General features: G+C 38.6%; 5 protein-coding genes, 1 long non-coding RNA gene and 4 pseudogenes across 28 annotated transcripts; 6 read left to right on the top strand and 4 right to left on the bottom strand.

The window, feature by feature from the left end:
* The first annotated feature begins 6,682 nt into the window (after positions 1 to 6,682).
* On the top strand, positions 6,683 to 7,995 carry LOC129077770 (zinc finger protein 22-like). The gene has a single exon (XM_054582321.1). The coding sequence runs from the start codon at positions 6,816 to 6,818 to the stop codon at positions 7,491 to 7,493; it is 678 nt and encodes a 225-aa protein (XP_054438296.1). The 5' UTR covers positions 6,683 to 6,815; the 3' UTR covers positions 7,494 to 7,995.
* Positions 7,996 to 24,925: 16,930 nt separating this feature from the next.
* On the bottom strand, positions 24,926 to 61,313 carry LOC129077789 (uncharacterized). The gene is made up of 3 exons (XM_054582351.1): positions 61,247 to 61,313; positions 49,770 to 50,183; positions 24,926 to 25,303 (listed from the first exon to the last, which is right to left on the bottom strand). The coding sequence occupies exons 1-3, from the start codon at positions 61,311 to 61,313 to the stop codon at positions 25,167 to 25,169; spliced, it is 618 nt and encodes a 205-aa protein (XP_054438326.1). The 3' UTR covers positions 24,926 to 25,166.
* Positions 26,092 to 40,337, bottom strand: LOC129077772 (uncharacterized). The gene is made up of 2 exons (XR_008529906.1): positions 40,016 to 40,337; positions 26,092 to 26,161 (listed from the first exon to the last, which is right to left on the bottom strand). It is a non-coding gene; the product is annotated as an uncharacterized LOC129077772 (long non-coding RNA).
* Positions 61,314 to 68,665: 7,352 nt separating the features above from the next.
* On the top strand, positions 68,666 to 180,225 carry CUL2 (cullin 2). 7 transcript variants are annotated; one of them, XM_054582317.1, is made up of 23 exons: positions 68,891 to 69,047; positions 80,411 to 80,499; positions 85,648 to 85,745; positions 90,153 to 90,293; positions 100,337 to 100,439; positions 104,008 to 104,102; positions 110,893 to 110,998; positions 114,501 to 114,583; positions 133,678 to 133,774; positions 133,872 to 133,982; positions 135,861 to 136,023; positions 138,537 to 138,661; positions 140,359 to 140,466; positions 143,173 to 143,232; positions 143,932 to 144,060; positions 144,170 to 144,256; positions 144,727 to 144,879; positions 145,176 to 145,253; positions 151,923 to 151,989; positions 165,929 to 166,131; positions 167,772 to 167,873; positions 178,504 to 178,620; positions 179,648 to 180,225. In XM_054582317.1, exons 4-23 carry the CDS (start codon positions 90,175 to 90,177, stop codon positions 179,777 to 179,779), a joined length of 2,238 nt encoding a protein of 745 aa, XP_054438292.1. In that variant the 5' UTR covers positions 68,891 to 69,047; positions 80,411 to 80,499; positions 85,648 to 85,745; positions 90,153 to 90,174; the 3' UTR covers positions 179,780 to 180,225. The 7 variants fall into 7 exon arrangements, with proteins under 7 accessions (XP_054438295.1, XP_054438292.1, XP_054438293.1 ...); XM_054582318.1 differs by lacking the exon at positions 80,411 to 80,499 and adding an exon at positions 73,178 to 73,242; XM_054582316.1 differs by lacking the exon at positions 80,411 to 80,499 and adding an exon at positions 69,225 to 69,332.
* LOC129077783 (ubiquitin-like protein FUBI) lies at positions 108,556 to 109,937 on the bottom strand (annotated as a pseudogene).
* A 35,849-nt stretch (positions 180,226 to 216,074) lies between the features above and the next one.
* Positions 216,075 to 227,135, top strand: LOC129077788 (probable ATP-dependent RNA helicase DDX5; annotated as a pseudogene).
* An 88,317-nt stretch (positions 227,136 to 315,452) lies between these two features.
* LOC129077794 (guanine nucleotide-binding protein G(I)/G(S)/G(O) subunit gamma-7-like) lies at positions 315,453 to 315,659 on the top strand. Its single transcript, XM_054582353.1, is given in 1 exon segment — positions 315,453 to 315,659. A coding segment is annotated over 1 exon segment (207 nt).
* A 97,507-nt stretch (positions 315,660 to 413,166) lies between these two features.
* On the top strand, positions 413,167 to 1,099,392 carry PARD3 (par-3 family cell polarity regulator). 17 transcript variants are annotated; one of them, XM_054582307.1, is made up of 25 exons: positions 413,167 to 413,596; positions 520,278 to 520,379; positions 664,114 to 664,294; positions 709,445 to 709,623; positions 733,259 to 733,390; positions 782,177 to 782,265; positions 784,545 to 784,628; positions 797,898 to 798,023; positions 799,347 to 799,729; positions 802,938 to 803,077; positions 806,078 to 806,206; positions 808,425 to 808,463; positions 823,393 to 823,581; positions 824,925 to 825,095; positions 836,003 to 836,153; positions 847,839 to 848,028; positions 853,901 to 853,962; positions 855,090 to 855,134; positions 860,052 to 860,279; positions 873,612 to 873,843; positions 906,529 to 906,639; positions 920,909 to 921,151; positions 1,081,790 to 1,081,910; positions 1,091,283 to 1,091,410; positions 1,097,391 to 1,099,392. In XM_054582307.1, the coding sequence occupies exons 1-25, from the start codon at positions 413,477 to 413,479 to the stop codon at positions 1,097,782 to 1,097,784; spliced, it is 3,969 nt and encodes a 1,322-aa protein (XP_054438282.1). In that variant the 5' UTR covers positions 413,167 to 413,476; the 3' UTR covers positions 1,097,785 to 1,099,392. The 17 variants fall into 17 exon arrangements, with proteins under 17 accessions (XP_054438282.1, XP_054438275.1, XP_054438274.1 ...); XM_054582300.1 differs by having other exon boundaries at positions 853,901 to 854,052; XM_054582299.1 differs by having other exon boundaries at positions 836,003 to 836,162; positions 853,901 to 854,052.
* LOC129077767 (protein kish-A-like) lies at positions 575,888 to 576,227 on the top strand (annotated as a pseudogene).
* On the bottom strand, positions 712,920 to 713,043 carry LOC129077802 (uncharacterized; annotated as a pseudogene).
* Positions 1,099,393 to 1,153,433: the final 54,041 nt, after the last annotated feature.

Genomic DNA, 1,153,433 nt, shown 5'->3' with positions numbered 1-1,153,433 from the left:
TCTGGGTGGAGCACACAGAGGCAGGATTATTGATTTCCTTATGCCTGAGCAAGGATGGTAGCTGCAGAGTGGGAGGTGAGTTATCACTGAGGCTCCGCGGGCCACTGTCTCAGATCTCTTCACAAAGCTTTCCCCACCAATCTTTCCTCAGCAATCAGCCTACTCTGCTCCCGCCTCTACCCAGAGATAAGGAAGGCGGCTGCCACTGCAAATTTTTTGCATTGGCCCTTTAAATGTCTCTGCGTCTCCAGCCACCTGTCTCTGGCAGAGGGCGCTGCTAAGCTTTCCACGGTTGCATTTTTTGTCTGTGTGCTTTTCTGGTTTCAGATGCTATAGTCTAGGGGTCCCTGCTTGTGATCCAGACCCTGTTCTTCTCAGGGGGATCCACAGGCCTTTTCAATGTCCCTCTGGTGCTGGTGCCCTTGGGCACCCAGCCCACCCTCTCAAGCCTCCACCACACTTCTCAGCCGTTAGGATGTGCAAAAATCGATTCCACTGTCTGTCCGAAGCTCCAAGGCTCCTCTCACTCTATCGTCCTGTTGTTTTCCAGGTGATTTCTCCACTATTTAGTCACAGTTCCAGTTTGATCTTGGGAGGAGGTCAGCATGACTTCCACTCACTCCTCTGCCATCTTCCACCTCCTCATATTCTTTTTTTCTGCTTAATAATATTCTCATTCTCTTTCCACCCTTGTTGATCTTTGCTCACTTGTCCTTGATATTGCTGTAACTGTTGTTTGCTCTCAATTTTGCCCCTATTTTGTTCACAATTTTTTCTATTTTTTTGTTTTTTTATTATTTAAACCTCATATTTTACTCTTACCCTTTTCTTGCTCCATTTTGCCTTCCCCCTTCCCTGTCTTATGTTTTGGATTTTATTTTTTGCCTTTCTTTTGCCTTGTTTCTATTCCATACTCTTATTATGTTTCCTCACTCTACCTTCTCAAAATAATTTTTATTTCCTTTAGTTATCTCATATTCTTTTTTACCTTTCTTATAATATTTTCCTTTCTTTTCCACCTTTATTAATCTCTGCTCATTTGTCAATATTGCAGTTATTGTGGGGCTGTATTTTCACTGGGGTGTGCTTTGTTTTCTGTGCTGTTTTGTTTTATTCTGTCAGCACTTGTACAACAGCATAGCAGATCAACATGACTGCCCAAATGAGTCCCACAGGACTCCCAACACAGAATGCCACCCCACAAAGACAGGGAGTCAAAGCAGACCAATCTAATACATGGAAACAAATAAATAAATTCACCTAAAACGGGAAGACAAAGAAACAATCCCCAATCAAAGGAAAGGCGAATACCCAGAAAAAGAGGTAAATGAAATTGAGGCAAGCAATTTATCAGACAAGATTTCAAAGTAATGGTTATAAGGATGTTTAAAGAACTAAGTGAGAACTATAAGAAACTTAGCGGGAACTTCATTGAAAGGCCAGGTGGAAATGAAGAATACAATATCTGAAATGAAGAATACACTAGAAGGAATTAAAAGCAGGCTAGATGAAACAGGGGACTGAATCAACAAGTTGGAAGATGAGGTAGGAAAAAATATCCATTCAGAGCAACAAAATGAAGAAAGACTAAAAAAGAATGAGAATAGTTTAAGGGAGCTTTGGGACAACATGAAATGTAATAATATTTGCATCATAAGGATGCAAGAAGAATATGAAAATGAGCAAGGGATATAAACCTGTTTGAAAAAATGATAAAAAACTTCCTTAACTTGGTGAATGAAACAGTCACACAAGTTCAGGAAGCACAGAGGGTACCAATAAAGAACCCAAAGAGGCCCACTCCAAGACACATCATAATTAAAATGGCAAAAATTATAGACAGAGAAATCTTAAAGGCAGCAAGGGAGAGACAGCGGGTAACATACAAGGGAGATCCAAAAAGGCTATCAGCTTATTTCTCAACAGAAACACTACAAGCCAGAAGGGATTGGCACAAAATATTCCAAGTAATGAAAAGCAAGGTCCTGCAACCAAGACTACTCTATCCAGCAAGGCTCTCATTCAAACTTAAAGGAGAAATAAAGAGCTTTCCAGTTAAAAAAAAAAAAAGTGGCTAAAAGAGTACAGCCCTACCAAACCAACATGCAAGAGATGCTTAAGTGACTGCTTTAAGAAGAAGAAATAGAGAGAGACAAAGACCAAGAGAGAGATGGGGAGAGACACACAGGTACATACAGAAAAATGGCAATGAATATACATCAATAACAACTTTAAACCTAAATCGATTAAATGCCCCAATCAAAAGACATGTAGTTGAATAAATAAGAAAATATGACCCATACATAAGCTACCTACAAGAGATCCACCTCAGAACAAAAGATTCACACAGGCTAAAAATGAAGGAATGGAAAAAATATTTCATGCAAATGGATATGGAAAAAAGGCTGGGGAAGCAATTCTTGTACCAGACAAAATATACTTCAAAACAAAGCCCATAACAAGAGACAAAGGTCATTATATAATACTTAAGAGATTAGTCCAATAAGAGGATATAACATTTATAAACATATATGCACCCAAAATAAGAGCACCTAAATATATGAAGAAAATCCTGGAGGACTTTAAGAAAGAGATTGACAGCAATGTAGTCATTTTAGGAGATTTTAACACTTCATGTCAACAATGGGCAGGTCTTCCAAACAAAATAAATCAACAAGGATATTACAGCATTGAATGACACTCTATCAAGTGGACCTAATTGATATTTAAGGACATTTCACCCCAAAGAAGTAAAATATACATTCTTTTCAAATGCACATGGATCATTCTTGAAGATAGATCACATGGTAGGGCACAAAACAAACCTTAACAAATTCAAGAAAATTGAAATCATACCATCTTCTTATACCCCAAATGCTTGAAACTAGAAACTAACCTCAAGAAAAAAACTAAAAAATATTCAAGTACATGGAAGCTGAATACCATGATATTAAATAATGAGTGGGTTAACAAGATGATCAAGGAAGAAATCTAAAAGTACCTGGAGACAAATGAAAATGAACACACCCAAAACCTATGGGACACAGCAAATGTAGTCTTGAGAGGAAAGTTAATAGCATTATAGGCTTAAGATAGAAAAATCTCAAATAAACAACTTAACCCTACAGCTACAAGAAGTAGAGGAATAGCAACAAACAAAGCCCAGAGTGAGCAGGAGGAAAGAAATAATCAAGATCAGGGCAGAATTAAATACAGAGAGACTAAAAAAAACCAGTTCAAAGGATTAATGAGTCCAGGAGCTGGTTCTTTGAAAAGATAAACAAAATTGCAAACCTGTAACCAGATTTATCAAGGAAAAAAGAGAGAAGACCCACATAAATAAAATCAGAAATGAAAGGGAGAAGTAACAACTGATACCACAGAAATACAAAGGATTGTAAGAAATTACTATGAACAATTATAAGACAAGAAATTGGACAACCTGGGCAAAATAAATGACTTTCTAGAAACATACAATCTTCCAAAACTGAATCAGGAAGACAAAGAAAACCTGAAGAGACCAATAAAAACTAGCAAAATTTAAGCAGTAGTCAAAAAACTCCCAGCACACGAAAGCCCTAGAGCAGATAGTTTCACAGGTGAATTTTACCAAACGTTCAAAGAACAACTAACATTTATCATTCTGAAACTATTCCAAAAAATTCAAGAAGAGGGAAGATTCTCAAATTCTTATTATGAGGCCAGTATTATCCTAATTCAAAAGCCAGGTAAAGACACAACAAAGAGAAAAATACTATAGGCCAATATCATTGATGAACATAGATGCTAAAATCCTTAACAAAATATTGGCAAAACAGATCCAAAAATACATTAAAAATATCATACACCATGATCACATGGGATTCATCCCAGGGATGGAACGATGGTACAATATTCACAAATCAATAAACATAATACATCATATAAAGAGAATGAAGGACAAAACTCACATGATCATATCAATAGATGCTAAAAAGTATTTCATAATTTCTAGCAACAACTTATGATAAAAACGCTCAGAAAAGTAAAAATAGAGAGAGCATACTTCATAATCAAGGACATATACAAAAAACCTTCTGCCAGCATCATACTCAATGGGCAAAAACTAAAAGGGTTTCCCCTAAGATTGGGAAAAAAACAAGGGTACTCTCTTTCACCACTTTTATTCAACATAGTATTGGAAGTTCTAGCCCAGAGATCAGATAAGTAGAAATAAAAGGCATCGGAATTGAAAAGGAGGAAGTAAAACTGTCATTATTTGCAGACAACATGATAGTGTACATGGAAAACCCTATAGACTTCACAAAAAAAACTACTTGACCTAATAAGTGAATTTGGCAAAGTAGCAGAATACACAGTCAATATTCAGAAATCAATGGCACTTTTGTACACCAAAAATGAACTATCAGAAAAAGAAACTAAGAAAAAAAATCTCATTTACCATAGCAACAAGAAAGAAAAGTTCCTAAGAATAAATTTAACCAAGGAGGTAAAGGACTTGTCCTCAGAAAACTATAAAACACTGAAGAAAGGAAATGAGGAAGATGCAAATAAATAGAAGTACATACCCTGTTCATGGACTACAATAATTAACATCATTAAAATGTGCATACTACCCAAAGCAATCTACAGATTCAATGCAATTCCTATTAAAATATCAATGGCATATTTCAGAGATCTGGAACAAATACTCCAAAAATGTATATGGAACCAAACCAAAACAAAACAAAACAAAACAAAACCCCAAAAACCCAAACAGCCTCAGCAATCTTGAAAAAAAGAACAAAGTTGGAGGAATCACAACACAAGATATCAAACAATACTACAAGGCCATTTTAATCAAAACAATCTGGTACTGGCATAAGATCAGACATATAGATCAATGCAACAGAATAGAGAGCCCAGCATTAAACTGATTTTTCTATGGTCAATAATTATTTGACAACGAGGACATGACCATACAATAGAATAAAAATAGTCCCTTCAATAAATGGTTTTGGGATAGATAAAGACAGAACAAAGAAAAAAAACTACAGGGCAATATTGCTGATGAACGTATACACTAAAATCCTCAAAAGAATATTGCCAAACCGCATCTAGCAATACATTAAAAAGATCATCCACCATGATCAAATGGGATTCCTCCCAGCGATGCAAGGATGGTTCAATATTGGCAAATCGAGAAACGTAATATATCACATAAAAAGAAAGACAAAAACCACATGATCATCTCAATAGATGTGGAAAAAGCATTTGATAAGATATAGCACCCATTTATGATAAAAACACGCAGCAAAGTTGGAATAAAGGGAACAGACCTCAGCATAATAAAGGCCATATAAGAAAAACCTACAGTGAATCTCATACTCACTGGGCAAAAAATTAAACTTTCCCACTAAGATCAGGAACAAGACAAGGACATCCACTTTCAGCTAGCAGCTGACTTCTCAACAGAAACACTACAAGCCAAAAGGGAATGACAAGAAATATTCCAAGTAATGAAAAGCAAAGTCCTGCAGCCAAGACTACTCTACCCAGTAAGGCTCTCATTTAAAGTAGAAGGTGAAATAAGGAGTTCCCCAGACAAAAGAAGACTAAAAGAATACATCTCCACCAAACCAGCACTAAAAGATATGCTAAAGGGACTGGTTTAAGAAGAGGAAGCAAAAGAGTGAGAAAGAGAGGTTCACAGGTACAAAGGGAAAAAATGAATAACTACCTATCAATGATAACTTTAAATGTAAATGGATTAAATGTCCCAATCAAAAGACACAGGGTAGCTGAATGGATAAGAAAACATGACCCACACATATCATGTATACAAGAGGCCCACCTCAGAACAAAGGACCTACACAGATGGAAAGAAAAGGAATGGAAATAAAATATTCCAAGTAAATGGACAGGGGGGGGGAAAACAGGGGCAGCAATTCTTATACTAGACAAAATAGATTTCAAAACAAAGGCCATAAAAAGAGACCCAGAAGGACACTTTATAATACTCAAGGGAAGAATCCATCAAGAAGACAAACATTGTAAACCTGTATGCACCCAACACAGGAGCACCCAAATATATAAGGAAAATCTTGGAGGACTTCAAGGAAGATAGAGACAGCAACACACTGATAGTAGGGGATTTTAACACCCCACTGCCAGAAAAGGATATCCCACAAACAAAATATCAACAAGGATATTGTGGAACTGAATAACCCATAAGAGCAAATGGATTTAAATGACATATACAGAACCTTTCATCCCAAAGAAGCAAAACACATATTCTTTCAAATGCACACAGAACATTTTGAAATATAGACCACATGATAGGACACTAAACAAGACTCAACAAATTCAGGAAAATCTAAATGATAACAAGCATTTTCTCGGACCACAAGGGCTTGAATCTAGAAACCTACCTCAAGGAAAAAACTCAAAAACATTCAAACTCATGGCAACTGAATAGTACACTATTAACAATGAATGGGTCAATAATGAGATCAAAAAAGAAATCAAAAAGTTTCTGGAAACAAATGAAAATGAATATACAACAGTCAAAAACCTGTGGGACACAGCAAAGGGAGTCCTGAGAGGAAAGTTCATAGCAATACAAGCCTACCTAAAAAAGATAGAAATATTTCTAATAAATGACCTAACCCTTCAGCTTCAAGAACTGGAAAAACAGGGAGCTGGGATGTCTAGGTAGGCCGTGATGGCGGTGGCTGGTTGGGCACGAAAATTCTGAGCTATGTATCTCTAGGAAGAGGAACACTAATTCAGAAGAAGAGAGTAGACTTTGTTAAGAATACATTCGGTTCTTCACCATGAGGTTAGGAAAACTTAAGGGAGATATGTCTCGGAGCTCAAACCAAGGAAAGACCTCTGAGAACCAGCGCAAAATAGGCCGGCAGCGGCAGAAATGGGGAATGACTGTTCGGTTTGACTCAAGCTTGAGTAGACTAAGGAGAAGCTTGGATGAGAAGCCCTATAAATGTACTGAATGTGAAAAAAGTTTCAGTCAGAGCTCAACCCTCTTTCAACATCAGAAGATCCACACTGGAAAGAAATCCCATAAATGTGCTGATTGTGGGAAAAGTTTCTTTCAGAGTTCTAATCTCATTCAGCATCGATGGATCCATACTGGGGAAAAGCCCTATAAATGTGATGAGTGTGGAGAAAGGTTTAAACAGAGCTCAAACCTCATTCAGCACCAGAGAATTCATACTGGAGAAAAACCCTATCAGTGTGATGAATGTGGCCGATGTGTCAGCCAGAGTTCCCACCTTATTCAGCATCAGAGAACCCACACAGGGGAGAAGCCCTACCAGTGCAGTGAATGTGGCAAGTGCTTCAGCCAGAGCTCTCATCTTAGGCAGCACATGAAGGTGCACAAAGAAAAGAAGCCTCGCAAAACTCCAGGCAAAAATATTAGGTCAAAAACTCATTTAGTATCATCTTGGAAAGCTGGTGCAAGAAGGAAGTCAGTGGCTCGTATTCGCTAAGTAAGAGGTGCTGTTTCAGCCCTGTTAAAGAGGGAAAAAACAAAACAAAACAAAAATAACCTCTCTTTTAGAACTAGAGATACTTTGTAATAGAGCGCTTAAATACTGTATCCTTTCCTAGCATGGAAACTCTGGGAGTTTAGTGACATTGGGTGGAAAGAAATTACATGAGTCCAATGGTCCTCTCATTTCTTTTATGTAACCAGGTGTGCGAAGAACTGAAAATACGTTTTGAGAGACTATAAGATCCTTGACCTCACTTGAAAGTGCTTTCTGCATAATTTTGACAAAAACAATAATGTTTTAATGATATGTAAAAATGTAGGAATTTCAGTGACTACCCAGTTTTAAGACTTTGTGTTGTAGGGGTAATTAAAAGGGAAAAGAAGTTAATCACATTGGTTTCGGAATTCTGTAATAGATGAGGAAATTTTATGATTGTAAAGTTTTGTAGTGTATTAATCATCAGTTTGTAATTGTGACTTAATATTCACTATATTAAAATTATTCATGTTCACAGTTGTTAAAGGAATAGAAAAAAAAAAAAAGAACTGGAAAAACAACTACAAACAAAACCCAGAGTGAGGAGAAGAAAGGAAATAATCAAGGTCAGAGCAGAATTGAATGACAGAGACTAAGGATCAACAAGGCCAGGAGTTGGTTCTTTGAAAAGATAAATAAAATCGACAAGCCTTTAAGCAGACTCATCAAGAAAAAAAGGGAGAGGACCCAGATAAATAGTATCAGAAATGAAAGAGAAGAAATAACAACTGATACCACAGAAATACAAAGGATTGTAAGTGTTTACTATTAACAATTATAGGCCAAGAAATTTGAAAACCTCGACAAAATGGACAAATTTCTAGAAAAATATAACCTTCCAACACTGAATGAAGAAACAGCAGAAAGCCTGAACAGACCAATAACAGCTGGGGAAATTGAAGATGTAATCAAAAAACTCCTGGCACACAAAAGCCCTGGACCAGATGGTTTCACAGGAGAATTTTACAAAACATTTAAGGAAGAGCTAACCCCTGTCCTTCTCAGACTATTCCAAAAAATCCAAGATGAGGAAAGACTCCCAAACTCTTTTGATGAGGCCAGCATCACCCTAATCCCAGATAAAGACCCTTCAGAGAAAGAAAACTACAGGCCAATATCGCTGATGAACACAGAGACTAAAATCCTCAACAAAATATTGGCAAATCACATCCAGCAATACATTAAAAAGACCATCCACCATGAGCAAGCAGGATTCATCCCAGGGATGCAAGGATGGTTCAATAGTCACAGATTGATAAATGTAATACATCATATAAAAGGAAAGACAAAAACCATATGATCATATCAATTGATGCAGAAAAAACATTTGATGAGGTACAGCATACATTTATGATAAAAACACTCAGCAAAGTGGGAATAAAGGGGACAGACTTCAACATAATAAAGGCCATATATGAAAAACCTACAGCCAACATCATACTCAACAGGCAAAAACTAGCAGCTTTCCCACTAAGATCAGGCACAAGACAAGGATGTCCACTTTCACCACTTCTATTCAAGATAGTATTGGAAGTCCTAGTCACAGTGATCAGACAAGAAAAAGAAATAAAAGGCATCCAAATTGGAAAGGAGGAAGAAAAACTATCATTGTTTGCAGATGACATGATAGCGTACATGGAAAACTCCACAGACTCCTCCAAAATACTACTCAACCTAATAAGCGAATTTAGCAAAACAGCAGGATACGAAGTCAATATTCAGAAATTGAAGGCATTTTTGTATACCAACAATGAAATATGAAAATCAGATATCAGGGAAAAAATCCCATTTGCTATAGCAACAAGAAAAATTAAGTACCTAGGAATAAATTTAACCAAGGAGGTAAAAGACCTGTATGCAGGAAAGCATACAACACTGAAGAAAGAAATGAAGGAAGGCACAAATAAATGGAAGCATATACCATGTTCATGGATTGGAGGAATTAACATCATCAAAATGTCCATAGTTCCCAAAGCAATGTATAGATTCAATGCAATCCCTTTAAAATACCAATCACATATTTCACAGACATAGAACAAACATTTCAAAAATAATATAGAACCATAAATGACCTCAAGTAGCCACAGAAATTTTGAGAAAGAAAAACAAAGTAGGAGGGATCACATTATGTGACCTCAAACTATATTACAAGTCCACTGTAATCAAAACAGTTTGGTACCAGCATAAAAACAGACACATAGATCAGTGGAACAGAATAGAGAGCCCAGAAATAAATCCATGTCTCTCTGGTCAATTAATATTTGACAAAGGGGGCAGAAGCATAAAATGGAGTAAAAATAGTGCCTTCAACAAATGGTGTTGGGAGAGCTGGACAGTTACATGCAAAAAATTGAAATTTGACCACCAACTTACACCATACATAAAGATAAACTCAAGATGGATAAAAGACTTAAATTTAAGTTGTGACATCATAAAAGTCCTAGAGGAGAATATAGGCAGGAAACTCTCAGATATCCCATGCAGCAATATTTTCACCGATGTGTCCCCTAGAGCAAGGGACATAAAGGAAAGAATAAACAAATGGGATGTCATCAAAATAAGAAGCTTCTGCATAGCTAAAGAAAACATCAGCAAAATGAAAAGGCAGCCAACTATATGGGAAAATGTATTTGCCAATGATATCTCTGACAGGGGTTTGATTGCCAAAATATATAGAGAACTCACGTGTCTCCACTCCAGGAATACAAACAATCCAATTAAAAAATGGGCTAGGGACCTGTATAGAACACTTCTCCAAGGAGGACATACACAAGGCCCGGAGACATATAAAAGGATGCTCAGCATCACTAACCGTCAGAGAAATGCAAATTAAAACCACAATGAGATACCTCTTCACACCAGTCAGAATGGCCATCATAAACAAATCGACAAACAACAGGTGCTGGCAAGGTTGTGGTGAAAACAAAACCCTAGTACACTGTTGGTGGGAATGCAGACTGGTGCAGCCACTGTGGAAAACAGGTTGGAATTTCCTCAAAAAGCAAAAATGGAACTGCCTTTTGACCCAGTGATTCCACTGCTGGGATTATACTCTATGAATCCCAAAACACCAATTCAAAAGAACCTATGCACCCCAATGTTCATAGCAGCACAATTTATAGTAGCCAAGTGCTGGAAGCAACCTAAATGCCCACCAGTAAATGAATGGATCAAAAATCTATGGTACATTTACACAATGGAATACTATGCAGCAGAAACAAAGAGCGAGCTGCTACCCTTCACGACCGCATGGATGGAACTGGAGAGCATTATGCTAAGTGAAATAAGGCAGGGGGCAGAAGACAAATACCATATGATCTCACGTATAAGTAGAACCTAATCAGCAAAACAAGCAGGCAAGGAAAATATGACCAGCAACATTGAAAGAAAGAAGAAACTGATGGGGATGGGAGGGAGTAAGGAAGGGGGATAGCAGGGAGGAGAAGGGGAGTTGTCAGATCAAGGAACAGGTGTGAAGGACACAAGGACAGAGAGAAGGTAGGGAAGGATTGAGCAGGGGAGGTGGTGGGTGGTGCAGGGGAAAGCGGAGGTGGGTAAATGCAAACAAATTTGAAAAAATTTTTTAAAAAGAAAAATTTTAAAAAGAAAAAAACATAAAAATAAATAAATAAATAAATAATCAGTAAACCTGCCATGGGTACAGCTATCATGCGACAATATGAAAGACAACTCAGCATAGCATCAGGAGAAAAACGTAGCATCCAGAATGGCAGCCACTGGCCCTAGCCCCTGGTGCATAGCAGCCATGCTGTAAGCACTCTATCCCTATCTGTGGTTAGTGGCCACAACATTGGACAGGGCAAACACAGAACATTTCCTTCAGAGCAAAAGGTTGTATTAGATATAACTGCTCTGGAATAATCTCTAGTTCTATCTCTTTAGCCATGTTTCTCATTTTTAAAAGAATAAAATTAGTTTCTGTTTGGTTAGCTCATCCCATTTTTTTTTCCCTTTTTCACACCTGCTTTGATATCACTGACATCACCATTGTCTCATGTGCATGACTGAAGTATACAAAGCCCCAAGTCGCAGGAATTACTTTCTCCAAGAATTACTCTGTCCCTACTGTAGGGAAAAGTGCATGGATTGTGGAGTTTGGAGGTTTATGCACATATTCTGATGATCTCTATGGCCTAGGGCAATGTATTGTACATCAATTTTCTCATTTACAACTGTGGAAAATTTCACCTCCAGACTTATGAGAATTAAATGAAATAACAGAATATAAAGGCCTAATATGGTACCTGCTACAGAGCATGTACTCAATAAATTTTACCCTCTTTTTCCATCCATCCATCCTTTTTTTATTTTTGTCTCCAGTTTGGCCAAACTGGCAAGAGCATAGACTTTCAGGGAGAGCATGGACTTCCAGGGAAAGCATTCACTGGTCTTCCCAGAGTTCAGAAGCTCAGAGGCAGAGGAGGACAGCTAATCAGTTGGGGGAAACTAACTGTATGGTTAAGAGACTTGTTTCTTTGTTGGGAAACCAAAGGTCAAAATTCAAGATTTTGAGCAAGATAATACAGGTCCTTTGGTAGTAAATTGCATAGGAAAATCAGTTGAGCCCTACATGAAGGTAGCAGACAAAAATCCTTAAGGAAAATACTGTAAATGCCTCCTGCATCAAGAGGTTAGAGAAGCAAAGTAAGCCAGGTCTGACAATCATCCAGGAATTATCCTCATGGATAAACAGGAATCCTATTTTTTCTAGACCCAAAAGAATATTACAGGCTGAGGAATTTTTCAGTGTTTGCCTTACCACAATTTTACTTTAACCTGTACATGAAATTGATGGAAGTCATTAACTGTCACTCATTATTCCTGTAACCCACACTACAAGATTCTGTTCCACGGTGAGATAATTTATGCATATATAATTTATACATACAGGTACATACAATAGTGGGAAGAAACTGGAGCACATGTTTTGCAAAATTATCCTGTGCACCTGCATAAACATGTGCTTGTAGACACGTGTCCAGCACGTTGTGCATGCCTCCCCAGCCCTGTAAGTGAGAACTAATTTGCAGCTCAAGTGCTTTCTATCTTCTAGCTCTGCCAGACTTGGCATGTCTCTCTTGCAGACCAGTTCTTTCCATTGTCATAAGCTGGTTCTGCACTTTTGAGGCCACATTCAGACACAACAGCACGGAAGAGAGGGGGATGGACTGTTTATCCCATGTGCCTCTTTTCTCAAAAGGCCCCAGAACACTTCTCAAATTTCACTGGGTGGAATTACAATAACTACCCATATGTGATTCAATACTAGACAAGAAAAATTGGATCACAATTATTGGATCATGGGTAGTGTGACCTTTATCAAGTCTCATGGGTCAGGGCTGGACACAGGATGTATAAAATGCTCTGTATCAGGAGAAAATGCAGGAGTGGCTCTTAGGCAAACACACTTTTTTTTTGCAACAGTTCTTGAAATTTTGGTATGCTTCCCAATGTGCAGAAAGCATCACCCACTGCTTTTATCTACAGCCGATCTAAGATGACCTTGACTATCCTATAGTGCCATCTCTGTTCCAAAAATAGTATGGACACTACCTGATACTGTCCCAAATTAATGTATTCCATTTGATCTGTTTTTTATTTCACTGTAGAGAAAATAAAGTGAAAGCAACAATCTATTTCTTCTGGGAATTTCTTCTGTATATATATACAATACCGTCCTTCCAGAGGATGTACACAATAGCCTGTTACACTCTGATGTACGCCACGGAAGTTTCTGTTGGACCTGCCATGGTGACTCTCAAGACACCCCAAATGTAGCAGTTCTCATATGCAGCTTTCCTTTAGATGTAAAAATGTTATAAAGCAATATAAACTATCTTTCTTCTTACAAATATTTATTGAGCTGTCATTGTGTTCTCCTGCTTGCAAGTACAGTTATATTAGCAAAAACAGACATAATTTATGACCTTATGGAGCTTGAGCCTAGCAGGGCAGCCAGATCTTCATTACTAGTAACAACAGTAAATGAAAAATCATAACAGTGATAAGTGCCAAGAAAGGGAGAAACAAGTTAGGTATGGCAAAGGCACCTTGAAAAGGTGAAGCTTAAGCTTTGAGTGTGACAAGATAGAAGCCACCTTGGTAGGCAGTAGAAGGTTAGTACAATAATCCAGACTTAAGAAATAGATTGTGAGAAGGTTCTGTGACGAGAGAGAGAATGGCAAACTGTAAGAAGTCCAAAGTGCTGGGAGCATAGACAGGTAAGGGAGGTGGTGCAGAAGAAAGCTAGTGTCTTAGGTAGGAGCCAGACTGTGCAGGCATGGGTGACTCACATTTAGTTTTAGTCTTTATCCCAAGTATATAAAAAAATTTCTGAAGTGTTCTTTATCTAGTAATGGCACGACTAGGTTTGCATGCAAAAAGGTTATTCTGCCAGGGTAGAGATCAGTATGGAAGCAGCAAGTCCACTTTCAAGGCTAATAAGAAATGGTGCTGAGATGAGGCCGGAAACAGAGAAGATACAAAATATATTCAGAAGATAAAAAATGCCAGAACTCAGTGATGGATTGGGTGAGAGGTAAGCTAGCATAGCCTATTGAATGGTGGTGTCAGTCAATAAAAAGAGCACATAGAAATAGGACTGTGTTTAGAGGTTGAGGGAGAAGTTTTAGAATTGCTGAGCCTTAGGTACCTTTGAAACTGCCAAATGGAAATGTCAAGAAAGCAACTGAATCTATAGAGTCAGACTCAGAGGACTAAACATGGAGACATACTTTTGAGTCACCTTCATGTAGGTGATGAATTAAATTTTGGGCATAGGTAAAATGAACCAGAGCAAAGAGTAAATTCAGTGGCTGGAACATGTAAATTCAGAGGATGAGTAGGAGGTTAAATCTGCAAATGAGATTGAGAAGAAGCCAGAGAGGGGGCAAGGAAACAAGGTGAGGGTTAGGTCATAGGAGACAAGAGAGAGAGCAGTTCAAAGGGGAGCCAGTGGCCTACTGCCCTGAATGGTGCTAAATGTTCAAGAAGAAAGAGGCCTGGACAGTGTGCATTAGATTTAACCCCCAGGTAACAGATGATGTCAGTGAGAGGTATTGAGACTAAACAGAGGCTAAATGGGAATGCATTGGCCAGTAAGTGGGAGATGAGGAAATAGATGCTGTGAGTCCAAGTAGTTTTTAAAGGAGCTTGGATGTGGTGAAAAGAGATGCAGTAGGGTAGCTGGAGCAGTACAGAGACCTAAATACAGTTATTTATAATGGGAGACTCTCTTATCATATTTAAAAGCTAACGGGGGGATTCAGTGAGAAGTATAGCCTGAAGTTACAAAACAGAGAACGGGTTATGAATATTGGAAAGAACTGGAGAAAGAACAGAAAGATGAAATCTCAAATACAAGTGTAGGGACTGGCCATTGAGGAGAAAAAATATCTAAGCTGGGAATGATAAAAGTAGAGACCTGATGATCTGGGAGAAGTTGAGCATGAAAGGCCAGAATCCAATGGCCCCAGAAGCCAGGCTACCTGTTGACTCCTCAGTTAAATGAGAAAAGTTCCACCTTTGCCTTAAGTCCTTTGGAACAGATGTTCTAACACGTGTCTGATGTGAAAAACAAAATTATAATAGACATGCTTAATCATTGCCAGGCCCTGTCTCACACTCACCAGGGGTCAGTCTCAGGGCTATAAAATCAACACAGAAGGAGGTCACAATGCCGAGTTCCTTAAAAAAACTACATGACAGAAGATGTGATCATAGTATGTCTAACCCAATTCTATTTTTGAGGAATCAAATTCCATTTATAGGCTAAGTGGAATGCGGTTAGCTTTGTTTATAGATCTTCCAAGCTTGTAAATGAATTAGGTAATGGGTAACATGGACATATACCTGGATTTGAAACATGCAAATTGACTTCTAGTATTTATTACTTTGTACCAAATGGCTTGTGGATAATGGTAGTTGTGTTGTCCTTTCCTTTTCTCACACACACACAATCTGATGTGTTTGCATAAGCTAAGGCTAATAAAATTGCCAATATGTGGCTTTTGTTTGAAACTTACTCTGTAACTTAAGATTTGTGAGCAAAATTACTGCAGTATTCCATCTTATTCAAGTCACTCCCTCCACCTTGAAGCTGTGGTATAAGCAGTGTAAATCTGGGATTTTTTTTAGATAATTTTTTTAAAGATTTTATTTATTTTTAGAGAGGAGAAGGGAAGGAGGGAGAGAAACATCAATGTGTGTTTGCCCCTCACGCATGCCCTACTAGGGACCTGGCCCACAACCCAGGCATGTGCTGGGAATAGAACCAGCGACCCTTTGGCTCACGGGCTGGCACTCAATGCAGCGAGCCAAACCAGCAAGGGCAAATCACAAATCTTATCCCACCTGTGGTTTCTTATTTAAGGTAGTGACCCCAATTTTATAGTCTGTGATTTCATATTTGAGACCAAATTTCACCAACACCTCGTACTCTTGAAAAACAAATGTAGAAGCTCAAAAATAGCCTTGTGCCAAACTTAAAAAATGGAAAATTGATGCCATCTTGTGGTTATAGAGAAGACTAAAAATTTTGTCTTTTTTAAAAGTATATTTTATTAAGCTTTTACAGTTGTCCCATTCTTCTTTTCTCCCCTTTATCCCCCTCCACCCTGCACACTCTCCTCCTCTGGCATTCCTCCCCGCATTGGTTCATGTCCATGGGTTGTACATATAAGTTCTTTGTCTTCATTTCCTATACTATTCTTAACCTCCCTACTAATAGTTTTGTACATACTATTTATACTTCTTATTCCCTGTACCTTTTCCCCCTTTCTCCCCCCAACCCCCTCCCCTCTGATCTCCATTTCTGGGATTCTGTTCCTGTTCTACTTATTTGCTTAGTTTGTTTCTGTTTTTTCATTGCTGTTGTTTTTGTTAGGTTCAGTTGTTGATAGTTTTGTTTGTTGTCATTTTACTGTCCATAATTTTGATCTTTTTTTCTTAGATAAGTCCTTTTAACATTTCACATAAGGGCTTAGTGATGATGAACTTTGAACTTCACCTTATCTGGGAAGCACTTTATCTGCCCTTCCATTCTAAATGATAGCTTTGCCGAATAGGGTAATCTTGGATATAGGTCCTTGCTTTTCATGACTTTGAATACTACTTTCCAGTCCCTTCTTGCCTGTAAGTGTTCTTTTGAGAAAACAGCTGATAGTCTTATGGGAACTCCTTTATAGATAACTGTCTTCTTTTCTCTTGCTGCTTTTAAGATTCTCTCCTTGTCTTTAATCTTGGGTAACGTAATTATGAAGTGTCTTGGTGTGATCCTCCTAGAGTCCAATTTCTTTGGGACTTTCTGAGCTTCCCAGACTTGTATGTGTATTTCCTTTGCCAAATTGGGGAAGTTTTCTTTTATTATTTGTTCAAATAAGTTTTCGATTTCTTGCTCTTCCTCTTCTCCTTCTGGCACCCCTATGATTTGGATGTCAGAACATTTAAAGTTGTCCCAACTTAAATGTCTTAAAACATTAGGAGAGATTCCTAAACCTCTCCTGATGTTTTTGGATTCTTGTTTCTTCTGTTCTGGCTCAATGTTTCTTTCTTTTCTTCCAAATCATTGATTTGAGTCCTGGTTCCGTTCTCCTCACTCTTGGTTCCCTATATATTTTTCTTTATTTCACTTGGCATAACCTACACTTTTTCCTCCATTTTGTGACCCTACTCAACCATTTCTGTGAGCATCCTGATTACCAGTGTTTTGAACTCTGCATCTGATAGGTTGGCTATCTTCTCATTACTTGGTTCTTTTTCTGGAGTTTTTGGAGTTTTCTGTTCTTTCTTTTGGGCCATATTTCTTTGTCTTGGCACATCTGTTACATTGGAAGGGGCAGAGTCTTAAGTATTCGCCAGGGTGGGGCAGCCCACTTCACTACCTTGTATTGTGGTGTTGTATGTGGCAGAGGGGTCAGAGAGGGAATAGTGCTGCATGATTGGCCTTTGCCCTGTTTTCAGTCACTTCCCCTGCTTCCCACAAGCAGACTGTGCACTTTCAGGGGCTTTCCTGGTGCTGATTCCCAGGTGGGTGGGCTTGTGTATGTTTTAGGACCCTGTGGGCCCCTCAAGTGGACTCTCCTGTGAGACTGGGAGTTTCTCCCACCACCACATCCCACAGGTTTTTACAGTCAAAGGTTTTGAGGCTTTATTTCTCTGCACTGGAACCCTGGGTCGCAGGGTTTCGCTCCCCAGTTGTTTCTCCCAGCCTATCCACACTCGAATGTGGGATCTTCTGGTCCACCAGCTGCCACCTTGCTGCCATCCTCTTCACCCTAGCTGTCCATCTCTGCCCCTCCTACCAGCCTGGATGAACTTTTCTTCTTTAACTCCATGGTTTTTGGACTTCCATACAGTTCAATTTTCTGTCAGTTCTAGTTGTTTTTTGTTTTCAAATTGGTTGTTATCTTTCTTTTGGTTGTTCAAGGAAGCAAAGTGTACCTACTTATTCCTCAATATTGGCCAGAAGCCTCCAGTTCTTTCTATCTCACTTTTTTAATGTATTAAGGACTCATTGCCAAATTCAGGCCCACCTTAAATAACTCCTTCCCTCAAAGTTCTCAAACACCCAAATAAAACCTCTTTACTCCTTTAGAATATTGTTCATGTGCAGACACTTCCTTGAAAATCAGATTCATTGTTTCAGCCAAGAAATTCCAATTCCCTGAAAAAATATTAAGGTCTTAATTCTGAATGCTAAGGTAATGTATTCATGGGGAAAAGCTCTAAAACATTTTTTAGGCATTGACATGGTAATCAGCAAGTGTCTTTGGGAGATGGTCCACATACCAGAAACAGCATGTGACTTGATTTTTAAGAGTCCATATAAGTGCAGCTTTACTTCCAAGAAACACAGTGTTGTAGAAAGGGGTAGCAAACATACTTTCCAAAAACTTCTAACTGAGCAAATAAGAGGAGCATAAGCCAAGGTGTCATCATCAATGCCCCACATTTTGTAAACTAGACCAAGAGAAAACACCAAGTGATTCCTTAAATTTAATAATACACCTCAATATTTAACAAGAAATACTTCCTGTTTTTTTATTCCTTATTCTACAGAATAAAAAATTAATTTACAAATTTGCAATACTTGCCTGGTGGAATTATTGATAGGAAGGATGACAATAAAAGTAGTAAAGAAAGAAAAAAAGAGCCAGGGAAAGGAGAGAAAGAGAGCAAGAAGATGTTACATAAGCACAGGGTAAAATCATGTGCAATGATTATATGTGGCTGAGGAGAATAAAATAATAAATTTTAAAGCCAACACTTGTTGGACAGTCACCAGATAGAATGTTATGCTCTGATCATGCAACATTTCATTTAATCCACTTTGAAAAAAAGTTAGGTGAGCTTCCCTACCCTGCTAGATTGGATGTTTAGATGAATTTTTTTTTTTTCACAGAATTTTTTCTCCAGCTTTAAGAAATCTAGAGATCACATTTAATATTTATGGCATTCTTCATCAGTACCTAGCAGGTCGAATATGCCAGACATTTTTAAAAAGGAGAGGCTAAAACACTTTTAAAACTAGATACTACAAGATAAAATTGCCATGTAAATACAGATTGTTAAAATCTCTTTCATGGGGGGAAAGTAGAGACAACTGTACATGAACAATTTTTTTTTAAAAAAGTGGTTTAGGTGAATTTACAAAATAAAAACAGGTGTCTAGAGCAGCTCTGCCCAGAGATGAGGAAGGAGGGGAGGCCTGTGCTCCCTGGATCCCTGGGAAAAACACTCCCCTCAGCTGGTCTGGGACTCTGGCATGCAGGTGACAAGACCTTCTTTTGTCACAGGCCCATCCTGCAATGTCAGGCCTGGCCTGGGGCATTGTCAGTTGGCACTTGTCTTGAGGAGGCAGAGGGAACTTCATCCAAACACAGGCACTAGAATTGGAGATTTCTTCAGAAAAAGAGAACTGTCCAGCCCCCGCTGATTGGATGAAGGCATGCAATGATTATTTCCTCCTGCTCCTACTCGAAGTGACCACAATTGGGGGATCCAGGTGAGTTTCTGGAAGATCTGTGCATGTGCTGGCTGAAATGCTGCTGACTTCACTTCTGCCTGGTTATTTGTACCTGAAATATCATTGTTTGGTTTTAGGACCTGCCATGCTTGTTTGGTTGAATTCTTAATCACATATGTGAATACTGACCTGCTTAAGAACCTGTTTTCTATGGGTATAAATAACAAGACCCCCTCAAAAAAGTTAAACAGTGAGGAGGCTGTCTTCCATGCAAAAGCTAGAAACAGGTCCAATCTTATACCACAAACCTTGCACCAAGTTAAGATACAACCCCAGGAATTAGAAAGTAATTGTCACTGTACAGGAGGATATACTCAGTAGCAGCAAATGGGGGGAATTCTGAAAAACCCCACATAGTGTGTACAGTTCAGGTGTCAGAAGGGGCATACTGGGTCCCGAAAGTCTTTCTGGTGCAGGAAGTAAAAACCTCAAGACCCACACTGTTAACTTTATCTTCCACTTTGGCCCAAGGAGAAAACACTTAGTGCCCAATTCTTACACACCTGGCAATGGAAATAGCAAAGATTCAGCTATAATATCCAGTCATTTGGGTTTGGTTTTTTTTTCACATTTTAATGGTTTTGTAATCTACCAGTTTAGAAAATCTACAGCAAAAGAAACTTTTCATCTCCCATATGAGTAAGAGGTAAAAATTTCCTGTATTTTCCCCTTACCTTTGAATAGAAGTTATCTTGCACTGCTTTTTAAAAAATGTATTCTAAATGTGGGTCACTGTTTGATTACATATCCTCAAAAAGTTACATGAGGCACCATTAGTATACAGCTATAGTGTATATCTTCACCATAGTGAAGAAAATATGTCATGAAAAAACAACCGCCCTTCCATTCTAATTAGTTGATCTTTCTGGGACTTTCTTGGACCTTCCTTTTTGCTGGAAGAATTAGATTCTGAATTCAAAGACATTTCCTATTCCAATTGTGTCCAGCAGTATTTCCCAAGGTAGCCTCTCAAGAGTTTCTGTAATAAGACTAAATAACATTAAGCTATTAAAGTTAAATATTCCAACTTTAATGAAAATATTCCTAAAACTATGTAAACATCTAGCCATGCTCCAAAATTAAGTATAACCCCTCTCATTAATTTCCTAGTGCTATAGTTAAAAGATTAAAATCTTGAAAAGTTAAAATCCAAAATCTGTTAAAGTCCAAAAAGGTTAAAGTGTTAAAAAAGTCCTGATGTCCTTAACTTAGACTAAAATCACCCTTTACCACTTCTCATTCTGCTCAGCTTCAGTGAAATGATTGTCTGTGTCTCGGTTCTTTCCGCAGCTGTGGTCTTTCTGGAGCAGGTGAGCACAGGATATTGAAACTGTTTGTTCGCTGCTGAGCAGCTTAAGGGGCCTTATGTGTAAGGATTCAAAGCATCAAAAATTATACAGCAATTGTTTTCTATACCTATACATTTTTAGAAAATTAAGCAATCCCCAGCTTCTGTTATAGTTATCACAAATATAACTATGTTCCAAAAGCCAATACTTAATGTTGTCAAGGACCATAATAGAAAACTCAGCAGTATCTAAAAAATAAATAATGGTTTCAACTTTACCAGTATACTGGTCACCCTGTGATGTTTGTCTGGAGTCATTGATCATTATCCTGAAAACCAATTAGAATTTTACAGGAATGTTCATAGAAGTATTGGGCATAATAGCCAAAAATGGAAACAATTTATGCCCATGAATTGATAAATGGATACACAAATGTTGAAGAGCCATCCAATGGAACATTATTACTTAGCTCTACTAAAAAATGAGGAATGCTACATGAAACAATATGGATGAACCTTGACAAAATCCTGCTAAGCGAAAGAAGCCAGTAAAAAAAGGCCATACAATGTACAATATGATTCCGTTTATGTGAAATGCCCAGAACAGGCAAATCCATACAAGAAAAAAATGGATACGTGCTGGCCAGGGATGGGGAGGGGAGAATTGGGACTGACTGCTTATAAGAACAGGGTTTCTTTTTGGTGATGGAAATATTCTGGAATTAGATAGTGGTGAAGGTATTACAACATAGTTAATGGACTAGAAATCACTGATTTATATACTTTCAAACAGTGACTTTTATATGTTTTTATAAAGCAATTGGGAGAAAACTCTCATGAGAGGTTAAATGTGGCACTGTGGGATTTAGTATATATGTGGAACCAAGATGTATTAGGGGCTGGAATTCACTCATCTTTTTTTCCCCCAGAGATTGTCATGTAAGATATTCCTGCACTTTAGTCTTTAAAGTTTGCAATGGAAGCAGCCCCAGGTATCAGGTTTTAACTGAGAAGTTCGTCCCACTCAGCATCTTCAGGGTCTCAGTTTTTTGTTTTTTTTAATTTTATTTATTTTTAGAGAGAAGGGAAGAGAGGAAGAAAGAGAGGAAGAGAAACATTAGTGTGTGGCTGCCTCTCGTGCACCCCCTACTGGGGGAGCTGACCTGCAACCCAGGCATGTGCCCTGACGGGGAATTAAACCAGCAACACTTTGGTTCGCAGGCCCACACTCAATCCACTGAGCCACACCAGCCAGGGCTCAGTGTCTCAGTTTTGACTACTCCACTGAGTGCACTCTTTCAGGCACAGTAATGCTGCATTGCATGTGTGCTACACCTGGTGACATAGTCTCCACTCTCTCCCATGAACCAGTATTCTTGGCCCTGAGCCACAATGGTTGCTGCGACTCACTGTAGAATTTCCTAAGCCTGGGAAACCTGCCTGCCAGGGAATGTTCCCCTGCCCTCTTTATCCTTAGAACTTTTTTAGGGAGAAACACAGCAAGTTCTGAAATGAAGTTGCTTTTGATGAACTGTGCCCCTAGTGGCCTTCGGTTTCATTACTACTCAAGGCTGTTTTCCCCCCAGGTTTAGGGTGTTAATTGGCTCTGTATATCACTTCTGTCCGCTGCATCCTTGTGCTAGATGCCTGTATTGCTGTTTTCTCTATGAGTAGTTTCAGGAGGACTTAGATGATTAACCTACTTCAGAGGCTTCTTTCCTTCACTACCAAGTAGGACTTTGCTCTTTGATAAAACTGAGTAATTTCTTTTTCTTTCCCACTGATCTTTGCTTTAGATATTTTCTCTAATATATTCCTTTGGATTTTATTTTATACAGTTTTTCACAGTGAGATATGTAAAAACATAAAAGTTCTGGGTCTGCCAAAAGCACCTGCTATTTAAACAAATTTTGTCCACATTCAACTTTCCTGGGTTAGATATTATAGCCTTTGCTTCTACCCTCCCTCCCATATAGCTCATCTTTTCTGTGTCTTTCCTAAATATTAACCATAATTTCTTGAGCATTTTTTCCCAGGGTATAGCACACAATAAGTGGCCATCTTAAAAATCACTGGTTAATTTTTTGAGTTTTTACATTGATCTTACCTGCCTTCTCCTTTCAAACTGGTCCTGATATTCTGTAGCTAATTCATATTGTTGTCCCAGTATTTGATTGGAGGGTCCTTGCTCTCTTTAGGGAGTCTTTCTGCAGCTTTCAGACACATCCTGTAGGGATCACTCCAGTTAGCTGATATCCTGCTTCCCCTCCTCTCTAAATTTTATGGGGCTGTTACTCTTTCTGATCTGGTAACAATGACAACATACCTGTTCTCTGAAACTCTCTTTAAGAGCAGGTGCTTTATCCACATCTGTCTATCCTGACCTTACTTACATCTGGTGAGTCTCAACCTCAAAATAATCTTTCTCATGAGGAAATCTGTTGAGTCCTCCAGCTAAATCAACCTGAATTTCTTTATTGCTTTCTTCTTATTAATCTATTGCACTTATTCTTAGAGCAAAGTTGAAGCACATTTTTCAAACCACTCTGGTTTCTCATTGCAAAGCTGATTCCCTAACACTTTCTGAATTGCTTTTTGGGGCTTTGGGTTTGAAATATCTTCATTGAGGTGTTTTTCCATCTCAACCCAAGAATGTGTCATGTTGTTCTTTATAGTAATGTCCATTTTTTTTAGTGAAGTTCTACCATCCTTCTATGTTAAAGCCAGTTTAGGTCTCAGGCGCCTAAACACAAACTTAGAGTTTACCTAAATTAACAAATCTTTAGCCAACTTGCAAACACAAAGTAGGCAATGACTCTTAAAAGTCTCTTTATAAACCATGTGAATCCATGGGTTGACCCCTCCATTGAGTCCTCCCTTGGCTCTGAATTCAGTTCAAAACAGCCTAAAAAGGGAGCAGCCCACCCGCATCTATACACACATTTTAAAGTTCACTTACACACTAGCCCTGAAGCTCATACATGGAATTTGGCTGCACTAAATTCCTGGCCTGCAGGCCTGGCTGAAATTTCAAATTGTACAAGCAGCAAAGAATTATCCCCAACCAAGATGCTCCTCTCCTTATAAATGAATCCTTACCTCAACTGTACTTGTTACTTAGGCCCTGATGGCCCACTGTCTGCAGAGACCCTGCGAGTCTTGTTAAAATCCAGTGTAGCTTAATATAAAATTGTAGTAATCTAAATTCTGAAGCCAGCCCCTGCTAGGCACCATGACCACCCACCATTGGCATGAGAACAGTATCTGTCACACTGACTCCATAACAACAGACACTTCTTCCCTGTGGTGAAAGTGGCCATAATTACAGTGATTCACCAATGTCAAAATTTCACATTGCCTAAGATATAAAGTGTTTGCCATGAATCATTAGAGTATAGAAAGAAAAAAAAAGTTGTCAAAATCACATGGCATAGAATAAGACACTGCAAACTTCTGAGAACATGAACTCTCAAGGCCCAGCCCTGCAGAAGCCCTAGTCTCTAAATATTATTTTGTTTCTGATATATGAACCAAAAACAAAGAGTAAAATCTTAAAATAATCAAAGATTGTGGGGTACAGGTGTGGGGGGCAGGAAGATTATGTTCAAAGAAGGAACACTTGGAAATCCATGTTCTCAATGGCAATTATGGAAGTCAACAGGCAGAAGAATGACATTTTCCATATGCTCGAAGACAATAGTTGCCAACCTAGAATTCTCTATGCAGTGAAAATACGTGCCAAGAGTAGAACAAACTAAAACATTTTTAAAAAGATATTTATTACCCAGCAGTTCTCACTGATGAAAATTCTACAGGTTGTATACTACCAACAGAAGAAAAATTAGCCCAGATAAAAGTTCTGAGATGTACGAAGAAAATAGAGGGAGAAATGAGTTAAATATGTAGGTAAAATTATATGAACATTTACAATACCATGCAAAAGTTATAAACATGTCTACTGTTTTTAAAAGAAACAAGACAAAATTCAAATACAAACAAAACATGTATGTTTAGCAAAGTATAAATAAAGTTAAGAGTATTAAAAAGTCCTTGTATTATTAATCCATGAACAGAGATTTTAAAAAGTTAACAAATATTAGCATACCAAGAGTAGCAATGTATAAAGAAATACACATACACACACACACCCCCCCCAAGTTCAGTTTACCTGAGAAATGCAAGGTTGGTTTAACAAGAGCAAGTAATTTTATTCACATTAATACATTTTTTAAAAATTATCATCTCACTCTGGCTGGTGTGGCTCAGTGGACTGAGAGCCAGCCTGCAAACCAAGAGGTCACTGGTTCAATTCCCTGTCAGGGCACATGCCTGGGTTGCAGGCCAGGTTCCCTTTTGGGGGCGCACGAGAGGCAACCAACTGATGTTTCTCTCTCACACTGATGTTCCTCTCTTTCTCTCTCCCTTCTCTTCTCCCTGAAAATAAATAATAAAAATAACCATCTCAATGGATGCAAAGTAAGCATCGTGTAAAATTCAGCATTTATTCATGATAAAACTCAGATACATCCGTATTATAAGAGAACTTTCTTAACATAATTGAAGCATAAAAGGCCCTGGTATGATCTCATATCTGCCTTTTAGTGGTCTCACCCTTTTCACTCTTTTCCCTAGAGTGTGGGCGGGATCTGTGACTATCCATTAGAATATGGCAAATGTAAAGGAATTTTGTAGATGCAATTAACTCAGTTACTGTTGAGTTAATCAAAAAGGGTATTCTGGGTGAGCTGATTTAATCAGGTAAGAACCCTTAAAAGAAGACTGAGCCCTCCCTGAAGTGAGAGATTCTCCTTGTTGGCCTTACAAAGTAAGCAGTCATCTGGAGTAAGCCCACATGGCCGAGAACTTTGAATGGCCTTGCTATACACTGAATGCTTGTGTCCTCCCCAACTCGAATTCTTGTTAAATTCTAATGCTCAATGTGATTATATTTGGAAGTGGGGCCTTTGGGAGATGATTAAATCATGAGGATGAACCTGCCATGACTAAGACTGGTGCCCTTGTAAAACAGGCCTAAGAGAGATCCCTTGACCCTCTCCCATGTGCTACAGCAAGATCAGTCTCCATGAATAAGGAAGCAGGCCTTCACCAGACATTGAATCTGCCCATGCCTTTGTCTTAGACTTTCCAGCCTCCAGAACTGTGATAAATAAATTTCTGTAGTTTCTAAGTCTATATTACTTTGTTATAGCCGTCCAAACATACCAAGCAAGCCTCCTAGGACTGCAGACCACCACTATGTCCCAAGGGCAGCCTTCAACTGAGAGCCAACAACTAGATGGGAAAACACATACACAGTTGTAAGAAAATAAATTCTGCCAACAAATTCAATGAGCTTCAAAGCAAATTCTTTCAGTTAATACTCCAAATGACAATGCAGCCCAGCTGACACCTTGAGCGCAGCCTGTAAGACGTGAACAAAGACCCAGCTAAGCTATGTCCAGATTCCCAACCAATGAAAATATGAAATAATAATTGTGTGTGGTTTTAAAATGCTAAGTTGGTGGCAATCTATTATACAGAAAGAGAAAAGAACCTAACACACTCCTTTAAAAAATTCACTATCAACATAATTATAGAAAGATATTACTTCTCCTTTGCAATTTCAACAAGATATAAATACCCACAACTCCCACTTTTATCCAATACCATTCTTGCAGTAGAAAAGAAAAAAATTAGCCCTGGCTGGTGTAGCTCAGTGGATTGAGTGTCTGTCTGTGAACTGAACAGTCAGCGGTTTGATTCCCAGTCAGAGCACCTGCCTGGGTTGCGGGCTAGGTCCCCAGTGGGGGGGTGCATAAGAGGCAACCACACACTGATGTTTCTCTCTCTCTCTTCTCTCTCCTTTACCCTCTCTCTAAAAATAAATGAAATATTTTTTAAAAATTAAAACTCTGGAAGTTTGAGAAATAAAACTGTCACAATTTAAAAATTATGTCATATTGATTTTTAACTCACCTGAATATTTCTTGTATAATGTGTGAAATAGGGTTCTACATTTGTTTTATTCCTAGTAATAGTGATCCATGCACCTTATTTGTTGAATAAGCTTTATTTTACCGATTGATTTGAAATATCAACTTAATCATATAGTACATTGTTAGATATATACACTTGTCTCTAGAATGCTCATTATATTTTACTGAGCTACTTGATTATTTCTGTGCTGGTGTAATGTTAGTTTAATTGCTGAGACTTTATAATGGTATTAAATTTTTTAATATTTTATAATTAACTGACATTTACAAAATAAAATAAAATCAATCTGCATTTAAGAAAGACGAGAATCAAGATGGCGTAGGGGTGAGTGGAAGTCACACTGACCTCTTCCCAGGACCAACCTGGAATTACAACTAAATTGGGCAGAAATCACCCGGAATAAACAACTGAACAATAGCCAGAGAGGGGCCTTGTAACGTCAGAGACAGAAGAATCGCCTTTACTGCAATCTAACTGCCACTTACCCTGGTCTCTGGCAAAGGTGGGGGCAGTTTGGGCTAGAGATGCCTGAGGCAAGACTGGGGAAAGAGGCTTTGGGGACAGAACTGAGAGAGTAGCCGGTGGGATCTCAGTGCTGACTCATCCCCCACATGGCAGCAGCCATCTTGCTCAGGGCAGAGACCACTCTCCTTGAGTGGCATGAGCATCAAAGGACCCAATAGCCCCACCCCCAGGTGGGATTCCACCCCACCCTGTGTTGTCAAAGCCACCTGCTGAGTGCAGAGTGGCAGCCATATACAGTAGATCCCTGGCTAAAGGGAGCGCAGAGACATCGGGTGACACTTGAGGAGAGACTGGGGACAGAGGCTTTGGGGAGAGAACCGAGAGTAGCCAGCAGGATCCCAGTGCGGACTCCTTCCCGATAAGGCAGCAGCAGGAGAGGACCCAATAACCTCGCCCCCAGGAGGGACTCCACCCCGCCCTGAGCTGTCTAAATTAGTCTGCTGAGTGCAGAGAGACTAGATTAACAGCTGAAGGAGACAGCCACAGACAGGAGATTACTGGAAGTCTCCAACAGACTGTCTAAGGTCAGACAGGGTCAACATCTGACATTATCAGAGGCAGATCCAGAAAGTAAAATCAGCGGTCTCCAACCACAGAAGATCACACCACAAAGTCAGGAGAACAAGACAGATCAATTTAAGAATCAGAAGCAAAAGAGAAGAGTCTCACAAATAATGGGAAGACAAAGAAATATGCCCCACTCAAAGGGAAAGGAGCAATCCCCAGAAAGAGAACTAAATGAAATAGAGGCAAGTAAATTATTGGATATTGAGTTCAAAACAACAGTTCTAAGGAAGCTCAATGAACTCAGTGAACTCAGAGAGAATTACCAAAAACTACAGGGAAACTACGAGGAACTCACTGGAAACTGTATCAGCATGGAAAAGGACATAGAAACTATCAATAAGAGACAAGAGGAAATGAAGAATACAATTTCTGAATTGAGGAACACAGTAGAAGAAATCCAAAGCAGGCTAGATGAAGCTGAGGACCGAATCAGCGAGCTGGAGGACAAGGTAGAAAAAAGCTCCCAGAAAGAGCAAGAAAATGAAAAAAAAGGCCCCCCAAAGCATGAAGAGACACAGAGGGAAATGCAAGACAACCTGAAATGTAATAATATCCATATAATAGGGATACCAGAAGGAGAAGAGGAGGAGGAAGGGATAGAGAACCTGTTTGAAAAAGTCATGATGGAAAACTTCCCTAATTGGAGGAGAGAAAAAGTCAAACAAGGTCAGGAAGCACAGAGGGTCCCATTCAAGAGGAACCCAATGAGGCCCACTCCAAGACACATCACCATTAAAATGGCAAATATCAAAGACATACAGAGAATCCTAAAGCAAGCAAGGGAGAAGGAGGTTGTAACATATAAGGGAGCCCCACAACAGGCTAGCATCTGACTTCTCAATAGAAACCCTTCAAGCCAGAAGGGAGTGGCAAGAAATATTCCAAGTCATGAAAAGCAAAGACCTGCAACCAAGACTGCTCTACCCAGCAAGGCTCTCAATTAAAATGGAAGGCGAAATAAGGAATTTCCCAGACAAAAGAAGGATAAAAGAACACACCTCCACCAAACCAGCACTGCAAAATATGCTAAAGGGACTGCTTTAACATGAAGAAAAAGTTTTTATGAATACCCAGTTCCTTTCAGAATTGCCAATACTTGATATTACCAATATTTTTAATACTCATTAATCTGATTGTGACAATGATGTTATTTTAATTGTTCCTTTACTATTTGTTGAAACGAAACCTGTTTTAGTATATTTCTTGCCTATTTCTATTATTTTTTTAAAAAAGCTTTAAATGACTTTTTGGTATTCTTTATCCATTTATTGATTAAAGGTTTGTAGAACTTTTTTCCCTAAAAAGAAAAAAAAAACCTATTAACCATGTTTTAGATGTGTTGTAAATACTTTCCTATTCTATTCTTTGTCCTTTAACTTTTTATATATATATATATATATTACCATATAGTTAAATGTTTAATATAGTCATATTGTCAATATTTACTTTGTAACTTATGGGTTTGAATATTTTACTTCAGGTCAGGAAAAATATTAGTTCTATTTTCTTCTAAAACTCCTTGGATTCTACATATTGATTTTTAACTCACCTGAATATTGCTTGTATCATGTGAGAAATAGGGCTCTTTGTTTTATTTCAAGTAATAGTGGTCCATGCACCTTATTTATTGAGTAAGCCTTATTTTATCCATTGATTTGAAATATCAACCTAATCATATATTATATTGTTAAATATATATGTTTGTCTCTAGAATGCTCATTATATTTCATTGATCTAGTTGATTATTTCTGTGCTGATGTCATGTTGGTTTAATTGCTTAGACTTTATAATGGTTTTAATTTTTTAAAGCATTTTATAATTAACTTTGACATCTAAAAAAATAAATAAAATCAATCTGCATTCAAGAAAGAGAGAGAGAGATGGAACTCCTACCTTTTGCAACAACATGGATGGAACTGGAGAATATTCAGCTAAGTGAAATAAGCCAGTTGATGAAAGACAATTACCATATGATCTCACCTATAAGTGGACTCCATTCAACAGAATAAACTATCGAGCAAAATAAACCACAGGCACAGAAACATGGAGCAGACTGAAAGTGGCCAGAGGGGTTGGGGAATGAGGAAAATGGTGGAAAGAAGGGGAAGGGACTAAACAAAGAACAAGTATGAACGACCCATGGACATGGACAACAGAGTGGGAACTGACTGTGAGAGAAGGGGTGGTGGTGGAATGGGTGGAGGGAGGTAAAGGGGGAAAAACTGAGACAACTGTAATAGAATAAACATAATTTGTAAATCAAAAAGAGTAAAAAATAAAAAGCGTATGTGAAACTTCTGGTCACGATGGCAGGACAGGTAAACACGACTTGCCTCCTGTACAACCACATCAAAATTATAACTACCCTAAAGAGCAACCATCATTCTGAACCATCAGAAATTGAGCTGAGTAGAGTTCTACAACTACGGAATTATAGAAGAAACTACATCATGACTGGTAAGAGAGGCAGTGATGTGGATCGAGCTGGTCCCGCACCCACATGTGGCAGATAAAAGTTGGGAGGGATACCTCAGGAGCAAAGGATCCCAGCCCTACACCAGGCCCCCCTCCCCAGCCCAGGGTTCCTGCACCAGGAAGATAAGCCCATGCAACTTCTGGCTATAAAAATCAATGGAGATTGAGGGTGTGGAAGACAGAAACTGCTGAACTCCCTGCCTCTTAAAAAGCCTGTGAACGGGCTTACTCAGATTCACTCCCTCTGAGCTCCAGTGTGGGGTCAGCAGATTGAAAAGCATCAGAGACACATCGGGAGGAACTAAGTTGTTCAGCTTCAGGGCAAGACCTGGAGGAAAGCTTTCTCCCAGACAGAAGTGCTGGGAAAGGCCACTGTTCTTTTGATAAGCTGTTTCCCCACAGTGACACAAAGCTAGTAGACATGCATAATATCTGGGCCTCCATCAAACTGTCTCATTGTTTGCCCCACCCTGGTCATTCCCTGAGGCTTTGGTCCACCCAGCCTTCAGGCCCACAGAAGCTGTTTCCAGTGGGTTTTCCATTTAAATGGCTTCTCTTGGCCCATGCTTCAGATTTCCTTAAATTCTAACAAGCAGCATCTCACTTCAGCAAGCCCTCTTGCTAAGTTGCCCCAGGCCCAGCACTAGCAGCACCCCTCCTTGGTTCACAACCATCTGCAGACTGCTTTGTAGCTTATGCTGTGTGACTCTGGACAAAACACAGGTGATGGCTGAAACTGGATGTGCCAACAGCAATCAGGATTCAACTACAACAGAAGGTTATACACAGCCCAGACAGTGGATGCACCTCGAGTACTCAGCATAGGTAATAGGGAAGGCTGTGCCACTGGGCCCTATAGGACACCTGCTACATTAAGCCACTCTACCAAGCCTGGGAGACATAGCACCTCTATCTAATACATAGAAATAAACACAGGGGGCTACCAAAATGAGGAAACAAATAAACATGACACAAATGAAAGAACAAAACTCCAGAAAAAGAACTAAACAACATGGAGACAAGTAATCTACTAAATCAGGGTATGGACTCCCAGGCTGTGGGCCAGTACTGGTCTGTGGCCTATTAGGAACCAGGCCACACAGCCAGAGGTGAGTGGCAGGTGAGTGAGTGAAGCTTCACTCACTTTACTGCCTGAGCTCTGCCTCCTTTTCCCCCCTCCCCACCTATCTGTGGAAAAATTGTCTTCCATGAAACCGGTCCCCGGTGCCAAAAATGCTGGTGACAACTGTACTAGATGCAGAGTTCAAAACAATGGTTATAAGGATGCTCACGAACTTAGTGAGAACCTCAACAACATAAACAAGATCCAGGTAGAAATGAAGGATACACTAATTGCTGGGAACCGTCCCGCCTGGTTTTAGGGACTGTAGTCTTGCCAATAGGCGAGAGGGCCCTATGGCTGGAGCTGAGAGAGGAGGCCTTGGGAAAATAGGCCACTGAGGAGACAAAACCTGTCCTCCTGGCAGGGGCACAGCCTCTGCCTCCCTCACATCATCCTGCCTGGCCCTGGAGGATGGCTGGTTAGTCAATGACGGGTAAGACCCCTCGATGGCAGGGGTAACCTAAGACAGGCGCAGTCGCATAGGGGCCACCAAGGAAGGACTTGGGGGACACAGGGAAGAGGCAAAAGACCCTCACCCCTGGGCTTTGTCATGGCTGGAGTCCTCATTCCATCTGAAAGAAGTCTCCTTATCTCTTGGCTGCTCTGCTCCACCCATCTGGCTCAGGCTTGAAACAATACTAAAGGCAGGTACAGCCCTAAACTGGATCAGGCGGTTCCCAGGGACAATTAGGCCTGGAAAAGGAATGCATTAAATCCTATGACACTTACTTTGCTAAGAATGCCTTCAAGTGAATGAGTACTGATATTTGGGGTCCCAGGATAGAACGTGATCAGTTTCCCAGGTTTCAGGGCCGAATGGGCGCCACCCTGTCTATCAGACCCTGACCTGAGACAAATCTCTGTGTTCCTTCAATCATAGCTTTTTGACATTGATTGATGAGCTTTGCATGCATGCTGTATACCCCTGCACATATCGTTCTCAATAAAAGCCACTTCAAGAGAAAGGCTCAGGGCATTCTCCACCAGAGGGAATCGCCCCTTTCCCAGGAAGACTGAGAAGCATCTGGAACAACTTATTTTATTTCACCATTTGCGGCAACTGGTGGGACTCTGAGGGAACAGGGTACCCCCATCATCTGGCGCCTAATGTGCGGCCCCCTCATCTGTCACTCAACGTGGGGTTCCCATCAGGGAAGGGTGTATAAGGGTACTAAATGGTAATAGAAAAAAATAGAGATTAAATTAAAAAATACAGGGTGGGGTGAAAGTAAGCTTCCAGTTATAAAATGCAAAACACAGTTAATAAAACTACTGTAATAATCATAACCTGCAAGTCTTTTTTCCATATGAACTGTAAACTTACTTTTGCCCCACCCTGTATACAGGGATGCTTTATCTAATGAAGTAGTAAGGAGGGACAAGTAGACCCTTATTTAAAACACTCAACAGAAAAGAGATATTGAAAAACTATCTTAGAGCTGGTATATAAAACTATTGGCTAAGCTGATGACCCAACCATTCTGATGATTTTGAACAGAACAGTAAATCGACAACTTCATGAAATGGGTCTCCAAAGCAAAGGACACAACAAGTTAATTGGCAGTGAAAAAAAAATACTAGAACTTCTACTTACATTAAACTTTTTTATTATAAAAAATAAATTAAAATTTACTAATATTTAAGATTTGGATTGACATTAATGCCTTCAATCAGTCCACATGTCACATGACCACAATGTTGATAAGGCACTTGAGGTATCCTGAAGTAAACTGGGAGTTACAAGATAAAAACACTGACAGTGGTTACTTGGGTCCTTCATTTGCTTTAGATTTCAATTAATTACCATTTATATTTGACCAACTAAGTGGTTTAGAGTATGTTATTTTAAATCATAAAATATTTACAGTTTTTCAGAATGAGATGGAGTGTGAGCTGGAAAATCTTTCCCACATAAAGATTTTCTGATTCCCACATAAAGATTTTATCTGAAGATGAAATACTTGTTACTGAACTCAAAGATTGGTTATGCATTGCTCTTTACAAAAAGACAAATGTTCCAAATTTGCTGACCTGCTTTATGATGACAAGTGGTGGTATGCAGTTTATGCAGTAGGTATTTAAAAAATAATATATATACAGCGCCACTGAAATAGCTCAGTTGGGAGAGCGTTAGACTAAAAACAGAAAAACAAAAAAACAAACTAAGCTGTTCCTTCAAAGTAAAAGTGACAAATAATCCATGAGTAAGCCTTCTGAAGTAAACATTTTGAAAGTGTATATTTGGGAAATGTTTTCAGTGTTACGTGGTTTTTGTTGCCAAAAGCTATAAATACTCATATAACCATTAGTTTAAACTTCGAAGTAAAATATCCTAATCGGTTTGAAAATATCCCTTGTGTAAGTGTGAGTGAATTTTTAACCCATTTCTTTAAAATACTAAAATGCCCAGCTTTCCAATTATTATAGTTTGCATGGACCAATTGACATTAGGTAAGATGAGAAATTACCAGTTGTATTTCTGCAAATACCATTGCAGAGCCCTGGCCAGTGTGGCTTGATTGATTGGAGTGTCATCCAGTGCACTGAAAGGTTGCAGGTTCAATTCCCAGCTCAGGGCCCATGCCTAGGTTGTAGATTAGATCCCTGGTCCAAGCATGACAGGAGGCAACCAATTGATGCTTCTCTCTCACATCGATGTTTCCCTCTTTTCCTTCCCCTCTCTCTAAAAAAGCAATTAAAAGAATGTCCTCAGTAAGCATTAAAAAAAAAGAGAAATGGAGGTGTAGATGATAACGCTTTGCCTCCTCGCACAAACAAAAGAAGGAAACAACCAATTTAAAAAAAAAAAAAACAACCAGAACTACCAGAAAATCAAACTGTATGGGAGTCCAACAACCAAGGAGTTAAAGAAGAATTCATCCAGTCAGGTAAGAGGAGCAGACAGGAAGCCGGAATGGAGAGGAGGTGAGCAAGGTGGTGGCTGGTGGACTGAGTGGTCTCACATTCTCAAGCAGATAAACCAGGAGGAACAAATGGGGAGCAAGACAGACCACACAACTCAGAGTTCCAGTGTCAAGAAAAAAAAGCCTCAGAACCTCTGACAAAAACCCCGTGGGGATTGTGGTAACAGAGTAACTGCCAGTCTCTTGAAAGACAGTCAAGCAAGTGACACTGTTCCCTCTCTGGCCCCTGCCCCACATACAGTGCCAAAAGCAGTGTAGCAAAGTGGGTTGTCCAACCCTGACGAATACCTAAGACCCTGCCCCTTCCAACGTATCAGGTGTGCCAAGACAAAAGAAATATGGTCCAAAGGAAAGAACAGATCAAAACTCCAGAAAAAGAACTAAGAGACAAGGAGAAAGCCAACCTATAAGATGCAGAGTTCAAAACAATGGTACTCAGGATGCTCACAGAAATGACTGAGCATGGCCACAAAATAAAGGAAGAACTGAAGGCTACACAAAGTGAAATGAAGGAAAGTATACATGGAACCACAGTAAAGGGAAGGCAACTGGGACTCAAATCAACGATCTGGAACAAAAGGAAGAAACAAACATTAAACCAGAACAGAATGAAGAAACAAGAATAAAGAAAAATGAGGAGAGGCTTAGGAACCTCTGGGACAACTTTAAAAATTCCAACATCCGAATCACAAGGGTGCAAGATGGAGGAGAGGAAGAGCAAGAAAGTGAAAACTTATATGAAAAAATAATGGAGAACTTCCCCAATATGGCGAAGGAAATAGACATGGAAGTCCAGGAAGCTCAGAGAATTTGGATCCAAGGAGGAACACACCAAAACGCATAATTGCATTACCCAAGATTAAAGATAAGGAGAGAATCTTAAAAGCAGCAAGAGAAAAAGAGACAGTTACCTACAAAGGCGTTCCCAGAGGACTATCAGCTGATTTCTCAAAAGAAACTTTGCAGGCAAGAAGGGGCTGGAAAGAAGTATTCAAAGTCATGAAAGGTAAGGACCTACATCCAAGATGACTCTATCCAGCAAAGCTATCATTTAGAATGGAAGGGCAGATAAAGTGCCTCCCAGATAAGGTGAAGTTCAAGGAATTCATCATCACCAAGCCCTTATTATATGAAATGTTAAAGGGGCTTACCTAAGAAAAAGATCAAACTATGAATAGTAAAATGACAATAAACTCACAACTATCAACAACTGAACCAAAACAAACAAAGCAAACAACTAGAACAGGAACAAAATCACAGAAATGGAGATCACATAGAGGGATATCAGTAGGGATAGGGTTGGGGGAGGGGGAGAAAAGGTACAAGGAATAAGTATAATTGGGAGGTATAAAATAGACAGGGGGAGGTTAAGAATAGTATAGGAAATGGAGAAGCCAAAGAACTTATATGTATGATCCATGGATATGAACTAAGAGGGGGGAATGCTGGAGGGTGTGGAGGTGCAGGGAGGAGGGGAATAAAGGGGAGAAAAATAATGGGAAAACAGTAATATCATAATCAATAAAATATACTTTAAAAAATAATTTCTTGAAACAAACCTGAATGACTACACAGTTATATTTAGAAAACAGACATGCAAAAAAAAAAACAACCCCTAAATCCAAAGCCAACAGACTATTCTGCCTAATCTACTACAGAAAGTGAAACTATAAAATCTAATTAAGTAGTAGGGTATGGATGTAAGAGAATCTGAGAAACTATCATATAAAAAAGCAGCCAGATTAGTAAAAAAAAAAAAAAAAAAAAAAAGGCTATAGAATTTTAAATGTCATTTTATACTCAAATTACACACAGTATTTTATAGGATTATAATAAAACAACTAATACTAGTCTAATAATTAAGGCCACTTCAGGGATTGGTAATGGCGTGTTGGAATTAACATATCAATTATGTACACCTTTTTTAAAGTTTATAACTAAAAGTTTATAGTTTCCTGAAAGCCTAAAACATCTATCTGCTTCCTTTATAAATAGTACAGAAGCAACTTCAATCCAACCATTTTAGGAATTCGAGAATAGTAAAAAGTTAACTTTCAATTGAAATGAATCCTCTGAAGGAGACTACTCACCTGTTTCTGACATGTAACAGATACATCAAATGGCATATAGGACATTAACTTAACATTATGGAACAGCTACGTTTATTTTGTATTTATTTATTTATTTTTAGAGAGCAAGGAAGGGAGGAGGGGGGAGGGAGGGGGAGAGAGAGAGAGAGAGAGAGAGAGAGAGAGAGAGAGAGAGAAACATGGATGTGAGAGAGAAAACCTGTTGCCTCTCGCACACACCCTGACCAGGGACCAGAACAGCAACCTAGGCATGTGCCCTGATTGGGAATCGAACTGGTGACCTTTTGCTTTGCAGGACAAGACCCAACCGTGTCACACCAATCATGGGGGAACACTTATGTTGGGAAACACCCTATCTGGTTTCAGGAACTGTAACCCTGCAGACAGGCTGGAGGGTCCCAAGGCTGGAAATAATCAGAAGGCCTTGGAAAAACAGGCTCCAGAGGAGACTTGGCCTGTCCCCCCTAGCAGGGGCATACCTCATGCCTCTCTGCCTTGCCATGGAGGATTGGTTAATCAAGGACGAGTAAGTTACCTCCGGCTAAGGCATATTCCAATCGATTATTGGCAGCAGACAAGAAATTGGGGGACACAGAGAAAGGGCAAAAGGGCCCACACCTGTAGGCTCGGCTTGGACGTGGCTGGAGTCCTCATTCTAGCAGAAAGCAGTCTCCTTGTCTCTTGGCGGCTCCCTCCCCCTGCCTGGTTAGGCTTGAAACAACACAGGAATCAGCCCTAAACCAGATCTGGAAGTTACCTGGGATATCAGGCCTAAAAGTAAATTCTTTAAAGTGTGCTTTGTTCTTCCCTCAAAGCTCTAGCCACCTCATGCTGGGAAGGAAATTTACATCATTCACAGACCCTACCCCTATACCCTTGGGCACTCTTATGTTTACTAAGCTCTCAAGTTTAGTCATCTCTCTTGTTTACAAGTCTCCTCTTGGACCCACGTAAATTGGTGTGTTCCTGCCATTTGTTTTCTTCAAAACATCTGTGAAAATTAAGCAATGGGTTTAATGAGATAACCTGTGCATTCCTGTTAACCTAGTCCCACTGATAAGCTTTTCAATAAAAGCCTTTGGACAAAGGGACTCAGGTCCTTCCCCTCTAGAGGGAGGTGCCATGGGGCTTCTCCACTAAGAGGAAAGTGCCCACATCCACTCTCCCGGCAAACAAGAGAAGTGTTTGCGAGGATTTGTGTTCACTTCCTTCATCCATGACAACCCCCGAAGGGGCTCTGCAGAATTCAGAGCCCTGCTCCCACCTCAGCTGGCCTTGGACAATTTCCCTCAGATTCAGGGAACGCCGCGCTGCCGCAGCAAGCTCCATCCCCCCAACACAGCAGTGTGGATCAGGACTAGCAGCGACCAGAGCAGCTCTCCACACCTCCCCCCACCTCCCACAGAGCAACACATTTACACTTATAAGTCAGGCCCTGATACGATAAAAACTAAACAGTCTCCTTTTTCTAGGAGCTTAGAGTAAAGCAGGAAAACCACTTATGTAAATAATCTCATTTCACTGTAAAAGAGCTGGAACAAAAATAGATTCAAGGAAGGCCTCATGCAATAAAAAACTGGCATATTAAAAGATTAAGAGGCTTCAAGAAAAATGATAGGGTAGGAGTAGAGAGAGGACAGTTTTGGCTGTGAAAACACAAAGGGACAACATATTTGATGCATTTGATGTTTTAGGACTGGGGAAGTGGTTTTGCTGTGGGTGGAAATTAGGCTCTTCCACAGGATCACAAAGAAAGCATTCCAAGGGCCCATGCATGGGAGATTGTGATGTGGATTATTTGGTTAGAAATAGAGCCTAGCCCCTGGGTTTCCACTGTCCCAACTCCACCCATTCAACCAAGGAAAAAGTCCAATCTCGCCCTCAGCAAGGCCAAAACAAAAGCCAGTGTCAAGATTCTGCTTCATATTACAGCTTAGTCCTTTAGAGCCCATGTATGTAGTCTGCCATGGCCCCAGGAGCTGCTAGACCCACATGCTTGACAAGAGAGAATAGGAACCAACAAATTCAGGTAACCAAGCAAGAGTGAGAGTGAGAAAGAGAGCGCGCGCTCGCATGGGAGCACTAGCACGTTTCCTGGTTCTCCTGGGACTGCATTACCTTGGGTTTGGGACAGACAGGTGCTTTTTCAAAATAACCAATCAATTTTCCAAGCTTTCACCAACTTTTGAAAGGTCCACAACCCCTTGTGAGACTAACAGGCTCTATGATCAAGCACCTCCCCCAACACCCACTAACAGTTCCCTACCAGAGGGGGAGGGAAGGAGGAGTGTTAATCCCCTCAGCAGAGAAATGCTACAATCCCCTGGGGTGTGAAGCTGTAGCTTCCTGGCTAAGCAAGCAGGTTTGTGCTCCTAGTTTGTTAAGCTCAACGTCTAATTCCCTTTGTTCTCCTTTATTATTAATAATTAGTTACTACCAATGGTAACAGTTTTATATGACTAGTATAGGGAGAGGAGAAAGTGGTTGAGAAAAATGTTGGGACTCTTGGCAATGGTGACTCAGAGATTTTAAATTATTCAAATTTTCAAGTTATAGCTACAAGCAAAAATCAGTTCTGAGGTGCTCACTGTCCAGCATTAACATAAGTGTTTTCTTGTTGTTTCAGTGTCCTCTATATACAAGAGATAGGAAGATTTCCCAGATAAGTATATGAGGAAGTACAGGGAGTAAAACTCAGATATTTAGATTAGTTTGTCCAAAGAACATAATGAAGACCTAAAAAATTCAGGCTTTAAGGGTTAATGAAAGGAATAATATGTTTAAATGTATAGCCTAAAACAGCAATGCATAAAGAATGAGACAGTAGATCTAGTAAAAGGATACTGAAGTAGTTAAGAAAAGAGCAATGAGGTCTAAAATTTGCCCTAAACACAGGAGAAAAAGAAAAACAATCAAGGGTGACTTCCCAAGTATTAACGACAACTTGGAATACTCAAGCTAAGAATAGATTTTAGGAAGCTATGGATTGACCATCATATGAAACATGCCTAACAATCAAAAAGATGTAGGACTGAACATTAAAGGACAGGATCTGAAGAATGAGACACCATGAAGACAGAACAAAATTACACAAAAATATAAAATTAAGGTTGATCTACAGTTTCAGAAAGTACAACCTTGTAACTTAACCCTTAATATTCTTTGCAATTTAAAGGTCCCTTGATAAATAAGACTCATCTATCTATGCATAATACAGAAGATGAATGTTTAAAACCCTGATAAAGAATCAATGAGCCTCCTGAGCCGGTGGGGTCTCCAGAGAAGGCGCATTTCCACGTGCCAAGGCTATGGCACCATTGCAGCTGGAGACAGAGCAACAGGGAGGGCCTCCCCATTCCACCGCTTCTGCCCACTGCTTCTGCGGGCCTGGAGGCTCCCTGAAAGCACCAAGGACAGGGGCGCTCACGGAGAGAGGGTCCTTTACCTCAGGCAGCAGCAGGAGGAAGGACCTGAAGGTGGATCTGAACGGCTTGAGAACATGGTGACTCTGCCTCTTCGACTGGCCTGGTAGATCAAGGTTGCAATCCAGGGTCCGCCTCAAGCCACTGGCAGCGGGATGTATCCTGAGGCCCAGCAGGCTTAGAGCTCCCTGTGCAACCACCCAGGCTCCATCTGCCTTGCTAACCAGACAGTGGGGACACAGTGGAGCGCGCACCAGAGAGGAAAGGAGTCCTCAGGGCACAGTCCAACCAACTCTGGCACAGGGTCCATCCCCAGAAGGGACCAAGCGTCCCAACTTTTGAGAGAGTTTCTCACCGACAGAGGCCATTGGCTCTTCACCAGTGACAGTGCAGGAACGCAAGGCTTGCTCCATGCATTTGTGACCCAGATCTCAGTGAGGGCGCTGGGGGGAGTGCAGCCTGAGGAGGGCTCTCTAGAGCGGACCATGGGGCCTGGCAGCAGCAGCAGTTCTCCAGTGACCATGGCTCAAGGTATGCTTTGTCACAACTACCCTCTTTTCCTGGGATAGCTCTCTTGATTACTGCTTATTAGTCACCAAGCTGGTGCAACCATTGTTGAAGTGCCTGGGAAGGGCAGGAGTGGAGTAGGGACTCTGGTGTCCTGGTCTCAGTCAGCCACACTGGGCTCAGCGTGTGAAGGACCGGCACTGGGAGAAAAGACAAATGCAGTTACAAATTTGCAGAACTGATTCCCTGCCAGCTCAGGCCCCCTGTGACTCAATTTTGCCACCCACTGAAGGCCTGGAATGATGATGACAACCCCAAAATGAAAGAACATGCTCAGCGGCAGGACCCTTTCTCCTTCCCTGAGCAGAAAGGCCAGGCTGCGAGGAAGGCTCAGATCAGCAGTCAGGCCCCAAGCACCTCCCTCACCCCTCAGGCTCAAGTACCTCTTCCCTTCCTGGGATTCTGCTGCCTCCTGCTGTCCTGCCTATTAAATTTCAGGTTTCTTCCTCAGTCTGGTTCATTCACAGCATCCTACCCTTCAAGACTTCTCTTTGTGCCACCCAGTTTGCCAGGAGAATCATGACCCTCTTCGTCTAATCTTAGGCCCTGACTCTACTCTGTAGAGTAGGAATCCTGAATTTGAAACCTGAAGACTCAGGTTCAAGTCCTTGCTCCACCATTCACTATGCAACAATGAATACTTTTCTTGACTTCTCTGAACTTTACTTCCTTTTCTGAAAACAGATCATGAAGAAAACCTGTGTGATGTTCAAGTGAGATAATGGAAAAACAATGCACACTAAAAGGAAATAAGCTAGAAGCTCAAAAAATATAAAAAAAGAAAAGGGGCAGGGGAAGAAGAAAGAGTCCAGTTACAGACTCTTTACCTGTGGTCCCAGTTAAAGAATCCCTGTAAGGATGCCCCAGCTCATTGCTATCTTCGCTCTTTCCAGCATCCTGACAAAATAATGCACTACATACCCCAAAAGAGCTCTACACAACAGAGTTAGACAAACATGTTTAACACAATCTAGAATACATAAATTTTCTGTGAATTATGGACCCCAAATCCTAAGTATGTTACACCAAGGACTTTGAAACATCTTCATAATAAACAGTTCAATTAAGACTGCCATAAAAATCAAAGTAAACCATTCCAAAATATTTTGATTGTGAAATAAAATATTTTCTAATTGTGAAATAGAAATCCCATCACATCATAAACAATACATAATAACCATCTCTTTCAAAATAAAAAAAGTTAAAAATGTAATGAATAAGACAAAACAATGTGTTCAAATACATGCAGATATTTAGAGCATTTTTTTCTAAAATTAAGGAAAAAATAATAAAGAACAAAAATATTAAGTTTGTTAATGTGCCAATCTTATTGCTTCTCTTGAAAAGGAATACCTGTTCCATGTGGTCTTAAATCTATGGAACTCCAACACAAACATATACGCCAAGGTTACTATTTCCTATAGAGCATCAACCAATAAAAATACGTCATATTTATTTCTGATCTTCAGTAGTTGGAAAATACTTAACATTAGTCAATGATAGACAAATTCAAATTTTAATAAATTTTAGATTCTTTATAAAATTTCCAAGTTGCTTTGAAAATATGTCTCAGAATTTGAGAGCTTAATTTGAGAAAAATAGCTTCTTCCTGGTAAAAATATTGGCAAGCTTTCACACTAAAACTTATTTTTAGCCCTGGGTGGTGTGGCACAGTGGATTTAGCCAGCATACAAACCAAAGGGTCACTGGTTCCATTCTTACTCAGGGGACATGCTTGGGTTTTGGGGGCATGCAAGAGGCAACCATTCACATATCCTTGTTTCTCTCTCTCTCCTTCTCCCTCCCTTCCCATCTCTCTAAAAATAAACAAGTAAAATCTTTTTAAAAAGGGAAAACTTTGATAAAATGTCATCTTGATTTGGCAAGGTTGTGGGTTTGATCCCCTATCTGAGCACATACAAGAATCAACCAATGAATGTGTAAGTAGACAAACTGTGTCTGTTTCTTTCTTCCTTCCTTCCTCCTTCCCTCCCTCCTTCCCTCTCTCTCCTTCTCTCCCTAAAATCAACATTAAAAAAGGTAAAACTCTGAGTAAGTGGTAACTTAGTCAACAACTACAATGCCCTGGCTTTGATATTATACTATAATTAGGTAAAATGTAACCACTGGAGGAAGTTAGGTGAAAGCAATGAGGACTCAAGCAAAATTAACTTTAAACTATTATAATTTGAGCTATAGTAAATATCCACCAAATAAGCTTTCAATATGCCTAATGTTTCACCTCTGACAGCATATACAATTTACCAAAGGGGACTAATTTCTAGCCTAAGATGTCACTGTTTGTTCAATTTTATGTAAGTAACTTTTCCCCCATTCATAAAAATATAAAATGGGAGTTTATCTGTTCTATCTACCTTACAAGATCAAAATGATCAAATGAAACTTCATTTTCATAGCACTCTCTAACATTACAAACACAAAGAATATTTCATTTTATTAAAAACCTAGTTTTTAAATTAACTATCCATAAGGCCATGTTATACACATACCACAGTTTATTACCCAACACAGAAAGATTCAAACATTAAACTATATTTAAAAAGCTATAAACACATCAATTATCTTCTAATAGTCCACTCAACAATTCCTTCCAATGTTATAGTAATCTTTGTTTGAAAATTAGATGAACATGTATTTCTAAGTTGCTCTATGGCTAAATGGCAAAACAAGATAAAAACTTTCACTGTGCAGCTAAAAACTTTAAAATCTTTAGACATAATGATTACCAAACCACTAAAGGCAATTCTCCTTTGGAGTCAAAAGATCTGCAAATGCTAACTAAAGAGCTATGCAAATTCACTAAAGTCCAACAAATCAGAGAACCAATAAAGAATATATTTTAATTAACCGGTTAAGCTAAGCTATCTCGCCTAAAAAGATGTTTCTAACAAGTATTCCAAATACATCTTACAAGTTTCTTACAGTTAATTCTGAGGGAAGAGGAGAAAAATAGACGAGCATCAAGAGGCCGAAGTTTTGTGAAAAAGCTTTATAGAATCCCTGTAAACATACTCATCATTCCTAAACTCATTTGTACTATTATAATCATTCTTAAATTTAAAGTTACCTAGTAAAAGAATCATTAGAGCTACTCCTCAAAAACAAACAGGCAAACAAAAAAACTCCATTTAAACAATATGGAGTTTTATAATTCTACAGAAGTACAAATTCAACCTATATATTGTATGTTCACTCTTCTGAGGTCTGGCTGTCAGCTGCACCTTTAAAAACATGTCTCAGCTGTAAAAAACAAATTTAATAATTGTGCCTTAAGATTCTGGCTTCTGGTTATTTTTAAACAAAAGATTATAGGATTTGCAGATAGATCACAGAATACAAATAACTTACTTCCCCTTAAATTACAATAGATAACCTACCTGCCCTTTAATAAATCCTAAAGGATAAAATCTCTAGCTTTCTAGGAGTGACAATCCTTCTCATTCTCCACTAACTTTTCATTGTATACCTTAAAGTCCTTTTTTGTACATTTCTTCTAAACTGTCACTTTTCAAGGAAATCCAAGGTGCCATGAAAGAAATCTAGCAATTACTGGAAACAAACAAACAAACATATCATACAAGTTCTACCTTTGTTTAACTTGCTTTGTAAAATACAAGTTACAAATCATAGCACATAAGCTTTTAAATTAGACACCTACTAGAGTCATTAGATTTTTAAAAAATTCTAAAATAATAACAAATTTGAGATTAAGTCAATAAATAAAATAGTAACTTATTCTTACATTGTTATTTATACATGCTGACTTTGGATAATGGCTTAGATTTTATATATGTGAATATTTATATATATTTTTATTCATATTTAAAGATAAAAACCTAAGGATATACAAATGCCTGTAATAAAATTATACATATGCACTTTTAAAAGCTTAGTTTCTAACACATTTAGCAATAAAAGAAAACACCTAGAGTCAAAATCTAATTACTAAATATCTAAGTATGAAATGAGGAAAGAATACCACTTTGTATCTTTAAAAAACAGAATTAATATCAAAGATGCACTCTGAACTCCAGAATGGAGATATCCTATTTTATGGTAGTCATTTTCCTACAAAGTATAAAGGAATATGTCAGTCAAGTACATTAGAGATTGTACAAATAGGAGTGGAGTTACAATATTAGTTAACAGCCTTCACAGGAAGACAAACAGCTAAAAAGTTAGAAGGTGAGGCCTAACTCAGCAAATGACAGGATCAGAAAAATAAGTTTTTTACAAATGGAGCTAAGTAAACATAAGCAAACAGATACAAATAAAAAGGAAACTAAAGGCTAATAAGAGGTACCTGGCATTCCCAATGGAAGTAAATTAAAATCAAAATGAAAAAAAGAGGAGTAAAGAAAAAGTATCTACAGCACTAACTCTCAAGAGTCAAAGTCTTTAAGGACAGCTTCAAGGGCAGGATCACATCTTCTTTTTACTTCCAGGAATACTACCCCATTGTTGGCAAACTGTGGCTGCCCATGGTTGTTTAGTAAATAAGCAACAGAATGTTCTTGGGATTATTTCACCTATAAAATAATTTCATCAGGCATGATTCACTGTAAATGTACATCAAGTTCCCCAAAGCACCTAAACTTCTTCCTGAATTTGAGGATAGATAATACATTAAGCAGATCATAATCACTAAAAGAGAACCTAAGATACTTATCTAGAAGGAGATGAAGCGTCACATCCTACTTTGTCACATCACCAAATTTTAAATATAAAACACAGTACAGTACAAATTGTACATACCTTCCAAAAGCTAAAATTTGAAATGAAAACCTCTATAGAACAGTGATTGATAATGTATCATTCAGACTATACAAAACACTACGTTATTTCCTCACGAAACTGAAAATATTAATAGTTTAAGTAATTTTGCAATCAAAGAACTTCTAGTACTTTAAAACCAAACTCTCCTTCTGTTACTTGCAAACAAAAATATGGTTTATCTGCATAGGTAACACAATTCAACAGAGAACTATACTTTCCAGTCCCTCTCAATGAAATCTCCTCACCATTAATTTTCTCAACCCAGTAATTATGTACAGAGAAGACCAATATTTCTCAGTATTTGATCACACTGAGTAAAACTGATTTCTATCGTAGGAGGCAAAACCAGAATATTTTATAAAAGTAAGCAAAGTATTGAGAAACTATTTGACAATCAGAGGCAGACCGCCACATGGTACTCTACTGGGTTTCCTTAGAGGCTTATAAAAAGCACAGTGTTGTATATTTACCTAAAACATATTACATATTATATAATATATCATAATGGGAAAAAATAGATCTCTTAATTACCTTAGTGAAACTATTTTGTTCTTCAAAGCATGCTTTAGACATGAAATCTAATATTTTGGTAAATTTGGGGAAATTAAGTGTGAAATAGTTATTGAGTTTATTTTTTCTCAACCTCCTATCACAGAGAGCTAGAGGCAAGGTCATAACTGAAGGGTTCCAACATTTTAAAAAAGAAATGAGGATAACTTTTAAAAAGTTGAATATCTGAATGAACACAGAATAAAAGACCCATAAATAAGGTCCAGGAAAATATGGAAGTTTCCTTTATGGAAAAATATCCTGCACTTCTCTCACTGTTAATGAATAAATGCATTCTCTTATTATCACCTCCTGGAGTCCATGTTTAGATGCTTGGGTCAGAGTCAACATATTATTTCTACAGTAACTTGTTTAGGAACAAATAAATTGATAAATTTTCATAACATAACTATACGGCAATGACCACAAGCTAGAAATATCATTGCCACCTATTATTGTATATAAAACTGTTAAAAAATAAATATATATGTGAAAGCTGCAACAAAAAAGCTACTCACCACCAATCCTCTCTCCAACTGTGAATATGCACACTTTTGGCCTTACTGCGACCAGCACTGTCACTATATTTATTTTCAGAACTATCAGATCTCCACCTTTTATTTGGTGGTGAAGGCTCTACGGTGTCTCATGTTTTCTCATGTCTGATCACCGCTACTGGGGTGACACTTAGATGAATACTTAAGAGCCTGTAAAACATCAGCCCTCCCAAAAAAGAGAAAAAAAAATTCAAACTTAAAACGTAGCTTCCTAAATTCATTTTATCATAAAATTTGGTGTTTTAACTTGACTAAATTTCATGAATTTATCTCAATAAAATTAAAATTTCCATTTTCAATAATGCTTTTAAATCATTCATACAAAACCTAAATGCCTAAGAGTTACTACGAAGTGCCTCATACAAATCATAATACCTTAATGTTAAAAGTAAAAACATGGAACTGCCTTTTGATCCAGCGATTCCTCTGCTGGGACTATACCCTGAGAATCCCAAAACGCCAATACAAAAGAACCTATGCACCCCAATGTTCATAGCAGCACAATTTACAATAGCCAAGTGTTGAAAGCAACCTAAATGCCCATCAGTAGAGGACTGGATCAAAAAGTCATGGTACATTTACACAATGGAATACTACGCAGCAGAAAGAAAAAAAGAACTACTAAACTTCGCGACAGCATGGATGGAACTGGAGAGCATCATGCTAAGCGAAATAAGCCAGGGGGCGAACGACAAATACCATATGATCTCACCTATAAGCAGAACCTAACCAACAATGCAAAGATGCAAGGAAAATATGACCAGCAACACTGAAAGGAAAAGAAATAACAAAGACAAGAGGGAAGGAGGGAGGGGGGACAGAGAAAAGGAGGGAAGGGGAAAGTCAAGGAACATATTGCAAGGACTCATGGACAAAACCAAAGGGGAAGAGCTGAGGGAGGGAAGGAGGGAGGGGGCAAGGGAAAGTGGTGGGGGGGGAGGCAGAGACAAATGTATTTAAAAAATAAATAAATAAATAAGAAAAATAAAGGAGACAAAATTTGAAAAGATTAAAAAAAAAAGGTAAAAACAAACCTCCAGTCCATAATCTTCAAAATACAAGAAATTAAACACAGTGGTACTTTAATTCCTCAATAAATTTTTCTGGGAATTAAGTTTAATCTTAAAAAAATACAAACTGAGTTCTATTGTAATCTATTTCTGGTCTACAACTGATGCAAAGACACAAATATAATAAGCTTAAGTATGTTTCTAGAAACCTACCAAAAAAGAATCAGTTTCTCTAATTCTGACTCAAAAAAAGCAATTTAAACCTACCTTACCTACTCCGACAGACATGGGGAAAAAATTTCAAGGTATAAGAAAGGTTGGCTGATATTGCTTCTTTTTTTAAAGATGTTATTTCTTTATTTTTAGAGAGAGCAGAAGGGAGAGAAAATGAGAGAATGAAACATCCATGTGAGAGAAACATGGATAGGTTGCTTCTTCTACGCGCCCCACCCAGGACTTAACCCGCAACTCCTGCAGGCCAGCAACCTTTCTCTTTGAGACAATGCCCAGACAACCAAGCCACGCTTGTCAGGGCTGTTGGCTGACATTTCTAACATAACATAATGAAACTTAATGGAACAACCTCACAATAATGATTTTTATCCTAACACATATTTAAAACAGCCATGATAGACCACTCATATATATGTGTAATGCATTATGTTTTAGAGGGGCAGATTCAACAGGGTTTAATCTGATAGTCAAACGTCATGGACAATGGTTTACACATCAGGGGACCTAGGGTTAATTTGAGCTGTAACTCATGCCAGCCAGGTAACAGAACTATCAGTTTAGAAAACTTCTTTACTATCTGCGAAGTGATTAGATATAAAAATATTTACTTCTGGTGTCATCTGATAGTTAACAGCCATTTATGAGAGTTTTTTCACCTTGAAAACAGGTGCCATCTGTATAATTTTTTTGAAACTTTACATGCAGCTGAAGTGACAAAAAAGGGACCTGCACACCAACGACATTAGAATGAGTTATCCAAGTGTCCAAAGATCTCAATTCCTACAGAAACAAAAGCACTCTCTAAGGCAACTATTTGAAGAAAAAACAAACCAACCAACCAAAACAAAAACACATCCCCACCCCCCCAAAAAAATTAAATCGAGAAGGGATAATGGTTTACATCGCACCGAAGAGATGCAAATCAATTAGTTGTTACTTCCCAGGCCTTATTTTAATACCTAAACATTAACTTTTATTTCCCCAATACAATAAATACATGTGGTTCAGAAGACACCTATTATCTCTACCCATCGATTCTTTCATACTCAAATAACCGAGTCAGTCAAGTCCTTTCTGGCTGCGAATGATCCTTTCCTTTAAAAAATGAATTTCCTCCACTCATCTGTCAAAATTAATCCTTGTTGGGGAAAGCTAATGGACCCAAATACAGCATTGTAAAGGGGACCAGCGGTGTTAGTTTACAATCTGTCGCACCGAAGGCTGAGCTCGAGTACCAGGTCCTCTGTCCCCGCATCCACCCCTCCACCCGGGCCTTGACTGGTACCTGGCAAGGCTGCGAGTCCCTTCTTCGGTCATGACAGCTGAAAAGCAAGAAAGACACGACAAGAAAATCTCCAGAGGAAGGAAGAAAACGCCCCAGAGCGGCCCTCCCGCGGGAGACCCACCAAACGGAATCCGCGGTGAGCCCGCACACGCACACTCACCGCTTTTAAAGGCCGTGACGAGGACAAAACGCCGCGGCCCGGCCCTGCGCTCCTTCCACCCTCGCTGTGGCCTCGCCCGTTCGCGCTCCGCTCAGCCTAGTCCCCAGCGGGGTTAACAACAAAAATGGCGGCTCCGCCAACAGCGGATTAAGGAGCTACAGCAGCCACGCTGCCGCCCCTCGCGGCCCAGCCTGAAACGAAAACCCAGTTTACCCATCACTGAGTCTCTGCTGTTTCCTCACGTACGTTAACTTGATGTGTTAACCTATGCGCAACCTGGGAGTGTGTCGGGGAGGGGTGAGCGCAGCCCCAAGCGGAGGGCAGGAGGGCGGGAGGGAGCACAGGAACCAGGGTCCGCCGCTCTCTCAGTGACTCTCAGCACCTCCCCGTTACTGGCGCCGCGTTCCCGGGACAGCTCCCTCCGTCCAAAACACGCTGACTCAGCCGGGCGAGAGGCACCACCTACCGCCGAAGCAGCCAACCTGCGCCTGGGGGCGGACGACAAGACGCGCCCTGCTCAGCTCCTCGGAGAGCGACTGTCTCCTCGGCCTCGTCCTCCTGCTACGCCGCCTCCCGCCTTCCTCTTCCCCAGCCGCCTCGGCCCTTCTCTTCCTCCACCTGCCGACGCCGCCGCTCCAAATGTATTCAGGCAGTTCCGAGGCTGCGGCCTTGGGCAAACCTCAGCAATTTCCACCGCGCCGGTCCTCTGCCACCCTTGGCGCTCCTCTTTGCTGCGCGACCTCCGCACGCCGCCTGCAGCAAAACTCCGCTTCTTCTGCTTTTCCTCTTCTGAGGCCTGGCTCGCTGCGTCGATACCCGTCAGTTCTTTACGGTTGTCGCTGCTTTTCCTGCTGCTCACGCAGTCACTGCCGTCCCAGGTTAAGGACACTCCTGCCTGGCATGGGGTGAGCTGGATGGAAGCCGTCTTCTGGCTTGCGGTGCGGCGCCAGAGAAGCTCTCTCAGACTAAATGAAGACCAGTTGCGGCGACTGTGCCTGCACCGTGGTGGGGGGCAGAGGCTGGGAGGGTGCACTGGGGGAGAGTTTGGGCACTTTATTCAGACAGAGGGCGTCTGGGAAGACTGTAGATTGTGTGCCCTAAAAATTATCTTAACATCTCATCTCAAGCCTAGCTTTTTATAGGAAGGATAGGTAAGGAGTTTCAAAAAAGGTTAATTAGGCAAAGGGTTGCAATCCAGGGCAAGTTTCCTAGTATTTCTTTACCTTCTGGTCAACAATTCTTTATCCGTGAGTCAAACATTGCCTCCCTGGAACACAATGGCTCAGGTACCTTCTGCTTGCAGACCCGGTGGGGCACAAAGGTTGAATTGTTTGCCTTGCTTGTGGACCTCCTGGAGTCACATAGGTCATGTATTTCAGTTCCTGAAACAATAGCTTTCCGCCTGCATTAATCCCTTAAGCCTATCAAATATAATTAAATCTAAAATCTTAAACTCTTGAGTTCCCCTATCAGATCTAACTCTGTGTTGTGTTCTGTTGTAGTCTGAAGCCCCCCACCAGGTGTCTTGGTTCTAGGGCTTCCTTGGATAGACTGCTGTATAGGCCAGCATCATATGTTGCCTGTGACTGGCCTTAGTATGCCTTTTAGGAGCTACAAAGTAATCCACAGTTGAAAGCAGCCTGTGGTGGGTCTAGGTGTGTTGGTGGGAGGGACCAAGCTGTGAATCAACTATGGCTGCCAACAGTACCAGGTCTGGGGGAGGTCAGCATGAAAAACCCGAGGTGTTCTGAGACCTGCCATCACCTGACAGCTGACCACAAGGCTCAGACATTAAAAGAGCCTCAGACAGTTTCAGACAGTACATGAGTTTTGTGAAGGAGATTCTCAAGAGAGTCACCAGGGTCTAGCGAGTGGTGTTCACCAGGTTAATACAGATTCAAACTCAGTTTCAGTGCTGGGTCTGAAGCCATTCATCAAGTCTCAGGGTACACGAAGCTGCCACCCTTCTGGAACCTGCAAACCCAAGCAGTGGCACAGGGGCCTCAGGATTTCTACAGAGTGGAGCAAGTAGAGTTCATGAGGCTAATGCAGACTAAGATTTGGCTGTGTGAAAGCTGGGAGGGGAGAACTGGATGAAAGAAGGTGAAGGGATTAGCCAAAGAATATATATGTATAAACCATAGACACAGACAACAGTGTGGTGATGGTCAGAGGGAAAAGAGGGGTGGGGACTGGGTGGAGGTGCACAAAGCAGAGCAAAATGGGGACGTCTATAATAGCCTTGACAATAAAAATAAAGAAAAATAAACTATTAAGAAAAACTTGGCTGTGTGGAGTGAGGACTAAACCCAGGAATGATGGCGCCTGTGAGCTGTATGGGAGGATGGCCCTTGCCTTGAAGCCACATATCTCAGATTCACCCACTGGCCTTGACCAGAATACCTCAGGAGTTATTCTTTTTAGACAGTCTGTAATGCAGGCCCAGGCTGGTTGCCACTGAGCGAGCTTCAGGTGGTATGCAAATTGGGTAGGATGGGGCTTTAGGGAATTGTCAGGGTGGAGTTGGTGTAGTTCATCAGGCTAATGTCGCGTGGCAGAAAGGACTCCACACAGGAAAGTTGGCCTTAGTCCACCATGCTGGAAGTCAGCCCTCACCCTGAAGCCACACAGCTCAGTTTCTCCCTGTGTGTCTTTGGCACCCCCCGAACTTGACAAGTACTCTGACTCTGGTCATGTGTTAGTAGGGTAGGGTGGAGCTAGTGTACCTCAGCAGGCTAATGCCTGTCTGGGGAAAAAAACCTAACCTAAAAAAGTGACGCCACCTTGGGCAGGTGGCTCAGTTGGAGCATCATCCTGTACACCAAAAGTTTGCAGGTTTGATTCCTGGTCAGCGCAAATATCTAGGTTAATGTTCCTCTTTCACATTGGCATCTCTCTCTCTTCTCTCTCTGAAATCAATAAACATCCTCACCGATTTTTTAAAAAATGTTTAAAAGATAAAAACCTGGCATCTGTGGGGCCATGGACAAGGAGGATTCAGCACAGGGAAGTTGGCAACTGTTCCATCAGCCCTTGCCCCAAAGCCACACCACTCAGTCTCTTCCTGTATGTCTCTGACTCTCCCAAGCCATTGTTCCTTTGCTGGAGCCCAAGGTAAGTACCTGCAAGCGTTTGTTTCTTGGCCCTTTAAGAAAGCCTGGGTTTCCAATAGCCTTCCATCTCACTTGGATGGACAAAATCTCTTTTATTTTCACTACCTCATACTATATGGATTCTTATTGCAAGCATTGGTGCTTTGGGCTGGGGAGCCCAGCGTGCAGCTAAGACCCCTTGCTTTTCAGGAGGGACCTCTGCTGCTGAGATATCCCTCCAGATTTTCAACTGCCACTTGTAGATGCCAGGCAAGCCTATATTTTTGTTTTCACTCTTCTTACCAGTTTCAGTGAGGTTTCGTCTATATATCCTTAGATAGAGGACTTATGTTCAACTGGCCTTCAGATGGTTCTACAGGTTGCTTGCTCTATAATTTAGTGGGAGGAGGTGAGTGCAGCTTCCACCTACTCCACCATCTTGAGCAGAAATATTCTAGTTTTAACTTGAAATATCTAAGAGAATGTGACTGTAAAGAGTATTGAAAGTTTAAAAGAGTCTGATTTAGTAAACTGGTATGTTTAGACGTTGATTTGTAATAGTGCTTATATCCTAAAGATTTGTTGTTATTTGTTTTGTTTAGAGTGTGAAATGCTTGAAAATGTTTGACATATTGAATTTATGATTATGGTTTAAAAATTTAAGGGAAATTACTTATATATGTTTGGGAAAGATTTAGGTAAATTTAATATTTCAATATTATAAACTGAGCATTAATAGCAAGAAGAAACTAAGGCAGGTGTTTTTACTATTTTAATATAAAGTATTGTATAGTTGTGTAAACTAACATTTTTAAGTTGAGCTTAAGTGCTTATCAAAATTTTGGCTTTTTATTTTAAGTTTAGTAAATTGAATATAAATTTAAATACAATTAACAGGTTCTCTTTTAGCCTATTTAATGTTTAAACTCTTTTGGATTTCAGGTTACATACCTTTCTATAATGAAAGCTTCTGTATGGGTTGTAAATGCATTGGGCTGGGAGTAAAATAAAATCAACAGTGGCTTGCCCTAGCTGGTGTGGCTCAGTGAATTGAGTGCTGGCCTGTGAACCAAAGGGTCACCGGTTTGATTCCCAGTGTAGGGCACATGCCTGGGTTGCAGGCTAGGTCCCCAGCAGGGGGCATGCAAAAATGCAACCACACATCGTTTCTCTTTCTTCCCATCTCTAAAAATAAATAAATAAAATATTAAAAAAACAAAACAAAACAGTGGCTTAAACATGTAATGGGTTTATTTGTCTCACAAAATAACAAATGCAGAGACGATATAGTAACTTAAAGATATTTACATGGACCCAGAATTCTTTTATCTTTCTGTTTATTATCCTGAGAGTGTAGAGTGGCTTTTGTCCTTATGGTCACTAGATGGCTGTTATTCCTGAAGTTATTGTACCAAAATTCAGGCAGAAAGAAAAAGACCAGGGACAAACAGCAAAAAACAAAAGCCTTCTAGTGAGAGTTTTGTCATTTTTACTCAGAAAAAGATAGTGTTCCCCTGGGACTTTTGGCCAGAAATGTGTCACATGGCCACCTCTGGCTACAACAAAATATTTGCTCTATGTAGAGTAAGGCAAAGGAGAAGGGAGTTAGAATCAGTGCTGAATGAACCAATGTCTCTAATTTCTATGACTGGATTAGATACCCCTTTTATGTGCCTCATATTTTCCTGTAAATGAAGACACCAACTAGAATAACCTAAATACTATTGTATAATCAGTGCAGGTTTGAAATGTATTAGTGGATATAAAAATGCAAAGAGTGTATTTTGCCTATTATTTTGTCCTACCTTCTATACTGCTCATATACACTATAAAAGTGACTAGATTAAAAACTCCTTGAAAGCAATATATTGCATATATGATGGTTGCCCAGCACCTTTTCTTAAGGAGCTTGCTGCTGAAAGAAGGGTCCTCAACTAGCAGCTTCAACATCAGTGAGCACCTTGTTAGAAACACAGAATATCAGACCTTTCCCAGATCTATGAATCAGAATCTGCATTTTAACAAGATCTCTAGGTGATTTGTTGGAACATTAAAGTTTGAAAAAAGTACTGCTTTATGGGATCAAGTTATGCCAGCTCACCCTCTGGACTTTCCAGCTACATGAGCCAATACATTTCTTTTGTGCCTGAACTTGTTTCAGCCCTTTGCAGTTGAAAGAGTCCTGACGGATCCAGAGAGTAACCATGTATTATTAGCTGCTGTGTTCTCTAGAGTGATTCATACATTTTTGTTGAATTTAATTTATAATGGGATCAATCATCTGTTCATATGCATGAATCACCAAAAAAAAAAAAAAAAAAATCAAGAACAATAAATGAATTTCAACTCTCATGCTAACCCAGGTCAATTGTTAGCAGCTCCCTGGCCATTCTCATTGTGTTGAGGACTGTAGATTAGCATAAGGTCTCAACAAGAAAGAATACACTTACTGTTGACTGATAGTCACAAGCTTTGGGCATGTGGTGACACGGATGCCACCCTCTTTTCTCAGAGGCAGACTCACATTTCATAATGTAGTTAGCAGTGGTGGTTATGGTCAGGCCAGCTCCAATATTGTTCCTCACTCACTGATTGCAAAACTATTAAGATTTACTATATTTCAAGCACTGTACAGGGTGCAAGGATAAAGTGGTACAAGACACATGTGGTCCCCACTCAGCCAGAATTTATTGTCAGTTGGGGGAGACAGACATTAAATAAACATTAAATATACAAATAACTACTTGAATGACTACTAAACTGTGATAAAAGTTTGAAGGAAAAATACAAAAAGTTACATGGACATGAAATAGGTAAAGTCTAAAGAGCAGATTGGCTTCCTTGGATAAGAAGATTTTTAGCTGGATTTTGAAGGATGAGTAAGGAGTTAGCTCAGAGAAGAGGCAGTGTAAAATTGTATCAGGCAAAGGACAGCTTGTAGAAAAGTTCTGCATTTTGAAGGATTTTGGAATTTAAGGAAATGCAAGAGGACAAACATGGCTGGGGCATAGAGTATACGCAAGAGAGAGAGAGGTCAAGGCTGGAAAATTAGGCAGGGGCAGAGCTCAGAGTCTCCTTATAACTATTACCTAGAGATTATAAATCCTGAGGAAAGATTGGCCAGATTCACAAACCCATTTCCAAACATAAAGTCAATTTAACAATTAATTCTAAAGCTTACTTCCAACATTATGAACATTAGATTGCTCAGTAAGAAAATGGAACTAGAGAGACAAACATGTCTACCATGGAAATATGCAAACCCACGTGGCCCAGTAATTTCCCATCCATTCAAATCATTCATGCAATTAATATTTATTGAATGTCCAATTAGACATATTCATCCTTCTTATATTTTCTAGTGTTTTGCACACAGTAGTTGCTCAGTTGCTTTTCAGTCTTAGTGTTGGCAGATAATTCCCTGTGGGTCTCTCATATTTCTGCACATTTTGTAGACAGGCACTGACTATTTTTGTTCCAAACTATTTTTCAAGAATGTTATATAACAAACAATTCTTTTAAGATAGCTGACTATTAAAGTTGAGGTTCAGGGTTCCTCAGCTATAAAAAATTCACTGCATGCTCAGCAATCACTGGGCTGCTCCATTTCATCCCTGTGACATGTGAGGACTGTGGCAAGGGAAACCAGCATGAACTTGAAGCTGGTGCTTCCTGCTCTGCTGTAAGTAACAGTCTTTTGTCTCCAACCTGGGAGTTTCATGTCTTCTGCCTGCATTTGAGAAGTTGTGACAACTTGTCTGCTTGCAAGTAGTGTTGATTCTCAGACCCTTCACAGTTCTTTACAGCTAGTCAGAAAGATCAACATATGAATAAGTAAGCTGAACTAGTATTGAAATTCAATAAGAAGTATGAATTTCAGTACTAGTTCAGCTTTGGCAGTAGTGGTTTTGAGAACAAACCTTCTCAAACCTATAGGATGAGTAGGACTTTTACTCATTTACAAATATGTTCCAGATAGAAGGTCAATGTACAAGAAGGCAAAGAGTCATTAAAGGGACCTGATTTGTCTAGAGACAATAAAAAGTTTGGTGTAGTAACAGAATACGTTGGGTGAGTACCAGAAGATAATATTGGAAAGTATTAACCCATTAAAGGAGGATATGTACAAAACTATCAAAAATAGCAGTGACTGCAGTTTTCTGATCTTACTTCTTTTCTAACCTAGCATCAGCCAGATTAGTACACTGGGAAGTAAACATGTGTCTTTAAGCAAATGTGACTCTTTTGGACAAATTTCAAATTCATATAGTGTTATTTTTTTCTGATAAAAGAGACTTTAAATGTATAAACACTTTTTAAAAACATTGCAAGACATATTAAAGAAGTTAATGGATATTTGGATTACAAAATAATGAATTTTTGTTTGTACATTTCTTCTTAACACATAAATGTTATTCATAATGTATATATACTTCTAACATATTTCAAAATATTTGAAAAATATCTATTCTAAGATCAAGTGCTGTAACTTAAATGTTTTTTTAATATCAATTTTTATCTTTCTGTTTTATATATTCTTTTCCAGCAGAAATAGGTAAAGCCTATACATAAATTGTAAATGTGGAATCTAGAGGTTAAACTTAAGGCTCTCTAGGCCCCGGCCAGGTAACTTAGTTGATTAGTGTCCTCGCAATATGCCAAGGTTGCAGGTTCAGTCAGAACACATACAGGAAGGAGACAATAAATGCATAAATAAGTGGAACAACAAATCCATGTCTTTCTCTCCTTCTCTAAAATCAATATTTAAAAAGACTCTTCTCGACTAGAATTATTCTACAAGCTGGATGTAATTATTCTACCACTAAAGATGAAAAATAGTTGTCATAATAAAACCCATTAACCTAGACAGTAAATTAGTAAAGGTGTTACAAGGTTTACTTACAAAGGATTTTTTGACTCTCGATTTTTTTAAAACTCTTGTAATAAGGTGTCTCTCTGCCTCAAGGAGCAGTGAGGGCACCTATCACATGTAGATTTATTTGCTGAATTTAAAGAGAGGAGAGTCAGATGGCTTCTCTTACTCTTGTTGCCTCCAAAGTAATTTTATTTTTTTTACAATCTTTTCAATTTACTTTTAAATTATTTTTTATTGATTATGCTATTATAATTGTCCCAATTTTTCCCCTTTGTCCCCTCCACATAGCACCCCCCAGTCCCTCAGACCATCCCCACACCATTGTTCATGTCCACGGGTCATGCGCGTAAGTTCTTTGGCTGCTCCATTTCCTATGCAGTACTTTATATCCCCATGGCTATTCTGTAACTATCTATTTGTACCCCTTAATTCCTTTACCTCTTCACCTATTGCTTTACAACCTTCTCCCATCTGGCAACCATCAATACGCTATCTGAATCCATGATTCTGTCTCCGTTCTTGTTTGCTTAGTTTGTTTCTTAGGTTCAGTTGTTGATAGATATGTATTTATCACCATTTTATTGTTCATAGTTTTGATATTCTTCTTTTTCTTAAAGAAGTCCCTTTGATATGTCATATAATAATGGTTTGGTGATCATGAACTCCCTAGTTTTTTCTTGTCTGGGAAGTTCTTTATCTGCCCTTCAATTCTGAATGATATCTTTGCTGGGTAGGGCAATCTTGGCTGTCAGTCCCTGCTTTCATGACTTTGAATATTCCTTGCCAATTCCTTGTAGCCTACAGAGTTTCTTTTGAGAAATCGTCTGACAGTCTTATGGGGACATCTCTGTAGGTAACTGCTTTTCTATTGCTCCATTTAAGATTCTTTATCTTTAACCTTTGACATTTTAATTGTGATGTTTCTCAGATTGGGCCTCTTTGCATCCATCTTGTTTGGGATTATTTGTACTTCCAGAACTTGTATGTTTATTTCCTCCACCAAATTAGGGAAGGTTTTTTATTTCATTATTTTTTCAGATAGATTTCCAATTTCTTGTTCTTTTTCTTCTCCTTCTGGTACACCTATGATGTGAATACTGTAGCACTTGAAGTTGTCACACAGGCTGCTCACACTATCCTCATGTTTTGGATTCTTTTTTCTTCCTGTTGTTCTGATTGGTTGTTTTTTGGTTCCTTATGTTCCAAATCATTGATCTGATTCTCAGCTTCATCCATTCTGTTTCCTTGTAAATTGTTCTTTATTTCAATTAGTGTAAACTTCATTTCTACTGAATCTTTGTTATGCTGCTGAGGTCCTCAGAAAGTTCCTTGAACATCCTTACAACCAGTGTTTTGAACTCTGCATCTGATAGATTGCTTATCTCCATTTTGTTTAATTCTTTTCCTGGAGTTTTGATCTGTCCTTTCATTTGGGCCATGTTTCTTTGTCCCCTCATTTTGACAGCCTCCCTGTGTTTGTTTCTATGTATTAGGTAGAGCTGCTATGACTCCCTGCCTTGATAGCTTGGCCCAATGTAGTAGAGGCCTGTAGAGTCCAGTGGCAAAGCCTCCTCTATCACCCAAGCTGGGTTATTGAGGTGCGTCCTCCATGTGGGCTCTCTTGTAGTTGAGACTTGATTGCTCTTAGCAAGTCAATGGGAGGGATTTACACAAGCCACTTATCAGCAAGGTTGGCTGTGACCACTGACCAGCAACTTCTGCCCTCTGTGGAGGATCAGCTGTGCAGGGGCAGGGTGGTGGTTCTCTGATGTGGTCTAAAGTTGTCCACTGGGTGTGCATATTATGGCATTTCCTGGGTGCTGCAGGCCAATGTCAGCCCACATCTATGTTCTGCCCAGGGCCACCCTGCATTAGGTATAAAGTAGCCTGAGATGGCTGCTACTTTTTCTGGGCTTGGAGGTTTCCAGACGAGGCCAAACTGTGAACCTAGGCTGGCTGCTGCTAGTGCCATGCCTGGGGCCCCTTAGCAAGAGGTATGGAGGCTGGGGGATCACTGAGGCTGGCTCTTGCTTGTTTGATAGGATTTACGAAGTTGTGATGCATGAGCCAAGCCATTCATATGGAAAAATCATGCTTAACAGTTTGGGTAGGCATATAAGTTCGGGGGCACAGAGTCTCAGGGAATTTCAAAGGTGGGGCAAACAGTGTTAGCCAGGTTGATGGAGTCTCATATATGGCACCAGCCTGCCAGTCCTGTGGCTCTGTGGGGAGAAGGCTCAGAAAGGGACAATGGCCTCTGCCTGCCTTTCTATCCAGAAGAAAACTGTTCCCAGCTCTTACATTGAAGTACCAGACACTTCAGTCCCTCCTAGTATGTTACTGGTGCCTTTTAAGCTACTACCCTGGTGCTAGAGCTCACAGAGAGTGAATATGAGTAAGTCCATATGTGGATCCTTTAAGAGGAACTGCTTGGGATTCCAGAAGTTTCTTTCACTGACTCAATACCCACAGATTTTTGCAGCCAGAAGTTATGGGGACTTATCTTCCTGGCACTGGGATCCTTGGTTGGGGGCCCTGGTGTGGGGCTAGGACTCCTCTCTCCCATGATATCCCTCCCGAATTTTTATCCACCACATGTTGATATGGGACCAGCCCATTCCATGTCTTCACCCTTCCTATCAGTCTGGATGGATGTGGTTTCTTTAATTCTGAAGTTGTTGGATTTCCATTCAACTCGATTTATGACAGTTCTGAGACAGCTGTTCTATATTTAGTTGTAATTTTGATTTGGTTGTGTGAGGAGGCAAGTTGTGTTTACTTATGCTTCCATCTTGAAAGGAAGTCCCTTTTGCCTTATATTTTAAAAAATAGCATCTATATAAGATAGCATCTGAATTAGAATAAAATTATATATTAACTTAAAATTATAAAATAATCATTTTACTGTATCCCTTTAGGAATGTCTTGATCCAGTTACTGTGTCTCTTACATGAGTTTAAGTTCTCCAAATCCTACTTTCATAGATGAGGGACCTGAGACTTCCTTGAAGGTTATGAGACTTGCCCAGATGAAAGACTGGAAACCCTGTGTTATGAATGAGTTTTCCTGCTTCCCTATTGCCCTGAAGTCCTCTTCTAGGATTTTCTCTCTACCCACAGACATAGGCATTTTTCTTGCTCCCATTCTTTCGTAGGATCTATTGGTTAGAAATGGCCCAGAAGAAGGGAGAAAAACTTAAATGAGAAAGAACAAGAATGACAGTCCATGATGACATGGAAAGAAAACAAAGTGATATAAAGGAACAGAAGAGAGACTTCATTGGATTCCAGCACTCTTCTCAATCCTAAATACAGTGGTGGCTATACAGATCTATATATGTGTTAAAATTGCTAGAACTGTACAACTCTCCCAATTAATTTTACTTTATTATAATTTAAAATAAAAGTAAATATAGAAAAACAGAAAATAATGTGTAAACCAGTGCAAGGAAGTCATGCCTCCAGCCTTTCCTATCTTCCACAAGTTAAAAGGGAAATGTGGTGACGATATAGGCTATGAGTAACTTGTTATAAATTAGGTAGGTTAAAGATCCACCAAATATACACATATGCTGATTGCAAAGACTACACGTGGTGACTGTTTTACTTTCTCTTTTTCTCCTCCCTCCTTTTTTTTTTCTTTTTACTAGCAAAAGACACCTTTTGGGAAGCAAGACGCTGTTAATGATTTTTTAGGTTGGTGTAAAACATGAACATTTTATTAAATATTAAACCATTGTACAATTCTTACTGTATTATTAGTCTTATTTGCTTTCCCACAAAGGTCTAGCTGAGTAAACCATAAGGTTAACAAAGGTCAATTTTTTTGTGTGTGGGGAGGCTTACTGGAAAGTGTGTTCTGCTTATTGGAAAAGGCATTGATACCCAACAAATCTCTTAACCTTACCACATGTAAATATGCTATTTTAGAAATCTGCTTGCATAATTTTATACATTCCTACTTCCAACATTGATATTGAGCATACTTAAGCACTTAAGACCTTCTTTTACTGAGAGACTGTGTTTTTTAGCTTATTTATCCTCTCTCTAAATGAGTTTCCTTCCATGCTTGTTACATTTTATTTTCCCTGCTTTCTATGTCCCTTTCATCTCAAATGGATGGCTTACATTGCTTATTTTTATTGTTACAAGTGCTTCCATCTTCTCTGTCCTCACATTTATCTGGATGGATCATGATTAACGTTATACTCCTAGTGACACACATACTTTTAGCATGACCTAACAATTAAGAAAAATGTCATCTTTCCATCCTTCACATATCACATAGTACTTATTGCAATCCTTTGCTCAGATTCACTCTCTATTTCTAGTTCTGAGAATTCACCTTCTAAATGTACTATATCAAATGGTGCAAGTATTTGCATTTCTTTAAAATGAACTCTCTCTTTTTAAAAAGATTTTATTTATTTTTAGAAATGGGGGAATGGAGGAAGAAAGAGAAGAAGAGAAACATCAATGTGTGATGGCCTCCTGTGCACCCTATACTGGAGACCTGGCCTGCAACCCAGGCATGTGCCATGGCTGGGAATTGAACCAGTGACCCTTTGGTTTGCAAGTCAACACTAAATCCCCTGAGCTACACCAGCTAGGGCTAAAATGAGCTCTCTTTGAACACAGCTTTGATCTTGTTAAATGACCTGTCTGAGTGAGACTGCAAAGAAATATAAGAAATTCCTAGGTAATTTTTCTTTTATTTAAAAGAAAATAGACGTCTGGCCAAGATGGAGGTGTAGGGAGATATACTTTGCCTCCTTGCACAAGCAAAAGAAGGACAACAACACGTTTAAAAACAAAAAATAACCAGAACTGCCAGAAATCGAACTGTATGGAAGTCCAACAACCAATGAGTTAAAGAAGAAACATTCATTCAGACTGAATGGTAGTTGGTAGTTGGGGCTGAGACAGGCAGCCAGGGCAGAGAGGGCAAGAGGCAAGGCGGTGGATGGAGGCCCAGGTGGTCCCACATTTGTATGTGGATAAATCAGGAGGAACAGCTGAGGAGTGAGACAGACTGTGCAACCCAGGGTTCCAGTGTGGGAAAAGAAAGCCTCAAAACCTCTGGAGGTAAAAACCTGTGTGGGTTGTGGCAGTGGGAGAAACTCCCAGCCCCATAGGAGTGTTCATTAGAGAGACCCACAGAGTCCAAGAATGTACACAAACCCACCCACCTGGGAATCAGCACTAGAAGGGCCCAATTTGCTTGTGGGTAGCAGGGGAATTGACTGAAAGCCGGCTAAGAGCCTAGCAAGTGGCATTGTTCCCTCTTGGAGCTCTCCCTCACACACAGCATCACAACTTAGCGACCTTGGTTGCCCCACCCTGGCCAATACCTAAGGATCTGCCCCTTCCAACTAACAGGCGTGCTAAGACAAAGAAATATGGCCCAAATGAAAGAATAGATCAAAGCTCCAAAAATAGAAGTAAGAAGAGCTAGCCAATCTATCAGACGCAGAGTTCAAAACACTGGTAATCAGGATGCTCATGGAAATGGTTGTATGTAGTCGCAAAATGGAGGAAAAAGTGTAGGCTATACAAAGTGAAATAAAGAATATACAGGAAACCAACAGGAAAGGGAAGGAAAACAGGTCTCAAATCAACGATTGGGGGGCAGAAGGAAGAGATAAACATTCAACTAGAATAGAATGAAGAAACAAGAATTCAAAAAAATGAGGAGAGGTTTAGGAACTTCTGGAACAACTTTAAATGTTCCAATATCCGAATCGTAAAGGGTGCCAGAAGGAAAAGAGGAAGAGCAAATAATTGAAAACTTATTTGAAAAAATAATGAAGGAGAACTTCCCCAGTCTGGCAAAGGAAATAGATTTTCAGAAGATGCAAGAAGCTCACAGAGTCCCAAAGAAGTTGGACCCAAGGAAGCACACACCAAGGCACCTCGTAATTCCATTACCCAAGATTAAAGATAAGGAAAGAAACTTAAAAGCAGCAAGAGAAAAAGAGACAGTTACTCACAAAGGAGTTCCCAGAAGACTATCAGCTGATTTCTTAAAAGAAACCTTGCAGGCAAGAAGGGGCTGGCAAGAAGTATTCAAAGTTATGAAAGGCAAGGAGCTACATCCAAGATTACTCTATCCAGCGAAGCTCTCATTTAGAATGGAAGAGCAGATAAAGTGCTTGCCAGATAAGGTGAAGTTCAAGGAGTTCATGATCATCAAGCCCTTACTATATGAAATGTTAAGGGGACTTATCTAAGAAAAAGGAGATCAAAAACTGTGAACAACAAAATGATAACAAAGTCACAACTATCAACAACTGAACCTAAAAAAATAAAAACAAAAACAAATTAAGCAAACAACTAAAACAGAAACAGAATCCCAGAAATGGAGATCAAAAGGGAGGGGGTGGGGGAGAATGGGGGGAAAATGTACAGGAAATAAGAGGTATAAATAATAGGTACAAAACAGACAGGGAGAGGTTAAGAATAGTACAGGAAATGGAGAAGCCAAAGAACTTATATGTACAACCCATGGACATGAACTAAGGAGCGGGGGAATGCTGGTGGGAGCATCAGTGCAGGGTGGAGGAAAATAAAGGGGAGGAAAAAAATGGGACAACGGTATAGCATAAACAATAAAAAATATATATATATATATATATTTTAAGAATAAATAAATGAAAGAGAATATCTTTTCTTTTCTTTTTAAATAGCTTTCAACCAGAATTGTCTAGGAGAGTGAAAGACATAACTTCTTCATTTGGTTCCACTTTCCCATACAGGAAGACTTATGGGCTCCTAGCTTTTTTGATTAGAGTTTGTACTTTTTCTTCTTCTAAGTGTAAAGTTGGGTGGTTTTTAATAAAATTAATAACTATTTTTAGAATTGTTTTAGATTTACACAGAAATTAACAGTAAATAGGAAGTTCCCACATACCTTCTTTATCCCTCACCCTCCCATTTTCCCTATTAACATCTTACATTAATATGTAATCTGTTACAATTAATGAATGCATTTTGATACATTGATGTTAACTAAAATCTATATAGTCAGATTTCCTTGTGTTTTACCTATTGTCCTTCTGTTTTAGGATCTTACCCAGTACATCATATTACATTCAGTACTCATGTCTCCTCTTGGGTGTGACAATCTCTCAGACTTGTTTCTTTTTGATAACCTTGATAGTTTGAGTAGTACTGGTCAGGTATTTTGTAGAATGACCCTCTATTGGAATTTGTCTGATGCTTTTCTCATGACTAGGTTGCAATATATGCGTTTGAAGTAGGAAGGTCACATAGGTAAAGTGCCATTCTCTTCACGTCACATCAAGGGAACATATTATCAACAATGAGTTATCATTGTTAATATTGACCATAATCATCTAGCTGAGGTGGAGTTTGTCAGTTTTCTCCACTGTAAAGTTACCCTTTTAAAATTCCCTTTTCATATTGCATTCTTTGGAAGGAAGTAACTCTTCCTGGTCTACACTTAAGGAGTGAAGAGATATGTTTCCCCTTCTTTGCAGTGAAGTATCTATATAATTTAGTTGGAATTCTTCTGCATAAGACTGTTCTTCCCCATTTATTAATTTATTTAATCATTTATATTAATGCGTACCATTGATATGTATTTTATACTTTGGGTTAAAATCCACCACTACATTATTCTCTTGCTCAAATTGTTCTAGCTTTGGCCATTGGGAATTCTTTCAGTTGACTCCTATGCCCTTTGGTATAACTCCTATCAATGCTGATGTTTTTATTTTTGAGCACTTCCTTACTTTCTCACACTACAACATGCTCCAGGCTCATCTTGTGTATTCCTGCTCAGTCCTACAGTCAGATATTTTTCCAAAGGGGAGACTTTCACTTTTATAAGCATAGAACAAGTCTTTAATCAGATACTCCAAACATGGAACCTGTTCTTCAATATCTCATCTTTGTTAGTTTACTAGAAACAAAAGTTGGAAAAATGTTTAATAAATGGTATAATCAGGAAATGCAAATTCACAGTAAAGACTTAAGAAATAAGGATTCAGGTTTACTATATGAAATATAAAAATGAGATAAATTATTTAAAATCATAAATGTCTCAGAAAAATCAGAGCTCTTTTGTTTTTATGTCTATATGAAAAGCTTATAAGGACATAAAATGATTCTGGTTTGGCTTCTCAAATAGTAAGTACAGGGAGATTATAAAATGAACTTGGAAAATTTTGAAAGAGAAAATTATGTACACTCACAAGTAGAAAATGAATAGAAATGGACATATTTTGCTTAACAATTTATGTTATGGCATTTAGAGATATTCTACTTAAAATATTTTTCATTAATTTTCCTCCTTAAATATTAATTTATAAATTACTGTGCCTAAGAATTATTTTTTAAAAAAAGAATTATTTAAATGTTCTCATAAAGATCAACAGCTGGCTAAAAAAATAGTGTATCTATAACATGATCTAATTTATGTAAAATTATTTAATCATATTTATAGTAAATATCTTGAGGCATATTTATGAACCTTAACATGGTTATCTATTTCTGTAATATTGATAGTGTTTTCAAAAAAATTATTACTTTTGAAATCAGGAAAAAATAAAGGAGTTCAATAAACATTATACAAAGCCCAAACATATTCTAGTAACATATGTAGTCTTTGCTAAAAGGTAAAACAAGGAAAGAATTACAGATGAACTAGGATTTGAGGTTTGGTTCGGAGGTGAAGACAAATCCTTACTTGAAGTGGTGGCTTGAAAGGTTGGCCAAAGGATACTTTTTTTCTTTTTTTCTGGAGGAAGAAATAATCTCAATTTAACATGAGTACTAAGGGCTTGGATGCTATAACATTTTTAGAAATGCAATTTTCCTCTTATGTTGGTTGGATCATCTATGAGATAGTGAGAGGGATCTCCGGAATTTAGAACTAGAGGGTTGTTGAAGTGATTCACGGTTGGCACTCTTTATGCTAGCCCACACTTCTATCTAGAGTTTTAAAGGAGTGATAAGAGCAAAAGCGGTTTATGAGTCACAGCAGTGGTTCTAAAACTCTTTGGTGTTTGGACCACTTTATACTGTTAAAAAATTATTAAGGTTCTCAAAGAACTTGTGTTTATATGGGTTATATATGTCAGTAGTTACCATATGAGAATTAAAAAGAGAAATTAAAAAATCTATTTATTAAAAAATAATAAACCCAAAGACATGTTAACATAAATTGCATGTTTCTATGAAAAGTAACCATGTTTTCCAAAATAAAGAATTCTAATGAGAAGAATGACATCGCTTTCCTTTTGAATATATCTTTCATGTCTGGCTTAATAGAGGACCGCCTAGGTTCTCTTTGGTTGACGTATATGAAGGAAATAGGAGGCCTTAGGAGGAGAATTTAATAGTCTTTTTGAATACTGTATTTTGCTATGTATAATGTGCTCTCATGTGTAATGGGCACCCGCGTTTTTGGCCCAAACTTTCAGGAAAAAATTTTTCATTATAATTTTTTAATTCAATTTTTTAAAATTTATGTTTAGGAACAAAACTGATTGTTGTATTCCAGGGTATTATTTTGCATATGGATATCGTTATTGCTTTTTAGAGTTAAACTTTTAATGCATAAGCATAAATAAAAGAATTAAAAACATTTATATAGATATGGAATTAGTACTACCCATGTGTAATGCACATCCTTATTTTTCCCTCAAAAATTTGGGCAAAAAAGTGCACATTATACACAGCAAAATATAGTAAGTATAGATATTCCATTCTGACACTGCAGAAAATTTGTCAAGTGGCAGTTTCTTAAAGGTTGTATTGAGGAATCTGAAACCACATTAAGGACCCCTTGTATAATCTGCTTTTTATGTGTGCATACGCATGCATGCATGCAAGAGAGCACATGTATATCTATCTACTCATTGGTCTATCTTGCACTTTGAATGGATCTTTTATCCATGCATGATTTTGTAATGTCTTGTGTTAGTCATTTGGAAAATATTGGTTCATTGTGTCATGTAGATGATCCATATGTCGACATACCTCATATAATAGCAAAAAGTCTTATTTATTAATAGCACTACAGTTTTATTAGAAAAGCCTTTAAACTGTCAAAGTGATGGTGGTGAACACAAGTTTTCCAAACTTCCAAATTTCATTTAAAAGTTAAATTTTACCACTGGCAACGAATACTGTCAGCTGTTTGCTGAAGTGTTAGGCTCATTGTGTTCATTTTGGAGAAATATTTGTCAATTCCCAAGTCAGAGTAACATTGATTTGTCAATTGTTCTTTCAAGGAAAGATGGTGTTCCATGGAAAAAGCAGATAGTTCTGCTTACAACTCAGCCACATGGGTGTCTTTCTTCCACAGCCATCCTAGTATGTGTACTTACCATTTCTTCTCAGAGAATATTAGAAAGATGTGTACACAAGGGCCAGCATTTATAAAATTAATACTCTTTACTACTTCATCAAGGATATTCCTAAATCAATTAAAAAAACCCAAAACCCAGGGGGGGTGTGGCAGCAAACAGTAAGAGGATTTTGTGCCATCCTTTTGATTCCTGATAAGGCAGTGTCAGCAGTATTAATACTGTTTTGTACACCATCAGTACAAATGTGAACCCAATAAAAAAAAAAAAAAGACAAAGAACATGCATTATTATAAAGATTTTTTTAACCTCGGGACTCCAGGAAGTCTTGCAGATTTCCTGACGCCTGGGGACCACCATTTGATAATTACAGAATTAAAAGAGGGAGAATGTGAGAAAAAGGTCATAATGGAAACAAACGGTTGAATTGAACTTAGTATACAATAATTTTATTAAAACAGACTTCAAGATACAGACTTCAAGTGCCACGAGAAGCAGATTAGGAGAAAGACTGGTGGGTTTTGTTTGTTTTTATCAGATCAGGAGACAGGATATCAAATGGGCCTTGAAGGATTGGTGCAAGTCATTTGAAGAAAGGGTTGGAAGGGAAAGGCTCAAAACGTGCCAATGAAAAACTGACCAAAACTGGCAAGACTGACCACTGAGAACTCGTGGATGTGAAAGACAAATAAGGAATAACACCAGGCTTTTGTTCCATTGCAGTCCTGTTTATAGGTGACAGTTAATATGTTGTCAACATTACTGTTTAAAACTGTGAGGGAGGAAAGCCCTTTACACTGATACGATGATGCAGAGGTGGGGAGTCGGTGGTCAAGACTCAATCTGTCTTTAGATGAAAACGCTCTAGAAAAGGAGTATGTCAGAAGGAAAAATAGTTTTGCTAGTATATTTCTGATTATTTAAAAAGCCGGTGGAAGTGTATGGCAAGGAAATGGAGATGCCCGAAAATATTCACATAGTTCTTTAACAACTCAAAGGAAAATACTTTTGCTGAAAACGCGTTCCTGAAATATTGTTATTAAAATGTAGGATCCAAACTGGTCGGGTTCAGAGACGCCAGCTCAGCGAACGGCGCAGCACACCGAGCGCTTTCAGACCGGGCTTTCCGCGGCCTGTCGCAATTTCACTAAAGCGGGCGCTTTGCGCTTGCCGTACGTGGACTCTACCACTGCTCTCCGAGGGGGGTTCGTCGGCGGCGGTGCAAAGGGGAGCGCGGAGGGTCTGTGCGGGAAAAGCCGGGTGCTCAGGAAGACGGTAGTTTCACGGATCCCTAACCAGCCCGTCCTTTCCCCCTCCGCTACTGTCTAGTCCGAGCTTCTCTGTGTCTCCGCTCGGCGGCAGGTGAGCGTGGGGCAGCGGGCTCCCAGGCTTCGCCGCGCACCCCCATGTCTGCGGGGCGAGTGGCGGCGGCCGGCCGGGGAGGTGGCCGCGGGCACAGTAATGGCAGCGCTGTGAGCAGGGGAACGCGAGTGACAGCCACCGCCGCCCACCCTCTTCGCCGGGGCTTCGTCTTTCATTCCTTCAGGCTGCCTCCCCTCCCCTGTCCCCTGTCCCTTGTCCCGCTTCTGCAGAAGGTAACCCCGCTGAGGGTCCGGGAGCCGGCTGCAGACGCCGGGAAACTTCCCTTCCCGGTTGATGGGTGGCGGGGATGGGGCGGAGGAAAGGAGTTAGGGGCCAGGAGGGGGGAGGGGAGAGGGGGAAAGCGGGTGGCCGGGGAAGATGGTGTCCTGTAAGTGTCCCCGGCTCCCCAGAGCGCTGTCTCCTAAGCCCTGCCACCCTCCCTGGACTGGATTCTGGGCCTCCCCAACCTGGCTTTGGCCGCCCCTCCCTCGGCCCCATTTTCCTCCGAAGGAAGGAAGGTGAGAGAGTGCGTGTATTCATCGGCTTATTTACGTGCTCACGGAGACACATATCTCCGTGTATTTGGCAGTGGGGGCGGCATCGATCTCTTACATCCTTACCACCAGTATTTCCACTTTTGTTTCCTCAGATAACGAGGATTGAGAGCTATGGGGAGAAGTAGCATATGTACATGGTAGCCTGTCTCAACACTTAGGGTTTGGTGAAATAAGATCCTTAGACTCTCTACAGCATTTACACACTTAGGGAGACAAGACCATTCTTTACCATCCCACAAATACATGCATGTAAATAAAACATCTGTGAATTACACACTTATTGTTAAGCCTTATTATTTCCCTCATGGATTACTATTACGAGTTGAAAGACAGTACTTTGGAAGTTTAAATTTTGAAGACAATAAGATGTAAACTGTTAACGTGCGCTATAGACTCATTGACTTTACACTATAAAAATCTTTTAACTAGACCTGTCCCAAACCAACATTAATAGTAAACTATAGGAAGTAATGACTTTGTTCAGATTGACTACGGACTACATAGTAGACATTTTAAAACACCCAAAAGATTGTCTCAGTTCACACTCCTTTCCAAGGCAGACAAATGAGCAGACTAAGTATACTTTGCCTCTTTTGCCTAAACTCTCATGTTTGGAAGAGCCTTCCAAAAGAATCACAGGTGAAATAACAGACGTACACAGTGTTTTGAGTTTTCCTTTAAAATGATTTTTTTAGGTATTGTTTACAGGTTGCGGGAACATTTCTGCAGTGTGCATGCACGTGATGTGTGAAAAATACCTTTTCTATGTGTTTCAGTGTTCACATGCATCTGAAATACTCTTCCTTCACCCTCTACACTCTGCTGATTTCCAGTGTTTTAAAACTGTGAAATTAGCTTATCTATCCATGTCCTTTATTCTTACCAGCCTGTCACTAAATTAAGTATGGTGGACTTCTTTAAAGTCAGTTTTGTCTTATCTATCAGTTAAATATTTATTAAGTACCTGGTTCTTATGCCAAGCATAAGACACTGAAGCTCCTGCCCTCCTGGAGTTTAAGTTCTGTTGGTGGGGGACGAAGGGGGGGGGGGAGAGCGAGAGAGAGAGAGAGAGAGAGAGAGAGAGAGAGAGACTATAAGTAAAAATAGTTTTAGAGAATTATGCTATAAAGGAGATAAAATAGGGAGTTGTGGTAGTGACTGGGTGACTACTTTTGATGCTGTGGTCAGGAAAGACCTGTCTGAAATGAACTTTGACCTGATGTTTGAAAAGTGAGAGGCTATTTAGCCTTTGGAAACCTGAAAGAAGGGTTCCTGTCAGAGGGAACAACTAATGGAAATGCTCAGAGGTAGTATCAAGCTTGGGTTCAGCGAACTGAAAGAAGCTCAGAGAAGGCTCTTGTGAAAGATAAGAAGGTCACAGCCAGAGGCCAGATCACGTGAGGTCTTATTGTCCTAAGGCATTTGGCTTTTATTTTTAAAGTACATGGAAAAGCTATTGGAATTATTGGAAAGCTGGGAGTGGTAGGGCCTGATTTACAGTCTGACTGTGGAGGAGATGGGATAATGGGAAAAAGGAAGCAGGGAGACCAGTGAGAAGAAGGCTGTGGCAGGCTGTGTAGTGACTGGAACATTAGAGACAAGTAAAAAAGGTTTTGAGATATATTTTGGAATTAAAGATATTTATTGGACTGGTGGTTTGGATGGAGGTGCAGCTGGTTGGGACGGGTGATTCCCAGGTTTTGGGCTTCAGCTGGAGGATGGTGATGGCCATGCTTTGAAATGGGGAAGTTGAAGGAAGCAGGTGTTATATGGGGATAGGGTAGAATTGGACATGTTAAGTAGAAACTGTTAGATGTTCAAGCAGATGTGAGAAGTAGGCAATTGGATATACATGTCTGGAATTTAGTGGAAAGGTTAAGGAGTCATTTATTCAACAAATTGCAGTGGGATTATAGTAGTGAGAAAATAGATTAAAAAATCTCTACCTTAATGGGACATAAATCTGGTGAGGAGAGAAAGAGATGGGGAATCATCAGCATTTATGTGTTGGCTTATTTATGTTTTGAATAAAAACTACATTCACATGATTCAAAATTTAAAATGTTTGATGAGGAATAGAATGAAAATCTCTATTTTTTGTCTTCCATCACCCAGTTTTGGTTGGAGCCACACAATGTTAAGTGTTTTCTTACATGTAGTACTTCCAAAGATATACTTTGTGCACATGCAAGCAAATATGTGTGTGTGTATATATTTTTTCATCCCCACTTTGAAAAGTGGTAGCATACTTCACGCACTTTGCCAGCTTGTACATTTTAGAGTATTCAACAGTATTTAAAAGTTATGAAACAAGATGGGACCAATTCTAAGTAAAGAATGTAGAAAACTGGAGAAAGTCATGGATCATGGCAAAAATTTCTGATTTGGTCTTTGCCCAGTGACCTATGGATATGTGGTGGTTAAAAGAGCTTTTCATGAGACTGTTTTTTTTTTTTTTAGATTTTTATAATTTATTTTTAGAAGAGAAGGGAGGGAGAAAGAGAAGGAAAGAAACATTGATCAGTTGTCTCTCGCACACCCCCAGCCAGGGACCTGACTGGGAATTGAATCAGAGACCTTTTGGTTTGCAGGAAGACACCTAACCTACTGAGACACACCAGTGAGGGCCTGCCAGACTTTTTAAACAAAAGTTTGCATTGTTTCTATTGTTCCCCCTTTCTTATCTGTCCTTTTTATATGCTAGAAAATTATTTGGTTATTACTGAAAACTGTTTTTATGTATGTACTGTCGGTGAAATTCAGGTGAATTGACAGGACCAGGCTGAATCTTAATATTTTGAAGACTTTTTGATTGGCTAAAGTTAAATCTGGGAAAAACAAGCAGAAATTTGGAATGTTCTCATGAGATTTATAACAAGTTATTGCTACTTGAGATGTATGACTGAATTCTCAATCAGTTATCAGTTAATCACAGTATCTATTCAGAGTGATCTAGTTCCTTGCTTGGGTTTGAATCTTAACAGTAATGTTTCTACTACATAGCAGATGTTAGCACAATCCTTTTGTTACTTTCTTTAATATGTAGATTCATCCTATGTTACTACTTTGATTTGTAAAGGCCTATTATAGGTACTGGAACCATGCAGTTCCTTTGATTCTTCAAACTTAGAGGACTAGTGTGAGGATCATAATGTTAGCATCTGCAATGACTTTTGGGATGCAGTTGAACCCTGTTGATTGAGTCACCTGGAGAGAGGGTAGATAGAATGTTATCTTTAAGTTGCTTTAAGCATTATTGCTTTGAAGAATTAAAAATGCTAACTCATACTGTGTTCTTCAGTGAATTTGTAATACTTTCTGTATTGGATAGCATTGTGATTTTCAGTTAGTCTTTAGCCAGGTACTCTCTATATAATTGATCTGCCTGTATTTTTTTGCTGAGGTTGTTCTTGATTTAAGAACTTCAGTTTCATTTTTGTGATTATATTTATTATTGTTACCTCTCTTTTATTATTTTTTTGACTGAGGTTAAAGTAAGCAGCTAGTTTCTACATCGGAGAAATAAAACCTTTGATAGAAAATATTTAATAGTACTTTCTGAAGCATTAGACACTAATTATTACATGTAAGACCACTGTATGAAATATGTGGTGAGTTTGTTAAGCTTACTTAAACTCTGTAAATGTCCTATTTGAAGATTTAATTATCCAAAGGATTTTCATTTATACACTTCAACATTGTAAGTGGTGTTACTGTTGTTATTTAATCATTAGATTATAGTCTGTATGTGTCAGAATTTTTCATTAATCGGGTTGACAGTTTATCATTTTTGTTTCTTTTATCAGCTGTAAGCTTCTTGAGGGCAACATTTCTAGCACCTGGTAGAGGTCTGGAATATAGGAAATATTTAGTAAGTATGAATTCAATGACTTAAGTCTTGTTCTAATGTAGGCTGCTTTTAAAATATTGAAATGTTAGATTTATGCTGAATAAATAGTTCCTGATTTTCTCAACTTTGTTTTAATGCAGTTGAAGGATATAGAAGTACAGAATACCTAAAAACATGAAAAAAATTCTTTTTGAAATTTTATACTTACAGAGAAGTTGCAAAAATTGGTACAGAGAGCTCACGTATACTCTTCACCCAGCTTTCCTTAATGTTAACAACTTACATAACCAGAATACAATGATCAAAACCAGGAAATCAGCAGCGGTACAATACTATTAACGAAATCACAGACCTTATTTGAATCTCACCAATTTTTCCACTAGTGTCTGTTTTCTGTGTTAGGATTCAATCAATCCAAGATTAGACATGGCATTTAATTGTCCAATCCTTGACAGTCTTTTATCGCTCATGACTGTCACACCTGTGATGAGTGTGATAAGTTATTTTGTAGAATGTGTCTTAATTTGTTTTTGATGTTTTCTAATTATTAGATTGAGGTTAGGCACTTTTGGAAAAATACTACACAAATGATGTTGCATCCTACTCAGTGCATCATATCACAGGGTACAGGATGTCATCATATTGTATTAGAGATTATATTCTCATTTGGTAAAGGTCATGTCTGTTAAATTTCTCTACTTGTAAAGTTACTAAATATTTTTCTCTTTGTAAATACTAGCTATCTTGGAGATTCTTTGTAACTATGCAGATATCTCCTCAAACTCTTACCCACTCATTGTAGCATTCTTTGGTAGATCTTGCCTGTTAGAATTATAGAGAGGTTTGTCTGATGGTGATTTCATATTTTTCTCATTTCCTTCTACACTTAATGGAATTTTTCTATAAGGAAGAACTGTCCCCTTGCCATAGTTATTTATTCAGTAATTTGTTTATATCAGTACTGAGTTACAGATATTTGTTTTATTCTATTGCTTATAATCTAATACTGTCATTATTTATTTTGTTGTTCAAATTGTTCCAGCTATAGCCTTCAGGTTGGCTCTGTCTTTTTAGCATGCTCCATCTTCTTTGAGATCTTATATTTTCTCTGCTGCAGCCCTGGAATCAATCAGTTCTCCAAGGAGCTCTGATTTCTTCTATTGGAGAATGTTATTTAGAAACCAAGATCTGGATGCTATGTATGCTCATTGTCACTGGGATATCATTGCTCCTAGGCCCTCTCAGTGACAGACTAGAAATATATATATGTATACTAATCCCTAATCCATGCACACATAAACATCTATGTTTATTTCTATATCTTTTAATCTGTGTATTTGTATTAAAAACCAGGAGTTCATACTGATAACTCTCAAGCCAGTCAAACACTATAGTTTATGCTACCCATCCACCTTGATTTATAACTACTAGTTTCTGATAGTGAGAAATAGACCTTACTTTTGTAATAGTCATAATAATTACGTAAGTACTATGAAGTTATCAGAATAATGAATAAAATGTTACAACAAGGAAAAGATCGTCAAGTAGTTCTCAGCCTTAAAAAATTTTTATCAAAAAGTATTTGTTTTATTTGTTCTGTCTGAACTAAAAATAATGACATTTTGTCTTCATAGTTCTAAGTATTGTTTTGATTAGTAATCATCCATTTAAAGTTTTTTAGAGAGCACTTTGCACTGAAATATGGATATCTCTGCATCAGAACTTTGTTGTCCACTTAAGAACTTAGAAGAAGGACAGAATTTACCCCCCCCAAAAAAAAAATTAGGATGGTCTTTGTTTTGTAGTTTTTAAAATTGTGGTAAAATACGCATAACATAAAACTTATTTAACCATTTTAAGTGTACAGTTCACTGGCATTAATTGCACTCACAATGTCTCCATTACCATTATGTGTTTCCAAATTTTTTTCATTACCCTAAATAGAAACTGCAACCATTAAGCAATAACTCCTTATTTCCCGTTTTGTTAGCACCTGGCAACTTGTAATCTACTTTTTATCTTTATGGATTTGCCTAGTCTTGGCATCATAAAATATTTGTGCTTTCTATCTGGCTTATTTGATTTGACATAATATTTTCAAGGTTTATCCATGATGTAGCATGTATTAACCTTTTTTTTTTTTTGGTGACAGAATCGTGTTCCATTTAGGTATATGCCACATTTTGCTTATTCATTCTTCTGTTGATGGGCACTTGAGTTGTTTCCACCTTTTGGCTATTGTAAGTAATGCTGCAATGAACATTGGAGCACAAGTATCTTTTCCAGTCTGCTTTCAATTCCTTTGGGTAAATACCTAGGAGTGCAGTTGCTGGATGCATCTGGTAATTTTATGTTTAGCTTTTTGAGGACCTGCTAAGCTCTTTGCCATAGTGGCTGCACCATGGTACATTCCTGCCAGCAGTGGGCAAGGGTTCAAAGTTCTCCACACTTTCTTCAACATTAGTTATTTTCCATTTTTTTGTTTGTTTTGATAATAGCTATCTTAACTGGGTGTGAAGTGGTATCTTCTTGGGGTTTGGATTTACATTTCCCTAATGACTAGTGATGATCATCTTTTCTTGTGCTTGTTGTCCATTTGTATATCCTTGGAGATGTCTGTTCAAGTCTTTTGCCTACTTTTAAGTTGATTTTGTTGTTGTTGAGGTATAGCTCTTTGTGTATTCTTGTCAGATATGTGATTTGCAAAAATTTTCTCCTATTCTGAGGGTTGTCATTTTTCTCTGTTGGTAGTGACCTTTGATGCTTGAAAGTTTTAAATTTTGGTGAAGACCAATTTGTCTGTGTTTTCTTTTGCTGCCTGTGTTTTTGGAATCACATCCAAGAAATTATTTCTAAATACAATGTCACAAAGCTTCCCTGTGTTTTTTCCTAAGAATTTTATAGTTTTAGCTCTTAATTATAGGTCTTTGGTCTATTTTGAATGAATTTTTGTATATAGTGTAAGTAAGGAAAATGTACTTAACATGGATTATTCATACATAGCTTAATTTTGGCACTTAGAGATAGCTACATCTGACTAGTTTCGAATTTAATTTTTAGAGGGATAAAAAGACAAACATGAAGAAGATAATCAAAGATGAAGGAACTTGTATGGCTGGATGATGAAAGGGATTGCATTTTTCCCTAACTCAGATAAACATTGACTAAACTGCGTATGAGAAAAATGGAATGAAAGAGAGCCTTTTTAATAGGTAATATAGGAGTAAAATATGAGAAGAGTGAAGACATAAATATTTCAGCAACATTATAGTTTTAATTGTCACTTGGTTCAAAAGTATGGATTGAAAATTAAAATTACAGAGGAGTTTAGAAAGTAATACTAACTCATCTTAACATTGTTTAGCAAACCTGAAATATATTTATAAATATTGTCTTTTATACTTTTTTTATGTTGTGCAGATGGAGAAAATGAAACAGCAACAAGTCTAAGATCACATTGTCATCAATAGAGCCAATTTAGAGGATAAGTTTCTTGACTCACAGACTCTTCATTTTGAGACCAGAATTTTTTTGGAGGGAGAGGCGATATATTGACATCTAGTAGAAACTTCCATGGCCCCCCTGAGACATTCAGCTTTTTGGTTGTGACTTGCCTTCTAGAAAGCTGCACTTGCACTATTCGTCCATCCATTTCTTCTGAGCCAACTTTGGTTTCTCCAGTGGTGAATAATAAAAATGCAGTACAGAGCAGTAAGAGCTTTGTGTTGAAGCCAGATAGATCCAGTTTGAATTCCAGGTTTGGTAGTTCAGAGTTCTGTGTATTTCACCCTAATTTTCTAAATGTCAGTCTCTCATCTTTGAAACAGGGAGAAGAGTTGCCATTATAGGGTTATTCTGAGCAATTAATGAGATAATATACATAATGCAATATGGTTAACATTTTCCCATAGGAGGAACCCTGAGCAGGATGTATTTTGCCAATTCTTTACCATCATCATAATTGTTCAATTACAGAGTTTTAAATAAAATAATAACTCTTTATTAACTACATAATTTTCATTTACCACTCTTTCACCGTCTTGTTTAAATTTGTTAAGTGTTTTATTCTTTTTGATGCAGTTGTAAATGGGATTGTTTTCTTAATTTCTCTTTCTGATATTTCATTATTGATTATAGAAATATGGCTGTTTTTTATATATTGATGTTGTATTGTGCAACTTTACGTCGATTATTCTAACAGTATTTTTGTGGAGTCTTTAGGGTTTTTGTATATAATATCATGTCATCTACAAATAGTGACAGCTTTACTTCTTTTTTTCTGATTCTAGTACCTTTCATTTTTCTTGCTTAATTGCTCTAGCTAGGATTTCCAATATGATGTTGAATAATAGTGGGGAGAGTATAGGATGGTAATAAAGGGTTTGTGTTATATTACCTTATTATGTTGGGATATGTTCCCTCTATACCCACTTTGTTCAGAGTTTTTATCATAAAAGAATGTTGAATTTTGTCATTCTTGTTCTGCATACTGAGACAATCATTTGATTTTTATTCAAATGATTAATGTTTTACCCCTTTGTTAATGTGGTAGATCATGTTGAATAAATCCTTGTTTCCCTGGAATAAATACCACTTGATTATGGTGTATGATCTGTTTAATGTTGTTGAATCTGGTTTGCTAATGTATTTTAGAGAGGGGGGAAGGGGAATGAGAAAGAGAGGAAGAGAAACATCAATGTGAGAGAAACATTGATTAGTTCCCTAGCCAGCGACCAAATCTTCAGCTGAGGCATATACCCTGACTGGGAATTGAACCCGCAGCCTTTCAGTTTGCAGATGATGCCCAACCAGCTGAGCCTCACCAGCCAAGCCAGGGCATGTTTGCTAATATTTTGTTGATTTTTTGCATCTATGTTCATTGGGAATGTAGACCTAAAACTGTCTGTTCTTGAGGCATCCTTGGCTAGTTTATGTGTCAGGGTAGTGCTGGCCTTTTTTTCTTTTTTTTAAAGATTTTAATTTACTTTTGGAGGGGAGAAGGGAGGAAGAAAGAGAGGGATAGAAACATTGATGAATGAGGGATACATCAATCACTTGCTTCTTATACACCCCCAGCTGGGGACCTGGGCCGCTACCCTATTTTTTCTGATACAGCTATAGCTACCACAGCTTTCTTTTGGTTTCTGTTTGCATAGAATATCTTTTTCCATCCTTTCACTTTTAGTCTGTATATGTCCTTACGTATTGTAGGCAGCGCATAGATGAGTCCTTTTTGTGTCCTGACTGGGAATCAAATTGTCAGTCTCTCGGTTTGCAGGATGACACTCAGTCCACTGAGCCACACCAGCGAGGACAGAGCTGGCCTTATGAAAAGAGTTTGGAAATGTTTCTTCCTCTTCTATTTTTTGGAAGAGTTTGAAGAGTATTTGTATTAATTTCTTGAATGTTTGGTAAACTTCACCAGTAAAGTCATCTCATCCTACATTTTTGTTTGTTGGGAGGTTTTTGATTCCTGAGGCAACCTCTTTAGTAATCAGTTTGTTCAGATTTTCTGTTTCTTCATGAGTCAGTCTTGGTAGGTTCTATGTTTCTAGGAATTGATCCATTTTTTCTGGGGTGTCAAAATTGTTGGCATGTAATTGTATTTCTGTGCTATCATTTGTAATGTCTCCTTCATTTCTGATTTTATTTGTTCGAGTCCTCTCTTTTGTTCTTGTTGAGTTTAGCAAAAAGTTTGTGGATTTTGAGCCAGAGGTTTGTCAATTTTGTTTATCTTTTCAAAAAATCACCTCTTAGTTTCATTGATCTTTTCTGTTTTCTTCTAAGTCTCTATGTCATTTATTTCTCCTGTGATCTTTGTATTTTTCTTCTTTGTACTAACGTTGGGCTTTGTTCCTTTTCTAGTTCCTTGAGGTGTGAAGTTAGGTTTATTTGAGATTTTTTGTTTTGTTTTCTTGATGTAGGTATATAGCACTATGAACTTCTCTCTCAGCACAGCTTTTGCTGTAGCCCATAAATTTTGGTATAAAATAGTTTAAAATTTTTTTTTATTCCTTCTTTGACCAGTTGGTCACTCAGTAGCGTGTTGTTTAATTTCCACATAGCTTTATTAATTGAAAAGAGTAAAGTGTTTTGCATGCTCACAACTGTCAACCTATTTTTGCCAAACCTGTTTTTGTGATTTTGTGTTTTCTTCTTGTAATTCATGTCTAGTTTCTCACCATTGTGGTAGAGAAGATGCTTGATATGATTCTGGTTTTCTCAAGTTTATTAAGACTTTTTTTATGGCTTAATATATTATCTGTCCTGGAGAATGTTGCTGTGTACATTTGAGAGGCATATGTATTGTGTTGCTTTTGGATGGAATGTTCTGTGTATCTGTTAGGTTTATCTGATATAGTGTGTTATTTAAGGCTGATGTTTCCTTGTGATTTTCTGTTTGGATGATCTATCCATTGGTGTTAGTGGGGTATTAAAGTCCCCTCCTCTTATTGTAATGCTGTCTTTTTCATCCTTTAGGTCTGTTCATATTTCCTTTACATATTAGGCATTCCTATGTTGGGCGAATGTATATTTACAAATATGATATTCTCTGTTTGGATTGGCCTCTTTATCATCAAGACCCCTTCTTTGTCTCTTATTATAGTTTTTGTTTCAAAGCCTACTTTTTCTGATACAGCTATAGCTACCACAGCTTTCTTTTAGTTTCTATTTGCATAGAATATCTTTTTCCATCCTTTCACTTTTAGTCTGTATATGTCCTTACGTATTGTAGGCAGCGCATAGATGAGTCCTTTTTTTTTTTTTTTTTTTTTTTTTTAATCTATTCAGCCACTTTATACCTTTTGATTGGAGAATTTAGTCCACTTACATTTAAGGAATTACTGATAGGTATGTACTTACTGCTGTTTTGCTTATTGTTTTCTGGTTATTTTGTAGATCCTGTCTATTTCTTCTTTACTCTTCTTTGTGGTTTGATGACTTTCTTCAGTGATATGCTTAGAGTCCTTTCTGTTTATTTTTTGTGTATCTACTACAGGTATTTGCTTTGTGGTTGTCTTGAGGCTTACATATAACAACTTATAATAGTCTATTTTAAGTTGATAATGATTTAAGATGGAATGCTCTCAAATGCTGTGCATTTTTACTTTTTCTACCTTTGCATTACAAATTGAGAGGGGTGTGTGTGTGTGTGTGTGTAAAAGATTTTATTTATTTATTTATTTAGAGAGATGGGAAAATAGGGAGAAAGAGAGGAAGAGACATCAATCGGTTGCCTCTTCCACATGCCCCTAAACCTGCATCGCCACAACCCAGGTATGTACTTTGACTGGGAATTGAACCAGCGACCTTTTGCTGTGAGGGTTGATACCCCACCAACTGAGTCATACCAGCAAGGGCCGTTTTATGTTTTTTGATGTCACACTTTACATCTTTTATTTTGTGTATCCCTTAATAAATTATTGTAGTTACGGTTATTTTTACTACTTTGTTTTTTAATCTTCCTACTAGCTTTATAAGTGATAACTCACTATATTTACTATGTATTTATTATTTTCTTACAAATATTATTCCAAGACTAGAGTTTTAAATTTTGATGATGTCTAATTTTTTATACTTTTTAATGGGCCAGGCTTTTTGTTTTAGCTAGGAGATATGTGCTTAATTCTTTGCTTAGGTTTTAATGTAATCTACCTAAATTATCCTTACCAGAGATGCCACTGCTTTCATTGGTCAAACATGCCAAGCAGTGCTGGAGGAGGAGTGGGAAGGGTCCAGGTAAAATATGGGTCAGGGGCCCAATTCTTCTCTCTCTTTGTTTTGTTTTGTATTGGTTTTTGTAAATAAAGTTTCAATGGAACACAACCATGCCCATTCATTTGCTTATTGTCTATGGTTGCTTTTGTGCTACAGTAATAGAATTGAGTAGTTGTAACAGAGACTGCATGGTTTTCAAAGCTTAAAATTTTTACTGTCTTGGGGGAGGTAGAAGAGAGTATAGGGGTGATAAATGGTGATGGAAAGAGACTTGACTTGGGGTGGTGAAAATATAGTATACCGATGATGTGTTATAGAATAGTATACCTGAAACCTATATAATTTTATTAACCAGTGTCACCCTAATAAATTCAATTAAAAAATTAAATATTTATCTAGCGCTTTATAGGAAAAGTTTGTTGACCCCTGAAACAATCTGTTATTCTCTGCCTTCCCCCTCCCCTTTTCTTGGAGATAACTCTCCTGGAGCCCTTTGTTCTTCTATGTTTATCTGGACAACTTGTTTTTAAAATCCGCATAGCTGCTGTTCTGAAAAATTCCTGTGCCTTTCTCTTCTGTTTCTCGGATCTCAAATCCTTCTTGGTTCCATTCCTCCTGGTAATCTATTCCATTTTCCTGAGGAAAAAAAGGCTGCATTGGACAATTATTTGCTATCACTTTTGGTGGAAAATTATAGGTGATTAGTTATTTTCCCCAAAAATTTTAAAGGAGTTGCTTTATATTACCTTCTAGCTTCCAGTGTTGCTATTAAGAAATTTAAAGACTTTCCAATTTCTAATCTGTTGTAACATGTTTTTCTTTTCTGGAAACCTTTGAAATCTTTATCCCAAGTATTTTAATAGATCAGAAGTGCCTTGTTATTTATTTTATGATAAAAAATTCTGGGTATTGAGTAGGCCCTTTTAAATTGGAAAACTCATGTTCTTCAGTTCTGGGATGTGTAGATGAAAAAGGGTTTCTATGAAAAGTAACCTCACAGGGTGATCTAACCATAAATTCCTAACTGGGCAGGTCATGGTGGTTTGTGATGCCCCAGGCAAATAACTTTTTTTTTCAGTTTTTTTTTAAATTTATTTTTTTATTGTTTAAGTACAGTTGTCTCCATTTTCCCACCTCCTCTTTCCCCTGTCGCTCCGACCCTCAATCCTTCTCCACTTTGGCTTGGTCCATGGGTCCTTTATACATACTCCTTGAATTGACCCTTCCTCTTCTTTACCCTGTTACTGTGGTTACTCCCCTCTGGCTACTGTGGGTTTGTTTTTTTCTTTCAGTGTTGCTGGTTATATTTTTCTTGCTTATTTGTTTGGTCGATTAGATTCCACTTAACTTCTTTAGTAAAAGGCTTATCTTTACTTTAAAGTAAGCCCTGTCCATTGTTTTTGTTCATCTAGATTAACATACCTTTGAAATGCCATTCATCTGACCCCTGATTGTAAAGCATGCCCTCCCTTAAGAGAGCACATAATCCTTTTATTAACAATTTAAAAATTTCAATTACAGTTGATATATGTTATATTAGTTTCAGGGGTACAACATAGTGATTAGAAATTTCTATAACTTCTGAAGTGATCACCCTAATTTGAGTACCTATCTAACACCATACATACTTATTATATTATTATTATTAATTATATTATTAATTAATTATATTAATTAATTATATAATAGTATAATTATACTATGCTGTACTTCACATCCCCAAGAATGTTTTTACACTAGGCACTTTGTACATCTTAAAGGACATATAATCTTCAAGTTAATCTGATACCTGCCTTGTTTTCTCCCACATTAATGTAATATTCCTATGTTCCCTCCTTAATCTCAGCTGCATTAAAAAACCCTGCAAAATATTATTCTCTGAAACATTTTTTAAGTCTCTTGAGATATTGCTTCCGTGTGTATCCTCTGTTCAACTCACATAAATTTCTATAGAAATTCTCTATAGGTTTGGACATGCTTATGTAGATATAGATATTTTTAATAATATTGTCTCTAATTTCTAGTGATTGAATATTAGACCTATTAGGATAATACTCTTTTCTTAGCTTTCTAATTTTTTTATCTACTTAATTCCCCTAATATTTATGAAACTATTCATGATGGGTTTTTTTTACCCTTTTACTTTGGAAAATTGCAAACCTATTAGAAAAAATGAGTAGTATAATAAATCCTTATGTACTTGTCACTTATCCCCAATGATTATCTATTCATAAGCAAGCTATTTAATTTTAAATCAAATTTCAACATTTAATATCATTTATAAATAATTTAGAATGTGTCCCTAACAGAGAAGAACTCTGACTTAAAATAAGACTCATTTTATAAGTATCATTCTAAAAGTTAATTCTTTAGCCCTGACTAGTGTGACTCTGTGGGTTGGGCATCACACTGTAAATCAAAAGGTTGTCAGTTGAATTCTGGGTCAGGGCACATGTCTGGGTTGCAGGCCAGGTTCCAGTTGGGGGGGCCTGTGAGAGGTAACCAGTTGATGTTTCTCTCACACATTGATGTTTCTTTCCCTCCCTTTCTCCCTCCTTTCCCCTGTCTCTAAAAATAATAAATAAATAAAATCTTAAAAAAAAAATTCTTTAAAGTCATCAAATACCCATCAATGTTGAAAAACAATAGGGGTATCATAAATATAATTTTTTAAAAATATTAAATCTATATCCAAATAAGATCAATCACAGTGATTGATTAATACCCTTTTAAATTTATTTTAGTTTGATTCCTCCTCAATATATCTCTTCCTCCCCCTTTTTCTCCTTTCCTTGTCTCTTATGTGTGTGCATAATTTATTGAAAAAATCTGATTATTTTTTCAGTAGTTTTCAACAGACCAAATGGCTGACCTGCAGGTTGGGCATTAGTAATGCTTGTATATATGATATATATAGCATGAAGGGCATACAGAAGGCATTTAATAAATGGTAAAGATAATGATAATATTGCAGTTTCCTTCTCATCAATAAATATGTATAGCAGGTGTACTTAAATTGTTATCAAAATATTTATAAGGAAACCTTGTTAATGTCTATGTAAAAAGAGCTTACTAGTCCATTTTTAAATATTTAACTCAAAATTACTGATATTAAACTAAGCATTTTAATTTTGGGGAACTCGTATGTCATATCAAACATAGTAGAATGGATCTAGATACTGGCAAACAATAAAATACTAAGAGTAAAGAAATCCTCATGTATTAATAATGGAATACTTCCCAAATATACTAAGTGAATATACTATTGAGTAGCACAATACCATTTATATAGAACAGATGAAAAAGATCATGTATATAAGTAATTGAATAAAAGGGGGGGATAACAAATCATATATATGTGTAAAATATACCCAGGCACAATATGTATTACCTCTGCTGGGGAGAACTGGTGAGTAGAGACAGGAGTGAAATGGAGACTGAGATTTCAGAATTTACAAATATGTAAATGTACCTTTTCTTCCCTCCCCTCATTAAATTGCTCTAAAATTTTTGATAGAACTTTTATTTCAGTTTTTAAATATATAACAGCTTTATTGAGATGTACTTCAACTACTATCCAGTGTACCCATTTGAAATCTAAAATTCATTGGTTTTTAGTACACTTAAAAGAGTTGTGCAACCATCATGACTAGCAATTTTAGAACATTTTTATCATCTGTAGCAGTTTTCTTTCCATTTCCCCTCAAGTCCCCTAGCTGTTGGCAACCACTAAAACACTTTTCTGTCTCTACAGATCAACCTATTCTGTAATGGAATAATACAACATGTGTTCTTGTGTGACCAACTTCATTCTCCAAGTATAGTATTTTTTGAGGTTCACCCATGTTATAGCATCTGTCAGTGCTTTATTCCCTGTATTGCAGCAGCATAATCCTTTGGAAGGATATACTATATTCTGTTTATCCATTTATTAATTGATAGACATTTGAGTTATTTCCACTTTTTGGCCTTTATGAATAATGCTGCTGCGAACATCTGTGTACAAGTTTTTGTGCAAACCTGTTTTCTCTTGGGTTTATATCTAGGAGTTTGAATTGCTGGGTCATATGGTAACTCTTTGTTTATATAAATCACTTTTGTAATTAAAGTTTCTATTATTGACAGTATTTAGAAATGGTGCTCTAATGAGAAAATCTAATCTACAAATCATTTTCAGATATGAGGAAAAATTTCAAAATATTATAATTAATATTGACATGTTATCTGGAAATGTAATTAAACATCAATTTTTATTTTGTCTTTTAAAAATACTTAGACCTGTGATTTATTTTTAGTGTCCATAACACTCAGCCACCTCAGACATAGTACCTATGTGTCTAAGTGTTAAAAACCCCAACATCTCATGAGTGTAACTCAGAAGAAAACTAGAGGAAATTGTGGTAATGCGAGATTTTGAACTACATTTTTTAGTTATATGTGCTTTCTCATTGGGCAAGCAGAGAATTTAATAGACAATTTCAGCATACTTCCTGCTGTTGGTTTGTTAAATTTTAGTGTATTTCACTGGGTTTGTGCTTCTCTCACCTTGTTTTCCATATGTTTCATCCAAGAATGGATTATCACTACACATGTACCTATTCTACCATAAATCTGTAGGTGTCAGCAGAGAAGCCAGTGATGGTGATTAATCTGCACCTATTAAAATAATATTAACCAATGTGTATAATATTATCCCATTTCTTTAAGGAGAGAAAAGTCATGTGAAGGAGACATTGCCAACTTTTTGTTATACAATTACACAGTAGTCCCAACCCTGAAGAAATACTCAGATAATTACAGTAGAGGTAAGCACAGAGTTCTCATGTAATATGTAAGACAGGTTAACTGATCTAGCTTAAGTGGGCTCAGGAAAGTTTCTTTTTTAAAAAAAATACATATTTTATTGATTATGCTATCACAGTTGCCCCAGTTTTCCCTCTTTTACCACCCTCCTCTTGATACCCCCATTCCCTCCCGTATTCCCCCTCCTTAGTTCATGTCTGTGGGTCACGGATATAAGTATTTTGGCTTCTCCATTTCCTATACTGTTCTTAATGTTCCCTTCTCTATATTGTACCTACCAATTTGTACTACTTAATCTCTGTACCTTTCCCCCATTCTCTCCAACCCCCTTCCCGCTGATAACCCTCCAATTGATCTACATATCTCTGATTCTGTACCTGTTCTGCTTCTTTGCTTAGTTTGTTTTTTAGATTCAGTTGTTGATAGTTGTGAATTTGTTGCCATTTTAATGCTCATAGTTTTGATTTTCTTATTCTTACATAGTTTCCTTTAACAATTCATGTAATAATGGCTTGGCGATGATGATGAACTCCTTTAGTTTTACCTTGTCTGGGAAGCACTTTATCTACCCTTCAATTCTAAATGATAGTTTTGCTAGCTAGAGTAGTCCAGGTTGTAGGTCCTTGCTTTTTATCACTGTGACTACTTCTTGCCAGTCCCTTCTAGCCTGCAAAGTTTCTTTTGAGAAATCAGCTGACAGTCTTATGGGAACTCCTTTGCAGGTAACTATTGGCTTTTCTCTTGCTGTATTTAAGATTCTCTATCTTTTACCTTTGGCATTTTAATTATAATGTGTCTTGGTATGGACCTCTTTGGGTCCAACTTGTTTGGGACTCTCTGTGCTTCCTGGACTTGTATGTCCATTTCCTTTATCAATTTAGGTAAGTTTTCGTTTATTATTTTTTCAAATAAGTTTTCAATTTCTTGTTCTTCCTCTTCTTCTTCTGGCACCCCTATGATTTGGATGTTGTTACGTTTGGAGATGTCCCAGAGGCTCCTTATTCTATCTTTGTGTTTTGGAATTCTTTTTTTCTTCTTCTTGTTCTGGTTGAATGCTCTTTTCTTCCTTATGTTCCAAATCATTGATTTGATTCTCAGGTTTATTCCCTCCACTGTTTGTTCCCTGTAGATTTTTCTGTATTTCACTTGGGGCAGCCTTTATTTGTGCCTGGGTCTTTTTTATGCTGTTGTAGTATGCAGTGAGTTCCTTGAGCATCCTGATAACCAGTGTTTTGAACTCTGCATGTGCTGGGTTGCTTGTCTTCATTTTGTTTAGTTCTTTTTCTGGATTTTTTTTTATTTTCTTTAATTTGGGACATGCTTCTTTGTCTCCTCAATTTGGCAGCGTCCCTGTGTTTGTTTCTATGTATTAGGTAGAGCCACTTTGACTCCCTGTCTTAGTAGCGTGGCCTAATGTAGAAAAGGCACCTGTAAATTGTGTGGGGTGGAGCCTCAGGCAATTGCCAGAGCAGGGCAACCCATTTCACTGCTTTGTGACTCTGTGTGCAGGAGGGCTCGGAGAGGGGGCAGTGCTGTTGCCTGGCCTCTGGAGATTTGCCCGGGAGGAAGCTGTCTCCTGGCACTCCCTCTGTTGCTAGTAACTTCACTTTCTCCCCATATGAAATGCTATTTGTGGCCTTCCAGCTCTTGCCTTGGTGCTGAATCCCAGAGGGGGTGGGTCTGTGCAAGTCCAAGATATTTGCGGGCCCTTTAAGAGGAGTCTCCTGAGAATCCTGCAGTTTCTTCTGCTGCCCCAATCCCCACTGGTTTTTATAGCCAGAAGTTATGGGACTTATATTCCTGGAGCTGGAACCCTGGGTGGGGTGGCCTGGTCTGGGGCTTACGTTGCTTGCTCCCAAGGTACCCTCCCAGTTTTTTTCCACCACATGTGAATATGGGGCAGCCTGTTGGGCCCCCTCTCTGTGATACTGTATGTCTCTGCCCTTCCTGTCTGGATGAATGTGGCTTCTTTAAATCCTTGGTTGTCGGACTTCCATACATTCAGTTTTCTGGCGAATCTGGATAATGTCTGTTTTGTAGCCTAGTTGTAATTTTTACTGTAATTGTGTGAGGAGGCAAAGCATGTTTACCTACACCTCCATCTTGCCTGGAAGCCTTGAAGTATCTTCCTTGGGAAAGTTTCTTAAAAGAAGATGTACTGGACCAAAACTTTAATATCAGTAAGTGCTAGTTGAATGGGTGGAAGGTGAAGGTAAGGAAATAAAAAAATTTTAGATATAGAAAAGAAGAGTAAAGGCAGGGTGTATGAATCAGTTCATTGACCTCTGAGCAGAGAAGTTACTGGATTATGATGTCAAAGAGTTCCATAAGAATAGGCTGGAGAGGTGGTCTAGTCTAAGGTTAAATCATGGAAACTTGGTGTACCATGTAGCTATTAAACTAAATGGTGTGCATAGTGCAAAGCATCAAAACAAAAGAGTGACATGTTCAACTTTTTTGGTATAGGCAGGTTATTTTTGTCTTTGGGTGCCTGATCTGTTATTCTAGTTTTTTTGAAGGTCAGTAATTTTCTTTATTGCCTGCTGTATCCTCAGAGCCTAGAATGATGCCTGGAAAATAGTTAAGTATTTAATAAAAATGTTAGTAAGGCAGTATAGTTGCATATAAGAATTGAGAACTTGGGCTCAAAAACAGGTCTGAATCCTGATGCCACCATTAAATAGCTCTGTGACCTTAAGTTTCTTAATCACCCTTTGATTTAGCTTTCTTATCTAGAAAATGTAGAGATGGTAGGATCTACCTAATCAGATTAAGTGAGTTTATATTGCTTGGCTCATAGTAAGCACTATATAAATATTAACAGTTATCATTTCTTTTATGAGTGAAAGATTAACACAAACTAGTGCTGCCAAGGGCCTGATCCTAGAGCACATTTAGGGTTACAGAGGAAGGGATAGATTTAAGAAATACTCAAGAAACACAGTTGGATAGGATGTGGTAGATAAGGATGAGAAGGACTTAAGGTTAATTCCCTGCTGTAAAGCTAGAGCTTTGTGCTCTCTCTCTCCAGTATTCCTGTCCCCACCCCCCACCAATCCCTAGTGCACTCGTACACACACGGTTAAATTATGACCGATGCATTCTAGTTAGTACAATAAATTTGGAGGTAGAGTCTCTGGTATGTTGAGGAAAGCACTGATGAATTAACACTCCCTCTTCTGGATTTTTTCTTGGCTTCTCTTTGATTCCTTTTTTTCCTCTTCCTTTACATCTATTCCTTGGACTCCTCTTGAGTTCTTTTCTTTATGGGCCAGAAACATAAGAATGTCAACGGCCACCTCACGTTGTGCGTTAGGGTGTTCAACTGGTTTTCTTTGCCTTGTTTTCATTTCTCTCTTTATGCTTACTTCCCCACCCCATTTTTTTCTTACCCTTCTTCCCCACAGTGAGAGACCAGAGAACACATTTGCCCTCCATTTTTGGCCTGGCTTAGTGTTTCTCACTCCCAGTAATATGGGAAAACTAGGAAGAATGTTAAACACTTGCCAGAGAAGTATTCCCATGTGCACTTAAATTTAACTAAAAGATAACTTTAAAGTTTAACTGTAAATTCAATTTTTACTTTTAATTCTGTTCTTCTTGTTGGATATTGAGAAGGATTTGAATCTAGCTTTTGAAGCAAGTTTTGGTAGCCTTGGGATCTTTTTGTTCCAGAAATCAGCTAACTCCTAGAGTACAGCTTGTCTGCTGGACTAAAGTCTTTTTGCTCACTACCATGCTGGTCAAGTTCTGAGCCAAGCGTTCCCTGCTAGTTGTACTTTTCATTAGAGTAGTAGGGCTGGATACCCTGAGAATGTGAGAAAGAGCAACCCTGATATTTCTTGGAAATTTTTAACTTACTGGTTCATGTGAATTTTGCATTTTACCGTACAATTCATCTTTGTCTTAACATACATTTCCTTCCTAATTTTTTTTTAACCTAAACTAATGCACCAGGAAGATAAATCCTTCCATTTTCTTATGTGTTCCCTTATTTACTACCTCATTCCTCAGGTTAAGGTTTTGGGGCCAAAACCATTTTAGTGAGTGTCTCTTGCATATTTCTCATGATGGGAGATAACTTTTGCCTAATTGGGTCACAGCTTCTTTCCCTTAATGTTTTAAATGAGACTGCTAGTTCTTTGGAATACGCTCCTGATTATGAATAATTTGTAGTAAAAGCTATCCATTTCCCAGAGTTTGTAAAGAATGCAAATATTCTTTGGAATTCCTTGTATGGATAGTCATAAAAAGATAATAGCCAGCGTTTATTATGTATGTTCTTATTATGTGCCAGGTTCTGCTCTCACCCCTTTCATCTCTATGCTATTTAATTACACAGTATTTTAAAATCAAATATCTGATTTTATAGAACTCATGCTAACATTGCTATTGTTTATAATTAACAGATTTCAACACTAAACTTGCACAATGTCTTTGAAACCAAGAGTAGTAGATTTTGATGAAACATGGAACAAACTTTTAACGACAATCAAAGCTGTTGTCATGTTGGAATACGTCGAAAGAGCAACATGGAATGATCGCTTCTCGTATCCTTTTAGTGACATTGATTAATGTTCTTGTATTGATAGTGATATTGTATTGATAAGTGCATCAATGAACATTGATAAATGTTCTAAAATTGGTAAACTTGTTAAAAAGTGAGAACATGTTTAAGCTTATATAAAGGGAAGAACATTCCAGTATGGCTGTTTTCAAATATATTATTGCTTACATTTCTAAGTTCATCAGTTATATGTGACAGTCATTAATGTTTGATAACCTTTCACTCAACAAATATTTAGTAAGCACAGGTTCCCCATTCTTCTTGCAGTGCTGGCCCTCAAATAAACACTTTCTTTCTCACCAGCACCCACAGTTTGGCTTTTGTTGGGGCAGGCAGCTGAACCTGGATTTGGTTTCACACTTACATGTCAGGTGCTACTTTAGGCTTTGGGACTCCATTTCTGAATAAAATACAGTACTTTCTCCTTCACTCTACTATGGGAAACAGACAATAAACATTTTTTAAAAAATCTAAAGCCAGTGCTTCTAATAACAGGTAGTGGTAAATACTGTAGGGAAAGTTAGGCAGGTCAAGGGTCAATTCCAATAGAGACTGCAGCCAAGAAATGAAGAGAATGCTGAGATTCGGAAGGAAAAATTAGAAAAGACCACTGAGAGCAAGGATGTGTCATTAGAGACCAAGTTGAGATCATCTACACCCTCATATTCCCAATTGCTATATACAGATGCAAAAGCTGGACAGTGAAGAAGGCTGATAGGAAAAATACGGATTTACTTAAAATACGCTGTTAGAAGATAGCTCTATGGGTGCCCTGAATTGCCAGAAAAACAAACAAGTGGGTCTTCAAGCAAATTAAGCCTGAAATGTCACCAGAGGTAAAAGTGACAAAAGTGAAGCTATACTACTTCAGGCATATCATGAAAAGGGAGGGTTCTTTGGAAAAGCTAATAATGCTGGGAGAAATAGAAGGCAGCAGGAAAGGTGGAAGACCAAATACGAGATGGGTTGACTGCACAAAAGAAACCATAGGCTGAGTCTACAGCAACTGAGCAGGGCTTCTGAGGACTGACATGGAAAATACCACTCATTCTTAGGGTAGTCTGGAATCAGAGTCAGCTGAACAACATGTAACCCACAAGGGAGTAGAAGGAATGGTTGAAGTACCTATGTGAGTGGCTCTTTCAGCAAGGAATGTCAAGGAAGGCGTCTCTGAGGAGGATGAGATTTGAGCAGAGATGGAACAAAGTAAGGGAACAAGTTCTATAGATATCTGGGGGGAGGGAGTCAAGGGCAAGTTCAATAACTTGAGACAGGAACATGTTTTTTGATTGGATTCTTTATATTTGTGAATTAGCAGTTCCATATGAAAAAAAAGCAAATAATGTGGTTTCTCTAGGACTATCTGAAACCTGGTGTGTCCTACCTTTCTACATGACAGCAGTCTTTTAAAAAATAAATATGTATTATTGCATAAGATTACTTATATAATATTGTTATATAATAAAATGTCATTTGTATAATAATATTATATGTATGTATAAACCACATGCTAACCTAGCACCTAGGGTTTATAAACTCTGGCACTGAGAGAAACCCAAAGGAGGCTTTGAGGACTGGATAGACACTGGAGGAACTAGAAATCCTTTCCCAAAAAAGTGAGGTGAGATGTGGTGTGATCCAGAATGTGTATGGAGGTTCAAAGTTCTTTCAAAGTCTGCTGCCCTATCCAGCAACCTTCCAGGGCTAAAGGATGGCTGCCCTCATTATATGGGACTTACGTTCTTTAGAAACACTTGAATTCCAGAAGATAGTATGATTCAACTTGTTCTCAATGTCTTACTCAATTAATATTAAGCTGAATGTTGATTTAAGAACAATGGAGTTCTTTTAGACCAACAGGAAGACATTTAATTCATTGCCTTTACAATTGTAATTGTTAGTAAGAAACCTTTGTTAGGCTACCTGTGTTCTAGGCACTAATGATACATAAAATGATGGTAATGTTTCTGGAAGGCCTCATACTTTGCAAAGATCTTTTACATTTTTAAATGTTATTTGCTACCTCAAACAAACCCATTAGATTGTCTTTATGTAACAGATAAGGAAAGTGATATTCAGGGATGAAGGAACTTGCCCAGGGTCATGCAGGTAGTACCTGATGGAGCACAGACTTGAATAAAAGATTTATAACATCTAATTCCCTATACTTTCCAGTATATCTTAGGATAATTTGATAGGGATTTCTGCCATTGAAGAGCTTATTATTGAATTAGCCTCGTAACTCTTTATATGGATCTTTGTGGATTGTTTTTGGATAGGTATCTTAATAAAAATTGAAAAAATGTTAATGAGAATGGCTAGGCCAGTGCTAAGGTGCTCATTAACTAAAATGAGCAGAGGAGAGAAGGAATTGGTGATAGATTATAAGAAAAGGGAAAATAAGGTAAAGAAAAAGGAAAGGGTAAATATGTTTTTTATTATTGTACAGAATATACACTTAATTGGTTGGTTTGTAAATGGTTTTGAAATAGCTGACTTACCTGGAAAGGCCTCTTTCAGTCACTATTTCTAAGATATGCATTGCTTGATCCATCTAAGATGGCCCAGTTATTCTTGGCCTGGTCATGGCTTTTCTCCTCATAAAATAAAAAAAAAATACCTGCAAAAACAGCAAATTTTAAAGTATAATCTCGCATCTTAAAATTTTTTTTAAATCCTCACCCAAGAATATATTCATTGACTTTATTTTTATTTTAAGATTGTATTTTTATTTTTAGAGAGAGGGAGAGGGAGGGAGAAAAAGAGGGAGAGAAACATCGATGTGAGAGAGAAACGTCATCGGTTGCCTTCTTGTATGTGCCCCAAATGGAGACAGAACCTGCAACCCAGGCATGTGCCCTGACCAGGAGTTGAGCTGGTGACTTTGTGCTTTGTGCGATGATGCCCAGCCACACCAGTTGACATGCTCATTGACTTTAGGGAGAGAGGAAGGAAGAGAAAAACACTGATGTGAGAGAGAAACATTGATTGGCCACCTCCCATATGCACCCTGCGACCAGGGATTGAACCTGCAACCCAGGCATGTGCCCTGAGCAGGGATCGAACCCACAACCTTTTGGTGTACAGGACGATGCTCCAACTAACTGAGTTACCGTGGCCAGGGCATTACCTTAAATTTTAATTTGGAAAGTAAAGGACTGTGTTACTGATTGTTCCAAAGTAGAATTCCCTCCATTTTCCTGTTATTTTGTCCAACAATTTAGACTTCTGACCTAATTTAGATAGGTGGAATTTTAGGAGCCATCGAACTTTTATATTTTGAAAATGAAAAATACCACCCCCCCAGATTGTGTTAGTCATTGATTTTTATAAAGCATTTTTTGGGATGTGAATGAAACATAATTCATGCTTGGAAAAGTTGGAACATGTAGAGTTGAACAACTAATTATAAAGAAACACCTATATAATCATCACACAGGTTGGTTAAGAACTAGAACACTGCTAGCATCCTCCAACCTAGTACGACCACATGTCCCCCTCAGCTCACAAACGCACTTCTTTCCCTCTGAGGTACCACTGTCCTGACTTTTGCATCTATTTCCTGTTTTCCTAAAAACAGTATAACTTCTTATGTATACAATGCTAAACAGTATTGGTTAATTTTTTCTGTGTTTTAAACCTTATATAAATGGGATCATACTGTGTACATCTGTCATTTTCTTTCAACCTATGTGTATAATTAATTTTTTACAAATGACCTTTTTTTAAAGTAAAAGTAATATATTATTAGTTCAATTTTACAGTTGAGAATTTGTGGCCCAAAAGGGTTAAGATGGCTTACTGATATTGTAGTATAGGATGCTGGGGTAAAAATGCCAAAGTTTTCTATACTTTTGCAGTTAGCATTAAGGAAGCTTGGCTACCAATAGAAGTGTTCAACATGTATTAAAGTATGGCACTTATTGAACCCTTGTCCACAAACATTTTTACTAAATATAAGCTCCATAAGGGCAGGGATTCTTGTCTGTTTTGTTCACTGCTATATTCCCAGCACCTGGTACATACAGACACCTAGCAAATATTTGGTGATTGAATAGCTACTGTCAACTAAATGTCAGTAAAGTATATAGATGAAACAACATTAAAATTTGGCTAGTTCTCTTACTGTATTGATAAGTGGGGCTATTAACACTCATCCCTCATAAATATACTGGGTCCAGGTATATATGTAGGGCATTCTGTTTGATAATCATTGTAAATAGAAAGCATAAGTGGTTTTTTTTTTTTTTTTTTGGATGCATAACAAATTACCACAAATTTGCCAGTGTATAGAAACATTCATCTCAAAATTCTGTTGGTCACAAGTCTGGTGTGACTGAGTTCTTTGCTTGGGATCTCACAAGGCTAAAATGTTTTCTTCTAGAACTCAGGGTTCTCTTCTGAGTTTGTTGCTGTTGGTTGGCAGAATTCAATTTTTTGCAGTTATGGGACTGAAATTCTTGTTTCCTGCTTGAGTGTTGGCCTGAAATTGCTCTCAATGACTTGTGGTCACTCTCCAGTTTTTGCAGGTAATTCCCCTCCATCTTCAGAGTCAGGCGTGGCGTGACTAATCTTTCCAAGTTTTGACAGAAATCTCTATGTGTGTAACTCCTTTCTGCAGCCAGCAACAGGGTGTGGGAGATGGGAGGTGGAGGGATCTGCTTTTAAAGTTCTCTTACTATTAGATTAGGCCCACTAGGAAAGTCCAGGGTAATGTCCCTATTTTGGGGTCAACTGATTAGTAATTGTAATTGCATTTGCAAAGTCCTTTTGCCATGTAAAGTGTCTTTGGCGTGGTATCTTACATTCATAATCTCAGATATTAGGATAGCAAACCTGGGAGTCCATTTTAAGAATTGTGTCTCACACAAGTAATAATGATGCTGCATAACAAAAGCAATAATGATGCTGCATAACAAAAGCTGTATGACAGCTTTCAAATAATCTCTAGGGTAGTTTGGTACTTACCCTTCATCAAGTGCTTTCCTATGGTAAGATAGAGACTAAGTATAGATCTGCATTTATTTGTTTCTCTGAGTTGGAGTTCTTTGGTTGTTTTCATTTACTTGTATTTGTGTGGTTTTCTTTTTTGTTTGTTTTGGCCTTTTGGTAGCTGTTAAAACAATTCCCAAACCCCAGCGGTGTAATACAGAAGTTCTACTTAAGGACAATTCAGCTTGTAAGTGGTTTTATGTAATGCAGGGTGATTAAGCAGGAGGAGATACAAGATTGCTTCCTCTGAATGTATTTCTTCCCAGCCTAGGAAAACTGGGCTTTTCACAACCAGGTATACTATTGTCTTCATTTCTAATTTATATTCTGTTAGGCCCTTTTTCAAACATAGTCCAGTTTTGAGCACATTGAAGAATGTTGTCATGATCTTCACAAGTGTTAAAAGGAGGATTTAGTAACCTTGGCACCTACACTTAACACCCATCACTCAGATTGTGTAGCTGGGTAAAGGTTTTCTTTATAGGCATCTCTGGTTGGTGCATCAGCAGCAGTTTCACTCTTTGCTTCTAAATTAAATCAGACCAGTATTTAATGTTCATGCTGATTCTAATGGATGGTTTTATAGATTCGGGGTTTTTTTTTTTTTTTTTTACACATGGCATTTTCATTGTGCCTCTTCAGAAGTGTCAGTAAACATCTTCATTTTTTATTGTCAGTGAATTCGTTTTGGTCATTGTCTTACTGTTTTCAATTTTAAGGTAATTTTGACTTTCATTGCCTCTTTTAAAATGATTTTTTTATTTATTTTCAGAGAAAGGCGAGGGAGAAAGAGAGGGAGAGAAACATTGATGTGAGAGAGAAACATCAATCAGTCCCCTTCGCATGTGCCCCAACCAGGGAGCTAACCCACAGCCCAGGCATGTGCCCTGACCAAAATCAGACCGTTGACCTTTTGTTTTGTGGAAGGATGCCCAACCAAGTCACACCAGTCAGGGCTTTCATTGCCCTTTCAAAACTCATTGTTTGTGACCCACTACACAATAGAATTAATAGTGTTAAAACTCAAAATTAAATCAAAGTATAGGAAGCACTTTTTAATGGAGAAAATGAACTAGAATAGTTTTGCCGTTGGCCAGTGCTCAGTCTTGGTTGTAACAGTTCAGAGCTCTTGCTCTGGAAGTTTCTGACAGAATTTTAAGTGGAAAGTTCATAAGTAGAGGAATATTTACATTCTGGTTTCATAAACAGTGATATAAAGAAAAGATGACTTTGGGGAAGAGAGTATTTAAATCTAAATCTCACCTCTAGCTATTTCCCATTTTTTGCCTTTTAAAGTGTCTTGAAAAATACTCTTGGGTGTTCTCCCTAAAACCTGAATACTTCCAGGGTTGTTGGATATTTGAATAAATTAAAGAAAAAGAACATATTTAGGAATATATTTTACGCAATTGAATGAAGTTATATGGTGGTTAACTGAGACCCCAAACTATATAGTGAGTTAAAATGTTCATTTAGAAAAATTTATTGCCCTTGATAGGGTGGCTCACTTGGCTGGAGCATCGTCCCATAGACCAAAGGGTCATGGGTTCTATTCCCTCTCAGGGTACATGCCTGGGTTACAGGTATGGTTCCTGTTAGGGACGCATAGGAGAGGCACCTCATTCATGTTTCTATCTCACATGATGTTTCTCTCCCTCTCTAACCCCTCTCTCTAAGATCAATGAGCATGTGCCCCGGTGAGGATTTAAAAAAATTCATTAAGATACATCCATTTAAAAAAATGAATACATTCTCACTGAGGAAGATAACATATGCCTTATATATGGAAAGAAATGGGAAAGTCAGCATTGCCCCCCTGCACAGATTCTTTTTCCCTAAGCAGAAAAGAAGTAAGCCCTGAGGTGTAGTAGTAAATTTCGTGTATGTGTACATGTAGTAGCTATATTGAGAAAACATTTAGACATATAATTAACATATTATGCTGAATTTATGATATTGAATCATTTAAATTTTCCAGTATCGAATAAGTTGTATATTCTAGAAATTGTATAGCTTAAGGAAAAAATAGGTGGAGCACATATCACATTGGATGATAATTCTGGAAGTAGGTATTTAGAACTTAATGATATTAAATACATCACACCTTTGCTGAAAGGATTGTTGATCTAAATTATGGCTAAATTTAGTTTTTTAAGAAACCTAAATACGTACGCATGAAAAAAACAAAAAATTTCACAAAGTGAATATACCCACATATTCAGTAAATAGAACACTCTTAGCATCTGAGAAAATCTCTTGTTCTCTCTCAGTTCTGTTAACCACTATCCTAACATCAGTTGGGGTGTCCAACCCGCGGGCCGCCAGGATGGCTATGAATGCGGACCAACACAAAATTGTAAATTAACTTAAAACTTTTTTTCTTTTGCTCATTAGTTTTCGGTAGGGTTTGTGTATTTAATATGTGGCCCACGACAACTCTTCTTCTAGTGTGGTCCAGAAATGCCAAAAGTTTGGACACTCTGATTCCAATACACTTAATTCAGACAACTGTTTTGTATCTGACTTTACCAGGGTAGTTTGTGATGAATAACTGAGATTGAACCCTTTATGATAAAACAAAACAGGGCAAAACATTTAGAGATTTAAATTATGTAGTGAATTAAGACTTTTTTTTCATTGAGGAGTTTATAGTAGAAACCTACAGGGGTTCCAAGTAGGATCCAGAAGGTCATGTAATACATTATTTTGAAGCTCCTTTCTTTTCTGTTGATGCTTTGTTTCGTTTCCCATCCACCAAACCATTATAAATTCTCTACAGAATTTGTGTTCAGATAAATTCTTCTTTCTTAGGTGGTGTATATTCAAATCTGTACTTTCTTCATAATAAACGTTAATATTTTGATATGTTATTGCTGATTGTTCTTACGTAGTATTTTACTTGGATAATCTAGTTATTGTATCTATAAGTTGATTTCAAACAATTGTAAGTTTCTTATTGTTTATATAAATATGTGTGTGTATATATTTGTGTGTATGTATATATTGTTTTACAAAAACCCGGCACAGTGATATTACATTATATGGATGATATTTTTGCTTCACTGTGTTTTTTAAAGAAACAAAATTATTATTTATATTTAATAGACTAATATATTTAAGAAATATATATACATATACACAAGAAGATATTTTATTAGTTGCTAATATTTATTAAAAATAAATAAAAGGATTTAGAAGAAACACGGGAAAAGCTGACCTATCTACCAGACTTCCATGTGAAGAGGGCTTATGTAAGGAGGCAAGCTTGCTCTTTCCAGAGTAATGATACTAAGTTAACAGGCAGAGCTTGTGAGATTTGACCCCTATTTCCCGTGCATTACCAAGAGTTCTAATAAGTGCCTGTTATGTGCCAGGAACTGTGCCTGGTGGCTGGAAATGTAGAGATGATTAAGAACAAGCTAGTATGGATGACAAAGGTGTAAATAATTTCTATTGTATAAAACAGGTTCTACAGAAGAAAAATGTATTGGGTTGGCCAGAAAGTTGTTTTTTTCTGTAAGATGGTTTTTGTAGGGCTTAGTTGTCTTTAAGTTCATTTGAAACAATTTTGTTAGATTGTATTGTGACAACTGTCATATCAGCATGCATTTAAAGAAATCAAAATTGGTGAATTATTATGTAGCCATTTTAATATTGAAGATGGGAGAAAATAAGCAACATTTTCAGCATATTATGCTTTATTATTTCAAGAAAGGTGAAAACACAACTGAAACACAAAAAAAGATTTGTGCAGTGTATGGATCCAAGTGCTGTGACTGATCCAATGTGTCAAAAGTGGTTTGTGAGGTTTCCTGCTGGACTGAGATTTCTCACTAGACGATGCTCTCATATGGGTAGACCAGTTGAAGTTGACAGGGACCAAATTGAGACATTAATTGAGAACAGTCAACATTATACCATGTGGGAGGTAGCCAACATGCAATATCCAAATCAGTAAAGTTATTGGTGAAAATGAAAAATGTGTCTTTTATTTTATGGAAAAAACTTGATGGCTTTTTGACCAACCCAGTATGAAATGTGGTGACTGTAGAGGGGGAAGAACCTACATCCTACCTCTGATACGTTTTTAGGCACAAATTTTTATTTTATAATATTTCCTGATTCTTATGACTCCATCCCATATAGTCAATCTTATTTTCAGTTTTTATCTGCATCTGCAGTCTAATTAAACTGGTCTCAGGTTGCTTCATGTGTGTTTTATTTTCCACATTTGGTGAGTGATGCGTAAATTATAAAGTACTTTAACATATATGAATTTATTTGGGTCTTATAAGGATCCTATAAAAATGTTGAGAGGGTTTATTATCCTTAACATAGAGATAAAGGAAATGACAGTCACAGAGAGGTTAAGAGATTTCATTAAGATCACTGGCTAGTAAATGCCTAAAGCAGATCCCATTTCCTCTGACTCCTGATTAAGAACTCTCTGTACAGCATACTACCTGTGATACCTAGCAAGGTACATAGTGAGTGGTCAAAAACTTGATGACTACTATTCATACAATAATTCTTCTGATAGAATAAATTGTAAAGGGCAGTGAATAGGTTGTAGAAGATTCTGATGAGTACTATGGATATGGGAAAATGTGTAAAATAGTGATTTTTGTAACTTGTTTTTCAGAATTGCCTAGACATATCTGCCCCTTGTGATACTCCATGGCCTTTTGTTGATATTATGCTTATGTCCTTTTTTAAATAAACCTTGTTTTGTAGGTGCCTAGGTAATGACTTTCCAGAATCCCTTTCTGAATTTTAATCTAAGAGTAACAGTTTTCCTTAAAATGCTGTCAAATCTCAATAAATATTTGTTGAATGAGTACATGAATATGTCTCTAGTGCTTTTTAAAGTAAAAGTGGTAATATATTTTACTGTTTATTCTATATCTATGTCTATATAATCCTAAAGCACAAAATGAAATAATGATTTTTCATTTTTTTATGTGAAACGAGGTAAATCTCATTTGTTTTAAAGAATATTTCCAGTGACTGTGAAAACCTTAACAATTGAACTAGAGATATCTATGCTTTATGTGTGGCCTATCCTGAACCCCTTGGAGAAAGACTTTATACAGAAACTAAGATTTTTTTGGAAAATCATGTACGACATTTACACAAGGTAAGGAATGATAGAGATCCATGTTAAAAATACGTTTGTGTAGTTATTTCTGTTCACTATTCACTATTTCTCATTGCAGAACTTAGATCAAGTTAAGGTTTATTTGTTTTATTTCCTAAAACAAATTTTAGGAAAATTTATTTCCTATAACATTTTTCTAATTATATATATTTAAGATCTGTGAGTCAAGCACTGTGCTGTTAGGTTCTCACAAGGGAGACTAGTATAGTTGCTCAAGATCATGTAATCAGTAAGGGAAAAAGCAGGGTTTTTGGTTTTGTTTTTTTTTTTTTAATTAATTTATATTTTCAAATACATTTGTCTCTGCCTACCCCCCACCACTTTCCCTTGCCCACTCCCTTCCTCCTTCCCTCAGCTCTTCCCCTTTGGTTTTGTCCAGGAGTCCTTGCTATATGTTCCTTGACTTTCCCCTTCCCTTCCTTTTCCCTGCCCCCCTCCTTCCTTCCCTCTTGTCTCTGTTGGTTTCTTTTCCTTTCAGTGTTGCTGGTCTTATTTTCCTTGCATCTTTATATTGTTGGTTAGGTTCCACTTATAGGTGAGATCATATGGTATTTGTCTTTTGCTCCCTGGCTTATTTCGCTTAGCATAATGCTCTCCAGTTCCATCCATGCTGTCGCGAAGTTTAGTAGTTCTTTTTTTCTTTCTGCTAAAAGCAGGGTTTCGAATCAAGGCTGGTTCACCTTAAAATGTGCTCCTATGTCCTCTGGATAGAGAACCAAGTTTTCTCTTACTGTTGCTTCCCACCTCTTGGTAAATCTGTCTTTATTACTTTCAACTTTTTAGCTGCCTCTTCATATCCTATGTAAAGTCTTATAAAAACCTAAAATTAGATAATTAAAAAGGGAAATGGTAAATTTAAAAGCATGAGAGAAACACTTTCTGACTAGTATCTTTGGCCAGGATGCCATATATATGAGGGTAACATCACAGACTTGATCTGTGCATAAACAATGAATTTGCAATATTTGACTCTAGACAGCATTTCTGACTTAACCTACTGATCTTGTTAAGGAGCTGGATAAGATCATTTATTGTCTGGGCTAGCAACTGGGACTCTACCTTTTTTAATAGACCTCACAATCTGTTTTAAGTATCTTTATAAAATGGAGATAAAACAACACAATCTAATGTCTAACCCTTTGCAAGGCTTGGAGCAGATAGTTTTTAAAGTGGTAATAACTCATAAGTGGAGCTTATCATGTGATAGTTTCTTTCAAACGTTCAGAGGAAGTGCTACACTTTTTGTATGTGGTAGTGTTCTGGTATGTACATACACTAGTTCATGAAAGCAGTGTTCGTAACAAGTACTTTAAATTGGTCTTAAAATGTTTAATATGTTAAGTTAGTTTAAAAGTTAAAGTTCTTCTGTGATGAGCTAATGAGCTTTGGTTATACCATAATTGATAACTGTGTGACACATTTATAAATTTTGCAATTTTATATTTTAGCATAAGTTGTGTGACTTTTTAAAAACTTTGAAGTAATCTTAGATTTATAGAAGAGTTTCAAAAATAGTACAGAGAGTTCTTATATACTTTTATTCAGCTTCTTAATGTTAATGCCTTGCATAATAGTGGTATGGTATTCAAACTAAGAAATTAACATTGTTATAATTGTGTGATTTAAAAATGGTATATGATTATACACTATATGTTCTCATAGCCAGTGATAAAAAAAGTTGGCCAGTGTGTAGATGACAAAGTAAATTGTTTATGTAGCCAACAAAATCAGTTTCACCTTTGAGAAGAAAATTTGATTTGACTGGGTGAGGGAACTTTTTAAATTAATGAGGTACTTACCATTATAGCTAATTTAGGATATACAGATAAAAAGAATAAAGTAAAATAAAATAAACATCACCCATAACATACCTTCATAATTAACCGTTGTTAATATTTTTGATATGTCTATATTTAAAAATACCTCTTTTGGTACATATGTCATTTGATTTGGTAATTCCTGTATTACATATTTTTACTTTGTATAGACTTCCATTTTTTATTAGAAAATTTAGTCGTTATATATTTTATAATCTGAGTTTTATTTTTAATAATATTGTAAGTCTCTCTTTATTTGTCAGTAAATAGACTTTTGTAATCCTGGCAGTGACAATAAAAGTTTTCAGGGTGTGAAGACACTATGGCTTGTTTAAATATTTCTATATTGCTGGACTTATAGATTATTTCCAATTTATATAATTTTTTATCAATAATAGTTTTGTGAACATTGTTGTGGCTAAATTATTTTTGCATAACCGAGTTTTTGTAGGATTAATTCCTGGATCTGGAATTTACTGAGTCCTAATTCATGAACATTTTTTACTGTTTTTGACAGATAGTAACAAATTTTTCTTAGATTTATATTCTTTCAAAGCAGCAACAGCACTTTGTAAGGGTATCCTATTCCCCAGAATCATTAATAGTTGCTATTTCTAATTTATTTACCAATATGATTAGCAAGAAGAGCATGTTTTATAGGTTATTTCTATTGTCCTGAGCCTTAATTGTTAAAATTCCAAGTTTAAAGTATTGCATTAGATAATTAAATAGATGAAAATTTTCATATGTTTGAAAGGTCAAGATTTTTTAAGGTTATATGGACAGTTAATGAAAAAACAGATAGGAGAACCTAAGATCCCTTGAATATCAGTCCAATGTATTTTTATTGTTAGACTAGATTTTTTTTAAAAAATAAAGTTTTAAAAATTAGACCTCAAATTTTAGTTTGATTTTCATTTAAAAAAATAATAGGTTTTGCCCTGGCCAGGTCTCTCAGTTGGTTGAATCATCATCTGTACACCAAAAGGTTGCAGGTTTGCTGCCGGGTCAGGGCACATACCTAGGTTGTGGGTTTGATCCCCAGTCAGGGCATGTATAGTAGGCAACCAGTCATGTTTCTCTTTCACATTGATGTTTCTCTCTCTCTCCCTCTCTCTCTTTCTCACGTCCTCCCTTCCCCCCTTGTCTTCCCCCTCCCTCCTCCCTCTCTCTAAAAATCAATAAACATATTCTCAGATGAGAATTAAAACGTAATAATAATAGGCTTCTATTAAGTAAATTTAAAAAACTTACCTGGGGAATGTAGAAAAAGTGTCAATTTTCATAAAGTGTTATTTACATAGTAATTTGGAGTAATGATATAATTATATCAGGTGGATTTACTAATATGCTTAGCAGATTGATCAGATGTGATGGATTTGGGGAAACACATAGAGACATGGCAATAGAATTACGTCCTAGATGAACTGATCTTAATATATTCTAGCCCAAAGAGAGCATCAAACCATTACATTTTGTCCTTTTATCTTAGAGAATAAAACAATTTACTCTCTAGTATGGATACTTTATTTTTATATCTAAGACTCACATTGTTTTCTAGTTGTTTCATTGTTATTAAAGGTGGTTAAATTAGAATGGAATTTATAAATGCAATTTATAATGCTTAAATTATGCTAGTTATTTTAAAATATTAATTTTTGATAAATGTATAGCTTATAAATGAAAATGATTAGTCTCTTACAAGTAAAAATATTTTTCTTCCTACATAGAGGGTTCTGGAGTCTGAAGAGCAAGTACTTGTTATGTATCATAGGTATTGGGAGGAATATAGCAAGGGAGCAGACTATATGGACTGCTTGTATAGGTAAGTATGCTTTTAAACTCTGGCAATCTAAACAGTACTGCTTGCATTCATAATTGAAGGGTTTTTTTTAAAAAGTTACCTATTACCCATTGAAATGCACAGAAACTACAGCATTTCCATAGACTTTTCTCAGCTGTGGAAAGGGTTTGTAGCCTGGGTTATGTGGGTATTTGGGAGCTAGGCTGTGTGTGGAAAGTTATTCTGTGACAAGTGTATTTGATAGTATAGTTCTATTTCTTCATCTTATTTGGGACTACATAGTACATGTTAAATCTCAACAGAAATCCAGAGTGAGACCTTAGTTTGGATGAAACTTAGCAGAGTAAATCTAAGCCCACGTCCCCCTATAATAGGCCCTTATTTGATACCGGGATCCACTGTTTTATGTTTCATGGAAACACTATTAGTCAGAGTACTTAGCAGTTTTCCTTTTGAAGTTTGACCCTCTCCTCTAGGAATTTTGAATTGCCTCCAGTGTCAAAATGCCCCATGTCTCTGTCTTCCTGCCTTTCCTCATGCTATCCTCTCTGTCTCAGTGGCTTATCTTCCTTTTTTTTGGAATGATTAATTCTGATGTATTTTTCCATATGTTCCTCTCTGGACTTCTCTCCCTACCTCTGCCCAGCCTCCTGCTTAGATCTTTTATGTTAACTGCCACATCTGCAAGTACCAAGGTATCTGCTGGTAATCTCTAACCTGTTCATGTAGACAATGGAAAGAATTACTTAGGTATGGAAGGCAGAGAACTATTTATTGAATAGTGGAAAAATAAGAAATAGTGCCATTAGCAACTGAGCCTTTCACATTTGGACGTGGAGTATGTGCTCTTGAGATGCTCGTGACTGTGATGGATGCAATGATTGTTCACCCCATGCATGCCACAGACATACCCTCGCCTCATTTCCTCATTGGGGAGAAGCCGAAGAGTAGAGCTGGTCTCAGAGCATTATCTGCAGAGTCATACCATGCAGGAATACCGCACGGGGGCTGAGGTTTGGTGTTTTTGGTGTGCCTGTCCTTCTTGACTTCACTGGTTCATGCTCCCTTAACCTTTTTAACAACATGGGAGTTTACTCACTGTTAGTTGCCTGTATTAGAAACTGGAGCTTACTGCTAATGGCCAGTAGCTTTTATTTCTTCTTAGAAGAGCAAAATATAGTAAAACTAGAAACCTGCTATTGCTGACAAGCATAGCATTTACGGTGGCTTTGGCTTTTATAAAGTGTTGTTATACATTAAACATCCCGATATTTGATGTTTTTTTCCCCCCCTAATCCACCAAAGTGATAGTCATAAGTAGAACTTTAACAATTCCCCAACTAAATTGTGGGAGAGAGTTGGGGGAATTTTTAGATTAAGAGCATGTGTGCCTGTGCCTGTGCCTTTGCTGGGAATCCTGGGCCACTGGTATGAAAGTGATGAAAGAGTATTCCGACTGTGTTCCATGGAGTGGGATCTCTCTTTAGCTGAGCCATTTTAGTAAAGACTTAAGTTGTTTTTCTATTCTTAGCTTTTAGGACACAGTTCTTTCAGTTTTCCTGCATTTCTGTTTTCCAAAATCAATTTGATACTATTTAAATTAAAACTATTAACTTAGTACATTAATGAGCTTTTATTACAAGTTACTGTATGTATAATATACGTGCATGTGTATATGTGTATAAAATGATATGAAGTAGTTAGTATCTCCATTTTTACAGGTGAGGAAACAGGGTTAGAAAGGTTAAATGAATTTGCTTAGGGGCTCAGCTAAGAAAAGGCCAAGGTCAGAATTTAAACCCAAATCAGTCTAACTCCATTTAACTGCTTCATTCTACCTTAGTCTCATTCTAGATACTCTTTCAATGACTCACGTAGATTCTATTCTCAACCCTTTTCTCACACTACATGTTCTTTCTAGGATGATCTCAGTTACTCTTGGTTTTAGCTACAACCTACGTATTGATAGCCACCAAAATATTTGTATATCCCAAGCAGTTTAAGTTGCAGAGGAGTGTTTTTACGTAGCTTAGATGTTCTATGAGTACACCGTACTACTGCAGGTTTTCAAAACTGAGCTTATTATCTTTTATGTGCACACTGTCCCAGCATGACTAATTTTAGTGAACGGTAGTACTGTATGCCTAGACCTAGACATACATGCCACAAGTTTCACTTAGGGTTATCCTCTCCACCCGACCCCTACTGGTTGACTCCTCCAAATATCTCTGAAATTCATTATTTCCTTTGCACTGCTATAGTTCAAGCTTTTTATCATTCCTCACCAGGAATGATAATGTTAATGATAAAGTCCCTGTAATCAGTTCCCATTTTTTATTTCTAATTTATTCTTTTTCGTAAACTTCTGTTATCTAAAGTGCAAATTTGATCACTGTCTAACCTCTTCTTTACTCAGATTTAATTTATTAGATGGATATGTATTAGCATAGATGACTTAAAGAATCTGATTTTAAAGAGAAATAATGATATTTGTGCCCCCCCACCCCCAGTATTACATATCTATTTAGACTCTCCTGGCCCTTAAAGTGCAGTACTTAAGGTATTAGCTTGAGAACTTACAATTCTTGAAATCCAGTAGGTATTAGTTTGAGTACCATTATTATAAAGGAATTTTCTAAGATAGGTCAAAAAGCCTGATTTCTTATATGCTCTCTCAGTATTCTTGCCAAATACCATTGTGTTACTGCTCATACTTCAGAAAAGCAAGGATACTTATTAACCACTTTGTTGACAGAATAAATTGTAAGAATAGGTACTTTGCATTATCCCTAAGAAGAACAAAAAGGTATTATCTGTGTAGGAGAGTATAAACTATTTTAAGAAATTATTGGATGCAATTTTCTTTTATGATTTTTTAGAACATGTCTTTATTTAAAAAACAAGTATGTAGTTAATATTGTAAAATACTACAGTGATTTAGGGATTAAGAATGGTATCTACATAAAAATGAGCATTGCACTATTTACATTTTAAATTACTTAAAAATTTATTTAAAAATAATTTTATTTATTTTAAAAGTTTGGCTATCAAGCTTAACTTATCAAGAGTAGAAATCTGGAATAAGAAAGATATATTTAATATACATTAGTTTAGATTTTATTCCATGAAGTGGAGAGAATAGTGACTTGTCCTGTCAGATGTAAATATATAAAACTCCACTGAAACTGTGTACTGGTCAGGAATGAACACACAGTTCTTTGGAATGGATTAGTGAATTCAGGTCTGCAGATTTAGCAGCTGCTGCTTCAGAGCTAACAAAATATTGTTCTGAGAAGTTTATATTTACTGTGTAGGTATAAGGGAGGTACTCTTGGATTTTGAATGGGAAAGTGACATTGTGAAAGCAGAATTTTTAGATGCATTGGAGATGCCACAAAACAGAAGAAGAAACCAATTGTGAGTGTGTTGCACATGAACCAAGCGGAGAGTAGACAAATGGCATTGGAAATGAAAAGGAAAGTCATGAAGGAGATGATGAATAGTTTAGTAGGACATGAAGACCAACTGATTAAAAAAGGCAAACTGAAAGGATGAGATAAGTGAGATTATTGGGGTGGCCATGATACCATTGCCCAAAAAAGAAACTGAATTGGAGCAAAGGATCCATAGAGGAAGACACATAAAAATGATAAAGGTATGACACTTAAGTTCCCTCTCCTCAGGGAGCACATGTCATTACTGAAATACTACATTTGTTTGTTTGTATATTCTACCAGATGTGCAGACTCCCATGTGGGTGGGAACCATATTTTTGTTTTTCATCTTTCTGTCCCCAGTGCCTTGCATGAAGTACACACTCAGGCAATACTTGTTGAATGAGAGAGAGTGGGAGAATGCATGAGTTTCTCTGCCAATTCTGCCACTTAGCAGATTGACTTTGGCAAGTTCTTTAAGCTATGCTGCAATTTTCATATATATGAAATGAGGATTATGATAGTACTGCATATGTATCTATCTCATGGTATTCAGCTGTGTAGAATGCTTAGGGCTATGTCTGACACCTGATACAAGTTCCGTAAGTGTTAGTGATTACTTTTATTTCCTGTCATTCCTGGCTCTTACAATCTGACTCCAAGCTGCTTTCCAGATTTGTGTTCTAGTATTAGTTTTTGCCTTCCCTGCTGTCTGGAATGTTACCCATTTTTTTTAGTAATTCATTGAAGAAGTAGTTTTCAGGACTTCAGAGCTGCCTGCCAGTGTTCTAGATGCAGTGTCCAAGACATGGTCCTTGCCTGCAGACCTTCTATTCTAGAGGGGAGAGGGATGGACAAAATGAACAAACATGTAACAGAATGGGATTATTTCTCATAGTAGCAAACAAGTGCTGTGAAAAAAAATAGAACAGTTGTGTGTTAGATAGTTCTTCACTGTGGGTGGGAAGTTAGAGTTTTGTTTGTTTGTTTGCCTGGGCTAAGTGGCTTTATTAGACAAAGCCAGGATTACAAAGCACCACCTAAGAGTTGGCTTTGGGGCCCTTTTTGCCAAATACGGGCACAAGATTGACAAAGCACTGGTTACACCCCATCTCCTGCTTGGCCCAACCAACCTTCTTCTTCTCTTGTTTGGCCACTTTGGGAGTCTGACCTCTTTGCCAGCACAGGGCAGGGAACCATGGACTTTGCCTCCCAGCACACAGCTGGCTGCTTCCAGAGTGGTCAGAACCTTCACCCCACACTGGCCCAGGACAGTGTCCTCCTCTAGAAGTCCTGCCTGCCAGAAGCACAACTTGATCTGGAGCCATTCCCTTCAGAGAGGCTGGAGGGGCCTTGATCTGGGTGATCAGCTCCTGGCCAGTCACCTCCAGGGTATGTAGCTCCTGGGCAAGGACAGAGAGCTGAATGTCAGCAGCCCCTGCAGCTACCCGCAGGCGGAATCAAGACAGAGAAAGGAGTGAGGGCACACGTGTCCTCACTGCCTGCTGTGTGCCACACCTCTCTGGGTTAATTTGGATTGGGGTCAAGCCAGGCCTGAGAGAGGTGTGTTTGAACTGAGACGTAAGTGGCAGAGGCCAGAGATGAAAATATCTGGGATAGAGCATTTCCTGCATTTCAGGTCTTATCCCAGATCCTCTGTTACAGGTGAAAAAACAACTCTCTTTGGCTTTTGCTTTTTTTCATTCTCTTCTCCTTTCCCCTGGAAGGCATGGTTGGAAGGCATGGTTGGAAACCTATCATGAAATTATGAAGGTTACATAATGCAGGAAAAATAATAATGTGACTTTGTAACCTATAGGTAGAGGAGGCAATATGTGAAATGGAGCACCTGGGTTATGAGCCTTGGAGTACAGAGACTTGAAGTTTTTGCATGTGGGAGTTGAACTTGTATAAGTGGTTGTGTCTATGCCATTTGGAAGTTAATTCCAGGAATTATATTTTTCATCACCTCTTTAGAGTTGTTGGTGGAGTTAGGCAGTTGAAATTTTGTCATCTTTACTTTTAGTGTCAGTTGTCTGTAAATGTTAAGTGGACCTTCCATTTTGATGCAGTGAACATTAGAAAGTGTGTGTCTTAATATAAGATTTCATGATTGTTGCCTAAATACTTGCACTGTCAATAGCTATTTAGTACACTGGCAGAACCTTTCAGGTGACTAGCTTGTTTGTTTGTTTTTTGGTTGTGAGCATTAAAGACAGTACAGTGAAATCTAGGGTGACAGAACATTGTTTGAATATTATAGGCTCTTTCTATACATTGTATTTAATTTTAGAACTCTGTATTCATCTCAGTAACTCTTAGAATTTATCACAGTTATTAGTCTTAGAATACATTGAAACAATTTCTTTATGAAGCTCTTTTTCTCAAGTAGATGAAGTGACCTTAAATCTGTCTTACTCATACTTCCTACTGTCTATAACAACCAATTCCATTTTCTTACCAGCTAATTATGATTTTTGTTGTTTGTTTAAAACTGAAAAGTTAAATTTTTCCTGAGGAAAAGTGTAAATTAGAGAACAGACCTGGCTAAGATCTTTTAACCATTTTCTGTTTAATTCTTTCCAAGGCAAACTTATCTTGACTTATTGAGAAGAATCTTACTGAGAAGAAATGAGGTTGTTGAAAGCTTATCTGTTGGATAGGAGCTATTGGGCTCTAAGACTTGGAATTTTTAGAGCAAAACCCTGGAGTATTTAAAACATTTCTATTTATTGATTTGAGAGAGTATCATCGATTTGTTGTTCCACTTATTTATGCATTCATTGGTTGCTTCTTGTATGTACCCTGACTGGAGATCGAATCCCATAACCTTGGCATATCCAGATGATGCTCTAACCGACTGAACTACCTGGCCAGGGCCCCTTGAGTTTGTTTGTATTTTAAGTGACACTGGGGTTATAGTGTTTTTTCCACTACTCTAGAGGTCTTTTCTTTTAAAAGATTTTATTTATTTTTTAGAAACAGAGGAAGGGAGGGAAAGAAATATCCTTGTGAGAGAAAGGAACACCAACTAGTTACCTCTTGCACACCCCCAACTGGGAACCTGGCCCACAATCCAGGCATGCGTCCTGACTGGGAATCAAGCTGGTGACCTTTTGTTTTGCTTCTCAGGCTGGTGCTAAACCCACTGAGCCACACCAGCCAGGGCTAGAGGTCTTATTCTTTGTCTCTTAGGGCCTTGCACAGAAAATTGGGCTGATAATTTTTATAAATTTTTATTTAATTACTTTTGGATATATTACTAAACTGTTCTGTAGTTTATTTATAACCCTGAAATTATTGTTCCAGAATTATAAGTTACTTGTTTTCCTATTGATATTGACATACTGTCACATGATACAACATTTATTTTTCAGGTATCTAAACACCCAGTTTATTAAAAAAAATAAATTGACAGAAGCTGACCTTCAGTATGGCTATGGTGGTGTAGATATGAATGAACCACTTATGGAGATAGGAGAGGTAGGAAATTCCTTAAATTACTGGCAGATATATGAACGTTTTTATTTACTTAAGTAATTTGATTTACTGTTTTTCTTTAAACTGAGTAGACTATCTCCAAATTGTCAAAATTTAAAACATAAATGTTAAGTAAATAAAATACTGTTATGATTTCTTAAGACTCTTCAAATGGATAAGAAAAGCAGAAAAGATATGATGAGTATTATTTTAATAATTAAATTAATGGTAAGTTAATAGTTCTGCTATGTGACAAAGCCCATGAAAAGTATCTAGAAATGTTGAGACTTGTAGTTAGAAAGTGCAAAGGACATGGGCTTAAAAGAGAAACTAAATGATAGTAAATGCAAATTTACGGATATAACAAATTTATTTTAACTTTAAGAAGTAGTTAAATTCAGAGTAAAACAATGAAATATGCAGTTTAATTCACTCAGAATCTTGAGGTGCAGTGCAAATTTAAATGTGGAGAATTACTTAATGTGTATATTGATTGTGAAAGAAATACTCTCATAAAATGTTTTTTCCATGTCATTTCCATGTCATTTATCCATGTAATACACTTATTGAGCAGCCAGACATTGTGGATTCAGTGGTGAGCAGACAGAAGGTTGCTGTCCTCACAGGGAAGCAGATACCAAATGTGTAAAGAAATTAATTTTAAATTGTGATGAGTGTCAGTGAAGGAAACAGTAAGGTGCAACATTAGTAGAGATTTAAATTAGAATAATCTTTTTGGAAAGAAATTTGTCAGTATCTTTCAGTAGACTTTAAAATGTTTAATACCTATTGCTTGACCATGTAATTCCACGTCTAGTAATCTATACTATGAAAATAATAAGTATGGGGGAGAAAAGTGTTTCAAAGTATTATTTGCAATCATTGCTAATAAGGGTAAAAAATCTAAATTTCTGACAGCCAACAATAAAAATCATACAAAGAATAATATATCCAGTATTTTGTTATAAAGGTAGGCAAATGAATAAATTGGTAGTAGAAAGTAGTTCATAGGAACTTTTAACAAAGGGGAAAATGGTTTATAAAAAATGGGTCATAACATTATATATTTAATAGGAATAAAACTGTAGGGGGAAAAAGGATATTCTGAGGCACATCAGTGAGAAATACCAAAATCTTAACAGTGGTTTCTTTAGTGATTAGGTTTATAAATGAATATTTTACTTAATGTTTGCTCCTTGTTACCCACACCATCAAGCCTGCTCCTTTTCCCAGAAGAAATCACTATAAACAATTTGGTTTATATCTTTTCTGAATTTTGTGTGTGCATTTGCATATAAATACTCATGTATACATGCATAATAGTTTTATTTTTAAACAACAGTGTTACACCATATTTAAAGTCCTCCAACTTGTATTTCATACCTTTTTTGTTAACATGCTGAGAAGTTCTTTTTGCATAAGGTTACATTTTTGTAAGAGCTTAATACATCAGGGATATAACAATAATTTATTAATTACATGATTCCTCTTTTCAGTTTTTTGTTATTAAAACAATACTATAGTGAACATTATGGCTTACTTATTAAATGTTTTTTTACCCCTCTGTGCCAGACACTGTTCTGTATGTTAGGAATACAGTAGTGAACAAAGTAGACACAAATGTTACACTCATGGAATAATTTATGTATATAATTCTTTATATACTGGCAGAAACTTCCATAGAGTGGGTACCTGGAAGTTGCTCTGCCAACTTGCCTTTCAAAAGGCTTTACCAGTTTGCCCTCCAATCACAGCCATAAAATCTCATTTTCTTATGTATTTATGTTTTTCCCTGTTCATGGTATTTAAAAAGAAGAAAAAAGAAGGTAAAACTTGAAGGATGTTCCTTGTAAGAAGACATGCTTTTATTTATTTGAAATGAAATTACCCATGGATCAGAATAGAGATACTCCAGGGAGACAGAATAGAGAGGCTAAAGACAGACTTACACCACTATGGATACACTTCAGTTAGAAACAGGAGCAATCAGTTTCTGATGCTAGAATAATTTGTACTTTGTATGGAAAAAAAAATACATTGGCGTTTAAAGGCTTAAATGTGAAAGGAAAACTTCAAAATTTTTGGAAAACAATTTAGAATACCTTAAGATCTTATGACCATACCCTTATGACTTTAGAGTAGGGAGAGAGTTCTTAAAAGACACAAAAAATACAAATGATAAAGGAAAAAATTGATAAATTTGAATATTAAAGTACAATATATTTTTACTAAAAAACTACTATAAAGAAACTCAAAAGTCCACAAACTGTGACAAAGTGCAATAATAAAACTGTTGAGGGATTAATTTCTACAATATATAAAGAGCTCCTAAGCTTCATTAAGAACGAGACAAACATTAATGGGAAAATGGGCAAAAGAAATGAATTTCACAGGAAAAAACTGAGATGCACAATAAACATATAAAAAGATGCCCAGTTTCATTTGAGAAAATGCCAGTTAAAATTACAAGGAGATGCCATCTTACAACCAACAGATTGGCAAAGCATGACTAAAGCCTATCAGTCACACTTGTTGTCAAGGAGCTCTCTCTCATTCATTGCTTGTGCCAGTGTAACTGGAAAACCATTTGACTTAGTAAAGCTGTGTGTTTTCCTAACCCTGTAGGGCATCATCTCCACTCATAGGTGTATTTCTGGGAATTTCTTGCATATGTTCACCAGAAGATATATACAAGAATAGCAGCATTTTTTTCTCAGCAAAAAACTGGAATCACAGACATGTCATCAGCAAAGAGGAAAAATAAATCATGGTATATTTATACAACAGGATACTATATAACAGTGTCAATGATTGAACTGTATATATAGCTGTATTTTTCAATTTAGATGGAGTTTAATAACAGTTAAAATTTTAAAAATTATACATAGAAGAGTATACAACATGATTTTGTTATCAAGGCCAGAAATGGTCAATTTCAAAAATATTATAGGGGGATACTTACACATTTGGTAAAATTCTAAGCAAGGGAACGATTTAACATGAAGTTCAGGATAGTGAAAACCTCTTGAGGGGCAATAGTAATGGTGAAGTCATATTGTGTAAACTCGTTGGTGAATACAGGGGTGTTTTGTTTCATTATTCTTTAAACTGACATTATTTCATGTTTGTATGAGAGGCTTTATAATTTAAAAAGTTAGTTAACAGCCAAATTACATTATTTTATTGAACATAAATTCTTTGTTATAACCTTAGCATCTGTAACTTCTCCATAATACTGAGCATTTGATAATCAAATAAGGTTTTATAAAAATCAATTATTTCTGTAAAATTTTCAAGTAATCATAAAACCTTAACTCTTTTCTTAGTACAAGTCTGATATGTCATTTAAAATTAGAAATTAATTTTCCTTATGTTTATTCAATTTTGAATTTTCAAATATTAGTTATAAATACTTTTTTCGTTGGGTATTATTTTTAAGTATTAAACAAATGTTGAAAAAGAATTTAAGTAATTTAGCCTTGATGGTTTTTATTTTTCCTGGCAGCTAGCATTGGATATGTGGAGGAAATTAATGGTTGAACCGCTTCAGATCATCCTTATCCGAATGCTGCTTCGAGAAATCAAAAAGTGAGTTCTGACATTTATCTTCTTGAGTCAATTTTAATTTGCTCTTTGATATGGTTTAAAATAGTGTATAGTTGCTTGGCTGTTGACCAGACAAAGGCCTTATTTTCCTGAAATGGGCTTCATTTTCCTTGTTAATGACAATATTTTAAAATTGTTTTTTAATTTTTTGATCAGGTCTTTGGCCTTTACTTATAGCTTAAACATGCATAGTAAATAAATAAGTCCCTGAAGGAAGTGACTTATTTTTTTTCAGTCCTGAAACTTGTTGGATCTTCCAAGGCAGTGCTGAGTTCTTTTTTTAAAATGTGAGTCTTTTTTTTTTTTTAATTGATTTTAGAGAGAGAAGGGGGAGAAAGAAACATTGATTTTGTTGTTCTACTTATTTATGCATTCATTGGTTGCTGCTTCTACGGGCCCTGACTGGGAATCGAAATTGCAACCTTGACCTATCCAGCCAGGGTCATGAGTTCTTTGAACATATTTCAGTTTAAATCCTGATGAGGACAACCTGTTCAAGAAAGCAGAGTATTCTAGTTAGTTGCTTACCTCTTAGTCCCACTGTTAACCAATAACTTGCCTATTATTGTTAGGTAAATTTATGGGAAAATAGCTTTCCACTTTACCTGTGGCCCAGAGTGGTTGACTCTACCTAATTGCTGTGTGAATAGAGTTTCAAACAAAGCACATTTTCCTATGGGGTCCAGAATAGAATATCCTTGTGTCAACTCTGGCTTAAAAGATTCTTACTGATCTTTGGAAAATTAAAAGAACTCAGTCAGCTTTGGGGAGTCACTAAAAGTCAGCTATGCAGATGTATATATAATAAATTTCAGGTTACTGAAACTGATTTTGTAGGACTTACTTAGACCAATGAATTGCAGAGTGATAGTGACCACAGCATCTGAATCTGCTTTCTTTTTTACTCTTTAATTTATTTTTAAATTTTTATTTTATTATCCAATTACAGTTTATATTCAATAGTATTTTGTATTAGTGTGAGGTATACAGCATAGTGGTTAGTCAGTCATATACTTTACAAAGTGTTCCTGATGTTTTCAGTACCCACCTGGCACCATGCATAGTTATTACAGTATTGACTGTATTTCCTAGGCTGCACTTTACATCCCCATGACTGTTTTATGACTACCAATGTGTACTTCTTAATCCCTTCACCTTTTTCACCCAGTCCCTAACCCCCTTCCTCTCTAGCAACCATGGTCTGTTCTCTGTATCTTTGAGCTTTTTCTATTTTGTTTATTTTGTTCTCTAGTGAATCTGCTTTCTTTAAGAAGACAACTTTTTGGGGATGGAGGGGAGGGAGGGAATGGAGACAACTATACCTAAATAACAATAAGAAAAAAAGGTAAAAATAAAAGACCTAATTATGGAGTTTTCTATGTGAGGAGCTTCTAGAAATAAGAGGTTAAAAAAAAAAAAAAAGCCACAAAAGAGAATAAGAGACTATTTTAAAGTAAATTGATTTTAGAAAATTGTTACCCTTTTAGTGATTCCATTGTTTCCAAAGATGGCGGGATTGAGAGAAAAGGCAGTAGCAAAACAGTGGGCGGAACAACCTTTTTGCTTTCTTTTTTCAGTGTTAAACTATGACTAAAAACTCCCAACAGGATTTGTAGGTTCTAATATTTCTTTTGCTAAGAACTAATTTTTTCTGACCTGGAATTTAGCTAATTTACATTAGAAATGTAATGAAAACATTGTTACCATTTTCTAAATGTACTTTCATGAAAGGTCTCTTAATATAATTGTGTTCCAGTCACGTAAATTTTTCTTGAGTGTTATTGTTAGCTTGTTAAAAATGAATTTGATGAAAAATTAAAGAAAATCTGTAAGAAAAATAATAGCGCTATAATACATTAATTCTGGAAAAGACAGAGATAGATGATCAGAGATGTTAGGTCAACTTGTCTTAGTATTGTTATAATCAGCTTCCATTAAAGTATTGTTTGACATGCTTTACTAATATTTTATTTATTTTTCATGTCTACTCTGTTAGGTAGGCATTATCCCACATTTTACAACTAAGGAAACTTAAGGCTTAATAATACTAATAAAATTACGTATGGGAACTGTATTCCAAACATCACTTTAAGAGCTTTACGTGCATTATGTCATTTAATCCTCACAACCCTAGGAGGTTGGTATTATTTTTCAAATACAGAAGTGAGTGATGGTGCTCTAAACAAGGCTGATTTGACTCCACTTCCCATCTTCTTAATTCCAAGGATTCAAATCTGAGTTTTTCCAACTCTTAAATCCATTATGTTTATCTTTTTAATCCACAGAACATTTCTTCCACTCTAATACTTTAGCTTAAGGATGAATACATTTAGTTTTGTAATGCCTGGGTATTCTAGTGTTTTTACACATGTTTCTTTATTTGATCTTAAGGAGGCAGGGCAAATTTTATTTATTAGTAAATAAAATGAACTTCATCAAGGAGAAATGATGTATTGAACTTGACATAGCTAAGGAAAGAGACTGCATGCCTTTAAACTTTTAATTTAGGTCTTTTCACTGCATTGCTTTAACATGTATTAATTCATTTTTATTTGAGCTAATATGGCTAGATACCATAATTTACATTACGTGGGCGAGTGACTGTGATAGATACTCCCCATTTGAAATATTGTCTGATACCTGTAACAGCATATGGTGGTAAATATTATCATAGACTTATTTTGCAAGTGGGGAAAATGAGGTTTAAGAGTTTAATCAACTTACTCATGTCACATAACTAGTAATGACAGAATGAGAATTCGAAGTTAGGTCATTTTGGTCTGTAGCACTGTGGCCTTTCTCATATATTATATATTTTTAAAAATAGCTTGTTCAAGTTGTATTTCATGCCATGGCTACTAACAAGAAAATATTTTGTTGTTGTACATACAACTTCTTTGTGGAAGGAGCTCCACCACACTTACAGAAAAAAGGCTTTTCAGATCTAGCTGAGGGTATTTATTGTAAGTTTGATTTTTTTATCAACTCATTTACAATTCACTTACACACAGTCATCCTGGGTCTTAGTTACATTGTCAGTGTATTGAATCTTCCTCTTCTTTATTATCTTATTTAATATCTACTATTAAGTTTTCATAACTTTATGTGAAAAAGTTCTAAGGCTTTTTGTTAGATTTATTTCGAGATACTTGGTATTCTTTGATTTTATTACAATAAGTTCTATATAATTACTTGTCCTCTTTGTTTTCTGTTAGTTTATAGAAATACAACTGATTTTTATTAAATCTTATTTTTAGCAACCTTGTTAAATTCTATAATTTCTAATAATTTATGCATAGTTCTGTTTTCTGTGTAAGCTGTAATGCAATCTGGGTATGTGTGCATTTGCTTCTGCACGCACACTCCTTTTCTAAGACTTTCCCCAAATCAATGTTGACGAGAAGTGATGGATAATGAGTGTCTTTGTCTTATTCTTGATTTTAAAGTTTACATGTGTAACATTTATCCATTTAAAATGATTTCTCCAGCTTTTCTAGCTACTATTTATCAGAATAAGGAAGTTAACTGAATTTTTAAAAATGACTTCTGTGTACCTACTGAGTGATTACATGGTTTTTTTCTTTTAATCAGTTAATGTGAATTACATTTATATATATATTCTAATATTAAATTATCTTTGTATAAGCAGGATAAAACCCAGGTTGGGTTTTGTCTTATAATCGTTACATATTGTTGCATTTGACTTGCAGGTATTTTATTTATAATTTTGCATATTTATTCATGAGTGTGTGGGCTTGTAATTATTCTTTCTCATAATGTCTTTGGATTTGGTATCAGGCTCATCCTTGTGGGCTAAATTTGAGAGCATTTTTTTTTTTTTAAATAAAAGAGTTTGTATGAAATTTGAATAATCAATTTTGAGAGTTTAGTAAAACCCTCTGCAAAACCATCTGGATCTAGGGTTTCTTTGTAAGAAGATTTTTTAAAAATAATATGTATGTTTTTTAAAAGACATCTGCATGCCTATGTTTATTGTAGCATTGTTTATAGTAGCCAGGATACGGAAGTGTCTATTAATAGATGAATAGATTGAAAGTAATATTTTTAACACTGCTGCAATTTTTCTGTAGTCTTAAGACTAAACTTAATATTTTTTTCTTAAATCACTTATGAATTATCTTTTCAAAATTGTTGGAAGTCACTGTTAGCCATATTCTCTTCAAAAAACTTATTTGAGGTAACTTTAGATTTACAGAGGGAACGCGAAACTAGTCAAAGAGTTCCTGTTCTTCACCCTGCTCCCCCACCATCACTGTCTTGCAACTGATGGTATGTTTGTGAGCATTGGTATAATACTATTAATGAAATGACATTTTTTTTTTTCATTTTTGCAGTTTTTTCACTGATGTCCTTATTCTGTCCCTGGATTTGGTCCAAGTCACCACATGCGTTTGGCTGTGACGCCTCTCTTGTCTCCTCCTCTTGGGAATTTCTTTTTTATTTTTAAAAAGAATTTTAATTACAGTTGACATTAAATATTATTTTATATTAGTTTCAGGTATATAACATAGTGGTTAGACATTTAATATCACTTATAAAGTGATACCTCTATAAGTCTAGTACCTACGTAGCACCATACATATTAATATTTTATTAAATATATTTAATATATTAATATTGTAATATTAATATTTTCCTGTAATGGTACTTTACATCTCTTTGACTATTTTGTAGCTACCAATTTGTACTTCTTAATCCCTCCACTGTTTTTACTCAGCACCCAAAACTGCTTCCATCTGGCAACCATCAGTCTGTTCTTTGTATCCATGAGTCTGTTTCTTTTTTGTTCATTTATCTTGTAATTTAGATTTTACATATAGCTGAAGTCATATGGTATTTGCTTTTCTTTGACTTATTTCATGTAGCATAATACCATCTAGGTCCATCCATATTGTTTCAAATGGTAAAGTGTCCTTATTTTTATGGTCAAGTTAGTATATGTACTACAATTTCTTTATCTGATTGTTCATTATGGGCAGTTAGTTTGCTTCCATATCTAATCCACTTCCATGTGCCCTTGAAAAGAACATATACTGGGTCTGTCTGGAAAAAGTCCAACCATTGTTAATATAATAAGAATGGTTTGCATGATAGCCACATAAGCTGGCAGCAAAGGAGAGTGGACTAGAATGCGCATGTGTGAACAATGACAACCTCACTGTACTAGTCAATGGGGGCAGTGGATGCTATTGAGTGAGCATGTGTACTGTGTAGCCGTCATATTCAAAATGAGCAAGTAGAGTAATGAATCTATCAAATTTTGTGTTAAATTTGAATGTTCCTCCATGGAAACTATTCAGATGATTCAGAAGGCCACAGCTATGGGCAATGGGTGATTGGCAGCCTCATCACGACAATAATGCCCACTCATGCATCATGTCTTGTGTGGGGTTTTTTGCAAAATATCAAATCACTCAGGTGACTCAGCCCCCCTAGAGCCCAGATTTGGCATCCTGCCACTTCTGGCTTTTCTCAAAACTACAATCACCTTTGAAAGGGAAGAGATTTCAGACTGTTAATGAGATTCAGGAAAATATGACAGAACAGCTGATGGCATTTGGGGAAACTGTGTGTGGTCCGAAGCTGCCCTTCAAATGTCCTTTGTAGATAGGACATTGACATTTGAGGTGTCAAATGTCCTGTGTACAATGTTTCTTGTGTCTTCCCTCATAAATGTCTCTATTTTTCATGTTATATGGCTGGATATCTTCAGGACAGATCTTGTGTTCTGTTGCTTTGGGGTGAAATACTTTAAAAATATCACTTAAATCCATTTGGTCTAATGTGTCATTTAAGGTCACTCTTTCCTTGTTGATTTTCTGTTAGATCTACCCATTGATGACGATGGGATTTTAAAGTCCTTTACTATGACTGTATTACTCTCAGTCTTTCTTTATGTCTGTCAGTATTTGCTTTATATATTTAGGTGCTCCCATTTTGGGTGCATAAATATTTACGTGGGTTATATCCTTTTATGGGTTAATCCATTTATTATTATGAAATGTCCTTTTGGACTCTTGTTATTGCCTTTTTTAAAAAGGGTTTTTTTTTTTTTGTCTGATGTAAGTATTGCTACACTAACTTTTTTTCATTTCCATTTGTGTGAAATACTGTTTCCATCCATTTTCTTTTGGTCTGTGTATGTCTTTAGAACTGAAGTGAATCTCTTGTAGACAGCATGTGTAAGCATCTTGTTTTTTTATACATTTCAGACATGCTGTCTTTTGATTAGAGCATTTAATCTATTTACATTTAAAGTGGTTATTAGTAGGTACATAGTTATTGCCATTTATTATACCTATTTATGTTTCTTTCCCTTTCTCCTTAAAGAAGTCTACTTAACATTCTTGTAATAATGGTGATGAACTTCTTTCGCTTTCTCTCTTTTCTTGGTCTTGGAAATTGTGTCTCCTTTCATTTTAAATGATAGCCTTGATAGGTAGAGTAGTCCTGGTTGTAGGCCCTTACTTTTCTTCACATTAAACATTTTATGCCAGTTCCTTCTGGCCCGAAAAGCGTTTGTTGAGAAATAAGCAGACAGTCTTATGGGAGCTCCTTTGCAGGTAACTAACAACTGCTTTTCTCTTTCTGCCTTTAAGAGTCTCTCTTTGTCTTAACTTCTGCCATTTTAATTACAATGTATCTTGGTGTGGGCCTCTTTGGGTTAATCTTTGGGACTCTCTGTGCTTCCTGGACTTGTATGTTATTTCCTTTACCAGGTTAGGGAAGTTTCTGGTTATTATTTATTCCAGTATTTTTCTTTTTAAAAAAATTATATGTTATTGATTATGCCATTACAATTGTCCAAATTTTTCCCCCTTGGGCTCTCCATCACCCAGCACTACTCACTCCTTCAGGCAATCCCCCCACCATTGTTCACATCCAGGGGTCATGGGTCTAAGTTCTTTGGCTACTCCATTTCCTATACTGTACTTTACATCCCCATGGCTATTTGGTAACTACCTATTTGTATTTCTTAAATCCATTACATATTCACCCATTTCTTTACACCCACCTCCCATCTGGCAACTGTCAAACTGCTTTCTGTATCCATGATTCTGTCTCTGTTCTTGTTTGCTTAGTTTGTTTTTTAGATTCAGTTGTTGACAGATAACGTATTTGTTGCCATTTAAATGTTCATAGTTTTGATCTTCTTTTTCTTAAAGAAGCCCCTTTAACATTTCATATAATAGTGGTTTGGTGATAATGAATCCTTTAGTCTTTTCTTGTCTGGGAAGCTCCTTTGATTCTTTTTTCTTTTTTTTTTTTAAGATTTTATTTATTTATTTTTAGATAGAGGTGAAGGGAAATAGAAAGGGAAGAAGAGAAACATCAGTGTGTGGTTGCCTCTTGTGTGTCCCCCACTGAGGACCAGGCGTTCAACTCAGGCATGTGTCCTGACCGGGAATTGAACCGGTAACCCTTTGGTTTGCAGTCTGGCACTCTGTCCACTGAGCCACACCAGTCAGGGATGCCCTTTGATTCTAAATGATAGCTTTGCTATGTAGAGCAGTCTTGGCTGTAGGTCCCTGCTTTTCATGACTTTGAATATTTCTTGCCGTTCCCCTCTAGCCTGCAAAAATTCTTTTGAAAAATCAGCTGACAGTCTTATAGGGACACTCCTGTCCTGTAGGCAACTACTTTTCTTTTTCTGCTATTAAAATTCTCTCTTTTTCTTGAACCTTTGTCATTTTAATTATGATGTGTCTTAGAGTGGGCCTCTTTGCATCCATCGTGTGTGGGACTCCGTGCTTCCTGGACTTGCATGTCTGTTCATTCACTAAATTAGGAAAGTTTTCTCTCAGTTTTTCAAATATATTTCCAATTTCTTGCTCTTTCTGTTCTTCTGGCACCCCTATAATGTGAATATTGAATTGCTTAAAGTTGTCCCACATGCTGTTTACACTATCCTTGCTTTTTTGGATTCTTTTTTCTTCTTGTTGTTCTATTGTCTATTTTTTGCTTCCTTATGTTCCACATCATTGATTGATTCTCAGTTTCATCTACTCTACTGTTGTTTTCCCTTAAATTGTTCTTTATTTCCACTAATTAATCCTTCATTTCTGACTGGATCTTTTTTTATGCTGATAAGGTCCTCACTAAGTTCCTTGAGCATCCTTAAAACCAGTGTTTTGAACTTTGCATCTGATATATCATTTATCTCCATTTTGCTTAGTTCTTTTTCTGGAATTTTAACCTGTGTTTTCATTTGGGCCATGCTTTTTTGTCGCCTCATTTTGGCAGCCTCCTGTGTTTGTTTCTATTATTAGGTAGAGCTGCTATGACTCCGTGTCTTGGTAGCATGTCCCAATGTAGATGTCCTGTAGGGCCCAGTGACACAGCCTCCACTCTTACCGAAGCTGGATCCTTGAGCTGAGCCCTTTGTGTGGGTTGAGCACACCCTTCTCTTGCAATTGAGCCTTATTGCTGTTGGCAGGTCAACTGGAGGGATTTGCCCAGGCCTGTCAGCTGCAAGGACTGGCTGTGACCACTGAGCACCAATCTCTACCCCCGCCCATGGAGGATCAGCTGCAGGAACAGGTGGTGTGCTCTGACATGGTCTGTAGCTCTCCACTGGGTGCTCAGGCTCTGGGGATTCCTGGTTGGTGCAGGCCAGGGTCAGCTCCCATCTGTGTTCTCCCTGGGGCAGCCCTGCATGAGCTATAAAGCAATCTGACATAGCTGCTATTTGTGCTGGGCTTGGAGATTCCCCCGCAAAGCCAAGATGTGAATCTAGTTGGCTGCTGCTGTTGCTGGGCCTAGAGCCACTTAGTAAGAGGTATGGGAACTGGGGGCTCACTGAGGCTGACTGTTGGTTCTTTGATAGGATTTAGAAAGTTGTGAAGCATGAGCCAAGATCAGCCATTTTATGGAGAAGTCCTGGCTAAGAGTTTGGGTAGGCCCGTAAGTTGGGTGGGATGGAGTTCCAGTGGATCTCCAGGGCAGGGCAGACAGTGTTAGCTAGGTTGGTGAGTCTCAGATATGGCATCCCCCTGCTGATTCACTGACTTTGTGGAGGGAGGGGTCAGAAAAGGGACAGTGGCCCCTGGCACCTTTCTCTCTGGGAGAAGGCTGTCCCCCAGCTCTCACTCTGATGCCAGACACTTCAGTTCTTCCCTCAGTGCTACTGGTGCCTTTCAAGCTGCTACCCCGCTGCCGGAGCTCAGAGGGAGTGAGTCTGAGTAATTCTGTGTATGGGTTTTTTAAAGGGAACTGCTTGGAACTCCAGAAATTTCTTCCACCATCAATTCCTGCTGGTTTTGCATCCAGAAGTTATGGGGACTTACCTTCCTGGCACTGGAACCCTTGACTAGGAGGCCTGGTGTGGGGCTGGAACTTCTCACTCCTGAGATACCTCTCTCGAATTTTTATCCACCACATGTAGATTTTGGGACCAGCCTATTCTGTGTCCCTGCCCCTCCTACCAGTCTGATGGATGTGTTTTCTTTAATTCCGTAGTTGTCAGACTTCCATTCTACTTGACTTGTGATCATTCTGAGTGATGCCTGTTCTATATTTTAGTTGTAATTTAGGTGTGACGGTCGAGATGGCAAGCCGTGTTTACCTATGCCGCCATCTTACCAGAAGTCTCCAGTATTTTTCAATCCTTTGCCTTCTCTTTTCACCTTCTGGTATCCTTGTGATACGGATTTTGTTACACTTGATGTTGCCTCAGAAGTCCCTTAAACTGTCTTCATATTTTTGGATTCTTTTTTCTTTTTGCTCTTTTGATTAGGTGTTTTTGCTACCTTATTTTCCAAATTGCTGATTCAGTCCTCTGCGTCATTTAATCTGCTGTGGATTCCTTCTGGTGTATTCTTCGTTTTGGTAATTGTGTTCATTTTTTAACAGTTTTCTTGTTATGGTTTCTGTGTCTTTTCTTATGCTTATTATCTCTTTGTTTAATTTCTCACTGGATTCCTTGAGCATCCTTATAACCACTATTTTGAACTCTGTATCTTTATGTTGCTTGTCTCTTTTTGGTTTAATTCTGTTTCTGGAGTTTTCTCCTGTTCATTTGCGGTGCATTTCTTTGTCCCCTCATTTTGACTACTACTCTGTGTTTGTCCCTATATATTAGGTATATCTGCTACATCCCAGTTTTGGCAGGGGATCTTACGTGTTCAGTGTCCATGAGGCCCAGTGGCACCATCCTCCTGATGACCTGAGCCTGGTGCTTCTAGAAGTCCCTTGTGTGAGCTCTGTGTGCCCTCCTGCTGTAGTTTAGCCTTGATTGCTATTGGCACGTCAGTGGGTGGGGTTGACCCTCAGGCTGATCAGCTCTGAGTACTGACCATGAACACAGTCTAGTAGCTGCTGTGTAGGGGCTTACTCCACAGAGCGGAGCATGTTCCAGCAGGCTCTGGTGTCTTCTGAGATTGCCATTTGGGTGTGTCACATTTAGAACTAATTGGGTGGTGCTCTGTTGTGGTCTGAAGTCAAGCAGTAGATGTATTGGTTCTGGGTCCTCTGGTGCATGCCAAGGTCAGCCACTGCCTCTGATTACTCCTGCGCTACCTGATAAAAGCTTCTAGGCTATCCGTGGTTCATAGCTGTCTGTGCTGGGCCAGGACGCATGCTGGGGAGGCCATGCTGTGGACAAAGTCAGCAGCCATCAGTATTAGGCCTGAGGCCACTCAGCAACAGGGCTTAGCCACTGAAAGAGTCTCAGGCATGAGTTGGATGAGGCATGTCCGAGGGAGTCACCAGGGGTGAGTGGTGTTAATACAGATTTAACACAGGAATGATGGCGCCCACCTGCTGGCCATGTGGGAGGAGGACTCAACACTGGGACATGGCATCTGTCCCTCCAGCCCTCGCCCTGAAGCCACACAATGCAATCTTCCTTTATGTCTCTGGCACCTCCTGAGCCCCATCCTCCCTTTGCCACAGCCCAGGGTAAGTGCCTGTGAGCAAGTAAGCCTGTGTGCAGGTCCTTTAAGAAGATATAGCTTTCCATCTCTGTGGATGGACAGACTCTCCAGTGATTTTCACAGCTAGGTGTTCTGGGGGCTCCTCTTTCTGGCACTGATATTCTGAGCTGGAGAGCCTCATGTGAAGCTAGCTCTTCAGGAGGGACCTCTGCAGCTGAGATATCCCTCCTGATTCTCAACTGCTCTGCGTGGGTATGGGACCAGCCTGTATAGCACCTCTGCACCTCTGACCAGTCTTAAGGTAGCTTCATGACCTTGGCACTTCTTAAGAAGAGTATTGGTCAGGTATTTTGTAGAATGTCTCTCAATTTTGGTTTGTCTGATGTTTTCTCATGATTAAATTGAGATAATGGATTTTGGGGAAGAATGCCATACGTGATGTGCCCTTCTCATTATATAGTATCAAGGACTAAACACTAAGGATATCAGCATATGTTTTTACTCATGATGTTAACATTGATTTTTTGTTAATGTATTGGTGTCTCTTTAACCCCCATCTGGAATACTGTCTTTATTTTAATATCGCTTATTTGCATCTTTCCTTTCTTGATCACTTTTTTTTTTATAGGTTTATGCACTTTGTTGGATTTTTGTAAAGAACCAGCTTTGTCTTAGTTGACCTTCCCTATGGTATCTTTCTTTTCTTTTTCATTATTCTGCTGTTACTTTTCTCTTCATTCCTTATTCTGAAAGAAAAGAGTGTCTTTTTTCATTGGGCTGGAATGGGTGCAGAATCCTTAGGGAGGAAAAAACTTAAAAATTTTTAGCCAAGGTATTCTTTTTGCTGTAATCTGACATATTCATTCTTAAGAGTTAAGGTATGATTATATAATGTGGAGGTTGAGACAGTGTTTCAAAGGTGAGACTGCCTTTCTCTTACAGTGACTAGAAATCCTGATGTTTTAAAAATGTTGTTTCCTATGTGGTAATTATAGTTAAAGGAAATAAAGACAACAGTTTACTTATTTTATTGTAGGGCTTTTAGAACTTCATTATTTTTAAAATTATTTAAGAATAACGAAGAGAAATAGTTGAATAACTGCCAGTATTACCAAGAAATGAAATTTTTTTACAGAAGAGCAATTAGGAGTATGAAGCAAAAGAAAGTTAAAATTGACTGAAAACTACAAGTTTTTCCAGTACTAGAGTGGAGTAATTTATTTCTCAGGGAATATCTCTACACACTTCTGTGATATGGATGCCAGCTATTTTTCATTTGATCCCAAAAGGATTTTGTCCATCTAGTAAATCAAGTTAAAAACAGGTTTTTATGAACTCAGCCTTTTGACAGTTGCTAATGATGCAGTTAACATACCTATTGTTTTGTAGATCTGCAATATATTTGTTAGGTCTTTTAGTAGGAACAAGTGTTTTAATACCCTTTGGGCTTACGCACTTTTATTTTCCTAGGACTGATTGTAGACTCTTGACACAGTATTCACTGATGTATTCAGAAAAAAAGATTCTCAGCTGATTTGTGCTTTCTCTGACATCTTCATATGTTTTCCTTTTCTTAAATGTTAAGACATTAGAGATTTCATTGGAGAAAATATGATCTTAGGTAAAAATGAAAGCTAATTTAGGAGTCTTCATTCTTTTGTATTTCTCACTTTCTGAGAGAATGTGTTTTGAAATCTAGCTTATTTTTAGGTTTATTGACTTTCTTGCACTTCGTAGTTTTTGTTTTATACATTTGGGCTTCTGTTAGTTGAATAAATATTAGGATTATTATCTTCATGGTTAATTATTTACATTGTTATATAGTAACTTACGTTCTTTTTCCTTATCTGTCACAAATTATTATACCAATTCTCTGTCGGACTTCTTGAATTTTTGTGTGTGTGTGTGTGTGTGTGTTAATTAACCATTTTAGTGTAAAAGAAAATATATATACAGAAAACTATTCAACACTTGAACAACTTAATGAATTTGTTATAAGATGAATACTCTTGTTATTATAACCCAAATCAGGAAGTAGAAATATGCTAGCCACTCCTGAAATCCTGGCATGTGTCCTGTTCCCTCTCTCCCAATGTTGCTGCTATCCTGACTTTTAAGGAAATCATTTCCTCTGCTTCTGTATGGTTTTATTACTATTGTGTTCATTCATAGACTCGATGATTTAGTCTTGTCCATCTTAAAAAAACCTTTATATGCCTTTTAAAACTTTTAATCAGCCAGTACCCACCCCCTTTTTCCTTTTTTACCCTTTTGCTTTATTTGTTGATAACCTTCCCATGGTCTGTATTTTACTGATGGCGCACATGAGGCACAATTTAAATATGTCACGTTGTCCTCTGTATTCATCACAGAGCTTACTCAGACTCAGGTTGGCTCCCTCTGGCAAAAGTATAGATTTTTAAAAATAATATCTGATTTTTCACTCTTTTTGATGTAAGTAGCCACTGATTCTAAATCCTGACATTTTTAGCTTATTGAAGTTTGTAAAACTGTCACTTTAATTCTGTCATTTTGTTTTCATTCTTTACCTGGAATAATTTTTTGAAGAAATGCTTGCCCTCATCTACTGTTTGGTTATCCAGTGATAAAGTTCACATAGGAAAGGTAAAACAACAGTTTGTTTATTTACTTGTCTTTACACACTTGTCAAGATGAGTTGGTTTGCTATCATCCTCATAAAATGATGAATTAGCTTTTTTCCAAGATATCGCAGTGAGCTGTTAGATTTAAATATGTGCACTACGTTTCTAGTCATTGTCTCTTTTATTATAATTTAAATTACCTCATTTTGGTTAGTTAGAAGGCTGAAGTCTTTTTGCTATGGCCCTTGATAGGATTCTTATTGTCTGGTATGTCAGGAAGTTCCAGACCAATCTTTTACATTTTCTTCCCTGGACTTGGTATCAGCTACCCAATGAAAAACATAAATACACAGCTGATACATAAATGCACTCTTGAAAAATTTGGAATATTTGAGATAATTTCCTCAGTCTTCTCTTCACAGAGGTAATCCCTGTTATCATTTGGTTAACTGTCTTTTAAAATCTTTGTAATTTATTTGTTAAATTTTTATGTCTACATACAGAAATAAATACAAAACAGAATATTGTTTTCTTTCCTTTTTTTATTGAGGTGTGACTTTTAAAAAATATTTTTCCATTACCATTTATCCCCTTTATACCCTCTTCCACCTGCACGTACCTCCCTCACCTGCCCCACAGTCACCACACTGTTGTCCATGTCCATGTCCATGAGATGTTTTTCTTTTTCATTTGATTCCCACCCTTCACTCCCTGCCCAGAGCTGACAGACTGCTCTCTTATCTATGAGTCTATCCCTGTTTTGCTTGTTAGTTCATTTTGTCCATTAAATTCCACATATGAGTGAAATCATATGGTATTTGTTTTTCTCTGACTGGCTTATTTCACTTAATATAATGTTCTCTAGGTTCATCCATGCTGTTGCAAAGGGTAAAATTACTTCCTTTGTACAGCCAGGTAGTATTCCATTGTGTAAATGTAACACACTGCCTTCCCTCTATGGGAACCTAGGGTAACTGGCTGCAAACAAAATTTTTGTGTGGGCCTTTTAAGAGGCTCTGTGTCTCTTACCATCTCTCCATGGTGGACAGAAATTCTGCTGCTTTTCACAGCCAGATGTTATCTGGGTTCCTTTTCTGATTATGGTGTTTTAGTCTTGGGAGCCCAGCTTGGGTTTTAGACCCCACACTTCTCAGGGGAACCCACCACACTACTGAAATATCCCTCCAGCTCTTCAGCTGCAGCCCGTGGGAGCCCAGCCAGTCCTCTTGTGCATATATACTTCCTGTCAGTCTTGCTGTGGTAATGTGGTTTCTTCTGTAAGCCCTTGGTTATAAGGCTTTTCTCCAGCTAGTCTTCAGTTGGTTATTCAGGATGATTTTTCTATAATTAAGTTATAATTCCAGTTTGGTCCTGGGAGGAGGTTAGAGTAGCTTCCACCTACTGTGCTGCCTTCTTGGATCTCTCTGTTTTCCATTTTTATAGGTTTTTTCCCCCTAACTTTTGAAAATCATTAATGGTATTTATACTTATTAACTACTTTTTTATTCAATTATGTATCTTGGTAACTTTTCTGTGTAAGTACATAGAAATGTACCTCATTCTTTTTAAGCTGTTACATACTATTTGGCATGGTTGTACCTCATTTTATTCAGTGCTTCTCCTAGAAATGTATATTAGGTTATATCCAGCTTTTCCACTAATACAACTCTTGCTTCTATGATGCACATAGGCAGTTGTTTATCTGGAGTTATAAGAGTATGTGCATTTAGAATTTTGCCAGATTGCCCTCTGAAATACCTCTTTTTCCACTGCAGAGTCTGAGACAGAAGCAGGTCAATGCTTGTTGTTATTGTATCTTGATTTCTCTGTGCCTTTCCAAGATGGCAGTGGGGAATCTGAGTGGTGCTCTCAAGAGCTGCAGCAGTCTTCTGGGTGCAGAGGTATGCCTTATGCACTTCTTTAGGCACCACAGTTACTGCTCTTGCAGGACACACACAGCTACTCTTGTTGCTTGACTCAAGAGACTGACTTGTTCTCCTGATGACCGAGCTGGTTTTGTTTACCTTTGTGCACCCTCCAGATTTCAGTGTATGCCACTTCTTGCCTGCTTTTCTCCACGTCCTCTTTGTAGCAGTTCTTTGTCTTGTGCATTTTTGTCTGTATTTTTTATTTTTCTACGCTATCCATTCCTCTTTATATTTTTTTTTACTTTCTGCAAGTCCAAGGGCTACTGCCAATAATGGAGTACTAAAAAGTGCCCCTCCTGTCATTACTCAGATATATGTGGGAGCAGAAGCCTGAATTTAGTTTGCTGGATCTCTATTCTTATTTTAAGTATGGGGATAAATGAAGGTTTTCCTAAGAGATTAATTTGCCCATTGTCCCATATTGGTATCGGGACTTTTTAACAGTTCTAGCGTAACTTTTAATTGCACTCACAAACCTGGTCTTCTGTCTTGAGTTAATGCCCAGTTAGTTGGATTTTAAAGCCTTGATTTAAAAAATCACAATCAGTGCTTTATTGGTCTGTTAGCTTTATTTTGCTCCTGTGGGTACTTAAAGCACTAGCTAATGTTTATTGATTGCTTACTCATGTCCCATGTACTGTGCGATATACTTTTTTGGCTTATGCTTAATCTTTACTACATTCTGAGGAGGTGTAGGGACTTTTATTATGCCCACTTTACAGAACAGGACATCTCTTGAGCACTAAGAGGTTAAGTGTCTGCATAAAGTGTATATTTATTGACACAGCCAGAAATCAAACCCAGGAAATCTGACTCCAGAATTCCAGTGTTAAAGGGCAGACTTTCCTATTAGTCCCCACTATTCAGGTGAGTTCTTTTACTCTCTTGGGGATTTCATTATGATTGTTATACAGCATTTTCTACATAGTTTTGATAAGATCAAATAATAAGTTATATTTCTAAAAATTCTTCATATTCTTTTCTCAAGACTTGTTCCTTAGCACCACTGTTCTTAGATAAGACTAGAGTTTATTCAGATAACCAGTTTAGTCAGTGCTTTTGTATATTACTTAGAATGACTTCACTATTTGTCTTCATTATTTGTCACTTAATAGTAATGAAGTATATTTATAATGATTTTGTATAGTATTTTTTGTGCAGTTATAAAAATATGTGGTGATCTTAAAGATTGAATAATTATGCCTAAAGGTTTCTGAGTTCAGATGTTATTCTAATAAGGAGGGCAACTTAGTTATTAAGCACTAGGAATATCGGTTTTTTTCCTAGGCAGTACCTTATCTGAATCTAGCTTAATCTGAGCCTTTTGTGGTGAGAATCAAATGTCAAGTTTGCTGAGAATCGCAGGAGTGGAAGTTTCCAGGAAAACTTCTGATGAGCAGGGACAATAGGATTTGATCATGAAAAGTATCTCAAGTATCTCAGGTAACCTGATTTTCCAGATAATTCAGGTACTTCTTGTTCTTAGCTGATTTTCACTTGATCCTAGGCAAAGTTAAAAGGAAAAAAATGATGTGTTTCAAATAGATAAGCTAGGTTAGATCATTATTTCACCAGACTTCATCTGGGCTAAAGGGGGAACTAACTAAGGTGAGCGGAGGAAATGAGCTCACTGTGTGATCTTATTGTTCTTATTAGTGATATCAAAATGTAGGCTTTGCATCTAAGATTCTGTGACTGACAGAATTGTAGCCATATTAATTCATGTACAAAAACTTTCCCCAGGATATCCAGATAATTAAAGGAAGAATGAAAGTGAGTTAGAGGGATGCAGAGGGAGGGAGGGACACTAATGTATAAAGGTAATTGCCTCAATACTTTCCTTAAATGTTAGAAAACCTTTATATCCTACTACAAAGAACAAGAAGCATTTACCAGGGAATGATATTAGTATATTTTCTTTTGTTCTTTGTAAAATAATTATTAATTAAAAAATCATTTTAAAGTGAGGTGGAAGATTGCCAGTAAAACAGCAGACCTTTGACTGTATAATGGTGTAAACTGAGCATAATGCTAGAGTCATAAACTCCCAAGTTAGGGCCAGACTGTTTAACTGTGGCTTTAGGCAAACTTTTTTTTTCTATTTTATTTCCCTATTTCTGTACTTAGAACACTAATATTCACCTACATTTTTAATTTTTTTAATTATTTTTTTTCAAATTGGTAGAAGTTTATTGATTTTAGAGGGAGAAGAAGAGAGGGAGGAAGAGGGGGAGAGAGAGAGGGAGACAGACAGACAGACAGACAGACATTGATTTGTTGTTCCACTTACTCATGCATTCGTCAGTTGATTCTCATATAGACCCTGACCAGAGGTCAAACCTCAATCTTGGTGTATCAGGATGACACTCGGACCAGCTGAACTACTCAGCCAGGACCATCTACATTTTAAAAATCATAATTAAGATTTGCACCACAGTAGTGCTAAGAAGGAACTTATCAAATGTCAAATAAATAATTGGGATGATTTTTATTTTTTACAAGTTTATTAAAGACACGTATTATAAACAAGTATTTGTTTACAAGTTTATCATAAAAGATATGATAAAGGATACAGTTGGACAACAAGATGAAGAGGTACATAGGGTGAGATCTGGAAGGATCTGGAGCACAGGAGCTTCTGCTGCTGGGAATTTGGATGTGTTCATTAATCTAGAAGTGTTCCAAATACTGTAGTTTAGGGACATTTATGAGAACTTCATCATGTAGTCATGATTGATTATTAACGATTGAGATGATTTTAGATTCCCTTGCAGTTGTAAAGGAATATAGAAATACTAAAACATCTCACTGCGCTTCTAAATAGATACCTTTGTACTTGAATGGAAAGAAACTCAGCAGCTCTAGCAGATTTCTTAGAGAGAAAACACAGCTCTTACTCATTTCAGTAAGTGATACATTCTATAGAGTGTAGCTCTGAGGGACCCGTACCATCAAGTCAGGATAGGCAAAAAAAGAAAAAAAATTACTATAGCCTAACTAGTAATTGTTTCTCAGACCAAATCTTCTGATAATAGTGTTTAGGATGAGTAAAAATCAGTTTTTTTAAATCCTCACCAAGGACATGCTTATTGATTTTAGAGAGAGGGTTAGGGAGGGAGAGAGCAGGGAGAGAAACATTGATGTGAGAGAGAAACATCGATTAGTTGCCTTCTCATATGCACCCCTGACCAGGGGATCAAGCATGCAACCTGGGTATATGCCCTGACTGGGAATTGAACCTATGACCCTTTTCAGTCTGTGGGATGATGCTCAAATCAACTGAGCTACAGCAGCCAGGGTGAAACTCAAATATCCTTAACCATCAATATTAAAGTCTTGAATTTAATATGAGGGGCTAATATCTACCCTAAAGTTAAACTATTTTTTTATCAACAGAATATGTTTAATTTTATAATCAAGGCTTTTATTTCATTTATTGAAATGACATCTAATATGTACATTAAATATCAAATATTAATTCAGCTGTTATATGAAAAAATTATTTTTAAACACTGTGCACGCATTGACATTTAAAATGTTTTACAGTTTGATTACACCAGTAGGATAAGCAGTCATATTTGGCGTACTTTGGTATATTTTCATAGATAATTTGTGTTCTCAAGAATATTTTGTGTCACACCTTCTTTTAGTGATCGTGGTGGAGAAGACCCAAACCAGAAAGTAATCCATGGGGTTATTAACTCCTTTGTTCATGTTGAACAGTATAAGAAAAAATTCCCCTTGAAGGTAAAAAGCTTCCTTTAACAACTTGAATAATCAGACCTTTAACTTCTTAAATTACTTGTTTTAATTTCTTTAATATGATTTTAATTGATTTATTTAGTTTTATCAGGAAATCTTTGAGTCCCCCTTTCTGACTGAAACAGGAGAGTATTACAAACAAGAAGCTTCAAATTTATTACAAGAATCAAACTGCTCACAGTATATGGAAAAGGTAAGAACGAAAATGTATGTTAAATACATCATCTACTCTATATCAGATGTGGTTTTATGTAACAGTTTTCTTAGTTAATATATTTTTTGGTGGTAAAAGTTTCTGTTTGGTCATTACTCTGTGTTATAGTTAATGCACATCACCTATCAATAAATCATTTTTCTTGCTGTAGCATTTTCCATGAGAAAAACTGCTATTCCAGTTTTTATCATGGTTGATGCTTTTTGATAAATCCTGACTGCTTGATTTGCTTGTCTTTAAAATTAATATGTATTCACAATCTGGGCAAAATAAGCTATATGCTTAACAGAGATGTTTAGGAAATAGGATAAACATAGACTGTAGGTATTTCGGTTTTTATCTTTCTTCCTTTAAAATGGAAGAAAAATAAGGAAAACTATAATACTTCCATAGGTATTTAGATAGGCCACTCTTTTTGTCTCTTAATTTTTGGAATGCTGAGAAAACTTTTAATTTTACCGTAAGAAATTTTAATCAATCATTGAACCAGCACATACTGATTACTGTATTTAAAATTCCATGTATATTTTCTCAGTAAAAGAATTGTCATAGTATAAATTCAGTAACCATACAAGATATATTAGAGATTTCAATGAGGTTTTTTTCATCTGCAGTGTTAGATTTCAAGCATGTTTTTTCTTCAAGATCTTTATTGCTTTTTTTGAAAATTGTTCAGTTATAATTGTCTCCATTTTCAAGCATTTTTTAAAAAAAGATTTTATTTATTTTTAGAGGGGAAGGGAGAAAGAGAGGGAGAGAAACATTGATTAGTTGCCCCTTACACGTCCCCAACAGGAGACCTGGCCCACAATCCAGGCATATGCCCTGACTGGCGACCTTTCAATTTATACGCCTATACTCAGTCTACTGAGCCACAGCAGCCGAGGCTCAAGCATTTTATTATAGGATGATTTGTGTTAGCTAGTTTAGCCAAGAAAGATACAGGGTAAGGAAAATAGCAATACTATGTCTCCATGGATCATAGGTCAGGAAATACCATTATTTACTAATAAACTGTTAATATATTTCATAAAGCCAAGGCTTCGAAGTCTGAGCTGTTTGTCTTCCTGCTGTTGTCACTCATTAGCTCTGGGACCTTGAGTAAGTCAAGTAGGACATTTTCCTTCATCTATTAAGTGCAGGTTACACTAAGTGCAGGTTACACTAAATCAGTGATTCTCAGTTCTTATCCCTTTTTGAATAATCTGAGAGTCTTGGTAAAGGATCTGGATTCAATCATGAAAAGTGCTCAAGGTGATAAGTGAAGCGTATACTCATTATATCCGACTCTCCAAAAGAGGCCATTGACAAAAAACATTATATTGTTCCACTTATATGAAATACCTAGAATAGGCAAATTCTTTGAGACAGAAAGTAGATTAGAAGTTTTTGGGAGGGTAGGGTAGGGAGTTATTGCTTAATATTTATAAAGTTTTTTACTTGGTATGAAAAAATTTTGGAAATACAGTTGTATATTGTGAATATAATTAATACCAATGAATTATACAAATTTTGTTAAATATATTTATCACAATTTTAAAAACACTAATTAATACACCAAAACCATTGAATTGTATACTTTAAAGAGGTGAAACATGATACATAAATTATATTTAAAACTGTTAAAAGGAAGGCCATTGGAAATTTTTCATAAGACTGGGATGAGATGTAGGTGATGGTAGCTTAAATAAAAATTCGAAGTGATTTATGAAATGTGTGTTTAAATTTGTTATGTAATGTTTATTTGTTACCTGGCCATGTTTAATTAAGCCATTAAAATTAGTCTACCTAAGTTATTTACTGATATTACAGTTTTTTGTCATAGTAGTGTATGACTATAACAATATATTGCTAAAGGTTCTAGGTAGATTAAAAGATGAAGAAATTCGATGTCGAAAATACTTGCACCCAAGTTCATATACTAAAGTGATTCATGAATGTCAGCAACGAATGGTAGCAGACCACTTACAGTTCTTACATGCAGAATGTCATAATATCATTCGACAAGAGAAAAAAAATGGTAAGTAATTCAAAATGTAAATAAAAATTAAATTATAAACCACTTCTTACATAGTCTTCAAGTAACCTTAGATTTCAAGTATATTGTAGTCTGAGTCTCTAAAATATTTGAAATACTTTATTAATAATCTCTTATAAAAGACAATTTTGGAGAACTATATTCTCCAGACATATTCTAAACTCAAAAAAACCTAGGAAAATAATTGCACATTGTTATGTATCACAAGAGCTAATTTCCTTAATACATTAAGAATTCTAATAAGCAGTAGGAAAAAGGCAAAGAATATGAAAAGGAAATATAAATGAATTTTAACTCTATGAAGATGCACAGTCTCAATCAAAACAAATGCAATATAAAATAAAAATACAATGAGATGCTAGCAGTATACAGTGAAAAAATTGAATTTTTTAGAAAAAGAAAATGGCATTAAGAATTTTCAAATAGCAGGGAATAAACCTAATAAGATATTTGCCAGTCTTACAATGAAAATTAAACATTGTTGAAAGTAACATTGATGAACCGGGACAATCTACTCAAAACCGAATTTTTGTTGTTGTTGTTCTGAGTTATACTCTTAAGAACAGTCGTGACAGTGTTGACGACTATGAAGCGAAGGCTTTGCAGGATAGAATGACATCATAAAACCAAAGTAAGAAAGATAAGCAAACAGACCAGTGGAATAAAATAGTGTAGAAATAACCCATGCATACTAGATACTTGATTTAAGACAAAAGAGACACTGCAGAGGAGTGGGTGAAAGATGATAGTCTTTTCAACACATACTGCTGAGTCCTCTGGATATTCATTATTCATTTGGAAGAAAGTGAAATTTGATCTGTACCTAAGACACCATATACAGAATCAGTCAAGTCATTGTAGGCTTTTGATCTAAATGTAAAACAATAATACTTCTAGGAAATGATATTGGAGAATAATTTCATGACCTTGAAGTAGGGAAAGACATTTTAAATAAGACACAAAAGCACTAACCACAAAGGAAAGAGATCAATCAAGTGACTGAATTAAAATTAACAACTTTGGATCATGAAAAGATAAGCCATAGGGTAGAAATAGATTTGCAATGACTAAAAGAGATTCGTGTCCAAATATAAAATGGTCAAGATTTTGAACAGGCACAGCAGAAGAGAGAATATCCAAATGGCCAATAAACATAAAAAGGCCCTCAATCTCATTAAAATAGGGGAATGCAAATTAAAAGCATACTAAGATAGCAATACTTAGCATTTTTATATAAAATTTAAAAGATTAAAAATAATAAATGTTGGGAAGTGTGTGGATACTGGGAACTTGTTGGCTTTGAAAAACTGACATTAACTGCTCAAGCTGAATATATGCATGTATTATGATCTAGCCATTCCTCTCCCATATGTATTATTATCCCTGCCAAAAGAGGCTGCATGTATGTACAAAATTGTTCATAGCAACATTATTTGTAATAGCCCCAAACACTGGAAACAGCTCAGATATCCTATAACAATAGAATGGATAAAGTACATTATATTCATACAATGGAATATAATAGAAGAGTGAAAATGAACAAATTACATCTGCATACAACATCATACATATATGACCTTATAAACATGTTGAACGAAAGAAACTAAACATGAAAGAATTGTATGATTCCATTTTTATAAATAGTTCAAAACAGGCAAAACTAATCTGTGGTTTAGTACTTATGACAGTGATTACCTTTGCAGAAGAGCAAGAGGAATAGTGATTGGGAAGAGGTGTGAAGGGGACTTCTAGGTATAGGTAATGTCTGTTTTTTACCCTGGGTGGTAATTACATTGCGGGGGGAGGGTGTGTGTTCACTTGTGATAATTCATTGAGGCATACACTTTTGGCTTACGTGTTTTTTTGTATGTATACTTTAATAAAAAGTTTAAAATAAAAACCCTAACACTGAGACATCATTTTTCACCTCTCAGTGGCAAAGATAAAAACTTTTGATAACACATTGTTGGTAAGGGAGCTAGCTCCATGCTTTTGGGAGCTCTGTTTAGTAGGATCCTTCTAGAAGGTTAAGCTTTGATACAGCAGTCCTATTTGGAGGGGTTTATACTACAGATATTCTTGTCTATATGCAGGATTGTTAATTATAACATTGTATCAAGAGATTGGAAACAGCCAAATTTCTATCAACTGTTGAGTAATTGTTATGTATAACGGAGTGCTGTACAGTTGTAAAACATGAAGAAATGCTCTGTGTACTGACATAAAAAGATCTCTAAGTGAAAATGTTGTGTTTTGCAGTTGCAAATAATACACAAAATATACTATTTTATAAAAACGGGCAGAAGGGAGAATATGTATATTTGCCTGAATGTGCATGAAACAGCTTTGAAAAGATATTAACCACAATATGTCCATGGGGAGGAGGACTGGGTGGTTGGGAGGCAGGTGTGGGGGAATCTTCTGCATTTTGAACCATATATTACCTAATATATTAAAATATTTGGAAATCTAATAATCAAATTTTTCCCCCTTAGACATGGCAAATATGTATGTCTTACTCCGTGCTGTGTCCACTGGTTTACCTCATATGATACAGGAGCTACAAAATCATGTTCATGATGAGGGCCTCAGAGCAACCAGTAATCTTACTCAGGAAAATGTGAGTTACATAAGGAACTAGAACATTTTTCTCTTAATCAGATTATCATGGAGTTGGGTTTTTTGTTTTTACTTTATTAAACAGTGAAAGAAAAGTTTTACCATGCCAATAAGTGAAATATCTTTATTGAAGTGTTTCAGACCTAGAGTTTGCCGGACACATTTTGGAATTATCAAATTATTAGAAAATCATTGCATGAGTTAAGCTTCTACTTAGTTACACTGATATGTTCATATCTGTGCTATTTTTAAATATTTGTATTTCTTTGTAACTGGCACTAGTAGTTAGTTGTAGAAGTAATGGGATTGATCAGTGGTAATATAGAGAACTCACAATTTGCTTTCTTTATATATGCTCTGAATTTGGTAGCCCAGGAAGCAAATTTAGATGAAAACAATCTTCTCTAAATACATGTTTGCCTGCCAAAGTAACCAGCAGTGACCATCATGTTCCTAATACCCATCTTTCTTAAGAGTTCTCTGATAATCAAATGCCTATTTACAACAAGGCATCTTTCCTATCAGTGTATTTCTGTCATCAAAACTTGTTGGACCACCATGTTTTTATTGGTGATGTTTGATGAACAGAATAGATGTGACATGAAATGTTAGTTCTTTTTCCTAGGTAGAACTATTTACTTGTCATCTATAATGTAGTAATCTGTGCATAGACAATATTATTCAGGGGCGTTTTATATGCTCATTATTTGAGTTGTATATTTGTCTTTCGCAAACCTTAGATTTTATGTCCTACTACAATATTACATAAGTTTTCTATTTTTAAAAAACTCTGAGTTTATATCTTTATGTTTATTAGTCTGTGTTATTTATTAGGTTAGTGTACATTATTAGCTTTATAGATTCAGGGTATTAAACGACCTTAGGCATAGAAACATAGAATTTGATGTCAAGGACTGGGAGCTAGAAATACAAGAGAATGCATTTGTAATAAACTCAGATAATTTTAGCTGACTGAAATCTTAGATACTAACTTTTTTTCAATTGATTTTTTTAGAGAGAGAGAGGGAGACAGAGAGACATTGTTGTTCCACTTATTTATGCATTCATTAGTTGCTGCTTGTATGTGCCCTCACTGGAGATCAAACTCGCAACTTTGGCATATTGGGACGACGCTTTAACCAGTTGAGCTATCCAGCTGGAGCTAGATACTCACTTTATAATTATCCCCATTAAGAGTAAAAACTCACATTTGCACAGCTAAGTATTTCTTCCCTCTTAGATGTGGAGTATTGCCCAGCTCCAGGGTCCTCAATTTTCACAGATAATGGCTTTTGAACTCTGCTTTCTCTCTTAGCCTTCAGTGGCTTTGAAGGCAGTTTTTGTTTCTGTAATCCTCTATGAAACTGATAGACCTGGTGGTTCAGAGGTTGTACCTTGTTGCCCTTAAGATACGGTATTCCAACACACAGAGAGAAATGTGTTTTTTACACACACTTTGGCGGAGGAACTTTAACCCTGTATTTCTGGTGTTTAATGACAGCTGATTCAGCATCAAAGTTTTAGATTTTTAAGACCTTTTTAGCTAAAAATATTTTTTGAGGGTGTGTGTGTGTGTGTGTGTGTGTGTAACATTAATTTGCTTGGGGAAAACTTTACTTTTAATTAAATGACTATTTAATAAGCCTAATTATATCCTTGAAACTTCTTAAAGTGTGTTTTTGTACTTTATATTTTTAGATGCCAACACTATTTGTGGAGTCAGTTTTGGAAGTACATGGTAAATTTGTTCAACTTATCAACACTGTTTTGAATGGTGATCAGCACTTTATGAGTGCATTGGATAAGGTAACTTTAATAATACCTGTATCTACTGATGCTTCTCAATGTATGATGGGGTTATGCCCTGGTAAACCCATCGTAAGTTGAAAATGTCGTAAGTCAAAAATTCACTTAATACATCTAACCTACCAAACATTACAGCGTAGCTGAGCCTGCCTTAAACATACTCAGAACACTTAATTTTGCTGTAGTAGGGCAAAATCATCTTACAGTAAATACACAGTACAGTATCAGTTGTTTACATTGTGATCATACAGTTGACTGGCAGCTGTACCACACTGCCGCTGCCCAGCATCATTAGAGAATATTGTGCCACATATCAGCAGTTCTGGAAAAGATCAAAGTTCAAAATGCCCATTATAATTTTTATTGAATTCATATCCCTTTCTCACCATCGTAAAGTCAAAAAAATTGTGAAAACCATTTTAAGTCAAGGAATGTCTGTGTATTTGAACAATGCAGGGGATAGAGGCTCTGATACCCTGTAGTCTAAAGTCCTCCTATAACTTTTGACTTCCTCAGAACTTCAATATTAATAGCCTACTGATATTACCAGAAGACTTACTGGTAACATAGTTGATTAATGTGTATTCTGTATGTTCATTATAAGGTCTGTCCAGAAAAAGTCCAGCTGTTGTTAATATAATGAGAATGGTTTGTGCAACAATGATGTAACCTGGTAGCCAAGGAAAGTGGACTGAAACACACATACATGAACAATGACAACTTCACTGTACTAGTCAGTGGCGGCAGTAGATGCCATTGAGTGAGCATGTGTACTGTGTGCCTGTCACATTCAAAATAACTGAGCAAGTATAGCAATGAATCTGCATCAGATTTTGCATTAAGCCTGAACATTCCTCTGTGGAAACTATTCAAATTATTCAGAAGGCTTTCAGGAGCAATGCAATGAGTGCAGTGCAAATAAAAGTGTGGCATAAATGCTTCAAAGGTGGTCAAGAATCTGTTGAAAGTGATCCACATTCTGGAAGGCCTGCAACAAGGAGATCACCTGAGAATGTTGAACATACACAGGCTGCAGTCCACAAAGATCAGCAGCAGTGCGAGAACTAGATGCTGATCTGGGATTCCAAAAACTATTGTGTTCAAGACTTTGACGTAGGATCTTTGCATGAAATGTGTCATGCAAAATTTGTTCTGGGGCTTCTGCTACCAGAGCAGAAGAAACATTGTGCTGCAGTTACTAATGACTTTGATTCAAACCACTGTCAATGAACCAGATTTCCCCAAGAAGGTCATAACTGGAGATGAGTTGTGGGTCCTTGGCTATGATCTGGAAACAAAGACCTAGTCATCCCAGTGGAAGTTGCCTCGTTCTTTCCATCCAAAGAAGGAACAGCAAAGTCACGGCAAGATCAAGATCATTTTATCTGTGTTTTTTGATTGGGAAGGTGTTGTCTGTCATTAGTATGCTCCTCCAGGCCAAACAGTTAATAAGGAGTACCACCTCAGTGGTCTTACTTGATTGAGACATGCAATAAGACGAAGACAGTCACAGCTATGTGCAACTGGGCATTGCCAGCCTCATCACAACAATGGCGCCCGCTCATGAGTCACATTTCGTGCAGAGTTTTGGCAAAACATCAAATCACCCAGGTGACTCAGCCCCGCTACAGCCCAGATTTGGCACCTTGCAATTTCTGGCTTTTCTCAAAACTAAAATCAACTTCGAAAGGGAAGAGATTACAGATCGTTCATGAGATCAGAAAAATACGGCAGGGGCGCTGATGGCCATTTCAACAAAAGATTTTGCAGAGTCTTTGAACAGTGGAAGAAATGCTGAAGGAACTGTGTGAGGTCTCAAGTTGCCTACTTTGAAGGGGACTAAGTCGTCATTGTCCTATGTTTCTTGTATCTTCAATAAATGTCTCTTATTTTTCATAGTACATGGCAGGATACTTTCTGGACAGACCTTGAAGACTGTATTCTCACAGTAAAATAAGCTAGCGAATAGAAAATGTTATTAAGGAAATCTTAAGAGAAAATACATTTACAGTATTTATAGACAAAAATCTAGGTATATAAGTGAACCTGTGCAGTTCAAACCCATGTTGTTTAAGGATCAGCTCTAATTCTCTTTATTTACTCATTATGCTTTAAGATGGTTTCAGGATTGGGGTTTCTATATGAGATTTCTAATCTTGACAGGGAGATTAGCTTTAAATATGAAAATCAAAATAATAATAACATAGTAACTGAATGGGTAAATTGAATGTTTGAATTATATGGGAATTGAATTTTCCATTATTATGCCATACAAGGGGAATTGAATCATTAATAAACTCATGTTATGAAAAAACATGTATAATTTCAACCTTTTAGTGCTGATTTTTTGCCTTTGAATAAAATATGTAACTATATTGAATATTTGAAAGAAAAATAAATACATTTTACAAAATTTTGAATTTTGGTATGCTTTAAAGGAAAATTGCTTACATGATTATAAGATGTTTTAAAGTGTACTCTTATCTATGTTCAGATGTCAGTAATGAGTTATAAGAATAGCTTTCTGTAGGAACAGGATATGTAATTGTTCTATAATTATCATGAGGTATATAGTTAGAGGCTTTTACCCTGTGTTTGAAATTAAAATAAAATTAACAACCATCAAAATGCTGTTTTGTGTGGGGTAGTAATTTATGGATTATACACTATTACTGGTGCCTAATTACTGGTCTGTTTTCTACTTAGGCTCTTACATCAGTTGTAAATTATAGAGAACCCAAGTCTGTTTGCAGAGCTCCCGAATTGGTAAGTTTGATGATTACTTAAAAATAATCTTAAAAAATATCAGTAATAGAAAAAGAAAACTGAGAATGTCAAATTAATTTGTTTTTGTAGCATTTTTCAGAAAGAAGTACATGAAACTTAATTATTAAAAATAAAAATGATTGTCTGTATTATATATAATTTGACTTCTATTTAAGAAATGCAATGGCCCGTATATATGATTGCTTCTTAAGAAATAACTAAAGGAGAAAATATTGTTTTATAAAGTTTGAGTTTTAAAGAATGTCTGCTTTGAAATAATTTTCATTACTTTTCAGAGACATTTTATCTGAAATTGAAAAGAAATTTGATGATTAACTTTTTATAACCATTAAAGGAAACTTAATTACAAAGTTGTAAAAGTTTAAAACCATACCTGTTTAATGTCAAAAATTATAGATCTACACAAAACTCATCTAGGTGCCCTTTTGAAACTTCTATTATTTATATCAGTGTTTTATTATTCACTAAGTATTGGTTAGATTTTTTACTTGTTTAAAGTTTTTTTTAAATTTGCCTTATGACATTTTAAGTTCTTTCGTGTATGCTCATAATTTTTGAAAGTTTGGCTTTAAGATGGCAGAGACCCTATCCATTGGTACTTTGAATTGTCGTTTTACCTTTTTTGAGGCATATGTATAGAAGGTTCTTTATAAGATTTACTGTCAATTTCTATTTGAGCTTGCTAAGTACTGTGACAACTTACTAAAGAAATCAGCGAAAGGGATGACTGAGAATGAAGTGGAAGACAAACTCACCAGCTTCATTACTGTTTTCAAATATATCGATGATAAGGATGTTTTTCAAAAGGTAAGTTGTAAATAGAGAAATTTTATTTGTTTTATTCAGATATGATTTATTTTTAAGCTTTAAGTCATCAGCAAGGAAATAATCTTTAGAAATATTTTTTTTAATATAGTTCTATGCAAGAATGCTGGCAAAGCGTTTAATTCACGGATTATCTATGTCTATGGATTCTGAAGAAGCCATGATCAATAAATTAAAGGTAATGGATGCCTTTGATTTAATCATGACCTAGAAATTATTCATCTAGCACATAAAGATGTTCATTGTGGCATTATCTATAACAAGAAATGATTCATCCACAGGTAACTGGTTAAATGTTTAATGGTATATACAAATAATATATTAAAGGATTGATCTCTCTCTATATATAGATAAAGAATTATTCACAAGATAAACAGTGTTAACAAAAGATTTGTATTACTTGTAAATAAATACACCTAAAATATTTCTTTAAATACAAGTTTTGTAATGCAGTTGAATTTTACTTTATTTTTGTATCATATTAGCTTACACATTAATGAAATTAATTGTAGCTGATTGATATTTATCTTGAGTTACTCAGTAGACAGACCCTTGACCATAGACTTAGCAATAATAACGTGTTCTTATTAATCGGTATGGTTTATTATTTTTCTTTTTAAATTGTATATTTTTTAAAACTTTTTACAGCAAGCGTGTGGTTATGAGTTTACCAGCAAGCTACATCGGATGTATACAGATATGAGTGTCAGTGCTGATCTCAACAATAAGTTCAACAATTTTATCAAAAATCAAGACACAGTAATAGATTTGGGAATTAGTTTTCAAATATATGTTCTACAGGTATGCCTATGTCTTTTATTGCAGGCATTTGCTAATCATTTCAAATAGTTTAATACAAAGGATTAATGAATGAATGGCTGATTACATTTCTTTCAATCAATGGATTCTAGCTTCTAAAGTTATGTTATATTGACTTGGAATGGAATATGTCATGATAGTAATGCTGATGAGTTTTATCAACATTTTGAGGAAGGGGAAAAAAAGAGGTGTTTTAGTTGTTTAAATGATTTTATAAATATTTACTTTCAAGTTAGATGTTTATCTGTGCAACTTTTCAGTTTACTTTTTTCTTCTAGGCTGGCGCTTGGCCACTTACTCAGGCTCCTTCATCTACATTTGCGATTCCCCAGGAATTGGAAAAAAGTGTACAGATGGTAAGTTTGTGGGATATATATTAGAAGACCTAAGGAAGTTTAATAATTGTTTCCATGTTATAGCACTTTATTTTTCCAGAATCTTAACAGCTTGTGCGATATGAAAATATATTCACAAATTATTGTTAATCTACCTTGTAGGAAGAATGTAAATTATTATAGTCACTAATGTTAAAACTCAAATGCTAAGGTTGTCCTAGAGTTCTTTGTCAAAGCATGTCTCTAACACTGAGTTAAATCTATTATCTGCTCTTATTAGTTTTAAATTATAAAAATATTTGGTATTAAAGTTTAGAACCTAATACTTGACATTTTCTAATTTTTTTATTTGAATTTTGAGCCATTTTTATACCTCATTTATTCCTTGTAGTAGTTATATTTATTTCTGAGCTATAATTTAGGTAAATATATATGGACTGTGCAATACTATACAGAAATGGATTGAAATTGGAAAATTCAAATAAAAATTGCCTTAGAGTGTGACTGAATAGAAAACCTTAGAATGCTTATTGAAAGCTTTTGAAGAGATTGTAGAGACTACTATATCTTCAACAACTTTAAGAAGATATAATTCATATACCATATGTCTTAGTCTATTCAGGCTGCTATAACGAAGTACCACAGACTGAGTAGCAAAATTACAAACAATAGAAATTTTATTTCTCACAGCTCTGGAGGATGGAAGTCTAGGATCAGGGTACCATGTACCAGGGCCCTTGTCAGGTTACACACTTACTGTAATTCCACATGGAAAGAAGGAGATAGGGAGCTCTCAGAGGTCCCTTTTATGAGGATACTAATCCCATTCATGAGGGCTCCATCCTCATGACCTAATTACCTTCCAAAGGTCCCACTTTCTAATACCATCACATAATACATTAGGAGTTCAACATATGAATTTGAGGGGAGACAAACATTCAAACCAAAGTACTCTCACTTCACTCATTTAAAGTATACAGTTTCAGTGGTTTTTAGTATATTCACAGAGTTATGCAACCATCATCACCATAATTAATTGTAGAACAGTTTTATTACCCAAAATTACTCCAAAAGAAATCCCCTGTGCATTAGTCGTTATTCCCCATTTCCCCCCAACTCTTCCTCCCACTCTTACCCCAGCCCTAGCCAGTGGGTAGATTTGTCTATCCTGGACATCTCATGTGGAGTCATGTCATAATGGTCCTTTGTAACTGCCTTCATTGACTTAGTATAATGTTCATCCATGTTGTAGTGTGTGTTGGTAGTTCATTCCTTTTTATTCCCTTTTATCTGGAAATTATATTCCCTTGTATGGATATGCCACATTTTATTTATCTGTTCAGCAGTTGATGGACATTTTGGTTGTTTCTACCTTTTGGCATATTAATAATACTGCTGTGAACATTCATGTACAAGTTTTTGAGTGGACATGTTTTTATTTTCCAAGAAAATGACCCTTTTTGATTCTCTTAACTCACCAAAAGATGCTTCTTATTTCATGATTGGTTTTGTCTAGAGAAATCTTCATTATCTTTTAAAAGCCTCTAATGTGGCAGTGACTTGAGGTTGTGAACCAAAGAGCTATACATACATTTGTGAAGTTTAAAATGATAATGGTATTCAACTATACTATTTCCTAGAGATGTTCAACAATGGGTAGTTTGAATTACTTTTTAGAGTAAGTTTGTTATTTTTGTTTCTTTCAAAATAAGGATTATGCATAAAATAACAGTGTGGTCTCTGGAATCATAATTCCTAGTTTCAAATATTTATTACCACATTTGCTATGATCTGTGGCTTTGGGCAATTAACTTTTTTTTTTTTTTTTTTTTTTTTTTTTATTCTCACCCAAGGACATGCTTACTGATTTTAGAGAGTGAAAGGGAGAGAGAAAGAGAGGAGGAGAAACATCAAATTCAGAGAGAAACATCCATTGGTAGTCCTGACCAGGGACTGAACCCACAACCTAGCCATGTGCCCTGACCAGGAATTGAACCCTTGACCCTGCGGTCTATAGGATGAAGCTCCAACCAACTGAGCCACACCGGCCAGGGCTAGCCAATTAACTTTTTAATTTTTTTGTTAACTGATAATAGTACTACCTCAGAGTGTTGATAGGAAGATGAAATGAACTCATGTAAAACACTGAAGTACTTAGCCTGGTATATAGTGAGTACTCAATAAATGGTAGCTGACAGTACAAGTAATAGTTAAGTAGTTGTGGTAATAGAATACAGCACTATAAACAGTCAGATGCATTTCAGGATACCAGGCTTCAAGTGGATTTTCAGAATTGGAGTATAATTCAGGACTTTTTGCATATTCTTAGAAAAGTCATTAAAGCACAAACTATCAAAACTATATGAAGAAGAGTATTCATTTGGATGGGCAGATTATGAGCCCACATTATTATGAATTTTGCAGAAAGGATGGATGCAAGGAAGAGCAAGGTTTTGGGTATCCAGGTAAAGCATTTTGATATATTTGTATCCAGGCAAGAGAAACTGACCCCTTACTTTTGACAGTCATTTTTTGGTAATGATTTTATTTACTCATTTTTAGAGATGAGGGAGAGGAGGAAGAAAGGGACAGAAACATCAATGTGTGGTTACCACTGGGGACCTGGCCTGCAACCCAGGCATGTGCCTGGACTGGGAATCAAATCAGCAACCTTCTGGTTCGCAGGCCGGCACTCAATCCACTGAGCCACACCAGCCAGGGCTACTTTTGACAGTCTTAAAACATTTCTTCTTAAGAGCCTGCTTTTCCAATTAAAATTAAGGCAGAATAGGGACTGGCAGAAGTAAAGTTTCCTGCTAACTTTATGTTGTTCTTCTCTCTTCCCTTTCAAATAATTGAAATAATTGTTTTCCAATAATTTTTATTTAATTTTTTGAAGTTTTTGAAAAAATTTCAATTACATTTGGCATATAGTAATACGTAACTTTCAGGTGTACAACCCAGTGATTAGACATAATTTACTAAATGATATCCTAATAAATCTCATATCCATTTGACACCACACATAGTTATTACAATATTATTGATTATATTCCCTATGCTATAGTTTACATCCTTGTGACTGTTCTGTAAGTGCCAATTTGTACTTAATCCCTTCACCATTTTCACCCATTTCATCAACAACCTCCCATCTAGCAAATGTCCTCTGTGAGTTTGTTTTTGTTCTACTTGCTTATTTTGTTTTTTAAAAATTCAATTGTTGACAAATATATAAGGGAGGGACAAAAGTAGGTTTACAGTTGATATGGAAAAATAATACAAAAATTAATAAATAATACAAGAATAAACTGTTTTGCATACTCACAACTATAAGCCAACTTCCACCCCACCTTGTATTGCCATTTTATTATTGAAATTTTTCTTTTTGTTTTTTCTTTTTTATAAAAAGATTTTCTTTATTTTTAGAGAGAGGGGAAGGCAGGGAGAAAGAAAGAGGGAGAAACATCAATGTGTGGTTGCCTCTCATGTGTCCTTCACTGGGGACCTGGCTCACAACCCAGGCATGTGCCCTGCCTGGGAATTGAACCAGCAACCCTTTGCCTCACAGTCCGGCTCCCAATCCGCTGATCTACACCAGCCAGGGCTGGTTTTTTCTTTTTAAAGAAGGCCCTTTAACATATCATATAATGCTGGTTTGATGGTGATGAACTACTTTAGATTGCTGTTGCCTGGGAAACTCTTTATGTGTGTTTTCTGTTTTCTTAGCTTCTAAGAAATTTGATCCTCTGCTTCATCTACTCCACTATTAATTCCCTGTAATATATTCTTCATTTCAGTTAATGTGTTCTTCATTTCTGAGTGGTTCTTTTTTATGTTTTCTAGTTGTTTTTATGTTTCCTATTTCTTTGTTGAAATTTTCACTAAGTTCATCTATTCTTCCCCTAAGTTCATTGAGCATCCTTATTACCAGTGTTTTCAATTTTGCATCTAGTAGATTGCTTGTTTCCATTTTGTTTAGTCCTTTGTCTAGAGTTACATTCTGTCCTTTCATTTGGGACATATTTCTTTGTCTCCTCATTTTGGTAGCCTCCCTGTGCTTGTTTCTGTGCATTAGGTAGAGCTGTTACCTCTTCCAGGCTTGGTAGAGGGGCCTTATGTAGCAGGTGTCCTGAAGGGTAGAGTGGCATAGCCTCCCCATTCACCGAAGCACTGCACTCCAGGTACAACCCCACCCTGGGCTGTGTACTCCCTCTCCTTGTAGTTGAACCTGGATTTCTGTTGGCATGTCAGTGGGAGGGATTTATCTCCCTGGCCAATCAGCTGTGAGGGCTGGCCCTGACCACTGGAGTGAACAGTCAGCCCACCCCATGGAGCAGAACTTACTTCATTAGGGCTCTGGTGCCTGCTGAGTTTGCCTCTTGAATATGTCACTTGTGCAGGTGATTGGGTGGTGCTTTGATATGGTCTGAAGCTGTCTTACCCGGCTGCCCACTGCCTCTTGGACCTCCTGGGAAGTTCAGGCCAATATCAGTCTCCATCTGCGTTCTGCTCCAGGAGTTACCTGGCATGAACTACAAAGCAGTCTGCAGATGGCTGCTACTTGTGCTGGGCTGAGAGGTGCCCAGGAGAGGCCAAACTGCAAACCAAGGCCAGCTGCTGTTACTGCTGGGCCTGGGGCCACTAAGCAAGAGGTAGGGGGCACACCAAGGCCAGATGCTGCTTGTTGAAGAAATTTTAACGAAATTAATACTTTTTTAATACTATAAACTTTATTTATTAATGTGTGACCTTCATCAAGTTTTAGTTTCCTCATTTATGAATAGGAAGTGGGAGTCTTTCCTACCATAAAATTATACTTCCAACAATACTTTTCTCTCCATTTGGATTTTTTTTAATTACCAGTAGAGGGAGTTTGTCCTCATATTTTTTTCCCAGTCGAAGTTTTCAGTTACATAAGAATGAAAATCCACCTGTGTTTACTTAATAGTGTACATTTTTCGCATGTAAATTAATTCATCTTAATGGTCATTATATTTTTTATCTTAACCTTAAATATAGTTTATCAAAAGTTTATTTTATATGTATGTATCTTAAAACTGGAAATTAAGCTTTAATTAAAAGTAACTCATTTTGCACATTAGATAAATTTTCTTTTCTTTCTTTTATTTACCCGGTCCACAGACCTGAATAATAATGCTAAAGAAATATAAAATTTTCTTTATATTTCATCATCATCAATAAAACTTTTCTAATAGTACCAGTTGCTAGGAGTAAAAAGGTAAAACATGTACCTTCAAGATCTTAGAATACATATCCTAAAACTAGTTTTGTATTTAAATAATTCGTAAAGAGCCTTTTAGACTTTGGTTTTCTCAAGTTTTAGAAACGTTTTATTTTACTTTTGTCCGAAAATTCATTATGAATGTTTCATAATTAAATTATGAGTTGTATAACAGTAATTGGATTTTATTGATACCCTTGGAGATTATTAATTAGTCAAAGCATGCTACTGGGATCCTTTTGTGACGTATTTTTAAATTTTATCTTTATCTACATTAGAACTGGTTAGAACCAGGAAGAAAATCTTAAGTATTCCAGGTGTCAGTCATTTCCTTTCTGTCATGCAAAGGGTTTGGTGGACTTGCTCATACACGAGAAATCTGCACCCTTGGACAGAAAATATGCTTAACAAGTTTGAGCTTCTGGGGACTAGGCAAACTTGGAATAAAATGCTGAAAGAATTTACTAATTCCCTTGGCTGGCAGTTACCAATTTTGTTGTTAAGGAGTGGGCATAGTGCAGCTGATAGGTCAGGTGTTCCTAATTGCTTTATTTAAACTTCTTTTTGAAAGTACGGAAGGTAAAGTTTGATAGACAAATGAAAGCTTTAGCTATATTATATACAGCACATCATGCTAAAAAGTCCGTCCACAATTCTGAATTGTGATATAATGCATTTGTTTATTTTCAGTTTTGTAATAAAGTTGAGTTTTTATCTTTTTATATTGAGGTATTTTTTTAGTATTATTTTCGTACTGTATATTATGTAACAGCTCTTTAAAAGTTACAAATTCTTTGTTTTTTGGACTGGTGTCCTACAATTACACATTGAATCCAATGAATGATTTTCTTATATTTCAAAGTTACGATAATAGAATGTTAAATTTAATTTTTTTGAATAATATCAACAAAAGCAGATACAAAGACAAGTACTCTGAAGCTTTGCTTGAATGAGTGACTGGATGTGGAGGTTACATCATAGATATCACTTCATAGGGAACCACAGATATATTAATCTACTTGCCCAGCAGAGGTGTACATTGGCAAATAGATTAAAAGTATGACTTGTATTTTTATATTGAAATTTATATGACGGTGTTTTTGTTCAGTCCTTAGGATTTATGAAGTCTAAATTGATATCTTTAAAAAATGACATTGAATCACTATGTGATTTCTGAATTTATACAAAAAGTCATATTTTCAGGGCTGCATTTTAGTGGAGAAAGAGTGTGCTGGACAAGGTTGTAAAAAGAGTTGGAGTAATATTTGTATGATGTTGTTTAGAGACTTGCATGGATGTGTTTTCTGATCTGTAAAATGAGTAGGTATGCCAGAAGGGCTGTAATGTCTTTTTTATAACATGAATATTTTTAACTTTTTAGTGTAGTCAAGTAAGTTATACTGTAGTAGCTGAAAATAATTTGATTTTTTTATTTTTATTTTTTACAGTTTGAATTATTTTACAGCCAGCATTTCAGTGGAAGGAAACTTACCTGGTTACATTATCTCTGCACAGGTAAAATGAACTTAACTATATATAGTGTAATGAAACTTACCTGCTATGATTATGTTAATAATTTAGAAAGAAATTCCCTATAGCCTAATCGTAGTTTTTTTCCTAATGATTTTTTAAAACCTTTTCTCCTTTACCTTTCTTTTTTGTTACAATTAAAGCAATAATGAAATTGAAGTGCAGCACTTTTTAATAGTATTTTATAGTTATGCTGCTTATATTATTACTGCTTATTTTAAGTTTTTCTGAGTTTTATAATGGTTTGTTACATTTCTGTAACAAACCACTTGTTATAAACATTAGAATTTTATTTAGAAACTCAGAGTTGATGAATGAGATACTCTAAAAAACCTGTTCTTGCTAAATATGCCAGATATTCTTGGAAATTTTATTAACTGTTGTAGCATCATAAGACAACATAACATTTGGTTTTTATTTGTGGCACTATTAGTGAACCGCAGTAGTAAATGCTTGTCCCACAATGTCCCAGTTAATTCACAGTAGTTTCCAATTTTAGAAAAGTTTAATCAGAATCTAATCATTTCCTTTGCTTCTTTCTGGAACAGTGAGGGCTACTATTAATTTATTATTATTATTAATTAACAGTAATAGTAATTAATAATTATTATTTTAAGTAGGGGTAAAATCTGACTGACTGTAGACTGTGTGCAGTTGCTCTAAGATGCCTGAAGATGTTAGGTTAGCCACAGCAATGACTCCCAGATTGTCTACTTATGCTTTGAAAATGCAGTAAATTAACTTTCCTTTTTGTATAAGAAGGAAAGGGTATATATATGTTCATATGTATATGAAATGGTACAGAAAAGTGTCTTAGAAATGGTAGAAGAAAATCTGGTCAATTGCCATAAACTTTATTAGGAAAGTCTTTCTATACATTCACCTAAGAAAAATTTCATGTAAGTACTTAATTTTTCTTAAGTGCCATTTATTTGACTAATTAACATTTGGAATGTGATCTCTCAGTATGTTAGTAATATTAGGTCATAATAATTAGTACAAACAAGGTTTATCTTTATTGAACAACTTGGGCATTTTAATTTTTTCAGTGGTTTGTGAACTAGAGATGTTTATTGATATTTTAATAAGTCATTGCACTTTAATTTTACGTCTGTTGTGAATATTTTATAGTCTCATTTAGTAAATATAATTGATTTTAAGGAGAAAAATGGCAAGATGAGTGTTTCAGATAAGTAAAAAAGCAAATATACTTTAACATACTTGAATTTAATTTACTTTTACTTCCTCTTCATATCTGTCTTGGGAATTTGAAACTCTCTTGATTATTCTCATTACCTTAGCAATAATCTACCTGTCTCCTAAAGTAATTTTAATGAGAAATGTACTTCTTTGGTGTTTGGCAACTAGTTGTATACAGAAAAAAATGGAAAAGTATGTACATAGTTTTTGCAGTTGGAATTTGGTCTGACAACTCTTATCAATAGCATATAAGTGGGAAAGAAAACAACTTTCTTTTTCTGTTTTTGAACTATATACAAAATTCCCAAGCAGGTCCATAATAACCAGGTTTGGGGAGCTCTTTTATTTTGTTTTAGTGTTGTGTATTTGTACCTTAATTAAAGCCAAATAGTTTCTTGCTTTGGAAAGAGTTATTAACCTTGTAAATTCATTTCTCGTTTGAGTCACTGAAACCATTGGGTAAAGTTTGTTTTCATTTTGTCCCTAAACAAAAACGTTCTCAAACACCATCCATATTTAAGATACTTGTTGTGGCCGTGGCCAGTGTGACTCAGTTGGTTGGACTGTCATCCCATAGACCAAAGAGTCAGAGGTTTGATTCCCAGTCAAGGCACATGCTTGGGTTGTGGGTTCGGTCTCCCTTCAGGGGCATGTGTGAGAACGCAACTGATCATTTCTCTCTCACGTTGATGTTTCTCTCCCTCATTCTCTCTTTCCCTTCCCCCCTCTAAAATCAAAAAACATGTCCTTGGGTGATGAATTTAAAAAAAAACAGAACTTGTTCTGGAGTGCCCGAAACGTTGGCTCTGATCCTGGCCTGGTTTACTCAGCAGTTTGTTTCTTGAGAACAACAGTATTTCATACTTACATGCATAATCAGAATTACTGTTTAGTAGCCCATTTCCACATTCCCAGGTATTTTTATGTTATAAGCCAAGAGTCTTCACAAATTGTTGGAAATGGAGTATAAAATGCTATTTGAAAGAATTCAGAATCAGAAGATGTAGGGTTAAGTATTAGCCTACTGGCTTTGTAACATTGAGCAAATTACTTAACTTCTCTGTTTTGTTAACCCTTTATCTTTGTAAAATTCATCGATTGACTCAGAGAAAATCTTCTGTGTTCCAGATACTTTTAAATCAAAGTTTTTAGTTACTCAGCCCTCAGAAAATTCACATCTATTTGGTGGACAGCAAGTAAATAATTACAGTGCAATGTTTTGAATGTTATAATGGAGAGGCAAGCCCAGAGTATTAGATATCACACAGAATGGTGGTGGCAAACAGCTATTGAGTAGATAACATCTAAACTTGGTTTTCAAGGATGAATATGACTTAGCCAAAACAAGCATAGAAGAGTGTTGAGAGTGTATTACCAACAGAAGTAAAGATTTTAAGAATTAAGCAGTTTACAGCAGCTAATAGCAACCTTTATCACATCTCATGACACACACAATCTAATTACTAAAATTATATATTTTTTGCTGATTTGACACAAGCATAGGTATAATTGTGATTTATTCATACCAGATGGCTATTATTGTGTTTGTTGTCATTTTTTTTATTTGACAATCTAAAGGGGAAAAGGTCAGTACCCTTGACTAAATAGCCAGTGTTTTTTAAAAAATTCTTGCCACACACCCATTGAAAATCACTGGTCTACAGTATTGGATGTGACAGTTGCTGAATGAGAGAAAGATGAAAATTCCATTGGATTTATGACTAGGACATTGGATAGGATTATTGTGAGAGAACAACTTGATGAAGAACAGTTACAGAACCTGGAAGCTGTTGCACTCTCTGGTTATAAGTAAATTCATTTGTGGCATTGTAAGAAGTTGCAGGAGTCCTAGGTCAGCTGTGGAAAGATAAGTTGAGAAAAGATGAACTTAAGGGAGACTTCACTGCATAATACATAGATCTGTAGATAATACACAGGTAATACATGTGGTTAGCTCACGTTAGCACTGAACTGTAAGTCATTATATGTGTCAGTAGTTAATATTTGCTAAGATTAAATCTGGCATATCTGACAAAATGAAGGTCACACTGTATTGTTGTGCCTATCTTAAAAGTGATTGTATCAGTGACTGAATTCTTTTCATTATTGATTTCAAGTATTTCAGCAGCCTAAATGGTGAGTGGTTTTAATATTATCTAATGTCCAGTCAATGTTCAGATTCTCTTTGATTGCTTCCAGTTACTTTGATGCCTGATATTAATGTAATTAAAGATTGCTAGTTGCGTTTGGTTTTGGTGTCTTCGCTCTTCCTTTTCTTACCAAGCGCAAGCAGTTCACCACTTGGGGAGCTCTGTTCAAGAATAAAATGTGATTATTGCAAAGTAGCTTTATTTACTTGCAGCAAGTAGAGGAGACAGGATTCGTATCCAAAACTCACTCTGTGGGAAGGGAGGCTCAGTCATTACTTATGTATGTACACTATTTGTTCAATTACATATTGATTACCTTCATCCAGTTTAGTTCCTGTCAAGCTCATCCTGTTTACAGCTGATTTGCAAAATGCTGTGCTACATTCTAACATTTAGCAAGAATAACATTTATAACTACCCAGACCTGTGATTTTTTCACTCTTCAGTCTTGAGGGCCTAGGGGCAAGGGTCATACTTCTGTAACTGCTTCCTGCTGAACGTGGTGGACTGAGTACATCTTTGAGTTAAAGGAGTGAAATTCTCTGATCTCATGAAAATCTTAGGACCCTCTAGGTTCTGGGATTCCTGAGAACAGAAGTGCAAAATAGTTACTAATTCTTTTGAAGAGCATCTTGAGGTCAGACGGGTTCACAGCAGAACCACGGATCTTGTTCCTGTTCTCATGGAGTGGTAGAACTGGCTTCAGTCCAGAGTGATGTGTCCAGCAAGATAGATCTTGTAGCTTCAGAGAAGAATGAGTTGTATATAACACAGAATGGGGACATGTATGTTTTGGGTTTAGTTAACCTTGCAGGGGTCCTGATTTCCAGGTTTTTATATATACCCAGGTCCCTGGATTATATAGGAATAGCTTAGTATTTATTGGTGTGGGTAAAACCAGGTTAGCAGATTCATTTAAGTTTTCAGTTACCTTTCCTATTTGGATAATACTTTTAATGGCCTGTTCTATAAATGGGTCTGGGCATCCTAAAATTGGAGAGGAGCCCAAGAAGGGCCTACCCCTTAACTTTTTTACATAAGTTAAAAAGTACTTAATTTAAGCATTCCGTTAGGTGCTACCCTGATTGAGTTAAGGCAGTTGGTAATAATTCAAGCCAGGTCTCATGAGTTTCTTGGCACAGTTCGGCCAGGGTCTTTTTGAGCATTTGATTACATCATTTTGTTTCTCCTGAAGACTGTGGTCTCCACAAAGAATGTTAAGACCCAACTAATTTGGAGACCCTGTACTACTCCCTTTATTATGGCTACTGTGAAAGCTGGACCATTGTCACTTTGAAAGGTCCTAGGGAGTCCGAACATACCATTCCTTAAGCAGGCTTTTACAACTTCATTGCTCCTTTCATTTTGTCAGTTTGGGAATGCTTCAACCCATCTAGTAAATGTGTTTACTAACACTAATAAGTATATGAGTCTTCCAGGAGCAGGGGACATTACTGTAAAGTCCACCTGCTACTCTTCTCTGGGCAACATTCCCGGACCTGGACTACCTGACTTGCAGGTGGTACCAGAGGTCTAGTATATGCATGATTCTTTGTGCCTTGTACACAGCTAGCCATACGCTATTAATGATTCTTCTTATGTCCTGGGTCACTGTCACCCAAAGTAACCATTCCTTCCCATAATGTGTAGAATCATGGGCTTCTTTTACTGTTTTCCAAGCCGGCCCTTGAGGAACAAGTATCTTTTAGTGTTCATGTATCAGCCTCCGCTTAGATGTAGGAGTCTCCTTAAAGCTCCATTCCTGGGCAATTTTTAGATCATTTCTGGTACACATGAGTGTAGTGACTAGAGTCAAGTTGGGAAAGAGGGCCATCTGAACTACTGTTTTGCTTAAAGCCGTTCTTTCCCGGTGGCATCTGGAAGGCTACTCCCTTTTACGAGCTCCTCTCTGACGGCCCCTGCAATATACCACTGCCCTTTTTTAGCTTTTGTAATGGCCTGTAATAATCTTCGAATTAGGGGTCCTAATTTATCTTTTTGCTTTCAGGCATCAGCAATTTCTGTCCCAGGTAGCCCTGTCGGCATGGACTATGCATATTTATGAGGGTTTTTTCCTCCTCATTCAGGGCTCTGGGTCAGTGCAATGAGCTGGGCTTTTTGAGCAGAAGTTCCAGGGGGAAGAGCTCCTGCTTCATTGGTGTTGAACAAGGATACCACTGCATACCCTGCCCTTCTCACTCTTCTGGTTATAAAGCTACGCCCATCCACGCACTGTATTTCTTCTGAGTTGGCTAATGGCTCACTTTTAAGGTCATTTCTACTAGAATGTACTGTTCAGTAGTTTCAGCACAGTTAAGATCTGGGGCTTTGAAGGAGGTTGGCAGTAAAGTAGCATGATTGAGAGTGTGACAACTTTTTATAGTGATGATGGGATTATCCAATAACTTGGCTTCCTGTTAACCAGTTATTTCCCTTGGTTTCAAGGGCCATGGCTGCCTGCAGGGTGTGAGGTCCATGTAGTTAGAGCTGTGCCATTGTTAAGTTTTTTCCTTTTAACGTTAACACTACCTTGCAGCCACTGCCCTCGGTCAGGGCAGCCACCCTTGTGCTACAATTCCTTGAGTCTCCTGCACAGAAAATTCACAAGGTTTTTCCAAATCAGGCAGGCCCAAGACAGGAGCTTCCTGCAGTTTTATCTTTAGTTTTCAAAAGCATTTTGGTGCTCTTTGTTGTATTCCAAGGGGATATTCTCTTTTCCTTTCAACTTATCATAGAGAGTCTTGGCTGTAAGTCCAAAATTAGGTATCCAGATCCTACAAAGTCCTGTCATTCCAAGAAAACCTCTCAACTGCTACCAGTTCCATGGCAGAGCTAGACTGACTATTACTACCTTTGACTCTGCTGGTAGGTGCTTCTCTGTCCTTGAAAAATAAGAAAACCCCATACTTACCTTCTGGTTTGGATATCTAGACTTTTTTCTAGGATACTTTGTATCCCCTTTTTGCTAGATGATTTAAGGTCAGAATAGTATTTCTGTCTTAAGTTTCTTTCTCACAACTGGCAATTATAATGTCACCTACATGTTGTAGGATAGCCCCGTTTTCAAGCTGGAGGTACCTCAAGTCTTTGACAAGAGGCTCCCCAAAGAGTGTTGGGGAGTTTCTGAAACCTTGTGATAGAACAGCCCAGTAATACTGAAGAGTTCTGATGGGTGTCAGGATCTTCCCATTCAAATGGGAAAATCTCCTGGGATTCGTAGTCCAAGGAAATGCAAAAGAAAGCATCCTTTAAATCTAGAACTGTGTAGTATTTGTTAGATCCTGGGGGACTGGCCAACAGGGTATAGGGGTTAGGAACAGCAGGTAGGGTGTATATACTTCATTCACAGCCCTTAAGTCTTGTACAAATCTATATTCTCCTATCCCCAGTTTCTTGATGGGAAGGATGGGAGTGATACAGAATGACTGACAAGGCTGAATGAGTCCTTGTTTGAGAAGTGCTTTTAGGATGGGGCAGTTCCTGTTTTTGCATCAGGTTTCAAGGGGTGTTGTTTAACCCTGGGCCAGTGGTCTGCTGTTTGAATACTAGTTTAACAGGTAGGGCAGTCTTTGCCCTTCATCGTCTCCTTCTGCCCAAATAACTGGATTAACCTGGTCGAGGATCTCTGTGGGCATAGTTTGCTCGTCTTTCAGGGCCCAGTGGAGAAGGGCCATGAAATCTATTCCTTTATCCTTGGGAATTAGTAGTTCAACTTTTTCTTGGTTTAAATATATGTAGCCCCCAATTTACTTAGTAGGTCCCTTCCCTAAGGGGAACTCAGCACTCAGGTACATTAAGGACAGAGTGTGACAGCTGTTTTGACCCTATGTCACATGTCAGAGGCTCAAGAAATTTCTTTGCGTGGGGCTTTCCTGACACCCCTTTAATACTATGCTCCCTCTTAGAGAGGGAGCCTCTCCAGGTAGTAAAAACAGAGTATGTGGCTCCAGAAATTCAATATTTTCTTCTTCTTTATTCAAAGTAACCCAGGGCTCCTCATGGGAGATTGAAATGTTATCTTTGGAACCAAAAGGGGAGCCCCCAGACCCCATGAGTCTTCATCTTCTGTCTGAGGTAACTGCAAAGAATTAGGAGCTTCCCTCTCCTTTCTGTGAGGATGCGTGGAGCATTCTTTCTCCCAGTGACCCTTTTGTTTGCAATATACACATTGATTAGACTCCAGCTTTGCTGGACATCTTTGGTTGGTCTAATGGTGTGGGTTGGGGTCACTCACCCAAGGTGGTCTCCTGCCTCCTGTCCTCTAATTACCCAGTGTCTAGAGGGCAACGGCCAGAAAAGCAGTCTGCTTTTTCATTTTTCCTTCTTTCTTATTTTTTTTCTGTCACATCTCTGTTGTTAAAAACTCTAAAGGCCACCTCTGCCAATTGGGAGGTGGGAGTGGTAGTTCCCACCACCATCTCTTGTAACTTCTATGGGTATCCAAAGCACTCTGAGATGCAAAGTGAGTATTCAGGAGAGCTTCACTCTCTGGCTCTTTGGCGTCTACTGTGGTGTATTGTCTTAAGCATTTTCAAAAATTTTTTCCTAAGAAGGCTGAAGGGTTTTCATGGAGCACTTGCTGAATGTTTCTAACTTTAGCCCAATTTGCAGGGCAGCAACCAGTGTCCTTTATACCCTTCAGCAGTAAGTTCCTATAACATTCAGGGTGAGCCCAGTCTGTCTGGTCATTGCAGTCCCACTGAGGATTAGCATTGGGAACTAAATCATCTGCCTGCCACCGGATCTGATTATTAGGCTGAGTAATATGTTGTTTATCAGCCTTTTCCTTGGTTTTGAACAGTACAGTAGTTTTTTCCTTGATAGTGATGAAGATGATTAGGAGAGATTGAATATCTTCCCAAGTGAGATTATAGGTCATGCATATACCACTCATCAGGCTAATAAACCCCTCCAGGTAAGCTTGAAGTCCCTTCGTATTTCCCTTCGGGTATACAGATCTGATGTCAAGAAAGGACCATTTGCCCCCATCCTTGTCCAGAACCTGTCTGAAGGGGCGTAATTTAGCCTTTGGGCTGGATGAAAACTAGTACCTTGACAGGTAGTGGACTCAGGTAGCCAGGGATATAGGGGTGGAAGTATTAATTTCCTGTTCTGAAAAAGTTTTCAAAGTCATTTCTAACCAAAGGCGTTTAGGGGAACCAGAAGAATCGGGAGGCTGATAGCTGGGAGGGGAAGCAAAAGGGAGCCTAGAAGAAACAGGCCTCCCTGGGAAGGGGGCATGGCCCCCCGGTTTGGGGGCACCTGGGGGCAAGAAATCAAGGAGGTCATCTGGGAGGCCCTCAAGAACTGGCAATGTCTTGGCTGATGACTCAGTTTCCAGTCCTTGGGTCCTCTTTAATATATTAACCATTTTTCTTTCTTTTTTAAAAAATACATGTATTTCATTGATTATGCTATTATAGTTGTCCCAGTTTTTTTTCTCCCCTTTATCCTCCACCCTGCACCCCCTCCAACCAGCATTCACCCCCTTAGTTCATCTAAGTCCATGGGTTGTACATTTAAGTTCTTTGGCTTCTCCGTTTCCCATACTATTCTTAACCTCCTCCCTACCTATTTTGCACCTACTATTTATGCTGCTTAATCCCTGTACCTTTTTCTCCCATTCTTCCCTCTTCCCTCCCCTCTGTTTTATGGTTCATAGTTTTTGATCTCCTTTTTCTTAGATAAGTCCCTTTAACATTTCATATAATAAGGATTTGATGATGCTGAACTCCTTTAACTTTACCTTATCTGGGAAGTGTTTTATCTGCCCCTTCCATTCTAAGTGATAGCTTTGCTGGATAGAGTAACGTTGCTTTTCATGACTTTGAAAACTTGTTTTTAGCCCCTTCTTGCCTGCAAGGTTTCTTTCGAGAAATCAGCTGATAATCTTATGGGAACTCCTTTGTAGGTAACTGTCTCCTTTTCTCTTGCAGCTTTTAAGATTCTCTCCTTATCTTTAATCTCGGGTAACTTAATTATGATGTGCCTTGTTGTGTGCTTCCTTGGGTCCAACTTCTTTGGGACTCTGTGAGCTTCCTGGAAATCCTGGAAGCCTATTGCCTTTGCCAGATTGGGGAAGTTTTCTGTCATTGTTTCTTCAAATTATGTTTTCAATTTCTTGGTCTAACTTTTCTCCTCCTGGCACCCCTGTGATTCGGATGTTGGATCGTTTAAAGTTGTCCCAGAGGTTCCTAAGCCTGTCCATTTTTTTTGAATTCTTGTTTCTTCATTCTGTTCTAGTTGAATGTTTATCTCTTTCTTCTGCTCCCAATTGTTGATTTGAGTCCTGGTTTCCTTCCCTTTACTGTTGGTTCCCTGTATATTTTTCTTTATTTCACTTTGCATAGCCTTTGCTTTTTCCTCCATTTTGCAACCATACTCAATAAATTCATTGAGCATCCAGATTACCAGTGTTTTGCATCTGATAGGCTGGGTATCTGTTCATTGCTTAGTTCTACTTTTGGATCTTTGATCTGTTCTTTCATTTGGGTCATATTTCTTTGTCTCAGCACACCTGCTACGTTGGAAGGAGCAGAGCCTTAGGTATTTGGCAGGGCGGGGCAGCCCAGGTCGTTAGTTATGTTGTGATGCTGTCTGTGGGAGAGGGGTCTGAGAGGGAACAATGTCCCTTGCTTGCTCTCAGCCGGCTTTCAGTCTCTTCCCCTGGTACCCACAAGCAAATTGGGCCCTTCTAGTGCTGATTCCCGGGTGGCTGGGTTTGTGTACATTCTAGGACCCTATGGGTCTCTCTTCAGCAGACTCTTTTGTGAGGTTGGGAGTTTCTCCTGCCACTGCAACTCCCACAGGTTTTTACCTCCAGTGGTTTTGAGGCTTTCTTTTCCCACACTGTAACCCCAGATTGCTCTGTCTGTCTCTTTCCCCAGCTGTTCCTCCAGTATATCTGCACTCAAATATAGGACCACCTGTCCTGCCAGCTGCCGCCTTGCTGTGCGTCCTCTCCACCCTGGCTGCCTGTCTCTGCCCTTCCTACCAGTCTGGATGAATGTTTCTTCTCTAACTCGTTGGTTGTTGGGCTTTCATACAGTTCGATTTTCTGGCAGTTGTTGTTATTTTTTGTTTTTAAATTTGTTGCTGTCCTCCTTTTGCTTGTGCAAGGAGCAAAGTGAATCTCCCTACACCTCCATCTTGGACAGAAAGTCCCCATTTTTCTTAAGACATATTTCCAGCCTCTCAAACAACTGGGCTGACTAGCCTACCAGTAATGGTAGAACTGACCGCTAACTTGCCAGGAAAGCCAGTAACAGAATCTTAGGCTGACTAGCAGAAAAATATCATCACATTTACATATCAGACAAACAAGGCAAATGCAAATATATACACAAAGAACAAAATCCAACTCCTGCAGGAGACACAACCAGAGCAGAGACTGTTACCCGAAGATATCCTGGATTGTGCTGCAGGTGTTCCTCATCCCTCCAGAGTTAAGACCTAAATTTGGCCCTGAATAAGGCATGCTGTGGACAGTTCCTGCCCAACGAATTGGAAACCAAACATGCACCAGAAATGAAACTACCTTTCCAACAACCCTATACCCAAAACAGGATTAGAAACACTAATTACAGTGACCATAGGGGCTGACCTACCCACCTGCCTTCATAAGCACTGAACAAAACAGGTTCAGGTGGCCACTCCACTTAGCTGTCAAGACAGGCTAAGCACTAAGCAGGCATCTTCTATAAAACAGACCCCTTATTCAGTGAAGACTCAGGCAGGTAAGCCCCACATGAGCTGCCACCACTGACTGCTTCAACCGTATCCACACCAGAGTGAATCGGAGACCTTTTAAGAGAGTCTGATCTGGAGTCACCAAACTTGTGTTTGTTAGCAAACTGAAGGGATTTGCCACTTTGGGAACTCTATTCAAGAAGAAGATGTGGTTGTTGCCAGGTAGTTTTATTTACTTGAAGCACCTAAAGGAGATGGGATTCATATCCAAAGCTCTGTCTCCTGGAAGGGAGGTTCAGTCATTGCTCATATACACTATTTGGTCAATTACACTTGACTTCTTCTTTGAATTGGCTACATTTTTAGGGTTGAGACCCTGTCAAACTTATCCTGATTACAGCTGGTTTGCAAAATACTGTGCTACATTTTAACATTTGACAAGAATAACATTTACTGGCACTGGCCAGGTGACTTGATTAGAATGTTGTCCAGATACGCCAAGATTATGGGTTTGATCCCTGGTCAGGGCACAGTCAAGGATCAACTAATGAGTGCATAAATAAGTGGAACAACAAATTGATGTCTCTCTCTCTCTCCCTTCATCCCTCCCTCCTTCTCTCTAAAAATCAGTCAATAAAAAACAGCAATATTTAGTAGTAACATTTAGAACTGCCTAGACCTTGAGACCCTTGCCTTATCTAATAACGTTCTCCACCATCTATCCCCTCCCCAACTCTAACCTTCTGGACATACTTTAAAAAAAAAAAACAACCAGGCCAGTTGTCTTGTAGAATATCCAGCAAATATTCTGTATTTGTTAGATTATTTACTTGTGTTATATTTTGTTTTCTGTTCCCTATATTTTCTATGAAGTAGAAATTAACTCTAAAAGTTTGATTATACTCAGATTAAATATTGTTGGCAAGAGCATTACTTAGGAGGTTCTCTGTTCTTCATATTACATTATAACAGAGGTCATATAATGTCAGATTGTCCCACTATTAGCAACACTGAAGCTGATCACTTGATTAAGGTGACCAGCAGACAGCTTCATTGTAAAGATACATTCCCCTTTTCAATTAGCAGGTAATCTGATGGTGATACTTAGGTCCCAGTCTTTTCAGCTGTGAGCTGACCCAATAAGAGTGTAATGCTGAAAAACTGGGAACAGGTCTATGTACCTCTGATCCTGATCCATTTATTGAAAAAAAATATGAAAAGGAGTAATACAAAGCTCACTAGTTTACCCCTTCTTTAGGGTTACAGACTATACTTAATAGTAAGTGATACTTTGACCCCTTACTTGCACAATCCCCTCATGCTCTTTGGGTTCTAGTGATGGTGAAAGGCTGTTTGATGTAACAGAAGACTCATTCTGTTTCCAAACCCATAGCAGCATGTTACAGCACCAGGGACATGCTGGCTGATGGTCTCATTTAATCATGGAAGTGTTTGATGCATTGTTTTATACTTATTTCTGGCATATGATTAAGCATTCATTGCACAAATGATACAATGCAGTGTATGTGGTGTTTTACTTTTCACCACATTTTCTAAACTTCAATATTGAGTACTCTTAATTGTTAGTAGTACCTGGCTAATGATAATTTCTTTCTTAAACTCTGTGTGAATTAGCTATCCTAATTAACATATTAAACTTCCTTTCATGAAAATTCAGAAATCAGGATTGTTTTCCTCGAGCTGTTTCTATACAGATAATTTTAAAAAATACTTTTTAGGATTATTTTCCTTGAGCTGTTTCTGTCCAGATAATTTTAAAAAATACTTCTTAGTATGTTTTTTCCCCCTGAAATAAGTCAAGATATGATGAAAGTTAAAATAAGCATCTGTGTGGTGATAATTAATTGAATAGAACTATATTCTTTAAAATCTTTAATTACATAATGAATTTAAAAAGCACAAAGTCTTGATCAGAGTTACTAGTTACTACTAACAAGGAGAATGCAGCCTCTTGGCTTAAGTTCATATGAAATACAGCTTTCTTGAGTTAAAATGTAGAGTTCTAAAACCAAATTTCATGTTGGGTCAGTTTATAATTCATTGATAGTCAACGCAGAGAGAGAGAGAGAAATGTAATCACTATACTACAATTGTATGCTTTAGGAAGCAGTTCTTTGACTTACATTAACTTTTTTTTTTAACATATTACAGAGTGTTACAGAATATATACATGTTGGTTGTACAGTCTGTTATATAAGCTTTTTAGTGTTCTCTCTCCCTGGGATATTGCAGAACAGCAGTACACCTTAATCTCTTGTATATTTTATAGCTCTTAGGGGTAATGTAGAGTCTAGCACACTGTTATTCTATCAGCTGTTTCAATAAAATTAAGATGTCTGTCTCTCCTCCCATTTCAGTTTTCTCCTAGAAAATTACTGGGAAGAAGAATGTTATTTTAACAATTTTGGCAGAAATTACAGTTTAGTCAGAGCTCTAGGATAAGCGTTTCCTGTATGCTTATAGACAGCCCTCCCTTACCTAGGATAGACCAGATGGAGGCAGCAGATGAGTCAGTTGCTAATAGTCAGCTGATACTATCTTCCCTTTGTCTGCTGCTTTTCCTATCCCCACCTCCTCTTACTGTTTTCTTTCTGCTTATGTTTGTGTTAACCTTTCAATGACTATTTAAAGGCATTGGTTAAACCCTGCTGGCAAAGTTACGATAGTTTAATAGTGATTTATACTCAAAACTAATGGCTCTGCCCCTACACAAAATGATTGCATTGCTAGTGGGAATGGCTTGGCAACAATTAGTAAGTTCTTACTTCAGGAGAACATATCTGAAATAAACAGTTATTATTTAACTAATTTTGAAATGTTTCTCTGATGATCAGTTCATTGTCACAATTTTGTTTTACTTGTAGGTGAAGTTAAAATGAACTATTTGGGCAAACCATATGTAGCCATGGTTACAACATACCAAATGGCAGTTCTTCTAGCTTTTAACAACAGTGAAATTGTCAGCTATAAAGAGCTTCAAGACAGCACTCAGATGAATGAAAAGGAACTGACAAAAACAATCAAATCATTACTTGATGTGAAAATGATTAACCATGATTCAGAAAAGGTATGGGAATTTAAAGGTTAAGGAATTTAAGCATTATAAACATTAAAGCATTTTCATGGGATATTCAGTATTGAAAGTAGGTTATAATTGTTAATGCCCTTGCTACATTGGAAAGCACTTGAATCAGCTACATTACTGCCAGTTTTGTACAGCTGTGAACTTGAAGAGTCACAGAGAAGGCTATGTAAGTTGGTGCCTATGTATGTGCCCTTGATAGTTTGATTTCATTTGCCATCTACCATGACAGTTTACTGAAAAATTGGAAAAGAATTGCCACTGGGGGTACTTTGGTTAATTGAGGTTGAAAACTATAGTTTATCATAAAACTTTGTTTCTGCTTTTTTTCGCCATGTGTTTAGTTGAATTGCTTGGTTCTGTTGATGTCATTTGTACGATGTTTAAAATGTGTAACTTTATCCCCAATGCTCTCACTCTCATGTCCTTTAATTTCAGGACTCAAACAGCCAGCATATTTTTTAATATCTGTCATGAGACTAGGAAGGCAATAATGGTATATTCCTCTTCTTCTTTAAACTTTTTCTTTCCAGTAATAAGTGTTTGTTATTGTAGTATACTTCATAATTAAATGGTTTTTAAAAAGCAACAAATGTAGGTTAAATCGCCTACTTCAAATTATTGTGCCTATAAGAAAAAAATTCTTATAAATGATATTTCATTCTTATTTTGGTAAAGTTAATAGTCTACAATTTATTCCCCTCATCAATTCATTCTGCTGATATTCCCTAAGATTAATATTTTTAAATTAAAATTAAAGTTTAAATTTTTAAGCCTGTTATTATTAGAAGTTATATATATTTTTAAAACACATTAGATTTGCTGCCCAAAAATGTACAAAATAAATATAGATTGCTTGTTTCAATTTTAAACATTAAACATTAAATTTTAATTATGAATCTGGCAGTTTCTTAGAATTCCTTGGGTTATTACTGAGAACGAATCTATCTGCCAAGTGCGTCTTGATCCTGCTGATAGAGAATGTCCACTATATGATATGAGAGGTTTTTTTTAAGCCTGATAGAAGTTGTGATTCAAAAAATTGGCTTAAAAACTTTCACTTGAGAAAAGGACATTTTCTTCTGGCAAAGTGAATAAAATATGAACTGAAGAGCAAACTCTTATCAGAATCACACCAGGGTGGTGGAGAAATGATACTTGTGTGTCACTGGAAAGAACTTGCTTTAATAGTCAAGTTATTTACAATTGGTATTTTGTTATTGCAGCACTTAAAAAAAAACACTTGGTTCAGTTTTTCAAAACAAGATGATGGAAAAATTATGAGTCTGGGTGTTTCATAAAAATTAAAATGTTAAATTCTGTTTAATTCAATGAGCTTGACTCTTTTTGTCTTACCCAAAGGCGATATATGTAATAGTCAGGCCAGAAAATTGCTTATTTATTTAATCTAAACTGATTAAAATTCTATCAAGTGTAAAATTAAAAAAGAATTACTTTTTACTTCTTTGACAGAAGGCATTTATTTTCCTCTTAAATAATTTTTATAATGTATAAGATGAGAGTTTAGGGTATTTTTGCTTGGTTATTTCATAGCATACTATTTGTAGCAACTCATGTAATGATTTTTTGTATTATACATATAAGGGAATTATTTTTAATTATAGGAAGATATCGATGCAGAATCTTCATTTTCATTAAATATGAACTTCAGCAGTAAAAGAACAAAATTTAAAATTACTACATCAATGCAGAAAGATACACCACAGGTAAGTGCTTTTCTATGTTATTTATTATGGAAATATTTAAACATTGTACTATGCAAGTAGTAACATTAAGATGATACAAAACTGCACACCAAAATTAATAATATGCATCTTTTCTGGTTTATTCTTTGTATTTACTAACCTTTCAAACAAAATCTGGCAGTATTTTAGATTTTAAAAACAGTAGTATAATGTGTATCTAAGGAAAAAGGTGTTGCATTGCTCTTAAACTAAATATATTACTCTACTTTCTATGTTTTCAAAAATTCCTACCTTGAGTAGTAACTTAATCTCCGATATTTTGCATTTGTAAAATAAGGGAAGGTTTTACAATACATCACTTCAAAAGAAATGTTATTAAAAATGCTTCTCAAACTTTGATGTGCAAGTGGACCATGGGGAGATCTTGTCAAAACTCAAATTGTGATCTGTGAGATGTGGAGTGGGTTCCAGACTATCAGATGACCAGTTTGCTTGTGTGCTGTTGATTCTTTTAACCTAGCAGTGATTATTACTTAGTTCAGGGATAACCTGTTCATATCACTCACGTTTCCTTATTGCCACCTATGTGCCACCCTGTCTTTGGGTTTGGGACAGGATGTGAAGGCATATATCAGGCCCTCTTCAGAACCTTTCCCCCTGGGCAGACAAATATTAAAGAATAGCTATTACATTTGAACCCTTAAATATTCAATATTCTATTTTCCTTTGGACTAATGAATAAAAATTTGTAATATATGGGTTGTATTTTATCTTCTTTTTAAAATATAGTCGTTATTGCTGTTTTGTCCACTACCATTAGTTCCCTTATACTCCCCTCCACCCAGCAATCACTGTACTGTTGTCCACGTCCATGAGTCCTTTTTCCTTTTGCTCAGTCCCTCCACCCCCACCCTCCCCACTACTTGGAGCTGTCATCCAGTTCCCCATTTAGTAGTCTGTTTCCATTTTCCTTGTTAGTTCAGTTTGTTCACTGGATTCCACCTATGAGTGAAATCACGGTATTTCTCTTTCTTTGGCGTATTTCACTTAGCATTACATTTTCCAGCTCAGTTCATACTGTCGCAAAGGGTAAAATTTTCTTCTTTTTTACAATCAAGTAGTATTTCATTATGTAAATGTCCCAGAGTTGTTTCATTCACTCATCTACTGATGGACATTTGGGCTGCTTCCATATCTTGGCAATTGTAAATAATGCTGCAGTGAACGTAGGGGTGCTCATGTTCTTTTGAATTAGTGTTTTGGATTCGATATAGTCCCAGATGCTGGGTTGAAAGGCAGATCCATTTTTAAATTTTTGAGGTACATCCATACTGCTTTCCAGAGTGGCTGCACCGATCTGCGTTCCCACTAACATTTCAGAAAGGTTCCCCTTCCTCCATATCACCACGAGCACTTGTAGTTTGTTGACTTATTGATGATAGCCATTCTGACAGGTATGAGATGATATCTCATTGTGGTTTTAATTTGCATTTCTCCTACGATTAGTAACATTGAGCATTTTTTCATATGTCTGTTGGCCTCTTACCTGTATGCCCTCTTTAGAGATGTGTCTACTCAGGTCCTTTGCCCATTTTTTAATTGGGTGGTTTGGTTTTTTTGGTGTTGGGTTTTGTTAGTTCTTAATAAACATTGGATATTAACCCCTTATCAGATGTATTGGCAAATATGTTCTCCGATTCATCCCACAGGATGTCTTTTTATTTTGTTGATGATTTCCTTTGCTGTGCAAAAACTTCTTAGGTTGATGTAGTCCCCATTTGTTATTTTTTCTTTTATTTCCTTTGCCTGGGGAGATATATCCAAATAAAATATTGCCCTGAGCAATGACTGAGACTTGGCTAACTATGTTTTCTTCTATGATTTTATGGTTTTGGGTCTAAAAGTTAAGTCTCTAATCCATTTTGAATTTATTCTTGTGTGTGGTGTAAGAAGGTGGTCCAGTTTCATTTTTTTTTTTTTTTTTTTTTTTTTGCACATGTCCATCTGATTCTCCCAACACCGTGTATTGGATAAACTGTTTTTAGCCTATGGTATGTGCTTGCTTCCCCTGTCGAATATTGACTATAAAGGTGTGGGTTTATTTCTGGGCTCTCTATTCTGTTCCATTGATCTGTGTGTGTATTTTTATGAGAGTACCAGGCTGTTTTGATTACTATGGCCTTATAGTATAGTTTGAAATCAGGTAGTGTGATTCCTCCAACTTTGTTCTTCATTCTCAGGATCACTGTTGCTATGCAGGGCCTTTTGTGGTTCCATATAAATTTTTGAAATATTTTTTCTAGTTCTGTGAAATATGTCATTCAACTCTTCCTAAGAATTACATTGAATCTGTCAATTCCTTTGGGTAGTATGGACACTTTAATGATGTTAATTCTTCTAATCCATGAACACAATATGTGCTTCCACTTACTTGTATCTTGTTCAGTTTCTTCCTTCAGTGTCTTATAATTTTCTGAATACAAGTCTTTTACCTATGTGGTTAGATTTATTCCTAGGTATTTTATTCTTTTTGTAGCAATTGTGAATGGGATTGTTTTCTTAAGTTTTCTTTCTGTTAATCAATTATTGGCATATAAAAATTTCCTGATATTAATTTTGTATCCTGCTACCTTGCTGAATCCATTTATTAGTTCAGGTAGTTTCTTGGTGGAATCTTTGCAGTTCTCTTGGTACTGGATCATGTCACCTGCAAATAAAGACAGTTTTACTTCTTCCTTTTGAATTTGGATGTCTTTTATTTCTTCTTCTTGCCAGATTGCTGTGGCTAGGACTTCCAGTGCTATGTTGAATAAGAGAGCTGAAAGCAAACATCCTGTCTTGGACCTGATCTTAAGGGAATGCTTGTAGTTTTGTCTGTTGAAATGATGTGGCAGTGGATGTGCCATATGTGGCCTTTATTATGAGGGAGCTCCCTCTCTTCCCACTTTGCTGAGAGTTTTTATCATAAATGGGAGCTGGATTTTATCAAATGCTTTTTCTGCATTCATATTTTTATCCTTCATTTTGCTTATGTGGTGAATCACATTTATTGACTTGTGAATGTTGTGCCAACCTTGCATTCCTGGAATTAATCCCACTTGATTGTGGTATATGATCATTTTGATGCATTGCTGTATTTGGTTTGCTAATTTTTGTTGAGGATTTTAGTGTTAAGTTCATCAGGAATATTGGCTTACAGTTTTTCTTTTTTTGTAGTGTCTTTATCTGGTTTTGCAATTAGGATAATCCTGGCCTACTAAAATGAGCATGGGAGACTTCCCTCCTCTTGAATTTTTAAAAATAGTTTGAGACGGGTAGGTGTTAGTTCTTCTGGAATGTTTGGTAAAATTCACCTGTATAGCAGTCTGGCCTAGGGCTTTTGTTTGTTGGAAGTTATTTTATTATTGCTTTAGTTTCACTGGTCTAATCCATCTATTAAGAGTCTCTGATTGTTCCTGATTTAGTTTTAGAAGATTGTATGTTTCTAGTTTATCCATTTCATGCATGTTGTCCAGTTTGATAGCATATAGTTATTCATAATATTTTCTTACAGTCTTTTGTATTTCTCTGGTGTCAATTGTTATTTCTCATCTGTCATTTCTGATTTTATTTATTTGGGTCCTCTCTCTTTTTTCCTTGATAACTCTGGTAAACGGATTGTCAATCTTGTTTAACTTTTCAAAGAACCAGCTCTTGTATTCATTAATCTTTTGTATCTTTTTTTTAGATTTTGTTTCATTTATTTCTGCTCTGATCTTTATTATTTCCTTCTTTCAATTCACTTTGTGCTTTGTTGTTCTTTTTCAAGTTCCCTTAAGTGTAAAGTTAGACTGCTTACTTGAGCTTTTTCTTCTTTTTTTTGAGATAAGCCTATAATGCTATGAATTTCCCTCTTAAGGATTGCTTTCCCAGTGCCCCACAGACTTTGCATTGTTGTGTCCTTATTTTCATTTGTTTCAAGGTATCTTTTGTTTTCTTCCTTGATCTCGTTGTTGACCCATTCATTATTTAATAACATGTTATTTAGCTTCCATGTCTTTGTGTGTTTTTCAGTGTTCTTCCTGTGAATGATTTGTAGTTTCATAGCATTGTGGTCAGAGAGGATGCTGGATATGACTGCAGTCTTCTTAAATTTATTGAGACTTGTTATGTCCTAATATGTGTTCTATCCTAGAAAATGTTCAATATGCACTTGAAAAGTGTGTGTATTCCAGTGCTGTGGGGTGAAATACTCTGAAGATATCAATTAAGTCTATCTGATCTAGTGTGTCGTTTAAAGCCGCAGTCTCCTTGTAGATTTTCTGCCTGAAAGAGCTATCCATTGAAGTCCATGGGGAGTTAAAATCCCTGACTGTGACTGTACTTCTGTCATGTTCAGTCTCTCCCTTCATGTTTATCAAGATTTACTTCATATATTTTGGTGCTACTATGTTGGGAGCATAAATGTTTACTAGGGTTATATCCTCCTATTGGATCGTTCCAGTTGTGATTATGTAATGTCTGTCTTTGTCTCTTACTATAGGTTTGGTTTTAAAGTCTGTTTTGTTGCACATAAGTACTGCTACTCCAACTTGTTTTTCTTTCCATTTGCATGACGTATCTTTTTCCATCCTTTTACTTCTAGTCTATGTGTATGTTTTGATCTGAGGTGGGTCTCTTGGAGGCATCATATATATGGCTCTTGTTTTCTTATCCATTCAGCTACCCTGTGTGTTTTTTTTTGAAGTAGTTAAGCCATTTATATTTAATATAATTATTTTTCTTTTTAATTTTTTAAATTTAATTTAATTTAATTTTATTTTTAAATTCATAAATCCTGTTTATTCTATCACAGTTATCTCAGTTTTTACCCCTTTACCCCTCTCCACCCATCCCACCCCTCACTCCCACAGTCAATTCCCACCTGTTGTCCATGTCCATGGGTCATTCATACATGGTCTTTGTCTAGTCCCTTCTTCTTTCCACCATTGTCCTCTTTCTCCATCTCCTCTGGTCACTCCCAGTCTGCTCCATGTCTCCGTGCCTGTGGTTTATTTTGTTTGTTAGTTTATTTTGTTGAATAGAGTCCACTTATAGGTGAGATCATATGGTATTTGTCTTTAACCAACTGGCTTATTTCACTTAGCTTAATATTCTCCAGTTCTATCCATGTTGTCACAATAGGTAGGAGTTCCATCTCTCTCTCTCTTTCTTTCTTAAGTGCAGATTGATTTTATTTATTTTTTTAAATGTCAAAGTTAATTATAAAATATTTAAAAAATGTAAAACCATTATAAAGTGTAAGCAATTAAACCAACATGACACCAGCACAGAAATAATCAAGTAGATCATTGAAATATAATGAGCATTTTAGAGACAAACGTGTATCTCTGTCTGACAATGTAATAGATGATTAAGTTGATGTTGAAATCAATGGGTAAAATAAGGCTTACTCAACAAATAAGGTGCATGGACCACTATTGAAATAAAACAAATAAAGAGCCCTATTTCACACATTATACAAGCAATATTCAGGTGAGTTAAAAATCAAGATGTAGAATCTAAGGAGTTTTAGAAGAAAATAGAACTAATATTCTTCATGACTTGAAGTAAAATAGTCAAACCCAGAAGCCATAAAGTAAATATCAACAATATGACTATATTAAAAATTTAACTATATAGTAATATACATATGAAAAAAGTTAAAAGACAAGGACTAGAATAGAAAAGTATTTGCAACACATCTAAAACATGGTTTATAAGTTTTTTTTTCTTTTTCTTCACTTTTTTTAGGGAAAAAACTTCTACAAACCTTTAATCAATAAATGGATAAAGAATACCAAAAAGTCATTTAAAGCTTTTTTTAAAAAAACAATAGAAATAGGCAAGAAATATACTAAAACAGGTTTAGTTTCAACAAATAGTAAAGGAACAATTAAAATACCATTGTCACAATCAGATTAATGAGTATTAAAAATATTGGTAATATCAAGTATTGGCAACTCTGAAAGGAACTCGGTATTCATAGAAACTTTTTCTTCATTTTAAAGCAGTCCCTTTAGCATATTTTGCAGTGCTGGTTTGGTGGAGGTGTATTCTTTTAGCCTTTTTTTGTCTGGGAAACTCCTTATTTCTCCTTCTATTTTAATTGAGAGCCTTACTAGGTAGAGCAGTCTTGGTTGCAGCCCTTTGCTTTTCATGACTTGTAATATTTCTTGCCACTCCCTTCTGGCTTGCAGTGTTTCTGTTGAGAAGTCAGCTGCCAGCTGTATCGAGGCTCCCTTGTATGTTACTACCTCTTTCTCCCTTGCTTGCTTTAGGGTTCTGTTTGTCTTTGATATTTGCCATTTTAATGATGTTGTGTCTTGCAGTGCGCCTCATTGTGTTCCTCTTGAATGGGATCCTCTGTGCTTCCTGGACTTCTGAGACTTTTTCTCTCCTCCAATCAGGAAAGTTTTCCATCATGACTTTTTCAAACAGGTTCTCTATCCCTTCCTCATCCTCTTCTCCTTTTGGTATCCCTATTATCCGGATATTATGACATTTCAGGTTGTCCTGCATTTCCCTAAATGCCTCTTCATTCTTTTTGCGTCTCTTTTCATTTTCTTGCTCTTTCTGGGAGCTTTTTTCTACCTTGTCCTCCAGCTCGCTGATTCTGTCCTCAGCTTCATCTAGCCTGCTTTGGATTCCTTCTACTGTGTTCTTCAATTCAGAAATTGTATTCTTCATTTCCTCTTGCCTCTTACTGATAGTTTCTATATCCTTTTTCATGCTGATATCGTTTGCAGTAAGTTCCTTGTTAGTTTCCCTGTAGTTTTTTATAATTCTTTCTGAGCTCATTGAGCTTCCTTAGAACTGTTGTTTTGAACTCAATATCTGATAGTTTACTTGCCTCTATTTCATTTAGTTCTCTTCCTGGGGATTCCTCCTTTCCCTTCAAGGGGGGCATATTTCTTTGTTTTTCCATTAATTGTGAGACTCCTCTCTCTTGCTTCTTTGCTTCTGCTTCTTAAATCAGTCTGTCTTGATTTCCTGGCTTTGTGGTGTGAACTTCTATGGTTGGAGACCACTGTTTTTACTTTCTGGATCTGCCTCTGATAATGTCAGATGTCTTCCCTGTCTGACCTTAGGCAGTCTACTGGAGACTTCCAGTAATCTACTGTTTGTGGCTTTCTCCTCCAGCTGTTAATCTATTCACTCTGCACTCAGCAGGGCTCCTTAGACAGCTCAGGATAGGGCGGAGTCCCTCCTGGTGGTGGGGTTATTGGGTCCTCTCCCGCTGCTGCCATATGGGGGAGGCGTCAGCACTGGGATCCCGCCAGCTACTCTCTCTGTTCTCTCCCCAAAGCCTCTGTCTCTAGTCTCTCCTCAGGTGTCACCAGACCTCTCTGTGTCCCCTTTAGCCAGCGATTTACTATCTGTGGCTGCCACTCTGCCCTCAGCAGGCCACTTGGACAGCACAGGGCGTGGTGGAATCCCACCTGGGCATGGGGCTATTGCGTCCTTCGACGCTGGTGCTGCTCAGGGGACGTGGTTTCTGCTAGACCAAGATGGCTGCTGCCGCATGGGGGATGAATCAGCACTGAGATCCTGCCAGCTACTCTCTCTGTTCTCTCCCCAAAGCCTCCTTCCTCAGTCTCTCCTCAGGTGTCTCTAGCCCCCTCTGCTCCTGCCTTTGCCAGAGACCAGGGTAAGTGGCTGCAAATAAAAATTTATGCATTGGCCCTTTAAACAGTTTGCGTCTCCAGCTGCCTGTCTCTGTCAGAGAGCAAGCCTGCTGCTTTTCGCAGTTGGCTGTTTTCTGTTAACTTTTTGCGCTCTGGTGCTGTGGGCTAGAGATTACTGCTTTTGGTTTAGACACCACTCTTCTCAGGGGGATCCAGCTGCCGTTTCAGTATCCTTCTGGTGCTGTCGCCTGTGGGTGCCCCGCCCACCTTCTCTAGTCTCTACTGCACTCCTTACCGGTTAGATTGCGTGAAAGCCAGTTCTTCTGTCTCCAAAGTTATAAGGCTCCCGTCTTGCTTTTGTTCAGCTGTTTGTTCCAGGTGATTTCTCCACAATTTAGTTGTAATTCCAGGTTGATTCTGGAAGGAGATCAGTGTGACTTCCACTTTCTCCTCTGCCATCTTGATTCTCCTAAAATGATTATTGACAGATATGTATTTATCACCATATTATTGTTAGACTCTTCTCCTCTGTTTTCTTCTTTCCCCTCTTTTTCCCCTTCCTCATCCTCTTCCTCTTCTTTTCTTCCTTCCTCCTCCTCCTCTTTCTCCCTTCTTCCTCCTTCTCCTCCTCTTCCCCTTCTCCTCCACCTCCTCTTTCTTCTTTTCTTTCTTCTTCACCCTTTAACATTTGTTGCAGTACTGCTTTGGTCTTCACAAATTCTTCTATCTCTTTCTTGCCTGGGGAGCTCCTAATTTCTCCTTTGATTTTTAATGATAGCGTTGCTTGGTAAAGTAGCCTTGGTTGTAGGTCCTTGCTTTTCATCACCTTGAATATTTCATGGCACTCCCTCTGGCTTGAAATGTTTCTGTTGAGTAATCAGGTGACAGTGTAAATGGTGCTCCCTTGTATTTAACAACTTGCTTTTCTCTCATGGCTTTTAGGATTCTCTCTTGTCTTTATCTTTAAGCCTTGTCATTTTGATTATGATGTGTCTAATGTAGGCCTCTTTGGGTCCAACTTGTTTGGGACTCTCTGAATTTTTTGGACTGTGTTGTCTTTTTCCTTCACCAGGTTAGGGAAGTTTTCAGTCATTATTTCTTCAGATAAGTTTTCGATCCCTTGCTTACCCTCTTCTTATTCATCCCCAAGATGCGGATGTTGTTATGCTTCTTGTTGTCCCAAAGGTTTATTAAACTCTTCTCATTTTTTTTAAGTTCTTTTTCCTTTTTTCTCTACCTGGATGGCTATTTTTTTCATCTTGTCTTCCAAATCAGTGATTCTGTCCTCTCTTTCATCTAACCTACTGTTCATTCCTTCCAGTGTATTATGTATTTCAAATATTGCATTCTTTATTTCTGACTCGTCTTTTTTCTTGTTTCTGTGTCTTTTTTCATGCTGTTGAGTATCCTTATAATCATTACTCTGAACTCTATCTTATAAATTGTTTGCCTCCATTTCATCTACCTCTTCTTCCTGAGAATTCTCTTGTTCTTTCATTTGGGGTCTGTTTCTTTGTCTTCCTATTTTGGCTGCTGCTTTGTGTTTTTTTCTATGTATTAGGTAGATCTGCAAAGACTCTGCTGTAGGTCTTTGTCAGATGCTGCCTGGTCAACCAGTTTGGAGCTTTCAGTCATCCATATGTGGCTCCCTCCACTGGGCCTGGCGTGTGCAGGAAGAACCAGGCTGTACCATTGTTGGCTTTTATCAGCAAAGGGTCCGGGAAGGGTCATTTGAAGTCTCAGAGCTTCCAGAGATCCTCTTTAGTTGTTTAACTGATCAGTGATATTGCCTCCAGCTGTAATCAGCCGTTTAGGCTCCACAGGGTGGGTCAGAGTAATTCCAGGGGCAGGGGCTATTGCTTCCCCTCTGGCTGATGCCATTTGGAGAGGAGTGCTCTGCCTGAGAAAGATGGTTCCTGCAATGCAGGGAATGACTCAGCACAGGGATCCTGGTGGCTGTTCAGTTCTCTCCCCAGAGCCACTGGCCCCAAGCTCTCCTCAAGCACCTCCAGTCCATTCTGCCTTCCCTCTGCTGGAGCCCTGGGTAAGTGGCTGTAAACGAAATTTTGTGCGTTGGCCTTTCAAGAGGCTCTCTGAGTCTCCAGCTGTCTCTCCCTGACAGACAGAAACCCTGCTGCTTTTCACAGCTGGATGTTACCAGGGTTCCTTTCTGGCTCTGGTAATACAGACTGGGGAGCCCAGCTTGGGGTTTAGACCCCCACACTTATCAGGTAGAACCCCCCAGCTGCTGAAATATCCCTCTGGAATTTCAGCTGCTGCCCATGGGAGCCCAGCCAGCCCTCTTGTGTCTCCTCTGCACTCCCTAAGAGTCTTATGGTGAAATGGTTCTGTCTGTCTGTGACTGCTCTCCAGCTGGTGTTCAGTTGATTATTCAGGATGATTTCTTTGCAGTTTAGTTGTAATATGAGATTGGTCCTTGGAGTTGGTTAGTGTAGCTTCCACTTACTCCTCTGCCATCTTGTATTCATGTATTTTATGTTTTAAAAGCTCTTAGGAGAGCCTATTAATATGGTTTGCCTGCTTCTATGCCTTGCTTCTGCTGTTACCTTTAGCTGCATGGGGATATGTTTCTTGTTGTGCATCGTTCCTGGTTTCTCTTAGAACCCTCCACAGCTTTTCATCTTGAAGTCTGTTCTACCATGCACTTGGAGCCAATTACTAAAGCATCTAAAAAGTATTGTGGTATAGTGTCTGTACTCATTGATAAGACAGCAGCCTTGAAAATTATTGCTCTGTGCCATTTAAGTTCTTCTTTGTTGCCTTATATGGAATACAGTCTGCAATAGTGTTAATTTCCAACTTTAACCTAATGAATTATATATAACTTGTAAATATTCTTTTGATAAAGATTATGTGATATTGGGCACATAATAACTGTATAATTTGCTCAATATTGATTGGGAATTTATTTAAACTCACTGATAAAATGAAGAACAATTTTTATGATTTAATGTCTCTTGCTTTTTTCTCCCTCCATAAAACAGGAAATGGAACAGACAAGAAGTGCTGTGGATGAAGACCGGAAAATGTATCTCCAAGCTGCTATAGTTCGTATCATGAAAGCACGAAAAGTACTTCGGCATAATGCCCTTATTCAAGAGGTAAAAGAGGGAAAAGTCCTTAAAAGTCCTTGGGGTTGAGGGTATTACAAATGTATAGATTAGAAATGTTTCTTTGTTTCTTTGTAAAGATGATACAGGAATAATATGATTTGCAAGTACCGTAAAGATACGCTTCATTATTTAATGGGAACAGTACTCACTTATAATTTCAGTTATTAAGTTATTAAGCTCAGATTTGCTTTGGCTTGAGTTTAGAGGTATAAATTTCACCAATTTATTGAGTCTTTTCTCTAGTTATTGAAGAAACTTGACCACATCAAATATTCATTCCATAAATATATTAATGTCTATGATGTGATAGTACTGTGCTTGTCATTGAGGGTTTAATGCACAGCAAAGCAAGATGTGGTTCCTGCCCTTTTGGAGTTTACAGTCAAATAGGGAAGAAATACATTTTTGAAATAATGTACAAGTATATATAAAATTATAGTACCATGCACTGTGAAAAGATACACAGTGCTGTGAGAATGTACTTAAAAGTCTTGACTTAGGGGATATTGGGAAAAGCTTTCTTGAGAAAGGGGTACTTAAACTAAGCTGAAAGTTGAGTAGTGGTTAAATGGAAGCTTGAGAGTGTGGTTATTTAGATAGATTAATTAGTTTGTAGTTTAAGTTGTTACATCTGTGAACATTAGATCTTGCTATATATGTGTTCTGCATTGTAATTCCTTCGCAACGTAAACATTAGGCTTTTTCCTGACTTTGCATAAAAAATTATTTTTGGTCATTATATCAAAATTGATCCCTCTCTTCTTATGCACTGCTGAGTTTAAAATTTTTAGTATTGTTACAGCACTCACTCACTTGCTATATCATGTGTATTCATTTAGGATGAATTTTTTCGGCTTACTATAATTCCGTAATTTTGAGTATATTTTCCTATATGGCTTAGATATGCTTGATGAAATCTCAATAAATATGAGACACTTTTATAGCTGGTTGGTTAAAAGTAATTATTTATAACTGATTAATTGGCAGTGGTTTGACACCCATGTCTCTCTTACAGGTGATTAGCCAGTCAAGAGCTAGGTTCAACCCTAGTATCAGCATGATTAAGAAGTGTATTGAAGTGCTGATAGACAAACAGTACATTGAACGCAGCCAGGCTTCAGCAGATGAATACAGTTACGTAGCGTGATATTGCCATCCTCCTGTGAGGGTGTGAGAAGATCGTTGCCATCACCATTTGGTGTGTTCCTGTGGGAAAAAAAGCAGGCCTATGCCTCCATAATTTGGTCATTCGGCAGCCCCTGTTTTCCTGCTGTTTACAACATCACCAGTGCCACGTCATGAGCATCAGAGAAAATGCCTAGAGATATTTCAAGCTCATGTCATTATGACATTTCTTAAAACTTTATTAAAGAATGAGTGAAGTATTGCTGAAATGTGGAAATTTGGTTGGATACCATGCTTTTTCTCCCCTTCACGTTTGCAGTTGATGTGTTTTTTTTTTAATGTATCTTAAAGGACATAAAATAAAAAAACTTAAATATTGTAATATGACAGATAACCTAATAATTGTATCTACATTAAATGACAAACATGATATTGCTGCTTGTCGAATAAAAAAATAAAGAAATAGAATGCCTTTTTTATGTGGATGGAGTATCACACTAAATAATATATATATATAAATGTTCATGAGTCATCGAAGCAGTGAATGCTGCTTTAGTTGCATTTTTATCTGAATGGTTTAATTCACTTGTACTCCTACTTAAATCCTGCTGAAAAATGTCAATTATTGTTCTTGAGTGCATAAAAATGCATTCAGCGTAAAGAATCTTTTCTTTTTAAGGATTGGGACTACATTGTATATAAGCATTTTGAATATTGAGGATTTAATCCCTTTGAGTTTCTGGTGAGACGGAGTATGAGGGAATATGCAGTGACTTCCAGTCTGGCATAAGAAAGAGGTTTTCATCCCAAAATCATCCTTTGTTTTCATAATGAATTAATTCTAACATAGACTAATGCCTCAGCTCTGTCACCTTCCCCTCTACCTTTCTCTGAGTTGTAGGAGATCCTGTGACACCAATCTGTTCCTTCCATACTCCTACCTACCTAAGACCCTTATACCCCTCTGACATTTTCATGCTAGATTCACGCATAAGTCATAGCTATGCCTAGGAATGCGTAATCTAAACAACTTTAGAAAAATCCATATATTGCATTATAACAGGTGCCACTTGAATAGACATGAAATCCCATTATTTTATTATATATATCAACAGCCAGTATTGGAATATTTTGGTCTGTTTTCATATTTATTATCTGTTTATACTATCTTCCCCACCATCACAACACACACATACACAAAATTTTTTTAAGCTAGAATCTTTTAAAGCATATTCCACGTGAATCACTTACAATACTTTAGTGTATATCTCTTAACAGATAAGCCTTTAAAGAAATAATAAAAAAAAATGGCTTTTACAGTTGGTTGGTTTGAACTTTTTCTAACTCATGTCTCTTAAGTGTTTAAAAATCTCTTGAGCTTATAATGATTTATATACTGTATATTTCATTGTACCTTCCTTCCTAGAGAGGAAATAATGGCAAACCATGTAATATTGTACATTTCATTGTCAAAAAGCAAACCTTGTTTTAATAACTTGATAAAGTTTTCCAAATTGGTTCTTTTTTTTTCTTAAATATTTATAAATATTAAGTCTTATCCTGGTATCAAGAAAATAAAGGGTGGGGCAAAACTAAGATTACAGTTGTTTGTATGGTAAAGAATGCAATAATAAATAAAAAATAATAAATTGTTTTGTGCACTCACAACTGTACACCTACTTTTGCCCCACCCTATATATTATATTGGAAAATGGGCAAAGTACTTGTGCTGAAGTCGATAGAAATGACTGACAAGAATTTTCCTCACATCTTTTCCCCATTTCATCTGAAAGGAAATATATTGAAGATGTGCTTGTGCGTGTACAAGTAAAGAAGAGGCCAGACCAATTTCAGCAAGCCACCAGCCCAAAAAGGAGCAGTGATTAGAATGAATTTTAGGCCACACCTTCCCCTGAGGAGAGCAAGGGAAGGGTTCCAATCTGAAATTCTTACCTCAGGAGATCTGAGCACACAGCCCACTAGGTTGTATGCCTTGTGCTTAGGGTCAGAGCTTGAAGAGGAAGGGGAGAAGAGAGTTCTCTAGTTTATCTCAGAAAAAAATGATGTGAGTAAAACTTTCAGAAGTTTTAACAAATACACTAACACTGAGATAGTTAATGTGTGTCTGTGATGCATTTTATAGCCAGTGCAGCTCTTATCAGCAATCCAGCCTTTACCTTTGAAACCAGGAATGTTACCTGTTACTGTAGGACAGATTTATTCTAGGGTTTAGTCCAATATTTTATGAGTTTGCTTTAATACAAATAAAATAATAGTCTGGGATTTGTATTTTACTTTATGTATAATTTAGTGTATCTACAGGATTTTGTAACCTATAAAATTATAGCACTGCAGTCTGCAGTGCTATAAAATTCCTTTTAATTTTTAACCTTTACTAAGTGCAGACTGTGACAGGTGCTTTCAGGTTATTTGATCTTTAGATAATCTTGTTAACTAGGCCGTGTTCCTGAAACACATGGGGCCACTTGATAGGCGGGAGCCAAGATAAGACTCCCAAGTTGATTGTGTTAGGAACCTTAGTGCAGGCCAGCAAGCAAGGAGTGCACTAGGGATCATTCCCTTGAACAGTGCCTCCCCAGAACCAAAAATCATGTGGTATCACAGGGCTTCTTGCTACAGACAGAAAATGGTGGTGTACTCCACACCTTGGGTGGAGAGTTTAGAATTATAATGAGGGTATAATGACAAAAGTTCATGTCATTCAACAGTCCTGTGATCTGGGGGGGGGTTTTCTTACCTTTACCGTCCAGCCCTGAAGGAAAATATCTTTGGCAAACTTTGTTAGTAATCAGTAACCAATTTCAGCAAATGTTTAGGTCATTACACAGGTTTTCTCCTAGTTCTTAAAACCCTTCTGTACCAGATTGGGAGGCTATGCTCTATTTCACAGATGAGGAAACTAATGAGAATTTTCTAAGAATCTTTACCAAAAACTGCAAATTCTGAATTTAATCCCAGTCAAAGCTGTGCTAATTAATAGTCTATATATAGTGCAGCTTGTAAGATAGATGGAAATAACTTCATTTTATATGTTAAGAATAGTTTTTGCTGAAAAAGGAAAAAACTTTCTAGTTAAATAATTTGTGGTAATAAATATTCTTTGTTCTTTAAGATACCTATTTAAGATGTAAACGAACATGGTTAAGTGACTTGGCTCACAGCTGATTTATGGCAAAGGGTACTTGTGAACATAATAGTTTACATGTACAACTATAGAAGTTATTTCCAGTATATATACTTAATGCAAACCTGTTTTTAGTTAAAGTTTTTTGAGCTGTATAGTAGTAATGGATCATTTATTGACTTCTTAATTTTTGATTCCTAGGACAAATTCTTGATTGAGCAAGGTCAAAGTAAATATGTGCACTTTGGAAATACTAGTCCTGCCCTGGCCGAGTGTCTTGGTTGGAGTGTCATCCCATACACCAAAAGGTTGCGGGTTCAAGCCTCTGTCAGGGCGCATACAGGAGGCAACTAATGGATGTTTCTCTCTCACGTTGATGTTTTTCTCTTCCCCCCTTCTCTAAAATCAATGAGCATATGCTCAATATATATTACATATATAATATATATATTCTGAAATACATATTTCATAAGGGCAGTTGTAACATGAGCCTTAGCTAAGTGAGTGGAAGTTAACATGGAGAAGCTAACTGGTTGAAGATTGATGTGATCATGAAGCATTTCTAAGGCTGAACCAATTAGGCAATCCTTATATGAAACAATGCATAGTCTTGAATTCATTAAAGGTAGGATTCACTGATGGGGAGAAGTAATTTTCATATGCAGTGACTGCACTACCTAGGTAATTGTAAGGTTTTTCCTTCTCTAGCCCTCCATCTGTAAGTCACGCAATTCACCTTTCTTTTGTCCTCTAGCATACATATACTGGTGCCTGGATTTGTGGGAATAGTTACTGCAATAGTTAGCCTAAAAGGTAAAGTCTGTGCTCCTCATGGAGTTTTTAGATTTGTTGCAGTCACAAATGTGTCATTGCAAGTGTCATCACTTGTGAAGGGACATCCTGAGTACTCTGAAGATGGTTGCATAAGAGATAGGGGCAGAAAATGAAGGTAGGAGAGCATATTTTAAACAGGAGTGACAGCAAAGATCTCAGTTAAGAAATGGCAGCCAGAACCTAAGAATCAGAACTGCATGACTGAATTACATGGATTACAGGCAGGGGAGTTACATTTGCATGAAAAAAAAATAAGTTTTCTTGTGTGGGGGGGTGAATGAATATTCCTTTTATTATGCTTTATAGTGTGCATATTTATTTTTCCTTTAGTGTTTGTGAACTATTTTATAATAATATTTACAAGTTTTAGTGGAAAATAGATAAACCTGCATTAGGGTGAAGAATGGAACTCTAGAGGCTAATTATGTAAAGGGTTAGACCTCGGAGAAGTCAAGCAGTTTACATGACTGGCAGTGGAGATCTCTAGAAGGATAAAGTAGATAAAATTGGCACATCTTAATAATGTTATGGAATAAATTGGATAAGTGAGTGAGGGGAACCCTGGGACAGGATGAAGATGGAAAAGGCACATATGGTCTTGTCTGTAGACATGTTGAGCATTTGATATGCTTTTGAGATGCTGAATGGAGCAGACAGATCTAATCTTTACTGCCTGGGAGCTCTGATCTGAATCTTACAAACCAAATCATAGATGCTTTTATTTTTTATTTTATACTTATATTTTGATTGCTATTACAGTTGTCCCACTTTTTTCTCCCCTTTATCCTCCTCCACCCTGCACCCCCTCCAACCAGCATTCACCCCCTTAGTTCATGTCCATGGATTGTACGTATAAGTTCTTTGACTTCTCCATTTCCTATGCTACTCTAACCTCCCTCAGTCTATTTTGTGCCTACCAATTATGCTTCTTAGTACCTGTACCTTTTTCCCCATTCACCCCCCTCTCCCTCCCCACTGATAACCCTCAATGAGATCTCCATTTCTGTTCTAGTTGTTTGCTTAGGTGGTTTTTGTTTTTTAGGTTCAGTTCATAGCTGTGAGTTTGTTGTCATTTTACTGTTCATGGTTTTAATCTTTTTCTTAGATAAGTCCCTTTAACACTTCATATAATAAGGGCTTGGTGATGAACTCGTTTAACTTCACCTTATCTGCCCTTTCATTCTGAATGACAGCTTTCCTGGATAGAGTCATTTTGGATGTAAGTCCTTGCCTTTCATGACTTTGAATACTACCTTCCAGCCCCTTCTTGCCTGTAAGGTTTCCTTTGAGAAATCAGCTGATAGTCATATGGGAACTTCTTTGTAGGGAACTGTCTCCTTTTCTCTTGCTGCTTTTAAGACCCTCTCCTTATATTTAATTTTGGGTAATTTAAATATGAGGTGTCTTGGTGCGTTCATTCTAGGGTCCAGTTTCTTTGTGGGACTTTGAACTTCCTGGAAGTCTATTTCCTTCACCAGATTGGGGAAGTTTTCCTTCATTATTCGTTCAAATGAGTTTTCAATTTCTTGCTCTTCTCCTTCTCCTTCTGGCAGCCCTATGATTTGGATGTTGTAACATTCGAAGTTGTCCCAGAGGTTCCTAAGCCTCTCCTCATTTTTCTGAATTTTTGTTTCTTCATTTTGTTCTGGTTGAATGTTTATTTCCTCTGTCCTAAATCATTGATTTGATTCCCAGTTTCCTTCCCTTCACTGTCCATTCCCTGTATATTTTCCTTTATTTCACTTGGCATAGTCTTCACTTTTTCCTCTATTTTGCGTCTGTACTCAATCATTTCTGTGAGCATCTTGATTACCAGTGTTTTGAACTCTGCATCTGATAGGTTGACTACTTCCTGGTTGCTTAGTTCTTTTTTTTTTCTTTTTTTTGGAGTTTTGATCTATTCTTTCATTTGGCCCATATTTCTTTGTCTTGGTGCACCTGTTACATTGTAAGGGGCAGAGCCTTAGGTATTCACCAGGGTGGGGCAACCCACTTAGCTGCATTGTGGCATTGTCTGTAGGGGAGGGGTCCAAGAGGGAACAGTGCCACTTACTAGGCTCTCAGCCAGCTTTCAATCACTTCCCTGGCTACCCACAAGCAAATTGGGCTCTTATAGTGCTGATCCCAAGATTGGTTGGTTTGTGTACATTCTAGGATCCTGTGGGTCTCTCCAACACTCTCCTGCGAGGCTGGGAATTTCTCCCGCCACTGCAACCCCCACCAATTTTTACAGTCAGGGGTTTTGAGGCTTTAGTTTCCAGCACTGGAACCCTGGGTTGCACGATCTCACTCCCAAGATGTTCCTCCCAGCTTAGGCACATAAGAATGTGGGACCACCCGGTCTGCCAACCACTGCCTCACCTGCCTCATCCCTTGCCTTGCCACACGTCCTCTCCACACTCACTGCCCATCTCCACCCCTCCTACCAGTCTGGATGAATGTTTCTTCAACTCCTCAGATGCTGGACTTCCATACAGTTTTCTGGCAGTTCTGGGTTTTTGTTTTGTTTTTAAAGTGGCTATCCTTCTTTTGGCTGTGCAAGGAAGCAAGGTATCTACCCTACGCCTCCATACTGGCTGGAAGTGTCCTCATAGACACTTTTTAACCCATCTCATTTCTCTGACTCAGATTAATGTCCAGGCTAAATGTGACTAGAGAGTAACCAACATTTAGCATGTGAATATATTACACAGATTTTAAAAAGATTTTTAATTTATTTTTAGAGAGGGGAGAAACATCAATATGTGGTTGCTTCTCATGTGCCCCCTACCAGGGACCTGGCCTGCAACCCACGCATGTGCCCTGACTGGGAAATCGAACCCATGACCTTTGGTTCACAGGCCGGCGCTGAATCCACTGAGCCACACTAGCCAAGGCAGGTTTTCAAGTCATAAACACAAGAATTGAAAGATTGAGAGTATTTAGTTTATTAAGGTCCAGGTTTTGGCTTCCTAGAACTTGAGTGGGTATCTTTGTCACCTTGAGGCAAGGAAACATTTAAGAAGCTGGGTAAATGACCCAAAAGGAATCCTGCCATTTGATTATCTCTTATATTCACAAATCTTTGTCAACTGTTGGTTGAGCACTGCTCTAGAGGGAGAAATACATTAGTGTTTTGTATTCTGACAAATTTAACAGTACCATTTTTTTCCAGCAGAAAGAAGGGATCTTTGGGAATCACCTTGTGGAAAAGAATAAGAAAAGAAAGGTTTTAAAAAGACTTTTGTTTATTATTGTTTCTTTTTCCCTGTTGTTAGTAGCTTACTATTTATAGTTGCAGTAATTGAGAATTGCAGCCAGTGTTGGAAGTTAGCACTTCTCAGGAAGGGGTAAAGTCTGTGGGTTGCTAATTTTTTCCTGTATGGCCAGATCGATATTTTTCTTGGCAGAGCTTTGGTGTTGCAGGAAAAGGATGTAAATTTTCTGTGACTTTTATAACCAGCCTTGTTTAGGTATCAGCTAGCTCATGGGAGTGTTCTCAACATAGCTGCAGTCCTATGCTGAGAGTCTCAGCTCCTTAAAGTGCATGGTTTTATCTGTTTGTCTTCTAGGGAAGAAAGGACAGACACGGAAAGCAAAGATCTTTTAGTTGAAATAAGCTAGTTTAGGGCAAATTGTTTAGCAGAACATCTGCCCCAAGGAGGTCAATGATATAACAGAAGTACTCTGACATTAAAGGAAAAGTCAAATGCTGACTAGAAAAAAACAGCTATTTTATCATTTAGCTTATATACAGCTAAAGTAACTAAATTCAAATCAGTGCTGTGCTATGAAGTAAATATCTGATGTTCCTTGTTTAGATTGTACATTTTAAAATGACCATCTCTAAATGTTGACAGCCAACATTTTGATGAGGACCTCCAGCCACTGGGTAAGTGGAATATGGAATGGAACTATGAAGTTTTAAGAAATTCAGGAGCTGCCAAAATATATAAAGAACTTACATGACTCCACTCCAAGAAGACAAATGATCCAATCAAAAAATGGACAAAGGACCTGGGCAGATGGTTTTCTAAGAGATACAGAGGGCCCAGAGACATTTGAAAGGATGCTCAGCATCACTAGCCATCAGAGAAATGCAGATCAAAACCACCATGAGGTACCACCTCACACCGGTCAGAATGGCCATCATAAACAGATCAACAAACAACAGGTGCTGGCGTGGCTGTGGAGAAAAGGGAACCCTAGTACTCTGTTGGTGGGAATGCAGACTGGTACAGCCATTGTGGAAAGCAGTGTGGAATTTCCTCAAAAAGCTGAAAATGGAACTGCCTTTTGATACAGTGATTCCCCTGCTGGGACTATACCCTAAGAATCCCAAAATGCCAATTCAGAAGAACCTATGCACCCCAATGTTCATAGCAGCACAATTTACAATAGCCAAGTGTTGGAAGCAACCTAAATGCCCATCAGTAGATGATTGGATCAAAAAATGATGGTACATTTACACAATGGAATGGTACGCAGCAGAAAGGAAAAAAGAACTACTACACTTCGCGACAGCATGGATGGAACTAGAGAGCATTTGCTAGGTGAAATAAGCCAGGGAGTGAAAGACAAATACCCTATGATCTCACCTATAAGCGGAACCTAACTAACAAAACAAAGATGTAAGGAAAATAAGACCAGCAACACTGAAAGAAAAAAGAAACCAACAGAGACAAGAGGGAAGGAGGGAGGGGTGGGTGGGGGAAAGGGAAGGGAAGGGGCAAGTCAAGGAACATATAGCAAGGACTCATGGACAAAGTCAAAGTGGGGAAGGATTGAGGGAGGGAGGGGGGAGGAGGGCAGGGGAAAGTGGTGGGGGGAAGGTAGAGACAGATGTATTTGAAAAAATAAATACATTTAAAAAAAAAGAGAAATTCAGGAGGTGCATGCCCTCTCTGCTTATCAACTAGGTGCTTGATCCTGATTGGGGCCACCCTCTCCACTGGTCCATGATGCAAGGAAGGAAGGCACTCAGAGTGAGGATAAGGTGTCCACAGACTAACACCCTACTTTGCTGCTCTCTTTCCACAGACGGTGGCCTGTGTCTAAACAGGGCTTCAGTTTGTATTCTTTAGGAGTGCAACCTTGTAATGTACCCTTTATCTACAGCCTAGCATACCTAGCAGAGACGTTTATTAAGAATTCATAACTTTGCTTAGATTAACCTGTAAGCCCACTTAGATCACGCAAGTCCTTATGAGATTTGTGTAACCACATCCTGTAACTTGCTAAGAGTTTAACAGAAGGTCTGAGTCTTCATTGGTTGAACTTCCTTCCATACCTACGCTGTCCCCAACATGGATGCCTGCCAGAGGTCTTTTCAGGGACCAGCCCAGGATGATTTGCAGGAACAGGGGGCTGATCCTATTCAAGCCACCAGGGACTGACCAAAGTGGCCTGGAGGACCCTCTACTGACCTCCCCGTGAACTTTTGTCATTATACCCTCGATATAATACTAAAATCTTCCAGAGATGGAGGCTTTCCACCATTTTTGAACATGCAATATATGTAAAGCTGTGTTTTCTAACTGCCCAGGAGCAGAAGTGTCCCCACCTATACATGCGATGACAAAATTCACCTTGATGTTTATGCATGATTTCCCTGAATAAAGACAAATCTGACCCTTTGTTCAGGGACACAGTGCTTTGGGAAGTGACCCCTATGCCAACCCCATGTGCTAGCAATACCTTCTCATAAAATCATCATCTAGGAGTTGTCTTTTGGCCAGCTGGCAACGACTGAGTCATAGGACCCAGTTCAGTCTGACAACAACCTTAGTTCTAGAAAAGTCAGTCAAGCTCACTGTCAACCCAGTAACCTAAATCCAATCTGATTAGACCTGAAAGCTCTGAGACCAACTGGAAGTTTTTGAAGCAAGCAATCTGGGGTTCTCTGGAATACAGAGATAAAGGAGGGGGGAAACCAGACAGCCAGCTAATACACAGGGTCTCGCACAAGTAACACCCCTTTTTTATTAAAAAATCTTTCATTAAAAAAATCATAAGCATGTAATTCTGTAACATAACAATTTCACACTCAAGCACAGCATATGACATTTTAGGTGAAATGCTCAAATTAAAACTATAAATTGTTACACCCATATTATGACCCTACCAACCACCGCCAAGCAGGCATTACTTCTGTTGGACCCTGTATTTTTTTGTCTGTGCTACACCATCAAACCCGCCAGGGATGACAGATAAAAGAGCAAGTATGTGGCCAACTGAAGAATTTCATGGTACACAGTGGGACATAGTGTTAAAGTGCTGTAGCTTCTGAAAATACACTTGATAAATACAGTGAAGTGTGATGTGAACTCAATTAGGGTAACTCCTTTTCTGCCTAATTGATATGTATGTTTCATATACACCAATTTTTTTCATAATTGGTATGTATGGTCATTTTTATGAGAATCATCTAATACCTTGCATTTAGTTACATATTGATTGTACATGGGCTTAACCCTGTTTGGGGATCCCCTGTCCACCATTCCGTGAAGCACAGAAGTCAGTTACTGCACTGGGCTAGATAGTGTCCCACTCCCACACTCCAAATTCATGTCCACCCAGAACCTGTAAGTGTGACCTTATTTGGAACTAGGCTCTTTGCAGACAAAATCAAGGTCATAGGGTCAACCCTAATACAATGATTCATGTCTTTATAAGAAAAGGAAAATGTGGGCACAGACACACGGGAGAGAAGGCTATGCGAAGACAGGCAGAGATTGGAGTGCTGCAGTAACAAGCTGGGGAACACCAGGGCATGGCAGGAACCACTGGGAACTGAAGAGGCAAGAAAGGACCCTCTAGAGCTCTCAGGAGAGTGTGGTCCTGCCAACACCTTGGTTTTCGACTTCTAGCCTGCAGATCTGCGAGGGAATAAACTGTGTTGTTTTAACCCACCAAATTTATGGTATTTTTTGTTCTAGGAAACTAATACATTTCCCTTAATAAAATCTTTTAAACAGGATTGCTTAAAATTTTTGTGGGCTTTTATATTTTACATTTTAGTTAGGAGATTATACTTGGGTATAAAAGCCAACTAAATACAAAATCTTCTGGATTTTCTTTAAAAAGACAGAGAAAATAGTTCCCAAAGGATCACCACTTATCAGATGAATATATATATCTACATATATATCTATATATGAATAAAGCCAAAATCCCACCAAATCGCAGGTGTGATTGGTTAGCATATTTGGAGAGAGATCGCTCTTGGACTTGGCCTTCAGTCTGACATGTGCCTGAACTGCACTGCTTGCTTGCCAGTCAGTCTGCTCTGCCTTTGCGAAGGTACGCCTAGCCCACTCTTACCAGGAGCAAAGGAGGGATATTTGGAGTGAACCAAGCCTGCAATAAAAACTATGCAAAAAGACTTCTGCTCATAGTGCATGAATAGCATCCTCTCTGCATGTAAAGCAAGAACATACCATAAAGAAACTCAGAAGAAAAACCCTGGTTAGATCCCAGCACATGGATGTAGTCACTGCTGCTGATCATTTGCTGAAGAAAGCAAGCAGTTCCCCATAAGCAGTCTTTGCTGACTCTCCCTCTTGTCCCTGATTTCTTAATGTAGGACAGGCTCTTGGTTCAGTGTTGAACTTTTTCTTTATTTTCTTTTCATCAACGCTTTGGTGACCTCATTCAGTACGATGGCTTAAATGCTGTCTCCCTCCCAACAACATCCAAAATAATAACATCCTGTCTGTACTTCTCTCGCACATTTCAGAAGTGTCCAGGGACCATCATTCTCCATACTTGGATGCTTAATGGACATCTCTAACTTAGCATACAAAACTGAACTCCTAATCTCCCCCAGCAACTACATACGTGTTCCACTTAAAGGCCTCCCCATTGCAGTTGATGGCAATTCCTTCCAGTTTCTCAGGTCAAAAACTTTGGAGTTTTCCTTTACTCATCTCCTTCTCTCACACGTAATATGTTGGCTCTACTTTCAGAATGTATTCAGATCTGGCGAATGGGTCACCCCAGGAACAAGGATAGTAATCTAGTGGAATAGCAGATGTGTATCAAGGAGGAAGCTGCAGATGGCTTGCCAAGATGCGGGAGACAAGGACACGTTGTATGGACAAGTGGGAGCTCCCTCAGGAAGGAGCGAGCAGGCATCTGGGCCCAGCTACTGAGTCTGCAAGGTGCAAGCCAAGGCCCAGGGTTTCCTTAACAGAGATCCACGTATAACAAACAAGAGAAATCCCTAGTTAACTTCCATGGAGAGTCTCAGAAACAGGAGGACATTGACTCATCAGAAATGCATACCAGAGAAGCCTGAGTTGGCAGTGCTGGACTACACACCTCTTCTCCTGCTGCACAGATTTGGTCTGGAGGCCAGAAAGGGCTACACTCACAAAGGAGGTCAAAGGACCCCGGTTTGGAAAGATGCAAAATACTGGGGAGGAAGTCACAGTGACCTGACAACATTCTAACAGGATCACCAAGAAAACATGTTTCTGAAATACCCTATTGCAAACAAGAAGAAAGGCAGACAGTTGTGTGTATATAGTGAGGACCTGGAATGTAGTTCTCAGGCCGTGTGTCTTACTGGCCCCCATAGGATCAATGCATTACAGTTGGACTGAGCCTTAAATGACAGATAGTTAAAATTCTCACACTGAAAGATGCCCTTCTCAGAGCCTGACAGGCTGGCTTCTATGCTATTTAAGTCATCACCAACTCCCCATATGGCCTCTCCAGTCAGCCCTGCCTTGTTGTCTCTGCCCCAGCTTCCCTAGTCTCCCTGACCCCATATATGGGTCCATTCCCCAGGCCATTGTGCACTTCCAGACCCAGCACACCTTGGTCTGGCGCATCCTGAGCCCATGAATGGACCTTAAACCACAGTGCTCTTTGTGCTTCTTCCTCCCCTAAACTCCATTTCACTGGCCCAGTGCATTGGGCTAGGCTTTAACTAAGGGTCTCTTCCCTTAGTGTCTGTGCAGTTGCCCAGCTTCGCCTAGAATGGCTTTGTCCAGAACTCAGGTGGTTATGAGGGACTTTGTCCTGCCCTCGCGCGCCCTACCATTAGTGTTACGGTTCTTTGAGGAAGGACCTTGGCACTGTTACCCAGAATCCCTTGCTGTTGTGCCCACCCTGCTATGTGGCAGCACCTGGTTTCAGTGGCTGCCCAGCTGGTGCTGAATTTACCTCATTCTCTGACACTGGGCTTGGAGATAGCAAGAAGTCCTTGCCGGAGCCAGACTCTAGCCAGATCTTTTTCCATTCCCTAGTTCTACCACTTCTCCACAGACCTCTTCCCTACCTCTTTTTCCTTATACTTTGAGCCCAAGACCACCACTGGGTTCCAGGTTGACTCTCTGGAGCAGCAGAGAGCACATCGGTAAGCTTTCTCCACCTCTTTCCTGCAAGCTAAGCACTCTTAATTTAATGTGCACACTCTTTTGCTTCCTAACACCTTGCTGGGAAGTGCCATTTGTTAGAACCGGACCAATTGCTCAAGTGCTTACTGCTGAAGAGGCTCATGACTTGCCTCGAATGACTATGGGCACAGGAGGAATTTGTTTTGTTTTGTTTTGTTTTTTAGAGAAAAGTTTACTTTTGAATCCAGTGCCTAGTTATGTTATTGGCTTAAATGAAATAGCTTTTTCTTGAATGTGCAGCAGAAATACCCAAGGAGAGCCCTTCATTCTCCAGGTTAAAGTATAAATGTCCTAGGTATTCCCTGTGTGAGCCAAGTGAAAGGATCCCTAGAGGAACTGGGTACGTGAGAGATGATAAATGATACCTGTGAATCTAGAAGGGAGAGGACTGAGTGTGTCTTCTTCCCTGACACTAGGCTGACATTTCTTGGAAAACCAAAAATGCATTCTTCAGAGTGGAAGCAGGGCTGCAGGCTTCTAAGCCTCTGTGAATTAAGGCATCTGAAAAAAGGGCAGACCAAAAACACCTTGCAAACATTACTCTGATCTCAGTCTCTGAAATTTCTCTATTTAAGACTCCTTTGGGTTTAGCTGTGCAACCTGGTTTCCTGGGAGCACACATACATTTCGGAATACCTCTGCTTCTTCACCAAACCAGCAAGCCAGCCAACTTTCTGTCCACCTGAGGGGGTCAGGTCACAGATCTTGAGCACTGGTCGAAAGGAGACAGTCTGAAGGGCTCTGGAAGTGTGAGGATCAGCCCAGGAGATGGAGAAAAGGCAGAGACACAGAGAGGAAGCCTGGATTTGGAAAACAAGCATCCCCTCTGTGCTTGGCTAGAGCCTCTTGTCTCCCTCTGGTGGTGTGAGTTTTGGCACATAGAAATGTTCTTTGTAACATACACATTCAAGTGTTGGGATGAGTTTTTACTCTCCTTTAAACTTTTTAAATCCTCACCTGAGGACATGCTCACTGATTTTAGAGAGAAGGGAAGGGAGCGGGGAGAGAGAGGGAGAGAAACATCGATGTGAGAGAAACAGTGCCTCTCTGGTTGCCTCTGGTGCACACTCCCAATGGGGGACCAAACCCGCAAACTCTCAGTTTACTAGAAGACGCTCAACCAGCTGAGTCACACCGGCCAGGGCTTTACTCTTTTTTAGAACATGAAGTTTTGTCCTCACAGCTAGGATGGCAGCATTTTGTCACATTGTCATGACAACTGGTGTGCATATGCATGCCCGCGTCTTGCAGGCTGCAGGGACTAACGCTGTGAAACCTGGTTTGTCCAAAAGGCCGTGCTTCTGTCCTCAACCAGAGAGTGAACTGCAGACACCCTGAAGACAGTGAATAATTCTAATCCCCCTAATTGCTGCTACCTGAATTGACCCTGAGCAGATTACCTAGTATCTCTCAATGAGCAATAACTATAGCATTGTTGTAGGGTTAAAGGAGATGATTTACCCGAAGAACATAGCACTAGGCCTGACGTGCTATTTTAAGTGCTTGACAAATAATTTTGCCTGTTGCTAGATTCAGGCTCCACAGCAGTAATCATGAATACTGTTCCAAATACTTCTCTCATCTCTCTGCAGCCAAAGAACAAGGCCTTTCATGGTTGCTTATATTCGATTACACCAATGAAATGACGGCAGGCTTTCTTTCCTAACTCCTTTCAACCACCAGCTCCCTTCCTGATGTGGCAGAAGCTGAGGCCTGCATGCAGGTGAAAGGGGAGGCCTCCGGCCATATGCAGGGTGCAAAGCTCAGGACTGGAGTCCACTGGTCATGATGACAATGGGAAGAGTAATAGGGAGCCTGGCACAGTGACTAGAACACAGTATCTGAAGAGAGCTGGGCGGGAGACAACCCGTGCACCCGCCCCTCCCCCAGGCAGTGGTCTCCAAACCCTGAGTCTGCAGAGAGCGAGTTTCGCAGCTGAAGAAAGCAGGGTCAAAAGAGCTTCTTTGATCCTGTGCCCTTGCCACCTGCCAGCTGCCATAATCCCTGATACAGGGCAGCCAGAGCTGCACCTTTCACTACTTATGGGATTGCAACAGTATCCCCTTAGGGCCATGAGAGAGAGCAGAGAAAAGTAACAGCCCACCTGAAGGGATCTGGCCTGCAGAGAATCAAGAATCAATGCAGACATTCAGCTGCTTGAACCAAAAAGTAATAAAAAATAAAATTCAAGAGACTCAGTTACAGTATAAAAATACTTTAAAAAATAAAAAACATCCCTTTTGCATTTAAAATTTTGATGAGTTGAAGAAGAGGATGGTTGAGATCTGCATTAGAAGAAAAATCTCAAAATTGAGAAAAATCTCAATTTTGCAGAACAAAATTACAAGCAGATGGAGAAACTGAAGGAATAGGTAAAAAAAATACTTGAAAGTTAGATCCAGAAGACCTTAAATGTGAATGGTAAAATTTCCGGAAAGAAATGCTAAAAATTCCATTTCAGGAATGAATACAAAACACGAATGAATGTCTGCTGGTTCTTCAGCCAAATTCAGAGCCATCAGAGCCTCACTGTGGGAGCTGAAGTAAGGCTGAGTGAGGGCCCAGGCATTCCTGAGCGGCCCCTCACATCCCTCTTTCTACCTGGAAAGCAACTTGACTGCAAATCTTCAAATTAACAAGAAAGACAGGAGAGACAAAAAAGGAGAATATGATCACATCAGCAAACTCAAGGAAAAGAAAGATAGGAAATAACAATATAAAATAAATAGTAAAGTAGTACAAAATTAAAATCAGATATTCTATAATATTTGTTACATTAAATTGTGAATCAGCTGAATGTTCTCTTTATTAAGAGATAGAAATTATAACCTATATGTAATTTCTAAGAAGCAATAAGGGTAGGATGGACATAAAAGAATAGGCAAAGTGATTCTGGCAAATATGGGAGAAAAAAAAGAAGTGCCAGTATTAACCTTAGACAAAGTAGCATTTAAGGTTATTTTCCTGCAACCAGATGGTCCCATCTGAGGGTGATGGGAGCCAGTGACACCTGACGTGTGTTGCTAATGTCCAGTCTACTCCATAATCTCATTTTGGTTGCTGTCACTGCAGAAAACCCTGCTTTCCCATCAAAGATGGGATGTTAGAAATGGAAGCAGACTATTCAGTGCTTTTCTGGCGATCCCAGGATATTCCACATTGACTTTAATCCAGAATGTGTGGAGATTTGATGTAGTCTCAAATATACTTTTAAGGACACCACCATTTGAGATCTAAAGTAGTTGATCCTCTTCTAGCTCAGACAAAGTAGATTCACCTGGCTTATTCACACAGGGGTCACGGATCTATTCTTTTCCAGTTCTGGGTTTTTTTGTGTGTGTGTGTGGTTTTGAAGTAACACTCAAACTCTTCCAAAAGCTAAGATAGGTGATCATGCACCAGCTGGGAGAAGGAAGGCTCTGGCGCAGTCTCTTTCAAAATCTCTGCTAATGTTTGAAACATGTGAAAAATCCCAGTGTTCACTTGTCACCCCCACAATTCCAGTTTGGCTTTGAATGCAGCCACTTTATCTGCCTAATTGAATGCAGTTGTCGTTATGCCCTGAAGTGACAGATTGAGTTTGCTGAGCAGGTTGGATATGTCACACAAGTAAGCAAGTTTTGTGACCCATTCTGTGTCACTGACATGTGCCACCTGTGATGACTGTTTTTCTAAAAGAAATCTCTGGAGCAGCTCTCATAACTCAAAAGCCCTGGCCAGTGATCTGCCTTTAGAAAGCCATCTCACTTCTGGGTATAAGAGAAGACGTGTGTGCTCTGCGTCCATCACCTCACAGAGCTGTGTGAACAGATGTGAGTTAAGGGCATGGACTTTAATGTGGTTGATAATTTTAATCACATCGTGCAAAACATTGTTAAGTTCAGGTGACATTTTTTGGCTAGCCAGCATTTCTCTATGGATGACACAGTGCATAGACTCATTCAGGAGCAAACTCTTTGACTCAAGTAGTAAAACCAGAAAACCTTCCAGTCATGGCATCTGCTCCATTCATGCATATACCAACACAAAATGACCAATTCAGTTTCCCTGATACATAATCATTCAAAGACTTGAATAGTTCTGCACCTTTGGTGTTGGTTAGCAACAACAGTGCACATAACATGTCCTCACGCTCATCCTCCTGAAAAACATATCACACAAAAACAAGCATTGTTGTCTTGTAGTCAACATCGCTAGATTTGTCAACCTGGATTGCGTACCATGGCAACACATCAATCTTCTCTAACAATTGTGCCTCAGTATCCTCTGCTACTTCATCAGCTCTTCTAGTTATGGTGCTAGCCGAAAGAGGGACACATGCCACCTTTTGAACTGCAGCCTCTCCTAAAAGTTCATGGTAAATGTCCTTAGCAGCAGGCAGGAACAACTCTTCACCAATAGCAAAGGGCTTTTTAGCTTTAGCAATGTGGTTAGTCACTAGGAATGATGCTCTCAGATGCAGATGCATTTGATGAAGTGGTGGCCTTCAATAATTGCTTCTGTTCTTTGTGCTCATGATTTTTCTTTTTAAAAACTTCAAAGTCTTGTCTTTTAATGCAGGGTGCTTGGTCTCCATGTGGCAAAGCAGTTTGAAGGTTTCATGGCTTTGTTGAATAGCTGGTCACCACATATTATACAAAATGGGCTTGGAGAATGTGAATCACCTGTTGCAATGAATCCATAATTTAAGTAGGACTCTTGGTATTTTCTTTTAAATACAGCTTTCTTTTTGTTGGTGGTCTTAGAGTCTTCTGCTATCTCATCATTGGGTCTTTCCCTCTTTTCAAAGAAGCTCTCTAGTGACGTTTGTTTTCTATTCATTTTGGTTAGGGTTAGCTTGTGGGCTTATGAAAACTAAGACAAGTGCACAGTGTGGGAAAGAGGTGCAGATGGAAGTGGTAAATAAAACAAAGGGCAGGCCATGTGGGACTAAAATAAATCTTGGATTCTGACTTCAAGGCTGTCATCAGATGCAGCTTAATTGTGACTTGCCACCCACTGACAGGGTTTTGATATGAGTCTGCAAGCAATTGATTTATTACAGTCTCTGTGCAGGCAAACCTTTCTTCTAATGATAGTCTGTATTTGCAGCCACTCCCCAGCACTAGTATCATGGCCTCAGCTCCACCTCAGATCATCAGGCACTACATTCTCTTAAGGGGCGCACAACCTAGACCCCTCGCATGTGCAGTTCATAGTAGGGTTTGCGCTCCTATGAGAGTCTCATGCCCCCGCTGATCTGACAGGAGGCAGAGCTCAGGCAGTAATGCAAGTGACGGGGAGCAGCTGTAGATACAGATGAAGCTTCGCTTGCTCACCACCTGCTCACCTCCTGCAGTGTGAAATGGTTCCTAATAGGCCACAGACCGGACTATGGCCTGGGGGTTGGAGACCCCTGCTCTAACCAACTGAACTACCCGGCCAGGGCTCTTAATATTTTTAATATAATAATACTTACCAAAACAATATGCAGATTCAATACAACCCCCATCAAAATTTCAACTGCCTTTTTTTCAGAAATAAAAAGTTGATCGTCAAATTCATATGGAGTCAAAATAAACAATCTTGAAAAAAAACAAAGTTGGAGGACTCATACTTTCTGATTTTAAAGGTTACTAGAAAGCTAAGTAATTAAGACTGTGGTGCAGGCATAAGGATAGGCATAGAGATCAATGGAATAATAGACTTGAGAGTTCAGAAATAAACTCATACATTTTATGCTCAATTAACTTTGGACAAGGGTGCCAAGATCATTCAATGGGGGAAATAATAGTCTTCTGAACAAATGGTGTTATGAAAACTGGATATCCACATGCAAAAAAATGAATTGGGACCCCAATTTCACACCATTTATAAAACTAACTCAAAAGCAATTAAAGACTCAAATGTAAGAATTAAAAGTATCAAACTCTAAGAAGAAAATGTGGGAGTAAATCTTTGTGACCTTGAATTAAATAACAATTTTTTAGATAGGACACCAAAAGTATAAAAAAAAACAAAAAAAAGATAAATTAGATTTTATCAAAATTTAAAACTTTTGTGTTGTCAAAGGGCACTACAAGGAAACTGAAAAGTTAACCCACAGAATGGGGAAAAATATTTGCAAGTCATATATTTGAAAAGGGTCTAGTATCCAGCACATACAAAGAACACTTATAACTGAATAATGAAAAGACTATTAGCCCAATTTAAAAATGGTCAAAGTATTTGACCATTTAAAAAAAAAATTCTATTTCCATATAAATGGCCAATAGTGCATAAAATGGATGTTTAATATCATTAGTCATTAGGGAAATGCAAATCACAACTACAATCATTGACCATGTCAAGAGAACTAGGATGGCTGTAATAAGTGTTAGTGAAGATATGGAGAAATGGGAACCCTTTGTTGATAGGAATGTAAAATTTGGTGCAGCTGCTCTGAAAAACTTGTTAGTTCCTCAAAAATTTAAAAATAGGATTACCATGTAATCCATCAATTCCCTCCTGGGTATATACCCAAAAGAATTGAAAACTTATGTTCATACCAAAACTTGCACACAAATGTTCATAGCAGCATTATTCATAATACCAAAAGCAGGGGGGGGGGGGTAACTCCCCAAATATCCATAAACTGAAGAATGGATGAATGAAATGTAGTATGCCCATTTCACACGATGGGAGAGCATATGGGGTGGGCCTGAAGCAGATAAATTCTCTCTGCCCAGCTTTAGGTCTCCTTGCTGGTCAGAGTCTGTTCCTCTCACTCAACCTCTTCAGCTTTTGTTTGGAAAGGCAGCAGATTAGAGAGGGGAGATCATGCCGATCTCTCAGGGGCCAATCTTCTGTAAGTCAGCGAACAGGAGACTATAAGTACCAGACTCCTGAGAGCTGTGAGCTGCTAGAATGTGCAGAAAGAGCCATCCCTATGGACAGCTGTGTGTGGGCCCAGCTTTGAGCCACCCAGCACTCAGGCTTAGAAGACCCTCTCCCATTTGGAGGTGCATAAGCCCAAGCACAGTGACCTTAGGGGGAACTTCTCACCACTGATCATTAAGTCCCAACACTTCCAGGTTGGGTCCAGGAATTAGGAACATTTCTTCCTCCATTCTTAATCTGTGAATCACCTGGAATCTTTTGGTTTTAATCCTTGTGGGAACTACTGGAAGATGAACAGCAAAAAACAGGAGAAATAACCCACAACGGTCCCTGTAGTTAACTCTTCACAACTGCTCAGAATGTGAGGCAAAATGACATCATTGAAATTATATGTTAAGTATGATTTGTGAACCATACTTTCCCTTTTATCCCTTCTCCCACTTCACTGTGGCATAGAGAATGTAAGATCTGTCTTTCTTTAGTTCTTCTTTCTTTTCTTTTTTTGGTGTATTTTAAGCAATCTTAAATTTATAGGAAAACTAAATATATTACAAACAATTCTATTTGTCTAAATAATTTGAGAGTATGTTGCTGACCTGATGTCCCATTACTGCTAAACACTTTAGCAAGTATTTCCTATAAATGAAGACATTTCCCTATATAACCACAATACAACTCTTGAAATCAGGAAATTGACAGTATACATTACTGCAAATCCCATTTAAGAACGACCCCTTGCTCTAGTTATGTCCTTTGAACGAAAGGATCTGGGGCAGTGTCATCTAGTTGTCATATGTTTTCAGTGTCTTCAACTTGAATTAGTTTCTCAGTCTTTCCTTGACTTTTAAGACCTCAACATGTTTGAAGATGATTTGGCCAGTTATGTTGTAGGATGTTCTAAAGTTTCCTCATCATTTGATGAATCTTTGGTTATTATGTATCTTTAGCAGGAATACTGTACAAGTGTATGCTCTTCGTGGCACCTCATCTGTAGCACACGATTGTGATTTCTCCAATTGCAGGTGATGTTACCTTTGATCACTGTGATGGCATGGTGTTATGAACTGATGATTTGTGTCCCCTCAAATTCATAAGTTGAAACATACCCCACAATGTGATGGTTTTAGGAGGTGGGGCCTTTGGAGAAGCTAATTAGGAATAGCTGAGGTCATTAGGATGGAGATCTCATTAGCCGCCATGTAAGAGTTGCAAGTGAGTTTGCTCCCTCTCTCTCTGCTCTCTGCCATGTGAGGATGCAACCAGAAGTTGGCAGCCTGCTACAAAGAAGAGGGTTCTTACCAGAACCTGACCATGCTGGCCCCATAGTCTTAAACTTCCAGCCTCCAGAACTGTGAGAAATAAATTTCTGTTTTTGGATTCTGGTCAAGTGTAGGTAAATGTGGTACTGGCTTCCTCCCACAACCACATGAAAAATGCAACTAATTAACAGAACAACCATCATTCAGAGCTACCCGAAGTTTAGCTGAATGGAAGTTGTACAGCTGAAGATATAAAGAAGATATACCAGGACAGGTAGGAGGGGCAGAGACACAAAAGGCTGGTTCCACACTGGTGTGTGGCAGATAAAAGTCAGGAGAAATATTTCACAATGAGGGGTCCTGGGCCCCACCAGGCCCTCAATCTTCAGGTTCCACTGCCAGGAAGAGAAGTCCCATACCATACTTCTGGCTGTAAAATACACTGGGGAGTGTGGAGAGTGCGGCTGAGTGATACTGGAGTCCCAGGCAGTTCCTCTTAAAGGGCCCACCTGTGGACTTACTTGGACTCACTCACTCTGAGCTCCAGTCTGGGGCAATAGCTTGGAAAGCACCAGGAACATACGGGGAGGAACTGAGCTGTCTGGCATCAGGGATGAGAGTAGGGGTGGGCAGCTTTCTCCCAGACAGAAGTACTGGCAGGGGACATTGTTGCTCTGATGAGCCCTCCACCCACAGAGTCAGCAGGTGGTCACCACATGTAAAACTCAATCAACCTGCCTTACAACATGTGCCCCAGCCTACATTTTGTTTGTTCTTTTCCTGGAGTTTTGTTCTGTTCTTTCATGTGGGATATGTTTCTTTGTCTCCTCAGTTTGGCAGCCTCCCTGTGTTTGTCTCTATGTATTAAGTAGAACTGCTATGTCTCCCAAGCTAGGTAGATCAGCTTAATGTAGTAGGTGTCCTATAGGGTCCAGTGGCACAGCCTCCCAACTGACCCAAGCTGTGCACTCCAGGTGCACTCTCGTGTGAGCTGTATACACCCTTCTGTTATAGTTGAGCCTTGACAGCTGTTGGCACATCAATGGGAGAGCTATACCCCTAGGTCAATCAGCTACAAGCACTGACTGAGATCACCATGGAGGATCAGCTATGCAGGGGCCCACCCCACAGAGCAAGACTTACTTCAGTGGGGCTCTGGTGCCCACTGAATATGCCTTTTTTGTGTCACTTATGGATATGGTTGGGTGGTGCTTTGATGTGGTCTGAAGCTGTGTACCAGGTGCGCTGGCTTTGGGGCCTCCAGGAGATGCAGGCCAAGTTCAGCTGCCACCTGTGTTCAGTCCTGGTCCACCTGCATGAACAACAAAGTGATCTGATGGCTGCTACTTGTGCTGGGCTTGGAGGTGCCCGTGTGAGGCCAAGCTGTGATCCAAGGCTGGCTGCTTCTAGAGCTGAGACTGGGGCCACTTAGCAAGAGGTACAAGGCATGCTAAGGCCAAATTCTGCTTGTTTGAGAGAATTTAGGAAAATGTGAAGCATGAGCCAAGACCAGCAATTTGTATGGAAAAGCCACTGGAAACAGCGTGGGTGGATGTGTAAGTTGGGTGGGGCACAGTCTCAGAGAATCACCAGGATAGGACAGTGTGAGCTAGGCTGATGGAGACTCAGATATGGTGCCTGTCTGTTGGCCTTGTGGGTGGAGGTCTCATTAAAGGACCAATGGCTTCTGCCAGCACTTCTGTCTATGAGAAAGATGCCCACCCCCAGCTCTTTCCCTCATACCAGAGCTCAAGGGGAACGAGTCCAAGTAAGTCTGTGTGTGGGCCCTTTAAGAGGAACTACTTGGGACTCCAGAAGCCTTCCATTTCACTCAGCCATAATCTCTGCTGCTTTTTACAGCCAGAAGTTATGGGGACTTCTCTTCTTGGCACTGGAACCTTGCCAAGGGGTACCAGTTTGGGCTGGGGGCCTAGTATGGGGCTGTGATCTCTCACTCCTCAGTGGGGACCTCTGTAGCCAGGATATCCCTTTCAATTTTTCCCAGGCACATGTGGGTGTGGGATCAACCTGTACCACACCTCTGCCCCTCCTTTCAATCTTGAATTGGCTTCTTCTTTAGTACCCAAGTTGTGGGACTTCCATTCAGCCAGATTTCACATGGTTCTGAATGATGGATTTTGTGTATTTAGTTGTAGTTTTGACGTGGTTGCAAGAGCAAGTGTGTACCATGTTTACCTACACTGCCCTTACATTACATTGTTAAAACTAAGAAAGCAACATTAATTCATTGATATTAACTAAACTCTAGATTTATTTTATTTTTGCTGGTTTTGTTCCAGGATCTCATCCAGAATACCACAGTGCACTCTTTAGTCTTTTCAGGTCTAGAACCGTCTCTTGTTGTTTTGTTTTGTTGTTTTTTTTTTTAAAACTTTCTTTTCATGCCTTAACCATTCTAAGAAGCATTGGCCAAGTATTTTCTAGACTAGGTCTTATTTTTAAATTATTCCTTGTTCTAAGGTCAGAACAAGTCGTCTATGTTTTCTTCTAAAAGTCAACTTTTTGTTTTGTTTTGTTTTGACATTCAAGTTCTTAGTTTATTCAGGACTTATTTATGGTAGGGATCCAGATTCATTTTTCCCCACATAAATAACTAATTTTTGGTCATTGAACTGTTTCTCTGTCGTGAAAGATTTGCCATGATACCTTGGTTATGTATTAATGTTCCTCATATGCATAGTTCTGTTTCTGGGCTCCCTTTTCATTCTGTTGGTTACTTTTTCTCTATGCCAATAATATAATTGTCTTAATTGCTCTTGCTCTATCATAAGTCTTTATGTTTGGCAGAGCAGGTGTGCCTCCTTAGCTTTTTTGTTCAGAAGTGTATTGGATATTCTTTGCTCTTCCTCATACATTTGTCATATTTCACAAAAATAAACATAAACTCTGTTGTGAATTTTCACTAGAGTTGCAGTAAATTTATAGATTATTATGTGAATCATGACACTTTTAAGTTAAAGCTACCTGCCCATGTAAATATAATCTTTATCTGGGTCTTTTAAATGTTTTTTAATGCAGTTATACAGTTTTCTGTGTATAGGGCTGACGTATATTTTATCAGGTTTATGTCTAGGTTCATTAAAGTTTTTGTTGCTCTTCAGTGATGTCTTTTTAAAAATAAAATTTTCTAATTGCTTGTTGCTAGTAAATAGAGTGCAGCTGTAGTTTATATGTTTACACCTATCATCCTGACAAACTGCATCTCCTCTTTATACATACTAATTTATTTGTTAATTCTTTTCAGTTTTTTATGAAAATCATATCATCATAAAATATTATAATGTTATTTTTCTCTCTTAATTCTCATGACTTGAATTTCTTTTTTTTGGCTTGTGTTGGCTGGGACATGTTGATGAGACATGGTGAAAGTGGGCTTCTTTGTCTTTTTTTCTGGTGTTTAAGTTTGCTATTCCTATTAATTTTTAAATCAAAGTTATGCTTGCCTCCTGAAATCAGTTTGGGATAAATTTTTTCTCTGTTCTCTAGAAAAGTCTTTATAAAATTAGAATGACCTATTCCTCCATTAGGTGGACTTGCCTGTAAAACTAACAGGGCTTAGTGTGTTTTGTTTTCGTTTTGTTTTTCTGGGGAAAGAGCCTACTTCTGACATCCATTATACAGTTTAACAAGGCACTAATTTTGTTTCATTTTATATATTATTCTACTCTGGAAAACTTTTCATTTTTTATTGAGTTTATTGGAATGACATTGGTTGGTAACACCATACAGGTTTCAAGTGTGGAACTCTGTGACACATCACCTGCATATTGCATCGTGCATTCACCACCCAAAGTCAAATCTCTTTCTGCCACCATTTATTCCCTCTTTGCCCTCTTCCACCTCCCCTCACCCAAGATATGAATCTCATAAGTGAAAACCTATTAATGACACTCATTTTGCTAGTAAAAAGACTCTCCTGTTGAAGCCTTTGTAGAAGCTGACTACTGACTCTGCTGTGTGGCTTTTAGGCTAAACGTTAACTGACAGCTCTTGAAGAACAAGTTCTTGATGAAAGAAACTGACTTATGTTTAAGTGCATTTTAAAAGAACACACAGATACACACACTCACAAATACATTTACATCATATTGCCTTTGAAAAAACATTTTAAAGAAAGTTACAGAATTTTAAATAAATGAATTCTCTTTGTGTGGATTTAAAAAATGTATTTTGTGATCCCAGGCTGACTTCTTTCTGACACCAAGTTAATGTCTACCCATTTGCCACCTGACTTGCTGAAACATGAATCCCTGAAAAGGAAAGCTCTCAGTGAAGCAGAGATTAGCTCTATGAGAAAGAGGAAGAAAAACAGGAGATGATAACAAGCCTGAGCAAGTTTCTCAGGTATTCTTTAAGATTCCGTTCTGGAAAGACAGATGGAACCCTTATTCTCAAAGATAAAATCAACTTGTTGGAGGAAATGTCAAAAATTTAAGAAATTAGAATAAAGCCTTTGTTATTCATTCATTCATTCATTCATGTAGCAGTTATTGAATGCCTGTTATGTACAAGGAACCAAGATAGACACCAAGACTATGAAGAATAAATATGGAGCAGTTTTTTACCCTCAAGTAAGTCACAGTTTAAATTCAAAAGATAATTAAATATGCAATGGGTATTGTGGGGAGTGAGAACGAGTGTTCAAAGACAGCTTCCTGGCCGAAGTGATGCTCCAAAGTATGATCTAAGCCTATGAATTATCCATAGCATATAGTGAAGACTTCGTTTCCAGTAAAAAAATAAATGATGACTCCATTTCTATTATGAGGGCTAAGTTGAACTACCTAAAACTCCAATCCTCTTGCTGAAGCCAACAAAAAAAATTTGAACATATTATTTTAAAAAAGCCTGCCTGAGCATCAAAATCCTAGAAGACAGTGAAGAGTTACATGGATAAGATCTGGGATGAGATTGTCCTGACTGGTGTGGCTCAGTGGATTGAATGCCAGCCTGTGAACCAAAAGGTCATTGATATGATTCCCAGTCTGGGCACATGCCTGGGTTGTGGGCCAGTTCTCCAGTAGAGGGTGCTTGAGAGGCAACCACACATTAATGTTCTTCTCCCTCCCTTCCCCTCTCTCTAAAAATAAATAAAATCTTAAAAAAAAAAAAAAAAGACCTGGGATGAGAGAAGAATCCAGAGAATTAAGCCCAGCATTTGGGACTGCTTTTGCTAAGAGGATATTTGCTGGCCCAGAAGAGATGGCTGAATGGCTGAACAATGCTGTGATACTTTCCAGGGATATGAGGACAAACATTGGACTTGAGGGTTGGCTAACAGGGAAGATCTCATGTGCTTAGTACTAGGGTCTTCAAGTGCTGCACATTGAAAGTAAAGAGAAACCTGAAGTAACCATGAATCTGCTGCAGCTTGCTCTCAAGATCCAAATTGTCCAGAAAATTTCAACTGATGTTATATTGAAAGAATATTGGTTAGTATGCCTAAGACCCTGGCAGAAACTTGAGCAAAACATATGTGGATGTTTTTTAAAGGATACTTAAATCATGCCTGACCACAACTTATTTCTATAAATAATTGTAAAACTACTGTTAAGGATCAACATGAAATGAAATATAAGCCATGACATGAGGTGATGAGACAAATAAATGAAAATCAGCACAAAAAAGACACTAGAAATAGACTCACAGATACACAGGTGTAATTAATTAGACACAAACTATAAAATAACAATGCCTGTTGAATGGAGAGAAAACCCAAACTTGATTTTCTCAGCAGGGAATTACACTGATAAAAAATGACATTCTGTATTTGAAAAGGATTTGTATCTGTCTGGATCCAAACAAGAGAGAGAAAGCACAATATCATTTAAACAGGGGAAAGTTTAATATAAAAAATTATGTACTATAACAAAGGATTAGAATAATGAGGGATTGGCTAGTAGGAAGTAAAGAGATTTCTAAATAACATAGAAATAGCTTTGTCAAATATTAGATGCCCATAGAGACCTGGGCTTATTTCTGGGCTTTCTATTCTGTTCCACTGGTCTATGGGTCTGTTCTTGTGCCAGTACCAGATTGTTTTGAGTATAGTGGCTTTATAGTAGAGTTTGATGTCCGGTATTGTGATCCCTCCTACTTTGTGTTTCTTTCTCAAAATTGCTGCAGCTATTTGGGGTCGTTTATGGTTCCAATAAATTTTTGAAATGTCTGTTCTATTTCTGTGAAATACATCATTGGTATCTTAATAGGGATTGCGTTGAATCTATAAATCACTTTGGGTGCTATGGACATTTTGATGATATGAATTCTTCCAATCCATGAGCATGGTATATGCTTCCATTTACTTGAGTATTCCTTAATTTCTTTTTTCAATGTTGTATAGTTTTCTGCGTACAGGTCTTTTACATCTTTGGTTAAATTTAGGCCTAGGTACTTTATTTTTCTTCTTGCTATATCGAATGGTATTTTTTCTCTGATTTCTTCTTCTTCTATTGCATTGCTGGTGTACAAAAATGCCTTTGATTTCTGAATGTTGACTTTGTATCCTGCTGTTTTGCCAAATTCACTTATTAGGTTGAGGAGTTTTTTGGTAGAGTCTACAGGGTTCTCTATGTACACTATCATGTCATCTGCAAACAACGAGAGCTTTACTTCCTCCTTTCCTATTTGGATGCCTTTTATCTCTTTCTCTTGTCTGACCGCTGTGGCTAGGACTTCCAATACGATGTTGAAAAGAAGCGGTGAGAGCGGACATCCTTGTCGTGTTCCAATCTTAGTGGGAAAGCTTTCAGTTTATGCCCATTGAGTATGATATTGGCTGTAGGTTTTTCATATATGGCCTTTATTATGTTGAGGAATGCCCCATTTATTCCCATTTTGCTGAGTGTTTTGATCATAAATGGGTGCTGTACCTTATTGAATGCTTTCTCTGCATCTATCGAGATGATCATGTGGTTTTTGTCTTTTATTTATGTGATGTATCATGTTTACTGATTTGCGTATATTGAACCATCCCTGCATCCCTGGGATGAATCCCACTTGATCGTGGTGGGTAATCTTTTCAATGTATTCCTGGGTGCGGTTTGCCAATATTTTGTTGAGGATTATAGCATCTATGTTCATCAGCGAAATTGGCCTGTAGTTTTCTTTCTTTGTAGGGTCTTTATCTGGTTTTGGGATTGGGGCGATGCTGGCCTCATAGAAGGAGTCTGGGAGTCTTCCCTCCTCTTGGATTTTTTGGAATAGTCTGAGAAGGACAGGGGTTAGCTCTTCCTTAAATGTTTTGTAAAATTCTCCTGGGAAACCGTCTGGCCGTGGGCTTTTGTGTGCCGGGAGTTTCTTGATTACTGCTTCAATTTCCCCAGCTGTTATCAGTCTGTTCAAGCTTTCTGTTTCTTCCTCCTTCAGTGTTGGAAGATTATACTTTTCTAAAAATTTGTCCATTTCATCAAGGTTTTCAAATTTCTTGGCATATAATTGTTCATAGTAGTTTCTGATGATCCTTTGTATTTCTGTGGTATCAGTTGTTATTTCTCCTCTTTCATTTCTGATATTATTAATTTGGGTCCTCTCCCTTTTTTTCTTGATGAGTCTGCTTAAAGGCTTGTCAATTTTATTAATCTTTTCAAAGAACCAGCTTCTGGCTTGGTTGATCCTCTGAATTGTTCTTTTTGTCTCTACGTCATTCAGTTCTGCACTAATCTTGCCTATTTCCTTCCTTCTACTTGCTCTGGGGTTTATTTGTTGTTGTTTCTCCAGTTCTTGAAGTTGTAGTGTTAGGTCTTTTTTTGAAATGTTTCTATCTTTTTAAGGTAAGCCTGTATTGCTATGAACTTCCCTCTCAGGACTGCCTTTGCTGCGTCCCATAGGTTTTGGACTGTTGTCTGTTCATTTTCATTTGTTTCCAGAAATTTTTTGATTCCTTCTCTTATCTCATTATTGACCCATTCATTGTTTAATAGTGTACTGTTCAGTCTCCATGAGTTTGCAAGTTTTTGAAGTTTCTCTTTGAGGTTGATTTCGAGTTTCAAGGCCTTGTGGTCTGAGAAAAAGTTTGGTATTATTTCAATTTTCCTGAATTTGCTGAGGCTTGCTTTGTGTCCTATTAACTGGTCTATCTTTGAAAAACTGCCATGAACATTGGAAAAGAATGTGTATTTTTCTTCTTTGGGATGTAAGGTTCTATATAGGTCAGTTAAGAGTCTTTGATTCAATGTGTCATTCAGCGCCACAATATGTTTATTAATGTTTTGTTTGGAAGATCTGTCCATTTTTGACAGTGGGGTGTTGAAATCCCCTACTATCAGTGTGTTGCTGTCTATATCTTTTTTGAAGTCATCCAACAATTTCCTTATAAACTTGGGGGCTCCTATATTGGGAGCATATAAGTTGACAATGTTGTCTTCTTGATAGATTCTTCCTTTAAGTATTATAAAGTGCCCCTCTGGGTCTCTCTTTATGGCCTTTCTTTTGAAATCTACTTTGTCTGATACAAGTATGGCAACCCTGGCCTTTTTCTCATGCCCATTTGCTTGAAATATTTTTTTCCATCCCTTTACTTTCAATCTGTGTAGGTCTCTTGCTCTGAGGTGGGTCTCTTGTAGGCAGCATATGTGTGGGTCATGTTTTCTTATCCGTTCAGCTACCCTGTGTCTTTTGATTGGGGCATTGAGTCCATTCACATTGAGAGATATTACTGATAGAAACTTACTCATCTGTTCTCTTTGTACCTGTGATCCTCTCTTTCTCATTCTTTTCCTTCATCTGCTTAAACCAGTCCCCTTAGCATATCTTGGAGTGCTGGTTTGGTAGAGATGTATTCTTTTAGTCTTCTCTTGTCTGGGAAACTCTGTATTTCCCCTTCTATTTTAATGGAGAGCCTAGCTGGGTAGAGCAGCCTTGGCTGTAGGCCCTTGCTTTTCATGGCTTGGAATGTTTGTGGCCATTCCCTTCTGGCTTGTAGTGTTTCTGTTGAGAAGTCAGCTCCTAGGCGTATCGGGGTCCCCTTGTATGTTACTTTCTCCTTCTCCCTTGCTGCCTTGAGGATTCTCTCTTTGTCTTTGACATTTGCCCTTTTAATGATGATGTGTCTTGGAGTGGACCTCTTTGAGTCCCTCTTGAGTGGGATCCTCTGTGCCTCCTGGATCCATGAGAGCCTTTCTCTCCTCAAATTAGGGAAATTTTCCATCATTACTTTTTCGAGGAGGTTCTCTATCCCTTACTCCTCTTCTTCTCCTTCTGGTATCCCTATTATACGGATATTATTGCGTTTCAGGTTGTCCTGCATTTCCCTAAATGCCTCTTCAGTCTTTTTGAGCCATTTTTCCATTTCTTGTTCTTTCTCGGAGCTTCTTTCTACCTTATCCTCCATCTCACTGATTTGATCCTCGGCTTCATCCAGCCTGCTTTGGATTCCTTCTACTGTGTTCTTCAATTCAGAAATGGTATTCTTCATATCCTCTTGTGCCTTCTTGATAGTTTCTATGTCCTTTTCCAGGCTGATATAGTTTGCTGTAAGATCCTGATAGTTTCTCTGCAGTTTCTCATAGTTCTCTTTGAGCTGGCTGAGCTTATTGAGCTTCTTTAGAACCATTGTTTCGAAATCAGTTATCTGATAGTTCCCTTGCCTCTATTTCTTTTAGCTCTGTCTGTGGGGAGTCCCCTTTTCCACTCATTTGGGGGGAACTTCTTTTTCTTCCCATTTTTGTGAGAGTCTGTTAAGTATTTTTGTCCTTTACTTTTCTTTCTGGGCTTGCCTCTGATGATGTCAGTTGTTGACCCTATAGGGCCTTGGGTTGTTTGTTTGAGCCTTCCAGGAGTCTAATGCCTGTGTCTGACTCCTGCTTGGAGCAGCTCTGTGACCCCTTCGGTCAGGGCTGCGCTATTTTTTGGGATCTCTCTGCGCTCTCACGCGGGCTCCTTGAGCGTGCTCCCAGCGAGGCAGGATCCCCTGCCTGCCTGGGCTCGCGTGTGCTTGCCCCAGATCAGGGGGCTTATTTGCGACCTCGCTTACTCATCTGGCCCCCCTGGCTGGGAAGCTCCTCGGCACTGGTCAGTTTAAGGTCTTCTATTGTGTATTTTCCCTGCTTTTGACTCTTTGGGTGCGTTGCTTGCCCTTGCCAAATGGGGACTATGGAAATGGGAGGAAGTCAGCTTCAGGACTCTCCGGTTAATCCTGTCTCTGGTCTCTCCTCCAGGGACTCTGGGCAGCTCTACTTATTTTGTGGGCTGCTCCGCAATTGCGGGTGGGCGTTCAATTTACGCCTGCCCTTGCCGCTCTGTGCACTCCCTCGCAGGCCGTATGGGTGCCAATCTGTGGGAGGCCTTGTTGGCCAGTGTAAGCATTTGCCAGCCCGTGCGGGTCACACACACGCTCGCCAACCCTCGCCGGTCACTTGGCGCAAGTGTGCGCGCCTGCACTGGGTGTTTTGGGGGTGTCTATGTGTGCTTTTCGGCTTTTGGCTCTTTGGGGGTGTGGCCTCTTCCCGCGCAATGGAGACTACGGCAAGGAGAAGGAGTCCAGACTCCCCGGTTCCTCCTCCTGTTCTTTCCCCAACGCCTCCTTTTCCAGTCTCTCCTCATGTGTCTCTGGGCAGTTCTGTGACCCCTTCAGCCAAGGATCCACCACCTGTGCGGACTGCGTTTCAATCGCAGGCAGTCGGGTTCCTGCGCGCCCTGCTTTTGTCTCTTTGGGGGCGCGCCTTTCCAGCCCACAATGGAGACTATGGAAAGGGGAGGGAGTCGGGGCTCCCCGATTCCTCCTCCCGTTTTTTTCCCCAATGCCTCCGTCTCCAGTCTCTCCTCAAGGCTCTCCCAGCCAGTCTGCACTCAGCCCCGTAGCTCACAGGCATACAAGCTGTGTGTGGCGCGCACAAAAGGCAGGTTAATTGATTCCCTTATGCCTGAGCGAGATGGTAGCTGCAGAGTGGGAGGCGTGCCATCACCGGGGCTCCACCGGCTACCGTGTCAGATCTCTTCACAAAGTTTTCCTCACCAGTCTTTTCCCAGGCACCAGCCCACCCTGCTGCAGCCTCTACCCAGAGATCAAGGAGGGTGGCTGCCACTGCAACTTTTGCGTTTGCCCTTTAAATGTCTCTTTGCATCCCCAGTCACCTGTCTCTGGCAGAGAGCGCCCCTAAGCTTTTTGGGGTTGCGTTTTGTCTGTATTTTCTTGGCTTTAGCTGCTGTGGTTTAGGGGTTCCTGTTTATGATTCAGACCCTGTTCTTCTCGGGGGGAGCTAACTGGCCGTTTCAATGTGCCTCTGGTGCCAGTGCCCGTGGGCACCCAGCTCACCCTCTCGAGCCTCCATCGCAATTCTCACCCGTTGGGATGTGTGAGAGTAGAATCCACTGTCCGCGGCACCAAGGCTCCTCTCCCACTATCGCTCCACTGCTTTCCAGGTGATTACTCCATTATTTAGTTGCAATTCCAGTTTGGTTTTGGGAGGAGGTCAGTGTGACTCCCATTCACTCCTCTGCCATCTTCTCTCCTCAATAAGCTCCGTTTTTACAGAGCAGTCTGAAAGAGTGAATTTGAAGTTGAGAGGCAATAAATTGATAACCAGCACACAGACCAAAAAAAAAAAAAACAAGAAAAAAGTTATAATTAAAAATTAAGGCAGTGGAAAATACAAAGAAGCAGCCAAACTGGGAAGACAAAGCGTCTCCAAGTGAAAGAACAAGGGATGCTCCAGAAGAACTAGATGAAATGGAGGCAAACAATCAGAGAATTTAAATTAATGATTATAAGGATACTCAACAGCATGATAAAAAACATAGAAACCATAAAAAAGGACAAGTCAAAAATAAATAATACAGTATCTAAAAATAAATAATACACCAGAAGGAATAACAGTAGCTTAGATGAAGCAGAGGATCAAATCAGTGATCTGGAAGACAAGGTAGAAAAAAAAATACCCAAGCAGAATAGCAAAAAGAAAAAAAGAATTTTAAAAAAATTAGGAGAGCTTAAGAAACCTTTGGAATGACATGAAGCATAACAACATCCACATCATAGGAATACCAGAAGAAGAGAGCAGGTAAGGGATTGAGGACCTATTTGAAGAAATAATGACCCAAAACCTCCCTAATCTGGTAAATGAAAAAGGTACACAAGTCCAGGAAGCTCAGAGAGTCTCAAACAAGTTGGACCAAAGAGGACTTCATGGCAATACATCATAATTAAAATGACAAGGCTTGAAGGCAAGGAGAGAATCCTAAAAGCTACAAGAGAAAAGCAGGTAGTTACCTACAAAGGAGCACCAATTAGACTGGCATCCAATTACTCAGCAGAAACACTCCAAGCTAGAGAGAGTGATGTGAAATATTCAAGGTGATGAAAAGCAAGGACCTACAACCAAGGCTACTTTACCCAGCAAGGCTATCATTAAAAATTGAAAGAGAAATAAGGAGCTTTCCAGACAAGAAAAAGCTAAAGGAGTTTGTTAACACCAAAACAGTACTGAAACAAGTGTTAAAGGGTTTGCTTTAAGAAGAAGAGAAAAAAGATAAAGAAAAAAAGAAAACCAGAGGAAAATAGTCTAACAATAAAATTGCACCAAATACATGTCTATCAATAAGAACCTTAAATATGTAAATGGCTGAAATGTTCTGACCAAAAGACATAGGGAAGCTGAATGGATAAGAAAACAAGACCCATACATATGCTGCCTCCAAGAGACCCATCTCAGATCAAAACATACACATAGACTAGAAGTAAAAGGATGGAAAAAGATACGTCATGCAAATGGAAAGGAAAAAAAAAATCTGGGGTAACAGTACTTCTATCTTGCAGAATAGACTTTAAAACCAAAGCTATAGCAAGAGACAAGGGACACTACATAATGATAAAGAGAACAATCCAACAAGAGGATGTAACCCTAGTAAACATTTATGCTCCCAACATAGTAGCACCAAAATATGTGAAGTAAATCTTGATAAACATGAAAGGAGAGACTGAACATGACAGAAGTACAGTCACAGTCATGGATTTTAACTCCCCATGGACTTCAATGGATAGCTCTTTCAGGCAGAAAATCTACAAGGAGATTGCGGCTTTAAACAACACACTAGATCAGGTAGACTTAAGTGATATCTTCGGAGTATTTCACCCCACAGCACTGGAATATACACACTTTTCAAGTGCATATTGAACATTTTCTAGGATAGAACACATATTAGGACATAACAAGTCTCAATAAATTTAAGAAGATTGCAGTCATATCCAGCATCCTCTCTGACCACAATGCTATGAAACTACAAATCATTCACAGGAAGAACACTGAAAAACACACAAAGACATGGAAGCTAAATAACATTTTATTGAACAATGAATGGGTGTACAATGAGATCAAAGGAGATGTCCAAAAATATCTTGAAACAAGTGAAAATAAGGACACACAATCCAAAATCCATGGGACACTGGGAAAGCAATCCTAGGAGGGAAATCCATAGCATTACAGGCCTATCTCAAAACAAAAACAAAAACAAAACAAGAAAAAGCTCAAATAAACAATGTAACTTCACACATAAAGGGACTTGAAAAAGAACAGCAAAGGCCAAAGTGAGCAGGAGGAAGGAAATAATAAAGATCAGAGCAGAAATAAACAAAATAGACTCTAAAAAAAATGATACAAAAGATCAATGAATCCAAGAGCTGATTCTTTACAGAGATAAATAAGATTGACAAACCTTTAACCAGACTTACCACGAAAAAAAGAGAGAGGACACAAATAAATAAAATCAGAAATGAAAGATGAGATATAACATCTGACACCAAAGACACCAGTGTCTAGCCCATTTTTTTTTAAGGCATTGAGTTTTGTATTTTTAAGTGACCAAATCTATAAAATGAAAAACAGATTTACTAAAACAGGTCCAAAAGACGATACAGGAGATGCGGTATAAAACCAAAGCGTGAGGCCCCTCCTCCTCGACCCCCGAGCCCCCGGGCCAAGACAGGGGCCCGGCACCCGTGTCTGAACGCTCCAAATCGCAAAGAAACACAAAGGAATGTAAGAAAATAATAGGAACAACTACATACCATCAAACTGAAAAACCTGCATGAAATGGATTAATTCCTAGAAACATACAATATTCCAAAACTAAATCAGGAACAATCAGAGAATCTGAATAGCCAGATTACACCTAGTGAAATTGAAGTGGTAATCAAAAACCTTCCAACAAATAAAAACCCTGGACTCAATGGCTTCACAAGTGAGTTTTAACAAACATTCTGGGAACAACAATTCCTCTCTTCAAACTATTTTAAAAAATTCAAGAGGAAGGAAGTCTCTCAAGCTCATTTTAGGAGGCCAGCAATATCCTAAATCCAAAACCAGATAAAGACACTACAAAGAAAGAAAGTTACAGACAAATATCCTTAATGAACTTAGATGCTAAAATTCTCAACAAAATATGCATCAAAATGATTATACACCATGATCAAGCAAGATTTATTTGGGAATGCAAGGTTGGTACAACATTCACAAGTCAATAAATGTGGTTTACTACATAAACAAAATGAAGGATAAAAACCACATGATCATATCAATAGATGCAGAAAATGCATTTGATAAAATCCAGCTCCCATTTATGATAAAAACTCTCAGCAAAGTGGGAAGAGAGGGAGCTCCCTCATAATAAAGGCCACATATGGCACATCCACTGCCACATCATTTCAACAGACAAAACTACAAGCATTCCCTTAAGATCAGGTCCAAGACAGGATGTTTGCTTTCAGCTCTCTTATTCAACATAGCACTGGAAGTCCTAGCCACAGCAATCTGGCAAGAAGAAGAAATAAAAGACATCCAAATTCAAAAGGAAGAAGTAAAACTGTCTTTATTTGCAGGTGACATGATCCAGTACCAAGAGAACTGCAAAGATTCCACCAAGAAACTACCTGAACTAATAAATGGATTCAGCAAGGTAGCAGGATACAAAATTAATATCAGGAAATTTTTATATGCCAATAATTGATTAACAGAAAGAAAACTTAAGAAAACAATCCCATTCACAATTGCTACAAAAAGAATAAAATACCTAGGAATAAATCTAACCACATAGGTAAAAGACTTGTATTCAGAAAATTATAAGACACTGAAGGAAGAAACTGAACAAGATACAAGTAAGTGGAAGCACATATTGTGTTCATGGATTAGAAGAATTAACATCATTAAAGTGTCCATACTACCCAAAGGAATTGACAGATTCAATGTAATTCTTAGGAAGAGTTGAATGACATATTTCACAGAACTAGAAAAAATATTTCAAAAATTTATATGGAACCACAAAAGGCCCTGCATAGCAACAGTGATCCTGAGAATGAAGAACAAAGTTGGAGGAATCACACTACCTGATTTCAAACTATACTATAAGGCCATAGTAATCAAAACAGCCTGGTACTCTCATAAAAATACACACACAGATCAATGGAACAGAATAGAGAGCCCAGAAATAAACCCACACCTTTATAGTCAATATTCGACAGGGGAAGCAAGCACATACCATAGGCTAAAAACAGTTTATCCAATACACGGTGTTGGGAGAATCAGATGGACATGTGCAAAAAAAAAAAAAAAAAGAAACTGGACCACCTTCTTACACCACACACAAGAATAAATTCAAAATGGATTAGAGACTTAACTTTTAGACCCAAAACCATAAAATCATAGAAGAAAACATAGTTAGCCAAGTCTCAGTCATTGCTCAGGGCAATATTTTATTTGGATATATCTCCCCAGGCAAAGGAAATAAAAGAAAAAATAACAAATGGGGACTACATCAACCTAAGAAGTTTTTGCACAGCAAAGGAAATCATCAACAAAATAAAAATACAACCTACAAAATAGGAGAACATATTTGCCAATATATCTAATAAGGGGTTAATATCCATAAGTTATAAAGTACTTACAAAACTCAATGCCAAAAAAAAACCCCACCCCAATTAAAAAAAGGACAAAGGATCTGCATAGACACTTCTCCATAGAGGATATACAGATGGCCAGTAGACATATGAAAAGATGCTCAGCATCACTAGTCATCAGAGAAATGCAAATTAAAACCACAGTGAGGTATCATCTCACACCTTGTGATAATGGCTATCATCAGTAAATGAACAACAAGCACTGGAGAGGATGTAGAGAAATGAGATCTCTTTTGGACTATTGGTGGAAATGCAGGCTTGTGCAGCCACTGTAGAAAGTAGTGTGGAGATACCTCAAAAAATTAAAAATGATCTGTCTTTCAACCCAGCTATCTCACATCTTAAAATATATCCAAAGGAACACAAAACACTAATTTGAAAGAACATGAGCACCCCAATGTTCATTACAGCATTATTTACAATTGCCAAGATATGAAAGCAACCCATGTGTCCATCGATAGGTGAGTGGATAAAACAAATATAGGACATATACACATGGAATATTACATGGCCATAAAAAAGAATATAATTTTACACTTTGCAACAGTGTGGATGGACCTGGGAAACATCATGCTAAGTGACACAAGCCAGTCAGAGAAAGAAAAATACCACATGATTTCACTCATTTGTGGAATCTAAAGGACAAACTGAACTAACAAACAAAATAGAGACAGACTCATAGACAGAGAGCAGGCTGACAGCTCTGGGGTGGGGTGAGTTTAGGGGGTAGAGGGATGAAGCAAAAACATAAAAAGATTCATGGATATGGAGAACAGTGTGGTGATTTCTGGGGAGATGGCATAATAAGGGGACTTAATGGTAATGGAAAAATACAGTAAAGATTAAATTTTTAAAAATCTATGAGACAAACACTTTCAGAACAGTTTACTTAGTGGCTTCAATCTGCTTTTCATCATGTGAATTGTATAGGTCAGTGTTTGAACACACTTAAATGTAATTAGTACCAAGCAAGATTTTTGCATTCCCTTTTTAGCAGAGGATATAATTTCTAAATACAAACTTCGTATTTAATGATGAATACATGTGACTTCTGAGATAATGAAATCAGTTATTTTAAATGATATTTGCTAAAATTTTCTTAAAACATGATAAATTACTGTAACTGGTACATTTCAGTTTAAGTCTTATATTTTGGTTTATGGTGAGGGTTACAGAATTAAGATAAAGTTAAAATTCACGTTAGTTCTAGACCTGAGACACTTAATAGACAAAAGTAAACACAGTGTTTCATGTTTTAAAAAATAAAATAAAATAAAGTAATCAAAATTAAGAGGATAGATGAATTTAATAGTAGATTTCAAACAACTGAAGAGAGAATTAGGAAACTGGAAGAGAGATCAGAAGAATAGAATATAGAGAGAGTAAGAAAGGATGATAAAGTGGGTACATTCTAAATCTATACTGTCTGATAATGGTGTGCCGATTTATACTTAAATTTAAATGAATTACAAGTAAATGAAATTTAAATATTTAGTTCCTGTATCACACTAGCCACATTTCAAATACGCAACATCCACAATATCAATATTCAACACAAAGGCTCAATGGTGCCAGCAGAAATGTAAAACATTTCAATGGCAGCAGATTCCATTAACTATAGACTAAATAAATACTTGTTTGATTGGAGTCTCATAAATAAAGAAGAAAATGGGACAGAAGCAAAATTTGAGGGGCGTGTGGCTGAAATATATACAAAATTATCAAAAGACATGAAGCCACAGTTTTCAGAAGACCATCAAATTTTAAACAGGGCAACTGAAAAAGAAAGCTATATCCTGACATAGAAAATCTTCAGGAAAACCAGAGACTTAATGGTAAAGCTTTCCCTTTGATGTCAGAAACAAGACAAGAATGCCTGTTCTTACCACTTCTGTGTGACATTTCTTGGCCAGTGGGCAAATTAAAAAAAAAACAAAACAAAACAGAAACATAAGAATTGGAAAGAAAGGGCAAAATGTCATTATTTGAAGACAATATTATGTACCTAGAAAATCTAAAAGAAATTGCACATAAATTATTAAAATTAATAAGTTGCTGAAAACAAAGTCAATATACAAAACTTTAGCCACATATGGTTGAAAAGTGAATTTTAAAAGGATACCACTTATGACCACATTCATTTCCACTGGTCTCTTGGAGAGCAGCTCTGGCTCCTGTCATCACTGTCTCTACGCTGCTGCCATTCCCACAAGACTTCTCTGTCACTGAAACCACCTCCAGTGATTTGTTGCATCAATTCTCTCCACTTTGTTTCCTGCCAACTGCGAGCATTGATGCTGTGTGAGGTTATTCAAGTGACCCAGATCACAGCTGGAGTAGAAGGTCTGGGGCATCTCGACTTGGAGTAAGTAGGTCAGGGCCCCTGTCATGAAGGAAGTTTGGAAACCCTGAGGAGAAGCTAATTTAAAAGAAGTGGAATCTGGATGAGCTGCCCAAATTTGAGAAGAATTTTTATCAAGAACACCCTGATTTGACTAGGTGCACAGCACAAAAGATGGAGACATACAGAAGAAGCAAGGAAATTACAGTTAGAAGTCACAGTTTCCCAAAGTCAGTTCTAAATTTTTATGAATCAGGCTTCCCTGCAAACATCATGAATGTGATCGCAAAACAGAGCTTTAATGAACCCACTGGTATTCCAGTTCAGAGATGGCTAGTTGCTCTAATTAGATTGGATATGTTTGGAGTAGCAAAAACCAGATCAGGGAAAACATTGTCTCCTTTGCTATCTGCCATTGTCCACGTGAATCATTGTTCATTATTACTGAGAGATGATGGGCCTATTTGCATAGTGCTGGCACCAACTCCACACCAAGGTGCACCCACAGGTGCACCAAGTAGCTGCTGAATACTGTAGAGTATGTTGATTGAAATCAACTTGCATTTATGATTGTCCTCCCAAGGGACCATAAGTACATGATTTGGAGAGAGGTATGGAAATCTGTTATGCAACACCTGGAAGTTAATTTGATAAGACCTATAGGCAAACCATACAGTGGAGTGTGATTTGGCCAAAAGAAGTAAGACAACTTGCAAAAGATATCCTGAAAGACTATATTTACATAAACAGTGATACTCTGGAACTGAGTGCAAACAAACTGCAACATTCTTCAGATTGTGGATGTGTGTCATGCTGTAGAAAAAGATGAAGAACTTATTTGTCTGATCAAAGAGCTCATGAGTGAGAATGGGAATAAAACCATTGTTTTTGTGGAAAACAAAAGAGCATGTGATGAACCTACTAGAAAAATGAGGAAAAGGTACAAGATGGCAGAGGACTGAATGAAGTCACACTGACCTCCCCCCAGGACCAATCTGGAATTATTCTAAATTGAGGAGAAATTACCCAAAACAAACAACTGAACAATGGCAAGAGAGAAGTCTTATAACCTTGGACAGACAGAAGAATCAGCTTCAGCACAACCTGACTGGTAAGGAGTGTGGTAGAGACTTGAGAAGGCTGGCTGGGCACATACAGGCAGCAGCACCAGAGGGACATTTAAATAGCCAGTGGGATCCCCCTGAGAAGAGTTGGGTCTGAACCATGAGTGGGGATCCCCAGCCTACAGCACCAGAGCCCAAAAAGTACACAGATAACAGACAGCTGTGAAAAGCAGCAGGATTGCTCTCTGCCAGAGAAGACTGGCTGGAGACACAAGAGCCATTTAAAGGGTCAAAGCATAAATTGTCATTTGAAGCCACCTACCATGCTCTCTGGAAAAGGCAGGGGCAGTGTGGGCTAGAGACGACTGAGGGGAGACTGGGGAAGGGGTCTTTGGGGAGAGAACAGAAGAAGTGCATGGCGGGACCCGGGTGCTGAATAATCCCCAATGCGGCAGCAGGCATCTTGCTCAGGCAGACCGCTTCCCTGAGCAGCAGCAGTGTGAGAGGAAACAATAGTGCCACCCCCATGAGTGACTGTGCCCTGGCCGTGTGGTACCTAAGACTGACTGCTGAGTGCAGAGTGACTAGATGAACAACTGAAGGAGACTGCCACAGACAGTAGATTCTTGGAAGTCTTGAACAAACTGCATAAGGTCAGATGGAGTCAACAGCTGACATCAGAGGCTGATACAGAAAGGAAAAACAGCAGTCTCCTACCATAGAAATTCACAACACAAAGTCAGGAAATCAAGACAGATCAATTTAAGAAGCAGAAGCAAAAAAGAAGAGTCTCACAAATAATAGGAAGACAAAGAAACACCTCCTAGTCAAAGGGAAAAGAGGAATCCCCATAACAGAACTAAATGAAATAGAGGCGAGTAAACTATCAGATATTGAGTTCCAAACAATAGTTCTAAGGAAGCTCAATGAGCTAAGAGAGCTCAGAGAGAATTACCAAAAACTACAGGGAAACTATGAGGAACTTACTGCAAACTATATCAGCATGAAAAAGGACATAGAAACTATCAGAGACAAGAGGAAGTGAAGAATACCATTTATGAATTGAAGAAGGAATCAAAAGAAGGCTCGATGAAGCAGAGGATTGAATGAGCAAGCTGGAAGGTAAGGTAGGAAAAAGTTCCCAGAAAGAGCAAGAAATGAAAAAAGACTCAAAAAGAATGAAGAGGCCTTGAGGAAAATTCAGGACAACCTGAAACATAATACTATCTGTAAATAAGGATACTAGAAGGAAAAGAAGAGAAGCAAGGGATAGAGAACCTGTTTGAAAAAGCCATGATGGATAACTTCCCTAATTTGAGGAGAGAAAAATTCACACAAGTCCAGGAAGCACAGAGGGTCCCATTCAAGTGGAACCCAATAAGGCCCACTCCAAGAGACATCATCATTACAATGGCAAATATCAAAGACAAAGAGAGATTCTTAAAGGCAGCAGGGGAGAAACAAGTAGTAACATACAAGGGAGCCCCAATACAGCTAGCAGCTGACTTCTAAACAGAAACACTACAAGCCAGAAGGGAATGGCAAGAAATAGTCCAAGTCATGAAAACCAAAGGCCTGCAACCAAGACTACTCTACCCAGCAAACCTCCCAATTAAAATGGAAGGCGAAATAAGGGGTTTCCCAGACAAAAGAAACCTAAAAGAATACACCTCCACCAAATCAGCAATGCAAGATATGCTAAAGGGACTGCTTTAAGAAGATGAAGAAAAAGAGTGAGAAAGAGAGAAACACAGGTACAAAGGGAAAAAATGAATAAGTACCAGCAATAACAACTTCCAATGTAAATGGATTAAATGCCCCAATCAAAAGACACAGGAGATCTGAATGGACAAGAAAACATGACTCACATATATGCTGCCTATAAGAGACCCACCTCAGAACAAAGGACCTACACAGAAGGAAAGTAAAGGGATGGGAAAAAGTATTCCAAGCAAATGGACAGGAAAAAAAAAGTGGGGCAGCAATACTTATATCAGACAAAAAAGATTTCAAAGCAAAAGTCATAAAAAGAGAACCAGAAGAATACTTCATAATACTCAAAGGAAGAATCCATTGAGAAGAAATAAACTTTGTAAACATATATGCACCCAACATAGGTGCACCCAAATATATAAGAAGAATCTTGGTGGACTTCAAGAAAGATAGAGACACCAACACACTGATTGTAGGGGATTTTAATGCCCCTCTGTCAACAATAGATATTCCAAACAACACATCAACAAGGATATTGTGGAACTGAATGACTCATTAGATCAAATGGACTGAACTGACGTATATAGAACCTTTCATCCTAAAGAAGCAAATACACGTTCTTTTCAAATTCACATGGAGCATTTTCAAAGATAGACCACAGGACACAAAACAAGCCTCAACCGACTCAAGAACATTGAAATCATAACAAGCATTTTCTTGGACCACAAGGGCTTGAAACTAGAAATAAACCTCAAGGAAAAAACTCAAAAACATTCAAACTCATGGAGACTGAATAACATGTTATTAAACAATGAATGGGTCAATAATGAGATGAAGGAAGAAATCAAAAAGTTTCTGGAAAGAAATAAAAATGAACACACAACACTCCAAAACCTATGGGACACAGCAAAGGCAGTCGTGAGAGGGAACTTCATAGCAATGAAGGCCTGCCTAAAAAAGATAGAAACATTTCAAATAAATGACCTAACCTTACATCTTTAAGAATTGTGGAAGCAACAATAAATAAATCCCAGAGCAAGTAGAAGGAACAGAATAATCAAGATCAGAGCAGAACTGAATGACAAAGAGACTAAAAGGACAATTCAAAAGATCAACAAGTCCAGGAGCTGGTTCTTTGAAAAGATAAACCAAATTGACCAGCCTTTAAGCAGATTCATCAAGAAAAAAAGGCAGAGAACACAAATAAATAATATTAGAAATGAAAGAGGAGGAATTACAACTTATACCACTTAAATACAAAGGATTGTAAGAAAATACTACGAAAAATTATATGCCAAGAAATTTGAAAACCTGGGTGAAATGGACAAATTTCTAGAAAAATATAACCTTCCAACACTGAATGAAGAAGAAGCAGAAAGTCTGGACAGGCTGATAACAGCTAGTGAAATTGAAGCAGTAATCAAAAAACTCCCAGCACACAAAAGCCCTGGACTGGATGGTTTCACAGGACAATTTTACAAAACATTTAAGGAAGAGCTAACCCCTGTTCTTCTCAGACTATTCCAAAAAATCCAAGAAGAGGGAAGAGTCCTAAACACTTTTTATAATGCTGGCATCATCCTAATCCCAAAACCAGATAAAGACACAACAAAGGAAAACAACTACAGGCCAATATCACTGATGAACATAGATGCTAAAATCCTTAACAAAATATTGGCAATCCACATCCAGCTATACATTAAAAAGATCACCCACCATGATCAAGTGGGATTCATCCCAGGGATGCAATGATAGGTCATATTCACAAATCAGTAATGTAATACATCACATAAACAAAAGGAAAGACAAAAATCACATGAGCCCATCAATAGACATGGAAGGCACAGCATCCATTTATGATAAAAACACTCAGCAAAGTTGGAATAAAGAAGCATACCTCAACATAATAAAGGCCATATATGAAAAACCTACAGCCAACATCATACTCAACGGGCAAAAACTAAAAGCTTTCCCACTAAGGCTGGGAACACGACAAGGATGTCTGCTTTCACCACTTCTACTCAACATAGTATTGGAAGTCCTAGCCATAGTGATCTGACAAGAAAAAGAAATAAAAGACATTCAAACTGGAGAGAAGGAAATAAAACTGTCATTGTTTGCAGATGACATGACAGTGTACAGAGAAAACCCCATAGACTCCACCAAAAAGCTGCTCAACCAAATAAGTGAATTTGGCAAAGCAGCTGGATACAAAGTAATATTCAGTAATTGAAGGTATTTTTGTACACCAACAAAGAAATAACAGAATCAGAAATCAGGAAAAAAAATCACATTTGCTATAGCAACAATAAAAATAAATTAGCTAGGATTAAACTTAGCCAGGGAGGTAAAAGACCTGTATGCAGAAAACTGCACAACACTGAGGAAAGAAATTAAGGAAGACACAAATAAATGGGAGCATATACTGTGTTTTTGAATTGGAAGAATTAACATTAAAATGTTCATACTTCCCAAAGCAATTTATAGATTGAATGCAATCCCTATTAAAATACCAGTGATGTATTTCACAGATACAGAACAAACATTTCAAAAATATATATGGAAACATAAATGATCCCAAATAGCCACAGCAATTTTGAGAAAGAAGAACAAAGTAGGATGGATCACAACACCTGACATCTAACTATATTATAAGGACACTGTAATCACAATAGTCTTGTTATGGCATAATAACACACACACATAGATCAATGGAACAGAATAGAGAGCCCAGAAATAAATCCACGTCTATGGTCAATTAATATTTGACAAAGAGGCAGAAGCATTAAATGGAGTAAAAATAGCCTCTTCAATAAAGGGTGTTGGGAGGGCTGGACAGCTACATGAAATAAAATGAAATTTGACCACCAACGTACACCATACACAAAAATAAACTCACAATGGATAAAAGACTTAAATATAAGTCGTGACACCATAAAAGTACTAAAGGAGAACATAGGCAGGAAACTCTCCCATATTTCACACAGCAATATTTTCACCAAGATGTCTCCTAGAGCAAAGGACATAAAGGAAAGAATAAACAAATGGGACTTCATCCAAATAAGACACTTATGCACAGCTAAAGAAAACATCAGCAAAATGAAAAGGGAACCTCACAAAATATATTTACCAATGATACCTTGGACAAGGGTTTGATCCTCAAAATATATAAAGAACTCACATGACTCCATTCCAGGAAGACAAACAATCCAATTATAAAATGGGCAAAGGACCTGAACAGACACTTCTCCAAGGAGGACATACACAGGGCCCAGAGACATGTGAAAGGATCACTAGCTATCAGAGAAATGCAAATTAAAACCACAATGAGATACCACATCACACCAGTCAGAATGGCCATCATAAACACATCAACAAACAACAGGTGCTGGCGAGGCTGTGGAGAAAAGGGAACACTAGTGCACTCTTGGTGGGAATGCAGACTGGTGCAGCCACTGTGGAAAACAGTGTGTAATTTTCCTCAAAAAGCTAAAAATGGAACTGCCTTTTGATCCAGCAATTCCACTGCTGGGATTATACCCTAAGAATCCCAAAACACCAATTCAAAAGAACCTATGCACCCCAATGTTCATAGCAGCACAGTTTACAATAGCCAAGTGCTGGAAGCAACCTAAGTGCCCATCAAGAAATGAGCAGATCAAAAAAACATGGTACATTTACACAATGGTAGTATTTACACAATACTACACAGCAGAAAGAAAGAAAGAGCCACTGCCCTTCACGACAGCATGGATGGAACTAGAGAGCATTATGCTAAATGAAATAAGCCAGGGGGCAAAAGACAAATACCATAGGATCTCACCTATAAGTGGAGCCTAATCAATAAAACAAACAAGCAAGAAATACATAACTTAGCAACATTGAAAGAAATAATAGACTGACAGTAACAAGAGGGGAGGAGGGAAATGGGTAATAGGGAAATGAAGGGGAAGGGTCAAGTCAAGAAATGTGTATAAAGGACCCATGGACAAAGCCAAAGTGGGGAAGGACTGAGGGTTGAGGGATGGGGGTGGGTGGGGCAGGGGGAAGCAATGGCAGGAAAATGGAGACAAATGTATTTTAACAATAAAAAGATAAAAAAATTTTAAAAATAATGTTAAAAAAAGAAAAATGAGGAAAGATACCTAGGTGGTCTTTCATGGCCATCCATGGTGACAAAAGTCAACAATAATGTGACTGGGTTCTAAATATATTCAAGTATGGAAAAGTTCCTGTTCTGATTGCTACACATGTGGCCTCCAGAGGGGTAAATGTGGAAGATGTGACATTTGTCATTGATTATGACTGCCGTAACTCCTCAAAGGATGATAGTCATTGAATTGGAAGACCTACTTGTAGTACCAAAACAAAGAGAGCATGCACTTTCCTTACTCCTAACAATATAAAACAAGAGCATGACGTTATCTCTGTGCTTCATGAAGCTCATCAAGCAATTAATCCCAAATTGCTTCAGCTGGTCCAAGACAGAGGTTCGGGTTGTTCTAGGGGTTGAGGACGCATGAAGGATGACCATATGGACAGATACTCTGTGGGCAAAGCAGCTTGATTTAATACCTTTAGAGGCAGGCAAAATTATGACAGAGGTTACTCTGGTGTGGTTAAGAGATTTGGGGTCAAAAACCCAGAATGGTGTTTATAGTGTTGCAAATTACCCCAACGGGAGCTTTGGAAGTAAATGTGTGTCTGCTGGTATACAAACCAGTTTTCTGCCTGGTAATCCAACAGCAACCTCCAGCAATATGGAATTAATGTTCCAAAAATACAGTGGTATGAACCAACAGGCATATGTATATCCTGCTAGTGCAGCTGTGCCTATGATTGGTTATCCAATGCCAACAAGATATTCTCAGTAAGACTTTACAAGTATATGTAAATTTCTGTTTTCCATAATTTCTCTTTATATTGTTTGTTATCAGACAAGACTGTTATATAAGAAGCCTGGGAAATGCAGACATGACTGCAGTACAGAGGTGATTATAGTACATTTTTTTGCTATTTAAGTTGGATATTTCTCTTACATTCCTGAAACAACTTTTGGGGTTTGTTTTTTGTACTAGAAAATGCAGGCAATATTTCCACAATAGTAAATGTACAGTGACTTACAATACAATGCATAACCTTCCAATAAAAAAATACTTAAAGACTGGAAAAAAAGATACCACTTACAATGCCATAAAAATGATAAACTACCTAAAAACAAATCTTATAAAAGATATGTAAGCTATGTAGAAAACTATAATATATTCTGAGAAACCAAAAAGAACTGAATAAAGCCAGAGTTATACCATGTTTATGATTTGGAAGACTTAGTATTCTAAAGGTATTGGGTCTCTCTAAACTGAGATGTAGATTCAATGTGATTCCATCTTAACAGATTTTTTTTTGACAATATGATTTAAAATTTATATGGAAATGTAAAGTAAAGGACCAATATTAATCAAGTCTCTCCCTTGAAGAAAAGTAAGGTAGAAAGTTTTGCTCTTCCCAGTACCAAGACTTATTTTCATACAACATTAAGTCAACACTTATTCATATAACAGTCAGCAATAGAATAGAACAGAGAGCCCAGAAACAGACACTTGAATGTATGGACATTGATGTTGACAAAAGTGTCACTGCAGATTAGTGGGAAAAGGATGCAATTTTAAATAAATGATCTTAGAACAACTGGTCATTCACAAGAAAAAATAAAACTTGACTCTTACCTCATACTGTGTAAAAAAGGCAGCCCCAGATATGTTGTGGACTAAATGTGAAGGGCAAAACAATAAAACTTGTAGAAGATAATATAAAAGAATGACCTTGCATTAACACTAAAATTTTTTTTTTAAAGATTGACATATTTGCCTCTGTTAAAATTAAGTTTATTTAAAGGTACTATCAGGAGAATACAAAAGTCTAGGAAGAGATGGAGGAAATGTCCTTGCACCACATCAGACTGACAAAGGGGCTACATATGGGAAAGTAAAAGAAGTGCTGCAAATACCGCAACAGAAAAATTGGCAAGAGATTGATTGAACTTTACATACGTAGAATCCCAGATGGTCAATAAACATGAAATGATGCTCACCCTCATCAGTTATTAGGGAAGTGAAAATTAAAAACACAATAATATACCATTTCCCACTCACCAGAATGGCTAAAATTTCAGAAAACTGACTATTCCAGGATGTGAAGCTACTGAAAATCGCCTGCATTACTGGTAGGCACAAATCAGAACAATCACTTTGGGAAACTGTGGTGCTGTCTCCCAAAATTCACTATGTGCATACCCTGTATCCCAGCAATTCTACTCCTAGAGATATAGCCCCCAAATGTGCTGATAGGAATTAAAAGGGATGTGTAAGAATGTATGTAGCAGCAGCATTATATAAACAGCCTAAGGCTGGAAAGCACCCAAATGTCTATCAATAACAGAATGGATAGACTACAGTATATTCACCTAAAAAGTGCACTGAAAATAGAATTCTTTGAAAGCAATGACAATGAACTACAACTATGAAGAAATGGGCTCAAGGAACAATGAAGTGACAAGGAGGAGCCTACCCTGGTCTGGAGAAAAGTGAGCATGCCACACAGAGAAGCCCTGGGATGGAGGTGTCCTCAGTTCCCAGCCCCCAAACCAGAAGCCCCCTCTGCTCCCCCATCCCCTACTCCTTCTCTTCTTCCTTGCAGTAAGGACTGTGCTCCTTTTCTCATCTGTCCTGTGCTCTGGATCCCTTCTCATTTCTGAATCTTCAACTCTCTGTCTTGATGGGAGCCCCTTCTCTCTCAGGGTTTCTCATTTGCTTATTGTCAGTCTCCCCACCAACATGTAAGCTCCGCAAAGCAAGTACCTCATCCATCTGGACCATCCCTCATGGCCATCCCCCAGAGGGCCTGGTTTCATGAAGGAGGCTCAGTGACTACAGTGTCTGATTTAAACCTGGTCCTACCTTTGCTTTGACTGACAAAGTGACACTTAACACTGATCTTACTCTTGTTGGGTTCCCATTTCTTCCTCCTGTGAATGAGCTCTACTCCAGATCCTAAGATTCCCTGGCCTCTGGGATGGGCCTCTGTGACCTACCACTCAGAATGCTGGAAAATGAATGGAGAGGGAAATATTCTCTCTCACCCTCCTTCCTAATCCTTCTTTCCAAAGGAGGTTGGAAAAGGTCTGAAGCAGGAAGGCAGAGGAGAGTAAGCTGAGTTTACTGAGTGTGAAGGTCTATGATGGGCTCCAAATTTTTTTCTCCTATACCTAAAAAAAATTTAGTTATCAAAACAACCAACCCTTCCAAATGGTTGTCATTACCTCTTTTTTAAAGGTGAGTTAACTGGGGTTTAGAAAAGGTGGATAAAAAAATAATTTAAAAAAAGGTGAATAATTTGCACAGTCATCAGATTGTGTGGCAGACATGAGAATTGACTGGCTGCAGGGTTCCTGCCCTTCCACTCGCCCTGTTGCCTCCCCAGTCCTGGTCAAGGGTGTAGGATATGTGGAAAGAGCATCGGCTACAGGATGAGCCTCTATCTTCAATTTGGAACTGACTTCTATTTTCTATAGGCTGTGATGCCTTGATCAGTTTACTTAATATCTCTGAGCCTCAGGTTCCTCACCACTAAAGCGGTCACGTGGGACAAGACCTCTGTGGTCCTGGGAAGGTGTGGGTGAGCACTGTACTTCACCAGGCAAGGAGTTTGGGTGTGTTTCAGTCTCTGCTCTGTCCTGTCTAGGCAAGTCTGAGAGAAGGCGAAATAGTGGCTACCTCAAGGGCAGGACAGCTGATTTATGAGGGAAGACCCACATCACCTGTCCTGAAAACTCTAGGAGGGGATCAGAGGGTCTGTAGGTGTGTAGTGGGATTTCCCAACCCCTAAGGGCCACTACTTGACATGTGCAATGTGTTAGTTGTAGGACATTGCTACAGTGAATTGGACACCAGAAGGTCATCTTCCCCTGACCCCCAAGTCCACTAGTACCATCTCCTGAAGTTTTACTTTAGGTAGCACTTTTCTGTTGAATCTTGTTTGTTCAGGAGAGGCTAAAGTTTTCCAAACAACCTTTCGATTCTTACTCCTTTAAATTATAATCTCTTCTACAGACTTTCTATCACCTCCTCCCTTCTAATCCCTTTATATTGTTCTCTCTTTCAATCAAAATCCAGCTCATCTTTCAAACCTTAACCACTCAGCCATCTTCCCTGATCTCTTTGACCCAAGTTAAATCATGCAATGCCCTTTCCTACCTTTATTACAGCATTTGTATTAGAGTTCTGTGGGCTTTTCTGTTTCCATACAGTGGACAGTACACTCACCTCCAATGCTGGGCCCTCACAATATGCTTGAGTGAGTGAACAAATAAATGACTAAAAGTTTCAAAGGTCTTCATTCCTCTCCTCCACTACTGAGCAACTTTAACCTCATTGAAACACCTCTTACTGCCCTTTGCTCCTTTCTCTCAATTTTTCTTTTCTCCTCTTCCATCTCATGACCCAGCACAACACAGACAGAATGGGGGGTGGCCAAGTAATGCGCATGGGAGGTTCCCAAATTCTTCAGCTGGCCTTCTTCCTTAGACCTCCAGAGGTTGAGTCCCTGGAGCCATTCAACTTCTTATCTGGAATGCGTTTGCTTTTAAGAATGGGCTCCCAAGCTTCCCACTATATTTTAGAGAAGATCTTGTGGAATTGCTTTTTTCTCCTATGTGGTTCTCCCTTTCTCCAATCAGAAGGTACAATGTAGGGAGAACAAAAGTGTACCTGCATATAAGGTGCCCAGAACATTGAGTCTCTGCTCAGGCCAGGAATGTCCTCAGGACACTTCCTCATTGCAGTTCTCTTCTTCTGCCCCAATTCCAAAAAAGAAGTGCTCGGCTAGAAAGAGTTGCTTTGCAGCTGAGTTATGGGAGCTCCCTGGCTGGCCTCTGGTCACTGCAGGGTCCTAATGAGTTGTGAAAATTGGCAGTGAGGGTCAGGAAGAGTGAGAGAAGGAAGCATCTAATTCCAGAGAGAAGCTGTAAGGGTATCTAATGACTGTAGGGCATTTCATGAAACCATCTTGATTCTCTAACACATGGGGTTGAGCATGTGACTCTAAGAACCTCCCAAAGACCTTATGCCCTGGTCCTGCTCCATTCAGAGTCTACCAGTGTCTGTGAATCTCAGCTTCTTGGTGGAGCTTCCACATCCTGCAGCACTTGGAAGGAGCCTGAATGCAGGGCATCAGCCTCTAGGCTCTTGTGGATCCTTTCTGCCTTCAGGTCTTCCCACAGGTTTGATTCTATTTATTCCACGGAACACCTTATGCCTGCCTTATTTTATTTCCTTCACAAACCTTCTTGCCTCTGAACTTGGCCTCCCCAGTGGGTATTATTTCAAACCAGCAGACATTCCTTCAGATTCCAGAGTTTTGGTCTCTGCTTTCAAGGAGTCTAACTTTGTAGCTGTTACCGAACCGGGTCCTACTACTCAGTCGTAGCCAGCCAGCCCACAGACAACTCCTAGAGGACGATTTTATGAGAAGAAGCAAACTTTATTGCCAGCACATAGGGTGGTTGGTGGAGCAGGTTGTCACTTCTCAAAGCATAACTGAAAGCAGGCCCGGCTGCCTGCTGCTATGAAAGCCGATTCTTGAGGGGCAGGTGCTGATGTAAAGGAAAGTGGTTTATTTTCAGGTGCCGGCCATCTGGACGATGGGGGACTCATGTCTCAAAGCCCATTTCCACCTCTCATTGGAGGCAGAGGTTTTTTTATAAGGAGTGAGAGGGGACCAGAACAAAGATCAAGGGAGGGGATTGCAAAGTTCTCTATGTGCAGAGAAGTGCAGTCCATTCCGATAAGGTGAGTGTCAGTCCGGTGTGTGTCATCCCGGCTTCACGTCATCCTGGCTCCACAGTTGAAGGTCAGCAAATCTCCTGGAGCTGACATGTTTGAAGGTGGGAAACTGCATCTTTCCAAGTTAGTTCCTAGGGACTTATACAAACATCTACGTGTTTGGTCTGTGTTCCCGCAGAGCTGCTCATCTACAAGCTACATATTAGAGTCAGCACTTACAGAACAATGTCAAAGAATGGTGGGGTGGGTTACAATTTCCCATTGTTACAATTTTCCACTGTTGCAAAAGCACTGTGTCCCTGAACAAAGAATTAGATTTGTCTTTATTCAGGGAAATCATGCATAAACGTCAGGGTGAGCTTCGTCATCACATGTACAGGTGGGGACACTTCTGTGCCTGCTCAGTTAGAAAACATGGCTATGTTAACAGTGGGAATTTTAACAGTGGGGAATTGCAACCCACCCCACCATTCTTTGGACATTTTTTTTCTCTAAGTTCTGACTCTGACTAATATGTAGCTTGTAGATAAACAGCATGTTTGTATAAGAATCCTAGGAACTAACTGCTCAAAAGATACAGACTTTGCATATCACGCATCCCAGCTCTGGGAGATTTGCTGACCTTCAAATGTGACACCAGGATGACTAAATCAGGATGACACACACCAGACCGTCACTTGCCTTATTGAAATGGACCATGCTTGCCTGCATGTAGAGAACTTTTCAAGCCTCTCCCTTGATCTCTTTATTCAGTTTCCCTCTCACTCCTTATGAAAACTTCTGCCTCCACTGAGATAGGGGGATGGGCTCTGAGGCAAGAGTCCTCTGTCTTCTGGGTTGCTGGCACCTGAAAATAAACCACTTTCTTTTACATTAGAACATATATATGTACATATATATGTGTATTTATGTGTGTGTGTGTATATATATGTGTATATATATCTGTGTATTATGTGCGTGTGTGTGTGTATATGATGTTAGGTTATATAGTGAAAATAAAACACTTCTACAAAAAGCAAAATGCAGAATATGGTGAATGTTTTAGCAGTTGGAGGAGCAAGTGTTATTGAGGTCTAGAGGAGATTATTTCCAAATGAGTAGAGGGAAAAAGGGAAGGGTAAGCTCGGAAAGGCTTCTTAGCAGAGGTAGCATTGAACTAGGCCTGAAGGATGGAATGTGCTTCAGGAAATCCAGATGGTTGGAAGAGGGCAGTGGACAAAGGGAGGGCATGCTTGGGAATCACCAGCATTTCATTATGACTCAAGTACAGGAGAGAGAGAAAGCAAGATGAGAGATCGCAACGGAAGATTGAAATGTCATTTACGGACTTCATACCAAGCTCAGAGCTTAAAATAACTCTTGTAGATAAAAGGGAGCCAGTGAAGAATTTTGAGTCAAGAAATGCCCAAGTCTCAATCTGGGAGCCATTCTTATCCCCAGTCAGACACCAAATCTGCATTCATAACCTCAGTAGAATCTCCCCAGGGGTCTCCTCCCTAGGGTGCCACAGCCTTTGTTCATGCCACCACGTCCTCCCACCTCAGTGACGCAACTGCCAACAGCACCCTAACTAGTCTCTAGACTCCCTTCAAGCACATTTACCTCTCATGTATTACCACCACCCAGACTTGGTCTTTGTTAAAGTGCAAATGTATACATGTCAATTTCCTGCTTTCAGTAGATTCCTTTTACCCTTGGGATAAAGCCAAAATTCCTTTCTTATGCACACCTGTCTCCTGCCATTCTTGCCACCATGTCAAATGATCTCTAATTCTCCAATCCCTTTCTCAAGGTGCATGCCCCCTCCACTCACCACCTGGCTGGACCTTCCAGGTTGGTGGGTCAAGGTTCAGGTCAGGTGTCACTGTCTCACGGTGCCAGGTCTCTCACCCCATGCCGTGGTTCTCCTGTTCCTCAGGCTTCCTGTTGTCTTAGCCCTCATCATACAGTGTTGAAATGCACTATGGTTTTTATGCTCTCTGTTTTTATTATATGGTCTGTGTTCCCACAGAGCAAGTACTTGGAGCTCCAAATAAAAGGTCCCCAAAAGGATGAATAAATGCTCACTTCCTCTCTTGATTAACTGATTTCTTCTGTCCTCCATGGCATCCATGCCTGCTGGATGAATTTCTCGTCTTCTTCCCATTGGCTTTCTGTCCTTAATTCTGGCCACAGAGGTGACGGTGGTATAGTGGAAAAGTACACAGAGTTGTTTACAAACAACAGCTATGTAAGAAGGTGGAGTTAAATACCAGACACTTAACAGAACTTGCCTCTGGGGATGAGGACAAGAGGCGATATTTTATTCTTTTTATTTTACTTTAATTTATTAAATTTACTGTACTTTATAATGAGAAAATGCTTTTTTTTTTTTTTTTTTTTTTTTTTTAAAGAAAGGCTACTAGACCAAGACTGAAAGAGTTTGGTTTCCATCAAAACAAGCAGAATCATATGTCTAAATAAAGAAAAGCAGAAAAACCCATACTTTCAAAATCTCTCTGAAGGGATATATAAGAAATAGACAATGTCAATCATCTTGGAGGGGAGCTAGGAGGTTAGGGCCTGGGGAGCCAACTTTATACCATATCCTTAAGAACATTTTGGATTTTGAACCATGTGAATATATTAGGTATGCAAAAAATAAATAAATAACTGAAGTGTCAGTTAAAAATAGCTGAGCTTGAATTCTAACCCACTGGGTAACTTAGGAAGCCTCCCTAAGAAGACTCCCCTTCTGTAGAATGGAGAAGATAGTCCCAGCCTCACAGGGTCCTTGCAGGGAGTGCAGGAACTGTGGATGACATCATGGCAAAGCTCCGTAGCACCACGGTGAGGCCAGGGCAAGGCCTCTGGCCTTCCAGCGCCTCAGTCCTCCCAGTACCTCCAGTCCTCTTTCTGTCTCAGCCCTGCTCATCCTGCAAATGAAGCTGTCAAGGCCAAGCCCTGTGTCTGCCAACACATCCCCTCCAGAATTGCCTGTCCTGGCACCCTGCCTGCTGGCACACAGCTCACAGCAGGAAGGGAAAGCCGCGCTTGGAGGATCTGGGCATTTCAAAGCGGCCAAAGAGCTCTTTTTGTTTCCTCCGGCTCTCAGCTTGCCAGCTAGTTCTGCACATTAGAAATATTTTAGGTCAGCACTAGAGTTTTCAACCATAACAGATTCATTTTGTTTCATAATGACTTCCTTATAATAGCTCTGGGAAAAAATGCACTTGGCTTACTCCCAACCCTGCTCCTGGCATTGCAAGATCCAGTCAAGATGGGGTCGTTGGATAGTAATCATAAAAGAAGTCAAACTCTCCTGCAACTCACTAGGATTTGGTCTGGAAAAAAGGACTGTTTGGGTTAGATTTCTTAAGGGCTGTCATCGCCATGACCTTCTAGCTGTTTGAGAGAGCAAGAGGAGCTTACTTTACCATGTTTCTGCCTGTTTAGATATTCCTGCTTTTCTTTGCAGGAATATCCTGGACTTCTTCTCCTGTACATGGATATTTACTGAGTGTTGATGAGAAGTGTGTTGCTGGGAGGTACTTTCTTTGTTGCCTGGGATAGGGCTGCCAGCTTTGGCAAGTAAAAATACAGGAACACTCATACAAAAATTCCAGATAAGCAATGAACATGTTTTTATTGGTGTTTCATGAAATATTTTCATACTGCTACTAAAAATTCTTCATTGTTGATCTGAGATTCAGATTTAATGGGAGAATCTTCTTTAACTCTACAGAGGAGACAAGAGACCCATTTCTCTTGGTCTCTGGCCTGCTCCTTTTTCTTTAAACCAGTCCTCCAGCCTGGGGACACATAGCACAACCCAAAAGGGACAAAGCCCCAATGTGCTCGTGTTGTTGCATGCTCCCTCTGAGCACTGTGCCTCCCTGTGCCTGGCATCCCACTCCCAAAACAGTCTCTGCACTCCTAGTTCCTGCCTTAGCCCCATGTTTCTCTGCAGGCTCCTGCTCTGCCTGGAACTCATCGCCTCCCCATATAGCTCACCTAGGTGGCCTCACTCTCACTTCAGCAATAGACCCCTTTTTCTCTGACTGTCTTCTGTGTCGACTCTGCAGAATAATTTAGCATGAGTCAGGGCAGTCCGCAGAGCTTGCTCCGGCCCCGGACCCCTTTACTGCTGCTTTAACTAGAGGAGTCCAGTCCTCTTAAGATGAATCTACCTGCTGCCTCAGCATCTGGATCCAGCTCAGAGAGGAATGTAGTAAAATGCTATCAGTCTGGAGGTCTTATTTTCATAAAGCAGCTGCTTTTATTGCAAGCCTATTATCTTAAGTTGTGAGGGAGTTCCGATGGCAGGAGTAACTGAGAAATGGTTCTGAGCACCCCCTCGAGTGCCCCAACACCATCTTCACTGGGCTCAGTGTGCAGGTGATGATGGGGTGCACGCCCTGAGGTTCTGAGCTGGCCAGTAGGTAAGTCCCCAGTAGAGCCTGGGCCAGAGTCTTCAGAGAGAGAGAGCTATGTCATCTGAGAAAAGAGAAGTAACTTATGTGTCATTTTGCACTGCCAGGCACCCTGTTAGCTCCGGGAGGCCCTTGCTCAGGCAGTGGCTTTCTGCATAGTTGTGCTTTGTGACATAGATGCGCACTTCCTTTCATGGAGAGGCCATGTGACTAGAGCTGCCTTCTCAGCTGGTGGCCACCAAAGTGGTGTTCAAAGATACCCGATTGTGGCTTATTAATGTCTCATGTTATGCTTCCTATCTGGTATAAGCCAGAGGACATAACACCAAAATCTGCAATGGTTTGTTAAGGATGGTGTAACAAAGTGCCACACATTTATTGTCTCACAGTTCTAAAGGCTGGAAGTCCAAAATCTGGGTGTCAAAGGGGCCACACTGCCTCTGAGAGCTTCAGGAAGGACTTCTTTTTTGCCTCTTCCTGACTTCTGGTGGTTGGCTGGCTGTCTCTAGTGTGCTCTGCCTTGTGGATACATCACTCCAACTCTTCACCTTGCATTCTCCCTGTGTCTGGTTAGCCAAATGCTGCCCATGACAAGCACTTCAACAAACACTGACAGCTAAAAAATAAAAATCAGAAAAATTTAGACAAAAATCTGGATTACTATAGGCCTTTGTAATTATAACTACACTTTAGGCTTTGCTAGAAAGCAGGTGACAGTCTTGACATACACATGAGTGTAAATGAGTTTATCATATATCCTTTTCCAAGAATAAGCACAGAAGAAGGGAAGAGGTGTTAGGGACACTACCATATGGAGTGGGGATGAGGGCAGGGTGACAGAAAGCCAAGAGGCAGGCGCTGAAGGCAGTGTGCCCTTGGCAGTTTGGGGCAGGGTGGCTCCACAGGCAGAGCTGGACGGCAGACTCTCTTCCCGATGTGGCACTGGCCAGCGATCCCAACACTGAGGTCAGCTGTCCTCACTCCTCCCCTACCTCTGTACGCATTTTGTCCAGCCTCTAAGGATGTCTTACTCTCTGGCAATTTTCTCAGTCGTTAGAGAAGGGTTTTCAAGGCGTATTTTTGGAGACTTTATAATCCAATCAAGTTTTGGCTAAGGAAGTGTTTGTTGTGATCCCCGGCTATGCACATTCCATCTGCTTTCACATGATCCTTGGGACTCTCCTTACCCTTCAAGATAATTAGAGTTCTAATTTTTGGTGATATTTCTTACTTGCTCAAGTTTTGTGCTATTCAGAGCTTCCACCAGAACAGTTCCACTAATTACTGTCGTTGGTTATTTTTTTGTTTCTAGAGAGGAGGGTGCAGTAATTTGTTCAAATCTTTGCACAAAGGCAACACCTCAACTAACAGTCCTCTCCTTAATTTACTCCAAATTTTACTTCCTTAGTTAACAACCATCACTTTCTTAATTTTTTTTACTTCCATCCCTGATACATATAGCATTTGGCTTTTTAAGGGCTATTTTCTACAAAGCTACTAGTCTTTTTAAAAATTTTTAAGTATAATATATATACAAGCTAAAAGGTTATAATTCCTTCATGAGAGTTGAAATGATTAGTGTTTACTGAGCTTCAGCTGCTAGTGGTCAGCGAGGCAAGATGATTGGGACCCAGTATTCTGGGTTTACAATATACAAGATGCTAGCTAGGTGTTTCGCTCGGATGATGCTATGAGACAGAAATCACAAGTATCCATCTGTGGGCAGGAAAGAAGATGGTCAGAGCTCAGACCCCAGAGCACTTGCCCAAGGTCACTGAGCTACTAAATGGCAGAATAAGAATTCAAATTCGGGTTTCCCTTATAGCAGGGCCCAATCCTTAACCATTGTGTTCTGCCTTCTTGCCAGGTGACTAGCTGCCACACCCATTGGGAAAGTCTGGGAGAAGACACACCCTTTTGTGGGGAATGTGAGAAGGTGGCAAGGTGGTGGTGGGGGTAGTTAATATTTGGAAATAAATATTAAATAAATAGCAATAAAATATTAACATTAATAAAATAATCAATGAGTAAAAATAAATATATTAAGGTTTCTGGCCAAGATGGAGGTATAGGTAGATATGCTTCACTTCCTTGCACAACCAAAAGAAGGATAGCAATCTATTTAAAAACAAAAAACAACAAGAACTTCCAGAAAATTGAACCATATGGAAGTCCGACAACCAAGGAGTTAAAGAAGAAATACTCATCCAGACTGGTAGGAAGTGTGGAGAAAGGCAATTGGGACAGAGAGGACGTGTGGCAAGGCGGCGGCTGATGGACCAGGTAGTCCCACATCTGCAGGCAGATAAACCGGGAGGAACAACTGGGGAGTGAGACAGACAGTGCAACCCAGGGTTCCAGTGCTGGGAAAACTCCAAAACCTCTGGCTGTAAAAACCTGTGGAGGTTGCACATAGGGAGAAACTGCTAGTCTCACAAGAGAATCTGTTGGAAGGGCCCATGGGGTCCTAGAATATACACAAGCCCACCCACCCAGAAATCAGCACCAGAAGGACACAATTTGCTTGTGGGTAGTAGGGGAAGTGACTGAAAGTGGGGTGAAAGCCAAGCGAGCAGCATTGTTCCCTTCCTGACACCTCCCCTACACACAGCGCCACAATGTGGTGAAGCAGGTTGCCCTGCCCTGGCGAGTACCTAAGGATCCACCCCTTACGACGTAACAAGAAAGAAATATGACCCAAATGAAAGAACAGATCAAAACCCCAGAAAAACAGCTAAGTTACAAGGAGATAGCCAATCTATCAGAAGCAGAGTTCAAAACACTAGTAATCAGGATACTCACAGAAATGACTGAGTATGGATGCTGTAGGGTAAGTGGAGGCAGTCTGACTTCCTCACCCAGATGCTTGGGTAACTAGGGGGAGCAGCTTCTAACAACCTTGAAGGAGTCTGATAGAGCAGTGTTCTCACAGCCTTGAGTCTGGGTGTGATAAACTGACCCTTAGCCTTGAATAGGATCGCATGCGCAGCTCATGCCAGGTTACCTCACTATTTGGCCTGAGGCTGGCTTTGTCTGTGCTCGTACTTAAGGGATAGGAGTTTTGGGCAAGGGTGGGAGTCAGGCGCTGGCAGAGACATGGGCTTGTGGCCTGTGTGAGTCTCCCAAATAAAGGCATGTCAAGCATCTTCATGGTTCCATGCATCTTCTTCCATCAACCTGAGTCTCTAGTGGACCTGCCTAGCCTAGGGAAGCTGCAACACAAGTGGCATGGTTGGCAGGACAAGTTTCTTGGTGCAGAGATGAAGTCCCTGGGCTCTCCTGAGGGCAGTCCCAAGGGGTGGCCTGCTACTGGGAAATGACATCCGATGGCATGCCTCCTGGCTTCGTGGGCCCCCCTCAGGGAGTGGCCAGATGTCAGTGGCGCACCTGACACCATGGAGAAGGCCCTATGGGAGGTTGAGGAGACCCTGGAGCAGTCTAGCAGCTGTGTGTCTGCGGGGACCATGGGCTGAGCCTTTCTGTCAGCTTTGAGAGCTGAGATGCGGACTGAGCTTCACGATGCAGTGAAGCTGCAGGAGCTCCAGGGATGAGAGGACTCCCTGAAAGCCAGAATTGGTGCCTTGTAAGACACCCTGCATGCAATGGAGCAGCAACACGACTCCACAGTGCCTGCTGCTGCTGACAAGTCAGAGTCAGAGGACTATGAAATCCACGCGGGACAGAGTTCCCAGAAATCCCGCTCCATGTTGGTACCAAAGATGAAGTCGCAGCAGCCTATGGCACCTGGTTGCCAGTTGGCTGGACCCCTGTAGATCACTGAGTATACCACATACAGATCCTACACGCAGGTTGAGCTGGTTGATCTCCCTAATCAGTTTTGCCAGCAACCTGGGGAGCCCTTAGCTGTATGGCTCCTGTGCTTGTGGGACCTAGGGGTGGATAGTGTCATGTGCATTGATATGAAGATGGAAAAGTTATCATCCATCACGACACACCCCTCCCTGCACCAGTGGCTGCAGAATACCCGGAGACACAGTTGGGGCCAGGGCTCACATTCTTTGATGGAGTGGGTGATGGCAGCTATCCATACTGTCTGGAAAAACACAGGTGATGTGCCAGACGCCATGAGCAAGTGGCAGTTCTTTGCAGACTTAGCTCAGATCTTGCAGGAGTTGAGCATGTGACAGGCTATGTTCAATCCCAACACACAGGGCCCTGACGATGGGTGTTTTATGGCTGGAATGCAGGACCTAGTACTCCAGCACACTCCCCTAGCCTCCTTTGGTTCTCTAATGGCGTTCTCGTGTGTGGGTCAGTTGTCACATAAATGATGTCACTACAATGGTGGCTAGTCGGGGAGAGGCAGAGTCTCGTCACCAGCAAAGGCTGTTCAGTTTTCTCAGAGTTCTCTTGCTCCGCGGTCGAAGAGCACCCCTGTGCAGGTGGCCAGAGTGAAAATGTGGTCAGGCCTTTTAGGGGCGGGAGTCGACCACAACAAGATTGACAAAAAGCCGAAGGGGTACTTGCTGGAGCTCTTGAAATAGCTGCAGGCTGACCACCGCCTCCTGCGCACACAGAAATCTAGGAGTGCGCCCTGAGAGTCCCAAGAAATCTGTGCAATGCACCTGGAAGGTCATCTGGCTGTACCAACCCCCTGAGATGTTGGGGGAGATAGCCTTTGGACTTTTGACTAGGAAAGAGCCCAGGGGCCCCATCTACAGGGGAAAGATGGGGATCAGAGGCCGCATGTTGAATAGGCCATCCATTGGTCTCCCTGCAAGTGTTCAGCGGGTGTTGGCTCTTATAGACACAGGAGCTGAATGTACTCTTTTACATGGGAATATTGAGAAGATTTCAGGACCCGAGGTCTCTATTGATAGTTATGGGGGACAAAGTATGAATGTAAAGGCTGTACATCTCTCTGAATATTGGACGTTTGTCTCTCCATGACTACACTGTTTATATGTCCCCTATTCCTGAGTATGTCCTGGGTATTGACATACTCCAGAGTCTACGGCTACACATAACCACAGGAGAGTTTCGCTTGTGGGTGTGAGTGGTGAAGGCCATTCAGCAGGGACATGCTAATCACCCTCCTGTGTAATTGCCTTTTCCATGGTGGGTGACTGCAGTGAAGCAATACCAGTTACCAGGGGGACATGAGGAAATTACAGCCACTATAAGGGAGTTGAAGAAGGTGGGAATAGTTAGGGCTGCTCACAGCCCCTTTAACTCTCCTGTGTGGCCAGTAAAGAAGCCAGATGGCACGTGTAGAATGACCGTTGATTACTGGGAGCTTACTAAGGTCATTCCCCCACTGCATGCAGTGGTCCCTTCTGTGATGGACTTGATGGACCAACTGACTAATGAACTGGGAACCTACCACTTTGTAGCTGATTTAGCAAATGCTTTTTTCTCAATTGCTCTTGCTCCAGAGAACCAGGACCAGTTTGCTTTCACCTGGGAAGGCCGTCAGTGGACTTTTACAGTGCTCCCTCAAGGGTACTTGAACAGCCCAACCATCTGTCACGGGCTTGTGGCAGAGGACCTGGCTAAGTTGTCACAGCCTCCAGAAGTACGTCTGTTTCATTATATTGATGATGTTTTGCTAACCAGCGATTCTCTTGCGGAGCTAGAGAAAGCAATGCTGCAAGTGCTGTCCCATCTGAAGTCATGTGGCTGGGCAGTCAACAAAGCCAAGCTGCAAGGGCCTGGATTGTCTGTCAAATACCTGGGGGTTGTCTGGTCAGGTAAGACAAAAGTCATCCCTGATGCGGTGATAGATAAAATCCAGGCATACCTGACCCCTAACACTGTGAAACAGCTCCAGACAGTTTGGGGCCTGTTGGGGTATGGGAGAGCTTTTGTGCCCCATCTGACCCAGATGGCCTGTCCCCTCTATGCTCTGGTGGAGAAGGGAGCAAACTGGGACTGGACCCCAATCTTAGAACAAGCATTCTGGGGAGCAAAGCAAATCATTGAGTGCACCCAGGCCCTGTGTGCTCTGGATCCCACTAGACCCTGTGAGCCGGATGAGCATGTGACACAGAAGGGGTTTGAAGGGGGTCTGTGGCAGCAATCGGAAAGGCTACATCAGCCCTTGGGTTTCTGGTCCCAACTATGGAGGAGAGCAGAGGTGTGGTACTCCTTGACTGAAAAGCAGCTGGCTGCAGTCTATACTGCCCTGTTGGCCACAGAGGTGATAACAGGAACCGCCCCCATAATAGTCAGGACCACATATCTCATTGCAGGGTGGGTCTGGGACTGGGTGGCCAAGCCTCATAGTAGGATGGCGCAAATGCCCACATTGGCTAAGTGGGGGGCTTATCTGCAATAAAGGAGTACTCTGTCTACTAGCCCCTTATGGGCCGAGCTACAGGAAGTGCTAGGTCTGGTCACTTATATTGATGAAAAATCTACTGTTCCTGTCCCTATAGAAGAGATGGAAGCCAGCCCCTTCCACAAAGGGCAGGCACCTATTCCCTCAGATGCTTGGTACACTGATGGGTCCAGTAGAGGCCAGCCAGCCTGCTGCGTGGACAGCCGTAGCAATTCAACTAGAGACAGACGTACTCTGGTTCAACACTGGTGTGGGACATAGCAGCCAGTGGGCAGAACTCTGAGCTGCATGGCTCGTGGCTACTAATAAGGCCCCACCCCTCAGTATTTGCACAGATAGTTGGGTGGTATACAGGGGCTGGGGCTAACATTATGGATTTCTACGTGGCATCCAAATAACTGGATGGTTATGCATAGGCCCTTGTGAGGGCAAACTTTGTGGCAAGACTTATGGGAATTGGGCCACCAGGAATAAATCACTGTATGTCACGTTACTGGACATGCACCTCTTGCTTTCCCTGGGAATGATGAGGCCAAGGTGTGGTGGCTAGAAATGGTACCTGCCAGTCCCTTGGGAAGGGATGTAGCTCAGTGGCAACACTGTGGCCTCTTGCATGCTAGACAAAAGACTATATGATCTACTATCAAAACTTGGGGGTTACCTGTCACTTTGGCAGAAGCACAAGAAGCTGGTGAGACTTATGTTGATTGCTCATGGGAACATCCGTGAAGGCCTATGGCAATTGTTGGGCAGGTGGTGTGAGGACGGGTACAATTGACCTGATGGCAAGTGGATGTCATCAGGCCCCTGCCCAGTTCAGAGGGACATAAGTATGCTATTACAGGTGTGGACACAGCCACAGGACTCTTAGCTGCTTATCCTGCATGGCATCCAGATCAGAGAGCCATAGTAGCTGCCCTCAAGCAATTATGTATTGCTTATGGGTGCCCCTTGATCATTGAAAATGATCAGGGGACACATTCTACTGGAGCCTTGGTACAACAATGGGCTCAAGACCTTCAGATTGACTGGAAATTCCATGTGGCCTATCATCCTGAAGCTGCTGGGATGATTAAATGGTATAATGGTCTCTTAAAGAAGGGCCTGCGAGCTGCAGATACCACCCCCATGCTGAGGGGCTGGACGAAGTGCTTATGGACTATCCTCAGGGCTCTGAATGAGAGGAGCCAGAGGGGGTCCTGCTCTGGTGGAAACACTTTTCCACCAGACTGCAGCTCCTATCCAGCTGCAGGTGCAGTCTAAGGATGCCTTGCTGAAACCAGGCATGGGAAAATAGGGAAATATTCTCTTGCCTGCTCTGGAGGACCTGGAGCAAGGGCAAACAGCCACTTGGACATGGCCTTGGGAAATAAAAGCCCCCTCACATGCATTGGGTGGCTCTTGTTGTCCCTTGGGTGGAGACGGATTTACAAATAGTGTCCTGCGTGATGGGGACCTGGGCCACAATCTTAAAGGTTACATATCCAGGGTAGTAATTGGCCATTGTTGGTGTCCATAGCTGTTTGTCTTTCCAGCCCCTAGGGTGTAGTGGACTGGGTACATTCCTATGCTTCAGTGGCTACCTAATCAGTGCACTGGGTTTGCATGGTAATTCCACTAAGCACCTCGTCTGGGCTTCCATGGCACATTGCCTCTGCTGCCATAATGAATTGGACATGGCTCCAGAGCCAGCGGAACAGTGAACATCCTATGTGGGATGCCAGTTGGACTGACATCTACAATGGGGCAAAGCAGTGGCATGACTGACTCTGGCCGTTGACTGGCTACTCTGCATGGGATGGCTCAGAGTGGCTCAGAGCTGAAGCTGGGGAGCTGGCTGGACCAGCTCCCCTCTGTATTAAAAGCCTCAAGGACAAGCCCAAGTGGACTGAACTTTTGTGGGTCTGTGTCAGAGACATGCTCTTGGACATTGCTGGGAGGCACGGAATGGTGCGTGGGCAGTTCCCACTGGAGCCCTCTGGGTGTGTGGCTCATGTGGGTGGCCTTATCTGTCTTGGAACTGGACTGGCCTATGGACCTAGAGGTGGCCTTATTGCCTGTGTTTTGGCTTTATGCTGCTGTGGAAGTGCTTGTGTTTTGCTTGCTTGTTGTTGTAGCTTTTATTGCTGTTGTGGTTTATGCATGCAGGGCTCTGCCATACTCACCAAGTACAAAGGGAAGGGAAGGGAGGGGTAAGTGCAGGCAGTCTGACTTCCTCACCCAGATGCTTGGGTAACTGGGGCGAGCAGCTTCTCACAACCTTGAACACCAATAGAGCAGTGTTCTCACAGTCTTGAGCCTGGGTGCGATAAACTGTGCCTTAGCCTTGAGTAGGCTCGCATGTGCAGCTCATGCCAGGTTACCTCACTATCTGGACTGAAGCCAGCTTTGTTTGTGCTAGTACTTAAGGGATGGGAGCTTTGGATGAGGGAGGGAATTGGCATTGGCAGACACATGAACTTGTGGCCTGTGTGAGTCTCCCGAATAAAGGCATGTCAAGCATCCCCATGGCTCCATACATTTTCTTCCATCTACCTGACTCTCGAGTGGACCTGCCCAACCTAGGGAGTCTGCAACACAGATGCAAAATAAAGAAAGAAGTGTGGGCTATACAAAGTGCAATAAAGAAAAATATACAGGGAACCAACAGTGAAGGTAGGGAAACCGGGACTCAAAACAATAATGTAGAACAAAAGGAAGAAATAGGAGTTCATCTGGAACAGATGAAGAAACAAGAATTCAAAAAACAAGGAGAGGCTTGGGAACCTCTGGGATAACTTTAAACATTCCAATACCCAAATCAGAGGGGTGCCAGAAGGATAAGAGCAAGACCAAGAAACTGATAATTTATTTGAAAAAAATAATGAAAGAAAACTTCCCCAATCTGATGAAGGAAATAGGCATACAACTCCAGAAAGCTCAGAGAATCCCAAATAAGTTGGACCCAAAGAGGAACACACCAAGACATATCATAATTAAATTACCCAAGATTAAAGATAAGGAGAGAATCTCAAAACCAGCAAGAGAAAAGGAGAGAGTTACCTACAAAGGAATTCCCATAAGATTATCAGCTGATTTCTCAAAAGAAACCTTACAGGCAAGAAGGGACTGGAAAGAAGTATTCAAAGTCATGAAAGGCAAGGACCTTCATCCAAGATTACTCTATCCAGCAAAGCTCTCATTTAGAATGGAAGGGCAGAAAAAGTGTTACCCAGATAAGATGAAGTTAAAGGAATTCATCATCACCAAGCCCTTATTATATGAAATGTTAAAGTGACTTATCTAAGAAAAAGAAGATCAAAAACTATGAACAGTAAAATGACAACAAACTCACAACTATCAAGAACTGAACCTAAAAAACAAACAAACAAAAAAAAAAAATAAAAACCAAGCGAACAACTAGAACAGGAACAGAATCACAGAAATGGAGATCACATGGAGGGTTATCAGTGGAGAGGGGGAGGGGGAGAATGGGGAAAAATGGTGCAGAGAATAAGAGGCATAATTGGTAGGTACAAAATAGAAGGGGGATGTTAAGAATAGTATAGGAAATGCAGAAGCCAAAGAACTTATATGTACCACCCAGGAACATGGACTAAGGAGGGGGGATAAAACAGGGGAGTGGTGTAGGGTAAAGGGAAATAGAGGGGGGAAAAATGGGACAATTATAATAGCATAACCAATAAAATATACTTAAAAAGTAAAAAAATAAATATGTTAAAGCTAAAGGAAAATAAAAGAAATTGAGAGGTCTGAAAAACTGCAATTTCATGTCATTGATTTTTATTTTTTGAAAGTTGTTGAAATGCCCTTGTAAATCAGTGGATATTAAGAGTCTGTGGTGGTTGCTTAGCTGCCATCATCTTGTTTGAACAAAATTCAGATTTTGTCTCACATGTTTACTGATTACCTTATGATGTTTTTCATGGCACATATATATTAAAAATACACAAAAATATAGGTATTCATGAAAGATGGCAAGCCTCTCAGAGCACTGAAACTGTGTTCTCATTGTACCTTTCACCATCTGGGGCAAAACTGCGGGAACATTCTCACCCTGGGTAGACATTGCTGACACTGCTGGAAATGAGTGGTGGATCGATCTTATATGGATACAGGAGCAATAGATTATTTTGCTTAGAAAATTAACCATTGATGTATATTAGGAGGATGAAAGAGGGAAATTTGGGATAGGTGGTTGTGCTAAGTTCACAAAACCCTGTCAAAACATTGGATCCAAAGTTAAAATATACCAGAAACATCAGCTAAACTGGTTCCGAGTGTTGCCACTGGAAGTGGGGCTTACTGTAGGGCAGCTGTTTTCCATTAAAAATTCATAATCCTTATTGTTGAGGTTCTCAGTTGAGACAGCAGAATCTACTCAAAGAATAAAGGAGTTTGTTAAGGAATAGCTGTGGCTCCAAGAATAACAAGGAGGTCTGCAGAGGGAGGCTCGTGGCTCTGTTTCCACAGCAGTTCCCAGAGCTCAACTGCACTGACAAAGCAACAGCCTTGTGGCATTGTACAGTGAGCACGTGCTACCCAGGGTCACTGCCCCAGTGTCACGCAAGCTGAGCCTCCCCACCACAACCTGCACTGGCAAAACACGCGTCTGCATTTGCCTCCTGTCCTCTTCACTCAGTTCCAAGCCACAGGTGCACAAAGGCCCAGGGGATGGCAAAACCCACCTCACATGCCCCTGCAGAGTGTGGAGCTGTAAAAGTTTAAACACTGTGTTGGGATTGTGTGTTCACATGACATGGGCTGTTCAAATTCTGTTTTTGGAAGTCAAGTAGACACATTACTTTGATAAAAATAAGAAGAATGAAAAAAAGGGCTTTCTGATCTTTAAATAGAGCCAAGTTCTAGCATTGTCAAGTACTTTTGTTTAATTCCTAAGGTAGTGTTTTCACATGGGATGGGTAGAAAATTATTTGAAGGTTTATTTTGTATTTTAGTTCTTCATATTAAGGGATGAAGATTAGCCATTCTTCTGGCTACAGTTCAGTAAAGGCAGGCAATAAGCTATGTCTTTACTTAGGAAAGAAAGGCGTTTGGGAAGTGTGTGCCTTCCTCCCCAGGTCTTGTTCTCAGCTCATAAGCCAGACCTCCTTCTTCCTCCATTAGACCCAGATCTGTTTCAACATTTGGAAATTTGGAACTTGATTATCCTAAAAGCGGTCATCTGAAATTGCACTGTGTCCTTAGCTGAGTGTCTTGCTGGGACAGGTATCTATAAAAGAAGGAAGAAGGTGCAATGCTAAGGTGCATACTTCCGGTAGTTGGAGCTAAACAAAAATACAGCTAGCCTATCCCTAAAGCTCACGCCAAACACAATGGTGTGAAGGCCTCTGTGATGAGTAAGTCGAGTGAGGTGGGAAGAAAGACCCACTCACCACAGATAGCTCTAGGAGACGGCATTGGCCCAGTGGTCTGTGTTACCTATGAAAAGGGACACAGAGAAGGTAACTGGCCACAGGTAGCCTGAGGTCTCTTCGCACACCCATCTTCCCCTCCATTAGATTGAAGATGGTGGGGGCCTAGGGGGCAGCCAGGAGGGGCTATGGAAACTCTGTGAATACATTCTGGAGGGCGAGGGAGGACTTTCCAAAGCCCATTTCATTGTTATTTCTTTTTAACTGAGATCTAATTGACATATAACATTATATTAGTTTTAGGTGCTCATATCATAGTGATTTGACATATCTATATATTGTGAAATGATCAGCACTGTAAGTTTAGTTAGCCTCCTTCATCTCACATGATTACTTTTTTATTCACAAATTAAATCATTGGTAAATTCGTCACTGGTGTACATTGTGTCTTATCTGTTGAAATGCACTTCTGGAAACAGATGGGACATTCCATGGGGAAAACTGCTTCCACAGTGAAAACATTGTTGCAAATCATAAAAACCACTTTCTGAGGAAAGAAAAAGGCTGGGAGGAGAAGCAGGGAGACAATCTCTTTGCTCTGATTGCCTTGGGCCCAGCACAGAGTGAGTACCCAGATCTAGCCAGGGACCCAGATCCCAGATTTCAGGTGCTCTGCCAGGCAGGCCTGGGCTCACTGCACACACATGGCCAGAGAGAGCCTCTGGAGAGATGTCAGCTCCTGGTACTTCCCACCATTGTCCACCATCCAGGGAGGGAGCCTGGGGGCCTGCGGCCACGCCCCTCACAGTGATGCCTCGAAAAGGTGGACAGAACTGAGGAGAGGAAGAATTCACAGGAGTGGAGACTGACCAAGGAGTGCCCAGGGTGACCCACACTTGAAATCATAAAGGAGGTTTTGTTAAAAAGAGAAATTTGAGCTATAAAAAAGCATACTGACATGAGACCTAGACATAACTGGACACATGCCTCATGCCCTAGACATGTCCACTTTATTGGGTTGATTATTCACAGCAGTTGGGTTGTGGGTTTGTCAGCATAGGTAGGTTAGGTAGCAAGATACTAATCAAGGAAGGAAGCAAAGGGTATAGGACATTGTTGAGCCTAATAGGCTGGAGAGCTGAATCAGTCACTGAGCCTGCTTTCTTCCCTGGGAAGTTAGAGCTTCACACACTCCCCAGGGAACCATGGTCGTTCTGTTCCCTGCGCATCACTGTGGGGAAGGACAGAGCAGTAAAGAGAGAGGTAAGCACATGTGCAGTAGGAGCCAGATGACTGCAATAGAGGCCCATCAGTCTAGCCTGGGAAAAGGATTGACTTGGCAGAAGGGACCCAGGACTCTGGAAAATCTAGGAAATAGATTGTTTAGGGAGTGGACTGATCAGAAGCTGGTGAAAGCTTGAGAAGTTGAATGGTTAATTTAAAAAGCATCTAGTCTGTCCCAAGCCCAAGATAACATAACCTGAGCCTAATAAAAACAAAGTCCCGCCACCTCTCCTCCCTCACTCGATTACACGTTTGCTTGTGTGCTTGTGTGTTCTCTCTCCCTAGAAACTATATGAGTCAAACAGCCTCCTGGGGTCCATGGCAAACCATGCAGGTTCCAAATGACTAAACTTTAATGTGGCACAGAGTCTTTGGACACTGGCCCTATTTCTGGGCCTGATGAAGACAAAATTGGACATTTTCCATGGTAGGAGGGACAGAGGGGATGGGCATTGGAAACCCAGGGGCACTCCACTGATTTTTCCATCTGGTGCCACAAGTATATCTTACTATGCCACACTCCCCTGTATGTAGGTCCCTGGAAGTGCTTTCCTTGAGACTGTGAAAGAACATGAGTTCCACCCTCAAGAGGTGCAGGCTTTGCCTTGAGGAGTTGAGCAATCAGTTTTGAGGGCTGAAACAAAGTATAAGAAGATTGTACCCATGCATAACTCTAAGTGGCTGAAAAGGAAAAGAAAAAGCAGGGTCCCCATTTCAGGCTTACAAATGGACTGGAAAAACCATGTTCCCACAGATGGAAGAGTTGTGTGTATCAAATTTCCTGTGCCTTTGTTCCTTTATTTCTACCCACCCCTACTTTGCTCAGGCCTCCAAAGCAAAACAAACTAAGCCAAACCTAACTAAACCAAATGAACAAATACAAAAGTGGTGATGGTGGCTAGCTTATAAAATAGAGTTGTAAAAAAACTCAAACTAGATTTTCAAGTCTGCATAGATGCCCAGTCCTGCTCATGCTGCTTTCCAAGTGGTTAAATCAGTTATTCCCAGTCCCAGTTTTAGGACACCCCCAGGTGTCTTTAATTATCTAAGGGCTATTGTGAAACTCTAAAAATAAAATGGCTTTAAGTTCTGGCCTTTAAAATAAGCTCACACCTTGCACTCTCTAACAGCACATGATTTTAGAGGAGAATGAGACTGTGAAACCCCACAGACCAAGCTCATCGGTCTTATTGACAGACTTGACAGAGTAATCAAAATACCACTTTATATTTGGGTAACACTCTACAGTTTTGAGAGCACTTTCTGATTGCTGGGTTAGTGACTAAGTGTGTAAATTATTACAAAAGATAACTGTTCCGGCCTCAACACTGCATAAGAGTTAGAAATAGAGACATGCCCTTCCTTTGGCAGGAAGCTATTGCTGTGCAGTAACTCATCTATGAAATTGCAGTTTGTCAACCACATGGAAAGAGGCTGGTGGCACAACCTGGACCACAGCAGCACTGTTCGAGTGAAGCAGGCAGGGCAAGAAGGGACACTGGGTTACTGTCAAAGAGAAAGAGGGGGGAGACAGATCCAGGCTGGCTTTCCCACCAGCCAGAGCTCGCCTGGAAGTTGAAGTCCCGGGAAGCAGTTTGAACGGCTGGCCAGGTCCTGAGGAAGGAACCCCATTCACTAACTTTCCCTTACCAACAACACAAATTTGGAGGACTATCATTCTTTGTTTTATAATAGGAGGGGGAAGTCATTAAGCCCCATGTAAATAGTGCCTTCGACAAGGCCCGTGAATGCCAGTGCTATTTTGTCTGTGGTTGCTTCTCCCCTCTGTAGTTCCTGGGGATCCTGGAGAAGCCAGAGGGGTGAGGAGCCTTCTCTAGAGGAGACATGGTGAAATTTGAGTCAGTTCACAGATCCGGAGGCCCGCTCAGAGAGGTCAGCTTCTCTCAGGAGCTGCTCTGGGTCTTTGATTCTTTTTTTTTTTTTTTAAATTAATTTATTTACTTTTTAAATACATTTGTTTCTGCCTTCCCCCCACCTCTTTCCCTTGCCCCTCCCTCCTTCCCTCCCTCAGCTCTTCCCCTTTGGTTTTGTCCATGAGTCCTTGCTATATGTTCCTTGACTTTCCCCTTCCCTTCCCTTTCCCTGCCCCCCCCCTTCCCTCTTGTCTCTGTTGATTTCTTTTCCTTTCAGTGTTGCTGGTCATATTTTCCTTGCTTCTTTGCATTGTTGGTTAGGTTCCGCTTATAGGTGAGATCATATGGTATTTGTCTTTCGCCCCCTGGCTTATTTCGCTTAGCATGATGCTCTCCAGTTCCATCCATGCTGTCGCAAAGTTTAGTACTTCTTTTTTTCTTTCTGCTGCATAGTATTCCATTGTGTATATGTACCATAATTTTTTGATCCAGTCCTCTACTGATGGGCATTTAGGTTGCTTCCAACACTTGGCTATTGTAAATTGTGCTGCTATGAACATTGGGGTGCATAGGTTCTTTTGTATTGGCGTTTTGGTGTTCTCAGGGTATAGTCCCAGCAGGGGAATCGCTGGATCTGCCCAGGTCCTTTGCCCATTTTTTGATCCAATCAAAAAATGGGCAAAGGACCTGGGCAGATGCTTTTCTAAGGAGGAGATACAGAGGGCCCAGAGGCATTTGAAAGGATGCTCTGCATCACTAGCCATCAGAGAAATGCAGATCAAAACCACCATGAGGTACCACCTCACACCGGTCAGAATGGCCATCATAAACAGATCCACAAACAACAGGTGCTGGCGAGGCTGTGGAGAAAAGGGAACTCTAGTCCACTGTTGGTGGGAATGCAGACTGGTGCAGCCACTATGGAAAGCAGTGTGGAATTTCCTCAGAAAGCTGAAAATGGGTCTTTGATTCAAAGTGCCCAGAGAACTCTACACTCCTGGGACTGGGCCATTTTTCCAGATCAGGGTCCTGAGCCTCAGGCCATCAGGTGGGAAGGCAGAGGACCCTGCCCCCACCCCCATCCCACCTCCGCCTCAGCTCCCCATCCCCAGAGCTACTCCCCTCACTGCTGACAATGCAGGTTAATATCTTGCATTTGAGCATGATTCCTGGAAGAAATAAGGCAGTTGGGGATTGAGAGAGCAACTGACCATTTCTAGACTCTTCACTTCCTGGCAGTCCAAACAGGTTGTTAATATAAAGTTCCCACTGGACTTTAAAATTTACAAAGTACTTGAGCAAATGTCATTGAGACCTCTAAATGAGCATAGGAAACAATGATCTGCTAGTTGGGATACTGCCCTGTGATGGCAAACACTGTGGAACCTTAGTTATTCTTCAAGTGGGGTGGGTATTCATTTTCTTATTTTGCAAAAGAGGAAATAAGAGGTCACATTATCAGTGACAGGCTTAAACTAAGATCTGGATCGACTTATTCCGAGCTCACATGCCTACCAACCTAACTGGCCACCTCTTGATGTAAGTCCTAGAACTGAGTTGCATTCAGAGAAACAAAGGTCTGCAGCCATAATGGGTCGATATTTATTTTACAGTAATACTATGTAAATCAGAGAATGGAGAGCAAATTTGATTGTAAAGAAATAAATAACAGGATTTGGGAAAAGATGGCGGAGGAGTGAAAGGGAGTCACGCTGACCTCCTCCCAAAACCAAACTGGAATTGCAACTAAATAATGGAGTAATCACCTGGAAAGCAGTGGAGCGATAGTGGGAGAGGAGCCTTGGTGCCGCGGACAGTGGATTCTACTCTCACACATGCCAACGGGTGAGAAGTGCGGTGGAGGCTCAAGAGGGTGGGCTGGGTGCGCACGGGCACTGGCACCAGAGGGACATTGAAACGGCCAGTTAGCGTCCCCCCTAGAAGAACGGGGTCTGAATCATAAACAGGAACCCCTAAACTACAGCAGCTAAAGCTGAGAAAATACAGACAAAACACAACCCCAAAAAGCTAAGGGGTGCTCTCTGCCAGAGACAGGTGGCTGGGGATGCAAAAAGACATTTAAAGGGCAAACACAAAAGTTGCAGCGGCAGCCACCCTCCTTGATCACTGGGTAGAGGCGGCAGCAGGGTGGGCTGGTGCCTGGGAAAAGACTGGTGAGGAAAACTTTGTGAAGAGAACTGACACGGCGGCTGGTGGAGCCCGGGTGATAACGCACTTCCCACTCTGCAGCTACCATCTCGCTCAGGCATAAGGGAATCAATTAACCTGCCTTTTGTGCGTGCCACACACAGCTTGTATGCCTGTGAGCTACGGGGCTGAGTGCAGACTGGCTGGGAGAGCCTTGAGGAGAGACTGGAGACGGAGGCATTGGGGAAAGAACGGGAGGAGGAACCGGGGAGTCCCGACTCCCTCCCCGTCCTGTAGTCTCCATTGTGGGCTGGAAAGGCGTGACCCCAAAGAGGCAGAAGCGGGGCGCGCATGAACCAGACCGCCTGCGATTGAAACGCAGTCCGCACAGGGGTTGGATCCTTGGCGGAAGGGGTCACAGAACTGCCCAGAGGCCCCTGAGAGGAGACTAGAAATGGAGGCATTGGGGAAAGAATGGGAGGAGGAACCGCGGAGTCTGGACTCCTTCTCCTTGCCGTAGTCTCCATTGCGCGGGAAGAGGCCACACCCCCAAAGAGCCAAAAGCTGAAAAGCAAACATAGACACCCCCAAATCACCCAGAGCAGGCGCGCACACTTGCGCCGAGTGACCGGCGAGGGTTGGCGAGCGTGTGTGTGACCCACGCGGGCAGGTGAACGCTTGCACCTGCCGGCAAGGCCTCACACAGACTGGCACCCATACGGCCTGCGAGGGATTGCACAGAGCGGCAAGGGCAGACGTAAATTGAACGCCCGCCCGCAATTGCGGAGCAGCCCACAAAATAAGTAGAGCTGCCCAGAGTCCCTGGAGGAGAGACCAGAGACAGGATTAACCGGAGAGTCCTGAAGCTGACTTCCTCCCATTTCCATAGTCCCCATTTGGCAAGGGCAAGCAACGCACCCAAAGAGTCAAAAGCAGGGAAAATACACAATAGAAGACCTTAAACTGACCAGTGCCGAGGAGCTTCCCAGCCAGGGGGGGCCAGATGAGTAAGCGAGGTCGCAAATAAGCCCCCTGATCTGGGGCAAGCACACGCGAGCCCAGGCAGGCAGGGGATCCTGCCTCGCTGGGAGCACGCTCAAGGAGCCCGCGTGAGAGCGCAGAGAGATCCCAAAAAATAGCGCAGCCCTGACCGAAGGGGTCACAGAGCTGCTCCAAGCAGGAGTCAGACACAGGCATTAGACTCCTGGAAGGCTCAAACAAACAACCCAAGGCCCTATAGGGTCAACAACTGACATCATCAGAGGCAAGCCCAGAAAGAAAAGTAAAGGACAAAAATACTTAACAGACTCTCACAAAAATGGGAAGAAAAAGAAGTTCCCCCCAAATGAGTGGAAAAGGGGACTCCCCACAGACAGAGCTAAAAGAAATAGAGGCAAGGGAACTATCAGATAACTGATTTCGAAACAATGGTTCTAAAGAAGCTCAATAAGCTCAGCCAGCTCAAAGAGAACTATGAGAAACTGCAGAGAAACTATCAGGATCTTATAGCAAACTATATCAGCCTGGAAAAGGACATAGAAACTATCAAGAAGGCACAAGAGGATATGAAGAATACCATTTCTGAATTGAAGAACACAGTAGAAGGAATCCAAAGCAGGCTGGATGAAGCCGAGGATCAAATCAGTGAGATGGAGGATAAGGTAGAAAGAAGCTCCGAGAAAGAACAAGAAATGGAAAAATGGCTCAAAAAGACTGAAGAGGCATTTAGGGAAATGCAGGACAACCTGAAACGCAATAATATCCGTATAATAGGGATACCAGAAGGAGAAGAAGAGGAGTAAGGGATAGAGAACCTCCTCGAAAAAGTAATGATGGAAAATTTCCCTAATTTGAGGAGAGAAAGGCTCTCATGGATCCAGGAGGCACAGAGGATCCCACTCAAGAGGGACTCAAAGAGGTCCACTCCAAGACACATCATCATTAAAAGGGCAAATGTCAAAGACAAAGAGAGAATCCTCAAGGCAGCAAGGGAGAAGGAGAAAGTAACATACAAGGGGACCCCGATACGCCTAGGAGCTGACTTCTCAACAGAAACACTACAAGCCAGAAGGGAATGGCCACAAACATTCCAAGCCATGAAAAGCAAGGGCCTACAGCCAAGGCTGCTCTACCCAGCTAGGCTCTCCATTAAAATAGAAGGGGAAATACGGAGTTTCCCAGACAAGAGAAGACTAAAAGAATACATCTCTACCAAACCAGCACTCCAAGATATGCTAAGGGGACTGGTTTAAGCAGATGAAGGAAAAGAATGAGAAAGAGAGGATCACAGGTACAAAGAGAACAGATGAGTAAGTTTCTATCAGTAATATCTCTCAATGTGAATGGACTCAATGCCCCAATCAAAAGACACAGGGTAGCTGAACGGATAAGAAAACATGACCCACACATATGCTGCCTACAAGAGACCCACCTCAGAGCAAGAGACCTACACAGATTGAAAGTAAAGGGATGGAAAACAATATTTCAAGCAAATGGGCATGAGAAAAAGGCCAGGGTTGCCATACTTGTATCAGACAAAGTAGATTTCAAAAGAAAGGCCATAAAGAGAGACCCAGAGGGGCACTTTATAATACTTAAAGGAAGAATCTATCAAGAAGACAACATTGTCAACTTATATGCTCCCAATATAGGAGCCCCCAAGTTTATAAGGAAATTGTTGGATGACTTCAAAAAAGATATAGACAGCAATACACTGATGGTAGGGGATTTCAACACCCCACTGTCAAAAATGGACAGATCTTCCAAACAAAACATTAATAAACATATTGTGGCGCTGAATGACACACTGAATCAAAGAGACTTAACTGACCTATATAGAACCTTACATCCCAAAGAAGAAAAATACACATTCTTTTCAAATGCTCATGGCAGTTTTTCAAAGATAGACCAGTTGATAGGACACAAAGCAAACCTCAGCAAATTCAGGAAAATTGAAATAATACCAAACTTTTTCTCGGACCACAAGGCCTTGAAACTCGAAATCAACCTCAAAGAGAAACTTCAAAAACTTGCAAACTCATGGAGACTGAACAGTACACTATTAAACAATGAATGGGTCAATAATGAGATAAGAGAAGGAATCAAAAAATTTCTGGAAACAAATGAAAATGAACAGACAACAGTCCAAAACCTATGGGACGCAGCAAAGGCGGTCCTGAGAGGGAAGTTCATAGCAATACAGGCTTACCTTAAAAAGATAGAAACATTTCAAATAAAAGACCTAACACTACAACTTCAAGAACTGGAGAAACAACAACAAATAAACCCCAGAGCAAGTAGAAGGAAGGAAATAGTCAAGATTAGAGCAGAACTGAATGACATAGAGACGAAAAAAACAATTCAGAGGATCAACCATTCCAGAAGCTGATTCTTTGAAAAGATAAATAAAATTGACAAGCTGTTAAGCAGACTCATCAAGAGAAAAAGGGAGAGGACCCAAATTAATAATATCAGAAATGAAAGAGGAGAAATAACAACTGATACCACAGAAAAACAAAGGATCATCAGAAACTATTATGAACAATTATATGCCAAGAAATTTGAAAATCTTGATGAAATGGACAAATTTTTAGAAAAGTATAATCTTCCAACACTGAAGGAGGAAGAAACAGAAAGCTTGAACAGACCGGTAACAGCTGGGGAAATGGAAGCAGTCATCAAGAAACTCCCGGCACACAAAAGCCCAGGGCCGGACGGTTTCCCAGGAGAATTTTACAAAACATTTAAGGAAGAGCTAACCCCTGTCCTTCTCAGACTATTCCAAAAAACCCAAGAGGAGGGAAGACTCCCAGACTCTTTCTATGAGGCCAGCATCACCCTGATCCCAAAACCAGATAAAGACCCTACAAAGAAAGAAAACTACAGGCCAATTTCGCTGATGAACATAGATGCTAAAATCCTCAACAAAATATTGGCAAACCGCATCCAGCAATACATTGAAAAGATTACCCACCACGATCAAGTGGGATTCATCCCAGGGATGCAGGGATGGTTCGATATACGCAAATCAGTAAACGTGATACATCACATAAATAAAAGAAAAGACAAAAACCACATGATCATCTCGATTGATGCAGAAAAAGCATTTGACAAGGTACAGCACCCATTTATGATCAAAACACTCAGCAAAATGGGAATAAATGGGGCATTCTTCAATGTAATAAAGGCCGTATATGAAAAACCTACAGCCAATATCATACTCAATGGGCAAAAACTGAAAGCTTTCCCACTAAGATCGGGAACACGACAATGATGTCCGCTCTCACCGCTTCTTTTCAACATCGTATTGGAAGTCCTAGCCACAGCGGTCAGACAAGAGAAAGAGATAAAAGGCATCCAAATAGGAAAGGAGGAAGTAGAGCTCTCATTGTTTGCAGATGACATGATAGTGTACATAGAGAACCCTGTAGACTCTACCAAAAAACTCCTCAACCTAATAAGTGAATTTGGCAAAACAGCAGGATACAAAGTCAACATTTAGAAATCAAAGGCATTTTTGTACACCAGCAATGCAATAGAAGAAGAAGAAATCAGAAAAAATATACCATTCGATATAGCACAAAAAAAGATAAAGTACCTAGGGATAAATTTAACCAAAGACACAAAAGACCTGTACGCAGAAAACTATACAACATTGAAAAAAGAAATTAAGGAAGACACAAATAAATGGAAGCATATACTGTGCTCATGGATTGGAAGAATTCATATCCTCAAAATGTCCATCCTATCCAAAGCAATTTATAGATTTGTCGCAATCCCTATTAAGATACCAATGACGTATTTCACAGAAATAGAACAGACATTTCAAAAATTTATATGGAACCATAAACGACCCCGAATAGCCACAGCAATTTTGAGAAAGAAACACAAAGTAGGAGGGATCACAATACCGGACATCAAACTCTACTACAAAGCCACCATACTCAAAACAATCTGGTACTGGCACAAGAACAGACCCATAGATCAGTGGAACAGAATAGGAAGCCCAGAAATAAGCCCAGGTCTTTATGGACATCTAATATTCGACAAAGGGGGCAGAAGCATAAAATGGAGCAATAACAGCTTCTTCAACAAATGGTGTTGGGAGAGCTGAACGGCTACATGCAAAAAATTGAAATTGGATCATCAGCTGACACCATACACAAAAATAAACTCAAGATGGATAAAAGACTTAAATATAAGTCACAACACCATCAAAGTGATAAAAAATGATCTTTATCAAAGACAGGCAGCTGGAGATGCAAAGAGCCTTCTAAAGGGCCAACACAAAATTTTTATTTGTAGCCACTTACCTTGGTCTCTGACAAAGTTGGAGAAGAAGGGGTTAGATACACCTGAGGATAGACTGGAGAAGGAGGCTTTGGGGAGAGAACTGAGAGAGTAGACAGTGGGATCTCGGTGCTGACCCATCCCCCTTGGTGCAGCAGCCATCTTGCTCAGGTAGAGACCACTCCCTCTGAGCAGCAAAACAACAGAGGACTCAACAACCCCGCCCCCATATGGGATTCCACCCCACCCCATGCTGTCTAAGCCGCCTGCTGAGTGCAGAATGGCAGCCACAGATAGTAGATCCCTGGCTAAAGGGGGCACACAGAGGTCTGGAGACACTTGAGGAGAGACTGGAGATGGAGGCTTTGGGGAGAGAACAGAGATGGTACCTGGCTGGATCCCAGTGCTGACTCCTCCTCCATACAGCTGCCGCTAGAGAGAACAAAATTACCCCATCCCCAGGAGGGACTCTGCCCCACCTGAACTATCTAAGGCAGCCTGCTGAATGCAGAATGACTTGATTAACTGCTGAAGGAAACAGCCACAGACAGGAGATTACTGGAAGTCTCCAACAGACTGCCTAAAGTCAGACAGGGATGACATCTGACATCATCAGAAGCAGATCCAGAAAGTAAAAAAAGGCGGTCTCCTTGCATAGAAGTTCACACCACAAAGTCAGGAAATCAAGATAGGTCAACTTAAGAAGCAGAAGTAAAAAAGAAGAGTCTCACAAATAATGGGAAGACAAAGAAACACGCCCTACTCAAAGGGAAAGGCGCAATCCCCAGAAAGAGAACTAAATGAAATAGAGGCAAGTAAACTATCAGACATTGAGTTCAAAACAATGGTTCTAAGGAAGCTCAATGAGTTCAGTGAACTCAGAGAGAATTACAAAAATCTACAGGGAAACTACAAGGAATTTACTGCAAACTGTATCAGCATGGAAAAGGACATAGAAGCTATCAAGAAGACACAAGAGGAAATGGAGAATACAATTTCTGAGTTTAAGAACACAGAAGAAGGAATCCAAAGCAGGCTAGATGAAGCTGAGGACCAAATAAGTGAGCTGGAAAACAAGGTAGAAAAAAGCTCCCAGAAAGACCAAGAAAATGAAATAAGACTCAAAAATAATGAAGAGGCATTGAGGGAAATGCAGGACAACCTGAAGCACAATAATATCTGTATAATAGGGATACTAGAAGGAGAAGAGGATGAGAAAGGATAGAGAACCTGTTTGAAAAAGTCATGATGGAAAACTTCCCTAAATGGAGGAGGGAAAAAGTCACACAAGTCCAGGAAGCACAGAGGGTCCCATTCAAGAGGAACCCAAAGAGGCCCATTCCAAGACACATCATCATTGAATTGGCAAATATCAAAGACAAACAGAGAATCCTAAAGGAAGCAAGGGAGAAACAGGTAGTAACACATAAGGGAGCCCCAATATGGCTAGCAGCTGACTTCTCAACAAAAACACTGCAAGCCAGAAGGGAATGGTAAGAAATATTCCAAGTAATGACAAGCAAAGGCCTTCAACCAAGACTGCTCTACCCAGCAAGGCTCTTGGTTAAAATGGAAGGCAAAATAAGGGGTTTCCCAGACAATGAAGGCTAAAAGAATACACCTCCACCAAACCAGCACTGCAAAATATGCTAAAGGGACTTCTTTACGAAAATGAAGAGAAAGAGTCTATGCATACCCAGTTCCTTTCACAGTTGCCAATACTTGATATTACCAATATTTTTTAATATGTATTAATCTGATTGTGACAATGATGTGTTATTTTAATTGTTCCTTCATTATTTGTTGAAACTAAAGCTGCTTTTGTATATTTCTTGCCTATATGTATTATTTTTAAAAAGCTTTAAATGACATTTTGGTATTCTTTATCCATTTATTGATTAAATGTTTATAGATTTTTTCCTAAAAAAACCTCAACAACTATTAACCCTTTTTTAGATGTGTGGCAAATACTTTCCTATTCTATTACTTGTCCTTTAACTTTTTTAATATGTATATTACTCTGTAGTCTTAAATGTTTAATATAGTCATGTTGTCAATATTTTACTTCATAGCTCCTGGGTTTGAATATTTGACTTCAGGGTAAGAAAAATATTAGTTTGTATTTTCTCCTAAAACTCCTTAGATTCTACATATTGATTTTTAACTTAACTGAATATTTCTTATATAATGTGTGAAATAGGGCTCTATATTTGTTTTATTTCAAGTAATAGTGGTCCATGCACCTTATTTGTTGTATAAGCCTTATTTTACCCATTTATTTGAAATATCAATTTAATCATACATTACATTGTTAGATGGATATATATGTTTGTTTTTGGAATGCTCATTATATTTCATTGATCTATTTGATTATTTCTGTGCTGGTATCATGTTGGTTTAATTGCTGAGACTTTATAATGGTTTTAAATTTTTTAATATTTTATAATTAACTTTGACATTTTAAAAAAATAGATAAAATAAACCTGCATTTAAGAAAGAAAGAAAAAGAAAGAGAGAGATGGAACTCCTACCTTTTGCGACAACATGGATGGAACTGGAGAATATTAAGCTAAGTGAAATAAGCCAGTTGATGAAAGAGAAACACCATATGATCTCACCTATAAGTGGACTTTATTCAACAAAATAAACTAATGAACAAAATAAACCACAGGCATGTAAACATGGAGCAGACTGAAAGTGACCAGGGGGGATGGGGAAGGAGGAAAATGGTGGAAAGAAGGGGAAGGGACTAGACAGAGAATATGTATGAACGACTCATGGACACGGACAACAGAGTGGGAACTGACTGTCTGGGGTGGGTAAGATGGGTGGAGGGGGGTAAAGGTGGAAAAATTGAGACAACTGTAATAGAATAAACATGATTTGTAAATTTAAAAAACTATAAAAAATAAATAAAAAATAATGAAAAGAAAAAAGAAAAAGAAATATGAAAAAAATCAGATTAAAACATGGAGATTGATAGGAGTGACATCAGCAGCATGGTGGTGTGAGAAGGCCTCCAGGTCTATCTCCTTCAAGTTACAACACATTGGACAACAGAGAATGCCGGGCTCAGCACACAAACACATCTGAGAGACCCACAGACTGATCCATCTGAAGGTGGGCATGTTGGAGTAGCAGGGGAGGCAGGAGAGGGGCAAGGACAGAGGTGGGAGTTGCAGTCAGGTGCTCAGTGGGTGTGATTGCAGTCAGAGGCAGAGAAGTGGGGCAAAGACTGGTGGTAGGCAACCAGAGACCATCACCAGGAAAACAAGTCGCATACACTGGAATTCACCATGATTTACCCTACCTCACCATCCCATGATCTTCCTGGCATTACAACCATCACTAGGCAGATTGTAAAGGGGCAAAAGCAACATTCCAGCCTGAGAGGTCTGTTCTCATTGCAGCTGAACCCACTTAAAAAACAGAGCCACAAACTCATGAACCTGTCTCCCCTGCTTACCCATCCCCTACCCATTGTGGTAGAGGCTGGTAGAGCCTGCTGTGATACCCCAGACAGTGCTGCATGGTTGGAGGCTTTTGGTTGCAAGATAGAAGTGCCAGGATAACATAGGCCAGGAACCTCATTGTCCACCACACCCCACCATAGGGAGTTGAATCCAAATATTGAAAGAGCCCTGGTCGGGGTGCTTAGTTGGTTGGAGAGTCATCCCATACACCAAAAGGCTGCAGGTTCAATTCCTGGTCAGGTGACTGGGTCATACAGAGGGTAGCCACCTCCTCAGAGAATATGGGGCATTTACCCTGGCCAAGGTGACACCTCTGTAGAGATTCCCGAAGTCCCAGTAGTGCAGGTAAGAGAAAAGAAAAACTCATGTTATAGCACCACCTACTGGAAAACAAAAGAAAGGCCTCTACTTATCAATGGGCTAAACAGTCAAAAAAAGCAAGTACTTAAAAAAAAAAATTTTATTCTATCAAATGCCCAGGCAGAGAAATAATCCATCAAGTACCATGAATAACCAAGGTAACAAGGTAATTCAGAAAGAAAATGAAAAATCTCCAGCAATAAACTTAAAGATGTGGAAGACTGTGATTTAAATGACAGAGAATTCAAGACTACAGTTCTGAAAAAAACAAGATTCACGAAAATTCAAAAAAGCAGTTCAGTGAACTCAGGAATAAAATCAATGAACAGAAGAAGTATTTTACCAAAGAAACTGAAGCTATAACAAAGAACCAAACAAAATTCTGGAGTTGAAGAACTCAATAAATGAGATGAAGAATGAATTAGAAAGCTTAGAAAATAGGGCAGACCAGATGGGAAAAAGAGTTAGTGATACTAAAGTTAGAAATCTAGGAATGACTCGGGTGGAAGAAAGGAATTTTAGAGTAAAAAATAAAATAAAATAAGTCTACAGAAACTATCTGACTTCATTAGAAAGAACAATATAAGAATAATGGGTATACCAGGAAAAGAGAGGGAGAAGGAAACAGAGAGTGTAGTCAATCAGATAGTTAACAAGAACTTCCCAAACCTACAGAAAGAGCTGGACCCTTGAATCCAAGAAGCTAATAGAACACCTAATTAATTCAATGCAAAAAAAACCCCCCAAAAAAACAACAACAACTTTTTTCAAGGCACATTATAGTAAAGCTGTCAAGAGTTAATCACAAAGAAAGAATTCTCAAGGCAGCCAAGGGGTGGAAAAAGACTGAAACCTATAAAGGAAAACATCAGATTATCAGCAGATTTTTCAGCAGAAACCCTATAAGCTCTAGGAGAGAATAAAATCCAATATTCAAAATATTGAAAGAGTACTGGTCAGATGGCTTAGCTGGTTGGAGTGTCATCTTATACACCAAAACATTGCAGGTTCAATTCCCAGTCAAGGCACATACCTGGGTTGTGGGTTTAATCTTTGGTCAGGATGCTTATCGGAGGCAACCCGTTGATGTTTCTTTCTCTTTCTCACATTGATGTTTCTCTCTCTCTCTCTCTCTCTCTCTCTCTTTTCCTTCATCTCTCTCTAAAATCAATAATAAAAAATATCCTCAGATAAGGAACATATATATATATATATGGAGAGAGAGAGAGAGAGAGGGAGAGAAATCACCAGGTGAGAATAAGATAGCCAGTGAAAGGCACTCTTCTAGCTGAAACAAAAAGACAAAAAGAATACAGAACTGTAGGATGACAAACAGAAGCAGGGAATTGTGATTCTTGTTCAAAATAAGATGTTAAACCAATAAATAATACAACTTAAAAGTTAAAGGGGGTATAAACATTTTTTAAAAGCCAATTGCTGCTGCAATTTGGAAATGAAACCACAGCATAAAAGGGGATAATTTTTGCTCTAGCTGGTGTGGCTAAGTGGGTTGAGTGCTGGCCTCCAAACCAAAGGGCCACTGGTTTGATTCCCAGTCAGGGGACATGCCTGGGTTGCAGGCCAGGTCCCCAGCAGGGGGCATGCAAAATGCAGCCACACATTGATGTTTCTCTCCCTCTCTTTCTCTCTCTCTTTCCTTCTCTAAAAATAAATTAATAAAACCTTTTTAAAAATGGGGATAATTTGCAACAAGAAAAACATAAAAGGAGAGAGGAAAAAGACTAACTTGCACAGCTGTATGGAGCTAAAGTACAATCAGAAGAAAAACTATTTTTGTACCTATGAAACGTTTTTACATAGACTTAATTATAACCACGAAACATACAATCTAGAACCAAGACACATAATATAAAAAAGGGGAAGCAGAGGAAATAATCATAGGATACCATCAAACTAAAATAGCAGAGAGAAACACAAGGGAAAAAAAATGAATACACAGAGCAACCAGAGAACAAAAGATAAAATGAAGTAAGTCCTCATATATCAATAATCACCCTAAATGTAAATGAACTGAACTAGTCAATTAAAAGGCACAGAAGAGGGGGATGAATCATAAAACAAGACCTAAATATATGTTGCCTTTAGGAGATCCATCTCAGTTACAAAGATAAACATGAAGTGTTTATCTCAAGGTGAAAGGGTGAAAGGTGATACTCCAAGCAAATTGAGTATCCAGCGAAAAACAGGTATAGCTGTACTTATATCAGACAAAACAGATTACAAAATAAAAGAGGTAACAAGAAACAAAGATGGACATTTTATAATAATAGAGGGGATAATACATCAAGAAGACATAACATTTACCAATATATATGCACTCAACCTGGGAGCACCAAGATATATAAAGCAATTACTAACAGAATTAAAGGGAGAAACTGACAAAAATACAACTATAGGACCCTAACATCCCATTGACAGCAATGGATATGGATAGATCATCTAAACAGAAGATCAATAAGAAGATACTGGTCTTAAATTACTTATTAGACAAAATGGACACAATTGATAGTTACAGAGTTTTTCATCCCAGAACACGAGAATATATATTCTTCTCTAGTGCACACAGAACACTCTCAAAGACAGGCCATATGTTGAGGCACAAAATTAGTCTCAAAAAACTTTAAAAGATTGAAATTGTACCAAGCATATTCTCCAACCACAATGGTTTAAAACTGGAAATCAACTGTGAGAAGAAAGCCAGAGAAACTGCAAATATGTGGGGATTAAACAACAGGCTACTGAGCAACTACTAAGTCAAAAAAGGAAATAAAAGAAGAGATCAAAGGATACATAGATACCAATGAGAATGACATATCACAATTTTGGGGATGCAGCAAAAACAATACTAAGAGGGAAGTTTATAGTATTTTTACAAGCTTACCACAAGAAACAAGTCAAACCTTAAATAAACAATCTACCATAGGAAACGCAAATGAAGCCCAATGTCAGTGAAAGTAAGGAAATAGTAAAAATGAGAGCAGAATTAAATTACATAAAAAACAAAAAGACATTAAAAAATTAATTCAACAAAGAGATAATTCTGTGGAAAGATTACTCAAATTGACAAATCTCTGGTAGACTCATTAAGAAAAAAGAGAAAAGACAAATAAAATTAGAAATACAAAAGAAGTTAAAATGGACACCTCAGAAATACAAAGGATTATATAAAAATACTATGAAAGGGTATATTCCACCAAATTTGATAACCTGGAAGAAATGGAAAAGTTATTAATTAGAAGTATATAACCTACCTAGACTGAACCATGAAGAACTGGAAAATCTACATGGGCTGATCAACAAGGAAACTGAAACAGTCATCAAAAACCTCTCCCTAAAAAAAAAGTTTAGAATCAGATGGCTTCACTAGTGAACTCTACCAGTCAAAGAAGATTTAATACCTGTTCTTCTCAAACTCTTCCCCCAAAATATGAAGATAAAGGAATACTTCCTAATTCATTTTATGAGACCAACATTACCCTGACACCAAAGCTTGGCAAGGGAAATACACAAAAAAGGAAAGTTACAGGCTAAGATCTCTGATGAATATAAACGCAAAATTCCTAAAGAGAATACTAGCAAACTGAATACAACGATGCACTGAAAAGCAATATAACGCGATCAAGTGGGGTTCATTCCAAGGGTGGTTCAACGTGCAAATCAATCAATGTGGTATATCACATAACAAAATAAAATATAAAATCATATAATCATATAGATATATGCAGAAAAAGCACTTGACAAGATGCAACAGCCACTTATGATTAAGAAATGCAATATAAGGGGTAGAGAAGGAGAGTGCTTCAGCATAATAAAGGCCATATGTGACAAACCCTAACTACTATCAAACTCAGTGGTCAAAAAACTGAAAGATTTTCCTGTAAGAGCAGAAAGACAAGGATGCCCACTCTTGTAGTACTAAAAGTCCTAGCCAGAGAAACCAGGTGAGAGAAAAAAATAAAAGGCATCTAAATTAGGAATTGAAGTAAAATTGTCTCTTTTTGCAAATGAAATGATTCTACATATAAAAACCCCTAAAGACTCTATAAAAAACTATTAGAAACAATTAATAAATATAGTAAAGTTGCAAGATACAAAGTCAATGTACAAAAATTCATTGTGTTTCTATATACTTTTTTATATATATTTTGATATAACAAAATATCAGAAAAAGAAACAAAGAAAGCAATTCCATTTGCAATTGCAATAATACCAAGGAATAAACTTAACAAAGGAAGTAAAGGACCTATACACTTAAAACTCCTAGGCATTATTGAAAGAGATTGAAGAAGATACAAAGAAATGGGAAGATATTCTGTGTTCATGGATGGCAAGAATCAACATAGTTAAAATGGCCATATTACCTAAAGCAATATACAGACTTAATGCAATTCCCATGAAAATGCAAAGGTCCAAATTGTCAAGATTTACCTGCATGTACTTTCTGCAACTGCTATTGTAGTAGCTCACCATTTCCCAGAGACAGTGCTTCCTCACTGTGGTCTGGGGCTGTGCAAGGAGGCTCCCTAAATTCCACTGAGAAACAATAACCTAAACTGTACTCAGTGCCAAACAAGCCATGAGCTGCAACATGTTTAAAAATGTAACTGGGCAACAAAACTGAATCTCAACAGGGAAAATGCTGTCACAAAGGAACAGGAGTCAGGATACAAGTTTGTGGTGCGACTCCAGTGATGCCCAGAATGGGTGCCCAGCAGGCGGGCACAAGCCCTACAGCAGGCTGGGTGGACAGACAACAGGTGATGCTGTTGCACCAGGCTGTCAGCCTGATAAGGTGATCCTTTCAAGGATATTGGATTTCCCTTGTTCTGTCTTTATATTCAATAAGAAACTTACTTCATTTGTATTTCCAAGTGAGGAGAGAGTATGAAGATTGGTTCAAACAAGTACTGCAGTTATGCATGTCTCCCATGGAATGAGTACATTTGCACTTGGCAATGCTGTGTTCAGTCTTGAGCAAATTTGGATTTAGGGGGCCTAAATCCTAAATCCAAACTAATTTAGGCTTATGAACTAACATAGTTATGAACTAACGTAGGCTTGGAATAAGAGAAACGCAGCTTCCATTGTCAGCTTCCCTACTCATTAATGTGTGATCTTGACCATGTTGCTCAACCTCTGAGCTTCAGCTCCCTCCTACATAAAATGGAAATGACAAAGTTTGCAGGGCTTGGGTGAAAGTTGAGAAAGTATAGGGAAGACACTGGAGATAATGTGAAGTGATAGACTCGATAAATGGAGCTCTCTCTTTCTAGCAATTTATCTATCTATCTATCTATCTATCATCATCATCATCATCTATATATCTCTCTCTACATTTAGATATACATATAAATATTATACATAAATAAAACAAATTACATATAAGTAATGATAAATACATTTTATATGTGTCACTACATAACCACAGCTATGACCATATTCTGAGCCCCCCCAGGAGCTGGATGTGCCAGCCACCCTGGCTCTGCGTGACCCCAGCTGTGTACAACCTCTGAGTACTGCAAGCATCAGTGCGCCCACTCCCTGTAGAGTTTATTTGGGTTTGGAACCTCAGATAAAGCTCTGAAGACAGGAACCTGGAACTAGGCCTGGTTCCACTACTTGCTGGCTTGGTGACTGAGCAAGTGACATAAACTGCCTGGGCCTCAGAGTCCTCATCCGTTAAATGGTGGAGAATTGAGCCAGATTAAATTTCAGTGTTTGCTTATACTGCACCTCATTCCATTAAACACTTGAGATAATTAGTTGGGCCAGATGATTTTTAAACTTCCTATGCTCTGAAATTAAAAATGCATTCTTTGCTATCCATGACAGAAGTTTAAAAATGCACACACTTTATACATCCTTAGAGTACACGACCATAGATTTGGGAAGGGGCAGTGCATGACTCAGAAGGAAGAACAGGCATCTCCTCATTTGCTTTTTCTTCTTCCCCCCTGGGATTCCCTCCCTTTCCTTTTGACAGCTCCTGGAGATAGGAGGATGCTAGGACAGCCAGCCTTCTCTTACTCCTCCTTGGGCATATCCTGGATACTTGTCCCCCTTCTTCTGGGTGTATCAGAACCACTCAGGTTGCTTTTCAGATTGGAGATTCTGATCCTCCCCTTCCAGTGATTCTGTCAGCCTGGGGTGGGAGCCAGGAATGCAACCAGGAGCCACCCTGGACAGTGTGGAGGTGGGTGGTCTATGGACACCTTTCTTTAGGTATGTGTTGTCCCCAAGGTTCTTCCTGTTTCTCCCTCCCTGACTCTGGTTCACAATGAGACTGAACAGGAGGCCCTTTCTGACTGCTCAGGAATGAAACCCAGCTCACTGGAGAGGGCTGATGGAGTCTGAATCAAGGCCAACACACATTTTGTGATTTGTCAGCTGGGACGCCGGCAAGAGAAAGAGCACAGCACTGCAAACCACAAAGAACAAAAGGAGGGAGTAATGCAGAGGAAAAGGATTCCAGTTGAAGATGAGAAAGTGATGAGTTACACTTCCAGCATGCCCTTTTGTCTCCCAGAATCCTGTTTTCCTAGACAGACAACACCCGTAAGTGTGCTCTTTGGGGGCAGTGCCCTTGGCAGGGAGGGGAGGGCATCCTGAAGACGTGTGGGCAGCCGGCGTTCAGGGCCAGGTTTGCACCAGGCCAGGAGCACCTCTGAAGGGAGTTGCATAAACTCCTTTCAAGCTATCTGGTCAGGTGTTTGAAAATGCTTTTCCAAAATATTCCAAGCAAATGGACATGAGAAAAAGGCCGGGGTTGCCATACTTGTATCAGACAAAGTAGATTTCAAAAGAAAGGCCATAAAGAGAGACCCAGAGGGGCACTTTATCATACTTAAAGGAAGAATCTATCAAGAAGACATCAACATTGTCAACTTATATGCTCCCAATATAGGAGCCCCCAAGTTTATAAGGAAATTGTTGGATGGCTTCAAAAAAGATATAGACAGCAACACACTGATAGTAGGGGATTTCAACACCCCACTGTCAAAAATGGACAGATCTTCCAAACAAAACATTAATAAACATATTGTGGCGCTGAATGACACATTGAATCAAAGACTCTTAACTGACCTATATAGAACCTTACATCCCAAAGAAGAAAAATACACATTCTTTTCCAATGTTCATGGCAGTTTTTCAAAGATAGACCAGTTAATAGGACACAAAGCAAGCCTCAGCAAATTCAGGAAAATTGAAATAATACCAAACTTTTTCTCAGACCACAAGGCCTTGAAACTCGAAATCAACCTCAAAGAGAAACTTCAAAAACTTGCAAACTCATGGAGACTGAACAGTACACTATTAAACAATGAATGGGTCAATAATGAGATAAGAGAAGGAATCAAAAAATTTCTGGAAACAAATGAAAATGAACAGACAACAGTCCAAAACCTATGGGACACAGCAAAGGCAGTCTTGAGAGGGAAGTTCATAGCAATACAGGCCTACCTAAAAAAGATAGAAACATTTCAAATAAAAGACCTAACACTACAACTTCAAGAACTGGAGAAACAACAACAAATAAATCCCAGCAAGTAGAAGGAAGGAAATAGTCAAGATCAGAGCAGAACTGAATAACATAGAGACGAAAAGAACAATTCAGAGGATCAACCAATCCAGAAGCTGGTTCTTTGAAAAGATTAATAAAATTGACAAGCTTTTAAGCAGACTCATCAAGAAAAAAAGGGAGAGGACCCAAATTAATAATATCAGAAATGAAAGAGGAGAAATAACAACTGATACCACAGAAAAACAAAGGATCATCAGAAACTATTATGAATAATTATATGCCAAGAAATTTGAAAATCTTGATGAAATGGACAAATTTTTAGAAAAGTATAATCTTCCAACACTGAAGGAGGAAGAAACAGAAAGCTTGAACAGACCGATAACAGCTGGGGAAATTGAAGCAGTAATCAAGAAACTCCCAGCACACAAAAGCCCAAGGCTAGACGGTTTCCCAGGAGAATTTTACAAAACATTTAAGGAAGAGCTAACCCCTGTCCTTCTCAGACTATTCCAAAAAATCCAAGAGGAGGGAAGACTCCCAGACTCCTTCTATGAGGCCAGCATCACCCTGATCCCAAAACCAGATAAAGACCCTACAAAGAAAGAAAACTACAGGCCAATTTCGCTGATGAACATAGATGCTAAAATCCTCAACAAAATATTGGCAAACCGCATCCAGCAATACATTGAAAAGATTACCCACCACGATCAAGTGGGATTCATCCCAGGGATGCAGGGATGGTTCGATATACGCAAATCAGTAAACGTGATACATCACATAAATAAAAGAAAAGACAAAAACCACATGATCATCTCGATAGATGCAGAAAAAGCATTTGACAAGGTACAGCACCCATTTATGATCAAAACACTCAGCAAAATGGGAATAAATGGGGCATTCTTCAATGTAATAAAGGCCGTATATGAAAAACCTACAGCCAATATCATACTCAACGGGCATAAACTGAAAGCTTTCTCACTAAGATCGGGAACACAACAAGGATGTCCACTCTCACTGCTTCTTTTCGACATTGTATTGGAAGTGCTAGCCACAGCGGTCAGACAAGAGAAAGAGATAAAAGGCATCCAAATAGGAAAGGAGGAAGTAGAGCTCTCATTGTTTGCAGATGACATGATAGTGTACATAGAGAACCCTGTAGACTCTACCAAAAAACTCCTCAACCTAATAAGTGAATTTGGCAAAACAGCAGGATACAAAGTCAACATTCAGAAATCAAAGGCATTTTTGTACACCAGCAATGCAATAGAAGAAGAAGAAATCAGAGAAAAAATACCATTCGATATAGCAAGAAGGAAAATAAAGTACCTAGGCATAAATTTAACCAAAGACATAAAAGACCTGTACGCAGAAAACTATACAACATTGAAAAAAGAAATTAAGGAATACTCAAGTAAATGGAAGCATATACCATGCTCATGGATTGGAAGAATTCATATCATCAAAATGTCCATAGCACCCAAAGTGATTTATAGATTCAACGCAATCCCTATTAAGATACCAATGATGTATTTCACAGAAATAGAACAGACATTTCAAAAATTTATTGGAACCATAAATGACCCCGAATAGCTGCAGCAATTTTGAGAAAGAAACACAAAGTAGGAGGGATCACAATACTGGACATCAAACTCTACTATAAAGCCACTATACTCAAAACAATCTGGTACTGGCACAAGAACAGACCCATAGACCAGTGGAACAGAATAGAAAGCCCAGAAATAAGCCCAGGTCTCTATGGGCATCTAATATTTGACAAAGGGGGCAAAAGCATAAAATGGAGCAATAATAGCCTCTTCAACAAATGGTGTTGGGAGAGCTGGGCACCTACATGCAAAAAATTGAAATGGGATCATCAGCTGACACCATACCCAAAAATAAACTCAGGATGAATAAAAGACTTAAATATAAGTCACAACACCATAAAAGTCCTAGAGGAGAACATTGGCAGGAAACTCTCAGATATCCCACGCAGCAATTTTTTCACTGATATGTCTCCTAAAGCAAGGGACATAAAGGAAAGAATAAACAAGTGGGACCTCATAAAAATAAGAAGCCTCTGCACGGCAAAAGAAAACATCAGCAAAATGAAAAGGGAGCCAACCATATGGGAAAATATATTCGCTAATGATACATCAGAGAGAGGTTTGATCTCCAAGATATATAAAGAACTCACTCGACTCCACTCCAAGATGACAAACAATCTAATCAAAAAATGGGCAAAGGACCTGGGCAGACGCTTTTCCAAGGAGGAGATACAGAGGGCCCAGAGACATTTGAAAGGATGCTCAGCATCACTAGCCATCAGAGAAATGCAGATCAAAACCACCATGAGGTACCATCTCACACCAGTCAGAATGGCCATCATAAACAATCAACAAACAACAAGTGCTGGCGAGGCTGTGGAGAAAAGGGAACCCTAGTACACTGTTGGTGGGAATGCAGACTGGTGCAGCCACTGTGGAAAGCAGTGTGGAATTTCCTCAGAAAGCTGAAAATGGAACTGCCTTTTGATCCAGTGATTCCCCTGCTGGGACTATACCCTGAGAACACCAAAACGCCAATTCAAAAGAACCTATGCACCCCAATGTTCATAGCAGCACAATTTACAATAGCCAAGTGTTGGAAGCAACCGAAATGCCCATCAGTAGATGACTGGATCAAAAAGTCACGGTACATTTACACAATGGAATTCTATGCAGCAGAAAGGAAAAAAGAACTACTAAACTTCGCGACAGCATGGATGGAAATGGAGAGCATTATGCTAAGCGAAATAAGCCAGGGGGCAAAAGACAAATACCATATGATCTCACCTATAAGCGGAACCTAACCAACAATACAAAGATGCAAGGAAAATAAGACCAGGAACACTGAAAGGAAAAGAAATCAACAGAGACAAGAGGGAAGGAGGGAGGCGGGGTGGGGAAAAGGAAGGGAAGGGGAAAGTCAAGGAACATATAGCAAGGACTCATGGACAAAACCAAAGGGGAAGAGCTGAGGGAGGGAAGGAGGGAGGGGGCAAGGGAAAGTGGTGGGGGGGAGGCAGAGACAAATGTATTTGAAAAAATAAATTAAAATTAAATTAAAAAAATAAAAAATAAACAAAAAATAAAAAAAAAAAATAAAAAAAAAATAAAAAAATCCAAATATCCAGGCCTGTGACAATTATTAAGGACATTTTCTGTTAGGCCTATAAAAAAAAAAGAAAGAAAGAAAGAAAGAAAATGCTTTTCCTTGAAGGAAAGGCTGGCTTTTAACAGGAAACCTTTTTCTGCCCCTTAGTGAAATGCTTGGTATCAGAAGATGTAAATGTTATTGGGTCATAAGGGAAAAATTAAATTCGATTTTACTCATTCACACAATCCAATGAAGAGACTGCAAAGAAAGATGTCTGGGGGCTGTGATTCAGGCCTCTGTCTCCCAAAATGCACGAGCAACTAGGACATATCTGAATGGACCATAGTCATAATGGCACATAACACACTGATGTTGAGATACTGTTGGGAGACAATAAGATACTCTGATATGGGTAGAATGGTCTGGAGGAAAAGGGAGAGATGGGCCTGAAAAATAAAGGCTGTTTCTTTTCCCTGAGTCAGTAAAGATTAAGACCATGAGCTTCAGAAACCACCTTCCCGGGCTGAGTCCCCGGCTCCTTCTGCAAAAACTTAGAGGCTTACCTAAACTCTCTGTGCTCAGCTTTCACTTTCATGCCTCCAGCCAAGACCTGCCCCACACTTCGTGACCAACTGCCTAGTTAAACAGGTAACTAACCCCTCCACCTTTCAGCTTTTGCTCATTCTCGCAGAACTCACTACTCACCTGACTTCTCTTGTCGGTAAATACAACTCCATCCCTTTTAGCTACTGCTTTGAACTGAATTGGGTCCCATGCCCTCCAAATTCATATGCTGATGCCCTAACCCACCATTTGACTGCATTGGAGATGGGGCCTTAAGGAGTCAATTAAGGTTAAAGGACGTCATAAGGGGGCAGCCCATGTTGTCCATATAAAAAGAGAAGAGACACCAGAGATGTCTCTTCACCATGTTGGGATACAGCCACCTGCAGGCCAGGAAGAGAGCTCTCACCAGAAACCAACACTGCTGGCACCTTGATCTGGGACTTCCAGCCTCCAGGTTATGAGAAAGGTTTCTGTTGTTTAAGCTGCCAAGCCTGAGGCATTTTGTGGTGGCAGCCTGTGCAGATTAATGAAGTCACTCACATCCACAAACAGCATCACCCTTGATTTCCTTTCTTTCACACCTACCTTCAGTCTGTCAGCAAATCTTATCTAGTCTCTCTGCAGAATATATCCAAACTTTGCTACTACTTATCACCATTGTAATTCAGCTGCTGATTACTTCAGTAGCTCTTAGCTGATCTCCCTGCCTGTTCTCAAAACAGCAGCCAGAGCAGTGTTTTTAATGCTAAAGCAGACTGCTGCTTCTGTGTTAGACCACCTTCTAATGGCTGCTCAGAGAAAAGCATTATCTTTAAATGGCCTTCAGACCCTGTACAATGTCTGCACTCCTCTCCCCACTCCCGCCATAGCCACCAATCGCCTGTCCATCTTCATTTCCCCTCACTCTAGTTACTCTGGCTTCCCCTCCACCTTTCCCTCACATGCAGGTGCACATGCCTGCATCCTCCCCAGTTCCAGGTCTGGGCTCCCATGTCATCCTCTTGGCCAGGCCTTTCCTGATCACCTTATTTAGGTTTGTAGGCCCTCCTCCCACGTTCCTTATCCCTTTTAGGCTTCATTTTTCTCCTCCACACTGTCACCACTTAACACTGTGTTTTACTTGTTTGTTTGTTTGTTTATTGTCTGTATTCTGCCTGTAGACTATGAGAACTATGCCGCCCAGACTGAGAATAGGCCTGCCATAGAGTGACACCTGTGCACATTTGTAGAAGAATGAATGAATAAATATTTATTTACATTTTTCTCAGAAAGATCAATCTTTTGAAATAAAACAGTATTTAATATTAGTTTATTTAATAACTCTCTTTAAAAATTATTTTTCTCTTTAAAGAGTAATTAGCCCCATAGCAGGCTGAATCCAGGCAGTTCGAGCCACGGGGTCACCTCATGACAGCATACTCTTCATTGCAGGCAAAGTCCTACAGGCGGGGAAAGAAGCGTCTTGGATGACATGTTTATAAACCTTAAGGAAAAAACACTATTATTATAGTAGTATTTTTTAAAAGTAAAGGTTGTAAACATTTAAGGATGGTTTTAAAGACAAATTAGCTGGGATACTCAGTTCATTTTGAAAAAAACTTTTTTACCTTTCACCGACCTGGCACCTGAAAGGCTTCCCTAGGAACATGGAAAGTTTCCACTCTTCCGGGGTTGTAGCACCTCTTGGAGAAACAACATGAAGGGTTCTAACAGTCTCAGTGGTCTCTTTGGGACTTACCTATAGGAAAAAAGGAAAATTACCCAGGAAGGCAGAGATTACTACTTCCCCCCAATGCCCTCCCGTGGGCCTGCTGAGAACGCTTTCCCAGCAGGCTTGTCGCTAGCAGCCTCACTCAGGGCTGCTTCTTCGACTGTCCACCAACCGCAATCCCACCCCCTTGTAAAGGGGAAAGTCTGACAGCTCGCGGCAGCAGCCAAGAACTGGTGCTGGAACAGCATGTTCTGAGAACTCCTGTAGGGACCATGGACGTGTTTTTGCTTCAGAATGTCTTTCATTGTACAAAACACTTAAAAGTATATAAAGTCACAGAAAGTATTCTGACAAAGAGGCAGAAGAGTCAGAAGCTTCCTGACTTTGGGGAGGGGAGTTCTCCACCTGTCCAGCCTGGGCCTACCTGGGTTTGCTTCATCAGTGCTGGATTTGACCTTGGAAGTTTCTTTTTCTAAGCCCAGGAAGTCTAGTCACCAGGTACGATGAGCCACGCGGTCTCCCTTGTGCCCAACTGGAGTTGTTTATGGAGAGGAAGGCAGTGTCTGTGGGTTCTGCCAGCTCTGCACTCTGAGTGTTGGTGGACTCAGTTCACCCCTTCACCCCTCTCTCTCTCTCTCTTTTAGATTTTACTTATTTATTTTTAGAGGGAGGGAAAGGGAGGAAGAAAGAGAGGGAGAGAAACATCGATGAGTGAGAGACATCAGTTGGTTGCCTTTCACACACCCCCAACTAGGGACCCAGCCTGCACGCTGGTGCTCCATCCGGCCAGGGCACCCCTTCACCTCTCTTGATGAAATGTCTGCGCTAATGCCTTAAAACTTTCTGAAACAGGCTATTAAGTAACTAGGTGACTTCGATCTTAAATGAAAAGTAACAAGAAAAAATATAATGGATGTTTATGTATTTATGTACATATATGTATATGTGTGTGTGTGTGTATGGCATGTCTTTAAAAACACAAAACACTCTTTATGCAGAGGAAGTCTTGAAATGCAATGCACACAGACTCTAAAGGCCTACGTTGCCTTCTCTCTCTTGCTATGGGACTCTGGGTACATATAAATAATTTTTTCACCTCTTTAATATATTACATAAATTTGTTGCAATAGTACATGCATCTGGTTTAAATCATTCTAACAGAGCAGAAGGGCTTCATGGGAAGCCATAGTTTCCTCCTCTTCCACGTCTCCCCCCAGCCTCTTGGCTTTTGTCAGGGTAATTTTAATTTTACATAGTAATGGATAATATCCATGTTGTCCTTTAAAAATACAATGGAATATACTGTGTTCTATCTGTAGATTTATTCCAAACATGTAAAACAAAGAAGTAGTGTTTGATATGCAAATGTCAAGCATTTTAAGATGCTTAAGGGTCTAACTCTCTGAAGGCTGTGTCCTTGTGAGATCAGGAAACAAAACCCTGGCATGGCCCACCCAGTTATCTCCCAACCAGCCCCTCAGGGGTGGCAGGAGTCATGTAGGCAATGGCGGGTCCATCAGGTAAAGAGTCTTCATTGTGTGTGGACTCCACATGCATCTGCATGGCTCGTGACCACGTTTGTGAGGCACACGCAGACATTGTACAATTACCTGAGAGGTAATTACTGACTACGTCTTGCTTGCTGCATTGCTGTAAAAATCAGGGAGAAGGAGCCCATAGCCCAGCCTTGTTCAGGTCACCCGAAAATCCGCTATAGACCTGAGCATGAGTTTTAAACCAGGAGAGCTGGCAAAAACAGAAATGCAGGTTTCTGTTTAGTTGTCAGTGCCTGTTGGCATCATCCTGCATCGACAGCAAAAATAAAATAAAAATGAAAAGATTTCCCGAAGTCCTTGATAGTAAAGTAGCATTTGAACAGATGCAGAAATCTTTCTTGTCAAATTCTGGTCACCCAGCACCCACACTCAGGCCATCGCACTGTGAATACCAACAAAGCAGGAATGCTCCTGCTCCCAGTTTCAGAGACTGGACTCAGACGGACCCACGTCTGATTCCTGGCTTTGCCTCTCAGGAGCTGTTGGCTGCTGTCACCTTAACCTCTGGAAGCTGTTTTCCTAAGATGTAAAGTGTCCCTGCTACATATTTCTTGTGGGATAGTGAACCGAACATGCCCAGCATAGAAGGATTAACTAAATAGCTGTTCTCCTCCTTTCCTACTTTTCTTCTCTTATTCCACATAGATTTTCAGGGGTTTTACTCTAGTTGATCCTATTTTGGGCAAGGTTGGGCCAACAGCTGCAGACTGACCTTGCCTTCAAATGCATTTTTTCAACTAGAGTTTCTGGAAAGAATTTCAGCTGTCTCTCCAGCTTTTACTGACTGGAATTTTTAACTTTCAAGATATTTTATCTTTTCCAGACAGGTTAAAGATAATATCATTCTTTTTAATTTCTTGACATGCAATACTATAAGCATTTAGAGATATATATATTTCAGTCAGTGTAAGCCTAGTGAGTTGGAGGGAGATTGAGATGGTACAAATTCTGGGGTTTTATGATTATCTAATAAGATGGAGATCCAGAATATGTGTATAAGTTCCACATGAGAAAAAGCACACTATCTGCATCAGCCTCATTTTCATGTCAGGATTAATTTCTAGTCCAAGTTTTAAAAAGGTGTCCATGAATAAGAAAACATTTATACCATGATCTTGTCCATTAAAATATAGCTATATCTATTTAAATCACACACATTTCCACTTAAATCTAGTGATAATAATTGAAATACAGTAAAGGTACTGGCAAGTATGAATGTAGACAAAACCATTCAGAATTTATGAACAATGAAACTATTTTGTTTTTTAACTCACTTGATATTTTTAAGTTTCATTTATGTTTTTATAAAATCACTAAGATATTCATGGAAAACTTTTGAGGAATCTTCAAGCTTACTTTTGTTATAACAATTAAGTGAAGAATAAATAGCCAATTACTCAGAGTTTGGACATCTAGGCACTGGGTTATTCCGGCATTTTCAGTTAATTTCCTTTTATGACAATAGTGCAACTCTCCTTTTTTCTCAACAAACTTTTTATTCAGAAAGTTTTAAATTTATAGAATTATTGCAAGGATAGTACATAGAGCTTCATATACTTTATGCCTAGTTTCCTGTATTACTCATATCTTACATTAGTACATTTTTCACAAGTGATGAACCAACATTGGTACATTATTATTAACTGAAATCCTCACTTCATTCGGCTGTTCTTATTTTTTAAACTAATGTCTTTTTTGTCTGTTCCAGGATCCCATCAGGATACCATGTTATAGTAGTTGTCATATTTCCTTAGGCTCCTCTTGGCTATGGTGGTTTCTCAGGCTTACCTTGTTTTTCATGACCCAGACAGTTTCGGGGAGGACTGATCTGGTGTTTTGTAGAATGCTCTTCTATTAGGATTTGTCTGATGTTGTTCTAATGATTAAACTGAGATTAGGAGTTTGGGGGAGGGAGAAGAAGTGCCATTTGCATCATGTCCTATCTAAAGTAAATACTTCTGACATGCATGACCACTGCTGATGCTAACCTTGATCACCTGGCATGGAGTAGATAGGGTTTACTAAGCTTTTCCATGGTAATATTATTCTTTTTTCTCCCTTTCTATCCTCTTTTTATTTTTATCAAAAGAAAAACATCTCTCTCCTCCCTAAACTCATCCACAGTGTTGCTTCTGCCTGTAGATGTTTATTATGCTGAGGCTCTCTTACAGAGTTCAGAAAATTGTTTTTGAAAATCCCTGAGGTCAATCTCTTTTAATACTGTCAGTGTGTCTTTTAGCATCTTCTGTCTAAAATTTGGTGGGCAGTAATTGTTATTTTGGTAGAAACATACTGAAAAAAAGTTTCTCAACATAAATATTTAGCAAGTATGAAAGATATTTCTGTGGCTTTTTAAGATTACAATGCTCATTATAATTTTCTTCCTATGATCAAATGAGTTCTCCCATTTTAAAAAGAAACAATTAATTTTCTTCAGTAATTAAAATAAGTTATTAAAATAGGCCTCTTTGTTCTCCTCTATTATATAAATCTTCCAGCTAAGAGCTGCTGAACACTTACCATATTTCTTTTCTTATCTTTGTAACTAGACTATCTGATGTGGCCCTGCAGTTTCTGAGAGTGGACCCAGATCGATGGAAGAGAAAACAGGAGGGTGATTGGCAGTATCCCATGACTGCACCCTGTGGCCATAAAATCCCGTTGTAGTTAAAACCAAAAGGGTTTTATCAGAGAGTATTCCGTGACTGAAAAAGGCATTGGGAGGATGGAAGTAGCAGGCACCATGATGAGCTTCGAGCTCCCGAGGCCACATTCCAGCAGTGAGTGCGAGGGAAGCCACTGGTCCCACACATCAGGAAGCCACCTGCAGAACCGAGAGTCTTCCTCTGAGCTGCTGGCACCAGAACCACCTAAAAGGGCAACAACGCACACCAGCATTTTGGAGGCCTTGTGCCCTGCCTCTCCCACCATGTAACTCCATTCTAAATCCAAGTTCTGGATAAGTGCCTTTCCTTAGTAGAACCTAAATCTCACCTAAAATCTGAGCTGTCCTCTCCTGTTCTAGCTCCCAGTAAAGGAAGCATGCTAGAAGGAGGCTGGAATTCATACAGAGTGAGTGAATCCCAGTATCTGCTACCCCCACAGCTCTGATAGCATTGTTCCTCTGGTGGGTAGGGCAACAGGAGAACAAGGCTTTCTAGGGCCAGTGAGGGGAGGGAGCTGGAGCCTTCCAGAAGTCAAGCCCAGAAAACTCTTCTTGAGAAATGGAAGGTAGGAGCTAGTAGGCAGAGTGAGTTACATAGTCAAGGTCGTAGGTCAGTCACAAATGGTGAAGTGCTGAGGACCGAGTATCTGGGCACCATGCTGTGGGAATCTGAATCAAGCAAAGGGCAGGTAGTAAGTTTTCTTTTTCATGTTCCCTGTGATTAATTGGTAATGGCTTAAGAATTTCTAGGTTCAATGGAGAAGACAGTTGTAATTTATTAGTAATATCTGCTATAGACACAGGTAGAGGTGACATGAGTGTAAAGTATTTACCATTTTTTCATCATGGCCCCAGGACATAAGCACCAAGGAACAAGTTTATGATCCTCCAGCACCTTGCTTATGTCTAAGAAGAAAGAGAGTCGGGGTGGTGGAGTGCAGTGAGGGCTGGAGGTAGTCAGAGATGACTCTTCAGAGTAAGAGAGCAGGAGGGCAACACGAAGTCATGCCTGAGGAAAGTGGTAGTGCTTGGAGGATGTCTGGACATTTTAACTTTGCAAAGAACACCATAAATGTCATACAAAATAATATGAAACCATTTGTCTTGAAGTCAGCATTTCAAGGCAATTTTTTTTTTTTTAGCAATGGGGTAACTGAACTATTTATTTATCTAAACACACACATCAAAGGAGAGTGATGGTAACTGACTTAAATAATGGAAATATCCATTCTGAGTTGATTCACACTCTCAAATGATGTCAGCAGAGGTTGAGACCATGTTGGCTTCGTTCTCAAATCCCTGATGGCAGCAAGATGGCTCCAGCAGCTCTAGTCTCACATCCTGAATAATTTTATGTGATGCTCAATGAGTTCAGAATTCTGCACACACCAATACTAATTTTAAATTCAATTAAGCAAAAGAACAATATTATATCATTTTTTTAGACACCTAACCAAAAAGACTAAAACTAAAGTATCCCAGAGATGGGTTCTATAGAAATTAAATCTAAGCAAATGGTAAGGACGATGATAATTGAGTATTTCCAAATTGTGTTAGGATGCTTGAAAATTCATTCTCTAAAGTTGCTGCAACAACCCACTATTAACCTTATTTTTACTTTGCATTTTCTCTTTTTTCTCTCAGTTCTCTTCATTTTTTCTGTCTTTCATTCCCATACCACATGATCCCAATTTACAAGAGAAATATACAGTGTCAGTTTCAAAATACCATTTTCATTTCAAAATATACAATGCCTTTTTCAAATACATGCTTGGGACAAAAATATCAAACTATACAAATAAATAAATAAATATAGGAAAAAAGTATATAAAATAACAAGAAACCACTTCCCCATACTCTTAAAGAGGTACACACTTTAATGGAAGTACAGTCTTTAAAACATTTTGTCTAGTATTAATGAAGCTTTATGTTCCTTCTTTTGATATAGAATTTGTATTTTTCTCTCAAAGAAAAATTATCTCAATCTCTTTGTTATATTAACTAAGAGCAACCCAGTAAAAGACTACTTTATAAAAAATCAGATTTATTTTTGTCTATCTTTTACCTATCTTTCTATCATCTATCATCTATCTATACAGAGATATGTACAATACAACCTTTAAAATTATCTAATTTAAACTTTTTTACGAAGGGAGAAGAAATTATTAAATTATAACACATTATTACAACTAGTATTACCAGTTATCCTCAGTAATCTTCACGTACAGGATCACCATCATTCATGTCCCTAAATAAGCACACATCAGCTCAGGCTACGGAAGGAGTCTTTTCAAATTTCTTGATGATACTACTATTGCTAGCTGGTGTAATACATACTCCTTAATAAAGTGCTGTTACTTAAACAAATACTTTTTTTAAATTAAATTACAAATTATCTCTTGAATAACATTTTAAAGAAGACTCCAGGATGTGAATGACAGTGTAATGAGTCACGCTGGATGCATTGCCCAGGACATGCCTCAGGTAATAGCAAGGCCATAAGAAATGAATGCCCTGTGTTGTATCACTCATAACCTGGAGTCCTCTGTTTTCTGTACTACTCTGAGTGCATTGCCAAAGCCCCGAAAATGAAAAGCAGTATATAGTTCAATCCTTGAAAGTTCTTCTAGATCACTATAATTAGAGTCCCAGCACAGCCCTGCCTGCCCCTGAGGCTCTGGATGGAGAGTGATCTTACCCATTTACAGGGATCTCCCTGAGGCTGCTGCCACCCACAGTGCCTCACCTCTCTGCACTTGTTCACCTCTAACACAGGCATGTGCAGTTCACAGTCAGCCTGCCTCTAGGTCAGAGCAAGAATGTGCTTCAGCAGCAGAGCATTTTGAAAGTTCAAGGGCCAGTTTCTTGATAACAGAAATTGATCTGCAGCCTCCAGTCAAGATGACAGAGTAGGTAAACACTATGCTTGCCTTGCCATGACCATATCAAAATTACAACTAAATTGTAGAACAACTATCACTGAGAATGGCTTGAAGACTAGCTGAACAGAAGTCGTATAACTAAGGATATAAAGAATATCCTTATAGACTAGTAGGAGGGGTGGAAATGTGAAATGGGCTAGTCCCAAACCTACAGGTGGCAGTTAAAAATTGAAAGGGATATCTCATGTTGGGAACCATCCCACCTGGTATCAGGGACTGTAGCCTCACTGCCAGGCGAGAGTGCCCAAAGGCTGGACTGAGCAAGGAGGCCTTGGGAAAATAGGCCACCAAGGAGAAAAAACCTGTCCCCCTGGCAGGGGCACACCCCTGCCTCCCTCACCTCACCCTGCTTGGTCCCAGAGGATGGCTGGTTAGTCAATGACGGGTAAGATCCCTCGATGGCAGGGGCAACCTAAGACAGGCACAGTTGCATAGGGGCCACCAAGGAAGGACTTGGGGGACACGGAGAAGAGGCAAAAGACCCTCACCCCCCGGCTTTGTCATGGCCAGAGTCCTCATTCTATCTGAAAGAAGTCTTCTTATCTCTTGGCTGCTCTGCTTCACCCACCTGGCTCAGGCTTGAAACAATACTAAAGTCAGGTATAGCCCTAAACGGGATCAGGCATTTCCTGGGGACAATTAGGCCTGGAAAAGGAATGCATTAAATCCTATGACACTTACTTTGCTAAGAATGCCCTTGAGTGAATGAGTACTGATGTTTGGGGTTTGAGCATAGAATGTGATCAGTTTCCCAGGTTTCAGAGCTGAATGGGTGCCACCCTGTCTTCCAGACCCTGACCTGAGGCAAATCTCTGTGTTCCTTCCATCATAGCCTTTTGACATTGATTGATGAGCTTTGCATGCATGCTATACATCCCTGTGCATATCGTCCTCAATAAAAACCACTTCAAGAGACGGGCTCAGGGCATTCTCCACTAGAGGGAATGGCCATCCCCTTTTCCTGGCAGACTGAGAGTGTCTGGAACAACTTATTTTATTTTCCTCCATCTGCGGTGACCCAGGGGGACTCTGTGTGGGATACGGTACCTTCATCTAGGTAGAGCTGCTTTGATTCTGTGTCTTGGTAGTGTGGCTTATTGTAGTGTGTGACCTAATGTAGTAGGTGTCCTGTAGAGTCCAGTGGCACAGCCTTCCCTGTCACTCAAGCTGGGTACTCAATGTGCATACTCCATGTTGGCTGAGTACACCTTCTTTTGGTAGTTGAGCCTTGATTGCTGTTGGCAGGTCAATGGGAGGGATTTTTCCCAGGCCAGTCAGCTGCAAGGACCAGCTGTGACCACTGACCACCAAACTCTGCCCTTCATGGAGAATCAGCCATGCAGGGGCAGGGTGGTGGTACTCCAGCATGGTCTGTAGCTGTTCACTGGGTGTGCTGGCCTCGGGTTCCCCAGGTTGTGCAGGCCAAGGTCAGGCCCACCCTGTGTTTTCCCTGGAGCCACCCTGTCTGAACTTTAAAGCAATCTGAGAAGGCGGCTACTTGTGCTGGACTTGGAGATGTCCAGGCAAAGCCAAGCTATGAAACTAATTTGGCTGCTGCTAGTGCCTGGCCTGGAGGTCACTGAGGCCAGCTATTGCTTGTTTGATAGGATTTAGGAAATTACGAAGCATGAGCCAAGACCAGCCATTCATACATAAAAGCAGCTTGAGTGGGCCCATATGTTGCGTGGGGTGGAGTGGAGTCTCTGGAGATCTCTACGGCAGGTCAAACAGTGTTAGCCAGATTGATGGGGTCTCAAGTATGGTACCAGCCTGCCAACTCCATCACTCTGCAGGGGGAGGGCTCAGAAAAGAGACAATAGCTTCTGTTCACCCCAATACCAGATGCCTCAGCCTCCCCCTGCACACCAGTGGTACCCTTCAAGCTGCCACCCTGGTGCTAGAGCTCAGAGGGACTGAATCTGAGTAGGTGAGTCAGTGTGTGGGTTCTTTAAGAGGAACTGCTTGGGGATCCAGGAGTTTCTTCCACTGACTCAAACCCCACCAGTTTTTGTAGCCAGATGCTGTAGGGACTTATCTTCCTGGCACTGGAAGCTTGGGCTGGAGGCCCTGGTCTGGGGCTGGGGCTCCTCTCTCCAGAGATATCTCTCCTGAATTTTTATCCACCACACATGAATGTGGGACCAGCCCATTCCACATCTGTGCTGCTCATACCAGTCTCAATGGATGTGGTTCCTTTAATTCTGTAGTTGTCAGGCTTCCATTCAATTCTATTTCTGATGGTTCTGAGTGATGGTTGTTCATATTTTAGTTGTAATTTTGATGTGGTTGTGTGAAGAGGCAAGCTATATCTGCCTACATGGCCATCTTGACTGGAAGCCCCTCTTCTTTCATTTTAATTGACAGACTTGTTGGGTAGATCAGTCTTGGTTGTCAGTTGCTACTTTTCACCACTTTGTGTATTTCATGCCAATCCCTTCTGGCCCTAGTGTTTCTGTTGAGATATCAGCTGAAAGTTTTATGGGAGTGTGCTTGTAGGCAACTAACTGCTTTTCTGTTGCTGCTTTTGAGAGTCTTTGTCTTTAACCTGCGGCATTTTAATTATGCTCTCTCTTCAAGTGGGCCTCTTTGGGTTCCTCTTGTTTGGGACTTTCTGCACATCTTGGACTTTTATGTCTATTTCTGTTGTCAGGGTAGGAGAGTTTTCAGTCATTACTTCTTCAAATAGGTTTTTAATCTCTTGTCCACTCTCTTCTCCTCTAGTACCCCTATGATGTGAATGTTGTTACGTTTAATGTTGTCCCAGATGTCCCTTAAACCATCCTCATTGTTTTAGATTCTTTTTACTTTTGCCATTCTTTTTCTTCAAATATTTTATTTATTTATTTTTAGAAGAGAGGGAGAAAGAGGGGTAGAGAAACATCAATGTGTGGTTGTCTCTGGTGAGCCCCCTACCAGGGACCCAGTCTGTAACCCAGGCATGTGTCCTGACTGGGAATTGAACCAGCGACCCTTTGGTTCACAGGCTTGCACCCAATCCACTGAGACACACAACCAGGGCTCTTTTACCATTCTGATTGGGTGTTTTCTGTTACTTTATCTTCCAAAACACTATTTCGATCCTCTGCTTCATCTAATCTGCTGTTGTCTAGAGTATTTTTCATTTAAGTTATTGTGTTCTTTATTTCTGACTGGTTCTTTTTTATAGTTTCTATGTCCTTTTATTCTTGCTATCTCATTGTTGAAGTTTTCACTAAGTTCCTTGAGCATCCTTATAACCAGTGTTTTGAAATCTATTTGGTATACTGCTTGCCTCCATTTTATTTCGTTGTGTTCCTGGAGTTTTGTCCTTTTTTTTTTTCAATTTGGGACATGTTTCTTTGTCTCCTCATTTTGGCTGCCTTCTTGTGTTTTATTAGATAGTCTGCATCTCCCAGTCTCAGCAAGGTGGTCTTATGTAGTAAGTGTCCAGTGGGGCCCAGTGGCACAGTATCCTTGGTCATCTGGGCCAAGATGTCCCTTGTGTGAGTTGTGTGTGCCCTCCTGTTGTAGTAGAGTCTTGATTGCTGTTGGCATATCAGTGGGTGGAACAGACCCTCAGACTGAGTGGCTGTGAGAAATGGTCGTGACTACAGCAGACAAGCTGTTGTGTGGGAGCTGACCCCATGAGGTGGTAATTGCTGTAAAGGGACTCTGGTGCCTACTGGGTCCAGTTTTTGGGTGTGTAATTTGTGGAGATAATTGGCTGGTGCTCTGTTGTGCTCTGAAGCTGGTCATGAGGTGTGTTGGTTCTGGGGCTTCTGTGGAGGGATACTGGTGCAAGTCCAGGCCAGCCACTGCCTGTGTCTGGCCCAGCGTCACCTGGTTGGAGCTACAAAATGATCTGTATCTTGTAGCTCCCTGTGTTGGGCTTGGAGGCACCTGGGAGAAGCTATGCTACAAACTGAGGCCAGCTGCCACTAGGGCCAGGCTGGGGGCCCCTTAGCAGGAATTATATGGCATACTAATGTCAGCTGCTGCTTGTTTGGAGTTTGTGGTCCTTCCAGAAATTTTAGGAAAATAGACAGCATGGGTAAAGGCCAGCTGCTAGTGAGTAACAGCCACTGAAAGAGGTTCCAGCTTGTACAATGGTTGGGTGAGGCAAGTTTTCAGAGAATCACCAGGTTGAGTGAGTTTGATGGAGACTCAGATTTGGTGCCAACCTGAGCCAATAGACTGGGTTTGAGGAGAGCTTAGAAAAGGAATAATAGTGCCTGCCTACAGCTGTATCAGAGAAGGGCTTAACAAAGGAACAAAATGATGGAGAGCTCCCTCTCCAGCCCCCACCCTGAAGCCAGACAGTGTAGCTCCTCCCTGTACATCCCTGGCACTTTTTGCACTTTTCAAGCTGCTGATCCAGTGCTGGAGCTAAGAAGAAGTCCATTGGTGAGTAAGTCCATGTGTGGGCCCTTTAAAGGGAATGCTTGGGACTCCAGCATCCTCTATCTCACTTGGACAGAATCCCTGCTGGTTTTCACAAACAGGTGTCATGACGACTCCTTTTCCTGGCATTGGAACACTGGGCTAGAGAGTCTGGTGTGGTCTTGGGACACCACACACCTCAGGTGGGGCCTCCACAGATGAGATTGAGGGGGATACCCCATCCTCCGAAGTTCCCCCCAGTCACCGCAGATGGAGGAAAATAAAATAAGTTGTTCCAGACACTCTCAGTCTGCCAGGAAAAGGGGATGGCCTTTACTGCTTTTCATTTTCGGGGCTTTGGCAATGCACTCAGAGTAGTACAGAAAACAGAGGACTCCAGGTTATGAGTGATACAACACAGGGCATTCATTTCTTATGGCCTTGCTATTACCTGAGGCATGTCCTGGGCAATGCATCCAGCGTGACTCATTACACTGTCATTCACATCCTGGAGTCTTCTTTAAAATGTTATTCAAGAGATAATTTGTAATTTAATTTAAAAAAGTATTTGTTTAAGTAACAGCACTTTATTAAGGAGTATGTATTACACCAGCTAGCAATAGTAGTATCATCAAGAAATTTGAAAAGACTCCTTCCGTAGCCTGAGCTGATGTGTGCTTATTTAGGGACATGAATGATGGTGATCCTGTACGTGAAGATTACTGAGGATAACTGGTAATACTAGTTGTAATAATGTGTTATAATTTAATAATTTCTTCTCCCTTCGTAAAAAAGTTTAAATTAGATAATTTTAAAGGTTGTATTGTACATATCTCTGTATAGATAGATGATAGATGATAGAAAGATAGGTAAAAGATAGACAAAAATAAATCTGATTTTTTATAAAGTAGTCTTTTACTGGGTTGCTCTTAGTTAATATAACAAAGAGATTGAGATAATTTTTCTTTGAGAGAAAAATACAAATTCTATATCAAAAGAAGGAACATAAAGCTTCATTAATACTAGACAAAATGTTTTAAAGACTGTACTTCCATTAAAGTGTGTACCTCTTTAAGAGTATGGGGAAGTGGTTTCTTGTTATTTTATATACTTTTTTCCTATATTTATTTATTTATTTGTATAGTTTGATATTTTTGTCCCAAGCATGTATTTGAAAAAGGCATTGTATATTTTGAAATGAAAATGGTATTTTGAAACTGACACTGTATATTTCTCTTGTAAATTGGGATCATGTGGTATGGGAATGAAAGACAGAAAAAATGAAGAGAACTGAGAGAAAAAAGAGAAAATGCAAAGTAAAAATAAGGTTAATAGTGGGTTGTTGCAGCAACTTTAGAGAACGAATTTTCAAGCATCCTAACACAATTTGGAAATACTCAATTATCATCGTCCTTACCATTTGCTTAGATTTAATTTCTATAGAACCCATTTCTGGGATACTTTAGTTTTAGTCTTTTTGGTTAGGTGTCTAAAAAAATGATATAATATTGTTCTGTTGCTTAATTGAATTTAAAATTAGTATTGGTGTGTGCAGAATTCTGAACTCATTGAGCATCACATAAAATTATTCAGGATGTGAGACTAGAGCTGCTGGAGCCATCTTGCTGCCATCAGGGATTTGAGAACGAAGCCAACATGGTCTCAACCTCTGCTGACATCATTTGAGAGTGTGAATCAACTCAGAATGGATATTTCCATTATTTAAGTCAGTTACCATCACTCTCCTTTGATGTGTGTGTTTAGATAAATAAATAGTTCAGTTACCCCATTGCTAAAAAAAAAAAAATTGCCTTGAAATGCTGACTTCAAGACAAATGGTTTCATATTATTTTGTATGACATTTATGGTGTTCTTTGCAAAGTTAAAATGTCCAGACATCCTCCAAGCACTACCACTTTCCTCAGGCATGACTTCGTGTTGCCCTCCTGCTCTCTTACTCTGAAGAGTCATCTCTGACTACCTCCAGCCCTCACTGCACTCCACCACCCCGACTCTCTTTCTTCTTAGACATAAGCAAGGTGCTGGAGGATCATAAACTTGTTCCTTGGTGCTTATGTCCTGGGGCCATGATGAAAAAATGGTAAATACTTTACACTCATGTCACCTCTACCTGTGTCTATAGCAGATATTACTAATAAATTACAACTGTCTTCTCCATTGAACCTAGAAATTCTTAAGCCATTACCAATTAATCACAGGGAACATGAAAAAGAAAACTTACTACCTGCCCTTTGCTTGATTCAGATTCCCACAGCATGGTGCCCAGATACTCGGTCCTCAGCACTTCACCATTTGTGACTGACCTACGACCTTGACTATGTAACTCACTCTGCCTACTAGCTCCTACCTTCCATTTCTCAAGAAGAGTTTTCTGGGCTTGACTTCTGGAAGGCTCCAGCTCCCTCCCCTCACTGGCCCTAGAAAGCCTTGTTCTCCTGTTGCCCTACCCACCAGAGGAACAATGCTATCAGAGCTGTGGGGGTAGCAGATACTGGGATTCACTCACTCTGTATGAATTCCAGCCTCCTTCTAGCATGCTTCCTTTACTGGGAGCTAGAACAGGAGAGGACAGCTCAGATTTTAGGTGAGATTTAGGTTCTACTAAGGAAAGGCACTTATCCAGAACTTGGATTTAGAATGGAGTTACATGGTGGGAGAGGCAGGGCACAAGGCCTCCAAAATGCTGGTGTGCGTTGTTGCCCTTTTAGGTGGTTCTGGTGCCAGCAGCTCAGAGGAAGACTCTCGGTTCTGCAGGTGGCTTCCTGATGTGTGGGACCAGTGGCTTCCCTCGCACTCACTGCTGGAATGTGGCAGATTAGCCAAGAGATAAGGAGAGATCTTTCAGTTAGAATGAGGACTCCGGCCATGACAAAACTAGGTGGTGAGGATCTTTTACCTCTTCCCCATGTCCTCAAAGTCCTTCCTTGGTGGCCCCTATGCGACTGTGCCTGTCTTAGGTTGCCCCTGCCATCCAGGAGTCTTACCCATCATTGTCTAACCAGCCATCCTCCGAAACCAAGCAAGGTGAGGTGAGGGAGGCAGGGGTGCACCCCTGCTAGGGGGACAGGTTTTTTCTCCTCGGTGGCCTGTTTTTCCAAGGCCCTCTTGCTCAGCTCCAGCCTTTGGACTGTCATGCCTATTGGCAAGGCTACAGTCCCTGAAACCAGGCGGGATGGTTCCCAACACTACCTAATACATAGAAACAAACACAGGGAGGCTGCCAAAATGGGGAGACAAAGAGATGTGGCCCTACTGGAAGAACAGATCAAAACTCCAGTAAAAGAGCTAAATGAAATGGAGATAAACAATCTATCAGATGCAGAGTTCAAAACACTGATTTTAAAGATGCTCAAGGAACATAGTGAGGACCTCAGCAGAATAAAAAATATCCAGTCAGTGGAGGAAGATGGCGGAGGAGTGGGAGTCGCACTGACCTCCTCCCAAGACCAAACTGTAATTGTGACTAAATAGTGAAGAAATCACCTGGAAAATGATGGAATGATAGAGGGAGAGGAGCCTTGGAGCTGCGGACAGACAGTAGAATCAACTTTCATGCATCTGAATGGGTGAGAAGTGCAGTGGAGGCTCGAGAGGGCGGGCTGGGTTCCCATGGGCACCACCAAGAGAGGGACATTGAAACGGCCAGTTGGTTCCCCCAGAGAAGAATAGGGTCTGAATCATAAGCAAGGACCTCTGGACTACAGCAGCTGAAACCAGGAAAACACATAGATAAACGCAACCCCAAAAAGCTTAAGGGTGCTCTATACCAGAAACAGGCCGCTGGAGATGCAAAGAGACATTTAAAGGGCCAATGCAAAAATTTGCAGTGGCAACCGCTTTCCTTGATCTCTGAATAGAGGAGGCAGCTGAGTGGGCTGGTGTCTGAGGAAAGATTGGACAGGAAAACTTTGTGAAGAGAACTGAGATGGTGGCCGGCGGAGCCCTGGTGATAACTCACCTCTCACTCTGCAGCTACCATCTCGCTCAGGCTTCAATAAACCTACCTTTTGCATGCTCCACACACAGCTTGTGCACGTGTGGGCTGGGGGCTAAGTGCAGACTGGCTGGAAGAAATAGAGGATCCCTGGCCAAAGGGGATACACAGCTGCATAGAGGCTCGTGAGGAGAGACTGGAAACAGAGGTGTTGGGGAAAGAACTGGAGGATTAGCCCAGAGATGACTCCCTCCCCATTCCAAAGTCTCCATTCTGCGCAGGCAGGCCAGGCCTGCAAGGAGGCAGAAGTGGGGGCGTGATTACAACACAATCCACAGAAATAGCGAATATCTGGCGGAAGGAGTCACAGAGTTGCCCAGAGACCCTCGAGGAGAGATTGGAGACAGAGGCATTGGGGAGAGAACTGGAGGTGTAACCGGGGAGTCCCAGTGGTGAATCCTCCCTCAGTACACGTTCTCCATCTTGCTCAGGCGGATTACTCCCCTGAGTGACAGCAGCCTATAAGGACACAATAGGCACACGATCAAGAGGAACTGCTCCGTCCTGTGATGCCTAAGCCAGACAGATGAGGACAGAGTGACCAGACTGACAATTACAAGAGATAGACACAGACAGTAGATTCCTGGAAGGCTCAAACGAATGACCCAAGGTCAGATAGGGTCAACAACTGACATCATCAGAGGGAGACCCAGAAAGAAAAGAAAAGCAAAAATAAATAAATGAAAAGACCTGCCTACTACCATAGAAGTTTAATCCACAGAGTCAGGAAATCTAGACGGATCAATTAGAGCAGAAGAAAGAAAAAGAAAAAGACTCTCAAAAATGGGAAGAAAAAATGTTCCCCCCAAATGAGGGGAAAGGAGGAATACCTACAGAGAGAATTAAAAGAAATAGAGGCAAGTGAACTATGAGATATTGAATTCAAAACAATGGCTCTACGGATGCTCAATGACCTCAGCCACCTCAAAGACAACTATAAGAAACTGCAGAGAAAATATCAGGAACTTATGGAAAAGTATATCAACCTGGAAAAAAACATAGAAACTATCAAGAAGACACAAGAGGATATGAAGAATATCATTTCTGAATTGAAGAACACAGTAGAAGGAATCCAAAGCAGGCTTGATGAACCTGAGGATCGAATCCGTGAGCTGGAGGACAAGGTAGAAAAAACCTCCCAGAAAGAGCAAGAAAATGAAAAGAGATGCAAAAAGAATGAAGAGGCATTTAGGGAAATGCAGGACAACCTGAAACATAATAATATCCGGATAATAGGGATACCAGAAGGAGAAGAAGATGAGGAAGGGATAGAGAACCTGTTTGAAAAAGTCATGGTGGAAAACTTTCCTAATTGGAGGAGAGAAAAAGTCTCACAAGTTCAGGAAGCACAGAGGATCCCATTCAAGAGGAACACAATGAGGCCCACTCCAAGACACATCATTATTAAAATGGCAAATATCAAACACAAACAGAATCCTAAAGCAAGCAAAGGAGAAAGAGGTAGTAACATGCAAGGGAGCCCCGATAAAGCTGGCAGCTGACTTCTCAACAGAAACAATACAAGCCAGACGGGAACGGCAAGAAATATTCCAAGTAATGAAAAGCAAAGGCCTACAACCAAGGCTGCTCTACCCAGCAAGGCTCTCAATTAAAATAGAAAGAGAAATAAGGAGTTCCCCAGACAAAAGAAGGCTAAAAGAATACACCTCTACCAAACCAGCACTACAAGATATGCTAAAGGGACTGGTTTAAGAAGATGAAGGAAAACAATGAAAAAGAGAAAAACACAGGTTCAAAGGAGAAAAAATGAATAAGTTTCTGTCAGTAATAACTCTCAGTGTAAATGGACTAAATACCCCAATAGAAGATACAGGATAGCTGAATGGATAAGAAAACATGACCCACACATTTGCTGCCTACAAGAGACCCACCTCAGAACAAAAGACCTCAACAGATTGAAAGTAAAGGGATGGAAAAAAATATTCCAAGTAAATGAGCAAGAAAAAAAAGCAGGGGTAGCAATACTTATATCAGACAAAATAGATTTCAAAACAAAGGCCATAAAAAGAGACCCAGAGGGACACTTTATAATACTTAAAAGAAGTATCTATCAAGAAGACATAAACATTGTAAACTTATATGCACCCAATGTAGGAGCACCCAAATATATAAGGAAAATCTTGGAGGACATCAAAAAAGATATAGACAGCAACACACTGATAGTAGGAGATTTTAACACCCCATTGTCAAAAATGGACAGATCTCCCAAACAAATCATCAACAAGGATATCATGGAGCTGAATGACGCACTAAATCAAATAGACTTAACTGACATATATAGAACCTTACATCCCAAAGAAGAAAAATACACATTCTTTTCAAATGTGCATGGAACTTTTTCAAAGATAGACCACATGATAGGACACAAAGCAAGCCTCAGCAAATTCAGGAAAATTGAAATAATGCCAAACTTTTTCTCAAGCTACAAGGGCTTGAAACTGGAAATCAATCTCAAAGAGAAAGCTCAAAAACTTGCAAACTCATGGAGACTGAGCAGTAGACCATTAAACAATGAATGGGTCAATAATGAGATAAGAGAAGAAATCAAAAAGTTTCTGGAAACAAATGAAAATGAACAGACAACAGTCCAAAACCTATGGGACACAGCAAAGGCAGTACTGAGAGGGAAGTTCATAGCAATACAGGCCTACCTAAAAGAGATAGAATCATTTCAAATAAAAGACCTAACACTACACCTTCAAGAACTGGAAAAACAACAACAAATAAATCCCAGAGCAAGAGAAGGGAGAAAATAATCAAGATCAGAGCAGAACTGAATGACATACAGACGAAAAGAACAATTCAAAGGATCAACCAATCTAGAAGCTGGTTCTTCAAGAAAGACAAATACCATATGATCTCACCTATAAGTGGAACCTAACCAACAATACAAAGATGCAAGGAAAATAAGACCAGCAACACTGAAAGGAAAAGAAATCAACAGAGACAAGAGGGAAGGGGTGGGGCAGGGAAAAGGAAGGGAAGGGGAAAGTCAAGGAACATATAGCAAGGACTCATGGACAAAAGCAAAGGGGAAGAACTGAGGGAGGGAAGAAGGGAGGGGGCAAGGGAAAGTGGTGGGGGGGAGGCAGAGACAAACGTATTTGAAAAAATAATTAAAATAAAATTAAAAATAAATAAAAATAAAAAATAAAAAAAATAAAAAAAGATAAATTAAATCGACAAGGCTTTAAGCAGACTCATCAAGAAAAAAAGGGAGAGGACCCAAATAAATAATATCAGAAATGAAAAAGGAGAAATAACAACTGATACCACAGAAATACAAAGGATTGTAGGAAAGTACTATGAACAATTATGTTTCAAATCAAGAAATTTTAAAACCTCAATGAAACGGACAAGTTTCTAGAAAAGTATAATCTCCCAACACTGAAGGAGGAAGAAACAGAAAGCTTGAACAGACTGGTAACAGCAGGTGAAATTGAAGCAGTAATCAAGAAACTCCTGGCACACAAAAGCCCAGTGTCATATGGTTCACAGGAGAATTTTACAAAACATTTAAGGAGGAGCTAACCCCTGTCCTTCTCAGACTATTCCAAAAAATCCCAGAGGAGGGAAGACTCCCAGACTCTTTTTATGAGACCAGAATCACCCTGATCCCAAAACCACCTAAAGACACAACAAAGAAAGAAAACTGCAGGCCAATTTTACTGATGAACATAGATGCTAAAATCCTCAACAAAATATTGGCAAACCGCATCCAGCAATATATTAAAAAGATTATCCACCATGATCAAGTGGGATTCATCCCAGGGATTCAGGGGTGGTTCAATATATGCAAATCAATAAAGGTAATATATCACATAAACAAAAGGAAAGAGAAAAACCACATGATCATCTCGATAGATGCAGAAAAAGCATTCAATAAGGTACAGCACCCATTAATGATAAAAACACTCAGCAAAATGGGACTAAAGGGGGCATCCCTCAATGTAATAAAGGCCATATATGAAAAACCTACAGCCAACATCATTCTCAATGGGCAAAAACTAAAAGCTTTCCCAATAAGATCGGAAACACGACAAGGATGTCCTCTTTCACCACTTCCATTCAATGCAGTATTGGACGTCCTAGCCACAGTGATCAGACAAGAAAAAGAAATAAAAGGCATCCAAAAAGGAAAGAAAGAAGTAAAATTTTTCATTGTTTGCAGATGACATATTAGTGTATACAGAAAATCCTGTAGACTGCACCAAAAAACTACTCAATCAAATAAGTGAATTTGGCAAAACAGCAGGATACAAAGTCAATATTTAGAAATCAAAGGCATTTTTGTACACCAGCAATGAAATAGAAGAAGAAGAAATCAGAAAAAAAAATCATTCGATATAGCAAGAAGAAAAATAAAGTACCTAGGAATGAATTTAACCAAGGAGGTAAAAGACCTGTATGCAGAAAACTATACAACACTGAAGAAAGAAATTAAGGAAGACACAAATAAATGGAAGCATATACCGTGCTCATGGATTGGAAGAATTAATATCATCAAAATGTCCGTACTACCCAAAGCGATTTATAGATTCAACACAATCCCTATTAAAATGCCAATGATGTATTTCACAGAAATAGAACAGACATTTCAAAAGTTTACATGGAACCATAAGCGACCCCAAATAGCTGCAGCAATTTTGAGAAAGAAAAACAAAGTAGGAGGGATCATAATACCGGACATCAAACTATATTACAAAGCCCCTATACTCAAAACAGTCTGGTCCTGGCACAAGAACAGACCCATAGACCAGTGGACCTCAATAGAAAGTACAGAAATAAGCCCAGGTCTATATGGGTAACTAATATTTGACAAAGGGCACAGAATTATAATATGGAGTAATAATAGCCTCTTCAACAAATGGTGTTCGGAGAGCTGGACACCTACATGCAAAAAATTGAAATTGGATCATCAGCTGACACCATACACAAAAATAAACTCAGGATGAATAAAAGACTTAAATATAAGTCACAACACCATAAAAGTCCTAGAGGAGAACATTGGCAGAAAACTCTCAGATATCCCACGCAGCAATTTTTTCACCGATATGTCTCCTAAAGCAAGGGACATAAAGGAAAGAATAAACAAGTGGGACCTCGTCAAAATAAGAAGCTTCTGCACAGCTAAAGAAAACATCAGCAAATGAAAAGGGAGCCAACTGTATGGGAAAATATATTTGCTATGATACATCAGAGAGAGGTTTGCTCTCCAAAATATATAAACAACTCACATGACTCCACTCCAAGAGGACAAATGATCCAATCAAAAAATGGGCAAAGGACCTGGGCAGACGCTTTTCCAAGGAAGAGATACAGAGGGCCCGGGGACATTTGAAAGGATGCTCAGCATCACTAGCCATCAGAGAAATGCAGATCTAAACCACAATGAGGTACCACCTCACACCAGTCAGAATGGCCATCATAAACACATCAACAAACAGCAGGTGCTGGCGAGGCTGTGGAGGAAAGGGAACGCTAGTCCACTGTTGGTGGGAATGCAGACTGGTGCAGCCACTGTGGAAAGCAGTGTGGAATTTCCTCAAAAACCTGGAAATGGAACTGCCTTTTGATCCAGCGATTCCCCTGCTGGGACTATACCCTAAGAATCTCAAAACATCAATTCAGAAGAACCTATGCACCCCAATATTCATAGCAGCACAATTGACAGTAGCCAAGTGTTGGAAGCAACCGAAATGCCCATCAGTAGATGATTGGATCAAAAGGCTATGGTACATTTACACAATGGAATACTACTCAGCAGAAAGAAAAAAGAACTACTAAACTTTGCGACAGCATGGATGGAAGTAGAGAGCATTATGCTAAGCGAAATAAGCTAAGGGGCGAAAGACAAATACCATATGATCTCACCTATAAGCGGAACCTAACCAATAAAAGAAAGATACAAGGAAAATAAGACCAGCAATACTGAAAGGAAAAAGAAATCAACAGAGACAAGAGGGAAGGAGGAATCAGTGGGCAGGGGAAAAGGAAGGGAAGTGTCAAGTCAAGGAACATATAGCAAGGACTCATGGACAAAGCCATGGTGGGGAAAGAGTGAGGGAGGGAGGGGGGAAGGGGGCAGGGGACAGTGGGGGGGGGGGAAGGCGGAGACAAATGTATTTGAAAAAATAAATTAATTAATTTAAGAAAATAGAAAACAAAATGAGTTTAATAAGTAAGTAAGCTCAATCTTTGGGGAGAAAAACAAAGCAATAGATACGGCACTAACTAGCCTAATAAGGAAGAAAATTAGAGTGCAATTTACTGAATAAGAAGCAATGAAAGTACAATAACCACACAAATATATTAAATTAAAATAATCAAAAGAAACTACTTAACTCTGTGAAAGGGTATTTGAAAACTTAAATAAAACATAATTTTCTTAGAATATGTAATTTGAGAAAAGTGATCGGCCCCCAGAAGAGAAAGAAAATCAAAATAGACTGATTTTTGTACAAGATAGAAAGTTGTTAAAGAGTTTCCTCAATAGTACCCAACACGTTTCACAGGAATATTCTACCAAATTTTTTACAAGCAGGTAGTATTTAATTCTGCTTAGATTGTTCCAAAGCTTAGAAAAGAAGGAAAACTCTGTAATTATTTCACGTAATGTAACATTGATTTTGAAAGTTGAGATTTCAGTTTCACAAAGAAAATTTTAAATTAATCTCATTTATTAATGCAAAAAAATAAAAACAAATAACTTTCAAAAAAAATTAAACATAGCCCTGGCTGGTGTGGCTCAGTTGATTGAATGCTGGCCTGCAAACCAAAGAGTCTAGTCAGGGCACATGGTTGGGTTGCAGGGCAGGTCCCCAGTAGGGGATACATGAGAGGCAACCACACATTGATGTGTCTCTCCCTCTCTTTCTCCCTCCCTTCCCCTCTCTCTAAAAATAAACAAAAAAATATAAAAATAAATAAATATATAAAATATTTGGGAATGATTTAGTAGTCAATGGTCCAACCAGGCACCAGTTCCACTCCTGACCAGATAACAGGTGCACCTTGAGCATGGGCATGGACTGTGGACAGAGCTGATGGGCCCTTGCTCTCCCAAGTGCCTGATCCAACACTGGGCCCTTAATGGAACTCTCATGAAGCACCTTCCCTCCTGGACTTCCTCCTTGCCAGGCAGCACAGGGCAATGCTCCTACTGACTCTTTTCAGGTAGTATCAGGTAGTTTCAGATAATTCCACCACCCTCCCTCAAAACTAAGCTATTCCTGGCCCTCATTCACCAGGCCCCTCCTCTGACAGGCTGACTGCTCAAATAAACAGCCTTTCTGTAATGGATGATTATGGGTGATTATGGTGTCCATATCATGATGCCCTTCAGGGTAACATATTTGTGTTTTAATTTTGGATTCGCCTTGACTTGTAGGCCAAATAAATGATTTAGGCATCTGAGGCACTGTGACTTTGAAAATGATATTTGGGGGCCTGGTAAGCTGGTGGTATCCCTTCTGTTACATGGTGTGAGTGAATTTCTACAGTGTTAGTAAGCAGAGGCCCATGGGTTAGTGTAGCTTGGTATTTCCACCTCAGGTTAGTCTCAAGTAGTTGTAAAATCAGCAGAGTCTTAGGAGTAGTTCATCTTAATCAGCACAGTCAGTCTCTTAGTCCATACCTGCCTGTCCAGTATTTCAGGGAATTCTCCCCTTTTTGGCTGTACCTGGGTTGAGTACATGCTTGTGAGCCTAGGTGTCCATGCCAAGAGTCACTGGTTCGCCCACGCCCAGTCCCTCCCCTATACCTGCTCCACATGTCCCATGCACTCAGAAGGGAACCCTGTAGACAGAATGAGCAGTCGTTACCCTCTGGAAGAAGCCTCCTCAAGCAGTTCTGGTTCAGGCTGGACTTGCTCTTGGCTGGGTTGGTTCCAGCTTTGGGAAGTGCTGCCACCCAAGTGTCAACCCTCTTCCAGGCATGGGTGTGGACGAGGCTAAAAATTCAAACACTAACCACCAAAGGGTATCTGGATTTGTCTGTTGGGATTTAAAGTTATTCTTCTCTTCCTTCTCTCACCAAGGCTGTGGTTTCTTATGCAGCTCGCAGGCAGAATTACTTGTGTTCAATGCAGGAAGGAGAAAGAGGAGAAGGATGTGGTTTCATTGGGAATTCTTGAGGTGGAAGGGCAGGATTTTCAAGTTTAAGATACAAACAAAGTAGAAAGCAAAGAATTGGAAGATTTCAGCCTTGTGCTGTAATCGTTTCTTAGATCCAGTGATGCTGGGATTGGAGGAGAGAAGGCACTGCCTTCTCTGTGGCCAGGCAGGAAGGGGGCTGAAAGCCAGCCTGCAAGGGCGAGCTCAGACCTGCTGGTCCTTCTCTTGGGGATGCTGCCCGATGACAGCTGACTCTGCCACTTGGAGCAGAAAAAGAAAGACATGCAAATTACAAATACAGATCAGCTCATCCTAGAACAGCTATTTTCAACCCTTTTCATCTCGTGGTACACATAAACCAATTACTAAAATTATGCAGCACACCAAAAAAGGTATTTTTTGCTAATCTGAACAAAAAATGTGTGCAATTCTGAGTCATTCACACCAGATGGCTATTGTTGTGTTGGCTGTTGTCATTTTTTTTTAATTTGATGATCAAATTAAAAAAGAGATCAATGCCCCTGACTAAATAGTATTTCAGGTTTTATTTTTATTTTATTGTTTTTTTTAGGTATTGCATGTTTTAAAAATTCTTGTGGCACACTGGTTAAAAATAGGTGTGCTAGAACACCAATTTTCAAAATTTTGCAAGGCATCAGTTGGAGTTATCATCCCATCAGAACACGTACGGCTGTGTCAGGGAACAAATTCCAAGAAGGGGATGGTTTTATTTTTGAGTATTTTATGGTTCATACCACCTTTACAACAAAATACAGAGATACTTTAGGGTTTGAGGTGTGTGTCATAAACCCTACTGTCTTCATCCCATCAATATACTCAAGATAAAGAAAAGTTCACCTGATTTTAATCCATAAGAATAAATATAACTAAAATTGATTTTATTTCACTGGAACATCCAAAGCACAATTCACAAATATAGGGAATCACCTGATTTAGGATAAACCTTGTCCCCATGAGACACATATACGAAGCATCTTGGCATGCTTAGCCGGTTCTGGGGTTACATGCTCTCATGGGCGGGGAAGCCTAACCCATGGCACTGGAGCACAGCAGAAGTTCCACCCCACAACCTGGGCAGGGGGCATAAAGCATGTAGAAGAGGAAGAGGCTAGTGTCAGGTGACACAGCATGGCCAGTGGGCCCAAGGGAGCCCTCCAAAGCAGCTCTCACAGGCCTAGGATAGAAGAGGCCCCAGCATGTCCCTCGTGAGACTTGTGAGGTAACAGGGATGAGGTGCTCGTACTGCCTATGGAAGTGCTGCCGTTGAAGTCCATCAGCACCATCTCAACAAGAGCAGAAAGGCTTTGGAAGCCAAATCAGGAAGCATCACCCAGTGGAACACACAATGCTGCTTGGCTAGCCACCACCATTCCCCATTTCTTTTTTACAAAGAGAGCCCTAATTCTGTGACAGTGACAACATCTCTGGGACTTGAGTTTTAAGCTAATCCCAGTGGTTCCACCCCCATGGCAGTGGTTTATCCAGGGATGTCCCTGTGCCCAATTCTGGCCATATATGATATAAGGGGAGGTTTTCCGGGCCTAGGGAGGGAATTTTTTTTTCAATTTCAGTTTACATTCAATATTATTTTGTATTAGTTTCAGATGTACAGCATAGTGGTTAGGGAGAGGGAATTTTAAGAAACATCTTCTTGTTTATAAAAAGAGTCATGAGTGAAGGAAGAATCATTTTTCTTCCAAGTGTTTATCTTGTGAACCCAAGGAAAAGTAGCAAGAGCTCATGTGTTGATTAGAAGAGTGGAAAGACGGAAAGAATGGGGACAGCAAGAACAGCGTTGACCTACTAAACTAACCAAGTCAAAGCCAACAACATCCTCTAGACCTCTTGTTATGTTGAATAATATTATTTTTTACTAATTGTTTTAGACCGTTAAGTTGGGTTTTCTTTGCTTTGTATACAAAAATATTCTAAACTAATACATGAAAGAAGGATGGAAGGAAAAAAGTAAGGAAGGAGGGATTGAGGAAGGAAGAAAGGGTGCATTCCCAAGCAGGAATTCTTGCCTCATCTATAGGTAACAGTACAGGCTATTGAAGGCAAATGTTTCAGTCCAGTAACATGGGAAATAGAAACCTGGTGTCCCCCTCACTGAGCTTTCATACCTCTCTGAATTACATCTTCTATAGCAGCTAGTATAAATTACTGTAAATAAAATGAATATCTTGCAGAAGATTTTGCTTCTCAATGAATCAATAGCTATTCACCAGCCAGATAGTCAGCACACAGTCTGTGGGGCAATATCAAAGCAGATCAAGAATTATTCCCTCTGAAAAAAATGTCAGAAAGTTAAAAACTATTTCTTGGTGAGAATCAAGGAACTCTGAGGTTCACAGTACTCTCTCATAGTTTATTTATATTACCTATCTACTTCTCAGAAGATTCTGAAACCCAGATAGGAAAGCTTATTAAAATATCATAGATCCATGCCCTAGGTAGTGTAGCTCAGTTGGTTGGAGCATCATTCTGTAAACTGAAAGGTCATGGGTTTAATTCCCAGTCAAGGCAAATACATTAAGTTGTGGGAGTTCTGACTCCAGTGGGGGAGCATGCAAGAGGCAACTAATCCATGTTTCTCTTTCTCATCAATGTTTCTTTCTGTTTCTTCCTCCCTTGCCCTCTTTCTAAAATCAATAAGCATGTCCCCTCAGGTGTATTAAAAAAAACCCATCTCCCACATCCAGAGAAATGGAAGGAACTTTGAAAGTCACCCAGTTCTACTTCCCATTTGAGGTTGAATAATTCCATAAGGCCACCTATTCTGGGAGTAGAACCCAGATCTCTGCTTGCCAATTGGGCACTCTTGTTTATTTTGTTCACTACCAAAAAAAAAAAAAAAAAAAAGGAAAAATAAACAAAAAGACCCAAAGCAAATCTTGAGCAAAAGATTTGTAGGCCTTCCTGTCAGTTTTTCAGACACATTCAGACCTGTATAGTTTGAGCCAGAGCTATGGTCCCAAAGTATTGGATGTGAACTGCATTCGCTAACTCAGGTGTTTAAGAAATGTAACACCTTTTATATTTCTATAATACAATAATTTCTGTCGCATTCCTCTTATGTCGTCATGCACCCTCTATGTTCAAGTCCTTTCAGAGCCTAGACTCTTGCAACCCCAAATGCTAAGCACTTGGAACTCTAAAGTAGGTTCTTAAACACTTTGGGGGTCTGATGAAACCTACAGACCCCTTCTCAGAATATGGTTTTAAGTGTAAAAACAAAATACATAGGATTCCAAAATAAGCCAAATACATGGAAAAATATACTTATCAAAATATTTAAGTTGTTACATAATGCTTTTTAAAAATAAGATCTAGCAAGAGGTAACTCCATATTCTTTTCCACGATGGCTGTGCCAGTCTGCATTCCCACCAACAGTGCACGAGGGTTCTTTTTTCTCCACATCCTTGCCAGCACTTGCTATTTGTTGATTTAATGATGACAAGTATGAGGTGATATCTTTTCGTGGTTTTAATTTGCATTTATCTGATGATTAGTGATGTTGAGCAACTTGTTATATGTCTTTGGGCCATCTATATGTCCTCTTTGGAGAAGTGTCTATTCAGGTCCTATGACTATTTTTTTTAATTGGATTGTTTGTTTTTTTGGTGTTGAGTTGTAGAAGTTCTTTATAAATTTTGGATATTAACCCTTTATTAGATGTATCATTGGCAAATATGTTTTCCCATTTAGTGGGTTGTCTTTTCATCTTGTTGATGGTAAACTTCGCTGTGCAAAAACTTCCTAGTTTGATGTAGTTTCCTAATGGTAGGTTAGTGACTTGCCATTGGTCATACATCTAGAATATGGAAGAACCTAAGGAAAAAGTTAGCAACATGTCTAATGACTACAATTTCCGATGAGTATAAATAATAATGGGAGATATTGATAAGTCTTATCTTTGTGACATGACATCTGTGGTTTCTATTGGTAACAAAGTCACAGATAATACCATTGCCTCTGTGGTCTGCTACGACATTCATAACTGAAGGAAGTGTTAAATTTCAGTTAGAGGCTATTTATGGACAATGAAGGTATGATATTTCTCCCATTTAGCTTCATGAACTCTTTAAATTCTGTCCACAGATGTCCCACATAGTCCATGGACCCCAGATTAAGAAATGGTGTCTGAAGACTTTCCTCTGCCTCTCTGCTGAGTCATCTCTGCCCCAAGCTGTGAATGTGGCTGACTGAAAGATAAGATGAAGTTTCAGAAACAAATTTTGTCCTGCCTCAATTGGGAGAGCAACCTCTCCAGCTCAGCAGGGGGCCGAGCAGACACCTTACCCTAAAGTGGAGGGGCCTCTGTTTCTTCCCTTCTGTCATCAGTGCTGGAGGGCTTTCTTCAGCAAGATGACAGAGCTGAGGCCTCTAGTTCAATGTAATGAATTGGTAACATACAGGTATCTTTTTTTTCCGTTTAAAATAAAAATATATATAAAACCACAAGGATTTATATATTTTGGTACAGGAGACATCAGAGGATGAAAGATTTGAACCCATTTTTGAGAGCCAATGAAAGAGTGGTAGCTAATTTAGCAGAGTGAAAGGAGGCGAACTTGGTTAATAGCTGGGTTTGCCCAAGGATTAGTAAAGCAACCACCAATTCTTTCCACAGGACCCCGAAAGGCTCAGACCCTGAAGACAAAGAAGGAAAAGGTGAAGTTCACTCCCCAACCCCCAGAAATCAGGATCTTGCCTCAATCCCCATCCCCAGCCACCATCCTCACCACCCAAAATGTCAAGACACCAGAAGTATATTCTTTGGAAGAGATAATTAGAGGAAAAGCAGAATGAGCTTTAGGTTTGAACACAGGGATATTTTGTGAAATCCTGCAAATTAACTCCTCTCTTTCTTAGTTTATTTCAAAATATCAGCAGTTGCTTTCTGACCCCCTGGAAAGGAGAGCAAGAGACTGCAGGATTCTTCTCCTGATACACTGAACATGCAGACATTTGGGGCATCTCCAATGAAAAAGCCACCTAGCTATCCAACAGGGAAGATCCTGAGCGGACCAGCTCCATGACCATACAGAGAACTTCCAAAGGACTTTTTAAGTGCATTGCTTTTAAATATGAATGGGCAGGCAAGGAGCATGATAGCATCTGAGAAGTTTCCAACATGAGTTTTGCAAAGACTCACATTTACCTCCCATGCATTCTTTCTCAAGAATAAAGGATGTTTTCCTCCAAATCAAGAGCATAAATGAAGAAAAACTACATGTGATTCATGAAATGGGATCCAGCATAAGAGAGCAGTAAGCAGTAAGGTAATGTCTATGGTGACAGGTCTGTCCAGGCCAGTCCAGGCTGGAATGGTGGAATGAAGGGGTGTGAGGGGGCATTTCCTAGAAGGGTGTGGTGGGAAGGGCAGGAAGATTGGGATTGATAGGTTAACTTCTTTATTTGACCATTTAGAAAATAACAGTAAAATGTTTTTAATATCTTAGAGGAAGCTTGTGGATCGAATTAAGGTTAAGTTTATGAAAAAGCAAAAAAATGATTCCTCATTTTAGGAAAAATGGAAAAGTTGTATAAGAAAGGAAAAGTAACTACAACATACTATATGGTTCAGCAGTGAACAGTATTTAAAAGGTCCTAGTAGTGCCAACACAAACTGTTACTATAACCCTCTCTCAAGATGGAACTACATGGGGGGAGGGTATTATATGAGGTCATCCAGCCATGTAATATGAAAAGTAGAGACATTTATTGAAGAAGATACAAGATGCAAGAAACATTGTACATAGGACAATGACACTTCAGTCCCCTTCAAAGTAGGCACCTCGGGACCTCACACAGTTCTCCCAGTCACCATCAGCTGCCCCATCATATTTTCCTGAATCTCATCGATGGTCTGAAATCCTTCCCTTTAAAAGGTGATTATAGTTTTGGGAAAAGCCAGAAGTCACAGGGTGCCATATCTGGGCTGTAGGTGGGCTGAGTCACATGGGTGATTTGATGTTTTGCAAAAAAACTCTGCACAAGACTTGATGTATGAGTGTGCTCATTGTCGTCATGAAGCTGCCAATCACCAGTTTCCCATAGCTGCAGGCTTCTGAATCATCCGAATACTTTCCATGGAGGAATGTTCAAGCTTAACACAAAATCTGATGCAGATTTGTTGCTCTACTTGCTCAGTTCTTTGAATGTAATGGCCACACAGTACACATGTTCACTCAATGGCATCTGCTGCACCCACTGACTAGTAAAGTGAGGTTGTCATTGTTCACATGTGTACATTCCAGTCCACTCTCCTTGGCTGCCAGGTCATATTGTTGTTGGGCAAACCATTCTTGTTATATGAACAATGGCTGAACTTTTTGCAGGGAGCCCCTGTATTTTAGTGAAATCGTCAGTTGTAGGAATTGGAAGTAAACAGAAAACATCTAAAGTTGATGAATTTTAAAAATAGCAGAGTATATGCACTGTTGAGTAATTCAAATACTAACTAGGTAAATACTAGAAGAAAAAGCTAGAAGAAACTGCAGTGTTTACCCCAGGGTAGTGGGAAACAGGGGCTCTTTGCCAGAGACACCATGAAAGAGAAAGCCGGCTGTGCCAGAGAGAGGAGAATGTGGTGTCTGTGAGGATGGTTCAGGGGACATGTGGGGCTGTGGCCACAGTTGGTAGGCAGTTTCATGGCCCAGAGTTAGGTGAGTTTGAATGGAATGGGAGAATTGAGCAGAAGTAATAGAGAAAATTAACTAAAATGAAGGAGGAGAAGGATAGATGTGGATGACAGGGAGAAGAGTAGGAAAGCACTGAAGAGAAAGACAAAAATGAATAATAATGTTACTAGACATTGAATGTTTTATTGACTTTACTCTGAGACGACAAGAGATGAACTTAAGAATCTGTAGTGATAAGAACTGGCAAACCTCTCCTATAGGAGTTTAACCTAGTATTCCTCCTAACAAGGTCAAGTACAGATGGAAAAGTCAGAGAAACTGCTGAGTTAGGGGAAAATCTGCTGGGCATCAGAGTGACTGTTCTTCAATCCCTCTGGTAGTGGGATATCTGAATACGAAATAGGTATGGCTGACCTCTGTCCCAAGGAGACGTGGGTATCACAAGCTGGCCGCACAGGCCACGAGGCCTGCCCCAGCAGGCTGCTACGAGGTGCGCAATCTCCCTGAATGGGTTCAGGCTGGGAGAGGTGTACATGTCTATGATGAGTTAACAAACTGTTCAGAAAATCAGTTCTCCCCATCACTCACTTGAGTGCCACCGACTCCTAAGAAAGAACTTCATGATTTGTCCTAAGTTTATAAAACCTATCACATGGGAGAGAGGAAAGTATTATGAAAGTATAGTCAACAAAACTCAGATAATCCTAACCCTGGCTGGAGTGGCTCAATGGGTTGAGCTTCAGCCTGAGAACTAAAGGGTTACTGGTTCAATTCCCAGTGAGAGCACATGGCTGGGTTGTGGGCCAGATCCCCACTAGGGAATGTGTGAGGGGCAACCAATCGATGTTTCTCTCCCTCCCTTCCCCTTTCTTTAAAAATAATAAATAAAATCTTTAAAAAATCAAATAATCCTAAAACAATATGTGTTTAGCCTTGAGATATATTTTTATTGCTGTAATAATCTGCTTATTCAAGTGTGTTTGTATTTCCTGAGGATGCAGGTGATTGGGGAAGAGGAGTGTGGCTCAGAGTTTCAATTTCCTGTTCCCATATAGAGTAGAGGAAAAAAACAAAAGTAGATCATACAATGATTTGGAAATGTTTGTTCCTGGAAAAGTACCATGTGTCCAGCTGAACTGTATTTGTTCTTGTTGCTGAGGTGGCCGTGCTGTGTGTGATCAGTTTGCTCTCTCTTTGGGCAACTTCTTGAGGCACTACTGGCTGTCCTTGGAGACATGAAGCAAGGTGAGGGTTCAATGGCAGCAGCCATCATGTTACATGATGTATCACATTGAAATGATTCTGCAAGTTCGACATTAATCTCTACAGCTCACATATGAATAGACTGAAGCTCAAACTCTCTCAAACTCACGTGGCAATAAACACTTCAGCTAAGTACCTCTTTTCCCTTTAAGCCCATGCAGTTATTTAAGCGGAAAGGCAACTGCACGATTAAGAAAACGTAAAACAGGCTTATTGTCTGTGTTTCTTCTAGCATCAGGAAAGAGAAGTAAGCAGAAATCTTAGCCCTGATTTCCAAGTCTATCCTCTGAATGGGTTTGTGCAAACACTAGGGCCTAAAATAGATCTTCTGATACAGAGCAGCACAGTGAGGGGTGGGGTACACAGGCCTTATAAAATAATACTCTTTTCTGTTCCAGGAATAATATATGTGTCATCTCCATAGATGCAGGCATTATTGTGTTCATTTTATAAATAAGTAAATGATAAAAGAAATTAACTTCCCTAAGGTCACAAAGCTATGAGTAACTGAACCTGGATTTGAAGCCAGGTCTGTAGGAGCTCTGAGGTTGGGCTTTTCCATTTAGTTCCAGTGTGCATATGTGCATGTGTTTCACAATTTTATGACTTGAGAAACTTTCTTATGTCAGAGTATACCACTCTGTGAGAGTGAGAGAAGATTAAAGAGAGTAAGATAGCAGGGCAAAAGACCAAACTCTTAGCATCAAATCTCAGGCCCAACATGGGCAGTTTTACCACCTAACATCTCAACCCTGGGCTCACCTCAGCGCAGGCTGAGAGGCAGAGCCCAGAACTCTAACCAGACTCTTTCCCAGATCCCCAGGGTGGAGATGACTGTCCGACCCCCACTTACTTTAGCTAACTCTTTGACAAATGAATCAGAGTTTCAGATGAAGCTCCTATAAAACCATGGGCCACGCAGAGCCTGCAAATTGCTAACAGATGTTCTTTTGGTTAGAGCATACATTCCTGCCAACGATAGAAATGAGAGGTTACAGAACAGATCATTTTATTATAACACAAGGAAAACCAGCCAATTGAGCATTCATGTTTTTCAGGTATATGTGACATGGGTTTGAAATCTTCTGGCAAAAAGACCATAGTTTTATAGGTAAAGAGGGCTTTGACTAATTTAGAGGCGAAGCCCTGTGCATCTGGATTTTATTCATTTGAAAACAGAGTAAAACAGAGAGTATATATCTACATCAATTACATACCTGAGCAGGGAGATTTTCCTTTAAATGTTATTTAAATAAGCTACAGGCCATTGTAACATATTTTATTACTAAAATTTCATCAGAGTCTAAACCGTTATTTGTTTTTTTCTATAATCATATACAACAAATTATAATATTTCAACTAAGAGGAGGTATGTATGCATATACATAGTCTATAATTTTCCTTTTGTGGATAATGGGTGGGGCTTTACAGTGCATATTTTTACTTATTAGGCTTCAAGTGTGGTTAGCATAAGATTTCTATTTTAAAAGTACATATTAGCTTGGTTAAACACTCCTAAAAATGTTTATTGTCAATTACCCTTAAAATTAATCAGCTGAGCTTGATTAGGGGAAAGCTTAATTAGCAATTAGCCTGACCAATATTATTTTTTATTATATAAAAAATTATAATAAAAGACATTCCCCTGTATGATTATTTCTGCCAAGCATCATAATACAAAAATCAAAACCTGTACATTCACTGACTCAGCTTGGAGTCTAGGAATGGCAGCTAAAAATGTTTAACACTAAAGCTAAAGGCAAAGAAAACATTGAAATTTCAAGAATACCAGTGGAGTTATATTTCCTCTATGCTGTTAAAGTGGACATTTTTGCTAGTCCTTGTAGTAGGATACTCAGTGAAAAAATAATCCTCCATATTTCTGACTAGCTCATTCAGCCAGAAACCAGGCCTATAACACTTGTTTTTATTTTGTTGCAAATGGCCTTGAGCCACAGAAGACTGCAAGCAGTCTGGGCCTTTTCCCCACGACTTTTTAATCCTGAGGCTTGGAGCCCTTTAAGTCCCTTCAAGTCCCTTCTGGATTTAATCATGCAAATATGAGTCTCTCAGAACTGGACCTCTTGGACAAAGAGGTTTTCTAGACTCAGTGAGTTGCACAGCCCACTCCTTATTTGCACACAATCCTCTTCTCAAAGGGATGCATTGCAGTAACCTAAGCAAAGAGCAGAGTCTACCATTAATGAACCAGTTAGTCAATCAACCAATTATTCTGTGTTTACTAAGCATCTGCCAAGTGCCCTGTACTTGCTCTCTAAATATCATCTCTGTAGCTATAAGATGAGTGAGCAGAACAGAGGGTCTGCCGTGTCACCATGAAACAAACAAACAGTATTTGCTTAATGCCAACAGCCTAATTCAAAACTAACACAAAACAGTGCAGCGTGGGGAAGACATCCTGGGAAAGGTAAATATGCAGAGGAGAACAAGAGTGAGTAAGTACAGCTCGTCAAGGGCAGACACAGCTTAGAGTCAGTGGACCTGGGTATAGAGCTCTCCCCCTACTCTGGGCAGAGCAGGGGACCCTCCTGGCTGCCAGTCTCCTCTCACCTCAAAGCTGCACTCTCCAGACCTGCGCAGCCAGGAGGGACTTAGGGAGCTCTGCCCTGTGCCATGAAGTAGTAGGATCCATGTAACATCTGGGTGTAAACCCTGGAGAACAGGCATCACAACTATGAGCTTCTAGGAAAGGTGACAATTGAGAAGTTTAATTCTAAATACTGACTGAAGCTATTTGGCTGACATTAATTAAACTCCTCGGATGGAACTCATGGGAACAGTGTTTAGGCACTGTCATCAGCAACCACAGCCTAGAAATATGGACCTTCAGCTTCTTATTAGTGCAGCCACGATCCTGATGTCTGACCACCCACCTCACATGTGAGGATTCTCTTGTGGGATGACTTGAAAGAGTGAAAGGAACATCTCATTTTCCTTGTTGATTAAAAATGATCATCTCACACCCTTATTGATGTGGCTCAGTGGATTGAGTGCCGGACTGCAAAACCAAAGGGTCACTGGTTCGACTCCCAGTCAGGGCACATACCTGGGTTATGGACCAGGTCCCCAGTTGGGGACATATGAGAGGCAACCACAAACTGATGTTTCTCTCTGTCTCTTTCTCCCTCCCTTCCCCTCTCTTTAAATATAAATAAATAAAATATTTTTAAAAATTATTATCTCATAGTTTCATCTTAATGAATTTTCACATTAGCCTCCATATGTCCAAATCACAGAGCAGGATAAAGAAATGTGCACAGAGAACATTACCTGGCCTCACAAAAAAATCGATTTTTAAAATCATTTTGAGAAGATGATCAAATAGTTCAAATGATAAATATTTCCTTGAGCATCTCTTAAGTAGAGTAATAGAGAAAATAATGTAGTATCTAGAGAAAATAGAATTAAATTTTCAAGAAAGTTACCTTATTGATGACTGTTTGCCTATTTCTGCCAGAGTAAAAGCTTTTTTCACTTTTCCTGTTAAAGAATATGTAAGAAAAGTTTCTTCTATGTTCTGACAGAGTATTCTTGCCCTACTTGCCATGAACCCTCTGAGACTGAAATGACCTTCGGTACTCAGAAGAAGGAACTTCTCACAGATAATGAGTACTTGTTGAAGAAGTCAAAAGGATATAAGTTACTTCTACATATTCTTTTCCATTCCCCAAACTAATTATTCATGGAAGCAAGATATAATTGGTTCTTCAGGAACACTGAAGATGTCAGCATGGAAAAGAGTCTAGTAAAATGTGGATAAAATGGAAGCAAGCATTGATCCCAAGTAATTTACATCTAAAGCAAGTGTAAAGCCAGGGAAAAAAACCCATCAGAATTTTGGGGTACTCTTGTTAGCTGCTCTAAGCAAAAAAAAAAAAAAAAAAAAAAGATGGTGGGTCCTGGATATGGGTTTAGTTCTACATCAATTTTGACCATCTCACAAGGGGAGAAGGATCTGGAAGTACTCTTTGAAGAAAATAGAAACCCAGAAGATAATAAACAAGTTATCCTCTGATCTGATTGAATACCAGGATTCCAATACAGTAACGAAAGAGCTTTTCCTCAGCAGAGGAAATGTTCTCAGAATGTTAGAGGCAGAAATTAAAAACTTCAGCTTATAACCTTACATGTACAGCCAGCTCTTCTTCCCTGTCCAATCTGGGTACAACAGAAGACACATTTGACAGCAGAGAGGTAATACCTAGAAACCACCCTATCGACATAACAGACAGTGTATTCCACTTTTATTCAAAGCTGAGTTCTTTTAAAGTTGGCCAAGTTCCATTCAGACCCTGAAATTGTTAGTCAAAATCAATTTATTGAGCAGACTTACATGGTATGAGTTTTGATACTATAATATAAGAAAGAAATCAAGGACAGAATGATATTTCAGCACTCAGCATCTAAGTTTATTAGTTCCATATCAAATGTGTCTAGTCTCTGAGTGGCACAGTGTTGATGTTTCTACATGTGTTTAATGTCTTGATTTCACAAACAGCTTGGATTTTTAAAAAGTTTCTCTGACTTATTCACATGTGGTTGCCTGACATGAGCCCACACACCATTTGCTCACAAGTGTGTCAAAGACCTAATTAATACACCAAGAGCCTTGGCCTGAAAATCCTGGCCTAGATTACCACGAAACTATTCTGGCCACACTAATATCTATAAACTTTCTAATTTCTCAGCTCCATGTTTTAACATCATCTGTTAACATGGAGTTCTCCCTTATCAACATGAAAACAGCTTTGGCAAGGCCTGGTGTTTGTATGGTGAACTCTGAGTTTAGGGTTAGAGATTTTCTTTTCTAAGTGCTGAAGTTAGATCCTAGGGGATTTAAAGAAAACGTTAGTCCAAACTTTTCTTTGCACCACAAAGACCACAAAGACTATTTTCTTTTTAAAATAGACTATTTATTAGAGCAGTTTTAGGTTCACAGAAAAATTGATCAAAAAGTACAGATTCCCCACGTACCCCTTGTCCCCACACACTTAAAACATCCCCATTATTAACATCTCTCACCAGAGTGTATATTTGTTGTATCAATTAACCTACATTGATACATCATTCTCACTCAAAGTCCACAGTTTACCTCATGGTTCACTTTTCGTGTTCTATATTCTATGGGTTTGACACACCTACAATGATAGATACCTATCATCACATTATCATAGAGAACAGTTTCTTGCCCTAAATATCTTCTGTGTGCCATCTTATTCTTCTATCCACCCCCCACCCCCAACAACCAGCAACCACTGATCTTTTTACTGTTTCTATAGTTTTGCCTTTTCCACAATGTCATGAGGTTGGAATAACATGGTATGTAGTTTTTTCAAATTGGCTTCTTTCACTTAAAACACGCCCTTAAACTCCTTCATGTTTTTTCATGGCTTGATAGTACATTTATTTTTAACACTGAATAATATTTCATTATCTGAAATTATCACAGTTTATTCATCCATTCGGCTACTGAAAGACATCTTGATTGCTTCCAAGTTTTGGCAGTTATGAATAAAGCTGTAATAAACATCCATGTTCAGGATTTTGGGGGACATAAGTTTTCAATTCATTTAGATAAATACCAGAGAGCACAACTGCTGGATCATATGGTAAGAGTCTGTTTAGTTTTGTAAGAAAGTGCCAAATTGTTACTCAAAGTGGCTATACCATCTTGCATTCCCACCATTAGTGAATGACTGCCTCTTCTACATCCTCACCAGTATTTGCTGGTGTCAGTGTTCTGGATTTTACTTATTCCAATATATGCATAGTGGTATCTCATTGTTTTAATTTGTAACTCCCTAATGACATTTGATGCTCAGCACCTTTTCAATCTTATTTACCATCTGTCTATCTTCTCTGTTGAGGTTTTTTGAAATCTAGTGCACACTCTAGTAGATTACAGGCACAAGAGGGAAGTCAGGTACAGGGAGGCTATGTGTGTGAGCTCTGGAGGCAGACTGCCTGGATGTGAACCCTAGACCTGCCCCTCTCCAGCTGTGTGACTTGCCTCCATGTCTCAATTTCTTTATCTTTAAAATGGGAATAATAATGATAATACCATGTAACTCTGAGGACTGTTGTGAGAGTTACGCACATTAACACTTGCATATACTCAGAACAGTGCCAAGGAGACCTCCGGTCAAGATGGTGGCGTAGGTAAACACAGTTCATCTCTTCACTCAACCACATCAAAATTACAACTAAACTATAGAACAACCATCATTCAGAACCACCAGGAATTAGGCTGAATGAAAGTCCTGCAACTACAGAATTAAAGAACAAACTACACCATGACTGGTTAGAGGGGTGGAGACATGGAATGGGCTGGTCCCATACACACCTGTGACAGATAAAAATTGGCAGAGATATCTCAGGAGTGAAGGGTCCCAGTACCACAACAGGCCCCCCAGCCCAGGGTTCCAGTACTGGGAAAATGAGTCTCCATAACTTCTGAGTGTAAAAACCAGTGGGGATTGATGTGTTGGAAGACAGAAACTGCTGTAATTACTGGAAATTCCTCTTAAAGGGCCCATACACAGACTAACTCAGACTTACTTACTATGAGATCCAGTGCGGGAGCAGTACATTGAAAGGCACCAGAGAAATATTGGGAGGAACTGATTGCACAGCATCAGGGCAAGAGCCAAAGGGGCAGATTTCTCCCAGACAGTAGTGCTGGCAGGGGCCACTGTTCCTTTTCTGAGCCTTCCACCCACTGAGCCACAGAGCCAGCAGGCAGGCTCCATATCAGAGACTCCACCAATCTGGCTCACACTGTTTGCCCCACTGTGATGATTCCCTGAGGCACTGCCCCACTCAACTTGTGGGCCAACCCAAGTGGTTTCCAGAGCCTTTTCCATGCAATTGGCTTGTCTTGGCTCACACTTCAGGTTTTCCTGAATTCTCTCAAACAAGCAGCATCTGACTTCAGCAAACCCCGTACCTCTTGCTAAGTTGCCCCAGACCTGGCACTAGCAGCAGCTGGCCTTGGTTCACAGCTTGGCCTCACCTGGGATCCTCCAAGCCCAATACAAGTAGCAATCATCAGAAGATTGCTTTGTAGCTTATGCTCTGTAACCCTGGACAGAACACAAGTGGTGGTTGACCTTGGATGTGCCAAGAAAATCAAGGCTCAACTACAATATGAGGGTGTACAAAGCCCACAGTGTGGGCACACCTCGAGTGCCCAGCTCATGTAATAGGGGAGGCTGTACCCCTGGGCCTTACAGGACACCTACTAAATTAGGCCATTCTACCAAGCTTAGGGGACATAGCAGCTCTACCTAATACATATAAACAAACACAGGGAGGCTGTCAAAAATGAGGAGACAAAGAAACGTGGACCAAATGAAAGAACAGAAAAAAACTCCAGAAAAAGAACTAAGCAAAATGGAGACAAGCAAGCTACTAGATGCAGAGCTTGAAACATTGGTTATAAGGATGCTCAATGAACTTAGAGGAAGAGCAGATGAACTGAGAGAGAACTTCAACAGCATAAAAAAGGACCAGTAAGAAATGAAGGATATACTAAATGAAATGAAGAACAATTTACAGGGAATCAACAATAGAGAGGATGAAGCTGAGAATCAAATCAGTGATTTGGAATATAAGGAAGCAGAAAACAACCAATAAGAACAGCAAGAAGAAAAAAGAATAAAAAAAGGAAAACAACAACACGAGGATAGCGTGAGGAGCCTCTGGGACAACTTCAGGCATACCAACATTCACATCATGGGAGTGCCAGAAGGAGAAGAGAAAGAAGAAGAAATTGGAAACCTATATGAAAAAATAATGAAAGAAAACTTTCCTAACTTGGTGAAGGAAAGAGATATACAAGTCCAGGAAGTGCAGAGAGTCATAAACAAGTGAAACCCAAAGAGGCCCACACCAATGCACATCATAGTTAAAATGCCAAAGTTTAAAGACAAAGAGAGAACCTTAAGAGCAGTGGAAGTGAGTTACCTGCAAGGGAGCCTCTGTAAGACTGCTAGCTGATTTCTTGAAATAAATTTTGCAGGCTAGGAGGGAATGGCAAGAAATATTCCAAGTGATGAAAAGCAAGGACCTACAACCAAGATTACTCTACCCAGCAAAGCTATCATTTAGGATCAAAGGGAATGTGCAGCAGGGCTGAGTTGGCCGCGGCTGCCAGAGCATAGGGAATGGACATTGGGTTCCCGGAACCTCGGTACTGAAGATACCAGGCCTTGCACACATCTCTGGACGATGGGGTGCAGAGCTGATGGCAGACAATGTCAGCCACTAACAACATTGCCCAGGCCCGGAAACTGGTGGAGCAGCTCTGCATCAAAGCCAGGATCTAGTGAATCAAGATCTCCAAAGCCTCATCAGAACTCATGAGTTACTGTGAGCAGCATGCCTGGAATGACCCCCTTCTAGTCGGTGTCCCTGCCTCTGAGAATGTTTTCAAGGACAAGAAGCCTTGTGTCATTCTATAGCTTGGTTTTCCCCTGTGCTCTCTCTCTCTCTCTCCCCCTCCCTCCTTCTTTCTCTCTGTCAGGGCATTGTTCAGTACATAGTTGAAGCAAAGCATTTTGGGTCTCTGAAAATTTTAATGCCAAAAGAAATGGAAAACATTACCACTGCCCAGGTTGGGTAATATGTACCCACTAGGTAACGATGGGTTTTCAGACCGAACAGCATAGCCCTCAGGGCCTGGTTGAAAGATGGATGCTGGTGGCACAGCCCCTCCCAGTTAGCCCGAGTGGTGCGGTCGCCATTTTTTTAAACTCTCACTTGCCATTTGAGCTGTGGTCCACAGATGGTCGGGAGAAGGGAAGGAAAGGGGGCTCTGGCAGCTGGCCCCAGGCAACCTGGGCAACCTGGCCAGCTGGCATTCTCACACAATTGGCCATTTGTAAAAAAAGATTTCTGCTACAGTGTTTTTGTTTGTTTGTTTTTGTTTTTTGTTTTTTTAAGTAGAGTGAAATTTGGGGGTGAGGGGTCATAATGAACCTGCTGAGAAAAATATTTTCATTTAAAAAATTGTTATTCTATACTTCTAAAATCAGATTTCGATGGCTGTATGTGTGGACAAACTGTACTGTGCAATATGCACAGGTGGATTTTAGGGGCCAAGAAGGGGCTTTGCCTAGGAGATGCACCCCGTGTCACCCAGTGTCACCCTATCATATGGCATTTGTAAGGCATGGGTCACTGTGCAGCCATGTGTGACCCTGTCCTTTCCTGGGGGTCCCACCCATCGCAGAAACAGATTTTTAGCAACTTTCTCTGGTTCCTGGAATGGCCGGCTGGGTTTAATTTTGTTTTTAGCACATGATATTGATGTGGCAGTTAGAAGCTGTGATCATGCTCTATTATACTCGTCTCTTCAGGGGTTTTGGTTTTGGTTTGGTTTTTCTTCACTTTCACTTGTCGCAATGGCCACTGTTCAAACAGAGCTGCATCCTGGTGTGCAGGGCCACCGATGCCTGGTGTAAAAAGGTGTTAAATGGCCTGGCAGTAGCTGCAAGGCCTCAGAGGTTCCCTGTCCACTTTTGTGCCCCTTAGACCCAGAGCTCCGGCTGGAGGCAGTGAGAGGCGTATTAGCGCAGTTCATCACTCTTGCCAACAGCCTTGAAAATTTGGTATGATGTGGAGTCAGGGGTTAGGCAGGAGGCCTTTTTAAAAATTACTTATTCCTTTGTTGCGGCATGGACAGTTAAAGGAACAAGAGAATGAGGCTGAATGTACCTCCCTCCCCTCTGCCAGTGCCGCCGTGGCAACCAGGACCCCACACAGCCCTGACCTAAGGGGTCCTGCCTGCCCTGTCATGAGGCAGGAGGCAAACTGTGGGAAGAAACAAGCCTAGCTGTGCCCCTGTGGCCCCAGTGGACATCAGAGTCCAAGGCCCATGCCAGCAGGGCCCTGGACAGCTGCCAAGCCCTGGCCCTCACCTCGCAGCTGGGGCCAAGGCTCAGACCTTGCCAATGCTAAGAAGGCCCCAGGAGATGACCCTCCATCCAGCTCCCACAAGGCACAGGCTGGCGGGCTGAGCCTTTCTCCCCAGCAGCCAGCTCTCCACAGCCGGTCTGGAAGCACCAGGGGCTTTGGGGAGCTCGGCACCTCCAGACCTGCAATTGGTCGGGGAAAGCCATGAAGATTCCAAGGTTGCAGCCTCCTCTCATTGGGCAGAGAGCCTGCACCACTCCAAGCCTCTCTCACTGTCCCCAGCAGGATGGAGCAAACCCTCTTCTAGGGCCCTGTGGGAATTAACCCTGAGGGCAGGGAGCGGGTGGCAGAGCAAGACTCTTTGACAGAAGCCTTAATCCCTTGAGCCTGCCTCAGATCCTCGCACACCTGTCTTTCCTGTGTCTCCCACTGACCAGCCACCAGGCCCCAAACAAGGCAGGAGATCCTGATCCCAACATCAGAAGCCCCCCAGGGTCCCAGACCTCACCTCCGCCTCTGCCCCTTGCTCTGCCAGCCATTCCAAGCCCAGCCCCACCTTGTCTTCCCTACCCAAGTGACTCTGGAGAAGCCAGCAGGAAGCTAGTCGAGGACCCCTGGCTGAAGGAGGTGGGATCAAACCTAAGTTCATCAGCTCCGTGGTCTGCTATGGGCGCAGCCAGCCAGCGTGTTCCCTGTCCCACTGCCAGCTCTGTAATAGGCTCCATCCTGGGCCTGGGGAGGCTTGAGTCAGAAAACCCAGAGACTGAGTGGTCTGGGCAAACAGGCCCAGCAAGGGTGAGGACAGTCGGTTTCCTACCTTATTGTCACACCTACTCAGCTGCCTACACTAGGTGCCCACAGCCTCAGACTCCAGGGAGATGGCAATCGGCAGAAGTCCCACTGTGGTTTTCTTTCCAGCTGAGGCAAGAGGAAGCCTTTTTTTTTTCCATTTAAAGTAAAACTCACCATCCATAGTGTAGACCTAAAGCATCAGTGCACTTACAACGTGTGCTACTTGTGCCTTCCTGAAAATGTGGTTTTCATAGCTTTAGCGACTAGAAGTGCCCCATGCATTAGGGAGCTGGTGGTGGTGGCAGCACAGGCTTTGAGGGAACCAGCACTTCTAACCATGTCATGGCAGAAGAAATTAGGGACACATGCACAGAAGGCAGGCGTGGAGGTGCAAAGTCTCCCTGCCTTCTGCAGTCTGGTTCAGTGTATCTAGTGGGCTGGCTGGCCTGGCCCACACTCCAGGAAAGAGCTAGAGTGCCCATTCCTGCCACATCCTCCCAAAGGGGACTCCAAGGCCAAGAATGAAGTGACTCAGTTGCAACCTCCAGCCCCAGGGAATGTAAACCCACTGGGCTGGAAGGAAGGTGCTGTCTTTCTGGCTTTGATGTCCCTGTCCCTGGGGTCCAGGACAACTCTGGGCCCCAGGCAGCTCATCCATCAGATGAAGAGCCCCAGCCCTGCTGGAGCAGGAAAAGGCCCCTGATTCCTCAAACTCTCACCCCACGCGTGAGTGACCAGGGACATTTCCAGACAAAGTGAGGCCACCAAAAGCCATTCGCCCTTCAAGAGCACTTACAAAAAGCCAGCCTGCCATGGGGTCCCCTGAAAACAAGCCATATGTTGGACACTCTGCTCTCTTTCTCCTCAGTCCCCGGAACCCATTGCCAAACACTGTAACAACTTGCTCCTGGTTTTTGGAAGCAATCTGTGGTTCTGGCAGGTTCAACCCTACCTGCCTTTGGATGTCTGGTGGTTTTTATTTCTGATTTTTTAAAAAATCCCAGGTGTGCCCCCCCCCCCAAAAAAAAGAATCAAAGGGAAGATAAAGTGCTCCCCAGACAAGAAAAAACTGAAAGAGTACATCACCACCAAACCAGCATTATATAAAATGTTAAAGCGTCTTCTTTAAGAAGAAGAAAATTAAAAATGTGAACAATAAAGTGGCAATAAGTACATATCTATCAACTGATTCTAAAAAACAAAATAAATAAACAAAAAGAACAGAAACATAATCATAGATATAGAGAACATTTTGATGACACCAGATGGGAGGGATGTTGGGAGGATTGGACCAAAAATGTGAAGGGCTTAAGAAGTACAAATTGGTAGTTACAGAGTAGCCATGGGGATGTAAAGTACAGCATAGGATATAGTGTAGCCAAAGAACATATATGCATGACCCACGGACATAGATGGTGGGGTGGGATTACTTGAGGGAGAGGGGGTGTTGGGTGGAGGAGGGTGAAGGGGGAATAATTGGGACAAGTGTTAGCATGATCAATAAAATGTGATTTTTTATAAAGAACAGTTCTGATGTGTATGTGTTCAGCGTTCAGCATGACTTCCAAACAGACAAAGGAAGACTCATGGCCTAAGACCTGCTCCATCACCAATATGTCATTAACTCTTACGAGTGGTCGATGCCTGTCAGTTATTGAGAGCCTTCGTTTTGGTTGGTTTTTTAATTTTCACAAATGGAGATAGTAGGTGTTACTATCTCCATTTTCTAACGGCCCAGGACAGCTATGCTGGACAGCCAGGGAGGCAGCAGCAGGGTTTGAACTCAGGCCTGTCTAGCTCAGGAGCTAAGTTCCCTTAGGCGGTCAACCAAAATAAGCTTATTTGTCTCTTTTAATCTGACATGCACAGGGGCCAACTGTATGATATTGCTGATATTTGACCATTTTGTTCTACATTTTGTTTGGTTCATCCTAGCAATAAAAAGCATTATCCTTTGGAATATGACCACAAAGCCGTCTAGGGAAAGAAGGATGCAGAGTGCTCTCGAGGGAAGAAAGGCTTGTGCAGGGCAAGGGTGGGGCTGCCTGGCCAGGAGCAGGGGCTAACACAGGAAGGACGTCTGGCTGCTAGGCCTGCAGTGGGGAGGACCGCAGGACTTCCTCCCCCGCTTTACCAAAGGCGGCCCTTCAGTTCTACCCCCACACCCAACCCTTTGGAAATACAGCCTGGGCAGGGCTCAGCCATTTGCAACTGGGGAAAATAAATTTCTTTACTATCTAAAAAGCTATGATTACTGTGTTTTTAAAACTGCCTCTGACAGCAAGAACCATCTTATTAGATATCTTATAAATAGTACTTGGCTTATTGTGAACGCTTAATAGATATTTTAGAATTAGAAGAAAAGTCACAATAAGTCCCTTGTTTCTGGAAACAAAAGCTCTCTGGCTTCTGCTACCCCCACCCCCCATCCTGCAGGGTGCTCTGCAAACTGTGGCTGAGGCTGGCAGAGCAGCCAAGGAGCCTCCGCCCCTTGCACCCAGCCATCCCGGGGCCTCCTCTTTTCTCCAAGGAGTGAGAGCCCCACCACCTCATTAACGGTAGTCACTTTAATTCCAACTTGGGTGAGAATAACAGGAAACACTGCAAAACTATTATATAATTTCAATAAAACCAATTCCATGCCATTACCAGAAAAGTAGGTGCTTGGGTGTTTGTAAAGCTTCCCCACTGACTACTGCAGCCAGACAGGTAGATTGAGCATTAATTCTGCTCTTGGGGGCTTAAGGATCTACTCAGGGAGATTTGTACTACCGCACAGGGGTAGGTAGAGAGGCTATGCTATCCCTTCTGAGTGTAATTCAGAGGACATTGGTGAGGTCTCTCCTGGAGGAATGGATTGCAGGAAGAGTAGGATCTGGGAGGCTACCAGAAGATGGGTGCGGAAGATCATGTGAGGAAGGGTGTGGAGGTAGGAAAAGGAAGATGAGGTGGGAGAGAAGAGTAATGGGGAGGAGCAGGATTTGAGGAAGAACAGGGAAGACGTGACAGGCACCCATGTTACAGAGAGTCTTGAGAGTCTCAAGGATGAGAAGCCGCCTGTGTTTGTACTGCATGGACAGCTCTCAGGTGTTCATATAGCTCACCTCATTGGGTCCCACAGCAGCCATCTGAGGTCCAGTGTTACCCCACTCACAGGTGAGGTCATGGGTGGCGGGACTCATCCAAAGTCATATAGCTTTTAAGAGGCAGAACCTGATTGCAAACTGAGGCCCACATCCCACATTCTTTGCTCTAAGACCCACTGCTTAAAGATCACACAGTTCCCCTTTCCTACATGGAGTCTAGTAATAAAACAGCAGCGCCTCATGTTTACTACTGTTTTTTATCCATATGCTCTTGTGAAATGATCACATGTCAATTACTCAGATGCAACTGAGGTATCAGAGATTTTTTCTTCTTACAGAGCCAGAACTAAATTAAGGACAAGTGTCAGGAAAAAAAAGATGTAATGTTCTGATAGACAACCACTTCCAGGCACTTGGTAGCGTTCATGAGAAGGTAGCTGGGATGAGGGGGTCACTGCCAGGAAGAGCTGAACAAAGTGTTCAGAACAATACAGTGATGACTAGAGGAAGATTCCTGCATTCCTGGACTTGAGCCATGCTTCAATTAGCAGAGTTTTTAAGAGAACCACAAAAACATGTTAACCTCATGACCCTAGGACTGCTCAGAAGTGAGTTCTTTCTCCACACTCCCTGCCTCTGTGGATGACTAGCTTCATCCCTTTTTATGCAACATGAAATGAAATACATCAAACAGTAACCAAATCACTGACACCAGATGTGATGCCAAGTGCTCAGAATTACCTGAACAGCTAAGCCAGGGCTGCCGTTCACACTTCCCCAGCTTCCCGGCGAGGAAAATGACCCTGTGGGGATCTGCTGGGGCTGGGGTGCAGCTGCAGCTGTCAGTTCAGTTCAGGGAGCCCTGCCATTCAAGTCCTGCCAGCTTGGTGGCTCTCTGGGATGGTGGCCCACAGAGGCTCCCTTTCAGCTGCTCTCCTTTGTGTAATCAGTTGTAACCCAGGGTGTACCACCTCCTGATAGGACTCCCTAGCTGCTCCGGGAAGGAACCCCCCCTTATACCTTCTTCTCATTACATTTTCCTGAAGAGTAAGATCTCCCACTAATCATTGCATATCAATCTTACGAAGACACTAATGAATTTAAGAAGCAAAGAAGTCCCCTTAGCTGCCACTAAATGCCCACTGCTCAGAAATATAGCTGTGTCTTGTATACATCCTCCCTCATTTTCCATCATCACTGAAAATACGGTAAGAGCTTTGTTTTACTCTGTACGGCTGCCTCTCTGTGACACACATCAAAGGAGGTGCAACTCCACCCTCCTCTCCCAGGCTTGGAGTAAGTGGCCTTCGCTTCTTTGCATTGGATGGAACAATTTGAGTAAGTAGCTGTGTATAATGAAATTCATTCTTCATTTGTTCCCACTTGCCACAAGATGGATTTGCATTTAACAGAATTACAACACCATAACACTCCATTTTAATTATGGCCAATTCACAATCAACTCTTTGTTAAGGATATGTAATTCACATATATTTATTTCTTACTCAAAGATGGGAGCACAGTTTTTAATTGACTTGTGCTTGTCTGACTTAAACACAAGGAAAGTGGTAACATGATTCATTTTCATTTGCAACTTCCCAGGTTCTGAGAGCCCTTATCTCCCGTAAAACCCCATTGAAACTCATGGAGCCTGTCCTTCTGACTCCATTCCTAATGTTTTACTTAAACAGCCCCCTTAGACTTGCAGCAGAAGTCCTTTGGAATAAAAGCAGATCCACAGGAAACTATTTACAGGTAGAAAGAACATATAGAAATTTTCTTCATTCTTTTGTTCATTCAATAAACAAATTCAGACAATAAACAATGAAGAAGCAACTGTGCATATTGTCAGAAGGCAGTAAGAATCATGAAGAGAAATAAATTTAGATGAGGGGATAGAGTATGATAGGCTGAGGGTAGAGTTTGCCATTTTATGTTGCTTGCCAAGAATGCCCACCTGAAAGGATGACAGTAAGAGACACCCTGAAGGAGAGGGAGAAATGTGGGAGTCATACCGATATCTGGATGAAGAATGTTCTGGACAAAAGGGCAACCACCAGAGTCCTAAGACAGGAGCATGCTTGTCCTGTTTGGGAAAAAGCAAAGAGGCACAGTGATTGGAGTCATGTAAAAAAGTGAAGGCTAAGTGGATGAGGTCAAAGGGCAAAGGCTAACTAACACAGATTGTGGCCAGTGTGAGAATGTGAGCTACAGCTTGAGCTGTATGGAAACCGATAGGGTTTTCAGCAGAAGAAAGACTTGTCATGATCATGTTTCAAAAGGCGCACCTTGTTGTTGTGTTGCAAACAGACTACTAGGGCAAAGGCAGAAGCAGAGAGACCAGTCAAAGGGTGCATATTAGTTGTCTAGGGCTGCTATCACAAAATATTATAGATTAGGTTGCTTAACTAACAGACATTTATTTTCTCACAGTTCTGTAGGCTAGATGTACAAGATCAAGGTGTTGGCAATTTGGCTCTCCCTAAGGCCTCTCTCATTGGCTTGCAGATAGTCGCCTTCTCTGTGTCTTCATGTGGCCTTTCTTCTGCATGTGTACATGCCTGGTACCCATCCTCTTCTTATAAGGACATTAGTCATATGGGATTATTACCTCATTTAACTTTAATTTAACTTTCTCTTTAAAGGCCCTATCTCCAAATATAGTCACACAGAGTGTTAGCACTTCAACATATGCATTTTGGGAGAGTGCAATTCCATGCATAGTATGAAGTCACTGACACAATGCCAACAAAAGATGATCATGCTTGGACCACAGTCATACTAGTGGAGATGGTGAGAAGGAGCTGGCTCTCGCTCTTTTTCTGAAGGATGAGTTAGACAGGACCTTGTTTGTACCAGGTTTCATGATCATCAAGAATGAGTAGGAAGGCCTGGCCAGTGTGGCTCAGTTCAGGCATTGTCCTATAACCAAAAGGTTATTATGTTTGCTTCCTAATTAGAGCACATACCTAGGCTGCAGGTTCAATCTCTGGTCAGAGCACAGCTGGGAGGCAACCAATCGATGCTTCTCTCTCACATTGATGTTTCTCTCCCTTCCTCTCTCTCTAATAAGCAATGTTCTCAAAGCTATTTGTATTTCTTGTGTTTACATGGTAATAATGATATACAGGGTGGGGCAAAAGTAGGTTTACAGTTGTGAGTACCCAAAACACAGTTTATTCTTGTGTTACTATTTATTAATTATTGTGTTATTTTCCAAATTACCAAATATAAACTTGCTTTTTCCCCCACCCTGAATATTGGTATACCATGCACTTCTTTCCCCAACTTCATGTTCAATGAAGTCACTTGGTGGCTTGAGATCAGCCACGGTAAGTGTATTTTCAACTCAGAGACTGGTAAATACTATAATTCAAGACTTGATTTGACATATTGTTTTGTTGATTGTCTAGACTTAAGAAAATGATAGGGAGAAACTGTCACACTGTCAAAAGCAATGAAAGTTGAGGAAATATTTTTTGAGTTGAGTTTTCATAAACTATTATTGAATTGAGCAAGTAAGTCACTTATGTCACTGATGAATGGATGGTGGGTTTCCAACATACATCTTCATTATTTTGTTTCCATTTATCTGTTAACTGAACAGAAATACAACCAACATTCATAATGGAACTATATTTTTTCATTAGTTGCAACTTTAGGTTACCTATAGACACAAGAGTTTAATAAAAATCAATAAAGCCAGTCTTGGCTGGTGTGGCTCAGTGGGTTGAGCACTAGCCTGTGAACCGGAAGCTCACAGGTTGGATTCCTGGTCAGGCACATGCTTTAGACTGCAGGTTGAGTTCCAACCCTGGGTGCATATAAGAGGCAACTGATCAATGTTTCTCTCCCTCTTTTCCTCCCTTCCCCTTTCTATAAAAATTAAATAAAATCTTTTTTAAAAAAATCAAAAAGCCATTTTATGAGAATCAGCTGTATGCAATTTACAATTAAAATTGTAAGTATTGTTAAAATTGTGTATTTTATTATTACTTGAAAATATGAGCTACATATTTAACTAAAATTTTATATAAGTAAAGTTTATAATAAAGTCTTTACATATCCATATTGTTTTTGGAAAGCTGATTATTATGCATTTACCAGCCCTCCCTGACCACACCTGTGCTGTAGTATGAAACAGGATTAGGTCTAAGTCTGACCCATTTACCTTTCAATAGGGTCTCTCTCTACCTCTGAGATTGAAAGACTACTATCCTATAGAAAATATGCATAATTATGGCCACAAATGTGGCTGGGTTTTCTGGTGTTGAGAGACACAGGACTTCCTGGCTACTGTGTCCTAAATCATTTTGCTCTGTTACTTTCCCCTAGACCTTTCAAATTAATGTCCCTGCAGTTCAAATGGAACTAATCTGTTGATGATATCCCTCACACTCTAGTGGTGGCTAAAGGCAGGGAAGGACAGTGCTATGACCTCAGGGTTGGTAGGCCTACCTGTTCATTGTAAACCAAGCTGGACAAGTGGTCATGACTATTGAAACAACTCAGTTTGCAACACTGTTAAACACAAGCCCCACATCACCATCCCTTTCATTATACCTTTTCTCCCCCTGCATGGTATTTATCCCATTCTGTTTATTTTATTGTTTGTTTTCTCCTCACTAAAAATGTAAGTTCTATGAGGGCAGGGACATTCTCTCTCTTTGGTTCACAAACAATCCCCAGTGCCTTGAAAGTGTCAACAAACGGACACTCATTAAATAGGCACCCAGTGATCATTGTCCTATGAAAAAGTAACTTCAAGTTCATGAACTCTAGTGGCCCCACTCTTCACTGGGCATACATGCTGCTGGCGCACGAATGCCTGCATTGTTTTGCATCGAACATAGCACACACGCTGGTGAGAGCAAGAGCCAGCCTGCTGGGACCTACCCAGAAAAGCCTGTCTAGCCTTTGCAAGCCCAGGTCAAGCCATGAGGGTAAAAGATACTGAGCTGGGCAGGTTCAGAGGTGTCATCCTCTGTAGGAAGAGCCTCACTGCAGGGAACACTTTGATTGCAAAACTCTTTTTAAAATGGTTTTTGAAGAAAGAATATTGTAATTGTAAAAATCAACCATTTTCCTTTGGGCACCATGTATCACAGCCAAGTCTATTTTCCTGTGTGTGGTTTCAGATCAGCAGATCCATTTCATTATTGCTACTCAAGCAAGTGCCACTGGCCAAAAGAGCAATCACATAATTTTCCTTGCTATTGAGCACACACCCTACTAGAGTGCAAATGCCAAATAATATTGACCCTGTTTATTTCTACACTTAGATTCTAACAACTAGACATAATTACAGTGAGCAGTTTTAAAAAAAAAACGCAGGCACCATATAATTAAATTTTATATATAAAAATTCTGAAGAAAATTAAGATGCTGAACTTCTCAATTTCTTTATAGCAGATTAAATGGAAAATTGACATCTTATTATAGTAGCTGAAAACATCCCATGAGTTTTATTAGGCAGTCATAAAGCCCTTGAACTTGAGCCAAAACAATTGTACATAAGCCACCCCTGTTTACCCGTCTTTAGGACCCAGGATATATTTCCTTCAACTTGAAGAATATTTAGATGACACTTTTAACAGCAAACAGATGAGCAGTTGATTCTCACTCAAACTGAACTATAACTAGTAGAATGTTTAAACAGTGAATTATACCACAGTAACAGCAACCCTTCTAGGAATTTGACAGTTTGTGTTTTAGAGTTTAGAGGCCTTGGGCAAAATTAAGCAAGAAAATTATCCTTAGGGAAACCTGCCAACACCATGAGATCTTTCTGGGAGTCTCTCCTCCACAATCTGTCTCTCTGTTTCAGCACTTCACATGGGAACATGTGTGTCTAAGCACCAGGAAGTAGGTGCTCCCTACTTGCTTCCCTGCTTCTCCAGATTACAGCTAGTGAATGTAGGCTAACAAAACTGCACGTTTAATATTATCTCCTGTGGCCACACATCGGTGCTTTTAAGGCACATTCTCCAGAGGGACTAGGAAACCTCAGAGAAAGCTCTTCAGTGGTGGAACTCCCCACCATTGAAAGGGCTCCCCCCATCGTTGGGCAGCTGCCTCCTCAAACAGCATTGAATAACAGAGCAGCTCTGCTTTGAGAGAGGCTGGAAGGCTGGGCTGAGGGTAGGAGAGGGCTAGAGAAGTTCTAGAGAGCGCTGGCTTTTCAATTTGCTGCTGCAATTCACTCGAAACAGTCTAACCAGCCAAAAAGCATTTCCTATTTCAGTAGCTCCTCAGAATAGACCAGATGGGGATGAGGTGGTCCCTTCTAAATACTGGATCGACCACATTGTATGAGTAGACAACTAGATGGTTTTGTCTTCAAGGGCTGTAATTTCTCCCGAATACATTCCCTGAGTAGTTTTCAAATTCAGTAGGTTTGAGGTTTCCCCCTTTTAAATGCATGTATTGTAGGCAAAGATGTAGTATTTTCAAAATTCTTGATCAATATGCTGAACAAAAGATTAGTCCTGCTGGTCTGCAGGTCTCTGAGATGTGAATTGCTAGCGAGTGCCTGGCACAAAGCTGGTTTGATCTCAACTAACAGAAGCCACTTTTCAGCTGAATATAGATAAGGCAGCAGAAAGCAGATTCAGCCACAATCCCACGTGGGCCCAGGCGCTGCCTGGGCAGCGGTCACCCAGGTTCTGAGCAGCCTGCAGCTGCAATGTGAGGTCTAATGCCTACTGATATTTACAGCCAGCTCTGTCCTGGGACTTGTTCTCTGTTGAAATATCTGTTCTAAGAAAGAAAGAAAGATTCTAAAGTACATTTTTGAAATCTTAAGAAAATCTGAATTTATTTCCATCTTACCTACTTTTTTTTCCCTTTAAACAAAACAACCAATTTTTTCTACTTGCAGTGTATATCCATTTCTTGTTCTGCCTTTTCTTTAACACCCAAATTAAAAGTGGACCCAGGGGAAACAAACGTGATTCCATGATGGAGGCTCCGATGGCCAGTGATCCGTGTTAGACCTGACCAGCAGACCGTAACAGCCGACCTGGCTCAAGGAGCGAAGCCGCATCCCTCACAACCTCTTGGGGGTATGCAGGGAAACAAGGCAGCCACTGAGGCCAAAGTTGACAACTCACTTAAGCTATGTGGATTAGCCAAAGATTAAACATTTTGGTGGGAAGAGGCAACTTTCTTAACAAAATGTATAAGTAGGATCAAATATCTTAATAAAGTATTAAGTTGAGCGGACCAATTTCTTTTTTTTAATTTAAAAATTCAATTACAGTTGACATTTAATCAGTTTCAGGTGTACATCATAGGGATTACACATTTGTGTAACTTCCAAAGTGATGCCAGAATAAGTCTAGTATTCCTGACTCTATACATACTTATTACAATATTATTAACTATATTCCTTCTGCTGTACTTTACATCCCTATAACTATTCTGTAACTGCCAATTTGTACTTTTTAATCTCATCATCTTTTTCACCCAGCCCCCTAACATACCTGACAATCACCAATCTGTTCTCTGTATCTATAAGTTTATTTCTGTTTTATTTGTTCCTTTATTTTGTTTTTTAGATTCCATATATGACTTATTTCAGTTATCATAATCCTGTCTAGATCCATCCATGTTGTCACAAATGGTAAGATTTCACTTTTTTTTCTGGCTGAATAACATTCTATTGTATATATGTATCCCCCCTCTTTTTTTTACTTTTAAAGATTTTATTTATTTTCCATTTTTCTAATTTTTAATTTTTATAATTTTAAAATAATGTTTATTCTATTACAGTTCTCTAAGTTTTTCCTCCTTTGCCCTCCTCCACCCATTCTACTACCCACCCCTGCTCCCACAGGCAATTCCCACTGTTGTCCATGTCCACGGGTCATTCATACATGTTCTTTGTCTAGTCCCTTCCCCTTCTTTACACCATTGTCCTCTTTCCCCATCCCCTCTGGTCACTTTCAGTCTACTCCATGTTTACATGCCTGTCGCTTATTGTGTTCATTAGTTTATTTTGTTGACTAGATTCAACTTATAGGTGAGATCGTACAGTATTTGTCTTTCACCGACTCGTTTATTTCACATAGCATATTCTCCAGTTCCATCCATGTTGTTGAAAAAGGTAGGAGTTCCTTCTCCTATCTTTCTTTTTTCTTTCTTTCTTTCTTTTTCTTCTTTCTTCCTCTCTTTCTTTTTTAAAATGTAGATTGATTTTTTTTAATGTTGAAGTCAATTATAAAATGTTAAAAAATTTAAACATTTTAAAAATTTAAAAAATTTAATAAAGTCTCAGCAATTAAAACAATATGACACCAGCACAGAAATAATCAAGTAGACCAATGAAATATAATGAGCATTGCAAAAACAAACATATATATCCCTCTAACAATGGAATATATGATTAAATTGATATTTCAAATTAATGGGGAAAATAAGGCTTATTCAACAAATAAAGTGCATGGATCACTATTACTTGTAATAAATATAGAGCCCTATTTCACACATTATACATAAGATATTCATATGAGTTTAAAATCAATGTGTAGAATCTAAAGAGTTTTAGGAGAAAATACAAACTAATATTTTTCTTACCCTGAAGTAAAATATTCACACCCAGGAGTTATAAAGTAAAATATTGACAACATGACTATATTAAACATTTAAGACTACAGAGTAATACATATATTAAAAAAGTTAAAGGACAAGTAATAGAATAGAAAAGTATTTGCAACACATCTAAAAAAGGGTTAATAGTTGTTGAGATTTTTTTAGGAAAAAAATCTATAAATATTTAATCAATAAATGGATAAAGAATAGCAAAATATCATTTAAAGCTTTTTAAAAATAATACATATAGGCAAGAAATACACAAAAGCAGCTTTAGTTTCAACAAACAATGAAGGAACAATTAATATAACACTTCATTGTCACAATGAGATTAATACATATTAAAAAATATTGGTAATATCAAGTATTGGCAACTGTGAAAGGAACTGGGTATTCATAGATTCTTTTTCTTCATTTTTGTAAAGAAGTCCCTTTAGCATATTTTGCAGTGCTGGTTTGATGGAGGTGTATTCTTTTAGCCTTCATTGTCTGGGAAACCCCTTATTTCGCCTTCCATTTTAACTGAGAGCTTGGCTGGGTAGAGCAGTCTTGGTTGCAGACCTTTGCTTTTCATGATTTGGTATATTTCTTACCATTCCCTTCTGGCTTGCAGTGTTTCTGTTGAGAAGTCAGCTGCTAGCCATATTGGGGCTCCCTTATATGTTAGTACCTCTTTTCCTTTGCTTCCTTTAGGATTCTCTGTTTGTCTTTGATATTTGCCATTTTAATGATGATGTGTCTTGGAGTGAGCCTCTTTGGGTTCCTCTTGAATGGGACCCTCTGTGCTTTCTGGCCTTGTGTGACTTTTTCTCTCCTCAAATTAGGGACGTTTTCCATCATTATTTTTTCAAACAGGTTCTCTATCCCTTCCTCATCCTCTTCTCCTTATGGTATCCCTATTATACAGATATTATTGCGTTTCAGGTTGTCCTGCATTTCCCTAAATGCCTCTTCATTCTTTTTGCATCTCTTTTCATTTTCTTGCTCTTTCTGGGAGCTTTTTTCTATCTTGTCCTCCAGCACGCTGATTTGGTCCTCAGCTTCATCTAGCCTGCTTTGGATTCCTTCTACTGTGTTCTCCAAATCAGAAATTGTATTCTTCATTCCCTCGTGCCTCTTGTTGATAGTTTCTATATCCTTTTTCATGATGATATAGTTCCACTGAGTTCCTTGTAGTTTCCCTGTAGTTTTTTGTAATTCTCTCTGAGCTCACTGAGCTCATTGAGCTTCCTTAGAACTGTTGTTTTGAACTCAATATCTGATAATTTACTTGCCTCTATTTCATTTAGTTCTCTTTCTGGGGATTCCACCTTTCCCTTCAAGGGGGGGGGGGTGGTATTTCTTTGTTTTTCCATTCTTTGTGAGACTCTTCTTTTTTGCTTCTGCTTCTTAAGTTGATCTGTCTTGATTTCCTGACTTTGTGGTGTGAACTTCTATGGTAGGAGACCACTGTTTTTTCTTTTTGGATCTGCCTGTGATGACATCAGATGTTGACCCTGTCTGATTTTAGGCAGTCTGTTCAAGACTTCCAGGAATCTACTGTTTGTAGCTGTCTCCTTCAGCTGTTAATATAGTCACTCTGCATTCAGCAGGCTGGCAGAGACAACTCAGGGCGGAGCAGAGTCCCTCCTGGAGACGAGGTTATTGGGTCCTCTCACGCTGCTGCTGCTCAGGGGGAGTGGTCTCTGCCTGAGCAATATGGCTTCTGCTGCATGGAGGATGAGTCAGCACCAAGATCCGGCCAGCTACTCTCTCAGTTCTCTCCCCAAAGCCTCCTTCCCCAGTCTCTCCTCAGGTGTCTCTAACCCTGTCTGCCCTCACCTTTGCTGGAGACCAGGGTAAGTGGCTGCAAATAAAAATTTATGTGTTGGCCCTTTAAATGGCTCTTTATGTCTCCAGCCGCCTTTCTCTGACAGAGAACAAGCCTGCTGCTTTTCTCAGCTGGCTGGTATCTATGTACTTTTTGGGCTCTGGTGATGTATGCTGGAGATCCCTACTTTTGGTTTAGATACCACTCTTCTCGGGGGGATCAAACTGGCTGTTTCAATATCCTTCTGGAGCTGCCATCCATGGGTGCCCTGTCCTCCTTCTTGAGTCTCTACTGTATTCTTACCAGTTAGATTGCGCTAAAGCTGATTCTTCTGTCTCTGAGATTATAAGGCTCCTCTCTCGCTATTGTTGTTTGTTCCAGGTGATTTCTACACAATTAAGTTGTAATTCCAAGCTGGTCCTGGAAGGAGGTCAGTGTGACTTCCACTCACTCCTCCGCCATCTTGATTGTCCCTGTAGCCCTTTTTTATCCATTGTCTATCCATAGATATTTAGGTTGCTTTCATATCTTGGCTAAATTGAAAACAACGCTGTCAGAAACACAGGAATGCATATGTGTTTTCAATTTAGTATTTTGGGTTTCCATGAATAAGTACCTAGAAGTGGAATTACTGGGTCCTTCTTTGTCACTTCTTACAGGCTCTGTTTTAAAGTCTGTTTTGTTTGATTTAAACATTACTACCTCAGCTATATTTTTTTCTCTTCCATTATCATGAAATACCTTTTTTCTTCCCTTTACTTTCAGTCTGGTGTCTTTCTCTCTCTAGTGGGCGTTGGTGACTTGTAGACAGCATATGTAAGGGTCTCCATTCAGATACCCTGTACCTTTTGATTGAAACATTTAATCCATTTGCATTAAAAGTAATTATTGATAAATATGTGGTTACTACAATTTTAGTATTCATTTTTTTAATCTTTTCTTCTTCTTCTTAAAAAACTCTCTTTAACATTTCTTGTTATACTGGTTTGGTGGTGATGAACTTCCTTAGCAATTTGGGAGGGGGGTATGGTAAGTTTTTTGTCTCTCCTTTCATTTCATTTTATTTAAGTATATTTTATTGATTATGATGTTACAGTTGTAGTTTCTTGCTTTTCATCACTTTGAATACTTTTTGGGAGTCCCTTCTTGCCCGCAAAGTTTCTTTTGAGAAATCAGCTGACAGTCTTATAGGAACCCTTTTGTACATAACTCTCTGCTTTTCTATTGCTGCTTTTAAGATTCTTTCTTTATCCTTAACCCTTGGCATTTTAATTATGAGGTGTCCTGGTATGGTCCTCTTTGGATCCAACTTGATTGGGACTCTCTGTGCTTCCTGGACTTGCATGGCTATTTCTTTTGCCAAATTAGGGAAGTTTTCTTTCATTATTTTTTCAAATAGATTTTCAATTTCTTGCTCTTTCTCTTCTCCATTTAACATCCCTATGATGTGAAGGTTGGACATCTTGAAGTTGTACCAGAGGCTGCTCATATTACCCTCATTTTCTTGGATTCATTTTTCTTCTTGTTATTCTGATTGGTGTTTTTTGCTTCCTTATGTTCCATATCATTGACTTCATTCTCAGCTTCATCTACCCTACTGTTTTTTCCCTATAAATTTTTATTTTATTCACACAGCGAACCTTCATTTTTAACGGGATATTTTGTTTTGTTTTCAAATTTATTTATTTTTTCAAATACATTTGTCTTCACCTTCCCCCCACCACTTTCCCCTGCCCCCTTCCCCCTCTCCCTCACTCAATCATTCTCCACTTTGGCTTTGTCCATTAGTCCTTGCTATACGTTCCTTGACTTGACCCTTCTCTTCCTTTTCCCCACCCACCCATCCCTCCTTCCCTCTTGTCTCTGTTGGTTTCTACTTTCTTTCAGTGTTGCTGGTCTTATTTTCCTTACATCTTTGTTTTGTTGGTTAGGTTCCGCTTATAGGTGAGATCATATGGTATTTGTCTTTCGCCCCTTAGCTTATTTCGCTTAGCATAATGCTCTCTACTTCCATCCATGCTGTCGCAAAGTTTAGTAGTTCTTTTTTCTTTCTGCTGAGTAGTATTCCATTGTGTAAATGTACCATAGCCTTTTGATCCAATCATCTACTGATGGGCATTTAGGTTGCTTCCAACACTTGGCTACTGTCAATTGTGCTGCTATGAATATTGGGGTGCATAGGCTCTTCTGAATTGATGTTTTGAGATTCTTAGGGTATAGTCCCAGCAGGGGAATCGCTGGATCAAAAGGCAGTTCCATTTCCAGGTTTTTGAGGAAATTCCACACTGCTTTCCACAGTGGCTGCACCAGTCTGCATTCCCACCAACAGTGGACTAGCGTTCCCTTTCCTCCACAGCCTCGCCAGCACCTGCTGTTTGTTGATGTGTTTATGATGGCCATTCTGACTGGTGTGAGGTGGTACCTCATTGTGGTTTAGATCTGCATTTCTCTGATGGCTAGTGATGCTGAGCATCCTTTCAAATGTCCCCGGGCCCTCTGTATCTCTTCCTTGGAAAAGCATCTGCCCAGATCCTTTGCCCATTTTTTGATTGGATCATTTGTCCTCTTGGAGTGGAGTCGTGTGAGTTGTTTATATATTTTGGAGAGCAAACCTCTCTCTGATGTATCATAGCAAATATATTTTCCATACACTTGGCTCCCTTTTCATTTGCTGATGTTTTCTTTAGCTGTGCAGAAGCTTCTTATTTTGACGAGGTCCCACTTGTTTATTCTTTCCTTTATGTCCCTTGCTTTAGGAGACATATCGGTGAAAAAATTGCTGCGTGGGATATCTGAGAGTTTTCTGCCAATGTTCTCCTCTAGGACTTTTATGGTGTTGTGACTTATATTTAAGTCTTTTATTCATCCTGAGTTTATTTTTGTGTATGGTGTCAGCTGATGATCCAATTTCAATTTTTTGCATGTAGGTGTCCAGCTCTCCGAACACCATTTGTTGAAGAGGCTATTATTACTCCATATTATAATTCTGTGCCCTTTGTCAAATATTAGTTACCCATATAGACCTGGGCTTATTTCTGTACTTTCTATTGAGGTCCACTGGTCTATGGGTCTGTTCTTGTGCCAGGACCAGACTGTTTTGAGTATAGGGGCTTTGTAATATAGTTTGATGTCCAGTATTGTGAGCCCTCCTACTTTGTTTTTCTTTCTCAAAATTGCTGCAGCTATTTGGGGTCGCTTATGGTTCCATGTAAACTTTTGAAATGTCTGTTCTATTTCTGTGAAATACATCATTGGCATTTTAATAGGGATTGTGTTGAATCTATAAATCGCTTTGGGTACTACGGACATTTTGATGATATTAATTCTTCCAATCCATGAGCACGGTATATGCTTCCATTTATTTGTGTCTTCCTTAATTTCTTTCTTCAGTGTTGTATAGTTTTCTGCGTACAGGTCTTTTACCTCCTTGGTTAAATTCATTCCTAGGTACTTTATTTTTCTTCTTGCTATATCGAATGATTTTTTTTTCTGATTTCTTCTTCTTCTATTTCATTGCTGGTGTACAAAAATGCCTTTGATTTCTGAATATTGACTTTGTATCCTGCTGTTTTGCCAAATTCACTTATTAGGTTGAGGAGTTTTTAGGTGGAGTCTATAGGGTTTTCTATGTACACTATCATGTCATATGCAAACAATGACAGTTTTACTTCCTTCTTTTGAATTTGGATGCCTTTTATTTCTTTTTCTTGTCTGACCATTGTGGCTCGGATGTCCAATACTATATTGAATAGAAGTGGGTAAAGAGGACATTCTTGTCTTGTTCCCGATCTTAGTGGGAAAGCTTTTAGTTTTTGCACATTGAGAATGATGTTGGCTGTAGGTATTTCATATATGGCCTCTATTACATTGAGGAATGCCCCCTTTATTCCCATTTTGCTGAGTGTTCCTATCATAAATGGGTGCTGTATGTTATCAGATGAGATCGGACGCATTCAGGGTGGTATGGCTGTAGACTGTACATTATCGAATGCTTTTTCTGCATCTATCAAGATGATCATGTGGTTTTTGTCTTTCTTCTTGTTTATGTGATGTATTATGTTTATTGATTTGCGTATATTGAACCATCCCTGCATCCCTGGAATGAATCCCACTTGATCATGGTGAATGATCTTTTTAATGTATTGCTGGATGCGGTTTGCCAATATTTTGTTGAGGATTTTAGCGTCTATGTTCATCAGCGAAATTGGCCTGTAATTTTCTTTCTTTGTAGGGTCTTTATCTGGTTTTGGGATTAGGGTGATGCTGGCCTCATAGAAAGAGTCTGGGAGTCTTCCCTCCTCTGGGACTTTTTGGAATAGTCTGAGAAGGACAGGGGTTAGCTCTTCCTTAAATGTTTTGTAAAATTCTCCTGTGAAACTGTCCGGTCCTGGGCTTTTGTGTGCCGGGTGTTTCTTGATTACTGCTTCAATTTCCCCAGCTGTTATTGGTCTGTTCAAGCTTTCTGTTTCTTCCTCCATCAGTGTTGGAAGATTATACTTTTCTAGAAATTTGTCCGTTTCATTGAGGTTTTCAAATTTCTTGAAATTTGAAACATAATTGTTCATAGTAGTTTCCTACAATCCTTTATATTTCTGTGCTATCAGTTGTTATTTCTCCTCTTTCATTTCTGATATTATTTATTTGGGTCCTCTCCCTTTTTTTCTTGATGAGTCTGCTTAAAGCCTTGTCGATTTAATTTATGTTTTCGAAGAACCCGCTCCTAGATATTGATCCTTTGAATTGTTCTTTTCGTCTGTATGTCATTCAGTTCTGCTCTGATCTTGACTATTTCCTTCCTTCTACTGACTCTGGGATTTACTTGTTGCTATTTCTCCAGTTCTTGAAGTTGTAATGTTAGGTATTTTATTTGAAATGTTTCTATCTTTTTTAGGTAGGCCTGAAATGCTATGAACTTCCCTCTCAGGACTGCCTTTGCTGCTGTGTCCCATAGGTTTTGGACTGTTGTCTGTTCATTTTCATTTGTTTCCAGAAACTTTTTGATTTCTTTTCTTATCTCTTTATTGACCCATTCATTGTTAATAGTGTACTGTTCAGCCTCCAGGAGTCTGCAAGTTTTTGAAGTTTCTCTTTGAGGTTGATATCCAGTTTCAAGCCCTTGTGGTCCGAGTAAATGCTTGGTATTATTTCAATTTTCCTGAATTTGCTGAGACTTGCTTTGTGTCCTATCATGTAGTCTATCTTTGAGAAAGTTCCATGCACATTTGAAAAGAATGTGTATTTTTCTTCTTTGGGATGTAAGGTTCTGTATATGTCAGTTAAGTCCATTTGGTTTAATACATCATTCAGCTCCATGATATCCTTGTTGATGTTTTGTCTGGAAGATCTGTCCATTTTTGACAGTGGGATGTTAAAATCCCCTACTATCAGTGTGTTGCTGTCTATATCTTTTTTGAAGTCATCCAAGATTTTCCTTATATATTTGGGCGCTCCTATGTTGGGTGCATATAAGTTTACAATGTTTATGTCTTCTTGATGGATTCTTCCTTTAAATATTATAAAATGTCCCTCTGGGTCTCTTTTTATGGCCTTCGTTTTGAAATCTATTTTGTTGGATATAAGTATTGCTACCCCTGCTTTCTTTTCTTGCCCATTTGCTTGGAATATTTTTTTCCATCCCTTTACTTTCAATCTGTTTAGATCTTTTGTTCTGAGGTGGGTCTCTTGTAGGCAGCATATGTGTGGGTCATGTTTTCTTATCCATTCAATTATCCCGTGTCTTTTGTTTGGGGCAATTAGTCCATTTACATTGAGAGTTGATAGTAACTTACTTATTTTTTTCCTTTGTACCTGTGTTTTTCTCTTTCTCACTCTTTTCCTTCATCTTCTTAAACCAGTCCCTTGGGCATATCTTGTAGTGCTGGTTTGGTGGAGACGTATTCTTTTAGCCTTCTTTTGTTTGGGAAAGTCCTTATTTCCCCTTCTATTTTAACTGAGAGCCTTGCTGGGTAGAGCAGCCTTGGTTGTAGGCCTTTGCTTTTCTTGACTTGAAATATTTGTTACCGTTCCCTTCTGGCTTGTAGTGTTTCTGTTGAGACGTCAGCTCCTAGCCATATCAGAGCCCCTTTGTATGTTACTCCCTGTTTCTCTCCTTGCTGCCTTTAGGATTCTGTCTTTGGTATTTGCCATTTTAATGATGATGTGTCTTGGAGTGGGCCTCATTGGGTTCCTTTTGAATGGGGCCCTCTGTGCTTAATGGACCTGTGAGACCTTTTTTCTCCTTTAACTGGGGAAATTTTCCATCATGACTTTTCAAACAGGTTCTCTATCCCTTGCTTCTCCTCCTCTCCTTATGGTATCCCTATTTGTGGATATTATTGCATTTCAGGTTGTCCTGCATTTCGCTAAATGCTTCTTCATTCTTTCTGAGTCTTTTTCCCATTTCTTGTTTTTTCTGGGAGCTTATTTCTACCTTGTCCTCCAGCTCACTGACTCGATCCTGTGCTTCATCTAGCCTTCTTTGGATTCCTTCTACTGTGTTCTTCAATTCAGAAATGGTATTACTCACATCCTCTTTTGTCTTCTTCATAGTTTCTATGTCCTTTTCCAGGGTGATATAGTTTGCCATAAGATCCTTATAGTTTCCCTGCAGTTTCTCATAGTTATCTTTGAGCTGGCTGAGCTCATCAAGCTTCCTTAGAGCCATTGTTTTGAATTCAATATCTGATATTTACTTGCCTCTATTTCATTTAGCTCTCTCTGTGGGGATTCCTTCTTTCCCCTCATTTGAGGGGAACTTTTTTCTTCCCATTTTTGTGAGAGTCTTTTTTTTTTTTTTTTTTTTTTTGCTTCTCCTTCAATTGATCCTTCTAGATTTCCTGACTTTGTGGATTAAACTTCTATGGTGATAGGTGGGTCTTTTCATTTATTTATTTTTTCTTTTCTTTATGGGTCTGCCTTCGATGATATCAGTTGTTGACCCTACCTGACCTTGGGTCGTTTATTTGAGCCTTCCAGGAATCTACTCTCTGTGTCTGTCTCCTGTGATTGTCAGTCTGATCACTCTGTCCTCATCTGTCAGGTTTAGGTTCCATAGGGTAGAGCAGTGCTTCCTGATCCGGGACTATCATGTCCTTATAGGCTGCTGTCACTCAGGGGAGTAGTCCACCTGAGCAAGGTGGAGAACGTGGACTTGGGGAGGATTCAGCACTGGGACTCCTCAGTTATTCCTCCAGTTCTTTCTCCAATTCCTCTGTCTTCAGTCTCTCCTTGAGGGTCTCTGGGCAGCTCTGTGACCCCTTCGGCCAGGGATCCACTATTTCTGCTAACTGCTCTGTACTCACATGCCAGCCCACTTGTGTACCTACCGGCCGCCCAGGCGCCAACCCTTGCGCCCACTCACTGGCCACTCACGAGCGCAGCCTGGCACTGGGCTGTTTAGGGCTGTCTATTATGTACTTTCTTGCTTTTGGCTCTTTGGGGGTGTGGCCTGCCCGCACAAAATGAGGACTACACAAAGGGGAAGGAATCAGCTCCAGGACTCTCCAGCTAATCGTCCAGTTCTTTCCCCAATGCCTCTGTCTCCTGTGTCTCTTTGAGGATCTCTAGACAGCTGTGTGTCCCCTTTGGCCAGGGATCCTCTTATTTCTTCCAGCCAGCCTGAGCTCAGCCCTCAGCTCACATGCGCACAAGCTGTGTGCGGAGCACACAAAAGGCAGGTTAATTGATTCCCTTATGCCTGAGCAAGATGGTAGCTCCAGAGTGGGAGGTGAATTATCACCTTGGCTCCACTGTCCACAATCTCAGTTCTCTTCACAATGTTTTCCTCGCCAGTCTTTCCTCAGGCACCAGCCCACCCTGCTGCCGCCTCTACCCAGACATCAAGGAAGGTGGCTGCCACTGCAAATTTTTGCGTTGGCCCTTTAAATGTCTCTTTGCATCCCCAGCCGCCTGCCTCTGGCAGAGAGCGCCCCTAAGCTTTTCAGGGTTTCATTTTGTCTGTGTGTTTTCCTGGTTTCAGATGCTGTAGTCTAGGGGTCCTTGCTTATAATTCATACCCTGTTCTTCTCAGGGGGATCCAACTGGCCGTTTCAATGTCCCTCTGGTGCTGGTGCCCGTGGGCGCCCAGCCCGCACTCTGGAGCCTCCACTGCACTTCTCACCCATTCAGATGTGTGAAACTTGATTCCACTGTCTGTCCGCAGTTCCAAGGCTCCTCTCCCTCTATCATCCCATTGTTTTCCAGGTGATTTCTCCACTATTTAGTCACAAATCCAGTTTGGTCTTGGGAGAAGGTCAGCGTGATTCCCACTCACTCCTCCAGCATCTTTTGAGTCCTGAACTGAGAATTCTATGTCTAGTGAAATTGTCTTTTGGAGAATTTTCTGTAGCACACTTACTCTAAAAGAATTGCTAAAGATTTTTCCCCTCAGACAGGAGAGTGATACCAGGAGGAAACCTTTGGAATATCAAAGTAACTTCTTTTTCCAAACCCCCATGGGCACAGGCACCTCACCAGAGCTCCTCTTTTTGTTTTCTAACTCAAGTGAAAAAGTTTTGCATTTTCTCTTAATTTCTTCTTTTCACTTTCTTTCAGATTATTTTATTATTCTTTTTCTAAGCTAGACACTTGATTCATTTGGGTATTTTTCTTATTTGTCTACTTAAACCTATAAATTTTAAAGCATTCAGATATTGTTGCTTTAGCAATATCCTATAGATTCTAATACATGGGAAAAATTTTAAATTATTTTTTGTTATTGTCATGTTCTCAGAGTTCTGCAATTTTTATCCAAAACCATAAAACTTAGCCCTGGCTGGTGCAGCTCAATGAGCTGAGCACTAGCCTATGAACCGAAAGGTTGCTAGTTCAATTTCTGGTCAGGGCTCATGACTGGGTTGCAAGTTTGATCCCCAGTTAGGGGTTTTAAGAAGCAACTGATCAATGTCTCTCTCACACATCGATATTTCTCTCCCTCTCTCCCTCCTTTCCTCTCTTTCTAAAAATAAATAAGTAAATAATTAATAAATAAAATCTTAAAAAACAGAAACAAATATATGAAAATTCATTAAAGATACAATTTAAAAATTTTAAAAAGGTGAAAAGGAATTTTTGTTATCTGATTTTTAAAATTAATCTATAGCTTTATTGAATAGTGATCAGAGAATATTTTCTATGCTATTTCAACTTCTGGGAATTTTTAAATTTTCTTTGTAGCCTAATGTGGTCAGTTTTCCTGAATGTTTTATTCTTGAATATTCTTGAAAATAAAAACACTCTCTAAGAAATATGTGTGTGTGTGAGTGTGTGTGTGTGTATCTGAGCTATTGTATTTAACATGTTATATGAGAGTTCTACATTATTTATTTTATCCACTAGATTTGTCATAAACCACAGACACAAGAATGAATCCAGCATGTTTCTGTTTATTTCTCTTTTTATCTCTTATAATTTGAAGTTTATGAATATTATTGCTTTGTTATTTGGTGCTTAGCAATTTATAACTGTTGTATCTTCACTGAATTATACCTTATAGCATTATAAGATGTTTTATTGATCTTTTTAAATCTAAATTTAACTTATCTAAAAAACCATAAACCCTGCTTCTTCTTTTTTTTTTTTTTTGGTGTATTTTCCCCCTAATTTATTTTTACTCATTCTTTTATTTTCAATATTCTGATTTGTTGTAGCTGTGTCCCATGTATATAGAATTGGGTTTTGCTTTATAATTTCATCTGAAAATATTTTTTTCTTAGAACACTAACTCCATTTGTATTTGTTGCTGTGACTAAGATATAGTCAGTCTTAGTTCTGTTATATTGTTCTGATATGATTTGCTTTTAGAGTTTCTTTTTAAGTCAACGTAATTCTGTAATGTTTGTCTGCTTTTGCTTTGTTTCTTAAATGGAGTCTTTCTAATATTTCAGAAATTAAATTTTTCTGAAAGATACCTTTATAATGATAACTTTATACAATACGTTCAACCACCTATTTAGAAAGTATCTATTATTTCCCTACTACAAGCAATGGTAAAATTAATATGTTTTTTCTTCCTCCTCATTCTATTACCACCTGATTTTGGACAATAATATGATATTTATTACCACTACTCTTTGTTCTTTTAATAGGTGAAGAGTTGTCAGCTGCTTTGTCAGTCAGGGTCTAGGGAAACAGAAAGCATGCCAAAAACTTCGAAAGAGAGTTTTTTTCACATTTGAAACTGTGTCCCTAGCCTCATGCTTGAGTATAGTAACAAGCCACATGTAGTATTATTGTCCCTTTTCTTCCTTAAATGTCTTGTTGTTGTTTTACTGTCTAATGGCTTGAAATACTGCCACTGAGAAATCCACTGATTTCTTTTTCACTATGTAAGTGATTTGAATTTCTTGTGTGAAGCTATCCATAGGAGTCTTTTACTTTATTAAAAGTTCAGTAACTTTTCTAAGATATTTATTTAGGATGACTGTTCTGGGTCACTTTTCTGTGCTCTATTGTTTGCCATTTCAACATATAGATTCAAATTCTTTCTTATCTATTTACTTATTATAATTATTTTATTGCACTTTTCCATTACTCGTATACTCATCTTCTCTTCCCCCCGCTGCACCTGCCACACAATCACCACCCTTTTGTTCATGTCCACGAGTCCTTTTTCCTTTATGCTCAAATCCAAATTCTTCTTCATTTTAGGAATGTTTTTGAGTTTGTCTCTAAACATTTATTTCTTCATATTGTTTTGATTTTCTTTCTCAGGAATTTTACCTTTGTTTCACATTCATAGAATGGTGAGAGCAAGTCACACTTCCAGAGCTTGGCTAAAGTTATATGTTCTTATGGGCATAAGTAGACACTGCTAAAGGTGCATTGATGAGGGCCATATCTTAAGGACTCAACCTGACAGTCTGTCTATGACAAATAAATCTATGTGGGAGAATAGCTCTAGATTTGGAAATTCAGAAAGAAAGGGTCTTAAGTGGCCAATTAAGGTTGCATTGCCTGCTGTAATCTACACCAACACTGGACTACAAAGGCAGGAGTCACGATCAGCTTTTGCCTTCTTGTTGACACCCATCTGGAGGAACCATGGGCAGCACAGCGAATGGGAGAAGAGAAGATGAGGTCAAGAAATAGTAAAGAAACTATTACCCCCGTCTTCAATGCAGGTTTCATAAACTGAATCACGCTCAAGTTGTCGAGGAAACAATAAGTTTTTAATTGGAAAATATATTGCAGAATTCTATTTAATTTTTTTCTTTATGGGCTTTTAAAGTATTATTTACAGGCAAAAATACCCATGTTAAGTAAAGAGTTTGATAAATTTTGTTACTTGTATACAATCTTGTAATCATAATCACCATCAAGGTATAGAATAATTCCCTCATCCTAAAAAGTTTTCTTTCCCCTTTGTGGTACCCCCTCCTCCCACCTCTCACCTCTGGTCCCAGGTGACCACTGGTCTATAGCTGTCACTATAGCTTTTCCTTTCCTATAATTTCATACAAATGGATCAGCCCCCATGCATCCATAAACATTTGTGCTGACCTTCTTTTACTAAACATGTTTTTGAGATTCATCAATGTTGTTTCATGTTACTGAGTAATGTTCCACAGTGTGAATATACCATTCTCTGTTTATCCATTCCCCATTTGATGATCATTTGGTTTCCTTCAATTTAGGACCATTATGAATAATGCTACTCCACGTACTTTTTGTGTACTGCTTCAGTTTTCCAAAGTGGCTCTACTATTTTGTATTTCTACCAGCAAAGTATGAGATTTCAGTTCTTTCACATCTTCACCAACATGACATTGTCAGACTTTGTAACTTTTGTCATTCTAGTGGGTGTGTAGTTGTACTGGTTTTCCCAGAGCTGCTATAATAAACTACCACACTCTGGGTGGCTTAAAACAATAGAATTTATTCTCTCACTCTTCTTGAGGCTAGAGGTATGAAATCAAGGTGTTTCCAGGGCCACGCTCCCTCTGGGACCCCTGGGAGAGGATTCTTCCTTGTCTCTTCCAGCTTCTAGTAACCCCAGGAATTCCATGGCTTGTGCTAGCATAACTCTAATCTCTACCTCTGTCTTCACATGACCATCTTCCCTCTGTGTCTATCTCTTTTCCTCTTTATATGTAGACACCAGCCATATTGGATTAAGGGTCCATATTATTTCAATATGATTTTACTTTAACTAATTATGTTTGTTATGACCATATCACTGAAGCCTGAAGTTCTGGTAGGTTAAGATAAGACTTCATCATATTTTGGGAGGGAACACAATTCTCCTGTACAATTGTGATATTACATTGAGGGTTTAACTTCCATTTCTCTGATGATGACTGATGTTCAGCATCTTTTTATGTGTTTATCAACTATTTGTATATCTTCTTTGACTATTTTTGTCAGGTTGCTCATCTTCTTAATATTGAGTTGTAAAGAGTTATTTATTCACACTAGATATAAGCCCTTTGTTGGGTATCTATTCTGCAAAAATTAATCCGTTCTGTGACCTTGCATTTTTTCAAACTATATCTTTGAAAAGCAAGGTTTTCTCTTGAAGTACATTTTGTCAAGTATTTTTTATAGCTTGTGCATTTTGTGCCTTTTTTAAGAAAATTTTCCCTGCCTTAATGTTACAGATTTTATTTCAGATATTTCTTAGTTTTGGTTAAAATTTAGTTAGGATTTAGCTTTAGTCAGAACTTCTCAACACTGGCACTATTTACATTTTGGGCTGGATCACTTTTTGTTGTGTGGACTGCCCTGTGCATTGTAGAAAGTTTAGCTGCATCCCTGCCCCAACCCACTAAATGCCAATCGCACCTCCCCACTTATAACAACCAAAAATGCCCGAAGACATTGAAAAATGTCCTGTTGGAAGCAAAATTTTCTCACTTTGAGTACTGAGGGCTCAGTTTGACTTAGATCTGTAATATATTTCAGGTAAATTTTTGTGTACATTGTGAGGTAAGAGTGGAGGGTTTTCTCTCCATGCAGATAGCCAACTGTTTCAGAACCATTTATTGAAAAGATTGTCTGTTCTGCATTTTATTACATTGGTATCTTTGTAAAAAAGAAATTGACCTAGTCTGCCAGTAATGAGTTTGGAAGTTGTCACTCTATCCTCACAACATGAACAAGGCTGGACAAATTGAAAACCAACAGGTCTTCAGAGGTCCATCAGAGAAGCGAAGTCACAAGGCAAATTGCTAGCCACCACATTGAAGAGACAGATAGACAATACAGAGAATCACATCTTACTGGAGAAGAAACCCAGAAACTGTAAATGCCATTGGAACCCATATCCAGGTGGGAAAATTTTAAATGTAAATGATAACTTGCTGGAGACCCAGCGTGGACAAGTTTTGAGAGTTAAAACTTCCAAGACCCAAGCTGGAGGGTCACACTTACAGGAGTATTATCTCCAGTGAAAATCAGAGATAAATCGCTTAAGGCCTCCAGCAGTGTAGGGGAAGAGTAGCCATTTTGAAATATGCACAGAGCATTCTGTTTTGTTTCGTTTTATTTTTTACAAGGTCTTCTCTTAGTGGGAACTAACCAACTAACCAGACACTAATCAATCTGAGGGAAGAAAATACTCAACTCCAGCTTTCTAACAATACTTTGAGACATTATGCCCCTAGCAAAAACTAGATGAAATGGATCATAGACCTAAATATAAAATGCAAATGCATAAAATTCCAAGAACGTATCACAGGAGAAAATCCAGATGATCTTGGTTTTGGTTATGACTTTTAGATACAACACCAAAAGCATAAATAAATTAAAAAATGGTAAGTTGGGCCTCATTAAAGTTAAAAACTTCTACTTTGAGAAGGCCACTATTAAGGGAATAGAACTTCTGGCCAAGATGGAGGCATAGGTAGATATACTTCGCCTTCTCGCACAACCAAAATAAGGACAACAACAAATTTAAAAACAAAAAATAACCAAAACTGCCAGAAAATTGAACTGTATGGAAATCCAACAACCAAAGAGCTAAAGAAGAAACCTTCATACAGAGTGGTAGGAGGGGCGGAGACAGGCAGCTGGTGCAGACACAACAGTTGGCAAGGCAGAGGCTGGAGGACTGAGTGGGCGAGGTGGTGGCTGGCTGAATGGGTGGTCCCACATTTAAGTGCGGATAAACTGGAGGAGCACCTGGGGAGCAAGGCAGACCACACCATCCAGGGTTCCTGTGCAGGAAAAGAAAGTCTCAAAACCTCTGGCTATAAAAAACTGTGGGTGTTGTGGCAGTAAAAGAAACTCCCAACCTCACAGGAGAGTCTGTTGGGAAGACCCACAGGGACTTAGAAGTATACACACCCACCTACCTGAGAATCAGCACTAGAAGGCACCAATTTGCTTGTGAGTAGTGGGGGAAGTGACTGAAATCCGGCTGAGAGCAAAGCAAGAGGCATTGTTCCCTCTTGGACTCCACCCCCACACACAGCATCACAACGCAGTGACCTGGGCTGCCCCATCCTGGCAAATACCTAAGGCTCTGCCACTTCCAACATAACAGGCATACTGAGACAGAGAAATATGGCCCAAATGAAAGAACAGATCAAAGATCCAAAAGTAGAACTAAGCAATGAGGAGAGAGACCACCTATCAGATGCATACTTCAAAACACTGGTAATCAGGATGCTCACAGAATTAGTTAAGTATGGTCGCAAAATGGAGGGAAAAGTGAAGCTTATGCAAAGTGAAATATAGATATACAGGGAACTAATAGTAAAGGGAAGGAAACTGGGACTCAAATCAATGATTGGGGGCAGAAAGAAGAGATAAACATTCAAATAGAACAGAATGAAGAAACAAGAATTCAAAAAAAGAGGAGAAACTTAGGAACCTCTGGGACAACTTTAAACATTCCAACATCTGAATCATAGAGCCACCAGAAAGAGAAAAGGTAGAGAAAGAAATTACTTACTTGAACAAATAATGAAAGAGAACTTCCCCAATCTGGCCAAAGAAATAGACTTCCAGGAGATCCAGGAAGCTCAGAGAGTCCCAAAGAACTTTGACCCAAGGAAGCACACGCCAAGGCACATCATAATTACATTACCCAAAATTAAAGATAAGGAGAGAATCTTAAAGGCAGCAAGAGAAAGGGAGACAGGTACTTAAAAAAGAGTTCCCATAAGACTATCAGCTGATTTCTCAAAACAAACCATGCAGGCAAGAAGGGTCTGGCAAGAAGTTTTCAAGGTCATGAAAGGCAAGGGCCTACATCCAAGATTACTCTATCCAGCAGAGCTATCACTTACAATGGAAGGGCAGATAAAGTGCTTCCCAGATAAGGTGAAGCTAAAGGAGTTCATCATCACCAAGCCCTTAGTACATGAAATGTTAAAGGGACTTATCTAAGAAAAAGAAGATCAAAAACTATGAACAGTAACAGAGGGGAGTTGGGGGGGGGAGAACAGGGGAAAAGGTACAGGAAATAAGCCGCATAAGTAGTAGGTACAAAATAGGCAGGGGGAGGTTAAGAATAATATGGGAAACGGAGAAGCCAAAGAACTTCTATCTGTAACCCATAGACATAAACTAAGGGACAGGGTGACTCTGTGGAGTAGAGCAGTGTAGGTGGAGGAGAATAAAAGGGAAAAAAAAATGGGGCAACTGTAGTAGCATAATCAATAAAATATATATTAAAAAATAAACTAAATCAATTGAGAAAAGAGAGGATAAAAAGCCACACTCTGGGAGAAAATATTTGCAAAACAGATAAAGGAACAGTATCCATAATACACAAACTTTTAATATCCAACAATAAGAAAATAAATAAGCCAACTTAATAAGGGGCAAAAATACAAACAAACACCTAACCAAAGAAAATATACAGACAGAAAACAAGCACATGAGAAGATACACAACATAAAATGTCACCCATGAATTGCAAATTAAAACATCAATGAGATACCACTGTACACTTAGTAGAATGGCCAAAATCCAAAACACTGATAACACCAAATGCTGACTATGATGTGGAATAACAGGAGCTCTCATTCATTGTTGACAGGAACACAAAACGGGACAGACACTTTGGAAAATAGTGTAGCAGTTTCTTATAAAATTAAACTCTTGCCATATGATTCAGCAGTTGTGCTGCTTGGTATTTACTGAAAGGAGTAGAAAGCTTAAAAACCTGAACATGGATGTTTATAGCTGCTTTATTCATAATTGCTGAAACTTGGAAGCAACGAAGATATTCCCCAGTAGGTGAAAGAATAAATAAACTGGTACATCTAGACAATGGAATAATATTCACTGCTATAAAGAAATGAGCTATCAAGCAATGGATAGACATGGAGGAAGCTTTAGTGCATGTTATTAAGTGAAAGAAGCCAATTTAAAATGGCTACATACTGTGTGACTCCAATTAAATGACATTCTGAAAAAGGTGAGAATATGGAAGCAGTAAAAAGATTGATGGTTGCTAGGGGAAGGGAGAGAAGCAAGAACAAATAAATGAAACACAAGGAATTTTTAGGGCTGCGAGACTATTCTGAATTATTATGAAATGTATACATGTCATACATTTGTCAAAACTCAGAGTGTGTAACACACAGAGTAATATAAACTGTGCACATGGGTTAATAATAATGTATCAATACTAGTTCACAGTATCCCAGCTTCAGGGTAGATAAGAAGTTTCATTACCCTTTGAATGGGACCAGAGGGCTCTATCATGAAGGAGAAAAATGAATCAGGTTTAACACTCACAATTTGTAAGCAGCAAATGTTTCTGGAGATAAGAGCGGCCATTGTCCATCTTTATAGCCTGCCAATTTCTGTTACTCAGAAAGCTGGGGCTGTACAGGAATACTGAGAAATCCAGGAGGCATTGCCTTGTACAGTGTAAGTTCTCTGTTCTTCTATTTCAAAATTGTTTTGGCTATTTTTATCCTTTGAACTTTCATATAAAATTTAAAGTCACCTTGTCAATTTCTTTTAAAAAGTGTATTAGAATTCTCAATTTAGAGAAGACTAACTATTTTGGAAAACTCAGTATTAATCCTGATTACTATCAGGATTAGTATCAGGACTAATACTGAGTTTTCCAAAATGTTAACATGGCATATCTCTCCACTTACGTAGGTCTTGAGTAATTTCCCTTTGCCGTGTTTTGCAGTTTTCAATGTACATGCTTTTCATATATTTCTTTAATTTCATTCTTAAGTAGTTTTTGATGTTATTTTATAGTTTGATGAATTGATGTTATTTTGTAGTTATAAAATTTCATGTTCTAATTATTCATTGCCAATTAATAGTAATACAATTGATTTTTGAAAATTGACCTTGTATCATGCAATCTTGATAAGTCAATTATTAATCTAGTTGATTTTTACAATAGATTCCTTAGAGTTTTCTTCCTTTTCAGTCTCTATGTCTTTTTCAATGTGCGTGTGTGTGCACGTGTGCACAAGTGCATGCATGTGCTCCTTATTTTTCCTGTCTAGAATTCGCAATGCTATGGAGAAGTCTTGAGAAGGAACATACTTGCCTTGTTCCTGATCTTAGGTAGAAAACATTAAGCTTTTCACTACTGAATGTAATGGTAGCTGTAGGTTTAGCAGAGACCCCCTTAATCAGATTGAGATGAGTTCCCTTCTATTGCTAGTTGGCTGAGAGTTTTGATTTATTATTTTGAAAAGTCATTAGTTGATGTTGAATTTAGTCAAATGCTTTTTCTGCATCTATTGAAATGGTTGTGATTTTATTCTCAATTGTATTAAAATGATGAACTAAATTGATTAAATTTGGGGTGTTAACTAAACTTCAACTCCCAGGATGAACCCCACTTGGGGGTGATATATTATCCTTTTTATATATTGTTCAATTCAAATTATAAATGAATATTTTGCTCAGATTTGTGTCTATATTCAGGAAAGATTTTAGTCTGTAGTTCTCTTTTCTTGCCTGCTGATATTTTCATTTGTTAAAAGCATGTTTCTTTTACTTTATTTACAATAGCTATAATATCTGTCTTAAAATCCTGCCTGTGAGTTCCAGCTTGGATTCATGTTGGGATACGGCTTAACTGATCTTCTTTTTCTCTTAAAAATGAGTCCCATTTTCTTGATTCTTCATATGACAGGTAATTTTGGATTGATTCTGGACATTATGGAGTTAAGTTGTGCAGATTCTTGATTGTGCTATATTTCTCCAATGAGTGTTTTATATTATGTAGGAAAGTTTGTGTGAAACTTTGGTTTTATATGTTAGCTCTAGTATCAGCTCAAATCATATTCCTTAGCTGAGCTGATTTAAGCCTGTTAGACACATGTGTGGCTCAGGGGTCTGTCAGAGACGTGGGCAGACAGAATGTGAGCATCCCATCTCTGAATTTCTTTTGGGTTCCTCCCACTCTCATCAGCATTCATGATTTCCTGGCTTCGCTTTTTTGGGGTACTCACTTTATTTTTCTTGTTTTCCAGGCCAGAAAACCTATGGGTTTTCCCACATATGCTACCACTGTTGTGCATGCTATGCAGGCTGTGCTTAGCCACAGGCAAAAGACCACAGACATAGGAATTGGCTTGGATGGATCGCTGTCTCACTTTTTCCCAGCAAACGTGCCTTCCCTCACAAGTCTGCCAGCTGCTACTCACTCTCCGCTACTCACTCTCTTCATGTATCAGTAGAAATTTCAGGTTCTGTAGTTCTTTTCTGGGTGGGGGGAGGTGATAGGACTGGGGGGTGGTTATATTCTGGTGACCCATGACACCCAGAAGCAGAATCTTTTCTTTTTTTTAAGAAGACATTTTATGGAGACTTTGCTATATGAACAGCTACAGAAAACTGGGAAGACTGAAGGGAGCAGCTGTCGCCCCGCTCTGCACAGGTCACTAAGAAACACACAGAAGGAGAGCTGGGGAGAAGCCTGGTAACCACCAAGGAGAGGGGACCCCCCGGATCTTTCGGCACAAAGAGTCTGATATGAGAGAGCAATACAGAAAAACAGAGATATAGAGGAGACTCTTGATTTTAGTTTTGATATCAGAATGAACAATGGTTAGAGTTTTACTAAGCAAAAAAAGAGATTTCCTGTTATTACCTGAAAGTGACTATGGGACCTGTGTGACACTGTTTCTTGAGGTAGGAAAGACTGTTTCAAATAGAGTGCATGTGAAAAAAGGTCAGTGGTTTGATAAAAATGTTTCTCTGTGCTAATTCATTCAACACACCAGCTGCAGTGGAAGAAAAGGATTTAGTTGTTTTGTTTTTTTTTAACTCTACACACATACCATTTCTTACCCAACCCCTCTTATCAATAGGATTTATATAAAAATTTTTAAGTTCATATTAATTGTTTATATTTTATAATTATGTATTATATTATTCACAGCAGATCCACTGTTGTACTATGAATATATTTCTTGTACTATTTTCTCCCTAGAGATAGTAATTGACTTGGATTTTTTGTTGTTTATACATTTCAGTTTTTTGTTCAGTTTTATTTATCTATTGCTAATTCATCTTCTAACTTCCTTGATGGTACAATAAATCTCTCAGTGCATTAGGGACCATTAAGAAATACGTTGGTTTTATGTTTGTCTTTTCCCATCGAAGACTTGTCTTCTGGAATCCCCCACCCCCGTCAATTCTGTACTCCCTTCTAGCCGCTCTCTCTGCGGTTCTCATCCTGGTGCATCCCTCCCTCATTGTCCTAGGAATTCCTTTTTCTCCCCACTGTGTTCTTAGCTTTCCTGTTTTCTGAGACTCATGTCTCCTATCTTCTGGTTTATTTCCTCGCTTGCATGAAGCGTATCCTCTAGAGTATTCCTGAGAAAGAATGCACAGGAGGTCATTTTTTTTCTGAGACCCTGTGTGTCTAAAAATGTTTTTATTCTGCTTTATAGATGACAACTTGGCTGAACAGATCCTTAACCACTGAGCCTCTACTTCTTTTGTTATGGAACAATATTTAAAATTAACAGAAACAAATAAATGTTTAAAGAATTAAAGTTATAGAAGTAAGAAATTTCTAGAAGATGTCTCTCTCCAGCTCCAGAAGTGGACTTTATGTTTGCTGGTTAGGTTGTGGTTTGGTGTCTGGTGTGACCATGTTGAATCTATCTGAAAGCCCTCCTTTCTCAGCGAGGCATCTCTCACTTGCGGATGTGTTCAATCAGTGTCCTTCTCCATCTGACCACAGAGATAGGCATGGGGCTCAGGCAAAGCCAATCAAATTTCTGTTTTGTGTTTCATAATAGATCTGAGAGGGAAAAAGTCCTGTGTGCTGGTTACCTTCTGTTTGCCTCTCCAGACACATTCTTGCTTGTGGTCACCTGCTTCACATCCTGGGAGCCTCCCTTGACTTGCAGCTTCCCACTGGACTGACCACTGGGGATGCTGCCAGGAGGTCAGTGAGTGGGCAGGTGGAAGTCAGGTTACTTGGACTCACCGTGGCACTCCAGAAAAAGCCACAGTTGGTGTCAGAGGCTTTCTCCACACAGTTCCCTGCTCAGTTCTCAACAGCTGCTTCTTCCTCTGCCCCTCAGGCCCAGGAACATATCCGCTCCTGCAGTTCAGAGAACCAAGCACTGCACCAGCTCCTGCACTCACCACCGAAAATAACTCCTTATTAAATTATCCTCACTGCATAATTTTGAGTGTTTTTTTTCCTGCTAGGACTCTTGTCGATATATTACCTTTCTCCTAAAAGGAGGTGAGGCTGGTTTTACTAGCCACTAGATAGGTGAGCAAAGAAAAAACTACGAGATAAAGATGAACCTGGTAACATACTTTGAGTATCTGGACTCAACCTGGTCCGTCGCTTGCTGTATTCCACTCTTTCCAGAAGTATGAACTAATAAATCATTGTTCACTGTCAATTTAATTTGAGACAGGATCTACAGAATTTGTGGTGAGCCTGCTGGTTTCCTGTGAAGAGCAGGAATGTAATTCTCATGTTGATTACAAAACTGTGTGACCTATAGTAGATTATTTCATTTCTTGATTTCTTTATCTTTACCTTTATAACAGTTCACCTGCCCCTCCTAGCCACTTATCATGGGATATATTTAATTAAGTTCTTCAAAGCACAGTATAAACTCTTATTGTGTGTTCATGATACTAGCAATGGAGTACAAGATTTAAAAAATTATTAGAGGAATATTGCTCTTATTCCTTCAAGAGATCTAGAACATTACATAGAAATTTCATACATATCTCCATGTGCTGGTAATGCTAAGGCTTAGGAACAGAGGACTTGTTAAAAAGGAAAATGTTCTTTATGTGAATCCTGGAAGCTGGTTAGATCGTCTTTGATATGCACCTGTGGCAGACACTGTGATTTACTTACCTAGTATTCATTCCACCATCTTCCTTACTAACAGAATTCTGATTTTTTTTTTAACCAATATGTCCATCCCGGGCTCTAGGGCATGAAAGACCAAATCTTATCATTCCCATCAATGTTTCCAACTACTCTAGTCTCCCTGGAGCTAGGGATGGCCACATGCCCAGATCTGGCCAATGACATCTAAGTGAAAGTCTGCAACGGTGGCTTACAGCATTGTTTTTCAACCTGGCATCTGGATATTTTGGACCAGATAATGCTTTGTTGTAGTGGGCTGTGCTATGCACTGTAAAATGTTTAGTAGCATCCTTGGCCCTGCTCACTAGATGTCAATAACACCCCCTCACCCATGCTAGAATATACACTTTTATCTAGATGCTTTTGTCCCTTGTGTCTGGCACGTGGTTGGTGTCCATAAGATATAATAGATGCCCACTTGTTATCTTTGTTTCATTTTTCTACTGGTTCCAAACTCCAAAGGGAAAGAAGAGATTGTTGTTTGTCTCCTACAACTCCAACAGCTTTCTCCTTCTCCTGAAAATAATAATAACAATACACAGTAATAAACCATACACTGACCAACATTTATTGGATATTTACTCTGTGCCAGGTTTACTATGAGTTAAAATGCTTATCAAACATTATTATCTTTCAAACCTCAGAATATACCAGTAAGATGGGTACTATTTTTCTCTGCATTTTGGAGTTGATAAAATCAAGGCGTGGAGAAGTTAAGTAACTCACTCATGGTCACAGAGTTAGTATGTGGCAGAACTGGGTTTTGAATCCAAGCAATGGGATCCCAGAATGAAGGCCTCATGCATAGCTGCCTCCATTCTTGCCTGGCTCCAGTACACTGTATATACAACAGCCTGAACAATTTTTTTAAGCTAGATTTTATCAGGCCAGCTGTCTCCTGTAATTCCTTCAATGGGTCCTCATGACCTTTAGGGAAAAATACAAACAAACAAAAACAAAAACAAATAAAACCTTGATATGGTCACAGGGCTCTGCATGACCTGGCCCTGCCATCCTTCTCAGTCTCGTTGGAGCCATTTTCTCCTCACTCACCTGTCCAGAGCCACGCCCACCTTATTTTGACATACTTATCAGGTACATCAAATGGTTCCCTGCCTCGGGACCTTTGCACATGCTATTTTAATTACATGAAGCTCTCCCTCATCCCCAACCCTACACCATTGGCTCCTCAGGCTTTGTTGAAATAACACATTTTTGGAGACACTTCTCTGACTCCCTCTCCTCCAAATCCAACCATGTCTCCTAATTATTCTCTCTCATTGTAATCCATACTTTATAGCCATAGCACTTACATAATTTGAAATTATTTTCCTATTTCTCTGTATAACTGGTATGACCTGTTTCACCAGCTTGGAGTGAAAATTAAGTCACAACGCTTTATTCTTCAAGTCAGAACTGGCTTTGGTTTCCACTTGCTAGATTTTGAGGGAGCTTACTTCCTTCTTGGGGTTGTGGGGAAGTTCTCCTCCCACTAAACTGTCTTAACAACTTCAGGTACTTACACTCAACTCAAGGAGGCCAGTCCTGATATTAAATACCTTGACAAGAATAAGCTGGTGCTTCTGATGAGTTCAGAAGTTAACTCTGTTGTTTTTTAAAGTTCTATTGTTTCCCTTAGTTTTAAAAACTGACCTTGTATCTGTGATGGGTCAATTGCCCACTGGTCTTCGTCCACCTCTCTTGGTCTAGAGCTCATTCTTTGGGGCTCACTGTATCAGGGCAGGTGTGTCCAGAGTGGCTCCTTGGCTTAGCCCCAGACTGGACCAAAGTTTGCTCCCAGAACCCAACTTCCTGCAACCAGTCTGTGGCCATAAGTCCTAGAACTACACTCTCTTACCAGACATCCCAGCCCCTTTGTGGCGTTTGATGATAGGGGTTGTGCTGGGATTCATTGGGACCCTCCCTCCTACTTCAGAGTCCTCTGTGGAATCCATGAAGCTGCCCTCTAGGACTCTGCCATCTGCCCTTTCCTCGTCAGTCCCCCACCCCCGCTGCCCCCACTCCATATGTCTCTCCCCAAGGAGAGCCTCCTCAGTAAATCACATACTGATGAATCCTCACTTACCTCAGGGTGTGCTTCTGGAAGGGATAGAAGACACCCCTTTGTCACTATGAGCCCCTCTTCAGCACCTGATATCCTCTCTGCCAGCAAGTCTTTTGAAGCCATTGTCATCTTAAAGGACCTTAAACTCTGCATATCCCTCAAAGTCTCCCTCCCTTTCATTCCAGGAAGTTCCTTGGCCCCTGTGCAAGCTAGCCTATCTCCCCAGCTTGCCTAGAGAATTGAGAAAAGCAACTTCTGTCAGGCACACACACAAGTGCCTTTTTATCCACTTGTCCTAGAGTGATAGGTACCGCTTGTCCTCCCATCACCAAGCAGGGCCACTCAAGTGATTGCTTCCAATGCAAAGATAATTTGACCCCCAACAACTGAGGATTTTCCTAGGCAAAAACTGTGAGAAACTTTCATGTAGAAGCTCATTTCAGACTTAAAAAAAATAGAATTCCATCCAAATGCTTCATAGCTGCATATCTGTTTCCCTGTTTAAACCTTAGGCTCCCTGCTTTCCTGTAAGTCCAATGCGTACAGGAAGGCATATAATGGACATTCAATCAGTGTTTGTTAAATAAATGAATGAATCACCAACTCCTAAATAAAAGTGTCTGTCAGTAAACTAGGATGAAGAGTTGGAGAACTAAAAAATTAAGAGAATTATCTAATTATCCTATTAAAAGATGGTCATTGGTACAAATGTATGTCTATATACATGCAATTTTATACAACTTTTCTTCTTCTTAATTAAAATAAGAGCCTCTCCTTTTAAAACTTTCAAGAAAAATTTCAGACATTCATAATTGTATAAAAAATAATATAGCAAACACCAGGAAATCCATCCTAAAGTTTCAAAAATAAATCAGAAGTAAAGTAGTTAAAGCCATTTTTGTATCCCTTCCATCTTCCTTTCCCACCAGAGATAACCATTGTCCTAAATTTAAGAAACTTCCACACCCCTAGAACAATCAAAAGAGGGATGAGCTTGCCCCTCCCCCTCCAGTCACAACTGATGAAACAAAGGTGGCCTGACACACCCAGGCCAATCAGCTGCTGCTTCTCAGGAATTTAGAATAGAGAGTCTGAGGTAATAAGGCTATGCCCCTCCCAATGTAATAGGTGCACTGAGACAAAGAAATATGGCCCAAATAAAAGAACCGATCAAAACCCCCAAAAAATACAACTAAGTGATGAAGAGATAGCCAACCTATCAGATGCACAGTTCAAAACACTGATAATTAGGACGCTCCCAGAAATTGTTGAGTACAGTTATAAAATGGAGGAAAAAGTGAAGGCTATGCAAAGTGAAATAAAGAAAAATATACAGGGAACCAACAGTAAGGGGAAGGAAACCTGGACCCAAATCAACGATTTGAAGCAGAAGGAAGAAATAAACATTCAAATGGAACAGAATGATGATGCAAGAATTCAAAAAAAGATGATGAAAGGCTTAGGAACCTCTGGGAAAACTTTAAATGGTCCAACATCTGAATGGTAAATGCACCAGAAGGAGAAGAGATAGAGAAAGAAATTACTTATTTGAACAAATAATGAAAGAGAACTTCCCCAATCTGGCCAAGGAAATAGACTTCCAGGAGATCCAGGAAGCTCAGAGAGTCCCAAAGAACTTTGACCCAAGGAAGCACACACCAAGGCACATCATAATTACATTACCCAAAATTAAAGATAAGGAGAGAATCTTAAAAGCAGCAAGAGAAAGGGAGACAGGTACTTAAAAAGGAGTTCCCATAAGACTATCAGCTGATTTCTCAAAAGAAATCATGCAGGCAAGAAGGGGCTGGCAAAAAGTATTCAAAGTCATGAAAGACAAGGACCTGCATCCAAGATTACTCTATCCAACAAAGCTGTCATTTAAAATGGAAGGGCAGATAAAGTGCTTCTCAGATAAGGTGAAACTAAAGGAGTTCATCATCACCAAGCCCTTAGTATATGAAATGTTAAAGGGACTTATCTAAGAAAAAATAAGATCAAAACTATGAACAGTAAAATGACAACAAACTCACAACTTTCAACAACTGAACCGAAAAACAAACTAAGCAAATGATTAGAACAGGAACAGACCACAGCAATGAAGACCACATGGAGGGTTATCAGCGGGGATGGGGAGAGGGAAGAATGGGAGAAAAGGTACAGGGAATAAGGAGCATAAATGGTAGGTACAAAATAGACAGGGGGAGGTGAGGAATAGTATAGGAAATGGGAGGCATGAAGGCGGAGAAGTGAATGAAAGTCACACTGACTTCCATCCAGGACCAATCTGGAAATACAATTAAATTGTGGAGAAATAACATAGAACAAAAAGCTGAACATTAGCAAGAGAGAAGCCTTATAACCTCAGACAGACAAGAATCAGTTTTAGCACATCTCCACTGGTAAAGAGTGCGGTGGAGACTCAAGAAGGCTGCCTGGGTGTCCACAGACAGAAGTGCCAGAGGGTATTTAAATGGTCAGTTGGATCCCCCCGAGAAGAGTGGAGTTTAAATCATAAATGGGGATCTCCAGCCTATAGCACCAGAGTCTGAAAAGTACACAGATAACAGCCAGCTGTGAAAGGCAACAAGGTTGCTCTCTGCCAGAGATGGGCAGCTAGAGATGCCAAGACCTGTTTAAAGGGTCTATGCATAAATTTTTATTTGCAGCCACTTACCCTGGACTCTGGCAAAGACAGGGCATAGTGAGCTAGAGAAGACTGAAGAGAGACTGGGGAAGGAGGCCTTGGGGGGAGAACTGAGGGAGTAGCCAGCAGGATCCTGGTGCTGACTCCTATCCTAAAAGGCAGTGACCATCTTGCTCAGGCAGACCACTCCCCGGAGCAACAGCAGCATGAGAGGAAAGAATATCTTTTCCCCCAGGAGGGACTGTGTCCTGGCCATGTGGTGCCTCAGACTGACTGCTGAGTGCAGAGTGACTGGATTAACAACTGAAGGAGACAGCCACAGACAATGATTTCTGGAAGTCTAAACAGACTGCCTAAGGTCAGATAGCATCAACATCTGACATCATCAGAGGCAGGTCCAGAAAGAAAAAAACAGTGGTAAATACGAGAGGCTACAGAGGCAAAATCCACTGCGGTCATCTCCATGATCTGTGATATTTTCTTTACTGTATAGCTTTTTAACACTCATTTCAGGGCCATCAAGTTTGTGCATATTAAGCCACTAGAGTTACACTAATATTTTATTCCTCTCCTTTCTTATCTTATAATAGTCTTATTCTCTTTACAGCCTTATTAATATTGGTTCATTTGCTGTTGACAGGGGGATTGCGGGGGTAGTTATTTTTGTTGATGTGGATTTGTTTCCTGGGCTTTGTGATTTTGTTCTGTCAATGCCTACACAAAAACACACAAGACGTGGTGGGCAGAGGGACCCTCAGTCAACCAGCTGGAGGGTAAGATCACCGAAAATGACCAAACAACAATCAAACCTCAATTATTTCCAGAGAGCAAAGATTAATGGCATAAAGTGTATCCAAAAAGCAACAAGTTCAGGAGATCAAGGAGACTGCACCTCTGAATCTCACAGTTCTCCTACCATAGAAGTTCACACCACAAAGTCAGGAAGTAAAGACAGGTCAATTTAAGAAGCAGAAGAAAAAAAAGAAGAGTCTCATAAATAATAGAAAGACAAAGAAACACCCCCTAGTTGAAGGGAAAGGAGGAATCCCCAGAAATAAAACTAAATGAAATAGATGCAAGTAAACTATCAGATACTGAGTTCAAAATAATGGTCCTAGGGAAGCTCAATGAGCTCAGTGAGTTCAGAGAAAATGACCAAAAACTACAGGGAAACTATGAGGAACTTACTGCAAACTATATCAACATGAAAAAGGATATAGAAACTATCAAGAAGAGGCAAGAGGAAATGAAGAATACAATTTCTGAATTGAAGAACACAGTAGAAGGAATCAAAAGCAGGCGAGATGAAGCAAGGATTGAATGAGTGAGCTGGTGGACAGGTAGAAAAAAGCTCCCAGAAGGAGCAAGAAATGGAAAAAAGACTCAAAAAGAATGAAGAGGCATTGAGGGAAATGCAGGACAACCTGCAATGTAATTATATTCATATAATAGGGATACCAGAAGGAGAAGAAGAGGAGCAAGGGATAGAGACCTGTTTGAAAAAGTAATGATGGAAAACTGCCCTAATTGGAGGAGAGAAAAAGTCACGCAAGTCCAAGAGGCACAAAGGGTCCCATTCAAGAGGAACCTAATGAGGCCCACTCCAAGACACATCATCATTAAAATGGCAAATACCAAAGACAAAGAGAGAATCCTAAAAGCAGCAAGGGAGAAACAGGTAGTAACATACAAGGGAGCCCTGGTATGGCTAACAGCTGACTTCTCAACAGAAACATTACAAGCCAGAAGGGAATGGCAAGAAATATTCCAAGTAATGAAAAGCAAAAGCCTGCAACCAAGATTGCTCTACACAGCAAGACTCTCAAACTAAAATGGAAGGCGAAATAAGGAGATTTCCAGACAAAACGAAGTGAAAAGAATACACCTCCCCCACAGCAGCACTGCAAAGTATGCTACAGGCACTGCTTTAAGAAGATGAAGAAAAAGAATGAGAAGGAGAGAAACACTGGTACATAGGGAAAAAAAGAATTAGTACCTATCAATAATAACTTTAAATATAAATGAATTAAATGCTCCCATCAGAAGACATAAGGTAGCTGAATAGATAAGAAAACATGAACCACATATATGCTGCCTACAAGAGATCCACCTCAGAACAGAGGACCTACACAGACTGAAAGGAAAGATATGGAAAAAATTATTCCAAGTAAATGGACAGGAAAAAAAAGCAGGGGTAGCAATACTTATATCAAACACAATAGATTGCAAAACAAAGGCCATAAAAAGAGACCCAAAAGGACACTTCTTAATACTAAAAGGAAGAATCCATCAAGAAGACATAAACTTTGTATATGCACCCAACATAGGTGCACCCAAATATATAAGGAGAATCTTGGAGGACTTCAAGAAAGATAGAGACACCAACACACTGATTGTAGGAGATTTTAATGCCCCCCTGTCAACAATAGATAGATCTTCCAAACAACACATCAACAAGGATATTGTGGAACTGAATGACTCATTAGATCAAATGGACTGAACTGACATATATAGAGACTTTCATCCTAAAGAAACAAAATACATGTTCTTTTCAAATGCACATGGAACATTTTCAAAGATAGACCACATGATAGGACACAAAACAAGCCTCAACTGACTCAAGAACATTGAAATCATAACAAGCATTTTCTTGGACCACAAGAGCTTGAAACTAGAAATGAACCTCAAGGAAAAAACTCAAAAAACATTTAAACTCATGGAGACTGAATAGCATGTTATTAAACAATGAGTGGGTCAATAATGAGTTCAAAGAAGAAATCAAAAAGTTTCTGGAAACAAGTAAAAATGAACAGACAATACTACAAAACCTATGAAACACAGCAGAGGCAGTCCTGAGAAGGAAGTTCATCACAATACAGGCCTACCTTAAAAAGATAGAAACATTTCAAATAAATGACTTAATATTACATCTTTAAGAATTTGGGAAACAATAACAAACAAAGCCCAGAGCAAGTAGACAGAACAAAATAATCAAGATCAGAGCAGAACTGAATGACATAGAGACTAAAAGAACAATTCAAAGAATCATCCAATCCAGGAGCTGATTCTTTGGAAAGATAACAAAATTGACCAGCCTTTAAGAAGATTCATCAAGTAAAAAAGGGAGAGGACCCAAATAAATAATATCAGAAATGAAAGAGGAGAAATAACAACTAATACTGCAGAAATATAAAGGATTGTAAGAAATTACTATGAACAATTATATGCTAAGGAATTTGAAAATCTGGGCGAAATGGACCAATTTCTATAAAAATATAACCTTCCAACACTGAATAAAGAAGCAGTAGAAAGCCTGAATAGACCAATTACAAATGATGAAATTGAAGTAGTAATCAAAAAACTCATGGCACACAAAGGCCCTGGACTGGACAGTTTCACAGGCAAACTTAATGTTTGCAAAATATTTAAGGAAGAGCTAACTCCTGTCCTTCTCAGACCATTCCAAAAAATCCAAGAAGAAGGAAGGCTCTGGAACTCTTTTTATGAGGTCAGCCTCAACCTAAGCCCAGAATCAGATAAAAACACAACAAAGGAAGAAAACTATCAATATGCTGATGAACATAGGCACTAAAATCCTCAACAAAATATTGGCAAACCACATCCAGCAATACATTAAAAAGATCATCCACCACGATCAAGTGGGATTCATCCAAGGGATGCATGGATGGTTCAATATTCGTAAATCAATAAATGTAATGCATCATATAAACAAAAGGAAAGACAAAAATCACATGAGCCTATCAATGGATGGGGAAAAAGCATTTGATAAGGCATGGCATCCATTTATGATAAAAACATTCAGCAAAGTGGGAATAAAGGAGTCATACCTCAACATAATAAAGACCATATATGAAAAACCTACAGCCAATATCATACTCAATGGGCAAAAACTAAAAGCTTTCCCACTAAGATCGGGAACAAGACAAAGATGGCTGCTTTCACCACTTCTATTCAACACAGTATTGGAAGTCCTAGCTACAGTGGTCAGACAAGAAAAAGAAATAAAAGGCATCCAAATTGGAAAAGAGGAAGTAAAACCATCATTGTTTGCAGATGACATGATAGTGTACATAGAAAACCCTATAGGCTCCACCAAAAAACTACTCAACCTAGTAAGTAAATTTGGCAAAACAGGAAGATACAAAGTCAATATTCAGAAATCAAAGGCATTTTTGTACAGCAAAAATGAAATATCAGAAGCAAAAATCAGAAAAAAATCCCCTTTGCTATAGCACCAAGAAAAAAAAAGTACCTAGGAATAAACTTAACCAAGAAGGTAAAAGACCTGTAGTCAGAAAACCACACAACACTGAAGAAAGAAATTAAGGAAAACACAAATAAATGGAAACATATACTGTGTTCATGGATTAGAAGAATTAATATCATCAAAATGTCCATACTACCCAAAGCAACTTATAGATTCAACATAATCCCTATTAAAATACCAATGATGTATTTCTCAGATATAGAACAAACATTTCAAAAATTTATATGGAACAAGAAACAAACCCCAATAGCAGCAGCAATTTTGAGAGAGAAGAACAAAGTTGGAGAGATCACAGTATCTGACATCCAACTATATTACAAGGCCACTGTAATCAAAACAGTCTGGTACTGGTATAAGAACAGACATATAGATCAATGGAGTGGAATAGAGAGCTCAGAAATAAACCCATGTTTCTATGGTCAATTAATATTTGAAAAAGGGTGCAGAAGCATAAAATGGAGTAAAAATAACCTCTTCAACAAATGGTGTTGGGAGAGCTGGACATGTACATGCAAAAAAATAAAAATTGACCACCAACTTACACCATACACAAAAATAAACACAAGATGGATAAAAGACATATGTAAGTCATGACACCATAACAGTCATATAGAGGAACTTAGCTAGGAAACTCTCAGATATCCCATGCAGTAATATTTTTACCAATATGTCCCCTAGAGCAAAGGACATAAAGGAAAGAATAAACAAGTGGGACTTCTTCAAAATAAGAAACTTCTGCCTGGCTAAAGGAAACATCAGCAAAATGAAAAGGGAACCAACTGTATGGGGAAATATGTTTGCCAATGATACCTTGGACAAGGGTTTGATCTCCAAAATATATAAAGAACTCACATGACTCCACTCCAGGAAGACAAACAATCCATTTAAAAAATGGGCAAAGGACTGGAATAGACACTTCTCCAAGGAGGACATACACAGGGCCCAGAGACATGCGAAAGGATGCTCAGCATCACTAGCCATCAGAGAAATGCAAATTAAAACCACCATGAGATACCACTTCACACCAGTCAGAATGGCCATCATAAACTAATCATCAAACGAGTGCTGGCAAGGCTGTGGAGAAAAGGGAACCCAATTACACTGTTGGTGGAAATGCAGACTGGTGCAGCCACTGTGGAAAACAGGTTGGAATTTCCTCAAAAAGATAAAAATGGAACTGCCTTTTGACCCAGCAATTCCACTGCTGGTATTAAATCCTAAGAATCCCAAAATACCAATTCAAAAGAACCTATACACCCCAATGTTCATAGCAGCACAATTTATAATAGCCAAGTGCTAGAAGCAACCTAAGTGCTCATCAAGAAATGAGCAGATCAAAAAAACATGGTACATTTACACAATGGAATACTATGCAGCAGAAAGAAAAAAAGAGCCACTGCCCCTCACGACAGCATGGATGGAACTTCACATTACACTAAGTGAAATAAGCCAGTAGGTGAAAGACAAATACCATATGATCTCACCTGTAAGTGGAACCTAATCAACAAAACAAACAAGAAAAATAGAACCATCATCATTGAAAGAAAAAATAAACAGAAAATAATGAGAGGGGAGGAGGGAGAGGGGTAATGGAGCAAAGAAGGGGAAGGGTCAAGTCAAGGAACACGTATAAAGGGCCCATGGACAAAGCCAAAATGGGGAAGGATTGAGGGTGGGGGGGGGTGGAGCAGGGGAAAGCGGTGACAGGAAAATGAGGACAAATGTATTTGAACAATAAAAAAATTTAAAAATAATAAAAAATAAATAAAACTCAAAAAAAGAAAAAAGAATAGTATAGGACATGGAGATACCATAGAATTTATATATATGACCCATGGACATGAACTAAGTTGGGAGGGGGATGCTGGTGGGATGAGGGGTGCAACGTTGAGGGGAATAAAGGAGAGAAAAAAATGGGACAACTTAATAGCATAATCAATAAAATATACTTTTTAAGAAAAGCAGAACTGATAGATACAAAATAAACAGTTAAGAATAGTATAGGAAATGGAGAAGCCAAAGAACTTATATGCATGACCCTTGGACATGAACTAAGGGGGGTACTGCTGGGGAGAAGGAGGGTAATGGGTGAAGGGGGATAAAGGGGGACAATTGGGACAACTGTAATAACATATTAAATAAAATAGATATTTTTTTTAAAAAAACAGAGCAGAAGATAAGCAATGGGGTGAAAGGGAAAGTGTAGAGCTGGGAGATGGGGAGAGGCTTTTGCCTTATTTCCATATAGTTTTCCACTTCCTTGTCCCAGTCCTCTAAGGCCTGCCTGCTTTTCCTAGTTTTGATCTGTGAGAGTTCTTTATAACCCTCCCATGATCTCCATTTTATTTCAACTAACTGGGATGGGTTCTGTTACTTTTAACTATATAATTCTTAAGATAAGCTTTCCCCAAAATAATTTTACTTACCAAGTACAAGTGGGCAATATTCCTAGAATCATACAATTTGAGTCATTGGACAGACCTTTACTGAACACCAGCTACATATATACCTGGTTTGTGCAGACCTTTGGTCCAGCCTTCCAACCAGGGTGACCAACTGGCTCAGTTTGCTGGGACTGTTCCGGTTTTAGTACTAAGAATGCTGCATCCTGAGAACCACCCCAGTCTGGGCAAAGTGGGAGCCTGAGTTGCACTACTGACAGCCAAAGTAGGAACCCTACTGTGATGCCCCTTATTGGTCTCCCAGCCGTAGATATCGCATAAGCATTTGACTAGACTTTGAAGACTAAAGAGTTCTTTGCGCTGAGTTTCTACTGCTGTATTCTCCTCTGATTCTTCTCTTATATACATATATATATATTTTTAGCGTTAAAACATTCCTTTCTGACCAGATGTGTGCTATAATTTAGTCCTGGATTAGTTATCCACCACTCACCCAGAACAGACCCAAATGGCGTACTTCCCGGCTCCAACAGTCCCACTGGGATGGTGCCTCAGGAAGAACTCTTGAGAATGCCCTTCTTTGCCTAAGTGATCCCAAAGGGGCTACCAATGCATGCGACCAAGTCTCTTTCATGCATTCACCAAACACACCCATCAAACCTCTGGTCTACAGACAAGTGGGGGAGAAGAGTCCTGAATCTCTATAAATATAATACAGCGTCATGTGGGCTAAATTCTACAAGAGAAAGTGCTCCAGAGCTAATGGGACTCTGGAGAGGGGAGAGAGTGACCACAGGAAGCTGTGGGGACTAGTTACCTGAGATTAACACACTGTCTGAAAGTGCAGTGGCTACACTCAAGTTTTCTAAACTTGCAGACCAAACACAATGACATCATTTTCAAATTTGACCCATTTGACAAGTCAAACTTTTAGAAAAGATGAAAAGTATGTTTCACGTGAAGTCAAAGCACTGAGAGCCCTCTGCCTGCACTGCCATTACCTCAGGGAGCTGCGCCACCTAGTCCCAAATTTCATGCAGGTCTCTCCCTAAACAGCATTTTCTGGGGGCCTCCTCAGACAGCCCTGTGTAAAATAGCACCCTGCAGCCACCGTTCTCTTACTCCTCTGCTTGTCTAGTTCTCATCTCAGCATTTATCTTTTCCTATTAAATAACTTTTGTTTGTTTAATCTCTTCCTGTGCTTGGTTAGGAGGTAAGCTCCATGAAAACCGGGATATTGTCAATGTGACTCTGCTGTAACTACAGGGCCTAGAACAACAGAAGATGTTCAATAAATACCGTCTTTTGCCATGTATAATGCACACTCATGTTTTTGGCCCAAACTTTTGAGAAAAAAATCTTTTGTTTTCATTTTTTAATTCAATTTTTAATTTATTTATATTTAGATACTTGTTTTTTGTATTATAAAGGAATTTTAGCATTTGTTTTTGAACATATGGTACAAGAAATTTTATGTAACAAATAATTACAAAACACAAGAATAGATACAAAGTACAAAAAAATTTTATGTACTGGTAACAAATTTACGATATTTAGGCATCATAGAAGGCCAAGAACTCTTTGTCACTGTCAATATCAGAGGTATCATCTTCTTCAATTTCTACATTACCAGTATTTTCTGAAGGGTCACCTTCCTCATCCCTGTAAATGTTATCATCCTCAGTTTCATCGATAGCATTGCTGATGCCACATTTTTTAAATGATTTCACAACCACTTTCTTCTTGACACTGTTCCATGATCTTAGGATCCAATCACAAAGCTGGGTGATGGATGCTTTCTTGATCCTGTAGATGTTAAATATTACCAGCTGACTCCATCCACGACGTCCACTCTTTCTTCATTAGGGCCTTAATGGGCTTGTTTGCTGACGCATCAAGAGGTACAGTTGTCTGGTTAGCCCATCTGGTACCACAGCAAGTTGGGTTTTCATGCCTCCTGCAATTGCTTTTGCACTTTTGGTAACATGGGCTTTGAAGTGATTGAAAAGAAGCAAATCTGGTTTTTTAAGTAACCCACCAGGCATTTGTGACCAGACTTTGTTAAACCAGATGTTCATGCTTTTTTCATTCATCCATCCTTTCTCATGCACGTGGACAGTAACTCCACTGGGAATCTTTTCTTCCAGAAACATTTTTCTTTTAAAGATTGATCATAGGTGGTAGCTTTGTCCCATCTGCACAACAGGCTAGAACTACAGTGAAATGAGTGCTAGTTTTCCCATGACTGCTACTTTTGGCAGCCACAATCTTTGCCCATTGACGACCACGGTTCTGTTGGATGGCACATCATGTATGAGTGGGACCCCATGCATATTCGTGATTTGGGACAGCTCAAAGTTGTAAGTCTTTCAAAGATTGACAACATAAGAATGAAATTCCAAAACTTGATTCTCATAGGCTGCTGGAAGTTTTGGGGCAAGTTTCTTTCATGTCCTCAGGCTGAAACCTTCTAAAGCACCATTTAGGCGTCCCTGAGACATCATCAATGTGTTTTTCTCGTGCAATCCTTTTACATTCTTCTTGCGTCATCTTGGTTGAAACAGAGATCCCAGTTTGATGCTGCTCCTGAATCCAGGTCTTCACCTCCTGCTCCTTCTCCAGCCCCTATGGAGTCTTCCCTCGTATTGCATTCTTCTGTCTGGGCATCTGAAGAAGCTCTTCTTCCTGTTGCCTCCACAATCCGCTGACATGCGCTGTGGGAGGAGGTCCAAAATGTCTCTCAGCAGCTCTGTTGCCATGCTTTTTAGCATATTTGATAACTTTTAGCTTAAAGCTTGCAGTGTACAAAAACCATTTTGATGTTTCCCAAGGGGATTTCCAATAATTTCTCCCATCTTAAGTGTACAAAGGTAAATGTCGTGCTTTCACCCTATGGTAGTAAAGTCGGCATCACCTAACTTATCAAGTGGATAACAATTGGGCATCATCTGTCTTACTCTGTGGATAACAATACATTGCTCTTTGTTTCATTTCATTGAATCATTGGCCAAAACTGCTTTCATTGCAAGTTCATCATAAGTTCAACAAAACTGATTATTGTATTCCATGGTATTTTTTTGCATACAGATATTATTCTTTCCAGAGTTACACTTTTAACACATATGCATAAATAAAAGAATCAAAAACATTTATATAGATACAGAATTAGTACTACCCATGTATAATGTGCATTCTTATTTTCCCCTCAAAGATTTGGGCAAAAAAAGTGCGTATTACACATGGCAAAATATGATACTTGTAGAAGAATGAAGGAAGACAGGTAAGTTTTAGTGGTAGAGTAAAGGTCTCATGTTGCCGAAATAGAGCAAGTTCATGCAGCATCTCTGTTCTGCCACTTACTTGGCTGAGTGACACAGACAAGTTACTTAATGTCTCTGAACCTCAGTGTCCCCATGGTGAAAATAGCAGTACCCATGGACCTTGAAAAGTTGTCAGATAATGTGGGATTCTACATAAATTGCTTAGCAAAGTATCTGGAAGTAGGAGAACATGCCTGACAAAGGGTAGCTATAATGATTACGTATAGTTTTAGCAAGGGTGGAAGGCTAAAGCCCAGACCCTGGGCGCTCTGGGAAAGGAGATCCTCCTGTAGGTAGGGAGGGAGGGAGAAAGGGGATCCTAGGAAAGCACAGGGTTGGGAGGTGGAGATCGGGGATGGGGTTGAAGGTTGATGACCTGAGTGAAGTTTTTGCTCTGAAAACTAGTTTTCCAAACCTCCAGAGGTAAGAGTTTCTTTGAGGATAAAAAGAAATACTGTATACAAAGTTCCTTTTAAAACCACAAATTGTTACATAAAAGCTCTCATTATGATGCTGCAGTTTTGCCAGAGGCTGTCTATACAAACACTTGCCGGTCCTGTCCTCAGCCAGGCTGCTCTGCCCTCCAGAGCCTGGCGTCCTTAGGGGCTGTTCAAGCAGAGTCATTGCTGGGCATCTGCATCTATCGCTCAAAAGACAGTTTCCTCCCAAATTTACTTTCTATTATTCTAGCCTATTTTAACATGGGCTCTTGGCAGAACAAATATACTATTTATTATTCCATTTTATCCTATTGTTATTCTTTTAGTAAATATTTGCTTATGAAAAATGTCTGGTTGTTATGATGTAAACATCTTCATCTGTTGATGCAATTCCTTTGTTCAGTTTGTTCTGTTTCTAAATATATATGTAACTAATATAGATTATATATAGTATATATCATATATATAACTTTGGCTCATTTTTACTCCTGAGAGTCTTTCCTTGTTCTAATCTCCAGAGCATGATTAAATGTGTTAGGGCTCTTTTTCTTTTACTCACCATCACTCATGGGTTCATTCAATTATTTGTTTATTCAATATTTATAGAGTGCCCACTAAGTGCCAAGCACTGGTGTGTGGAGGGTAATGCAGCAAACTAAATAGATTTAAAAATAAGAAGTATGGAGCAAAGTAAAACAGGGAGGGAAATTAAAGGGATTTGACTGCAGGTGATTTCAACAGTAATAAGGGATGACCTGGAAGGGCTTGCAGAGAAGGTCACATTCTTTGTCAAGACTCAAAGGAGTTAGGGGACCAGACCTAGTATCTTGCCAAAAAAGAAAAAAAAAATGGAAATGGTAAGTGCAAAGGCCCTGGGGAGTGAGTGAGTCAGAGAGTAAGTGAGGGAGCAGACTGAGGGGCGGAGTAAGAAGTGGGGTCATATGCTGTAAGGTGTTACTGGCAGCTTCCAGTAAGAGGAATGGCACGGTCAACCGTATACAGGAACAGGGTCACTGTGGTGGCAATAGCCTGAAGCAGAGTTGTTGTACAGCCAGCAAGCCCTGGAAACTAGCCTGTGCTCTTGCTTATTTTTATATCGTCTGGTGGGAAGGAGGCAAGGGCGCCACAGGGAGACCGGTCAGGGGGCTGCGGCAGCCATCCAGGTGGCTTGCACCAGGGAGGTGGCCCCCGAAGGGAGAAGTGCTTGAGTTCTAGACATACATGGTGGGGCAAAAGCAGGTGGACAGTAATTCAAGCGGAAAATAATACAATAATTAATAAATAATAATATAAGAATAAACTGTTTATTCTGTAAACCTGCTTTTGCCCCACCTTATATGTGAAGAATAGCCCTTTGCTACTGTTTAAAAATTGTTAGTGGTCTATACTGAATATGTGGCTTCATTAGTATGACATCAATTAGTATAAGTAATTCTTTTTCATCTTAAAGAACCCAGGAGGCTAGTACTCCCTATGAACCTTTCCCTCTGATGTTTCATCCAAATTCTTCCTTCTACCTCGACTGCTAAGCCTCTTTTTCTTAACCCATCCATGTTGGCTCTCCTTGAGTCTACGACCCACTTCCTCCGTGATGCCTTCCCTTTCTTGAAGGCCATAGCAAGGCTCCTGCTTCCCAAACCACCTCTCCTCAACCCCACTCGGCCTCTGGCTTCCCCACCTTCTGGATTTCATGAACATAAATTGCACATGCTCTGACGTAAAAATGAAACAGAAACATTCTTTATGTTCTCTTCAAAAGTTTGGCTTGTTTAATTTAGTCATATTTGAAAACTGGATTTTAAAATGTCATTGACCTAAGTGTGTACCTTAAATGATGCCATGCGCCCCCTTAGGTGTGGGCACTGGTCCACACTGCCGCCTTCCTGGGGCATGGTGCTCAGGCACCAGCGGGCACTCTGTTCTCTTTGTTTTAACTATCCCTACTGTCAACCTAGTACTACAACCTAGTACTCCTGCACGAATAGTATTTTGCTTTATTTCTTTTCTAGTTCTTAGTAACAGAAGTGCTTTTTAATTCTTCTTAACAGCAAATGCACATCCTATCTTGTGTGTTCTTTCCCTGTATTGCATGCATTATATGGTGTAGTGCTTCCTGTTCTTACTTTTTAAATAATTTAAAAAGCGTAAAGAGAACTACAGGTTTAGATACATGGCTATAAAACTCTATTGTGCTGAGTGTGGATAACAGTAATTCTATAAATTATTAAATTGATCACGTCACTGAATTTTGTTAGCTTCCTGATACTGCTTACATTTTACCTCAGCGTGTTTCTTGAATACAATCAGGACATTTTGAGCCCTGGGTAGCCCAGTTGGTTGAAGCATGGTCCCAGTGTGCCAGGGTTGCAGGACTGATCCACAGGCAAGGTGCATGCAGAACCTATGAGTGCATGGATGGGTGGAGCTTCAGGTGGATGTCTCTCTCTCTCTCTCTCTCTTTCTCTCTCTCCTCCCATCCCCCATTCACCTTCCCCCGCTCCATTTCTCTCTCTCAAATCAATAAATAAAAATGAAATCAGGACATTTTGAAAATCCAGATTAAACAACACTCATTTTCTGACCCAACCAAGACTAAGCCTAGTTTCACTTTTCCCCAGAGAATATAAAATGAGATGTTCAGACCACCATAGAACCTACAAGGTTTTTAAAAAGTTTGGGGTGGGGAAAAAAATTATACTTTTTCAGTTATACTTTGTTTTCTTCATAGTTTTTTATTGTTGTTTTTGCTTATGGCAAACAAACATCACCTGAGAAAAAACAGTCACCCACAACCCACCCATGTGAGGTAGGATCTTGGAGAGCTCCCCACTGAGTGCCCCCTCCCCCACTCCAATCCTGCTTTGTTGCTTGATAATTTTTGACCTTGGCCAAATGATTTAAAGTCCTTTTTATAATAGATATAATATTTCATTTTTAAATATTAGATATGGTTTCATCTTTTCACAGAGCTCCCTTAAACCCGGTGGGGGGTGTCCAGTGTCCCCAACAGAGAGAGAGAGAGAGACAATTCATGCCCCATCCCTGGACCCCTCTCCTGAGTCTTGGATCTTTCCTGACTGTCACACCCGAGTTCGCCAGCTCCTTATTTATGCTGCAAGAAATAGTGTTACCTCCTTATGAGGGCTCTGTACAAACTACAAAAAGAAATAGACAAAATAGGTTTCTTACTCTTTCGTGTATTACATTAACTTTTCATCAGTATCAGTTTTGGTTTTCCAAAATTTACAAATATTTTCAGTATTGTTTTGTAAAGAACTACTACTTCCTAATTACTAGTCTTTTTGTTACAATGATCACATTGCAAATCAAATTTAACAACCTGCAGAATAACTAAAGGTATAAATGAAATACCTGCATGTTGTCAAGTATTTTAGCAAGTTAAAAAAGAATCACTTAGTAGATGACAATATATAGCTTGAGAACTTGCTCTATCTTCATTGTACTTTAGTAACCATAATCCTGGGGAATTTTCTAGACAAAAGCCACTCTGTTTTCAGATTTCTGAATCCATGTCTTACATTAACTCTATTTATAAATTTTATTGCCTATAAATAAATAATATGGTTAGGGAAAGTATTTGGTACAAAACATATGCTCTTACAGAAAAATTATCAACTTCAAGTATTTAAATTGAAATAAGAATTAAACACATTTAGATGTCTTCAATAACAATGAAGGTATTTTGTTTTGTTTCTAAGTACTTCTTATTGCAGACTCAAAATCCTCCCAAGAAGTGTTTTTATTAAGCAAAAAAGCAGGACCAGATCTGAATGAAATCTTCCTTCCCTCACAACACACTGTCCTTTCTCTATACTGATCTCCTCAAACATCAAGATGTTTCTGAAGCATAAAATGTTTAGTTTTTTATTATTTTGTAATTTTTATTGAATTTATTAGGGTGACATTGGTTAATTAAATTTATAGGTTTCAGGTGTACAATTCTATAATACATTATCTGTATATTGTATTGTGTGTTTACCACCCCAAGTCAAGCCTACTTCTATCACCATTTATTCCCTATTTATGTTCTCTTACCTCCTCCCATCCCCTTCCCCTCTGGTAATCACCATACTGCTATCTGTGTCTATGAGGTTTGTTTTGTTTTGTTTTTTGCATAATCCCTTCACTTTTTTCTCCCAGCCCCCACCTTCCTCCCCTCTGAGAGCTGTCACTCAGTTTTCTGTATCTATAAGTCTGTTTCTATTTTGTTTGTTTATTTTGTTTAGATTTTACATATAAGTGAAAACATCATGGTATTTGTCTTTTTCTGACTGGCTTAGTTCACTTAGCATAATACTCTCCAGGGCTATCCATGTTGTTGCAAAAGGTAAGATTTCCTTCTTTTTTATAGCCAAGTATTATGCCACTGTGTAAGTGCACCACAGTTTTTCATCCATTCATCTCCTGTTGGGTACTTGGGGTGCTTCCAAATCTTGACTGTTGAAAGTAACGCTGCAATGAACATAGGAGTACATATATTCTTTTGAATTAGTGTTTTGGGTTTCCTCCGATATATTCCCAGAAATGGAATCACTGGGTCATGAAGCAGTTCCATTTTAATTTTTTGAGAAAACTCCATACCACTTTCCACAGTGGCTGCACCAACCTACATTTTCACCAACAGTGCATGAAGGTTCTCTTTTTCCACATCCTTACCTACACTTGTTTGTTGATTTATTCATAATATTTATTTTGACTGGTATGAGGTGACATCTCACTGTGGTTTTAATTTGCATTTCTCTGATGATTAGTGATGTTGTGCATCTTTTCATATGTCTATTGGTCATCTGAATGTCCTCTTTGGAGAAGTGTCTATTCAGGTCCTTTGATCATTTTTTAATGCGATTTTTTTTTGTATTGAGTTATAGAAATTCTTTATATACTTGGATATTAACTCCTCATCAGGTGTATCATTAGCGAATATGGTCTGCCATTCAGTGGGTTGTCTTTTCATTTTGTTGATGGTTTTCTTTGTTGTACAAAAAAGTTTGATGTAGTCCCATTTGTTTATATTTTCTTCTGTTTCCCTTGCCCAAGGAGACATAGAAAAAATATTGCTAATAGCAATGTCTAAGATTTTACTGCCTATGTTTTCTCTTAGGATTTTTATGGTTCTGAGCCTTACACTTAAGTATTTAATCCATTTTGAGTTTATTCTTATATATGGTGTAAGAAGGAGGACTAATTTCTTTGTTGGCATGTATCTGTCCAATTTCCCCAGCACCAGTTATTGAATAGACTATCTTTACCCTGTTGTATGTTCTTGCCTCCTTTGTCATATATTCATTGGCCATAAATATATAGGTTTATTTCTGTGCTCTCTACTCTGCTCCATTGATATATATGCCTGTTTTTATGCCAGTATTGTGCTGTTTTGATTACTATGCCCTTGTAATACAGTTTGATAATCAGGTAGCAAGATTTCTCCAACTTTGTTCTTTTTTCTCAAGATTGCTTTGGTTATTCACAGTCTTTTGTAATTCTATATACATTTTTTGGAATATTTGTTCTAGTTCTGTGAAATATGCCATTGGTATCTTGCTTGATAGGAATTGCATTGAATCTACAGATTGCTTTGGGTGGTATGCACATTTTAATGATGTTAAGTCCTCCTGTCCATGATCACAGTATGTGCTTCCACTTATTTGTATCTTCTTCAATTTCGTTCTTCAGCATCTCATAATTTTCTGAGTACAGGCTTTTTACATCCTTGGTTAAATTTATTCTGAGATATTATTTTTTATGCAATTATAAATGGTATTGTTTTCTTAGTTTCCCTTTCTGATGGTGCATTAGTGATATATAAATATGCAACTGATTTCTGGATATTTATTTGTATCCTACTACTTAACTGAATTCATTTATCAGTTCTAGTAATTTCTTGGTGGAATCTTTAGGGTTCTCTATATACAGCATCGTGTCATCCACAAGTAATGACAGTTTTACTTCTTGCTTTCCAATTTGGATGCCTTTTATTTCTTCTTCTTGTCTGATTGTGGTGGCTGGGACTTCCAGTACTATGTTGAATAAGGGAGGTGAAAGCGGACATCTCCATCTTCCTCCTGATCTTAGGGGAAATGCTTTTAGTTTTTGCCCTTTGAGTATTATGTTGACTGTGAGTTTGCAATATATGGCCTTTGTAATGTTGAGGTATATTTCCTCTATTCCCACTTTTCTGAGAGTTTTTATCATAAATGGGTGCTAAATTTTTATAAAATATTTTTTCTTAATCTATTGATATGATCTTGTAATGTTTGTCCTTCATTTTGTTTATGTTCAGCTTGTTTATTCTCGGGATGCAATGTTGGTACAACTTGTCCACTTGATCATGGTGAATGAGCTTTTTAATGTTTTGCTGAATCTAGTTTGCTAATATTTTGTTGAGGATTTTAGCATCTATGTGCATCAGGGATATTGGCCTATAATTTTCTTTCTTTGTTGAGTCTTACTCTGGTTTTGGAATTAGAATAATGCTGGCCTTGTAAAATGATCTTGGGAGTCTTCTCTCCTCTTGAAACTTTTGGAATAGTTTGAGAAGGATAGGTGTTAATTTTCCTTTGAATGTTTGGTAAAATTCACTCATGAAACCATCCGGTCCAGGGCGTTTGTTTGTTGGGAGATTCTATTTATTTATTTGTGGTGGTTGTTTTTTACTGCTACAGTTTCATTAGTTGTAATCAATCTATTCAGATTTTCTGATTCTTCCTGAGTCAGTTTGAAAGATTGTATGTTTCTAGGAATTTATCCATTTCATCCACATTGTCAAATTTGTTGGCATACAGTGATTTGTAATATTTTCTTATAATCCCTTGTATTTCTGTGGAGTCAGTTGTTATTCCTCCTCTTTCATTTTTATTTTATATATTTGAGTCCTCTTTTTTTTTATGAGTCTGGTTAAAGTTTTGTCAATCTTGTTTATTTTTCAAAGAACCAGCTCTTGGTTTCATTGATCTTTTGTATTTTTTAGACTCTATTTCATTGATTTCTGCTCTGATCTTTATTTCCTTTCTTCTACTCACTTTAGTCTTTGTTGTTCTTTTTTTAGTTTCTTTAAGTTTTTTTTTTCAGTCCTCACTCAACAATATGTTTATTGATGGGGTGGGGGAGAAACATATGTGCCCTGACCAGGGATTGTACCTGCAACCTAGGAATGTGTCCTGGCTGGGAATTGAACCTGCAATGTTTTGGTGCATAAGACAAAGCTCCAACTAACTGAGCCACCTGGCATGGGCTACTTCCTTTAAGTAATGTTAGATTGTTTATGTGAGATTTTTCTTGTTTCCTGAAATAAGCCTGTAATGCTATGAATTTCCCTTTTAGGACTGCTTTCACTGTGTCCTACAGACTTTGGTTCTTGTGTTCTCATCATTTGTGTCAAGGTATGTTTTGATTTCTTCTATGATCTTGCTGTTAACCCTTCATTGTTTAGTAACATGTTATTTAGCTTCCATGTATTTGCATGTTTTTGAATTTTTTTCTTGTGGTTGATTTCTAGTTTCATACCATTGTGGTCACAGAAGATGCTTGATATGATTTCAGTCTTCTAAAGTTTATTAAGACTTGCTTTGTGTTGTTATGTGTGACCTACCCTAAAAAAATGTTCCATGTGCACTTGAAAAGAATGTATTTTCTGCTGCCTTGTGATGAAATGTTCTGAAGAGATCAATTGAATTCATTTGATTTAGTGTGTCATTTAAGGCCACCATTTCCTTGTTGATTTTCTGTCTGCAAGGTCTAGCCATTGATGTAAGTGGATATTAAAACTGTATTACTGTCCAGCTCTCCTTTTATTTCCATCAAGATTTGCTTTATATATTTAAGAGCCCTTATTTTGGGTGCATAAATGTTTACAAGGGCTATATGCTCTTGTTGGATTGTTCCCTTTATCATTATGTAGTATCCTTCTTTGTCTCTTACTGTTGCCTTTGTTTTAAAGTCTATTTTGTCAGAAATAAGTGTTGCTACCTCAGTTTTTGTTTTAATTTATGTTTGCATGAAATATCTTTTTCTATTCCTTTTAATCTGTGTGTATCTTTCATTCTGAGGAGGCATATATACATGGGTCTGACAGCATATATATGGGTCTTATTTTCTTATCCATTCAGCTACTCTCTGCCTTTTGATTATTGGTAGGTACATATTTATTTATTTTTAAAGATTTTATTTATTTATTTTTAGAAAGAGGGTAGGAGAGAGAAAGAGGGAGAGAAACATCAATGTGTGGTTGACTCTCTTGTACCCCCCACTGGGGACTTGGCCTGCAACCCAGGTATGTGCCCTGACTGGGAATCCAACTGGCGACCCTTCGGTTCGCACTCAATCCACTGAGCCACACCGGCCAGGATGATATTTATTGACACTTAATTCTTATAACTGTGTTCCTCTGTTGTTTCTATTTTAGTTGTCGTTGTTGTCCTTCCTCCCCCTCCTCCTTCTCCCCCTTCTTCTTCTTCCCCCCTTCTTCTTCTTCTTCTTCTTCTCCTTCTCTTCCTTCTCCTTCTCCTCCTTCTCCTCCTTCCCCTACTCCTCTTCCTCCTCCTTCTTCTTCTCCTTCTTGTTCTTCCTCTTCTTCTTCTTCTTCTTCTTCTTCTTCTTCCTCTTCCTCTTCCTCTCCTTCTTCTTCTCCTCCTCCTCCTCCTCCTTCTTCTTCATCTTCATCTTCTTCCTCTTCTTCTTCAAGAAGACCCTTTAAGGTTTCTTGTTATACTGGTTTGGTGGTAACAAACTTGTTTAGCTTTTTCTCGCCTAGTATGTTCTTTATTTCTCCTTCGATATTAACTGATAGCCCTGCTGGTTCGTCTTGGTTGTAGATCCTTACTTTTCGTTACTTTTGATATTTTACGCCAGTCCCTTCTGGCTTGAAATGTTTCTGTTGAGAAATCAACTGATACTATTACAGGAGTTTTCTTGTAGGTAACTATCTTTCTCTTGCTGCTTTTAAGATTCTCTCTTTGCCTTTAACCTCCACTGTTTTAGTTATGATGTGTGTTGGTGTGGGCTTCTTTGGGTTCATCTTGTCTGGGACTCCCTGTCTTTTCTGGACTTGTATATCTTTTTCCTTCTCCAGGTTAGGGAACTTTTTAGTTATTATTTCTTCAAATAGGTTCTTGATCACTTGTTCTCTCTATTCTCCTTCTGGTGTCCCTATGATGCTAATGTCATTATGCTTCATGTTGTCACAATGGTCCCTTAAACTTTCCTCATTAAAAAAAAGTTTTTTAATTTTCCTTCTTTGCTACTTTCTCTTGCAAATTGCTGACTCAGTCTTCTGCTCCATCCAACCTATTGTTTATTCTTCCCAGTGTATTCTTCATTTCAGATATTGTATTCTTCATTTCTGATTTTTTTAATGGTTTCTATGTCCTTTTTTATGCTTGCTATCTCTTTGTTGAAGTTCTAAGTTTTTTGAGCATTCTTATAACCATTTTTTGAACCTTATATCTGGTAAATTGCTTGCCTCCATCTCAGATTTTTCCTATTCTTTCATTTGGGGCATGTTTCTTTGTCTCCCCATTTTGGTTGCCTCTTTGTATTTGTTTCTATATATTAAGTAGATCTGTGATGCCTCCCAATGTTGGACTTAATGCAGTAGGTGTCCTTTTGGACCCAATAGCACAATCTCTTTGATAATGTGAGCTGGGCGCTTCAGGAATGTACCTTGTGTGAGTTATGTGATCTCTCCTGTTGTAATTGAGTCTTGATTACTATTGGCCTATTTGTGTGTAGAGCTGACCCATAGGCTAGCTTACTGTGAGGATCAACCTCAACCACAGTGTATGAACTGCTGTGCAGGTGCTGACCATACTAAGCAGAATTTGCTTCAGCAGGGTCTGGTTCCTGTCATAAATCTCCATTAGAATATCCCACTTAAGAAGCTGATTGGATCCTGTCCTGATGCTGTCTGAAGCTGGTCACTGGGTGTATTGGTTCTGAGGCCTCTCAGAACGGACTTTTCTTTAGTCCAATGTCAGACACTGCTTGTGACTGGCCCTGGGCAACCTATTTGGAACTACAAAGCAATCCATAGTTTGTGGCTGCCTCTTCTGGGTCTGGGTGTGCACAGGAACGACCAGCCTGTGAACCAAAGCTGGTTTTCACCAGCACTGGGCCCAGGGGCAATTCAACAAAAGCCTCTCATTACCCTGAGATCCATCTGAGATCTGCCTCCACCTGTTGGCTGCTTGATAGACTCAGTCACTGAACGAGCCTCTGGGGGTACTCAATTTGCACAAAAAAGTTTCTCGATGATGTCATCAGGTAGGGGCAAGAGGGGTTTACCCGATTGATACAGGTTCAAACTCAGTTCCAGTGCTGGGTCTGAGGCCATTTAGCAAGTGCCCCAAGGTACAGCAAGTTTGGTTATCATTGCTGGGTGCCTGCAGATCTTTGTAAGGGGCAGGGTCTCAGAGAGTCATCAGGGTGAGGTCAGCAGAGTTTATCAGGCTCAAATAGACTAAGATTTGGCTGCATGAGGAAGGGCTATGTACTTGTCATGCATGTGAAAGAAAAATAACCTTAGTTTTAAAAGGCACAAAAATCTGTCTGTCCAAGATTCTGTGAGGATTCTGAGCTCAACAGGGTGGGGTTGCTGGGATTAAGGAGGGTGAAACTAGTAGATCTCTTGCAAGGGGGTGTTGCCGTTCATGTTTGGGGGAAGGTTGGAGGAGCGACCTCTACCCCAGAACCACACAACTCAGCCTGTCCTGGATTCTATTCAGACCTTGACAGGGCAGGCCACTAGGAATTAAGAAGATGGTGCCACTCGGAGTCTCAAGGGTCAGAATAGAGGATCTTCTGTGAGGAGGAGGCGCCAGTAAGGCTTACAGAAAAGTGAGGTGAATGGCCCCCACCCAAAGCCATAACACTCAGTCACTGGCACTCCCTACATCTGCCTAGGCCTCTATGTCCCGGCCCAGGCAGCTCACTCCTCACATGAACCCTACAGTGTGAAGCAACAGGGAGTCCAGAGGATAGAGCTATTGTTTTCCCCAGGCTGATGCCATAAGGAGGAAAGTGATCCACCCAAGAAAGGTAGTGTCTTCAGTATGAGAGAGGAACTCAGCACAAATATCCTGGCAGCAATTCCCTCAGCTTTCTCCTCAGAGCCACAATCCTCAGTCTCTCCTCACATGACACTAGTCTGCTCTGCCCTTTCTCTACTGGAACACAGGATGAGTGGCTATGAACAAGATTTTGTTCAGTGACCTTTTAAGAGGATGCCTGTGTCTCTAGTAGACTCCTGCCTCTCCCTGGTGGACCAAATCCTCACTGATTTTCACAGCCAGATGTTATATGAGCTCTTTTTCCTGACTCTGGTGCTCTGGGCTGGGGAGTTTGGCATAGTGTTGAGACCCCATGTTCATCAGGAGGAAACTGTGAAGCTGAGATATCCCTTTAGAATCTCAGCCACCCGTTGGAATGGGGCCAGCCCTTTTCACATCTCCGCCATTCCTACCAGTCTCAGTATGGCTTCTTCTATAAATCCTTGGTTATAAGTTTTCTCTTCAGCTAGTCTTCAGTTGTTAATTCAGACTGAGTGTTCTATATTTTATTTGCAATACCAGTTTGGTCCTAGGAGAAGGTGAGTATAACTTCCACCTAGTCTGCTGCCATCTTCAATCTCCTGTAACATTTAACTTTTTAAAAAGTCTACAAAACCAGTGAATTTGTTGTTGTTCAGAATTTAGCTTTTTGAAAGCTAATGCTTCTACCAGATTTTACATAACTGTGACTTTAACTGAATGAGATTTTTCCTGTTGTATTTTTGCTAACACATTTTGAATTCAACTGGTGACCTCTCGGTTCACAGGCCGGCACTTAGTACACTGAGCCACACCAGCTAGAGCTCATTGTGGTTTTAATTTACATTTCCCTGATGATTAGTGATGTCAAGCATATTTTTATATGTCTATTGGCCATCTGTATGTCCTCTTTGGAGACATATCTATTCAGGTCTTATGCCCATTTTTAAATTAGATTGTTTGTTTTTTTGGTGTTGAGTTTTTAAGTTCTTTATACATTTTGGATATTAACCCCTTATCAGGTGTATTGGCAAATATGTTCCCCAGTTCAGTGGATTGTCTTTTCATTTTGTTGATGGTTTCCTTTGCTGTGCAAAAAGTTTAGTTTGATATAGTTCCATTTGTTTATTTTGTTTGTTTGTTTCCCTTGCCTGAGGAGATAATATCAGAAGAAAATATTGCTATGAGCAGTGTCCGAGATTTTACTGCCTGTTTTCTTCTAGGATTTTTTTGATGTCAGGTCTAACATTTAAGCCTTTAATCCATTTTGAGTTTATTCTTGTGTGTGGTGTTAAAAGGTGGTCTAGTTGCCTTTTGAACATTACCCTACTCCTTGCCAAAAGCCTCCAATGCCCCAAATATTTTTCAGTACAAGCCTTTTCTCTAGTTTTTAACAGCATCCCAACTCAGGACTCTTTTTCTTCCAATCATCTTGTTTAGAGGGACACCAATTTACCCTCTAGAGAGAACAGAAATGATGCTTCATCTATCTGCATTTAATTCTCCCTCTGAGTTGAATGAAATAATCCGAATTCTAAACAACTTAAACATCTTTAACAGGATGGGTTCAAATGTGTCAGAAAGACTCCTTCCCACCCTGAAATCTGGACAATTATTCTTGTGGAAACTCTAGTATTACCTCCATGATACATGTCCATGGCTAGGCTTATTCCCATGACAAGGCAACCCATGTGTGAAGTGTGTTCTTTATTATGTTTGGTTTTCATCTGTGGGTCCTATCATGGTTTTTTCTCTGATTACAAATTTCCTTAGGGACCCTAAAATTGACTCCTCAATTATTAGTTTGTCAACTGATTTTTTTCTTGTTTCTTGTTTAAGGTTCAGGAAGCTGCTGTTATAATAAAAGAAATGCAGCTCCCAAGGGTCTCTGAGAATGAACAGAAATACATTTAGAATGAAAACATCCCTTTAAATGATTGTTGAGGATGATTCAGTCCTACTGCTTAAAAATAACTTATTTTAGTGAAGGGATTAAGAAGTACGAATTGATGGTACAAAATAGTCATGAGGATGTATGAGAGAGGACCCCAAAAACCTGGAATTTATTTATTAAAAATTGTTTATTTATTCTTATATGTTTAGACTTTAGTCACCTTCAAAGCACTCTCCATTTGATGCAATACACCTATTGAGATGTTTTTTCCACTGCTCAAAACAGCTTTTGAACTCATCGATTTTGATTGATGCCTTTTAGTGATTGTGCTGTTTTTGTTTCACCTCTTCCACATCAGCAAAACATTTCTCTTTAAGGACTTTTTTCATCCAGGGAAACAACAATGAAAAAGTCTCTCAGGGTAAGATTGGGTGAATAGGGAGGGTGGGGCATGGGGGCGATGCTGTTTTGGGTCAAAAACTGCTGAACACTCAGCACAAAGTAAGCAGGTGCACTCATGAATCACCCATCATGAAATGGGCAAATGCTTTGAAACAGTCTTTAAGAAACAATTCACTGAAGCCAAATGCAGCTTCTCACAACAATGCCAGCTGGTACACTGACACAGATGGGTTCCTAGAACACTCACCTAGTAGGGGAAGCCTGTACTACAGAGTGCCCCACCTCCAGAAGATAATTCCAGTGTTTCTGGATTCTCCCTCATCAGTGAAGTACATCATAAGAAATATAGTCAATAATGTTGAAATAACTATGTTGTACACCTGAAAGTAATACAATATTATTCAACTGTAATTTAAAAAATTAAAAAATAAATAAGAAATGTATTTTAGTAGTAACAACTATTAATACCTTGATAAATCTTACAGAACATTTTGCTAATTATAATTCCTCATTTTATTACTGAAAACTGGAGAAGAGAGAGTGTCTTCCAGTTGGAAAGAACAAAGTTTTGTTAAGTCGAGGGAGTTCTTTAATTTTATTTTTCACTCATTCTTGTTGTTTGATAATTGAGTTAAAAATAAGTTTGAAAAGGTGAAAAGAAGAGAGCACAGTGCCAGACAAGAATAGATTCTCAGCCATTGTTTGCTGAACAAATGAATAAAAAGGAGAAAACAAACCCTGAACATTCAAGAACACGGTTATAATGGGCAGGATCTCAGAGCTTCTGGGGTCACATTCAATTAAAACATTCAGATCATCCCATTTTGAACATGAGTATGATTTTGTCATGGGAAAAACATGTGTTTAATTTTGTAATAAAATTCTGAAGAACAGAAAGGGGAAGAAAAAGATGACTATTGAGAGAAAATGAGCAGAAGATGAAAGCAAAAAGAGGAAAAAGCAGACTAGAATGCACTAAAAAAAAAAAAGAAAGCTGACAGAAATTAATGTAAATTTGCTCACTTTCCTGTTTTTCTCTTTTCTTATTTCCATTCTTTCTGTCTAGTATTTATACACAGAATTCCAAAGGGAAATTTAAGAGCAACTTGAAATTATGTTAAGTAAGACAACACCAGGTGGCAAACTGCAATTTAATTCTCCTTATGAACTGCACTAAAGACTAAGAATGCTTTTTTTAGAAGAGTTGGATGGGAGGAAGACTGGAGGGAAATGGTGGGAGGAAAAAGCCAATAAGTATGTTGTGATGAAGGTGACTGATGGCACTCTTAGCAGAAATCTTTTAATATATACATTGATTTTCCTTTTTTCATCTTTCTGCCTGCTAGAAGATTGGTTGTATAGGCATTTGAGACATTTTCTCTGGAGCAAACATTTACAAATCTGGTGTGCTGACCTTGTGTGGCTTTGGATTTCAGGGAGCAGGCTGATGCCTCTCCAGGCAGGGAAGCACAGATGGCAGGGCCCAAGAGAAAGTAGCTGGCTTTAGAGGAAGCTCCAAGAGCCACATTTGCCCTCCAAACCAAGTCAAGTGTGCTACTTTTTATTTTGAAAATATGATAAGGGGTATGCTTCTGATCTGTTCCATGCATTTATGTCCTATGTGGTTTTTAATCCAATGAGCAAATTGGGTTTTCTGGAGCTCTAAACACATACTATTGAGATAGTGATAAATATATACCACTTAAGATGAACCAAAAGATCTGCAGTTGATAGTGCTATTATTTTAGCTCCTCTACCCATTAGCATCTTCACCCCTGTGCTACTGCAGAGGCCACTGAAGTTTTGTGTCTATTCTCACCCATGGGACTCTGGAGCCAACTTCCCTTCCTTCGAGAAAACTCATTCAACAGACAGTGAGGTGATGCAGGAAGTCCAACCTGAGTCCACTAAACTGAATCCCAAGGAATGCTTCACACTTTTTTGCAAAGGTCAGTAGGTATGAATCAAAGAATCATGTAGACAGTGCCCCACCCCTCAACAAGGGAATTGAATATAAAGAGAGAAACATGCAGATGCAATGAAGTGAGTTCCATAAGATTTCGACAGCAGGCATGCGGGTGACTGACCAGAGCCTCCCTCATAAAACAGTGATCCTCAGAGTGGTCCTTGGCGCACCCAGAGAGCCAGCTGCGCTTTCCTCAGCCAATCCGCCTGTGGACACACAGCTTGCATAGCTCTGGTTATGGGAGGACCCCGCTCAGGTCTTAGGATAACTGTGCCTGCACTCACATCGTCTGTCTCCCTGTATGTTTGTGAGAGTCAGCCTTGTCGAATTTAAAGCTCCATGACCCTAAGCTCTGACGACCTCACACTATTTGGAACTCTTTTTTTAAAAAAGCAATAGTAAGAATGAGTTTAAATGTAGTTCTCAATAAGCTTCCTCCAATTTTTTTTTTTTTTTTTTTTTTTTTTTTTTTTGTATAAATCAGAGCACCAGGGATCTGACTGGGATCAAATCCTGTGCTCAGTTTGCTCATCTGTAAGTTGAGTTAATAACAGAACTTCCATCACTTGTGATCACAGTGAGGGCAAATGAGTTAATACATATAAAGCATTTACAATGTTCTCTCCAACTAAGTATTAAGTACATTTTACATTAATTTATTATTATTAATATCATTCATTTGCCATGAAGTTTAAAATCTTTTGCTCTGCACTGTCTTTATACACTCTGTTGAGGCAGAGCCACAAGTAGGAGAGATTCTACATTGCCCCAGCGATTTGTTTTCAAGGCCTCACTTTGTTTCACGAAAGCTCTAAAATAACAGGAAGTTTTGCATTTTATTGGGTCAGCACAGAGCTCTAGACTCACATTACACAATAACCTGAGTCTCTAATGTAGCTGGCTCTTCTTGTCAGATATTCAAGGGCTTGGTACCCACACACAAAGCCAAATACAGAATTAAAGAAGCTTTCATATAGTTTAGGTTTCCAGTGTGAGATGTACCTGGAACTTGTTTCAAATCCTCAGGAATTTGTCTTTGGAAAATAACTATTTTCTACTTTCCCATAATTCTAGGTCTTGAAACTGTGGCTTATCCATAAGGAAAAGAGGGTGGGGGTGAGACAACAACTCTAGCTTTCACTCACTTATCCATTCAGTAAATATTTATTGAGAAGTTCTATGTAATTTGCTAGGAGTTGGATGTCAGAAGATGAACAAGACAAGTTAGTTAGGGGAGGAACTCTGTGAACACATGCTGATGTGAGCTGTAAGCCAGATCTGAGGGGTGGAAAGGCAACATTTGTCAAGATGAAACAGGAAAGACCATTCCAAAAAAAAAAAAAAATGGCATAGCACATGCAAAGGATCAAAAACCAAAGGCCCTGGATTATTGAGCAGATGGGTGAGAAGTTGGGGGTGACTATGGCATGGTATTCTTGCTCTCTCTGCTGGATAGATTCACATCCTGATCCACACTCCTTGAGGCTGAGTAGAAAGCAAAAGCAGTGATACCCCCCATTCTGATGCGCAGACACAGAGCAGGGCCCTAACTCATTTCCAAGAGGGGCCTCCAAGGATCAGGCCCTTGAAGGTTGTAAACCAGTCATCTATGTAAGCAATCATGGCATAAAATCTGCATAGCTCAAGAGGATAGGCAGCATGTTTTCCTTTTCTTCTGTAATTTGAAGTTTGTTTTCTCAGCTGACTGGATTTGTCTTGGGCACCCTAGAGGCGTGAAGTGACATCACCATCTGATTAGCATCTGAAAACCTATAGGCTAATTTTTAAAAATAGAGTTTTTGAATGTGCTCTCAATTATATTTGACCATTTGAGCATGCAGCATAAAAACCCTGAGCAGACAGCCTGTTCTGCAATTTGTTTTTAAAACAGACTCTTCAGTCTTAAGGGCTGAGAGGATTCTGTTTAGGGAGTGCATTCTGTGAATCACAGCTTCAAAGGGAGACGACAACACAAATCTCAGCCAAGCAATTTGTAAAACTGGGTTGCTGACAGAAATCCAGAAAGCAGCAGAAAAACAAGCAAAACAAAAAACAGTCAAGTGCCTGGATTGAAGCTGTAGTAACCGCGTGGAATGAGCCCAGGATGAAACGGATGAACAAGGGAGCAAAGATTCCAAGAGGCAGTCATGTTTTGAAAAGCTGACCAATGGCAATGATCTGGGCCTGAGAGCATTTCCGTAGCCCAGGGTGGGGCTCCCCTGCATTTGGTGCACAGGCTGCCTTCGCCCGCTGCCCACGTGTGCTCAGTTCACAGAGGGAAAAGGCAATGGAATGTTTCTTTGATTAGATTCTGTGCTTTATTATTTGCATTAACTCATCAGAACAAATCTCTTTACATGACTACTTTCATATATTTCTTGGTCTTTTTAACAACAAGTAATACTTATTGAGCTTTCTACCTTCAAAACGTATCAGTCTTTCTATTCCTCACTTGAATGTAAGTTCCACAAAGGCAGGGAGTTTTATCCATTCTGTTTACTAATGTATTTATAGAACCTAGAATAGTGCCCAGAACATAACAGATGTTCATTGAAATGTTTGGTGAATGATTGAATGAGTGAACAAACAAACACTGTTGCACTCTGTCAGTCAATATTCTAACTGCTTTACTGATACAATTAATCTCCATCACAACTCTGTGAGGTAGGCATTAACTATTAGTCTTCTTTTACAGATGAGCCAACTGAGTCTCAGAGAAATTAAGTAGCTTGTCTAAGGTCACATGGTTATGAGGGGCAGAGAGGCAGAATCAACCCTGGCAGTCTGACTCCAGAATCCACTTCTCCACACTGTCGGTCTTCAAGCTTCATGTTTTCACTTTCAGTTTTTCCTCCATCTGCCTACATTTAGTTTCCTATAATGCTCTTCTATTTATTTATGTTTTAATATTATTTTATTTTAAAAACTTCTATTTTTCAATTACAGTTTACATTCAATATTATTTCGCATTGGTTTTCAGTGTACAGTGTAGTGGTTAGAAAATCAGATAGTACTTTACAAAGTGTTCCTCCTATATTTCAAGTACCCTCCTGGCACCATATATAGTTCTTACAATATTATCAACTATATTGCCTGTGCTGTACTTAACATTCCTATGATTATTCTGTAACTACATCCCTGTGATTATTCTGTAACTAATTTGTAGTTCTTAATCCCTTCACCTTTTTTACTCCTCTCCAATCCCCCTCCCTCCTGGCAACCTTCAGTCTGTTTTGTATATCTATGAGTCTCTTTTTATTTTGTTTGTTTGTTTATTTTCCTCTTTAGATTCCACAGGGAAGTGAAATGATATGGTGTTTGTCTTTCTCTGACTGGCTTATCTCACTTAGCATAAAACTTTCCAGGTCCATCCATGTTGTCAAAACTGAAAAGGTTTTATTCTTTTTTTATTCTATTTTATATATGTACCACAACTTTTTTAATCCATTTGTCTGTGAAAGCATTTAGGTTGCTTCCATATCTTGGCTATTGTAAGTAATGCTGCAATGAACATACGGGTGCATATATTCTTTCCAATTAGTGTTTTGGGTTTATTCATATAAATTCCCAGAAGTGGGATCACTGGGTTACAAGGCTATAACTCTCTTCTAACAGCTCAAACTATTTTGTACCACAGCCTTCTTTACCTGCAAAAAAAACCCAAAAAACAAAAAAAAAAACCCTTTATTTTGCTCCTTTTGAAGCATACATTATTCAATGTTCTTATTGCTTATGCCAAAGGGCTTTGAATTAGTTTAGACGTGGAAAAAAATTAAGACCAGAGAGTAAAAATATTATCTTGAGAAATTTATAGTTTCTTTTAAGAGACAATTAATCTATTATGATTTTTAAAAAATAAAAACTCATTTATACTCAAATTTTCTCTGTGGCACAGTATAAAAAATCATTTTTAAGAAGTAAGTAATATGAGGCAAACCTACAGGCCATAAAACGATAAATCTAAGTTTTTAATTCTTTTTTTTTAAAAAAATCCTGAATTCTAATAATTTAATTTTCTACATCAAAATGTACAGTGCATCACAGTGCACTAAAATTTTTCTAAGTTTGAAAGATACTATGTCTGTTGAGCCACCAGGTGTTTTCAAACAAGAAAGTTTCAAATTACGTGATCAAGTTGTGATGGTCAGATGAAGACCTAAATATTGCCCTTTTTTAGTTTAGTTTTATTTTTTTAATTTTATTTTTAAATCATGTTTATTCTATTACAGTTGTCTAAGTTTTTCCCCTTTTGCCCTCCTCCACCCATCCCACGCCCCCCCTCCCACCCTCATAGTCAATTCCCACTCTGCTGTCCATGTCCATGGGTCATTCATACATGTTCTTTGTCTAGTCCCTTCCCCTTCTTTCCACCATTGTCCTCCTTCCCCACCCTCTCTGGTCACTTTCAGTCTGTTCCATGTTTCCACATCTGTGGTTTATTTTGTTTGTTAGTTTGTTTTGTTGAATAGATTCCACATATAGGTGAGATCATACAGTATTTGTCTTCCATTGACTGGCTTATTTCACTTAGCATAATATTCTACAGTTCCATCTATGATGTTACAATAGGTAGGAGTTCCTTCCTTCCTTCTTTCTTTTTTAAAATGCAGATTTTATTTATTTATTTATTTAAATGTCAAAGTCAATTATAAAATATTAAAACATTTAAATCCATTATAAAGTCTCAGCAATTAAAACACACATGACACCAGCACAGAAATAATCAAATAGATCAATGAAATAAAATGAGCATTCTACATATCTAACAATGTAATATATGATCAAATCGCTATTTCAAATCAATGGGGAAAATAAGGCTTATTCAACAAATAAGGTGCATGAACCACCATTACTTGGAATAAAACAAATATAGAATCCTATTTCACATATTATATAAGAAATATTCAGGTTGAGTTAAAAATCAACATTAAAATCTAAAGAGTTTTCAGAGAAAATTCAAAATAATATTTTTCTTACCCTGAAGTAAAACATTCAAACCCAGAAGCTACAAAGTAAAATATTGACAATATGACTATATTAAACATTTAAGACTACAGAGTAATATACATATTAAAAAAGTTAAAGGACAAGTAATAGAATAAGAAAGTATTTGCCATACATCTAAAGAAGGGTTAATAGTTGTTGTTTTTTTTAAAGGGAAAAAAATTCTACAAGCATTTAATCAAAAAATGGAAAAAGAATACCAAAAAGTCATTTAAAGCTTTTTTAAAATAATAGAAATAGGCAAAAAATATACAAAAACAGGCTGTTTCAACAAATAATAAAGGAACAATTAAAATAACACATCATTGTCACAAACTAAGAAGTATTAAAAATACTGGTAATAGTAACTATTGGTGACTGTGAAAGGAACTGGGTATTCATAGACTCTTTTTCTTCATCTTTTTAAAGCAGTCCCTTTAGCATATCTTGTAGTGCTGGTTTAATGGAGATGTTTTCTTCTAGCCTTCTTTTGTCTGGGAAACTCCTTATTTCACCTTCCATTTTAATTGAGAGCCTTGCTGGGCAGAGCAGTGTTGGTTGCAGGCCTTTGCTTTTCATGACTAGGAATATTTCTTGCCATTCCCTTCTGGCTTGTTGTGTTTCTGTTGAGAAGTCAGCTGCTAGCCGTACTGGGGCTCCCTTATATGTTACTACCTGTTTCTCCCTTGCTTCCTTTAGGATTCTCTGTTTGTCTTTGATATTTGCCATTTTAATTATGATGTCTTAGAGTGGCTTCATTGGGTTCCTCTTGAATGAGACCCTCTGTGCTTCCTGGACTTGCGTGACTTTTTCTCTCCTCCAATTAGGGAAGTTTTCCATCATTACTTTTTCAAACACTTCTCCATCCGTTTCGCCTCCTCTTCTCCTTGCGGAATCCTTATTACATGAATATTACTACATTTCAGGTTGTCCTACATTTCCCTAAATGCCTCTTCATTCTTTTTGAGTCTTTTTTCATTTTCTTGGTCTTTCTGGGAGCTTTTTTCTACTTTGTCCTCCAACTTGCTGATTCGGTCCTCAGCTTCATCTAGCCTGCTTTGGATTCCTTCTACTGTGTTCTCCAATTCAGAAATTGTATTCTTCATTTCGTCTTGTCTCTTATTGATAATTTCTATGTTCTTTCTTCATGTTAATATAGTTTGCAGTAAGTTCCTCATAGTTTCCCTGTAGTTTTATGTAATTCTTTCTGAGCTCACTGAACTCATTGAGCTTCCTTAGAACCGTTGTTTTGAACTCAATATCTGATAGTTTACTTGCCTCTATTTCATTTAGTTCTCTTTCTGGGGATTCCTCCTTTGCCTTTGAGTGAGGCATATCTTTTTGTCTTCCCATTATTTGTGAGACTCTTCTTTTTGGCTTTTGCTTCTTAAATTGATCTGTCTTGAGTTCCTGACTTTGTGGTGTGAGTTTCTCTGGTTGGAGACTGCTCTTTTTTCTTTCTTGATCTGTCTCGGATGATGTCAGATGTTGACCCTGTCTGACCTTAGGCAGTCTGTGACTTTCAGGAATCTACTCAATTCTTAAATCTTATATAGCTTTCCTAGTTCTTCGGGGGAATTCTATCTCTTTAAAAATTGTTAGATACATGTACGTGATATGTGTTTGGAGAAGTACAGGCTCCCCACTCTAGAAATAGATAAAAACATATTATATTAACTAAAATTTTCAGCTTGTGCTAAGCTATCATGTTCTCATGATACTCCTTGTAAATTGGATATGTTTAAGTTTACTTGTTCAGACAAAGACAAACCAAGGGCAACTTCTATTTTACCACTATATTCTGTTGAGTTTGCTGATGTAACTTTTCAGATCCATTTTGAACACATCAATAATCTATAACATTAAAGCACACTATGTGAAAAAGCCCCACCCTCCTGTCTCCACCTTCTCCATCGAGTTACTGTCATCTTCTAATCCTGGAGCCTGCCCAGTCCATGAAAATCATGCTCCAACTGTCACCACCCCCACAGATTGGTCATTCCTTTTGTATTTTGGAAGAGAATGGTAAGAGCAGGGACTAAAACTTTGCTGAGTGTGGGACCGTCTTTATGTTCCGTGGGTCTTCTGACTATGATCCAGTGACACTGGAAGTGAGGAAGAACTACATGTAAACCAAGCCCTTTATTAGTAGTAATTTTTCTAAGTTACACCAATTCTTTATTTATTTTTCCAAAGCTCCTGGGAATATAAATCCACATGGTTATGTTTTATAGATATTGTATCTTGCAATCACCATCAGTTATCATTTATAAAAGATGGGGCTGATAAATGATAAGGACAAAATTCTATTCTATACATCTTAATAATTCTATACAGATAAAATACATTTAATTTACCAGCCTGTGTATATTATTTGCTTTAACTTAATTTAAAGTGTTTTTCTTTTTGTAATCTTTCAGGTTGGGCACCATCTGTCACCATATGTAGAATCTGAATAGGGAAATACCCTCAATTCTTCCTTTTCTCTTGCCTTTTTAACCCAACAAATCCCAGGGCTTTCATTTATGTCTCTAACATAAAGATTAGATGGGAATAAATAAACATCTTATTATTTATTGGTGATATTGTCTACATAGAAAAGCCAAAAGAATCTATAGGAAAATTATGAAAGTTAACACAGCAACTTGGCTAGGATGCTGAATACAAAAATCAAAGCACAAATGCCAATTGCATTTTTATGCACCAGCAGAACCAGGTAAAAAATATAATTTTGAAAAAAGATACCATGTACAGTAGCAGCAACAGTATAAAGGAATAAAAGAGAAGTTTTCCAGAATAAGTGAGTTCTTTAATGAAAACATTCTTAAGACTTTGTGGATTGACATTAAAGAAGTACTAAATAAATGGAAAGGCATATTGTATTCATAGATGGAAAGATTTAATTTCAGCTGTCTCCATGTTCATCATTTCATTTTCAATCAAGGTCCCAAAGTGTTTCCCCAATCCCTCTCTGCCTGGAACTTGACAGACTGATCCTAAAATGTATGAAGATGAAGAAGAGCAAAAGGTGAGGAATGGTCAAGAGACTCCTAAAGAAGTATCTTGGTTTGTTATTTCAACACTTCTTATAAAGCCGTGGTAATAAAGACCACTGGTATCGGCACAAGGTTAGACAGACCAATGGAAGAGAACAGAAAAACCTAGGAAAAATTGATACAGATATAGAAACTTTATTTATGGCTGGGCAGGCATTGCAGACCAGATCAATGATAAAAGGATGGACAACTTAATAAGTACTATTGAATCAACTGGCTATCCACACAGAAAAAAACATCAAGTTGGATTGCTTCCTAACACATTAAAAATCTATTCTAGATGAATTAAAGACAAAACTGAAAATATTCAGAAAACAAATGGGAGAATATAGTTATAAATTTGAGGAAGATATAGATTTTTAAATAAGATGCCAAAACTGCAAACTATAAAGGAAAATGATAAACTCATCTACATTTTATTTAAAAATAAAAATGTTTGCTCATTAAAAGACAACTTAATAGAGTAAAAAAAAACCCCAAGAAATAAACTAGAAGACATTTTCAATACATGCCATGGACAAAGGATTAATACACAAAATATATAAATTTACTTCACAAATCAATGGGAAAAAAGATAAACAACCCAATAAAACCCAATAAAAAATAGAAAATGGGTGAAAGCATGGAAATGTACAATACTTTATAGAAAAGGAAATGCAAATCACTCATTAATGTATGAAAAGGTTCACAATTTCATTCAGTAATCAAGGCAAGGAAAATTAAAACCAACAATGAGATACTGTTGCACATTCCCGAAAAAATTAAAAAGTCTAACAATACAAAGTGTTGGAGAGAATTTGGAGAAATTATAAATTCCAATTTAGAAAGTAATTTGGCAGTAATAGTCAAGTAAACATATAAAGAACCTATGACCAAGCAATTCTACTCCTAAAAATATCTCTTAGAGTATTTCTAGAACATGTGCACCAAGAAAGAAATCCATAGCAGCCTCATGCCTAACAGCAGAATACTGGTAATAACGCAAATGATCATAACTGGTAGGATAGACAAATGGTAATATAGTCATATAATGGTCATACATATGCAGCATGAAAATGAGCTATAGCAACATGGACTGACATACTTGAATGTTAAAAATATATGTGCATTGAAGAAAGTATGTCATATACTATGCACTATACAGTTTCATTTCTACATGTACTAATAGGGTAAAACAAAGGAAAAGTGGGGTCAAATTTGGCATCCAATTCAGGAAAGTGGAGGAGTGGAAGCCATTGAAAAGTAGTTTACTTAGAAACAAAGTAACTTGAAAGATCTGTTTCTTAGGGAGCAGTTACATAGATGGTTATTGTTATTCTTTATCTATTTCTATGTCTAGATCAACATTTACATAAAATAAATAGAAAAGAAAGAATGAGAGACAGCCTTTTCATATGCCCTGAAGCATTCTTGCCATCCTGATATCATTGTAGTAATATTTCCTTTTTTGTTTTCTCATGTTAGGGCTGAATTGTATCCCCTCAGGCTTCAGATGTTGAAGATCTGACCCCCAGGACCTCAGAATGTGATTGTATTTGGAGATACGCTCTTTAAAGAGGCAATTTAGGTAAAATAAGGTCATGAGGGTGGGCTCCAGTCCAGTATGCTTGGTGTCTCTATCAGAGGAGGAGACTAGGTTCTATAGTCTCCTAACCAGACAGGCACAGAGAGAAGACAATGTGAAGGTTCAAGGAGATGGCCATCTACAAGCTAAAGAGAGAAGCTTCAGCAACCAACCCTATCGACATATTCATTTCAGACTTCCAGCCTCCAGATTAGTAAGAAAATACCTGCCTGTTGTTTAAGCCATCCTGTCTGTGGTAGTTTGTTATGTCAGCTGTAATCAACTAATACAACATTTTGAGTTGATTCTGTTATTTGCAAAGTACTTTCGGTCCACCTGCTGTGTACTTTAATTCCCAAGTGTTCACCACTTTGCCTGCTGTCCCTCTGCCTGACATGCCCCTTGCTCACTGGCCTCCCCCAAATCATGCCTGCAGAGTTGGCCTTGTTGTTTCACCTCCAGGAAGCCTTTCATGAACTGTGTAGACTGGGCTAGGTGGCCCTGTCTGGGACTTCAAAGTTATTCTGTGTCTGTTCCTAGCATTACAAGGACCTTTGATTGGAACCTTCTGCCTGTGTCTCTGTTCCCTAGACTCCGAACTCTGTGAAGGCAGGCAGAGAACATTCTTCTTTGTCTTCTCAGTAGGTGTGTGGTACATAGTAGGTGCTCAGCATCTGCTTGTTGGGTGCAGCAGTAGAAGAGTACAGACCATAACTAGTGTACTCTGTTCGAGGAAACACTAACAAGATCATCCAAAGCACTAAACCCCTGTGTTATTCATTGTAGTTGTGCTTATTTAATTTTACCTTGAAATGTTGTGTGAATTATGAGGGAGGTGAGAGGAACTAAAATGACTTTGCATTTTTTAGTATATTTTCCCTTAAAATGAAAAGCAAATGTCACCACTAACACCTTACATTCTACTTCTCCACAGTAAAGTACAGGATTAAAATCCTATGACTAATAACACATAAAGAGTGTATCCTTACAGATATTTGACAACTGGCTCTTACAGGATGTTCTCATTCAACAAATACTTACACACACCTATTCTGTGCTGGGCACTGGGGATAGTAAACCAGACATTTTCCCCCTTGGTCTCATTCTTGTGAGAGAGACAATGAAGAAGAAACTATCAGATAGTATGTATGTGCAGAGCAAATACGTAACATGGGTTATAGGGGTTTTTCAGACGGGGTGGTCAGAGAAGCCCTGTCTAAGGGGCTAGTATTTGAGCCTGTTGACAAGAAGCAGACATGTGAAAACCATTGGGAAGAGCATTTCAGATGTAGGAGATAGAAAGTACAGAGGCCCAAGGAAGAACAGAGGGACAGGGGTAGGCTGGGGCAGCAGGAGTGGAGTCAGGGGTGGGGAATAAATCTGAGGGGAAGGTGGGCAGGACTAGATCATACAGGGCCTCTTGGGTCAAATGAGGCTATTCTAGGTGGGGTGGAAATTCGTTTAAGGGTTTTAAAAAGAGGAGCGGCACAATGTGACTCATATTTTTAAAAAGATCATCTGGCTCCTGTGTGGAGAATAGACAGGGTGGGGTGGGGTGAGTAGGCGTGAGAACAGGAGGATTGAGATGGTGGTGCTCCCAAAGCCTCTGGAGCAGGCTGAGCAGATTCAGGGTGAACTTAGTAAGTGGAGTCTGTGCACTGTGAAGGGGAGGGAAGGGGGACTCAGCAATTTTCAGATTCATGGCTGGAGCACCGATGGATGCTCATGCCTTTTACTGAGATTCAGGAGCCTAGGGGAGCAATGAACCTGGAGGGAAGGTGGGATGCGTTTCCAGGTTCTTTTTAGATTTCCAATTCCTTTTGTACACCAGGGAAAAAACGTCTTGTGAGTAGATGGAAATAGGAGCCTGGGGATTACAGGAAAGGGGAGGGGGCTGGAAAACTATTCCCATCCCTCTACCTACCTGTCTATCTGTCTCAGTCAGAGTGAAAGTCAGGGAGGCCATTTACGCCCAGGGGACTGGATGGAATTATCTAGGCAACCGACATGGAGAAGATAATGGAGCTGATCTGTGGTGTTCCAAAATTTAGTGATCCTTCCGTTGTGAGATATGCAGCCACAGTGACTGGAAAGGAGCCATTGCGAGGTAGGAGAGGGGTCAAAATGTATGACATCATGGAAGCCCAGAGGAGAAATGGTTCATGGGGAAGAAACAATGTGGTGTTGCTGAATGGTCAAGTAAGAAACAAACATGCAACTTACGTGTGACCCTGACAAGAGGGTTTCAGTGGAAGTATGGAGGCAGGAACATGATATGAGAAGGTTCATAAACGATGGGATGAGAGTGAGGATGGCAGGACCAAACAAGACCTTCAAGTGCGTTGCTCTAAAGGATAGCAGAGAAGTGGGCATGTTTTCTGGAGGGAGATGTGGGGACAAGGGATGGTGTTCAGGTTTTTGTTTATTTGTTCAAGATGTAAGATTCTAGAACTTGTTTGTATGCTAATGAGAATGATTAAATAGAGAGAGACATATTAATGATGAAAAATTGGGTGCCAAAGTCTTGAAATAAGAGGACATAAGAAATATAAAATAAGAGTTATTGTCAAGAAGAGTGTTACTAGAAATTCATTTTGAAAAAAATCAGTTATTCCATCACTCTGGACTATAAAATAAATATTAATAACAATGACAATGGCAAGATAACTATTTTTATTAAGCAGGTTTTATTAAGCTTACCTAATAAGTCAAGTACTCTGCTGCTTTATTTACTTTATTACTTACACAACACACAGGTAACAAAATTATTGCTTTTTCCAGGTTTCTGCAAATAAGGAAGTTGAGGCTCAGAGAGTTTCACTGGCTCACAATGAATAGTTGACAGCTCTAGGATCCAAATCCAAATCAGTTGATGCTCAAGTGCTTCTGTTGCCCAGAGACGCTCAGATTCATGCCTGGAGAGCCCCCCTTCCAGTGCCCTCCACCCAGACCCCCGCAGGCCCTGCGCTCCTGCTGCTGGACACTGTGGCTTTGTAGTATGTGACGATTGCCAAGATACTGGGAACCTGTCACCCTGTTCTGTTTAGAAGTGGCTTCATATTTTTTTCCATTTAAAATTGGTATGTTTTCTTTCCCATGACTAAAATGGTTATCACTGCTAATGCAAGTGCTATTTTCACACACCAGCCATTGCCTAAAATAAAAAAGTCCCATAGCAATAAATATGGTCTGTTTAAGACAAGTCTTAGCAAGCTGTATTTGAGGCTATTTGTATTTTCTAAAGACTCTTTATTTGTACTTCATAAGTAAATGTGTATGTTTGTATTACATCTGCCTAAGAACAAGAATTGTGTTTCTTATTTCTTTATATTTTCTTTATAATTCTGAAGAGCTTGGTATGCAGAGAAGTTCAGTAGTAGAACTGCTGCCTCACTGATGGAAAGTGTTTGTGGAAAGCTCAGACATTCACTGGGTTTCTTCCTATCCAGGTCATAAAGAGCTTCAGGGAATGGGAGCTTACTGTATTGGACCCTTCACTGAAAATCCTTCCTTCTATTTTTAATATCAACCTGGGAAATTATCAGTTGCTCAACTTTGAAAATATGCTTTTTTTTTGGTCCAAGTATGCCATTTAAGAGTCATTAGTATCTGAGCATAATAAAGCTACTTATAGCCCTGGGCAGGTAGCTCAGTTGATCAGAGCTATGTCCCAATACATCAAGGTCATGGGTTCAGTCCCTGGTCAGGGCACATATGAGGGGAGACCTCCCAAAAACTGGAATTATCTTCTGGAGGGTAATACAGGCTTCCCGTGCTAAGTGAATGTTCTAGGAACCCATCTGTGTCAGTGTACCAGCTAGTGTTGTTGTGAGAGGCTGCGTTTGGCTTCAGAGAATTTTTTTTTTTGAAGGCTCAATGCATTTACCTATTTCATGATGGGTGATTCACGAGTGCACTTGCCCACTTTGTGCTGAGCGTTCAGCAGTTTTTGAGCCAAAACAGCATTGCTCCACATGCCCCACCCTCCCTATTCACCCAATCTTACCCCGAGACATTTTTTTTTGTTTCCCTGGATGAAAAAAGTCCTCAAAGGGAAACATTTTTGCTTATGTGGAAGAGGTGGAACAAAAACAGCAGAATCTCTAAAAGGCATCAAAATCAATGAGTTCAAAAACTGTTTTGAGCGGTGGGAAAAGCATTGCACTAGGCATATTGCATCAAATGGAGAGTGCTTTGAAGGCGACTAAAGTTTAAACATGTAAGAACAAACACACAACTTTTTATAAATAAATTTCAGGGGTTTTTTTTTTGTGTGTTCTCCCGCCCCTTGTACGAGAAGCAACCAATGAATGCCTACATAAGTGGAACAACAAATAGATAGTTCTCTCTCCGTGTCTCTCCCTTCCTCTCTCCTTTAAAATCAGTAAGTAAAAAATTTAAAAATAAAATAAAAAGGGAGCACCTTGGGGAAAACTACTAAAATGGAATCCACTTCCAACAGGGAACAAAATGTTATATTAATTATTTTTTTAGATGTTTAATTGGGATTTATCTGGAAAAATGAAATTAAATAATATGAAAAACTCTAAAATTTTTAAAATTTATATTAAGAAAGTTTATGTTATATCACATTATAATATTAACTAAGTTTTAGAATAGACTATGAACATATGATTTATTTATTTGGGGAGGGGTGAACTTTCCCGACACAACTGTATAATAAAGCATCTTTTGCTTCATGGGTGATTTTACAGTCTGACCATAAAAAGAATTGTTTCCTTCCCCTGCCGCCCCCAGGGTTTTTCCTAATGCTTTGATGGTCAAATCATTGTTACTTGAAGCACCTACCTTGCATCACCCTTGCAGGTTCTTTCTTCAGTTTTAAGTAGCCCAATGTTGGCAGGTCCTCCCTGGTCACAGCTTTGCCTGTGACGAGAGCAGTTCTCCAACATTGTTTCCATGAAAACCCACCTCTTTCATGAGGTTGCCATTCTACTATGTGAACGTTGACATCGATGTTTACAACCTAGACAATCAGTTAGTTAATGACTATGACCTTGATGAGCTGCATGGGAAAAGAGATATGAACCTTTAACAGAAAGAGATGTTATACTGGTCATGCATGGTACTGCATTCTTGGCCTATTTTTCTTTCTTTGTTTTGCTTTCCTAAGCTATGGAATTTGGGACTTAAGATAAAAATATTTCCCCACCCCTGCTTCAAATCTTGGGGTAGAGAAAGAGGAAGAAAGGTAGGAAAAAAATCAGAATAATTTAAAGTATTTTTTTTGTTTCCTGTCTCACTTCACCCCATTCAGTCCTCTTGATGTTCCATATTTCTCCAGAATAACATTTTTCCTCCTGCTTCAACATTAACCATATCAGTAATATTTCCCCCTCTCTTCTCCCCAACTCCAAACATTGAAAGACAGAGAAAGAGAGACTCCAAGGACCTGAAGGATAGAACTGCTTCTCCAGAGGCATCTGGACTATTAAACAATGATGAGATAGATTCAGGCCTTGGGGAAAGGTAAGGAGCTTTCACCTTTAGTCCCCATCCCATAGTTTAAATTCTCAGTGCACCATGGTGACCAGGATGCAGATCTGTGGAGCAGTTAATCTAATTAAGGCTTTTTAGGGAATACTGTCCAGCCACTTCCTTCCAACCTCCCTCTCTACCATCTACCACCCACCCACCGAACCACTGCAGCCTAGCCTGGTCCAGACCCACAGCAACCAGCTCAATTGCTCAGCCAAGGCCGATGCATAGGTTAGATGACCATTCTGGTACAGAAACATTGTTTTAAACCACAACAGAATTCTTTTACAACTATAGTCTATATGCTATCTAGACTCTAACAATCTGTTAACAAGGTGGATCTATTTGTACTGACATGAAAAGATGTCCAAAAGTAAGTGAATAAATTTGCAAAACTATATCCATGATATGAAAACATTTTGTTAAACAATTTATATTTACCTGTATATTAATTTCTGGAACTGGACATTAAAACAACTTTCAACTGAATCGTCCAGGTGCGATAGATATCAGTCACCACACAAAGTGTGACAGAGGCCACCTTGGAGGAATCTTCAGAGTAAATGCTGCAAACTGGTTCTGGGATCTTCTTACCCATTTCTGAGAATATAAGAAGGTGGAGAATAGAGAGCTTTGTGAAGAAATTTGTTTAAAGGGTTCTGCTACCAAGGGTCAGGAATGGGAAAGTGCCAGGTCTTCATCCGTAGCCTGGAAAAGATGTTTTTCTATAAACACAGAGCTTTGTTTGTATTCCTTGAAGTTGGGGGCCACCATGTTTTGGCACCTGATTCACACCTGAGAAAGCAGAAGGGGCTTGTGACAAGGCAGAGAGAGTGGAAGTTGTGTTTGAGAAGTAATTATGTTCCCATTGATCATGTTCATGGGCAGGGAATGGACACTAGTTTCTCACAGATCCTAGCCCAAGAGGGAGAGAGAGCCAGGTTGCAGCTCCTTAAAGTCCATTTTAATTCCAAAAGGAGTGCAGGGGAGGACCACGGGACTCCATCAGCCAGAGACCTGAGCAATGAACTGAGCCTAGCCAGTTGGAGAAGAGGCACTGCCCAGGCCTGAGGGCCTAGCAGGAGTCCTCCAAGATTCCTCAGAAATACCCCCTTGAGAGGAGGTGTTGCCTCTGAGCATTTGTCTACCCAGAGAATGCCAGTCAGCAGCCAAGTAAGGAGGCCTGTCTGTCCCTTCGCCTCTCTTCCCTAACTCCTTGACTTTGCTAAGTAAGCATGTAGAGAAGAGGAGAAAAGATAAAGAAAACCAGACCCCACTAATTTCAGGGAAGGAAAAGTCTTTCTTTTGAACAAAGGCTGAATCAATTAATATAATCTTGGACCTGATACCAAACTTTTTGTGATTGCATAACAGTCTAGTACCTAAAAACTGAGCAGGAAAATTGAGGAGCCTGCCAAGTTTTCAGGTAGTAGCAGAGGAAAATTTCCATACTGAATAAACTTTAAAGAGTAGAGGGAAAGAAAACACAGTAGAGTTTCTCTTACATTACTTTGTTGTGCTTCACAGAAAGACTAGTTTCACAAACAAGGTAAGGTGTCCGGAAAGTGGATGCGGCAACACTGGTTATCTCTGGAGGTGGGGACATGGGGGGTGCTCACTTTTCCTCTTATCTATTTCCATTATGTTTGAATTGTTGGAGCAGAGCATGGGTACTTTTGTAATCAAAAGCCGTGATGATAAATGTGCCCATCTAAAATATTAAGGGAAAGAGATCATTGTCACGAGGAAAATATTATTGGCGAGGACGAGAACAAGCTGGAAAACAAAGTAGCAATCATCATAGCTGACATTGGTAGGATGCATTGCATTTTACAAAACATTTTAATTTTAATGACCTCATTTGATTGTTAGAGCAACAGTAGAGTTATACGTTTGAATTATTCACAGTGCACAGTGTTTGTAACAGGGTATCATAATTGTGGGTTACATTGTTTGGTCAACAACAGTGCCAGTGAAGCTCGCTAGTGAAGAGGAGGCTCAAGTTCAAGTCTTCTGGCTCTAAGTCCTATATTCTTCCCATTTCACAACAATGAGTGTTGCATCAAGCAAATGTTTTGTTGTCAGGAAATATCCTCCAGGTCTCCTCCCAAAAAACTGCATACGGTGCCCTTGTGGACATGACATAATAGTGCCATGCCAGCATAGCCTACTTTGACAACCTCTTCTGAACTATGTTCCACCTCCCTCTCTAAATGCTGGGATCTTAATATGTTGAACACTGGACTCTCAATGTATTCAGCACCTCACCTTTTCCCTCACCTTCAAACAGATTATTTCTGCTAAATTCCAAACCTGTCAATGGTTTTGGAATTTTTTAAGTAGCACAGGCTTGAACTTCAGTTTTCTTTAATTTCTCCTTGTTACTTTATTCCATACTTGGTCATTTTTATATCTTTTTTGCTACTCTCCTATAGGAGCTCACAGTTTCATGCATAGCCCATTTTCATGGATTGGACCCCTCTCCCCCAGCTTGATTTGGTGAATTGCTGCCAATCATTTATTTTTAAAAACACCTTTTTCTGGAAGCCTTGTCTGAGCACTGCTGGCCATAGAGGTACCTAGCCCTTGTGTTTCCATGGGACCTGCATACTGTATTATGATGGGGTATTTATGCTACTCTGTAGCCATCCTCCTCCATCACTAAGAAAAGGACATCCTTGAGGTAGAGAGTACATCTCACCTTCTTATTACCATTATTTAGCACAGTGCTTGGCAAAATACTAATTTCCTAACAGAATTTGAATGAGTAAATAAAATTTTCACAAAAACTCAAAGATCTACAAGGATACATTTGGAACATGTGAACTAGGTTATGCAGGGCTGGGGACAGGGGTGCTGGATACCAGGGGAGACACCAGGACCCCGGGCTGTGGCCCCGCTGTGCTGAGGGAGAGCAGGGGCAGCCTGAGGCGCACTCCTGGACTGCTGAAACACAGACACTGCGAGAAGGAGCTGGTTTCCGTGGTCGGGCCCACAGCCCCCACTCATTTCTGACTCTGGCAGTCCAAGGGAACATCTCTGAGGGGCCTGGGAGAAAGCGTGACTGCCATGTCGTCAGCTGCGTTAAAGGGAGGTGGGTGAACAAGCTCTGGGCTCACCATAGAGGTCGAGGAGCGCCAGGATTGGGATAGGTGAGCTACAGCAGGGCAGTGGGGACACTGGTCATGCTGTCCCACATGCAGTGACCTCAGGTGATTATGCCTGGGACAGGAGCAGAGCCCCAAGTGATCCTGAGGCCTGAGCTGTCCAGTCCCCTGCAGAGGGAGGAGCTCACCATCCAGGGCACGGTGCTCTCTCGAGTCCTAGCTGCAGACACTTCTTGTTACTGTTTGTCACAGTGGTGAGACAGGAGACAACCCAGCTGATCTGCCTCCTTTCCCCACCAAGCACTGTCACAATCCCACTTTTGTACTCCAAGTCCCTTGCTGGCGAATGAATAAAAGGGAAAGTTTAGCAAGAAAGGCCCACCGTTATCCAGTGCCCCAATGTACCTTCCACCATCTACCTCCAGCCACTCACTCCCAAGAACCCTCCACTTTCACAGGCTTGTCTGGTCCTCACTGCTTCACAAAAAGGCCCCTGTAGCCCTGCCTCCTGCTCTTGCTCAATGGGACCCTCACCTGGGCAACTCGGAAACCACCTCAGGATGGAGGGAAGGGAGGCTCCAGCTCCCAGAGCTTATCAGGCCCACTGCAGCACAAGAAGGTCGCACACGCATGACCCACACAGATCCCACAGCCTCTGGTGTGTCCGAAGCAAGGATGTCCCCATTCCACCTTCTGAAAGCCACCTCTCAGGTGGCATTCAATGTTCATTTTGAAACTTTTGAGACACTTTACTCTGCGTCTTGACATTAATTTTAATTTTAACTTGATTTTCTCTGCTGTTTTCCAGGGGCTTATGCTGAGTAGGATGTGTAACACCTTGGATGTCCTGGGCCTAATTGGGTGACAAAACTGTTAACTAGTGCTTCTCAAACTGCCAAGTGCATCAGAATCACTAGGAGGGCTTTGCAAAGTACAGACGGCTGGGTACCATCCCCAGAATTTCTGATTTGGCAGGTCTAGGGTGGGGTCTGAAAGCCTGCATTTCTAACAATTTCCTGGGTGAGGATGATGCCGCTGGCCCAGGAACTTCATTTTGAGAACCAATGCTGTAAACTCACATTCATTCTAAGAGTCTACTTTGAGACACTAGAACATTAGCTGAGTAAGAGGAGGGGTTTGTACTCGTTTTCTTCATGGTGTGGTAGACACATAGTAGACATTTAATAAACATTGGTTGAGTGAGTGATAGAATTATATACCAAATGTAATGGGAACCCAGGAGTGGGAGAAATGTCCTCGCCTAGGGATTTTGATGATAGCTTCACAGAGGAGGCTATATTAGAGAATGAACAGGAACTTTTTTAAAGGTTTACTTTATCCTTATCTGAGACAGAGAGAAACATTGATGTGAGCAAGAAACATTGATCATGAGCCCCAGCTGGGGATTGAACCCACAACCTAGGCATGTGTCCTGACCAGGAATTGAACTGGCAACCTTTCAACTACAGGACAATGCTCCAACCTACTGAGCCACACCAGCCAGAACAGAACAGGAATTTTTAATCAGAAGAACTTGTTCTAGACAGAGAATACAACATGTGGATATGACCTAGTATGGAGGGACAAGAATCTGGCATTTTGACACCCATTCTCCATTCATCCATTCCCTGGTCATTTCAATTCTTACCACTTCAGCCCATGGTGACATTTCCTATTTCATTTTTATGACAACAAAGTTAGTGTTTTGTAAACTTAACTAGTGATAAGAATCCATGAAGATTATGATTAAAAACACAGATTTTGGAGCCCCACCTTATACCTACTGAGTCAGGATCTGAGAGGGAAGGCCGTGGGAATCCCTCTGTTAAGACACTAAGCCACTTCCTAGGTGGGTTCTTAGCATCAGGACTCACTGCTTAATAGGAATCTTAGAATTTCAAGGTATTTTAAAATATAATCGAATGACTTTATTGTATAGAAGTATTAGTTTTCTATTGTAATGTGATAAATTGCCACAAAATTACTGGCTTAAACAACACATATTCATTGCTGCACAGTTTCTATAAGTCTGGGGTCCAGGCCCCGCTGAGGTGAGCTCAGGTCTCACAGGTTGCTTTCAAGGTGTTAGCAGGGCTGTGTTATCACTGGGAGGTCCAATGGGGGAAGTACCTGTTTCCAAGCTTACTCGTTGTTGGCAGAATTCTCTTGCTTCCTGGTGATTCTGTGAAGAGGGCCTCAGCCTCTCACTTGCTGTCAGGTACAGATGACCTCAGGAGCTAAGGGCACCCACAGGTCCCTGCCATAGGGCCTCTGCATAGGCTGTTCTACATGTGGCAGTTTGTTTCCTCAAGATCACTGGAGAGTCTTTCTTGTGTGCCAGGATGGAGACAGATGATGGAATATAATCACAGGAGGGACGTCTCATCATGTTTGCCATACTGTATTGACTAGAAGCACGTCACAGGTTCAGCCCACATGCAAAGGGAAGGGATGACATGAGGGAGTAACTCACTGGGGTTACTTTAGGGTGTACCTGCCCAATACATAAGGAGATGGAAGTTCTGAGAGATTAGCTGGTCAAGATCCCAGAAGAAGGAAAGGCAAACATGGAAGGAGAAATCCTATTTCTTGCTTTTAGCCAAATATTATTTCTGCCTTACATTGCCTCTCATCTTCTAATCCTTGTGCATTGTTTTAAACCACAGTCAACAAACTTTTTCTCTAAAGAGCCAGATAGTAAATATTTTCAGCCATTTAAATTCAGATACAGCCACCTGGTTGGAGCATTGTCTCAAGCACCAAAAAAAGCTGTAGATTTGATCCCCAGTTGGGGTGTGTATGGGAGACAACTGATCGATTGTTTCCCTCTCACATTGATGTTTCTCTCTCACTCCCTTCCTCTCTCTCTAAAACCAATAAAAACATATCCTTGGGTGAGAATTAAAATAAAATAAAATCAATAAACATATCCTTGGGTGAGGACTTAAAAAACAAACAAACTCAGGTATAGAAGATTAGAAGGGCTGGCTATGCCCTGGTACACACAGCTGAATCGTTACATAGAATGCAAGGAGCCCTGGGCACTGGACTTCATCTGGAAGTATCCTCACTGCCACTCACCTCCTACTGATATGAGCAGGTCTGGCTTTGGGGGAAGAGGATTTCTGTCCTTCAGCTGGGTGAGGATGATGGGGACCCGGGACTGGTCTCAGACTGGTAAGCCCACAGCCCCAGAGACACTCTGAGAAGGTCCTGCATCGTTTGTTTAATTCTCCCACGGTGACTTCAGTTCAAGTTTTTTTCATACTCATCCTCATTGTTTTAGGATTTGAGAATTTCAGCCATTTAACCTTGACAGAGTCAAGAAAATTGTTCCAATTCTCAATGTATTTTTTCCTTTTTCTCTTTATTGAATGAAACTGCTTACCCACATTTGCTAAATAGTCCTTAAAAGCTGATTCATATCCCCTTACCAGAAGTCCTATAGAACTCAAGTTTATCTGCACAATGGTGTGAGGTTTTATGTTAATTCATTTCATCCTTTTCTCTTTTAATTGTCAAAGGTTAAATGTCCTCTCGGTGAGGAAAATTTCAGTTCTTAAGAAATAATTAAAATCATTTCCTTGATCTGTTCCCATTCCTACTTCATTTTCTCATTTTCTTTTTAGAGTAAAATAACAAAGACACACACACACACACACACACACACGCGCGCGCGCGCTCTCTCTCTGTCTGTCTGTCTCTCTCTCTCTCTCTCTGTACTTTATATTCTTGGTAGAGCCCTGTAGGAATTGTCTACTACCCAGCAGAGAATTTTAAATTAAGATTCTGAAATTCCACAGCTAGCAGTAATTTCACTAGCTACACCTCTACTTTCTCCAGCAAATTAGAAGGTTAGCACTCTAGGTCTCACCAGAGAACTTGACCCTGAACTTTGCTCTAGAAGATTCAGATGAAAGAACCAGCACTTATGAAAAATCTTGTGGAAACACCTCTCTATACTACTGGATGCTCTGGATCCTGCTGTAGGATTTAGAGAGTAAGTGGCTTAGCTGCTCGTTTGAACCTCCTGAAGATTTGTCTTCAACAGGGTTGAGTTTCAACATCACCAGCTGTGCCAGTCCTCCCCCCTGAAAACAGGTGGGCTCTCTCAGCAGGGTAGTGCCACTATACCTCCCTGTCATTTCTGGGAACTGGAAAAGGAGAACCAGAATGTGGGGGACACTTGGTAACTGTAGCTGATGTACTGATAAAAACAATCCTGGAATATTTGGTAGGTAGGGACTTGGATACATATGGTTGGGTCATGAATGTAAATTCTACCCCTTCCTGTAATCACCACTTGCTGAGTCGGGAGCCCTTGGACTGCATCAGCCTCTCTGGTGAAGATGGTGTGGGATGCAGGGGAAAGGAGATGGCCTGAGAAGTCTGTCCTATACAGTTTACTCCTGTTCTGAACCAAGTCACTCCCTCTCTGATGACTGCTTTCAGGAGGTTGGGGGTTCATTAAGGCTCCTCCTCTCTCTTATTCTTTTCATTTCTTGTTTTTTCCCTTTCATTGGCATTACTCTAACCAACTGCCATGTGTTGGATCTTGTGAGAGAAATTCTGGGGAAAAGCTATGAACAACAGTCTTTGCCCTCAAGGAGCTCAATATACGTACACATCTGTGAGCTCCTCTGCAGTTCACATGGCTTCTAGCTGTCAGCAATAGCACCCCCCGCCAAAACAGCAGCATTCAATGGATGTGCCACAAGAGTTTTTAAAACATATAATACCTGACTATTTAGTCGGAAGCACTGTCCTCTTTTCCCTTAGATTGTTAGATAAAAAAGTGACAACAGCCAACACAACAATAGCCGTCTGGTGTGAATGCTCTGTTTTGAACCATAAATACATAGGTCATATAATAGAATTGCATCTAATTGGTCATGTCACATAATACCGTTGCATCAGATTGGTCAATTCTTGGTACCAGCAATCCTTATATACAAGAAAGGCACCTGGTTTTTAAATTTAATTTAATTTTATCTTTCCCATTACCATTTATCCCCCTACAGCCTATTCAATCTTCACCCTCTTCCCTCCCCCCAGCCCCCACAATCACTATACTGCTGTCCATGTTCAGGTAGGCACCTGATTTTTAAAAAAGGCACTTGGGAGCAAAAAAGGGTAGGGAATTACTATTACTATTGTTATTGTTGTTGTTATTTTGTAAATCAATCAAAATCATACATATTTCTTTCAGATTGGCAAAAAATACATTTTTTGGTGTGCTGCAGAATTTTAGTAATTAGTTTATGTGTGCCATGAGATCAAAAAGGTTGGAAATTGCTGCCCTAGAGCTCTGCTGTTCAATATGGTAGCCACTAGCCACAAGTAGCCATTGCGCTGACAGGGAAAGTTTGACAAATGAATACAGGAGTGAATAGTAAGGAGGGCTGGTTCCAACTGTGATATGCCATCAATACAAACTACACACAAGATTATAATGAATTCATAGAAAAAAATGTATGAAAAGCATTCATTAGTATTTTTAAAAAGTAGATTACATATCAAAATGACAATATTTAGGATATACAGGGTTTGGCAAAAGTAGGCTTACAGTTGTTCATATGGAAAATACTACAATAATAAATAATAATACAAGAATAAATTGGTTCACATACCCACAACTTTAAACCTACTTTTGCACTACCCTATATTGAGTTAATTAAAATATATCATTAAAATTAATTTCATCTGCAGTTATTAGAAGATTGGAAGTTACCAATGTGATTCACTGAAGGTTTCTCTTGGACACCTTTACTCTATGTGGCCTGCTTCCACCTTTCTCCCTTTCCATTGTCCCAGAAGGAATGAACACCTCCACAGGGGACCAGCACTATCCTCACTATAAAGCACTTATCATACTAAGTGGCTGCCTACCCACAGCTGAAACATTGGCCAGACTGGGCCCTCTGGAAGGAGGAATTTACATATCCAGGCTACAATGCAGTGCTTGGTATAACAAAGGCAAACAATACTTATTTGGTGAATAGTGATCTAGTTCTCCTACTAGACTGAACTTGAGTGAGGCTAGGCATACAAGATTGTTAACTTGATCTTAAGTATCACATTTATGACTAGGCATTCAATATATGTGTGTGAAATGTCCCACAGATAACTTCAATTTTCAAAGTATGACAAAATTTTTCAAACTCCTATAAGGGTGAGATGCTGGACAATAATGTCATTCCTACATATGTGGGATGTGCATCTATTTCATGGTGCACATGAATGCTGCTGGATGTGGCTGAAATTATAGTCCATGTGGTCACACCTGCTCATTTGTACATAGGCACAAAGGCCAGGTGGATCCCAATTAATTCTGGGAATGTCTTGGGGTTTTCACAACCAAGTGAACCAATCAACTGTAAAAGAGAAATACAAGTAAGATAAAGAATACAAGTTTTTACCCGAGAAATGCAGAATTTAAGGAAGTAAACACACAAGAAAATATTTATGTAACAATTGCCATTTGGCTGCTGTGATTTTTGCTTGTCATTGGGACTGGCTTTGCTTTTATGCTCAGTTCAGGCCAGAAGCAACTTGGCTAAGCTGAACACTTTTGTGGATGTGAAGGTAGTGCAAATGTTGGGTGTGATGGTTAAATGGTTAAATGTTGGGTGAGTATATGAGTAAAGGTAGATTTTCTGTGAGGAAATTTTATGAATTTGATTCAAGATACCAAGTGTCTGGTATCTAAAATTAATACCATTAGTTTTTCAATCATTAATATAAAGGGAATCAGTATATCTAGATAAACTAGGTAGATTTGCATAAAGCTTTAAAGGCTTTATCTTGTTAGCTGGATATTTTAATTATTATTCCCCTGGATCATATTTTTAAAAAATTATCTAAATCTTTACTAACTATTGAATAGTGGAAGGAATTTATATAAATAAGTGGCACATATATATTTTTTCAAGATTTTAGTCTTTATTTTTTTCTTTCTAATTATATTTTATTGATTATGCTGTTAATGTTGTCCCTATTTTTCCCACTTTGCCTTCCCCACCCCGCACCCCACTCCTTAAGGCAATCTGACCCCTTTGTTCATGTCCTTGGGTCATACATATAAGCTCCTTGGCTACTCCATGTCCTGTACTGTACTTTACATCCCCAAGGCTATTCTGTGAATATCAATTTCTACTTCTTAAACCCCTCAGCTCTTTATCCATTCCCTCTCTCATCTGGCAACCATGAAAATGGTCACCATATCCATGCTTCTGTCTCTGTTCCTCTTGTTTGCTTAGTGTTTTATATTCAGTTGTTGATAGGTATGTGTTTACTGCCATTTTATTGTTCATAGTTTTGATCTTCTTCTTCTTAAAAAAGTTCCTTTAATATTTCATATAATAATGGTTTGGTGGTGATGAACTCCTTTATTTTTTCCTTGTCTGGGAAGCTCATTATCTGCCCTTTGATTCCAAATGACAGCTTTGCTGGGTAGAGCAAATTTGGCTCTAGGTCCCTACTTTTCATTACTTTGAATATTTCTTGCCAGTCCCTTCTAGCCTGCAAAGTTTCTCTTGGGAAATCAGGAGACAGTCTTATGGGAGCTCCCCTGTAGGTAACTAACTGCTTTTCTCTTGATGTTCTTAAGATTCTCTCTATCTTTAACCATTGGCATTTTAATTATGATGTGTATTGGAGTGGTCATCTTTGCATCCTTCTTGTTTGGGACTCTTTGTACTTCCTGGACATGTCTATTGCCTTCAGCAAATTCAGGAAGTTTTCGTTTATTATTTTTTCAGGTAGATTTTCAATTTCTTACTCTTTGTCTTCTCCTTCTGGCACCCCGATGATACAAATGTTGGTGTGCTTGAAATTGTCCTGGAGGCTCCCTATACTATCCTAGTTTTTTTGGATTCTTTTTTCTTCATGTTGTTCTGATTGGTTGTTTCTTGTTTCCTTATGTTCCATGTCATTGCTTTGATTCTCAGCTTCATCTATTCTACTGTTGATTCTCTGTAAATTGTTCATTTCAATTAGTGTGTCCTTTGTTTCCGACTGGGTCTCTCTCTTTTTTTTTATGGTGCTGAGGTACTAAGTTCCTTGAGCATTCTTATAACCAGTGTTTTGAATTGTGCATCTGATAAATTGCTTATCTCCATTTTGTTTAGTTCTTTTCCTGGAGTTTTGATCTATTCTTTCATTTGGGCCATGTCTCTTTGTCTCCTCATTTTGGCAGCTTCCCTGTGTCTGTTTCCATGTACTAGGTAGAGTGGCTATGATTCCCTGTCTTGGTAGTGTGGCCTAACATAGTAGGTGTCCTGTAGGGTCCAGTGGCACAGCCACCCCCATCACTCAAACTGAGTACTGGTGGTGTACCCTCCATGTGGGCTGAGCCTTGCAGTACGCCCTCTTCTTGTAGTTAAGCTTTGATTGCTGTTGGAAAGTCAATGGGAGGGATTTACCCAGGCCAGTCAGCTGCAAGGACTGGCTGTGACCACTGACCACCAACCTCCACCTTCCATAAAGGATCAGCTGTGCAGGGGCAGGGTGTTTGTTCTCCAACATGGTTGGTAGCTGTCCACTGGGTGCACAGGCTCTGGGGTTTCCCAGGTGGTGCAGGCCAGGGTCTGCCCCCACCTGTGTTTTGCCTGAGGCCACTCAGCAGGAGCTACAAGCACTCTGCTGATGGCTACTACTTGTGCTGGGCTTGGAGGTTCTCAGGTGCAGCCAAACTGTGATCTAAAGCTGGCTGCTGCTACTGACAGTGCTTAGCCAGAGGTACAGGGGCTGGGAGCTCACTGAGGCTGGTTGTTGCTTGTTTGAGAGGATTTAGGAAGCTGTGAAGCCTGAGCTGAGACCAGCCATTCATATGGAAAGCCACTGTTAACAACTTGGGTGGGCTGTGAATTGGGAGGGGCAGAGCCTCAGGGATTCTCCAGGGTGGAGCAAATCCTATGAGCCAGGTTGATGGAGGCTCAGATATGGCCCCCTGCTGCTAGTGCAGTGGCTCTGTGGGTCTGTATCTGGAGGGCTCAGGAAAGGAACAATGGCCTCTGCTTGCCTTTCTGTCTGATAGAAAGCTATTCCCTAGCTCTTGCCCTGATGCCAACCACTTCAGTTCCTACCCATATGTCTACAGTGCCCTTCAAGTTGCTGCCCTGCTGCCGGAGCTCAGAGGAAATGAGTCTGAGTAAGTCCATATGCAGGTCCTTTAAGAGGAATTGCTTAGGGTTCCAGTAATTCCTTTCACTGACTCAAATCCTACTGATATTTACAGACAGAAGTTATGGGGGTTTGTCTTCCTGGCACTGGAACCCTGGGCTGGAGGTCCTGGTATGGGGCTGGGATCCCTCACTCCCAAATTTTTATCCATCAAATGTGGGTGTGGGACCAGCCCATTCTGTGTGTTGACATCTTCTGCCAGTCTGGATGGCTGCAGTTTATTTAGTTTCATAGTTGCTGGACTTCCATTCAACTGGATTTCTGATAGTTCTGTAGTTTAGTTGTAATTTTGATGTGGTTGTGCAGGAGGCAGGCTGTGTTTACCTTCGTCTCCATCTTGACCAGAAGTCTGTACATACTTTTCTATGAAGGCAGGCCTTCCTCCCCAGAAGTGCCATTAACATTTTTCTGGAACTTAACATTTAATGTCTTGAATTACAGTTATTGAAGCTATCTTATTCTAACTTCTGTATTGTCTTTCTTACTCACTTTTATAATTCTGTAACACTTGGCTAGTGCTTCCCATGTGGAAGGTTTAACTGCATTTGGAATCTAATTGAAGTGAATTTAGTGCTGGACTGAGAGTCATGAGCTCTGGTCAGTTACTTACCAGTCCATTCATTTCTCTGAGTCTTGATTCCTACTCCCCGTTTTCTTTCACCAACATGATTTACCTTCCTGTCCTACGTTTGTTATCCTTCACCTACATTATGGTAACTGGACTAACTCTTCTACATGTACTAAGTGTCTTAATAACATTATTTTACTTAATCCTCATACTTTATGAGATAGAGATCTTCAGCTCCACTTTTAAGCTGCCAAAACTGAGGTTGGGGTGAGATTGAAAGCTCTGTCTAAGGCACTAGTCAATGGTAGAATCAGGATCTGAACTTAGATCCGTGTAATTTCTGATGTATCCTGGCTATTCCTGAAGTTGTCTTTTAATCAGATTTTTTTTTTTTGAGAAAGCCCCACTTTCAACTAGTATACTCCTTCCTCCCAATGCATTAAAACAGAAACATCTATAATTACCAGCAACTGTTTTGAATCCAAGTATTAACATAAGAAACAAGAAGACCTGAACAGGAGTTGTCATAGTTGTCACAAACTTAATCGTTGGGTAGAAAGGTTGAACATTGCAGCAACATAGAAGTATGATGAGCCTTTCCCATAAAAGTGTGGAAGGAAACCTGGATTCTACTTCTGGTTCTGCCTCAAGCTCTCTCTGTGGTCTTGGGCAAGTGTCTTCACCATTCCATCAATATTCTGGGGTAAAATAGAGATGGTAACACACAGTGCCTACTTACTGTACTGGTTTGCTAGGACAGGTGAGTGAGTAGATCAGAGAAGTACAATATTTCATATGATAACTTGCACGGTTCCTGGTTAGGAGGGAAGACACAGGGATTCTGGGGAGCAGATGGATCTCTTTGTCTTGTTTTCTTATTTTAAAATGGGAGTGGAATGGATGTATGCTCAACAGCTCTTCCTGCTCTAAATCTAAGATTCTGCTTGCGCTCACAGGAGCTGTTAATTGCTTTCACATATTCTAGAAATAATTGGCAAAAATGAATTTACTATCCTTTGGGACAGACATGGGCCAACAGTGACTCTGCTGACACTTGCCATTCTTTAAATACAAGAGCTTACAGATAGTAAGGAATCACAACTCACAACTAAGGCAGAGATGAACGTCAGTCACTTTTCTTGACTTAGTCTGCATCGTTTTGAAATGTCCCAGGTTCCCCAAGCACATACTCACTGCAGAGCCGCTTTTGTGTGTTTTTGTGCGGGGCGGGGCAGGGGGTGGGGGAGGGCGGGGTTCAACGCCTCAGTAAGCGCGGGCGCGTCGTGGAGGTCCCTTCGCTCTTCACCCGCGGCATTCTGATACTCGGTCAGATATTTGCGTTAGGGTTGCTTATGTTGTATAGTTTTAAGATATAAAATAATCTGAATTGCTGATGTTTAAGGTCTACCTGTGGAAGTGCGTGGGTCAGCACGAGGTCACAGGAAACTTGAAGATAAAAAGTGGCCACAGAAGGAAGGCCGGGTCTAATCAGAGAGTCACCAGCCACTTCTCAGAGCAGACGATTAATATTTTGCTTTTAACGTGTAATGAGGCCTGCCAGGCCTTGCAGCCCAGCGAAAGAGCCACTGTCAAACCCTGCCAGACTGCGGGCCCTGCGGGTTTGGAACCGCCCACCCCAGCCCTCCCTTCCCCCGGGACTCGGTGACCGCTCCTCTCCAAAAGTCTTGGCGCCTACAGTAAACAGCTATCTCTAGAAGCTAAGTGACCCCGAACCTACCAGTCCAAGGAAGGGGATTAAAAGTGACAAAGAAAGGGACGAGGGGGGGTGCTCCGGAGAGAGTGGGGGGAGCGGAGCGGGCGTCTTCAAGGAGGGTGTGAATGGGCGAGCGCCGGGGTAGCAACGGGCTAAGGGAGAACACGGGGCCCGCCTGGCCGGTCAGGAAAGGGGCAGGCCGAGCCACGCGGCGGGTGTCCTGGGGGCGCGCTCCGCCCTGCGCGGGGAGCCACCGCCTCCTGCCGCACGTGCGCGGTGTTGTGCGCCTCCGCTCCTCCCCTCCTTCCCTCTGTCCCTCCTTCCCTCCCTCCCCTCGCCGCCGTCCCCTCCCCCGCCGCCGGAGAGCGAGCGCCGCACCGCCCGGGCCGCCGCCGCTGTCGAGCGCGCGAGACGCCGAACAGGTGGCCGGAGCCGCGGGCGCCGCGGAGGGAGAGGCGAGGCGAGGCGAGGCGAGCACCGGGAGGTGAGGGGGCAGGGCCGGGCATGCGAGCCGAGCGGCTCCCTGGCGTCGCCTGCCCGCGCCCCTAGCCGCCCGCCGGTCAGCGGCGTCGCCGCGCCAGCCTCTAGAACCCGGCCCGGGCCGCTCGGCTGCCGTCAGCGAGGGGCGCGGGCCGGCCCCGGCGGCGGTGGCGGCATGAAAGTGACCGTGTGTTTCGGCAGGACCCGGGTGGTCGTGCCGTGTGGAGACGGCCACATGAAAGTTTTCAGCCTCATCCAGCAAGCAGTGACCCGCTACCGGAAGGCCATCGCCAAGGTGAGGGGCCGGGGGCGCGCGGGGAGGGGGAGGGGGTGGGGAAGGCGCCGGGATCAATATGGCGCTTCCTGGAAAGGGGAGGAGGGAGACGAGGGAGGCGGGGAAAGGGAAAGTGCAGTGGCCGCGCGGGCCTCGTTGCGCCCCCCGCCCCGGGCTGCTGGCTGCAAAGTTCTCCGCTTGGCCGGGTGCTGGAGCACAGCCCCGGTGACCAAGCGGAACCCCGCGCCCCGGGGCCGAACGCCTCTCCCTCGGAGCTTCTGCGGCGGAATCGGCGGGGCGACAGGCGCCCCTCGATCGGCCCGAGGAGCGGAGCCGAACCCCACGCGGCGCGGGCGCAGCTGGCCCGGACTCCTCTCCCCGGCCTCTTGCAGCGGTTGAAATCCAGCCCCAGGCCTTTCCCCATTCCCAGGCCTCGCGGGCAAAGCTAGGAGAGGGAACTTTTTTTGTTGGGAGGGGAGTTTAATCATTCCACACGCGCCGGAGAGTGGCTGCGTGTCTGCTGCTTCCACCCCCGGGTTCCGTCGGGGAAGGACCTCAGCCACGAGCCCTTCCTCCCCGCCCGCGCGATCGTCTGCGGCGTTGGGAGCTGCTGGGTGGGGGTCGCCGGCCGGCGATCGGGAAGGCGGTCCGGAGACGGACGCAAGCTTCGGCAGCTCGCGAGCGCGGCTCCCCTCAGGGGCTCAGCGTTGCAGAGGCTTTGGAGCAGGGCTCTTTTGCAAATCACGAGCTTGAAATCAGTCACTGAATTTAAAGTTTTCCTGCCAAGGCCCTAGCGTGGACCGATCTGGAACTAGCTCCATATGGTGTGGAGGCTGCGGAGCCTCGGCCTGATTCCGGAGTTGAGTAGATTTTCCTTTTTTTTTTTTTTTTGGTGGAGTGATAACATTGTCTCCGCTTAACTGCATTCCTGTACAATGTGTCAGAAGTGAAAAGGCATTTTGTTAAATTGTTTTATCTGCTGTGTCTGTGTTTGACAACAGCCCAGCCTCCGAAGTTTTCGCTCAAGCACCTGAGGATATTTTCTTTGCAGTAATGTTTGGTGGAAAGCACATTCGCTTTTAAAATTTCCTATTTGCTCGCCATAGTGTAGTTGCCTGGTTCCTGTGAGCTCTGGGAAATTCGGTGAGGCGGAACGTGGCTTTGTCAGCTTGAGTGTGTACATTGTGTGCCAGGTGGCATCCCCCAATTTTTTTCTAAAGTTAAGGAAAAAACCCTTTTTACATATTATTGTTTTTAGTATATTCTGGAATAATAGCATAAATTTGGCCTTGTAAAGATAATGTTGGGGACAGTTGAGGAACCTGACACAATGATGGAAGATGTTAACTTTATTTAACAGCTCTAAAATGTACCTTACAGTTGATTGAACTTTTATTGAAAATAAAAAAAAATTAGCAGAAAGCAGGCACATATTTAACTTGCAGTGCCAACGTTGCGGGGGCGGGGGGATGGTGATGGTGGGTAACGGTACCCTCTTCACCTACATTTAATTTTTGAAGGATTGTTTGCGAATGAGAGTTTATGATTTATACGTTCTAAAACAGTAATCAGGTTGCACATGTTCCCTGGAAACAAAGATAATAAATCCTGAAAGAAAAGAGGAATATGATAATAAATACTTTGCAGTGTGCCTAGGTTCCCAAGTAGGAAGAGGTGATCCACATTTCCTTGCTTACATGTTTGGAATTTTTAGGCTTACATTAGTTATTTACATGCTTAAAATTAGTCATATTTCATTTTGCACGCAATGCACATTGGTTGAATAGTCTGTTTGGGAGATAAAAATGTAGCTGTTTGAGTCATTTGTTCATTCCACAGAAATTCTTAAGCACTTGCTATGTCCAAGGTACTGATCTGGGTGCTGGACATCTAGGGGACCCACTGACTGCTTTGTGGAAATTGGACTGTAAGAATCTAGGACAAGAGGCTCCATGGCCCTCCAAGCGAAGGAAGCCAGTGGCGTAGACTGGCAAGTTGTGCACTGGTTAGAAGAGAAGGCCTCCAGATGATGGGTAAACGGGGTTGAGAAGCCTCAGTGATAGATCTGGACCTTTGAAAAAATGTTACTAGTGGTTGTTTCACAGTGACCTGGGAGCATGGAAAAGGAAGTGCATTTTTCTTAAGGGAGTCTTAAAAGGCACCCCAAAGAGAAGGGAGCTGAGTTTTGAAGGAAAGCATATCACCAGATTGGGAAGAAAGGAAAGGTTATTCTCAGGGTGATGATAGCTCTGAAGTCATAGAAAATGAGAGGGAGGAGTCAGAAATCGTTCAGGGGTTTGCAGAATTATGTAAATGCTCTTTAAGTGTAACTCACAGTTCAGTAGGTGAATTTTAAGATGGGCTTTGCAGTATATACCTGGTTCAGTCATTGGATGGCAAGACTCTTGACTATCAAATGTTTCAAGAACCTGAGTGTCTTCTAGGTCTGTTTGTATTTTTTCCTCCTAGATTATCAGGTAATGGTTACAATTGAACTTTAGTCTTTCTTCCTACTTCTCCAACTCTTTAAAATACTGTAATTATGAAGCAACACATATGAACACTTGTTTCAACTTTTATTCTTTATCTCTTCCTTACCCCTTACTGTTTAGTAGAACAAGATAAATTTTGTGTGAAGAATTGGGTACTGGGAAGCTGTAGAGTGGTGTCTAGGTTGCTAGGTGACATGTGGCATGACAAACTCCCATCTGGTGGGGAAAAATGTGGGAAGATCATGTTTATGGCTCTGTATAAAAACCAACTAAGCCAACGGGAGAAAAGGATAAGAGAAAGAAAGATTTCAAATCATTAAGGCATTCTCTGCAGCAAGCATTTTGTAGTATGGTGGGGCTAGTTTTTTGGCATTATGTTTGAACTGTTTTCAGGTTAAACAAATCAATTTTTCTGACAGTGAAGTGATGTGAGTTAATACTGGAAATGTCCTCAATAAACATATTTAAAGCTTTACACTTAGTCATAGCATTTTTTTCCCTCTAGTGAAAAAATTGGTTTTTCTGCTTCTGATCTATCACTGAGTGGTAAAAATGTTTTGGCTGTTCATCCCCACCCACCTGTACTTATCCAGGCCCTCTCTAAGGAGGGTGGTCTGCTCCATGTTGAGAACCATGTTACCTGGACTTTTCTCAAGTGCTTAGCATGGGAAGATTGACTGCCTGTGTATGTGTCTGTTCTTGTGCCTGTGGCCTGAGTCCTCCATGGTGTCCTGATGCACTGCAGAGCCCCAGCTGCAGTGGCTTTTTAGTGTGATATCCTTGGTTTCTAAGGGCTTTGCTGAGCATTCCTTAATTCAGAGTGAATCAAGGGTGGCCTTGCGTGAGGCTTCCCATTTTTCCCGCTCTGCTTCCAAACTGGTTATGAGAAAGATAAGGAAATCTCTGTGCTTGTTTAAAAATGTCATGCTCTATGAAGAAATAGACTAATCCTTGCACTCACGAAGCATACAATCTAGGAGACAGAACATTTATAGAAAACTATAAATAACAATAGGTGTTAGCATCAGTTGACAGCAGCATGGTAATGCTTCTGGGTTTCATAGATGGGAGTGGCCATTATGGCATGGGTTTGCATTGGGTTTAGTGAGTGGGAAGTCTGGCCTTGATTTAGGGCAGTGCCTCCTAAGTGGGTAGTGGAGTGACCTCAGAAAGCACATGCCTGGTCCCAGGGCGTTTTGGTTCTGTAGGTGCACAGTGGGGTCCAGGCATGTGATATGGAGACTGTTCACTTTGATTTTGAGAAGCAGGAGGGAAGACCTTGTTGGATGAGAAGCACTGCGAACAAAAGTGTTTCAGGCTTGTCGGGCTCTTGTGGCTCCTGTGGAGCATGTGTATCAGGTGGTGGGCAAAATCAAGCAGAGGAGGAGCTGTGAATGCCAGGGTAAGAAGGCTCAAGAAGGGCTGGGGTATTTGGGCAGGGCAGTAGTGTGGACAGGGGTCCTCTGGGCAGAGGACGGGAGTAGTGGTACACAGTATGTGGGATCTGCCTGTGCTGCTCACTGCTGAGTAACATGAAGTGTGAAGTGGAGGGAGGGACTGAAGGAAGTGGGGAGGCAGGGAGGGAGTTGTGGAACCTCTTACCTCATTGCTCTCTGGATTGGGTGCGGAGAGCTAGGTTTATTCACCATTTAACCTCTGGCAAACCAACCCCACAAAGCCTTGTTTTCCTCATCTCTAAAATGGTACTGTCCCTTGCAGGGTCAAGGTGAGTGCTCAACAGGATGACGAATGTGAAACTCAGTCCTGGATCTGAATCACTCATATATTTTTACTCATCAAACAGTTTTACTTGCTGGGAAACTTTCCCAAGTATCCTATTCCTGTTTGGGTTTTTCCTCTTTGCTTAAGAAGGTGGTGTGTATTTTAATTAAAGAATAGATAAAAAATGTTGCTGTTTGTCTAAGCAGCACCATGGTCACAAGTGCAAATTACGTGTGCAGTGTGCATATGAGGCAGGGAGTGTAAAAGCTGCAGATGTTGGCTGTGTTCTAGCTTGATTATCTGGGCCTCTGGTTTCAGGGCCACTGCTTCTCTCCCTCAAGCATGGAAACCTTACAGTTATTTACAAATTTGTTGTTATATTAAAAAAGTTACAACTTGAGATTATGGACAGTAACTTTGGAAAATGTGCTCCCTGCTTCTTGTTTTTTGGTGGGAGGAGGACTGTTGACTACAGTCATAAAATCATGTAAGCTGTGGTTTTAATGGAAAATCTTGTGTCTGGTGTGAGATTTTTCTGTGAATAACTTGATGTTGTTACACACTTAAAAGTTTATTGAAACTTTTAGGAAAATACTTACGTTATTTTAGAGTTTGGATGACAACAGAGCCAAGCATAACAGTAGTGAAATGAAATAAATTTCATTATTATTTTTTTTAACATTTTTTGTCTTCCCTCTCAACAACAACAACAAAAAAAGAAAGTAAGTATGTTTGAAAGGCTGGCCTTCTCGAAATGTAAGTCTCATTGCACTCATCTGCCTAAGTGCCTCTTACCCGCTTTCCCCAGACATAAAGTCCTGCACCTCAGCGTGGCTGTCCTTGCAGGAACCCCTCCTGCCTTCAGGCTCTTCCTCTCCAGATTCCCTAACCCTGACACACTTGGACTTGCTTGTGTTTTCCTACCTTTGTTCTGGTATTTTCTGTTTCTTCTGCCTGGAACACTTGCTTGCTCCTCCCTGACTGCTTATCTGCTGAGCCCCCCCCCCCCCCCCCCCCCAGACCTCTCTGCTCCTGAGGCCCGCTGAGATTCTCTCCTCCTCTTGCTTCTCTGGGGGACTTCCCACAGTGCATGCACTCACCTGGATGAATGTACTCTACTGTGTGGTACTATAGTGTGTTGGGCTATGGAACAGAACAGCTGTGCTCCTTCTCCCTTCAGGTGAAACATGTGAAGGCCATGATCCTGCTTCAGTCTTGTAGCCAACATCTGCCCCATTGTCGTCTTAAAGGTTGAGTAGGTTGTATCCCCATACAAAGTTGGGGATAAATACATCGCGCATATTTTTACATACAACATACACTTTTACTTAGGAGATTATATCTAGCACTTGCTAATTTTAAGGACTTTAATGTTTGTTGTATTTGGCATATTGCCACAAAGAGCTTGTAATTGAAGGTAAGATTTAGTGTGATTTGGTCTCTGGAGTTATTCTTTTATGTCAGCTATTTTGAAGGAGCTCAGTCTGTGTTTCAGACCAAGCAGAGGATAGTCCTGAGGTTTGTATTAGGCCAGATTGAAGGCAGTCGGCCAGTGTGGTGTGGAATCTAACCTGAAACACACCTATGCTCTGTCTGGAGCCTCTAATTCTGTCAGTTGGGGTCCTCTGAAATTGCCAGAAGTAAGGAGAAAACTTTAGGATCTGAGATTTGCAGGGAGAGTCTGGCTGATGTGAAATGCTTCTAGACTCATGACAGTGTGGGTGAATTGGTCATAGAGGTAACATTCAAAGTCCCACCTGCACCACTAACCCATTGACACTGTCCTGGGAGCTTTTCCCTGTGGATTTGAATGCAAGTTGGTGATGGTGAACACTCAGTAGACGATTGTATTTTTTGGGAGATGGAAAGATATATGTAAAATTGGTCCAGGAAGGTGCTTTCCACAGGTCATTTTTCAAGGTGGGGAGGGGAGCTGGTGGGTCAGGCCCACACGTGGTGCTTTCCTCCTTCATGGCCACTCATTTTACAGTCCTGGGTGGGGCCAAGGTCAGGATAGTAGTGTCTAGGGGTCAGTGAGTTTACACAGTTTTACCTATTTTTGATATCTTTACTGTTTTACATCAAAGTAGAAATGCAGAGTTTTGTGAACATAGTACAAACATGATTATTTTTTGTCTTTAGTCATTATTTTATCCTATTTAAAGTTTTTTGCATTTGGAAAAATTATGTAAATATTTTTCGTACTTTCCTTAATAGCTCTGTGTCTTCATGTGTCTGGCATGTGTCTTTATGTGGTTTATGCCATTAAATATTACTTTTGTTTATTCTTTTTACCTCCATCAACTGATATTGGAACTTAGAAATAAAATGTCAAACTTCATATTCAAATTATGTGAAATGCCAATTATTTGTTTTTTTCTCTTAAAAATAACCCTATATGTACAAGAGAAATGGAAAAACCTGTCTACAGAGAAAAGAAGTACATGAATGTTCATAGCAGCATCATTCATAACAGCCAAAAATGGAAACAACTCATTTATCAACTAACAAAATGTAATATATCCATACATTAGAATATTATTCAGCCATGAAAAGGAATGAAGTACTGATAGATGCTACAGCATGAATGAGCCTTGAAAACATGAATTATGAAGGAAGCCACATATGCTATGATTTCATATATATGCAGTGACTGTTATAGGCAAATCTATAAAAGCAGAAAGCTGAGTAGTGGTTGCCTAGGACTGGAGGTGATGGAGAGTGACTACTGATGGCTATGGGCTTTTTTAGGGGCATTTAAATTTAGATAGTGGTGGTGGTCGTGTGACTTTGTGAATATACTAAAAATCATTGAATTGTGTGTACTTTTAAGTGGGTGAATTTTATGGTATGTGATATCTCAGTGAATGTGTTTAAAAGAAATAGACTACATAGCCACTGTGAATAAAACTCACTTTTTAGGTATTATAGTTCTGGGAGTCCCATAAAATACATATTTCTATGCCAGAGATGCTCAGACATCTCAACTGAAAACTGGCTATTTTTAGAAGTTTTTCATAGAGTGTGTTAACCTGCTTTCTTTGGCCTGCCCACTCTCTCCTGCTTACTGCCTGGTAAGCTCTCGACTGCTGAGCCTCCGAGTTCCCTCGCTCTGTGTTATCCTCCCACCTCTTAAAGGTTTCACCAACTATTCGCTTTTCTCTTAGTCAGAGATTCCTTCCTGCCCAGTTCATCAGCTGACTTTGCTGAATGAAGGTTGATTAGGGTACTCCATAATGGAAGAGCTTTTCCAGTGTTTGGTTTTGGTCTTTGGTAGTGTGGAGCTCTGGCAAATTTTGCACACCCTGTGAGCCTCTGTTTCCCCATCTTCATCTTCCCATATTCAGCAGTCCTGGTCTGGGCCCCTGCTGTTAGTTGCCTGAGTACAGACATTCCTAGTCTGCTTGGTTGGTTATGGTGCTCATGGGCCTGCGAGGCTTGAGAGATGTGCATGGTTTTTCAGAGGAACTGACACGGACGGTACAGAATCTCTTACTCCACCCACCCTCCTGATGAGAATATTTTGCTTCTCTTACTTTGAAATAATAGAGCTTTTCCTCCAGGTCAAGCACATGCTAGTGAAAGTTAGTGTATATTTTGCCTGGAGGCATCCTACAGAATTCCTTACTGTCTCAAGATAAGTATCTCGTAAAATAAATACATGCTCAGTATTCCCTTTGTGAGGTAAAACTAAGTGCATGATGTGTGTATACATGTTAATACATATATTCATGAAGTAAATAAAAGTGGTTTTAGAGATGACAGGTAGTATTTCTCCAACGTTTGATGTTTTTAATGTTCAGACACAGTAAGACTTAATTTTTTGGAACTCAGATTTATTTTTTTCTGGTGTATCGTTTTTCTTGTTTGTATTGTATCTCTTTAGGGAACTAATCTATATTATAGGGTTTATATTTCTGAAGAGGCCTTTTTGAGATTTTATAGTAAAAAAAATTAATGTTTCTTCTCTACCACTTTAGAAAACAGCTCATTATGTATCTTAAAAGCTTAAAATTGCTAATTACTAAAAATATATTAACATTAAAAACACTAAGGTGGTTGATAAGAAAATGGGCTTTTCTATTTCCTTTTTTTTTTTTTTTTTTAAGGTTTTGTTTGTTATCTTTAGAGAGAGGGGAGAGAAACATTGATTGAAAGCCTCCCTCACGCCCCCAATGGGAGATCGGGCCCGGCAACCCAGGCGTGTGCCTTGACCAGGAATCCGACTGGTGACCTCTTGGCCGGCAGGCCGGCACTCAATCCACTGAGCCACACCAGCCAGGGCAGTTCTATTTCTTTTAGGTATACATTAAAAACTGAAAAAACTTTTCATGTTTGTGTTTTAATTTTTTAAATTCAATTTTAAATCCAGAATTAAAAAGTAGCCCTGGCTGGTGTGGCTCAGTGGATTGAGTGCCAGCCTGCAAACTGAAGGTTGCTGGTTCAATTTGTGGTCAGGGCACATGCCTGGGTTGTGGGCCAGGTCCCCGGTTGGGGGCAACTGATCGATCTCTCGCACATTGATGTTTTTCTCCCTCTCTTTCTCTTTCCCTTCCCCTCTTTCTAAAAGTAAATAAATAAAATCTTTAAAAACAAAGTAAACTGTTTTCTTGGGAACACACTTTCTTAATCCACAGAGGCACTTAGGATATGTAATTTATAATTCTGAAATTGCGTAATTTATAATTGCACCCAGTGTGCAAAGTCGTGTGTGAACAATAGTCAGCCAGGTTCCTGTCCAGAAGCATCATACTCTGCACTGAGATTTCTCTCATGCAGCCAGCAGCATTTGCAGAAGAGGGAGGTGACTGATGTAGATAGAGTACTGGTTCCTACCGAATCACCAAAAGGGCCACTAATGGCTAATCCATTCAGGTCGAATGCAGGATTGGTATCTTTACCATTTGGTTTGGGATTTAGGAAAAAACCTTTCAGAGAAGTCAAGAATTTCTGAAAGAGAAATGCATTATTTAAATTGTTAACTATTTAAACAACTGTGTCTGGAAGATGCTGCTTTTTCAGCATTTGTTCTGTCTGAGGAATATGAAATGAGTAAATTTTAGATTATGTGGGCACATACTATCAGGATTTTTTTTTCAAGAAAACCCTGAATTTTCTGTGGTGGGTCAGTTTTATCTTCCACATTTTATTTCACATCCTAAAACACAGATGCCTGCAAAAACACAATTAGCTGATGATGTAAAGTTGGATGGTGGATGTTTTTCCTTCTAGGAAGCAGGCAGGTAAGATGACATGCTCTGGACTGGGGTGCAGATGAGCAGATTTCCATCATTGGTGTGTCCGAGAGCAAGAAGGATAACACTACAAGCCCAGGACCCTTGGATTCCAAATACCTCCTACTTCATGGAACTATTTTTAGGGTTCAAAGAGAGGATGTTAAAAAACCATTGTAGAAAGTAAAACAGTTGATGTTAGCTGTACTGTACTTTTGTTTTTGATCGCTAGCGATTTAAGCTCACTTAAATAAACTCCTCTAAATTGTTTCTTCTTATCTTATTAGAACTGCTCTAGATGTGTGAAATTGAATGTATGGTTAAACTGTTCTCCCTTAGAAAAATCATGAAATAAATTATTTAAAAAATAAAAAATAAAATTAGAAAAATTTTAATTTAAAAATTTTAAAAAATTATGGAAACATTCTTCTGCAATTTAAGGGATTAAAGAAAATCCCACTGTCATTAATTTTATATGCTCCAAAGATGTCCATAATGGAAGAGCTTTTTCAGTTTTTTTAAAGTAGTTTTGAACTTTGGCAAGTTCTGTGCCTTCTGTGAGCCTCAGTTTTCCCATCTGCATTTTGAGAATACTTTCCTTTGTTGGCTTAAATGATTTAATGTAGAGATTGCCCCTGCTGTGCAATAGGCACTTAGTCAGTACTAGATCTTTTTCTTCAAGTTTTAAGCATGGGTTAAGCATAACTTTTGTGTCTAATTTATAAAGTCAGCTTGATTTTTATTTGATTTATGCTACCAAGTGTCATTTTTCCAAAATGATTTGTTAAAGGATCACTTTTTTTCCTTCTAAAAGTACTATAGATATTCCAGTGTTAGTATTTACTAACAAATTAATTGGAAATAGAGGAAAAAGAATGTTCTGATCACCCAGTTGTTAAAGCTGAATCTTTTATAGATTTAGGAGACTTGTATTTGTCCAACTGTCTTAGTTGTGTGGCTTTTTTTTTTTTTAACTATTAGCTGTTGTTACTTTATAAATAATTGCAGTTGCCGTACTGCTAGATCAAAGGAAATTATGTAAAATTTCTTTGCTCTATTTACAATATTTTAAAAGGCATTGGTTACACATTTTACATTAAAATATCTTTTGAACTTGGGAGGAAAAAAACTAGAAACTGTAAATACTATTTTTTCCTTTAGCATTTATTAACTAGTAGTTCTGAGATTACCCTGGAGCTCAAGGAGATTATCTGAATTATAAGATAAAATGGGAAGGCCAACATATTTGTGACCTCTTTAATCTTTTATTATGTGAGCCTCTCTAAGCCATGTGTCCATAACTATTTACCCTTCTTTTCCCTACTTCTTTACCCTTCTCTAAAAATCAGGATGTGATTTGGGGAAGCTACAGCAGCAATCAATGAATGCAGAACATCTTTTGTTTAGGTAGGTGGTTGTAAGGGGTGACAGATTGATGCAAATTTAATACCTTAGTTCAGCTAAAGACACCCAGTGCCAGTCACTTGAAGACTTCACCCTAGATTTGACCTGTTTATCATACTAAATGGGGAGTGGTGTGTTGAAGGCTTACTCAGGTTCTGGGCATGATAGTGTTCTTAAGTCAGACTTGCCATATTGTCAGCAACACACTGGCTTTGTGTTCAAGAGGGCCACCTCCCCCATTCATGTTTTCCACACCAAATATATTGAAAGTTGTTTTCCTTTCTTTGAGGATCTTAAACATTTTATTATTAAAAATGCTTTTTCCTTCTCTCCATATGTGTTTAGGGAAGTTGCTAAGTACTGATTAAAATAATAAAGCTTATCTAGTTGTGCAATGTTCATATTTTGACTTTGATCCCTGCCAGTATTTGCTTTCAAACATTGTTTCACAGGAGTGCATTTGAAATCCAAAGCTTTTAGGACAGTACATGAAAAAGAGAAAGCAGCATGGGAGTCTGGAATTTATATGTAGCTCTTTCCTTCACAATTTCCTGTATTTTTTTGTGCTTTGCTAATGAAAGTGATGATTGGTGCTTTCAAAACTTTCCAGAATATCCCAGAATTTTTTAACAAAACTATAGAGAAGTAACTCTGGGAGAGTTTGTCTTTTCAGCTTTATTGAGGTATAATTGACAAAAAAAATAGTAAGATATTTAAAATGTACAATGTGATGATTTGACATACTATGTAAGGTCTGTCCGAAAAAAGTCCAACCATAGTTAATGTAACGAGAATGGTTTGCACGACATCCATGTAATTTGTCAGCCAAGGCGAGTGGACTGGAATGTGTTTGCATAAACAATGATGACTTCACTGTACTAGACAGTGGAGGGGGGGTAGACACCATTGAATGAGCATGTGTACTGTGTGGCCACTGCGTTCAAAAGGACTGAGCAAGTAGAGCAACGAATCTGCATCAAATTTTGCGTTAAGCTTGAAAATTCCTCCACGGAAACTATTCGGATGATTTAGAAGGCTGCAGCTATGGGCAACTGGTTGGCAGCTTCATCATGACAGTGTGCTTGCTCATGCATCACACTTCGTACAGAGTATTTTGGCAAAACATCAAATCACCCAGGTAACTCAGCCCCGCTACAGCCCAGATTTGGTGCCTTGTGACTTCTGGCTTTTCTCAAAACAAAAAATCACCTTTGAAAAGGAAGAGATTTCAGACCATCGATGAGATTCAGGAAATTGCAATAGGGCAGCTGATGGAGATAGGCAGAGCTATGTGAGGTCCCAAGGCACCTATTTTGAAGGTGATTGAGGCTGATTTGTCCTGTGTTTCCTGTATCTTCTGCAGTAAACGTTTCTATTTTGCATAGTACATGGCTGGATACTTTATGGACAGACCACCTAGCTACATATTGAGGAGCTTCCCCTATTGAGTTAACGAACACATCCATCACCTTACGTATTTGCACTATTATTATTAATTTTGTGAGGACAATTAAGTTCTCTCTTTTCTGGGGGAGTTTTAGACAGATCTTAGTCTTTTTTGATATGTGGGATTTTAGTCTGATGCAGAGAGTTTTTGGTCCTGGGGGAATGGTACTTGTAGCTCAGTCTTTGCTTTTGGTGCAGTTAAGCTTTCTGGGTCAGGACAGATGATTGAAAGCTCTCGCACAAGAGTTGCTGTATCAGGGGCATTGTTTATCTGCCTATCAGGTCGGGAGGTTGTTGAGAACAACCCTTAACAGGATATCTATTGTGTTTCCTCAGTCCCAATTCATTGATGGGTTTTAGAGAGGTCAGTGGAGAACCTTGAAACAATGGTGTCAGGAAATAGTAGTGGCAGTCCCACTACCTATTGGTAATGGTTTTGCATTTATGGGGCATTTTGTGTATCAGGTTATAAGTGCTGGACTCAGTGCTTTATGTGTATATTTAAATCCCATGGAGTGGCTGTAATCCCAAGATTGCAGGGGAGAACACTTGGGCAAAAGAAAAAAAAGTTACATCTGGTGCATGCCTTGGTCTTCCTTGACTGCAGAGCCTGCACTGTGACCAGCACACTATGACATACTGGTACAGCTTGTATGTTGGGTGTTGCAGTTCCATAAGAACAAGTGTCCATAGAAGACAGGTTCTTTTCACACTTGGGTTTGCTTGAATGGCTCATGGGTTTAGAGAAGAAGTGCACCTTTGAGATGACCAAGTTGGTAAGGGTAAATGACGCTGGGCTAGTTGTTGAAGACTGCTGCTACTCAGGTGTGGTTTGTGGACCAGCAGCACTGGTGTTTTTCTGAAGCTTATTAGACATACAGAATCCTGGATCCCATCTTGGACTCTGTATTAGAAGCTGTCTTTTAACCAGATCCTTAGACTCCAAGTAGGAACACTTTAAAACGTCTTAAAAAATGGATGCTCAGTCTCCATACAAACCAAAGAAATTAGATTTCCAAGTAGGGGTTGGATATTGGTATTTCTACATACATAGCTTCTCAGTGGCTCTCTATGTAGTCAGGGTTGTGGACTGCTAGTCTAAAACAGCATCCAGACCCTTTGTGGTTGTTGTGTTAATTGGTATGAGACCCTTCTCCTCTTTTTTGCCGTATGCAGGAATTTCCAGAATATAAGTTGAGAGGATCAGCCACCGTGCTCAGGAGCTGGTCACTTATGTGATAATGGGCCAGTCTGTACATTTTTATTTCTACTTTTGAAGTTAGTTCTCCTGCATGTTAATTTTGAGTTTTATTTGTGGAAACAATTGCTAGCAGCTGTATTTCTTAGGTTTTTAGGTTAACTCTTTTTTTAAAAGGATTTCCCACCAATTATTATTTCAGTTTTTTATTTACTGGGTATTTTGCTTTTTTTTTTTTTTTTTAAAGATTTTATTTATTTTTAGAGAGAGGAGAAGGTAGGGAGAAAGAGAGGGAGAGAAACATTGAACTGTTGCCTGTCCCCACGCTCCCCAACCAGGGACCAGCTTGTAACCCAGGCATGTGCCCTGTCCTGGGATTGAACCAGAGACCTTTTGCTTTGCATGACAATGCTCAGCCAACTAAGCCATGCTGGTCACAGCTTATCTGTTAACTCGTAATGATGTCTACTGTGAGTTTAATAGCCACTGTACTAACAGAAATGCATTCAGGGGTCCAGGAGAGGTGGTAAGAAAGAGTGGTGGGATAGCAGTGAGGTGGGGACGGAAGGATCAAAGGAGTAAGATGCATGTGGGATGGCGTGAGTCAGGTGATACCATCTGGGTGCCTGTGACATAGAGAAACAGGGCAACTAAGATCTTTGGTTTGAGGTAGAGAGGGTAAGAAGGCTGTGAGCAGTGGATTAAATAAACACTCCTTTTACTAGAGTTTCTTTTCAGCTCGTTTGTGGTTATACATCCTTTTGTTGGGGAAACAGTACTGTGAGAGAAGACTGTGGGCACTCACTCTTTATAAGGCCAGAGGGGAGTGCTTTTACACACGTTTTCATTATCCTTCATAGAACATTCCCATTGAACAATTTCCAGCCCCACACCAGGCCACCAAGGGGCTGCCTGGCTGATGCTGGCAGTATGTGCCTGTGGTCTGAGGTCTTTTGGACCTGAACGTGGGTGAAAGGATTTACCTGCCCATGGATCAGTTCTGTCATCTTAGGCAAAGCATTGTCATTTTTGTTTCTCCTGTCAACATGGCTCCTTATACATTTTATATATTACTAAAAGTAGCGAAAAGAGGACAAGTGACTAAGCTGTCATTCTTGCACTGTCAGCCTGGGCTCAGGTGGTCACTCCTCTGCAGGCCTTTCCAGTTCTTCTTCCTAAGATTCCTGTGGTGCTGTGTGCACTGAGCAAGCTGAGGACCCTGCACTGAGCTTCCAGGGTTTGTGCCAGAACCAGCAAGAGGTGATTAAAACAAGAAACCACTTACTCGAGGGTGCTTTCAGGCCTGCAAAGTATAGTTTTTGGTAATAATATTTAAAACATTGTCATCAAATATACTGTAGCTATAAGAACTTAACAGTACTGAATTTTGTAGACCTGATAGAGATGTCCATGTAATAATTTTCTTTCTTATTTGGCACTTTCAAATAGCACATAACCATAAGTTTATGAGCAAAGTTGTTGCTTGAAAATTAATGTATATATAAGTGTTGCTGCCTAACAGAACATCTGAAACTTAATGGCTTACATCAACAACTATTTAATGATGTCTTATAATTTTGTGGGTTAAGAATGTGGGCAGAGCTCAGTTGGGTGATTCTTCTGCTCTATGGGGGGTTACTGGGGGATATTCAGCTGGCAGATAATATGCTCTGAAAGGTCCTGGATGGGGCCACTCATATGTCTGAAATGTCTGGTGCTTAGTGGGGGGTGGCTAGAATTCAGGGCTCAGCTGGGACTGTTGACTACAGCACCTGGACGTGGTGTCACCAGCATGGAAACCAGCACAGCATCATTATCCCTATCTTCTATGTGCCAAAGCAATCACTGGGGAATCACCCAGGTTCTGGGGAAGAGGACAAGCAGCTCTGCCTTTTAACGCAAAGACTGTCAACAATCTCGTGGCATCCTTTATTCTGACATTGGTATGTGCACATGGGTGTGTTTACTGCATGTAGCATCAAACATTTCGTCGTTTTAAAATTGTCCTTTTCTTGATCTGGACATGGGTAATGAAATGTATATCCTGAAACTTTAAAGCTGTCAAACCTAAGAAGTACTTTGTATTCCTAATTCACGAGTCCAAAGATCTGACAGTGTTCCCAGGCTTTATAGTTGAAAGAGATAATGATAATAACACCTTAGGTTTATGCAGCATTTTCTTCTCAGAGGTTCAAAGTGATTGTGCCACTCACGATCCCTTTATTGGAATATCCTGTGAGGTAAATAAGCCATAGCACCCATGAGTTTATACTTGGACAAGGAAGTGAGGTAGTTCGACCAGGCTGCTAATGAACAGTGTTTAGAAGGCAGCTATTCTAATAATATGTACTGATCAGAACATCAGTTCTTAGGCAGGATTCTGGGAAATAGTGGAGGTCAACTTTAAAATATCATCCAGTGATATTTTAAATTAATACCACTTGCTAAAGAAGTGTCATGTTTAAAGAACAGTTATTTTTCTAATGTGTGGCTTTTTTTGGTAGATGCTTATAGGTATTGTGTCACAGCGATGTTTCACTTCAGTGGATTAAATTTTAGGTGCTCAGTGGAGACAGAGACTGTGGAAAGGGTAAGGTAGTTCTGTGGCTGCCCGGTAGTGAGTATATGTTGTGAACTGAGGGTAACATTGGAAGGGGGAAACCCTCGTCCCTTTTGTGATGTTGTTCCTCAGTACTCACTTTGGGTATCATCGCCTTGTGTTTCTCAGTGATTAGGTGGAATTTTCAAGGAGAGTTTAAGCATATGCAGTTTACAGCCCAACCTTTGAGTAAGATGCTCTTCCACTGTAATATTCCAAATACGGTCTTGCTTACATCCATTCAGTTCTGCTTAAAATGAGCGGCTTTGCATGTCATTGAGAGGTATCTGGTCTGGGAGTAAACAGCTCTTCAGTCTGCACTTGTAATGGCTGTCCCCTGGTTCATGAACATCTACTCCAGGTGGAATGACCCACCCTGCACATTTCCTGAGGATGGCTTTCCTCATGGATGCTCCGGGACAGAGAAGTCCATGGTTCTGCATGGTTTTCCAAGTCACAGTCACACCTACCAGCCTGACAGCAGACCCCACCTACCTTCTGCTGTTGCTGTCCCACCACTGCTCTCCGCTCTGCCTTGTATAATGACAGTACTGACCCCAGGGTCATGCCGGCTTTTCCAGTTCCCTTCACTGTGTGCATGTTGTCCCTTCACTTGCAATTCTTTCCCTCATTTTCTCTCAACTTGGTTTTTCCAGCCTTTCCTCTGTAATGCTGCCAGGGCTGTGGGGTTTTTTTTTGCTCAGAAAGTTTAAGAGGCCTCCCGTTGCCACCAGGACAGTTGTGTCTCCCCCACCCCCCAGTGGCATTCAAGGCTGTGCTCTGGCTGGGCTTTCCTCCTCCTGGGCACCCCATGCCATTGCCTGAGCTCACACTGGGTCATCTCCCCACAGCCCTAGGCACAGCCCAAATGGTGCTTTTCTTGCCTCCCCACCCCCAGTCCAGAGATTGAAAAATAGATACGTTGAGTTAAAGGGATATAAAGAACCATTATGTAAACATGTATTTTTTGAATGGAAGTTATCCCAGTAATTTTGACTGTGTTATTACATGTATTATTACTTGGAAATAATTAAAAGTGGGTGACCTTTTAAGAGACAAGAAACTGATACTGTTGAGAAGGATTTTTTAAATGTTTTTTCTTTAGTGTCTGATCATTCCAGCAGCCATCTCCATGAGAAACCCACAGAATCCTCCATCTTACACTGCTGACACCTGTGGCTTGACACGCTGGATTTCCTGGGCTCAGGTGTCACCATAAAGATGATGGGTAGATGTGCAGGTTCCAGATGGTGGATGACTTGTCCATAAAATGGGTAAAAGAGGGTGAAATGTATCCTTTGTGGAAACAGGGTCCTTGAAAACTGCAGGGCCTATGACTAATAGTATAGATAATAAAGAATACTCCTCCGGCTGTGTACAGCTAAATGTTTTTAAAAACATCTTTTATAATTAAGCTTGAATGAATATTAAGGTGTTTTTTGTCATTAGCTATACTCTGAGGAGTGTGAAAATTGATAATGGAAGGACAGGTGCTGCTATATTAATGGAAACGTTTTTCGATTGAGTGAGTGAAGAGAACTGGAGGCTGGAAATATTCCTCTTTCCTTACCTTCCTTCTAAGAACTCTGTAAGCCCTTTGGACTCCTTTCTGTCATCACTGGTTTCCTCACTCCTGGCATTGGTGTTGGGCAGAGCGGGAGATCCCTGTAGAGCAGATGAGTGCAAATGCACCTTGCCCTGAGGTTGGCCCAGCAGTTCTGCAGGTGCCTGCAGAGGCTTGGGGGCAGATGGATGAAGTGGAGAGAGCGGGCAGCATGAGATAAAGCTCGTGTGGAGCCCAGGACGGCATTGTAGTGTGCAGGCCCTGGAGTTGGGCTGGGCGGCATCACCATCTCAGCTCCCCTAGGAGGTGCTGGGCGGTCACTTGACGGGCGGGAACTTGTGCTGTCCTGTCTCTTGCTGCCCCACCCCATCACCTGTCCCTCATTCTTGTCTCTAACCCAGAAGCAGAAGCGGTTCTTTGGAAGAACTTGTCCTTTCAATTGGCGCACAGCATTGGCTTAGCCCACAGCTTCCTGAGAAGAATTGCCAGGCCATGCCTGGGTGTGGTCTGTGCTGACGTCTGCTGGTAGTGAGTGGGGCGGCTGCCCTTGGCACAGCCCCTGCCCTGAGAGCTGCATGCTGTTGCTGGGAGCGGGCTCCATGTCTTGGGAGCGGGGCAAGCCTTGGTTTGGTGGTTGCCAGCAGCCCAGGGGAGCATATACTCAGTTTGTGAAGTCTCAGGGATACTGTTCTTGCCTGTGACTGTCAGGGTTGCCCAGACTTAGTGTAGGGTGGTCTGAATTGGCTGGTGGCCTCCAGTGTGGCTGCTGCTCTGTGGTGACAGGCACAGGTTTTTCTCCCTCTCGTTCAGAGCGGCATAAAATATCATAAAATGATAATGTCTGTCTGGCCAGATTTAGGACCACCCTTGTAGGAGTTACATTTTCGTGTTGCCTAACTGAATAGAGAAAGAAGCATCTTAAAGTAGTGGGGCTTTCACTTGTCTTTGTTCCTCCAGTGGACTTACATTTTACCATGTGCACGTCTGTGTGCGTGTGTGTTCATGTTTGTGTGCATGTGGGAGGCCAAGATGGGAAGGATTATTGTTTTTGAACTGTGTGAGTTTTGCAGTGAAAGACGTGAGATTTATTTCACAGTCACAGGCTGTTTTTTGCTGTCTTTCAAATAATAAATAATTCTCTTATGTAATTCTGTGAGTTAAAGAAAGTCTGTTTTTGTATGGCCCAGTAAATCTTTAAAAACATCCATTTATATTGGGATACATTGCTGGAATGTTTACAAAAAGTTTACGACAAAACTTTCTATCTTTTGCATTTTGGGTGGATTAACTTGGCTACCACTTGATTTTTCCTGATTAATTTTGAGGCAGATACGCACTGGTATTCCTGATTTCCTGGAATCAGGAACTGGTATTTCCTGATTAATATTGAGGCAGATACCATTTCCTGGTATTCCATCTTCTCATTCCTTTACAACCACCGCACTGCATGGGTGCGGGCTGTGCAGAAGTGTCTGAAACCAGGGTAATGAAGAGCTTGCTGGCCATATCACAGGAAGGACACAGCATCTAAGTTTTTATTCTCTGTGACTTTCAGCTACTCTATCATGGGTGCGCTGTACTATTGCCAGGGAAATTATTTTAGCATCCTTGCTCCCTTCTGTTGATGCAGCAGCATCATTACTGTGCATGGCTCCTTGGGGATATGACTGATTGGTAAATTAGTGCCAGCAGAGGAAGTGGAAGGCAATGTGCAAGTGTTTTATTTAAACAGATAAAATCTACAATTTATTTTATTGGATTTTGTCCTCTGAATGAGTCCACCACAAGAAATCCTTTCACAGTTTAGAAACTGCTTGCTCATACCAGATTACGGGCTTCAGAGTGTGTTACTGTTACCTTTGAAGACATGTCTTTAATAAATGAGGCAATTTCCAGATCCATCAATGATTAATCATGTCCAGTGAAAATGACCAGTTTTACCCTGACCCAAACCTGCACAGTGTTTCAGACATCCTGCCCCTCCCGCAGATGAACTCTCTGTAGTTTTGGAGTCAGCACGCTGGAGCAGAGTTCTTCCAGATCCATCAGTGATTAATCAGGAGAACAACCAGTTTTACCCCGACCCAGGGCTCAGCAGAATTGCAGACAGTCTGCTCCTGAAGGAGAAATCCCTCTGGAGTTCGAGTTTGAGCGAGCCTGATGAACATTTTCTTGAAAAAAATGTTAAAAATTAAATAATAGTCTACAATACAATAAATACAGTCTTATTTCAGGAAATTTGGAATGTGCAGATGATTTTATGGAGATAAAAAGTCCCTCATAATCTTGCCACTCAGAATAATCTAAAATCTGAGTATTTCTTCAGTCTGTCTTTATGTTTATGTATCTGTAGATACCTTTTTAAATAGTTGAAATTGTGATATATATACAATTGTTCTGACTTAATTTATGTAATATATTTGCATTTTCTCATGTCTTTTAAAAAACTGTCACTTAAAAAAATTGTATGGAGATACACAGGGTCCGACAGAAGTAATGCCTGCTTGAGTGTGGTTGGTAGGGTAATAATATTGGTGTAATAATTTGTAGTTTTAGTTTGAACATTTTGCATAAAATGTTGCATGGTGTGCTTGAGTGTGATATTGTTAGGCTATATACTTACATGCTTAAGGTTTTGTAACAAAAGATTTTTATGTAATAAAGAGGGGCATTATTTGTGCTGGGCCCTGTATGTACACACATACATCCATACATCCATACATCCATCCATCCATACATACATACTTACTCATTTGCCTATTATTGGAAATTTAGGTTGTTTCCCCATTTTTCCCCATTTAAAAATATTGTGATTATCTTAGTGTATAAAATTTGGTCTACAGCCTTGGCCAGATGGCTTGGTTGGTTGTAGTGTCATCCTGTACTCTGAAGGGTTATAGGTTCGAGCCTCAGTCAGGGCACATACCTTCATTACAGGTTTGATCCCTGGTTGGGATGCTTACAGGAGGCAGCTGCTCGATTATTCTCTCTTTCTCTCAAATCAATAAATGTATCCTTGGGTGAGGATTAAAAAAAATTTTGGTTCACAGTTTGAGTTGTTTATTTAAATTAAGTTGTTTATTGTATAATTATTTGGTGGGAAGTCACCAAATTATTTGGTGGGAAGTCAAATTTAAGGCTCTCAGTTTATGCATTTTGCCATTTTACTTTCCAAAAAAGTTGAACCAGTATACACTTGGTCTGCATGGGAGACTGGTCCCTGTTTCTGCCAGGGAGACCTCCTGGGTTAGTGGGTAGCAATGATGCTGCTGTTCTGCAGTTGTGCATCCATGGGCTCTGGAATGCGGTCTTCAGCCTCATTTTGATGCCTACTTCTCCTTGAAGATCACATGAGAGGTGTACATGTAAAGGGCCTGTCCTAGAGCTTGGCCCAAGGTCGGCCGTTGGTGCAGGGTAGTTTTGGTGACTGATTTTATGTCCACTTCTTAGATTTTTCTGTGTTAATGGTGCAGAAGGGTGGATTGGGAGCTAAAAGGTGACTACATCAACTTGTTCTGTGTTTCCAGGGAATCACCCAAATGCTTCTTTGAACTGGGATTCCTTGTAAAACAGTTTGAAAACCAATGCTTAATACTCAAACTGTTCCCACTGGGAATGTTACCTGGAGTGTAATTCAAGGGTTTCCTCGTGTCTAGGTAATTTCCCATTTTGTTCCCATGGCTGCCTGTGTCTTACAGGACTCTTGGATGAGTCCGATGGTTGGGGCTTTGTCAGTGCATGTGAGCCGCCCCTTCTGCTCTGTGCTTTGGGTGTGGGATGACATTTTTCCCAACTAGATTATGAATATGAAGGTTATTTCTGTTATACTTTAAGATACATTTCATTTGCCTTTTTGATCTTCAGGCATCTTTTTCCATCTTTAATGTGATACAAACATGGCAGGTATCTGCAGCACTGTTAATTCAGATGCTTAAATGTCCCCCAGCTTGATTTGGAACAGCTGCAACGTACACCTACTCTTAGCAGTTTTCTTGACAGTTCTTGTTTGGCGACTCACCCTGTCACTGATGTGATAATGTCATCTATTACCTGATCAACATTTGTCTTTTGTTAAGATTCTGCCATCATTTGGAATATTATTTTGTTTTCCTTTTCTTTTGAGTGTGTTATGTTACCTACATTATACGTGAAGAGGGTGTCTTTGTTACCTGATGTGCTTGGATTAACCTGTGCTTGTTAGCACTTTTCATATGAACTGGGTTTTATCTTTGTAGTCCTGAAGCGAATGATAGATTTTTAGTGATTTTTGTCAGGTCTCCAAGGATTAAGGGAAGATGTGAAAGGCCTAGATGTTTTTTTGACTGCTTGTTTCTGAGCCGAATGTGGTGCCATTTTTAGATTAGTTGCTTTAGCGAACTTTTAAAAAGATTTGCAACTGTGAATATCTGTTTTTGGTGTTTTATCTACCTGAACTAATAATGTGTATTAGTTGCTTTTTCCTTGAAGTTTACATGACATCTTTGGACTTTATAATAAAGAAATGTATATGTGCATATTGGAAAATAAATATATGTAGGAGCCTAAAACTCAGTTTTAAATTTTTAAAATGTTTGTAGTAAACAGTGAAGGATAAATTTTAAGTGGATCTTTAGAGCATGTTATAAAAATAGAAACATTAATTGGATCAGTGTGTGGATCTCATATGCTGGTCTCTGTGATATGCTAGCAGGTGAGCTCCATTCCTTTCTAATTCTCAGATGTTATGAGATGCCGCTGACTAATTGCCGTTCATAAAATTGTTGGTCAGTCCTCTGGTGGCAGTGGTGTTCAGTGCCTTTTGGAGTGTCAGAAGACTTCTACCATTCCTTGGTAGGCCTATTTGCTACCTCCCTTATGAGGCCCATACTACCAGAAATCTTGTATTTTAACATCCTGTAGGGTGTTGTATATTTATTTGGGCTAGTCCAAATGCTGTGCTGACACTTGGCCACTTTTAGTCTGTGATTATCACTTGTGTTGTTACTTGGATACTCTTTGAGTAAGGTAAAACATCCAAAACCAGTTGAGCCATTTTACTCCTACCATCTCATAGGGAGCTAGAGTTTTCTTTCTTTAATTCTAATATCTTGCTATGTATATTGTATAACTTAGATTACTATTAACATTTTAGAATACTTCAAATATTAGAATGAAAACTTGGGCAGTTTAAAAAAAACTTAAAAGATACACGTTACATATAGTATGCTTCCAAGTACTTAAAACAATGCAGTGAATGATTTGGAAATGTACTAAACCAACATTAGTATTTGTTTTAGTCTGATGTGTTATGGTGGGACCTTTTTCTTTTCTTCGTAAAGTTTTTATAATGTGATTGGTTATATTTTTGTGATAAATTAAAACTGTATAATCTCTTGCTTTTATTTTAAATGTGCTGGAGAACTTATCATAGTCTTAAATAATAACATACATTATTTTATGTTTAAGGCAGTTATGTGTGTTACTCCAAATAAAAATGTAAGTCAATCAGAAATATTTAAAAGTTCAAATAAATACATTTTAGAGAGAATATTTAGAAACCAGGATTTCTATATGAGAGTTGCATCATTTGCTCTCTTATATTCCTAGATTGGTGCTTTTATACTTAGTGTCTATTGGATTAAAATAAATTCAACTTGATTCAACCAAACCTTAAGTTTTAACACACAAAGGTAGTATTTTAAAAAGTATTTTAAACTAAATAAGGTATAAATGCTCACTTTAAGTCTCTCTTGGAGTAAAGCTGGCACATAGGGACAAGACCAAATTAACCTTTGTACACTGTTGGGTAAAGGTAAAAGCATTTTTGTGTAGGGAATAATTCTTAGTACTGCAGGTCTTCAGATCAGTCAGAAGTGGAATGGTCAGTACTTGTGTTTGTGTTTGATGTTGTGAGATTTGTGGTTATTCATAAAGAGCCGATATGAAGCTCATGTTAACATTTTGAAATTATAAAAATGGAGAGTTCCTCAATGAAGATTTTTCTGTGTGCCCCAGGGTTGGTTGAGCACATCTGGATCCTCCTTCAAGATTCCTTAGATAGCCTTTCCAAAACTTGACTCCAGCACTCAGCGGAGGAAGCTGGGTGCTGCCTCTTGCTCTCCTACAATGTCTTAGAATCCTCATTGAGTACAATTGTAGCTCTTCTCACACTGCTAGATCAAAATGTGTTTGGGTTACACACTGTTCTTGAATCAGGCTTCCATAATTTGTTGATGACTTCTTGTGCTATGATCCATTTGGGTCCAGAAGCTAGTCAGGATATTTGAAGGAAACTTACATGGTGATGATAGTTGAGTCAAGGTGCATTCCCTTACTCTGTTCTCATTACAAGTTAAAAATATCTAAAAATTATAGCAGCGTGTCACAATTTCTCAGTAGGTGCCAGATAATAGGTATAACCTTTTAGAGTGCTTAAGCACTGTGAGGAGAAAATTCCATTAATTCTACAGTTTTGTTCTTCTGAAAAGTTCAAAACATCTCCGCTGCACTCTTGTGATTGTTTAGACCACACAGTTCAGTTCTGGATTATCTAGTGTTGCTCAGTGTCCTCCCATTGGTTCAGGTGTGGACTTTTCTACCCTGCAGTTCAGGGGTGGTATTTTGCATCTTTTACACTATGCTCAGCACCATACGGTGCTGAGCAAAGTACAACTGAAATTGTTAATTCTGTTCTACTCTCCTCCCATCCCCTCTCCCATTTTTTTCTTCCAGGAACCCTAGTTCATTCAGGAACAGATAATTTGAGTTAAATCTCTCATAGGAAAAGGCATGGTATATTTATAGAATCAGATCAAACTTTGTTTTAACATCCTATTTCAGAATCATTACTAATCTGTTCCTAAAAACACTTTCAAGACTCTTGGTTTTATAAGGTTTTGCTGGTCAATGAATTAGCTGTGAAATAAAGCTGAAATCTGACAGGGCTCTTTATTCTGCTTTTTTTCCTCCCAACTGAGGAAACCACCAAAAACCAATAAAAAAGAATGGGAAGTGACTGAGGAGCCAACAGGAAATACCATTTCCCCTCTAGAAGCCCCACAGCTCATCCAAGGACTGTGGTTCCGGGTGGGAGGGGCAATTGTAAGATACCACTGCTGCCTTCTGCACAAGGTGTCTCCGCTGACTAGCAGTCTCTGCAGCTGTGCAGGCTCTCAGAAATGCTCCGTGTCACCCAGATTCCTCGATTTTGTGCTCACGTGAGCCTCTATACAGGGCCCTGAGGTAGGCTAGGTCGGGGAGGGGTGCTCCAGTCTCCAAAGGTTAGGGCTTCATTTGGATGCTAAGCTGGAACTGATAAGCCTGGGAGAGAGTGATTTGCCTCAAGTTCAAGAAGAGTGTGTGCGTAGTAACCAGAAAAACATTCCTTCAAATAGAGGAAACCCCAGTTGTTTTTATGTTTCCCTTCACAGCTGTGTGAAATATCTTGCAGTTTAACCTTAACATTGGGTTTGCTTCTTTTTATGTGTGCATGGTGAATGTTAGTTTTCAGTATTTCCTTATTACAGTGCATTGTATCTCACATCTGTTTTGATTATTGTTCTTTGTTAGTTTACAAGTCATGTTTAACCCAGAGAAACAGAGCAGAGAAATAACAGCAATTTGGGATTGTAGCTCTCCCCTTGTTATTTTAAAAAATATAGCTTCTGTGAAAAGTGTGGCAGGAGAAGAGACATACTGATGTTTCTGTGGATAACATAGGCATGAGACCAAAGAAGACTACATTCCTTCTTAGCAGTGATTTTATTAATGAATGCTTGTAGAGTTTTAACAGCAGGATTTCCTCCTACTGTGATTCCTGATGACTTCCAATAAACAAATATTTCATTAGGATAGTACTTACATGATGTCTTTTTGATTATAGCACTGTAATGATTAGATGTTTGTTTCTCAGAAAACATTGCCATGGAATTTGTTAACAGTGCAGGGGAAGTGCTTGTGCACCTTATTATGTAATTGTTATTTTATAGTTTATATCATTCCCAATTGTTTTGAGAGGGCTATTAAGCTAATTCCCTAAGAGTTCTACCATGAACCAATACTTGGACTTAAACAGAGACTACTCTCAAAGCACCTAACAAATTATACTCACACTTCTATTGTTGCAAGGCATCAGGGTCTAATGGAAGATACAGGATCCAGGAAAGGATTTGGTGATTGGCTTTTGAGGTCCGGTTAGGTCATGAGTAAAATAAATATATGATAAAGTATGTAATTGCAACTTTAAAACTATTCATATAAAGATACAGAATATAAATAAACTTCATGGTGTTCCCATGGGGATTAGCAATAGGTTTAAGTCAGCATCCTCTGTGAAAAAATGATAATCAGAGAAGAAAGAAGCAGGAGAGAATGATGCGGAATTTTGATTTCACATGTCACTCCGTGGCATTAATGTCATTGTTCATATCTGACATCTAGATCCTCATCTAGAACATACCCAAAGAAGACAGGGACCTGAGAAAACACAGAGGGGTTTGCCTTTGTATAGGAGTTTCTTTGGAATGGGCACACCTTCTTGAAAGTGCAGTGAGAGAGCTACCTACGTAGGACTTTCTTATTTTTTTGTCTGTGGACCTTCATCTGTCTAGTACAAGTATATGCAATTTTGTATTATACATGGTTGAAATGTTACAGCAAATGAGTGTCTCCTACTGTTTGCACTGTCTCTACCTGACTCAGCTTCTACCTGAATTCTTGCCTGGCTGATGGCAAGTAACAGTATATCCAGAAAAGTTGACATTGGAGGCAGATTTGGGTAAATCCCCAGGAGAAGTAGGGCTGATTGTGGAGGAAGGAGCCTTGCAGGAGGGGCTTATTGTCCAATAGAGGAATTTATACTTGCTTCTGTGAGCTGTGCAGAGTCTTGGAGGGTTTCACAGAGGGGAAATGACATAAGACTACTAAAATGCCTTGGAAATGTTCTACTTATTTATTGTATTGGAGTCACAGAGAAGCTATTAATTTTTTGTTCACATTGTTCTTTTTCTAGCTTTCAAGTTCTGTTATAAAAATCCAGGAAAAAAATATGATTGGTCAGTAGAAGCCTACATTCTCCACACTGTGCAGTTTATCTCTTCCTTGCTGCAAATATAGTTTAGAACCTTACTTTCCTCCTCTACTTACTAAAAAAAATAATTTATTCTGGCACTTTAGGTAATCCTAGGGTTTATTGTCCTTACAAAGTTCTTTGTGGTTCATACCACATTTTTGTTTCCTCTGTGGCCATACGCCTGACCCCGCCAGTTTTTAGATATATTGTTTTAAAAACTGAGCTACCCAGTTAGATTAATTGCTTAGGATCATGCTGTCTTGTCTTTCTCAGATTGTCATGTTTTAGTGTCTCCTGTGCCACAGAAGCAGTAATCTCCTTTAGGTGCGTAGTGTATTTCTTAGGCTTGTCAGAATTAGTTCTCTGCAGCCTAGAGATGGTGGAATACTGTGCATATTATTCCCTTTTCTTGTTGTTATTAGTTATAAAGTTATCTTCTCTCATTCAGGGTTTTTGACTGCCGGACCGATTAGTTCTTTTTTGGTCATAATTATTGAGGATTGTGACTTCACAGTTTTTGAAAATTTCTACAATGAGCCTATATTAATTTGGTTAAAGAACAAATTGTTACTAATTTAAAAAAGATGCATTTGAGGATGAGAGCTTTTCATATGGCTTTTTCAGAGGCAAGTCAAGAGTTCTTATGGCATGCTTTTAAAATTCTAGAATGATACTTAGAGTGTTCCCCTTCCATCTTGATTCTGTGCAAATTTGTGGTTAAAAAATAAAAAACTTACACATGTATCTGGTTTTTCTGGACAGCAAGTTGGCAAACTCTCACCACAATGCTTATTACCCTGTTTTGCTTCCCTCTTTATTTGCACTTAAATTTCTTAATGCTGCCACATGTACATACAACATTTCCTCTCATAGAAACTGTTTTGAACAAATGTTTCCTTTAATTGGCAGCCTTGCATTCTTCTTGCCTGTTCAGTTTTGGTTCTGTAAAGAAAGTTATTCTTCCTGATGGTCAGTGTTGGTCTAATAGCATATAAACTTAGAGTTCTACTGTATTTTGGGTAGCTTTTCTGTCACATAACCCTGAACTACTAGATACTGTGCTACTTTTATGTTATGCAAGTCTCCAGAATAAAGGGATTTTTTAGTTTTTTAAAAAAAATCCCTCCTCTTTTTCCTCAAAATATCTTTCTTTTATCTGGCTGGCACTTGCCTTCCAAACGATGATTTTTCAAAGCATAATTACTGACAAGCCTTAAATGTCAGTGAAAATTCTCTTTGGGTTCTTTTATTTCATGTACTTTCATTAAAAAAAAGTAAGCATACTTTTAAAGAGATACTGTAACTTGGTATTTGTAAATTAAAATTTAGTATGAGATTTGAGTTCAGTATTCTAAAGTCTGGATGTCAGTTAGTACTTGTCAAGTTTGCTTCTAACACTACATACGAGAATAAACTCAGAATGGATTAAAGACTTACAGGTAAGACTAGAAGCCATAAAACTCCTAGAAGAAAACCTATACAGTAAAATATCTGACATTTCTCTCAACAGTAGTTTTTTCCTGATATGTCTCCTTGTACAAGGGAAATAAAAGAAAAATAAACATTGCAGCATTTTTTTTAAACAATAGCCAAGATATGGAAGCAACCCAAGTGCCCATCAACAGACAAGTGGATAAAAAAGCAGCGTACATATATATAATGGAATATTACTTGGCCATAAAAAGAATGAAATCTTACTATTTGCAATAGCATGAATGGACCTAGAGAGTATTATGTTCAGTGAAATAAGTCAATCAAAGAAAAACAAATACCATATGATTTCACTTACATGTGGAATGTAAAGAACAAAATAAATGAACAAACAAAATTGAAACAGACCCATAGACACAGAGCAGACTGGTGGTTGCCAGAGGAGATGGGGTTTGGGGGACTAGAAGAAAGAGGTGAAAGGATTAAGAAGTACAGATTGGTAGTTACACAATAGTCACAGGGAAGTAAAGCATAGGGAATAATAGTCAATGATATTGCCATAACTATATATGGTACCAGTGGGGTACTGGAGAGTATTGGGGGGAACATTTTGTCAAGTATATGATGTGTAACCATTGTGCTGTGCTCTCAAAACTAATACAAAATAATATCAAAAGTAAAGTGCAATTTAAAAAGAGTAAAAACTGTAAAAAACCATGATAGACAATAAAAATAAGCATGTTAAAAATAATGTAAATCTGATTAAATCTACTCAAATGTGTAACAAGAATAGAAAAAGAGAGGTCAACACTGAATTTCTCATCTTAACCCAGAGTGAGCCATTAAATACTTTTTTTCATTCCTGGAAAAAAAATACTTGTCAGGGTTGCAAAAATAATACATGCAGTTAGTTTTAATTCAAGTAAAATTTGAGAAGGTCCTTTTATGTGTGTAAGATCAATGTGGTCTTGAATTGGTCATGGTTTTCAGTTGCTGCTTTTGTTTTGCTTTTAAATTATAAATTAGTTCATTTAGCTTCATCATTATCGATTTACAGTGGCATTGGAGTATGCAATTTAACTTATGCCAATTTGCTTAAAAATAATTAGCAATATATATTTTTTTCATGCAACATTCCTTTAGACCCAAGCCAGAGCCATTTCTTCTGGTATTCACCCGAAGAAATAGCAGTTTTTTCCAACACTACTGGAGCAACTGGGAGCATTGGGCTTTGTGAGAGAGAATTCAGAACTACTCAGAAAACCTCGTATGTTTTACTATGTGGTCTCTTTAATTTTCAAGAATAATTTTGTCTTAACTTTAGCCTTGATTTTAGAAGAAGCAGGCCTTACATAAAAACTGACTCTTATGTAGTTTGTTGTGAATTATTTGGTCAAATCTTTAAGGTGTGGCAATGATGCATTTTACTATCAACAGCATTTTGGGGTTATAATTTTCTAATACTGAGAATTTAAGCCAGGTATGCTCTGCTGTTCAGATATGAATCATTCATGACTCTATTTCTAAATTGATATATATTTTCACTCTTAGTTTTTTTGTACAGTGACAGTCCATTTTTGTCATTGAGTGTGTTTTCTTTTGGGCAGTAGTAATGGTTGAGAAATGTGGGTTGTGATAAATAAATTGGAGAGCCACAGGTTTAAAATAAAGCACATTTTATTTCCCAGAAGTGGGAGTCCAGGGGAGTAGTGATATGTTGTTTACTTCTGAACATTCATCCAACTGATCAGTTGGAAATAAGAATTAAAGTCTCTATTCTTCTAATATGAAAATTAATTGAAAACTAATTGAAAATGTAAGGTACTTATGGGGCACTTTGGCTCCGTCAAATTAGTGAGAGGAGCTTTAAGAGCCCAGTGGATGCTTGGCCAAAGGAGCTAAATGGGCAGTTCACAAAGGAGGGAATTAACTAGTAAAATTCTATGGAAAAACATTGGGTAAATCTAGTATTGAAAGACTCACAAATTAAAATATTATCCATTAATTTACTGAACTGGCAAAACAACAACAATGAAATGCATAACACACCTGATGCTACAAAGGTGCAGTGACTGGTGCATTTGGACATTGTGGTGACAATGGTGCAAAAGTGTATGCAAACATCTCTTTCGAAAGCATTTTGGCAAGATTATGAAGATCTACGAAGATATTCCTACCCTTTCATTCAGTCCTCCGGATTAGTGTCCTCTGGGATATTGTTTATCTCTGGGAAGTAAAAATTATGGATGAGGATATTCAGCCAGCATTATTTAAATTGTGAAGTCATCAGAATAATTTCAAAGGTCCAACAACAGGAAAATTGTTATGTAAGCCACAGTTTATACACTAGAAGAAATGATATGTAGTTATTAAATGATATAAGTAAAGACTGTATAGCAAAGTAAAAAATAGTTATGCTAGGTTAAGTGGGAAAAGGTACAAAATTAAATGTACACTATAATTAGGACAATGTTAAACATGCTCTAACTATGATAATACACAAATGTTATTTGTTGAGGGGTGGAGAATTTATAGATGTGTTTTATAATTTTTGTTCATAATTAAAATCTTCATTAAGGTAAAGAATATATTAAAGAATTAGCTAAGGCTATGGCAGAATGCAAATGAGATGCTGGAATGACTTGACTTTGAATCCAAGGGAATGTGTCAACTTCCTTTGGTGTGCTGCCTGATTTTTGTAATAGGCCATTACTGTGTAAATTGATACAGCTTTCCTAGATGCCTTCATATGGATGTGAAATGATTTTGGTAGTTAAATTGACACGTTATAGCCATATCTTAAAGCTCCAATTCCGTCTGCTGAGTATATCTGTATTTGTCAAGGTATTTATTGCAGCCTTGCTTGCTCTGTGGAGAATACAAACTATAGGATCATGTAGAAAGAGATTTTTTAGAAAAGTATTTTAGACTAAATCTTTAAGTCATCAAATGCTTTGACTCTTACTTTTCCATTTTAAGGCTTTGGGTCATTTTTGTTTACTTCCTTTGCAAAGGTACTGTCCTGTGTTTGATATTATTGTGATATCAACATGTAAAAATAGTTTTATAATTGTTATGTTAATGGGTCATGCTTTTAGGAGTGTATAGTATTTGCTACATTTTTTTTATATAGTATATACCCCTCAAAGATACCCAGTCCTCACTGAGTAACTAAGATGACACATTTTTGGATTGAGGTTAAAATTTGCACAAATGCTTATTCATGCAGTACTGGTAGATCTTTGCCAATAATGTGTGTATACAATAATGTGTATCTACTCCATATGTTAGTGACCTCCTAGTTATGTTTTTTATTTGTATGTATTTTCTTTGTTGTCCTATTAGAAACTCAAAATTGCTTCATAGAGATAACATTATTTTGATTAAAATACATGGAAACTTTTGATAGCTGTTTTTTTCTTTAGTATGGAACCAAGGTATGAACCATTATAGTGTATTTTCTCTGTTTTTGTTTGCTTTCAGTGTGTGTATTTTAGGGGAGGGGTTACTTGAGACAGTAGACATAGTGGTCATTCATGGTTTAGTGACAGTTTTTCCATTTAAATTTACATTTACTAAAGAACATCATTATTGAGTGAAATTTGCTTTTTTGGTAGATGAGAAAAAGAAATGAAGGAGGAGCTAAGTTCTGCTTAGGGGAGATAATTTTCTGAGTCTCTTCAACTCTCCCTTTTTTATTTGGCTTCCTTGGTTCTTATAAGAGTCTCTCTTCATGATAAATGGCCAAAAAAGAGGCCCACATCTATTGATGCAGCAAGTATTTGTTGAGCACTTAGTAAGGACTAGGCACTTTGCAAGGTGTTGAGAGATCCATGGTGTCCTAGCACTTGTGTATGTTAGAGGATATTTTAGAAAATAGGATTAGTTTCTGATTTTAGAATGCAATTATTACATTCTGTTAGGAATACCATGTTATTAGGTCTGAGTTGTAAAAATTAGTGAGGGGTAGACTCTTTATCAATGAAACATTTGATAAAAAATTATTTCAATGAGGGATCTTTTTCTCCCCTTCTTCAGAAAACAGGTAGTTTACCAATCTAGACTTGAGTGGGTTGGTTCCCATTCAGAAGAAATTGTTTTTGCTGCAGGTTTAGGCAGTCATTACTCCCCAATATATTTATTGATCTTCTGGGCTTTTCTTTTTATTTTATTTATTTTTCAATTTTTAAATAACTTTTTATAATTGGTGTATATGTACACACAGATGCACATGTCTTCAATGTACAGCTTGATGAAGTAACATAGAGTGAACACTTGTATAATCATCATGTACATCAAGAAATATGATATTATGCCAGTAATAGAGCTGTACCTCAGAAGTCCCCCTTCCTTCCCAACTGGGTTCTTTCCCTGTCTTCATCCCACCATCTTCTCCACATGGGCTTGTTATTTTAAAAGGATTCAAACTATAGCCATTACTCCGATGGTATTTATGGTGGCTCACTAACTATACCAGAAGAAGATATGAGTATGTTAATGAACATGAATTCATGCTGGACTTTTGAGGACATGGAGGAAGTGGGACTTGGCCTTGAAGATTAGGCATTATTTGAGTTACAAATTTCAGGTCAGGAGGCAAGTATGAGCAAGTTGGATTCTGCCAGATCCAGTGAACTATAGCAAGTAGACCTGTGGCACAGAGGGTAGTTGTGGGAAGGTAAGGCTTGTGGACCTCACATGCAAATTTAGGAATTCTCCCTTATTCTCTAAGAACTGGGGGTCCAGTAGGGTTTTTTAAAATCCTCACCCAAGGATATGTTTTATTGATTTTGGCGGGGGTAGAGAGAGAAGGAGAGAAAAACACCGGTGTGAGAGAGAAATATCTGTCAGTTGCCTCCTATAGGCTCCCCACTGAGGCTCTTGAACCTGCAACCTAGGTGTATGTGCCCTGACTTGGAATCGAACCTGCAACCTTGGTGTACTGGATGATGCTCCAACTAACTGAGCTACCCGGCCAGGGCTGGTAGGGTTTTGAATAGGTGAGATTTCTGATATTTTGGGAAGACCTTGCTGGCAGGGACTTACTTGTAAGATGAATTTCATGTGGAAAGGCAGTAGGCAGCAGACCTAGGATAGGTACTTTTATGCCAGGTAATGAGTGATGTGCATCTGAATGAAGTGTTGGTGGGAATACCAAGGGCCAGTGCAACGGGCTATGGCTGCTGCTTTTGAAGCAACGTAAGAGGAAGGAGGCATAGAAGCTGTGTAGAGTGTAGGCTGAGAGACAGGGATAAAGTTATTCAGTAAGAACCCAGTTCCAAGTCAACCCAATCATTTTTGTAACCTTGCATATCAATTTTCTTATCTGCAAACTACAGAATTAACCTGCAAGTTTCCTTAATCTTGAAAGTGTTATGATTATCCACTGTTATGTAATCATGTCTCATTTTCCGAGGACAGTCCTGATTTGATGTCTGAGGATGATTTCAGGCCCCATAAATCCTTATTTTTGGTGTGCACTTTTGTCAGTTGGATAGTATAGTAGTAAGATAGTTGGGATTTAATCATTGTCTCATGTGGGAGGCCTGGTTTTATGAGTCTTTTTTTCCTGTAGCTATTTTGTTTAAAGGGTTTTTTTTTGTTGTTGGTTTTTGTTTTTGTTTTTTTTTTAAAATGCCATCCTCTTCCAGAGCAATTCTTGTCAAACTTTAACACGCACCTTGAGGATCAAATGCACAATGCACATGCAGATTCTGGTCCAGCAGGTCTGGGGTTGGTACTTCGCATCTCCATTTCAAAGAAGTTTTCAGGTGATGCTGATGCCACTGGACCTTAATGTCAAGGCTCTGTAGGAAGTATGCTTTTCCTTGAATTACATACTTTGAAAATTAATTGATTTTTGATAGTGGGAAGGAACTTCATTGGTTCAGATTTTTAGTTGTTACTTTAATATTGCTGTGAAGGCAGATTCTGTTTGTACCATGTTTTCCATATTGCTGAAACATCAGAAAGAACCCCTCTTTCCTATCTTTAGTTTACACTGTAGAAATATTAACATTTAGAAGTTTTACCTATTAAAATAAACTGGGCACTTAGCCTTGGCTGGTGCGGCTCAGTGGATTGAGTTCCAGCCTGTGAACCAAAGGGTCTCTGGTTCAGTTCCCAGTCAGGGCACATGCCTGGGTTGTGGACCAGGTCCCCGGTGAAGGGCATGCAAGAGACAACCACACATTGATGTTTCTCTCTCTCTCTTTCTCCCTCCCTTCCCCTCTGTGTAAAAATAAATAAAATCTTTAAATAAAAATAAACTTGACATTTGAATTGTGACAGTTTGTAATGTTAAAGAAACCTACATTCCTTAATAATAGCTGAAATATATAGTATGTTTCCAAATGAGTTTTGACAAGCTGCAATTCAAAGTAGATCCCAAGAAAATTAGCAGGGCTTATTTTATAGTTTCAGATAATATAGTTTCAAAATATAGTTCCTTTCATTTTAAGTCATAACAGTACAGTGAAATAAAATATGCTATGAAAAATATTGGATTTGGATTAGTGAAATTTTAAACATCTTTGTGTATCTGTCATATTTTGGTGCCGAATAATTTGAAGAAAAAGTGATTTTAGCTGCTTAAGGAGGTACTCAAGGGTAGTGAGGAAAGTGCCCTTTCTCTGGGAGGCCGGCTTCTGAGTATATCTCTTTTAGAGAAGTGTCTATAAAGAGGAATTTTAAATAAATAAAGGGAAATACAGAAAATTCAATTTTAAAAACAGGCAAAAAAACCTTTAAATTAGTCAGTTTTTCAGCATCTATTTTCATTGAGTTACCCATGCATTTTGGAAAAATTTACTATGTTTATTGCTGACATTTAAAGTACTTTATATATTTTTCTGTGTTGGTAATCTACCTTATAAAACCTGACCTTACTAAATTAATTGGTTTCTACCTTCATTGTATTAAGAGTTCTTGAGGTGTATGCTTGAGCTATGTGCCTGTAGATACATTTGTGAATGTGAAATCAAACATTTCAAAGTTTGGGTAATATAATCGCTTAGATTATTTCCATTCACATTTTTAGTGTAATTGAGTCTCTCAGGGAACAACTTGATTTTTAATAGCTTTAGTATAATTTACTTTGTTCAAACATCTAGTGTAGTTACGTTTATCTTGGCTATTTTAAAGAGTTACTGGCTCTACTTGTGTCATCCACCCTAGTGGCCACACAAAACTGTATGTGTCCATATGAATGGCAGTTGTTTAATGTCGTGAAGAAATTGCTTCCCTCCCCATTCTTTAACTGATGGACCAGACTGTCTGCCAACTGCTTCAGCAACTGCTCCATTGCAAATGTGCTGTCGTCCTGGAAAATGGACCAAGGGCGCTCAGTGGTGTTGAGCCACACCATTGGGATGGCCAGAGCCAAGCTGTCTCTGTGAGTGTTGTAATTGCCATGTTGAATGGCTTCAGCACCAGCAGTTTTTTGTCCACGTTTTAGTCAAAGGAGTGTAAATGTTTAAAAAAACATCATAAATTTACTTTTGTGTAGTTTCCTGATGATAATTGTGAATGCTTGCCTGTTTTAAAATGACAGATTTTAATATTAGGTCTCCCTTCCTTACTTTCTTCCCTTTCCCCTTCTCTTTCCTTGTCATCTCTCAGAGGAGAAATTCAACTTCATTCCAGAACAAGTTTATAGACTTTTGGGGTTTTGAGTTACCAGAGGAATATTACATAACCTTCCCAAATCTGATAATATTAGAGCCTAAAGAGCCTAACATCTGGGATGGCAAATCCATGGCCTCATGTTGCTACCCGGCTTTCCAGGTCTGTGGTGGATCTGAGAACAGGTCACATTCTCTGTCTGGAGTCTCCATGTAACCCCAGTCAGTGCAGGTAGTCACCAAGAGGGGACAGGGACTGCAGCTTGAGAAACAATATAGTCACCCTGTCTAAGTTATTCTTACAACAAAAATTCTACATTAGGTTCTTGTGATCTGGTGTTGGGGTGGGGGCTACGAGTCATCTGCCTGGTATGTAGCAGGTGAGTTTGGACTCCAAGTCTAGTGTTTTTGCTGTGGTAGGCCACCTTAACCCCCTTGGAATGCAGCTCCGATCACATGATTCATCTGCTCAAAAATGTTCCTGGCTCCCTTTTTCCTACAAATTGTTCCTCCTGACACTCATGGTCTCTATACGGGAGTTGGGTGATGGGATGAGTCATATTTCAAAGCTTTGTTTTCAGTTTACAGGCTAGCTAAGGGACAGAAGTATAATATTAGTTCAGGAATGATTAGAATGCCAAACAAAAAAGTGATACTTCTAATCAGAGGTAGAAAGTGGTTTTGAAGTCCAGTGGCATGGGAGATAATCATTGGTGATAACCAGGGAAGACTTTGGAGGGAGAAGGCATTGTGAGTGTATCTTAACAGAAGAACAGATATGTGGGTCTGTTGGCTGGGATAGCATGGGGAACCACAGAGATGGAGAGATGGCTTATGTTTGAGGTGCAGGAAATATGTGGCCTGATAATGTAGCTGCAGGTGGAAGATAAGGCTGGAAATGACTAGCAGCATCTAATAGAGGGTTCTGTATATAGGACCATCAGCTGATACTTAACTTAGGAAGTAATTGGGAGCCTTTGAAAATTTTTGAGTAGGAAAATTAAGTTATGGGGGTATATTTTAATAAAATAAAGCTGACTGTGTTGGTGAGGGTGGAATTGAGCATCCTTACCCCTTCTCCCCATCCTGAATTAGTGTCATTTTAAGGAAAGAGTGTTGGAGACTCAGCTGCTGGACGTTTAGGTAATGAGGCACTTAGGGCTCAAAACCAAATTCAGATGCAAATGATGTGGTCAGTCTAGTAAATGGCTATACTGGAGAAAAACTAGTGCTCTTCGAAAACAAACCATAGCAACTGTGACTGCTAAAGCTGGCATCTACCATGTTAATCAGAGAGCACATTAAAGGAGATGATTCTGATAAGCATGGGACGGTTATGGGGTGTGTATGTGAATTGGATAGAAGTGTGTAACTGAAGAACACTGGATGCAGTTTCATACAAAGAAAAACTTCACACTAAAGATTTTGGTTAAATGTAATTCTGTTTTTTTAAATTGATTTTTCATTGCATTTTTTTCCATTACCATCTGTTCCCCTTGTACCGCTGCTCCCTTCTTCCCCCTGCAGTCACCACCCTGTTGTCCCTGTCCGTGATTCCTTTTTCCTTTTTGCTTGGTCTTCCACACTGTAACCTCCTCCACCCCCATCCCACCAGTGGGCCTGTCAGCCTGCTCTCTTTCTGTGAGTCTGTCTCTGTTTTGCTTGTTCTCAATGTAATTCTTTACAATTCTTAGTAGTTTGTCAGGGTTAATGACTATGCTAAAGTATAATCTGTTCTTTTTTAAAGACCTTTGAGTTATTTGTAACATTTGGGTTGATTTTTCATAGGACATATAGTACTAAAAGTATTGTTCTGCTTTTAAAATGTGAGAACTGAGAAAAGTTGGGGCCAGTTTACTTATTTAATTCTTTTAGAGTTGAAATAACTTAATGGAGAAGAGATGCATCGATATTTTATTATTGCTGTTTCCCCAGTTAGTCTTAATACTTGTTTGGTTAAGAAGCCTTTTTTCACCTAATTCACCCTTCCCAAATGCCCACTTTCCTCCTTCCCTCTCTTTAGACACACACTTAGTCTGTCTTTCTCACTCTCACTCAACAAGCCCTGTTATTCTTTAGTGATGCCATAGCATTTCCAGCGTGCTTATAACATGGTGTTATATGTATTTTAGCCTACGTGTATCACTGTCAACTGTGAACTCCTTGAGAGCAAAGCTCTAGCACTCTATGGGCTGTGTGTGTGTTTAACAGATGTCAAATAAAAGATGAACTAATACATGTCTATTGTGAAGTTTGGGTGGGTTTTCGAGAGTAAAATGAAAACTATTGTAGTTGCTTTAATACGTGCAAACAACCATCCTATGAGGAAGGTAGATGTTGTTCTCCCATTCCTCCTCCATTTTACAGATTAGAAATGGGAGGCTTAGCGAGGTAAAGTAACTAGACTGCGTCACCCAGAAAGTGGCAGAGGGCCATGGAAAAAGTACTGATGCCTCTTCGTTATTATACCTTTATACTTGTGAAAAGCCTTCAGATACACTATTTCAAAGCAATCATTGAGCGCACAGTGGTGGATGAAGCATTTGAGGATATGATAAAGGTCATCATGTTTTGGACCTCAAGGGGCTTTCATTGAAATGGTAGCAGAATACACAAATGTAGAGCCCATAATAATGATAAGAGTTGTCTGTGGTTGAGGCAAAGTCTGAATGAAAAGTAGTTTTTGAAATTTTGGAGGGTGGGTAAAACAGGGACCTCGTTTTTGTTCACCAGCACGGAATGGAGGCTGTAAAGGTGACTGGTGGGAGGGGAGCAGAATGAATGTGGGGCTGAACACATTATTTGGTGATACTAGATTTGGTGTTCAGTTTTCAGAGATTTTCAGTTAAGCCAGTTGAAGGCGGTATTTTAAGTGAGCACTTGTTTGTAATGGTGGGTACATCAGTGGTGACAGATTTCTTCGGGTATGCGGTGTCATTGGGAGTCCACCACCATCGAGCATATAGAAGTCCTGAGGTTCAGCTGTGCCCTCAACACCTACCAGATAGATGCAAAGCATGACTCATAGCAGGATGTGGGCCACCATGGTTATATGGAGAGTGAAGGTTTGTTCACAGTGACATCAATTTGAGGTTGACATAGGATGGGCTAATGGCATTCATTCACCTTTAGCAGGAGGCAGAAGTCAAAGGAATTTATTGACGGAAGCCTTTGAAAGGGGAGGTGGTGAGCATGAGTGAGTATTCTCAAGTGCATTGAACAGTGAAGTATGTGTACAGAGGTTGACAGTGAACTAGAGTTCAGTTGTGGGAAGAGGATATTTACCTGTTTATACTCATCAGAGCGCTATCAGCTTGCCTGGGTTGGAGCCACACCCTAACTATGCTTAGCAGGCGGTGGCATGTGTGTAGGGCTTCAGCCAGGGCTGCAACAAGGGACTGAGCATTTGCCTGGCTTCACCATCCAGTGTTCAGAGGGTGAAAGTAGGCCAGGGCCAAGCAGGTCTCCTTTCTTATTTTTTCACTATGTTGGTTGACATTCTCAGAGTAATAGTTGTTGGCCTGTATATGGTAAATGTGGGAATTCAGAAGATCTTTAGAACTGACAACATAAAGAGACTAATGAGAAAAATTTTGCCCTTCTGTTTTAAAAAGAAATTAATGCTTCTAGAGAGGGACTGGAATCTCATTACTTAACATGTACATCTTCATTTTCTTTCTCCTGTCATATAGTCTTCTTAATTTGGAGGTCATACTAAGTATGATCATTTTCTGCTTTTAAAAACATTTGTAATTGAAAAGTAAATAAAAAATATTAATATTCTTGTGTTACTGTTTCAAACTTTCTTAATGGCTTACATATTCTTTTTTTAAAAATTTTATTTATTTATTTTTAGAGAGGGGAAGAAAGAGAGAAAAAGAGAGGGAGAGAAGCATCAATGTGTGGTTGCATTTCACACACCCCCTGCTGGGAACCTGGTCTGCAACCCAGGCATGTGCCCTACACTGCGAATTGAACTGGCGAGCCTTTGGTTCGCAGGCTGGCGCTCAATCCACTGAGCCATACCAGCTAGGGCATCTTACGTAGTTCTTTGTATGGATATATATTTATACAACTTTTCTTCTTAGATATTTGTTTTTAGAGATAACCCTGCACTGAACTTCTTTATATGTAAATAGCTATCTTAATATCAAATACTATCTTTTGATTCCAAAAGAGAAATTACTGGGTAAAAGAAAATGAACTTAATATATCTTGCCATGTTGCTTTTTAGAAAGGCTGTAATTTTTTAGTTCCACCAGCATATTAGCATTGTATGAAAGTACACAATTCATTCCACATTTATCTATTTAATGACATAATTTTTAAAATTTTGCTAAATTTGTTTAAAAATTGCAATTAAAAGTCTGCTAGGGTCCTCTGCTTTCTGGAACTTTACTGAGGGACGGTGTCCCTGCTGACCTTGTATTGAGTGGTGTTTTGGATTGCAACAGTAACAACATTGGAACATTTGTTAACCAGAACCCCAAAGAGAAGTCGATGCCACTTTTTAAGATGCTTCTACTTGTATTAACAAGAAATTACTGAATTTCTTGTTAATTTCTTGTTAAAAGGTTACTGAAGTCACCTTTCATTAGCTCAGTTAATGGGGTTGAATTGAAAAGACATGGAGTCACTTGAGCCTTCTCAGGCTGCCCAGGTGTTCTGGAGTACCTGGGAGGGCCTGTCAGCATTACTTAGGCCTCCAGAGCTGTATTCCTCTCTTCCCTGTTCTCTGAACACACCTTTCTAGAGGAACAAGATGCGGCAGTATCCAGCTGCTGTGGGGGCTAAAGGAGCACACCTGCCCCTCTGTCTCGTTACCCTGTTTTATTTTTTTCAGTGCACTTCTCATCAACTGAAATTAGCTTACGTCTTCGATTCTGTCTTGTTACCTTAGAATCCAAGGTCTGTTATAACAAGCGCTTGATTTTTCTAAATTCATGTTGTCATAATAGGTTCATTGAATGAACTCCCCAGGCTTTCTGTTGCCTGTGGAAACGAGTGCAGAGTTTCACCCCATCTTCAGTTTGCCCTGTGCTGCTTTCTCAGACTGACTTCGTGAATTAACATTGCTCTGAATCCATGAGCTGTCCCCTAGTCCTAGGTGTGCTGCTGTGTCAGGTGGGGGTGGGAGGTCTTTTACTCGGAATACCTCCTTTCGCATTGAGCCTCAGTCTGAGGAAATGTTGAGTCTTTAGCACCCAGCTCAATATTTTACTTGTCTCCTTCACAAAACCTTTTCTAACATCATAATTGGCTCTAGTGCTCACTTTCCCGAACCTCTAAAGTCGTGTTAGTTATCTTACAACCCTGTGTGTATGTAGTTCTCTCTTTGCCCTCTTAGCTCCCCCAGAGTCGTTGGTCCAGTGCTTTACCCCTTAGGCAGCTGAAGGGCTACTGAATCTTTCACTGAAAGGTCTGTTTCCTGAAGTCACTTAAAATTTTTTGTTGTGAAAATGTTCTCAACATCTCTCATCTTAAGTTGTATATACTTTTTGTCAGGTAAATACTTAAAGTATTACACCTGGTAGAAATCTTGGCCAAGATGTAGTCTCATTAGAATGTTGTATCTGTGTTTTTCCATTAATTTTTGCCCCAGGAATTTCAAATGATATTTGGAGCTAGTAGCAAATGTGGATAATTGTTTCCCGATTAGGAGTCAGATTTGACACTTCCTATTGAAATGTTTTGCTGTTCTGATATTGAAGAAGATGGTCCCTTATGGCACAACAGATGTCTGTGATGAATCAGAGCACTTTAATCTGCTTTTGTATCCTGAAGTGTTTCCCTCAGCAGCTGTGGGTGATTTTCCCTTACTAAAGAGCTACATAGAGCCTTACAAAGAAATCTGACAAAATAGTGTGAATAAAACATAAATAATTAAATGCTGGTTAATCCACATGCTTATTCCAATGCAAGCACAATGTTCTCATTGACTAAGTAAGCTGGGATTTATTAATGAAGCCAGTTAACACAAACTATTGATTATAACACTTAAAAAGGTAATTTCAATTAAATATAGTTTGATTCTTGTGTTGCAGCTGTTCAGGGCTGGACAGGTTCATGGGATTCGTGCACACAGAATAACCTTCACAGAGCCATTGGGATGTCTGACGCGCCTTTATTCAAGGATGGACAATCCACATATGCTGCAAGCTGCATGTCACAGTGCATGTCACCTGTTTCCTCTGTGTGGTACCCAGCGTGGCCTTTGCATTCCCCCTGTGTGTCTATGTCTGTGCCTCCTGTGAGACACTTCTTAAGTACTAAAACAAAAAAAGCCAACAGACCTTATGCAACAGCGCTTCATACCATGCATGCGAGCCCACTGAAGGCTATGGAAACAGTTTATTGGACCAAGACTCAAGCCTGTAAGAACACTACTTTACCAGACCGTTTCAAGGTTGTGAGAAACTGCTTCCCTTAGTTACCCAGACACCCGGGTGAGGAAGCCAGACTGCCTTCTCTTATCTTACAATTCTTCAGATTATTTGTTGAGTGGTGGTATCAGTGGTTAAAAGCAAGAACTGTAGGTGGACAGCCTGGTTTTGAAATTCCACTGTCAGTTAAGACCTGTGTAACCTTTAGGCAAATGTCTTAGCATTACTGTGCTTAGTTTCCTCATCTGTAAAATGGGAGTGAGGAAAGGCGGTAATAATAACATTTACCTTTATGATTGAGGTTATGTGAGTGAACAGATGAAAAGTGCTCATAATCAGTACAGAAATGTTAGCTCTGGTATTAATGTCATTAATGTGTCTTCATCATTGTTGTCAGCTGAGAAGTAAGATCCCTCACTGCCCAAGTACAGGGAACAAGGACTGGAGGAAGTACCCAGTGTTAAGAAGTGCCTGCTGAAACCTGTGTGTGCTCTACCTGCTTTGGCTTTGTTTTTCTTTCTTAGGAGCTGGTTGAAGCAGCTGACCCTGGGATGCATAATGTCTGTGGACGGCTTTAGTTTAAAAGTGTAGGTCTTGATTATCTTGTTTAGGTTTGAGCGCTCACCCTCAGATTGTATGTTATTCTTTGTTTGAGAATAGAGATGTTGGATAAAAGTTTTAGAAAACCAGTGTTTTGAAGTTGAACTATACTTTTTGGAGGTAGCTACCTGGCTTTTCTAAATGCTATTTAACTCCCTTTGGCCTGTGCAATATCAGACAAGGGGGAGGATGCATAAGTCGTGTAATTGGCAAGTTTATGTTTTTCATGCTGCGCGTGGTAGTAAGAACAATGAGGCCTAACCCCACCCTCCCAAACTTTTAACCTGGTTGGAAGGTGAAGTGTAGTTGTGAACATGCTGGCTGTTTTGGAAGATAACTGAAGTTTGAGTTGGTGTTGTGTACTGGGCTAAATAAACATGACAGAGAGGTGCTCCTCCAGAAGTGTCCTGTCTCTGAGGGTGAGGTGCCCAGCTACCTTGGAGCGGGAGACCCTGCCCCCATACCCAGTGTCATTTTTTTGGTTTTCTTTCCAGCAGTAAGTAGTTGCCATCACTTAGCACTTCACATTTCACATGCTACCTTCCAGGTACCCCACAAATTTATTTTTTGTAACTTTTCATTACAGAAATTTTCTTTTTCTTATTTTAAATTAATTATATTTTTAAAAACATTTTATTGATTATGCTTACAGTTCCATTTTTTCCCCCCTTTTATTTCCCTCCACCTCGCACTGCCCCTCACTGCATCATTTCCTCCGCCCCCTGCCCTTAGTTCATGTCCATGGGTCATACATATAAGTTCTTTGCTTCTCCATTTCCTATACTGTTCTTACCCTCCCCACTGCCTATTTTTGTACCTACTATTTATGCTGCTTATTCCCTGTACCTTTTCCCCCATTCTCCTCCCTCATCCCTGCCCCACCCCCATCTCCATTTCTATGATTCTGTCCCTGTTCTAGTTGTTTGCTTAGTTTGTTTTTGTTTTTTAGGTTTCAGTTGTTGATAGTTGTGAGTTTCTTGCCATTTTACTGTTCATAGTTTTGATCTTCTTCTTTTTCTTAGATAAGTCCCTTTAGCATTTCATATATTGAGGGCTTGGTGATGAGGAACTCCTTTAATTTGACCTTATCTGGGAAGCACTTTATCTGCCCTTCCATTCTAAATGATAGCTTTGCTGGATAGAGTAATCTTGGATGTAGGTCCTTGCCTTTCATGACTTTGAATACTGCTTTCCAGCCCCTTCTTGCCTGCAAGGTTTCTTTTAAGAAATCAGCTGGGAGTCTGATGGGAACTCCTTTGTAGGTAACTGTCTCCTTTTTATTTTGCTGCTTTTAAGATTCTCTCCCTCATCTTTAATCTTGGGTAACTTAATAATGATGTGCCTTGGTGTGTGCTTCTCTGAGTCCAACTTCTTTGGGGCTCTCTGAGCTTCCTGGATCTCCTGGAAATCTATTTCCTTGGCCAGATTGGGGAAATTCTCCTTCATTACTTGTTCAAATAAGTTTTCAGTTTCTTGCTCTTCCTCTTCTCCTTCTGGAACCCCTGTGATTCGGATGTTGGAACGTTGAAAGTTGTCCCAGAGGTTCCTAAGCCTCTCCTCATTTTTTTTGAATTCCTGTTTCTTCATTCTGTTCTGGTTGAATGTTCATCTCTTCCTTCGGTGCCAAATTGTTGATTTGAGTCCCGGTTTCCTTCCCTTCACTGTTGGTTCCCTGTATATTTTTCTTCATTTCGCTTGGCATAGCCTTCGTTTTTTTTTCCCTCCATTTTGTGACCATACTCAACCACTTCGGTGAGCATCGAGATTACCAGTGTTTAGAACTGTGCATCTGATAGGTTGGCTGTCTCTGTTCATTGCTTAGTTCTGTTTTTGGAGCTTTGATCTGTTCTTTCTTTTGGGTCATATTTCTTTGTCTCACGCTCCTTGGAAATTGTTGGAAGGGGCGGAGGCTTATGTATTCACCAGGGCGGGACAAGCAGGTCACTGGGTTGTGATGCTGTGTGTGGGGGAGGGGTCTGAGAGGGAACAATGGGGCTTGCTTGGCTCTTGGGTGGGCTTTCAGTCACTTCCCTCATACCCACCAGGGTATTGGGCCCTTCTGGTGCTGATTCTGGGTGGATGGGTTTGTATACGTTCTAGGACCCTGTGGATCTCTCCAACAGACTCTCCTGTGAGGCTTGGGGTTTCTCCGGTGGTCACAGCCCCCACAGGTTTTTACCTCCAGAGGTTTTGAGACTTGCTTTGCCCACACTGGAACCCTGGATTGTGCAGCTGTTCCTTCCTATTTATCTGCATGCAAATGTGGGACAGCTTGGTCTGACAGCTGCCGCCTTGCTGTGTATCCTCTCTTCCCTCCTCCCCCCGCCTCCCGCCTGCCCATCTCCACCTCTCCTACTGGTCTGGATGAATGCTTCTTCTTTAGGTCCTTGGTTGTCGGACTTCCATCTGGTTCGATTTTCTGGTAGTTCTGGTTGGTTTTTGTTTTTAAATTTGTTATTGTCCTTATTTTGGTTGTGCAGGGAGGCAAGTATATCTACCTATGCCTACATCTTGGCCAGAATTCCTTCATTATGGAAATTTTCAAACATATAAGTAGGGAATAGAATGATGAGCTGTCAGGTACCCATCACCCTGCTTCAGCAGGTATTAACACATGGCCTGTCTTGTGTTTTCTGTAGCTCCCTGCCTCATTCCCCTGCCAACTGCTGGATTATTTCAAAGTAAATCCCAGAAAATGTCATTTTTTTCTTATAAATTCTTCTGTATGTATCACTCAAAGATAAGGATTCTTACAAAGTTTATTTAAACTGTATTTCCCAGGCACTATTTTCTGTTCATGGGGATTGCTGTAGCATGACAAGTGATTACATAATTTGGGGATCTTTTACTTAATGAGCAACCCAGGTTTATAAGGTTACCTTCAGAACTTTCAAAGGAATCCTGGGTTGCTCATTCTCCTTAAAGTTTAGCAGATGTTTAACCCTATAGATAGATATTTCTTTTGGCTTCTTGAGAAGTCTAAACCTGCAGTGATACATGACCAATAACTAGGGTAGTTCAGAGCTTCCACCAGTCCTCAGGAAGGCCAGATATGAGTAGCCTCAGTGCACTGTACAAATTCCATTTTTAAAGTATGAAATGGAATGAAAAGGGTCAAGAATCATAGCCTCTTGGTGAAGGCCGCATGAACAGATAGCAAGATTACTCTTTTGACATTTTTTTTTTGATCTTGTAAATATATGGCTGGAAGGGATGAACTGTGACATTTATTTAAATTTTGAAAAGAAGTTTCTACCTGAATACTAGAATTTGGGAGTAGTTCTGCAGAGTAAATGTGGTGCAGAAGCAAAAGCATTGACTTAGCAGCCAGGCAACAGAAAGCCTCATGGGAGAGTGGAGTGAGAGAGAAAGAATGAGCTAGTTGAGGGAGTGCCAGCCCGATACTTAGTTTTTGATTGGTTAAATTTATACAGTTTTTCAATGAAATTCATAAAAGTGTGACTAAAATCCTTTGCCAAGCCTATGCTTTGTCACTTCCTTGTGCAGGTAGTATATTTCTTTTGCTTCCTATTTAAAAAGAATAGTCTTTAATATCCATATCTCATTGAGTTATTTCTGTTCTCTACTGAAATTGATTAATGGAAGCAGTAGTAAAGTACTTTCTCTTCATTCATTTTAGTTTTCATTTATCTTCAGTGCCTACCTATGACTTTATAGTTTTTCTTTTTCTCTGTTTCTGCTCTCACTGGGCAGCAGTGAGTATCAGAAGTCATACTTCATTTATCCTTTGTTTGGTAACTTGTTCTGCCCGACACAGCCTTCCCTCATGACTTGATTCAGCTGTTTCCGTCACGCCCGTTATAGTTTATATGGTGGGGGCTTTCCAGTGTTGTTAAGCCTTCCTTGTCACCTAGGGTGGGGCTGGGACTCTAGTTCTAGCATTTTAGGTTGGGTGTGTTCTCGGGGATTTTTTTCTTTTTGTAAATGAGTAACAGTGAAGTTTCTAGGATTAAAACATATTTATATGTTATACTGTCTATGAGTTCAAGGGCCATAGTACTTGATTGTTTCAACTAGAAAATGATTCATCATTACCTATAGTTCTGTAGAGAGCATGACATGATAGAGAAGAAGGAAATTGCAGGTGAAACAGTGACTTATATAATTCTTTGGCTCCCCTAATAGCCTTTATTTCAATGCTCCTGTCCTGCAATTATGAGATACAGTGCAGTGTGGTGGAGAGGCTTTGGAAGGATGCTGTGCTGCTTCCTAACTGGATAATTTGGAAAAATTACTTAATCTTTCTGAACCTGGGTTTCCTGATCTTTAAAATGGGCAGACTATCCCCTTTTTTTTTGAGATTTGCTAAAGGTTAATAAGAACATATGAAGTAACATCTAGCATGAGTGGTGACTGGTGGGCATTCCAAGGCAGTTAGTTTGGTTTTAAATCCTCTTTATTCAACTGAAATTTCCAAAACAAGCTATTTTACTTGTCAGTGCTCAGCCTGATTGTGTAAGGTTATGTTACAGTGGTCTGTGTAGATAACAGCATTTTCTGACATTTCATACTTTAAGAACATATTGGACAATGGAGAAACTGACATAAAGGGGTCAGGAACAGATGCAGTTTAGGAGTGAAGGATAAAGATGGGCTCTTAATTGAATTACCAATAAGAAGGTTGGTTTAGGAAATTAAATTTTGTGCCTAAAAATTTCATGTCTGAAAAGGAAGCTTTGTCTTAAAAGAGAATTTTAGAGCAGCATAGTGAAGCACTCACAAGGAAGCTCATAGTGTAAGGGTTAAATGAGGTGCTGTTTATTTTACAACAGTTGTCAGAAAGATGTGTCCCTTACAAGGTTAACTGGGGACCAGAATCTTGCATCTTGGTCATTGCACTATTTTAAGTAGAGTTTCCAGTGGTTTTCAGAGCATGTTGTTCTCTTGGAGATATTTTCTAAAGAGTGGATAAGGAGATGAGGACCGGTAGCTTGTACCATGTCTGCATTCACTGCTGTTGTGAATTTCATTAACCAGATAGTGAGATTAGAGTGCAGACTTTAACTTTTTAGTTATGACTGCTGATCATGATAACTGTATTTGAATCTGTCATACAGATATCCTGGAAATATGTATTTTAGAAGTGAGAAAGTTTTAATGTAAATAAAGGCTCAAAGTTAAAGGATTCAAAATGGCATCCAGACTTTGAAAATGTCTTTGGATTAAAATAAACAAACAAGCAAACATTGTATTGGGTTGGCTAAAAAGTCTGTATGGTTTTTATTCTGTAAAATAAAAGACACATTTTTCATTTTCACCAATAACTATTGATTTGGCTATTTTGAGTGTGGCTATCTCCCACATGGTAAAACATCAGTTGTTCTCAATGTCTCGATTTCATGGCTCTCCACTTCAACTGGTCTTCCTGACTTTGGAGCAGTGTCCAGTGAGAAATCTTCAGTATGAAACTTCGCCAACCACTTTTGACACATTCAGTCAGTCACAGCACCTTCTCCATACACTGCATAAATCTTTATTATATATATTATTATTTTTTTATTTTACAGTTTATTATCTTGATTTGTACATTTAAAGATGAACACATATGGTAGGTATATGGGCCTCCATTAGTATTCTTGCCCTGGACCCTGCATATATTAGGGTCGGGTCTATTTTAATCATTCACTCTTTCCTGACTGTTTCCACACATCTGTCAGGTGAAGAACAAGCAAACAACTATGTGAACAAAAGCCTCTCTGGACCGCACTGGCCCAAGCTCTCTCCTTCCAGACAAGGATTATATAAATAATGAGGCACTCAGCAATCATCAATGAGTGCCTGAAAGCCCCCAAAACAGTGACAAAGAAGAAACTTTTTCTGCCTAAATAAGTCTACTACCCACAGGTACTTATCATGTGTTACAGGAAGGTCTGTGATAGAAGAAACAGTGGATTTCTCATTGCCATGGGTTTGTTTTAGGACGCACATCTCCATAGTTCAAAATATGCACACCTTGCTGCCTCTTGCTGTGACTGGAGAATTCTAAGGGTCTTCACTGCAGCTTCTAGGCTTCTTCATATCATCCACAAGTCCTCTATCACCTGGAGCAGCCACTGTTTATACAGTGAGCAATTACTGTCATACTTTAGAGAAGTTGTCAGAGAAGATGGGTAGCATTTCTTCCATCCAGTAGCAGCACAATCCCAGATATCCCCTGTCTTTCCTGAGATTTCTGAGAGACAATAAAATAGGTACTTTATGTCTCAGATGAGAGGGGGTAGGTTAAAAACCATATTACTCATTCTTAAACATGAAATCTTTCTTTTTCTGCATTTCTGTTGCATTTTTACTTTTTAAAAATATGTATTTTATTGATTATGCTATTATAGTTGTCCCATTTTTTCCTCCCCTTTATTCCCTTCTACCCTGCACCCCCCGCCCCCACCTTAGTTCATGTCCATGGGTCATACATATAAGTTCTTTGCTTCTCCATTTCCTATACTGTTCTTACCCTCCCCACTGCCTATTTTTGTACCTACTATTTATGCTGCTTATTCCCTGTACCTTTTCCCCCCATTCTCCTCCCTCATCCCTGCCCCACCCCCATCTCCATTTCTATGATTCTGTCCCTGTTCTAGTTGTTTGCTTAGTTTGTTTTTGTTTTTTAGGTTTCAGTTGTTGATAGTTGTGAGTTTCTTGCCATTTTACTGTTCATAGTTTTGATCTTCTTCTTTTTCTTAGATAAGTCCCTTTAGCATTTCATATATTGAGGGCTTGGTGATGAGGAACTCCTTTAATTTGACCTTATCTGGGAAGCACTTTATCTGCCCTTCCATTCTAAATGATAGCTTTGCTGGATAGAGTAATCTTGGATGTAGGTCCTTGCCTTTCATGACTTTGAATACTGCTTTCCAGCCCCTTCTTGCCTGCAAGGTTTCTTTTAAGAAATCAGCTGGGAGTCTGATGGGAACTCCTTTGTAGGTAACTGTCTCCTTTTTATTTTGCTGCTTTTAAGATTCTCTCCCTCATCTTTAATCTTGGGTAACTTAATAATGATGTGCCTTGGTGTGTGCTTCTCTGAGTCCAACTTCTTTGGGGCTCTCTGAGCTTCCTGGATCTCCTGGAAATCTATTTCCTTGGCCAGATTGGGGAAATTCTCCTTCATTACTTGTTCAAATAAGTTTTCAGTTTCTTGCTCTTCCTCTTCTCCTTCTGGAACCCCTGTGATTCGGATGTTGGAACGTTGAAAGTTGTCCCAGAGGTTCCTAAGCCTCTCCTCATTTTTTTTGAATTCCTGTTTCTTCATTCTGTTCTGGTTGAATGTTCATCTCTTCCTTCGGTGCCAAATTGTTGATTTGAGTCCCGGTTTCCTTCCCTTCACTGTTGGTTCCCTGTATATTTTTCTTCATTTCGCTTGGCATAGCCTTCGTTTTTTTTTCCCTCCATTTTGTGACCATACTCAACCACTTCGGTGAGCATCGAGATTACCAGTGTTTAGAACTGTGCATCTGATAGGTTGGCTGTCTCTGTTCATTGCTTAGTTCTGTTTTTGGAGCTTTGATCTGTTCTTTCTTTTGGGTCATATTTCTTTGTCTCACGCTCCTTGGAAATTGTTGGAAGGGGCGGAGGCTTATGTATTCACCAGGGCGGGACAAGCAGGTCACTGGGTTGTGATGCTGTGTGTGGGGGAGGGGTCTGAGAGGGAACAATGGGGCTTGCTTGGCTCTTGGGTGGGCTTTCAGTCACTTCCCTCATACCCACCAGGGTATTGGGCCCTTCTGGTGCTGATTCTGGGTGGATGGGTTTGTATACGTTCTAGGACCCTGTGGATCTCTCCAACAGACTCTCCTGTGAGGCTTGGGGTTTCTCCGGTGGTCACAGCCCCCACAGGTTTTTACCTCCAGAGGTTTTGAGACTTGCTTTGCCCACACTGGAACCCTGGATTGTGCAGCTGTTCCTTCCTATTTATCTGCATGCAAATGTGGGACAGCTTGGTCTGACAGCTGCCGCCTTGCTGTGTATCCTCTCTTCCCTCCTCCCCCCGCCTCCCGCCTGCCCATCTCCACCTCTCCTACTGGTCTGGATGAATGCTTCTTCTTTAGGTCCTTGGTTGTCGGACTTCCATCTGGTTCGATTTTCTGGCAGTTCCGGTTATATTTTGTCTTTAAATTTATTGTTATCCTTCTATTGGTTGTGTTGTACTTCTACACCTCCATCTTGGTTGGTAGTCCCACTACAGAAATCTTAATTTGCATTTCAGTTGCATTTTTACTTTCCTTGAAATAGTAAAGCAGAATAATGCTGAAAATGCTGCATATTTTCTTCCATGTTTAATACTAAAATGGCTACATACATTTGCCAATTTTGACAATTTTTTTTTTTAACGCACACTGATATGACAGCTATCAACATACAGTCTAACAAAATTGTTTCAAATGAAGTTAACTAAGTGCTACTAGAGCCATCTTAGGTAAGTAACCAAGTGAACTTTTTGACCAACCCAAAATAACCAAAGGAGTCAAAGAGAAACATTTTTTCCCCCAAGAGATATTCAAGAAAGTATGCCATTTATGTTGCTTAGAAACCTCCTATTAGGAGAATGGTAGTACCTTTTTGTGACTTGAGTCTAAAACTTTAAGATTCATGCAGAAAGGCAAGTAGAAGACTAACATTCAAGAGGAGGAAGCAATAGATGAGAATCTAATCCAAGTGTTCCCATCTGTCTTTTCAGTCTGACAGTGCTCCAGAGACTAGGAAGTTTATATGACATTTTATTGGTTCAAAAGATCAGAAATTGTCTTTAAAAAGGTGAATCTGGAAAGGGGAGCAGGGAGGGGAAGGAATGTAGAGAGAGAGTACTGTTTACCTGTACCCGGCTGCCAGTCTAGGTCAGGACCCTCGTCCCTGTTTCTTCCTAGCATGTCACTACGAGTTAGGTGCTCTCCTTTGACCCCATGATGAGTGACCATGATCATGTCCTTGGTCACAGGGAAGCTCTCAGTCCCCAGGACTAGAGCAGCAGGGGCCAGTGGATACAGTTCTCCCTGTTCTCTTTGAGGCAGGTAAACACAGCCGGTCTTGAATCTTGGGGTTAATGACTGGGCCAATTGATTTGTCCTTATTTCAGTTGATCAGGACAGAAAGGGAAAGATCGACAAAACCATGCTCTACATGTTTACAGTGGGTGAGTGTTCTTTTTCTTGTTCCTTATCTCAGTTCTTACGATTTGCACCAGTCTTCCGTTTATTATCCACATTCTTGAGGAGAGACTGTTCTTGGGGATCATTTGATTAGAAAACTGCTGACCTCAGAGACCAGCTTAGTTTTCTCTTATTACCAGAGATGCAGGTCTAGGCCACAGTGGCTCTGAGCCCAGACACCCTCTTCAGTTAGGACCTCACAAGCTACCATGTGAGCCTCATGAAGGGAGGGTTCCTGTGTCAGGTGTGCCCTTGCACCTGGCCTCTGATGCTTGGTCCGGCAGTTCCTTACGGAAGCTGTCAGTTCCTCCTTTACCTCCGAAAACTTTTGTCTTTTCGCTCACTACACTTGGTTTATGGACCTTGGGAAAGTGACAGTACCACCATAATCAAAATCCTCAGTTTCTTCATAAGCTCAAGGGATTTCTTGCACATGATCCTGCATCTTTGCTAATTAACTCAACCTATGTTCTCATCACTGTTGACATCTGTGGTTTTAGTTAAGTGTCTCTTTCTACTATTAACTATTCATAACTGCCATTTATTAAAATAGAATTGATTCTCACAGAAATGTTTATGTGTAGTTTAAGTCTGTAATCTAACGCAGTCTGAGATAGGTTTTGGAAGTTGGCAGGGTTTCAGTTTAGCCTAACTTGTTCAGAGAAGCCTAGAATTTATAGATATTACTATAAAATGGAAAGTATGCCTGATTTTGAACTCAGTGACTTTTAACAAGTGAGTATATATGATATGAAAAGGACAGATTCATTGCAATGGAATATTCTTTATTGCAAATAAAGTATTTGAGTATGTCACATGCAGCCATGTGGATGCATAGAAAATAGGTAAATATAAAATATTGTCTTTGCTTTTAAGGAACTTGGCTTATTTTGGGAACTATGGAGCAAGATACAAGATATCACCTAAGACAGGATTGTATGAATAGCCTTTATGACTTAGAAGAGTTTTTATTGGTTTTGTGCAGATGCTTATGTATTTCTCAATAAATCAAAGATCCAGCAACATTAAAAAATGTGTGTATATATATGTGGTCTTTCCTTTGACAACTAATTTTTGTTTCATTTTTCCAAAATGTCAAAAAAACCAGTTACAGTATGTTTTTCAGGGGAAGCCACTGTGGAAGGTTTTTCTTGTAATCATGACCATTTTTGATTTCTTAACATGCTATAAGCCTAATAAGCACTCCTGTTTTCACATATTTTCTAACATATAGTAGGTTGGAAGTTTCTGCTCCATTTGTGTTTTAAGTTTGTTTGTTTCTCTCTCTTGCCCACCCCTGCCCCTCACTGTGCCCCTCTTGTTCAGCACACTCTGAGATCACCCCTGTGCCCCACTCCCCGCCCCATTTTGGTTTTCCACAGTGTGCTCTCCTGTGATTCTCTCCTTGTCTCTGGCTGGATTTCCTGGTCTAAAGATAGTAGAAGAGGATATGAAGGAAATGTCCCCTCGGATTTTATTAATCAAACATTGGAACTCCCAGAGTTCACACAGCTCTCTGCTGTGTCCTATGGGGACCAGCTGGCTGCTAGGAAGATCTTCTCTCTCCTCAGGAGGCTGGGACCAGGCTGAGACACTCGCCATGGAAAACCAGTAGGGGCACTGAGGAAGGAGGGGACATAATCTTGTTTTTAGGTGAAGTGTGCCACCACATAATTCAGTCCACATCACATCAATTAGTAGAGGATTTTGTAGGTTGGAAACTAAAAATACCCATTCAGGGAAATCCACAGACTTTAAAAGACTGCTTTAACTACATCCAGTACAACTTGAATTTTATGGTGTAAAGTAACTGGTGTATATACTTCATTCAAGTGGGTTAGGATTTTAGGGAGAGGCAAGGAGAAGGAAACTTACTATCAAATTAATGAAAATTAAAAATTTCCTTTTAACCTTTTAGTATTGGTCTAGAACTTTACTTCCAGTCCTCTGTGGAAAAGTTGCCATGCTTTGACTGGCATCGTGTTACAACTATTTTAAATAGCTAAATATTTACTTTTATCTCAATTACTACTTTGATAGGCAGCAATAAAATGCAGAATTTTATTATTTGATCACAGCTGCAAGTTACTTTATGTAAGTGCTTCTTACCACTTCATGTGGTAAGGTCTTAGAAGAATTTGTGCCTTTGACATTTTAAATAACTACATTTCTAGGCTTCATTTGTGGTGACCTGGTATTACATAGGAGCATTATAAAGGTAAAATTAATCGGTGTGTTCACTCACCTGTGGCACTGAGTGAGTTCACGGTTGGCACTAATCCGCCTGCCCTTTGAGTTTGCCTGGAGCTTGGCTTGCCACCTTCTCCCAGCATCTGTAGGCTCTTGGTTTGTTTTCCCATTTGTCAGTCTGAGTGCCCTTGGGTTGTGAATATTGTGTCATCCAGTTCTGCTCCTCAGTTGGGCGTAAGTGAAGAGGAGAGGCTTCACTTTTACACACAGCTCTGAGGATTTGGGCCAAGCTGGAATCTGAGGACTAACCCTGAGGATATGTCCTTGGGGTTGGAGATGGCAACAGTCTGAGGCCGCCCAGTGTGTCAGGGATGGGGTTTACCTTCTATTTTGGCTATTTTCTTCCATCCTCAAACATCTTAGGATAGAACATTTGGAAAAATAGGCAGTGGTAGAAAAAGAAAGAATTTCCACTCACTCTGAGACAATTTCTGTTAATATTTTGGTGTAATAAGGATAGGCTCCCTTGAAACAAAAGCTTTCGGCTGAGATATCCTTATACAGCTCCAGGCTCTGCCGTTGGAGAGAGTAGCACAAATCTAACACTGTCTCCTGGCAGTTACTGAATAACTGTCTTTTCAGTGTGACAAGTAATAGCATCCCCTTTCCATTAAGACGAAGTATCTGTTATAAGACATTGTATGCATGATCTGACACTTGTATTTTGTTTGAATTTTTTGGAGAGTCCATTGAATTGAGGGACAATGAGTATTTGATATAAGTGATTATACTTGATCATATAAAACACTCTTAAAATGCCACGATTGGTTTTCCTATCAGTTAGCTTTATTGGCTAACTTTATTAGCTTTTCCTGTGGCTTCAGGAGCATTTAGAGGACTCTTCTTAAAAGGTTATCACATGAATAATAAAAGGGCTGAGTTAAGTTAGTGCAGGGATCTGTGCTTACTGCCATAGTGGGAATGCTTTCTGCACAACATGCTGACTTGAATAAGCTCTTTTTAGGTTGTCTCATTAAGGTTTGAACTTTGGATGGAAAGAAGATAGGCTTTATCATACACTTCTGGAAATAGAGGATGAGTTTGTTTTCTTCTTGTTAGCTCGTTCCCACGAGTGCATTATAGGCAGCTTAGAAACCTTCTCTCGCCGTCCCCCCCCTCCCCCCAGGAAAATGCCGCACAAAAATAAAGTATTTGCTGGGGAAATATAACTGGGATATAGTGTTCTGGGAAAGGCATTATATTAATAAATTAGGAGAACTACTAAAGTTGATGTATACTCAACTTTACCTCCCTGACTTACAAGTAGAATACTATGCAGATTAGAGGTGGTGTTGCTATTTTAACCATAGTCCTCCTCAGTGCAGCAACCACACCATTTATTATGGAATTATGTGCCAGGTACAAGGCTGAGAATTTTTGTTGCATTTAATACAACTCAGTGAAGGTAACATCATTTTGAAGAAGATAAGCAGCTTCCTCAAGATCATGTCAGTTGCGTGGCAGTGATGGGTTTTCAGCCTGGTTTGTCTAATGGCAAAGGCTGAGCTTCTCTCTGTGCCTCCCGTCCCCAATTTACAGTACACAAAAGTATAAATAATGATTCTTCTGTCACTACCAAGAATAATCCAAACTGATACAAGAAAGTGTATAAACATTTAGACAGCTTAATCAGAACATGCAAGAAATAAAGACTTTGTGCCGGCCGCTCATCTCCTCTACATGTAAACACGTTAATTGTGTCTTCTGTATAGACTTCCCTTTTGTTTTCTAAACTTTTAGGGGTGAGTGTATGTGTGTGGGAGGGGGTGGGTAGGGAGAAAGGGAGGGGTAGGAAAGGAAGGGGGAGGAGGGAGAGAGAGAGAGGATATAATCCCAGTTTGGGTCAAGTATGTCTGTAGCTTTCTAGAAATGGGATTGCTGGGCTACTTTTCTCTTAGTAGTCACTCTTTTCTGCTTTTGCTTGAAGTGTCATATCTTTCATAAATTAAGATATGTTTGACTATTTCTGTATTCTATCCCATTTATTTATTTTTCTCTCCTCAGTCTCTTTTTTTAACTTCGATAAGGCACCTCCACGTGGCTTTCTGTTTTCATAATTTTTATTAACTTTCTCTTTGTTTTTAAAAATTATAACTTTAGACTTATTTTGTTAAAGTTGACTCATTCCACAAAAATAAAATAGAAATCCTGTTAAAATTTTAATTGGCAATGCATTATAATTATAAGTTATTTCAGGGGGAATTGACATCTTTAAAATAGTTAATTCTAATAAACCAAGAAAAAAATATATGTAAACTTTCCTTTTACTTAAATCTTTTTGTCACTTCTTAGAATTTTTAAAGTTTAAATATCATGTAAGTTTAATACATTTATATTTCCTAGGTACTTAGTGCTTTTGATTGCTATTGTCGGCTTTTTCTCACTGTATTTTTACAGACTATGGTTTATATATAGGAAAGCAATTTTATTAAAATAATTTTTATAATCTTCATGAATTATCTTAGTTTTATTGTAAGTTAACTCTTCAGTCTCCCAGGTGTGCAATTTTATTGTATTGAAATAATGATAATTTTGCCTCTTCCCTGTATTTGTAGCATATATTTACTTCCCTGTTCAATTGCACTGGCTAGCACTTCCAGAATCATGTTAAATAATAGGGTGTTAATAAGCATCTAGCTAACTATATGCAAGGCTACACAGTTGTGTTTGGTATAAGAATCTCCAGGCTTACCATGCAAACGTGATAACGTTATTGTCATAATTTTTGGAGCAGATAGAGAAAATAAATTAAAAACAGAAGTACATAGGGAGGTAAGAGAACAGGACTAGAGGTTGAGGGGAGTAAAAAAAAAAAAAAAGGTTAAAAGTCCTCTGATGGGTAACTTGCAGTTGATGCTGTTACTACCTTTTGATTTCGTTAGTGCTTCACAGTCAGCTAATAGTCAGGCTCAGTATATCTGGCAGGTATTGTGAAGGTCAGAAAGGTAACATCCTTTCATGAAGTGCCTGAGACACAGTGGGTACTCTTTAACTGTTTGTGAAAGGATAAATGAAGGAGGGATCCTTTGTGATGGTGCCTGGTTGTTGTAAATATGCATAGAGGCACAGTTGTCAGAGGATTGTACAACGAGGTACTCTGTCTGCCTTTATGGTGGCATTCTTTGCAACCAGAACAATGCCTGACACAGAGTAGGTGCTCGGATATACATTCATAGAGGGTAGAGATTACTGCTCATCGTGGTTTGTGGCCAGTGTCATGGAGGTGGTGAGAGAGTGGATGGAGAGGGAAGGAGGTAGTTCCTTGAATTAGAAGAGTGTGATGCAAATGGACTATCAGAAACAGGGTGGAGGGGCAGATCCGCATTGTTGGAGGTAAAGGGTATTGGCAGAGGAGCCAAATGTGGGAGGGGAGGGCACAGAGTGGCGGAGAGGGGAGCTCTCAAACCTGTGCAATGTGAACGCTGTCCGGTGGTCAAGATCTCAGCCTTTGTGTGGCTGGCTGGCTTAGGCACTTGGTCACACATTTTCTGTGTTTTTCAAGAGGATTGTCCAGGTGGTACCCCTACTTCCATTTCTGCACGCTGTCCCTGCTGTTTGACTGGGTTTGGTTTATGTTTCATTGGTTAGAGAACTGTTTCATGTGGCCAGCCCAGCTCCAAGGGATTCTGAACAGTGAACAAGAGATGTTACCTTTTCCAGCACCTCAAGCAAAGACAGCAAGGGTCAGAGGGATGTAGGAATAGATGTTTGGGCATTAAATTGCAGTGTCTACCACAGAACCACCCTAAAATACTGTTGTTGTAACTCATGTCCTTTCACCCACTATATTGTAAATATGGTTCAGCATCATTCAAGAATGGTTTTTTAGTCATTTTAGTCCTGGAGCCTTTGATTAAAGGAATTCTTTTGAGGGAGCTTGGTATGATGGACTATGACAAAAGTAACTGCTTTGAGTTTGAAGAAAGCGTTTAGAGGAAAAGAGCCAAGAACACCTATTCGAGCCCCAAACTCTTTACCATAATACCTCCTCTCTGGGCTGGGTTTGAGGGAGATGAGGAAGATGGGCTGGGTATTGTGGAAGACCCTTAAAACTCACCAAGAATGTTAGCAAAGAGTACTTGTGACAGGAACATTTTCATTTTTAGTTGAGTGACCTACAAGGTGGCAGTAGAATTTACTACTAGGAACATTTGACTTTGTGTTCACAACTCCCAGTCTTTTGCTATTATATTTTTAAAAGAGGAGAATAATATGTCCTTAATTTTTGGACATATTCCATTTTTATATTTTATAAGCATTTTTGAATGGCCTCCCTTACTGAAATGCAAAGCCTTGCAGGGCTTGGACTAGTGGTAGTTCCTGAAGAAGAATGTCAAGGTGGGAAAGGGATTGGCACTTACACAAAGATAGTGCCTTTCTCTACTTTCTGTAGCCATGGTCACACCCAGTCACTTGAGCTGTTTAGAGTCATGACTTAGGTGATACTAGTCCCTTTTCCTGATTTTTAAAGCTAAGGCTAAAAAACACCCAGCAAGCTAGTCAGAGAATGTATGTACAGAAATAATGGATTTACGGGGAGCATCTTTTTGTCCTTACAGTATCAGCAAAAGCAGAAGTGAGAACTAAATTCTCTTTAGTTGAAGATACTTGATTTCCACTACAAGGAAATTTTCAACAAAACAGCACAGAGGAGTGGAGACCAGGGCTTACTGTCTAATTCCTGCAGCAAAGGACCGAGGGTCAAGCAGAAGTCTGAACCCCAGGACTCCAGGTCTTCACAGCAGAGGTCAGAGTGTTCGGCCTGAACGTGGAGAAGAGATTCTCTTTCTCTCTGGAAGACGACGTGGTTCCTTTTTAGGAAAAATGTCATAAATTAATAAGTGTTTCATAAGTTAATTTCCCATTGACACATTGATAGAAGTAAATAGATTCCTGTTTCTAAGAGGAGATTCCTGGAAACCTACAAAGTTAACATAGAGAGGAAATTTGGGTATGCTATTTAGCTGTTCTTCTGAGTTTCTTTGATAATTTTTTACCTTTTTAATAGTTGAGTGACCCTCAAGGTGGCAGTAGAAATCAGTAAAGTTGGTTAAAATTTTGGGCTACTTATAGGCATATTTGCAAGTGCCTATATTACAGATTTAAATTTGAGATGTTTGACTTCCATGGCTTTAAAAATAATGTTTCCATTATTTTGAAAATAGAATTAAGAAATTATTTTGGATAGTGGAGTTATTCTTAGAAGCTGCTGTGATATATTCTTTATACAGATAGGATCACTAAGTTCATTAATAGCAGTTATATGTAAGATCATCTCTGTGCGGAAAAGGAAGCCCCTCTGCACTATTCTTTCTAAGTTGGAAGAAACTATTAAAGGAATTGAATGTTTTACTATGAACTTTATGAGTGTGGGTACAGGATATTTTAAGAATTCTCAATCTTTAGTGTTTCTAAAATACCTGTATGCCTGTGAGTATATCTCATTTTTGTGTGAATTTTTAGTACAGAGTTGCTTATACAGTATCTTTAATAAACAAAAATTTTCTTTTATTGTTCAAATACATTTGTCTCCATTTTCCTGCCACTGCTTTCCCCTGCCCACCTTCCCCGCCTCCCTCCCTCAATCCTTCCCCACCTTGGCATTGTCCATGGGTCCTTTATACATGTTCCTTTACTTGACCTTCTTCTTTTCCCAGTGACCCCCTTCCCTCCTCACCTCTCGTTGCTGTCAGTTTGTTTTTTCTTTCAATGTTGCTGGTTGTATTTTTTTGCTTCTTTGTTTTGTTTATTAGGTTGCACTATAGGTAAGATCATATGGTATTTGTCTTTCACCCCTTGGCTTATTTCGCTTAGCATAATGCTCTCCACTTCCATCCATGCTGTCGAGAAGGGTAGAAGCTCACTCCCTTGTCTTGTCCTGTCTTGTCTTGTTCGGTCCTGTCCTGTCCTGTCCTGTCCTGTCCTGTTGTCTTGTCTCTTCTGCATAGTATTCATTGTGTAAATGTACCATAGTTTTTTGATCCACTCATTTACTGATGGGCACTTAGGTAGCTTCCAGCACTTGGCTATTGTAAATTGTGCTGCTATGAGCATTGGGGTGCATAGGTTCTTTGGAATTGCTGTTTCAGGATTCTTAGAGTATAATCCCAGCATTGGAATCGCTGGGTCAAAAGGCAGTTCCATTTTTAGCTTTTTGAGGAAATTCCCACCGGTTTTCCACAGTGACTGTACCAGTCTGCATTCCCACCAACAGTGTACTAGGGTACTCTTTTCTCCACAACCTTGCCAGCACTTGTTTGATGATTTGTTTATGATGGCCATTCTGACTGGTGTGAAGTGGTATCTCATTGTGGTTTTAATTTGCATTTCTCTGATGGCTAGTAATGCTGAGCATCCTTTCATATGTCTCTGGGCCCTGTGTATGTCCTCCTTGGAGAAGTGTCTGTTCAGGTCATTTGCCCATTTTTTAATTGGATTGTTTGTCTTCCTGGGGAGGAGTTGTGTGAGTTTTTATATATTTTGGAGATCAAATCCCTGTCCAAGGTATCATTGACAAATATATTTTCCTATATAGTTGGTTTCCTTTTCATTTTGCTTATGTTTTCTTTAGCCAAACAGAAGTTTCTTATTTTGATGAAGTCCCATTTGTTTATTCTTTCCTTTAATGTCCCTTGCTCTAGGGGACATATTGGTGAAGATATTGCTGTGTTGGATATCTGAGAGTTGCCTGTGTGTGTTCTCCTCTTGGACTTTTATGGTATCATGACTTATATTTGTCTTTTATTTATCTTGAGTTTATTTTTGTGTATGGTATAAGTTGATGGTCAGATTTCAATTTTTTGCATTTAGTTGTTCAGCTCTCCCAACACCATTTGTTGAAGAGGCTATTTTTATTCCATTTTAAGCTTCTGCCCCCTTTGTCGAATATTAATTGACCAGAGAGACATGGGTTTGTTTCTGGGCTCTGTATTCTGTTCCATTGATCTATGTGTCTGCTCTTATGCCAGTACCAGACTGTTATGATTACAGTGGTATGTAATATAGTTTGATGTCAGGTATTGTGATCCCTCCTACTTTTTTCTTCTTTCTCAAAATTGCTGTGGCTATTCAGGGTCGTTTATGGTTACATATAAATTTTTGAAATGTTTGTTCCATATCAGTGAAATTCATCATTGATATTTTAATAGGGATTGTGTCGAATCTATAAATTGCTTTGGGTAGCATGGACATTTTCGTGATGTTAATTCTTCCAATCCATGAACACGGTATATGCTTCTATTTATTTGTGTCTTCCTTAATTTCTTTCTTTAGTGTTGTATAGTTTTCTGCATACAGGTCTTTTACCTCCTTGGTTTAGTTTATTACTAGGTACTGTATTTTTCTTGGTGCTATAGCAAAGGGGATTTTTTCACTGATTTCTGATTCTGATATTTCATTTTTGGTATACAAAAATGCCTTCAATTTCTGGATATTGACTTTGTATCCCATTGTTTTTGCCAAATTCACTTACTAGGTTGAGTAGTTTTTTGTTGGAGTCTATTGGGTTTTCCATGTACACTATCATGTCATCTGCAAACAATGATAGTTTTACTTCTTCCTTTCCAATTTGGATGCCTTTTATTTCTTTTTCTTGTCTGATTTCTGTGGCCAGGGCTTCCAATACTACGATGAATAGAAGTGGTAAAAGCAGACATCCTTGTCTTGTTCCTGATTTAGTGGGAAAGCTTTGAGTTTTTGCCCGTTGAGTATAATATTGGCTGTAGCTTTTTCATATATGGCCTTTATTATGTTGAGGTATGTTCCCTTTACTTCCACTTTGTTAAGCTTTTTTGTCATGAATGGATGCTGTACCTTATAAAGCACTTTTTCTGCATCTATAGATATGATCATGTGGCTTTTGTCTTTCCTCTTGCTTATGTGATGTATTGTGTTTATTGATTTGCGAATATTGAACCTTTCTTGCATCCCTGGGAAGAATCCCACTTGATCATGGTGGATGATCTTTTTAATGTATTGCTGGATACGGTTTGCTAATACTTGGTTGAGGATTTTAGTGTCTATGTTCATTAGCAATATTGGCCTGTAGTTTTCTTTCTTTGTTGTGTCTTTATCTGGTTTTGGGATTAGGGTGATGCTGGCCTCATAAAAAGAGTTTGGGAGTCTTCCCTCTTCTTGGATTTTTTGGAATAGTCTGAGAAGGACAGAGGTTAGCTCTTCCTTAAATGTTTTGTAAAATTCTCCTGTGAAACCTTTCGGCCTCATAAAAAGTGTTTGGGAGTCTTCCCTCTTCTTGGATTTTTTGGAATAGTCTGAGAAGGACAGAGGTTAGCTCTTCCTTAAATGTTTTGTAAAATTCTCCTGTGAAACCTTTCGGCCTCATAAAAAGTGTTTGGGAGTCTTCCCTCTTCTTGGATTTTTTGGAATAGTCTGAGAAGGACAGGGGTTAGCTCTTCCTTAAATGTTTTGTAAAATTCTCCTGTGAAACCTTTTGTCACTCCTGTGTGCCAAGAGATTTTGGATTACTTCTTCAGTTTCCCCAGCTGATACCGGTCTGTTCAGGCTTTCTGGTGCTTCTTCATTCAGTGTTGGAAGGTTATATTTTAATAGAAATTTGTTATTTTCACCCAGGTTTTCAAATTTCTTGGCATATAATTGTTCAAAGGAATTTCTTACAGTCATTCGTATTTCTTTGGTAACAGTTGTTATTTCTCCTCTTTCATTTCTGATATTATTTATTTGGGTTCTCTCCCCTTCTTTCTTGATGAGTCTGCATAAAAGCTGGTTGATTTTGTTTATGTTTTCAAAGAACCAGCTCCTGGTCTAGTTGATCCTTTGAATTGTTCTTTTCGTCTCTATGTCACTCAGTTCTACTTTCTCTTGATTATTTCCTTCCTTGTACTTGCTCTGGGCTTTGTTTGTTATTGTTTCTCCAGTTCTTGAAGCTGTAGGGTTATTTAGTTTATTTGAAATGTTTCTATCTTTTTTAGGTAAGCCTGTAGTGCTATGAACTTCCCTCTCAGGACTGCCTTCACTGTGTCCCATAGGTTTTGGACTGTTTGTGTGTTCATTTTCATTTGTTTCCAGAAACTTTTTGATTTCTTCCTTGATCTCATTATTGACCCACTCATTGTTTAATAGCTTCCTATTCAGTCTCCACGATTTTGAATGTTTTTGAGTTTTTTCCTTGAGGTTCATTTCTATTTCCAAGCCCTTGTGGTCTGATAAAATGATTGTTATGATTTCAATTTTCTTGAACTTGTTGAGGCTTATTTTGTGTCCTATCATATGGTCTGTTTTAGAAAATGTTCCATTTACATTTGAAAAGAATGTGTATTTTGCTTCTTTGGGATGAAAGGTTCTATATATGTCAGTTAAGTCCATTTGATCTAATGCATCATCAGTTCTACAATATCCTCGTTGATGTTTTGTTTCGAAGATCTATCTATTTTTGACAGTGGGGTGTTAAAATCCCCTACTATCAGTGTGTTGCTGTCTCTGTCTTTCTTGAAGTCCTCAAGATTTTCCTTATATATTTGGGTGCTCCTATGTTGAGTGCATATAGGCTTACAATGTTTATGTCTTCTTGATGGATTCTTCCTTTGAGTATTATAAAGTGTCCTTCTGGGTCTCCTTTTATGGCCTTTGTTTTGCAGTCTATTGTGTTTGATATGAGTATTGCTACCCCTGCTTTTTTCCCCTGTCCATTTGCTTAGAATATTTTTTCCATTCCTTTACTTTCAGTCTGTGTAGGTCCTTTGTTCTGAGGTGGGTCTCTTATAGGCAGCAGAAGTGCGGGTAATGTTTTCTTACCCATTCAACTACCTTCTGTCTTTTGATGGGAACACTTAAACCATTTATATTTAAAGTTATTATCAATAGGTACTTATTCATTTTTTCCCTTTGTGCCTGTGTTCCTCTCTTTCTTCCTCTACTTCATCGTCTTAAACCAGTCCCTTTAGCATATCTTGCAATGCTGGTGTGGTAGAGGTGTATTCTTTTAGCTTTCCTTTGTTTGGGAAACTCCTTCTTTTGCCTTCCATTTCAATTGAGAGTCTTGCTGTGTAGACCTGTTGTAGGTGTTTGCTTTTCATTGCTTGGAATATTTCTTGCCATTCCCTTCTGGCTTGTAGTGTTTCTGTTGAGAAGTCAGTTGCTAGCCATTATTGGGGTTCCCTTGTACGTTACTACGTTTTTCTCCTGTTCTGCCTTTAGGATTCTTTGTCTTTGGTGTTTGCCATTTTAATTATGATTTGTCTTGGAGTGGGCCTCATTGGGTTCCCTTTGAATGAGACCCTCTGTGTTTCTAGACTTGTGTGACTGTTTCTGTCCTCCAATTAGGGAAGTTTTACATCATTACTTTTTTAAACATGTTCTCTATCCCTTGCCCCTCTTCTTCTCCTTCTGGTATCCCTATTATATGGATATTATTATGTTTCAGGTTGTTCTGCATTTCTGTACGTGCCTCTTTATTCTTTTTTAGTCTTTTTTCATTTTCTTGCTCTTTCTGGGAGCTTTTTTTTACGTTTTCCTCCAGCTCAGTTATTCGATCCTCTTCTTCATCTAGCCTGCTTTTGATTCCTTCTACTATGTTCTTCAATTCAGAAATTGTATTCTTCATTTCCTCTTGTCTCTTATTGATAGTTTCTTTGTCCTTTTTCATGCTGATATAGTTTGCAGTAAGTTACTCATAGTTTCCCTGTAGTTTTTTTGTAGTTCTCTCTGAGCTCACTGAGCTCATTGAGCTTCCTTAGAACGGTTGTTTGGAATTCAATATCTGGTACTTTACTTGCCTCTATTTCATTTAGTTCTCTTTCTGGGGATTCCTCCTTTCCCTTTGACTGGGGGGTGTTTCTTTGTCTTCCCACTTTTTTGTGAGACTCTTCTTTTTTGCCTCTGCTTCTTAATTTGATCTGTCTTGACGCCCTGACTTGGTGGTATTAAACAAAATTGTTTTAAACAAATATTTGGTAGGTTGTTATGGGACTGACTGTGGTATTTTTTTTGTTCATTTATATCACAGTCTAGGGGCTTTGTATACATTATTTTAGTCAGGCCTAGCCCCAATTCTCTGATGTATTTTGCTAGAAGACAGACTTCAAGCCTTGTGAGGTTAAGTAGCTTGCATTCTCTCTTAGGGCCTGTCAGTAGGAGACTCAGGATTGGCACATGGAATACCAGACTCTGGAGTTCTGGCCGGGATGGAGGAAGTCAGATCTCTGGGCTGTCAGGGGATGTGACCACTTATTGGAGAGCACATTGTGTAAAGAGGCTGCTAACCCTAAGAGGGAGTAGGAGCTGGGATTTCTCTCTATTCAGAAAATTCAAGGTTTTATTACCTGTTCCCCCAAGATGAGATGCTGTGTGCTGAAGGTAGCATTTATGGGAGCTTATCAAAGGAAGTATGGACCACACATAATCTACACTATCAAAAAAACTTTTATCAAAAATTTTGTGTTGGAAATTGCAAATCTTTGTAAAATGGGAATATGGACTGCTAATTCTAACTTGATTAAGAAAATCTAGTACTTCTCATAGTTATTTCTTATAATGGGAAACAAAAAAGGAGAGGCATTGGTACTCGAAGAAAAACATATTGGTCACCTCATGGTCATATCGGGATAGAGACAGCATTCATGGGTTTTGGTGGTAGATACCTAACATTTGCAAACTGTTAGGAGGATTTTCTGACATTGCAAAACTGTGATATACATTTTACAAAGATGCGAGCTTTAGTTCTTCAGTTTTTGAACTAAAAGTATAATGTGGAATGGTCATTAAGTATGACTACCAGTATGTTAAAATATTAGCTATGTATGAAAAAATTAAGGTTTTAAAAATAGGAAGTATGAATTCCCCAGGCTATTCCTCCTGGATCAGGGCAATGGCTACTCGGTTCTGTTTGTCAGTTTAATCCCAGTTAGCCACCAGGAACCCTGCTTGGTAGGCATCTTCTTTCTCAGTGTAAACAAATTGATTGGCCTGGGAGTATGTGATAAATTTCTGAAATTTATCTTTTTGAGTCTCAGTTTTCTCAATTGTATAAATGTGAGGTTGTTTTCTTGGTTACTGCTCTTCACTCCCTGTGGTCAGGTCAGAGACTGGGTGCCTAGGAGGACACCAGGATCCTTCTTAACTTTGCTTTCTCCACCCGACTTTCTGTCCTGTTTGGAGGTGGATGATTGAGCAAAACGTTGAAGTGAAAATCAAGTGATAGATGTGGCTGCGCTTTTAACCAGAGGCCAGGTCTCGGGTTTCTGGGTGCTCTAATTTCCAGAAGCCCACTGATGCTTTTCTGATCCCCGAGGGGATTAGTGTGCCTGTGATTACGATGAACATTTGGAGAAATTTTCTAAACTCCTGTCTTATTAGATAGGACCTGCAAATGATCCTATTTTTATTTAAAAATTTTGACATTTTATTTATCATGGATTTTTGGCATTGACTTTGATTTTTTCCCAAATATCATTAAAATACACATCATGACTACTGAGATTTTGGCACCCCCTTAAATTTTGTCTCAGTCAGGTACCCCTTGCCTCATCCCAGTCCCAGCCCTGCTCCTATCATTGCTTTGATAAGACTATAATTCTTTGTCTTTTGCTATTAAAAGTAGTTCTCAAAGCCAGGTAATTTGGAGGCTTCAACATGAGATTCCAATGATATACTGGTAACAGATACCTGTTTATGCTGACTTAATGGCTGGGCAGTAACAGTTGTGAAACCTGACGTAAGAACAGAGGTGTAAAGACAGGCCACGATAGAGCCTTCACTCTCTTCCTGCGTGCTGAGTGGAGCCCTGTAGTCTTCCAGTCCTGAAATATAATCATACATAGCCAATTATTGGATTCACTTTTAACGTTTTGTGTTACTTTTGAGGTAGCAATCATAATTTTCTTGCTATTCATTCCCTCTTCATGGTGAATGTGTTTTAAAACTGGGGTTTCTCATGGTAAATATTTCAAGATTAACATGGAAAATGCAAATCTTGCCTCAACGTGGGTCATATTAGGAGAAACAGCTGTTTGGCTTGTTGTCTTTTACCTATAAAATTAAGTTACTATGCAGCTGATTATTATTTCTAAGCAACACCATGGAGGGCTGTTAGACCAGAGTAAGAGGCAGGAAGGAGGGAGGCTTGCATTAACTAGTCTGAGCAGCGGAGATTTCTTCTGCTTTGTCATTTGGACGGGCCCAGGCCTGGCTGTTTATTGCTTCTTCAACAGGCTCTGAGTGTGTGGGGATCTCTTTGACTAGCAGAGACATGCATTTAGTCTGAGTGATTTCACAGGCAGCCATGAGAGCTGAGGCATCTGTGTCAGGTGCCCAGGGCCACTGTATAAGGTAGGGAGAAGGCAACAGTGAGAGGGCCCACCACGCTTATAGCAGGGTGCACCTGCTTATAGTCGTCGTGGTCGTTCATGTGGCTTCCTAGTGCTCTCGGACCAGCTTGCTGTTGGTTACCAGCTTGTTCTTCCCTCCTGCAACCTTGACACTAAAGGTTTTTTTTTTTTTTTTTTTTTTTTACAGTTGCTACCTTCACATTAACTGGAACACATCACTTTGACTTTAGATACTCATATGCCAGTCAGTGGTATATATAAATTTGTCAAGGCTGGTTAGGATATCTGTGTGGCTCAGAGAAGATGGATTTTAGATAGGGGAGAACTTGGCTACTTGCCTCTGTGGTTCTCTGCTCTGCATTAATTGGCAGGAGATCTTAGGATTTGAAATTTACTGTATATTGTAATCTGTTTCATAAGGCAGGTGTGAAGTGTGGCCCTCTGCGTGGCAGGTGCTGATTAAGTCAAGTTCCATTAGGGTAGATTTCTCCTGTATTCAGTTGTGTAGTTATCAGGTCTGGCAAAGAAATGGACCTGAAGTTGTGCCACTTCTTTCTTTTCCAAGATGGCTAAGTTGTATTGGGTTGCTGGTTCTGAGCAGACATGAGGACAAGAGGAAGCTATCGACAAGTTGTGTATCTGGCTCCTTAGAAAACTGCTCTCACAGTGAAGACAGAAGCAGACAAGCCCATGGCCAGGTGTGGCATTCAGCCAGACATTGGTCCTCTCTATGCACATAGGGTCATGGAACCTAGAAGTCCCCAGAGGGTTTCTGGTTAGGAGAAAGATACAGTGGAAAAATAGTAATGAGAAGATGATGATGATAAAATCTAACTGCTTATCTGCTAAGTCCAGTGCATTCTTGTAGCCTTCAACATGTGACTTTATAACCCAGTGAATTAGGTATTATCTTCATTTCATTCAAGGGGAAATTATTAATATTAGTAAATGGCTAACAGGGACTTGGAGCCAAGACTGTATAACTGCAAAGTTTTTGCTTTCAGTGGAGAACCTGTGGTGGGTGGGAATATGCTGTCCATAATTTCTGGTGGTTGCAACTTTCCATTCCCTGTTGCTGGTTATAGGTTCTTCACTGTGGAAACAGGGAGTCTTGCCTATATTGTTTCCCTTATTTTTTCCAAAAAATTGGTTTTTAAAAATAATGCATATTATGAAAAAATTGTAAGTGGGACAAAAATATTCCCTGTGGTCTGTCCTGTTCACACAAGGAAAGGGTGGTGTGGAGAGATTGTTCTTCAGTGAGGGATGTGGTTCAGTAGGTAATCTGTGAGTTTCTTTGTGTTTTTTAAGTGCAAGGAATGACCCTTGATTTTTATGATACAGTGATACTCTTAACCTGATAGGGAAGCTGAAAAGTAATAAATAACTTGGCTGTAGGATATGTTAGAGGTTGCCCTTAGGGGCCATGTTGCTTAGAAGCCTTCAAGCCAAGAACTGGGATCAGGAGATCTGGTGGCAGTAGTTGCAGTTAACCTCTTCGTTCCTCACTCTGTACTTCTGTGAAATGGGCTAGCATGGGCTAGCACATGGGTTTCCATTCTGCCAAATACATTTTGTAAACTTTCATATTTTTAATGATTTCAGAATTTTAAGAATCATCCTGTGAGTTTATAAATAAACTTTATAAAAAAAGTCATTATTTTTTGGATTGAGGCATTTTAATGTTAGCATCTCCGTGTTGTATGTGCTTCATTGGTTTCTCTGAAACTATAAGAGATTTTTTTCAGTGAAGTGTATAGCACACTGATTTCATATGTAATCAGGGGTAATATTATCCCAGAATCTTTCCCCTAAGGATTCCGAGCATCACGATGGCACTGACCAGCATGGAAAACGTTTCTCTGTAGACAGTGGGTATTTTGCTTGGTCTGTGGTCCATTTGCTATACTCATCTGCACTGGGGCTGCACTTGGGGCCATTCAAGAGTATTAGACATTTTCATGTCTCAAAAAAAAGAAAAGAAAAGACACAAATGGGAATTAGTCATTCTTGTTCATCAAAGATTTTATTTTAAAGTACATTTGCCCAATAAAGCACAGCAGTAGGCTTTTCCACAGGCAGTAATCTTATTTCTAGGTTTGCCATTTTATTATGTTTGGACATACAGCCAGGCTGTTTGCAAATATTTCAGTTTCATTAAGCCATGATGTTCATTTTTGGTAAAAAAGTTTTGTGTAAATAAATAATTTGCATTTACACTTCCATGTGTTTTGTTAAAAGTTGAATTCAAGAGTCAGTGATTTGTTATGTCTATGATATTTAGTGTCCACCGATTGTTGGTGTGGTGATGTTTCTATATAGACTTTTAAAGTTTCTTATTTTAAACTACTTATACTTGGTATAATTGGTGACTTCATTGATGTTTTTTATTCTGTGAAGGCTGGTTCTAAAAAAAAATACATGTGAATTTCTTTTACAGTTTTGAATAAAGATTCTGTCTTTGCGTCACCAGGAGGAGGGAAGGAACATGACAGGCTGGTCGGGAGATGTTTTGAAGCTTCAGAACAGATTGATGTGGAAATGGGGGAGACCTGGGGAGATGACAGGTGGAAGGAGTGGGAGGTGTGAGATGGGATGGGAGCCAAAAGAACAGTTCAGCTCTGAACGCACTTTTTATAGTCCTGTCAGGAACTAATGATAAATCTGCATTTTGTTTTGATTGACAGGGGGAGTTGTTTGATGTCACTGCCACTGATTCAAAAGGCTGGTGACTTTGAAACAGTTGGGTCATGAAAGAGGCAGAGTGCTAATGGTAAAATTGTTTATGGGGAGATGAGATCCCTTGATACTTAAAAAAAAATCATTTTGCATTCAGAGCATCTGAATGCAAAGCTAGTCTCCTTGAATTTACTACTATCAGAGGGTGGCAGTGGGAAGGAACCTTTTTCTCTTCCCTCTTCTCTTGGAGTGGGCTTGGGCCTGGCTCTCACCAGCTGCCACCCTTGTTTTTTCTCTCTTTAGCTGAAGTGATCTGGCGTCTGCCCCCTCCCACTCGCTGCTCTGTGAGCGAGCAGGCTGTGTGTGTCAGCAGGTGGGAGTGTGAGCGGATGGGAGTGGTGTCAGCGCCCCCTCCGATGATTACCCCGTACCCATTCTGGGGTCTTGTTCTGCTCTTTTGCCAAGTTCTCTGAAAGAAGATAGAGAATATTTCCCACTCAGAGCCATGAAAATGTTCTGCGTTAATGTAAAGAGGCCCTCTGTGTGTCAATTCGTGTTTAGTTCTAGGATACCAATTAAGATAACAATACATGGACTTTCTGTTTTCTGCTTTTACTTCAACATCATAGCACTAGTGAAATCACCTGTTCAGGATGCTTCCTTAAGTCCACGAAAAGCTGTCAGACAGGTTGGGAGCAGTGGAAGGGGGTGCTTGAAGAGTAGTTTCTAGGAGTCTGGTGCAAAGGAAGGTTGTGAAGGTAACTCTGGGTCTGGAACAGAGGCTCTGAGGCCTTCCTAGCTTCCTGGCATAATTCCTGTTATTTTTTCCCCCCTCTTTCCCTCCCTCCCTGCACCTGTGGGATTTTAGCATTTTAATTAACATAAGGTCAGTGGACACTTATTTTGCTAGATTCCTCAGCAGCACTTTGAAATGGTTGATTACTTTCTCTTTTCTTGAACAGCCTTAGTCTAGTATTTATTAACTGCATTTAAAAAAAAAAATTTTTGCTCTCACTGGTGTGGTTCAGTGTGTTGGGCATCATCCTGCAGACCAAAAGGTTGCCAGTTCAATTCCTGGTCAGGGCACATGCCTGGGTTGTGGTCAGGTCCCTGGTTGGGGGTGTGTGAGAGGCAACAGTGTGATGCTTCTCTTGTACATCAATGTTTCTCTCCCTTTCTTTCTTACTCCCTTCCCCTTTCTCTAAAAAGGAAAAAAATAAAACTTTTAATTTTGGAATGCTTTCAGATTATAGAAAAGTTGCAAAGATAGTACAGAGAATTACCTTATACCCATCCCCTGGACCCCCGTGCATTACCATGGTGCGTTTGTCAATACTCACCAACCAACAGTGGTATGTTACTTAACTAAACTCCAGACTTTGTTTAGTTTTCACCAGTTTTTCCATTACTGTCTTGGTTCTATTCTAGGGTCCACTCTAAGTTTAGTTGACAACTGCAGTTTAATTAAAAACTTACATACATTTCAGTGATTGTTAATTTTGTTTAAGGGGTTGATGAGGTGAGATATCTTCTTCTAGCTCTACTGTTTCCTTTTATTTGTAAATATTTTGTTCAGATATATCAAACATAACCATTTTCTGAATGGCCATGTTTGTACTTGTTCTGGTTTTATGTTTTATAGTACTGTGTATTTTAAGCACTTTAGATTTACAAATAAAATTAGCAGTAGGTTCCCTTTCATTTAATTAGGTTTTGAATACATAGCAGTTCTGATGTGCCATAGAGCTTATTAAAAATAGTAGTCGGCCTGTCAGCACGGGTGGGTCTAGTACGAGCTTTCCCAGGGGTACTTGTGAAAGTCTGATCATTCCCTCCAGCTATCAAAAAGTATTTTTCTTAAAATTATAGATGTATGTGTCACACAGGATGGTTAGTCCAGTGTGTGTGTCGGGGGCGGGGGGGGGGAGGAGGTGGGCAGGGGAGGAGAAGTTGTATTTCTTAGTGTGGTAAAATTGGCATTAAAAAAAGAGAATAAAATAGAAAATATTGGAGTACCTTGCATACAGTAAAACTCATAGCCTTTAGAATAAAGTTCAGAATCCCAGCTTGTTCAACAAGATGTCACATCTGGTCTTGCCTTCCTCCTGGGCCTTTGTTGAGGTGTGTTCTGTGTTCTGGATGCTCTTCCTTGATCAGTATTCTGCAGACCACCTGCTCTCTGTCCCAGGCTTTCTGGCTGTGACACAGCTTGTTCTGGGGTCCTGTATTTTTGGCTGTGTGTCAGGCTGCCTTGTTGTGGTTTCACCTCCCCAATTATAAGCTTGTGGGGGAAGGAGAAATGACTTTTACCTCTTAGGCCCTAGGGAAAGTGCTACTCAGCGATGTTTGTGGCAGATGTCTTCCCAGTCCATGGTGGGGCCAGGGTTAACTCTATGGCTTCACCGGTCCCTGAAGGTAAAATGGAGCCAGTCCCTTCAGAGAGCTTTCAGCTTTTGACTGTTGTCAGTGCAGAAATAGGAAATCCTCCTTGCCTGATCATATAGCCACAGAGTAAACTTTGGCCTCTGTTAAAAAGTGAAAAGCAAATTATATGTGTAAGATACCTTTGATGTCACATCTGTTAGCTCACCCACCTAAAAATACATGCACTGTAGAATGAACTCTTGGAACCAGGTCCACACCCTGTACCCATGTTCTTGTACCTACCCCTTTCATGTTTCTGGACCAGATCTTGGTGATCCAGCTGGGATGATGCAGTATCTCAGCAGTAAAAGCACGGGAGTGAGATGTGAAATTTAGTGCCTCCAATCTTTTGGAATGTGTAAAGTAACCCATTTCTAAAATTCCAAAGTTTGAAGTAGTCTTCAAACTTTCTTCTCTGTAATTATCACTTTTTAATGCATATAGACAATCGTGCAGAGTTCCTTATTTAAGCACTGTTTCTGTGTTCCTTCTTTACAATGCTATTAATGAAAAAAAATCAACTCTAAATTTAGTTTAACCAAACATGTGTTGTAAATGCAAGGGGGTGCTTGAAAGGTGGACTTAACCTATTAGAGGAGAACATTTATGTACTTATTCATTACACAAACGTTTATTAATCATGTACTCTGTGCTAGGCCCCGTTCTAAGTGGGGGCCATGGCAATGAATGGGAAACACAGCCCCTGATTTCATGCACTTGGCTTACAGTCCAGCTGTGTGCACGGATGGTGGTGTCTGTCACTGAAGATGGGATGTCTGGGCAGGAGCAGGTATGGAGGGACTCAGAGAGCTACATTTGGCAATACTGAGTTTCAGGTGTCAGTAGTGTATTTTTTACTTTTGTAAAGCTCTATATTCTGTGCTCCTTTTCTCATGATCAAAGAAAATTATTACACTCATTTTCTATTTTCTAAGTTTTAAGATTTTGTTATTTTGTTGCCATATAATGGTCGTCTGTTTTCCTTTGTTCAGTCATCATGTATATATTAAATAAAAATGAATATTTGTTTTGATCATCTTCTCTTCATCCCATTGGTGAGGGAGGGATTCTTGCTCTCCTGCTATGGGGATGGCCAAACACATGACACCTGACAGACGAGATGGATGCAGCCTAATAGTCACAAATACTCACAGCCCAGGGGAGGAGAACCCTGCGCCTCGATCAGAAACACACGGGGCCTCTGCTCAGAAACAGAATGAACAGCAGTGGCTGTGTAGAAGCTTTGTAGTAGTTTGAGAAATTCATGGGCTGGCAGGGAGCTGAAGCGTGCTCCTCAGGGATAAACAGGAGCTGTGCCTGGGCCCTGTGATAAGGAGGATGCTGTGGCAGTACGTTGCCTCCCCCTGATCAGAGTGGGGAAGGCAACTTACAGTTGGGTGATTCAAAGACCCTCTTGGTTTTCTAGAAGTCAAGGCAGCACATAATATTGGACCTTAATTTTAGGCCTTTACCACATATTTGAATTAAAACAATGCTTTAAACTTATCAAATGTTATAGGGAATCATTCCTAGATTTTTAGAAGGCAGTAAACTATTTGCGAAGATAAATGCATAGATACTTACAATATCACAAAACATGCATGTATCGTGGGAGTGACGTAAGCTAGTGATGAGCAGCAGGTGGCCCATCCACCTTCTTGTTATGCTGTGGCCTGTCTCAGGCCAGAGGACTGATGGTTTGCCAGCAGCTCTGTATGGCTAGAGGGGAGACCAGAGCCTAGGTGGCCTCTTGGGAGCTGCCCCTCAGTGTGTATGGCTGACTCTAGAGCTCTAAGCGCTATGATCTGTTTTGCTTTTCCAAGAAGAATGCCTCCTCCCAGAGCCAGGGGGCAAGGGACTTTTCTTTCGGTATAAAATTTTAACTCCTGTTATGGCTCTTACTAAAAGGAAGAAACATGCCTGAATAAAAAACTTAGTGTTTCAAATGTTGATCTTTAGTTAATGATTGCATGCTGAAGTGATTTTAGAAAAAGTGTAATGTTATCTGCAACTTTGTAATGCATCACAAAATAAGATAGAATAATAGGTGTACAGAGGGATGGATAGATGGATAGACTTGTGATAAAGCAAACATGGCACACTATAAGGTAGAATCTAAGTAGTGGGTACACAAGTACTGATAATATAGTTCTTTCAACTTTATGTATGTTTGAATCATTTCTTCGTACTATATTGGGAGAACAATGTTTCAAAGTAAATGGGATGTGTATCATTAAAGGATAAAAACTAGCATTAAAAAAGTCAAACATTTGCATGCCCATCTAGTAAGACTGTTAGTAGAATTTTAAAAATTTGTTTGTGTGTAAGGCTGTAAAGATATATGTATTTTACAATTCGAATACACTAGCTCCAGACATTTTCTGTGTAATGAAGAGTGTAGTAGCGGTTTGAGGCCCTAGAGAGGTCTAGCACAGTCTGTACCTCTCAGCCTCCAGAGTAGTAAGGGAGAGCTAGAATAAGTAGACAAGATCCAATGTGTCTGACTTCAGGACTTACTGTTCAAGGGATTAAGGTTGTTGAACATTAATTTAGCATAAGAATTAGCTCATACTGGCAGCACCAGCATTTTTTGGTCTTGTTTTGTTTTTAGTTTCAGGCAAAAGAAAGGGAAACCTTTCATTAATGACTAAAAAGAAAAAAAAATCCGACCCAAAACAAAACAGATGTGTGTATTCAGTTGCAAGTATTGAATTTTCTTCGAAAACTGTGTGTGTGTGTGTGTGTGTGTGTGTGTGTGTGTGTGTGTGTTTAAGAGAAGAAAGGAAAAGATGGAAGCAACTCTAGGATTATATTTTAGAATATTCTTCTCTTCAAATTGGCCAATTTTGGGTATGATTTAAAAAGTCTTAATTGCTTGTGTAAATTATTTGGGAAACACACGTGAAGAAAATCTATAATGTTATCACTTAAAAAAAGTTTTTATTACACTAATGGGGGTATATACAATATGTAGAATATTTTATTTAAAAAAGTGGGGTTATACTACTCATAGTGCATTAATGAAGTGATTTCAGACAAAGTATACTGGCATTTGCCACTTACTTAGAAATGAATAAAGTGGATTGTTTCATTTTTTTCCTACTATAAAGGATGTAATGAGATTCTTTCTGAATAAATAATTACATACATTTATTTAATTAGGCAAAATCTTTGAAGCCTCTTTGGTAAGGTTAGATAGCACATTGATGGGCATTGCTGATGAAATTAGGGAGATGGAATGCTTGAAGTATAAGCCAGATTTGGGAGCTGACAGGCAGGTTGGTTGAGTTGGAGCAGATCCTTTGAGGAGGAGGAAGAGTGGGGGTGATTCAGAGGACTTAGACTGTGCTTAGTTTCATTGGGGTTCAATGCCAGATTGAGTCTGGATTTCAGGTTGCATCTAGTGAGCAGTCTTATATAATCACCACTACATATTCCATATTATCTAGAAGTATGGAGGTATCATAACTTATATAACCACCCCTGTAATGATAATGATTAATATTTTTTAAATATTCTGTTAAAAATTACTGCTGCAGAACGTTTACAGATCTATTTGTGGGAGTTTTTCCTAAAGAATATAGTTGAATTACTTGGAACAAAGTAAATGCACATTTTATGTGAAAGATATTGACAGATTACAGTAAAAAAGACAATCTATGCTTTCCACCTTCAGTGAGTATTAACTCGTCTTAATTTTTTTCGTTGATTTGGTAGTCCAGGATTGGTATATTGTCATTTATTTCCCTCAGTACTTGTGAGCCTGTCTTCTTAAATGTTTATATCTTTTGTTTAGAATTTCCTATTTATCTGTTTTTCTTCTGGATTATTTTTCTAGGGAGCACTTTATAAGAGTAACTTTCTGATACATATTGAAATATATTTTCTGTCTTTTGTCTGTTTAAGTTTTTTTTGGGGTGTTGTGTACCATACTCTAGGATATTTTAACTTCTGGCCTTTGGGTTTTAAATCCAGAGTCTTGCTTGAAAAGACTTTATTCACCCCAAATGCAAAGTATTCTATATTTCTAAATCTAATACTTTAAAAATCATAAAACAAAGCATTTAGAATCTAATCTTGAATTAATCTGGAATTGATTTTGTGTTTGGTAAGGTGGTAATCTGAATTCTTCCCTGCCTTAATCCTTCTCTGAAGTGTAGAGCCAGTTGTTTTAACATAGTATCTAAAGTTTTTGTTTTGTGTGTTTTATTTTTATTTTTTAAAAAATTTATTAAGTTTTAGAGAGAGAGGAAGAGAGGGATAAAGGCAGGGAGAGAAACATCAATGTGCGAGAGCAACATAGATTGGATGCCTCTCACATGCCCCGAGTTTTGGAACCTGGCCTAAAACCCAGGCACGTGCCTGGACCTGGAGTTAAACATGTGATCTTTCAGTTCGCAGGACGAAGCCCAACCACTGAGCCACACCAGTCAGGGCTGTGTCTGTTTTATTTTCAAAGTGCCCATATATTTCTTATGTATGGTCAAGCAAGTACTTTAAGTGCAAAAATGTATTATCCAAGTTCATTTTTGAAGTATTTTGTTGATACAGTATGTAGTATGTGTTAACTTTTTTTGGGTTGGATAATACTCATGCATTCCATTATGATAAAAGTTTTCAAAAGGAAATATTTTTAAACTTGAGAAAAAACTGAAACTTTCTAGATCATAAACTAGGAGATTAGGAAATATTTTGCAGTGCATTCTTTATTAGTTCATTTTTTCTTAGTCTTAAAACCACATGGTTGGCTTACATAATCTACACTTTTTTTCTTTCTGAATAAGTTGATGGTTTTGCTATTTATGATGTTCATTTTGTCAGTGGAGAAAATAAGTGGAGAACAACTTTGATTTTACCTTAAAAGAAGCAGTTTACTCTTTCTTGCGGATTGATACTGGTTTGATAAATAGGGATTTTGAGAAAGAAAACTGATCATGCTTGACGCTTTTTTTTAAAAGATGGATACTTTTTATTAGTGACACCATGGAAATATGCTTGTGTTAAAATCCTAGACAGCTAGTAAGTAAAGAAAATGGTCTCCCCCACCCCGTGTCCCACCCCCAAGTGTTGTCTTACAGGGAAAGAACTCTTTGAGGAGTGGTTGTAATAGGGCTTTCAGTAGCAGCAGTTAGACCTGGGAAGGTTCAGCTTCCATGAGAAATCAGAAACTGACTTGTTAGCGGTGACTTAGGTAGTCATGCCTTTGCGCACAGTTATCTCTGAACTCAGGTGTAAAGTCTAAATACAAAGAAGCAAATGCTGCATTGTGAGACTTTATGTTTGCAGTTGATAGAGATGTATTGCTGAGAACCTGTGTTTTCCTTTAGAAACTTTCTTGTTTCCTTGTCTGATCCTGTTCTACTCTTTTCTTGCAGTATCATCCCCTTTTCTCCTGAGAGAGAGACCAAGAATGGGCGGGCAGTGAGGGCGGGGACTAGACCAGGGTCTTTTAGAGGAACTGCTACCCAGGAGGCCCTCCTCTGCCTGGAGCCCAGGGCAGGGCTTCTCCAGTTGGGGCCTGAGCATGGTGGCCCTCACCTGAGGCAGGGGGACTGCTGGGGAGGGGTGGGGGTGCTGGGGGGCTTCTCCCTTTATCCCAAAGCTCTGGGTTGTTACTAAGACATGGACAGATATTGTGGGAGTAGGATGTAATTTATATATATTTTAATGATAAAATCAAGAGACTCCAGAAGAGACTTAAAGACATTTTGTACCCAGGAAGGGAGAGAAAAAAAAAAGACTGCTGTTTACTTTAGACCTTCTACTGTAGAATGTCCTCCACTTTTCAGCTTTACTGCATTTTCTTGAGAAGAAAGATGTGGGCTACATTGCAGACTTGGCTGCCCTTTTTATTGATACCGTGGGTGACTATTCTGTAGTGGAACATTCTGTCTCAGTGGTGGTATGTTTTGTTGCTTGCCTCCAAGAGCTCTTTGGTGGGGGTCTCTAGAGTTAGAGACAGGGAAAATACCCTGCAGCCAATTTTTAAGAAAGGATTAATAGGATTAAATTCTTCCTGAGATTTAATCTTGCAAATTTTTTTCTTTTCCTTACGTTCTTAACCTGAGATTCTGAGAAGCTGAGAAAACTGTTTTGCTATTATTTCCCATTTTACTTGTCTCATTTCATTGAATTCAGTAGGTTTACTTCTTTGCTTTTATAAATATTTGCAAATTCATTACAGTATTTACTTTTCCTGTCTATGGTTTAATTTTAAAATAAAGATTTAGGCAACACATGTGTGGTGCGCCGAAAAAAATATTGGCCTAGTAGTTAGGAGATGGAAAGTTTTAGATCTTCATTTGATTTTGAGACTTAACTTTACTCAGTTGTTACGGACAACCTCCACAGTCTTTACATTTACTCAAAGTTCATTGATTTAAATGCAAATGATTGATTGCTTTATATATTTTTATGGCCTAAAAATTATTGTTTTACAAAGACCCTTAGTTTATGTAACCTATAGCTATATGTTTTTGTTTTGCTCCCTGAGAAACTTGGAACAGTAGTTAAGGTAGTGTGATACCTGCTTGGCACCTGCTGTAGTCAGCGCCAGAGCATTAAGTGTGACTTTAACAACTGTCAGTGTTAGTGATCCATGTAGAGGAGTACTGTGAAAGGCTAAGGCAGAAGAACAGTTCAAATAAGAGTTGAGTGAAATTTATAGGGCAGCTGAAGAGGGTCTCAGATTACATACAATTTAAAACTCAGCCCTGATCTATAGAAGAGTTCCTAAAAGAAGATGATCAGTCATAATCAATATTTTGACATTTTTCTGGATCAGAAGGCATAGAAAGCAGAGAAAAAAAATACAGTGGTATAGAGAAATAGCTCACTGCTTATTATAATGGTATCATAATCATGCATACATTCATGGAGTTACAGATATCTTTATGATATGGAGAGTCTGCCTATGGAAATTTGTAGCTGTAAAATTCTTAAGTTTGGCAAACAGAGTTGTGTAACTTACAAAACTAGAGCTGTGTAACCAGATCAGATTATGGTTATGTAGCTGTTTCTTCCTCCATCACTTTTGGCATTAGGTCATTTCCCTTTAATGAGGAGATGCTAAAATAAGCTTGCCTTTGAAATTCAAAGCTGTATTTATGAAAGGATAATTTTGAGAACATGGTTTAACTATGTCTCACACAGCATTCTCTTGAGAATCTGCAAGAGAAATTTCTTCCTTGTGGTACTCCTAAGTGTATCTGCTCGATGAAAGGGATCCTTTCCTTGCCTAGGCTGCTAGTACCCCCATAGCCAAAGTGGAGATCTCCTGGAGTGTCTTTTGAGTATTGCCTTTGGCGTCTTCTTGTTTTTCTAAATTCAGTTTCTTTACTCTTGATATCCAGATTGTTCTTAGGAAATAATTCTGCTGCATCATGTAAATTGGTAGCTGTATAATACAGTATAATGTTAGTGGGAAGTTTTCCATTTGCAAACTCTTAATTCACTTATTTTCCAGACCCAGTTAATTTTTTCTTTAGAAAACAAACAAAAAAAGATTTGGATTTTGTGGAGGGAGAGAGAGGAGCTCTAAAGAGTTGTGGTGAACAGAATGCCTTCTTATCCTCAACTGCTTCTTTTAATATATTGCTGGATTTAATTTGCAGTTACTTTGTTAAGGATTTTTTTTTTTTTTGCCTGTATTAATGAGGGAGAATATAAATGTTATTATCCTTTTAATATCAGAACGATTTGTAGTGATGTCCCTATTGCATTTCATAATTTATGATTTCTCTTTTTTCCTTGATTAGTTTAGTTAGAGGTTTATCGGTTTTATTAATTTTTATGGACCCAGTTTATGGTTTGGCTGATAATCTGTATTTGTCTATTTTCTATTTCATTGATTTCTCACTTAGCTTTATTATTTCTTTCTTTCTATATACTTTGGTTTAATTTGCTTGTTATTTCTTAAAGCTTCTTAAGGTAGAAACTAAATAGTCATTTCTAAACCTTTATTTTTCCAAAAACAAATATTTAGAGCTGTACATTTCCCATCAAACTATAACTGCAGTCCACAGATTGTGATATGTTGAATTTTTACAATTATTCAGTTCAAAAATCTTTCTCTCCCATGAGGGGAGAGCACTGGTCTGTTTCTCAGGACAGAGTATATAGACTGGCTGTTCCCTGTTGCCTGTCCCTGAGGGCCCCTGAGTTTGTTCACATTGCTGCCTCCTCAGCAAGGGTTAAGATGCAGGATGGGAGAGAAAGTTCAAAATATTTCTAGTATCACTTGTGAAGAAGTCTATTTCTTTATTTTCAAATATCCATACATTAGGAGATTTTCCAAATAGTTTTATTATTGACTTATAATTCTGAGGCTAGGGAACATATGCTGTATTATATCAATCCTTTGAAACTTGCTGAGACTTGTTTTATGATTCAGCGTGTGATTATCTGGGTGAATGTTTCATGTGCACTTGAAAACCGTATTGCCTTTTATTCTAGCCAGAAATGGAAAGACCACTTGGGTTGAGAACAAAAAGGCATTTTTCACCAGGCGGAGTGTGGGAGTGATGCAGGCTTTTGTGTTCACAGTGACTTTGCTGGTGTATTTTATGTGGGAAGGGAGTGTGGAAGTCCCTTTCCATGTATGATTGACTGCAAAGCTGTAATAATGAAACAGCAGGCATTTGTAGTCTGTAGGCGGAAGACTGCTAATTGGTTCCCTCCTCGAATTACAAGTTCACTCACTCTTTGGCAAACTGAAAAAGTGATGGAAATATGATTCGTTGTACTGAAATTCCACTTTTCAGCAGTAATCTTTATATAATATATATACATATTCTGAGGATGATAGTTTTATAGGTGGAGGAACTAATTTTGTTGTGAAATGTCAATTTCTGCACTATACATTTTCCTATAAAATAAACACAAAGTTTTGCTGCCTTGAGCCCTTTCTGACTTAACTTAGAATTTTACAGCTGGAGATAGGAAGGTAGAATGTAACACCCTGGGATATTCAGGATAAAAATGATCATCACATTCTCCTATAGAGCTTAGATTAGCAAATTACTATCAAATTAATACAACTATTTGGCAATATAAATTGAATTCTGTTTTCCAGGAACATCGACCCAACTGCATTTCTCTAATTCCTAAACATTGGATTTATAAAATGCACTTTCCTGGTAATTGATTGCTATAGATTTTAAATCATGACAAATCAGAACTGCAACCAAAAACTACAAATGATCTCAATACTAGTAATACTGATGTATTATTCAGCAACATTAGAGCAAATAAAAAGGAAAAGAGACATTACTGTGAAAATTTCAACCATTCATTGATATATAAAGTAGTTGTAAATTTTTCAGTACTTATTAAATCTTTTGAAAACCTTGGTAACAAGTTTTTTATTGTCTTTTGGTGTATTTTTCACGCTTAGAAAATTTCACTTACAACAGTCTGGCAATCCCACAGCTGTGCATTTATTTTTCCAAAAGGTGGAAACTAAATTTTCAATAGATGAGCTAAAAGATGATACATGGGTCAGAAATATCTCACATTTCATAAGATAAACCATGATGTTTCTATATGTTATAAAATGCTCCGTGAGTGGTAATACTTAGGTTAGGATATAAGGATATAGCCCTGAGAAGTTATTTTTTGAGCATTTTAAGAAACACTAAAATTCTTTATGAATTGCTCTTTAGTTCTGATTCAGGCAATAAAACCTATTAAAATTCTCCAAAACACATATTGAAAAGCCCCCGATTTTGACAGAAGGGAGGCAAGGGGGATGTTGGATGTGGTTTTTATCAGAAGGATTTTTCCTTCTTTTCCCTATTTTTCAAAAATTTAATCTCTCCCTGGGGATGGATCACAGATGAGTCCACAACAGCCAGAAGGGAAGCACAGTGAGCTCCTTGGGCTGCTGTCAGATTACTTTCTCGTTCTTCTAGGAGAATGTTCATTGCATAGTGAAGGTGATTTGTTGTGTACATCTTCCTTAGTGTATTTTTAATTAAGTGGGATTTTGTGTATGTGTGTGTGTGCATGCAGTTGTCACATTGGCTTATTGTAAGAGATACTTCTTTATGAAATCAAGTTAATACTACTTGAGGATTTTTAGCTATACTTTTATGTGTAGAATACTTTAGATTATCAATTGATAGCATTACATCTTTAAAAAAGTAGGCTTCTTTCAGCATGTTAAGGATTATTATAAGGAGATAATTTGATAATTTTGTCTAATATGAAAATCCATAATATTACATCAAATATGACAAACTATTTTAAACGATAATGAAATTAATGTCCTTTCTAAGAATTTGGAATCTTTGATTGCTGCTTCTAAGTAATGAGAAAGAAAAGGCAATTATAGAAATGGTTGCCATGGCTGGTTAGCTCAGTTGGTTATAGCGGCATCCTGATATACCAAGGTTGTGGGTTTGATCTCCACTCAGGACACATACAGGAAACAACCAACAACCAATGAATGCATAAAGAAGTGGAACAACAAATCAATGTCTCTCTCCGTTCCTCTCCCTCCTCTTCCTTTCTCACTCTCCCTTCCTCCTCCTCTCTCCCCGCCTTTCTTTCCCTCCCTCTTTCTTCCCCTTCTTCCTCCCTTTCTCTAAAAATCAATTAAAAAATATAAAAAATAGTTGTATTTTGCTGGATAATAAAAACATTTAGCTGTAGGCCTCAGTGACATCATCTGATTTGGGAGCTCTTAAAAATAGGCAACAGTGTGACATATTTACTGTCAGCTGGTTAGTTGCATTAGAACAGATGGAAGTAAAATTTATTACTCATCTTTTAGGTTATGTTTAAGATGGGGAACTAGCTGGCTACTATTGTGATAATTTTTCTAGTTTGTGAAAATGTTTAGAGTGATATTTATTCTGTGTTAGAATCTTTTAGAAATTTTATTTGTATTTTAAAGCACAGATTTCCTGAATGGTATTTGTAGCACTATGTAATTTTGTTAAGTATTTGAGAATGACATTTGAGAGCTTTTTCTAAAAACTCTGTTTTATTATGATAAGTTCTTAACTAGACTGAGGGAAATGGAGAAGGGAGGAGTTGTATTCTGCATGCTCCTCACCTCCAGATCCATCATATACATCACTAAGCCTCAAAATGCCTAGAGTCTAATAAAATAGAGACTGAATGAATTTGGTCTTTGATCCAGAATGCATTGTGAGGGTCTCAGTGTTAACATAGTTGAACATCATTTGTCAGATGTCAGGTGCTCACCAGCTGTGCCCAATAAATGGTAGCAAATGAGTGTGGAGGGGTTAGATAGTGTGGCATATGTGTGTGTGGGGTAGAGTTGAACACTCTTGTCATTATCAGTTGGGAGACACTTAATTCTCAAACAAGAGAGTGTTTAACAAGAGAGCCGAAAGAATTTTATGCTAGCAACACTGTGTAGGACCAGGAATGGAGAAGGAGAGACCAGGGAGAGACAGAAATCTGAAATGCTGCAAATGGCCCATAAATCATCACGTTCATAAACTTGTATAGTTCTTGATAAGAAAAAACACAGCAATTTCTCTTGTTGCTGTGGTCAGGCTTGCTTCAGTGAAATGAATTTCAACCTCTTTACAAAGCACAGAGTGGTAGGTTGTGCTTTGGTACTTTCAGGATTCAGCCACCTGGGAGGAGCCACCTGCTTGCGGTCCTGTGGAGCTGGCCCTGCCAGTGCATTTTAGTATTGTCTGTCATTGCTAGAGTGAGCAAATGAGAAGATGACACATTACACATTAAGGGCACAGTTTTTCCTACAGCCTGGGTCGTCCGGGCAACCTAGGCTCACACCCCTGCATTTCAGGAGCAGCTGCTCTGTAGATGTGGTTTTTCCTCTCCAGTGTGAGGGAACCCACCCATCATGCCCTGTTCATTTGTTCTGTTGGTTCCATAGGCATGTAAGCCTGGGACTCTTGTGCCCAAGTATCAAACTTGACTTCTCAGAATGATGGAATAGCTTGCACACTGTGAAATGGAATGGGTGGCCTGGGTTTTGTGGGCCCAAAGGCTGGTACAGTCTTAAGGGGCCTTTACATCTTGTAGTGCTCCTTCATTATTACAGGTGGAAAATGGCCAGAGCTTTTAAAAAATTGCCAAGATCACACAGCTAGTTACTGGCCAAGAGTTGGTGCCCAGTTTGCAGAAACTCATGGAAAACTGCCCACCATCGTGGACTTTGAAGTACTGCATGGTTGGAGGATGCTTTTTAGGTCTGTGCTCAGGGAGGAGAGAGCTCTGATGCAGTGCTGTCCTTTAGTGTTCATCTGAGGGACAGGAGCTTGTTCTGGAAACCACTGTGCTGCTGGCACAGCAGGAACCATCACGGAGGGCTTGAGGAAGTGATGCTGCATCTTCCTTTGAACCAGTTAACTGTTGATGGTTCAAACACATTGAGGCAAAATCACGAGGTGCCAGTGGATTACCTGCCTGATCCCGATCCCCTGAAAAAAACTGACTCAGTCCTAGTCTAGAGAAATTTTTTGTTTAGATACTGTTATTACCTGTGACATGGCTTAGAACAAGGTTTTTTGTTTTGATTTTTGTTTTTTAAACTAAAAGTGTACTAACCTAAGACAATCAGTCTCTATCAAGCAAATGTTTTAGGTATATGAGAGTGTTTGCCCATTGCCAAAGCAACTTGTCACTGAGTTCCAATCCTGGTGTAGGAAGGAGAGCTCCCAGTGCTTGCTGCCCATCAGCCTAACCCTGGTTTCTAACCGGTGGATCTGGGTTGGGGTGGCTGCAGCTAGGTAATAAGGCTCCCAGGGGTTTCTGATGAAGTCAGAATTGAGAATCACTGGTGTACACCTGCATTCCATTTTTAGATAGATAGACACTAGATGTGCCCCTAAAAGAGTAGATTTTATAGTGTATAATACCAGTCTACACAGTTGAGGAAGGGAGTGTTTTGAAAACCCTGGCTCATAACAACGGTAACTAGTACTTACTGAGCAGTGATTAAATGCCTTAAGCTATTTTAACTACTTTAAAGGTTTTGATTCATTTCATTCTTTTAACTCCTTAATGAGTTGAGTACTCTTTGTCATTCATATTTCCCAGATGAGGAAACTAAGGCAGAGAGGGGTTAATTTGCTCCTGTAGGGTCCAGAGCTTTCACTCCTAACTCCTTGTACTCAGTGAACTCCTGCCTGCTTCGTATTCATGAGTGACACAGCCTTAAGCTTGTGAAGCAGATTGTAAAAACATCGGCATCTCTACTGTGTGGGCGTTTATGGGACAACATTCAGTAGACAGCGTGAGAGGGGAGCTCAGGAAACCTCTGCTGCCATTGACAGCACCATGGGGCTGCCTTATCCCTGAGCTCGTCCCACCCCTCCCCCTCCCCTGTGCCTTGTCTTCAGGATCAATAATACAGCATAACAATAAAGAGAAAAACGAAACTATCTCATGACGTGGTCGATTTTCTGACTTGTGGGTTTGATGCAGACTGGCCAATGTAACAAATGTATATATTTTCACTGTAGTATTTTCTGTGCTTTGTTACTGTGATGATAACCACATTTTAAATATTTCATTGAGACTAGGAGCAGGGCATTCATTATATATATATTTTAATTTTTTATTAGTAAATTTAGAAATGTGTGAGCTTTAAAGAAACCAGCCACATGAGAGAACTGAAGGGGAATAACTATCTCTGCCATCACAATACAGTGGGTGCTTGTACAAGCTCTTACTAATGGGCAGGCATGATCCAGAAGGCCATTGTAATTGCATAAAAAGCCATGGATCTCAATGTACCTTCTAACTACACTGCTTTGGGTTTTTTCTTTTAAGAAGTGTTTTATATAGAAAAATATTTTAAACAATATGGGATTAATTTAACAGCATTTTCAAATTGCCTGTTTAGTTTCTCATGAGTCCATGAGTTTATTCTAATGTCTGATTAAACCGTTCCCATCCTGGATATGAAGTTTCAGTTAAAATGATTTTACCTCCCTGCCCATTGAGTGCTCTCTGCTGGCAGCGTTGGGTTTTCACTGTGGTTACAGACCCATCACTGTGTAAGTGTAGAAGTAGGAACATGGACTTGAGAGTCAAAGGACTTCTGAAGCCTGATTCCCAGCCCAGAGCATAAGAAGACTACCCAGGCAAAATCTGGCCCCCACGCTTGGTCATGTGGCCCTGCGGAGTCGTTACTCCTGAGGGCTTTCAGTCCTGCTGTGTCACTGTGATCAATACTTGAGCATATTTTAAAAACAGTGTACTAGAATAATGCACAATTATGAGGTGGTTGGGTTTTTCCCCCAAGCAGAGAAGTAGCTGTGGAAAATGGGAAGTTTGAAAGTTTTCTGACATAGCAAAGCTGAGATTAGTTGCTATGATATGACTGATATCTCTACATTTGGTTTTTAAAAGATTGTTTGAGATACAGTAATGAGCCAAAAGAAGTTTATTATCTTTGACGGCCAGGTGCCATATTCCTTTAAGGGGGAACTAAACCTCTCAAAAATCACAACAGACATGTAATGACTTCTGGGGGAGTTATTATATGGGGGAGAGAAAAAGAGAAAGAGAGAAAGGGAGAATGTGTGTGTGTTTCAGCTCTCATTGAGGACTTGTCCTCTGAAGGTTTTATTAGATACATATGAGTCAACAGGATCCTCTACAACCAGGGGTGTCCAACCTTTTGGCATCCCTGGGCCACACCGGAAGAAGTAGGGTTGTTTTGGCCCACACATTAAATACATTGTGACACGTAATCACAAAACAATCTCATATTATAAGTAAATTTATGATTTTGTGTTGGGCCGCATTCATAGCCATCCTGAGTGGCATGCGGCCCTCGAGCCGCAGGCTGGACACTCCTGTGACACCCCTGTGACAAGTCAGTGTGTGTATTTGTCAAATGGGAATATTGAATCAACACTGTGCTCATATTGAATCAGCACTGTGAATCAACACAGAGCTCTGCTACTGCAAGGACACATATTTATAAATTGATTTTAAAGTCTGGAAAACTGCTTGCTTTGTAAAGGTGATTCTGTGTTTTTTAAAGGGGTTTTAAACATGCTTTGCGATATCCTAAATGCAAAGGCAAACAAGGTGAATTTAAAAGTTCTTTAAATTTACAGATTTTTGAGTTTGGTCAAGGAGATTTGTACAGCAGGTTTGTACAGGAAGTTTGAGGCCACATGTATCCCAAAATGAAGAGAGAGATGAATGACCATTGGCGCTCTATGTTGAATATCAAGTCTAAGTAAATTGGCTCCCACTTGAGATTAAACAGCTAGCCTGTTCTTCAGTCTTTACTAGTCATAGCACCTCCCTGGGTGCTTCCTAGGGCTCTAGTTTATAGTGACCTTGTGCAAAAGCATTGAGTTAATTTACTGTTAAAACAAGCGCCGGTAACCTGTCATTTGTTTTCTGTGTAGGTGATGTCCAGTGCAAAGAAGCAAGGGTGAATGGCAGGATTGCGGTGTGTGAAATATTTTTACTACTTAGACAATAATAAAGGCAGTGTTTCTAGAGTTAGAGTTTGTGTATTTGCAATTTAATACATGCTAAATTGAAAATACCGGTATAATCCAAATGTAGATTGTTCTTATGTAACTCAGATTAGCAGTGGTATTTAAATGTTTAATTTATATCTTCTATCAGATACTGAAATCAACCTACTTATTAGATCTCTTGCTTTCTTCTGTTTTTTCCTAATTGGCAAATGCTTGGAATCGGACCCCTCTAAGAGATGCCATTCCAGCAGTATGTCTGTGATTTGAGGTGAGGAGCAGTGATGCCTCGCTCCCCTGGTGACCTGAGAGTAACAGGGAAAGCTCCCTCCTCGCCGTCCTCTTCTCAGTCCAGCCCAATGTCCATGAGGAGGTGCCCACCAGTGGTGCTGGGGTGGAGGGGAAGGGCTCAGCTTCCGGCACTGGCACCGCAGATTCCCTGTGCCTGAAGCTTCCCTGCATTTTAGCCTCTGTTATTTGTCTTCTTTTCACATGTCTATTCTTTCCACAATTGTTTAATTCTTTTCAAAGACAACAAGAAGGTAGAGAAAAAAATAGCTTAATTTGAAGACCAGAATTCTGTTATTTTTAGAATGTAGTCTCAACTCTGAGTTGGTTTCTTGAAGTTGCCATGGTCTTTGTAAAGAGTGTGATGTTATTTAAGATTTACATGTAACCAACTCAATTTTGCTTCACTATCGTATTCCCTTGGGTGAGCTTTTCCAAGGGTACTTTGACTATTTGGTGTAGATTTAGGATAAACTAATCACCTTTCAAGGTTTTTATATTGCCTTTCTAGTATTATGCGGCACAAAGTTTTATCAAATGCCCTCTAATTAGGAAAGTGTTTTACCTTTTTCATAATATTCTGGCTTCTTGTAAAATAAAAGTGACAATTCTTAAAGGCAAGTTATTTTACTTAAAATATGGTGGATTTTTTCTTACTAAATAATTTGGAACACTTTAATGACTTCATTTGAGAAGAATTCTTGACACAGTGCAAAATGGCATTTCCAAGGCAGTTTCTTTTTCAAAAGGGGAAAAAAAGTGTCAGTAATCCACACTATATTTATTTACTAGAGGGAGACATTATTTTATGACATACTTTGTACCATGAACTAAAATTTCAGTGCCAACCCCCTTATTAGTTGGTCCATCCAAAATAGAGACAAGTTTCTGCAGGAAATGTCAGATGACTGTGAGGCAGGCCTGAACTGGAATGAAACCGGAATGAGGCTTTGCATCAAAACACATTCTCACCTGAACCATATGGGCTTTGCCTCTTTCCTGTGGCATTGGGTTTTTTTTGCTTTTTTGTTTTGTTTTCCCCAAGAATGGGCTCTGGTATTAGTGTTTAACATATATGGATGTGCTAATTTTATCCTAGTGAAATCATATGCTTACGCACAGACATATGTGTATATACTATTCATTACTTAGCTGTGATGTGACAGTTGGAAGTCTTGAATCTGAAGCTAAAATCTTTGTCCAAATCTCAAGTTGGCTTGAAATGTCTTGGCATTGAGGAGACGGTGAGAGGGTTATGTGGATGTGCCTGGCTGCCCGAAGGGCATGAGGCAAGTCTAAGAAGGTGGGTCGCTGTTTTCCTTGCACTCATGCTAACTACATTTATGGCCTCAGCTGTCAGACGGGTTTTGTTTTCCTTGTCTAGTCCTGTTGATCTAATTTTTATTTTGGGCTTTTGATAAACAGGAAGAGCTGCTATAATACTCTGAGGGAATGTTTGAAAAAACTGCTAAACAAATTTGAGGAATGAGAGTTTTATCCAGAAAGGATTTAACTTGAAAACAAAGGGGGTATTAGGGGAGAATCAAGATAATCACATAACTGTGAAAATTTAGAATTAACAAAATTGATTTGAGATTCTTCTGAAACGCTTTTTTTCTCTTCAAACCTCAAATTGTGGGTTCATATTTGCTGCTTCTGGTACTGTTTAGAACAAATGTGACACTTGAGGTGATGTTAAGGTTAGGGCTTGAGCACCATCAGTTGTCCCACAGGTCAGAAACGTCTCTGCCACAGCCGCCCCCAGTGAGGATCCTCGGATCCTGCGCGTGGCCAGCTCTGCTCAGCCTCATCCAGGCGCTGAGCAGAGAGTGCAGTGAAAGCATGTGTCAGGCCCTGGCCTCGCTCCCTGTCGTTCAGGCTTGCCAGGTGTGTTTGGCCTCCTCGCCCTGTGCTAAGAGTTCCCCTGATTGAAACAAGGTAATTCTTTCACAAAGTGTTCCTTGTCTTCAGTGTTTTCTGAATTTTTGTGATTTCTGTACCATGTGGTTGGTGTTTCGTTTTTGTAATTGGGTATTGCTGGTGAACTTTCCATATACCTATGGCTTGCCTCCCAAAATTCATTTTGAAGTCTGGAGAACAGTTGTTATCACAGACTCAGCTGTACCCAAATTGTTCCCAAACAGTTGCTTGTAGACTAGGTGTTCTTAGTTGGCTAATTGTATGCACCATGCTAGCTCTGATGTTCAGTTGTTGCAGTGTGCTGGAAGTCTGGAGACTATTTTTTCAGTCATTAGGTGCCTCCACGTGGGTGACCTTCCCAGTTCTTGGCTGTTCCTACCAACAGGATTCTCCAGCAACCATATGGGGCCATAGCCTTGCTTCCTGAGTTTGTGCGCATCACCAGTGAAGGGGGCGTCATGGCTCTGACACCATCACTAGACTCTGGTGTGGAAAGCTGTGCTGGGTAGATGGTATCTGTAGAGCTCAGAGCTCTGCTACTGCAAGGACACATGTTTATAAACATGTTTAACAGAGCACATTATAGGAAAGGTAAGGTAATTTTAATTTTGCATTAAGATTAAATTATTCTGGTCATGGGAATATTTGCCTTATTCCTACTCAGAAAGGGAAAGCTGCCTGGAGTGTGTTTAATTTTCATGATAACAACATTATAACTGAGCAGTATGTGACCCTCAGGGATAATCTAACCCCTTCACTGTGCACACAAGGCCTCAGTGCCTAAACAGAGAAAATGACTGGTGCAGAGTCAGGCCATTTAACCCGGAGAGTCATTTTATTGTCCTTTTTTTGTGGCTGCTCATAGACAGGATCTGTGCCACTGGATACCGTTGTCATTGAAGCTGGCTTTCTTGCTGCATCTACGCTATTTGGGCTCTTCAGTGCTTCACAAACTAGCTTCGCTTGTTTCATTACCACCCCCTCTGAAAAAGTTTATAGTTACAAATTTTATTGTTTGCAGTAGTCCATTTCACACTTTAATCACTAGTTGTGTAATTATGTCATGCCTGAATTCCCATAGAGCTAATTTGTTTCTTTGCTTCCATGACGGGCTTTTGTCAGGAACTTTACTTTTAATTATGCTACAAAATAGAAGTAGTACAGACTGTGGTGTCTGTGTTTGCTATATGTTCTGTTTTAGTGTACAGATTGTGGTGCTTTTATGGTCCCCCCCCCCCCCCCGAGATACTGTGTACTATAATTTCTTAGAAGGAGTATATTGAAGACATTAGGTACATAAATTTCAAATACTTTGTAAGGCAGGGATCCTCAGCCCTCAGGCCATGGACCGGTACCAGCCCATGGCCTTTTGGAATCAGGCCCCACAGCAGAAGGTGAGTGGCTGGTGAAAGAGAGCAAAGCTTCATCTGAATTTGCAGCCGCTTCCCATCGCTCCCATTACTGCCTGAGCTTCGTCTCCAGTCAGATCAGCAGCATTGGATTATCATAGGAGCACGAACCCTACTGTGAACTGTGTGTGTGAGGGATCTACGTTGCACATTCCTTATGAGAATCTAATGCCTGATGATTTGAGGTGTGGCTGAGGTGGTGATGCTAGCGCTGGGGAGCAGGTGCAAATACTGATTATCACTAGCAGAGACGTTTGCCTGCACAGAGATCATAATAAATCAGTTGCTTGCAGACTCATATCAAAACTCTATCAATGAGTGGCAAGTGACAATTAAGCTGCACCTGGTGGCAGGCTATAAGGCACCCCCTGCCCCCCCCCCCCCCGCCCCCCAACCCGCCCTGGTCTTTGGAAAAATTTTCTTCCATACAACCGGTCCCTGGTGCTCAAAGATTGGGGGCCACTGTCAATAGGGAACACTTCATAAGGACAGAGGACTAACCATGTATTTAAGGAATTAAGAAATTATATGGCATTAACATATCTAATCTCCTTTATATATATTTCATAAGATATCTTTGAGCTCTTATTTACACCATCCCCATTTCAACTGCATTTTGAAATTGACCAGATGGGCCCAGATAAAGTCTTGAGTCACATCAGGGACTCACAGGAAAATCTAAGTGCAAACAAAATTTGAAATGAATAGGTTAATAAAGGAATATAGATTGATATTTAGCTTGAGACAACCACTAACATATTTCAAAGCATTCTTTGGGATGTGGGGTTCTGTTTAAGAAAGAGTAACTGTGGTTTCATATGGCTGACTAAAGATTCTAGGAGGGGCAGGACCATGTACTTTTATCATCTTTGTGACTGGTTCAGTGCCTGCCATATATAGATGCTCCATAAATATTTGAATGGATGAATCATCTCCACAGCCCCATAGGCATGCACAACTTTAAGACATTGCTGTAAGTGTTGTGGAGGTGAAGGGCAGAAGACAAAGTGGGAATGCAGACTGATGTTGTGAAGAGAGATGCCAGGTGAAATTTGGGTAAGATATTCATGGATGAAGAGGTGGGGAAGACTTTCCAGGAGGGCATAAACAAGTAATAAAAAATGCAGCTACAAAGAGGGTCCATCGATGACTGACTCATATCTTGATGTATTTGAATGTATTGGGTTGGCCAAAATGTCCATATGTTTTTTTTCCATAAAACAAAAGACACATTTTTTATTTTCACCAATAATTTTATTGATTTGGATATTTTGAATATGTTGGCTATCTCCTGCTATTGGTTTCTAGTGGGTAGAGGCCAGGGGTGCAGCTAAACATCTTCCAATGCATAAGACAGCCCACAGCAAATAATTATTTGGCCAAAATGTCAGTAGTACCAAGAAACTTTGCAGATCACTTTTGGCATGTTTGGTCAGTCACAGAACCTCCTCCATACAGTGCACAAATCTTTTTTTTGTGTTTCAATTGCATTTTTACCTTTCTTGAACTAATAAAGCATAACATGCCAAAAAGCATTGCTTATTTTCTTCTATCTTTAATATTCAAATGGCTGCACAGGAATTCACCAATTTTGGTGGTTTTTTTAATAATTGCATGCTGATATGACAGCTGTCATAAGCTACCAAAATTGTCTCGAATGAAGTTAAAGACAACTAAATGCTACTAGAGCCAGCTTATGGAAAAAAAAATGGAACTTTTTGGCCAACCTAGTAGATATATGAGCATGCCCTTTGCCTGTCTGTATTACTCCTTTCTTTGCTGAAAATCTTTCCTAAAAGCTGACAGATATTCTGTGCCTGCAGAGATGTCCATGGTAATAAGACTCAGGTGCACTCTGGACTTTGGCACATTTTTTGAAGATACTGTCATGGCTCCTTCCATGACTGATGGTAGGAGTGTCGTGGGAGGAAAAGGGGGCCCCACCTCTGGCATCAGAAGTCCTGAGGAGACATTGGGGACAGGCTCCTTCACCTTCCCAAGTGGTTGTGGTCTGAGCCACATGCTAAGCACTGCTGTGTGGTGTCCACTGCCTTGGGCCACACTTGTGTTATGATGTTGTGGTGCTGTGGAGCTCTCAGTCAGACCCCACACAGTGAGGAATGTGCTGAATTTGCATATAGGAGCTAGAGGATACACCTGGGTAACTGTTTGCCCAGGATTGCAAAGAGGGATATCGAAGGTAGGTTCAAGCCCTCTGTTAAAATTCACTAATTCCTTAGAGTCTCCTCCTCTGTATGAATTTAGGAACATTTCTTCTGATGTTGTCATGTTTAGTATTGCCAGGTATTAGGAATTACTTGTGTATTTTTAAGTAGTTTGAGATAATTTCTTTAAGAACAACTGGTATGTGGTTTTGGGTTAAGTAATATGAGTGGCGAGCTGCTTTGCGGTCAAGTTGTTGTTGCTTTGTTTTAGAATTCTGAACTATTTACAGTTTATTATGTTTCATTGAGATTTTCTTTCCAGGTCACAAAAATTCCTCTTGGTCTGACCCGACCTCTCTTGTTTGCAAGTTGGAGAGTATAAATATGTGAGTGCAGGTTTTTCTTTTGTGAGATTAGATGGCTAAGTTTAGGGGTTTCCTGGGCTGGTTATTTCTTTTGTAGACACTAGGAAACTATTCAACATTTTAGTTAGCTTTAAAGGATCTCACACCATCTAGGACCCACCATTAATGTCTTAGCTGCACATTGTGCTGTGTGCTGCTGAGGCTGTAGGGTGGGTTTGTACCTTCAGGTGTGTGAAACTCTATTTTAATGTTCACAGATTGTGTTCTCTACAATTTGAAGCCAGTGCTGCCTAGTGCAGGTCTGGAATGAATGCTTCTTAAATCTGTGTAACTTTGATAGGTAATGTGGTGTAAATCATTATTTCCTGATACATTTTTTACTATTCTTTTTTTCTACTTTAAGCAAAAAGCAAAATAGGACTTTATCCATTTTTTTCCCCTTTCACATTTGTACCCCTGACAAAGCTGATCCTCCTGCAATAGGAAATGCATCAGAAGGGCATAGCATGAATTTAGAGGTTGGAGTAATATCTGAGCAGACACTCCCTTTCCTCTTCAACTTCAGTTACATGTGTGGTGATCTCAGATAAGATTCCTGTTCTTTGGTCCTCATCTACAGATAGAGCTGAAAACATTCACCTGCCATGATTTCTGTGAAACCAGTCATGTGTGATTGTGAGTATAAACAAGGAAGTCCTCTGTAAATGTCCCCACCACCCTCAGGCACTGTTCCCTTTTTGCTTTCCTTTGTAGAGAAGGGTGGAAGGGTGCAGGAATGGAATAGGTCAGGAGGAGGGTACAGTGCCATGTGCCTACTCTCATGGTGCTGATGTTACAGAGTTTGTAGAGATTCTGAGTTCTGCAGCAGAATATCCTATAGGTCCATCTTGTATTTAAGGGCCTTTGGCTTGGATCTGTTGGATAGGCATTACCTCACATTTTCCCTTACTTCAGTAAAGCCTTCTGTTCACTCTCCAGCTCATCAGCTAACAACACCCCCATGCCCTTGCATGTTCCTACTAGGACCAGAGCAGGAAGAATTGGGTTGGTCATGGTGAACTGTTGTCTTGCCCTCTTTTTCTTGGGTTATAGGCAGGTTTATCTAGGCTCAGACTTATTTCTGACTGGCATTCCTGGAGACTCAGCCTCTGTGGATGAGAATGAAAGTGTTTATCCTGGAATTCAGGTTCCTTTTCATTTTCAAGGAAAGAGTACCTGGATACCTTCTTTCCCCATCCCTAAGATGTTGTATGGAATGTCAGCTAGAGTAATCATGCCGCACTTTTTGAGTTAGCTCTTGGAGTAGAGGAGAGGGGTAAATGGAACGGTGTGCCTGTGGCATTTCACTTAGCAGTTAGGAGAGCACAAGTCTGTCTTTGTTGATTATAGTTTCTGAGAAACTCTTGTTTATATTTTTTCCTTTATCCAATAGGATTATTACTTTTGTTTTCTTTTTCACATGCTATTTATACAGCACAGTGCTTTGTTTTTTGTTCTGTGCTACAAAACTCAGAGGATGGTCCCTGTCTTTGGGGAACTTATCTAGAGATAAACAGAATGACACACATGTTAGGCTCTTAAGTGAGAAGTATGTGGTATAGATAAATACTTAGGGGTTGGAGTACATTTTACAGAGGATGTGGTTTTGATGTAGATTTGGAAAGATACATACAGTTTGGGTAGTTGTAACTGTAAGGACAAGAGTGTTACAGATGTGCAGAATAGATTCAGCAAAAAAGCATGAGGGTTCATTCAGCAAAAAATGCACAGAGCCAATACTGAGCATGTATGCTGTCTCAGACACTATTCAGTGAATAGAACAATTGAAGATCAAGATGCACGAAGGCAGCATTAAGGCCTTTCTGGGAGGAAACTGTGATGGGAGCAATGGAAAGCCAGGAAAAACATACTTGAAAAGAGTGTTAAGTACTTATCCAAGGATGTTGGATTTGACCTTTAAAATGTAGTGAGTCACTGAAAATGATTCATCTTTCAGGACATTGATATGATGAAATGGGTATTTTGTGAATATGGATGTACCAGCAACATGCAGGACCAGATTGTAAAGACTGAGAGTCTAGAAGCAGTACATGAGTTAGAAAGTAATCACATTATTGAGAAAAAGAGATGAAAGAAAGGGAAAGAAAGACATATATTCACTAGTTATTTATTTAAGATGATAAAATTTAAAAATAATCATATGTTTATTATGGAAAATCAGAAAATATAGACAATGACTGTCAGCTCTGTGTCTATGCCTATAGGTAACGCTGTCTTCAAACTAAAGATGGCATCTTACTTAGATCTGTGCCCAGTGTTTAAATTGCTGTATAGTGTTTCATTATTTGATCTACTCAACCAATTTCTTATAATTGGGTATATATGTGGATCCCTGTTCTGTGTTATTGTTTATTAAAATACCTGATTTAATATGTACATCCAAACTGGGTATACACATATTTTGAGTTCCTGGGTTAGTGGATATGTTCCTTTTTTAAGCATTTTGATGCATGGTATCAAATTCCACCTTTCTATAACCTTCCACCCCCGGGCTTCAGTCAGCATGTGTGTGACAATTTAGAACTCGGGAGCAGCATGTGAGAATGCTAGCTTACTGTACTGTTATGAGTACTGGGTCATTAAATTTGTTTTAAATTATTCTGTTTTCCCAATTTGTTGTGAAAAACTACAACATTGGTTGAATCGTAAAAAGTATAGCTGTGTCAGTTGACCTGCATTTGGATTTAGCCAGTAGAAGGTAAAATGGGAAATGGGAAATGGGAGGCCCATGTTGAGGTAGTCTTGGAGTAGATCCTGCTTCCCTCTCTGATGTGGGCTGTGTCTTTGTTGCTCCTGTCTCTTTCCAAAGTCCAAGTCCTGACTAGAAGGACTAACTTCTGCCACAGCAACCCAGTCATGGGCTCTGGGCCACCTCTCTTTATTCCTTTAGCCAAAGCGGGGTGGTAGCTTCCTGCAATGGCTAATTTGTGGCTTGGCCCCACCCTACTGCCATCCTTGTTTGAATTTCATCTCTTACATCTTTTGTAACTAGTTTTTTATATTAATTTAACTCTGCTTAAAATAGTTGTGATAAGCTGTACTTTCCTGGTTGCACTGAATGATAGATATTTATTCATTTATTTATACACACTTACACAAAGGGTTGGGCAAAAGTAGGTTTATAGTTGTGAGTATGCAAAAGTTTCTTCTTGTATTATTATTTATTAATTATTGTGTATTTTCCATATGAACTGTAAAACTACTTTTACTCAACCCAGTATACACACATACCTATACACAAACACATACGACCAGTATATGCTGTTCTAAAGGACATCATGACACTTTTTGAAATACTTCAGCATATACCCCCAATAATAAGGAGATTCTCTGATATATTCACAAAACTATATCATACTTAGGAAAATTAAGAATAATTTTCTAGTATTATCTAACCTCTTATCCATATTAAATTTTTCCAATCTTTCTCCAAGATGTCTTATACTTTTTTTAAAACCTCAACAAGGATTTAGTCAAGGCTTACACCTTGAATTTGGTTATGCCTCCTTAGTCTCTTAGATCTAGTGCAGCCCCCCAGTTAATTGTATTTTTAAATGACATTAACTGACATTTTAAAAACATTTTCTATTTACAAATTTCTGAACTACAGTATAGTACATTACCTAGATTCACCAGTTTTTAAAATTTTGCTATGATTGACTTATTCCTGTATATATGCGTGTGTGTGTATGCCAAAAAGTTCTTTTTTTTCCCCCGTAAGATCGCTCTAGTAGTGCTTAGTTGTCTTTAACTTCATTTGAAATAATTTTGTTAGATTGAAGTTGTGACAGCTGGTCATATCAACAGGCACTTTAAAAAAACTTATCAAAAGTGGTGAATTTTTGTGTAGCCATCTTAATATTGAAGATGGTAGAAAATATGCAGCATTTTCAGCATACTATGCTTTATTATTTCAGGAAAGGTAAAAATGCAACTGAAACGCAAAAAAAAGATTTGTGCAGTGTACGGAGAAGGTGCTGTGACTGAACGTGTCAAAAGTGGTTTGCCAAGTTTCATGCTGGAGATTTCTCACTGTACGATGCTCCATGGCCGGGTAGACCAGCTGAAGTTGATAGTGATCAAATTGAGACATTAATTGAGAACAGTCAGCGTTCTACCACACGGGAGATAGCCGACATACTCGAAATATCCAAGTCAATAAAGTTATTGGTGAAAATGAAAAGTGTGTCTTTTTTTTTAATGGAAAAAATAGATGGACTTTTTGGCCAACACAGTATACATACACACATGCTAGTAATACTACTAATTTCTTTTTTTGTGTGTGTTGAACCATTTGAGATTAAACTGCAAATATTGTGACACTCTTAACCATCAAAAAACCTCAGCATTCATTCTCTAAAAACAAGATTTTTAAAATATATAACCACTATACAATGATCACATGCAGGAAATGTCCCAATTACACAATTCTGTCACCTAAGATGACAGATTTTTTTAAATTGTCCCAGTACTGTCCTTTTTCACATTTTTTTTATTTTTTCTCTAGATTCAAGACTCACTGTAAGATCATATGTTGCACTTAGGTATCAAACGACGTGGACTTTTTTTTTAATGAATTAGTGCAATTGTGTTGTTAGAAGTCTCACATTTCAGAGTTGTCCGATTGCTTTCCTGTGGGGTCATTTCCTTTTTCTCTATTTGCTATATATTCTATAGAGGAGAAGTTAGGTTTATGAGTTGATTGGGTTAATTCAGAGAAGGAAAGTGTTGCCAGTAGGAATGAAGACAGGAGGTTGGTTTTAGGGGGAAGAGAAGGGAAAATAAGTTTAATCAATTTGAATTAAATCAAATTTGATAAAAACATTTCCCAACATTTTCAAAATAAGTTTCTCTGTATGTAATGTACACCTCAATAAACTTAATTTTAAGGAAAAAAGCATTGTCCAGTCATCAATTATTCCCACATGTTGTTATACTCATTGCAGTAAAATTTCCTGGCATCCTCTAACAAACAAGCTCCCGAGGTGATGTGCAGTGAGAGTTAGATACTTGAGGCTGGGGTGTTGGGGGGGCCTTGGTCTAGAGATGTGGTTTTTGCATTCCTTGGAGTGGAAACAGTTCTGAAAAAGGACTGTAAGTAACAGTCAACACTGAAATTTATCTATATGGTTATCATGGAAGACAATTACAGAGTCATACCTCATTACTCCTCGGCTTTAGAACTCTGTCACATTTTGACAAGAAAAGGATATTTCAGCACTTGGTGCTTTCTCAGGACACCTTGCACTTGCTACAGCCTGTGTGAGTCACCACACTGTCCTGCAAGAGAAAATGCTTCATCATACGGTACTCATTGGTTTGGTACTCGCCATGAGTTCTGGAATGAATTAACGGTGAGTATTGAGGTACCACTGTATATGTATGTGCTCATGGCAGCCATTCTTAAGGTGTAATTAGTATTATCTGCTTGATTTAAGAAATGTGGGAGAAAGCACTGAAGCTATGAACTTATGAGCTAAAAGTAATACATAGAAAAAATGCCAAGTATTTCAGTGACTCTCCTCTCCCCCATCTCAAACGTTTGTTGTCCATCAGGATCCTCTGGAGTGATGTTCAAACACAGATGCTGGGTCCCTCCTTGAGAGATTTTGATTCAAGTTCGACCAGGGTGGATGGAGCTCAAACAGAATTTCTGACTAGTTCTCAGGTGATGCTGTTGCTGGAATGAAATCGAACTTTGAGAACCACTGCTTTAAATAATGGATGAGATGAGAACATGTAATATAATATTTGGGTGAGCGAGTGGTTTTTCAAACTTGATTTTTTAAGTCAACAGCTTTTTTATTAAAAGAATTATTTTATGTATTGAATACCTCCCCATTATGGAAAATATAAAGAGAGAAGGAGGAGGGGCTCGAGTGAGGGGACAAGCAGCTGTGAAGCTATTGTAAAGCCTTGTAAAACCTTTCGTATGGGTCTGAGAAAGGGCAGGGAGTGAATCTGTAGACCTAGGTTGGAGTCCTGGATGACAGCATTTGTTAACTGTGACCTCATCAGCAACTTAACACTATCTGAGTCTATTTTCTAATCAGAAAATAGGGATTATAAATCCTCCCACTATATTACTGCACACGAGTGCATTTTTTAAATTGTAAAACATAGTGCAAATGTAACTGGTGGGTACAGTTCTCATTTCTGCCTTGGCTCTATCCTGAGCCAGCTCTGTGATCTGAGGCTGTGCCCTTGGTTTGTGTGCAATGGTACGGGAATTGGGGTGCATCCATGACTGAAGTGATGTCTACATTGTTAGTAAAGTTAACACAGAGATAGAGGTCAGTAATGGGCTGATTTCCCACATTATTAGGCCAGTGTGTGGCTCTTTGAGAACTTTTGTGCTAGTTGTAATAAAAAAAAAAAATGCCTGAAGCTTGTTTCCTTCAGGTTGGAATCCAGCTGTGGTGTCATGATGCATTTTTCTTTTTTGATTGACATTGAATGAAACCATCCTCTCTTCAAGGGAGGCAGTGGGTTTGTGATTTGCTCTGTGTTACTTTGTGGTACTGAGATGTTTGTTTTGGTTTTGGGTGTGGTTTGAGGGTGGAAAAGGGAGGGACAGAGGAGTGTACTCACAATGACTTAGTAACCACTTCCACATGGTGATAGAGGTCGCTATTGTCAAACCAGAGATTTCTGACCTTCTATGTTTTCTGCCTTTATTCTGAAGTCCCCCCACCTGTTTAATGTTCAGCAGTGTTGCTACAACAAAACTGACTAAAAAATAGACATTTTTGAAAGTGAAATTGATTAAAGTAGGTAAGGTTAAAATTGCATGTATAACAAGTAAGTTGAAATACAATTATTAAAAAACTTGAGAAAATGTTCTTTAAATGTTTTGTTTTTCATTTAAGTAAATTGGAGAGATGGAAGAGAATCTAGAATGAGGCACAGTTCCTAATGATTGTGCTCTTCCATTAACTTTAAAAAGGAAATGTTCTCTATTTGTTATGTCATCGGCAGTGACTTCATCTGTCTTGACAACATAATTATCCTCTGGCCAATAGGATTGGCAGATGCTAAAATTTAAACTGTGTGGCATGCCTGTGATTGTAAGGAATTTTCAAACTGTTCCTCTTCAGGCTCACTGCTTTCTCACCATCATGCATGTGCATCGTTAGGAAAAAGCAGGGCCCTGAGAGGTCACCTTTCCTGACTCTGCCCGATTCTTTCAGTATTTGCTTTCATATTTCTGTATAAATTGCTATAATGTTTCTTTTTAAAAATTTAGTTTCCTGTCATCTTTTCACTAATATGGAAGATTTAACTCTATTTCACTGCCCCATGTGTGTTTTGCCCTTGTTTCTCTCTCAGCCATTTCTTGCATGGATATCTCTCTCTCTCTCTCTCTCTCTCTCTGACTTTTTAGACCTCTTTCCCTCCAAAGTAGATAGAATTTTGATTAAATATTCGATGTTCACATTATTTTCATTTTTAAAAGTCGCTCATACCTGAACCATGTATGTTAGATACCTTGATTACTTTTTCTTTCTTTCACAACTTTTGTTTTCCCTGGAATGAACAATGTTTTCCCCTTTGGTTGGTTTTCTGTGAATATACAACTATTTCCACCACAGCTCTGACAGTTGTTAAAATAGCATCTCAGTATGATCAGTCATATTCAACACTGTCACCTTGAAGACATCTCTTTTGGAACTTCTGGCTCTGTTCCAGTCTGGATGGGTTACCTTCCTAACCTGTGGCACAGCTGACATCCTGGGAGTTTTGGGAGTTGTCCTCTATGTTATGTTCTTGTTTTCATATGTACCATCCTCATGCACGGTTTCCTTGTTTTCTTAAAGCACACCTTCCATTACTAACCCAAAAAAGGCACAGGGAAGGTAATTTTTTTTTGGAGACATTGCATTTCTAAAAATGTCTTTTTTTCTACCTTCATTCACCCTTTACTGATACTTGTTGGGTGAGGTGTACAGTTCTAAGATGTAGACTGTTTGTTTTAGGAATTTTGAAGTCAGTATTCCATTATCATTTAGATTTTACTGTTATCATACAGAAGGTCAAGTTCATTCTGATTCCTTATCCCTTTGTTGTGGTGACTTGTTTTTTACTTTCTGGGATTTTTTTTTTTTTTTTTTTGGTTGGTCTTCTGTTTTCTGTATTCTGATGTTTTGATGAGTCTACTCAGTCTTTTTAGCTGTTAGGATCTCATTTGGCTAAAACCTCATGACAAACCTTTCCTGTTTCTTTCCAAGTGAAAATAATCTTCCCCCTTTCTGAACTCACATAGCATTTTAATGTCTGTTTTTCTTATGACATGTGGTTTACCTCTTTTAAACTATTTGTGTCTTAATCTGATAAATTTTAATATCTCAGAGTAGGTAATGAATGTTGCTTTTTCCTTCCTTCAGTCAGTGCTTTGCACATAGTGAATATACTCAGTTTTTTTGATCAGCGTGGATTTTCATTTATCTTCTCTGGTCTTCTGTTTACACATGCATTACACATACAATGATACAGATCATTGCTGTATGCCATGATAATGCAAGAGTGGGGCATTATTTCTAATTGCAGGTACTTTTCTTAAAACTTGCTGGGGCATAAAATATGCAGAACTTTTGTATTACCTAGGCCACAACTCATAAAAGCTCATTATCTTGCTGCATAATACGAGGTTTCTCTGTCTGGAATATGAGAGCTTTCTTGAAGGTGGTATAGGAATTATCCTGTATTAGGGCTTTTCCTGTACTGTTGTGTCTTGTGTGTCCTGCAGTGGAGTAGATATCAGCATTCCTTCTAAGCTGAAGCTTATCAAATCCCTATGGTTTCCTTCTCAGCAGGTCTCAGAAATCTTCCCTCCACCCTTTCCCAGCCCATTCTTTGTCTGGGTGAGGAACAGTGTTCTTAGGTGGTTTTGTCTCTGGATTCCTTCTCTGGGCTTTGATCCATCTTTGGGGAACCTTACCTGACTGGGACATTTGCTTCTTGGTAGACTTCTCTCCAGCTGCTTGGCAGATGAACTTCTTTCCTTGTTTGTTGCTTATGTTTGATGGATTTTTGTTCATCATAATGTAAAATTGTTGTTAGTGTTTAAATCTTTGGTTATTTTAAATACACACATCCTAAGTGAGAAACATTCTTTTCTAAACTGAGTGTTGTGTCATTGTAACCAAACAAAAGAGATGTTTGCCTGCCTGCCACCACAAGAGCCAAACTTGTGAGGCAAGTGCTGGTGCAAAAAGGAGAGGTTTTATTTAGGTGCCATACAACCTGGGAGAATGGTGGACTCCCTCATCAAAGACCAAGCCTTCTGTTTTTCCAGAGATAGGAAAGGAAGGCCTTTTTTCCCTAACCGATTATCTTGCTAGCTTTTTGCATGCTCAGGCCCTATCCATTCATCTTTCTAGCTTTCAGAGCTCAGTGGAAGAACCTCCCCAGCTGCCATCTTGGCCAATGGGGAAGACTCCCCAATGCCTGTCTAGGTAACATCATTTTTCGTTTTTTACCTAATGACGAGTATACTGATTGTAGAATTAGTGTTTTGGTATTTTTAAAGTGACTTTACCTCTTGTTCAATTACATTTCTAAGTTTCTGTAGCTAGTATAGCAATGATTGCACTGTTTCAAATTTTTTAGTATAAACTACCACAAAGTGTGACCAATAAGCATGCTCTAATTTGTGTAGAAAACAGTTCTCCCTGATGGGTACTTGACTGTTTTCTTGAAAATACAGCCAGTCTTTTGTTTATTCAGAGAAAATTGTGTTAACAAGAGCTGCCAGTTAAAATCACCTGAGACACTGTTGTTCCATGGAGTGTATTTCTCAATGGCAAAAGTACTCTTCCTAGTTTTTATACTCTTGGTGAGAGGAGATCATTTTTATGTGACCTGCTCAGATCTGACTTTTTTGTGTGTAGTATATGTTCATTTGGGATTACTGATGATTTTCCTCTTGGTTCCTTCTCTCCAAATAGTTTTTTCCTTCCATTCAGCATGTATTATGGAGTGGCATTTAATAAATGCCAACTTGCTAAGTGCTTTTGCATGGTGTTGTCGTGTCTACTTGGCATAACTGACCAGTGAATCAGGTCCCCTCAACAATTAAATCTCAAAATTAGACAATCCTTGATCAGATAGTTCTAGGAATATAAGCCAAATTTATAGCGTATTTCAAGAAGGAGGGAATGGTCAGTGGTGTCAACTTCTGTGATATACCAGGAAGATAGGTTTTGTGTATGGGACCATTGCATTAAACAATATGGGTGCTGTTGGTGGACAGTCTTGGGAGTGTGGTGGAGAAGAAGGCTGAGCGGCATGGGATTATGGGAGAAGAATCTGTGACAAGGAATCTTTAAAAAAGTTTGCTGTAAAGAAGATCAGAGAATTGATATGTAAATAGATGGTTAAGTAGGGTCAACAGAAGCTGTTGTACTGTTATTTTAATATGTATAAAAATAAAAATTAACAGTTTTAATGGCTGAAAGTTGACATCTGAGTACTATTTTCTATATTGCGAAGTCAGAGATAGACTTCTAATCTGTCTTGGAGTTCTGGTCAGGTAGAGCTTGTAAAGGAGATGACTGAGTAGTCTTGATGGATGGAGAGGGTTAGCTTTGAGGTTGAGGTGAGGCATTATGCAGCGGTCCACTTATGCAGGGCTTAATACAGGCTGTGACAGGGGATGTGATGGGGAAAAGGCTGGAACATAGGTTATGAAATATACAGTGAAGAGGTTGTGAAAATCTTTAGGTGGAAATCTTAAAGGATTAGCTCCAAATCTTACATAAAGGCTGTAGGTTATGATCTCATATGGAGAGAGTGAAGACTGGGAAGCTTAAAGCTTTTTTCCTAAGGCCACGTTTTAGAGGTCAGTTTGCTTCTGTGCGTGTAAAAGTATTTTAGAAATGAAAGTTGATACTTAGGTTGATTAGGTCATCCACAGCTTACTTTGGCGGGAAAGAGAGCAGGATGATGTATTCTAAGTGGTGAGGGAATGATGGTTAGGGGTATCTTTTTTTTGTTGATTCCTGGGATATTGATTTCTCTTTTAGAGTTAATACCATTTGGCACAGAAGAATAGGAATATAGGTTCTTTGGGCCTTTGCTCTTTGATGGCTCAAAAAAGCTAGAAATGACAGATTCTGGAACACTCTTAGACTCACACAGCACTAAGAGTTCCTAAGGACTCTTCCTAAGAGTTCTCTGGATGACATCAGAGTCGGGGGATCATGCAGAGCAGGGCCTCTTGAATGAAGAGGGATGCTTTTATAAACTTCTTTGTGTTGTGAGTACTGAATCTCCTTTTAAAGAAGTCCAGGGAGATTAGGGAGCAGAATAACTATAGGTCATTTGCATGGTAGTTTTCCTGACAATATTTAGTAACTTTGAGATGTAAGGTTTGAGCTCCTTGCTGTGCTGGTTAAAAAATGACAAGAATTGGTAATTATGCTTTTTTTTTTTTCCCACGAGTGTTCCAATTGACTAACTCTTAGACGTGGCTTTGTGAGAGATTCTCTTGGAGGACCTTTCAAGGATGTGGGTTTCCTGGCCTAGCCTTGGAAGGGCAGTCTGAGTCAATAGCTCTGGGGTGGGGTCCAGGAATGTGTATTGTAACCATGATTAATCTCCTGCCTCCTCTCTCCCAGATTCTCCTTTAAGAAAGAACCATACTTTAAATTGGAAAAATGGGCTGTTAACTTGAACTTTTTAATGTAATTCTGTGTTGTGGATAATTCAGTAGATAAAGGTAAAAGATAATTTAGTACATCTTTATTTGAGAATACAATTGTGAATGATTGTGGAATTTGAAAAACAAACAACTATGTCTCCAAATAACTTTAAAACATGTTTTTTTTAGTGTGTATATGTGTATGTGTACATGTACACATATATATGTATATGAGTATGCACATACATTTTTATGTGCAGATATAGAAGGTATATATAATTTTGCACTTACAGAATAGGCTGAAAGCACACACATTGTTCTGAGCTTGTGTTGTTCACTTATGGTCTTGTCTACATTATTCCATGTCATTGTGTTAGGCCTTATTAGCAGGGAGTACTTTGAGCAACCAGGATGTGCCACCTCCTTTTATTCAGATATGCTGTGACATTTGCTTTTTAGGCATATTCTGTGTTACTTATTAGAATATTTCTGTGGATTGGATTGACAAGTGGATAATAGGAAACCAGGCAAACTTTAGAGAAATCAGTATTTCTGACACAGTGCATTTAGCTGGTTTCTGTAGTTCCTGTCACAATAGTGTATTAGCATGTGAGCCAAAGGAAAGAGTATGTATGAGTGACTCCATCATAAAAAAAAAAAGGAAAATTGATTCAACAGCACATAGGGAGAGACCTGAATTTTACATCACTTGAAATAGGTTTGATGGGACCAATTTTTTTTTTTTTCATTTTTAAAAATGGGAGGTTTTTGCAGTCTAAATTATTGTTTTTCCTTTTGGTGATGCTAAGTTGGTGCATTCGATGTTTCTGTTCATTTGTACAGGATCCAAGCTACTGGATACAGGTGCATCGACTGGAACATGGAGATGGAGGAATATTGGATCTTGATGACATCCTCTGTGATGTAGCAGATGATAAAGACAGAGTGAGTTCAAGTCCAGGGGGAGCTGCTCTGACTGTCTCTTGTGAAGACTGGGTAGGGAGTGGGTAGGTGGGAATACTTTTCCTTCCTGTTTTAGACCACACGTACCTTAAAGAACATTCAGGCCACTTACTCTGGTATGTATATTTTATAGTAGGTATTATGAATCTTCATTGCCCTGAAACCTATGGTATAAATGCTTTCTTTCCTTGGTACTTGGGACTTAGTGCTAAATTTTGGAATTTTAGAATTGCAACTTTTTAAATGGATGTATTTTTAAAAGGTTTTTTTTTGGTTTTGTTTTTTGTTTTGCCATTTCCCCTTTTATTTTAACCAAGCATAACATCTTTACCTGACAATTCAGGTTCATCATTATGATCATTAAGTGTTTTGATGTGCCGTATGCGAAAAAGTGGGAAAAGTGTTCTGATTCCCACTTTCGCCCATCACAGCAGCTGGCCTGTGTGATGCCCCTCCTGGCTACTAAACCAGTGTGCATCCTGGCAGCTCCCTGTGTCCTGGGCTCTTGGAAAGCCATCTTTTCCTCCATGCTGTTTGGGGGCTTTTACTGGAATGCCTGCTTAAATGCAGCTGATGATTTTGACATTGTGAATGTGGCCGCTCATGGGCATTTCATTGTTTGCTTATACTCTTTTGTCTGCTCTCTTTGAGGGAAGGAGGGGGAGGAATAATGACTCTCAACCTTTTAAGAATTTGTGAGAGGATATTAGTCTCTGCATGTAGAAGTCAGCAAATTCTTTATTGTAATGAGGTGATGAGACTTGAGCAGGCTTTGGCCACACTCTCTTCCGTGTTGACTTCTAACAAAACTATAGAAGGGCTCAACTGCGTGTGCAGTTGTATCATCATGACTTTGTGATAGTGCAACGTAGGTTAAACCAGTGCGGTTACAGCCTTGGGTTGGAGGATGGTAAATTCACCTGGGCCTGGTCCTGCTGGGGCTCTCTCTCATTACCAGACTTTGCCTCATCTGTCATCCGCTCGCCTTTTGGTGAGCACAGCTGTTGTGTTTTGTTTACTCCTATGCTTGCATGGTTCCTACCTTAGAACTGGTGCATGTCTTTTATGTTTCCTTGAAATCTTAAAAAATGAAAATTTTCAGGTAGCAAATATTATGTACTTTAAAGGCTATATGATTCACTAGCACCTGCTATGGTGGGTTTTGTCTTTTGTAGCTACTGTGGGCCAGGAGCACCTTGGGTCAAAAATGCAGACCTTTTCTGCCCATTTATGATATGTTGCTATTTCTCTTGGTGCTGTTTATCTGTTTTGAGGTTTTCAGTGAGCCAAGAGTAGGGGACTCTCAAATTCTTTTCCTGCAAACCACATGAAGAGTACCATCGAGACATTTAAATTACACTGATTTTATTGGGTGGTTCCCTCCAAAAGCTTAAAGCAACTATGGACATTTATGGAGTTTTAAAAAGCCATATATATAATAATAAGGGATGAACTAATATTGTATCAATCTTTCATTACTTTCTTCCTTTTTCGATCTTTGTTTTAAAAGATTTTATTTATTTTTAGAAAGACGGGAAGGGAGGGAGAAAGAGAGGGAGACAAATATTGATGTGTGAGAGAAATAGTTGGTTGCCTCTCGCAAGCCCCCAACTGGGGACCTGGCTGGCAATCTAGACATGTGCCCTAACCAGGGATCAAACTAGCAACTTTTTGGTTTGCAGGCCAGCACTCAATCCACTGAGCCATACCAGCAAGGGCTCTTTCTTTTTCCTTCTCTTTCCCTTTCCCTTTCTCTTTCCCTTTCCCTTTCCCTTTCCCTTTCCCTTTCCCTTTCTCCTTCTCTTCCTTCCCCCTCCCCTCCCCTCCCCTCCCCTATTTCCTTCCCGTGACTTCCCTTATTCTCCTCCCCTCCTCCCCTCCCATTCCTTCCCTCATTGCTTTCTTGGATTTTTTCTTCTATAAAAATTATATAGCTACTTATGAGGAAAAATAAATGTATAAAGAAGGAAGTAATCACCTGTAAGCCCATTGTTGCTCAGAGTTCATCACTGTTGGATTTGAGTGGCCTTTGCATCCTGACCATTCTTTTTCTTCAGATACAGATACACACATACTTTTTGTTTTAAAGCAAAAGGAGTGAATAGTAGTCTGCTTTCTGTCCTTGAGTTGATTATAAATAATTTTCATGTCTGTTAACCTTAACATATGGTAGTCATCCAAATCTTTATTTGTATATGCTAATATACCTGTGTATATTTTGTTTTATGTATCTGGGTGTTCTCTTATTATACTTGTTTTGGTACTCTGGTTACTATGGAGACAGCTGAGTTGGTGCTTGTGCACTTGCATTGTTGGCATCTGCACTCTGAGCAGCTGTGATGAGCACTTGTTTCTGTCCATCTGTGTTTCCTTTTTGATGGTGCACAGACATAGCTTTCCCTCAAGTTGGTGCCATCCTACTTTACATATTGACTTACTGCCCTTCAATAAAGGGAATGAGAGCCAGTGTATAAGATGGCCTCTTAGGTGTGCCCAGCTCTGTTATATTGCTTGGAACAACCCACTGTGAATGTTGAGTTGTATGAATAAGTTTGGTGGGACTGTGACGAGTGCTTCTGGGAACACGGTGCTGAATGGACTCATTACATTTAGCACCATACAGTAATGTATTATAGGTTTACAAAATACAGGCTATACTTTCTCACCATTCTTCCCTGTACCCACTCCCCCCTGCCCTCCTTCAGCAAACACACTCTACAACAGAGTCTGCATGGTAAGTAGGTAAAATCTGAAATGAAGATGTGGACAGTATGATTAGAAAAAATATTCTAAAATGTATCGAAATTTATGCCCCGTAAATGGGATTTTTGATGGATGTTTCATGTATACTTGAAAATAATGTATACCCTACAATTGTTGGATTCAGTGTTCTATGAAGATCAATTAGGTTAAGGTCTTTGATAATCTTGTTAGATCTTTGGGGTAATTTCTTACTCAGTAACTTAAAATAATACACTCTTTTTTAATACAATTAACTATTACATCACAAACAAAAACCAAGGATAAGGCAAACCGATCTTCTAAAATTGTTGCATATTAATGTTATTTCATAAATTGTGTTTTAGATTTTGTTTTCTTGCACAAATTTGATGATGAATATATTTTGTAGAGTATTTTATAAAATTTGATGATGAATATATTTTCTGGAGTCTTTTATATTTCTTACACAAGTTAAAAAAATCTTTCAACCTAGGAAAAATGTTTTAAATAGTAAGCGAAGTAAATTTTTAGATACTTTTATATGATGCAGATTAAATTGCTTTCAAGTTGAAAAGTGCTAGAGAGTATAATGTACCATAGACCGAAATAGCTTTAAATTATTTTTTATTTGTCCAGAAATACTTAAAAGTATATGATTATTTAAATTTTTTTGAATGAGCTTTCTAGATTAAAGGGTCCATTTTATGTTTTTAAACTGTAAATGTAACTGTAAAACATATAAAGAATAATCCAGAATTGCAGTGTCCAATTACCACAGGTATTGTTGGATGTGATATTCACACAGATAATGTGTGTTCAGTTGCATCTTTTTTCCATGGCTCTGAAATTTGATTGTGATCTCCTCACCCTACAGTGTTTTAATTGTTTTTGGCAGCTACTCTGAGTAAAGATCTTGACACCTGCTTTTAGGCTTAAAAAGGCATTATAGAGCTCCAAAACAATAAAATTCCTCTGTAAACAATGTTCTGTTTTATGAAAAACCCTTGGGCACTTGTTTAAAGCCCAGGCACCTAGCCTAGGGAAGTGGGATATCAGTGCGACAGGCCTGGGTATCTGTGATTTGTAATCCTCCAGGGGCACTGAGGCACATTAAACTTTGTAACCATGGGTTTAATGACCCTGCCATCAGTCTCTGTAGTGGAGAAAATTGTCTCAAAGTGAAAATCTTATGGTCACTGTGACTTTGTGAAATTGTGAGAAATTATTTTTTATAGAGAGAAATTAGGATTAAGAGGCGATAATGCAAATGATATCAAAATAAAATTGAAGTACTTAACCATAATTTTGCTCGTTACTCTATAATTATTAGAGTTCAGTGCACAGCTGAACTGAGAAAGTTTTCTTTTAGTGCGTATACAATTCCAGTGACCAGGATTTACTCACATTTGTTCAAAATGGAATGAGTGTGAGTTCTCTAGGATTCTTGGAATAGGTTTGATTGTCTAAAATACACAATGTTTTACATCTACTTTGGATATAAAATTGTGCCCTATTTTGCTTGTTCCTTCTCTAATGTACAGCATAGTGATTAGAGTTAGTAATACTATATTATATTCTTAAAAGTTGCTAGGAGAGTAGATCTTAAATGTTCTCATCACAAAAATGTGATAATTCTGTGATGAGATGATGCCGGAGGTGGTAATCATTTTGCAGGTATATCAGTATGGCCTATCAACACGTTTTACACCGTAAACTTACACAATGTCATATGTCAATTATCATTTAATAAAGCTCAGGGGAAAAGATAGGCCTTGTAGGCAGTTGTAAAATAATGCCTGGTCATCAGTGACAGGAAATTAGTGTAAAATGTGAAAAAGTTCTCCTGCTTCAAAACATTTGAATGAGAGTAACATAAAATTTAGATTTTGAGAAAAACAACTGAATTTAAAAGACTGAAAAGTGATAGTGGAGAGAGAGTACTTCTCAGATATGAGACAGTGGTAGTATTAGTTCTAAAATATGTACAGAAAATCACACTCAGGAGGCCTCTAGAAATTTATGAGTGTTATAACCATCTGACATTAGATGGCAAGCACTTGACTGCCACCTCGGAAAAAGCATTTCAATATAACAGAGGCACATAGTATAAAATCAGAGTTTTGTGTGGAATAGGGAGAATTCTGTTATTGCTTGCTTTGGAATGTCTAATATATTTGCTTGACTTTTTTTTTTTTTACAAAAAATTTATAAGCAATACTTTTTATGAGGAGCATTGTATGATGACTGGTTTCTCTCAGGCATTTTGTCATAAGATTTCTCAGTTCTAGGAAATTCAGGCTGTAATGTTTCCTGCAGTTAAATTTTTGTAGCAACATCATTTTCTTTCATTTAGCTCACACATCCTTATTGAGCATCTTTGTCATTACAGGCAGAACTGTAAATATTGAAGTGAGTAGGCATTTCTTACATTTAGGGAGCCTTTGTGAAATAGGAAGGTGAAAATGCTAACAAAATATTTTTTCAGTTACAGTAATTTTGTCCCATATTCTATAATTTGTTTGTCTTTTACCATTTTTGTTAGTATAAATTAAAGTACTTCCAAGTACTTTTAAAGCAAGAACTACTCCTTATGTAGGTGGGAATATTCAAGTTGGATAAGTTAGGAGGTATGTTCAGGTCAGCCTCCAGACCAGAAAAGCTCCCTCATCCTTCCTGCCAGTTATGACTTTTCCTCTCTCCTAGAGAAGCAGTCTGCAAAGACGTTCTACCTTCAGTCACCACAGTAGATTGCTGTTCCTCCAGCTGCCTTGGTGAGGCACTTGGAGTTTTCTATTTCCCGTCTGTGACAGACCAATATTTTTGTAAAATACAATGCAAATTAATTAGAAGGAAAAATTGGCTTGTATTTTGTTTGCTTTTATTTCATCTATAAGTAGAGTCAGCAGACAAAATTATTCTGTCAAAATGCTATAAGTGTTTCTAAAAGTATACTCTTTCTGTACTTCACTGGAGACTGGATAACACTTTCAATGGTAGTATAAAATATAACTCTTTGTTAAAAATTGTTGCCTTTAAATTCCTGTGCTTGTATTATTTATCAGCTAGATATTTTGATATAGGCTAATGTTTGTTTATGTAGTTTCTTTAAAGATTGCTGTGTGTGTGTTTAAAAATAATAATGATTTGGCTCTTGCTAAAAGGTAGTAAACTCTTAAGATTATTAACTAAATTTTAAAATACTTCCTTGAATGTACTACCTTTCAGTTCTTGGGTTATACTTATGTATGTCCTAAAACATTGAGTTTTGTGGACTCTAGTTTAATAGTATCTGAGTATTAATTGTGTTTTGAATATTCATAGTATAACTCACTAGAAGCCCAGTTCTGCCTTTCCTCGTGTGTATTATTTTCAGGATCTCTCCTCACAGTCAGCCTTGGTTTAGCTAGACCTGAGATAAAGTGAAGGGAAGGTGCTTTGGTTGCCTCCTGAAGGGGCATAAAAACACCTCACCTCTCCTTTCTGGGAAAGAGGGCTGTTCCATTTCTTGTGACTATTTTGTTCTATATTTTCTGAGTAAAAGGTGTATATTTAAACATTTGCTCACTCCATTTCTCATTCACTGGAAGCAGAAAGGTTCAAGGAACTTAGAAAGTGGTCCTACTATAAGGGCTTTTGTTTTTGAAGTAAGAGTTATATTTTGATGCTATCCTGTAAACCTCTGTCTAATTTGGCAAGGAATGAGTTAAAGAGACTTTTTTGAACCTGCTGTGTTTACCCACACCCTGCAGACTGCAGGTGTGTTGCTACAGCCTGTTTTACTCCTGAGGAAATACCTTTGGCCTGTTGAACTGGTGAAGGTTGCTTTCATTTAGTGCAGGGGATCTGGTCCCTGGTGTCCCCTAAGCCTGGATCAGTGAGTGCTGCCCTATGCAAAGTCCTCATGTTACTCATGTGGGAGGGGCTCTGTCCTTATTTCCCACTGATTTTCATTTTGTTACCCATTCTTGAGGACCAAGCAAAATGCAGGTCAGATATCAGAGTTTTTGGGACTTTTAATTTGGGGATAATTTTATTCTTTAGTTAGTTTTGGAATCAAGTTACTGTGGATTTTGCCTAGAATGGATTGAGGTTGCAGACAGAGTGAAGAGGAAACCTGCAAAGAGCTATTACTTTTTTTCTGGTGCCTCTCCAAAGGATTCAGTAAAGGCATTGAGATTTTCAAAGTCATTGAACATCAATACAGCCACTTTGGAAAGCAAGGCAGGTTGATACAGAAATTTTCTCATCCCTTTAAATTTTCTTTGGAGTTGAAGAAAGAACAGTAATACCTTCTTTGTATTTATTGCTTATATTCTTTTGGAAAAATTTCTTGATTAATTTGAACATTCTTTCATAGCTTCAAAAACATTGATACTTTCTATGCCATCAGTCTATTTTTGGATGTTTATTATTTTTGTGTATGTTTATTCACTTATTACATGGGTTTAAGTTACACCACAAGCAGTTGTATGTAATGTTATCAGAAGATTCTGATTAATATGAAATCTTCTAAACCACTTTTAACTGGGACATTCATGTTACCCAAACATCTTACTGAAAGAATTAGTTGACTTTATGAACAAACAAAATGTTAGAATAAAAGGTAATTCATGTTTATATAATTCCATAGGATTATTATTCCATGAGACTGTTTGGAATTAAACTTATTCCACCTATATAATACATTGAGACTACTGAATGGAAATATAAATGATAGCTATTCTGGTTGTATGCTTTCTTGATTTTTTATCTACTGTTTATGTGCTGAATGTGTAATTTTAGGCTGTTCCAATACTTTATAGCACATCTTTTAATAGTATTGTCTGTTAGGAATGAAAAGATTCCTTTCCTTAATGGAGCTATTTTTCAGTTACCAAACAGCAACAATAATAGATAAAAAGTAAAACTTAGACATCACATAAAATGTAACTCCCCCCACCCTGCTGCACCTTATGATCTATTGGTTTGACCAAAAAGTTCATTTATTTTTTTCCATGTGATGTCTCTAGTAGTGCTTAGTTGTTTTTAACTTCATTTGAAACAATTTTGTGACAGCTGTCATATCAGTGTGCATTTAAAAAAATTTATCGGAATTGGTGAATTGAATTTTTGTACAGCCATTTTAATATTGAAGATGGAAGAAAATAAACAACATTTTCAGTATATTATGCTTTATTACTTGAAGAAATGTAAAAACACAACTGAAACACAAAAAAGATTTGGGCAGTATGTGGAGAAGGTGCTGTGATCGAATGTGCCAGAAGTGGTTTGCGATGTTTCTTGGTACTATTGACATTTTGGCTAAATAGTTCTTTGCTGTGGGGCTGTTTTATACCTTGGAAGATGTTCAGCAGCTCCCCTGGCCTCTACCCACTAGAAGCCAATAGTCGGAGATAGTTGACATACTGAAAATATCAAAATCAATAAAGTTATTGGTGAAAATGGAAAATGTGTCTTTTATTTTATGGAAAAAATGTAACAGACTTTTTGGCCAACTCAATATTTCTGTACAAGTGCCTTGGATTGTGTGTGCCCCCCAGTGGTCTTTTGGTAGAATGATTATTTTTAATTTCCATTAAGAATTAGTCTTGGTATCCAGGTCGTTACTGGGTGAAGATTTGTGCTTTCAACGTTGCAGAAATACACTTTAGGACTACACCCTTATTATACTTTACACTTGATCTTAGCCAAAAGGCCGAGAAGCGATTATTATACTTTAAACTCAATTCAAATATGTGGTATTTATCTGGCTACTTTATGAATGTTATGTGTTTTGGAACATCTCTCAATAGTTTATAGAAGTGGACACTGATAATTAATACATATCATTAGTTTTATACTTAAAGGGGTAGGCAGAAGTAGGTTTACAGTTGTGAGTATGTAAAACAGTTTATTTCTGCATTATTATTTATTATTGTTTTCTGTATGAATAACAGTAAACCTACTTTTGCCCACCCATTCTTTTTGTCTTCACATGTCAGCTAAATCCTGGGTACTCTTAATATCATGTTTTCCTTGCCTTTTTTTTTATTATTATGGAGACCATGACATATCAAAAAGAAATCAGGTCCGAGAAATTCCAAATCTCTTACTGTATTTTCTCCAGCAGAAATCACATCTGTTAAAAGATGTTTGTTGGTTAAGAATTCTCAACAATCCTGAATTACGTTAGTGTGACAATTTTTATGTTCAGATGAATGTAATTTGAGTTAATGACACAGAGTAAAAACCTGTTCTAAGGAAATTAAACCTGTATAGAATATACAGAAAATAATACCAGCAATGAATGAGGAAATGAAGGGTGCTGATTCTATTGGCAAAATCTATTCTCTATCCTCTTGTGGAAGCATCAAGTTTAAAACTTTGCTTGAACTTGAGGATGGGAGCCCATGTGTTGGCATTTGATTATTTTTTATAAAGTATATTATATTGATTATGCTATTACTGTTGTCTCATTTATTTTCTCTCCTTTATCTCCCTCTGCCCTCTGCTCCCCCCACCTCCTATTTTGGTCTTGTGCATGGGTTGCACATATAAGTTCTTTGGCTTCTTCATTTCCTATACTATTCTTAATCCTATCTCCCCCGCCCCATCTATTTTGTGCCTACTTACTCTGTTTATGCTCCTTATTCCCTGTACCTTTTCCTTCATTCTGCCCCCTCCCTCTCCCTGCTGATAACCCTCGATGTGATCTCCATTTCTGTGATTCTATCCCTGTTCTTTTGCTTAGTTTGTTTTTTTTAGCTTCAGTTGTTGATAGTTGTGAGTTTGTTATCATTTTACTGTTTATATCTTAACTTTCTTTTTCTTAGATATCTAAGTCCCTTTAACATTACATACAATAAAGGCTTGGTGATGATGAACTCCTTTAACTTGACCTTATTTGAGAAGCACTTTATCTACCCTTCCATTCTAAATGACAGCTTTGCTGGTTAGAGTAATCTTGGAGGTAGGTCCTTGGCTTTCATGATTTTTACTACTTCTTGTCAGCCCCTTCTTGCCTGTAAGATTTCATTTGAGAAATCAGCTGATAATCTTATGGGAACTCCTTTGTAGGTAACTATCTACTTTTCTCTTGCTACCTGTAAGATTCCTTATCTTTAATCTTGGGTAATTTAATTATGAGGTGTCTTGGTGTGTGCTTCCTTGGGTCCAACTTCTTTGGGACTCTCTGAGCTTCTGGGACTTGCATGTCTAGTTCCTTGACCAGATTGGGTAAGTTCTCTTTCATAATTTTTTCTAAAAAGTTTTCAATTTCTTGCTCTTCTTCTACTCCTTCTGACACTACTACAGTTCAGATTTTGGAAGGTTTAAAGTTGTCCCAGAGGTTCCTGAGTCTCTCCTCATTTTTTTGAATTCTTATTTTTTCATTCTGTTCTGGTCGAATGTTTCTTTCTTTCTTTTGTTCCACATTGTTGACTTGAGTCCTGTTTTTTTTTCCCTTCGCTGTTGGTTCCCTGTGTATTTTTCCTTCATTTCACTTTGTATATAGCCTTTGTCTTCCTTTATTTTGCATCCATACTCAATCGTTTTTGTGAACTTCCTGATTACCAGTGTTTTGAACTGTGTATCTGATAGGTTGCTTATCTCTTCATCACTTAGTTCTTTCCTTGGAGCGTTGATCTGTTCTTTCATTTGGGCCATATTTCTTTGCCTCAGTGGACCTGTTACGTTGGGAGGGGCAGAGCCTAAGGTTTTCACCAGGGCAGGGCAACCCAGATCATTGTGTTGTGGTGCTCTAGGTGGGGGAGGGGTCTGAGAGGGAACAATGCCGCTTTTGGCTCTTGGCAGACTTTAAATCACTTCCCGTGCTACCCACAAGCAAATTGGGCCCTTCTAGTACTGGTTCCCTGGTGGGTAGGTTTGTTTATGTTATAAGACCCAGTGGGTCTCTCCAGTGAACTCTCCTGTGAGGTGGGGAGTTTCTTCCACTGCCACAACCCCCACAGGTTTTAACAGCTAGAGGTTTTGAGGTTTTATTTCCCCATGCTGGAACCCTGGGTTGTGAGGTCTGTCTCACTCCCCAGCTGTTCCTCCCTGTTTATCTGCATGCAGATGTGTCACTGCCCCGTCCTCAGCCACCACTGACTTGCCATGCATCCTCTCTGCCGCAGATGCCTATCTCCTCCCCTCCTACCAGCCTTGATGAATGTTTCTTCTTTAACTCCCTGGTTGTTGGACTTCCATACAGTTTGATTTTCTGGCAGTTTGTTTATTTTTTTTTAAAATTTGTTGTTGTCCTTCTTTTGGTTGTATGAAGAGACGAAGTGTAACTACCTATGCCTCCATTTTGGCTGGAAGTCTAATTTAGGAATTCTTAATCATGGGTTGAAGCAGATGCTTATAGACACTCTAAAACAACCCCCCACCCCCAGCTAATCAGAATCTCCACTGGGTGGGGGTAGTCAGCTCCCCCATCCCCCACAACTGTCCCCTGAATCCCTCAAAGGTTCCCAAGTGAGGTTTGGTCTAAACCACCAAACGTTGCCAAGTGAAGAAACTGAGCTCTGGAGAAGTCAGGGGCCTTATAGAAGATAATAGAACTATGCAGTGGCAGATTTGAGAATAGAACTTAATGGCCCAGTAAGAAATTCATATGGCTCAGGGACCTGTGAAGGACTGGTGTCTTGGTGAGCTGCATGCTTATGTTGGCTGGTGTTTATGTGTTAGTTTTCCTGAAAGTGTCCATTGTTTTCTGAGGCAGGTGAATAAGCATCTATCTACGTTTGTGTAGGTAGGACCATGAGTAGAGACAGGAGCCTAGTCACTAACTATTGTTCAGATTCCCATTCCAGAGAGGTCTTGATCAGCAATAACAGCACAGGCCTGCTGCCTGCATGTGGGTCAGAATTTCAGAGTCAAGATTGAAGATTCTAACCAGGTTACTAATTAAGACCCTCTTAGCACAAGTAATATAAAGCATGAGTTTGTTAGTAACAGTTGTTCTCTGGATATCTAACTTTGGATAGCTTTTCAGTCTAAGTCTTTGATGTGGTACATAAGTAGCTTTGTCATATGGTATATATTTTTATTCTTCACAATAGAACTTTACTTTCATCATAGGATTGAAAGCTACATATTTAATACATAACTTTGGAATATGGTTTTGTACCCATTTTAAAGACCACCTGAGAAGTTCAGAGACCTTTGGTAAAATATTTTACAAAATCACATCTTGATGCTGATACATGGAACACTTGTCTTCAAAATGTGGGAAAAATAGTCATTTTGTCAAGGATTATGTTTCTTTTCATTAGTTCCAAGCTATTTATCACCTCCTCTTCTTAAATATATACTTTTGTTTGTAGGTAAAAGTATTTTTTCCCTTCTTTATTCCTGTCTTCCCAGTTTTCGTCTATTGTATCCACTGTTGTATCCCCAGCACCTAGAGCGATGCCTGGCAGATGGGAGGCACTCAGTTTGGTTGAATGAATGGACAGGGGTTAATGCTGGGAGTATTTTTCTTTGAGAAGGCCCTATTGTGCAAATAAGTTTTTTTTTTGCTTATCTGTGATAATTAAATTTGCCATTGGATTTAAGTAGAGCTTTAAAAGAAGGCTGGAGTATTGTGTTCAACCTGTATTTGGAGACATTTGTATTGTGTTAGTCACAACAGTGACATTCTGTAAAGCCATGTATGGAGGTAGAAATATTTTGCTTTTCAATTTTCTCTCTCGGGTCCTCTGGGATTGCAAACTCTCTTAAAGCTACTCAAATGGGTGTCAACTGCGATAGATACTTTGTAGTTCATATATTCCATGGAATGTAGGAGGGTGGTTACAGTGAAGCAGTTACTTTTGCTGAGCAGTTAGAGAGCACCTACAAAATACTGTACACACAGTACTATAAATGGAAAGGGAAGAGTTCTTCTTAGTACGGTATTTTTATGCTAGTTGAAACAGAACTTTTTTGATATTGCCAGGAAACCTCCACAGGCTGCGGTGTACTGAGGCACTGTCTTGGAGCCTTCATTGTAGTAGTAGGTGAGAGTTAAGTATTTGTTGCTCCGCTGCTTTATTACTTTTTTTTTTTTTTAAAGCCTTAGCGAGGATATGTTTTGATTGATGAGAGAGAGAGAGGGAGGGGAGGGGAGGGTGGGAGCGAGAGAGAGAGCGAGAGAGAGAACATCAGTTGGTTGCTTCCTGTATGTGTCTCCACCAGGGATTGAATCTGAAACCTTCGGGTGTATGGGATGATGTTCCAACCAACTGTGTCATCCAGCCAGGGCTTACTTTTCATCTATGAACAAGTAGCAATTACTCTTTAAATGCATCTTTCCAACTTAATCATCCTAGACCACCTGGGGAATAACTATATCCATCACTAATCCCTCCAGGAAATTAAAGGACAAAGGAGAGATGTGACAACATTAATGTACTGTATATCTCCTTCCCTGGTTTTCAGAAAATCATTGCTCCTCATTCTCTTCTATATGAGCAAGGACTAGAGCATTAAACAGCAGGTGTTTTGTCTCTCAGACTCTGCAAATGAGAATAGAGCTTATTATGATACGGTACTTCCTAAGCAGGGCTTTCAGCTGTCAATCTTTGGGCTCATCTGATTGGACTGGACCAGAAAGATGAGTACCTCATGTTTATCCCATGCCACCCATCTTTGTATGAGTCTTTTAATGCTTACATTCACCTTCAGCAAATCTTTGTCAAATTTGGCTAGGTACAAAGTCATCTTAAATTATTATGTATTTTTCAGTGTCAAAGGCTGTCAAATTAAAATCTCTCTCTGTTTGTCTCTCTCTCTCTTCTTTGCATAATGTTTTCATGGCTCAGTGATGAATGAGGTGACAACACCGTAGCCTCAAAGTTTTGCTCTGCTATTGGTGTAGCCATAGTGACGGCCATTGCAGATTGAGGCATTGTCCCTCTCCTCACTGCAGCCTCTGGGTTGCTGGAAATTGATACATGTATTTTAGAAAGCACTACTGAATGATGCTTGGAATGCAGTCCCTTGTTTAGAAGGTGGAATACTTATTTCTGACCTATCAGCATTACTTTAATGTTACTTTTAATGTTTGGATTTTCTTTTTGAATTTACATCAGTATCTCAGCCTGTCTGTCAATAATCATGTTATGGACTAAAGTATTTATAATTAAGTTCAGAATGTTTTCTGAAAAATCTAGAATGTTTTTTTTTCTTGAAGTGGAGAATTTGGTATGCAAATCAAGGTTTTGTACACAAATTTAGTTTCAAATTAGGTCCAAACAAGATCAGAATTAAAAGTTGCGTTTAGTTTTTGGACTAAGCATAATAATCCCCATATTGTGTGTTTGTGCCCTACTTTCCCTCCCTCATGCTTTTAAGGATCGGGGAAGGTGATGAAACCCAGAAGCAGAAGAAGTAGGACAAATGAGGATGCCTTCAGTGGGGAGCAAGAGGTGAACGGGACAAACCTCAGTTATATAGTAGTGTATTGATTCTTGAGCCATTCCTGTAGTGCCACCTAGAGTCTGATAGCAATACTGAATTAACTTTTAAGCTTTGACAAGGAGCACAGTGAAATTGAGATGCTTAGATAACTTATATTGTCTTAGGAGTCAGTAGTAACTGAAGTTAGTAGCAGCTTTTTGCACCTAGGTTAGCCACATAATTAGTACATACTGTATGCATATGCATGCTAGGATTTTTAATATACTTGTTTACCTGAGTCCTTATGTTTAATTCTCTGTCATGATTTCTGTTTGCCTTACTGGATCTGGATTGTATTTTGGGTATATTAAATGATATTTAGGGTTAAGCAAATTAGGTAATAAAATAATTTTGGTAAATTTATTCCAGGTAACATTGTTAATTTAAACTACTATCTAGCTATTAATTAGCATTAGTACATATTTTCACATATTTACTAATGGGTATAAAATCCAAACAATCTTTAAAAAATTTGAAATGATACTGCTTCTTTTGTTGATCCTGAAAAAGCTAAATGAAGCTGAAAGGAGGAGGTAGCTGTGATATATTAATTAGTAAAGTCTTGTGACTTTTGGGAAAGATGTTTATCTAATTAGAATAAATGGCTATCAGTTGATTCAAATGAGATCCAAGTGAACTTATTTTTTGGGGGGGAGGACAAAAATTATTTTATTACCAAGTGAATTTCAAATGACCACAGCCTTCTTTTTCTTAATACCTCCCATTCTGCCCCTCTTACCCACAAATTGAAGGAGCGATGAAATGGTGCTTGAAAGTATGCACGTTTGTGATCTTTCCTTGCTTGTGCTGCTGCCAAGGATCTGAAAGACCTGTCATTATCTGCAAAAGCTTGGGGTCAAAGTTTGCATCAGAACATAATTCTTCACAGAGGAAAATGTGACTTCTTGCGCCACCTTCTCCTCCTGCCCCCAAGTTGAAATGTTTAATAAAAGACTGTTTCCTTGCAACATACTGGTCCAGCTTGCATGCATGCCTTAGCTTGGTGCCTTTGCCATTTTCATGTAACATCTGTTCTTCAATTGGAGAGTGCTAGCAAGGCCTCAGTACAGATAGCAGTCAGGACAGCAGGGAGCTCCTGTCATCAGCTGACTTCTCCTGGCTGTTGACTTCTTATTGACAGATGTAAATCCTCTCAGTTCCCAGCATGTACATAATTAATGGAAAAGACTACCCAAGGAAGTTCATCAGCCACAAGTACAAGTAGGTTACCATTACCAGATGTTTAATTACTGCCATTAGGAAGCATTTGGAAATACCTGTTGAGCTTTCTAAAAGTATAACAATAAGCAAGTCCCTTCGGATTTTGACAGATTGGTACTTTTGTATTGCATGATGATGATTAAAGTGATTACAGGCAAGTGCTTGTGCCTTCTTTGGAACATCTTTATCAAAAAGAGGTTATAATTATGTTGCGCACAATATAAAATAGATATCATATTCCTTTTCTTTCATCTGTTCCCTGGCTTCCATCAACTGTGCCACGGTTTAATTAACGTGCTTCAATAGTATGAAAACTTGAACATCCATACTTAGATCTTTTAGTACCAATATTTAAATATTTAGTAACAATGTTTATCATATAGTATTTCCTGGAATTAAGGTCAGTTTTCTGTAACTTTAAGAAAATATGGGAATGAATTGTGTTCTGGATTTTATTATTTTTTTTGAAGGTTAAAAATTAAATAGGAAATACAAGAGGCCTAGAGAAATCTCATGTTAGAGAGTAGAGAATGGATTTACAGCCACTCTGTTAACATATGGGGGCAGTGGTGGTAAGTAAATTTGACAAAGGAAGGGTATTTTAAAGAAAATACTCTTGTTTATTTACTTGTTTCTTCAGCCTCAAATTTATGTCATACTTTTTTTTTTTTTAACCTTTTTTTGTACCATGTGAGAAGGCTTTTTCCAAGCCATCCTTTTCAGATGTCTGCTTTTGAGCTTGCATTGAAGATTACACTAAAAAATACTTTTGGTTTTTGAATTCAGTTCTGAGGAGCTTTGGGAATCTCTGTATCTCTTATTTTTTACTGCTTTCTCACTGCTTCTCTTGTTACTCTTAATTTTTGTTCATTCCAGTTCTTGTGACTTGCCTTAAATGAATTTGATGTTTCTGTTAAAACCTTGCTTTTTTTTTTTTTTACCCAATTTCCTAGTCTGTAGTAGCTTTAAAATGGACCGACTGGAGCCCCCTTGTTTCTGCTTTCTGGATTGTGATTCCCAAGGCTCTTAGAAAAATAGCACATAATGTAACTTCATCATTGGCCTTAAGAAGTGAGATTAGTTATACTGTTCACTGCATTCTCCTCTCTTTTGCAGGTTTTGTAGTGTGTCCTGCACAGGATACACTTCCCCAATTCTGTCCTGTGTGCTTAGGACAAACACAGATGAGGGCAATGGCTGCTATCTTTTTTACAGATAAAAAACACAGAGGAATTGATGTGAACTAGTATGTTGGAAAGATTTATAGACAAATGTAGTACAGTGTCAAAAAGTTAAACAGCTGGCCCTGGAAGAGATATTCATATAAATTCAAACTCCACTTTTTAGGAGTTGGTAATGATTGATAAAAAGCTACTAAGTTCACTTTTTTAAAAAAGTGTAACATAGGTAAGAATGCAGAATAAGCATGTTAAAGCATGCAAAAAAAAAATCCCTTGATTATATAAAGGAAATGGCTGTTTTCTTAAACAGGTTTCAATGGTAAATATTGTTCAAACTTGAGCTCAACAATTGTTGGGTAGTGTTAGGAAAGAGAAAGCATTTTTCATGTGCTCTTCTATTTTCATAATAAGAAAGAATACAAAGTAATTTTTAAGCACTTCCTGGGCATTTGGCATGTAGAAGGGGCAATTGGATGTTGGCAAGAGCAGTCAGGGACAGACTGTTATCTTAGAAAGAAGAGATGAGGGTCAAAAAACTGGTTTAGACATCAGCCCTGGCTGGTGTGGCTCAGTTGGTTAGATGTCGTCCCCTGAACTGAAAGGTCATGGGTTTGATTCCTGGTTAGAGTACCTGCCTAGGTTATAGGTTCAGTCTTCAGTTGGGGTGTGTATGAGAGGCAACTGATAAATGTTTCTCTCTTACATCGATGTTTCTCTTTCTCCCTTTCCCTCTCTCTAAAATCAGTAAGCATTTCTTTTGGTGAGGATTAAAAAAAAAGTTTTAGACATTAGTGTTGAGGAAAGCATGGATGTGGGAATGAGCATCACATGTCAGGAAAGAGCAGGGTGTCTCTGTTAAAGAATATCTGGGAAAGAGCCATAAACAGGAAGATCTTGAAAGCCAGAGTTGTTTTGGAGTACTGTGCTCGTAGGGTGAGTGGCGTGAGATAAATGGAGAAAAGAGGAGTAAACAGATTTTGTGATTGGCTTTGGTGAGCAATTTGATTTATCAGTTTAGCAATATGGGAGTTCTCATGGAACCATGGAGCTCTGGTTCTATTTCTCATCTGCAGGACATTTCCTTTTCCATTGAGAGTCACAGATATTTTTCCATAGAAAGTCAGGCAGTGCTTTGGACTCCAGAGCACAGAGTGCAGGTTCAAATGGTTTGCGTTCAGATGCCTTGGGGGTATTTATTGTCTGTCTGACCTTGGCCCTGTCACTCAGCCTTTCAGTGTTTCTGTAAAATGGTGGTAATTGTTTATTGCAGTGGTTTGTGCAAGAATTTTTAAAACATGCAATACCTGACTACTTTTCCCTTAGACTGTTACATAAAAAAATGACAACAACCAACACAACAATAGCCATTGGTGTGAATGCCCAGTCTTGAACCTTAAATATATAGGTCATGTATAGGTCATGTAACAGAGCTGTACCTTATTGATCACATTGCCTTATAAGATTGTACCTGATTGGCTAATTCTTGCTACCAGAAATCCTTATATAAAAGTATAGGCACCTGATTTTTTAAAGTCAGTTTGGTGCAGAAAGGGTAGGTAATTACTCTTATTAGTATTATTATTTTTGGTAATCAATAAAAATTATAACTTTTTTTTATATTGGCAAAAATATTTTTTGGTGTGTCCCGGAATTTTAGTAATTAGTTTATAAGTGCCATGAGATGAAAAAAGTTGGAAATAGCTGGTTTATCACATGGGGGTCGTTGTGAGGGTATGAACTGTGTTTGGAAGATGATGTCACCTTATGTATGTTAGCTATTATTATTTTTTTATATTTGTACATCCTTTCCCAGAAGCCAGTAGTGTAGTAGTAGCAGCATCAAAGTAGTGATATTTCTTTCAACAGTTTTTCAAAAGTTTACTGGCACCAAATGTGCTCATCTTCACATAATCCTTAGTAGAGCCAGGTAATCACATTCACACTTTTATAAATTTTAATAATAGAGCATCTAATAAAGATACAGTGTGACTTGTTCTAACTCCCATATCTATATTAATGTGAAACAATTTATAAGGATCCTTTCATAATAATTGGGTGTGTGTGTGTCTGTGTACATTGGCACAAATGTTTCTCTTCGAGATTTTTCTTTCTGCCCTGTAATCACCTCTGCAAGTAGCATGTCACAGAGAGAGCAGAGCCTTCCTTCACAGATGCGGGGCCCTGTGGACACCGAGGGCTGTCTTAGGGCACTGTGGGATGGCCCAGGGCAGAAATTCAGTCTCCATGTACATTTTCTTTCTTTTTTTAAAATTTTTTTTGTACTTTTTTCATTACCATTTGTTCTCCTTATACCCTCTTCTGTCTCAATCCATCCCCTCCCTCCATCGACATTTTCATATAGCGATGTTCTGTTGGTCTGAGTCCTTTCTGCTCTCCCTTCCAAACCTCTGTTCATTTTCTCATGCTATACATGCTATTTTCATGTTACTTTGTGAGAGCATTTTCTTTTCAGAGAAGGGGAAGTTTGTCAAAACAGGGAAAAAGATGAAAAGGTACGATTTTTAAATCTTGAAAAATGATGGACATATCAGTAGCAGGGGACTAGGGTAAAAAGACTGGTGGGATTTGTTTGCCAACTAAGAGACCACAAAATCTAATTAAGGACTTCAGAAAGATGTCAGATATTTTCAATTTAAATACCGCAAACTGAGGCTTTTTTGCTTAAGTGGTTCTACTCCTAATTATTGTCTCCATTTTAATGTTTGAACATAATTTGTTCCCTCCTAAAAAATGCAGTCCTTACAACCTTGTCAAAAATATAAATTTTTATTAATGTGTATATAAGACCCTTCAAATTTTTTCTTAAAAATGATGTAGGCTAACACATTTTTCTTTTACATATGTGACTTGCCTTTTACCATTTTGCCATGGGATGCACCCCCTCCAGCTCCAGAGCTCTAACGTTTGCTGTTTCAATGAGCACTTCTCTTTTCGATGCTCTCCAGGCTCTGCATTACATTTGGTCTAGCTCCCAACTTTTTATTTGAAATGCAGATCTCTATATAATAAGACTGGTCTTAACCCACTTACATAATTTGTCACTTTATATATAAGCTTCTTGCTACAACTAAAGAACTTGCCTATTTTTTAGACATGGTTGCAGTAAGCCTTGGACTTCAGCATGTTTCATTCTGTAGAATTTGTCTGTCTTTTCTATGTGGGATCATCTAGGGAAGCTTTGGACTCTCTGAGAGCTGCGAGACTGTGCCAGGTGGATGGGACACACTCCATTCCACAGACAGCACACGTGGTAGTCAGTGGACTGTTACCATGTCAGGTTGTATATGGGATCTTTCCTGTACTGTTGTCTTTACTGAAGGATATTGGCCATTTTGGCGTATTAGTATTCTATCTTGTCTCCACCTCTGGCCTCAAAATCATGTGGGTATTCAGCACAGTGCCTCAAATGAGGTGCATTCCCTTTTTTCTGGGATTTAGTGTTTGGCTTCAGAAGAAAGTGAAGAGAGACCTCTTCCTTAAATATCCTAAGGAAACAGGATTTAAAAAAAAGGTGTGAAAGCTTCTTAGGCTATTGTCTTAGTCTCTGCCATCAGCCCAGACTAGTCACATGCTGACATGTGCTTCTCGATGCTAGTGGTAGAGGGGACCAGCCAAGTGGCCTGCATGTCCTGAAGTCATGCATGTGTCTGCATGGTGCACTCAGCTTGCTTGGGAATGCAGTGAGAATCATGAAGAAGTGCTGATGGTGTGCGTCAGGCACTGCAATAGATGGTGGGGATTATTTGTTAAGCAAGAATAGATACTGTGTTTCATGGAACTTCTGTTTAGGGGCTAGCCATTAATTGTTTGCAGTTTGAATTTATGAATTTTGCAAGGAGGATGGCTGTGAGTGCTGAAATCTAAAATGTGAACAGGAGCCCTGGCTGGTGTGGCTCAGTGGATTGAGTGCTGGCCCCTGAACTGAAAGGTTGCTTATTCGATTCCCAGTCAGGGCACATGCCTGGGTTGCAAGCCAGGTCTCCATTTGGGGGCATGTGAGGGGCAACCAGTCTATCTTTTGCACATTGTTGTTTCCCTCTCTTTCCTCTTCCCTTCCCCTCTAAGAATAAATAAATAAAATCTTAAAAAAAAAATGTAAACAGGAGATAAATGACTAGTCATTATACTTTGTTTTGCCAAGAAAAGAAAAAAAAGAGAAAACATCAATCAATCAATCAGTCAGTCCTATTATCCAGAATGAGAAGGACCTAAAGGAATTAGTATGATACAAATTTTCTAAAACCCATGCCTTCTATAATCACACAATTGAAATTGCTCATGAATGTTAACCTCCTGGACTTTGCTTTTACTGACTTTTCAGAACTGTTTCTAGTCAGAAGATGCAGCTGTTGGTGTTATTGTTTCACATGTCCTTGTTGGTTGGGTGATCTTAGTGTGGTGCCAATCCCAGAACCTGAGGAGTTGGAAGTGTTCCAACTAGTATGTAGGCTTTGTGGAGCAGACATGTGCTGAAGAAGTACTTACAGTCAGCAACACCAGACGGGCTCTCTAGGTTTCCCCTGGAGACTTTCACCGTATTGGGACTGAGGAGAACTTGACACTCAGTTAGGATGGCGTCTGAGTCTGAATGCTGGCCTGTCCAGAGCCTGATGGAGATATGTCTACATCCACCATCTGGCTCTAGGGCAGTGAAGGGACTTCAATGAGTCCCTGTGTCAGCCGTCTGTATGTACATGCAGGCTACTTCTCTATGCGTAGTCCCTTGTGAGCTGATGGTAGAGCTGTTTTGTAAGAGGGACTCCTGTGAACAGAGAGGAGTAGCTGGGAATATGCCCTTTTAGAAAGGAGTACCTAGGGATTGGCAGTGCTCAGTATGTAAGAGAAAGACTCTGATCTTCTGAGAGTATGTATCATTCTCTACTCAGACCACCGCCACCAACAAAATACATGGGAAGTCTTTAGCTATATTGATTTTTACCATTTGGAGCAAAAATCTCATTGTTGTGAAAGCACTTTTAGGAGCATATTCTTGTCCCCGGTTTCTTTCACACTGGAGACAGCTCCTCACCGAGCCAGTGGGCTGCAGCTGTGGTTACTCAGCCACTGTAAGGGTGAGTTCCTCCAGTGTGATCAAGTGTGCTGATTTTTCCCCCTTTTATTTTTTATTTTAGTGTTCTTTTGTGCTTTCTGACCTGAGTGCTGGTGACACCTACATTAACTAATAAGTGAATTGACTATGAAAATAATTTCTAAGAGTATACCCAACCACTCAGTTTTTACAAAACTTTTTCTGATCATTTAAGCAACCTAAAAAAAATTTCATTTCTCCCTGGCTGGTGTAGCTCAGTGGACTGAGCGCCAGCCTGCAAACCAAAGGGTTGACGGTTCGATTCCCTGTCAGGGCACATGCCTGGGTTGTGGCCCAGTCCCCAGCAGGGCTCGCGCAAGATGCAACCACACAGTTGATGTTTCTCTTCCTCTCTTTCTCCCTCCTTTCCCCTCTCTAATAATAAATAAATAAAGTATTAAAAAAAAATTTTCATTTCACCTTTAGGCTTCTTCCTGCACCCAGGTGACCAGCTCCCACTGCACTTGACCTCTGGGATTCACAAGTCATGGGTGAATGCAAGTATTCACATGCCTTTGAGCACATGTGCAGTCCTCCATCAGGGATGACTTGTCGGAGGCTGTAAATCTTAGAGGTTCAGGAATCTGCTAAATTTGGTCCATTTACTGTTTAATATACACAGTTCCTCAGCCATATTTAAGGAGGATTCGTTTATAGTGACTATAGTAAGTTTATCTTGGCTGTTCCCCAAAGGGCAGCAGGAATCTCAGCCCATCTAGGAAGTGTTAAATGCTAGGCTGTCTGAGATAACCAGACCTCCCTCTTTAAAGCCATCACTTGTAGGGACATAATTTCCAGGTTTGTGTAGTTTTCTTTAGATTTCACATTATCACAAGGTGCTCTTGGTCTTATCAGTGACTCCTCACAATATCACCAACATGAAAAGAGGAGCATTCATAATAGCTCTTGGATTTGTTTTAAGACAAACTACATCAGTATTAAAAAATAGACTATAAAACATTCATGAAAGTTTTTGTAGTTCTTTTTAAGAATTTCTTTTGAAGCTTAACATTGTTACATTTATTATAGTCACCCTGCAGCTCAGCTTAGCTTTATAGGTTTTTAATCTTGGTTTCACATATGTGTTTTAAGATCGTATAACATTACATGACGTTTTAGTCTGTTTATAAAAATCATATGCAGTTCTCAGACCCATATGCATGCCACATGGCAATATTAGGATGAAGAAAGTGTTTATTTATAAACAAATTTATTCATGAGTATTCGAGATGTGATTTGCATATTGAATTTCTGCCTAGGATTGGTATATCTCCACATGCACAGAGGAAAATAGTGAAACCTCAGAGTCTCATTTCACCCTACTCTCTGACCCTATTCTTTGAGGTTTTATTTTAGGCCCCTGAAGCTGTTCTTAAATGCTCCCACCCTGATGGTCAGTTTCAGACACTGCAAAGCTAGGATTCCAAATATATTTATCACTTCTTGGTTGAAAATTTTCAGATGAGATCGGGTGTGTTCAGGGTGGTATGGCCGTAGACTTGGTTGAAAATTTTCAAAAGCTGTCATGTCATAGGATTTCTCTCAAATAGGTGTTCGCAGCTACTAATATTGATTAGAGGATAAAAAGTAAAACTATGTTGTGTCTGCTTGCATAATAAGGAAATTAAGGCCACAAGTCCACCTGTACACTGATTACAAGCAAAGAGGAATTTGCAGAGTTTTTGATTTTTCTTTCAGGTATAGATGTGCTCCTGTGGACTTGAAGAGAAGTCCTTAAAGTTTCCATTTTCACTGCCCTGGTATTATTTATGTCTTAGAATACAACACAGTTAAACTTCATGGAATTGTATTGGTAAGATTTCTGACTTCGTGAAAGCTTTGCTCAACAGATTTTGTCACCTTCTTTATTTGATTCATCCCCCCTTCCACTGGTAAATGCATGGCGAATGCTTACGATGTGCTCTCCCAGGTGCTGGACACTGTGTAGGTGAGGACAGGCCCTGCCCCAGGGCCTGCCCCTTAGCTTGCTGCTCACAGTGAGTCGGGGCAGTGTGAGGTTATTCACAGGGAGGGATGAGTAATGGGTGGTGGTTCAAAACGTGATTTCTGTTAGATACAGACAAACTGAAGTTCTTTGTGTAAAAAACTGTTTTGTTTTATTGGAAGCGACTTAACCTCCCCATCTTCCTTATAAAGTGAATGATAGCTGTCAAGGTTAAAGAATAAAAGCAAATATTTTTTCTATATTAAAAAAAATAATTACCTACATGGTAGGCAATATCAAAGATGAGAGGTGCATGGAAATTTGAAAAGGAGGACAGTAATTATTATTTATTTATTTATTATTATAAAAGAACATGCAGCTATGGAATTAGCGATGTGACACGGGCAAGGTTTCTATCTAAGTAACTAAGTGTGCTTCTGTGAAGACTATTCCATGATTGACCTAAAGTGCTAAGAGGACTTTTCTCTCAGGCTCTGAGTGGGTGATCATACTTTGTTTTATTGCCAACTTGCTATTATGCTCTCTTAGGTGCGAAGTGATATTAATGACCGTTTTCAATGAGAAATAACACTTTATAGCATTGCTATCACTTAAACATATTAAAAAATATTGTAATAGGGAAGAACATCTAGGTGAGAGAGATGGAAACTTAGGTGTTTAATTTGAAATGCAGCTGGGAAACTGTTTGAACAGCAGAGAAAGCTTTAGGGCAAAATTTTTTAAAAAAAGTATGTTATTTTCTGAACTATTCAGGAGGGAGGAGAGTTTGTTTTTCATGTACCTCCTGGACTTAATTATGGTTACAGATAAAATGTTTAGCTAATTGGAGTCACTTATCTGTACTAATTCAAAAATAAGAAGTTACTGATAATGGTTATTTAGAAAAAACAAAATTTATTTTCTGACTATAAGCATTTAGAGATTATAACCACAGTCTTAGCATTTCTAATTTGCTCCTTTCACAAAAACTCATACTTTTGTACTGTTACTATGTTTTGGAGGGTTATGTCCTTGTTCCCATAATGTTTACTTTATCAAGGTTCCGTATTGTCTAATGATTCTCCTGAGAACTAATCAGTTAAAGAGACCTTCTCTTCCTTTTCCAATTGTAGCGTAAAGTTTCACTCTTAGTAGTAAAATATTATCTAACTACATAACAGTAAAGAATTAGAACTTGTCAAATATAATAACACATTTATATAGTTGGCTCTAAAAAATCTGTTAATCAGTTGGTAACCTTCCCCTACTTGTATTATGACTTTTCCCCCAGGTTCTTAGAGTTTTTAATTCATTCATTGATCCAGTTTTTCCTGTGGCTGCAGGAATCAGGCTGTGCTCAGTACAGAGGGAGGCAGCTGCCTTGTCTGTTAGCTCTGTGCCCTCCCCCCACCTCCAAAAACTCGCAGATAAAGGGCCTGTCTAGATCAAGTTTAAAGCCATCTGGCAGAGGCCCTGGGGCTGGGTTTGAGGCCTGAGCTCCAGAGGCAGTTCTGGGCTCCTTACCCCTTGCAGAGGTTGAGTGTGGCAGGGAGAGCTGCATGGTGGTGCCAGCGTTCTCCCTTCCGCCCTGCCCCTGCTCTCCCTAAGGGGAGGGAGGAGTGGGGGCACCGACGGGTTGGACAGAGGTACCTTAGAGCTCCATGTTCCAGGGACAGAACCCCAGGGCCCAAGCAGGCTCATTGCCAGGGCCACTGTTTCTAGTCTTTTAAAACTAGGTTTTTTAGTGTCTTAGCAAGCACATGTTTACAAAAAATTCTTGTTTCTTTTGGTGGCAGCATTGACTCTAGAATCCCATTATCTTTGTTCTTCATTCAGTTTAATGTTCTTTAAACCATACCATCTGCTTGTCTGGCATCTCTCTTAGAAAATTAGGTGAGCATTCCAGCACCACAAGGAAACTTAGTGTAATATGCAGTCTTGTTTTTACGCATTAAAAAAATATATTTTTTACCCTTGCTTATCAGCAAATCAGTTTCTTAAAATCCATAAACTATGTAAGAAATTGAATTCGTCTTTCCTTGTCCCTGAGACTGCTGTTGCACCAGCTGAGCTGCACATGCTGTATGAAGGTCTGATCCTTGTCAGCCTGGGAGGGTTTAATGTGGCCACATGCAAAGACTACATAGTTGTCATACCCCCTAAATGACATCCTCCAGAAACTGGAGTCAGACTGTCAAGGGGCACATCTGTTATCTTTATACTGTACATTTGTTCTTGAAATAAGCTGCCAGGAAAAATTATAGGATTCCATGTGCCTTAGTGATATGTGAAGCACTTAGTGTGCCTAGAACCTTGGAGATGACTCTTCTCTTCAGCTGCCTTTGGCCGTGTCAGCCAGTACCAGCCGCACCAGGGCACCAGAGAGTAAACCTGCGCTTGTGTCACAGCAGTCAGAAAATTGTTGGAACCCAGAGCTGGGCCTCGGGACTTAGCTGCTGCTTGTATGAACGAGTTTTAAAATACTAAGCTTGGCAAACTCCCTCTGAGCTGGGTGAAGACTTTGTGTCCTTTGGGTCCTTCTGTGTTTTATGGGTTTCCAAATACAGGGCAGATGTCTCCTCTGGGCTACAGTCTTAGGCACTGGGAGGTGTAGCTGGCGGACTTGACTCTGGAAGCTCCAAAAGGCCCAAGAAGTCACTGAATATTGTTTGTTTCAGAGTTCAACATCCAGTCACCACGGACAGCTTTGCAGTGTTTTGCTGCCTAAAAAATATTTAGGAAGTGAATGGAATAAAACTCTGGGAAAAACTAACTCTCTCCCCCCGCCCTTTCTCTCTCTCCCCTCTCCTCCCCTCACCCCCCTTGCATGGAGTCTTTTACTTTTGTGTGTTCTGTAATTTTGTTTTAGATTTACATGAAAAATGATGTTATTTTAAAATATGGAGCTCTGAATTAAGGACTTTCTAGTGGAGCTGTATTTATTAATGTGAAAGCACAAACAATTAGAAAAGGCCTTCGTGCCCACTTGAGTTACTTATTTAAACAGTATAAGACTATAAAGCACATAGAATGTCTTCTTTATTCACTGTGCAGAAGTTCCTTGAGCTCTTTCTCCCCCTGCAGCTTTATTGAGATATAATTAACATAAAACTTTGTGTAAGTCCAGTGTGTAGAATATAATGATTTGGTACATGTATATATTGTGTAATGATTACCACACAAAGGTTAGTTAATGCATTCTTCACCTCACCGAATTACCTTTTTTTGGTATGTGTGGTGAGAGCATTTAAGATCTACTCATTCAGCAAATTTCAAGTAAACTGTGTGGTATACTTATTAACTATAGTCACCATGCTGTACATTACACCCCAAAAAGTTACTCGTCTTATAACTGGAGGTTTATTCTTTCACCCATTCCCCTCTGCTTCTCAGCCTCTGCAACCATCAATCAAATCTGTTTCTGCTAGTTCTGCTTTTTTAGATTTTACATTTAAGAGAGATCCTATTTGTCTTTCTCTGTCAGACTTGTTCAGCATAGTGCCCTCAAAGTTCATGTTTTTGCAAATGGCAGGATTTCCTTTTTATAGATGAATAGTACTCCAGTGGGGTGTTATATGTACATGTATCATATTTTCTTGATCCATTGACAGGCACTTAGGTTGTTTCCGTATCTTCGGAGATATACCCAGGAGTGGAATTGCTTTCTTGAGGAACCTTCATACTGTTTTCCATAGTGGTTGTACTAACTTACATTCCCACAAACAGTGCATGAGGCTTCCCCTTTTTCTATCTCTTCACCAGCATTTGTTATCTCTTCTCTTTTTTAACAAGCAGGTATGAGGTGATGTCTCATTGTGGTTTGGTGTGAATTTCCCTGATGCTTAGTGATGTTGAGCACCTTTTTGTGTACCTGTTAGTCATTTGTATGTCCTCTTTGGAAAAATGTCTGTTCTTTGCCCGTTTTCTTTTGTCAGATTATTTATTTTTTGTTATTTTATGAATTCCTTATATGTTTTGGATATTAGCCTCTTCTCAGTTACACGATTTACAGATACCTTATTCTGTATGTTGCATCTTCCTTTCGTTGATTATTTCTTGTGCTTTGTGGAAGCTTTTTAATTTGATATAGTCCCACTTGTTTATTTTTATTTTGTTGCTTATAATGTCAAAAAAAAATTTGCCAGGACCTATGTCAAGGAGATATTCCCTATGTTTTCTTATAGTAGTTTTATGGTTTAAGGTCTTACATTTCAGTTTTTATTTTATTTCGAGTTATTTTTTGTGAGTGGTGTAAGATAGGAGTCCAGCTTGATTCTTTTGGATGTGTGGAATGTCTGTTTTCCCAGCACCATTTACCTAAGAGGCTGTCTGTTCTCCATTGTATGTTCTTGGCTTCCCTTGTCAAATATCAGTTTGACTATGTATGTATATGAGGGTTTATTTCTGAACTCTTGATTCTGTTTTATTATTCTTTGTGTCTGTTTTTATGTAGATACCAAACTGTTTTGGATAGTATAGCTTTGTAGTGTAGTTTGATATCAAGATGGGTGATACCTCTAGCTTTATTCTTATGTTTCAAGATTGCTTTGGCTACGTAGGGTCTTTGTGGGTCCAAATAAATTTTAGGGTTGTTTCTACTACTGTGAAAGATGTCATTGGAATTTTGGTAGGAATTGCACTGAAGGCTTTGGGTGGTATAGATATTTTAATAGTATTAATTCTTCCAGTTTATTACTGTCTTCTTCAATTTCTTTTATCAGTGTCTTAGGGCTTCCAATGTAGAGATCTTTCACTTCCTTGGTTAAATATATTCCTATTTTATTGTTTTTGATGTTATTGTACATTGGATTATTTTCTTTATTTCTTTTACAGGTAGCTTGTTGTTAATGTATAGAAATGAAACTAATTTTTGTGTGTTGATTTTATATTCCTTAACTTTACTGAATTTGTTTATTAGTACTTCTTTTTGGTGAAGTCTTTAGGGTCTTCTATATATAGTATCATGTCATGTCAAACAGACATTCTTTTTCCTTTCCAATTTGGATGGCTTTTATTTATTTTCTTGCTTAATTGCCCTGGGCTCTTTCTGTATATGAACTGTATGAGTGGAGGGAACAATAGGTTATGTGTGTCAGTAGAAGGGACGCACATAACCCCTGCCATAATGGAGCCACACTGAGGCCATCACAAAGCTGAATGTCACCGATGTGGTGCTGAAGCTGTACAGTTCAGACCTGTAATATTGTACATACCTGACCTCACCTTGGCTCGTCAGGAAAGCTGTCCCCAAGGTGGCTGTTTTTAAACCAAAGAAGTGGAAAGTAGTTGTTAGGTGAAGGACAAGGGGAGGGGAGCCTGATAGAGGGAGGTGGCCAAGGGAAGATGGGGGCGGGGTGGGTTCTGTCCTCCGGCTGGGGCTGGGACCTGGCAGAGGAGGAGCTCACGGTGAGGCAGTGATGGTGGCTGGGCTCTCCACCCACGCACCAGGCATCTGGGTGGCTGCTTTGCTTAGCACCATTCCGGGCTCAGTGAAAAAGCCAAGGTTGTGTGCCGGTGATCTTTATATTATAGAGGTAGACAGCGGGGCAGTTACTGAAATAGACATAACAGCATGTCAGGAGGGGATAAGTGTGGACGATGTGAATAAACAGGATAGGGACGGGGTGACCAGAGGCGTGGTGTGCTGTTTCAGATAGGCTGATTAAGTCTGTTTTCTCTGATGGGGAACGCATTTCAGCAAAGGCCCTTCTAGGCACATTAAAGTTTCTGGATCAATTATAAGAGCACAGGAAGCCATTGAGTAGTTTACTAGGGAGTGACCAGATGTGTATTTTAAAAGGTAATGTGGCTCCCTTGTAGACCATAAGGCCAGTGAAGAGGCTCTTGGGTCTAGGAGCGAAAAAGAGGGTCACTGTGACTGGCCATGGAGAGGGAAGAGAGCAGATTTGAGAATGAAGGCATTTAGGAGGTGGATTGACAGGCCTTGGTGAGCATCTCCTGGGGGTGTGGGAGAGGTGTGAGCCTTGTTGACCTCAGGGCTTCTTGCTGGTGCCGCAAAGGAGGCTTATCTCAAATGGAGTTTTAGACACAATGAATGGATGTATTTTGGGGCACTCAAATTGCTGTATGGAGCAGGTCACCAGATTTGGGGCTAAGAGGAGAAATCTGGGCTGCAGGAATGACCTTGGGTGTGACTGAGGAGCAGAGGCGATTGTCCAGGGAGAGTGTAGGGGGTATGAAAGTCAGAGGGCCTCTAGCATTCAAGGCCAACCCCTGAGGATGGGCGCCTGGGCTGGGTGGCATGGGGATGGAGGACCTGTGGAGAGTTGGGTTCTCCGTGCCTGGAGGACAAGCCATGTGGGAGGGGTGCAGAGGGAGTGACAGGTGAGGAATTTGAGATGGCAGAGTAGACTTTGGCTGGGTATGGTTGTAGCAGAAAAGGAAAGAGAATCCACGTGGTTTTTGGGAGGGAGTGGAAAACAAAAGAACATTTTTAGGAAGGTTGGTGGTAGCTGAACATGTTTGCAGGGTAGCTGGAAGGATGCGTGGAGAGAAAGGGGGAGGATACAGAATCGTTGCCAGGGGCTGAGAAGGTGGGAGGGCCTGGGACCCCATGGGTATGTGCAAGAGCCTAGGCACAGGAGTCCGGCACTGCCCCTTAGGGAACAATTGGTGTTTGTTACTTGCATTGAACCATGTGCAGTGCCACTTGCCTTTTCACAGCTGTGTAACAGAGGTCTTATGTACGTTTGACAGCCAAGCACACTCTTGATCCTGGAGGTGTCTGCCCAGATGGTAGGTGGGACCTCAGTGCTTCTCTGTGCCCCTTAAGTACTTGACGAGAACATCTTGCCCACCTTCCCCCCACCTCATCAACACACCATGCACATATACTTCATGGTACGCAGGACAGGATTACAGTTCAGTGAATACCTGTTGAGCTGTTCCCAGTAAGCACCTGCCTCTCAGCAAGTGAATCATTGCACTGTGTCATAGATGAGGGGACACACTCAGAGGTGAGGAATTGCATCCAAGCTTGCCCAGCACTGGTTACAGCCATGCACCCAGGAGCCGGCATGGTCCAGGGCCCTTGCAGCCAGAGTTGTGGGAGGTAGGGGGAGGACAGGGACATGTTCTGAATGGCCCTGCTGTGCCTTTGTCCATTTCCTGTGCACGCCCAGTGTCTCCAGGACATGATGTTCTAAGGCAGGGGTGTCCAACCCGCAGCTGCGGGCCACATGCGGCCTAGGATGGCTGTGAATGCAGCCCAACTCAAAATCATAAATTTACTTAAAATATTATGAGATTTTCTTGTTTTTGCTGGTGTTTGTGTATTAATGCATGGCCCAAGACACCTCTTTTTCCAGTATGGCCCTGGGACACCAAGAGGTTGGACACCCCTGCTCTAAGGAGAGCCCAGAGTCCCTGAGACTAATGGAGTGGCATGTTATCCTGACTTAATTTGCCATGTTGAGTGAAAGATTGGGCGAGAATGTAGAACTCAAATACTCTTAGATTCCTCCTGTTCAGAAATTAGCCCAGGGAGGACCATGCCTTCCTGCTGCAGAGGCAAAGGCCAACCCTAACCTTACTCCCAGACAGCCTGTCCAGAGTCCCTGCTCATTCCAAGTGCTGGCAGGCTGAGGACAGCCAGCTAAAACTTCATTGCTTGGCAGCTTTGTCCTCTGTGGTTTCTTTGTTGGCTTCATATATACACAAATAAGAGTTCAATTTTTGAGTTTGTTTAATTATAAAATACAATGTGCTCATGGTGAGGAAGTCATATATCACAGGAGAAGGTGAGGGAAAAGATAGAAGTACCCTACCATTTCCATCCCATTGTCACTCTCCAGTATTAATTGAGAATCATATTAAAAAATTTTAATACGTAATATGGGTCTCTTGATGAGCACATTAGATCCATTCTGTTCTTTTTAATGATTGCAGAGTATTCCATCTTTGTTTATATATCACGGTTTCTGTCTCCACAGTTTCTGTCTTCCTTGTCCTTTTCCATAAAACAACACTTCATTGAGCTTGTTTGAATATACCAGGTCTGTCCAGAAGGTATCCAGTCATGTAATATGAAAAAGACATTTCTTGAAGAAGATATAAGACACAAGAAACATTGTACGTAAGACAATTATACCTCAGTCCCTTTCAAAGTAGGTACCTTAGGACTTCACACAATTCTCCCAGTCGCCATCAGCTGCCCTGTCATAGTTTCTTGAGTTGCAGGGCACCAGATCTGGGCTGTAGGGGGGCTGCGTCACCTGGGTGATTTGATGTTTTGCCAAAAGCTCTGTATGAGACGTGATGCATGAGCGGGTGCATTGTCGTGATGAAGCTGCTGGTCACCAGTTGCCCATAGCTGTGGCCTTCTGGATCATCTGAATAGTTTCCATAGAGGAATGTTCAAGCTTAACACAAAATCTGATACAGATACCTTGCTCTATTTGCTTAGTCATTTTGAATGCAGTGGCCACATAGTACACATGCTCACTCAACATTGTCTTCCAGCCCCACTGACTAGTACAGTGAAGTCATTATTGTTCACACACGAGCATTCCAGCCCACTCTCCTTGGCTGCCAGATTACATGGATATTGTGCAAACTGTCCTTGTTATGTTAATAATGGCTGGACCTTTTCCTGGAGAGACCTTGTATTTCATAGCATATATAACTGGCAATAGAATGGCTGGATCAAATGATGTGTGCATTTAAAATTTGGATAGGTATTCTCAAATTGCCTTCGCTATACATGTCTTTTAATGGAGGACTTTGAGGGCACCTAGAATTACACAACCTTCCGGGCCAGGGATGGGTCAGCAGTGCTGTGGGCCCCTCGCTGCCTTGTGCAGCATCTGTGCGAATTGTAGCAGCTCTTTCTTTTTTAAACTGGACAAGAGGAAGGCTAAGAATGCTAATCCAAGAGGTTGGGCTGGCTTCTACCCTTGATATAGAAGGTTTTGTGGAGGGAAAGTCTGTCATGTGCCCTCTCTCTCTACGTATGTGTTTCGTATCAAGTCTAATGTTTATTGAATTTACCAAATGTGCTTAACGGGGTACATATGTGGATTCTCTTAACAACCTGCTCAGTCACTGCTGTTTCCCCTGCTGTGTGGTTGAGGAAGTGGAGGCTCCAGGCCGCTCTTCTAAGCAGAAGTGGAGAGCTGATTCTCACTCTACATTCTGCATCTGATCCATGCTGATGGGGAGACATGCTCCGGGGGCATGTCTTATAGTAGGTGTCTCGTGGTGTAGTGTCCTTGATCGCCTGAGATGGGTGCTCCAGGAATGTCCTCATGTGGGTTATGTGGCCCTCCCATTATAATTGAGTCTTGATTGCTGTTGACTTATTTGTGTGTGGGATTGACCCTCAGGCTGGCCTACTGTGAGGGTCTGCTCTGACCCCAAGTGTATGAACTGCTGTGCAGGCGCTGACCACTTGAGGTGGAATTTTCCTCAGCAGGATCTGGTGCCTGCTGAGGTCTCCCTTTGGATATGCTGCTTGTGAAGGTTATTGGATCCTGCTCTGATGTTGTCTGAAGCTGATCACTGGGTGTGTTGGTTCTGGGCCTTTTGGGAGGGACTCTGGTGCATCCTAATAAAAGTCTCTGCTTGGGAATGGCCCCAGGCAACCGGTTTGGAGCTATAAGCTGTCTACAGTTGTGGTTGCCTCTGCTGGGCCTGAGTTCATGCAGGAAGAATGAAGCTATAAACCATTGCCAGCTTTTACCAGCACTGGGCCTGGGGATACGCCAGCAGAAGTCCCAAGGCACCCCTGAGATCCCCTCTGCCTCTGTCTCATCCACCTGCCAGCTGCCTCTTACGCTCAGTCACTGAAAGAGCCTCTGGCTGTATACCTCAGCAGCTATAATAAACTCCATAGCGTGGGGCAAGAGGGAGTCCACAGGTGGGGCTCTTGCCATCCCCCCTAGAAAGATGGTGTTTGCGGTATGGGAGACTGACTCAGCACAGGGATCCTGGTGGCTGTTCCTTCATGTCGCTCCCTGGAGCCACAAATCCCAGATTCTCCTCATGTGACTGTAGTCCTCTCTGCCCTCCCTTTGCCGGAGCCCAGGGTGAGTGGCTATGAATGAAATTTTGTGCATTGTCCTTTTAAAGAGGGTGCCCGTGACTCAGCGGATTCCTGCCTCCCTGGCAGACAGATACCCTGCTGCCTTTCACTGCCAGATATTTTGTGGGCATCTCTTTCTGGCTTTGGTGCTCTGGATTGGGGAGCCCAGCTTGGGGTTTAGACCCCACGCTTTTCAAGAGGAAACTTTGCTTCTGAGGTATCCCTCTGGATCTATAACCACTATCCTTAGGAGTGAGGCCAGCCTTTTTCACGTCTCCACCCTACCAATTTTGATGTGGCTTCTTCTATGAACCCCTGGTTATAAGACTTCTCTTCACCGGGTGTTTCGTTGGTTATTCAGGATGATTGTTTTATAATTTAGTTCTGATTCCAGTTTGACCCTGGGAGGAGATGAGTTTAGCTTCCACCTACCCCACTGCCTTCTTGGATCCCCTAATTATATCTTGCTTAATAGATTAGAATGATTTTGAAACCAGAGGAAATTTTAAATATTACGCTAAGGGCACAAGGACCTAATCCCTAGTAACAATAGTTGAGATAACCTTGCATAACCATATTTCATATTTTATATTTATCTTTTAAGAATTATGAAATTTATTTTCCCTGGAGGGAGATCTATTAATTGTATAAATACAAAGAAAAAGATGTTTGTGGACAGTTGGACTTAGTTTATAACGATTTTCAGGTCAAAGAAAACCTACAGAAAGCCTAAGCTTTTCAGCTCTTGTAAAACCAGGTTGTGAAGGCTGTGATAAGCCTAAATATTTGAGCTGCTTTGTGGTATTTTTATTTCAAAATACTGAGAAATGAAGTCAGTACTTTTGTTTTTAGGGTGTGATTCATGGATTTTCCAGTAGAGGGCACCGCCAGTCTGTGATGGAGCGTGAGTGCTGGCACCTGAGCGAGCCTGACTGCGGTGCTTTCCAGAGGTCTGAGTGTGATGTGAAAGTAGTTAGGTTTTATTTTAGAATGTTGTCATGAAAACTATTATAGGTGTCATATTAGCAGGTGTAAGGTATCTCAGAACATAAAACTGTTTGCTGCTGCCTACATGTACTAAAATTTTGTAGTTAGCTTCTTATCAATGTGGGTATTAACCCTAAATAAAACATGGCTTGATTTTCTATTTTGTCCCCTCCCATGAATTTGATTTGAGTTTTATAAATTAAATTTTACTAGTTATGAAGTTAGGGGACAAATTTAATTTTTGGTGTAATTTTAATATGTAACAAAAGAGAAAGCATGACTAGTCCTTATATTGGTGGCTTCATGACTTCCTGTTGAGTTTCAATTTTTCTTAAATTTCAAGTGTTTCTTAACCAGCTCTGAATCCTGGTACATAACTGCATTTTAAATGAAGAATCATACAGCCTAGAGAAGTTTACTCTTTGTCTTCCCTCCTCCCCAAAACATACGAATTATCTTTCTGTATTCTTTGTCTTCCAGACTAACAGAGCTATTACATTCTGTGGGCTTAGAATAACCACTGTTTTCTTCACTATAAGAATGGTGAGGTGCAGTAAATGTTATGTGTATGTTATATGTATGTACACATAAATACAGATACATTTTTGCTGGTTTTTCAGTATGTAAAAAAATTTTAGATAATATATGGCTAGAATGTCTCCATTTCTGAGATTTGAGTATATTTCATGCCTGCAAACTTGATTATTTGATGTCCATAAAATGCTTTTGAATTTTTAGGAGAGATCACTTTATATTTTCTTACCTTAACTTTTTCTCTTCTCCTTATATTAATTTGTGTCAGGACTTTTCTCTCTTGCTTATTTCACATCCTTTCACCCCTCTCCCTGTTTGCTGTTTCTTTGGAAATGCTATGCGGGCAGCACCCACTAGAGGGCAGCACCACCGTGCCGCAGAAGTCTGTGTGGCTTTCTTTTCAGTTGGCAGGTGCGAGGGGCCCTTGTGAGAACAAAGCACATTATTACTGAAGGAAAAACCCCAGTGACACAGTATTGTAGTGAATTCACGTACACAATTGGGAAATTTTCAGAGTCTTGGTGACTGGTCTCCACCACAAGGCCTGATACTTATAATTAAAACTAATGCTTGTGGATGGGGGTGAGCTAAATGTTAGTGGATGCCTCATTGTGGAACTTCCAAAAAATCTGTGGCAGGCCTTTGATGGTGAGTTCTTTTTTATTGCTTGAATACTTATGAGACATAAAAATAAAGAGTTATTGGGAGAAAGCTTTCTCTGGCTTCATCTTTGTTTTTGAAAGGAATGGAAAATGCATGCAAATAAAAGCATGTGGATTATTTTGTCTGTCTTGCAAGAAACTTGCTTGTGGCACCTGAATGAATCCTTACTAACAGGTTTATTTTATTTATTGATTTCTGGAATAAAGCTGGCATAAAACTAACATTTAACTATTGAATTTTTGCAAAAGGGTTCAGCTATAGCATTAGGTTTGTTTTTTGTATCATTTGTGTAACTTGTGCTTAGCCTTTATCTTGATTTTTTTTTAAATTTATTTTTCAGTTACAGTTGACATTTAATATTATTTTGTATTAGTTTCAGGTGTATAGCATAGTGGCTTGACAATCATATACTCTACAAAGTGTTCTCCAGATTTTATCTTGATTTTAAGTTCCTTTCTCTTAGGTTTCATGCCTTATTTTCAATGTTCTCATTGCACAGTACAAGGTTTTGAATGTGATTAGGCTAGGCAAACATTTGCCTAATAGGTATTTGTAATATGAACAACTACAAAATTCCTCCACCCCCAGTTTTCATGTTTAACACACTTTTTCCAAACCCTGCCCTGCTGCTCCTGCCCGTGCCTGTCCATCACAGCTGCCACGCCAACCTGCCCACCTTTTCTTTATGTACTAACCCTCTGCTCTGGCATGCAGCAGAATTAATGCAGACATATCCCATTATGAAGTAAGTCAGTTGATTCTGCTAATTGGTTGACAGCGTTAGGCTTGATGGGAACTGGCACATTATTTTCAGCATCATTATTCCTTTGACTCTTGGTGAGATTTTTATTTTTTATTCTGCCTCGCAGAGGCACTTGTGCAGTAAGTGTCTCAGTTATTTGTCTCAAGCTTTCAAAGCCTCACCAGCGGTTTCCATAGGCTGGGTGGTGACAATAAGCACAGTGCCAGCAAGGAACAAGTGTCAGAGGACTGGGACCACCACCTAAGATCACTAGTGAAGGAGGTGTTGGCCACAGGTCCTGATGGAGGTGCGGGCTTTCGTGGAGTGGAGTGTGGGCCGACGTGGGCCTGGATAACTGAGATATGGAGACGCCAGTTCCAGTGGAGCGGTGGGGACGGATTGCATGTGGATGTCTAGGGGCCTCGGGCTGATCTTTGGTTGACCTTTGGCACATGCAGAGGCTTAGTTTATCATTCAGACAGAGTAAGAAAAATCTTTGGAGTTTTTTAAGTTTTTTAAAGAAGGACAAATTAAGTTAAGAAAAGTAATATGATGTGGTGTGGATGTGTATAGACTCTATACCCATCGGATCTGGGCTTTAGACTCCACTTTGCCACATGTCATCACACCAGTGACCTCAGGTAGTTCCAGAACCTTCCCAGACTTGCTCCACTGATCTGTCTACTCACACAGCTCATGTAAAGATTGTTACATTGTATTTATAAAAGCCCAGTACAGTAGTTGCTATATTTCAGCAGGTGTCTCAAGTTTGTTTTCTTTTCCAATCATCCTTTACAACTGAATTAATAGAAAAAATAAGAATGAAAACAGATATATTGACTGTTACCTACATGTTGGTTGACTGACCTCAAGGAATGAACAGTGTAGCAGACCTGCTGGATGTGCTTACGATAGTAGGTGATATAATTCCGGGCCTTGGCTCTGTACCAGGTACTGTTCTCGGAACTCCTAACCACTGTTAGCCTCAGTTTATCACTGAGGTCACATGGGACAGTCAGAAAGTGTTAAATAACTTTCTCGTGTTGGGAAAAGAAAAAGTCAGGACTCATGTCCATTCTCTGGCCCCAGTGCCTGAGCCTAGCCATCATGCCCAGGGCTTCTCACTCACACAGGCAGCCCAGAGCTCACCGTGGTAAAAATAGACTTACTAATACTTTCTGGGTACTACAACTCGAAATACTGTGCCTTTAGCTTTTTTTTTTTTTTTTTTTTTTTTTCCCAAATATAGTGAGTATAAGCAATGTGGTTGAATACAAGCACTCATGAGGGAGAAGTCTTTATTTAGTCCATGACACTTAAGCTTGAGCAAATCACGTCACACCTTTGGGCCTCTGCTCTTCTTGGTAGAGCAGTGTTTTAAATTGGGACATTGTTATCCTGGCTGGTGAGGCTCAGTGGATTAAATTGGGACATTGTTAAAGTATCTGAGCTGCTCTGGAACCACAATTAGGAGTGACTATTTGGGGACCTCATGGAGGAACCCATTTTTCCAGTGGATGTTGGACATTAAAGCAGCATTGTGTATGTTGCTTTAGAAATTCCATCTCAGCATGGCCTTCACCTTGTTCATATTCAGGATGTCACCTCTTTTCTTTCTGATGCCTTTTGGTACCAGCACTACAGCTTCAATCTTAAGTAGAAATTACCCAACAAATCAAAAAGGCTCCTAATTCTGGAAATGATATTTTGTGGCTTTCATTTTATTTGTGATATATTTGAAAGCACCAGCTTGGGCATATCTGTAAAAACAAAGCTTTTCTGAGTTACATTTGGAGTGTTTTTGCTCAGTATTTACTTGCTGTGCATGTGAGGAGACCTTCGGCCATGTTTTGTTTCTTCTTTTTAAATAGAACAAATCTTAAAAATCTTGCACTTGCTCTGCTCTCACATCTTTCTGTTCCTTTAAAACCTGAGGTGTTTTTATTTAAAATTATAAATGTAGCTCATGCTCATGGAAAGAGTAGTGTGTAAAGTAGAAAATAAGTAAAAATGCCTTTAATGTCACACCCCTTCACTCCGGGTGGGGGGAAAACACAATTATCTTTTTTTGAGGGGGGGCATCCTTCTGGAAACCTTTATATATATGTGAGCATTTTAAACACATCCACCCGTGTACAAATGTTTTCTACTGTACATAATGTTCTGCCAGTGCATCTTGGATATGTTTCTGCATCAACAGATATAGATTGACTTCATCTGTTAACAGCTCCTTAGTAATTAAGGGATAATTTCTCACAACTCCCCTATTATTTTTTTAGTTCCAAAACAAGATGCTTTGGATACATTCCCATGGTTCTTCCCATACCACTTCCTATTCTCTGTGCTCTTCCTATTCCGCTTCTTTTAGGGAGAGTTTTGTCTACCAACACCATCCACTTAGCATTTTGTAGTTTTCGATTACCTTTTAACCAGATGTTAGCCACTACCTTTTTTAACTAGAAAGGGGCAGGTCACAGAACTCGAGCTGGAACTAGACAGGCAGACGCATAGAATACGGAATTAGAGGGTCAGCATACACAGTTATAACCTTTTATTCAAAATCCCAGAACTGCAGCTTCCAACTCAGGAGAACTTCTGGGGATGATCATTCTGCCCAGTTGTTTGGTGAAGAAACTGGGCTCCCTTGTTAGAACTCCACTGCTTCCTGGGCTCTTTCCTGACTTGTCTGGCTACGGGGTTCTAGTTGCTGTTTAGATTTTTTAAATCCGCACCCAAGGATATGTTCATTGATTTTAGAGAGAGATGAAAAGAGAGAGAGAAAAGAAGAGAAACAGTGTGAAAGAGAAACATTGAGCAGTTGCCTCCCATACGTGCCCTGACGGGATTGAACCCACAACCTAGGTGAGCGTCCTTGACTGGGGATCAAAACCCACAACCTTTTTGGTGTATGAGATGATGCTCCAACCAACTGAGCCACCCGGCCAGGGCATCATTTAGATTTAATAGGGAGTAAAAAGATGCTCATACAGTCCATTAGAAAAATCATCATCAAAATTTTAACTCTCTCCTTATATTTGAACCACTGTAAATGGTATGTTTTGATGATATAGCTTGCTAGGTTTATTTTCTAGAACTCTGTGCTATCAACAGTTTGTGTATAATTAGTGTCCTTAGCTATTAACTGCAAGAGATTTTCATTTTCAAAATGTATACCTTTACCTAACCCATTTCTAATTTATCTCTAAATTAGGAGCAGCATTTCTGAGTTTCTTACCTGGTGTAAATACCATGGAAGCCGGTGTTGGTGGCATTATCTATGATTATCTGTGTCAAACTATGCATATCCCACTTACTTACTTTTGTTTCCTGTATGTTTTGTGTCAGCCCTGTAAAACCAAAGTTAATTTCTTTGCTATGTAAGCCTAAAGTACTTAGGGGTGTAGCAGCCTCTCAGCTTCCTCACATATGTGCTGGCTGTGATGGCTGCTTGGCACAGATTAATGGAGTTAGGTTCTGGGCGCGGGCAGTTGGGGACAGGAGGAGACCCAGGAAGTGAAATAAGTAAAGTCAGCAAAGAGCCAGTTGCTGTGGTCTTAACAGATGAATTTGTTTTAGTTTTTAGTTGGCAGCATTGTGAATTTTTAAGTCTGTCATGGATGTTTAAATAAATGTAAGTGCCTGCTTACTCCAAGCCAAAGACCAGTTCTGTGCTTTGTGAAGTCAGAGCAGTAGGATTTGTTCTGTGCTTTGGCAATTCCTCTAATGCTGTCGGTGTCAATTACCCGAGCAGACACTGGAGGAAGATAGAGCGGTGATCAAGTCCTCACTGACACCCTGCAAATAGAGAAAGGGTCTCAGGCCCCTAACCCTACCATCCATCCCCTCCTAAGGGTGAGGCTGACTGTGGGTTTGAGAAGGTTCTCTGTATACTTGTGCCTTGCCTCTCAACTTATGCTGATCAATATGCTTGCGTCGACATGATTTACCTTTTCAGGCCATATATGATTGTATTTTTGTGCCAAATTTAGAAGAAAACATGTTGGATTGATTGTTGGAGGGCAGCAGCGGAAGTTGGTCACATGGACATTTTGCTTCGGGTTATTCAGGCAGTTATGATAACTAGTGGATTTGTAATTTTGGGAAATAGATGTATTGGTTCACAGAAATCACTGTGTGTGCATGCGCAGGCATGTACACGCTTCTCCTGGTGCAGCCTTGCAGAGAGAGGCTGCATGTGGACAGAGGTGTCCAGGCTGGGCTGTGCCTGTGGCTGGTCCTGCACTTGGAGGTTGTGAACCAGGACATACGAGGGAGCAGCTGCCACTACTGGGGCCAAGGACAGCCTTGGCCAAGGAGCTGTGGCCGTGGGTCAAACCTTTATGAAGCTAAACAAGACCTGGGAATATAGGAAGAAGGGAGTTTATTTTCCCGGTTTTGGTGATTGGGGACCAGCATAGGGAATGGAAATATTTTTGTTTTCTAAAATCTTAAATTATCATTGCTGTGACTGTCATTTCAGATCTGTCCCATCTCCTCCCTTCCCACACTTTTCTAGTGTGATGGGCCAGCTGTTTAGGTACCTTATGTAGGAACTGCTCATGTATCTGTGGAATGCAGACCAAGTTCAGCTGAACACAGTGGGGACAGCTACTTGGACTCTCATGTATTTTATCTTATGTATTAGATGTTCAACTGAATATCTACATACTAAATATACTCAATATCAAAACATCCTCTATCTGTAGTATTTGCTTAATGAATAAATAAGCACAATGGACTACTGAGCTCAGGAAAAAGACAAATTAAAAAAATAGTCTTAAAATCACCTAATGGAAGCTGAGGGTATTGAATATTTTGGTGTTTGTTGTTTTAAAAAAGTCTTTAAATAGGGGGCATGATAACAAGATGAGGTGTTTTTTCTCAGGCATTTGAACTACTGGGTCTCTTTAAAGGGTCCCCAGTAATGCAGTGCAATATTAATTTTGATCACTCTTGTGCGTACGTATGATATGAGGGTAGCTGGGTCCCCTGAGGGCTTTCCTCCAGCAGATCCGGGGCAGTTTTCTTTCTGGGCCTGCAGTTAAGTAAATGCTCTGAGCAGCAGAACAAACATACTGCCATATCTGTGCTCCTGGACTTTAACTCATGGGGGTGGGAGGGACGGGGGAGAGAGAGAATTAAGGAGGGAAATCCCCCTTTGTGCTTTTGGATTCGTACTTTTATACATGCAGACTGAAAGACTTCCTCCGTTTTTTGGCAAGGGCTATAAAGAGAGATCACATTAGTATAACCTTTGCCTCCTAAGGTGTGGATGAGTGCCTTGTGGTTGGAATTTAATTTTAACAGGTTTTATCAAACTGCTAAAAGATATTGAAAATGTTTAATGCGAGAGTCCGGGGTGGTAAATCACACGCAGGCTTGTTAAAATAGATGTGCACAGTGTGTGGGTGCATGGAGCACGCGTTCCTGCCCAGGGACTTCTTGTGACTGCACCCGTCGGGCCTGCTACTCTCACCTCATAACTCTGAGAGAGGAGATGGCTGGTACAGCCCTACTGAAGGAGGGATTTCACTCCCCTCCTCTCCTTTTGGGGCAAGGTTAAAAGACCTGTTCTTTTATCCGTGTGGGTCACCTGGCTTTTCGCAGGGATTTAAAAAAATTATATTTGAAGTACATAGGTAAATAATATGTCATTGAATGTTGGCTTGTGAACACTACCACCTGCGATGCATTTCTCTTTCTAGTTCTTCACTTTTTCCTTCCCTTTTAGCTTGTTTTTGTTGTCCTCTAATTTCTCACTGTCTTTTTTGCCAAGATTGTATGTTTAGGACGCTGTACGGCCCCTTTCTCTTGTCTGAGTGCTCTGTACCCAGAAGGGCCTCTTTAGGGCAGGGCTCATTGTATCCCCCTCATTTAAATCGGGGTAGTGGACTGTGGCCCTTACGCCAGATCACACAGCCTCCCCGCCCCTGCCCTTCCTTCATGCACCCTGTGTGGTTGCTGTACACGGCCACAGCAGTGGCCATTGTGGAGTAGTGGTGACAGTGGCTACATGGCCTGTGAAGTCTCAGATACCTACTCTCTGGGCCTTTTGTAAAAAGAATTTGCCAACCCCTGACCTAAATCATTGCAGGTATTCAGTAATTATTGACTGAATTAATATACGCCACGTTTCCCAATCAAGTTTTACTTAATGTGGAAAGAAAGCCCCAGTCATTCCCTGGTGCTTGGGCCCCTTGTACGTCCTGTGTGTAGCAAAGATGCATCACAGTATGCAGTTGAGTTCAGTACACATGAATGTATGATCCCATTGCCTCATTACTATATGCAAACATTGTGTGAACTCCTATGTAGTACTGCATAGTACCTCTCAAGAGGAAAGGGAAGAGTTGGGGAAAGAAGGTGCTGGATTTTGGGAAACATCCCCAAGTTGCATGAACTCTGCATTCAATGATCCTAAATCTTGGTTGTGCCAGTCTCTGGAGAGTTAGGCACTTAAGGGAAGGGCATGTGAGCTCCTATACCCTGTCCTGTCTGTGCTTCAGATTGAGAGGTGGTTTATGCCCAGGGAGAGAGCTGGCTAGTAAGTGTGCCCTCATTTTTACCTGAAATCAATGATCTTATTTCCCACGTGAAACTTAAACACTTTCGAAGTGCTCATAGATGTCCTTTTAGTTTTATAGGGATGCTGAAACAAAGGGCCAAGAATTGGGTGGCCTAAACAACAGAAATTCATTGTCTCACAATTGTAGAGGGCAGAAGTGTGAAATCAAGGCATTGGCAGGGTCCTGCTCCCCCCCGGAGGCTCTAGAGAGGATTACCCCATGCCTCTTTCAGCTTCTGGTAGCCCCACGTGTTTCTTGGCTTGTAGGTACATCACTCCAGTTCTCCATCCCTTCACATGGTGTTTTCTCTGTGTGTCTTCCCATTATTTTTCCCTCCTTGTATATCTCTGTGTTCAGATTTCCCCCTTGAATAAGGATACCAGTCATATTGAATTAGGCCCCACACTTGTGACCTCATTTTAACATAGTTACCTTCGTAAAGTTCCTGGTTCCAACTAATGTGAGTCATGTTCTGAGGTACTAGGGCTTCAACCTCTATTTTTTGGGGGGAAACACAGTTCAGTGCATAATCCGTGAATATCTCAGATCAAAATAATTCAAAAGGGTGTTTGATGTCCAAGTGGAGTTTTATAAAACTATGGCAAATGGAAGGAAACATGTCATTCTTTGAGCCTAGACAGTCTTGGACATGATTGCTTAGGCTTTGTAAGTGGGCTCATATGTGGATTACATTAGTTATGACGTCTCTTTTTGAATGTGCACTTTCAGTCAGTCCTATTTTTGGATGTGCTTAGAAATAAGGAACTGTTTTTGAAAGCTTGCCCTGAAATTACAGTAAGCACAAGTATGTTTTATGTGAGGATCATAACTGTGTTCCTCTCATGTGTTTTGTCATTTTCTTGGCTAATTTTCAGGTGTTCATATCTAAATATGAGTTAAAGCCCTCAAAGCAGATAGAATTTTCTTCTTGATTTTATATTTCAGTCATAACATATATAATGCACACTCTGCGACGGGTTTTAGAGAATCTGTACTGCCAAATATAGAATTAAAAGTTAGTCACAAAATCATGTCTAAGTATATTGCTCCCTGTTTCTGTTTCCTTCCCCTGTCTTCCCTAGAAAGAGAGATTAAAAAGGACAAGCGTTACACTCATAGAGAAGACGAGAGTAAGAGAGATATAGACAGACAGAGAAGACACTTCCCCCGCAGAGAGAGGAGAAGGAGAAAGAAAGGAAGCAAAGACAAGGAGAGGGAGAGAGATCTCAAAAGGGTTGCCAGTGCACCTGCCATCCCACTCAATCAACATGTCTGAGAATATCACATGTATGTGAACCACTTCCCAAATTCAGAAAAGCGCACTAAGGCCTCCGTGGACTCGCAGTGGGTGTGCACTGCCAAGGACTGTCAACTCGGTGCAGTGTAACCCTTCGTGGCTCTCATGCATCTTTGTAGCCCAGAGATTAGGACCGTTGACATATGTTTGCTGAAGGCTGGTGACCCATGCCCCTGGTTTGAACCCTGAAAAGCTGATGTTCCCAGAAGGTGCTTTGGGCCTCTGCCAGGGGTGGGGTAATGCCACGTGGGAGACTTGTCCCAGCCTGGTGGAGTGTTGCTGTGCAGCCCTGGAACATGGTGCCTGGAGGTTGCAGTGCCCTGGTGGCCCTCACCTGTTTGTCAGAGTCAGGTGAGCAGCCCCTGCCCAGGGGGGTTTCTGAGTGCTTCCTTCCCAGAAAGGCCTGCACAGGGTGAAGTGCCAGCCTTCCAACCTCTTCTCTTGTCTCTGTCTACAGAGGGCCCAGAAGAGCAAGTGTAATGAAGACGTGTCTCTTTCCCAAGCTGCCCTTGCCAGCCTCACAGCTCCTGTCATCATAGGGTGGGTCTAGCTGACTTGTTGGCCTCTGTGCACACTTGTGACTTCCCAGAGGTCTCACCTGACTCTGGGGTGTCAGGGCTCACTCTGTTTCTGCTTTCGGTATACAAAGCAGCACTGTATATTCTAATTCTGTGGCTTTGAGCAGAAGTAAACCTGTCTTCACAGACTCTGCCCTTATTCACTACAGGTCCTTTCTTTTGTGCTTTCCACCCAGTTTCTTTTCAAAAAAGTTCTTCTTTCCTCACAGTTGTGTGACAGGGATCAAAATATAATGCTTATTATGTAAAAGCTGCAGCTTATATTCCAAATGTTAGTTTCCCAACGGAGAGAGCCTTTGAGCTTTTTACAAATGCTTTCCTGTCTAAAACAAGCAAAAGGGCACAGATATTACAAAGGGAAACACAGTCATGAAATGCACTTTCTCACGGAGGCTGTGCATTCGCATGGGAGGTGACAGAAAACATTGTGCAGACAGTTGCAGTGGGCACACGATTTTGGGCGAGTTCTGTGGGCCAGGCAGGGTGTGGCAGGCAGGGCAAGAAAGACACGTGAGTTTGGGCCAAGGTTGTCCAGCGGGCCTGATTGGAGGAGGTGGAGCACAGATTTGGGGGTTGAATGGACTGGGTTATTACTTTTGCTAAGATGGCCCATTTAAAATTTTTTCTGGTCCCTTTTGGTTAACTGTGGGAAGTGTAGTCTCTTAGTTTTCCTTTTAACCACTTGTTTTGTTAAGATGGTAGAACACCCTTGTTTTAGAGGTTTTAAATTCAAATGCCTTGTTTTTGATTAAAGGTGAAGATTTTAAGTTATTTAAAATTGAACATAATTAGGGGAAAAAGTTTCATAGCCTATTAAAAGATGCGTAGAAAATTCCCATTTTGGTTTAGTAGCACTGTTAAATAATGCATCTCTGGTGTGTGTCAGTAGTCATGCCTGGAGAAATCAGGTCTGCTATAAATAGATGTTGTCAGACGTGGTGAGACGCAGTTCCTTCATGGGTGGGAATGGCCTCCAGTGGTGTTCCGTGGCTCCTACTGTATGTGTTATCCACACGGGGCGTGAAAGTATCAATTTTCACTTTTGGGCTGTTGAAACTCAGTTTATATCCCCACATGCTTTTGTGTTTCAGTAGAGCACTTGGGGTCGATTTTTTGCTGTTATATTACTTTTCTTACTCTGCCTTCAGGGGCCAGAAACACAAGTTTCACTTGTGTCCTGTAACTCTTAAATTCTCATACATGGTTGAAAGGCCAGAAGACGACTACCAGCATAGTCCATTTGTCAGGAGAAAAGTAAATAAATGAAAAAGAAGTTACTGAAAAAGCTTATTTACACTCTTCCTCAGTGATCATTTTGGAGGATTATAAGAAACGATGCTAACGTGGAATATGCCCTGTGCACAAATTTCACACCCCAGGTAATGCTGTCCTGTCTTGTGGTTTCTTTGTCTAGCAAAATAATCTTGTTTTTCAAAAAGCTTTTTTTGGGGGAGGGCATGGTGTAAAGGAAACTAAACAGCTGACTGAAGTTTATCCAATACATTCATTCAACCGTAATTCAGTGTTTTTATGTAGTCCAATGAGGTTAATTATAATTGATTCCTTCTTTTACAGACAGGTACAAACTCATTTTTATCTCTTAAGTGACTTCAACACACACCCCCGCCCCGCTCCAGAAGGGGGAAAAACATTCTCTTCTGACAAATATCTAACTTACCTTTTTGTGACCACTTAAATAACTAGCTTTTGAGGTAAAAGTTAAAATGTAGAGTTATTTTCTGAAATTTCAAAGAGCAACATAATTTCCTTCTAAACATATAATTTTATTATTTGATATCCCTTTATTTAATTCATAATATTCAGAGGCTTTGAGTTTTAATTTAAAACAGCATTAGCCTGCACATTTAAAATAAATATTTACATACAAACTATGGAAAGCATACAGATCTGAAAAAATGAAGCTCTTCAGAATAAATGATGATCTTGGATTTTTGTTTCTGGAGTGTTTTCTAAATTAAGTTCTATAAAAGTATCTTTCCTTCCTTATGTCTCTCATAAATGTGCAATCCCACCCTCTTAGAGGAGTTCTATTCTTTGTTTTCAGCAAGGAGTATGATCAGATGTAATAGGACTTTGACTGGGGTGAAGTAAAGTTCTAACTGAAACAAGTGTAGGAATGGCCACCTTTTGAAGAACCTGGTTCTTCTACTGAATTTTATGAAATATATGGAAATTAAATAATGAATAAATAAATGATTGAGATTCATGTATTGATTGAGAACTCTCTTCACCTGGCACAGAATGTTATGTAAGCCTGTGTGCACTGTAGGTTGGATACTTCTTTTATCAACATGCATTTTAAATGAAAGTATTTTTAGGTTCATACCATGAAGTAAATAACGAAGAGAAAAGTCTGATGTAAAAAATAATAACTCTGTGCACAATATGATTGTATTTGTCCTTATTGTAATAGCCTGTCACAAAAACTTCTAGAAAATACACACATGATATGTGCTTCTTTAGAAAGTAGAGTGTTTAAGTTCAAGTTAATATAAAGTTTGTATGCAGAGGTGGGAAGGTAGAGGGTCTATTCAAAGGTATGGAGTGAGATAGCACTCCACACTATGTTGGGGTGCTCTCTCAGGGGTCCTCAGGTGTATTTTAGAGCTTCTAAGAATGTAGAAGTATGTCATGCCTCTAGTGTGAAATGTTGGAAACTACTAATTCTTCAATATGTCTTGCTACATGAAATTTCCTTATGTGCAAACCTTAGAATAGAGCATTCATTCTTCTTCTGCCATGTCTGTCCAAAGGTTTCCCACCAATGTGTCATTGCCGAGGGAAGGCCGAGATCCTGTAATGCCCTGGCCTGTGTGGGTAAATGTGTGCCATCCCTGATACTGCAGCAGCATTTCCACACCGTGCTCACTGAGTTGCCAGGGAAGTTGTAGGTGACTTGGCTGGGGAATAACTTGAAAAATGCACATGGCAGTATGGTGATGTGAGTTTTTCCTCCCTCTTCTAAGATTTTAGTGCTTCTTACTTGTGTATTTCATAAGGAATGAGAGCTGGTTTATTGTTAGTGATTCAACTTTGAATCAGAAATTTCCCACTTGTCTTTTAGGCTTTTGAATCTGTTAAATTACAAAGTGTCCTGTAATTGCAAGTTTTATTTGTAAAAGTTTTAAGCTGATAATGTGCAAGCAGAACAGAAAGGGAGAAAGAAATTGGGTTTCAAGATTGATATAATGCTCAGTCCCAATTTCATTTTACTGTTTAATTCATCAAATAGCCTCATTGTTTTCTTTGATTGTCTTATTAAATTATATGCATTCCAAATTAAAGGACAAATTTATGCTAATGTTGATTATAGTGTGTTTTTATATGAGAGTTCTCTGAAAGAGTTTGTTTGCAAAATGAGTTCTTCTGGTTCAGGCAGTGAAATGGAGGAAGAGAGGAAACTTCTATTTCACAAGTTACAGGACCGATAAGAAAGCCTTTGAGGGAGAGTTGGCCAGTGGTTCACCTTATATATTGCCGTGGCATTGAGGTACATGCCCTGTCATTGAGTATGAAGGGAAAGGTGTATGTGGTGCAAGTGGGTTAGAAAGTGAATGCCTCTGTCACGCAAAATGTCGAGGAGGTGAAAAATGGTGCATTTTTAGATATAAAGAAGTTGATGTTTTGGAGATCCAATCGGAAATAGTCAATTAGGGTGATAACACAGCTAAGAAGACATTTGAAGTTTTGAAATGTCATGTATTTTGAGCTGTCTCATCTCTTGATGTAAACATACATTCGGTTCATTTTGGGTCTTTTCTTTTTTGGGTCCATTTTCTTTTAAAATGGGATCATGAGCATTTACTAGAATTGTATTCTTCCTTTTCTGCAATGTTGTTTTTTCATTTCTACACTAATTGTGACTTATTTTGTCACTGTTTTGGAAGTGTTCTTACATGCTGGCCTTATTGGTGCAAGATGTCACCAAGAGTTGAGAAAAGCTATTTTTAGTGGGGTGGAAAATGAAAGTATATCAATTTTTAAAGACGTCACTGAATTTTGAAACAAAGCTAAGAATTTCTAAAAAGCTTGGACATTTGTGCATTCTAGAATGTTGGGATGTCTTAGGTCAAAATGCTTTGGATTTTATTCAGGTTCTTTGTTCATAGGTCATTGTTAGCAAGTCACCATTGAATGCTTAATAAATAAATAAAATTGTTAAGTTTTTAACATTTTAAAATAAAGATTAGGAAATCTGAATTTCAGAGAAAGTAATAGAGGAGTTGTGCTCTTTTTTTTTAAGTGCTAGGGTTATGGTTTACAAAGGTCATAGTTTTGAGAGTTCTCTGTTGTTATAATAATAGAATTTTTTGCAGCAGAGAATATAGGTGAGTAGCAATATTTAGAGAGAGGCCAAAGCTAAAAGTTTAAAATGTTTTCCTTTTTAAGAAAATTTCAAACTAAATTGTGTTTCTCTACGAAGTAAAAAGAAAAAGTTAAAAATAAAACTTTAAAGATATAATTTTGATTTCTTCAGGTTCTCTGTGTCCCTGGAATATAGTCCTTTATTCTTTGATGGTAACTGTCTCTTCTGAGCTTAAATTTACAAAACTGGTCCTACCCAGTTCCAGGTGTGTGAAGCAATTAGTTGATTGTGGTCTATTGGGTCAGATTGCTAGATTATTTAGAGACACATTGAAATATACGTGGTCTGGCACAAATAATCCCCCCTTTAAAAAAAAAAAAGAACAAAATCTTTTATTATAAAATCATAAGCATATAACCCTGTAACATGACAATATCACACTCAGGCACACCATATGACATTTTAGGTGAAATGTTCAAATTAAAACTAAATTATTACACCCATATTATTATTACTTACCAGTCCCACTCAAGCAGGTGTTACTTCTGCCACTCCCTGTACTTTAAAAACTCTCTTTGAAAAAAATTATGTAAAAATGTCAACGGGTATTGAAATGTTTTATATATAAGATACTATATTTTTAGTATGATTTAAGGAAAGAAATGATCTGGGTACAATTTGATAATCTGTTAATAAATACTATCCTCTTAGTTTTGTTACTGTGTGCAGTACACTTTTTATTTTTATTTTTTTGATCTCACCCTGATTTTCTTTGAATTTTATAGTTTTTTATTACCTTTTCTCTTACCTTCTGACTACTCATTGTCAGAGGACTTGATATTCTGAAGTTTGCTGTCTCCAGAGCTTCAGCTCCTACTGCCTCCTTCAGAGCCAGTTCTGAAAAAATTTGCAGCGGCTCCTGCGCCTTCCTCAGAGAGTGAGTCCTCTGTTCCAGGCAGTGGAACCAAAGGAGAAAGAGGCCATGAACTCAAATGACTTAACATTGGTTGACTTAAAATACCAGGAGCACTGCGTCCAAGAAGAAATAGATTTTAAAGAAGAACATTTTTTTCTTTCCTCCAAATTTAGCTGTTTGCCTCTGAAAAGCTAGATCCAGCATGTAAACGTACACATACCAGTATGTGTGAGTGAAGTGTGCATGTTCTTAGTTTTCTGTGTTTATACACTTTTCCTATAAGGATTGCCTTGTAGTATATCCTTAGTGATATTGTAGTTTTAGTAACTACATTCATACAAGAGTCTGGTGACCAGTGGAGCTTGACATTTTAAATCTGCAGCTTGGGATATAACATAAAGCATATTTAAAATAAAAAATTAACAAAGCTTCTGGAAAAGGATGCAAAATGGTTTCCGCACATTGCTATGAATGGTTCTTCCATGAACTTGGAACTCCAGAAACTTGGACGCTGATCCCAGGAGAATATTGGACTGAAAATGATTTTTAAACCTTTTTTTTAAAAAACAATTCTACAGGAAATGAATTAGTTTGCCCTTTCCTGTGGTGCCGTATTGTCTGAATTTTATTTCTGTTCTTATAATAGGCAGAAAAAATAAGGCTACTCGTTTGCTAATCCTCTGGATGCTTTGTGGTACTGTGCTGTGGGGTTGAATAATTATGATTAATCGTAAGCTGGACCATGTGCATTTCAGAGAGTAGATTGTAATTAAATGAAATCAAATGATTTTCATGTTGTGCTGCTGGTATGTATTTATGATACATAGCTCTGTTATTCCTACAAGATATACTCTGTAATTGCACAGAGCTAGAATTTTAAGTGATAAAATTCTTTTGGACTGCTTTCTAATGAAAATGAGGTTTATATTTATTTATATTCCACAGACTAGATCTAAGAAAGGTGAACACTAACAGCTGAATCAAAGAGAAAGCAGGTGGTCAATAGCACACCTGTGTACACAGTTTAATCAGAGTGCATGTTGACTTCCTTATGTATTGTTCATTTTACATGTTGTGTTTTTATTTTTTTAATAAAAGTGCAAAAATAAATTTACGCTAATGATTTAAAATACTTGCAGAGATTGATCAGTCATGGGTTGGTTCTGAGCATGCCTTTAAATTAAGAAAAAAAGTTATGTGTTGGACTTTGTTATACATACTTATTAATATTTGTACTGGAAGTATTTTTGGTTGATTTATTGCACCTGTGTGGGTTTAAGGTTTTGTATAGCTGCTTGGAAATTAAATACATTAACTTAAAGAAGTTTTTTTATTAGCCTGAATTAGCTTTATTATTTATTTAATTTATTTTGTAATTATGCTATTACAGTTGTCCCTGTTTCTTTCTGACTAATGGGGAGAATATGGATATAATTAAGGATATTGGGGTATATTTAAAAAAGGATTTTGTATGTTAAAATTGTTTTTAATTTTATTTTTTTAATGCATTTTAAACATAGCTGTAGAACACTTGGGCCTATACATACAATTACATACACGTGTTTCTTATACCCATGTTCATATGTAGTTTACAGAGTATATTTATAGATGCATACTATATTTGAACTACTTTATTGTAAATGTTGGGCATTAAATTTGTATTCCACCTTCATGTACATGGATTAAAATGAATTTTATCAGTTTTTAGTCCCCTCCGTCCTATTTCAATATGAAAATCTGTGTATGGAACCTCAGGAGTGGTGGGATTCTCTTGGTCTGTTCAAGATCCAGATTTTATTCAGGACCACCTATAATTTTATTATGATTTGCCTTCTTAGAAGTTCATAAGGAAGGAATTCTGAAAATGGTATTAATCTTGTGATTTGTCTGGTCATACAGTCACCAGGGAAGGGATGCTTGCTCCCCCTCAAGGTAGAAACCAGGAGAGGAGGCCAAACAGATTCAAAACAGGTGTGCTGAAAACGAGGTGGAGAGAAAGGGGAGGGCGCTGGAGCTTGATGAATGCAAACAGTTGTGTTCCTGGGACCGCGGCTGGGGTCAGGCTGTATAGAGCTGGGTTCTTCACCAGGAGCTGGTGGCAGTGTCAGTTTCTTGGCTTTTGAGGTTCCTGCCCTAGGCGGGTGTCCGAGGCACAGGCACAGGGAGAAGCTCTCTGGGAAGTGCCTGAAGAGAAACTTTAAACTTATCCAAGGAGAGGCATAAACAAAATAAAGCAAAACAAAACGGAAGAGCATTCTCATCCATTTCAAATATTTGAAATTAAATGTGATAGGGCACTAGGAAAACCTAGAATTACCCCCTTATGTTTCTTTTCCTTGCCTTGCACAGGACAGGAGTCCACTGTGCCACTTTTCGTGGTGTGGTTTTACTCCAGTTCTGTCTTTCAGTTTTGTTCAGACAATGCTTCTGTAAGCATTATGCTTTCTTGTAAAATATTTTTGTTATTTCTGCAGAAATTTAACATTTGACTAGCGTATTTGTTTTCCATTTTTATTTTGAGGACTACAGTTATATAACAGTAGACTAACTTAGCTGTTAGGCAAGGCTACGTTTTTAAAATACCTACTCTAAGGTACAAAATTGTGATGGAAAACATTAATACTTTTATTACCTGTGTTTTATAAGTAACTAGTAAACACAGAATACCTCTGAAAACATAATTAATTTTCCCAGTCACAACAGAATTTTTTAATGCGAGCATCATAAGGAATGTAAAAATAAACTAGTCTTCATTCTGCCTAATTCTAGAATCATGATTTTCTTCCATTTTAGGAATAAATAAGTTTGTCAAGCATCATGAAACTATATTGATTTCAGCTCTCCTAAATTGTTTGGGGACTAGAATGTTTTTTAGCATCTAATTCTTTTTAAAAGAATAAAATCACATTTTTTTTTTTGGTCTTTGCATGAATGTATTTCCCTGGGTGCTGCTTACTTTCTAAAATCAGAAAGAGTTAAAAATCTCCAAATCTACTATCAACACACATATAACTTAGCTTAGTCAATTAAATTTGCAAATATAAATAAGCTATGGTATTTTCTAATTGTTCCATTGGGCAGCACAGTTTATGAAACCTAGAGTTACTTATATACAGTGTTTAGCAATTTCATTTTACTCAGAGTCAATAAAGATTATGAACTGAAACAAAACACAGTCAAAGAATAATTCCTAACATGACTAGCATAGTTCTAGGAACTCCATGGATATTTTTTAGCCAATGAACATAGTTCAACCATGATCATACTGATTTCTTAGAACTTTCCTCCTGTTCATTCTTTGTACAGACATGCTGTTTTCCCTTTGATGATGTAGCCCTTTTTGATATATTTGAGTGAGGCCCTCTAAGGCTGGATTCCTGCTAATATTGTCTGCATAATGATTTAGTTGTTTGAAGAGTGTCCTGTTCCCACAATGCCCAATCAGTTTTTGATGAGTTCTGCCCTTTTCTGTTCTTTTTCTCTCAGTGACACAATCTGACATGTATAGCATGTTAGTTGATGAAAGAGTTTGAAGAGGAGCCAGTGAGACAAACCAGACTCTTACTCAAGAGTGGCCTCATAATTTGCAAGACACAGTACAAAGTCAATGTGTGTACCCTTTGTTCATAAATCAAGAATTTCAAGACGTTGACCACAGAACTTAAACCAAGTGTGAGGCTCTGTGCTAGTGCACATGGATGGCCTGTACCCTGCTCCTATTCTCAGATAAATGAAAGCAACCCTCCCTGAATGCTTTGACTCTAGTCCTGGAGAGTAGATCGGGGTGGGGTTGACTTAGCTGTGTCCATTTTAAGTCTTGGGAGTTTTCCTTGCTAGTTCACCCCATGCCCTCCCACTGAGTGCAGAATGAGCTCTGAGGAGTGCCATGTGACACACAGAGAAATGGCTGAGAGGCACCCGAAGATGAATGCACCTTCTCCTTCCTTTTCTCAATATATTTGGAAAAGAAAAAGGATGAGAAAAACAGATATCACTTAGGATCAGTGCCATTCGGAATTGGTCATTTCCATTCATACTCCTTTTCCTCGCAATATTCAATTACTTTATTATTCATCTTTTTTTTTTTTTTTTAGCTGTTACATGTTAAAAATTACTGTTGTTAGCATAAAACCCATCACGTAAGTGTCGTCTTGGGAGTGCTCCCATCTTTATTATTTGTGCTATGACTCTGAGATGGTGTGTGGGTTTTAGCACATTTGCGTATTCCCTGGAGGATTGTTTGCAAATATGAGTTGCATGTGTTGTGAATTTATCTGTAAAATGATGGAATTTTTATGGTCATAATGTATGTGGAGTAATGACTGTGTGGGTGGGATACCTTGAGGCTTTGTGAATTTTGAAATCTGCAAAATGCAGAAAATTTGGTCCTGCCTTTCACAAAACTTAGATTGGCCCCCAAAGATTAAGCTTTGTGCCAAAGTACATTTGTCAAGTTTGTCTGTCATCTCTCTGGACAGGTCTATACATATTCCAGCTGTGTGAAGTTTGTCCTATTGACACTGTTAACTTTTATAGAAATGTAGCTCCTTTACCACCTAAGACCCACGAAAAATGAAGATAAATCTTGGAAAGTCATACTCTACAACATGCTAACTTGATGAAGGGAATTAAATAAGGCACATTTTCTCCACTTTTACCCTCTTCTTTCTCCTCCTCCTTTCTCTTGGTCACTCTTCCTGTTTGAGGCACCTATGTTCCCACTGTTTTACGCTCCCAAACCAAGCATATACTGTTAGACACTCTGCTCACATGTGTGGCTATGTATGATTTCTCCTATGAAAACAGGCAGAATGAATGAGAACTTATATTCATTTGTTGATTGACTGGTTAGTTTCATAACTCTCACAGAGGTCTGTTTCATTTAGGAACATGTGCTTCGCTTTTCTCTCTTTGCGAAACAAAAGTGTTGGGGGAAAGCCTAAAAGTCCAGATTCAGGACCGATTCTGAAAACTGGTATGTACCCTAATTCAAATTCATAAGAGCTTTACTAGGAGAAACTGATAGGGGAACTCAAGAGTTAAAAGATTTTAGCTTTAGTCATAGTTGATCAGCTTAAGTGATTAATGCATGTGGAAAGCTGTTATTCCAGAAACTGGAATACATAACCTAGAAACTCCAGGAATTTGATAGCAATTCAAAGTTTGTGCTCCAGGGGGTCTGCAACCCACGCATTTCTGACATAGGTAAGGAACTGTTGATTAACAGGAAGGGTGACATTGGTGGGGCCTCGCTGGCCTCACTCTGTCTGCCATTTTCAATTTTAAGAGTCTCTTGACTGTAATCTTCCTGCTTATATGTACCTGTACTTATATCCGATCCTTGGCACCCAGCCTCCAGGACAGAAATAAAACTGGATTGTAGGCTATATTTTGGAAATGCACCAGAATTGGTGACTGGAAGAGTCCTTATTTTGCACTATGCTGTATAGTGATGGCCTTCAGTATCCTCTTCATAGAGTAGCTTGGAAAAATACCTGAATTTAATTCCCAACAGATTTTAATATGAAAAGGGGACTTATCTGCATAAAATAATGGGAAGAATGGTTAACTTTATCTCTCAACATTGAAAGAGATAGATTTCCAGGTTCTATTTTCTATTTTGTTATTGGACCAATGTAATTAGGGTGTAACCATATAATATTCAAAGAGTTTGTAACAATCATTCTCAGTACTGTCACTACAGTATTGCATTCTGTAAATGTCATTTTGTTGTGTCCAAAACCAGTTTTTAGTGAGGTATCTCTAAGGCACATAGGACAAAAAAATTGGTAAATTACTCAAATTCCTTTCACTGTGATTTGGAAGTGAAATATCTTTATAAAATGAGATGGTATATTGGACTAGCTTTTTTGTTGAGAAAAATTTCAATTTGTATTGATAAAGATTACATATTTAATAATACTTGCTTTACCTATGGCTACACCATTTTGAGCATTATCCAAGGTACCTCTATTCTTAACGAACTCTGTAATTTTTTAAACTATTTAAAACAAGCCCGTGCGGTTCTAAGGAGGAAGGTAAATGAGATTTGACTCATGAGTAGTGTTGGGAAAATGTTCATATTTAACATAAAAGGGTTTAGAATAGCTAAGTGGCATAATAGTAGCCTCTACAGCTTCTCTGCTTAAATATGGATAAATGTCTTAAGCATAAATAACTGTCATTCTCTAAATAAAATTACATTCTTAAAATGAAAAAAACTTGCTTGTTGATCAACAAATAAAGAGGCACTAGGAAAATCACAGCAGGACTGCAGCTCTTATTTGATTAACCCTTTTTCCAAACCCTTTATACCTTTATTCTCATTATAAAAAGGTCAGCTTGAGATGAGATGTTAAGACTGTTTTTGAAGGTACATATTCTACCTTCTTAGATCACTGGCATCTGAATAAAGCACCAAAGAGTCAATCCTTTTCTCTACTAATTGGTTCTAGTAGTGACAGGCAGCCCACATGCTGACTTTTCTGGTTCATAGCTTACGTACAGGGGCAAAAGCAGCTGCTGCTCCCAGGGCTGGCCAGCCAGGAAGAATCCACACCCCTCCAGGACAGTGTCCCTTTGTATAGGGGGATAGTAGTAAAACCTTATGGTGGGTAGTCTCTAGACCACCAGAATGAACAATGCACTCCTAAGTTGACAGATAACATCAGGCAATTATCACACTCTATACGTTGATAAACCTCCTTCCTGGGGGCATGATGTTTACCTTTGGGCAGCATTCTGGTTTTCTGGGCAGTCAGCCAAGCCTGGGGCTGCAGAGGGTTAAACAGAGTCCAACATTTCCCAGACGCCTTTGCTGTGGGAGTCTTATTGCACCTAAAGTGAGTGCCCCTACAGAGGGAATCAACCCTTTTGATTTCAAGGTAACCCTTTTGGTGGGAAAACCAGGTGGTTTTTGAATTTACTGTTCTTAAAGGAGTCTGGGAGCAGACACACCTTTGACTGTCACCACCCTCCTGCAGGATTTGGGTGTAGAGGAGGGGCGGGCATATTGGACCCTTTCCCTTGTGCTTATTGTGCCCCTTGCTTGTTTTCTTTCATTCAGCTCAAAGCAGTGGCCTAAAGCATCTTGGCATCTGCCCACCTTTCTCTTTTTCCCATGATTCCACTTGTATATTTTATGCTCACTTTACATTTTATGTTTTCGTGTGTGTGTGTATTTTTATGTTTCCTTTCTCAGTTTCTTACCCTCACTCTGTCTACTTTCTATTTTGGTGGAATGGACAATTGCACCAAGAACATGAAAGAACATATAATTTACATACTTCTGGTTAGGAAGTCTTTGGCAAAGAAGTGAGTCATTGGGATCCTTCCCTCTTAGCTAATTGCTTTGGTAATTGAATAAGGTAATTCCTTTCCGAATTTTAAACTCTGATTGACTTGGGAGTCCCTTTCTCCAGACACAGGGGTGAAATCCCCAACCTGAAATGACTATCTACTTTTCAATGTGTTTCTTTACTGTTTGCTTTCAGTTTTTGTTATTTTGGGGGAAATAGGCAGAAGGGACAATCTTTGCAGATTAAACCCAGGCAAGTTAATTTTGTGTTTGGGCAAAGAGTACTAACCCCTGGGGCTCTTGGAATGTGTCAGGTCTTCTGCCAAAGGCAAGATGCCATTAAGGACAAAGATGAGCTCCTAAGCGGAACAAGGATGCAACTTTGTGAACACCAGAGCTGCAAAGCACTAGGCATGTGGTCTTTTCTAATTTAAACTTGCAGCCCACCAAGGCACAATTGCTTCACTGAAAAGCTGCCAGCAAACAGTCATTTTCAAAGTACAACATTTATTTTTCCGATCTCCTCCCTTAGGTCCCATATCCTCTGCATAATGTTAACACCCATTTGCTGCTCTATACTTGCCTATACTTACTTCTTTCCATTAATCTCTCTCTACTAAACTGTCTGTCACATTAAGGGATACAACATTTTGAAATTTAAAAACCACAGCACTACTATATGTCAACTCATTTTGACTACATCTAACCATTTTTAAGTACTACTGATCTGGGATGCATATTTTGCATGTTTTGAACTTCAGCTTCTTTTTCAGTTAATCATGGACATGTATGGACGGTTGAGGAGGCCTTTAAAAAATCAAAGTGTATACAGAGTGAAGGACTGAAGAATTTGTGTATGTTTATACGCCCATGAACCTGCTGCCCAGATTAAGAAACAGAACATTTCCTGTGCCCATTTTGCCAATGGGCAATCAGTACTTCTGATTCATCATACAGATTGAAGTGTCCTGTTCTTGAACTTAACAGAAATGGGATAAAACATTATACACCGTTTTGCTTCTGACTTCATTAGCTCATTACTATGTGAGATTTGTCCATGTTGTTGGGTGTAGTAGCATTTTATGTTGTATTTATTGTGTGGTTATGCCACAAGTTTTTCCTCTAGTACTGATGCACATTTGGATTGTTTCTAGTTTGGGGCCACTTCCAATCAGTAGTGTACCTAATGTATTTTGACACCAGCATAGATTGTTTTTACTCCATCCTACTATTCAACGAAATTACAGTGCAGAGATGGAGAAAAGAAATGGATGAATAGTTTTGAGCTATATTTAACTTCTTTTCTCAGAAAAGCAAACAAGGTACAATATTGGTCTTTTGCAGTAAGGAATAACAGCATGTGGTTTCTGTTTTTGAGACCTCTCCATTATGATCAATGACTTTGTCAAATTTTATGTTATAAGCCAGATTTGTCACTATATCTTTGTATATATTTCAAGAAAGGACACTTTTAAAATGTATTTTTAATTTTGAAAATTTTCTTTCATACACGGCAACAACCTCTATGTAAGTAATTAGTTAGGAAACTTCTTGAAGATAAGTTTGTCAGAGTCATAAAAATTCCATTTCATAGTAAGCTGTCAAAAAAATTGCAATATCTCTGATTCTTTGGGACTCATTCTTGTGAGTTTCAAATATCATCCTCACAGCTGAAAAATTTTAGGCAGGAAGAAAAGCCCAATAACCCACATAGTATGATGGAACTAAAATAACTCAAATTGTATTCCTTCATTATTGCAACCACTTTGCTATCATTTTTTAATTCAGATCCACTATCTAACTGAAAGAACATGTGGTGCAACAGGGATTGGAGAAACCAGCTATGTCTAGTACAAGCTTGAATGATACCCTACTGTGGGCACTTACTCAGAAGGAATATCAGTAGTTGGGTGCTTTGCCAGTGGACCATGGGCAAAGTGGGGCAACTCCTAACTGGAGTTTTCGGAATTCAGCTCCATGTAAAAACCATTGTTGACTAAAGCATAAGCAACAAAAATGTGCTAATTTGTATTTTAAATTAAAATTAACACTTGACAGTAACCATAATTATTATTTAAAACTTTAACCAAGAAAAGGATTTTTTTGGGCTTTATCATTGACACTGTTTGAAATTGCTAGATAGTGACCATAAAAAGGAGACTGACTTTTTAGTCTTTCTTTAAAAAATTGTTTTCAAGTTTTCCCCCCCAGTCTAGCCTTACTGTCTGTACCTGGGCAGACCATCCCTGCCCCCTCTCCGCAGCCTTTGTTCATGCTGCTGTTCTGAATGCATTTCCTGTGAACATTCTGGTGCATGTGGCTGCTCTTTCTTTCACACACCCAACACTTGACATTGCTTTTTCATTTTAGGCATTCTGCAAATTTTCTGTTAATAACAGCAGCTTTCTCTTCATTTCCAATCTTTATACTTTTTCTTTTATATGCCTGTTCCTTACTTACTTGCTAAGTAAGACCTTAACACAATGTTGACTACAAATGATGGCAGTGAGTGTGCTCTGTTTATGAATCTGGGGGAAAGCATCCTGTCTCTCACCATTAAAAATAAAGGCTTCTTCTTCTTCTTCTTTTTTAATCTTTTTTGTGGGTACCATTTATCACATTAAAAAAGTTCCAAGAAAGCCTTTTTATTAAAAAAAAACTAATTACAGTAAAGTTAAAACATGGTTTTATTGTATTTTTAAGAATTTATGATGGAAAAAGAATGTGTTTGAAGTATTGTAGACTTCAGCTTGAATTTTGGCTTTACTGTGTGTGATCTTAATTTTTGTACCTGTAAACTAGAAAAGTAATACAGCATAAAGCTATTAAAATTATTGAAGTATCAATAAGATAATGTACTGTGTGCCTAGGACTGTGCTTGTTATACAGGTAACTATTGTAAGCATTGTGTAACTATTGTGTATCCTTCCTTGTTATTTGTTTCTGACATTAGTTTGAAGAGAATTGCAAAGTTATTTTCAAAGTTGATTTTTAGGTAGACTTGGGTGATACAAACACTTGAAGGTAACAGTTCATAATCCTAGTATGAAGTATCTCTTGAGGTTGAGTAGGGTTAAGTTTTCCAGTTCTATACCGATAGTCTAGATTTTAGTTATAAATGCCTGTTCTAGCCTAGCCTGCCAATGAGTGGAAGTGAACTCTTGGTATACATTTGTGGATTTATATTCATATTTAGGTTAATAAGTAACAGAGGCTGAGTGAACACTGGCATTTATGTCATGGAGCGAACCGTGGAATAAGGTCTGGCCTACATGAAGGTTAGCTACTGTTTGTTTAAGCCTATTGTGTCAGACACTGCCCTGAGACCTGGGTGTGTCATGTTGAAGAAGACAGAGTTTTAGCATCTAGCAGGGGGTGATCAGAATGTAGTGATGATGACAGTCATGGGGTATTTAATTCAGCTGTGTGTGGGTTTTGTTTTGTTTTGTTTTGGGGAGTGTGTGCAGAGGGAGGGAGAGGGAGGGAGGGAAGGGGAGAGAGAGAGAGAGAGAGAGAGAGAGAGAGAGAGAGAGAGAGAGAGAGAGATCAATATCAATTTCACACTTGACCCCTGAATGTTGACTGTGTCAGGTGAGCCGCAGGGGCAGCAGCAAGGACTTCCCTGGCAGAGGGTATAGTATTTATACTGGCTAAGGCTGTGGCATGGTTTTGTGTTGGTGACTCCTAAGTCGGTGTGCAGTTTTGAACCACAGAGGGGCTGGGTGGTGTGTTAGGCAGGGCCGGGCCCTGGAGGCCTTTCTTCTAAGCCCTGCCAACAAGCTTGGACTTTCCACATTGGACACACTGGGGAGTATTCAGATTTGCAATTTTAGATTTCACGGCAGTAGCATTGTCCCGTTTATTAGAAGCTGTTCATAATGCTTTACTCTTAGTGCCTCCTGGGTTTGATGGCTTGTGACCTCTGCCCGAGTTCATCACAGCTTTCGAATGTATTTGGTGCTGGAGTACAACCCAATTTACTCCTGAAGTTCTGGTGCAAATTGAAGCATGCCTGATAATAGATCAGTTTAATAAATATCTCAGAATAAGAGCCTCAGTGATGGACATTCCCTTCTCCCTCACATTTTTTTTTTCACTTTCACATTATCAAAAAAGTGCTCTGAAAACTTACTATGTAAAATAAATTGAATGTTGTATTTATTTTTACCTCTGAATACTAAACTATGTCCAGGATGGACAGTTCCTTGTAAGAAAGCTGTAAGTTTAATTTCAAACTGACATCTGGTGCCAATTGTATGTTTCAATATTTATATTAAAATCTCAATTTTCCAAATATTTGTAATGTCTCTTTCCATAATTATATCTTAGTTTTTCCTTTCAATAGGCATTATTTATAAGCCTCTCCATCATTCTGCAGGGACTCCTGAGATGCCTTCTTGCTCTTTAGAACATTTTAGAATTTCTGATTTTTCAGTGTTTTAGTAAGTTTTAGGAATATGTGCATGATTAAATAAATACAGTCTGGAGGTCTTAACTAAGGATTGCTTTTGAACTCTTGCAAACAAGCGTTCATGGGTAATAGTTGTTATTTTTGTAAGTTCATTTTCTTTTTTTTCTTTTTATTTTTTTATTTTAAAATCATGTACATTCTATTACTGATGTCTCAGTTTTTCCCCCTTTGCCCCCCTCCACCCATCCCACCCCACCCCTCTCCCACAGTCAGTTCCCACTCTGTTGTCCGTGTCCATGGGTCACTCATACATGTTCTTTTTTTAGTCCTTTCTCCTTCTTTCCACCATTGTCCTCCTTCCGCATTCCCTCTGGTCACTTTCAGTCTGCTCCGTGTTTCCATACCTGTGGTTTATTTTGTTAAATAGATTCCACGTATAGGTGAGATCATGTGGTATTTGTCTTTCACCAACTGGCTTATTTCACTTAGCATAATATTATCCAGTTCCATCCCTAATGTTGCAAAAGGTAGAACTTCCTTCTTTCATTCTTTCTTCTTTTTTTAAATACAGAGTGATTTTATATTTTTAAATGTCAAAATCCATTATAAAATTTTTTATGTCTAATAACTTTTAGTTTTTTATTTTTCTATATTTATGACAGTTTATTTAAAGTGTTTTCCGATCAGGAAACAATGACTTTTTTTGAAGGAGTGAATTTTTTTAAAAATTTATTTATTTTTCCAAATACCTTTGTCTCTGCCTTCTCTCCACCACTTTCCCTTGCCGCCCCCCACTCCCCCCGCACCGCCGAGTCCTTCCCCACTGTGGCTTTGTCCATGAGTCCTTGCTTTTTGTTCCTTGACTTTCCCCTTCCCTCCCCCACCCCCACCCCGCCGGCTCACCCCTCCCTCCTTCCCTCTTGTCTCTGTTGGTTTCTTTTCCTTTCAGTGTTTCTGGTCTTGTTTTCTTTGCATCTTTGTTTTGTTGGTTAGGTTCCACTTTGTTTTGTTGGTGAGATCATATGGTATTTGTCCTTCGACCTCTGGCTTATTTCGCTTAGCATAATGCTCTCTAGTTCCATCCATGCTGTAGTGAGGTGTAGTACTTCTTTTATCCTTTCTGCTGTGTAGTATTCCATTGTGTAAATGTACCATAAGTTTTTGATCCAATCATCTACTGATGGGCATTTAGGTTGCTTCCAGAACTTGGCTATTGTCAATTGTGCTGCTATAAACATTGGGGTTCATAGGTTCTTTTGAATTGGCGTTTTGGAATTCTTAGGGTATAGTCCCAGAAGGGGAATCACTGGATCAAAATGCAGTTCCATTTTCAGCTTTTTGAGGAAATTCTACACTGCTTTCCACAGTGGCTGCATCAGTCTGCATTCCCACCAACAGTGGACTAGGGTTCTCTTTTCTCCACAGCCTCGCCAGCACCTGTTGTTTGTTGATGTGTTTATGATGACCATTCTGACTGGTGTGAAGTGGTATCTCATGTGGTTTTGATCTGCATTTCTCTGATGGCTGGTGATGCTGAGCATCCTTTCAAATGTCTCTGGGCTCTCTGTATCTCTTACTTGGAAAAGCGTCTGCCTAGGTCCTTTGCCCATTTTTTGATTGGATCATTTGTCTTCTTGGAGTGGAGTCATGTGAGTTGTTTATATATTTTGGAGAGCAAACCTTTCTCTGATGTATCATTAGCAAATATATTTTTCCATACAGTTGGCTCTCTTTTCATTTTGCTGATGTTTTCTTTAGCCCTGCAGAAGCTTCTTATTTTGATGAGGTCCTACTTGTTTATTCTTTCCTTTCTGTACCTTGCTTTAGGAGACATATCGGTAAAAAAATTGCTGCGTGGGATATCTGAGAGTTTCCTGCCAATGTTCTCCTCTAGGACTTTGATAGTGTTGTGACTTATATTTAAGTCTTTTATCCATCTTGAGTTTATTTTTGTGTATGGTGTCAGCTGATGATCCAATTTCAATTTTTTGCATGTAGGTGTCCAGCTCTCTCAACACCATTTGTTGAAGAAACTATTATTACTCCATTTTATGCTTCTGCCCCCTTTGTCAAATATTAGTTACCCATATAGACCTGAGCTTATTTCTAGGCTTTCTATTGAGTTCCACTGGTCTATGGGTCTCTTCTCTTGCCAGTACCAGAATATTTTGAGTATAGGGGCTTTGTAATATAGTTTGATGTTTGGTATTGTGATCTCTCTTACTTTTTTTTCTTTCTCAAAATTGCTGTGGCTATTTGGGGTTGTTTATGGTTCCATATAAATTTTTGAAATGTCTCTTCTATTTCTGTGATATACACCTTTGGTATCTTAATAGGGATTGCGTTGAATCTTTAAATTGCTTTGGGTAGTATGGACGTTTTGATGATATTAATTCTTCCAATCCATGAACACGTTATATGGTTCCATTTATTTGTGTCTTCCTTAATTTCTTTCTTCAATGTTGTATAGTTTTCTGCGTACAGGTGTTTTACCTCCTCGGTTAAATTCATTCTTAGGTACTTTATTTTTCTTGTTGCTATATTGTATGGTATTTTTTTCCTGACTTCTTCTATTTCATTGCTGGTGTACAAAAAATGCCTTTGATTTCTGAATATCGACTTTGTATCCTGCTCTTTTGCCACATTCACTTACTAGGTTGAGTAGTTTTTTGGTGGACTCTACAGGGTTTTTTATGTACACTATCATGTCATCTGCAAACAATGGTAGCTTTACTTCCTCCTTTCCAATTTGGATGCCTTTTATTTCTTTTTCTTGTTGGACTGCTGTGGCTAGGACTTCCAATGCTACTTTGAATAGAAGCGGTGAAAGCGGACATCCTTGTCGTGTTCACTATCTTAGTGGGAAAGCTTTTAGTTTTTGCCCATTGAGTATGATGTTGGCTGTTGGTTTTTCATATATGGCCTTCATTACATTGAGGAATGCCCCATTCCCATTTTGCTGGGTGTTTTTATCATAAATGGGTGCTGTACCTTATCCAATGCTTTTTCTGCATCTATCGAGATGATCATGTGGTTTTTGTCTTTCCTTTTGTTTATGTGATGTATTACACTTATTGATTTGCGTATATTGAACCATCTCTGCATCCCTGGAATGAATCCCACTTGATCATGGTGGATGATCTTTTTAATGTCTTGCTGGATGCGGTTTGCCAATATTTTGTTCAGGATTTTAGCATCTATGTTCATCAGCGAAATTGGCCTGTAGTTTTCTTTCTTTGTAGGGTCTTTATCTGTTTTTGGGATTAGGGTGATGCTGACCTCATAAAGAGAGTCTGGGAGTCTTCCCTCCTCTTGGATTTTTTGGAATAGTCTGAGAAGGACAGGGGTTAGCTCTTCCTTAAATGTTTTGTAAAATTCTCCTGTGAAACTGTCTGGCCCAGGGCTTTTGTGGGCCTGGAGTTTCTTGATTACTGCTTCAGTTTCCCCAGCTGTTATCAGTCTGTTCCAGCTTTCTGTTTCTTCCTCCTTCAGTGTTGGAAGACTATACTTTTATAGAAATTGTCTATTTCATCGAGGTTTTCAAATTTCTTGGCATATAATTGTTCATAGGAATTTCTTACAATCCTTTGTATTTCTGTAGTATCAGTTGTTATTTCTCCTCTTTCATTTGTTTGTATTTATTTGGGTCCTCTCCCTTTTTCTTTTGATGAGTCTGTTTAAAGGTTTGTCAATTTTATTTATGTTTTCAAAGAACCAGCTCCTGGATTGGTTGGTCCTTTGAATTGTTCTTTTCATCTCTCTGTCATTCAGTTCTGCTCTGATCTTGATTATTTCCTTCCTTTTGCTTGCCTTGGGATTTATTTGTTTTGTCTCCAGTTCTTGAAGTTGTAGTGTTAGGTCTTTTATTTGAAATGTTTCTATCTTTTTTAGGTAAACCTGTATTGCTATGAACTTCCTTCTCAAGACTGCCTTTGCTGTGTCCCATAGGTTTTGGACTGTTGTATGTTCATTTTCATTTGTTTCCTGAAACTTTTTGATTCCTTATCTTATTATTGACCCATTCATTGTTAATAGTGTACTTTTCAGTCTCCATGAATTTGAAGGTTTTTGAGGTTTCTCCTTGAGGTTGATTTCCAGTTTCAAGCCCTTGTGGTCCGAGGAAAAGCTTGTATTATTTCAATTTTCCTGAATTTGCTGAGGCTTGCTTTGTGTTCTATCATGTGATCTCTCTTTGAAAACCTTCCATGAGCATTTGAAAAGAATGTGTATTTTGCTTCTTTGGGATGTAAGGTTCTATGTATATATGTCGGTGAAGATCATTTGATTCAGTGTGTCATTTAGCTCCACAATATCCTTGTTGATGTGTTGTTTGGAAGATCTGTCCATTTTTGATAGTGGAGTGTTAAAATCCCCTACTATCAGTGTGTTGCTGTCTGTATCTTTTTTGAAGTCGTCCAAGATTTTCCGTATATATTTGGGTGCTCCTATCTTGGGTGCATATAAGTTTACTATGTTTATGTCTTCCTGATGGATTATTCCTTTAAGTATTATAAAGTGTCCCTCTGTGTCTCTTTTTATGGAATTTGTTTTGAAATCTATTTTGGTTGATATAAGTATTGCTACCCCTGCTTTCTTCTCTTGCCCATTTGCTTGGAATATTTTTTTCCATTCCTTTGCTTTCAGTTGTGTGTAGGTCCTTTGTTCTGAGGGGAGTCTCTTGTAGGCAGCATATGTGTGGGTCATGTTTTCTTATACATTCAGCTATGCTGTGTCTTTTGATTGGGGCATTTAGTCCATTTACAGTGAGAGTTATTATTGATAGAAACGTACTACGTTTTTCTCTTTGTACTTGTGTTTTTCTCTTTCTCACTCTTTTCCTTCATCTTCTTAAACTAGTCCCTTGAGCATATCTTGCAGTGCAGGTTTGGTGGAGATGTATTCTTTTAGCCTTCTTTTGTCTGGGAAACTCCTTATTTCCCCTTCTATTTTAATTGAGAGCCTTGCTGGGTAGAGCAGCCTTGGTTGCAGCCCTTTGCTTTTCATGACTTGGAATATTTCTTGCCATTCCCTTCTGGCTTGTAGTGTTTCTGCTGAGAAGTCAGCTGACAGCTGTATTGGGGCTCCCTTGTATGTTACACCCTGTTTCTCCCTTGTTGCCTTTAGGATTCTTTCTTTGTCTTTGATATTTGTCATTTTAATGATAATGTCTGGATGTGGGCCTCATTAGGTTCCTCTTTAATGGGGCCTTCTGTGCTTCCTGGACCCATGAGACCTTTTCTCTCCTCAACTTGGGGAAGTTTTCCATCATTACTTTTTCAAAGAGGTTCTCTATCCCTTGCTTCTTCTCTTCTCCTTCTGGTGTCCCTAGTATGCGGATATTATTGTGATTCAGGTTGTCCTGCATTTCCCTAAATGCCTCTTCATTCTTTTTAGGTCTTTTTCCCATTTCTTGTTTTTTCTGGGAGCTTTTTTCTACCGTATCTTCCAGTTCAGTGATTTGATCCTGTGCTTCATCTAGGCTGCTTATGATTCTTTCTATTTTGTTCTTCAGTTTTCAAATGGTAATCTTCATATCCTCTTTTCTCTTCTTGATAGTTTCTATGTCCTTTTCCAGGTTGATATATTTGCCATAAGTTCCTGATAGTTTCTTGTAGTTATCTTTGAACTGGCTGAGCTCATTGAGCTTCCTTAGAGCCATTGTTTTGAGTTCAGTATGTCATAGTTCACTTGCCTCTATTTCATTTAGCTCTCTCTGTGGGGCTTCCTCCTTTCCCCTCGTTTGGGGGGGGGGAACTCCTTTTTCTTTCAATTTTTGTGAGTCTTTTTTTTTTTTTTTTTTGCTTCAGTTGATCCCTCTGGATTTCCTGACTTTGTGGATTAAACTTCTATGGTAGTAGGCGGGTCTTTTTATTTATTTATTTATTTATTTCCTTTCTTTCCTTTCTGGGTCTGCCTCTGATGATGTCAGTTGTTGACCCTGTCTGACCTTGGGTTGTTTGTTTAAGCCTTCCAGGAATGTATTGTCTGTGTCTGTCTCCTGTAATTGTCAGTCTGGTCACTCTGTCCTCATCTGTCAGGCTTAGGCACAACTGGGTGGAGCAGTTCCTCCTGATGGCGCAACTATCATGTCCTTAGAGCCTGCTGTCACTCAGGGGAGTGGTCCGCCTCAGGAAGATGGAGACCATGGACTAGGGAAGAGTCTGCACTGGGACCCCCCAACGCCTCTGTCTCTAGTCTCTCCTCGAGGGTCTCTGGGCAGCTCTCTGACCCCTTCGTCTGGGGATCCACTATTTCTGCGGACAGCTCTGCACTCGCACTCTGCCTCACTGTGTGTGCGCTGGCCCATGTGCGTGTGCTCGCCGGCCGCCCGCGAGCGCACCCCAGCAGCGGTCAGTCTAGGGTCTTCTGTTGTGCGCTTTCACGCTTTTGGCCCTTTGTGGGGCGTGGCCTACCTGTGCAACATGGAGACTAGGGAAAGGGGAAGAAGTCAGCTCTGGGACTCTCCGGTTAAGCTTGTCTCCAGTCTCTCCCCAAGGGTCCCTGGGCAGCTCTGTGACCCTATTGGCTAGGGATCGATCCACTATTCTGCGGACTGCGTTGTAATTGCTCACTTTCGGGCTTTCGCGCCTACTTCTGCCTCTTTGGAAGTGTAGGCTGCCTGCGCAAAATGGGGACTATGGATTGGGGAGGGAATCTTCTCCAGGAATCTCGGATAATCCTCCAGGTCTTTCCCCAACCCCTTCGTCTCCAGTCTCTCCTCAAAGGTCTCTATGCAGCTGTGTGTCCACTTTGGCCAGGGATCATCTGTTTCTTCCAGCCAGTCTGCTCTCATCCCGCAGCTCACACGCGCACAAGCTGTGTGCGGAGTGCGCAAAGGCAGGTTTATTGTTTCACTTACGCCTGAGTGAGATGGTAGCTGCAGAGTAGGAGGTGAGTTAACACCGGGGCTCCGCTGGCCACCATCTCAGTTCTCTTCACAAAGTTTTCCTCACCAATCTTTCCTCAGGCACCAGCGCCCTCTCCTGCCGCCTCTACCCAGAGATCAAGGAAGGCGGCTGCCACTGCAAATTTTTGCGTTGGCCCTTTAAATGTCTCTTTGCATCTCCAGCTGCCTGTCTGTGGCAGAGAGCGCCCCTAAGCTTTTCGGGGTTTCATTTTGTGTGTGTGTTTTCCTGGTTTCAGCTGCTGTAGTCTAGGGGTCCCTGTTTATGATTCAGACCCTGTTCTTCTCAGCGGGATCCAACTGGCCATTTCAATGTCCCTCTGGTGCTGGTGCCCATGGGCGCCCAGCCCACCCTCTCGAGCCTCCACCACACTTCTCACCCGTTCGGATGTGTGAATGTTGATTCCACTGTCTGTCCGCAGCTCGAAGGCTCCTCTCCCTCTATCGTCCCATTGTTTTCCAGGTGATTTCTCCACTATTTAGTCACAATTCCAGTTTGGTGTTTGGAGTAGGTCCGCGTGACCCCCATTCAGTCCTCTGCCATCTTTTTCCTGTAAGTTCAGTTTAAAAGTCTGTGAATGTCGTGGAAGTTTCCAAAAGTCGTTTCAGAGTTTGTGAATTATGGTTTGATAGGTGGAGAGTCTGTAAGGAAGTCACTAAGTTGGAATTATAACTAAAAAATAGTAATTGACACTCAAGGGCAAAAATTGGAATTTTTGTTTTTCTTAAGAACAATTTTTTAATACTGATTGCTGACTGAAAGTATAGTCATCTTGGAGACAATGATTGCCCACCTTGCCTCACTGGTCAGTAGGTGGACAGCGCTAGTCTTGAAAGACGGTGCTGTTCTGGCCTCATGCTAGCAGGCTTTGTTTTCTCCTCTCCGTGTGTAGGCTTGCACAAGCAGGAAATTAGGATGTTTCTTAAAGTTATTTTCTCTCAGAAACAATGTTTTAAATCATAGTAAAGTGAAAATTGTTTTCCTAAAGAAGTTGTTTGTCCTAAAACTTGTTGGGGATAATTTTCAGCAAAAAATATGTGTACATATTTAACATATACTATATTATATAATAGATAACACCACATTGTTATCTATTATATACTTTTAAGCAAAACCAAAAAATTACTAACAAATGATAAACTTAGCAGGGGACATACGGACATGCCCCTGAGGAATACTGTGTTCTGTGGGTTGCCTGTACTGCCCATGTGCTGCTGAGAGCACCCAGTCCTGCCCAGCCGCCCCTCTTTCTAGTAAAATCTTGAATGCCTGTTAGCTACTAACTTCCTCCTTGCTCTAGCTTTAACACGCCAGGACTTTTTCTTTGACCATTCTGTTAGAAAACTAGATACTGGGTTTTTCAGTCTTTGATAAAGCAGATCCTTGGAATTTCTTTGTCTTTGAGGTAGGGGTGGGGGAGATTCACCCTCTCTATATTTAACTCTAAAACTGAGAGCAATTTATTATTTATTCCCCTTAAGCTAGCTAAACCCTACATATTTTAGCAATCTCTCCAGATTTATATGAGATTGAGATGATATATTTAAAATTGTTAATATAAGCCTCTGCTGCGCTTTGAGATTGCTGTGTTCGGAGTATACAGTCCCTCACCTTCCCCTTTTCTTTGTCATCTTCCCAAATCTAGAATTGCGTTCAGCACCTGTAGTGTATATTGGCATTTTCTGTAAGCTTTGAGATTTTTTGCACAGTATTCCCACTTTGTCACGATTGCCATTTCCATGGTTTTGGTTACCCATGGTCAGTCATGATCCAAAAATATTAAATGGAAAATCCCAGAAATAAACAATTTACCAGTTTTAAATCATTCTGAGTAGTATGATGAAATCTTGCACCATCTTGCTCTGTCCCACCTGGGAGGTGAATCATCTCTTTGTCCACTGTGTCAACAACACTTCTGCCTGCTAGTTACTTAGTAGCTGTTTTTGTTATCTTGTCTACTTTCCTGTATTGCAATGTTTGTCTTGAAGTAACTTATGTTACTATGGCCACAAAGAACAAGAATAGTGTTGCTGGCATTTTAGGTATGCCAAAGAGAAGCCATAAAATACTTCCTGTAAGTGAAAAGGTTTATATAATATGGGAAGAAACATAGTATCTATAGGGTTCAGTACTATCTGTGGTTTCAGGCATCCACTGGGGGTCTTGTAATATATCACCCATGGATAAGGGGGAACGATTGTATATTTAATAGAAGGAAAGTCCATATGCAGTTATGCTCAACTAAGCAAGCATATTTCCCACAAAAGGGTTAAAAATTAAGGTTGGATGAATATTGCTTGTAAAACTGAATGCTCTTAAGGTAATCTGCACCTTATGTGCCAAATCTCATCTTATCCATAGTGACTCTATAGTATGTAACTTTTATTAGAGCCTAGGAGCAAAAGCCATAATTGGAACAAAATTTCATTTTTAAAGGGTAATGTGGTATCCACTTCTAGTGTTTTCCATGGAAAGCACTGGTATGCACCATAAGGGTAAAATAAAGTTTTTATCTCCATCGTTTATTTGATATTTGAGCATGACTAGGAAAAAGAAAACCAAGATAATTCTGATGCATAAACTGAGAATATTTTTTAACCTAAAAAATGAGTCTTTTCTACTTGAAATAACTAAATGAAAAATAAAATTTTATTTAGTATCTGTTTCAATGTAAAAAACTTACTATATTATACTATAGCATGCATGCATTTAATTTTTGTTCTAAAAAGTTATAGTATCAAAAGGCTGCTTCCTTAAAGTAGTTTAGATGAATGAGACTGAAAAGCACTCATAATTCCATTTGGAATGCCATTGGGTACACCTGAGGATAATTGAGAAAATGTAGTGAGTCCCGGCAGGGTGGCTCAATTGGTTGGAATGTTGTCCTGTACATCAAAAGGCTGTGGGTTCTAGCCCCTGTCAGGGCGTATACACATTTTCTGGGTTCGATCCCTGGTTGGGGCATGTACATGAAGAAACACATTGACGTTTCTCCCCGCTCCCTCTTCTCTCTCTAAGATCAATAAAGATATCATTGGGTGAGGATTAAAAAGAAAAAAGAAAATATAGTGAAGTGAATGCAAAATTGGAGGGCTTTGTACCATGTAAGGTGCTTTATGGAGTGTAGTCATATCTTGTTGTACTTCGTATTCGAAGTTCTAGTGGAGAACAAAACATCTTTGTTCTTAGTTTCCTAAGAATTCTGAATGATTATTTAGTAAACACTTAATGCCGATGCAGTATAAATTTCTATTGTAGTATCTTTAGTATTTCCACTTTATTAATTATTGCCATGCTGAGAAAAAACATCCTCTCCCTCGTTGCACAGTAATGACTTTTAAAAATTTAATCAGAGGCTGATTCAAATTCTTTTAAAGCTAAAACACAAGGATGAAGACAGGCTTTCACAGACTGTAGTCTGAGCATGACCTTCAAATATTCTTAGGGAATATTTTTATTTTTAAGCTTTAGGAAGATCTCAGATATTCCTGAATTGCGAACTGCAACCTCAAGTTTACTGTTTTTGATAAGCAAGTCAATAAGAGTAATGATGATAATCCTTTACTGTGTTTCTGTTGTTTGTTTGGCTGTGTCCTGGGTGTTTTAAACTTTGTTGTCTTCAAGGCAGATGATCTTGTGGTGTTTTTATGAAGAAACTAAAGCTCAGAGAGTAACTTCAGCAACTCCTGGGGTAACTTACTCCCGATTTTTGAGTTTTTCTGGTATTTAGCAGAGCCACACAGCAGGAGAATTGGAGAGCTTTTTATAAGGGGTGCAGTGAAATGTACATTTGTGTAAATGGGTCACAGTTAAGAAAAAAATCTTGGAGAAGCCCATATAGCTCACTTCTTTATAACAGAAATGACTGTACAATTTTATTAAGGCTTTCTAGTAGTTGGAAATATCAGATTAAATGTAATAGTTTTTAAATATAATAAAAGTTTAAATGGAATTAAATTAAGTGTAGATTGTGGGTCATTTCAAAGATGCTGTTTCTACAAATTGATTACATGCATGCTAGGTCATTCAAATATCATGCTTTGATTGAACAGGAAGTCTCTGCTAACAGATCGTATCCCTGGTGCTCTGTATTGTCCTTAGGGCATATGATTGCCTATCAAAGTAAGTAATAAACCTTTTCTTTGCTCTCTGTGAGGTGGAAAAGGAAGCTGTAGTCTGAGTGCTTGGGAGGAAGTATGTCATTATTATAAACTATAATAAATGTAAATACATGAAAAATCGTTTACCTTCAAACAGCTGAGTAGCAGAAACTTTAAAACCATGCTCCAATATTCATTTCTAGAGCCCAGGTCATAGAACAATTACCCACCTCTTTTAGCTGTGAGACTTCTAAGGCTTCTTGTTCAAAATCTCCTGTCTCTTGGCTTCTAGCAAGAAAACAATATTAAGTCTTAAATGACAGATATGAATTCCTAAGTAAGTTAAACTTTTTCAAGTTTTTACTGAATTTAAATAATACCACTTATACAAATGATAGCTCAGGTCTTCACTGTGTCACTGGTACTGAACTAACATTCCAAATTGGAAATGGCAGGCTCTCTGTTCCCTGTCTGGGTAATCGCTGATGAAACATTAATCACTCAAGATTCTGTTCAAGTCCATTGATGGAAATTTTTAAATGTAATTTAGCTCAAGGAATTGAATTAATGTTTTCTAATAGCTCTGAGGTATTCAGTGATTTATAGGTTCCCTTGCTGGAAGGTATGCTGTACGCACATGTGTGTTTCTGTGTGTGTGCACGCATTGGTTAATCTGAATAGGTGACTAGAAATAATACATATTCTATACCATAAAATGTGTATTAACTCTAGGACTGGTGAATATTAGTGTGGTTTATTTGTGCTTGTCATTGTTGAATTTATTATTTTAGATACTTGGTATCAAAGCAGTGCTCAATTAAGAACTATTTGTTTAATTAAAAAAACTTTAAATATACATGCATGTATATATGTAGACTAATATATATGTGTATATATTCAAGTAAGTTCAGAATTTATTCTAAATTGATTTACTTATACTATGAACCTCTATCATTCAAACAGTTTTCCCATCATTTCTCTCCTTTATAGCTCTGTTATCATCTTCCAACCTCTACTCTCTACCCCATAGCATTTTTACCTCAAACCCACATTAATAACGTATTTACGTCTTTCTCACTGTCCATATCTTGTAAAAAGTTACAGTAGGATGCAGCTTCCATTGTATTTCATTTTATGCACTGTTGCATCTACAGAATCTGAGCAGTTTTGGTCCACAGTAGATATTCAGTAACCATTTATTGAATGAAAATGGAGGAAGCAAGAAGCAGTGTCTCCAGATGTTATGGAAGTGTAATTCTATTGACTCTGCCTCTTTGGTGTCAGTTTGAGCTAGTTGTTTTGTCTCTTGTGTATTTATTTATTTATTTATATTTATTTTGTAAAATATGTATTATTATACCTATATCATTGAGTTGAGAGTGTTAAATGAGATTATGTAAGTGAAATTTCTTATGTGTTGCCTAGAACATAGTATGTTTTCTTCTAGGTGCTATGGGAACATTCTAATAGAATGCTAATAGAATGGAATGTATCCTAATGTTACATTATGGTAGGCGTATATGTCAGTTACTCATTCTGTATGGTTACTTGTGTCCTTGGGTTAGTTATCACCTAGAGAGATAAAATTAATGTCTCAGGTGATTCAGAGTAGGGAGAGTTAACTTTCTATTTTCACAGAATTTGTTGCATCCACTCTGTTACAGCTAAGTAATAGAATGCTGGACAGTTCTGGGTATTATGAACAAATGGTGAGCATGCAGTGCTTCACTGGGAATAGCGCATTATGAATGCCAGTTGGGTTTGTGTTGTGGAGGGCCTTGAATTAAGGAAAAACAGTTTCTTTTTAACTTGATGGAGAGTTTGGAGTTCCTAGAAGTTGGGTCTGTGGTAGGACTAAAGTTTAGGGAGGGAATGTTTGGAATCTGGAAGTAAAGAAAGAATGATATTGCTTACTGGAGCGTATAGTAAATCTTGGGCTTTGTGTATCCCAAATCACTGCTCGTCTTCCCTTTGGCACAGTGATGCTGTGGCTTCTCTGAGGGCTGTCACCATCCATTGCATTTTACTTAGGCCTAGTGTAGAGTGCAGGGCTTGTGATCATGACTATACTCTCTTGTCCCTGAAGCAGGCATGTTCAGGCGTTAGTCTTGGGGACACTGAGTTCAAGAACTCCCAGCCCACCTGGCCTGACCTCCCAACTTCTCTTGCAGAAACACTAAGCACCTTCCCCACCTACACTTTAGCCATGTGGAATGGATTTTTTTTCCCTTCCTTGAGACCACCATGTTCATTCCTAGACTAGAGCCTTGCACTTGTCTCCTACTGGGAGTGCTCTCTTACTGGGAGTTCTCGCCCCCCAATTTTAGGGTGATGGGCTCCTCCTCGTTTCCAGGCTTATCTTTACTCGTGACAGTCAGAAACATCTTTTCTGATAACAAGTCAATTTCCATCACATCCTCCTGTTTTAATTCTTTAGTATCTGATACTACCTTGTTAGTGTCACATGTACTCTCTAGAGTGGTCTTGTGCTCTCTCTTGTATTTCCTGTTGTGTAGGACAGTGTTTGACATATGGTAGGCTCTCAAATGTTGGTTGGATGAGAGAATGAATGAATGAAGACATTTAAGCCTCATTTCCTATGCCTCTTCCTCCTTCACCCCATTTATAGTTAATGTAAAACCAGAAAGACCACGTTAATTACAAACACTTGCTGAGTGCTTGGTATTGGAGAGCCGTTGGGCACACATAGAGATAAAGTAAAACTTATTCTTTGAAAGCAGGTCCAGGCTTAAAAATGGGTTATTCTGTTCCTGGAGGTTGATGAAAGGTGTATGGCAAGGAAGAGGGTAGCAGGGGCCTGGGACAAGCTTATGCTCACGACTTGGTGAGGTGTCTGGATCGGGACGGAAGAATGGTGTGTGAGACTTTTTTTCTCCTGCTCCTCTTCCTTGTTCCTGTTTTGTGGCTGTCCTGTAAATGCAGACCAGTCTCTGAGCCAGAAATGGTTCTAGGTGTTGATAAGGTCTGTAGTAGCAGAGGTTTAATAAATGGCCACAGGAATGACAGATTTTTTTTTTTTTTTTAGCCATCTGGGTACTTTGCCTGAAGTGTGTTCTCCTCACCCAGCTGCTCCTAAATACAGGATTTATGAGGTTTGCTCTTACACACTTTAAGAGTCAGGATTTCTCTTGGGGAAGCCTTAAGGAACACATTTAGATTCTGTGGACATTCCTGTCTATAGCTTTTGCTTTTAGGATGGATTCTCTTTGCAAACCAGGAAGGAAGTCTAAGATTGAACCTTGTTGGACAAGGATCTGTGGCTGACAGAAAGAAGAGAGCTGTGGTGTTAATTGTGACCCCTCCTTTGTCTAACAGAAAAAAACAAAGCTGTGCTTTCCTTGCTCTTTTTCAGCTGAGTTTTGTACTACCACACTTCCTCCCCCCAAATTTAAAAATTACAAGTCACAGAGTTGTACTCTGAATCCATGAAAATGCAATCAAGTATGGGTTATTAACTATGACAATTTTCAGATAAATATGTCATTTCTTTCTCCTTTTTCCCTAAGGAGAAAATTGGAAGCTGGGGGAAAACAAAGGGAGAAATCACCCAGGCAGAATATACTTCATGTATTCTGAAAAGAACACAGATGCAAAGTCACATTTGATTTGTCACTATTTCTAGGACTCTTGGAGTGGACATCCTGAGTCTTTTTCTTCCATTAGCACTGGTTTTGAATTAGATTTGAAGAGTAGTTGATGAATAACCCTGATTGCCATGTGCATATGAGCCCCTCTGGCTAATGTTACCCACTGCACCTCTGCTGTGAAAGCAAAGAGACTAACAGAAGACTTGAGAATACTTTGCTGAGATTGTGTTTTATATAAGGGATAATTATATCTGTATTAGTGAAATCCTGAGTAAGATTGGCAATTGGTTTTTCATGGAAAAGTAAATGTATGAAATTTTACAGGTGTATCTATACATTTCATAAGTATATGCAATGATTCTGATTGGATGATGTTACAGTCTTTGTATAAATAATGGAAATAGAGGTTAGTATTGGTCATCTTAAGATGACTTCCATATCATTCTCCTGCTTCCTTCCAGCTTGCAAATACTAATGTGTTAAGTCATAGGAATTATGTGGAAATACTGTATATTACTGACCTATATTCCTCTTTACATGGAATTACTTGGGTATTCTGAGGTCAGAACAGCTGGCATAATTGTAAAATCAACACTTGATACCATTTCCTTCTTAATTGAATTGTGAATTGATGGTTGACAATCAACAATTAGTTCCTGTGTGTTGTCAAAAAGAGGAAGAAGCTGTATTTTGATATGCTTTGGTTCTTTTTAAAATGTGTTTGTATTAGTTTTCTAGGGCTACTGTGACAAAGTACTGCAGAATGGGTGGCTTAAACAACAGAAATTTACTTTCTTAGAGATCTGGAAGTTGGAAGTCTAAGATCAAGAGGTTGGTTTCTTCCTGATGCCTCTCACCTTGGCATGTAAATAACCATCCTCTCCCTGTGTCCTCCCATGGTCTTCCCTATGTTTTTGTATATTACTCTTACAGTGACACCGATCACGCTGGATTGGGGCCCACCGTAATGACTGTGTTAATTTAGTTACTACTTTAAAGACCCTATCTCCAAAGATACTTACGTTTTGAAATACTGGGAGTTAGGTTTTGTTTTTTTTGGCAGGGGTGGGGGAACATAGTCTTTCACTAGACTAAAACCGTGCAAATTGTTTTTTTTTTTTTTTTTGCTGCTTGGTGCCTTTTTATATGACTCAGTGATTAGTGTTGAAGGAAACATTTTTATTAACAGGGTTTTAACCTGAGGGGAACTGAGAGCACTCCTGCTAAGAGCCCTCCTCTTCCATGAGACCCAGAACCTCCCTTGCTCCCCAAAAGGCTACAAGCCAAAACCAATCCTGGAGTTCGCCATTTCCTTATTTGTCCATCAACCGGTCACACAAACAGACCTCCATCCTCTCTGGAAGGTGCACTTGTGGATTTCAGAGTCGCCATCCTCTTGCAGCAGCTCTCCTTCAGGATCTGGGGTGTGCAGCTCTCAGCCTCCAGGTGGCAGTCCCAGAACAGTGTACTGTGCTACATTGGATCATGGTGTCCCAGATATTGGGGCCCAGCGAGGCACACATCCCTGTGTGGAACCCTGCCTCTAGGAGTGGGCTCCCATCCTTGTGGGGTCTAAGCCCCTTGTGGGCCCTGCATATCCTAGTCCTGTAGGTGCTCCCGTCTATGCAGGGAGCAGGGCCAGAGGCCCAGAACATCCAAATGCCAAAAGCCGGCCAGTGGGGAGGTGGGGGAGGCAGTGGCGGGAAGGGGCGAGAGGGGGCGGGGAGAGAGAGAGCGCAAGCGCTTTGCACCAAGCTGCAAGGTCCCATAGCAAGAGAGCAACTTCTCCGTACCTCAGGTATGCCTCCTGTGAGTGAAACAGAGAGAGTGAGCCTTTCTGCTGTAAAGTTCTGCTCCCTTTACAAACACCCAAAAGTGCATAGTCCTGCTCCCCTCTGCCAAGCTAGACCAGTTTCACAATATGCTGCTCAAAGGTACAATTTTTCAGAAGCGCAGAAGTCTGCAGCTCAGTATTCCCAGCCACGGTTCAGCTCCAAGCACCTCTCACGTGTCTGTGTGCACCAGCCTGAGTTCTTGTGGTGTCTGTGCCTCTCCTCTGGAACTGCGTTTACTCCAGCCATCAGCTCACGGGTGTGTCTGGGTGCTTGGCCAGGAAGGTCCCCTGTAGCTCCGCCAGCTCTGCCGTCATCTTTGTGTGGGAGAGGTGCTAAGGATGTTTCCAGTGGGACTCCAGACCTCCAGTCCTACAGACAGACCCACAAGTAGACCTCATGTTTTTCAAAGCATTTCAATTTTAAAGCCTTGGCTCAGAACTTCCTGCGCCACTGAACATCCGGCTCTTCCTATGGTGAGTTAGTGTCTGCCATTTTTGTCAGCTTCGCGTTGTCTTTGACCTGTTTCAGCTGCCATCTTTAGTCAGGACAAGAGGTCCCAGCCATGTGCAGATGCACTTGTGTCTGTCCTGGGCTGGGGATCTGGACCGAGCTTCCCACTTGACTATGTCACACTGCTGAGTCAGCCTGCAGAAGTTCTCCCAGTCAGGTGTGGAATTTGCCCTAGGTACCAGCCTTCTTCCTGCAGCCCCTCCCTTTGAAAGGAAGGCAGAGGCTGTTCACCTGCCTTTGTTATGCAAAGTGATTTCCTTTCCACTTCCTGCCTTTTTTGCAGGATTGGGAGACTTCCCTTGTCTTCCAGGGACCTGTACTCTAACCTACCCCATTAACAGTACTGTACTCTTTTTTTTTTTTAAAGTGACTGTAAAACTTTTGTTAAATGAATTTGAGGGAAGGATAGACTACCTCTGTTTAGCCAGGCATCTTATAGTGACTTCTGTAAAACAAAATACTTTTTACTTCTTTAGTTCCTGTCAAATCGCGGGTTGCTTGTTTTTTGACCACTTGTTCTGGCTCCTCCACAGCAAGGTGTTTTTGAAGATAGTTTCTATTTTAATGACTTCAGATAGAGCAGTACTTCTCAGGCTTTCACATGCATATTAATTTTGAAGGGATTTTGTTACGATGCAGATTTCAATTCAGCTAGTCTGGGATGGAACCCGAGACCCTGCCTCGAACATATTCTCCAGGTGATACTGATGCTGCTGGCCTTCAGACCACACCTTGAGAGGCAGGGCCAGGACTGGCTGCACAATTTCAGGTACCAGTGCAGAATGAAATTGTGGGTCCCTTGTTCAAAAATAATTAAGAATTTGTGGGACAACAACAGCAGAGCATTAGACCAAGTGTGTGGGGGCCCTGTGAGAATATACCAGTGGCATGCCCAGGAGCCAGCCCTGGGCTGGTGTCAGAGTGCTAATGGAAATGAGAACAGGACACAGTTTCACACTGCTTTGTCAAATGATTGATTTTAATTAGCCAGTGATAAAATCCTTATACTTTTAACTAATCATGACTTTACCTTGTGTTTGCACAAAACTCCCCTCAGAACATGGGGAAGCATTAGCATGCAGGAGGTATAAATTAAACAAGTTCCACCTGACACTCCATATATCTTTGTGTATAAAACAGAGTATCACCACCAACACCACAGTGATTATAATATATAACTTGTCCTTTCTTTGGAAAGTTTCAAAGGAATCTATGCCATGACACATGAATTCCTCTGCCAAAATGATGAAGATCCTCTTTTGTTCTTGAGATAACATAGTGCCTGCTTTTTAATGGTAATATTTAACTTGGGGAGCAAAACTCATTCCATTTTCTAAGGTGAAGATCACTATGATAATTATAATTGTACAAAATTTGATTTTAAAATGGTTCAGTTACACATACACATGGATTTGTCATTTTCTCTGCAAAAAAACACACAATCCTATGTACTGAGACACATACATCTTTAGACTTGTCTCCCATTTCCCCCACTGTCCCCCTCTTCTCCTTCACATTAAGGGAGCTGTGTAGGCAAATAATCCTGGAAGCCAAGGAAATGTTTTTCATTTGTGATTAACCCAAGGAGAAACCTGAGGTCCGATGAAAATAGTCTGAGGTGTATTCCTACGCATAGTACTACTAGATTGCCTCTTGGTGCTTTTCCAAATTTTTGATACTGAGTTCCTGTGATCAAGTAATTATTTTAAAGAAAATGATCAAGTCATTACTTCTTTTATATTCTTATTTCCCATATATAAAAGAATATATTCTTTTATATTCTTATTCTATCTTGTTTCCCATATCTTTATTTCCAGTTGTCTTCTGTATTCTTCAGCTGGGGCTGAAAACTAGTGTGTGTTGAAATAGTAGTTGTTACTTGATATTACTATGTATTTTCTTTTCATGGATATTTGAATATCATGGGATTTTAGGCAAGATTTTTAAATAAAAATGTTGATAAACAGCATGTGGAGCATTCTCATCCTTTAGGTCTGCAGTGATTAGCTGCATTTTAAAAATAAATGATGTATTCATACAGTTCAGAATTTGAAAGAGGTCCGTAATACTTCCATCTCCAAACTATCTCCATTTTCTTCCTTGGAGACACTCAATGGTGTGCGTGTGTGTGTGCATGTGTCCTAGAGTTGAGGCTTATACGAGCAAATGCATGCTCCTCTCCTTCATTTTACATGGACAACAAACTATTTTTACTGTTTCTCATCTTTAAAAAAATTACATGAACTACAACGTTATGGGATTTTACAAAAGACAAAACCTTCAGCCTGTAACCAGTGGAGGCAGACAATTGGAATGGCAGGGAGCATGTGTGCTCAGTACCCTGAAAGCTTACTTGTGGCATGCTTATCATCTCTTACTTCCCATAATGTTGGTGTTATCTGTAAGCTTCCAGAGTCTTGGAGAATTACTAGAAAAAGTGGTGGGTCTTATTACTAAGAAGTAATAAAGACTTAGTGGGGGAAATTTAGTAAATTGTTTTTAAAAAGAAAAATTAGCATCCAGTTAGTTTAATTTTAATTCCTAATAGACTGATGAAATAGTATTAACAAGACTGTATAAGCATCTATAAGGTAATAGAAGCAGGACCAAAGACTTTAAAATAGTAATCATCATACAAAAACTTGATTGCTGTTCTTGATAGCTTGATTTAAAAAAAGGCTTTAGATGTTAAATATCATGATTTTATGAGAGGAGTTTTTTGAAATCTTACATCATAAATTAACTGAATTGGATAAAAAGTTAATGATTATTGCAAAATATTGAATTGAAGAGAACCACAGGATAATGTGTATATTTATCTTTAATGATTGGGGACCATTATGTAAGCAGTATATTAAGGAAATCTACAGATAATGGTGAACGGAGTGCCTTTTTTTTTTTTTTTTTTTTTTTTAAAATGAGTGCTGGTGAGAATGAAACTATAGGGTCAAACTTGTAAGTTTAGTATATTACCAAAAAGATGAAATAGACTTTTTTGCAAATAGCTAACTTATGTATCTGGGGAGAAATACTTAAGTCCACGGGATCAAAGGAGGGACAAATATAGTGACCACGTGATTGTTTTAGGAGACAGGTAGTAAAGTGACAGTTGATTACTTTATAAATTAGATATGAACCTGAAGTACAATTGATCTAAAGATTTTTAAGTCTATATGATGAAAAAGCTTAAGTTGTAATCTAGGAATACCATTACATACTTTGTCAGTTCAGTTACCCACCCGTCATTAAATGGCATTATGATTGGGCAGATCAAGAGAATTGGTTATTATTGCTGTAGTAAGGGAACTTTTCAATAAAGGTGTATCTCTCAATTGAGAAAATAAAGAAAAAGTAGACATTCAATGTAGAGACACACGAAAATTTGTTAAGTCAGATGACATTTGTTTTCATGTGAGTATTGGGTTACTCAGCTTGATTAGTTGGCCACCATATGCCTCTCTTCCTTAAGATAAAAACATCTGCTTGAGAAGAGATGAAGTGGGACCAAGGAATCAACACCTGAATGCTCTTTACCACAGATAGTGTCCCCATTTTATACTTGTTTAGGCTTAAGCTTACCGTACTTGTTATGTCTTACCAAACATGATTATTGATAATAAGTGACTGAAGTCAAATTGAAACCCTCAGGACTTTACTCTCTATGCACAGAGCTCGTTCCTTCTTGCAACACCATGAAAACCTTTGTGTTGGAACATTCCTAGACAGTATCAGTAGTTCATTCTTCATTTTAGGAAGCTGTAAGGCATATTATGTCCACATGGACAAAGACAAAGATAAGATTTTGATCTCTGATGCAATAGTGATGGTTGCCCATTTGATTTAAAGAGTCTCACATCAGCAAATGCATGTCTGCTTTGGACCAAGAAAAAGAATGGCCTGAAATATCAGTATGGCATGTCAGGCATCTTCGTATCTTCAAATTTGTGTGTTAAGCATAGGTTTTATAATCCGAGTGATGCTAAGAATTTGTCATACATGATTTATGTATACCAAAGACTCTAATAAATAAAATATCTAGACATGCTAACATTATTGATATGAATTAAATAGAGATGAAGGAATTAAAATCAATTACTAATCCACATTGATTTTTTTGTAAAAGTATTAATTTTTTAGAAACTTTTGGCTTATTTAAGTGAGAAAATTGCAGAGCACATTCTCTTTCTGGTAGGGAAAAACTCTGTTTTCCTTTCTTGATTATTGTAACAGAATCAATACTAATATCAATTGTATGGTACTTGAGTGTTTACAAAGTGGAATCACATATATTCTCATATTTCGTCTGTGCAGTGACTTCTGGAAGGTAGGTTTTCCCAATGATGTTTTTTATGTTTATTTCTTAACTGTGTCTGAAAGCAGAATGATTGACCTTCATTTCCTCAATTTAGAAGGCTGTTTGATGGATCATTCAAGAAGGCAGAGGAAAAGAGGAAACAGGGATTCTAAGAAAACTACTCCTGAAATGATTTGAGTAGCAATCTTACTCATTTTTCCAAAGACTGGAAACAAAACAAAACCCAAAGAAAACAGTGAAAGCAGGGAGATTGTGTGTCTCTGATCCTGTCACTTAGCATAGCCACTTGGCCATTTACTTTTGAAAATAGGACACTTTGGATGCCTGCTCACTGGGACAGCTGTTCTCCGTGTTTTGTTGCTTTACTGGCATATGCTTAAACTTAATTTAATTTTCATGGCATTAAAACAAAAACAAAGATCTTTATAGTTGATTTTCAAAATATTTTTATTAACTATTTGGTAAATACTGTCTGGTAAATCTTTTACTTTATTAGTTAGGATTAAGTATGGCAGTTTATAACTCCAAATCCCCCAAATAATAACAGCAGCTTAAACACTCCAAAAGTTTCTTATGTGAAAAAGGTCAAGCAGTTGGCAATCCAGGGCTGGTGTATATGATGGCCCCAATGTCAGGAAACCAGAAACCTGTCTTACTGAGGTGTCATCCTTAGCACATTACCTGTTGGCCCAAGGTGGCTGCCTGAGCTTCCACCATCAGGTTCACACTCCAGGCAGCAAAAAGGAGGGAAGAAGGAGAAGGGCACTGTGTTTCCCTTTTAGGCTGGTTTTCTGAAGTACTAAATAGCATTTCTGATTTTATTATGCCTCAGTGGTAGGACTAAATGAAAACGCTTGTCTCAAGGGAGCACATGCTGGCTCAGCTAAAAATCAGGGTTTCCTAACTGAGGAGGAATAGGAGGGTTGACATTGGTGGAAGCACCTCCCAGTGTCTGTCACACGGAGTGCGTAATACAACAGGTCAGCAGTGAGGATGCATCAGGGTGATCCGCTTGTTTTGGGCTGTTGCAGTAGTTTATATGGACAAGATTTTGTTAATGACTAACTACTTTTCATTTATAGGTACATGTACATCAGATTAACCACTTTATTCATTTAAACAAGTGGACACCAGAGGATAGTGAAAAGCGTATTTATTCTCACAAGCCATTTTCTAACCAGTAACCCTAACACTAGATTTGGTACTGCTTCTAAATTCTACACGTCATTTCCAAAGTCTTCAAGAGAAAATGAAAGCAGCTTGATGCTAGAATAGTTTTCTATGTGATTCCCCCCCCCCGCCCCCCATCTTTAATGGAACTGAGAATTGTTTAGAGAAAAATGGGCCAAATGCCAGCTCACCATTTTTTTAAAGGATCTAAGATTAGGCTTTAGAGAATAGAAGAAAATTTCAGAAACATTCTTAATAACTTTCTTCTTTCTTTCAAATGTGTTTTGGAAAAGCAAAGGACAGTTTGTTTTATAGCACAACTTTTAAGACAACTGAATTGGCAATAATCTCACATAATGAAACTTCCAGCAAGTATTTATATTTCTACTGGGAAATTCTTTGTTTCTTGGTGCAAAATTTTAAATAGTTCATATCAGCTTTCTGTTCTTTCTATTCCTTTAGTTGTGGACCTAATTTAAAAGCAGCTTGCTGGGTTTCACAAGAATGCCGCTTAGGAAGTGAACTGTGTGTCTCCATTGTGGTCAGGCATGCTAAATAGTAGTGTTTAAGCACTTGAGGGATTGACCACACTGTTGTTACTGTGAGTTCTATTTCTCATCAGTAACCAGTGAGATCCCTTCTTTCTATCACTGCCCCTTCTAGTCCCAGTTTGTTTTCATTAGGTTCAGCTCCACACCAAGCGAGAGCAAGCCCCGTTTCTCAAAGACCTAAATCTTCATTGTAGATTTCTTACAAAATGTATGAAGTATAATTACTGTATAAAATCAGGCAAAATTGATGTGTCTTTTGAGGCTTTGGTAGCCCCACATTAAAACAAGAGGTTGATTTAAAATACTATTTTCTTCCACTTGTGAAATTCCTAAGTTCTGTGCTGAGGTTTTTTTTTCCTTTCAATTAACTATAACATTTTCTAGAACACATTTGGCCAAGAATCTTCCCAAAATGTTAATTTACATTCAGAGATGCTATATTTAACTTAATCAATGCAATGATTATTAGACTTTAAAGAGGAATTTAAGTAAATATTTGGTGTTGAATATTACGAACTCAAGTATGTAAGTTAATTTTTAATGTTACTTATGTTTTGTGGGGAAAAAAGAAGCTGAATCAGAAAACTTATTCTACACCCTGAGCATATTCTACATCTTTTTGTTAGAAATTAAATCATAAATGTATTTTATCATTTAAGTCAAACAGGTAGGGGTGAAAGTGTCACCTTATGAATCAACAGATAGAGTAACTTTCTCGAAACATTCAATTTCGTTTGTATTCAAATAGTACGTTTCATTTTACTGGTAGCCATCATTCTTCTGAATTTATGAACTGTTCTGAACACATTGAGTCTGTAAGTGCCTCTACTACTGTGAACTTAGTTTACTCCTTTAATTATGGTGCAGACCTGATGTGCCTGAGCTGGATCATGATCTTAAGCTTAAGGAATTTACATATGTGAAATTCCAAGTTTTTAGAATAGGTTTTAAAGGTAACAGGATTAGTTTAAGAAATGTGGGGAATAGATATAACCTTTTAAAAAACAAATCTTATTTTACAATTTTAGCAGCAGAGTAAAATGCTTTTTGAGATTTTATCAAGAATATTTAACTGGGAGATTTAAAATTATTTTCTTCAGTGAAATTGGTAGCTAATATTTATTTAGTGACTACTGTCTGTCAATGGACTGGTCTCTTTACATACATAGTTTTTTTCATTTCATCTTTACAAACACTCTCAAGTACAACCTATTTCATAGGTGACAATATCAAGGTCAACCAGGGAAGCGGTGGGAAGGCAAAGTGCAGGTGGGCTCACCAGGTCACAGAACTCGTGTGACTCATTCTCATGTGAGGTAATGCTGATAGATGCTAGGTTTATTGGAAAGGATGTTTCTAAAGTGGTTTAAAAACTTGTGTTCTTGAATAAGCGGATCTCTAGAAATTGTATGTGCTTAGCATACCTGTCCTCTACTTTCTGCCTCAGTACCTCTTCCCATAAATAGTATAAATTCAGCCTGAACTAATTTTAAAATGTTGCCCACATAAAAACCTGATTAGTGTATGTAATTCAGGACATGCTAATAAACTACAAGTCTTAGCAGTGTAAGAAATGCGGGTTACCTAAGTGACTGAGTGCCATAGAAAACCTGGAGTTGCTGTGTGAGCGGAACTTGCGTTTGGATCTTGCCTTCAAGAACTTGATGTGTGATCACCTCGAGCGTCAGGTGATATTCCAAGTGGGCTAATAGAACTCACCTTAAAGTTGTCAGGTTACAATGAGATAAATACATATGAATTACAAGCATTGTGCTTGGCCCGATGTCAGTTGTTCTTGTTATTTTAAAATGCATTCTTTGGTATTTCTGCTGTTCATTGGCATGGGAATACCTTCTCATTTGACTTCATAAAATGGCATGTTTTAAGAATTTTAAAAACAAGAAATACTGAAATATTTGCAGTATTTTTACAGCTTCTTTGTAAAAAATCCTGTAGAATTTCTCTAAATAGATTTGTTCAGTGTGCCCAGAATATAATTTTGTTAAGATTTTTTAAAGATTTAAAAAAACTTTGTGATTTTTTTAAAAAAAAATTTAATAGTAGTCAAAGTATTCTGAGGAGGTATCTCATCTTTGAAAGTTTATTCTAGTTTCAGTGGACACATTAAATAAATGATTTCTATTCCTGGAAAACATAAAGCTTTGATTAAAAATTTTTAAAACTGTAAATACATTTATATTCTGATAGTCCATGCAGTTTTTATTGGGAAAAAGTATTTCTCATTCCATTTTACAGGTATGGAAGGTAAGTCATGATAACTCGTCTTACTAGAGCAATCGAGTGATGGATTTGGGCAGAGAAGGAAATGGATTCGTTGTGTTGTGCTCTGGGGTGTTCAGCAGTGAGGCTGCCATTTGAGACATTTTTAATTTTGATTCTTGGTTGTCATTAAGAGCATGGGACTGGAAAGATCTCTGGGACAGAGATGCTAAATTCAGAATGCTGCCAGTTTAAATATTTCTAAGAGGATTAAAAAAATTCCACAACAAATAACTGGACATGTCTGGAAGGTTTTCCCTGAAAACATACACAATTCATTTATTAACTAAATATGGAGGTATATTAATGAGTCCAGCTCACATGAATGGACAGTCTCTAAAGGAACTTCATCTGTAGGCTTGGGTCCAGCTGTATGAGCTGCACACTAAGTTTTAATTAGAATTTATTTACAGCTAGAAACTGCTCCTGTGTTTTTCTCTCCAGAGGCAGTAATGAAGCATTCCTTCTTGCCTTGTCATTAGTATTCAGAACTCCATCAGCCTGCAGTTCAAACTCTTTTCCCTTGTTTTTGTCAGAGAAGATGATGGAGCAAGGTTGCTTAGAAACACTTAGCTGTACTCTCAATGGGAATTATCAATCTGTTTGGTACGTTCACATCTCCACACGGTGGGAGAAAATTGAGTTTTGCTGCTGACAATGTTAATTGCAGGTTGTTTTAGTGGGAGTATGATGTTGAAAACTATGATACAGTGACACATTCTACTGTAACTAAGATTGCTGTAGAGGTATTTGAATTTGGATTTGTATTAGTATTCAGATCTTGACACTGGTCAGTTTACAGGATTATCTTTGAGTTTTGGAGACTGTTTCTGTAGTGATTTCATTGGTTTCCAATAAAAGCACACAGCCATCTCCTTCAGTCGAGTTCTCATTAGTGCAGCCCAGGAGTGACACACAAAATTCAGGGTGCAAAGAGGGTGAAATGAAAACAAGCCACCATCTTGTGACCTTGAATTTTATACGGTACAAAAAATGCTTTTACCTCTTTTTTTTCCTCCTCCCCTCTCTTCTAGTCAGATAATTGTCTTAAACAATTTCTTGTCCTAAAATGCAAAGTAATGGATACAGTGTAGTTCCTATGGATGATTTCATTTGACTTGAATTCATTTTTAAAGATTCTCTGATTTGGCTATTTCAGCTCTTAAAAGCTGAAAGAAATGGGAACACTGCAGATGAGAGAAGGTTAAGATAAGCAAGCAAACAAAGCATCCCTCTGAAGTAGGGAAGGGTAGATTTGGGGTAAGGAAGAGAGGCCAGAGGCAAGCAAACAATGTTATTCTGTTTTGGACCTGTAGCTCTGGTCCTCCACAGCTCCTAAGCTAACTGGCATGTTTAAGATGCAGTGTCTTTTGTCATAATATATTTTTATCAAGGACTCCCATTGAAATGAATGGATTGAGATTCGGGGAGACCTTACCTTTTACTCTCTTAATACTGGTTCTTATTTATTCAAGACTACACTTAAAAATTTCCTGCAGAGCTTGAAAAAACAATGCTTATTCCCTGCTTGGGTCTTTGCAGATTCTGACTCAGTGGAAAAGGAAGCTGCCTAGGCTCTTCGTAGGTCTTCTTACTCAGAACCTCCTGGGAAAGACCCAAATCCTTGACTTTATTTTATTTTATTTTTTTATTTTTACAAGTGCTACAATGCCCACTTGTTTTAGAAGCACAGCTTCTATAAGATAGAAGTGTTGAGATATGTGTTCTTGAGTCAGCCTGGGATTTCAGATTGCACAAAATTCTATGCATATATATCCTTTTTGTATATGATTAGAAGATGGGATCCAAAATCATTTCTGTGTCTACTAAAGCTTTCCATAAAAGCCAATTTAGAGGAATAGCTATGGGGATGCAAAGAGTATAATATAGGAAAAGGAGTAGCTAAAGAACTTACATGTATGACCCATGGACATTAACAGTGGTGTGGGGTTTGCCTGAGGGAGTGCGGGGATGCTGGGTGGGGGCAGGCAAAGGGGGCGGGGATCAGGACAACTGTAATAGTTATAGCATAAACAGTAAAATATAATTTAAAAGAGTCTCCTACCTAATGACTTACCATATTTTGCCATGTGTAATGCACACCTTTTGCCCAGATTTTTGATGGAAAAAGAAGAATGCACATTATACATGGGTATAATGATTACATATCATGGGTATAATAATCCTGTGTATAATGTGCTCAAAAACGTGCATGCACATTAATAATGGGAGTGCATTATATATGTCAAATACGGTATGTCCTAAGGGTTTAAAGTCTGTTGGAGGGCATATGTGAGATCTCATAAAATAAATATCCTGGAATGTTGAATTCAATTTGTTAAGGATTTATACATTCTCAGAATTTTATTTCTTTTAAAATACATTTAAGTAAGTTATCCTTTTCATTCTTTGAATATGTTCATATATAAGGAGTCTTGTAGAAACTGCTGGTGTCAGTGATACCAGGATGGCTGATGGCTCTGCCTGGCTGCTTAGAACATTTCAATCTCTGAAAGTGTTTTCTGTTTCAAAGTTTATAGAGGCCAGCTAGGCTTATTACCATACTTTCTTAAGAGAGTATTTGTCTGAAAGGGAGGGAGAGCTTCCAACTCTTGGTGTTATGATTCCCTGTCTAAAGGTGGCACTGATGGAAATGCTTTATTCATGGCATCATAGTTTAATAAAGCCCAAAAAAGTCTTGTGGCTAATTGGGCTTAACTCTCTCACTTTTGGTTTAAAATATGTTTATTGATTTGAGACAGAGAGAGAGAGAGAGAGAGAGAGAGAGAGAGAAAGAGAAAAAGAGAGAAACATGGGTGTGGGAAAGAAACATCAAGTGGTTGACTCCCATAGGCACCCCAAGTCAGGGATCAAACCTGCAACCTAAGTATGTGCCCTGACAGGGAAGAGAACCCTCAACCTTTTGGTGTATGGGATTATACAACAACCAACTGACCCATCCTTCCAGAGCTAACTCTCTCACTTTTCATTTATGGAAAGTAAGTGACTCGAATAAGTTCTCCAAGCCTGTGTTTGTTTGTCTGTTTTAAATGAGGTTTCAGCCATATTATAACAACATTTCACTAGGGGAAATTCCTCTTTTGGAGTCACCATGACTTTGGATTTTGTATTTATGTTTGGTTCTTGGAAAATGCTGATGATTTCCAGCCTCCTTATTGAAGTAGGAACACTGATTAGTAGATTGTGGTGTATTATATGTTCAAGGGCCCAGGTGGCATGTAAGGAAGTAAGGACAAATATCTTGATCTGATGATGATCAAGTCAGAATTTTAGAAGAACAGATACATTGATTAATGTAACAGTGAATTTGAGGGAGGAATTTTGGAAGGTTTGGCACAACTGAGATCACTAAGTATATGGTTATTATTGTTTAAAGTAGAAGTTTTTAACTTAGACCCTTTTTATAATAAATATTTTGTAATGTCTCTTTAGTATCTTGACATAAAACTCATAGAAAAGATAACCTAACTATAAACAAGAAATAGTAGGTAAAAAAATTAAGTACCTAAATTCTTACAGGGTATAAATCTATAATGTTAATATTTATAGGGTTTATTATAGGCTTATTAGTGACCTATCAAAATAAAAGGTTAGTGCTTGTAATAAAAATGTCATTCTAAGATGTCAATGTTCAGGTATAACTTAGCTGGAAAATAAATGCCTTTACCATGTCAGGAGGTGGTACGGCTCCTCTTGAACAACACCTGGTTTAAGGTCATACTTCCTGATGGCATTTTATTAAAAGTCTGTGAATGAAGCAAATATACCTCAAAACTATGATGAAGTTGACTTTGTGAATTCCTTCTAAGCCACAACTGTAAAAGATCATTGAAATTCCTGGATGTTAACTATAAGGGACTATTTTAATTTGTAATATTGGTATATGATATAATGTCCCACCCACAAAATATGTTAAATAAGGAAGAAAACTTTAGTGACCCCTTTAAGTTATAAATATGATATAAAATAAATCATTATTTAAAAAAATGCTGCCACCAAATTTTATATTACATTGCATCACTAGGTTAGGCAACTTCTAATACAAGTAATACATTTTTATCTATCATTTTAAATAAAAAATCATTTCATGAGGTTTTGTATAAGGAATGACAGGCAGAGAGTAACACACCACAATTTGCGATGCTGGTCAGTCTAAGATGAATTCAGTCACTACTTAATAATTCATCTTAAGTTTTTCAGATCACATTCTGACTTGGAAAAGTCCCTGTATCAATTAGTTTTGTTACTAAAACAAATCTTTTTTTTTTTTTTTTGTTACTTAGAGCATTAATAGTATTTCCAAGATATTAGAAATCTATAGCAAGCATTTAGAGTTAATAGTTGCTTGCTGTAGTCATTCATAGTTCTATATAGTCACATTTACCACAGTTTGAAAAATGGTTTTATCTTTGTGGAAATTCTCATTGGGTAATTCATGGGCAAGTAATTTCTTACTGGATATAACATAGTAATATTTGTTTGCATTTGTTCTCTAAATCTAGAGTTCTGTATTATTTTTCCTATTAGTTAATTAAAAAAACAAAATAAATATTGTTGTTTGCCTAAATAGCTAACCTTGTACAAACGATATACATCAAATGGGTCCAAATATGAAATTTTTACATTAAGCAAGAGAGTAATTTCACAATCCAGTGTTCCAAAAAGTTGAATTGATGGTTCAATTATACTAGGGACATTAGCATTCTTAATTGAAACAATCATTGCTTTCTTCAGTGTAAGTTTCAATTCCATCTGTTCTTTTGTTTTATTATTCTTTGGTGTGTCATTTGCTTTGTTCCCCAAATATATAAGATTTTTAGCTTTTGTTGTTTAGTATTATTGTGGATTTTCCTACCTTATGCCGAGGAGGAATACTCATGACTGTTTTAACAGCAAGTGATTTACAATGCTTAATGCTACCTCACAGGTTGGTTTATAAAGACCAAATGAATTATATACATAAAAGACTCAGAACAATGCTTGGCCTAGACTAAGTGCAGTATAAATGTTAGCTGCTTTATCATCATCAATCTGTTAATGCCATCATCTGTATTAAACATCATTCTTCTAGCCATTCAAGGAGAGGAAATTAAGTATTCTAAATACCAATTTTTGCCAAATCTTTAATCAGTTAAAATACTTAAAAAAAAAACATTGCTATTAATAGGACTGTAGGTGCTTCATATGTCTGCTTTTGCACCTATTACATGTTAGTAAAGGAGGGTGATTTTAAGTGGCCATTGAGCTGCAAGACACTTAATTCTGTGGTCCTATGGTTCTCAGTGTAGACCCCAGATGTCTCAGTGAGGAACCCAGGTTACTAGCTAGTGTAGAGGGGTGGGGGGCGGCAAGGCAGTGAACAAACTTCAAAAAATATTGGGTTCAAATTATTGCGATAATTGGCTTTTAATAATTTGTTCCATTTTCTAAATGGCAAAAACATGTAATGATTCAACTGTTTTTCCATTTTATCTAAAGGAAGATTTTAATCTTAATATTTCAATGGTTAAAGATCGTCCAATGAACTGACCAGTGACAACCAAACTCAGCACATTCCATTGATCCTGGGGTCACTGCAAGGATAAAGCAGGGAGAGGGCTTGTCCTCTGTTTGTGTTTCCAGGCTCAGGCAACAGCTCCCTGTGGTGGGGGTGAGGAAAAATGCCCAGCCGGATCAACACCACAGCACGTGATATCTTCTACTTTGCAAAAGTTTTGCACTCCTTGTTTTCAGAGATTGACAGATACAACTTGTATGTTTACTGAAGGACTGTGAAAACAACACTAAGCTCCTCTGTGGGACATTTCTGTCCAGGTACTTTTAAAAGCATTTGCAAAGAAGCAAAACAGGCATCCTTTTAGAGGCTTAATTATACAGCAAAATACAGATTTTTGACTAATTTCACAGATTAAAATCCTTAATAACTAGGTCACAGTCATCACTTGGTCCCTACTCTCAGGCACATGCAAAGATATCCTGGGGGTGGAGCCATGTGGCAGACAACACAGAGACTCTAGTATGAAGAGTGAATGTATGGTAAACATATCTCTCAAGAAATGCAGTGAGAGCATCTAACCAAAAATGAGGGAGAAAGTGCAAAAAGAATCATAATGCAAAATTGACTGCATATTACCAAAAGAAAACAGGTTCTAAATATGAGTTGTGAGTGTTCTCTTCCCTAAGTGCATTTTTGCTTTGCAATGGAAAATATCACATGTTAGTCCCCTTGTAGTCTCTTAACTAAACAGATTAATCCAAGTATTTTTACAGTTGGCAGCACTCAGTCTCTGAGCAGGCCAAATAGAGCACATGATGCTGATCTGATTGCTGCTAAAGCCTGTATTACTTTAAGACAAGAACATATATATATAAATATTATTATTAAAACTTTTTTTTTAAAAAATGTACCACGTTAAGGAGAAACATTTCTAAAACAGCTCAGATACTTCTGGATTTTTTAATAAAATGTATTTTAGAATAAAATTTAACTTCTCTGACTGTTTATAGTAACTTATTCTCTAAAGACTTGGAAATAAAGAGTAGTATAGACTAGTTAAGCAAGATTGCTACACAGGAAACTAATAACACGAAATTCAATTTATTGCTGATAGTATAGTGCACACTTAAAGAAAACACAGGTTAACGAGATCTTGTTAAGCCAACCTTCCCTGAAAGAAGGATTGCTAATTAACATGCAATAAAGAACAAGATAGTCAACATAGTGTGAATATCAATAACTATGACATTTTTATTCCACCATTTACTGATTTAATATGTATTTTTAAAATGAAATACAAATCTAATTTTTTTAAAATGTCAATTTAGACAAGCACCCATTTTAAAAGTAACAGTGAAGAATTAAGAATATTTACAATTAAAATAGTTTCTGGATGTGTGTGTGGGTATATATGAATGTTTGCTTGGGTGTGATGTGTATTATCAGTGTAATAAAAATTTGAGTCATTTCTGAAATATTTTTAAACATTAAGAAAACTGTGTCCTTTGGCAGCATTTTCTTTTTACACTGATTTAAACTAACACTAAGCAACTGATCAAGTCAGAATTTCAAACATTCAGAGGTTCAGTTCATTCATAGAGCACGTATTGCAAAGCATTAATTAACACAAGTACAGAGGGATGCAAACATCAGTTATGCACTTTGACAACTTAATCTAAATAGAAATTTTTCATTGGCTTTTAAAATTGTAATGGCATTCTTCATTTAAACAATAAGATAAAAATAGGAAGACCAGAAACCAGCAGTTAAAGCTGGACAATTAACTGCCAATATTTTACCAAGAAGATTGACATTAACATCTCCAGATTTATGCTCCAGCCATCTGTCCTCAGATTGTGTAGTGTGTGTAATTGTTGTGGGATCCAGCTAGCAAGCATGATTGGTTTACTACAAGGCACAAGACACAGTTGTACATCCAACAAAAAATACAATCAGTTTCTGTTCTTGAGAGAACTCAACTGTCCTCCACTGGCTTTTCATTTCTCCTTCTGTGAGTTAATAAATGCACTGGCTCCCTCATCTTTCCCTTCCAGGTTCCATCTGTAAACACCCTGATTGACAACACTCCAGTTCATTATCTATCCTTCTCCTGAATAGAGAAATGGTGTTAGTAACTGCCTTCAAATAATTGCATTTTATACTGCTGGGATTACTTACCATTGGACATAAAAGTTATATCAAAACTCACCCAACTGAAGTTAGCATTGCAAATGTGAATAATGTCAACGGGTCTTATAATCAGGTTTCTATTATTGGCAAATGGGACACTGTTGTGAGAGGCTTTAATTCATTATAACTTTAAATACTTGTGAACCAAAACCTTGTTCATTTTGAAAGTGTCTATACAGTTTTTAAAAACCAGTCTCTCTGATAATTATTTAAAGACATCACATGTAAGGATTCCAAAGAAAATAAAAGTTGAAAATAAAATACTTTATTTAAAAAAACATTATTTTCACAAAGAACAAAACTGAAGTGTAAGAATAATACCATAGTCATAACATAATTAATAATATAGTAAGTCACACAACTAAGGGGTGGCAGAGCCAAGGGGATGATTCACTATCATCTTCTCAGGTGTAGGAATTCACAAGTTCAAGAACAGAGGCACTGGAATCAGACAGATGAAAGCTAGAATCCTGCTCCAGAACTTACTGGCTTTTGGGCTTTAGACAAGTAACCTCTGTGAACTTCAGTGTCCTCAGCTATGAAAAGGATGTGCTCAAATGTCAATTGCCCAATTCCCTTTCCTAGCTTTTTTTTCTAATAGTATTGAATACGAAATACTTTAACTGATACAGACCTCCTTACATATAAGTGTATATTATTATCTCCAAATGAAAATGTTAATAAAGCCATCCAAAGAATCACTCCTTAGTGTGAATAATAATTATAGGTATTAATGTTTAAATGTAAACTCAGATATTATTCCAAAGTCCTCTTAATATTACCTAGAAATATATGAAAAACTTGTAAAATGCCACATATTTAGTATTTTATAAATAATAATCTAGGAACTAACTATATTTTACTTCAAAAAATCATTTGTAGCGTGCTCCTGAATAGGCAACAACAGAAACACAACATTAACTGAGAGCTAAATAAAAATGTTTTTGCATTAAAGTTTAATGCATCAGTGAATATAAACATCAGCTTATGGAAACTGGAGAGAAGGTCAGAATCATTCTAGAGAAGAATGGTGCTTTGGTGAGTAGCTGATCTGATTACCACAAGAAAATTTAGTAAGATATTTAATTTGATTTTGATTTTTAAGTATTTCTAAATTATGAGACAAAAATGACTCAGTAAATTTGCAGTTTTAAAAAAAGTGAACACATATCAATGTCTCTAAATGCTATCAAAATTTTAGAAAAATTACTAGTAAAAAATAATAAAACTAAGGTTATCCATAGCTGTTTGAGGGTTAACTGGTCATTGGTTAAGCAAGCCCTTCCTTCTTACTTGGACAACTAAAAACAGTATATGAGATTATGAATATTTTCAGTATTATTAAAGATCATGCTAAACTAAAAATAATAATAGGTGCTTTCAGTGCCATCAATAAACTTTGTTTCCCTCAAGCAGAGATGAATAATAGTTTCAGATGAAATTTTCTAAAAATAGGAGAACAAAATAAAGTGCATGTGTATAATCCTGTAATAAGTAAACATTCTTCAGTTTTGAATTCCAAAAGTTGTTTACCCTCCTAGTTATAGCCAAAATACTCAAAAGTATATTCATATTTATACCCGCTTGAGTTATTTTAGAAACACAATACAGTAAGTAAACTGTGTCTGTTTAAGACAGTGCTTAGCAATAATTTTCTTCTTCTTGGTGGTAAATGTGGTATTCAAAGGATAGTCAGAAAAAATTAAAATGTGATGGATTCTTCTTGTCTCCATTCAAAACTCAAGCAGCTTATTAAGCCCCGTATTGTGAGGGGGCATAGCAATTTATTATTACAACTAGATAAAAGTGAATTTAAACTGGCACTCCTTTTTAGATATTAAAATGTTCAAATCTGGGATTCCTTGAAAGGTAGGTAACAGCACAAAAACAAGTTTTTAGTTTTTTATCCTAATGCCTTAGTGAGCAAACTGAGTTTCTGAGCTCTGCTTGCATGTGGCCCACTCCTCACCAGCTGACACTAAAGTTTAGATGCTTCAGGAGTCTTTATGCTCTTAAAAATTACGGAAAACTCCATAGAGCTTTTATTTATGTGGGCTGTATCTATCAATATTGCCTGTTTCAGAAATTAAAACTTAGAAAAATTTAAAATGCAGCAATAGATGAGCACACATGGTCACGGCACACTGTCAGAGCAAGGAGGCTACAGCTTCTATAAAAATGCATTGTGCATGAGGTTTGGGGGAGGACACAAAATCTAAGAATTATTAGGAAAATAGTTATGATCCTAAGAACCCCAAAGAGAGTCCTCAGGAACCCTGATGTCCATGGATGCCACATGGACCCAGATATAGTGCATTTAAGTGTTGTAATCTTAAAGGGAAGGGCCCCTGTCCTTGCGCATTAGAAAAGTGAATGCCAAACCCTGGTCATTGTGCCAGTTGGTCAGAGCTTTGTCCTGTGACTGAAACGTTGCAGGTTTGATTCCTGGTCAGGGCACATACCTATGTTGCGGGTTCAGTCCCTGGTCCAGGCGCTCACAAGAGGCAACTGATCGATGTGATGCTTCTCTCTTGAGTAAGTGTTTCTCTCTCTCCCTTCCTTTATCTCTAAGGAAAATGAAAAAGTGTCCTGGGGAAAGGATTAAAAAGGAAAAACTAATTAAAAAGTGAATGCCCAAAGGGCATAGTAGCTTATTGCCTAAAGGAGAAGATCCTAGGCATACTATGCATCATATCACTTCTAAAAACTCAGATTTTAAAAATTGGGAATAAATAACCTAAAACATAAAGTTGCTAGAGGGCAAGTTGTTTACTGGATTAAGAAAAATGTAAATCTTCTAATATCATGTCTTTGATCAGGTTGTATGGTCTTCCCTAGTGACGAGATGAACTGTCTTGATGTAATTAAACTAGCTCTTATAATTGGATATAATTGAACAATAAATTACCTTGGCTTTCTGGCCAGCAATTAATATTACTAATGGCCTAAATTTACTTTAATGCAATTCATTTGATAGACCTTATTGTTTAACTTTATGTATGTAAGTGGGCTTGAAAGTCAGTTTGCGTGAACCTAATCTTGGGTCCCCAAGGTAATAGTTCTTTGAACCTGGACATGTTACTTAGCTTTTCTGAGCCTCAGTTGACCTAACATTACAACAGGAGTAAGATGTATACCTACTTCATAAATTTGTTGTAAGAAATTAATGAATTACAGTGAGCAATTGAAAAGTATTATTTTTATTCCATAAATACATGAAAATTATCATATTAATGGCTTACAATAATATACTGAGATAATAAAATGTGTTTATGTATTTTCACAAAACATGAGTATCCTCAGTGTCTGTCTACTCAGTCAACCTATAAGAGTGTAATAGAGAATTCACTTGAGAGATTCAAACAATGTAGAATCTGTACTTGGTGCAATCGCAGATCCCAACATTTGGTGTGAGGTTTTGTTAATTCTTTTGTCTCTGTCTTTCTTAGCATGTAGTCCAGTTCTTCTCAGAATCACAAAAGAACTGTTACAGCCCCACTGCACACTTTCCAACTCTGTAAGTTGGAATACAATCCTTCAAGCCTTCAGACTTCATGTGATGACTTGAGGGCTAGAATTGAGTCTCTTGGTTTCTTAACCAAACCCTGACAATGAAATCATAATGGATCAGATAGGCAACCAGAGAAACAAATATACCTGAAAAAAACTGACGTTCGGTTAATATGGAAGGAGTATGAAAAGAATGTTGAGTTAACTAAAATTGTGTGTTGTATCATTTATATTTATATTTTTAAATAGAAAAATACATTTATTTATGTACTTTTTGTTTGTATTATGTAAAAGCTAACATTTGTGTAAAAAGAGCTCATCTACCAGTGAACAAGTTAATTGTGATATATATAATTTCTCCTCATAAAAACCCTGTGAAGTAGAAATTATTAACTTCATTTCATGGGAGGGGGTCAGTTCTCCGTGGTGATTAGACAGATATGTGAACCTCCCAAGTTGAAGTTCTTTCCATTATAACATGCAATTTCTTATTCCCATTGGGCATCATGATATTAGATTGTGTTCTTAATGTTATTTTATTATAATACTGATGTACCTTAGTTATTTTTAAGTATGGATATGAATTTTCTGTGTGGACAGATTATATATCTTAAGACACAGTGTTCCATATTCTCACATTAGCAAAATTTCCCTAATGATTAACTGCTTTATTAGATATAAATTGGATGTAGAATTTGTGAAATGCTTCATAACACCATATGGCAGTGCTATGTAAGTATATCTGTTAAGCCCTATGACTCACTCCATCAACTCATTGTAGTACAGGTTTAAAAAAAAATATTTCATTGATTACGCTATCACAGCTGTCCCATTTTTCCCTTCCCTTTTATTCCCCTCCACTCTACACTACCCTCCTACCCCTATTAGTTCGTATCCATGAGTCATACATAAAAGTTCTTTGGCTTCTCCATTTCCTATACTATTCTTAACCTCCCCCTGCCTATTTTGTACCTACTATTTATGCTGCTTATTCCCTGTACCTTTCCCTCTATTCTTCCCCCTCCCCTTTCCCTCTGTTTTGTTCATAGTTTTTGATCTTCTTTTTCTTAGATAAGTCCCTTTAACATTTCATATTTTAAGGTCCTGGTGATGAGAACTCCTTTAACTTTGCCTTATCCGAGAAGCACTTTATCTGCCCTTCCATTCTAAGTGATAGCTTTGCTGGATGGAGTAATTTTGGTTTTAGGTCCTTGCTTTTCATGACTTTGAGAACTTCTTGCCAGCCCCTTCTTGCCTGCAAGATTTCTTTTGAGAAATCAGCATATAGTCTTATGGGAACTCCTTTGTAGGTTAACTGTCTACTTTTCTCTTGCTGGTTCTAAGATTTTCTCCTTATCTTTAATCTTGGGTAATGTAATTATGATGTGCCTTGGTGTGTGCTTCCTTGGGTCCAGCTTCTTTGGGACTCTGAGCTTCCTAGATCTCCTGGAAGCCTGTTCCTTAGCCAGATCGGGGAAGTTCTCCTTTATTATTTTTTCAAATAAGCTTTCAATTTCTTGCTCTTCCTCTCCTCCTCCTGGCACCATTCAGATTTAGATTTTGGAAGGTTTAAAGTTGTCCTAGAGGTTCCTAAGCCTCTTCTCATTTTTTCTGCATTCTTGTTTCTTCATTCTGTTCTGGTTGAATGTTTATCTCTTTCTTCTGCTCCAAATTGTTGATTTGAGTCCCGGTTTCCTTCCCTTTACTCTTGGTTCCTTGTATATTTTTTAAAATTTAACTTTGCATAGTCTTTGCTTTTTCCTCTATTTTGTTCAACCAATTCAGTGAGCATCCAGATTACCAGTGTTTTGAACTGTGCATCTGATAGGTTGGCTCTCTGGTGATCGCTTAGTTCTGTTTTCGGAGCTTTGATCTGTTCTTTCATTTGGGATGTATTTCTTTGTTGGCAGGCCTTGAAAATCGTTGGAAGGGGTGGAGCCTTAGGTATTCACCAGGGCAGGGCACCCCAGGTCTCGGAGTTCTGATACTGTCTGTTGGGGAGGGGTCTGAGAGGGAACAATGCTGCTTGCTCAGCTCATGGCCGGCTTTCAGTCACTTTCCCTACTTCCCATAAGCAAATTGGGCCCTTCAGGTGCTGATTCCTGGGTGGGTGGGTTTGTGTATGTTCTAGGACCCTGTGGGTCTCTTCAACGGACTCTCCTGGGGGGCTGGGAGTTTCTCCTGCTGCTGCAACCCCCTCAGGTTTTTACCTCCACAGGTTTTGAGGCTTTCTTTTCTTGCACTGGAACCCTGGATTGTGCAGTCTGTCTTGCTCCCCAGCTGTTCCTCCAGTTTATCTGCATGCAAATGTGGGACCTCCTGGTTCTCCAGCTGCCGCCTTGCCCTATGTCCTCTCTGCCCTGGCTGCCCATCTCCATCCTTCCTACTGGTCTGAATGAATGTTTCTTCTTTAACTCTTTGGTTGTCATACAGTTCGATTTCCTGGCAGTTCAGGTTATTTTTTGTTTTTAAATTTGTTGTCTTTCTCTTGTTTGTGTGAGGAGGCAAAGTGTATGTACTTACGCCCCCACCTCCCCATCTTGGCTGGAAAAGATTGTAATACATGTTTTAAACTCTAATTTTTAACATGTTAAAAGAAAAATCTAAAGAGAGTTCATCTTTGTCTATACTTAATACATTATTAAGTTTATAACCTCAGTAACTGAAAGATTGGAGATACAAAATATGGTTGTATTTAGAAGAATGAATGATTATAGTGTTATGGTTAGTAGATAATAGAATTAACTTTTGTTCATAGGTTAGTTCAAAGATGGGTTAGTTTTTTAAAAATTAAGTAAAAATGACTACTTTTAGTTAAAAGATCATATTCTTCTCTGTGTCTTTTCTCTCACCAAAAGATGATTCCTTTGGGTAAAATTCTATGTTCTGCTTGGTTTAAAAAAAACATTTTAACATTTATAGAAATGACAGACTTAAAATATTAAAATGGTAATCCTTCCATAAAATTGCTGGTAAGAGACTTGGAAGACGGACAACCAGAATGGACAATAACGTAAACGTGTTTGAGCTGGTGCTGCCATGGATGCCTGTAATGAGAGAAGAAATGTTGTAACTCCTGTTAGTGGTCCTCAATGTGCTTCACTGATGGCTACAGTGTCTGCTGTGAACAGTGACATTTTAACAGGCTTCCTTCCGCACTATACCTGGTTTTAATGAATATGGTTGTGGATAAGGATAAATGGAAATTGGACTTGACAAATCAAATAATGAGTGTTTAAAATTAGAGGAAAAATGCAAAGCAATTGGTAAGCTTTTAGCAAGATAAAATTCCCATCATTTCACCTTTATAATTGCCGTGCTGAAGACTGTTTCATGCTGGAGTAATTTAATTCCTACAACACAAAATGTTCTGGGCTGATGGTAAAGGGGATTCCTCCCTCCCTCCCTTCCTCCCTCCCTCCCTTTTTTCCCTCCTCCCCCACTTTTTTTTTTTTTTTAAAGATTTTATTTATTTTGAGGCTGAGGGGAAGGGAGGAAGAAAGAGAGGAAGAGAAACACCAATGTGTGGTTGCCTCTCACATGCCCCCTGCTGGGGACCTGACCCACAACCCAGGCATGAGCCCTGACTGGGAATTGAACCAGTGATCCTTTGGTTCTCAGGCCAGTGCTCAATCGACTGAGCCATGCCAACCAGTGCAGTAAAGGGGATTTCTTGTTATTGTTTTTCACAACACATCACCCCCAATATTGGAGATGGTATAATTTGCATCAGAAATTTGGAGTGATCAAAGTAGTATTTCCTGGCTCCTCTTCCCTCTCAGGATTGGAACCTCAGGTTTTGCATAGTTATCGTTGAGTAGCAGTGACACTACTTCTCACCAACAGGAATATTTTGATTTTAAAACCTTACCTCAAATAGTGGTTTGAGGAAAATTTCACCTTCAGTTCACATCCACAGGGAAAGGACAGAGACAAATTTGAAGTAAAATTTTGTCATTATTTTTGCATGGAAATGCTGGGTTAATTCCAAATGCCTCAACAGATCAAAAGGAGGTCCTGACACTTTCTTTATTTCCCTAACTATCTTTTGGAAATCATGAAAACATTCATGAAAACTCTTGAAAATGATCATAATTTGTTTAACACCATTGTCTCAAATGAAAAAGGCTTAAAAAGAACCTAGTGCTGTATGGGGGACTCTGGCCCGCGAAGTCCCCTGGTTTGCCACAGATGGAAGAAAGAGTTGTTCCGGACACTGTTTGCCTGCCAAGGAAAAGGGATGGTGATTTTCTCTCAAGGAGAATTCCCTGAATCCTTGTGCTCAATGGCTTTTATTGAGAGGGTTACAATTGGGGGATAGGTAGTAGGAATGTATAGGTAATCTAATTACATCAGTAACTTAAGTTTACAGAGAGTAGGTGATGTTTAAAGAAGACAATGGCAGGAACACACTGAATTGCTTGGGTCTGAGATGAGCAATCATTATGGCCCCATTTGGGATTTGGGTCAGGGTCCAGTAATTTTATAAATTTCTTTTCCCACCTTGAGCTGGTTATCTGGTGTAAGATTAACAGAGCTTGAGGAAGAAACAAAACATGCTTCAAGGAGTGTAATTTACTTCTAGGCCTGATTCCCCCACGGGGTCCTTGGAGGTGTTATCAGGTCCTGCCTATCAACCTCATTATCAGTGCTCCAGCTGAGTCTTACAGGTGCTCTTCCTGGCTCCAGCTTGTGTGGGACTACAGTCCCCGATACCATCCAAAGCAGCTCCCTACAGTGCTGTGCTTTCTGCTGTTCCTTAAACACTTTCTTTCCCCAGCCACTTTGGTTTGCTGGAATTTTTAAAATAAAGTTCTTGCATCTGTTGACATTGACTTTCAAACATAGGAATTAATTGTTAATACTAGGCCATTTATCAAAATAAAATTTTTCTTTCCTTTTTTTAAAAGATTTTATTTATTTACTTTTAGAGAGAGGAAGGGAGGGAAAGAGGGAGAGAAACATCAGTGTGTTGTTGCCTCTCATGCGCCTCTTACTGGTGACCTGGCTCACAACCCAGGCAGGTGCTGTGACTAGGAATCAATTCAGGAACCCTTTAGTTCGCAGACTGGTAGTTCATCCACTGAGCCACACCAGCGAGGGCAAAATTTTTGTTTCTTATCTGTGACTAAGTATCTGGAGTTCCTTTCAGAAGTGTTTTGTATACCCCTTAGGGAATTGCTGATGAATTGTTCCACACATTCCTAAGCACACAGCTGTATTGAGAATTAGTTAGTGTAATTCACACAAATAAGCTATGTTTATTTTGATAGAGTAAATCCTATAGCCAAATGTTCATTGACTTTGTTAAAGTATTTTCTTATTCAAAGGTACCTATAGTGAATACTACTTTGCTATGTTGTCTAGTAAATTTATTGTAGCTGATGATATTACTGACTTATGCATACATATAACCTTGCATATTAAGGACAGGGCTTTTTTCTATCCATAAAAAGCAAAATATTGTCCTTACTGTTTCAGGAATTAAAAAGGTAAAGTTTTAAAAAGTCATTTTGCAAAAGTGTTGCAAAATGAGGTGCCTGCGGACTTTGGTGTGGTTGGTCCTCCCACTGTCCACAGCATGGAGGGAGATAGCTGGCCTCTGGGCTGTGACTGAATGCCAGAGAATAACCATTTAGAGGGCCAAGATGTTGCCCAACTTGAGGATATTTGCAGTGAATCATGAGAAAACATCCAGCTTGCACATAATAACATGTGTTGTTCTAGAGTAAGGTCAAGGTTAAAAAGAATAAGGTGACATGTGCCTCTTGGATGAACTTACAGTTTCCTGCATGGCAATAGGAAATGATATTAAATCCCTTCATTCCATCATCAATCCTCCTGTAGCTAAAATCCATAATATTGGAATTATGGCTCATATTGATGCAGACAAAACTACCGCCACAGAAAGAATATTGTACTGTTCTGGATACACAAGATCACTGGGAGGTTAGAATGGATTCCTATATTCCTACTCCCATTAGCAAAAACATCACAGGAAAATATTTTGATTAAGAAGCCAACCTAGGGATCTTGAGAATGGCATGGAGGCACTGATAGCTAAACCACAACATGGAAATAAGGTAGTTGCAACATCCACTAAAGGACCTATCTAGGTTCAACTAAACGTAAAGACTCACTAGACTATTTTAGGCCACAGTGGGCACTGGTCTCTGCAATAGGTATTTCTTTCTGTAGGAGTTCTTATAGCAGCCCACGTGGCTATCTGGGAACTATCTTCTTTGACTAGCCAAAAGTGGTAACTCCCCTGCAAGGTACCAAGATTCACAGGAGCCACCCTGGCTTAGAAAACGCATGCCTGTAGAAACGAGTATCTCATGTTGCAGCTCCATGGACTACCTTCAGGGTTTTCCACAAGGGACATGCCTTGCTCTACTTAGGGAGACCTAAACTATGTATCTTCATCAGGTATTTATAACTCATTTATAGTTTTTCCTGATTCAGAGGTAGCTTGCCAATCAATTTTTTCCCAATAAGATATATTGCTTAGCTACATAGTTGACATACTTCTGTTTTCTGGTTTTTAGAAGAACCTGAAAGATAACTAGATAAGAACATGCAAAGAAAGGATTTTGTTAATTTTTCCCCACAGTAGTAGTATTAATTACCTAAGATTTGAATTCATTTTTAGATTATAATGTGTCAAAAACTGTTGTTCTTGACCAGGCATTCACATCTGAAACCCCACGTAGCTTTTGTTATTTTTGTTTGGCTTTTAAATAACCATGCCCTTGCTCCACTCTGGACATTAAGATTCAACGTCTGTGATATGGCCTGGATGTTAAGCAAGTCTCTAGTATGATGCTGGGATGGTGTCATGCATTCTGAAACTCTGTATTTGATTCACGCACATTTATTATTTTTATATTTCTCTGATGAATCAATCTTTTTATCATTATGAAGTGCCTTTATCTTTGATGAAACAATTTTTTTGAAATTTAAAGTGGAGGTTGTCAGGTCCATAATACTGGAAGTGGACATGAATATTTTTTCCCAAAGCTCCACAGTGATTTTGAAATGCACTCTATTGAGAACCATTTGTCTGGATGTTTGGAGTTGGTTCTCACAGGCGTTCATTGCAAATGAAGATTCTAATCGTGGGCATTCTTTTCCTCCCAGGGTTACAAATTTAGGCAGGTTCCTAAATATAATGCACAAGACTTTCTTGTAGAATTATTGCTATGCAAGTGGGGATATAGCAGACATCAAAACATGGAACATGGTTAAGCTTCCTCTGTTGTGTCACAAATCTGGTATTAATCCTTCCCTCACATCTCCAGTTTGTATTCCTGAAGCAAGAGTCTAGACTAAGGAGGGCCCAGGCTACTTTCAAGTTATCTATCTATCTATATATCTATCTATCAATCATCTATCATCTATCTATTTAGTTGTAACTTTATTTTTATTAGAGGGATAGGGAAGGGAGGAAGAAAGAGAGAGAAACATCTGTGTGAGAGAGAAATGTCTATTGGGCTCAAGTTATATATATATATTTTTAAATTGTGGTTGCAAAAAAAAATTATGTTTGCCCTGACCAGTGTGGCTCAGTTGGTTGCGCATTGTCCTGTAAAGCAAAAGGTTGCCAGTTTGATTCCCTGTCAGGGCACATGCCTGGGTTGCAGGTTCGGTCCCCGGTTGGAGCGAGTTCAGAGGTAACAGATAGATGTTTCTCATATCTATGTTTCTCTTCCTCTCTTTCTCCCTCCCTTCCCCTCTAAAAGTAAATAAATAAAATCTGAAAAATAATAAAATAAAATTATAGCAAAAAGCCTATAATATAAGATTTACCATCTTAACCATTTCTAAGTGTATAGTTCATTAGGTTAAGTATGCAACCAGTCTGCAGAACATCTTGCAAAATCCAAACTCTGTACCCATTAAACAACTTCCCTTTTCCCCTTCCACCCAGCCCCTGGAAGTCACTTTTTTGTTTTTCTTTCTATAGATATGACTGTTCTATATAAGTAGAATCATATATATGTATTTGTATTTTTGTGACTGGCCTACTTAAGCTTTTACATAATATTCTCAAGGTTCATCCATGTTGTGGTATGTGTTATAATTTGCTTCTTATTTAAGGCTGAATAATAAATCCATTGTGTGTGTGCGTGCGTGTGTGCGTGTGTGCGTGTGTGTGTAGCCTAATATGGAGGGAACCCATTAATGAAAGAATATACTTTATAGTTTTGGTTTTCTGTGACATTGTACTAGGCTTATTTACTTTTTTCATTATCAAGTTTTACATATATAACAACTCTTAAACTCTTTAAGCATGAGAATGAGAATTAACATATAAAGAAGTATCTGCTTTTTATAAGTGCTATCTTTAACTTTTTGTGCATAGCCTAGAGCTATTCAGGGTTTGAGAAATATTACCCATATGTGCCAGTACATATAGAGCCTTCTTAAAAAAACATTCATAGTATAGTAAAGTCAGTATTCTGAGGTCAGTGAAAAGTCTCACAAAATACTATTTTGGGCTCTGATTCCTTCAGAATCATGGTTTGATATGGTGTCTCATATTTAAGTCTTAAAAATGAATTAATTTTTTTCTGGGAAGCCCAAAATTTACCAATATTTTGATATACTCTGAAATTGTAGGCTTAGTATGATATATAGATTTTGTGATGCACATAATTGAGGTACATGACCTATGTCAACCTTTAATTTAAACTTTTGAAATTCTTTATAAAAGATAATTTGTGAAATAAGAAAAATTCTCTCTTCAGTGACTCATTTTAAATACCTGTTTCTATATAGCATGAACAATCTTAGTTCAGCTCCCAAGATCATTTTAAATTACATTTATTGTACTCTTCACTTTGACAAGTGGTACCATTGTAAGCTCTGAAGTGCATTTTTGTTGTTATAGTCACTTCTATTCTCATTCAGTAAGTAAAATCAAATTATATTGCTGTCCTGGGAGTCGTCCTTTTCATCAGTTACTGTGTATCTTTCTGTTGGGTGAGTAACTCTATGTATGAAACTGCTAGAATAATGATTTACAGAGGAAATTCTGGCATTGGTGAGTGGGCATTCACTTAAGGAATCATGCTTTGCTGGAATGTTAAAAAGGTAGCAATCTTGTTTTCTCATTTTCATGTTATATGTCTATTTGGTAAATACTGTAACTTGGGTAGATGTCACATCTCAGTGTTTCACTTTTCTTTTAGAAAGTATTGTGAAAGCTCTAGAAGCTCAATGTAAATAAAATTTGGCTTAAAAGACACCTCTGGCTCATTCTCTACTGTGACATGTGCCTAAAGATGCACAGGTAATTTTAGGTGCTTAGCAGTTACAAATAATAGGCCAAAACATTCCACCTAAGGCATGGGTTATAGACAATCACAACAACTTTGTATTAATTAACCTATAAGCCTTTTAATCTTGGATCAGTGAAAATTACTATTTTTCCAATAAGATCAATTAAGTTAAACTGAGCTTTTGTAAGAGGTGCACAGTTAACTGAAATATGGGCAGATTACTCATATTTGGTACCAATACTAAAAAAGCATGTGGAGGAAGGACAGAAGAATTGAAAAGAGGGAGCGCTTTGGCATAGGGGCTCAAGAAAACTTAAGACTTTGAAAAGGAAAAAAAAAATCTTTTAATTCTAAAGGAGGAGTTTGTCCCAGGCAGAGGGTATAGATGTATGGGTTTGGAAGCAGCATGCCTTTATATAATTAATATTTGGTTCAGTGTAACTGGAATAAAAGGTGAGTGTGCACATTTTGGGTGCAGGCATCATGCAGTGGAGCTGAGGCACAGACACTTTCTTTGTAGTAGGATAGTTTTACCCTATTGCTTAGTATTAAATAGTCTAGGGGACTGTCAGTAGGGAGACAGAGCTCATTTGCAAATTAGGCATGATGTAGCACTTTGAGGAAATAAGTTAGTAGAATGATGTTATTTTATCGGTTGTTTTAAAGATCAAGACAGTTATGATAGCTTACTGTGTGATCTTTGTTTATGATTCTATATGATTAATACAATGCAGTGGAATTTCTGTTAAATGCTATAGTTACAAAAAATTCTGTAGTAGCATCCACTGAAACTGGTTTTGGAATGAGCCTCTGAAACGGTGATGCTGATCATTTGGCATGTAGCAGTGAGAGATTTAATGGCTCACTCAGTGTTTTTGAGCAAAGACATGTGCAGTCCACCTGGAGGAGTAAGTAGAAGCTGAGAAATGCTTGGCATCTTCTACAGGGAAATGTGTGTTTGAAAGGTCTTACTTCATTCGTACCTATTACAGATAGCCTGTAATAGCTGAGAAATAGCTCTGGTGAAATAATAATAATAATTTTGTCATACTTCTTTTCTTCTACTTTTTCTGATTGATAATTATTTTCTATGTATATGTACTATATCCTCTATGATGTGTTGGGCATCAAGGATACAAAATTGAATAAAGCACAATGCCTTTTTTTCACATAGCTTAGTAGAGTCTAACTTATTTTTCTCCCACACACTCAGATATAAACAACACATTATAATGGTAATAGTGACCTACTTTGGAAATGGTACAGAAATGAGAATGTGGAGTAAGACCTGTGTGGTTATCAATATTCCTCTACTCTGGATCTACTGTGTTAGTGGCTGAGGGAGAAAATTAAACTGTCATACCTTACTTTACTACCCATGCTGGGGGTAGGATGGGTTAAGTATATCTATTTCTCCAGAAAGATTTTACATGGGTATAGATAATCAGTGAACCAGAAATACCTTTTAATAGTTATTTAGGGTGGGGAGGATTAGTTAGCCTTTGAAGTTTATGACTGGAACAGGTATGGACAGAAACAAATATAAACACACTGTAACTTTGTTCATCCAGAATATCTTAAGGAAGAATAGTAGTATATTTTTCATTTTAGAATGTAAAGCTCATGTTAACTAAAGTATAGTTGACACAATATTATATTCAGTTTTAGAACATAGTGGTGATTTGCCATTTATATACTTTGCGAAGTCATCACCATGAGAATCTGTCACCATACAAAGTTACTGTGATATTATTGAGTATATTCCTTATGCTGTACTTTGTCTCTATGACTTATTTCTTATAATCTTGTACCTCTTAATCCCATTCACCTTTTTGCCCATCCCCCCATTGCTGAACCCTCTGCCAAATATCAGTGTGTTCTCTGTGTCTGTGAGTCCATTTTTTTTTATTCATTTATTTAGTTTTTTAGATTCCACACAGAAGTGAAATGATACAGTCTTTGTCTTTTTTTTACTTATTTCACTTAGCATAATACTTTCCAGGTCCATCCATGTTGTCTCAAGTGGCTAGATTTTATCCTTTCGCATGGCTGAGTAATATTTCTCTCTCCCTCCCCCCCCCGCCCGCCTTCCTCCCCTCCCTCCCTACCTCCCCTCCCTCTTTGTATGTGTGTACATATATACATACATACTACTTCTTTATCCATTCATCTATCAATGGAAACTTAGGTTGCTTCCATATCATATCTATTGTAAATAATGCTGCAGTGAACATAGGGCTGAATATTTTTTTTGAATTAGTGTTTCACTTTCTTTGGGTAAGTGCCCAGAAGTGGAATTGCAAGTCCTTCTTTGTTTCTTGTTATGTCCTTTGTTTTAAAGTCTATTTTGTCTAGTATAAGTATTGCTACCCCAGCGTTTTCTGTTTGTTTTCATCTTCATAGGCTATCTTTGTCCATTTGTTTACTTTCATTCTGTGTGTCTTTCAATCTGAAGTGAGTCTCATTTAGGCAGCAAAGGTAAGGGTCTTGGTTTTGTTTTGTTTTTTTAATCCATTCAGCCACCCTGTGCTTTTTAATGGAACACTTAGTTCATTTACATTTGAAGTAATTGATAGGAATATACTTAAAGCCATTTTCTTTGTTTTCATACTAGCTTTTTAAGTGGTTTGTCTACTACCTATACTATATGTTTGCCTGTACTAGTGATTTTTTTTCCATATATTTTCTTATTTCTAGCTTTGACCTTTTCCACTTAAAGAATTCCCTTTAACATTTCTTGTAATACCAGTATAGAGCTGATGAACTCCTTTAGCTTTTCTGGGAAACTCTTGGTCTCTTCTTCAATACTGAATAGTAACCTTGCTGGGTAGAGTGTTCTTGGTTGTAGGTTTTTGCCTATCATCATCTTGAATATATCGTGTCAATCCCTCTGGCATGCAGTTTCTGTTGAAAAGTCAGCTTATCATTTTATGGGTATTCCCTCGAATGTAGCTAGTTGTTTTTCTCTTGCTTCCTTGAATATTCTCTCTTTATCTTTAACTTTTAACATTTTAATTATGACATCTTGTGGTGGGACTCTTTGAGTTCATATTGTTTGGGACTTTCTCTGCTTCCTGGACTTGGATGTCAGCATTCTTTGCCAGGTCAGAGAAGTTTTCGGCCATTGTTTCTTGAAATGAAATTTCCATCCCTTCCTCTCTTTCTTCTCCTTCTGGGGCCCCTATGATATAAATGTTAGGATGCTTGATGTTGTCCCCTTAGGTCTCTTAAACTGTCTTCCTTTTTAATTCTTTTTTTCTTTTGGATCTTTCAATTGGATTATTTCCACTATTTTGTCTTCCTGATCATTAACCTATTTTTATGTCATCTCATCTGCTCTTGATTCTCACAAGTGTATTTTTCATTTCAGTTGTTATATTCTGCAGTTCTGATAGGTTCTTTTTTGTACAATTTTTATCTCTTTGTTTATATTCTTACTGAATTTACCCACTTGCCTTCAGTGTTTTATAAACATCTTTATGACTATTACTTTGAACTCTATCTAGTAGACAGCTTACCTCCATTTAATTTAGTTCTTTTTCTTGGGTTTTGTCTTGTTTTTTTTTTTTTTTTTTTTGGTTTGGAACATACTGTTTTGTCTCCTTATTTTGGTTACCCCCCCACCCCCCGCCATGTATTAGGTAGATCAACTATTTCTTCTAGTCTTAAAAAAAACTGGCCTTATTTAGGTGTTCCATGGGGCCCAGTGGTGCAATCCCCTCTTGTCACCAGTGTGCTCTAGAGGTGTTTCCTGTGTGGACTAGTGTGACCTCCCGTTGTGACCAGGTTACAACTGCTATGAACACGCTGGCAGACAATGCTGGTCCCTGACCCAGCTGTTTGTGAGGTCTTGCTACAACTGTTACAGACATGCTGGTGGGCAGGGCAGGCCTTCCGTGTGGACACATTGCTATGTGCTGGTGCCAACTGAGGCTGCCTATCAGATTGAGCAGGACAGGAGCTGCTTTGGAGAAGTGCCTGCCTAGGTGGTCCTCAGGAGAATGCCAGGGTGAAGAGAACAGTGTTGACAGTCTTAATGCAGAGTGTCAGAAATGGCACCTGCCAACATCACACCAGCTAGGTGAAAGGAGAGTAAATAAAGGAGAAAAAATTTGGCCCCCACCAGCACTTCTGACTCTGGAGAGCCAGACACATGTTTCCCTAGAACACACCCTGAATTAGTCAGTGTATCACCTTCATGTATGACACGGGTAACTTTCAAACTGCTACTTCTGTGCCAGGACTCAGAATGAGTGCAACCTTGGTTTCCTATAGCCCTTTGGATCACCTAGATGTAAGCCTTGCTGGTCTTCAAGGCCAGGTGTTATGGGGGCCCTTCTTCCTGGTTCAGGTTCCTCAGGCTGGGGTTGAATCCTTGCTTTGCAGGAGGGGACCTCTGTTGTGATATCCCTCCCACTTCTTGGTCACCATGCGTGGAGTGTGGGGAGGGCTGAGTACTGACTAGGCTGAGTTTCTCCCTCTACTACCTGTACATTCTTGTACTATAGCAAATCTGATCTACTAGCCTTTAGGTCATCCTCATAGATAGCTCTTCTATATGTAGTTGCAGTTTTGGTGTCAGTGGGAGGAGGTGAGCTTAGGATCTTACTACTCTGTCATTTTGAACTTGAAGCCAGGAGCCTTGCTCTTGAATGCCAACTTTTTTGTGAAATGTTTTTCCTTGCATTTGGTGCACTGTCACCTCAAGTAGCACAGTTTTATATTAAATTTTGGTTGCCCATAGGATGTTAGGGTATTTTCAGTTGAGTTTTGTGATGTTCCACATAATAATAGCCAAATCAAATTAGCTTAAGCAGAAAACAATGAAACTGTCATGACATTGATACTATAGGGATTCTTCTTAACCTTAAGTAGAGCAGGAAGTTAATGGAAACAAGGCTCAGAAGTCATTAGGACCCCAAAAGAACCCCTGCTCAGTTTCTGATTTCTTGCTTTTTTTCTGGAATTCTGCTTTATTTTTCCTTCCCCAGAGCAGCTTTCTTTGCCTCTCTGTTTCCATATTATAGTTTGTCTATGTCCTGTCATTAAGTTTTCCTTATGATAGTTCTAGCCTCTTTCATCTCTCAGTCCTACCTGCAAGTTCTCTGGAGAGAGAATGCAGTTGGTCCAATTTAGATGAGATGTCCAGGCCTGTCCTTATCAGTAGTGGCAGAAAGTAGAGGGCTGGTGCAGGGTGGTAGCAGTGATGATGGCTGTGGCTGTGGATGATGAAGTAGAGTCATGTAGAACACCTGTGTCTACCAAGGGCTTACCCCTTTGGATGTGTGGGAGGTAGGAAGGTAAGTGTGAGGATCATGGAGGTATATCTCAGAGAATGAGGGATGGAACCTGAACTTGGATGGATTGGCCTTATAAAACACATATGATTATGAAAGACTAAAACATATTGAGGGCATTAGAAAAAATAAGGATAGTCAAATAATAGTGTATAATAAGCATTCAGGTGTGGAAGTTACGTTATCCATCTCCTTGGTTCAAGGCTTTCTAACAGGTAAAGATTAAAGTATTCATTATTCCGTGATCCTACACATTTTCTTTGTTTTGTTCCACAGTTATTTCTAACTTAAATTTTCCCTAGGTGATCATTTTCCCATGTGTGTAATATATATCATTTTGCCTTCTAATTGGATTTTAAAGTAGAGGTAAAAGTTTTCAGCATTTTTGATATTTAGTAGTGGCAGAATCATTCTATTTGTTTCATAGACCAAAGCTAATGTACGACTTATTGTGCTTAAAAGACTGCCTATTTATTCATTTTCAACCAACTGCTAGAATTTCAAATAATTAACTCTCTGCCTTCTAAATATCATACTATTAGCTTTTCTAGCTTTTAGTTTTCTAGCTTTTCTGTCTGAATGCTTTTGACTATTTGTTTTCATTGTGAAGAGTTTGTTGGTTTTTAATAAAAATGTATCAGTTCCTGCTATTAACAGTTTTAAAGCTCAGTAATTAAAAAATGGCCCCAATACTGTGAGATTCTGATTCATGATGAAAGGCTATTGAGTTGTCATTGGGTCTTAACTGTCCCTAGGTAACTTGGTATATTAAGTTTCTTTCAGTTTATATTAATTTTTTAAACTATAGGATTATTCTGCTAAGAATTTAAAGTCTTTAAGTTCTGAGAAACTTATGTTCTCCTTTTTAGATTACATAAGAATAAAGCTTGACTTTAAGCCATATGCTAGAGACCCAACTTTTTCTATTTAAAAAAAGGCAAGCATTAAAAAGTACAAGGAAAGATCGTAAGCTACCTTTATTCAGAATTTCCCACATTCTTAGTTCACTGAAAGCATTTGTCAACACTTCATTACTAACATGGAGTTATAAGTTAATGATGCACAAAGTTTAAAACCTCTTATTCAATTAGAGGACCTATTAGCTTTGAAAGCAGTAAATAATAATTGGCATTTACTGAATTCTAAATAGGATCTACATGTTGTATTTTGGTTTAGAGTGTATATAGCATTTTGTGTTATGCTGTGAAACTTGATGTTCTGAGATTGCAGTTTCCTTTTAGCATTTAACCTAAAGTCTCTTCCTGATTTTAATGTGGAATATTTCCTCCCTTTAATTGCTAACATGTTTTTCAAATATTTACACATGATTTTTAAGGTGCTAATTGGCACTAGAATAGCTGATGGATGGTAAACTGTGGGAATCAACATTAACTTAAAGCACATCTACAATAAATTTTTGTATCCTGGCCTGGAATTGCTGGCATTTGTGCACTAAATGCATCACTGGTCTAGCAGTAAAATACATAAAACAGCAGTAGGCAATTTTAGTGTTTACATCACCAGAGCCTCAGGATGCCAGCCTCTGGGTCTGCTTTGACAGAATTTGATAGAGTCTTTTGTACTATTGTAAATGGCATGGTGAGGGTCTTACCATTCTTTTTGAACAAAACATTGCCTATTTGTGTGTTATAGCTCATGTGGTCAAATGGGGTTAAAAAACAAACAAACCTTTTCTTCTAAAATCCAAGTATTTGATTTATGTAAACTTTTGTATCTCACATTTGTTTTTGTTTCATTTTTTTTTTCTTCCTCAAATGTCTTTCTTTTTAATTTTAAATCACTAGTGTGTTCCATAAAAAGCATACATTTCAGTGCATTGAATGTGTTCCACTGAGCTAGGCCTCCTTTACACTTACCTGTTTATCCTCCCTAACCTCTTGTAGTTTCCTCGAGATTTGCCATTTATTGACTAGACCATTTTGCAGTTCTTCTGTTGTTGTTCAAAGATTTTCTAAGGCCTTATTTTCTCTAAATGCAAAGCCCAGCTGGGAATCAAATCTCTCGGCCTCTTGGGATCATGCTCTGGGAACTCAAAAGTCTGTGAGTGGAGAGGAAGCCTGGGAGTCCCCTTTTCACAATTTCGGATCCCTGCACTGTGTCTGGCAAGCACTGTATCTCATGGTTGGTTATTTCCACTCCTTGGACTCTGGCTTTTGCCAAGGACTGAAGGTTGATTAATGGTGATTTGTCCACCCTTCTAGGTCATCACTAGGATCTCACCCAACATATGTTTAAGTCTGTTTTAAAGTATGGCAACACAGTATAGTTGTTTAGATGTATTATATAGTGTTGTTTTGTGGATATTTTAGTATTTGAAGTGCTGTTTTACCAAAGGGCATAGTCACATCGGGTCATAATTGATGGAATTTTCAGTAGGTTTTACTCTTATATTTCAATGGTACGTAGTTTGACTTTTAAAATGCTTTTTCAGTCCATTTACTAAAGCTCCCTTAAAGCTTAAAATCAGTTGTATGTAATACTTAAAATATTCGATTCCTGAAAGCTGTACTTAGATTTATTTATTTTATTTTTTTAAGATATTGTTTATTTACTTTTAGAGAGGGGGAAGGAGGGAGAGAGAGAGGGAAAGAAACATCAAGGTATGAGAGATACGTTGATTAGTTGCCTCCTACATGCCCCCAGGTGGAGACCTGGCCCGCAACCCACACATGTTCCCTGACTGGGAATTGAACCGGCGACCTTTCGGTTCACAGGCCTGTGCTCAGTCCACTGGGCCACACCAGCCAGGGCTGTACTTAGATTTAAATGATAATTTGTCTGAGGATTTTATCTGAAATTTGATTTGTTTTTTGAAACACTGAGTTCAAAATGTGGTTATAGGCGTTTTTAGAGCTGCTGTTCACAAGACGCAGTTTTGAACATATGTGGTTATACGGTGTCTTTCTTTTACCTCCTGTCTTGACTGGCTCTTTTTTGGAGCAAGGCCCCAACCAAAAAGCAAGCGGGGTGACAATAAACTATTTCTGCTCTGTTGTACTAAGACATTTTTGTCTCTTTCAAATGCAGAGAATATGTGGCTTCTTCTGTGAGGTCGTGGTTCCCTCTGTATGTGGTGTGGATGCTCTGCTTGGGGAGGCCCTTTGGGAGCAAACTGGTTTGGCTCCTGTGCTCACTTGTGGCTCCTGTCCCTGATGCCCATCACCCTTGCCTGAGCAAAGCCATTGTTAGTATATTTGCTTATTTTGGCGATGCTCCTATACTCCTCCCCCAGCTCCTCCTTTTTACCTCTTTTGGTTCATCTTAATGGATGATTTCTTGCTTCGTGCCTGGATCTCTGTCCAGAGCCTGGGTGGGTAGGACTCATCAGGCCTTCATGCCCAGAACTTCTTGATGTTTGGCTTTAAAATGTGTGTGCAGATAGATGTATGGTCAAATTTCTCTGCCCTCTTGATATGGCTTAAGCCTAGGGCTAGAGGAATTGAAAATCACAGTGGGGCATAAGAACTGGCTCTTCCATCCTGAAATGACCGATTACCCATGTACATATCAGTGAATGAATATACTCACTGGGCTAAAAAATGACTTAATACACGATATATGTAAGTTTTAAGATACTGCAGTTATTTGATTGTTAAGTTAGAAAGTTAAACATAATTGACTTGCATGGGTGGGGCTGTGGGTGCTGGTGGCCATCATCCTGTCATCCCTCTAGGCTTTGGGAAAACCACCTAGTCTGCTGTATGCCTCAGAATGAGAGTGTTTCTCTTACCCTCTCCGAGATGTGTGTGTGCGCAAACTTACGTGATGTTGAAATTTTTTTAAGTTACGTAATTTACATGGGGCTTTCTTTTATAACTTCAATTGATTCAGAGTCACTCTTCTTTTTACATGCGCTTTGAAGAAGATATTAAATTCTAATGTGTTTTGCTATAGCTGGGTCGCAGGAGAGATAGATAAATGTGAGAGAATTTCTGTAGTACTCACAGCATTAAATTGACCTGCATAAGTAGAACTTTGCGTTCTGAAATGAAGGGTCAGTGTTGTATAGTAAGTCATCCCTGGGATGGTTCAAATTGGGATAGTACAGACATGGTGTCCTTAAGAATAATGAGTAGGTGTAAAATTAGTAGGTTGTTTAAATAATGAAAAACATTCTGTTTTTGAAGCGAAACCTTTAACATTGTACTCCTGCTGTTTTATTTTTAATCCTGTAGTTAAAAGAGCGCAGTGAAGATGTCTTTTTTCTGAGTTGGAAGAAAATTCTAATTATCTCTAAAAATGGAGTGATTATAAAATATGGAAACCCCAAGGAGGGACTTTTTTTTTCTTTTCCTTAAGCTTCTGTAGACATGATTTTCTTGAAGTTTTTTATGTTGCACTCTAATATTTTTTTTTTTAAAGGAAGGATTTAGTTTCTCTGTGTGGCATAGGTTTCAGTACCTAAAAGATGTACAGTGTTTGGCAGTATTCTGTGTGTTATATCGTGACATGTAGTGACTGTCTCTTTTCCTTTGAGCATCTGTGTGTCTAGCCATAGCTGGACATATGGGTGCTCCCACTGTTCACTTAAGGAATCAACGAATGAACCATTGTTTATTTCACAGAACTTGTGGGATTTAAAAAAACAAACAAACTAACTTGGTGTAGATGCCAGAAGGTCCAGCAAAGTTCTTTCTTTATTAGTAGATCATTGGCCATATTGATTGAGGGTGGTGTGATTACAGTTGGCAGAAGTGCACTTTGTAAGAGTGGCATCTGCTTGTTGAACTGTCTGGGCATGGTCATCCAGAAGAAGTGAAAGTGTGGCCTGGCTGAGAGATTTGTGCTACGCAGTCTCCATCCCTAGATCCTTTCTACAGAGAGGTCAGAGTGCCAATAGCCTCTGCCCTCTGAAGGAGAAAGTGCAAGAGCATCCCGAGCAAAAGACGGACACAGTCATTTCACTTTTTGAAATAAAATTTCCAACTATTATAATGTTTCAGTGAAATTTATTCCTGTTTGAGGACAGTAGGGTGATAATTTTAAAATAACAACAAAACCCTAAGCACATTTTTAACTAGTATGTAAATTCGTCACATTTTAGGAGGTATTATAAATGGTTTTGCTAAATGGTTACCAATGTAATGAAAAAGCAAAACTGTACAACAGGGGCGAGGATTGGCCAGCTTACCACGCAGAACAGAAAATGCATACAAGCAACAACTCACCCCCATCACAAGTCATTCTGACTTCCCATTGCGGAATGTGGGCTCTTTTGTCTGGATTCAAAACAGATTCTCACCTCCATAAAGTGAATATAGGGGCTGTGGATAAGAGAATGTTTTTTTTTTTTTTTGATTTTGACTTATTGGGGTACATGATAAAATCTTAGCTTTCAGGGGAGAAAATTATTTCAAGTAGATATTGTTTATAATTTAATAAGACTTTGTTGTCAAGTGCCTCAAGTCAAAGGCAACCATCAGAATTCTGTTGAGATAAAAACCCATAGCATAGCCCAACAAAGCTCTCAATTTGGAGAGTTTCTCATGTGCAAATCAACACTATTGCAGGCAATTTCCAAGGTACTGGATTTTAAAAGATGTCACAGTTGTGGCTCTTTCTTTAGTTCTTGCCATTGCTTTAGGAAACAGAGAGAAGGCTGACATTTCCCATTTAGAAGAGTAGGGTATTAAGCATTGTTCATAAACCACATTCATTGATTGACTGCTGTAGGTAAAACTAATGCTATTTGAACAGTGAATTTCATACTAGTTTAAATAGTAGGAAAACTTTTGTAGGAAATGGAATATAAAAAATGAAAGGGAAGAAAGATTGTTTTGACTTATAGAACCCTGAGTTGCAGTGTTAATAAATGTTACTGCTTTCACATAGGTTTTTAAAGTACAGGCTGGTTAACTGGTATAACCAAAAAAATCAAATGGAAAGACTGTATGCTTGATCAATAGAAACTGAGTTGCCTGCAGCTACCAGCCCCATTGTGTATCTTGTTTGTCACCATCTCATTCGCTTTTTGAGCCCACAGAAGCACAGCACTAGTGAAGTCATGGGAATTTTTTTAATGTTTAACGTGGGCTAATATTTCAGTATTTTCTTGAACTGATGGTCAAAATTTGCTGGCTAATTAGCCAGTTTTAAGCATAATAACTGCTGGAAAAAAATTTTCTTTCGGCTGAACAATGTACTTTTTCTCTCATTGTTAAACATTGTTTTAATTTGGGTTGCCTCTTGAGCTGGATATGCCAGTTTGTGCTGTGAGAAGAAAGTTCTCAGTAATAACCTACCCAAGTGCTTACTATCTCCCCAACTTGATTATCATTTCTGTGTAATATTAGGAGCTAAGCAAGTGATTTCCTTACAGAGCTTAAAAGCTGTATGCTTCAATGTATTAATCTCTGGATGAATTATTGGCAGTGATGCATATGTTTTATGTGTGCTTTGATTATCTTCAGTCATAATTACTTAATTCTTTAATGGTATATATCACATTTATAATCTTCCCAAGGGGAAGAGTGATGTGGCATAATTCTGAAAGATTATTTATGTTGTTTGTGCTTAAAGTGTGTGGTTAAAAAAAAAAGCTGTGTATCTGACTTTGAAATCCCACGGTTCTATTTTTAAGTGGTTGTATGAGAATAGAGAAATGAAGCAGAGCATGTAGCCTTGTTTCTACATTTTTCCTCTTGTAATTACTAATTGAATTGATCTGCTAATGGAACTGGCTGGCAATAGAAACTTCCCTCTAACTTTTTGATGAATTGTTCAATAATGTCACCCATTCCATAAATTTGCAAGGGGATTTGAAAGTTTCGTTAGCCATTGAAGACTAGGAAAATGTATTCTTATTATCAAACATTGGATAACTAATTTTCATTAAAATATCTATTTTGAATAAGGTAAAAAATTAATACAAATATTTTCTGCCTTAGTGTGTTAGAAAATTAGATGGCGGCTTAGTAATTTCTTGTCTTTTCAGATTATTTCATTTGTGTTCTGACAGGAAAGACTGTGCTTTATCTGGCTATCAGGTTCCAGGATGGTCTTAAATTCTACTGTGCTTATTCATTGTGTTGGGCCCAAATAATACAGGGATGGGCAAAAGTAGGTTTACAGTTGTGAGTACGTAAAACAAGAGTTTATTATCATATTATTATTTAGTAATTGTTCTATTATTTTTTATATGAACAACTTTAAACCTACTTTTGCCCACCACTGAACATTAAATATCTAAAACAGGGTAAAAGAGTAGGAAAGTCAGCTTAAGTTAATTCCAGTGAAAATAAAAGCAATGTATTTATTCCCAGTGGAATCCTGAAACTTGATGAAGTAAGTATTGGTAATTACTGTCATCTGCAAAGTACTTATTTTTCTTCTTTGCACAAAAATGTATTCATGTAGTGTTTTGCAATAGTGAGTTCACTAAAGTGCACCACATTTTAACTGTTAAAATGTTAACTTCAAAATTTAAAACAGCTTTTCATCACTTTTTTAACATTAACATATATGCTGAAAATGTGCTTTTTTCTAAAAGTGTAGAACATTTTTATTGCATTTATTTCTAATTTTATTATAAATTACTTTTTAATATTACAAATGTGCTTATAGTGTGTAAGAGATTGAAAACTAAATGAGTACAAAGCAGAGAATATATCCCCTATAATTCGACATTATTAAATACTTAAGACAATATGTTGATGTTGTGTATATTGTTTGATCTTTCCATGCCTGTGATTATATATTTTAATAGCTATATTAAAATAAGTTTCAGATGTTATGGGTGTACAGTGATTAAATGTCTCCTATATTTAAGGGTATTTCAAAAAAATTTAATGAAACTATTATAAATATTTTTCCTTTCAATATCCATTATGACAGGTTCTTCCTGACATCTTGCCTGTGCTGACAAGTGCTTTCGGGCAGTGGTAGTTTCTGGCCTTCATGTCTCTCCTTTCCATGAGTTTAGGAGATGCCACTTTAAAATCTTGACTATGAGTGCCTGTTAAGATATGCTTCTGCCACCTAGTCCCTTCAGATTGGGGAAGTTGGCATTTTGGTTTTAGATGAACCTGTTGCTGAAACTTTGCCTTGATCCAGGAATGGGTGATCCAGTTGCAAAGATGTTGAGGCAGGCTACCTAAATTATTCTTTAGTCAAGCAATTAAATAACAATTTGAGCAGCCAAAAGAGGAATCAAATGCTATCTAATATTAACACCTTGCCTGTTTTTTTGAGGCAGAGATTAACATTAATGCATGTGGGGTACTGAAGCACATGTAGTAGAGACTGAAATGATACCCTAACATTACATTTAGGAAATACTCATTTCCTAAAATCTTATGTAATTTATTGAGTGGATGAACTCTGTATTATGAGCAGAAAGAGAGAGAGAAACATGCCTTGGCCAGGGCATGGACAGTGGTTAATGATGAACTTTGGCTTTGCACTGCCCCTTAGTCTTGGTTTAGTTCTTAATATCACTAAGCCAGAGATGCTCCTGTGTATGTGAGAATAATCATTCCCATGTCATAAAATCATGATTAAATGAGATAAATCATGTATGTTGCTTAGTACAAACACTCTAGTTAGTCCTTGTTCTTGTCTTTTAGACTCATTTTGCCAATACTAGAAGGTTAGGGCAGTGTTTCTCAAATTTGAGTTTGCCTTTGAGTTGCCTGGAGGGTTTGTGAAAACACAGATTTCTAGGCCTCAGCCAGAGAGTTTTTGACCTAATTAATCTGGGGCGAGGGCGTGAGTATTTGCATTTTTAACAAGTTCCCTTGTGATGAAGGTACTGGCCAGAGACTACATTTTGAAAACCTCTGGATTAGGACAGTATAATGGCAGGTGTTATTTTGAACCGTAAGATATATAACCTTTTCTTTTTAACCACCGCATGGATAACATTTAAATCATTTCTTGGGCAAACTTATCATCTAGTTCCATTTTCTGTAAGTAGTCAACTTAGAATTCTTTTGAATGATTATGGAAATTTCAAGCCAGAATTCTTTAGTTGTTTAAAAGTTAGAATGTTCTAGGTTTTTGAGGATTTTGATAACATTTAACTACATACTTAAGATATAAGTATATAATATTGGCTTAATTTTAATGAAAGTTGTTTAATAAAAGTTGTTTTCCATGTAAACTCTTTATGTTTGTGGTGGATTTAGTTCATTTGAACATGGGATTTTTCCCCCCAGAATTTTAAAATACAAACAAAAGTTAAAATAGCATTAGACTGTGAACTTTAGTTAATTTCTTTTTTAACTTGTGAAAGATCTGCAGGAACTAGACTCCTTGTAATGGTATTATTTTTACCAGATGTTTAAAACAACTGAAATGGTCAACCAAGTATTTTTGTGAGTTGCCAGTGAGCTGCCATCATCTGGGAGAGTGAAGCTTCACTCACGTAATTTTCTTGAGGAGTGCAAGACAGGGGCAGTCATTGAATAGATGGTGTTGACACCTAATTTAGTACTCCTTCCACAATGCTATTAAATTGACTATTTATTGATCTCCCAGTGAAATTTCTGCTTAATACAAATGATGAAAAAAATGTGTCCTAGTATACTAGCTGCTACTTCTGAAATAATTCACATGCTCTGAGATCTTTCTTGTTACAGCAAGCATATCCACTTTTCTTTCAGTATAATTAGGATTTCTTTAAATAATGACTACAATTTATCAAACTGTGATTAAAAATATTTTAAAGAAAATCCTTAATTTAGAACTTTACAGTTTGTATTCGGTTATGTAGTCTCTCTCAGCGGTTTGAAAAGCAAATGGGAGCATGTCTACATTTAATCCTTGTTTAATCCTTCACCATTTGTGGTTCTCTATAGTAACAGCTCTGTGAACAGGTTGTAAGTGGGAAGTTTCAGTTTAATTTGCACTGTGGTTTAAGAAACATACATTGTGAATAGGAAGTAGGTTTCTGCCTGTGTTTTCCTGGTTTGGTCTTTTTCTTTATTTTACTTTCTGTTCTTTCTCATGATCCTATGTTTTTGGATTTTTTTTTTTTTAATTTTTTCACTCAACCTTAGTCAACTCGGACATTTCCTAACATGTGAGAGTTGTCTTAGTGATAAAGTTTCATGTGAAAAATTATAAAGTTTGAACAAAAAAAGCCTGAAACCCAACAGTTTATTCACAGTATATCTAACATAGAGATTCATTACTTTTCTGGTAAAAGATTTACAGATTATGAGACTGTCCTGCCTTGCTGTGTCTTTTAAAAATTTGTCTCAGAATGCCTAATTCTCTTTTTAGTTTCAAAATTCTCTGCAGTAAGGATCCATCATTTTTATAATGAGAAAACCAGGTTTTAACAGTGTTTGTTGAGAGGCTATTGGTAAATTTACTTTTTAAATATTAGCGGGCTCCACTTAAGGCAATGGATATGTAAGTTCATGTATGTCCTATAGGAGTGATTATCAGATAGGCTGTACTACAGAGTCAGTTACTAGCCTTTAAACTTTTGACTGTCTCCTGTAACAGGATTTCTTTATGTTGGCACTAGCAACATTTTGGGCTGCTTTATTCTTTGTTGTAGGGACAGTCCTGTGCATTGCAGAGTGTTTAACAGTTTTCTCAGGATACACCAACTAGATGCTCATAGCTCCCTCCCTCATTGTGAGAGCCACAAGTGTCTCCAGACATTACCAATGTCCTCTGGGGAAAAATTGTCCCTCATTGAAAACCATTACCCTAGATAAACTAAGAAGTACATTTGAGTTGGTGGCTCAGTGAGCAAATGTGTAAATGTACACACCCCTCCCATCCCAAACAGCCTCACTGCTTGAAATGTATGTTGATGTTTTATATTCAAGTTTGTTTCATTTTTGTTCTTTCCATGCCATTTTATTTAAAATAATTTTAGGGATTTCACCCCTCCGGCCCCTCCGGTCCCCCCGCCCCCAGATGGAGTGAGTCCCTTAGGCACTTAGTATTCAGTTAAAACTCTATGTATGATAAAAACTATTGGGTTGGCCAAAAAGTCCATGTCTTCTTTTCCGTAAATAAAAAACACATTTTTCATTCTCACCAATAACTTTATTGATTTCGCTATTTTGAGTATGCCAGCTATCTCCTGCGTGGTATAATGTTGGTTATTCTCAGTAAATATCTCAATTTGATTGTTATCAACTTCAACTGCTCTACCTGACCATGGAACATCATCCAGTGAGAAATCTCCAGCACAAAACTTCGCAAACCACTTTTGACACAGTTGATCAGTCACATCACCTACTTCATACACGGCACAATTTTCTTTTCTTTTGCATTTCAGTTGTGTTTTTACCTTTCTTGAAATAATAAAGCACAAAGTGTTGAAAACTTTGCTTATTTCCTCCACTTCTATATTAAAATGGCTACACAAAAATTCAGCAATTTTGATGTTTTTTAAATGCACGTTGATTTGACAGCTGTCATGATACAAGCCAACAAAATTGTTTCAAATGAAGTTAAAGGCAGCTAAGCACTGCTAGAGCCATCTTATGGAAAAAACCAAACTAACTTTTTGGCCAACCCAGTATTTTCATATATATGGATTTTCTTAAAGTGAGGCACACTGAGTTTCAAGAACATTGTTTATTCTGGGATTCCTGTGGATGCCCTGTATAATGACGATTCTGAAAAATCGCTACTTTTGAGTCCCCAGAACTGTGGAATGGCTCCCCTCCTTGTGATCTGACACCGAACAGACAGGACAGATCATCAGTGGTATGGTCTGAACTTGTGGTTTCCTTTGTTTAGGAAGTAAGAGGTTATACTGTCAGCATGAGAAGGTTGTGCAATCTTGGGCTACAAGGGGCTTTATACAAGATGCAAATTGAAGGTGTTCTGTGAACCCAGGATTCACCTGTAGAGGGTTTGTAGAATGAGAGAATTTTGTTATCCCTTTAGGAACAGAGGTTGAATTTTGAGACATAAGGCTTTTTGAGTCTCAGTACTACAGATTAGAGTTTTAAATTTTCATTTCTCTAAAGGTAGCTTTTCTAAAGTTAGGTGCTTAAGCACTGGGAGTCCTTTCCTTTCCTTTGCATTTGTGTTTCTTAGGCAAATAGTATATGTGAAATATCAATTATACTGCAGTACGTATAGGGTGAAGGTTTCTCTTAGGCAATAAATAAAATATCTTCCAAGTGCCTTATAAATACTGTGTAAAGATTAGGGAAAAAAGCCATTAACTTTACTGTCTAAAAAAAGCAGCTTATGAATTTACTGCATTATTTTGAATATGTCTTTATGGAATGTTTTGATTATTTAATGTCTTAAAGCTACGAAAGCTTGAGAAAAAGCCTCCATGATGAATATGTTTTTAGCTTTTGTGTGTCCAATTTAGGACTGGGTTTGTGCTCTAAAACTTCGTTTTAAAATTAGTTGTTTCGAATTTAGTTATGTTTTCATAGAAATAATATTTCAAGTAAGTTAGATTTCAGATTCAGTTAAAAATAAAAACTTGATTAAATCAGAGAGTGAAGGAATATGATGAATATTTATGAATATAATGGAATACTTATTTTATCCCCATGGATTCTCATCATAGAGGAAACTTAGCAGATGGTCTGGTTCACTGGCAATTTTTCTTACCAATGGTATTTGGAATACAGTGCACATTAAACCACATGGTACTTTTGGAGGATTCATTCATTTCTTCAGTAAATATTTATTCTGTACGTAGTATGTGCAAAGTACTGGTCTAGACCCTGCACATGTAGCATTGAATAAAATGGGCAACAGTTTCTGCCCTAATACATGCTAGGGGATAGGAGCTTAACCTTTAGTTTAGTGCACGTAGAAAGGAGAAGGCAGCATGGAGAAGCCTGCCCATGTGGCTTGTCTGATGGCAAACAAAACATTGGGAAAAGGTATTGTGATTCTTAAAGCTTCTGCTCTCTGTGGACTCTGGCTCCTAAATTCAGACCTCTACGCAATCTGTTGTGCATGGGAGCACCTCTTCTAAACTATAAGATCTTCAAAGCGGTCATTTTTGTCTCCATAGTTTCAAGAGAACCTAAAGCATTGATGGGCTTGTAAATGTTTAACAGTCCGCTGATTTGTAGGGTTTGCCAATTTCTGTGGTGTAAATATTCCCCAATGGCCAAATTCAAGAAGCCAAGATGACATCATTGTGTGTGGAGTTTGGGAACACATCATAAAGTTGCACTAGACATAAGTAACTTCAAGACCATACATGGGAGTAAAATGCACTGAAGTAATTAGGAAATGGTGAGTTTTAAGTATTTATTATCTTTGATTTTAATTTATTTAATTGTAAGTTTGCATATTTTAATTTTTAGTCATGTCTATGTTAGCAGTGGCTTTCAGAATTCCTCAAAATTTAGCAATCAGCTCTTGAGAGCCAGTCTTTGTTGGCTTCAGCACACCACCCAGAGCGCTGTGATATCTTGCCTGAAATCCCTGTGGCAGATATTAGAACACAACTTATTCCTATTTTAGAAAGATAATATAATATGTAATACCTCAGATCATATCAGCTCTGTTTCACTTCTGCTTTACTTTGTGCGTCTGCCCCTGTGCTCCTCTGTTGTTGGTCTGCCCCACTGTGGTGAGACATCTGTGTTTCAGCTCCAGCTGGGGAAATGGAGTCTTCAGTCTTTGGTAGAAAAGGAAATTGTGCTTTCAGAATCAGAAGGGAGCTAACTAACATGAATAGTATTCCCCTTCCCCAGTCCTGATTGGTCCATACTCATGCAAATGAGAACTACAAATCCTTGCAGTTTGATTTGTCCCAAAACCACTATTTTGATGAGTCAGGATAGAGACGCTTTGATTGGAGCTGTGAAGCTCCTATTGGCTGGGGTAAGCCTCAGTGCTATTGATTGAAAGAGGATTCCAGGAATTCCTTTTTAAAGGACTGGCTCAGATGGCAGGAACACAGTGCAGGCAGGCAGTTCAGCACATGCTTCTCCATGAAGTGCTGTTTAGGTGAGAGGCTTTTGTGCAGAAGTGGCTACGAGGCTGCTGGTGCTGCTTTTCCTCCTCCTCATACTTCTCCTCCTTCTCTCTTTCTCCTTCTCCCTCTCCTCCTCCTCCTCCTCCTCCTGCTCCCTCTCCTTCTCTGTCTTCCTCTCCTTTTCCCCCTTCTCCTCCCTCCTTCTCTTCCTTCTCCTTTTTCTTCTTCATCTGAGACCAGTTAGGTACCAGGACCCCTTCTTAATAGGTGTCTTTTTTCCTTTAGGGTTCACAATAATCAAAATATTGATATTGCTGCAGCAAAACATATGAGTAAATACATATTATAAGTAATTTTACATCAGTTTAGGTTTTGCCAACAAATGTGCTTGTTAGACACTTACTGCAGAAACGTTCCTTTTGGAGCATTTTGATTTTGGAATTGTGGATAAGGCATTGTGAAGAGGCCTTATTATTTGTCGCAAATGAAGTTTTGTTATTCCAGGTCTGGAAGAACCTGTGTGTTTGCTTTCTAAATATAGAGGAGACCGGAAACTCTGGATGCTCTCCTACTGGGATCATAGCTGCCCTGCAAAAGAGGGTCCTGTGCATTTCTGCAGCTTCATCCTCTTCCTTGAAGCCTCCTCCCCTGTGAGTCCCTTCACCCTTCCAGACTCATCCTGTGCTTCATTCTTTACGCTCTGCTTCTAGGCCCCACTTCCCCAAGTGCTTTATCCCTGTAGATCTCATTCTTCCTCCTACTACACAACCTTCTATCGCTGCCCTTTTCATCCCATGTTGAGTGTGTCCTGCCAAGTACGGAGGAAGCTGTGGACACAAAATCTCAAATCCAGCCCCTGAACTCAGACTCCAGGAAGTGGGATGAAATATACAGCTACCTCTGGAGCGCAGATTCCAGCAGTGGACATGCGTATCCTAAAGTGCTGAAGTTACTGACGTTTAGACCTTTGCAAAGCTTCTTTTCATCCAGTTCCTATAATTGACACAGCTTTAGTTAGATTCTAATCATTCATAACCCTTTTTTTTTTTTTTTTGTGCACATGTTATGTCTTGATTATCAAGGAACATATATCAGAGGGACTTCAGCTGTTGATAGAATCCAAACAAAAATGGAGGCTTGTTAGGGAACAGGGGACAATAAGCCAGTCTTCCTGGATTGCCTGCATATGCTTGTTTTTAAAGCTCCACTGGGAATATTTGACACCAGGAACTCTGAATTACTAATGTCAGTGATTTCCCATTTATATTATCTTTTTAAGAGGAGAAACTAATGAGTGAACTTATATTTTAATCACATTATATAGAAGTTTAATTCAGCCTTTCTTGATGAAAGTATTATATATGAAGATTTTATATCTTACTGAGCAATATTCTATTTTATTCATTTATTACACTTAGAGATGTCATAATTTGTGAAGCCAGTGTTTTTCCCTCATAATTTACCACTTGCCTTAATTGTATTTCACTGTCTGACAGTACTGAATCAGGTTAGTTTTTAGGTGGCAGCAATTTAATATTGTTTGTTCCCTTTTCAAAGTTACAGCAACAACCTATTAATGGTTTGTTTACATGGTTTGCTTTAATTTCTGGCAATTTTGATGTTAATTGTCTATTCAGATTTGTGCTTTACATTAAACACTAATTTGGCCCATTGTTGGGTTTCTGTTTTCCTTTTCTTTAGACTAGTATGTAAAGATGTAGGAACTGTGTTTAAATGCCCCAGCAATGGCCTTTTCTGCATTTGCCATTGTGCCTCTTTAGTAGCAGAGTCTGTGGTGTCTCATGTGAGAGTGATTTCATTTTCTGAGTGGTTTCCAGCTTCTGAGTTATTAAGACATCTCCAGCATTTTCTGTGGTTTCAGAGATAAAGCTGTTGATGAGGAGTGTGGCCCTCACAGAAGTCACGGTCTGAGCTGGCTGGCCCTTTTAGCTGTGAGTGCCCAGTGTGTCCTCGGCCTGGCTGATGCTTCCCTGTTGTTAGTCTCCTGGTACTGCTCTTGCTTTGGGTACACCAGTGTTTCTCTTCTTTCAAACCTTTGGTCATTCATACTATTATGTTTTAAATTCGTTATCTTCTGTTCAAGGTATTGACTATGTTGACTTCTTCAGAGGGGCACAGGGTGATGTGCTGAGACTACTATGCCTGCTCACAAGGACCAGAAGGGTCACTTCAAAGGCCAACCAAGAATGATGGAATCTGGAATTCAAGATTCTACAGTGGTAGTTGGTTTTCTGGCATAGACACTGTCTAAAAGATTGTGAGATGTTTTCAGGACCGTCTATAAGGAAGTGTGACGATCAGCTAAAAACAATGGTCCTGTACTTTTGTTACCAGTTAGGAGTCCTGGTCCTGTCTGGTCTGCGTAAGGCCAGCTGTAGTGTGTGGGTTCTTAACCTCATGTAGGAAAGATTTAACAACATGAGTCCAGGTGACTATGAGGGTACGTTTATTAAAGCTGGGGACTGTGAAACAAGAAAGTGCTCAGCATGGAAGAAGCAACAGAAAACCCTAGGCTGGGTTGCCTTAGCTCACTGGGAAGTCAGAGAAAAGGGGGCCTTGGAGACAGATTCAGGGGGGTTAGTCTAGGATGAGGTGCTGCTGCCCATTGCTCCCCTGTTTACGAGTCTCATGGGGGAAGAAGAGGAGGAAAGCAGTGGTGCAGGCTGCTCCCCAGAGGAAGAGTGTGCATGTGCATGCTGGGTTCCTGGTCTTGAGATTCTTCTCTCTCTCTTGCAGGCAGGAAACTTAGGGGAAGTCTCAAGGGAGGGTTTCAGTAGAATATTCATCAGTTCTCCAGGTGGGCCCTTTTAGGATCATGGTCTCCACTAATTGGTCAGTGCCAGGGCAGGGGGTTGTCAGTCATTGCAGCTGGTCCTGGTCTTGGACACCTGGTTTCGCTGCTTTTCTGGGCCAGGAGCTGAAATACAACAGAGGTCTAGGTCTTATCTCTAGGGAGTCAACCTTGTGCATCTGGCTATAAATTCCTTGGCCAGTTTGTTCAGCTATCTGTCTGTTTCCCTGTTCCACTTGTCCAGGCTTACTGGCCTGTCTCACTTTATTTCCTCATAATGTCTTTATCTAGTTTTTAGAAAATTGAATTGTCACATATATAAAGAGTTTATTTAGTCTGCTTGGATCCTTAAATCGTTCACAGTGTTGGAGACATACTGGTATCAGGGAGAAGTATTGTCCCATGCCATCACTTCTTTCATGGATTGTAGGGGTGATTAGGAACACAGCCTTAGCTTTTCTCCATATTTTATGTTTGGTAAATTTGTGAATCACTGTAGACACACAAATAGTGTCTACAGTGGGCATAATGAAACACTCAATTATTTAAATACCTTTAATATATGTTTATATATTTGAAAAGGGGAGTGAAAACTTCAAGTGTTTTAAATGTCATTTTACTACAGTGAAGTCCTATTCCCTGGCTCTGATTTTTGGAACTGAGATTGAGATGAATAGTGTGATAGACACCAAAGTGAATTAGTGGTGAGGAATGGATTGTCTGTGGACCATTACTTTCTCTTTTATTGTAGGCTGTGAAGAGAGCTTGGGACTTGTACAAAATAGACCCTTTCACAAGAAAACCAAGAACTTATTACAGAATCTGCATTTGTTAAGACAGAAATATTGGGAAGATGAATAAATCTGCTGTTACTTGAACAAATATTTGAGAGTCTAAAAATTAAGTTCATTCATATTCTTTCCTATCAATCCCCTTTTATTGAAATTATTTTGGCACTGGTATGAAGTAACTTTAGGTCTCACTTGTTGAAATATATATTGATGTAACTTTCCTTGAGAAATTGCTAACCTGTCTCCTGAGCTATTTAAATGCTACTGATCAGTCTCCATTCTCCTTTCCCTTTTGCGAAGGGAAGGGAAACCTGCAGTCTCTGCTCTATCCAGGGTTTGGTTCTGATTTCCTTACTTGATCCAGCTTTATACTGGAAGACTTTCTAAACTCATACTGCAAAACCACCTGCAAGCTGCTGCTCGGTTATATTTCTTTAGGCTTGAATTCCTCTTCACCCCTTCTTCCATTGTCTACTGGGAATTATACTCTAGATAGATGATAGTTTTACATCGAACTGAATACATTGTTTTTTTGTCCCGAACTTCTTTGTCTTGTGCTTGTCCTCTGCCCAGCTACCCATGCCACAAACCTAGACATCTCAGATTCATACACTCTGTCACCGTGCCCCTCGCTTACCAGGTACCAAACCCCTTGAAATAAGTCTTAGTCTGCGTTTTAATAATTATACATTTTAACTCCACTGGTTTTCCATTATTCTAGGTCCTCATGACTGCCTCATTATTGGACAAATGAGCTAGGAGTGTTTACCTTCTAGTCCTTTATCCTTACGTCTTGAAACCTTCAGCAGAATAAACGCAAGTTTAATTGGTGTGCATTCAAGGGCGCCCACACTTTTCAAGATAAAGTTTATATGGTTTAACCTAATCACAATGCCCTTCATCTTCCTCTTTTGCATAACCTCAATCTCTTTAAATTCTCTCAATAGTAATAGTGATAGTTAATATTCATTGAGTATTTGCTATTTTTAGGAACTATTCTGAGCAATTTGTTATAATTAAATAAGATTATACCCACAACAATCCTATGCAGTATTGAGACCCAGACTATTGAGTCACCTCTCTGAGCCTGAACTCATCTTGGGGAACCAACTTCCAGATTAGTAACCTCATGTTAATGAATGAGTGGAGGGCCTTGCAAATGGAAAGGTGACTTGACCTCCACTATTCCAGGTCATCTGTGGGGGTGTTTGATGTGTGAAGTCGATGACAGGAAAGCACAGGCTTTGGCTTTCCTCAGTGTATATTTTCCCTCAAAATTAAGTTTTAAATGCTTTGTGCTTGGCTAAATCCATTAGATGGCACTGGATTTCCAAAGATTTGTATTAAGCTTCAGTAATAAAGTGATTTGTGAATTGGGGGAAATGTTTAACTTGTAAGTTTTTTCTTTTACCTATGATGATTGACACATAATCAGTGTTTATTGTTTTCTTTTCTTTTTTTTAAACATTGCTAAACAGGTTATACAGATGAAGAGTTGTAATAAAGAATTTTATTATTTGCTTTTTGAATAAACCTGCCAGCTGATTAAAATTAACCTAATTTAATCAACATTATATTGCATACTGAAGGTAATTTAGACCAATATCAAGGATACTTTTCTCTCTCCTTTGTAGAAGGTATTGAAATAGTGAGTGTCATAAAAAGGAGTCAGAAAATGTTTGAAGTTTTTCATCTCTGCCTCTGGGTGGATATTTAAAATGAAACTTTTTCTCTTTACATGCACTGTATTTTATAAAATAAAATTATCTAACTTTAATCTTTTGCTAATATTGACATGTGGTTGTCAGAATGAATAGTGACTTTTTAAAAAAGATTTTATTTATTTAGAATGGGGGGAGGGGGAGGAGAAAGTCGGGGAGAGAAACATCAGTGTGTGATTGCCTCTTGTGCGCTCCCTACTGGGGACCTGGCCCGCAACCCAGGCATATGACTGGGAATAGGACCGGTGACCCTGTGGTTCACAGGCCAGCATTCAGTCCATTGAACTACACCAGCCAGGGCTGAATAGTGACTCTTTATTCTGTTATGTATCATTGTAAACTAAGCTTTCATTCAGAACTTGAAGTAAGTAGAAGTATATAGTGGGTTTGATGCATCTTCGTTGGAATATAAATCACTGGTAAGCAGCAATCCCTAGGTTTTCTACCCTACTTTTCTTAGTCTACTTGTTTTCTCTTCTACTCTTCTAACTCTCCAAAGACTTAACAGAGCCATCTGAGTTTCTTTCTTCTTTTAAAGCATTTAGACATCTTTTTTTTTTTTCTGAATATGTTTATAGATGGAATATAAGATACCAGTGGGGTCTAGTTCACATTGTGAAGTCAGCAGTTAAAGGCATTACTAACTCCCAACTGAGCCCCATATACGAATGGAAAGTTGCCTTGGAAACAAGGCTAGTTCTTTGAGTTGAAAATATTATTTTGTCTTTAAATGCCACAGATGATGGTTTTCTTATCTCTGTTGCATCCCTCTAGGTGTAGCATTGTGCTGTTTTCTGCTTAACTGCCTTCAAGTCCTGATTGATTGACTGCAGCCATAGCCAGATTTTCTTTTCTTGTGCTTTTAGTTTTAAACATAATTTGCAAAATTTAGAACTAAGGAAGTGATCCTTCAAATATCTATTTTAGGATGGGAAGTTTTCCACTACTGGTTGCCAAAAGAAAAGTAGCATAGTTCTTTAGATTTGAGTATCAAGAAACCTTAGTGCTGAGTCATTTATCTCATGTTAAGCATGGAATTAGTGATGATTTTCTTGGGGACATCTGTGAGTGCCAAAGTCTGTGACGTGGTGTTACTTGATGAAGGACTTTGGCTGCTTTCTCCTGTGTGCATTAAAGAGCGTGATACACATTCTAGCACAGAGCTCTGTGATTCAAGTTGGTATGAATATGTGGTTGCTTTTTGAGGCTTTCCTTCCTCTCATGTAAACCTTCTATCTTCCTGTCATGTAAACATTTGTATCTTGCTGGTTGCATGGTAGGAGAAGGAATTGGAGGTGGTGTGGGCATGTGGAGACAAGGTTTTCAGATTTGTATTAACAAGTTCTGGCTTAACTTGCCTGGCTGGCTGAGGAGGTACAAAGACTCAAAAGGGCCTTCCTAACCAAGGGGCTCAACTCTGCCTTGGCGGACTTATCAAATGGAGGCAAGAACCCAGGCACATGACAGCAGAGTGTGATCCTGCCTGGTGGTAATCATGGTGCTGTATTTCTGGGCTGAGCAGTCACATAGGCAGCTGCTCATCCCTAAGACTGTGGGTCAGGAACTGGGGAGTTGAGGATGGTGACGTGGACTTGGGAGTGAAGCGGACAATGGCATATCTTAGTTAGAGATGAGAAGTATCACTCACTCACTCTTGCTCATTAAACCTCAAGTAAGATCATGATTGGTGCCATGGGTTTTGGTAGTGTAGTGTACTTTTAACTATAGTTTAAAGTAAGGCATTGAAAGGGTGTGGAGTGTGCATGTGTGTGTGGTTTTGGCTTGTCTCATTATACCCTGTTTCCTACATGATATTGGACTTTTGATTAATAATTTTTTTTTTTTAACTTAGATTCCAATTCTCCGGACTGTAATATTCATTGAAAGAGTTGCTCTCCAGGGAGTCTTTTTAATGCAGCTTATTTCTGAATGTTAATCCTGAATAGCTATTTCTGAATTAATGTCATACATATTGATTGTCAGGCTAAGTTGTCTATAGGTTAAAACATGTTGTTGAATCCTATTTCCGTATCTCATTCACTTTTAGATAGATATATATCTGCAGGCTGGCAGAGTGGCGGGTGGGAAGGCTGGCTGCCTCTCACACCTCACGCCCTGGTGCTAGAAGAGGAGCAGATCTGCAGTTCAGTCTTATGGTGCAGTGCAAGAAGGGATTCCTTGCTTGTTTCCATCTTAGCTTAGCCTGCAGGAAAAAGGGTAAGCTGTTAGTGTGCTCATGGCCTTTTAGAGTGCCTTTCTATGCTTTGGGTCTTTTTACTTTATTTTTCTAGCAATGGACAAAATAGACTTAATTCTTAAAATACTGATGAAGCACAGAATTAATCTTGAGGACGCAGCATTTAAAGTTTTTCAGTGACCAGCTTGAGATTCTTCTGTAGTGAGTGAGGTTTTACTGGTATAGTTTGTGTTACTACTAATATAAAACATCACTGGCTCCAGTATATTCTTTTACTGCTGTTTTGCTTACTCATTCAGTGAAACAGTGGCTATTTCAATGAGTGTTTAATGAACGATTAGAGCGAGTAAAGTTCAGACATTGACTAAGGATTTAGTATTGTCTCTATGTCATTAAAATAAGTTCAGTTGTCAGAAAGTTTACAAATTAGTAATTAGTTATTACATTATTACATTTGATTCTGAGGTTCATACCCCTTCTTTCCCAGTTTTACCTTTGTCTCTGAGTGAAAGCTATATGTGTTCATGATAAAATCACAGCAATGCCACCTCTTCCAATTTGTAGTCAACCCGTCTGTGTGTGGTTAGCCAATATTAGAATTATTTTGTTTTATCTTACTGTGCACTCTTGTTTTTTATTAACACTTAAGCAGTGGTATAATGCATTTGTAATCTCATGCATCGATACAGATAGAACATTGGCACTTGATGGGGAAGGAAGGGAGAGGGGTTTACTCTATATCTGATAAGTGGCTCAGCTAGCTTATGGATATAGCATTTACATGTTTTCATTGTGGTTTGCAGTTGACACACTCAAGGCTGTTAGTTGAACATAACTATTAAATTGGGAATCTAATCAGTCTGAAGGCTGAATGGTTACAGTGTTTCCCTCTGAGGGACAGCAGAATTAAATCCCAGCTCTGAATTGTAGGCATCCAGCTGGGGACTGTCATAGGTGAATATATTTCACTGTGATTTCCACAAGAAGCACGATGCATTTATTAGGAATCTGTGACCCAGTATTATCTTTTTGAAAGGATGCTATGAGATCTTGTGGGACAGGTGACCTTTGCCTAGAAACAGGTAGAAACTTATGATGGTGATGTGATGGTCTCCTGGATTGTTCAGGGGGCATTTTTTACCCTCTCCTATGTGATATGTTATTTGAAATGGCACTGGTAAATATTTATCGCTCATCTAGATAACCAAGTTAGTGTCTATTAGTTTTCTTCTTATATATGTGCCACAGGTTATCTATTGTGCTTCATGTGAGATAAGAGAAAATGAATTTTCTTTTATAAAAGGGATAGATAAAGGGGAATTCAGGAACCTAAATACTTGATCTACCTTACCAGGTATTTGAAAGAACATCCCTAAGTAAAAGGGCAGAAAAATGTAAACATATTGATATATGTGATCCTAATTATAGAAATTCAGAGATTGACTGTTGGGACGGAAAAGCCATTTTCAGAATAGTGATAGTTGAGGATTATATGTTACGGATCAGCCTCACATCAATCATAAAATAGTTGTATCTTTAATACTAGCGGTTTACTTTTAATTTTTCAGAAATTTATTGCACTGTGCTATAGCTCTAACTTTTACTGCATTGTCTTTTTGTTGAATTTATTCTTTATAAGCAGTCTGCCCATGGCATCTCCCTGCCATTGCTCAGAGATGTGTGTTACATCATGCCATCATTATTGGGGGTTCAGAAGCATCATCATCATTGTGTTAGCAAGAATATTGACAATATGACAAACAGAGAGCTCCCTGACAGAACCACAGTCAGGTGCCCTGTCTCATTTGTGTTTCTTGCTGATTTTGTTTTGATGTTGTAGACCCAATGATGCAGTGGAATCTGCAAAGACATTGAAGGTATCTTCAAGTTTATTGTGGTTTTTAGTATTTTTTTCATAGGTGTTGGACCTTCTCCAGGGCCAAAAATGTAAAGCCTTTCCAAAGAGTTATATCTTTATTTCAAAGTCAAAAGAATTCCATGTGTTGAGTATGCAAAAGACATTCATGTGACTCATAATAATAATCTTCCTCTAGATGTGTTTAGCCTGTACATGAAGACATTAGCTGAAACAGAAAGAAAGATTGCTCAAGGGTAATCTCAGCAAAGTGGCTTATGAGGTGTGTGAGTCTGAGCCTAGAGGTCTTGACATCTTATGTAGGCAGTTGCTTGCCTCAAGTCACCTGCCATTTTCCTCTATGAAGACCGAATCTGTAAGGTCTTTCGATTCTTTCAAGAAGCTATTTTGATATCATTAACATTGAATGGTTTCTCTTTGTCTTGGTTACCCTCAAATATGTTCAGGAAATTTTAGGGGGTGGTATCAGAATTACGTGAATTTGGAAAAGGGGATTATTGTGTTTGGTAAATCAAGAATGAACAGAATCCTATTCAAAGACTTGTGGATGTTCACAGTCTTACAGCTTCACAGTGGGCTGTGCTGTCAATATGTTAGATGTTCCAGGGTCAGGAGCATTGGGAGAAGGTAGATTTGATTTCCAATCTCAGACTCATTCTGTACTTATTTATAGTTCAGCTCTGGTTAAAATAACCTGAGTCTCAGTTTTCTGTAAAATGAAATATAAACGTTGCTCTGATTTTCTGTGAGCATTTAGAAGAATGTAGTGCTCTTTGAAAGAACTTCATTTTGTGGTTATTGGGATGTTGGCTTTTTCTAGCAAGACTTCTTTCCTTTTCCTGTTTCCCTCCCTCTTATTGGTGTGGAAGAGTTTTGTGTCAGTCTTCAGTTACTACTGAAACACTTGCTCAAATTTAAACAGTGTATACTTATCAACCACCCAAATATAAATTAATAGTAACTAATATTAAATGCGCACTTGTGTTTTGAAACTTGGTATAGCTGATCTCTATATTTGTCACAACTAGGCTAGGAGGGTAGGCATTAGTTTTCTATTGCTGATGTAACAAATTAAGGGCTTAAAACATCACAAATTATTACCTTACAGTTCTGTATGGTACAAGTCTAGCAAGAGTCTCACCAGGATAAAATCAAGGTGTGAGCAAAATTGTTTCCTTCTGGAGGACCTGGCAGAAAATCCATTGCCTTTTCTTCTAAAGAGGCCCCAATGTTTTTGGCTCATGGGTCCCTTTTTTCATTTTCAAAGTCATCGATGTTGTATCTCCCTACCCATTGTTACACTCCTCTGTGACACAAAGATTCTCCACTTTTCCATTCATATGATTAGATGAGCTCAGTGGGTAATCTGTCTTTTTAAGGTTCTTCACTTGAACCACATTTTCAAGTCCCTTTTGTCATAAAAGAATAATACTCACAGGTTCTCGGGATTTAGGCAAGGACCGTAATGGGCATTATTTTACCTGCCACAACCACCATACTCTTTTTTGAGATCAGTAAAGTAAGGCCTAGGGATGGTAGGGAGGCCACTGAATTTATCAATAGCCATCCAGAAAGTAAGATCAGAGCTGTTTGAATATAGGTCTCTTTGACTGTTAATTCTATGCTCTTAGCCGCTTTACTACACTCAATTGTGGGCCTTCAGCTCATTAATTTACCCATTGAGAGGGAACTTTGATCCAAGTGGCTTATGAGTGTTTGAATGTGATGTTTGTAAAACAGGTTTTCTCTTGGAGGGTTCTGATATTTCAGAGAGTTAAAATACTTGTTCTGAGGTAGATGGGAAATGTGTGGCCAGGTTTGGAGTTTATAAGCAGGGTATGATGGGTGTTATCCTAAATTTAGCCTGTATTTCCTCATGGAGACTTGATAAGAGGATAGGATCAGAAGAGAGTAGGTAATAACTATTGAAAGTAAAAATAAACTTTCAAAAATATTCTACTACATAGATAGCATTGAAGATTCCATCTGTTAAAATATGGATTTGAGTCACGTTTCATAAATTTAAAAGCAGACATTTCCTTTATTTTTTTGAAGGGCATGATGGAGGTTTTTAATATGTGATGTTTTTGTGAAGGTTTCCTTTTCTTTTGCTGTATTACTATATGTATGCTTGTAGAGTAGATTTTCCAAAATTATAGCCTTCCCAGTTTAATACAAAATTACTTCATATCTGCACCTGGCACTTAAATTTTGGTTTAAAAGAAAGCTTGTAGAATCATATGTTATTGGCATATTACAAATCACCAACTGTGATTCGATTCTGCCACTGAAATTCAAACAGCATTTATTCCTGACACAGTCCAGATTTCATAATACTTGTATTTTGTAAAAATGCTGGAGATAATTATTGAAACTAATATGTATGTAGAAGTTCTTCCATCATGTGTGGCATTTAAAGACTCGTTCTTTGCAATTTGCAATCTTTTATTTTCAGCTCACAGAAAAGACTTGATTCTCAAGAGCATATGTCATTGTGAAAAAGTTAATACCAAAGCTTAATTTCATTTGCTTTTATTTAAGCACCAAAATATCTAAACTTAGTACCTTCAAAAAGCATTTTAAGCCACACACCTTGCAAGAGTCTGATGACATTAAAATCAGTACAGAAATCTGAAATTCCAGTGATGAGCCTGCAGTGAATATTGTTAGGCTTATCAGGGTTATCAAGATACCTTGACTTTTAGTTTTATTTCCCAAATTGAGAATTACAAGAGGGATGAGCAGACTAGTGCAGCGATATAAAGCTATGGCCTGTGGGCTAAACATAGTTATGCTTATTTATTTGTGTATTATCTATGGCTGTTTTCATGTTACAGTGGTGGAGTAGATTTGTTGTCAGAGACTATATGAATTGCACAGCTTCAAAAGTATGTACTATCTGGCTCTTTTCAGAAAACATCTATTGACCTTTAGTGTGGTGGAATATATGTATGACTGATATAGGGAAATGCTTGCCATTCAGTGGTTAGATACCCAGGCTGATTTTATTACTGTATATGGAAACTTCTGTGTACACATACAAACACCATTCCCTTTTTTATAACTGCTAAAGAGTTCTTTTCCCACTTACGTTGCTTATTATAATGTTAAGTGGCCCAACTATTCATCCTATTTTGATTTCTTCCTAACACTTAGCTTCCTTACAGCCTGTTTAGTCAGCTCATTATATATGATACCACAACAGGGTTCTGAGCTTCCTGTTTGACTACAAGTCTTTATGACCTTAGGATGGTTTCCTTTTTTGTCTTATGAACTGATTAATAATTTACTCATGGAAGTGGCAATTGTTCAAAATGACAAAACTGTATGAAATGAGGATTGTAATTATAAATACTTCTCATTCTGTAATTTTATCTTATTGTCCTTTATAACTGATAGGAACATAGGCATTGAAAAAAGCTTGAATTGGAGGCAGAAAGCCCAGTTGGTTTGGGGTACAGTCATGGTTCTTCTTTTCTTGGAATGCTGAGCTTAGTTTTCAAGGCATAGGATTGTACGGGGAATCACCAAGGTGGTACTGACCGTTCAAACTTTATTACTTTTTTATTACTCTTTGAGATATTAGAGAAGTGTTGCCACTGTTTAGTTATAGGAAGAAGTTGATTGAATTTTAATTTTTGTGGTACTGTGTAATGCTGCAATGAACTTAAAAAATTTTTAATTTTGAAATAATTTTATACTTGAGAAAAGCTGCAAAAATAATACAGAATGTTTCCATATATCCTTCATCTGAGCCTTCACACCATAGAACCATAGTACAGTATTTCTATGACAGTTCTTTCTGTCTTTAGCTGTACATTAAACAGTGCACATTAAACATTAAACAGTGAAAAATCTTCCTTACCACCTTCAGTTGGTTGTATTTCTCATTTGTAATATAGTTAGGTTTATTTGAGTTCCATTGTAGATTCTCCTGCCCCCTGGTTGATTTCAGTTATTTATTTGTTTTAGGTATTTGGATACTTACTATGATTGTAAGGGTCAGTTATGGAAAAATATTCAGAAAAGTATCACTGCTCCATTATCTCCATTATTAATTCCCATACTCTCCCTCTTTCAACCCTATTCATACTAACGCCCCGTAGGCAACCAGTTTCTTTAGTTTTTTTAAGCTTTCCTATATTTCTTTTGTACAAATGAGCAGATACATTTGTAGGTTTTAATATCCCTTTTTTTTAAAGGATACCTTATACCTTTTGGCATATATACTCTATATCACATATAAATATGAATTATATACACACAAATACATTTTTATTTTCCATGTACTATATCATTTACAAAAAAATTTAAATCAACCCCATCTCCCTTATATTCTCTGATATAAAACCGTTTTAATATTTTTCACCCATAGATTTGTGGATCTAGATCTGCATCAGGGAGAACCCAAACTGAGAAACCCATGTAACCAAACTTAGATTGATTCTCAATATTGAATCAGTACACTGGAGATGGAAACATGGCCATGGAGAGAAGCCCAGCCATGTATGTCTGGGTGAAGGATTCAGAGACAGTTTCTTGTAGCACCACAATCCATGTCTGAATTGGCTTTGCCCTTGCCTGTAAGAAACAACACTGATGTCTGGTTAAGATGGAGTGTAAGTGACAGCTTGTCTCCTCAAACAACCACATCAAAATTACAACTAAACTATGGAACAACCATCACTCAGAACCATCAGAAATCAAGTTGAATGGAAGTGACAACTATGGAATTAAAGAAACCACATCCACATATACTGGTAGGAGGGGTGTTGACATGGAATTGGGTGGTCCCACACCCATGTGTGGTGGATAAAAATTCTGGAGGGATATCTCAGGTTCCAGGAGTTCCAGCCCCACACCACGCCTACAGCCCAGGATACCAGTGCCAGGAAGATAAGTCCTCATAACTTCTGGCAGCAAAAACCAGCAGGAATTGAGTCTGAGGAAGAAACTTCTGGAGTCCCAAGGAGTTCCTCTTAAAGCCCAGAATGGACCTAGTAAGACTCACTGTCTCTGAGCTCCAGCACTGGGGAAGCAGCTTGAAAGGCACCAGTGGCATGCGGGGAGAAACTGAAGTGTCTGGCATCAATGCAAGGACTGGAGGACAGCTTTCAATCACACAGAGAGACAGGCAGAGGCAATTATCCCTTTGCCAGACTCTTCCTCCACAGAGCCAGCGGGGAGGTAGCATATCTGATACTCCATCAACCTGGCTAAACACTTTTTGCCCTGCCCTGATGTCCCAGCCAACTTACCAGCCCCTGTAAGCTGTTAATAGTGACTTTTCCATATGAATGACTCTTGCTTCACAATGTCCTAAATCCTCTCAAACAAGCTGCAGCTGGCCTCTGTAAACCCCCAGCTCCTGTACCCCTTGCTAAGTGGTCCCAGGACAAACTAGCAGCAGCCAGCCCAGATTCACAGCTTGGCTTCTCCTGGGAATCTCCAAGCACAGCTCATGTAGTAGCTATCTCACATTGCTTTATAGGTCATGCAGCATGGCCCTGGGCAAAACACAGATTGCCTACACCACCCGGGAAAACACAGAGCCTGAGCACTCAGTGGACAGCTACAGGTCACATTGGAGCACCACTGCCCTAACCCTGAACAGTTGATTCTCCTCCGAGGTTCGAGGTTGGTAGTCAGTGGTCACAGCCAGTCCTCGCAACTGCCTGGCCTGGGTAAATCACTCTCATTGATCTGCCAACAGCAAATAAGGCGCAACTACAAGAGGAAGCCCACAATGAGGCCTTACCTTGAGTACCATGCTTGGGTGATAGGAAAGGCTGTGCCACTGGACCCTACAGGACACCTAATACATTAGGCCACGTTAACAAGACAGGGAGTGATAGCAGCTCTACGTAACACGCAGAAACAAACACAGGGAAGCTGCCAAAATGAGCAAAGAAACATGGCTCAAATGAAAAAAACATCAAAACTCCAGAAAAAGAACTAAACAAAATGGAGCTAAGCAATCTATCAGATGCAGAGTTCAAAACACTAATTGTAAGAATGTTCAAAGAACTCATTGAGGACCTCAGCAGCATAAAAAAAGATCCAGTCAAAAACGAAGGATACATTAATTGAAATAAAGAACAATTTGTAGTGAAACAGCAGTAGTATGGATGAAGCCGAGAATCAAATCAATGCTTTGGAACATAAGGAAGCAAAAAAAATAATAATAATAAAAAATAAGCAATCAGAAGAACAAGAAGAAAAAAAAATCCAAAAAAAACCAGGATAGTGTAAGCAGCCTCTAAACAACTTCAGGCATTCCAACATTAGCATCATAGGGGTGCCAGAAGGAGAAGAAAAAGAGCAAGAACTTGGAAATCTATTCAAAAAAATAATGAAAGAAAACTTTCCTAACTTGGTGAAGGAAATAGACATTCAAGTCCAGGAAGCATAGAGAGTCTCAAAAAAGATGGATACAAAGAGGCCCACTCCAATACATGACATACTAAAAGTTAAAGGTAAAACTAAAGGTTAAAAAATTAAAGGTTAAAGATTAAAGAGAGAATCTTAAAAGCAGCAACAGAAAAGAAGTTACTTTCCTACAGGGGAGTTCCCATAAGACTGTCAGCTGATTTCTTAAAAGAAACTTTGCAGACTAGAAGAGATTGGCAAGAAATAATCAAAGTCATGAAAAGCAGGGACATACAGCCAAGATTGCTCTACCCAGCAACGCAATCATTTAGAATGGAAGGGCAGATAAAATGCTTCCCAGACAAGAAAAAGCTAAAGGAGTTCAGCATCACCAAACGATTATTATATGAAATGTTAAAGGGATTTATTTAAGAAAAAGAAATAAAAACTATGAACAATAAAATGGCACTACATACATTCCTGTCAACAATTGAATCTAAAAAACAAACTAAGCAAACAAGAAAAACAGAGACAGAATCATGGATACAGAGAGCGTTTTGATGGTTGCCAGATGGGAGGGAGTTGAAGGGGAATGGGTGGTGAGATGAGGGGATTAAGAAGTAAAATAGGTGGTTACAGAATAACCTTGGGGATGTAAAGTACAGGATAGTAGAAGAAGTTGCCAAATAACTTACACACATGGCTAATGGACATGGACAGTGGTGGGGGACTGCCTGAGGGAGTGGCAGTTGATGGGTGGAGGGGGCAAAGGGAGAAAAGTTGGGACAACTGTAATAGCATAAACAATAAAATATAATTAAAAAAGTAAATGGAAAAAAAAAAGCATCAAAATTTCAGGAAAGACCTTTACTTGAAGTTTTGCTTCTTAAGAGATAACATTCCTGGGTGCATAAATATCAATACTGTTTCTCTGTTGATATAAGTCAAATGTGGTGTAGAGATTATGGTAGTATTTTTAAATACCTTTGTTTATAATTGCAAATTCACCCTTTGTTTCTAGCTGGTAGCAGTGTTTGATGAGCAAGACCCACATCATGGAGGTGATGGCACCAGTGCCAGCTCCACTGGCACCCAGAGTCCAGAGATATTTGGCAGTGAGCTTGGCACCAACAATGTTTCCGCCTTTCAGCCTTATCAAACAACAAGTGAAATTGAGGTCACCCCTTCAGTCCTTCGTGCAAGTAAGTGAAAGTTCTTTCTCAGTGCACATTTTGTCTTATTTTACAGGGATGCCAACTTTTACTATTCAGCTATGCTTCTGCGAATGCAGTTCATTATCTGTTTTTATCAAAAATTGATTAAGATTAGAACCTGGGCAAATGTCTTTTGCAAAAGAGGCAAGATTGTTTACACTTTAATTGATTGGGCTTACCTTACGGTGGTAGACTTTTAATTGCTCGCTAAAGATAAATAAGGGTAAGAATTTTTCTTTTCCATATATTTCATCTGAATATAAAAATAATCAAAGGGCTTTACATTAAAATAAAACATAGCTTCTTTGATTGCCAGTCAACTTGGTCATAACCATTACTTAAACTTTATCTGAAGAGCAGAAGAGACCTCAGAGCCATAGTTATCTTCAGGGATCTGGAAGAGATGCTGTGAGATGCTATCTCAAGGAAAGAAAATTCATAGTGAGTACTGAAGTTCCAGTACACTTCTGTGAAAAATTCTGTGAGCCAGTCGTAGAAGTTTTACTCAGAAAAGTGAGGAAGTTTGCTGGAAATGAAGTTTAGTTTTTATAATTGTATTATCTTATAATTGAGTAGTTAAGAGTAAGAAGGTTCATTTCAAGAAACTCTTTTTGAAGTAGATAATTTAGTCTCGAGCTGTTTTAGTGATAGTCGTAGGTAGATTGTCATTTATAGATAGCTAATTATATAGTATGTCTATAATATTTTAAAATAATTTATAGAATATAGGTATATAATATTTGGAATATATAGTTTCTCCTTCTAAAATGCATCCTTATTTCTGCTTTTTACATTGGTAGCACCTATAATTTTGCTAGTTTACTTCTAGATGTTCATAAACTATTTCTGCTGCCACTGACCCTCGAGGATCTATGTGAGGAGAGCAAGAAAGAACATTAGTGTACCAGTTAATAAATGTGATGATGCATCAGAAACCACAGAAGTGTGTCATGTACAGATGGAGAGCATTGAGAAAGTACACTTTCTTGATGGGATGTGTAAGGGATGCCCTAGACGATCATACATGGACGCAAGCCAGTGTTAACCACTTTCTAAAATTGCTTTCTATCATCAGGACAAGAAACAGTTATAAGTGAGAGCTAGGTTCAGTGAAGCTTGGAGTGGGATCAGACACTACAGGTGTTTCAGTTGAACATTTCTTAATGTCCTTGAGATTTACATTTGTTTGTGCACATGTACAAACAAATATATTTTAGAGTAGTTTTGTGGAAATAACTTTTGATTACTACATGATATACTATTTGAAAATCTTACACTGAATTTGCTTTGGGCAGGGTTTTTTTTTTTAATTGTTATTCTGTAACAGATGTCCCAATTTTCCCCAGTTGCTCTGCCCTGCCCTGCCCCCACAGTCGTTACCCACCCTGTTGCCCATTGCCATGGGCCCTTTACACATGTTCCTTGACTAGTCCCTTCCCTGTCTTTCCCCCTTATTTCCTTCCCCTATCGCCGGTGGACACTGTCAGTTGTTTTTTGTTTCCATGCCTCTGGTTCTATTTTGCTCGTTTGTTTGTTTTGTTCATTAGGTTCCTCTTATAGGTGAGATCGAATGGTATTTGTCTTTCACCGCCTGGCTTATTTCACTTAGTATAATACTCTCCAGTTCCATCCATGCTGTCCTGAAGGTAGGAGTTCCTTCTTTCTTTCTGCTGCTTAGTATTCCATTGTGTAAATGTACCACATTTTTTCGATCCACTCATTTACTGATGGGCACTTAGGCTGTTTCCAGCACTTGGCTATTGTAGACAATGCTCCTGTGGGCGTAGGGGTATATAGATTCCTTTGAATTTCTGTGTCAGGAATCTTAGGATATAATCCCAGCAGTGGAATCACTGGGTCAAAAGGCTGTTGCATTTTTCATTTTTTTTAGGAAATTCCATACTATTTTCTACACTGGCTGCATCAGTTTGCATTCCCCCTAACAGTGCACCAGCGTACCCTGTTCCCCACATCTTCACCAGCACTTGTCATTTGTTGGTTTTTTAATGGTGGCCATTCTGACCAGTGTGAGGTGGTATTTCATTGTGGTTTTAATTTGCATTTCTCTGATTGCTAATGGTGATGAGCATCCTTTCATATGTGTATGAGCCATTGTATGCCCTCCTTGGAGAAGTGTCTGTTCAGGACCTTTGCCCATTTTTTAATTGGATTGTTTATCTTCCTGGTGTTGAGTATGAGTTCTTTATATGGTTTGAAGATCAAACACTTGTCTGAGGTATCATTGGCAAATATATTTTCCCATATGATTGGTTCCTTTTCATTTTGTTGATGTTTTCTTTAGCCGTGCAGAAGGTTTTTAATTTGATGTAGGCCCATTTGTGTAGTCTTTCCTTTATTTCCCTTGCCCTAGAGGATTTATTGGTGAAAATATTGCTGCATGGGCTACACAAAATTTTCCTGCCTATGTTTTCCCCTAGGACTTCTGTGGTGTCACAGCTTAGGTTTCAGTCTTTTATCCATTTTGAGTTTATTCTGGAACTTACAATTTCATTTTTTTTGCATGTAGCTGTACAGATCTCCCAGCACCATTTGTTGAAGAGACTATTTTTGCTCCATTTTATGCTCCTGCCCCCTTTGTCAAATATTAATTGACCACAGAGGCATGAATTTATTACTGGGCTCTCTATTCTGTTCCATCGCTCTGTGTGTCTGTTCTTATGCCAGTACCAGACTGTTTTAATTACAGTGACCTCATGATATAGTTTGCTATCAGGTATTGTGATCCCTCCTTCTTTGGTCTTCTTCAGGATTGCTAAGACCATTGGGTTGTTTTTGGTTCTATGTAAGTTTTTGAAATATTTGTTCTGAATCTGTGAAGTGTATCATTTTTATTTTAATACGAATAGTGTTGAATCTGTAGACTGCTTTGGGTATTATGGACATTTTAATGATGTTAATTCTTCCAATCCATGAACATGGTATATGCTTCCATTTATTTGTATCTTCCTTAATTTCTTTCTTCAGTATTCTGCAGTTTTCCAAGTATAGGTCTTTTACCTCCTTGGTTAAGTTTCCTAGATACTTTATTTTGTTTGTTGCTATAGTGAATGGGAGTTTTTTCCTGATTTCTGTTTCTGATATTTCGTTGTTGGTATTAAAAAAATGTCTTCAATTTCTGCAAATTGACTTCAAGTCTCCCATTAGCAAAATTCAATTAGGTCTAGTCGTTTTTTGGTGGAGCCTATAGGGTTTCCTATGTACACTATCATTCATCTGCAGATATTGGCAGTTTACCTCCTCCTTTCCAATTTGGATGCCTTTTATTTCTTTTTCTTGTCTGATTATTGTGGCTAGAACTTACAATACTATACAGTGGTGAAAGTGTACACCCTTGTCTTTTTCCTGATCTTATGGGGAAAACTTGTAGTTTTTGCCCATTGTGTATGATGTTGGCTGTAGGTTCTTCATATATGGCCTTTATTATGGTGAGATATGCTCTCTCCCACTTTGCTGAATTTTTTTTATCATAAATAGGTGCTGTACTTTATCAAGTGCTTTTTCAGCATCTATTGATATGATCATGTGGTTTTTGACTTTCATTTTGTTTATGTGATGTATTACGTTTATTGATTTGCAAATATTATACCATCCTTGCATGCCTGGGATGAGTCCCATTGATCCTGGTGTATGGTCTTCTTAATGTATTTAATGATCTGGTTTGCCAGTATTTTGTTGAGGATTTTAGCATCTCTGTTTATTAGAGATATTGGCCTGTAGTTTTCTTTCTTTGTTGAGTCTCTACCTGGTTTTGGAATTAGGGTAATACTGGTCCCATAAAAAGAGTTTGGGAGTCTTCCCTTTTCTTGCATTTTTGGGAGTAGTTTGAATAGCGTAGGAGTTAGCTTTTCCCTTAAATGTTTGGTAAAAGTCTCCTATGAAGCTGTCCAGTTCAGGGTTTTTTTGTGCCAGAATTTTTTAAATTAATGCTTCAATTTCACTAGTTGTTATTGGCTCTTCAGGCTTTCTGCTGCTTCTTGAATCAATTTTGGAGGATTACATGTTTCTTGAAATGTGTCTATGTCACTCAGGTTGTCAAATATCTTGGCATATAGTTGTTCACAGTGATTTCTTATATTCCTTTGTATTTCTGTGGTATCAGTTTCTCTGTCATTTGTGACTTTATTTACTTGGGTCCTATCTTTTTTCTTGATGAGTCTGGTTAAAGCCTTGTTGAATTTGTTTTTCTTTTCTAGGTAGGCCTGTATTGCTATGAACTTCCCTCTCAGGACTGGGTTTGCTGTATTCTATAAGTTTTGGTCTGGTGTGTGTTTGTTTTCATTTATTTCCAGAAACTTTTTGATTTCTTCCTTGATCTCATTGTTAATTCATTAATTATTTATTTAATAGCGTGTTATTCAGTCTCCATCAATTTGAATATTTTTGAAGTTTTTCCTTGAGGTTGGTTTCTAGATTCAAGCTATTATGATCTGAGAAAATGGTTGATATGATTTCAGTTTTCTTGAAGGTTTTGAGGTTTGTTTAGTGTCCTACCATGTGGTTTGTCTTTGAAAATGTTCCATGTGTATTTGAAAAGAATGTATATTTTGTTTCTTTGGGGTGAACGTTTTTGTATACATCGGTTAAATTCATTTCACTTAGAGTGTTGTTCAATGCCACAATATCCTTGTTGATTCTTTGCTTGGGAGATCTATCCACTGTTGTTAATTGGGTGTTGAAATCCCATATAATGAGAGTGTTGATGTTGATATTTTTATTGAACTCCTCCAAGATTTTCATTATATGTTTGGGTGCTCCTCAATGAGATATCAGTTCACATGGGTCAGACTGTCCATCCTTAACAAGTCAACAAACAACTTGTGCTGGTGAGGATGTGGAGAAAAGGGAACCCTAGTGCACTGTTGGTGGGAATATAGACTGGTGCATCCACTGTGGAAAACAGTATGGAATTTCCTGAAAAAAAAAAAAAATCTGTGGATGAATTCACTCATTCCCTTTACCCCGTAAAGAATTGATAGATACATAAAAATATACAGTTTTTATTTTCTCATTAGAGTGGATGTTAAGTTTTGGTAATAAGATAAAGCCTAGGATCTTGTCTCTAATTTTTCCTTGAGTTTTCTGGTAGTAGATACAAAGTTAGTTAAATGAGTAGCACTCAACTGGAAGTGATATTTTTCTCCTGAGGGACATTTGCATATGCCTGGATGTGTTTTTGGTTGTCCCAGTTGGTGAAGTTGTTATCAGCTGAATGCACCCAAGGGTGCTGCTAAAACATCCTACAAGGCACAGGTCAGTTCTCCCATATGCAAGAACACTCCAGTTCAAAGTGTCAGGAGGTGTGGGGTAGAAAACCCTGAATCGTCATTGTCTTTAACATCAAAATAGCAGTTCCCGAAGGGAAGCTAATGTCCTGAATAATACTCTTAAACCCAAAGGGCTAATAGCAACATTGCTCATGGTAGGTAACCTGTAGATCATTACAACAACAAAAAAACAAACAAACGGGAATTATGGACAGTGTTGAACCCAAGTAGTAATATAAACATAATTAATAGAACAAAAAACAAATTTGCTTAAATATAAAAAATTTTTAAAAATTGTGAAAGTAAATAAACCACGTAATGAAAGATCGCTTATATAAAAGCTCATGTTGAAGAAATAAAATAAAACAGGGTACCTGTTTTAACATTAACCTATTTTACATAAAACATAGGTACCTATAGGGAAAAGAAGGCATAGGGTGGAGGAAATGAGGTGGAAGCTAGACTTACAATTCCTTCTTTTTATATTTGGTATTGGAACTATATCATATTTTTCATAATTACAAGATCACATTTTCATTTTTAAAATAAAATTTCTAATACAGTATTTAATAATTACATAAATCTTAATTATTAACATCAAAAATATGACACAACTAACAAATTAATAGCCCAGTTCAGTTAATGGCTCAACCATCCAAGAGTAACTTTTAGGGAACTGTAAAACATCATAATGTGTGCAACCAAGAGGAGATGGAACAAAGAATTGCCAACCAAGCAGGAATCCTAAAACTGTTTGTTGTTGGTAATGTTAGTATTGTTCAGATGGATTGTATGAGGTGAAGCAAATGAGGAATTAGAATAATATTATAATTATGTTACTTTTGTTACATTGAGGACCCAGGATTCAATATAGAAGCAAAGGGATACAGCTGTAAGTTAGAAGAGAATAAGTAAAAGTCTTATAAGCTTCAATTTGAATATGACATATCTTAATGAATCATGCTATATTTTATTTCACAGACACACACACACACCCTCCTCACAAATAAGTAAGGAAGAAGGAAGGAAAAATCTTGTATGTGTTCAATGAAAAGATCTAGAACAGCTTAGTACCTCTCATATCAAGACTGAGCTCTGGAAATAGCATTTCCCATTGAAACGATCAGAGCTTCTTGGAGAAGTGGTTGACTTCAGATCTGGGCAGGAAATGTATATGATGGTCCTGGATTATCCTGTTGTATTAGAAAATAAGGAAACTATGAATGGTTACTATAGTTACATACAGGCCCCTGTACTCAACTTGAGGTTCCATAGACCCAAGAAAGACACTTGGAACATCACTAAAGATAGTAACAGCAATAAGTTCATATGTTCAAAATGATAATAAATGTAAGGATGCTCATGAACCAACTTGTTATTTGGAAAACTGATAAAATAAGTATCTATCCTGCATTTCTTTTATAAATGCTATTACTCGGTAACCAAATAGTAGATTAGGAAAAGTTTATTTTTATAGAAGTATTCTATCTAATAAGTGAAAAAGTAATGATAGAATTAGAATATCACTCTTTTGCAACCCCTGATGAAATAATGAACCTAGGCATTGATCATCAACCACTGCTAACATAAAAATGTAATAATGATAAATTAAGGTGAGTCCATCATGCATTGTGCACCTCCCAAAGGAAGAACACAACACTTCTTAGAAAGTGGTTTTGACGAAAGAAACACAGGTCTCATCAGACATCTAGACCCAACTAACAATTTATAGGAAATGCAGAGCTCTGGGAAGCACATGGCCACCATGGGGATGCAGTCAGCCACATCAAGATTGTGGAAACTAGACAAGAAAAATGACACAAGTTGTTGAATAGATCAATTGCAAGGTGGGGAACACAGACAGAGGGAACTTAAAGATTAATAGATACTTAGGAGACAGAACATCCAATGATAATGTGTGGATCTCGTTTAAATCCCAATTTAAATAAAACTTTAAAAAATGACATGTTGATTGGTGAGTTGTACACTGACTCGTCTTTGCTATTAAGGAATTATTTTTTTAGGTGTGATAACGTTATTGAAATTATTTTCTAAAGAGTCCTGTATTTCAGAAATACATAATGAAATATGTTTGGTAGAAATCATATACTTGGGGTTTGCTTCAAATAATGAAGTCTGTGCACATGCATATAAAACACTTCCTTTAACACTTTGAAAGTTTGCTTAATTCCTTTTTCTCTTTGAATTTTTTCCACTTTATACAACTCAGAATTTTAACCTAATATATTTCTAAGGTTGAATATCTTTTGTCCATCTTTTTATATTTGTATGAAACAGAGAAAATATATTAAAATTTTTAACTCCCTAAATTTTCTGTAGAATGTAAATGTACTGTATGATCATTGTTAGTATATAAATGATCAAAATAGCATAAGTATATACCATAAAACAATTTTTGCTCATTAATGTGGAAGTAAATGAATACCATTCAAACGGGAACAAGCTATTCAGGATTTTCCACAGCATGGGGACAAGGCACTGTTGCTTGCATTTGGCACAGGCTCCGGGGCAGGCAGAGGACTAGGAAAGCTTTCTAGTCAAAAAAAAGGGGAGGCTTCCATTATGCCCCGATTGCTGTTGGCATGGATTAGTTGTAACTGGGCTGCCTACATGAGGGAGTATCCTATGTGATTGGTTAAGGGTGCCTATTTGGCTTTTTCTGGTTGTTCCTAATTTGGAAGAAGGGTCAAAAATTGGGGAAGCTGTCAGTTATAAATCAGATCTTGGCCATTTTCAGCTGATAGTTATGGGGTTATTGTTTGGCTTTCTGAACTGGTTGCTACAGATAATAGTCTAACTTCCTGAACTGGTAACTGTAGGTATAGCAGGCTGGCTTCCTAGGCTGGTTTCTCTAGATTGTGTGTCAGTTTTCTGTTTTTTACATAGGTTGAGGATTGTCCATTTATATGAGGTTTGTCCAGCAGGTATCCAGCCACAAAACAAAAATAGAGACATTTACTGAAAAAGATACAAGGTACAAGAAACATTGTACATAGGACAATCACACCTCAGCCCCCTTCAAAGTAGGCACCTTGGGACATCACACAGTTCTCCCAGTTGTCATCAGCTGCCTTGTCATATTTTCTTGAATCTCACTGACTGTCTGAAATTGCTTCCCTTTCAAAGGTGATTTTAGTTTTCAGAAAAGCCAGAAGTCACAGGGCGCCAGATCTGGGCTGTAGAGAGGCTGAGTCACCTGGGTGATTTTCTGTTTTGGTAAAATGCTCTGCACAAGACATAATGCATGTGCAGGTGCATTATAATAATAAAGCTACCAATCACCAGTTACCCAGAGCTGCGGCCTTCTGAATCATCCAAATAATTCCTGTGGAGGAATGTTCAAGCTTAATGCAAAATTTGCTGCGGATTCGTTGCTTTACTCGCTTGGTCATTTTGAATGTGATGGCCACACAGTACACATGCTCACTCAACGTCTATTGCCCCCACTGACTAGTAGAGTGAAGTCATCATTGTTTACACATGTGCATTCCAGTCCACTCTCCTTGGCTGCCAGGTTACACCGATGTCACACAAACCATTCTTCTTGTATTAACAATGGCTAGACTTTTTCCTTATAAATTATAAAAATTATTTTTATTATAAATGTTTATCTTTAAGATGGCCTTTCTCCCCTAAGTATCTCTGTCTAGTAAAATATATTAAATATTTCTAGGATAAGAAATTGCTAACTGAGAAATTTTGTTTATATTAATAAGTAAAAGGAAGTAGTTAGGGTTTTGTTACAGCAGTATTGAACATTTCTTCCAACTCCTGTCAAGGGGAATGCCAAGCATCAATTAGTGATCCTTCATCAAAAATTATTTCTAATGATATAGAAGAGAACAGACAATTAACTGGCTTGTCTTTCTTCCCTTTCTTCCCTCGTGTTGAAAGGAATGAACTGGAAACTAGCTGAGTGGCCAAAGGATTAGTTTTCTGAGTCTGCAACATTGGAGCCACCATACCCAAGGCCGGGGCTTTTCCTTCTTCTTTTAAAAGAAATTAAAATATTTGGGCCTCTTATAGCACCGTGGGCCCTGGCCCTAGGCCACCTCTGCATCATGGAGATGTCAACCTCAGGCTGTTGACAATGGAGAAATGGGGAGGAGGAACCAGCATTTTACCTGATCCCTTTATTTTTAGGCCAATAGATCCAGTTTGGGGAAAGATGCATATGAAAGGTGAAACTTTTGACATGAGATCCCTAAACTTCCATGTTTCCACATCTCTTGGAAGCTCTTTGCCTCCTCTCAGGCATAAACATATTTCAATTTAAACATAATTGGTTACCAAATAACCTACGTAAATATTCTTACCTTTCAACGAGACTTTTTATAATTTGGGAGTGGCAGTATATTCGACTTTACGCTTTTAAAATATGAGTCCACTGTGCAGATGCTTCTTTCTAGGTTGATAGTATAGAGTATTCATGGTTCAGAAAGAGTGCTGGTGAGGTCACATCAGCTGAACACTTGGGCAAGATTAATGATCTTTCTCAGCCTCAATTATATAATCTCTAAGCACCTACCTCATAATTGTTGTGAATAGTAAAGGAGCTATTGAGAGTTCTAATACATTGCCTGATGTGTGATAAGCACTAAATTAACAGAAGGTTGTAGATAGTGATAGTGATAATGCCTCTTGAGTGTAGACTCTCTTCTTACTGATGTTTGAAAGAGTTGAGAAGTTACAGAACCCAAATAACTAGGACATATATTCTTGAATTGGACATACTACTGGGGCATAGTCAAATAGAGCCATTTTTCTCTAATGATACAATTCTGTGATATACATTTAACTGTCTCCATTTTCAGTGTCCACAGACCCAGACTTAGAGAAACCTAATGTGCTCAGGATACATACACATTTCCTGTGGAAATCATTGAGTCCAAGCCTAGTGATTTTTTTCACTCGATTTTTTTTTCTTTTTAATTCTCAAGGTCTTTTCATAGAGGTCAGATATTTAGGGGTTACCTTGCCTTGGAAGGTTGGCTGGATTCCTTTTGTCCCCAGGATTCTCATTATTTAATGTTTCTTCTGGAAGATCCAGACTGCAGACTCAAGATTCCTTTGGAAGTAGCATATGCCCTTAGTGATGGTGAAACTTCTGGAAATAGTATTGCTATAAAAATTATGAGGAATGAAGTATCACATTTTTTGTGTTTTGTCTATCATGTATCTTAACGTTCCAGTTAATTTTTATCCATTATGGGCAAATTTTTGTGAAATGGTGCTATTTAACTAATGGTAAGATTTACTAGCTTCCTAACTTTTAGAATTTGAAGGGATATCAGTAATTGTTATAGAAGGATTGTGAGAACCCCTCCCCTTTATCTCTTTATTGTTTTTCTTAACCAAGAATGTACAGATTGATTTTTGTCTTGCTAGGAGGTCCAAGATCTTTGGTTTAGAGATCTATCCTCTTAACATTAACTGGCATTATAATAACATTTTCTGGATCTGATTTAAATATATATTGAAAATAGAAATAATATTCCTATTGTATATCCTTTTAACTTGTGAAGTAGAGCATGGCATACAAATGGTATTCTCAGTGTTTCAAATAATTACCTTCTTACTGTGCAAGTTCTTTTCAGCATATAAAACCCATCCAGTTTTGTTGTAGATGCAATCTGATTATTACATGTTGACAAGGTCATATATCTATTAATTGGATTGGAGATGGGATACAAAATTGCTGTAATTATTGTAATTTTCTAGCTAATTGCAGGGTTGGTGGTGAATATTTTACTTCTGCAAAATGAAAAACAGTGTTCCATCAGAGGTTGTTTTAGGGGGGTTCAGGCATTTTGTTTTATATCTTTGGTGCTTTTTTGCCCACAAAGTGGCTCTTTCGTGGTGGGGCGTGGGTGGTGTGAGTTATGTGTATCAGTCTGCCTCTGAATGTTGGAGTGCTCATTGACAGGGCCCAGTGTAAGCAAGCAAAGGCAGAGAGCAGAGTGGTACTCTCAGCTACCTCTTTGTTCTGGTTGCCACCTCGCCTCTATTGTTTATTTATAAATTGGAGTGCTCTCTTTTCAGACCTGTAATAAAGGTTGGATGGGTCAGATCCACTTGGAAGAGTAATCCTCTTCTTTGCTGTCTTGTCACTTGTGCCCTACTTAGAAATACTCCCTGAAATGTACATTTTAAAATGAAATTTAGGTTGTATTTTTTTTTTTTTGCATTAAAAATTAAGTGAATTATTGGTTAGCCCACTTGGTATTGTAATACGGGACTTATTTTGCATATTCTCTCCATATTTTTTGCTTTATTTAAGCTTTCAAAGCTGGAAGATGAATTGACGTTTTAAAAATAATGGTATGTACACAGGTGAGTGTGTTTGGAGGATTGCAAATGGGTGGGAACTGTGCTCCTACGGGAGAGTTGGAAGCTCACTGCAGAAGATGGTAGAAGCAGATTGATGTTTATTCCCTGCTGAAATATAAACTGGAGGCGCAGGTGAAAACTGCCAAACCTAATGAGCAATTTGGCAGATAAGACAGGCAGTCAAGAGACAGCAGTCAGCAGCAGACACACTGTCTATGAACTGAGTTGTTTGTTCCAGAGGATCACATTTAAATACCATACATAAAATCTTCTTTGCGTTGATATTTGGTATCACAAAGAAGTGTATTTTATCCTTCCGTTTCCCAATTAAATAACCAGCAATCAACATACAGTGACTTTGGTTGTAAAATTACTTTAAAACCTTCCTTTTCACATGTTTCACCCGTAAAAAAATGAACAAAATGTATTTTCCCCATATTAGAATACAAGTGATATTAGATTTTAAAGCACACTAATAAAAGATAAGCAATCACTTGCTTCATTGGGCTGAAACATTCATCTGTGGTCTTTAGGTTGGAACTCTCGCAAGTGACATTATAGTCTTTTCAGTGTACTCTGTCATTTATATTTACGTTGTTTTACCCAAGAATCCTTTTCATCCATTGAGCATATGAAAATTTAGACATGGACGTGGCTGCTCCCCACTAAAGCTTTTAGTATACGGTATTGCATATGAGACATTTGGAAAAGCTTTTCATGTCTCTGTAGCATGTAGCAGTCCTTAAGGAAACTGCCAGATCCACCTCCTTTATTTTTATCATTGGGAACTTGAGGCTGAATGCAGTAAACTTACACAGTCTGTGCTTAAGGCATAACAACATCTCACATCTTCATTGTCAAGACAAGGGGAGTTATTGCCAGAAATGTATGAATATCTACTGTATGTCAAGATCCTTTTTTGGTTTCTTTGTGGCATTTCCAAACAGCTGACTTAGGGGCAAAGCAGTTTCTATTTGGCATCAGTATTTCTGAGTTATCCTTCAGTGGAATAAGCATTTGCACCTTCTGTTATTTAATTGCATCTATGTGAAGCACATAATTTTTAAAAATATTCACACATATATATTTAGTATTTTACACTTAATGATGACTTGTCAGTCCATTGGGTGGAAGAGTTTCGGGTTTTTTTTTATAATTACCTGCCCCATGTAATCAGACCGGCTTGGGCCTGTGGTTAGTGCGTGATCTTGGGACAGTGTACTCATCTGAAATAGCTTGCCTGTCGGGGACTCCTAGTGTCCCCTGTACAGGATCTCCGTACCCTTGACATGCGGTATTTTGGGGTGAGATGAGTTACAAGCTCCACCGAAATTAAACCCAAACCACGTGGAACTGGAGAGCTTGTACACAGAGCTCTCTGTATCATTCAGAACTTGCTGAATCCTTGGGAAGGACAGCTTTATAGATTCGTCCCTCTCTCCCCTCAAAGATGTCCCCATGACCAATCACTTCTCCCTTCCTAACTTGTTTTTGTCCTTGGCTATTATGTTATACTTGAACCTGAGGTCTTGCCATGAACTCTTGCTTTTGTATGGGGTTATACCTCTCATATCAAATGCAGAAGAAGTTGGTTGAACATTTTTAATGATAATGTTATGTTACCTAACATTAATGGTAATTTAATGGTAATAATGATAATGAATATGTTAATATAGTTACAATTTAAACCAAAGCCACAAAGACCATTTCCAAATTATTACATAGAGAAAATAATTGTATGAAAATGTTTCAGCAGATAAGATTAGATTGTAAACAGATTTCTTTCTCCTTTTCATCTTCCATTCTAACCAGGTATTTAGGTTCTTTTTTCTACTAGTACATGACACAGAGAGACACATATCGTGGATTGTTTTGTCAGCATGAAAGCCTGGCAGAGAAAAATCTTCTCTTGCTGCACTTGTTATATATATATATATCTCCCGTTAACTTCTTGAGACTGTTTGTGTATTTATTTTTTCATTGCTTTTAGTGTCAGAAATGGCTTTGCATTCCCAGGTCTGTTTGCTTCTGCTTGGCTCCAGGACCCAGCTGGAGATGAGCTTCATACCTGAAGAGTCATTGTGTCAGTCCCAAATGGGGTAGGACCTGGAGCAGGGGTGTCTAGCCTTTTGGCATCTCTGCGCCACACTGGAAGAAGAGTTATGTTGGGCCACACATTAAATACATTGTGACATTGTAATTGCAAAAAAAAAAAATATCTCATAATGTTTTAAGCTGCACAAAATCTCATAAAATTTATGATTTTGTGTTGGGCCACATTCACAGCCATCTTAGGCTGCGTGCAGCTTGTGGGCCACAGGCTGGACACTCCTGACCTTGAGGAAACTACAGAAAAGGCACAGGGGCTTGGTAAAAGGTAAATGTGACCCTGATTCATCCCATTCTGACTTTTCCCTGGAACCAACAATTAGAAGTCTTCAAGAGGCCAAATTTTTAAACAGAAATAACAAGCCTAAGTATATTCATTATGCCCTTTTTATTTCTAAATATATTTATATTGACTTAAAATTTATTAATTATTAGCGATTTATTGCCTGCATCTTAGCACATAGTTCTCCTTAATAAAGAATCTAGGTGCATCCTGGCCAGGTAGCTCAGTTGCTAGGAGTGTCACCCCATGCACCGGAAGGTTGTGAGTTTGATTCTTGGTCAGGGCACATAACTAGGTTGCAAGTCTGACCCCTGGTAGGGGTTCATATGGGAGGCAACCAATCTATGTTTCTCTCTCCTATCAGTTTTCTCTGTGTCTCTCTCTCTCTCTCTGTGAAATCAATAAACATATCCTCAGGTAAGGATTAAAAAAAAGAATCTGGGTGTTGGGCACTACAGTGTGTACTCACAGTGTGCCTTGTGAACGTTTAAGTGCACATGAGTGTATGCTTGCTTGAGGAACACATTTGAAAAAGGGGTCGACAGTGCCTTTTTAATTAAAAAAAAATTGTTGATTTGACAGGCAGACAGACATCAGTTTGTTGTTTCACTTTTCTATGCATTCACTGGTTGTTTCTTATATGTGCTCTCCCTGGAGATTGAACCATGGCATATCGGAACAACACCCTAAGCAACTGAGCTACCCTGGTCAGACCCAAAGACATCTTTTTAATGGAGCTCTTTCTGTGACTTAAATTTGATACTGCCTTTAAATAGTTTCCCTGTATTGGTATTTGACAGCAGTTAAATAAATCAAGAATTTTCATAACTCCAAAAAGCAAATTATGTTTCCATTATCCCACCTACTGTTTCTCCCTCTTGGTATTGTACATCCAAATCACTGACAGCTTACTCTTCAGTACTGTCACACACTGCGTTTGCAGGATGGAATGTCTTTCTATCTGCATTATCATTACAGATTTTCAGCATTTCAGAAGTTGTTGAAAGTTTTATGCACCTTTTTCTGTCTGTCCTAGAGATTAAACAGCAACTATCTGCTATTTTTCAACTCTCATGTACAGGGTCAAGGGTAAATACAGCCATCGCAGCTCGTTGCCTGTGTTGCAAATATTTTTCTACTACATAATACAAGCACCTTTTTCTTGTCTTTAGAGTGGTACCTAGTAAAAATTTAAAACATATGTATGTTTGTGTAAATGTAAGTACATATACTTGGCTGATTTTTAGTGAGACTGTGTGTGAAATGAGTATAGGAGTAGCATGTAATTTCAGGAAAAAAAATCATTTTGTAAAGATGACTCCCACGTTTAAAGATAGAAGATTACAACTGGGCCAATCTTGGAAGCCTCAAACCAACTATAACATGGAAAAAACAGTAACTACAGGGCATTTCAGAGCACTGCTAGATTACTCGACCTGTCATTGCATTTAGTTAAAGTGTCAGTTTGTGCCATGGCTAATCCATTGGGTCATTTGTTTTTTAAATTAGCTCAAGAAGTATTTATTTTAAATATAGAATGTGTGTTAATGCATTAGAAAAGAAAATTATTGGGCAAAAATGTTAAAGATTTATGACTTAGGACAACAAAAGCCAATTGGTGATCAATTTGCATAAGTAGTGTGTATCTACTAATATTTCAGGGTAGCCACTCTGGTGACCTGAGTAAGGGAGTTGGTGAGGGGAGGCAGAGGCAAGGGCTGCCTTCCCCTCCATCCACAAAAGTTGTAGTCTGTCTGCCTTTCTCCTTTCTCTCCCTTGTCTAAGATTTGCCTCCCTCTTCTCTTCAGATTTGGGAACTTATCATATTCACAGTTAATACATAGTTTACCTGTCCCCAATTTTGAATAACAGCATGCATGTAATTTTTTTCTCTGTGTTTGTGTATTAATATATGTATTAGTTTTCTGTTTCTGCTATAACAAATTACTACACACTTGGTGGCTTAGCACAACACAGATTTATTTCAGTTCTGTAAATCAGAGCCCTTTGTGAATCTGAATCCACTGAGCTGAAAGCCAGGGGCTGGCAGGGCTCTGTTCCTTCTGAATGCACCAAGGGAGCATCTTTTACCTGTCTTGTCCAGCCTTTGGAGGCCGCCCATGTTCCTGGCTCATGGGTACCTCTCTTTGGCCCTTCTGTAGCCCACTCCCTCCCTTCCCCTTCCCCTCTTCTCTCTTCCCTTCTCATCCTCTCCCCTCATGTGGTTATGTTGGGCCTACTTAGATAATCCAGGATAATCTCCTCATGTCCAAGTCTTTACCTTAATCACATATGCAAAGTCCTTTTTGCCAAGTTAGGTACCATAACACATTCTAGGGGTTAGGATGGGACATCTTTGGGGGCAACTATTCTGCCTGCCATGATATAGATATATTTTAGTATTGTAGAGTAATATGAACAAATACCACTTCTGTTGCTTTGTTATGATGTCCTTGTCTTCCCTGACCCCTGAGTGGGCACGGCAGGGAGCCAGCAGCATTCATGTGATGCTCATTTTGATTTAACTGCTTTGGGAGGTAAAGTAATGAACAGTGGGACAAACCACTTCATTAGTAAATATTTCTTTGAAACTGCTTTTTATTTAGGTGAGCCAAATGAAGCAATATTTGTAAAAACAAACTCCAGTCATTATTATGTAATTTTATTTGCTTAATAAGAACAATGTGGTAACAAATTTGTTTAATATTTTTCTACATAATTCAAAGGAATTTTCATAATAGTTAAAATTTTTGATTAAAAATTATATATATAGTTTGTGAATACTAAAACATTGGTAGTTTTATTTTCTCTCATATGCTCTTTTCTACCCTTTTTCATGATTTTACTTATGTTCTAGACCTATATCCAATCTGAACAATGACTTCCAGGGTGATTGCATAAATTGGTGGAATTTTTAAATATTGGATGTAATTTTCAGTCTTTAGATGATATGATAGTTTCCAATTCTTGAACTGTTTTAGAAATTTCTAATAATTCTGCTTTCAACAGAAGCTTTAATGTGACTGAGGACTAGTTCTAATGACTGAACTAGTCCTCAGTCACTAGTTCATGAACACATTCACCTAAAGGCTTCTTCTTCTTCTTCTTCTTCTTTTTTTTTTTTTAATTATTTCACCATGTTTTCTTTTGACTATAAAGAAGTGGATTCTTGGGCATTTATCAATCTTTTAAAGAATAAACTTTTCTTAAATGTGGCACCCTTTTCTATTTTTTTTTTGTTCTTACATTCTATTTCGTAGCTACTTGTTCACCTATGTCTAGTATGTAAGTTATTATAAAACAAGAATCATGCCTTCATCATCTCTCACTGCTCACAGGAGCAGGCTCACTGCTTTGCATCCACAAGGATAATACCTGCCTCCTTTCAGCCCCATGAGACTGGCAGTGGGTGAACAGGAAGGGGAAGAAGCATGGACTTGGTCAGAGTTGGGTTAGAGGGTGGACAGTCCTTTCTTGTTCTAGATAATGCAGCATGGTAAAAGCCTGTTCATGTCTACTGAATATAATATTTCAACAGATCCAAGTTCAAAGGTATACTTGATCTTTTAATTTTATTTGTGAATCTGCTAGCATTCCTTTAGTAGGAATGTTTTTATATATACCCTGAAGAGAAATGTTTTCTATTTTCCACTGAACACAGTTTTACATATATTTAAATTTTTGTATTTTCCAAGATTTAAAATTTATCTGGAAACCTCACAAATAACCCGTACTTCTACATATTCTCAATTGGATATACTTGGTTAGTGTCCAGTGCAATAGTGTTGGTGTAGAAAAAAAATCGAGATCCTTGATTAAAAAAGATAATCTCCTGAAAGCGTATCTAAAATGATTGCTTTCTGCTTTCTAGTTATGTCATCCATCTTCATTCATTTCCTTTATTATCAAGACATACTAAATCGGTGCATTTTTGTTAAGATCATAGTACAAGACTTGATTGCCTCAGGAGAGAAGTTTGATTTAGCTTTTTTTTCATAAACAATATGGTTTTCTTTATTGTAGATGTGATACAATAATAGCAGTATCTTAAGGTCCCTTTTCACACCCTCATTTAACTAGTAAGTTTTTGAAAATATAATATGTGCATATAGTGCAAATTTCAAGGAAAGAAAAGACAGAATAAAAATTCTCCAACATTTCTATTCCTTCCTCAGAGACAGTCACTCTTTTTTATATGTGCTTCTATACAAATTCCATTCATATACAAATTACCCCCAACACTCGTGTGTGTAATTATAGAATATATAATTAAATATCCATTTGCTCCCACAGATAGAAGCATGATGTACACCGTTTTCATGAAATGATGTACTGGAAATTGTTTCATATTAGTAGATACATGTCAACTTCTTTTTTCCTAGGAGTTACATGATATTGTTGTATGAATGTGGCATCATCTTTTTTAAAAAATATTTTTTATTTTTAAATCACAATTCTTCTTCTCCTGAGTTCACTGAATATCCTTATAATCTGTTTTGAACTCTCCATCTGGTAGATTGTTCTCTCCATTTCATTTAGTTGTTTTACTGGAGTTTTTTTCTGTTATTTCATTTGGGCCATGTTTCTTTGTCTCCTCATTTTGGCAGCCTCCCTGTGTTTGTTTCTATGTATTAGGTACAGCTGCTATGTCTCCCAGTCTTAGAGTGGTCTTAGGCAGTAGTTGTTGTCCAGGGCTCAGCGGCACCTCTTCTCCCATCCCCTGAGCTGAGTGCTCCAGGTGCGCCCCTGTGTGTGCACCGTCCTGTAATAGTTGAGCCTTGATTACCACGGGCAGGTTGGTGGAAGGGAATTACTCCCAGGCTGATCTGCTGCAAGGACCGGCTGTGACCACTATGAGGGATCTGTTGCTCAGGGGCCCGCCCCACAGAGCAGAGCTCTTTCAGCAGGGCTCAGGTACCTGCTGAGTCTAGCCTGTTATGGGAGTTATTAATCAGATAAAGTTTATATATAGTGAAGTCTCTCTATCTACATCTGACTGCTTTTTATAGCATACTTTCAGTTCTTCTGGGTTTCAAGCTTCTAGTTTTTATACTTCTCACATTTTCTATTAATACACTTTAAGGACATCAAAATGATATAGGAATAAATTTCACCTTCTTCACCATTACTTACTGTGTATCACTCCATTGTTCCTGGATTATTTTTTCAGAAATATCAACTGGTTATATGTGGGTAAAATGCAGCTGCTTTATATCTCTTACTTGATTGCAATGAAATGTGCTTCACCTTTTTGAAAAATGAAAGAAATGAGATGATAGTTGCATTTGTTACCTTGTCAGAGTCAAGGTGCATCAAAGTAAATGCGATTCATGCCTTATCTATACTGACTAACCATGTTGTTAAGTTTCATGTTGCATTTTTGTTTCAGTGAATAAATTTACTATAAGAACACATTCTTGCCCCAGATAGAACTCTGGATTTTATGGACTGATTAGTCATTGTCATCTCAAAACAACTATAAATAAAAAAAATATTTGGTAAACAGTAGAAAAACAGCATATCTTGAAAACACAGGCAAAGATGACCAAACCAAAAATATTCCTACAAAAATTTCAAAGATACATGTTTATGTACATACATTGTATAAACCAGTATTTTAAACATAGCTGAAGAAATACTACTTATCACAATTTAATAGAGCTTTATCTTACATTTTTTAAATTTTTAATCATGTTTATTCTGTTACAGCTGTCTCAATTTTTCCTCATTTGCTCTCCTCCACCCATCTCACCTCATCCCTCTCTCCCACAGTCAATTCCCACTCTGCTTTCCATGTCCATGGGTCACTCATACATGTTCTTTGTCTAGTCCCTTCTTCTTCCCACCATTGTCCTCCTTCCCCATCCCCTCTGGTCACTTTCAGTCTGCTCCATGTTTCCATGCCTGTGGTTTATTTTGTTCATTAGTTTATTTTGCTGAATAGAATCCACTTATAGGTGAGATCATATGGTATTTGTCTTTTACCAAATGGCTTATTTCACTCTGCATAATATTCTCCACTTTCATCCATGTTGTTGCATAAGGTAGGAGCTCATTGTTGCTTTCTTTCTTTTTTTAAATGTAGATGGATTTAATTTATTTTTTTAAATGTCAAGATCCATTATGAAATATTAAAAAATTTAAATCCCTTATGAAATTTCATTAATTAAAACAACATGACACCAGCACAGAAATAACCAAATAGATTAATGAAATATAATGAGCATTCCCAAAACAAACATATGTATCTAACAATGTAATATATGATTAAATTGATATTTCAAATCAATGGGGAAAATAAGCCTTATTCAACAAATGAGGTGCATGGAGCACTATTACTTGAAATAAAACAAACATAGAGCCCTATTTCACACATTATACAAAAAATATTCAGGTGAATTAAAAGTCAATATGTAAAATCTAAGGAGTTTTAGGAGAAAATAAAAACTAGTATTTTACTTACCCTGAAGTAAAATATTCAAACCCAGAAGCTATAAAGTAAAATATTGACAATATGATTATGTTAAACATTCAAGACTATATTGTAACATACATATAAAAAGTTAAAGGATAAAGAATAGGAAAGTATTTGCAACATATCTGTAAAATGGTTAATAGTTTTTAGGTTTTTTTTAAGGGAAAAAAATGCTATATTTAATCAAAACATTTAATCAAAAAATGGATAAAGAATACCAAAAAGTCATTTAAAGTTTTTTGAAAATAATAGAAATAGTCAAGAAATATACAAAAACAGGTTTAGTTTCAAACAATAATAAAGTAACAACTAAAATAACACATCATTGTCACAATCAGATTAATATTAAAAATATTGGTAATATCAAGTATTCGTGACTGTGAAAGGAACTGGGTATTCATAGACTCTTTTTCTTCACCTTCTTAAAGCAGTCCCTTTAGCATATTTTGCAATGCTGGGTTGGTGGAGGTGTATGCTTTTAGCCTTCTTTTGTCTGGGAAACTCCTTTGCCTTCCATTTTAATTGAGAGTCATACTGGGTAGAGGAGTTTTGGTTGTTGGCATTTGCTTTTCATTACTTGGGATATTTCTTGCCATTCCATTCTGACTTGTAGTGTTTCTGTTGAGAAGTCAGCTGTTGGCCATACTGGGGCTCCCTTATATGTTACTACCTGTTTCTCCCTTGCTTCCTTTAGGATTCTCTGTCTTTGATAGTTCCCATTTTAATGATGATGTGTCTTGGAGTGAGCCTCATTGGGTTCCTCTTGAATGGGACCCTCTGTGCTTCCTGGACTTGTGTGACTTTTTCTCTCCTCCAATTAGGGAATTTTTCCATCATGACATTTTCAAACAGGTTCTCTATCCCTTCCTTCTCTTCTTGTTCTTCTATTATTCCTATTATACAGATATTACTATGTTTCAGGTTGTCCTGCATTTCCCTAAACATGTCTTCATTCTTTTTGAGTCTTTTTTCATTTTCTTGGTCTTTCTGGAAGCTTTTATCTACCTTGTCCTCCAGCTCGCTGATTCGTTCCTCGGCTTCATCTAGCCTGCTTGTGATTCCTTCTTCTGTCTTCTTCAATTCAGAAATTGTATTCTTCATTTCCTCTTGTCTCCTTTGGATAGTTTCTATGTCCATTTTCAAGCTGCTATATTTTACAGTAAGTTTCTCATAGTTTCCCTGTAGTTTTTGGTAATTCTCTCTGAGCTCTTCTATGGTTGGAGACTGCTGTTTTTTCTTTCTGGATCTGCCTCTGATGATGTCAGATGTCATCCCTGTCTGACCTTAGGTAGTCTGTTCGAGACTCCCAGGAATCTACTGTTTGTGGCTGTCTCCTTCAGCTGTTAATCTAGTCCCCATGCACTCAGCAGGGTGCCTTAGACAACTCAGGGCAGGGTGGAGTCCCTCCTCGGGGCGGGGTTATTGGGTCCTCTCATTGCTGCTGCCACTCAGGGGAGTGGTCTGCCTGAGCCAGATGGCTGCTGTCATATGGGAGAGGAGTCAGTACTGTGATCCTGCTGACTACTCTCTCAGCTCTCTCCCCAAAGCCTCCTTCCCCAGTCTCTTCTCAGACATCTCTAGCCCATTCTGCCTCTGCCTTTGCCAGAGACCACAGTAAGTGGCTGCAAATAAAAATTTATTTGTTGACCCTTTAAACTTCTCTTTACATCTCCACCTGCATGGCCCTGGCAATGAGCAACCCTGCTGCTTTTTGCAACTGGCTGTTAGCTGTATACTTTTTGGGCTCTAGTGCTGTAGGCTGGAGATCCCCTCTTACGGTTTAGATCCCACTCATCTCAGGGGGATCCAACTGGTCATTTCAGTAGCCTTCTGGTGATGCCACAGGCTGCCCATGGGCGTCCTGCCCACCTTCTCAAGTCTCTACCACAGTCCTTACAAGTTACCTTGTGCTAAACCTGAATCTTCTGTCAGTCCGAGTTATAAGGTGCCTGTCTCGCTATTGTTCAGTTGTTTGTTCCAGGTGATTTCTCACCATTTAGTTATAATTTCAGATTGGTCCTGGAAGGAGGTCAGGTGACTTCCACTCACTCCTTCGCTATCTTGATTCTCTTTTTGTTGCATCTTATAGAGATTTAATTTTTGAGAAATAGCATTTTAGAAGGCTTGACTTAGTAAATGTATTCAGTGAAACTAAACCTCTTCCAAATGAATATTGTGTAAAGTTAGCCTAGCCTCTTCTAAAGAGATTTATTCAGCAGAAAATATGGAAATCATTATGATGGATATGCAACTTTAGGCAGCTCTCCATTTAAAAAAAATTTATTTAATTCTAACTGGGAAAAGAGTATTAATTAGTAGTATTACTTACATATGTTTAACTTGTTTCTATACTTTTCTACTTTGAAAGATCATGTCATTTTTAAAGTTTTTATTGCAGAAAATTTCAAGCATATACAAGACTTGAGAATAGAATAATAAAACTCTATACCCACCTCTTAGGTCTAACAATGATCAGTTTATGACCAATCTTCCTTCATGTATGGTTTTCTATAAGGGGTTATTGTGATGTAAATTCCAGATCTCATATCATTCTTTTTCTCAAAATATTTTAGTATATATTTCTAAAAGATTATGTTTTATGTATTCTCATTCTGTTTCAGTAAAGATAATACTTTATTAATTTTATGTAATATATTTTAAAAACTTGTGAATGTGTTTTTATATTTCGCTTGTTTAAATTATGATGCAAAGAAAATCCGTATGTTGCATTTGATTAGTATGTCTTTTTAATATATAGTGCACACACATGCACACACACACAGTATAATTTATTAACTGAAATTGGGTTGTTTTTCCTGTCTGGATTTTGCTGAATCCATCTCTGTGGTATCTAGTTCTTATGTTCCTTATGTTTCTTATAAACTGGCGGTTATTAGATGTAGAGTCTTGATTTGATTCTGGTTTGAATTTTTGACAGTATTATCTCTAGGTTGTATTGTATGGTTCTTTCACAACGTGTGTAAAGAGACTGGTTATTTCTTTTTGTGTGTCGCAGCACTCGTGATTATTGTCTAGATCAATTATTTTTTTATGTTTGCAACAGTTGATATTCTGTCATTCATTTATTAGCTAGAATATTTCTGTAATGAGAAATTTTTTTCTTGTCAACTGGTTTGTTAACAATGAGGAACCCCTTGTGCAAAAAAGACAAACCAAATGCTTAATTCCGTCTCTTCTTTTTTTACCAGTTTTCAGAATAAGGAGTTAGTTTTCTAGGTTTAACATCCTTCTTTTTTTTTCCTTTCTGTTTCTTTTAGAAGCAGTGTCATTAAGAACACATAAACGTTAATATGGTTATTGTTCCAATCTATTGCATTGTTATTCCTATTGGTTGCTCAAGCTGTTTATATTTGTAGTCCTGAGACCTCTCTAAATGGGCTGCTAAGTGCTTTTGGTAGTAGCTTCCTTTCTTTCTGCCATGACAATGTGTTCTGTGCTCATCTTATACATTTTCTACACTGCATCTGGAATCACCATTTCTCTAAACAGTCTTGTCCTGTTAATGCGAAAACCCACTATTGGGAACACTGGTTTTATTTTGCTAAGCTTAAAAGTAAGTTAAAATCAGGAGCATACTGAGCTCTAATTTCAGGTTTCAAAGTGATGTCTGAAAGTGTAGTGAATCTATACTTGATTATTTGCAGTGAATCTTTCTGAGGACACTGATCAACATGGGTTCTTCATGCCAATTCCAACTTTCTTTTGTTTGGAGTCTGATGAACTTTTTAGGTAACTGTAAGACATGTTTCTGTGGGCACTATGTCTGCAATTGATGGGGTCTTACACTTGGTATGTGTCAGAAGCACTGATGAGCAGTTCTGCCTGGCTTTCATTAGGACGCCAGGACACAGAGCTACCACTGTGTCGGGGGGTCCCTCGAAGGAATCCAGGGCATTTTGTAATGACTGGCAACTAATGTTTTAAGGTTTCTGTTTTGTTTTTTTTGTTCAAGTAGTAAAGGAGAAATGGCATCTTAGTTATTGAGCTTAACATTTTATATCTGCATCTGGTGAAACTGGGTGGCCAGAAAATTGTGTCCAATCATTATGATGCCTTTAGTAGGCACAGTGTAGGGAATTTGGTCATGTCTAGCGTCTTTCCTAGTGTGGTGTGTCTTAGCATGAGCTTGCTTGACCCTGAGAGTGGTGTCTGGCTCCAGCTCCCACAGTCCTCACGAAGTCTTCTTGGCTTTGTCCTCTCCATTTCATCTCCCAAGGCTGGCATCACTGGTGGTCTCTGAGGTGGGATGGAAAATCATTGAAGTGTGTCAATAGAATATTAGAACTTTGCCTACATCTTTATTATCTCATTTTTAAAATTTACCATTTCTTGTATGAGTTTAGTAATGTTTATATTAGTATAATTGAGCATATATTTAACTGATAAATATAAATAAATAAAAACATAGTTCTGTTGCATACTCAGAAAGGTTTTGCCAATAGTGCTATATTATCAGGAAAGTGTGGGACCTGTCTCCTCCTGGTCTCTGCATCCTCTCTTGGGACAACCCTTCAGTCTCTTCTGCAGTAAGGCAAGAAGATTGTTGAAAATTCTTATCTTCTGTCTAGCCCCAGCATTTAAAAAACATTTAATACCTTCCCAATATTTTTTTAATACAGCTAAGAATAATAGTGTGTTCGTTAAAGTTTGCAAGAACTGTCTTGTTTTGGTCTTCTCAGCCTCATCTTTTTCTATCCTATAACTAGCTCCCTTGAATGGATTTCTCGGATGGGCCTCAGGCTTGCCTAACTCTAAACGCCCTGTTTTCCCTTCTGTGGTAAGCTACTTCTATGCCCTTTTTTCCTACCTGGCTAATGTTGACTTATTCCTTGGGATAAGTTACCATTTCTCTGGTAGGTCTTTCATGATTCCATACACTTGTTATGTGGTCTGTAGTGCTTCATACATTTAGTGATTTCTGGGAGAAGAGGGAATTTATCTGGGTTCTCTGGATCTACTGGGATACTGGTAAATATGAAAGAACTGAATCTCTGAAAACCAGAAAAGACCTGGTTTGTAGCATTTGCCCATTTCCATAGTGTAAATATTCTCACAGTGGCCAATTTGAAGTTACCAATGTTATGTCACTGAATACAGTTGGTGAGAGATACATGGTAGCACACCATTATATGGTATTTCCATGGTACAGATGCAATAGATACATCACAAGCATAGATATTAATAAAATGTAGTAAAATAATTGGGAAATGAATTTTTTTTGAGAATTGTCTTTGTTTTTAATATAATTTATTTAATCGTAAGTTTATATTATTTAATTTTAATAATGACTTTTAACAACCCGTTGTTAAAAATTTCTGAAAACTTAATCTCTTTTCAAGAAATAGAATGAGCCAGCTTTAGAAATCCTATGTGAAGAAAAGTCACATTTTCTTTTTGAATTGATTAAAAACACTGGAATGAGGCAAATGTGATAGGCAGTTACTACAGAAAATTCCAATTGTGAGGTACATGGAAGAATTAAAACAATATTTTATTTACTTATTTTTAGAGAGAGGGTAAGGGGAGGGAAGGAGAGGGAGAGAAACATTGATTGGTTGCCTCTCATATGCACCCTGACCGGGACCAAACCCACAACCCAGGCATGTGCCCAGACTGGGAATTGAACCTGTGACCTTTCACTTTGTGGGTCAATGCCCAACCAGTTGAACCATACCAGTCAGGGCATATATGGAGCAATTTTAAGACAAATTAGTGGAAGAAGGAGACAGAATTTTAAAGGTAGATTAATTTGTAGTTTATCAGTATTTAGACACTGACTGGATTGGGTAAAGAAGGTAAGAGAAGAAAATATTCAAAAATATTTTGACTGTGGTTTTATTAAAAATGAGTATAACCTCCCATCCACTTTGCTATTCATTTTCATATCATTCCTGAGAGACTTTTCCTAGACATGTGTGAAATGGTCAAGGTCAATATGACTTTGTATCTTCCTGAACTCTTTGGTGATTACCTCTTCTAGGGTATGCATTGCCAGCTGTATGCTGTGGTATATATCAGCCATCTGAAATTGTAACCTGATCAGAAGTGAAGGAAGGATTCTTTTCCTGTTTTCCTGTTTCTAGTGACTTAGCTATTATGTGAAATTCTTTAATGCTTATTTGCGATACTTTAATTCAATAAGTGTGTTTTGACAGTGAGGCAGCCCTCTGATAGCCAGTATATTCTTAATGAATCTTATGCTTAATTTATAAAAGATTCTAAATAATATTTTTTTCCAATTGGAATTACTATTTTCTTTTTTTAGATGTGCAAGCACAAAGAGTGTGGTTTGTCAAATCATTGTTTAATTCCTCTTAAAGGTCCTCCATTTAGGTCATGGTGATTTTTACCATTAATTTGCTTTAGAGCATAGGAGATGTTTTTGAAATTGGAAGTTACAAAGGCTTGGAAGATTTGAAAGTACTTTTTTTTTCCTCACCAAGAAGACCGGTGTTGAATTCCAGGCCTATTGTGAAATGTGTGCTGCACAATTGGAAGACTGTTGCTTGAAATAAATAAGTTTTAATTAATTTCTTCAACATACACTTTGGAACACTAGTAAGTTCCAGACATGTTAGAAAATATCACTTTTATATATTCTGTTAACTTTGATACTTTAAAGCTTACTATCCTTTGTATAAATATTTGGTTAACCTGTATAAACCCAATAGTGTAATATATATGCTTTGATTATTTAGTAGACTTGGACATATGTTGATCTCTAAAATAACAATTAAAAACAATAATTAGGAAACAAAAATAGAGTATTGTGAAAAAGAGGGAAACATGCTAGTGCAACCAGACACCTAAGGCAGTGCCAGTGGAGTGCCTGATTCATGAAAAGAACATGGATCCAGTGAAGTCCAAGGGCAGGTGATTGTCTTTGGGTAGTGAATTATAGTATATTAATCTTGCTTTGTGGGATAGACAAGATAGAAAAATCATGAACATGTTCTTTCTTGGAAGCCCCATTTTGCTATTCATTCCCTTAATTTACCAATCATTGTGAGGTGAATTATTAAAAAAGCACTACAGTGACATTGGCCTGCAGCTACTAAATTGGTACTTTTGTCTGAATTACTTAATCAATCCAACCTGAATTCCCAAACTGATGAAGCGTTTGGCTGAAAATACATACCTTTTCTCAAGATTTGACAAGATTGAAGTAATACATGGTATGAAAGTACAAATTAAGGGCATCCAACACATTTCTGTTCATTTAAGTAAATGTTCCTGACATAGGTACTAGAAAAAGTGCTGTCATGGTTACAAAAGCAGATGTAGAGTGAAGACATTTTAATAGCCGTTTAGTTGGGCATTTCCAGCAATATTTTCTAAAAGTTAACTAACTGTCACAGTGTAGAACCTATAAAGAAAAAGTTTTAAAATAGATTAGAATATAATATTTATTTTGTAAATGATGTTTCTAGACAAAATAGCCCTTGTATATTTATTTTTAAAAATCAAAAGCTGTTAGAGTCAGAAAGGTCTTTGAGATTGAATTCAAACTCCTCTTGTTAAAGATGAGGAAACTGAAGTCACATGAGAATGTGGATAGTCCAGTGTTGTTTTACTCTGTGCTTTGAAATGTGTGGTTTACTGTTGAAATTAAGGCCTAAGCACATGTGAGCTCATTTCTGTAACAGAGAGTGAGTGCCTCATCAGCCTGGTGACTTGCTTGCTCTGTATATTGAATCAATGTGTGGTCATATTTGCAGAAAAAACTGAGGAGGCACATTAGAAATCTATACTAATGTAGATAAATTTTTAAAATCAAGCAGGACTGATCACCATACCATCATTACTTAATTCAGAGCCAAGGAAGGGAATCTAATTTTTCTATTTTTCTATAACTCGTTTGCCATAATAAAAATGGCATTTTGCGTTGAATCATTTTTACTGAAATGATTTTCCTTATTGTTGTCTTTGTGACATTTTGACAATTAAAATGTATTTTTAAAGCCTCCTACAAATGCTTATTTTTATTATTTTTTTCCACTGGCTGTGATTGTTGCTTAGGAAACTGCTATTGTGTTGAGTTCTGCTTTCTCGGTTGTCCTACTGTCAGAGTTATGGCTAAAGTTCTTGGTTTACTAGTTGTGAAAGTGCTTCTTAAATATTAGAAATGTTTTATTTATATTGAAGTGCTTAGTTTCCTCAAAAAGCAGCCAAGCAGTTTGGTTTTCTTAAAATATTTTTTTAAAAAAAGGATTTCCCCCTTTGATTATTATTGGAATTTTTTGTTTTGTGTACAGATTTATAGTAGGATTTGAACTGTCACATTGGGTAAGTTCCAAATATAGCATCTTAATAAAAAAAATTCTTACATAAGATTTGTTTACATCTTTGGGAAATGGTAGACACACATGATTCTCAAAGTGTGCAAATATGAACATGAAGATATTACATAAAACATCTAGTGAGGTCTTAGAAAATGCTGATATGCTGTAAAACTATTCTTTTGTACATTTTAAAATTAAAGTTGAGACAAAAGCAGTAAGTCTGCCTCAGATCGTATCTTACTGATTAAAAGTTAATAAAACTGAAGCTATAAAATTAATGACTATTTCATTATATTTTTATTTAGCCAAATTCAACTTTCTGTAAAATTGTGTATTGCATTAAAAACTTCAGAGCTATGTTTTCTTTTACACTATGGTAGCCACTCACCCCATGTGGCTTCTGAGTCCTTGAAATCAGGCAGGAGTGACTAAGGAACTGGATTTAAATAGCCAGCATGGCTAGAGGCTACTGGACTGTAAGCACAGATAGGGCCCTTACTACGCCAAGCCATTGCCTGGGGACTTGCTAGAATGTAGCATCTCAGGCCCCATCCTGGACCTGTACTGAATCAGAATCTGCATTTTTAACAGGATCTCTCATGACCGATATGCAAGCTCTTGAGACTAGAGCATTGATTCCCCATCTTGGCTGCACATTTAAATCGCCTGGATAGTTTATAAAAATAATGCCTGGGCCTCTCATCCTTGACCTATTTTTCAATATTTCTGGGTGGGGGCCCGGAAACTAGCATTTCACAAAATATTATTTTAATGATCAGTGAAGAGTTAGAATCACTGAGGTAACTCAAAGAGTGCAGGCACAAGTGCAAGGTGGGGATGGGAAGATCTTAAATATTGATCTGGGTTTCTGACCTTTTGTTAAGGCCAAATATAGGAAGGATGTAGTTGAGAGAAAAAGAGTTAACCCTTATTTAGTACTTAGTATATGCCAGGCATTATTATTCTAAATTGACTAAGCATTTGACTGACAAGACTTTTCTGGTGAAAATATAGCCTATTTTACAAGATTGAAGTGTCATAGTGTATGAAAATCTAGATTGAACCTTATGTCCAACACATTCCTGTTAACCCAAGTAAATGTTCCCTAGTAGAAATGGAGTATGAAACATTTAGTTTTATTCACACACTCCAAGAGGTTCCTTTCCCTTTCATTATGACACTTTCCACTCCTTCCCCCAGAATCCCTAATAATAAAATAAACTAGGATGAAGGTAAAAGCCTTATTTGTTTGCCATTCTTAGCTAAAGGGAACTTATCTCATTCTTAAGTTTTGCATGACTTTTTTTTTTTTTTTTTTAAATTTTTTTACCCATGGAACATGATTGTAAAGATCCAGGCAACAGATGAGTCATTGGCTAGGTGGCAGAGACTCTTCTTCCAGCTCAGGTTCAGTGTGAGTGAGTTAACTACTAGATGTTGATTGCTTTTTTATAACGGAATGACCATTATCGTAGATGTTGGTGAGAAAGTTGAAAAGAAGCCTGAGTCCCTGTCTTTAAGCTGGTGTTTCAGGATTCCATACTCACTATGGAAGAGCCTATTCTCTGTGGCCTGACTATTGAGGCTTGGACCTTTTCTCCGCCAATTACTAATAGGTTAACTTTCGCCATGATATTTTACACTTGTAACATCAGTTTTCCTATCTATAATATGGGAGTGATAATGTAACCTATTTTGTGGACTTGTTCTGAGGATATGGTCAATTAATGCATTAAGGCTCTTAGCATATGCATGACCCATAGTAAATGTTTAATGAATGTTAGTGATTACAGACTTAATTGGTTTCTTATAAACAATCAAGATGTGCTTACTTTTACATTACTTGTTGCTTAAAAAGAATGAATGGATTCAATTAGATTAACTATGAAAGATCTTTGCACTTTGAAGGTAATAGAAACAGACATGCAGCCATATGTCTCAGATCCTTGAAGTCTTATTGCCGCCTTCGAGCAACCAATTGGTGCCAAATGGCTTTATTAATAGCCAGTATGTACAGAGCTCGGTGGTAAGGGAGTAATTTAAACTGGAACACTAAAGACAGAAAAGTGGATAATGAGCAACTTGAATGCTTTTGAAGTGCTTCTGTCATACTCCCCTAATATAAAATAGCATTTCTTCAACTTTCAGCAGCCTGGTCCTTTATTTTTCTTCATAGTGATCACCATGTGACATAGTGTCTATGTATTTGTTTAATACACTGTCTTTCATCACTGCAATGTAAAACTCCTGAGGATTATTTTCTGTTAGCAACAAGAAGAATACCTAGCACATAGTAGGTGTCAGTAGATATTTGTCTTGAATGAATGACTTTTGAATCTTTCTTAGATAGCTTTTAGTAGTGGGTTGGCCAAAAAGTCCATATGGTTTTTAACATAAAACAAAAGGCATGCTTTTCATTTTCACCAATAACTTTATTGATTTGGATTTTTCAAGTATGTTGGCTGTCTCCTGCATGGTATAATGTTGATTTTTCTCAACTAACACTCCTGCATGGTATAATGTTGATTTTTCTCAACTAACACCTCCATTTGATCACTATCAACTTCAGCTGGTCTACCTGACCATGGAGCATTGTCCAGTGAGAAATCTCCAGCATGAAACTTCACAAACTACTTTTGACACTTTGGATCAGTCATAGCACCTTCTCTATGCACTGCACAAATCTTTTTTTTGCATTTCAGTTGCATTTTTACCTTTCTTTAAATAGTAAAGCACAAAATGCTGAAAATGTTGCATATTTTCTTCTATTTTCTATATTAAAATGGCTACATAAAAATTCACCAATTTTGATTTCTTTTTTAAATCCATGCTGATATATGACAGCCATAACAATACCATCTAACAAAATTCTTTCGAATGAAGTTAAAGACAGCTAAGCACTACTAGAGCCATCTTCTGGATAAAAACCAAACAAACTTTTTGGCCCATCTAATTCCATAAAGATTCAAGTTCAAAAGTCTGTATATAAGCAAAATGAAATGCCGAGACTCTAGTAGAAGTTCGACACTTGAGAGTTAAGGTGTTTGCCATTGTGAAGTGGTTGATGGTGGTTAATGTGTTAGTGAGATGAAGTTGGTAATTTCAAAATTTAATTATATGATTGTTGAACAAAATTGGTGGAAAGTGATATGAAGGATTTGGTCTAGTTATACATGTAAAATTATATGTGAAGAATTAATTTAGATTTGCTTGTACTCAAATATTCTGATAGACAAGTAAACACTGTATGAAGGACAATTGAAAGTCAATAGTAAATAAATAAATAAATTGTTGGAATTCCTGGCCAGAGATTTTATCACCAGTATGTGAAGAAGCAATTTTTTGAGCTTTTCCCCACAGAAAAACTGTCTTTAAACTTCTCTGGACATCAATATCTGTAATTGTTTCTTCTTTGCTGTAAGATTGTCCTTATAATATTGTCCTTATAATACTTGAGACAATCAATCTGAATAGCATAGAGATAGGTGGATTGTTACATTCACCCATATTTATTATTTTTGCAAAAGCACTTGAACAAACATTTTCTAAATGCCATTTGCTAGGGTGGGAACTAGGAGTGGAATCTCTAAAATTAATTATGGAGATGGACTAGAGAGCACCAGTTGTAATTAGTGAAATTAACATAAGACATGATGTCACTTTTGCCATGTGAACCTCTTGGATTTCGTAGAGAAGGTAGTCCCCTCCAGGCTGACCACAGAGTGGTGAAGAAAAGGTGGCAATGGCGAGTAAAGGAGGAGGACCTGGAGAACTCTGTGGCTGGGTTACCTCAGATCATTTCAGCTGCATCTGAGCATAGAGGTATTGCTCAGGCTGCAGAGGGTAAGTGCCAGGGCTTAATCTAATGTACTGTGACCTGACCAGACCAAGAATTTTGAGTCATGACATTTGATTTATGGTTTAGAAAAAGCATTGTATTTTCTCGAGGATGAATTGGAGAGGCCCAAGACTGGAGAGAAAGAATAAACTGAGCTGATGAGAGGTCATGAAGTAGGAAGGCTAAATTATTATTTTCTTTAGCACAGCTGGAGAATTTTTAGCATAGGATAGCCTTGCTACCTTAAAGTGTGGTAGAACAGCAACGTGATTGTCACTGGGACATGAGAAGTGCAGGACTTCCAGTCTTCCGTGATCCCCTGAGCTGTGGAATCATCTCACCAAGATCCCCTGGTGCATTGTGTACAAGTTTAAGTTTGAGAATTTCTGACTGAAAAGACCCTGTGTTGGCTCACCTAGGCCTCCCTCTCTTGCTTTTATTTTTCTCCAATAATATCTTTCATACTACACCTTAGCCACACTGAATTTCTTGCAGTCTCTTTAAGAATTTAAGTGTCTGGCCTTTGCCCTGGCAGTTTTCTCTGCCTGAATGATCTTTTTCTCCCCATTCCATTGGCCAAACATCACCATTACTACTCCAAAGTAAAACCAAACATCAAAAACTTTAGCTTTGATGTCTTACTCATTCATGTTGTTGGTCACAAATGTTTATTAAGTGCTTCTCCTCTGAGGCTTTGGCAGTGAAAAGTGTAATATTATTCCCTAGGACTATGTGTTGTTGGAAGGCAGACCCTAAAACTTATGATGGCAGTGTGGCAGATGTAATGACAGGAACAGGCAGGCTGTAAAAAGAGCACCTTGCCCATGCAGAAGTGGTCAGAGATTTTCTAAGAGAGGAGACACAATGAGTGTGAAAGGACAAGGGAGGAAATTTAGCTGGCCTTCTCTCATGAAGGCTCTGCTGATACTCTTTAGAAAGTACTCTGCTGAGGGTTCAGGTAGTGCTCTGGGCTTTGACCACACTGTAAAGGGCTGGGTAATTTGCCTGCCTCCCCCAGGTACTGCAGACTCCCCCAGGGCAGGAGTCAGGACTGTGCTGCACACAGGAGATCCCTGGGGACTGGGTGCTTGGAAATATCTCTTGATAAGGAGGGGGAAGTGTATGGTTCTCTTCATCCAAAGTTGCATTAATGGACTACTGGGGAGGAAGCTAAATAATAATGGGTTAAAAAATTAGGGACAGATAAGCAGCCAACTCTGCTTTCTAAAAAAGTGCTTATTAAGAAAAGGGGAAAAACAAAGCCAGTGAACAGTATTTGGAGAGGAACCTGGAGAAGGAAGTAGTGGTTCTCTTTTAAAGGTTTATGAGTCAATTACTCATTAAACAAATACCTGCTGAGGGAGGTGCAGTTGAACCAGTCACTATTTGTGGAGGTTCCCATAAATACCGAAGGACCATTGTGCTGTTCCTAGTTGAAGTTGAACACTGGCCATTCTGCTTTTTGTTCCAGCACTCATATTGTAAACAAGTAATCTCTTCGTGGTCCATTTGGTGCCATGGTTTTTACATTTTTGTACTTTTTTGGGGTGATTTTGCTGTTTAAAATGAACCCTGAGCATAAAAGGTTGTTTTGGGCACTGAAGCACGTCTGTGATGCACCTTTCGGAGAAAATACAGACGTTGGATAAGCTTCATTCAGGCATGAGTTTTGGTTCTGTTGGCCATGAGTTTAATGTTAACGAATCAACAATCTCTATTGAATAAGGTGTCTTTCAACAGAAACATATATAAACACAGTTATGTATTGATTAGCTGATGGAAGTATTGTGACTGGAGGCTCTAACCTAATCTTATAATTCATTTTGGAGCAGTGGTGTTCAGTATTTATTTAATTCAGGCTTTGCAGTGACTTTGTAGAGCATAACTGCAGTGGATAGTGATAAGCAACTGTACACATTCTTCCCGGCACTGTTAAGGGCCTGGAGGGTCAAAAGTAAGGGAGATAAATGTCGTCTCTCCCCTCATGGGTGTTACACTCTAGTAAGGGTTCTTGGCGAATGGAAATAGGTGACATATATACTGCTTAAGATGCATCTGGTTGGAAAAACATTGTAAGTGACAATAATATAGAACTCCTTCCCCCAACACATACTTTTTTGTTCTTTCTCATTTCCAGATATTTATTTCTTAAGGAAAATAGTTTAGCTAGCTCTTGTCTGCTGATATGCTCCCCAGTGCATGCTCTCACTCTGCCCTTTTCATTTTCTTTTCATTGTTTCTTTACAGTTCACATTATCATATTCTCAACTTCAGGCCCCTCAATGCTCATTAAGGTATTTTTCTGAAAGTATAAAAACAAACCAGAAAAATTCCTACCGTATTCTCCCAAAGAAAGTCTCTAGTGCCTGCTGTTCTAATTGTTTCATCCACCTGTAATTATTTTCACCTGGGTACCTTGTATTTATTATTCTTCTTACCCTCACCTTCTTTTACTAACATTAAAAACAAAACTCTGTCCTGAGCTCATCACTGGGCAGGTGGTGGTCTGCTAAGAGTACTTGTTCCCTTTTGAATGCTTAGTGTGAGATTAATTTGGAGGGGTTTTTGGACAATAAATGACCCTCAAAGACACTTTAGCCTCATAGTCATTATATTTTAAAAATCACTACAATAGTTGTCCAGTAGATGTTCAACAAATGTCTGTTGAACAGACTTTATGCCTGCCATGGCTAAACAAAAAAGGGAACCAACATGAATGAAAAGGGAAAGATCACTCATGTATAGCACTGCTCTCTCTGCTGTGGGACGGTCTGAACACTCCCGGTGGGTCCTGGTAGGTGCTCAGGATTCTGACTGACCATTTCCTCTGAGCTGTAGCAGTATTAGCAGAGGATTTGGGGGCAGTAAGTTTTTCTGTAGGGAATTCAGTAGCTGAGTCCTATTTTTATAAGCAGGTGGTCATTTATGAAACTGTTTCAGGCCTGGACCTACCGTCTCCTCCAGGAGATGGGAAGATAAAAGTGAAAGGCTTTTCACCTCTACTGCCTATTTCTTAAACACCTTAATCACTGTTTTCTACCCTCTGAGGATGGCAAGATAGAAACTCTGAACTGAATCTTTCATAGTTGGGGAGTTTTATGTTTTTTGACTGATGCATTTTAACTGACTTCGAAATATTAGTTCCTACTTGGTGAGTGGGTGGATGGGTGGGTGGGTGCGTATGTGTGTGTGTAGGGAGTGAAGGAGGGTGGTGACAATAGAGTGAGTGAATACTTGTCCTCCAGTTAAATGACTGGCTGATGCTTAAAGTAGAAACAAAGTGAGTGGGAGAAAGGAACCGAGGAATTTCACTAGCATCCTCAGCTATGCAGATTCCATGTACTCCTCTAGAGTCATGCTCCATTTTGACCCATGTGGTCAGGACTGACTTCTCACGAGGCATCAGCCAGGCTCCATACCCCCCAGCTTGTGCCTGGCTTAGCCCTGGGAATGCACCTGCAGGCATTCATGGAGAGTGGGAAGAAAACAAAGACAGGACTCATATCTGGGCCCCTCTTTGCCTAACTGTGGTTTGCTGGTAGCTGTGTTCCTGCAAACCACAGCCATATCTCTCCTTGCCCTGAGGATGGCAAAGTCCTAATGGGGACTTCAACCCTTGCTGCTCTTTCTTAACCCTGCCATGTATTTGTAAACAGTTCTACCATTGGAGTTTCCTCAAATACCCCTTTCTGTATTAGCCAACTGTTTGCTGCTGGGACACTAATATTGGAGCCGACACATTTGGGGAATTGGTAACATTTGAGGGAAACCCATAGTGTCCTATGCCCTAAGGTTGTGGGTGGGATGGAGGGCAGATACTGGCCAGTCTTTTGGCATTGGGAAGGTGTAGAGCTGTCCTATTGTGGGACATATTGAGAGAACCACCAGAGTGGATTGTGTACAGGGTGCATACGGTGTGTGTAGAAGTTGTGCTTGGTCATTAGAAGACTGTTATAGGAAGCAGCTTAATACCATTCTATTGTCCTGATCGCCACAGGCCTCAACATTGACTCCTCACCTAGGATTTTCTGTTCTACTCTTTGGATGGCCTTTTGTTTTATTTTTTAATGGAGATAATTGTAGAATTACACACAGTTGCTAGAAATACTACAGAGCTCTTCCTTTTATTTTACTCAATAGTAAGATTTTGAAAAGCTGTAGTATTCTGTCACAACAACATAATACCATTGCTACAACTCACCAATCTCATTCAGATTTCTCCACCTTTACCTGTACTCATTGGAATGTTTGGAAGGCTTTTGATCAAGGTGGTTATAGTTTCATAATGAGAGTTAGAGTGTTATAGGTTTAATATGCATCAGAAAAATTCTTGGTTTTTCTTTGGAACCATCATTTGACATTAAAGTACCACAAATATTTTCTCCTTGACTCTCCTTTCCATACTTAGTGTCTGAGATTCAATAGAATCATTGAAGATACCCTGTTATCTATAGAAATGTTTTAAACTCAACCTTCCCAAGAAATCACCTCTTTTCTCTAGTGAAGTGTAAGCATATTGTAGATATGACACATTTTAGTTCTTCCCAGACCACAGTGTGGTAAAATCCAAATTGCAAGGCCAGGGAGTCAGTTAACAAGCACTTTGTTTACAGCTGGGTCATGGGCAGTGTGACCTGTGACCCAGCCCTTAAACTACCTGCCTGGTCCTTAGTGCACTCATCTCTAAATGATCTCTATTTTAGTTTATCTCTAGGAAACTTCCAACTGCAGTTATATTTATTTATTCCTTATATTATTATATAAAATAATAGGGTGATAAAATTTATTTTATATCCTCTTTATGAGTCATTTGCTTTGTTTTAAAGCTTCTTTTCTGCCTTGCTTTCTATAAATTTCCATCAAGGATTTTACCTTGGTTAAGTGAAATGCTGATAAGTACCTTTATAAAAAGGAGCGACATATATGGGAAGGTCGATTTTGCAATTTTGATGACAGGATTTGATCTCTTGGCATGTGTTAATTACTTGGTTCTTCTCACTGAGATATGGCTTTGGAAATGTGTAATTTCCCCAAAGATTGTGGAGGCAGTCTTCATTGCATGCAAAAGTAATTATGCTGTTTGTATCAGAAGTTCTAATAGAGCATATTATTTTTATATTGTAACTGCATATTTTATATTTGATTAAATACCTTGTCAGCTTATGCCTCTCTTCCTGGAAAAGATTTGTTCATTGCATTGAGTGGTTAAATAATTTAGAAATCACTAGAAGAGTGAAAGAAGAAAAGCAATGGGAAAGCTGATTAAAAGCAGGGGTGGGATATTTAACAGTCAAAAATCTATATGGAGTTTGGCACAAATAACACCCCTTCTTTATTACAAAATCATAAACATGTAATTCTGTAACATAAAAATATCACAGTCAAGTACACCATATGACATTTTAGGTGAAATGTTCACATTAAAACTATAAATTATTACACCCACATTATTACCCTACCACACTCAAGCAGGCATTATTCTGCCGGACCCTGTATATCTGCCCTTTTAGTTTTTGCTGTAATTCATTATTAGATTTGCCATTTTTCATTTACTGAAATGACATCCTATCTGGAGAAACATACCTCCTCACAGTGAACTAGTGCCACAGAGAATTTTACATCTGGTGGTGAGATTTTGTCACTGTTCTCTCCACTCTTCAAAGGTGTGCACACATCAGTCTCTGCACTGTCCTGGACCAGCGGTCTCATGCCAGCACCTGTGAGCCTCATCCAGCAGTTCACATTGAAGAGCTTCATCTTAGAATTTTCTTTTTAATATTTCAGAGGGTACACTTTGAAAATCTATATGTTAAATAAATCAGATTATTTGGGGGCAAGAAAGTTTTATCATCATGTTTTTAAAAGGATTGATTTTCTTAAAGTTGAGGATGAGGAATTATTGTGATAATGACTAAATTACCTTAAACAAGAAGCTCCTATTATTTTCAATTACTGTAAGAACAAAATTATATGAGATTACTAGTAATGCTGAAATACACTTCGGGCCCCAGAAACATGAATAAATCATAGAGGAAAAGGCTGCGTTTGCATATTATTTCTCTGGAGACAAGACAGTTTGCATTCTTTATGTGGGATATGTATCATCAGGACAATGAAAGGTGAGAAATCTGTCAGATGTACCAGGCAGTTGGTTTTCATGATTCATTTTGTTGATTAAGGCCCAAAGTTTATGGTATTATTTCCTTTTTTTTTTTTTTAGATTTTATTTCTTTATTTTTAGAGAGAGGAAGGGAGGGAGAAAGAGAGGGAGAGAAACGTGAATCTGTGGTTGCGTCTTGTGTGCCCCCTAGTAGGGACCTGGCCTGCAACCCAGGCAAGGCATGTATCCTGATTGGGAATAGAACTGGTGACCCTTTGGTTTGCAGGCCCATGCTCATTCCGCTGAGCCACACCAGCCAGGACAATGGTATTATTTCTTTAAAATCAGGCTCAACTTGTCAAAAGGCCTCATGCTACTTGTGGTTATTTCTGTACCATTATCTATAGCTCTGGTGTATTTTCCTTTTCATTTGTTGTTTGTAATACTTTAACCTGTTCTGAGGTACCTGATAATGGTTGCTGATAAGACTTAGGAGTACTTTTATTATTATTTTTAAGTTCATTTTTCATAAATTGTTATAAGTTCTCCTGGGATGAAGCTCGGTGAGTGATCACTGGTTTAAGAGCATATGAACTTATGTGGAATCATACATATTTTAGCATGGAAAAGATCATTTCACCTCATCAGTGCAGCCTTTGGTTTTGTAGATAAGGAGACTGTGGTCCAGAGAGGTGACCTAATGTGCTGAGTGGTTCTTCCTGTGTGGTGTGTGGGCCCTTGGGAGTTACTAAGACCATTTTAAGGAAATAGTGAGGACAAGTGTTTCTCATAGACTCTACTAAACTATCTTTTGTGTTATTTGCTGGGTTACCATCTGCATCAGTGAGACCCAGGCACTGAAGGGTAAAATGCAGGCCCTTTAACATGCAGCAAGACCCTGGTACCAAATGTCTTCTTCACTCAGCACATGCACAGGTTCTTTTTTTTTAAGCCATTTTTACCTGCTGTCCTTGATTAAGTAGTGAAAATGATAACTTATCATTAATTCCTGACCCCTGAGCACACAAATTAATATTTTGAGTGACAAAATAGGAGGTAGGTAAAAGTACTTGTACATATTGAAGATCAGTGGTTGTCTTCAGGAAAACTTTTATGTGATGGTTTGAGTTGTAATCTGAAGAAACCATTTTGTAACGGAACACCATTTATATTTGAAAAAGGACAGAAAAAACTGTGGCTATTAGCCTTTGGTGTCTGGAGGAGTTTCTAGAAAATGAATGAAGTGAGACTTTCTACAAAGCAAACAACTGAAAGTATTTGTTGCCAAAGACAAATGTTAAACTTTTTAGTCAAAATTAGATTTTGGAAAACTTATATCCTGCTGTGAGCATGACAGCTTCCCAATGCTTAATGACTTTTCTGATGGAATTGGTAGTGATGTTCACATATGTGGCTTTCAGATATGAAGAAATATATTAGCGTTTGGAATTATCTTCTGGAGGGTGGGACCCTTGTAAGTATAGGCTTCCCCCTACTAGGTGAGTGTTCTAGGAACCCATCTGTATCTGTGTACCAGCTGGCGTTGTTGTGAGAGGCTGTGTTCAGCTTCAGTGAAAGTTTTTTTGAAGGCACTTTCAACGCGTTTGTCCATTTCATGATGGGTGATTTATGAGCGCACCTGCCCACACCACTCTGAGTGTTCAGCAGTTTTTCACCAAAAATGTCATGACACCCAAGGCCAACCCTCCCTGTTCACCTGGTCTCACCCCAAGAGGCTTTCCCCGCCCCCACCCTTCCTTGGGTGAAAAAGAAGTCCTCAAAGGACTTTTTGGTTTAGCTGATATGGAAGAGGTGAAACAAAAAATTGGCAGATACACTAAAAGGCATCAAAATCTATGAGTTCAGAAGCTGTTTTGAGCAGTATGAAAAAAAGTTTCGATAGATATATTGCATAAAATGGAGAGTACTTTGGAGGTGACTGAAATTTAAACATGTAAGAATAAATACACACTTTTTAATAAATAAATTTCATTATTTTTGGGTCCCCTTCATATTCCAAATAACTGTTACATTTTTTTTTCATGTATTTAAGATCCATTCAAAGTTTAACACAGACAGGTAGATTTTAATGTAATGGAGAATGAAAAGTTTACATTCCATATTGCAGCTAAAGTTTACATTCCATATTACAGCTCAACTTTGGGAAATTCACTTGTCAAGTTTTGATGTGATATCAAAAAAGAATATTCACAATTATCTAGAAAGATTAAAATACAGTTTCCTCTCCTAGCTAAATATTTCTGGAGTTTTTAAATAATACTTTGTCATACTGTAGCAAATTGAATCCAGAAGCAGAAATGAGAACCCAGATGTCTTCTATTAATCAAGTGTAAAACTGTGCCACACTCCTGTAAATTTACTTTTTTGTAGAATTTTCTTATAATTCTCTTCTTCATATTAACATGTAAAAGGTGTTGCTATTAATATAAAAATGAATTAAATATTTAAATTTTTAAAATTTTCATTTCTATTATGGTAACGTTCTTAGCTATTCCCCACATGAACAGAAGCTTGTGGGGTCCTCAGTAGTTTTGAGGGTGTGAGCATATCCTGAGATGAAAATTTGAGATGGCCTTGTTTAGGTCTTTCTCCTCTGGGACATTCTTTTTTATCTTACATATTTTATTCCCTCTATTTAACCAGTAGGTGTTTTTTGTTTTTTGTTCTCCCCAATCTCTCCTATTTTAGCATTTCTGAAATTGGGATGCCCATTGTTTTATTATGTATTTATAGCTAATGTAATATTTCTTTAATTTACCTATATTAAATGATGCTGTTAGTTAAAGCCAGTGTATGATTTCTCAGAGTAAGTAATTCTACTTTGAAATTAATAAAAGTTGTACCTTTTACAAAATTGAAACTAACATTTTTATCTGAAAGTAGCTAGAAATAAAATTTGTATTCCAGTGAATTGTTGAATAATAGAATTGACTTCACAGTTTGGGTAGTGACTGAGCCCTGACCCAGGAGCCTGGAGTACAGGCCAGAAAATTGTCCCTGTGGTCCTCTTGTCATCTCGCTGAGCTTCAGCTTAGTAGAGTCACATGTTCCTTCACTGTGACTTAAGTAGAGCCTCATGAAAACAAAAAGTTTAGATTTCTCCAAGTTAAATCATTGCTTCAGTTTCGTTAGTTGAGTGTGTGTGTGTTGTGTTTTCATATGTGTTTGTGCATGTGTGTATATAAACTGGATGAAGACGCCTTATAAATTTTCGTGCAGTCATAAAACCAAGAAGAAATTGTAAACTAATCAAAATATAAACGCACATTATCAGTGTGAGGAGCAGTGATATGTTACTGATTTTGAGCTGCAGACAGCATGAACACAGGCAGAGGTCCTGTGGCCCGTGTCTTGCCTTTGGGGCCTGGTTATGCTGCTTTTGTGTGTGCTGTGGTGGCACAGTTCCTTCAGCACATTAAATTGCAAGAAAACCTTGATGTCAAGATCATTATGATGCCATTTGTTGTTCTTTTGGTGAGAATACATAGGTCACTTTTTAAATTGAATTCCGTTCTTTTTTCATTAACCTGGTAATCAAATCTTTAGACCCCCCTTCCTGAATTTGATAGTGGACACAAATGTAAATGTGAGTTGTATTTTACTTGGAGATACTTGGTGATGAGATAGCACAAATGAATGATCCAGGTTATATATATATGAATTTTTTAATAGATGCCACTAAAATGAAAATAAAATACTGAATTTGTGAATAACTGATAGTAAGTGCTGCCTAACAGCACATTTGCTGGGTTGGCCTCCATATTGCTGTGTGTGCACCTGCCCCAGCCTCCACCCAGAAGGGTCAGCCTGCAGGGTCAGAATCCCTTCTGTGACCCACCTACCTCTCTTCCCCTTTCTGTCCAGTATCTAAAGTATGGAGAATTACAAACACAAAAAGGTAGAATGATGGTTACTTTTGTCTGTTTTAGGCTAACAGATTAAACAATTACCATGGTTCTAATTATTTATCTAATCTGAATCATGTATGGAACTTGTTTCTTCTGGGAAGTTTTTCTAAAACAAGTAGAGTAAGCTGTTTTATTGTGTCTGAGCAAATTCAATAAAATTAAATAGTCTCTGACTTTATTTTGGGGTTGACATGTACTTTTATGTGGTTTATTATTACTGTGGGTAGTACTTTTGATCCTTACCTGTGTACCATTTTTGAAAGATCCTCGAATAGCGCTTATTTTGGACACACACACACACACAGAAATTGAGGTGTACAGAGTTCTTTAACAACACAATAATTAAGAGCACTATATATTCAAGAAGCAGTATAGTTGTCCAGAAGTAATTTATTCTCCCCTTCTCCATTTTATTGCCTATTGCTTACATTCTGAATGTGGTGAACCTGGGAACAATTTTTTTAATTTGGAGAAAATTTCTTGTTTTATATTAAATTTATATATAATTTCATTATAGTATTGATTCTTCGATGTATAATTTTTGAACTTATTTTGAGAGTGACTATATATACTTAAAAATTCGAAATTATTTTTCTCTATACTTTTCATGTTTGTGTTTCTCCCAACAAATTAAAATCACCACCAACAATATTAAATGTTCAGCATGTGTTTCCTCTGGTAGTGCCACTTAGGTTCTATTATTATTAAATCCTCATGATGTGGAAGCAGGTGTTAAATGCAACGATATTATGACTCACATACCTGTGTTTTCTCTGATAATTTGTAGTTTGTTTTAACATCTTTGAGACTATTACTGGATTGATAATGATTTAAATATAATCTGCAGTGCATGTAAATAGTCTCTCTTCAGTTTAGCACCCTAAAGGGTCTGTGCATTCACACCATTGACCAATACATTAGAGTTCTAAAAGTGTTTCTCATAGAGTAAATGGTGAGTTTAGTACAAGGTTAAAGCTGTTTTGTTGGCACTTTTTTATAAATATTTAAGTAATTTAGTTTTTGAACAGAATCAACACAATTCAATCTAATATTTTTTAGTAATAGGTTTTTGAGTGGCTTTGCTCAGTTGATGGGTGGGCTTTTGGGTCTGATTTTCAATGTTAGAGACTCATGTGCTTTTATTTTTCTCTGTCTCTTTTCTACTATAACAATGATTATATCTGCCAAAATGTTCTCAGTGATATTGATACAAATGTTAGCCTAACAGTATTACTGATTTTGTTACAGCAATTGCAAACTCCTTTCTTATAAGAATGAAGTTATTAAAATACTGTCTTTCATGTCATTTTGTATATGTATATATGCCAGATAGTACTGGATTATTAACATATTACTTTTAAGTTTTTTCAGTCTTAGGAACATAAAATACGTTTGTGCTTTACACTCTGATAATACTTCATTTGAGCAAAAGAAATATTTATTCAGTAAAATTCTTTAATAATCTAGCCAAACACTGTTAATAAAAGATCTTAGTCCTGGCTGGTGTGGCTCAGTGGATTGAGTGCTGGCCTGTAAATCAAACGGTTGCTGATTCCATTCTCAGTCATGGCACATGCCTGGGTTGCAGGCCAGGTCCCAATCGCGGTTGCAGAAGAGGTAACCGCACATTGACATTTCTCTCCCTCTCCTTCTCCCTCCTTTCCCCTCTCTCAAAATAAAGAAGTAATTTTATTTTATTTTTTTTTTGTTTTTAGAGAGATGGGAAGGGAGGGCGAAGGAGAGGGAGAGAAACACTGATGTGCTAGAAAAACATCATGGCTTGCTTCTTATACACCCTCAGCCAGGGACCTGGCCTGCAACCCAGGCATGTGCCTGGAAATTGGAATGGTGACTTTTGGTTTGCAGAATTACACCCAACCCACTGAACCACACCAGTCAGGGCTAAAATCTGTATTTTTAATCCAGCAGATATGATTAAAACTTGGATGAAGTTTGTTTCATGGCTTAGATTTATTATTTATATTTTTTGAATATGTATGCTATTTTATTTAGAAATATTAGGGTAATAATGGCAGTAATGGTTATTGATACTCTCTTGAGTGCACACTATGTGTTTGGCACTGTTTTAAACATTTTATTTAATTTAGTCCTCACAGTACACTTATGAAAGAAGTACTTACTGTTTTATTGCCATTTGCCTACAAACACACTAGAGATTGAGGCTACTTAGGTAGCTTCCTCAGAAGCACACAGTAACAAGTGGTGAAGCACATTTTCAAGTCCATGCAGTCTTGCTCAGAGCAGGTTATCCTTTACATACCACATTTCTTTTGCTGTAAAGTGTTTCTTAGGAACTAATGGAATGTCTGTTTAGAATGCTGACCCATCTTAAATTGTTATTCTGTTCTTTAATCTTTGGGATTTAACCAATTTTATCCTAACATGTAGTTTCCTGACATTAGTTATCTTTTTTTCAAAAACATAATGCTTTTTTGTATTTGTAGATATGCCTCTTCATGTCCGACGAAGCAGTGACCCAGCTTTAATTGGCCTCTCAACTTCTGTCAGTGACAGTAATTTTTCCTCTGAAGAGCCTTCACGAAAAAACCCCACACGCTGGTCAACAACAGCTGGCTTCCTCAAGCAAAACACTGCTGCTAGCCCAAAGCCCTGTGACAGGAAGGTAACCACTTCTGTGTTGTGTTGTAGTCCTTTTTGTATGTGCTTACTGACTTTCACCTCAAAATTTGGAGAACTTCCTATTTTAAATTGCCCTTGAATTTTCTGATAAAATTCATACTATATACAGTGTACATTTATTTATCCATTTTTGAATAGATAATATATTCATATGATTAAAAATCTTTTTGATATGAAGTGTGTGCATGTGAAATACCTACCTTGTCTCCTGTCCTACCCCTGTTTCTCTTCATGGGCAAGTCCCTTGTTAGCTTTTGCCAGGTTTTTACAGGGATGTTTTATACGCTCTGAAGCAGATACTCATATTGGTTCCTGAGATACAATAAAGAAATTATAGCAGTATGGACTTTAAAGGATGAAAGTGGACTCCATGGTTATTTATTCTAACTCCTAAATGATAATTGTATCGCCCTCTAAAATGGAATTGTACCATAGTCTAAAAATTAAATTTTCTTTTGACCTAATTTAGTCTATGACCTAATTTTATAAATTGATTTAGTTCATTTTTTCTAATTCGTTTGTTAATGGTCTTTGTTGTATATTTCTATATAACCTTTATCTTGTGCCATTATACTTACAGTCTTTCACCTAGTGAGTTTTAACCTGTGTTTTGTCATTTTCATTTCTGAACTGATAGAACAAATGTTCAGTAAACATTGGTTGAGTGAATTAATAAACATTTTCCAATGTTAGCACAGTATATATTATATAGAGAGAGTATATATTGAGAAATGTGGAACTATATTAATCACATATTAATATTAAAATAAATGTAACTTGAACTTCGCTTTATTTGTTCTATGTGAGAATGTCTGTTTTAAATATTTCTTTTAACTTGGTTTTGTATTTCTTTGCACTAGTTCAAGAAAAAAAATTATGTAATACCTAAGTTTAAACTGAGAAGCATCTACCAAAAGAGTGTACTAAAAGTTTATATAATTTTTTTTTTTTTTTTTGATTAGGGATTTAACTTGCTCTTCTGAAAAATGTTATTATATAATGAGAATTTGAAGTATATTTTCATGGAGATTAGCTTGCAATTTTAGAATGGTTTATCATGTAGTAGACTGTCCAAAGAAACAATCCAGTTTATGAATAGAGCTCATGACATTTAACTTGTGTTCAGAATAAACCTAATTTTTTTGGGTATTCACAAATATGTAAACAATTCTAGTTGGCAATTAAAAAAATTTCATTACTTTTTAAAAAAGTTTTAACGTAGTTGAAGGATAGTGGGAACTCATTTAACATTGTGGGCGTGTGGTTCAGCTTCAGGTGTAGCAAACAGAGCCACAGTAGCCATTTTAAACATAAAAGGAGGTAATACTAAGAATTTGTTTCTCAGAAAATTATTGAAAAGGCTTGTAATCACCCTCTAGGGTGAGCCTCAAGGATTTTCTGAACAATAAGTTAATACACATCAGGACTGCCCAGGGAAGAAGGTACCACTATAGGGCCAGGGCCTGGGATCTTCCTACATGCCTCTGGCCACTAAACTCTAGCACTCTGTCTCCAGATATGCCCACCTTACTTATTGTCACCTGTGAAGTTAGGAGCAGAACCCAGATGTGCCTTAGAAAACTCTTATTGCCATAGCTATGCTTGCCAGCACCAATAGGCTAAGAAAATTTCACTTCACAACGATTATTAAAATCTCAGACTGTTGAATCCAAATCGGCAGAATGTAATTTGCACCCAGATCCTTTATCTGCTTTGTACCCTGGGATATGGACTCTAGCCTTCCAGCCTCTGCAGCAGAAGGAGGCATGCTGGAAGAGGGTTGAGATGCTCATTGCCAATGAATCATACCTATTGCACTGACTTTTTGTTTTACATAACATGTATCTAACATTGTAAAAAAAAATTTGGGGAAACTAAAAGAATAGAACAAAATTAAATTATTCATAATTCCCAAACTCAGTGACAGCCAGTATTACGATGTTGGTGAGTGTGTGTGTATGGAATTGGGAGGCATACTGTGTTATATAGTTGTTGCATCCTGATTATTTCTACATTTTGTTCATATCATAGAGATTTCCCATGATGTGAATTTTATTAGAAATTTTTTTTTCCTTTTTATTGAATTTATTTGGGTAACATTGGTTAATAAAATTACATAGGTTTAAAGTATATAATTCTATAATGCATCAATGTCTTTGGGGCTCACTGTCACCAAAGCTTGAATATTCTTAAAAAATTTATGTAACTCTTACCCAAGCATGTTAGAAAATATCTTTAATGCAAAATATTTCACTTATAGGGTCCACAGTAATTTATTTATAACTTTTTTACTGTTGGACATTTATACTTTTTCCATTTTTTTCACACTATTAAATATAAGTGCTGTGAGGCAAATTTGTTGATGTCTGCTGGCCTTCAGTATATCCTCTTAGGAGAAGTATCTATTCAGGTTCTCTGCTTATTTTTTTATTTATTAATTAAGGTTTTAAGTTGTATGAGTTCCTTACATACTATGGATGTTAATCCCATATCAGATGTATTCTCCCCTTCAGTTTGTTGTCTTTTTGTTTTGTTAATGGTTTATTTCACTGTGAAAGGACTTTTTAGTTTGATGTAATCCCATTTTTTTTTTTTTTTTTTACTGTTGTTGTCTTTGCCTTAGGAGACACATCCAAAGAGATATTGCTAATACTGATGTCAAAGAGTTTATTGCCTATGTTTTCTTTTAGGAGTTTTTTGGCTTCAGGTCCTACATTTTAGTCTTTAATCCATTTTGAGTTTATTCTTGTATATGGTATAAGGAAGTGGTCCAATTTCATTTTTTTTGCATGTATCTTTCAATTTTCCCAGCACCACTTATTGAAGAGACTGTCTTTATTCCATTTTATATCCTTGTTTCCTTTGTTGTAGATTAATTAACCATATACGTGAAGATTTTTCTCTGGGCTTTCTATTCTGTTCCATTGAGCTATATGTATGTTTTCATGCTAGTACCATACTGTTTTGATTATTGTAGCTTTGCAATACAGTTTGATATCAGGGAGCATAATACCTCCCACTTTGTTCTTTCTCAAGATTTCTTTGTCTATTTGGGGTCTTTTGTGGTTCCATATACCTCTTAGTACTTCTTTTTAAAGAGATTTTATTTACTTAGTTTTTTAGAGAGTGGAGGGAGGTAGAAAGAAAGGGAGAGACACATTGATATGCAAGAGAAACATTTATTGGTTGCCTCTCACATGACCCCAACAAGGAACGTGGCCCTCAACCCAGGCGTGTTCCCTGACTTGGAATTGAACCAGCGACCTTTCGGCTTCCTGGATGATGTCCAACCCACTGAGCCACACCAGTCAGGGCCATATACATTTTAGTATTATTTGTTGTAATTCTGAACTCATAAGAACAGATACTACAATTGATCGTAGCCAAAAGGCTGAGAAGCAATATTTGTTCTAGTTCTGAGAAAAATGCCATTGGTATCTCAGCCAATATTTGTTCTAGTTCTGAGAAAAATGCCATTGGTATCTCAGCCAATATTTGTTCTAGTTCTGAGAAAAATGCCATTGGTATTTTGATAGGGATTATATTGAATCTGTATATTGCTTTAGGAAGTAAGGACAGTTTAACAATATTAATCTTTCCAATCCATGAGCAAGGCCTGCGTGCCTGCCTCCCTCCCTCCCCTTCCTCCCTCCCTTCCCTCCTTCCCTCCCTCTCTCCTCCCTCCCTCCCTCCCTCCCTCCCTCCCTCCCTCCCTCCCTCTCCTCCCTCCCTCCCTCCCTCCCTCCCTCCCTCCCTCCCTCCCTCCCTCCCTCCCTCCCTCCCTCTCTCCCTCTCTCCTCCCTCCCTCCCTCCCTCCCTCCCTCCCTTCCTTCCTTCCTTCCTTCCTTCCTTCCTTCCTTCCTTCCTTCCTTCCTTCCTTCCTTCCATGCATCTGTATATCTATCTATCTATCTATCTATCTATCTATCTATCTATCTATCTATCATCTCCTCACCTAAGGGCATTTTTCCCCCGATTGCTTATAGAAAGGGGGGAGGGAGAGACACACACATCTATGTGAGAGAGAAGCATTGATCGATTGCCCCTGAGAGGCTCCCCAATCAGGGATGGAACTTGCAACCTAGATATGTACCTTGACTGGGAATCAAACCTGTGACTTTTTAGTATGTGGGATGATGGCTTCAACCAACTGAGCCACACCAGCCAAGGTCTTCCATTTATTTGTATGTCTTTTAATTCCTCCAGTGTGTTAAAGTTTTCAGAATACAGGTCTTTTACCTAATTGATTAGATTTATTCCTAGGTACTTTATGTTTTTTAATGCAATTGAAAATGTGATTTTCATTTCTTAATTTTTCCTTTTGATTGTTCATTTTTGGTGCTTAGAAATGCAGCAGATTTCTGTATATTGATTCTATATTCTATATTGAGCATCTTTACCCAATTCTTTATTAGCTTTAATAGTTTTGTGTTGGAGTCCAGGCTTTTTTATATTTAGTATCATGTTATCTGCAAATAATTAGAGTTTTACATTGTCCTTTCTGATTTAGATGCCTTTTATTTATTTTTCTTGGATAATAAAAAAATATTTTTATTTTATTGCTATGGATAGACTTTCCATATTTTCAATATTCAGAAAGGATGCTTGGAGGAAAGCATATATGCTGATCATTTTTAAATTTATTTCATTTGTGTCTGTTGGTATTTAGCTAATGCTGGACAATTTCAAGATGTTAAAATTTCTCATCAGTGTGTAATGATTTTGGTTTTCTGTATAAAACATGGAAATAAATTACTTAAGGGTTGGGTAATAGTCTTTAGATCCATTGGCTCTAATGGTTAGAATAAGATGACCTTCTTGCATAACTCATGTATATAGTTAAGTGGTTACCATTCTTTAATGTTGAATGAGCAAAAGAGTTTTAGAATAATGCCAACCAGGGAATTAAAATTTCTATTTCTGAGCAGGAAAGTTCCATTCTGGTATGCTAGAACACTGCCATGTTGAATTCCCTTCTGTGGTTCAGAACTGCAGATGAGAGGTAGAGTCTTTCCAGTTAAAATAATGGCAGTGTCTCATTTGAATATTGTTTAGAGGACAATGTGCACAGATTTTGATGCTATTAAGGTAGGTGAGAGCTTGGAGAGATCAAGGAGTATATGGGCTTCTGGAGTTCATAAATTTTAATACTTTTATTTGGAGGTAAGATGTTGGGGGGGGGGAGTCTTGGCTTTTTTCAAAGTTCTTTGGAATATTTACTCATTTTTGTTTTCAGCATTATGTGGCTGACTGTTTTTTTCAAATCTTTTAGAGAACATCTTGCTTGCACTTTATATGGAAAGCATTGAATATCTTGCTAGACGCTGTGTTTTTGTTTGAGATTTTACATGAATTTAACAGTATTTTACCTTGGGAATGAGTATTTTGATCAGTGTGCATACTTAAATAATTTTCCCACCCCTTTAGTCATCCTTATTAAGCTGTGTCCCTGAGAATATGGAGTCCAACTAGTACATGAAGAATATTGGATTTATCCCATCAAGAACTATGTAATGAGACACTTAACCAGAATCAGCCTACTATGAAGTTTCAAGTATGAAGTTTGTGTTCTGTTTCATTGTGCAATAGTTTATAAGCCACTGTTCTTTCTCCCCAAATAATGAGAGATCTCGTTTTTGTAAGCTAAATTTGTCCCACCCCTCAAAAAAAATGAATATAGTAGATTTAACATAAAACTGTATCTCGACTAATTTCCAAGGGAGATTCATACTTGATTAGGGAGTGTGAAAGAAAGTGATAAGAGAACATATTTCATTGGCATGGTTTAGTTTTTTGTTTTCTTTTCCATTAAGAGGTCTGTTTTTGACCCTCTAGGCTTATTATTTCTTTATTTTTTATTTTTTATTTAAACTTTATTATATTTTTTCCATTACCATTCTGTTTGATTTAGTTTATTGACAGTTTTGGTTTCTTTCCAATACCCCTGATAAATGCAAACTGTTCAAAGAGATGCTATCTTAAATATGTCTTTATCATCTCTCCTTCTATTCTAAGAGTTGTGAGATTTTTCTTCTAATTTTAGAAAATTATTTGTATAAACATTTCTTGTAATATATTTTAAGATTTCCAAAACAATTTTTTTCTGGTAATAAGTCTCTTTGCATTTATAAATAATGGAAAATATAAGGAATCAGATAAGTAATTTGTAATCTTGAAGATGAATAGTATTGGCACTTTGGAGTATTACCTTCAGGACTGCATAGCTCTGTTCAGCTGGTAGCTGTCCTTGTTATCAATGGGCAGCCATCCAACAGTACTGTTTAATTTTCTGCATTTTTTCCTAGTTTTAGCTTTGTTGAGAGCATTTTCCAATATCCCACAAATATTGATAGCTTGCATAATCCTTTATATACTGATTTTGGGGGGGTAGTTGGTGTTTATTAACTTTATTTGATTTTTTTTTTGTTGCTCGATATTTATACTTTGCCAATTTTATTTGCTCTTATGAGTAATTTTTAGAAATACCCCTCAGAGATCTTATAATTTATATTATCATCTCTGATTATTTTCCTAGAATAAATTTCTAAAGTATACTCACTTGACCAAGGAAATACATATTTTTTAAAGCTTGTTGGTAATTATTTCTCATAAAATCTTAAATAATAAAATGATATATTAAGCACTGTGAGAAGACCTCCATGGAGTTAGCTGTAGGGGAGGAGGAGGATGAAGAAGATAAGCAACTGGTACTGTTCCTGAGTTCCAAAACTTACTGTCTTACCACATAGCTTAATGGTTTCATTTTGCTGTGTACCAGAATTACCCTGAATGTTTAAAAGATGAAACACAAACATACACATCAACAGATTCCTTTACCCACTTCAGGAAATTTGTGTGTGTTTATTTAAAGCTGCTCTCTTGATTCTGGGGCACAGCTTTTTGCGGGGGGGTTGGTTTTTGGGGGTGGGGCTTATTTGCTTATTTGAGAACTCAGGTCTAGCTGAAAAGGGAAAGTGTGCATGGCTGTTAAGAGAGGGCAAGTAGAGTATCATGGTTATTCGGGTATGTTCTTCTTAGCCCATTTTTTTCTATTGTAGCAGGATAGCATCTGGAACTATACTTGATTTTTGTGTCATTTCATTTTTTTTCACACTTAGATTGCCCAACTTTATCATTTTCAAATGAAAATCAATTAAAATGATTTTTTTGAGTTTTGAAAGTATTACAACACATTGAGATATTTGACACTGTCCTATCACTGCAAAACTAGATCAATAAATATTTTTTCTAGATAGAAGCTATGAAACAAATAACATTCCTGTCTGTTGTTGCTTTGTGCATCCACTCCCCACATCTTAATTTAAAGTGCATTTGCAGACATAGGGTCTAGATACCAAATTCTCGGCATCATGTACAAAGTCACTAGTGCTAATTCAGACACAAGGAACCTCCAGAAAATGCCCATTCCATGTTTTATTGAGAGTGGGTAAACTTTGGCAGTGTATATGCAAACAACATATTACTAGGTAAAATTTACTTTTACTCCATGCTACCCTAAATTAGCTGCTTGCTTGCCCATTCATTCATTGTATTTATTTATTTATTTATTTATTATAAAGTGATAGTCTACATTTACATATTTCTTTGCTTTCTCATGCTCATCTCAACTCTTTGGCTTCTAGTCTGTTTCTTCTCATTGATTCTTTCTAATGTATAAGGCCAGTCATATTGATAAACTTGAATATACCATTTTATTTTTAAACTAGTGTACCTGACCAGTTGGCTGCTTAAAAAATTGTTTATTTCTTGTTATTTATGAGTCAACGATAGCTACCTGATACTTACTGTAACCATTTTAAACTTCAAAGGATGAGCTAAGATAGTTCTTTATAACCACGTTTCCTCTGTGAGAAAGCTACAGCTGTGTTTAATTTTCTGGGGCATTAGCTTCAGGGGAGATCCAACTGAGACCTAAATCTTATAGACTGTTTTGCTGAAAATTTGCATTTCTTGTTTCTACAGAGGCTGTCAACAAAAATTCTAACAAGTGCCCAATTTGGGGTGTGGTGAAAGCAGGGGACTTTATTTGGTGAAAACCATTTAATTTTAAAACAGGTCAGTTGTGATACAGCTCATTTGTGTAACAGGTGGACTATGGAAACTGCTTGGCCATGAAACAGCTCAGTTGAGGAATCTCAGGCAAGGCAGCTCAGGTGTTACAGCTCACTTTGCACATCAGAAAAATACAGCCAAATGCTCCATGGAGGCAAAGGTGAAGCTGGCTTATATTAAGTGTAGTATGCCCAACCCCAGTCCCTGATTGGTCCATTTATATGCAGATAAGGACTCCAAATCTACACAGCTTGATTGGTCCAAATAGCATTGCTCTGATTGGTTGGAATGGAGGTGCTCTGATTGGTTGATAAAGATTCAGACGAGCATATAGTTGAGCTTCTCTGGTTAGACAGAGAAAGTCTCAGACCTGTTGGTCGAAATAATGCTTGAGGAACTCCTTTGCAAGGATCTACTCAGGTGACAGAGGCACAGTGCAAGGAGCTCGGTAGCTCAGTCTGTGTCTTTTCCCTGAAGGCTGGAGAGCATGAGAGAGCCCAATTTAGCCACCAGGAGTCCTTAACGGGCACATATGTTCTTGGGTTCGACACCTGTTAAGGACCTCTAAAACTGTAAGTTTCACCCTTCTATTTTGCATATTTAAAGATCCTAACTTGGATGCAGGGCTTTTAGTAAGAGATGGTTATAATCATTGCTATAGTAGGCCAGCTTTGTGTGTCAAGCTCACCTAGTTGGAATTTTTAATAACTTTGTCTAATTTAGTTTTGTGCTATATTTAGGAATATAGCCTACCTTTATATGCTTTAGATATTACAATTTGTGTCCAAAGTTATAAAATCCTAAGGTGCTGTTGGGAAAATTTTTGAGCCTGGCTGTGCTGTTTTTAGAGTCCATAAGCCACTCAGGAATGTAAATTCAAATTAATGTCAGAATCCTTATTAGAGCACCTCAAAGTAACATATAGTACAGAGTGAATGAATGTTATGTCTGCTTTTGTTGACTCAGGAGAAGACCAAGAAATGGCACTGTTTCCATCATATTCAACAAAAATTCACAGTCATTTTACACTTAAAAAAATTTGGCCTCCTTTCATTTTTAAGTTGATTTCTATTTTTAATTTTTTATATTTTAGCTTATAACCTACTTACTTTGCGTTATGAAGTTAGATCTACTCACTTCATTTCCTGTCAATAACAAGAAAATTATGAGATAGGATTTGGGACTGGAGTACCTGCTGTGTGGATGCTAGTTGCTCTGGCAACCTTGGTTTTAATTTGCAGGTATTCTAGGTGCCATCATGTTCTGGGCTGCCTTCTGAGAATTGCATTCCAGTCAAGGTTTTTTACAGTGTGAATAGAGAAATGGTTTCTGTCTATTTCATCTCTAAACTATGTGTGTTAGTGGTTTTGATAGCCAGCTTGTTTTGACTTCTTGCCAGGAACTATACTTGATGTGTTACACTTATATATCATTTATTCACCCTCTGAAGGGTATGTATTGTTACTATTCCCTTTTTATTGATGAGGAAATAAACACTTAAAGAGTTTCAATAATTCACCTAATAGTTAAAAGTTAAGTAGTTAAACTAACTGTTAAATGATAAAGTTGTAATACAATGGTGTGAACTTAGATTCTACAGTTTCAAATTCTGTGCTCTTAACGATCATGGAACCCACTTACCAACAAATTTACAGACTCCGTATATATTGCCCAATGTTCATTTAGCTGAATATTTTAAACTATAAAATGTTACAGGATAACCTTACCATTTTATCTCCTCCAGAACATTCTGTTAGGAAATAAAGTATGAATATAAGAATAGTGAACATTTATTTATTATTAGAACTGGCATAATTTTATAAAACCTCTTAAGATCTTAGTTTTAAAAATAAAAATATGCTAGCTTCATTAATATCATTACTAATAGTTTTTTAATGTTAACTGATCTTCATTTCTGTCCCCCTTCTGGAGGAATTTTTTGTGTTTGCTTCTTTCATACTTGTTATTGATTTGCTACTTTAAAAAATTTATTTATTGATTTTAGAAAGAGAGAGGAAGGGTTGGGGGGAGAGAAAGAAAGAAAGAAAGAGAGAAACATCAATTTATTGTTTCATGTTTATATGTATTCATTGGGTGATTCTTGTATATTCCCTGACCAGGAAATCAAATCTTATTGGGATGATGCTGTAACTGACTGCCCTACCTGGCCAGGGTCTGATTTTTTATTATCATTGAGAAATTATATGCCCAGCCCTCTTCTTGATTTTTAAAAATCATTTTTATTTTTCAATTTCAGTTAACATTCATAATTACATTAGTTTCATATGTACACCCCAGTGATTAGACATTACATAACTAAGTGATCATCCTGATAATTCTTGCACCCATCTGACACTGTGCCTAGTTATTGGAATATTGTTGACTACATTCCCTGTGCTTTACTTCACATCTCCATGGTTCTCCTGTAACAATCAATTTGTACTTCTTACTCCCTTCACTCTTTTCACTCATCCTCTCAATATCTCTCCCATCTGGCAACTGTCCAAATGTTCTCTGTATCTATGAGTCTGTTTCTGTTCTGCTAGTTAGTTTATTGTCTTTTAGATTCAGCCATTGATAGATATGTATGTATTGCCATTTCTTTGTTCATATTTTTTATCTTCTTTTTCTGTCTTCTCAAAGAAGACCCTTCAATATTTTTATAATACCAGTTTGGTGGTGTTGGACCCTTTTAGCTTTTTCTTTTTTAGGAAGTTATTTGCCTGTTATTTGTTTCTAAATGATAGGTTTGATCTAAATGGTTGTAGGTCTTTGCCTTGCACATCTTTGGATATTTCATGCCAGTCCCTTCTGGCCTGCAAAATTTCTGTTGAGAAATCAGCTGACACTCTTGTGGGAGCTCCCTTCTAGGTAATTAACTACTTTTCTCTTACTGCTTTTAAGATTTTCTCTTTGTCTTTAACTTTTGGCATTCTAATTATGATGTGTCTTGGTGTGGGCCTCTTTAGATCCCTCTTGTTTTGGGCTCTCTGCACTTCTTGGAATTGTATGTCTGTTTCCTTCCAACAGGTTAGGGAAGATTTTCATCATTATCTTTTCAAATAGGTTTTCAATTTCTTCCTCTCTCTCTTGTCCTACTGACAACCCATGATGCTAATGTTGTTATACTTGGAAGTTGTCCCAGAGGCTCCTTACATTATTTTAATTTTCTTGGATTCTTTTTTCTTTTTTCTTTATTAATGATTGGGTGTTTTTTTGCTTCCTTATATTACAAATTGCTCCTTTGATTTTTGGCTTCATCTACTCTACTGTTGATTCTCTATAAATTATTCATTATTTCAGTTAGTGTATCCTTCATTTCTTAACAGATCTTTTTTTATGCTGTTGATGTTCTCACTAAGTTCATTGATCATCCTTGTTACCAGTGTTTTCAATTTTGCGTTTAGTAGATTGCTTGTCTCCATTTTTTTTAGTTCTTTTTCTAGAGTTTTTTTTTGTTCTTTCATTTGAGACCTCTTTGTTTCCTCTTTTTAGCAGCCTGCCTGTGTTTGTTTTTATGTATTATGTAGAACTGCTACCCATCCCAGGCTTAGAAGAGTGGTCTAATGTAATAGTGTTCCGTAGGGTCCAGTGGCACAGCCTCCTCAATCACCAAAGCTGGACACTTGAGGTATACCCCCTAGGTGGGTTGTGTATGCCTACCTGTCATAGTTGAGCCTTGATTGCTGTTGACAAGTCAATGGGAGGGATTTATCCCCAGATAGTCAGCTGCAAGGATTGGCTACAACCATCTTGAAGGATCAACTATGCGGGTGCTGACCCCACAACACAGGACTCACTCATGTGCCCACTCAGTCTGCCCCTTGAGTGTGTCATTTGTGGAGATGGTGGGATGGTGCTTTGATGTGATAGGACTCTGTACACTGGGTGTGCTGGCTCTGGGGCCTAAGGGGAGATACAGGCCAAATTCAGCCACCACCTGTGTTTTTGCCCAGGGCCACAAGTATGGGCTACAGAGTGATCTGTAGATGGATGCTACTGGTGCTAGGGTTGGTGGTGCCCATTTGAGGCCAGGCTGTGAACCAAGGCCAGCTGCTGCCAGTGCTGTGCCTACGGCCACTTAGTGAGAGTTATAGGACCTTCTGAGGCCAGATGCTGTGTGTTTTAGAGATTTTGGCAAAGTCTCAAGCATGAGCCTGGACAGGCCATTTGTATGGAAAAGCCACTGGAAACAGCTGGGATAGTTCTGAAAGATGTGGCAGGACCTCAGGGAAACACCAGGCTGGGACAAACAGTGAGACCTGTTGATGGAGTCTCAGATATGGTACCTCCTGCTGATTCTGTGGGGGGTGGGTTCATTAAAGGGACAGTGGTCTCTGCCAGCAGTTCTGTCTGGGAGAAAGTGGCTCCTAGCTTTTGCCCTGATGTCAGACAATTCAGTTCCTCTCCTATGCCTTTGGTGCCTTTCAAGCTGTTGTCCCAGAGCTGGAACTCAGAGATAATGAATTCGAGTTAAGTTTGTGCATGCTGTTTAAGAGGAACTACCTGGGACTCCAGTAGCCCTCTCTCTCAGCCTTAATCCCTGCTGGTTTTTACAGCCAGAAGTATGGGGACTTCTCTTCTTAGCAGTGAAATCCTGGGCTGGGGGGCTTGGTGTGGGGCCGGAACCCCTCGCTCTCCAGGGAGGACCTCTGTAGTCAAGACATCCCTCCTGATTTTCATGCGCCATGCTCATTCCGTCTCTCTGACCCTCCAGCCAGTCTTGATGTGGCTTCTTCTTTTAGTTCCGAGTTGTACGACTTCCATTCAGCCAGATTGCAGGCACTTCTGAATTATGATTATTCTGTAGTTTGGTTGTAATTTTGATGTATTTGTGGGAGGAGGTTAGTGCTGTGTTTTCTTCCTATGCCACCATCTTAACTGGAAGTCTTTAAATAAGGTCTCCTCTTGATATTTTATGTGCATTGCTTAAAACAGCAAAGTAAGCAATGATATAATTAGATTATCATTCAAAGATCAAAACAATATTCCAGAGATTATACTGATATTAATAAATAATTGAATAAAAATTAAATGAGGGAAAGGGACACATTCATTTCCTTACAGAAGAATTCCAAATAGTATGTGTAACACTTTCTCCTCTAGAAAGTGGAGCTTAATTCTCCTCTACTTAAGGAATGGCTACACTTAGTAATTTGTTCCTAAAGAAACAGAGGATGAGGTATAAAAAATACAAAATTTATAGTTCAGGAGTTGTAGACTTAACCTTAACCAAGTAATCAAGGTTAATGTGAGTGGTGGTAAGTCACGGTGATACTATGATATCATGGGATGGGCACTTTGCACCTCAGTGGAATTTTCCCCCAAGGTGACAACTCCAGTGTAATCATTCAAGACTCTTCAGACAAATCAAAATTGAGGGACAGTCTACAAAATGTTTGACCACTTATCTTCAGGAATATCATGGTCATAAAAACCCAGGAAAGACTGAGATTCTGTGTCAGATCACTAAGGAGACATGATGACTAAATGCAATTTGGGATCCTACAAGAAACAACAACTTAGTTAAAAAGAAAAACAAACCTGGTGAATTGCATATAAGTCTTTAGTTAATAGCACTTTACCAGCTTTCATTTCTTTGTTTTGGCAAATATACTGAGGTTATGTAAGATGTTAACATTGGAGGAAGTTGCGTGAAGAGTATATTGGGGTTCTGTGTACTATTTTTGCAACTTCCTGTATATCCCAGCTTTTTCCAAAATGAGAAGATTTTTAAACCTCAGCTTTACAAGTGGGAGAATCAGAGATACATTAATTCCACAGGATTGAATGTGTGGAACCACAAATCAGCCAGCCCCAGGTCTGTATGAGCCTTCTGACATATCTGGTCATTCCCTGAAATGTATTTTCCTCTTTGAAAATAAATTAAATTAAAAATTCACCTGTTTTTATTAAATGCTAATTTATGCTTATCAATTTCCCCATGACAAGTCTGAATTTGAGAAATGATTATTAGTTTTAAACATGCTGCATTCTCATAGCTGGGTACTCCCACTTTTGTCTTTATTTTTTGTTAAGACATCCTGGTGCAACAGCAATTTTGTTTCCAGTTTTCTTAGATTGTTAAGGTTTTTTGGGGAGGGGTAGGTAGGAGTTTCAACAGGAATTGCTCAAAATTTTTCCATAATCACATTTCTATAAATTATACTTTTCACTTATACTTTGAGGAAAAAAAATAGTTACTGTGATAATTAATGTTCTGCTTAGGGACACAACATGCTTTTTCTGCTGATGAGGTTGAAAAGAAGGACTTAGTTCTTTAGAAGTTTTAGCCATTGATTTCTTTGTGCTAAATGCCTCCCATGTGGACATGGAATTCTCTAGAAAAGTTCTTATTATTGTATAAAATCAATAAATAGGATGGGATTATAAGTAAAAATAACATTTTCAAAAATGTATCTGTGGAGCTGGCTTATGTGAGGAGGCGGTTTCACAATTAAGGGGAAAGCTTTAAGAAAGCTAAATTGTAGACTTACCTGGGGACTTCATGGAAATTAGCCATTGTTCTGCTGATCCCCCCAGTTCACTGAAGTTATGATTGCAAACTAAAAAGGAAAAGAAGGAAGTGCTAATATTTACATTGGCAGCCTACTTGTATATGGCACAAGTTTCTTGACTTTTAAATTTTAGCAATTTGTTTGAATGTATAACTTTTAAAATTAAGGTGAAAATATTTAGATAAGTATAAAAAATTTATATTGCATATTTACATGATATGCATACAGTGTAAGACTGTAGTTATTTTGGAATTAGGCAACTGCTGTAAACACTTCACATTGTATTACTCATGCCTGGCATCTGTTCCCTTCTCTTGGTATTATGCAAATTGTTCCAGATGCAAAACACTATTGTTATTTACAGTTTTGCTTTGAGATATAAACATTTAGAAATAAGTATTTTTGGAAGAAAATGAAATGTGGATGAGTATTTCTTGCCTTCAAAATAAGAAATATGCGGCATTTTAAAAATATTTTAAAATTGTTTTAGAGTTAAATTTGTGCTTTAGAGTCAAGCAACATTAATTAGAGATTGGTCTTAATCTTTTATTTCAGTTTTAGAAAATGATTCAGCCCTGGCTGGTGTGGCTCAGTGGACTGAGTGCCAGCCTGTGAACCAAAGGGTTGCTGGTTCGATTCCCAGTCAGGGCACATGCCTGGGTTGCAAGCCAGGTCCCCAGTTGGCGCACATGAGAGGCAACCATGCATTAATGTTTCCCTTTCTCTCTTCCTCCCTTCCCCTCTCTCTAAAAGTAAAGTAAATAAAATCTTAAAAAAAAAAATTGAGGCTCTAAAATACGGCATCTGACTCGAATATTTTTATTTTGTTTTTTTCTCACTCCCTTGCCCTTGGTTGAAGGAGGAAGCTCCAGAATGATGGCCCATTTCTCTCTTCCTTACTCTTAACTCCTAGTGGAATGCTGATAGCTCTAAGACAGTGAAGTGGCTATGTTGGTTTTTATGAAGTGCTGTGCAATAAATAACATGGCAGCTGCTCTCATTGTGGCTTCTCTTCTCTCTCTGTTCCTCAGTTTCTCAGAGTGTAGGTGGAGTTAACATTTTTGTAACTTGAAAAAATAATAAATTTTCCTCCCCATCTATCTTCCCCTCCTTACCACCTTATGCAAGTTTTCATGGGATAAAGTAGATAAACCCATTTATACCTGGCAAGAGAGCATTGTAATATAAAACATTCTATTCATGATTATTTATAAGACTGGTATTTATTAGTGAACCAGCCATCTCTAATATAAGTATAATTTGTGCTTCAAGATTTAGTAATGGCTTTGTCCTACTTTATCTACAAGAACTCAGGAGATGCCTTCCTGTGGGAGGGATCACTGTGTGGGGAATTCTGGATATCAGAAATAACCCACGAAAGTGTAGTTTCTGATCAGATCAGGAGTGAGAGGTTTGAAATCCTGTTTCTCAGAAACTGGGCATTCAAAATGGGTAATGATAACCATGGGAACTGGTTAGCCATCTAAGCTTTCCAGAGCGTTTGCCACAACTTCTCTGAACTGTTTCTTCTTTTATACAGTGAGAAGTTGAGCTGAATGTTTTGTAGGTTTTCCCTTCCAGCTTTAAAATTCTGTATCTGAATTTTTTCACAGCATTCTGAACTGTTGAAGTGGGTTAGGAACAACTGGGGCAATTCATTCAAGGAAGTATCCTAATGAGGCTGTTTAGCTGATCTTCCTTCTCTCTGGATTTTCTAGACTGCTACACAAGCAGATGTGGTGGCTTCGCAGCAGCCTGTGCTCTGATAGTCACCTCTGGAAACATCATGGCCTTTAAATGGTTGACCTAGTTCCCTGTGAGATAAGTGACCAACCCTTCTTCTTTCTTTATCCTCACAGAGGATATTTTCATTTGCTTTTTTAGAGAGAGAGAGGGGAAGGGAGAAACACAAACATAGATGAGAGAGAAGCATCGATTGGTTGCCTTTGTAGGCACCCCAGACTGGGGATCCGCACCAAGGTTGCACCCACCTGCACCGGGGATTAACCTGCAACCTAGGCAGATGCCCTGACTGAGAATCAAACCTGCAAACCTTCCATTTTTGGATGGCACTCTAGCCACTGAGCCACACCAGCCAGGGCCCAACTCTTCCTTGTAACAGATTCCTTTATGTTTATGGCCCAGTATAGGTCAATGTCCTAAGGGTTTCTTATCTGATGTTAAAACTGTTAACATGGTGCTGGCCAGTTGTAGGTTGTGAGATAAAACTAAAATGTTATGCTCCCGGTTTTGTCAGCATATCAACCTGAAAGATTAACTGTGTGACAGGAAACTTATTTGCAAAATTAATCATAATTCTAAAATGTGTATCTCTATATTAATGAGAGCTCCAACATGAATTTTTCCTGGCATATTGAACATTCCTGAATTTCTGACCCATCTAATGTAGTTCTGTGATCTAGAAGATACTGAGCATATATCATAAAGAATGGAAAAGATGTAAGTTCAGATTTCTCAGGCCAGAATGAGTGTGTGTGTATGTATGTATGTATGTATGTATGTATGTATTTATTTATTTATTTCAGAATGAGTTTAAAGAACTATGTGCCCATTTCAAAAAAAATAATAAAACTTGATGTACTTGATAGGAGATTTTGTATATTAATAAAAATAAAATATGCTTGGGTATATTTTAATTTTTGCTACTGGTTTCTGTTCAAAACTTAAACTTACTTTATAAAGAAGAATAAAATAGAGATTTAAAAATAAAATATTTATTTTTTATGACATTTGAGATACAGAGATACTATAATAAATATTTTGGCCTTCACAATCTCAGGATTTTGACATTTTAATTTAAAAATTTATGAAAAGTTACAGTTTTTTAAAATTGAAAAAAGTATAGTCAGTGTCTCATTGCAAATTCTGTTACACCTTAGTAAACTATACCTCCATCACTAATGGTATGTAGTGTACTATTAGACAAAATATCGTTTTGACAAAAATGCATGGATGTCAGAATTTTCTCTTTGTCTTGGTATAGTTTTGCTCAGAAATACGAACAAATTTTATAAACACATATTCTTTCCTTTGTTCCTTCTATCCTTTTCATTAATAATGATTTAAGAATGTGGAAGAAAGCAAATATCAAGAAGGAAAGTGAGATGCATATGTGTACCAGTATTTACGCTTATTTATAAATAGAGTTACATCTAATGTGGAAATTGCATGCCCTCAGATCAGTATCATCAAGAAACGTGGCACACTGGTCACCATGAATTTTAAATAATACCTTTCAGTTCATTACATCAAAATATTCATATGTATAGGATAAGTGATGATAAATACTGTGTTTGGAATAAAATCCTATGTGTTTATTTAAAAAAAAGTCTCTTTAGGCATAGGTTAAAGGATAGGGATTGTCAAAGCCTATGCCTTTGTTTACTATTCAGTTATTGAACGTATATTTTTTTTGTGGGAGTTGATATATCCTCCCTCCTTCCCATCTCTCTCTCTCTCTCTCTCTCTCTCTCTCTCTGTCTCTCTCTTTCTCATTCTCATTTTTTATTTAAAGGACGACTTGAAGATCAGGAAAATACGCTGACAACAGTCCTATTTACAGAACATTAATGGCTGTAATCTTCTCCTAAGCTTTTGCCTTGGCATTGCTGCCAAAGTCATGCTCTGGTGTAGCCGTCAGGAGGCACAAAAGATAAACTCAGGCCCCAGAGAGTAGAATGGGTCTGCTACTTCAGTCAACAACGTGATTACTGATGATTCTAGCAAGCTTCATGTAATTGAAATTAGATATAGTTACTAATTTCACTTTAGTCTTATAATTTCAGGTTAGACATCCTGAAAATGTGCTTTTTGTTTTTTGGGAAATGATGAAGCAGCAAACTGTATTCCCTTTGGCCACAACTAAAGATTGAAACATATTGTGAATTTAAAATCTGAAAACCACTCTGGAATATTTGAAACTATAGTATGTGTAGAATGTGTAAAAGTGAAATTTCTATGCATTGAATATTTAGTATTTCAGAATATGGCACAATTCCTAATGATTTAAAAAAAATTTTTTTTTGGATTTTTTGTATTGAAACAAAGTGAAACATAGCTGGATTTCTTATGCTAATATAGAAATATGCATTACTCCTGTAGTGTTCATGAAATATTCTAAATATATTTCTGCAATGTAGGAGTGTAAGCTTGCCAGGAAATCTGACCATCAGCTAAGTAGCTGTTTCTGAGAGATAAAGCCTTGGAATTGCAGTTTAGCATGCCAGAATAAAATTTTCTCCCAAAGTGTTGGTAGGTTCTGTGTGATTTTATTGAATTGCAATTGGCTTGGGGGAGGAAGTAGGGGGTGAGAAGACAGTTACTTTTCTTACAGTGGAAGAAATTTACTCCACAGCCAGGATACTGCTACCAGGGAAAAATGAATTACCATGCATTTCTCAGCCTGGGTAGCTTTTGACAACTGATGATGTGGCAGTACATTTTTAGATGATAAGAAAAATTCCTGCTCAAGGCAGGAACATCTGTTTTTTTCTGGCAAGAGGAAAAGTTTCTCACCCAGCAGCAAAGCTGAGTGGGCCAGCCTCAAAGGTAGAGAATTAAGGTTATAATTTAAAAAAAAAAGAATAATTCCTCATGGTATTATTCTTATATAATCTTTTAGATAAAGTACTGGTTTTACTTATTACAGTCGATTATTTCTTGTTATTAGCAAATTTAATAATCTTTAGTGTTTTGCATATTGGTACTACTGATAAACTTTTATAAGTCTAAAGGAAAAGATTTGTTTTATTTTTAAGTTTACCAGTATACAAATTGGAGGCATTAATTTTTTCATAGAATGAAACTGATTTAAAATCACATTCTGCAATTTATTATAAATACAGCTCTAACTTGTCTCAGAAATATTAATGGCAAAAAAATTTGTTGGTTTGGTTTTCCATTCTTTAGTTTATGAAATACAGGTTTTGCAAATACATTTAACCTAAAAATTTTGATTTTTTAAAAATAGTTAACTATTTTGATTCATGAAAGATGTAGCTAGCTTTACACAGACATAGTGAAGACTACCATTTAAAAAAAACATTTACATCAAAATAAATGTTTCCAGATTGAAAATAGAACATATTATATACATTTCAATTGGAAGCAGTTAATATCCAACCGTATATTGTGAAGTAGAAAATATATTAATGTTATGATGTTGAGTGATGAACTCATTTCATACATACAGAATCATAGCTTTATAGGACTGTACTCTCTGTATGTACTTGGTCCAAATTTCAGACAGAATTGTCAGTAAAGTCATGGCTGAAAGGTAGTAATACCTACATAATGTTATCAACAAAATAACGTATGTGTTGCATAGTGATTGATAAGGTATTTTAGAAATTCTTCACTTACCTGAAAATGAGTGAAGATTTTTGCAGTTTACTTTTCATACATCAGAAATAAATTAATATATGAATTCATTATTGATTTTACTATTACAATGTTGAATTATTAAAACATTTTTGTTATGAGAGTTAGTGTCAGTGTTATTTTTCTTTTCAATCAACTTCACAGAATTGATTAAGACTATAAAACTGTAGAGTTCTTAAGCTGGATTTCAAAAGGGCTGACCTTTTGATCTGCAGCAATCGTGTATCTGTGATTATTGTGTGGTGACCTACTTCATGAACCCCTTGCTGTAATTGAGGTAACTGAAACTATTCCACACTGCTTTTTAGATGTGATTGGAAATAATTACATTTTCCACATATATTCAATTCAAATAGACACATACCAGTGGTATACATCTGTTAGTGTAAATCTGAAAATTCTGTTATTGCATTTTTACTGGTTTATCTTTATGCCTTTTAAGGCATTCCCTTATCAGTTTTTTAAACAACTTATGAAAGTGTTCTTTTAAAATGTTAGTATTCTGAAACCATGCGAAAATAGAAAACACTGTATTCAAGAAAATCCGTTTACACTGGCGTAGACCACTGAGCCAAGTGCTTGTGTGTAAAGATGAATGCTGATGTCCTGCATGGGTTTCTCTGGAAATAGTAACTTAAAAAATTAACTAAATTATAAGTTATAATTATAATTAGAAGTAAAATTAGAATATAGTGTAGTAACAAAAAACATGATGTTATTAGTGTATTGATAATCAGGGAATGCTTCTTAGAGAAAGTAGTCCCTGAAATGGGGGTTGAAAGTGGTATTTTTATGGAAGGGACATTCTTGGAGTTTTCAAGACTCAGAAGGATGATGAGTGAAGGCAAAGAGGCATGTGGCACACCAAGCACACTTGCCCAGTTTCCTCTGGTCACGCACAGCACTTATCCTGGGTGTGATGCGACCGGACATGTATTTAAGAAAAGTCCTTTGCAGAAAGTGGCATAGAGCACTGTGGGAGAGGGTCAGGCTGAGCCGGTGTCTAGGTAGGATGCTCTCGCAATTTCAGAGGAATGACAAGTTGATCCTGAATGGATGATGGCCAAAGTAAAAAACCTTGGCGAGGAACAGTGATTACCAAGTCTTAGCAACTGTGGGGTTAGAGAGGCAGAAAGTGAAGAGGATGATGAATGTTTTTCATCATGGTGCTGGAACTGATACATAGTTTCATTTTGAATCGATTGATTTTCAGGTATCTTTGGGACATCCTGTTGGAAATTTAGGTCATGAATTCAGGAAAAATTTAGTGTTGGTGACCTGTGCCTAGGAGTTGTTGGGGAGGAAGCTTTAAAACTTTATACTTTTTGAGCTTGTCTGGGGAGACACTAGTAAGCAGTTTATAGAAAGAGTGAAAATAAGAGCCATTTATGGGAAGAGGAGCAATGACAGAGATTCAGAAGGAGTCACATGGAGTACCAGTAGCATACCAGATTCTCTACACCAAGGAAAGTGAGAAGTTTGTGATATCTGGTCTCTTGATTTTAAAGATATATTTTTCCCTTTGCAAGTGGTATTTTGTCACTATGCACACACCCAGTTCAGTATAAACTTTTTACTTAAACATTTTAACATCCATTGATTATCTTTGCCTCAATAAAGTATTTAATTGGGAGTTGAAAATGGTGATTTTTGTAATTTTATTATTTTGGTTTTTCTACTTGGCACTTTTCCGAAAAGACAAGCCTCCCCTCTTCTACTGAATCTATTGGCTTCTCTGAAATACAGTTTCTATTGAAAGTCAGAATGTATTTTTTTAATGTTTTGTGTTTAATTATTGTCAAAGTAAAGAGTTGGTGTGATAATCACGTTAGAGGAGGAAAATGAATAGAACAGTCAGACTCCCAGCCATTGGTAGTTAGCTCTGAGATACTTGACATAAAAATTCTACTTCTGTTTCTCTGCACTTCCAATCCCTCTGCTCTTAATGGACACTGAAGTTTCTGTCATTAATAAGTTCATCTACCCTTTATGACTTATTTGAATCTCCTTTATTTTTTTTGTCAGTAAGTTTATGGGCCACCATGTTAAACATTAGGTTTTGCTTTGTTCTTAAGTTATCGTGCTCATGTTTTAAGGAGCGGCTTTTAGTATTTGGGGATACATGAGTTTTAGTTTTTTCATTTGCTTCATTCTTTCTTTAGATTGTGTCTATATCCTCTGTTTATTTTACCATTTCCAAATTCCAATAAGCACAGTCAGCAGCATCTGAATCTTAGCAGCATCTTTCTGCACTCACTGTTATGCCCCCTCACAGTTTCTTGAGCTGCACTGACCAGAAAAGTACCGAGTTTTCTAGGAAAAAGTACTTGCCACTAGAGTTTAATGCTACTGTTGAGTTTTAAGTTTATTTTCTGAAAATTAATTTAAAAACTTAAAATATTTTATGCTAAAGTTTATACTGGTAAATATGTATAGATGAATTTTTTTTCATATGTCACAGTATGGGAATAGGTCCAAGACTTTACATTCATTTTTAAGTTTTATTCTCTGATGGAACTCATGAGTGGGAAAAAACCCAAAAAACCACTACCCTGGTCTATTGCTAAGGTGTATACAATGCAAACCTATTGTATTACACTTTCTTGTTTCTGTGTTTATATTCATTAATCAGGGTTTAGAAAATGAAGAATAAGAATTGATCATGTATATAAGATGTACAGACGGCTTACCCTTAATGAAGTTATTAAGAAGAATATTTTGCTATTTTTCTTAAAGTGGGGCATTCATGTAAGTGGGTTGAATTCAGGTTAACATTTTTAATTTGTTCTTGTAGGAGATTTTATTTAGATTTAGATATTGAAATGTTTGAGTTCCCTGCTTTATCCTAGTCTTCTCATTTCTTTTTAGAACATTGAAATTAAGTTTTACAGCCTGGCAGGAAGTTGTTTAAGCTATTATTTAAAAGAAACATACAATAGCATGTGGTTGCTCCGGGGCATTTTAAATAAATATTTATTACCTAGGTTTTTATGTAAGATATCACTTGTCATAAGCATGTTGTGTTGAACAGTCATGTCTGTTATGTACCATGTATTGGAATAGACTAATTTTTTTCTTTACTTGATATTTGAATTATTGCTTTCAAATAAAATTAGCTTGTGAAGTAGGTACTGAAATAGTTCAGAGGATCTTATGTCTCTTGCTTAAAGTCATACAAAGATCTAAAGTAGGGAGCCACGTTCATTAGTCTTCCTTATTTTATACATTTTTGCTAAATTACAGAAAATATCTCACAGTATTATTACAATATTGGACATGAGAAGAAGAGAAAACACCAGTGAAACTTCTGTGTGGAAGTATGTTTGCATGGGCTTGGCTTGGGAAGATTGGTTTGGAAGGGCGTACAGAATATCCTGTTTTGTCTCCTGTGTGCACATGTGCACACACAGGAGTGCTGCATTCCTTACTGTAGTCATCCTAGGCTCATGGTTCCATTTCTCAGGTCTAGTCTAGACGAAATGTTCCCAATCAGCTATTTTGTATAAGCTTGTAAAAATATTTTATATATGTGGAATTGTTTTTCTGCTACTTTTGACAAACCAGGTGCATCATTAATTTGCAAGTTCTGGCTTTTCACAAAAAAACTTTTTGTTTCTTTTTGAACAGAAAGATGAAAACTACAGAAGCCTTCCACGGGATACTAGTAACTGGTCCAACCAGTTTCAGAGAGACAATGCTCGCTCGTCTCTGAGTGCTAGTCACCCGATGGTGGACAAGTGGCTGGAGAAGCAAGAACAGGTAACATAAATGAATTTTTTATATGTGTCTTTGATATAACTTCCTAGCGCACACATCAAAATGTTTCCCTCCATTACAATGATGATTACAAGTAAATTATTCTAACACACTTTAGGTAAGTAACAGGCTCTATGTCAAAGGTTCTCTAACATTAATGTTGAGTATTTTGAGCACAGATTTCTCATAAGCATTTGTAAATATTTGCTGTATATTCTGAAACATCACAACTTCAGGGTTTGATATGTGGCAGAGGCATAGATATTTGGAGTGAATAATGAAATTTTTGAGTAGGCTTTCCAGACTACTTACGGGTTACTCTCTTCATTCATAGGCAGTAAATTAAAGAGGCAAATTAGAGTTTTGTTATACCTGACTTCACTTTATGAGGGAAGTATATGCTGTAGTGTTGTTTCAGAATTTAGAGTATTTGTCAGGTTTGGGGGACTTATTCTTTCATACATGCCAAGGACCTGTTTTAGGTTTATAAATTTTTAGCGTTGCTTATTTCACTGTGCATGGTAGCCTCCTATATTTCATGGAATTGGAATTGCTTACCGTTCAATATAAATAACGGTTCCTGTTGTGGGAAGAAGGATTGTTTGCAGAGCTAATATATCAGTGTTCTCTTCATATGAAGACTAAGAATTTATCTGGTAAATTTCGTTGTATAAAAATGAAATTCTTTCAGTGTGTTTTTTAAAAGTCTTAATTTTTTTTATTATCAGTCCCAGTGTTTTATTTATAGTTTTTAATAGTTTTGATGTTAGAAATTCCCTTATTTGGTTATTTCATCACTTAGTTATTTTCTTTAAATGTTCATATGAGTGGGAGAGTAGGTGAGTACTCAGTGAGCGAATGTTTCATTGTTTCTCTGTTTCAATACTTTTTAAAATTATTAATATGTTGCCTAGATATGGAATAGCTGTTTTTCGTTTTAGGTTAATGATATCAGTAGAAAGAAGTTTTGTTTTACTTAATTAATCTCAGTCCGTTTTATGGCATAAACCTTCTAAAATAATTTGTGTATGTGGGGCATTCTAATATAAAACTTTTAAAAAGGATGGTTTACCTTTGATACCAGGGATGGTAAGGTAAATGTACTAATTTCTATTCTATAGTAAATGGTAGCATACAAAAACATTGTATGATTGAAATAATTTTAAATAATTAAGAAACCAGGGAAGTTTTACTCAGGAAAAACATAATTTTCTCAAAATAATACAGATTTTTTAACTAATTGGTGTGATTATTTCATTATTACTTTGAAGAAAATTTTTTTAAAGATTTAGATGGTTTTGTATGGGTTTGGAGTCAGACGAGCTGATTACCAGCTATTTACCACATGTAATATTTGAGATGAGATTTGGGCACATGGGTAATCTTGTCCATACCTCAGTTTATTCATTTATCAAATGGGATAATCATAGAATCTGCCTTACATAGTTGCTGTATCAAGTGATAAAATACCTTCAAAGGAGGTAGAATCATGCCTGGTTAAAGTGGTCTGCTGATAACAGAAAATCTAGATTGCAAAAGGAAATGTTATTCATTAATAAGCCAGGGGTAAGGGAAGGCCTCGTTGGGAATCTGGATTCTCTGTCCCTTCCAGGAGCCTTTATGGGGCTCTTTGCTCTGTGCTCTTGAGCTGGTCCTTTTTTACTGGAACTCCAGCCATCATATGCTTGCACAGAGGAAGAGGAACAGTGCCCTTTGCTCCTTCATGGCACTTTTTGAAAGCAAGCCCCAGCATTCTGTTTTTATGTGGGGAATTGGATTACTTGTCTGTCCAGGTCTAAATCAAAGGGAGTAAGAGTGCCAGTCTTGGTTCAGACTGATTGTGCTTAATTGAGCCTGACCTCCTGGAGTTCTGGCAGGGTGTGGCCCTGTCCCTTCCCCGAAACACAGCCACGCATCCTTGAATGCAGTCAGGTTCTGTTAAAGCAAGGAGGAGGATACAGTGAGCTGAACATGTAAATATGACCATTTTTATTGCACAATAAGGAGAAAAAATTGTCAGCTCAGAGTTTTGAAAATGATACATTTAATTATATTCTAAAAATATAACTTTTATCTTGCTACTACAATTGTAGATTTCTTTTTAAGGAAGTAATATGGTTTTTCTTTGTAAAGTTGTATAAAATGCTTTCTTTTGCAAGTCAAAGGATTGCATATAGAAGCCACATACACAGCTTTTTCCCCTATAGACTGTCTTGATTTGTTTCTGTTGAATTTACTTGAAGTATTTGTTCCATGATAAGTAAGTTTTGTAAAAATAAGTACTTCCTTAGTCTGGGTAGTCTAATGTAGATGACATTAGTTATGACTTTTGAGCCTAAAACCATCTTTTTACTTAGGTTTAAAAATGATTATCCACTCACTAAATTCACATAAGGAAGATAATTAACTAGACTAAAATCAACTTAACTGGACAAGAATAGCAAAAACTAATCAAACCCATGTTAAAACTTTGGCTAAAAGTAAGCACAGTTGTTGGGGCAGAAGAAATCTACTAAGTTAGGCTGCATGCACTGGACATCTCTTCCAGTTATTCCTATTTAATTATAGATTTATTCTTTTAATTGTTTCCTCTGAGTTATCTGACTTTAAGGGCCTTGTCTGTGGCTCTTTTCCTTGTTAGTTTTCCCCATTAAAATAATAAAGAGAATGGCATCATATAGATAAAAGAGTGTTTAATATGGTTAAAAAAATCAGTCCTCTGCCTGTGCGATTTGGGATCACCTGGGTGGAACTGATGGCAGTGTTCCTCGTGCCATCTGGACTAAGGAGGTCAATAGAATCCTAGAGTTTATATGCTTCCAATGGTTTTGGCTTTGCTCTATTTCCTACTAGAGTGCTTGTCTCTCATTATCTCTGCTTTTTGAAGGCAATTATGACCACATCAGCTTTGCCAGTGGGAATAAACAGTAGGGATGCAAAGGACAATAGACTGTGTAGAATGCTGAGCTGGCAGGCACCTCTGGAAGCTGAATGTATCTTTCTCTTTTTGTGGAATTGGTCCTACATAAGGGAATATTGAATCTTCTTTCACTCTTTTAGAATATTGGTAAGTTACACCTCTTTCATTAAAGGTAGATGGTGTATCTTATTAGAACTCTGTACCAGAAAGCTCTTGGAGTCAACCTCAACCTTTTTTTCCAAAAATAGTAGTCCTCCTCTCCAATGAGTAGCTCACCTTGCTCAGAATGGTGTATAGCTGAATCCTATATCAGGTTCATCTCAGAGGGCAGAGGACTGTGTATCTTTCAAAGATCACCCTTTTCTTAGGTCAGTCTTATGACTGTATTTTCTGAGAGATCTCAGAGGAAGCACAAAGGATTTGAAAAATAAATGGGTTGTTGTTGTATTGCCTTGAAAAAGTGTTGATGCTTCTGACATTTTGATTTGGAGATAAAGGAAACAATAAAAGCAACAAAACTCTTAGTTCTGATATTTAACAGTCCTTTAAGAAATCTGAGTTCTTTAAAAAAAGAACTACTAAACTTTGTGAAAGCATGGATGGAACTGGAGAGCATTACGCTAAGCGAAATAAGCCAGGGGGCGAAAGACAAATACCATATGATCTCACCTATAAGTGGAACCTAACCAACAATACAAAGATGCAAGGGAAATAAGACCAGCAACACTAAAAGGAAAAGAAATCAACAGAGACAAGAGGGAAGGAGGGAGGGTGGTGTGGGAAAAGGAAAGGAAGGGGAAAGTCAAGGAACATATAGCAAGGACTCATGGACAAAACCAAAGGGGAAGAGCTGAGGGAGGGAAGGAAGGAGGGGGCAAGAGAAAGTGGTGGGGGGTAGGCAGAGACAAATGTATTTGAAAAAATAAAGGAAAAAAAAAAAGAAATCTGAATTCTTTATAACCATTACCACTCCCGACTGTGTATAGACTATAATTTAATGTTAGCAGTTAATAGATCATATGCTAACTTGTTCTTATATCCCCACTTTTTATTGCAATTTATAAATTTCACAGAAAGGGAGGCAGCAATTTTAAGAACACATGATTGCAAGAATTTAGAACCAGAAAGTAGAGGGACCTTAAGAGAAGTTAAGCTAATTGGGAGCCTGCCATTTTCACTACCTTGTCTTGGTAAATAGGCCTGAAGCCAATTAGCAGACATAGCAAGGAGGTGCTAGGAATGTTACAGGGGAGCGATTGCCCTAACCTTTAGAGAAAAATCCATGTTCTACAGTTCTTCCCATCACGCAAAAACTTCATCTAATGCGCAGATTATACCGAAGGAGGCAAACTGTGAGGAAAACTACCTGAAATGTTTGGTGATGACACAATTCAAGTGCCACATTGCACTTTTGCCTGTGTACCCCACCATTCAGTATCAGCTCTCAGAGTCTCAAAAGCCAGGATTTTTAGGACCAGTTTCAGTGTCTTTTTTTCTTATTATTTTATGCACTTATGTCACTGTCTCTAGCCATGATGCTTTTGCTTTATCCTTCTTCATGCTGAACAAAACATTCCTGACCTGCTCATTAATTCCTTCTGAAGTGAAGATGGCTAACATAGAGAGTGTGTCTGTTTTTATATTAGCCTGTATTTGCTGAGTCCTATATTAGGATGAGAAAATAGCTGAATGTTAAATAAATAGAAAACATATTGAAGTAGAATACTGCTGCAACTATTCTAAAGATATTATTCTGACACTTTTTAAACTTTGGAAAATATTCTTATGCATTATAACTAATATTCGCATAATACACAATGAGTATATTCGCAAATCATAGGAAAGGTATGTTTCGATGAAATTGTTCTTTTATTTTTTATTATAATTTGATTAAGGCCTCATTTTTGAAGATCGAGGGCAAAAGTGATTTTAAAAAGTAGAGCTTCTTTTGGATGAAAGTAAAAAGGTAGTAGTGAAGAAACATTTTAAATTTACCCAGGTTTTACCTGGGATTACTTCGCAGGCAGTAAGTCTGTGGTACCAGGTTTTGCCTGTTTTCCGTGGTGTGATGAAATGATGGGTGTATGGTAATTAGGCCATGAGTTCCGCTTTCACATGTCGTGTCACAGCTGGTTTTTCCTCTGATCTGCCTGTATAGGGGAGGATTCCTTTCCCTTCCAAAGGGCTTAATAGCCTTTTTATAAGTTTAAAAAAATGTCTCATTTCACAGACATTTAGAATCATGCAGGTGACATAGTTTCCAGAATATGAAATGCTTAACCTTTCTTAATTAAAAAATTAGATGATGACTTCTTCAAAAATCTGATTGTAACAGCTGTGGACTGGTCAGTGAAATGACTGCATAGCCATCCTACCAAACCATGCAGAAGCTATAGAAATTTTGAAGTAGGAACAAACAGGCTTCAGTTGTTATCAGCCAATAAGGTTAGTTCTGGTGCTGCCAGATAGCAACTGTATTGTGTTTTCTTTGTTTGTTTATTTTTAAATGATTTAGCCCATGGACACTGAGTAACCAAATGATTTTTTTGGGTTATCTGGTTAAAAATAATCAAAATACCCTTGTCTCTAAATTTTAAAATGCTTCAGTTTTCTATTAAAAGGAAGTGGATTTGTTAATAATATTTCCTAATTGGCAAAGTTTTGTAGAACTTGTGCAGAATCTAGCAACAGTAAGTGTAGAAACTAAAAACATCAAGAATGTTTAAAAATTAACTTGTTTTACTATAACATGCCAGAAATTTTCTTTATATCAGGAATCTGTCACGTTCACAATAACATCAGAAATAAAACCCAAAACAACCTTTCAAAGAAAATTGTCATGTTACCTGGCTATATTAATGCCAGTAACAGATTATTTTGTTGATCCTTGAAAATATGATGGCTGCTATGTGTTTTATACTTATTTGAGTTTTAAAACACAATGATTAATGGGTCTCATGTACGTGTCACATTATTTTTTATAAGCCATGTGTATTTCTACTTTTATTATCAAAGTACTGTGGACTAGAAACATCAAGGGAAGAATAGGACTAGAAGGTACAGGCCCTGGTGGACATTCTTCTGAGAAGGACACACTAATTTCAACAGGAGCCTTATCAGCCACTGGCAGGGCCACTTTGGGTAGTATTTTCTCCCGAGAGCAATAAGCAGTACTTCACCCTTATGTAAATTCAGCAGTGAAGACACAGTATGAGTGAGCCTGGGGCACGTGTGCCAGGATTGGAAACCTGCCCTTATTCACTGGTTTTGTGGCCTCATCCAGCTTGTGTAAACAGTGCACCCTTCACTTTCACTGTGTACAAAAGGAGGAACATAGTATCAGTTTGTCAGATACTGGCTTTGTGTGTGAAAATATGTGACACAGCACATGTGAAACCGTGGATCCTGTTTCTGCTGTAGTGTTGTAGGCACTTGTTTCATGCTGCTTTCCTTGCATCTTTACTTAGGTAAGAATAGGCTTGAGTAACTAATTTTTTCTTTACATAATATTGGGCTGGCCAAAAAGACCGTTACTTTTTTTTCTGTATGATGACTCTACTAGTGTTTAGTTTTCTTTAACTTCATTTGTAACAATTTTGTTAGGTAGTATTGTGACAGCTGTTACATCAGTGTGCATTAAAAAAAAAAACATCAAAGTTGGTGAAATTTTGTGCAGCCATTTTAATATTGAAGATGGAAGAAAATATGCAACATTTTTGGTGTATTATGCTTTACTATTTCAAGAAAGGTAAAGATGCAACTGAAAATGCAAAAAAAAAAAAGATTTGTGCGGTGTATAGAGAAGGTGTTGTGACTCATTGAACGTCTGTGACTCATGTTGTGACTCATTTGGTATTATTGGCCAAATAATTCTTTTCTGTGGAGCTGTCTTATGCATTGGAAGATGTTTGGCAGCACCCCTGGCCCTACCTATCAAAAACCAATATCGGGAGATAGTTGACATATTCAGAATATCCAAATTAATAAAGTTATTGGTGAAAATGAAAAATGTCTCTTTTATTTTATGGAAAAAATTGTAACGGACTTTTTGGCCATACCATTATTTCCTCCTTGCTTATTCGAAGTACCATTTGGTATGCTGGGCTGGTTCACTTTTATCCCTGTTGTATTTCTAATGCCCTCGTTATCCTTTCAGGATTGGATTCTAGCTTCTATGACATCTTATCAGAATTAGAATAAAATTAAATCTTTTAAAATTATTTCTGGTTCTTTCCTGAGGAACATAATCTGACACAAAAATGACATTAGTTTTAATCTCTGTGTCTGTGTCCATTTGTTATATTCATTTTGGTTTCGGCAAGCCTGCGTGATTTTAATATGATTAAGTATAAGGATGGCATTTAAGAAAGCTGAGTTTCTTAAAAAGGCACTGCTTGGCCGCTTGCTAAACATCCAGGTCCCTTTCTGCTATGAATGGCTTTTGGAGTGAGTTATGCAGGGCAAGGGAGTACTCGGCAGTCCGGCTCCTTTGTGATTAGCCATATGATTGCTTCTTTGGCCTGTGGAGCTAAAAGCTTGCAAACAGCAGGGGAGTGAGTCAGAAATTCCACTGAGTGAAAAAATCATTGGTGGTGTGTGGATTAATCTGCACAGGGTATCTGTTAGTAGCTGATGATTTTCTTGCTTGAGAATACAGTTGCTAGTGCGAGACGTGTAGAGCTTGCACTATGGATAAAGACACATTTTCATTTTTAGCTGTGACCCTCAGGTGCCTTTTTATATTTTCATTGCAGGCAGTCTTAAAGATTCTTGTTGTGAGCTGAGCGACTGAATCTAATGATGAAAAGAATACGTACTTTATACACGAAGTCTCTTTATTCCCACCCATCTGCATGTCATTTGCTTTAGAAATTCTTTTCTTTATTTCTGCTTCAGTGAGCAGTGGATCTGCTTATTCCTTAAAATACTGGTTGAGAAATTGCATTAGCATTTTCACTCTACAGTATGTTGTCTCTACTCATTTCCTGAAGCCTGCCTGTAGAAGGAGTATCACTCATAAGCCACTTTTAGTTTTGGAATGGTATCACCTAGGTAGGTATACATTTTTTTCTTTTTTAATTTGTCAGTGCTACAAAGGATTTTTCCAGTTGCCTTCAACATGGTTCTATAATGGTCCTGAAAAATTGCTGTTTTAAGTGCTAAAATGTTCTTTCTAATGGTTTTATGTTCTTTTTTTCCCCTCACTGTTGCTGGGATATATATACCCTATAATATTTTCATTGGGTCTGTATTTCTAAGAGCTGGGTTTTTTTCCTTTATTTTTCCTCTTTTTTTTTTTTCTCTGCTCTTATGGCTGAAAGGAGACTGTAGATCAGCTTTAATAGATAAACAAATTATAAAGAAATTAAAGTACTGAAAATAAACATGAAGTTTCCACAAAAAATTCCTGATGATACATGGGGATGCTTTGGGGTGGGTTTTTGGGTTCTACTGTGTGTATTGTGTCATTACATTCCTTTACAATAAGCATATGTTACTACTTTGAACTGTTTTTAATTTTAACAAATGTGACTTCATAAGATTGGAAGAGAGAGTGGTTTTTTTTCCTAAAAATACTGTAATTCCAAAATTATAAGATGAAATAGCAATATTAATATTTATTGCAATTAAGTTAAACCCTTTGAGAAGCGTAGTCTTTCCTATCTTTGATAATTGCTAATACTTTAAGTAATTCAGTAACTGGCCATCTTGTGACAACTTCATACTCCATTGAGAAATTGGAAGCATTATTATTGTAATATCCTCCCGTGCTCCCACCACCAATTTTACAAACCCAGCTCATCCCGCACCTTGTACTTGGAGAAGCTCCTCTGATCTCTCACAGGGCAGTTGTCTTTTCCTGTATTGTCTGCCATCCTGTTCACAGTCTTAGGACTTTGCTCTTATTGCCAGCTCCTCTCTACACAATCATCAGAGAGAGAGAGAGAGAGTGGGAGAGAGAGGAAGGGAGAGAGGGAGGGAGGGAGGGAAGGAAGGAGGGAAGACAGAAGGATAGACTAGATCTTTCAGATCAACAAATACATACTCAATTAACACATCCCCACAACACCACAAGCCTTTGTCTTTCTGTTGCCTCTGCCTGGCTTGCTCTCCCTACCAATTCTTAGGTCTGGTTCCTTCTTTCAAGTAGGAAGCCACACATCTGCCCCTCAGGGGACAATCTCTAATCCTCATGTTTGAAGGAGGGCTTCTTCTCTCACCATCCTTTTCTTTTAACATTTAAGATTTTGAATTTGTCTGTTCTTATGTCTCTTTCCATATGTTAAAATGGCACAGGCATTTTTTTTTTTGTTTACAGTGGTTTGTAGCTCATAATAAGCTCCCATGTATTTTTTGTTGAACAGTATTTCAATAAATTTAAAGGAAAAAAATCCATATACTTTTTGTGATACTATGTGATGGATGGACCTTTGTTTAGTGGATGAGACTGCCCATTTATTTTATAATGCCATATGATATGATGTGATAATTATTAATTATGAGCCAAAAATCTGCATATATAAAAGTTAAAGAAAACACTTAAATATTGAGACATATTCATATGTAAGCACTAAAAAACAGAGTCACATTTTTAAGTCATTGATGTTTGCTTGCATCATTGCTTGTCACTTATTGTTCCTCACTTGGCAGAAAGATTGGAAAATGATTTCAGACTAAAGGACCACACATGGAAACAAAATTCTAAGTTCAGTCAAGGTAGAGCACTGTTTCACTTCAGATAACTTGAAGATGTGGTGGAGAGCACTACCTTCCTTATCCAAAAGTTTATTTAATCATATCTGATCTTTGTCTGAGAGTATCTTATAATTGTACATGGATTCAAGTGCTAAAAGGTGAACACTATCAGTCAGTCTTTTCCCAATAATCTCTCAGCATCCTCATGATTTCTGCTGGATCCCAGTTGCTCAAGTAGCCCTGGGAAAGCCACCTTAGTCTTCTAAGGTTTTGTTGAGGAGGCAATGGGAGGTAGGACCTGCTGTGAGTGGAACATGAGAAAAAAGCCCCCCTGCCCCATATGTTAGGCCTAGCATAGTCATGAATTCTGTTCTAAAATTATTATATTACTTAACTATTTAAAATATTTAGTTATAAAATATTAAGGTATACTTTATATTTATAACTAAAGTGACAAATTTTTTAATTGGAAAAACAATATTCGAACAAACCATTTAATTATATTTAATATTTTATAAAAAATTGAGTTGAAAGCAATATAGTTAAAATGTTCTTTCCTGAATGTATTATATATTTCATTTGTTTGAGAGCTGTTTTTTGCTGTTTAAAAAATTATTTTTCATAGAGTTTTGAGGTTATTTTTATTAGAATCAAGATGAATTATACTATTACCCTTGGAACCCCAAGATGGCAAAAATATATTTTCTTTTACAAATAAGTTTTTTCATTCTAGGACAATGGAGTTTTTTAGTACCCATATGTTCAATATATAATATAGATATTTTAAATTCTGATCTATTAGCACCTTATATGTAGTATATAGGTTTTTGAAATTATTTTCTTCATTCAATGCTTTCAGCAAAGCTACTCTTTTTATGCATGGATATTTGGTAGAATTGGAAATCTGATATAAAATTGAGATTTAGCAATTATATGCAAAGTGAGAATAATATCCTTTGTTTCTTATGGAATTACACTAAAAGTTTATTAGTTAAAGGAATTGATTTTGGTGTCAAGATGACACCACTCAGGCTGTAGAGAGTTTTACTATTTTTTTAAAAATTGATGGTGATAATTGTCCCTATTCATTCCTTATTATCTGCTGGGCTCATTAGAGATTTGTATGAGATGAGTGACTAGAATTAGGGGGTCTTCCCTGTTACCTTGAGAGACACTGGACTATATGGGGAATGGTTTGATAACATAATTTCTATTTTATTATTTCATGGAAAATGTTATTTATCTGTTTTTTGCACAGGTAATGTATTCATAGTTCCAAAAACAGAACATATACACAGATATGCAAAGTATTACCATCCAGTCCCCAGCTCCCCTCTCCGTTTGTACACTGTTACTAGCTCCTTGTGAGTCCTTTCAAATAGCATTATTCTTTTATGAGCAAGTGTAAAAATATATTCTTTTCATATTTTTACTTAAATACTATCTACCTGTGTTTTCTCTCTCTCTCTCTCTCTCTCTCTCTCTCTTTAATAAGGCTTAGAAATTTTTGCATATTGAAATATAAAGGTGTCAATTTTTTAATCATTTAATAATTTTCATTTGTATTGATGGGCCATTGTTTGCTGGTGGGCATGTATATTGTTTGCAGTGATTTGTTATTGCAAACAATATTGCAATGAATAACTTTTGTACATAAGCCATTTTGCATTAAGCATCTCTTGGATAGATACCTAAAAGTGAAATTATACACTTGAGGATTTTTACAAATGTGTACTGTACTTTTGTAAATTTATTTTAAAAATATTTTATTTAGTTTTTTAGAGAGAGGGGAAGGGAGGGAGAGAGAAAGAAATCAATATGTGAGAGACACATCACACGCCCCCCCAATTGGGATCTGGCGCATAACTCAGGCATGTGCCCTCACTGGGAATTGAACTGATGGCTCTTCAGTCTGCAGGCTAGTGCTCAATCCACTGAGCCACACCATTCAGGGATGTACAATTGTAACTTTGATGGATGTTTCCAAACTGATGTTGGACCAAGTTATACTTCCACCAGCAATACCCAAATTCACTCTGTCACTTCATATTGAAATATGAAGTTCCATGAATCTATTAAACTGACTAGATGTGACTTTGAAATAGTTTCCTTTACATATTCCGTAGAGAAGAAGGCTGTTGATCTAGGTGACCAGCATATGAGCTGAAAATGGCTTGTGCACAAGCAATTCAATCCTCCTTTTTCTCTTAGGAAAGGAAGAGTTTGTCTGTGTTGGGGGGCGGTGTGGGGAACAGTTCTTGTTTAAGAGAATCAAGTCCTGTTCTTTAGTATTTCCTTAGATGAAATCACTCAGAAATGCCTCAGCTGGTCTCAGTTTTTTCTCCCATACTTAATTCTTGTTTCTTTATTTTTTTCTTTCCAAAACCCTAAGTTATTTGGCTGCTGAGTGAGCACTGTCTGAGCCTGAATACAGGGGAGCATTCAAACCCTCCATAAAATGCATTTTTAAGTGGTAAATGTTTATTAAAATTACTATTTTTTTCACCTGAGGACGCTGTATTACTAAATTTGCACCAGTAACTTTATGGGAACAAATTGATAAGGATGAGTTTAAAAAATATTTTTTCTTCAGTTGCCTCCCTCTGTCACTATTAAATAAGATTTTTGTTACTGTTAAACACATAAAATTCACATAAGTCAGATGAGATTTTCTGAAAAAAAATTTCACCTTTGACATAACTTTGCATTCTCTTCATATTTTAAATCTCAGATATTTTATAAATATTTTTCTTTGATGAATTAGAATTACCTGTTCCCCTAGAGTATTCCCTGAACACGTCCTCCACTGCCTCCCCCGTCTCCTATTTAGGGATAACTGGCCAGTAATTACTCTTATTTGCATAATTTGCTAGCATACAAATGAGTTCAGTGATGGAGTGGGAAAAGAACAAGATCTTTTAAAAATGTGTAGCTCAGTAAAATATTCTTGAAAGATAAGAGATTTATGCTTAATTTGCAATAGTAACTTGTCATTACAAATTCTGTTCAAGCAGAATCAAGAGAAGTTTTTCTTCTGTTAATGTACTTCAAGGTGAAGAGCTATTGAAATTTATTTCTATGTTAGCATCTACCCCCAGTATGCATTAGACTATATGTAATAGCATAAAAACAACCTACTTGAAAGACTTAAACTTCTTTTGAAACTTAAACATGCTTTGTTGGCTTCAGTCACTGGGATTTATTGAAGAGGCTCAGCTTCTGGAGATACAGGATTTATGTTGATGGAACTGGTCTGTTTGGAGTTTGAGAATTTTGATCAACAGGTCTTAGTGTCTCGTTTACAACCTTTCTTATCCTATGAAGGATTGTTGGCAATTTAAATTCTGTTGCTTTTTCTTATCACCTATTAGGACCAGGTATTCTTTCTATTTCTTTCATTGTTTTACAGTTCATAGTTTAGATGAGTGTTTGAGGAATCCTGGTTTATCAAAATACTCTACCCGCGGATGTACTGATTAGTTTACTCTGCAAAGCAACTCATTTAGGTTGTCATTGTTATTTCCAGTCGTCTCTCATCCTGGTTCTTGGAAAGCTGAGATGCTATCTGCAATTTCAAAAGAAAGCATAAGTGGTAGATACAAATGCAGTGATTTCTTTCTTATAGTATTAAATGGTAGACCAGAAATGGTTACAAGAACACACAGAGAGTAAAAATTAATATTTCATTAATTATCAGTACCAAATATGAAATTTCTAAAATTGCATTTAAGTGGCTAGAAAGGTGGAATATATGCCCCATTTAAATGTCATTTACCATTCCATCACATAGCTTTGGATACTTTATTTTTTTTGTATAAAGCGTCAGTTTTTGTAGCTCTTAAACATAAAGTTCTAATTTATTAAATGCAGTGGTTGATAAAAATTGATGTAGAATCTGGTGCAGAATGAACCCTTGTGTGAATATGAGTATGTGTTGGTGTATGAATGTGGTGGTTATTACCTTACCTAAAGGCTATTTTTACTAAAGAAAATATAGCCTAGGTTCCCATTTCTTGCATTTTTGACCAACCAGTGGTATTCTGAGTATTACTCCTCACTTTTCCTACTTCTTTTCTCTGTACTTCCTTTCCTGGACATTCTCTTTCCAAAGGTCCTTAGATACACTCCTTCCTCTCCATCCCTCTTTTTCCAAGTTCAGATTGCTGTCAACTCTCGTGTGGGTTACTGTGACAACATAGCAGCCATCCTCCCTGTCGCCTGTGCCCCAACTGAGGTCAGAGTGACATGTGGTGAAGAACCATGCTTACCACTCTTGAGGGCTTGACCATCCTCAGGAGCTGCAAGGGGTCAAGTGGTTAACAGTCAAAGTGACCTGGGTTGGAATTTCATAGCATGTGTTATGCTGGGCAAATTTCTAAGCCTCAGATCAGGTTTCATAATTTTCTAAGATCTACTTCAGAGGATTGTGAAGATTAAATGAATCAATTCATATAAAACTTTAACAACAGTTTTGTTTTAACAACAGTTTTTAACAACTAACATACAGTAAACACTCAATAAATGTGAGTTTTGATGCAGTTTTTTATTTTGATTGGGTCTTCCTGATGTCCTTTCCTGACTGCATCCCAGCTGTTTCTCTGGTGTAATCTCAGCTCAACTGAACTCGTTCTGATCCCCAGATTTGTCTTGTTCCTGCATCTCTGGGCCTTTGTACATGCTAGCTGACTTCTCTCTTTTCTCTTCCTTATCCCTTTCTTCTCGTCTCAATTTGGAGGTCTCCACCCTTAGGAGACTTCTCCTGACACTTACCTGTAGCCTATTATGTTTTCCACACCCCTACCCCTGCCAAAACCAAAGTAAGTGCAGGTGGTCACTTTGTATTCTTTTTCCATCATAAGACCTAACCACGTTTCACTTTAATTACCTGTCTTTCTCTTTTATTGAGGGCATGATCCATATCTGTTTCTGAAGGGTTTTCTTTTTTTGTTTAGTTTTGAGGGAGGTATGACTAAACTCTTGGTGGCATTAAATCTCTTTTACAACATTAGATTCAAAGCGTACTATACTTTTATGAATACATTTCTAATGAGCTATGTGCTTGTGATTTGTGTATGCAAAAATGTTCTTCTCTTAAAACATTTTTATAGCAAGTATTTTGATAAAAAGTCTCTTATTCCGTAGATAAGTGGTATGTCTTTCCTTACTTTAAATTTTTAACTTTTCAAGAATCTCTTCTAGATTAAATTGGAGAAAGTTTGAGGGAAGGGCAAGGAATGTTAGACTATATCAGCAGAAATCTAGGCTTTTGGACTTCCTCATATCCCTTGAGGAACTGATTTTCCTGAGAACTTTGTATTTTAATCATTAACAGACTCACTTCAGTAATATTTTCATAAACCTTTGGCTAAGACTTTGGTATTAATGTCCTGAACTTTGAGAAAAAGAAACATATTTTTATAGGTTGGCCAAGAAAAATAGATCTCAGTTCAAGTAACAATAATATGTTTGTTATTTTAAAGAGATTTTTCCATTGAGTTGTGCATTAAACTTTCTGCTTATTTTGTTCTCCAGTATGGACATGGCTTAGGTAGTGATTTGATGTATTTTCTGTGGCTCAGTATTTGCTTTTGACTTGGGTGACTTGTGTTAGTGTATATATTATTACTTAATGATTAGCTTTCATTCATTTTTTTTTTGTGGATTTTAATAAAAGGATGAATCCTGTGTCTTATTTTCTTAAATATATTGGAAATGGTAAAGTATGCAAAAAATTCTCGTTGACAGTGAAAATATTTTCTTTAAGGTGCATGTGGAGTTTTCCCCCTGCTATTAGTATGTGGCTGAACTAGCACTTTGAGTCTGTTGCATCGCTGGAAAATTCCCTGTTGGCTTCTCTGACATTCTGTTTCTAGGTTCACTCAGTGTATTATTTACAGAACTGACTGACTGTCTTCTGCTTTGCCTGCATGCATGCAGGTTTTTTCTATAGGTGGGGTTTTATATTTTCTTTCTTGGTGTGACCTTTAGTTTCCCTCCAGCCTTGCTCTTACCCATAAATACTAGCTGATTACTACTATCTAGAAGTTGTTAAGCTATCTTTATACCCTCTCCATAGTGTAACAGAGGGGGAGTGGTTCCTAGTCAAAAGGGGTGTGTGAGTTGAAACCCCCCCATTTTACACCTGACTCTCCATCCTGCTATGCAATGCATTGCAACCTCTGTGTACCACAGTGACCTCACCCTCTGTGAAATAGTAATTTCCAAATGCTTCCCTAGACATGTAAAATTCCATAATTGTGTATGACTCTCTTGTTTCTTGTAATTTTGCTATTAGTTTCCCAGACTTCAAATTTGTTTCTTTCATTTTTCTTATACTTCTTCATGTTTTATCTATTGCTAGGTATTATATATTCTACCTTACTCTTGCATATGCATATGAATATTTCTATTTTCATAACATCAGTCCCAATTTCAGCTGTGTTTTTTTTTTTGACTGGACTGATATTTGTCATCTTCTACCATCTGTTCCTTCTTTAATCAATTCTGCATTCGCCTATTTCCTTAATTGTTGCAAACCACAACTTACATCGCATCACCTTCAAGTTGAAAAGCATGAAGAAACTTCCTACTGAACTCTGATTTAAAACTAAACTTCCTCATCTGAACAATTGGGGAAATTACCTCTTTCTTAATAATACAGTTGTTGAGAAACTTTAATGGTCGTCATACCAGAGTGGTTAACTTCTTACTCTCTTGATCCAGAAAAAGTTAAATTTCTGTTGCCCTAGCTGTGGGACCTTGGTCACATTGCTTTGACTCTTTACTGTTTCAGTTTTCTTACTTGTAAATATGGTAGATAATAGAACCTTTCTCATGGGCTTTTGTAAGGCGTAGATCAAATAACATAGCTCAATATTTAGTAAAAGTCACTTCAGTTGTATAAAGTGCTAATCAAAACTTAATATAAAATTTAGTTAATGTCTGCTACTCATCCTGTCTCAGCAATTGCTATAAATTTTCCATAGTCATGTTCTATTAATTAGAAACCTAACCTGTTGATAGAATAATAAGCAAATTACATATAACAGCCTATTCTACAGTCCACAATTCTAGGTTATGATTTTTTTGTGTGTTTGAAACAAATTTTTAGTATATAATCAGTGTTCCCTTTGTATTTTCCACAAGTATGAGGCATTTATGCCTTTCATATATTTATATATCTGGTTAAATTCCTTTGATAATTAAAAAATATATAGGTAAAACGATCAGTATATTTTTCTGATTGTGCTAGAATTTTAAACACTTTAAATAAGATATTTCTTAATACCTTAATAAGAAGTATTAGCATTTTGACTCAGCTTCTCTTCTGTAAGAAAATTAGACTTTTATTTACTTGTATTTTTATTTACTGGTGACTATAATGCCTCTTGTGTAAGTTGACGTTTTATTTAAATTTAAAAGAGGTATGTAGGCTGAAGTAAGCATAAGTAGAACCTCAGTTCAGGAATATATTCCAGTTACTTCAGTTCATGACTATTTTAGCCAGCACTAATGATATAAAAGTTTGTTCTCCAAGCTTCTGAAATTTTTCCAATTTTTTTTTCTCTTCAAACAACTTTTGGCTCTAAAGTATAAAGGAATTTTTATGATATGTTTTATTCCACATTCATTTAGAATCTTTACACATTAAGTTGAATTTATAAGCCTTTATAGTCTGATTGTAAAACCTAAGATATCTTATAAATTAACATGACATTTAAAGAATTATTTACTGTGAGGAGGTGTTGGGGATTGGGTGGAGGTGGGCCAAGGCCAGGGGGAGCTGAGGAGCATCATAATGGTATCAACAATTAAATTTTTTAAAAAAGAATTATTTACTCTGTATTTGTTTTTTTAACCACTCTCAGGCTAGGCTATATTTGTTTCCTTCTTTGTGTCAACATTTTGCATTGCTAACCAATTTTATTTGCCTTTTCCATAGCTACTTGTGTGTGTGTATGTGTGTACAAGATTAAATAAAGTCCTTTAGTTTTAATGTTTCTGCACAGTTTCTTTTAGTTTATAATTTTTACAAAATAGAACTAGTTCCTGCCCTGTGGCCTTCACCAGTGATTTGAATCAGCAGAGCCAGATTCTCTGCAGCTTGCCTGCTCCCTTTGTCCACTGGCTGGGTTCTGACCCCTTTACTTTGGGTGCTTCTCTATGGCAGCCTCCTTCCTCCTAAACACATCACTTTCATCTTTATTTTGTTTTTTGTTTTTTAATTTTATTTTTCAATAACAGTTTACATTCAGTATTATTTAGAATTAATTTCAGGTGGACAGCGTAATGGTTAGTCATATACTCTGCAAAGTGTATTTCTAATACCCACCTGGCACCATACACAGTTATTACATATTATTGACTGTATTCCCCCCGCTGTACTTTACATCCCCATGACTATTCTGTAACTACCAATCTGTACTTCTTAATCCCTTTACCCTTTTCACCCGGTCCTCCACCCCCCGCACCCTCCCCGACCCCGGCAACCATCCATCCGTTCTCTGTATTTGTGAGTATCTGTCAGTTTTGTTTGTTTGCTTATTTTGTATTTTAGATTCCACATAGAACTGAAATCATAAGGTATTTGTCTTTCTCTGACTGACTTATTTCACTTAGCATAATACCCTCTATGTTCATATTTTTTATGGCCAAGTAATATTCCACTGTAGATATGAATAATTCATTTGTGCATTTCTGTCCTTCACATCCAAGCTCAATATTTGTAACAACATGATTGTTTGTAATTAGACAAGGAAATTTGAGTGACTTAGGATTCTTTGCATTGTCTCTAAACTTACTAAGCCTAATCATAAGATCAATTGTGTAAGTCTCACTGATTTAAAATTTCATGATAACTGGGAGCAGGTGGAGCCAGGAGATGTCCTTCCTCAGTTAAGCTTCCTGTCCTGAATGTTGGGGTAGTCATAGAGGTGTAATGGTGAATGGTTTTATTACTTGAAGTTGCGTTTTAGGGAGTTGCCCATCTTGCAGGAACCTTGGTCTACCTGCCTTTTCTCTTATAGCTTTTTCTGGTTTCCATTTTATATTCCAACACTCTACCCAGCATTCCCTTGTTTCCACATGCCAGTAGAGGGTGTTTGACTGTTTCTGCCTTCCTATGCCATACAGTTGTCACTGCGCCCCCCATCCCCCAAAATGTCCTTGACTGACTATTTTTTTCTGTTTCATGGTTATGGGTAACGATTTAGCTAGAACTCATTGAGGGCCTTCCACATTCTTAACACTGCGAGTGAGGTACATTTGTAAAAAGGAGCATTCATTTGAACAACACAAATATTTATTAAATTTTAGTTCTTAAAATTTATGTGATATGGTATTGTTATAAGAACATTTAAAACATTAAATATTTAAAAGTAATCATGTAATTATTGATACTTAAGTTGCCTTTTTTAAATTATAGAAGTGGATTTTATAACACTATAACTGCTTTTATTCTTTTCTTATTTCTTTTTTGCAAAAGAATACTTTCTACAAAGGGTGATTTTAGTACAGAGTAAGCCACAAAGCACATGCAACGGGTGGATTCCCATTTAATATTTTTTTAGGTGTTTAATGTCCACCAGCATCAGGGTTTGTGCTAAGTGCTTAACAGTCATGATTACTATTTCCATTTAAACGTGAGATAACTTGTCTTTTTACTAAATGTCTCACATAATTTTATCTATTTAGTAAGTGATGAAGATATAGCTTAAAACCAACTAAGTTTGATTCCAAAGCCAGTTTCTTCTACAGTTGAAAATGTAGTATTAAAATTGCCCTTTTGTTTTTATTCAGTTATTTTTGTAGTACTGATTTGTAGGCATTGGTGCTCAGCATTAAGCAAAATAATTCTACCTTAAAGTCTACTGGGTCAGCAAAGGACTGGGGCTGTTATTGTGCTTTTGATGAAGTAACAGAGGTGGGTGAAAAGCATACTGTGACTGTTTCAGTGGATGTTACAGTTGGTTAGACATTTGGGGACTCCACCCAAAACACTAGGACTGCTTTCCATAAATAAATGGTATTTACTCTGGGTCCTGAAGGAATACAGTGATATATTGGTAGAGCCAGGTGGATTTTTTTAGATGAGCAATCTGGTGAGTTGAGAATATAGTACTCATGTGTGGAGGAGGTGGGTATTAGAATTTAAATTGGGTCCAGGTTATGAAAGTACCCAAATATGTAATATGCAGAGACAATATTGGTGATGGAGTAGAGGGGTCCAGTCTGTCACATTGGTTCACAATACATGCCTTTTTTTAAACCATTAAAGTATACTGAAAATGGATTTGAGAAGTGAAAGCCCAATTAGGAGAACAAGAAGTCATGTTCTAAACCCATGCTGTTGCAGAGGAGATTGAAAGAATAAATTGGGTAGATATGAAGCAGTAGAATAAGTTGGTCTTGGTAAGTAATAATCAGGATGTGAATTGCTATGGTTGAAACATTAAAAATGGCTCCTAGCAGTTATAGTAGAATGGAAGAATTACATCAGATTTCTAGGGGGGGTGGGGTTAGGAATAAATGGAAAGTGTAGAACATGGAATGCAAAGAGAAATGAGGAAAGTACTATGTTTTTCAAATGACAGGAGAGGTTGTTGCCTACTTGCCTGCAGATGGGAATAAACCATTTATTTATTTGATAGGTTTATTTGCTCAAAATTTAAACTTAAGGAGAACCTTGATTCTTTTGCATTCATAAGCCAAATTTCATCAGGTTTCGTATATGATTAGTTCGTTCTGGAGTCTTCCAAAGACCCCTCTGGTTTCTAGTGACCTAAATGGTTTGTGTTTACTGGTATCTTGCTGCCTCTTTGTTTGTTTGTTTGTTTCCAATAGATTATTGTGAATATACTCAGTAACATTGGGCTTGATTTTTTCATCAAGTGATTCTGCTTATTAAAATCTCTGTTTAGGAACTTTTTATTTTTATGTTTGTTTGTTAGAAAATGTGGCTGGTGATTTTAATGTTTACCTTCTGCAGGCATAACTTCATATAATAAGATTATGGAATTACTTATCATCAAAGTTTAGTTTTTTCTGCTGTTTTTCTACTGTTAGATAAGATGTTAATGTAGAAGCCATTGTACTTTATGGCATGTAACACTTGCAAATATAGAAATATATATGACCTTCAAAATAGAAGTGGATTTAAAGTCTTCATTCTGTGATAAGCTGCATTTTGCTGAAATAATATTGCTTAGGGACTTCCTATGAATAAGAAGACAAAAATTGGACCAGGGTTTCATGGTTTCTTTTCAATTTCTCATGAAATTATGTATTTGCTGGATTGTTAATCTTTGAACTGTAAAAACAATTCAGTGAATTAAGAAGTTCATTGTGATTTTCAGATGGTTTGGAAAACCTGGGTAATTGTTACATAATTTAACTCAACTTTTTAATACTCCAGTTCTCATAAAAACAATTTTAAAAATAATAAAACAGGGGTGGCTTTTTTTTAACCCCCAGAGCCTCTGTGTGTGTGTGTGTGTGTGTGTGTGTGTGTGTGTGTGTCTGTTTTGTGTTTATTTAGGGTAATTTTTGGTTAATAATAGTTGTAAGAAGTACCACTTCTTGAATTTTATTCTGCCAGACTTTTAAAAAACTTATTTTATTGAGATATAGTTGACATATAACATTGTGTGAGTTCAAGGTATATAAAGGGTTGATTTAACACATGTATATATTGCAATATTATGACCGCTGTAGCATTAGCCAACAACTCTATCACATCACCTAATTATTATTTTATTTTTCTAGTGAGAACAATTAACATCTAGTTTCTTTGGAACTTTAAGGTTTATAATGCAGTATTGTTGACCATAATCATTATTCTGTGCCTTAGATCCCTGGTGCTAAGCTCTTTGTATGCATTGTTTTTACACATAACCTGTAAGGCAGAGTTTAGCATTATACCCATTTTGTGGATGCAGAATGTGGGTCTTTAAGTCATATAACTCGCTAAAAATCACACCGTAAGTACAGCATGTTGTATTCAAATCTAGGTCTTTCTCCTTCTAAAACCCATGCTGTTATCTATTTAATTGTAACTACATAGATGAAAATAGATTCTCCATAAACTGAGATATCCTGGCGGGGGGTGGTCCAAGGATACGTTTTGGAAAGTCTATGAAGTCTGTTCGTGGCATACAGAGGCTCTTGCAGGGTTGTTTGCTCTAGTCCTCTGCCTGGAATACTCTTTCTCCAGACATCACCTTGCTTACCACTTCCAGCCCTTCACATCTTTGCTGGAATTTCACCTTCTCACTAACACCTCTGTTCACAGCTTTAACTTGCTGCCCCTAATACATTCCTACTTTACCTTACCTTACTGTATTTTTAAACATTTTTCTATTACAGTTTACATTCAATATTATTTTGTATTAGTTTCAGGTGTATAGCATAGTGGTTAGACAGTCACATACTTTACAAAGTGATCACCTCGATATTTCAAGCACTCACTGGGCAGTGTCCATAGTTATTACAATATTATTGGTTAAATTCTCAATGCTGAACTTTACATTCCAGCGACTGTTTTGTGAGTACCAGTCTGTATTTCTTAATCCTTTCAGCATTTTCACCAGTCCCCCAACTCTCTCCCCTCTGGCAACCATCAATATGATCTATGTATCTATGTGCCTTACCCTTTACCCTTTTCAATAGTACCTTCTTACACACATTTAACTTACGTATTACTTTTACTATGTATTTTCTGTCCCTCCTTATTAAAATATAAGTTTCAGGAAAACAACAAGTACCATCTTTTTTTTATTTGTGTGTCCGAAATGCCTAGGACAGTGCTTGGCTATCGTAGGCATTCAGTCATCAAATACATAAGTGAATAGATGGATGAGAACTCCCTGAATTTGTAAGGAAGATATCTTGTTTTATGGGCCTGCTCCTAGGAAAAGGAAGAGTTCATGGCCTTCATGAGGCTCTCTCTTTATTAGTTTGTTCCAATGCCTGCCTCAAGGAGTAGTGATTTATATGCTCATAAATTGAACTGAAAACCGTGCAAACAAAAATACTAACTAAAAAAAAGTGTATGAAGCTCCATGTTCATTGCATCGTTTATAATAGTCAAGACTTAGAAGCGACTTAAGTGTACAACTTAAGTACATGTATATTCACACATAATAGAATGTTATTCAGCCACTAAAAATAAGGAAATATTGTCATTTGAAACAATGTGGATGGACTTTGAGAGCATTATACGAAATGAAATATGTCAGAGAAAGACAAATACTGTGATCTCACTTATATATGGAATCTAAAAAAAAGCCCCCAAAACAAAAAAACTGAACTCATAGATACAGAGAACAGACTGCTAGTTACCACAGGCTAGGGGTAAGGATTGGAGAAACAGGCAAAGATGATCAAAAGGTAAAAATTCCGAGTTATATGCATAATAAATAAGTCACAGGAGTGCTAGCAGAGTAGACTTTAACATTTCTCATCACAAGAAAGAAAAATTTTATAACTACATGGGAGTTAACAGTCAAGACTTATTTGGCTGATTATTTCAGAATATATGTAAATACTGAATTATCATATTATTTGTCAGATATTTATAATGCTATATGTCACTTACAAATGAGTTCCAGGTTTTCAGCTCTATATGATTCATAGAAATTTATAATATCAAGAACTAGTATATACTAGATCAGATTAAACCTTACCTTGGGATCATTCTGAAAAGCTAAATTTGTTTCAAATTTTAAAATTATAGATTGAAGAGTAGCAAAATTCATGTTACACAATGTTTTTGAATATTACCATTTGAGACAGCAGATCAACTTGGAAGTTACTGCTACATAATGTTATAAATACACATTTTAAATTAGCAATTATAGTATGTACATTGAATGAGTGTACATTCAAAGAAAAAATAGACTCTAATTGCTAATTTAAAATGTGTATTACAGCCATCTCTTGGTCAAAAAGAAGATTCCTGTCCTCAGGATCTTGGAACAGAAGGCACACTTGTGTGCTGTAGATTGAAATATAATGGATGAAGCCTTTCAGAAAGTGTAGTTAGCAATAATCTGTCTTTGATTTATAAAACTTACTAATGGTCATACACTATGATCAAGTGGGATTTATTCCAGGGTATACAAGGTTTGCACAATATCTGCAAATCAATAAATATGATATTCTACATAAACAAAAGGAAGGATAAAAACCACTTGATCATTATCAATAGATGCAGAAAAAACATTTGATAAAATTCAGCACCCATTTATGAGAAAAATGCTCAACAAAAGTGGAATAGATGGAACATACCTCAATGTAACAAGGGCTACATATGACGAATCCACAGCCACAATCATACTCAACAGGCAAAAACTACAAGTGTTCCCCTGAAGATCAGGAACATGACAGGAATGTCTGCTTTTGCCAGTTTTACTCAACATAGTACTGGAAGCTCTAGCCACAGCAATCAGACAAAGAAGAAGAAATAAAAGGCACCCAAATTGGAAAAAAAAAACCGTAAAACTGTCATTATTTGCAGATGACATGATACTCTATATAGAGAACTCTAAAGATTCCACCAAAAAACTACTAGAACTGATAAATGAGTTCAGTAAAGTAGCAGGATACAAAATTAATATCCAGAAATCAATTGAATTTCTTTCAGTGTATTCCAGAAGGCTTGTATTAAGTTACCTTCCACCAGCAGCATATTCAAGCACCTTCCTCATTACACCTTTCTCAGCACTGTAATTCTTTCTTTTTTTGATTAAATCTTCATTGTATTTTTTTTCCATTACCATTTAGTTCCCTTATAACCCCCCACCCCATTCCTGGCAACCACCACACTGTTGTCCATGTCCCTGAGTACTTTTTCATTTTTGCTCAATCCCTTTACCCTCAATCTCTCCACCTCCACTAGCTGTCATCTGCTCTCCATCTGTGAGTCTCTCCTCATTTTCCTTCTTTGTTGAGTTGGTTCATTGGATTCCATATAAGAGTGAAATTATATGGTATTTGTCTTTCTCTTACTGGCTTAATTCCCTTAGCATAATGTTCTTCAGGTCCCTCCATAGTGTTGCCAAGGGTAAAATTTTCCTCTTTTTTAAAGCCAAGTAGTGTCCCTTAGTTGTTTTATACACTCATGTATTGATGGACACTTGGGCTGCGTCCATATCTTGGTGATTGTAATATATGCTGCATTGAATGTAGGTGTGTTTACATTCTTTTGAAATTTCTGTTTTGGGTTCCTTGGGATATATTCCCAGAAGTGGAATTGCTAGGCCAAAAGACAGATCCATTTTTAATTTTTTTAGGTATTTCCATACTGCTTTCCATAGTGGCTACACCAGTCTGCATTCCCACCAATGGTGCGGAAGGGTTCCCTTTTCTCCACATCCTTACCAATACTTGTTGTTTGTTGATTTATTGATGATAGCCATTCTGACAGGTGTAAGATGATATCTCATTGTGGTTTTAATTTGCATCTCTCCGATGACTAGTGACTTTGAGCAACTTTTCATATGTCTATTGGACATCTGTATGTCCTCTTTGGAGAAGTGTCTATTCACTTCCTTTGTCCATTTTTTAATTTGGTGGTTTGTTTTTTTATGTTGAGTTTTGTAAGTAGTTTATAAACTTTGGATATTACCCCTTTTCAGATGTATCAGCAAATATGTTCTTCCATTCTCTGGGTTCTTTTTTTTATTTTGTTGATGATTTCTTTTGCTGTACCATAAATTTTTAGTTTGATGTAGTCCCATTTGTTTATTGTTTCCCTTACCCAATGATATATATCTGATAAAAAATTGCTACAAGCAATGTCTGAGATTTTGTTGCCTATGTTTTCTTCTAGGAATTTTATGGTGTCAGGTATATCACTTAAGTCTTATCCATTTTCAATTTATTCTCATGTGTAGTATAAGAAGGTGGTCTACAGGCAGGCCACGCCCCCCAAGAGGCAGCAGTGGGAAAAGAAACAATAGCCATGCCTTCAGGACACTCTGCCCAGGACTTGCGCGCAGGCCTAGGTGATGAATGCAGCGTGGCTGGCAGAGATAGTAGATCCCGGCCAAAGGGGACATGGAGCTGCCTAGAGACTCTTCAGGAGAGATGAGAGATGGAGGCGTTGGGGAAAGAACTGAAGGAGTAGCTGGGGGTTCCCGGAGCTGACCCTTCCCCATGCAGGAGTCTCCATTTTGCGCAAACAAGCCATGCCCCAAAGAGGCAACAGCAGGAAAGGATATAAAAGCCCTGTCCTCAGGACAGTCCGGCCCGGACTTGCATGCGGGCCTTGGTGCTGAGTACAGAGCTGCCTGCAGAGATAGTACACCCCTGGCTGAAGGGGACACAGAGCTGCCTAGAGACTCTTGAGGAGAGACTGGAGTCGGGAGCGTTGGGGAGAGAACTAAGGGAGTAGCTGGGAGGGGATCCCAGTGCTGATTCCTTCCCCATTCCAGGTCTCCATATTGCTCAGGCAGACAACTCACCTGAGTGGTAGCAGCCTGTAAGGACATGATTGCCCCACCCTCAGGAGGCACTGCTCTGCCCTGTGGAGCCTAAGGCTGACAGCTGAGTGCTGAGTGATTAGATTAACAATTGCAGGAGACAGACACAGACAGTAGATTCCTGGAAGTCTGAAACAGATGACCTAAGGTCAGACAGGGTCAACAACTGACATCATCAGAGGCAGACTCAGAAAAAAAAGAAAAAAAAAATCAAGAAGACCCACCTACTACCATAGAAGTTTAATCCACAGAGTCAAGAAATTGAGACCGATCAATTGAAGAAGCAGCCAAAAAAAAAAGACAAGACTCTCACAATGGGAAGGAAAATAAACACCTCCCAAATGAGTGGAAAAGGAGAACCCCCACAGAGAGAACTAAATGAAATAAAGGCAAGTAAACTATCAGATATTGAATTCAAAACAATGGTTCTAAGGAAGCTCAATGAACTCCACAAGCTGAAAGAGAACTATGAGCAACTAAACTATCAGAAACTTACTGCAAACTATATCAACCTGGAAAAGGACATAGAAACTATCAATGAGACACAAGAGGAAATGAAGAAACCACTTCTGAATTGAAGAACACAGTAGAAAGAATGAAAATCAGACAAGATGAAGCAGAGGATCAAATCAGTGACGTGGAGGAGAAGGTAGTAAAAAGCTCCCAGAAAGACCAAGAAACGGAAAAAAGACTCAAAAACAATGAAGAGGCATTTAGGGAAATGCAGGACAACCTGAAAAGTAATATATAGCCACATAATAGGGATACCAGAAGGAGAAGAAGATGAGGAACGGACAGAGAACCTGTTTGAAAATGTCATGATGGAAAACTTCCCTAATTGGAGGAGAGAAAAAGTCTCATGGGTCCAGGAAGCACAGAGGGTCCCATTCAAGAGGAACCCAATGAGGCACACTCCACAACACATCATCCTTAAAATGGCCAATATCAAAGACAAACAGAGAATCCTAAAGCAAGCAAGGGAGAAAGAGGTAGTAACATACAAGGGAGCCCTGATACGGTAGCATCTGACTTCTCAACAGAAATACTACAAGCCAGAAGGGAATGGCAAGAAATATTTTAAGTAATGACAAGCAAAGGCCTACAACCAAGGCTGCTCTACCCAGCAAGACTCCCAATTAAAATGGAAGGCGAAATAAGGAGTTTCCCAGACAAAAGAAAGTGAAAAGAATACACCTCCCCCACAGCAGCACTCCAAGATACGCTAAAGGGATTGGTTTAAGAAGATGAAGAAAAAGAGTGAGAAAGAGAAAAACACATGTACAAAAGGAAAAAATGAATGAATTTGTATCAATAATAACTCTAAATATAACTGAACTAAATGCCACAATCAAAAGACACAGATTAGCTGAATGGATGGGAAAACATGACCCACACATAAGATGCCTACAAGAGACCCATCTGAGAACAAAGGACCTACACAGACTGAAAGTAAAGGGATGGAAAAAAAATATTCCAATCAAATGGGCAGGAAAAAATAAAGCAGGGGTAGCAATACTTATATCAGACAAAATATTTTTTCAAAACAAAGGCCATAAAAAGAGACCCAGAGAGATACTTTTAATAATCAAAGGAAGAATCCATCAAGAACACATAAACATTGTAAACTTATATGCACCCAACATAGCAGCACTCAAATATATAAGGAAAATCTTGGATGACTTCAAGAAAGATATAGACAGCAGCACACTGATAGTAGGGGATTTTAACACCCCACTGTCAAAATGGACAGATCTTCCAAACGAAACATCTACAAGGATCTTGCGGAACTGAATGATGCACTGAATCAAATAAACTTAACTGACATATATAGAAACTTACACCCCAAAGACGCAAAATACACATTCTTTTCAAAAGCGCATTAAACTTTTTTAAAGATAGACTACATGATAGGACACAAAGCAAGCCTTAACAAATTCAGGAAAATTGAAATAATAACAAGCATTTTCTTGGGCCAGAAGGGCTTGAAACTGGAAACCAACCTCAAGGAAAAAACCTCCAAAACTAGAAAACTCATGGAGACTGAACAGCACACTATAAACAATGAATGGGTCAATAATGAGATAACAGAAGAAATCAAAAAGTGTCTGGAAACAAATGAAAATGAACAGACAACAGTCTAAAACCTATGGGACACAGCAAAGGCAGTCCTTAGAGGGAAGTTCATAGCAATACGGGCCTCCCTAAAAATGATAGAAACATTTCAAATAAATGACCTAACCCTACAACTTGAAGAACTGGGGAAAAAACAACAAATAAGTCCCAGAGCAAGTAAAAGGAAGGAAATAATCAAGATCAGAGCAGAACCGAATGACAGAGTGACAAAAAGAAGAATTCAAAAGACCAACCAATCCAGGAGTTGGTTCTTTGAAAATATAAATAAAATTGACAAGCCTTTAAGCAGATTCATCAAGAAAAAAAGGGAGAGGACCCAAATAAATAATACCAGAAATGAAAGAGGAGAAATAATAACAACTGATACTACAGAAATAGAAAGTATTGTAAGAAATTACTATGAGTAATAAAGATCCTACAAAGAGAGAAAACTACAGGCCAATATCACTGATGGACATAGGCGCTAAAATCCTCAACAAAATATTGGCAAACTACATTCAGCAATACATTAAAAAGACCATCCACCATGATCAAGTGGGATTCTTCCCAGGGATGCAAGGATGGTTCAAAACATGCAAATTAATAAATGTAATACATCACATAAACAAAAGGAAAGACAAAAACCACATGATCATCTCGATAGACGCAGAAAAAGCATTCAATAAGGTACAGCACCCATTTGTGATAAAAACACTCAGCAAAAATTGGAATACAGGGGACATACGTCAACATAATAAAGGCCATATATGAAACACCTACAGCCAACATCATACTCAACTGGTAGAAACTAAAAGCTTTCCCACTAATATCAGGAACAAGACAAGGATGTCCACTTTTACCACTTCTATTCAACATAGTATTGGAAGTCCTAACCACAGCGGTCAGGCAAGAAAAAGAAATAAAAGGCATCCAAATAGGAAAGGAGGAAGTAAAACTATCATTCTTTCCAGATGACATGATAGTGTACATAGAAAACCCTATAGATTCCACCAAAAAACTACTCAACCTAATAAGTGAATTTGGCAAAACAGTAGGATACAAAGTCAATATTCAGAAATCGAAGGCATTTTTGTTTACCAGCAATGAAATATCAGAAGCAGAAATCAGGGGAAAAAAATCCCATTTGGTATAGCAACAAGAGAGATATGGTACCTAGGAATAAATTTAACCAAGGAGGTAAAAGATCTGTAGTCAGAAAACTACACAACACTGAAGAAAGAAATCAAGGAAGACAGAAATAAATGGAAGTACATACCATGTTCATGGATTGGAAGAATTAATATAATCAGAATGTCCATACTACCCAAAACAATATATAAATTCAACACAATCCCTATTAAAATACCAATGATGTATTTCACAGACATAGAGCAGACATTTCAAAAATTTATATGGAACCATAAACAACCCTGAATAGTCTCAGGAATTTTGGGAAAGAAAAACAAAGTAGGAGGGATCACATTACTGGACATCAAACTATATTACAAGGTCACTGTAATCAAAACAATCTGGTACTGGCACAAGAACAGACCCATAGATCAGTGGGATAGAATAGAAAGCCCAGAACCAAACCCATGTCTCTGTGGTCAATTAATATTTGACAAGGGGGGCAGAAACTTAAATCGGAGTAAAAATAGCATCTTCAACAAGTGATGTTGGGAGACCTGGACAGCTACATGGAAAAAATTGAAATTTGATCACCAACTGACACCATGCACAAAGGTAAACTCAGAATGGATAAAAGAGTTAAATATAAGGTGCGACAACGTAAAAGTCCTAGAGGAGAAGATAGGCAGGAAACACTCAGATATCCCATGCAGCAGTTTTTTCACCAGTATGTCTCCTAAAGCAAGGGACATAAAGGAAAGAATAAACAAGTGGGACCTCATCAAAATAAGAAGCTTCTGCACGGCAAAAGAAAATATCAGCAAAATGAAACGGGAGCCAACCCTATGGGCAAATATATTCGCAAATGATCCATCACATAGAGGTTTGATCTCCAAGATATATAAAGAACTCACTCGACTCCACTCCAGGAAGACAAACGATCCAATAAAAAAATGGGCAAAGGACCTGGGCAGACAGTTTTCCAAGGAGGAGATACAGAGGGTCCAGAGGCCTTTGAAAGGATGCTCGGCATCACGAGCCATCAGAGAAATGCAGATCAAAACCACCATGAGGTACCACCTCACACCAGTCAGAATGGCCATCATAAACAGTAAAAACTTACTTTTTAAACCTTTATGTTCATTATCCATCTCGTATGTAGAATTATACTTTTTTTAAATTAGTGCATCCAAATCTTTGAAAATGTACAACTAAGAAATCAGTTTTTCAAATGTATAAAAATGTATTTTAAAAAAGAAATCAGTTTTTACAGATTTCAGAAAAACTTTTGTAAGTATGCATTTACTAAACAAATGTTACATATTTATTCTTCATTACTTGATTTTAGACATGCCTGCTACTTTGTACATTATTTGAAAACCAAGCCTTAATCTGTTTTAGATTGGTCATTTTTCTCTGTGGAATCTTTTATAAAATTACATTATATTCTCTTAAACAAAGGATGTTTTCACTTGTGTTGAAAGGTACCTCTGGAATATCTGGGTCTAAAGTTCTGATCTTTTGGCAATTTAAACAATCCCTCTCTCTCTCTCTCTCAAATATCAGAAAAGCTGAACAGAAATATGTGCAGTTGCTGACTGAAAATCATTAGGACATATGCTCCCATCATTTCCTTACACAAATTTCTTGAAATTTGAAATAAGCAAAGAAAATTGAATTCCATTTTTCATTTTTTAGAATATTTTATTATCTGCAAGTCACCTTTAGGAATATCTATTGTATGACAACTAAATCTCTATGTTTCAAGAATAAAACCTATAAGAGAGGGCAGACAGGTGCTAGCACTTAGTGAATTTAGGTGAAGTATATACTGTTTTGAGTATATTCAATTTTCTGGAGGTTTGAAATTTCTCTTTTTTACTTTCTTAAATGCAGATTGATTTTATTTATTTTTTTAAATGTCAAAGTTAATTATAAAATATTAAAATTTAAAACCATTATAAAGTCTCAGCAATTAAATCAACGTGACACCAGCACAGAAATAATCAGGTAGATCAGTGAAGTATAGTGAATAGTCTAGAGACAAATGTATATATCTGTCTAACAATATTATATATAATTAAGTTGATACTTCAAATCAATGGATAAAATGATCATTTAGCAAATAAGGTGCATATATAGTAATATACATATACAAAAGTTAAAGGACAAGGAATAGAATAGAAAACTATTTGCAGCACATCTAAAACATGGTTTATAAGGGTTTTTTTGTTTTTCTGTTTTTTTAGGGAAAAATGTTCTACAAACCTTTAATCAATAAATGGATAAAGAATACCAAAAAGTCATTTAAAGCTTTTAAAAATAATAGGAATAGGCAAGAGATATACAAAAACAGCTTTAGTTACAACAAATAGTAAAGAAACAATTAACATCATTGTCACAATCAGATTAATGAGTATTAAAAATATTGGTAATATCAAGTATTCACAACTCTGAAAATAACTGAGTATTCATAGAAATTTTTTCATCTTAAAGTAGTCCCTTCAGTATATTTTGTAGAGCTATTTTGGTGGAGATGTACTCTTTTAGCCTTCTTTCATCTGGGAAACTCCTTGTTTTGCCTTCCATTTTAATTGAGAGCGTTGCTGGGTAGAGCAGTCTTGGTTGCAGGCCTTTGCTTTTCACGACTTGTAATATTTCTTGCCATTCCCTTCTGGCTTGTAGTGTTTCTATTGAGAAGTCAGCTGCTACCTGTATTGGGGCTCCTTTATATGTTACTACCTCTTTCTCCCTTGCTTGCTTTAGGATTCTCTGTTTGTCTTTGATATTGGCCATTTTAAGGATGATGTGTTGTGGAGTGTGCCTCATTGGGTTCCTCTTGAATGGGACCCTCTGTGCTTCCTGGACCCATGAGACTTTTTCTCTCCTCCAATTAGGGAAGTTTTCCATCATGACATTTTCAAACAGGTTCTCTGTCCGTTCCTCATCTTCTTCTCCTTCTGGTATCCCTATTATGTGGCTATATATTACTTTTCAGGTTGTCCTGCATTTCCCTAAATGCCTCTTCATTGTTTTTGAGTCTTTTTTCATTTTATTACTCTTTCTGGGAGATTTTTTCTATCTTGTCCTCCAGCTTGCTGATTCAATCCTCAGCTTCATCTAGCCGGCTTTTGATTCATTCTACTGTGTTCTTCAATTCAGAAATTGTACTCTTCATTTCTGCTTGTCTCTTATTGATAGTTTCTATGTCCTTTTGCATGCTGATATAGTTTGCGGTAAGTTCCTCGTAGTTTCCCTGTAGTTTTTAGTAATTCTCTCTGAGCTGACTGAGCTCATTGTGCTTCCTTAGAACTGTTGTTTGGAACTCAATATCTGATAGTTTACTTCTCTTACTTCTCTTTGTGGGGAATCCTCCTTTCCCGTCAAGTGAGGCATATTTCTTTGTCTTCTCATTATTTTTGAGACTCTTCTCTTTTGCTTCTGACTCTTATGTTGTTCTGTCTTGATTTCCTGACTTTGTGGCATGAACTTCTATGGAAGGAGACTGCTGTTTTTGCTTTCTGGATCTGCCTCTGATGATGTCATATGTCGTCTCTGTGTGACCTTAGGCAGTCTTTTTGAGACTTCCAGTAATCTACTGTTTGTGGTTGTCTCCTACAGCTGTTAATGTAGTCACTCTGCACTCATCTGGCCTCCTTCGACAGCTCGGGGCAGGATGGAGTCCCTCTTGGGGGTTACTGGGTCCTGTCATGCTGCTGCCAGCGTATGGGGAAGGAGTCAGCACTGGGATCCCGCCAGCTACTCTCTCCGTTCTCTCCCACAATCCTCTGTCCCCCAGTCTTTCTGTAAGTGTCTCCAGACCTCTCTGTGCTCCCCTTAGCCAGGGATTTACTGTCTGTGGCTGCTGCTCTGCACTCAACAGGTGGCTTAGACAGCACAGGGTGCGTGGGAATCCCACCTGGGAGTCAGGCTATTGGGTCCTTTGATGCTGGTGCGGCTCAGGGGCAGTGGTCTCTGCCTGAGCGAGATGGCTGCTGCCGCATGGGGGATGGGTCAGCACTGAGATCCCACTGGCTACTCTCTTAGTTCTCTCCCCAAAGCCTCCTTCCCCAGCCTCTCCTCAGGCGTCTAGGCCACTCTCCCCTGCCTTTGCCAGAGATCACTGTAAGTGGCTGCAAATAAAAATTTATGCGTTGGCCCCTCAAACAGTTCTTTATGTCTCCTGCTGCCTGTCTCTGGCAGAGAGCAACCTGCTGCTTTTTGCAGCTGGTGTTTTCTGTGTACTTTTTGGGCTCTGGTGCTGTGGGCTAGAGATCCCTGCCTCTAGTTTAGACCCTACTCTTCTCAGGGGGACCCAACTGGCTGTTTCAATATCCTTCTGGTGCTGCCACCCGTGGGTGCCCTGCCCGCCTTCTCGAGTCTGTACTGCACTCCTTACCAGTTAGATTGTGCTAAAGCCGATTCTTCTGTCTCTGAGGTTACAAGGTTCCTCTCTCACTATTTTTCAGTTGTTTGTTCCAGGTGATTTCTCCCCATTTATTTGTAATTCCAGGTTGGTCCTGGGAGGAGGTCAGTGTGACTTCCACTCTCTCCTCCACCATCTTGATTCTCCCTGAAATTTTTCAAAATAAAAATGTGAGGAGAAGGAAATTGTATATAATTTGGGTTCTTTTATTTTCTTTTAAATAGCAAAGTAAAGTACTTCCTGCCTGAATATTGGCCATTGCAAATCATGAAGTGAAGGTATTTCATTGTCCCATCTTATGATCTCAAACTCAGGTGCTATTTCATCTGCAGTCATGTGTACTTGTTTATAATCTGTCTCCAACAAATGGATGCAGATACTAGTATCTGTTAGGGTCCAGCCATGTTTTCAGTTTCATTTTGCATTAGGTTGTTACTTTATAATCCAATGCATTCTAGGAAACCTGAACTTCAAGTTTAAGACATTGGTGTCCAGCACTGAGAGCACCGATGCCTGAGGAAAGCCTGCCCCTGGTTAATTCCATTGAGTGAGCTCCTTGGAGGTGCTTGTGATCTCTGCCTCTGGCCTTTTTCTGACCTGAACTCATTTAACGGGAGAGTTCTTGTTGCCCATTAGTCATGATGACATCTGCAACTTATAAATGTGTCAAGGATCACAGGGATGGGACTGTTTTCCTGGACCCCTTTTAATGGAGCTGTTAGTCTAGCTAATGTCTGCTCACAAGATAGCTAACTAAAATGATAAGAGAGGTGATTGTGGGTGATCTGCTCCTTCCCTACCTGGGAGAGCTTCTTCAGTGAACTCAGTTTGCATTTTTACCTTGTGTTGCTGATAATGTGTGTCTCCTACTCTTTCCTGGTCACCTGCCCTGCCTTGCTCTCAGGGAGCTCACCTTTTGAGTATGGTATGTTTACACATACCATACACAACTGATTCAGATTTGATACAGATGATTGTAGTTGTGTGGTGAAGAAGAATGGGCTACTTAAATAGTCTGGGCTGTAGTTCTGTACTTGTAAAGAGGAACAGCACATATGTAGTTCCTGGTACATTGGTGAACGTGTTTAATGTTATCATCACTCTTGCTTTCTCTCTTTCTGCCCATCTTTACTGCGAGGATAAAGAAATTTCTCCATATAAACTTCTTTTTAGTGTTTAATTAAAATATCTGTAAGGTAGCGCTGGCTGGGTAGCTCAGTTGGTTAGAGTGTCATCCTCATATGCCAAGGTTGCAGGTTTGATCCCCAGTCAGGGCACATACAAAAGCAACCAATGAGTGCATCAGTAAGTGGAACAACAAATCAATATTTCTCTTTCTTCCCCCTACCCAGTCTCTAAAATCAATAAAAAAAGAATCTGTAAGATAAAATAAAATGCTTTGTTTAGAATGTATACATTTAGGTATAATTGTTAAACACTGAAAAGACATTTATGCTCTGTGTCCCTGCTTTTAGATGTTTTGCTGAAAAGGAGTGTTGGGGTAAAATGCAACCTGTGCTCTGCACCGCAAGATATGAGCCCTCCTAGCGGATGCTTTTCTGTAGTCTCACTTATTCACCACAGAGTTAGCAGGTACACTGCAGTACCTAACCCCTGTCTACCTATCCTTTTGCAATCCAGGCTAAGTTTTAGATAAGAATTGTCCTTTGGTGTTAGAATGGTAGTTGTTGTTATAAATTCATGTGTTGATAGTAATTTATTTGTTAATTGATTCCAATATTTAAGCATCTACTATATGAACAGCTCTATAAAGGTATAAGATAAAACTAAGCAGTAATCTGGTCTAGTATGATTAAATGTTAGAAGTGGTGTTGAAACTTTATATTCTTGATATCCTTTATTTATTACTCTTTCCTTTCTTTCTAAAAATACCCAATACCACTTTAGTAGTCATGCACATTGCTAGGGCCTACCTGATGGTGCTTATGTCTTCCTGATTCTGTTCACTGACATTATATCAGTAGCTTGAACCTGCCATGGGGGAGGGAGGAATTTGTTTCACAGGTGTTGGCCAGAATTACAAAAATCAGGTGCCCCTCCCTGTTCCCCGCACCTCCCCCCCACCCTGCCCTGAGATACTGTTATTAGACATTTGTCAGTGCATTCTTGGTTGTATTACATCTTCATGTCAGATCCTAGAAGTGCTTTGTTATTTCTCTGAGTCACTGCTGTGACAGTACATTCATCGCATCGATTTCCGTCTTAAACCAGAATGATCAAACTTCTGGTTATCTGAAATGGACATCTGCATATCCATGTCTGCCTGCTTTGCTCACCGACCTCCAGCCCTCTGGCCATGAGCCCCTAGATGAATTGTGATTAGGAGGGGTGCATTTTCAGGTTACATTTTCCCATAGTGTTGTTATTAACATTGTTTTGATATAAATCCCAGGATTTTGACTTGAGGATGTGATTTAAAAGTGACACTTTCAAAATTTCCAGTCCTATGAGAGAAGCAAGGCAAGGCTGAGTGTTCTTTGGGGTGTTTTATCTTTAACAGTGTTGTAGAGTTTTACATGCACTGAGAAGACACCTGTACCATAGAGGAATTTCCCCAGGCATGTGGGGTGCAATATATGTGTTTCTGTTTTCAATCTATGATTTATATGTTGATGGTATTTCTTTGCAATGTCAGAAGGAATGAGGTCTGTAACTGCATGTCTCTTTGACTTAAACCAGCAATTTTCAATCTTTTTCATCTCATGGCACACAAACTAATTAGTAAAATTTTGCAGCACACCACAAAATACATTACATTTTTTTGCTGATCCAACAAAAAAGATAGGCATAATATTCATTCACTCCAGACAGCTATTGTTGTGTTGACTGTTGTCATTTTTTTATTTGACAGTCTAAGGGAAAATAGGTCAGTGTCCCTGACGAAATAGCCAGGTATTGAATGTTTTAAAAATTATTGTAGCACACTGGCTGAATATCGCTGATCTAGACAATTGTGTGACTCAAGTCCTCAGCCTTAGCAACATATTACCAGTGTCACAAATTTTCCCATGGTTTAATGATTCTTTTAAGAAGTTGTAATGTTATTAACATCTGACATACTGTCCTCAACAAAATTTATAGGCACCAAAAAACCTGTGCAATTTTACTTTTACAAATAATTATCTTATAGAAGTGATTTTCAAAATGATAGAGAATGGAGACAAAGTGGTGTGGCCAAATGAGAAGTGGGTTTTACATTTAATGTCCAAGGGCTACACAGAGCCGAAAAAATCCATCCAAGTGATACAGATCCATGAACCAGGCAATGAAGGATTACAGAGAGAAAGCAGAATCAGGGTGAAGGAGCCTGGGGGATTTATTTTAGAAATTGCCTAATGACAGGTTCCAGGTTTTGAATACGAAGCAGTATTTGGTATTCAAAAGATTTCTCAAATAAAGGAGAAAAGGTTGCTCTGGCCCTTGAAAAACTAATCTGAATAACAAAGGCTGAGCTGACTTTACAGGAAAAGTGTGAAAGGCATCCAAATGTATTTCTCTTTGCTTTGTCATTATCTAAAGATACTGTACATTGTTCATACATATTAAACATACCTATTCTCTGGAGTGATGGCATTAAATGGGTAGGTGGTGTAGCTTTTTAAAGATATACTTACTGTCTAATAAGTAAAAATTTATTTTAGTTTGTTATTAGTCATAAAGCCTATTTTCTACCAAATTGATGTCCTGCCTGGTAAACTTTTCAAGAGAGAAAACCCCCATTACTAGCGGTCCAGTTTAACTTGGTCTATTATTTGAAGAACAAATAAGCAGACAACAGGATCCTCATTTCAGGAGTAAATATTTCAAGAGTAAAACAGTTTCTATCTGTGAATATAACCTAGATAAATATTTCAAACCTTTTATTTTTGTATCTGAACGTAACTAGTATCTGTAGTGTTTTATATTTTTAATTTGTCCTATTATAGCACTTGTCCATTCATTTATACTAAAATGTAAGGAATCTTTTACTGTGAAGACATCTCTTTGCTGGTAAATATTGATAAGACAATCTTTCTTGTAAAATGAACTGAGGATTTTTAGTGCATTTGCAAATCATGAATCCAGATTTAATTATGTCCCAAAGGAACAACCTGAGGAAACCAAAAGTACTGACAGATTGTGTAATCAAAAGCAAATGATGGGGTTATTAAATCTAATGAAATGATTTCCCAGCATTTAATTCATTTCTCTGATTCAAGAAACTTGTAACAAGTAACTGTTGAAATGGATATTCTAAGCAATCACCACTCCTAAACAATTCTTTCCTATAGATCATTTTTGGTTGGAAATGTGTCTGAATGTTAAATCTTAGAGCAGATATTTATTTCTTTTTGGGGACATGACTGAAAGGGAAGGTGGCAAGAAGTGAAGTATGTGTCCTATTAAAGCCTCAAGGAAAGCAATGAAAGAAGCAAATTGTTTATATAGAGTACTGTTCTCTTGCATGACCACCTCCATTCTATATAGGATGAAAATGAACATTTCACACATGTGAGGATATGTTTAACCTCACTAGTAATCTGAAATTCAGAGCGAATAGCAACAAGATTTCCTACTGGTCAGATTAACTGAGGGGGTAGTGGTGGTGGTGGTGCGGGGGTGTCTATGTGTGTGTGAGAGAGAGAGAGAGAGAGAAACAGAGAGAGACAGATGATGGCCAGTCACGAACTGAGAAGATTTTATCCTATTTGCCAGCCAGCAAGTTAGCCTGTCACAGTTTTATGGAAGCTTTCAGAAAATATGAGACTACTGCATCAGAGATGAAAGAGTTAATTACTTTCAGAACAGCAAGCAGCACAAGCCTTAGCATTTTTGGTTCAGCTGCCTTCATACCCCAAACCCGTGGAAGTGTCACCAATGGGCTCTGTGAGCTGTGTTCCATGAGAGGAACCCTGAGCTGAGAAACTGGACTCTTTGACATTCGGCAGTTGAGATGCCTGCCCTTAGCTTGGACTTGGGAGAGGGATACTCTCTCTGTTCTCAAGACATGCAAATAATGCAAGAGTCTACAGACAGTAAAAGCTGTGAGATGGACAGTCTGATACGAGGCTGGTAGCGATACACATTGGTTTGGTCCTTTTAGAAAGTAATTAGGCACTAAGTACCTTAAGCCGATCATCATTTGAAGCATTCTATTTTTGACTTTTTTCAAAGAAAATAACCTAAGTATTGAAATATTTTTATTTAGATATCCATAATTACTGGATTTTTAAAATGTGCTGTGATAAATGAATTGATGAAATATTAAACCATTAAAAGTAGTTTCTGTAAACTTTGAAATAAAACCATACATTAGTTAAAATATTTATGTTTTATTACTATTACTGTATAAGCAAAGAAAACCTATATGATTTGAAAAAAAACTAGAAGGAAATACCAAATGTAAGGTGGAAAAGGTAGTAATCATCTTGTATCAGTACATTATAACTTTTATTCATTGTAAGATAAAACAAAGACTTATTTTTAAAATCAAATGATGTGTTATACATCAAGTTTTATATTTTATTTATGTAAAAGTCAGTGTTGAACACCTATTAATTATTTAATAGTCGTGAGGCAGTGTTACAAGTATTTTCCATTAATTAGCTCATTGATCCTCATAGAAACTCAGTAGATACCATTATTTTCTGGATTTTATAAATGACTAAACTGAGACAGACAGATTACATAATTCTTCAAAATCATCCAGTATGTAGAATCCATTTTTTTTTTTTTAACCTTAGGCTAAAGGTGCCATACCAAATATAACACATTTACTACTTTAAATTAGTATACTTGTTTACTATTTTAATTTTTGTTTGGCATTTGTATCGCAGTCTGGACATTAAGGGTAGTACATAATGCACAGCAAATCAGTTTTATTAACATTAATCTCTAATTTTATTATGAACTTTAGAACTTTGATTTAAAATTTAGCTTTCAGACTAATGATTTAAGTTTGAGCATTTAGACTAATTATCATTGCTATGTATTTTGTGTCAAACATATTAGTAAGTTTCAGTCATTTGAGAGAATACAATCTCTTGATCACCAGGAAATCTACCAACTGCCTTTTGCTTCATTAATTAAACTAGAAAATTGAATGAAAGCAAGATTTTTTTGAAAGCTCTTTATCCAAATTATTGATTGGTTTCAAGTAACTTAATGATCACATTTCCTTTGTGAAATTACAATGTTGGATTGGAAAGTAATAAACCAGTGCAAACTCTAATAAATATTTTCACAAGTGGATTTTGCTATAGGCCCGTATGTTGGTCTGTACTTGTTTATTAACAATCTTAATTAATGAGATGGAGACTGGGACTGCAAAACATTTTCTTATAAGGCCCTTCAATATTAATCATGGTGAAATATGTATTTATCATCAAGGAAACAGAGTACAATTATATATCTTGCTACTTAGGGGTTTGGGTGATTAACTTGCTTGTGTGATGTTTCTTCACTCTTAACTCCATTCTTTCTTTGATTCTGTTTTAATTGAAATTTCTTCTAGTTTCCTTATTTATTTGATATGGTATCTTATCAGTTTTTTTCTCATCTTAAACTTTCCTGCCATTCAGAATGCTATACCAAAACATAGATTTTTTTTTTTAATCACGCTGCTTGGCTTCTTGGACTTACTAGATATTAGACATCAGTGGTAGTGAACAGTTCTATCTTCGTAGGTCCCTGTCATGTTCTGTCTTCTTTCTAGGTCCTTGACTCTTTGCAAAGTTACTTTTTAGAGAAATTATAATTTAATCTTATGTAATAAATAATTTATAAAAGTATCATGGTTTTTTAAAAATAAAAATAGCTTTTCTGTATTTCTAAGAGATTTTTATGCTTATTGTATAAGTACTTAATATTATAAAGACACAGTAAAAATCCCTTTTTTTACTGTGTCTTTATAATCCCTTTTTGTAGTTCTGCCACCCAGTCATAACCACCGATAAGAATTTCTGATGTTTCTCCTAAAGTAAAAATTTGTAAAACAAATATTTTAATAGTAATTTCCACTCTGTATGAAAGTACGTTTATTATATTTTCAGAATTTAATATATTTTCACAACATAAGTTTTATTGTGTTTTCACTATATCACTAGCAAAGAATATTTGTTTAAATTTTTTATTATTGATTTAAATGTGTATTTAAAATTACTTTAGTTCCTACTTTAATTAATCAGTTATTAATTTTGAAATCTTTTTTAGGCCAAGGGGAAATTGAATGAAAATTTATACATTGCTTTTTAAAAATAATGGTCTTTTAATATACCATTGAGTAAGGTAAATATTGTTTACTTGCCTGTGTATTACTTATTTCACCTCAAAAATAAAACATTTAAAAATGTCACCTAAGTAAGGATTAGAATATTAGAAAAGCATGTTTGGTCAGATTATAAGACCTGTACATTTTAACAATCCAAAAGTCAAGAGTATTTCTTCAGAAATGTTCAGAAGGAAACAGATTGGTGTTATTATGGTAAATGAACCACACCTGAAACAAGATTAATCAGACTGATTAAAACCATGTTACCTAATGAGTCACCACTTGGTCATTCGAGTATGTTGGGGAACTATGAATAATTCAACAGGCACCTCCTGCAAAAAAGTGGCCATGGTATTGCTTAGGTGGTGATACTTGTGTGCTCATCCTTTTGGGATAAATATGGATAAGAGGGAGGCAGATGATGCTATGTGGCCTGCTGGGGTTGGTTTGTTACTGAACTAAGTGATTCTATGTATCATGGAGCACAAGAAAAATGGAAGAAGGGAGGAAGGGGATTCCAGTACATGACTGAATATTGGACTAGATATTTTTCCAGTAAGAATCCTCTTTGCTCCTGAAATTCAAATAACCTATGATGAGAAGATTTACATTTTGATACTTAATTTTGTGATTCCTCTCTGTATGTAACAAGTGCAAAGATCCATACTGTTTGTGTTGTTGTCTGTGGTTGGATAGCTTTCATAAATCAGCACCGTCTGTTCTTTTTTTAAAGACTCTTCTCTTGCCTTGGGTTGTGTGGAGTCATGTTGTGTATGTTTCAAGATAGGAAATGTTTCTTTTCTGTGGTAAATGGAAATTACATGGACTGTGTTAAATACTGTGTTTGCCTTTCCATTTGATCCATGTTAGCTTGGGTTAGGAATTTAGGAATCCAGTTGAGGGGATAAAGCTCACACACAATGTTAAACATCTCAACTACTGAATTATTCTTCCTATAATCCAGAATTATTTGATGTTGAGCTCCAGGTTCTGTGGAGCATAATTTATGTTATAATCAATGGCGCTGCATTTAAAAATATAACACTTATAAATTTCCCTTTACATATTTTTATTTTAGAAAGTAATTTTTCATTTTGAAAGGTCTTGTTTATTATCTTGTATTTTCTGTCCTTAAAAGTATTTGAATTAAGTGTTTTTCCGTAAGTGTTTTTACTTCAGTGGCAAATGATCATGGAGTAAAATTATATTACACACTTTCTGATTTTATTTCTTCGAAGTTTGCTATAGATTTATCATTTTCAATTATCGAGTCCTCATGACCTCCCCCGCAGATTCCTTTTTTTCCAGGTTTGATGGGAAATGACTTTTCCCTGGTGATTTGACCAACTAATCAAGTAGTGGCAACATTAACAGAAAAAGCCTTCTGAAATCCTATTCGTGATACAAAGTGGGCTTGAAATTGATCCCCCTTGTAATTATTTTCCACCAAATATGATCCTCCACAGAGTGGTTTAATTCTTGCTGTTAAATAAATATTTTCTCTGGGATACTGTAGCTCAGTAGTAGTTTACATGTCTCTCATTAAGTGTGGAAGATCTTGGAGATATTTTAAAAATACTTTGTAAAAAAAGATGATTTCATTGAGTAGTTTTATAGCAATGTAATTGAATGAATTATTTTACTGTGAATAACAATAATAAAACACTTGAGGAAAAACATTTTAAATTAGTTTAATCAGCTTTCATTTTATTTCATATCTTTTTAAAAATCTGTAAATGTAGAGAAGGTATTTCATATTTAAGTAGAGAAATATAGCTAGGTAATTTTTCAAGTTAAGTTAAATAGTAGTTTAGTCAAATTTCATTTTCTTAAACATATTATTCATGTGAGTACTGGAGATTTCAGAATGTATCATCCATTGGCATTTTCATTCAAGGACTTTTCAATTGAGAGTTAGCCTGTATATTATTAGTGTGAGGGTAGAGATTAAGTGTGTTCATTTTTTACTAGAAGCAGAGAAGCAGTAGGTTCATATGATATATTTATGTCCACTTGTCTAACATGAATCTCTAAGCTGATGTAAAACTCATCTTTCCTACCCAAATGTATCAAATATTCATTTTTCTCAGTTCCTTTCTCTTCTTTGACTACTTTGACTCCTTCATATTTTATTCATTTTTACTTTTTTAAATATCTTTTATTGATTATGATATTACAGTTGTCCCAGTTCCTTGCCCTCTGCCCCCTCCACCCAGCATCCCCCCTTCCCTCCTGCAATCCCCGCCCCAACTTAGTTCATGTCTGTGGATCATGCATATGAATTCTTCGGCTACTCCATTTCTTATACTATTCTCAACATCCCCCTGCCTATTCTGTACCTACCAGTTTGTACTTCTTAATCCCTGCACCTTTCCCCTGATTTTCCCTTTTCCTTCTCCCAACTTGCAACCCTCCAAATGACCTCCATTTCTATGATTTTTGTTTCTGTTTCATTTGTTTACTTAGTTTGTTGTTTAGTTTGTTGATATTTGTGAATTTATTGCTATTTTAATATACATACTTTTGATCTTCTTTTTCTTAAGTCCCTTTAACATTTCATATCATACTACTGTGGTGATGATGGACTCCTTTAGCCTTACCTCGTCTGGGAAACACTTTATCTGTCCTTTGATTCTAAATGATAGCTTTACTGGATAGAGTAATATCTACATTGTAGGTCCTTGACTTTCATCACTTTGAATACTTCTTGCCAGTCCCTTTTAGCCTATAAGGTTTCTTTTGAGAAATCAGCTGAAAGTTTTATGGGGACTCCTTTGTAGGGAACTCTCTCCTTTTTTTCCTGCTGCTTTTAAGATCCTCTTTATCTTTAACCTTTGGCATTTTAATTAAGATATGTCTTGGCGTGGTCCTCCTTGCATCTATCTTTTTTGGGACTCTCTGTGTTTCCTGGGCTGGCATGTCTGTTTCCTTCACTAAATTAGGGAAGGTTTCTTGCATTGTTTTTTCAAATAAGTTTTCCATTTCTTGATCTTTCTCTTCTCCCCTCCAGCACACCTCTGAATCGAATGCTGGAATGCTTGAAATTGTCCCAGAGGCTCCATACCCTATCCTCATTTTTTTTTCCTTCCTGCTATTCTGATTGAATGTTTTTTTTCTTCCTAATGTTCTAGATCATTGATTTGATTTTCGTCATCCCCACTCCACTGTTGATGCTCTGTAAATTTTTATTTCACTTAGTGTAACCTTCAATTCTGCTTGGGTCTTTTTTATGCTGTTGAAGTACCCAATGAGTTCCTTGAGCATCCTAATAACCAGCATTTTCAGCTCTGCACCTGATAGAATGCTTAACTCTGTCCTGTTTTGTTCTTTTTCTGGAGTTTTGTTCTTTCTTTCATTTATGCCATATTTCTTTGTCTCCTCATTTTGGCAGCCTCCCTGTGTTTGCTTCCACATATTAGGTAGATCTGCTTTGACCCCATCTTAGTAGTGTGACCAAGTGTCAAAAGTGTACAATAAGTTGGATGGGGCAGAGCCTTAGGTAATCTCCAGGGCAGGGCAACCTGTGTGAACCAGGTTAATGGAGTCTCAGATATGGTGTCAAGCTCTGTGGCTGTGTGTGGGGCAGGACTTGGGAAAGGAATGATGGCTGCTGTCTGGCCTCTGGACTTTTGTCCAGGAGGAAGCTGTCCCCCAGTGCTCACCCTGATGCCAAACTCTTCAGTTTCTCCCCATATGCCACTGGTGCCCTTCCAGCTGCTGCCCCAGTTCTGGGGCCCAGAGAGAGTGAGTCGGAGTAAGTCCTAAGTTTTCTCTGGGCCCTTTAGGAGGAGACTCCTGAAAATCTCATGGTTTCCTCTGCTGCCCTAACACCCGCTGGTTTTCACAGCCAGAATTTATGGGGACTTATCTTCCTGACACTAGATGGTCTGAGCTGGGTGGTCTCTTTTGGGGCTGGGATCCCTCCCTCCCAAAATATCCCTCCCAAATTTTATCTACCACACATATGTATGGGGCCAGCCTGTTCTGTGACTCGGTGTCACCACATTTCCACCCCTCCTACCTGTCTGAATGAATGTGACTTCTTTAATTTCTTGGTTGTCGGACTTCATGCAGCTCACTTTTCTAATGGTTCTGGGTAATAGCTATTCTGTAATTTAGTTGGAATTTTTTGCTGTGGTTGTGTGAGGAGGCAAGCCATGTTTTACCTATGCTTCCGTCTTGACCGGAAGTCTACTCGATTCCGTCATCTTTTAAAAAATTTTGCTTAGATCAATAGAATATGGTAGAAGGCATTAATAAAGTCTTTTCCCTCTTCTGTATGGGAATCGAAGCTCTGGTGACCTTTTGGCTTCCCTTTTCCAGAAGCCTGATAAAAGTTTCCATCAGCTACATTGCTGTGGTAAAGGTGACCGCTGATTGTTAATTGCATCTGGACTTGAAAAACTGTAATGTCTGACAAGCAGCTATGGCTATGGTGTTTCAACAAGAAATGCTGCATCTCTGAGGCCAGAGGCTGGTTAACCAAGGCAGTGCTTACAATCAGCTGCTGTGAGTGTCTTTCCCTGCCTGGAGCTGACAAGTGGGAAACTTACAAGCAAAGCTCCTGTTAGCTGTTTAGACTGCCCCTCCCAAGGACGAAAGTGGTCTGCTGCCTTGCTGCCAAGTTGGGTTTCCTGCCTTATATCCATTGAAGTAAACTTGATGCCAGGTGCTCTATGAGGATCTCGAGCATCTGGATGTTTAGTTGGATCGTATATATCCCTCTGTAATCCTGTTGGGATTTTCAAATATGTAGTCAGAATAAAAATAAATAAAAACTAGCAGTCTGTTCCTCTTGGCTCCCCATTCCTCTGCATAGAGAGGCTACAACTTTCAGTTTATGCAGATGGTTTGTTCTGGTATTGACTTCCATGTTTCTAAATAAACCATTTATGACATATATTGTATGTTATGGATGAGAAATTTTCCTTCTATGCCACTTTCGCTCTCCATGTTCCCGTCCTCTAAGTTAATCAATACCCGGTATCACATAATTTCATATGTAAGAATATTTCACTGTGTAACCAAGTCAGTACTCTAATTAAATTTCCTATCTTACACTGTTTCTTTTGTTGTTTCTGGAGCTAATTGCTTTGACTTTTTAAAAATTTGTTTTGTTTTCTCTGTTCATACCTTTATTTTCTCCCATACCTTCTACACATTCTGTATCAGGTTTGTCAAAATATTTCCCAAATGTTCATAAATATAAAAGACCAATTATTAATTTGTTCATGGAGATTGATGTCATACACCTCTCCTTCTGATGTGATCTCGTTTCTGCTTTTCTGGCTGTCTTTTCACTGTATTCTGGGACTTTCATTGGGTTCTCTCCATTGTTTTTTTTTTTTAATTTTATATAAAAAATTTTATTGTTGACATTAATACAGATGTCTGTTCATTATTTTATTGAAGTTCCTGGATTTTGCTGGAGCACATCTAAATATAGCTTTATATAAAAGGTTCCATTGGAAGTGAAGACTTTGCATGCCTCAAAAATGTTTTTCAACTTTCACACTTACTTTTTTGTTTAGTTGAACATAGAGTTCTACATTGAAAGATAATATTTCCCTTAATGTAGGAATTATGACTCTCTTATCTAATGGGATTTAATGTAATTGATAGTTACTTCATAACAATTAAGACATTATCTTAGGCCATTTCTTAATGATATTCCTAGGTTTAGTTTGTTAGTAATCATATATGAATGCTGCTGTTTGGCAACACATAGGTTGAACTCTGTTGTTGGAAGATAACTCCTATGGTTTTCTTGCATCTTTATAATTCTTGTACTGGACTGCCCCTTCTAAGGATGTATGTACAGAAAACAGCCTTGGAAGCAGGAGGTATATCCCTCCATAGCCATGAGCAGGCATGCATACAGTCTGTACAGGAGACTTGCGTTCTGTAAGCTCAGATTTCTTCTATGTGTGCTGTTGAACCTGGCCCTTTTCACATCACCTTGTGAGAACTTTAGCTTGAGGAACAAGTGGATAAAAGAATGATATCCTGACTAATGCTATTGCTTTAATAAACTGTCCTTTGACTCAGACACAGACATCTTATTTCTTATGCTAGCATCCATGGAGCCGTGGCTGGCTAACTTGGCAGCTTTCATTGGGTAAAATCTTACACCCTTTGCAGCCCTTAACATTTATTTTCCTTTTTGAAAATTCCTTCAACTGGTAACCAATAGTGTTTTCCTCCTTCTGCCATTTACCTGATTGTACAGAGTGTTTGGTTGTTAATATTTTTAAAATGTGTTTTCTTATTCCAACATTTTACAATGAAAGTGCTTTGTGTACATAGAAGCACAACAAATACTGGGTTTTACGCAAGTTTCTAGTAAGTATTGGGTTGGCCAAAAAGTCTGCTTAGGTTTTTCCATAAAATAAGACACATTTTTCATTTTCACCAATAGCTTTATTGATTTAGATATTTTGAGTATGTTGGCTATCTCCTGCCTAGTATAATGATTATTGTTCTCAATTAATGCCTTGATTTAATAGCTATCAACTTCAGCTTGTCTACCTGACTGTGGAGCATTGTTCAGTGAGAAACTTTGCAGACCACTTTTGACATGTTTGATCAGTCACAGCACCTTCACCATGCCCTGAGCAAATCATTTTCTTGCATTTCAGTTGCAGTTTTACCTTTCTTAAAATAATAAAGTATAATATGCTGAAAATGTTGCTTATTTTCTTCCATCTTCAATATCAAAATGGCTACACAAAAATTGACCAATTTTGATTTTTTTTTTAATGCACAGTGATATGACAGCTGTCACAATACAGTGTAACAGAATTGTTTTGAATGAAGACAATTAAGCATTACTAGAGCTACTACTTGAAAACACCAAACAAACTTTTTGGCCAACCCAGTGTAAAGTAAGGCACGTTCTTGGGTGAAATTTCATTTGTTTCTGTGAACCATTACATTTATTTCACATGGCATCTTTTGGAGTGCCAGCATACTCACCCAATCCAAGTTTGTACCGCATGTTGTTACATACTTTTTACAAAATACTGCCTTCGTCAAAGGAAGGATTCAAGGATGGATGTTGACTATGTCCCTCTGTGTGCCTTCCCCTTACTTGGTCCTTCACTAGCAGAAGTAAACAGAAGTGGTTCTTTATCATTAAGATCTTAATGCCTTTACCATAACTCTAAATAGTCAGTTGGCTCATAGTAACCTTAAGTTAAATTTCATAGGATGAAGGATTTGAGTCAAGGATTTTACTTACTGCATACTCCTTTTGCCGAGATATGTTAGTGGAACTGAGGAACTGACAGATATGACTTTGCAGATTTTGATAGCCATTGAGTTATAATGGTCTCAGTTGTTTAATAAACATTTTAAACATGTTTCCTTAGTGTCATGTACATATATTTATTAATATATTAATATATTTATATTATTAATATAACATTGTAGTAACATACAATTGCTTCCTAAAACATACATCAAAAAGTGAAGTAAAAATGATAAGAAAGCTAACATTGAGTAGAAGTTCTAATGTTTTCTTATTGGTATAGTATCTTGTTTACCTCTTGGGTGCTAACTCTGAAGACTGTTTCTTTAAAATGCAACTTTTCATAACCACATCCATCTTATGATTAAAGGCCATCGTGCCTAGGGGAAAGACCTTATTATAACATGATTATAGTGCTTATTGGACTCCATTTTTATGCAGTTTTCTTCCACATGATAGAATTAAGTCTAACACAGAGTGTACTTCTGTTTGTGTTGTGCTTTATAGGATGAGGATGGGGCAGAAGACAGCAGTCGTGTTGAACCTGTTGGACATGCCGACAGTGGTTTGGAGAACATACCCAACTTTTCTCTGGAGTAAGTTACTAATGGTTTTAATTAAATGTGTAGTATACATGCAGCATTAGATAGCAGCAAGTGTTCCAAAAACATATGGCATGCGTGGACTGTTTGTGCTGAGTTAAAAACATGGCTTGCATTTGTTTATTTTACAGAGAGCATCTTTCATCTATTGTGTTAATTATCTAATGTAAAAAGAATAGCATGAAAATCCATATGTACCTGTCCTGTTTCATGCCTTGCCAAATACTATTAAATTATAATATAAAATATCATTTGATTGTAAATATTTGTCATGTTTACAACACTGTTCCTGTTTTCAGATTATATGTCAGTAGTTTGGTCATTTGTTTGATCTCTAACTTTGCTAAATTAAAAAAAAATTATCAACATGCTTACTTTATATGAAAAATTAGTTTGTATCATGTAAGCATTAGCCATTTTAGCTTATTTAATTTGATTTGAAGAAATAGAATCTCTCAAGGTATTTGAAAAATAAGTCATATGTTAGGGACCTTGAACATGATTTTAAGGATAAAAGCATGAAGTAAGACTTTATTATCACAACTGTACAGTTGTCTTAAATATTGGCATGTTTAAATGGAAGAGGTTCTCAGGGAGGGTAGTATTCTAAATTTTTTCTTTGACTTTGGGTAAAAGTTAAGTGATCTTGATAATTAACATTTGAACTCTTAATTTTGTCTGCTTTTGGTCTTCCAAGGGAAGGCTCCAACGACTTCCTCAGTGGCATGAGGCACTGGAATCAGATTATGTTTGGATACAGAATTACCAGAGCAAAGTTTACATTTAAGAAATATTTGCCATGTCATAGTTATTTTTAGAAAGAATGTATCATAAAAATAATTATTATTTGGATTTTTGCCTTATAAAATCACTATGCACCAAAAAATAAAAAATAAAAAAAATAAGGCATTTACTAAATAATTGATAAATGAAGTTATGTAATATGAAAAAAATAATTATTAAAGTAACTATACTATTCAGTTGACAAACCAATCATTAAAAATATGTAAATGGTATTGGTATTAATAGTATCTAAATTAGGATGTTATAAAATTCTACAAAAATATGGAAAAATCCATTTAAATACTGTTACTTTAGTAGGGCAAAATTTTTGTGCTGTGCTAATTAGTTTATATGATTAAGTCTATGCTCTTATTTTCAATTTTGTTTTGAGTTCGGTGATAGTCCTATCTTTAATTTTCTTTAGTCCTATATAACCAAGATATTCATAGTTTATAGGATAACTTCAGATTTTTATTCAGCAAGTTGAAGAATTTGCATTTTCCATTATATAAAATTTGTGACCTTTGTCAAATCCATTGGTAATCATTTATGGTTTTCTGGATTACTTAAACTAAATATTTAATAAAATACTATTTCAAAATATTGATTTTTAGGTAAGTACCACTTAGATTTCTATGCAACACACACACACACACACACACAGAAAAGAAAATGAAATCTTATGTAAATGGTTTAGAAAATGTACATTCTCTAATTTTTTTAATTAAACTTGGGCTTACTACATTAATAGTAAAGTAGTTTAGTTACCAAAGTAACTTCATGTTACTCTATATAACTAGCTTCATAACTTCAAAGTTCATTTGCAAACACTTTTATGAAAATTATAGGTTTTTTAGTGGAAATCTATTGGCTTTGAGAAAGAAATTTCATAACTTGCACTTGCAGTGGTTTAAGAAAGGGTGACTTTAAATTGTGTGGATGGTGGGAAGTCAGAATTGTTGGGTCACATCAGGACTGTCACCTGTCTATAGGGGCAAAAAGTTTGACCTTATTGGATTATTGGAAGAGTCTACGATGTGACATATTTAGGAGCTCTTTGTAAATGATAAAGTGCTCTGTAGCTGCAACACTTTTATTCAGTTAATCTTCATTGTCCTTGAAGTAGACATTGAGATGGAAAATTTTCAGTGGGAGTCTATAGAGATTTGATTTGCAAAATGTATACTTGTATTACACAGAAGAGTGTGGTCTGAGAGAAATGGTTCTGTGTCATTTTTAATGTAGTTATTTCTGATGATTGCTCTCCCTCCATGCCATCAGACTAGTGTTCAGGTATGTAGTGTTTAATGTTGCCTTCATCACCATGCTTATATTCCAGAATGTGTACGAACACGCATGTGTGCTTGGTGGGAATTTTGTTTTCTTTTGTTGTTTGTGTATCTGTGTTGTTGTGTTTTTGTTTTGTTCTGTCTTGGTTTGGTTTGTTTACAGTCCATGTTCATGCTCCCTCATTCATCATTGTCTCACAGTGACATGGTAAAGCTCGTTCACGTCCCCAACGACGGAGGGCCTCTGGGAATCCATGTAGTGCCTTTCAGTGCTCGAGGCGGCAGGTAACGTACTGTGGAGGTTTTTAATTGAATCATAATGTGAAGTGTTTTATCTTCATTTAAGCTCAGATATAGAGTTGTGTTGATTTAGCATATCCTTAATGGAAACATTTTCATATGGGGGAAATGCCACTTCATTCATACATATACATCATAATCACAGAAAGCACTTAAGCTGATGAAGAAATCGAGCATTCAAATTATCCTAATAATTTTATTGTTCATTACATCCTTGCAGACATTTTACTTTGATGATAGACTTTAGAGTTAGAATACCAGGTGAATTTGCAAAGTTAAGGGAGGGAGCTTAAAGCAATTTTCTGGAAAAAAATTATCTGGATGATATAGGTCATTCATTTAGAATTATTTTTTATGTTTATTCAGTTCTTTAATTTTATAAGATTTTTATGATTATGTTTGACATTTTAAAAAGTTTGACAAGCTATAGATTTATTTCCTACCCTGTGGCTCGTGGCTCCTTCCCTTCAGTCTCTGTACATTCAAATGTCAAGCACTTTGTATTGTTCGTTAATCTCACTTTATTATTTTATAGGCCATATATCCTTAAAAACGTAGAATGTTCTATGAGTTTCTGTCATTCTGCTGCTTTTTTTCCTGTGGGAGAATTGTTTTTTGTTTTACTGTATTACATATTATAAAATTCATTTCGCAGCTAGTATTGGTGGGCTTCTGTGGTGGACAGTGAAGTGCCTTCCCAGGCATGTAAACTGTGCATAGTTAACTTGTTGAAATTTTATCATGTCCTCTTCTATTTACCCATCTAATGATTGCATAGTGAAATATATTTATGAACTGTATGGCTTCATCTTGTAATTGTCTTTCTTTTACTGTTACCATTTTACTCACTTTTTATTTTAACTTTATTTACACTGAGAGAAGGGGAAGCTGAACAGTTGCCTTAGACAAGTGACTGAGAACTTAGAACTGGTTTATACTCTGGCCAAGCAATTACAAGCATCATGTGTTGTAAAAGGCAAATGTAATATCAATTACAAGCATGTGATTAAGTTATCTGTTCAGATTTTTCGATGGGAATTTGAATAAGTCTATCCCTTCCTGGTGTGTCTTCCTAACTGTGGCCAAGTCCAGATTACATCTCCTTGGTAAAGCACATGCTTTATGGAGTGTCTGGACACTGAAACTTTGCTTTACCTAGAACTCTGCTGGATGGCGAGGTTTGAATGTTAGTGTTCTATAACAACATGTGAAATTCACCTTGAATTTGGAGGGGGTGGTATATTTACAGAGTTGTAGCTGCTTTCACTTTTTCCCTCCTCTTCTTTTTAAAGTTTTAAACTCTGAAGAAGCATTGAAATTTCTCCAAAGAACTTTCAGTTAAACAAGCTTAGTTGTTTTCAAAATGTCTCAACTTTATTTCCTTTAAAAAATATAATTAAAAAATACTTAAAGATTAAGTTAAAATGTTAAAAAATAAAAAAAAAACTTTAAATTCTCTCTAAAGCTAAATCTCTTTTTCCACTTATAAGTGGAAAAATGAGATAATATGCATTTAGGATTATAGCTTCCTAATATTAATGTCTTTCACTGCCTGTGGACTACAATATAGAACTCATCACAGATGAGACTTAATTGTTCATGTACCAGCTTTGAACCAGTATTTCAAGATAAACATGCTATTTTTGTCTTTATCACACATTTCTTACATCAGTGTGAAGAATATTAGGATAAAATAAATCAATCAAAAGCCTAAAGCAAAGAGAGAATAAGATAGAATGATAAACCTACTCTAAATTGACTCAATGGAAAGCATTTCACAAAATCCACCACAGTTACTGGTTATTATGGTGTTTAGTTTTGACATACAGAACACATGTAAGTAGACAAGTATCCCTTTGCAGACCTAGAAATTATTTTTCAGCTAAGTCATTTTTAATTCCTATTGATCTGACCTTTAATGAAGAAAATCTTGTGCAGCTTTCCTATGTAAGAACAAAGAGATTAATGAAATCAGATTCTTTATAAATCCTTTATAGGCATCACCTGTTTTCATATTGGGAAACAATTAATTTTTTTCTAATACCTGTGTTGCATTTTTAAACTTTCACATGACCTTGGTAGGTGATGGTTCTTCAGCGGTAGGTTGACAGTGGGAAAGAAACCCAGATAGGCTGCTCAGAATCATAGATACTAATCTTCAGGAGCCAGAAGCTTCCATCTCACTTGTTCTCAGAAGTGGCTACAAATGAGTCCTTATTCAGTTAGGTACCTTCCCTGGCACTGAGCCTGTGACCATGCATTGGTTAGGTGCTGGAAAACAAAGATGTACAGGACTTAGTCTTTGTCCAGGGACTTGCAGTTGAGGTGGAGTGATAGCCAAGAAATCACACAATTTGTGATAAATGTTGATATAGTCATATAGTAGATACTCTGTGAGCTGATGAATTATTGTCAGAATTAGGTAACTGAAGCTTGCTTTTAGGGGAAGATGAGTTTAAATGTGATGATAGCTTATAAAGGGAACTACATCCACTCCATGGTGGCTGCAAGCACAAGTTAGGCAATGTAGTATAGCAGAAAGGAAAATTATGTGGAACTTGTGAAGAAATTGCGCATATATCTAGTGGGAATACAAAAACGCACATTCATAAGATGTAAGTTGAAATTTTCAACAATAACTTTCCTTTTATAAAATTCTAATCCTGCTTGGGCTGTCTCAATTATGGCAATATAACTATTTGAATAACACTGAGTAATTATAGGCAAGCAGGTCCTTGGCTAAAATTGTTTTGTTCAACATTGTTTAGTTATAATGTTGGTGAGATGTGGTGGGAACTTCATGCAAATTGGTATCAATTAGCCTGTGGCAAAGTTGGTTGCGTTATACATCATTTTCAATGCAGTTTCAGGAACTTACTGATGATGTTAAGTGAAGACTCACTGTATACCTCCTTTTGTTGCACTTTGCTTTATTGCGCTTTGTGGATACTGTCTTACAAATTAAAGGTAAGAGCCTCCACCCACAAAAAGGTTATGACTTGCTGAAGGCTCAGGCAAATGTTAGTATTTTTAACGATAAAAATCATTTTTAATTAAGGTATGTACATTTTAAGAAATAATGCTATTGCACACTTACTAGACTACATGCAGTACAGTGAAAACATAACTTTCATATGGGAAACAAGTTTGTGTGACTTGCTTTGTACTGTGATATTTGCTTTATTGCATTGATTGCAACTGACCCTGCAGTATACCTGAGGTTTGCCTATAGTTTTGTAAAAGTAACACGTATGTCAGTGTTGCTTTCTCGTTTAGATTTCACGGTCAGTGAGTCTTAAGGAACAGTGCAGATGGGAATTATGTAGCATAATAAAGCAACACAGTGCAGAACATCTTGGATATCAAATATAATTCAGGAAAATAGAAAAAATGTGAAGTCAGTGTTAGAGAAAATTTTAAAGCCGCTTAGGTATAATTATGGGCTGAGGTATAATGAAGGTTTTTTGTGATGAAGTTTTTGCTGGACCTTCTTAAAAAGGCTGTTCTCTAGAATAGGTCGGGTGTTGTTGCTTGATTGGGGCATCAGTGACATCTGGCATGTGGGTTACTCATCCCCCAACCCCTGCTTCATATCTGCAGAAATGGAGACAAATAGATGAATAGAAAAGAATGCATTACCTTCCCTTTGATGTGATTTCTTATTAGTCATCATCTTGTATGCTACTCAAAAATAAAGTTAACCTATCCCTCTCCAGAACTCTTTATTCAATTTTTTTTACCTTGACGTCCATTTTTACTTCATACATATAATTTCATTTCATTTTGATTTAAATGCCCAACATAACTCTTATTTAAATCACAAATGTCACTACTTTCAGAAAGTCAATAATTGCCATTTCCTATAGCAGAAACTCCATGTTTTTAATATTTTATTGATAACGGGTTGGCCAAAAATTTTTTTGGTTTTTTTCTGTAAAATGACCCTGGTAGTCCTTAGTTGTCTTCAACTTCATTCGAAACTATTTTGTTAGATTGTATTGTGACAGCTCTCATAGCAGCGTGCATTTAAAAAAAACTCACCAAAATTAGTGAATTTGTTTGTAGTCATTTTTATATTGAAGATGAAAGAAAATAAACATTTTCAGTGTATTATGCTTTATTATTTCAAGAAAGGTAAAAACACAACTGAAATGCAAAAAAAGGATTTGTGCAGTGTTTGGAAAAAATACTGTGACCGATGAAACATGTCAAAAGTGGTTTGCAAAGTTTTGTGCTGAAGACTTCTTCCTGGACAATCAATTTGAGACATTAATTGAGAACTATCAATGTTATAGATAGCCGACATACCCAAAATATCCAAACTAATAAAGTTACTGGTAAAAATGAAAAATGTGTCTTTTATTTTACAGAACAAACAAAACGGACTTTTTGGCCCACCCATTACTTCTATGATGTGACCTATAGATACTGCTCAGTAAAAGAATGAATGAACATGGCATTGCTATATTAGAAATAAAACAATAAGGGCATAGCCTGCCTTGATAGTTCAGAGTTTTTCTGAGGCTTTCTAATCACAGAGGAAATATGATTATGATGCATTGTAATGCCAAGTATTTAAAAAGCAGGATATAAAGTAGTATACTGAAATAGGAGCTGGGCTTGTGAAATTATAAAAGTTTATATTTAGTTCAAAGAGACTAATAGTCAAAATGAGAAATGTACATATAAAAAGAGCCATGCTGTACGTCAAAAGAACTCTCTCTACCTGTGTCACAGGGATTCAGAGGAAGTAGGACTGTTGAATGTTGGATGCTATGGAAAACCTTAGTGAAGCAATAGAACTGGAGAGGTTGTTAGAAAGCACTCTGTGAATGGCTGTGAGACTTAACTCAGTAAATAATGGAGAAATTATTGAAGTTTTTCAAGAAATATGATTGTATCATTTTTAAGTAACTATTTTCCTACTTGGAACCCACAGTCTAACTTATAGTAGATAATCTAAATCTTTTCTCCGGTGAAAACAAGTATGGCCAACACACATTCTTAAAATGTAGTCAGCTTCTCTAGGTCTTATCTACAATGGACATTTCCCATTTATATATTCTTCTTTAGAGTTAAACCTGTTGTCTAGTACTTTTTTGTATAGATAGTAATTATATGTTTTGTTTGTTTATTTTGTTAAGTATGTTTTAAAAAGATCTAGAAACTGCCAGCACCATTCTTAAACTAGTCACACTGTATGCCAGTGGTGGGCACACTCTCTCTAAGGGTAAGGTAGCCAATATTTCTGGCAGTGTGGGCCACCCAGTTTCTATTGCAACTATTAAATTCTGTTCTTGTAGCATGAAAGCAACCCACAGACAATATATAGCCATATGAGTGTGATATTTTTCAGTAAAGTTTCACTTACAAATATAATGGTAGGCCTAATTTTGGCTAATGGACTGTAATTTGCCAACTTGACTTTAGAGAACCAAGCAAATAAAAATATCTGCCATCATGGAGTTTACATTCTAGTATTATATCTAAAATTTCTTCTCTTTTTCTTCATATTATTGGGTGTCAGGAAACAGTCCAAAACTTTATATCCACTTATTGATTGATAAAGTTTCTTTACTGTAAAGAGACTTTATCTTATTTCTCACTAATACACATCCCTAATTCTGAAGAATTCCCAGGAGGAAAGGAAGAGAAACAACTTTATTTAACATTCTCCGATTAGTAGCACATACTCACAGAACTCTTCTTCCTAACATCTGATTGCAAATCATGAGACTTAAGGAAAAATTTAAAGTCTTTAAATAGGAAAACAGCCCTTGGTAAGAGGGTGTGTGTGTGTGCATGCGCATGTGCACAAGCATGCATGTATATAGGTCTGTGTGTTTCTAGCTACCTACCATCTTGTGCTGGCAAACATCTTATTAATTACTTCTCAACTTACTTTTTATGGATGTACATCATTTGATTTATGTGATTAGTTTTTATCCCACATGATTTTTTCAACCATTTATCTTCAATTTGGTTAATGGTCACCACCAAACTTCTTAAATTTCTGTATTAACCTTATTTTTCATGAGACTTGATAAAGAAACTTTATCAATCAATAACCTTTTCTCCCTTGATTTATTTTCTTACATTACTGTTTATAAATTCCATCATCGTAGCTGAAAAAATCACATACCTAAAAGAATATTTTATAATGTTCAAGATTTGAGTTGAAATAAGTGACCTTATTGGAAAATACGTATTCCTGTTATCAGATTAACAGAAAGTGATTGAAATATAAATGTTTGTTTCCTGCATCAGATGCACATGCTGAATAATTTTCCTCTCATATAAAAACTAAACTTTCTGTAAAGTTTCTAACTAGCCTGTCTGCAAAACTGTTTGGAACTGTCCCACCTGGTTTCAGGGACTGCAGCCCAGCTGACAGGTGAGAGGGCCCCAAGGCTGGAAATAATCAAGGAGGCCTTGGGAAAACAGGCCACTGAGGAGATGAAATCTGCCCCCCTGGCAGGGGCACATCCCCTGCCTCCCTCATGTCACCCTGCTTGGCCCTGTGATGGTTGGTTAGTCAAAAATGGGTAAGATTCCTCAACAAGGAGGGACGACCTAAGCCAAACACGGCTGATATGGGCAGCAGGACAAGGACTTGGGGGGACATGGAGAGAGAGCAAAAAGACCTGCACCCCTCTGTTTGTCTTGGACAAGGCTGGAGTCCTCATTCTATCTGAAAGAAGTCTCCTTATCTGTTGGCAGCTCTGCCTTGCCTGCCTGGCTCAGGCTTGAAACAGTACTAGAGGTAGGTACAACCCTAAACTGGATTGGCCGGTTCCTGGGGGAAATCAGGCCTAGAAGTAAGTTCCTCTAAGTATACTTTGTTCTTCCCTCTAAAGTGATGAGAACAGGCTCATACTGGGAAGGAGATTTACATTATTCATAGAGCCTGCCCTGAGGCAGACCTCATATGTCCCTTCAGTTGTTATGTGTGATCTCTATTTGTTTTCTGTAAACATAGCCTTTTGACATTGATTGATGAGCTTTGCTGCAAATGCCTGTGCATATGCTTCTCAATAAAAGCCTTTGGACAGAGGGGTTTGGGGCCTTCTCCACTAGAGGGAAGAGCCATGTCCCCTCTCCTGGCAAACAGAGAAGTGTTTGTGACGATGCGTGTTTATTCCCTGCATCTGCGACAACCCAGGGCCAAGCTCTATGGGATTCAGAGCCCCTCTCCCTCCTCAGGTGGCCCCGGACAGTAACCCTCAGATCCAGGAGCACCCCACGCAGTGCTCCCCCGTGACAGATGGCGCTTGGACAGGGACACAAAACTAGTTAGCAAATATCTTTGGAAGGTTATGAGAAGTCCTTATGTATTTACTCAATTATTGAGTCAAAATCTGAGCTTGGCATCCCCTCCTAAGATTAACATGCTCATCATCATTCTTAGTTATAACTCTTAGCTCATCTACCCTGTGCTCTATTGGTTTTTGCTTTCTATAGCACATCAAATGTTCCTTTTGTTTTTCAGAATTTCTAGTTAGAAATATATTCTCTGTTTCAGTCAGTTACTAACTTGATCATGCTAAGTTTTCATGTTATTGGGAGAGGGATTGCTAGGAACACTTCATATTTTGAGGCCAGAGAGGCCTTTGGGTGGAACTTGGCTCTGTCTTTTCAGTAAGTGTAGCCTGGGCAAGTTAGCTTCACTTATCCTCAGTCTTCACATCTAAGGGATGAGGGACTCCTATCATTTTGTGTGGTTTAAATAAGAACATACGTGTAGTTATAAATTATATGTAAAATACATTGAATGTAGTACTTGGCAGTGGCAGCTAATAAGAATATTTTTTTTATTCAGCAGTCAATATCACTGTTCTATCACCATGTATACGACATCTCATATATATCATAGATTTGAACACTTGAAACCTATATAATTTTATTCACCATTTTCACTCCAGTAAATTTATTTTAAAAAGAAAAATGGTGATTTTTATCTTCTTTTTATCTTCCTGTATGTGTCTTAAAATATCCTCATTACTTTGTAGTCTGGTTGTCTAGGTAGGTTCTGATTAGTGTATGTAATAGCAGAAGATGATCATTTTTTCTTCTATCATGATTCTGATTTGAGGTTTTATTGTTATATCCTAAATTTGAGAATTCCAGTACAAACTTGCTTAGTTAGTGCATAGGGTGCATATATTAATAAATAATCCAGCCAATTTGGATTTTATGGTACTAGCTCATATGTTAAGAAAAGTTTTATTTGAGGTTTGTATGTTTCAGTTTCACTGTAGAGTTTTAAAATTTAATATTACCTTAAAAAGGAAAAATATGGTCTTGAACTTTGAGCACTCATTTGTAATTTAATTACCTACTTTAGTAAAAGAACAATTTATGTTTACTGAATCAGATGTCTTTTCTCTGAAAGTTTTCAGTTGTACCTCTCAGCTACAGAATTGTTTGTTCCAATAAAGGACCATAATAAATGGACATGTTTTTGGGAGAAAAGTTGTGTTTTAGATTAAGATAAGTTTTGCTTCTTTAAATCTAGCAGTATGATGCCTGTCATTTCTGCCCTAAAGAAATTCTTTATTTTTGTTTACTTTTTTGGGGTCTGTTTCATCTCATCGATTAAAGCTTTAATCAAGATTTTATTTTAACCTGGATTTCTGTTAATTTTTTTTTGTATATGTTGCCTAAAACAGAGGCTGTGGTTCTCAGGGATCAGCTGTAGGTTGTTGCAACCTCTCATGTTTCATGCTCAGTGAGGTGAGAAGGTCTGGCAATGGGACCCATTCTGTGCAATCTTCCTCTGATTTCACTGCAGTTGAGGTGTTCATACTGTATCAGTTTTTATCAAGAAGAATTGTAATCATTTCCATACAGCTGGGTGGCAGTTGTGGGAATTTGTGTTATCAAAGTAAAACTCAAACTTGCTTAGTCAATTTAGATGTCAATAAAACATTTGTTACTTATTTTCAGTTTTATCATTGGTAGTACTTTATACTTAGAATTGAAAATGTTAACATGCGTGACTGAATTTGTTTTAATTAAGTGTATAATTAGGCTAATGAACCTTGTAAAAATGTAGTGGTGCACTCCTTAATATAATCTAAGTAGTTAAATTTCTAATTATGCATCCAAAATCATGTGCAAAGATGCGGTTTTTCAGCAGCTTGCTTTCTGTGACTCTGTCCTCATTTTCCTATTGGGGCGGGGGTGTGTGTGTGTGTGTGTGTGTGTGTGTGTATGTGTTTGTAAGAAACATCCAAAGGCCGTTAAGAAAGGCTTAACATAAATATGTGTATCGGCATTTTTTAGAAACGTTATTCAGAAGTGAGGTTTGTACATGGTAGATACAGTATTTTCCCCCCAATTTTGAAAAAGGTATAGGAAACAGTAGAAGAGCAGTATGTTTGGGATGTTTAGATTTACAGGAAAAAAATATTTATTTGCTAAAAAGCATATCTGCTTCATTGGGTTTACATTAGATTCATGGGGTTAGGGGGTCAAGGAGATTGTGTTTCACATACCCCGAAAACCCTCTGGACATATCTTCATAAATCTGCTGTGCTGCAGTAACTAGTGCACCAAAGTGTTTTCCCCTGTGACCGTCAGCCCAGCCTATCTGGGTGGTGGGTTCTGTTCCTGGATGGTTTCCCCCAAGCAGAGCTTGCCCAACCCTTCCTTTCCATCACCCCTGTTTTTTATTTAGTTTTGCAAAGTGGTTTCTTCTGATGGGAAACAGTTGCTTCTAATAAGGAATTCTGGTAGTTGCCAAGGTGAAAAACTACTCTGTATTCCAGCACATTGACTTGCTAAAATGTCCTGAAGTTTATTAGCTTCAGTTACTCTCTACTGAAAGTGTTGCAGGAACCGTGACACCACAGGTAGTCAACTCTTTATTACTTCAGAACAAGTTCTAGTTGCTGATTGCATTTTCAAAATATTAACCTTAATTGTTCTTAATTATATATACTATTTGAGATGCCTTTAGATGGAATGTGGGAGGTATGGAACTATATCTGCTTGCACACACACATTTTCCAGGAAGATGAAAGGATCTGATATTACTTCCCATTGATTTCCCTTCAGAGGGTACTGTTCGTTCTCATTCTAGCTGTTAATCAGTTCAATTTTCCTGTGAAGTTTTTTTGATAATTCATTCCTATTCCTTTTGTAATTATTTTCACCTAGCGAAGCAAATGAGATAATTTTGCAGATTGTACTACTTTATTTTCAAATTAATCCATTCTTTTTGAGAGAATGACTCTAATAGTGTGGTCATATACTTAGAAATCAGCAAGCTACTAACTTCTTAATTCAGACTGTTCATTGATTCCCTCATCACTTGACCTGTCACTCTGAGTGAAATTCTTCCTCTTCTTACCACCCCCGCTCCACTGCCAACCTGCATCACTTCTCTTGTCTTTAGGGCTGAGAAATAGGATTCTGAGATTTTCATGACTATTTTAACAATGGTGGATTCTAAAAGCCTCATTTAATAAACCTCTCTTATAATGTAAGCATGGTAGGTTGTCTATTTATGATTTGTAATATTTTTTACTATGTTAGGATAATTGATGCATTTGGCCATATATGAGGGCTTATTCAGAAAGATAAGCCATTCAATAAATGAAGCATGTCTGTCTGTCTGTCTGTCTGTCTCTCTCTCTCTCTCTCTCTCTTTTTAACTTTGGATCATCATTCTAGAGTGATTTCCTGGAAGGAAAAGTAAATTTAAAAAGTAAAGTAATTATCTGAAAAATATCGATGCCACTTGTAGAGTTAAATTCCAGACTTTCAAGTTATATTATTTTAACTGTCATAAATACTGAAAGGATCTATCACGGATAAATTTATAAATTTAAATGATCAATATTAATTAACTGCTAAGTAATTTCTATTACACATAGTCTATATATTTTTTCCCCTAAAAATATGCTGTGGATTCTCTTAGAATCCACAAAATATTTAAGTACATATTAAAACATAATTATTACTTTAGGTTGCAGAAAAGTTGTAATTATGATTTCACCGATTATAGAAACTAAGCGACTCTTGGTAGCATGAATTTTTACTGCAGGAACTGCCTGCAGGCACTTTAAAAAAATGATCTTGGTCTATCAAAGCGGCTTGTAGCCACAGGTGCGGCACCACATGTGTGGTTATGTCCTGATTGCCTGTGAGTGGCTCAGTCATCTTTTTCTTTGATAGTAGATTTTACTTATTCCACTATTATCAGTAACTGTGATTTAATTTGATTTCTCAAGTTATTTTGTCCTATTCAACAGAATGATAGGTGTATCTTAATTTGATTCCTCTGATAGAGCACTGTTCAATTGTACATAGGAACAACTTAATAGAGAAGTACAAGGAGGTAGATTGTGGGCACTGCGAAATTTAACAATAATGTCATTATTGTGTGGCATGTTATGAAATTTCTTTCTTCGAAATACAAACTCAGTTAAGTTGCTCATGCAGATATGTCAGTATTTATTATTACCTTGAACTCAGAGAATTTTTATATTTATTTAGTTCCAATATATGGCAGTAATACCTAAAAATCACTTACATACTACTATTTTTATCAGTCACAAGATTTTTAGATTCTTACTCTAGTAGATGATAATCCTGAAAAGGTAAAATTACAAAAGGCAATTTAAATATTACCATTTCTTACTATTCTTGCAAGTTGGTAGACTTTGCCATAGTAAAACACAATACCTCTTTATTATATTGAATAATAAAATTATAATGAAATTAAACAATGGCTCTGTAAACATTCATGAAAGAAACAATATTAAATGGCAAAATAAGTGAAAAAGGACCTTTGCTGCAGTTCAATTTACTTCAGTTCAGTTGTATATCTGGTATAAGTGACTGCTGCATGAAAAAAAGAATATGGGTCTCAGTTTCATTTCACTTGCATTTTATTTTGCAGAAAGCTAATTAGAAATGAGACTTAATTTGCCACAGCCACACTCAATCATCCATTCATCCCATTGTTATTTATCAAGAATTTACTGCTAGATAAGTACTTGAGCATATATTGCCAAATCCCCTCTTCTCTATCTTCCAGGAGCTTACAGTGCAATAGTAGAGATAAAGTGTGTCTATCAGTAACTGTAAGAGAGGTGTCAGGTACCTGGCCAAAGAACTGATAACAATTACTGTAAAAGAAGAAACTCTTTGGGTATATGTCACTGGAAAACATATATAGGATACTGCAAAGGAAAATATAAATAGGTTACTGGAAATGGTGGTGTCTTCAACTTTAATTTATGCAGGATTCTAAGTTGTAGTATTGATATGCACATTTTTTTTCTCCAAATGTTAGGATTATTAAAGAAAATACAAACTTTGGACAGGCCAAAAATAAGTTCATAAAAATTTCAACATGATTAGGATATAGACTATATGCTAACCATCCAGTAAATCAGAGCATTGGAACTTGGTAAAGATTCCCATTCCTTATACTGTGAGCATAGAAAGTTTTTGTTGTTTGTTCTGAGGAATGTATAATGTCCTTCCTGTCAAATAGTTAGTGTTCCAGACCAAGTATGCAGGTAATTTTTATTGTTCTCCCCTCCATATTGGTTTCTACAAGTTCATTCAGGCTTTTCTTTCAGCCTGACGTTTGAATATAGGTTGGAGAGATGAGTGTGTGGCATTATTTGAACTTGTTACTGGTTTTCTTCAAATGGGAATAATGGCAACAAAGTACTTTAGGGAGATGTAACGCGTTGTGAAATTCAGAATATTAGGCACTATCAAATTTAGATACCTGTTCTATTCTTACATCTTTCCTATTTTGCTTTTCAAATGTACAATGTGCTGAGGTAGTCTTTTCTCCTTACCTTTTCTTCCCTGGCGAGATGAAGGTTGCCATCAGCCATGTACCAACTGGCTGAAAGCAGAAACCTGCCAGACCTGTGCACAGGTACATGCTCGTCCCTGCCCCACACTGTGGTAGCCACCGAACCATCAGGCGAGCTCTGTCTGAAGTATTTTTCAGCATACAAAAAAGTGTACAGCTTGTTTAGAAGCATAATACTGACAAGCTGGAAATGATTTGTTATATTTTTTGAAAGGATTCCTTTCTACACACCATTTATAATGTTTTAATTTTTCTGTCATGTTAGTTTTAAAATGTGTAAGTAGCAATTTAGTATACCTCTTTATTAGGAAATCTTTATAAATATTGTATAAAACTGACATTAAAGCAGTGAGGTATTGTACACTGTAGGAATAGTACATGTGTAATGATTTGCATTCTTACTGTTCCAGAACACTGGGGTTATTAGTGAAACGATTGGAAAAAGGTGGTAAAGCGGAACAAGAAAACCTCTTTCATGAGAATGATTGCATTGTCAGGATTAATGATGGCGACCTCCGAAATAGAAGATTTGAACAGTAAGTGTGTGCTGGTTGCACTACTGAGCTTCATGCTTTAGGCATGACAGAGAGCAGTGGTTGAAATGCTTTCCACAAGATGTCTGTGGTCTCTGTTTTTATCTTGGAGAGAAGTATTTTCTGTCATTATGTAGCTTTTAAACGCTTAATCAAACTCTAGGTAATTACTGCCATTAGACTGTATTGTAAAATGCCCTTTGACTGGTAGAGTCCCTTTTAAAATATATGGGTCCAATTTAGGCTTTACAATTTTGCTACTTCCTCACCTTTTGGAAAATTCACCAGGGCACTGTTTATATTATACTTTAACTCACATTTTCAATTTTACCTCACATAATGTCTCTCAGTTCAAAATAAGCAGACAAAGCTTCTTTGAATCAGTGAAGTGGTCTGCTCAGATTTTCTTTATCCTGATTCAAGTGTCCTTATTCAATTAAAACGATGAAGTTGTCCAGTTCTTATAAAATAAGGTGAGCGCTAACTGGTGTGGCTCAGTTTGTTGGATGTCATCCTGCAAAGTGAATGTTCGTCAGTTTGATTCCAGGTCAGGGCACATGCCTGGGTTGCAGGTTCTGTCTCTGGTTGGGGCATGTATAAGAGGCAACTGATTGATGTTTCTGTCTGATTTCAGTGTTTCTCTCTCTCTCTTTCTCCCTCTCACTAAAAATAAATAAAATCTTTAAAAAAATTAAATAAGGAAAGAATGAACAGAAATCATAAGGTCTGGGGAGTCAGTATGAGACAGAGCAGCTTCTCAGGCTGGCACGGAATAGCACCAGGCCAGTGAACCCTAACGTTCTGAGTCACTGAGGCCACACTGGTATTCCTAGGATTTTTGCACACACAGACTTGAATTAATTTCACAGATACATAATGTGCTTTCTATTTTTTCTGTACATTTCTAAGTATATTTCCTTAAAAACTCCAATGGGCCCACTGTAAAGAAATATTTTATAATTTTTAAAAGTGATATTGGATAATGTAGAGAGAGGGTTGTATTTAATTTCTATTAATATTGAAATTATAATACTGCCATTGTACTTAAAACTATTTAATGATTTACAGTTCAGAGCACAGTATTTTATCTGTAGTTGTGATAATGCAGTTATTTTTATTTAGAGAATAAGTAATACATATTTGGACAAACAGCTATGCTTCTATCAGAGGTTGCAAACTTAATTGATAAATGGGATATCAGAATTTTGTTTTTCAGTTTCAACAAAGTGTGTCATTTCTTGTTTCTTAATTAGTATACTTAAGTTCATAAAATCTTCTAATCTACCAGTCTTAATTTGCTAATTTTCCATTCATTCTGAAACCTAGAGCACAGCATATGTTTCGCCAAGCCATGCGTACACCCATCATTTGGTTCCATGTGGTTCCTGCAGCAAATAAAGAGCAGTATGAACAACTCTCCCAAAGTGAGAAGAACAATTACTATTCAAGCCGCTTCAGCCCTGACAGCCAGTACATTGATAACAGAAGTGTGAATAGTGCAGGGCCTCAGGCACTGCAGAGAGCGCCCAAACTGACCCCCCAGGCTGAGCAGATGGACTCGCACCCACGACTACCTCAGAGCACACAGCCCTCAGGAAAACCACCGGCAGCTCCAGCCCCAGCACCACAAACTGTGTTTAGTACAAGTGTAAGCAGTGGTTATAACACTAAAAAAATAGGCAAGAGGCTGAATATCCAGCTTAAAAAAGGTAAAACCTATCTTGTTTTTGTTTGATGGATTCTATTCTAAACTGCATGGGCTAAATGAAGGTGCCCTAAGTTTTATCCCATTGTGTGAAAGAAGTGATACGACTTATTCAAAAAAAAGTATTTAAATATATTTTTATGCTTTTCAGATTCATTTTGTTATATAAAAATTCAAATGTTTGGAGAATAAGGCTTTAAAACAGAAGTTTATGTGAAGAAGGTAGCGATTACTACTGCAGCAAAATTTTTAACAATGAAGGGAAATGATTTCAGGATGTCAACATTCAAACCCAAAACAAGAGTGAGGATTTGATTGTCTTGATCACCCCACTTGATGAGGCCTTTGGAGAGGTCCTCCATTTTAACCCTGTCATTTTGGTGATAGGAAGTGATTGATTCCTCTGACATTGTCAGTGACTTGTAGAATGAGGAGAAGTTAGGCTGTTGTTCCAGAATATTACATTGCTTCTATTTCTTACGGTTACAGGGAAATTATCATTGGCATTGCTAATCCCGTTTTACATATACCTTATAGGAACTTATTTTTTTAAGTATCCCTGTCCTATAGGCCATGGATCCTTGTGGCCAAGAAGCAGCACACCTTACATTTTGACCTCCCCCACTACTCAGAGCAGATGCTAGACTTGGCTTTCTGATTTCCAGTTGCTGCCCTCTCCAGGCATTGAGATACACTTTTTGCTATCAGTCATCTATTTTAGATGATCATTTTGATATGTTTTAAAATTATGTCTTTCAAAATGGTGTCATTATACAAATATTTCTTTTTTTAACAGCTCAACCAATTTCTGCAGTTAGATGGAAGTGAACCCAAGAGAGGTTAACTGATTTCCTCATATTACTTGGCTGCTTCTCGCAATAGTTTCCTACTAGCGCATTCCATAGCTTGACATTTAGACAACTTTTCTTTCCATTTGATGTAGGGTTTTCAAGCTTGTAAACTCTGAGATTCCTATTTCCTTTCCAAATCATGTTCTTTCACTGAACTTTATGTGAACCACAAATTCCTTATTTCTGGTTGCTAGTTTTTAAGTCCCAAATACTTGGTGGACACGATCAGGTCTTGACAGCTTTACTCCACTTTTGAAATCCCTTAAGACAAAAGAGTCATATCAGTATAAACCCCTTTTAGCTCTGTTAATTCCTAAGTGAGAAATAGCAGATCCTCTTTCTTTTTCTCTACTCAAATGACAGGCCCTAATTTTTAAGCAAAGGTTGCAGGTTCCATCCCTGGTCAGCACGTAGAAGAATCTACCTGTGAATGGTGAATGCATAAATAAATGGAACAACAAACAGATGCCTCTCTCTGTCTCTCACTCAAGTCAATAAGTTAAAAAATTATTTAAAAAAGAGAGAGAAGGCTTCATTATAATGATTCTTAGACATAAGTTTGAAACTATGTCAATAGCACAGCCACAAAGTACTTGCTTCCATAGTTAAGATTTTGTGATATTTATTGCCATTTTGGAATTCTCAAATGCCCTGCCCTTTTGTAGAAATTAGCTTTTTAATAAAGTTAGGAGAAAAGATCAGTAATTTGTATCAGTCAGTGGAAAATATTTAGTTGGCTTTGCTAAATGAAATTTGATATCTATGTATGTTTTTTTTAAAGGTTGTTGCCTGAACTCTTAGCTTACACATTTAGGGATTTTTGTTGATATTTTAGTAGTATTAAGATTCATTCAGTCTTTGTAATTGATACAAATTAATATTGCAAAAGAAGGATAATTTAGAATTTTTTCTAAATAAATGTTATTACAAGTCATTAGAGTTTCACGAAAGCACAGAAACATACGGAAAAGTCCCAGCAGAATAATTAGGAAAATTTCATATACTGTTCAAGTCTTCACAGAAGACTTCAGAGATTAACAGTCCAGGCATATTTAAGTGACTTCAGACTTGCAGCAAATGAATGTTTTGTTTGTACTTGAAAATATTTACTGCTATAATTATTATTTTCTTCATTTTTGCTTTGTTATAGGTATAATTACTATATTTTTAATTTCTACTTTGTTTCTTCTTTAACCCAATTATTCACTCATATTTATTTGCCCATATTTGTTTGTTGACTTATTCAATATATGCTCTTGCTTATTGTTTTGTGCTGATGACATCATCAAATGAATAAATTCTATACATTTTGCACCTTTACACATCTTTTTATTCATCCTTTTATGAGCAAATATTTGTCCTAATATTTTAACTAAAATGGAACCTATTGTATCTTGACATTTTAAAAACCTTTAGTAGAAATTAATCATAGAGACTTTATAAAAGTTCTGATTCATTAGAAATTATCTTCCCATTTTTTTCTTGGCTCATTTTGACCTCTTACATGTCAGTTCCAGTGACATATATCATTATCCTACCCTGTGCTGAGCTTATAAGAGTGTCTGTCAAGAAAGTTGCCAAAGAACTTAGCATTTGAAAAATGCAAACCAGCACAGTGTTTTAAATGCCTCATTAAGTTCAGTACCTTTAAATGTGCTATGATGATTCTCAGACTTGGTAGATATGATCTGTGATGGGTTCCTCCCTGGGTATTTTTTGTTTTTGTTTTTGTTTTTGTTTTTGGTTTTTGTTCTTTTAATGGTCAGATTTAGGTGAGTTAGAAGGGAACTAGGCAAATATAATAGGTTTCATCCTGTTGGTAAATTGCTGTGACTAATTATAGTTTGGGGAGATTCTGTTATCTGTATCTAGAAAACATTATTTTTTTTCATCTCCCTGAACATTTCTCTTCCCCTCCACCTCCTACCTGTCAACTTTGGATACCATTTATTCCATAATAATATTTGCTAATTGAGGTACTGTGGGTTTTAACAGAAAATTTTTATTTATTTTTTTGTCATAGAGAAATTTATTTTCATAATCAAAGGTTTAAAGACCATTTTAAAAACTTTTAGTATCCATATTTTTGTATCTGTATATTATCTTTCATCTGTCTTTAGTCAGATTCCCATTTCTTCTTAAAATAATGAATTTTGATATGTAAACCATTTAAACCTTACAGAATTCAGTCTATTTTGAAAAATCTATTACAACTTCTAAAGCATTAGAAGAAATGTAGGCAAGTTACAAAATATCAAGTTGGTGTAGAGAATAACAATAGATCTTTTATGTGTAATACACCTGTAAACTTCAAGATCTCATTTTATTTGTCCCCCGCCCCCGCTGCTGCTATATACTTAGGTACAGAAGGTTTGGGATTCAGCATCACTTCTAGAGATGTAACAATAGGAGGCTCAGCTCCAATTTATGTGAAAAACATCCTCCCCAGAGGGGCTGCCATCCAAGATGGTCGGCTTAAGGCAGGAGATCGACTTGTAGAGGTGAGTGGCTTCTCTCAGTCAGGTGTCCCATAATTCTTGAAATGTTATTTCTAAAACTATTTTTATGAAATATGAGACATTTTAGCAGGAGTATGCATCACAAGGCAATGTATTTCTCCTTTTTACAAATTTTATTATTTTTTTATTCTTGTTTACACTATTACAGTTGTCCCACTTTTTACCCCCTTGCCCTCTTCCGCCCAGCCCACCCCCGGCTCCCACAGTCAGTCCCCACACCATTGTTCATGTCCATGGATGGGAGATACCTTTTTTGTTTAATGTATTCAAAATTTGAGTCACTCAGGCATTTGGTTTATGATGTACCACACATTTTGTTATTATGTAAGTATAATGTCTATTTATTAGGTTATATTTCCAGATGGCTTTAAATTTATTTCTGGCAATATAGAAATGTTACCTATTTTGTCTTCAGAACAGAGACAAATGAAGTGAACCAGTGTGTCTTAATGAGAGGAACAAGGAAATTTCCAAATGAAAGCATAGAAAATGAATTGAGACATAAAAATCAAATATGAAGAAAAAAATAGTTTTTCAAAATTTCCTATCTGAACCTCATGAGTTTCAGTTCATTGATATTTTAAAAATGTCTTTGACATGCATACATATACAGAATTTCTGTTTGTGTGAATGTTGTGCGTATGGTAACAGAGGGGAGAAATGTTGCGTAAAGTATACTTTTTTTGACATTTTTAGTAGTGTTTTCTTCAGAAAACATAGTCAATAATTGTGTTTCTTAATTATTAACTAATTAATGTAAGTTTTTATGACAGTGCCCTCTTTTTGTTACTTGTATTTTCCAACATAGTTATGAACTCTACAGATTGAGCTCACCTAAAGATTTCTTGAAAAGTAATGGAGCAAAGGAATAACTTTCAGATTTTTTTCATGTTCACATTTTGGGATTAGATTACTTAAATCTTACTCCTTTTTTTCCTCCTTCACGTGACACCATTTTTTAAATGAACACTCATAGAAGAGGCTAAATGAAAGAACAGGTTTGAGTACAAATTATATTTAAGGTGTTTCTAAGGTGGGCCACTTGTCCATGGGGTATATATTGTGTACAGTTGATCCTTGAACAGTGCTGACTACCATATAGTTGAAAATCTGAGTATAACTTTGACTCCCCATAAACTTACCTACTGAGAGCCCACTGTTGATCAGCAGCTTTAACAATAACAGTTGGTTAACACATATTTCATGTTACATGTATTGTGTTGTGTTCTTACAATTAAGCTGGACAAAATAATGTTACTATGAAAATTACAAGGAATTGAAAATACATTTACAATACTGTACTTACTTATTGAAAAAATATCTGTATAAGTGGACTTGTGCTTTAAACCCATGTTATTCAAGGGTCAGCTGCCATATTCTTTCAAGTTTGTATTTGTCACTTGTTTTATTTATTTAGTCTCAACTGTGGCTTGAATCTTTGCCTCTAAGTCAAAAACAAAACAAAACAAAACAAAATCTGTCCTTTTGTCTCAGATGTCTTTCTTTCCCTGGATTTGCACCCCGCCCCCCGCCCCGCCTTCTTTCTTTCTAAAGGTCCTTTATTTTTGAGTCTCTCTTTAATGACACAGTTGCTTTTCTTTTCAACACATCCCAAAGACTTTTTTTTAAAGCAATGGGAATGGCCTGCTGCCTGAATTTTTTTAGAGTTAGGTTTTATTTTCTGCAATTATTAAGCTTGGTCTTAAAACTGAAACTACATTTCACATGTTTTAAATCTAATTGTCTACTATCTATAATTGTATGTATACAATATCAGTAATTTCTGTGGGCTGTTTTTTATGAGTATCTGGGCACCTGGAAGGATATAAAAAAATATTGAGATGTTTTTATTATGTAGAATTTTTTTACCCTATTATTTCTTATCTATTTCCTGAAATCTTTTAATGGTAGTATATTGAGCTATAGAAAATGGTTTTTAACAGGGGGAAGATTTTGATATTATGGTTTAAATAATGTACTTAATTGCCTTGGACAAAAATGTTATTTTTATCTAAAGAAAATATGGTAGAGTACTTTTGAAAAGTAAATTCGACTCTCATTTCCATTAAATATATATATGTGTGTGTATATATATGCATATATATGTATATATATATATATAGTGCTTTCTGATAATGTTATTATACTTCCTTCAAAATAAAATTGATGAATTTGGTTGTTTCAAATCTCTGTTTTGGTAGAATATTCTTAAAACATTGAAAAACATTAAGGTGAAATATTGCTATGCCTCAAAAATACTATGATTATTTGTAGACAGTCTTCTTTAATTATAGTCTTTCAGGGAAAAAAAGATTATCTTAAATTTTTTTTAATTTTATTTTTAATAGGTTATTTTTAATTGTTTCTTTCCATTACTATTTATTATCCTTACACCCTCTTCCGCTCCCCGCTGCAGTCACCACACTGTTGCCTGTGTCCATGAGTTCTTTTTTTTTGCTTGATCCCGCTACCCCTCAACTCCCCTCAGCCCCCAATAAAAAAGGTTATCATCCTAAGTTTTTGGTAAAATTTCATTGAAAGTTAAAATATTTATACAAAAATATTTTTAGTGTGTTTTGTGTTCTTTCTATCCCCTATAAAAGCCACAACTTTTTATTTTGGTGTAAAAAGACCTATGCTACACAAGGCCGTCAAGATATCTCAGTTCAGAGCCAGGAAGTTTTGTGTTGACATTTTAGATATATTTGTTTACTACTTGTTACTTGTTAATACTCTGGTGGCTGTAGTTTTTGGTTTATTGATAAGCAGTAAAAGATTTACTACTTCCTGCCTCACTTCTAAATACCTGGTCTTTATTTCTTTATGAACCACAGCAGCCTGGTGATTACCAAATCATGCAGAATTTACCATGAAATGAGCTACGTTTTATAGCATACATGATCAGTTCTAGAATGTGTCTTTTCTTTTGTTATCTGTTTACATAGGATTGCAGCTGAAAACTTTTTTTAAAATTTGTTTTAGGTAAATGGAGTAGATTTAGCAGGCAAATCCCAAGAGGAAGTTGTTTCCCTGTTGAGAAGCACCAAGATGGAAGGGACTGTGAGCCTTCTGGTCTTTCGCCAAGAAGATGCCTTCCACCCCAGGGAACTGGTGTGTAAATTTAGAGCAGATGGGAGATTTCTGATTTACATGAGCAAGGGGTCTGGGCTAGCTACCTATTTGGGCCAGTGTTTATTGAGACATTTTCCAAGCAGTCCATATTTTATGTCTTTCAGCCTTAACTTAATACAAGCATTCTTTTCTCATATTTCCTCAGTTTTGGAAATAGATCTCTACAACATTGAGTGTAGGGGTATTTAAAAATAAGATTGCAGGGATATTTCCTAGGACAGTAAATGTTTATTACTGAATGACTTCAGAGGAACTGATTGACTGCAGAGATTATTTCATGACTGTCACTTCAAAGACAATTGTTGAAAGCCTGCCATGTTCTCCAATTCATGTGACAAATCTTCATATTTCAGATTTTCATAGTCCATGTAGCTAACCCAAATAGAGATGCTTGTCTTTTGTGTGAAAAAGAGTACCATTGTTAAATATTATTATTGAAAATAAAAAGAGTTGAGTGGCAGTAAGCACCATGGCCATTAAATACTGATAAAGACATGTGGAATGACAATTCAAATGAAAAGGCAGTTGTTTGCAGACTGTTTCACTTTTTATGCATATATAACACATCTAAATATTACAGGGGGTATTTATCTAGTGTTGGTGCAAGGGAAATATGTGTATTAAATTGACATAGTTTTAAGTGTTTTTACGCAAGAAGTGCTAAGTTTTATTTCTATATAAAAACAGCACAATTAGAGGAATCACCGTTATTTTATGATGTGGTAAGAATCGTTTTACTTCAAATACAAGCGGTATTTTAAATATTTCAAAACAGATTCTAATTGGGTCCTTTGGCATCTCTTTCAGCTAGCTTCTAGCTTTATCTAAAAAACAATTCATATATGCTAGGGTGGCAAGGTTTTAGGGGTACAGGTCTCAAATTTGTCCTCTAGCCGTAAATTTCTTTAGCTAATACTTCAAATATGGATGTGTTGTGGTGAATAAGTATTCCTAATTATAAGCCAGATACATTTTAGTTGTAAGAATATCCCATCCCATGGTAACTAACAGATCTAAAATTTTCTGTGATTTTGTGAAAATCAGATTTTGATAAAGCTGAAAAAATGAACACTTATTTTAAGATTTTGAAAAATTATAGAAAACTTTTTAATATCGATTTTAAAATATTTAATCATTACTCTTTCCCCCCACTGTTATCCAGTTTTGTATTTAAAGTGCCACCTGATCAGTAACCTGGAAATGTCTTAATAAGTTGTAAATTAGCACTTAAAATTGAGGTTTAGACATGATTTGAGGAAGCTTTGGTTCAGTATATGTGAGCTGGGTAATCGCATCGTCAGATTGCCGAAGCTTCAGCACTGCTCTTGGGCAGCCATTCCAAAGTTAGTGCCAGTATATAGCCAACTTAAGGTTATTAAGGTTCTTCTTGTCCAATTTTGATCTCCCAGGCTTCTGTTTTCCCCTTCTGTTGCCTACTTATTTTTCTGGGTTATTTAATTTATTGCTTGTGAGTTTTTCGTTAAGAAGTGAGCCAATAGGCTGTCAATCTGTTACTCATTACTAATCATGCTGCAGCTTCTTGTCAAGATTTAAAAGAATAAAATTCTGAAAACTTAAAAGAAGGCATTTAAAATGATCTTTGAATCTAATTATCAAACTATTTTCCTCTGTTTGGGGTGTCTGTATATAAATTCTGTGGATAAAATGAAATACTTTTATCAGTATGTGCCTTTTAAATAAATCAACCTTATAACTACCTAAGTAAGTAAAGCTACATTATAATATATGAGGAAAAAAAAATCACATTTAATACCCATGTAATATTTTGATGCTTTTGGTTCACACTGTTACTACCTGGTCTAGCTATCAAATTAGAGTATACCTTATAACTTAGATTTAGTTTAGAAAATTAAAAATAAATTAGAAAAAGTACTATGAATGGAAAAGCTATTTGGTGACACCTGTTTTCTTCTATATAATAAATTGATATACTGTGAGCAAGTAAAAACTTACATCTAGAAAGTGTTTTAAAATGCACACCCACACAAGATAATATGAGAAGATCCATGAGAGTTTACAAGACGGATTAATACCTTAGCCAGAATATAATCACCCTCTATCTATCATGTGAATTTTAAAAACCAGCAAAATTTTCTTCAAAGTAAAGCTTTGTGCCCCTGTGTTTTGAAAATGGCTTTGGTCAGTCTGTATTTATGTTTTTCTTCAATTCTTCTAGAATGCAGAGCCAAGCCAGATGCAGATTCCAAAAGAAACGGTAAGAGCTTTGTCTTTTGTAGGATGGAGAGATATTCGAAAGATAAATGGAACTAACTTCTTACTAATTAAATATGAAGTTAACTTATCCTCCCCTTTCCTGGCTTATATAGATATTACATAAGTTTATTGAATTCCACAGTGGTCTTACTTTTAAGGTGACTTGCTGCTTTTAATTCCAAATATAGATTATTTTGTGATTATTTTTGGTCATACAGGGATAAAAAAGAGAGAAAGATTAGATTAGTTTTCTATTACCTGCATAATAAGAGGGACCAAAAGTTGGTGAGTCTGGTAGTTTGACATATATGTAAAGGAATTGGCTGTAAAGTGAAAAAGAAAAAAGAAAACTTGATGAAGGCACAGAAAAAAATAGGAAGGGCCAAAAGCACAATAAAAATATATCATAATCAGGAAAAAGTAAAATGTCAGTAATTAAGCTAAATATACTAGTTGCTTAACACATAACTATTTTACTTATTATAAGTTATAGCATATTATAGCAGGCTAATTTCTCTTAATAAAAGTAAGAACTCACAGCATGAATTAAAGTGCAAATCTAGCTATGTCCTGTGAGAAGACAAATCCTAATACTGACTAGAAAGAAAGGAATAGGTGAGTTCTAGCAGGCAGTGCTAACATAATAAAAGAAAGAATTGCCATGTCAGTCTCTGAAAGTTTTTTTGTGTGTGTGTGTTGATGCCCTGAATTGAGAAAAAAGACAGGTGTTCATATTAACATATAATATCATCTGGTAGAAATCCTAATAGTTAGGACTTTGGCACATCAAACAATATAGCATAAAACATATTCCTAAACTCTTATAATAAGAAAGAAAATTTAACAAAACCATATCCAAATGGGTGATGCTAATATGTATTTTCAAAAATTGTCATATTCAGTAGACAAAAAGTAAAAAAACATGAAGATTTTGAGTAACATAATTAACAGGTTTTTTTTTCCTACGCATTTTCAACAAACAAATTTGAACCTAATCAAACAATGTTATTTTCAAATATTTCATAATATAATTGATGCATGACAAATCAACCCTCAGAGGAAAATCCATAAACAACCTTAAGAACATTACACATTCATAATTATGGGTTGTAGAAAATTCATGGTCTTAATTTTTTATTTCTAAAATCGATGGGTCAGTCACAGCTGATCAGAATCACAGCTGTATTTATGTGTGGGTATGTTTGTGTGTGTGGTGGGTTGGGTTAAGAGGTGAGGGAAATCGAACAGGTTAATTCTAAAGAATAATGTGGGCACAAGAGTGATTTATACTATTTTAAAAGATAGTAATGATGACAAAATATACTGTAAAGCTAAAATACTTAAAGTAGTATGATACTGTTCCACATTAGCAATGACTGAAACAGACCTACTGTTTGTATGATTGTTAAAGGTGGCATTTCAAAGTAGTGCTAAAGGATGGTTTTCTTAATATTTAAAACAGTTGACCATTCACTTTTAAAGGTTAGATATCTTTTTTTCTTACCATACACTAAAGTCAATCCCAGTTGATTATGAAATTAAACCTAAAAAGAGAACTAAAACATATTGAGAGAAAATATGTGAAAATCCCTGTGTTAACTTTGGAACGTGACTACTGTGCAGACATAAAGCAGTCAAGATGTCGTTAGGTAATAAATGGGTGGCAGAGAATTTGTGTGTGAGTGTGTGGGTTTGTGTGCTTCTGTAGGGGAATAACCAAACCGTGAAATAGTTACAAGATAAATACTAGAGGGAGGAAGTATTTTACAGTGTGATCCCTGTGTAAAGACCACTCCTTTCTTGTTAGAGTCTTAGTATTGTAGAACTTTTTGGAAAACAGAATAACATCATACATAAACTACATCTGTTAATGCTTAAGAAAATATGAGATGGAAAATGATGCTATAAGCAGTAAAGATAGGTATGTTCTTTCAAAAATTTAGTCCAGTGAGGACATTGATGATTAGCCCTGAACTTCCAGTCACTAAAGGAAAGCAGCTGCATGGGCTTTAAGTATGGTATTTATCCCATTAAGAATTGCGAAGTCCCTTCCAATCCACTCCTCACCCTCAAGCCCTGTGTGCTCATTAGAGCATGTCAGAGAAAATAACAATTTGACACGTTAACTCTGAAGTACTGTGCATATGCATGCTGCCTGACTTCCAATTACAAATGGATTTTTTTCTGGAGAGTTTTCCAAGTAAATTCAAAAAGCAGAGATAATTCTTTCAAACGTTTTCTTTCTAAAACACATCCTCACTTCTGTGCCTTTCCTTTATTTCAAAATTTTTAATTGTATTTCTGAGGTCACATTGATTAATACAATTAATATAGGATTCAGGTGTACAATTCTATAATACATCATCGGCATACTGTACTGTGTATTCACCACCAAAAGTCAAGTCTTCTCCTGTTACAGTTTACCCCTTCTATACCCTCTTCTAACTCCCTGGACCACCTTTCCCTCTGGTAATTACCATACTGTTGTCTCTATGATAGTTTTTTTTTCTTTTTTGATTAATCCCTTTAACTCTTTTACCCAGCACCACAACCCCTCTCCCCTCTGACAGCTGTGAACCTGTTCTCTTATCTATAAGCCTGTGTCTGCTTTGTTAGTTAGTTTATTTTGTTGATCAGATTCCAAAAATTGGTGAGATTGTATAGTGCCTGTCTTTCTCTGACTGGCTTACTTCACTTAAATAATACTCTCCAGGTCCACCAATGCTGTCACAAAGAATAAGATTTCCTATTTTTTATGTCTGAGTAGAATTCCATTGTGTAAATGTACCACAGTGTTTTTATCCAGTCATCTACTGGTGGACACTTGGGCTGCTTTCAAACCTTGGCTGTTGTAAATAACACTGAAATGAACATAGGGCTACATGTATTCTTTCAAATTAGTGTTTTGGGTTTCTTCAGATATATTCCTAGAAGTGGTATCATAGGGTCATAAGGAAGTTCCATTTTTAATTATTTGAGGGAACTCTATACTGGATTTCACAGTGGCTGCACCAAACTATATTTTCACCAACAGTGTATAAGGGGGTTCCCTTTTCTCCACATCCTCACCAGGACTTGCTGTTTGATTTATTGGTGCTAGCCATTCTGACAGATGGGAGGTGATGTCTAATATGGTTTTAAGTTTCATTTCTCTGATGATTGGTGATGCTGAACATTTTTCTATTGTCTATTGGCTATCTGTATGTCTTCTTTGGAGAAGTGTCTGCTCAGGTCCTTTTCTCATTTCTTAAATGGATTGATTGATTGATTGATTTTGTGTTTGTTGAGTTTTATAAGTGCTTTACAAATTTTAAATGTTAAGCCCTTTCAAGATGCATCACTGGTGAATATGTTCTCCCATTTTGTGCGGTTGTCTTTCATTATGTTGATGATTTTCTTTGCTGTGCAAAAATTTTTTAGTTTGACGTAGCCCAATTTGCTTATTCTTTCTTTTGTTTCCCTTGCCTGATGTGATACATCAGAAAAAATATTGCTACAAGAAATGTTCGAGATTTTACTGCCTATGTTTTCTTCTATTATTTTTATGGTTTCAAATTTTACACTTAAGTCTTTAATCCATTTTGAGTTTACTGTGTATGGTGTAAGAAGGCAGTCTAGTTTAATTTTTTGGCATGCATCTGTCCAGTTTTCCCAACACCATTTATTGGACAGACTGTCTTAACCACATTGTATGCTCTTGCCTCCTTTGTCAAATATTAATTGACTATAAAGGTATGGGTTTATTCCTGGGTCTTCTATTCTGTTCCATTGATATATGTGTCTGTTTTTATGCCAGTACCATGCTGTTTTGATTAATGTGTCCTTGTAGTATAGTTTGATATTAGGTAGTGAGATTCCTCTACCTTTGTTCTTTTTTCTCATGATTGCTTATGTTATTTGGGGTCTTTTGTTGTTCCATAAAAATTTTTGGAATGTTTGTTCTGGTTCTGTGAAATATGCCGTTGTTACCTTGCTTAATAGGAAATGCATTGAATCTATAGATTGCTTTGGGTCGTATGGACATTTTAATGATGTTAATTCTTCCTATCCATGAACATGTTTCATGCTTCTGCTTATTTGTATTTTCTTCAGTTTCTTTCTTCATTGTCTCATAATCTTACAAGTCCAGGTTTTTTACATTCTTAATTTTATTTGTAGGCATTTTATTTATTTATTTTTTTGAAGCAGTTGTGAATGGGATTGTTTTCTTAGTTTTCCTTTCTGATAGTTCATTATTGGTGTATAATAATACAGCTGATTTCTGGGTATATATTTTGTGTACTGCTACTTTACTGAATTCATTTTTCAGTTCTGCTATTTCTTAGGTCTGGAAAAATTCAGGGGGTGTTGGTGACTGAGTTGTCTGGCTTTGGGTTGGGGGCCATTTCCCCCACTTTCCCATGAACGTGATTGGCACTCCCCCTCCTGGGAGATTTGCTGTAACCACCCTCTGGGCTCTGGAGGCTCCATCTGCCTGGCTCCTGTTTGCTCCGTCCTGCCAAGGTTTGGGAAAAATCTGGGACAGGCTGAGTCATGTGGCTGTGGAGTGGGGACTACACCCACTACCTTCCCTGAAGCCTGACCAGTAAACACTTGTTTCTCACTGGACATCCACTAGCCTCATCTTCCCACCTTTGCAAGAGTCTATTTCTGTGACTGGGCCTAACAGGCAACCAGCAGGTGGACATAGGTGGGGATGGATCTCAGGATGCCCTGGGACTTTTCTTGACCTGACCCAGGGCCCAGTGCTGGTATTAGTTGGTCTTGGTGCGCAGTTTGGTTCTTCCCATGCTCAGCAGAGGCAGCCATAAACTGTCAATCACCTGTAATTCAAAACACGTTGCCCAGGGCAAGTCACAGAGAACATCTGTCATAGGCCCATGCAGAGTCCATACCATGAAGCCCAGAGCCAACATACCTGCTGGTCAGTTTCAGACAACATCAGAGCAGTGTCCAGTAAACTTTACAAGCAGCATATTTAAAAGGAGATCTCAGAAGGCACTAGAACTTGCTATGGCAAATTCTTCTTCATGTGGTCAGCACTTGCACAGCAACTCACATGCCATAGTCAGGACTGAGTTTCACATTTAACCAGCCTGAGGGTTGATCCCACACATGAGTGAGCCAATAGCAACTAAAACTCAGTTATAAGAGGAGAGCCCATATAATCCACACAAGGGGCATTCTTGTAGCACCCCCCTCAGGCGATCAAGGGGACTGCTCCACTGGACTCCACAGGACACCTACTAGATAAGGCTACCCATGAAGACTGGGAGTCATAGCAGATCTGCCAAATACATGGAAACAAACACAAAGAAGCAGCCTAAATGGGGAAACAAAGAAACAGGCCCCAGATGAAAGAACAGGAGAAATTGCCAGAAAAAGAACTAAATCAAATAGAGGCAAGTAATTTATAAGATATAAAGTTGAAGGTACTGGTTAAAAGGATGACCAACAGCATTAAAAAAAGGCATAGAAACCATAAAAAGAACTAGTCAGAAGTGAAGATTACAATATCTGAAAAGAAGAATGCACTGGAAAAAATAAACAGCAGGTTGGATGATGCAGAGGATGGAGTCAACTATTTGGAAGACAAAGGAGAATAAAACACCCAGCCAGAACAGCAAAAAGGAAAAAAAAGAATAAAAAAGAATGAGGATAGTTTAAGGGACCATTTGGACAAAATGCAGCATAAAACACCATCATAGGGATCCCAGAAGGAGAAGAGAATGAGAAAGAGATCAAGAAACTATTTGAAGAAATAATGACCAAAAACTTCCCTAATCTGCTAAAGGAAAAAGATACTCATGTCCAGGAAGTGCAGAGAGTCTCAAACAACATGAACCCAAAGAGACCCACACCAAGACATCATAATTAAAATGCAAAGGTTAAAAACAAAAAAGTCTTAAAAGAAACAAGAGAAAGACAGTTACCTAAAAGGGCGCTGCCTTAACTGTTAGCTGATTTCTCAACAGAAACTTTGTAGGCCAGAAGGGATTGGCATGAAATATTCTTAAGTGATGAAAAGCAAGGAGCTATAACCAAAGCTACTTTTCTCTCTGTTCTTTCTGCTCTTGGTCTGTACGCAATACCATTATGGTTCTTAAACATTTTAAACTTTTAATTAAAAAAATTGACTTCCAGGGCCTCTGCCATTCTTTGTAACTTTTGGTGACAAATCAGTAAGTCTTGAAATTCTCTGGTATTATTTAAATTGTCATGTGGCTGTAAGCACCTTGAGAACAGGCATGCACTGAAGCTCAGTTAATTTGTTTGTTGAGTGTCACAATGATCCATAACTGATATAGTTTGAGAAATTTACAAAAAGCAGTAAGGTAGATAAGTAAAGTCTATAGCTAACAGACCTTTTGAATTTTTGGTATGTGAGTTTCCTATACATCTTTAAATATGTATTAATTAATGAGAATGGGGGATTAGGAACTCTGGTTTTAGGTTACCTATTCAAAATGGGACAAAAAGCTGGATTATTCTGCAGAGTGTCACAGTCATTTGATTCATGTTCTGAACCAACTCCTTTGCCTTTGAAAAGCTTATTCACTTTATATAAGGCACTCTAATGTGAAAGTCCAGTTTGGGCAAGAAATTCTTGGATTTGTTAGGGTTCTCCAGAGGAATGAAATCCTCTGAAGATGAAGTAGGATGTGTGCATACATAGAAAGAGAGTTAGTATAATGAATTGGCTTGTGTGGCTAGCAAGGCTCACGGCCCAGGAGAGCCCTCTTCCAGTTTCATTCCAAAGGCTGGCAGGCTTTAACCCAATAGAGCAAATGGTGCAGACGAAGACCAAAGTCAGCCTGTTGACAGTTTACCTGTTGCTCAGAGAGGCTTGTCTTTTGGTTCTATTTAGGCCTTTAATTGATTGGATAGGTGCCCCCACCATATTGTCAAGCACCATTTGTTTTACTCAGAGTTTACCAATTTAAATATATTTCATCCAAGTTGACAACTGAAAATAACATCATAATGAGGTAGTGAAGTTACCTATGAGGCACACGCCTGGGTTGTGGGCCCAGTCCCTTGTCGGGGTGTGTGCAAGAGGCAACTGATCGATGTTTATCTCACACATCAATGTTTCTCTACCTCTTTTTCTCCTGTCTTCCCCTCTCTTTTAGAATTTTTTTTGTTTTAAAAGGCAGCCTACGGTGCAGGAGGACATATTTGCAAGTCATATATCTGGTAGGAAGTTAATAATCTAAAATTTATAAAGTACTCATACAAGTCACTAGCAAAACAAATAATCTGGTGAAAGAATGGACAGAGAATCTGAATAAACATTTTTCCAAACTAAAAGTACTCTTGGCTACCAGGGTAGGAAGAGAGGCTTGACATCACTAATCCTCAGGGAAATACAAATCAAAGCCACAAGGTATCGTCTCACATCTGTTAGAATGAACTTTGTCAAAAAATATAAGAGATAAGTTTGGAAAATGGTACGAAGGTTTCTCATGAAATTAAAAATAGAACTATGATACGTTCTAGCAATTTCACTGCTGTGTATATATCCAAAAGAAATGAAATCAGGATCTCAAAGAGATAGCTGCACTCCCATTTTTTTGCATTTGTAGCATTATTCACAATAGCCAAGTTATAGAAACAGCCTAAGTGTCTGTCAACAGATAAATTGATAAAAAGATGTGATTTGTGAGTGCATGTATGTGTACACCCACACACAATGGAATATTATTCAGCCATGAGGAAGAAGGATATCCTGCTATCTGCAAAAACATGAATCAACCTTAAGAGCATTGCTAAGTGAAATTAATCAGACAAAGACAAATATTGTATGATACCACTTACATGTGGAACCTAAAAAAACTAAACTCAGAAGTAGAAACTAGAATGGTGCTTCCTAAGGCCTGAGGTTTGGAAGGAAAGGAGAGATGGTGGTCAAAGAGAATAAACTTACAGTTAGAAGATGAATAAGCTCCAAGCACTTAATATATAGTATAGTGATTATAATCACAAGTGGTGGAACATATACCTGCTTCAAAATAGGTCTTAAACATTCTTACCACAAAAAAGAAATGGTAATTATGTGACATGATGGAGGTTGTAGCTAATGCTGTGGTGACAATCGTTTTTCAATATATAGGTCTATCAAGTCAGCACATTGTATATCTTAAACTAACAATGTTATATGTCAGTTATATCTCAATAAAGCTGGGGAGGGGAATACTTGAGTCAGACAAAGCAAATGGGGAGCCTACTGGGGGAGTGAATTGTGAGTCATTAGATTTTTATCAAACTTTTGTGCAAATCCTTTGGGATAAACTCTTCATCAAACACTTTTTTAGGTTTATTATGTAAATTAATTTTGATATTATAGAGAATATAGGTAAAAGTGTACAAAATTTTATAATTTGAGACTTTGTTTAAAATTTATCATATGCTAATTAATTTGACCTTATTGGTTTGGTTTTGAGCATCTAATGCTTCTATTATTATAAAGAATTTTATAAAATGTTTCCTGTTTCTAGTGCTTTAATTGCTCAAACTTATCTTAAACTTATAATTTATTGAAATAAATCTCAAATGATTCAGATTTATTTTAAATAGATTAATATTTTGAATAGATTAATATTTTCATGACCTTAGAAAAATACTAATGACTATAATAGTGAATCTGTGAATATTTAAGGATTTTGTTTGAATTTGCTTATTTTTATAGTAAGATAAGAATTTCTTAATGTTTGGCTATTACTTTTTATCGTCCTTTTGTGGTATAGTGACAAAATTAATGTCTTTAAAATTTAGTGTGTTTTTTTTGCTATTGAACTCAGATTATTTAAGGATTATGTTGGTAGTAATGTCTGATTTAAAAATAAAAACTTAGATATATAAGAACGATTCTGAATTAGTAAGTATAATTGTTACTATGAAATGTCAGAATTTTCAGAAAAGTTTTAAGAATTGTAAAAAGAACTCCAGTATACCCTTCACCCACATTCTCCATTTGTTAATGTTTTCCCACATTTGATATATAACTTTCTTCCACTCCCTTTTTCCCCACTTTTCCTTCCTTTCTTTCCCACTACATTTTTTTTTTCTGAATTGAGAATAACTTGGTGACATAATTGTCCTTTATCTGTAAATATTTCAGGGTTTATATACTAAGAACTAGGATATTTTCTTCTGTAACCATGTTAATCAAAAATCACAAAATTAATATTGATTTAACAGTGTTGTATTATCAGTTGTCCCAATTAATGTCCTAATAGCATGCAGAAATGGATGGATGGATGGATGGATACATAAGAATTAAAATCTGGTCCAGATTCCAGTTCAGGGTCATGTATAGGATTTAATTATACCTAAATAGTCTTCCTCAGTCTGAGACGTATCTTTAGTTCCTATTTGCTTTTCATTTTTGAAGAGCAAATTACTTTGAGAATGTCCCTTAATTTGGGTTTGTGTGACATTTCTCTGATTGGATAAGTATCTTCCTGGCTTAATATTATAGATTAATACCTGTATGAAACATTTTTTTTCAGTATTTGTATTATCATGGAACACATTTTTAAATTCTTTAAATTTTACATCCACTATTTGAATTAGAAAAGAACATAATAAAGCCAGATGTGACACTTTAACTTTGCCAGTAAGAATAATTAACCCTGAAATATCATCACAAATTAAATGCATAACCATTCAGCTCACATATAGGATAAGTTACTAACTTAAAGCAACTTTGGATGTAAGACTGGAGAGTTATTTTCTTATTAAAAAATTCTAGAGAACCCTTATATTTAAAAAATTTTTCTCTTAATTAAAAACAAATGCTGTTTACTGTTTATGATAACTGGATATTTAATTTTTGTATGTTGAATAAGTGTGTTCTGTTCAGTTCTATAAAAACTTTTCTTAGGTGTGACGGTCACCACTATGGCATAATTGTTTTGTAAGAGTTGTCATAGAGTATCCACATCTAGTCCGTCTCCCTGCTCCCAGCACCAGCCCCTGCCCAACATTTACAATAATCCACTTCTTTCTTTTCTCCCATACTGCTTTTTTGAAGGAGCATTAAAGAAATAGTATGCAATGAGGTTTTATAATACAAAAAGTAAGGTATATTAATGGTAGAAAATTCAGTCAAGCACAGGAAAAAAAACCAATCGCTTGCAATTATGTGACTTCAATGCCACCATTTTGACATGCATTTTTTCATGATTTTCTTCACTATCTATGTAACTAATAGATATCACATCACAGACACATACCATGTAACTAATAACTATTACGTCCCTAGCAGAAGGAAAGACTTATATGTCACTTTCTAGTGAAGCTTTCACTGATAGGAAAAGATAGACAGTAAACAATTTATAAGAATATGATATCAGAGCTGATAGTAGGTGCGAAGTACTGGAAATTATGAAGTTCGTGGGATCAAACCCAGTTTCTTAGTCATAACTGCTTTTCTGTCTCACTAAATGTTTTTTGAAGGTACTTTAATAGATGAGTAGTATTCCACTGTGTAGTATATCTTCATGTACTTGATATCACATGTGTAGCTTGTTTTCAGTTTTTAGGTGTTGTGATTAAAGCAGTGTACATCCTAACCATTATATCTTTGTTCCTGACCACAATTAGTTTTTTAATACCATAATACTAAAAGTTTTATATTTGGATTAATAAGCAAAATAAAAAGCTTTTGATAAGCATTGTCCATTTGGCTTCCATAAATAGTGCAACTGTTTATATTTTCACCAGCAGTGAAAGCAGTGAAGAAAGTACCCATTTTACCTACCATACCTTCTGTATTCTTGAATATCATTACTTAAAATTTGTTTTAGCAATTTGATAACTTGTTGATTGCATGCCTTCTGTTGCAAGTAAGATTGAATCTTTTACTTATTTGTTGGTCCACTCATCTTTAATGGATTGCTCATTCACATATTTTTCCCATCCAATGTGGAAATGTTCATATTTTAATAATTTATCATGGCCTATGCGATAAAACCATTAACTATGGAGAGGAAGTGAAAGAGAAATCAGTGAATTATGGTAGAGCAATGAGCAGGAACAAACTCTACTGTTATTTCTCTACTCACACCTTTGACACCTGATAGCAGACGTAGGACTTTTCTACACCAAGATGTTCTGACATTAATCCGGAATTAGTTAGGACTTAGTTCCACAAGACTGTCACCCCCTTCAGATGCCGATGCCAATGTCAAGGAGTAGGTCCTCAGGTTACACAAAACTTCTGACTCGGCTCCAAACCAGAGGTTCCCACAGCCATCTCCTTGGGTTCAATAATTTGCTGGAGTAACTCACAGAACCCAGGAAAACAGTTTACTTACTGTTGTTGATTTATTACAAAGGATGTGTTAAAGGACACAGATGAATAGTTACTTGAAAAGATATTTAGGGTGGAGCCTGGAAGGTCCCAAGTTCAAGAGCTACTGAGCCTGTGGGTAGGGCTGTGTCACCCTCCTGGCATGTGGATGTGTTCATCAAACTGGAAGCTCTTTGAACCCCATACTTTTGAGACTTTTATGGAGGATTCATTGTGTAGGTATGATTGATTATTAGCTTCATTTTTATTCCCTCTCTAGAGAGTGGAGGTAGGGCTGAAAGTTCAAGCTTCTCATCATGGCTTGGTCTTTTGTGTGACCAGCCCCCATCAAGAAGCAGCGCATGAGAACAAAAGATGCTCCTATTGCTCAAACAATTCTGAGGGATTTAGGAGCTCTATATCAATAACTGGGACCAAAGACAAAACTATTAGCAAGAATCAGATTTTACAAGTGATAAAATGTGTGGTGAGTCATTTCACCGCACAACTATTATCAACTCTTGTATGCATATCTCTAATTTTATGGACTCATGTATCAAATCATATTTCTTTTGCCTCTCCACGATATTTTATGCACTCATGAGATTTTCATATATTGAGGCTCAGATTTCTCATGATTATATTTCTGCTGTTCAATACAACCAGTGTTTATTTCCTCTCGTCGATCTACGCATTTAGCAGATGCACCACAGATTCAGAGGGTCTGGTGTCAGACTGTTGGGGAGGAGAGAAAGTTGGGACTTGTGGCCGTTTTTGCTGTCTCACTGAAGACAGAAGTGTGCATCTTTTCTGCTGTTCTGAGGATGGGGGAGAGGAAATAGTTTCCATACTACCCATTCTGTTGGTTCCCTGCTTTTAATATGCTCAGTAAAAATGCCCTATTTTTTTGATATTAAAAGGGCAAAATGCTAATATAATAATGAGCAAAAGAAGAACTGATTGGTTGCTTTGATGGGGAAAAAAATCATTGTGCGTGTACATACATGTATGTATATGAGGGATATAATTATGTACAAATGACTTGAGGAATAAATTCTATAGAAATAATTTGACTCAAGAAACTTGATAAAGTACAGAATCTGGATGAAGTAATAATCAAGGTGATTGAAAATTGGCTTCTCTTTTGTATCTGAATGAAGCAATCCTTACACTATGAAGACTTTGTAAAAGTTCTCTGTAATGAAGCACGTAAGTGGTTTTTGAAGAGCAAATAAACATACCAAGTGATCAGATCCAAATGGGCCCAGCCATGGACACTTCCGTTTCCATGTCCATTCAAATTCTTTGAAACCAGGAATATTAATACTGATTCACAAAGTACATTTTATCTTTCAATTACTTCTGAAGTTAAAGTAGAAGGGGACTGTGGTGTGTTTTGATGTTATTTGGTATATTAAAAAAGGCAATGTACCTATATATCATGTTTTTATAACATTTTATATCGACATAGCTGTAGTCGATACAAAATATTTGTAGTATTCATACAAAGTCATTGGTTAGTATTCTTTGTTTTTAACCATATGGATAAAAAAAGTTTATAGAGCAAAGTAAGTATGTAAAGATACTTTTCCATAATAAATAGTGATAATGATGTTAGTATTTTGATGTGAGTACTTGATGTTTATTTCTTCCGCAATACATTGGTTTTATTTGAGCTGTGATGATTCTCTAGGAATGTTTTGAATATAAGGAAGTTTTTATAATGAGCCAGCTTAGCTTTCTGTTTACTGGGATACTGACACTTGTTTACTTTCTTTAGTTAACACAGCCATTGCTCTGTATCTTTACAAAGCTGTTCTTATTTATAGTTTTTATTGTGTAGTTTCCCTGTTTTAAATATTACTGATTTTATTTTTTGAAGTGTCCCTTGTTCTCATAACTATGAGGCTGTTCTTTGAGCTGCACAATGGATTTCATACCATAAAATGTTAACATTGAATATTATTAAATTATGAACAGCACTTTACAGATTACATTATTAAGGATTTCTGATTTTAAAATGGTATCTCTTTGTATTAACATAATCTAAAAAATAATCTCATACTGATTAATTCTGTACTTGTAAAAATCGTTTAATCTAATTGAGATATTTCAGATTGTATGTTAAGTCCCTAAGCTCCTTTTAAAAATTACTTTATAATTATGTTAATTTTGTTTGTTACTAGGAAGTTTAACAAATTTGTCAGGTTACAAAGAAAAAATTTAAGTCTACCCATATTTTCATCACTCTGCACTAGCCTGCTTTCATGTATATAATTGAGCCATTCTTTAAAAGCACAATGTTTAAAGGAGGAATTACATTCTAGCCTAATTATGTACCACTATATATTTAACCATTCTTCATTATAATTTGGTAATTCCAACTTGAGTGGCTAGGTGGATGCTGGACTAGTATTTCAAAATTGGGAAAAGAGGAGGAGAAATAAGTTGTAGTACTAGATGAGGCATATGGTTCTGATTTGAAGAGCTCCTGCTACATGTCCATTATATGGTTGGAAATACTGAGTTTGAAAAAGAATTCTGGCCTTCCTCATTTGGAAGCGACCAGTGTAGAGATCTCGGTGGTCGAAGTCTTGGCCACGGGTAGGATGACTGAGGAGGAGCTGGGGTGGGGCTGGCGGGGCTCAGGAGGCACAGTGCTTCCTCTTGTGGCATACGTTTTTATTGACAGAATATGTCATCTCACTGCATTTAATCAGGTTATACTTTAAGCTTTTATTTTTACGTTGTTCTGTTAAAGATGGGCAAGAGTTCGTGTAACTTAAAATATGTTGTGTTCTAAGTCTTTTATGCCTTGATGACTGCAGTTATGAAATCGAAGCTTGCATATGCAACTAATTAATTAAACACTATTGCTTAAATAATACTTACCATCTGTATTATGTATGGTTCAGTATTGTGAAAAATTTTCTCTTGTGTTGTTTCTCTCTACTTTGTCTCACATGTTGAAAATTAAAACTCTCTAGTGGCTCTCTGAAAATGAAAAACTTTTTCCTGCTGACTCTCATTAAGACTTGTTACTGTTTTGTGAATAAAACGGTGCACCATTAGTCAACATAAAACTATTAATAACATTGCAAATTCCTAATTAAAAGGACAAATGAATTATGTTTATTTTGATTCCTACTGGCACTGTTTTCCTCCTGTGGTTTAGAATATATACAGGGTGGGGCAAAAGTAGGTTTACAGATGTTTGTATTGAAAATAATACAATAATTAATAAATAATATGAGAGTAAACTCTTTTTCCCATATAACCGTAAACCTATTTTTGCTCCACCCTGTAAAAAAAGACCTTCTCCCACCAAAAAAATATAATCCCAAACTCTAGGGGTATACATGTCTTCAGTCCTTTCATTACATCCCCCCTATTTTTCTGAGAATCTGGATTTGTTTTGTTTTAATATTGAAATACATGCTGCATAAAAATACTAACAGCTAGCTCCAGGAATCATTTGGAAGGGTACGCACTGTTATCCTGGATCTTGTCATGGAACTATGGTGGAGATTCTGTATCTGCGATGATTTAGAACTGCTTATTAGCAGTCTTTAAAAATATTTGTAAGAAAGAAACATTGGAATATAATGTACTGTGCAATTTTGTTCCCCACTAGAAAGCAGAAGAGGAGGATGTTGTTCTCACACCTGATGGCACCAGGGAATTTTTGACATTTGAAGTTCCACTTAATGATTCAGGATCAGCTGGTCTTGGCGTCAGTGTCAAGGGCAACCGGTCAAAAGAGAACCATGCGGATTTGGGAATCTTTGTCAAGTCCATTATTAATGGAGGAGCAGCATCCAAAGTAAGCAAATGTCAACTTTATCAAGTTTATGCCCAATAACAAAATGTTTAATTCAGCCCTATACCTGTTTTAGGAAACATATACACTGTAGGGGAAAACAAATTTTCTGTAGCCTCATAGATTCTGTTTCTGAGGACTGTGAATTAAACTGACAAATGACAGATTAACAGAACGAGTTACTCATTATATTGAAGCTGTATTTTAAATTTGATCTGTATTGGGGCTCCACAGAAAAGAAGTGAAAACTGAAGAAGCAACTTGGAACTGACTTGGAAGCTTCTGTATCATTTAAGCAAAGGGCAATACATTGTGAAGAACTGTTTAAAAAAGGAAAAAGGGTTTTGGCTCCAAGGGGCTGTTACTTTTGGGAAGGTAAATATGTGAGGGAAAATAATGATAGATAAATTTCATTTTATAGAGTTTGTGTAGACTTTTCTCAATGCCATCGCTGTTCTGGTGTTAAAACATTGTCCTCCCTACCCTGGTTTGGGAGAGGCTAGGGGACACCTTCCCTAAAGAAAATTTATGTCCCGTATTTTGGCAGAAAGGGGAGGGCAGGGAACCCTTGCTGTGTCTGCCATTTCTTAGTTTCCTTCAACTCGAAATAATTCTTATGCCACAGTGGGGTTTTGGGGGCTGGCATATTTTGATAACCTTTAACAAGTAACAAATGTTTTCTAGGTTTCTGTTGTTGTTGTTGTAATATCCCATCCATGATCAAACAACTAGAATAAATCTCAGTGATCTCTCATTTTAAAATGGCTTCCGTGGCTTCAACTCCCCATTTTTTTGTCTTACAGAATTTGCAACCTATAATCATTCTAGTTAAATGAAGATAATCTATGCAAATACTTAGTTTTGGTTCTGGCACTGAGCTGCCATGCAATAAAGGTTAATCTTTTCTCTTCCCTTTCCCTGTCTATGGATCATTTGTCCTATTTCCCCGTCTAGAGAAAATTTCCTGGCAGTTTGTTAAGGGGACACTTCTCTCTGCACTGGTCTTATAGCCTTAAGCTTTTGCATGTCTTGGGTTGTAAATAACCTCAGTGGGTGAAGCAAGAAAGTAATCACTTTGTGTCCTTTGAATTAGTATGCTATTTTGGTAAACAGATTATGATAATGACTTGATTTACAAATGTACAAATGATTGGAATGGACAAAGGCTACAGTGACTGCTTAGACACTATTATGCTCGTGTTCAGTTGGGCAAATTCATTAGGATTAAAGCCCCACCCCCCTGCCCTTTTTGCTTTTTTTTTTTTTTTTTTTTTAACTAAAAGGAAAACAACTTCCTTTATAACAGACTATTTAATAGCACTTATTTTTACCTGTTTGTTTCCCAGGATGGAAGACTTCGGGTGAATGATCAACTGATCGCAGTGAACGGAGAATCCCTGTTGGGCAAGACAAACCAAGACGCCATGGAAACCCTCAGAAGGTCTATGTCCACTGAAGGGAACAAGCGGGGAATGATCCAGCTCATTGTTGCGAGGCGAATAAGCAAGTGCAATGAGGTAAAGAATGAAGAAATAAAAAGACAAAAGGTACTAGCATTTGAAATTGTAATAAGACAGAGTTTTGGTCCCAGTGTTGGACAGAGAATGGCAAGTCTTGAGACTTTACCTCAAAACACTATAAATTATCTTTGCTTGCTATATAGTTTATTGTATTGTCAGTGAGTTGTGATATGTTTTCTTAATTCACTTGTCAAAACATTCCTGCTTTTGCACTGATAATTCTATTGCTAAGTCAACAGACAAGATGGGAACCTTAAAGGCACTTTTAGCTGGAATGTGCACCTTCCTGCTTAGAGCTGAGAGTTCTCTTCTATTCAGCAATGTTGTGGCTGGTAATGAGAAACAAGAAACAACTGTTGTTCATTTGTTTATCTGAAATGGGTGCCTCTGACAAAGGCTGGGAGGGGATGAGTCTTTATCCTTTGGCTTCTCCAGAGTGTTGAGCTTCGACTCCTACCTCCTCTCTCCACTTTCTCCTTCACAGAAGGTTGAGTGTTTTCCCCTTAAGTGCCTGCTTTTTCACTGATATCTGTTATATCATACCATGGTTAGTTCAAAATACATGCTGCACTATGTAATTAGGGGTGAGAAGGAATGGTATGATTATGTTTTTCCAAGTAAGTGAAAATATTTGAAGTAGAAACATATGTTCTTCTTCAGGGGATTTGAAAGTTAAAGTTAAAGAAAAATTACATATATCCCTGACTGGTGTGGCTCAGTTGGTTGGGTGTCATCTTGCAAAAGCAAAAAAAAGTCGCTTAGGTTGTGGGTTTGGCCTCCAGTCAGGGCATGTACAAGAGGTAACCAGTCAATGTATCTCTTTCACATCAGTGTTTCTTACCCTCTCTTTCTCCGTCCCTTCCCCTTTCTCTAAAAAATAAATAAATAAAATCTTTAAAAAACAAACATCAAAAAAAATAAAATAAAATTTATAGACATAAAATCAAAAATTAATGTTGGAATCTGAAAAGGAAACATTTTATAAATTTATTATAAATTATGTGCCATCTATAGAAAATAGTTGGGACCTGACAATTTACAAAGAACAGAAAAGGGTTGAAAATGTAAAATTTGTTTTTGTTGATGCTCAAATTCTAACATTTCTAAATCATTTAAGAAAAAATTACTGGCAAATTATACAAACAGAAAATTGTGTTTTTCTTAATTTTAAAGTCCATGTTTAATAAGAATATAAAGCAAATGTTTTAGGTTGGGATGATTATTCATCCAATCCTATAACTCAGTTATATTTTGCAATAAAAATGTGCTCTTGAGTTCAGTGGATAGTGTAGAGGCGACTACCTCTACACTCAGGTTTTGAAAGATTATTCACTATTGACTTTTGTATTATTTTTCATTTCTAAATATAGACTGAGTTAATAGTAATAAGATTAATTTTTACACCAATAAGAGAACAATGTAACTGTAACTAAAAATTTCAGAGTGGAAAACAGTGTGATATAGAAACATTGGCTTTTGAAGTAAAACTGTAAATGCTAATCCCTCATATTAGGTTACTGGGTTAGTTTTCTTGAATAATAGTTTGTATTGGTTGCCAGATCATTAATTGATCATTTTAATGACAGCCCTTTAAAGTGCTACCTGAAAAATTCTCAACAGTAAGTTTACAAGATATATTGTTGTCTATTAGTTTTTTCTGAAACTGAATAATTTCACATTCCTCAAACAGTACATATTTATTAAACATATTTATTGTATGTCCACTGTATTCAGAAAATGTGTTAGGTCCTGGAGATACAAAGGTGAATAAAACACAAGTGGCCCTTCTCTCACAGAACTTACACTGTACAATAGATCTTGCCCCTAGAGCCTCTGAAACAAACTAAAATGAGTGACACCTTTCAAAGTTGTTCACAGGAAAACATGGGTTGACATAGTGAGCCTGAAAATGTAAGAAATGTACTAAGGTCAGTGTCCTGAGTCCAGGTGTGCTTTTGCCTGATTCAGATGATCCCCGCTGTTTCCCAAACTGTAGCAAAGTAAACCTGTACCAGCTTGAATATGTTTTGCGAAAAGCACTGATTTTATTCCCTGTTGCCCTATGAAAGACATGAAATCGGAATCCTGCTGAAATATCTGTGTCTCATTCACTTCTGCATATGAATTTATGTGAATGAAATGATTTATACCAGGGAGCAGCTGCAGTAGACAGCAGTATACTTTAATATTCAATATTCCTTATGATATAATTTTCATACATTGCTGGTTATTACTACTTCTTGGGCTAGAGTAAGCTTATAAAACAATTACATCAAAAAATCATATCACTTTTTAATACTAGCGAGAAGCCTTTTGTACTGACAGGGTTTAACTAAAGAATTATGTGAAGACAGAAGAGCTCCATTCAGCTTCCCATTTTGCTGCTGCTGTACTCGTATTACCTTTGGAAACATGTCCTTGAATTAATGGGAGGGTATGTGTAAATTATATTACAGTAACTATTGATATAAGCATAGCCTGTCTTGTCATGAATGAACCTCAGGCTAAACAAAGTACTTGAGGTCTCTCCCTCTCGATCAGTTAGTAAACCATAGTCCAGTCTTTGAAGTATTACAAAACTATATTTTATAAACACATCTTTAAATCAAGAATTTTCATATTTAATTTCAAGTTAGAGAAGATGACAATTTACACAAGAAAGTCTTCTGTACTTCGTCACATTGTTCCTTGCCCTTAATATGTGGGAAGTGCTGTATATTATTTTAGTATTTTTAAAAATAAACTACTTGTCATATGTCCATCCTAGGTATCATCTTAACCTGTGTTTCATTAGTATTTATACCTCTGTAGCACATGTGAGATTTTCTCTGGAAGACATTTCTCAATCTGTTTTGCTTGACCTTGCAGGAATCTTTGAACACCGCCTCATTCTTGAATCATTTGTTACCTGCTCTCTCCATTTTTCTCCTACTTTGGCTCTTCCCTCTCTCCACTTTTATGCCTGTTCCTTTATTGCTGCTGTTCCTCAAGGCTCTTCCTGGGCTGTTTCTTATCCCTGTACACGTGATCCCTGGGTGATTATTTCCTGGTCTTCAGGTACCACCTAAATTATGATGAGTCCCATAACCCTGCCTCCAGCTCAGAACTCTATTCTCATTCCAGCTCACCATGGTGTGTGTATTCACTGGTGTGTCTTGCAGGGTGCCGCAAGCTGTATTAATGCTTTTTCCAAAGCCAGTTCCTCCTTGAGACGCTTCATCTACCCTGGTCATCCCTACCCCCCTACCCCCCGCAATAAATGACACCACCATTCTTTCAGTTGTCAAAGCCAGAGATCTGGGGTCACTCTTGATTTCTTAAGAGCCTTTTACTATGTCTGCAGTGTGTCTGTCTTCTCAGCACTTTTCTCCATCCCTCTCACCCATTTTCATGCCCATCACCTCACCGGGCTCACTGCTGCTGCTGCTTCTGCTTTTGAAGGCCCTCTCTGTAGTCAGGAGTTCTCTCTCATGCCTTTCTTTACTCTGCTGTCAGGCAAGTTTTTCTTAAAAAGCAAACTGATTGTGTCATTCTGGCCAAAAACCCTTCAGGGGCTTTCTGTCTTCCCTAGGACTGGTGCCAGTCTCCTCCTCAGCACCCACAGGACATGCAAGACCTGGCACCTGTGCCCCTGCAGCTGTCCCAGTGCGGCCTCTGCTCTAGCTCCTCTGCACTGCCTGATGTTTCTCAGATGTGCACGTTCTGTCCGACGTCCAGGTTTCCCACAGGACTTTGTTCTGCTCCTTATCCTAGCAAAGACAGCCTTTAGGTTTTTGTTTTTTCTCTCCCAAGTATTTCCCTAGACCTGTGCGGTCACCCTCACCCAGCAGGTACCACAGCATTTCCTTCTTGGTTTCCTTTTATGGAAAGAATAAATTCTGAGGTAGCTGGGGCCCCACCTACTTGCCATATCTCTGTTTTTCTGTCACTTGTGTCCAACTGCAACTGACCCATGGACATGGACTGAGCAGTGAGGGAAATAATCCTTAAGAATCTGGCAATTTTAGAAGGAAAAGGTAACTTAGTTACTACTAGAGATTGAAATTCTGAGAAAACCATTAAACAGGTAACAAAATTAATATTTTAACCGTGATTTTGTTTTATTTTTTTTTTGCTCCTTAGAGATAATGTTCTTACTGAAGTGTATTTTCAAACATTTCCTAAGCAATGATTGTTTTTTTTATAAAAAGAGAAAAAAAATGGCTTCCCCTTGTTTTGTGCCCCTGAAGGATAGATTAACTTTTTGGAGAAAAATTTCTTAAATCCTGGCATTCTTTTCCATTGACAAGAATGCATAAGAAGGCTTCCAGTCAAGATGGTAAACACAGTACTTGCCTCCTCCCACAACCACATCAAAATTCAACTAAACTACAGAACAGACATCATTTAGAACAGTCTGAATTCCAGCTGAAAGGAAGTCCTACAACTGAGGACATAAACAAGAAGGTATATCCAGACTGGTAGGAGGGACAGAGACTCCTCCTAACAGGCTGGTTCCACACCCTTATGTGGCAGTTAAAAATTGGAAGAGATCTTGGCTTCAGAGGTTCCCCCTGAGAAGAGAAGGGTCCCATCCTCACATCAGGTGTCCCAGCCCAGGCTTCCAGTACCAGGAAGAGAAGTCCCCATAACTTCTGGCTGTAAAAACCAGAGGGATTGAGGCTGAGTGAGATGGAGGGCTTCTGGAGTCCCAGGAGTTCCCTGTAAAGGGCCCACACACAGACTTACTTGAACTCAGTCCCTCTGAATGCCAGCACCGGATACCAGCTTGAAAGGAACCGGGAACATATAGGAAGAAAATGAATTGTCTGACATCAGGGCGAGAGCTAGGGGCAGCTTTATCCCAGACAGAAGAGCTGGCCGAGGCCATTGTTCCTTTGCTGACCCTCCCCTCACTCAGCCTGCACACACAGATGGGCACCACATCTGTGTCTCCATCACCCTGGCCGACACCATTTGACCCAGCCTGGTGATTCTCTACGATTCCATGCCATGCAACTCGCAGGCCTACCCAAACCCCTTCCAGTGGCTTTTCCATACAAACAACCTGTCTTGGTTCTTGCTGGGGACTTTTCTAATATCTCTCAAAGGTTCACAAATCCCAAACAAGCAGCATCTAGCCTCCATGTGCCCTGTACCTCTTGCCTAACGACCCCAATTTCTTCATTAGTGGCAGCAGGACTCAGCAGCTTGGCCTCTGGCGGGAACCTCCCAGTCCAGCACAAGTAGCAACCTTCTGCAGATTGTTTGGTAGCTCATGCTCGATGGCCACAGGTGAGGTACAGATGTCTGACTTTGACTTGCATCAGAACTTCTCCCAAGAGGCCCAAGAACCAACATATTGGGTAGCCAGCTTCAGACCACACCAAAGCACTGCCCCAACAACCTCCAAAAACGACACACTCAAAGTGCAGATTCAGTAGGCCCTCAGTCCCACAAAAGTGAATTCTGCTCTATAGGGCTGGCCTCTTTACAACAGCCACTTCATTGTAATTACAGCCAGTCCTCAGGAGTTCACCATTACCAAACAAGCATTACAAGAAAGGTTAAAGGATCTTCTTTAAGAAGATAAAAAAATAAAAAAACATGAATAATAAAATGGCATATGAATAATAAAATTGCTGGTAACTACATATGTACCAGCAATTACTTTAAATGAAATGGATTAAATGCTCCAATTAAAAAACATAGGATGGCTGAATGAATCAGAAAACAAGATCCATACCTATGCTGCCTACAAGAGACCCACTTCAGATCAAAAAACATACAGATTGAAAGTTAAGGGATGGAAATGGTATTTCATGAAAATGGCGGGGGAAAGCTGGAGTAGCAACACTTATAGCGGACAAAGTAGATTTTAAAATGAAGGCTGTAACAAGAGACAGAGAAAGACCCAGCAATTTCACTTCTGGGTATTTATTTGAAGATCTCCAAAACACTAATTGAAATAGGCATATGAACCAATATGTTCATTGCAGCACTATTTATGATTGGCAAGCTATGGAAGCAACCTAAGTATCCATCAGTAGATGAGTGGATAAAGAAGAAGTGATGCATATATAGAATGGAATATGACTCAGCCATAAAAAAAGGTTGAAATCTTGTCATCTCAACAACATGGATGTACCTAGAGGGTATTATGCTGAGTGAAATAAGTCAGACAAAGACAATACCATATAATTTTACTTATATGTGGAATGTAGAAAACAAAACAGAAACAGACTCATAGATGCAGAGACTATTTTGGTGGTTGCCAGATTGGAGAGGGTTGGGAGGATGGGTGAAAAGGTGAATGAATTAAGAATACAAATTGGACTAGACAAAGAACATGTATGAATGACCCATGGACATGGACAACAGAGTGGGAATTGACTGTAGGAGTCGGGGGTGGGGGTGGAATGGGTGGATGGGGGTAAAGGGGGAAAAAATTGAGACAAGTGTAATAGAATAAACATGATTTATAAATTAAAAAAATACAGATTGGTAGTTCTAGAATAGTCATGGGGATGTGAAGTAAAACATACTAAAATAAAGAATACATAAAGCAAGAGGCAGAAACATTGTTATCACCACAAAGGAGGAATTTTTCTAGTATGTACCTTGAAGCAGAGTAGAGGGAAATGGGAGCCAACACCTGACGTATGAAGATAAGCTGTGTATGATAATTATGCTGATTTTAAATGGTCTAAGGAAATTAATATTACAGTAGAAATTATTGTGATTCAACATAGCTTTCAGTCATTTTATTATATCTGTTAGACATGATTTCATATAATGTCTTGTTTTAGTTCCAAAGGAGAATATGACCAGGTGAGCTTTTGTCCTAGACCCCATATTGAAGGATTTATGTGTCGAGCACTGCTTTAAAATGAATTTTCTTTCTAGGTTTAATCCTCTTAGAATTAGAATGGGAAGGAACCTAAGACATCATTTATGGTTCTCTTCATTTTATGTATTAAGGAATAAGTGTGGAGAGGTCAAATGATTTGCTCAATAGCTGCAAGGCCAAAGTAGTGACAATGTAATTTAGAAACAAGGTGTTCATTCTTCCTATACATGTGAGTGGGTGTAATTGACTGTGATTGTGTTGTTTAGGCAATTCGTATTCTAGTTGTATTGGGAAGTAGTATACAATAAAAACGCAGGCTCTATTATCTGACAAAGTTAGTTATACTCTGTGTCTGCCATAAACAGGCAGAATGACTTGGGAAGCTTCCTTTGTTTCTCAGATCCTTGCTGTTGTTCACATGAGGAAGGAAAGGAAATTTTGTGGTCCTGAATGAAGGCAGAACCTGAAACTGCACCCTAAAGCTCTAGCCCCTGTTCTCCAAAGCTAAACCTTGTCTTCTTTATTCATTGTTTTGTGTTCACTTGTCCTTTGGATATGAGTGCTTTCTCAATGTAGAGTTGGAATCTAGATCAGCTTCTTTTAATTTCAACACTGTATAGTTTCATGAATTTTAAAGGCCTAGTTTGTTGTGGCCTAATGTGTGTAAATTCTCTAAGCCATTTTAAGGGAACTCTGAGTCATTGACTTAGAAATAAATGTATTCCTCTAATTATTCACCTAGTGTGTGTTCTTTGTCAGGCATTGGGGATAACATAGATTAAGTCCATCACCACTGAAATATCAAATAATGAGATCATGCCAAATACTAAGTAGGACCCAATTCTTAGTTTGTGAGGGGGTGAAGGCCATATCTTGTGCTAGCTTTTCAATGTTTGTAGTCGAGGTAGAGGGATACATTTTCATTATGTGAAAGAAATCATTTGATCCACTAATGCTTACTTTAAACAACATTTAAAACCGACAGGAATTGCATTAGTTTTATAAAAAGAAACCAAGATTTTAACTTATGCTAAGAAAAAAGGAGAAGGCCAAATACATAATGAAAAGCATATTCATTGGACAATATCCAGTTTTTTGTTATTAAATAGCATTTGTTATTTTCTGATTATAAAAGCGATATAAGATCATTTGAATATTTTTAAGGAGCATATCGTTTACATTATTTTTAGAGATAGAGGTAATACCCAGTTTCTATACCTGTGTAAAAGTTATGATATTGATTCACTTGAATCTTAATTATTCACTTAGCTTATTATTTCGTGAGGATAGTCACTACCAAGTGAAATAAATGGACTGGTTCTAGGGTATAAGGTATTTTTTTAACACTATCAAAATGTAAATGGACATTCAAAATGTAAGTGGATATACATTTCCACATTGTTTTAGAAAAAGGCTGTATGACTTTATGCTGCTACACAGTGTGAGTCGTCTTGCACTGTGGAGCTCATTTTTCTTCAGTAGGCGTCAAGTCCTTCCTGTTTCTGTAGGGATGGGGCTGAGGGATCTAACACAGTACAGCTGTTTGGAACTGAATGAAGCTGGACTGAGGAACATTTTAGCACTTTAAACAATAAACACAAAGTGAAAATTGCAGTTAATTTCCTTTTTTCCCCCTGATTAAGCTTAATTTTTATAAAATTTTAATATAAGGAGACTGAAGGGCTTTGGGAACAGCCCAAATTATAGGAGGTAAGGCTGCCCTCCCAGGGCCACTGTGCTCGGCCTCCTCCTCCCTCTGCTCCGTGCACCAGGGCGTCACTGACCCAATGCTCCTTTTCTAGCACGCAAGTCAAGAGATTTGTAAAACCAGCCTTGGCTGGTGTGGCTCAGTGGATTGAGTGCCAGCCTGTGAACCGAAAGGTTTGATTCCCATTTTGATTCCCAGTCAGGGCACAGGCCTGAGTTGTGGGCCAGGTCCCCAGTGGGAGGGCACACGAGAGGCACCTACACATTGACATGTCTCCCCCTTTCTTTCTTTTTCCCTTCCCCTCTCTCTAAAAATAAATAAGTAAAATCTTTAAAAAAAGAGGAGAGAGATATATTAAACCAGGTTTCGTTTTGTTTCGTTTTGTTTTGTTGGAAATAAGAAGGCATTGTATCCTGTATCAAATATTTATATAAGTAGGCAGTTGATTTCTTCATTTAAATCTGTCTTTTGAGATGCAAATTAGATGTGGGTAGGGAGGCAGGGGAGGTGCATCCCCCTTTTCCAGGAAAATGGTCAAGTGCAAGGTTCTATCTGAACAGACATCTTATTGTTTTTCTCTAGTAAGCCTTCATGTATTTCTTTAATCTAATTTTTATTTAATGTTATAAAATTCTAAAGTAGCCTATTGGGTATTTAGGGGTTTCTCATGAAGGAGCTTTATAAAAATTTTATCATTTAGAAAATTGCAGTTATGTAGTTCAATTAAATGTAGTTGTTAAGCAAACTTGATGTCTTACGATGAAATAAATTGTGCATAGCAAGTGTGTCTTGTGTGTAGATCCTTGTATAGCCAGTCTCTTTAATGTACATGCTCATTTCAAAAATAAAAATACACTTACTTGTTTTTAAAGGTGTAGGGTATTTGTTTTGTTTGTTTTTGTTTTCTCTAAAGTTCCTTAGAGTTTAGGCATAGGAATCATTCAGAAAATACCCTTTTATTCTAATACATCAGAGACCTGAAATATTTCATTTACTTTTCAGTAAAGCTGTCAGTTGTAATCTGCAATTTTAAAAAAAACTAATAAAACAAATCCTCATTTCAGAATTTAAACCTTATTGAGTGTAATTCACTGGCACTGTGAGTTTATTATTCTCCTGCAGTTTGACGGGCCTCCAGTTGTAATTGTGTTGACCCTTCAATGCATTAAATCTCCCCAGTGCTTATCAGACTGGGAGAGATAAGTCTACAATTTGGAACTTCATTAAATATCTCATTTATATTAAACAGATGATAGCTTCTTACAAAAATTGTAATTTGTTCAGGCAAAGGAACTGTGATAATGGTGGTTTCATCTGTGTGGAAAGTGTAGTCTCCTCCTCAGCTTGGCCGTGCTGTTCCGGGTTGCCCTGCCCCCCAAGCACCCTCTCCCTCTGGCCTGAGGCAGCATCATCGTGTCCTAAGATATTAGTCCATGGGGCTCACCTCAGAGGCCACATTGAGGGAGTGTAGTTAAATGTGCTTTGTTCCTCCTTGAAGCAGATTTGTTTCAAGGCCTTACAAACCTAGGATTTTATTCATATTATTTTTATGAAGACTATAACTTACAAAGTACTGCTGTTTGAAAGAATGCCACATACAATTTTATTTATGGTGATAGAACTTGACCTATATTCTTTGCTTATTTGGTAGATTGTATATGTTTGTGAAATACACATCTTGGCCTGTTTCATTAGAATATTTGGTTCTCACTTCTATATTTGCATATTATGAAAGTGCTTTTCTCAGTTATTCACTATCTCATTCTTAAGATTACAATCACAGAATGGTGATAATTTATAATGTCTAACAGAAGAAATTTAGGCTCAGTGTATTGTTCAAGACACCTGAGCTAACAAGTGACCGTTAAGTCTTTTAGGATGACTAGTAATCTTACTGGCACGCACACATAAATGTGTGCTTATTATTTTGTGTACTTAACATACCATAGGTATAAAAGTACAGTTAAGTTCCAGCCCAGCTTCCATTCTGATAAAGTATGCCCTGTGCAGAGCAACATCTTATGAAGAATTTTGAATTAAATCATAACTTAAATTGACTTCAACAGATACTAACAGTCAGACTGAAACAATAAGCAACAAGATAAGTTTTTTTAAAAGAAGCTTTTAGTACACACATTCTTTTTCTAGTGGTTGAAATCTGACAACTTCCTGGGAGGCACAGTGTAAAGTGGAGCAGAAAGTCAGTCATTAGGCAGAGCTGTCATCACAAATCACTTTGTTCCAGGGTGAAAAGTTCTAGTGCATGTGGTACCCAGTTGGATGCAGGCCTTGGGCAAGTTGTTATAATCCCCTCACGCTGCTAATGGGCCTCCAGTCCTGACTCTCCCTTGCCCCCTTTCTCTACAGCTGAAGTCACCTGGGAGCCCCTCTGGACCTGAGCTGCCCATTGAAACAGTGCTGGATGATAGAGAACGAAGAATTTCCCATTCCCTCTACAGTGGGATTGAGGGGCTTGATGAATCCCCCACAAGAAATGCTGCACTCAGTAGGATAATGGGTGAGTCAGGTAAAACTTTATCATATTTTAATGCTTTTGTTGGTTTACGGAGGGGTTATTAATGTAATATTAATGTAAAGGAGGGCCATGTTTTGAAGAGGAAAAGAGCAGGTTTATTATAATCACTCAGGAAGTGTTAAGGTGAAGAGAGGAATCAATACATTGATTTTGTTAAGTAAGTTTCAGATCCTGTAATATGGGAAGAGAAAAAAAGAAAGGAATCCTATGGAAATGTTTTCTAGTGATCAAGATATTCTTAGCTTTTTGGAGATAAGTGAAGCTGTATTTTTTTTTTAAATAAAAATTTAACAGTTTATGGCAAGGAGGCTTCAAAAAATCATATATCATTCACAGTAGTGCTGTTTGGAAGGCGAGAAAAAAATCTTTACCTACATATATACATGTGCATAAGATCCTCACATTTATTTGGTTTGTACTTAATAGGGGCGTACCATTTTTTACTTGCATCTCTACTTTCTTAAAGCCTTCATTTTAAAATCGTGAAATGAGTTTTTTGCATCCTTTGTTTGGATTCAACACCGCGCTGTGTGCACAGTCCCCCGGGGGTAGTGAAGTTGTTCGCATGTGCTCAGTAGCAGTGGAGCTTCTCCTAACAGATCCAGTTATTGAAGACTTGCTTTGCCACAGGACTGGTTGCATGTACTGTGTTACTCATTTTGGGATTACCTTGGGAGAGTTTTCAAATTTAAAGCACAGCAAGCTGTTTTGATTAAAATAGCCCCTGACATAAAACATTTTTATTGCTGCTATGTTTTGCTAATATAAAGTAAAACCCTAAATTTTACTCCATTTTGATTATATTAAGTACAGATTTAATTTAAAGTTTCCAATCTGAAGCTTCATTAGAGGAAGAATTTACTTCATTATCAGTGGATGTATATGGAAAGCCTGCTATTGGCAGGCACGGTGTACACTTTTCTTGTAGATAGAAATGTGAATAGAAACGATCTCTGCCTTCAAAGAACTTTCTACTGGGCATGATAGGAAAAATACATAAACATGACTGCTAGAATTTTCTGTTCTTACTCCTCAGATCCCTGTAGCTTTCTAGTTCGGAATAATTGCTACATTCTCAATTATCTTGGTACACATAGAATTTAGACATGCCAACTGTAGTTTTATTTTGTCACAATTCTTCCTTTTTGCCTGCTTGGCATAGTGAAAGCAGGGGAAGGATGTTAAAGATATTGTGTGCCTGTTAGGTGACAGGCATCCCACGTAATTTATCCGATCTCTGCCTATTATTAGTGATCACTGTCTTCACTGCTATTGGATTTCCCATATTGTCTTGGATTTGGTATAAAACTTTATCTCTGTTAAATACTTTTTTATTGATGAAAATTCAGAGCCCTTGAGAGAGAGAGTGCATGTGTCCCTGGATCTGTGTGTATACAAAGTGATATGCTGTAATTTCCCGTTTATTATAGGAACATAGGACTTGCCATACTGAATCACACCATTGGCCCACCAGTTCCTGTAACCGGCGTCCTGCCTCCAATCCCTGATGCTTCAGAGGAAGGCGAAAAACTAAAACTAAAAAACTAAAAAAAAACCAAACCCAAATTCACCTAACTTTTTGAAATGCTGTATATATGGGTTGTGGATTCCTTCACTTTCTTTATAGTCTGTTGCCCTGATTTTGTCAGCCATGGATTCATTAGTCTGCTTACATTTGCATTATAGTTGGCATTTTTCCCCCTTCCCTCTGCTAGAGATGTAATGGACTTTCAAAACTCTAGATGCTTCTCCCAGGGTAGTAACTTCCCTCCCAGCTGTGTGTTTTGTGATGTACTGTGCATGCTCTTTTGGGCTGGGGGGTGGCATACTCTTTACGTTAGATAGGCTGTATTGATGTTGAATGATTTGGGTTTTTTCTTAAGACAGTTTCTTTACATGTTGTACTGGAAACTAGGGATCCCATATAGTTTTCCCCTGAGAAATGCATGTACTTAGATCTATCTTTAGTTTTGCAAACTTGAGAATTCTTCAGTCTTTGTTGGTTCCCATTCCAGTATCATTGGCCCTAACACACAAATACTGTTTGTTAAGTCAGTTCTGCCTTAAAGTTACAAATCCTACAAAAGATGTTACCTTGCAACAAAATTCCAAAACAAGATATCAAATATAAGATATTAGAGCACTGAATTTCTATCAAGCTACACCAATAGCAATAGTATTTATTGGTTTGCATAGTATCTAGGTACATGAAAATTTCTCAGACAAATCTTGTTTGGTTGATGGTTATCTTCTATGCTTTTAGAATAACTCGTGTAGACAGTGGTGGAGGTGGTAGTATTTACTTCATGATCTTAAAACTTAGTATTGAAATTCTAGCTGACTACACTAAGAAATGATTTATTTTATGCAAACAGGGTGAATTTTCATGTAAAATATTTCTCACATAGACCAAAATGAGCTTTGAGGCATTCTGACTCATTCATATGGGAACACATCCTAGAAAAGAAGCTTCTAAAAAATAGATGAGTAAAGGAAGTGTTGCTAGAATTGGAAGGATGTCAGATGACATCAGCCACACTTTCCCACTTAACAAATGAACAAAGTCCCAAGATCCCATGGTGATTTTTATTTTGTTTTTTTATTATTTCCTGTTTCTTAAAATAACCCTTTCTTGCAACAGCTAAGATCACACAATTTGTGATACTCATTCTTTCTTACTATCATTTTATAAGCATTCACGTCTTTAAGCAAAAAGCATTAAACAGTCTCTAGAATCTAGTCCATTCTGGCAACCATTGTGATCTATGAATCAAAGAAGTTGATCTTTGAAGACACCTTTAGAAATCATGTAGACCAACCTCCTTATCTTCTGGTCTGGGGAATTTTGGACCAAAGAAATTAAATAACATATTTGAAGCTGCAAAGTTCCTGTGCTTCTGAACCAAAATTATGATGTATATGTTTGTGAGTCATGAGTCCTACATTACTTGGACTGTTCCATCTCTTTGGCTTTTGGTGGGGTCAGCCAGATTCATGACCAAAGGCAGAATATCTCCATTGTCCACACTGGCTGACTTTCCACTGTCGGCGCATTTAAAAGGTACATCCTGGCACTCATCAGAAAGAAGTCTGTAGTGAGCCTGTATAGGATTTCTTTCTTTTAAAAGTCTTAAAAATATTTTACAAATTGTTGGACTGTCTTAACTAATAATGATAACAGTAACAGTACTGGGCCTAGCTAATTTAACCAACATGTTCAATTCATAAAATCACAAGCTGACATTTGGAAGCATTGAACCTTAAATTTTTTCAAACATTTTAATCTGAAGAATTTTTCTGTTTAAAGCAAAATCACAATCTGTTTTGTCCATTTTAGAATTGAATCTTAGTAGCTTTTATATTCATACATTTGTGGTGAGTTTAAAAGTATTTATGTTCATATTATTTTATCTTATTAGAAATTAGAAAAATGGAACGTTAATATTTTTATTATAGGTCAAATCACTGGAAAGACTTTCCTCATTTCCTGTTTTTAGTGTCATGTGTAGCTTTGCCTTCTGTGTAAATGTGCCAATGAATAAATGTTTAGTAAACAATCATTATGCATCTCATTGTTTCACTCCTCCTGAAGATATTACCTGGTTTAAGTCTTAGTTTTTAGTTGTTGGTTAACTAGTTGAGGACAAAAGAATGTTTATCCATCAAATTATAGATCAGAGACTTCTCAAGTCATCATCTGAAGATTAACATTTATGATGAGCCAAGTACAGTAAACATTGTTAAGAGGTATTGTCCAGATGGAGATTGGTACAATATGTACATAGACAATTTAGCCATCCATTACCCGCTATATATTCCTGGAGTCAGATACTAAAACTATATTCCTAGTAAGAATGTTAAGTGGAATTTTGATAGAAAATACGAATTCTCAAACTTTTTAAGATGTTAGCCTCCAGACTCATGGGTGAGAGGAAAAAGCTAACTTCTTGTCTTACTATTAGGGAAATTTCTTACTGTGTATTTATGTATAATATTTTGGATCATGAAGATACAGTATTTATACTCAAAGCAACATCTGATGTAAAAGGATTTTCAAATGAAGAACCATTCAGGGTTCCCTACTGCTTATTAGGATGTCTCTCAGAATATATTGTGTGAACTCAAGAGTTTTAGTTGTGTTAAAAATGAGTGGACTATAATCACACCATATTTCCTTCCAGTAAATTTTGCCTGTGTGAGGACTTGCCATTTAATGCTTTGACACAGGCTTTGTCAGTGGTTAGCTGTCAGGGAAAATTCTGGTTTTGTCATTCTGTACACTTCTTGGGGGAAAAGTATGTCTTGAGAAGGAAATATTTCTTTGGGTAGTAGTGCTAGAATGTCTGACCTTATTTACGGATGATATTTTATTGAACAGATTTCTGTCTTTGTATTCTAATATCCTACCACTCTATTAGGAATAAATGTGTGACCTAAATGTAGGAAAGGCAGACGATTAAGTATTAAATTTGATGTGCATTTTTATTGTGAGCTTTCAGAAAAAGTTGCTAATTTTCATAGTTTGTCAAAAATGATGCATTTCAAATAAAAATAGAGTGTTTTCCTTGATAAAATGCTGAGTGGAAGTTTTAGTGAACATGTAGCGTTTCCATAATACAGTAGTTGATGCTAAATAATGAATGCATTTGAAATTTCTAGCACAGTTACTTTTGTGGATTGTCCTGAAAAGATACATGTCTACTTAATTTTTGCTCCTTTGTTGTAATGTCTAGAATAATTTACATTTTTAGAAATCATTCAAGAACATACATTTGTCCTCCCAAAATTTCCATAACTGTTTTAAAACAAGAATTATCATTTACTTTAAAAATTAAATCTTAAGACATGCTGAAATGTTCACACACTTTCTACACATTGCTCTTGTGCTATTTTAAGGAATAATATATAACACAGGAAAAGTGCACCCTGTGTAAAGTGGTGGCCACGTTGGTATAGTGCCACAGTCCTTTTTAACAGATTTGGACATTGGACTTAAAAATGAGTTTTTCCATCTTCCTGTAAGGTGATAGCAAATTGCCACTTTTCCTCACTTTGTTGGGAAAGCCAGGCCAGTGGGCCTGTATCGCCCCATGCAGCAGACTTCTGTGCAAATGGCCTCGCACAAGGTGTTCACATGGATCAAAGTTTGGTCCACAGTACTTGCTCAGAAGTTTTCGGGAATTACTTAGAATTGTAGGCATTTTGGGGAGAAAGATGGCATCAATTGGACCCCAGCTTTATTTTTAAGGATTTAGGACCTTGAATCATAATTCTCTCCCAAGAAACATAATTGCTTGTCATTCTGATCCTTGTACCTGAGCAAATTTTCCTGAATGAAACTCATCAGTGAGACAGTTCTGGGTCTTTCTGTACCAAGAACATTATATCCTAATTGAATAAATTCAAATTTACTGGCTCCCCTTTCTTGGGCTGAAAAATCTCTGGGTAGTCAGTTAAGTTGTGCCATCTCCCTCAAGGCCTTTTTTGTCCACCATTCTTTTTACTTTAAAAAAAATTTTTTTTAATTGTTTTATTACAGTTGTCCAAAATTTTTCATCCTTTGCCCTACTCCACCCAGCCCACCATCCACTCCCGCAGTCAATTCCCACACTGTTGTGCATGTCCATGGGTCATTCATACAAGTTTTTGACTAGTCCCTTCCCCTTCTTTCCACCATTATCCCCCTTCTCCCTCCCCTCTGGTCACTGTTAGTCTATTCTGTGTTTCCATGTCTCTGGCTCGGTTTTGCTCCTTAGTTTATTTTGTTCATTAGATTCCACTTTTAGGTGAGATCATATGGTATTTGTCTTTCACTGACTGGCTTATTTCACTTAGCATAATGTTCTCCAGTTCCGTCCATGCTGTCGCAAAAGGTAGGAGTTCCTTTTTTCCTTCTGCTGTATAGTATTCCGTTGTATAAACGTATCACAATTTTGTGACCTACTCATTTACTGATGGGCACATAGGCTGTTTCCAGCACTTGGATATTGTATGTAATGCTGCTATAAACATCGGGGTGCATAGGTTCTTTTGAATTGGTGATTCGTGATTCTTAGGGTATATTACCTGCAGTGGAATGAATGTTGGGTCAAAAGGCAGTTCCATTTTTAATTTTTGAGGAAATTCCATACCGTTTTCCACAGTGACTGCACCAGTCTGCATTCCCACCAACAGTGTACTAGGCTTCCCTTTTCTCCATAACCTTGCCAACACTTGTTGTTTGTCCATTTATTAATCATGGCCATTCTGACAGGTGTAAGGCAATATTTCATTGTGGTTTTAATTTGCATTTCTCTGATGGCTAATGATGTTGAGCATTTTTCATATGTCTTTGGGCCCTCTGTGTGTCGCCTGGGGAGAACTATCGGTTCAAGTCCTTTGCCCATTTTATTAATTCTATTATTTGTCTTTCTGATACTGAGTTGTATGAGTTCTTTTTATACTTTGGAGATTAAACACTTGTCTGATATATCATTAACAAATATGTTCTCAGTATGGTCGGTTCCCTTTTCATTTTGATGCAGAAGCATTTTAATTTGATGTAGTCCCATTCGTTTATTTTTTCCCTTATTTCCCTTACCATAGGAGATTATCAACAAAAATATTGCTATGTGGGATATCTGAAATTTTACTGCCTGTGTTTCCATCTAGGACTTTTATGGTGTCATGACTTATAAGTCGTTTATCCATTTTGTGTTTATTCTGGTGTATGGTGTAAGTTGGTGGTCTAGTTTCTTTTTTTTGCAGGTCCTAGTCCCATTCTCCCAACACCATTTATTAAAGAACTTGTTTTTACTTCATTGTAGCTAATGCTCCCTTTGTCAAATATTAATTGATGATAGAGACATGGGTTTGTTTCTGGGCTCTCTATTCTGTTCCATTGATCTATGTATTTATTCTTATGCCAGTACCAGACTGTTTTGATTATAGTGGTCTTGTTGTATAGTTTTATATCCGGTATTGTGACACTTCCAACTTTGTTCTTATTTCCCAAGATTGCTGAGGCTATCTGTGGTCTTTTTGGGTTCCACGTAAATTTTTGAAATAGTGGTTCTATATCTGTGAAATATGCCATTGTTATTTTAATAGGAATTGTGTTGAATCTATGGATTGCTTTGGGTAGTGTGGGCATTTTAATGATGTTAATTCTTCCGATCTATGATCATGGTATATATACTTCCATTTATTTGTGCATTCCTCAATTTCTTTCTTCAGTAGTCTGTAGTTTTCCGAGAACAGGTCTTTTATGTCCTTAAGTTTATTCCTAGGTACTTTATTTTTCTTGTTGCTACAGTAAATGGGATTTTTTTACTTGTTTTTCTTTTTAATAGTTCATTATTGGTGTACAAAAATGCTATTGATTTCCAAATACTGACTTTGTATGATGCTAATTTTCCAAGTTCACTTAGAGACTATAGGGTTTTCTATGTTCACTATCATGTTTTCTGCATATAATGACAGCTTTTCTTTCTCCTTTCCAATTTGGATGCCTTTTATTTCTTTTTAGTACAATGTTGAATGAGAGGGTGAAAGCGGACCCTCTTGTGTTGTTCCTGATCTTAAGGGGAAAACTGGTAGTTTTTGTCCATTGAATATGATGTTGGCTGTAGATTTCTCATATATGGCCTTTATTATGTTGAGGTATGCTCCCTCTATTCTCACTTTGCTGAGTGTTTTTATCATAAATGGGTGTTATATTTTATCAATGTTCATTTCAACATCTATTGATATGATCATGTGATTTTTATCCTTCATTTTGTTTATGTTGGTATATCACATTTATTAATTTGTGAATATTGTACCATCCTTGCATCCCTGGGATGAATCCAGCTTGATCATGGTGTATAATCTTTTTATTGTATAGATGGATTTGGATTGCCAATATTTTGTTTAGGATTTTAGCTTCTATGTTCATCTGCGATATTGGCCTGTAGTTTTCTTTCTTTGTTGTGTCTCTACCTGGTTTTGGAATTAGGATGATACTGGCCTCATATAAAGCGTTTGGGTGTCTTCCCTCTTCTTGAATTCTTTGGAGTAGTTTGAGAAGAATGGAGATTAGCTTGCCCTTAAATGTTTGGTAAAATTTGCCTGGGAAGCCTTCTGGTCCAGGGCTTTTGTGTGCCTGGCATTTTTTGATTATTGCATCAATTTCATTAACTGTTATTGGTCAAATCAGTCTTTCTGCTTCTTCTTGATTCAGTTTTAGAAGATTGTATGTTCCTGGAAATGTATCCATTTTGCCCAGGTTGTCCAATTTCTTGGCATATCGTTGTACATACTGAGTTCTTAGAATCATTTGTATGTCTATAGTATCAGTTTAAACTTTTCCTCTTTCACTTCTGATTTTATTTGAGTCCACTCTTTTATTTTTATTGATGAGTATAATTAAAGGTTTGTCAATTTTATTTATTTTCTGAAAGAACCACCTGCTGGATTCATTGATCCTTTTAATTTTTCTTTTTTCTTAAGTTCCTGTGTCATTTAATTCTGCTTTGATATTATTTCCATCCATCTACTCATTCTGGGCTTTGTGTGTGTTATTCTTCTAGTTCTTGTAGATGTAGGTTTAGGTTGTTTATTTGAGATTTTTCTCTTCTTTAGGTAAGCCTGTATTGCTATGAACTTCCCTCTCAGGACTACCTTTACTGTGTCCCAAAGGTTTTGGAATATTGTGTGTTCATTTTCATTTGTTTTCGGATACTTTTCAATTTCTCCCTTGATCTCATTGTTAACCCCTTCATTATTTAATAACATGTTATTCAGTCTGCATGTTTTGAATGTTTTTGAGTTTTTTCCTTGAGGTTGGTTTCTAGTTTCAAGCCATTGTAATCTGAGAAGATGCTTGATATGATGTCAACTTGCTTGAATTTCTTGAGGTTTGTTTCGTTTCTTACTATGTGGTCTTATCTTTGAAAATGTTCCATGAGCATTTGAAAAGAATGTATATGTTGCTTCTTTGGTATGAGATATTCTGTAAATACAGTTGAGTCCATTTGAGCTAGAGTGTCATCCAGTGCCGCAATATCCTTGTTGATATTTTCTTTGGAATATCTACTCATTGTTGACAGAGGGGTGCTAAAATCCAACAGGATAACTGTGTTTCTATTGATATAGTTCTTGAAGTGCTCCAAGATTTTCCTTATATATTTTGGTGCTCCTCTGTTGGGTGCTTATATGTTTACAGGGGTTATATCCTGTCGTTGGACTACTCCCTTAAGTGTTATGTAGCGGCCTACTTTGTCTCTTGTTATGGCCTTTGCTTTGAAGTCTCTTTTATCTGATATAAGTATTGCTACCTCAGCCTTTTTTTTTTTTAATGTTTATTTGCTTGGAATATTTTTTTATCCCTTCACTTTCAGCCTGTGTAGCTCTTTTGTTCTGAGGTGGGTCTCTTGTAAGAAGCATATATGTGGATCATGTTTTGTAATCCATTCAGCTACCTTGTATCTTTTGATTAGAGCATTTAATCCATTTACATTAAAGGTTATTATTGATAGGTAATTATTCATTGCCATTTTCCCCCTTTGTACCTGTGTTCCTCTTTCTCTTTTTCTTTGTCTTCTTAAAGCAGTCCCATTAGAATGTCTTGCAATGCTGGGTTTTTGGAGATGTACTCTTTCTTTTACCTGTTTTTGCCTGGAAAGTTCATTATTTCTCCTTTCATTTTAACTGAGAGCCTTGCTGGGGAGAGTAGTCTTGGTTGTACACCTTTGCTTTTCATTACTTGGAAGATTCATGCAATTCCCTTCTGGCTTGTAGTGTTTCTGTTTAGAAATGACCTGATAGTTTTAGCAGAAATTTTTGTATATTACCAGCTGTTTCTCCTTTGCTGCCTTCAAGAGTATCTCTGTGTCTTTAAATTTTGCCATTCTAATTATTGATGTGCCTTTTAATGGGCCTCTTTGGGTTCACTTTTATTGGGACCCTCTTTGCTTCCTGGACTTCTGTGACTTTTTCCTTGATTATGTTAGGGAAGTATTCTTTCTTTACTTTTTCAAACAGGTTTTCTATCCCTTGCTTCTTTTTTTCCCCTTCTGGTATCCCTATGATGTGAATATTATGTTTCATATTGCCCTCTTTCTTCCTTAAACTATCTTCATTCTCTCAAGTCTTTTTTCATTGCCTTGCTCTCTCTGGGTGTTTTTTTCTACCTTGTCATTTGACTTGCTGATTCAGTCCTCTGCTTCACCTAACCTGCTTTTAATTCCTTCTAGTGTATTTTTCATTTCAGATGTTGGATTCTTCATTTCCTCCTGGCTCTTATTCATAATTTCTATGTCCTTTCTCATGCTGATATTGTTCCCACTAAGTTCCTTGTAGCTCCCATAGCGTTCCTTGTAGTTCTCACTGAGTTCCTTGAGCATCCTTATAACCACTGTTTTGAACTCTATGTCTTATAGATTGCTTCCTCACTTTCATTTAGTACCCTTTCTGCGGATTCCTCCTTACCTTTCAATTCGGGTATTTTTCTTTGTCTTCCCATTTAAGATGACTCTTTTTGTTTGTTTCTGCATATTAGATCGATCTGTTTTGACTCCCTCTCTTTGTGGTGTGACCTTCTGTGGTAGGAGACCCGTGGGACTCAATGGTGCAGTCTCCTCGATCTGCTGATCTGATTGCTCTTGGGATGCCCTTCATACTGTCTATGTGGTTTCTGTTACTGTAATTGAATTTTAGTTGTTGAGTCATTCCTTCATGGGCTCTTCCTCCAGCTGGCTGACTGAGAGTCACACTACCAACCACATCTTGTATGCTGTTGTATAAGTGCGAACGGTGCAAAGCATCCTCTGTACTGCTTGACTTCAGAAATGCATATCCACTGAGATTACATTGATTGTTAGGTCACTGGTTGGAAGATGAGCTGAAAATCCATGCTGATGGCACAAGCAAGTGGGCTTAGCTTCTACCTACTCTACTACAATCTTCCCAATGCTCCCTCTCAAGGTCTTGTTTCTACCTGTACACATCTTTAATGTACCTCCTGAAAGCACTGTGGGCTTTCTCCATTGTGCATTTAAGACAATGCTGTGATGTCTAGAATCAAAGTCATCATTTCTCTAGCATAAATGACCTTATTTATTACTCCAAACCCAACTCTGATGTTAACTTTTGTTAAGATTCCAAGTGTCCTCTGTCTCCAGCTTCCCAGGCATCATCAGCACTTGTGAGTGAAATATCACATCACCAATCCATTATCACATGATATATGTCTGTCTCCTTCTCTAGAGTATGAGATATGCAGGGCCAGAGATTAAGTCTTTCTTATATACCTGCTACATGAATGAATGAGTGAATGGTGGATGTAATTTCTGCAGGGCTTCCCTCTAAATTTCCTGGTAAAAAGTTTCAAATGACTTTCATAACTGAGAAACTATATAGAATTTTGACATTAGAAGATAGTCTGGAGATCATGTCTGGCTTTAAGAAACTTAAAACCAAAGAAATTTAATATTCTGCCTAGAGCTACATGGCTCTGGAAGGAATAGACTTGAGGTCTCCATTTGACATTCATTTATGAAAAGTATATTTCCTTAATTCTGTTTTGTTCTACCAGGTTGAACAGATGTTTAGGAATTTAGTCTTTGTCTGAGGTAGCAAAGTATTAATATATGTTAACTCTTAGAGCAACTCTAGAATATCTTTTTCTTTATTTTTTTTACTGGACAGGTAAATACCAGCTGTCCCCCACAGTGAATATGCCCCAAGATGACACGGTCATTATAGAAGATGACAGGCTGCCAGTGCTTCCTCCACATCTCTCTGACCAGTCATCTTCCAGCTCACATGATGATGTGGGATTCGTGACGACAGACCCGGGCCCCTGGCCTAAGACTGCCATCAGTGATTCAGCAGACTGGTAAGATCACACTCCAGGGTTGGAAGACATTAGTCAATTATTGGTTTGGCAAAAAGTTTGTTTTTTCCTGTAAAATGGCTCTAGTAGCTCTTAGTTGTGTTTAACATCATCCAAAACAATTTTGTTAGATTGTATTGTGACAATTGTCATACCAGCATGCATTTAACCAAACTTACCAAAATTAGTCAATTTTTATGAATAATTTTAATATTAAAGATGGAAAAATTACTCAACATTTTGGCACATTATGTTCTATTATTTCAAGAAAGGTAAAAACACAACTGAAATGCAAAAAAGGATTTGTGCAGTGTATGGAGAAGGTGTTGTGACTGATCAAATGTGTCACAAGTAGTTTGTGAAGTTTTGTGCTGGAGATTTCTCACTGAATCATGCTCCACGGTCAGGTAGACCAGTTGAAGTTGATAGTGATCAAATTGAGACATGGAGAACAGTCAGTGTTATACCACATGGGAGATAGCCAACATACTCAAAATATCCAAATCAATAAAGTTATTGGTTAAAGTGGAAAATGTGTGTTTTATTTTATGGAAAAAACCATCCAGACTTTTTGGCCAACCCAGTACTGTTACAGTTTATCTTGTAGGGGTGCCCAGCCTTTGGTACCTCTGGGCCACACTGGAAGAAGAAGAGTTGAGTTGTCTTGGGTGACGCATTAAATATATTGCAACAGTTAACCACAAAAATATCTTATAATATTTTAAGTAAATCTATAATTTTGTGTTGAGCCACATCCATAGCCATCCTGAACTGTGTGCAGCTCACAGGCTGCAGGTTGGACACCCCGGATGGTTTACCACTGAGCACAGTAATCAGTTTTTTTATTGTAGCAGAGTTCTGTTTGCGTGGTTTTAATAATCTTAATTAGCACTCTTTTAATAAAAGATTCCCTCCAAGCCCCTAAACTTGCCCAATTGCTTTAGCCTTTCCAGGGCTGTAGTTAATAATTTAGCCAAAATAACAACAAAGCTGCCACTAACCGGAAAACCCTACTCATTTGTTAATTCATTATTAATTATTTTAGATTGGTGTCAATTTGATGAATTGTTTTTCTATTAAGTAAATAAATTCTAAGCAAATTCTTAAGGTGACTTAACGTTTATCACAATTAGATGATTTTGGCCAAAGTAGCTGATATGTCCTGGGAATGGAGAGATTTTTGTTTTTTGTTTTGAAGACTATTGAAAATGCTTTGTCCTTCCTTCTAGCATTGTGACTTTTGGGATAGTGTAATGCTTTTTTTTACTTCTGTATCTTTCAAAATCAAAGTAAGGTTTTTATATTATTGAGACAATTTGTGGCTCATGAAAGTGGACATGCACTTTAATTTGCATGCCTAGTAATTATGTACATCAACAAGCAATTGGAAAGTGCTCCCTATCATTGACCTTGCACAGTTATAGTGATAATTAACACAAACCGTGCGAAGCATTATACCAGAATTTTCTTACTTCCCTTTCTTTGGGGTCTTTTTTGAATACATCAGCAATATTATATTTAAATGTTACAGCATTGTTCCTTCACCATTTATCCATTTCTGTTTCCTACTCTTCCCCAGACTTGTATCAACATTAAAAATTAGCCCTGGCTGGTGTGGCTCAGTGGAATGAGCGCTGCTGGCCAATGAACCAAAGGGTCACTGGTTCAATTCCCAGTCAGGGCACATGCTTGGGTTCTGGGCCAGATCCCCAGTAGGGGGCACAAAAGAGGCAATCACACATTGCTGTTTCTCTCCCTTTCTCTCTCCCTCCCTTACCCTCTGTCTAAAAATAAATAAATAAAATCTTTTAAAAAATTAGATAGGAGGAATCCAAGGGACTGGCATTTAGTTGTGTTAACCTTTTAGTGATGATCTTAAATAAACCACCCCCACAGTCCTCATCCCCCACTCTTCCCATGAGCACAAGAAAATACATCCTGGGCATCAGTGATTTCTGCAGGCGTTCTCTTCCAACAAATCTCACCTGTTACTTGCACCCTTGAAAATTCTGTATCTGTTTTCCTTTCTCTTTCCCACCCTTTCCCTCCCCTCTCTTCTGTCTTGCATTCTCTTATTAGAAACACAGGATTTAAAAACAGAGCTTCACTCAAGCCTGCATTATAGTAGCTTATCTGTGAATATGGTTTTTGGTTCAACTTAGAGGGGATGGTCCAGTATAAAGTAAACTCCCATTTGAACTCTGAAGATGCATTTATATTTGCTGCTGCAGATTTTGTCTTTTTCAGAAAGTGAAAAAACAACTGAGAAAGTAAGGATTAGATATTTGCAGCATTCATTTTAGGGACGAAAGCCTTTGAATCTCCCTAAGAAATTTCTCCATAATTTGAATGAGAAATTATACAGGTGGCCAGAGGAATAGGTCTGTTGGGGGCCTGATGAAGGGATGTATTGGTGAAAATAAATAAATAACTAGCAGGGATGATTGTGGCATTAACTTCCCTACAGGGATTCATGAACGGTTGAGGATTTCTATGATTTTGCTGTGGAGAATGTGGGGCAAGGAAGACAATATGAATAAAGGGTTATCTAAACAAGAATGGCAGCTGTTCTGAATCACAGCAGAAAATGTAAGCTTTTTCTGCCTGACAATATCACCCTAATCCTTGGTGAAAATGTTATGAAAATAAAAGGGCAATAAGACAGGGTTAATAACTGGAATTTTAATAACATTGGGGGTCTGGATATGGTTACATTCTTTAAAGAATCAGGTGTCAGTCCTGCAGTCTAACTTGTTAAGTATTCTAGGTTGCTGTTTATTGTGTCTGAATTAGTTTAGTGGGTCTATTGATAGGGAAGCATTAGTATGTCATGCTTTAAGATTATTCAGTTATTTTAAGACTGTCATTAACTCACAAACTCATTTGACATTTTAAATTATGTATGTTTACAGTTCACTGTACTGTAGGTCTAACTATAACAAATAGCTAAAATTTTGTTTTGTTAACTAATAGAATATACTTCTTTATAATCCATTAATTGATTTAGGGAATATTAACAATTGTTTTAAAGGGAAAAAAGCAAAACGGCACTTTCTAATTTTAGTGACAACATAACTATAGAGGATATAAAATTAGTTTATAAAAATGGCAATATGTGGTTTTCAGGTAACATGAGCAACAACAGTTTGTATTTCTTTGAAAAATTTTTTACCTATAATTTCCATCAAAATTGTATTTCAAATTCATCCTGTTTGCCTATTTTATGCCTTATTGGAGTTCCAGTTTTAAAATATTTCTTAAGATACAAAAATGAAGTTGGTAAACAGATGCAGATATATAGAAAAAATAATTTTATTGAAAATATATTATTTAGAGTTTTCCATTACAAACAGGGTCATAGTTCTCATCATATGGGTTTTAGTTTTTCACTTCTAGGACTGTGTATTTGAATTGGGGTGTATGTGCTCTGGAAATTATAGGCATAGTAGTATGTGAATACTACTATATAAGCATAATATATAAGCATGTATCTATTTAGGAAATATGTATAAACTATATATATATAATGTACACTATGGCTATACTTATCTACATACATAGTACAGCTGACCCTTGAACATCATAGAGCCACTTATATGTAGGTGATTTTGAAGAATTACCTGTACTGTTTTCCATCTGTGGTCAGGAGTCTGCAGAGATGGAGGACTGACTGTATGCACTGATATATACCATTTTATATCGAGGACTTGAGTGTGCATGGATTTTTGGTACCAAAGCTGTGTGGATACCTAAGGGCAACTTAAGTTTTGGGGAAGTCAAAAGTTGCATGTGCATTTTTACTGTGTGGCGGGGTCCGCTCCCCAACCCTTGCGGTGTTCACATGTCAGCTGTATATAAGCATTATAGAATGTGAATGGGCACCTAAGCCTTCAGGATGAACATTACCTTGCTTCTTTCTGGAACACTGAATTTATTCAAAGTTTTATAGGAAAAATCTGATATGTTAAAATGAAAAGATTTAGTGTAGAGTGTAAACAAAATAACTTTATTAGGATGTAAGACTGATTCTGTTTTACAAAAAAAAAAAAAAAAATGTTATTGCCTTGAGTTAAATTCCTGGTCTCTGTGGATACATCCTTTCTCAGTCCTTGGGCCAGGACTAAGGTGAGGGAAGGTAAGTTCCAGGATTCAAAATATAAGGAGATACTCACTCTCAGGTGCCAACCCAGAACTTGCATGACCCTGAGAGTGAGTGCTTCCTTAATTCTGAGCCCTGGGCACTTGCCTCATTCTTGGGTCCCTGCTCTGTATTTGGTGGAAAAGATTGAGAAGGATTATACAGTTTCTTTGTGTGGTTTTTAAGAACTGTTTTCATTATCATAATTTGTATTACTTTGATAATTTGAGAAATAAAGTCTTTGTTGGTTTATAAGTTATTTTGTATAGTAGTTTGCAATTTACGAAGGGCTTTCACCAGTGCCATTGAAGTCTCGTCAGCCTTCTAAGGTGGATGAAGCAAGTATTCTCTTTATTGAGGGTTGCAAGACATGCGGGTTCAATACATTTCAGGTCCCTTAACCTGACATCCAAGCATTATCCTTGATGTCTTCTCACCATTTTTGGTTTAGCTACTCTAAATAAAAGCCAGTTATTTCATGCTCAGTATGTTGCAGCTAAATTTCTGATATATACCCAAATTAGATCACTGTCTTTTATGCAACCAATGTGGAGGGTAATTCTCAGAAAGGGTTTGAGGAGCTTGCTTCCATCAGAGTATGAAGGAGCCTGTCATAGACTCAGCTGACAGAGTGGAAGTGTTCCCTCTAGTAGGTAGTTCCATTCTAGTAGGGAGTTAACTGAGCAGGGATGTTCTCTTACGTGGTAAGATAAGTATGGTGACACAGTGCTGATACCAGAGAGCTATTTATTTTCTCAGTGTGGCCAGCGCAAAGAAAAATGATTTTCATTGTGTGCGCTGTGCTCAGAACACCTGATAAGCATTTTAAAATGTTTACACATTTATATAAATAGGAGTGATTTTGTGTCACCCTTTGCTGCTTCCATTGGGAAAACACTTCAGACTGTGTTCCGTTACAAATGGTGTGCTGTGTGCTTCATCATTGCTGCTTCAGTCACAGTGTTTGTGTGCCCACAGCATATGCCACCTCTTCTAAGCCATGCTTTTCCAGTGTTCCTCAAACACTGTTACTCTTTCACCTGTGCACCCATAGCTTCTGCAATAGACTTACTGGTTTTATGTTTTTCTTAGGAACTCAAAGAGATCAGAGATCTTATTTATCATTTTGACTTTGACCCAACATAGTGCTTTAATCAGAATAGGTTCTAATGAAGATTTGTTGAGTTGACCTTCACAGTTAAGTGTTACAGAGAAACTATATCCTCATTAAACTACGTGCCATAAAGGTGTATTTTTTTTTCTTTTCTGAAACACAAGATAAAGGATATATAAGACCAGAAATATATCCTTTTTAAAACTTCTTTTCATTTTCATTTTATATAGTCACTTGTTTGCTGACAATATTTGTTTTAACATATGAGAGGTTTCTTCAAACTTTGAATCATTCCAATGTCTAAAAGATATAAGGCTAATTTTTGATAATCAGTTAGAAATAATCCTGGATTGTCAGACAGAGTGAGGAAACTATGAGAGTGAAACAGGAGGAAAGAACTCATATGTAGAAAGAAATACTAAGTATAAATTAATGTTGTATTTTAGATCATTTCCTATACAGACACAGTTTTTTTCATGAATTATATTTCTGTTGTTTAAATATCTTTGAGGAACATATGTATACATACATTCATACACGCAGGTATAAATGAACTTCCATAAAATGGATGTCTTCTGTTTTTAGTAACTATTTTTATGTTTGTCTTTTTTTTTCCACAACAGCTCTTTGAGTCCAGATGTTGATCCAGTTCTTGCTTTTCAACGAGAAGGATTTGGACGCCAGAGTATGTCAGAAAAACGCACAAAGCAATTTTCCGATGCCAGTCAATTGGATTTCGTTAAAACACGAAAATCAAAAAGCATGGATTTAGGTAGTGAGTACAGTCTCCGTGAATCTTTATCTAAATAGGTGCTTTCAGATTAAAATCAGTGGTCCCAAACACATGTCTCTTTACTTTGAATCATAGAAGAAACAAATGTGAAATGTGGAAATTTGGCAAAGATTTGTTTTTCTCTGAGTTTGAGATAACCATATTTCTCATAAGTGGCATGTTTATATAATGTTCAACATGTTAATATATATGTTTTTTGATGAGAAAAGAAACATATGCATTTCATGTTATAGTCATGCATCCTTTTATTTAAAACAATGAAATATTTTAACACTGGCTGTTTAAAACCAACTTCATTGAAATAGTATTTGTTTGGTTGTGGCATTCTGAACTAAAGAAAAAATTTTGGAGAAAAATCATTATCTCAATCCATGTCTAGAATTTGGTTACTTTATATTTTTCTTTCATTTCTATTCTTTAAGGTTTATTTAATCGAAACTCCTATGTGTTCATAATTAAGGTATTTAATTGAAGTAATAATTTGAGAGGATATTTATTGTAGAAAGTATTTGAAGCAAATGAGAGCAGGAGAATAATCATAATTGTTCAATCAAACACCAATCAGGTAGTGTCTCTTTTTGAATCCAAATCCACCAAAAGAACAAAGAAAGTAAAATAATTAATCATAGCTATAAACTGAATGATTTTTAAAACCTTTGTTAATCAGTTGTGACTTATTTATGCTGTTCCCTGGTGGCTGTTTGTACTTCAAGACTAAAAATATTAATTTATCACATGTATGCAAAAAAGAAAAAAATTGGTGATGCATTGCCTTTGCTAATTACGATATGCTAACATACAAATAACATACATGTCTGTGAAATGAAATGACTGGCATATTGCATGGAGACACTGCTTACCCTCCCCTTTTGATTATAAATATTTGCTTGAGGTTTCATAATATTTGCATGAAATATTACCTAAGAATTATCACATAACCAAAAGGATTTGGGAATTGTTGAAGCATGTTGGGCTGTGGGACTAACTGGGCTAACCATTATACATTTACCTTTTAACAGTAGCTGACGAGACTAAACTCAATACAGTGGATGACCAGAAATCAGGTAAGGATGGACCGTTAGCCTGTTGCCATAGAAACTGTGGTCCATGGAGCTTATCATAATTACAGAGCTGCCAATCATCTTGCATGTATACATAAATATTCTAGTCTTGCATGGATGTTTTTATTGTAGGAAATCAAATTGTACTAGACGAGAAAATTTTCTGTTAGAGACATTTATCAGTGCAGCACATCTAAATGGAAATATAATTTAGCAATTTAGAAATGCTTAAACAACCCAGATTTTCTTAATTTATTCATGCAGGGATGTTTTGTCACCATCTCAGAAAAATCAAAACCCTGAAAACATGATCTCTTGGGTAGACTCTCATTTTTAAGTTGTTTCTTTGATGCGTAGGCTGACATCCAAAACAGATTCTCAAAGTGGTGACTTTGATTTGAAGGGTAATAATAGCACAATTGTCAATATTTTTCACGAAAGGACAGTGTCCAGTAATTGCTATCATTAGTCACTCAGAAAACCTGTTTCTTTTTCTAATGCAAGAATTCGCTCATAGTTACCTGACATTGAAATTAGACAATGCAATGCATGTGGCTCTTTATCTTAACTTTGTGAACCCTTTCAAAAGGTTTTTTTTGTTCCCTTTCATTACCTATTTAGGGCTGGATTCTGAAGTGCTGCCAAAATGATTCCACAGAAACTGAATTATATTGAACTGGGTTTTGCACTAAATTTTACTTCTTATGTTATTTTATGGAAAGAATCAAAGGAGAATTTTTATATGTAATTAATGTAGTGTGCTTTGTACAATTGAGCATTTATGATTTATTATAAGTTTGGAATAGTGTTTTAATTATTCTAGATTCAGTTTGATATAATAGTCATACTACTTACCATTAATTACCTTCACCTTTTTAAACTCTAGTAGTAATTGTTTTTATTGCGCTTGAAAAATGTATATCCCATATACATATGTAAGATTATTGTGAACGTAGTTGGAGTTTTCACATTCTGTAGAGTAAAAGATTGTAAAAATTACATCCAACAGATTATAGAATTAATTGTACTGCAAAGCAATTAACTATAGCCTCAGCCCTTATTATATAGTTATTTCTCTTATGAAACATAAAATTCATTGAAATTTTGAGACAGGGCTAAAGAAAAATATTTTGAGAGTTTACATATGTAAATTAGTTACTAGTTTTTAGAGTTATTAGTGTTCAGTTCTTTTAAGAAAGTAACTTTGGTCCAAGGTAACCAATTCACTACTGCTAGAAAGAATAATTCATTGTGATTAAAAAAAATGACATCCATATTTTAACTGAAAACATTACATAACTCATGGTGAGGAGGGGAATTTTTGTTTTTACTTTGTTTTTATTGTTAACACTATTACAGGTGTCCCCATTCCCTTCTCCCTTTGCCCACACCCAGGCAGTCCCCGTCCCCTACTTCCCTCTGGCTGCCACCACACTGCTGTCTGTGTCTGTGGGTCATGCATGGATGTTCCTGGGCTCATCCCTTCACCCCCCTTCATCCAGTTCGCTCTCCTCCCTTCCCTCTGACAGCTGTCAGCCTCTTCCATGTGTCCATGCCTCTGTTTCTGTTTTATTTGTCAGTTTATCTTGTTCATTAGATTTTATAATTAATTGGATCATACATTTATGGTGTTTTGACATCCTCAATATAAAAGAGAAATTTTTTTTTGCACTATGTGCAATCTATTCTACCAAATTAAATTGGAAAAACTTGGGACAAAAATAATCCGTAGACACCAAATTTTCAGTTATTTTCACTTGAATTGTTAAGATTACCATGATTTAACATTTTAGCACACATTTTTTGGTAGAGTTATAGTGGCACTTTAGCATGGATTGTCTAGCCATAAGCTCTTCACAAAGAAAATTGAATTCCATTTGCCTTTGTCTTTGTAAAAGACATATCCTTCACTTTTCTTTTCCTTTCCCCCCCCCCCTCCCAGCAAGAGGAGTAGTAATAGAAAACTATACCTAGGAAAAATAGTATGATTATAATTTTCATTTAATTCTTGGATTTAGGGGTCTTTTATGATATTTGGCTGTACATTTACTTTCTGAAAGAGAACAAGAATAAGAAAAGAATTGGGTTTTTAACAGTTTAATCCTTGAATATAAAACCTAACAAAGTATCCTAATAACCAAAAAAGATTTATATAAAGAGCTTGAAAATACAATTTCATAATTAAAAGATATTGATTTTTGTGTCTTTGTAAGTTCAACTAATTTCTTTGTGCATACTTTAATAGAGAAACAAATTTTCCATCTTTCTTATTAGTAAATGCTGAGTTATTAATGTTAGGGATCTCAGTAACCCTCATTCAGGAATCTTAATGTATTACTTAACAAAACCTTTGTTCAGGTTTCTTTGACAAGTATTGACATGGCCTTGGAAACCAGACAGTCTCTGTAGCAATTACTTAATTCTGATGTAGCATGAAAGCAGCCATAAAATATGTGTAAACAATCTGCATGGCTGTGTTTGAAAACATTTTCCAGATTTGGCCCAGGATTTGCTGATTCCTGTTATAGATTCACCAATTATAGGTGTCTTTTTTTAATAATATTTTATTATGAAAATTTTCAACCATATGTTAATATAGAGATAATAGTTCATTGATCTCTCATAAACCCCGTACCCACCATTCATAATTCAACATTTTGCCAAAATGTTATTCTACAGTGAATTACACTTACAAAATATCTACTGCTTCTTTAGTCATACTTTTATTATTTTTCTTCCCAGATTTACCTGTGTTTATGTATTTTAATAAGTACATGTGTTTTTATGCACATACACTTATATATACATATAAATATATATACATTTATTTTAACAAGTACACATGCCATTTATAAAAGTCATTATTAAAGTTTTTAGTCCTCTGAGTACATAAAGTCAAATTTCAGTTGATTTCATAAACAAAAGCTTAATATACATAGTTTCTATTTTTATGATAACATTTACTAGAAACATGAAATATGTATTGCAGATAGATAAATAGACAGCCAGCCAGAATAAATATACATATACATACATATATAGGGATAAGCAAAAATAGGTTTACGGTTGTGAATACACAAAACAGTTCATTCCTGTTGAGTTAATAAAGCTATTGCAATAATCATAACCTGCATGACAACTGTAAATCTACTTTTGCCCACCCCACTATACATACACATGTCCTTTATGAATCCAAGAAATTACCAAATATTTGCCTTGTAAATGTTTAAAGAACCCAGATGGAGCTGGTAAGTTATCAAAATTGTTAGGCATGATTTATTCAGAAAGAAATCTTCCCAATGCTAATTCTAGGACATATAAAGGTAGCTGTCCCTGCCCAGAAACAGTCTTTTCCCATTCTCCTTGGTTTCTTGATTTCTTATTTTTTGTTTAGTTTGAAACAAAATCTGTTTTCATTCCTGTGACATGACTTTTGTAAGTATTTAGAACATGAACTTTCAAAAGGTAATATTGCTATAAATAGAAAAAGTAATATTGATCATCCTGGAAAGAAATAGTTGATGTGAATTTTTTGTCATAACATAATCTATATATATGCTAACCTGCATTGAGAAAGTTAAATGAATCACCTCTTTCTGCACAATAACTTAAGGAATATTATTTCTTCATTGGAATCATCTGTCTTTCTGCCTGTATCACATTTTTAATGTATTCTTTCTAACTTAAAACTGCTACATTGTGAAAATTCAGTGAAAGAAATAATGTAAATGAATCTTAAAAGACAATTCTTGTTTTGGCTGTCTCAGTTTATTTTTATTTTGGTTCACACTTGGAGCCATGGAAAGCCCATGCTATCACCACGTGTCTTTGGGTAATAACACACAAGGCTGCTCCTTAATTACTGATCAGCATATGGACTGATGATTTAACGCACAAATTGTCTAGTCTCTCCTGCCCTCCCATATTTTTGCACGTGTCTTTTTAACAATATAAGTGAAGAACTAGTTCTATAACTTGGATTGTCTGGGTAGTAGTACAGGCTAAATTTGTCTAGTTTCAAGCCCTAGGTCAGGCAGTGATCGATGACACTGTCTTAACCAGGTAAAAAAATCTATTTTGATTGCCATCTAGGCTTGGTATGCGACTGGTATTATCTCAGGCCTTTCTGCCCCAGATCCTCAAGAATGGAGCCAAATTTTTAATTCCCTGAATTCTTCCCTGCCATCTTACTGATATTTTTTTGTTGTTGTTAATGATGAAGTCTTCTGCCTTCTATTTATTGTTTCTCAAGCAGATATTACTCCCAGAGCTGGAGGTTTAAGTCAGCTCTCTAGTTTGTTCTCCTTTACCTGTCTTGAGAGAGAGCCCTGATGTGATAATTTGCTTCTGTTCAAATCTTCCATTGCTCTTTCCATAGAATGTTAATATTGCCCAGAATTAGGTTTCTGCCTGGTGTCAGGGTGCCCTAATGGTACTGGTGACATGCAGTCTTTTGCATTTTCTTTACTTTGTGAACCTGCCCTATAACAAGGAGGAAACTTGATAAAGCTTATGGATAATGAAAATTTAACTTCTGTTAAAAATAATTTTGAAGTATCAAAAGCTTACTCTTGATTGCTTGCCTTAGCCTTCTTATAATTTCTGCTCTGCAAGTGAGTTTCTGTGTTATTCTGTTTCTTTTAGACTATTTACTCGAAGCAAATGATTTGACAAAAACTTCATCTGTTGGGCTAAAATTGGAAACTTAGAACTCAAAGTTTAAAGTTTTTCCTCATGAAAATGAAACAGACAAAATTTAAGTATATTTGGGAAAAATAAAAGCTAGTTACAGTTACTTTATTTTTTATACCTTTTCATCTAATTGTTTATATCCCTTATTTTTTCCATAATTTTTAAATGTTCAGGAATATAAATTTCACCACTAATTTTAACACACATTTTGTTTTGTTAACCTCTAAGGTTCCCCCAGCAGAGATGTGGGACCTTCCCTGGGTCTAAAGAAGTCAAGCTCATTAGAAAGTCTGCAGACAGCAGTTGCCGAGGTGACTTTGAATGGGGATATTCCTTTCCATCGCCCACGACCGCGGATAATCAGAGGAAGGGGGTGCAATGAGAGCTTCAGAGCTGCCATCGACAAGTCTTACGATAAACCCACAGCAGATGACGACGATGAAGGCATGGAAACATGTACGTTTATAATGTTGGAAAGAGTAGCAGTTAACAAACAGGTGTATAAAGCAACAGTTGTAAAGTGTGCTTCAGGGAATCCTGGGGCTTCCCAGTACCCTTTAAATTGTTTTCTTAATAATAATATATTATTTACCTTTTGAGTCACATTCTTTCACAAATATACACTGGAGTTTTCTAGAGGCAACATGTCATGTGATATTACAATAGACTGGAGCAGATAGGAGAATCTATCTTTTTAGTCAGGTTTTAAAGAAATTTGCTAAAATATAAAATTAACAATGCCATCGTTTTCACTAATTATTTTTGGAAAACAGTTATTTTTTGTGAAAATGTAATTTCTGTTAACAAGAAATTTATTTTTATAAAGTAACAGTTTTAAACACGATCATTTTTATTTCAGTCTAATAATTATATTGATAGGTATAATCCACATAATATTTTTATTTTGAGTTCGTAATAATTTTTAGGAGCATAAAGGTATTCTGAGTCTAAAATGTTTGAAAATCACTGCTCTATAGTATATGTATAATGTGATGTGTCCCATGGCTATATGTAATAGTCTGTGATTTTGAAAACATATTTTTGTTTTGTTTTTATGAATTATTCTTGCTTTCCTTGAACTGTGCTAACAAGATATGTTTATGTATATATGTATTTCCAAATTTCAAAATATTTAAGCTAAGATAATTAAAAGTCAAAGGTTAATATGAATGAGCAATACATTTCCCATTGTATACTGAGAAAAAATTAACATTTATAATGATGTAGAAATGTACACTTCAGGGAGTTATCTATTAAACATTTGTAGTATAAATGTAACTGTTCAGTTTCAAAATAAGGAAAAAATTCTACTAGTCTATTTACTTAGTAGAGAAAGGGCCTAGGAGTTCTTATTGTAAAAAGTGTTGATTAGCTTATATTGTTCCTAACTACTAATTTACATCTTAGTTTTTTAACTTCAAATGTAACTCTATTTAACCATTGTAAGAAAAGTTGGAGACACCACAGCTTGAAGTTAAAGCAGAGAACAGAGATAATTGAAGTGAATTGTAAATCACTTGCAGTTTAACTTTTGGGTGGACCATTTCTCTCATACATAAGGAAAATTGTGGGGAGGAAGAAGAGTTTTAAATAAAAGTCACATTCTGAGGAGATTTTAAGCAAAATTATGTAATTTTTGCCTGTCGCGTGTGTGTTTGGGAAGACGAATAGCGCTGCCTGGCATAACATGCACAGCAACTCTCACAGGGGAGCTTGCTGCCCCTCCTTCCCTCCCAGCGCTCTGCCTAAATCTGGAGAGTTCTTTCACTTCACCCAGCCAGTGATTTCAAATATACTCAGCCCATTCTTGCCAGATGAAGAACATGTTTCCTATTTTTGAGGCCAAGCCTGGTCTCCAAGATCCTGAGTCATATTTTCAACCTTCTTGCATTTTCTCCTGTTGTGCCCAGGGTTCCTTGTCATCCTCACAGGTAGGGCTTGTGCAGCCCTTCCAGGGAGGGGAGGACCCCTGTTACCTGCAAATGGTGCCTGGCTCTGCCCTGCGTGTATATTTAGTAAGAGTTCTACTCGGCCCCTCAGTATTTGTTGTTTTAAGCATCTGCAATTTATGATGCTTTTGAACCTGTTCTCGTTGAATGTTATTTAAATCCACTTATAAAATGCATTCCCCCCCACCACATAATGTTACTCATTTAAATGCAACAGGGGATGGAATCCCTATCAACTTGGGGTGTGTTCTTAATTCTATAGGGTGGCCTCCAGAGCTTCCCACTAATGTGGACATCTAACTTAGTCCCTCTGTGACCTTAGTTTCCTTTTTAAATTAGGAATAACAGATTTAAGAATATTATGTTAACACTTACTCACCCAACTATCATCAAGACAAAACAAACAAACAAATAAACAAGTAGATGGACTAAGCACAGTTTGTAAGCTGGAAGTGAAGTTCTGGCCTGGAGCTGGCAGTGACCCTCATGTCCTGAGCACTTACAACTACAAAGTACTGTGTTTTCCAAAGTCCTCATTTTATTTATTTTTCAGACCAGTCTGCTGAACTTTGGGTGGCAAACGAAAGGCAGCTGTTACGCATTTCAAATATTTGCAATTTGAATTGTTGAAATTTAATTAATAGAGTGGAGCAAACACTGACTTGGAATTTAGACGACTTGCATCCTAGTCTACATTTTTCTAACCAGTTTGGGATTTTGGTCAAACCACTTAAAATCCTTGAGCTTTAGTTTCCTCATTTGTACAAGACAAGATTTGGACAACTAGGCCAGTGATTTTCACATTGTGTGTGGTGACGTCTGGCCAGGAGGGGCGTTCAGTGGCTGAGAGGATCAGAAGGAAGTGGGAGGCTGAGCAGGCGGACCCTGCAAAGGCTGCTGGCCTCCCCCTCCCCCACGGTCACCTCTTCTCTGCCTTGGCCGTTGTGGGTTTTTGAAATCACTATAGGTACATAGTGGTTCTTTGTAAATTTTAATTTTAATAAAAGATAGTTTGTTATTATTCATAAAAAGTTTGAAAAGTTCTGGTTTTGGTGGTTTCTGAGGTCCCTTCTAGTTTTCGTATTCTGTGGTTCTCGGTGTCCCATTCAGTTCCCCCTCTAAATCCTGCCTGCTGTCCTCTCTCACCTCTGTAAGGTCTGTGAAGGAAAACACATCATATCTGCTTTATTCCTGCAGAACCAAACACAGGACTTGATGAATCATAGGATTCAATGACTATTTGTTCTATCCGTTAGTGAGCTCCTCTGTAACTAGCTCCATTGTGTGCCTGCGAGAGAGGGAGAGACACTTTCAGTCAGTGTGCAGTAAGTGGGACAGTTGTGACCCCGCTGTCCTTTTCGTATCCCACACTGCACCTGCATGTGCCAGATGTCAGTCCCTCAGCAAACTATATAATAAAAATATATATACTACATATATTTATATATAAGTAGTATATATATTTATATATAAATATATATAGTATTATTACTATATAGATATACTTTATATAAGTATAATAGTATTTATACATATAAATATATAATAGTATATATATTTTTATTATATAGAGTTCGCTCTATTTAATATAAATATACTATTTATATATAAAAATATATATACTACTTATATATATTTTGTTTTTCTAACAAAATATATATAAATTATATATTATCTGTCATGTATGTATTCTCTCTCCCTATATGTATAAAGTATATCTATATAATCTGTCAAGGCTTGTGTTACTTCTGGTGGTCATTAGAATGTCACCTTTGCATGTAACTAGAAACAAAAAGGTGTTTTCTGGCTCCAGTCATGAGAAAGAAGTCCGCCCAGCCAGCCCTTCCTCTAGTGACCTCAGCACCATCCTTCTCAGAGTCTGGCTCATGGATCCTCAGGGCACACTTGCTGTCGCTGCACCCTCCCTGAGTCTGCATTCTCATCGCTGGACGTGCTCCTGCCTCCTCGCCTTCCAGCACCAGCCCTCCCTGTGTGTCCGGCATCCTGCCATTGTCTGTGTTCTGTGGGGCTGGGGGGAGGGGAGCCTTCTCGTCTGTGGTTTGCTTCAGCTGCAGCTGCCTGCTGAAATGAAAATGCCAAGTCACTACTGAACGTGGCTTTGAAAAGGGGACCAACTGTCTCGTTGATAGTTTTTTTCATCATCTAGGACATTCTCTAAGGATGCAGTTAGTGCTCCTTAAAAACACTGGGGTGGAGAGGGGGCTGTGGTTGAAAAGCTGTGTAAGGAGGGAGCCCAGGCCAGGGGTGTGGACAGACTTACCTGTTTTCTCCCCTCGCTGAGCCCATTTCATCTTAGGCACCAGCACCTTGATCGCCCTTGTCACTTGGGGTTGAGCACCTCCCCAGTGGCTCTATTTCCTGGCTCTAAATGGGCTGCCTCTTCTCAGCAGTGTTGAAATCGTGACATTGGCACACACTGGGGGCAGAGACTGGGCCGCGTCCATGTGGTATCTGATATCTGTCATCTTTGGTAACACTTATGTTCTTCCCGTGGAGACAGCAGAAGCCGGTGTTTTTGTCTCTCATTTAATCCATCTGGCCTCTCCATGTTGTGTGTCTGTCTGGATCAAGATGGAGCTTTGTACTCTGGGACCCATTATCTCCAAGGTCCTACCTGTGTTTGACAGGTCAGGGCATCTACAATCTGCTCCCTCTTGTATGTAAATTACATACCCTGCCTGGCTCTCAGCAAGTGGCTTCTTCATCCCCCATAATCAATCAGTTTCTGTTGCCACTGAGAAAACGCATGCAGTAACATTTCTTTGTTTTCTTTTTGAAAAATATAGTTCCATTTTTTTTCTCAATTAAAAGTTGCCAGATTGTAAACCTTACTATCAATTTAGTAACAGCTTTTTGTTGGGGTCAGGGAGGGGAAACACAGCAAAACCAAATGCTGTCCTATTAATTGTACCTATTAATTTTAAGATATATGTAGTTTAGAAATTTAAATGTGAAAACCTGTAGAACTTGACAATATAAAGACAAAATGCTTTTGAGTACTCTTATTAGGTGATTAAAAAAATTGCTCTACAATATGCATAACTTAGGTTAGCAATATGAGATTTCAAGAAACTATATGTTAGTAGATCAGCTAATATGATAGCTGATCTACTAACAAATTTATTCCAGGGGAACTATTGTTTGTTTTATTAGCTACAAAATACCTATTGCATTTTTATCTCAGATTTTATCCTCGGTGTTCTGCACACTTAGAGCCACCTTTCATTACTACCTTTTGAACAAAAATAATGCAAGCTAAGTCTAATTTTATCTTAAGCAGAACCCTTTGATTATAGCAAATATGTGAAAGAGCTTAGGACACTGGTATCAAAGTAAAAGAATTTTGTAGAAGATTTTCTATTTGGTTAGAGTAACCTATTTTATCTTCTTATGCCAATTTGTGTGCTTCAGTATCATCTGCATTTTAAGAAAAGGAGCTTTGATTAATTTTAGGAAGTTTCTAATTGCAGTATGTAGATACATTCCTTTTGCTGAAGCCAAAAAGAACAAAGAAAAGTCACATGAAAAGTGTTTGAATTAAAGGTTTCTCATTTTAACCATTTTCTTGATAAGAAAAAAGTATTTAAATAGTTTACCAAAGTCTTACTTAGGAACTGAATTATAGAATGCATACCTCCTGATTCTGTCTTGTGATTTTTCTAGAATATTAAACTTCCAAATGGGAAAGTCCATTACATTAAAATGACTGTAAACTATTTAAGTGTGTTTAAATGAGTGTGGCACCTATAACCTGGTATTTAGGCTGGATTGGTTCAACCCAGTGGATAAACCGACACTGAGAAGCAGTGAAGTTAAGGGCCATTGTAGTGCACAGGTTACCATGGCACCAGAGGGCTCTGTACCTACTCAGCCTCTGGACTTAGAGTGGAGAGGCAGGTAAGAAGGAAAGGCTTCCCCGAGAGTAGAACTGGCTGAGATGAGTGATCTTCAATAGGGAGCACGGGGACCACGGGGAGCAGAGGGAACGTATGGAATGGGATCACCCCTGGACTACTGTAGTTCTGTTAGGTTGATGTGTATATAGTGCAGGTGAAGGTAGAGTGAAGGATGGGATTTAAGATGTAGGCGGAGAATAGGTTACTGACAGCAGTAGTTTAAATTATTTATGTTTTACACTAAGGACCTTAAAGAGCATTTGAAGAATTTCAAGTAGAAGGATATGATTGTTGAGGCCCTGAGATCAAGGACCAAGGACAGGTTATCCAGGATGAGTGGTGGCAAGATCAGTTATATGATAGGAATGCAGTGACCCAGGGGAGTGATGCTTGGCAGTGCCAGAGGAAAGGAAGAAACAGCGTTTACACGCTTAGCAAATCACACAAAACTGGATGATGATGATGTGATTTTTCTCATTAGCACTTCCAGGCTCAGAAACATGAAATCATCATCTAACTGTGTAATCACTCCATTACCAAGCTTTCTTAATTTTTCCCCATGATATCTCCTAATTTCACTCCTCCTATCCAGTCTAGCTCAAATTCTCATTATTTAATATCTGAGGTTATTGCTAGGATCTCTTAACGGGTTGTACTGTCTGTAGATTGGCTGAGGCAGCTTTATAATCACCGTCGCATTCTCAGCTGCTGAGCCCCCGTCCCCGTGCGAGCCCAGACTGCGCACGCTTGGTCAGGGCTGTCTCCTTACTGCCCGGTCAGGTGGGCGTTACACTGTCTTCTTTCTTCAGGAAACTTTTTTACCTTGACTTTCTAAAGCCCAAATTGATTATATAGAATGTTTCTGAGACTTATTAGTATAAGGCATATTTTTAACATCGAGAAATTTTTGTGGGTGCCCCAATATGAACTGTGTGGTATGGGACTGAAGAGCTCTTGCCTTGGGGAAATAGTAATTTTCAGTTCTCTGTAAATATCAAGCTAGGGCATTGCTAACCATTCACTTTTTTCCAAGCACATTTGCAAGTATTTGTTGTTATGTTTGTTTTTGTTTTCCACTAAAAAGTCATAGCAGTGGCCTGTTATTTGCATATTGTTAAAACATACACTTGACACCAAGCTCACTCCTTGATTAAAATCAAATTTTAGTGGCGGTTTCAACAGTGGAGTTATTATGAATGCTACAATTTTATGTAACCAGTCCATTGTACTTGCTGAAAGGAAAGCCTTCAGCTTCAGCATGTGTTGTCCCTATGAACTGGAAACAGTATCCATGGTGGACCATCATTGAATATAAAAATCACTTGGACACTGAAAGCAAATATGCAAGGGTTCAGGAAATTGAGGCTGTGACCTCATTGCGTGCATTCTGCAGAAAAGATGGGATAATGGAGGTGACATTCTACTAATATCTTCACAAGCATTTTACCTGCTTTGTTTGGAGGCAGCATTATAGAGAAGTTCTAATGTAGAGTAGAAGTGAAGAATAGTTTTTGGTTATAAATGTTAAAATACTTGGGAAAGTGACCTTAGTGTTTTTGTCTTCCCACATACTCCCACCCCAACATAAACTGAGAGGTTTTATTTTATTTTTTTTTAATGAAATAAACATGCTTTTAGAATAGACTGTCTTAGGAATGATCTTTCTGTATTTTCCTCGAACTGCTGAACCCTCTTCCATAATGCCACCAATAAATGTCACCTGAGTCTTTCACATCTTTTTCTCCTTTTGTGTTCATGCTCTTGGTTCTTCAGTTATTATTCCCACTGCACATTTTAGGCTAAGAGCTTCTTAATTCTTCATATTTCATGCCTGTTTTGGAGGGGGGAGTGTCTTTTTTTAAAGTGTTCTGGAAAAGCTAAGTTTTTCCATTGCCAAGAGCTCATCACTGTAATGTTAAAAGTCAGAGTCCAGAAAAGCAGATCCTGTTATTTGACACCATCTGTATCGCTAGCTGTTCATTTCCCAAATTTGTCTTCCTTTTTCAAAGTCAAATATTCAACTAAAATAAGAAACAAAAATAATATTTATGTCCCCACAGTTCTCAAATTCTACACAGGACTTTGGCATTGCCTGGAAGTCCAGTCCTCACTTGTTTCTATTACATTGTGTTTTACTTAACATTAATCAGTAGAAATTGGTAGCAGTCACTGTAATTACTGAGTTTTCTGAAATTTTCCATTGCTAATACCTTGTTTTAACTTATTTTAAGTTTTGTTTGATAGAGATGGATTCTGAAAACTGAGTCATCCTGTGTACAATTACTGTGTTTAATTCTTTGTCTTCCAAATAAATTATAAATTACTGAAGAACATTTGTTTCTCTCATTAGGTATTTCTAATACCAGAGGTAATTCTATATAAATAGGAAGCAGTAAAGCGTAGTTTTTCACATGGTTAGCTCTTTGTTCAGTCACTCTGTTATTCACTCATCAAATATTTAATGATGCTTCTTTGGACTGTGCCACAGAGACGAATCTTTGTTTACTGGCGAATAAGGGATACCAGTAATACCATTTTTCTTTGGTATTCCTCTGTTTATACACATTTAACAATTCATTTAACTCTAGTAACAAGTCTGAACAAATCCTTTAATTATACTAAAATTGTCAGAGCTGCCTATAGTGGCATTCGCTGTTAAATCTCTTACACTTGTGATAAATAGCAGTTTAGATATTTCACAGTTGCTCTAAAGTTTGACTTATACAATGTACTCATTAGGATGCTTTTAGCTGTATTAATAGAAAAGACAACTCAGATCACCTCGAATTGTTGACAACTACAGTCTTACATAACTGAATTCTAGAGTTAGTTTGGCACTTTCAGGGATTATTGATTCCACAACCTTAGCGTTGTCATCAAAGACCCAACGTTTTTCTGTCCCTTTGGCTGTACTGTCCACAACCCAGAGATAATTGCAGGGCCCAGAGGTGTTTTACCATACTTTCTTGTTCATAACCGACAGAAGGAAGTGAGTCATTTTCCTAAGCATGGAATATGTCCATTCAGGTTAATGGGGTCATTCTGGGACTAAAAACATTGGGCTAATAAATCAACAGGGTAGGTAGGCATCCATAGGCTCATGTAAATTTAGTAATAAATTTACCCTTTGGAGCTAGATTGCATTCTGAGCACAATCAGAGTTTCATCAGGAAGAAGAAAGGGAGAAATGGATTTTGGATAAGCACCCAGCAGAGATCAGCAGTAACATTGCTTCTCAGTGGGGGAGAAGAGACCAGTGAACATATGATTTAGAGTCAACTTTTGACAATAAAACTTTTGTGATGATTAGATAGAAATATTTATTTACAGCATAAGGTACAGAACTTTGAGTTTCAATTGAAACCTAAAGTCATTTTCTCCACAATCATTAACATATAGGTGCGCAGTTTTTTTCCAGACTTACTGGTGACTCAGTCCTAAAAAGATAACTTGCAGAATTGAGTAGTGTAATTTGTAACTTGGACTAGAATTTTAATTGAGCTTTATTTGCATTTGTTGAAAACATAGTAATTAGGTATGTCTTAATTGTAGAATGTGCCAAATTAAAGAGAAATAAGCAGTTTCAATTATACCTTCTTTAAAAAGAGAAACTTGAAAGTATCTGTATACTCAATCGCAGGAGAAAATAGCTGATAGTTCAGTGCATAGTTGGTTAAAATAGGCATAAATGTTTGGTGAAAATAGAAATTTCTATTTGGAAGGAGATAATTATCTTTCTTTGTGTAGGCTATCTGCAAAAGGAAAATGAATAATCTGTAAAGATGAGCAAAATTAAAGAGAAAAAAAGTAAAATTTATATGTCATTTAAAATAGTAAATTATCTAAATGTAGGTTTACGATTAGTTCTTACACTGTAATTTACTGTATGAACACAATAGATTCAGCCATTTGGTGCTAATATATTCCCAGTAATTTTCTTACTTGAAAAATTATGTATGTTTTTAAAATTTTTATTAGCTTATTATTTTATTTTATTTGAGTTGTACCTTATTATAAAGCTACTATTAAATGTACACAGATTGGTTTTAAAAATAACCTGACTAGTATATCTGTGACATTCAGTATATAGTATATGTTAAAATTAAGGCTTTGTAACCAATTTATTTAAGTTTTTAAAACCACAGTAACCTTGCACAGGGACGGGGTAAAGTGAGGTATTCTTATTTTTCCCTATCAAATAATTTTAGAGTTTGAAATACATATAATGTGGTGCTTTAAAAGAACATCTTATGTTTGTACATATGAAGCTACATATCGCTAGTATTTTTAATCAGTTGGCATCAGAGGGATTAGTGAAATCACTGCACCCCCAGGAGAATTTCGGCGATAATGTATTATCGAAATTAGGATGTTTGAAATAAGCATAAAGAATCCCCAAGTATACAAATACCATCTTTAAATAGTCTACTTGCTTGAGGCAGGAATCTGAGCTAGGATTTCTTATTTTATAAAATGAGTTTACAAAACCCAAAGTTAATAAATGATTTAATACTAATTTTCTCTGTTACACCCAATTTTGAAAATAAGTGGTACTACATACACCAGAAAATTATTGTGAATAGGAAAAGAATTGGCAACAAATGTGATTTCAGTGTATAGTTAGTTGTGATGGCTTTGCCTTTATTCTGTTACTGAGCCAAGAGCAGACATATGCCCCTGGTACTTCTGCCAACTATCAGGCAGAGGACTCGCAGAATTGCCAACACTGCCATTCATGAGTTATGGGGATGGCCTCTGGGGATGACAAAGTGGTTTACACGTATGGGGCTCGTCTTTTTGTTCATAGTTTCAGACATGTGAGGAGGGTTGGGTAATCCATTAGACAACGCATACAGCACTAACAATAATAGCATAAAAATACACCAGAAACTGATGCGAGCCGAGCCAAGTACAGTTGACCATTGAACAACATGGGTTTCAACTGCGTAGGTCCACTTACATATGGACATTTTATAATAAGTACAGTACTATAAGTGTATTTTCTCTTGTGATTTTCTTAATGACATTTTCTTTCCTCTCACTTTATTGTAAGAACACAGTATATATAATACACATAACATTCAAAATGTGTGTTAATTGGCTGCTTATGTTATCAGCAAGGCTCAATCAACAACAAGCAATTGGTGGTTAAGTTTTTGGGGAGTTGAAAGTTACATGTGGATTTTTGACTGGAGGAGGCACCTCTAGACCCCGTGTTGTTCAAGGGTCATCTGGGTAATGGGCCTTCCTGGTATTACTGCAGTTGGGGTCTTCCTTGTTTTTCCAGCTTGGTTAGAGGGAGTTGGTCGGCATTGTTCTGAAGCTAGAGGAATAGTGATACCCAGGATCGGGGAGCTGCTTGTTTGGGTGGGATAAAGTCATGAGTCAGGTTTACCAGTAATCTTTCATTTAAACAGCCATTTATGAGCAGCTATGGCTTTCCTGGCATTCCTCATTTTAGAGGCTTAGAGAATGGGAGACAGACATGGGACAAGGGTAATAACAAAAGTTTGTAGAAAGAGCTATGGAAGTTTTGGAAATTTTAGAAAATCTACCAGCATCCATCTATTTAATTAGAGTGTACCAAAAGACCTAGGTTTGTAGCTCCTGAGAACTTTTGAGAATTGTTTTACAGTGATTTGGTCAATTATCTCCAAGTTGAGGCCACACTTGTTTCCCAAAGGGTGGAGGCAGTGCTTGACAATAAGAGCACAGCCATGTTGAGGGTATTGACAAGATGCTGCATCCTTACCAAAGCGACATTTACATTCTTGTTGCGGGGAGGGGCTGTCATTTGAAAAGGCTTCACATAATTAGCAAGCCCTTTAGATAGTATGCTAGGATATTCTTTCCCTGGTTTGCATAGGCCACAAAAATTACAGCCTTAACTCAGCATTTATTTGCAGGACTACAGATTTTCACTAGCAAAGGTCATCTAACTGGCTTCCTCTAACCTGCACAAATCCTGTTTACATATTGGAAGAGAAGAGTGGCCCACAGTTAGGTAACTTGGTACAGAGGGAGGTCAACATTTCTGAAGTCATTTCTGTAGGTGCTCACTTGTCTTGGAGCCACTGCACATTTGACCTAGCTTCTTGAGTCATTTCATCAATGTGAGCCACAAGTCACCACCTTCAGTGACCACACAGGATTGACAACAGGATTTTGAAATGTATTTCTCACTGCTGTAATTATCTTCTGGGTGGACTGTGTGATGAGTTGGTGACCGATTGCTGAAATACATGCTGTGTGAAGCGTGGAATCTAGCAGTCATGAACGGAGTTCACCAGAAATGCATGAAGGTCTTGCTAAAGTACAGCTGTACAAGGATGTGATATAGAAAGATCCCCCAACTGGCAGGTGTGCTGGCCCCAGATCTTCCTGTTTCCTCAGCATTTAGTGGGAGGAGTTGGTCTAAATGACTTTCAGAGTATCACCTGGCTTTAGATTTGGTGATGTTTTTATTGTTTGCTGGACCTAGGGTAAAACCCACTAGAATGGGAAATGTTGGCTCATGTTTTCAGCCAAATGTGTCAACAAAGAGAATTCTACAGCTTTTTTTCTTTTGTATTATGGAAAATAGCTGGCAATTTAAAAAACCTGTATTACTTGGCTGTAGCCATGTCATCATTTCATAGTCTCAGATGTGTGAGAATTTAGTAGCAGAACACTAAGATGTTGAGTTTGCTTTAATATGTCCTATTATACTCATGATATTATGTTTTGCTAACTTAGGTGCCCTTTGTTTGTAGAGAAGCAACACTTAATTTTTCACCTGAAGATGTATTAACTTGATTTAGAGGTCTATTCTTTGTAAAAGATTGGGAAGAGGCCTAACGGTTCTATTTGGTTAGAAGCTTAAAATGATAGATTCATACTTTATTTGGTGATGAAGAAAACTGATGACCTCAGAATTCAAGGGTATACCTCAAAGCCCCAAACTTTAGGCAGTCAATCTCAGAAAAGATTTTACGGGAATGGCTGTTAATATGTACATCTATTGCTTCCCGCTTAATATAGAAATTCTGAAAGTTTTTTTTGGTAGGTCGGAACCCACCCTAGTTACTTGTCATTCTTTCAGATGCAAGCAGTTGGGGGCATTGGACCATATGCTTATGAAATGTTGGTTCAAAGGATGGAATCTTGTAATTACTAAGTAGAGCTTTTATCTACAAAGGTCAGAGATATATAAGGTTATTGAATCACACATTTTCATGGCTCCATCTGCCTCAGTGTTCCTGCCATTGTGTAGACTGCCATGCAAAATGACTTAGGATTAGAACATGGAGTTCCATTTGCTTACAATGTTGGCCTTATTTAATGGCAATGTAAGGAAAAGTTACAGAGGCTGTGAAGGTGCAGCTGTCTGTGTGCAGAAATCACAAGTGGATACATTTGGGAGCCTGAGGAAAGGGATGGTGCTGATGTTGGTGCGCTAACTAGAGAATGGCATAATTTAACACATTAATGAGGGGCCAGACTGGATCCACTTCACCCTTACCCAGGAGGAGAGGAAGCACTTGGGGAGCGGTGGCTTGTTTTCTTTTCAATTTGCAAATACAGTGAACAGGACCCTCACGAGTCCGTGCCGTGAGGAGGGCCAGCTAGTTCCCACAGCAACACATGCTCTGTGTCAAGGAGGCTGTTACCCTGGGGAGATTGGCACCAGGCTGGGAAGCTGCTTCTCTGTCTGTTGGCACGTCATCTACACATATGAATACACATGTGCATAGTGGTCATCCGCATCACATAATCCATTTTAATTCCACCCAAAAGTAGACGGCATTGCACCCCATGTAATGGCAGGACCTAATGGTAGAAAATGGGGGGAAATAAAATCCTCACATATATTATAAGAGTCCTTATTTTTGTTCCTTTGTTTCACTGTTTTCTTTATCTGCATTTTTTTTTCCCCTCCCAAGTGGAAGAAGACACAGAAGAAAGCTCAAGATCAGGTAGAGAGTCTGTGTCTACAGCCAGTGACCAGCCTTCACATTCTCTGGACAGACAAATGAATGGGAACCAAGAGAAAGGAGATAAGACTAATAGAAGAAAGGATAAAACTGGAAAAGACAAGAAGAAAGATAGAGATAAGGAAAAGGACAAAATGAAAGCCAAGAAGGGAATGCTGAAGGGCCTGGGAGATATGTTCAGGTAAGTCTTTACCAACCGAAACCAGATCATTCCTCAACATACATATGAGGTTAATAAAAAAATACTAAAAGCACAGAGTTGAAAACATTGTCTTTGAGGTCAACCAAAATTCTTTCCTAATTTCCAGCCTTGGCTACTTCGTTTTTACATTCTTAAGGATTTCACTTTAATTTTTTTAGACCTTTTTAGCAGCCTTAAAGATATCTTGCCAGCCATGGAAATGACTGTTAAGAGGCAGGAGGGCAAGTCTGCATCTTAGCTCTGCATACGAGTAACAGCCCCACAGAGACAAAGGGCTGTTAGAGCAGTGTGTGTTCTTTTGTGAGTGTGAACAATGGCTCATTATTTAAATTTATCGTAGTTCAAGTTAGCAGTAGCATTTAAAGATTCATTAAATAACAATTCTAATAAAAAATGCTACAAATAGAGCTTCAATTAAGCTATGTTGATTAATTTGTTACTTTACGTCTGTAAAGATTTCATTAAATGTGGTCTCTGGCTGTTTTCTGACAGCAGTTTTTGTGTCCCTAAATTATATTTCAGGATTACTTAGCATATTATTCTTTACAAATCATTGCAACACAATAAAAGTGACAAGTTGTTAAGAAGTTTCAGTGCAACTCTTCCATAAATGTTCATCCATGGTGATTTATGATATTCAGGTATTTAATGTGTAATAGAAAGATTACTTGATTGTCCCATAAATTACACCCCAAAACACATCGTGGTGATGGTTTAAATTTGAAAACATACAGCATAGTCACTCAGCTCTTCAAAGTACTTATACTACAGTATGAAGCCCTTTCTTTTAATGTTTTTAAATTGACAATGTGAATGAGTTTTTATTTTTACACAATTTTTAAATTGATGATCTCGAGGTTGACCTCAGTAACTCAGGAGTTACTCAGGATAATGTCAGGCCTACAGGTGGAGGTCTCAGGGTCCAGCCTGCAGGCCACACAACACAACACAGCACAGCACAGCACAGCACAGCACAACACAACAAATGTGTTCTGTAGATATCTGATTAAGTCGAGTGCATGGAAGAAATAAGCTACAGAGGGCAATAACACAAAACCCAGCCTATTAGTGTATCAGCTTTAATTTAAATACAGTTGGATTTCTCTCTCCAGTGCGTCAGAACATTTGGATTTTCATAGTTTACCTTAGAGTTTTTCTTGATTATATACTAATCCTTCTGAATGCATTTTAAGTCAGATCATCTTTTTTCATTACATTCCATATCCAAGAATGCTTGGGGTGAAGTTGGTGTAATCGCTGCCACTTTATTTCAGTTTCTGTGTTATCCAGGAGGCTTTCCATTCCGCATATGGAAACTTGACAGCTCATAAACTGGCACCTACGTAACACACAGAAATAAGGCTGCTTCCTATCAATTAAAATTGGAGGAATTTGTATGACTGTATTTTTCAAGGTCAAGAGTATGGAAGGGGAGGAAGCAAGCCTCCCCTGACTTACAGGACCCACGTGGAGCCCAGTCTCATTTCCAGGGTTCCTCCAGAAGTGTTACTGAAGGATAATGGCTGGTTAGTTTCCATTCATCAGCTACCGGTTACCTGATAGATAGTGTTCTGTTCTTCTCATGCATTAGAGAATAAGCAAATTTGTAGTTTGTGAAATTATTTTAACTATTAATTATTTTTTTCTGTAACTTGTAACTCCAGAATAAGAGAAGCTTTGTGGTATTTTTCTTTTGGGGACCAGAGGAGTGGGGGCGATGGGGACCATGGAGAAATGTATGTTGTTTCAAAGGGACCACGAAGTACAACACAGCCCAACCCCCTTTTTTGCTATGAGCTCTGTGAAATGTTACATGATGTTTATTCTAGACCAGATTCTATAGCTTATACGTATAACCATCTTTGTGACAGAGAAACAGGTCCATTTATAACTTTGAGTGCCTATATATTCTTGTAAATCAACTTTCATGTTTAGTTGCAGGGGCTAAAGTTTTTTTTTCCTAAAACTAAGTTTATATTCTTCCAGTATTTAAAAATGGCTATTAAGAAAATCAGAGGCATCTACACTTTTCTGGGTACGTGCCATATAAATGGTTTGTTAGAGTCAGCCCACATTGGTTTGTGAAAGCCAGTTTAGTTTTTAGAGATTTTTGCCAACCAGTTATTAAACACAACTGTTACTAAAAATTAAATGTTCTATAAAGTACTTAACATTTGTCACTTCCTAATTATTTTATTACATTGTAGTATAATCTCTGCTCCTGAGGTTCTTTGCGCTGATTGGATTGGTGTGGTGCTGGCTGGTGCCCTGGTGTGCGGCTCCTCTCAGCCTCACCCTCCGTGGCATCGTGCCGCCAACTCCGAATCAGCCATGGTAGGAGTCCTTACTCTGTGGACATGTACAAATTCCACTGAACAGCTTTTTCTCCCAGGAGAGTGCCGCACCGCTGTGGAGGAGGAAAAAAATAAATTCCCTCCGACCCTTCTAAATTCTTCCAGCTGGACAAATAATCAAATTAACATGAGGCAGATTAACAAGAGAAAATGACCAAATTTATTATGTATACACCTATGGAGGTTCCCTAAGAATGTGAAGCCTGCCATCTTTAACAGTGGAACACAGAAAGGACTTCGTCTAAATGGGCCTTGCGAGGTTCCTCCCTGTCTGTCACACTAGTTCATATTGAAATATAGTTATCTGTGATAATAGCTCCCTTCCTGCAGGCCCTCTGTCTAAATACTTTTAGGCAGTTAGAGGGAAAGGCTAAAGGTTTTTCCTGAGTCTGCTATTCTTTACAAATAACCAGCTTAAACTAATACCTATAAAAGGGCATATTTCGGGGTGGCAGACCCAGCCTTGCCTCACCACCATGCGCAGAATGTAAATATGTCATCAGCAGAGTTGTGGTAGCTTTTGTAGTTCCCTTGACCATGGCTGCCTTCTTTCTGACCACGGAGCCCTGCTCATCCCTTCGGGAACTGGGTGAAGCTTACCAAATGTTGCTACTTGGAAATGAGTCTCTATGGGCCCTCAGTCACTTCTTCATACCATTAGTTTCTTCTCCTTAGTGTTTGATGAGACTGTTAATACATTGTTATGTTTTTCAAAACATTTTTAACTGCTTTTATACCTACTGGATCTAATTATTTGAGAGTAACAGACTCTCAAGTTGATTCTTCTATTTTATTTTTTTTTAATAACATAGGGAGTATAGGAAGATTTTAAAATTAGTTGTTTCCTTTCTCTTTGTTCTTTTAAATAGGATGTGATTTTTTTTAGCAGGGTTGCTTTTATATAGCTTAATAAAAACATGTGTGTACATGCATTTCTTAGGGCAGTTTGTAAGGAGATTCAAGTATGACTTGCCTAATGTTGGCCGGGATTATGAAGCAGGGATGTGTGGGTATGTGCACACACACGTGTGTGGGTGTGGGTGTAGGTGTGGGTGTGGGTGTGGTATTGTGATTTTATTTCTGCTTTTTGGTTCAGATAACAGAAAAAAAAAGGCTAAGGGAAAAGCACATTAGATATCAGGAGTCTAGCTCTCTAAGCGTATGAGGTTTTTCTCTTTAGTTGCTTGAGAAAGTAATAATGTGTTTTCTTTCAAAGATAGGCTTGCAGGATCTCCTTCCCCGACACTCACCACCCCCCCAAAACAAAACCAAACAAAACAAAACAAAAAATACACACTCTCTCTTTTTACCCCATAGGGTGTCTGTGATTTTTGGTTAACTTTGATGAGAGCCAAATAGGTGGACCATATTTTTAGAACTGTGCCAGAGGGAATTGTGGCACATTGAGCAAGTATTTTAATTCATTGGTATATACAAATGACTTTTTTTTCTGTTTCACACATTGGATGGTAGTCACTTCAAAAATGATATAGTTATTGGTTAACAACTCTAGGAAAGAATGTTGTGTCATATGAATCACTATTCTGTGGTGTTCCCTTTATGTGAGTTTTATATCTATAAGGAATCAAATAACAGATGTAAAGTGTATCATGTTTGTAAGAATTTCTCCTTGTACATACAACATCCTCTTTTGCACATAAGGACCTCCGGTTGCCTTAATTAAAGTGACTTTGTGTCTCAGAAAGCTGCGTGCACTTACTGAGCCTGTGAGCATGACTTGTGAACGTAATCATTCCACGTGCAATGTGCAGAGCAGGTGGATGGGCCGAAATTTTGAGTCTGTATATGTTTGATTCTCAGATGCTTGGCTATTCAAATTTAATACTGTAAAATATTTCTAAGGATTCTGCAATTATATGAAATTTTCACGAAGGAAGGAAGGCAGGAAGTCTGTACTTTAGAAGGAGAGTGATCTGTTGTGTAATGTTTTAAATGTGTTCATTTTTAAATGAAAACACCAGCATTATTGAACAACATGTTTTTGTCTTAGTTTCTATGTCCAACTTGAAATAATTAACACAATATTAAGCATTTAAAATTACCTAGTCTTCTATTTTCAGCCCTGGTGTAAGTGCAATCTGATACTACTTTTCCTGCAAAATCAGAATTATTATCATTCGAATGTCCTAGAATTCTATGCACTCTATGACTGAAGATTCTTAGGACTGACCTTACTGTGCTCATCTCAGGTTTATATGTGCTATTATCCAAACGTGACAGCTGAGAGCCTGTCACAATGGAAGCTAAAACAAAAGTAATGTTGCAGCATTACCATTATTAAAATCAAATCCTCCAATTACAGCTAAAATGATGACCTAGTCTCTACAGCATTGTTTTATTCAGTCTGTAAGAGGAAATAGATAATTTAGTTTGAAACCTAGTTTGGTTGAAATCAGATCTACTGCTCTTTCCCTTTTTAGAATATAATAGTTTTCAGGACACAATGAACATGATCAGATTTTAAAACTTAATGTTGTAGTTGGATTACCTCTTTTAGGCTGTTGAGAGAATAACAAACACGATTGACTGTTGCACTTCCCTTACCTGTACGTACTAACTGTGTGTCTGTACCGTGTTTCTCGTTCAGCCTTGCCAAACTGAAGCCTGAGAAGAGATGAACAACAAACCAGATTCAAAAATGGCTTGAGAAGCACATGTTGCACAGTTGTTTAAAAAAAAAACAACCCCAATAAATTTACTTTTAATGAATTCTTAGTGGCTGTTGACCAATTTTGTTTACGACATCAGCAGTTTTGATGGCTTTAGGAATTCCATAATAATCAGTTTGGAACTTTTTGATCTTGATTTCAAGCTTGGGGGTTTAAATTACTGCATGAAAAGGCAGAGATGTATTTTTTTCCTATCTTTTTTTATTAGCCCCTTTTTCATAGTGGAAAACCATGGTCCTAGCTGCTGGCGTATTCAGAAATCATCAGCACATACCAATTAGATGTTAGAATCAGTGCTTTCCAGATTCTGTAATGTACCAGTTTGGTTTTGTTGTGCAGCTCAGTGGCTAGGGACACAGGTGGGTGTCCATTAGAATACTCGCCCATCAGTCGACAGGTGGACTAGATTCAAAGTAAGTTGGGCAAAGAAAATTACCTTCATGGGTTACAGAATTTTGACCAAAAAAATGAGGGGATAGGGAAATAAATATCTTGCTCAGGATGGTTTAACCAGCAAGTTCTTCCAGTGGGAAAAAGTGAAGATGTCTGGCCAGTAACCCTGAGGTTTGCTGAGATCACAGAGAGTAAGGGGCACATACTTTTTTGTAAAAATATTTCTGGAAAGAGTCTGTCTGGCTGAGTGTTCCACTCACAGATCCCAGTGCTTGTCCAGCTGCGTCTCGGTGTCCTTCCCTTAGAATGGAGCTTTCTGCCTGGAAGAAGTCTTTGTTTCTCATGGCCCCAGGATTTCCCACATAGATTCTATTTGGTCAGCTCTACTTTCTGAAAATTCTGCGGTTGCTTTCCTCTTAGAAATGAATGTAATAGTGAAAACGAAAACCACTTGCTAAAAAGAGTGTTGTGGAACCAGGTCGCAGGCTGTGAGAAGGGTTTCACTCTGCTGACATGGTAGCAGCTTGCCGTTCCATGCACACGCCCAACTCTGCCAGGCAGAAGCCCTCGCCTCTATTGAAGGAAGGACATGCGCATAACAGGGTTTTTTTTGTTCATGTCAGAAGTATCAGGGCTTGTAGATTTTTTATGACCCAGACCTTGTGAATTAATGTGACCAGTTTCACACTGGTAAAATTAAATGGCATATCGGTTTAAGGAATGTAGTTAAACTAAATATGTACAAACTACCCCATTCAAATGATACAGGACCAGTACTGTCTCATGGAAAAGAGAGAATTTGAAAAGGGCGATGCCGTATAATTGTATTTGCTTTCCTGTTTATCACCTGGACAGAGTAAACATATTGTGCTGTAAGTACACTTATTGGAAGGTTTCCTGGGAATAAGTTACAAATTTGTAAATCCCAAGGACTTAACTGTACGCTTCTTTTAATTTGAATGGAAACAGAGGTTGCTGTTTTAACATAGGAAAGTAGGTATCAGCCTGAACTGTTAGCAAAGATGAGTCTAGGGGAGCTGATACCATATTCTTCAAGTGTTCTTCTTTTCCTTGTTAGCAGTTTTAAGGAGAGCCTTCGACATCCACAGCCCACATCTGACTGCAGAGGAAGCCAGAGAGGCTCAGAGCATGACAGCTAGGCCTTTCCAAGACCTTCCTGATGGTTTTAATGTTTTTTGTTTTTTTTTTTCCCATAGACCTGCGGCATGACTATAGAATGCAAGTGTCAAGGATGACACTTATTTTATAGTCTCTGTAAAGCAGACCTTTTTGTAAAAGAAATTTTTGACAGTTCTGAGATGCTAAGTCAATTTCAATTCCAGGCTGGGTAGGAAATGGAGTCTTTTTTTCTGCAAGTGATATGAAAATTGAAGGCTAGTGACTGTTCACTCTCTAATAACACGGGGTAAATAAATACTGTCACACCACTGAAAAATACACTAGAAGACTGGCTCAGCTAATGACATACACCACAACATATTGGAATTATTATATCCAATTTTTTTTATTTGTTACCATTAGAGACTCTATATCTTTTACATTGAAAATAATGGATCAAGTACATGTTATTCCTAAATGTATTTTTATCAAGCCACAAATTATTATATAAAGGTAATTGATTCTTACAATAGTCTTAAAGAATTCACTGGGGAAATGACCTCTTTCATAACTGAATGTGGGATCTTTTTTAAACATATGTTTAATAATAGCCAATTTAGAAACAGAAGACTGAAATTGGGTTAAATTTCATATCATAGTGAAATAACGATGTCTCCTGTGAACCTTTCTACTTAACATTTTGTTTTAGGGTGAATGAGCCAGCCATGCTTTATGCCAGTGATTTTCAAACTTTTTCACCTCATGGCACACACAAACTACCAAAATTCTACAGCACACCAGAAAATACATTTTTTTTTTTTTTGCTGATGTGACAAATAGGTATAATTTTGATTCATTCACACCAGGCTGCTGTTCTTCTGTTGGCTGTTGCCATTTTTTTTATTTGACAACCTAAGGGAAAGGAGGTCAGTGCCCCTAACTATATAGTGAAGTATTGCATGTTTTTAAAAATGCTTTCAGTAAACCTGTTGAAAATTGCTGCTTTATGCTAAGGCCAAGCCGCCAAAGCCATTCCAACAGTTTCTTGCCTCTTCCAGAACTTTTGCCTCTCCACAGTTCTTTCTTCTCTCTTTCACATCATCAGTGACACCCTTCTCTACTGGGTCATTTTCATTTTGTCCTACACTAGGCTGTTATTTCTCCTGTCTCAGAGAAAAGCCTCTTTCCCCCTCCCAGCCCTTTGAACTGCTACCTTATGTTCTCTTCCCCCCTTTAGAGCAAACCTTCGGATACATTTGTATTTTCTCTCCATTTCCTGTTCTCTCTTAAACTCCCTTCAGTGAAGGGTTCATCCTCCTCATTCCACAAAACCTGCTCTCATCCATGCTGGCCCCGGTGCCCTCGTGGGTGAGCCTTCCCTGCACAGGCGCTTGGCACAGCTGTCTCGTTTCCTCTGGGATCGCCCTTGCCGTGTCGTCTCCTTCCTTTCTGCCTGCCATTTCCGTGTCCTTGGCCAATTCTGCATCAAGCTCTGTTCTGATATTGGAGTGCCCCAGCATGCAGTCCTTAATCCCATTCTCTTTTTCTCTTTTCAATAACACAGAATTTTTATATTCTCAGGAAACAGAGCCTCAGGGCTCTAAAAACAGCCTATGGGCAGATGACTCCCAGCTTCACATCTCCCACTTGCAGTCCATTGTGAACTCTGGATTTGGAGGCCAGATTGTCTTCTAGACATATGCACTCGGCTCAGCCCCGGATAGTTTGCCCAGAACTTCTGCTCTCATTCTTCCTTTTCCCAGATAATGGCAGCTGTGTTTACAGTCGGTCAAATCCAAAACCTTGGAATAATTCTTGACTCCTATTTTTTCCTTACATCCCACATTTAACTTATTCATGTTCAAAAGCCAAAGCCCATTTAATGTGGTTTCAACACACATCTCAAATGCTAGCACTTCCAGCGCCCTCCCTGCTGCCCCACGGTCCAGTGATGAAGCCCTCATCCTCCCCTCCCTGCTTCCGCAGAGCCCCTTGGCAAGCAGCTACAAGTCACGTTACTTCCCTCCTCCCTTCAGCACTCCCAGGGCCCTCACTCACAGTAAGGGTCACCTGTTGGACCCTGCAGGACTTGCCCCAACCTCTCTGACCTCATTCCTTCTATGCTTTCCTGCGCTGCCTTTACTCTAGCGACAATGGCATCATCTTCTCTCAATCTGTCAAGTCTGTTACAGCCTTTGTTCTTCCTCACCCCTCTACCCAGAATCATCTTTTCTCAAGTAACCAAAGGTTCTCTCTTGTGCCTTTAACATCTTTACTCAAATGCCACCTTTCCAGGTCAATCCAACATTGCAGACTTTGCTTCCTACCACTTCGTGGATATTTCCTGCTCCACTTTTTGGCATTATTTTCCTCCTCTGCACTCATCCTCACCTGACATACAATATATCCCACAGACTTGGGTTAGTAAGTCAAGAATGGTGGGGCTTGTTAACTGTCTTTCCCCTGCTACATCCCTAGCAGGCTGCCTGGTGCATAGTCAGTGCCCAGTAGTAAAACAGATGCTAGTGCCTGCACCCCTTCAGTGCACCCCCCCAACTTCCAGCGGCTGGTTTCTACTTGGTGCCCAAGGCCTCCCTGGAGCCTTTGAAGGAAGCTCAGCTTCTCTAAGATAATGTTTGTGGAGCAAATGAATAAGTAAATAAAATTTCTAGAGTAAGGGATGGCATGTATGTGACTAGTTTCTACAAGTTGTCATACCAGGGGAGTACTAATTGTGGGTGGTGTTCTTGTCTTTGATGGTTGGTGTCACTTCCGAATCCCCCTGTGACGGAGGTGGCAGCTAGTTCCTGGAGAGCAGATCTAGTCACGCACCTCGGATTTACAGCATGGTCTTTGGTTTGTTGTTGAAGTTACCATTTTCTTGGCTCTTATTAGCCATATGTGATTTAATTATTTTTCTATTACAGCAGATTTGCAAAAAAAAAAAAAAAAAGGATCCAAATTAAATTCATTTTGGGCAGTTTCTAGCCTTCAGGCTGGGAATTGTATAGTTGAGGCCAAGCCAGGAATACATGTTAAAGTTGCACTATTAATGTCTTCATAAGCCTCAAAGTGTCAGCTTCCATGAGATGGTGTAGGAGTCTGTCCCTAAAAGAAGTCAGAACCTTGATGTTACTCTTCACAAGCTTTCAGAGCTGCTGCTGCCTAGGACAGGAGCTGGGCAAACCCCTGCCCTCTGCGGGCCGTGCCCCGGCACTTGCAGGCTGCCTCATCCATAGGCAGTACCCTGAGCGGCTCATTCTTCCCAGCAGCCCTGGCAGACACTGCTGAGTGCCTGGGGCCTGGCCTCCCCCTGGGGCCGGAAATCCTCCTGATTCTTAGGTGTGGCTTCACTGGGAGTGGGGGGCAACTTCACCTCCTTAGTTTCTGCTTCCATAACATCTATAATATTTTGTTATAACATGCATTTCTTCTGTAAACATTATTTCTCTCTCCTCTTTGTTTATTTAAGAGTTCCAGGTCTTTAAAAAAGAAAATAAAGGAATAATTTTACATTCTTTGTCCACCCAAAGAAACAGACTTTGAAATGAACTAAACTGATACAAACTAACTGCAGTGTCCCTACTTTCAGTACTAAGGTGTCTTAATCCTTAGTCCTTAGTCCTTAATCCTTAGTCACCCAGAGACACCAGGGGTGTCTCTGCCCCTCCAGGTGACTTAGAAGGTTCCCCATTATCACTCCAGTTCCCATTTCTGATTGTGTTGGGTCTCGCTGGTCATTATATCCGCCTTCCTGTAGTGACTTCCACCAATACTCTGGCTAGTGGCTAGTGTTCACCAAATGCTTGCATGCTGGACAGTCTGATGAAACTACTATTCTCGATTACCCACTTAATCTATATAGTAACCCCAAAGTAGGTGCCCATTTAGCCCCATTGCATGGATGAAGAAACCAGACACACAGGTTCAAAGAGGTAAACTAATTACCAGGCTTGCAGAGTGGTCCATGGTGAAGCCACACTGAGCCCACTTCTGGATTTGGAATAGGGATCTGCCCCTAAGGGGTATGTCTGCCCTTCTGCTGAAACAGTGGTGCCTTCCTGGCTTTTCCCACTGCTGTTCTGCTGCACCCACACTGAAGTGGGAGCCACGGTGGCTGTGAAACTAAGCTCATGAGGCAGCATTGCTCTGTGTGCTAAGAAAAAAGATAGATCCCTGTTGCTAGCTGGGAAATGTGGAAGTTAGTGTCTTTTGAAGCTGACTTTTCATTTGTGTTCCTGTCCTGTTTGATTCTATAGCTTTCTATGTCTGGGGTCCTTTATTTTATTTTTTTTTTCCCCAAAATGATTCTTAAGGACTTGGAAATTTCATTATTAATTTAAAAACTACCAAGTGCCATGTTCCCTCCCCAACACCTGACTCTGAAACCTGCCTATCCTGTATCAGGAATGCCACGGAGATGGAAACAGAAACGTCTCGCTTCCCTCCTGCTCTTTTCTCAAATGGCTGCTGAGTCCTGACTGCTTCTGTTTTGACAGCTCACTTCCCTTCCCTTCTACATTCCTTCCTGTACCTTAGTTCTGCTCTACCACTGCTGTGTCTTTTATTTTTCCCTATGAAAATAATTGTGAGGCCACTCTTCTTTTCCTCAGGATCTGTTTGAAGTCTCTGCTTGTCTACTAATGGTCTGGAGCTTTCCGGGTCCCCCCTCCCTTTAACCCTGTCAGTGTTGCCCATATCAGCAGGCCTGCCAACCTGTGGGTGCCTCGGAGGCCAGGCTCACCTCAGGGCCCTGCCCTGCAGAGGCTACTTGGGTCAGTTGCTCCCCTCGGCCCTTCTGCTCATGCGTCTGTCAGGGACCTCAGACCTGGCTGTGGTGAATTTTCACTGCTGCTCGTAGGGAACTAACTTCTCACCTAATTTCTGTTTTTATAACTGATTTTAGTCATGAGGAAAACATCTCAAGTTAGTTTACTTTTGAATTCCTAGAATTTCAAGTTTCTTTCCTTTCCTTTTAGAATATGGTGCTAAAAACATTTCTTAATTGAGAAAATGATATCGTCTACTTCCTTTATCTCAGTGTAGATTGATTCTGAAACAGTTGTAAGACAGCAAACTTTAGACCAGCTGGAGATAGGCACTCTCACAAGAAGGAGGTTTCCCTTGGGTGTTCTTCCTAGAGCACAGCAGCAGCCACTTCCTGGTGTCCTCAGGGCGCCGTGGGGAAGCAGTCTAACTGTCCACACACGGCACTCTCTGATGCACACCTGAGTTGTCCTAGACATGCTGGAGGAATGGCAATTGCCCTGAAATAAACCTGATTCGCTGTGTCTCAACATTCAGGTAAGTATAAATGACAAGTAAACCTCCTGATATAGTCCATCATATTTCAGCACTTAATGATGAGTATCCTATTAAAGATGAACTTTCACTGCTCCTGTACCAGTTGTTGGGTGAGAGCTGACGATCAAGAGCCGAGGAAATCTACATACAGTGTGTGAAGTGCAGCCTCTTCCGCATTTCCCACCCTGAAGCTGATGGGAAAGTCCAGCAACATGCTGTGGGTAGGGGTGGGCTTCTGGCCCTACTTACCTCTCAGGGAACAGCTTCACTCCCTTCTGTCCCCACCGTCCGCTGTAGTGTTATGGGGCTCAGAGGCACTCACGGCAGGTGCGTGCATCCATGTGCCTCACACAAAGAAGCACCTGGGTAATGAAGTAAGTTGAGGATTTTACTACTTACTTGGCAGGAATTGTTTCTAACGATGACCAGGAAGAATTTTTTCAAGTCTAGTTTTGGAACATGCATGATTCTTGGATAATTGTGAGATAAGACCATTAATGCAAACCTACCAATATTTACTAGGGGCCTGCTATGTGCCAGGCCTCATGCTGGGAGAGAGGACTTCAGTGGTGCATATACCACAGCAAGCAGGAGCTGAGAAGAGGGCTGTGTGAGGAAGAGCAAGTGGGCCTGACCCAGATGCGGAGAGTCAGCCTCACTCCAGGAGCTGATGTTGCAGCTGAGATCCAAAACATGATGAGTTCTCTATCTGAAGAGGGTTCTGGGGGAAAGGAGTATTGCATCAGTGGGATTCAGACTCTCGATACGATCCACCTTGCAACCCCATGTACACACATGTACACAAGTCAGTAAAACATTGCACCAAGTAATGCTTGCCCTTCCACGCTCTGACTCTGTTTTATGGATGTTGCTGAGAGACAGCAGGTTAAGGACCTGAGCTCTGAAGTTAGGTTGTCTGTGTCTGAATCCTAGCTGCACACTGAGCAGCCTGGTGTTTGGGCAAGTTAACAAACATCTTGGTGTTTTACTTTTCTCACTTGTAAAGTATGAATAATAATGGTACCTGCTTCACAGGGTGTTTTAAAGCTACAGTGAATTAATATGTACAAAGCACTTGAGAACCACACACACACACACCCCCTTCGCCCCCGGGTACATAGACTGCATGATGTAAATGTTAGTTACTATTATTTTTCTGTAATTCATTTAAAAAATACTAGATGTAAAAATCAATTTTACATCTTTAATGGGTTGAAACACACACTTTGAAAAATACTATTTAGAAATAATTTCAGGGGTGTCCAAGCTGTAGCCTAGGGGCACATGCAGCCCAGGATGGCTATGAATGTGGCCCAACACAAAATCATAAATTTACTGAAAGTCTTTTTTTTTTTTTGCTCATCAGTTTTTGTTAGTGTTTATGTATTTAATGTGTGGCCCAAGACAACTCTTCTTCCATCTGGCCCAGGGAAGCCAAAAAGTTGGACACCCATGGTAGATGGTGGAAATCCTCTAGGTTGGCAGAGGGGAGGAGGGAGGAGCCTGGACGTGCTTGAAAGGCATCGTGGCCTAATCTTAAGGACAGGTGGAAGTCCTTCAAGAGAATGGCTTGGTAACATTTATGTTCTTTAGAAAATTAAAAGATTACTTTAACTACAGCATATAGAATTTAGAAAGGGCTGAACTAGAGTGAATGCAAGGAACTCAGGCAGCTGTTGTGAAAGTCACCACCATAAGTGGTGGTGACTGTGGGCACAGAGATACTGTATATATTTCTCAAGTGGAATCTGGGGAAGTTGGTTAATTGGTCAGATGTGGAAAAAAATGAGAGAGGGAACAGTAAGAAGTAATTCCACGGTTTTGGCCTCATCGATGGGGTAGATAGTCACACAGAGACTGGAAAACAGGAGGAGTGTCATATTTGGGTAAACATAGTATATTGAATCTTTTACTTGTCTGCAATCTGCCCAAGTGCTGGTGACTAGTGGGCGGAAGGGGCTGGCCCCAAAAAGCTGATACTTGACACCATGGCGGTATTAGTGGAGGGGGCTTCTGGGAACTGTGTGCAGGTAAGAGGAGCAACCAAGGCCTGAGTTCTGAGGATTCTTCAAATGCTGGGGGCAGCTCAGGGTGGGGAAGGAACTGTCAGTTATTGAGAAGAAGCCTCTGTAGAGAGAGGAGGAAAACCACAAGAGTACGGTCTTTAAAGCCAAGGCTAGAGTGTGTTCTTTTTATTAATTATGTAGAGCAACACAGTCAACCGTGTTCCTGCTGAGAGGTCAAAAGGTAGTCATGGTTTCAGCTTCATGGGAATTATTAACATCAGTAGGTGTCAGCAGACCAATTTTGAATGGTTACTCCTTGTTATGTGACGTACTTCAGTGTCTGATGCTGACGCTAGTACAGACAGTCTCTGATGCTGATGGTTGTTCCAAGTTAAGGACATCATGTATTAATTCCTATTTTAAGAGGAACAAAGCTCTTTTTCTCCCAACACTCCCTACACAAACGCAGAAGCCTGTGTCAGATTTCCATATTTTCCAGTAATAGAAATGACATTTAAGTGACATTAATCCCAATCATAGGTTTTCACAAAGAATTGTAGAAATTAGAGTATGAGGAATTATTTTTTTTTAAAGCAACTTACTACCAAAGTGTCATTTGGAGGGAAAATTTAATGATTATTTTTACTGATAAGGTGTTACTCCTTAGCTTCGCTGGTGAGAGGACGTAGCCTCCACACCCGTTTCTCTTTTGTCTAAGGAGGTGGCAGTTGTGGTATTGACCAGAGTGGGTGTGGCTGCTGATGACATCAGCTACTCTGAATTATGATGGTGCCTACTTTCAGTTTTTGCTTATGTTTATAAAACAAGAGAGTACGTAGGTCTGCCAACTAGCTTGTTTCATCAAAGTGCCAGGATCAAAGTTACCTTTTTTGAAAACCTTTTTTTTCCAAACAGAAAATATTGAGGCATTTAACTATTATAACACATGATCCAGAATCCTCACTCTATGCTTAATTTTCAGACTGTGTTTTTCCAGGACCTAATTTTTTCAAGGTGCATGGGTATTTCCAACCCATGGCTTAAAGAAAAAAATCAAGTATAAATTGTGATTTGCAGATGTCCTTTTTTTCAAGGCAACACAATGAGTCTTTATGTTATATCCAGGAGGATTTAAAGTGTTAGGTATGTCCAAGCTATTAATGCTTTATGTAGGCTATTAAAATTATTATATTGACCATGCCCAAGATTCCAGTTTTTTGGCCCTTTCAGAAGGGTTCCTAGCTGTGCTCTGCCTACATGCATAATTTAAAATAAAAATCATTGTGTTATTTTTACATGCATTTTATTTATTTTTAAATTGAATGTATTGGGTTGACACTGATAAACAAAATTGTACGGGTTTCACGTGCACAATTCTACAACATGTCATCTTTATGTTTTATTGTATCTTCACCACCCCAAGTCGAGTCTCTGTCCATCACCATTTATCCCCCCATAAACCCTCCTCCACCTCCCTCCGCCCCAATTACTCCAGCAGTCACCACACTGTTGTCCATGTCCATGGGTTTTTATTTTTTTCTTTTTTGCTTAATCCCTATACTGTCCTCCCATGCCCTCCCCTCACTCTGCTCTCCCTCCCTGAGAGCCGTCAGCCTGCTCTCTATCTATGAGTCTGTCACTATTTTGCTTGTTAGTTCATTTTGTTCATTAAATCCACATGAGTGAAATCATGTGATACTTGTTTTCTGTGACTCACTTACTTCATTTGGCATAATATTCCCCCGTGGGGACAGTCCACCCATACTATAGCAAAGAGTAAAATTTCCTTCTTTTTTATGACCAAGTAGAATTCCATTGTGTAAATGTACCACAGCTTTTCTATCCACTCATCTACTGATAAACAGTTGGGCTGCTTCCATATCTTGGCTATTGTAAATAAAGCTACTATAAACATAGGGGTGCTGCATATATTCTTTCAAATAGAGTTTTGGGTTTCTTTGGATATATTCCCAGAAGTGGAATTGCTGGGTCATAAGGCAGTTACATTTTTAATTTTTTGAGGTGCCTCCATACTGCTTTCCACAGTGGCTGCACCAGTCTGCATTTTCACCAACAGTGCAATTAGGGTTCCCCGTTCTCCACATCCTCGCCAGCACTTGTTTGTTGATTTATTGATGAAAGCCACTCAGATGGGTGTGAAGTGATATCACATTGTGGTTTTAATTTGCATTTCTCTGATTAGTGATGTTGAGCATCTTTTCCTATGTCTGTTGGCCATCTGTGTGCCCCCTTTGGAGAAGTGTCTATCCTTTGCTCATTTTTTAATTAGATCCTTTGAGTTTTATAAGTTCCTTATAAATTTTGGATATTAAGATCTTATCAGATGTATCATTGGCAAATATGTTCTAGCATAGAGTGGATTGTCTTTTAATTTTGTTGATGGTTTCTTTAGATGTGCAAAATCTTTTTTGTTTGATGGAGTCCCATTTGTTTTTTTTTTGTTGTTGTTGTTCTTTTGTTTCCCTTACCTAAGATAAACATCAGAAAAAATGCTGTGAGCAATATCTGAGATTTTACTGCCTGTGTTTTCTTCTACAATTTCTATGGTTCCAAGTCTTCAACATTTAAGTCTTAAATTTGTTTTGACTTAATCTGGTGTCATTTTGACTTGACTTGTATGTGGTATAATGATGTGGTCTAATTTCATTTTTCGAACGTATATGTCCAGTTTCCCCAACACCATATATTGACTAGATTATCCTTACCCCATTGTATGTTTTTACCTCCTTTTGTCAAATATTAATTGACTATAAAGGTGTGAGTTTATTTCTGGGCTCTTTTTTCTGTTCCATTGATTAATATGCCTGTTATTATGCCAGTACCGTGCTATTTTGATTACTATAGTCTTGTAGCATAGTTTTGTATCAAGTATCATGATTCCTCCAACTTTGTTCTTCTTTCTCAAGATTACTGTGGCTATTTAGAGCCTTTCGTGGTTCCATATAAATGTTTTGAATATTTGTTCTAGTTCTGTGAAATATGCCATTGGTATCTTGATAGGAATTGTGTTGAATTTATAGATTGCTTCGGTTAGTATGGACGTTTTAATGATAATTCTTTCTATCCACAAACACGATATATACGCTTCTACTTATTTGGATCTTTCTCAGTTTCTGTCTTCAATATCTTATAATTTCCTGAGTACAGGTCTTTTATATTCTTGGTTAAATTTATTCCTAATATTTTCTTTTATTTTTGAAGCAAATGTGAATGGGATCATTTTCTTAGTTTCTCTTTCTGATAGTTCATTATTGGTGTATAAAATCACAACTTTTGTTTGGATATTTATTTTGTGTTCTGCTACTTTACTAAATTCACTTATCAGTTCTGGTAGTTTTTTGGTGGAATCTGTAGGGTTCTCTATGCGCAGTATCACGTCATCTGCAAATAATGACAGTTTTAATACTCCTCCCTTTCCACTTTGGATGCCTTTTCTTTTTCTTCTTGTCTAATTGCTGTGGCTAGGACTTCTCGTGCTATGTTGAATTAGAGTGCTGTAAGCGGACATCCCTGACTTGTTCCTGATCTTAGGGGGAACACTTGTAGTTTTTGTTCATTGAGTATAATATTAGCTGTAGTTTTGTCATATATGGCCTTGATTATGTTGATGTATTTTCCCTCCATTAACACTTTGTTGAGAGTTTTTTTATCATAAGTGGGTGCTGGTTTTTATCAAATACCTTTTCTGTGTCTATTGATATGAATATGACTGTATGATTTTTATCCTTCCTTTTGTTTATGTGGTGTATCAAATTTCTTGATTTGACGATATTATACCAACACTGTATCCATGGAACATGTCCTGCTTGATCTTGGTGTATGATCTTTGTTAATGTATTGCTATACTGGCTTTGCTATATTGTTGAGGATGTTAGCATTTATGTTCATCAGGGATATTGTCCTATAATTTTCTTTTTTTGTAGTGTTTTTAATCTGGTTCTCAAATTAAGGTAATGCTAGCCTTGTAAAATGAGCTTTGGAGTCTTCCCTTCTCTAGAATTATTTGGAATAGTTTGAGAAGGATAGGTGTTTATTTTTCTTTGAATGTTTGGTAAAATTCACCTGTGAAGCCATCTAGTCCAGGACTTTTGTTTGTGGAAGTTTATTGATTACTGCTTCAGTTTCACGAGGTGTAGCCTTACCTATTCAGATTCTCTGAGTCTTCCTGATTCAGTTTGAAAGGTTGCATGCTTCTAGGAATTTATCCATTTCGTCCAGGTTCTCCAATTTGTTGGCATATAGTTCTTTGTAATATTTTCTTAGAATGGTTTGTATCTATTTGGTGTCATTTACTTCTCTTTCATTCTTGATTTTATTTATTTGGGTCCTTTTTTTATCTTAATCACTCTAGTTAAAGGTCTGTTGATCTTGTTTATCTCTTCAAATAACCAGCTCTTGGTTTTATTGGGGTGTTTTTTGTTGTTTTTTTTTTTTGTAGTGTTATTTTAGACTTACTTTGTTTATTTCTGCTCTGATATTTATTATTTCATTCCTTCTACTCACTTTGGGCTTTGTTTGTTGTTTTTTTCCCAGGTTTCTTTAAGTCTAAAGTTAGATTGTTTATTTGAGATTTTTTCTTATTTCTTGAGATTAGCCTATAATGCTATGCATTTCCCTTTTAAGACTGCTTTTGCTGTGTCCCATAGATTTTAGGTTGTTGTGTTCTCATTTTCATTTGTTTCAAGGTATCTTTCGCTTTCTTTTTTGATATCATTGTTAACCCATTTATTGTTTAGAACATATTATTTAGCTTCCATGTATTTGTGTATTTTTTAGTTTTTTTCTTGTGATTGTTTTCTAGTTTTTATACCATTATGTTCAGAGAAGATAGTTGATATGATTGTAATCTCAAATTTATTGAGACTTTTACATGCATCTTAAATATGAATCATTTTGTATATTATGCAGTTAATGGCCATTGTTGCATATACAAACATTCCCACTAGTTTTCTTTCTGGAAATATATTTCCCAGAAAAATGTAGAAATACATGTGTTTTCTGCTGGGATGCAATTTGGATTTCTTTTATATTTTCAATAATAAAATATTATATACAAAGTATTATCTTTTATAAAGTAGAGAATGTTACTAGAGAGTAACATTGTTTGGTCCTAGTCAGATACTATTACAGTCTTTAAATCACTAAAATTTTAGATCTGCCATTTCAATTTCAATAAATAAATACAAAAAGACTTACAAAATATTTTTCTGTGCAACTTTTTTTTTAAATGTTCAATATTAATATAGTTTTATCCATATGGGTCTTATTATCTTACTGTGAAAGTTCAGTGCATTTATTCTTACAGTAAAGCCCTTGTCTATTTAGTTTGGTTAAATTCCTTTGAACAGTATTTTTCTTGTGAGAAGAAGTCATGTGATTCACTAAAGCAGAATTTTTATTCTGTTTCCAGTTAGTTCTGTCAGCTGTGGAATAGGGCCTTTTCTTTTAGATGTGTCCTCTACTGTTCTGCATGCATGCAGCTGATAGGCAGCTGAAATAAAGGAAAGTGTGTGAAGCCATCTCTACTCCCCAACTAGCAGAGTCCCCACATAACATCAGAAATAGTGGAGAGAAAATGTAAATCATTTCTGAGGCATGGAATGTTGTTTTCTTGTCTTCATACTGAAAGTCTTTGTCAGCTAGAATGATACCGTTGGCCTGAATAGGTAGGGCTTCATGTTGGTGGTTATTTTCCGTTGTCTCAATTACTTCTGCTCTTCCATCCCTGGAAGGCTACATCTTATCTTATCTTATCTTATCTTATCTTATCTTATCTTATCTTATCTTATTGTTGGATACATCTTATCTCCTATTGGCCACCATAAATTGACTTTGAAGGTGGCATTTTGTGGCAAAAATTAATTGCTGGGAACTATAGAACTGAATCAGTGAAGTACCGATGTGAAAATGGGATCATTTACAAATATCTCACAAACAATATGGCTTCCTTTTCTCTGTTTGGGAATCCAAATATATAAAAGGAAACACTGATTCTTGCCTTTTTATCTCTGTGATTAAACCTGTGAGAAATTGTTTAGTTGTAACACACACCCAGGTAACTGGTTTAAATATGACCATGCTTATTTTTCTCTGATTTAAGAGAAACCTGGAGGTTGGCCTGTATGGTGGCCCCAGAACATCACCAATGATACTGTCTCCTTGTGAGCCAGCCATCTGTAATATGTATGCCTTTATTTTTTAAAATTGTGATAAAATACCATAATGTAACATTTCCCACCTTAACCCTTTTTATGTGTACAGTTCAGTGGCACTAAGTACAGTCATATTGTTGTGCCTTTACCACCGGCCATCTCTAGAACTCTTTTCATTTTGCAAAATAGATATGCTGTGCCCTATAAACACTATTCCCATATCCCTTTTTTTATTCCTTTCTATGTCTGTCTCTCTGAATGTAAATGCTCTACATACTTCATGTAATCATACAGTAATTTTCTTTCCTTTTTTTTTTGGTCTCTGGCTTATCTCATTTAGCACAGTGTCCTCAAAGGTCATCCATGCTGTACTGTCAGAATTTCCTGTCTTTTTAAGGCTGGATAATACTTCATTGTATGTATATACCATATTTAGTTTTAACTGTTCATCCACTGGTGGACACTTAGTTTGCTTCCACCTTTTGGCTATTGTGAATAGTGATGCTGTGAATATGTCTTCACAGGTATTCCTATCCTCATTGTCACTTCATGGTTACAAATCTAGCCGTCTTGTCAGAAGTCTAAGCAAGAAAGGGATATGGCAACTTCTAGTGGAGTCAGCCCCACTTTTAAGGATCTTTCCCAAAAGTCCCATCATCAATTTTTATGAACCACAAATTAAGAATGAAAATGATAACAATTAATATTTATTCAGTGACCATATGTGCCAGTGCCTCGTGTAGACTTTATTTAATTCTCAAAATAAATTTGTGAAGGTGGCTGTATTTTATCAAAGAGAAGTTGAGGCTCAAAGAGGCTGCGTTGTCCCACAAGAAGAAAGGTCACTAGTTCCATTCCCAGTCAGACACATGTCTGGGTTGTGGGTTGGTCCCCTAGTTCTCTCTCACATCAATTTTTCTCTCCCTTTCTTTCTTCCTCCCTTCCCCTCTCTCTAAATATAAATAAAACCTTTCTTTAAAAAAGGTTGTATTGTCCAAATACAGTGGTCACATGGCTGTATGTGACCTCACTAGTTAGAGGCAAAGCTGAGATTTTGACTCAGGAATCTGGTTCTGCCTTCTGTTCCTGTGTTCAGAGGAGGCTGGGAAAAGTAGTTTTATCTAAGCTAGACATAGTTCCTCTCCCTACCAAATCAGGGCTCCACTTCTAAGGAAGAACAGGAGAATGGATATTGTGTAGGCAACTAGGAGCACCTGCTGTGTAGTGCCTTCTCCTTTCCAACTGCCTCTCCCACTCATGCTTTCTGAAGCCAGGTGGCTTCAGGCTTCTGAAATTGCAGCTGGTTCACAACACTGCGCTGCTTTCCACACTCTCTTGTGCTGGCCAAGACCTATCACCACTGGCCAGATCATTTTGATTTAACCAAAAAGATAGGGAGTAGATACTTTTAAACAATACTATAAAACATACGGTCTTTCCAACTTAGGGATCCTGGAGAATCTTTGGAAATAGCGGAGGGGATGAATATATAGATATTTTTGATAGAAAATTATATCTGTTTTTTAGACTGAGGGTTTCTGCAGTGTGCTTCATGTTTAAAAACGATCGTATTTCATCTTTGTGACTATTTTGTACAGCTAATATTCTTACTAGTATCTAATAGTGCCAGTCGTTACACACCAGATAACCAATGTCTTTCTGATTTTTTAGTACAAGCTCTTCATTCATGTTCTAATGTTGATTGTACTGATGTTGGTGCCTTTTTTATATACTGTTTTTTATGGATACATTCCCCAAATACATTCTCGGGTTATAGTATGCTAGATCTTGTTTTCTAAGACTTAGGTAGTCATCTGCATACAACCTTAACCATCTCAGTAGAGACATGCTTCTTCGGTGTTTAGGAAGTAATACGTGGAGCATTTGAGGGTGAAGAACAACATACCTTCTGCTGTCCTTTGTATTGTCTTCTTCTTCTTTGCCAATAAGGAAGGTACGGCATTTAACTTCCTTGTCTCAAACCCTAACCCAGCGGCGCTCAGCTCCAGGGTTTTGCCCCACAGGGGACCTTTGGAAGTCTCTCATGACTTATTTGGTTGTCACAAGTTGGGAGAGGCCTCCCCTTGCCATCTCAACTGCCACGTGACCAGTAATTTTGTTGATCTTCAGATAAGTTGCCTGAATTGTTCAGTGTTTTGTGTCCGATGATCCTCAGGTCCATCCATCTGCACCACATCTTCATTGTTACTCTGTTGAGGGAACACAGCACCATGCATTTGTGCAGATACTTAAGAATTAAAATTATATGGACCACCTTCAAGTGTTTTACAGTCTAGCTGGTATCACACCACTTAGGATGCTTTATATAGTGACCTTCCTTAAAGTTTATTTTTAATATGATTTCAGTGTAATGAATAAGGACTTTAATTCATTAACTCTTAACATGTAACGTAACAGGAAAAACCTAAGAAGCATGTGGAGAGGTTGAGGTCAATCTGAGATGGAGAACAGTGTTTTGTCGTAGAAAGAATTTAGGATTTAGAGTTTGAAGCTCACTCCTCTCAACCCAGCAGCACACCTCTGACATTTAACCGGTCAGCCTCAGTTTCCTCATTTCCATGTTCTTCATATTTCATTTTAAGAACTTAATGAAATAATGTGTATGGGAGGCTTTTTGAAATGTAAAGTACTGTACCATCTGTCAGCTTGTTATTTGTTAAGTTCTTTGCGCATGGGATTTCTTTCCTTAGGTTAGCTATTTCTGCATTAGTTTGTAGATAGAAATTCTGCATACCTTTGATAAAAATAAATTCTTTTAATGGGTTATTTCTATATATATTCTTCAGTGAAGTGAGGTATCCTAATATACCATGATTGTCTACACTAGCTGGGACCAGACAGTTGTGACCTTTAGCCAAGGAAAAGTGACCGTTACTGGGGAGGCTTGAGAATTTAAACTGATGTTAGTGGTGTTGGCTCCAGTTCCAGGACAGCTTGTTGGGCAAACACGCCCACTCTTCCGGAGCTCCGCTCTTTCCCAGGAAGTCCCTGGAGCCTCAGACCACACAGCAGGCAGTGCAGACGTGATGGTTCTTAAGAGATGGAATGTGTTGGGGTGAGAGGAATTCCAGGCCAGTACACACATCACCAAGTTCTGTATTTGAGCACTTGTGGAACTGTTTAGTCAAATAAGGAAGAATGTTGTATTTGCCATTTGTCGAATTTCATGTCCCCTTCACATGAGGGATGTGCTGATTGGAGATGAGATACTAAACAGGTCATCTTATGCTAGGCCCTGTCACTCAATCCCTGCAACCATCCCAAAATTTTGGATCCCCATTATCAGCTGGCTCCTAACCTCAGCAGAGTGCTACATAATTTGCGGAGTGTCCTGGTAGAGTGAAATGGCAGCACAGAGACATAAAGAATCGTTTCTGAAAAACGCCTTTGCCACATTTGGTGCCACACAATCATCGTCTCCGTGTCTCAGATTCCTCAGGATCCAGATGTGCTGCTGGAACACTGAATTTAACCACACACTCATTCCCCTCTTCTGGTGAAGGCTCAGGCAGACGGGGGCTGGCTGGAGGCCTGGGAGCCTGCAGCCTCTGCAGGACTCCTCTCTTTGCTCTAGGAGGTAGGGGGGCCGCGTGCTCTTGGCAGCTTGCCCCCAGAGCCCAATATGCAAATCAGCTGAAAAATAAACGATGGCAACCTGCACCTAATTTACTCTGTAGAGTAAATTCTCCAGGAATTGGGAATCAACAGAAACTGTTTCCTGTCATCTACAGACAAAAGTGCTAACACCTTAACTTTACAGATAATGAGATCTTTGGGGAAGTTTTAATCGTTCAGAGTTTCCAGGAGCTTTACAAAAAAATGTTTCCTTCCTTCCCACACTTCAGTGACCATATTCCGCCTGTCTTTGTCACTCCCATTGCTTAGTAAACATATAAGCATAAGACCATGTTTAAGGGTGTTTCAGCTAAACCTGAGAGTAGGTCTCCTATCAGTAGAAACAACATTGAATTTGAATCCTAATGTGTATTTAACCGAGGGTGAATATTTCTAACTCAAAAAAGGTACCTATAAGTTATGCATGTGTTTGTATTACCTCATAAGCATTTAACAACCGGAAGGCCAATTTGGTTATCAGATAGGCAACTGTAACAGAAATTGTCAGAATTCTCTTTGCTGCTAGATACCTTTGAATCTTTGTCCCAGTAGGAAAGAAGCTGTCGTAAAATACTCTCCTACCTTTTTACTTTCTCTTCTTCCAACCACCCTTCTAAATAGATGCGTATTTTGACTTAGGCCTCCTCAGCATTTCTCACAGGGTCTGCCTTTGGGCCATGGCCACTTACTAAATTGCTCTCATGCTTTAGGAAAGGGAGAACCATGGTAACCAGATGCAGGGTATGATTATTTGCCTCTGACCTGGCATCGTGTTGGGTTTAACAAAAGAAGCTTAATAGAAATGTTCAAATTGACCCTTCTCATTACTTGGACTCCTTAGAGCTCAATCAATCTCTTATTATTATCAGAGTTATTCGAGCAAAGGCAGCAGTGATAGTATTTTTCATAATCATTCCTTGAGCCAAGTGTAATTTGCAATTTGTAGTATTGTGTTTTGAAACAATAATGTATTAAAATGAACAGAGCAAGAATTAGGAGTATAGCGGTAAAAGAAGGCCCCAGAGAAGCAGTTGTGTGAAAGGCACTCTCAGCTTCACTTTAAGCAGATGTGGCTGATTTCAGTGCCAAATTAAACATTAAAATAATCAGAGTTATATATTGTTTTTACTGGGTTTAAATGTGTGTGTGTATACATTTAAATTTTATATATAATATTTACTATAAAGTCAGTATAGAGGGGGAACAAAAATATAATTTGCATATTTATTTACATTTGCATGTTTGGCTTTCTGAGGTTATTAGTGTGGTTTGATTATTTGTGTGGGTATGCTTTGAAAAAAATAAGGTATATCAAGCCTTATAAAAATCCTGTATGGAGCAGTAATTACTAATTGACCCTTTTTACAAAGAGGGAATTTATTTGTACAGAAAATATGTCATGTGGTCTATGAACTAGCTGATGCCTGAAAAAATTGAACATCATAATTAAGATATACTGCCACTCATTTTCTGTCATTTTACTTGAATGGCTGTAAGTACAGATTATAACTGTTATTTTTAGAATTATTTAGGTATTTATCTTGTGTTTTGAAGGATGACTGTTTGCTTGGGTTTTTTTTTTCCTTAAGCCTTTTTGTCTGGATTCCACAGTTTGTGTGCATTGTGTGTGTGCTTTTGATTTGGTTTGGTTTTTAAGATGTTTGAAGTTTACCATGATTCTTGTAAAGACAAAACTGATAATGTGTGGTTTGGGTTCATTGTTGTTTAATATTTTCTTGTTCCGTATCCTTCTAGGGCTCCTGAAGTGGAGAGTTACTAGGCACATCGGCACACCCTTGATTGGATAACACAGGCTGCATAGGGACACGAGCTCTTACAAGGTCATTTAACAGGAGTCCTGAGAAGGACATATTGCTCACTGAGGGTGCAGGGTACAGCTAAAGGTGTTCTAGCTTGGCTAAGTGGAAGCTATTTTTTCTTTAGAAAAAGTCTCTTCTTTTTCACTGCATGCCAGGCAACACAAATTTGTTTATTAAATCTAATCAGACTGGCACTGATGAAAACTGCACACAATCAAATAATGATCCTCAAGTTTGTGAGTTTCCTTTTAAAGAGAACCCCTGCTAAACTCCACCTCAACTTAAAACTGCATCCCATTTTGCAATAGTATTAGCAAGTTGTCATGTACCTTTTTTTAAGGCTCCCTTCTCATTATTGTTGATTACCAAGACTTTTTTTTTTCTTTTCCTAGATAGGAGCTTTCTGCTTTTCATAATCAGCCTGCTCTTCCCTGATTCATCCAGCATTGCCACAATCTACTGCTGAGCAAATTATCATGCTATCATGGTCACAATTTTTTGAAATGTTACTAAAATATGTAAGATCCTGTATAGGAAGGACATATTAGAGATGCCTGATTTTTTTTTCTATTTCTCATTTATAAAATGGAGGCCAAGAAACAAACAAACAAACAAACAAAAAATAGGGCCAGAAACCATGAGCACATCATTATAAAAGATAAATGCATGTGGTGGATTCTTGCTTTTTTATTTTGTGATTGGGTTGGGCAGTTTGACATGTTTCTGCTGTTGCCTGGAAGCATTTGCATATGTCAGAAAGGACAGTGTTGACTTTTGGATTGTCATTGCATTTAGAAATATTGGTGATGCCTGGGAGTGGCTTTGTGGGCAGTGTTTACTGTCTTTCCAAGGGTTAGGGTCAGTTGTGTCCAGATCCCTGGACTTTAGAGACACATTCCCATTGGAAGCGATATCCCCCGGACCCTACTGCTGCAGGCAGTGCAAGATCTATTTCATTTATGTCAACAAAGATGTTTTAACCATATGGACTCTCAGTAAAAAGAATACAGTGGCTGACTGTCTTTGGTTCCTACAGGTTTTGAGGTGGTTAGCTGTGGTAAAGAGAGTCTTGGGTCTGAAATCTGTCTTGGTGATTTCTCGCCATCTGACCTGTTAAATCACTAAATTCCTGTCTGCTTCCTGAGGTGGCCTCTGAACAGGAGGATGGTAATATCCACTGTTGGTGGGAATCAGTGAGATCAAGTCCATAATAATTCAATATATTCTACTGAAATGTAATTAAATAATCAAAAGAACATTCAACAGGTGCTCAATTATGTCTCAGTATTTACAGAAAGCGAACTTTACAGGTTTGGGAATTTCATTTTCTTTAGGAGTATCCAAGTTCACTGCCACTGAGATATCTTACAGTAGCCATGAGGTGACCTGAATGCTATTTCTAGCTTACATTGTGACTTTGAGCACCTCTGTATGCTTCCTGGGCCTTGTCTGTCCAAGGGCCTAGGTAACTAACCTCTAGACTTTGATTTTCAGAAACGTGCTCATACACCTTTAGTGCGCATGGACAAAAGTGCAATAGTACAAGCTACAAAGATAATGGCTAGATTTTTTTTTTTTCCTTACATAAAATTTAGAGCAGTTACCTCTTAGGGATTTATGACAAAAATAAGTTCATCATTGCATTAGCAATGAGAATGATGTGCTGAGGGGAGTCAAAGCTCCCCTCCAAGAATGTGGAAAAAGTCTATGCCAGAATCAATTGAAAAAGACTTTCTAGAGAAACTTGGATCAGAAGCTTTTTATGAAAAGTATGACTCAAAGGGCCAGAAAGGAAGTCTGTTAAAGGCTCATGATATTGCTTTAATTTGAGTGAACACTGTGCTCCCAAGTCATGCAGAGGGGTTGGGACGCAGGTAGGACACAGTACTGAGTATGTGATTTTGCTGTGCAGAATCTTGAACTCAGCTCACTGGGCAGCTGGTATCTTAAAGACCTTTAGGGCCCACAACGGCATTATTACAGCAGACAGTAGTCAAAGATGGGTTAGCATACACGTGTCCACCAGAAGCAACTGGAAGGTTACAGAAAGAGGTAAAAAAAAGTCATAGAGAAAGGAAATGATTGAATCATGTGATGTTCAAATATATGGAAAGAAGGGGCAACATTCAGGGTAGGGTATGGAGTTAGATGACTCTGTTGACCACTCCAAGGCAGGAACTGGGCATTGAGGGAGGATAGATGTCTTCTGGTGGCTGACACTGCATTCTCACTTGACCCATATTCAGTTCCCTTCCTTAGCTGAGCAGTATCATTTAACCTGCATGTCTAAGGATAAAAAGTAAGACAGGGTCTGAGATTTTGCTACCTATGTTTTCTTCTATGACTTTTATGGTATTGAACCTAACATTTAACTCTTTAATCCATTTTGAATTTATTCTTGCGTGTGGTATAAAAGGTAATCTGGTTTCATTTTTCTGCACATATGTGTCCTATTTTACCAACATTTATTGAATAAACCATCTTTAGCCCATTGTATGTGCTTGCTTCCTCTGTTGATTATTAATTGACTATAAAGGTGTGGGTTTATTTCTGGGTTCCCTATTCTGTTCCATTGATCTATGGTGTCTGTTTTTATGCCAGTACCATGCTGTTTTGATTACTGTGGCCTTATGTGGAATCTAATGAACAAACTGAACCAACAAGCAAAGTAGAGACTCATGGATAGAGAGCAGGGTGACAGCTAAGGCGGGGGAATTGAGCAAAAAGGAAAAAGGACTCCTAGACATGGACAAACAGTGTGGTGATTGCGGCAGTAGAGGGGTAGAAGGGGCCTAAATAGTAATGGAAAAAAATACAGTAAAAATATGAATTTTAAAAATTGCAAAAAATAAGTAAGACAAGTATTGTAGAAAAGCCCTTCTTACACATGAAGACCTTGGTAATACCAGATTTCTAAGTGACATTTCAGTGAGGTTTTTTTTTTTTTAAAGAAAAATCTTAATTTTAAATATTAGTCCACAGAGTGTGTAAGATAATTGGTTCTGGATAGTCTCCTCATCTATTTTTAAATGACAGCAGGTTTTTAAGACTTTCTTTTACTGTGTTGCATTTTTGAATATGGTATTAAGAAAAGCCCTTTCATTACAAAACCAATTGTATTTTTATTTTTTCATTCAGCCTATTTTTTCTAAAGATCTCTAATATTGTTATCAGTATAAAATATAGTAAAACATTTCTATGCCATTTACACTGCAGAAAGAATTAGGTTTACTAAAAACCAAAATGGTGGTTTAGCATGAAACTTTTATCCATAGTTCAGTTTTATTGACAGTTCTTTCTGTATAAAAGCACTGGAATTTTGTCACAGTCCTTCGTGGCAGTGGTGTTTACTTCGGCTTTCCCGGAGCACCCGAGCGCGGTTTGCCTCTCGTCCTTCACCATAACAATACCTGCGGCGGACCCCTTGGGGGACAGTGATCGCATTTATGAGGTGTCACAGGACAACTCCTTTAGCGAATGGCTTTGAGATTCCTCTGGCTGAATAAAACATTGCTGTATTCCCCATAAAGAAAGCCATATGGTTAAGAGATGCTACAATCAATTCTGTTCTGATGAGACATGGCTCATCTAGAGCTTTCTGTGAATGAATCTTCCATGGCTTTTTGGCATAATTTTTAGAGACCCTTCTATTTCCAGGCAGCAGTACTATCAACTTTTTCTGAAACTTTCTATTTTTCTTTCTCTCTTTTTACTCTCAGCCTCCTTGTCCTACAGTGCAAGCTTCATGAGAGCAGGGATTTTTATTTTTTTAATCCTTACCTGAGGACATGTTTTATTGATTTTAGAGAGAGGAGAAGGGAGACAGGAGGGGAGAGAGAAACATGGATGTTAGAAACATCAGTCGGTTGCCTCCAGTGCGTGCCCGACCATGGCCCAAACTGCAACCTTTTTTGGTGTGGGGGATGATGCTCCGGCCAACAGAGCCAGCCCAGTCAGGGCATTTCTTGCTCTCTTTTTTTAAAGAAAGGATCTTGGGGTGTATGTGGGCACCTCCGATTTCAGCATCATATCTGCCGGATGACAGAGTTTCCCATGCAAACGTTTGTGTGTGTTAGTCAGGAGTCAGCTCATAAAATCGATTCTCTAGAATGTGTTTGCTTCCTAGTACCATTAGTTCAATATTTTTTTCAACTGTGCTGTTCCTTGGAAAGTGGCCCATTTGAAATTCATCAGTGGCTTTTAAAAGAGAAAATAAATGTAACCGATATCTTCCAAGTTTTTAGCACCTGGTACTAAGTGATTGTCTTCATAGGCTGGTTACTGATTTTAGCTGTGAAGCTGACTTTTTTGAGTAGTGTAACTGAAATTTTTCATTCCCCTCCCCTCTTTCTGGGAAGAGTTAAGTAACTGTAAATTAAGAAAAATACTAGAATATATTGGGAAGTAGAGTGAATTAAGGTGTAGCTACTTAATTTTTCCTTTTTATTTTGTAGAATGGTTGATATACTTTTTTTAATTTCACTTAGAGCCCGTTCTTCATTTTATCAGAAAGTTATAGCTGTAATTTTATAGTATGCCTTAAAGAAATTACATAATTTATTAACTAAAGCAGGTACTAAGAAAAGTGTTCCAATGCTAATCCACAAACATTTCATCTGCAATTTCTTTACTCTTTCATACAATAATTGAATCTATAATTTAAAAAAAGGAAAGTATACTGTAACAGTTTGGTAATAAATTTACAAGTAATAAAATAGATTAGGGAATAGTGTAGGAAACTATTTTAATACCAATACAATGAGAAAAATGTGGTTCTTAAATATGAGCTACTATTCTATTTTTTAAAATTTTGTGTACATAAGATAAAAAAGGTGAAAATTGGTAGACTTAGATATAAAACTTAAACTGTCTTTACAAAGTAGTAGGACCAAGACCGTTTAAAAAACGATTTAATATAGCTAATTAAACTCAGTGTTAGATTTGGAGCTGAAAATATCTAAACGGTTTTGAAACATGTAAAAATCACTTTCAGTTTTTCCTTTTACTATTAACTCAAGGGGCAGATAAAAATGATGTTCCTATACGATTAAACTACAGTATTGGTACAGATACAGAATGTATCTTGTGTCAGTAAGTAATGTTCCTCAAATATGATATAGAGGTGAATATATGTACTCCATAATGTGAACTGCCAGAATGCCTTTAAAAGCAAAACAAAATAAGGCAATATTGGCAGCATTGTATCATTTCAAGAACATTTATGAACTGAAGAACTAAATGGTTAAAATTTTTTACCTTTAGGAGTACCTAATTATAAACAAATATCATATGTTAAGATTTGAACTTACACTTTTCTTAAAGTTAGAATTTAATACATTTTATATTTCCAAGTGCCCCGTTGGTGCAGATTTTAGGATGGGAATTCACATGGGCTTTAAATGTAGTCTACATGCTGATGACACTCCAGTTAATCTCCCCTGAACTTCTTTTTAAAAATAAAGTTTTTATTTTTAATTCTCTGTAAATGCTCAATCAACTTTTGTCAGATGAACAAACATTATGTTTTAATGTTGGCTTCTACTGAGATGTATCCATTTTTTATAATATAAAGCATGTTCTCTCATTTTTTTAATTCATTCTATAAACTCAATCATTATACTTACATTTAAGCATTATTAATATAACAAAAATTAAGGAAAGAGAAAGTTTTTATTTTTTGTGCTTTGTACTTAATAGTTTTAAAAGCATAATATGTATTTTATCCCTTGTGTGAAGTAGTCAGATGCTGGGCTTAAGTTCTTGGGGACTGTTTCCTTTTTTCCCTTTTTTCCTTTTTTGGCAATTGAAATGATCTTCCAGTTTGTAAATAACATTTAAATTTAAGGATAAATTTGCTTTATAGAAGTTAATTTTACAGCCAGTTTTGAGTGCTGTCTCGTAATATACATGATTTTGAAAGTAATGGTGGTAGTAGTGTTTTAATTTTTCTGTTTTAAGGATGCTTTTTCTTCCTCATGTACCTCTGCAAACATAATGTTAGTTCACTTAATATATAAGATGTTCCCATGCACACTTCATATATCAACCACTATTTGATATCAGACTTGTATTAATAAAATAATGACCTATGCTACTAATGAAGCCATTAATTGCAATACTTTTCTCTCTTTTATTTCAACTTTGAACCTATCCTTTACTGCTCTCTTTGTCATATGAGTGTCACCAAAAGCCAGGTTTCTACTTTGTCCTCAGAAGTACTCTCATACTTTACATATTTATGAATGCTTAGCTGAGTAACTGTTTATAAAATATTTTTTGAAACATCTGGTGACCAAAGTATTATAGATGAAAATTATTTAATGGTATGTAGCACATGCATTCCAGACAACATGGCTTTTTATGGGGAAAATAATAGAGCAGGAAAAAAATTTTGATACCAAGTCTGAGGTTTCTGAGACATTTTTGACGCAGAAGATACTGTTAGTGTTTTCTTAGCTTCAAGTTCAATGCCTGTCTGTGGGAGTTTGTGTGGACTGTTTTTGAATCATGCATGTGTTTGTTTTTTTATCAGAGGTAAATTTCCAAATCCAAGAGTCTCCCTTCGATAATTGCTTTCCATCAGATTTAGGAAAAGTAAAGCTTTCAATTTTATAAGCTAAAAGTATTTTACCGCTGTGAATTATCCTTTGTGCTTTAAACCTGGCAAACATGGCCTTGTCAGTTTTTAAACTATGATGAATGTTTCCAATAAACCTGACTGTGAAAATAAAGAATAGTTGTTTATGGAGAGGTTATAAAACAGATGATTGTGGATTATCGTTTCTCAGTCCTAAGAGAAACCCACTACAATACAGACTTTAATTTTCCAGCATCTAAGGTATTTGGCACTCAGTCCTACACGTTGATTAATTATTTCTTTAATAAAGATGAACTCAACATTTCTGTTATTGTGTTGCTGTTTATTTTTGTTTGGTAAAAGAAAAATGGGTATTGAGGCCATTTTCCAAAAGGGTTTTCCCTGGAAAGTTTTAATTAAAAATGAATAAAGTAATTCAGTTAAATATATTAATACTGTGCAAATTCAGTGAACTGTAGATATTTTGGCCCTTATTTTGAGGGAGCTTACATTTCATTGGGTACCTATGTCTTTATCAGAGGACGACTCATTTTGTATATATTGACAAGTTAGAATTTTTTGTTGTCAACAGGTTTGGCAAACATCGAAAAGATGACAAGATTGAGAAAACGGGTAAAATAAAAATACAGGACACCCTTACTTCAGAAGAGGAGAGAATACGAATGAAGCAGGAACAGGAGAGGTAGACTTCAGTTATGTGATTATAAACCTCATTAGAGAGAGGTTCTTTTTTTCTTTCTACTCTTTCTTATTTTTTTTTTTAAAAATAAAGAATTTGCATTAAATTGATATTTTTTCTGTGTGAATCCAAATACTGACAGTATGGGATTAATATAACATAAAGAAAGATTAAAAGAAAAACCTTGCATTTATTTGAGGCATTAAAATGAATTTTATTGGTTTAAGTTGAGATATTTTGCAAAGGAGATAGTAAGGCATTAGATGCATAAATTAAAACTGAATCTATGATCACTTCTAAAATCACAAAGAAGTATTTAGAATCCTGTCTCACTCATCTTTGAGTATGTATTATATTAATTTTTAAGAAATATTGATCTTGAAATGAAATTATTTGAATTTTTATATCTCATTTAAAACATTTTTACTTATAATAAAAATGGAGGAGGCTATTAATTTTTACTCTGTTGTTTTCCTTTCAAACCTGCCATTTATTTCTGCCTTATCCCTCTATACTACTGTCCTCTCATTTTGTAACATTTTTTACTTAAATTTTATTCCATCTCTTCCAGAAAGATTGTTATTGATGGGAAGGAAAAATTTCTCCTTTGCCTTCCTAGGTTCTTCTTGCTGGTTGAAGAATTAAATTGACATAAGGCAGATTAATAGGAGAAAATCACATTTAATTCCCTAATTATGGGGGGCTGCATGAGACTATGAGACCCCAAGTACTCAGGTGATCAAGGCTTATGTGCTATTATGAGCTAAGGAGAAGGGGGTAGGTGTCTGGTGCCTCAAAGGGGAGGAAAACAATTTACAGGAAGATGGAAAAGAAGATGGTTGGTAAACACATGTTTGTTGCATCAAGCAGAGACAAGAGACACAGAGAGGACTTGGAACAAACAAACGTTACCAATAAGTCCCCCAGTTTTCCACCTGGCTCGTATTCTTTAGTCATTTCTGGTGATAGTTGCGTTCCTAGACCAAGCCCTGTATTTCAGTTCTTTTAGGCAGTTAAGGGGGATGCACAAGGCTTTCCTGAATTTGGGGGGGCCTCGGTTGTCTTTAGCTCAAAATGATCTGCATGCCAAAGTTGCACATTCTGGGGAGACTGGTTCTGAACCCCTACATTATCTATTGTTGATTTATTCCATGTTGAGAACCCCAGGCTAATGAAATGAGTGAAGAGTTACTTTCAGCAGACTCTTGGAAACCATTTTTTAGCAATTGATGAGAATATTTCATTGTAATTGCCAGGGGATGAGAAAGCCATGCCACACTTTGGTTGCTGGAGGTGACAGGCCCAGACAGTGAGCTCCTCTGTGTCATCACATCTCGTTTTCCCAGCTCCCACAGCAGGAAGTTCTATTTCTTTTTTATTTCAAATAACCTGGGCTGTAAGGGAGTTTCTGGTGCCTTGATCAAAGTTATAAAACAAAATATTATCCATGGCTAGGATGATAGTCCAGAATCTTGTCAAGTCTACTGCGATTGTAGAATTGGGCTGCTGTCAGTTTTATGCAAACAGTGAATGAACCAAAAAGGGTATTCTACCACAGTTTTCTTTAAAAGCAATTAATATTTGGATGTTTCTCATTCATCTTTCTAGTACTTTTGAAGTTTCTCTTTTTGCTAGGATAGTTAACTCTGTAGCTTTTCAAAGTATAAACTAAGGAAGTGGAAAAAATATGGGCTTTTAATTTATGGTGCAAGTCTGGTTTTATTTTTATGGTTCTTTTCCAATTTTTATTTCCCTTTTTGTTTCTTATTGAATTTATTGAGGTGATGTCGTTAATAAAATATACAGGTTTCAGCGGTAGAATTCTATAATACATCCCCAATTTTTATTTTCTAAAAATCATTCCATCTTTCTTGATTTCTAGAACTCTCTAATCCTCACCAATTTGGCTTCTTCAAACTTATTAATAAACTCACTAAGGATCATAGTGTTCCTTAGTGAAATACAGCATTTAATTGCTTAGTAGTATAAACTTCTATCCCAAAGACTTTCTTGTCCTTAAAGGAAGAGTATATACCAGGTAAATGTATGAACTCAGATTTATCCACAGGCAAACCTGTAATTTAGTTAGAAAACAATCTGAGTGATAGAAAGAAACATTATACTTCTCCCCTGTGTGATGCCAGCCAAAGGGGATAGCTTCCTTTATACCATTTTTCATATTCTAAATACTCCCTTTTTTTTTGGTAGTTTAAAATGATTGCTGTGTTTCAGTGAAGAATTCTATCAGTGTTTTCCAAAATACTTTTATCCTGCATAGTCACATATTTCCAGGCAGAAAGTGATTTTTAAATAATGGTTTCACTTGAATCAGTAATTTGCCTAAGGCACAGTTCACTTCTCAGTGTTGCTTTTAATCTCCAACTCTGTACCTCTAAAGATGCAGTGCTTCTGGGAACTTGGTGGACTATGATGAATTCACAACATACAGGAGGCCAAGAATTAAAATTTTGTAGCATCAAGATACAAGTGAACAGTCCATTAAAAAATCAATTAGCTTCATAATTTAAGAAAACTATTATACTTTGTGTTGCAGTAACAATTTTTACTTGTATGTTGTATTTAAACTCATAGGTCTTATAATAAAACAAGTGAATGCATGGATTACATAAGTGGAATGTGTTTACTGGTTCTGATTTTGATAGAGCAAGCCTTGTTTTGTAAATTCTTTCTATTCTGTTTGTTCACTTTAGCAAATCTCCTTTTGATTTTGGAAACTGCAACTCCTTGGGAAAGAATTTGGAGAAACAGATAAAAATAAATAAACCACTGCTAATATTCTCACTACAGGCTTTACTTCAGTGCAGATTAGTATTGAAGCATCTCTGGTAACATTGTTTATACCATGATAGCTATGCGTTCCAAAAGTTATTTTGGCTGGTTCCATATAAAGAAAACTTGACATTCCCTAGTTACAACATGTCCATACACCAAAATATTATTTGTCTGCACATATCCATGAAGTGGGAATTATTATTAAAGATGTAAATATTGAAAAATTAAAAGGACTAAACAATTTAAAATGTTCTGCATACCATGTTAAGAGATCGTGAAAGTACATTAGATTCTTCTGAGTATGGGTTTGAGATTGAATTTGACTTCATTCTTGCTAATTTCCTCCTCTTTCCTTCTACTCACTGGGAGATAGGTCTTCAATACATCTGTCCACAAAGGAGGGATGGCTGAGAAAGGTCACGGTGTGAATCTGTCTGCTGGCTCCCCTAGTCCTGGCCTGCCAGACCTGAGCCCGCCTGCCTAAAGTCTCTTGAGAAGTGGGATGTCTGGGAATGATGGGAGTCAAGGGTCAAGTTTGCTGGTCCTGTGATACGCTAATGCGCGTTCCAGCTCTGAGCTCTGAACCTAAGTACCCTAGCCTTTCAGAGATGCTGCTGGCCACAGTTCAGGCTGGGCAGGGAACTAAGCAAAGCACTTGGAATTTGGAGTTGACGTGTGAATTCAGTCCTTGCTGGCTCCTTCTGGTTCCTCTTTCAGGGGTGCCTGGGACAGAGTGCCTGTTGGCTCATTCCCACTACACAAATGGATTGGGCTCCAAACTGTAAATGGAACATGTGCAATTAAATGATCTATATAACTGCAGGTCCACTGAGCTTCCATTATGAAACACAGGGGTGGATTTCTCTGTTGACCAAGCGCCAGAAGTAACACTTTGTTTTCTTTTATGTCTTTCCTCCAGTGGTGTCTCCACTTGTGCTTTAGTGGTTGGTGTGTAAACAGTGGGGTGCAGGGTTTCCCCCAAAAGGTTCACCAGCAGAAGGAGGATCCACATGCAAATATGTTTAAGAAATACTTGGTTAAACCAATGTATGCATATTTGTTTATTCTATTATGTCTCAAAACCCTATTTATATTAATGTGCATTATTAGTCACCAAGAAAGGAGCAGAGAATCAACGTTTGGCTCTTGGTTCAACCATGTCCATCCCCTCACTCATCCGGCTGCTGGTGGGAATCAGTTGATTATCTCAGAGAACCATGAGCAAGTTTAGAGCCAGTGTTGCGACCTGTCTCTACTTTGTTTCATGTACTAATGAATCTCAATTCTGTTCCATCTTTCTTTTTCACTTTTCTCTTTCCTGCATGACTCTCACCTGTTTAAGACAAAAATGCACATGCATGTGTACACATACATATGTGTGTCTAATTGTAAATTTATTCTAACTCTAAATCTGAAGAAAATTTTCCAAAAAAGATCCCATACAATTGAATAACAAAAAATTTTTCTGTAAGAATGCCACTGTTAATATACTGGTTTATGCTTTCTAATTTTCTTCTATTAAATATATTTTCCACACATACAGCTTTGAAAAGTTAATTTTTAATTTTGACTTATTTTACAATTTTATACATCTTTAGAAAATCATGTTAAATGTTTTCTGGAACAAGGCTAAGCCTGACTACTAATGGATGGAAAGCAGGAAGGGCAGATAGAAGGAAAGGTCTGAAGATAAAACATTAGTTGTGATGTCTGGTCAAGTTCGCCAGCCCAAATAATGTTTATCTCATATGTTTTCCTTCTTTGAAGTGAGATTTATAATGTTAACTGCTTTGTAATTTTGTAGTTACTCAGCAAGGGATATCTATTATTGTATTATTATCTATATATACTGTTTCCTTCAGTTGTCTTGAAGTTTCGATTTCATTCTGCCATTAATTTAGGTTTTATTTGATGAATTTTTGTAATACTGATGTTTAGAGGCAGGAAATACTTTTGGGAAAAGATCCAGGAACTTTGTTACCCAAATTAGGTTTCTGGGTGGCAGTGCAAGTTTTGAGGTAATATGTTTTCCAAAGAGTTGCTTGTAAGATCTTAAACATTGTTTTGAACTTGGCTAACAAATATCTAATATGTAGCAATCTGAAATTTATTTAATTTTTTTGTTAAACTACTATTAGCATATTTTATCTTCTGTAGACATTAACAGCAGTTTTAAAAATTAAAATTATTAAAGGTCAACTTCTGTTTCTTAAGAGTCTTTTAAAAAAATGTAACATTGGTAGTTTTATGTATTGAGGCTTCGTAAGCTTTGGAGGTTGAAGTATTTTGGGTATAATGCAGTAACTTAAATACACCATTGATTTTTCATCCTGAGGAGTTGGTTACTCAGTAGCGATTCTCATGCTTTGTACCTTTTTTGGATATATGTCTAAAGATTTTACTCCATAGTCATAAGAAAGTTATTTTCATCTTACTCTACTGCAGTTAGCCATAAAAGCTATTTATTGTAAGAGCAAAAATCCTAATGAATAGAAATGCTACAAGGACAGAAGTCTTGTTTCATCTTCATCATACATCATCCATCTTAATTAGAGCAAAGGGCGGTGAACACTGACAGGAGTCTGGAATTAGAATCATTAATTGATGTCAAGCTGAAGAGAGACTGTAAGTATGAATTTAAGGATGGCAGGAAAGAAATTAATCTTATTGCCCTATTGAGTATGTTACTTTTTTTGTATATTATTTTCTCTGTAAGTTCAAGGATTTTCATTACCATAATGCAAAGACTTTTTGTTTTTTTAGCAAAATGAAAAAGTGTGAATATCTATGTTTCAAATGATCAATTCTTTGCTACTTTTTTTAAGTCTTAGTAAAAACGTTTAACAGTTTTTATTTTTACTTTTTAAATTTCAGGGCTAGGGGAATAGTCAATGATGATGATGTCCAACAACATCAGTCAGTGCAGCTGTCTGTGATCATTTAAAGCACCAAATAGTTCTGTTTTTTATAACTAGGAATGACTTTGCAAAATGCTTAAAATGATATGTATTTATTTCTTTTACCAAGTTTTGGGCTAACAAGTTCCTTCTGTCATTACTGAGGTTTGGCCTGAGATAAATGTGATGAATGCTAAACGACAATCTGACTCTTCAGAAAAAAGAATGACTTGTACATTTTATACATGATTTGTGACCTCAGGGTTACAATGAAAGAGGAGAGGGTGTCCATTTATAGCATTGACCATCTGGAACCATAAGGGCTTGACTGTAAGATACTATCTTTTTAAAGAGTTTTCTTAAGAAACTATGCTGTTTTTATTAGGTCACCAAAAATATTTTCTCCCTCGGCCAATTGTTTCTTTCCTGAAATAAGTTTCTCCACAAAGAATGAAAATATATAACGTGTCAGTAAAAATCTTTGGTTGTGCTGCAGAGTTCTTTTCCCAAATCATAATAAAAGGATATAATAAAGAAAATCATTTGTGCATTTTGTCACTAAAATTCCCAAAACCCAAATGCATTCCTAGTTTTTTTAAAAATTTAATCTTTAAAAATTTTTTTCCATTACCATTTATCCCCCTTATTCTCCCTCCCCCCTGCAATCACCACACTGTTGTCCACATCCATGTGTCCTTTTCCTTTTTTGCTCAATCCCTGTACACCCTCACCTCCCCCACTCACTAGCTGTCATTTGCTCTCCATCTATGAGTCTGTTTTACTTGTTAGTTCAGTTCATTAGACTCCATGTATGAGTGAAATTGTGTGATAATTGTCTTTTTCTGACTGGCTTATTTCATTTAGCAAAATGTTCTCCAGGTCCACACATACTGTTGGAAAGTGTAAAACTTTCCTCTTTTTTATGGCTGAGTAGTAGTCCGTTGTGTAAATGTCCCATACTTGTTTTATCCTCTCATCTACTGATGAACACTTGGGCTGTTTCCATATCTTGGTGATTGTAAATAACACTGCTGTGAACATGGATGTGCTTACGTTCTTTCAAATGAGCATTTTGGGTTCCTTCAAATATATTCTCAGAAGTCGGATCACTGGATCAAATGCAGATCCATTTTTAATTTTTTGAGGTATCGCTATGCTGCTTTCCACAGTGGCTGCACCAGTCTGCATCCCCACCAACACTGCAGAAGGGTTCCGCTTTCTCTACATCCCCACCAGCACTAGTTGTTTGTTGATTTATTGATAATAGCTATTGTGACAGATATGAGATGGTATCTCATTGGGATTTTAATTTGCATTTCTCTCATGATTAGTGATCTTGAGCATCATTTCATAGATCTGTTGGCCATCTGTATGTCCTCTCTGGTGAAATGTCTCCAGTTCCTTTGCCCATTTTTGTATTGGGTTGTTTGGTTTTTTTGGTGTTGAGTTTTGTTAAGTTCTTCATAAATTTTGGATATTAACCCCTTATCAGATATGTCAGCGAATATGTTCTCCTATTCTGTGGGTTGTCTTTTTATTTTGTTGATTTCCTTTGCTCTGCAAAAACTTGTTACTTTGATGTGGTCTCATGTGTTTATTTTTTCTTTTGTTTCCATTGCCTGGGGAGATAGAGCCAATAAAAATTGCTGCACGCAATATTCCAGATTGTGCTGCCTATGTTTTCTTCTAGGGTTTTCATAGTTTTGGGTCTAACATTTAAATCTTTGATCCATTTTGAATTTATTCTTGTGTTCAGTATAAGATGGTGGTCTAGTTTCAGTTTTCTACACATATCTGTCCAATTTTCTGAGCACGGTTTATTGAATAAACTATCTTTAGTCCATCGTATGTGCTTGCTTTAAAGAAGTAAAACTGTATTTATTTGTAGATGATATGATACTATACATAGAGAACCCCAAAGAGTCCACCAAGAAATTACTAGAACTGATAAATGAATTCAGCAAAGTAGCAGGATATAAAATTAATATTCAGAAATATGTTGCATTTTTATATGCCAATAATGAATTAACAGAAAGGGAAATTAAGAAAACAGTTCCATTCACAATTACTTCAAAAAGAGTAATATACCTAGTAATATACCTAAGCAAGGATGTAAAAGACCTGTTCTCGAAAAATTATAAGACACTGAAGGAAAAAATTGAAGAAGATACAAATAAGTGGAAATACATACCATGTTCATGGATAGGAAGATTTAACATCATTAAAATGTCCATACTACACAAAGCAATCTATAGATTCACTGCAATTCCTATCAAGATTCCAATGATGTATTTCACAAAACTGGAACAAGTATTTCTAAAATGTGTATGGAACCACAAAAGGCTCTGAAGAGCAGCAGCGATCCTGAGAAGGAAGAACAAGGTTGGAGGAATCATGCTACCAAATATCAAACTATACTATAAAGCCATAGTAATCAAAACAGCCTGGTACAAGCATATAAACAGACACATAGATCAATGGAGCAGAATAGAGAACCCAGAAATAAACCCACACCTTTATAGTCAATTAATAGTTGGCATTCTTAGTTTTTAAACCTACTTTTCAGTGCAATTTGCGCAGTGAGCTTCATCAGCATTAACTTGTAGAATGACCTTCCAAATGACCAGGAGCTCAGGTTAGCCATCGGATTTGGTAGCCTGTGCAGCACTTCTCTCACCTTTGTGGGCTGCAGGTATTCTGTAGTTTTATTCTAACGCTTTGATCACAGGTGTGAGCCACCAGGGTGGGGACGAGGGACGCAAACAGCTTTTATAACTTTGGGGATATATTCATTGGTGATGAAAAGGTTAACAATAAAAATATAATTTCTTTTGTTACTGAAGCTTAGAAATCTGTGTTTTTTAGAAGCTACTATAGATGTGACTGTAATGTTTATTGGATTCAATGATTAATGACAGTTAGTAATAATGTGCCAATTTGGGTAAAAGAGAGCAATTGAAAACTGGGCTTTATGAATAGTACCTCATGCTGCTGAGCATTTCTTCCAAGCAATTGACGTGGTAGAAATTAATCCCCAATGAACATTTGTTTATGAGTGATTTGGAACGAAAGAACATTCAAATCCAGAACCCATCAATAGTGTTAATGACACTGATGTTTAAGAAGTTTAGGGAAATCATTTAGGTTCATGCTCCCCTTGAGAAGAGATTATTCATATTTTTCTTTTTTGGGTGTCTTCCTTTCTTAACAGGACTGCACTTTCCAACATAAGTAAGCCCGATTGTCTTCACTTTTAATGAAGGGAGTTTCAAGAGTCCTAGTGTTCACTCGTTTATAAGCCAACTAAGTCCGTCCCTTCAATTTCAGGGAGTCCTCCAGATTCAGAGCTTTTGGCTTTATTTCTGTTTTAGTCCTCCATGCTTTAGGTTCCCAAACTTCATGACTCATGTGAACATCTGTTTACCCTGGATACCTATATTATTAGGTGATTGTCTGATATACCAAATACAGAGTTGAGAGAAGTCATCTCCCTTTCTCTGTAGTTTTTCTGGCAGTACAGTGCAAAGAATAAAGTTTTCTCTCAACTTATATGAACTTTCTGCCATGGATATACAGTGTTTAGTGGTAATCTGCTTTTATAATAACATCATCGACTGTCATCATTGCTCCTAAATGAGTAAGTAGACTATAATTTTAAAAAAACACTATAAATTTAGCTAAGCTGAACATTAGAATTTGAGTTACTCTTTCTGTTACAGATAGTCTGTCTGTGAGACTTATATTTATTAGAATCTAGGGCTCTCCTGATAAAAATTTCTAACTTTCCAACATTCTCTTAGGAGTTAAGAAAAAAGTCATTGGTTCCCAAATCAGGAAATAAGGTCCCTCTAAGGAGGTCTTGGGAATATGTGATCCACTGTTGGTCGCCCTCAAGCCTGCGAGACACTTCTTGATAGTAGGTGGCTGGAACCAGCTGTGCAAGAGTCCTGCACAGCAACAAATTGCCCTTTCTGAAAGGTCACTGGTCCCCCTGTGGAAATAGTCTTAGCTAAATGAATTTAAGTACTTTTATTTTATAGCTGGGAAATTAGAGAAATTTGACCAGGTGGGTCCAAAATTTGGAAAACAAGACTGGCGTGATGAAAAGTGCAAATTTTGCTTGCAATCCTATGTGATAATTTCCCACCATTTAGAAAACACACATAAGATTTTTATTTTATAATTGCTTGCATTTATAGGAAGTTGCAAAATGGCACAGAGAAGCCTTGTGTACCCTTCATTCAGTTTCCCCCAGCAGTTACAACTTACACAATATCATAACTAGGAATTGACATAGGCACTGTGTGTCATCTGCTCACAGGTATAAATTGACAAAACCACCGTTGCAATCAAGAAACAGAACTGTTCTGTCACAAAGATCTCCTTGCGCTGCTCTGTGTAGTCAGACCCACCCCACTGCTCCCATCATAGCTAACCCCCAGAAGCCACCTTTCTTTTTACCATGTTTATAATTTTATTTTGGGAATGGTGTATCAACAACATCATATAGTATGTGACCTTTTGAGATTGTCTTGTTTTTTCACATAGCATAATAACCCAGAGAATAATGCAAGTCGCTTTGTCTATCAATAGTCCGTTCATTTGTATTGCTGTATTCTATGATATGAATGTACCTGAGTTTGTTAACCATTCACCTTTTGTAGAACATTTTGGTTATTTCCAATTTTTGAACATTAGAAGTAAAGTATGAACAATTGTGTACAGGTTTTTCTGTGAACTTTAGTTTTCATTTCTTTGGGATAAATGCCTAGGGGTGTAATTGTTGAGTGGTATGATAATTAATTATATGTCTAGTTTTATAAGAAACTGCCAGACTTTTCCAGGGTGGCTGTGCCATTTTACATTCCAGTGGCAGTGTGGGAGGGATCCTGCGTCCCTGTGTTCTCATCAGCATTTGATATTATCCCTTTTTATTTAAGCTGATCTAATAGGTGTATAATGATAGCTTATTGTGGTCTTAATTTGCATTTCTCTAAAGGCTGGTGATGCAGAACATCTCTTCATGTACTTATTTGTCGCCTGTGTATTCTTTTGAGAGAAATGTTGCCTTACATTTTTGTCCTTCTCATTAGATTGTTTTCTCATTGTTGAGTTTTGAGTATTCTTTATACAAGGGGAGACCCCCAAAATAGGAATTTATTAAAAAAAATTGTGTATTTATTCTTATATGTTTAAACCTGAGTCACCTTCAAAGTACTCTCCATTTGAGGCAATACACCTATCGAGATGTTTTTTTCCACTGCTCAAAACAGTTTTGAATTCATTGATTTTGATGCCCTCTTGTGCTTCTGCTGTTTTTTTGTTTCACCTCTTCCACATTGGCAAAATGTTTCCCTTTGAGGGCTTTTTTTATCCAGGGAAACAAAAAAAGGTCTCTCAGGGTGAGATGTGGTGAACAGGGAGGGTGGGGCACCGGGGTCATGTCGTTTTTGATCAAAAACCGCTGAACACAGTGTGGTGTGGACAAGTGTGCTTGTAAATCACCCATCATGAAATGGGCAAATGCCTTGAAAAAGTCTTCAGAAAAATTCGCTGAAGCCAAACGCAACCTCTCACAGCACCACCATCTGGCTTTCTAAAACACTCACCTAGCAGAGGAAGCTTGTACTACAAGTAGTCTGTCCTCCAGAAGATAATTCTATTTTGCAGGGGGGTCCCTCCTTATATATTCTGGACATAAGTCTTTTGTCAAATATATGATTTGCATATTTTTCTCCTGGTCTGTACTTGTCTTTTCATCCTCTTAATAAAGCCTTTCACAGAAGTGCCTTTAATTTTATGATGTTCTATTTATCTACTCTTTGTTTTGTGGATTACATGTTTAGTATCATTTCTAAGAATTCTTCACTAAGCGCTAGGTCATTTATGTTTTCTTCCAAGGTTTTATAAATTTACATTTACATCTTTATCCATTTTGAATTAATTTTTGTATAATTTAGGGCATGTGAGTTTGTTGGTTGTATGTTTTGTTTTGTTTTGTTTTGTTTGCCTGTGGATATCTAATTGCTCCAGCACTGTTTATTGAAAAGGCTGTTTTATTCCATTGCATCATTTTTGCACAGTTGTGAAAAATCAGTTGGTCATACTTGTTGGTTCTTTCTGGGTTCTATATTCTGTTTCTTTGACCTGTGTCTCTGTCCCGCCACAGTGTTGATTGCTATAACTGTATTTCAAGTTTTTCAATCAGGAGTGTGATTCCTCTCACTTTATTTTCACAGTTCTTTTTCACAATTGTTCAGCTACCCTATCCTTTGCTTTTTCATATAAATTTAAAAATAATCTTTTCTATATTTACAAGAATCTTTCTGGAGTTTTTATAGGAATTACGTTAAACCTGTGTATCAACTTGGGAAAAATTGACTTCTTTACTATGTTGAGTATTTTATCCATGGTCACAGTATATCTCTCTCCTTTTTAGATCTTCTTTGATTTCTTTCATCAGTATCATGTGGTTTTCAGTATACAAGTCATGTGCATGTTTTTTTAGATTTATATCTGTATATTTTTATATATAGCTACAATCCAGCCTTTGTTTATATTATGTATCTATGCATTTTATTATTAGTGATTACAAATGCAGTGTATTTTTTATTTCAGCTTTCATATTCATTGCCAGCTTATAGAAATTCAATGCATTTTTGTGCATTGATGTTGTATCCTGTTACCTTGCTGAACTTGCTTTTTAGTTCTAGGCAATATTTGTAGATTCCTTGAGATTTTTTGTGGAGATAATCATGTCATCTTCAAATAAGAATGGTTTTATTTCTTCCTGTCCAATCTGTATGCCATTTATTTCCTTTTCTAGCTTATTGTCTGGAATTTCCAGTGCTATGTTGAATTAAAGTGGTGGGAACAGACACCCTTATCTTTTTCCTAATCTTAAAGGAATATTTTCAACCTTTCTTCAACATGTACAGTTACCAATAGGTTTTTTATAGGTGCTCACTATCAGGTTTAGGAAGTTAGTTCTTTTCTATTACTAGTTTTTTAAAGAGTTTCTGTCATAATGAGTGTTGGATTTTATCAGATTTTTTTTTGCATCAATTGATAGAGCATGTGATTTTTCTTTAGCCTGTTGATACGGTAGCTGACATTGACTCTTGAATGCTGAACCAGCTTTGCATTCCTGCATAAGTATCACCTGGTCATTGTATATAGTTTTTTTTATACATTGCTAAATTCTATTTGTTAATATTTTGTTAGGGATTTTCATACCCCTAACACATTCATGGGGGATATCAGCCTGTAATTTTCTTTTTTGTACTGGCTTTATCTCACTTTTGTGTCTTTTCTATAGTCTTTTGTATATATATTTAGTCTCATTTATGCAAACAGTGGTCTCTTTTAAATATGAAAGAAGTTAATAAATTTGCAGTGAGATATTTAACTCAGTCTAAAATACTGCTTTATTAAATAAGATTTTGCTTTTAAATAAACATTTACATTTGTAAGTATTTTCCTCATCAAACATCATCAAAAATATTTTTGCATTGAACTATCAAAAATCATCAAAATGCTATTTTTAAATAAATAAGGTTGACTTAGAGTAAATTATATCAATGTATTATTAGTTGCAGAGAACTTTGTACCAAGTAGCTTAATAAAAATTTTAGCAAATATTTAAATACATCATTTTTTTAAAAGATTTTTTATTTATTTTTAGAGAAGGGAAGGGAGGGAGAAAGAGAGGGAGAGAGACATCAATGTGTGGTTGCATCTCATGCACCCCCTCACTGGGGACCTGGCCCAAAACCCAGGCATGTGCCCTACACTGGGACTTGAACTGGTGACCCATTGGTTCAAAGGCTGGTGCCCAAGCCACTGGGCCATACCAGCTAGGGCATAAATACATCTTAATGGAAGGTCAGTTTCTTGTTATATCCCAAGCAAGTTTTATTCCAGAATTTGATTGGGTATGTGCCTTCTTATCCTTAATCTCAGGATTTGCCAGTTTCTTATACATCACATAAAACCAAAGTTGATGTCATTATACTGAGGTCTTATTTTGCTGTTAATAAAGAATTATGATGTGTATTCATGCTTAAGCTTCATAGTATGTTGAATGTGTATGGTATATTTATAGTGAGTAAGATATACACCTTATCTACACATGCATCACTATAAGCATAAATAGTATGTGTGTATGTGAGGGTAACGTTTGAGATCCCAGGCCAGAACTCAACCCACTGAACCATACCAGCCAGGGCAAGTGAGGGTAACTTTTGAAAAAATCAGTTCTTGTCTTTAAAAAATTCACAAGGAAAACCCAATTAAATGCCTTTTGACTTTGTAAATCTCTTGAATAAGTGACAATTTAAATTAAGATATAAATCATGACTATATAGTACTGATATAAACAAAAGCTATCTGACATGATTATTTTTGAGCATCCATGATGTTAGCTTGATTGTCTAAAATGAATATAAAATGTTTATACCATCAATTTTCTATAGTTAAATGAAATAAAATGTATTTTAGAATATATTTTAATGAATGTTTCTAAATGCAGTTCTTAGAGAAGATATAACTTCTCTTATTTCACTTTTGTTCTAATTTTCCAGGATTCAAGCCAAAACTCGAGAGTTTAGAGAGCGACAAGCTCGAGAACGTGACTATGCTGAAATTCAAGATTTTCATCGGACATTTGGCTGTGATGATGAGTTGACATATGGGGGAATTTCTTCTTATGAGGGTTCCGTGCCTCTCAATGCCAGACCCCAGAGCCCAAGAGAAGGACATATGATGGATGCTTTGTATGCCCAAGTAAAGAAGTCACGGAGTTCCAAACCTTCACCTGTAGACAGGTAGGCTCCAGGAGCAATCAGAATATTCCTTCCTAATCAACTTGAAATAGTCTTTGACATGGGAGTATATTGTTAATCAGTTCTTAAAACGGGACTGCCTTTTATTAGTGAGCCGTTGTGTCTAAAAGTATTGGGTTTACACAAATTGAAGGTTAATGGAAGGAGCAGCAGTGGATTTGATAGCTTTTCTAATGATTCCAGCATATTTCATTTTGTTCTGAAAGGGGCTTTACACCAGAGAACTAACCTTTAGTTTATAACCAAAATAAAAAGCAAACTTGAGATTATGGGTCTTCTACTTAAGTTGTATTTCCTTTTAATATTAGGAGAGGCTCCCGTTGTGGTATTTAAATGATGGGGACTGACATGATTTGTTCTAACTGTGACTTATTTAGAAGGACCACTTTTTTTTGTGATATGATTTTATATGATGAAAGTATCAGTGAATGAGATGTATAGTATAGCCAGTTTTCAACTTTCTGTAACAATTTGAAAACTGCCACAGATCCAGGTGTGATTATATATCAGTGTAGCACAAAGTAGTGCAATGTAAACTGTATGTTAATGGTTATATATTTATTTCAAATTTTAACTGAAACAGTTCAAACACAGATCTTTTTCCATCCCTTCATTTATATATTTAAACACCCTCATTTATATATTCAAACATCACATAAAGTTTAGTTCACACAAAACATACTCATTTTTTTGAAACATACATTCATATGCATATACCTGTTATTGTCATAAACAATGTGCTAATCCCATCACATCTTATAATGGTTATCATCATCATTGCTCTATAAAGAAGCTGGGCTTTGAACAGGTTTCACTTAAAACTAGTGCTTCTGGAGCTTTAGTGTGGGTCAGAGTCACTTGAAGGACTTCTTTAACCACAGATTGATTAACCCTTCCCCAGATTTTGATGCAATACATCTGGCGTGGAGCCTGAGAATATCATTTCTTATAAGTTTCCATGTCTGATACTGGCACAACTGGTCTACAGTACCCTTGGAAGGCCAGAGATGTCCTGGAATTATATCTTCTTTGGCACCCATGTGGTGTTTTTGGCTGCTACATTTTGCAAGCAGCCTGTTTTTGTTGTTTATTGCCAGCTTTTTTTAATAGAAGTTTGCAAAGGCAACAGGTGACTCTCACTCAAACCCAGGAGGAAGCATTTTAAAGAATAACAGAAGGAGAAGCAGATCTTAAGGTAAAACTCTGATCAGATATTTGTTCTGTTGTTTCCTTTTTTTAACTTTTGTTGAGTTTTAGGTTTTATTTATTGTTGCAAAAATCTCTTTGATGTTGACTGTAATGAGTGGTTCATGTAAGCTAACACAGGAGGCTAATGGTTTATTTAAACTCCTTCTGTGTGATCACCTAGAAGATTCAGAGTACTTATTAACTAACACAGATGTGTCAGGATTCAAAGACTAAGGTTGTTATTAGGGACATTTTCTTAAAAAAACTTCTTACTGGGCTTTTGCTCTTTGTAAAGGTCAGATAGCATTTGAACGCCTTGAGTGTCCATGAAAGTTGTTTTCTTGGGAGAAGGGACAGCAGAAACCCTGGCAACTTTTGGAAAAAAACTGAAAGAAAATTAGTTAATGTGTTATTGATCATTGGTAAAAGCATTAATCATTTTTAGCACCTTCCACATGTAATCAAGTCTAAAAAATCGGGGAAGTGCTTCTAGTAGTTGTTCACAAAGCTCAGAAGTTCCACCTGACATGAGAGCTGGTAGTCAGGAGGGATTTTTCAAGCTCCTCAGGGCCAGAAATAATTGCTTTAATCCACAGTTTAAACCCTGGTACCCTACAAGTATCTAAATCTCTCCTGACGATTTGTGCACATTTTCAAAAAGGCTCACCTGCCTAGAACCTATCCGCTACTGGGATCTGCATCCCACCTGCCTCTCTGCTCAGCACCATGCTGACCTCACCTTGACACTCGGCCTCCTCTCCAATTTTCATTAAAAACCCACTCAGCAAAACATTCCAGAGGAGACTTAAGTCATGGGAATGAGTGACAATGAGCAGTGAATGGCTCAAAACCACATCGTATACATATATCGCTGTATCCAGAAGCCACCTCAGGTACAGCCTATATGCCATCTGCCAGGGATTGTACAGTTCTGTGCATTTGAGCCTTCAAAGGGTGTTTGGACTAGAGCGTTTCTAAGATGCTTCCAATTCAAGGGACAGTTTTGTTTTTTTTTTTTTTAGAAAGAAAGATCTGAGAAATGTACATTTAGTCCTGTAAAGTACTTCTTCACCAACTAGGATTTAAATATGAATTTGCCTTAGAAATAACGGCCTCACCTCTGTTGTCTTTTTCTGTCAGAGAGAAAACTAGAAAAGTGTTTCTTAGACTTGAGTAGTGTTGAGACTCTTAAAAGGAAAGACAGTCTCTTAATACTGCAGTATAGAATTAAATTGTTTGGATTATAATCTTACTTAAATGTAAAAAAATAAAATAGGACTAAATTCCTTCTGTTTACAGCCATTACACAACTATAAAACCAAACATCTTTACAAATTAAACAAAACCAAGAGCAAAACCATTACATTCAAATAAACAACATTAATTTAATGTGGTCAATAATGTCTGGGTTTTTTTTTTAATCTAAACTCTCACACAAATCATGAACATGGTGGATGCTGCATGGCAGGTTCCTTTGAGATTGTTTGCCTCAGCCCATGTGCTAGGGGCTGACTCAGTGCACCCTCCACTTTCTCAGTCAGCTCTCTGCAGTTTTTTGCAGGTCTGTAGGCAGTGATCTTTGGCCTGTATATGTCTCATTGATGTGTTGTTCATGCAACAAGTAAGGAAGTCAATGGACAGTAAAAGTAGCATTTCTCTGTGCCTTCATATTTGTAAACCTAAATTCAGACAGTGAAATAACACTTATAAGATGACTTAGCATATGCTTCTGTTAACTTTTAAAACGTTATCTTTCAAATGGAAACATAAAACTTGAAACTCTTCATAGAGTATAGCTTATATGAAGAATATACCCAATAAATTTCTGTCAACTAACTTTCACCAAAATTTGCAGTTGGTGTCTGATGAACCTACTATTGAAGTTTTTTTATTTCATGGGAGTATAGGCAGTCAGTTGATGATCTGAAGCATAGCCTGCATTTGTTTTGGGATTTTCCTTGTTCAGCAAGAAAGCAGTATTCTGAATTTTATCACTTGACCATTTTGATGGGTCTTATTGTCAGAAATGTGGATCTGGTAGCCCTACATGGAAATAGCCAGGGACAATTTATTAAATGCTGTGAATTTAATGTTAAAAAGGGATATTTTCTCAATTTTAATGTGTTTTTTATAAAATGCTTTTTATGGGAAAGCTTTATACTATGTCTAGAAATATTTTCATGCCTATTTAATCTTGTTGAATTATGAACTTATTATCTGACTTGGCTTTGGTCACAGTGTCATTGTTACTAGTATTTATTAATGTCCTTGGTAACATTTTGATTTTTCCAAGAAAAGGTGACCCTACCCTTCTATTGTATATGAAAAACAAGGCTTAAACTCACAAAAATATTGGTGCACCTATTTTTGTCTGGTTATAACTAGAAATCTCAAAGATTTAGCTATTATAAACAATTCATAATTCTTTGTCTCTTTGGCAAGAGTGCATTTCCTATTTGCTTGTTGTGTTTCAGCCAGTGAGATACTTCAGAGTCTGCGGCAGTGCTCCCTGTGTTCCCACCCCTCCTGCACTGTGTAAGACCCTTGTAGCTGCCCACCTAATACCTATTTTCTCTTCTTCCTTACTTAATAGAGTCCTAATTTTGTTCCAGCTGGCAATGTGTCCCGCTAAAAACTTCAATATCCCAGGATACCCTGTAGTAAGAGGTGGCCACAGGGCATTGTTCTGACTAATGAGTAAGAAGTGAGGCTAGGATAGGACTTCCCACAAAGCTAGTTTTTTCCTAATTAATGTGGATCTGACTCAGCTTTTCTTCTTTGCCATTATTCTTTCTCCCTTCCTGGGACTTTGATGGGTGCGCCAAGGTGGGGTTCATCTCACAACCCTGAGGATAAAGGCCACATGGATGGAGAGAGAAACAGCTGGTCCCTTGAGCCACTGTTCCAGTCCTGGCCTGCCCACCCTCTAGTCCTTATTGTCTATGGAACTGAGCCATCTGTTTCATGGAGCCAGTACCATTCTGAGGCCAGTGAATCAGACACACAGGAGCCCAAGGGTATCATCATTTTTAGATCAAAAATTGTCTACATATTGGAGAAGTATCCCCTATTTGAATCATTTCAACGGTATTTTGTAAAATTAAGTAATGGGCAAAATTCTTCTTTGTCACTCAATTAGCTCTTTTTGCTTTTGTTTTGTTTAGCTTCTACTTAAAGAAGTGTTACCAATCAAATGTTTGCTAGCATAGAGCCTTAGCTCTGATATACTGCTATCTGCAGGCAACTCCTGCTAGCATCAGTTCTGCTCTAAAGTTGGAGGAAATGGAGTGGAATGTACACAAGCATCAACTATGGAGCCCACTGCCTGCACTTGATTCTGGGTTCCTCTGCCATCAGCTGTGTGAACGCTATGCTCCATTTTCCTCATCTGCAAAATGGGGATATTGGTGCTGACCTCCTGAGCTTAGGGAGGCTGAGTCCGTGAGCATGGTACCTTGTCCACAGACAGCGCTAGTGCAGTGTTCGATGTTGCTGTTGTCAGTTACGAAATGAGCATTTGCTCTTGGGAAAGCACAGCACCATCACCTGGGTGCAGAAACAAGCAAGGAATGAAATTGAATAAGAGTAGGTTTTATTCCTTATACTTGACTTGCATATAAAAGGGTGGGGATGTAGTTCTGCTGATTCAGTCATTAAATAGTTTGGTCTCTAAGTATTCTCCACAAATCATATCATATCATGAACAGTTTCTCTTTAAATTAAAATTGCTGAGTTCAGTAGGACACATTCACATTCCCTCTATAGTGTAAATACTTGGAATAAAAGTGCTACAAGTGGCTTATCTGAGAGTGAATAAGGGGATAGTGGTGTAAAAACGTGATCTCAATTTCTACGTATACTTTGACAGTTTGAAAGTCTCCATTTTGTATTTTCATGGGATTCTTTGAAGTTCTTCATGTTCTACTGTCATGAAATTCTTGCTGATTCTAAGCTTGCAGTGCTCCACTGAGATATGGAGGCTTGAACTTCTCAAACCTTGTCTAAAATTTTGACATTTCTATTTATATTATTATCTCTGGGCAGGGCAGGCAGGTAGGAATCATGTGTGTGTGTGTGTGTGTGTATGTGTGTGCATGTTTGAGTTAATATATTGCAGTGACATTGGTTTGTAACATTATACAAATTTCTGGTGTATAGCATCCATGTACTTCATTGTGTCTACCACTGCTTAAAGTCTAGTCTTCTTCCTTCACCATATGTTTGACCCCTTTTACCCTCTCCTTCCACTCTCCACCCTCTGGTAACTACCACACTGTTGTCTGTGAGACTTTGTTTTGTTTGTTCATTTGTTGCTTTTTTTTATATATATACCCCACATATGAGTGAAATCCTACAGTTCTGGTCCTTTCTGCCTGACTTTTTTCTCTTAGTGCAATACTCTGAAAATCCATTCATGTTGTCACTGATGGCAATATTTTATCTTTTTTTGCCTGAATAATATTCTATTTTATATGTGGACCACATCTTTATCCAATTATCCATTGAAGGATATTTAGGTTATAAAACTATCACTATTTGCAGATGACATGATTCTATATATAGAAAACCCTAAAGGTTCTACCACAGAACCATTACAAACAATAAACAAATACAGTACAGTTGCGGGCTACAGAATCAATATACAAAAATCCATTGTGTTTCTATGTAGTAACAATGAAATATCAGAAAAAAGAAATGGAGAAAGTGATTCAATTTACAGTTGCTACAAAAAGGATAAAATGCTTAGGAATAAACCTAACAAAGGAAGTGAAAACCTATATACTGAAAACTATAAAACATTGTTGAAAGAAATTAAGAAGACACAAAGAAATGGAAAGACATTCTATGCTCATGGACTTGAAGAAAAAACAGTGTTAAAATAGCCATATTACCTAAAGCAATATACAGATTTAATGCAATCCATGTCAAAATGCCAATGGCTTTTTTCACAGAAATAGAACAAAAAAAGCCCCTCAAATTTGTATGGAACCACAGAAGACCCTGAAGAGCCAAAGCAATCCTGAGGGGAAAAAAACCAAGTGGGAGGCCCCACACTCCCTGACTTCAAACTATACTCCAAAGCTACAATAATCAAAACTATGATTTTGGCAAGAATCATGATCTTAAGACTTGTCACAGACTGTATCCCAAAACAGTGATTTTTAAAATTTTAGCATCTATGCAAAGAACCTGAAGTGCTTCTCACAGATGCAGTTTTTGTTGACTTCCCCTCAGAAGAAGTATTCTGATTCAGTAGATCTGGTTGGGTACTAAGAACTCACATTTTCAACAAGCACCTCAGTTGACTTTTACAACTGGTCCATATACCCTTTGGAAAGTAGTGCTTTTGGGCTAATGAAAAACCAAATTGGAACTTCAATATTAGTTTGTTTATTAAGGTCTCTTAATAGTGAAGCCTGCAGGTGTGATATTTATAAACTTTATTCATTGTTTCTTGACACCAAAAAGTTTCTTTTCATGTTAAGTTATTCAACTTTAATTTAAAAGTTTAGAGTATGCTTTGAAGTCTAACAAAGAAATGATGAAATAAATGCTGGTCAATAATTTTTTTTTTACTTGAGGACACCATGCAATTCACATTTTTGTATTCAGTTACCAGAATCTCTAGTTAAAAACTCCACAGAAAAACAGCTCCAAAGACGTTTGCTGACTGTCACCATGCAATCATTTGCCACCAAGAGTGCATTGTCCTCAAATATAATTGAAATAAAATAGGTACTATGCTGCTATAAATCTAAATAGCAGGAAAATAGCAGGCTAGACTCCCCTGCTTGTTGAGGACACCATAATAGAAATGTAAATACCATAATCATATGCTTTTTGCATGCATTTTACCACAAAAGAGAAAAATGATTTTAAAAGAAAAGACCTTTGTGAACTTGTTTTTCCACTATTAAAACTAAAATCCAGCTATGTCAAAAGGAAGTCTGGCAAACATAGAACAAAACTAATTTCCTTAAATCCAGGCAGTTATTAAATGTGTGCTTTTTAAAAATGTTGGGTCATATAGCAAAGTTGTATTTGTGCTTCAAAAAATCAACTATGACTTTATTTACTTACATTTACATAGTATTATTTATCTCTGTTCTTCTTGAAATGTGAGAAAGTAATTCTCAAGTGTAGTAAATCTTATTGTTATATATGAGTTTTGCAAGTTGGCGCTGTTGCTGTTGCTAATGAATTGAACACCAGTGGTGGCCCATCTCCAGGTCCTTAGCTCTCCATTACTTAACATGGCCAGCTCCATTCGCCTCAGCAAATATTCCAAGCTTCAGTCTACCTTGCATCTTCATGCCTACCACCCACCTACATCTGCATCCGGGCTACATCTCTCTCCCCTTGCTGAGGCTCTACTTTCTTTGATCCAGGCCAGCCCTACCCGACAAGGAGCCTGCTCATCAGTCTCTCATCTTAGTCCTTTCTTCAACCAGTGTCTCTCTGCGTGGCAATTCCTCAGAGCTGGTAAACATGCAAATATCTTTATCATCTGTTAAAAAGTAAAAAAAAAAAAAAAAAAAAAAAAAAATCCTTTTTTACCCTCTAGCTATTTTTCTCCAATTTTTCCTTCCAATTTTTTCTCTTCACTTAAAATCCAAACTTCTTGAAAAATTGAGCTAAATTTGATATTGACAGCTGTCTGTATCTTCTTTTCCACATAGGTTTACTCCATTTGTAGGCAGAATAATAGTTCCCCAGAGATGCCTGCACCCTAATCCCTGGAACCTGTGAATTACTTCTCACAGTAAAAAGGACATTGTGGATCTGATTAAGTTGAGGATCTTAAAACAGGGAGATTTCCCTAGAGTATCCAGATGGGCCCAGTGGAGTCTTTGTAAATGAATAAAGGGCAGAGAGTAAGAGTCAGAGAGGTCTGAAGATGCTAGGCTGCTGGCTCTGAGACAAGGAATGCAAGTGGGTTCTAGAGGCTAGAAAGGGCAAGGCTCCCCTCGAGCCTCCAGAAGGAACGCAGCCCCACCAAGATCTTGGTTCGGGCCCAGTGAAACCCATTTTAGACTTCTGACCTCCGGAACTATAATGCAATACATTTGTGTGATCATAAGGCACCGGTTTGTGGAAATTGGTTACAGCAGCCATAGTGTCAGTCTCCTAATGCCACCCACCCCCCGGATTCCCGATTCAGTGAGCACTTCAGTTTTCATTTCAGATCACTCTGTGGCATTCCTGAAACTGTTCTTTTAGTTTCCATATATACTACTGGTACCTCTTGCTTCCTCCTTCCTTTCTGATTTTTTTTAACTGTCTCCTTAAGATTCTCTTCTATTGATAGTTGCCCCCCAAATTTTGGGTTCCTTGGGAAGATAGCTATGTAGCACTGCTACAACGCTAGGTGTTTTCTTTGGTTAGTTTTAACTACCAGCTGGGAATGTGTACTTCCTGTGTTTCTCAGGCACCGAGAACCAACTTATCCAAAACCAGATTCATCATTTTTCATTCCAAACTCCCTCTAGTTTTATGAGCCTAATGTGGGAGAATGCTATCACCATGCACACATCTGCTCGAGCCGTAAGCCTTTCCTTTGCATCCAGTCCTCCCTCCCCACATATCAGTCAGTGACAAGGCCTACCAGTTTTCCATCCTAAACCATTCCAAATCCGTTATCTCCTTCCATACCACCACTCACGGATACTGGCAGTAGTCTCTTAACTCTCCTCCCTGCCTCCAGCCCTGTTCTCCTCAAATTCCTACTTCACCCAATAGTTGAAATTTTAGATCTAAAATAAAAATCTGACATCTCCTTCCCCAGTTTAAAATTATCCTTTGGTATTTTCTCATCTCCATGATGCAGTCTAAGCAGCAGCATGGTGTCTGTGGGCTCAAAGACCTCGCTTCTCAGCCTCATCCCTAATTATATCAGACTGTGTCTGTTGGTTCATGTCACACTTTCCTAACAGAGCATCAGTCTCCAAGTATAAATCTATACATGCGTGAATTAAGTGGCTCTTTGGTGTTATATGTTCTGCAAATGTTAAATTTTGGTGAGTAAAAATAAGCAATCACCATTCATTAAGCTATTCTAATATAGCTGGAGATAACAGCAATTAAATTAAAGGCTGAGGTGACATAGCCCAACAAATGAAATCTTCAAAGTAATGAAGCCATTAATAAGGTCATGGCTAATTTTAAAGCCTTCTTGTTTAATTCTTTTTGTTGATTAACATTGCCTAAAACCACAATTTGTTTGTAGAAGTGATGTGTAATGGGGTTTTTTTATTTATATATTTATTTTAGCCTTAGAGAAAGTTTAAATATTCTGTAGAAATATGAGGATAAGTGAAAACTGTTCTAGACCTCGGTAGTAGTCATCAGGCAAACAGCCTTCCAACAGAGGGTTTTTGTTTTTGTTTTGCGGTCTTTCCCTCTGCGGGGCACTGAACTTATGCAGGATTTTTGGTGGTGAGCTGGCCACACTGTGATCCCAATCTCCTTGAGCTGCTCACTATTTAATTTGCTATTAGCCTGCTAAGAGAAGCTACCGAGATCCTGCTTTACCTGAAGCTTGGTACGATAACTCATCTTACTGTCTGACCCAATTTCCTGGCTCTTCTGTCCGTTACACAGTCCGAACCCTGTGGTTTCAAGTACCAATCTTACTGGTATTTAGTGGTCTCTTAGGTTGGTTATACAATCAAGTATAAATATAAATTCATGAGGATTTATGCGAAGCCCTGTTGTGAGATGCATTATCAACTTCTTGAGAGACTTTAGCTAGACTTGAATCCACAATCCATTTTTAAATTAACAACATTCCAGATATTCTAGAGCTTTTGTTTGGGCACCCCAGCCACCAGTGGAGATAGCTATTTGATTACTCCCTGTTTGTCGCTTTATTTATTTTCCTTCCGTTAGTTCTCCATTGGTTGATTTTGTGTAACTTAGTAAGTGGTAGTTGACTTAAAATTATCTTTCCAATTAAAGAAGTAGTTGTGAAATCCATAGCTTCTTCTACTAAAATAGATGTGCACATAGAAATGTGAAAACCCCTGACTTTCTGTATTGTTACAGAATAGGAAATGACTTGATAAATTGTATGTCTATGGATATGTAGTAATTATTTGAATATGTGTTTGAAATTGCATAAAAGGGACTTAGTAAATGTTCATAGAATAAATGAGTCAATGGTTGAATGTATATTAGTGTTTATGTGCATTTCTATAAAACTCAAATATTTTTAAAACTGAATTTTCTGTATCAAGTTATGGGTTTCATTATTAGTTCTACCCAATAGACTGTACAGGGATTATATTATTGAATCCTTAGGAATAGAGAGGTTTGGAAATATTTGTTCTCGAAACACAATACTTTGGGGCTAGATAAGTGTCTCCAAGGGGATTCCTTTAGGGCAAGGGGCAGGGTGGGTGGGAAGTTGTATAAGCTTAACTTTTTCACAAATAAATTTACTATAATTTTCAAATTATATATAGTAAATTTTCAAGTTAAACAGATACCACTGGGCAGGAAAGTAACCTCAGCTTTCATTTGTGCTTCTTCATTGCTCTTGTTTTAACTGAAATTCTTGGTCACCTCCACAAGAGGCCCACCTGGCTTAGCCTCAGGTGATGTGAACCTTCCCAGGGTGGATCCTGACTGAGCCTGGAGCAAACCAAAGAACAAGAGGCCACTGATCCCAGCTCATAACAGGACTCAGGCCAGGCATAGGAAATGAAGACTGTTGCCTTAAAGAGTTTGGAGTCTTCCTGGGTGAAGACTCCCAGGCCTAAAATTCTGGGACTTGTAATTGATTGGTAATGTCAGTCTGAATGTAGAAAGTAGTATAAAGTCGGAATTAGAAAGTATGTTCAAAGATACCATACTTTGAACTCAAAGTGTATCTAGCAACTCAGATGAAGGGCTAACAGTGATTTAGTTACCAACCCTTTCTATTTTAAACATGGATCTAATTTAAATATAAATCAAATTTGCTTAAATTTGTTTAGATGAGACTCATTTGTTAAGTCTAAAATGATTTTGTAAATCACCCATCCAGGACTTAATATAATTCTGGAATTGTGAAAATATATTTTAAAAGTAAAATTATATTGTTGTCTTCCTTGAAAGAAAATGTGACTGAAAAGAAAAAGGTTGCCATTCCAGAACTTACTAATTATCATGACTTGAAAACAATTCCCTCCAAATAAATCTGCATAACAACCAGGTAAGAGATACCTTTGCCTCTTTCTCTGGCCTTGCTTTGATACTGAAAGTGTCAATTGGTGCCAGGTACAAAGTGTGAAAAGCAGTAGGTGCTTAGTCTTTGAGGGTCATATAATAAATGAGACCTGCGTCAGTCATTTAGAGAAACAGTAAAGTAACATTTTTTGCTGCAAGTGTTCTTTAAATTCAGGTGCCACCTAGAATTCTTAAAGAAAATTGGGAGAGGGGACAGGTAGGATGCGAATGGAACTGGGGCATGCTCGGGGACATCGGGTATCAGCTGAACAAGTTATAGACTACACAACTCCAAGATTTCCATAAAACTACTAATTACTGTGGATTTGGACAATTATGGTGGTTTTGTGGCAGATGGCAGTGAGGGTTATCTACTGGTTTCATCAAGTCATTATCTGGCCTCTTGGGAAAAGTAGGAGAGTGCAAAAAAAACGACTTAAAGTCTAGTTACAATTCTGATGCAGAAGAGCTTTGGTTTTGCTTTTGCAAGCTGTAGCAGCATAACTTCAAAAAAGCACCTGCTCTGTAACAAATTAAAGCTGAGGATAAGTACTTATTTCTAAGTATTCTCTTTTTCTTCCATTTCCTTCTTTCCTTCAGTCTATATGTTTAAGCTTTGTGAAACATTCAAAGGCTTCAGCTCTTTGAACAAGCCCAAAGTCCTTGTGCATGTTTATCTTCCAGCCTCTGGGACTGTCCATTCATCCCCCACCCCAAGGGGTTATTCAGTGGCTACTGTGTGGCAAGGACTGTGGAATGTGTCTGGGACACGGAAATGAGCAAGACCTGATTTACCTCCCAAGTTCCTCTCATGGTGTCACATGAGGGACCACACACAATATGTTGTACAAAGAGTGATAGGAATTGAATTGGATTCTAAGAAGAGTGAGTCAGGTTAGGGAAGGAGGGCCCTAAGAAGTAGTGTGCTTGAGCTGCATCCTAAATGGGTCAGAGCTATATTATATAATTCTATTAAAATATATATATATATATAATATATTGTGTGTAGTGACCTAGTTTTGACCTTTGACTGACAGTGCAGTCTAATTAAGGTGCCGGATTTATGTACTCCTGGTGAATATTAAATATGGTCAACACTTTATTATGTAAATTCCCTAATACCTCTTGCCCCTAAGAGCCACTGGTAGAACTGGTGACTTTTCTGTGAGTGGTCTGATCTTTGAAAAGTTTTATGGGATTTCAGCAAGTAAGGCATGCTCAGCCTCTAGGGCTGCTGGTGTCATATATCCTCAAGCAGGTGGAGCATTGAGGCATATAGGATAATAAGGGAGAGCCGAACAGGAGGAGATGCTGCAGACCGTACTAGGTACCAACAAGGTGGTTTCTGTAGGGTGAGGGGGTGGGGAGGGGGTCCTGGATTCAGGGGTCATGCATGAGTGACAGCTGTGGGTGGTGATACTGACTTTCCAGATCGATTCTGAAGTCAGTCTGTGAGAATATTAATGTCTTTTATATGGTATCGCTTTAAGCATTTGAGGAATTTAAAATTCTTGTTTTGGCTATCCATGACTGTGGATGACGTGGTTTGCCCCATTGCTAGGGCATGTGGGCTTTGGAGGAGCACCAGGGAGAGAGAACTACATTAGTCATTGGCAGTATCCATTGAGCATCTACTAGACACAGACTATCTCATGAAGCCTGTTCAGAAACATTGGTGGAACTCATAAATCATAGTCATGATTTAGTCAACCTCTTCCTTCTAATGTTAATTCTAAGGCATTGTATTTGCATCCAGGAGAGTCCCATTAATCTTCTTTGTAATGGATGAATCCAAAATGCACTACCGTGGGGTTTTTGAAAGATCAGAACATCTGAATTGTGTTGGTTGTTGTATAAGATGTCAGCTTTTATACTAGATCAAGGCAAGCTGGTTGTAGGTGTAGTGTGACCCTCACTGACTGGGGGGTTTGCGATGTTCTACAATTCTGGCACACCTCTCAAAGGGCAGGCAGTGCTCTGATTGTTTACTATTACTGCATGAGAGTATTACTTCCCCACTTTTATATCTGGATACTGATAGAATTATTTCAAGCTACTTCAACTGAATCTGTTAGAAATCATAGTAAGAATGTGGCCTACAGACAAGAAACATTCAATATACAGCCAAGTCTTCAAAAAAGATGTCAAGGAGTGCAGTTATAGGACCATTACTCTAACTTGCCACACAAGTGGAGTGATGCCAAGGTGATGCAACAAAGGCTCCTGCCTTAGAGGGAGCAAGAAATGCTGGATGTTCATGCTGGATTCAGAAGAGGAAGAGGCACTCAAGATGAAATTGCGAGCATTTGCTGGATTCTGGCATGCTCCAAAGAATTTTAGAAGAAGGTTAGTCTACATTTTGTAGAGGCTTTGCATGGGTCGTGAAAAGCTCTGGGTTGCTCTGAAAGAAATGGGCGTGCATCAGCACTGGATTGTCCTGATATGTAACCTGTATTGTTGCACAGGAACTCACTGTTACAGAATATAGACACAGAATGGCTTCCTATATGCAAAGGTGTTAGATAAGGGTGCATTTTATTTCCCTATTTGTTTAATCTGTACACAGAGCATATCATAGGAAAAACTGGGCTACCCTCAGAGGAAGGAGGATTGAAAATTGGTGGAAAAAATATCAATAATGTAAGATATGAAGACAATACCATCTTACTGCTGGAAAGCAGCAATAATTTGAAACAACTTTTGGTGAACGTGAAAGAAGAAAGTGCCAAAGCAGGACTGCATTTGAACATCAAGAAGACAAAAGTCATGACTACAGAAGGTATACACAATTTTAACATAGGCAATGAAGACACTGAAATTGCCACAGAAGATTTTGCATACCTCAGTTCACTCATCAATTCCAATGGAGACTGCAGCCAAGAAATAAAGAGAAGTCTGAGACTTGGAAGGGCAGCAATGGAAGAATTAGGAAAGACCACGAAGATCAAGGATGTGTCATTAGAGAATGGGGATGATATCATCCACACCTTTGTATTTCCAGTTGCTATGTACAGATGCAGAAGTTGGACCAGTGAAGGAGGCCAATAGGGAAAAAAATTGATTCATTGAAATGGTGCTGGATGTAGCTCTACAGATCCCGTGGACCACCAGAGGAATGAACAAGTGGGTCCTAGAGCAAATTAAGCCTGAAACGTCGTTGCTAGAGGCCAAAATGACAAAAAGGAAGCTGTCCTACTTTGGGCACCTCATGAAAAAGCAGGATTTTTTGGAAAATACAATAGTGCTGGGAAAAAACAGGAAGCAGCCGGGAAAAAAGGAAGAACAAATATGAGATGGAGTGATTGCATAAAGAAGCCCAAGCCTGAGTCTACAGGAGCTGAGCAGGGCTGTTGAGACAGGACATTCTGGACATCACTCATAGGGTCTCCATGAGTCAGAGCTGACTCAACTGCATGTAATATACACACGCGTGCACACACATGTCTTGAAAATGTTTCATAGTCAAATGACTATGCCAGTACCACACACATGTATTGACGAAGGGGTTGGATGAGATTGTGGTCCTAGAGAGAAAGAAACTGCAGTGAAAAGTAACAAAGCTCCCCGCAGGCACTGGTGATAAGCTCCACCAGCCATTTGCCCATCATTGCAGGGGCAGGCATGTGGAGCCAGGCGTCTCCTCTTCTTACGCACTGATGCTCTTCCTGAATGTGTTCTAGGCTCTGGCTCATGCTTGCACGTGGCCACCAGAGTGAGTTTTTCTCATGTGGGCTTCCTGTTTTCCCCTTTATACTTCTTTTTGTCAGTCATCTCCAACAACTAGAAATGACATTCCATTTTAAAGTAGGACTTTTTGACTTCCAGCCAACATGGAGGTGCAGGTAGATACACTTTGCCTCCTTGGACAACCAAAAGAAGGACACCAACAAATTTAAAAACAATAACAGCCAGAACTGCCAGAAAAATCAAACTGCATGGAAGTCCAACAACCAAGGAGTTAAAAAAGAAACCTTCATCCAAACCAGTAGGAGGGGCAGAGGAGGGCAGCTGGGGCAGAGAGGATGCACGGCAAGGTGGCAGTTGGTGGACTGGACAATCCCACAACTTGCGTGCAGATAAACCTGGAGGAACAACAGGGGAGCAGGACAGACTGGGCAGTTCAGGGTTCCAGTGCGGGAAAAGAAAGCCTTAAAACCCTGACTGTAAAAGTCTGTGGGAGTTGCGGCACTGGGAGAAGCTTCCAGCCTCATAGGAGTGTTCACTGGAGTGACCCATGGGGTCCTAGAACACACACAAACCTACCAACCTGGGAATCTGCACCAGAAGTGCACAATTCGCTTGTGGGTAGCGGGGGGAAATGACTGAAAGCCAGCAGAGACCCAAGTAAACAGTATTGTTCCCTCTCTGACCCCTCCCCACATGCAGTGCCACAATGCAGCAATGTGGGTTTCCCCACCCTGGCGAACACCTCTGCCCCTTACAACATAACAGCTGTGTGAGACAAGAAATATGGCCCAATAAAAGAACACATCAAAATTCAAAAAAAGGACTAAACAACAAAGAGATAACCGACCTATCAGATTCAGAGTTCAAAACACTGGTAATCAGGATGCTCACAGAAATGACTGAGTAGGGTCACAAAATAGAGGAAGACATGAAGGCTATGCAAAGTGAGATAAAGAAAAATGCACAGGGAACCAACAGTGAAGGAAAAGACAGCAGGATTCAAATCAACGATTTGGAAAAGGAAGAGATAAACATTCAACCAGAACAGAATGAAGAAACAAGGATTCAAAAAAATGAAGAGAGGCTTAGGAACCTCTGGGACAACTTTAAACATTCCAACATCTGAATCACAGGGGTGTCAGAAGAAGAAGGGGAAGAGCAAGAAATTGAAAACTTATTTGAAAGAATAATGAAGAACTTCCCTAATCTGGCAAAAGCAATAGACTTCCCAGAAGTCCAGGTAGCTCAGAGAGTCCCAAAGAAGTTGGACCCAAGGAAGCACATACCAAGGCACATCATAAGTACATTACCCAAGATTAAAGATAAGGAGGGAATCTTAAAAGCAGAAGAGAAAAGAAGACAGTACCTACAAAGGAGTTCCCACAAAACTATCAGCTGATTTCTCAAAAGAAACCTTACAGGCAAGGAGGGGCTGGCAAGAAGTATTCAAAGTCATGAAAGGCAAGGGCCTACATCCAAGATTACTGCATCCAGCAGAGCTCTCATTTAGAATGGAAGGGCAGATAAAGTTCTTCCCAGATAAGATCAAGTAAAAGCAGTTCAACATCACCAAGCCCTTATTATATGAAATGTTAAAGGGACTTATGTAAGAAAAAGATCAAAACTATGAACAGTAAAATGACAACAAACTCACAACTATCAACAACCGAACCCAAAAACAAAAACAAGCTAAGCAAACTGCTAGAACAGGGACTGAGTCACAGAAATGGAGAGCACGTTGAGGGTTATCAGTAGGGCGGGGGAGGAGGGCGAGAATGGAGGAAAAGGTACAGGGAATAAGAAGCATAAATGGTAGGTATGAAATAGGCAGGAAGAGGTTAATAATAGTATAAGAAACAGAGAAGGTAAAGAACTTATATGTGTGACCCATGGACTTGAACTAAGGCGGGGAGGTGCTGGCGGGAGGTGGGGTGCAGGGTGGAGGGCAATAAAGGGGAGAAAAAAATGGTACACCTGTAATAGCGTAATCAATAAAGTATACTTAAAAAATAAAGTAGGACTTTTTGACTCTCTTGCTCATAGCTCTAATCCAGAACCTGACACATTGGCTTTCAACTATGTTAATTAAATTAACAAATGAGTAAATAATAGTCTTCATCAGCACAGCAAAGGCAGTTTATGGAGTTTGATATATGATAAGGAAAAATGGAAGCTCTATGTAAGTACAGAGTGCCTGCTTTAGAAAAGAAATGTGGAATTTTGACAAAAGATAGTTTAACATTTAACTATTTAAATCCCTTTCACTTATATGTCAAGTCCATGATTTTTTTTTTTAATAAGAAAAAAACATTGAATATAGGGGGGTGACATTGGTTAATCAAATTATATAGGTTTCAGGTGTACAATTCTATCTTCCGTCATCTGTGTATTGTATGGTATGTTCACCACCCGAAGTCAAGTCTCCTTCCATCACCACTTATCCCCCGCTTCTGCCTCTTCCCCCTCACTCCATCCCCCTTTTTCTCTTATAATCCCATACTGTTGTCTGTGTCCATGAGGTTTTTTTCTTTGTTTAATACCTTCACATTTTTCACCCAGCCCCACAGCCCTTCTCCTTTCTGACAACTGTCAGTCTGTTCTCTTAACTATGCGTCTGTTTTGATACTATTCATTACATTCCACATATAAGTGAAATCATATGACACTTGTCTTTCTCTGGTTTATTTTGATGCACGTAATACACGCCAGGTCCATTCATGCTCTTGCAAAAGGTAAGATCTCCTTCTTTTTTATAACCAAGTAGTATTCCATTGTGTAAATGTAATATAGCTTTTTTAACCACTCATCAGCTGGTGGGCATTTGGGCTGCTTCCAAATCTTGGCTATTGTAAATAATGCTTCAGTGAGCATAAGAGTGCATACAGGGTCTGTCCAGAAAAAGTCCAGCCATTGTTAATATAATGAGAACAGTTTGCACAACATCAGTGTAACCTCTCAGCCAAGAAGAGTGGATCAGAATGTGCATGCATGAATAAAGACAATTTCACTGTACTATCAGTGGGGCAGTTGATGTCATTGAATGAGCATGTGTACTGTGTGGCCATCACATTCAAAATGACTGAGCTATTAAATAGAGCAACAAATCTGTGTCAGATTTTAAACTTGAACATTCTTCCATGGAACTGATGATTGGATGATTCAGAAGGCTGCAGCTATGGGCCGCTGGTGATAGGCAGCTTTGTCACGATGGTGCACCTGCTCATGCATCACGTCTTGTGCAGAAATTTTTGGCAAAACATCAAATCACCCAGGTGACTCAGCCCCCCTACAGCCTAGATTTGACACCCTGCGACTTCTAGTTTTTCCCAAAACTAAAATTGCCTTTGAAAGGAGGAGATTTCAGACTGTCGATGAGATTCAGGAAAATACGATGGAGCAGCTGATGACGATTAGAACTGTGTGAGGTCCCAAGATGCCTACTTCGTGGGGGACTGGGGTGTCATTGTCCTATGTACAGTATTTCTTATATCTTCTTCAATAAATGTCTCTTTTTCACATTACATGGCTGGATACCTTCTGGACAGACCTCGTATGTTCTTTTGAAATAGTGTTCCAATTTCTTCAGATAAATTCCCAGAAGTAGAATTTCTGGGTCATAAGGCAGTCCCACTTTCACTTTTTTTGAGGCAACGCCACACTGCTTTTCACAGAGAGTGCACCAGTCTGCATTCCAACCAACAGTGTACAAGTTCCCATTTCTCCACATCCTCACCAATACTTGTTGATTGTTGACTTATTGATGATAACCACTCTGACATCTGTAAGGTGATATCTTATTGTGGTTTCATCTTTTCACATGCCTATTGACCATCTGTATGTCCTCTATGGAGAAGTGTCTATTGAAGCCCTTTGCCCATTTTTTAGTTGGTTTGTTTATTTCTTTGGGGTTGAGTTTAATAAGCTCCTTTAAACTTTGGAATTTAAGCTCTTATCAGATGTATCATAGGTGAATATGTCCTAGCATGCAGTGGGTTGTGTTTTTTTTTTTTAATTTTATTGATGTTTTCCTTGACTGTGTAAAAACTTTTAGTTTGATGTAGTTTAATTTGTTTATTTTTTCTTTTGCCTTTTGCTTGCCCAAGGTTATATATCAGAAAAAATATTACTCCAAGAAATGTCCAAAATTGTACTGCCTATGTTTTCTTTTAGGATTTTTATGGTTTCAAGTTGAGTAACATTATTTAGGTGTTAAATTATTTTGAGTTTATTTCTGTGAGTAGTATAAGAAGGTAATCTAGTTTTATTATTTACATGTATCTGTCCAATTTTCCCAACATCATATATCTAATAGATTATCTTTATGCCATTGTATGTTTTTGCCTGCTTTGTCAAATATTAATTGACTATAAAGTTTGGATTTATTTCTGAGCTCTCTATTCTATTTCATTGATCCATATGTCTGTTTTATGCTAGTACCATGCCGTTTTGATTACTATGGCTCATAGTATAGTTTAATATTAGATAGGTGATCCAACTTTTTTCTTCATTCTCAAGATTGCTAAGGTTATTCAAGGTCTTTTGTTGTTCCATATAAATTTTTTAATATTCCAGTGGTATCTTGATACGAATTGTGTTGCATCTATAGGTTGCTTTGTGTAGTGTGGACATTTTAATGATGTTAATTTTTCCTATCCATGAACAAGGTATATGCTTCCACTTATTTGTATCTTTCTCCGTTTCTTTCTTCAGTGCCTTATAATTTTCTGAGTTTTTAACATGGTTGGTTAAATTATTCCCAGGTATTTTATTCTTTTTGAAGCAAATATGAATGGGATTAGTTTCTCAGTTTCCCTTTCTGGTAGTTCATTATTGGTGTATAAAAAAGCAACTCATTTCTGGATATTCATTTTGTGTCCTGCTAATTTACTGAATTCATTGATCTGTTCTAGTGGTTTTCTAGTGGAATCTTTAAGGTTCTCTATATACAATATCATGTCATCTGCAATTAATCACAGTTTTACCTCTTTTTTTCCAATGTGCATGCTTTTTACTTCTAATTGTCTGATTGCTGTGGCTAGGACTTCCAGTACTTTGTGGAATAAGAGAGGTGAAAGTGGACATACCTCTCTTGTTCCTCATCTCAAGAGAAACACATGTAGTTTTTGCCTGTTGAGTATGATATTGCTGTGGGTTTGTCATATATGACCTTTTTTATGTTTAGGAATATTCCCTCCATTCCCACTTTGCAGAAAGTTTTTATCATAAATACATGCTGGATTTTATCATACGCTTTTCTGCACCTATGAGTTTGATCGTGTAGTTTTTATCCTTCATTTTATTTATGTGGTATATCACATTTATTGATTTGTGGATATTGTACCAACCTTGCATCTCAGGAATAAATCCCACTTGATTATGGTTTATGACCTTTGCTAATGTATTGCTATATCCCTTTGCTAATATTTTGTTGAGCATTTTAGCATCCATTATTTATCCGCAATAATTGCCCTATATTTTCTTTCTTTGTAGTGTCTTTATTTGGTTTTGGAATTAGGATGATGCTGGCCTCATATTATGAGTTTAGGAGTCTTCCCTCCTCTTGAACTTTTTGGAATAGGGAGAGAAAAAGAGGTATTATCTCTTCTCGAAATGTTTGGTAAAATTCATCTGTGAAGCCATGTGGCCCAGGGCTTTGGTTTGTAGGGAGTTTTTTAATTACTGCTGCAATTTCACTAGGTGTAATGTGTCTATTCAGATTGTCTGATTCTTCTTGATTCACTTTTGGAAGATTGTATGTTTCTAGGAATTTATCCTTTTCTTCCAGATTGTCTACTTTGTTGGTACGTAGTTGTTTGTAATATCCTGTTATGATCTTTTGTGTTTATTTGGTGTCAGTTGTTACTTCTCCTCTTTTTTTCCTGATTCATTTATTTGGGTCCTCTCTCTTTTCTTCTTAATGAGTCTGGTTAAAGATTTGTCAATCTTGTTTATCTTTTTAAAGAATTGGCTCTTGGTTTCATTAATTTTTGTATTGTTATTTTAGACTCTTTTGTTTATTTCTGTTCTAATCTTTATTATTTCCATACTTCTACTCACTTTGCACTTTGTTTCTTGTTCTTTTTCAGGCTCTTTTAAGTGTAGAGTTAGACGGTTTATCTTATGTTTTCCTTGTTTACTGAGATAGACCTGTGATGCTATGCATTTCCCTCTTAGGACTGCTTTTGCAGTATCCCATAGATTTTGGATTATTGTGTTCCCATTTTAATGGGTTTCAAGGTATCTTTTGATTTCTTCTTTGATTTCATTGTTAGCCCATTCATTGTTTAGTGTCATGTTATTTAACCTCCATGTCTTTGTGGAGTGGGTGAGCTTCAGGTTTTTTCTTGTGGTTGATTTCTAGTTTCAGAGCATTATTAGAGAAGATACTTGATGTGATTTCAGTTTTCTTAAATGTATTGAAATTTTTTTTGTGTGTTCTAACATGTGATCTAGCATAGAAAATGTTCCATGTGCACTTAAAAAGAATGTATATTTTGCTGCCTTTGGATGAAATGCTCTGAAGTTATCAATTAAGTCCACCAGATCTAGTGTATCATTTACAGCTACTGTTTTCTTGTTTATTTTCTGTTTGGGAGATGTATCCATCGATGTCAATAGGGTGTTAAAATCTTCTACTAAGACTGTATTATTGTCAGTCTCTCCCTTTATGTCCATCAAGATTTGCTTTACATTTTAGGAGCTCCTATGTTGGGTGCATAAAGGTTTACAAGGGTTATATCCTGTTGTTGAATTGTTTCCTTTGTCATTATCTAGTGTCCTTTGTCTCTTACTATAGCCTTTGTTTTAAATTCTATTTTGTCAGATATAAGTATTGCTACCTCAGTATTTTTTTAAATTTCCATTTGCATGAAGTATATTTTTCCATCCTTTTAAGTTTAGTCCGTGTGTGTCCTTTGTTCTGAGGTGGATCTCTTGAAGACTGCATATGTATATGGGTCTTGCCTTCTTCTCCATCCTGCTATCCTATGTCTTTTGATTAGAGCATTTAAGCCATTTGTAATTAAAGTGATTATTTGATAGGTATGTATTTATTGCCACTTTATTCTTTTCTAAAGTTCTATTTATTCTTTAATCCTCACTCAAGGATTATTTATTGATTTTAGAGAGAGAGGAAAGGAGAAATATCAACCTGAAAGAGAAATGTTCATTAGTTGCCTCCCATACTCCCCACGACCAGGATCAAACCCACAACCTGCTTACATGGCATGGCAGGAGATCAGAATCACAACCTTCTTAGTGTATGGGATGATGCTCTAACCAACTGATCTGCCCTTTCAGGGTATTGTTTTACTTTTTTTAAAACTCTGTTCCTCTGGGGTTTTTTTTCTTCTTTTTCTTCTACTTCTTAAAGCAGGCCTTTTAACATTTCTTGTAATACTGGTTTGGTGGTAACAAACTCCTCTAGCTCTTTTAAGTCTGGTAAACTATTTCTCTTTCAATTTTAAATGATAGCCTTGCTGGGTAAATTTGCCTTGGTGTCAGGTCCTTGCTTTTCATTACTTTGAATATTTCATGCCAGTCCTTCTGACCTGAAATGTTTCTGTTGATAAATCATCTGACAGTCCTGGGAGGTCCCTTGTAGGTAACTGGTTGTCTTTCTCTCATGGCTTTTAAGATTCTCTCTTTGTCTTTAATCTTTGCCATTTTAATTATGGTATGTCTTGGAGTGGGTCTCTTTGGGTTCATCTTGTTTGGGACTATGCACTTCCTAGACTTGTGTGTCTTTTTTCCTTCACCAGGTTAGGGAAGTTTTGGTCATTATTTCATCAAAAGGTTTTCAATCCTTTGCTTTTCTCACTTCTCCTTTTGGTACCGCAGTGATGCATATGTTGTTATGCTTCATGTTGTCCCAGTGGTCCCTGAATAAACCTTATTTGTAGTCTCCTCAGAAGTGCAGTGAACTTTCCAGGAATTGGGTTAGTCTTGGAGGTAATATTTACTGGCAGAAAGGTATAGTCTTTTATTCTTACAGACTCCATTTTTCATTTTTTGTTCTGCCATTTACTAGTTGTGTTAGAATTGAATGACCTCAAGGGAAATCCTCTTGCCCTTCTGGTGTGACCTTGTGTGAGTGACTTGGCATCTCTGAATCTGTTTCTTTACCTATCCAACAGAGAAAAACAACACATTTGTCCCCAGAGTTGATGGATGCTATTAAATGTGGAAGACACCATATATGAAAGGGTAGTACGGGGCTCAAAAAATGTTTGTTCCCCTGAGTGCTAGTTCTCTGCCACCTCTAAACCTGGCTCTTGGGTTATTACTGGGACAGGAAACCACCACTCTTGAGTACTAACTCCTGAAATCAAAATTTCAATGAGATAATGGCCTTTCTGCCACCAAGGTCCAATGAAAGCCTTCTTGACTATAATTTTAAAACAGGGCTGGGGGGAAACAACTATCTGCAATCTTTTTAATTCTTTTTCTTTTTGCTGTTCTGATTAGATATTTTTTTTTCTACTTGTCTTCCAAATAGCTGATTCAGTCCTCTGCTTCATCTAGCGTTCTGTTTATTCCTTTTAGTGTATTCTTCATTTCAGATATTGTATCCTTCATTGATGAGTAGTCCTTTTTAATGGTTTCTATATCCCTTTTCATGCTGTTGTAATTCTCAGTAAGTTCATTGAGCTGTTGTAGATACCGGTAAGTTCCTTGAGCATCATTAAAACCACTACTTTGAAGTTTGTATCTGTTAAATTGCTTGCCTCCATTTCATTTAGCTCTTTTTCTGGAGAGTTCTTCTGTGTTGTTTTGTTTTGTTTCATTTTGGCTAGATTCAGACAACATCAGAGCAAGATCCAATAAGCTTCATGAGTGGCATATCCAAAAGGAGATTTCAGCAGGCACCAAACTCTGCTGAGGCAAATTCCATTTGTTCAGTGAGCACCTGCAGAGCAGCTTGTTCTTGGTGGTCTTGGTTGAACCTCAGAGTCAGCCAGCCTGAGGGTCAATCCCATGCAGTAACATGCCAACAGCAATCAAAACTCCATTAACAAAGGAGGACCCACATACCTATTCAGGGGATATTTCTGGAGCACCCAGCTCTAGGAAATGGTGCCACTGCCACAGGACACCTGCTACATAAGGCCACCCAGTGGAGACTGGGAGTCATAGCACATCTATCTAATACATAGAAGCAAGCACAGAGAGGCAGTTAACATAGGGAGACAAAGTTCATGATTCTTACAGGTTTTTTAGAGTTAATATAATTTTGAGAGAGAAAGAGAGAGAGAGAGAGAGGAAGAGATGTGATAGGATACCATCTACTGTGACATGCTAGGATGGGTTGTAGGTATGGTTAAGAGTAAGGGCTCTGGAACCAGCCTTAGTATACAGCCCAACTGTGCTAATAAACCTTCTGTGCCCCTCTTTTTATAAGTGGGGATAATAGTAGCACTTACTTACCTCACTGAGGTTTTTGTTAGGATTAAATGAATTACTACACAGAAGTCACTCTGAATACTGCCTCGCACATAGGGAGAGGCCAGTAGGTGTTAGTTGCTGCTATTATTATTGTTATTATTCCACCACCACCCCCATCATCATCTGTTCTTGAGTTCTAGGACATTTAGAAGCTAACGTCTGCTGCGTAAATTGTTTTTACATGCATGTGATTCTTTATTTGTGTAAAAGTTTATTTTAGGTTTCTCAACTTTTTATTTTGATGCTAAAGGCAATGTCTGCAGCTTTTTACGTTATATACTGGTTCTAAAATGTGCATTGCTGTGGACATTTGATGAACTTCTATAATTAGAAAGCAATGTAGTCATCAGTAATTTGGTGGAGTGATTAAGTTGAACAGCCACAGATTCATTTCCAAAGCAGGAGACTAAGGTGAATGAGGGTTGTGACATTAGAGGACATGAATGGAGATGGTGCATGCCTGTAGTTGCAGTCACAGCTCCCACAGCTTGGGATGCAGTCTGCAGGTATTTCCACCTTTGGACGAACTATTACTGCTTCCTTTGGGGAAGGCTTGGGTGGAGAAAATGAAGCCATTTTAAATATCTCAGTGATGTATTGAAAGAAAAACTACCATGTAATTGTGTAATATTAGTATTATAAGTGCCTTGCATCTGTTCTATGATAATTAAAATAAGAGTCACTGTTAATAAATATATAGTACAGAGTATTATTGATCTTACATTTATGGTAAACAATAGATCATTCAAATGATTTTTTTAAAATTCCCAGCTTGGACATGATAGATCAAATATTTGAAAGAGGGTAGATTTTTGAATTCTATAATGTCTTTTTCTGGAACATTTTGTCATCTTATGTAGGATCAACTATATACATACCTCACAAAATGAAGTCTCATTATACCCAAAATAACTAAATGCCCGTCAGGAATAAATGAATGCATTTGAGTTGTTTTAATTAGCTAGGTGTGATTTAAAGTTTGCTGAAATCAAAAAGGCTTATTCATTTTTCATCAATAATCACTTACCTTAATATTTCATTAGAACCCGCTGATTTGCAGACCTCCTTCTGTGCTTTGATTCATTATGACTGCACACATAATTTAACATAATTTAAATTTCCCCCTTTTTCTCATTCTGTATTATACTCTTTCATCTCTGAGACACTGTTAAGATGTTTCCAACATTCACAGGATTGCTAATTGATCCAACTTTTTTTTTAACTGTACTTAAGAGTTCTAGGCTGTGGAAAGTTCTGTGTGTGTGTGTGTGTGTGTGTGTGTGTGTGTGTGTGTGTGTGTTTAGGCAATTTTCTTTCATTATTTGAACAGCTGGTAATAAGGTGCACACTTTATGTTTCGTATGTTCTGAGAATAAGTACTGATACATCATATGCAAAAGGCAGGAAGAAAATAGTTTGGACCCATTTTTAGACCACGCCATCAATTTGCAAGAACAAGGGATCTTGTGTGTGGCATACTCAGAATATGAGATCACTATGTGTGCATGTACTTTATTTTGAAAACACTTCTCTGGTTGCTTTAGACATAGACTCACACTTGGCCTCAGATGTGCAGTGTGCCTCTGCGTCCTCAGGTAGCATCACTGCCCCAGCTTCCCTGTGGCCCCCTGGGGAACGCTGCTCTTCATAGCGAATCCAGAGCCTGCCCTGATGCCTGTGCAGAAAAGAGCCATTTCTCTTCTGAAATTGTCCATTGACCGAGTGTGAATGACCACAGCCAGAGACAGCCCAGGTAGCGTAGGGACCCTGAACCTCTGCCAAACTGAAATTCCAAGCACCTCTCCTTAAATCCATAGATCTAGTCTAGGTTTTTTGGAAGTAACTAATCTAGAACATAGAAATATACCCAGAGATTCTGATAGCTAATGGCTGGCAGTGAAAAAAATTAATAAATCAATAGATATTTTCATTTTTCCAGATTATAAAATGCCATGTCTGTTTTCTACAGCCATGTTAAACAGTTTGTATAAAGTACATATTATATTAAGGTTCACTAGCTACACCAGTGTTGATGTTGAGTAAACATTGCTGAATATTAAAAAAATTAAAATTTGTACACTTAAAAATTTGGAAAATGTGTATGTGTTCACAATTTTATATATTTTCATTGGACTGGAACCTTTCTTCCCTTTTTAATATTTCCCAGAAAACTTACTATTTGCCTTCTTCATGTCCCAGACTTCTATTCCAGAATCATGTCTAAAAAAAATAATGAACCACTGCCAATAGATATGTAAATATCTACTTATGGAGAACTAAATGAGCACTTAATGTGTAAAAGAATATGAGCCACCATTAAAAATTAGAAGTCCTCCTTGTTTACCCAGATCTACTCTTTACATTTTTCTTGGCTTTGAAATGTGTGTTGATAACTCTTCCCATAAAATATATACTTTTTGTTACCTATTAGAGTTACCATGACTTGCTTGCTGTATGTGTTTCAATAATTTTGTTCTTTGCTTATGATATTCTTCAGGATTCCAGAAAGAAGTTTTAAGACAGTATATAAATCTCTTTACTGGACTTCTCCCTTATCTAATTGTGACCTCAGCAGCCTTGTTCTGGTGTAACAGCAAGAGCACTCAGTGACAGAGGAGACCCATGTGGCTTTACATTCATGTCTTGGCTCCGACACTTACTTGGATGTTTGGCAAGTTATGTAACCTCTGTGAGCTCTATTAAATTCATTTGTATTTTAAATTTTTTGTCCCATTGTTGGACCATATGTCTGCTGTTTTCTGATTTTTGTATGTAGAAAATATGTTCTTTATCACCAAGCTTCATTATCTTTGGTAGAAAGTATTGGGGCTAAAAGAGAAATCCAGATCCAATCTCTGATAGTAGTGCTCTTCCAGTCTTTTGGGAGAATAACAGACGGACTTAAATAACACAACCAGTTTTATTGACCATGCTGCTTATTTTAATAGCTAGACCAGAATGGGTTGATTGACTTTTTAAAAATCTGGTATGTTTTTTACCATATGGACAAGGCCATATCTAGAGTGCCAAGCTAATAAGCCTTCGTTTCTCTGCCAGTGAACCATGAAAATTGTTAGCAAAATGTTTTATTTCAAATTGATCCATTATCCAAGCTCTTGGTGGTATAAACACCCATCTAAGAGATAAAATGCAGATTATCACTCATTAGTTATTTGAAATTTGTTGCACCAAAGAGGTGTAGAGAACCAGTATGTGAAATGAGGTAGAAAGAATGTATATGGAAAGGTTCAGGGTGCCTAAAATTATAATGAAACTACCCTAAATCAATTGATTATGAGTACACAGGACAGGCTGCTTTCTTTAAATGGTGTTGTAACACTTGAGGAATATAAAACATGGGGGTTTAGTAGTACTTAGCAGTAACATTTTTTTTAAAAAGTCAAGATTTAAAGTAGGAAGACTTTTTCTCATTTTTATAAAGGGCTCACTATGCAAATCATTCTGAATCAGAATACCACTAAATCCTGTGTATAGTAGTGAAATACTATAACAGCATTAGGTTGTCTCCTAATATAATCAGTTCTTAAGTATTTATTGCATCCCTATCTCCTATGTACCTTTCATTTCTTTTCTCCTCTTGTTGGTGTTTTCCTTTACAGCCTTTAGCATATGAACTGAATCTAAAGTAGCTTCTAACAGGTCCTTTTCCCTCTAATTCCATCCTCACTACCTTCTCCAAATCTTTTCCATTGACTTATTTTTCTCCTGGTTGTGGATCACATTTTTCTCCTTCTTATGTCTGATAATTTTTTATTGGATGTTGTGCAGTTTGAATTTTAGGATGTTGAGGCTGGGTTTTGTTGTGTTTTGTAAGAGTGTTGTCTTTCCTGGCAGGCCATTAAATTACTGGGTGATTATTTGCTATTTTGGGTTGCTTTTTGATCTCTTGTAGGCCAGGTCCAGAGTAGCCTTCATACTAAGGCCTAATTTAGTCCCCTTTCCAAAATGTGCTCCTTCTTGACTGAATGAATCCCCAATCTGCTGAGCTATGCATTCCATGAGGTCTCTTCCTCTGATGGGAGAGAATGTGCCCAGTTCCGGCACTGTAAGAAAACCCACAATTGTTCATCTTACTGCTGCCTGGAAGTTACTTTTTCACAGAAGTTGTTCCGGTCCAGGTTGGTGGAGTTTTACCTTACTCACATTCAGTTTGGTGTTAAAGACTAAAGAGGACCCTTGCAGATTTTTGGATCTTCTCTGTGTAGATCCTTCCTCTCAGGTAATCTGTCCTACAAACTCTGACCACCTTAGCCTCTCCAAATCTAGTCTTCTGTGTCCGCACCTCAGTGTGACTACAGAGCTGTTTGGATTTCCCCTCCCTGCACTACACTCTGGGAACTGCCACCAGAAAGAAACCTCGGTGAAGGTAAGGCAGTAAGCAGTTTGCATGTCTACTGGAGATTTCCTTAAGAGTCCATATAGGATAGTATCCCCTCCACTGTTTTGCATGATTTATGTTTTTCCACACGTTCTTCAGGACACTTCCTTCGGTGAGGATGGGAAATCATTAAGGCTTCCCTGAGAATGTCCCTGCTTATAGTAGGACTCACACTGCTGCTAGAAAGCAATCTTATATGTAGGGACCTCGTGACTTCTCCGAAAGGAGGTAAGGACTTAACTCTGGAGATCAGGGTAAGACCATGCCTTTTTCACGCTTATACCCTCCAAATACTTTTGTACATTTTTGAGAACTTAAAGATGGGCATGTAAGATGAATGAATGAAAAAAAATTGACTTAAGGTGTTGAATGACTTTATTTATTTAAGAAGAATCCATAATGTAGCATGTGATTTCAATGTGTAAAGATGATTCAATGTACAAAAATTAGGTATATATAACTTTAGTAACATATCAATGACATAGAACAGAAAATATTGCTATATAAACCCATTATTACACTGTAATTTTTTTTTCTAGGTTATCCTCCCCAAAAAACTATAATTCAGAAGTGATAAAGTTGCATTTTTTCCCCTTGGTAAATATCTTAGGCTGTGATCATGATAGTGTTGGATTGAAGACCAGATGTCAGAAGGAAACAAAGAGTGAGGTTGTTTAGGGATCCTCCACCATCTTCACTCTTGTCTGTTTTCTTTCTGTGCAGCTATTCAGACACTAATGGGCACTATGTTTAACTAGGCACTACATTTTGCTGATTTCCTTTAAATGTTTCCTGAGTAAGAAACATATTATTTCCTAATCAGCTTCTTTTGAGATATCTGTTTACACTAAACAAAATCCTATTCCAATTAGTTTCAAATTCTAAGCAAAAGCTCTGGTAAGTAAACATTGTCTGATGAAACATCTTGTTAATGCATCACAATATTGAAGTTGAGGTTCAGTAGAAATAATATTAAGCTTATTAGCACATTTATCGATTTAATTGATCAACCACATACAAGGACTGTATACTAACAAAAGGATTCTTTTTTTCTCTCAAGTTGAAACACTGTGAATTTGGGAAGCTTAACACCTCTATTCCCTCATCTGTAAAATGAAATAACTATATACAATAAATAATAATAATCACTATCTTGTAGCATTGTATAGGATAAATGAGATACTGTAGGTGAAAGTTTGGCATAGTGCCTGCTTATAGTATTATAAACAATCTTCATTGTGGTGCATGACAAAAATGTATTATGATTAAAAAAAAAAAAAAGGCCTCCTAGGCCCTGGCTGGGTAGCTTAGCTGGTTAGAGCATCATCCTGGTATGCCAAGTTTGTGGATTTGATCCCCGGTCAGGGCACATACTAGAATCAACTAATGTATGCATAAGTAAGTGGAAAAACAGATCAGTGTTTCTCTGTCTCTCTCTTCCTTCCTTCCTTCTCCTCACTCTAAAATCAATAAGGAAAAAAAAAGCCTCCTAATGAGTAGATCTTGAAAATTTAATGAGTAGCACAGTTACCTGAAGAAGCATTCAGTTTTAGCATGTTGTAAAATTTTGGACTACTTCTTGGACTTCATTTTAAATGCAATTTAATCTGTATAAACTGCTGGCCAAACTATGGGGTAAACAAAATGAAGTAATCCCTGGACATGACATATTGCACAGTGTACTTACTGTGAGTAGCACAGACATAATAACCGTTTGCACCCACCTCCTGTTCCCTGGACCCTGTGCTGCAGTGTGGGCATCAGCTGAATGAGAGCATTTCAGACTCGTTCTGTCAGTAGAGGGGCTACTATAACATTAATTGGCAATAGAATTTATTTCATAATGTGCATGACCTGTTGCAGTGATAAAATAGATTATTTTTAGATTCCATATAAAATTGTTTTCTCACTAGATAATTATAGTTGGCTTTGTGTGTAATATAAATTTTAAATATTTTATGTTATTAGTAACATCAGTGTAACACTGGAATTAATAAGATAGAAATGCAAATACATTTCATTATTTCTTAAACTGTGGCTGCAAACCGAGAATTGGTTGTGTAAATTATTTTTAATATGCACACTTTTTAACAAGGTTCTTAAAGTGGTAATCATTGCTCAGTTTCTGCTCTCCAGGGGTAGCGATGGTTTGACAGCTGTGATGTTGCTTTTGTTGGTGATGAGATACTGGTTTTCATTAAACTTTATGTTAAAAAAATCTAATTTAAAATCAGAGTTTTGTACCATGTTAGAGCTGAAAGTAAGCTATCTAACAGCCCTATCTTACAGAGGTGGGAACTGAGGGCTGGGGCGCAGGTGAAGGTGGGTGCTGCTTGTGTCAGCTTTACTTTGAAGGAAGTCTTGGTACCACGGCAAGAGTGCCTGATGTGGAGTCAGTAAACCTCAGGGCCAGGGTGGCCTCTGGCTTCAGATAGATGTGCTGCCTTGTGTGAGTCACTTTATTCTCAGTAGCCTCTTTACAAAGTTATGAAACAGGGACAAACACGCTTGGTTTCCCAGTTACAGAAGGAAGAGAATACTGATCAAATATAGAATATATGTGAAAGCATACCTAAAAATATAAAGCTCTCCCTGAGTGTTGGAGCATAGTATCAAAACTGACCTCTTCCCAGACGTCTGGAATTGTCTGGTGAGTTCATTCAAAGAGGAGATGTTTGTAGTGATAACTTTGAGAAGTAGAGTATGCCATTCCATGCCAGCAGGCTGTTGGAATACTACATGTTTCTGTTACAAACACGACCCAGGTAAGTATCTTAGTGGACTTCAAATGAGAAGGAATCTTTTAAAAAGAACTCAGTATGCACAATATAGGTAGTTACAACGAGATTTAGTTCAAAGTTAAATTGACAGAGCTGTTTGTGAGTAAACAGTGCAGTGTCATTTCAGGGGTTGCCATCCTTTCTCATTTAGAACTTGGGAAGGATGCCTTGGCCTGGGCCATCTGCATCCGTTTCCTCTGAACTCCGTGCCATCCTTCCTTACTGTAATGCTTCCACTGGCGCAGGTGGTTGTGGCACCCTCAGCGGTGTCTGTCACCATTTCTCAGTTTGTTACAGATTCTTGTGAAGCATCTCCATGTCCCTTCACTGCAGTGATGACTGAGACATGTTGACCCCGGCCTGCATGAAGTGCTCGCTTTCGCTGCTTCCTTCACTGGGCCTCATCCTGGGGCCCTGCCTCCAGCGCACCCTTTGTCCAGCAAACCCCTTGTCCAGCAATGCTAGCCTTCTTGGAGCTCCTGGACGGGGCCAAGAGGAGTGTCCCCATGCCAGTGCCTCTGCACTTGTCATTTTATCTGCTGGAGGACCTGCCCTGGATCTTGACATGATGGCGTCTCCTGCCACCCAGACTCGGCTTACAGTTCACTCGGCAGGACAGGCGTCCTGGACGCCCACTCAGGAGCAGCGGGACGCCCCCCCTCCCAGCCCTCCGCAGCCTGTTCCCTTCCTAATTCTTTGCATATGTGTGTCCCTGTCTCACATTGCCCACTTCATTGATGTGTTTCATTGTGTCTGATTCTGCCTCTTGAATATTACTCTGCAAGAGGAGCGATGCCATCTGTCCTGTCTACCTGTGTGTCTGTAAACTCCTAACAGTGGTTGGCAATCAGTAGATGCTAGTTGATGTTTGTTTAATGCATGTATGCATGTGTGTCTGTGCTTTTATGGATGTTTGTGCATATGTGTGCATTTATATACGTATGTCTATGTGCATGTTTGTATACACTCACATGAATGTGTATACTTGCATGTGCATGTTTGTATTAGCATGTACATGTGTGCATGCATATGCACATATTTGTGTTGTGTGTTTAAGTGTATGCCTGTGCATGCATCTATATGTCGGTGTGTGTGTGGGTACATACATGTTTGTAACATGGGTGTTTTTGTATGTGCGGGCACACGTATACATATGTGCCTGTGGGGTCTGGGCACCCCGCCTGTGCTCCCTCTCCCTGCTGGGCATCCTCAGGCCATCCTGTCCCTGTGCTCTCTCCCCTAGTTCCTCAGTTGCGGCTTTGAACTCTGCCTGATGTGAGGGACTATTTGTCTACCCTCAGAAAACCCTTCTGGATCGGGGTGCCTGATTCCTGGGTGTGCTACCAAGAAGGCACCTCTCCAGGAGCAAAACAAACCCTCTGTGGTGCTTTCCATTTCTTGTTTTTAGAGTACCTCCTTTTCACCAAATCCAAAATCCTACCTTGCCTTAAGGAAGCTATATTTAAAAGGTTATTAATCAAAGATATTGTTTTTAACCTTTCGTGAATGCCTCCTAAAAAAATTCTTCTGTCATATTTAGTGGAGGGCTTCTGGAAACTGTATTTGAATTAAAATGCATTAATAGAATGATTCCTTTTACTAAACCTCACAATTATCTTATATTAAAGTCATACTTTTAAAATAAAACTTAGAAAATACAGAAAAGGGGAAGATCATCCCACCCCAATACAATCATTGTTACAATTTTAGAGTATATTCTTAGACACATATACAGATACACACACACACAGATTGACATTTGCATACTGTACTTATTCAAAACTAAAAGTAGAACGGTGCCATACATAACCCTTTAGTAAACTGCTTCTTAATGTGTCACAAACGTTTTTCCATGCCAGTAAGCATTCTCTTACAAGAGTATTTTTTAAATGGCATTTCATTCTATGGATTTATCTTGCTCAAATTGCTTAATCACCTGATCCTCAGTTTTCTCGCCTGTGAAAGGGCATAATTCTGCCTTAGATAACCTCAGGGGATTAAAGTGATACCCATGCAGCACCAAGGACAGTGCCTGTCACATAGTGACTGCCCAGTGATCATTATCTGCTATTTCTATTTATCCATTTCATACTGTCTTTTAACAACTTAAGTGTACTGTGATCTAGCCTAGTATTGTCTCTAATTGTACTGAAATATGTAATTGTATTTTATCAGTAAAATATTTTTAAACTCTAAAAATATTTTTTTATTTTCAAATAATATTATCATAATATCGTAGAGCATTTTTAGTTAACGCTCATCTCAAATTAAAAACATTCAAGTTTTATACACAGGATTGCCTCAGAGATTTCCATCTGAGAGTAGGTGTCCCTCCCACTTCCCCAGCCTCTCTTCATCCTGGGCTTCTGCTACATTGCCACCCCATTGCCTCAACACACACTTCCCCTGGTTCTCTTCTTTTCTTAAATCCTCACCGAGGATATGTTTATTGATTTTAGAGAGGAAGAGGAAGGAGAAGGAAGGAAAAGGAAGGCAGGGTGGGTGAGCAAGAGAGAGAGAGAGAGAAACAAGGATGTGAGAGAGAAGCGTGGATTGGTTGCCTGCCACACATGCCCTGACCTGGGAAGGAACACGCAACTGACTTATGTGCCCCAACCAGAAATCAAACTCGAGCAGTATGGCCCTCCAACCAGCTGTACCACCCAGCCAGGGCCAGTTCTCTTATTTCTTACCCCTTCTCTGGGCTCCTTGGGCCTCCAGCCTCAGGGTGGTATTAGACTAAAAACATTGTTTGTTAGTGTTGCGTAATTCAGGGGTCCTCCACCTCTGTGCCACCAACCAGTATGGGGCAAGCATGGGGCCCGCTAGCAACTGGGCCGCGCAGCAGGAGGTGAGCTTGAATGTAATACACTTGAATCATCCTGACACAGCAGTCCCAGGTGCCAAAAAGGTCAGGGACTGCTGGATTCACCACGAGTATTTAAGAGTGTATATGACATTAAATAAAAAGTTGTTCAATTTAATTTGAAATGAACATCCTTATTTTGAATCTTTTCTCTCATTGGGTTAAGCATGTAAGTAAATGAATTTATAAATGGTGAACAGTGTCTGTTATGTTGTATTATTTTTAAAAATACCCATCTCTATTTCTAATAAAGGTCTATTCCCCTTTTAAAAATGTGCCAAATTTAAAAATCTGTAGTCATGGTTGCATAATAATTACCAACAGTTGGAAAGAAAATGTTGTTTAGGTTTTAAGTTGACACAGTTTAGCTATTACTTTTTCTCTATCTTAGGAGTTACTCAAATCTTTCTGAAAGAGGGTGGGGTAGGGTAGAGAGATCATATTCTTTCACAGTAGAGCCTGTTTCCAAGTGAACATCTCTACCCTTGACTGCTGTTCTCAGAGATTTAAAGTGTTCTGCACTGCATAGTATTTTTATAAGCATTTTTTCTGCCTTTGAAAATAATTTCTTATGTTTCCTTTTAAAATGGCATCTCATCTTTTTTCATATTTCACTTTCTTAGTCTAAACCCATTGTTGGCTGCCAGCCTCTTTGTCCTGGGCCCCATGTGTGGTAGATACTTGGGGCTGAAGCAGTGTGTTAGCCCGACTGACATTTGTATTGTTTAAGTAGAACTGGCTATTGAAAAATGCTAACACAAAACCTCAGCCATTCCTTTATTAATGCATTAAAGATCTTGACCAAATTTAAAACCCAAGAGAGCCTTGTTGAGCCTGAATCTGTTAGGCTCCGAAATGCACCCTGGGTTTTGAGGAAGAAGTGAGCACATTTATAGCTTTAATTACTCATTTGGGATACTGCGGTCTGTTGCCAAAGCCAGTTATCATCAGCTTTGATTAGAAATCACGAAAGACAGCTGCTGAAATGCAGAGTGAAAAGAAATTGTATTGGATTAGAAGGACGTTCTTTTGAATTTGAAAAAGAAGGAAAGGATCTTTGGGAAACGTGAATATGCATTTATTTTAATAATTGAATGGCTGGAGGTAGAGCACAGTACATTGTAGGTGGAAGTGGTTTTGTTATTAAATTAAGTGCCTTTGTTCAGCTCATCTGGGTTTTCCCATTGGCTGCTGTCGTCTTTGTCCTCTTCTAGCTCTATTTTGATGCCGTGTTACATCCCCGTTGGTGGGTTGAAATGTGTCAGTATTCATAAACTAAATTCATGAACCATCTTCCCAATTATTTGGGCCGATGAAACACCATTTGCCAGTGTGAAGCCAAGCCAGGAGAGGCATATAAAACCGCGCATTCAAATGCTAAGCGCGCTGCACGGTGCTCTCCCTCCCAGTACTGAGTGCACCGGGAGCACTGCTCTGAGCCCTATTATTTTAGCGATGTGATTTCGGATCACAATGTAGATCAGTGTCATATGCAGATGCTCCTAAGTCAGTCAAAATTTCAGAGTTAATGTCACATTTATATGTTCATATTTTGTGAAATCAAAAGATATGTCAGGAAGATTTGTTTTCTGCACTTGAAAGCTGTTTGAGATATTGTATGGCAAGTTAAATTAGGCTACATCCTATTTTAGTTAAACTTTGTTCAACAGCAGCATTTCTTCTATTTCTATAAAAGATGAATCCAGCTGCTTAAAAAAATATATGTATGTATAAAAACAAACAAGGTACATAAAAGTATATCTATCCCTTAAAATAGCCATGTAGACTCTAGGAATGGTTATATTTATAGTTATATTTACAGGAGAGTAAATACACTAAGAAAAATTATCAAACACTTTGTCTACATGTGGTGCTCTAGCTTCAAAGTAAAGCTGGGAATTTTCACCCAGTTATTTAACTCAAGGCAGTGTAATGCTTAAACAAAACAAAGATAACATTCTGTACATACACAATGGATCAAAACAGCTTCCTTCATCCTCACTTTGGACCATCTGTTTAAAAGAAACTAAAAACCCTCAGGAAGCAAGCCTCTAATCTGTGGTTAAGAGTTTAAAGACACATGCTCCTCTGACAACCAGCTTAGGCTACAGGGAGCTGCACTAGGTTTGTATCAGCTGTAAAAGGTGACATGGCTTGACCTTAGCATCTGTCAGTTACAGCCTCTCTGTTCTCAGTAGGAATTTAAAAATTCCTTTTCATAGCACATCTAGTTCTGTGTTATTTTAACATCAGCTATTATAAATATTGGTTATAATATTTTTAGGAGCTAAATTATTCTTAAGGTTTCCAAATGCCTTAAGTATCATACTTCCCAGCCCACTCCCTACCCTCTTGACAAAAGGAAACATAGACGTGTGCCAGTAACCTGTTTGCATGATGGGAGCCATTCAGACTTATTGGGGAACAGTCTAGATTGGTGCTAAGAGAGTGGTGAAGACCTTTATCCCACATTATTCCTTCTTCATTCCCACTTGTAGGGTAAGTAGAGGCAGTCTGGCTCCCTCACCCAGGTGTCTGGGTAGCTAAGGGAAGCAGTTTCTCACAACCTTGAAGGGGTCTGATAAAGTAGTGTTTTCGTAGCCTTGAGACTGGGTCTCACAGCCTTGAGTCTGGGTCCGATAAACTGTTCCCATAGCCTTGAGTGGGCTCGCATGCGCGGTATGAAGCTCTGTTGCATAAGGTCTGTTGGCACCCTGCCGGCTTTGTTTTAGGTCTTCAGAAGGTAGGGGACCCTCACAGGGGGAATGCAAAGGCCACGCTGGGTGCCACGCAGAAGGGACAGGTGACATGCAGTGTGACATGTAGCTTGCAGTGTGCATGGATCTTCCACTCTTGAATAAAGGCGTGTCAGACATCCCAACAGCTCCGTGAAGATTCTTCCATGTGCACCAATCCCATGAACCTGTTCAGCCCTGAATGGTCCCAACACACCACTAAAACTTTTGAAAAATTTACCTTGGTTCAAAGATTTTTGTTCAAAGATTTTGGCATCAGTGAACATTGCCAGTGTGAGCATCTGCATGGAACTAGAGTCACTCCTCCCTGTGCAGTCATGTGGCAGGACAATTTTTATATAATACTGAAGAGGGAAACAACAAAAGGCCCCTACTTTACTAGAGGTGAAGAACATTTTTCGTAATTAAAACTTTTAACTATGTATCATATACTCTTTATAGGAAAATGCCATTATTTTTAGTCTTATATTTGTCATAGTTTAATAAATTATCTTTTCTTTATTATAATTATGGGAAAACTTTAGTAAAAATAGCAATAAAACTACTGATCGGACAGCCCAGAAACTGAAGTGGGGTGGTGTGGGGTGGGGAGAAAAAGTAAGTTTCAGTGTCTGAATGGAAAATTAAATATAGACTCTATTACTCAACAGTTTTCTTTGGTTGATATTCTGTCACTGGACCATAGGCTGTGGAGATGTGGAATCTAGTCATTAACCTTCCAGAAAGTGCTCTCTCTAGTTCTCTAGATCATAAACCATAGATTATTTATATGCTAGCCATCACGGACTCCAGCACCAGATGTGCACTTGAGTAAATGGTTGGATTGGACACAATCTCCAAGGTGTTCTCTAACTCTGATTCTAGCATTTAGTATTCACCAATTATGAAACAGATGGCATTGTCATACAGGCACCCTTTAGTTGTGCAGGATTTTCTTGGTGTCTTTTGTCTCTATTGACACAAACACCTTTAAAAGTATAGGAATGTTCTTACCTGGTTGCATACTTTGTGAGGGAAATACTGTGTTTGGAAGCATTTCAGCCAGAAAATGCATTGAAGTGAATATTGTTATTTTCCTAGGACAAATAAAAATCAAAATCATTTATCACTATGTAAAATATCAAAGACATGCACATGCAAAAGGAATTATTATAATCCTCACTCATGTAAATAGGCATCACTGACTCATCCTTAGACCAATAAAACCTCAAGTGGCTATCATTAGTGAGAACTTGGCAGGATTTAACTTTATGCCAGTCTCTCTCTCCCCGCCCCTCTCTCCGCCCTCCTGCCCCTTTACATGGCAGTCCTCAGAACTAAATGGCAGTGGGAGTATATGTGGCATTTTATAAACACTGTAAATGAATTGGAAATAGTGAGTAGTGACCTGTTGTAAATAATGCCGTATCCATCACAAAAATATCTGTGAGTAGGCGAGAACATGATAAAGGCAAACAATCCTGTAGACTCTGGAAGGACGCCTAGACTCTCCCAGCTCGTCTCCGTGCCCAGCAGCAGCCTGGGCCTGGCTGCTTTTGTCCTGTCTCCAAACAACAGATCTTACATTCGCAGGAGAACTTGTGACATTCCAACCTATGGAATTAAGGGAGTTTTTATAGTTCTATAACATAATAATATTACTTTAAAAAAATGAATGCAGAAAATACAGCAAATGTTAAATTCACGTGAAGTAGGAGAAAGACCTAACTAAATTAGTAGCCTGAATTATGGAATCTTAAAAGAAATTAATAATAATTTAATTACTTTCCAATTCATGGAGTTCCTTGGAGAAATTGCTTTGGTAAATAGATAAGAAAAATGTACAAAGAGCACATCAGTTGGTAACTAAGCAATTTTTCTAAAGAATCCACCGTAGACTACTATTTTTAAGTGCTTTTCTCCCTATAGGGTATGTATGTTATTAATATACCTTGTAAAGTCTTTCTTTATAAGAAATGAAGAGAAATATTTCTGATTTTTAAATTATTTGTAGTGCTTGGAAGTCATTCATTTACAGAAGCATTGTAGGAATGGTAGGCATTCATTTACGTATTCATTCATGCCTTTATTCATTGATCAAATAGAGAGAGAGAGAGAGAAATCATTTTACTTGGCACACAGTAGTAAGTTCAGCAGAGTCCCTCCCTGCCTTTTATATCCTGGGGTTCGGGTTAACTAAACATGTTTAAAAATGAATAAATATTTAATTGCAGGTTGTAATAAAGATGTAATCAGGGTACAGAAATACTTTCACAGGAAAGAGTTGTTTTTTGTTTTGTTTTGTTTTTTAAAGATTCCATTTGTACTGAATCCTAAAAGGACGTGAAAGAAAGAGCAGTTTAGGCAGAGGAGTTATGTGAACTCAGTGAAGGGCAGGAGAAAGTCCAGCATGTTCCAGAAACTAGAAGGAACCCAGTTTGGTATAGGATGGAACCAGAGAAAAATGTGTAAACCAAGCCTCCTAGGCAAAGCTTACAAGATGAGTTTTTTCATGGCATGGTGGAGGACCCATTATAGTGGGTTTTTTTTTTTTTTTAATTGTTAGCACAGTCTTGTTTATAACGTGAAAATCCCAATGACTGCTGTGTAGAAAATAGATTATAAGGTGGGCATGTCAGAAGAAGAGCAGAAACTACAGTAGGTATTTCAAAGAGGTGGTGCTTAGCATAAGGGGTTTGGTTACCCAGAGGTTGAGAGAGGGAAAAGGTAGCACAGAAGTATCTAGAGGTAGGTGTAGGAAGCAGCTCCAGCAACACAGCAGAGCATGAAAGGGTGACTTTGGAGCTGAGAGGTGATGGATGAATACCCAGCCCCGTGGGCAGTAGCAGACAGAGGAAAATGTTGTGCTTGTTTAGAGAGAAACAGGCAGGCTGGGACTGGGTGGTGCAATGGAAATTAATAGATTTGAGAGAGAGATTTTGGAGATAGACTCAAGAGGACCTGCTCTGAGATAGAGCCCTCTGTGAGGGATTGGTTTTATTGAGCAGGAAATCAAAATTGACTGACTTCAACAACTGAATGTAAGTTGGCACCACTCATTGTGGTGGGGAAACCATGAGGAGCAAGTGTGGGAGAAATGTACGTGGCAAGTGAGCATGGAGGTGAAGATGTGTAGATCGAGACACAAGTGCGGGAATCATCATCTTTCAGATGTTATTTAAAACTACGGAAATAGTGCTAGCCTATAGGGAGAAGAAAAAGAGAGGTGCTGTTTGTCAGCAGGGGTAGGAGGGAGTGCAAGTAACTGACATAGGATGGAGAGATGGTACAAAGGAATTCCAGAGAGTGTCGGACCGTGACGACCAAGAGAAGGAGGGGCAGGGCAGTGATCAGCTGTTCTAATGGTGTCGAGAAAGTGGAGTGAGAGGTGGACAGGACGGTGACCATAGATTTCGCCACATGAAGGCATTTGGCTACGTCCCTGATGGGGTGTGCAAGGCAGAAGACCTTACAGAAGGCAAAGGCGTTCCATTGTGACACAGAGTCCTGATTGTTCCCTGAACTCAGGGCCCCATGCAGAGCTGGCAAAAAAAAAAAAAGTTATTCATATTTGACCCTAATATATTTGCATTCTGATTTTGGTCCCAGCCTGTATTCTATACCTGCCATCAGTCAAAGATTCCATCTGCTCTTCCAGGTTGCTTTCTCTACATTATAATTTGGGGACCAACTGGCTGTTTACACTGCATCCATTATTACTTAATGATTTTTATGTTAACTGCCTTCAATCGTACTGCTCAATAAAAGCAGGAAAACTCCATTTTCCTCTCTAAAAGTCATCTCATTTGAAAAATCTCAACATATATGTTGGGACTTCATTTCTTTTAAGTCTGAAGAAAGGCTTGCCTTTCCTAAGTGCCAAAGTGAAGCCCAAACTGCAGCATTTGCATGTTTCTCAAACTCTGTGGGCCTTCTCTGGGATGCTAGAGATCAGGGGTTAGGGTCATCTTTCCAAGCCTTCCTTTCTGTCTGTCATACCCAAGTGAAGCCCTCTGGGCTGAGTAGAGAGGGTGATGAAAATGCAGTAGATTGGAGTTTTTCAAGCCAACATTTTGTCAGCTTATCAGTCCCTAAATATCCCTTGTAGACTAAAACATACCTTAGGTGTTACTATGGTCTACGTAGAAGACGGTTTTTTCCTAGTGATGTTGCCTCAGCAGCAGTAGCATCTGCCTCTATTTTTGAGTACAGGATTGGAAAAGGAATTGTTTGCTAAATGATTGATTAATATTTGAACCTTTATTTGATTTTCATGGAATGCCTAACATAGCACTGAGGGGTTTAGACTATAACTTCTTCTTACATAAGCTATCTTTCAGTTTGCGTTGCTACTGTATAGAGAGATGGGGACAGAAATTTTATTTCTTGGTCAAAGTGCTATTTTTGTAGCAGGACAAAGCAGGCATTGTTTTACTTTACTTATCACCAGGCCACACTGGTATTCACTAAGGTTGTGTTTAATAAGTATGTTCTGTTGGGGCAAAATGTCAAATCTGTCCCTAATGAGTTCAGTGACATCACCAAGCATGCTCGTATTCCTTGCCAATAACCAGCATTGTTGGAGCAGATCCCATTAGCTGCTGTTCAAGCACAGATGCCAGGGTCAGGGCATTAGCAAGCAAGAGAGCCTCAGAAAAAAGATGAAGATTTAAAGCGAAGTCTGTCCGTGCCAGAGAACAATGGGCAACTGTTTAGGGATAGCAGTGGAGACTGTCCAGAAAACGCCTTTGCTTCAGACATGTTTTCTGTGTGTCTCTGCCCATGAAACTGTATGAGTCGGCAATGCACGTGAGACAACACCCTCTTTAAGCCACGGCTGCCACTATGAATGTGGAGTTTTGGAATATGCCACAGACAGCCTGACATTCTAAGATTGATTGAAATTTTATGACCTTCAGAGGTAACTTAATATATTTCCAGCTAGTGTGATTTCAAGAAATAATAAAGTTCAGCCATCAAAAGTTGATTCTTCATAGCAAGTAGTTCATGAATGTAGTTTTTTTGTCTTAGAACATTAACACATCTATCAAATAAAGAGGGAAAACTCATATATATATTTTCCTATAAGCATAGAGTTTATAATTTCATTTATTCTAAGAAATGTTTTTGTTCATTTGTGTATATGTGAACGTATAATCTAATTTGACAGACCTTGTCAGATTTTTGTGGCTGGGATGAGCCTATCTTTTTGGGTCCAGCTAGAGTAACCTAAGGAGGAAAAGGAACCATAGGGAGAGCGGGGTTTTAAGTAGTTGCTTGTACACTTTCCCCTCTGCTTTCTGACCTTGTCATTTTAAGGAGCATAGACAGAGGGCTCTTGTGTTCCAAGTGACTGGTTTGCACTGAGAAGTAGAAGGCCAAAATGGGGCAAAACATCCCCAGCATTAAGCTCACTAACAGATGCATACCTTGGATGAGATAGAGCCACTTTATCTCATCCAAGGTTTACAGTCAGGTGTCTAGAGGGAGTTGCTAGGCACAGAAAGTTTCCAATCTATTTCTTCCCTAAGCCAATGCCTAGATTTTGGCTCTACTGATATGTTGTCTTACTGCTGCTTTTTGACCATTGTAAACAGAATGTTCAGCCTGACCAGCAGGAACCGAGAGGAAACCTGTCTTCAGATGGTGTGTGGGGTGGAGGGAGTGGGCGACCCTGGACATTCGCAGTACTTCCAGCTCCACCTGGGCTGTGGTCTGGGCTGGGCCACACCCCCCGGGTTTCCTGGTCAGGAAATTAACAGCTTGCGGCATTCCTGCTTTCTGTGACCTGGTTGGTTTATATTCTGTTGATGTATTTCTTTACCAGTTACAGTCTTTGATTTGTGGTTGCTTGGTGTATTAAATAGAGCCAAAAGGCCAAATCGTTTCCTCAGCTCAGGGCATACCCAGAGCTGAGCAAGGGAAGTTATTCATATCTGATATTAATGTATTTGAGTTTTGTCTCACCTCATAGCTGACCAAAGACATAAGTGTGAACAAAAGCTGTGGTGTTTTCAAACTACCCAAATGCAAATAGCAGTTCACGTCAGAGCCACTTGATGAGAAAGATCTAGAGAATGAGTAGTTTGCTCTGAAGCCTTTTCTTATGTAACTAAAAGTATTTAAAATGGCAAATTGGATGAATCATTTAAAATGAAAGAAATGTTTCTTTGCTACATCAGCAGTTCATTCATTCATTCCTTTGATCATTCGTTAATTTATTAATTTGTTAATTTATTTGAAAAGTTTAACTTTTCAAACTTACATAACAACAATAAACATAACAAAAATGGATTAGGTATAGGGCATTGGTTGTGATCTTGAGTTTTTAATCTGGTTTTACACATAAACACACATCCTAACTAGAGAAGAAAGACAAAGGGACATATGAATAAGAGGAAAATTAAAGAGGCATTTTTAGGCTTAGTAGTTATGTGTTTTGAAAGAAGAGTGTTCCACCACATTTGGAGAAACAGGCATAAAGTACAGAGAGCATTCTCTAGCTGATGTCCAGAAACTGGGCTGGGGACCCCACACACCTGTGTGGTTAGTGAAAGGGAGTAGCTGCTTTGGGGGACGAGGCTTCAGACCAAAAGGTGCAGGAGGGCCAGTTGCTGGAGGTTGGGAGGCTGAGGAAAATGATCAGGAAACACTCATCTGTTTCACGAGAAACAGAGGCTAGGTGACTGGGGTCATTTGGATATAAAGAGCAAGAAAGCACAGTCACAGGCAGGATAAGGTGACTAGAAATGAAAAGCAGAAAGGGGAGAGAGTTCCAAGTAATTCACAGTTACTCTCCAAGCGCAGAAGTTCTTATTTCTAACAAAAGGCGAAGGTGAAAAGAGTTTTGCACAATGGGCTGTACTTACAGCTGGGGGCATGATGTTCTTTCTTTCTTCATTTGTTTCAGTAATTTTATCATGTACCAGACGAATTCAACTACTATGCAGCCTAAAAATTCTTATCTTACTCTCTTATTTTCATCCTAATCAATAATTTTAACAGCTTTATTGAAATATAATTTGTATACTATAAAATTCATCTGTTTTAAGTGTACAATTAAATTAGTTTTAGTAAATTTATAGTGTTGTACAGCTATAATCCAGATTTAAACAATTTCCATTGTTCTCAAAAGATCCCCCTTGCCTATTGGCAGTTATTCCCTGTTCTCACCCCAACCTCAGGCAAACACTTCTCTGCTTTCTGTCTTTATAGATTTGCCTTTTCTGAACATTTCATATTTTATATAAGTTGAACTATCAAACATAATTTTTTACATTTCATTTCTTTAATGTTTTTAGGTTCATCCATGTTATAACACATATCAGTAGTTTCTTTTTATTGCTTCATAGTATTAGGTAGCTATACTATATTCTGTTTATTCAGTCACCAGTACATAGATATTTAGATTTTTCTACTCTGGGGCTGTTATGAATAGTGCTATTAAGAACTTTCACATGCAAGTTTTTGAGTGGACACATTTTATTTCTCTTGGGTAGATAGGCAGGAGTGGGATTGCTGGGTTGAACAGTAATTTTATGTTTAACTTTTCAAGTAACTGCCACACTGTTTTTGAAAGTGACTGTATAATTTTGTATTTCCACCAGCAATATATGAGAGTGCTTTCTATTTTATTCATATCCATGTCTTATTATCTTAATTTGTATTTCCCTAATGACTAATGACGTTGGGCATATTTTCATGTATTTATTGACCATCTGCATATATATTTTGGTAAACTACTCATATCTTTTGCCTGCATTTGGTTAAGGTTGGTTGTCTTGTTATTACTGAGTTCTAAGAGTCCTTTGCATATTCTGGATATGAATACTTTTACATATATGTGACACCAATATTTCTCACAGTCTGGCTTGTCAGTTTTCTGAATGAGGTCTTTTGAAGTCCAAAAGTTCTTAATTTTGATGATTCCAATTTATCCATTTTTCTTCTCTTGATCATGACTTTGGTGTTGTACCTAAAAACTCTCTAACCCGAGACCATGAATATTTTCTTCTAAAAGTTTTGTTTTTAGCCTTTACATTCAGACCTTTGATTCTTTTTTTTTTTTCTGGAGAGAGAGAGAGTGTGTGTGTGTGTGTGTGTGATGTGAAGTAAGGAACTGGAGTCATCTTGTTTGAATATAGATATCCTCATCAATAATTAAGTCAGAAATAGACAAGAACCTGCCCGGCAACACTGCATTCTTCCTTCATAACCCATCTTCGATGTTTAAGTTCTTGTGATGTTTTCCATCTCCTCCCTTCTCCTCTGTGATAGAACTTACCCTTTTCCTATGTCTTTCTGCCATTGTTGAATGTAAAAACCTGTATTGTCATGATGTGTTTATGTCTGTTAGAATATGAGCTTCTTTATCTCTGTATCCTCAGTGCTTGAAACATTGTAGGACCTAAAATGTATTTGGTTGAACTTGATTAAACACCAGTCTCTATGATCCTTGAAAAATATCTCCTCTCTCTCTGTGTGTCTCTCTCTCTATCAAACATGCTAACATTTGAAACAACAACAATGACAAGAGTCCAGGGAACCAGCTTATTCAGGAAAAGGAATTAATCATTCTAGCTGACAGCGCCCAGATTTCTGCAGCACTGCTTTGTAGCTTTTTGAGAGAGAGAGATATGAAAAGGGACAGTGATTTGATGGGACTTGAACACGCTGATGGATAACTGCCCCAGTCCTAATGTAATAGCATAGCTAAGAAAACCTGGAAACCCACAGATGACAGCAGACTCACGCCCAGTTCCCTCTCTGTTATTTACTTGCAGTCTTTCTCTGCTTTGTTCTGCTCAGGGCTTTCCTTGTCCCTACTTATCACAAAGCCATTCCCCTGTTCTTCTCCCTGTCCTGCATAGTTACTGTTGCGGCTCCTGAGACACAGTCGTTTTAGTCCACAAGGTGAGACAACAACCAGTGCCTTGGGATTTATTTTAAATTTGTTCCAACAAAGGTTTGTTTAAAGTATTTCTTCATAATCAGGTGAGAGAAGATTTAGCTGACTTTCTCCACAGATATTTATTGAGGATTTATCAGTAGTGCGTATTAAGCTCTTTGCCCTGCGCCCTGTGGGAGATACACACGCACACACTTGGATGTGACCTGGCTCTTTCTCCGGAGGGTGGGGGGTTCAATATGTTTAAAGCATTAATGAAAGAGAAAGAAATGTTGCCCTAATTTCCCCATGTGCATCTGTAAAATCTTGTGAGATTTTCCCAAATCTGACTGAGGAATAATCTTTCCATATTGTCAACTTAAGCAGATTCAGTGAGTGATATATTTGGATGTGGATCTTCTTAACTATGTCTTATGAAAAGCTGCAGGTCAGTCTCTTAAAGTTGTTTTGAGACCGGAATACAAGGGCAGCAATGATTAGGATTTGGCATAGGCTTTCCAAAAGAGACTTCTCCCTCCTGAGGCTGACCTGCTTAGGAGTTGGAGCCATATCAGACTGTAGGGATCAAATACATTCTTAAGGTTTAACAATGAACACTTGAATATCCACCTTTATTTCCTTAGCTCTCATCGAGTTTAAAACATGGAGTTTAGAATAATGACTAGGTTGGGACTTGGAACCACAAAGACCTGGGTTGGAATCTTGGGCTGTGTGTCCTTGACTATATTATATGTTCTATAAAGATATAATATATCTTTATTATATCTTTATTTGTTCATACCTATCCCACAGATAACTAAAGGATAACTAAGGAATATCCAGAAGGTGTATAGCTCTAAGCCTCACACATAATATAATCTTTTAATAACTGGCTGTCTTGACTAATGTTTTTAACTATTTCTATGCTGACATGAACTTATGTTACGCCTGTATAATCTCTCCATGGTGTTCTGTAGTGTCCCTTGCTTTGATTTTTTTATGCTTTAGATTTCTCATTAAAGAAATCACGTATTACAGATATGGTCGAACTTACCTCCCATTCCAGTCACCTTCTTCCCTTAAAGAGGTAAGCTGTCTTCTGAAGTATCTTTGTCTTCTAGTCCATTTTAAAAATAGTCAGCCCTCACAAGTTAATATTGATTCATTGGTAGCTAATATAAAATCCATAGTCAAGTTCCCTTATTGGTATAGTTTGTTTTTGATCTAGGATACAATTAAGTTTTATGTGTTGCATTTGGTTGAAATGCCTTTTTCAGTTTCTTCTCACCTGGAACATTCTTTCTCCCCCCACATCCTCTTTGTACATCTTTCTTGATGGTCCCACTATGTGGGGTGCAGGCCAGTTGTCTCATATACTATCCCATATAGTGTGATGTGTCTGGTTATTTCCTTGTGACTTGGAGGGCCGTGGCAGGACAGGCAGGTGTGGTCTGCAGACACAGGTGCATTTCCCACTTTGCCTTTGTGTCATGCAGGAGCTCCAAGCAGGAAGCTGCTTAAATGTTTGTGATATTCTGAAAAAGCCACGCAGAGGACCAGCAGATGTGGACATGCCATTTATTACTTGCATTACAGGGGAGGGTACTGATGGCTGCGGATCCATGTGGAGAGACTGCACCCCGCCTCCCATCTCGGTGCTACTTACAGGGTGAGGGACGGAGCAGTGGCAGCCAGGAGGGAGCTGCGTTAGTATGTGAAAATGGTACAGGGTTGTGATAAATGCAGGGGCCTTGAGAAGGCTGAGACTCCAGATGCAGGCTGTTTTCCTCGTTCATTATGGCTGCTGGCCAGGCATCCACCTGTTCTCTGAGGTGGAGGGACCATGTCTTGAGCTACCCCACACCTTGCTTCATCTGTGAGGTCACATGTACCACTGATCTCTCATCTAGGATCAGAGGTTTATACACCACGGAGGATGTCCGGGAGTTCCCAGTGAGATGATTTATGGAAAGGCCTAATGCAGGCACGTGGTAAACCCACAAAGAGGCAGTCAGACAGCAGAGGGATATTGTTCAGAGAGAAGACACTGGGCCACGGGAGGATGAGAGTGGAGAGAATGCACCCTTAAACAACAGCGGTCAAGGGTAGCAAATACCTAAGTGGATTGGGTTTGTTGTTTTCCTTCCTGGCATTTACATGCTGCAACTTGGCATCCAAAAGGAGCAGTGCAGCTGACATAGGAGAGCAGGAGACTGTGGCAGTGATTCCGAGGGGTTACCAGGGCAGAAAAAGCCCCTTTGGAGGTGGAAGGTGAATAAAGACATTGGAGGTGGAAGGTCAAATATAATTTGTTCCCAGAGCTGAAATGCGGGCCCAGTTCTGGCGCCTTGTGGGTCCAGCAGGCATTTGCAGACATAGATAGCCTTCAGGTGAGTGAGAAGCACACTGTCTCCCTTCACCACCGCCAGATGGGCCTCTCTTTCTGTGTGTTGTTATCCTGGTTATGCCAGGAGGCTGTTGCTTCTGTTAGCGCATTGATTGCAAAAGCAGTGGGGTATGTGGAGGGCTCCTAAGTCTCTAAAGTGCCTCCTCATTGGAAGCCTCATGTCATCAGTCCCTAGTGGCGCTCTTGTTCATGTTGCTTTCTGCAAGAAGGCCAGCTCCTGGTCCTCCTTGGGCAAGCCTCAGTTTTTCTTAGGTCACACAAAGAACAAAGACTTGCACTCAGATATCTGGCTCATGGTCAGTGACAGCTACATAGTTCATGAGGCCCAATACAAAATGAGAATGCTGGCCCCTTGCTCAAATGCAAAAAAATAATGCCATTAATGGTACAGAAATAAAAAGCTAATTCTTTTCTCTGTAGTCTCTTTTCCGATCTATCATGGTGTTTTTAATTTGTCTTTGAAGGTTGTTTTAAGTAAAAAACATTAAAATTTTAGGTTATTGGCATGAATTTTACCATTCATCATTAGATTGTGCAAACCTAGTCTTTTTCCTGTGGTAAAAACCACATAAAATTTTTCATCTCAAGTGTTTTTAAGCTACGTACACAGTAGTGCCTAGTACATTCCCATTGTTGTGATCAATGCGAGTTTTAAATTCAAATATAAGAGCATTTAACTCATCCATAATTTGTAGTAGCTACTACATCTGTATGTGGGGCATTGTCAACAGAACAGTGAAACACTGTAGAGAATTAGTTCTACTGTTTTTATTTCATCATGATACTCACAGTTCTACCAACATTCTCTATCTTCGTCTTACCAATGAATAAGGCCTCAAAGGAAAAGGAACTCGGGGTTGTACTCTTTCCCTTTGCTTCTGTGCCATCCTTTACAAAGGGGAACCTGCCCCAAAACAGAATTATCGTCTGGAGGGTAGGCCTCTTTAGTACTGCCTTCCCCTAACCCCAGGTGAGTGTGTTCTAGGAACCCATCTGTATCAGTGTTACCAGCTGGCATGGTTGTGAGAGGTTGCGTTCGGTTTCAGTGAGCATTTTTTTTTTAAGACACTTTCAGCGTGTTTGCCCATTTCATGATGGGTGATTTACAAGCACATCTGCCCACACCCGCTGAGGGTTCAGCAGTTTTTGACCAAAAATGGCATGAATATCTTGCCCCACCGTCCCTATTTACCTGATGTCTACCTGAGCGACTTTTTTTTTTTGTTTCCCCAATGAAAAAAGTCCTCAAAGGGAAACATTTTGCTGATGTGGAAGAAGTGAAACAAAGAAAAAAACAGCAGATGCACTAAAAGGCATCAAAATCAGCATGTTCAAAAACTGTTTTGAGCAGTGGAAAATATGTGTCAATAGGTATGTTGCATCAAATAAAGGATACTTTGAAGGCGACTGAGGTTTAAACATGTGAGAATAAATACACAAGTTTTTATAAGTAAAGTCCATTTTGGGGGGTCCCCCTTGAACATTGTGTGTTTGGCCAATTACAGGAATTAACATGAGTAAGAAAGGGCACAACAGGTCTCCTTGGTCACTCCTGTTTCTTGGAACGCCATCGCCTTCTTCCGCATCTGAAGCAGGCTCTGGTTGGAATGGGGGAGTGGCCTCTGGGGTAGCTCTGCCAAACCCACAGGCATCGTGGGCCCTCCTGAACCCCTGTGCTGTGAACACCAAGCATGGAAAATGCAAATGGGCTCAGAGGAGCAGGGTGCTCAGGGACACTGCCAGGACCTCCTCTTCTCACACCTCCTCCATTGTCCTGTCAGACGTCACCTCACACTCTGAGATAAATTAGTGAGATTTCAAGATAGTGACAGCAAAGGCCTACTGCACATGGGTGCCTGTGTGACTGACTGCCAGGTCGCACACCATGGAGTTGGCTGCGGTCATGGCAGGTGCTTTACACAGCATTGGAGGGAGGGAAGGCACTGGGGATCGGCACCACTGTGAGAGACCCTCAGTCACACCGCTTGGAGCCTTGCAGTCTATCTGCCAGAGTCCGTGCTGCTGCCCTCTTCCTTCAGGTGCTATAGCCCCTCCCTGGCGCCCCAGGGCTAAGGTGGCAAGAGGTGCGATTGGTTCGCTTTATCCATCAGAATACATTTAACTAATTCAGACTGTTTTCTGAATCAAAGAACTATAATTTTATCAAATGTATGGAGCATTACTCACTCAATGAATATTTTATTGAATATGTACTATGAGGGGCAGAGCATATTCACAGCTGTGACCTAAAATGAAACTACCATCAGCCCATTTTACACCTGTTGAGATTGAGGCCCCAAGTTGGTAGGGTGGAATTTGCCATTTATCAGCCACATTACAGGCCTTGGGTTCTGTTTCAGAACTTTGTCAATCATCCCCTAATCAAAGGGCTGGAGACAACTCCATTTCTGCCAAGAGTCACCAGACCCTGTTGAAGTAGTTTCATGTCCAGGCATAAAACATACAGGTTAAATGCACTCCAGGAGGTACAAGATGCCATTCAAGTGGAGGAAAGTACTCATTATTTTGAAGGTTGCAAATGGATTTCAAAAGTGGGACTGTCCCTTTTGCTTACTTCTGGAAATGAAAGTGCACAATTTTCCCAATGTATTTTTTTCAAAAGCTATCAGAAGCTTCATATTCAAAAAAATAAAAATAAAAAGCAGTATGTCACTCCCCATCATCTTTGTAATCCCCCTATGGTTTCGCATGTTAATCAGCTGGTTTTGTGCTTTAAAGGTTTTTCATTTGATTTACAACTTGTAGGAGTGGAGTTGCAGTGAGTAATCAGGGAGAATGCCATAAAGAGGACAAAAGGAAGGTGAAATGCAGTGTTAATAATTTAGTTTCAATAACCTTAAAAGGTTTACTGTTCACATTTAACCTTGTATCCCAAAAAGCAAGCTACTGCAGTGAATCATAAAAATGTTTCTTTTAATTTGCAAGTCATTTATTTAAGTTCGCTACGGGGGCTGATGTGTTCCTTAGCAGAAAGGTCAGGAAGCACAGCAGCTGCTCTGTTCCATTCTGCTTTTTGAGGTTGCTCTGCCTTTAATGGGCAAGATCTTAGGGTTTCAACTTTGTAGAGGCTTGTTTTCAGAATTTATGGATTATTATAGTGTCAAATTATTAATTTAATAACGTTTTAGTTCTGAGCAAATCAGAAAAAACCTCGTGCTGGCATAGAAGCAAGGAGAACATCGAAGTGAATTTTTGATGGAGACAAATTGACTAAGATTTACAGGTGATACTTAAAACCTAAGTCAAAACTAGGGGGCAGGCTGGGGTCATGCTTGGAGAGGAACTTTAAAACACTTGCAAAGTAGAATTGTAACATCTCAGGAGGACTGCTAAATTAACAGAGAGTTTTTTCACCCAGATCTCATTACCAACCCTATTAAAACAATCCCTGTTGAATATTAGACTACACCATTGCATAGGAAATCACCAGAAGCCTAAGGTGAGCTTTGTTTCATGATTGGGAGGAGGGGAGGAGTAGTTCAGCTAATGTGAGAGAGCTAATGGAACATTTCTTCAGAGTTCTTGTCTTTAATTAAGAATGTGTACCATAATAAAGGGAACCATTTTTTTATTTTAATTTTATTTCTGGGATTAGGGTTTTTCCATGCAGTAAGTCATTGCTTAAGTATGTCAATGGGTCCCATTGACTCTAAGCAAAACAACATATAAGGAAACCAATTTTACCACAAGAGTTAAGTTCCTAGAGCATCTCATCAGCATTGAACTGAATGGTGTTATTTGAGGACCTGCTGCACTTTGTTTCTCAGTTTCCCAGGAAGTACCCTGTAACACAACCTCCTGATGCGACCTCCCTCCACACCCTTCCAGTGGCTGCACCAGTGAATTCCCACCAACAGTGCACTAGGGTTCCCTTTTCTTCGCAACCTCGCCAGCACTTGTTTGTTGGTTTGTTTATGATGGCCATTCTGACTGGTGTGAAGTGGTATCTCATTGCGGTCTTAATTTGCATCTCTCTGATGGCTGGTGATGCTGAGCATCCATTCATATGTCTCTGGGCCCTGGGTATGTCCTCCTTGAAGTGTCTGTTCAGGTCCTTTGCCCATTTTATAATTGAATTGTTTGTCTTCCTGGAGTAGAGTTGTGTGAGTCCTTTGTATATTTTGGAGCTCAAACCCTTATCTGAGGTTTCATTGGCAAATATATTTTCCCATATATTTGGTTCCCTTTTCAGTTTGCTGATGTTTTCTTTAGCCGTGCAGAAGCTTCTTATTTTGATGAAGTCCCATTTGTTTATCCTTTCCTTTAAGTCCCTTGCTCTCGGGGACATACTGGTGAAAATACTGCTGTGTGGAATATCCGAGAGTTTCCTGTCTATGTTCTCCTCTAGGGCTTTCATGGTGTTGCGACTTACATTTAAGTCTTTTATCCATTTTGAGTTTATTTTTGTGTATGGTGTAAGTTGGTGTTCGAGTTTCATTTTTTTGCATGTAACTGTCCAGATCTCCCAACACCATTTATTGAAGAGGCTTTTTTTACTCCATTTTACACTTCTGCCCCCTTTGTCGAATATTAATTGACCACAGAGACATGGGTTTATTTCTGGGTTCTTTATCTGTTCCATGGATCTATGTGTCTGTTCTTATGCCAGTAGCAGACAGTTTTGATCACAGTGGCCTTGTAATGTAGTTTCATGTCAGGTATTGTGATCCCTCCTACTTTGTTCTTCTTTCTCAAAATTGGTACAGGTATTCAGGGTTGTTTATGCTTCCATATAAATTTTTGAATTGTTTGTTCTATATCTGTGAAATATGTCAGTGGTATATTAATAGGGATTGCATTGAACTGATAAATCACTCTGGGTATTATGGACATTTTGATGATGTTAATTCTTCCAGTCCATGAACACAGTATATGCTTCCATTTATTTTTGTCTTCTTTAATTTTTTTCTTCACTGTTGTGTAGCTTTGTGAATAAAATCTTTTACCGCCTTGGTTAGGTTTATTCCTTGGTACTTTATTTTTCTTGTTGCTATAGCAAAGGGGATTTTTTTTCCTGATTTTATATATTTCATTGTTGGTATACAAAAATGCCTTCGGTTTCTGAATATTGACTTTGTATCCTGCTGTTTTGCCAAATTCACTTATTAGGTTGAGTAGTTTTTCTGGTGGTGTCTATGGGGTTTTCTGTGTACACTATCATGTCATCTGCAAACAATGACAGTTTGACTTCCTCGTTTCCAATTTTTATGCCTTTTATTTCTTTTTCTTGTCTGACCGCTGTGGCTAGGACTTCCAATACTATGTTGAATAGAAGTGGTGACAGCGGACATCCTTGTCTTGTTCCTGATCTCAGTGGGAAAGCTTTTAATTTATGCCCCTTGAGTATGATGTTGGCTGTAAGTTGGCTGTAAGTTTTTCACATATGGCCTTTATTATGTTGAGGTATGCCCCCTTTATTGCCACTTTGCTGACTGTTTTTATCATAAATGGATGTTGTACCTTATCAAATGCTTTTTCTGCATATATTGATATGATCATGTGATTTTTGTTTTTCCTTTTGTTTATGTGATATATTATGTTTATTGATTTGTGCATATTGAACCATCCTTGCATCCCTGGGATAATGCCACTTGATCATGGTGGATGATCTTTTTAATGTATTGCTGGATGCAGTTGACCAATACTTTCTTGAGGATTTTACCGTCTATATTCACCAGTGATATTGGCCTATAGATTTCTTTCTTTGTTATGTCTTTGTCTGGTTTTGGGATTAGGATGATGCTGGCCTCATAAAAAGAGTTTGAGAGTCTTCCCTCTTGGATTTTTTGAAATAGTCTAAGAAGGACATGGTTTAGCTCTTCCTTAAATGTTTTGTAAAATTCTCCTGTGAAACCATCCATCTAGGGCTTTTCTATGCTGGGAGTTTTTTTTATTACTGCTTCATTTCATCAACTGTAATCGGTCTGTTCAGGTTTTCTGTTTTTTCTTCATTCAGTGTTGGAAGATTATATTTTTATAGAAATTTGTCCTTTTCACCCAGGTGGTCTTGGCATGTAGTTTTTATAGTAATTTCTTACAGTCCTTTGTAGTTCTGTGGTATCAGTTGTAACCACCTCTTTCATTTCTGATATTATTTATTTGGGTCCTCTCCCTTTTTTTCTTGATGAGTCTGCTAAAAGCCTTGTTGATTTTGTTTATCTTTTCAAAGACTAGCTCCTGGATTTATTGATCATCTGAATTGTTCTTTTAGTCTCTATCATTCAATTCTGCTCTGATCTTGATTATTTCCTTCCTTATACTCACTCTGAGCTTTGTTTGTTCTTCTTTCTCCAGTTCTTAAAGACGTAGGGTTAGGTTGTTTATTGGAAATGTTTCTATCTTTTTTAGGGAAGCCTGTATTGCTATGAAGTTCCCTCTCAGGACTACCTTTGCTGTGTCCCATAGGTTTGGACTGTTTTGTGTTCATTTTCATTTATTTCCAGAAACTTTTTGATTCTTCTTTGATCTCATTATTGATCCATTCATTGTTTAATACCTTGCTATTTAGCCTCCATGAGTTTGAATGTTTTTGAATTTTCTCCTTGTGGTCGATTTCTAGTTTTAGGCCCTTGTGGCCCGAGAAAATGCTTGTTATGATTTCAATTTTCTTGAACTTTTGTGGCTTGCTTTGTGTCCTAGCATGTGGTCTATGTTTCAGAATGTTCCATGTGCATTTTAAAAGAATGTGTGTTTTGCTTCCTTGGAGTGAAAGGTTTTACATATATCTTTAAGTCCATTGGATCTAATGTGTCATTCATTTACGTGTCCTTGTAGATGTTTTGTTTGGAAGATCTATCCATTGTTGGCAGTGGGGTGTCAAAAATCCCCTACTATCAGTATGTTGCTGCCAATGTCTTTCTTGAAGTCCTCCAAGATATTTCTTATATATTTGGGTGCTCCTATGTTGGATGCACAAAAGTTTACAATGTTTATGTCTTCTCAATGGATTTTTCCGTTGAGTATTATGAAGTGTCCTTTTGCATCTGTTTTTATGGCATTTGTTTAGAAATCCGTTTTTTCTAATGTAAGTATTTCTACCCTAGCCCTTTTTTATTCTCCTGTCCATTAGCTTGGAATATTTTTTCCCATCCCTTTAATTTCAGTCTGTGTATGTTTTTGCTCTGAGGTAGGTCTCTTGTAGGCAGCATATGTGTGGCTCATGTTTTCTAATCCATTCAGTTATCCTATGCCTTTTGATTGGAGCATATAATCCATTTACATTTAAAGTTATTATTGATAAGTACTTATTCATTTTTTCCCTTTGTACTTGTGTTCCTCTCTTTCTTGCTCCTTTTCTTTGTCTTCTTAAAGCAGTCCCTTTAGCATATTTTGCAGAGCTGGTTTGGTGGAGGTATATTCTTTTAGCCTTCTTTTGTCTGGGAAATTCCTTATTTCACCTACCATTTTAATTGAGAACCTTGCTGGGTAGAGCAGTCTTGGTTGCAAGCCTTTGTTTTTCATGACTTGGAATATTTCTTGCCGTTCCCTTCTGGCTTGGAGTTTTTCCATTGAGAAGTCAGCTGCTAGCTGTATCAGGACTCCCTTATATGTTACTACCTTTTTGTCCCTTGCTGCCTTTAGGATTCTCTGTTTTTCTTTGATATTTGCCATTTTAATGATGATGTGTCTTGGAGTGGGCCTCATTGGGCTCCTCTTGAATGGGGCCCTCTTTGCTTCCTGAATTTGCGTGACCTTTTCTCTCCTCCAAGTAGGGAAATTTTCTGTCATTGCTTTTTCAAACAGGTTCTCTATACCTTGCTCCTCTTCTTCTCCTTCTGTTATCCTTATTATATGGATATTATTCCATTTCAGGTTGCCCTGCGTTTCCCTCAATGCCTCTTCATTCTTTTTGAGTCTTTTTTTCATTTTCTTGTTCCTTCTGGGAGCTTTATTCTACCTTGTCCTTCAGCTCGCTGATTTGTTCCTCTGCTTCATTTAGCCTGCATTTGGTTCCTTCTACTGTGTTCTTCATTTGGAAATTGTGTTCTTCATTTCTTCTTGTCTCTTTCTGATATTATCTATGTCCTTGTTCATGCTGATTGGCTAGTTGGCAATAAGTTCTCTGTGGGTGTAATTTCCCTGTAGTTTTAGGTAATTCTCTCTGAGCTCATTGAGCTCATTGAGCTTCCGTAGAACCATTGTTTTGAACTCAATATCTGATAGTTTACTTGCCTCTATTTCATTTAGTTCTCTTTCTGGGGATTTCTCCTTTCCCTTCCATTGCAGGGTGTTTCTTTGTCTTTCCATTTTTTGTACTCTTTTTTGCTTCTGCTTCTTAAGTTGATCTGTCTTGATTTCCTGACTTTGTGGTATGAACTTCTATGGTAGGAGACCGTTGTTTTTTCTTTCTGAATCTGCTTCTGATAATGTCAGCCGTTGACCCCATCTGACCTTAGGCAGTCTGTTGGAGACTTCCAGGAATCTACTGTCTGTCAGCTGTGGTCTTCAATTGTTAATATAGTTAGTCTGCACTCATCAGTTAGGCTTAGGTGCCACAGAGCAGGACAGAGTCTCTATCTTGTGGGTGAGGTTGTATTTTCCTCTCCTGCTGCTGCTGCTCAGGGGAGTGGTCTGCCTGATCAGGATGGCTGCTGCCATATTGAGATGACTCAGCACTGGAATCCCGCTGCCTACTCTCTCAGTTCTTTCCACAAAGCCTCCATCTCTAGTCTCTCCTCAGGCATCTCTAGCCCATTCTGCCCCTGCTTTTGCCGGAGACCAGGGTTAGTCGCTCTGCATAAAAATTTATGTGTTGGCCCTTTAAATGGCTGTTTGCATCTCCAGCTGCCTGTCTCTGGCAGAGAGCAACCGTGCTATTCTCTCATCTGGCTGTTAATCTCTATACCTTTTGGGCTCTGGTTCAGTAGGCTGGAGATCCCCACTGATGGTTTAGACCCCACTCTTCTTTGAAGGATCCAGCTGGCCATTTCAATATTCCTCTGGCACTGCTGCCCATGGGTGCCCCGCCCACCTTCTCAAGTCTCTACTGCACTCCATATCGGTCAGGTTGCACTAAAGCTGATTCTTCTGTCTCTGAGATTAAAAGGCTTCTCTCTCGCTATTTTTCAGTTGTTTGTTCCAGGTGATTGCTCCACAATTTAGTTGTAATTCCAGATTGGTCCTGGGAGGAGGTCAGCGTGACTTCCACTCACTCCTCTGCCACCTTGCCGTCTCCTAGTTTCTGTCTTTTCTGCTGTTAGACCCATCTTCTTTTCCCACTCACTTTGTGAACAGAGAATTTCAATACTCAAGTTAATGAATTTTCCCACTAATGTACTTTTTGAGTGGATAAAGAATCACCTCAGGTTGTGATGTGCCCCATTGAAAGTGACCACTTCCATTTTATATTTTTGTTGTTGGTATCTGTAATAGAGGGGTATTGTTATTCTCAGTGCTTCCTAGCTTGCCACCATATTCTTTTAAGATTAATAAAAATGAGGTTAAACATGTGAAATTTTAATAAATCTTAAAATAGTAGAATTCATGCCCTGGCTGGCGTATCTCAGTGGATTGAGCACCAGCCTGCAAACCAAAGGGTCACTGGTTCGATTCCTAGTATAGGGGACATGCCTGGGTTGCAGGCCAGGTCCCCAGTAGAGGGTGCATGAGAAGCAACCACACATTGATGTTTCTATCCCTCTCTTTCTCCCTCCCTTCCCCTCTGTGTAAAAATAAATAATAAAATAAAAAATCTTTAGAAGAAATAAATATTTATTTACAATGAGTTTCTTTTTTTGTGTTTTCAGAAGAATACCATTAGATGCAGGGGGGTAGCCCTCATTTAAAGATGACAGTAGCTCAGAATATGTGACCCAAAACAATTTCTTCTCACAGGGATATCCAACCTTTGGACATCTCTGGGCCACACTGGAAGAAGAGGAGTTGTCTTGGGCCACATATTAAATACACAAACACTAACAAAAACTGATGAGCAAAAAAAAGATTTTAAGTGAATTTACAATTTTGTGTTGGGCCTCATTCATAGCCATCTTGGGCCATGGGTTGGGCATCTCTGCAAGTGTAATAGGCTGTAAGTGTTAATTTCAATGTCCATAGTCAAGGAAATCACCATTATAGTTTTCACATTTGAGGGAAATAAGACATGCCTTGTTTACATTACTGCCAGTTATAAAACATTTAAAACAGCTATTCTCCTGAATAAACATTCAGGAGCCTGAAGGATAAGCATATCACTTAAACTTCTTAAGACTAAACTTTCCAAACCATTTCCTGCCAGAGGGACCCAAGGGCAAAATTGCAAACTCTGTGCCCCAAGATGTGATAGGCCGAATTAGATTAAGCAGCTTATTGTTGACGTGTCCATTGATCTGGGTTCAGTGCAGCTTCCTGTCCCTGCCAGCAGTCGGATTGCTGTATACAACAGCACAGTGGCCTGGTTTATGTGGAATCAGGGACTCTGAGCATCAATTACTCCAGGAGGCAGTGGCACTGGGAGATAAGGCTAAGCTGCTTGCGGTGTTCAAGACTGCTCAAATCCAAGCAACATATTTGCTGTCTGAATTGTTGCTTATACATTTGACAGTGTTCCATTTATAAAATTCCCAAAGAGATCATCCACTCTTACTCTCTGCAAGTAGTAGTACAAACAGCATTATGAATGCTTATTGTTAAAGCAGTGTAACCCACTTAATTTCAAGCATGTTTCTTAAATATTTGCTTAAAGATACAGATTGGGTGACAGGACATCATGAACGCTGCAGAGCGATCTTAGACCATCAGCAATGAGAGCAGGCAGTTAATGTAAGAAATAATATCAGCCATTTGACTCAGATATTTTGTTTTCTTTTTTCTGAGACCAATTAAATAGATTCAGTCAACTTCTGTCTTTGTAGTTCTAATACCCACTCATGTTTTTAGAGAGCACTGTATTACTAAATACAAACTACTACATCTTTAGTGAAAAAACTATGGAGAAGTCAGAAAAGCACAATGAGAAACACAGATGTCACCACCCAGTGATAGTTGTTATGTATTTTTGGATACAGGTATTTCTGGTATTTTAAATATGTATCTCCCCAGCACCCGCATATACACACATGCTACCTTCCTTTACTAAATACTCATTTAATTGTGAATATAATTTATTTATTCATTTGCTTATATTTGGTTAAAGGAAATACACCTTTACTTAGGAAGTTCTATTTATATTGTTTCACACTTTGCAGAAAGGATAGAAGTGGAGCCTGTGTTCATATACTTCTGTACCAATTAACAGAAAGGCATTTTTATAATTCAAGGAGTTGGAACCCCTGAAAAGTTCTTGATGGGTCGCTCTTTAGGTCTATTCACAAAAGTTGTTAATTTTCACGCTTAAAATTTAACTCCTTTTATTCCTGTAAGAGATGTTCACAGAGCAAATTCCATACTTTCTGATGATATATATGTGCTATGGATAAAAGGATAAATTTTTGGAAGTGACATTTCATCTTACCTATCGTGATACTTTATGTATTTTCAATACACATTTATCTCAGAGATCTCTTCCTTACTTTATTACAGGTAGGAACAGAGCTTCATATAAAACTTAGAAAGTTCCTTAAATAGTGATGGAAACCAGACCTGGTAATTTGGCAAGTCTGAGCACATTTTACTAATAAAATAATATTTTCCAGGATGACCTCCTGGGATTGGTACTGTCCTCAGTAAGGCTTTGTAACATTCATACCATTCTATCTTATAAGAGTGATGCAAATTGAATGTAATTAAACTGAATTTAGCATTTATTGACATAGTTTTAGGTTTTATCTTTTAATGAGATTTTATTTGGCTTTTTATTGTAGGACTTATGCAAGGTGCCTGTAACTCTCGTAGCAAGAGGGATGGGCCATTACAACTAGTGCTAATATGACATCTCTTAGTGAGGCCATTGTGGTAACTTCCTGACTAGGTCTGATCCAAAAGGAAACCAGGCCTGATCACTTCAGGCTTTTCTTTTCTTTTCTTTTTTAATTTGCTTTTTGTAATTCTATTTTGTTGATTATGCTATTACAGTAGTTCTGATATTTTCTCCCTTTGCCCCCCTTCAAAGGCACCCCTCATTCCCTTGGGAAATCCCCACGCCATTGTTCATGTCCATGGGTCATGTGTTTAAGTTCTTTGGCTACTCCATTTCCTATACTGTACCTTACATCCCCGTGACTCTTCTGTAACTACCTATTTGTACTTCTTAGTTCCCTCACCTCTTCACCCATTCCCCCACAACCCCTCCCATCTGGCAACCATCAAAACACTCTCAGTATCCATGATTCTGTCTCTGTTCTTGTTTGCTTAGTTTGTTTTTTAGATTCAGTTGTTGCTAGATATGTGTTTTTGGCATTTTACTGTTCATAGTTTTGATCTTCTATTTCTTAAATAAGTCCCTTTATCATTTCATATAACAATTTGCTGATGATGAACTCCCTTAGTTTTTTTCTTGTCTGGGAGCTCTTTATCTGCCCTTTGATTCTAAACGATCACTTTGCTGGGTAGAACAATCTCGGCTGTAGGTCCCCACTTTTTATGATTTGGAATATTTCTTGCCAATCCCTTCTAGCCTGCAAAGCTGCTTCTGAGAAATCAGCTGACAGTTTTATGGGAACTCCCTTGTAGGTAACTAACTGCTTTTCTCTTGCTGCTTTTAAGATTCTCTCTTTATCTTTAACCTTTGGCATTTTAATTATGACATGTATTGGAGTGGGCCTCTTTGCCTTCTTCTTGTTTGGGACTCTCTGTGCTTCCTGGACTTGCATGTCTAGTTCCTTCATCAAATTAGGGAAGTTTTCATTCATTATTTTGTCAAATAGATTTCCAACTTCTTGCTCTTTCTTTTCTCCTTCTGGCACACCATGATATGAATGTTGAACCTCTTGAAGTTGTCCTAGAGGCTGTTTATACTTTCTGCATTTTTTTAGATTCTTGTTTTCTTCTTCTTGTTCCAATTGGTTGTTTTTTTGCTTCCTTATGTTCCAAATCATTCATTTGATTCTCAGCTTCATCCACTCCATTGTTGTTTCCCTGTAAATTGTACTTTATTTCAATTAGTGTATCCTTCATTTCTGACTGGATCTTTTTTATGCCTTGAGGTCCTCACTAAGTTCGTTCAGCATCCTTATAACAAGTGTTTTGAACTCTGCATCTGACAGATTGCTTATCTCTATTTTGTTTAGCTCTTTTTCTAGAGTTTTGATCTGTCCTTTCATTTGGGCCATGTTGCTTTGTCTCCTCATTTTGGCAGCCTCCTTGTGTTTGTTTCTGTATATTAGGTATTGCTGCTTTGACTCCGTGACTTGGTAGTGTGGCCTAATGTAGTAAGTGTCCTGTAGGGTCCAGTGACACAGCCTCCCCTATCACCCAAGCTGGGTAACTGAGGTATGCCCTCCATGTGAGCTGAGTACTCCCTCCTCTTGTAGTTGAACCTTGGTTGCTGTTAGCAGATCAATGGGAGGGATTTACCCAGGCCAGTCAGCTGCAAGGATTGCCTGTGAGCACTTACCACCACCCTCTGCCTTCCATGGAGGATAAGCTGTGCAGGGGCAGGGTCGTGGTGCTCTGACATAGTCTGTAACTGTCCAGTGGGTACGTAGGCTCTGGGGTTTCCTGGGTGGTGCAGGCCAAGGTCAGCCCCAACTTGTGTTCTTCCCAGGGCTAACCTTTCAGATATGTAAAACAATCTGAGATGGCTGCTTCTTGTGCTGGGCTTGGAGATTCCCAGGTGAAGCCAGGCTGTGAATCTAGGCTGTCTGGTGCTATTGCTGGGACTGTGGGGCTCACTGAAGCCAGCTGTTGCTTGTTTGAGAGGATTTAGGAAGTTGTGAAGCATGAGCCTAGAAAAGCCTTTTATATGGAAAAGCAGTTTGGTTGGGTCCACAAGTTGAGTGGGGTGGAGTCCCTAGGAAATAACTAAGTTCTTTCATCAGTAAGCATTAGCCAGGCTTATGGAGACTCAGACATGGCACCCACTTGCTGACTGTGTTAGCGGGGAGGGAAGTGTTTAGAAAAGGGACAGTGATCTCTGTTCACCATGATGCCAGCCACATCAGTCTCTCCTTGTATACCACTGGTTCCTTTAAAGCTGCTGCTCCGGTGCTGGAGCTCAGAGGCAGTGGGTCTGAGTAGATGGGTCTGTGTGTGGGTTCTTCAAGGGGAACTGCATGGGGCTGCAGAAGTTTCTTCCTTCGGCAGAAGTTTTTGTAGCCAGAAGTTGTGGGGACTTATCTTCCTGGCCCTGGAACCCTGGGATGGGGGGCTTGGTGTAGGGCTGGGACTCCTTACTCCCGAGAGATCCCTCCTGAATTTTTATCCACCACACATGGGTGAGGAACCAGCCCATTTGGAGCCTGCGCCCCTCTGCCAGTCTGGATGGATGTGGTTTCTTTAATTCCATAGTTGTCAGACTTCCATTCCACTCAATTTTTATGGTTCTGAGTGATGGTTGTTCTGTTATTTAATTGTAATTTTGATATGGTTGTACAAAGAGATGAGCCATATCTGCCTACACTGCCATCTTGACCAAAAGTCCATTTTAGGTTTTTCAAGTGGCCTAGAGTCTTTGAAGTGCTAAAAACTCATCTTATAGTCTTCCTTTACTAAAAAGTCTTTGTAAAGTATTTTTATTTCTTATTTTTAAATTTTTTTTACTTTTTTATTGAATTTATTGGCATGACATTGCTTAATAAAATTATATATGTTCCAGGTGTACAATTCTGTAATAAATCACCTATATATTGTACTGTGTTCACCATCCCAAGTCAAATCTACTTTTCATCACCATTTATTTCCCCATGGCCTATTCTATCTTCCCTCACCCCCCTTTCCCTCTGGTAAAGTTTTTAATTGTCTGATCTGTGCATCTATTTTTATTCCAGTACTATACTGTTTTGATTACTATGGCCTTATAGTATAGTTTGATATTAGCACAATTCCTTCAGTTTTGCTCTTCTTTCTCAACATCACTGTTCACATGCAAGGGCCTTTTTTGATTCCATATAAATTTTTGAAATATTTGTTCTAGTTCTGTGAAATACATCATTGGACTCTTGATAGGAATTGCATTGAATCTATAGATTGTTTTGTTAATGTGGACATTTTGATGATGTTAATTTTTTTTTTAATCTATGAACATCATAGAAGCATATGGTAGGTGCTTCTACTTATTTGTATCTTGTCAGTGTCTCTCTTTAGTGGCCTATAATTTTCCAAGTACAGGTCTTTTACATCCTTGATTTATTCCTAGGTATTTTATTCTTTTTGAAGCAATTGTGAATGGGATTGTTCTCTTAATTTCCCTTACAGTCAGTTCATTATTGACATATAAATATGCAGCTGATTTCTGGATATTAGTTTTGTATTTTACCACTTCGCTGAATTCATTGATCAGTTCTAGTAGTTTCTTCATGGAATCTTTGGGGTTCTCTATATACAGCATCATGTCATCTGCAAATAATAACAGTATTACTTACTCATTTCCAATTTGGATGCCTTTTATTTCTTCTTCATGTCTGATTACTATGGTAGGACCTCCAGTATATATTGAATAAGAAAGGTGAAAGCAGACATCCTTGTCTTATTTCCTATCTTAAGGGGAATGCTTGTAGTTTTTGCCTTTTGAGTATGATGTTGACAGTGCATTTGTCATATATGGCCTTTATTATGTTTAGATTTGTTTCCTTTATTTCTGCTTTGCTGAGAGTTTTGATCATAGATGGGTGCTGGATTTTATTAAATGCTTTTTCTGTATCTATTAGTATGATCATATGATTTTTATCCTTTATTTTTGTTACGTGATGAATCACATTTCTTGATTTGCAGATGCCGTACCAGCGTTGCAGTTCCAGAATAAATCCCACTTTATCATAGTGTATGATCTTTTTGATGGATTGCTGTATTCACTTTACAAATATTTTGTAATTTTCTTTTTTTATAGCGTCTCTACCTGGTTATGGAATTACGATAATGCTGGCCTCACAAAATGAGCACGGCAGCTTTCCCTTCCTCGTTACTTTTTCAAAAATAGTTTGAGAAGGAGAGGTATTAGTTCTTGCTGGGTTGTTTGGTAAAATTCACCTATTAGCCATCTGGTCCAGGGCTTTTTTTTGTGGGAGTATTTTGATTACTGCTCCAATTTTGTTAGTTGTAATCTGTCTATTCAGATTCTCTGATTCTTCCTGATTTAATTTTGGAAGATTGTATGTTTCTAGGATTTTACCCATTTTTTCCAGTTTGTCCAATTGGTTGGCATGTAGTTGTATTTCTTTAGTGTGAGTTGTTATTTCTCCTATTTCTGATTTTATGTTTTTGGGTCCTTTCACTTTTTTTCTTGATGAGTCTGGTTAAAGCTTTATCAATCTTGTTTATATTTGCGAAGTACAAACTCTTGGAATCTGTGTCATTTATTTCTGCTCTGATCTTTATTAATGCCTTCTACTCACTTTGGACCATGTTTGTTATTTTTCTTAAGTGTAAAGTTAGATTGTTTATTTGAGCTTTTCCAAGTGTTTTTGTTTGTTTGTTTGTTTGTTTGTTTGAGATATGCCTGTAATGCTATGAATTTCATTCTTAGGACTGCTTTCTCTGTGTTTTAATACATTTTGGGTTGTTGTGTTCTCATTTTCATTTGTTTCAAGGTATCTTTTGATTTCTTCCTTGATCTCATTGTTGACCCATTCATTGTTTAATAACATGTTACTTAGTTTTCATGTCTTTGCGTGTTTTTCAGTGTTCTTCTTGTGATTGATTTCCAATTTCATAGCATTGTGGTCAGCGTAGATGTTTGATATGATTTCAGTTTCCTTAAATTTATTGAGGCTTGTTTTGTGTCCTAACATGTGGTCTACCCTAGGAAGTGTTCCATGTGCACTTGAAAAATACATATATTCTGCTATCTTTTTGGGGTATAATGCTCTGAAGATATCAATTATTTCCACTTGCTCTAGTGTGTGGTTTAAGGCCACTGTCCCTTGTTGATTTTCTGTCTGGAAGATTTATCCATTGAAGTCAATGGGGTGTTAATATCCGTTGGTATGACTGTATTTCTGTCGATCTCATTTTTTATGTCTATCAAGATTTGTTTTAAATAGTTAGGTGTTCCTGTGTTGGGTGCATAAACATTTACTATGGGTTATATCCTCTTGATGGATTGTTCCCTTTGTCATTATGTAGTGCTCTTCTGTGCCTCTCACTGTAGCCTTGGTTTTAAAGTCTATTTTGTCACATATAAGTATTGCTACCCCAGCTTTTGTTTTCCTTTCCATTTGCATGAAATATCTCTTCTCATCTCTTTACTTTTAGTCTGTGTGTATCTTTCAATCTGAGGTGGGTTCTTGGAGACAGCATATGTATGGGTCTTATTTTCTTATCCTTTCAGCTACCCTGTGTCTTTTGGTTGTACCATTTAAACCCTTAACATTTAAGGTCATTATTGATGGATGTGTATTTAGTGCCATTTTATTTTTAAACTATTTTCCTCTGTGTGTGTGTGTGTGTTTGTGTGTGTGTGTGTGTGTGTGTGTGTTTCCTCCTCCTTCTTAAAGCAAGCCCTTTAACAGTTGTTGCAGCACCAGGTTGCTACTAACAAACTCCTTTAGCTTTTTCTTCTCTGGGAAGCTCTTTATTCCTCCTTCAATTTTAAATGATAGCTTTGCTGGGTAGAGTAGTCTTGGTTGCAGTTCCTTGTTTTTCATCACCTTGAATATATATAGCCAATCCCTCTGTCCTGAAATGTTTCTATTGAGAAGCCAGATGACATTCTAAATGGAGCCCCCTTGTAGGTAATCCCTGCTTCTCTCTTGCCACTTTTAGGATTCTCTCCTTGTCTTTAAGCTTTGCCATTGTAATTATGACGTGTTTTGGTGTAGGCCTCTTAGGGTCCATCTTGTTTGGGACTCTCTGCGCTTCCTCAATTTGTGTGTCTTTTTTTCCCCACCAGACTAGGGATTTTTTCTGTCATTATTTCTTCAAATAGGTTCTCGATCCCTTGCTCATTCTCTCCTCCTCCTGGTATTCCTGTGATGCAGACATTGTTACACTTCATGTTGTCCCAAAGATTGGTTAAGCACTCCTCATTCTTTTTAATTCTTTTTTTCTTTTTGTTGCACTGCTTGGGTTTTTTTTTTTTTTTCCTACCTTGTCACTCAAATCACTGATTCAGTCCTCTGCTTCATCTAACCTACTGTTTATTCCTTCCAGTGTATTATTTATTTCAGATACTGCTTTCTTTATTTCTGACAGGTCCTTTTTAAATGTTGTTTATTATTCTTATAATCATTACTTTAAACTTTCTATCTGATGCACTGCTTACCTCCATTTCATCTAGTTCTTCTTTTGGAGGATTCTCTTGTTCTTTCATTTGTGGCCTCTTTCTTTGTCTTCCCATTTTGGTTGTTTCTTTGTATTTGTTCCTGTGTGTTAGGTAGATCTGCTAAGACTCTGGTGTAGACCTTTGTGGGATGCTGTCCGTGACTGGCACCCTGTTTGAGCTGTCAGCAATCCATAGCTTGGCTCCCTTTGCTGGGCCTATTTTTGTGCATAAAAAACCAGGCTGCCCACCGAGGCTGGCTTTTACCAGCACCAGGCCCGGGGGGAGCCAGCTAAAGTCTCAGAGCTCCCCAAAGTCCGCCTTAGTAGTTAATCTTAGTAAGTGATATACCCTCTAGCTATACTCAGCAGCCCAGTTTAAGCTCCACAGGGTTGGGCAGGATAATTCCTGGAGGCAGAGCTATTGTTGCTCTTCAGACTGATGCCACTTGGAGGGGAGTGCTTTGTCCAAGAAAGATGGCTTTTGCATTATGGGGAATGACTCAGCACAGAGATCCTGATGGCTGTGCCCTTCAATTCTTTCCCCAGAGCCACCAGCACCAGACTCTCTTCACACTTCTCTAGTCCACTCTGCCCTCCCTCCAGCAGAGTCCAGGGTAAATGGCTGCAAACAAAATTTTGTACATTAGCCCTTTAGGAAGCTCTTTGCTTTTCCAGCTATCTCTTCCTGTCAGACAGAAATTGTGCTGCTTTTCACAGCTGGATGTTATCTGGGTTTCTTTCCTGGTTCTGGTGCTGTAGGCTATCCCCAGCTTGGGGTTTAGACCCCACAATTCTCGGGTGGAACCCCGACCGGCTGCTGAAATATTCCTGTGGAAGTTCAGCTGCTGCCTATGGAAGCCCAGCCAGCTCTCTCATGTCTCCACTGCATTTCCTATCAGTCAAGTTGTTTTGAAGTTCTTTGTTCTGTCTGTCCAAGGTTATAAGGCTTCTCTCCAGCTGGTGATCAGTTGGTTATTCACAGTGATTTCTATACAACTTAGTTGTAATTCCATTTTGGTCTTGGGAGGAGGTTAGTGTAGCTTCCACTTATTCCTCTGCCATCTTGGATCTCCATTTTTTTGTTTTTTATCTCCAGTTTTGTGTTTTCTATCTCTCTGTTGAAGTTCTCACTAATTTCATTTAGTCTTCCCCTAAGAATGGTCACTGAGTATCCTTATGACCAGTGTTTTGAACTCTGCATCTGGTAGATTGCTTGTCTCCATTTGGTTTAGTTCCTTTTCTGGGGTTTTGTTCTGTTCTTTTCTTTGGGCCATGTTTCTTTGTCTCCTCATTTTGGCTGCCTCTCTGTTTTTGTTTCTATGTATTAAGTATTGCAGGTACCTCTCCCAGGCTTGGTAGAGTGGCCTAATGTACTCGGTGTTTTTTAGGGTCCAGTGGCACAGCCTTCCCAATCACCTGAGCTGCACACTCCACGTGTGGCCCCTGTGTGGGCTGTGTGCACCCTCCTGTTGTAGTTGAGCTTTGATTGTTGTCGGTACCTCAATAGGAGGGATTTACCCCCATGCCATTTAGTTGCAAGGACTGGCTACCACCTACATGGAAGATCAACAGTGCTGGGGCTGACTCCATGGAGCAGGATTTACTTTGGTGGGGCTCTGGTGTCCACTGATGTTGCCCCTTAAGTTGTCAGTTCTGGAGGTATTTGGGTGGCATACCCCAATGTGGTCTGAAGCTGTCCACTGGCCTCCCTGGCTGCCCTGGCTGCCCTGGCTCTGGTGCTTTCTGGGAGGTACAGGGCAAGGTCATCCACCAGCTGTGCCCTGCACAGGGATGTCCGGCATGAGCTACAGAGTGATCTGCAGATGGCTGCTACATGTGCTGGACTTGGAGGTGCCTGGGAAAGGCCAAGCTGTGAACCATGGCCTGCTGCCACTAGTGCCAGGCTTGGGGCCACTCAGCAAGAGGTACAGAGCACACCAAGGCCAGATGCTGCTTATTTGAGGGATTTTAGGAATGTCTGAAGCATGAGTCAAGACAGAGCACTTGCATGGAAAAGCCCCAGAAAGGGCTTGGGTGGGCCTGCAAGTTGGGTGGAGTTTGGTCTCAGGGAATAACAAGGATGGGGCAAACAGTGTTAGGCATGTTGACGGAGTCTCAGATGTTTCACCCGCCTGCTGGCTCTTGGGGGGGCGGGGGAGGCTCATCAAAGGAACAGTGGCCTCTGCCTACTATTCTGCCTGAGAGGAACCTGCCCCTCCATCCCTGGTCCTCATGCCAGACAATTCACTTCTTCCCCATATGTCCCTGGTTCCTTTTGAGCTGCTGTCCCAGTGCTGGAGCTCAGGAGTGAGTCCTAGTAAGTTCGTATGTGGGCCCTTTAAGAGAAACACACCTGGGACTCCAGAAGCCCTCCATCTCATTCAGCATCAATCCCTGCTGGTTTTTACAGCCAGAAGTTATGGGGATTTCTCTTCCTGGCATTGGAACCCTGTGCTGGGGTTCCTGGTGTGGGACTGGGACTCCTTACTCCTCAGAGAAGACCTCCTCAGCCAAGATATCTCTCCCAATTTTTATCTGCCACATGTGGCTGTGGGACCAGCCCCTTCTCTGTCTCCACCCCTCGTACCAGTCTCAGTGTAGCTTCTTCTTTATATCCTTAGTTGTAGGACTTCAGCTAGATTTCAGGCAGTTCTCAGTAATGGTGTCTCTATGGTTTAGTTGTACTACTTTCGATGTGGCTATGGGAGGTTCCAAGAACTGTGTTTACCTATGCCGCCATCTTGACACCAGAGCCTCTGTGGATAATTTTAGAAAAATATATGTTAAAAATTCATTGAATTTAATCTTTACTAGATAGGATTTTTGGTAACTGAGGATGAAGTTTAAATGTGAGTGATAATCAAACTGTGCACCTGTTTTGAATTTCTGCCCATAAATATCTTATCTGATATAGTATTATCATTCCACAATTTTGCTATAAAAATAATAATATTGAAGATAACTAATAATAACTAACATTTAAGTCTTGCTTTCCCTTGCAAGAATACGCATGTATTTTCTCATTTAGTTTTCACAGTAGCTCTGTAAAGTGGGCCCTTTTTTCTAACCACTTGACAGAACACATTTTACAGAGACTTAGAGATGTGACTCAGCCAAGATTCCAGAGCTAAGAAGTGATGGAACGCATGTCTCTCAGACTCCAGTTTCTTTGATTCTGGTTAAGAAAACTGAATTGAAAAATATTTTTCCTATTTATAAAAGGTGTTAAATTTTGATTTGATGGGAGTTTCTCCATAGGACATTAATATTTTACATTAACTTTAATATCACATACTCACAAAGAACAGAACCAGCTACATTTTCGTTCTTCTTTTACTTGCACGAACTCCAGTGCTAGTGCTGATGATATCTCCATGTCAATTCTACCACTCTTTCATCTCCAGAGTATATGGCATGATATGAAAAGAAGTTAAGTGCTACTGAATCCTTTGGGTTTCTGAAAACCAAATAATTCTCCTACTAAATATTCTGCTAGACTTTTAATGAGAAGGATTTCCTGTAAAATGAAGTTTACTTCTCATTAAAACAACTAGTAGATTCATATGTTGTTCATCTCTTAGCCCAGAAATGGAATTTAAAGGAATCAGGGATTGTTAGGTTACAAAAGTTGAAAACAATAAAGTCATTTTTTCCCTTCTACTTAATTTTAAATCACAGGATTGAAGCTTGCTTTCTTTTATTTTTATGAAAATAACATTTGTGAAAATTTAATTTGCATTAAAATGGTCATCCGCAAATAATATTACTTTTCCTCTCTAGTCATATATACATATGAATATTCTTGTATATATTTCAGACAAGCATATTTCTGAAAGTTTAAAGAACTTGAGATATTTAAATTTGGGAGGATAGTTTTAAGATGTCTTCTTTTTATAGAGGTTCCCAATGTTCAGCATTTATTGAAGAATTGTAGACTCTCTTTAATTTTTTTAAGATACAAAAACATATAACTAAATGTCTGCAAAGTCTTCAGAGACTGTGTCCTGAACCTGGCTAATAGTTCAGAGCATCTGGGGATCCTGACGGCCATTGGATGCTGGGGTTTTGTGTGTGAAGCCTGCCATGGCCATTGTTGAAGGTCTATGTCAATAAGGAACCTATTGCTGTGTACACAGCTCCTGCTCACTATGCTGTTGCCCTGATTGCAGAACCACATTTGCTCTCTCTTTTCCCTGCCTTTTCCATTATCTTTAACCCTCCGCAAAGTGAGACTCTCAAGAAATCGGCTATAGATATGTCTAGGGCATGAGGTGTGGTATATTGCCAACAGCCTTGCTAAAAATGTATTTAAAAAGATGGCATCCCTCTGGTAGTGTCGGCGAGGATTTTTGAAGGTGGAAGACAGAAGGGATATCATTAGTAATGGGTGAGAACTCACATTGGAATTCTCATCTTCAGTAACTGAATAAATAATCATCAAAACCTCTGTCATGTAGTTCAGCTTCTCGCATTCAAGCAACCTGCAGGCAACCTTCACATCCATATTGTCAATTACTTTTCTTTGCTAAATACTTCTTCTTTAATGAATGCTATTACTTGCACTTGATTTGACTTGTGTCCATGACAGACTGATTTTTTTTTAAATGATGCATACACAAAAAAAGTCAATCTTATGTTAATGGTTGTATGTCTCTAAAAAACACAATTTTGTTGATTTATGGCTAAAAGCCAGTTTATTGATTAGAAAAAGTACTCCAAATTGTTTTACACCAGAGAGAATATTCAAGCTTTGAAAAACTGGAAAACTATGTTCTTTCCATGAGAATCCCAGGCATATTTTGTTCAGAGAAAGCTCATTACTTTTCTTTCTTATGAAGAGTTATATATTGCCTCTTTTGACATAAAATTTCTGTTCTTTGAAAAAGGGCAGAAGGCATACTTTTTGTTGTTCTAAAATCAACCACTTCAACTTTTCCAATAAAACACCAGTGTCCATCTTAAAAACTAGACTCATACCGGTCATTTTTATTTAAATTTAACATAATTTATGAGAAATTTAACATAAAAATCCATTGATAAATATTAGTTGGGAATCTCCATAAGGTTTACTGTGTCTTTATTAGTGTGTACTTTGGGGGAGATTTGTAAAAAATGATCAAATCTTTTCTTGGTAAAAGAAAAGGTGGTGTATGCATTTAACCCTTCGGTGACTCTAGACTTTATTTATGTAGCTGGCTTTATCAGAAGTGAGTGAAACTCAACCTGTGGAGTTCCAGCCTGCAGTGACCTCTTACCCTCCATCTGAGGACCGGGGGCGATTGTGCTCCACAGACTTTTTTCCAGAAATGTTTTTTCCAGAAGTCTGATGGCTAGGGCTTCACTTTTTCTTCATCCTGATGTGTTTATATTAGTTTGCAGGAGAACAGCTACATCTCCCAGCAGTTAGTCTAAGGGTTGCTTATTGAAAACACTTGCTGCTGTGCTTATTTTTATTTATTTTATTGCTTTATTTTTTTCACCCAAGAGTTACAAAACAAACCACCATTTGAATGGGAGATAATCAGAAGAGTGAATCTTAATGAATCATGAATCCCTCTATAAGATAAAGGAGGAATAAATTTTAGGAGCAAATTGCTGCTCTAAGCTTAGTAAGTCTTGTTTCTTCATTAAATTGTAAACAGGGAGGCATTCCCTGCCGCCCACACACCACACATAGAGATGAGCGTACCTGCAGGCACACACACCCATAGCAAATGGTGACTTAAGGCTGGGCACAGAGTAAGTGCCTGCTGGTGGATGAACTGTATAGAGTCCAATATTGTCTCTTTTGAATTACAGGGAGACAACGCTCCCCAGAAACATACAAATGGGACAGACCTGGATCTAGCAGGGGCATGACAAGTCTCAAAAGCAGAAGGGCCATAAAAGGGGTAATGGGGGGCTTCATTCAAGTCAAGTCAAATGTCACATGTTTCCCATTTACTGACAGTGTTGGGTTTGCTGGGACTGTGATGATAGACACCTGAGACCTGTAGACTATTTTCATACCCCCTTGTACAGAAGATCTGGAATTAGTAGCTGGGGGCAATAGAGCTCTTGACCACGCAGAAGGTTGTTCTTTCTCTCCCTGTCTCTCTGCCTCATGTCAGACACAGTTCGGGCTCCAGTGCCCCCAGTAGCCACCTCTCACACCTGCACTGGATCCTCCCCGTCCTCCTGTTTTCCATGAGACTGAAGTGAGGGTCCAGTGAAAGAATGAACAGTGTAGACTGTCCAGTTGTATACCTGTGCAAGAGTTCTTTACGTCCTCCATTCCTCCCTCGCACCCCTCCTGCCACAATGTGGCTGCCCCTCCTCCAACCCTCAGTGCCAGTTCTCAGCCACGACCTACTGGCTTTTGGTGGCAACAGCCCACAGATGCCCAGCCACAAGGGCCACGGGGACCCACTGCAGAGGAGACACACTACTACTGTGTGCTGCCTACTTTCAGTCGAAATAGCTAAAGCAGAAACAAGCCACGGCAGCCTTGTGATCTGTGGTTACTGGACCCCATATGAGGTTTAAAAAGTGAAGTGAAGCCCCCCCAAGGAATAGCATCAGGAGGTGAGTCTTCGCTTTGCCATAAGACCCGGCCTCCACTTCCTTCCTCGCCCAGGCTTTCATCTTCTCTGAAGCTCTACCCTCTTTCCCTGCACGCTCCTCCCATCACTGACCCGGGCTGGCCACCCCTCTCCATGTCCGAGCCCCTATGCTTGCCTTTGTGTTTGACACCTCTCTAGAGTGATTGCAGTTCATGGATTCACTTCTGAACACTGAGCGAGAGGATAGAGTTGCAAGAATGTGTGTTTTTTAATGTTTAAAAACACTGCAAAATTATTTCAATACTTTAGTTTTCTAATACATTGAGAAGTTTTTTTTCTCATTACACCTGTCCTGGGTAGCATTTTCAGACAATTTAGGCCAGCATAGAGATATTCTGAAATTAGGTTCAAAGAGTAATATAACACACTAAAATAGTCACACTGGGCAAGTTTAACATTAGGTGTTAAGATTTCACCTCCTGTGGATTCTTACCTGAAAGTTCCCATGACTTCAACATCAACTGTTTCTTAGTTGAGAAACACAAAATCAAAGATTTTTTTCCATTGCTAACTGTGTAATACACCTAATTGATTTCACTATGGCCCTCAGGCTGCTGTTGACAAAATGTGCTTATGATGCAAAGGTTTACAATGTGTTGTTTTCCAGTTTTTTTGAAGATGATCGTCCCCAGAATCAAATTATGCCTTACATTTTCAGTACAATTGTTTTTGCTTAATTATGGTTGACTGTCTAAAACTACTTTTCCCTTGAGTCACTGAAAGTTTTATTGTGCTTTAATATGATTATAAAAATTAATGGGCCTGTAATTAGATATAAAAGAAGCAAATCCAAAGTTTTCCCAACAGTTGTTCTACATATAAAGTTACACATTTCTGATCATGAAGCCATAATATAGATGTCATGAGTTGGAAAATCTTACACTAGCTAATGTCCACATTAAGAAATATAACTTAAAAATTAACTCAGATCCTCTTATAACTTTCATTGGAAAGGTACATGTTTTCATCATTGAAATCAGTACTGTCGATAAATGTTGATGTGCTTATCGTTATATCCCATATACCTTCCGTTTCTAAGTGAGATCTACGCTTGATCAATACATTCACTATTCAGAAACCTCTAGTCATGGGATAAAGTAGAATGCTCATAAATATTCTAACTACATTGTAGTTACCATTGATTTTAATCATAACTTGAGAGGTTTCTTTAGACTCATTCAGAATATTCTTCAAAATAGATCACACATCTCCCAAACTTCTCTTGCACATGAATAAAATCTCTCACATATCCTGATTTCATGACTTGAGAACATTTTCTACTCTAGAAAAACCAGTCATTGACACATCAGCAGCAGAACTCAGGTGCGTGGATTCCAGGACATGATTTCTCTGACTATATTTGGTGACACTCTTCAAAAGCATTGGTGAAATGCCAACAGCTAAGAGTCAGTGGGAGATTTGCTAAACTCAGAACAACCATTCATTTGATCTGTCTAAAAGGAGAGTTTTTCTGTAGGAACTGTTAGTGATTCATCCATTTTGCCTTCATACTTCAGTTGCTTGGTTTATACATGGAAGTGTCTTGCTGTTCTAGCTCATGGTAAAGGCAGATAGAAGCAAGCTCTTTTGCATTAGACCCACCGCAAAAATGATCTTCACAATTAAACTGTAAGGATGTCTTGGCATAGGCAGAGGAAGAAACTGCAGATGGGTAGTACATTGGGGTTCAGCGGACAGCAGGGCCTGGATGGTGGGAAAGCATTGTTAGTAAAAGGTAACCACGCCCACTCAGTTATATTCAAACACAGAGCTGAGTGGATTCAAGCTCTGGATACCAGACAGTCTCAGTAGCAACCAGCTCAGGATGGCAATGGTCACTGAGTAGATTTACTATTTTATTTTTTTCTGGATCCAAGCTGCTTGTCTTTCATGTGTGTAACACAGGAGCTCTAAGCTGGGGAGCTGCACTTGTGTTTGTGATATTCTGAAAAAACCGTCTGGAGAACCAGCAGATGTAGACACACCACTTATTACATGTTACATCGGAGAGCACCAATGGTGGTGTATCGGGCAAGACATCACACCGGGCCTCCAGCCTTGCGCTGCTTACAGGGTCGGGGAGTGAGTGTGTAGCAGCAGTGAGGGGAACAGAGGTGGGGTGTGAAAACTCTACATTTCTATGATAAACATAGGGGCCTTGGAAGGGACATCGAGATACAGACTTTCCGTGTTCCTTATGGCTGCTGGCCAGACAGTCATCTGTTTTCTGAGGACATGGAAGGGCCATTTTCCTAGTTACCTGACACCCACCTCCGACATTGCTCCTTTACCTCACAATCTTTGTGTTACTTCACCTGGACATGGAGTCCCTGGGTGGTGAGAGTGTTGGCACATAGTGTCCATATGCCACAAAAACAGTATAGACTACACCCTAAGAGGAGGAGAAGAAGGCAAAGTCTGACAAGACCAAGGAGGACATGATGCCACCAGCTTCCCAAAGAATTTCCCCGGGAGGTGAAGGGGTCTGAGGCCAAAGCTGAGACACATGTGATCTCATCACCCAACACGGACAGGGCCTGAGACACATGGGAGTTATCCGGGATGGACACACAACATTCAGTATGTAGGATGGCACAGGTTTCTTCCTGGGCTGCTGTTAAGAGTTCTAAGGCCAGGTGGTTCTGCAATACAACTTTTCTCATTTGTGAGACTTCCTTGGACACTAGGGATACAGCGTTCCTTGTCCTTAGTGTGGTTAAGAACTAAAGCAGTAGGATTTGCTAAAGTGGTTATGGCAGTGTGCCTGAGAATTGTTCCAGCAAGGAGTACAGGATGACAGAAGGGTAGAATTATCAGTCCGCTTGTCTGATTAGGTCGTGGGCCTGAAAGGAGTCTCAGTTCTGGGAGATATCCGAAAGGGTGTCTCCCACTTGACCCTGGATGTAGGGCTTCCTCCAGGTACAGCATCCAGTTCTGTTGTAGGGCAAATAGGGCCATCCATAGGTCCACAAGGCCAGAAGGTTCCCCACCGAACAGGGTGAGCCCCAGTTCAGAGTGAAGCATTCTGTCCACCCCCCACCCCCGCCACCCCTGGCTTCCTCTGCTGTCGGGATGGTGATGTGTTGGCAGAGGCCTCTGGAGGTGCATCCCATTATTCAGGCAGTTTCATTGGTAGTTCTGTTGTGGCACTTAATGCACCGTGGCACAGAATGCTACAGCTCTGTTGTCGGGCCACCATCCATCCCAGGTTGTCCCAAACCGCATAGCTAAGCCATGGTTTGGTCTGGTTTACCTGTTCAGGTACAAGCACAAACACCGAGGCAAGGGGTGTGATTGGAGAGAGGGTTGGAGTTGTTACATGTTTGTGGCCAATTCCATTTGGTCTGGTTGGTAGGGGAGATCCCCAGGGAAGTCCTGCAGAGGCATCGGTCAGGAACTCTGTGCAGACCCAAGAGTATGAATGGTCGTCCACAGTGGCCAGCATTCCTGCCCAGTGGAGGAAGGTGTTGCTTCTGCAGAATTCGACCAGATAACCCCCAAGAATTTGACAGGTAAACCAGGTAGACAAGGTCATAGTATACATTCTATGAAAACAGGACACAAAGGTGAATGAACACAGCAAATCCTAAACCAGTTTCTGAGTCCACGAGAGAGTCAGATGAGAAGACTTCCAAATGCAAGGCTTTTGCTAGAATGAAATTAAGCAGTGACCATATGATAGGTTCTCTTTATTTGTAGTTTAAATGTTTCTGGTGATATCATCAGGTGCTCAGATAAGTTCTGTATGGTTCACACTGCATCAGTAGTTCTTAGTAATTCCAAATTAAAGGATAAAAGTAAAATGAAACAGTTTGAAAGAAAACTAGAAATATTTAGGACCCAATTCAGTTTGTAGGTGAAAAATAAAACTTTAACTAGAATCTAATATTTATAACTGTGTATTATAGATTTCATTGAAATACAATTTTTCTCCCTAAATTATCCTTATTTTTCATTAAAGAGACTGCATTTAGTCTATTTTCAATTTGGCCTGATTACTTGTATAAACACAACAAGAATAGCAATTGATCATACAGGCTTTCTTAAGTCTTCTTTACTGGAATGCTACAAGGAATTTTCAGATTGAAATTTAATTTGCCCCTCAGGGCAAAGAAGCCACGCTACACGGTTGCCATCAGGCTTTTCCTGCAATGACTATCTGGGTGAGTTCCTCCAGTACTCAGGGTCCCCAAAGTGGCTTGAGGTCCCTTCCTTGCCATCTTTCAAGAAAGCAACCTTCATTTCTTACCTGGAGAGACTGCCATGAACCTTCTGAATAAGCAATGTACCAGGCTTTTATTGGCTTTGAAAGTCAGTTTTAATTCTGGGGACATCCAGAGTCCAGGCATCACTATTCTGATCGTGATAATCCAGACTAAGGCTTGGTTAATAAAACCACAATTGGACACTGGTCCTATTATAAAGAGAAGAGATTCTTACTGGGTTTATGCCATAGTAAACATATTGCCATGGAAAGAATAATACTCATTAAGAGTTTCCAAATTCCAGAGGGATCAGGTAGGAGAAAAATATAAATACCTCAATACAAGGGGTGAGCCCCAAAATGGAATTTATTTATAAAAAAATGTATATGTGTTTTTACATGTTTAAATGTCAGTCACCTTCAAAGTACTCACTATTTGATACAGTACACCTATCAAGAGGCTTTTTTCCACTGCTCAAAACAGTTTTTGAACTCGTCAATTTTGAGACCTTTTTGTGCCTCTGCCGTTTTTTGTTCTATCTCTTCCATGTCAGCAAACCATTTCCCTTTGAGGACTTTTTTCATCCAGAGAAACAAAAGTCGCTCTGGTTGAGATCGAGTGAATAACGAGAGCAGGGCATGGGGGTTCTGCTGTTTTTGGTCAAAAACTGCTGAACACTCAGCATGGTGTGGGCAGGTGCACTCGTAAATCACCCACCGTGAAATGGTCAAACGCACCGAAAGAGTGAAAAAAGAAATTCACTGAAGCCAAACGCAGCCTCTCACAACACCAGCTGGTACCCTGATACACATGGGCTCTTAGAACACTGACCTAGCGGGGGAAGCCTGTGCTACAAGGGGCCCGCCCTCCTGAAGATAATGCCAGGTTTTTTGGAGTCCCCGCTTGTAATGCCCTGGAATCAATAGACCATTTTTCATGGATATTGTATCCTATTGTTGGGCTATGCAGTCACTACTGACATTTGAAGAATGATGTTTGTTGTTAAACAACTAGGAGAGCGCCAGGTAGACTAGGCTAGAACTAAGAACTTCCTCCTCCTTTGGGCCCAGCTTCTTGTTCTGTACTCGCTGGTTGCTCAGATGTGAAACGTTGCATATTTATTCTTCTAAGCGGGAAGGAGGAGCTATTCCTATAAACTTGGTACGAAGGTATGTTTTTAATACTCCACTTGCTTTGGTTTATTCATGTTATTCATGTTGTTATTTGTGTTTCCTCAACACAACAAACCAGCCTGTGCTGACAGTACCTGGAGCTGGCGGCGCCCTCAGTGGCTGTGGAGCAGAGGAAAAATCCCTAGTCACCCCTGAAATCCTGGCCTCCACCTCATTAGCTCTGGGCTGTGCCTGTGCTAACCAGCCACAGGGGACCATCAGCTCAGAGCACTTGTTACCTCTTAGTCCTCACACAGCACTTCTGGGATGGTCCTCTCTCCAGGTCTGTGTGTGGCATGTCTGTGATTTCTCCAGGTCGGGGTCAGTCTTCATTTAATTGAAACAGTCCCCCTGCACATGGGGCAAAGTGACACACACATTAGTACAGAGTATGGGAAAAGTAGGTTTACAGTTGTGAGTACATGAAATACAGAGTTTATTCTTAATTTTTATTTATTCATCATTATATTATTTTCCATACAAACAACTGTAAACCTACTTTTGCCCCACTCTGTATAAGGCAAAGCTATCAAGTCACTGCCCAAATCAATTCAGAGGCTGAGGTTTAATCTGGCAGTTGGGCATTTGCTTTGTGTTTGCCTATTTTATAACAGCTTTTGAAGGCAATGACTGCTTCTGACAATTTTGTAATCTACAAAGAGATATCAGGGTGGTCTTGTGGTTCAGTTGACTGTTGTAAAGTAAAATGACAGCCAATGAAAATTATCAACCAAAATAGAATAATTTTATTTTTTAAGATAATATAAAAAGAAATCATGCTTATTATTAAGAACTCAAAAACACAAGCAAGAATAAAAAAAAGAAATAAAGATGATCCCATGTCCTGCCAACATCCCTCTAGGGCAATTCTTTCCAATATCTCTTTATGTGCATGTGCGCGTGCAGGTCCGGGGTCTCAAATGGGCATTCTTCTAGATTTTAAATTAACTTTAGTTAAAATCAGTACTCAAGTGGAACTTACTGTTCTAAGATAAACCTTTCACTGAGTCACTAATTGAATGACGATAAGAAAAAAAAGACAAAACAAAATCATAATTGCTGGGATTATCAGTTATTTATATTTATTTCTTTTCATATAGCTGTATTATCTAAATTTATTCTGGTTCTTTGCCATAAAAAAAAAAAGACTTGTTTTAAAATTTAAGTTGAATAGAAATTATTCATGTGCTTGGCTTACAGAATTTTTTTTCCCAGTTTAACTTACTGTACCATTTCTATAAACTTACTGATATCATTACTAATGTTAAGAGCTGTAGTTTGAATGTCAAGGTCTGAGAGCACTTCTTATCCTTTTTATTAAATAAAAACAGGTTCTGGAGTTGGAGCTAAGGTTACACAATAAACTATAGTAGAAAATTCAAGCAAATAACTAGTTAATTTATGTGAGAAAATACTTTGATATGTTAACCTGAAGTCCTGAATTTGCTAGTTCACTCAGTATACTCCTGGTAAGAGAGAAGGACTAAAGCAATTTGTGTGACCCCAAGTAATTAAATACAAATTAATGATGTTTACTTTGTTGAAGGTTTGTTGTAGGGATACATGCCAGGAACTTGAAGGCTGGTGGAGAGGAGTTTGGTTCGGTTTGGTTTGGTTTGTGGAGGTGGGCAGGTGGTCTGTGTTTTTACTTGGAGGGAAACACTGAGTTCATTCTGAACTGAACATTGATGGGACAAAATGAGGACATTGAAGATTGCATTCCACCTCTGGTCTAATCATTCCCTCAGACTGAGTAATTAAACGTTAAGACCATCTGTGAATACACAGAAGCCAACTAAATCTTAAAAACAAGCGTTTTTTGCTAAGAATACATACATAGTGTTTGGTCACCACAATAAATTGTCCAAGATTATGAACTAGATGTCTGTGTGTGTGTGTGCATGCTTATTCCTTTAAATTAGGAATAAAATACACTGTTTAAAGACCTTGAGCTATTCAAATTAATTTAACTTAGTTTGGAGTTGAGTATTTCCTAATCTAGTGAGTGCAGATGGGAAAGAAAATAGGTGATAAAGTATAATGTCTACCAGCTTCCAGACTCAATCAGCCATTTCTTAGAGATGGACGTACAAAGCCCATGCTGCATCGTAACATCAATAACAAAGGAATTAACCTAGGGAGGCACACAAAGGATGTCACGCAGATACTGGGTTTAGTTCCAGCCTTCCTCTATTTTTTTTTCAGATTTTATTTATTTTTAGAGAGAGGAGAAGAGAGGGAGAAAGGAAGGGAAACATGGATGTGCAAAAGAAACATCGATCGGTTGCCTTTTGCATGCCCCCAGCTGGGGACCTGACCCACAACCCACATATGTGCCCTGAACAGGAACTGACCTTTTGGTTTGTGGAATGATACCCAGCCCACTGAGCCACACTGTCCAGGATTCTTGGTCTGTGTCTTTATTTTTTTAGTAACCAGAACAGAAAGAGTACAAAGTAATTTAACTTAAAGAATAATAAAAGTAAGGAACAAGAAAAGCCACTGTTGTGCAAATCTGTGTGACACAGTGAGCTCTAAGCTTCTGTGAAGAGCCTGTTTATTTCCCACATTGTTCAGTTTAAGACAGGAAGTAGAATCATGCCTCTAATTATCAAAAATTGCCATAAATACAAGAACTAGTCCATGATACAAGAGGATTCAGAGGTATTAAGAATAAAAGTGATGAAGTGACTCTTTAATTAGATTTGATAGAGTATAAACTAGCACAGCTCAGTGCATTCTGTACAAAGCACTGTGTCACAAAGCTGAGATGTAGTCACTGCATACTGCGTCACCCCATGGGGCACTGCAACACCAAATTCCGTCTGGGTCACTTACTGCTAGAAAGTGTAGACAAGGGGGCTCTTGCGTCAGCAACCAGACTGATGAAGGGGAGGGGAAGAGTCATGATGAGAACAAATGAAATGACATAAGAATGACTACTTGGACTAAGAGGGGGGGTGAGGTAAGTTTAATGTAAATTAGTTCAATTATAGCTAGTTATTACTTGAACGTGTAATCTGTCCACCAGGCACTGTGTAAGCGTTTTATGTGGATCCAGTCAATTTTCCCAACATTTCACCTTCACAACTCTGAGCTACTACTCTTATCCACAAATTAGAAAACAGGTTTAGAGAGTGAATGAGCATGCCCAGGGTATGACAGTGCATGAGTGGCCAGCTTTTCTGTATGTGGGTGAAGTGAGTATGTGTTTTGTGTGTATGCATAGAACCTCTCCTGTTCTGTTTTCTGACACCACTCGTTCTTCCTAAAATTTTGTTTGGGGTGTTTGTGTCCATCTACATGACTAACATTTTAAGGGTTTCTTTTCAGTTTTCATGTAACATATGACTCCTTATATTCTCAGTTATATAAACACATCTTGGTCTCCTAAGGTCAAGCTAATTCCTTGGGGATGATAAATGTGACTCCTGTCTCGATACTTAGATATTCCCTAAGTGTTTGTTTCTGATGTCTCTGTTCTAAAGGATTTTTCTCCCACAAGCACCTAGCGTGTTGCGGTGTACTCTCGGATAAGACTCATTTTAGAATGTGTGTCTGTGTGTGTGTGTGTGTGTGTGTGTGTGTGTGTGTGTGTTCACAGCAGGCATTCTGTGAATGTGTCTATTACACAGTCTGTTCACAGAATGCCTTTTCTAAGTGCCAGACACTTCTTGAACAGCAAAGAAAAGAACAGACATCTTGCTCAGTATGGTGAAGAGAGTCCATGGTCAATGCCACGGATCTTATTATTTGTCTAAGTGTGAAAATGGGCTCATAAAAAATTGTGTTTTATGATAAAAATGTAAGGAGGAAACCACAGTGGAGAAATTGTTTTGCAACTTATTGCATCTAATTATTTATTGATACGTTTTTCCTTCAGAGACATTATTTGCCATATTCATTTGTAAAATAAAACAATTTGGACTCTCCCATCAGCTTATCTCATATGGTTATTCTGTATGATAAAAGTAGTAAATCTGTTTAACAAATAAGCGTATGTGGAAATTTTAACTCAAAGGTAAGTTCATCAAATTTTAGTATCTCTAATATATGCAATCATACCTGCTGTAAAATTTAAGTTTACAACGAGTTTTCTTAAGCACTTAGATAAAAAATGTTTTTAATTTGCTACAATTTCATTGGAGTGATAATTTAGAGGCATTTAATCTTTAACCCACAGTCCATCCCCTGTCATCCACCTAACACTGCCCTGACAGTGGAGGGGAAAAAGATGTGTGCTTAAAAAACAAACAAACGAACAAACAAAACCCGGTGATTTCATGAATTATTTTAGGAAATACAGTTCCCCTTGATTTCCAGAGACCAGAGTTGATATCTGAATTCTCTAACTTGTTTACTTTAGAGAGATCAGCCCAAGTGCAGCGTCTGTTTCTGCATCTTCTGCGAGGTCTTGGTTTTCCATCAGGAGGACTGAGGCACAGGGAGCCTGCCACGCGACCAGCTGGGCCCACCCAGGAAGCTCCTGAAGGTGCTGAGTCAGGGACTTATCCAGGGAGCTGGGCCTGGGCCTCCTTCCTGCTCTGCAGAGGCAACTTTCATATCTGGCTTTTCAACTGCTTATCAAGGATAAATGCAATCTGCCAGATAACATTATTTTACAACTAAAACAATATCAAAACTAATTTCGCTCAGGTACGCCTTATTTTGGGCAAGCAGCTTTCTTTTGTGAAGCTCAGAGCAGTAACCTAAGATTACTTCCCTTTTGTAGAGGGAGAACCTCTGTAAGTGCAGTGGGTATTTGTGAAGCTTGAGTGGTGGGGAGCTCCCTGCATGTTCCAATGAAATTAGAGTGATAACATTTTAATCTTGAAGACACCTGGAATTTAAATGTTTTCTACCATTTTGCTCCCTCTGCAGCCCTTGCCCAAATGGCTGTTGCAGTGATTCTATTCCCAGAGCCCTGATGGAGCCCACGCTCAAGGTCCCAGGGAGAAGAGCATCCGTATTCTGTGAGGTTAGGAGAGCTACAAGGCATTGAAACCCAGGGAGGTATCAGCAGCTTCCATCTCTAAAAATTAGCCAACTGAATATTCTCACATAAAGTGTGAGCCAACTGGTCCTCCAGTTTCAGTCAGTGCTTTTGTGGGGATGGCAGAATTACCGTGAATATAAATTCAAGCTCAAGAAAAGAGAGGGATGTGGAGAAAATCCAATTACCTACAGTGAGAGTCATACAGAATAAACTACCCATCGCTAAAAGAAATAGTTTTTAAATTGGATGAATCTTTAGATTAGAATTGATAAAATATGTCCTTACCGTGTGAGAAAGATGCACTTTGCAAATAATGTTTTTCAGGTGGCATCATCTGCTTGAGGATGTTTCATGTTCTTATTAAGAAGGTGATTATATATAGAGTTTGGAGCCTTTTTCATTGTTGTTATTAACATGCAGGGGGACAGCTTCCTATTGCAGTGCTCATTAAATGGAGCTCCCTGTGTGCAGAAATATTAAACGTAGTCTTGAAAGGGCTATAGGTTTAGCAAGGAAAAACTACGTTGTTTGTTTCCTCGTAGAAATGACATTTTTGTTTAGAGGGGAAAAAAATCAATGAATTTACAATCCCTCCTTTTCTAGGTTTTGCAAATTGTATGTAAATGAATGCAGATAAGTAATTCTCACTAGCAAGCTTCTTGGAAGTATAAAATGAGTAAAATTAAGATGCTGAGAGAAATGTGCATCTAATTAAGGTAGCATGTAAAGAAATGTTTAAATTCAAATTAGGTATTTCAGTGGAAAAAAATTAGTTATTTAATTCAAAAGGTGTTTTGTGTAATTCAGGGAAGATTTTTCCTTACCAGTCATCCCATTTCCTTCAAAAATCAGTTTTTGTAGCTTGCGCTGGCTCCGTTAAACTTAAAACTGAGTTTATCCCAAGAGTTCGAATGTAATGAAAGTGAATTCTAGTTTTTAATGTTTTTTTTTTAACCACTAACACAGACAAGGGAGACAAGAGTGATCATTTGAGAGTGAGGGGCTAGGTGTAGGGATCTGTTTCTGCTCAGTCCCATGAACCCCGTGGTCCTTTCATGTATTGGGTTCATAGAAAGCCTTCAAACACAGGACCACAGCCAGCTAGTTATCCCTAGATCCTAAGAAGGTTTCCTGCACAAGACAGGAAGGACACCACCCACACATGCTATCCACAGCACCTGCCACCGCACGTCCAGGTGGACACCTTCATTCTCAGGGCAACGTCAGGCACCTTCCAGCCCTGCCAGGGAAAAAGAAGAGGAAAAGAATTTGCTTTCCAGTTAGAAGCCTTTAGTTTAAATAAATGGAAAACATTCTTGCCAAACATAAAACAACAAGGAAATTATTAAATAATTGAAGATCTGTGTTGAGAAGATGTAATCTATCTTGTGAGATTGGTGTTATTTCTGAACCCAGACATGACAACCTAAACGGCAGGCAGAAAAACAGGCAGGAAAGTGGTTTATGCCAGCTTTCCAAGTGCTTGGCTTTGAAAGTGTTCCACAAAGGTCTGCTGCACATCGAAAAAGCTCTTGCTTTCTACCAAATTGTGCGTTTAGACCGAATTTCCTGATTTCAGCTGAGCCCACATTTTAGCCCAACGTATTTATTTCCTGGCTTCACAGATAAAATAGTTCATTCTTATGAAACCGTTTTGGTCACATGTAATGTACAAGACCTTCTCTTAGACTTGGGTTCCATCATCTGACGTGGGGAGTTAGAAGGCAATGCTGGCACTACAGTCTTTCTTCATTTGTAAGGTTGGATCTGTTCTTTCTTTCCAGCAGAGGCAGAAATCCTGCTGAATCAATGCCAGTCCTTTTTTCTCCTTCCCTCCCCTTCTGCTCCAGTCCGAGCCCCACCCCCAGCTCTGGCTGAAGCACATACCATACTGAACCTTTAGACTGTAAACTGAAAAATATCTTCTGACCGGTAGTCTTTTTCCAAATATCCAAAAAGGCAGTTTAGGTTTAATTGAACCGGACACAGCGGTTGGTGACCACCACCGCCCCCCACCTCCGTCAGCGGATGTTTCTTCTGCGGACCTGGGAGTGCATCCCCCCTCTCCGGCAGAGCGCCCCTCCTTCTCCTTCGAGGACTCCCTGGCACTCTCAGTGACTGCCTGTTAACCAGCTCGTAGTCCCAGTGGCTGCTCTACGGAGTAGGGCAAAAGCAGGCTTACCGTTGTTCATATGGAAAATAATACAATAATCGATAAATAATAATAAGGAATAAACTCTGTGTTTCACATACTCACAACTGCAAACCTACTTTTGCCCACCTTGTATTCACAGAACAAAATACATCCAGCTGCCCACCTGTAGCCTTTTCTCTGCGGTCCCACATTCAACACAGACAAAATATCACAATTCACCCAGTAGCTTTCCTTCATACTTGCTTATTCCCTATCCATCTCTCCTGGTTACGATGCCATAACCTGGCCTCCTCTCCTTCCAAATGGCCAGTGCCATAGCTTAGGCCTTTTTTATTCCTTACCTAAAATTATTGCAGCAGCTTCCTAACTGTGCTCCTCAACTCTCGTCACATACCTCTTTACTGCTTTTTTCCTACTGTTAACAAAGCAGTTTTTTCCTAAAACATAAATCTCTGTCACAGGTGCAGTTACAGGCTTCCTGATATCCCATTGCCCACTTTTTGTTATGGAATGGTCTGGGTCCACCAGTTATCTCCCTCTGTTCTTACCTACCTTGTGTGCTCCAGCTAGTTAAATACAGGACTTGCAGACAACCCTGTCATTTTTATTTTGGGGCCTGTTTTCTCAACCTGAAATGCCCCTTCCCGCCCCACCCCAGGAGTCTTCCCTGTCTGCTGGGAAACTACTACTGGGCTTCCTCCTCCTCTGAGAATGTTTTCTTCTCTCACCCTCCAGGCTGAATTTGTCTTGCTGTCTTGGTTGCATTCCAGGCCTCTGGTTAGAGCATTCATCACACAGAATTCTAAATTCCGGTTTCCTGGTCTGTCTGCCAGTTAGGCTATGAGCTCCTAAGGGTAGGAATTGTGTTTGATGATAAGAGCAGAGTGGTCCTTCTCTAGCTTTTTGGTCTCAGGATCCTATTACATTCTTAAAAATTGTTGAGACCCTCAGAAAGCTTCTTATTTATCATGTGGGTAAATATCTACTGATATTTTACTATATTTAAAATTTAAACTGAGAAAATTTTAAATTCTTATTTATTAAATCAAGCACAATAAGTTCATTATGTGCCACTATAAATGACACATTCTTATAGTGGCACATAACTATTCTTCAAAATAAAAAATGTAGTGAGAAGATTGACATTGTTTTAGATTTTTAGAATGTTCTTTAGTGTCTGGCTTATTAAGAAGATAGCTAGATTCTCATAACTGCTTCTGCATTCAATCTGGCTCAGTGGCTTGTTTTGTTTAAAGTATATGGAGACAATGTGCCTGGATTGTGGCTCGTTTTCTACATCGAAACTTGGTAAGTGATAGTTTCTCACGTGCTGTTGTAATGTGAAACCTGAAACCACAAGGATGAGCTTTTTCACTGTTACCTTCAAACCCTTGACGTCTCCTGCTTTCAGACCCTTTTACCCATGCGATTCTGTCCCACCATGCGTTGGTCACTGGGAAATATGGGTCCACTGAGTTCTAAACGTTTTCCAAATGATGAAATGTTCATACAATAAGAAAAGAAAAACAGAAATCTATAAATGTTAGGAATCTTATCAAACTCATGGCGGTAGAAACAAGTTTTCCAAAGTCCTAATTTTTACTTGAAAGCTCAGATTTGATCATTTGCAGCTAATATTGTCCATAGCTTTCCTCAAAGGGGCGGGATCCCTTTGTTCATTTTCAAGAAAATGCCTTTTAAATACTTACGTCTGAGAAACAGGTTTTTGTCCACTGTTCTTTTTAAGTAAAAATGATACTCTGTGGGGGGGGGGGGGGGCGGGGAATGGCTGGTTAGGCTGCAGCCCAGCCACACCAAACGTAAGACTTTGGTGTGTGACAGAACTGCTCTATGTGTCCTTGCTTTCTTGTGAAAGACTATTACAAAAGTGTGAGCTTAGGGTCAGGATTTATTAAAGTGATTATTTACTGCTTCATCAATGGTGTGCTGAGGTGAAACTGACTTGTTTTCCTTCACGTGCTTAGCAAGGAAGAGTACAGGGGCCAACAGTATTGCTTGGGGCCTAAGGCGGCTGTCTTCCCGGTCTCCTTGAACTATCACTGCAAATGTGAATCCAGTGAAGAAGGCAACTAATCTCTTAGTGTTGTTATAAAGTAGTTCTGACTGGGGGGCCCTTTGAGAGGATCTCAGAGACCTCCAGGAGCCCACAGACCACACTTGGAGCAGCAGGGGCCCTTTGCCCAGGGCTTTGGAGTTCGTCGGTGGTGTGCCAGGAGGGTGTGGGGAGGAGGGGCATGGCCAGATTTGTACCTCAGGGTGACAGTGTTGGCAGCAGAGTGGCACATCTAGGAAGTTGGAACTGGACATCATTGCCCAAAACTAGCCATGCTGCTTTGAGTTGCCAGGTGGATGTATCAGACAGAGTAGCCACAAATTTGTCGAAGGTACTCCTGGGTGTTCTTATTTCTGCTCCATGGGGGTTATTCAGGAGATGAATCTAGGGCATATCACACATGTATGTACATAAAGTTTGAATGTGCACGCACCATTGGCTCATTGGCCTCCCAGGTTGTTACTTTCTGGCCCAGTTTGTCTTTGTATTTTATCAGCAGTACATTTTCTGGATAATACACATTCTTCCTGTATCATATGTGGGAAACATTTGTTTACCATGGAGACCTCCCACTCAGTAGAAGCGTGGGAGACTCATTACTCAGTTAGAAGGTTAGGTCAATGTGATATTCAGAAGTAATCACAAATCATTCTGACCAGGCTAGCAGTGCTTGCTTACAACTCCATTCAAGAGCCCTGCCTCTCTGTTGATCTCTTTAAAAATGTTAAGCAAAAGACAATGAATCTTCAAACTCAGCTGATTTCATTGTGATTGATCTGAACCAATTTTAAAGTAATTGATGATACTGCCTTAGTTGAGTCTGTTAGTGCAAATAATTATTAATCAATATGCTCTCATCTCTTCAGAAGATAATTCTAACCCATGCTTTATGCTAAACATTTCACTTGAGCTACCTTTACAAGAGGAAAATCAATGCGCAGGTAGTCTAAAGGACTCTAATTATCTACAGGTCCATATTCCTTTCTCAACCGTATTTAACCAGGTAACTTGCTGTCCCTTTCTGGCAAAGGTGACAGGAAGCTTTTCATTGCCCTAATAGAAAGATAATGTATATAGCTCATCTCTGATTGACTAAGTTGGTTTAAAGTGATTTAGTTAAATACCTTAAAAACAAAGTGTTGTAGCTTTACTTTGGGATATGGTTAGCATTGCCCTGGAAAAAGAAGGAACATATTGCTAGCTGGAAGGCAGTTCACTGTTGCTGATAGCGAGTGTCGTGCAAGGCAGGTTACTGCGTGGGTAGCAAGTCTTGTGTAAGGCAGTTTACTATTGTGAATAGCGAGTGTTGTGTAAGGCAGGTTACTATGTGGGTAGTGAGTGTTGTGTAAGGCTATTTACTATGTGTATAGCAAGTGTTGTATAAGGCCATCTACTCTGAAAACACAGGGGGCTGGAATCGCAGAAGGATATCAGGGTGTGAAGTGCTGCAGGACTCGGCGTATAGTGCCCCCGCACTGCTACTCTTGTGGAGGAGGCTTGTGGGCTCCCTTACACTAAGGCGCTCCCGCCTGGGATTTATTGTTTTGCCCTCTCAGACAGCGTCTTGATGAAAGTAGGGGTTTGATTTTTTTTTTTCCTGTAAGAAGAGATGCAGAAGAAAATAATCAACGCCAGGAATGAGCCTTCCTTTGTTCCTGAGTGGAGCGTCCAAGCATCTGTTTTCATTGTACTTGTAGAGGGTACAGGAATGTGTGGGCCTTGGCGTGAGACTTCCAGACATGACTATAACAGATGGGAATTTTAAGTGACAGTTTCCTGAATTGTCATTGTAGAAGCCCTTCAATCAGCATTGAGATGTTCTGTCACACACTTGATCAAAACACTGCCTCTTGCTATTGCAGCAGATCAAAATGGGAAAATGTTAAGGTGTTCTGCAGCTGCGATGGCCCATCCTTTACTGCTTCCACTCCCCACCCCTGTGCACTTCCGGGACACCCAGAGCTTGGTCCCAAGACCTCAAATACCAAGAAATTAAAATTGCAGCTCATTGTTAACAGCTGGCTCAGTTTCACGTCTCCAGAAGGTTATCTTCTTAAACGTTGAATAGAGTTTATACTATCAGTGAAACAATGGGAGAGAGGAAAGGTGGGTTCTGAAAGGGCTTGGAGTTTTACAGAGCTAATTTAGTGGGCATTTTTTGAAATGTCTAGCTTGGAATTAGCACTGCAGGGAAGACCAAGAAAATGAAGCACTGTTTCTGTCTACAGGAAGTCACAGTCCTTTTAGGGAGGATTGGAGTGGAGAAGTGAGAGACATCAGGCACTAAGAATACAGTAGAGAAGGGGCTACCACCAGAAGGGCCATGGGAGAAGGCAGAGGGACAGGCCCTTCATGTCCAGAGAAGAAGGAGAACAGGCCGATGGACAGGACTGGCTGATACCGTCCATGGGCTCCATGGTTACCACTGCTGTGTCCCTTCTCCGCTCCCCTAGCCACTCCCCTCAGTGTTCTCTGGGAAGAGCAGCTCACTCCAGGTTGATCAGAGAGAAACTGAGGCATAAAATCTGGGGCCAGCCATGGTCTTTACGATGAACTCGCAGAGTTGCTGACGGAGTCCAGGGGACCTTATAACAGAGAGCTGCGGCTGAGTGTCAGAACAGTTAAGGGATAACTCATATTCCAGCTGGCAGATGCAAATCCCAGTTTTGGAAATCTTTCTGACCAAGGGGCCACTTTGGAAATTGATGTTTCTAAGAAAGTTCTGTCACCTTTACTAGAACATTCTTCCCACCCCTCTCCTTCTGTATTTCTTCTCTCATCAGTCACGCCCCACCCTGCCCCTTAGTTGAGTTAAAGCGGTGAGAAAGGCTGACCTTCTCCATGGCGCGCAGCTCCCTGGGCTCAGGTGGAGGTTGTGCACCTTGCCCGTCCATGTGAATCTTGGACATGTCACTCAACTACTTCGAGGCAAAGCTTTTTTGTCTGTAAAGTAGGTATAATATTGAATTCATGGGATTTTTGTGAAAATTCAATGAGGCAAATGTTAAAGCACTTTCTAAAGAAACTATAAAACTTCACAATATTATATATAGTATATATACACATGTATATATATGTAATATGATACATAAGGTGTTATTTTACTTTTTCAATGTTATTATTCTTCCTCACCTACTGCCTGCACTGGTGTCTGTCAACATTCCTGTAACTGTTTTAGTTCAGAGAGGAAGCCCTGAGTGGTTGTTCTGGTCACTGTTTGCCCCATCCTTTTCTTACCAAAGTTAACTTAAATGTTCTAGAGCTGAAATGTGAGAGGAAAAATATCCTAAAAACAAATGCCATGTCTATGCTGCATGTAGTAGTTTAACAAATACCTAGTAAATGAAGGAATTATTTAAAATGATTTCTTCTTTTCCTTTCATTTCTGTTTTTCATATTATAAGAAAACTAATTTAAAGCATTTCTCCTTCTTTTAACTATGTTTGGAGAGCTGCATGACAACTTTGCTCCTAATCTTGTGTCATACTAATGACATAATATGAAAAACAATGTTCTTTAACACAAAGGAATGGAGTTCTCAAAGATCAGTAAAAGTTGCTAAAGATGTATGTGGATCGGGACCTAGGGCAATGCTTACATAACCTCTCAACTGTTTTCCCAGGTTTAAAGTGAAAATAACAGATAAAGGCAGAGACTACATGTCTAAACATGATACATTTGTAGCTGATCCAATCTACATAACAAAACAAACCAGGGGTCTAGGTCCTAAAAGTGATAGTCATGGTGTCAAATATCCTGTTCCCTTTTATTCCAGAGGACAGGGCTATGGCAGGTGAAACACAGCATTTGTTTAAACAGAACAGAGGAAGACTGCAAAACACTCAAGGGCAGGAAGTGGCAATGAGTAAGACATGCAGTTGGAGCAGCAGGACCTTGAGGTGAGCCGAACGCAATCACTCAAAGTGGAATTCAACCAGGGTCTCCTGAGTCCTATCAAGGGACACAGTGCACTTTCTAAAAGTCAAGACCTCTGTCTTATCTCCTCCCAAGATGAGAAAGTGCGATGTGAAGACCCTTTCTGGAGATGGAATTTATTTTTAATGGTAGGTTCTGATCTCTTTTGCAGGCCTTGCACATAAGAACCAAGGGTTCAAAAATAGCCCCTTGAGGGGAGAGAAAACAGCCCTAAGGCCTGGAACAGGGGCTGATGCACAGGCATTGGTGATCTGGGGCTGTAAATTGACAATCCCTTTTACAGAGGAAGACTTGGCTGTTCTTATAAGGCATTGAGTAAGTGCCCTGGGCAGTCTGCCCCATTGGAGAGCGAAGTAATGTTGATAATTTGCATTTATATTATACCCTTTGGCTTGTGGATCTACAAGCACTTTGCAAACATTAATTAATTCTCTAAACCCCTGTGAGGCAGGGGTGTCACTACTCATGAAGGCAGGCTGGTGATCCCTGCCAGAGTGGCTATGCAAGTTAGAGAACACAGCGGGCTCCAGAGCCAAGGAGGTCGAATGGAATTTTTATGAGAAAGATTAACAAAGATATAATGTTGATCAGCCTGTGTGGACAATAAACCTGGATACTATGACTGTGGATGAAGGTCTAACACTTGACGATTCAGTTTCTCCCCTATGACCCCAGATATTTGTCATGAAAAGTGAGCTGTGACTATTTTGTCTCTGATTATTCTTTCTTCATTTTCAAAGCTCCGCTTGAAACCCCAGTGTAAAGATCTGGGCCCAGAATATGAGGACATGCAGCAGCTGGACCATATACTGTTTTATTAAACAGCTACAAAAATTCTGATTTCCAGTATGGTCCACCTGCTCCATGAATGGTCAGAGATTCATTCATTCATTCATTCATTTACTCAATCACTGCTTCATTTGACAAACACAGGTTTTTGAGTGTTTGCTCCCTGTTGGACATTGAGGTATCCCCAAGAACTTCTATGTGAAAAATGCACTTCCCCACTCATGGTCTAAGGTGCGAAGCTCTGTTTTCTTTATTCTGTTCATGTTACGTGAACATTTTCATTTCCCCAGTTTGTTTATCTGACATAGATGTTAGGATTACTGGAATGTTTTTGCAATTTGGATATAATTTACCAATAAACTTTATGTACTTGAATTTCTTATGAGAAAGACACACTGCATAGAAGATAGTGATGATGTGGTATAAAAAACTCACTTCCGTGTAGAGTTAAATCTCTTACCACCTGTTGGAGAGAAGACCTGTCAGAATTTGTAAAATGTTTAAATTTTAACTTTTTTTAAAGAAATTTTTTTGTAATGAAGTATAGTTTAAAGCTTGACCAACAAAGTGCTACCTGTTGATGGTACTGAGGGAATTTGCTTGTGCTGAGTAGGTAAGATCTGTGCATGGTTTGCCCTGTGTCATGTGGAGGGGTAGTCCTTCTGAAATGCTGAGAACTGGTTATAGCAGCTGTATCCTATATTAGATTCACATTGTGTTAGATTTTGAAAAAATTCAAGTAATTTGCACAAAGACCCTTGATAGATTAGTTTAAAAGTCAACTTCAGTCTAGCTCTTTCCAAGTTACAAGAATTAGCAGTATATGAATTCTTGAGATGTATTCTATGTTCATGTATATTTCTCTGCTATGATGTAAGTCAGATGAAATGGATAAATCATTTTTGTTACTTTCAAGTTAACTATAGTGTACAGGGAGAGAGCTACTTAAGAAAGCAGTATGTATTATTATTTCTTTCAAAGGGTTTGGAACTCGAGGAAAAAGAATGAGATTATGTTATTGCTCGCGAAGTCGTCGCTGGAGCCGGCTGCCAGGACAGCCGTTAGGTGTGGGCTCAGGAAGGGCCTGCCCTGTTTGGTGCGTGTGAAAGATCAAACCCACCCACGCTGGACTGCTCCCAGCAAGACGCACACTTTCAGGCTCTTGCCAGCTGGTTTGGCTTTTCTGTAGTGTTAAGCTTTACAGATTGAAAACATCTGGCTTCTCATCAGCCTTGTGTACTCAGAAGGAGAGCAGTATTAGCTGAAGTAAATTCACCAAATTCTTATCTGACACATTTAGTTGACCTAAATGTAATAAATTGGGGCAATTTCTGAGGTTAAATCTTGTTACCAACTGTGCAGCTCTTCTCTTCTGTCCTTACCCTGCTTTTGGAAGAATCTTCATTTTAAAATATGGACCTAAGCTTTTATTTGGGGCTTTCAAATGCGATGTCAGTAGTGATTTCTGAAAGTACCAAGAGTTATTTGCATAGAGGTCACACACAATGTTTCCTGTAGGAACTTTCTGAATTAGAAATATTCAGAGCAACCCCATGTAACCAGATGTCTGCTGGTTCCAAAAAGGACTTGTGACCTGTTGCTGTTAAGAGGAGTAGACATCTGGTGTTAACTGATTTCTGTGGAAATAAATAAAAAAGAATGTGTCAATAGTAGAAAAGTTATATTTACCTACTAGACACAGACTGAGAAACAAGTACAAATGAATGATGGTGCTGGGACTCTTGGTCACATTTACCTTTTGAAAGCATCCTTATAATTTTATAGCCTGTTTCTTCTGCAGCACTTTACGTGGCTTGGTAGGGAAATTTCAAGACCAATTTAATTCTCCCTCTGAGCTTAGCACATAAATTTTTTTTTAACTTGCAAAATGGACATCATGCAGATTCATATTTTTGAGCAACAGTATACAAACCAGACGTTTATTAATTGGATCATAGCTTCCCTCTGAGCAAAGGCTTCAGAGCTGACTGATCGATGTTTATAATTGGTCGGCTGTTGTCATTGGTCTTTACAGTTTAGCCTGAAGTGCCTCAAGAAGTTAAAGACCTGTCTAAACAAAATCCACTAGAGAAAGTTTTTCTTAAAGAGACTGGGGAAAGCCAGGATTATTTATATTGTGTCAGCTGTAATATTGCACACCTGTTATGTTCCAGCTGTATATCAACACAATGTGGTATTAAGATGGTAGTTATTATCCTCATTTTACATTGAGGCTCAGAGAGGTAAAACAGGGGCTCCAGGTCACACAGCTAGCAAGTTCCTATGTTAGTTGCCCCCCTGGTAACCAAAAATATATTGGAGCCTAGGTAGCAACATTGAATTTCTTAGCCTAGCCCCTCCTCCATATTCTAAATTGTGCAGAGGATAGAAAAGGGAGCTAATATCCTTGAGCGTGCAGAGTGGTATACCAAGCACTGAGCTAGACATAATTCCCCTTGCTAATGTGCTTTAGCCACTGAGGCTTTTCTTCTGGTCCACCCACAAGTACCTATACATTTGTTGTTGCCTTATTTCTTCTGTCTGCAGTTCTTTCTCCCCAGATCACCATGTAATATTCAAGTACTTTTTGTCATTTTGAACTCAACTCACTCCTCCTTAGAGAGCCCATCTAACCACCCTGCCTCAACACAATTACATCTCAAACCACTTGAGAGACTTGACTCCCTACAGGTACTGAAACTAGCCTCTCTCATTTTTCTCTCTCTCTAAAGCATTGGCATCCTATATTATTAACCAGTCTGGCCTGTACATACCTACTCCTTGCACATGTGTCTCTTCTTTTCTTTTACATGTTCCTCAAGGAAGCAGTTGAGAAACAGGCTCTATTAAAAATGTGATGGGGTTCTGTTTGATGGATATTGCGTTTTCATTGCGTTTTACCTTGGGCTTAACCTTCCCCTTTCATAAGCCTGAATGTGTGTTTTATGTAGTTTTGCAGGATTAAAATTAAATATCAACTACAGATAATTTCACTTAGAACAGATATAGCCAAGCATATGGCATTTGGTATGAGTTATATGAAGAAAGTCAAGTTATATTATGAACAAATGAGCTCTGAGGTTTCTTTCTTTTAGTCTGGGGACATTTATTTATCTTGGATTATAACAGAGATTTCCTGGACTGTTTTTCTAAAATTACCTTGATTAATATTTAAGTGGTATGTTTACATTTTGAGTTGATTTATATGAAGCTTTGCTTTTCCACCACTAAAACACTCAGGTTTCTCATGTTACCCCAGTGATAGAAACCATTCCCTCTGCCCCATACCGTCCGCATTCGCAGGCTTTCCCAGGTTGAAGAATGCTAATGTGTCCACCCATATTTTGCAAAAACAGCAGCATTCACACAGCTGAAATGTTCCACCAGAGGGCTGTCCTTCCAGATCTTCATACTGTCTGTGGGTACGGCTACTTAGGACCTCTGTGACCTGCAGTAAACCATAAAATACAGTCTTTAACTGTGTGTGTATGCATGCACATGTGCTTACTGCACATGAATTTCCTTTGTGTTATTTCTGGGTTAGAGGGGCAGGAAGAAATATCGACATCTCCCCATGCCCCCATCTTGGTGTTTTCCTCGCTTTCTCCCTCTCAGTTCCCATGACAGATGAGGCTTTGGAGCAGCGTCAAGTGTTTGCGTGGCTGTCTGGGCGATATGAAGAAGCCATCAGACTTTGCGCGGCTTCAGCCATCGGCATGAAGTCCTGACTCCGATGCTTGTTTCCTATCACATCGTAACCAAATCATTTATAGGCTTTGACCCTCAATTCCATTATTAGTAAAACTTTTGTAATAATACACTGGGCTTTTCTTAAGATTATAAAATCACTGTATTAGCTGAGCACTATGCAAATTATGAGAGTTAAAATTATCGTATCTATTATCACCAAAAATGTTTCCCCTCATTCTACCACAAACCATTCTCTTTTGGAGATTGGCAAATGTTCATACCTTTGTAGACCCCACCCACACGCGTCAAGGCCTACCATTTCCTGAGGAGTGCAGGTGGAGGCAGGACTGGTACATTCTACGAGGTGACTGCAGGCATACCATAGAGGCCATTTAGTCAGAAGAATCAGTGAGGTCCACTTATCCCTGTTTCTCCTTAGGAGAAATTCTCATGATCAAGGTCATTGTTTTGAAGCATGTGTCCTGTCATGGGTTCCTTTATTTTACACAGATATTAAAATTCATTGTCTTGTCTTAAAAAGAAAATAATGTTGGCAACATCTTTGAGGCCTGATGGAAAGTAGGTTGTAAGCTGTCAACCTAGCTGACTTGTTCCCAGAACGCCTTGACGTAAATTAATCTCCGCTTTTGGTGCTGAAATTATAGGATTTCCATTTGCTGAACTTGGGTTATAAATAAAAGAAACTAACTCTGCTGTAGGTAATTGTGTCTGAAGAAAGTTTACTAATGTCACTGTTCATTTAATTATAGAAGGCTCAGCTTATTCACGATGCCTCTTTTATTCTACATCTCTATCAATACACAGTTTACAGATTTGCAGCCCAAAATGTGTTGTACTAATTAGATCACTTTTGTCAAACATAAAAATTTCATTTATTTTTCTAGCAAAGACAGTAGAAAATATTTCTGACGACATTGATATGTATACTTAAGGTTATGTTCCATTAGTATAGTATGCCTCAGGACAATGATAATAATTTGTGTGAATTAACGTCATAAGGTCTGAATGGCTGAAGGCTAGAAATCCGCATCAGGGAAAAGAAAGGCAGCAGGCACAGATGAAGTGGAGGGGGTGGGGGATGCCGCGGAAGCCAGCTCTCCTTCTCTGGTGCTACTCTGTTAACTGTGAGGGCGGACGTCACAGGGTCTTTAAAGCCACTGTGATGTTCCCGAGACTGGTGCAGGCTTCCTGCCCTTTCAAGGGGACTCCTTGATCACAGGTTCATCCGACTGAAAATGAGGTGGCTGGAAAGCAGTTCTTGTGTTCTAATTGCCCAGTGGGTTGAGGTTTGGGGACAGTAAGTGTATATCAAGGAAGGGTCAGGCTTGAAAGCTGGCAACCCAGTGAGCAGACTAAATCAGAGAGAATGAAAAAATGACTCAAAAAAAATTATTTTGTCTAAGATAGAGGTTTTCTTTCTTAAACATTTTGAAATCTGGATGATGACTACTTGTCAGATTGATTTGGAGGTGTTTGTCTTACCTTTTATCTTACTCCATCGGATCATTAGTGACAATTACAGCTCTAAAACAGGTTTATACGAAGGATTGTCCCACAAAGGGGGTAATAGCCCAGGAGCCATGTAGGCAGGGTACGGGCCACAAGAAGGGTGCAGGGTGGAGCAGCATTGGTAGCTCCTGGTATTTTCTGCTGCTGCCTCCAGCGTCTGCTCTGCTGGGGTGCGATTTTAAATATCTGGTATATCCTTTAAAAGCCACAAGGCCTTTTGCTATTTTCTTGCCTTCAGCATGCCTATATATACCAGCCTCAGATTTTAAGATTAAGACGTTTATAATAAAAACAAATAGTAGGACAGGTTCCTAAGGAAGAATTTTTAAAGAGCAAAACAACTTTTATTGTACACAATTGCAAACTGACAGTCTTTTAAAACCAGGAAAGCTCTGTGAATTCAGTTGCTTTGTCATGTAGGGTTTTATGATTGGTTAAATTTTTTAATCCCTGTAGGCAGGGTTTACCATTTGCAAGCGCGCGCGCGCGTGTGTGTGTGTGTGTGTGTGTGTGTGTGTGTGTGTGTGAATTGTAGTCATTTTCAGATCAGATTGCACCAGCCTTTGAATACCCAAGTCCCTTGCCCCAGAAGTCCAGGCCCCTTCCAAGGCTTCTGCTGGTGCTGCACAGTGATTGGCGAGCTGGAATGGGGCAGGGAGGGGTTTGCAGAGACTGGTACAGGTGGCAGGAGCTGCCCCAGAGACAAAACCCAACACCACTGGGCCTATTATTTTGGTTCAAATACGTAAGAAAACCTCAAAGTGGAAACAATAAACAAATTATGCACTTCCACAATCAGCTAATTGAGACTGTCTCTCAATAAACAAGTGGATTTTCTGCTAACAAGCACTTTTATGAATTTAATCTCCAGTGCTCGTCTGCTCTTCCCCCGTTTTACTTATTACCTCTAAAATTTTATCAATTACACTACATATTAGTAATAATAAATATCCCTATTTTTGCATCCTCTTGTTTTAAAAGTCCATGACTGTCATTTGATTGCAGGTCACAGTTGTATTTTAATTGGAATTAAAATTAAATTGATTCAACTCATTTTATTTTCTTGGATGTGGAAAGATTTCCTTGATTTCTTAATAAATCAAGGCAGGGATGTGCCCGCACTGCAGGCACAGGTGTACAGAGGTAGTCATTTTAGGAGCAAGGCAGTAGCCTCATTTTTTGTAATAACCCGTTCTTATTTTAAAATTATCAAATTAGAATGATTACTTTTACTCCAAAAATATGAAATAAAGTTTTAGAGAAAGAGATTCATTAAATATTTGAATTACCTACTATTTATCTATTTCTGGATTGTTTTCAACCATTGTAGGAGGGATGCTTAGTGACTGAAGTCACTGTTTGGGAGTCATCCTGATGCACTGAGAGACGAGAGAATGCTGCTTAAACCCCTGTTTTCTGTTTAGCACCTAAGGGTTTTAAGTGAATTGATAGGGGGGGATTTAACACTTAAATTGATAATATAATTTTATTTTAAAATTCTCAATCATCCCATAAAACTGATTGTTTTAAATTCTCTTTCTTATATCTCCTATATCATTCACTCTGTATTATCTTCTAATTCAAAAGAAAGTAGTGTTTTATTAGGCTTCTTAAAATCCAGAACATTTATTTATTATAAATTGTCTGATACTTAAATATATAAATAAAATATTGCTTGCCTGAGGAATATTTCCTTCAAGTGCAAATACATTTTATTTTATGTGATTGTGATGATGAAATTGCTTGGTACACTTTTTGAATAAAAAAATTCTTGTACACAGTTTAAATGTGCAAGTTTATGATAAGTCTCTGGGGCCCCTGCACTGGCATATGGAAGCATATTTAAGTTTATTTTTAATTTCCTTTATGACTAGGCAGGATTTCTTTTGGTTCAGACACATGCATATTCATTTACATTATGCGCCCTCTCCCCTACCACACGCACAGAAAACATAAACAGGGCTTTTCCAGGTTATCATGGCAATTTTCTGAATGAGCTGCAAAACTGAAATTAATATCTTTGTTTAGAGTCATCAAGGACAAAAGCCCATCATCTGCTATCCTTGCCTGATGTTTAACTCTCCATGAAGTTAATGTGGATTTTGTGCATAAGGGCACATAATCAGGGTAAATAACTGATTCTTTTGACCATGTGCAGTTAAATCCATCATGGTACATGCTCTGATTTAATTAGTTTTCATCATATAATGTAATGTAGCCAGACTGATAATGATGATCTTGGTAGTAACACCAAGTGTCAAGTTCAGTATTTATATTTTTTTAAAAATACAATGAATTTTAAATTAATTTTGAAGTGAATTTTTTATTAAAAATAAAATACTTTAACTCATGTTGCTCTTTCCTATGATAACTAAGGTGGGTCTCCGTTATCAGTATCATTCTTTCTTCTCAATAAAATTGTGTGTAGAACCTCAGCATATAAAACTGATCAAACCAATTTTATTAGTATAAACTTAGTTTTAGGGTCAAAGGAGTTACATTTCTTTATTTTTAATGTAAGTCTTTGAGAATATTGAGCCACCTCTGTAGAATCTTAGCTTCCTAAGAAACATTATTGGAAAAAACATCCATCTACTGGATGGTATTCAGGTTCTTTGAGTTGATGATTTTCTTACAACCTAAATTTCTACCTGATGTCCTTTTTGCACCAGCCGGAAAGGTTGACTCACTGTGCCCTGAGCATCAGGGTTTCCTGATCTGCAATCTGGAATGCTATTCCCCTCCTCTCTTTATACACTTTTCCTGACCTTCAGGACACAGCTCAAGCACTTCTTTCTTATAATTGATGCTATTTCCAAGTATCTCTTGTATCAACACCCTTGGCTCTGTAAAGTCACTTACCTGCTTATATGTGCATCTGTTGTATTCCCAACCAGATTGCAAATTTCTTTGCTTTAAAAATAAGGAAAAAAAAAATCTGCACTGTCCCCAAACTTAGGCTAGCATAATGCTATGCATATAGTTGTTGTTTGTTTAATAATACTTGAATGAATTCATGACTGACAGTCATATCTTTCAAAATATCTACTTTGAGCAGTCCTACTCAAATAGATAGCACTTAAGTTTATTTCTGTTTGGCCATCTGTAAGCCTGGATACATTTTCCTAAAGGGCATTATTATGCTTGGTGATACTCCTGACATAGATCTAACAGTCAACCCACCTAACCAGCACATATGACATTGCTTCCACGACCAGTCATGCAATATGCAGATAGGAGGCAATGCTGCCTTTCCATGCCTGAGGGGAGGAGCGAATCTACTTCATGGGGCTTCCTTGGTGATGGGGGTTATGGCCTTGAGTTCTGTCACTGCAGAACAACTCAGGGCAGGGAGAGGAGCCAAGAGCTAGACCTCTTAGGGCCACATCCACTTACTGACATTCTCCACAGGCTGTGGTAAGAGGACTTTCTGTGTTTGTTTGCCCAGGTGCTCAAACGTGGAAAATGAAGGGCGGTAACTGGGTGGCTGTGAGAATGGGTTTTTCGGAACATGGGAATGGCCTTGCCCTTTGAGATGCAGTCGAACATATATCCTCCTGCCAGAACAGCGAGAGTAATAGTGTAGAAGTTGGAGAGTCTGATAAATCCTTTCGTAGCCTTGCTGCTGTGCTGGTATGTGGGTGGTATACATGAAGTAAGCTGCTCCTCTGCTTTAGTGTACCCAAGAGGAAATGGTAGCATTCTTCATCTTAACAAGTTTCCTGTAAAGTTGCAGGTATAAAAAATGGGCCCATTCAACCCCTGGGAGAGGAAAGAAATTCCAAATGTTTCATCACGCCTCATAGATTGTATTGAATGTTTTCTCAGAACATCAGAGGCTTCCTTATCTAACTCTAGCATCCATCCCCTGCCCTCAACCACTACCTCGGGTGACAGTAGAAGTGGCTTTGTTACAGTTCAAACAGTGTGAATTCAAACATTGTGTGAGTGGGCGTGACTGTTTGTGTGGCCTTGGCCTGCTAGGACTTTGTATGTTTATCCAGGGCAGGCAGTTTATTTCACAGTCAACTAAGAAGGCATTCCGAGGGACTCTGGGGAATTCGGAAGGAAGAAGACACGGTCCACACCCTCACAGAGACTAAAATCTAGTTGTGAAAAATTAATGTGTGTGATACAACTAGACATTCCTGATTAATTCGTCATGTAGTAAACAGAAAAGTGCTTGGATTCCAAATAGGCCATATCTCTGAAGACTTCAGTGATTTGGAAGATTTTCTGAAGGGATTCCCAGGGGAGCAGGATATAAAGTAGTCTGCAGGGCTGGTGATGATGAATATTTATTGTTTCTTATTTGTTTTCTCATTGTTCATTTGTAATAATGAATACATTACTCATTACTTCTAATCAGTGTATATTGTTATGCAAATTTCACAGCAATTATGTATACCTTTTTAGCAGAATATTTTCATTCCCGTTGAGGTAATTTTACTGGGATTATTGTTCTTCTGGCCATCAGACAAGCTGGAATCTCGGGAAGCTCAGAGACATGTAACTTGGTGTAAATGATGACGTGTGGTGAGTGGTGAGAGCAGATCAGCGAGCGTAGTCCTGGCTGCTCAGGTGTGGCCTGTGGACCAGCAGCACCGGCATCACCTGGGAGCTTGTTAGAAACCTAGCTGCCTCTCAGGCCCCACCTGAGACCTGCTGAATCAGAGTCTCATTTTCACAAGAGCCCTGAATAATACACGTGCAGATTCAGTGGTAGGAATCACTTTTCTCAGTAATTCACACTGGGCATTCAGTGTTCCGTTCTCATCCGATTCCGCTGGAGATCTTTACCAAATTTCAAAGGTGTGTGTTTAATCACCGTTTATGTTGTCTTCTCTGAGCATGACACATTCTTTAACAGAACAAGTTTTGTAGCATTAGGGATGAGCCTGGCCATAGTTAAAAGTTAAGTGAATACTGAAACTATTTTCCCAGCACTCGGAGTTTTTCAAAACTCAAACCATGTTTTGGGAAACACTATTTTCCCTTTTATATCTAAGTCCATATGAATTCAATTTTGTGGGAAATTTAAGCCACATGTTTCTGATTCATTTAAACTTAACCCTTGAGAAGGTTGTGTTACAACAGCAATTGCCTGTCCAAAAAATCTGAGTCTTTTAGTAAATTCTTCATAAAGGCAGAGAGATGGGGAAAAGAAAATGGGGAGAAGTCATTGTAAAGATCCCAGAGAAGCTGGGGTTTGAGTTCAGGACTCTGACCGTGGAGGCAGACCTGTGAAGATCCCATGTGTGGATGGCTTCTGTTTTACACATCTTTGGCAGGGGTGGGGAGGGTACAGTGGGGACTGTAAGGTCTCATGTGCTGTAAAGAAACAGGGACATGTGTGGGTCATGCAGCATAGACAAAAGCCATATTTTTACTAGCCATACGTTAATATTTCTCTCCTTCTACAAATTGTATTCATATTGCTTTGTGAGATTTCTGTATTTTGACCCCCTCAGAGACCTTGTCCATATTTAGTGTCACCCATTGTCTTAGCGATGCTGATGGAAGATGAGAGGGTAACGCACTATACATGTCTGCTGGGAAGGCCTCCGCGGGTAATGAACTTAAGAAAGCAGACTTCCTTGTCTGCACTTTGAGTGTTATACTTGAGCTGCTGTATAACCAGAGAATTTAAAAAATTCATCAAGCTTCTTTTCGCCTCTTGATAAAGCCTGAATTCTAGCTCGTCAAATCATATATTCAGTGTGACACTTTTTATATTGATCAATGAATAGAATGTATAAATGCATGTGTACACATACAAGTATGTATGTCACGAATAAAGAGCGAGTGTTTATGGTGAAAGAAGGCAGTGATCAAATTAATATTGTTTTCTATTTAGATAGCCTTACATTTACAGAATGTTTAGATAAGAGAACTGGGCTTGATTACAGTTCTTAGTAGCCATTGGTAAATCAAAGGGCATTGGAATTCCATGTCTAACACATTATCCCAGACAGCCAGCAAATACATATTCATATGACAGATGCTCTAATCAAGGCTGATGGTCTTGCTTACAAATTTTGAAAAGCAGCCTTGATTCTAAAAGGCAAGTAGAACGCTAGAGGGGATTGTGATTTCGCCAGTCTTCCCCTGCTACAGGCTTTGCACAATCATCTTTTGTTGTGGCAGGTAATGCCTTCAAACAGGCCATGTCCTTTCTGTAGAGAGAAAGCCTTTCTCTTCCATCATCACCGCCTGACTGTTTCCTCCCAGGATCCCGCAGTGTCAGTCTGCGAGCCTTCCCTGTACCCTCTGTCTGGGGTCAGTGTCCACCAGCCACGCTTTCCACGCATTCTGGGCTTACCTCGGTCCTAATATTTGTCACTCTGACATATAATTATCTGTTTATGTGCCTCTCTTCCCCAGGGTAGTGACTCTGTCTCATGTGGCCGCATGCCTACCACCAAACACAAGAGTAAGCACCCAGGGAAGCTATTGAGTGAATAAACTTGGAACTGACTTGCATACTATTCTAAACCAGCTCTTAAAAGCTAAACAGTTTCTAATGATGCCAAACTTAAAATTTGAGCATGTGGATTGAGTTTGTTAAGGATTCTGCAAATGAATCTAGTGTAGTTTCGTGTCACATAGAAACTGACCTTTGCTTCTTGAAGTATAGCGTGGGAGAAGTCATTGTAAAGACTTGGCTGGCCACCTCACAGCAGATGCACCCAGAAGCCTTTATTCATTCCTTGGACATTCATGCACCATACTTTCCATTGCTGGTATGCTCATTTGCTCCACTCTTTAGACTGTTGAAAATACAACCCCGTTTTAAAGGCTTTCACAGGTGACATTTCACAGATTCTTCTGTAACCTATTCCATTACTTGTTTAATAAGTCTCACTGTCAGAATCGTATTCTCTTTCTCTTATCTAAATTCCAAAATGCCCATTCTCTTCTATTCAGTCCTGGGTAGAGAAGGGGAGCAGCTGGCACTTCAGACATTTCTTCCCTCTCTATCTCTTGGATCATGCATATATCATCTCCTTAGGGTTTCCAAAAGTTTCTCATTATATTTGTAAGAATAAAATCTGAATGATCAACTTCAAGTTTATTACCAGACTATCCAGCTCCCTTTGTCACCTCCTGCTCTTCTCTGTGTCTTCTCCCAGGATACGTTCTGTTTCCTTTTGTCACCATCGTAGGAAACCCAACTTACTCCTTCCTACATTCTGTTCCTCATTTGGTCTTCCTCTGTAGTTGTAAGCTTCCTTTTTTTTTTTAAAGATACTCATTATTCTTTTTTTTAAACATTGTATTTATTTATTTTTAAAGAGAGGGGAAAGGAAGGAGAAGGAAAGGGAGAGAAGAAACATGGATGCGGGAGAGATCGGTTGCTTCTTGCACACTCCTAACCGGGGACCTGGCCCACAACCCAGGCACGTGCCCTGACCAGGAATCAAACTGGTGACTTTTTGGTTTGCAGGACGATGTCCAAGCCACTGAGCCATACCAGTCAGGGTAGTTCTAAGCTTCCTGAAAGTAATGATGAATGACTCTCCTTTGCATTTCCTTCAATGAATGGTACTTAGAAATGGAATTTTCAACACCTGCTCCTTTCTTTGACACATCTAGCCCCAGTTTGTCTGAAATTGATTACAAAAATGTAGCTGGTGAACTTAATTCCTACTCAGAGGGAAAAAATTTGTAAATGAAGAGGCATTTTAGAAAGAGAAGTACACCACCAAAATTGAGTACGAAAAACACAAAGTGAAAGAGAGAAGGTTCTGTAGTATACATACGTTTCAGAGTTCTTTTTTTTAATAAACGAGGCAACAGGCATTCTAGGTAGCATTAAAGTATATTCCATTAACTGCATTTCCATGGTGCAATCTAATATAGGAAGTGGATTTGTCAGTATTACAGATAATTAGGATAATAGTAACACCAATAATTACTGTGAAAGGATTTTATAAGGCATAATTAATGCCCTCCAGCTATTTCGAAATTCTTGGTTGAAAGAAGATACAGAAGCATGAGTTTTGGTGTTGAAAAGTAAAAGCATACTGTGTTTGAAAAAAGTTACCAAACATCATGTTTTATGAGCACAGATTATCGAAACATCAGGACGCAGCTATTAGTGGTAGATACCCTTTTCAGTAACTACCTCCAAGCCAATGGACCCTGTGCAGGGAATGCCTGTCAGGACAATCAGAGCAGAGCATGTTGCCCTTGTTGTGACTTACCAGATCCCAGGCCTGTCCTAGAGGTTTCCTCTAATGTTTCAGGCAGTATTGGGCTAAATGGAGCCACATAGCTAGCTGTGTGTGGACCTAATAATTTAACATCAAAATCAAACTTTGGCAAGATATGTTGGCATAGCTCAAAAACATGTTTTCAATTCTCTGGATTAAGGGGAAAAAATTAAAAAATAAACTCACTTTAAAATTAGTGTATACTATGACATGGTTTATGCTAACATAATTTTGCAGGGGGAAAAAAAAAACCATTTTAAATCCAAGTATGCAGCCAGGGAATTATCTACTAAGCTTTCATACAAAATACAAAAATACTACTAAATAACTGTTTCTGAAACTTAGTGTATAATCTGTCATGGATTGAATTATTAACATTTCTGTTAGAGGAGACATTTTTCATAAAATATCTCAGAACTTCATTTTGGCAACTGATACCAACACTGTAAAATGAGGATAGTGTACATGTTACAGTTCTGTCAAATACTTAGTCTTTTCATTAAGGAAAAAAGAAAAAAGAAAAACCCAGTATCAAGGCACTACTAGTGTCATGACATTTGCTCAAAAAGATCCATGTTTCAACATAACACTCTCGCACCCTTGGAAGCCCTAAAGGCAGAAGGGCAGTCCTCTCTGCTAATGTCGGAACATGATTTTAGGACACGGGGTCAGGGGATGTTTCAGTCACTACCAAGATCCTATTATCTTACGAAAAGACATAAATAAGCAGCTATAGAAAATAATTAAACTAGAAATTAATAAATTCTTTAAGATTAACTTCCATTCTTACAGTAGAGATATGTTCAAGTGTAAGCAAGTTATTCTGTTTCAAGTTGGTCGCATAAGCTTTGAATATATCACAGAGAAATCTCTCTTAGTAAGGAAGACGATTTTTCTATTTTACTTGGTTCTGCTTTTTATTTGCTTTGTAATTTTTCTTCATATAAGAAGATGATCTTCTTTCCGTTTACCTGAATATTATTTTTCCTATTTTCCGCTACTAACCATAGAAGTAATTTCTCGACCTGAGGTTTTAAAAAATATGTATTTCTTTAGAGACTGAAAAAGTCTTGTTACTTACCGAACGCCTTTTCCTGGAAAGCACCTCGTGCTGTGCCCACTGTGGTCTTGTTATAGTGAAAAGGCATTCCAGGGAGCCTGGCTGTACGTGCTGCTGGCACTCTGACCTGTCACTCACCGGAACGCACGGGCAGGCCACGCTGAGCAATGAGGGCTGGTGTTCACAATGACCTGAGGGCTGCTGTATAATTTGGGGCTAAGGATATTTAATTATAGTCAAGCTTTTTGGAAGTAAGATCTAGATGAATAGTTATTAGAGAATAATATTTAATTGATTGTTGTGGATAAGCAGGAGATTTCTGCAGGCAAGCTTAGCTGCTCCTGTGTTTGAGGTTATTTCCTCAGATTGACACCCAGACAAACCCTCAAGCAGCAGATTTAAAGAGGGCAGGAAAACCGAGCTGACACCGCAGCAGGTATAAATCTTTGGTGGTGGACCATGGTTACCTGTTCTGCCCAGACAAATTGGTCATGTTTATTTTATTTGTTCTCACAAATCAATCTTGATTAGCTTGATAATTTCCTTTTGCAAATAGTGACGCAAAGTATATAAATTCAGATGGATTATTGAAAATGTTCGTACTGAATTATACCAGCCACCCTTCCTTAACTAGAAATGGAGAAAACACAGGTTACAATACATTTAAAGTTTATTTTTAATTTCTTTTTTTTAAGTATTTAAGGAGAATTATAGATTTGAGGGCAGTGTGTGTGCATGTGTGTGTGTATGTTGCAGGGTGCTTGTGTAGTACAATTGAGCCTTGGACAACATGTGTTTGAACTGAGCAGGTCCACTTATATATGGGGTTTTTCTTTCAGTAAATACTGTAAATTTATTTTCTTTTCCTTATGATGTTCTTAATAACATTTTCTTCAGCTTACCTTATTGTAAGAATACGGTACATAACACATATAACATACAAAATATGTTTTAATTGACTATTCAGTATTGCTTCTGGTCAACATTCGGCTATATTAGTAGCTTTCGGGGAGTCAAAAGTTATATGCAAGTTTTCAACTGGGGGAGGAATGGAACCACTAATGCCCACATTGCTCAAGGGCCAACCATATTTGTGACTGGCCTTTCTTCTAGAGGAATGAAGGGGGCTCAGACTCTCCCAGGCATGGGCTTAGAGTCCTTGAGGCTTTCTGAGCTCTTTTTAATGCAAGCGAAATTTCTGGTGTTTTGTTTTTTTTTTTTAATTGTATTTTTTCCCATTACCATAAGGTGGCCTTATACTCTTCCGCCCCTGCAATCACCCCACTGTTGTCCATGTCCATGAACCCTTTTTTCTTTTTGCTCAATTCTTCCACACCTTAACCTCCCACCACCCCCTTAGCTATTAACCTGCTCTCTGTCTATGACTCTGTCCCCATTTTCCTTATTAGTTCATCTTTTGTATTAGATTCCACATATGAGTGAAACCATATGGTATTTTTATTTCTCTGACTGGCTTATTTCACGTAGGATAACATTCCCCATGTCATCCATACTGTCATAAAGGGTAAAATTTTCTTCTTTTCTACCTCTAAATAGTATTCCATTGTGTAAATGTCCTGTAGTTGTTTTATCTACTCATCTACTGATGGACACTTGGACTGCTTCCATATCTTAGTGAATGTAAATAGCACTACAATGAGCATAGGGATGCTTATGTTCTTTAGAATTAGTGTTTTGCATTCCTTTGGATATAGTCCCAGAAGTGGGATTGCTGTGTCAAAAGGTAGATCCATTTTTAACTTTTTGAGGTATCTCCATACTGCTTTCCACAGTGGCTGCACCAGCCTTCACTCTTGCCAACAGTGCAAAAGGGTTCCCCTTTCTCCACATTCTCACCAGCACTTGTTGTTCATTGATTCATTTATGATAGCCACTCTTGACAGGTATGAGATGGTATCTCATTGTGGTTTTAATTTGCATTCCTCTAATGGTTAGTGACTTTGAGCATCTTTTCATATTCTATTGGCCAATCAGTATGTCCTCTTTGGAGAAGTATGTGTTTAGGCTCTTAGCCCATTTTTTTTAATTGAGTTCTTTGTGTTTTTGGTGTTGAGTTTTGTAAGTTCTTTATAAACTTTGGATATTAACCCCTTATCAGATGTACCTGCAAACATATTCTCCCATTCTGTGGGTTGTCTTTTTATTTTGTTGATGATTTACTTTGCTGTGCAAAACTTTTTAGTTTGATGTAGTCCTGTTTGCTTATTTTTCATTTTCTTTTTCTTACCAGGGGAGAGATATTTGATAAAATATTGCTAAGAGCAATGTCTGAGATTGTGCTGCCTGTGTTTTCTTCTACAATTTGTATGGGTTCGGGTCTAACATTTAATTTTTTAATGTGTTTTGAATTTATTCTTGTACGTGGTGTAAGAAAGTGATCTAGTTTCATTTTTCTGCATGTATCTGTACGATTTTCCCAACACCATTTATTGAATAAACTACCTTTAGCTCATTGTGTGTGCTTGCTACCTCTGTCAAATATTAATTGACTGTAAAGTTGTGGTTGTATTTCTGGGCTCTCTATTCTGTTTCATTATCTATGTGTCTGTTTTTATGCTGGTACCATACTGTTTTGATTACAATGGGTTAGTAATATAGTTTCATGTTTGGTACCATGATTTCCCCCAACTTTGTTCCTCTTTCTCAGGATTGCTGTTGCTATGTGGGGCCTTTGTGGTTCCATATAAATTTTTGAAATATTTGTTCTAGTTCTGTGAAATATGTCATTGGAATCTTGATAGGAATTGTGTTGAATCTATAGATTGTTTTGGGTAATATGGACATTTTAATGATGTTGCCTCTTCCAATCTATGAACATGGTAGGTGCTTCCATTTATTTGTATCTTATTCAATTTCTTTCTTTAGTGTATTATAATTTTTCAAGTACTGATCTTTTACAACCTTGGTTTATTCCTAGGTATTTCATTCTTTTGAAGCAATTGTGAATGGGATTGTTTTTTTAGTTTCCCTTTCTGTTAGTTCATTATTGGCATATAAAAATGCAACTGCTTTCTGGATATTAATTTTGTATCTTGCTACTTTGCTGATTTCATTTATTAGGTCTAGTAGTTTCTTAGTGGAATCTTTGTGGTTCTCTGTGTACAGTATCATGTCATTTGCAAATAATGACAGTTTCACTTCTTTCTTTACAATTTGGATGCCTTTTATTTCTTCTTCTTTTCTGATTGCTGTGGCTGACACATCCAGTTCTGTGTTGAATAAGAGGTGAAAATGCACATCCCTGTTTTGTTACCAATCTTAAGGGAAATGCTTGTAGTTTTTGCCCGTTGAATATGATGTTGGCAGTGGGTTTGTCATATATAGCCCTTATTATATTTATGTACGTTCCACCTATTTCTACTTTGCTAAGGGTTTTGATCATAAATGGGTGTTACATTTTATCAAATGCTTTTTCTCCATCTATTGTTAGGACCATGTGGTCTTTATCCTCCATTTTGTTTATGTGGTAGATCACATTTAACCATTTGTGATTGTTGTACCAACCTTGCATTCGCAGAATAAATTCCACTTGATCATGGTGTATGATCTTTTTGATGCATAGCTGTATTTGGTTTCCAAATACTGTGTTCAGGATTTTAGTGTCTATGCTCATTATGGATATTCGCCTATAACTTCCTTTTTTTGGAATGTCTTTATCTGATTTTGGAATTAATATAATGCTGCCCTCATAAAATGAGCTTGGGAGCCTTCCCTCCTTGAATTTTTTGAAATAGTTGGAGAAGGAGAGGTGTTAGTAGTTCTTGGAATGTTTGGTAAAATTCACCTGTGACATCATCTGGTCAAGAGCTTTTGTTTCTTGGTAGGTTTTTGTTTTTTTTTTTAATTGCTTCAAATTCACTAGGTGTAATCTGTCTATTCAGGTTCTCTGATTCTTCCTGGTCTAGTTTTGGAAGGTTGTATGTTTCTAGGAATTTATCCATTTCATCTAGGTTGTCTTAATTGGTTGGCACATAGCTGTTCATAATATTTTCTTACAATCCTTTGTATTTCTTTGGTGTCAGTTATTATTTCTCCTTTTCTGATTATATTTATTTGTCTACTCTTTTTTGTCTTGATGAGTTTGGTTGAAGGTTTGTCAATCTTGTTTATCTCTCAAACTGGCTCTTGGATTCATTAACCATTTGTATCATTTTTTAGACTATTCCATTATTTCTGCTCTGATCTTTATTCTTCCTTCTACTCACTTTGGGCTTTGTTTGTTGTTCTTTTTCAAGGTCCTTTATGTGTAAAGTTAGATTGCTTATTTGAGCTTTTTCTTGTTTTTTTGAGGTAGGCCTGTAATACTATGAATTTCCCTCTTACGATTGTTTTCCCAGTGTCCCACAAATTTTGGATTGTTGTGTCCTCAGTTTCATTTGTTTCAAGGTATCTTATGATTTCTTCCTTGATCTCATTGTTGATCCATTCATTGTTTAATAATGTGTTAATCAGCTTCCATGTCTTTGTGTGTTTTTCAGTGTTCTTCTTGTGATTGATTTCTAATTTCATAGCATTGTGGTCAGAGAAGATGCTTGACATGATTCTTAAATTTATAGAGACCTGTTTTGTGTCCTAACGTGGTCTATCCTAGAAAATGTACCATGTGCACTTGAAGAGTGTATTTTCTGCTTGTTTGAGATGAAATGTTCTGAAAATATCAATTAAATCCTTTTGATCTAGTGTGTCCTTTAAGGCTACTGTCTCCTTGTTGATTTTCTGTCTGGAAAGTCTGTTCATTGAAGCCAGTGGGGTGTTAAAATCCCCAACTGTGGCTGTGTTTCTGTTGATCTTTCCTTTTATGTCCATCAAGATTTGCTTTACACATTTAGGTGTTCCTATGTTGGGTGTGTAAATATTTACTACGGTTATATCCTCTTGCTGGATTGTTCCCTTTATCATTATGTAGTGTTGTTCTGTATCTCTTACTATAGCCTTGGTTATAAAGTCTATTTTGTTGGATATAAGTATTGCTACTCCACCTTTTTTTTCTTTCCCATTTGTATGAAATATCATTTTCCATCTTTTTACTTTTAGTCTCTGTGTATCTTCCGATCTGAGGTGAGTCTCTTGAAGGCAGCATATATGTGAGTCTTGTTTTCTTATCCATTCAGCTGCCCTACATCATTTGGTTGCAGTACTTAAGCCATTTACATTTAAAGTGATATTGATAGGTATGTATTCAGTGCCATTTTATTGTTAAGACTGTTTTCCTTTTTTTTTTCCTTTCTCTTTTCCTCTTCCTCCTTCTTCTTCTTCACCAAGCCCTTTAACTTTTGTTGCAGTACTGGTTTGGTGTTAACAAACTTCTTTAGCTTTTTCTTGTCTGGGAAGCTCCTTATTTCTCCTTCATTTTTAAATGAAAGCCTTGCTGGGTAAAGGGACCTTGGTTGTAGGTCCTTGCTTTTCATCACCTTGAATATTTCATGCCACTCCCTTCTGGCCTGAAATGTTTTTATTGAGTAAACAGATGACAGTCTGATTGGTGCTCCCTTGTATGTCACTACCTGTTTTTCTCTTGTGGCTTTTAGGGTTCTTTCCTTCTCTTTAAGCCTTGCTATTTTAATTATGATGAGTCTGAGCATAGACCTCTTTGGATCCTATTTTTTGGGACTCTGTGAGCTTCCTGGACTTGTGGGTCTTTTTCCTTCTCTGGATTCAGAAAGTTTTTGGTGATTGTTTCTTCAAATAAATTTTCAGTCCCTTGCTCACTCTCTTCTCCTTCTAGTTTCCCATGAAGCAGATGTTGTTATGCTTCATGTTGTCCAAAGTGATGTTCCTTAAGCTCTCCTTTAATGTTTTTTTCTGCTGTGCTTGGGTGTTTTTTTATACCTTGTTTTCCAAATAATTGATTCAATCATCTGCTTCATTTAAACCTTTTGTTTATTCCTTCCAGTATATTATTTATCTCCAATATTGCATTCTTTATTTCTGACTGTTCCTTTTTTTATGATTTTTATCTTTCTTTCATGCTGTTGCATATCCTTATAATCATTATTTTAAACTCTCTATCTGATAAATTGCTTGCTTCCATTTCATCTGGTTCTTCTGGGTAATTCTCTTGTTGTTTCATTTGGGGTTTGTTTCTTTGTCTTCCCATTTGGCTGCTTCTTTGTATTTGTTTGTATGCATTAAGTAGATTTTCAAAGACCCTGATGCAAGCCTTTTTCAGACACTGCTTGTGACTGGCACTGGATATCATGTTTGGAGCTATCAACAGTCCACAGCTTATGGCTTCCTGTGCTGGGCCTGGGTGTGTGCAGAAAGATCATGCTGCCCACCAAGACTGGCTTGTACCAGCACCTGGCCCCAGAGAGGGCCAGCTAAAGTCTCAGAGCTCCCAGAGGTCTGCCTTAGTTGTTAATCTTAATAAGTGATATAGCCTCAAGCTGTACTCAGCAGCTCAGCTTAAGCTCCACAGGGTGGGGCAGAGTAATTCCTCTTAGAGGAGCTATTGCTTCTCCTCAGGTTGGTGCCATGTGAAAGGGAGTCATCTGTCTAGAAAATTGGCCTCTGCAGTATAAGGAATGACTCAGCACAGGGATCCTGACAGCTGTTTCTTTAGCTCTGTTGCAGGGCTCCAGCCCCAGTCTCTCCTCACGCATCTCTAGTCACTCTGCCCTCCCTCTCCTGGAGTCCAGCATAAGTGGTTGCAAAAGAAATTTTTTGTTCTGGCTTTTTGAGGCTCTCTGCATCTCCAACCATCTCTCCCTGGCAGACAGGAACACCGCTGCTTTTCACAGCTAGATATTACCTGGGTTCCTTCCTTGCCTCTGGTGCTGTAGGCTGTGGAGCTCAGCTTGGGTTTAGACCCCACAGTTCTCAGGGGAACTCCCTGACTGCTGAGCTATCCCTCCAGAAATCAGCTGCCTCCTGTGGGAGCCCAGCCAGCACTCTTGCACCTTCTCCACACTCCCTGTGTGTCACGTTGTGATGAACTCATTTCTTCTGTCTGTCCTTGGTTATAAGGCATCTCTCCACCTACTGTTCAGTTGGTTATTGAGGATGATTTCTCTGCAGTTTAGTTGTAATTCCAGTTTGGTATTGGGAGGAGATTAATGTAGCTTCCACTTACTCCTCTGCTGTCTTGGTTCTCGTCTCTGGTGTTTTTATTTGTCAATGTCAAATAGAATTTTATCTTGAGACTTGGGAAGAATTAATATGTCAGTATTTCTTATGGAAAAGTATAATCCATGCTTTGGAACATACCAAGCTTTGTCCCTAAATTTAATTTTGTTTTCCAGTAAATTTTATTCAATAGAGCAATTGTTTTTCAAAGCTTAATATTTTATCAACAATAAAATAAACTCCCTTAAACCCATTCCCTGTGTTTGAATCCAGATTGTTGAATTTGAGGGGAATTAAAGAAAGAAATAAAAATGTGGCTGATTTAAGACCAATGTACGGGAGAAAAATAAGTAGAGGAAGCTTTGGGGAGAAGTATTTCATTTTTGTGTATAACAGGGTCACAATGTTGCCAACATATCCAGGTGAGATGCCAGCAGGCAATTAGAATAATGGATGTGGTCTTTAGAAGAAAGGTCTGAGCTGGATCTGTAGATTCCACGGCATGAAAATGATTACAGCTGTTAAGGGATGGGCTGGCCTATAGATTCAGCAAACAGAGAGGTAAAAGATGATTAATAATTTGGGGGTACTCCTCAACAAATATGGAGAAGTCATGTTTTAGCCAAGGGATGTGAGTCAGTGGGGTCAATTTTTGGAAGAAATATGAAGACCAGAAAGAAGCCTCTCATCGCCTTAAGCTCGTAGAAGATCATTTAAGAATGCAGAGAGAGCTACTGAAAAGAAAATGCTGGATGCTGAAAAGACAGTATGAAGTGGGTGTGTGATGACTCTCAAGTGATATTGGGTACAGAAGGGTAGAGAAGGAAGTTGGTATTTATAATTTGATTGAATAGGAAGGTCAAGGAAAGGTTATTAAGCTGAGATAAATCAACCAGCAATGAAGGAGACCTTGACAATATAAGAGGAAAATAACTCAGGCAGTGAAGTCCTAATGACTCATCCAGAATGAGCAAGGGTAGAAAGGGAGATATGGTGTGTGGAGGAGGCTGTAGTATCAGAAACACAAAAGATAGAGTTATTCTTGTGAAAAAACAAGAACAGTTTTTCCCCTTGGGCCATGATAGAGTTTGTCCCCATATATCACCTTGCAGAATGCTAAGTATTCAGTAAAATTTCAGGACACACACAGTGGCTTTTAAAATTTCCATTTCTTCTGAAAAGAAATATCGAAAGGGAAGTGGAGACACTGGCAGGCTTAGCAGGCAGTGCCAAGGGATGGAAGAGAGGCTCCATGGATAAGTCAGAGAACTGAGACCTACTCAACTTGTAAAACAGAAAACTAGATGGAGACCTAGTTCTTATTCTTTGAAACCCAAAGGGTTTTATGAAGAGGAGTCTGAGTAGTTTCTTTGCCCTACTCTTCTAGAGGCCAAATAAGGGGAAATGAGTTTAAATCAAAGGAGACTGTTTTAGAAAGAATTTCATAAAATGTTAGGATGGGATTCTAATAGAGGCTATAGTGAATCTTTTTAAAAAAAATGACTCATCATCTGTTTTAAATAACACATTCTATGGGCTGAAGTCAAGGGTCAAGTCCAGGTGATTTCTTGAAAACTTTCCAGTTAGTAACTTGATAACATCTATGGATGATTTCAGTCAATTTGTTTCAGAAATGCTACTATTAAGAACTTGCTTTTTTTTAACTCAGACAAAGGACTATGAAAATAAATTACTCTGTGTATGTCAATCCAAGTAGGAGGGAAACTAAAAGTAGTATTTTCTAAATTTTGGAAAAGGAGCAACATCTTTAAATGTTGTCAGTTTTAAATTGTTTACACACGGTAAAACTACAAGTCATCTTTGACAGTGGTTATAGAATAAGTCTACAAATGTAGTCATGGGAATTTGCTTAAATGTTTCTCAAAGTAAAAAAAATTAAAAATCCTGGTCCTTAGTTTATTCAGAACTAAATAACTTCTGACCGTGCTTCTGTTGTCTTTCATTGTCTTACATTCTGGTGAGAAAAATTTAACAAGTGTTCTTCTTCATTGGAAGCTTTAAAATATTATTTTCTAGAATAGACAGGTACATTATAGAATGTATTTGTTATAAGCGTATTCTTCTGGTGTTGATTGACCTGAAATTATCCATTTTTGGTTAATTCCTGGAGATTACAGGAATTACAGCAGCTGCAAGCAGACATTGTTGCAAGAGTAAACTGTGATTGTTTTTCAACATGTTTAACAGTGTTAGCACAATGAAAAAAGTTCACATTTGAGAAAAACAAAGTTTTCTACTAAAATCTCACAAGTTTGTCAAAAACAAAAGGGTTTTTTAATGGTCATTTCTTCCTTTTATTTATTATTTGGTAGCTCTTTTTTTCAAACTTCTAGCCTTCCATGAAGCTGTTTACCATGCTGCTTTAGGCAAAGGCTGTGTTAGTGATTTGTTATTCATTGCCCTCCAAAAGGTGACCAAGATGTGTGGTGTTTCAATTAACCATTTTTTGGTCCATGTTTACTCATTATGTATTAAGAAAACAATAATCATGTAAAGTAAAAAATGGAATATTAATCTATTTTAGTTACTTTGTTCCTTGATACTGCTTTCCTCTGGGTATTTATTGTTTTGGGAACCCTGTGGTATGAATAACAGGAATCCATTACTTCAGAGTGCTAATGGTACTTTTTGGACTCCCTGTATTCCAGACCTTTGGTTGGAATTCTGCTCTCCACGTGGCCCTCCCGCCACAGTGCTGGAGCAGGTCAGGTCTCTCTGGAATTCTCTAAAACGGGAGTCTCTACACTGTGGGGTCTGCACAAGGGGGTATGCATACTAGACTTTGTTTTGGCATTATCTTTGCCAGCTTTTGCACAGTAGAGGCAGAGTTGAATAGTTGAAACAGAAATAGTTGCTAGTGGGCCCTGTATGGGGAAAAGTTTGCTAGTGGTTCTTCATCCCACTAAATGTTATTTGGCTCCTGTTTCTTTATGGTTTCATTTCCCACTCTTAGTTTGGGTGTCCTGTGTCCCAGCCAAAGTAATATATATATTTTTAATCTAACCATAGCCTATGTTAACATCTTGCCTATGTTAACCGTTCATGTCCTGCCCTGTCCTGATCTTTTCAAATTTTACTTCTGTTTTAAGATCTAACACACATGCTTCCTCAACTAAGAAGTCTTACCCCATTCCAGCAGCATGAATTACTCTACTTTTGATCTGACTTTCTGGCCTGCACTTTGTGGGTTCTCCCTGTCCCAGTCCGTAGACTGTCCAGAAGCACAGGCCTCTCCTTTAGACTTAACTTTCCAGATAAGAGCTCAGCTCCTGCTGGTCGTGCCTGCTCTGAGACCCAGTGTGGATGACGATGGCCTTAAAAGCCATCTTTAATCTAACGGATTTCAAATCGCTTGTTTCTGAATTTAAAAAATAACACCTGATATTCACAAAAGCATGTTAATTAGTGTGCAGTGACGTGAGGAGCATAGTGCGCCTCCACAAGAGCCCGAGCTTACGTCTGCTGTGTGCCGGGCATCCCCTTTAGAACTCTGCTTGCTGGTTTTTGGAAGTGTTTCCAGCTCCGAAATGATGGAGTTTCAGATACCCATGTGGTGGTGCCGCCATCAGAGCCGCCTCCCCGGAGTTTGGGGGATAGCCTGAATTCACACAGTCCTGCCACAAGGGTATGACCTGGCTGGTCACTTTCACTGCCCATCAGAGGGCACACATTGCTTGTGGCGTCCTTCTGGCCTATCAAGTCAGCTTTCAGAAGAGTTTCTTTATAATCATTTCAATTTATTTCATGAATTCGGGTGAATGTTGCAAGTTAACCTAATCCAAGCACACCTCATTTTTCTCCTCCCTAGCACATACCACAGTTCTAGTTAAAATTTATCATCAGCACAGTTGCTCCATAAGGACAGGAGCACATAGCATACTAGGCTCACCAAAAGGCATGTAATAACATACATATGCACTAGCACTCTCATGTCCCTCCTAGTTTAGTGACTATCCTATTCATCTCTTTATTACTGGTAAGTGTGGCATAACCTCTTTTACTCCTTGTACACTGTAGATATGTTTAAGTAAATCCATTTCTGCCCATCTTAGCATTGAATTTTAATCAGATGCTCCCTGTAGTTCATGCTCACTCTGTTCTCTCTTCCATGGTGCTCCTCCCTAGTTTGTGCTGGCCAGAGACTGAATCTCCTGTGGGATGAGGAAGCCTTCCTCCACGTGGTCCCTCAGTTGGGCCTGTGCACTAGAAACAGACCCCAAGGCGCTTGACTCCTTTTCTGATGAGTGTTGCTGTACGATACTGGCTTCCTTGTCCTTTAGCCCCACTGGTCAGTAACCATGCAGTGTGAATGGTCAGAGTTTACATGTTGGCAAGAAATCTGGGGATACGCACCATGTTCTCTTGCTTTCTTTTTCCAATGGAAAGAAATTGCTTTGAACGCCAAAAATGATTACAAAAGATTATACATTTTAAAGGCAATTTCTGCATCTTGTTCAGTGTGAGAACACAGTCTGTAAAATGTAGTGTGACTTGCACAGCAATTACTCACCTTGTTAGATCTAATTTCAGAACATCTCAATTACCTATTATTTTAGCACATTTTTTAAAATGTACCTACCAGCAGCGCTGAAACTGCGGTTTTCTTGGACTATGTTGTGTTGGTGCCTACTGACTGCACCAAGCTGTGTATTCTTTTTTTTCAATGCAAGCACTTCAAGGGCACGGATATCAATCTGTTGTGTTTTTTTGTTTGTTTGTTTATCTTTTTTTATTTTTTTATTTTTTCAAATACATTTGTCTCTGCCTACCCCCCACCACTTTCCCTTGCCCCCTCCCTCCTTTCCTCCCTGAGCTCTTCCCCTTTGGTTTTGTCCATGAGTCCTTGCTATATGTTCCTTGACTTTCCCCTCCCCTTCCTTTTCCCCGCCCCCCCCTCCTTCCCGTTTGTCTCTGTTGTTGTGTTTATTGTAGCCTTATTTGTTCTGCATAACTATGTCATGTGTTCAATATAGTGTATCTCCCAAATAAGCAAAGCTTACTACTTTCAAGAACCAAAATTTCTTCCTCTGTTACCTTTAGTATTTAATGGGAATTCTCTTAAAGTATATTTAAATTATTCCCTAACTTCTTCAGCAGTGTATTCAAATGATAATTGAACCTTATTTGATCATTCTAAGTCACGTATGTGCATTGACCATTTCCTTGGGTTATGAAGATATAAAGAACCAATTGCACCTATATTAAATACCTTTAGATTGTTAAAATATTTCAGTCTGTTTTTATGAGACTTCCTCTGTAGTCATCTATGATTTTTCACTTCTACTCTAGTGCCCTTGATGCTTGTTAATATGTTACTGTATCTTAAATACAAGTTACTGAGCGAGTCTGTGAAGGTGAATGTACTCCATGCAGACCCCACTGCTCATGTAAAGACCACAGTGTGCAGTGATTAAAGAGTGCACTTTGTTTTAATCCCATTTCTACTGCCTACAGGCTGCTGATCTTGGGTGTGCCACTTAATTTTTCCATTTCTTTCCTCACTTAACCTCACCTATTAAATGGGAATAATAGTACTCACTTTCTAGAACTGTGAGGATTAGGTGCACAGGACAGTGTGTAGTGCATGGAAAGGGCCAAGTAGCTGTGTTAACTGTTTTGTTGTGGATACACCAAAGAATAAGCTAGCTCACAGACCTGATTTCGGCCTGCCATGTTCTGGGTTTGGGGATTTGCTATTCAGATTATCCTATCTCCACAATTTCTAGATCACCCTGTCTTTTCTAGGAGTTACACAAATGTATTTTAAAGTCAGCCTTCTCTATCTGCGGGATTTAACCGGTAGTTATCCTGAACTACAGTAAGAACTGTTTGCACATCTCCCTGTGCAGACACTATTGAATAATGTGAGTAACTACCATATGTATCTACCCTGAACCTCATTTCTGAGCGCTTCCCTTACACCAGCTCATTTGCTGCTCAGAGGAGCTCATCAGTAGCTGTGGGGACTAAAAGAGATCATTTGTAACTTACTTTAGATCTTAGGGCCAGTAAGTGACAGAGCAGAATCTAAGCTTAGGCCTTTCCAAACCTTCCAGAGAACTAGGTTCTTGCCTCCTCTACCCTTGAGTGAACATTCAGCTGTTTGTAACAACACTTTTCATCACAGATCTAGTTGGAAGAGATTGCTTATTACCAATGGCAGAATCCCACAGTGAAACTCTATGGTTCTTTGGTTCCATAAACTCTGTTTCTCTTTCAAGATTGGAGAATGCCAAATGCCACAGTTCAATCCTGACTCTTGGAAATATCTGATTGGATAAAATAGTCAGGATAAGTATCTCCTTATTCTTATCTGTGCCTAAGCCTTCCTACCTCATTTCTGTACCCATCTTTAATAGGTTTAAGAGCTAGACTGCTCAGGGTGGAAGCCACCAGACCATTTGCCTCTTTAACTTTCAATCATTTAAAATTAAATCAAATTTAAAATTTAGTTTCTACATTGAATTAGCCACATATCAAGTGTTCACTAGACCTATGTACCTATTGGTGGCCACACTGTCCCACACATGTAGAACATGTGGCCATGTGTAGCTCGTGGTGGCTACACTGTTTCATGCATATATAACACTTCCATCATGGCAGGAAGCCCTCGGCGACAGTATAAAGGTTATATTCAAAGACACAAATGGCACACACTATGACTAGCTAAGGTGTGGGATGTTGCTTTTTCTGTTGGTCTGCTGTGGTGCACAGGACAGGATCTCAGGTTGGCTCTGAGGCTTCCTCTGGCTTTTCAGAATGAAGCTTGGGCTAACTGGAATCAGGGCTGAGCAGGACCCACTTTTCTGTTTTTTCTGGGTCCTGCCGGCTTCCTGCTGTTCTTAACTATACAGGCACTACAAAATGGAAAAGAGAATCAAACAAACAGAAGCTATCCAAAAGCCGTAGAGGTGGAAATGCAGAGAGAATAAACCTGAGGGTAATTTTCCCTGAGGTTCTAGGTTCTTTAGTTTCTTTCATGAAAGTTCTTTTCTTTTCTGTTTTTTCTTAATTTTTATTGTATTTTTTCCATTACCATTTATCCCCCTAATACCATCCCTCACACACACACACACACACACACACACACACACACAATTACCACACTGTTGTTATTTTCAATCTTTTGGGACTTAATGATTCTGTTTTGCCCTTGAGTCACATCAACACTTCTCTCTTGAAATGAAATGACAGATGGACAACTTTGATATTTTAAACCATGAATCATCTCCCATTGTCAGGTTATGAAATCATCTTAGAAGGTTGGCAGTAACAATTTTTAAAGAGAATAATGTAGAATAGAATAGAAAATATTAGAATAAATTAGAAACAAGTGGTTTTATTTCATAATCTCTATTTCAGTTATATACTTATGTATATTTGTACTGATTGCTATGTAAAATATATATTTTAATAATATTTTTTATATTTTTATTTAAAATTTATTTTTATTGTATTTTTTCCATTACCATTTATTCATCCTCATATACCCCTCATATACCCCTGCAATCACCACATTGTTATTCGTGTCCATTATTCCTTTTTACTTTTTGCTTGAACCTTCTATCCCTTAACCCCACTTCACCCCACCCTAGAGCTGTCCTCCTGTTCTCCATCTATGAGTTTTATCATGGGTTGTGGTCAAAATCTGACTAATACTTGGTTAGAATTGTAAACACAATAAATAGAATTCTTTTTCTAATTTTCCAGTGTCTGTTTCCTTAATAGTATTAAACGTTGTCATGTTTTATGTCATCCTTGTATGGATTTCAGAACCATGAGAAATTAGTGCTTCATTTGAGTGTATGTGGTTAGGAGGAGGGAACCCTGTATAGGAAGGAGATCATGGTCTCAAGTCTTTAAATATGAGTCGCAAGTAGGAAATCTTGGAAACACATAACAGTTTTATTGTGAAATTTGTAGATTTGAGTAGAGGGAATCTTTTCTGGCTGGTTTCATGGGGGAATGTTTTGTACATACTCACGATGTTCTGTGTTGGGAGGTAGAGACACAGAATATAAACTGTTATAAAATAAAATTTTTAAAATAAGATAAAAGAGGAGCACCTGCCTGGAAAGTGATCAGAGGTTTTCATTCATTCAACAAATTCATGGAGTGCTTATTTGCCTTGGCTTGGGATCAGTGCTAAGGAAGCTAAGATGAATATGACATGGTCTTTCCCCTCAAGAAGACTGCTGCCTAACTCCAGAGAGAGAGAGAGAGAGAGAGAGAGAGAGAAAGACAAGTCCACCTACACCTACAAACCAGCATGAGTGTAAGACAGCCAAGCACTAAGGACCAGTGGCTGGGGATACGGCTTACTTGGCCCATGGAATGGTATTTTCATCTTTGGGACCTTGTCAGAACCAGAATCTTGTGCCCCACATCACCCTCACTGTCTGCACCAAATCTGAAAATCCTGTCTCGGTATAATGTATATTCTTGTGTAGGATTCACTGATATCGATGATATTCACAGGATTTATAAGTAGCTATAAAATGAGATTTTAAAATTCAGTTTGAATGTTTTTGTGTTATAATTATGTTCATGACTCAGCACAGTTTTGTTTTGTTTTTTTTTATGTTGCATTCATACTCAAGGGTTTGTGGGGGGTTTTTCTTCCTTTTTCCCACTGACAGAATGCTAACAGGAATAAATTGAGTGGGATGACTTTATTGTCACCTTTTTTCTTCACTTAGGTATTTGTAGTAAGAAGATCAAATGTGCAGAAGCTGTTCTTCCTATTCATGTTAACCAAAGATATATGGGATTTAGTAAGTGCTGGGCGGTGCTTTTGTATAGTGAGAAGAGCATGAAGATGGCAGCAGGTGTGCTGGAGCCTCCACCATCCTGCGAGGCTGCTCCTCACAGACGTGGAAGGCGCCAATTCCAGCAGCTGCATTCCTGTCAAGGACTGTGTGGGGGCTGGAAGTCTACAGGACCTACTTAGGCAGAACCTTGACTGGCAGCTCCCACTTGTCACTTCTGCATTTTCCTGAGGGAGCACTTGAAGCTAAGCCCTTCCCTTTGAACTCCTTACCCTGTGTTGACCATTTAGTTCCAACTGAAAAATTAGGACCTGTAGTTTGACCATAAGTGGTATGTCATGGGTATAGGTTATTTGAAAGTGTGGATGTCCAGCAAAGTCCAGGACTTGTGACTGTACTATAAAAATATTAATTTTAGTCATCCATTTAATACTTTTTTTTTGCTTCTACATCATGTGTCTTGCATAACCTTGCCCCCTTCCTGTACAAAGTACTCTTTCAAAGTTGTCAGATTAGGAAGCAGCTTCCAGGGCCAAGCCATAAGCCACAGCCCTTTTGGACCACATGGTAAACCATGGTTTGTTACACAGCTGACCAACTCATTTTGAATGGACGGTGTCTTCTCTGCTCCTGCTCTGAGCATCATGGTCCGTCCACGGCCCCAATGTGAAGATGCTCAGTTCACAGAGGAACTGTGTGTCCACCAGTGCCCTCCTTCTCCACCCAGCTCCTTTCATTGCCCTGTTGCTGCTGCCATGAGAGCCTAAAAATTAATATGTATGAGATACACATGCAAGTATGCACATATATGTACACATACACACATATTCTTAAAGGGTTCTTGGTATCCGACGATGGAGAAGAGGGAATATTGTGTGAAGCAAAAAAGCCCAAAGAATCATCTTCTGTTTTAGCCCACCTGTATCTGGCTATGGGTCTTCAGAGGGTCGTGTCCCCAGTTTCTGAGTTGCTGTTGGGCCTGCAGAACTGACGTTGCCTCTCAGTGTCTCCCATGATGCAGGCCTAGGGATCTACCTTTTCCAGTATGCTGAGTCTCATCCCTTAACCTTCCAGCTTCTAAAGTTTCATCTTTCATTTACTGTGGTCTCATCTCTTGTCATTCTTTTTATTCTAGTGATTTGAAGACTCATTATTTCTTTGTTTGCATTTTAGTGGGATTTTAGAAGTGAGCTGAACACATATATGTATTCAGTCTGTCCTTTCTTTTCCTTCTGATGGTCTTAAAAATTTTAATTGAATTTATTGGGGTGACATTGGTGAATAAAGTTATATTGGTTTCAAATTTACAATTCTGTAATACATTATCTGTATATAGTGTGTTTACCACCCCAAGTCAAATCTCCTTCCATCGCCATTTATCTCCCCTTTACCCTCTTTTACGTCCCCCTACTTCTCTCTCCCTCTGGTAATCACCATACTGTTGTCTGTGTCTATGAGGTACTTTTTTTAAAATCATGTTTATTCTATTACACTTGTCTCAGTTTTTTCTCCTTTGCCCTCCTCCACCTATCCCACCCCAGCCCTGACTCCCACAGTCAATTCCCACTGTGTTGTCCATGTCCATGGGTTATTCATACATGTTCTTTGTTTAGTCCCTTTTTCTTTCCGCCATTGTCCTCCTTCCACATCCCCTCTGGTCACTTTCAGTCTGCTCCATGTTTCTGTGCCTATGGTTTACTTTGTTGATTAGTTTATTTTGTTGTATAGATTCCACTTACAGATGAGATCATATGGTATTGGTCTTTCCCTCAATGGCTTATTTCACTTAACATAATATTCTCCAGTTCCATCCATGTTGTCACAAAAGGTAGGAGTTCCTTCTTTCTTATTTTCTTTAATGCAGATGGATTTTATTTATTTTTTTAAATGTCAAGATCCATTATAAAATACTAAAAAACTTAAATCTATTATAAAGTCTCAGCAATTCAAACAACATAACACCAGCACAGAAATAATCAAGTAGATAAATGAAATAAAATGAGTATTCTAGAAGCAAATGTATATATCTAACAATGTAATATATGATTAAATTGATATTTCATATCAATGGGGAATATGAGGCTTATTCAACAAATAAGGTGCATGGACCACTATTATTTGAAATAAAACAAATATAGAGCCCTGTTTCACACATTATATAAAAAATATTCAGGTGAGTTAAAAATCAATATGTAAAATCTAAGGAGTTTTAGGAGAAAACACAAAATATTTTTCTTCCCATGAAGCAAAATATTCAAAACTAGAAGCTATAAAGTAAAATATTGACAATATGACTATATTAAACATTTAAGACTATATAGTAATATACATATAAAAATGGTAAAGGACAAGTAATAGAATAGGAAAGTATTTGCAACACATCTAAAAAAAAGGTTAAGAGTTTTGGGGTTTTTTTAGGGAAAAAATTCTATAAACATTTAATCAATAAATGGATAAAGAATACCAAAAAGTCATTTAAAGCTTTTTGAAAATAATCAAAATAGGCAAGAAATATACAAAAACAGGTTTCAAGTAACTATTAAAATAACATATCAATCTCCCAATCAGATTAATAAATATTAAAATATTGGTAATAATATCAAGTATTGGTGTCTGTGAAAGGAACTGGATATTCATAGACTCTTTTCTTCATATTAAACAGTCCCTTTAGCATATTTTGCCATGCTGGTTTTGTGGAGGTGCATTCTTTTAGCCTTCTTTTATCTGGGAAACTCCTTATATCGCCTTCCGTTTTAATTGAGAGCCTTGCTGGGTAGAGCAGTCTTGGTTGCAGGCCTTTGCTTGTCATTACTTGGAATATTTCTTGCCATTCCCTTCTGACTTGCAGTGTTTCTGTTGAGAAGTCAATTGTTAGCCATACCGGGGCTCTCTTGTATGTTACTACCTGTTTCTCACTTGCTGCCTTTGAGGTTCTCTCTTGTATGTTACTACCTGTTTCTCTCTTACTACCTGTTTCTCTCTTGCTGCCTTTGAGGTTCTCTCTTTGTCTCTGATATTTTCCATTTTCATGATGATGTCTTGGAGTGAGTCTCATTGGGTTCCTCTTGAATGGGACCCTCTGTGCTTCCTGGACTTGTGTGATTTTTTTCTCTCCTCCAGTTAGGGAAGTTTTCCATCATTACTTTTTCAAATGGTTCTCAATACCTTCCTCTTCTTCTTCTGGTATCCCTATTATGTGGATATTACTACATTTCAGATTGTCCTGCATTTCCCTCAATGCTTCATTCTTTTTAAGTCTTTTTTCATTTTTCTTGCTCTTTCTGGGAGCTTTTTCTGTCTTATCCTCCAGCTTACTAATTCAGTCCCCTGCTTCATCTAGCCTGCTTTTGATTCCTTCTCCTGTGTTCTTCAGTTCAGAAATTGTATTCTTCATTTCCTCTTGCCTCTTATTGATATTTCCTATGTCCTTTATCATGCTGATAAAGTTTGCAGTAAGTTCCTCATAATTTCCCTGTTGTATTTGATAATTCTCTCTGAGCTCACTGAGCTCATTGAGCTTCTGTAGAACTGTTGTTTGGAATTCAGTAGCTGATAGTTTACTTGCCTCTATTTCATTTAGTTCTCTTTCTGGAGATTTCTTCTTTCCCTTTGATTGGGGGGTGTTTCTTTGTCTTTCCATTGTTTGTGAGACTCTTCTTTTTTGCTTCTGCCTCTTAAATTGATCTCTCTTGACTTCCTGACTTTGTGGTGTGAACTTCTATGGTAGGAAACCACTGTTTTTTCTTTCTAGATCTGCCTCTGATGATGTCAGATGTTGACCCTGTCTGACCTTAGGCAGTCTGTTCGAGACTTCCAGGAATCTACTGTCTGTGGCTGTCTCTTTCAGCTGTTAATCTATTCACTCTGCACTCAGCAGTCAGGCTTAGACACCACAGGGTGGGGCAGAGTCCCTCCTGGGAGTGGGGATATTGGGTCCTCTCATGCTGCTGCCACTCAGGGGAGTGTTCTGCCTGAGCTAGATGTCTGCTGCTGTATAGGGAAGGAGTCAGCACCAGGATCCCACCAGCTACTCTCTCCATTCTCTCCCCAAAGCTTCCATCTCCAGTCTCTCCCTATGTGTCTCTAGACCACGCTGCACCCCCTTTAACCAGGGATCTACTGTATGTGGCTGCCACTCTGCATTCAGCCATCAGGCTTTAGCACTACTGGGCCTGGGCAGAGTCCCTCCTGGGGGTGGAGTATTGCATCCTCTCACACTACTGGCCCTCAGGGGAGTTGTCTACTTGAGCAAGATGGCTGCTGTCATGTGGGAGTGGAGTCAGCACCTGGATCTCGCCAGTTAATCTCTCAGTTTTCTCCCCAAAGCCTCTTTCCCCAGTTTCTCCTCAGGCATCTCTAGCCCACTCTGCCCCCACCTTTGCCCAAGACCAAGGTAAGTGGCTGCAAATAAAAATTTACAGGTTGGCCCTTTAAAAGGCTCTTTGCATCTCCAGCCACCTGTCTCTAGCAGAGAGCAACCCTGCAGCTTTGTGCAGCTGTTTGTTATCTGTGTACTTTTTGAGCTCTGGTGCTGTAGGCTGGAGATACCCGCTTATGGTTTAGACCCTGCTCTTCTCAGGGAACTGACCGTTTCAATATCCTTCTGGTGCTGCCTCCCATGGGCTCCCCACCTGTCTTCTCAAGTCTCTACCCCACACTCCTTACCAATCAGGTTGTGCTAATGCTGATTCTACTGTCCGAGGTTATAATGTTTCTCTCTTGCTATTGTTCCATTGTTTGTTCTAGGTGATTTCTCCACGATTTAGTTGTAGTCCCAGATTGGTACTGGGAGGAGGTCAGTGTGACTTCTATTCACTCCTCCTCCATCTTGATCCTGTTTTTGTTCTTGTTTTTGTTTTTTGCTTAATTTCTTCACCTTTTCCATCCACTCTCCCACCTTCTCTCCCTTGACAGCTATCAGTCTGTTCTCTGTATCTATGAGTCTGTTTCTAGTTTGTTTATTCTGTGCATTAGATTCCACATATAAGTGAAATCATATGGTTCTTTTTTTTTTGATTGGCTTATTTCATAGCATAAAGCTGTTGCAAAGGGTAAGATTTCCTTCTTTTCTTTTCTTTTTTGCAGCTGAGTAATATTCCATTGGGTGAATGTCCCATAGCTCTTGTATCCACTCATCTATTGATGGGCACTTGGGCTGCTTCCAAATCTTGGCTATTGTAAATAGCACTTCAGTGAGTATAAGGATTCATGTATCCTTTCATATTAGTGTTTTGGGCTCCTTCAGATAAATTCCCAGAAGTGGAATTGCTGGGTCATTAGGCAGTTTCATTTTTAATATTTGAGGTATCTCCATGCCATTTTCTACAGTGGCTGCACCAATCTTCACTCCCACCAACAGTGCAAAAGGGTTCCCCTTTCTCCACATCCTCACCTACATTTGTTGTTCGTTGAATTTATATTTCTCTGATGATTAGTGACATTTTGAGCATCCTATCATATGTCTATTGGCCATCTCTATGTCCTCTTTGGAGAAGTGACTATTCAGGTCATTTGCCCATGTTTTAACTGGTCAACCTGTCCTGTTTGATTGGAGTTCTCAGCAGCCTTCTTTTAGGAATAATCACCATCCACTCAGGGACTTTAGAACCACTGGTAACTTCTTCAACCTGCCTCCCTTATACATGGTCCCATCTCTCAACCTGGCTGTCACCCATTCCTTACTCCAAGCCCACCTTAAGAATTGATTACCTTTCCTTATTTGCACAAAAAGGTATGCTTGACCTGTATCACATAAGACCTTATCTATTATTATGGTATCTGACTGTTGAATGTAGGAACCACTTTTCATATCTTTATATTCTGAGCAATTTATGTAGTACCTGGCACTTAATTGTTACTACATATTACAAATTACAGAAATGTTTTATAGCAGTTTTAAGTCTCAACTAATATTCCTATATGAACGGGAAAAAATGTTTTCAGCCACAAGGAATGAATAGCAACAGCTGCGGTAGCCACTCCTTTGTTGTGCATGGTGCTGTGTATGTTGAGAGAGGGGTGTTGCAAAGAAATAGCCATTGGCCACTCTTTCTCTCTCTCTCACATAAAAATGAGAGGAGGTGTATGAAAAATGTGGGCGCTGTCTGGGTAGAAGCAATCCTTGAGTAAGTGTGCTTTATTCTCCTACAAGGCAAATGTGTCCCGGGCAGTCAGCCATTGGAAATAACTGTGAGTGCTCACCTGTCTGCTGTTGTTCCTTATTTATGAGGATCGTCAGGTGGTGCTGTCTGGGATTGTCTGTATCACCTTCTGTTCAGGCTCCAGGAAATGTGGGTGCTAAGGGGACTCACCATGGCTATATCGTGTGCAGCATGTCTTTTCTTTTAAACCCATTGAGAAAATTTCACTCATATTTTCCAGACACATCTTATTCTTTTATGTTTCCAGAGAGAATTTTTCATTGAAGCCACCCCTTATAGTTTCCCATCTCACAGACTGTCCTCACTCCAATACACACTGTCATTTCAGTGGCAAGTCTGTTTGTCAGAAACTTTAATTGCTTTATATGTGAGAACATTAAACTGCAATAAATTTATGTACACAGCTGCTCCATTACTGAAGAACAAGTTTTATTTCCTAATAAATTGATGTTTCTTTTTAGTGTCAACTAAAACCAAAATTTACACCCAAGGAAGTGAACCTTAACATTAAATAATTATTTCAATGCCACTGGTGGTAAGAACGGGTACTCACCACCCACCTCTGAAAGGGCTGGAGCAAGGGAAATGGTTTTTCCTTTGTTAATTGTTTCTGGGAAGCATAATTGCACAGTTGCTTTAATTGAAATAGGAGTAGGAGCTCTGCCTTTTTAAGGCAGATACTGTAAATAGTGTCATCATTCGGAATGAATTACACTGTAAGGGGAAAGACTAAAAGGCTTATTTATATTGAAGGGTAAGGGGGAGAAAAAAGATTTGCTTTGGTGGTTTGTCTAGAGTTACATTTAAGATAATGGAATAAATGCTTAAAATTCTCTGGACTTTAATATTTAATTCACCTTTTCTATAAGACTTGGAATGAAACTGACTGCTAATAAAAGGCACATCTTGGACAGAGAACTTACATAAATTTGACTTACTTTTAGATGATCTGAATTAAAATGGCCAAAGTCTGGTTTTCTTATGTTTGCATCTATTAATACCTCAAATATGGCACTCTTTTAGGAATAATATACATTAAAGACTTTGATTGCTAAATAAAAAAATAATATCATGTTTACTTTAAATTCATATTTTGAACTGAATGTTTATTATGTACGTGTGTGTAGGGGGAGTGCACTCTCTTGACATCCCCTCATTCAAGTATATCACAGATGAAAACCTTGCCCTCCTGTGTCTGTGCAGCAGGAAGGTGTAAGCAAGCAAGAGTGTTCACACATGTGACACCCTGCAGAAGCCCTGGGCTAAGTCTTGCATTGTCCTAAGTCTGCCACCTCCTACTTTGTTGACCCTGGCATATCATTTTCTCTCTCTAGCCATCAATTTCCTCATCAATAAAATGGTGACATTGGTCCCAGTGGTCTCAAAGATCTCAAAGCTGCTTTATAATTTGTTCTTTAGTTCTAAAAGATGCGATTCTATGATCATGGAGTATATGATCATGAGATTTTCTTTAGTCATTCATTCTATACCATGTAATTCACACTTGAATTTTCCTTTCCTTCAACCTTTCGTTCAGGGTGGCTCACCGCCAGTGTCTGAACGAGAAGGGAGAAAAGCGAACAGGCCAAGAACAGATTGCATATTGGTGTATGCCAGTTCTATCAATTATCTGAGAATGATCGAACATTTTTTATTTTAAAATCAGTTTTTTAATACCATTTGAATAAATTTTAAATGCCATGATAGAGAGCAGTGTACACTTAACCACTTAACTGAGCAATCTGTGATGTCCTGGCTCTATCATTTTGGAAGAGTTCTGATGCTGATGGAATGATATTCTGAAAGTCTCTGCTAACTACAGGGAAAGTTTTTCAAAGTAAAAGAAAGATCCTGTAAAAAGCATGTTGAGTGTCCAGGATAAGCTTAAAGTGTTAAACTAGAGGATGCCCCTCTTCCTCTTCCTCTTCCAAATATTTGGCTTTAGCCATTTAAAATTAAACAAAAAGAGCAAAAGTTCTATGATGTTTAGTTGGTATGTTCATTTCATTCCAAATTTCTAATAATTCCTTAGTACTTTATATATTGTGTAGAATCTTGTGTTCTCTTGTATAAGAAACACATAGACTGTATTTAAACCCATTTTATAGTACTTGCTATCTACTGTTACTATTGAAATTACTATAAAGATTTAGTTATTCTGCCTATGCTCATGGGATCCATTGTTGCTAACTATATGTGGAGATAGCTGAAGCCAATTCTTGGTCAGGAACATGACCTCCAATTGTAACATTGTTCCTATGGGAAGATGTCATCCACTTGTGATGTGGTTTCTAGAAACATGTTGTGGTGAAAAGAGAACGCCTGCATTTTCTAAATTTAAGCTTTTCAGCTCTTTATGTCATCACTTAAGACTTGGCAAGATGTGAACAATGTGTCTTAGATTGAAGGGTATTCACTGGGAATTCATTGGGTTGGATTTGAGTGGGGTCTCACAACCCCTCCCCCAAGTGCATACAAAAGGGATAACAAATGTTTATGTCAACCATAAGTTTTAATTGGAAAATTTGCTGCATGTGCAAATATACGTTCATGTTTTTGGAATGAGAATTTTATTTAAAATGTTATGAAAGATCTCTCTTCTCTTCAGTGCCAGACATCTTGATCTTCCAAACATGACTAAAGTCATAGTTAGTGATAAGTCCTGGCTTTTCTCTTAAAAATTCTAAAGCTCATTGTCTTTCTGTGTTCCTTTTTTTTTTTTCATAATCAGACTTACATTATTGCTGAAATCATTAACTTAATATCTTAATTACTCCCAGGATTGTACAGAGAATCATGATTCTAAGTTACAAGGACAAACAATAAGGTTTTTTGTTGGTTTTTTCTTTTTGGAAAGTATTTAAATAAATTGAAGATATCCAATCAGCTTTTTTTTTTTTTTTAAGAAAATATGTCTTTCATAGTAATATCCACTGGGACTTAGAAACTACATAAACTAAAATGTTCATTTGTAAAGAAATACTGAGAATATAGCAAACTATAGACTTGGTCAAGAGAGCAATACACTTGTACTAATTTTTTTATTCTTTTTATGAGAGGAGTTCGCCAAATTATAGATATTAACCCAACATCAAGAAACTAGGAAAGTTAATCTTAAAGACTTGGATTTAAGGTAATCATGACAATAATACATCATGGCTATCATATTTAGTTAATATAAACACTTTTTTAATTACTTTAAAGCTTTCTTCAATTAGTGAAACCATAGCGCTCATGAAAGGAATTAGATCAACAGCTCCTAAGGAGACTGTTCTTGGTCACCAGCAAAACAATGCAACCTGCCAGCAACCTAGGTGTCACAAGCCTGAGCCCAGCTTAGAGGGAGCAGAGAAGTTTGTGTGCGGACCTTGCAGAGAGTCCCTGCAGTGAGTCTTTATTGGCAGAGCCCAGAGAGTCACCTGAGGCACTGCTTTCAGACACAGGACATTTTGTATCCCACGGGATCTCCATTTCATAAACAACCCTGTCTCCCTTTTGCTTTTCTACTGCTAATACAGAACACTGTGAAAAGTCAGGACAGCCCTCTCCTAAGAAGAGCGTTGGTTGGGTTTATCACACACACTCTGCCCACTTCTCCTCTCTGTGTTCTCTGGGTGATCTCATCCAGTCCCACGGCTCAAGTTATACCTGTATACAGGTTGAAGTTCATGACAGTGATGGTCTCATTTTACTTCTTTTCTGAGCTGCAAGCCTGGACTTAGAATGACCTACTTTGTGTCTATCTAGATGTTCAGTGATTAGAAGTGCCTGTTCTGTCCTCAGCATTGGGTTAGAGGCTTTCTTATACCTATTTCACATTATTTACATACACATAAGCAAATATTCTACCAGAAGAATTGGAAGAAATAACTAATTAGGTTTATATTCTGTATTCACTAGCGTGGGCACCGTGGTGCTCTAGGAACTGTGGTTAGTGATATATAAAACTTATTTCTGTAGGAGTCACACCCACCTAATTTCCAAAAAAATTATTTGAGTAGTTTTTATAAATAGCTATTAAAACAAAGTTTAAAAGGACACAGGAAGATAAAAGATATATTAGGAAATTGGTGTGAGAGAGTAATTATAATTGGACATTAAATTTATCTCAGAGTTTCCTGGTAGCAAAGACAACATAAAAATCCTCTGTGACAGAGGAGATGTATGTGTTCACCTGTAGAAATGCTGTCAGGAGCACTAAATTCCAGGGATCATTTTTAACATATACTTGTAAAACGGAAATTGTGTAACAAAGTGACCATTTTCAAATGAAGGGTGTTTAACATTCATGCATGAATGTTCTTATGAACAATTGTTGGTGTGATAAATGAAAATATATGAGATCATCTGTAGAAATACCTTCTTGGCATTATATTTTTGGGGTAATTTTTTACATATATATTTTATAAAATAAAACTAATGAATTATGTTTGCACAATTGGGCTGTAAAAAACACAGAAATGTTCATATGACATTAGGTCACATGACTTTTGACCAAAATTGAAGATATTTTATTGTAAAGATGTTTTGGGGAATTTAACCTAGAAGAATTAAGCTTTCTGAATCAATATTCTTGGCTCATTACTGATAGTAAGTGCTAATAGAGAATTTTGTAAATCCAAATGAAAGGGGAGACCACCAGGAAAGGGGGAATTTTGTTTCAGATCTTTCTGAGGAAATTCATCATCAATTTCTACCTGACACTGCAAAATCACTTTCAGATTTATATTTTTATCCAATGACTTTTAAGAAAGAAAATAAACTATCATCAATTATTTTTATTCCCATTATTGGTAATATTGGTTTCATCAAATATCATACTACCACCATTTTTTATGAGTTAGAAGATTCATATTTTTCCACAGTTTAAAATCTCTGATATCAAGATACTTATTACAACCAATGTCAGTTTCATTGGCAACGTTTTCATTCTCTCAGAGAAATATGAAATGTTTCATCATAGTTTCTTTAATGAAGTGCAGTTATAATTGACTATTTCATACATATTTCCTACATTTTAGTTCAGTTTACAACACATGCAAAAAAAAAAAAAACAGACCATATAAATTTTTTAGGAAACCTGATTCTGGCAACAAAGGGGTAGATTATTACTTCTCTGAACTTTTTGACCTGTAAAAGGGCTTACCATAGGGTTTCATTCTGTTGGAAAGATGGAGAATTGACACCTTAATGGAATCCATGTTGTAATAAACACTAGTGACTTGATGGAAACTGCTTTGCAAATTTTATATTGTGTCATATCTATTTGTGTTTATCAACAGCGTGCTCAAGTTTATTAAACGTTCTGCATTTTATTCATAAGGTTCTCTGGATAATGTGCCAAGACCCTGGAGATGGCATTCTGATAGAGTAGAAACCTGTGCAAACAGTGTTGCAGTGACAGCATGAAATGTCTGTGGAGGCCTCTTGTAACATAATGTCACAACAGAATGTCGGCCACAATCCATAGAGACACTATTATGATATTGAAATGAAACAATGTCAATGTCAGTATGTACAATATGAGAAAAGATAAAACAAATATCTGTAGAGGACTGTGACATCTGAATCTCAATGCAGCTTCATGTCAGATAATTGACTTATGGCTAACATGAGTAAATTTTCAGTATATGTTTTCTAAATCTTTCTTTTGCCTACCCCCCGCAAAAAAAAATAACAAAACACCTCAACCCAGTTCTTTCATATAATTGTCTGTGTTAGAATATCGCTGATACCTAAACCCATGCCTATGTCTACATCTAATGTCTATATTCATTCTAGGCTTCTGTTGCTACCACATACGCATAATTGGTTCTATTTGGTCTTGGCTTAGCTTCCTCACATACTAGTTACTTGGACATCATTTGAATGTAAAAGAACAAGAAAGGCAATGTTACAGTCTGCTTGGAAAGGATCGCACAGAACTTTAACAGATGCTTTGCTCCCTTCCTTTCTCCTCTGTGCTAAGGAATAAGCAGACACAGACATGGCCTTGGTGAGCCTTCAGGCATCAAGGCTGGTTTTGAAATGTGCACCTGAATTCCTGTGACCTCTCCTTCTTCTACTCATTATTCAGTAGCCCCTTGGCTGGGTGCTACTCTTCTTGTTTTCTAGTTCTTTAATAGTAATGGAAAGGTCAAGGATCCAATGTTTCTTGCAGAAAAAACAAATATTTACTAAAATCTATAATCATGTTAGATTAAGACTTTTTTCCAAAAAGAAAGTTAAGGTAGTAAAGTGTCAAATTAAAGTCTTTAGCCCTGGCTGGTGGCTCAGTGGATTGAGCATCATGATTCAATTCCCGGTCAGGGCACATGCCTGGGTTGCAGGCCAGGTCCCCTGTTGGGGTCATGCAGGAGGCAACCAATGATGTTTCTCTCCCTCCCTTTCTCCCTCCCTTCCCCTCTCTCTAAAACTAAATAAAAATTTTAAAAAATTTTTTAAGTCTTTGAACAACATTTTTGACATAGAGATGTAATAATTTTGCCATATCAATCAATGTGTAAACACCAAAGGTTTTTAATCCACATTTTAAACAATTTGTGTCTGGAATTCAATATTATTGTTTTTGGGTTTTTTAAGAAATTTGAAAATCCTTGAAATTGACTCAAAAAATCAAACTAGAGGAAAGAACCTCTTCTGTGAATATCATGCACCCAAGATTTTTCTTCTCATTTTATTCACCTACAGTTTGATTTTTAAAATCATGTTTAAGCAATATGATACAATAAAGTCTTGATTAACTAGAAGCAAACCTATATTTAGCCAATGTGCTTGAAAGTTAATTAATGGCTTTTGGGTAATATCCTATAGTCAGTAGAGTAAGATTCAGCTCGTTTTCTTCCTTTTTTTCTACTCAATAGTCAGAACTAAATGTCATGAAAATCTTAAAGCTTTTTTTAAAAATTAAAGGATATTCATTATCCCTTCTTTCCAAAATGGAAGAGACTGTAGTGCTTTCTAGAAGGGTTTTTGAAAACAAGGACTAAAACAAATAAACAAAGGGCATTTTGGTAAACTTTTAGGTAGTCAGAGTATCACTGGGTTCTTCTAAAACTATGAAATTGTAAGTCTTATTCCAAGTTCAGCTTGCTTATATTAGTTCATATGCACTAGCCACAAAACTTCAACTTCTAGAAGATGACATAACTTTGTATGGTGGGATGTGCTAGAATTGTATGCTCAAAGCATGCTCTGTAGCTGTGGCAGGACTACACCTTGGGAAAGGCATGAAACAGTCTTTACTGGAAGCACCGATGGAATAATTTTAAGAGACCCAAATGGGACGTAGTCACTACTTGGCATGAGAATTAAGACCAGAGAAGCAAATATTGAAACAGGATTAAAAATCATTAATCATAATCACCACATTGACGAGTGGGAGTAAACTTGTATAATAAACATCTAAAGCCAAACTGTGAATTTTATAACATGTCAAAGAAAAGAAAACTATTTGAAGTATAATGCCAGAAAGTAATTTTTGGGGGGAGATGTTTGGGTAGAGATATATATATATATATGTGTATATATATATATGTATATATATATACGTATATATATATATCTCCAGAAGGTATCCAACCATGTAATATTAAAAAAAAAAAAAAAGGCAAGAGAGGGAAGATGGCGGAGGACTGAATGGAAGTCCCGCTGACCTCCTCCCAAGACCAAACTGGAATTGCGACTAAATAGTGGAGAAATCACCTGGAAAACAGTGGAACAACAGAGGGAGAGGAGCCTTGGAGCCGCGGACAGACAGTGGAATCAACTCTCACACATCCCAACGGGTGAGAAGTGTGGTGGAGGCTCGAGAGGGTGGGCTGGGCGCCCACGGGCACCAGCACCAGAGAGACATTGAAATGGCCAGTTGGATCCCCCTGAGAAGAACAGGGTCTGAATTGTAACAGGGACCCCTAGATTACAGCATCTGAAATCAGAAAAACACACAGAAAAAACACAACCCTGAAAAGCTTAGGGGCGCTCTCTGCCAGAGACAGGCGGCTGGAGGTGCAGAGAGACATTTAAAGGGCCAACGCAAATATTTGCAGTGGCAGCCACCCTCCTTGATCTCTGGGTAGATGCGGCAGGAGAGTAGGCTGGTGCCTGAGGAAAGATTGGTGAGGCAAACTTTGTGAAGAGAACTGAGATGGCGGCTGGTGGAGCCCCGGTCATAATGCACCTCCCATTCTGCAGCTACCATCTCGCTCAGGCATAAGAGAATCAATTAACCTGCCTTCTGCGTGCTCCACCCAGAGCTTGCGCGCACGTGGGCTGGGGTGCTGAGTGCAGAGTGGCCGGAAGAAATAGAGCATCCCTGGCCACAAGGGACACAGAGCTGCCCAGAGACCTTTGAGGAGAAACTAGAGACAGAGGCATTGGGGAAGGAACTGGAGGAGCAACCAGGGATTCCTGGAGCTGACTCCTTCCCCATTCTGTAGTCTCCATTTTGTGCAGGCAGGGCATACCACAAAGAGGCAGCAGCGAGAAAAGAATAATAGCCCTGCCCTCAGGACAGTCTGGCCTGGACAGGAGTTGTGTGCTGGCCTTGGTGCTGAGTGCAGAGCTGCCTGCAGAAATAGTAGACCCACAACTAAAGGGGACACAGAGCTGCCTAGAGACTCTTGAGAAGAAAATGGAGGCAGAGGTGTTGGGGAGAGAACTAAGGGAATAGCTGGGGGGATCCCAGTGCTGACTCCTTCCCCAGTCCAAGATCCCCATCTTCCTGAGGCAGACCACTCCCCTGAGTGACAGCAGCCTATAAGGACAAGATAGTCCTGCCATCAGGAGGCACTGCTTCGCCCTGTGGTGCATAAGCCTGACAGATGAGGACAGAGTGACCAGACTGACAATTGCAGGAGACAGACACAGACAGTAGATTCCTGGAAGACTCAAACAAATGGCCCAAGGTCAGACAGGGTCAACAACTGACATCATGAGAGACAGAAGCAGAAAGAAAAGAATAAATAAATATAAAGACCCACCTACTACCATAGAAGTTTAATCCACAAAGTCAGGATATCTAGACAGATAAATTGAAGCAGAAGCAAAAAGAAAAAAAAAAAAAGACAAATAATGGGAAGAAAAAGAAGTTCCCTCTAAATGAGGGGAAATGAGGAATCCCCACAGAGAGAGCTAAATGAAATAGATGCAAGAGAACTATCAGATATTGAATTCAAAACAATGGCTCTAAGGAAGCTCAATGACCTCAGCCAGCTCAAAGATAACTATGAGAAACTGCAGGGAAACTATCAGGATCTTACAGCAAACTATATCACCCTGGACAAGGACATAGAAACTATCAAGAAGACACAAGAGGAAATGAAGAATACCATTTCTGAATTGAAGAACACAGTAGAAGGAATCACATGCAGACCAGAGGAACCAGAGGATCAAATCAGCAAACTGGAGGACAAGGTAGAAAAAAGCTCCCAGAAAGAACAAGAAATGGAAAAAGGACTCAAAAAGAATCAAGAGGCATTTAGAGAAATGCAGGACAACCTGAAATGCAATAATATCCGCATAATAGGGATACCAGAAGGAGAAGAGAAGAGGAGCAAGGGATAGAGAACCTCTTTGCAAAAGTAATGATGGAAAATTTCCCCAATTTGAGGTGAGAAAAGGTCTCATGGGTCGAGGAAGCACAGAGGGCCCCATTCAAGAGGAACCCAATGAGGCCCACTCCAAGACACATCATCATTAAAATGGCAAATATCAAAGACGAAGAAAGAATACTAAAGGCAGCAAGGGAGAAACACATAGTAAATTACAAGGGAGCCAGGATAGGCCTAGCAAATGACTTCGCAACAGAAACACTACAAGCCAGAAGTGAATGGCAAGAAATATTCCAGGTAATGAAAAGCAAAGGCCTACAACCAAGGCTGCTCTACCCAGCAAGGCTCTCAATTAAAATAAAAGGGGAAATAAGGAGTTTCCCAGGCAAAAGAAGGCCAAAGGAATATGTCTCCACCAAACCAGCACTACAAGATGTGCTAAAGGACTGGTTTAAGAGGATAAAGAAAAAGAGTGAGAAAGAGAAAAACACAGGTACAAAGAGAAAAAAGGAATAAGTTTCTATCAATAATAACTCTCAATGTAAATGGACTAAATGCCCCAATCAAAAGACACAGGATAGCTGAATGGATAAGAAAACATAACCCACACATATGCTGCCTACAAGACCCACCTCAGAACAAAGGACCTACACAGATTGAAAGTAATGGGATGGAAAAAAATATTCCAGGCAAATGGGAAAGAAAGGAAAGCAGGGGTTGCAATACTTATATCACACAAAATAGATTTCAAAACAAAGGCCATAAAAAGAGACCCAGAGGGACACTTTATAATACTTAAAGAAAAAGCTTAAAGGAAGAATCCATCAAGAAGGCATAAACATTGTAAACTTACATGCACCCAACATAGCAGCACCCAAATATATAAGGAAAATCTTGGACAACTTCAAAAAACATAAAGACAGCAACACACTGATAGTAGGGGATTTTAACACCCCACTGTCAAAAATGGACAGATCTTCCAAACAAAACATCAACAAGGATACTGTGGAGCTGAATGACGCATTAAATCGAATGAACTTAACTGACATATATACAACTTTACATCCAAAGAAGCAAAATACACATTCTTTTCAAATGCGCATGGAACGTTTTCAAAGGTGGACCACATGATAGGACACAAAGCAAGCCTCAGCAAATTCAGGAAAATTGAAATAATACCAAGCTTTTTCTTGGACCACAAGGGCTTGAAACTGGAATTCACCCTCAAAGAGAAACCTCAAAAAACTTTCAAACTCATGGAGACTGAACAGTACATTATAAACAGTGAATGAGTCAATAATGAGATAAGAGAAGAAATCAAAAAATTTCTAGGAAAAAATGAAAATGAACACACAGCAGTCCAAAACCTATGGGACACAGCAAAGGCAGTCCTGAGAGGAAAGTTCATAGCAATACAGACCTACCTAAAAAAGATAGAAACATTTCAGATAAAAGACCTAACACTACAACTTCAAGAACTTGAGAAACAACAACAAATAAATCGCAGAGCAAGTGGAAGGAAGGGAATAATTCAGAGTAGAGCAGAACTGAATGACATAGAGATGAAAAGAACAATTCAAAGGATCAACCAAACCAGAAGCTGGTTCTTTGAAAAGATAAATACAATCAACAAGCCTTAAAGCAGACTCATCCAGAAAAAAAGGGAGAGAACCCAAATTAATAATATCAGAAATGAAGAGGAGAAATAACAACTGATACCACAGAAATACAAAGGACTGTAAGAAATTACTGTGAATAATATATGCCAAGAAATTTGAAAACCTCAATGAAATTGAAAAATTTCTAGAAAAGTATAGTCTTCTAGCACTAAAGGAAAAAGAAGCAGAAAGCCTGAACAGACTGATAACAGCTGGAGAAACTGAACCAGTAATCAAAAAACTCCCGACACACAAATGCCCTGGGCCGGACAGATTCACAGGAGAATTTTACAAAACATTTAAGGAAGAGCTAACCCCTGTCCTCAGACTATTCCAAAAAATCCAAGAGGAGGGAAAACACCCAGACTCTTTTTAGGAGGCCAGCATCACCCTAATCCAAAAACCAGATAAAGACCCTAAAAGAAAAAAATCTACAGGCCAATTTCACTGATGAACGTAGATGCTAAAATCCTCCACGAAATATTGGCAAACCGCACCTAGCAACACATTAAAAAGATTATCCACCATGATCAAGTGGGATTCATCCCAGGGATGCAGGGACGGTTCAATATTCGCAAATCAATAAACATAATACGTCACATAAACAAAAGGAGACAAAAACCACATGATCATCTTGATAGATGCAGAAAAAGCATTCGATAAGGTACAGCTCCCATTTGTGATAAAAACACTCAACAAAATGGGAATAAATGGGGCATAACTCAACATAATAAAGGCCCTATATGAAAAACCTACAGCCAACATCATTCTCAATGGGCAAAAATTAAAAGCTTTCCCAATAAGATCGTGAGCAAGACAAGGATGTCCTCTTTCACCACTTCCATTCAATGTAGTATTGGACGTCCTAGCCACAGTGGTCAGACAAGAAGAAGAAATAAAAGGCATCCAAATAGGAAAGAAAGAAGTAAAATTTTCATTGTTTGCAGATGACATGATAGTGTACATAGAAAATCCTGTAGACTGCACCAAAAAACTACTCAATCAAATAAGTGAATTTGGCAAAACAGCAGATACAAAGTCTATATTCAGAAATCAAAGGCAGTTTTGTACATCAGCAATGAAATAGAAGATGAAGAAATCAGGAAAAAAATACCATTCGATATAGCAACAAGAAAAATAAAGTACCTAGGAATGAATTTAACCAAGGAGGTAAAAGACCTGTATGCAGAAAACTATACAACATTGAAAAAGAAATTAAGGAAGACACAAATTAATGGAAGCATATACCGTGCTCATGGATTGGAAGAATTCATATCATCAAAATGTCCATACTACCCAAAGCAATCTATAGATTCAACACAATCCCTATTAAAATACCAGTGACATATTTCACAGAAATAGAACAGACATTTCAAAAATTTATATGGAACCATAAACAACCCCAAATAGCCACAGCAATTTTGAGAAAGAAAAACAAAGTAGGAGGGATCACAATACCGGACATCAAACTATACTACAAAGCTACTATACTCAGAGTAACCTAGTCGTGGCACAAGAACAGACCCGTAGACCAGTGGAACTCAATAGAAAGCCCAGAAAGAAGCCCAGGTGTACATGGGCAACTAATATTTGACAAAGGGGGCAGAAGCATAAAGTGGAGTAAAAACAGCCTCTTCAACAAATGGTGTTGGGAGAGATGGACAGCTACATGCAAAAAATTGAAATTTGATCATGAGCTGACACCACACACAAAAATAAACTCAAGATGGATAAAAGACTTAAATATAAATCGCAACACCATCAAAGTCCTAGAGGAGAACATTGGCTGCAAACTCTCAGATATCCCACGCAGCAATATTTTCACTGATATGTCTCCTATCGGGACATATCCTTATAACCCTTAAAGGGACATAAAGGAAAGAATAAACAAGTTGGATCTCATTGAAATAAGAAGCTTCTGCATGGCTAAAGAAAACATCAGCAAAATGAAAAGGGAACGAACTGTATGGGAAAATATATTTGCTAATGATACATCAGATAGAGGTTTGATCTCCAAATTATATAAAGAACTCACATGACTCCACTCCAAGAAGACCAACAATCCAATCAAAAAATGGGTAAAGGACCTGGGCAGACGCTTTTCCAAGGAAGAGATACAAAGGGCCCAGAGGCATTTGAAAGGATGCTCAGTAACACTAGCCATCAGAGAAATGCAGATTAAAACCGCAATGAGATACCACCTCACACCAGTCAGAATGGCCATCATAAACAGATCAACACACTACAGGTGTGGTGAGGCTGTGGAGAAAGGGAACCCTAGTCCACTGTTGGTGGGAATGCAGACTGGTGCAGCCATTGTGGAAAACTGTGGAATTTCCTCAAAAAGCTGAAAATGGAACTGCTGTTTGATCCAGTGATTCCCCTGTTGGGACTATACCCTAAGAATCCCAAAATGCCAATTTCAAAAGAACCTGTGTACCCCAGTGTTCATAGCACCACAATTTACAACAGCCAAGTGTTGGAAGCAGCCTAAATGCCCATCAGGAGATGATTGGATAAAAAAAAACATGGTACATTTACACAATGGAATACTACACAGCAGAAGGAAAAAAATAACTACTAAGCTTCGCGACAGCATGGATGGATAGTCTTAATTGTGGAAGTCACAAAGAAAAACAATAAACTTAAGAAATTGGAAGAAACAAAAAAATACAGGAAAGAGAAGAGAAAATTTTTAAAAAGTATAATACCCACCATGAAATAAGAAACTGTAATTGCCAAATATGAATAGGAGGCTATTGGAAAGCCTTATTAAGAATATATGGAAGAACTCTTGGAAAATAATAATTGTGATAGCAGTATTAATAAACACAAGAGAAGACTTCGTAGGTAAGAGTGAAGAAATTTCTGAAAATGTAATAAGACACAAACCATATAGAAAGAATAATATAGTGGGAAAGTCAAAAGTCCATTCTGGGAGGACTAGCATTTAACTAATATGCTTTCTAGAAAGAGAGACAAGAGATAATGAGGGAGAAGTTATTAGAGAAATAACATCATAAATCTTCCCAGAACTGGAGGTCTTAAGATTATAGATTAAAGAATTACCTACTGTCCAGAAAAATTAATTGTAAAAAGAAAACAGCATTGTGATGTTTCATAGTACCAAAAATAAAGAGATTATCCCTCTTTAAAGTGTCCAATAAACAGCTGGGAATCAGAATTTTAGGTTTCTCAGCGGAAAATGGAACCAGAAGATAAGAGCCATACCTTCAAACATTGAAGGATGTTTTCTGACCTGTGATTCCATACCTAACCATGCCATCAATGAGTGGTGGTGGTAAAATAGATGTATGTTAAGTATGTAAAGATACAATTTTTTTTTTAAATTTCTAATACAATTCCTTTTAGGAAGCTACATAATGTGTGCTCTAACAAATCCCAAGATGATGATGAAGGGTGTCAGCTGTGCACTAACTAGAGAAACTGGGCACGTTAGAGTGGTTGAGAGGAGCCCTTTGAGGTTGGGGGGCTTCCAGAAAAGAATTGGAATTGATAAGCAATGATGGGTTTGGTCTTGTGGAAATTTGTGCTAAAACACTAGAGAGAGAGAGAATATATTTGCAAAAGACATGTTGGATGAAATACTGTTATCCAAAGTATGTAAAGAACTTTTAAAACTCAACAAAAAGAAAACCAACAGCCAAATTTTAAAAAGGGCTAAAGACTTTAACAGGTACCTCACCAAATAAAAGATACACAGATGGCAGATAAGCACGTGGAAAACAGCTTCACATCATATGTCATCAGGGAAATGCATATTAAAACAACTGTGAGATGCCACTACAGACAGATTAGAATGGCCAAGTCAGAGCATGACACCAAATGCGGACAAGGATGTGGAGCCACAGGAACTCATTCATGCTGGTGGGGGTACAAAATGGTCCAGACACTTTGAAAGACAATTTGGCAAATTCTTACAAAACTAAACATATTCTTACCATAAAAATCCAGCAATTGTCCTCCTTGGTATTTGCCCAAAAGAGTCGAAAACATGTCCTCACAGAAACCTGAACATGGATGATGTTTATAGTAGCTTTATTCAAAACTTGAAAGCAACCAAAATGGCCTTCAGTAGGTGATTGGATAAACTGTGATATATCCAGACAATGGAATATTATTTAGAGCTAAAAAGAAATGAGCTATCAAGCCACAAAAAGACATGGAGGAAACTTAAGTGCATATTACTAAGTGAAAGAAACCAATTTGAAAAGGCTACATACAGTATGATTTCAATTATGTGACTCTATAAAAGGCAAATCTCTGGAGACAGTGAAAAGATTAGTGGTTGCGGGGAGTGGGGAGTGAGGGATAGACAGAGTGGAGAGAATATTTAAGGCAGTGAAACTACACTATATGATACTATGATAAATAAATGTGATTCAAAATTTGTCCAAACCCAGAGAGTGTGCAACACCAGGAGTGAATCCTAATGTAAACTGTGGACTTCAGGGGATAATGATATGTCAATGTAGGTCCATCAGTTATAACAAATATACCACTCTGGCGGAGGCTTTTGATAGCAGGGGAGGCTGTGTGTGTGGAGACTGGGAGTATATGGAAAATACCTGTACCTTCCTCTCACTTTTGCTGTGAACATGAAACTGCTCTAAAAACTGAAGTATTTTTTTAAAAAGCTACTATATAGGGTAGAAAAGAACTAGAGACAGGCTCTAAGAAAACTAAGCAAAAGAAAAACCAAGAATACCATAAAAGAAAAGAAATGCAGTCATAGTACTCCACTTGAATTAGCAGTGAACAATGTTTATATAATTACTGTAAACACTAAAATATAATGTAAAAGTTGCGCTATAACTATATTGAGGAGTAAGGGAAATGAGAAGTGGGAGCAGAAATTGGGATTGCATGGTGTAAGAAAACTAACTCTTCATCTAACTTCATAGGAAGTCAACTGATAATGTTTAAAATTAATAAATCAGGAGATAGTGGTATAAATATGTTATTCAGAAATAATGTAGTTAAATACCAGAGGTATTTGGTTAGACATAGATTATTGTTAAATCCCTAAATTTTGGGGGTTTTTTTGTAAAGGATCATACTGATAATTTACTTTTAATAATATTGAGTATTGAGTACTAACAATGACTAAGTGAATGAAAATGAGTCATGCAAGAATCATCAATGAGAGTATGTCACAAAGCAGAAATTATGATTGATGCATTGAGTATCTCAGGATGAGTTTAAAAGAAATAATCATAGAAAACAGCTAAAAGTCTTAAAAGTGTTTTTCTTGCAATCGGGTAGTAAGAGGAACAATACCTAATGGAGCAGGAGATTCTTTTAAACCTTTGAGTTAGCGTTTTGAAATATAAATTATACATGGTAAGTATTACTCTGAAAAAATGCAATTTGCAAAAAGACTGATGCAAAGTCTATCAAAAATTCCAAACGAATATGGTCATTTTGTTTTCTCATAATTCAGCTGAACATGAAATGAGAAGTTAAATGGACTGACATTTCTATCTTATTTATTTCTTCTGCCAAAATAGATTATTTGTAAGTTGGGACACGGCCAAATTGTGACTAGAAGCCTAGGAAATTATTGACTAAAATTACAAATTTAATTAGCAGCATATATAAAGTTAAAAATGATCAGTCAAGAAAAACATCCTAATGATCTTAAAAGGATTTAAAAATCAGTAACACATACCAACTTTTCATTTGGGCATATTTGTCAATGAAAGGTCATTGGCATCAATTCAGCACCAACGGGAATCCCCAAATTGGGGTGTAGCGAAGGAAGAAAGTTTATTCAGTGCCAACAGCTCAGTTGTGATACAGCTCAGTTATGAAGCAGTGTAGCATGGCCGTGAGGTAGGCTCGGAGCCAGGGGCCAGGTCTCTCTCTGGCTAGACAGTGCTGTCCTGCCCTGCTCTAGCGGACTTCTTTGGTGTTTCCCCTACAGGTTGGGAAATGCAGTCTTCGGTCTTCATGAAAGGGGGTACTTTCCAAACCAAAGACAAGGGACTTAGAAGTCCCCACCCCAGGTTCCTGATTGGTCTGTCCAAATAAGGACTTCAAATTTTCACAGTTTGATTGGCCCAAAAAACACTGTCTTGATTGGTCAGAATGAGGCTGCTCTGATTGGTCAGTGAAAATACTGATAGTAATATAGCTGCACAGCTCTGATTGGATGGTGAAAGCCTAGGTCCTATTGGTTAAAATAGTACTCCAGGAACTCCTTTATAAGGGCTGGCTCAGAGGGCAGAAACACATTGCTGGCAGGCAGTTCACTGCAGGGGAGGGGAAGCTCAGCACAGCCTTCTCCATGAAGTGTGGTTTATGTGAGAGGACCCTGTATAGAAATGGCGGGTGGGCTCCGGGGTGTTTTTGTTTTTAAATGTGAGCCCAGTTGGCCATGAGGGGCCTGTCGTAGTAAGTATCATCTGCTTTCTTAGAGTCCAGACGTCCAGTGTTCTGTTTTGTTTTTTGACTAATCAATGTGTGTTCCTGGTTTTATTCTAGTTCTCAAAAACATACCAGGTTAGTCTCTCATAAAACACACATTTTTCATTTTAAGTCATTGCAGAAGAGTCATACAGAATTTAGCCATAATTTACAATTATGACATGAGCATTAAGTACTGTATTATAATGGAGATTTTACCTTAAAAAAATTGATTAGTTTTGTATAGGTTTCCCCCCCATCCCATGCAATTATTGCTGTCATTAAAGACAGAGAATGCAAAAACAAAAAAAGTTAGCCTTGAATTTGGTAATCAGTTCATGATTAAAGAATTAAAATAATGGTTCTACAATTACTTTCTATGCTTGTATGATAAAACCTCTGTAATTTGAAAAAGAACATTGTAAGCATTTTTATTTTGTCATGTAAAACCTATCAGGTTTTGTAATTTAATTTCCACTGCTTTTTATTTCAAATTTTTATAATGTATTCTTGATTTTTACTTTCCTTTTAGTTCTTGAAGAGTTTCACCTCTAATATTAAATTCCTTTTCCTCTTTATTCAGACACCCAAATGTATATTTTCATTTGAAGCACGAGCTTCCACTAAGGGTCACAACCGGCTAACCTTTATATTTCTGGTGGTTTTATTGAATGAATAGTACAATGCATAAACCTTCTTCAGCTACCTTACCTATTAGAATGCCTTCTATATCCTTGCTGTTTATCAGACAGTTCATGAAATCACACAATCTACAAAAAAGTAAGTGCAGTTTGGGTACCAACCCTAAATCATGGCTACTTCATGCATTGTTAAAAGCAACATATATGGTTTCTTATAGGCAGTAACATTTTATTTTCAAGGATGCATTTAAATTCATAGACATACTTGGAAAACATTTTCTCTCCTATCATTTATTCGTGTAAAGCTACACAGAGTTGCCAGCTAGCGAATCAGGAAGTCTCAGGAGGCTCGGAACTCTGCTTCCATCCCTGCCCTTTGCCCATGCTCTTCACAGGGGCCTGTGGAAGTTCAACCTGGATTCCCACCATCATGGGTTTTAGGCTCTACATTCACTCACACAATATTCAAAGGTCATTTGTTTAAAAAATTTTACTAGAATATGATTTCTGAAACAGCTTTGATAATCAGTTTTGTAGTGATAGTTTTTAAGGCTTGCTAAATAATACCACTTTTGTGCTGTCTTAAGCCAATGCCTCACTGGAAGTATGACTGCAATAGATTTACAATCCTTTTGGGTAGAAACCCACTTGGATTATTTCAGTGAAATTTACGAGTCAGGAAAAGCTACCTCATGCTCACAACAGAATGTCGTTCGTGTTTGTGGTTATCTTGCACCCTGAAATTATGTATATCTGTGCAAGCATGTGTATTCTTTGTAGCTAGAGGAATTCCCCTCAAAAAAGTAAAGCTAAATTTGTCTCACTTGTGCCTGAGACCAGTGACAGGCTAGTAAGGAAGAGTGATGATAGTAATAAAATGGGCAAGGGGTGCATTCCTGAGATTTTGCTGCTTATACAATGATAGCCCTGTTACTAAATGACCACAGAGGGGCCGATGAGGTTGAGTCCCAAGTCTTTCTGATGGAGAGAGATGACCCTCCCTGTGACTCATCACAGCGGAAGCCAACACAGCCTTAACAGTTTGACGACTACCTTTTTAACCCAGAGAACATAGCCGTATGTTTTTAATTTGTGATGATTTATTACACTGAAGTCGGTGTGAAATGGACAACAAATCTTGGGTGTCAGAATCTGAAAATGAACTTGATCAGCTGAGGAACATCAGTGCCTTTGGGATTTGCATAAGTTTTTCATAATTCTTTTCATAGGATAGATGATGAGTAAAACTGTGAAAATAAACTGAAAATGACATAATACTTCCTAAGTAGCTAATTGCACATGTACACATAGACATTTATAAACATAAATATAGCATTTTGCTTCAGTTTAGACTCTTTCTATAATTCAAGGTAATTTGTAAATAGCCACTAAAATATTTGTCTAGAAACCTTAAAGTAAATATTAATACTATTTGTTATACCTCAGAAATGTCTGGGGTTATCTATAGGAAAAAATGCAAATATAAGGTTTTTACAAATTTTATTTTTTCACTGTTTAAACTTGGAAGAGAGTTTATACCTACATACCAATATAAAAGTGCTAAGATTGATGAAAAAGCTGCCCTTGTTAGAAACTAACTTTGCATGCATAATTAATTTGAGCACCACATTCCTACTTCACAAGCAGAAGAGAAATTGAATTCAGGTGTTTGGTGAACATATGGGGGCTTTACTGTGAATTTATGACCTGTGGTTTGAGTGTAAAACCCCAAGATACTTGCTGGTAAAACTTAATGAAGCTTGTGCAGAGGAGCTATTTTTATTTGTACTTTGGTAATTGATACATTTCTTGGCTTAACCCTCCCACCCCTTTCCATAGAGCATATAAATCTTCTAGTGTGAGCAATCCATAGTAGGAAGCCCCAGCGTAAGCCAGGTTGCTCTAATGCTTACGATTCTGACAGATCCAAGTTTGCTTTTCCAGAGCATTTGAGTCTGTTCCTTCTGTCTGTTTTAATTTAGAAATGTATGCTTCCCTGCCTGCATGGGTGATAGGAGGCAGGCCCACGCACCCTGGGAGGATGTGCTCCAGGTTCTTCTAAAAGAAAGAAAAGATTTCTTAGGGGGAGACACTACTCCTCTGTGTCTTAAGTAAACAAAGATGGAGACCCAATGTAGCTCACTATAAAAATTCAGGCTACAAATTCATTACCATTTAAAGGCTTTCTCCCCAAGAATAAGCACCCCTTCGGGGAGAAGAACCTGCAACACAGATCCTAGCACTCTCTCTCTGCTTCCCTGTGTGTACAGGATTTCACAAAGAATGCTCCTGATTCAACTGGCAGGAAAGAAAACACCACGTGACAAACGCTCCATTTTAACATGAGGGGTGTAATGGGTTTAAATGAGAAACCTGTGTTTGCTCACTAATTTGCAGCAATTATGAAGTCATTCCTGACATCTGTAGATTTTAGCTATCTGGAGCTTACAAGATCAGGAGTATTTTATGGAATTGCTAATTGGTACAGAAAACATCTAAGTGAGAAGAACCCTGTTTACCTGGCGTCTCTGGCTTCCGTCCCCGATGGCGGTGCTGGTATCCCTTTTTAGCTCAGTGATATTCTCCCCTCAACACTTCAGTCATCCCTGTTCAAGAACTCGTTTGTATCCACTTTTATCATGCTGACAATCTGTTTTGAAAGGATTACAGTTCTGCACATCCATACATGACATCACAGTGAGACATTGCTTAATGATCTGAGACGCTTATGGTCACTGCTAGCTGCCTGGTTCTAAAACTATGTGACAGGTCTTCCCTACATATGTTTTTTCCAATGTCACTTTTTGCTTAACTCTGATTCTGCTGTCTGTTTTAAGTGACATCTGTGAAATAGTTGAATTTTAGATTTGCCATTGCTACAAATAAAGGAATGCAAGAAGAATTAGTAGTTGGGTGAGGAAGGGAAAAGTGCTCTAACTTTTCTCCAGTGAAAATGTTTCAAAGAAGAACATCCATGTACTCTGGAAGGGTGGGCTGTTTACATAATGTGCAGGATCTTCAGCCTTTCCATTTGTGTAACTACCAAGGAAGTCAATAAAGAGATACCTTTTCCTCAAATAAGTGACTAAAACATAGGAACCTCCTATGAAGGTTGCATCTTTACCTAAAGGTATCATTTAGGCTTGGAGAAGTCAGGATCTTTGAGCATAAATGGAGTCCCGGGAGCTTTGCTGCCTTCTGTTTTCTAAGTGTGCTGGGATATAGACTGTCATGATGTTTCAGAAGTCCTGACTGTGAAACCCCAGAACCTGGGAGATGATAGGACTTTGAAGCACTGGCAGGTGGAGGAGAGAGTGTTCCTTAAGCAGAGACTTCGGCAGTTAGCGGAACTCCGACATTGTCCCTCTGGCCTGTGTATGGAATGCCTGAGCAAGTAATAGAAATTATTGTTTCCAAGTTCTAAAGACATAATTTGGAAATTTATTTTTGTATGTTTTAATTGGGAAAAAGAATAATGTCGTTTTGCATCCCCAGTACTTGGGTGCCAAGTGCAGGTGTGAAATTCACTAGCATTTGGAATAGAATTTTGTACATAGGCCCAAAAGTAAATTACTAGGGCTGAGACTTTTATGGCAGAAATGAAAAGGCTTAAGCTATAAACTAATGTGTTTAACAAAAGTCTTTACTGTACACCTAATCTTTTTAATTTAGGGATTTGAAGGACAGCTGTCCTTCAGATGGCAAACTCAAATCAGTTTTAAAATAAAACTAAATTTTGGGGACCCAGAGAAAGAAGATATGTAATAAGAAGGGCTCCTGGTGGCTGAGTGGATTCAAATTTTTAAAAAAAGGCAAAAAATGAGCCTAGCAGCCATTTCCACAGAGGGCCTCTCATGCAAACTGCACTTCGCAGATAAGTCTGTGCTGGTCTGCCTGCATCTATGCTGAACGGTCTGCCTGTGCTATGTATCTGTCATCTGAGCCAGCCTTTACGAAGGAGTTCCTGGAATTCTGTTTCAACAAATAGGACTGAGTCTTTCTCCATCCAATTGGTGCTGCATAGCTATATCGCCATCAACATCATTATCAGTCAGAGCAGCTCATTTCTGACCAATCGGGACAGTGCCTTTTGGACTACTCACACCATGAGGATTTGGGGGTGGGAGTTGAGGGGGAGGAGTCCTTATTTGCATGGGGACAAACCAACCAGGGACCCAGTGGCGGAGACTTCTATCTATATAAGTCAGCTCTCCTCTGGCTCTGGGAGCACACTTTCCCTTTCCACCAAAGACTGCCTTTCCCAGGCTGACCTGAAACACTGAAGATGTCTCATGGCGCAGAGAGGAGCAGACCATTGCAGGCCAGAGCTGACTGGCACAGAACAGAGCAAGACTAGAGCAGAGCAAAAAAGCACAGCGCAAAGCAGACCAGCACGGAGCAGTGCAGAGCTGTCTAGCCGTGGAGGGGCTGCCTTGCAGCCGTGCTCTCTTCACACCTGTGCTGTAGCACAGTTGGGTTGTTTTGCACTGAATAATTGCTTTCCTCATTGCACCCCAAATTGAGGAATCCTGTTGGCACTGAATTGGTGCCAGTGACCATTGGTTGACAGTTTTAACCAGGAATGTGAGTTGTGTGTTGACCCAGATTCTAGCAGGTCACCAGTCTCTGCCAGAAAGTGAAACAAGGAGTGAGCCCTTGAGTTCAGTTTTACCAAATGACCTGGTTGGCAGGTCTGTTTTCATCACACTCTGGGAAAACATTTCTGCTTTGGTCTCATGAGGGCTGATTATCAGAGACCCCAGAGCCAGAGTGGTGTGTTTTGGGTGAAGCGATGGGAAGGTTGCCAAAAGGAGTCATCCTAAGCAAATGGATTGATATTCGCCAAGCAATTGTGGCTCTAGTTTCTACTCTTCAGTGGAAAGCATATTTGATTATTTTCATGTGTGAAGTGCTGGCAGTTATCATTTTTCAGTGACATCCTCTGCAACAGTACAGTCTAGGGCAAAAGCAGGTTTATATTTGTTTATATGGAAAAATACAATGATTAATAAATAATAAAAGAATAAACTTACTGACAATTGTAAACCTACTTTTGCCCCACCCTGTGTTTATTTTGTGCAGTTTTCTCTGAGACCAAAAGTTTGGTGTAACTAACCATATAAATGATAGTGGTAAAATTTATTCTGAAAATATAGTTCTTCCCTTTTATTCTGCTCTTCTCAGCAACATGCTTTTCCAACAGACAACATTTGTTTGCAGCCGTGGGTAGGTCATAGTCCTATGTGCTTTTAGACCACTTTATTTCATTTAATAAGTATATATAATCTCCCTAAAATTTTCAGGGTAATGTCATGGTGGTAGTGTAGCATAGTGGTCTGTGTGTGTATGTGTGTATGTTAAAAGGGAGGAAGATTTAGGGAGTTTGTTATCCTTTGTTGCAATGAAACATAAGAGAGCAGACCCACCATACATTAACATTTTAAGCTTCTATTTAGGTCACATCCATTGACATCCTATTGGACAAATCAAGTCACATGGCCAACATCGGCATCAGTGGGTGTTAATTTTCTATTGCTGCTTAACAGATTAACATAGACTTAGCAATCTAAAACAACACACATTTATTGTATATGTTTCTGTGGGTCTAGAGTCCGGCAATGGCTTAACTGCATCCTCTGCTCAGAGTTTCATCCAGGTGCAATCAGGTGTCAGCAAGGGCGTGTGCTCACTTGGAGGTCCCACTGGGCAGTGCTATTGCCTGTTCCTGCAGTTGCTGGCAGCATTCTGTGTTTGGGTTTTTTTTGTTTTTGTTTTTGTTTGTTTGTTTGTTTTGCAGCTGTAGGATTCATGGCAGCTTTCTTCAAAGCTAAAAAGGAGAGAGATGGACTATCAAGTTGGACACGGTTCCTATATAATCACAACAGTAGAATCACATACATCCCTTGGCCTTTGTCACATTTCACTGCAGAGAAGCAAGTCACAGCTACCCACACTCAAAGGTGGGGGTTTGCACAAAGGTGTGAATACCAGGAGGCAGGGATTGTGGGCCCACTTTAAAGTCTGCCTATGACAAATATTTGCTGAACAATTTACCCTGCGTCAGGGATGTGGCATACAAAATATGCACATGTTAAGTGGTTGTGATAAAGGCATAAACTTAAGAAAGAGAAACACATATACATGCAAGCACTATTAAAGAATATTTAGGTCAGAGGACAATTATCGTTGAAGATTTGAAAAGAACGGGTAAACGTGGGCTGGAGTAGTTAGGAAAGGCTTCTAGGAAGTGGAATTTGGTTTCTTTAACTTACTGGTAGAATTGTAAAGATGGATAGAAAAGGAGAGGGTATTACAGAAAGAAAAAAGCAAATTTATCTTCCCTTTTTATTTGGTGGCTTCTCTTTTGCTAGAAATTATAACTATCTCCCCCTATGAGCACCATAGAAAGCCTAACAGGATTCATCCCCTCCCTCCCATCCACCTCGCCCACACTTTTTTCTCCATGAGGAGGAGAGTGGGTACCAAGATGGTACCTCTTTAAAAAAAAATGAGTGGTGGTTCTCCCCTCCATTAAATTCTGGTTCATAAAGCTATGCTCCCTATTCCAATTTTCTAGATTTCCTTTGCATAATTAAAATGTAAATGTTAAAGTATTTTTACCCCATAAAGAATTGGTCCTGTCACAGACTCCTCCCAGCATATGCTAGTCTGAAAAGATAGGTCAGCACTCAAGCCTGCAGGGCAATCAGTATACACAGGGTTTGACAGATCAGAGGGAGCTGCCACTTTAGAAGGGGCAAGACTATATGCACAATGCCCAGTTGTTGTTGTTTTTAATATTTGTTTTTTGGGACTGTGACCAGGGGACCACTGGCCTTGTCTTGGTGCGGTGAAAGTAAATAACCTAATAAAGCAAAATTTAAAGTAGGCAGCAGCTGTGGAATGTCAAGTAGAGGTTGTGAGGTAGCAGGCAACAGACTTTTTTTTTCTTTTTGGCTTATGTAGGATTAAAAAAGTAAAATAAGCCAACATTTAAAATTTGGGGGAAAAACTGTAGTTCTCACTTTTCTTTAAAAAAATTAGAAGGCATCATCATAGCTGTATCCTTCAGGGCAGTAATCTCCTGGAACCAAGTAAGAACCTCCCCTTTAGCCCAAGCATGTTACTCCCATTTGTCACAGAATGTACGTGGCTGCTTCCAGTGCAGTGGGGTCTCCTTCACTCTTTAGTTAGTTACTCTTCAGACATTGGAAACTGTCCCAACCGGGAAGTCTGTGGGCGTTGTTTTCAGAGTATTCACCATATAGCACTTGCAGTGTTTTGAATATATGCAGATTCCTGGGCCATACACTGGACTTGCTGAATCAGAAAATCCCCAGGGCAGTGTCAGTTGGTCAGCATTGATTAACAACCACTCCAGATGACTCTCACATACAGTGTGTGTCTATGAGAACCTCTGTGTAAAGTTTTTCTCATTCACTCTACCTGAGGAGATGGTTGGACTGTTATCCGTGGAGCAGACGTGCAGGACGGACTCCAGGCTCACTGGCCAGCAGCACAGTGGTGCACGTAGCGAGAGTGCGACATTCAGCTACGGTTGTGGAGCACACTACAGTAGTCCAACCTGAAGGTTCTAAAGCCTAGTCTACTGAGCAGTCTGCCTCTGACCAGGGAGGATTCATCCCATGGTCATTATGGATTTTTTTTTACATGAAAAGCACTTTTATAATTCCCCTCTTCACCCCTCCTTTCTGTAGACTTTTGTTAAAAATTATGATTTACTGACTTCTCATTACGAATTTTATTGTCTACCCGTCGGATTGACTCAGGGTATATTTGTTATATTCCTCTAAAAAAAAATGGTCAACTTTAAGTTGCCAATAAACCTAAATATAAGTTGATTGGGATGTGTAGCCATCATTGCTAGTAAATATTTAAAATTTCCTTTGGCTCCAGCAGGAGAAGAGCTAACCAACCACACTGGAAGTCTCTGTGAATTATTGAGTCATTATAGACTGGCCTGGGAAACAGGCCTGAGCCTCTGTGGTGGTTCCATCTCCTGAAGCCAAGATCTCACCTTCAGATGCCAGCTGTTTTTCCCCAAGGACGCTGGTTGGTCAATTCCTTGGAAGTCATCAACAATCATGAAAACCATTGCAGCCTGCTTTCCAATTTCAACCCTTAGAGTGGCTTTCCTGTCATAGGCAAGTTGGTTGGTGTTCTCTAGAGCATAGGAAGAAAGGAAAAGAATATGCAATGGTAGTCTCACGTGCTGCTCAGATTTGGAAATAAGGGAGGAAGTGACTTCCAGAACTCATCTTATAGTATGAAAAACACTAAAGTCATCAGAATTTAAAATTAAGGGCAGTGAGTCAACTTCTTTTGTTGGCAGATACACTTTCAATTAATCCAAATAGGAGGAAGTCATTTATCATCAATGGTTTGGACTTCATGAGTCTAATAATTTTGGGATCAAAGCTGTTTGTGCCACATGAAAATAATAAATATTTATAGTTAGATTTGTAAAGTACTCTGTTGGTCAAGCCTCCTACAATTCTGCTATTAAAAGCTATGAACTATGCCAGGATAGAAAAAGGTACAGCTGGAAAAATGACAATGAGATTAATGAATGCTCACTTTTCTACCTCTTTGTCTTGTAAGTGTACCAACCCTCATGCCTTCACCAACGCAGTTTCACATACAGAGTAAAGAGTTATAGACTGGGCGCTATACTTGGAAGCCAGTACAGAAAATGCATCTGCTTGAACAAATGTGTTTTAAAAGCCAGTAGGAATAGTATACTGCCTGGCTGAAGAATGTGGAGGGCAAGTTTTGAAGCTATATCTAAATACAGGTTGAAGCCTCGTGTTGTCAAGTAGCACACTTTATAGACCCATTAATCTTTAATGTTCTCAAGCTAATCAGTTCCAAAGATTTGCCAGAAGAAGAACAAAGGGAAAACAAGATTTCATTGACTAGGAAAATAACCAAATTGAATATGTTAACAAGACATTCCAGAAGCTCTAATTAAATTGATAGAAACATAAAGGTGATAGGGACCCACTGCATATATCAAATGGTGAAAGACTATCCTATATTCATGGAAGATGTTAATACTTTGGCCCTATACATGAATATTTTCAGATTCCTAAGCCTTTGGGATTCTTCAAAATATACTTTGCTATGGAAGACTTGCTTTCCTTATTGTATTTTATTGATTATGCTATTACAAACTGTCCCAATTTTTCCCACTTTGCCTCCCTCCACCCAGCACCCCCCACTCCCTCCAGCAATCCCCTGCTCAAGGCCATGGGTCATGCATATAAGCTCTTTGGCAACTCATTTCCTCTACTGTTCTTGACATCCTCCTGCCTATTCTATACCTACCAATCTGTGCTTCTTAATCCCTTCACCTTTTACCCCATTCTTCCAAACCCCTCTCCCAACTGATAACCCTCCAAATGATCTCCATATCTATGATTCTGTTTATGTTCTGCTCAGTTTTTTAGATTACATTGTTGTTAGTTATGTATTTATTGCCATTTCAATGTTCATAGTATTGATCTTCTTTTTTCTGAAGGAAGCCCCTTTAACATTTCATAAAATAATGGCTTGGTGATGATTATGAACTCCTTCAGCTTTACCCTGTCTGAGAAGCACTTTATTTGCTATTCCATTCTAAATGATAGCTTTGTTGGATAGAGTAATCTAGGTTGTAGGTCCCTGTTTTTCATCGCTTTGAACACTTCTTGCCAGTTCCTTCTAGCCTGCAAAGTTTCTTTTGAGATATCAGATGACAGTATTATGGGAACACCTTTGTAGATACTATCTCCTTTTCTCTCGCTGCTTTTACAATTCTCTCATCTTTAACCTTTGACATTTTAAGTATGATGTGCCTTGGTGTGATCTTCTCTGCATTCATTCGTTTGGGACTCTCTGTGCTTCCTGGACTTGTATATCTATTTCCTTCACCAAATTAGGGACGTTTTCTTTCATTATTTTTTTCAAATAGATTTCCAAGTTCTTGCTCTTTCTCTTCTCCTTCTGGCACCCCTGTGATAGGAATGTTGGTATGCTTGAAATTGTCCCAGAGGCTCCTTACAGTATGCTGGGGGGGGGGGGGGGGGGGTTGGATTCTGTTTTCTTCTTGCTGTTCTGATTCTATGTCTTTTCCTTTCTTATGTTCCAAATCATTGATTTGATTCTCACCATCATCCACTCTGCTGTTGATTCCCTGTAAATTGCTCTTTATTTCAATTAGTGTATCCTTCATTTCTGATTGGGTCCTTTTTATGCTGTTGAAGTACCCCCTGAGTTCCTTGAGCATCCTTATAATCAGTGTTTTGAACTCTGCATCTGATAGATTGCTTATTTCCATTTTGTTTAGTTCTTTTTCTCGAGTTTTGTTCTCTTCTTTCATCTGGGCCATGTTTTTTTGTCTCCTCATTTTGGCAGCCTCCTTGTGATGTTTCTATGTATTAGGTAGGGTTGCTTTGATTCCCTGTCTTTGGCAGCATGGCCTAAAGTAGTAGGTGTCCTGTAGGGTCTAGTGGCACAGCCTCCCCTATCACCTAAGTTGGGTTCTCAAGATGCACCTTCCATGTGGGCTAAGTACTCCCTTCTCTTGTATTCGAGTCTGATTACTGTCAGCAGGTCAATGGGAGGGATTTAACCAGTCTCGTCAGCTGGTAGGACTGGCTATGACCACTGGCCACCAATCACCTCCCTCCATGGCTTGTGGAGGTAGTTTGGTGGTGGTGCTCTGTCATGGTCTGTAACTGCCAACTGGGTGCACAGGCTGGCTGTGGGGTTTCCTACATGGCGCAGGCCAAGGTCAGCCCTGACCTGTGTTCTGTCTAGGCCTACTTGGCATAAACTATAAAGTGATCTATAGGGGGCTGCTGCTAGTGCCGGGCTTGGGGCCACTTAGTGAGAATTACAGGGACTGGGTTCAGCTGTTGCTTGTTTGAGTGGATATAGGAAGGTCCGAAGCCTCACCAAACCAGACTATTCATATGGAAAACCTACTGCTAACTAATTGTGAGGGGGGCCTGTAATTTAGAATGGGGTCGAACTTAGGTAATGGCCAGGATGGGGCAAACCATTTGAGCCAGGTAGATGGAGTCTTAGATAAGGTGACTCCTCACTGTGGCTCTGTGTGGGGGAAGGCTCAAAAAAGGAACAATGCCACTCCATGCAATCTCTCCAGGAGGAAAGTATCCCCCAGCCCTCGCCCTGATGCCAGACACTTTATTTCCTCCCCATATGCCACTTATGCCCTTCCAGCTGCTGCTCCAGTGCTGGAGCCCTGAGGGAGTGAATCTGAGTAAATCCATGTGTGGGGCTCTGTAAGAGAAGATGTCTGAGACTTCTGCAGTTTCTTTCACTGACCCAACCACCACTGGTTTTCCAGCCAAAAGTTATGGGAACTTACATTCCTGACACTGGAACCCTGGGGTGGGTGATCTGGTGTTGGGCTGGGATCTCTCATTCCAGAGATATCCTTTCTGATTTTTATCCACCCCTTCTGTCCTCCTACTTGTCTGGATGAATGTGGTTTCTTTGATTCCTTAGTTGTAGGGCTTCCATACAGCTCAATTTCCTGATGGTTCTGAGTGATAGTTATTCTGTAGTTTAGTTGTAATTTTGCTGTGGTCATGCGAGTTGGTGAGCTGTGTTTACCTACACCTCCTTCTTGACCCAAAGTTTGACTTTGTTTTTCTAACCTAAATTTTATCACCCAGGGGTGAGTGCAGCCAAAGGATCTCAGATACACACTGAGTTACCAAGACAATATGTTTTCAATGAAGAGACCTCATGTTTTTAACAGCCTACAGCTTCCTATTCTGCTAGCAGCTCAAGGGAATGTATGATAAATATAAGAGTTGGTCCTTGTCCTCAAGAGGTCTGAAGTCTTTTTGAGGAGAAAATATATGCCTAAATTTCTTAAATAGCTTTATTGATAGGATGCAACTTAGTGCTCCAGGAATGGAAGAGACCCAAAGTGGCATTAAATTTTTAAGTTTGATTTAATTTTGGTCATCTCTATTACTCTTGCAAACTTGTTTTTTAAATTTGTATGATTTTATTAAAAAGTGGCTTTGGAGTACAATATGTGTTTTATTAAGTGACATAACAGGGCGTAGTGGAATGAGAGCTGGGCCAGAACCCTGAAAAATCTGGATTCTTGTCTTACTTTCCCCACTGTGCAGCTGGGAGGCTTCTAAAATGTCACTTATCTTCTTTGAATGACAGTTTCTACACTGAGGTGTATGTGTGTGTGAAATACTGCCTTCTGAACCTATCTTAGAAGCTTTTGTGAGGATAAAGCAAAATTCAGTGCTAGAAAAAAGAAGGCAACATCATTATGAACTGATTAGAGCAAACTAGCACCTGAAGTTATTTTTGAAATGCTTTTCATTTTTGCTCTGAGAGTTGCATTTTGCACATGGACCTCTGGTAGCTCATAAATAGGAACTTCATGTAATGGAATTATGAAAATAGTACTCTAAGACTATACTGCATGGTATTATCTCACTTGATTCTTACCAGTACAATATTTAGAGCAAAAATGATTATTATATCCACTTCATATATATAAAGAAACTGCAGGTCAGAGGTATTAAGTGTCTTAGTCTGGGAACGTGGAGAAGCTAGGACTGGACCCTGGTATTTCTGACTTTTAATTCAGTGTTCTCTCCCAAAAAATTTTGCTGCCAACACCTTGCCACATTACAGAAAGGAAATGAGGCTTTTACAGAATTGCATAAAAAAGGAATGTCTGAAATTGCTGCTCACCCTCTTGTGAATATCTGTCTGAAATAACTTCAATAAGTCTTAATCAAAATAAAAACATATTTTTAAGTGCCATGATATTGTTTTTAAAATTCACTTCCTCTTAAATAGCCTCATTTCCCAGCAAGATACCATTTTTTCCCTAGTAATTGCAGGTCACAGATTGTATTTGTGAAGGGTGTTCATTGTTGCCCTTCTTTCTTTTAGCAACAGAGCAACTCCTAGCAACCATGATCGGATACAGCGTCTGCGGCAGGAATTCCAGCAAGCAAAGCAGGATGAAGATGTAGAAGATCGGCGACGTACCTATAGCTTTGAACAACCCTGGGTAAGTTTGGTTCATTGGTACAATGGATATTCCTGCAACTTTCTGCATTAAAAGCCACTAAGCTATGAATTCAGTCCTTTATGAAACGAGACAAGATGGAGCCAAATTCCTTTGACCTTTAACATATTGACCTTTTCCCTCATTTCCATCTGGGTTTCATCATTGCTAATTTCATTTTACATCTTGTTGCACCATCTGTCCATTGCACAATAGGTTTCATTTGCCTTATGACAAGACATAGCAAAAGTATTCTTGCTCTCAATTATGCATGTTTTTAAGTTCAGTAAATATTTTTCTATATATACTTTTCTCAGAATCAGAGCCAGAATAAATTAGCTCAACACATGTCTGTTGCGTATCTACTATTCCAAAATATGAAAGCACATTATTTAGTAATTCTTTTTTCATCATTCTTCCACAGCCCCTTTGTGTATTTGCTGAATCCCTCTCATTTGTCTGCCTCTGTTCCTATTCTTGTTCATCCTCCACACAATTGCCAGGGTGCTCTAAAGCAAAACTTTGAATGGCCTCTGAATGCCCACAAGATATAGCCCAAATTGCACAGTGTAGCATGTTAATACTCCTCGGTCTTGCCCTAGAGTCATGCTTCTCCGTCTTATATTCATCCTTAGAGAGGACGGCACTCCTGGGAACAGGAGGTGTCAGAGCAGACTTGGGGCTTCAAAATTACAGGAATTTTGAAAAATCTCTTTGGAAATCTGAGAGAGAGTCAATTAGGGGTGAATAAATAGGCTGCTTGAGGCAAGAAAATCTACCTGAGAGTATTAGTAAGGCCCTATCAACATGGTAATGTGACCGTAACCAGCAATTCTTAGAGGACTGGCAATAGAAGAAACAATTTTTTAGATTAATTCTATGATGGGGATTAGCAAGACAAACATAGCAGAAAGTCAAGGAAGATACTTTAGAATCCTGGTGAAGATGCAGGTGAAGCATCACCCAGCCTGGATAGTATAGTAAATATAGCTCATGGAAGGATTACCCAGATTGGCTTGGAAGATGCAAGAATGGTCAGAAGAATGGGGGTTGTAAAAACTAGAAAGCTATTGTCAAGACAGCGTATTCTTGGGAGTTGAGGATCTCGAATATGGCCCGGTCCTGGGTGATGATGAAGTCCAAGGTGTGCCCTCCATGCATGTGAATTCCTGAAGTAGAATAGAGAGTAGGGTCAAAAATGTTCATGAGCTCTGGCCAGGTGGCCTAGTTGGTTGGAGTGTCATCCCATACACCAAATGATCATGGATTCAATCCCTGGTCAGGGCCCATACCTAGGTTGCAGGTTCCATCACCAGTTGGGCACATATGGAAGGCAACCAATCGATGTTTCTCTCTCACATTGATGTTTCTCTCTCTTTCTCTCTGTCTTCCTTCTACTCTCTCTTCCTTCCTCTAAAATCAATAAGCATATCATCAGGTGAGGATTTTTTAAAAAGTGAATGAGTTTGGTTCAAAGTGTTGGAAATATAATTTCAGTAGATATTTAGGAGAGTAGAGGCAGAAAGAAGGATGGTGTTAGGAAAGACTTGAAGTAGAAAAAAAAAAAAAAGTGATCCTGCATTGGTTGGGGGAGGGTAAATGACCCAGCTAATGCAGAAATGAAAGATTTGTGATGTAGAGAAGAAAGAAAGGTAGAAATGTAGTGTGAGCCTTTAATGTGAGAGTGAAGGCATGAAGGAGGCTGAAGTCAAAACAGGACACCGCCCCACTAGCCAGGGGACCAGCTCTCCAGGCCTTCGTTTCCTTATTAGTTGACCAACAGGGTTAAAGTAGATGACTGAGTGTGTTATTCAACCCTTTGTTAGAATGAACACGTAAGAGGAAGTCCAGTGTATAGAATAAAGCAGATGGAAGTAGAGCTTCTTCAAGTGTGGTCCAAGACCAGCACATTCCCAGCATTGGGAGCATGTTAGAAATGTTCCCAATCTGGTCCTGCTTCAGCCCTACTAGATCCGAACCTCTACCAGTGGGGCCCAGGAATCTTATTTTAATAAGCCCTCCAAGTCTTTCTGAAACATGTTCAACTTTGAGAAGCACTGCCATAGAGTTTATATCATCCCTGAGATTCTCTTTGATCTTAAAATTCAATATCCTCAATATACTTTACACGAGGCCAGAGAATTATGAAGGTTTTTGATCATGGGATTTGGTGATCAAATTGGAGTTGGTGGAAGATGAATTTTGTGAGTGAAAGAAAACCAAACAATGGGAGAACCATTACCAGTGTGGCAGATTTCACTGTGGGTAAGGTGAGGAAGATTGGGCCTTAGAACAGGCAATTGGCAACATGAGGCCAACACCCACTAGTGAAAACTTATGAAATCAATCCTAACCTAACTTTGGGATGTAATGAAGCAAATACAGCAGATTTAATATCAAAAGAAATCTCTAATTGTCCTGTAACAAGATTACTATTAATGGTATTTTAGTAAAATATGCAGCTCATTTTTCTAGCTGATCAAGTAAATTGAGTCATTTCCATGTAACAACATAAAAGATATTGTTGGGCATAACTGACTCAAGTAGGCTTCTTTTGTGATATGTGGGAAACATCTTTAACTGTGTATATTCGCTCAAAAACACCATTAACTGTGTGTGTCTGAAAAATGTAATGAGGACAGGGTAACTTGAAGGAGAGAACAGCAACTGAGTATGGAAATGATGCTCACACACAACTGCTTCAACTTGCAGAATCTCTCATGGGTTTCTCCTTCCCCTTCTCGTAACATGTGGAGCAGTGTGACACCATTTTGCCTTTCCTGGGAATGTGGATTTCAAACCAGCACATTCACACCATTTATTCTTAATTATTTCATTCACCAAGTTTCTTCAGTGCTTCCTATGTTGTAGTCATTAGGTTTCGTGCTAGAAAAGAAAGATGAGAAAGAAAAAGAATGCCCTTAGAACCCCACAGTGGAGCTCTGGTACAAAGGAAAGGCATCTGTTCAGGTGATAACAGGGGTATGCGCAGACTGTTGAGCACAGAGAACCATGCCCAAGTCAGTTGTTAGTGGTCAGGAATGCTTGAAAGAATGCCTCTTTGAAGCTGGAATGTATATTAAATATACAAGGTTGAGAACCAAGATTGATTCGATTTATTTCTGGTTGACGACAGTGTATCCACATGCAACATCTCCAAGTTTATTTGAGGCTAAAGGAGCATTTCCTACTTTTTAGCTCTAGATGTTTTTCATTGAGAGATGTGGAAATGATTTGATAATCCATTTTGTTTTCTTTATTTTTTTAAAGGGGGTCATGGATATGCTGACATATGTTTCTATATTATCTACTTAATATGAACAATCATGTTAGGAAAAATGTTCGACAAAATCTTCTGGATTTAGAAACTCAACTACTGAAAATCATAGGTCAAATTATTGTATAGCAAAATGCCATAGCAACTTTAGACAATTCGGCTTTTGTTATCATTTCCTGTAATAAGTGGGTAGGGAATTATTTGGATGACAGGCTGATTACTTTAGGAATGGAATAATTTCCTAAATTGTAGGTCAGAATTTGACCTTTCCTTTGTATTTATTTTATTTTCAAACAGTTGAGATTTTGCTGTATACTCTCCATTTTCCTGGTCATGTAAATGAGCTTAAAGTGACTATAATTCTTCTTAATGTATTAATTTTCATAGCAATTCTTGTTGCCCTAATAAGGGCTGCTTGCTTATTCCAAGTGTAGCTTGATCTATGGTTTTTATTAATGTGTTTTACAAACTGAGCTTTGAGTATTTTGAAATCTTTTTTCTTTCCTGTATATATTCTGATCTTGAAAGGTCACTATGTTTGGAAAGGGTGAGACCGTGATTTCACCCACTGGAATGGTTTGTAATCATTTTTGTTTTAAGGAACCACAAGCTCATCTTCCAGCTGTGTACAACTTAGACCATATTAGTTGAAATTGCCATGCTTGTTAGAAATGCCCACACACAAAGTGCAACCAGATGTATCATATAGAAAAATATCCAAGCCAATTACTTTACATACAGAGAGAGGCTGTAGAAAATTAATGCAAGTAGCCCTTTTCAGTTCATCCATTTTCAAAATATTCTCTCTAAACTCTAGCAGTATGGAATGCACCTGTTTCTGGGCTTTTGTTCAAAATAATGTTTGAGCCTGAAGGAGCTGATTTGTGGCACCAAAGGTCTTTAGATAAGCAGAGGCCCAGAAAATTTCCTCAGCTCCACAATTGAACTAAATTCTCTCCCAAGTTGAGTAAGAGAAGAAGCAAAAAAAGGAACTTCTTCTCCACATAGTGCCAGGTGCAACATAAATAAAGCAGCAAGTTGCTGTAAGTCTTTCCTAAGATAATGGAATGAGGTTAGGGTTATTATCACAGAGCTCAGATATGGACAGGACTTAGTGTTGCTCTTAAAAGAATTAAATTGCAAGCTGCAGACCTAAGTATAGAACGCTGTTAAAACTTTGCAAATACCCAAGTGTTGCCCACAAGGAGACTTGCTGGCTGAGACGACTGATGGATGGGATAATGGAGCCTTTTATAGCAATATTGCTAAATCCTTCCCATCCCAGGTTGGTAGTGACTGAGAGTAGTTTAGTTCTTCAGATAGAAAATTGGTCCTCTGTGATGTGAATATCCTCTTCTCCTCCAAGCTTTCTTCCAAGATGTCTGCCTTTAAACAAATTTTTTTTAAAAATCTGTCTGAGACTTTCAGTGGCTCCTCTTACTATTGTAAGGTTTTGTCTGCTTTAATTAGAGAGTCAATCTACAGTACACAGTCACCCTGCACCCCTCAAGTGCCTGGGGTATTTGAGAAAATAATGGTTTTATGTTTTCATCTTTCTTAAGACTTCAGAGGTATCTGTTGTCATTTCCTCATAGTGGGTGTCCATAATTTGACTAAAAAAATGCCTTCTTAGTTAACAGCCTTGCAGTAGTGGTACTTTAGTTCAGCTTGGGTGGAAGTCACCTCCCTTGGAAATCGGCCTAGAGAAAGCCATTCTCACAGCAAAGGGGTATTCTTTCCTCATGGCAAAAACCTCTGTGCTTCTGCAAAGCAGGCTCCTTTTCTTGTAGCCCCTTCCCCCAATTGTTGGTCAAAGTGACCCACCAGCCATTTTACCAGGAGGGGCCTGTGGTGAGAGAGGCTCGTAAGGCTGCTGTGAGCCTGCCGCACTGGGGTGGGGGCTTGCTTGTAGAACTACCCTGTTTTTTTTTTCAATGAAGCTGCTACTTAAGAGGGGGGAAAATAGATCCAAACACTGGTTGGGAAAAATGAGATGAAGACAAATAGTATGTTAAAACCCAAACATGTATTTATAAAAGCTTTATGAGGGAAATTGGCATGCTCTGCAGATTTTTCAACCATTACTCACATCATTAGTAGCAATTAAGCTTTTCAACATTCACAGCCTTCATGAGTTCAGTCGATAGTTGTCTAAGTATAGCCGGTGATGGGGTAGAGGTGCAGGGCTGGGAGGGCAGGATCAATAGACAAAGTTAACTTTGGACTAAAGATATAAATAAGCCTGCTGTAGAAAATGACGAGCCATTTTAGCAATGACCACTCTTAACCAGAGTAAACTGTTTATACTCTTTATATGATTCGGTGGCATAAAAATTTTTACCCTCTGCCAGATCTTTAAATTACATTTATATATTGGAATATGGAATGGAATGAGGGCTACAGCACATTTGAATCGCTCAACTAAGGATTGTAGGTCCCAAGGGGATATCGTTATTCTTTTTCTCATTGTCACTCTCACCATTCTCATCATCGCCTTCACCATAGGCTCACCCACAGCGCACACGCTTGTGTGTTCTGTTTTTGTTTTCTGCATGCCCTGGCACATATATGAAAATCTGAGAATATTTTATTCTCAAAAGTAGAAAATTCACCTAAATTGTCATTTATAAGACTATTACGTATGCGTGTATATGTGACTACATACAAGTGCATGAATATATGCTTATGTTATTGTTTTTAATCTATATGAAGGAAAATTAGAACATTTAAAAATTAATGAATATTATATAAATAATAAATCAGCAATGAATTTTATTTCATAAGTGGCACATATACTTTTATATTAACCTCTAAAAAATTTATATTATCATACCTATTTTTCATTAGTACTGAAACTTTGTACTGTACGTATTTATTTTTATTCTTTTTTTAATCTATTAACTACCAGCAGTTTTGGTTTCATGTATTTTCTATTGTTTATTTTAATTTTAGAAAAATATGAGTGATTTTATTTAACTGGGAGAAATGCTTAGTTAATGACTCAATTTTATGAAGCACTATATAGGAGATATTTTTTATTTTGTTTTACATTAGTGATACCAAAATTCTGTAGCTTTCCCAACCTCTATGTAATTTTTATATAGTTTAAATAGTATCTCTTTAATAAAGTCCAGTAGTTTAGAGCTCATTTACAGAAGCCATGCGCATAGTTTTCTCTTGGGGCTTAAACATCAGCCATGGGAAGATTCACTCACCACGGCCCTTCAGCGCACTGTGTAATAGATAATCATGGACTGTTTCATCTGACACCCTCTGTCATATGGCCTTGGCAACTTCAGCAATTTTTTTTTCTTTTTTACTTGAAAGATCATTGCTTGTCACCAGTATCATCAACAAAAAGGCCAGGGTTATTTGTACTTTGCACTCTTAAAACAGAGTTATTGCCTTGTTATCCGATGAATCTCCAGAATTAATCCAGTTATGCTTTATCTGTGTGTTTCTCTGTATAGATGTCACTTTGTTGTTGTAGCTGTTAATGTTTTTTTCTTCAAAAACATGCACTTTTCTCTGGGGATACAAATTGTATCTTTCTTCATTTCTGTCTATGTTTTTGTAATTTGGGACGCTTGATACATTACCCTATTTCTGCCATAGGGATGAAAAACCACAGTATTTAAAAGTCAGGGTTGTTGATTGTAGCTCTGGTCCCACAATGTACATTTTTATGAGATTGTCAATGAAATCATGAACGAGGTTATTTGTTATTCAGGCCAAGTATAAAACCATCCAGATGAACTTTTATATAGTTGTTGCTTTAAGCTAGTCATGTATACAATCTTCCTTGAAATCTGTGGCCCAATAAAGTTTTATCATAAAGATATGGGTGGTTTATTTTAATAACCAACCCTTTTGTATGCTCTGAAAAGAGAAATTGAGTAAAATTCTAATGGTAAGCCATTTTTCTCATTCTGAGCAAAATAGTACGAAATAGGTCAATATGCTCATACCAAACTCATTCACTCATTTTAAGCTTTCAGATGCCATCTGATGATCATTTCTTTGGTGGAGTTCATGAGGGTGCAGCTAGATGACTGCTGCTCACAAGATTTGAGGTGAACAGCCTAGGAAATAGGCATTTCTTTGAGGCAGTTGAGGAAACAAAGCCCTTCAACGTTTTTATTTCTCTACCAGAATCAAATTTTCAGGCTTCTTGAGGAAACAACTTGAAAATACCCCTGAAATTTCTACAAGATGTTGCATTTTCTTTTTACATGCCCACAGCAGTGTGTCACAGAACAGTGTGAGCTTACAAAGCTGGTTATGGAATCTTGCAGCAGGGTGCCAGATCACTCAAGGCTGCTTGACACATGTATCTAGCTTATTCTGAGTGAAAAGGAAAGGAAATGTGGTTGTTCTTGAGGGCGTGAAGAAAATTAGGAAGTTTTTTTTTGCTTTGCTTTCTCTCTGTCCAGTGGCTTCTCTCAGGAGACCCTGGCTCACCGTGAAACTAGAATAGCTCGGTTTCCTGTTTGGCAAGCCTCATCCAGTGTAATGGAAGAAAATGACTGTCTTCTAATGCAGTTGAACACTTGGTTGATGCTTTGTTTGTGTAAGTGAACTCACTTAGTGAAGTGCTGTCCTTGCTATAGGCACCATTGATGTGTTATTTGACCGGTGTTGTGGAGAGGGTCTCTAAACACACATTTGTTCCAATGAGTGTGGCTATAAACACCCACTAGTAGAAACTAGGGTATTGTAAAGCCTAATCTCTCCACACATTATTTTTGCATGAGGATATTTTTAATATGTTCACTGACTATGCCTATATGCTTTGAAATTTTTGTCCTGTATATTGCCATGTTATTGCTTACAAACAAATAAGATAATGCTGGCCAGGCAGAAAGAGGGTAATAGATGATGCTTGCTTGCTGTTCACACAAAAGCCCACTACAGGAGCCATCTTTAAGTAACAAGCCCACGTGCTTTCTTGCAGCTCCTTCAAATGAATGCTATGAGTCTTATTGTTTTAAAAAATTATTATCATTGAAGTCTGCCATTCGCTTCCAACTCTAAAAGGAAAAATCAGTAACTTGTCCTTAACAGACATTCTTCACCCAGAATATGCCTGTTGCACAACATTGCATAACACCAAGGGGGAGACAGGTTAGCATGCACTGAAAGGATTATTTAAGAGTGTATGCCAGTGATGCTATGTTAAACCGTTGTTGGGTAATTGTAGCATTAGATGCATTTATTTCTACATTAAGCAGAGCTACTTTCGTTTCAGAAGGCCAGCTCTAGAAGGTAAGCTAGAACCTGCCAGTGAGGAGCTAGAGCATTCACAGGGCTTGAGCTGTGCACCAGAGTGTACATGTCCAGTATCTGATTTGGGCATGAGGCAGTCAGCAGAGGACCTGCTGACCAAAGTGTTTAGCCAGGAGGACTGAGCATTTCTCTATAGGATACAATTAACTTAGGTAAAAATGCCATTTCCTAGTCACTAAGGCAAAAGGTCTTATCTCATAACCAACTCAAGTAGCTGTTAGCTTTCAGGTTTATTCTTTTGATAAGCATGTCTATTCCCTATTTGGCTACCATCTGTGGACTGGAGGAGACCTGTACTTGGCTAACAGTGGCTAGTTTCAGCTAATCTTGGTTCAAAATTTAACTGTCAATATTTAGGAACAGGGGGATCAGTTTATATCATATCCTCCTGTTAAACTATAATATGTAATTATCAAAAACATTCACCACCACGGCTAACTTTCATATATGCACCCCATGAACCTTTCTTCTTTTCTGAATTACTGTAGGAAATTTTTATTTACTTGGCATCAAATTCTTGTTTGCTCTGTATACATGGATACAGACTGGTATCTGATATCACGGTTTGCCAAACCTCATTAAGAACATTTAGAAAGGTTGATCTCTCCATTTCTAGCCATTCTAAAGTCATAATCAGTAAGATGATTCAGTATTTGGGGCTCATGAGAGCAATGAGATGTCTGCTTTCTCAAACTTAAGAACATTGCTCTTGATTTTTCTAAATTTCACAGAATTTGCCAAATGTTTCTAAGTCAATCTGTAGGAATCCAAGTGATTCCCTTCTTGTGATTATTTTGCATTTCCCCTTGTAGCCCAGCTCCCGACCCTCGGCACCCAGCGGCCGGCACTCAGTGTCAGTGGAGGTGCAGATGCAGCGCCAGCGACAGGAGGAGCGCGAGAGCTTCCAGCAGGCCCAGCGCCAGTACAGCTCTCTGCCTCGGTGAGTGCTCACGTCCACGCTGCCCTTGAGAACCTTCCCTGGCCCTTCCACCTCCACACAGTGGCCAGAGAGGAGCTGGGTGATGGTGGGTCATTGCCTGGCTTAGAGGCCATCTTACTATGTAGCAGGAGGCTAGAAAGAAAGACGGCTCCGGAGATGCCTACATTATCACTCAGAAACTCCCTAATGGAAAGCGAGTACATGGCAGATGAGACTGGGGCTTAGTGCTGAACCCAGGTTATAGTATCAGTTCTGCTGCCTCCCATGTGGCCATGGACAAGAGAGCTTCATTACCTGAAAATGGAAAGATAACTCTGGTTTTGCTTAGTTCATAGGGTAACTAGAGTAATTGGTACTTTGTACATCTACAGCTCTGTAGGAGGCTGGGGTGTATGCTCCATGCTCCGTCCTTAGGTGACCTCCTTGCTCCCTAACCTCTCTCTCTTGCTGTGCTGCCTGCTCTGTTTGCTTGCATTGATCCTCAGAGGATTCCAGGTATCGTCCCCCTTGAGCTGACAGCCACACCAGAGGGTGTATCTCCTGGGCTCCCCATGTGGAGGTCCCTCTGCTCTGCGGTGCTCTGTCAGTCCTGAAAAGCGTTCAGGTGACTGGGCCTCACACATGGAATAATAACCACTTTTCCATCCGAGTATTTTCTCCATACATAGGACAAAATAAAAGTATTTTAAAATACTTGGTTTTCCAAAATTCCCAAAACAAGTCACTCTGCTAATCACAGTTCTCATAGACATTTGTTTTTCTACTTCAAACCAGATGACAGAAACATTTTGGGTAGAAAAAAAAAATCTACTTACCATATTTTTATCAACTGTTTCAAATTTGAGCAGAACAACTTTTATTTGGTGGGGGGGGTTGGCAAAATTTATCTATAGATTTAACTGACATATAAAAGTGATCTTGATTCAAGTTTCAATAAAAATGAGTCACTTTAAATATTCAGCAGTCGCTATAATAACCATGAAGGACTTGACCACACTGACCTGGGCCACCGAGGGCATGTGGCTGTGTGAGGAACTATACCGGGATGAGCACGGTTACGATGGTCACTGGTTCATTCAGTTGTTCTTTTTTCAGTTCATAAAATTTTATGTCCTTGGAGGAATAAATTATTGTTTTCTTTTACACAGAATTGTCTTTTCTTTTAAATAAGAAGATAACTCGTGGTTATTTAGCTCATTCTAGGTAAGTGTCATTGAAGTGTAGGCCTGGACACAGCCTGGAGATCATCTTGTCTTACAAGGAAACAGCTCTAAAAGGTTAAGCAACTTTCTCAAGGTCACACAGCTGGTATGAATTCTGCCAGAATTCAAACCCAAACCTGCCCATGCCCTTTAGAACCATTATTTTATATGGTTCGTTACTACCAAGAGCTTTGTTACCAGGTTTTGAATATTGACAGATGTGAGTGTAAAGTCCCCCTCTGTGCTCTAGTGCCCTTAGCATTTGGAAGGAGGCCACTGTATGAGTCAGCCCAGTGTATCAGCAGCTGGACGCCTTGGAGATTATACATATGGCTTCTTCCACGTGAGTGCCCTTCTCCCAGCCTATTGGCTTGCAGTCATCAGAGAGATGAGCATGATAACGTGGGTGAACTGACACACCAGGCATGGCCCTGCTGCCACAGCCATATAGGGACCCATAGCACATCATGGCCCCTGTGAATGGCTACAAGTATGTTATGGGACTATGATCTTAGTCTGTTGGCAAATTGTTTTGCGTTGTATATTTTAATTTGATGGAAAGTATTCATAAGAAATGGAGGAAGAATATGATAAAGGGGAGTGAGTTGACATGCACAGGAATAGGAAGGGAAGTGGTGGAGAGATGGTGGCCAGAAGGCCTGGAAGGGCAGATGCCCTGACGAGAGAGGGGCAAGGATCCTAAGCCTTGGGAAGAAGACGGAGATCAATGTTTCCACGGAGTTTCTCCTGATGACATTCCATAGGAGTTCAATGTTCCAAAAAAGTCCTTTTCTCCTGCATGCCTCCCCCTTCTTCGCTCTCTACCATCCTTTTCCATACCTCTCTCTGCCTCCCTTCCTCTTGCTCCTTCCTCCTGAAGCACCTGTAGAAGAATTCTATTGGTACTACTGGTGTTGCTCAGTGTTTCCCTAAATAACTGAAACTCTCCCTCTGGGGAATTGTTACCCCCTTATTATTAGCCATTTTATTCTTGGCAGATATGAAAAACACAGAAAACCCAAAGTTTTAGAGTTGTGTATATTTAGACAAGTGGGGCTGGTGAGGCTTTCTTCTTTTAGAGACTAATTTCTCCATGTGAACCTCCCATGTGTGCAGACAATTAGGCCTGTGGAGGCCTGCGCCCAGCTTGACTCCCAGCAGAGCGGCTGCACTGCGCAGCATACTGTGTGCAGCACCTGAAGGGAGGTAAAGAAACCACACAGGAGGGCACAGGAGGACAGTGACAGCCTGCATGAGCTCTAGTTCAGTCCACGTCCCTGATGTCTGATATTCTTCAGAGACATGTGACCTCTGCTTGTTGGATGTTGACAATTAGCAATGTTTTATCTAAACAAGTTTGTATGGCATTTGATACCAAAAAGAGTTCACACACAAAAAATAGTTCAGTTGCCAAGTAGAGCATAAAATAAAACAAATGGTCAAGACTTTGTCTCAGTCACGCTAGATAAGATGGTTTGAATTAGAGGGATGTATGTGAGCCAGAGTGGCTTGAAATTCTTATTGCAGTTAAGGAAGGCTATAGGCAGAATTCCAGCTTCATTTTGAAATGTCAGTAGGAAACATTAGCCAGGTGGTAACACTAGTTCTGAAGGAAAAGGGGACCGGGGTGTCCCCACACTCAATTCTCAATCAGACTAAGATTTCTTTTTTATTTTTTAAATTCCTAAATTAGTTTTTTTATTCCTTTTTTACTTTCTTTTTTTTAAATCCATTTTTAGTCCTAAATTAGTTCCTTTATTTATTATCCAAAAGACAACTCTGAAACTGAGACGTATGTTCAGTCATAGTCACTGACAGACTTAAGATCCTTTAATAGTTCTTTTAAATGTTCCTGCTGTCTCCCCATTTCTTTTTCATCTTTCCCCCTCCCCTGGGTTCACTGTGTTGGTGTCTCACTCCTCTGCTTTGTATGTGTCAGTTCTCTGCTTTCTTCACACACTGACATGGTCTCCCCATCATGCCCATTTATTATGTCTTGAGCTGCTTGTCTACTTGTTAGCCTTGGTCTTTATGTCTTTTTTCATCCTCCTGTATCCTCCTCACCTCAGCAGTTCTCCTCCAGCAGTTGGTCTTTGCTCTGAGTCCTCTGCACTGTGATGGCCTTCAGACCACATCGGAGATCGTTGTAATCACTCAGAGGTAGTTACTGACAAACCAGCGTATGTGCTTTCAGTGGATTCAGAAATTTCTAGTGGCCTCATTCTAAGACCAGACAAACTTGCATGTTTGTTATAAGGGAAGTCAGTGAAAGGAGATTAATGTTTTCTTGCTGCCACTGTTACTGTGGCCATTAGCCTCTCGTGGCACAGCCAAGAGCTTCTGTCTCATCTCTGTGGAGCAATGTGGACTTGCCCCTGCTTAGGGAGGGTTTCAGTTATTCTCTAGTGCCTGTCTCTCCTTCTTGTCTCTACCCAGTTTCTCTGACCGAGGAAGAGAAAGCTGATGGTATTTTTTTATTTTTTCTATGGCCAGAAAGATGCCCCCAAAACCCAGAGCCTACCCTTTGAGGGAAAAGGACTCCTCCAACACCCAGTAGACAACCGTTTACTCTCTGCCACACTTTCCAAGCATTTTACATGAGTTATTTATTTCTGCCCCATAACCCTATGAGGTTACGTATTATACCTGTTTCACAGGCAAGGCAAGTTGGACCCAGAAAACATAACCCTCCCAGCATCCACCAGCTGGCAGGTGGCAGATTCCAGACTTGTATCCGTGTCTGTCTTGATCCTAAGCCACCCTCCCACTGTGTCTAGTGTCTGGGGTACTACTTTCCTAGTACAGGAAACTCTTCCTGTCTGCTGCGCTCTTGCATTTCTGTGATCTGCTTACTTCCTGTGTCTTAATCAAGAGCTATGGATACCACTAGCTTCCTTACCAAGGGCTGGAGGGGGTGTGTGTGTGTGTGTACATGTAGATGTACTTTCCTCAGGAGATCTGCTTCCTTCTCTCTATACTAACTAATTTGAAGAAAATTTTAGCTAAAAGAAATTCTCCCACATCATTATAGTTTCCATCCCTATCAAGGCTTTAGTGAAGTCTCAATATTCCTGGAATGATTTAAAATTCAACTTATGGTGCATGACTTCGATAGTGCTTTCCAGAGTTGGGGAGTTGGGGATGAAGAGGGTTAGTGGGTGTCAGCAGGCCAACGATGAAAAAGAGGTGAAATGTCTGCAGCCTATTTCCAGTTATCTTTAGATTGATAACTAACTCATGAAGAATTCCCACTTTCATTGCTCTAACATCAGTAACAAGTTCATTGTTTTAATTAAAGTTTCATGATTAATGTCAAATCTCTGGTTTCATGCTGGCACTTTCTATCATTCCTGTCTTTGGGCAGATTAATTTATGACTTTTTAAGTGAAGATAATCAGTGCTTTAGGCAAATAAACTATCCCATCAAATGTAAGGAAACTTGTGGGGGCTGATTGTACAAATGGTCTGATCCCCCTTAAAACGAAACCAGATAGATAGACTGTAGCCTGCTCAGTTAATCATCGTCATATCCAGAGATGAAAATATCCTAGAATACATTTTAGGCCATACAGAAAATGGACAGGTTTCATCCCAAACCATATTGATGGCACCGCCAAATGTTCAGAAATGTCCATCGCTTCATGCCTGTGGGAGACACAGCAACTGCGTAGACCCTGCTTCTCCTCTGCAGGGGCCCTTTTGAACATTCCATTATGTGTGCGCTGATGCAAAAGGCTGAGCAATACATACTGTCACCAAATGGTTTTCTTATTGATAAATGGAGCAATAGATTTTGTTTTATTACTCAATTCTCTTTCCGTCTCTTCCATTTTCAAGGCTAAAAATTAGAGCATGTCTTCCTTTCTAGCACAAAATTGTTTTACTTTATCATAGCCAATTTTACTGTAAATTCATAAAAGCATCTAGAGACTTGATAGTAAATTAAAGATGTTTCAAAACAATAATGTTTCCTGAAAATGATGTGCAACTTGATTGCACAAATGATGAGAATTTGAAATCTCTGTGTGGCTGATTTATTCCCCTCGCCTGTGCAGACCAAGAGGGAGTTTGGTAAGCTGTCCTGGCCTTTGGGGAGGGGACAGTGTGCAGGAAAAGTATGCTTGCTCTGGCAGACTTCAGGTCTGCAGTCGTGACGAGCATGAGTTCTGAGGAGAGTCAGGTGCTGACATACACAACTCAGAGCTGGGCTGTAAGGGACTGCCTGTTGCATTTTTAACTATAAAGGAGTCTAAACTTAAATCTTTCATAACTGAACTCATCGTAATCCATTACATGTACTTCCTATTAGCCAGCGTCTTTGGCATCCTGGTGGCAGCTGTGTAAAATATTTGCTCTGCTTGTTTGAATTCAATTGTAATGTTCTGAAGCAAGCAATTATTGCTGGGTTAGCTGCTGCCATATCTCTAATCCTCCTCTATGGCATCTTGCCAATGTGTCTAAATTGCAGAAGATGTATGTTACCCTGAACAGAGCACCAGCACCTCCCCAGACACGGAAGAAGAACCCTACTTCTGAGCAGCTGAGTCTGTTTGTTCTCTGTCCTGTTTAGCCCTTGCTGTTCAGTTGTCTAAGGCTTGCGCTTGCTGAGGGCAGTCATGTGCTCTTTCTCCAGCCCCGTCACTGTGTCTGGCACATGAGTGAAGCACAGTACTATTTGTTGCAATATTGAAAGGCGTATTCCCCTATCACACCTTCTCTCCTCTTTTTTCTCTCCCCTCCTCCCAATCTCACACTGACCTTTGGGCTTTGCTTCCTAGGCAAAGCCGGAAAAACGCCAGCTCTGTCTCCCAGGATTCTTGGGAGCAGAACTACTCACCTGGGGAAGGCTTCCAGAGTGCCAAGGAGAACCCCAGGTACTCCAGCTACCAAGGCTCCAGAAACGGCTACCTGGGTGGGCATGGTTTCAATGCCAGGGTGATGCTGGAGACCCAGGAACTCCTCCGCCAGGAACAGAGACGGAAAGAGCAACAGATGAAGAAGCAGCCCCCTCCCGAGGGGCTCAACAACTATGACTCGTATAAGAAAGTCCAGGACCCCAGTTACACTCCTCCTAAGGGGCCCTTCCGGCAAGATGTGCCCCCCTCCCCTTCTCAGGTCGCTAGACTGAACAGACTCCAGACTCCGGAGAAAGGGAGACCCTTCTATTCCTGAGAAGAGCGGATGCTTCATTCATGCAATAAAGGACATTTTCCTAAGAAGACTTAGGAATGTATTTTGGGAGTTTTTTAAAAAACTCCATGGTACTATGGGATATTTCTGTTGTTGGTATCAGTGCCTTTAAGCAGCATGGGCAAAGAGATGGTAGGCCTTATTCTCTTTGCCATACATCTCAAGTGTGTTTCATGGGAGGATTTCCCACCATCTGACAATCATCTGCTTGAAGCATTCATATGCCCTGCATCTCTCTGGAGGACCAGGGATTCTGGGCCCAACTCAAGGCAGGTTTGTGGCTTTGTGTTATAGCTCCATTCAACTAGTGGTGACCAGCTATCTTGAGGCCGAGGTAATGCTGATTTCTTTTTATTCCCTTGAAGTTTTCTGAGATGTGAGGCAACATCTCAGTTTCTGGTGGATGAAAGTGGGTGACATACTCCAGAAATTGGGGCTTTATGGTACTTCACAGCACAGTCACTTATAATTGGTATGTTTTCCCTTTTCATTCTCAGCTCCTTGTAACAGAAAAGTTCCTTCATGTTATAAAGCAGCTAAGCCATGTTTCTACACTGTCTGGTTAATCATGGGGCCCGTTTTGTAACTGCCTTATAACTCAAAAATCACCAATAAAAAGATCGTTCTAGTCTGAGATTATAAATACACTTGTCCGGTCATGTTCCTAACACATGTGTTGAGTCACCATAGATCTGGGTAGGGAAGGTGGGAGACAGGAGGGACCCCTGGTGGGAAGGGATTGGCATCTGGCCTGCCCACCGGCCCTATGTATGTCACGATGTGGAAGGTGGTAGCTAAGGAAATACTCCCAGGATGAGCTTCTGGCCCAATACATCCCGGTAATTATTTTCATTAGTTTTTGATTGACAGGTTGGCAGGAAGGGCATAGAGTGGCGTAAAGATAGGTCAGTCATTCGGAGATTGTAAAAACTCATCTGCTTTCTACCACTCCTCAAGTGGATTGGAATTGACATGTGTCTAGTGCGTCCACTTGCTGTGTCTCTGCCTGGTGATGCCTTCCTTGCTACTGAGTAATTCTGGCAGGAAACAGAAAAGACAAATAAGAGAAAACCTATCATATGTCACACAGAGAACAGTCTGATGTCCCCAAACAGTGGTGGCAAAAATGCTTCTCCTGTCAATATTTTAATGCATATGTGGGTCATGAGGACCTCGGTTGCCCTCGTGTTTTCATCTGTTGGTCTCAACATCATGTATCGTAAACCATGGCCAGGTTGCTAAAGTGCCTGCAAATCCCGAAGTGAAAACACTTGAGATCAAAGCTCAGCATACCATGTATTAACAAGAAAAGAAAAGAAAAAACAACATGTATTGCTATGCCTATTTTTTTTTTTACTGGCACATTGTATTTTGTGTCCACTTGTTTTTAGAAAATGTGTGAAGTGTCCATACACATACTTATGTCTCTTTTGCATTTCTGTGTAACAGTTCTATTCATTCATAACGTGCGGTGACGCTTCAGTGGTTGTACCAATGTAAACATGGTGACCTTCAATGGCAGGGCTCTCTCTCACAGCCTGCCCTGAGCTGTGAGAAACAGCTTTCTCTGTACATATGAGACTTATAATAAAAGGCATATTTCTTCCTGTTGTTGGTGGTGTCTGTAGTATTCTTATGGAAACTCTCCTAGCTGGATTTTTTTTTTAAGTATATTAGCAGATGTGGGTTATTTTTTCACATTTTGTGGAAGTCGAAAGTTTCCTCATGTCTGTCTGTGCAAACACAGAAATGGGTGATTGATTGCCTATTTGAACACCTGAGGAAAGAGGGGACAGGAAAGGGGGACCTTCTGAATGAGTCCCGTGAAAGGCCCAGGCTGCCAAAAGAAGCCTGGGGAGTTCTGAATTGAAGGAGCCAATACACTAGAATTAACTGGAAATAAAAAAAAAAAAGACAGAAAACTACATGAATGTTTCTATTATTGCCCTTTGCTCCCTTTGGATCATTTGAGCAGGCAAATGTTTGGATTGAATTCTATCTAGCCTTGAATATGGTGGCAAAAATGCTTCTCATGTCAATATTTTAATGCATATGTGGGTCATGAGGACCTCGGTTGCCCTCATGTTTTCATCTGTTGGTCTCAACATCATGTATCGTAAACCATGGCCAGGTTGCTAAAGTGCCTGCAAATCCCGAAGTGAAAACGCTTGACATCAAAGCTCAGCATACCATGTATTAACAAGAAATAATACATGGGTGAGCCCAGAGAAATGTCCAGATTCTAGTTTACTTCTAATGCTAACCTGGCTCTTATTTCCCAAATTATGAAAGAAGGCTTTGCAAAATCTTGCAGATGGACAGTCATTAGTATTTGCATGGTACTTTGATGGTATGAAGAGCAGTACATCCTTCATGTATGTCTTTATGCACAAATATCGACGTGGTTCCCTCCCAAAGAGCAAACTTTGCCAAAACCTGTCAAAAATGTCTTTCTTTTGGAGTGCCTCCCATCAGCTGGGTGTCATAGCAGCCCTCATCCTGTCATTAAATCCAAATTCTATCACCTTAGGGTTCTAATAAGAGATGTATAGCAAGCCAAGTAAATAATATGTCTTTGTTTCTTATATGCATGCAAGGTATATAAAGCTAAAAAGGAAGATGGGCAGATTTGTTACTTTTCTAACTGAGCAGGAAGACCATTGCAAATGACAAAACTTGCAGGTTATTTATCTTAACTGACAGTGAGAAATAGAGCAGGAAAGGTAATATTGAATGTTGTGGGGACCCAAATCACAAAGGAATTTGTAGATTAAAACTGACTATTTGAGCCATACTGAGAAGCAGGAATAGATATGGGTCAGCATAAAAGTAAGAATATGCTCCATGAAGCAACCTTGTCTAAATAAACTTACTTCTGGCTCCAGGACACCTTACAAGGTCTTGCATGGGTCACTGGAAGACCATGTCCTGGGAAGAGCCAGGCTGGGCTCTGCCCAGTACCACAGGGAGCATCCCAAGACACAAAATGGGGCAGGCAGGCACAGTTGGATGAAGATGGATGTGGAGTAACTCAATTGTCCCTCATAAAAGATGCTCCCACTATTATATTACCACTTTAGTCCATTAATAGTATGTAATCTGCCCTGGCTGGGTAGCTCAGTTGGTTGGAGCATTATACCAGAACCGAAACACCAAGGGTTTGATTCCCAGTTGGGGAACATATGGGAGGCAACCTTGATGCTTCTCTCACATGTTTCTTTCTTTCTCTCTCTTCCTCCTCTCTCTCTAAAATCTATAAGTATATCCTCAGGTAAGGTTTAAAAAAAAGAAGAGACTATAGAGTCTTATACAGATATATATGTAAATATAAATTATAAAAATATTATATATCTATATCATATGTAATTTAAGCACCATCCCCTACCCCCTCTCCCTGTGGGGAGTTAGACCACAGAGAGCTCAGAGGTCAAACTACCCACAACTGCCCAGGCTGTCCCATGCACAGGAAGGAGCGTGGGACCTGGGCTATTCAGGTTTTCTGCCAAGGAATTTGAATATATCACATCAGAGACAGTAAACCAAGTGGATTTTCTATTTCTTTGAGTGGGAGAAATTTGTTCTATCAGAAACCCCTTATGAAAAGGGGCAGAAATAGGCAAACGGAGCTGACCCCTTTGTCAGCAGTGGGCTTGGTGATTGTCTGCCACCGTGAGTCTGGAAACAAGACCAAGGGAAGAGACGGGGGAGGCTGAGGCTCCTCTGTCCATGTCATCAGTCGTGGTTTACCCAGATGTGCTGGTGATCTTTTGGGCTGCTCTCTTCCCTTCACTAGTTTTTATTAGTACATGTTTGTATATACATATAACAAGCATATGTGGCATATTTCTATAATTCTATATGTGTCTATATTTGTCTGGTTTAATGTTCCTCATTTCATCCTCTGAGTCCTTCAAACCCAGGTCTTATCCCCAGTCATAACCAACCTAGATCAAGTAGGCACTCCTTTGTTTCTGGTTCTGCTGGTCACAGAGAGTACGTCACTAAGGTTCAGCCACTAAGTAGATATACTCCATCATGGACGTCCTTCTTTGATGGCAGAGTGTGCCATAAATTTTAATGTCTATTTAACCGTCATTTTTTTCCCCACAAAGATTACTCTGATGATGACATGTCAGGTAAGGAGATAATCTTTCTTCTTACTTCAGAGACAGGATATCATCTTAATAAGGCAGCTAACAAGCACATTCACAGGTCAGAAAGTGAGAGTGACGGAGGTGCTTTAATGGAAAAACCACCTTTAGCTTTGAGTAATGATTAGATCACAAAGCTTGTTGAATTAAATTGGCTTTTTAAAAAATGTGTGAAGGATGAGGGTTGTAATTCTGAGCACAAGCTTTTTATAAAAAAAAAAAAGAATATGATTGTTTTAGTTTAGGTCTCTTGACAAAAAGGTAAGATTGTCATTGCATTCCTCATAGAAAGAACATCAGATGTGTTCCCCCAAAGCCCATCATCTTCCCAGCCAGCATTCATCTCCCCTGCTCTTCCTTTTCTCTGTTTTCATATCCCATTCAGTGAAGTAAAAACCTATGGGTGTCCCTTTCCTAACGTTCAATTTCTTCAAGTTAAACCCTATGGTAGACAATTTCATTTTAAAAGGATTCCATTTAGTCCTATTGATCATTCTTTGCTAAGGAAGATAATTGCCTTTCCTCACAAGTTTTTCTTTTCTGAGTTTAGATTTAAATGATTACTTTTTTCTTATTTTTAATTTTTTAAAGGAAGTCATATGCCCTTTAGCCCATCTCTCCCAAGACATGTCTGTTCCATACTGGACAGAGGAGAATAGAGCTGGAAACAAGACAAAGTCCTCCTTCCATGAGGCTGAACGGTTACTCACCTTCCCTCCTTAGCACTTACCTGCTCACAGGATCAATTAAATGTGTGACAAACACGGTATTCTGAATTGCTCAACTAACTGCTGAGTCACCTCGCACTGTTGTTGGCTTATAAAAGCCATTTGGAGTTTGTCCCCAGACATTGTGGCTCTCTCCTACCCAGGAGTGTGTCACTAGCCTGCGAAGACCAACTGCTGAAAGGTGCTGCTGGTGGCAGGAGCCTCGTCTCTGAGGCTACTTTGCTGCTTACTGGGAGGCCCCTCCTGAAACTGCAATTTGGCTTCCATGAGGGGTTTTATGATGCAAATATTTTAAGTAAAACTTTGAAGATTTTGCCATTAAAAACAGCCTCGCATGGCTCTGAGCCCAGCAGACTGCAAACTGCAAGGGGGAAGAGTGCCACATATCCCTGGCAAGAAACAGGCAAGAAAACATCACAAATTTCTAAACCAGTCGTGACCTTGGCTAATGACCGGGTTTCAGGGTTCAGTTCACATCTGGCTGGATTTATTCAACTCTAGTTGTCAGTGGCAACATACTATCACAGTTGTTTATGTTGGGATGAAAGGGGTGAAAACAGTCCCACAACCCAGAGATGGGTCAGATTAGGATTTGCCAATGTTTGTGAGGTATTCTGGAATATTGTAAACCTTTGAACTTGTCTTGTGTAGCCTCAAAGGGAATTTACCCTGCACATGCCTTGACCTGGAACTCCATTTCCAAACATTCCTTTACTTCATCTGCTTGGCTTGCCTCCAATCTGAGCTCAGGGACTTCACACTCTGGTCTAAGCAACTGAAGCCTTTTCACAAAGCCTGCAATCCAAGTACAGAGCTGCCCCTAGCTGCTTTACTCATGGAGCGCTTTACAATTTGTGCAACACCCTTTCCTTTTCTTTTGAATTCCTAAACCCTGTGAAGCAGGCCACAGAAATGATAGTCTAATTTTACACACGAGGAAACGAAGACTCCCAGATGTTGTGACTTGCCAGCTGTTGAGCAGCTCAGTCAGAACACACAACCCATTGTCCTGAGTGCAGCCGAAACTTGTGGTGTGAAGGTTCCAGCCAAAGAAACGTTTTTCATTTATAAGAATTTTAAATTTCTTATCAGTTGATGGTAATTTATTGATTGAGAAAAGAAATGCAACACAATGTATGAAGTTATGAGACCTGTAAGGCCTTGAAGAGAAATTTTATTAATCAGTACTATTTACATACACTAGAAAATTACATATGTATATATTACATACTACATACATCATATGCATTATGTAATATAAGTGTGATGGTTCATTCACACTCTAGGCCCAGTCTGTTGCGATCTAAAATGCCTGTTGCAGTAGACAGTGCCAGGCTTCCTGTGGGTTTGCAGACCCTCTGGGCCCCTTGTTGGCGAGCACTGGCCCATGCTTTAGATCCTTTGCTTCTCTATGTAAACCTCTTAGACCAGAAGGTGTTTGTTTCTAAGCCAAGTGTGCCTGTTGAGAAAAGAGTCATGTGAGATTAAAGACAGTGAAATTTTACAAGTGTGTAAAATGAGTAGGCTCTAGAACACGAGGGAAGTAGGATGCAGTAGATGTGGAGAGACTACAGCAGAAAACAGTCCTAGCACTTCAATTTCCGAAGCAGGTGCAAAGAGACCCCAAATGTAATACAAAATAGAAAACATCACAGGGAGATTGTGAAACAATAAACTTTTGCATTAAATCATCAGCTTATTCAGCACAGATGGAAAAAACCTATTACAAAATGTTGTAAGACATTTGCTGTAGGTTTCAAGCTGGACATGCATTAAAAACATTCATAAGCTTTTCACATTGGGAATAAAAATGTAAATTATTTTTGGTGAGGATTTTTTACTTTGCCTATTATTTTTCTATGTATTTTATTTTATTTTTGGTAAGGAGACAACCTAGTACTAGCCAAGAGAGAATGACCCATTTACAGAGTTGTATAAATAAAATTCAGAGAGGCAGAATAGGAATTAAACATGGAAAGAAACTTTTAGCTTTGAGACATTTCCAGTGAAACAGGTGATTATTTCACTCGAGATCCTAATTAAACACAGTTACAGCATCTCTTTTCTACAGTTACAGAGAAACACTGGCAGTTACAGAGCGTGTCTCAGAGCCACAGGCTGTTGGGGCAGCTCAGGAGGACCCAACAGGCTCTCCCAGGAAGCTTTCTTCGCCATCAGGGCTGTGTGCATCCTCTGCAGGCACAGGCGCATCTAATCCCAGTTCCTTTAAGTGGACTGTGGGGTTGTGGGGCAGGAGCCAGCAGCTGATGCTCCAGGGCCCTCTCCTCTGATCTCCTGCCCCCAGAGAAAAGACACAGACAGTCACAGACTCAGTGTCTGCAAGAACTGGCTCACCTAAGGAAACAAGTTTCCAATAATGAATCCAGCTGAATGAGGCGCTTCCCTTGGCTCCAGCTCTCCTTCCCGTAAGCCAGGAAATGTTCTCCCCATTCATCAGGGGATGGCTCATCAGGGACTTCTAATCTCTGATTGGTTACTGCATATGCTATGCTGGTATTTTCTGCTGCCTTGCTTTAGTCCTCTTACATTTCCCTCTGGATTAATTGAAAATCTTGGATATCCTGTTTGTGTGATTTGTTCAAGGTAATTGTAGCGCCATGAAGAGGCTGATATTGATTTTTTTTTTAAAAGAAGATGCCACTTTGTATGACCTGAAATGTAGAATGGAGAACATGGAGTCAGTTTAGGAAAAATAATGATCTCCTATTCATGGATGCATGCATTCATTCATTCAGTCAGTCACATCTCCCTGCCACTATAGGACAAATGCTGTAGTGGATGCTGGGAATACTCCAGTGAAAACAGTCTTAAGAATTAAGTAGAAGTAGCTATATAGCAGTCAGAGGGTGATACTTGGCATGGAGAAAAGACGGTAGGTTCAGGAAAAGAAATTGAAAAGGTGTCAGGAGACTGCTATTTCAAGCAGAGTGGACAGAAACGACAGTTGGCCAGAGCTCCGAAGAAGGCAGAGCTGTGCGTTATCTGAAGGAAGAGCAAGCCTGATGAAGGATTGGCAGGTGCAGACGCCTGAGGCAGCAGTGTGATGGGTCTATTCAAAGACTAGCGAGAAGGCCAGGCTTAGCATTTTGTCAGGTGAACGTGGCTGGGAATTGAGGAATAAGAGAGTTTATTATCATAATGACCAGAGCTGAAAAGGAGAAAAGTGAAGGCAAGAGTCAGGTAAGGGCACAAAACAGTGGTCAAGGAATTGAGGTTAAAGAGTAGCTGGAGTTGGGAAATTAGAATGGTCAGTGGATGGGGTGCTCTAACCAGAGATTATGGTGGAATCGATAGGTGTAACTGTAGGAACAAGGTGGCTGATGTAAGGCTGAAGACAAGATTAATGGAAGAGAGCAGTTAAAGAACAGAAAGACCAGTGTGTTCAGAGGATCTTCCTATAGACACTGAAATCAACAACAACACAGTTGTAAAACAGTGATTCACACACTAAAGTCTTCACAAAAATAATAATCAATAGGATACTGCAATAAAGAGTGAAATAACAGATATTATAATTAACTAACAGCTTTTAAAAAGTGAGGGGTTTAGGGAGAAGGGAAGAATAACATCAATAAGGAGTGAGCAAGACATCTACCCAACTTCCAAGACTGAGATATGTTCCGTGTGTGCAGAAAGCAGCTACCCCTGGTAGGGCTGCAGGTGCCATTTTGAGCAAGAAGTGGGTGGGGCATGGGGTAAGCCCTTTCAGCGTATCATACCACATAATGAGGGTGACCTAAAGGTTTTGGGCTTCTTCTGGGATCTGAAGTAAAAAGGGATGCAGAGCACAACGAAGCTCTGTGGTCTCTGAGGGGAACCACAGAAATTCAGTTTTAACCATTGTCTGCTTCTCAGACACTGAGAGGCAATCTTGCAAGGAGCATGACAGGCCCCTTTGCCTTGAGTCCATCTTCTATGACTTCCTGCATCACAGCAGCCAAATTTCCCAAGCTCACTTTATGCCATATGTGTCTATGTCTTGATGATAGACATATTCATATTTTCATTCATCCTACAAGGGCTAATACCCTCCAGACAACATGCTGTCACTGTTCATTTAGTGGTGCACTAGATACATCAACATTCACATAAAAATTATAGTCCAAAAGTGGAAGCAAATATTAATTAAATAAACATACTAATACTGGCATACCTCACATTATTGTGCTTTGCAGATACTTGTTTCTTACAGACTGAAGGTTTGTGGCCACCTGCGTGAAGCAAGTCTCTCTGCTCCATTTTTCCAACAGCATTTGCTCACTTCACATCTCCATGTCACATTGTGGTAATTCTCACAATATTTCACACTTTTTCATTACTATTATCTGTGGTACGTGATCTGTGATCAGTGATCTTTGATGTCACTATTGTAATTGTTTTCGGGTACTATGAACCACTCCCACATAAGATGACAAACAGTCGGTAAGTGTTGGGTGTGTTCTGACTGCTCCACCAACTGGCTGTTCCCCATCTCTCACCCTCTCCTCAGACCTCCCTAGTCTCTGAGACACAACAATATTGAAATTGTACAGATTAATAACCCTATAATGGCCTCTAAATGATCAAGCAAAAAAAAAGTCACATTTCTCACTTTAAATCACAAGCTAGAAATGTTCAAGTTCAGTGAAGAAGGCACGTTGAAAGCCAAGACAGGCTGAAGGCTAGGCCTTGTGTGCCAAACAGCCAAGTTGTAAAAATAAAGCAGCAGCAGGGTTTGAGAGGATTGACTCCAATTTTGAAAGAAGTTCCATTGTGGGTAAAATGCTATCAAACAGCATCCCATGTTACAGAAAAATCATATGTGAAAGGAAGAGTCGACCAATGCAGGAAACTTCACTGTTGTCTTATTTTAAGATACTGCCACAGTCACCCCAACCTTCATCCTCCACCACCCCAGGGGTTAGGCTGTTGAGCCTTCATTTATTCATCTGTCCACCACCTGTTTTTTGACAGGGTCAGGCACTGTTTGAGAAGCTTGGGATACATTAGTGAACAAATCAGATAAAAACCCCTGCCCTCACCAAGGTTACATTTGAGGGTGTGTTAAGAGTGGGATGGACAGTGTGGGGAGACAGACATTGAGCAACCAGCTCAATCAGTAAATGTTCTAGCGTGTGAACAGTGATGCTTTGCTGCAAAGAAGCAAGCAGGGTAAGGATGAACAGGAGTACAAGTGGAGGAAGCTCACTGAGGCCTCATTTGTGCACAGGCTGGAAAGCAGGGTGGTGAGACAGGGTGGAAAGCAGTGTGGAAACTGAGATTAAGGACGGGCTGAAATCATTGGTTATGACAGGTCCTAGAGTGGTGTTAAGGTATGTGAAGGGTAATTGGAAGATAGGCATTTAAGAAATAGAGAAGCAAGGATGTTATCGTTCTGAACACTGAGATCACTGCAAATGATGACAAGAACAATACTGGTAAAAGTGTCAGTGACCCAGGAAAGAAACCCCTGAGCAATGAAGAAGAATGATGTCATGGGATGGATAATAAGATGATGCAGGTAGATCGCAGAGTCTGTGGCATAAGATTCAAGAGGAGGAGAGTTTGGTGAGAGAAGAAAGGCCTGGAGCTGTAACAGGACAAAGGAAGATATCCACTCTAGCCCTGAGCCCTGCACTATGAGGAACGTAGGAGGCAAACAGCCACCATGCATGGTGGTGGGGAGATGAGCCTTAGACTACAGAAGCTTTGTTGCTCTAAGTCTGGACACTGCAGTCCTGAAGCCCTGGGAAGGAATTCTGAAAATAAGGAAGGATCAAGCCAAGAATAAAATAGGGGGTGCACAGAGCTTTAGAGGGGTTAGCGTATTAGGGATGGGAGTGCCATTGGAGTTTGTGCCTTCTTGTGATGACTGCCATAAACAGGGAAAATGGGCACAATGGTGGCAAGACCATGATATAGGGGAGAAGAGATGACAAGGTGTGTATGGCTCTCTTGACCTCTATTAATGTAGGCAAAGAGATCTGGGGACCCTAGTACTCTAAACCTGGGGCTGCCTCTCAATTCCCATTGAAGGGACAAAGGCCTGGGAGGCATGGCCCTCATATCAGGCTCACTTTTGAGTCCTGTGAGAAGTTTCCAGGGTCCCTTCATACCCCAGAGGATTGATATCAGATGTCTGGGGAAGCCCATTTGAGAAGCCAGCAAGGGAGAGAGAGGATAAGAGCAACATTTCAGGAAAATTCCCTATACCATATATGCAGCGGGAAGTTTACCTAAAAGATGGGAGCCATAGCGTCAGTAAGTGCAGAAACCCAAAGAAACACAACTAAAGTTCTTGGAAGGCAACTTGGTTTATCTTGAGAGTTAATGAATTACCTGTTCAAGTTATTTAGTGGTGGTGATGGTGGCGATGGCATTAGTGTACTTTGTCTTGGTATAGGGAAATTTTCTCAGCAGAATAGTGTGTGCATTAGTCTGGGTTTCTGAGAAGCAGACATCAAGATGAGATTGGATGTGCACTAAATTAATTGAGGGAGTGTTGGAGGAGAGTAATAGGGATGGGGACGGGGGACCTGGGAGAGACATCAGATCATGATGCAATTCTGACTGCTGTGCTGAGAGAGGGGAGGAAGAAAGGCCAAAGACTAAAGTGACTTCAAGGAAGTTTGATAAGGCCCAAGGGGAGTCCTTGAGCCAAAATTCTTCCTCAGAGAAGCCCTGAAACAAGTCTGCCTTAGCATCCTGCTGTCCTGCTGGCTGAGAGAAGGTCATGGAATGCACAGTCTTGATACAACGACAGCAATGGGCTTCAGAGGGCAGCAGTCAGGACCCTGACTCAACTCTACTCACTCTATTGAGGATCCTAGCAGCTTGATCTAAAGTACATATATAAAGTATATAGATACTATATATTATATATAAACATTTATATATACTATTTATAAAGTATATATTTAAAAAGTATATATATAAAGTATATATTATAGTATTTATACTTTACTGGCATATAAAGGTATATAAAGTATATAGTATAGTATTTATACTTAAAGTATATATACTTAAAGTATACAGCATGGTATATATTTATAGTATAGTATTTATACTATACTTTATATACCTTTATATACTAGTCAAGTATAAACTAGGTATAAAGTATAGTCACCAGGTCTTGGCTTAACTGTCCATTCATGGTGATGGCCTGGATCATGTGCCTTCATAGACTGTTCAGACCTAACCACGCCCTCATGGCTAGGAAACTTCCACCCAGTTCCCACATCTTAGAACATAGTTGGGACTGGGTACAAGACATAGGGATACTGTCTTTACCATGTGTGACTTTAGTTTTTTAAAAAATATTTATATTTTATTATAAATTTTACAGTACAACAATATTTGTGTGCATGAGTTTAATTTTTTCTTAATGGATCACACCACACAGATCATGAAGATTCTAACAAATGAAGATGTTTTCTCTGATACACTTTAATATACCACTTAATATTAAAAGTAATAATCAAAGTTAGAAATATTATTGATGTAGAATTATAAAAATGTGTCACATTTTAATCAGCACCTTTCCTTCAGGGTCTTATTATACCATGGTGGGTTACAAGAAGCCCTAAAGATGAGGGTTACCACTATCCCCAGCTGAGTGACCTTTGACAAAAGTTTAAGTTTTTATGGACTGGGAGTAGTATATAATTTCATTTACTCTGCACCTGAAACAGCTCCCCTCACTGCTCCTCCCTATATCCCGAGTTATTACCATTTGGCTCCTGTCTGGGAATAACTTGATCGCTTCCTAACTAGTAACCATTCCATGTACTTTGGGTAAGTAAAATTAACCAAAATTACTTTGATTGCTCTGAAAATCTACTTTCTCAGGACTTTGTATTGACCAGTGACTTACACTATAGAAGGTAATAGAGAAACTACCTGCCACTGAGCATGTGTGAAAGAGATTTGAGAGAGGTTTTTTATTGTTTGTTGTTTCTTCCCCCGCTTTTAAAAAAGGTGGGTGCCATAAAGAGGAGCCCAAGAAGTTTTCTGAAACTTCAAGTTGATTCATAAACAGAAGCCTTACATTTTATCTGCTTCTTTTCTTAATTAATCATCAATTCAATAGGTAAAACAAGTTTTCTTATAATAAGAAACCCTTGGCCTGATCTTCTCTGACTGGCCATTATTGAAAGATTTTAAAGTTTAATTAGCAGCAGAATTGTTTAAAAGCTCAGCTTTTGCTAATACTGGAAATGAGAGTTCTCACTGAGCTGCTGGTTGACCTCCAGGACGGAGAGTGAGTCAGACTTGAGTGGAGGAAGCGCCACAGAGCTTCCCATGGAAGACAGCGGTTCTCAACAGCATGTAGACCACCTAGGAGCTCTCTTCACAATGCGCCTGCAAGATGACTCTTTTTCACTAGAGAGAAAATTAATGGTGAGCCAGAGACCAGAGAACTCATGTAACATACTGAGGTTTGGAGTACAAGTTTTCAGCTCCTCCTTGAAAGGATAAGAGAGATGGGACAAAGATTGGGTGCCACGCACTAACTCTATCCTTTGGCTCCAGAGATGACAAGAAGCTGAGGAGTCTACAGCAGTATGATTACTATTTAATAATGTTGGCCATTAGGAGACCATCAAAAATTCATGTTCTGCTCAGGAGAGCCATCTTCCCTTTTGAGTACTGGAGAGACTGGCAGCAATGCTGGCTCAGGCTGAAGGCCTCTTGGCATGGGTGGGAGTATTGATCACCCTGGAAGGGTAGAAAATGCTGCTCCCTCTCTGATTAAAAGTTTCTTACAAAGGAGAACAAACGCCTGAGGCAGTGGGCATGGTTAACAGCCTACATTAAGGAAATCTCTACATTAAGAAGTATCTGTTGCCAGAGTGTACATCTGATTGCTGCCAAGGTGGAACTTTAATGGATCCACTTTTGTTCTTTCCTTTCAGATGCTGAATCCTTCCTTAGGCTGTCTTCATCATCATGCATCTTCTCTTTGCCGTTTACTTTATAAACTTTTTTTTTTTTTTTTGCTAAACTCTATGGTTTTGCCTGTGAAAATGAAAACATCACCAGGAAAAAAAAATCCATGAATACTAGAATGTTTAGGGACACACATGTTAAATCCCATTTTAGTGAATCTGGAGGTACGATTCCCAAAGAAATATTGCAGCACCTTACAAAGTGATTCGTCCACATGCTGTAGGACTCAGGTCCATTTAAATCCACATGAGACTTTCGCCCAGTGTTTAAAAAATAATCAGAGCCCTTCAATACCCCCAGTAGTGCACCCTGAATCCCTGATCTCGGGTTAGCTCCGAGGTACAATTCTGATGCTTAATATATGTATTGATCCTTTCACCAGTTAACCTCAAGGATTTGTTTAATCCCAGTATTGTGTTTTAGGCTTGCTTCTCGCTTTGGTTTGGACCCTGTACCCAACATTCGTTTCAGTATTGTGGATTCCACTCTTACTCCATGAGCAGAGACCACCACCTGTGTTCCCTAGAACAGCCTGCTCACCCTGCCCGCCTGCTGATGACTAACAGAACCATTGTTCCTTAAGGACTATAGGGGGATGTGCTCAGGATATTTACTGCAACTCCTTTATAGGTTTGTTATGTTTCTGAGGAAATTTCCTCACATGTTTATATGGTAGTTGCTTAAATAACTTTAGAACCACAATTTGTTTTTGAAGCATGTAATTCTCTTTAAGTTCCATTAATTATGAAGATTATCTGGCTTCTTGGGAAGCAGTTGTGTTTTAGAACAATTTAATTCCAACCTGTGGGGAATACCTGGGAATTATCTGGGGTGAGGGGGAGGGACACACTAAACAACCTATAAAGTCTATTCATTCTTTAATATTCCTGATTCTGCAGATCAGTGAGGCTATGGTTCCAGGTATGAAAAAATTTGTTCATTACCTGCTTGCACCGGTTGCAAGAATTCTCAAATGATTCCCTGCTTTTGTTTTTGTTTTGTTTCTTTTGCAACAAGAAGGGCTCCCCCCTGTGAAAACAGCATGTAGAAGCAATGCCCAGCTATGAGGGAGGAGTGTCCAGTGCATGTGGGCACATAAGGACTGAGAAACACCACCGCTCTGACCCTCAATAGTCCTTTGTGGTTAGAATCAGGCTGTCCTAGGGCCAATGGGTGACTTCCTATTCAGTGCCATCTGCGATTAAAGTTTCCAGTTTAGGCTATACCCGGAAGCCAGAACAACCTCCCTCAGAGCCAACATTCTCAAGACTGTCACAGATCCTGATAGTCTGTGACAAAATGTCCAACTTCCTTCATTTGGCTCTGAGGCCCTCCATAACCCAGCCTTTTCTCTGCCACGTCCCATCTCTAAACTTCTTCTATGAAATCACATCCTTCATTCTTGTCTGATTCTTGGGTCCACTCCATTACTCTGGCCTGAAAGGTCTCTCTCCTCAGTCTCCTCAACATCAGCCTGAAGCCCTTTCACCCTTCCACACCTGACTCAGTTTTTATCTCCTTCCTATTAAACTCTCCCTGTCACTCTAGTCTCGCAACTTCTCTCCAACAGTACTCTTAGATTATATGTTCTACCCTGTGAGCACTTCTTGTGTTTGTTTTTCCATTATTAATAATGTTTTTGTGTGCTCACATCTTATTGGTAGCACTGGTCTGTCAGTGGCCTGGTGCAAAGACTGAACTTTGTGTCTTTTCAGATCCCCCATGCTGCTTTTCTCATGGTGGCTTCCCTGAAGTGTTCTGGACTCATTGGTTGATTGAAAGCAAATCCAGATTCTTTAGAAATCTGTCAGCCGTCAATCCTGTAATTCTCTGCTAACAGCAATGCAGAATCGATTTCATTTTGATTAAAGGATAAGAACTAATTTAAATCCATTCAGTAAGTACTGAGCAGGTACTATGGGCTGAACACCAGGCCAGATATTTAAGAGAAGAGAATATCCTGGGCATAGCTTCTACCTTCAAACAACCAACTATTTAGGAGATGTCATTTCCAACATGAAAGAATTAGGAAACAATTAAGTCCAAATAAAAGACCATATCCATTAACGTGCTAAATTAATTGAACTTCAAAATTAAGATGTGTGGAACAGGTAGATAGGAAGTGAGGTGGAGGGGAACCACAGCCTCGTGGGTTTATGGGCCCAAAGAACTTTTAGGGAAGAGGACAGGATGGCAATGCTTTCTGTCAGAGAAATCACAAACACCCCAAAGCAGGGTAAGGGAAACAAAATGTTTAAGTGCTAGTTATTGATCAGGCATTATGTTTCCAACTGATTTATTCTTCACAATTCCTGCAAGGCATATCTTATCTTCCTGACCCAAGGGAAGGCTCAGTGAGAGGTTAAGCAACTTGCCCAACACACTGATCACCTGTGCAGCCCGAGTTCCAAACCCATCTGGAGCTTGGGCCATTTAGGCCACGTGGGCGCCTGCACAGGCTCAGTTCCCTGGTGTCAGGATTCACTCTTCTCGTCTCCTAAAATGCATTTGAGGAAGCAGTGCTGCCTGAGAAATGAGACCTGGTTTAGGTTGCTTCCACAATGCCAGCCAGAATCCTCACCTCCTGTATTCACTCCCTGTGTGGGTCTCCTCTTGTCTGCAGGCTGCATCTGGTGACCTGTTTCTAATGAATAAATTGCAGCACAAGTGAAAGGTTTCTTCTGCTATGAGGTTGTAATAGACTGCGGCCTCCTTCTTGCTGGTACTCTCCCTCACTCTCTGGCTTACACTCCACATCTGCTCTGATATGATAAGCTGTCTGTCACATGGAGGGGCCCACAAGGAAGGTAACCGGGGCCTCCCCAGACCAATGTGAATGCTGCTGGTAAGTCCTGAGAAGGAGCAGGGCCGCGCCCAGCTTTGCTCTCTGCCTCAAGCACAGCCTCTGTGGACATCACAACGGCAGCCTTGCGAAACCCTGGGACAGAGAGCCCAGCTGAGCCTCACTTCGATTCCTGACCCACAGAAACTATGAGATAACAAATATTGCTCAGGAGGACTTTGTTATGGAACAATAGTTAAATACTTTTCTACATGTACATTAAATAGCAATAAAAAGTTTACTTTAAAAAGTGTCATCAGAAAAAAAATTGTTGCCAGTTGATGCTATGGTACACCGTATTTGAGATTCATCAATCGGTATAATTATCTTTTAAAAGAAATAGATAAGAATAATAACTAATATTTACTATTACATTGTTCTCAGTGCTTTAAGTACATTAATGCACAACAACCCTATGAGGTAGGTGTTATGATAGTACCTGCTTTACAGATGTGAAAACCAAGCACACAGAGGTTTATTGTTTGTCCAAGGTCACACGGCTTGTAAGTGGTGGTGCAAAATCCAGGCATAGGCAGTGCGGCTCTCCAGGGTCAGTGCCCTGATATACGGCAGAATTAGATGCTGACCCAGGACAGTCTGGAAACCAGTGAGAGAACTGGCTCTCGTTGCTAAAATCCTTTTCATGAACTGTCCCAGCAGGTACTTCTCTCTCCCTTTCAGCCATTTCAGCCTTGGACATGGGGCAGAACAACTCCTCAAGAGTCGCACAGTCGAAACAGGAGGGGCCACAGACCCTTTTTCAAAGGCCCCTTTGTCTACCTTGTTGCAGTCCTGTCACCTCAGACCAGCTTTGTGCACCAGCTCAGAGCAGGGGCACAGGCAGCGTCGCAGCTCCTACAGCTCCCGCAGCTCCCGCAAGCCTGTGTCCCTGGCTGTGCATACCCATCCGTCCGGTTTCTGGTGCAGGAAGAGCTGGACAGACCACTCTAGCCAGTTTTATGTTCCTCGTCTGGGACTGGCCCCAGACACTAGTGCTCTGCCCATTCCTTTACATCACCTATTTTTTGGCATTGTTTTCTCCCCTGCCACAGGTCACAGGCTTGCCAACAGCTGCCCCCTCTTACAGGCTCATGAAGCTTAAGTTCCAGGGCCCCTCCCCAGCAAGGCCCTTCTAAGCCTTTGTGCCTGGCGGGGTATTCATAGTTGTCTGTTTTTCAGAGAGACTTCCCCTACTATATGAGTTCCACATGCCTAAAAACCTAGATTTGTCCATGGAATCCTTCGAGATATTGTCTCCAAAAATGAAACCTTCAGTCTCCCTCCTTATTAGCATGGTACCCAGGGCCTCTGTGACTGGTCCTTCATTACTATTCTCTCTGCTCTGGTTTTCTCCACCCTTGTTCTCTTCTCCTCACTGGGATTGTGTGCTCTGTAGTGGAGACCCACGCCACTTTTCCTGGGATAAGACCAAGACCCAGGTGTCAAATTCCCTTTACTTTTGGCCTTGAACAGCAGGTATAGCCTGCCTTGCTCTGGTACCTAGAACCCAGCCAAGCCCCTTTGCTGGAGCAAGGAGGCCAGACACCCAGATTCTGCCTCCCTCCCCCGCCCTCCCCACCCCATGTCCCCACTCACATTCAGCCTTCCAGGGACCATGTGCTAAATTCTTAGGACATATCCATGCATTAGAATGTATAATTACTTTGCAGCTGATTTAAGCATCCAGGTTACAGTTACACAAACTGTAAGTTGCTATGGAGGAAGGAACTATTGTGTCATTATCTAGGACACTAATTTTGGTGGCATTTTGTGATAATAGTATGAAAACAAATCACTTTTATCTGCCCTGGACTTTGGCTAAGATAAGTGTAGAGAAATTGTTCATTCTTAGTTCTAAAAGTCTCTTTGCATGAATGATTTTCTCATCTTTCTGTAGAATTTTTCTGCATTTTTGTTGACTAAAATATTACTAATCTAATTTCCTATTAAAAAAGTCATTTCCAACAGTGCAGAGCTGAAGGGTGCTACCAACCATTTAGTCTTCAATTTACATACAACAAATGCTGTAATCTGATGGAGGCTTTTACACAAGGGTGGCTGCAAGCAATTACATGGGCAAAGAGGTAGTTTAGTCCAGAGCTCTGTGTTGTGTTCATTTCATCTGTTGCACTCCCATTGAGATTTCTCCTATTGTTAAATTGCCTATTGATGTGGATTTAGAAAGGAAACTCCACCAAATACAGCATTTCAATGTTATAATGCTGCTTGCACTCTGATATTTTCTGTGTAATTATAATTTGGGAAATTGGGGTTTATTAGAAAGAAAAGAAGGCATCAGACTGGAATAATTTATTCCATTTTCCCCCACTCAGCACCATGACAAAGTAGAATATTCTCCACATAAAGCATTGATTTGGAAAGGCCTGCAAAAAGTCCTGATGTCACAACAGAGGTTGAACCAGAGCTCTGGGATTGACTGGACGTGGCGTTGCCTGAAGGGGAGTCATGGGCTCTCACTGCTGGCCTGGGAGCACTTTGGCTATTGAGAAAGGTTCAAGGGGAGATTTCAGAAGCTAATTCCAGGTCAAAGGGAGATACAGGTGTGATCAGGCTAGTGGATCCTTTGTTGAATGTTAAACATTTATTATGCCCCTACATCGATATCTAATGTTCTAGATGATGCAAAGTAAATATTTTAAATTCTTTCATTTTTCATTCATTCAACATTCATGCAGCATTGATGTTCCCTGGTACCAGAGTAGGCGCCAAGGACACAAATATGAAAGATGAACCCTGATCTTCAACACCATACGAGCCAATCAGTCCTGACAAAACACCCTAATAAGTGTGTTATGAAGGGATGGTGAGCACAGAGTAGGCCTAAACAAAGTACCTGCATGGAAGAGGGAAGGAATAATGGCCAGGGAATCTCCCAAGACAAAGTGATCAATGCTTAAGTTGAATCTTCAAGGATAACCAGGAGGTAGTTCCAGGAAGAGAGTGAAAGGCGTACGTTTTTAAAACAGCTTTACTGAGGCATCACTGACATACAGTGAACTACACATCTTACTGAAAGTATGTAATTGCTAAGTTTTGTCATATGTTTACATCTATGAAATCACCATCACGATAATAATAATGGATGTGCCCATCTCCAGAAGTTTCCTCATGCCCCTTCATAATCCTTCCTGCTGCTCTCACCATACCCAGGCACCAAAATACTTCCTGTCAATATAGATTAGTCTAATCAAGGTGGCGGAGGAGTGAGTGGAAGTCACACTGACTACCTCCCAGGACCAACCTGAAATTACAACTAAATTGTGGAGAAATCGCCTGGAACAAACAACTGAACAATAGTGAGAGAGGAACCTTGTAACTTTGGAGACAGAAGAATTGGCTTTAGTGCAATCTACCCAGTAAGGAGTGCGGTAGAGACCTGAGAATGTGGGCGGGGCACCCATGGGTGGCAGCACCAGAAAGATACTGAAATGGCCCGTTGGATCCCCCTGAGAAGAGCAGGGTCTAAACCAAAAACGGGGATCTCTAGCCCACAGCACCAGAGCACAAAAAGTACACAGATAACAGCTAGCTGTGAAAAGCGGCAGGGTTGCTCTCTGCCAGAGACAGGCAGCTGGAGAGGCAAAGAGCTTTCTAAAGGGCCAGCGTGAAATTTTTATTTGCAGCCACTTACCCTGGTCTCCCGCAAAGGCAGGGGCCAGAGTGGGCTAGAGACGCCTGAGGAGAGACTGAGGAAGGAGGATTTGGAGAGAGAATGAGAGAGTAGCTGGCAGGATCTCGGTGCTGACTCATTCCCCATGCGGCAGCAGCCATCTTGCTCAGGCAGAGACCACTCCCCCTGAGCGGCACCAGTATCAAAGGACCCAAGGTGGGATTCCACCCTGCCCTGTGCTGTCTAAGCCACCTACTTTGTGCAGGGTGGCAGCCACAGATAGTAGATCCCTGGCTAAAGGGGGCGCAGAGAAGTTTCGCGACACTTGAGGAGAGACTGGGGACAGAGGCTTTGAGGAGAGAATGGAGAGAATAGCTGGCAGGATCCCAGTGCAGACTCCTCCCCCATATGCTGGCAGCAGCATGAGAAGACCCAATAACCCCACCCCTAGAAGGGACTCAGCCCGCCCTGAGCTGTCTAAGGCACCCTGCTGAGTGCAGAGTGAATAGCTTCACAGCTGAAGGAGACAGACACAAACAGTAGATTCCTGGAAGTCTGGAACAAACTACCTAAGGTCAGACAGGGGCGACATCTGACATCATCAGAGGCAGATCCAGAAAGCAAAAACAGCAGTCTCCTTCCATAGAAGTTCACGCCACAAAGTCAGGAAATCAAGGCAGATCAATTTAAGAAGCAGAAGTAAAAGAGAAGAGTCTCACAAATAATGGGAAGACAAAGAAATATGCCCCACTTGGAGGGAAAGGAGGAATCCCCACAAGGAGAACTAAATGAAATAGAGGCAAGTAAACTATCAGATATTGAGTTCCAAACAACAGTTCTACGGAAGCTCAATGAGCTCAGTGAGCTCAGGGAGAATTACAAAAAACTACAGGGAAACTATGAGGAACTTACTACAAACTATATCAGCATGAAAAGGGACATAGAAACTATCAAAGAGACAAGAGTAAATGAAAAATACAATTTCTGAATTGAAGAACAGAGTAGAAAGAATCAAAAGCAGGCTCGATGAAGCTAAGGACCAAATCAGCGAGCTGAAGGACAAGATAGGAAAAAGCTCCAGGAAAGAGCAAAAAAAAATGAAAAAAGACTTAAAAAGAATGAAGATGTATTGAGGGAAATGCAGGACAACCTGAATGCAATAATATCTGTATAATAGGAATACCAGAAGAGGATGAGGAAGGGATAGAGAACCTGTTTGAAAAAGTCATGATGGAAAACTTCCTTAATTGGAAAAGAGAAAAAGTCACACAAGTCCAGGAAGCACAGAGGGTCTCATTCAAGAGGATCCCAATGAGGCCCCCTCCAAGACACATCATCATTAAAATGGCAAATATCAAAGACAGAGAATCCTAAAGACAGCAAGGGGAGAAACAGGGAGTAACATACAAGGGAGCCCCAATATGGCTAGCATCTGACTTCTCAACAGAAACACTGCAAGAAGGGAATGGCAAGAAATATTACAAGTCATGAAAAGCAAAGACCTACAACAAAGGCTGCTCTACCCAACAAGGCTCTCAATTAAAATGGAAGGCAAAATAAGGAGTTTCCCAGACAAAAGAAGGCTCAAAGAGTACACCTCCACCAAACCAGCACTGCAAAATATGCTAAAGGGACTGCTTTAAGGTGAAGAAAAAGTGTCTATGAACACCCAGTTCCTTTCAGAGTTGCCAATACTTGATATCATCAATATTTTTAATACTCATTAACCTGATTGTGACAATGTTATTATTTAAATCGTTCCTTTACTATTTGTTGAAACTAAACCTGTTTTAGTATATTTCTTGCCTATTTCTATTATTTAAAAAAAAAGGTTTAAATGACTTTTTGGTATTCTTTATCCATTTATTGATTAAAGGTTTGTAGAACTTTTTCCCCTGAAAACAAAGAAGTCTATTAACCCTGTTTTAGATGTGTGGCAAATACTTTTCTATTCTATTCACTGTCCTTTAACTTTTTATATATGTATATTACTATATAGTTAAATGTTTAATATAGTCATATTGTCAATATTTACTTTATAGCTTCTGGGTTTGAATATTTTACTTCAGAACTAATAGAAAAATATTAGTTCTATTTTCTTCTAAAACTCCTTAGATTCTACTTATTGATTTTTAACTCACCTGAATATTTCTTGTATAATGTGTGAAATAGGGTTCTATATTTGTTTGATTTCAAGTAATAGTGGTCCATGCACCTTTTTTGTTGAATAAGGCTTATTTTACCCTTTGATTTGAAATATCAACTTAATCATATATTACCTTGTCAGACAGGTATATACATTTGTCTCTAGAATGCTCATTATATTTCATTGATCTACTTGATTATTTCTGTGCAGGTGTCATGTCGGCTTAATTGCTGAGATTTTATAATGATTTTAAATATTTTTAATATTTTATAATTAACTTTGACATTTAGAAAATAAATAAAATCAATCAGCATTTAAGAAAGAAAGAGAGAAAGAGAGAGAGATGGAACTCCTACGTTTAATGACAACATGGATGGAGCTGGAGAATATTAAGCTAAGTGAAATAAGCCAGTTGATGAAAGACAAATACCCTATGATCTCACCTATAAGTGGACTCTATTCAACAAAGTAAACTAATGAACAAAATAAACAACAGACATGGAAACATGGAGCAGACTGAAAGTGACCAGAGGGGATGGGGAAAGAGGACAATGGTGGAAAGAAGGGGAAAGGATTAGACAAAGGACATGTATGAATGACCCATGGACATGGACAACAGAGTGGGAATTGACTGTGGGATTCGGGGGTAGGGCTGGGATAGATGGAGGTGGGTAATGGGAGAAAAGCTGAGACAACTATAATAGAATAAACATGATTTATAAATTTAAAAATAATAAAAAAATAAAAAATACAGATTAGTCTGCATTTTCTAGAATTTTATATAAGCAAAATTATATAATATATATTCTTTTCCATGTCTGGCTTCTTTCACTCAACATAATTATTTTGAAATTTTTCAATGTTGTATGCAGCAATGGTTCACGCTTTTTTCGCTGAGTGCTATTCCATTGTATCATGATAACATTCATTTGCTTATTCAGTTGTTGATGGGCAGTTGAGATTTCCAGGTTTGGGCTATGATAAAGAAAGCTCCTATGAATACTTGTGTACAAGTGCATGGAAGGAGATTTCTTTTCTGTTGAGTAAAAACCTAGAAGTGCAATGGCTGTATTTTATGGATGGTGTGTGTTTATCTTTTTAAAAAATTGCCAACCTTTTTGCAAAGTGGCTGTATGGTTTTGCATCCCCACCAGCAGTGTTGGGGAGTTACCATTCTTCTACATCCTTGAAAAAGGCATTTATTTTTGTCTGCCACTGAACATAAGGAACCTGAGATTCTGATAGCAGAGTCACCGAAGCAGTAGGTCAGTCACAGAGCCTCTGCATGCCCATCAGGTCTCCTGGCTTTCCCTCTGTTCAGCTGGCTAGATGCAGAACAGAGCAACTGGCTAGCTGTGCTGAGAGCCTCGCTGAGCTCGCTGGCTGCAGGACAGTCACAAGTGGGGCCTCAGCCATTGCTCTTGTTCAACAGCTCTTCCTAGAAAAGCTGGTGAACTATAGACACTACCCTTTATCATTTTCCCTCAGGAGAGGTTTCAATTCTATCTACCTCGCATAATTCAAATCCTTCCCAAATGTATGCATCTGTGACTGAGGAGGATTACAGAAAATAGCTCACATGATGGTGGCCCAGAGCCTGCCTTCCCTACCTTTTCCCCTTTACACTGGCTAGCCACCCACCTTGCTTTGTCCTGAATCTGACTGCATAATCGCACTCCAGTGGTTTGTCAGAGCAGACAGGCAAATAAAGGACTCCTGCTATTTCTCTTTGACCAGCCTTTACTTCAGAAACCTTCTTAACCTAATTCTTCTTGACATTTTTTATCAGCATTTGAAAATGTGGTGATTGAGAGAGCCCATGTGTGCTCGACAACATAACCTCCAAAACAGAGCAGATTTTTCTATCTACTCCCCACTCTCAGGACCAGCCTCAGAGCTGAGAAGCAGGAGCAGCCATACCAAAGAAGACTGAGAAGAGAACACCACCATGCCAGCGTGTCTGTCCATAAAAATGTCATGGTCTGATTTGCCAACAAACTGGGCATGACTTTTCCAAGCATTGACCCAGGAGCAGTGTTCCACTTCCACAATAGCCCAGAGCAACCCCTGTTACTTTCCCTGGCATTCTCTCCACAGTTCCTTGGTTTCCTTCTTCTGGGGAATTTTGGTTCAACTTGTGCTTTTGTCTTTGTATCCAAGGATCTCCAGGGATTACACTGAGAGGAAATATGTTAACAGAGGAAATCAGAAAATTGAAAGTTGATGTTTGCAATCACACACCTCTGTTGTGCGGTATCCTTTTGAAATTTGGTATGTTGGTCTCAGAGCCCACATGGAGATGCTGGGAAAGTAATCCTAGCCACCCCTTGCCCAGCAGAGAGCCAGGAACACCGGAGAAGGGCCGTCTGGAATGCAGATCAAGACCAGAGCTGGGCTTGGGGCAGGGAAGCCAAGGGACAAAATAGGCTGATACTGTTGGGGATAGTAGATATGATCTCTAAAATGTATGTTTTTTTATCAAGTTCTCCAAGATCTGTCTTTTAAGGGGTCTCATCCTCCTGGAAAGTCTTCCTTAATTTCTTCATGTCTAGACACAGTGAGGAAGAGGAGACCTTGGTGAAAATCATGGTGACAGAATGGTAGCACTTCAAGAGACCTTAGTGACCCTCATTCAGTCCCGTGATGTACAGATCTGAAAACAACCCCAGTGATAGGTTCATCCATTTTCTTTAGCTGGTTGATTCATAAACTATGCACAGAAGCCTCGTCTGTAAATAACTGTGAGATAAGAGAAAATCCATCAAAGAGAAATGTGACACATTTGGGCCAACAGAACACACTGCCCTAAAGGACAGTCCTGGTGGTTGGAACAGTGGCTGAAGCATTTGCAGGAGCACAGCCTTGACCTTACAATGGAGCCACTGTCTTGTCCACTGGCTCTGTACCTTTGCATTCCCACTTCTCCAGAACTTGGCTTTCCATGACCCCAATTCTGCCTCCCAGCTCCTTTTATCCTCTCAGTAAACATGTGGAGCTCCCACTACTCTGGGAGCATTCTCTTTGCACCCTTTCAGATACTGTTGCTAACTTGATTCAGTTTCACAGTTCAGATTTCTCACACATAGAAACTGATTAGCACATCCCCTATTTTTTGAGGCAAACTGCAGAGATGTTGGCTTGCCTGCAGATTGATTGTTGATGGATAAATATGATGTGGCTGCAGAGAGGGGCTGTGTTACTTAACAAGTAGTTTCTTATGGACTTCCCTTCAGTGGGTGCTGTGGGTGGGGCAGGCTCTGGACAGGTACCTCCAGCACCATTATATGCGGGGGTAGCAGGACAGCATATCTGATGTGTTCACCAAAATTTGCAAAATGTCTAACCTGTCTGTAAAGAAAACAGAGAGAGACCCAATCAAAGCCTGGATATAGCCATTGCTAAGAGATTCAATCCAATGTTTCAATCTGTTGGTTAGTTTTGGTTGGTTCTGTTTGGTTCTCATACATGACCCAGATTTTTATTCAATTCTTTATTTTTCTCATAAAACAAATGTTCTTAAAGTTACCAGAAATTTTCACTCAACTATTGAGTACCAACTACATGTGAGGCAATGTGCATTGCCCAGATGATCCTTCACAGATGACAAAGAACATTTTTCTATGTCATCTCAAAGGACAAATATTAAGTCATTCTTTTTTTTGTAGAGGCTATATCTTTCTTTACAAAAGTAGATTTGATTACAAAAGGTAAATTGTTGTTGGTTGCTACACAAATCAAATAGACCTACATACTTTAAGAACTTAAGAGGGAAATACAATCAGCCATAATAAATAATATTATGGTCCATTTTCTACATTTGGGGTTTTCCTATCCTGCTCGCTCTCCTGGGTATGAGTGACAAAGGACAGAGAAGCAGAGAGTGAACTGTTCTTCCTGGGGCTCTGCAGTTACCATGGGCCCATTGCAAGCCTCAATTCCATCTCACATCAGGAGTTTAAGAGGAGCACAGCAATCCCATACATCTTGTCAGGTTGACAAGGAATGGCTCTGAGACTTGATTCTGGCCAATGGAACATGAAGCAGTTTTTTGGAGGCAGAATCCCAAGGAAGAGAAAGTGAGCCTTCTGAGTTTCTGGACATAGCTATGTGTATCAGTCTTCCAGGGCTGCCATAATCAAAGAACACACTGGGGGGCTTAAACAACAAGCATTTGTTGTCTCACAGTTCTGGAAGCCAGAAGTCTAAGCTAAGAAGTCTTGGCAGGGTTGATTTCTTTTGAGGCCTCTCTCCTTGGCTTGTAGATGGTGGTCTTCTCTCCATATCTTCACATGGTCTCTTTTGTGTGCCTGTGTCCCAATCTCATTCTCTTATGAGGATACTAGTCTAATGGCCAACTTTAATGACATTGTTTCGCTTCACTTGCCTCTTCAAAGACCCAGTCTTCAAATATAGCCACATTCTGAGACGCTGTGAGTAATGGTTTCAACAGGTGAATTTGGGGTATGCAGTTTAGCCCATGCACCATGTCTGATATGCTGCCCAGAACTGCTGCAGCCACTTTGCAGCAGCCCAAGGATGAGTCCAACACAAGTGAGGATGCTGAGCAGGAGAGGAGTAGAGCCAGAGCCAGAGCCTGAGGTGCCTGCGAAGGAGAGAGATATAGAATTTCAGGTGTAAAAATGTTAGGAATCGGCATTTACAGGGCTCTTCTGCAGGAAAGAGGAGCACACTAGGCTTCTCCTTGTTTTGGAGGTTCTGTTTCTTGTGAGCTCATGCCAACACAACAGGCTGTCTCTTCCTCCCTGCACAGCATCAGTGGCACCTGAGTGCTGCCTGAGTCCCCATGTCTACACGGGGCCACAGCTCATTTCCTCCCAGGCCACACTCTCTGAGAGGGCAAGGACACCATTGTGTCCCAGCAACAGTGTTACTGTGCTGGGTGTGAAGTGAATGGAATTTCCTTCACCTTCTTTTTCTTCCCTGCCAGGCACTGTGTAACCCAGTGGGAACAGCAGTGACTAAGAAAAGTTAGCCCCACAAAACAGAGATTCTGGGCATTTTCAATACACATACTGAAGAAAGCCCCAAAGCCCCTACTCCCAGACAGAGTCATTTCCAAGTTCGGCAGAGCTCCAAGGACATCATGTTACACCTACTAAAATAGTGTTAAGGAACACAAGTGGGAGGTGGGTCCTGAATCAGAGGAAGTACGTGGGGGGAGGCTCAAGATTGGGCCAAGGAGCCTGGGTCCTTGGGTTGTGCTGCGACCGTGACTATGCTGCAGGTCCCCTGGGACAACAGTTCTGGGCTCCCTACCCATCCCTGCCTTGGGCTCTCTTCCAGTGTCGATAATGGTGCTACCCTGGCACCCACCCCTGTGGGGTGCCTGCCATGCTGTGTCCAGAAAGAAAGCCCATGTGGAGTGTTGGCTTTGGAAACTTGTTCGTGTCAAGGGAAGAGTATATGTCTGACAGGGAGTCCTGATTCGGAACTTGGATCTGGGTTTTCTGCTAATCCAATGCTTTTCCTCTGGCTGCGCAATCATATTGTTTTGGTTGCTAAGAAACCCTCTTTTATTGAACACTGGATTGAGGGGCTATACTACGATAATATACCATGCAGATGTTGAGAGAATAGCACAGTGCCCAAGTGACAATCAGGCCCTTTCTCACAATAAGCTTGTCATAATACACAAGTGTCTATCCAGATTTCCCTCACAGGGTGCTGAGACACTGATTTGTAATTGCAAATGCAAGACTTCTTTCCAGGTCTGTGACCTGGCCCTGCACTACTCTTTCCGTGCCTCTAACCAAACTCAGCTGTGTTACAGAGGCTGATATTTTGTGTTATTAGTCTAAATGAACCACTCTCCTAATGATCAGATCATTATGATGGAGCATTAGTTTGATGCAGGGTAATGAAATATTGTTAACTCAATAGGGCTGACTGTCTTTTATGGACCTGATCTCATAATCCCTGCTTAACGGAAGCATCCTTGATTTCTTTTGTGATAAAGAATGAGTACCTGATCTCTTTGGAGAAAGGACTTTAGTGTCATTTAAAATGCTAAGATTAAAGTTTAATATTCTTAATACTAATTGCTTTCCATTCCGTTTTTCACAACTGAGAAACATTGTTTGGCTATATCTCTAGGGGGAGGAGAGAGAAGCAGGCAAATAGTCCCAGCTCTGAATGCCCTGATAAAATTAATGTGCTCTTTTACTTAGACACAGAAGGAGGTTTTTGTATTGTTTACCAGGCGTTTCTCTAGCTCATGGATGTAGTGGGCTCAAGATTGGGCTCATATCTGTTTGCTAAGAAGTCAGCTATAAGCCTAGGTCGAGTTGAGGCTTTCCATTAGTGAAAGACCTCAAGTAGCTGTTTTATTTATCACTTTGATGGGCTGATTTTAGTGTTTAAAATGTGGCCTGGATAACATAAAAGTAGTTAAAAAGTGGGCATTTAGAAATCTTTTGGTGGGTAGAACAACATATTGGTGTTTTTCTCTCCCTTTTTCCTCTCTCCTTTCATCTTTCTCTTTAAAATCAATAAATAACAATAATAATAAAATAAAACAAAATGGGGGTTATATAGTCTCTGTGTTCCCCTGGGAGCAGGTGGTATTCCATCTGTGGCAGTCAAAGTTCTTCAATTGCAAGCAACAATAGTTCTGCTGATCTTCATCTGAAAAGCTTATTGAAATGATATTGAGGGGTTCATACATCTAAAAAAAAAATCCCACAATATTTGAACAGCTGGGTATCCAGAAGATCATGGACTTGGGTACCTATGAGATGCCTAAGTCTGAATCCGGTAGCTTCTAACATTACCTGTATTTTTATTACCTTCTTTGAGATTCAAATATCAGGTGTGAGTATGTTCAATATCTCTCAGAGATGCTCCAGAATTTCTGTGTAGGGAGGAGTACTTATGGGGTGACATGGTCAGAGTGCTCTAGGGCAGCATATGGCTTGTGGTGATTTTGTGGAGGGCAATGTGAAGAGGCTGATGAAAGATTTAGTGAGTGGCTTGTAGCACCTGAAGTCACTTCTTAGTGCCAAGCCTATATGCTCACAGCATTGGCCAATGTTGGTATGTATGGTGCAACCTTGACTGACAATTCATTCAAGATTGGAAAAAGAAGAAAAACACATTTTTTCTATCCCACCTTTGTTAAGCATTTTGGTAAATTCTCATGATTCAAGTCTTTAGACAGTTTATAGGGCTTCAAATTATAACTGTTCCTTCTTTCTAGAGCAGTGCCTGCTGTCTCCATAGCAATACCATTAGTCATTTTTCAACACCCACTCCTAACAAAAGACTCAAAAAAAAAAAAAAAGGCAAATACTTATTTTGGCATTCTTTCCTGCAGCCAGGTACTATGATCTAATTCTTGTCAATTAAAAACAAAGGAAGTCTGAGAAAGGCTTTACTCTAAAACAGATATGATCCTGCAAATTACGGTGGCCCTTTTAGGGCTCTGGGGATAAGGCTGGATAGTTAGTGAGCTGAGCATGGCTGATTTAAGTCCTTGGTGACTTATTGTCATGTTGAATAACTAAACCTGAAACAAATTGTCTGTAGGCCTTTTGCTAAGCCATTTTAATCAGGTATAGTATTATGTGCAGCAGAAGCATATTAATTTAAATGTTGGGGAAATGTTCAGTTACCCTCAGCGGGGTTAGTCCTCATGAGAGTCAAGTACAAGAGAAGGAAGGGCAAGATTCACAGGTGGCAGTTCTTCCATGAGTCCCCCAAGAGCAGGGGCCAGGCACAGTCAGCAGTCCCTGCCTCCTTCAGGACCCCCTCTCTGACTCTCCCCATCATGAGCAGTTGGCAGTTCCTTGCTACATATCTTCCCTGTCCTAGTCCTCTTTGAAGGGAGGGACCATCAGGGAAGAGGGTTGAAGGATCTTCTCATGGGAGGAGATATTGTGGTTTGGCTCCTTCCTGCAGACCTAGCTCTTCACTGGCCCAGGGGCAGGGGGCGGTGTGAGGAAAGCAGCCCTTTGGCCTGACTTGTTCCCTGGCCTCAGGTCCTGCCTAACCTTTCATCATAGCTAAAGCCACTTATCATCTGCCTTCACACTGATCCTCACACTGGCTTCTGGGCCAGTCCTGATTCCAGACAGGAGGGGTTTAAGAACTTGGCATCAAATCCCTTTTGCTATTCATGCAGCTTTGACCTTGGGCCTCATCTGTCCTGATAACTGTGCTTTTATTTGCTCCTAAAACTCAGTTCTGGTTGTGTATACAAATTCTTGAAAATGGATGTTGTCTAGCTGCCTAGACAGTTCCATCTGGGCAGCATGACTGGCAGCCCAGTTCCTGGGAGCCTGGCTGCGGGGGCCCTACACTGCATGCAGGATGCTGGCTAAAGCCAGCTTCTGACTTACCTTCTTACTTCCCCTGACAGTTACGACTGCTCCCCTGCTTGGCACTCTGAATTTCTCTTGTCCTTCTGCTCCTTCTTGTTCATGGTACGTGGGAAGATTGTTGGGCTAATAGAACCAAATAAATGGCATAAAAAGATGAAGAGGTTCACTCACATGAAGAAAATAGAGATAAGCAGTCCAGGACCCTTATGGTGTATCAGAGTCATAAAGGACTCAGGCTCCATCTGTCTTTCTGTTAGGCTTTCGTATGATTCTGAGATCTTCAGCTTTCTCAGATGGCAGCATGAACTCCAACCATTATGACCATATTCTAGCCAAGAAAAAGAAAGGAAGGGGCAAGCAGCTATAGAGGGACTCCTAGAAATTCTGTTCTATGGTTTTCACTTATGTCTTCTCTGCCAACTCCTAAATGAATAGGGTTGGTGTGCCATTACCAAGGAAGACTGGATCAAGCACCCAGCAGTCTTTGTGGCATCTTACTCTTCTTACCTGTTGAGACTGATATCAACAGCTGGCAGGAGGACTACCTGTGTTCTCTAGTTGTACCCTGGGGACCCTGTGCCAGCCCCTTGCTTTCCTCTTCTACCTTTCCAGCTGGTACTGTGGCCCCCTTAGTCTGTTGCACTGTGGTGGGCAGACCTAGTTCCAGGGTCTAGTCCCCTCCAAAACTACCTTTCCAAGAGCGGCCCATTGGGCTGTGCGACCAAGACAGCTCTGAGCATCTCTGGCCTGAACAGCACCTAACTCAGTGAATGGCAGCAGGAGATATTTCTGCCCATACTCATGAGAGTGACACTTAACCGTACAGGATGGCCTTGAAACGACATCACCTAGAAACAGCAAGTGGGTCTTAACAAACAAAGCTTCTGGAGAGAATCATGCAAAGTGTCTGAAGTGACAGTAGGTCTTCATATGCATCAGGCTGGGAAAGCCAACTTGATGTAGCAAAACCAGCTTTGCAATGGATGCTTCTGTGTTACAGGTGCCTCCCACAAGCTCCACTCTGTGATCTTGTGCTGGTGAAGAAGAGGAGCAAGAGCCACACTCCCTATTCACACACAGATGCTGACATTCTTGTTTATTAGTCATCAAATATTAGTAATGGTTGAAGAGCCCCTTTTAGAGAGGTGAGATGGTTTCCACAAAATGCATATACCTTTGACTTTCTCTGTCCCTAAGAATCCTAACTGAGATTGTCTTCACAACCTTTCCAAAATGTGCATTACATCATCTGTTTGGGAAATATGGACCTAGTTCAAAAAGAATTCGTTCATTTTCTAACTACTTCTAGTAAACATTTTGTTTCTGACTATCTAGAGTCCTGACCTCCCAATGTTTGAGAATGGGTGGGACGTAGGGACTCCTTCCGTCCGAGGACGGTTCAGGGCTTTTTGTCCCTTTCCCCCTGCTTCCTCGCGAATGGGGTGCAGTTCCAGAACTCAGGACTGGCTGTCAGGTGGTCTTGTTTCTCGGCTCTGAACTGTGAGAAAGTGAGTCAAAGACAGGGTAAGAACTGAAAAAGTATCTAAGTGCAGGGAGTCCAGCGGCTCCGGCCCTGCCGCAGAGCCGGCAGTGGTGCTGAGTATCTCCTGGCGGTCCTGCGGGCTGATGGCAGCGTATGAGGAGAGAACCCTGTACTCTGCCTTCTGGTCCATTTGCCGAACCTCGTTCTCTAGTTTTTATCATAGATTCTATGAGTTTGTTGATAGCCTTATATTAAATCCCTTTATAGCTTAAATTGACTAAAGCTGTTTATCTGTTCCTGTCTGGCCATATATTACATTAGGCTTCTTATATGGGGACTATTTTTCTCAGCCGCCCTACACCGCGGATTGTGTTCCTCCGTCAGCCTGCGTCTCTAACACTTCGTAGAAGAAGCTGAAGTTGCTCAGGTCTTGGAGGGGAGAGAGGAAAGATGTCAGGACAAAAAAACAGTGTGACCAAAGCCATGACTGCAGGACCCAGCAAGGTGAGTGGCAGGTATGGGGTGTATGAAAAAGGAGGAGGAGGAGTGTGTAGGGAGCCAGGAGGGAAATAGCATCAGAAACTGAGGAGCCTAGGAAGATTTCTAAATGGGGAAATGACCTGAGGGAAGCAAAGCTAATAAAGATAAGTGAGGCAATAAGTCTTTTCTTTTTAATTTTTATTTTTCAATTACAGTTTACATTCAGTATTATTTTTTATTAATTTCAGGTGTACTGCAAGGTGGTTAAACAATCATATATTTTATAAAGTGTTTACCCCTATATTTCAAGTACCCACCTGGCACCATACATAGTTATTACAATATTATTGACTATATTCCCTATGCTGCACTTTACATCCCTGTGGCTGTTCTGTAACTACCAATTTGTAGTTAATCCTGTCACACTTTTCACCCAGTTCTCCAACCCTCTCTCCTCTGGCAACCATCAGTCTGTTCTCTGTATCTGTGAGTCTGTTTCTGTTTCATTTGTTTTTTAATATTGTTTTTTAGTTTCCACATAATGGAACCATATGGTATTTGTCTTTCTCTAACTTACTTCTCTTAGTATCCTCTAGGTCCATTTATGTTTCTGCAAATGGTAACATGTTATTCTTTTTTATGGCCAAGTAGTATTAGATTATGTAAATGTACCACTGCTTTTTTATCCACTCATATATTGATGGGCACTTGGGTTGCTTCCATATCTTAGTGATTGTAAATAACACTGCAATGTACATGGGGTGCTTATGTTCTTTCAAATTAGTGCTTTTGGTTTCTTCATATATACAAGTATACCCAGAAGTGGAATAGCTGGGTCCTAAGGCAGTTCCAGTTTTAATTTTGGGGGGTAACTCCACACTGCTTTTCACAGTGGCTGCACAAGTCTGCATTCCCACCAATAGTGCAAAAAGGTTCCCCTTTTTCCACATACTCGCCAGCAGTTGTTGTTTGTTGCTTTATTGATGATAACCATTCTGATAGGTGTGAGGTGCTATCTCGTTGTGGTTTTAATTTGCATTTCTCTGACAATTAGTTATGTTGAGCATCTTTTCATGTGTCTATTGATGATGTACTCTCTGGAAAAGTGTCTATTCAGGTCCTTTGTTCATTTTTATTAAAGATTTTATTTATTTACTTTTTTAGAGAGAGGGAAAAGGAGGTAAAAAGAGAGGGAGAGAAACACCAGTGTGTGAGAGATACATAGTTGCCTCTCGCATGTCCCCAGCTGGGGACCTGACCTGTAACCCAGGCATGTGTCCTGACTGCGAATCAATCCAGCGACCTTTCTGTTTACAGCCTGACACTCAATCCACTGAGCCACACCAGCCAGGGTGCCCGTTTTTAATTGGATTGTTTGTTCTTTTTCATGTTGAATAGTATGAGTTTTTTTAAACTTTGGAATATTAACCCCTTATGAGATATATCATTGGTGAGTTAGTTCTTCCATTTAGTAGGTTGTCGTTTCATTTTGTTTATGGTGTTCTTTGCTGTGTAAAATCCTTTTTGTTCGATGTCACATTTGTTTATTCTTTGCTGTGCAAAATCCTTGTTGTTTGATGTTACATTTGTTTATTTTTCTTCTTTTTCCTTTGCCTGAGGAGATATATCAGAAAAAATATTGCTAAGAGAAATGTCAGATTTTACAGGCAGTAGGTCTTTTCGGTTCACAGGCCAGAGCTCAATCCACCGAGCAACACCAGCCAGGGCTTACAGGGAGTAGGTCTTTTAAAACCCAATCCCTAAGTCTTAGCCTGGGAAACTAGGTGGCAGAACCATCCCTCGTGAGACATCCACAGTGTCACAATGCTGCCATGAATCCTGGTGCAGAGTTAATAAGATGGATGGCATATAGGGTGGCATGTTAGCTCAGGAGAATGAAGAGCCCTCCCATGGATTTGATCTACACCATGGAATTGGCTTCCTCACAAGGCTGAGATTCTCATTACTCGGAGTGTGTAAGCCATCCTGCACAGCCAGCGTGTCTGTCACACGCATGACGTAAGGGCAAAGCCAGCCTGGAAGGAAGGATGGATTTGACTTCAAAGGTCAATTTAACTGCTGTGAATCTATGAGTTCATGAAACAGGAGCCATCCTTCTTTTTAAAACATATAACACAACACTACTGGCATATAATAAAAACACTTGTGCATAAGACAATATGCTTTTTGTGAGAAAAAATATATATAGTAAGATTATATGCACATTAAATGCAACTGAATAACTTTTAGTCAGGAACTAGGAGTGTTGTATGAGGAGAAAATGATATATGAAGATATTAATTAGTTGAGATGGGGAAAGAAAAAGATGAGATCAAAATACATTTTTTTTTATATAAAAGACATGAAATAGTGGAATGCTAGTTTCTGACTGAGTTGGTAGAATAAACTCCTTAGTAGACAGGAGTGGAAATCTTATTTTCAAAATCTCATTACTTCAAAGAATGCTAACACTAATACTAAACTATTTTAAACTCTCATTATTTGAATATTAATACTAAAGAATAAGTGTTTCTTTTATACTGTGACATTATGATTTGTTAAAGCAATAAAAACAGAAGCATTGCTTCTGAATCTGCCATGCCCCAGCGGGACCTCTACCAGAGAGCTCAAGGCTTACATTGCTGGGACCACAGTTTGTTTTAGCCTCCTCTTCAGCATAATATAAGAGGAAACATAGTTGATTTTTAAATTTGTTTTACTTGTTTTTTTTCTGGGACCATTTTCTCAAGTGGTTCTCACACTTACCTATGTCATCAGGGAAATGTAATCATCCTTAAAAGGCAGTGCATAATTATACAATGTATTTTATTTTTTAAAAGAGGAGGAATATTCTTTCTCTCTGTTTCTGTAGTGAGATTCACTCTCTCCTGCCACATAGGAATAGCTCGGTTGCAAAATTACTTTAATAAACCATTTCAACTAATTCAGCTTCACTTAATTTAAAAGCAGATGTGAAATTGTTCCTGTGTAAAATTTGACATTCAGTTTCCTTATTAGTGTGTCTTCGACAAGGTCAGCCACTTTGTTGTATTTCGGACAGCCCATATGGGACTACTTTCCTTCTGCCTAATATGCATTCTTGAAAATTGTGCTACTGTTTAAGTGTAGTCCATAGAATGGTTGCCAGTCTATAAACTGTTGGTGACCAGTCCACCACAAGAAAGTGAGGATCTAAAACTTGTACAGCAATTCAACATTGCTGTATATCCAAGTGCATGATCGGAGTACTGGACTTGATGAGCAAGGTGTAAACCAAAGTACAGTACATGACAGATTAGAAATTTTAAAAGATACAGAATCAAAAAACCTGGCTCTTTATCACAAAGCGTTAGAGAAGTACTGCTTTACAATGATGTACTGTCTTTAATGAAGGTATGCTGTGCACAAATTCTTCATTTTTTCTCTTACCTACATATTTGGAATTTTGATGCACAGACTATAGAATTTTGCATTGACAGTAATTTTCTTCAGTACATGAAAAATATTTTCCATTGGTGTTTAGCTTTTAGTATTACTTTTGCGAAGTCAACTGTCAGTCTAATTGTACCTTCTTTATTTTCTTATTGTTTTTAGATGTTCTCTTTGCCTTTTGTTTTATGCATTTCACTGTGATGTATGGCAGTGTGAGTCTTTTTATTTACTGTACCTCAGATTTGTTGTACTCCTTATATCTATAATTTGACATCTTCATTATTGTGGAAACTATTCAGTAATTTCTTATAATATTGGTTCTTCTTTTTCTTTCTTCTCCCTTGTTGAAATATAAATATAAATATAAAATAAATAAAATATAAATGTCAATGATACTATCAGTCTGTTCATGATGTCTCTTAACCTTACTTCTCTACTTTCTATCTTTTTGTTTTCCTGTTCTGCATTTTGGATAATGTTTCCTGATTTTTAACATATGAGCATACTGTGTTGATACTTACTGTCTTATAATTCCAATATCTGAAGTCTCTTTTTGATGTTTCTTGCTTCTCTTGGTCCCTGCTCATGGTGTCTTGCTTTCTTGTTTGACTGGTCATCTTTGACTGACTGCCAGTCATTGCTTATGGAATCATTTGAGTTCTAGAATGTGCACAAATGTACCTTCCTGCACAAAGAGTTTAAATTTGTTACTTCTAAGTGCTTGGGTGTATTTCCAGTCTCAGACACTTAAAGCAAGTGTAAAACCTGAAGTACTATGAACCTGGACCGCAAGTCAGTAGGCTTTGGTTACTTCTGGTTGACTCTTACCCTAAGGCTGTGCCTCTTCTGGGCACCAGCTAATTTGGAGGCCACCTACACCTCTTGTAAACTCTGAACTATGATTTGTGTCCTCCTCTATCACAAACTTTTCAGAAAAAAATTTCATATTTGCCCGGCTTAGCAAATGCCGTCAGAGCAAAAGTGCCTCCATGTTCGTCTACATCTCTGTACTACAGATTCCTTTCTAATCACATTTTTAAGGTGACAGTTTTACAAAAAATTTTAGTCAGAAAATTTTTATTGTTCTCAGCAGAATGACTAGTCCAAATAACCTGCCTACCGTTCCTAAAAATATTCATAATTTACAGCAGGGAATTGACTATGTAAGAAGTACTCCAGTAATGGCCAGCAGGAGAGAAAGATGTTGGAGTGAGACACTGAAGCCAGTGATGTGGACGAGGAATTTATTTATCCTTGTTGCTCCACAACACAAGAGCCATGGCTTTTTGGGTCACTTGAGTATAATGCCACAAATGTAATATGATGTGGGGTAAAATTCAATCCATCAGTCCATCTAGGAACATTTGTAGACATTTTTCAGTCTGCCCTAAAAAAACATTTTAAAAAACAATTTAGAATTTCCCTGGTCATTAAATCAAAACCCTCATTTTCTTTAGAAGACTCTATCTAAAAGAGGGGCACCCAGGTCTTTCCCACAATAGAGACTAAGACCTGCAATTGCGGATTGTGAGGCCAGTTTATCTGCAATTCCAGCACTGGTTCTTTGAGCAAACAAACTTGCTCAAATGAGAGTTGCCAAAATGCTGTATTACATAAACACTAGCACCCTACAGCAGTGTTTCTCAAAGGTTAATGCACTTACAAATCACACGGACATCTTGTTAAAATGCAGATTGTGATTCAGCAGGGGCCAGAGATTTTGCTTCTTTAAACAGGCTCAGATGATCCTCGTGCTGCTGGCTACCAAACCACAGTCTGAGTAGCAAGGCCTATAGCTCAGAACATTTCACAGTGAACCTGGATCTGTGTTCATTCTCCATACCAGGCTTTCTTACACACAAATGTTTTGAATTTAGTAAGAATTGAAATGTCAAGAGAGGAGCCATCTCAATTGGCATTGCAATTAAGTATTTATAGCTGCACAGCAGGTCTTTCTCCTCACAACTGGGATTATCTCCTGGAATCCCAGAAATGTGGATAAAGCAGAACGCGTCATCATCCTCCATGGAAGCAGGACCCCAAACCAAAATTAGTCAGCAGCTTCACATTCTGCCTTCACTGAACATACTAATGAATGGTTGTTTTTTATTTATTTTTCTTTTCTTGTTTTATTTTTATTTTAACCAACCCTCTCCATTTTAATCCTTGCCTCCTCTAAGAAAACATGTTTACTTGAAAATCTTCATGTTGTAGTTGAAAACGAGTTAGATGGAGAGGAGAATGAGGGGTGGGGTTGAAGAGGGGTTCCTTTCTAAATAAAGTTAGCTCTGCCATTTGCAGGGCTGATCAGTCAGTGACCTACAATAACCTGTGGAGAATAGAAAAGATGCTGGACATCTCAGAGCCACAGATGCCAGCGGCCCTAAGTCTTAGGTGAGGACTCTTATAACAGGCCCTGCTATATTGGTGACAAGTGGGAACCCTTCCTGAAAGATCAGCATGGATGGGGTAGGTCAGCCAGTTTGTGCTAGTGAAGAAAATCCAAAGCAACAGTCTAAATAGTACATTTAAGCCACACATGGGATTCTCCATCTTTCAGAAGCCTAAGATTTCAGCAGCCTTGGATGGGCATGGGGAACAGACATTGAAAATGGTGCTGCTGGGGAGTAGGTGGCATGCTTTTTGGGGACATCTCTTATGAGAGGCTGGGACAAGCCACAGACAAGCTAGTGCTACAGGAACCAGAGTACATTCCTTCTGCAGGCTGCTGAGCTTCATCACTCTGCTCACCAGCACTGTGTCCTCCCTCTAATTTGGGGACCCCTTCGGAGTGATGTGGTGCCAGGTTTTCACACTCATAGTTGTCACCTAGCACTGTGTGCTCAAAGTGTGGTCTGTGGAGCAGCAGCAGCAGTAGCCAGGACTTCTTAGGAAGAGAGGTTTCCAGGCCTTACCCCAGGCCTCCTGAATCAAGATCTGAATTTTAACAAGATGCCCTGGTGGTTCATATGCACATTAATGTTTGAGGAGTGCTGACTTACAAGGCAGATAAATCGTTCTGACTGAAGATTCCCTTTCTCAACCAAGTGTGGCTAACTGCCCTTGTGGCCTGGCCAGGAGGGCAGACAGGAATCTTAGTCAGTTTTCTCCTAAGACAGAAGGACCTCTCCAGGACATCCTAGGCTCTGAACCAGCACTGTTTAGATGGACTCATTCTCATTCTCCAACCTGTGATTTGCAGTTGCCAGAGTTTTTCACTTTGATGTAATGAGATAAATATATGGTTTTGGATTCTCTTACTCCCTCTTCACTAGACCATTCCAGAAATAGTCATCCACAAACCATAAGGGAGTTGAGATGAAAACTTTTGGAACATGAAATTTTGGTGCAAATGGGATTTTGCTGGTGTTACTAATTAAGATTCTCTTCAAAACTCGGCCAGCCCCACGCTATCCAGTTGGCAGTGTTTTGAGAATCCCTCTGTAAACATGCAGTGGCTGGTACAGACAGGGAAGCTTGACTTCCCCATCTTAGAGAGGGCCTGAAATAAATCCCAGACCACTTGACAAATTTTTGCCATCAAAATAGTGGAACTCACTGAGAGCTGCCTTTCTGAAACAAGACACGACCCAGGCTGGCCAGCTAATAGGCCATGGGCACCAGGTGGTTGTGTTTTCACTCAACTCAAACTGCATACTTAACTTTGCTTTCAGAGGTTTGGAGCTGTACATTTAGGTGATGCTAGCATTCACCTAGAGTAAAGGAGATAGCCTAATTTTCATTTATGAGTCTGAACAACTCCTCTGTAGTTGCCCCTCATGAAAAATCTCCCCGAGCTTTACGGGGCTGGAGCCCAGTATCACTGCACCTTTCTGTGAGACAGATACCCCGATCATCAGCTCCTGACTTCTTTGATTTTGGGGGAGAGGAAGAAAGATGGGAGGCTCACACTTTTTTTTCATACGCTGGAGGGGCTGATCGTGGATGTCCCACACAAACTGAAAGTCCACAGAACTGGGGTGAAGAGTAAACTATATCAGCCAAGTGCTTTGTTTGTTTGTTTATTTTAGAAAAATCACTTTATTCTAATTGATTCACAAATAATAACATCACAAAAGCTGGTTTAAGGAAGCTGTACAAACATTTGCTCAATCAAAAGCTCAGTACCATCTGATCTCACCTATAAGTGGAACCTAACCAACAATACAAAGATGCAAGGAAAATAAGACCAGCAACACTGAAAGCAAAAGAAACCAACAGAGACAAGAGGGAAGTGGTGGTGGGGGGGGGGCGGGGGAAAAGGAAGGGAAGGGGAAAGTCAAGGAACATATAACAAGGGCTCATAGACAAAACCAAAAGGGGAAGAGTTGAGGGAGGGAGGGAGGGAGAGAGGGGACAAGGGAAAGTGGTGGGGGGTAGGCAGAGACAAATGTATTTGAAAAAATAAATTAATTAATTAAAAAAATACATAAAGTTGAAATAGAATCCAATCCATTTAAGCCAAGAGGTTTACAAGAGAAGATGTGCTAAGGCACATGTTTATTGCCTACATGACTTTTAAAATGTTATCACCATATTTCCAGAACTCTCCTGGGGGAGAAGGTAGCTCACAGTTTCAAGATATATAGGTGCTTTTTTTTTAATGTAGGTAAAAATCATTGTGAAATTAAAGCATTAGAAACAAGTAAAAAAAAAAACCCCAAAAACTCAGTAGCATCTCAATGAATGTCTATACAGTAAAAACACCCTCTTCCATTGCATTTCTGAGACCAGGAAACTATTGATGATAGAGAAGTTTAACTGGTATTTTTATTTTTTAATTTTATTTTATTGTTTATGCTATTATAGTTGTCCCAAATTTTCCCCTTTGTCCCCTTCCACCCAGCACCCACCCCCCATCCCACACCATTGTCCATGTCCATGGATCCTGAATATATGTTCTTTGGCTACTCTGTTCCCTATGCTGTATTTTACATCCCCAATGACTTTTCCATAACTACCAATGTGTACTTCTTTATCCCTTCACCTTTTTTACCCATTCCCTCAACAGGCCTCCCATTTGACAACCTTCAAAATGTTCTCTGTATCTATGATTCTGTCTTTGTTCTGCTTGTTTGTTTATTTTGGGTGTTTTTTAGATTCATATTTATGTACTTATTGCCATTTTATTGTTCATATTTTAATCTTCTTCTTCTTAAAGAAGACCCTTTAACATTTCATATAATACTGGTTTGGTGATGATGAACTCCTCTAGCTTTTTCTTGTCTGGGAAGCTTTTTATCTGCTCTTCCATTCTAAATTATAGCTTTCCTGAGTAGAATAATCTTGGCTGAAAGTCCTTACTTTTCATCACTTTGAATAACTCTTGCCAATTCCTTCTGGCCTGCAAAGCTTCTTTTGAGAAATCAGCTGGCAGTCATATGGGAGCTCCCTTGTAGGTAACTAACTGCTTTTCTCTTGCTGCTATTTTGAGATTTTCTTTGTATTCAACATTTGGCATTTTAATTATGATGTATCTAGGTGTGGGCCTCTTTTAGTTCATCTTATTTGGGACTCTCTGTGCTGTCTGGACTTGTATGCCTATTTCCTGCACCAGTTAGAGAACTTTTCTTTCATTATTTTTTCAAATAGGTTTCCAGTTTCTTGCTCTTTCTATCTTTTTACAGCACTCCTATGATATGAATTGTAGGTACACTTGAAGTTGTCCCAGAGGCTCCTTACCCAATCCTCATATTTTTGGATTCTTCTTCTTCCTGTTCTGATTGGTTGTTTTTTCTTCAAGTTTAATCTTTACTGTATTTTCTTTCCGTTACCACTCAGTCCCCTTTTAGTCCCTTATGCCCAGCAATCACCACACCGTTGTCCGTGTCCATGAGTCCTTTTTCCTTTTTGCTCAATCCATCCACTCCTTAAGCCCCATCCTCACTAACTGTCATCTGCTCTCTATCTATGAGTCTGTCTCTGTTTTGATTATTAGTTGAGTTTTTTCATTATATTCCACAAGATGAGTGAAATCACATGGTATTTGTCTTTCTCTGACTGGCTTATTTCACTTAGCATAATGTTCTCAGGTCCATCCACACTGTTGCAAAGAGTAAAATTTTCTCTTTTTTTTTCACACCCAAGTAAAACTTAATTGTGTAAATGTCCCATAGTTATTTTATCAACTCATCTGTTCATGAACACTTGGGGTGCTTCTGTAACTTGGTGATTGAAAAAAACACTGCAATGAACATGTAAGGGCGCTTATATTATTTCAAATTAGTGTTTTGGGTTCCTTCAGATACATTCCCAGAAGTGGGATTGCTGGGTCAAAAGGCAGATACATTTTTAATTTTTTGAGGAATCTCCACACTGCTTTCCACAGTGGCAGCACCAGTCTGCATTCCCAACTGTGCAAAATGGTTCGCCTTTCTCCACATCCTCACCAGCACTAGTTGTTTGTTGATTTATTGATTATGGCAATTCTGACAGGTATGAGATGGTATCTCATTGTGGTTTTAATTTGCATTTCTCTACTGATTAGTGACATTGAGGACCTTTTCATATGTCTACTAGCTATATGTATGGACTCTTTGGTGAAGTGTGTGTTCAGTTCCTTTGTCCACTTTTTATTTGGGTTGTTCGTTTCATTGGTGTTGAGTTTTATAGGTTCTTTATAAATTTTAGATATTAACCCCTTATCAGGTGTATCAGCAAAAGTGTTCTCCCATTCTATGGGATTTTTTAAAAAATTTTCTTGATGTTTTCCTTTGCTGTGCACAATCTTTCTAGTTTGGTGTACTCCCATAAATTTATTTTTTTTCTTTTGTTTCCCTTGCCTGGGGAGATATAGCCAATAAAAAAAAATTCTATGAGCAATATCTTGTATTTTGTTGCCTTTTTTTTCTTTTATGGTTGTTATGGTTTCGGGCCTAACATTTAGGTCTTTGACCCATTTTTAATTTATTCCTGTGTGTGGTGTAAGGAGGTGGTCTAGTTTCATTTTCCTGCATGTATCTCTCCATTTTCCCAACACCATTTCCTGAACAAACTATCTTTAGCCCATTGTATGTGCTTGCTTCCTCTGTTGAACATTAATTACTATAAAGGTGTAGGTTTATTTCTGGGCTCTCTATGCTGTTACATTGATCTATGGGACTGTTTTTATGCCAGTACCAGATTGTTTTAATTACTATGGCCTTGTAGTATGGTTTGATATTAGGTAACATGATTCCTCCAACTTTGTTCTTCTTTCTCAGGATTGCTGTTTCCATGTGGGGCCTTTTGTGGTTCTATATAATTTTTTTCCTGGATTTGTTTTTGTTTTTATTGTTCTATTACAGTTGTACCTAGTATCCCCATTTGTTTCCCCTGCCCTGTGCACCCCTTCCATATAGCTCACACAGTCAATCCCCACCTTATTGTCCGTGTCCATGTCCGTGGGTCATTTATACTTGTTCTGTAACTAGGTCCTCCCCCTACTTTTCTCCCTCATTCCCCTCCCTCCTCCTCTCTGGTCGCTGTCAATTTGTTCCTTGTTTCCATGTCTCTGGTTCTATTATGGTCATTTGTTTGGTTTGTTCATTAGGTTCATTTTATAGGTGAAATCATATGGTATTTTTGTTTTGCCATGTGATTTATTTCACTTAGCATAATACTCTCCAGTTTTATCCATGCTGTCTTGAAAGGTAGGAGTTCCTTCTTTCTTTCTGCTGCATAGTATTCCATTGTGTATATGTACCACAGTTTTATGGTCCACTCATTTACCAATGGGCACTTGAGCTGTTTCCAGCACTTGACTGTTGTTAACAATGCTGCTAGGAATATTGGGGTGCATAGGTTCTTTTGAATTTGTGTTTTAGGATTCTTTGGGTATCATTCCAGCGGTGGAATTGCTGGGTCAAAAGACAGTTCCATTTTTAGTTTTTTGAGGAAATGCCACGTCATTTTCCACAGTGGCTGCACCAGTCTGCATTCCCACCAACAGTGCACTAGGGTTCCCTTTTCTCCCCATCCTCACCAGCACTTGTTTCTTGATTTGTTAATGATGGCCATTATGACAAGTGTGGGGTGGTATCTCATTGTGGTTTTCATTTTCATCTCTTTAGTGGATAGCGATGTTGAGCATTTTTTCATATGCCAATGGGCCCTCTATATGTCCTCTTTGGAGAATTCTCTGTTCAGGTCTTTTGCCCATTTTTTGATTGGATTGTTTGTCTTCCTGGAGTTGAGTCATATGAATCAACGTATGAACCAATTTATGAATGTATAAACATATGCATCATCTATATATTTTGAAGATCAAACCCTTGTCTGAGGTATTGTTAGCAATTTATCTTCCCATTTTAGATGACTCTCCTTCTTTGTTTCTTCTTCTTAGATTGAACTGCACCTGTCTTGATGGTGTGACCTTCTATGGTAGGAGACCTGTGGGATTTAGTGGTTCAGTCTCCTTGATCTCCTGAACTTGATGCTCCTGGGATGCCCCTTATGACATTTATGTTGGCTCTCTGGTTGTGACTGGATTTTAATTGTTTTGGGGTCATTCTTTGGTGGGTCCTTTCCTCTGGCTGGCTGACTGAGAGTCATTCCATCCACTGTGTCTTGTATGCTGTTGTACAGGTGCACTGTTTTTTCTTTCTGGATCCACCTCTGGTAATGTCAGATGGTGTCCCAGTCTGGCACTCGGAAGCCCCTCAAGACTACCAGGGATCCACCACCTATGGCTGACTCCTTCAGTTGTTAATCTGTTTATTCTGTAATCAGCAGTCAGGCTTAAGCACCACAGGTGGGGCAGAGTAATTCTTGCGGATGAGTTATTGCTTCCCCTCAGGCTGATATCACTTTTAGGGAAGGGTTCTGCCTGAGCAAGATGGCTCTTGAGGTATGGGGGATGAGTCTGCACCAGGATCCTGGTGGCTACTCCCTCAGTTTTCTATCCAAAGCCACCATCCCCAGTCTCTCCCCAAGCGTCTGTAGTCCACCCTGACCTCCCTTTGCTGGAACCCAGGGTAAGTTGCTGCAAATGAAATTTTATGCGTTGGCCCTATAAAAGGCTCTCTGAGTCTCTAGCCATTTTTTCCTGGGTGAGGGAAGCACTGCTGCTTTTTGTAGCTGGATATTATCTGGGTTCTTTTTAGGCTCTGGTGTTGTAAGTTTTGGAGCCAGGCTTGGGGTTTAGCCCCCACACTTCTCAGAGGAAATCCTCCATCCTGAAATATTTCTCCAGCAATTCAGCTGCTGCCTATGGAAACCCAGACAGACTTCTTGTGTCTCCTTCACACTTTGTACCAGTCACGTTGTGGTGAAGCTGTTTCTTCTATCTGTGGTTATAAGATTTCTCTCCCACTATTGTTCAGTTGTTCATTCTGGATGATTTTGCTATAATTTAGTTGAAATTCCAAATTGGTTCTTGGGGGAGTTTAGTATAGCTTCTACTCCTCTGCCATTTAGATTTTTCCATAAAATTTTTTTCTTTTTTTATTTAATTTTTAAAAAATTTATAAATCATGGTTATTCTATTACAATTGTCTCAGTTTTTATCCCTTTACCCCTCTCCACCCATCCCACCCCACCCCCCAATCCAACAGTCAATTCCCACTCTGTTGTCCATGTCCATGGGTCATTCATACATGTCCTTTGTCTAGTCCCTTCTCCTTCTTTCTACTATTGTCCTCCTTTCCCATCCCCTCTGGTCACTTTCAGTCTGCTCCATGTTTCCATGTCTGTTGTTTATTTTGTTCATTAGTTTACTTTGTTGAATAGAGTCCACTTATAGGTGAGATCATACGGTATTTGCCTTTCACCAACTGGCTTATTTCACTTAGCTTAATATTCTCCAGCTCCATCCATGTTGTCATTAAATGTAGGAGTTCCATCTCTCACTCTTTCTCTCTTTCTTTCTTAAATGCTGATTGATTTTATTTATTTTCTAAATGTCAAAGTTAATTATAAAATATTAAAAATATTTAAAATCATTATAAAGTCTCAGCAATTAAGCCGACATGACACCTGCACAGAAATAATCAAGTAGATCAATGAAATATAATGAGCATTCTAGAGACAAATGTATATACCTGTCTGACAAGGTAATATATGATTAAGTTGATATTTCAAATCAAAGGGTAAAATAAGCCTTATTCAACAAAAAAGGTGCATGGACCACTATTACTTGAAATCAAACAAATATAGAACCCTATTTCACACATTATACAAGAAATATTCAGGTGAGTTAAAAATCAATAAGTAGAATCTAAGGAGTTTTAGAAGAAAATAGAACTAATATTTTTCTATTAGTTCTGAAGTAAAATATTCAAACCCAGAAGCTATAAAGTAAATATTGACAATATGACTATATTAAACATTTAACTATATAGTAATATACAACTAAAAAAAGTTAAAGGACATGTAATAGAATAGAAATGTATTTGCCACACATCTAAAACACGGTAAATAGACATTTTTTTTTTTAGGGAAAAAAGTTCTACAAACCTTTAATCAATAAATGGATAAAGAATACCAAAAAGTCATTTAAAGCTTTTTTTTTTAAATAATAGAAATAGGCAAGAAATATACTAAAACAGGTTTAGTTTCAACAAATAGTAAAGGAACAATTAAAATAACATCATTGTCACAATCAGATTAATGAGTATTAAAAAACTGGCGATATCAAGTATTGGCAACTCTGAAAGGAACTGGGTATTCATAGACACTTTTTCTTCACCCTAAAGTTGTCCCTTTAGCATATTTTGCAGTGCTGGTTTGGTGGAGGTGTACTCTTTGAGCCTTTTTTTGTCTGGGAAACTCCTTATTTCGCCTTCCATTTTGAGAGTCTTGCTGGGTAGAGCAGTCTTGGTTGTAGGCTTTTGCTTTTCATGACTTGTAATATTTCTTGCCATTCCCTTCTGGCTTGCAGTGTTTCTGTTGAGAAGTCAGATGCTAGCCGTATTGGGGCTCCCTTATATGTTACTACCTACCTGTTTCTCCCTTGCTTGCTTTAGGATTCTGTTTGTCTTTGATATTTGCCATTTTCATGATGATGTGTCTAAGAGTTGGCCTCATGGGGCTCCTCTTGAATTGGACCCTCTGTGCTTCCTGGACTTGTGTGACTTTTTCTCTCTTCCAATTAGGGAAGTTTTCCATCATGACTTTTTCAAACAAGTTCTCTATCTCTTCCTCATCCTCTTTGCTTTCTGGTATCCCTATTATAGGGATATTATGTTTTAGGTTGTCCTGCATTTCCTTCAATGCCTCTTCATTCTTTTTGAGTCTTTTTTCATTTTCTTGCTCTTTCTGGGAGCTCTTTTCTGCCTTGTCCTCCAGCTCACTGATTCGGTCCTCAGCTTCATTGAGCCTGCTTTTGATTCTTTCTACTCTGTTCTTCAATTCAGAAATTGTATTCTTCATTTCCTCTTGTCTCTTATTGATAGTTTCTATGTCCTTTTCCATGCTGATATATTTTGCAGTAAGTTTCTCATAGTTTCCCTGTAGTTTTTGGTAATTCTCTCTGAGCTCACTGAGCTCATTGAGCTTCCTTAGAACTGTTGTTTGGAACTCAGTATCTGATAGTTTACTTGCCTCTATTTCATTTAGTTCTCTTTCCCTTCAAGTAGGGCATATTTCTTTGTCTTCCCAGTATTTGTGAGACTCTTCTCTTTCGTTTTTGCTTCGCAAGTTGATCTGTCTTGATTTCCTGACTTTGTGGTGTGAACTTCTATGGTAGGAGACTGCTCTTTTTACTTTCTGGATATGCCTCTGATGATGTCAGATGTCGCCCCTTTCTGGCCATAGGCAGTTTATTCAAGACTTCCAGGTATCTACTGTCTGTGCCTGTCTCCTTCAGCTGTGAATCTAGTTACTCTGCACCCAGCAGGCCACCTCAGGGCAGGGTGGAATCCCTCCTGGGGGTGGAGTCCCTCCTGGGGGTGGAGTTATTGGGTCCTCTCACGCCAGTGCCATAAGTGGGAAGAGTCCACACTGGGATCTCATCCACTGCTCTCTTAGTTCTCTCCCCAAAGCCTCCTTCCCCAGTCCCTCCTCAGGTGTCTCTAGCCCACTCTGCCCCCGCATTTGCCTGGAGACCAGGGTATGTGGCTGCAAATAAAAATTTTGCATGGACCCTTTAAATGGCTCTTTGCATCTCCAGCTGCATGTCTCTGGCAGAGAGCAACCCTGCGCTTTTCGAAAGTGGCTGTTTTCTGTGTACTTTTTGGGCTCTGGTGCTGTGGGCTAGAGATCCCTGCTTTTGGTTTAGACCCCACTCTTCTCAGGGGGATCCAACTGGCCATTTCAGTATCCTTCTGGTGCTATCGCCTGTGGGCACCCCGCCCACCTTCTCAGGTCTCTACCGCACTCCTTACTGGTTAGATTGTGCTAAAGCCGATTCTTCTGTCTCCAAAGTTACAAGGTTCCTCTCCCGCTATTGTTCAGTTGTTTGTTCCAGGTGATTTCTCCACAATTTAGTTGTAATTTCAGGTTGGTTCTGGGAGGAGGTCAGTGTGACTTCCACTCACTCCTCTGCCATCTTCATTCTTCCGTATAAATTTCTAAATATTTGTCCTTGTTCTGTAAAATATGTCATTTGAATCTTGATAAGAACTGTGTTGAATCTATAGATTGCTTTGGGTAGTATGGACATTTTAATGATATTAATTATTCTTATCCATGAACATAATATGTGCCTCTATTTATTTGTATCTTCTTCAATTTCTTTCTTCAGTGTCTTATAATTTTGTTGGTACAGGTCTTTTACATCCTTGGTTAGGCTTATTCCTAGGTATTTTATTCTTTTTGAAGCAATTGTGAATAACATTGTTTTCTTAATTTCCTTTTATGTGATTAATTTTTGGCATATAAAAATCTAAACTGAATTCTAGATATTAATTTTGTATTCTGCTATTTTGCTGAATTCATTTATCAGTTCTAGTAGTTTCTTGGTGTAATCTTTGGGTTTCTGTATATACAATATCATGACATCTGCATATAATGACAGTTTTACTTATTCCTTTCCAATTTGCATGCCTTTTATTTCTTCATCTTGTCTGATTGCTGTGGCTGGAATATCCGGACTATGTTGAATAAAAGAGATGAAAACAGACATCCTTGTCTTGTTCCTGATCTTAAGGCGAATGCTTGTAGTTTTTGCCCATTGTATATGATGTTGGCAGTGTGTTTGTCATATATGGCCTTTATTATGTTTAGGCCTCTATTCCCATTTTGCTGACACTTTTTTTAATGAATGGGTGATGGATTTTATCAAGTGCTTTTTCTGCATCTATTGATATGAACATGTGGTTTTTATCCTTCATTTTGTTAATATGATGAATCACATTTATTGACTTTTAATTGTTATAGCAACCTTGCATTCCCAGAATAAATCTCAGTTGTTCATGGTGTATGCTCTTTTTGATGCATTGCTGTATTTGGTTTCCTAATATTTTGTTGAAGATTTTAACATCTATGTTCATAAGGGTCCAGGGTATTTGTTTGTTGGTATTTTTTTGTTTACTACTTCAATTTCATTAGATGTAATCAGTCTATTCAGATACTCTGGCTCTTCTTGATTTGTTTTTGGAAGATACATTTCTAGGAATTTATCCATTTTGTGCAGGTTGTACAGTTTGATAGCATATAGTTGTTCATAATATTTTCTTACATTTTTTTGTATTTCTTTGGTGTCAGTTGTTACTTCTCCTCTTTCATTTCTGATTTTATTTATTTGCGTCCTTTTTCTTTTTTTCTTGATGAGTCTGGTTAAAGGTTTGTCAATATTGTTTATTTTTTCAAAGAACCAGCTCTTGGGTTTATTGACTTTTTGTATCATTTCTTAAGATCCTATTTCATTTATTTGTGCTCTGATCTTTCTCATTTCCTTCCTTCTACTCACTTTGGGCCTTGTGTGTTGTCTTTTTTCAAGTTCCTTTAAGTGTGAAGTTAGATTGTTTATTTGAGCTTTTTCTTTTTCTTTTCTTTTCTTTTTTTTTTGAGATAGGCTTGTAATGCTATGAATTTCCTTCTTAGGGTTGCTTTCCCAGTGTCCCATAGGTTTTGTATTGTATCCTCCTTTTCATCTGTTTCAAGGTATATCTTGATTTCTCCCTTGATCTCGTTATTAACCCATTCATTGTTTAATAATATGTTACTTAGCTTCCATGTCTTTGCATGTTTTTGCATATACATCCTTAAAGGATGTATATTTTGCTGTGTTGGGGTGAAATACTCTGAAGATATCAATTAAATTCTTTTGATCTTTTGTGTCATTTAGGGCCGCTGACTCCTTGTTGATTTTCTGCCTGGAAAAATCTATCCTTTGAAGTCAACGGGGTGTTAAAATCCCCAACTATGAATGTATTTCTATTAATCTTCCCTTTAATGTTCATCAAGATATGCTTTACTTATTTAGTTGCTCTTATGTTGGGTGCATTAATGTTTACTAGGGTTATATCCTCTTATTAGATTGTTCTCTTTATCATTATGTAGAGTCCTCCTTCTTCTCTTACTTGGTTTTAAAGTCTCTTTTGTTGGATATAAGTGCTGCTATGCCAGCTTCTTTTTTCTTTTCCATTTGCATGAAATATCTTTTTCCAACTCTTTACTTTTAGTCTGTGTGTACCTTTTGATCTGAGATGGGTGTCTTAGAGGCAGCATTTATATAGGTCTTGTTTTCTTAACAATTCGGCTACCCTATGCCTTTTGATGGAGCATTTCATCCATTTACATATTTAAGGTGATTATTGATAGACACATAGTGCTATTTTATTGTTAGACTGTTTTCCTTTTTTTTTTCTTTTTTTTCTCTTTTTCTTCTTTAAAGCCAGCCCTTTAACATTTGTTGCAGTACTGGTTTTGGTGTTAACAAACTCCTTTAGATTTTTCTTATCAGGGAAGCTCCTTATTTTTTCTTTGATTTTAAATGATAGCCTTGCTGAGTAAAATAGCCTTGGTTGTAGGTCCTTGCTCTTCATCACTGAATATTTCACGCCATTTCCTTCTGGCCTGAAATGTTTCTGTTGAGTAATCAGGTATCACTTTAATTGGTGCTCCCTTGTAGGTATACTTGCTTTCCTCTTGTGGCTTTTAAGATCCACTTCTTGTCTTTAAACCTTGTTATTATAATTATGATGTGTATCTTTGTGTGCAACTTGATTGGGACTATCTGAGCTTCCTGGATTTGTGTGACTTTTTCCTTCCCCAGATTAGGAAAGTTTTTGGTCTTTATTTTCTCAGATAGGTTCGCGATCCCTTGAACATTCTCTTCTCCTTCTGGTATTCCCTTAATGCAGATGTTATTATATTTCATATTGTCCAAAATGTTTCTTAAGGTCTCCTCATTTTTTTAAAATTCTTTTTTTCTTTCTGTTGCTCTGCCTGGGTGTTTTTCCCTACCTTGTCTTCCAAATTACTGATTTGTTCCTAAGCTTCACCTAACCTATTGTTTATTCCTTCCAGTGCCTTATTTGTTTGAGATATTGCATTCTTTATTTCTGACTCATCTTTTTTTAATGATTTCCTTCTCTTTTTCATGCTGTTGAGTAGCCTTATAATCATTACTCTAAACTCTCTATCTGATAAATTGCTTGCCTCTATTTCATCTAGTTCTTCTGGAGAATTCGTTTGGTCTTTCATTTAGGGCCTGCTTCTTTGTCTTTCCATTTTGGATCCTTCTTTGTATTTTCCACCTTAGATGTTGAACTAATCAGTTGCTTTACTAGTCAGTTATTAGTCTAATCAAGCTATTATTGCCTGATAAGCTTAACCATCACAGGGTAGTGCAGAGTAATTCCTGCGGGGAGGGACTATTGCTTCCCCTCAGGCTGATGCCACTTGGAGGGGAATGCTCTGCCTGAGAAAGATGGCTCCTGCAATTTGGGGAAAAATTCAGCACAAGGTCCTGGTACCTGTTCCTTCAGTTCTCTCCCCAAACCCACCAGCCCCAGACTCTCCTCAAGCATCTTTGGTGCACTCCGCCCTCCCTCTGCTGGAGCCCAGGGTAAGTGGTAGTCTTGTTTTGGTGAAGCGGTTTCTTCTGTCTGTCTTTTGTTATAGGCTTCTCTCTACCTAGTGTTCTAGTGTTCAGGATGATTTTTCTTTAATTTAAAATTTTGATCCCCGGAGGAGGTTAGTGTTGCTTCCACTTACTCCTCCACCATCTTGGATCTCCCCAAGATTGTATAGTAAATCACAGGACCAGGTCTCAAACATGCATTATATGACTCTGAACAGAGACTCACTTGAGGAAACTACTTCTGACTGGTTGTTTTTTGCTTCCTTATGTTCCAAATCACTGCTTTGATTCTCATCTTTATTCACTCTACTGATGATTCCCTGTAAATTGTTCTTTATTTCAATTAATGTATCCTTCATTTCTGACTGAATCTTTTCTATGCTGCTAAGGTCCTCACTAAGTTCCTTGAGCATCCTCATAAGCAGTGTTTTGAACTCTGCATTTGGTAGATCGTTTAGTTCTTTTTCTGAAGTTTTGTTCTGTCCTTTCATTTGGGCCCTATTTCTTTGTCTCCTCGTTTTGGCAGCCTCCCTGTGTTTGTTTTTATGTATCAGGTAGAGCTAGTACATCTCCCAGGCTTGATAGAGTGGCCTAATGTACTAGGTGTCTTACAGAGTCCAGTGACATAGCCTTGCTTATTACCCAGGTTGGGTACTCAAGTTGAGCTCACTATGTGGTCTGTATACACCCCCCTCTTATAGTTGAACCTTGATTGCTGCTGGCATCTTCCAGGTCAGCCACTGCCTGTGTTCTGTGTAGGATATGTGCCCAGGAGAAGTCAAGCTGTGGGCCAAGGCCTACTGCTGCTTTGGCCTGGGGCAACTTGGGGTGAGGTGTGGGGCTCCTTGAAGCCAGATGCTGCTTGTTTGATATAGTTTAGGAATATCTGAAGCGTGGGCCAAGACAAACGATTCATATGGAAAAGTCATTGGAGACAGCTTGGGTTGGGCTGAATGCTAGGTGGGGCAGGGCCTCAGGAAATCACCAGGGTGGAGCAAACAGTGTGAGCCAGGTTGATGGAGTCTCAAATATGGTGCTGGCCTGCTGGGTCTGTAGGGGTAGGGCTCAGAAAAGGAACAATGGCCTCTGCTAGCCCTTCTGCCTGGGAGAAAGATTGCCCCCACCCCCAGCTTTTTCCCTGATGCTGGACAATTCAATTCCTCCCTGTATGTCTCTGCTCCCTTTCAATCAGCTGCCTCAGTGCTGGAACTCAGAGAGAGTGAGTACAAGTAAGTCTGCATGTGGGCCCTTTAAGAGGAACACCCTGGGACTCTAGCAGTTTGTATTCCACAGCCTCAATACCAGCTGGTTTTTATAGCCAGAACTTATGGGGACTTCTTTTCCTAACACTGAAACCCAGGTTGGGACCTTTGCTCCTGAGATATCCCTCTGGAAATTTATCCACCACACATGGTGTGGGACCAGCCTGTTCCATATCTTTGTTCCTCTTCCCAGTCTTGATGTGGTTTCTTCTTTAATTCCATAATTGTAGAACTTTCATTCAGCTCAGTTTCTGTTTGTTTTGAATGATGGTTGTTCTATAGTTTTGTTGTAATTTTGATGTCATTGTGTGAGGAGGTGAGCTGTGTTTACCTAGACCGCCATCTTGACCAAATATAATTAGCCAAGTGCTTTTGTATATTGTGCGAGCAAATAACCATTTATTGAATAAATGACTGACATTGATTCTCCACAAGGAAAGAGATTTGTGTGTTATGCTCATCTCTGTATGCTCAAAGGTGAGAGCATTTCCTGATTATGAAGCAGATTTAGGTTCTGACCTAAACTTTGGGAATTAACCATACGGATTACAAAGATAGGTATCATCCTTATGTGCTTATCTGGGTATCATATCAATAGAAGGAGATACAATGAATGCTTCTTTGCACTAACCCAACTTTCTTTTGAACCCTTCACTTGTGCTATAGTAATAGGCACACACAACCACAGGTCAGCTCTGTGGCTCAGCATCAACGCTTCCTTTCCAGAGCCCACATAGGTAAGGTCAGTGGCTGAATTTGGATGGTTTTCTGCGTGTATGTGTGGTGTATGTGCATGTGTTTGTGCATATTTTTGTGTTTTAAAAAATTACTAGGTAATTCTGTTATGCTTGTTGACCTAGAATCACTATTCAGGAAGTCCCATTGCTATACTAATTTATGCCAAGTCATTGCAGAATTTACATTTCCTATCATGATTCTTTAAAATTTTTTTCGAAAGGATCTCAAAGTTAAAGAAAAGTGGCAAATAGTTTTTTTCTGGAGCTGTTTGAGATCAAGTTGCCAACCTAAGGCTCCATCATTTCTGAATACTTTGGTATCTCCTACAAACAAGGACATTCTCCTGTATAACCATGATGTGACCATCAAAATTAGGATATTGACAATCATACATTTCTACAATTTAAATTTGTGACCTTATTCCAGTTTCACCACTTGTTCCAATTGTGGCCTGTATAGCAAAAAGATTCAGTCAAAAATTATGTATCACATTTAGTTGTCAGGCCACAAGTCTGAAACATTTTCTCATTCTTTGCTTCATGCTTCAGATCTTCACTTGTTTGAAGATTACAGCCTCATAGAATGTTTTTCAGATTGGGTTTGTCTGATGTGTTTTCATAAGATTTTGGTTGTGTGTTTTTGGCAGAAATACCTGAGGTAATGCTGTGTTCTCAATACATCCTATGAGGTGGTAAACAAAATTAATTCGTTCCATTGATGATATTCACTGAGACACTTGATTATGGTATCTGTCAGCCTTCTTCATACTATATTTATTTCTCTGTTCTTTGTAATTCATAAGCATTTTAAGAAGGGGTAATTTGAAATCATGTAAATATTCAGCTACTCTATAAACTTCCAATTTATCAAGTATATCAATAAGAACTCATGTTTTTTCTTTGTTACGTATTGGTTTATGATCCATTGCTAACATTATTTACTTTGATTCTCCAGTTGTCCTAGATTTTTTCAGCAGAAGCTCCCTCAACTTATTTCTATGACACTTTGACATGTCTCCAATCATTATTTGAACATTTCCTCCTTTCCTGGAATAAATGGATATCCTTGACTTATTATTGCTTTTTTTGCCCTAGCCATGGAATCATCCATTTCTCCAGGCATCCCTGGTTCCTTTTGGTGGAGAAAGGTATATAGAAGCCAAAATTTGGCTTCTAGGTGTACTCATTGCTACTGGAAAGTTGCCTTTTCAGTGGACAGAATAAGGTATAAATTTGTGTAGGTGATACATGTATATCCACACAACACTCATGCATACATATATATATATACATATGTATGTATATACGCATTTACCTCTTTATCTAAATTTATGTCTGTTTATATACCCATCTGTTTTGAAAACCATAAGTAATCATATCAGTACTTCCAATTCTAATACAACACCATGGGGTTTATTTTGGTTTCCTCTTTCCCCACTGTAACTCCCTTCTCAGGCACTGAAAAACATAGATTCTGTTGTTCTTTCACATTTGCTAGTGCTCAG

The sequence above is a fragment of the Pteronotus mesoamericanus genome, unplaced genomic scaffold (assembly GCF_021234165.1).
Source record: "Pteronotus mesoamericanus isolate MK-2021 breed Mesoamerican mustached bat unplaced genomic scaffold, CSHL_Meso_final contig_69, whole genome shotgun sequence".
Classification (NCBI taxonomy): Eukaryota; Metazoa; Chordata; class Mammalia; order Chiroptera; family Mormoopidae; genus Pteronotus; species Pteronotus mesoamericanus.
Note: the sequence above shows the minus strand (reverse complement) of the source record. Positions and strands in the feature narration are given on the sequence as shown.

Bases quoted from the DNA above. Each gene is read 5' to 3' on its own strand.
- LOC129077789 (XM_054582351.1), bottom strand. From the start codon at position 61,313: ATGATCCATCCAGATAAATGTGAGGACAGAGAAGATGGAAGCACTTGT. The intron at 50,184-61,246 runs GTAAGCCATCCA...ACTCTCCCCCAG, and splicing joins TAACAATAAAAATAAGCAAT to TGCACCCTCCCAGCCTCTGC. The intron at 25,304-49,769 runs GTGGAGGAAGAG...ATTTATTTTCAG, and splicing joins TGGAGCGGCGGCGTCGGCAG to GGAGAAGAGAAGGGAGAGAG.
- LOC129077770 (XM_054582321.1), top strand. From the start codon at position 6,816: ATGAGGTTAGGAAAACTTAAGGGAGATATGTCTCGGAGCTCAAACCAA.
- CUL2 (XM_054582320.1), top strand. From the start codon at position 90,175: ATGTCTTTGAAACCAAGAGTAGTAGATTTTGATGAAACATGGAACAAA. The intron at 90,294-100,336 runs GTATCCTTTTAG...CAATTGAACTAG, and splicing joins ACATGGAATGATCGCTTCTC to AGATATCTATGCTTTATGTG. The intron at 151,990-165,928 runs GTAAAATGAACT...TTTTACTTGTAG, and splicing joins GTTACATTATCTCTGCACAG to GTGAAGTTAAAATGAACTAT.
- PARD3 (XM_054582296.1), top strand. From the start codon at position 413,477: ATGAAAGTGACCGTGTGTTTCGGCAGGACCCGGGTGGTCGTGCCGTGT. The intron at 664,295-709,444 runs GTAAGTGAAAGT...TTGTATTTGTAG, and splicing joins CCCTTCAGTCCTTCGTGCAA to ATATGCCTCTTCATGTCCGA. The intron at 825,126-836,002 runs GTACTAGCATTT...CTTTCTCTACAG, and splicing joins AAGAAATAAAAAGACAAAAG to CTGAAGTCACCTGGGAGCCC.